General features: G+C 45.4%; 5 protein-coding genes, 4 long non-coding RNA genes and 1 other non-coding gene across 27 annotated transcripts; 4 read left to right on the top strand and 6 right to left on the bottom strand.

Annotated features, from left to right (window-relative positions):
• Positions 1 to 13,104: 13,104 nt before the first annotated feature.
• LIG4 (DNA ligase 4) lies at positions 13,105 to 22,071 on the bottom strand. Of its 5 annotated transcripts, none has more exons than XM_020911367.2 (2): positions 21,981 to 22,071; positions 13,105 to 17,232 (listed from the first exon to the last, which is right to left on the bottom strand). In XM_020911367.2, exon 2 carries the CDS (start codon positions 17,202 to 17,204, stop codon positions 14,469 to 14,471), a length of 2,736 nt encoding a protein of 911 aa, XP_020767026.1. In that variant the 5' UTR covers positions 17,205 to 17,232; positions 21,981 to 22,071; the 3' UTR covers positions 13,105 to 14,468. The 5 variants fall into 5 exon arrangements, with proteins under 5 accessions (XP_020767026.1, XP_020767028.1, XP_020767027.1 ...); XM_020911369.2 differs by lacking the exon at positions 21,981 to 22,071 and adding an exon at positions 21,910 to 21,974; XM_020911368.2 differs by lacking the exon at positions 21,981 to 22,071 and adding an exon at positions 21,915 to 21,962.
• A 64-nt stretch (positions 22,072 to 22,135) lies between these two features.
• Positions 22,136 to 40,646, top strand: ABHD13 (abhydrolase domain containing 13). 2 transcript variants are annotated; one of them, XM_020911371.2, is made up of 2 exons: positions 22,136 to 22,251; positions 36,827 to 40,646. In XM_020911371.2, exon 2 carries the CDS (start codon positions 36,847 to 36,849, stop codon positions 37,858 to 37,860), a length of 1,014 nt encoding a protein of 337 aa, XP_020767030.1. In that variant the 5' UTR covers positions 22,136 to 22,251; positions 36,827 to 36,846; the 3' UTR covers positions 37,861 to 40,646. The 2 variants fall into 2 exon arrangements, with proteins under 2 accessions (XP_020767030.1, XP_020767029.1); XM_020911370.2 differs by lacking the exon at positions 22,136 to 22,251 and adding an exon at positions 24,405 to 24,586.
• Positions 40,647 to 56,132: 15,486 nt separating this feature from the next.
• TNFSF13B (TNF superfamily member 13b) lies at positions 56,133 to 86,279 on the top strand. Of its 4 annotated transcripts, none has more exons than XM_070471426.1 (6): positions 56,133 to 56,655; positions 56,753 to 56,840; positions 73,293 to 73,349; positions 81,119 to 81,231; positions 81,318 to 81,468; positions 84,618 to 86,279. In XM_070471426.1, the coding sequence occupies exons 1-6, from the start codon at positions 56,338 to 56,340 to the stop codon at positions 84,752 to 84,754; spliced, it is 864 nt and encodes a 287-aa protein (XP_070327527.1). In that variant the 5' UTR covers positions 56,133 to 56,337; the 3' UTR covers positions 84,755 to 86,279. The 4 variants fall into 4 exon arrangements, with proteins under 4 accessions (XP_070327527.1, XP_070327526.1, XP_020767032.1 ...); XM_070471425.1 differs by having other exon boundaries at positions 56,750 to 56,840; XM_020911373.2 differs by having other exon boundaries at positions 56,137 to 56,655; positions 84,642 to 86,279.
• A 97,010-nt stretch (positions 86,280 to 183,289) lies between these two features.
• On the top strand, positions 183,290 to 682,972 carry MYO16 (myosin XVI). 7 transcript variants are annotated; one of them, XM_070471417.1, is made up of 36 exons: positions 278,578 to 279,240; positions 284,018 to 284,168; positions 308,100 to 308,363; positions 339,697 to 339,767; positions 346,520 to 346,663; positions 373,008 to 373,116; positions 381,360 to 381,484; positions 392,542 to 392,667; positions 405,357 to 405,432; positions 408,100 to 408,253; positions 420,607 to 420,754; positions 427,355 to 427,465; positions 431,460 to 431,525; positions 433,250 to 433,377; positions 435,418 to 435,523; positions 439,671 to 439,788; positions 449,120 to 449,267; positions 484,491 to 484,602; positions 487,292 to 487,409; positions 488,188 to 488,259; positions 489,437 to 489,578; positions 508,613 to 508,685; positions 524,321 to 524,473; positions 526,572 to 526,772; positions 540,719 to 540,794; positions 545,789 to 545,964; positions 548,292 to 548,372; positions 548,632 to 548,837; positions 585,746 to 585,848; positions 608,268 to 608,364; positions 613,067 to 613,313; positions 615,965 to 616,236; positions 626,472 to 627,509; positions 654,281 to 654,439; positions 664,358 to 664,443; positions 682,252 to 682,972. In XM_070471417.1, the coding sequence occupies exons 2-36, from the start codon at positions 284,132 to 284,134 to the stop codon at positions 682,459 to 682,461; spliced, it is 5,553 nt and encodes a 1,850-aa protein (XP_070327518.1). In that variant the 5' UTR covers positions 278,578 to 279,240; positions 284,018 to 284,131; the 3' UTR covers positions 682,462 to 682,972. The 7 variants fall into 7 exon arrangements, with proteins under 7 accessions (XP_070327520.1, XP_070327521.1, XP_070327518.1 ...); XM_070471416.1 differs by having other exon boundaries at positions 420,604 to 420,754; XM_070471419.1 differs by lacking the exons at positions 278,578 to 279,240; positions 284,018 to 284,168 and adding an exon at positions 183,290 to 183,844 and having other exon boundaries at positions 420,604 to 420,754.
• On the bottom strand, positions 373,169 to 381,454 carry LOC139036313 (uncharacterized). Its single transcript, XR_011489042.1, has 2 exons — positions 381,373 to 381,454; positions 373,169 to 373,591 (listed from the first exon to the last, which is right to left on the bottom strand). It is a non-coding gene; the product is annotated as an uncharacterized lncRNA (long non-coding RNA).
• LOC139036312 (uncharacterized) lies at positions 458,985 to 487,298 on the bottom strand. Of its 2 annotated transcripts, XR_011489040.1 has the most exons (4): positions 487,209 to 487,298; positions 486,510 to 486,622; positions 461,864 to 461,956; positions 458,985 to 460,465 (listed from the first exon to the last, which is right to left on the bottom strand). It is a non-coding gene; the product is annotated as an uncharacterized lncRNA (long non-coding RNA). The 2 variants fall into 2 exon arrangements; XR_011489041.1 differs by lacking the exons at positions 458,985 to 460,465; positions 461,864 to 461,956 and adding an exon at positions 481,125 to 481,696.
• Positions 625,410 to 625,481, top strand: TRNAY-GUA (transfer RNA tyrosine (anticodon GUA)). Its single transcript has one exon. It is a non-coding gene; the product is annotated as a tRNA-Tyr (tRNA).
• A 215,498-nt stretch (positions 682,973 to 898,470) lies between the features above and the next one.
• On the bottom strand, positions 898,471 to 902,053 carry LOC139036229 (uncharacterized). 3 transcript variants are annotated; one of them, XR_011488933.1, is made up of 3 exons: positions 901,867 to 902,053; positions 901,296 to 901,357; positions 898,471 to 900,648 (listed from the first exon to the last, which is right to left on the bottom strand). It is a non-coding gene; the product is annotated as an uncharacterized lncRNA (long non-coding RNA). The 3 variants fall into 3 exon arrangements; XR_011488935.1 differs by having other exon boundaries at positions 898,471 to 899,698; XR_011488934.1 differs by lacking the exon at positions 901,867 to 902,053 and having other exon boundaries at positions 898,471 to 899,698; positions 901,296 to 901,832.
• A 30,486-nt stretch (positions 902,054 to 932,539) lies between these two features.
• On the bottom strand, positions 932,540 to 937,331 carry LOC139036311 (uncharacterized). Its single transcript, XR_011489039.1, has 2 exons — positions 936,375 to 937,331; positions 932,540 to 932,792 (listed from the first exon to the last, which is right to left on the bottom strand). It is a non-coding gene; the product is annotated as an uncharacterized lncRNA (long non-coding RNA).
• A 64,804-nt stretch (positions 937,332 to 1,002,135) lies between these two features.
• IRS2 (insulin receptor substrate 2) lies at positions 1,002,136 to 1,033,135 on the bottom strand. Its single transcript, XM_020898317.2, has 2 exons — positions 1,028,534 to 1,033,135; positions 1,002,136 to 1,004,579 (listed from the first exon to the last, which is right to left on the bottom strand). Exons 1-2 carry the CDS (start codon positions 1,032,519 to 1,032,521, stop codon positions 1,004,575 to 1,004,577), a joined length of 3,993 nt encoding a protein of 1,330 aa, XP_020753976.2. The 5' UTR covers positions 1,032,522 to 1,033,135; the 3' UTR covers positions 1,002,136 to 1,004,574.
• Between the last annotated feature and the right edge of the window lie 120,298 nt (positions 1,033,136 to 1,153,433).

Raw genomic sequence — 1,153,433 nt, 5'->3', positions numbered from 1 at the left:
CTTCCTCCTCCAGGGGACCTTCCCAGACCGGGGCTCAAACCTGCATCTCCTGCAGTGCAGGCAGACTCTTTACCACTGGGCCACCTGGGAAGCCCGGTTCTTAAAGATGCGTGGTTTTATCCCCACATTTGAAAAGTAAGCTATCATAGCTGAGTTGTGGCCCTGCCACCCCCATTCATGCGTGGAAGCTACTTGAGAAGGGCATTTAGCGGGGTGATTATTCAAAACGAGGTCCTGGGGTGGGTTCTAATCCCATCACACTGGTGTTCTCATCAGAAGGGGACGCACAGAGACAGGGAGGACACAGCCGCCGAGGAAAGACCAGCCGAGGCCCTCGAGCACCCGGCGGAGGCGGAGCCGCCCTGTGTCTCCACCACAACACGACGCTTCTCCTTCCGTCTACACCGTATGGCAAGGTTGCAACATCCGCGAACCTCAGTTTCTTCCTGTTGCAAATACGGGCAAAACTACCTCACAGTGCTCTGGAAGCAGTTCTGGGAAATGATGTTTTCAGTCTGCTGATGGACGCGGGCAGCATCTATTCTATGTGAACCTTGAGCAGAACAGCGAAGGTGCAGGCGTACACGGTTTTCAGTCCCAGTTCCAAAGCCAAGGAGGGTCTTACAAAACACTCCTCCAACCCATTCTCCATGAGCCTGGAGCCCCCTGTGTCAGAGTCCATCCTTTCAATCTCTCTCCCCATTTTCTCAGTCAGAGAAATGCTCGGTCAGAACACTGCTGACTTTTAAAAATGCACAAGGTAAAGGTTGTAAGTCGAGTTTTATATGGGGCAAAATGAGCACTGTAGCCCGAGAGATGGCACCCCAGGTAGCTCTGAGAGACTGCTCTGAAGCGGTAGGGGGAAGGTCAGTATGTGTGTGGTTTTGGTGACCAGGAAATGCACGCAATAAAGCACATATTTTTGCAGAATGTTGCTGCTGGTCACCAGCAGAAGACATCACCAGGAAGGAATTTAGTGCTTTTCTAGACATGAAGAGATGCAAGAATTGCACTCATAAAATCAGCCCCTGAGAATATTTAAAACTGTCTGAAGACCTGTTCTGCCAGTTTCTTGAGAGCACAGAGTGCCTCATTTCTGCTCTCCACCCTGAACGTTTCAGGGGCAGTTGAAGGTCAGCAGCTGCAGCGGCACATGATTTCATCCTTGCGGAGGTAGATGGCGGGCACCCACGGCGAGTGCTCATTTGTAGCTGACAACACCCAGCACTTAATACCATCTTCAAGGCTACAAAAGTCTACCACACACTCCGCCAGCAAGGCCTATGGCCACTTCTATTCAAAGGTCTGAAAAATAATAAGTAGCATAGAATTTTTTTTTACCATCTCTTGTTTTCCTCTTACACTGCTATCTGTTTCATCAATTGCTCATGAGCAACCTTATGGAATAATATTTAGCTAGCCCCTTCTGGACACTATTCCAGTTTTCCAGTCTAACACTACTAAGATAAAAATACAAATTTAAGAGTGCAATAGTACATAATATTTAATCAATTAATGATAGGAGTTCGCTATATAAAGTATAAGTGGAGTGGGAAAAATCCCCCCAAAATAGAGGTAAAAGATTAAATTTCCCTCAAAGACCCATAAAGATTACTATGACTCTAGATAAAGTAGAGTGCCTAAGTACCAATTCTTTTGTGTTTTTTTTTCAGGCTAGAAACACAGTCGGAGTTCAGAGAAAAGCAAAGTTAGAGAAGGCCGTTGTGAATGAAAAATGTTGCCTGCCATTGGTTGTACTGTTGATTAGTCGCTAAGTCGTGTCCTACGCTTTGCCACCCTGTGGACCGTAGCCCACCAGGCTCCTCTGTCCATGGGATTCTCCAGGCAAGAGTACTGGGGTGGGTCGCCATGCCCTCCTCCAGGGGACTTTTCTGACTCAGGGACTGAACCCTCGTCTCCTGTATTGGCAGGCTGGTTTTTTACCACTGAGCCACCAGGGAGAAACTTATTCTGATACACTGTACTACAAAATCAGGTCTTTGTTTAAAGGACTTAAAAAACGTGTATGCAGGGCTCATTCTCATAATATTCTACACTTTGTATTCTATTTCATAGTCTGGGCCCAGTCACCCTCTCCCATCAGCAGAAGGGCTGGAGGGCAGGTCTACAGGCCCTATTTGCTCTCAGCAAGACCACCAATGAATTAGAATCAGATTGTACCCAACAATTTACAATTAGAATAAAACATATCTCCTTTTTTCCATTAGCAAAAACTTGTGAAATAATGAAGGAATCATTAAAATGGAATCTGAAGAACTAAATCAGCCAAAAGAAAAAAAAAAAAGGGCATATGTTATGAATTTTACCAGGAGAGAAAAATAAGACTTCAGATTTTAGTGTTCAATTTCATTTTTCACCATCTCATTTTTTTTTTTCAAGTTCATATGAATTTAATTTTCCTGGAACTTTTCCCTTGGTGCGAAAGTACTAAAAAATCCAGAAAAACACAAAGACAAGAAAACACTCATAATTCTCTCATTTACACTGAATTCATATTCAAATTTTGTTATATGATCCACAGGTTATATTTTTCCATGCAAGGTTTTTTTTTTTTAATTGCATACTGTTTATATCCTTTTCCAGGCTTCCCCTGTGGCTCAGCTGGTAAAGAATCCACCTGCAATGTGGGAGACCTGGGTTCAATCCCTGGGTTGGGAAGATCCCCTGGAGAAGGGAAAGGCTACCCACTCCAGTATTCTGGCCTGGAGAATTCCATGGACTGTATACTCCATGGGGTCACAAAGAGTCGGACACAAATGAGCGACTTTCACTTCACTATATCCTTTTGCACACATTGCATGCTATGAAATCTTCTTCCTCAATAATTTAATAGCTGTATTATGTCATTATATGAAGTTCTTTATTTGATGTAACCATTTAGGTTATTTCCCAATATTTTCTATTGCAAACAGTATTGTGATAAGCATCCCTGCATATATGTCACTCCATACTAAGAATTTCATTGTAAAGAGTGACACTAACCATGAGGGTTTCATTGTAAAGAGTGATGCTAACCATGGCTCAAACAGTAAAGAATCTGTCTGTGAGGCAGGATACCTGGGTTTGATCCCTGGGTCAGGAAGATGCCCTGGAGAAGGGAATGGCTACCTACTCTAGTATTCTTGCCTGGAGAATTCACGAAAAATGTAACCCCCACATTCTTACTATGTTCAAATAAATGAATATGATTAAAATTATGCGTATCATCTCCACCTCGCCCATCAGGTATCTGATGGCAACGGGTGATTAGCAGCTGCTCCTACAGTGATCTCATTTACACTAATTAACAAAATCAGATCAGGCTGAAATTTATTGCCCCGCTCCGTGAATCCTGAGTCTGGCAGCTGCTCCTACCAAGGCTGGCCTTGGAGCCTGGTTGTTAACAGATTGTCTGAAAAAGTATTTTGCTGATTATCTTCTAATGAATTTATTCTTAGGAGACAATAGTATGAGAAATACATCACAAGATTTCTCTACTGAAAAAATTTTAAGCTAATTTTACACGAGGATTTCCTATACAAAAGAGGAAGCTCCTTCAATTAATAAGCTTACACTGATGGAAACCAGGAAGCTCTGGTTTTATGTTATCATGGGCTGATGTACCATCATCTATTTAATCAAATTTCTGTCATATTTAATTCATTCTCTCTTCTTCATCATAGTATAATTTTACAGTAACTATGCTATGCTTATAAATATATATTTTTGTATATGTGTAACAACTTCTGAAAGATAAATCTCTGAAAATTCATTCACTTGGCCAGAGTATAAGTACATTTTAAATTTTTAAATTTTAGCTATTTTCACTCAGAATACCAATATACACATGATATAAATATTTGCATCAAAAAAAGCATGAGAATATCTATTTTCCTCACATTTTTAACAACAAAATACTTTAAAATTTTGGTTTGCAAATCAAATGGCAAGAAGAAAAATACAACTTTAGTTTGTCATTGTTATGGAAGTTTAAAAACCCTGTGTTTTGTGGAAGTATATTTTTATGTTTTTGAACAGTTTTGCATACACTTCTATTTGTTATTGTTTATCTAGTTGATAGCCTTTCTTATCGGAGCTCTTTATATAATAAAACAAAGTCATTTTCCTGCTATTTTGTTACAAATACTTTTCCTGTGTCACCTCCTTTGACTTATGGCATTTACCACAGAGTATTTTTACAAATTATATTAATTAAATTTAGCAATCTTTTCTTCGCTGGCTTCTATTTTTGTTTTTGTTTTCAGTACTTAAAACACCCTTCTCCTAAATTTGTATTATTTGCATGGCTTCCTTTTCTTACTTTCATCTGTCTGTTTATTTGAGATGTATTTAAGCAATGAGAGAGGCTTTGTTTCCTAGATGATTACACCGTTGTCTCCAAGCTACTTATTAACTCATTCATGTTTTCCCCCATTGACAGGAAGTATCACCTTTGTAAGACTGAAGTTCTCATATGCATCCAGCGGAATTTGGCAAAACCAAACAGCTCAGAATTCTTTACCCCAGTATGTAGCCAACAAAGACTTCATCCAAGCTGAGGCTGAGTTAAAGATAGCACTGTTATTTAAATCTGGAGGTTAGATTCTATCTCCTAACAATAAAATGGTCATATTAGGTAAAATTGAGAGCTATACTGAAATTTAAAGGCATTCATCCCACCAAAGGATAAAATTATATTTATGGGACATGATTCACACTTCATACCTAGAGAAAAAACACACTGCATTATACTCTTTCTTGGTTTCTCTTAGGTTTTTGCAAATCATTTTATTGTGTTCATTTTATCAGACCCAATCCAAATTACACAGTGACTCATGGGCCAGAGAAAATCAGTTCATAAACACAGACAGTAGAATTTTTCTATAAATTCATTTTGTTTCTTTATAATTATTAAAGTTGTACTGTGGATTCTTGCTAATCCCCTGCCCCCCACACATAGTGTTGTAAAACTGGGAGAAATGTACTCTGATTTAGCAAACATACGCCAGAGAAAACCCTATAGTTTTCTTGATCTTAATGAGCCAATTTATATACACTCATATCCCAGCCATCGAAAATTGGCTCAGGTCCTGATTCCTATCTTTTTCATTATAAACAACTTATCAAAAAGCACGCAGTGTGTCTCGGGCCTCTGAGGCTTGGCTGGGGTCCTGAGCACAGAGGGTCATGGGACGGTCTTCCAGACTGGTAATTAATAATAAATAGCATTTGCAGAGTACTTCACATCTTCAAAGGACTTTGCAAACAGTAATTAACCCACATTCTAACACTTCTAAAGGAAGAAGCAGGAATTAGCTTTCGGTTTATAAATGAGAAACTGGCTTCCAATGAAGCTGTGGTTATGCACGGTCTTTTGGAGTTACAAGGAATATCAGGTCTTCTTTCCGTACATTTCTGGTGGATCATTCTCAGCCTCACCATTATCGACATTCTGGTCTGGATCATTACCTCGGGAGGGGAGCTTTTCTGCTCCTCGTAGGATATTTAACAGCATCCTTGACCTCTGACCCCTGAGGCAGTCATACCACCCAAGTCCTGACAATCAAAAGCTCTCCAAGGGTTGACAAACCCTGGTGGGCAAAAGTCACACCCAGCTTCTATGATTAGCAACTGCCCTTTTGTAGGAGAAAGGGCCAAAAAAAGACTGGTATTGCCCATTACAGGGTTTCTGGTACAAATGAAGATTTTTTTCTCCAATTCACATTCTGTTGTTATGTGTACCACAGAACCTCTGCACCTATTGTTTTTCCTCCTCATTTATATACAAAAATAATAACTGACGAGTTAGAGTCTTCTAAATATAGTTCTAATATGAACTCACACTTGTGTGCACATTCACACACGTGTGCGTTCATACACACACACACACACACACACACACACACACACTTAGTTCTCAGGACAACTGGATAAACCAGGTATCACCACTGCCCTATTTTACACAAGAGTAATCTTGGACACAGAAAGGCTGCAGAACTTGTCTAAGTAGGTAAAAAGAGTGTTAGTCGCTCAGTCACGTCTGACTCTTTGTGGCCCCATGGACTGTAGCCTGCCAGGTTCCTCTGTCCATGGAGTTGTCCAGGCAAGATTACTGAGTGAATAGCCATTCCCTTCTCCAGGCGATCTTCCTGACCCAGGGATCAAACTAGGGTGGCCTCCTTCATTGCAGACTGATTCTTTACCATCTGAGCTACCAGGGAAGCCCCTAAGTAGGTAAGCATAGTTTCAACTCAGGCACTTTTCTTCCAGGGTCTGTTGCTCTCAATGACTGAGCTATACCTGGATGTATGTTGTGTGTGTGTGTGTGTGTATGTTCCAGCAATGAGTTTTGCAGCAGTGGAAACTTTTTGGTAAGTGTCAGCATAAAGTCTCTAAAAAACAACAGTGATGATATGAACAAGGAAAACAGAAAGCGTCAAGAAAAGCAGCCGGGCAGCTGGGCTGATGTCTATTTGTGAATCACTCGATAAACACACGACACTTTGAACATAAAAGACTCACAAAGCCTGATTCATATCCTCAAGGAGCCAACCCAGAATATAAGATCAGATAAAAAGATTACAAGGCAGAAAATTATAAGGAATACCTCCAATTCTAAATTCCTGGGTGGTAGGAAGAAGGAGATTTATTATGACGAAGGCACCAGGGTAGATCGTCTGGTAAAAATGTCACATGAGGAGTGACTTTACAGATAAGTAGGATTTGAAATTTGAGGAATGTCATAGCAGAGGCCCTCAGAGGACATCTCAGATAGAAGAGATGAGATATTCATAAAGTTGAAAGAATGAAGTGCAACAAGTCAGTTTGGTTGAAATTGGTTAAGCAGAGAGAAAGAAGATTGAAAAATTATCAGTTTAGTAATAGGTAATCACTATGTGGTAATTTGGTAATAGATAATTAGGCAGGTAATAAATGGGCTTCCCAGGTGGTCCAGTGGTAAAGAATCCACCCGCCAATACATGAGATGCAGGTTCAATCCCTGGTCTGGGAAGATTCCCTGGAGAAGGGAATGGCTATCCACGGCAGTATTCTTGCTTGGGAAATCCTGTGGACAGAGGAGCCTGGCAGTCAGCCGTCCGTGGGGTTGCAAGAGTCAGACATGCCTGCACATCTAAGCGCGTCCACACAATAAATGCACTACAGTCTGTCTGAATTCTTCCTATCACCGAGCAAAGGAATGCGAACGAGGAAGAATCCCCTCAGTGCTTCACGTGAACTAAGCACTGGTGAGCACTTTGACACACATTACCGTCCTTGATCAGTGAAGGGTCTCAGAGAGAGGAGAACAGAATGAGAAGTGCTATTAGTTGTCAACTGCTGAGTTTTCAACTGGAGACTCAATTGGGAAAGCATCTGGTTTCCTGCGCTCATGGTTCGGTTTTTACAGCTCTAGGATCCATCACAGCTTTTGTCTATGAAAGTCGGAAAGGAGAGAAAGAAGAAGAGAGACGAAGAGGCTGGGGTGAGCCTGCTACTAAGACGGAGACTTATACAACGCGGGGTAATTGTGGAATACCACCCATCACCTCGTATTATTCTCCTGCTGAAGAAGCAAATCACGGGTCCTGCCTTCCATCAAGTGGAAGGGATTCTGTTGTGGTGGTTGTCGAGTTTCTAAATCCTATCCGACTCCTTTGTGACCCCATGGACTGTTGCCTGTGAGGCTCCTCTGTCTATGGGATTTCGAGGACGGAAACCCCAGGAGACAGAGATCGATCACGGGGACCACCTTAAAGTCTGCCCACCATAGTTCATCCTCTGATGCTCAAAGATTTACTTCCCTCCTGCATGCAAAATAATTTGCACCCTCCCAAGTTGTTCAGGAGTCTCATCCCATTCTAATATCAGCAAAGTACAAAACTCCTTGTCTAATAAATCAGGATCAGGTGTGAACGAGGTTTCTGGTATAAAGCTCTCCATCTATGGACGGGCAAAACAGAAGACAAATTATCTGCCCCCAGTACACCCAGCACACAGTGGTGGGAGTGACCAGGCACGGGAGCTGGACACATTGCCCTTCTGCAGGGAGGAGAAATGCAAGACAGAAAGGAGTTTGTCCATAGTAGTTGTGAACTGCAGCCAGGCTTGGAGTTCCTGGATTTGTTTCCAAAGCTTGGGAATGATTGTGGCTCTTGGCTCCACTCTCTGGGCTCATGGTCCTGCCCTCTGACTCATCCTTTTTTCATGAAAGAAGGCATATGTTTGCAGTTGAGGAGTCTTCTGAGGCCGTGTCCTGCCAGCAGAACTTGGGTGTTTTTCCTCAGTCTCTTTCCATTTTGCACTCTCTCTGTCCCTTCCAGGCTAAGCTGGCAGTGTGTCTGCTGAGATAATTTTTTCAGGAACCCTGTGGATCTCCCGAGTGGGGTTCACTCCTCTGGACAAAAGTCACACAACAGGGCAAGATGAGACCTTCTGTCCTCTGGCCTTCTTCTGAGATGGCTCAGAGACAAACACGACATCAAACCTACTCTCGGTCTTGAGTGTATCAAGTATGGTTGAGAGGATCTGAGAGAAGGTCTTTTAAGAACCACTTGGGAGGGTGCACATCTGATCTTTACATACTTCTGAGGTCCGAGCAAAGTTTCTGCAGTCAGACCTTTAGTTTTTACTGTGTGTGATACTTTTGAAGTTCTGTCTTCATTTCAATAGCTTTGCTACCTAGAGGCTGAGAATTTTCAAAATCATCAAACTACATTTTCTTTAACAGGTGGAAACAGGTTTTTGTGTGAATCCTTTTGCATTTTCCTACAAGCAGCAAGAAAGCAGGGGGCACCTTGGGCACTTTGCTTGTGAATCTCCTTTACTATGTAACCAAGGCTGTCACCTACACACTTCACATAATGTCAGGAGTGAACGTGAAAGTGTTAGTCACTCAGTTCAGTAGGTCAGCAGTGTCTCATTGTTTGTGACCCTGTGGACTGCAGCACGCAAGACCTCCCTGTTCATCACCAACTCCCAGAGTTTACTCAAACTCATGTCCATTGAGTCAGTGATGCCATCCAGCCATATCATCCTCTGTCATCCCCTTCTCCTCCCGCCTTCGATCTTTCCCAGCATCATGGTCTTTTCCAATAAGGTAGTTCTTTGCATCAGGTGGCCAAAGTGTTGGAGTTTCAGCTTCAGCATCAGTCCTTCCAATGAATATTCAGGACTGATTTCCTTTAGGATGAACTGGTTGGATCTCCTTGCAGTCCAAGTGACTCTCAAGAGTCTTCTCCAACACCACAGTTCAAAAGCATCAGTTCTTCGGCACTCAGCTTTCTTTATAGTCCAAGTCTCACATCCATACATGACTACTGGGAAAACCATAGCTTTGACTGGATGGACATTTGTTGGCAAAGTAATGTCTCTGCTTTTTAAAATGCTGTCTAGGTTGGTCATAACTTTTCTTCCAAGGAGCAAGCGTCTTTTAATCTCAAGGCTGCAGTCAACATCTGAAGCGATTTTGGAGCCCTGAAAAATAAAGTATTTCCACCATTTCCCCATCTATTTGCCATGAAGTAATGGGACCGGATGCCAAGATCTTAGTTTTCTGAATGTTGAGTTTTAAGCCAACTTTTTCACTCTCCTCTTTCACTTTCATCAAGAGGCTCTTTAGTTCTTCGCTTTCTGCCATAAGAGTGGTGTCATCTGCATATCTGAGGTGATTGATGTTTCTCCCGGCAATCTTGGTTCCAGCTTGTGCTTCTTCCAGCCTGGCATTTCTCATGATGAACTCTGCATATAAGTTAAATAAGCAGGGTGACAATAGACAGCCTTGACGTACTCCTTGTCCTATTTGGAACCAGTATGTTGTTCCATGTCTAGTTCTAGCTGTTGCTTTCTGACCTGCATACAGATTTCTCAGGAGGCAGGTAAGGTGGTCTGGTATTCCCATCTCTTAAGTCCAGTAGGTCAAACAGGGTAGACTACGGTAATTGTTAAGGGGTGAGGGGTGTAGACTATGGTTACTGTAAGTAGTTAAGTGGTGAGGTGTAGACTATGGTTACCTGCCGGGAGCCATTACGGGAGATCCCACCCATGAGGAGGTCATGAAGAAATTACCTGACAGGCAAGGCCGTCCAGGACCCCATCCATGACGAGGTCATGAGGAGAAAACCTGACACGCAAGGCCATTCAGGATAGAAGGGACCCTCCAGGTGGCCTCAGCCTCTACCCCACCCTGTATCCTCGCCTCTTTTCTGCTGTTGTTCTTGTTCGCCCTGCTGCAGATTCTTGTGTTGCCTGCTGAGAGCTCTCCCGCTCCTCTTTCACTGAATGAGGATCAACTTAAAACCCTAATTAATAAATCTCCTGGACGCTGGTACCCTATGAAGGGGCCAGGGATGAAAGAAATGCTTCCATTCAAAGCCTTTTGCTGGCATTCCGGCTTGTTCGATAAACGTGTGCTCTCATTGCAAAAAAATGCTCATGATTATTCTAAACATCCTAAGCACAGTACGCTAACGAAAGAAACTATTAAGCATAGGCCCCTCTCGGGGTGAGAAAAGCTCCACAAATAATAGTCACAAATGTGCCTCATAGAAAATACTTTAGAGATTAGCTGGTGACTTCTTGCAGGTAGTTAACTTTTAGACTAAGAGCCTGTTTTGTGCTTTATCTGCTGTTTTTGCAGTCCTTCGCATTTCTGTTCTGTTGTAAAAATGTAATCCTATCTAGTTCCCATAGAGATGACGCCTATTAGAAAGAAAATAGATTAATCACAAGAAAAACAGGGTCTGCTACCAAAGTTGCTTAAGTCACACCAAGTGCAAGCCATAAAATGTTAGCAGGCCTGAAGGCCAAATGATAAGAAAGACTCTTGTGAATGAAAAGTATGTGGGTGACATCCTGTTTCTGTTGAAAGTCAAGTTGCTGTAATGTTTTGAGATGCCCTGTGTGTAAGCAATATGCACTTCCCCCTCCCCCCAAAAAAGATGTTGTTAAGGGTATAAAGGGTCCGTGTGAAAATAAACTCCAGACTCAGCCCCGAGCTTTGTCTCACTCTCTCTCTCTCATTCACCGCCGCCATTCATCCTGAGGGTTCCCCTGGATCCTGCTGGGGCTGGACCCCAACAGTTACCCTAAGTGGTGAATGTGTTTGGAGGCTGGATCTAACAAGATATGCTATGCACTGAAGCTATGAGAGCAGAGAGAGTCAGGGATGAAGCTACTCGAGCAGCCTGGTGAGTAGATGTACAATTTAGTGAAGTGGGGAACTGTGTGTATGAGGTCTAGTTTGCTTATTTTATAAAACAGAATCAGACCCACAGACTTGGAGAATGAATTTCAGATTGCCACAGGGAAGAGTTAAGGCGAGGGAAAGACTGGGAGTTTGGGATGTACACACTGCTTTACTTGAAATAGATAACCAACAAAGATCTGCCGTATAGCATAGGAAACTCTGCCCAATACTTTATAATAACCTAAATGGGAAAAGAATCTGAAAAAGAATGGATAAGTATATATGTACTGTCGGTCCTTTAATGGACCAGAACCTGGTGGTCTGGAGCCGATGATGAGAAAGTGAAAGGAAAGAGGCTAATATTCCCTGGGTTATGCAGCTGGCCTTCGCGCTCCAGAGAATCAGCCAGAAAGAGAGAGAGAAAGAAGAGAGAGAGAGAAAGACATAGGGACCCCAGCTCTGATGGAGCAAAGGTGTTTTAATCAACATGGTGTGGGCATATATACCATCTTACAAAGGTAAAGATTAAAATTCCAGACTTACGAAACATAAGCCGATCCTTATCAAAGAGAGAGTTGTAAAGAATCACTTTTACCATATGGTTCATAAAAAGGAAGAAGATCGTAAAGTTACTTATCACTGTATGGAGAAACTAACATATGATGAAACTAACAAAGGAAATGCATGCATTCCTCAGTCCCAGGAAAGTCTTGCCTCTCCTCTTAGTTCCTGAATATTCAGGAATTAATAATGGACAGAGGGTTCATGACAGATCCAAAACAGCACACAGGAAGCCCCCGTTAAATGCTTCCTGACAATGTACAACTGAGTCACTTTGCTATACACCTGAAACTGACAAACATTGTTAATCAGCTACGCTTCAACATAAATTTTTTTTAAAAGGTGTTTGAGAAATCAAGAAGTCTACTACAAAATATCAATGAAATTATGTGATCTAAGGCTGCTTCAAAATAATTCAGAGGTCTATACATATGAAAAAGACTGCTAATTGTTGATAATGGGTGATATGCACATACAGGTTCATTGTCAGCCTCCTTGTTGTATTTACCATTTTCTTCTATGATAAAAAAAAATAATAGTTATGGTTGGACAGGTTGAGAGGGCCACGTGATTTCATGTGATGCTATGTAAATGGTCAGATATGTGAACTCAAGGTAAGCAAAGAAACTGGAACTAAAGAAATGTGGGAGTCATTAGCTCATTTAAAGCCACTGGGCAGGATTCGAACACTTGTGGACTGAAAAGAGGGAGAACAGGTCTAGACACTGAACTCTCCAGCATTTAAAGACGAGGAGACTCTAAAAAGGCATTCTTGCCAGAATTTCACAATGTGTTTCAGATCACTGAAAAATACGTAACTTGGAATCAGCAATCCCATTTCTAATAACGTAAACAATTTACTGCAATGCCCGCTAGGAAAGAAGTACAGGTGACAAGGTGAAGTGGCCTGGAACCCAGTGAGGGCCAGCTGCGGCACATCACAGGCCAGTCAACGGAATAAGGTGCAGCAACCGGGACTGCTCAGGGACCGTAAATGTTCTCACCACTCACTGAGAAGAGCTAATCATACGAAGCATGAGAGCTTCTTTTATACTTGTTGAGACTGAAAACACGTATTCTGTACTTGCCTTATCATCAATAACCTAAAATAGTAGATGTTACTATCTTTGGTGGTAAAACTGTGTACTTTTCTCTTCACTACACATATTTTGCAATTTTTCTCAACAGACATTGTATAAAACTGTACAAATTTAAAATTTTTAATAAAGCTCATTTAGTAATATGAAACACAAAGGACGTTCAACATGAACTGACTTAAATCATTCAAAATGACATTGCTGCCTTAACATCTACTTGACTAAAATAACAATTATGAATTTTTGAAAATAAACATGAAATTATTTTAATAGCAAATTAAATATTTTATTTAAATTAAGAAATACAACAAAATAACATACATTTGTTCCTCTGTTTGGATAAAATAACTACTTACAAACAATCTACACACAGTTTCTCAAGTACTAAATTCCAAGTATTTAACTGATGTCATGAAACATATTTTTCAAAATGTATAGGCTGCATTCCAAAATTTGGTATATTTTGGTTTTACATATTTGGTACATAAATCCAGACATAATATATTTATATTTGCACATACTACATACTTTAAATAATCTAAGAAAAAATAAGTTATTTAAAAAAATCAAAGCAATTTACTTCTCTGTAGAGAAAGCTACAACACACATACCATTCCAATACCTTTCCAATGGGCCATATGTGGGAAAACCACTCTTTGTGAATACTATTTATACTGAAGTACAAATTCATATAAAAATATTTTCTTTAAAATATGCTCTATTTTAGAAAAAAAAATTAAGTGGAGGCCAAGTACATTTAAAATTGCAAGAGAATTAAAAAATCAAACTGATCTAACTTTTAAGTTTTTAGACCATGACTCAGTCTCCCCTGATTCAGCTAATAACATAATTAACAAGGTGCTCTTAAGGTGGTGCAATGGTAAAGAATCCGCCTGCCAATGCAGGGGATGTGGAAGACATGGGTTCAATTCCTGGGTTGGGAAGATTCCTTGGAGGAAATGGCAACCCACTCCCATATTCTTGCCTGGAAAATCCCATGGACAGATGAGCCTGGCAGGCTACAGTCCATGGGGTTGTTAAGACTCGAACATGATTATGCATACCCATCCTGATGATTAACAAGGTATTTTATTCGTGAGCCTGACTTAACCTTAAATAATAAACTTGTTCACCTTTCACATTTAAAAGAGGAATTTTAGCCTTCAACTTAAAAAGATGTATTCACAAATCCAAATATGCCAACTAATATTTTTCTTGCAATGCTTTTATTAGACAAAAACCATTATTAAAAATTTTATTTGACTTCAGAAAATCCTGTTTAGGTCACTAAAAGGACTAAAAGCTTCTAAATCTATTTTGTTAAAATCTATTTTGTTAATATGAGTCAAAATTTTATATTTGTATAACGATACTATAATGTTAAACTTTTTATTTCATCTTGGTCATAAAAATAATGAAATACTACACTGCTAAAAAATTTTCTTTCTTGACATTGGGCTACTGGGTGTCTTTTCTATATCTAAAGTTATGATGACTGTATCTAGTAATACTTTTTATGCAGATTTTTAAAAGATGAAAATAAAACATAGTTTAACATTTTATCATGATAATCTGTTGTAATGAGTTGGTCAGATCTGAGGCTTGCCTCACTAGGAAAGCCAGCTTCAGACCAAATATCGATTTTCCTCCTGTAATTCACACTTGTCTATTGACAGAGTGACCCAACGTTCTTGTAAGATTTTAAACTTCCTCTTAAGAGTCCTTCGGATAGCTTTCAAGTCTGCAACCCGACTCTGGTCCTCCCCAACAATCACGTGAGACACCTCCTCAGCCAAACAAGAAACTACCTGCGCTCCATGAAATCGAAGTTCCAAGGCTGTGATGGCTAACCTAGCTCCCTTGATTCTGGTACTTAAGTCATTGATGACAGCATACAAGTCCAAATAAACGGTGTGGTGTCTAAACAAGCTAAGAGGTGCACTGGCCCAGGAATACCTGTGTTCCAAATCAGCAATCACAGGACTCATCTCCCCAGGAGTCTGCTCACCAGCATTTTTAATTCCTGAAAAGACTTCCTTCAGTTGGTGCAAATCTGTGTCGACAAAGTAACTATCCCCATATTGGTCGTATTCCTGGGCAAAGTGGTGCTTTGTTGACGGGCACATGTGGATCATGAAGTGGGGTTGCCAGGGCACACAGCTTCTGGTCCTAAAACACTCTAGCAGCCACTCTGGCTTGACGACATCGTGTTTATCTGAAGAGATGATATTCTTCACTCGAATGTTCTCAGACCCTGCGATCACACAGTACGTGTCTGGGCCTGGATTCTGTACTATGTAACCACCCAGTTCGGCGATTCTGTTCTCCAGGTCAGGCTTGGGATGACTGCTGGTTCCACTCATGACACAAAACTCCACGTCTTCAAACACAGTAGAAACCCTGTTTACGTTAGAAAGGTTGGGAGCTTTTAGGTGCTCGATAATTCCAATGACTTTCTTCATCTTTGGGGCAGCTTTCCGCTTTTTCTCTTGTGGTTCGTCATCGCCACCCATGTAAAGGTGTTTGGATGCGAGCTTTCCACAGGCTTTCCCTCGAAGTTGCTCTAAGTCCTCCAGGGATGTACATTCATACCATTCTTTGTCTTCTCTTATCTTCTCAATCCGTGGAAAACGCAACGTGCAGCCGGTTTTATACATGTCACTGGGGACGATCTCTGTGGCCTTAACCTGAACAATGACTGAATTGCAAGGCTCGATGTACACCTCTGGCTTCTCTGTTCCACACAGAATGTTGCTTGGTGGGGCTTTCCTATGAAAAGGCTTCCAGTGTTTGGCCAACTTCAAACCCAGGTCATACAGTTCTTTCATGGTGTAACCCGAGCCAACGCGACACAGAGTATGAAACACTGAGGGTTTTTCACCAGAAGGGGGCTTCTCCGCCACAGCACACAAAAAATGAGACATCATCCCACCCCGGGCACCCTTCCCCCAGTAGCCCCCAATGATTAAGATGTCCAGCTCATCCATCAGTCCATTGACATACTCTGGTTTAATTTTTAACCATCCTTCACCTCTTTTATCCGGCTTGTAAATGGACAGCGGGTGTTTTACCATGATCCCCTCTTCTCTTTTATCTATCGCTTCATTCAAAGCATCAATTACTTCTTTCTTGGTATGAGCTTGTGTTTTCTGCACTATTTCTATCCTACCTGGTATGGGTGTGAAAACACTATTAAGAATTTCATACCTCTTTCTCAGGGTCTCATGTCCTAGCTTTTTATCATTAACCATCAACACATCAAAAACACAATAACAAGTCTGCAGCTCAGAATCTTCCACCATTCTTTTGATATCAAACTTATTCCCCTTTTGCATAAAAGTCTGTGTGTTAGGGTTGTAGGCCATCATCTCACCATCGAGGATACAGTTCAGCACATCTATTTTGAATGCATTATGAATGAATGGTGTGAGGGACCCTTCCTGTGGGGAAGCACCAAACTGGTCCTCATAGTTATACCCATTGCGAGAGAAGTACCGGTACACATCCCCATCCTTGTGCATCTGCATCCGCTCGCCGTCCAGCTTGGTTTCGATGTAGAAACTCTGGTGTTTCATGTCCTTCTCAATTCGCTCGATATCTGCTATAGCGGCCAGCATGGGTTTAAAGGCAGAGAATAGGGTGATCGAAATGTCACTGAGTCCCACTGAAGGATCGTGCAGCTGCCTACAGACCTTCTCCAGATCTGTGGTGACATTATGCAACTCAGCAGCATCACTGTGAAAAACAGAAAATATAGTTTGCTGACTACAGCCAAGCTTTAGGTCCTTGACAATCATCCGTATCAGCCACTTTTGTTCAAGTGCTGAACTCTGAGTTATAAGCTGAAGAACACTCTTCTTCATTAAGTCTTTCCTTTTGGCAGAATTATTGCTGGCGATGGAGTCTAAAATGTCATTTACTTGCTGAATGCTTAGGCTTCCTTTCTGTAGACATCTGGGTTTCAATACAAAGTATGCAATCATCGCAAAGTCTCCAGCGTCTCCACGGGTTCCAGTCGGTGTTCTATAGTTCAAAAGTTTAAGGGCATCTTTTCCATCTCGAGGCAAGTTAAGCAATTCAATATAAAGCTTAGCCAGCATAGTTTCTTTGATTCCATAGGCCATTCTCTCTCTTTCCAGCTGAGGAAGAATAAGTCTCATGGCTGGATAAAAAGAATCTGTGACATCTTTTTGGTTCTTATGAAGGGCATCGTGAAATTTTCTCCAAGAATCTAAAAATTCTTTGAAGTGTCTGACTTTTTCTGCACGCCCTTTACTTTTCTGTATTCGTTCTAAAGTTGAACATAAATCTGCAAAAGGAACATGAGATGCAACAGTCTGTGAGGTTTGTGAGGCAGCCATAGAAGCGATGGTGAATCTTCTGATTTATCTGGTAAAGCAAAAAGAGAGTAACTTTAAAAGATAAAACTCGACTAAATATTTAATGTAAAGACCTTATAGAGAGTGTGTGGTTTATAATAAATGTTCAGTAACATTTATTAAATGAAAACAGATCAATGCTATAAATGACATCTCTTTGCAACCTCTACAGTGAATGATAATCAACTATTTTGCTTCAATCCCAGTTCATTTCTGGGCTCCTGAGGTCTTTTCTTGTATTTCTCTTCTTTTTCTTTCAGACCACCATCATACAGCATCAGAAACAATCTTTTTTTTTTTTTTTTACAATTTTTCACATTTTAGCTCATTTTTTATTATGGCTGATTTACAATGCTGTGTATATTTCTGCTGCAAAGTGATTCAATTATATATGTGTGTATGTAATTTTTTCCTTTTTTTTATTATGGTTTATCACAGGATATTGAATATAGTTCCCTGTGCTATACAGGAGGACCTTGTTGTTTATCCATTATATGTAGGAAAAAAACTTCTTAAAATCATGTTTTTACCAAATCACTGGTTTGAATTGAAATTTGGCTGAACTGACCTTGTGCATAGATAATCCAGACCCCTTCCCCTCCAAATAAGCACCCTCTCCTTCCTGACAAAGTCTATGATTGTTCACTATCACTTCACTGCTCTGACAAGTCACTCTGGCAGCCAGAGCCCAAATCAAAATACCCTCCCCATAAAATTCTAACTTTACCTATCTCTCAACTCTAGCATCACAGTTCATACAGTTTCACAAATTTAGATTCATTAGCACAGCTTTTTGGCTCATATTCTCATGTCAGTAATCCTCAAACCACCTGCTGACTACATATGGGCTAGATACTGTGCTACGGGTAAATACAGTATGCTTCTGCTTTAGGTACACATTCTGTAATGAAAAGAGGATGCTATGGGAATGATTATAAAGTGCTAATTGCTTTAATAAAAACATAACAAAAGTAAAATGCCATGAGACAGAGCTTCTCACTGCAGAATCTTCTAAAGTCACTGAGGTGGAGAAGTAAATGGCAACCCACTCCAGTATTCCTGCCTGGGAAATCCCATGGACAGAGGAGCCCGTGGGCTACCGTCCATGAGGTTGCAAGAGCCAGATACCACCACCACCACCTAAGTACAAATAAACATAAAGCAGTTTTCAGTGTATCTTTAAAGCAAAATTCATTTTTAAAAAATAATAAATATCACCGGCCAAAGGCTTCACATTAATCAACTCTAAGAGCAAAGACCTGAGAGCCTAAGTAACCAATGTGACTTTAGGCAAACTGCTTGATCTCTGGCTCAGCTTCTTCATCTGTAAATGGAGTAACTACTCTTGTACTTTCCTCATAGGTTTGTGATGAGTTATCATATATTTGTAAAGTACTTAAAATAGTAGTTGGCACACAGTATGGGCTGTGTAAATGCTAGCTTTTTTTGCACTTTGGGGATATCAAAAATTACTACAGAAGTTCCACATGGGTTATGCTACACCACTGTACAGTTCTTTGAGGTTCTTTATAGAGGATGCAGTTTCAGGTTGTCATGTCTGTCTATATGCCAGAAGTATTTTAATGAAATGCCTGTACCAGCAAGAAGTTCTCTAAAAAATTAATAAAAAAAAAATAAAGTCACAGGAAAAAATGGCCACCTTGCTGGACTAGGGTCTAGAATATTTGCTAAAGTGTTTGCCACAAGCATAAAATTACTTTGAAGCTTTAAATATTCGTTCATGTTCTATTAAAATCTATAACAGAACTATTTTAATATGGTTTAAAGTATGTAACACTAAAATATACTCAGTTCAGTTCAGTTGTTCAGTCGTGTCTGACTCTGTGACCCCATGAACCACAGCACGCCAGGCCTCCCCGTCCATCACCAGCTCCAGGAGTCTACCCAAACCCATGTCCATTGAGTCGGTGATGCTATCCAACCATCTCATCCTCTGTCATCCCCTTCTCCTCCTGCCCTCAATCTTTCCCAGCATCAGGGTCTTTTCCAATGAGTCAGCTCTTCCCATCAGGTGGCCAAAGTACTGGAGTTTCAGTTTCAACATCAGTCCTTCCAATGAACACCCAGGACTGATCTCCTTCAGGATGGATTGGTTGGATCTCCTTACAGTCAAAGGGACTCTCAAGAGTCTTCTCTAACACCACAGTTCAAAAGCAGCAATTCTTTGGTGCTCAGCTTTCATAGTCCAACTCTCATATCCATCCATACATGACTACTGAAAAACCATAGCCTTGACTAGACAGACCTTTGTTGACAAAATAATGTCTCTGCTTTTTAATATGCTGTCTAGGTTGGTCATAACTTTCCCTCCAAGGAGTAAGCGTCTTTTAATTTCATGACTGCAATCACCATCTGCAGTGATTTTGGAGCCCCCAAAAATAAAGTCAGCCACTGTTTCCCCATCTACTTGCCATGAAGTGATGGGACCGGAAGCCATGATCTTAGTTTTCTGAATGTTGAGCTTTAAGCCAACTTTTTCACTCTCCTCTTTCACTTTCCCAAAAAAGATTTAAGTAAAATGTGTACTCTAAGAATCTGAAGAATGCCTTATCTTATAGTTTCAGACACTTCTTGGCAAGTTTTCAAGTAGCTCAGAGGGCAGGGAGCCAGAGCTGCTTCCAGGAGTGGGGAGATCCCTTGTGGTACAGAGTCCAGGAGATTCCCTACCCCAGGAAACGAAAGGGAATCTTACAATGTTAGCACAAGGCCATGTAACCTAGCAGTTGGCACAAGGAATCAATCACCATACCACATTTACTAAACTGTCAGTCTCTGGAGGTTAGAATTTGGTGTAATTTGTACCACATAATTGGCACATAGGAGTTCATCGGTTTGTTGAATGAATTACTGAAACGTGGAGCTGAGTTCCTGGAAAAGCACACCAGGGCAAGCCAGGAGCTGATCACACACCCACACAAACACACAAGTGGTGGGGTGTTTGGTTAAAACATTCAGCAGTCATAACCACTTTGGGGAAGGTGAACAACATCCACTTGGGGGCCAACAGGCAAAAACAGCCTCCCTTCTCAGTCAAATTCCTGGCAAAGGAAACCCAATTTCTACCCAGCCAATGAGGCCAGAAGACCACAATGCTGAGTCTTTTATCTTGGAATACCAGAGTTGGCTTCCCCTTGCTGTCTCATTTGCATAACTGACTGCACCACCTGGTTAGACCTGCTCCCTCAACCCAGCACATTATGACACACAACACCCTGTTCACAATTCATACACAATATGTATAAAATGAAGTATGTTGAGAAGCACTTCTCTGAATGCTCGTCTGGTGTACGGGTTCTGGTCTGTCTGTAGATTCTACCACGAACTGAAAGTCAGTTTCCCTGAGAAAGTCCCAGGCAAGGACTCAAATTACAGGAGCGGTGAGAACCACATAATGACGCAGATCTATACATGGTCCTGAGGCTGTCACATAGATAACCAAGATTCCAAAATTAATATAAAAAGAACACACTTTGAAAATTTTTACTTATGAAAACTGTACAAAAAGTCAAATATTAGTATTTCCACTACTTTTTGACACACTCTTATTTTTTGGAATCTGAGCATCTTAGCTGATGGTTTTGATTTGTGAAAAAACAAAACAAACAAGTTTGTGCTTAGGGCTCAGAAGTCCAATAAATCCGAGTTTAAGTGTGAGGTCTAACACTTATTAGCTGTGTGATATGACGCACTATTTAATTTCTCTACTATTTAACTTCTCTAAGTTTCCTTAAGTGTGAAGTGAGGTTGATAACTACATGTAAATTAGATGACATCTGACAATTTACATAAGATGCTTAACGTAGTATATGACATTTAATAAGCCCCTGACTGATTTCAGTACTATAGTGTTTGTTGGTTCAAAAAAAAACCAAAACTGAAAACATAAATATTACAAAGTACCAAGCAAAGCTCTTAAGAGAATGAATACAAGAATTAATATTAATAATGACTCATCATCCATTCAACTGCTGCCTAGATCGTCCTGAAGTGAAAACAAAACAAACTAGCGAGGTTTTATTCTGTGAATATGGGAGAGGAGTCAACGCTATTTTATTGGAGAGAAAGTGACTGTACAACCCTCGACAAGACAAAAGGGATTACAATAGCCACCTTTCACGGCACTTTGTGATATTCTGGAAGAACCTCAGGAGAAAGAAATTAGTCGTGAGAAAAAAACCAGTGTAAGAAGAGAAACAAGCATTCCCTCCAAGCCCACATTCGCTCATATCCCTCAGGCCAGACTCCCGTGCAAAATCACTGAAGGGCCCACACTACTCCCATCAACTGCGTACGAGGGTCCCCAGTTGGCAGGGTGGGCGCCAGAATCTTGGTAATTCAAGCAGCCAACACGATTCTTGAGAGTCAAAAGCACTACACTCCCTCGCCCCACGTCCCAAGGGTGGGGCCCCGAGCAAGCACCCTGAAGCCGAGACGGGGCTTCTAACTCAGCGCGTCGCCAGGGCATCGACGCCCCCTCACCTGGGGACGCCGGCGGGTGAACCGAAGGACCAAGGAGAAACCTGAACTCTCAAGACCACAGCGTTTGCGGACTGAGAAGACGAGACACGGCCCCTGCCTCCTCGGCAACACTTGTCCTGCCTTCGCCTCACCTCTAGGCCCTCCCCGGAATCCGAGGTCCCTCCCCCCCAACGCAAGAGCCTCCTACCTGACCTGAAATCGCAGGCGCCGCCACCCCCGCTTCCGGCAGCTGCTCCCCGCGCAGGCGCAGTCGCTTACCTGTGGACGGGGCGGTCCCGACTTAATGGGGATGGTGTGCGCAAGCGCCATCTGCACCTTGCGGGGTCCAGAGGTTGTGATGTCAGGGAGACGATGTGCGCAGGCGCGGTAAACCTTCCGGCGGGCTCTGGGAAGACCGCCCGCCTGGCTCCGCTGCGGAGGACCGGAGGCAGCGGGGGTTACAGTGTGGTTACAAACACAAATCCGGTTGGCCTCAGCGGCAGATCCTATTTGCAAACGGTTGACCTGCGAGAGTGGATTTCGTCGCGAAGTAAGACCGCAAAACACTTTGTCCACTGGCTCGTTATTGGCACTTTGAGCCAGTGCCTCTCTTTAGGCTGCTCTTGGCAAGTGACAACCTCTCGAGTTTTGCTCCCTATGTGTAAAGAATGGTACCAACTCTCATTTCTGTGGTTGTGAAACCTCCCAGGGGGGAAGAGGGCGTCTTCTTTCCCCAAACGTCTGCTGTTTCATTTAAGTGGAAAAATATGCTTTTGCAAAATTGTCTAAGCCTGTGCTTTCCTATGTGTTTTTCATGATAGTGCAACTGTGATGAGTTCTCATCTAATTCATAAGAATAAAAAATGTATAATTCATAATATAAACAGTTGCATATTCGAAAATCAACTGTGGACTTCTAGTTTATATTCAAGGATTCAAAATAAAACCATGCCACAAATCTTTATTGAGCAGCTACTATGATATTGTAATTGTACTACATATGCAAAATTGAGAAATGAAAACAAACCGAATCCTTATGTTCTAGAAGCTGTAGATTTCTACCAGTATCTTCTTACGGTTTGTCCTCTTCCACCATGGAGAACTGAGAATTTATTCATAAAGTGTAGGAGGAAACAACTTTTAGAATTAGACACTTCATTTTAGCATAAAATACTATTGCTTTAAAATGAAATTTTGCTGCAACAGGCTTGAAGAATACATCTTGAAGCCGTTAAGTGCCCTTAGGAGTTGTCTAATATACAAAAGCCTCTTTTTACAAACTAACACACATTTAATTCACAGTACTAATATGTAGTAAAGCTAGACTGAGGTCTAGCTCCTTCTAGCCCAACAGTTAATTTCTTTATATGTTTAATTCACCTATATTGACTGAATATTTCTCTGAAATCACTGACTTGTAAAGTCACATGGTATTGTTTTGTGGGTAATTCTCCCACCTACTAGTCAACTTATCCATGTACTTCGGAGGAATATCCAACTGTGTTAAGTTAAAGGATCCCCTACATGCCCATCTTCTGCAAAAGCATTCGTGTACATTTTTGTACCTTGTTCAGCATCTATTGAGCTTCTATAATGTTGGGGACTGTGCTCTGTACTAGTGATGTAACAGGGGACCCATGAATCACGAAACCAAACTCTCAAGTTGATTCAAATCCCACTCTCCAATTTACCATGTTATTGTAGCCTTTCTAATGCCTGGTTCAAAGAGAATCAACAGTTTTTCATTAAGTATCTGTTAGAGTTGCTTTGATTATTAGTTTATTTTCGTAAGTGGTCGTCTGTCTTGGTGGGTGGTGCTTATCAGGTAATAACAGGAATTATTATCAAGAGCCTCTGTGAGCTGGAGCTCTCAATCTGGTAGCGATTTCACATTTTAAGAAAACATTATGACATATCCTCTGTAGATACAAAACAGTTCGGAGAATAGGGACTGACAGGAGACAGACACCTATAAACAAACAATTCGGTACAACTTGGTGCGCAGGGGGTTGACCGTGACAGTCACGACGTTCCAGCTTCAGGCTCCCATTTGTGTGATCACTTCCCGGGCCTTGTTAGGGGGCCCTAGAGATGTTGCCACGGGCTTGGGTTTTTGTAAAAAGTTGCAAAAGGTAGTTTTGAATTTCTTTCTTTCTTTCTTTCTTAAAATAAAAGGGCCGTCTAAGTGGTACAGGTCTCGGGGCCTGATAAAACATGCATCCGCTCGTGACGGTGCACCCTGACGAAGGTAGGAGCGGGCTGGGCTGAAAGAAGACAAGAAGTTAAGTGCCCTTATGGAAGCCCTTATGGAAGTGCCGGAACTCACTGCCATACCTCTAACAACCTTCTGGGGCAGACACTATTTCTTCGGGAAGAAAAGCGTCCGGCAGCAGATCCTGAGGCCTCAGAGGCAGGGCGGGAGGCCTATCGGTGCTCGGAGGATGCCTGACACCCACGGCGGGGGTACCCAGCCCACCGCGATCTCACGCGGTACCCGGCCTCGCGCTATCTTGTCCCTCCCGGGCCTCCGTCGCCGGGCACTCTTCCTCCCCACCCCCATTCCCCCCGCCCCTACCGGGCAGCCGTCTCTGCGCATGCCCAGGAGGGCGGGGGCCCGCCTTCCCCACTCCCGGGAGGAAGGGCTAGAGCAGGTGATGTGGGACCCGACGGGGGCATTTGCCGGCGACACTGAGCGTGGGCCGGAAGTGGGGGAGCCGAGCGCGGCGCCGCGGGAGCTCGGGGCCGGACCGTGGCGACGGCGGCGGCAGAAGCGGCCCCGCGGCGGGAGGCAGAGGAGGAGGACGATGAGGAGCGACGGAAGCGGCGCCGGGGGACGCTGCTGCGCGGCGCCGGCTCCCGAGTGCGCGGCCTGCCCGCGGGTCTGAGTGAGTGCGGGGCGGCTGGTGGGGGGCCTCCGAGGAGCTGTTCGCCGCGGGGCCGTGCGGGGGCGCCTCCGCCGACTGAGGGGCCCGGAGAAGCCCTGACAGACGCCGCTGTGGGCACCTGGGACGCGCCTGTGTTCCGCGGGCCTGGAGGGGGCCCGGGGCGCGTCCGAGAGCCGCTGTCCGCGGCGTCTGCCGGGACGCGCGCGAACCCCAGCACCCCCCGCCCCGACCCGCCCACCCTCGGGACGGGTGCGGCCGGAGCTCCGCTCCCAGGGCTCAGGGGGCTGGGGGCGGCCTGGGCCGCTCACGTCGGGGACAGGCCGAAAGAGCCGCGGCTGTCGGGGCAGGGACTTCGGGGTGCTGACGGAGCCGCCTAGGAGCACCCCCGCGAAGTTGAAAGTCTGTCTGGCTGCAGACGCCCATGTCAGCAACGTGTATGGATATTTTTCTGCAAAATGCATCAGGAGAGTTTACTGCCCAAGGCGTCACAACCGCCCCCCCGCCAACATGTCTTATTATTCAACGGCCCTTTGAATTACCTTAGTTACCTTCACCCTGTAGTAGGGACTCAATGGAAAGACAGAAGGAAATGTGGTCTCTTAAGTGTCAGGCTCGCTTTTCGTGACATCATTGCTGGTGTCACTCTGCATGGGTTAGTTAATTCTTCTTCGTGGGCAGGCTTAGATTGCTCGCATGTCTTTTTTGCTAAAAGGTTAAGTTTTGTTCCAAATAAGAAGTCACTGTTGACCGTCTAGTGTTCTTGTCCTAATAATTGTCCTGCTGAAGACCTAGACCGCTCAACCCAGTCGTTGTTAATAGAGGCTTACTGGGTGCCCAGCTTTGCTCAATCTCCTGAAAATCTTCAGGCGGATTTCCGTAAGGTGATGTCACTGTCGTCAAGGAATCCGCAGCCCGTGTAAAGCAGGTGAGTTAGGCTCACTAGGGAGTGCCACCGCGTGAGTTTGTGCAAACTGCAGGACGTGGCGTGGTTGGCAGTAGGGAGCAGAGGTCCAGGAAAGGCTTTCTGAAGGAACTGCCACTCGCGCTGGGTTTTGACAGAAAAAAAGGCGGCGTCGCCCTCTTTACTCCCTGTGTGCAAGGACTCAGGTATTCTCCAGCGAGTCCTGCCGTTATTTAAAATCCAAGTCGAGCAGACCTGCTAGTTGTACTTTCTGCTGGTCTGCTCTCGTAAGTAAGTAGAATGCTTTAAATTCTGTCTCCTACAAGGAGCTGCGTTTATCAACGCACTGTATTACATTTGATCTCAGCCGAGTTTTAATTAGGTGTTTGATCCCCTTTTTACCTACTAGGAGACATATATTTAGAGAGGGTAAATGGGTTGGCAAAAGCCACCTAGCTATTAACATACCGAACTTGGAAACCGGCTCCTTCCCATCACACAGACACTGCCTGCCATTGATAGTTTCCTTTGGAATGAGGAAAGGAAGCCAGATTGTGAATATCTGAACATACGCATCTGGGCCTGCCTCCCGTCTTCTCAGACACACCTCAGGCCTGGATGAGAGCATTGACTGGCCACGCTGTCCTGGGTTAACGGTTTGACTTAAGTAGGGTAGGGAAGCCCTCCACCCTCATGGTTTGCCATGATCTTTCCTCTCCTCACTTACCTCAGGGGAATCTATTTCTGTTTCTCTGTTTTTTCTTTAATTGAGAACTCAGTTGTTACAGATTCTAAAATCTTTCTAATTCCCGTTTAGTCACCTCTAGAACATTTGAGGTCTTTGTATACTCTTTTCAGAACAGACCTTTAAAAAAGGATTCTAGTTTTTTCTAATTAAGATTTTTCTTTCCCTCAAGTGATAGGCTGCATAATAAATCACTACATTTTATGTTCCTGTTTCTTATAAGCCTTAACTCCCACAGCAGTACATGGTACTGGAATTGCGAAGCTGTAGCATTTTCAGGGCATGAGCTGTGTGTATTTATGAGTTAGCCTGGGAATCTTGTTTCTCCTGTAACATTGATTTTATAAGAAAATGAATTCTAAGTTTCATCCATTTGGTCAACTGTATTTAGAACAGTATCTCTTCACAAGTTGGAAACTTCCTGAATTCCATTATCATTTTTTATTCTAACATCACTGTTTGCATTTTTAGCCTTGTGGATCTTTTTTCTTTTTTTTAATTTTCTTTCTTTGATATTTATACCCTTAAGAACAAATTGTGATTGACTTCCATAGTGACAAGAATCTGTTTTTTTTGTTCTCTTAGAGTTGACTCTTATGTGCCAAGTCTTCTGTGTTTCAAGTGAAAGGGAAACCCAAAAATGCTACTGAGCTGCGGTCTGGTATAGTGTTCCAGATGTCTGCTCAAGCTGATTGAAATCCCAGTTTAAAATGCTCTCTGAACTCTTCAGTTGCTATCCAGCATATCCATAGGCAGTTATTGTTCATCTGTCCCATAGGACTATTAATACTCACTCTTTCATTATTGATGACATGTGGGTAACCATTAGGGAAATAGATAATTCATTCTGCGGTGTCTCCAGCACACTGATGGCGGCTGTTTGTGTTTCCATCTCAGCTGTGCGGCTGGCATGGTTTCTTAACTCCCCAGTGCTTAGCAGAAAAGCAGATACACTAAGGCGGGAAGGCTGAATCTGCTGCTCTGTTACTTGAAACGTGACTGGAAGCTGTGAATTCCCCCCAGAGGATACCATTCTCCCCTTGTGATGGAGGGGTCAGGAGTGACACGTGAATTTGCTTCCCACTTTTTAAGTGTTCCCTTGAACCTGCGCATGGTTTTGTCACTTGTTGGTATGGGTTTTTTTTAATGTATGAGCAGTTTTGTTGTTTTTTTAAACAAGATGTTCCTAAAATCATCAGTTGAGATGGACATAAAAGCCTTTAAAATAATAGTACACTTATGACTTTTTTTAAATGGTGCTTTTTTAAAAATTGTATTTATTATTGGTTACTCTTCAGTCTGTTTTTGAGGAATTCCTATTTAATTCATGTATAGGGAAAACATTTTTCATACTTTTCATAAACCTTTTACTGTTGATAGAATCAGTAAATGAACATACACCATGCAATTCGATGTAAACTTTTGCAGTTTAAAAATAATGAGGATAATTAGCATTTACTTTTTTTTATGAGACAGTTCCAACCTTCATTAAACTAAAATTTTATCTATGATTGAAAGAATAACATACTTGTCCAGTTTACTCTGCTGGGAAAGATTGAAGGCAAAAGGAGGAGAGGTCGGCCGAGGATGAGATGGTTGGATAGCATCACCAGCTGAGTGGACATTAATTTGAACAAACTTCAGGAAATAGTGAAGGAGAGGGAAGCCTGGCATGCAGCAGTCCGTGGGGTTGCAGAGTGGGACACAACTGAGCGACCGAACAACAAGATTATTGGGACAATCATAATTAAATGTATTCATTCCCATAGTTTGAGTTTTAGTTCTTAATGTAAGTTGTTAATCTTTAAGTTTTTAGATAAAATATTGCAGCATAAAGGACTGATAGAAGAGACTGCCAGCTTCACAGGGAAAGCAGTAGTAATCTTTGGTGAGGAGGGGGAGGTTGAGGGTCGTTGTTACTGTAGACTTGGAATTAATCTGGAAGGTGCTGTTTGCATCACTGACATTGCTTCTTATTGGAGAGAATAACCTGAGTTCCCTGCGCAAAACAAAGAAAAAACCCCGCAGAGTTCATGGAAACTCATGATGGTCTTTGTATACCAGCTTTTCTTCCCCTCCCATCAATTACAAACTCCTAAAACATAACGATGTCGATTATTCTATGAAGATTGTTTAGCCAAAGTTGTTTTCTACAGCTTTGACTGTGCATTGTTTAGAAATATTACTTTGATAGTGGTGGTCTGGGAAAGAGACTGAAAATGTTTGATGAGTAAAATATTTTACAAACGTCAGTTGAAATATAAAATCACAATGTCTCCACACATCTGTGGTTTCTGGAGTCCTGTATCTCTCAGTAACTTTTCAGGTACTCTTAAAAAGTCACATAACCAGGGCCTCCAAATTTCCACTGTACCAGTTAGTGAAAACAGTATTATTTATAATCCAATGCCTACTTTCCAATTCCAGCCTTTTTGTCAATCTCCTATACAGTAAAATTTGTGAGACCTTAGGTATTATTCAGGTAACTGCTTCCTTTTACAAATGTAGAAACTCAGAAAGTGATGTACAGGGATGCTCATTCAGAGTGGTTCCCCACGTTTAAATGTGGACGTGACTCGTCACCTGAGGTGTGCACAGCAGCAGTGAGGGTCAAAGCCTCACTCAGGGCGATAGATGACCCAGGCTGAAAGGTCATCTCCCCATGTCTGTCATCTGTCTTATGGTCGTAATCCTTGGGAACCCAAAGGAATTATGTGTCTTTACTGAAGATATTTCTCTACCAGCACCTAAAAAGGTTTAGAAACCGGTATGTATTATAATGCACAAAAGGTTTAATTAATGTAGTACCTCATTCTTAATTTAAAGGTGTTAAGTCTCTGCAGAAAAAAGGCAATAAAATTAGGTAGCTAGGCAGTGTAGAACAGTGGTGCTCAACTCTTTTTTTGTTTCAGAGCACCTTCACATTTTAAAAAATTATTGAGACTCCAAAGTTTTCATATATGTAGATTATGTAGAAAGGTATTAATTGTGTTAGAAATTAAAAGTGGGAACTTATAAAATACATAATTTTACCACTTAAAAATAACAGTAAAAAAATCCATCAGTATTTTAACATAATATTTTTATGCAAACAGCCATCTTTGCCAAAAAATTAGCAAGGAATATAGAGCTGTTTTACATTTTTGTAAGTATCTTTAATGTCTGCTTCATAGAAGACAGGCATACTATCGTGTTTCTGCACTCGTTGTTGTGTGGCACGTTGTTTGAGGGGAAGTTCATGGAGAAAGTCAGGCTCCCACAGGTTCGTAGTTGTGAAGGGGTCATTCTAATGTCTTCCCAGACAATTGTGGGCATTCTCAGCAGATGGCAGTTTCTTAAGATCAGCTACATTGTGGAATCTGAAATCCATATCAAAGAGCTTTTTGTCTCCGTTATGGTAAAATCCATTGGTTTATCTTTCAATGATTTTTTTTACCCATGCTTGATTTTTGTGACACCAGTCATTGGTCATTGAAAATATTAGTTTACTGTGCTGGGCAGATTCTTCCAAATATTCACACATTTAATATGTTGTCAAAAATCACATTTGTTAGTGTCATTACCATCACAGTGCCGTCAGAAAAGTCTCAAGTCAAGGAAGCTATTGGCACCTTCACTCATTTTCCAGAAAAAATGTCAGCCAAACACACAAGTCTGAATAACCACAGTTTGTCAGTTGTCTTTCTAGGTAAACATGGTGTCACTTAAATAAAGCAGCTAGTTCATCCCACACCTCAGATGTATTCAGTACAGTCCGAGGGTCCTAAAGATTCAGATGGAACTGCGCACACAGGCACACTCGGCGTTAGTGCTTCACGTGCCGCCCTTGCTTGGTCACTCGTCACAAAATGTTGAAACGTGGACTCACTGATGGAGATGTGATAAAGAGTACAATGGCGCCTGCATTTTGCTGCCCCTGTCTTGAATCTTGCTAAGGCACCAGCAGTTTCACCCATCTTTGGTTTGGTACCACTAGTGCAAATGTCAAACAGTGAAACGGCGAATAGTGTTTTAGTCTACTTACATTGATCCTGTTGACATGAAACACCCTTTGAATGGGCCTTGGGGACCCCAGGAGTCTGCAGCCACACTTTGAGAACTACGGGCATAGAAAGGTCTCAGGTTTCATCGGGACCTTATAGTTCACCCAGTTCAACTGCTCTACTTCACACTGCTCTTGCCAAGTATTTATTTCGATTTTGTTTAGATGCTTCCAGTTCCTGTGAATAACTGTGCTGAATGAATAAAAATAAGAGACATACACAGCTGATTGATGAAAAGTAAGAGAAGTTCTTAACCCTGGAGTTGTGCTTTGTCCTGTTATTTTAAAAAATTGCATATTTATAAATTTTGAATCGTCTGTAGGGTCTGTGATTGAAATAGCAGATGGGTGCAGGTATTGGTGGCATTGCCTTTCATCTTTAAATCGGATAATAGCTTGCATTGGAATCTGACAAGGCTGGGAAAGCAACGGCGGGGCTATTCTGTGGTCTAGGCTGGGCTTGAGAACACCCTTGAGAACTCATATAATATCATTGAGGGTGGACACACACTTGTATTAATCTCTCTTTTTTAAGCCTCAGCTTATAGAACAGTTATTTAAATATTTCCCCTTAGGAATGGAACCGTTTGCCATCTTCCGAGTCCATGTGTGAGCATGTGACGGAGGTCAGGTGAGCGTGTCCATCATCGCTTCTTCAGTTGACTGGACCCTCAGCTAACCCTGTAACCAGCGTGGTGGTTCTGACAGCTCCAGGCTATCCATTCTTTATATCTTTAGCTTTAAATTGCTTATTGTACTGATATTTAAAGATAGGAAGCATACGGAGCGGTCACAGTGAACCAAACTAGTTAATGTTGACCATAAAATTCTCACAGTGATCATCAGCAGATCCATATGTTTCATTCCTATGATCCAAGTATTAATAGAGTATAAAAAGATACTACTAACTGTTTCAAAACTGTTCTTTTTAAAAAGAAAACAATCATGATTAGATTTACTTTGACTATGCATAATAAAAAATCATGTTTTTAATAGGTTATTTTTTGAGAAGTGTTCACTAATATCAATTGACATTTCTAACCACTTTAAACAGAAAGCACAAAAATTACTTTTCTAAGATTGACATTTTTTATTTAGCTGTAAAACATTCTATAATAATGTGCTAATTTTTGATACTGTAGCACAGATTTAGCCTGCATGTTATTTTATATTAAGCCCTAGAATCAGCTGTTTTTCAAAAAAACAACATTTGTTCATATATCATGCTTTTTTGCTCATAATTTACAGAAACCATGGAAAACATTAGCTAAGGAAGATTTGTTTAGTTTGGGATAAGTTTGCATTGCTTATGAAGCATCAGGTACTCGACAGACAGATAAATTGAGATTATGGATAAAGTAGACATGAAGAATTCATAATTCATAAACAGGTATGATGGAGGCATGAGAAAGAATGAAATCCCTGAAATTCCCAAGGGAAAGAAGGGTCAGTATACAGGTCCTTGGAAAACACCTGTGTTCAGGGGTGTGTCAGAGGGAGACAAACGAGAATTTGATTCTATTGGAAGCCGAGGAAGATTCAGGATTTAGTGCCACTTAGCAGTGCACTGTTGCAGTGTGGATTGAGAAAAATCCATTGGATTCATTAGCAAGCAGGGTTTGCTTTTTATGAGAGATCCTCTGATAGCTCACGCTTTTTAATGAATTCTCTTAGTGGTTAAGCAGGTACTGGAATGGTTAAAGACAGATGGACTTGAGAGTCATTTAATGTGTGATAACTTGGCAAAGGCGTAATTGAGAAATGGGAATAAGTTAGATATTTACTTAAAATGTAGGACTTTCCTTGTAGCTCACTCGATAAAGAATCTGCCTGCCATGCAGGAGACCCGGGTTTGATCCCTGGGTTGGGAAGATCCCCTGGAGAAGGAAATGGCAACCCTTTCCAGTATTCTTGCCTGGAAAATCCCATGGACAGGGAGCCTGGCCGGCTACAGTCCACAGGGTCTCAAGAATTGAACACGACTTAGTGACTCCTCCGCCACCAGCAGGCATAAGGTTAAAGCCACTGTGATAATGTAAAAGGAGCGTGGAAGGTGAGGGATGCTGGGGACCAAACGTCTGTGCTCAGCAGGCCTGATGCCCTTTCCCTCTACGCAGCTTTTCTCATTAGTGTAAACTTTGGTTTCACTTCAGCTATGTTAAACTCGCCATTTCTCTTGATTGCTTATGGTTCTGAGATGTTATCAGCAAATGCGTTGCAGCGTGCAAAAGAGCCTGGCAAAACAATCCATCTCTTCTGGAAACACCTTTCATAAAGTTTGCCTCCTAAGGTGTACTTTTTAAGGGCTAACTAATTGCCTTATTCTGCATGACCAGCAGCAGTGGTCTTGGGTTCAGCTGGACATTCTCAAAAGACCCAGTAGGCCATACCTGACATCAGCCTCCCACTGCCTTGTTGAAAGATGCAGATAGAAAACTCGGCCTGGCAACATCAGGTGTATCATTCCAGGTGACAGCTCAGGCCGGTGGAAAGAGGATGCAGGGCTGGGAGCAGGCGGTGCTGTGAGCGAACTGCTTCGTGCTCCACAGGAAACGGGATCTTTTGTTGTGGGACACGGGCATAGTGCCCAGGACTCAGCAGAGAATGTGCCAGGCACACACCTTACCCCACTCAGCCCAGACTTGCCTCTGCAGTGGCGTCAGGTCCACCACAGAGTGTTCCTCGAAAATATTTCTGATCGCCTACCTGTAGGAGGTTCCCAGGGAAACAGTGCTTGAGGCTTAACCAGAGGTCATTATTTTTTCACGGAGAAGAGGTTTTGTTACCCCTTTATTCACACTAATTTTTTTGGCAAAACAAATGGGAAACATTGCTAGCTCTAGGATATGTGGACTGTTTTCAAGGGAAGTGTCCATTTTTTACTGACCGTCCTAGCATCTGGGTTTATGCGAAGTTATTTTTACATCCCACCAGATGGCTCAGGTTACGGCTTGAGTAATTGTACTTCATTGATAGTTTCTCAGATTTGTTAAAGAAGAAGTCCTTCCTGGATTGTTTGCTAGATCCAGTTCCTCTAAGAGCATGGAGGTGTGGTACAGAATGGGGAGCAGAAGTCATTGGCGGAAAATAAAGCAGTCCGTGAGCAGAGATCTCTTTAAACCACCTGTATGCCGCAGTGTGTTAAAGAGGAGACACACACAGTCTCTAGAACATTTTTTAGTAACCAGTCCTTAAAATTGACTTCCATTTGCTATTCCTCAAAGTGAAGACTTTTATTGACTTGCACAGTGTAACAATCCATTACAAGATTGCATTTGTGTATCACAAAGTCATTTAATGTAGGTGACTTTTCAGGAAAGCTTTGTGGAAAACTGCAAGGTTAATCCTATTATTCCTAAGCAGTAATGGACTGAAATATGCCACTTTTCTGATGTCCACTCTTAAATATACATGTCCAGTGTCCAGAATGCAGTTACATGGACATTTAAAAAAATTTCATTCTACCGAAAAGAAAATTCAAACTGAAAATAAGTGATACATCCAAGATTACTTAACAAATACATGGTAGAGCAGACTTTAAGGGGGATGGAATTTTACTGTGTTTTTTTCCTAATATGTCACAAAACAAATGATATTTGAGTTACGCATCTCTCTGATACTTCTGTCATAAATGATTGGCTTGACTGTGAAAAATAAAAAAGTACCTTTTCACTAAAGAAATATCTTAAATGATATACTTTTCCCAAATGGTACAGTGCTCTAGTATATTTGTATGTTATATGCCAAATCTTATTAATCCTAGCCATTATACAAACATTCTTTTGTTTTGAAGTATAAAATAAATGCCAGTCTATTTCCAGATTTTCCTAATACAAATCCTAGGTACAAAGGAAAGTCATTCTCTTACACTTACATAAATAAAGATTACATTAAGTAAGTGTCAGCATTAGGTGCAGAGGGGAAGTGGGCAGATGTGTCTCTGAGGCCCGCCCCTACAGTGAAGGCTGCAGAGTAGCCCTGCCCCGTGTACTGGGGATGGGCAGCGGTCCTGGACCGCTAACCGCGTCTCTGGGCAGCCTGGACGGTGAGTGCAGACCCGGCGCCCTCGGCTTGTTGAGCGCAGCGTGGCCCCTTGCAGCCTGCTTCTCGCCCAGGCCTGGCCGCTGACGCTCAGGTGCTGCTGCTGTGTCTTTTAGGCTTGGATTTTTGTCTTCACCTCCCACACCTGCTTCTCTCTGGCCTAGCATCGAGCTTACTGTAATAAAACGTGCCACAGCTGGGTGGCAGTGTTGATTTCAGAGAAACTTCAGAAAAATGCTAAGCTGTTGGTTTGTATTCAGAGTCTTTTGAACAAAAAACTCAAATTTGAAGATCCATGTTTAGTGAAATAGTTAACTGTTTTTGGTGAGATAATGATAAAAATTAAATCTATTAGATCATCAAACTCATCTTTATAGCCAGCATAATTTAACTTGATCTTCAGTATTTGATGAACTAAAATGCTACATTTAAAAATTTATGGCATACAGTAAAGTTTTAAAAATAAGTCATTAACAATTATTTATTAAGTTTAAGACTAACTTATTTATTGATAGTTTTGTTAGTAAAAGAGAATTTTTTTTAATGGTAAATACTTAAGTAGATGACAACGAAAAATTATAGCATCTCACCTCTTTTGCCTTTTTAAGACAGTATGCCTAAACTTTATTTGATTATAAAAGCATTGACTTCTGAAAGCTTTTCTTTTGTATTTTCTTTACATCAGTTATATTTTTCAGCAAAGTTTTAAAAGATTTTTCCTCCAGTGAGTAATTTTCTTCACTTACCTCTGGTTCTCAGATAGAATTTCTGTATCTTTTTTTCACACCTATCCCCCAAGTGTTTATAGCCTTATCATTATACCGTAGCAGTCTTTGTTGACTCGTTGGTATGAAATTGCAGTAAGGGCTGTGTAGCATGTTGCACAATGCTAGCAGTCTAAAGTTTCTTTTAAATCAGTTGTGAAACACAGATTATTAGACTCTTTCTTAAAAATAATACAGTATTAGAAGAGGCTTCCCAGGTAGTGCTAGTGGTAAAGAATCTGCCTGCCAGTGCAGGAGATGCAAGGGACAAGGGTTCTATCCTTGGGTTGAGAAGATCCCCTGGAGAAGGAAATGGCAACCCACTCCAGGATTCCTGCCTGGAAGATTTCATAGACAGAAGAGCCTGGTGGGCTACGGTCCATGGGGCCTGAAAGAGTCGGACACGAGTGAGCGACTGAGCCAAATTTTAAATTATTTTTTAAATTTACCTATGCGAACCTCCAAATGGGGGGGAGGGGAATACTTTTTTTTTATCCTAGTTTAATTATAATTTTTTACTATAATGTGGAAAATTGACAATAAAATGTATTGATCTTGACAGATTAGACTCTGTTAACTCCCTCTTTAATAAAACTTGCCTTCAACCTACTTAGCTCAATAAAGATGTAGGATACAAAATCAATGTACAAAAATATGTTGTGTTTCTATATGCTAATAATGACCTATCAGAGAAATTAAGACAATCTCATGTACAGTTTCATCGAGAAGAATAAAGTAGGTAGGCAGAACACTCCTTGACATAAATTGCGACCATGTGTTTTGGATCATGGAAACAAAAGCAAAAAATAAGTAAATGGGGCCTAATTAAAAGATATTGCATAGCAAAGGAAACCATAAACAAAATGAAAAGACAACTTATGGACTGGGAAGCAATATTTGCAAACCATGAGGCCAAGGGCTTATTTTCCAAAATAGACAAATAGCTTATACAGCTCAATATCAAAGACACAGCAAAACACCACAACCCAATCAAAAAATGGGCAGAAGACCTAAATAGACATTTCTTCAAGGAAGACATGCACATGGCCAGCGGCACGTGAAAAGATGCTCAGCTGTCTGCTAATTAGAGAAATAGACATCAGAGCTGCAGTGAGGTACCACCTCAGACGTTCTCATTGGAAGGAGAGGATGTTGGCCTGCCTGTGTTGATGGCTGTTAACTAGACTTCCAGTGGTGGTCATCATACAGCATGTACAGTAGACCTGAACCCAATGTCATGTGTCAGCTTCACTGCAGTTAAAAACCTGCCCTCACCCTCCTCAGCTGACCAGTGGGTGCCAGGGGCCTTGGCGGCGTGCTGCCTGGCCTGCGGGCTCTCCTGCGTGCAGAGCGGGGACGTGGTCAATCCAGCTAGGCTCCTGAGCCTCTGTTCCCTTCTGGAAAACACTGGGAACGTGGCATCAGCTTGTTTTCCTGTTAAATCAAGGAAAATACATGGATGAAAGTATTTCTTAATGCATGTTTTTAAAAAGACCTGCATTTTTTTTTCTTTTTAGAAAATGGAATATAATTTGATGCATATTTGTCTTTCGTCAACACAGCAGTGGAGGGTGAAGGCAGAGCTTGAGGACCGAGGGGACCAAGAGAGAGCAGTCGGTTTTGTGGGTGGACTGACGTAGGTTTCCAGGGATTCTCCTAGTGATGGAATTTGTTATATCATGGATCTGACTTTTAAGCTAATAGATACACGTCGCCTCACTAACTCTCTCTCTCCCTTTCTCTCTAGGACACTTGCAGAGAGCCACAATGGAAAAGTCCTGGATGCTGTGGAACTTTGTTGAAAGATGGCTGGTAGCTTTGGCTTCCTGGTCTTGGGCTCTCTGCCGCATTTCGCTTTTATCTTTAATAGTGACCTTTCATCTGTATGGAGGCATTGTCTTACTTCTGTTAATATTCATATCAATAGCAGGTATTCTGTATAAATTCCAGGATGTATTGCTTTACTTCCCAGAACAGCCATCTTCTTCACGCCTTTATGTTCCCATGCCCACTGGTATTCCACATGAAAACATTTTCATCAGAACCAAAGATGGAGTGCGTCTGAATCTTATTTTGATAAGATACACTGGAGACAGCTCACCCTATTCCCCGACTATAATTTATTTTCATGGGAATGCAGGCAACATAGGCCACAGGTTGCCGAATGCCTTGCTTATGTTGGTGAACCTCAAGGTTAATCTTCTACTGGTTGACTATCGAGGCTATGGAAAGAGTGAAGGAGAAGCAAGTGAAGAAGGACTCTACCTTGATTCTGAGGCTGTGCTGGACTATGTGATGACCAGACCCGACCTTGACAAAACAAAAATTTTCCTTTTTGGCCGTTCCTTGGGAGGAGCAGTAGCTATTCATTTAGCTTCAGAGAATTCACATAGGATTTCAGCCATTATGGTTGAGAACACATTTTTAAGCATACCGCATATGGCCAGCACTTTATTTTCATTCTTTCCAATGCGTTACCTTCCTTTATGGTGCTACAAAAATAAGTTCTTGTCCTACAGAAAAATCTCTCAGTGCAGAATGCCTTCTCTCTTCATCTCCGGACTCTCCGACCAGTTAATCCCACCAGTAATGATGAAGCAGCTCTATGAGCTGTCCCCGTCTCGGACTAAGAGATTAGCCATTTTTCCCGACGGGACGCATAATGATACATGGCAGTGTCAGGGGTACTTCACGGCCCTCGAACAGTTCATCAGAGATGTGATGAAGAGTCCTTCTCCTGAAGAGATGGCCAAAGCGTCATCCAACGTGACAATTATATGATGCTTTTCCTTTTCATTAATGCACTGTATTTTAATTTGTGCAGAATGATAAAAAAAATACTCCTTTCTAGAAGTGTGTTATGTCTGTACTTGTCTGAAGAGTGACATTAAACTTTGAAAGGACTTCAGTGCTCCTTTAAAATGATCCAAATAGTTTTTTACATTTGAAAAACTATAATTATTGGGATTATTTCATACATTTTCATCAACCTTTTCAGTGTGATCGCGTATCCATATCTTTAGTTTAATATGCTATTATAGCATATTCAAAAGTTTCTTGTTGCTCAAGATGTACGTGTAATCCGTGTGACACTTAGATTAATGACTAAGTGTGGAAGGAGGCATGTAAACGAGAAACCTTTGGGTATTATTCCTTTAGTAAATATTGGGACAATCATGGTGAGCAAACTTCATTCTGTAATTGCATTTTTCACCTTAAAAATTAAAATGAAATGCATGGTGGTATTTTATTCTTTGACTTATGCAATGCACTGTTTTTAATGTAAATAGTACTGATCATATACCAGTGTATATGGTAACCTGGGTTATATCTATTTTTATGTAAACTCTATTTTGTTTTTAGCCAGAAATGAAATTGAGGCCTGTGTGCCAGGTTGCCGTTGACTTCTGCTCTGCTGAATCCTGAGATCCAGCCTTTTCTTCAAAATAAATGGGACCCCCTTTTCCAGTGTAAATGTACCATGTTTTGTTAGGTACAGTCTGGATCATGGCATGTAAAAACAGAAATTGAGACTTTTACTGCAGCTTTGATGTGCATATTTGAACTTTTTAACATTTGTATCAATAATTTTGGTGGCAAAAAGAATTTTAGCTTCTGTCAGTTTTGTAAGTCTACAGCTGAACCACTAATAGCAGTCATAATGAAGATCAGAACGTGTTTAAGAGTCAATTAGGAAGTCTTATTACATTATTGTATATACTGTTTTACAAAAATTCCTACATTTGCTTTTTTACATCCAAATATCTAGGTGGATCTATCCCACTGAAGCCAAGGTAACATTTATTGGACTTTCTGAAAATAGAAGTCACAAAAACAAAATTAAATGAAAATTATATTCTTCAGCTTAATGTTTCAATTATAAAATAGAGGAGCTGCATCAAAAGACAGCTTTAGGAAGTCTTATTTATTCATTTTCTACATGTGAGAATGTGTGAGTGAAAGAACTTTAGAGCTTTTTATCACAGAACCTATTACTACATTTATAAATGGCCGTAAGTGAGAAGTAGTATTTAGACATATAGAAGAGTAAGAAAAATCTTACTTTAAAAAAGAGCCCCTTAAACTTAAAAAAGATTTACCTGAAAAAACATAAGCAGTCCTCAAGAATTAGAGGTAATTGAGATGTGTACGTTATTACGTCAGCTCTAACGTATGCTGTTTTGATTATTTTAGCTGTATTTATTGGCTTTGTGCAAGCAGTTCAGGTAGTGAAAGAATGGGTCAGTAATCTTGACCTCAGTTAAAAACTCTTTCCGTGAAGACAGGGCTAGAGACACTTGCCAAATCACATTCTTGTCTCTCACTTTCTGTCAGTGTTTAGGAAAAAATAAAATCCAGCAAGTGTGATTTCTCAAGGATAATGTTTTCTATAAATTGTAAAAACGTCATGCTTTTAAAAAAAATTTGGAAATGCATATCATAGAAGGTGTATTTTGTATGTATAAATTCACGACAATTAAAGGCTGCTTTCATCCTGTCAATCATTGCTGTGTAGAATGACTATCCCAGATAGTAATACATTAAAAAGAATGAAGACACGAAAATGTAGTGTATCTGGACATGAGCTTACCCAGACTTGTGTCATTTTTTAGCGTGTACAATGTACATTTTGTTTTCTTGTGATCATTTAGTACACTGTCTAGCAGTTTATCAACTTTAGTTATAAATACTATACTGATGAAGCATACAAAGCTTTTTCTTCATCAGTGTTTAATGCTGCTGTTTTTCTTAGTACTTCAGGTTTTTTTTTTTTTTTTTTAGCAACCTCCCCACCCCCTGTTTTCGCACCAAGACTTCGGAAGCTGCATGTGTCCCATCCTATCTTTGTTTTTCTCTTTGGGTTGAGGAGCAAAGGGGAGAGGTTGTGTCTAGGGCTGTAGTATTTAAATCTTTCTTTCCTAGCTGCTTCCTGCATTTGAGACTATTTCCTTAGATGGGAAACAGGTGGAAGACAAAACTGTTATCAGGGGTTCATGAAGCCCATGGCATCATTTTTTTTTTTAACGTCTAATTTTGTGGCTAAAGCAACTGGTCAATAAAACATGAATTCATGAGTCACACCTTCGTTTTGGACTCATCTCTTAGCGGGTATAGGCTTGTGTCCATCCTGTTTTTAATTTCTGTCTCATTTATGCAAGAGCAGCTGGAGGAGTTTTTAACTGTAATTTGGAAATCCTAGAGTGATTTTTAAAATGGAAGAATAAAATTCATTGAGATCAAAATCCATTATTTTAAAAGGGGTTATTGGAAGTAAAATGGTGAAGAGTATCCTAAAGAAAGAAACTGCAAAATATAGGAGGAAATCATTCCTAATAGATAAAAGAATACTGACAAGGTAGAAACAACTAGAAAGTAAATGTGACATATTGTCCCTAAGGTTAGATCTAGGATGTCATTAGCTGCTGAGGTTGGTGAAAAGGAAGCAGAACATGTGACGGCAAGGCGTTTCTAACAGAAGGCAGCTGGAGCACCTGTTAACTGTATCTACCCTATGTTTTTGCAAATACTTTGTAAAGCTGGTATTTTCATTAAAATGGTATTCTGAATTTTGTTATGGGGCAGCTTAAATTTATTTTTTTCGTGACTGTAGACAGTTGATAATAACCTGTGTTCCACCTTTGTATCACCAGATTAATGATACTGTAATACTTACTGAGGATTCATGCCACCTGATGCTTTCATACTCATTTCTTACGAGTAGTTTATAACGTTTGACTTAAGATGGGTCTGGGCTTGTTTGGTGGACTTAATGAAGGCCATATTCAATTTTATATAAACCTATCATGCAAGCCCGGCCAAAGTAGTTTTTGATTGAGTCCCTTCCTTGAGGTTAGGAGTAAATATGGTAAGTCTTAAAAAGGGATGTCACGGACATCCCTTTTTAAATTAGGTCGTGATTGAGAGAGACCCCAAACCTCCACTGACCTTCCCCCTCTCTGTTTTTCTTAATATGTTTGACTGCAGTTACAGAGAAAGAAACGTGAAAAGAGTACTTTGGGATTATCCGCTTAAATTTATGTATTTTCATATCACTCAGGTAAAGTTGTGAATGACAGAGCACAGACATCTATTTTTTAAATCAGAGTAGAAAATAAAAAGTACTTCTGTTAACTTATATTGCCATATATGCACATCATCTTAGCTAATCAGAAATAGTGTATTCATTTCTGTGGCGAAATAAATGCATTCATTCTAATAGTAGTCAACACATTTTTGCCAGATGGCGCAAATATACCTCCATTTATATTTTGTTTTTCAAAAATGTAGTTTAACAATAGGACTGTGTATAAGAGACACTTTTATGAAAAGTGTCATATATACATATGTAACAGGGGTGAGTGTATGTTGAACAATTTCTGTCAGTACACCATATGCTGAAAATTCAAGTTGTTTTCAACCTATTCAAATACATTCAGGATAAAATAAGTTAATCCAGTTTCAGAATGTAAATCATATTTTGTTATTTGCCATATTTTATTTGAAGCCGTAATAAAATTTTATAACTCAGATTTGAATGTTTTAGTGCATTATGTGGTAATCATGGCAAGCAAACATTTACATTTGTTTTTTTACAATAAATTTCTTTTAAAATATACTTTCTATTTTTCTGTACTGACATATGCAATAAATTGATACATTAAAAGTTTGATTAATGTCTTAAGATAGTTTGTTTTTGGTCTTTTCTATTAAATTATATGAAAGGACATTAACGCTTCCTCAGTGGTCAAATAAACTACTGAATTTGTACTGAAATTAATGAATTTTTATTGGTAGAAAGTAGAAGTTAGATCTACTTTCTGTTCCCTCATATTATTCTCCCACATGCATTTCATTTAGGCTAATATTAAATATTTCCTATGTGTGAACTGCCAGTGAATGAGACCCAAAGCATTTGATTAGTTAACGTTAATCTAGGAATGAATGGATTTTAAGTGTTCTTAGTTAATGTTGCCTTGAGAGTTCATAAAGTGCCTTTTCGTGAAATTCTGCTTTTCTTCTCATTAGTATTGAGTTAATGATTTGGGACTGATTATAAAGATGCCCCAACAGTCACTCTACTTTCAGGGGTCTGTATCTTGCTTTGCCTAACCAGAGATCTGTTTGCTTAGATCATGTCAGAACCAGCGAGATGACAGGAAAGTGGCCCCCTGCAAGCAGAGATGAAGATGTCACCTGGAAGATACCATTGTTGCCCGGGTCGATCTGGGGCAAAGTAGGATCCCTGGCGTGCCTCCTTGTGGGATCACCAACCTGGATTCCCGGTGGAGCAGTTTTCAGATCTCTAGTTCTTAACTTTCAAAGTATAATTTTTTCTACATTCCTGTATCACTCTCCAACTCTTTACACCCTAAAGATGGTGAGTAGTTGGGTCTGGTTAGAGAATGTAACTCCTGCCTTATCAAGGGGAGTGAGTGATAGTTGCTCAGTCATGCCTGACTCTGCAACCCCATGGTCTGCAATACGCCAGGCTCCTCTGTCCATGGGGTTCTCCAGGCAAGAACACGAGTGGGTTGCCATGCCCTCCTCCAGGGGATCTCCCTGACCCAGGGATCAAACCCACCTCTCTTATTGTCTCTTTGGCAGTCAGGTTCTTTACCACTAGCACCACCTGGGAAGTCCATATATATGTGTGTCTGTGTGTATATATACATACCCATGCTCCAAACATCATGAAGTATGATTCTCTTAATTCTTTCCAAAGATGCTTGAAGTTCCCCTGCATCCCTTCATTAGAATCATTTTCTACCTGATTAGCTGGAGATGGTTTATGTTGTTTGCATCTAAGAGACACCTGGGGGGGTAGAACATCCAAAAGAAGATGCTGAAAAGGCCTCTTGGTTTGGGGAAGGAGCTCTGGGCTAAAGATGGGGTCTGAGTCACCATCAGAGACACTGCAAGAACAGGTGGTGGACAGCGGTGCAACTGTACTTCATGCACCGAACTGCTCATCCAAAAATGGAGAAAATGGTCAGTTTTGGGTTACGTGTGTTTGTCCACAGTTTTAAAAACAGGAAAGAGTGGATGAGAATGTTTAGGGCAAGAGTAAAAGGAAAGGAGAATGTAGGACCTCGCCTGAGCAGCAGGAGACGGAGAGAAGTCAGAGGAGACAGAGAATGAGATGTTTTATTCAGCTCTGGGCAGGCGATGGCCCTGTGTGCGTGCTAAGTCACTTCAGTTGTGTCTGACTCTTTGCAACCCTGTGGACTGTGTCTCACCCATGTTTCACTCCATGAAATTCTCCAGGCAAGAACACTGGAGTGGGTTGCCATTTCCCCCTCCAGGGGATCGTCCCGACTCAGGGATCAGACCCAAGTCTCCTGCATTGGCAGGTGGGTTCCTCACCTCCAGTGCCACTGGGAATAGCTGGCACTTGGTTATTTGGAACAAGGTTTGTAGCCTTGTTCACGGTCTGAATGAATGAGTTTACTCCTCAACTGGGGCGCTCCTGAGCTTGCTAAGTGTTAGTCGCAGATGTAATTACACATGGGTAATAAAATTTGGCATAAAGTATCTGGTGAACAAGATTAGCAAACTGAAGTCATAGCTAAGGCTGGCTCCTTTTATCAAAGAGCAGAGTCCACAGGAATCGGACGGGGAAGGTGGGACACAAGCCAGTACCACTGACTGCACGTCATCAGAAGCAAGGTGCTGGCAGGATGGTGAACTGTTACATTTCAGAGACCAGACTGTACATAACTGTTAAACAACAAGCTTTTTTTTTTTTTTAATTTTTATTTTATTATTTTTTTTTGCCTCATTCATATTTTTTTTCCATTTATTTTTATTAGTTGGAGGCTAATTACTTTACATCATTACAGTGGTTTTTGTCATACATTGAAATGAATTAGCCATGGATTTACATGTATTCCCCCTCCCGATCCCCCCTCCCACCTCCCTCTCCACCCGATCCCTCTGGGTCTTCCCAGTGCACTAGGTCCGAGCACTTGTCTCATGCACCCTACCTGGGCTGGTGATCTGTTTCACCCTAGATAATATACATGTTTCAATGCTGTTCTCTTGAAACATCCCACCCTCACATTCTCCCAGAGTCCACAAGTCTGTTCTATACATCTGAGTCTCTTTTTCTGTTTTGCATATAGGGTTATCGTTACCATCTTTCTAAATTCCATATATATGTGTTAGTATACTGTAATGGTCTTTATCTTTCTGGCTTACTTCGCTCTGTATAATGGGCTCCAGTTTCATCCATCTCATTAGAACTGATTAAAATGAATTCTTTTTAATGGCTGAGTAATATGTTTTATCACTTTTTAACCCAGTTTTCACATTGAGAAGTCTGTCCTAAAAATACAATTAGATGAGAGCCTGTGTAGAATTATACTGTAATGTGACTTTTTTTCTTTGGTAGTAGCCAAAACAACGAAACAACAAAAGAGCTTGACACTCCATCAGTGGGAAATATAAATTATCAAAGGAATTAAAATCTGTAAGTTTGATCTGGAAAAATGCCCATGATATATTTTACTGAAGAAAAGCTATTGCAGCGCAATGTGAGCAGTATTAGTCCATTAGAAATCATATACATAAATAGAATAATATGTAGGTGTGTATATATATATATATATATATATGAGTAAAGAGGTGTTGGTATAAAATCTGTTTATGCCATCTGACTATATAATATACACAGTATATACATTAACCTGTTGATATTGATTACAGATCAGGGAATGACTACTGTCAGGGAAGAAGGAAGGAAGAGATCATTAGTAGGTACAGAACTCAACATTGTTTGACTTTTAATTAACATGAAGTATGTTCACGAAGTATCAGCAAAATAATTCTTAATAAAAAGAAAACTTGGACAAAAATGTGGGTTTTCTTGTACTTAATATTGAAAAGATAATGGAGAATTTTTTGGTGTGTGATTGTTTTAATAATTTTCCCCTCCCCTAGTTCACAGAAGTAGTCTTTTTTTAGTGATACGTCTGGTATTACAAGTCAGAGCATTGCGAGAATTCTCTGGCGGTCCAGTGATTAGGACACTGCAGTTTCACTGTTGAAGGTGGGGGGTCAATCCCTGGTCTGGGAACTGTTAATAAGATCCCACAAGCCCCAGGGCACTGCCAATAATAATTTTAAAAATAAAATGGCTAGTTTTAAAAGGGTGTTGTGGATCATCTTGTAAATTACCTCAAAGAAATGTTATTTGAAACATTTTGGTTGTAAATTGACAAACAACAATCATTATATACACTGGAGTGGGTTACCATTTCCTTCTTCAGGAGATCTTCCCGACCCGGGGATTGAACCTGGGTCTCCCGCATTGTAGGCAGACGCTTTACCGTCTGAGCCACCATTTAAGTCCTATTACATATGCACATATATATTTATGTATAAAATAGTCCATATATCCACCATCCATCTGTAGCTATCAATCTATCGATCAATCATCTCAATCTATCCATTTCTGTCAACTACTACTTCCTAGGGATACAGTAGCATTAGATACACAATGTTCTCCATCATACATTTTCAACCTAATATGTTTACGGGTATTTTAAAAATAGAAGAGAAGTATTTTCATAATGTTGAAATTTGAAGGGTCTAAACTTAATTGGAAAACTCAAGAGCGTATAGTGAACTTCAGATTTCAGTTCCCTTTAACAGATCAAGTTTATTTGTTAGATCATCAGCTGTAGCAAATATGCTTAGACCTGTGAATATCTGGATTCTCTACATGTTAGAGGCAGAGGTCTGTGAACCCCGCCTCCTCCACCTGGCACCCGGACATGTCACATGAGAAGGAGGAGGGGAGGAGGAACACAGAGACAGCCTGGACCCGCAATCAGCATTGGAAGTGGGTGGGGGGGGGGGTGCGTCTTGTGGGGCTGAGCCCTCAACCTGCGGAATCCGAGATAACCCCAGACAGACGTATTAGAATTGAGATATACAGCTGATAGCCATTTCAGTATCCAATTCTGATACCCATTTCAATATCAGAATTGAAATGGACAGCCAGCTGGTTTCGCAGAGAATTACTGATGGGGGAAGATTTCTGCACATCTCTTGTCAGAAGAGTTGACAGTATAAGCGTGGTGTGAGACTAAAAAGATACACAGAAAGATTTTCTGAGTGCCGCCCGGGGCTTTGTCCCCTCACACTGCCGCCTGCTGGAGCCTGAGAGGTTGTGTACAATGCCCCCAAGTATTCCTCTCCTTGTTGCAAATCCATGGCACACATCCCAAAATGGAATACCTGTGCTTATCTGGGATGGGATGAGAACTGTAAGTTCAAAAGCCAACCATATTAAAGAGAAACTGAAAAGTGACTTCAAAAGGGTAAGGTCAATACCAACTGCTATATATAAAATTGATAAACAATAAGGACCCACTGTATGGCATGGGGAACTACATTCAATATCCTGTAATAAAGACCGTAGCATAGTCTAGTGAAAAAGAATATGTTTACATGTATACCTGAATCACTTTGCTGTACATAAGAAACTAATACAACATTGTAAATTGACTATAGTTCAATTTTTTTTAAAAGGTAAGGTGGTAACTTTTATGTTACATGTATTTCAATGTAACTTTTAAGTAAAAAATGTAGTATATATACACATGTAGTGGAATAATACTTGCCCATGAAAAAGGAGGGGTCTTACCATTTGTGAGAACATGGATGGACCATGACAGTTTTATGCCAAGTGAAATAAATCATACTGAGAAAGACGAATGCTGTATGATTTCATTTGCATGTGGTGGCAGATATAAAACAGACAAAATAATACTCACAGATACAGAGAACAGACTGGTGGTTATCAGAGGGGAAGGAAAGGGTTTGTAGGGGTGAATGAAATGGGGGAAGGATCCCTCGTAAAGGATAAATGGTAACTGTGGTGATCACTTTGTAGTGTTCACAAAGATGGAATTATGTTGTATACCTGAAACTAATGTAATGTCATATGCCAGTTATTTTATACCTCAATTTTAAAAAGTCTCAAAAAATGTCTACAGTTAATGGTTTAAGATTGGTGTTCTAAAATGCTGAGGGATTTTAATAGTCACCAGCAGAGTATGGTTTATTTTATCTGACTTATTGTCCTTGGTTGATTGGGCTTCCCTGGTAGCTCATATGGTAAAGAATCCGCCTGCGGTGCTGGAGACCTGGGTTCGATCCTGGGTTGGGAAGACCCCCTGGAGGAGGGCATGACAACTCACTCCAGTATTCTTGCCTGGAGAACCACATGGACAGAGGAGCCTGGTGGGCTACAGTCCATGGGGTCACACAGAGTCAGACACAACGCAACAGCTAAGCAGAGCAGAGCCTTGGTTAATTATTACTAGTACTGCTGGCTGATAAGTGATCAGGATCACTTCTCTTGAGTGTGGAAATAACTGACATGGTCTGGATTGTGTTTCATTTTTGGAACTATTAGAAAATTATTATTGTTTAAAGTATGTAAACAGCTGTAGCTGTGAGATAATTGATTATGCTTTTGGTTAAAATTCTGGAAATCACCTTCTTTTTTTTTATACTAGTGGTAGAACAAAGAAGCTTACATTTAAAAGGAATAGACAAAAAATCAGCAAATTCATTTCAAGTGTAGTACATTCAGATATAATTAACAATAAATGCAGTTTATGAATTCTGACATACTAAACACATTTTATGACTCTCCACGGTTATTTAATACAGCTTTTTAAAATTTTCCTATAAAATTGTATTTCTGTTGAGCAATCAGACTTGGTAATAAAACAGTTTGAGATTCAGAGAGTGTTTATATTTTGAGTAGCAGGAAAGCACAAGAAGAGAAGTTGCAGATTTCCAATAGAGGACTAAACATAATGGAATTTAATTTTTCTTGAGGCTTTATATATATGCAATTTTCTAATGCTTTCCCCTCTTATGAATAGATTCTCAGCAGTAAAATTGTTGAGTTTAAGTGTCTGTGTTTTCACTGTTACTAGATATTGCCAGATCAGTTTCCAAAAAAATTTTATTAATTTACATTTTTGAAAGAGTACCCTTTACTCACATTCTAACTAGCAATACATGTGTTGATGTTCAGTCGCTAAGTTGTGTCTGACTCTTTGTGGCCCCATGGACTGCAACACCTCAGGCTTCCCTGTCCTTCACTATCTCCTGGAGTTTTGCTCATAATTAACAATTAATCATCAATGTTTATTATCCTTTCTAGTTTTCATTTCCTGGGTTATTTTGCCTGACTTTATTCCTTCTCCAGTTTCTTTAGATGAGCATTTGATTCCTTTGAATATCGTATGTTTTGGCCATAGCTTAGTTTTCAGTGCTATAGTTTTACTAATGAATGTTGCCTTTACTGTTTTAGTATTTAAGTAGTTTTCCTTCCACCTTCTGGGTGGTTTCTAAATTCAGTTTTGCATACCTCTTTGAGTCAGAGTTTATCTGTGAATGTGTCTTTACATTTTCGAGGAAACGACACATTGATTGGCTGTTTGTAATGCTTTCTGTTTATATTAACTACAAGCAATGAGTGTGATGTTTCAGTTTTCTGTTGCTAAGCAATGTCCCATGCTAACTTAGTGGCTTACAGAAGTGACAATGTGTCACTTTTGTGATTCTGTGGGCTTCCCATGGGGATCTTCTGCCGGCCACATCCTAGTTCTCTCTTGTGGACCCAGGTCCCTGCAGCCAGGCTGGCCTCACTCACACATTTGGCAGCAGGTGCTGGCTCTTGGCTGTGACGCTCCACGTGTCATCCTGTCCCCCAGTAAGGTCAGATTGACATTCTTACAGGCGGTCTCGGGAACGTAGTCCAAGAGAGTGGAAACTGGAACTCGGTCATGTCTGCCATATCCTACTGGTCAAAGCAGCTCACAGAGTCAGCTCAGATTCAGGAGCAAGAAAACAGAGAACCTTTTCATAGGACACAGAGTCTTGTTGCAAATGGGCTTCCTCTAGAGGGTCTGATCTCGCAACCTTGCAAACTCTCATAGCAGCCTGTAAACCACTCCTTTTTTGAGTTGTTCATGTTGATTAAACTTTGTGTCCCTTGTACATCTGGGGGAAAAGAATCTCTTTTGTTAGACATGAGTAACTATCTTCCTCTTTTTTGAATATCCTTGTACTAAATCATATAATAAATAACATAACTTCAGTAATTGTAAAACTGAAACCAAAGGAGAAACAAAGGGAAATACACAGAAAAAAGGATTAGTTGTCAGAGTTGATCTCCATTAGTCTGTGACAGACCATTTTAAAAATAAGGATACTGAAGACTTAAATAATAGAATGAACAAGGTTGTGCCTTATTTTCAAGTGCCTGTGACTGCATGGAGATCCAACCAGTCCATCCTAAAGGAGATCAGTCCTGGGTGTTCATTGGAAGGACTGATGTCGAAGCTGAAACTCCAGTTCTTTGGCCACCTGATGCGAAGAGCTGACTCATTTGAAAAGACCCTGAAGCTGGGAAAGATTGAGGGCAGGAGGAGAAAGGGATGATGGAGGATGAGATGGTTGGATGGCATCACTGACTCGATGGACATGAGTTTCAGTAAACTCCAGGAGTTGGTGATGGACAGGGAAGCCTGGCATGCTGTGGTTCATGGGGTCGCAAAGAGTCGGATAAGACTGAGCGACTGAACTGAACTTTGTTATATTCAGACAAATGACAGTATTATTAATCCACAAAGAAACTAACTAAATTTTATAAATGAAAATAGTAAAAGAAAATTATAATGCTTTGAGTAGAAATTAGTAATACAATGGAAAAAAATGCTTGAAAACTTAAAAAGAATATGTCATAAAATGACTTTTGAGTCCAAGTAGAAGTTCAAATCAAATTGTAGGATTTTCCTTAAAATATTTATGATAAAGCATTGCTTATCAAATAGGATTGAATTCACTAAGCAATACTTAGAAGAAATTTAATAGCCTGTATATTGAGATCAAGTAAGAAAGGAAATGAATGCTTCAGTGTTCAACTGAAGTCAGAGCAAAGAACAGCAAAATAAACTTAAGCAGAATGAGGCAACTCATAAAGATAATAAGTAAAACCATCTGCTGATTACTTCGACAACAGTAACAAAACAAGTAAGTTTTGGTGATCCTCCCAAAGTAAACAATTTTTTTGGACAGCTAGAAAAGAGGGGAGAGAGACCGCCATATACTAAAACTGAAATTGAGAACCAGGTAAGAAACTATTTTGCATAAACCTATCCAATCAAATTGGAAATTGTTCAAAATGGATGATCTTATACAGTAGAATATAAGCTCTGTGAAGCCGGTGTTTTCAATTTTTCTTTCCTTCCAGCACCTAGAACATGAATGAAGAACTAAATGGGGACTGCCCCTCATTTGGCAACCTCATTCCCTTCTTTCTTAATTCGTTTTCCTTGCACACAATATAAATGTATGTCAACTCCTATTTCCCCTTATTATTACTGCAGAATTTGTTCATTTGTTATCTTTTTAGCATCTGTAATAGCTCCAGAAACATTCCCTTTTTCATTTGTTAATGCAGCTTTCTACTTTCTCTCTTCAATTTGTCTCCCCTCAAATTATTAGTTCTATTTGGTCTTTCAAATAACCACTTTTCTTTATCCTCTCTATTGTATGGTTGCTTGCTATCTATTTTATCAATTTCTTTTCTTCTTTTTTGCATTTCTTTATCTTTAAGCTTATTTGCTTTTACTTCTTTAATTTTTTCAGACTGTGTGAACGGCTTACCATTCTTCTTTCCTAAAATATGCAATTGAAGCTGTCATTTTCCTCATAAAAATAGATTTAGAAGCATCTCACAAATTTTCATAGCCTACACATTTTGCTACATTCAAGAATTTCATCAGGTCTTGCCTGGGTCTATTTTTCTGAGTTTCTACTTGGCGAGAACTTTCAAAATGAGTTTTGAGGTCCTTCATAAGTTAAGAAAGGTGTTTTCTTTCTACAAGCTTTTAAATCATTGTCTTTTAATCTATCCCCCACCCCATCCCAACCTGTACCACCTGTGTTGTAGTGTTAACATGAAGTCTCTGTGTGTTTTGAGGTTTTACTTCCACTTAAGCCAGCTGGCCAGTAATTCAGAGCTCATAAGTGACCATCCTTTCCTCTGTAATTCATCTATCCAACTGTTTCACTGGGAAATTATGGGAATCTTTTATAGTTGATAAGATAATCGCCTACAGTTGAATTTTCCACTAATTTTAAAAATTCCGGGTGTCCCCGCCGCCTCTGTTTTCTGTGTGTGCAGGAGGATCGCTGTGTTCTTTCTTTCTGTGCCTGCTCACCTCTCCTAAGCATCTCGTCCCTTTCCTCTGCTGGTTCAGCTGGTGGGAAACCAAGTCCTCCCCATCCGGATAAGCCGGGCCGGTGCTCACAGGGAAGCCTGCAGTCTACCCGTGAGGGACTGGCATTCGGAGAGACACTCGCGTCCCCTGCCTCATTACCTCCTCCCAGCCCCAGGGACAGGAGGACCAGCTCCGCTCTACCTGGTCCTTCTGGGCCCTCCCCAGGTTGAAGACGCCTAGCATACTTATGGGGGGTTGACCCCCCCAATGCCTGGGCCCACAGATTTCTGCTCTGCTGTTTATTCCAAGACCCACTGAGCCTCGGTCCCAGGTTCAGTACTGCCAACGCTGGCTTTGGGAGAAGAAGGTCACATCTTTTTTCTCTATCTAAGACCTGGTAGAGCCCAGGGTCTCACTAACATCTCTTTAAAGATGACAAACTCTTTCTCATGAGCCTCCCCCGCCCGCATCTGATTGTTAGACCTTCTCCTATCAGTACAGTCTCAGCAATCAACGCTGGTGTGGATGGGATCACCAGGATTGCGTTGCGATGATGAGGGTTAAAGCGTGCAGTTATCATCCTACCAAGATGGCTGTCTGAACACGATGGGTTTCTAGATTCGGGTCAGGAAAGAGTTTGTTAAGATGGTGAAACAAAATCCGGCATCCAGATGTGTCTGACTTCTGAAGCTGTACACCTGAGACCTATCTTTCTACTTCTCACATTTAATAACAAAATTTCAAGTAAATCTCTAAAAACGTTTGCAAACTCTGCTTTATTCATCTGTAAAGACAGACAGAATTTCATAAGTAATGTTTCCTACATGGGTATAATTCTCTATTTCTCCCAACATTTTTGAGGTGATCGGATCTGGCCAGGTACTATTTGAGGTGCTGTGTGTCAGCGTGGGGCTTCCCGGTGTGAGGATGAGCAGCGGTAAAGAACCTGCCTGCCGATGCAGAAGACCTAGGAGGCACGGCTTCGATCCTGGGTCGGGAAGATCCCCTGGAGGGGGACATGGCAACCCACTCCAGTATTCTTGCCTGGAGAACCCCACGGACAGAGGAGGCTGGGAGACACAGTCCATGGGGTCAAAAAGAGTCGGACACGACTGAGCGACTTAGCACACATGCATGTCAATATGTATTCTCCGTGTCATGTGTGTGAAACAGAAAAATTAGTCGATATATATGAAATAGATGATCACATGGATTGATACATATTCATTGTAATACAAATGAAAATATTATCCTTGGATGTATTAAAAAAGTAAAGGATAGCAAACTAAATTGTATACTAACTGAAAATAGTATTAAACAGAAATTTCTTAAAAATACACACTTAAATAAACGCGTACCCAACAGAATTAAATCTGAAAGCAGTCACACTGCAAATTGAGGACAATTCACAAATGAAACTGAAGTCTTACAAAAAAAGATTTTTTTCCCAAAAGTAACAAAACTCATTTTTGGTGCTAGAGGTTAAGAACCCACCTGCCAATGTAGGAGATGTTAAGAGACGTTAAGGTTCGATCCCTGGGTTGGATGATCCCCTAGAGGAGGGCATGGCAGGCCACTCCAGTATTCTTGCCTGGAGAATCCCATGGACGGAGGAGCCTGGCGGGCTACAGTCCACGGGGTCGCACAAAGTTGAACACGACTGAAGCAACTTAGCACTACAAAAATTAAGCTCCAGTAAATACACACACTCTCTTCTTTCGAATATAGCCATTAAGAAATAGAAATCAACGTTGCCAGTCACCGGCATCAGGTTTTGTAGAAGAAGTAACCAGATCTGTCTATGTTTAAAAACATACCATTACTTTCCGGTTCAGTTAGACGATTAGCACTTGGCCTTCCAAATCAACTTTCACTGTAATGGCAGCATTGATTGAATGTATATATTTCCATCAGAAAACAGAATCCTTTTTTTTCTGAAATGTAGTAGTTATTTGTATGCAACCATTTGCCATATTCTAAGTACTTGAGGGAGCCAGTTTTACCTGGATCTATTTTTAGGTACCTCTGCATTTCTGGAAGGAATCCATTCTTGGATCCATTCTTGGATCATCCAAATCTTTATGAAAGATACTTTTTTTCCCTCAAAGAAATGGGTATAGGAGGGAGTTCCCAAACCAGCTAATTCCTCATAGGATTGTTAAGCCAGAAGTTAGTTAAGCTTTCCGAATATCTTTGAGGTTGTCAATATAAGAAGCAAGCGGTCACAGAGCAGATGTCTGTTTTACGCTGTGATTCATCAGTCAGATAAACTCCTGACTTTAGTTCTATTCAAATATCCTCTCTCCTGTTCCTGTCTGCCCTCTGCTGAGTGGTTGGGTCAGGGGACAGAGGACTCATTTTGTTTATTCAGTGCGTCTTGGCTCTGTTTATTCAGTGCTCTGAGAATGCTGGGCACTCCAGGTGAGAAAAAGAAGTGGGTGAAAAGGAATTGAATCATGGCAGAGAAGTCTTGGCTCAGCTCCAGCCCTGAATAAACATGAATGTGACCAATGAGTCAATGACTAAGGACTGTGTCAGATTTGTTGAACAGATTTTCGGTTAAATTACTGTCACACCCTTTCCTCTGCAGGAAACAGATCCTAGATTGATGGAGTAATAACTTCCTTTTATTCCTCTAGTAAGAAATTTGAGAGCACAGGAATGCCACTTCATTTTCTACCTGTTTTCTGAGAAACTGAATCACATCATGGGCATGGGGGACCTCACCTGCCCATGTCCTGGGCAGGGCCTCCCCCTTCTGCCTTTGGAGGAGGGAGCTCTAGCTGGGGGCACCCACTGGTGGTCCAGGACCACGCGGGATGCAGGCAGACTGCTCCTGGTTCTCTCCGAAGAGCTGCTGAAGGCACAGCTAACTTCTTATAGGAAAGTATTTCCTTTCTTTTCTGAACTTTTACTGCAGAACATGGACAGAAGTGGCCTATCCGAAAGGGAAGGATGTCCACCCACAGAAAGACACTGCAGGTGTCCAGGATGAAAAAGAGAGGAATCGGTTTCCAGCACTGCCTTGAATTCTTTTGTTTTTCTATGTGCTTCGGTGCTATGAATGTGTGATAAGTCGCTCAGTTGTGTCCGACTCTGCCAACCGTGTGGACTGTATCCTGCCAGGCTCCTCTGTCCATGGGGTTCTCCAGGCAAGAACCCCGGAATGGGTTGCCATGTCCTTCTCCAGGGGATCTTCCCAACCCAGGCGAGTTCTTTACCACTAGTACCACCTGGGAATACATCCCCATATAATCTGGGAGAGTTCCAATTACTTTCAGTCAGAAAGCAATCCCCAAACTAATCCTCTTTTGAAAAACTGAACTGTTATCTGGTGTGTTTTATCCTGATTGACTGGAAACAAGAAATGTCAGGAAGCTTGTGTTCCATAAAAGATTCTACATGCCCACTGACAGATGACGACTCCCACCAGCGAGATGGGACCAAGGGAATCACTGAAACACTTTTTCATTTTTTTAAATAGAAAAATATTTTTAAAAGTCATTTTAAAAGGTCTTGGAGCTTGCAGGTGCAAAGGAAAAAATAAAGTCCCAATAGATAAAAATGACTAAGGCTGATGACATGACACTTAGTGAGACATGGAGGAAGCAGGCAGTCCTGGCAGGTAACTCGGAGACACCTGGTCAAGGTGAGAACGGGTCTTATCTCCAGCAGGTGGGTGCCCGCGAAGCCCTTGCAGCTATGCCCAGGGAAAGGCACAAAGACGTCCGTTGCAGCAATAATGAACATATTACAACTGAATAAATGAAACATTCCGTTCATAAAATGGATGAATAGATTCCACATAATGAATGGATGGAATGAATGGAAATGGAAGCATCTTAAAGGTAGCTTGTTCCACGTTCCTGGGAGTCTTGTTAGGATTCTCAGGGACAGTTATCACCCACCCAAACAGGATACTGACTCACAGGCCACACACCACGTCCCACGATAGACTTGAAGTCCAAGCCCCTCTGGGTGGAGTCGCATGCACCCAGGTTGGGTCATATGTTTGAGTGGCTCGAGTGGGCTAATGGGGAAGAGCAGATAAGCTCTTCTAGGAAGAGAGGAGTTAATGAGGGTTCCCGGGAACCCAGAGCCGGAGAAGGTCGCTTCTCCCCCATCCAGTGTGCTGGGGGCTTGCAGCTCCAGAAATATGGACCACAGAGGTGGGAGGGCTCCTGCAGCCTGGCCCGCCCATGAACGGCTGACTCCCAGCCCTGAGTCCCTGGAGGAAGACCTCAGATTTCTCCTGGAAACGGCACCCACCCACGTAGAAAGACTCCCCCCGCGTAGCTGATCTAAACAGTTCTCCAGAATGTAGGCACATTCCGTTTATCACATCGCCAAGATAGTAACGGTGCAGAGTACCTCTCAGTGGACCTCTGTGCCTCCTTTGAGGACACTTCATTTTATTTCCTACTTAAAGACTTAGTAAATCACTCTCCAGTGGAGCCCGCTTCACCGCTAAAGCACTTAGCTTATTTGACCTTCACATGAATTATCTTTATCACACTTAGCAGGAACTTATTCCTGTTCTTTCCCCCTTCCCTACAAAGCCACGTGGCCCCAAGTGGACCCAGGCCTCTCCTAATGCCTGAGGGGCCGCTCCTTAAACACCTTCCTATCTTAAAATTTCCCGGAGTGTGCTGGTCCGAACTGCCAGTTCCCTCCCCATCAGATCTTCGGGGGGCCCCCCGGCTCTGTGCCTGAGTGTTCTGAGATGCCATTAAAATTCTTACAAAAACTGAAAGTGAAATGAGGAAGGCCGATTGAGCAATCGGATAGAAGGGTGAATGCCAGGAAGACCTAGCCTACAGTTAGGGCAAGAGATGCAGCCGCGGCAGAGAGAAGAAAATTCAGGAGAACGCGCCCCAGGGCGAGCGCGGCCGGGGTGGGCCGTGCAGTCAATGTGGGACATCAACAAACCCAGATAACAGGAAATGATCCATTCTCTGCGATCACTCAGGCTAGGGGCCCCAACCTGCAAAGTTCAAGGAGGGAAATGGATGACTCCACCGGGTTGCAGTCCCGCCTTTCTTACCCTCAGACCAGAGAAGAAATGAAACTGAAGGAGGGAGGCTCCGTCCTGCCCCAGGAGGAAAGCCCCTCCGGCCGGTGCTCCAAAGATGGAAAGCTGCTGGCCGTGACCCTGCTGCTCGCCGCCTCGTCCAGCTGCCTCACGGTGCTGGCTTTCTGCTGGGTGGCGTCCCTGCAAGCGGAGCTGGGCAGCCTCCGGGCGGAGCTGCGGGGGCGGCCGGGCGCCCCCCAGGCCGGGGCCGCGGCCGCGCGGGAGGCTCCCGGCGTCACCCCGGCCCTGAAAGTGAGTGTGCCGCTGTAGCCGCAGCCCCCCACCGCCGCCCCCCGCCCCCAGACCCCGACGCCCCGGCAGTAACGTGGTGGGGCTTTTCTCTTAGCAGCGGATCTTTGCACCCCCAGCTCCGGGAGAAAGCAATTCCAGCCAGAGCGGCAGGAGTAAGCGTGGCCTGCCGGAGGCAGAAGAAACAGGTACGTTTGCGGGGGAACAGAAGCGCCCAGGCGTCCGGGGTCCAGGTCCCAGCATCCCGCCTGGGAGAGGGGCGCCGAACAGAAGCCGGAGGCTGGAAACGGCATCCCAAGCCCGTGCGCCCCCCAGGGCGGAGTCAAGCCCTGGCCAGTGTCCTGGGCTGACCGCGTGTTCCGTCCGCCTGTGAGCAAGTTTCGGGGGCATCCGTCTGTGCGGCGGCGCTTGGAGCACGCAGGAGGGGAGAGGGGCGCACCTGTCCCCTCAAAGGGAGAGCTCGCGCCCACGTCAGGAGCACCGTCTGGCATTCCCCGGGCGGGGGAAAAGCGCCAGGAGCTAGTCTGGAATGAGGTTTGGTCCAGACGAGGGGCAGACAGCATCTCCGAGGGGCGTAGCTGCGGCGAAACCACGTGGAGACCGGGCAGGTGCATGTCGGTGCTCTATCTGATTTCTTCCCTGTTTAATAAGAACCCTATTTTACACACTGGGGCACAGAGATTTTAAAGCTTTTCCTTATTGTAATGCTCTTGCAGGAGCTACACAGGTTTATAATCCACTGTAATAGTTCTTCAGTGATTTCTACCTGCTCCCCAGACATCTCAGATTTGGGGGGAGGGGCACCCCAAACCTTCAGCTCCAGTTCCGTCACGTCAAGGATGGAAAAGGGAATTTGCATTGCTTTACTAATATTGCCATTTAACAGTCCCTTCCTGCTGTCTCCCTTGTATATTGCAGGAGCATTTTTTAGCCCCGAGAATGTGCCAGGCTTGTATCGGGAGAGGTGTCCTCCAGTTTCCTTTAACCTTAGGGTGACTGTGAGCAAACCGAGCAGATGTAATTATTCACCTGTATTTGCACTTTGAAGGAGAGTGCTCGAGAGACAGATTAGGTGTTCTGCCTCTCTCTCTCACACACACACGATGCTCCTTCTGTAAATTTATTTTTCACTAAATGCCTTATTCATGGAAAAAATTCTTCCTTAGTTTTATACAGGAATACATTTTGTATCCGGTCGTCATATCTCCGTGCCAGTTGTCAGAAGCAATTGGGTTTACACATTTTAAAACTGGAAAACCCTCATATGTTTACTATACTCTAAAATCCTTATCTTCATATTTTGCATTTTGTCATTCATATTTTCTGCATAATTGAAAAAATATGGCATATATACCATGGTATATTTTTGTGTTCACTTATTACACAATAAGCCTTTTCCTTATTTCTAAGTAATTCTCACATACCTATATTAATTTATTTGTTATCTTATAATTATCATGATCATTTCCAGTTTTTTTGGTAGAATGGAATATGTCAAAATTTTTGTGCAAATCTCTTTGTTTCTGAGGAATTTGATGCATATACTCAATATAAATTCCGTAGATAGAATGTCTGAGCCAAAGAGTATGAACATCTTTATCAGCCTTGCTACCTGTTGCAATATTGTTTTCCGGATGAATTAAAAATGAATGCAACCAGAAACGCAGTGTACAAGTTTTTCACATCCTTTCACATTTTATCTTTAAAGATGTATTTTGGCTAGCTCAGTAGTTGAAAAACAGTGCCTCGAATTAAATTTGTGGCTTGCTTACAAATAAGAATTATCTTCTTTTCGCATATTTTGATAGCTTCTAATTTTATCCTCTACTAATTTTTATTTATAACTTCCCTCATTCATCTGTCCTATTTTTAAAATGATTTTGAATAAACTCTGTATTAGGCATCTTGTTTATCAAAATTTTGATGTAAATGTTTTCATAATATTTTGCTGCTTTTTAGAACCTGTGCAGAGATCTTGCATCTGTATATTTTAATGTGATACCCTTTTTAAAATTTTTCTCTAAGACATCAAAGTTAAAATACATATTTATCCATAATCTCTTAAAGTAGTTTGCTATTTTTTCTGCCATTTTGACTTTTTTCTAATAATTTACTGTTGTAGTTTGGTATTAAATCCATTAGTCCTAGAGTTTATTTTGGTGGATCATGTTATACTAGCCTTAACTTCTCCTTTCTTCTTTTACTTTTTCCTTCCCAAGTGTTGCTAAATATCTAAAGCAAATTAATTAGATGATTCTTTTTTAACTCATTTGCATTGAAACACTTACTATATTATATTGAGTTCCTCATATATAGTTGAATCTATTTTGAGACTGCTTTTTGTCATTGATTTACCATCCTATTTATCTGCATTAAATATTTTAAGGAATTTTGTAATATAATGAGCTTCAATATCTAGTAGGGTGAGAATGCCTCACTCTCCTTCTACCTTGTCTGCTAGTACTCCTGCCTGTGAATTTATTATTAAAAATAAACCCTAGCTCTCCCATTCCAAGAGGACTTAGACTCATTACAGGAGATTTAAGAAGGAAAAAACTGAGTAAGAAATCAATAACTCCCTAAGTCCCACTTCCCCAAAGTATGTTCTATTAATATTTTAAAATATCCTCTCATGTGAATGTTTTTTCATATTTGTGTTTCTAAGGCATCCAAAAATGGCATACTCACAAAAAATTTTCCCCAAATAACTTTCAATTTTTAGAAAATTTGAATAATAGCAGAAAATAATAACCAATGATAAGAATCCACCCAGTTTCCATGGCACAGTTATAATCACTATTATCAGTATCATGATTTTGCTCAGATTTTTATAAAACTTTAATGTAGCATATATATGGCATACATATATATATGTATTATATTTATGTACATAAATTATGTATATATATATATAGTACATACTGCATATATATGTATATATATACAGCATATATACTGTATACTTAGTTACATGTGCAGTACTTACATATATATCTCTATGTCTCTCTCTACATATACTTACAGCATTCATAGATCCCAGAGGAAAGATTTAAAGATGAGAAAATGCAATGATAGTTATTATCAGCAATTCTTGTCAATAAAATTGACTTGAATGTTATTTCATTCTTTCATGCAGGGAAAATGTCATTTTGTTTAGCACTACTTTAAAATTTTTATATGTATATACCAAGAAGTTTGTATGAAGCTCCATGATTTTTCTTTGTTTTCTGTTTGGTAAGGTCCTTCTTTTGGAATTGAGAAAATTCTATGCAGTTTGAATCTATGCAACTTTCTTTGGTTTTCATTTCCATTCTAGTTGTGACTTATTTTAAGTAAAACTCAAAAGCCTTAGGTTATCCCTTTTAGTTTTAAAATGTTAGTTTTCATTTCACTTATTAGCTATCTATATATGTTTAGATGCATTTTAATGGAATTTTATAAAGCCTGTAACTGAAGAAAAATGAATTTTCACATTTTGAATTTATCTATTCAAGAATTTTTAATATCTATATTAAATATAAAATTTAAAATTCCACAATAAGGCAGTTTTCCTTATATAGGTTTCACTATTCTTTCATGATTAATTTAAAAATGTTACTGCTACTTTGGAGCCTTGGCATTTTCAAATTGCTTGTTAAACTGTTTAAAAAAATACAGAGTTTTCAAGTAAATGATATATAGTATTTGATCTCACACTTATTTTTAAGCCACACCAGTACATTTAGTGGATTTATAACTAACAGAATTATAGTATTCTTCTAGATTTTCTCTAGAATATTCGGCTTTCTCAACATCAGTTTTGTCATCATTTTATAACCATGCCCAAAAGTTTAACAGCTAAATGTTGCTAAGTAGTATATCAGAATGTTACCCATTCTTATTTTCCTATAAATCCAACCCAGATTTCAGCAGAAATCTAAATTTTATTGGGTGTATATTCAATTTGTAAGTCAATTCCAGTATGTTGTGGGCTAGAAAGTCTGACCTCTCCAGAACACAGCAAGCCTAGTTCTTGCATCAGTAGCTGATACTCATCACATTATCCCTAGGAAGGTTCTTTTCATTTGTGTGTAGGCTGTCTGTGCAACTAAAGAGCAGAGCCTTCTGTGGTCTGGTTCCTTCTCTCCTCTTGTATATTCATCATGACACCTGCACCCTGTAGGGATTCCATGAACATGCGTGAATCGATTTGGGGCTCAATGTCAAATAAGACAGAATGACTTTGTGGGATCATTTTGCTTCCCCTGTGGCTCAGCCATGAAGAATCTACCTGCAATGTAGGGGGCCAGGAGACGCAGGTTCAATCCCTGGGCTGGGACGATCCCCTGGAAGGGGAGATGGCAACCCGCTCCAATATTCTTGCCTGAGAAATTCCATGGACAGAAGAACCTGGCGGGCTGTCGTCCAAAGGGTCACAAAAGAGTCGGACAAAACTGAGCGACTGAGCACCGAGTGCCAAGTGATGTCATTTTGGGGGAAGGGATTTTCCCATATTTCTTCATTTGTCAAGTTTTGATCAAAGGCTGTCTTATGAAATTTTTTTTAACTTGACCTTTTAAAGAACTGCTTAACCAAAGAATGAGCATGATCAGAAGACTCAAGTCCCAGGGGTGTGGTCCAGAAACCCTTTGCCTCAAACTTGCTCGCTACCCCAGGCAGAGGCAGTACTTGGGAAAGTCAGAGAAGTTCCCCTATTCAGCGACTTCTTTAACTACAATTTCATGGATTGTTTAATTTTTTTTAATTTTAATTGACGTATTCTTTACATGCTCAGAAAAGGGCACGTATCTGCAAGTCAGTGAAATTCACAGACTGCACGTCAGTACATGAGGGGCAGTGCCCCCATCAGCCTGCACACCCAGCGGGCGCTCCTTGCAGACACCCCCACCCCACCCGGGAGTAAAACCACTGCCTTCACTTAATTCTAGAATCTAGTGCTAGGGCTCCAGTTTTGCTTTTCTTAACTACGTCGTGTTTCAAATGAAAGTCTTAGCAAGTTTCCTATGTTTCATAAGAATTTCTGATTGTAGTCTAACAAACAGAAATGTGGGGAAATCCAAGATTAAAATTGCCAAATGGCTTACAATAGCCAAAAATTCACTTTTCAGCCCCTAAGTGTATTTGGAGACAGTCCCAATTTAAAAAAAAAAAAACACTGAAGTGATACAGCTTTGAAAATATTATGCATGAATATTTCTTCACTGATGGAGTCACAGTGATCCATGTGTTGAACCTGAACTTAACTGTAATTCTCTTCATAAGAACCTAAAGATAATCAGCTTGAGAGTCCATCAAGAAAGTGAATTCTTCCAAATGGGTTTCTACTCAACTCTTAACAGTTCACTAATAAGGGTGACCTTTTGCTTTCTCCCTTGTTCAGTAGGGAATTTAAAAGTTATTGGAAACCCATGTGTTTCAGATTATGGAAAGAAAAAAATTATTTTTTATTAATATGTATTATACTTGTCTCAATTTTCTTAACAAAAATAGTGGTGAAAGCATGAGCATTTTAAAGAAAGTAAAAACAAGAGCAGAAAAAAATTGCTCATATTTTATCTTGCAAATATTTCCTGTAAGATTCAGACCATTCTACTTTATATTTCTCCATTTTTAAAATAAACTTTTTGAAATTATTTTAGAATTGCAGAAAAGTTACAATAACAGTGCAGTGAGTTCCCTTATGACCCCCATCCAATTTCCTCCGAAGTTAGCATCTTATATTACCTTCGTACCTTTGTCACAACATAGAGACCAACACTGGGATTTAACTAAACTCCTGAAAGCATTAGTTGCTCAGTCATGGCTGATTCTTTTGCAACCCCATGAACTGTAGCTCGCCAGGCTCCTCTGTCCATGGGGTTCTCCAGGCAAGAAAACTGGAGTGGTTTGCCATGCCCTCCTCCAGGGGATCTTCCCAATTCAGGGATTGCACCTGGGTCTCCTGCACTGTAAGCAGATTCTTTACTGTCTGAGGCACCAGAGAAGCCCTGACTTTATTTGGATGTCACCAGCTTTTCCCCTAATGTCTGTTTATGTTCCAGGAGCCATCCAGGACACCACAGTGCATTTGATATTTTTTAAAAATCAGAGTTTTGAATATAATAAATATGAGTGCGTGCGTGCCCAGTCATGTCTGACTCTTTGCAACCCTATGAAATGTAGCCCGCCAGGCTCCTCTGTCCATAGGGTTTTCCAGGCAAGAACACTGGAGTGGGTTGCCATTTCCTCCTCTGGGGGATCTTCTGACCCAGGAATCAAGTCTGCATCTCCTCCACTGGCACCTGAATTCTTTACCACTGAGCCACCTCTATCTCCTTAATACACATAAATTAATGCCTAATATGGTAACTTAAATGTTTCCCTGGGGTAAACATTTCTATTGTTAAACATAAGTATGCATGCTAAGTCACTCAGTCATGTCTGACTCTTTGTGACCCCCCTGGACTGTAGCCCACCAGGCTCCTCTGTCCATGGGATTCTCCAGGCAAGAATCACTGGAGTGGGTGGCCATTTCCTCCTCCAGGGGGTCCTCCCGACCAAACCCACGTCTCTTGGCCTCCTGCACTGACAGGTGGTTTCTTTACCATTAGTGCCACCTGGAGAAACAGAAATATATCAGTACTGTTTTTCTGAGTCTTGAAATCCATAGTCCATTTCCTTTGCAAGAAAAGACGGGATGTCTGAGGGGTCTGTAGCATCCAGTCTTTGCTTTATCGACATTTCGGTCTCAGCTGTACCTTCCAAGGCTGTAAAATGCATGTTGCAAGTATGCAGTGTATAACTCAACCATCCATTCTGTCCCCAAATGGGGCTGCAGCCTCTTACCCAGCAAGGGCGTGTTCTTTCCTAGAACAGAAACAGATGGTTGCTGTCATGGTGATCTTTGACCAGAGCCTTCCCTGAGTGTTATTTTTCTTGTCCCCTGCTTCAATAAGGAGAGACTTCTTTTTAGTGTTGCAAGAGCTGGCTTCCATTCAATTTCCACAAAAGTATTTAAAAGGCAAATAGTGACCTGATAACCACATCTCTGAACCCTGTTCTTATCAAGTTTAAAGTTTTGGGAAACTGGAGAGCCAGGAAGCAAATCAACCAGGGCAGCCAGAAGTGATATTGTGTCTCTTCCAACCTTCCCTAACCTTGGAGGTTCCTAACGCTGTGCTGGTTGTTGGGTATTGATCAATCAGACAACAAACAGATGAAAGTTTCCTGCCCATGGGGTATCACATTGCAGTGAGGTGGGAAGCCACAGAAAATAGTCAATAAACATAATTGAGGAGTAAATTATAATACTTGAAAAGAGCAAATACATTACTAAAGTGAACATTTTAGGGCAGGGTTAAGAGAACCAGCAGAGTTAAGGGTGAGGAAGGGCAAGGGGATGTGTCTTTATTTCAAATAAGAGAGGCCAGGGTAAATCTTTCTACCTAATTCCTGAAAGCTCAATTATTCTTTATACTTTCAGCATTAAAAAAAAAAAAATTCAGACATGCATAGACTTCTCATGTGGCACAGTGGTAAAGAATCCAGTGCAGGGGACGCAGGAGACTCAGGTTTGATTCCTGGGTTGGGAAGATTCACTGGAGGAGGAAATAGCAACCCACTGCAGTATTCTTGCCTGGGAAATCCCATGGACGGAGGAGCCTGGTGGGCCCCAGTCCATGGCGGCACTCAGCACACATGCACGCGTTGGTATTTTAGAAATAAAGTCATGATGTTGAGGGATGCATTCTCATTAACAGTTCTGTAAAAATGGATGATATTAGATTTAACAGTCAACTGTGCTTTTTATGGGTCAAGTCCTACTTACACGATCTGTGTTGGTCAGCTGCTCTTTTGTCGTGGTGGGATTTCCTTTTTAAAAAGTATCCCCATTTCTGAGGCGTTAGAGAAGAAACAGACTTTTCTCAAAATAGAGGAAATGCTTACAGTGCAAAGCTCTAAGGTAGGTGTTCCGGAACATACTGAAAAGGGGAGAGATGAGTTCCATGTGAAAGCTCTGGGTTTGGCCCTGTGGACGCATGATTATCACTTACCCTCTTAATAATTCCACGAGGCTGGCATTGCAGTCTGCACATTAGATGAGCGAATTGAAGCGCAGACATAGTCAGTCCCTCCTACCAGCAACCCGCTATTGAGCTGGAGACGTTAAGCTAGTGTTGCTTGAGCAACTCAGGATTTACTAAGCGGACCACCGAGCAGTGGGAGGTGAGTGTGTGTGTCGAGGCTAAAGAAACAGGTTCGGGGCGTGTGAAACTTGGGGACCAGTGAGGCGTCCAGGCAGAAATGTCCCCCGGAGACTGGAAAATGCAACAGCCAGCTATGCGATTATTGCTACCTTTCTCCAGACAGTCAGCTGTTTCTACTTTCGGTTTTACCGTCTCTGACTTCAGACCCGTTGGCACATCGTGTCATGAGGCTAACGTTCTTCACTCTTAAGTTAGGCTGTCTGTGCCTCCTGAGTTATTTCTCTTTATTAAAGAGAAATATCCTAAAATAATACAAAGAAGTCATGACGAAAGAAAAAAACATATCCTGGGGAGATGATGACTCAATTATAGAACTGGTAACTTTAAGTTAAAATACTTGATCATTTGCAAAATTAAACATGAAGGCAGCATTATTTGCTTTTGCTATTTTATTCTTGGGGCTCCGCCGGTGGCTCCGTGGTGAAGAATCCAGCTGTCAGTGCAGGCGATGCGATTTCCATCCCTGGGTGGGGAAGATCCCCTGGAGAAGGCAATGGCAGCTCACTCCAGTGTTCTTGCCTGGGAAATCCCACGGACAGTCGAGTCTGGAGGGCTACAGACTGTGGGGTCACAAAAGAGTCAGGCACGACTTAGCGACTGAACAACAGCAGTTTTATTCTTAGTGTTTACGAAGCTGTGCAGAGGCGACCGTCTGACACGCCCTGTGCTGCCTTAGGCAGAGACTAAGAGTGGTGCATGTAATCCAAGCGGTACAGGTCACCCAAGGCTCTTTTTCTGCACACATACATGTAGACCACGTTCAGATATATTTCTTTACTTCTATCAGTTATATTTATTTCTACTGTATTTTGTCAGCTTCATCCCAAGCCCTCCAAAAAATCAGCACCACTTTCTTCCCTCCCCAGGCCCACTACTGTGCTGCCATCGTTCTGAATTCACCAGAATTGAGAGGCTGCTTCTATTAGTATTTTTAAATTCTTCAAACACATATACCCATTAGTCAGAAGCTTTTAAATTTTCCTTGGGTTTGTTTTGGTTTCTCCACTGACATAAATGCTTTTCAGACCAAATCGCCCACGTTATTATGTTTACTACCAGTCAACAGCTGAACCTTGACTTTCAGCCTGCACAGAGACACATGGATGAGCTTTCTCAAGCACAAAATAGTGTTAGGCAGGCCCCTCTCAAGATTAAGAATTCCTAATATTTATTTTTTCTGTTTTATACGAGGTCAAATATAAACTTTTCAATTTAGCTCTCCAGAAATTCTTTTAAAACTCTTTCAACTCTTATTGTTTCCTAAGCTACAAACAAGTAACTTAACAAAATTTGCTGGTAAGGCAAACTGCTTATCTCTGATAATAAAACTTTATAACTGTTCCCACCCTTCAAATTTGGTACTCCCACTCTGATAGAAATGTTTACCCCAAAACCATGACTTCTTGGATTTCTTCATAAATCTGTGTCCAGCGTTAGGTCAGCGTGTGCATCTTTAAGGGGTTTCTCCTAATTAAATTTTCACAGCCACTGATTATTTATCCAAAACTAACTCAAGCAAGGGATTTCCTAGGGGGTGCTAGTGTTTAAGAGCCCCCCATCAATGCAGGAGACTAAGAGACGTGGGTTGGAGAGATCCCCTGGAGAAGGAAATGGCAACCCGCTCCAGTGCTCTTGTCTGGACAATCCCATGCACAGGGGGGCCTGGTGGACTCCTGGCGGGCTACAGTCCATAGGGCCACAGAGAGTAGGACACGACTGAAGTGACTTAGAATGCAAGCAACTAGTAAAATATATATCAAATTCCTATATTTGTCCTGACTTCCGTATACTGAATGTTAGGCATCACTTTCAGAGTCCTCATTTTTAAAACATGTACAGTGTAATGTGTAAGAAGACAGAGGACAGAAGAAAGATAGAAGAAAATGAAGGATGGACATCTCATTCAGACTGAAGAGCTTGGAAGAAGTTTCTTGAATGAGATGAGTGAGGAGAACGATGGGAGTAGGACATATGGACAGAACATGTGCAATGGGAAAAGTTCAGTGTGGGATGCTTGTCATGGGAACCATACACAATGTGCAATAATTGCATTATTTACAGTAGTTTCTATTAGATTTAGGTTTGTTGAAATAATGTATAAGAAGCTGGATTCCGGTTTGAAAGGGTTTTATTCCAGCACAGAATGCAGTACAACAGCTATTTGTTTTTAATTGTTAAGTCATATCTGATTCTTTGCGACCTCATGGACTGTAACCCACCACGCTCCTCCGTCCACGGGATTTCCCGGTATTCCCAAGAAGGCTGCAGTGGATTGCCATCTCCTGTTGCAGGGGATCTTCCTGAGTCAGGGACTGAACCTGCATCTCCTGCATTGACAAGTGGATTCTTCACCACTGAGTCATCAGATGTTAGCAATTCCATGAACTGCCAAGGCTCTTTGGCTGATTAACGGAAATTTGAATGTCACACTTTAAAAGGTGGCTTTCAACCTCAATCAGTCCAACCACTATTCCAATTATAAAGTTGGTTGGATTTTATTATATCAAATATTGAGCGATACTAAATGATTTCTGCCCTGAAAGTTCTTATTTTAGGAATTCTCTCTTGTAAACTAGTTTTGTCATCAATATAATGTATTGTTTCAGAAATATTTTTCACATGGTTTAATAGTATGAGTGAATTTTCTTATGCTGTAAAACTATACTTAAGATTAATCATTTGTGTTTCTCAGATTATGATATGTAATATATATATACATAGATATACATGGACATATATATATTTAGAAATATGTGTCTCCCCATTGACAGAAAAAGGTTTTAAAGTATGCTGCTAAAAAAATAATAATAAAGTATGCTGCTGCCTTGCTTAATTAAAAAGAAGTTAAAAAGATAAACTATCCTCAAACTCACATAATTCCCCTTGATTATAGCAGAGGAAAGATGTATAAAAGGCATTTGAAAACCAAACACCATCAATTAATACTACAATTGTTATTAATATTATGTTTCTTATTTTAGACTATGCATCCTCAAAACTCTTGTGGTTGGATATCTATGCTATTGGGAGATCTAAAAAAACAATGCTGCCCTTTTTTGACCCACTTTTTGTGAGCAATAATCTATAGATCAGTCTAAGATCAGCTCTATGTCAAATTGGAAAGAAAGTCCTAGAAGACTTAACTGGAGATAAGTTGTTAATAGATACCATATGTCCTAAAAAGAAATTTCCCTGGTGGCTCAGACAGTAATGAATCTGCCTAAAAAGAAGACAACCCAGGTTTGATCCTTGGATGGGGACGATCCCCAGGAGAAGGGGATGGGAAGAGTTAAAAGATGAAGAGGTTAAGGGCGCTGATGGGGTTGATGAAACCTGAGTGGCATCTAACAAGGACAGGATGGAAGGTTCTGTTCTTATTTCCAAGAATGTGTGTCCTTGAAAAGCCCTGTGACTTTCTCCAGAATAAGGAAAATTAATGAAGAGCACTAACTTCAGTGAGTATAATTCAAACCCTGCTATTAAACTGTCATTTTAATGTCCCATTTTCTTTTCTGAAAGTTTTTTGAAATAAAAATTTCTCTTCATTGTATATTTTCTTCTAAAAGTTATATTTCTGCTACCGTGCAATAAAATAGGCCATTGGGTTTTTAAACAAAGATTTTTTAAATATATGGACCATTTTTTAAGTCTTTACTGAATTTGCTACAATACTGCTTCTGTTCTATGTTTTGGTTTTTTTGGTCACAAGGCATATAGGATCTTAGTTCCCCGACCAGAGATTGAACCTGCGCCCTCTGCACTGGAAGGCAGAGTCTTAACTACTGGACAACCAGGGAAGTCCCCTAGACCTTTGTTTTTCAATGTGTAGGCTGTAGCCAAGTGTTAGTTGGGCTCTGGAGATTAAAGTTCAGGTATTTCATATCCGTTTGGTAGTTTCCAGACATCACTCACTAGGTAAACCCCTTTCGGTCTAAACAGAGGTAAATCTCCTACAGGCGTTTAATGGAAAAGGTCAAGGAGAGGGCTCATCGAAATAGTGTTTCTTTTTTGTTAAGGAATTTATTTATTTGTGGCCATGCTGGGTCTTCGTTGCTGAATGGGCTTTTCCCTAGTTGCGGCGAGTGGGGGCCACTCTCCATTGCGCTGCGTGGGCGTCTCGTTGCAGCGGCATCTCTTGTTACGGAGCGTGTGCTCTCGGGTGCTTGGGATTCAGTAGTTGCGGCGTGTGGGCCCGGTCGTCGTAATTGCCAGGCTCTGGACCACAGGTCCAGTAGCGTGGTGCATGGGCGTAATTGCTCCGGGGCACGTAGGATCTTCCCAGATCAGGGATCAAACCCATGACTCCTGTTTCAGCAGGTGGATTCTTTACCACCAAGCCACCAGTGAAGCCCTGAAATAGTATTTCTAGTGTTTCCTAGGTCTCTTTATCTGTTCCCTTGGCCTTCTTTCTCTCATAGCATCCTCCCATTGTGCTCCTAGTTTATTTGGTTCAATACCATTAAGAGCAATAATGCTCGTGCTAGTCCTACTAATAGCCAGGACTGACTTCGAAATTATTTTGTCCCAGGTATGCTACAAAGTGTTTCAGGTGCGTCATCTCACGAAATCTTTAGAGTATGCATGTCCATGGCAAAGGAAAGATGGGGATTTTGGAAATTTGACTTTGACTTGTGTCAACGTCCTCTTCTTTTTCTGTCTGGAGGGAACATTAGAGTTTCGCATGCTCCAGTTGGTGCCTGCATCCCTCACAGAACTTGTGTGTCCTCATTCCTCAAGAGGTGTTTGCTAGAAAAGTAGGTGTAACACGGCAACCGCAGACACTGTGCTTTTCAGTCTTGAGAGGCTTCGGGTGTTCCGAGGGTCCCTTCTTCCGCGCTGTCCGTGTTCACAGCTGTTCGGCCTGTTCTGATCGTGTCCACGTGTGCTGTTGCCGAGGGTCTGCTGTACCAACTGCAGCAATGAGTCCCATGTCCCTGCTGCGCAGACACTCCTGCTATTGTTTTCCAGCTTTAAAAAAAAAAAAAGGCACCAATGATCCTATTTACAAAACAGAAATTGAGTCTCAGACGTAGCAAGCAAACTTATGGTTTTCAAGGGGGGGGTGTGGTGGGGTAAACTGGGGGTTTGGGGTTGACATACACACACTGTTGTGTATAAATAAGGGGCTTCCTGGTGGCTCGGGAAGACCCCCTGGAGAAGGCAATGGCACCCACTCCAGTACTCTTGCCTGGAAAATTCCTTGGATGGAGGAGCCCGGTGGGTTACAGTCCATGGGGTCGCAGAGTTGGACACGACTGAGCGACTTCACTTTCACTTTTCTCTTTCTGGTGGCTCAGAGGGTAAACAATCTCCTGCACTGCAGGAGATCTGGGTTCAATCTCTGGGTCAGAAAAATCCCCTGGGAGAAGGGAACGGCCACCACTCTCGTATTCTTGCCTGGAGAATTTCAGGGACAGAGGAGCTTTGAGAGCTACAGTCCATGGGGTCGCAAGAGTCGGACACAACTGAGTGCTGATACCTCCACATGTAAACGGATAATGAATAAGGACACTGTGTAGCACGGGGAACTCTGTTCATCAGTCTGCAATGGCCTGTGTGGGAAAAGCACCTAAAAAAGAGCGAAACGTGAATGTATTAGTTGCTTAGTCGTGTCTGTGCGACCCCATGGACTGCAGCCCGCCAGGCTCCTCTGTCCATGGGGTTCTCCAGGCAAGAATCCTGGAGTGGGTTGCTATGTCCTCCTCCAGGGGATCTTCCCCACCCAGGGACTGAACCCAGGTCTCCAGCATTGCAGGCAGATTTGATAGTTTACAGTGAACAATGTTGGATTCGTAATCTCCGAAGAAGAAGATTTAGCTTTGGGCCCAAGGACCAGGCTTGATCACTCAAGAGCTTTTGTGTAGCAGACTTTTATTAAAGTATAAAAAGGGAGAGAGAAAGCTTCTGATGTAGACATCAGAAGGGGGATGGAGTGTCAGCAAGGGAGCTGTACACTTTTTGAATTAGTTATTACAATGAATCAAAAGAATGTCTCAAGGTTGTAAAAATTTTACCAGACCCACTCCCACAATTTTCATTTTAGGATAACAGGATTAGAACTTAACAATAGATGGATCCTACCAGACCCTCTCCCGTAATATACATGCTAAAACATCAGGATTAGTCAGAAGGTTTTCAGGAAGGAGAAACTGTCTTCAACCAGGATACACTGTTGTTATATAATCCCTAGTACAGAGTTTAAACTGAGTTGTGTAATCATCAGTTCCGGGCTTAAATTAAAAAAAAAAAAAATGTTTTATGTGACTAAGACTAGGAAATGTAGAGGGGGAAAAAAAATGTCTGTCATTTCCTCCTCCTTGAGAATTCCAGACCCCTATCTCCTCCGTGGGGACCCCCGACTTCTTATCAACCTGCCTAGGAATTGACTCTCTCAGATTCTTTACCATCTGAGTTACCAGGGAAGCATATGTATAACTGACTCACTTTGCTATACACCTGAAACCAACAGAACACTGTAAATCAACTATACTCCAATAAAAAGAAATTAAAAAAAAGAGCCACAAGATAGCCAAAATGTTCTGCTCCTATCCAAACCATCAGATTAATATAAAAATGTATTAGAAACATCTTATGGTTAAAAAGGATTGCAGTTTTTAACATTACAGTTCTGCTTTAAACACCAAAGAAAATTTCCTAGCAGATTTTCTTATGTGATCACTGTCTTTAACAGCATTCTATTTAGGCCTGTGCATTTGTATAGCTTGAGTATCGTAATTATTACATCTGTTATTCCATGGTTTCTGCTGATGATCTGCAATGGGAACTCTCCACTGTGTTAATGAGCTCTTAAAATGTATATATTGTGAAGCATGTTTTTAAAGCATTACTTTGAGTAAGAGGCATGGTATAAAATAATCTAAACTAATATTTTCTTAATTTAAAATAGGCACACTTAGCTCCATATTCCATGTTTTTCATAGATACTGCTGTGCTTTCTTTTCCTACAGACAGAGTACCTATTTTGCTTTTAACCTGAAGGCACTGTCTTCATTTAATAGAATAGCTATATATTCTTTTGGACTTCCCTGATAGCTCAGTTGGTAAAGCATCGCCTGCAATGCAGGAGACCCCGGTTTGATTCCTGCCTCAGGAAGATCCGCTGGAGAAGGGATAGGCTCCCCACTCCAGTATTCTTGAGCTTTCCTGGTGGCTCAGCTGGTAAAGAATCCGCCTGAAATGTGGGAGACCTGGGTTTGATCCCTGGGTTGGGAAGATCCCCTGGAGAAGGGAAAGGCCACCTTCTCCAGTGTTCTGGCCTGGAGAATTCCATGGACTGCATAGTCCATGGGGTCTCAAAGAGCTGACTATGAGTGACTTCATACTGCATATTCTTTGGTGCACTCCGTGGAATATTCTGTATGCAATGTGCAATGTGAATAGATGTGAGTGGATGTGTCCCAGATGCTTTACTGGTAATGCAGCTGCCTAGGGAAATCTTCCATTTTCTCTTAAAAAGATGTCATAGCTGTCCTTCTCTTTCTAGTCCCAAACATTTTACCAAAAGCCTTACTTTGGCTCCAGAGTGAAACAGGCATGATTAAATTCAGGCCCTGTCACTTTCTATCCCTGAGGACTGGACAAGTTGTTTACACTTTCCAACATGTCATTTCCAGTATGTAATTCTTAGGATTTTTGTGAAGTTTGGATTTGTACTAGCTCAATAAATGTTAGCAATTATTTTTATTTTCAGTAATGTTAATAGTGGTATTTTCAGTACTAGTGAGTTATGATTTAATGCTAGATTTTTTTTTTAAACAAAAAATCATTTTAGAGTAATCTGATTATTTGGCTCATATATTTGAGGGAATTGGAGAAGAAATGACAGTAGCTAAACTTTCTTTCTCTACAGGCATATGTTTTAGAATAAGTTCAGCTAAATTGTTTAGATGGGATTCCCTGGTGGCTCAGAGGGTAAACCATCTGCCTGCAATGGGGGAGGCCCAGGTTCGATCCCTGGGTCGGGAAGATCCCCTGGAGAAGGAAATGGCAACCCACTCCAGTACTCTTGCCTAGAAAATTCCATAGATGGAGGAGCCTGGTGGGCTACAGTCCATGGGGTCACAAAGAGTCGGACACGACTTCACTTGTTGGCAAAATAATTTTTTAAGGTACTATATTTTAATAGCATAGAGTTTTTCTAAAACTTGAACTTCAATTATATACATATTGCATTTCAAGTACAAGTTATATTGAAATCTGTGGGCATATTTCGTAAAGTAATTTTAAGGACAGCATGTAGGCAGGGCAGAAAGTGTTGATATAATTGATTAGGGGCCATTGGAAGAGTGGGTTTGTAGCTTTGTATTCTTGGCTGTCTTTGTTTCCTTACTATTTCTATTCATGTAACTAAGATGATGTATTTTTGCTTTTCAGTCACTCAAGACTGCTTGCAGTTGATTGCAGACAGTGACACGCCTACTATACGAAAAGGTAATCAAGTATTCACAGGAACTTTTCCACTTAAGAATTCAGTTCAGTCCAATTACCTGTACATTTCATGCCCCAAAATTGTATTTGAACTCCCTCTCAGATCAATGATCTGCCTCAAGACTTCTTATAATCAGATTTAAGATAATAAATTCATTTAAAATGATTGGGGAATAAATATTCAGGCCCCTATAATAACCTAACAAAGAGAATTACCTTTAGGACACTAATACTAAGAAATTTTAAATAATTAGCATGTGATAAAGCAAAATTAATGCTAAATCAAAGTCAGCTTTTTATTTAGAAATGATTTTGGCTTCTATAATGCCTCAAGATCATCTTCAGAAGTATTCATTCCCCTGTTAGATTAGGTCATTGAATATTTTGATAGGATGAAGGTAAAACTGAACATATAGACATTTATATTAATTATCAAGAAGTATATAACATGTACAAATAAATGTAACATTTTTGTGATAAATCTTCAGTGTGAAATGATTACTTTATAGATTACATGTACTGGTTAAAAACATACAATTTCCAGTTACAGTGTGGGCACTGGGGCTTATCAGTGAATAATGCATATGTGAGTCCCCATTTTCACAGAATTTACCTTCTATGAGGGGAAAACAGAAAACAAACAAATGAACAAGTAAAATCTATCTTGCATCTGTATTTTTCACTGTGACTTTATCGTAAATGTAACCCGAATACTAAAATACTTGAAATTCGATTATTACTTGTTTGACATTTTCCAAAGTCCAATGTTTGCAACTTTTATTAGGTAGCAAATTGTCTCCTAAGAATTAAAATAGAGCCTGAAGAAGATTCGAAGGACCAATGAAAAATTATAACTTGGAAAAGTGTTGTTTTACACATTTGGCCAAAACCAGAAGTGCTGTTCGTCACACACTCAAGGAGGCGGCTGCCCCTCCCCTGCCAGCTTGCGCTGCACAGATCCGAGGTCTCCCCGGCGTGGGGGCCGCTCCACGCTGACCCTCCCTGGGGGGTCCCGGGGCTTATCTGGACCCTTTTCCATGTGATGAGTTGTGACTCCAGTAAATCTCGACCGTGTAAATAAATGTTAGTGTGTGCGGACGTTTCTGCAGTACTGCTTGACTGCATCCTTGAAACCTGGCATGTTGTGTTTTTTCTGCCATTTGTCTCAAGATATGGCTTCGTTGGGGCTTCCCGGGTGGCGCTAGTAGTAAAGAACCTGCCCGCCAATGCAGGAGATACAAGAAACGCGGGTTGGATCCCTGGGTGGGGAAGATCCCCTGGAGGAGGGCATGGCAACCCACTCCAGTATTCTAACATGGAGAATCCCATGGACAGAGGAGTCTGGTGGGTTATAATCCATAGGATCGCAAAGAGTTGGACACGACTGAAGCAGAGCCACTTAGCACACACATTGCCTGGTTACACAAAGAATTCTTTACCTTAAAAATGCAATACTTATTTTGTTTTATATTGAATGTCAACTATTATGGTAGGTAGAAAAATATTTCCTCAAATGTGTCCACACCATAATCCCTGAAATCTGTAAGTTTATTGCTTTATCTGGCGAAAGGGACTTTGAAAATATGATTAAAATAAGGAATTGGGGCGTATTATCCTGGATGACGTGGGTGTTTCCAGGTGGCACTAGTGGTAAAGACTCTGCCTGCCAATACAGGAGACCCAGGTTCAATCCCTGGGTCAGGAAGACGCCCTGGAGAAAGGAATGGCTACCCACTCCAATATTCTTGCCTGGGAAATCTCACCGACAGAGAAGCTTGGCGGGCTCCAGTCCCTGGGGTCGCAAAGAATCAGTCACGACTGAGTGCGGCAGGCAGAGATCCCCATCTAATCTCCCAGACCTCCACCAACCCCCTGCTCTGGACTTGGGTGGCCCCAGTATAACCACGGAGGCCCTTCTCCAGGGGCTTAGGGGGTCAGAGGCAGAGGAGGGGAGAATTCAGAGTGATGAGACGGCTGCCTGTGGGGCCGGGGGGCCGCAAGCCCAGGAAAGCAGGCCAAGTATAGAAGCTGGGGGAGCCAAGGGCTGGACATCCCAGCGTTCAGAAGGAGCACGGACCTGCCAGCAGCTTGACTTTTGCCCAGTGAGACTTCTGATGTTTGAAATGAGAGATGATGAATGTGTGTTGTTTTAAGCCACTGTGTGTGGTAATTTGTTACAGCTGTAATAAGAAATTAATGACGCTCCTCTGAATCAACTTTCCCTGACACATAATGGGCCTTTTAAGACTGCAATAGTGCCAAGTGGTTGTTCTGCTTGAATTTTTCTTGCTTTAGTTATGTCTCTCTGGGTTCTAATTATGTATATGCTGGTGATTTTTTTTTTGGCTGTGCCGGATCTTAATTGCGGAATGTAGGGTCCCCTGTCTTCGTTGCAGCAGGCGGGATCTTCAGTTGCAGCCTGCGGGCTCTAAGCTGTGGCATGCGGGATCCAGTTCCCTGTCCGGGGATTGAACCTGGGCCCCCTGCATTGGGAGCACGGTCTTAGCCACTGGACCCCCAGAGGAGTTCTTGCACTGTTACTTCTTTACCTGTTTTTTTATTTCCTATACTGCTAGAACTTTTCTCAAAGTCTTAATGCTTTCTTTATTTCCCTCTCATTTTGTTTTGTGCAGAGCCTATTTTTCCCTTCTGAAACTTTTATGTTCTTCTAAGTGAGCTTTTTTCCCTCCTAATTTCCCGAATCCTCTTAGCTGGCAGCTGACACGGCATTGTCTGTAGATTCTTGCACGTATACGAGAGACTCATCACCTTCCGTGATTGATTTTTTGCTTTCTCCTTGTGAACTTTGCTGCCTTCCAGGCCTTGACCATTTCCTCGGCTTCTCCTCCTGACTTTCACGCCCAGCTTCGGCGTGACCTCTGTGGCTTCCGGCCTCCCTTGGAGTTGTTTTGGAGGATGTGGACATCAGTCTGCATCAGATCACAGACATCAATCTGTTTCTTGCAAGGCCTTACGGGAGGTGGAAAAGGAGAGAGGCGATTCCCACGGTCAGGTTGACAGCGGAAGTCTCTTTCGGTTTTTCAACATAATGACTTCATAGAGGCAGTGATGAGATTTAATCCCACAGTAGAATTTGACATTTGATAAGTCCCTCCTTTTATTAAAGAGATTTGACTGCTGACTTTTATTTCGGGCTGCCCTGGGTCTCCATTGCTGCGTGTGGGCTTTCTCCAGCTGCGGCGAGAGGGGTCTGCTCCCCCGTTGCGGTGTGCAGCCTTTTCACGGAGGTGACTTCTGCGTTCAGAGCACAGGGTCCAGGGTGCGGGCTCGGTGGTCGTGGCGCACGGGCCCCATTGCCCCTCAGCGTGTGGGATCTTCCTGGGCCCGGGGTCGAATCCGTGTCCCCTGCGCTGACAGGCGGATTCTTAACCACTGGACCATCAGGGAAATCCTCCCTTCTTTTCAAAACACGTGCTCTTCTTGGTTTGTTTCTCCAGCCATGTTCCTTGCTCTTTTACCCACTGCTTTTTTTAAACTTTTAAAAAGGTTCCTTCACTGTGGGTGTTTTTCAGACCTCTGACACAGCCCCCTTATCTTCATTCTGGTTTCTTCCCAGCCTTAAATCCTCTATGTCGTCACGTAACAGCCATGTGTGATGGCCGCAATGAAGATCTTTAGTCCAGCAGACTTTCCTGAGATCCAAGCCTATTTATACCTCTGTCCATTGAACACCTCTTCCCGAGGATCTTGGTGACATCTCAGCATGAATTCTAGACTTTTCCCCTACATCTGGTCCTCTTCCTGTATCCCCTGTTCCAGTAAGTATGCTGACTGTGCCTTTAGTTGTTCAGTCTAGAATTCTGAGTGTCATTCCTGACTGCTTCCTTGAAGCCAGTGCATTAAGCTCAAAACTTTATTGGTGATTCCTCATATACGTCATTTGAGCTGATCTGTTTCTCTTCATTTCCCCTTCACCCTCCTGGTACAAACCCCCATCATCTCTCACCTCGGCTGGTTTCCTTGCCTCCAGTTTTGCACTTTTCTCAACTGGGAGTGACAGGGCGGTGTTTCTAAAACGCAGACGTAATCATTTTTCTCGACTGCACGCAGCCCTGCGGGGCCTCCCGTCTCCTTTCTGGTGGCCCAGGCTGCGTGGCTCTGCCTGTCTGATCTCTTTTTCTGTGGGTTTTCCTAGTCCTGCCTCAGCTCCAAAGTCCTATGCCTACTGTGGATCTCACTGCCAGACGTATGTGTCCAAGTAAAAAGTAAATCCCTGTTTCTTGACTTGGCTCACTTAATCTGTCTTCAAAAATATTATCAGTATCTTCCCCTTTAAAACTATTTCCAGGAATTTTAAGATAATAAAATAGAAAATCAAGAGAAGTAGCCAAGTGTAATAGCTGTGATTGACAGCTGCTGTCTGAAGCCTTTATGGTTAATTATTTAAGGAAGTAACACTGGAAGTATAAATAATTGGGAGGATGTTTCCTTTTCATAAAATAGAATAAAAAACAAACATTAGCAAAGTAGATCTGATTTTCCTATAAAAATGTGTTGTCCTAAAATTTATCTACAAGTCTTTCACATATATCAGAATAGGAAAGATCTACTCTCTTAAAAGCAGGCATTTTCAGAAATACATGTGAATTATTTTTATATTTGAATACTGTCATTTTAATTTAATTTTGCATATTAAGGTACACAGTAACTTGTTAAGTTTTCAAAGACATTTAAATACATCAAGTATTTAAAGCTGAGTGGAGCTGGGAAGTTCACACTTTATATACCAAAATATATTCATATTTTAGCTGTTGAAAACAAAATTAAGCATTAATGCTCCTAGTATTTACCTTCATTGACTGAAATGAAACCCCACAATATAAGAACTGTGAGTTGAGTTTATTCAGTGTCTTACTGAGGACTATAGCCCAGAAAACAGCCTCTCAGACAGCTCTGAGAAACTATTTCAAAGGAAGGGAGAAGCCTGGATTTATGTAATTTTTTTTAATAACAAAAGATTACTGCTAATCACAAAGAAACAAAGAAAAGACATCTAAATTCAACGATTTTAGTGCTTTTCTATGTACGAGGAGGAGGTGCAAGAATATGGGGTCATTGAAATCTTTCCTTTCCACATTCTTAAATATCTACTGTAAGGAGTGATTCATATTAGCTTAGAGAAGCTTTCTATAGAATAGGCATTTAGTGCATGTTTTCTTGTTAGCATGTATCTATCCGTGGTCTAACTAGCATGCAAAAAAAACCTAAGTAAGGTTTAATGTGTAGAAACATATTATGTATGCTTAAGTTTATAATTACTTTACATTTTAATTGATTTTTTAGTGTATTTTCTTAAATTTAAAATTCACTTAGCAGCACAAATTGATGGAGTGCACACTGTGTGCTCGGCTCCATTCTTGGCCTCTGGGTTTCCAGCTGTCCCTGTGGGAGAGTCGTTGGCTTGGCCTCAATGTCAGCAACATGGATCTATGCGTGCTCAGCTGTGTCTGACTTTACAGCCCCATGGACTGTAGCCTACCAGGCTCCTCTGTCCATGGAATTCTACGAGCAAGAATACTGGAGTGGGTTGCCATCCCCTACACCAAGGCATCTTCCCAACTCAGGGATCAAACCCACACCTCTTGCATCTCCTGCACTAGCAGGTGGATTCTTTACCACTTACACCGGATGGAGTGTAATCCGTGTGTGTGTGTGTGTGTGCATGCTCTCTTGTATGTGGGCAGGGTTGGGGGAGAAATGTACACAGTACACAAAAACAAGTAAGTGATTTTTTCTCATTAACAAGAATATTTCCAGCAAGATAAGATGAAATGCCAAAAATAAAAGAGAAAATAAGAATATAAACCTAATAAGGACTTGCTTTTCTTTCTCTTCTGACAATATAGCAGTGAGATTTGGTAAGAACTGGATAACTTTATAGGTATAAGTATGGTATAGAGAAATGGGGGATCAATGTAAAGTAAACAAATTTATAGTCGATAAATATGTCTAGTCAGAATATAAACATGCAGACATAAAAATACGTGTTTCACTTCAAGATTTCATATTACCTCTCTGATGGAGAGTGTTTCATTTCCCAGAGATTCAGCAACCAGGTAGTAAGATGCTTTTAAAGCATGGACTGCTAATGACTAATTGCATAGTAACATGATTAGGATTTCTTTAAATACATATTTGCTGCATTTGGTTTGGGTCAGGCATCATTTAAGGCCCTGAGGAAACAGCAGGGAACTAAACATGAACAGTCCCCAAGCTCAGAGAAGTTGGAATCTAAGATATGTGTGGCTCTGAAGGGGGAAAGGAAGCCCTCTGTGGTCAGAGTGTCAAATAAAACGTGAAAATAATTGCCTTCAGTTATCAGCTTGTATTTATAATTTTTAATAATAACAACCCTGATATTAATTCTTCCTCATGTTTTCAGAACCCTTCGTTAAAGAATGCTGTGGGCACATGATCTCTAAACAGAATTTAAAGCTACATCATTATAATCTTTTCCCCAGAATAATGTAGTATGAAAACAGGCGATGATGAGGTTACCTCTGTTCTGTGTAACTGGGGGGGTCTTTATTGGCGGATTGTCGTTACCCAGGGTGGCACCAGATGGTTTTCACAAGAGGAAGTGGCTTCTCAGAGACCATCTTTGGGAACAGAAAGTTGGGGGGATCGAACTGCTCCCTGTATGGGAACTTAGGAGAGGAGGGGTGAGCTGTAGGGGGCCCCCCCTCCTTGCTGCCTCATCTCTCCTTTCTACCACCCCCGCCCCCTGCCAAAGAAGGGTAGAGGAAAATTTTCTTCCCCCCCAACAGAATCAAAGAGAAACTGCAAATCTCTATCGGTGTGTTATTCAGAGACCTTTCTTTGGCCTCAAACTCTCCCATCCAGACTAGACATTATTATGAAAGTTGCTAAAATACAGAAGGAATCAAAACCCCAGACATTACATATGAAGTGCTTGCTTTCAAGTTCCTGTATCTGATAGCTGGCCTGGGTGAGTATGTAAATGATGCTGCGAAACCGCCGGAGGATAGTCATTTTTTTAAAAGATGAATGTCTCCTCTAAGTTTCAGACTTAGGTTAGTAACTAAGCATGTTATCAAAAGGTATATGTGTCAGGTCCAGCTGCTCACCACTCAAAAGCCAAAAACCAAGCCAGTTGGTGGAAAGGAAAGTTTGCCTTATTTCAGATGCTGGCAACTTGTGGGGAAGAGAGGTGGACATCTGTCCACTCCCCCCTCCCTGACAAACGGGGGTGAGAGCATTTATTGACAGAGTAGGTGGGGAGGGCTACATGCAGAAACAGCGCAGCCGTCTCTGACAGGCATCTGCAGAGTGGTCCTCAGCGGTCTGACCAGCGTCTTCCTGGTCGTTTCAGGCACAGTCTTCAGTCCCCGGCGCACCTGTCCCATTTCTCTGCGGTCAGTTCTCAGAACTGGGGCAGCTCGTGTCCTGCTTCAGCCTGGTCATCCTCCACCCGGGGTTTCAGTGTCTATAAGACAGCTCACAGTGTGTGGCTCAGAATATTGTCTATAGCCCTTGAGAAAGAGCTACATGTCCTTGACGGTCTTAATGACCATTATTATTTAGTCTCCTTAGACTGTTCTCCTGTGTTGCAGCATTTCTCACTGCTCTGATTAAACTTATTCTTTGATGAAAGTCTTCCGCAGAAAAAAGGCAGGCAGAGGACAAGGTCGGGGGGCAAGGATCATAGAGTCCTGCTCTGTTTCAAGTGGAGGCGAAGAACTGCGTTTCTCAGTGGTTTTCTTCCTTAAAAACCGTTCTCTTCATTGCAGGAGCATACACCTTTGTTCCTTGGCTTCTCAGCTTTAAAAGAGGAAGAGCCCTAGAAGAAAAAGAGAATAAGATTTTGGTCAAAGAGACAGGCTACTTCTTTATCTACGGTCAGGTAGGTTCGACCCTGCGCCCACTGCCCCCGTCCGATGCCCCCATTTCGTGCTGACTTCTGACAGAGTTCTTTGGTTTGTTCCCCAGGTTTTATACACCGATAACACGTTTGCCATGGGACACCTAATACAGAGGAAAAAAGTCCATGTCTTTGGGGACGAACTGAGTCTGGTGACTTTGTTTCGATGTATTCAAAACATGCCTGAAACACTACCCAATAATTCCTGTTACTCAGCTGGTAAATAATAGTTCTATATACATAGACAGAAAGACATTCCTCAGTATACTGCGCAATTTTTGTGATCTCGAATGATAAGTTAGTCTGTTTTGGTAGAGACAGATGCAATCATTACTTTAGATTTTAATTTAATTATTAGCTAACTAATTCATAATAAGTCTATCATTTTTATATACATTTAGAAAGGGCAGTAGCTTCACAGTGATCCACTCTAGAACGAGCTGTGTTCTCTTGGAGCTGTGATAAGAGTGCTTGCGTCGTAAGAGAATGATGACCTATGCCAGGCACATCCAACCGTGCTCCCTGCTCTAATGCTCCTTGAGGAAAGGGGGTGGGGCCTGAGACACAGAGAGGTAGGCACCTTGTCCGGGGCTGCCCAGCTGGTCAACCCCAGACTCGGTTTCAATCAGCCAGTCTGCCCCGAGCGGGAGTCAGGGAATCTCGCCTCTTCTTTACCTCTCTCCTGTGGAAGAAGTGCCCTTTGGCCAGTTTTGAATGTCAGGTCCAAAGGCACTGTTCTCTTCTGGGGTCACTGGCCACCAGATGGATACGGCTGGGATGCGAAAGGGTAGGAGTGAGCCTGCTTTTCAGCTCAGGGCCAGAGGACTGGAGAGAAAAGGGAACGTGCGAGCTGTCTTCATTTCAGATCTGTTGGGGCTGTAATTGCCATCCGTTATTGTTGTTGTTCAGCCGCTAAGCCATGTCTAACTCTTTGGAACCCATGGACTGCAGCACGCCAGGCTCCCCTGTCCTTCACTAATATCCTGGCGTTTCCTCAAATTCATGTCCACTGAGTCAGTGATGTCATCCAACCGTCTCAGCCAAATGAATTGCCGTCAAAGCCTTCATTTCATTTGGGGGTAATTTCAAACTAACCAAGGCCAGTACTTGAAAAAACAGTTGCCTTAAACACATTTATTTATCTCTGGTGGCTGTGACAACTCCACTCCTGACCCCAAGGAAGGTCCCCCCTTCCAGACAGCATGAATGACAGTGTGGAACATGCGGTGGGGGTTGGCTGTGTGATCTGAACCTGTGTATTCCAAAGGCACTTACTGACAAATGCACAAGGAATCAAGACAGGAAGGATAGCAGAGACGCTGGTCATCCTGGACCTGCAGCCATAATAGCTTTGACGGGGTGTTGAGGAAGTTTGCTTAGATTTGAATTCCCTAATTTTCATAGAGAACTGTTACCCTGCAGCCTGTGGTAACCAGTATTTCTTGTTGCAAAATATCTATAAATGAGGTGAGGTCACTTCAGCCTGTTGTCTATTTACATTAATTAGCACTTAGAGCTTTACAACACACTCCTTTATAAATTTTTCTGATCATCAGCTCCTCCATGTTACTTTCTAGCCTTATTTTTTAAGAATAAATAACTTGACCTTAAAGATATTTCTCAGTGCTAATAGCTTAGCATCACTTACAAAAAGGGTTCTCTAGGAAATTTCAGGTTTTCAGTTTCTATCTGTTCTAGAGCAAATTTGTTTTAAAATCATTAAAAGCTACACATTGGTGTATAAAGTGTTTCCACAATAATCTGAAAAAAATTAAAATGGTCCATTTGAAGAGCCCAGTATCACACCAAGGAACCTTTCTTGTACATGAAACTGAATCTTAATTCATTATGTCATTAACAAATTAGCGATTGCTACCATCTGGAAGAACTGAAATAGCCAGTAACTCAGTGTTGAAATTTTAAGTAGGACCTACTTTGAAAAGTAGCTAATTCACACCGACTTTGAGAGTTACTGTTACCAAATAATCTGTGATCTATAGCCTTTGTCAAATTATTAGATTATCTTGAATATCTGTGACTATGACTAATCCATTCAACAAATCACTTCAATCTTTTTTTTTTAACAACTTAATGTAATCATCAAATGCCATGCGAATCCTGAAAGAGTGCACTTCACCCTTAATAATATCTAAGTTCTGTTACTATCTGTCTTGGTCTGTTATCAAAAAACAAGATCCTGGAAGACAGACTCTTTGATCATTCTGATCACTGCCCCATACATGTCTGCGAAGGTGTCTGGAATATCTGAAATGTTCAGTGAATAAACACTCACTGGCTGTAGTTGGAGGAAACCCAGGTGTCTGGGGCTTGACAGTGGAATTGAGGTTAAGGTAGATGTGTTTCTGTAAATTCATTTTCATAGCTTGCTCATGAAACAGGGCAACTGCTTTTAAAATTATTAGTTGAACGTTTGACAATTTAGTTGTGTCAATATGTTGTTTGTTTGTTCCTTGGTTTTCTTCTCTGCCTCTCCTCCTCTTAATTTTTTTATTCATATTTTTCTTTTAAAATGGGGTCAGGAATGACTTGATATACTGAGTGTAGTTCCTGAGTTGCATTTTGTATTCCTGAATCACAGGCTACCTTATTGTAAATTAGGCACATGCAGATTAATTGATCAGTTCTGAGAAGCTAATTATCTTGTTACTTTTGATTATAAAGACAGGTCATGGTCATTTAAGGAAACACAAAATATAAAGGACTATAAAAAGCAATCTGAGTGACTACTAATTCCATAGTCTTGACTCTACAGAAAGACTCTGTTAGCAGATGTGTTTTGTTAATAAGTAGTGTTTTGTTTTTTACTTTCTAATAATTCACACATTATATGCACATTTGAAAGCATATTTAGGGCTATGCAGTGTGTGTGTACGCATATTTTTGTATTTTTATTTAACATTATTTTTTAAAGTTTCCCTTGTCAGTAAAGTGAAGCAAAGCCACTTTTAACTTTATAATAATTCCATCTTGGTATGTGCTATGATTTACTAAACTTTTATTCTTATAGTTAGACTTTTGGTTCATATTTGGATGCTCCGTTTTATCAACAGTAGGTGATATTGGGTTGACATAAAGTTCCCTCAAGTTTCTCCATAACATCTTGCAGAAAAAACCATGCAAACATGTTGGCCGACCCCACACATTCGTGTGTCTGTTATAACTCCTTCTGCTCATTTCTTTTACTATTTTTTAAAAAAAATTTTAGGCAAGTAGAATAATAACTGGTCTAGAAACCCACTGCTGTAATGTGAAAAGTGAATGCCTGTGTGAAATGTTTTTCCCAAAACCAAGTCGTTGTCTTTAACGTTCTGCCCTCCCCTCTTCTTTACCTGCACAACGGCTTCAAGTTGTTGCCCATCATCCCTCTGCAGGCATCGCGAAGCTGGAGGAAGGAGATGAACTCCAACTGGCAATACCCCGGGAAGATGCTAAGATATCCCGAGATGGAGACGGCACGTTTTTTGGAGCCCTGAAGCTTCTGTGACCTGCTCACACCTTGCGTGTGGCTGTTTTCTTCCCTTCTCTGTGCCTCTAGAGAGAAAGCACTTAACTGGAAATACCAGAAGGAAAACAAAGTAGTTACCATAGCCTCTTCTGGGAGCTGTTTGTTTGGTTTGCTGCAACTGGACCAAAACAGGAAATTTAACAGACAACCACAGCCAAAGGGTGTCATGTGAATTACGAGAACTAGAGCCCATTTACGGAAAAATAGAATTAGTAAGACTTACACTATAATGCCACGTTGAACAACTTAGTGCTTCTTGCCTTGGAAGAAGCACAAGATTCAAAGGGGCGGTAATCGTTTCTTCCAAAATGATATTCCACTGTTTGCTGGGCAACAGAGCCTGTGACTGTAGGACATGAAGACATCTGGGGGGAAATCTCAGGATTTATCCTCTATTTTTATGTTAAATACCCTCTTCTATTAATACTGAGGAAATGGAAAAAAATGTAGAGAAATCTTGCATTCTGTACATGAAAAAGTAACTAAAAGTTTAAATTTAAATATCGTATTAGATAATCGGACTCAAAATAGGATACTGGTACTATTTAAGTCTTTTAGGTTTATTTCAAGTTTGCAGTTCTAGCTCTAATATTATACGTTACCTGCTGGAACACTCTGTGACATGTTTCACAGAAGGGAAATCATTCTTTCATGTGCCTACACTTCAGAGTATTTTTTACAGCTAATTTCAGTTACTTCAGAAACTTTTAATATAATTTCAACTCATGCATGTAAACGTTCATTGAAAAAAGTAACCCTCGTGGTTTTTCATAAAAATAAAATCTGCCATAGAACTTAATACAGTCGTAATAATGTAATATCATCTCCCTATACTTCCTTTCTTCTGTTTTAAACTGCTGCTATTGTAGTTCACATATCCCAGCCTTTAAAAAATACTCATGTTAATAGCTTTACAGAAGTTGAGGGTTAATTAAAGCTCTTGGCATCCTGAGTAGGGCATGTACCATGTGTTATTCTAAAGACTGTTGTTGTTGGTATTGTTCAGTCACTGAGTTGTGTCTGACTCTTTGTGACCCCATTATCACATGCCAAAAGACATTGTCCTGATTTTCGGTTTATAAAGAACCATTTTTGAGAATATCATAATACTTATCTTTTATAACATCATTTGTTTCACTTATCTTTTTAAAATGTCATCAGTTTACACAGTTAACTTCATTGTTTAAACCGATGGAAAAACAGACCCTCGTCTACACTAGCTTTCCCCAGATTACATTAAAGTATTTTTAAAGGTATTTTTTTCAAAACAAACTTGTTGGTATTTCGTGTCTAAAATTAAACTTTGTTCAGCATTCTGATTCCTATAGTTTCAGCTTTGGGGTTAAAATAAAATATGTTCTGCAATTTATTTGTTTTACAATATTATAATGAAAAAAGAAGTGATAGGTGGGGTAGAAGTTTCGATACTAGAAGGAAGTTAGAGCGATTCTTAGTGCTGCTGCTAGTTGGATTGCCAAATAAAAAACGTCAGTGCTTTGCCTCATTTTTGAATTGTTTGTTTTATACCATTCATCTTTTGGTTTCTCTCGGTAACACTGAATGTTGTCATAAAAATTAGGTGCACAAAGCGAATGATATTCAATATCCTGTGATAAACCATAATGGAAAAGAGTATGAAAAAAAATGTATATATGTTTACAATTGAGTCACTCTGCTGTATAGAAATTAACACAATATTGTAAATCAATCATACTTCGATTAAAAAAGACTAAAATGATTTAAAAAATTAGGTGCATAAATGATAAAACATTATAAAGTAGTGTGTGTATGTGTGTTAGTTTGTGATGTAAAGTATCTGAAATCATAAATATGTTTTTTTATTTCAAAAAGAATTTGTTTACTTCAATACTATATATATATATATATGAAGTTATACATTAAATATTTCTTAGGACCTGGGTTAAATAAGGGCTTCCCAAGTGGAGCTAATGGTAAAGGACCCTCTTGCTGATGCAAGAAATGTAAGAAATGCAGGTTTGATCCCTGGTGGGGAAGATCCCCTGGAGGAGGGCATGGCAACCCACTCCAGGATTCTTGCCTGGAGAATCCCACGGACAGAGGAGCCTGGTGGACTATAATTCATAGGGTTGCAGAGTCGGACACAACTGAAGCGTCTTAACTGAAACATGCAGAGGTTAAATAAAGATAATACTATAATGATAGGCTTAGGCCATAAACTCTTGTAATCTACAGCTTGAAGCATTTTGCTTTTTAAATGACTTAGCATATTTTGTCAGCAGATGTGGAATTCAGCCACATAAAATACTTTTAAATTTTTTTACTTTCCGCTCAACCCAGCATTAAAATGTGACTCTTCTCTTCCTTGTAAGTGAAATTGTGAGGAAAATCAGACATTGGTTGAACTAAAGCTTATGTAGCCATCAGGAAGTAGAATTAAATCGGAAAGAGAAAGACAAATACCATGTGACATTACCTCTATGTGGAATCTAAAATATGACACAAATGAGCCGATCTATGGAACAGAAACAGAATCAGGGACACAGAATAGACTTATGGTTGCCAAGGGGAAGGGCGATGGGAGAGCGGTGGGGTGGAATCTGGGATTAGCAGATGCAAACTAGGATATAGACGGATGTAGGTGGACAAACCACAGGGTCCTACCGTACAGCACAGGGAACTGTATTCAGTATCCTGTGATAAACCATCATGGAAAAGAATCTGAAGAAGAATGTATAGATGCATAACTGAGTCACTGCTGAGTACAGTGGAAATTAACGCAACATATGTCAATCAACCATACGTCAACAAAAAATAAATTCACAAAAAGGTCAGGTAGATACAGAGATCTGCATGGGAAATTCACTGCAACAGTCAGTGCTCCTGCCCAGGTTCACCCTTCTCTCTTTTTCCTGCAATTAATTTTAGCAGAAAAAGATGCTATCTTGGGATTTCCTACGAAAGAAAATTTCTAAGGCTTAAGTATATGGGCCCAGGCCAGATATTCTTCTGTCTTGAATCCAAATTCAAGACTCGTGATGCTGAATAACCACCCAGCTGTTGTTCAGTCGCTCAGTCGTGTCCGACTCTTTGCAACCCTGTGGACGGCAGCACGCCAGGCTCCCCTGTCCTTCCCTATCTCCCAGAGTTTGCTCAAACTCATGTCCATCGAGTCAGTGATGCCACCCAGCCCTCTCATCCTCTGTCATCCCCTTCTCCTCCTGCCCTCAGTCTTTCCCAGCATCAGGGAAAGATCTTTTCCAGTGAGTTCGCTCTTTGCATCAGGTGGCCAAAGTAGAGGCGTTTCAGCATCAGTCCTTCCAATGAATATTCAGGACTGATCTCCTGTAGGATGGACTGGTTGGATCTCCTTGCAGTCCAAGGGACTCTGAAGAGTCTTCTCCAGCACCACAGTTCAAAAGCACCAATTCTTCAGCACTCAGCCTTCTTTATGGTCCAGCTCTCACCTCCATACATGACTACTGGAAAAACCATAGCCTTGACTAGACAGACCTTTGTGGGCAAAGTGATGTCTCTGCTTTTAAACACACTGTCTAGGCTTGTCATAGCTTTTCTTCCAAGGAGCAAGCATCTTTTAATGTTTGCACGCATGAATGCAGCACTCATGCATCCACTGCAGTCACCATCCACAATGATCCTGGAGCCAAGGAAAGCGTGGGTCCCGAATGACTGAGCCGAGCATCCCAGGGAAGTCATGGCGCACTCCTCACTGACACCTGGAGGGATCCCTCCATCCTCCAGCTTCTGCAGAGAGGATCCTCCCAGGGTGCTTTGTTAGAGGCACGGCAACCTGTCAAGAGAAGAACTTAAGAATCCTTTTGCCCTTTGAATCCCGAACCAGGAGATATTGCTCTGAAGACGCTCCTGCTCTAGGAGACCACCAGAGAGCCTGGACGTGTTTGGTTTGGCTGCCATATTGCTTCGTCATTTTTGAGTTGTTTTCTAACATAAACATCTAGATTTAAGACATGAAACAGGACATTTACACTTCCTTCAGAAATACAGCTATTTTCTTTTGCAGCCTTGGAGAAGGATTATGATATATGTGCAATAATACTAAGAATCATAAGGGCACAGCCTGGTGATATGTTTTCACAAAGTGGACCTCCTCCTGAAATCACCTCCCCAATCTCAGCACCCCAATCTCACCAACACCCCAAAGTCTGTCACCTCCTCTCCGACCTTCAGAGATCACCATTCCGACTTCTGTCCTTGAGGTAGTTTTGCCATTTGGATTTTATAGAGACGGCAGCTTACAGCATGTCAGCTTTTGAACATCTGCCCACCACTTTGTGAAACCCTTCCATGCTGTTTCCTATAGAGACAGATCATTCTCCTTCTTGGCTGAGTAGAATTTCATTTTGCGATTATATTACAACATAAATGTCCGTTTTACTATTGGAAGACCTTTGGGCTATTTCCCGTTTGGGGCTATTATGAGTTATGTTTCTGTGAATATTCTCTGAAAATATTTTGAGGACCCCTTGGTACCTATTGCTGCAGGATCTGTAGGTAGGAGTGCACTCGTATTTTTTTGTTGTTTTTATTTTTTAAGCTGGAGTATAATTGCTTTACGATGCTAGTTTCTGCTGCACAAAAAACATGCGTCAGCTACATATATGCATGTCTCACCTCCCTCTGCAGGCTTCTTTCCACGTGTCTAGGTCATCAGCAAGCTGAGCTCCCCGTGCTCTAGAGCAGGTCCCCACAGCTCTCTATTTTACAAGCAGTACCGTCTACACGTCACTGCAGGCAGATTCTTTAGCTCCTGAACCACCAGGGAAGCCCCAGAGTGCAGCCACTCGGTCCTGTTCAACTCTGCGGCCCCAGGGGCTGGAGCCTGCCAGGCTCCTCTGTCCACGGACACCCCAGGTAAGAATACTGGGGTGGGTAACCATTGCTTTTTCCAGGGGATCTGCCTGACCCAGGGATTAAACCAGGGTCTCCTGCATCGCAGGCAGTTTCTTTACCATCTGAGCCACAGGGAAGCCCAGTGTATATATGCCAATGTTACGGGAATGCACTGTTATGATATAGATTGTGTGCCCTGCTTCAGTTAGTACTTCCAAAAAATTTCCTGAATGATAAACAATTTCCAGAAAATCACACAGAATCAGGCTATCTGAGACCACAGTTGCCGGGGCTAGTTTTTTTTTGGCTGACTTCAGCCAGGCAGGTGCCCTCTGCTTTGCTGCAGACCCTGGGGCTCTCTTTGGGCCTGGTGTTATCTCTCTGGCCTGTGCTGGGATTATGAATAGAACTTACTCCGGATTACCCGTGGGCCCATTCACTTTTCTAAATTGACTTGTACATGTGTACGAACCTGATTCACTTTCACAGGTCCGTCAAGGTTAGAGGGGCTCCACGGTCTCCAGGCTTCTATGAGATCACCGTCTCCTCTCCAGGTTCCCTTCTGGGGGGAGTGCAGGGCTCCACGGGCTGGCCTGGGGCCACGGATGACCCCAAGCACAGGACGGCCCGACTCGGCCGCGCCCAGGCCAGCAGGAGGCGGATGTCGCTGTCTCTGAAGCTCTGTCTGAGGCTGTCTCTGGCTTCCTCCTGACCTCCCCATTGCCCCGTTGACTGAGTCCTTTGCACAACAGGTGAAAGAGCTGCTGTGTCTCCCAAGGCACTAGACACTTCTGTACAAGAGGGGAAAACATGGAAAAAAGGACAAAGAGGAAGAGGAAGGAGTGGAGGGAGGCGAGGGGAAGAGAGAAACCTTCTCAATCTGGAAAGAGGTGAGACATACCCCAGAGAGGGCAGTTTGTCTTTCTTAGGGCTTCCTCTGTGGCCCAGACAGTAAGAATCTGCCTATAATACAGGAAAGCCGGTTCAATCCCTGGGTCAAGAAGATCCCCTGGAGAAGGAAACTGCAACCCACTCCTGTATTCTTGCCTGGAGAATCCCATGGACAGAGGAGCCTGGCATGCGGCAGTCCATGGGGTCACAGAGTCGGACATGACTGAGCGACTGAACTGAATTGAACACTTTATTGCAATTTTACTGATTTTCCAGCGCTGCTCTTTCCCCTCCTGGATACCAGCCAGGGCGCCTCACTGCCCACCGTTGCCGTGTCTCTGTCGCCTCCTCTGGTCTGTGCCGGTTTCTCGGGCGGCCCTCGTTTTCCTGGTCCTGCTGTTCTGAGGAGGGCAGGTGTTCTGTAGGATGACCCTGTTTAGATTTGTCTGCTACTTTTCTCATGATTCGGATGGAGTTATGATTTTGGGGGACGAACACCGAAGTGAAGCATCCTATTCATCACATCGGATCAGAGATACATAGTCACCTGGCCAGGAAGTAATTGCCAAACTCTCAAGCGATTACTTTGAAATTCCTGTTTCTCATTCCTTTGGAAACACAGCCTTACCTGTGCTTGGTAGATGTCATGCCCATGTACAACCACCAGAGGGAATGCTAAAACAACTAATTGTTGTTCAGTTGCTCAGTCGTGTCTGGCTCTGTGACCCCATGGACTGCAGCACGCCAGGCTTTCCTGTCCTTCACCATCTCCCGGAGCTTGCTCAAACTCCTGTCCACTGAGTTGGTGACGCCATCCAACCATCTCATCCTCCATCGTCCCCTTCTCTTCCTGCCTTCAATCTTTCCCGGCATCAGGCTCTTTCTAATGAGTCAGCTCTTCCTCTTCGCATCATGTGGCCAAAGTATTGGAGCTTCAGCTCAGCACAACTAAAGTGAATAGTCTATTTGTATTGGGCTTCCCTGGTAGCTCAGATGGTAAAGAATTTGCCTGCAATGCAGGAGACCTGGATTCCATCCCTGGATCTAGAAGATCCCCTGGAAAAAAGAATGGCTACCCACTCCAGTATTCAGCCTTCCTAGGTGGCGCTAGTGGTAAAGAACTTGGCTGCCAATGCTGGAGACGTGGATTCAATCCCTGGGTCGGGAAGACCCCCTTGGAGGAGGAAATGGCAACCCACTCCAGTATTCTTGCCTGGAGAATCCCATGGACAGAGGAGCATGGCAGGCTACACAGTCCATAGGGTTGCAGAGAGTCAGACACGATTGAAACGACTCAGCACAATGCAACTAAATGAACTGTAGTTGTTCAGGTGCTCAGTCGTGTCCACTCTTTGTGGCCCCATGGACTGCAGCACACCTGCTCTCCTGTCCTACACTGTCTTCCAGAGTTTGCTAGAATTCATGTCCGTTGAGTCCAGGATGCCATCTGCCCACCTCACCCTCTGCCATCCCCTTCTTTTACCTTCAACCTTTCCCAGCATTAGGATCTTATCCAATGAGTCAGCTCTTTGCATCAGGTGGCCAAAGTATTAGAGTTTCAGCTTGATTTCCAGGCTGGATTTCCTTTAGGAATAACTGGTTAGATCTCCTTGCAGTCGAAGGGACTTGCAAGAATCTTCTCCAACATCACAGTTTAAAATCAGTTCTTTGGTGCTCAACCTTCTTTACTGTCCAGCTCTCACATCCATACATGACTACTGACTAAACCATAGCTTTGACTATACAGACCTTTTTTTGGCAAAGGGATGTCTCTGCTTTTAATATGCTGTCTAGGTTTGCGATAGGTTTCTTTCCAAGGAGAGAGCATCTTTTAATTTCATGGCTGCAGTCACCATTCACAGGGATTTTGGAGCCCAAGGAAATAAGGTCTATCAAATAGGTCACTGCTTCCACTCTTACGCCTTTTTTTGCCATGAAGTCAAGACATGGATGCCCTGATCTTAGTAGAGAAATACTAAGAAAGATAAAATCAAGAACTGGACAAGCATTAAAAGACCAACCAAACCCTTTTAATGATATCTTCAAGCATGTTCAACTCCTAACTAAAGCTTGCAACATCTTTCTAAAGCTTTTAGTTCTGTTCCCCTGTGATGCAAATTGATTCCTGTGTGGTTGTACTAATTGTAAACCCAGGAAATTTGGCTACTGTATAGTCCACAGAAGTCGGGGGCAGAAAGATGGCACAGAGGGGCTGGAGAAAGAAAGGTTGGAAGACAGTCTCCTCCCTAAACTGGTCCAGGTTTCGTAGAAATCTCTTCCTATCTCTGACTTTTCAACCAGGAAATGGTTCAGTTCAGTTCAGTTCAGTCACTCAGTCGTGTCTGACTCTTTGCGACCCCATGGACTGCAGCACGCCAGGCCTCCCTGTCCATCACCAGCTCCTGGAGTTTACTCAAACTCATGCCCATCGAGTTGGTGATGCCATCCAGCCAGAAATGGTTACATCTGTTTAATTTAAAAAATAATCATAGTAATGTTATATAATGATATATATATGTATATGTAACTGCACAAAGCTGATTCATACACATAATCTTTTTTTTTTTTTTTTTGCCATGGCATGCAGAATCTTGTTTATTGTTTGTTTTGGCCATGCCTCAAGGTATGCGGGATCTTAGTTTCCCGAGCAGTGATGGAGCCCGTGACCCCTGCAGTGGAAGCAGGGAGTTCCAACCACTAGACCACCAGGGAAGCCCTCCCTCCTTGTGGTTTTAACTCATAGCTCCCTCCTGACATGGGGCGGTGAGCATCTTTTCAGGCTTATTTGCCATAGGTAGGTCTTCTTTGCTGAAGTGTCTGTTCAGATCTTTTTTTTCTTTTGCCCACTTTCAACATATTTTCCTTATTGTTGTGTTTTAAGAGTTCTTTGTCTATTTTTTATATAGGTCCTTTATCCGATGTGTGTTTTGTAAAGATTACCTTCTAGTCTGTGATTTTTTGTTTTGTTCTGTTACATTTAATTTTTGCAACCACCCTGTGATTAGAGGTGTTAGTATTAACTCTGTCTTGTAGATGAGGCACTGGGACCACGTCTCACGCAATATCTCAGAAGCCAGAGCGCCCGCGTCTGGACTGGGACCCCTGAAGGCGCTGGTCTGCAGAGCCAACCGTCTTCACTTTCGTGTTCGTGGGCGTTAGCTGTGCTCCGCTGAGAGCCTCCTGTTGGCCCATTTTCCGTTCATGTTACCCTAGATCCCAGCGCCTGCTGGGAAATGCGGTGAGCTAGCCAGAGTCAGCGTTTGAGAACACACTTTTAAATACCGTAAAATCAAACCCCGCTTCCAAAACGTTACATTCAGTGCAACAGCAGGGTTTTTTTTTTTTTTTTTTCATAGCCAGAGAACAATGACATGGTTTCTTGAAAGAGCAGGGAAAACCCACAATAACTTAACCCAGGGGATTTCATTTTGTCCTCAGCAGAAGTGAAAATGAAGTGTCAGGAGTCAGGCCACGGGGTCAGTTCTCCTTACTTTTAATCACTTTGGCCTGGAGATTTCCCAGGCAGAGGGCTAGAATATTCATTTCATCCAAACAGATACCCAGGAGAAAAGGTGGGTGACTAACACTGTGTATGTATGTCACCTCTACCAATTTTTCTTTTCTTTTTTTAAAGTTATGACTTATTTTTAAAATTTCCTAGTTGTAGAACGATCGCTTTACAGTGCCATGCTGGTTTCTGCTCGACTACAGTGGGGATGGGTCATAATTATCTCCCTCCCCTGTGCCCCCTCCCAGCCCCCTTCTACCCCGGGGCCTCACCGGGCGGGGAGCTGACCTCCCTGGCCCCCAGCAGCTGCCCGCTAGCTGTCTGCCGTACATGTGGAGGCGTCCCTGCGTCAGGGCGGCTCTGTCAGTCTGTCCCACCCTCTCCTTCCCGGCTGGGTCACACGCCCATTCTCTGGGTCTGGGTCTGGGTCTCTATCACTGCCCTGAGATAGGGGCACGGGACCAATTTTCTAGATTCCGTATCTGTGCATTAACTTACAATGTTTGTTTTTCTCTTCCTGACTTCACTCTGTATAACAGGCAATTTTTATTAAAGGGGGAGACTTGGGAAATGAGAGGGCAGTAGGGGGTTGCTGAGCGATACTTTCAGCATCTGACACACCTTCTCTAAGGAGCGTCTAGTCTTTCGGTCCTGCGCATCTCCTGAGAGCCGCAGGAGGCTCCAAAGGAGCTTAAGTACTTTTCTCTTTTTCAACACAAGGAAGTGTTTTCTGGGCAGTACGGTCACCCCGATGTGGAATCTGCTGCTTCATTTTAGTCTAAGTGTCCTGTGTCAGAGGCATTACTTTGCCAACAGAGGTCTGTCTAATCAAAACTATGGTTTATCCAGTGGTCATGTGTGGATGTGAGACTTGGACTATAACGAAAGCTGAGCACCGAAGAATTGATGCTTTTGAACTGTGGTGTTGGAGAAGACTCTTGAGAGTCCCTTGGACTGCAAGGAGATCCAACCAGTCCATCCTAAAGGAGATCAGTCCTGGGTGTTCATTGGAAGGACTGATGCTGAAGCTGAAACTCCAATACTTTGGCCACCTGATGCAAAGAACTGAGTCCTTGGAAAAGACCCTGATGCTGGGAAAGATGGAAGGCGGGAGGAGAAGGGGATGACAGAGGATGAGATGGCTGGATGACATCACCGACTCAATGGCCATGAGTTTGAGAAGCTCCGGGAGTTGGTGATGGACAGGAAGGCCTGGCGTGCTGCAGTCCATGGGGTCGCAAAGAGTCGGACTCGACCGAGCAACTGAACTGAACTTGTGTCATCAGCCTTTCCACGCTCACAGGCTGTGGAGCTGGAACCATCCACTTTCTCAGCATCAGCGCCGGCCTGGAGGAGAAGCGGGGAGGGGATGCCGAATCTCCCCAAGGGGCCGGGGGCCTGGAGGAGGCGGGGGAGACCGCGCCTGGAGCAGGGGATGCTCGTCCCGTGGTTAGAAGTCACTTTACGGGGAGCGGAGTCCTGGAAGGGGCTTGGGGAACGCAGTACAAAGCGTTTCAGTTCAAGGCGTCTGATGACAGAGGAGTTTCGCAGCCATTGGATGGTGGGAGGGGAGGGAGCGCACGAACTGGAGGCGGCGCCCCGGCCGCGCGGGCCCCAGGCCCGGGTCCGGAGACGAGCTGGCGGAGGATACAGGACAGGAGGCCGTGGAGCGACCCGGCGGGAAGGCGAGGAGGTCGGTGTAGGTACCAGGCACCGGAGGGCTGATCCAGGCGCGGAGGACGCGCAGGGCCGGTCTAGAAAGGAAAAGGAAAAAGGACATTTCGCCGCAGACACCCTGCTTCCTTTGTGACTCAAGAGCTGAGCTTCCTGACTCCGCGAACGGCGGCGGGCTCCAGGCCGAGGGCGCACACCCTCCGCGGCCGCTCCTCGCAGCCCCTCTGCCCGCACCTCCTGTGGGGAAACGCCCCCCGACCCCCGCGCCGGGGTGGGCCCCCGGTCCCCCGTCTTGTACCCCCTTCCCTCCGCCCATCCCCCTGCAGCCGCACAGGTGGGGAGACCTTTCGGATTCCTTTGCTTTTTTTTATTTTTCACTCATCGTCTCCCATCCAGTCCGTGTGAACATCCAAAGTTCCCGTGACCTTCTTTGTTAGAGGACTTGCTGGTCCTAGTTGCAAGCAGTTTATTGAGGCCGCAGTCAGATCGCTTTTCATAAGTGGTTTAATAAACTTTTTTCCACGCTGCATCATGCGGCGCAGACACGGTGGTATGGCCCACACCGCCCGGCGCCTCGAGCTCCGGAACTCTTCCTTCTATGAGCCACCCACACCAGCTCACAGCCTCCGCGACAAACGTTACCTTTAAACCGAATACCTGCCCGTCCCACTGAAGTCCTGCAGTGTCGCTCCATTCAAGCTAAAGGACCATAACCTTCACGTGGTTTCTGAACCAAACTGCTTTTTGCATTCACGGCCGGGTGTGCAGCTGCTGCCTGCTCTCTCCTCATTTCTAATTAGCTTGTATATTTAATAAAAAATTAGGTTTCGCAGACCCTGAGCCTAGAGGCAGCCTCACTGACGTTCACTTACCTTTGTCTGAACTGGATCAGCCATGCCTCACTAGGAGTAAAGGGGTTTATCTGTATGTGAATCGTATTAATAGCATGCTGTAAAATAAGACAATTTTTGTGATTTTATTATCCGTATCTAGAAATATCATAGTATTAATGGCTGTGCTATCATCTTTATCTTGGAGTTCCAGTCCATCAATTTTCTTTTAAATTAATGCACCAGACCAAAACAGTGTGACAATACAGGGCATATTTGATATTTCAAAGACCGTACATATTTTGCTCTTTAACTAAGAAACGTCTTCTGTAAATCTTCACCCACACACATCTCTCTGAACGTGCAAGCTTTGAATTAATAATTTGGAGCAGTATGCATGTCTCTAAAGTGGCAGTTGGGGTGGAATCACTTCTATTTTGCTTTGATTGATTAAAACTAAATACCAGTGTGTGTTTGTCTAGGAATTTACTTGCTTTATCGTGAAGACTTTGTAACTCTCTCCATTTGGGAGTTGCTTAAGCATTTTGCTGAAATGACACAGAACTTAATTTTTACCTATTTGATGTATCTTACTAAAGCACCTACCTTCACAGGTGGCTCAGTGGTAAAGAATCTACCTGTATTGCAGGAGATTCAGGTTCAGTCCTTGGTTCTGGAAGATCTCCTGGAGAAGGAAGTGGCAACACACTCCAGTATTCTTGCCTGGGAAATGCCATGGGCAGAGGAGCTTGGTGGACTGCAGGCCTCAGCATAGCAAAGAGTTGCATACGTCTTGGTCAATGGACACACTAAATTATCTAAAATTACCTAGAAAAGCAACGTAATGTTGTTACAGGAGCATGGGGTCCCGGGGCCCAATGAACTGGCTTGAATTCCAACTGTGTTCATTTTAGATACACATTCCTAAGTCCTTCATTTTTCTGAGTCTCTGTTTTTTATCTGTAAAACAGGGATAGGAATCTGTAGAGAGTGGATGTGAGAACCAGAGATAAGTTTATAAAACTTACAAACCCGCTTAGCAGCTCAGTCCTGCCTGCGGCAGGTGTGGCCATGAGCGCCAGTCCAAGTGTGCCTTTGGTACCAGGCTGATGCAGATCAGGGCTAAGGCTAGCTCTGTCTTACCCACTTTTTACCCCCATCACTTAGCTCACCGTTTTGTTCACAAAAGGTATCAGGTTGTGTCTCTTCACTGAGGAAATCAGTTATTAGAGGAAGATATTCACAATAGCCAGGGCATAAAAACAACATAAATGCCCATCAACAGATGAGTGGATAAAGACAGTGTGCTGTTTATCTACCATGGAATGTTACTCAGCCAGACAAAAGAATGAAACAATGCCATTTGGAGCTGCATGGTTGGACTTGGAGATTATCAAACTAACTGAAGTAAGTCAGAAAGAGAAAGACAAGCATCATATGATAACCACTTATGTGCAGAATCTAAAATAGGCCACAAATGAACTTATCAATGAAACAGAAACAACTCACAGACATGGAGAACAGAACAGACCTGTGGTTTCCGAGCTGTGGGGGAGGGGGGATGGACTGGGAGTTTGGGGCCACGTGGCCAGCAGGCTCCCAGGGGAAGGTGCTCCTCGGGACCTGCCCAGTTAATACTTAAGGTACAGGATGGCAGAGGCAGCGGTGCTGCTGCAGGAAAAGCAAACATAGAGAAGAAAGTGAACGTGTTAGTCATTCAGCCGGGTCCAACTCTTTGTGACCCCGTGGACCACAGCCTGCCAGGCTTCTCCATCCATGGGATTCTCCAGGCAAGAATTCTGGAGTGGGTTGCCATTTCCTTCTCCGGGGGATCTTCCCCACCCAGGGACTGAACGCTGGTCTCCTGCATCACAAGCAGATTCTTTACTCTCTGAGCCACCAGAGAAGATGGAAGGTGTGGGGCAAATAAAAAAAAAGAAAGAAGAGGCTTCCTGTTGCCTGTTAGGAATCAGGGAAGAGCTGTTTCCCCTACTTTTTCTTAGACCATCTTTTTTAGAAAACTGGCAAGTTTTTCCCCATCTCTTCAAAGTGTATGTAAATCTTTCTGAAAGCGAAACTTAGGTTTCTCAGCTCAGGAAAGTCTTTCTCAAGGACTTAGGAGCCATCTCCTTGAGACGTAACTTCCAGGAAGGTGAGGGTTCACTGGCCCCCTGATGTCAGAGAGATAGGCATTTGTTTTTCCTTTGTATAAAGTCAATTAACAGACATGGATGGTCACCCCAATTACCAGGTAGATGCAGGGTGACAGATGTTGCTGTCAAGTCCTGTTACTTGAGGACTAGTTTACTGCTCATCCTGAGAACGTGTATCTAATGGGTCACATCTGCTTGGTGACAAAGGAGGGTGAGATCTCTTTCTGTTCCCACAATCTTGTAGCAGACCTCCTGCTCCATGCATCACATTCCGGTTTAATGCCTCTTCAACAATAAAACTATTGTCTTTCTCAACTGACTTTATGCAGAGGATTTCCAGGTTGGAAGAAGATTTTGTTTCAAACTATATTTCTGCACTAAATGTTGACACTTGGGGAAAGTCTTCATGGCTTCTTGGCAATTTTTATTCCAGCACGATAACAATGATGAGATGTGGGCCTCAAACATCTTCTCTTTGCTCATGGAAATATGATGCATTTCCTAGCAGGTGAGTGGACTGTCATGTAGGTGCCCCGCCTGTAACTGCTGATGTCTCTGATCAAGCTCATTGTCTCTGCCTGAGCCGTGAGGCCTCTCAGTCCATCCCCCTGTACTCATAGGTCATTTGTCCAGTATTGTTAAGCCAAGTGTAAACTGGGCCCAGGATAATTTAGTCAAATTGCAATGTTAAAGATAATGATTAAAACCCAGTGTTCTTTAAATAGGGCTTCCCAGGTGATGCTAGTAATAAAGAGCCTGCCTGCCAATGCAGGGGATGTGAGAGACCTGGGTTTCATCCCTGGGTGGAGAAGATCCCCTGGAGGAGGGCATGGCAACCCAGTCCAGGATTCTTGCCTGGAGAATCCCATGGACAGAGGAGCCTGGTGGGCTACAGTCCACTGGGTCACAAAGAGTTGGACACGATGAAGTGACTTAGCATGCACGCACTTCTTTGAATAGTGATATTTTTGGTGCCTTGCTGGAGTTTTGCACCCCTTTGAATATTTTCAAACCATTACCAGTCGCTTCGATTTCTATTTTTCTAATTTTTCTAATTGATTTAGTGCTATTTGTAACACTTCAAAGTTGAAAAATAAAAGCATTTCCACTCTAAAGAACACATCACAACCTTGGTGACCCAGAGAAAGTCACTGGAAAGGCTTCACGAGGCTCTGTGGGAGCAGCTGGACCTTTCTGCTATTGCAAACCATGCACTGCAGTGATAAAAGAACATAAACTTTAAAAAAGCATGTTGGGTATATGAACTAAACTTCTGCCTGTCATATCAGTAAACAAAGGATGCCATGGCCATCAAACCATCACATCACAGGGACCGGGTAGTGAGCCCTAAGGAAACTCAGGATGGAGGAAAAAGAGTGTAGTGATCAGCCTCCGCAGTCACCCCAACGGTGATGCCTCAGGGAATTTGGATGGGAAGGAACAGGTGACCGGTCCAAACAGCTAAGGTTCATAGAAAACGAATGACTTCAGTGAGCCCAGACGCTTGCATCTTCCCCTACGTAGCAAGTCCCTAAATTCCTTTTGAAATCTTTTCTTTTTCCTGTAAATATTTAATATTAAGAGTAATCTTTGGATGTTCTAACTTCCTTGTCTTTTGTTGCAAAAAAAAGTCTCCTATATGTCCTGGGTACCCTCCGCCTTGCCTCTTTGGAACAGTTTCTCAGAGTTATCTGAGATGCTGTGTCCTAGGCTTATGTCCTCAGAGTTGTCCAACAAATAAAACATGATTCTCCACTTTTAGGTTGTACTTCTTTTTTCTTTTCAGTTGTCAGGTGGGAATAAAGTAGAAATCTTTCCCTCCAAACTTCTTAGGTATTTTAAGAAATTATGTTCAGAAGCACTGTACTTAAAAGACAAACTCATCATTGGAAGAAAAGTCCCTTTCAATTCAGCTTTTAGGTTGAACATCTTCAGCTCCATCGGTTCTATCACAGTGAGCCAAATTGCTTTCAGTCTAATCACACTCGGTTTCCTAACACAGGGCTTTGTGTCGCTGCTGCCAATTAACTGGAGTGGTCCTAAAGGGTCTTTTCATTAGTGAGATTGTCTTAAGGGACAAATCAATCATTTGCTTGGAGCCTGTAGGAAAAAGATCAGGATTGAGTAACAGTTTCCAAGTTGCAGGACACTCCTAGCATTTTGTTGCTTGTTTGAAAAGTGTAAGTCTTTAGCAGCCGCAAACAAACAATAGAGTGTTTACAGAGACCCTAGTAATAGTAAAAGGTTCCTGACCAGAACTCTCAATTTCTGCATTAGAAAATCGTATTTAAAATACCTTCTTCTGAGAAAAGGGAAGCGGTACAGTGACAGGGAAGTGATGATTTATTCAGGCTAATAGTGAACTATAATGACCTCTCATTTAATGCAAATCTTCAAAGAAATTTCTTCCTGAGGTACCAGTCTTAAGTTTCACAGGTTGATCATCCCACCCTTAAAAAGTTAATATACTTTCCAGGTGGCTTAGGAGAGAGTTGAAGGCAGGAGAAAATTTGGCTTCAATCCCGTCCCATCCTGATCCTTGACTTGGAACACAAAGGGCTTCAGCGTCGTGTCTCTTCAGGGCTGACCGCTAGATGGAGTGCAGTAGCAATGCCTCCTTCTTCACTTCCCCACTGACTAAGGATAGAAAGCTTTGCTTCTGAGCAGCTGCAAAACTGTACACTCATAACTCATGTGCTCACGTAACTGATAGACTGTCTTCTGAACATGAGAGGTGGACCATCTAATGGCCATGCAATCCGGCCAGTTTTACCAGTTCTGTGTTTGGACAGTGCTTTGACTGGTCCCGTTTCGCTCTGGCCACCCCCACCCTCCCCACAGAAGCAGCAGAAAATTGCCACAGTGCCAGGTGACCAGTGATGGCAAGTTTCGGGTGGCATCTGAGTGCTAGCCATTTGGGAAGTTGAGACCAGGAGGGCCTATAATAATGTTATCCGAATATTTTATCTGCAGGCCTAAGAAGGGAGATCTGAGCCTTAAAATCTCTACAGGAAAGGTCCAGATGGACACCTTGTGCTTGTTGCGAAGGACATCAGAGGGAAGATGGAAATGGAGGCAGGCAAGGAGGAACTTATGTTTTTGGTTGATGTTGCAGAATCAGAAGTGAACACTCTGCTGCTACGATGTCTAAGAATGATCTTAAAAGATACTGTCTGCCTTGGGATAAACCGAACTAACAGATCACCCTATGGGTTCTGGTACCCAAAATGATGGGGCTTCCCTGGTGGCTCAGGCAAAGAATTCACCTGCCAATGCAGGAGACTCAGGAGATACAAGTTCGATCCCTGGGTTGGGAAGATCCCCTGGAGAAGGAAATGGCAACCCACTCAGTACTCTTGCCTGGGAAATCCCATGGACAGAGGACCCAGGAAGGCTACAGTCCATGCGGGTCACAAAAGAGTCAGACCTGACTTAGCACCTAAACAGCAACAACTCCAAATGATAAAATCTTGTCTAATTTGTATATATTTGTACTTCACAAAAATTTTGTCCCTGATTTTTTTTCATGTGTTGTTGCTTGAATATAACTTTGTGAATATCAGTGCTTGAGAACTGCTCTTTTTGCACCATGAGCAGACTAATACAAATGTACTAAGCTTGGTCAGTTGCCATTGCTAAAAATATTTGTTGCATTTTATGTTTCTTGAGCCAGTCCTTTTGACACCTGATTTTCTTAGAAGTCTTTGTGAAGAAACACTTTCCTTTCTAAAGTGAGTCTGCCTCTGAGTTTTTCTTTGACAAGATATACACTGTGTCCAAAGATGTTTGATAAAGAAAAAATCCGACTTTTAGAAATAACGCTGGCGTCTTGACATAATCCACACAGTAGACAGAATTTCTGTTGACCTGTGTAAGTCTTTTCACTATTTTTTTCAACCAAATAGTTGAAACCACAGCCTATAATTCTGTATTAGCTTCACTGTGGAGAATGTTGCCAGTTGACCTCTAATATTCATCTTTCCCCTTTTTTTCAGAGCAACAGAATTTTCACCAGGTTAATCGTTTCTCAGAATAAAATGTTAATCAGCATCTCACACAAGAGATGGATGGGGCCATTTGAGTTAATGCTGGGCGAAAAAATGTAAGCAAAATTGTTCTGGGCAGTTTTGGGAAAACTTTCTTAACAGATAGCTTGCGTATGCTATTTGTCACGCTCTCTTGTCTAGTGCTTCCTGCTGGCTGGAATGTAGTCCTTATGGCTGGTGCCACAACAATAGCTTTGGTCCATGAGGTGAATTTAGGGAAAACATCCATACCAAGTTGAGAAACAAGAGCTTGCCAACCTAAAATGTTGTTGGGCAGTAAACCAGTTGTTGACATAATATCCTTAGATTATACAAGAAATAATCAGCTTCTGTCTTCTATGTTAGTCACTCAGTCATGTCTGACTCTTTGCAACCCCATGGACTGTAGCCTGCCAGGCTCCTCTGTCCATGGAATTCTCCAGGCAAGAATCCTGGAGTGGGTTGCCATTTCCTTCTCCATCTGTCTTGTATAAGTCTCTGATATTTTGAATCTTTTGTGGGTTTAATTATGTGTTTCCCTCAAATTTATATGTTGAAGTTCTAATCCCCAAGTACCTCTGAATGTGACCTTGTTGGAGACACAGTCTTTAGTGAGATCATTAAGTCAAAATGGGGTTAGTAGGGTTGGTCCTCATCCAAAGCAGTTGATTTCCTTACCAAAAGGGGAAGTCTGGAAATGGATACACTCACAGGAGAATGGAAAGCAAAGAGACACAGGAAGAAGATGGCCATTTACACACCAAGGAGAGAGGGATGAAAAAGAGCATCCCTCATGGCCCTGGAAGAAACCAAATTTGGACACCTCCATCCCAGACTTTCAGGTTCCAGACTGTGAGACAGTAAAGCTCTGCTCTTCAAACCTACAGTCTGTGGGGCTTTGCGATGCTAGTCCTAGAAAACTAAGACAGGGTCTGAGCTCCACGGGGGCTGTTGTCAGAGAAACAGAAGTCACTCTCAGTGTTTCCACTTGAAAGGCTTTAATCGGGGAGCTGAGAAGGGTCAGACAGGACTGAAGCGACTTCGCGTGCACACAGGCAGTCTCTCACACAACAGTCCATGCTGCGCCAGTTCCTGGGACCGGCTTCCAACGCCCTGACCTCCCAGGCTCCGGGTTCATCTGGATGACAGCTTTCAGGTCCCCAGCGAAGAGCTCATTCGGAGGGAACCCAAGATCTTGTGGTTCCAAGCCCGCCCCGGGGAGGAGTGTTCCCAGGCGGGAGAGGAGGCGCGCGGTGGAAACGCCGCTCCGTGCCAACGCGCAGCGGCCCCGGCTGGCGGGGCTGGGTGCCCGCCTGCCACTTGGAACAGCTGTCGGTCGTCTGCAGGGGCAGGTGGAGCCCAGCTGGGACACAGCGCGCCTGCAGCTGTCCCCCGAGGATGGCTGAGGCGCAAACCCCTTGAAAACAAAGTCTTCGTGAGGTTTGAAGTCCCCGCAAACTGCATAGTGCGGAAAGTCTGTGTAAAGACCCAGGACGTGAACTAAGATGAGAGCCGGAGTGAAAATAAGTATCTTCACGTTACATGACGGTTTCTGGGTTGGTTTGTTTGTTTGTTTTCAGATTTGTCTACTCATCATGGTGGTGCCGGGTCTTCACTGGCGCACACGAGCTTCGTCTGGCTGTGGCGAGCGGGGGCCCTTCACCGCAGCGCGCAGGCTGCTCGCGGCGCTGGCTTCTCTTGCTGCGGGCAGAGCGGGCTGTGACCGGGGCTCAGGAGTGGCAGCTCCCGGGCTGAGTTGCTCCGCATCTTTAGGGTCTTCCCCGACCGCCGATCGAACCCATGTTCCCTGCATTGTCAGGCAGACGCTTAACCAGTGTTTAGCAACGTTAGAAGCTATCCAAATGGTCCATATAATTGTTTACTTTATTTCTTCTCCATTTCCTTTCCAATTCTTAGATATTTTCATTTCTGAAGTGTTAGTCGTAAGCTATGTGGGTGCTCGCCCTATTCCTTCCCTTTCAAACACTTCTCCCCTTCTTTACAATGCTTAACTTTTGTCAGTGGATACTGGCTTATATTTTCACAGCACTGTTTTTTTAAACAAGTTGAATTGCTTGAGAACTTTATTTAAAACTATACTTTAAAAAGAAAGTACAGAGATTTCTGATGCACCCTCTCACCCTGCTCCCTTAGTATGATTCATTTTTTACAGTTGATGAGCCATTTGAACATATTCTTTTTAACTAACGTCCATAGTCCACAGCACTTTTTAAAGAAGCAGACATCAAGTTTGCTGAGATTTGAGAATGTTGCAAGAAGACCTTACAACTTTACCATTCTCCCTTGCTTACTATAATAATAAAATTCCCCTGTTACATATTTTGGTTAAATGCCATCCTTACCACAAGAGCATTATTTACAGTTTAATAATTTAAATTAAAGAATGAACTGTTAGGGGTCTAAGGACACTATAGAGCCACGGGGAGATACACAACGGAGAGGAAGACTGTCACTGATGTAGTGAGTATCCTTCTATTACTGCGAGGGTTTAATATTGTCATTTTAGTCTCTTGAGGTCATAGTGTTAATAGTAATTCTTAAATCCATTTGGTTTGATATGAATCCAATAGGCACCCTGGATTATCTCAGCCGAGAAGCAAAGGCTGGAGTGAGAATAAAGCGTGACCTTCAATATGAAGACAGGGGCGCTGGCCGCCTTCCCTGTTCAGAGGCTGTGGGACGAGAAGAGACCCAGAGGCTGCAGCATTCAGGTTCTATTTTTTCCTGAAAGTGACTCGAGAGCATTGCAATTGTCTGCCGAGGGAAGCTGTGCATTTCTTCCTCTGGAGAGCTTCAGCTTGGCTCTCCCAGGAACTAATGTATAAGTCTGCCATTGCAGTTCCCCCTCTGGCCCTTTGGGAGTGTGATTCTTTATTTAAAGATCCCAAGGTGCATTTATTTGGCTACGTTTCAAAGACTCTGGAATTCTATGACCGCCACAGGAGAAAGAATGTCATTGTGCTTTGGCAATTGGTTGCAAACAGAATTCAAAGTCTTTGTCAAGTTCACCTTTTTCTTAGATAACCCTCTGAGAGCCAGCATATTTAAAGTCAAAGGAGCCACGGATGCATTGAACCTCTCCGTGGTAACTCTAAGAGCTGTCTCCACTGAGCAAGGCACTTACATCATAGGTGATGTACACACTTATTCAAAACTAGCTCATGTCAAAGAAGATGCATTGCTGGAAGGATCTGACATATTTTTAACTTTGCTTGACATTCAAGAAATAAGGGAGTAAAAATGCCCTGTGATTAGGTCTCCATAATTGAAGCGTCACTGAGTCAAGGCCTGAACAGAAAGAAAGACAGCAAGATGAATGCAGCCTTTCTCTTCATCAATATAATATTGACAAGGTAACTAACAGTATAGCTCCTGGATGGAAAATGGTTAAGCAGGGCTGACAGAGACTCTGGTGAGGTCTGCTGATTGCTTGGTTCTAATGGATTTACCTTGGGGGAGCATCGGCTTTACTAAAAACATTCAGTGGGAAGTTGCGAAGCAATAGGTTATTCTAAGAGCTTCACTTGTCTCTTTCCACCCACAATCACTTTTGAGTACACGTGAGATAGATGTCAGATGCGCAGTGTTCATGACATGGACACCCTTTTCAAGGCAGGCTCCGTCACTCTTTGGGAATGCTATTCTCCAATTCTGCAGAATGGAACTTCTGCACTTGTTCAATATTAGTCTGGTGAGTGATCAGCAACTAGGGGGTGATTCCTGCAGTGCTGTTTGACTCCCACATGTTCCTATTAGATTTTTGTTCTGCTACAAATGAAACAGGGATGCAGTCATCAGAAGGGAATCCTCATCGTAGGAGGGTGGGAGGAGCCCCAGAGTGGGCATTCAATGCCCCTTAAGAGTTTTTACTCATCTCCTGAGCAACAGAGCACATTGCTCATAGGAATGTCCCCAAATACTTTCTTCAGCCCTTTGAGGAGCAGTTAGAGTCTAAGTCTCGGGCCATGAGGAACGCCGTCCTCCTCTTTATTTCGGATTTATTTCAGAAATCACAGAGCTGTCTCCATGTGTGTGTCTATGTTCTGTATCCATCTCACAGAAGGTGGTGTTCTGGCTTCTTTGGTGAACAAAGTAATTTTTAAGACACTCTCATTGATGAGAAGGTGATTCTAAAGTTGCAGGAGATGGATCCATGAAATACTCTGCATGGGTGAGCTTTTGTTTTTATTGCGGTAAGAACAGCCTTAACTGATCCTATGAGTAGAATCAAATGAGTCAACCTGTTTCTTTGTTCATTTGTTTAACTGAATGTACTCTCTCAGTGCCCTGGTTGCTCAGACGGTAAAGAATCCCCCTGCAATGCAGGAGACCTGGCTTCAATCCCTGGGTCAGAAAGATCCCCAGGAGAAGGAAATGGTGACCCACTCCAGTATTCTTGCCTGGAGAATGCCATGGACAGAGGAGTCTGGCAGGCTATAGTCTATGGGGTCGCAAAGAGTGGGACACAACTGAGTGACACACTTTCACTCTCTTGATGGATGGTTTTGGTGTTGCATGCATGAAACCATCATCCTCTGCTTGCTATCCAGACCACAGCCCTTGAAGAGTCATCCTTAAAGCCCCGTTGATGATTGTGAAACAGATTTTAGTTGACGGCCGTTTCCGGGTCAGTCTGTGTTTTAGTTTTGGGAGATGTTGCGAGGAACAAGAGAAAAACCTCTGCGCAGGGAGGTGTATTCCGGGGCAGGAGGCAGCCAATATCAGCAAACTCAATACAGGAAACAGACAGTATATGCACCAATAATAAGAACTTAGGAGAAAATCTCACAACTGGCTTGAGGGGGCAGGGCGTGGCTAGGGAGTGTCAGAGCTCAGGGAAGAACAGGAAAAGACAGGGACGCATTGGGGAGTGGAGACACAGAATGCCTCATGGAGAGAGAGACTTCTGAACGAACCCTGAATGAAGGCAGGGGGCTGGTCACGGCTGGCAGGAGAGGAGTGGAAAGGGGCAGCGCGCGGAAGTCCTGGGCGAGGATGCTCGGCGTCTTGGGGAACCGCATGCCTGGGAAGCCGAGAATGGGGCGGGGGGCAGGCTGGCAGGAGACGAGGTCAGGACATCATACAGGACGGTGAGAGTTCTGTGTTTACTCCAAGGTGGGACTGTCTCGTAGCGTCGTGCCGGAGGAGTGACCACGTGTGATCTCTGCTTTCATAGGCTTATACTGACACGCGTGGAGAGTATACGGAAAGGAGCCGTGGCAGAATCAGGCGCGAGTTAGATCCATAATTAAACCCAGAGTTCATGATGCCCTTGACCAGGGGGTCGGTCATGAGGACAGTGAGAAAAGACAACATGATTTGTTCCTGGAGGGAGCAGACTCCAGAGGGAAGGTTCATAGCGCAGATCCCACGTGCCACTGCTAAAGAGCTACATGTCCCAACTAAGACTCAGTGCAGTCAAGTACATAAATATGATTTTTTTGTTATTACATCTGAATTGATGCTTTTGAACTGTGGTGTTGGAGAAGATTCTTGAGAGTCCCTTGGACTGCAAGGGGATCCAACCAGTCCATCCTAAAGGAGATCAGTCCTGGGTGTTCATTGGAAGGACTGATGCTGAAGCTGAAACTCCAATACTTTGGCCACCTGATGTGAAGAGTTGACTCATTGGAAAAGACCCTGATGCTGGGAAAGATTGAGGGCAGGAGGAGAAGGGGACGACAGAGGATGGGATGGTTGGATGGCATCACCGACTCCATGGACATGAGTTTGAGTAAACTCCAGGGAGTTGGTGATGGACAGGGAAGCCTGGAGTGCTGTGATTCATGGGGTCGCAAAGATTCGGACACGACTGAGCGACTGAACTGAAGAGCAGAAACAGACTCACAGAAAAGAGAGAACAAGCTAGTGGTTACCACTGAGGGAACAAGGGGAGGGACAGGATGGGGTGTGCGACTAAGACATTAAAAACTACTAGATATAGAGTAGATAGCCAACAAGGACTGACTGTACAGTAGACAGAGGGAACGTTCATAGCACAGAATTCCCATGGCCTGAGATGCGCAAGTCTTCACACGGGTAGGAATGGAGAAACTTGTTTTTAGATACAGCTATTTTTTTCTTTCTGCCTTATTTATTTATTTATTAACTGAAGCCTGGTTGCTTTATAATTTTATATTAGTTTCAGGCGTACAACATAGTGGTTCAATATTTTTATAGATTATACTCCTCTTAATGTTTTTATAAAACAATGACGAAATTTCCCTGTGCTGTACGATACAGACCTGTGGCTTATCTCTTCTTTCATTTTAATTTTTATTTTATATTGGAGGAGTATGATTGATTAAGTCTTCCCAGGTGGGTAAAGAACCCACCTGCCAATGCAGGAGATGGAAGAGATGCAAGTTTGATCCCTGGGTCAGAAAGATCCCCTGCAGGAGGACATGGCAACCCATTCCAGTGTTCTTGCCTGGAGAATCCCACGGACAGAGGAGCCTGGTGGGCTATGGTCTACAGGCTTGCAGAGTTGAACACGACTGAAGCGACTTAGCACACACACGTAGTTGATGAACAACGTGGTGTTAGATTCAGGTATACAGCAGAGTGATTCAGTTATACAGGTATCCATTCTTTCTCAAATTTTTCCCCATTTAGGTTGTTACAGAATATTGAGCAGAGTGCAGTCAGGCCTTGCTGGTTATCTATTTTATATCTAGTAGTTTTAACGTCTTAGTCCCACACCCCATCCTGTCCCTCCCCTTGTTCCTCAGTGGTAACCACTAGCTTGTTCTCTCTTTTCTGTGTCTGTTTCTGCTCTGTAGATGTAATTTTTTTTTTAATATTTGTATTTTATTTGTTTGGCTGCCCTGGGTCTTAGTTGTGGCATATGGGCTCTTTAGTAGCGGCATGTGGGATTTAGCTCCCTGACCAAGGGTTGAACCTGGGACCCCTGCCTTGGGAGCGTGGAGTCTTAGCCACTGGGCCACCAGGGAAGTCCTTAGATGTAAGTTTTTTTAAAACTAGTAGAATTCTCAGCGGGGGGATCAGTAGATATGGGGACAAATGGTTTCTGGAATTTGGGGAAAATTCTCAACTGTAGATAACTCTTTGGGAGATATCAACAGACAGGTAGTGTTTAAAGCTATGAAACTTGATGATAGCAACTAGAGAATTAGTACGATTGCTTTTAAAGCCTCGGAACAAAGAGGCAGAGATTGGAGTTGAGGGCAGGCCTGGGATGTTCAGGGCAGGCCCCTGCTGGTGGCTGGAATGTCAGAGGAATTCCAGGCCTGCCTTGGGGGCAGCTTCTGCTTGGGCCTCACAGGGGGTCACTGGCTTGGTTGAAGGCTGACCTTGGCTCTGACCATCACTTAACTGTGGATCTGAGGCTTTAGAACTGTTCAATCGTTAGTAATTCTACAGATGCAAATATTATGTCACAAATGCAAATATATGCATGTATTAAAATATTTTCCCCACAATTGAGAATTTTATTTTATTCATTTACAAGGAGTTTGCCAACTAGACAGTATAGTGTCTTGTTTTGTTTTTACAAAGAAAGCATCTTTTTTGCACAATTTCTAGTAACTTTAGACACCTAGTAAGGGTTGGACATGACTTAATGATTAAACAACAAGCATCCAGGGAATCCTGGATGGATCCTGGATTCTTGTTTAGAGACAATAATTTTATTTGTTGTTTTTCGGTTGCTCAGTCTTGTCCAACTCTTTGCAACCCAATGGACTGCAGCACTCTAAGCCTCCCTGTCCCTTACCACCTCCTGGAGTTTGCACAAGTTCCTGTCCACTGAATCAGTGATGCTGTCTAACCATCTCATCCTCTGCCGCCCCCTTCTCCTTTTATAGTTTTATAATCATTTTAAATTTATATAATTTTGTCATCATTTAAAATTTTAGGACCATAGTAATGGCCCTAATTTTAAACTATTGCTATAGGACTCAAGTATAATAAAATGAGAAGACTTATGAGGCATATTCACAATTCCAGTTTTCAAAAGTATATCTCGGTGATTCCGGATTGACCCGCCCGTGAGGACAGACTTGTCTACTGTGGTGAAAGTGAAGTCGCTCAGTCGTGTCCGACTCTTTGCGACCCCATGGACTGTAGCCTACCAGGAACCTCAGTCCATGGGATTTTCCAGGCAAGAGTACTGGAGTGGGTTGCCATTTCCTTCTCCAGGGGATTTTCCCTACCCAGGGATCAAACCCAGATCTCCCGCATTGTAGGCAGACGCTTTACCGTCTGAGCTACCAGGGTTTACTTATTTGCAGAGGACAAACATTTTAGAAAAGGGAACAGAGGAAACCCAATTCCGTTGCGAGAATCTCCATAATAATATTATCCTTTGAATGTATTTTGACACCACCTCCTGTATTTAGAGAGCGTAATGCTAAAAATACCATCTAGGACAGCTGGGTGTCAGATTCCAAAAACTACAGCTGCTCTGGGGTGAACTTGCCATCCGGAGTACCAGTTGTTAATTACTATCATAGCAAAGGTTTTCCTGTTCCTTAAGAAAAATGGAAATGAAAGCCACAGAATCAGACCTTTCAAGCAGCACGGAGTACTTTTAAAAACCCTCACAGTATGACACCATAATGTAATGAAGTGTATGAAGGATGTGTCTGAATAGAGGGCTGCTAGAAGATTTGACAGCGGAAAGCCAAATGCATGCAGCACAGCTGCATGAACTCCTAGCAGTATATACAAACTCTCCAAGACAGGGCAAAAAGCTGAAGTAGACTGATAATTTTTTTTTTTACAAGAAACTGAAATCCACGTGTCAACACATCTTAACTCAGCCTTACTGAATTGATCCAGGTTCTCTTGAGTGCTTTTGTTGTGCATCTATTGTGGTCTAAGAGACATCTGTCATCTCACTTAATCCTTGTGATGATCTTTGCGATGTGTGTTAGTTTTACAGGCTTGGGGATATATCCTCACAGAGCACAAGGTACTTGCCCAAACGACCCATTAGTTGCTATAGATTGACGATATATAACTGAGTTACAATTTAAAAGTTTAATTACAAGAAGTGCAAACTAAGGACAAAAGAAGTGAAGGAAACTTACGTAGAGTAACCCACAAATCTGGGTTTCCCAGGTGACTCGTGGTAAAGAACCTGCCTGCCAATGCAGGAGACATAAGAGACGCGGGTTTGATCCCTGGGTCGGGAAGATCCCCCGGAGGAGGGCGCCACAAACCCACTCCAGTATTCTTGCCTGTGGAATCTCATGGACAGAGGAGCCTGGTGGGCTACAGTCCACAGGGTCACAAAGAGGCAGAAACTGCTGAAGCCACTTAACATGCACACAGCCCACAAATCCACTCACACCTCAAATGGCATATCTTCCCAGTGGTGGGTCAGAAACGTCACCCAAGAGTCTGATTTCAGAATCACAATGGACTGAAACCACTGCTATTTTTGCCTCTAAATGGAGGTGACAATGACACCCCTTGTAGCACATGATTAGGCAACAGTTTTTATAACTGTGAAGTATATACTTAGAGGCCTTTCAACAGCAGCAAAACATTCAGAATAACAGCGCTGTTTGTAGTGTGTTCATATATTTGCTCTGAATTAATTCTTGCTAATGCTATTTTGCTGAAATGTTAATGTATTCAGCCGAGGCAGAGGTGTGATGCAGACTAACATGATGGCAAGGGTTTTCACCGAGTGGTTCTTCCTTTGATTCTTTTGCTGGGCCCTAACTTTGATAGGATTAGTGATAGTGATGACAGAAGTGAAGAAAACTCACACTGGGAATCACAAAGATGAGTGCTACAGTGAAAAATGAAGCTCATCCTCGATCTACAGAACTGCTGCTGCTAAGTCACTTCAGGCGTGTCCGACTCTGCGACCCCATGGACAGCAGCCCACCAGGCTCCTCTGTCCACAGGATTCTCTAGGCAAGAATGCTGGAGTGGGGTGCCGTTTCCTTCTCCGATCTATAGAAGACTAGCCTGTGATTAAGCCTGGGCAGACACCTCCCTCGCTGGCATCCCTCACGTTTGGGAACGAGTGTGACTTGGTGGGACACGGTGACCTTGAGTCCTGAGACTTGACCTCTAGCTTCTGCCTTGTGCCAATCAGCTGCACAGCCCAAAACCTCTACAACTAGGTCTCCCCCTAAAAAGAAGGTGACGTGGTCTGTCTTAGACAGAGCAAGTGTGAGGGGACAGAATTCTGATCTTTGAGTAGTGGGGGGTGGTGGTGAGATAAGCCAGGGTCCCAGTCACCTGGGGGGAGGGGAACCTTAACATCCTGGGAGGGCCAGTCTCTCTGCAGACCAATTCAATCAGAAACTTTGGCAGTAGGAGCCAGGTGTTCACGCAGGGATACTTTCTGAAAGCAGCCCAGGGGAGTCCTGTGCAGTCCTGAGACCCCCCCAGGATTGGGGGGGAACTGAGAGCACCCCTCATGCCCTGGAGCATCTTTCTCCTCCTGCGATGCCCCCACCATCAGGGATGACCAACCACTGAGCCCAGATGACCACAGTCGGGGCTCATCACTACTACCCAAGGCTGTAGCTCTACCTCTGATAGACCGGCACAGATCTAAAGGAAAAATGGACCAACTAGAAACTTGCGACCTAAACAGATGACGTTCAAAGAGCTTGCAGCCTGACATTTTTGCTTTTTCCAGGTAAAATGAAGTTTTTGTCTTCCCTCTGTTTTTTTTTAATTTTTTAAATTGAAGAATCATTGCTTTACAGAATTTTGTTGTTTTCTGTCAAACCTCAACGCGAATCAGACACAGATATACATATACCCCCTCCGTTCTGAACCTCACTCCCATCTCCCACCCCATCCCACCCCTCTGGGTTGACACGGAGCCCCTGTGTGAGTTTCCTGCGCCATACAGCAAATTCCCGTTGGCTGTCTGTCTTACATTTGGTAATGTAAGTTTTCATGTTACTCTTTCCACACATCTCACCCTCCCCTCCCCTCCAGCCTGACATTTTGCAGACAAACACATTGCAGTTTTTTCCCCCAAGAGCCAGTGAAAAATACAAATCATCTGAATAATGAAATGTTTCCAATCCACGATAGAAATAGCTGTTTATTCAATTTGTTTGTGCACCTCAAGTTTTGATTTTTATTTTATTTAAACATTTTTTAATTGAGCTATAATTTTGACATAAAACATTGTATTTGTTTCAGGTGTAGAACATCATGATTCTGTATTTATATGTAGTGAAATGATGATAAAAATAAGTCTAGTTAACATCACCACACACAAAAGATGTTTTTAAAAGATAATCACAAATTTAAAGAATGAAGATAGTTACGACTTAGGTCTAGAATTTAGAATCACGTAAGGATAAACTTATTATCATTGTTCTTTTACTAAGACAAGTAGATTATTCTTGGCTGACTGGCAGGCTGTCTTTATGGCATTAGAAATTTTGAAATTTTCTTTCCTGGGGAAAAATTGTTTATTCATTCAATCCTTGAGAGTCCACACAATTGCACCAGGTTTTAAAAAATGTATTTGAAAGAGACCAATTTATCTTTGTGGGATCAGTCAGCAGCTACCTATTCATCAATAGAACAATTAACGCTTAGCAGCCCCGTTTTACAAGACAGGGGTTTTAACAAGACTATTTCACAGTCAATCTGAACCAAGAGGAAAAGCAATTTCAAAGTGGACTTTGATTTGCCCCCTGTCAGGGTTCATCAATTACAGCAACACCATTCATGAGAAGCATGTATACAGCGTGAATGTGACCACAGACAGTGGTGAGTTTTAGGGCATAGACCTGGCAGGGGAGGGCCTATCAGTAATCTTTGAATATTGTTTTTGGGGAGAGTGACCAACAGGGTATTCACGGTAGAGATGCTGAGTGCCTGAGACGGATGGTTTATGCATGTCCCCCAAGGCAGACAGAGCAGGTTTATGAGCTGTAATGTGCAGATACGTTCAGTCATGTCTGGACTCTCTGCGACCCCATGGACTGTAGCCCGCCAGGCTCCTCTGTCCATGGGATTCTCCAGGCAAGGAGACTGGAGTGGTTTGCCATGCCCTTCTCCAGGGGATCTTCCTGACCCAGGGATCGACCCTGAGTCTCCTGCATTGCAGGCAGATCCTTTACCATCTGAGCCCCCAGGGAAGCCCCAGCTTCTTCTTCGGGGAATTTCATGGACAGAGGAGCTGTCCCTGGTGGGCTACGGTCCATGGGGTCACGAAAAGTGAGACATGACTAACACTTTCGCTTTCACAGCAGAAAATAACACAACATTGTCAAGCAATTATACTCCAGTAAAAATAAAATGGATCACAAATGTTAAAAATAAAGACACAAATAAACAAAAATTGGTTTACCTAAAAAAACAAAACAGAAATTAACTCCTGATCCCATGTTTATCACTCCTGGGCTTACTTCCAAGCAGTAAATTCTTTTACAATGTGAATAATAATGTATGTTCAGGAAAAGACACAAATACTCTAAGTACATGGTGAGTTTTTACGCTGAACGCACGATGTACGCATCACCTAGGTCACCTGTCCAGCTGCCTGGTCCAGTGCAGTAGCCACAGCACTTGTGACGTACGTACATGCTTGCATACGTGAGTCCTCCTCTCTCTGTGGCCCCATGGACTGTAGCCCGCCAGGCCCCTCTGTCCATGGCCATGGAGTTTTCCAGGCAAGAATACTGGAGCAAGTTGCCATTCCCTATTCCATGACGTACTTATGAAAACCGGTTACTGATTCAACAGTTGGACAATATCTACGTATATGTGTGTGCAAATGTACTTTTCTCTCTGTAAAATTTACAGAAGGTAAGTGCAGATCAAGAATTTCTGTTGAAAAATTAGTGTTTGAATTGAGGGCTCCAATTGTAAAAAAGACGGATTGCAAAGGCTTGACGCAAAAATGTAAAATAAACCGGTAATTTTTATACCATTTTCCTTTTGTATAAAATAAAACGCCTTTGTAAAGACATCACAGTCACGTGCTCTAAAGTTGTCCTGGGACCAGTTTGACCTCAATCCTCAGTTAAAGATGTTAGTGCAATGGAGGCTGCTTTCTAGGAGGTCCAGCCCCACAAGACTCTGAGAACCTCCCCCTCCCAGACCACCCCTAGAGATTGTACAGTTTCCCTGCTCTTCAAGTTTGGCTACTCAGCCTGGTTGGTTTGGGAAAAAGAGGTCAGCACAGGAGTCGTTTGTAAAACGCATGATTTCCTTTGAAACCCACTAGGGGTCTGGGGCATGAACCTTCCTGGGTGGTGTTGCTAAGGCTGAAAACAAAAGTGTGTTTTATAGTCCCCAGTGAATTGTTTCCACAGCAATCACTTTAATGGGAGGACAATTTCAGTTCCTGAGAACTACAGTGCCTGGATAATATGAGTCAGAAAATTGGATGGAAAATGCATACAATTTTATTTCCCCGACATCACATCCTCCTTGAAAATTTTCTCCCTTGAAACCTTGACTGGCTAATTTGTGAAGTGTATTTAGACTGGTACCTGAGGTTGGAGCCTATTAAGTGATTAAGTAACTAGCTTATATTTTAAGAAATTGAAAGATTTTACATAATTTCATTTAGATTTGTAATCCAGTTAGATCAGGGTTTCTCAACCATGGCAGTGTTGACATTTCAGGCTGGATAAGTCTTTGGAGGCGGGACAGGCCTGTGCATTATAATACGCTTAACAGCATCACTGGCTTCCACCCAGTGGCACCCCCTTCCTCCCCAACCAGTCCTGATGTTCAGAATGTCCCCCGACATTGCTAACTGTCCTTGATGGGTGGGCAGCAAAACCACCCCCTGTTGAGCCTGAGTTAGATCTTAGTAGCTGAGTCGCAACTTATGTTTGCACGGTTAGTGTCTTCAACTGGAAACAAAGTGTGTAAACTAAAGGTGAAAAATCATGTTTCAGAAAAATCGTGTCAAAATCAGCACAATGAAGGTGAGCCATAAAGTGCACTGACATTTACACTAAATGAGGTACTGAGCTGTCCAACGCCATATAATCTCTTGAATGCTGCCGTCTCTCCTTATAAGCATGGATGACATAACAATCATTCACTGCCCATAAATGTCAGATTTATTTACGTCTGCAATCTATTTTTGCCATAAAATATTTACTTTTCTGCAAAGACAAGTTTATTTTTCTGGTTGTTGTCTATTTATGTTTTATGCTGAACTCAATGAACTTTTATAGAGCAGCTATTTGTGGAACCGTGTCAAAAATATTTGAGTCATATTATTTTAGAATCACACATCATCTTCATATTCAGTGCTGCAATTTTATGCATTTCACTTACAGAATTTATTCTTCCAGTTATTTTAAAGTCATTTCATTCAGAAAACTAAGATTGTCCCGTCTAGTCCCATCACTTCATGGCAAATAGATGGGGAAACAGTGGAAACAGTGAGAGACTTTATTTTCTTGGGCTCCAAAGTCACTGCAGATGGTGACTGCAGTCATGAAATTAAGATACTTGCTACTTGGAAGAAAAGCTATGACCAACCTAGACAGCACATTAAAAAGCAGAGATATTACTTTGCCAACAAAGGTCCATCTAGTCAAAGCTATGATTTTTCCAGGAGTCATGTACGGATGTGAGAGTTGGACTATAAAGAAAGCTGAGGACCGAAGAGCTGATGCTCTTGAACTGTGGTGTTGCAGAAGACTTTTGAGAGTCTCTTGGACTGCAAGGAGATCCAACCAGTCCATCCTAAAGGAAATCAGTCCTGAATATTCATTGGAAGGACTGATGCTGAAGCTGAAACTCCAATACTTTGACCACCTGGTGTCAAGAACTGACTGATTTGAAAAGACCCTGATGCTGGGAAAGATTGGAGGCAGGAGGAGAAGGGGATGACAGAGCAGGAGATGGTTGGATGGCATCATTGACTTGATGGACAAGAGTTTGAGTAAACCCCGGGAGTTGGTGATGGACAGGGAGGCCTGGCGTGCTGCAGCCCATGGGGTCACAAAGAGTCGGACACGACTGAGCAACTGAACTGAGCTGATGGAGTACCACTGGGATGCTGAAAGTCCATGAGCCCCGCTTCTTGTCAAGGGTCAGCAAATCTTTCATCCCTGCTCCACCACCAGCCTCTGAAGACGTTACCAACCAATCACCTGCTTGATGGCTAGGCTCACAGTCTGTCAGCCCCCAGGGCAGTAAACTGATTGCCAATTTGCTAAATTGGTCCTAAAGTCGAAAGCCCTGCATCATTCTTATTATAATTCTCTATCTGCAGTTGACATTTGGTTTGACCTTGAGCCAACCTCACCCCTCGGCCTTGATTTTTTTCATCTATAAACTGCAAGGGAGCTCACTTTCCAATTCTCCCGTCATTAACTTAATGGGAAGAAGGAAGGTGGAAATACATAAAACTGAGGTTTCTTTCGATTCATAATTCTATCGTGAAAAACGTATAAAGTAGATAGTCTGTGAGAATTTGAATATTTCATTGGTCTACTGTGACTTATATGTGAGAAGATGACATTAACCCGGGGCATCATAACTCTTGGGAAACATTTACAACAATTCCATTTGTAAAGTAAAACTAGACTATCACCCAGAAATTATTCTTGGTGTAAATCAGGGATCCGGTAAGTTAAGGCCAACTAACCATAGACCAAGGTCTTTTATTTTTAAAGGACACATTTTCCCCTAGCGTTCTTTTCTGAAAATTTTCAAGTATTAGTAATTAACTCCAGCTTCCAATTACACTGTTGTTAGCACTCCCAGTTCACAGGAGAGCAATCAGACCAAAATTCACTTAGCATATGGAGCCGCAGCTGTTACTGAAGAATGAATCCATGGAGGCTCTGGTGTTTGCCCCCTAAGTCCCAGGGAAAGGGAATAAAATGCTAAGTTCAGGGGTTGCAATCACTTGCCAGTCATGCAGCAGTGTGGAAAGAACTTCCATCACTAGCGATCTGAAGATATAACACGCATTCTCTGTTTAGAGATGGCTAGGCTTCTGCAGGGAGGGGCAGGGCCGTGCTTGTGAGCGTACGGTCACAGTGCTCAGAAGTGCAGCTTCTGGGGACAGCTGTCTTCGTGGAGGCACTTGGATGGCCCTGTGTGACCTTGGCAATCTGTGGATCAGCTGTGTGCCTTGTTTCCACATATGCCAAGAGGAGATGTCACCTACGACTCGGTGTGCAGGTTGTGGCTAATTTCGATAACATACGCTCAATTCTTAGGATACTCTTTGTCAACTAGTCACGGTTTACCAAATGTTCACTATTATTGCTGACAAAAGAAAATTGTTCCAGGTTGTTAGGTGTCCCCCGCTGTGGACTGAGGCCTCCTGGCCCACAGCCACGGCACCTTAGAAATGAATTGCATGATTTTGTGTTTCTCCAAGGCCACCTGTTTCACTTTGGCATCTGCATCAGCGCTGTCAGGGCTGTGCACACGTGTGGACCTAACTTTTTTTCCGACTTATGAAGCAGCTGCAAGGTTGAGGGGCTTCCCAGGTGGCCTAGTGGTAATAAAGAGCCCGTCTGCCAATGCAGGAGACACAAGAGACGAGGGTTCCATCCCTGGGTCAGGAAGATCCCCCGGAGCAGGGAATGGCAACCCACTCCAGCATTCTTGCCTGGAGCATCCCCATGGACAGAGGAGCCTGGTGAGCTACAGTCCATGGGGTCACAAAGAGCCAGATATGACTGAAGCAACTGAGCATGCACGCATGCAAGGTTGAGAGTTTATGTCCCTTGGATCTGATGGTGGCGCTGACCAGTCTCTGGCTCCCTCCAGATCGGTCTGGAAGGCTGTGTCTCGGGCATTCAGAGCCGAGAACCTGTGTGCTCCATTTCCCTGTGGATCCTAAACTCTCGGCCCTGGCAGGTACCACACCACGGTGCTGAGGACCCGGAGCCGAAAGGACACCCCCCCACCTCGCCGAACCCCCGCAAGATGCGCTGCTGTTCTTTACTGGACATGTTCAGCTGAGCCTCGGCCTACTCCCGGGATCAGGAGCTCCGCAAAATAGCCCTACCCCGTTTTTCCACTATACGACCGACACCCTTCTGCAAAAGAACAACTGTGTTCTGATCCACTGCTGCTAAGCACAACTCAGGAAGGTTCCAATAGCGTCTGATCTCTGGGACAAGTCCTTAGCTGCCACACTCGTCTTCAGGCGGCCCGCCCCGGGCTTGCTATAGGTGCTGGGTCACCGTGAGAAGGGCAGGGGTCCTAGTGTTCAAGCAGGAGGCTGAATCACGGCCACCCCGATACCCAGGCTGCACGCCAGACCAGGGCAACGGAAACCAGGCTCGCTGGCAGCGACGCAGTGCGTGGGGACGATTTCAACCTCTCCAGGTACCACGATGAGCAGCCAAGACTTTGGTGTTGATAGCCTTGTTGTCCAGAGTGAGCCTCCAGTGGCCCCAGGCTGACCGAAGCAGAAGCTGCTGGTTAGCACGATCTCTTGGTGACCTGTGTGCACACGAAGGTCCGAGACTCTGGTTCAGAAACTGCACTGCAGTCTGGCAGGCCTGGGGCTGCCTTCATGTTCAATCGCCTGGACAGCGTTAAATATCCATTTTCCTTACATGTGGCTCTTCTGGGAGCCATACAGGAAGAAGAGGTGACACTTAGGCTGGAGATTTGCGTTCCTGCTCCATAAATCTGCTATTATTTAATAGCTTTTAAACCCTGTATTCACCACTTAGTCCCAGGTGGCACTAGTGGTAAGGAACCCGCCTGCCCATGAAGGAGACATAAGAGACCCAGGTTTGATTCCTGGATCGGGAAGGTCCCCTGGAGAAGGAAATGGCAACCCATTCCAGTGTTCTTGCCTGGAGAATCCCATGGACAGAGGAGCCTGGCGGGCTACAGTCCATGGGGTCACAAAGAGTCAGACACGACTGAGTGACTAAACAACAATGTGTGCATATCAATCCCAATCTCCCAGGTCATCCCACCTCAACCCCCCTCCCCCAACCCTGCCATTCCACCTGGGAATCCATCCATTTGTTCTCGGCCTCTATTTCTGCTTTGCAAATCAGATCATCTATATTTCTTAGCATTTCTTGCGAACTTTTGATGATCTGAACGTGAAGTCTAAGTGAACAAAACCACTGCCTCTTTCCTTATAAGATCCTAAAATATTTTCAGGGGTTGGATATCCCTTTCTGAACTGACTGCTCTCCTTGTTCATTTCTACTTCCAGCCCAGTAAGCTACTTTGAGATCCCAGAATCTCCTATATTTGCTCACGTTTTTGTCTTGGTAGACGATGGTCCCTTCGGCTTGGAGGTCCTTGGCAACTTGTCAGTTGCAAGGACTGACATCTCTCTACTGACATCATCTCTACTCAGGTGCTGCTTTCTCTAGGCAGTCTTTCTAGGTAGCCTCAAATGGATCCCAAAGTTTCATATTTACAACTGTGCAGATTTTTGTATTTACCTCTATGTAGGCAAGTGTAGTGCTAAGTTGCTTCAGTCGTGTCCGTCTCTGTGTGACCCCATGGACTGTAACCCACCAGACTCCTCTATCCATGGGGTTCTCCAGGCAAGAATACTAAAGTGGATTGCCATTCCCTTCTCCAACATAGGCAAATGCTTTACTATAGAGTATTTTTTTTTTCATATCTCTCTATCTACTGGTCTGTAGGCCTCCTGTGAACAGGAACCATATCCACTTATCTCTGTATTTCCAGTAGGAGCTAAAACAAAACAGAGCTCAACGAACATGAATTCTTTCTTACTTTGACTGACAGATTCAATTTAAGATATATTGATGTCCCCAAATGTTACTGAAATATTTATTATAATATTTCTGATGCACTCATACACCCTGAAAATTATCTGCAAGTTTATAAAAAATAAACCATCTCTTGTGCTTAAGATTATAAGTGCAGATAAAAACTGAATAAAATATTATAATTCAGAACATAGCTTGTATTTTAAATCCCTAACTTATATAAATCAATACATAGCTGATGAAACTATTTTCTCATGAATTTTTCATGTGAAAAGATGAAAAGTGTACCTTCCTTAGCATTTCCATTTTTCATTTAACTTAAAGATCTTCCAGTACAATCATGAGATAGAAACCAACACATGTGTAAGCTATACAAGAGTTAGTGCTAAAAATATTGAGAATTAAATACAAAAATAAGTAATAGTATAAAGTACGTTGAACAGTATTTAAGGTATTTTAAAAGTATTTAAGCTTTTACTGTGGACGAATATAAATATCTGGTTAGTGGCAACAGTGTGACAGGAGAGGAGGAAATGCATTGTCTCAGCATCCCAACCAGAGCCACTGAGAGCACTGACTGACTTCTGTTGTAATCTGGTTTCCATGACAGCCCACAAAGGGATGGGCAAAACTGATCGCTGGGGAAGACAAGTATCCTGTATACCTGGTTGTTGTTTAGCCGCTAAGCCATGTCAGACCCTTTGCGACCCTATGGACTGTAACTTGTCAGGCTTCTCTGTCCAAGGAAGTCTTTAGGCAAGAATACTAGAGAGGGTTGCATTTCCTTCTCCAGGGGATCTTCCTGACCCAGGGATCAAACCTGAGTCTCCTGCATTAGCAGGTGGATTCTTTACCACTGAGCCACCAGGGAAGCCCAGAAATATGATAAACCCCTCAGAATAGCTACTAAGATAATTAACTGTACAAATACTAATAATAAAACTAGATCTTTATCTTGACCATGTGTACACACACATACATACACATGCTTTCATTTAGATTAAGATTTTTAATACAAAATAAATTTTAAAAATAGAAGAAAATAGAGGATATATGTCATTGTTGTTGCAGCTTTTATTAAGTAAAGCTCATATGCATACAAAACTAAATACCAAAGATTGATAAAGTATGTCAAATTAAAATTAGAAATTCAAACTGCTATCAACACACAAATAGAGTGAAAACAAACTACAAATTGGAAGAGAATATTTATAATCTATGTAACACTTGGACTGCAAGGAGATCAAACCAGTCAATTTTAAAGGAAGTCAACACTGAATATTCATTGGATGGACAGATGTTGAAGCTGAAGCTCCAATACTTTGGCCACCTGATGCGAAGAGCCAACTCATTAGAAAAGACCCTGATGCTGGGAAAGACTGAAGGTAGGAGGAGAAGGGGGTGACAGAGGATGAGATGGTTGGATGGCATCACCGATTCAATGGACATGAGTTTGAGTAAACTCCGGGAGGTGGTGAAGGACAGGGAAGCCTGGCGTGCTGCAGTCCACGGGGTCACAAAGAGGCAGGACACGACAGAGCAACTGAACAGCAGCCTGTAACACAATTCCTGTGTTTGCCTGTGTGCTCAGTTGTGTCCAGCTCTTTGCGACCCCGTGAGCTGTAGCCCGCCATGCTCCTCTGTCCATGGGATTTCCCAGCAAGAATACTGGAGTGGGCTGCCGTTTCTTTCTCCAGGGGATCTTCCCGACCCCGGGATGGAACCTGCACTTCCTGGGTCTCCTGCATTGGCAGGAGGCTTCTTTACCACTGAGCCGGCTGGGCAGCCCCCCTACACCCAATGGATGGAACATAAACTCACCCTTACGTGAGTTTCAGTGACGTCAGCATGCTGGGACATGGTAGCCTTACACGCGCCGGCCATCAGCTCCCCAGACCTGCAGAAAGGAGCACCAGACCCAGACCTGGGTGTTTACACTGTTAGCTTCCCTCTAACGATCCCTCCCTGGTGGGGTGACCAAAAGGTCTGTCACTCGTGAAGCCCAATGTCTCCCACAAAACTTTTGTTTTAAGAGGAAACAACTCTAATGAGCAGATTACTGCAAAGTTTTTATTGAGCAATCAAAATAATGAAAGTAAAATTGAGCAACCAAAATTAAATCAAAATTTCCCCATCATTTTAACTCATTACCATCTTGTCCACATTCCAGAAGATATTAGCTTGCAGTGGTTGTTTTCTTCTTCTTTTAAACTTGGATATTAATAATGAATTATATCATGCATTAAATAGATATTTTACAACTGAATACTTTGGCTTTTAGAAAGGCAATTCAATTCAAATGTGTTTATGTAGAATAATGGCTTTATTTAAATTAATGGGGGGAAATCCTTATATACGTTTTTAAAATATAATTTAAACCCATACATAAAAAAAAAAAACAAACCCATACATCATAAAGCTCATGTGTTGGTTTATTGTAATCATTCAAAATGAATATAACTGTAACATTTACTTAAAAAAACATACTTTCAATGTATAATTCTTTAAGAGTATATCTGAGTGAAAAACAATTTGTTCTGTTTGGTGTTTATGTAGGAGCAGTTTTATATAGACTACTAAAATTACTGTGAGGCTTATTTGAAAAAATTAACTTCTTTTTAAGACACTGGCATACACATTCTTTTGAAAGATGACTGGTTGACAAGATTCCCTGATATTCTGTTTAGCAGAACTTACTTATTAAATGTGCACACTCTATGTAACACACACAAATTCACACCATGTTACATCCAACTCAGTGAAGAGTATTGGATAGATGGTGCAAAGTTTTGGATAATTAGAATAGTCAGTGAGCTGAGAAATTAGAATAGATCACTGTGAGCTGAGTCCCATATTCTCACTTGTATGCCAGTGAAACAAAAAGCTAGTCAGAATGACTCAAAATATCCTGGGAGTGGTTTGGGGAGCTTGGTTTCTGAAATAGATTACAGACATATTAAAATAGTGAAAAGAGTTAAAATTGCTATCTAAAATTGCAAAAGTAAGATGTGACACTCTGCTGAATGTAAAATAGGCCTAAGATCCAGCCTTTCATATCTCTGAATTTTACCTTGCTTCTTACCTCTGAGTCCATTTCTTCTCCTTTAGTCTTTTGATATTTTTATTTTTTAATATACTTATTTGGCTGTGTTGGGTATTAGTTGAGGCACACGGGACCTTCATTGTGGCAAGCCCGAACTTTTTAGTTTCGGCACGCATGCATGTTAAGTCACTTCAGTCATGTCCGACTCTTCGAGACCCCATGGACTGTAGCCCGCCAGGCTCCGTCGTCCCTGGGATTCTCCAGGCAAGAACACTGGAGTGGGTTGCCATGCCCTCCTCCAGGGGTCATTCAGACCCAGGGATTGAACCTGCGTCTCTTACAACTCCTGCTTTGGCAAGCAGGTTCTTTACCACTAGCGCCGCCTGGGAAGCCCTTAGTTGCGGCATGTGGGGTCTAGTTCTCTGACCAGGGATCGAACCTGCGCCCCCTGCATTGGGAGTGCAGCCTCTTAGCCACTGGGGCACCAGGCAAGTCCCGCGCTTCTTCTCCTTTAAAGGGAGATGAACAAGCTCCAACACCTGGGACCAGCGTCGCTCTCAGAGAAGCCCCCTGACTCCGGAGGATGAGGACCATCCCTCCGCCCTGCGGTCTGCGCCTGTCAGAGCTCCATTTCTTGCACTTGAAGTTATGGCAGGAATCTGGCGCCTTTTCAAGCTTCCATTCTACACACACACATGCACAGAGCAAATAATTTCTACAAAGAAGAATTACAAAACATGTAATAGCCGGAAAAGAAAAGAATAAATTTAAAATGAAGATGTAAATGTTCTCATCATCGCTCCAGAGTTTACACTCTCCTGTCTATACAGGAGATAGAAAGACGACCAATGACTAAATCACAGTCAACAGCACAGACGGTAGCCATGCGGAGCCCACAGGCCCCGCCCCAAGGGAACCAGAAACCAGACCCGGATGGCGGATGAGGAAGAATACGGCCTCCGGGAAGCCTAGTCAGAGTTTTTCAATAAAACTGAATCTCTGCATTTTTATATGGGAGTCATTCCAATGATTGCAGAATTGTGTGTGCCAGACAAAACATGTCTGTGGGCCATATGCAGCCCAGGAGAGTCCATATATAACCTTATCCATGTGCCTAGTAATAATGCATTAAATATTTATACCTAGAGTATTAGAAATGCAAAGGCTTAATTACCGTAAACATAATATTTACCCCCAGACTTTGTCAGAAGAGAGAGACAAAACACAAGCAAGTAAGCCAAAAACATACACACACATATAAGTACTTATAAATGTATATACACACACATATACACAAACATAAAATTAGGCATAATCAATTAAGTTCATCTTGGAAGGGAGTTTAAAGAGAAATTCCTAAAATGCCCAGACTAAAAGTTACCCCAAAGGGCCTCCCTGGTAGCTCATTTGGTAAAGAATCCACCTGCAATGCAGGAGACCGCAGTTTGATTTCTGGGTCGGGAAGATCCACAGGAGAAGGAATAGGCTACCCAATCCAGTATTCTGGCCTGGAGAATTCCATGGACTGTTTAGTCCATGGGGCCACAGAGAGTTAGGCACGACAGAGCGACTTTCACTTTCACTTTCCACAAAGGGAAGAGAATCAGAAAAGAATCAGATTTTCACAATTTTAACCACAAAATGTCAAGTTCAAGGACTAACACCTTAAAATTACATATGAGAAAAATTTTTAACTTAGAATGTTGTTGCAGAAAGAATTTCAGTAAAACAAAATTTAAAAGTAAGAGATTTTTTTTTTTTTAAAGGACTCACAAAGTTGATTCCTACTAATCTTTACTTTAGAATGTGTTCTTTGAAAATAAGGGATCAATGCCCAAAGTGGAATCAGTAACTGGATTGAAGAAATAGTAATCCCTTTCAGAGTAATGTTGATGGAACTTAAAACAATAAGAGACAGGTAGTAGACATGGGAAAGAAAAATAGGAGACTCAAGAACTCAAGAGGTCTGCAAGAGTAAGTGATGTTGAAAAAAAGGATGCAGATTTTTGACACCTATTTTAAAATGTATAACATACAGCTAATAAAACCAAAAAAGCAGATAACACAAGAAAGAAAAAATAACCAATCATGGCATATATAGCTTTTGTAGTAATTAGAGACAGTTCTGGAGAAACAAACTAATGAGCTAAAGATGAAAACTACCTCTTTGGATAATAGATAGACAAAAAGATGGATAAATGATAGATTAATGGACGGATGGATGAAAATAGATATAGTGGCATGATTCAAAGTTTGAGGTTTAGAGAAAGAAAATGGGTGAGCATAACAATTATTTAAATATAGGAATAAGATAATACCTCTGAGAACTGTGGTTTTGTATGTAAAAAAAATAGTTAGAAACCTTAATAAAGCAATAAAGTTATACAAGTAAGTATAGCTTCACAGAGTTTTATATAGAAAGAAACATTTTAACTTCTACAAGGAAATCAATCAATAGTGTCTGATGTTAAATCATAGTTTTAAAAAGCCAAGAGGAGAAGGATTCCAAGTTTTTAAATATTTTTGTCATATTGTTTGCTTATCTTTAATAGGATATATTATAAATCCATATCTCTGTGGTAAAGAAATGTTTATCTGCCATTCAAAAGTGTTTTTTAGTTCCCTCTTTTTCTTCTGTTAAATCCAAGTTATATTAAATTGTACAACTTTTATTTAAAAGCAGCAGTTTTATTACTGAATTCATTACCAAAAAAATCCTGGCTAGATACTGCCAGATATGTAGTCCCACTACTGAGGGATTTCTACATGGGAAAGTCATTCCAATGCTGCCATGTCATTTATTTGATTAGTATTGAACCCTTTCATTTCATGGAATTATTTCTGAAGTAAACTCAATTCCAGGCCATGAACCAAGGGGCAGATGATTGAGATCAGTAGAGAAATAACTCTAGAAAGAATGAAGAGATGGAGCCAAAGCATAAACAAGACCCAGTTGTGGATGCGCCTGGTGATGGAAGCAAGGTCTGATGCTGTAAGAGCAATACTGCACAGGAACCTGGAATGTGAGGTCCACGAATCAAGGCAAATTGGAAGTGGTCAAACAGGAGATGGCAAGAGTGAACATTGACATTTTAGGAATCAGTGAACTAAAATGGACTAGAATGGGTGAATTTAATTCAGATGACCATTATAGCTACTACTGTGGGCAAGAATCCCTTAGAAGAAATGGAGTAGCCATCATAGTCAATAAAAGAGTCCGAAATGCAGTCCTTGGGTGCAATCTCAAAAATGACAGAATGATCTCTGTTCATTTCCAAGGCAAACCATTCAATACCATGATAATTCAAGTCTATGCCTCGACCAGTAATGCTGAAGAAGCTGAAGCTGAATGGTTCCAGAAGACCTATAAGACCTCCTAGAACTAATACCCCAAAAGGATGACTTTTTCATTAGACGGGACTGGAATGCAAAAGTAGGAAGTCAAGAAACACCTGGAATAACAGGCAAATTTGGCCTTGGAGTACAGAATGAAGCTGTTCAGTTCAGTTCAATTGCTCAGTTGCATCTGACTCTTTGCAACCCCATGGACTGCAGCACACCAGGCCTCACTATCCATCGCCAACTCCCAGAGTTTACTCAAATTCATGCCCATTGAGTCTGTGATGCTATGCAACCATCTCACTCTCTGTCGTCTCCTTCTCCTCATGCCCTCAATCTTTCCAAGCATGAGGACCTTTGCAAATGAGTCGGCTCTTTGCATCAGGTGGCCAAAGTATTGGAGTTTCAGCTTCAGAATCAGACCTTCCAATGAATATTCAGGACTGATTTCCTTTAGGATGGACTGGTTGGATGTCCTTGCAGTCCAAGGGACTCTCAAGAGTCTTCTCCAACACCACAGTTCAAAAGCATCAATTCTTCAGCACTCAGCTTTCTTTATAGTCCAATTCTCACATCCATCATGACCACTGGAAAAACCATAGCCTTGACTAGAGAGACCTTTGTTGGCAAAGTAATGTCTCTGCTTTTTAATATGCTGTCTAGGTTGGTCATAACTTTTCTTCCAAGGAGCAAGTGTCTTTTACTTCATAGCTGTAGTCACCATCTGCAGTGATTTTGGAGCCCAAGAAAATAAAGTCTGCCATTGTTTCCATTGTTTCCCCATCTATTTGCCATGAAGTGATGGGACCAGATGACATGATCTTAGTTTTCTGAATGTTGAGTTTTAAGCCAACTTTTCCACTCTCCTCTTTCACTTTCATCAAGAGGCGCTTTATCTTTTCTTCACTTTCTGCCATAAGGGTGGTGTCATATGCATATCTGAGGTTATTGATATTTCCCCTGGCAATCTTGATTCCAGCTTGTGCTTCATGCAGCCCAGCGTTTCTCATGATGTTATCTGTATATAAATTAAATAAGCAGGGTAACAATATACAACCTTGAGAGATTCCTTTTCCTATTTGGAACCAGTCTGTTGTTCCATGTCCAGTACTAACTATTGCTTCCTGACCTGCATACAGGTTTCTCAAGAGGCAGGTCAGGTGGTCTGGAGAATGAAGCAGGGCAAAGACTAATAGAGTTTTGCCAAGAGAACACACTGTCACAGCAAACACCCTCTTCCAGCAACACAACGGAAGACTCTGCACATGGACATCACCAGATGGTCAATACTGAAATCAGACTGATTATATTCTTTGCAGTCAAAGATGGAGAAGCTCTATACAGTCAGCAAAAACAGGACTGGGAGGTGACTGTGGCTCAGATCATGAACTCCTTATTGCAAAATTCAGACTTAAATTGAAGAAAGTACAAAAAACCACTAGACCATTCAGGTATGACCTAAATCAAATCCCTTATGATTATACAGTGAAAGTGAGAAATAGTTTCAAGGAATTCGATCTGATAGACAGACTGCCTGATGAACTATGGATGGAGGTTCATGACATTGTACAGGAGACAGGGATCAAGACCATCCCCAAGAAAAAGAAATGCAAAAAAGCAAAATGGATGTCTGAGGAGGCTTTACAAATCGCTGTGAAAAGAAGCAAAAACCAAAGGAGAAAAGGAAAGATACATCTGTTTGAATGCAGGGTTCCAAAGAATAGCAAGGAGAGATAAGAAATCCTTCCTCTGTGATTAATGCAAAGAAACAGAGGAAAATGATAGAATGGGAAAGACTAGATATCTCTTCAAGAAAATCAGAGATTCCAAGGGAAAATTTCATGCAAAGATGGGCACAATAAAGGACAGAAGTGGTATGGACCTAACAGAAGCAGAAGATATTAAGAAGAGGTGGCAAGAATACACAGAAGAACTGTACAAAAAAAGATCTACATGACCCAGATAATCATGATGGTATTATCACTCACCTAGAGCCAGACATGCTGGAATGTGAAGTCAAGTGGACCTTAGGAAGCATCACTATGAACAAAGCTAGTGGAGGTGATGGAATTCCAGTTGAGCTATTTCAAATCCTAAAAGATGATGCTGTGAAAGTGCTGCACTCAATATGCCAGAAAATTTGGGAAACTCAGCAGTGGCCACAGGACTGGAAAAGGTCAGTTTTCATCCCAATCCCAAAGAAAGGCAATCCCAAAGAATGCTCAAACTACCACACAATTGCACTCATCTCACACGCTAGTAAAGTAATGCTCAAAATTCTCCAAGCCAGGCTCTAGCAATACATGAACTGTGAACTTCCAGATGTTCAAGTTGGTTTTAGAAAAGGCAGAGGAACCAGAGATCAAATTGCCAACATCTGTTGGCATCGAAAAAGCAAGAGAGTTCCAGAAAAACATCTATTTCTTCTTTATTGATGATACCGAAGTCTTTGACTGTGTGGATCACCACAAACTGTGGAAAATTCTTCAAGAGATGGAAATACCAGACCACCTGACCTGCCTCTTGAGAAATCTGTAGGTAGGTCAGGAAGTAACAGTTAGAACTGGACATTGAACAACAGTCTGGTTCCAAATAGGGAAAGGAGTACATCAAGGCTGTATATTGTCACCCACTTATTTAACTTATATGCAGAGAACATCATGAGAAACACTGGGCTGGATGATGTACAAGCTGGAATCAAGATTGCCGGGAGAAACATCAATAACCTCAGATATGCAGATGACAGCACTCTATGGAAGACAGTGAAGAAGAAATAAAAAGCCTCTTGATGAAAGTGAAAGAAGAGAGTGAAAAAGTTGGCTTAAAACTCAACATTCAGAAAACAAAGATCATGGCATCTGGTCCCATCACTTTATGGCAAATAGATGGGGAAACAGTGGAAACAGTGACAGACTTTATTTTCTTGGGCTCCAAAATCACTGCAGATGGTGACTGCAGCCATGAAATTAAAAGACGCTTGCTCCTTGGAAGGAAAGTTATGACCAACCTAGACAGCATATTAAAAGGCAGAGACATTACTTTGCCAACAAAGATCCGTCTGGTCAAGGCTATGGTTTTTCCAGTGGTCATGTATGGATGTGAGAGTTGGACTGTGAAGAAAGCGGAGTGCCGAAGAATTGATGCTTTTGAACTGTGGTGTTGGAGAAGACTCTTGAGAGTCCCTTGGACTGTAAGGAGATCTGACCAGTCCATCCTCAAGGAGATCAGTCCTGGGTGTTCATTGGAAGGACTGATGCTGAAGCTGAAACTCCAAAACTTTGGCCACCTGATGCGAAGAGGTGACTCATTTGAAAAGACTCTGATGCTGGAAAGATTGGGGGCAGGAGGAGAAGGGGATGACAGAGGATGAGATGGTTGGACGGCATCACCAACTCGATGGACATGGGTTTGGGTGGACTCCGGGAGTTGATGATGGACAGGGATGCCTGGCATGCTGCGGTTCATGTGGTCGCAAAGAGTCAGACACGACTGAGCGACTGAACTGAACTGAATATATTTTATATATAGTGCACATGGACGGACCTAGAGATTATCATACTAAGTGAAGTCAGACAGAGAAAGACAAAACCATATGATATCACGTTTTTATGTATGTGGAATCTAAAAAAAAAAAGATGCAAAGGAATTTATTTACACAACAGAAATAGACTCTCAGACTAAGGAAACGAAGTCATGGTTACCAAACGGGAAAGTTTGGCAGGGGCAGCGGGGGCACAGTGGGATAAATTAGTGCTTTGGGATTAACATGTACACTCTACTACATCACATTCTCATTTGATTTTTATGACATCACCATATATTTTCCTATGACTCTTCTTCACTCGACCAATTAATTGATTTAGCAATGTGGAAACCTAATTTCCAGTTTTAAGGTGTTCATAAAGCTTCAGTCATGTAATGAAGGGTTCTGATTTAGAATGCTGACTACCACCAATTGGTCAGTTCAACAGATCAATGGCAGATCTGAATTTAAAAATATGATAGAGTTAATTGCTTGGCACTGTGGTAAGCAGTAACCCAATTGCTTTACTGACCTCTGGCTTTTAAATTTGTTATATTAATATCCTGCTTTCTCAGACATTGAAAATTCTAGATCAATTTGGCTTTATTTTTTAGGATGTGTTGATACCACATTTGTGTATGTCGTCTAAAATGAAGGGCAATAATGCTTCGGAGATTCTTTTTAAACAAGTTTAACTAGATAATGAGTTGAGTTTCCAGTAGTCAAAAGTTCGGATGAAATTTGTCTAATTGATGGCCATTTGTTTTAGTTGTGAAAAAAATTCTAGAGACGTAAACTGTTATAAACTGGAGCCAAGAAGAAATGAGAGTCAAACATAAACTGATTCCATTTTAATAAAGTTAACTTTACAGTTTCTATGCTCCCTCTCATCTAGAAAATTACTCATTCACTTGTATAGATGTTTAGGTGTTTTCTGAGGTCAAAAAAAATCACATTTTTCTATAATTTTAGGTAAATACAACAGGGACAAAGAACCTAAAATCACAAAGACAAGGGTTCCCTGCTTCCTGCCTAATTCTCCTTTGTTGTTGTTCAGTGGCTAAGGCACGTCTGACTGTTTGCAGCTTCCATGAACTGCGGCCAGGCTTCCCTGTCCTCAGCTGTCTCCCAGAGTTTTCTCAAACCCATGTCCAGTGAGTTGGAGATGTCATCCAACCATCCTCTGTCACCCGCTTCTCATTCTGCCTTCAATCTTTTCCAGCACTGGGGTCTTCTCCAATGAGCTGGCTCTTTGCAATAGGTGGCCAAAATATTGGCACTTCAGCTTTAGCCTCAGACTTTCCAGTGAATATTCAGAGTTGATTTCCTTTAAGATTGCCTGGATTGATCTCCTTGCAGTCCAAGGGACTACTGGAGTCTTCTCCAGAACCACAATTTCAAAACAATTCTGTTTAATTCTGTTAAAAGTATCACACTGGTCTGTAGAAATGCCACCAATTGTAACCTTTACTATCAAATGAAAGACTGACAAATTTGACTTCATAACAACTTACAACTTGTGTATAGAAAGTAAGATCAGAAACAAAGTTGAGACAAAGCTGCCAGAAATGACAATATGGCCAATCAGGAAAGCCATACAACATTAACTCTGTAAAATGCTGGATACTTTCAGACATTTTTTTAAAAATTCATGGCTAAGCACCAAGTAAGTACCAAAAATTCTCAAGTATTAAAATTGTCAAAACCAAGTATACAGAAATATGAGCCAGCAGCTTGTTTTGGAAAAAAACACACCCCAAATACTTTCCCTCAAATGCATCTGTAACCATAAGATGTCCCTCCTGTGTCTATGGGGACTGAATTCACATCACCTGTGTGCTTTTAATATTTTTTTGTAGGTGGTTTTTATTCCTGGGTGGGGAAGATCCCATGAAGAAGGAAATGGCAGCCCACTCCAGTGTTCTTGCCTGGAGAATCCCATGGACAGAGGAGCCTGGTGGGCTACGGTCCATGGAGTCACAAAGAGTCGGACATGACTAAGTGTTTGAGCACCAAATTGTGCTAACACTGTGGAGGTGAATTTGGCAAAAGCAACCAAAAATTTTTTTAAAAGTATGTGTCTCTTGAGCCAGGAATTCCATCCACTTCCAGATTCAACTATATGCCTATCAATAAAGATGTGGAAATACAAATTAAAGGACAATCATTTACACAATAATAAATATTGTGTAGCTAATCAATTAGAAGGAGTCTGGTGGGTGGTCATGAAATATGGCTGAGGAGCCATATTAACTAAATATAGAGTGAGCTTATTAATAAGTACACATGTATTCCCATGCAAATAAATAAGTTTAGAAGATGAATGCTATTTTAAGAGTGATTACCTCTCAGAAAGATTAGATATCATTTGTTATGTGGTTACAGTTACCATTTTAAGAGTTAAAATGAACTAAAATCATGATCAGTGATGAAATCACCTGTGCTGTGTGTGTGTGTGTGTGTGTGTGTGTGTGTGTGTGTGTGTGTGTGTGGACAGTTGACCCTTGAGCAACACGGGTTTGAACTGCAACAGTCCACGTCTACACACATATGTTTCTCCACTGTCAGTACTTCAGTCCCACTCAGTCTGGGGTTGGTTGAATCCCCGATGCATCAGTGGGCTTGGAGGAGACTTGAATGAGGGGATCTGACCATAAGTTCTAGTTAGATTTTCCTCAATCAGGAGGCTTCGAACCCCTGACCCCCACCTTGTTCAAGGATAAACTGTAGGTGAAAAAATTGCATTCCAAGCAGAAAATAGAAAATCTGAACTTCATTTCTTTTTAGGCTCTGAAGCAGCATCAAGGCCATGGAGAAGACTTTCTGCTCAGCAGCCTCCTGAATCTATCCAACACACACGCTCCTGGTCCCCATGGGCCAGGCGGATAATCCAGGGGCCCTAGGGACCGCCATCCCCACTGCCCTAGGAACACAGACACATTAGTCCTAGTACCTGAAGGGTTCCCGTGTGCCAACCCAGGAGGCACAGAGACAGCAGAGCCCCTCACCAGGAGCCCACCTCTCAGGACCCATGGATCTCACCCCCTTCCAGGTGTTCTGGGACCCCCACACCATCTCCTGTCTCTCAAGGCTCCCTCCTGCCCAGGACTCTCCAGGAAAGTCAGGGTCATCTCCCCAACAGGTTGAGCATTTTACAGTAGATGAGGAAACAGACCACCTTTGCTTCCATCCTGGCCAAAAGCTTGGGAGGAGGAGGAATTCATGAAAGAATCACAGATCCTGGCTCCTTGTCTGCAACAAGAAGAAAAAAAATTACAGGGAATACTGAGACAATGTGCTCTGTCAATAAATTCTCTCGGTCACATAATGAAAACCAATTTAAGCAAGTCAAATTTGAACCGCTATGAAAATGCTAAGGGCAAGAAAGCCTCAGAGAAAACAAAGTCTGGCTGTCTAATTCAGACTCAAATTGCAAATAAAACCATAACATCCAGTTGAAAGACAAAGGCAAACAAGCCTTTTGAAGATGAGGAAACCAACTAACAGATGCTTTCAAACCTGCAGTTGAGCACGGAGGCTTCTCTGCACACACAGCTGCCTGGCATTGAGCCCCGTCCTGAGGGTCTGCAAGCCCACCGGAGCCTCAACACCAAGAAAGGAGCTGGGGGTGGGGAGGATGCCCTCTGCTCAGTCAGCCGGGCGGGAAGTTGTTCTCACACCACTCAAAATGCCCAGCTCCCCACGGGAGCCGCTTGCCCAAACAGATCAAGTTCACCCAACTGCAGGGTAAATCGACAGTTACCCCAGAGTCCTGGATTAAGAGAGAGCACGTGCGCCTCGTGATCGCCTTCTCCATCAAGTTCGTTTTCAAGAAGAGCAATCGTGTTTATTCCTGCGTTTCCTCCACATTGGCAAACATCAGCCAGAATCTGTAAATTGCCTTCCTTTCGCATCTGGGCACCCAGAAGTGGAATTGCTGGATCCCACGGGAGTTTCAGTTTGTGGACGAATCTCCATACTGTTCTCCGTAGTGTGTGTACTAATTTGTACTCCCACCAACAGTGCACAAGGATCTCCTTTTCTCCACATCCCTGCCAAAACAGACTCTCTTGTCCTTTTGATAATAGGCATTTTAACAGGTATGAAGTGACATATCATTGTGGGTTTGATGTGCATTTTCCTGATGAAGAGTGATGTTGAGCATCTGTCTTTTTAGGTCCCTAGTGACTATTTGTATGTCTTCTTTGGAAAAATATCTATTCAGACCTTCTGCCCATTTTTAAATTGGATTGTTCTTTGTTATTAAGTTGCATGAGTTCTTTACAAATGTTGGACATAAACTCCTTACATACGATTCATGATAAATCCTGATGCCTGATGTGCAAATACTTTCACCATCTGTAGGTTACCTTTCCATTTTGTTGTTGGATTTCATTTGCTGTATGCAATTAAGGCTTTAATTCCTAGTTTTCCATTAGGAAATTTGTCCTTGAATGAATTTGCTTGGTTTCTAACCAAGATGGCATGTTGCTCCTGCAGCTGTCCTGCCAGTCCTGGCTGGGTCTAGAGCTGGGGAGCAGGGGTCTGGAGAGACACAGACCCGCAGCCTCTGAAACTCCTGCAAATGCAGCTGATTCACTTTCATGTTTCTCAGGAGAACTGATCTCTGGGTCTTTTTGCCAGCAAGTCACACCTGCTCCTGACTTGCCTAGTGGCTCAGCAGTGAAGAATCCGCCTGCCGATTCAGGAGACACAAGAGACGCGGGTTCGATGGCTGGGTGGGGGAGTTCCCCTGGAGCAGGAAATGGCAACCCACTCCAGTATTGCCTGGAGATTCCCATGGACAGAGGAGCCTGATGGGCTACAGTCCATGGGGTCACAAAAGAGTTGGACATGACTGAGCAACCGAACAACAGCAACGCCCATTTCCCCGTTCCTGGGGACCCACCAGGAAGCACTGCTGTCCGCTTCTCGCTGTGCTTCTGCTGGTTTTCTGAGGATAAATGTGTTTGTCTCATTATGAGAAACTGACTCATGTTTGTAAACACCTAGCAGGAAACGAGCACTGTTTCTCTTCAATATCTTTTCTTGTTTCTTTTTTTTTTCAGATTCTTTTCCATTAGAAGTTATTACAAGATATTGAATATAGGATCCTGAATATATATTTTATATAGAAGGAGTGTGTATCTGCTAACCCCAAGCTTCTCGTTGACTCCTCTCCCCCTAAAAAACCCATATTTGTTTTCTATGTTTTTGAGTCTGTTTCTGTTTTGTAAATACATTCATTTGTATCCTATTTTAGATTCCACATATAAGTGATATCAGGCTTCCCTGGTAGCTGAGCTGGCAAAGAATCTGCCTGCAATGCAGGAGACCCCAGTTTGATTCCTGGGTCAGGAAGATCCACTGGAGAAGGGCTAGGCTGCCCACTCCAGTATTCTGGGGCATCCCTGGTGGCTCAGATGATAAAGAATCTGTCTGCAATGCAGGAGACCTGGGTTCGATCCCTGGGTTGGGAAGATCCCCTGGAGGAGGGCATGGCAACCCACTCCAGCATTCTTGCTTAGAGTATTCCCAAGGACAGAGGAGCCTGGCGGGCTACAGTCCATGGGTTTGCAAAGAGTCAGACACGACTGAATGACTAAGCACATGTGATATCATATGATAATTGTCTTTTTCTGTCTGACTTACTTCACTCACCATGATAATCTCCAGGTCCATTCATGCTGCTGCAAATGGCATTATTTCTTTCTTTTATTATGAGTAATACTCCATTGTGTGTGTGTGTGTGTGTGTGTGTGTGTGTGTGTGTGTCACATCTTCTTTATCCATTCCTCTTTCAGTGGACATTTAGATTGCTTCCATCTCTTGGCCATGGTCAACAGTGCTGCTATGAATGTTTGGGAGTGCATGTACCTGTTCTAATCAGAGTTTTCTCTGGATATATGCCCGGGAATGGGGTTGCTGGATCATATGGTAACTCTATTCTTAGTTTTTTAAGTCACCTCTGTACTGTTTTTCATAGTGGTAAGAATTTACATTCTTACCAACAGTGTAGGAGGATTAGCATTTTTTCTTTTAATTCACAGAAAACTATAAGCAGAACAAAAGAGTAAAATCACATAAAAATGGAAAGAGTATTCAAATACTGACTAAGAATCCATTTGGTATTAACATCCAAATAAGTCTGTCAAGTCTTGATTAAAGAGGTAAGCTGTTATTGTAGGATTTTTACTAATTTAAGGAGTTATGCTTGTGCCTTTTTTTAAAAAAGAATTTAGCTAAAATTAGTTTCCTCCTCATGCAGAATTTGAATGCATTATAAATGTAAAAGAATAATTATCTTTGATACAATAAATCAAATTTACATTTCTTTTCACTTGTTATCATTTCCTTTTTTAAAGATGAGGCAATAGATGCTAAATTCTGAATCCAGGTTTACAAAAAACTAATTGATATAGTCAGTATAGATTATGATAAAATCCCCCTTTTTTTTTTTCCTCTGCCGCTTAAAGAGTGCTGAACTAAAACGTACTTTACATAAGACAGCAAGAACAGACAATCTAGCAACAGCTTTATTATTCTTTGTATAAAAAGGAGCTGATTATATTTCAGTAGCTGGACTTTGATGTGTGAATGTTTTCTATACACTTTAAACTCTTTGTTCCAACTCAAGTGAAACAGGAAATTAGAAATATCTTATCTAGTAATAGAACATGCTAATGTTAAAGTGTTTCATTTTTATCTTTTAAAAAATTATTTTGTAACTAATATTTCAAATACCTGGTTGGTTAAAGGGTTTAAGATAGAAATTTAACCTTTTTTTTTTACAGTGTGTTCTGAAAGATTTGTAATCAAGGTATTTATTAATGACAGGCGTATCGACTCTTTTATCTCGACTTTCTAGTCTCTGTGTAGAGTCAAGGTGAACGAACACACCCCTTTCAGGCCTTGCCCACTTGTTTCTACAAACACAGGTCTCTGGACTTGTGAGGAACCGACCAGCTGTTGCCTTTTATTTACCACACCTTTCAATAAACTGATTCAGTGGTAATCATCAGGGAAATGAATGTCAGCATCACAAACTGTAAGAATGGCTATCATCAAAAAGCTCACAAATAACAAAATACTGATGAGGTTGTCGAGAAAAGGGAACTCCTGAAGATCGTTGTGGGAAGATAAATTGGTACAGCCACTGAGGAAAACAGCATGGAGGTTTCTCAAAAACCTAAAACTGGAACTACCATATGATTCAGCAATGCCACTCCTCAGTATATATCTGACGAAAAAAACACACACACCAAAAACACTAATTATAAAAGATACACTGCACCCCAGTGTTTATAGCAGACGTGTTTACAATTACCAAGACATGGAAACAATCTCATTGTACATCAGCAGATGAATGGATAAAAAATATGTGACACACACATGCAATGGAATACTACTCAGCCACAAAAAGAATGCAATTTTGCCATTTGCAGCAACATGGATTGACTTGGAGGACATTACGCTAAGTGAAATGTCAGAGAAAGAGAAACACTCTATAATATCATTTGTATGTGGAATCTGAAAATTACAGCGAACAAGTGAATATAACATGAAAGAAGCAGACTGAGAGATATAAAGAACAAGCTAGTGGTTACCAGTGGGGCGGGGTTGGAGGGGAGGTGGAGAAGCAAACTGCTGGGTAAAAGGTAGACCAAGTCTGTATCGTACTACACTAGGAGCATAGTCAATATTTTGTAGCATTTGTAAATGGAAAGTAAACTTTAACCTTTAAAAAATGTGTAAAAATAAAAGGGAAGCAAAATAAAGACATTTCAGGCAAAAATTTTGAAAAATAAATAAGCTGATTAGAAAGACAGTTTACAAGTATAGATAATCAGCTACCAAATACTTTAAAGAATGTGTCTAAGTGATCATTCAACAGGAATTAATCGGTTTGAGAAAAGCTTAAAATGAGTCCTGTAATTCATTAGGACTTGAGAGTGTTTTCACAGCATAAAGGGCCTCAGCTTTTCCAGTATACATGTGCTGTAAGAAGGCTTGATTTATACCAGAATCTTCTGCTCTTATGTGGGCAAGTGTAATGTTAGTCACTCAGTCGTGTCTGACTCTTTGTGACCCCATGGACTGTAGCCAGGCTCCTCTGTCCGTGGGATTCTTCAGGCAAGAATACTGGAGTGGGCTGCCATTCCCTTCTCCAAGAGCAAATGCAACAGTCGCATAATAATAATGATTTACCACCAGGGTAAATTATGCAAAAAGAGCGTAATAAAAAGAGGGTCCAGAGGAGATTGGTTGGTTGGTTGGTTTGCACAGTGTTTACTTACTATTGTTAGACTGGGCAAGACGACTCAGGAGCTGAGGTAGAGCCTGAACGATCTGCTTCCGAGGTAGCAATGCGGCAGGAGCCCCACCTGACGCGCGGGGGCGGGACCCCTCACTTCCGGTCAGGCCGAGGTAGCAATGCGGCAGGAGCCCCACGTGACGTGCGGGGGCAGGACCCCCTCACTTCCGGTCAGGGCCCCAGGCTCTGACCACCTTCTGAGGCAGTGGAAGATTTTGAGCAAATACTTTCTTTGTCTTGTTCACCACTCAATTCTCAGTGCCCAGAAAAGTGTCTGGAACATATTAGCAGCTCGGCCTACATTTGTGAATATTTGTGAAATTCATGACATCTATTTTGGACAAGCTAAAATTTTCAATTATTTTTTGGTGTCATTTTCCATTTAAATGCATCCTGAAGTCATCTTGTAAAAAACTGCTGTACACATTCCCTATATTATTTAAAATTGTGGCCCATACTCTACTTTTCTCTGTGAACTCTTTTTTCTTTTTTTTTTTTCCTGATTCATCTAAAAGGCTCTTTGTGTGGTTTAAATATTGTTCAGGCTTGTGAAAAATCAACTGCCTTATGTTTGCCCTATTTTTCTTGAGTTTGAAGCTAGTATTACTGAAAATTGTGTTGTTTTGAGATATTTTCCACCCATTATTTTAAAAAGAACTCTTTTATCCCCAAACACAATAGCATTTAGTTTTATTTGTGTCCATGGAAAATCAATAGGAAATCAACACTCCTATTTTGTCTCTTGTATCTTTTCACTTTTAGAACTATTAAGTAAAATGAATTTCTAGTCATTTAAAAATAAATGGATTAAAAAAATAAAAATAAAAATAAATGGATGGCTAGTGCTTTTAAAAAATAATTCACATTGCAGAAATATATTAAAGCTGTGTATATTTTTAAGATTTAATAATAGTTGCATTCAAATAGCCATTTGGGGATATATATGATTTGTTGGTTCTGATAATACTAACTTTCAATATTTCCTAATTCAGAGTTAGTGTAAGCACTTGAAAACCTCTAGTTGGTGGATGCAAATAGAATATTGGTCATTTCAGTATGTACATGCATGTATGGTCAGTCGTGTTGGACTCTTTGTGACTCACAGACTGGAGCCCGTCAGGCTCCTCTTGAGAGGGTAACAGGCCGGAAGGCCAGGGGTCTCCAAACAGAGGAAAGAGGCTGCAGGTGCCAGACATTTTTATCTCTCTAAATCGGCAGGAGGACAAACCAGGGATATGTCTTTCCTTCTCTATACAAATTTAAAAGGAGGTTTCTCTTAAAATGCTGTGTTGCCGTGACACCTGGTCTCACCTAAAGCTAACTACTCTCAAACCTTGAGTTAACCAATACATTTCTTTTTCTCATGGAAATGTTGTCTTAAGCTATGTTAATGTACCCCAGACTCTATCTTCAAGTTGGTTCTTCAAGTGGCCTAACTTACTTACTCAGGTATTGTTCCCCTGATCTATGTAAACGGTACTATTTGTTGGTATTCTGCCTTTCTACAAGATGCAAGTCAATCGTTTTATGGCCAGGGATGAATTATCTGGTGCCATTCTAAATTTTATGACATTCCTTTCTTTTCATTAACAGACTGTGAGTGACTATATAACATACAGCTAAAGACTAGGAGGGGGGTACTCTTTTGCCCCCTTCTGATGCCTATGTCAGAAGCTTTCTCTGTCTCCTTTGTACTTTGATAAAACTTTATTACACAAAAGCTCTGAGCGATCCAGCCTCGTCTCTGGCCCCAGATTGAATACATCTCCTCTGGAGGCCAAGAATCCTGGCATCTTATCGTTCAGCAACAACCTTTCACTCTGTCCATGGGATTTTCCAGGCAAGAATACTGGAATGGGTTGCCACTTCTTACTCCAGGGGATCTTCCTGACCCAGGGATTGAACCCACATCTTTTGCATCTTCTGTATTGGCAGGAGGGTTCTTTACCACTGTGCCACTCCAGGAAATGGCCTCAGTATGTACATACAGAGCAGGTAGTTTGCATCCCCCTGACATCTCTTGGGCAACACTCTGCTTTTGGAGAGGGGAGGGGTTGGAAATTGAAGGATCTCCTAGTTTCACTGAAGATTGAAGCTGAAGCTGACATTTCTGCTTCGTGTCAACTGAAAGACTGTTAAATGATAAAACAAGAGGACTCAGTGACCAGTTGGGTGTAGAGAGCTGAGGCAAAGAAGTCAAGAATGGTGTGGAAGTCTAGTATGGACTTGGCGATGGATGGGGAAGCCTGGTGTGCTGCAGTCCATGGGGTTGCAAAGAGTCGGACACGACTGAGCGACTGAACTGAACTGAACTGAACTGAACCAGTGCGGACAACCACGTTGATGGCAACTCCACTCAATGAGGAAGAAGTGTGGAAGCTGGCAGTTTGGTGGAGGAAGTGTTGGGCTTTCAGTGGAGCCTGTTTCATGGGGGTGTTTAAGCAGAGATGCTCAGAGGAGCTTTGATCCTGAGGCTCAGGGGAGAGTGCCATCTAACAGACGAGCCCACAAATTTAAGAGCCTACCCATGCTGGACTTTGTCCTGGGAACTGGTGATGGTTAAGAGAGTAAGGAGAGATTTTAGCAGAGTTCAGAAATTTTGATGCCGTCAACACATCAATAATAATTTTTTTAAAATGAAGATGTGTACAATTGCCCAGGTAAAGCATTCAGAAGAAAAACGGAAGGATTTGAGGCAAGTCTCAGGATCACCAACTGCAGAGATGAGGGAGAAGAGAGAAAACAGCAACGGAGGCTGAGAAGTGGCCAGAGATGTAAAAGGAAAGTTTGTTGTTGTTCAGCCGCTTATTTATTCATCCTGTAGCTCCACACAACTAAAGCGCAGTTCCCTGAGAGGAGGAGGACTTTTCTGTTTTGTTCACTGTTTTAACAGCGGCACCTACAGTAGATCCGGCTGCATAGAGATCATCTCAGTACTTTGTTGTCGAATAAGTGAGTCTCTCTTAATCTCTTCCTCCATTCAAATTAATTTGTTTGTCAATATATTAATTTATTAATCCTACAAATCTATTGATTTTCTACAATCTTCCAGGTGCTGGAGAAAGAATAGTAAAGAAGATTCATGATCTCTAGCTTCAGCCTTCATCCATCCCTGAAGTCCGCAGTGACTGCCTTGCTGCTAAATTCAAGGCATTCTTTTCTGTTTTCTGTGTAGCGTCTGGCTCTTTACCATCTCCTTTTTAAAATACAGTTTTCTGTAGACTTTGCTACTCTTTTTCCTTTGAGCACCAAAGAAGTGATGTTTTCGAACTGTGGTGCCGGAGAAGACTCTTGAGAGTCCCTTGGACAGCAAGGAGATCCAACCAGTCAATCCTAAAGGAAATAAGTCCTGAATATTCATTGGAAGGACTGATGCTGAAGCTGAAGCTCCAGTATTTTGCCACTCGGTGGGAACAGCCTACTCACTGAAAAAGACCCTGATGCTGGGGAAGATTAAAAGCAGGAGAAGGGGATGACAGAGGATGACATGGTTGGATGGCATCACTGACTCAGCGGATATGAGTTTGAGCAAGCTTCGGGAGATGGTGATGAACAGGGAAGCCTGGTGTGCTGCAGTCTGCAGGGTTGCAAGGAATCAGACATGACTTAGCGACTGAACAACAACGGTCTGGGAAAGTTCCCCAGTCTTACTGAAATTTCATGATTTACTGGATTTCATGAAATGTATTCCTCTCTCCCATAACATTGAAAATAAGTGGTTTACAAGATAATTTCAGTAAACAGAATTTATATGAAAGAAAAGCTTTCTGTGACGGATGACAGGACATGAAAAGCAACCATATAATCAGGTTTTCTGATGTGGGCACAAAGCCCCTTGAACACAATCCAAGCAAACTCTTCGAACCTTAAAGTCTTTGCCACAGCTAAGGGCTGTGTCCAAAATAATATGTGTTCTATTGAATGTCAATTAATCAGAAAAAATGTAAAAGTTTTCATCTCAGGTGTTATTCTATTTCCCATTGAAATGAAATCTTATTCTTGCAAATTGCCCTGAATAAAAATATGCAGGGTTTTTTTAAAAAGTGATTTCAACTGAGTATATTCAATTGAATATAGCATCCTGCAAATCATTCTTTGATTTTGGTATGAAGATTTTTTTTCCCTACTGAGTTTTTCCCATAACTCGACTGCACTCTTTACTTTTAGTACAAGATTTTCCATTTTAATTTGATTGCCCTTCTAACAGCTACCTGGCATTTCTACACTTGTAGAAGCAGAAGCGCCTACGTTGGTTTAATCTAGTGAAGCATGAAATAGCCAGATGCCTTGATGGGCTTAATGGCTCATTTCAGGAACAACAAAATACTAGTTAGGTTTTTCTTAAAGGGGTGTTCAAATTGAAGACGCTCACTCAAAGCGTTAGTTACTTAAATTATTTTCAATTTTCCTTTGATGAGTCATGCTTCAGCATCTATTCTAGTAAGAAAAATCTGATAATTTCCCTAGGGTAAATCTTAAAATTAAAATAAATTGCTGGTTCAAAGAATGAATATTGTAAATTATCTTTTTTAAAAATAAGAATTTTCTCCTCGAATCATGCTTCCATTTTTGCCTTATTTACCATCCACTTCTTGATCACTGCATTGTGTATCATCTCAAAACAAAGAAATGCCCACATGTGATTTATTAGGAAAGCGTGTTTATTTCTATTTTGTTTTAAGGTAAGACAGAAGCATACAATTTAAGACAATAATAAGAGGAGGAAAATTGGTAAATAATGCCAACAGATACTAGTGAGAATTTACAAAAGCTAAGAATGTAAGCATCCAAGATGAAACTAATAAGCATCTATCTTGACTAGACTGTTTTGTGGTTGGAAATAGGATATTGCCCAAATTGCCCAACTTGAACTTCTGCCATGGGTACGGAAGACCAGAATCTTTTGAGATAGAATTATTTTGGCTCGGATCTAAATTGCCCTTGAATAAACTGTCTGTGAAAGGGCTCAGTTCTCATGCCCATCCTGAAGCTGGGATGAACTCCACTTTTTTGTCGACAGAAGAACCACTGGTTCTATTTGGCTTTCAATTATTAATATATCTCAAGTTTCTCTAGACAGCGTGGAAATGCTAGCTGCTCTATATTTTTGTCAAGTTTCTGCATTATTTTCACTTATGGCATTTTATTTTTTAAGCATAAGTATGTGTTATTATAGATGTACCTGCATGCTAAGTAATTTCAGTCATGTCCAACTCTTGCAGCCCTGTGAACTGTAGCATGCCAGGCTCCTCTGGCCATGGAACTCTCCAGGCAAGAATACTGGAGTTGGTTGTTAATTTCCATTTCTTTGATATCTGAATCATAGATTGGAGTAGAAGTCATAGCCCCAGAGAAAGGCATCTTTCAGAGCAGACCCGCTCCTGGCTGAAATTTCTATTATAAAAGAATGAGATTAAGCCTACATTGAATTTGTGTTTAGATAACCTTGTCACTTTCCATTACCTAATTCTAAACCGCTGTGGATAAGTGAGAGCCACCATCGTCCTTCCTGGATCATGCCAATGTCAGGGAAATAAACAGTGTCTACGCTGAACTGTGCCATTATGAGAGCACCTTCAGCAGACTCGATGAAAACAAGAGTGATGAGCCGTTCTCAGATTTTCTGTGGGATCAAAAGCAATCACAGGCTTCTCTGCTGTCACGTAGGTAAGGCCCACTCCTCCAATTCCGTTGGACTTTGACATTTGAAGCTTCCATTCTCTCAGGTGAAACTATGCTGGCCTTAACTGCATCCCACAGGCGCTTGTGCTCAACCCAGCTGTCTCCAGGAGCCAGAGCAGTTGAGTCTCAGGCAAGTAAGCTGTGAGAGAGATGCTAGAGCTTATATTAGAGTCTGAGGCTTGGCTATTGAACAGCAATGACAACGACCAGTCATGGCACTTTTCTGTAAGCTCTGTGCAGACCCTTTGAAAAATCACCTTTCCAGTGACTTCCCTGGCGTGCAGTGGTTAAAACTTCGCCTTCCATTGCAGGGATGCAGGTTTAGTCCCTAGTCAGGGGGCTGAGACCCACATGCTTCTCGGCCAAAAACCAAAACAGGAAACAGAAGCAGCACTGTAACAGGTTCAATAAAGACTTCAAAAATGGTTCACAGAAAAATCTCTAAAACAAGGGAAAGAAAATCACCTTTCCCCCAGCATACGCAGTAAATAAAGCTCACAATCACTACAATTATCTCTGAATACTCAGAGTGGCCATATATCCCCAAACCGTTTCTAAGTAAGGCAGTAGTTTTTAAAACATCCAAGATCAAACTATAGCCTACAAGCCAAATTCCAATTGTTTTTTTGGATGACCCGTGAGCGATTAGTAGATTTCTACAGTTTTAAATGGTTGGCAAATATTGAAAGAAGGAGAATTGATAATACATGAATTTACATGAAGTTAAAATGTCGATGGCCATAGCTAAAGCTGGATTGGCGCACAGCCACGCTCACTGTGTACTGTCTATGAGTGCTTTCAGGCTACCAACGTGGGGGCAAGGACCAGTAAATAAAGAAATCTAGATTCAGAGCAAGCGCATGGAGATGGTCCCCATCAAGCTTTGCCAGAAGCCCTGCCTGATCACCATTGTTTGTATCTTCACGATGAGTTGAGCTAAAGACGGTGCAGGCTGGGTGGCTAATTAGCTCCCGGGTCTCTGTGTTCCAACAACGCAGAGCTGTCACCAGGTGCGGCCACTCCCACGGCCCAGACACAGAGGCAGTCAGAGCAGAAGGCGATCATGGTGGTCGTTCTCGTTAGAAGCTGTCCGTGAGCTCTTTTTCTTATTAACAGATCCTAACCTTCTGCAGCCTTTGCATGATTTTTCATGACAGAGAAGTATTTCCAAGGTCGTCCGTTCCAGTTTCCCATCTTTAGTTATTAGAAAGCTTCCCCACTATTTTTGGCAGTCCTGCGGTTTCCTCTTCTGTCCCCTGAAATAACATGATTAAGCATCATGCCTTGCATAAAGCATGACACGCTAGCACACACGAGACAATTATGACGCTTCTCTCAGCTGACACTTTCATGCTAACCATTCTCCTTTCCTTCAGCTTTCCAGGAAAAGCCCTCTTTTGCAGTACCCCCGCAGCTGGAGCCGCTCTGTCGGACACACCCCAGCCTGCCAGGTTTAGCATGGAGCAGCTCAGAACAGAACTACTGGAGGGCTCTTTATAGACACCACGGAGGCTTGGCTTAGTCATGCACCTCCTCAGCTCCTGTGTTCTTAGTGAAACATTACAAATGAACACAAAGTCCCGTCAAACTGGTTCCTTTGTGGCAAGAGAATTTTCTCCTAAACTCTTTCTTAATTCACAGGGGAATCTGTGAATCGGCACTTCGTATGAATGTATGCCTGAGTGCTCAGTCGTGTCCGACTCTTTTTGACCCCATGGACGGTAGTCTGCCAGGCTCCTCTGTCCATGGGATTCTCCAGGCAAGCATACTGGAGTGAGTTGCCATGTCCTCCTCCAGGGGATCTTCCTGACCCAGGGATGGAACCCTCATTCAATTACCTGCAACGCACGAGATGCAGATTCTTTACTGCTGAGGCACCAGGCTTCACTATTTCTCAAGAACATGGTGCAAAGTACCTTGTAATTTTTCTTTTCAAAGCTACCTCATTCTCTGTAAGGAGACAAAGAACTGAAATTATTTCACAATTATGTACTATGAAAGAAGCAAACACTGACAAATTCAACTAAATTATAGTGTACTGACTTCAAGACATGTTACTATTGAAGGCCCACGGGGGTTAACACTGCACTGGGTTTATCACGCATCTTTATTTTTGGCTGGGGAAATGAGGACAAACAGCAATTACTTTGTTATTTCTAAACTGATCCCAATTTGGTAGGTGTTGTAAGCATCACCAAGGAGAAGAATCTAATATCTAAAATAGAACAAGGGAAGTTAAACATACATACGGGAAATAACAAGGTAACTTTTAGCCTGAATAATGTGAGTTCACGGATCTAGAGACCAGCAATTTGGATTACCATCAATCAGGAGGGTAAATACTTAAAAGGTCACTGGCTGGAGGGCTGGGAAAGACCTGTTAGACTGCAAAACAGATAGAGATTTGAATCGACGAGCAGGCAAATTCAGGGTGACTTCGGCTGTAACCAAGGAATCATTGTACCCCGAGGTCTTATAATCCTTCCATCTGTCATACCAGTGAAGCTGGAGGATTCTAAGCAGACAGAAGCGAACTCTATGACAGACATTCAGAGGCATAAACCCTCAGAGGCATAAAGATGTGCTAACATTTGAGAGGATCCAGAACTGTGAACATTGGAGACAGAAGAGAATTTACTCAGCAGACATTTTCAAGGAAGGCTGTCTACAAGACTGCTCCAGCCCCATACTTTTTGTGTGGTGAAAGAAATAGTAAAGACATTCTTCAGGGGATGTTTTCCCAAGGGGACAGTATTATGCACGTCCTCTAATTGCAGGCAAATGATAGATCCCAACTCAGAGTATGAGGAATTAGCCTTCCTCTCTCCAGACGTGAAACCTCCACTTAAAAAATATTGGGAAGATGTAAACAGGAAGGAGGAAAACAGGTTGATTCTGTGTATAGGCAGCATCAGTGTTAGAGACTCACAAACGGCATCCTATTGAGAATGTGTGCGTTTTAAGATAAGTGGTTTAAGTATTGTGCCTTATTTCAAATTATAGCAGCTCATTCCTGTTTTCTTTAATATCACCAGGCACATTGCACAAGACAGATGGCCTTAATGGCCTGCAATGCCAATATTCGAAATTCCCTGCACAACTGTAACAATAATGTCCTTTCAGATTTTAATAACACCTGTCACCCGGGGGACCCATGACCCTCCTCCAGCTTCATTACATGCCGCGTTTCCATCAGGCGGGTTGTCTGTTTTGCTATTCTCTGCCAGGGAAGGATGACATTAGGGGTGTGCAAACTGGCTAATGTTATGATTCAAATTAGTTCAAGTTTTAAAAAACCTTGTATCATAGTTAGGCTCACAATCCCCTACATATTGGTTCACAGGGTTTGCAATAACCATATGAGTTTTCCTGAACAGCACCTTGACGATGAGTGCATTTAAAGAAGGTAGACTCTAAATGAGCTTTGCCCTTCAAACATGACCAAAAAGTGGCCTCTTCTGCATTCACCCTGGGTTGGGATTTTTCTCATACATTCCTTATTCATTTGCAGGGGGATGTGGAAGGACTTTGAATTTATGCTTTCACTGTTTCAAAAGCATAGTTATCTCCATGGAACGCTTTCTCTTTGGAACTGATTGCTGAAGGAAATGGGGGCGACCTAGATTACTCCCGTGGGGATGCTTGATGGGGTTATGGGTCCATGGATTCCCTGAGAAAGACTACTGCTGCTGAAGGATATGCAGGGCAGTTTTGTCTCCACACCACTATGTGCCTTTGCTCGTGACGCTTTTCCTGTTCCCCTGTCATTACCCACTGCCCCCTGCTCTTCCTCCAAAAGCCCCAGGCCTGGTCCATTCAGGTTTGCTTATAATGGGATAAAGAATTTATCTTTAATGGTTAGTATTTATTTTGAACATAACAAACCCCTATTTATATTCCAAAGATATAACTAATTTTAAGTCCTTTCACGACCTTAAATAGTAGTGTGTATATGTGTGTGTGTGTGATTTATCTAAAACGTTTATCACCAAGTAGTCACGTTAGTTATTTCACTGAAAGTGTGTGAAGTGACCTAGAGTCTGTGATGGGTTTGCTGTGTGCAGCTGGGCTGGGTTGGGTGCTCCTTGGACCAGGTGGCTGGCAGTCTGGACTGGATTTTTCCCCCCTTACCAGTTATGCAGTAAACCAATAAAACTATGAAACGTAAACAACACAAGAGCTGCTCACATGCACAGGCCCTTACTCATGCCAGGCTGTGATGGGTGCCAGGCGCATCTCAGCTCAGGGGCCTGCTATGACGTGGACCTGTCACCAGCCCTACTTTAGGGGTGAGGAGAGAGACACAGAGAATGGGAGGCTCCCACCCCAGGCACGTCGGCATCAGGTGGGACCAGTGACTCTCGCAAGGCTGTGCTGGGTCAACCGCAGAAAGAACTCTGGGCTCCAGGGGCCCAGAGTAGGTGCATGGGTTGCCGGACTCAGTGCAAAATAGAAATAGGCACCCTTTGTCCCAATCTGATTAAGAATTTCATGACAGTGACATTGGATGAAGGGTATATGAGGTCAAAACCCACATTTGCATTTTGCTTGGAAAAGTAGTTACTTATGACTCAGCAATATTTCCTCAGATGGAGCGTAAGGCTACATCTCTCCATGGTTTACAGTTCTATGCTGTTGTTGTGTAGTCGCTCAGTCGTGTCCGACTCTTTGCGTCCCCATGGACTGTGGCCGCCAGACTCCTCTGTCCATGGAGTTCTCCAGGCAGGAGTCCTGAGTGGGTTGCCATTTCCTTCTATAGGGGATCTTCCCGACCCAGGGATCGAACCTGCATCTCCTGCGTTGGCAGGCAGATTCTTTACCACTGAGCTACCACAGAAGCCCTTACCGTTTTACACGTTGGCATAAAATTCGGCTTCAGGCTTCCGAAGCTGCCTTGGTTGACACTCCCTTGTGCCCTTGTGCCACGCACACAAACACACGCACCCAGAGCACGTTTATCCCACACTGTATTACCCTGTCCACCCAAATTTCTTGGTTCCCGCCCTAAGGCCATAGATTTCTCCTTTCTAAGGTTGATGGGACACGCATGTCACCAATGCTGGGAGCTTACAAGTCATTTGCTTCAGAGTTTCCAACAGTTTATCTTTTTCAGAAACACCAGTGACAGAGAACTGATGGTTTTCTATTCATATGCATATTTCTTAATTTCCACAAATCAAGAAAATTCAGATTTATTCTTTTCTTGTTTATTTCCTTGTATATTTTGAGAGACGCTATTCATAATTTTTTCATAAAAGTGTTTATTTATATCGGATCCTTGTGTTTGTGCCTGATATCCAATTCAGAGTTCACATCCAAGAAGTTAAAAGTGACAATTGCTCCAGATTCTTCGCTTTCCACTTCATTTCACGGAGTCATGAATTCTCCATCTGTCCCCTTGAACTAGCATTTCAGGTCACCTCCTACCAGTATAGTCAAAACACTGCTTACCCAGCTTAATTGCTTCTTTCATGAGTTCTAGAAATAATAAGCATCACTTGTATCACCAGGAGTGTTATTTTGTGCCTAAATTTCCTGCAATTTGTGTGCTAAATAGTCTTTAAATAACACCTTCTATCTTATTCAGTTCAAGCAAAAGATTCTTGAGTATCTCACCAACCTTTTCTTCATCTGCTGCTGGACCGCTACAAGTGACTTCCTTTAACCGCCTAAACCTATGCGAATCCACTCCTCACCTTTACTCTATACCTGAAATTTTACTTACAAAATTGCAAAAGTAGTAAATTTTGATTGATAAATGGCAAGATAATGCAGCCATTCAACTTAGAATTCATTCCACCAAAGAAGGTATTTGATGAGCACGCCAAGCTCCTGGTGGATTTTAACCCCGATTTACTTCTTATAATGAAAAGAAGTAGGTGAGAACTCATTAACCCTTGATAATATGAAGATTAAATTTCAATGTAATGCTGGCAAAAGCTATTACTTTAAAAGCGAGAGCATGTCCTATAACTGGCTCCGGCAAACAGCCTCCAAGCTGGCCCTGCTTTGGTCAGACAGCATGTCTGTCTGTCGTCTGTCTGTCTTTCTCTCTCTCACTGCTTCTCCTCTCTCTTTTCTCTCTGTTACTCTCTCAAACCAGTCCATCTGGTCAAAACCAGCGCCAAGTTGTAAGTAAATGGCAAGAAACGTTAAGTGGTCAAATGGTCAAAGTAAACGGTCAAAGCCAGGGAAGAGGCACGGCCCCCTCACGACCGCAGGAGTGAGCTTAGAGGCAGGTCCTCCAGTCCTGCTGGGCACTGAGAGGACCGCGTCCTCAGCTGACAGCCTGACTCCAACCTCAGGAGAAAGTCTGAGCCAGAGCCAGCAGCTCTGAGCCGAAGCCTTCACTTAAGCAGCTGCCAGGCACTCGACCTTCAGAAACCATGTCGATGACAGTGTTAGTTGCTCAGTCCGACTCTTTGCGACCCTGTGAGCTGTAGCCCGCCAGGCTCCTGTGTCCATGGAGTTCTCCAGGCAAGAATACTGGAGTGGATAGTCATTCCCTTCTCCAGGGGATATTCCCGACCCAGGGATAGAACCCAGATCTCCTGAATTGCAGGCAGATTCTTTCCCACGGAGCCACCAGGGAAGCCTGTGAGATAATAACTTGCTTTAAGTTGCTAAGATTCAGGGGCAAATTTGTTACACAGCAAGAGATAGCTAATACACTGGACCAATATCATTGTGAACAGAAAATAAAGAATAAAATCACAGCAGATGTATCTATCACACTCAGGAGTTTCATTTTGGTTGTTGGTTTTTGTTATTAGGAAATTGTTAAATCAAGAATGAACACATAGATGTAGAAATAATTATACCTATGGCTTAGATCTAATTTTCTTCATCATCCCGAACCTCATCTGCCAGATTTTTCAAGTCTTTTTTAATCTAGCCCTGTTTTGCCCATTTAAATGTGTTTCCCATGACCTCTCAGCAGAGTGTGGGGTCTGGCCAGATTTCATTCTGTATCCAGAAGACACGAAGTCATTTTTGCATCTTCATCCCACCATACACAGTTCTCCTTCAAAACACTGTTCAGGCACCACCCTGCTGGCCTCATGAGAGCCCCTTCTTTGGACTGATTGTACCCTGCTTTTCATTTAATATGTGCTCATTTTGATTTCTCCTTAAGAGGATGGATTCTTAAAATATAAGGACTCTGAAAGCAGCTCCCTCAGCACTGAATGTATTGAGTGGAAGTCACTCAGACGTGCCTGATATTTTGTGATCCCATGGACTACAGAACCCATGGGATTCTCCAGGCCAGAACACTGGAGTGGGTAGCCGTTCCCTTCTCCAGGGGATCTTCCCGACCCAGGGATCGAACCCAGGTCTCCCACACTGCAGGAGGATTCTCTACCAGCTGAGCCGCCAGGGAAGCCCCTTACTGAATATATTGGATGCACATAATTACATTCTGGTGGATTAAAAGATGCATTATGACCAAACCAGGCTTCCCTGGTGGCTCAAATGGTAAAGAATCTGCCTGCAATGCAGGAGATCTGGGTTCTATCCCTGGGTCGGGAATATCCCCTGAAGAGAGCGGCAACCCACTCCAGTATTCTTGCCTGGAGAATTCCATGGACAGAGGAGCCTGGTGGGCTACAGTCCATGGGGTCGCAAAGAGTCAGACGTGACTGAGCTACTAACACTTTCACTTTTAAGATCAAACAGTAAACAGATACTGTGTCATGCTTTGTGATTTGCCAGTAACTTTCACAAACCTTATTTCATTTAATCCTCCTTTTTTTTTTCAGGGTTGCTTTTTTTTTTTTCTTTTCATTTATTTTTATTAGTTGGAGGCTAATTACTTCACAACATTTCAGTGGGTTTTGTCATACATTGACATGAATCAGCCATGGAGTTACATGTATTCCCCATCCCGATTCCCCCTCCCACCTCCCTCTCCCCCCGATTCCTCTGGGTCTTCCCAGTGCACCAGGCCCGAGCAATTGTCTCATGCATCCCACCTGGGCTGGTGATCTGTTTCACTATAGATAATATACATGCTGTTCTTTAATCCTCCTAACACTCACTCAGCTAAGACACTGTTATGTGTCCCCTCCAAATTCACATGTTGAAGCCTCATCCCCAGCATCTCAGAATGTGGCTGCATTTGAAGAGAGGATCTTTAAAGAGGTAATTAGGATAAAATAAGGATATGAATAGATTCTAATACAACACAGGGTGCCTCAGTGGAAAATAATCTGCCTGTAATGCACGAGTTGCAAGAGGTGTGAGTTCGATCCCTGGGTTGGGACAATCTCCTAGAGGAGGGCATGGCAACCCACCCCAGTACTCTTGCCTGGAGAATCCCATGGACAGAGAAGCCTGGCAGGCTACAATCCATGGGGTCCCAAAGAGACAGATATGACTGAAGTGACTTAGCAAGCATGCACAATCCAACATGATCATTATCCTTATAAGAAGAGGAGGTCAGGACACAGACACTCACAGGGAGAAGATGCCCATCCACCAGCCAAGAAGAGAGGTCTCAAAGGGACACTTGATCTTGGACTCCCAGCCTGCAGAATTGTGAGAAAATAAAATTTCTCTTGTGGAAGCCGCCCAGTCTGCAGCCCTTTCTCGTGGCAGCCCTGGCAACCTGAGGCAGGCGTTTCCATAGCGACGCTGTGACAGGATTGGTACCTCCTTACTGGGCGGTCGTCCTGGACCCAGGTCCAGGGTCAGGAAAGCACTTGGAGCTTTAGAAACAGAAGTTGATTGGGTATGTTTTGCCTTTATTTTACAGTTCTGACTTCATGTTAATCTTAAAAATCTTTTGAACTAGAGTTAATCAAGTCAGTTAGGGCCAAGCATAAAACCTTAGCACTTGCTTTGTTCATAATGAAATGAATAAGATTTAAAATGAACAGATTCTGTAGGGCTTCAGTTATCTTTGAAGCCCATAGGGGTGAAAAAATTTAACTGAGTTTAATTTTTATGGGGAAAATTATGTGCAACTTTATTAATCTAATATCTTCCACTCTGCTTCTTAATTCCAGTCATCATTTCAATACAGAGTTATAAAAAGCAATTTATTTGGAACATTAAGAAAATGATCAAGGTTATCAGAGATTAAGGGGCATGATGTCTGCTGTTTGCTTTCAGTGTGAGGGAAGCAGATAAAATGAGACTAGAGAAACACTGAGAACAGTTCCAAATGGATGGTGAATACATGACATTCATTTTACTCTTATTTATTATTTTATATAAGCTTGATATCTTTTTTGAATGGGAAAATAAAGGAAACAGGAGGCAAAAGCTGAAGAGTTGCTGACTTTAATACTGATGAACCCAGAGAAAAATGATACAGGGTCTCCTTTGTTACTGAGGCCAGAAAAGAAACTTGGGGGTGTTATCTATCACCCAGGTAGGATTCAGGACCTAGGGTCCTTCCCAGAAAATTTAACTCTTATTTACTTAGACTATGAAGTGTGATGGGATGACTGGAATTGAGAGAAGGTCAATGAGTAAAAAATAACTTGGCAAAAATGGGTGAGGACCTGGGGTGCCTGAGTTGGCAGAGAATAGGGATGCAGGTGTGTCCAGAGGTAGAACTTTGGGGTTCTTCGGGGAAAGAATGGATTTTGAACAGTCACAAGGGAGAGAGAATTCCAGGGAGAGGAATAATGTGAGCAAATTTAGGGAAGCTGAAAAAAAATCATAGTGCATTTATACCTTAGTAACCTCATTAAAAAGTCAGAAAAATGACTTCTATGACTTTATTATAATTCATGTCATGAGTCACATATAATATGTGAATTCACATATATAATTCACAAATAATTATAATTAAGCAATAACTATGATTATTTACAGAGTCAACATACATTTCTGAGTACTCAATAATGACCATAGTAAATTAATCCAAATATCGTTTTCATTTATGAATTCAGTTAATATCCATGCTGCACTTACTAGGTACCAGTCACTGCGGGTGGGACTTAGAACACAAAGCAGGTAAGATGCACGCTTTATTCTCAAGCAGCAGTGGATGGAGGGAAAGAGTAAGTTAATAGGCCCTCAAGATGCAGCAAAATGGTCCTGTGATGGTAAGATGCCCCACCCTAGGGCTGAGAGAGCTCCCAGGAGAGCAAGGTGGCTCAGACAGTGGAGGAGTAGTGAGAAGAACAGACGTTTTCTGAAAGAGGTGACACATGGTCCCCATTATCCAGCAAAAAACGGAATTAGACAGAAGTAAGTCATGTGCGGACCAGAAAGAAGGCTGAGTGCCGAAGAAGTGAGGCTTTTGAACTCTGGCATTGGAGAAGACTCTTGAGAGTCCCTTGGACTGCAAGGAGATCCAACCAGTCCATCCTGAAGGAGATCAGTCCTGGTGTTGAAGCTGAAACTCCAATACTTTGGCCACCTCATGCGAAGAACTGACTCATTGGAAAAGACCCTGATGCTGGGAAAGATTGAAAGTGGGAGGAGAAGGGGACGACAGAGGATGAGAAGATTGGATGGCATCACCAACTCGAAGGACATGAGTTTGAGCAAGCTCCGGGAGTTGGTGATGGACAGGGAGGTCTGGTATGCTGCAGTCCGAGGAGTCGCAGAGTCAGACACGACTGAGCGACTGAACTGACTGAAGGTATGAGGGGTCGGTCGTGTATAGCTGAGCGTGGATGTGCACAAGTCTGGAGGCACGAAACAGAGAACTGCAGGGATTATCTCTTGTGTACTGTCTACGAGTCAAATGAGAATGGGCGCTGGTAAGATTTAAGGCTGAAAAGATAAGCAGCGAATGGATAATTAAGAGCCTTGTACGTTATGCTAAGGAATTAGGATTTTATCCTGAAGGAAGAGGAAATGAAGTAAGGGTTTCAGATAAGACAGAATGAAATTTGCATTTAGAAAGACACTTGGGCCGCAACATGAGAGCTGATCGGCAGGCTCTACTCCAAAGGTGGAGTTTAATTCATTCTTGTCCAATGACATTAATGTTTAGGTCAGTAAATTTCACGTAAGCACTGCCTAACCCACATCTTAAATTTCCATTACATGTCAAATAGGTATCTTCTTCCTATGAAGACTACATGTCCTCCAGATTTCAGCAAAGTAAAACCAGTCACTGTAAAAAGGGTGAGGGTAAGCATGGTCATCTTGTGCTCAGGAGAATGTGAGTTTGGATACCTTTTAAAATTTGATTGTGCACATAAAATGTGCTATAAATTTTATGTCTTTTAATTCATTAATCACACTTGTCATTTATCCCAAGGAGATGATTAGAGATACACTAAGAGCTTTCTATAGCAAGGATGTCAACCCCAGTTCTGTTTACAGAATTTGGAAGCAGCAAACATGTCAAACAATGGTTTTTGGTGTTAAAAAATTTAAATTTTAAAAGAAGTCAAACAATAGAACAGTACGCTTAAGTTTTAGTACATTCATGCTATGGGGTATTTTGCAGTCTAGTATTTTTATTCTAAAAATGTTCACTAAATCACCAAAAGTTATCTTCTTAGAAGGTATTTAAAATTAAAAATACATCAAAAGAAAAATCTTACATTTTAAAGTGAAACAAGAAATTGTAACTTGCAAGAGCAGTGTGTCTTCAGCTTTGGAAGAGAATCATTTGTAAAGTACATGTGATTATTTATGGGTGATGGAGATACAGGTAAATGATACTTTAATTTTTCCCCCAATTTCCCACATTATTCTTTTGTTGTTATTCTATAAAACAGAATAATAATGAACATTTTTCATAATGTGGGAATACAGAGGCCCAGTTTAGGAAACAACTTGAGCACACAACTCACTGTATAAAATTATCTGGTGCTGGTGCTGAGTTTTTTCAGAGCATAGAATCTTTAACTTTCCCAGGCCTCCAGCAGTGATCAAATATTTAACTATCATAATCATTCCTCAGCATGCACAGTTAATTATTAGTTGAAATGTTAGAGCCAGTCAACAGACTGTAAATGAAAGTAAATCAGGTAAACAGAAGATTTCCGAGCTCATGTTTGATAAAAACGAAAGCAGGTGCATGTTTCAGGCAACAGAGAAGGAAGTACCATTTCTTCTGATGATTAGCTTGTCTCTAAAATATTCATTGATATTCTTCAGGGATCTGAATGATGGATATGTAAGGTCAGAACTACGGACCTATGTTAGAAGGGAGACACTCTTCATCAGATAAAAGCTATGAAACCAATTTCAAGTGAACACACCTGATTTTTCAAAGCTCAGTCTTAACATTTTCTTTAAATTTTTATTGAAATAAAAGAAAATGGAAAAGTACTCAATGTTGAATCAAAGCTGCTCTCATGAGCAAAGAAGAATAATTCAGTGCTTCTTCAGGATCTGAGTGGATGGACAGGGTTTCTCTAAGCTCTCTTGTGAGGAGCCATTCTGAGTAGGGGGGAAAAAAGCAGAGGGAATATTCTAAAGCATGCCTGAAGCTTGTTTTTGGAGACTATCTGGAAATTACTGATGTTTTAAAACTATCTTTTTGTAAATCAGAACTAGACCACATGAATGAAATTTCTCTTTCTCATTGAGAAATATAATTTTTTTCAAAATCTAATTCACAGATAAAGGTGGTCTTCCCTAACCAACTTTTTCCAAGTAGATCTGTGCTGATCGATTCATTATAACTGCCTTCTTTCTCAGTCCTAAAAAATGTTAACGTTGCTTCCTTCCTCCCCACCCCCATCCCCATTTTCTTTCTTACCTTTTTTCTTGCATTTTTCTGCTCCACTAAAATGCTTATTCTATGAAGCCAACTTCTCTACCTCTTACGTCATGTGTGCTCAGTCGTGGCCAGCTCTTTGCAACCCCATGGACTGTAGCCCGCCGGGCTCCTCTCTCCATGGGATTCTCCATCAAGAATACAGTTTTCTTGATTGGAGTGGGTTGCCATTTCCTCCTGCAGGGGATCTTCCTGACCCAGGGATCAAACCCAAGTGTCTCGTGTCTCCCGCATTGGCAGCTGGATTATTTACCACCGGCACCACTCAGGAAGCCGTCTACCTCGTATGCTGCTGCTGCTGCTGAGTCGCTTCAGTCGTGTCCGACTCTGTGTGACCCCATGGACAGCAGCCCACCAGGCTCCTCTGTCCACAGGATTCTTCAGGCAAGGGTACTGGAGTGGGTTGCCATCTACCTCATATAAGTGCTTATAAACCCATTACATAGCAATTTAATGAAAAAAGAAATGATATTTAAAATCTGTCCTAATAATCCCTTGCACTACTGAATTATTTCAATCCTTTCACCAGAAAAGTAATTTCAATAACAAGAAAAAGAAAACTGGCTTTGAGGTATGTGATTTGGACAGCACAAATCTTGTTCTATTTTTTGCCACAACAAAGGCTGTCAATCTGAGATAGAGGTCTTGCATTTCTGTGGAAGCAGAATTATGAGTGAAGTCCTAGGGAAGGATTGTTTATGATTCAGAGACAAAGAGCTTCTTTTAGACACCTGAAAGTAGCAGTCCTTTTTACAATGTATTTTGACAGTGATAATGACAGAAAAAGCAGTAGTGTGCAATTGTATTTATTTGCCTTTGGAACAGAAAGTCTATCCTAAACTTCTCTAATAGTTGTTTTTGTTTCTTTTTATGAACCTAATGCTAAAGCGTGATAGCGAAATCATTTCTTCTAAGTAGGGCTACGTGCACTTTCAAATGGTATCTTGTGTAGAAGGCTAAGCCAGGTCTATAGAAGTGCTACACATGGAGATGTTTTTCATCAACGACTCTAGGATTTCTAATAAAATTCCTGCTGTGCATCTCAGTTTCAAATACGTACTGGGAGTCAGTTTGGGCTGTTATTTTAGAGTGTGGACTCGATGTCTGACCAGCCCTGTCTGAAGCTGTGTGACCTTGGGTGAGTTGCATGGTTCTGGGTCTGATTTCTAGCATAAAATGAAGATTAGTGGTAGCGGCTGCTAATGTGAGGATTAAGCGTGGGTACATTTGTTGGCACCGTTAGAACAGTGTCTGGTGACTGGCTGCTTCTGCGATTGCTCTTAGGATTACTGTCTTTACCACTATTTGATTCTTCGGGAAGCTGCCACTGACCTTGAGGGCTGCCTAGATGGTCGAGGAACTCGTGACCAAGGGCATTCCTCTGCGTCTACATTCAGGATTTCCCATCTCATGTCTGAGTTCCATTCTCTCACCTCCGGAAGTTCCCAGACCTGCACCTGCTCGTTAATTTCACCTCTTCTAACAGCAGAGATGACGGCAGTCAAGACTCGATAGGAAACAAACGGTATTTTTCATCCAAAGCGTATTTCATAAAAGCAGCAGCTAAGAAAAGCAAGACTCTCCCAGTGGAAATGAAAGGTCTTCATTAGTGGATGAATAAACAGCAAAGGAATCCAACCTGAATTTGGAGAGGTTAGAGGTCATTCTGTAGAGTCCAGCGATCCTGCAGGAATCATGAAACCAGTTTAGATACTTAATTTGCACCAGACATGCTGGGAGGGCTGTGCAGGTATTCATTCGTTTGTTCTCTTAACAGACATTCAAGATAATTGCCATTGTCATGCTGATAACACAGATGAGCAAACCAAGGCGGAGTATTGAAGACCCTTGCGCATGGACAGTGGTTTTAAGGAGCAGAACCTTAGAGCCACAGAGCGTGCCCTGACCCTGTCCTGCGGCTCAGGCGTGCATTTGCAAACACTGTCCTTACACAGGTTAACTCAGGGGCGTCATGAAATTTATTGGGCTCTCGAGCTGCTTAGTTTTCTTCTGAAAGTTGGGAATCTCAGCTCTGCTTTTCCTCCGCCCCACAATTTATAGTGTCTGCCCCTTCCCTATAGCCTGACAGCCTCATGACTACCAGTTTAACGTATTTCTCAGTTTTTTAATTAATAGCGGTTGGAAGTATTTCTCGGTGTCACGCATAAGGCAGGCCTTTTTCTCCGACCGGGAGGACAGCCCTGAGCACTCAGTGAAGAACTGAAACACAAAGAAAGCAGGTGCGCGCACACGGCAAGGAAGGCCCGCCAAGTACCGGCGGGCACTCACTCTCTCCCTGTTCCTGCAGCCGCAGCCTTTAAAAGGCAGCGTTGCCCGCGATCCCCAGTCTGGCCTGAGATTCTGGTAACAAAGAGCTGAGGGACCACCGATGCCCTGCGGACTCCAGGTCTCGCATCAGGTAGGAATTTGTCAGGAAGATAGGGGCCACAGGTCGCTCAGGCACAACTCGCATTTTCAGGATCTCTCGGGAGCCTTCGTGCTGTGCATCCACCCGTTTGATCGTAACATTAAGTGAAAGTAACCTTAGCTGCGTCGGAGTTGTTGTGGTGAGCCCTGGAACCGAAACCAGACTTTGTGGTTTGGCCTTTTCTACTTGTCTCTACTCTGAGTTGAATATAGTGATGTGTTCTGAAACCAACACTGTCAGATGGGCCTTTAATAGACATTATTGATGAGCTGTTTAAAATATCACTCAGCTGCATTTGTGTCCTTCTTGGAGAAAAACAAGTTGCAAATCTCCCAAATGAATTATGCATATAAATGTAGAATAATGGGCTCTCTCACTGTGGTATTAAAATTAGAATAATTGGGTCACCAGAGCTGTTTTAAATCGCCCCACATTAAAAACTTAAATGATCAGGAGAAGCAAAGCTGAGTTGCCTTTGGGCGCATCAGTCAGAAAGAAGAAAGAGTCTGGTGACTCCAGCAAGTGCATCACTGCTTTTGAAGAGCTATTCCTTAGATTTTGATTAAAAAAAAAAAAAAATCAGAAGAAGCCAAACGCATAACTGTATGAGTTCTTTCTTGAAGATCACCTTTCTTTTGATGACTCAAGTCTAAAGGTGGTGGCCCTTCATCACTCCTGACAAAAATGCTGGAATTGGTTAATCGCAAAATAAACAAATGTGTAAGGGGAAAAAGTCACTGCTTGATCCCGCTCTAATCCATCTCAAAGGGGGTCCCTCTGAGACTCCTCAGAAACACTCATTTCATTTTCTAGGTCCATCCCCTCACTAAACCATTAGCTACAGCACAGTGGGGAGACAGAAGACTCCGTGTCCCCCCAGGTTTTGGACAATCACCAAGTCCAAAGCAGGGGAGTGGGGTGATCATGGAGTGACATGGGCAGATCAGCTCTGCTCTGCACACTTGCCCATCTGACACCAAGTGTTACTGTCCATATCACCGGGATCACCAACTTTCTGGTCCTCTTACCACAGATCCAGTACATGGCCTGGACCTTGCCAACCTCGGCTTCAGCTTGCTGCAGATATCTCAGCATAGAAATTCCTACTGGAACTAGGATTTGGGAGTTTCATGCAAAATAATCCCATGAGAGACTATTGAGTGCCCTAAAATCATGACATACTATGTGATTTTGATTTTTCCTTTCTGTATAATAATGTTAGTAGGAAAACGAACGGTTAGGTTTTTACACCTTGTGGTCTTCTCTGGTGGCTCAGATGGAAAGAATCTGCCTTCAGTGTGGGAGACCTGGGTTTGATCCCTGGGTCGGGAAGATCCTCTAGAGAGGGGAATGGCTACCCACTCCAGTATTCTTGCCTGGAGAATTCCATGGACAGAGGAGCCTGGCAGCCTGCAGTCCATGGAGTCCCAAAGAGTCAGACACGACTGAGTGACTAACGCTTTCGCTTGCACACCTTGGTTTTAGAGAACTTGCTTTGGTTCTGGGTTTAATGATTACTTTCTTTTTCAAGCAATCTGCTCATGGGGAAGGAAATAGTTCTATCCACATACTGAAATCAGATCTACATCTTAGCCGATGAGGTTAGATTGGTCATTAACTTTTTTATTTTATTTTAAAACATTTTATTGGAGCATTGCTGCTTTGCAGTGTTGCGTTGGTTTCAGTGTCCAGCAGAGTTAATCAGTCACACATGCACATATGCCCACTCTTTTTTAGATTCTTTTCCCATAAAGGCCATCACAGAGTACTGAGTTCCTTGAACTACACAGTAGGTCTTTATTAGTTACCTATTAATATTTTATTTATATAGTGTTGTACTTTTGTCTTTCATTCTTTATAGCCTTTTTTGAAAAGACCAATTAAGAGGAATTTAATAATGATTGATAGAACCAGACTCAGTGTAATAAAACATTGTACTAAAAAACAAGGCCACGTATAATTAATAAAATGAAAGTAATTCCTGAATGACTGGAAGGAAAAGTAGTGCTGATTCTGCTGTGGACAGTGGTGTGAACCCTAGCAGAAAACATTCACTTTGGTGTTTGGATTTGAAACCCTGTGAACCTTTAGAAAATATGGGTTTCAAGAAATAAAGAACGGGGGAAAAAAAAGACAAAACCCAACAAACTAGGCTCAGAAAATGAGTGCTACCACTTTTGTAAATCCGCCAAGATTCTCAATTCAACTGCCAAAGTTTTGATGTTCAGAGAAACACAGCGGAATTGCTGACATGCATGCTGCATAAATGACTATTCATCGAATGAATGCTGGAGCTTATATGTGACTGCTCTCTCTGGCTGACTAATACATCAAGCATGGGCCTTGTTTTGTGCTCTGACAAACTTTCTCCATTGCCATAGTAACCTCTACATGTCTGCGGAAGCTGATGTCATTCAAGGTATTAGTCATTCCTAGTGAATTGATACTCAGAGTGCTAATAAGTCTCAGGGAGATAAAGGGAGCTAAGTATACATCCTGGTTAAACATTACTTAACCCTTTCACCCCACACCTTCTGCCAATGCCCACCGAGGGGATTCCCGAGGAAAGCTGAAAATGCCATCCACCCTCACCATGGTGATACAGCAAGGGTCGCAGTTCAGTCACAGCTTACTTTTCTCAGCAGGTTTATGTCATGATATTAGTCTGCCATCTCGAAATAGCACACATCATGTGGCTGAAAAAATAGAAAGGGATTTTTCTCACAGTCCTAGAGGTTGGAAGTCCAGGATCAAGGTGTTGGAAATTTTGATTTCTGGTGAGAACTCCTTTCTTGTCTTGCAGATATTCACCTTCTGGTTGTGTCCTTATATGACGGAGAGAGAGAGAGAGTCTTGGTGTCTCTTCCTCTGCTTATAAGGACATCAATTCTATCAAATCAGATCCCCGCCCTTATGACTTCATTTAACATTAATTATCCCCAAAGATGTTCACATTCGTGTTTAGGGCTTTAACATATGAATTTGGAGGAGAGAGGCACAATTCAGTCTATAACAATTGTAACTGTCCTGCCTCTTTCACACCCAAGGACAAAACCCAAAACAGCACATTTTTAGTGCGTGTATGGTTTTCACTGTTTTGTTGAAATAGGAAGTTAAAATCAAGTCCATGTATAATGAAGACCAGAATAATCTTGTATCTGAGGCTGAACACCAGGCTAGTATCAGCGTACATACACGTCTGCACCTGAATGTTTTAATTGTGTGTCTACATAAGTTGATATTAGAAATATTAAAAATTCATTGGAATTAAAGAGCAAGAGTAGCTATATTGTGTTTTGTTCAAACAAAATTCAAATATACTCTTGCATTGGTTTCAGCTGAATTTAGTTTTTATACTGGATTTGCTTCCATGTTAAATGTGTTTATCATAATAGTATTCATAGGAACTGAAGAGGGGACAGAAGCTGGAGTAATTTACTGCTAAAAAGTGTGCACAAGTATATTCCAGTTAATGAAGACTAGACCCAAAGTACATCGTGGGCAGGGTATAGAACAATTAGTGATACACAAACCACAGTGCTGGGAAAGATTGAGGGCAGGAGAAGGGGACGACAGAAGATGAGATGGTTAGATAGCATCACAGACTCAATGGACATGAATCTGAGCAAACTCTGGGAGATGGTGATGGACAGGGAAGCCTGGCATGCTGCAGTCCATGGGATCACAAAAGTTGGACATGACTGAGCAAGTAAACAACAACAACGACAACAAACCACAGTGATTCCCAACTTCACTAAGTCATTCAGAAAATGTGTTTACATGTGGTAAGTGGGCAGTGACCTCCTGGGGGGGGAAAGAGAACATGTGAGGGAAAGAGACAATGATTAAAGATGAATTTCAGGAAAGGCAAACAATTGTTTAAGGCTGAAATAAGGAACAAGCATTAGAGATGCTAAGGTCTGAATGTCTGTGTTCTTTGAAGATTAGCCTATGGAGACCTAATGTCTGTTGTGATGGTGTGAGGAGACCACTGAAAATCACTCAGTCGCATCCGACTCTTTGTGACTATATAGATCCCATGGATATACAGTCCATGAAATTCTCCAGGCCAGAATACTGGAGTGGGTAGCCTTTCCCTTCTCCAGGGGATCTTCCCAATCCAGGGATCGAACCGAGGTCTCCCGCGTTGCAGGCAGATTCTTTACCAGCTGAGTCACAAGTGGTGAGGAGAACAGTGTGGAGGTTCATTCAACAGCCCAAGTCACAAACAAGGATGGCTTCAACCAAGCCATGAGACATGAGTAGCTTAGGAGATTGTGTCTGCAATTTGAAGGAAGAGCCAGTAGAACTGGCTCCCAAATTACATGTGCCAAAAAAAGAGGTCAAACCAGTCAATCCTAAAGGAAATCAGCTCTGAATATTCACTGAAAGGACTGATGCTGAAACTGAAACTCCAAAACTTTGGCCACCTGATGCGAAGAACTGACTCATTTGAAAGAGCCCGATGCTGGGAAAGATTGAAGGTGGGAGGAGAAAGGGATGACAGAGGATGGGATGGCTGGATGGACATGGGTTTGACCATTTTTACAGGTTTACTCTCAGGAATTTGGCCCAAGCCAATGGAAAAAAGAGCCACCCTGTGCTTTAATGGCTAAGACTAAAGGACAATATGTTGTGTCTGACTCTTTGTGACCCCATGAACTGCAGCATGCCAGGCTTCCCTGTCCTTTGCTATCTCCCAGAATTTTCTCAAAAAATTTTCTCATCAGGTCGATGATACCATCCAACTATCTCATCCTCTGTCACCAAGCCTAGATAAGTGGGTTACTGAGGAGGTCTGAGACACTTGCTTAGCACCCAAGGTAGATGTGGGTTGTGGCATCTTCATTTTTACAGGAAAATATGTGTACTTCATTAGACCTAATATCTGAATCACTTGGACCCTGCCTTCAGTGTTAGCCAACACACATCACTGAACAAGAGGTCAGTCTTGAATGATTCCTGCTGTCCAAGTTGCTATAGGTCTCTCAATTACCAGCTAGTTCAGTTCAGTCACTCAGTCATGTCTGACTCTTTGTGACCCCATGGACGGCAGCACGCCAGGCTTTTCTGTCTGTCAGCAACTCCCGGAGTTTACTCAAACCCATGTCCATCCAGCCATCCCATCCTCTGTCACCCCTTCTCCTCCTGCCTTCAATCTTTCCCAGCATCAGGCTCTTTCAAATGAGTCAGCTCTTTGCATCAGGTGGCCTAAGTTATGGAGTTTCAGTTTCAGCATCAGTCCTTCCAGTGAATACTCAGGACTGATCTCCTTTAAGATGGACTGGTTGGATCTCCTTGCAGTCCAAGGACTCTCAAGAGTCTTCTCCAACACCACAGTTCAAAAGCATCAATTCTTTGGCACTCAGCTTTCTTTATCATCCAACTCTCACATCCATAATGACTATTGGAAAAACCATAGCCTTGACTAGGTGGACCTCTGTTTGTAAAGTATGTCTCTGCTTTTTAATATGCTGTTGTCTAGGTTGGTCATAGGTTTTCTTTCAAGGACCAAGTGTTTTTTAATGTCATGGCTGCAGTCACCATCTGCAGTGATTTCGGAGCCTAATAAAATGAAGTCTGTCACTGTTTCTATTGTTTCCCCATCTATTTGTCATGAAGTGACAGGACCAGATGCCATGATCTTCATTTTTTGAATGCTGAATTTTAAGCCAGCTTTTTCACTCTTCTCTTTCACTTTCAAGAGGCTCTTTAGTTCCTCTTCTCTTTCAGCCATAAGGGTGGTGTCATCTGCATATCTGAGGTTATTGATATTTCTCCCGGCAATCTTGATTCCAGCCTGTGCTTCAGCCAGTCCGGCATTTCACATGGAGTACTTTGCATATATGTTAAATAAGCAGGGTGACAATATACAGCCTTGATGTACTCCTTTCCCAATTTGGAACCAGTCTGTTGTTTCATGTCCAGTTCTAACTGTTGCTTCTTCACCTGCACGATGATTTCTCAAGAGGTAAGTCAGGTGGTCTGGTATTCCCATCTCTTGAAAAATTCTCCACAGTTTCTTGTGATCCACTCAGTCAAAGTCTTTAGCATAGTCAGTGAAGCAGAAGTAGATGTTTTTCTGGAATTCTCTTGCTTTGTCGATGATCCAGTGGATGTTGGCAATTTGATCTCTGGTTCCTCTGCCTTTTCTAAATCCAGCTTGAACACCTGGAAGTTCATGGTTCACGTACTGTGTTGAAGCATGGCTTGGAGAATTTTGAGCATCAGTTTACTAGCGTGTGAGATGAGTGCAATCGTGCAATAGTTTGAGCATTCTTTGGGATTGCCTTTCTTTGGGATTGGAATGAAAGCTGACCTTTTCCAGTCTTGTTGCCACTGCTGAGTTTTTCAAATTTGCTGGCATATTGAGTGCAGCACTTTTATAACATCATCTTTTAGGGTTTGAAATAGCTCAGCTGGAATTCCATCACCTCCACTAGCTTTGTTCGTAGTGATGCTTCCTAAGGCCCACTTGATTTCACACTCCAGGGTGTCTGGCTCTAGTTAAGTGATCACACTGTACTGATTATCTACCATTATGATTATCTAGGTCATTAAGATCTTTTTTCTACAGTTCTTCTGTGTATTCTTGATGCCTCTTCTTAGTATCTTCTGCTTCTGTCCTTTATTGAGCCCATCTTTGCATGAAACGTTCCCTTGGTATCTCTAATTTTCTTGAAGAGATCTCTAGTCTTTCCCATTCTATTTTTTTCCTCTATTTCTTTGCATTGATCACTGAGGAAGGCTTTCTTTTCTCTCCTTGCTATTCTTTGAAACTCTGCATTCAGATAGATATTTCTTCCCTATCTTTAAGTTACCACTCACAGAAAATTCACAGGAAAAATTCAAGAGTTTGAACTACCCATGAGCATGTATTCATTTTGTAAATTAAAATCCTCTAATGTTGGAGTTTAATACCATGTAAGAATTAGTTTTTAAGGGAAAACAGGAATATTGTGGGATGCCAGAGATGCATAAACCTTCTTGCTTAGTTTTTCCACCCATCCTAGACTGCCTCCTGCTAAAACACTGTAAATTATTTAAACAAGGACTTTTGTTTCAGGCTCTGCATTTTGGGAGCCTGACCTGAGGTATAAACACACAGACAGCCTTTCAAAGGGCTTGGATATCTGATTATCTCAGATAGCAAGCACTGCTTTTTATTGCATAAAATACACCTGAACAGAGATGATAAAATTCACTTTAACCCCAACTGTCCACAGATAGGCACTCTGGGCACAGTTTATATATTCGATGTCTCTCCATATATGCACGATTAAATAACAATACTAGCTATACTATTCTGCACTGGCTTACTCACTAAATAATAAACATTAGACACCCTCTCCACCACTACACATTCCTCTCAAGCTTTGCTTATAAGGACTGGGTAGAATTCTATGATTTGGGCAATTGAAATGGCAATCAGAGTCACCCTGCTTTTTAAGCTTTCTAAGAGATTGGCTCAAAATCCCCATATGATAGATAGGAGGAAGTTCAGTGCCCTCACCAGGATTTCTGTAAATTACTAGAGATGTCATTTTCTCACCATCCATCCTAACTCGATGTTCAGGCTTTTCAATTAAATCAGTTCACCCTGAGAATCTTCTCACCATCTCACATAAGATCTCCTTAGTGCCACATAGACCCAGATATGAATTTCAGGTATTTTCCTTAATAAAAATACCAGGAAGGCATCTGTATGTGTGACTGATGGAGGATTTGGGGAGCTGGAGGGTCCCCCTTGGACAATGCAGACAACCCAAAGGCTGACAACACTACTCATAATAAAGTCCTGGCTGAGGAAGATTTAAAGGTTCCGGTTTCAGACTTCATATTTCAGCATTTATCTCCCTTCCCTTTTCTTGCTTTTCTGCATGTTCACCTGCTCGTCTGTCCCTGCTGCCTGAGGAGCAAGTGGAGTGTGTCCTTTGTACTTTAGGAAACAGTTCATCTTCCGGACGATGCTGTTCCCTGAGTCGAGCTGGGGCAACTTCCTGGAATATTCTCTGACTTAGAAGGGGCTCCCTGCACTTGGACTTCTTACTTCGACCCTTACTTAGAAACGTCTCCGCTGTTTGACTTCCTATTGAGATGAGGGCTACGAGCGCCACTTTTCCATTTGCAGGATCGGTTTCTCTTATGGTGAATGTTTAAACATTTTCACTTTCTTCCCGTAGGAGTCATTCTTTGATAAATATCTTTCTGCTGAATTTGCCTTTACATCTTCTTTCTTCTTCCAAAGACCTGGAATGAGAATTTCTGTATAAAACGTGCAAGCAATTTTTAAAGCTTACCGTGTGCGTGTGCGTGCGTGCGTGTGCGTGTGTGCGTGTACGTGCGCGCGTGTGCGTGTGTGTGCGTGTTTGTGCGTGCGTGCGTGTGCGCGCGCGCGCGTGTGTGCGTGTGCGTGCACGCGTGTGTGCGTGTGTGTGCGTGCACGCGCGTGTGTGCGTGCGTGCCTGACTCTGTGACTGCAGTGGATGGGATTTCCCAGGCCCAGGTTGCCGGAGCAGGTTGCCATTTCCTTCCCCAGAGGGTCAAAACCGCATCTCCTGCATTAGCAGGAGATGCTTTACCACCGCCCCGCCAGGAAGCAAAAGCTGGTCATACTCACAGGTGACGCTTCCTCAAAAAAAACTATACCAGTTATACTGCCATTAGTCATGTATGTTTTCTCTAGATATTACTTTTTTCCTTTTTACCTATCTGATGTTGGAAAGCATAAGTTCATTTTTTAATGACTATCTCCTTTTTCGTTGCTAGTATGGTTGCATGCTTTTTACCCTGTATGTCTGGTGGGAGTAGGAATTCCTTCTTTTCTGAACTGCTTTTTGGTTTCCTGGGAACTCTTAAAAATTAATTATTTTATTATTTATTAATAATTATTTTTAAGATCTCTTTGTATATTTAGACCCTTAATAAGCTCTTTACCAGCTGCTCGCTTTTTGCAGGTTGTTAAGTATCCCACGTTTTCTAAACCCACTCCCTGCCCCTGTGTAAGCTGCTCCCATGAACACAGGCTGAACGTAGGGACTTCTGATGAACAGAATGTGGAGAAAGTGGTGAGAAGTCGTTTCCAAGTTTATAGGACAAAATGGATTGTGGATTTTGTCACGCCCCCCCTATCATTTGAGGAAAACCCAGGAGGAAGCTCTGTGGAGAGGCTGCGAGGTCCATGTGAGCAAATTTGGAACTTTTTCACCCCGAACCGAGCTTTGAGATCACAGCATCCCGGCCAGAACCCTGATTGTAGTGTCCAGTGCAATGTGTCAGGACCTTCAAGCTAAGCCACGCCCGGCTGCTAACCCACAGAAACGGAGATGACACCTGCTTATTGGTGCTGGCTGCTAAGATTTGGAGAAATCTTTGCATGTCAGTAGATAACTCAACAGTGGTTATTTTAAGAAATTCTTAAACTCAACATTGTAAAAATCTCACCTGTAATTTATCCTACTTCTGTTATGATTTCCTGTTAACAGTGAAATGTTTAACCCGTTGGCGATGTAGTTTTGCAACAGAGAGAGTACATTTTAAAGAAGAACAGCTGTATATATATTTTTTTCTGAGGTAGGGTAGCACTTTTCTATTTTCACTGGAGGATTTTTGCATCGATTAAGTGAGGAATGATTTGCAAAAGTGTTTTATAAACATAATTTTTAATCTCTTTTATTGTGCTTCTATGCACTGAAAGATAGAACCTTCTACATAAATGTTTTAATCTACTACGTATTCTACTGGCTGGGTCTTTTTATTTTCTGTATTTTTGATGCCTTGGGATTTGGGAGGACTGAGGACCCTGGAGAGACTTCCCCCCTCAGGGTTGGCCAGTTTCTAGAGATAGTCAGGGTCTCCCCACTGGTCTGCAGGGGTGCCTGTCACATGTACATGGCCAGTCCAGATCCCCACCCTCCTACCCCCTCCTGCCTGACCCCGATCACGCCAGAGCCAGAGAGCAGATGAGGAAGGACGTCCCTGCCCCCCAGAGCAAGCTGAAATTATTCAGACTAGCCAATCCTTAGCCTGCCTACTGGCTGCCTCTATTTCTGCCTTCAGAAACCACAATAAAGGTAATGTTTTTGCCTGTCCCTTCTGCCTTCTGACCCACAGAGGTGCTCGCTGTGTGCCCGCCGGGCATGGTGTGACCCCCGTTCTTGGGATCTGTGATGCAAACAATTCATCTTTTCAATGCGTCATCTTCCGAAATATTGGCCTCATCATACCCGAATAATAATAATAATAGCACCTATATTTTAAAGCATACGTGTGTATAACTACATATGTAAGTATGCACATAACTGCATTTATGTACTCGCTCTATTCCATTTTATGTGTATGTACATATAGCCCTATATACACACATACACATGTAAAACATACACAGTTGCTCTTGCTGAAATTAATTCTGTCCTGATGCTGGGAAAGACTGAAGGCAAAAGGAGAAGAGGGTGACAGAGGATGAGATGGTTAGATAATATCACCAACTCAATGGACACGAGTTTGAGCAAGCTCCGGGAGATAGTGAAGGACAGGGAAGCCTGGCGTGCTGCAGGCCATGGGGTTACAAAGAGTCGGACATGACTTGGTGACTGGACAACAAGAAGTTTATTTGGGGCAGGGAATTGTGCTCTTTTTCAATGGTATCTTTAAAAAACACTTGGCCATGATGTACCCCATGTGGGATCTTCTTCTCTGGCCAGGGATTGGACTCACACCCTCTGCGTGGGAAGCACAAGGTCTTAACCAGTGGACCACCAGGGAAGTCACTGCGGTCTGCTGTTTTGTATCCATGCCTGTTGTGCTAACTGAACTGCGGGGGAAAGACAGTTTTTGCAATATGCATTATTATTGCTTTTTAAATCTTCTTGGGCAAAGGCAGCCCTCATTTATAAGCTGTGTTTCTTTAATGATTTTATTATGGACATCATGAGACCCTCACTGGAGGCCCCTGACTCTTTTGGATTGGAATATCACCTTGCCATCATTGTATGTCATTGTCATCACAGTTTTCTTTTCACGGAAATTTACAGTGTTTCTCTTATGGGTAGTTGCCAGTCACACCTTTTGGGCTTACTGTGAAATGGTTCTGCAAGCATCATTACTATCATTCAACATTTATGAGCCGAGCAGCTTGAGGATGGGACCCTGGGGTGCAGAACTCAGCTGAGAGTCAGTCAGTCAAATATAATGGATTCTTCTGACCGTGATGGAAAGAATCTTCTAGGAAAATCACAAAGGTGGGAAAACTTAGAAGATTAAAGGACACAAGCATTAAAAACCCTGAGCAATTGCATTTTTTCCACAAGAAGAAGTAAGCCCCTAAGAATGTCTTTTTGACCATTTTGCTGAGTCTACAGGTAATTTTCCTCTTAGGTAGCTTTAAAGAGGGAAAGAAGTGAAACAAAAGTTATAGATGAGATAAGTGAGGGTGGCTTAGTGGTAAAGAATCTGCCTGCCAATGCAGGAGACACAGGTTCGATCCCTGGGTCAGGAAGATCCCATGGAGGAGACAATGGCAACCCACTCCAGGATTCTTGCCTGGAGAATTAAGGATGGAGGAACCTGGTGGGCTACAGTCCCTGGGGTCGCAGAGCTGGACACGACTGAGGGACGAAATAGCAGCAACAGCAGCAAGTGCGGGTGGAGACTGTCCTTGGGGGGCAGCGAGGGGAGAGATGGAGATGAATCCAGGCCAGAGGAAGAGGGCTGGATGCGAGAGGGGAGGGGGACAGCTGGGTTAGAGCAGCTCGTGAACTGGGAAGTGGGCTCAGACGGGGGCTGGGGGGGGTGCTCAGCACAATTCCACCCGCCCCGGGGACCCAGGGGGGAGCCCGGTCCAGAAACCGCCCCCGCCAAGCGGTTCTTCACGGGTTTGTCTTGGAAGGAGACGAGCTGGAGACAAGCGCTTCTCAGCCAGGCTGGGTCACGACCCCACCTTGTTCCAGCGTCCCTTGTGCCTGACGAGAGGTCACAGCAGTCTCTTTGGGGGTGGGGGTGACACGCTGCAAAGAGTTTTGGGATCAGGAACCGGCCTCGGTACAGCTTTATCGTTCTCTCCCCAGTCAAGGGAAGGGCTTTGCGCACCCGCTGACTTCCTCAAGAGATTGTTTTACTGGTAAAATAAGATCAATAATAGCAATGCCCAGCAGACACATTAAACAAGGCTGAACTTCTCCAGGGAGACACTTTATAGTGAAATCTGTAAATGGAAAAGAGCTCCAGAAGCTGAGAGTAGGGAAGAGCTGGAGATCCACATGGCGTGATGGAAAAGGTGAGCGAGTCGGGGCAGGCCCTCCCCCACACCCACCGAGTCGGCTTCTGGACTTTTCTAAGATTCCCAAGTGCTTCACGTGCACATTCAGGGCTGAGAAACAGCCTTCTGAACCACCTTGGTAGATAGAAGATGAGGTTTCCCTGGTGGCTCACCTGGGAAAAGAATCTCCCTGCGATGCAAGAGACACAGGAGACATGGGTTCGATCCCTGGGTCCGGAAGATCCCTTGGAGAAGGGAAAGGCAACCCACTCCAGTATTCTTGCCTGGAGAATCCCATGGACAGAGGAGCCTGGCGGGCTACAGTCCATGGGGTCACAGAGTCGGAGACGACTGAGTGACTAAGGAAGAAGAAGACAGCATACACTCAATCAACTGTTCACACTTAAAAAAAGTTTCTTGAATAAACTTTATGTGCTAATTTAAATCCTTCTTAGTACACTAAGATATGCTGACCTCGGATCGAAATTCGGAAGAAAGACTCTTTAAGGTAAATTAAAAACATAAATGATAAGTTTAGAATATAAGTATAACTTTTATGCCTCCACTTCAGGAGAGGTAGGTGAGAAGGTCATATAATTTGGAATCACGGGATCAGAACTCGAGTCTTAAACCTTTCCCCTCACCCAGTTAGATCTGTTGCTCAAAATCTGGAAGCCCAGTGACTTCAGACATAAAATGGGAGTAGTGATACGAATGATTTTACACGAAGGGTAAGATTAAAAGATAGAAGAGGGATTTGAAAGCTTTCTAGTACTAAACACATGTTATTTTTGTTGCTTCTATCTTGAAATACTTGAGATATTCTAAACCTATGTATTGTATTGGTAAAGTTAGCCACAATTATTTTTAAACTTATATAGTATTCTATTCTTCTTGCCTGGAGAATCCCATGGACAGAGGCGCCTGGCGGGCTACAGTCCATGCGGTTGCAAAGAGTCGGACATGACTGAGGAACCGAGCACACACAGCATTTTATTTTATTTTATTAAATTAGTTTTTATTGGGGCACATTTACTGCACAATATTGGGTTAATTTCTACTGTATGGCAAAGTGAATCAGCTTTATACTTACATATATCCCCTCTCTTTTGGATTTCTTTCCCATTTAGGTTCCCACGGGGCACTGAGTTCCCTAAGGTGTGTAGTCAGTTCTCATTTACAATCATTTTTGAAACACTGCCTCTTCGACAACCGGGCGATATGTGTCTCTACATAAAATGCCCCATGGAAGCTATTTTTCTCAGACCAAAATAACAAGAAAAGAAAGTGTGCCTCCTCCAGAGCAAATAGTATACGTGCATTTGGTGAAAAATACAAGTGTTGACACATTTGTAAATATAATGTAGATTATATTTACATTCACCTTACTGCTTAAACAAGGGTGAGGACCACTTTTAGTAGCCATTCATGCTCACTGTATTATCAATTATTTATTCATTAAAATTTCCATTCCAGAAACTGCAGCACACAGAGGTATGTATCAATAACTTCTTTCATTGTATGATTTTGCCTCTGTTTGGCCTTTGCTTTTATTTAAATCTATTCGTCTCTTTCTACTTTATTTCTCCTTGTAAGCTCTCAGTCCTTTTGGAAGGAAAAGAAGAATAAATAAAAATAAATAAATAGATATCTCAGAATACTATTCATAAGTTATATTTGCAATAATTGTCTTTACATATAATCTATAAATTAGATTTATACATTTATAAGTTAAAATATATTTATAAGTATAATTGTAAATATATAAATATGTATATATATGGGTATAAAACATAGATTTTTAAAATGCATAAAACTACACTGAGGATGTTTCCTTAAGTAATTATCAGACATCACAACTATGCTCAATATTGTTAAAAAGGCAAGACATAATTGTCAAACATTCAGGTTTTGAGCATTGTCTTTTTCAGAGTCCAGTGATACTTTGCTTTTATTCTTAGCAATTTTATAATAAAACAGGAATATAGAGGAGCCACATGAAAATCTGATGGCTAAAACAAACCACTTTGGTCTCTAGGGATTTATTTGAAATGATGCCTCATTTTCTCTGACAAAGATCTTCCAGTACAAGAGAAATTTCTAAAATGCCCAGAGGTGATGGTATCCATGCAATTGATTTGAAATATAGTAAAATGACTGATTACAGAGATTTCAGCAGTGAAACAAGTGGGGCCCCAGGTGTTAAGGAGCTTCACATGTAAGACTTTACCACCGTTAAGAGACTCTTGACCTTGGTTAAGCGTCAGACTGGCCTCTGGTGCATCCGCCCACAGGCAGGAGGTGGTTTTGTAAGACTCCTGTAGATGTGAAATATTTCTGGAAGAACTTCTATCTGCCCTCGTCTCTTGACTAAGAAGGTACAGGAAAATGATAGAATCAGAGACACCGGCTTTAGTAGTCTCTAGTCTTCATTCAGCTTGCTTCACTGTTCAGTGGTGTTTTTTTTTGGTTGTTGTTTGTTTTTTCCACCTGCCCTTAAGGGTATCTCCTGACGTGTAAGATGGAAAAGACTTAATCATCACTTGCCCTGATTAGAAAGAAATCTCCTGTCCTAGGTCAGCTCCAACACTCAAACGGTTTTGTTTAAAAATTTTTTCTCTTTTCTTTTCGAAGAAAACAATTTGTTGCTGAACAACTTAAAACAATATGGAAGTAAACTTTTTTTTTAAGCAGGAGGAGAATGCTAGTCTTATGACCGTATCTTACTTCCCGACCCAGGGATCGGACCCGTAGAACCTTGACACCCTGGTGGGCTTATCACATGAGCTCCGCAGTTTGGATATTCCTCATAAATTGAGTCCTTTTCCTCCAGTGATCCTCACTCCATCCTGTAGACTCATCTTCTTGGTCTTACTACCTTAGACTCATTCCATCCAGGCCTTATGAATCTGATCGCAGATTCAGTATTCCCTCAGTTAATACTGTCTTTTCAAACAAATGAACATTTTATCTGCTGACCTGAAATGAAATGACCTAAACCAAGATGCGGAACCCTGATTTACTTCTAGTAAAACTTCCTTCCTAGATCAAAGCCCTCAGGTTGAAACTGAGTTGTCTCCGTCTTATTGAAATCTGCTTAAACTATAACTGTGTGATTCATTTCTGCCCTGACACAGGTATTTTACCTATTATTGTATTTTTAACATACCCTGGACAGCATGGCTCTTGTCCACTTCTAACTAGTGTTAGCTTCATATCTTTAAATTTTTCTTATTGTGGAAAAAGTCAAATAATACGAGAAGTGCTATTTCAACCATATTTAACTGTGCAGTTCAGTGGCACTAACTACATTCACATCGTTGAGCAACTCTCAACAGCATCCGTCTCCTGAATTATAACACTGCTGTGTATAAAATAGTTAATAATGAGAACCTACTGTATAGCACAGGGGAAAAAAACCTTCGAATTTTAAAGATATGATTAAATGACCCGGGTAAGTGAACATGAGTGAGTGAAAGTCGCTCAGTCATGTCCGACTCTTTGGGACCCAATGGAGTACACAGTTGATGGAATTCTCTAGGCCACAATACTGGAGTGGGTAGCCTTTTCCTTCTCCAGGGGATCTTCCCAACGCAGGGATCGAACCCAGGTCTCCCACATTGTGGGTGGATTCTTTATCAGTTGAGCACCAGGGAAGCCCAAGTGAACATATGACCCTATTACAATCCCAGTAATTCCTGTTGACTGGCACATGTATGTTGACTGTATTATTGCAATAAATGCTTTCCACCAGCTAAATCTGACAGATCTAACGATTAATGTAATTATTATTGCGCTACATGCTCATTAGAGAAGAAAAGTAAGACATTCATGGAAATTGTTGTAATTACAGTTATTTTTAACAACACGGCTTTCAGTTTCTCTCCCTCAGTTGTTTTAATCTTACAACATTTATAACTGAATTCAACGGGGTTTATGATTTATGATAGGTACCGTCTTATATTGGGCTTCCTGGGGGCTCAGACGGTAAAGCATCTGCCTGCAATGCAGGAGACCCAGGTTCAGTCCCTGGGTTGGGAAGATCCCCTGGAGAAGGCAATGGCAACGCATTCCAATAATCTGACCTGGGAAATCCCGTGGACAGAGGAGCCTGGTGGGCTACAGCCCTTGGGGTCACAAAGAGTTGGACACGACTTAGCAACTAAACAACGATAGCTAATCTTAGATCCTTTTATATAACCAAGCCAGAATAGCCATCATCAAAAAAACCTACAAACAGTAAATGCTAGCGAGGGTATGGAGAATAGTGAACCTCTTGCACTGTTGGTGGAATGTAGTTTGGTATGGCCACTGTGGAGAAGAGTATGGAGTTTCCTTAAAAAACTAAACCCAGAACTACCGTATGACCCAGCAACCCCACTCTTGGACATACACCCTGAGAAAACCATAATTCAGAAAGACACATGCTCCCCCAAGTTCTTTGCAGCAGTGTTACAACAGCTAGGACGTAGACACAACCTAAGTGTCCAGCAAAAGATGAATAGATAGAAAGATGTAATCCAAATAGTTTTAATAAAAACTCTATAGTATGTAGTGATGCTGTTATTCTGGTCAGAGCATTTAGCAGAAATGAAGGATCTTTTTTACCTCAGGGGTGTTCAGGACCACTTGACCACTGCCTTATTCTGATTCCTGGAAACTGAAAGCAGTGATGGTACAACAATCATGGGTTAGCTATGAATTAAAGATTAAACATATTTAAACCAAAAGAAAAACAATGATATTTTAGAAAGTAAGAACATTTTAAAACTAAAAATGTTTCTAGATTGTTGGTACCATTTATAAAATGGCAAACACTTTCATGAGCAACACATAGATGTATAAATAGATTTCACACCACATATGTGGTCTCAAAAACCACGACACAATGTCTGAAGTTGTCTGAGCCTCATCTTTTTGTCAATAAGCTCTGCATATACAAATGATATCAGTATATGATAACGAAGGTACCCAAATGGTGGTTCTCAGCCTCAGAATTCCGCAGGTGAAATCTGAAACTGGCCCCATCCTGGAGGGCAAGCAGAGACCAAGAAAGAGGCAGCCACTCCAGACTGGTAGTTGGCAGGGGTAATAAGCAAGGAGACTTACTTCCAAGGCTTGTCCTGGACTCTGCAAGAAGAGAATGAACCTCCACACTTGCCCAGTAGAATCTTAAAAGTTTATAGAAAGACCTTAATGGAGTTCAGGCACATGTAGTGTCTGGATGGTCTCACAGAGATCTGAGGACTGCATCCCTGAACTCAGCTCCCCCTGTGGGGACAGTGGGCAGAGTGGATGTCCCAGGCACAGGGGAGGGTGAGGAGCCCCTGCTTGCCCATGCAGAGCTCGGGGGTCAACCGGCAGTCACATCCTCTCTATAACCTCTTCCCACAGAATCACTCTCTAAACATAAAGACACAAATAATTTAAGTTTAAAAGATGGAATGAGACACCATGCAACTACTAACCAAAAAACAAAAAAAAAGCTAGAGCTATCAGATATCATTATCAGAAAAAGTAAATAATATTCCAGAGAATACTAGCAGTTCAGTTCAGTCACTCAGTCGTGTCTGACTCTTTGTGACCCCATGAACCGCAGCACGCCAGGCCTCCCTGTCCATCACCAAATCCCAGAGTTCACTCAAACTCATGTCCGTCGAGTCGGTGATGCCATCCAGCCATGTCATCCTCTGTCGTCCCCTTCTCCTCCCGCCTTCAACCTTTCCCAGCATCAGGGTCTTTTCCAGTGAGTCAGATCTTCACATTAGGTGGTCAAATTATTGGAGTTTCAACTTCAGCATCAGACCTTCTAATGGATATTCACAACTGATTTCCTTTAGGATGGACTGGTTGGACCTCCTTGCTGTCCAAGGGACTCTCAAGCGTCTTCTCCAACACCACAGTTCAAAAGCATCAATTCTTTGGCGCTCAGCTTTCTTTGTAGTCCAACTCTCTTATCCATACATGACTAGTGGAAAAACCATAGTTTTGACCAGACAGACCTTTGTTGGCAAAGTGATGTCTCTGCTTTTTAATATACTGTCTAGGATGGTCATAACTTTTCTTCCAAGGAGCAAGCATCTTTTAAGTTCATAGCTGCAGTCAACATCTGTAGCGATTTTGGAGCCCAAGAAAATACAGTCTGTCACTGTTTCCACTGTTTCCCCATCTATTTGCCATGACATCATGGGATCAGATGCCATGATCTTAGTTTTCTGAATGTTGAGTTTTAAGCCAACTTTTTCAGGCTCCTCTTTCACTTTCATCGAGTCTCTTTAGTTCCTCTTCTCTTTCAGCCATAAGGGTGGTGTCATCTGCATATCTGAGGTTATTGATATTTCTCCCAGCAATTTTGATTCCCACTTGTGCTTCATCCAGCCTGGCATTTCTCATGATGTACTCTGCATATAAGTTAAATAAGCAGGGTGACAACATACAGCCTTGACATTCTCCTTTCCCGATTTGGAACAAGTCTGTTGTTCCACGTCCAGTTCTAACTATTGCTTCTTGACTTGTGTACATGTTTCTCAGGAGGCAGGTCAGGTGGTCAGGTATATCCACGTCTTGAAGAATTTTCCACAGTTTGTTGTGATCCACAGTCAAAGGCTTTGGCATAGTCAATAAAGCAGAAGTAGATGTTTTCCTGGAACTCTCTAGCTTTTTTGATGACCCAGCAAATGTTGGCAATTTGATCACTGGTTCCTCTGTGGACTGTGTCAGTCACTCAGTTGGGTCTGACTCTTTGCGACCCCATGAACTGTAGCCCACCAGGCTCCTCTGTCCATAAACTCTCCAGGCAAGAATGCTGGAGTGGATTGCCATTCTCTTCTCCAGAGGAACTTTCCAACCTAGGGATCGAATCTTGGTCTCCTGCCTTGTAGGCAGATTCACTACCATTTGAGCTACAGGGAAGTCTCTAAAAACTCTCTGAGGAGGAAGTCTCTGGTTCCTGTGCCTTTTCTAAATCCAGCCTGTTCTGTTCAAGTACTGTTGAAACCTGGCTTGGAGAATTTTGAGCATTACTTTACTAGTGTGTGAGATGAGTACAATTGTCCGGTAGTTTGAGCATTCTTTGGCATTGCCTTTCTTTGGGACTAGAATGAAAGACCTTTTTCAGTCCTGTGGCCACTGCTGAGTTTTCCAAATGTGCTGGCATATTGAGTGCAGCACTTTCATAGCATCCTCTTTTAGGATTTGAAATAGCTCAACTGGAATTCCATCACCTCCACTAGCTTTGTTCGTAGTGATGCTTCCTAAGGCCCACTTGACTTCACACTCCAGGATGTCTGGCTCTAGGTGAGTGATCACACCATGGTGATTATCTGGGTCGTGAAGATCTTTTTTGTACAGCTCTTCTGTGTGTTCTTGCCACCTCTTCCTAATATCTTCTGCTTCTGTTAGGTCCCTACCAATTCTATCATTTCAAAATGATGAAGGGATCAACTCACCAGAAGTGCAGGACAAGTTTAAACATTATGCACTGGAAATAGAAGTTCTAAATGCATGAAGTAAAAACTGACAGAACTGTGAGGAAAACTACAAAAATTCAAAATCAAGGCTGGAGATTTGAATACCCCTCCCTCAATAACTGATGGAATAATGTCTTCGTTTGGGTTGCATTAAGTTAGCTGTTGCTGCTGCTCTTTACTCCAACTGTCTGCGACCACATGGACTGCAGCCTGCCAGGCTCCTCTGTCCATGAGATTCTCCAGGCAAGAACACTGCAGTGGGTTGCCGCTTCCTTCTCCAGGGGATCTGCCTGACCCAGGGATTGAACCTTGACTTCTTTACCACTGAGCCACCTGGGAAACCCAAATTAGTGCAGGCTTATTGGCAACACAAATGTATGTCTCACATTTCTGGAGGCCAGAAGTCAGATCAGGGGCCCAGCACGATCTGACTCTGGGGAAGGCCCTCTTGTGGGTTGCAGATGGCTGTCTTTTCATTGCGTTCTCTCAAGGCAGAGAATACAGCGCCCTCGAGCACGCTCTCTGTCATCTCATCACCAACCCCATCGTGGGGGCTCCACCCACATGACCTCATCGCCCCCCAAAGCTCCTCCTCTGAGTACCTTCCCATGAATTTCAGAGCCATCAAGCACTCAGTTCACAGGGAATAAATAGGGAAACTGGACTCTCATATACTTTGGAGATGCAGGAGTTAGAACTGTGTATTGATTTAAACACGATGCTGTTTCCCAGTGATAAGTATGAAATTCTTTTTTTGCCGTCCCATAGCAATACTGAATGTCAATAGTTAAGGACATAATTTTAACCTAGACATGTTATTTTATGGGAAATGAACAGCTCCATTCCCCACAGTGTTAAGAATTAGCAAATTATTACATTTTCATTTTATAATTTCCAGTTCGTTTAAGACAGATCTGTGAGAGGTACACTGGACTATGAGTGTAATAAAATACAAAGCATTTACCTCACACCCTTTCCCATAATAATTTATGTTCTGAAAAGTGACAAGAGCTCAGTCAGGATGCGAAAGTAGCTGTCTTGGAGTTTCTATTCGAGGCAATCCTCTTTTACTACCGCACACCTTCCGCGGTTGCCAAAGCTGGGTAATGCCTGTTTCTGTGCTAGCGAAAGAATTGCTATTTCAGAATTGGATGTCTCCTTGTAAACAGTGCTCACCAACGGCAAACCAGCATTTATATCTCACTTTAAAGAGAAAAATTACCTCTGGGAACTGGACCAATATTGACATTCTTATTAATATATTGCCTATATGCTTGGTTAGCAAAATCATTTTTTAAAACCTTATCAACGTCAGTTGTGTATTTGAAGCCACTGTTATGACTACGGGATGCAGAATGTGATGGGAATAGCTGGAATATAAATGTGATCTTGTTTATGATTTATAGGTTTTTATGAACATATTTTCTTTTAGTTTCTTGTAACTGTAAGCTGCTATTGTAGAAACAGATATATGATAGATATAAACCTATATCAAATATACAACCTATATTTGAGGAATATAAGCATGCTAGTCACACTCATGGTAAACGCTCATGCTGAATTTGCATTAGTATTTTAAAAGGCACTTTATATTTTATGCGTGCAGAGTTTGATAGTCAGTCAGTCATGTCTGACTCTTTGCTACTCCATGGACTGTAGCCTGCCAGGCTCCTCTACCCATGGAATTTTCCAGGCAAGAATACTGGAGTGGGTTGCCATTCCCTTCTCCAGGGGATCTTCCTGATTGAAGGATCAAACTTGGGTCTCCTGCATTGCAGGTGGGTTCTCCACTGTCTGAAGCACCAGGGAGCTTAAAAGCTAGTTACCAGAGCTAACTTTCGGTAGGTTAGGTGTCTTCTACTATGGATAACCAACAAGGATCTACTGTACTGCACAGAGAACTCTGCTCAATGTCATGTGGCAGCCTGAATGGGAGGGGAGTTTGGGGGAGAGTGGATACACGTGTTTGTATGAGTGAGTCCATTTCCTGTATGCCTGAAACTATTATAATATTGTTAACGATCACAATGGTTAACAACACAAAATAAAATGTTAAAAAAAAGAGAGAAATGGTTTCACATATTATACAAACAATAAACACAGAAATGAGTAATAGTCCTCACAGTCCATATCTATGTCTTGGTTTCAATATATAAAAGGACAAGAAAACAATTAGGTGATAAAATATTTATTTTCCTTTGAATTCATACTCATTCTTACTAGTCTACATTATTTTTAAAACTGTTGTTGAATTGCTTTGGTAAATTCTATGATGTTGTAAATTACTTTTATAAGAAATTAAATCTGGCTTGGGATTCGTTCTCCTCACATTATATAGAGAAAGTGTCTCCAGTTCCATGTCATTACAGAATAAATCAGCTCATTTCATTGATCGTATCTTGAAATTAAAAAAAATGTATCTCAAATAACAGAAATACATGAGATATAAATGAAAATCAAGACAGTATCTCAGAGTCATTATTTAATCCTTTCCTGAACGTGCACTGGTATAATGTCATTTAATATGAAACTTATATTCCAAAAAAAAAAACTTATATTCCATGCAGACATCCCTAGATCTTCTATTTTTCATATATACATGTAGCATAGAATTTATGTAAATATATTTGATAATTAATAATTAGTATAATTATAATCTCCCTGGAATAAAGTTACTGAGTGTTATAAACAAGACCTCTACTATTATCCGCCTGCTACTATATACTATTATGTGTCTGTACAGATGTTTACAAGCTCATCTGTACATATATATATATTTGTATATGCAGGTACACACATATATATATGTATATCACATTAACTCTGGAATTAATATCGAACATGGCCCTCATAGCAAAATGTGTACAGTGAAATATGTTTACACAGCCAACCAAAAACAAATTTTGGGGAGTGGTCAGGGCAGCTTTCTATTCTGTCCTGAAAACGCAACAGAGCGCAGTTGCCTGGAGTCGGCTTTTCCTTGCCGGGGGTGGCCGTCCCAGGCTTAAGTTAGCTATTTCGGAGATTTCAGGAGAATCTCAGGGGCTCTCGAATCCCAGAGCCGGAAGGACCGCCAGGGCCTCTGCGTCTTTAAACAGGGTCACTCATCTGCTCGGGTGACAACTGCCACAGTCCTCGCGATGGCCTTTGTTCGGGTCGGCCGGCTCACGGGGAATGCCCGCTCCAGGTCGCAGCCCCGGGCCAGCGCGCGGGAGCCCCGCGACCGGGCCGCCACCCCCGCGTTCCCGTCCCGCTGCCCCGCTTCTGGCCGAGTCCGGACGCAGAAGTTTGAAGAGTGAGCCCGGTTCTTAGATTGGCCCGCGAGGCGGGAGGCGGGAGAAGCCGGAGGGGGGGACCCGAGGCGCAGCGAGAGCAGAGAGGCGCGGTCCCGGCGCGCGAGCGCGTGGGAAGGAGGCGGCGGCCGGCCCGGACGGAGGCGGGCCCCGCAGCGCCCCGGCTGCCTGAGCGGCGCCCGGGAGCCCGAGCGCTACCGCGGAAGCCGGGCCCCGGCCGCCCAGCCCGCACCGCCGGCCGGGACGAGAGCGGCGTTCACCAGCCCCGGGTGCGCCCGGCGCGCCCGCCCCGAGCGCGCCACGGCCCCGGGGAAGCGCAGGGCAGCGGCGTGCCGCGCACCCTCGCGGGACGCACTAGGAGTCGACTCCCGGGGTCCCGGCTGCGGGGCACCCTTCTCCAGCAGGTAGGGGCGGCGGCGGGCGCCGGGCGCCGGGCGCGGTCCCCAGCGCGGGGCGCTTTGGCCGGGCAGCCTCGCCTCCCGGCCCGGAGGTTCGGCGGGGCGACCCCAGGAGGGTGTGGGCTGCTGGCACCTGCCTCGCCGGGTCCCCCCTCCCCAGCTAGAGTCCCAGGGTGGAGACGGGGGCGGGCGTGGAGAGGGGGCTGGCGATCTCTTTTCCGGAAGGGGACGCGGGCTGAGAGCTGAAACCCTCCGAACTCTGGACCAGCCCGGGAGGAGACGACAGGCTGCCGGTTGAGAGGGGCTGGAAGCCTCTGGTTGCCACGGGAGACCGGAGGAGCGGCGCGGGGGGCCCTCCGCGGCCACTCCTAGGGGGCTGGGGGGGAGGGGGTTCGGCCTCTTTTTTTCTTTGGGGATGCAAGAGGGCGACGACTTCAGAGAACAAAGATATAGGGGTGAAGGAAGCCCCCCAGGCCGTCGCGTCTTCCACCCATCTACTGACCCTTGACCGCGACCCCCCGCGGGACAATGTCGCTCCATTGTCTCAGGGGTCCGGCCACTACGGGGTGGGCCACGTCGGCGGGGGGCGCGGTCCCCACCCCGGGCTCTTCATTCTGGCCTCCCGCTCCCCCCCCCACCCACCTCAGCCAGCCCCCGCCCCATCTTTCCTGGCTGGGGGAAACCAAGGAGGTCTGTGAAAGTGTTGGGTTTAATGGTCCCTTGTAGGCCCACCCCCCGAAAGATAATGGAGGTGATTGCCATCAAGTTCTGTTAGCATTTCTGCCGTTTATGGAAAAGCTGTAGTTACTCTCGGGGGGCTCTGACCTCCAGTTTTGGGGGGGGGGGGTAGGAGCCAAAGGCATTTCAAATTGTGTGTTAAGCGTTTACCACTGGGAAGAATTCCTAAGCCATTGGAGGAGGAGGGGTTGTCTTCTGCTCGGCGGGGCCGAGAAAACTTAGCTGCTGTGAATTGGCCGAAGCAGTCCGAGGACGGGAAGGGGGGCGCGCCGGGCGGTCTTTATCCTGCTAAGTGCAAAGCTCCGGAAGCGCTCATCCTCCGAGAGGGGGCTTTCTTGGGGGATCTCGTAAGGGTGGCTGGAATTTCTGCTCAGGTGAAGGTTAAAATGTCTCGAACGTTTGCTTTTTTTTGGGGGGTGGGGAGGCGTTATTTATGAATCCCCTACAGACTCTGCATGGATTTCCTAGTGATTCAGAACAAGAGACTCCAAGGTTGTCCCTGAGATCCTGAAACGAAAACCGTGGGACTGGGAGGAAGAGAGGGGAGCCACACCCCCACCTGGGCCGGCTAGCAGCCTCTTTATGGGGTTACTGCTTAGCTGCCAGGGTGGGTTACATTTTTCTCTGGGTACGTCTAAAGGCTTTGAAGGTGATTTGTCATCCTTGGGTTAAGGGTCCTCCTGAACATATCTATTTGTCTGTGTGACGCTGTTTAGTTTATTAAAATTACACAAGCATGTGTGACACGTGCTTGACTGCCAGGGTGCCTAATCATGTGTGATCAACCTGTGTGTGCTTATGAGGTTATAGCTGATGGGATTTGGGAGACCGGAGTATATGCCATCGCTTTACAGACTGATACGCCCCAGGGATATAGTACTTGCTATAAAGAATCATTCCAAGTGTGATGTTTATTTATTAAAGGAAAAATAAGTTTAATCAGTACAGTGTTATCTAAAGGGCATAAAGGTATGGTTGAGCTTATCTATGTCCTGTCAAGGGAATGAAATGGTTTTAGTACACAGTAAAATAGTTGAAGTGTTTTTTAAACTATAATTTTACAATGTTGTGTTAGTTTCAGGTGTATAGCCACAGTGATGCAGTTTAATATATATATAACTATATGTATGTATACCTATATAACTCTATATATTGTGTGCCATACACTATAGTATGTAGAGTCACAGAATCACTGTGCTATACACCTAAAACTAAGAATATATAACTGAATATATATTGTTATATATATAACTGAATACATATGTATGTGTTGTTTTTCAGAGCCTTTCCCCTCATAGGTTTTACTGCAGAATATTGAGTTGTAGCTCCCTGTGCTGTCCAGTAGGTCCTCGTAGTTTATCTGTTTTGTGTATAGTAGTTAGTATATTTTAATCTGAAATAGCTAGTTTATTTTGCACAAGCAATGAATCCTTTAAAGATTTGTTTCTTCTGACCTGAGGACGCTTGAAGATAACAGCTCCAGTAGCTACTGGGACGGGCCATTAATGTAATCTATGGCTAGATTAGTACTCCTTCAGATAAAGAGAAGGTCCACTGAATATAAACCTGCAGAGCATGAATGCTCCTGAGGGAGACTGAATAAAAATAGAAGCGTTTCCTCCTACTCAAGAAATCAGGAAAGTAAATCTGTTGAGTAAAACCATAACTCGTATAATGCCTATGTGATCCTATATTATATATACGTATGTGTGTACATACCTATCTGTATATATGTGACTTGCAGATCGTTGCATTTGTTACAACATTTGCATGGGTGAGAAAAGACGTTGCCGTGGAACTGGGGTATTTGAATGTGATGTTTCTTTGAATTTGAGCACGTGCTTAGCTGAGGACTGCTAGAGTATATCTGCCTCTTTGAGGTCTTATCATCAGGGCAAATCTTGGCCTGAGAAAAGGCTGGGTGAGAAGGAACTTGTAAGATAAACTACTCAAGCCCCAGTTCTGCAAATGAAGAACAGGAGGCCCAGAGTACTCGGGTCATTTTGGTCAAGATCCCAGAACTCGATCTTGGCAAGGTTATCAGGCTTTGCTCTTCCTGCCTACAGGAGTGTCCGCCAGGTGGGAAGGTGGGGGTCTGTAGGTGGTCAGTTTTTCCATCGGTGCTCTCTCCCCTCCCCTCACTCCTTTCCTGGGTGGTCCTCCTTTCTGCCCACCCTCCTTCTGGCCCACCTCTGCCCACAGGGCACCTTTCCCGGATGTTCCATCCTTCCCTGGACCTTCCACACCATCACGTGTCTGCCCTGGGGTCCCTAATCTTGGTTGGCCTCTGTGATTCCTGGCTTTTCTCTCCCACCCCAGTGAAGTGGGAAGCACCATCCACAGTCTCCTCATTTCTCTGCCCCTCCCTTCCCCTTCCAGTACTTCCCATCAGCCCCCAAGTTTTTACAATTCTACCTTATAAGTACTGCTGAGACTTATCTTCTCTATTCTGACCTTTTATGACTTTTAGCCAGGGCTTCATCACCCCCGGCCCAGGATAAGGGGTCAGTTTCTAATTGATCTTCCAGCTCTAGCCTGTTCCCTCACATCCAGTCTAATAGACGCAAGGGTGATTTATCATAAATGTGGATTTGACCCTGAGGCCTTCTGCTGAAAAGCTCTCAGTGAATCCCTTCGCCCACGGCGTCCAGCACGGGCTGCTTCCCATGACCTGCGTTGTCCTTCCTGACTTCATCCTGCCCACCCTCCAACCTCCTCCCGGCTCTCTTGACTCCCGTCTTCTGCCTGGACCACCCCGAGCTGCGTGTGCCCCTCCACGGGGAACTTAGCATCCCTTAACCCACAGACTTGATTGGTGCTCCTTTGAGCTGGGAAGGTGCTGCTTCTGTCTTTGCTCAGGGCTGGGGTCAAATCCAGAACGTCTTCCCCAAGAAACTCTCCCCAGGCATGTCCAGCTTTCTGACCTCCCCTTACTGCAGGTGCAGGTAATGTTAATATCATTGGAAGAACCTTTGCATTCAAGTTCATCACTAAAGCGATGTTGCTTTTAAGCTTAAATTCTATGCAATGGCCCATCTTTGGGGACCCTACCTCCCAGGTAACATTGTTCAGTTGCTCAGTCGTGTCTGACTCTTGGTGACCCCATGGACTGCAGCATGCCAGACTCCCCTGTCCATCACTATCTCCCAGACTTGGTTCAAACACCCAGGTAATGAGCTTTAAGCAGAAATACCTTTGTTTAGCTCACAGGAGACTTCCTGACCTGGCCCACCTGTGGACGGAGGCAGTAAAGAAGAAATAAACAGGCCCCGCCCCCCTCCTTTTGGAGGCTGGCCAGCACCAGGTGATGTTTGATGCTAAACCTCACCCCTTTTAGTATAAAAGAAACCTGAATTCTAACTCAGGCAAGATGGGTCTTCCAGATAGGGGGTCACCATCTTCATAGGCTGACTTGCTGAATAAAGTCTCTGTTCTTTTCCCAACAACTCCATCTATTGAGCTAATCCTTTGGCCGCTTGATGCAAAGAGCTGATTCATTTGAAAAGACCCTGATGCTGGGAAAGATTGAGGGTAGGAGGGGAAGGGGACGACAGAGGATGAGATGGCTAGATGGCATCACCAACTCGATGGACATGGGTTTGGGTGGACTCCAGGAGTTGGTGATGGACAGGGAGGCCTGGTGTGCTGCGGTTCATGGGGTCGCAAAGAGTCGGACATGACTGAGTGACTGAACTGAATTGAACATGGGGTGAGCAATATGAGGTCAGTTGTGTCCGGATCTTTGCAGCCCCATGGACTATAGTCTGCCAGTCTTCTCTGTCCATGGGATTTTCCAGGCAAGAATACTGGAGTGAGTTGCCATTTCCTCCTCCAGGGGATCTTCCTGACCCAGGGATCGAACCCGTGTTTCCGGTTGAGTATCAGACTTACAACTGTGCTGAGGTGAATACTTTATTCATCTTTGTGTAGGTGTCCAGATTTCATAGATATTACATGGACGGATGCAAGCATTGCAGGTGGCAGAAGGCAAGCTGCCTACAAACGCCGTTTCGAGCTTCTGCCTTCCACAGCTCCCAAGTTCTGACCAAGTGGAATCTCCACTCACTTTTTAATGTAGCTCTTCTCTCTCCTATCACTGCACATCCTACCCAGAGACCCATAGGTCTGTCTGTCTCTTCCCTCCCGTGAAAATCATCTGCTCGTTTATAGATAAATCAGAAAAGAAAACCCAGGGAGACTTGAGTAATTTGTTCAAAGTTGTATCACTAGCTTATGGAAGATAAAGTCTCATAGAAGTTATCATTCAGTGAAAATCCAAGTTCTTTTTTCTTAAGAGAGGAAAAAAAAAAGCCTCTTTAATAGGTGCCTTATAGGAAACCATCACAGCTAGGGGCAGCAAACTATAGTCTGAGGGCCAGATGTAACTTGAGTCCTATTTGTATACAGCCTGCGAACTAGACATGCTGTTTATATTTTAAAGGATAGTACAAACAAATAAGCAAAAAACAATAAACAACAAAAGAGGTGTGACCCACTGAGACCCCGTGGTCCTTGCAGCCTAAAATATTCCATCTTGCCCTTTGCAGAAAAATTTTGCAGTCCTAGAGGAACAATGGGACTGGAGGTGTAACTAGTATAATTTATGTGGAAACTGACTTTGGTAAATAATTTTAATACTGGGAAAAACTAGACACATTAAAATAAGTTGATTAACTGAATTTTAGGAAGAAAAAAAAAATCAAGGCATAACTCATACCTCATTCAAATGGCTGAGGTCCTGTGTTTATTTTTTTTTCAGTTTTTGATGCTTCTCACTTACCTATGAGTAATTACCATGATAGAGATCACTACTATTAAGTAATGTAGGTTAAATCAGCTAAAGTCCTCACAAGAATCACTGTGGGCAGATTTGGTTAAAAAATATGATTGTGGGTACGGATAAGGTGAGTTTGATATTCAAATTCTTATAAGAGGAATTATACATAAAAATAGGCATTTGAATATCCTTTTTTTTCTATAAATAATGTATGGAGTGCATTTTTTTTCATTTTTATTACTATAATTAGGGTTTTAAAAATAAGCTTGGGAAGTTAAAGCCTCTGGCATGTGGCACTGTGTCTTTAATGAACACATTTGAAATATTAACTAATTCCTTTAAGAATGATAAAGTCTTATTCAGACTTTCTCATTTTCTTTCTAATTTAGATTCTTGGTTATAAGCAGCTCGGTAATATGTCGTTGGGAGTCCCCGGGTGGAAGTCATTTCATGAGCTCCCAAATCTTCCTTTAAAAAGTCTATTAATATGCCTTTTATCTTTATAATTTGGAACAGCAAGTCTTTCACTTTACATCTATTTCAGTAATTTAAAGCTAAATGCAAAAGCAAGACAAAAGAACTTTGACATAAAGAAGAAAGAAATTTAGTTGAATGGAATATTGCAGAGTATTTCATATGGTATTAGGTTGCTACTTTCACTTTATACCCTGTAGAAAGAAAGAATAGTGTTTCAGAGTGGGCCTAGATACATTATTTCCAGGGGTTTGCTGGAGCTATAGATACATGATAAAGTTCAAATAAGGCTGGTAAGTAGGGTTTTTCTAATACAGGGAACGACAGGCCTTGAGGCACAAAAACCAAAATGTAGTTTACATAAAGGGTAAATTTGAGGTGAACAGCTTAGGATGGATTTCAAGTTCTGCTTCATATTTCTCTGGGACCATGAATACAAGAGAAACCTTTCTAAGACTCATCTGTGAAATGGGATGAGCAGAGTGCCTGCCTTGTAGGGTTAAATGTGAGATTAAATGAGATAAAATTTCCAGTATATGCTTTAGTTCAGTTCAGTCGCTCAGTCGTGTCCGACTCTGCGACCCCATGGACTGCAGCATGCCACGCCTCCCTGTCCGTCACCCACTCCCGGAGCTTACTCAAACTCATGTCCATTGAGTCGGTGCGGCCATCCAACATCTCACCCCCTCTCTTCCCCTTCTCCTTCCGCCTTCAATCTTTCCCAGCATCAGGGGCTTTTCCAATGAGTCAGTTCTTCACATCAGGTGGCCAAAGTATTGGAGTTTCAGCTTCAGCAACAGTCCTTGCAATGAATGTTCAGGTCTGATTTCCTTTAGGATGGACTGGTTGAGAAACTTTGTAAACTGCAGGTGCTGTTAGCCTGCTATGGACTTTAATATATTAGGCTGCCATAGGTTTTAATATATTAGGGCTTCTGCTGAATGTTTTATTCCGTGACAGTCTGAGTTATTTTTAAAAGTTTGTGTTGCCATCTCACAAGCTATTGTTGCCAGATCTAAATAATGAGAGGAAGTGCCATGATGGACTTGACGCTCCTTAATAAATAAGAACTTGTTGGTGATGGTATAACTTCTTCCCTTTTGGTTTGACTGTTTTGACTTCTTTTTCTTGCCTAATTGCTCTGGCTAGGACCTTCAGAACTATGTTGAAGAGAAGTGATAGGAGTGGACATTCTTGCCTTCTTCCTGATCTTTCTTATTGTGCTCAGTTGCTAAGCCACATCGGTCTCTTTGCGACTTCATGGACTGCAGCACGCCGGGCTCCCCTGTCCTTCACTATCCCCCAGAGATTGCTCAGTTTCATGTCTATTGAGTTGGTGATGCTATCTAACCATCTCATCCACTGCCGCCCTCTTCTCCTTTAGCTTCCAGTCATTCCCAGCCTCAGGGTCTTTTCCAAAGAATCAACTTTTTGCATCAGGTGGCCCAAGTATTGGAGCTTCAGCTTCAGCATCAGTCTTTCCAGTGAATATTCAGGGTTGATTTCCTTTAGGGTTGACTGGTTTGATCTCCTTGTAGTCCAGAGACTCTTTGGAGTTTTCTCCAGCACCACAATTTGAAAGCATCAATTTTTTGGCACTCAACCGTAGTCATCTTAGAGGAATCACTTTCAGTTTTTTTCACCATTGAGTATGATGTTAGCTGTGGGCTTTTCATATATGGCTTTTTATGTTTAGGTACTTTTCTTCTATTCCTAGTTTGTTGAGCGTTTTTACCATAAATGGATGTTGACTTTTGCAACATGCTTTGTCTATGTCATGTGTGATGGTCATGTGAATTTTATCCTTTGTTTTGTTAATGTAGTTCAGTTCAGTCACTGAGTGGTGTCCAACTCTTTGCAGCCCCATGGACTGCAGCACGCCAGGCTTCCCTGTCCATCACCAACTCCTGGAGTCTGCTCAAACTCATGTCCATTGAGTCGATGACACCATCCAACCATCTTATCTTCTGTCACCCCCTTCTCCTCCTGCCTTCAATCTTTCCCAGCATCAGGGATATTAATTCATTTTAATGTACTGCAACATCTTTTATCCCAGGACTAAATCCCACTTTGTCATGATTTATTATACTTTTAATATGCTGTTGTATTCAGTTTGGTGATATTTTGTTGAGGACTTTTGCATCAATACTTGTCATGGATATTGGTCTGTAGTTTTCTTTCTTTGTAGTATTTTTGGTTTGGTATAAGGGTAATGCTGTTCTCATAAAATATTCCTTCGATTTCAACTTTTGGGAAGAATTTGAGAAGGATTGGCATTAATTCATCTTTAAATGTTTGGTAGAATTCTCCAGTGAAGCCATCTGGTCTTGGAATTCTGTTTGTTTGATGTTTTTGATTACTCATTCAATCTCCTTACTAGGTAGAGGTCTGCTCAAAAGTTTTATTTCTTTATGATTCAGTACTGGTATGCTGTATATTTTAGAAATTTATTCATTTCTCTTGAGTTATCCAATATTGACATATGATCGTTCATAACGGTCTCTTATACGCTTCTTTATGTCTGTGGCATTAATTACAATATCTCCTCTTTCATTTCTGATTTATGTATTTGAGTTTTCTCTTTTTCCTTTTATCAATCATTTCAATAGACAACTCTTGACTTCATTGATCCTGCATTTTTCCATTCTCTATTTTATTTATTTCTTCACTAGTCTTTACTATTTCCTTCCCTCTGGTAATGTTGGGCTCAGTTTTGCCTTTTTCCCAGCTCTTTGATGTGTGAAGTTGTGTTTTGTTTTGAGATCTTTTTTCTGTGAATGTGTTTACTGCTGTTAAACTTTCCTCTTGGTCCTGATGTACTGCATCCCGTGCTTTTGGTATGTTGTGCTTTTGCTTTTATTTGACTCAAGATGTTATTTAATTTCCCTTATGATGTTTTCTTTGACTCATTGGTTTTTCAGGCCTGTGTTGCTCAATTTCCACATATTTGTTAATATCTCAGTTATTTCTCTAATATTGATTTTGGTTTCATTCAGTTGCTATGGTTTCCATCCTTTTATGTTTGTAAGACTTGTTTTCTGGTTAAACATGTTATGTGGTCTCTTCTGGAGAATGGTGCATGCTGGAAAAAGATGTGTTTCCTCCTGTTGCTGGGTGGAGTGTCTGTACAGGTCTGTTAGGGCATATTGGTCTGTAATGTTCAAGTCCTCTCTTTCCTTGTTGGTCTTCTGTCTGATTGTTCCAGACATTATTGAAAGTAGGAATATATTAGTCAAGGTTATCCAAAGAACCTGAATCAGTGGGATAAAAAAGGAGATTTTTTAATTAGGAATTGTCTTACGTGATTCTGTATCTCCCATTCAGGAGAGGCAGGAAAAATTCACTCCCATCAGAGAAATCCTAGGCTACCTTAAATATCCTGCTGAAAACAATTCTGTACATCTTGAACAGGGAGATATTTCTTAGTCCTAAATTACAGTTTCCATTTACCATTTGTAATGTGACTCAGACAATTGCACCTGTTTTTCATGTGAATAATTATTACTTGGAAAAAAAGGATAAAGTCAAAACAAAGGAAACGGTAACCCTTAAGACAGACACATTGAAAAAGAAAGTTGTGCAAAATCACATTCCACAGTAAATACCCTTTATGGGGTCTTCTTTAGAGCTCTAGCTTACTTAGTTCAGAATAATCTTAACTGACAGAAATACAGGAATTACAGGGAAAGCGAGTCCTACTGAGAAAGAAGGATGTCAGAGTCCATGTTGTGTTAGAAACCCAATGATTGTTTTACTTTTCTAAGACAATTTAACAGAATCCAATTCTCTATCACGTCAAAGAATGGACATACATTTAATGATGTGACCTGAAACTGATGCACTTAAGAAATACTGTCCCTAAGCGTTTTGGAATAGATGCTGCTTTAAAAGTGTCAAGAAAATAGAAAGAAAGGGAGATCCTATTGCTTAAATCTTTTTATATTCTCAAGATATCAGTAGCATTATAAGTTTCTTTAATCTGCGTCAGGCTTATCTTACCAGAGGCAAGAAGTCGAGGTTTCACACAGGTGAGCACAGAATAGTTTGGTCTTCTTCAGCAGATGGCTCCAGGTCAGTGGCCAACAACAATTTGTAACACACCAGTGATGCTCTGAGGAAGCCAATCCTGTCCCTGCAATGCAACCTACTTTATGAAAAACAAGAGGATGGTGACTTTTTCTGTATGGCAGAAAACTGTCTTCCTTCTTCCCTCTTTCCGTCTCTTCCTTTCCTCCATTCCTTCTTTCCAAGTCGTGGATTCCACGGTGCTTAGTTCTTTTCTTGCTTGGGTAAACACACTGCATATGTAGACAAATTTATACCTAAAGGGATCTCATCTAAAATTTGAACAATGTAAAAAATAGTAAAAATGAAATTTATTTGGCTAAAATAAGCAATTTGTAACTCACTCTCTTTCTCACATACACATATATATCAGGAACAAAAAGTTCCAACATTTACCCCAAATCCAAATCTTTTCTTAATAGTTTATAAAAGCTATATCATAACTGGAAATTATGTAAAATTAAGAAAATAACGATGGGAAGGCTGTTTGTGAGATTCAGAGAAAATGTGCTAGGAAGTGGCTCTCCTGTCTCCTCATTCCTTTAAAAGAAGGACTTGGCATTGTGGGCATTACATAAACAAAAATGCAAGTTGTGAACAATTGAGCACTTGTACATTTTGATACCCATCTGTTTTAATAAAGAATTTGATTTAATGAACCACATCTAAAGGAAGCTTAGCAAGTTACAGGGCAGCAACTTGCTAGAATTTTGAGAATATTGTCATTGGAGAAATAAGAAAAATTAGAATAAAACCTTTAACATATTTATGTTCACTGGCTTTCCTTTTCTCTTTCCTTCACTGTCTTCTTTCTTTCTTCTTTCTCTACTTCTTTGTGACCCATGGCAAGTCACTCACATCATTGTGTTACTGTGTGCTATAATGTTTCATAAAGTGTGCATCATAAATTCTGTCTGGTCTGCTTCAGTTTTATTGAGGGTCAAGTGAAATGATGCTTGTGAAAGTCATTTTCAAGACTTTAATATGCACTCTATGTACACACATATCTATTACTATCACATATCTCTGTAAGTAAAAATATGCAATTATAATCATAGAGAAACCCTAGATCATTTTACTTGAAAAATATAATTTGTGTTTGTGAGTAAAGTGTGTGTGTGTGTGTGCGCATGCGTGCGTGCATGCTCAGTCCTGTCTGACTCTTTGTGACCCCGTGCACTTTAGTCCTTCAGGCTCCTCTGTCCATGGGATTCTCCAGGCAAGAATACTGAGTGTGTTACCATTTCCTTCTCCAGGGGATCTTCCTGACCCAGGGATCCAACCCAGGTCTCCTGCATTGCAGACAGATTCTTTACTGTCTGAGCTTATTTATAAATGTAGTTATAAATAAATATAATTATCAAATTATTTTTATCTACATTGTGCATTTGAGATTTCTTATTTTTTTGTTAATAGAATCTTGCCAGTAAAGGCTCATGTGGGAGAATTAATGATCTTGAAACCTTGAATTAATAAAATATGGTACACTGAACAAAATCGGTATTTGTCAAGGAGAAAACCAGGCTTGTAAAAATCTATTGACAGTCTGGTATATTTTTGTAATTCTACTAAATTATAGATTGAAACTTTCCTCGGTTTCATATGTGTTTACGTCAGTAAACTTTTAACACACTCTGTGGTGTGGGCGCATTGAATTCATAAGCAAAGAAGACCAAGTTTCCAATAGCCGAGACATGGAAGCAACCTGAGTGTCCGCTGACAGATGACTAGATTAAGATGTGGTCCATATATACAGTGGGATGCTACTCAACTATGGACCATGAAGTAATGCCATTCACAGCAGCATGGATGGACCCAGAGATTCCCATACTAAGTGAAATGAGTCAGACAAAGACAAATATCATGTGATATGTGGACTCTGAAAAAATGATACCAATGAATTTATTTGAAAAACAAAAATAGACTCCCAGACCTAGAAAATAAGTTTATGTTTGCCAAAGGGGAAAGTGGGGAGGGGATAAATTAGGAATTTGGAATTGACAGACTCACACTACCATATATTAATATAAAATAGGTAGGCAAAAAGAATTTTCTATACAGCACAGGGAACTGTATTCAATATCTGGTAATAACCTATAGTGGAAAAGAATCTGGGAAAGTTTTGAATATGTGTATATGGAACCGAATCACTTTAGTGTACCCCTGAGTCATTGTAAATCAACTATCAGTTTAGTTCAGTTCAGTCACTCAGTCGTGTCCGACTCTTTACAACCCCATGAATCGCAGCACGCCAGGCCTCCCTGTCCATCACCAACTCCCGGAGTTTATTCAAACTCATGTCCGTCGAGTCGGTGATGCCATCCAGCCATCTCATCCTCTGTCGTCCCCTTCTCCTCCTGCCCCCAGTCCCTCCCAGCATCAGGGTCTTTTCCAATGAGTGAGCTCTTCGCATGAAGTGGCCAAAGTATTGGAGTTTCAGCTTCAGCATCAGTCCTTCCAATGAACACCCAGGACTGATCTCCTTTAGGATGGACTGGTTGGATCTCCTTGCAGTCCAAGGGCGATCAAGAAAAAGGGCAGATCAGTGAGACTGGAGGGGGCTGGTGAGACCTCATGGAAGTGTTGTGTGTCTCCGGAGATGCCTGAAGGTCAGAAACAATTAAGTTATGTGGATAATAAAAGTAAAGCTTACATGATAAGATGTGGTCATTTACTGACTGCTTTGTAATTCAGTGTGAAGTAGCAAGTAATGCAAACAATGAAAATGTTCCCTGTGGATTCCAACTGATTTTAATTGTCTGCAAGGTTTATTTCTAGCACAGAAACCTGTTGCAGCAGGCTTGTTTTCCAGCTCTTCCACCTCACGCATCGTTGGCTGTTGTATATATGTAGCAGGTGTCTGCATGCTGCTTACCTCCACCGCCGCAGTGCAGCAGCCTGGTAAATAGAACTCTGCAAACTGATGACTGTCCTCTTGAGGTCTGATCATCTGCCTCTGATCCTGGTAGTTGGGATCTTAAGTAGTTTTACTGGTGAATATAATTATATTTAATGATCTGTTTTATAAGCACAATGGCTTGATAGTTGACTGAATTTGAATGTGGAAAAAAATAAAGAAAGGTGTGCATCACACATTTTATTTATTTATTTATTTCATTTTTTTCCATTTATCTTTATTAGTTGGAGGCTAATTACTTTACAATATTGTAGTGGTTTTTGTCATACATTGACATGAATCAGCCATGGATTTACATGTATTCCCCATCCTGATCCCCCCTCTGACCTCCCTCTCTACCCAATCCCTCTGGGTCTTTCCCAGTGCACCAGGCCCGAGCACTTGTCTCATGCATCCAACCTGGGCTGGTGATCTGTTTCACCCTTGATAATATACATGTTTTGGTGCTGTTCTCTAGAAACATCCCACCCTCGCCTTCTCTCACAGAGTCCAAAAGTCTGTTCTGTACATCTGTGTCTCTTTTTCTGTTTTGCATATAGGGTTATCGTTACCATCTTTCTAAATTCCATATATATGTGTTAGTATACTGTAATGGTCTTTATCTTTCTGGCTTACTTCACTCTGTATAATGGGCTCCAGTTTCATCCATCTCATTAGAACTGATTCAAATCAATTCTTTTTAATGGTTGAGTAATATTCCATGGTGTATATGTACCACAGCTTCCTTATCCATTTGTCTGCTGATGGGCATCTAGGTTGCTTCCATGTCCTGGCTATTATAAACAGTGCTGCGATGGACATTGGGGTGCACGTGTCTCTTTCAGACCTGGTTTCCTCGGTGTGTATGCCCAGAAGTGGGATTGCTGGGTCATATGGCAGTTCTATTTCCAGTTTTTTAAGAAATCTCCACACTGTTCTCCATAGCGGCTGTACTAGTTTGCATTCCCACCAACAGTGTAAGAGGGTTCCCTTTTCTCCACACCCTCTCCAGCATTTATTGCTTGTAGACTTTTGGATAGCAGCCATCCTGACTGGCGTGTAATGGTACCTCATTGTAGTTTTGATTTGCATTTCTCTGATAATGAGTGATGTTGAGCATCTTTTCATGTATTTGTTAGCCATCTGTATGTCTTCTTTGGAGAAATGTCTGTTTAGTTCTTTGGCTCATTTTTTGATTGGGTCATTTATTTTTCTGGAATTGAGCTGCAGGAGTTGCTTGTGTATTTTTGAGATTAATCCTTTGTCTGTTGCTTCTTTTGCTGTTATTTTCTCCCAATCTGAGGGCTATCTTTTCACCTTGCTTATAGTTTCCTTTGTTGTGCAAAAGCTTTCAAGTTTCATTAGGTCCCATTTGTTTATTTTTGCTTTTATTTCCAATATTCTGGGAAGTGGGTCATAGAGGATCCTGCTGTGGTTTATGTCGGAGAGTTGTTTTGCCTATGTTCTCTTCTAGGAGTTTTATAGTTTCTGGTCTTACATTTAGATCTTTAATCCATTTTGAGTTTATTTTTGTGTATGGTGTTAGAAGGTGTTCTAGTTTCATTCTTTTACAAGTGGTTGACCAGTTTTCCCAGCACCACTTGTTAAAGAGGTTGTCTTTTTTCCATTGTATATCCTTGCCTCCTTTGTCGAAGATAAGGTGTCCATAGGTTCGTGGATTTATCTCTGGGCTTTCTATTCTGTTCCATTGATCTATATTTCTGTCTTTGTGCCAGTACCATACTGTCTTGATGACTGTGGCTTTGTAGTAGAGTCTGAAGTCCGGCAGGTTGATTCCTCCAGTTCTATTCTTCTTTCTCAAGATTACTTTGACTATTTGAGGTTTTTTGTATTTCCATACAAATTGTGAAATTATTTGTTCTAGTTCGGTGAAAAATACCATTGGTAGCTTGATAGGGATTGCATTGAATCTATAGATTGCTTTGGGTAGTATAGCCATTTTGACAATATTGATTCTTCCAATCCATGAACAGGGTATGTTTCTCCATCTGTTTGTGTCCTCTTTGATTTCTTTCATCAGTGTTTTATAGTTTTCTATGTATAGGTCTTTTGTTTCTTTAGGTAGATATACTCCTAAGTATTTTATTCTTTTTGTTGCAATGGTGAATGGTATTGTTTCCTTAATTTCTCTTTCTGTTTTCTCACTGTTAGTGTATAGGAATGCAAGGGATTTCTGTGTGTTAATTTTATATCCTGCCACTTTACTGTATTCGTTGATTAACTCTAGTAATTTCCTGGTAGAGTCTTTAGGGTTTTCTATGTAGAGGATTATGTCATCTGCGAACAGCGAGAGTTTCACTTCTTCTTTTCCTATCTGAATTCCTTTTACTTCTTTTTCTGCTCTGATTGCTGGGCATCACACATTTTAGAAATGTTCCTGTTGTTGTGTATTTTTTCTCCTTTGTTCTAGGTGTACCTTAAACACAACTTCATCTCAAACAGCATAACTGTGATGTGGATTTCTGTGGCTGTTTCTTTGTACTTGTTCCAACCTGTCTTCTCCTCAGTAGGATGCATCCAGCATTGTGTACAAAGGATGCTAAATAGGTTGTTTTTATTTTTTAAGTGTAAAAGCAAAATCAAAGTTACGCAGGGAAGAAGAAAAGAAGCACATACAGAGACTGTGGTGGACAGTTACTGCTAGAAAGGACAGTCTCTGTTAATACGTGTGCTCTGATGGAGCCGGAACTGGACCAGAACTTTGGAGATGACTGAATTCTTTCCTGTTCAGAAAGCAACGACTTCTTTGAATTAGTGTTAGGACAAAGAACTGTGTTGGTGCTGGTCACTCAGTCATGTCCAGCTCTTTGCAACCCCATGGATTATAACCCGCCAGACACCTCTGTCCATGGGATTCTCCAGGCAAGAGTACTAGAGTGGGTTGCCCTTCCCTTCTCCAGGGGCTCTTCCTGACCCAGGGATCGAACCCATGTCTCCTGCACTGCAGGTAGCTTCTTTACCATCTGAGCCACCAGTAAAGTCCTCTTTGAATTATGTGATCCAAATACAGTGCAGGAAAGCAAACCTCTGTTTGTTTACTGAATGAGCAAATGAATAGACAGATAAATTAATTTTAATATCTGTTACATCTTTTTGCCATAGATTTAAAATTGGTATCTCAGGAGTGTTCAGTTCTTGAATTCAGCCCATAACAGTGTGTTAAAAAAAGGCCCCCGTCCTTTCTATGTAGGAATCCCCTAGACAGAGGGTGAGATTAAGTGCAGAACCTGAGACGGAGTAAGATGTAGGATGGTGAGAGTCTCGGTGTAGTGGTGGTGATGATGTCACAGCTGTAATGTCTGGTTGAGGATGCTGAGGAAGCCTTTACAGAGGAGGTAGAACTTGAGAATTGAAGAATATGTTGGAATTCATCTGGTGAACATGAGCCTCACGTGTAACTTGTCTAAAAGGAAACTCAGTTTTCTAACTGAATTTGCAGCTGCTCCTGAATTCTGAATTCCATTCATGGACCAGTGGAATTTGGGTCTTTGTACTCCTCCACTACACTCTTTTAGACCAGGAATCTCATAAATGACTTGTGTCTTTTCCCTTCCTTCCATTTTCTCTGCCTCCGCCCCCACCTCCAACCTTAGTTCCAGAACATCAGTGACGTGGCTGGTGGCCTCCTGTGATGTACTGAATTTGTCATCCACCATCATCATCCTGTGTCTCATTACCTGACTCATCAGCGTGGTACCTCGGGTCATTACTCTACAGGTCCCAAACCTTCTGTATTCTCTCCCTAACTGTCAGTCTTTTTCAAGCTCTCTATCCCAACAAGCAGTCAAATCTTTTCACAGCCTGGCCTTAACCTATATTTCTCATGTAAGTGTTCAGCTTGGGAGTGGACTTTAGAAGTCCTGGGGTTTACCCTCCCCACTTCAAAATGCATGAGTCCTTCAACCACATCCCAGCTAAGTGGTCCTGTCTTATTTCTGTTCCCAGTTCTGGAACCTTTGCCTGTTGCACAGCCGACCCCTGTTCAGGAGCGTTTCAAGCACGCGGCTCTGCTTTTCCTCTTCTGTTTCCTTTTATGCTGATGTTCATTGTCTTCTTTCCAGAAGACCTTCATCCTTGCTCCTGTTAACCCCATCCCTCAGGACCTGCTTCCCATGCTGCCTCCTGATGGAAAATGACTGTGGTTGTCAGATACTCACACCTGAGCTGAGGGTTATGCTGTGATGATGGGACAAGTGACATATATGAGTGGAGTGATGAACTAAAGATGGAGATGGTAGTAGAATCATAGGATGAAGGATAGGAGGAATTTAGATGTAAAGTTTTGTTAAGGGTGGATAGTTTACATATCATTTATTTCTGAAAATGTGAAGGTGATTTTTCAAATCGGCTTGCCTATATTTGATTATTTCTGATTTTAAGGTGAAATGATTGCCATATGGCTTATATTTTTAAAACTTAAAAAAAAAAATCAAACAGCTATAATATGACTAGTCCAAGTGCAGAAGTGAAATCAGAGGAAAAAGAGGTGTATTTGAGGACCACCGGTGCACCCATAGCAGGCACAGATGGTACGCCTGGGTCCCGTCAAGAACTCCAGTGGGAACCACCTTAGGTCACCAGGAGACAGAGAGGGAATGAGTTTGGATGGTGCAAACCAAGCTCCCTTACTTCATTCACTTATCACTACATTTCACAGCAAGTGTTACTGCCTCAAAAATAGCATGACTGAACATATATGTTAGGAAACAGCCTGATCGATAGCTAAATTATTTGGATCTGCCGTCTTTGAAGTAACAAGTGATAGGCATTTTTTTTCATTTATAATGGAAATAATAAAAATAATGAACTAAGACCAGTTACTAAACCACGTGAAGGTTGTGCTCTGTTCGTGATCCTTGGACCGTGTGGGGAAGTTGTCACGTTTTGTGAGTCCGTTTGAGCCTGAGTTTGAATGGTGGTGTGTCCCAGTCTTGCAGTAGCCTTTTGTAGTCTGTACTTTCCATCTCAGGAGATGAGATGGGGTGAGAAGGGGGTTCTCAGAGCCTCCAGTCCTAGCCTTGCCACCAGCTGACCGACTGTGGGACTTGCAGGCACGTGCTGACTGAATGGGATGTTTTCTGATTTCGTGGAAGCATCACTAGAGAGACCTATAAGGTGGGAAATTCATTAGTGTCTGCAGTCTTCATCAGGGTTCCTCAGTCTGGGCAGGAACGACGTTTTGGACCAGGTTATTCTGTCTTGTGGTTCTGTCCTGTGTGTTGTTGGGTGTGTAGCAGCATCCTTGCCTCCACCCGAGATGCTGGAAGCCACTCCCTGCACCAGGTTTTAAAATCTTAGAAAAGGTTCCAGGCAAGGCCAGATGTTTAGGGTTTAGAATCACCCTCCGTTGAAAACCACTTATCCAGATATTAGTGCCCACTCTGTAATTCTAGTTTTCATTCCGTGAGGTGGCCAAATATTCAATACTTTGTGAAGAACACCTATCAGTGCCTCACCTCATGGTTGTTTTCGAATGCCTCCTAGACTTGTCATCTTATTAAAGGAGCTTGATAAGACTCACTTTGCAGTCCGAGCTATGGTTTCTCCAGTAGTCACTTTCAGATGTGAGAGTTGGATCGTAAAGAAGGCTGAGCACTGAAGACTTGATGCTTTCAAACTGTGGTGTTGGAGAAGACTCTTGAGAGTCCCTTGGACTGCAAGGACATCCACCCAGTCCATCCTAAAGGAAGTCAAACCTGAACATTCATCGGAAGAACTGATGCTAAAGCTGAAACTCCAATACTTTGGCCACCTGATGCGAAGAGCCAACTCTTTGGAAAAGACCCTGATGCTGGGAAAGATTGAAGGTGGGAGGAAAAGGGGACGACAGAGGATGAGATGGTTAGATAGCATCACTGACTCAATGGGCCTGAATTTGAGCAAACTCTGGGAGATAGTGGAGGACAGAGGAGCGTGGCAGGCTGCAGTCCACAGGTCACAAGGACTTGGACAACTTAGCGACTAAACAATGACAACCGCACTTGAAGCTAAAATCCATGCATTGCTAATTCCTTCAATGAGCGTATTGCCTGTAACGAATGAAGTAGAATTACTTCTTACTCATCTTACACATTTTCTGAGTGTATTGGGCACATGGCGCCACTTTCTTTTCTTCTTTTTTTTAAGTCTGGCAGCAGACACGATCTTCATCTTCCCACGACTGATTTTTTTAGCGGGGGAGGAGAAGGACGGGAGTGACACCAGCTGGCGAATGCAGAATTAATTACAGATTGTCTCCCTCAAAAAAGACACACATGGATTACCAACCTCTAATGATTTTGGCAGCTGTTCCTGCCCTTTTAAGATTACCAGTAACTGAACAGATACTTTATTCTTTTTCTCAGAAGCGTATGTTGCAATTTGGGGGGATTTGGACACTGGAAGCTTTGTTACAGATGCCACATCTAATGAGAATCTTCGACTCTACGTGTTATTGCCTTGGAAATCCACTTTAAAATATATTAATTCACTAACATTTTGGTAGCGCTTGAATTTCTGCTTAATACAACTGTGTAAATATATGTCGCAAAATGCTGGATTACAGTGAAAGCATCTGTCTTAGAAGCAGGGACCTTTCAGATAGGCGGAGGGTGATCTTGTTAGTATCTGACTGTTAAACTGTGCTCTGCTCGTGGCAGCGTTGTGAAAGTGAAAGTCGCTCAGTCCTGTCCGACTCTGTGTGACCCCATGGACTGTAGCCCACCAGGCTCCTCTGTCCCTGGGATTTCTCAGGCAAGAGTACTGAGTGGGTTGCCGTTTCCTTCTCCAGGGGATCTTCCGGACCCGGGAATTGAACCTGGGACTCCTGCATTGCAGGCACACTCTACCATCTGAGCCACCAATTTTGGGGGGAGACATTTTCCCCTCGAAATGCTGATCGGTTTAATGGTTTAATTGCACTGAAATAGACTGTTTCAAAAATGCAGATGGTTAAAATAAACAGGATTGTTGCTGATCCTGATGTTACTATATTAATAAATCTTATAAATGAAATTATTTTAATTTACATTATATAGTTGAAAGGAAGGATCTTAATAATCCAAAATTATTATCTACCTAGCACTCCCTGTTTTGCCCTTCCCATTTACTCCTCAATCCACTAAATTTGAATTTTGGCCAAAGTGTTTCATTAGTCCATGGGATATTCCTGTGAATATTCTATTTAACTTCTGGTCTTCCTCTGCTAGTCATCATGCTACTAACTCTACTGTTAATATTCCTTCTAATATTTCATTTCTTTCATAAAGAAATAATATAGTGTTAGAGTTAAAAGCAGGCATTTATTGTCAAACTGCCTGGGTTTATATCTTCCTTTTGCAATAGGTTGATTTCAGAGAAAGTCATCACCGAGTGTCATCTCTGCTCTCTCACTGACAATTAGGTCAAGTTATTAAATTTGGATGGAGTTACAAAATACTGTGAAATCACAGATGGTGAGTTAATTATCATCAGATCAGTGGATAAAATCAACCTTCTATGACAAAATGGCTCATATTAAGTGAACAAGTATAGCTTTCAGAGACAAATTTCTAATGAACGTAGCTTCTTCTAACAAGCACTCGAAAATACAGCCCTTGGAACTTTTAAACTATCTGAGCCTATTTTGAAATATCTCTAGGAAAACTGTTCTTCCCGTTATAAACAAACTGAGTTTCTTTAGAAATTCAAGTTTATAATAGCAAGTGACAGATTAAATGTAAGTCACCTTGAATTTGATGGTAATCAGTAACTAAAGTTTGCAACATTTTTTCTCCCGTTTTAATAAGCTGTAATAGATAATGTGTGCTTTATTTCATTAAGTTCCCTGTTAATTCTCCCTGAATTCTTTTCATCAAGCTTGTGCTCAGTCGTGTCAGACTCTCTGTGACCCTCCAGGCTCCTCTGTCCATGAGACTCTCTTGGCAAGAAGAGCGGGTTGCCATTTCTTCCTCCAGGGGATCTTCCTGGTCCAGGGATTGAACCTGCAAACCTGTGTCTCCTGCGTCTCCTGCATTGCGGGCCAATTCTTTACCGATGAGGCACCTGGAAAGCCCTGATTCTTTTCACGATTCCTTCTTAAACTATCAATTAAGGCCTGGAGTTTCTGGCTGTGGTTATAGTCTTGGTAAAGGCTGAATGAAAGAATATGGGACTTGGAGTTTTCCATTTCCATGCTCACTCAGTAAAGAGACCCTTTAGCGCAGATTCTTATAGAGGCTCAGATTTGTTGGGCAGCTTGATTTGCATTGTCCACGAATCATCAGGCTGTGTAGCCAGGTTACTCTACTGTCTACTCGAGGACAGCATGTGTCACTTAAAAGGATGCTTTGAACAGGAGAGGGCAGTTTCACAATGTATTCCTTTCATTTGGGAGGATTATTAACATAGGAATCTTGGTTCACTAATAATCCTGTTTGGTTTGCCTACTTTATGTAAAAAAGCTTTTTTCAGTCTGCTTTTCTGAAATCTCTGTGTTCATAAGTGTACCAGTGAAGAGAGTCTTTCAACCTGAGGCTGTTAGTTTTCTTACTTATTCACGGACTTCCAAGATATGCTCCTTGTTTTATGATTTCCTCATATTCCACGTGCCTCTGAAGTAGACCTCGCTACAACCTCAGACTGCTCGTTAGTAACTTATTCCATTATGTTTTTAAAAATTTATTTTATTGAATTTTGTGAAACTAACAGTATTGTGTTAATTTCTGCTGTGCAGCGAAGTGACTCAGTTACACACACATATACTTTCTTTTTCCTGTTCTTTTCTGCCCTGGTTCATCACAGGATATTAAATGAAGTTCCCTCTGCTATAAGGTAGGATCTGATTGTTTGTTTCTTGTACTTTTTTATTACTCCGGCACCTACCATGATTCTTGAAGAGAATACATTCTTTATTAAATACTTGATTTTCTCATTTGTTGAACTGTCAATCTGGAAATCTTATATACTTTCACATTAAACCTATTTTTATAACTTAATAAAGTGTCCTCTTTGGGAGGCTCACAGATATTCCAGTGGGAAAGAAAAGTAGTCCCTCTATTTATTTTGGAATTGTATCTTGCCATTAAGACCCCTCCCATTAAAATCAGGGACAGTTCCTTGCTCTACTAGAGCTGGAAGTGTTCCCCACACACATGGACTAAAAAAATGCTGTCAAGGCGAATGGACCGGTAGAGGCATCAGACGGTAGGCCCCAGTTTAACCGTCTTCAAGGCTGTTTGTTTTTTTTTTTTCCCCTTGAACCTGAACTTGATTTGTGGAGAGCATCACTGAATTGGCAGAAAAAGTCACAAACGATTCTTTGTCAAAAAGAATTCAAAAAACAAAAAACACAGCCCTATCCGGAATCCTGTTTATGTAATCAATGCTGAATTGATTGCCCCTTAGGCTTCTTCTCATTTCCAGCTCTGTGGGGATGGGTGAAGAGGAAGTGAGAAGGATGGTCAGCGGTCACAGTGAGCAGGACTCTAAGGCCATCCTCGGGACTGGAGCCTTCGTTCCGGGGGAGATGGAGGGTTTTAGACAAGAGCATGGTTTGGTGAGTTTAAAGACCACGCTGGTTGTCGTGTAGAGTGGTGAAGACGGCGTAGACGATGTTAGATGGAGGTGGAGAGCACAGAGGATGTGCAGTCAGGGCGCTCTTAGTGGTCCGTATTGAAACGGGAGCCTGTGGTCCAGGGCAGCCTGTGTGTGGATTCTCCGTGAGAGGCAGGATCCCCAGGACTTGGGGACAGACCTCAAGTGGGGTTTGGAGGAAGCAGAGGATGTGGGGAAGGTGACCAGATTTCTGGTCCGAGCCGCTTGGGGGCAGCCACTGAATCCTGGGGTGGGAGGCACGAAGGAAGCAGCAGGGGCACGTCTGTGCTCCGTGGAGCTCACCGGCGAGGCCTGTCTTGGGAATGAAATATCAGAGTCCAGCGCGGGCAGTGAACGCCTGTGGGCGTGGGTGAGCCGACAGGGTCCGAGGGAGAGGAAAGGCTGACTCCAGACTGGGAGGAATCCTGCTAGAGATCAGACGGATGGGGAGCTTAGGACAGAAAAATGGGGAAGTGTAAGAGGATGGGCAGCTATTAAAGATTTTAAACCTTCATCATATCAAAATAAATTGTATCATATGCCAAAATAAATAAATAAATAAAACCAGGGATGGTGGTGGCTTACTCGCTAAGTCCTGTCTGACTCTTGCGACCCCATGGACCGTTGGACTGTAGCCCGCCAGGCTCCTCTGTCCACGGGATTCTCCAGGCAAGAACACTGGAGTGGTTTGCCAAAGAAGCACTTATTTCAAGAAGAGGGGATAATCAAGTGTGTAAAGTTCTGCTAAGTGGTCAGGTCGAATGAGGACAAGTGTAAGTTGTAATAGAGAATTTATTGGTGATCTTCAGAGAAGCTGTTTGGGCAGAACGGTGGGGTCAGGAGAGAAACTGGAGCGTGTTTAAGAGGGGTGTGGAGTGAGCCAGTCACAGCCTCCTGCTTGTTTATGGGGAGAGTGGGAACTGATCAGATGGAAGGAATTGGTGCTGTAAAATAAATGATCCTGAAGAGTATTTGGATGCAGAAGGACCAGTCCCACTGGAAGAAATAGGTTGAATTTGAAGAGTGTTTGGATATAGAAGGGCCCGCCCAACTGGAAGAAATAGGTTGAAATTGCAAGATAAAGAAGGCCTGATTTGGACAGTGGGGTCCCCGGGAGAATGGAAGACAGTGAGGCTCAGAGGAGCAGAGGCCAGGACGACCTCAGTGATGGTCAGGACGAAGCCTGTCGCTCTGGGCCTGAGACTTGTCTAGGTCCAGTTAGGACTGAGTCCTTTCGGTCTCCTTGCCTCTCTCTCATTCCACCCAGGGTCTTAAAGGACAGGTCTTTATCTCTTTATTCATCTCTTTACCCCTCGAGCTGAGCGCAGTGGGTGCAGCACTCAAAAGTGTATCTGTGGAAGGAATGAAAAAGCCTCTCACGGCACGCCAACATGAGGCTGGTTTTTGTGCCATTCCAGGCGCCAGTCCCGAAGTTGGATGTGGTCCCTGGTGTCTGTAAGAATATTTGATCTAAATTCCAACAAGAGTGGACATTAGTTTTAAATGTTCATTTTTTTTAGTTCTTTCAGCTGGAAAAGACACACCAGCAAGTCCTTTCTCACTGCCTGCACCCCAGGCCCTGTGTCTTCATGCGGGTGTTTTCCCAGATGACACTGCATTCTCGCTATGCCACCAGATTAAGCAAATACACGGTGCTGAGGTGCCGTTTATCACAAAAATGGCTTTTCAGTATTCCACGTTCTGTGCTTCCGTTAAGAGAAATGGACTTCATCAGTGTTTTCCAAAGACTGTCTTCCTAAGAAAATATTCTTGATGTTAATAATTTACATGAGGCAGAGACAAATAATACTAAATATCTGTTTTGCAGAAGAGCAGGCTTTCACTTTCAATGCAAAGGAGACCAGGCTCACATTTCTCTGTTGCTAGTCCAGCAACAATAGACTTGGATCATTCTTTCAGTTTTCAGTTCTTAGAGAGCTGGCATTTTATCCTTTGAGCAAATGAATGATGAATGACCTCAAATGTATATTAAACATCAGGGTTTAGCCAGGAAACTGGGACAAGGAACTGTGAATTGATGATCTTTCTCTGAGAGGGTCAAATAACTTAGGATCAGTCAAACAGTGAATGAAATGCTGTGGTTAAGAAAGAATATTATAGTGGTTACATACCGATGTTTCTTACATTGAAAAATAGGTTCATTAACGGCAGGCTTATAAAGAAAGTTCTAATCTGGTGTTCTGTTACTGTATTTAATTAACTAGTCAGCTGTTGAAGATCCATGAAGCTCAGATATAGAAGTGAGGGATAATCAATTTTGGATTTTGCTCAGTTCACAGCTAAGAAGAAGATGGTTACAGACCTCAGAAAGCTCAATCCAAAGAGTAGATCAATATTTTATTTTGTCTTTTGTCATTGGTCGTCTAGGAAGAGGAAATACACATATATTCTCCTTGCTTTTTTTTGAGGCAGGCTTTAGTTGTTGTTAAGTCGTGACTGCCGATTCTTTGTGACCCGATGGACTGCAGCACACCAGGCTTCCCTGTCCATCACCATCTCCAGGAGCTTGCTCAAACTCATGTCCAATGAGTCGGTGATGCCATCCAACCCTCTCATCCTCTGTCATCCCCTTCTCCTCCTGCCTTCAATCTTTCCCAGCATCAGGGTCTTTTCCAATGAGTCCGTTCTTTGTTTCAGGTGGCCAAAGTATTGGAGCTTCAGCTTCAGCGTCAGTCCTTTCAATAATTCTCAAGGAGGTGTATGGCTGGACAAAGAGTATTATTAGATCATTTGTGTCATTGAAGATTAGTCATATTCTAGGATCATGCAACCAGTGTTTGTCACTAAAACTCAAATTAATAGCACACAGTGACAAGGGCAGTATACATCATCAACAAAACCTTCTTGAGAAAAAGATCAAAAATTTTAGGGACAACGATCAGCTTGTTTTCTGTATGTATAAGACTAGCTCCATCCCTTTTCAGATACAGTTATTGAATTAGATTCTACATAAACCAGACTGTAATAAAGGACACAGCTGAGAAAATATTTGATATTATCTTCATATCTGCTCGGTCATGTAATGGTCAGCATAAATGGCAGAAATGCCAAGGGCTTTGTGATGTTGATTTGGAATGCCTGTTTTTGTGGATTTTGCTCTGTGGCAAAGCCAGTATGTTGAAGAACAGTTAAATCACAGTAACTCTTGTGTAAAATGAGGATCCTGGAAAAAATTTTCTCTTGTCCATTTGGAAGAAGCCTTTATTTTACTCACAATGGGGCTTGGAGATGTCATCCAAAAGAAGTGAGCCTGGTGTGCCCAAGAAACCCCTTGACGGACCCTAGTCTGTATGATAACTGAAAGTTCCTCTTTATGTAGAGCCTATTATACACAGTGGAGTAAATCAGAAAGAGAAAAACAGATACTGTATATTAACGCATATGTATGGAATCTGGAAAGATGGCCCTGATGAACCTATTTGCAGCAATGGAGATTCAGACACAAGAGAACAAACTTAGGGACACAGTGGGGTAAGGGAGTTCAGTTCAGTTCAGTTCAACTGCTCAGTTGTGGCCAACTCTTTGTGACCTCGTGGATTGCAGCACGCCAGGCCTCCCTGTCCATCACCAATTCCCGGAGTTTACTCAAACTCATGTCCATTGAGTCGGTGATGCCAACCAACCATCTGATCCTCTGTCATCCCCTTCTCCTCCTGCCCTCAATCTTTCCCAGCATCAGGGTCTTTTCAAATCGAGTCAACTCTTCACGTCAGGTGGCCAAAGTATTGGAGCTTCAGCTTCAACATCAGTCCTTCCAATGGATATTCAGTCCATCCTTTAGGAGGGACTGGTTGGATCTCCTTGTAGTCCAAGGGACTCTCAAGAGTCTTCTCCAACACCACAGGGTAGGGGAGAGAGTAGGACAAATTCAGAGACTAGCATGGAGACATATTCATCACCATGTGTGAAACAGCCAGCCAGTGGGAATTTGCCGTATGATGCCGGGAGCTCAAATCAGGCGCTCTGTGCCAACCTGGAGGGGTGCGATGGGGTGGGAGATGGAAGAGGGGTTCAGGAGGGAGGGAATACGTGCATGCCCGTGTCTGATTCATGCTGACACATGGCAGAAACCGAGATAATACTGTCAAACAAGTAGCCTCCAATGAAAAATTAACGAACTTAAAAAATGACACAAGAAAGAGATTGTTTATAATTTGTATAGTTCTAAATGGTGATGTTCAAAGCTCAGTTCTACTAAAGGCTAGAAAATTGGAGTTTTCTTTTTTTCCATTCATGTAACAGAGGCATATAATCATTTTGGTGTTGCAGTGTGTCTTCTTTAGTTAGGAATATACCATTCCTGTTTCTTCACCTGTTTCCATTTTTATCTTAAGAGGAAAGTTGTAAAGACTCTGTGGCTGAAGCATCTCTCTTAGGAAGTAATGTGAAATGGCTTCTTTGGATCAGAAGTGTATCCAACTTTGTGTTTTTCCAGACACAGAACTGTTCTAAGAATGAGGGCTCCAAGTCAGTTGGCCAAGAAGGAGAAACTTCTGTCTCACAAAGTGATAACAGAATTTTAATATTCTGCATGTTAAAATTATAAAGCTCAATTCTATTATTCCAAATTCACATGATAAGTAGAAATTTTAAGATCAGGAAAAATTGTAGGTGAGATAAATATGAAAATAGAGGGTATTTTTTTATTTTTTTCATTTGAGGTGAACTGAGACTTTTCCAAGAAGACCACACGATTTCCAAAGGAGAATTGGTATTATTGAATGCTTGTAATTGGAAGTTCCTCAGTACCCTCAGATGACACCCTACCACTGGCTGTTTTCCACAGGATAATTCAAGTCAAAATTGGGAAACTGAAGTAAAAATTCACACATGTCCTTTGTGTGTGTGTGTGTGTGTGTGTGTGTGTGTGTGTGTGTATTAGTCGCCCAGGCGTGTCCGACTCTTTGGGACCCCATGGGCTACAGCCTGCCAGGCTCCTCTGTCCATGGAGTTCTCCAGGCAAGAATACTGGAATGGGTTGCCATGACCACCTTCAGGGATCTTCCTGACCCAGGGATTGAACACAGGTCTCCTGCATTAGAAGGCAGATGTTTTACCATTTCAGCCACCAGGGAAGCCCCAAAAGTGAAAGTGTTAGTTTTCATTTATGTCCAGCTCTTTGTGATCTGTGCTATGTATATTTATCTATTATATATATTTCCATATACATTTGTGTAAACATTAAAATGAATATAGGCATATACACAATATTCTAGAAAGGATGCATTTTTTACACACTGTAATATTCAATGAATAATCAATTTAGCTACTAGGTGATTTTGTTCCATACTTTTTATTTTATGCTTTAAAGTCATGGGCTCAGCGTTTTCTTTCATCTTCCTTTTCAACATTTTAGCACGAAGAAGTTTCCAACAAACATGGAAATAGAATAGTATAGGGAATATTCTGGTACTCTAAATTAAGCTATTAATATTTATTTCTTAACAAGAAAGTTACTGGAGCTTCTTGTTCTGTGACTTTCTTCAGTGGTTGAAATTCTGTAATACTTCTTGATATGGGGTAATAAATTTATCCTTCAGATAAGCATTTTAAAATTTTATCTACAAATTCCCAGAAAGTAGTAAACACAGAGAAATTTACATAAATGTTGCCATTGATATTTTGACAAGGTATTGGAATTTATCCCATAATGGTATGAAAGAGAAAATTGATTATGTCTATAATTTTTAGTAATACATTGAGAAAGAGTTTTCTCTGACTGGAGTTAATGTGTGAATTGGGGAGAATGATGATGAAGCTCATCTGGATTTTATGCTTTTATTAATTTTTAAGTAAGCCGTTAATTGTTAAATTAAGGTTTTATTGTTATGTAACAGATGTGGTGATTTCTTTATGATACATTAACATCAACCTGGAGATGGTTGTGAGCAGATACAATATTGTCTTGTCTTTTACCCCAGAAGTCAGATGTTTGCTTTCATCCTAAAATAGCATACTTACTTGTTTTAATAAAAAGCATTTTTCAGTATCAAATTCATAAGCTTCTCTTTATAGAAAACATCAAATGAATATTTGGTAAATATAAGGAAATTCATTACTAAATGAATAAAATAAAGAATGATTCCTCAGACTTATTTATTTGAAAAAAGAGAAATTTTCAAGTATTTAAAGTTTAATTACCATCAGCCAACATCAGTGATTATTGTGACTGTAAAATGCATAATACCCAGTGAGTAATTTTGGCATATTTTAAAGCCAATATACCTTTATAAAATAAGATTTTATTTGAGCCAACTAGAATCCTAGATTCTCTTTTTTAATCAAAGTAAATGTCTAGGTTTGTCATAGCTTTTCTTCCAAGGAGCAAGGGTCTTTTAATTTCATGGCTGCAGTCACCATCTCTGTGCTCAGATTGTTTTAGCTTTTGTGAATTGGAGGTGTCTGCCTCATATTTTCTATGAGGACCCAATGTGAGGTTGTGTAGATAATGATTTCTCAATGTGCTCTAGTTACTGAAGGTCAAGGTTGCCATGAAGTTGAGATTGGGACCCTGGTCATGGTGGCATGACTCCCTTTCAGCTAGGCTGGGCCCCACTGCTCTGCATGAGCCAGAACCTCATGATTATGAGACGCGCAGGCCGGAGTGTGTTCCGCTCGTGAAAACGGGGTACAGACGACAGTGAGATCTGGCTCACCTAGACGTGCCTGGAGTAGTGGCATATGCATGACAGTAGGGTCCTAGGGCAGAGGTCACTGCTGGCTTGACGCCCTTTGGGCTGTGTCTTAAGTGCACGGCTCCCGGCGGTTCGCTGTCCGTTAGTCTTGCCGTAGGAAAACGGAACCTGCCGTCTTGAGGGGCTCGTGTGCTTACTCCCTCAGCCATGTTTGCGGCCCCAAGGACTGCAGCCCGCCAGGCTCCTCTGTCCATGGAATTTGCCAGGCAAGAACACTGGAGCAGGTTGCCATTTCCTCTTCCAGGGCATCTTCCCAAGCCGGGGACTGAACCCATATTTCCTGCATTGCAGGTGAATTCTTGACTGCCGAGACACCGGGGAAGCCCGCCTTCACTGGGGGCTCTTCTCAAAGTCGGCTTTTCTAGGGCATTTAGTTGAAGTGCATTAGAACATCAGGAGGACCTTGTAAAGTGTATAACTTGGTGATGTAATATCTCTGGAGAATAGATTTATCTCAGACCACACCCCCCCATACACACACACACACACACACACACACCCACACACAGAGTTCCAAATGTAGGTTATTATAAAGCTGCTGGCTCTTACCAGTGCTAAATGTTTACTTCCCTCATTTGCTCTCGGAATGTTCAGCAGAGATAATCCTCACAGCCAGAGCATTTGACTGATAACTGAGATCCTCAGAGCTTAATGTACATGATGTCAGAGTCTTTATTTCTCTCACCTCAATGTCAGTACAACACAGACCCATTGATAGAGGCGAGAACTTGTGTTTCTACTTCTTACCTCATTTTTATGTTTCGGTGTAATCAAAATAATAGAATTTTGTGTTTGCAGTCCCCATGTCAAAACTGGTTTTCAAGTAACTCAAGAGAGAATTCACATGAGGTTGGCAGCTGGTAACCGTTATTCTCCAGAATAAAGACCGATAGCAGAAATCGGAGCTGGCTCAGCGTCCCTTAGTAAACACATATCCGGGCTCAGAGCAAAATCCAGGGCCATTGAATAGAGGCTGTTGCCATCTCACCCGTGCCTGCAGGCAGCAACGTCCATAGTGGTTAGCAGCTGGCTCTTCCCAGGGCTGGAGGGGACCCTGACGGTAGCACTTCCTCGTGTCTGAGTATGGATAGTCTTACTGTGGCTGGTTTCAAGGTATTGACATGACGTCACTAACGCAGAGCTGGGAAGAGGGGCACACCCTTTGGGATATTCAGGGGGTCGCTTACTGGATCTTTATTCTGTTATTCCCAGGAGCAGCACAATGCACTGTGGCAGCTATAAAGGTATAGAGCACAGAACACCCTATCTGTCTCCAGGAGCTTTACAGTAAGACTGGTAAATGAATGAATAAAGGGTGTGCCATGACGACATCAGGCATCGGTGGTCTCGCGGTCAGCCGTACAAGTGCCGAGGTGGTCAGGTTTCCCAAGCCTGCACGGGCAGCTTTGGCTAACAGAATTGAAACGAGCGGGACTCCTCAGTGTCCAGACTGAGTCATGAGGGCATGTCCCATCCTCTACTTCTGGTTCAAATCATTCTTTGTATCATCCCTTCTAGTTCAAACACCACTTTGGTTTTGCTTTCTGAGAGACGGCATGGTTTTGAGGAATAAGTCCTGAGTCATCAGAAAGTTTAGGTTGAAAACAGACTCGTTTCTTTCACACAGAAGGTGTTGGCAGGTCCCTTAGCATCCTCACTGATCTGAGTCCAGGTTGTCTTCCTCTCTGAAATACATGAAGTAATCTTTTTTTAAAAAACTGGGTTTTTTTTGCAAGCTTGTTTTGATGGAAAAGGATGTATTCAGATGGCAAAAATCAGCTTTTAAGTGTTCATTGCCTTAACACTGCTGTGATGTAGGAAGATGGTGATGATGAAGGTGGTTATTATGATGTTGGTGATGGCATGGTGGAGTTGATAATGAAGGCAGTGATGTGATGCTGGGGACAATGATGATATTAGGGATGATGATGTTGGGGATAATGGGGATAATAGTGGGGATTTTCATTAATAGCCCTCCTTTGGCTGTCCTCCTGAGCCTTTCAAATTCAAGTGAGCAAGTAAAGTTTCTTGGGAGCTCATTAATTGTAACTAGTTACATTAGGGTGGGTTAGTAAAGAGTCAGGCAAGGAATTCCAATGCTTACATTCCTTCCAGTTCTCAGTTACCCAAGGTCCTGTTCGCCATTATTTGGGGGGAAGCTCTGGTGACCTTAGGCCAACAACCAGTTTAATTTCGTATGGACCTTGAAGGCTCCCCATCCGGCTTAACTTCTGTCTCCTTTGCCCTGGCCATCCTTGTGTGTTAAAATACTTTTGTAAGATGAGAAAGAAAGAAAAGAGGTTCTATACAAAGAGTATGTTTTGCAGGAAAGAAAAGTTATCTAGTATTTACATAAATCCTCCCACCATTCCTAACATGATTCATGCCTGGCATAAGAAATCAAACAAACAGAATGTGGGTGAGAGACTTAAGGTGCAGAAGGATGCAGATGGACGGTGTTTAGTGTCTGTAGTAAGTTTATGTCTTTAAAGAGCTATCCATGCCTTTCTTATCAGTTAAGAACTTTGTTTATACTTTCTATGTAATAATTGTGCTTTATTTACATTCCAATTAGCACAATCTCGCTTAAAATGTAGGCAACTACAATTTTGAAACTGCCTATTTCCACTAGAAACTTTTAAAAGACTAACCGTATCCTTGTTATCTTCATGACTGAGGCCAGGTTCTGTCGGAAATGTGTGCACGTGGTGTTGCTGTGTGTGTGTGTGTGTGTGTGTGTGTGTGTGTGTGTGTATGTGTGTGTGCGTGTGCACACATGCATGTAGTTACATACATGTGCTGTATCTACAATGATGCATTTCATTTGGAAGAAAATGGTAAAGAGGTAATCAATCAGAATGCCGGCTACATCATGACACTGCCTCCAATGCCAAGTACACCCTATAATGGAAATCAGGATTTTAAATGGTTGTTTTTGTTGGCTGGGAATGGCCCAGAATATCTGTCTTGTTTCTTGCAGAGATTAAATGATAAGGTATGATGATTACTTATTGGTTCCAATTTATTTGCTGTCAGCTGGTTTTTGTTTGGTCAGATTTTATATTCTCCTCACGCAGATTTCCAGCCTTCCTGGGAAAGTCAGAGATCTTTTGAGAAACTAATATTGCCTTTTAGTAAATTCTGATATGTGTTTCAGGATTATATCAACCAACAGGCCTATAGTTATTAGCAAGAAATTAAATATTACATATTTGAATTATGATTTTAGCTCATCTGTTTACCTTGAAAGCATTTAGCATACTAAAAAAAAAAATTCTTTTGGTCTAGAAGACCTCAGCATGAAAGGTGTCTTTGTTTATATTTTGAGATAACTCATGGTGAATTATCTTTTACATAATATAATCTTTAGCCTAGTAGTGTTTTATCTTATGTTATCTAATGTATGTATGTAAGTAAGCTAATAATTTTATGCTTTTGTAAAATGCTGTTTCAATTATACAGACACACACATAACCTTAAAAGCATGTTACTAAGTGAAAGAAGCCAGTTTTGGAAGGCCACATACTGTATGCTTTTATTAATAACACTATGACCTTCTGGAAGAGTCAAAACTATCGAGACAGTAAAAAGATCAGTGATTGCTAAGAGTTGGGGGTGGGTATGAATAGACAGAACAAAGAGGATTTTTAGGGCAGTGAAAATACTCTGCATGATTCTATTATGGTGGATAAACATGGATAAGCTTCTTTATACATTTGTCTAGACCCACAGAAGGTAGACACCAAGAGCAGACTGTAATGTAAACTATAACTTTGGGTGACTGTGATGGGTCAGTGCAGGTTCATCATTTATAACAAGTGTCCCGTCTGGGGGATCCTGATAGTGGGGTTGCCGTGCACTATGGGAGCAGGGGGTACCCGGGGGGCCTCTGTGTCTTCCCCTCAAATTTACCGTGAATCTAAAGCTGCTCTGAGGGGGTTCCCTTACGGTCCAGTGGTTAGGACTCCACACCTACACTGCTGAGGGCCTGGGCTCCATTGCTAGTCGGGGAACTAGGATCCCACAAGGCTCAAGGCTCAGCCAAAAATCAATAAATGAATGTTGTCGCTGTTAAGTCACTAACTCGTGTCTGACTCTTTGTGACCCCATAGCCTCCAACACACCAGGCTCCTCTGTCCTCCACTATCTCCTGGTGTTTGCTCAGACTCGTGTCCATCGAGTCGGTGATGCCATCCAACCATCTCATCCTCTGTCGTCCCCTTCTCCTCCTGCCTTCAATCTTTCCCAGCACCAGGGTCTTTTCTAAGGAGTCAGCTCTTCACATCAGGTGGGCACAGTATTGGAGCTTCAGCTTCAGCATCAGTCCTTCCAGTGAATATTCTGGCTTGATTTCCTCTAGGATGGACTGGTTGGATCTCCTTGCAGTCCAGGGGACTCTCAATAGTCTTCTCTAAAAAATATAAAATCTTAGTTTAAAAACTCTGGACAAATCTGACCTGAAAGGAAAGCTAGTGTTGGTAATAAAGTGGAGCAGAAGAAACAGGCGTGAGCTCCCATTTCTTGCTGGGACTGTGGCCCCGGCCTGGGCAAGATGCTTGGACTTTCTGCCTCTGATGGTCCCCCGCGCTGTTGGGAAGGAACCCAGCTCTGTTTCAGGACCGGGATGCTGACCCGGCCAGCTGGCTGGCGCACCGTCTTGCTGTCTTTGCTCGGCCCCAGCCTCAATTGCCGATGGGCCGGCCGGAGAACACGTGAGCTGTGAGGCGAGACAGCCGTCCTCAGGGGTGGACCAGTCACTGGCGACACCAGGGCCCCCATCTGCTGCTTGACAGGGGTCTAGGGGTGCCGCTGCCGGTGGCGTCAGCCTGTTGGCAACTGTCCTCAGAGTCTTGGAGGGAACAAAAGTCTTTGCAGTTGCTTGGTTGTCCAGCCCTGCTGTGCCCTTGAGCGTTTAACTCCCAACACGTAACTTGTGGGCAAAGACGCGGAGCACGCACGCTCGAGTGACGTCAGAAAATTATCCTCCAAGTGATGTCGACGCTTGCCTTCAACTTAACACCTTGGACCCGAATAAGGAGTTTTGGGGTTCTTTAAAGAAAGTATAAAAATAGTTTTTCTCTCACCTGCTAGAGTTACAAACCCAACTTTAAATAGAAAAGCCAAGCTGGTGATGTTAGATTTGCTGTGTGTACCCTGTCGTGACTTTTAACTAAAGCAAATAATACTGAATCATTTATAGCACTTAGAGATTTATTTAAATTATAATGTCTGTGGATCTGTAATAGTAATAAACTAAATTGAAAGAGGAAAGTAATGATCACCATTTGTCTTTATTTTATTATGCTTACCAGAGCTATCTCTCTCTTCTAAATTTGCTTTTTCAATTAAAAAACATTTATTGAATCCCTGCTAATGCTTTGCAAATGAATTATTGCATTTGGGGGAAGAACATCCCATTATTTTTCTCTTTTCTTCTTTTTCCATCTATGTTGACGTGCTCTCTGAGAGTGTGTCTCAAAGAGAAATATGGTATCCACGGTCACCCTGCTGCTGCTAAGTCGCTTCAGTTGTGTCTGACTCTGTGCGACCCCATAGACGGCAGCCCACCAGGCTCCTCTGTCCCTGGGATTCTCCAGGCAAGAACACTGGAGTGGGTTGCCATTTCCTTCTCCAGTGCATGCATGCATGCTAAGTTGCTTCAGTCATGCAACACTATGGACAGCAGCCCACCAGGCTCCTCTGTCCACAGGGTTCTGTAGGCAAGAATACTGGAGTGGGTTGCCATTTCCTTCTCCAGTGCATGCATGCATGCTAAGTTGCTTCAGTCATGCAACACTATGGACAGCAGCCCACCAGGCTCCCCCGTCCCTGGGATTCTCCAGGCAAGAACACTGGAGTGGGTTGCCATTTCCTTCTCCAGTGCATGCATGCATGCTAAGTCGCTTCAGTCATGCAACACTATGGACAGCAGCCCACCAGGCTCCTCTGTCCCTGGGATTCTCCAGGCAAGAACACTGGAGTGGGTTGCCATTTCCTTCTCCCATCCACAGCCACACTGCATGATTAAAGAGGACTCTAACATTTATGCGTTTGATAACTACAGTATCAGGAAGTCCACACTTTGTAGCGCTTGGCACTGTGCTTGTGCCTTCTTCCTGAAACTTCTTCTTTGCCTTTTGTATAAATGCCAAAATCACACTGTCACCTGTGATGGAGCAGCTCCTGCTTGCTTTTCTTCTCTTCACGTGGTTATTTTTATCTGTACTTTTCTTAAATATTGGGGTACTGAAAAAGCCATCTGTTCTGTCTTGTTTTCACACTGCACAGTCCCCTCGGATGATTGCAGCTATTTCCTTGGGTTCATCTTGCCATTCTTGCAGGTAACTTCCTTATCTACTCTTCGGTCCAAGGCTCTCTCCTAAGTTTCACATTCATCTGCACCACGACCTAGCGGACCCTGTGGCTAGCTCCCTGGGTCAGAGACCGAACTCATCACCTATCCCCTGCCCTCCAAATCGACTGCTGTTTCTTTATTCCACAAGAAGCAGTTAGTCCTGTCTGGCTGTAACTTCAGCCTTCTCGGTTCTCTCATCGCCTGGACTTGCTTGCCATCTCTTGAGTCTGTTTTCTTGTCATCACTCAAGACTGCACGGGTAAGCCTGCACCGAGACTTCTTTATTTCCTATTGCAATTGTGTGTGACCATCTTGACTGTCCCCTTCTTCCTCTAGTTTGGTTCCCTTGCTTTTCGTTCTCAATAGTTCTTCGGGAAGCATGTCACACATCATCCCATTTTTCCTCCTGTGAAATCTTTCCAGGTTTTGGCATTGCCGAAGGGATAAATTCTTCACCCTTGCTCAGCCTGAAGCTTTGTAGATAAGCCTTATGATTTGATGCCTGTCTTGTTTTTCTCAGCTTGTCTCTGGTCACTTCACAGCTAACATCTAATATTCCAGGCACGCTGAGTTCGCAGTGGTTTCCTTAGGGATTTTGTTGTTGGGGGAATGGTCCTGATGTAAGGGTAGCTTCCGGATACACTACCAGCCAGTCTGTCCCAGAGGTCACAGGAACAGCAAAGCTCACCAAATTAAAACACCGCTAACTTAATTTGAAACACACAGCAGAGCTGGGGGAAGAGATGGGTGCGGGAATGTGTATACGACAGGCTGCGGGCAGCTGAAGGCCCATATGTAACCCGTGAGTCCCGGGACACAGCTGATGCTGGTGATGGTGTGGTTATGTACCCAGATTGAGGGCCACGCCAGGGGCCTCTGGATACAAGGCTTCCTGGGCTGATGTCACATGCTTCCCATTTTGGAGAACAGGTGCACCCGGCCACAGCTAGGGCTCACTCATCAACCTGCTGTTGGATGTGGGCTTTCTCTGCTTTTCTAGGGCCTAGACCACACGTGGGGTTGAAAAAAGAGCACGCTTGGTGTCACAGGTGGGTGGCCCACTCGGGGAACAGAGCTCTCAGCTTAGAAGTGACAAGATCACGGTGTGGTCCTGCCGTCGTGCTATCTTCAGACAATACGCCTATTTGTTGGCACTTGTTTTTATTTATCCTGTGTGTCCTGGCGTGTCTCACGGCTCCCCGACACTGCACTGGGTTCTGCCTGTTTACACATTATGTGTAATTAACACATCCCTTGCCAGTTGCCTTTATCTCACGAAATAGCAACTTGCCTGCAGTTTGCACTGAACACTTTTTATGAGTTTGTGCAGCCTGTTCATATGTCTTGTCCTTCAATCTGAATTCAGTGTTTTCAAAAAAAAGTCAAAAGTGAAGTCGCTCAGTCGTGTCCAACTCTTTGCCACTCCGTGGACTGCAGCCCACCAGGCTCCTCTGTCCATGGAATTCTCCAGGCCAGAGTACTGGAGTGGGTTGCCACTTCCTTCTCCAGGGGATCTTCCCAGCTCAGGGATGGAACCCAGGCCCCTCACATTGCTGGCAGATTCGTTACTGTCTCAGCCACACCACACTTTCTCCAATACATCACCTCCCATGCTGCCTGGCTGCAGCCTCACATGATGGTGTGTCTCCAGGACCTAGCACCCTTCTCCATCTATGTACCTTCCATTTTCAAGGCTAATTTTCATTCACCCTTCAAGGTCTGATGCTTCTCTTCCCTTCGGAAGCTTCCCGGGACCTCCAGTGTGGACCAGAAGTCCAGGAGATAATACTTCTTTTGTCTCTGTCTGCGGTAGTCTTTAATTATTGTAATTTCATACTCACTGCTTTGTTCTCTCACGTTGTACTGGAGAGACTCTGGGCAGCAACTTTGTCTCGTGTCTGCTGGTGTTCTGAGTTATCCCAGGGTGGGAGTATGAGGTGGTGGGTTTGATAGTGAAGTTTTTCTGTATTTGGCTCCCACTCCCAGTTGCAAATATGCTGGTTCCAGTTCAAGACTGTGCCCTCTGCCAACAGGTCGAGAAATCCCAAGGGACACCTTGTGCATCTTCCTGGCACAGTCCTCTCAGCTGCCCCGTGGACAAGGTCGTCGCACCGCTGTCCTGCCCTCCCTGCTCCCCTTGTCGGCTTTAGTGCCCGAGAAAGAGGATGAACCAGTCCTTCAATGCCCCAGAGCAACCGCGCTCTCTCACGCGGGCCTTGGCTCCCTTCACGTGCCTGTGAAGCTTCTTAGCGGGGGGATCGCTACATCTGGGGGCAAGTATTCTCTTTTTGGTTTTCCCTGATAGCTCAGTTGGTGAAGAATCCACCTGCAATGCAGGAGACCCGGGTTTGATTCCTGGGTCGGGAAGATCCCCTGGAGAAGGGACAGGCTACCCACCCCAGTATTCTTGGGCTTCCCTCCTGGCTCAGCTGGTAAAGAATCTGCCTGCGATGCGAGAGACTTGGGTTTGATCCCTGGGTTGGGAAGATCCCCTGGAGAAGGGAAGGGCTCCCCACTCCAGTGTTCTGGCCTGGAGAATTCCATGGACTGTATAATAGTCAGTGGGGTTGCAAAGAGTCGGCCACAACTGAAAGACTTTCACCTTCTTTTCACTTTCATTCTCTCTTTATTTTATACTCTGTTCATGGATCAAGATCCATGCTCTCCTGACTTGCCGACAATTGCAGAAATTGTACACTATGGCAATACTTTTCCTTCCTGAAATATTTCTTCTGTGATACTGCCCTGTCATGCTGCCCTAATCTTTTTTATTATTATTATTTGACTTCTTTCCTTGGGTCTTCTGCTTGTCTTTAACCGAAGGCAGACATTTGAGGATTGTGCTATCTTCCAATCTTTTTTCATGAACACCTGTCACAGAGTGTTGATCCCTTCCTTCAGTGGCCACCTTTATGATCTTGGCTCCCTGTTCTATGTTATTAATTTTGCCATCTTCTCTGAGTATTAGTTGTGATCTTACTATTGTCTGCTTCAGGGAGATTTTAATATTTCGCAGATTCTACTCGCTTCTCCAGTCTACCTTTATCATCTTGAGTCTGGAAATGAGGTGGCTCAGTTCATCTTCTGGTGATGGTCTTTTATAAGAGAAGAGATCTGGATACTATCTAATAAAAGCCACCTTCTCAGATTGTGTTAGTGTTAGTCCCTCAGTCATGTCTGATTCTTTTGTGGCCCCATTGACTGTAGTCCTCCATGCCCTCCTGTCCGTGGGATTTCCCAGGCAAGAATACTGGAGTGGCTTGCCATTTCCTTCTCCAGGGGATCTCTCTGACCCAGGGATCAAACCCGGGTCTCCTGCACTGCAAGCAGATTCTTTACCATCTGACCCACCAGGGTAGCTCTTCTCAGACTGTGAAGCTGTCTAATTTATATAATCTATTTTATTTGCTATCATTGGACATCTAGCAAGTATTTAAGGCGTTATTAACCAATTGGTTATTCTTAAAAAAGGGTCTTTAAATATTAAACCATTTCTTCAGCACTCAACACACTTTCATCAAGTGCTCATTGTCAATTAAAGCTCAAAGTTGAATGAAGTCACAGGGACACAGGTTAGCTGACCTCAGGTCATATCTGCCAGGTACAAGCACAATGGGTTAGGGTTACCCAGAGAGGTAGTGACTTTCAGACCTTTTTTTTTAAACCATGATACCCATTAAGTAATGTATTTAATGCTGCACCAAACTGCCCCCCAAACATGTATATAGACACTTATAACTGTAGCTTACAACTGGAAAAAAAATAGTTACACAAAGCAATACTTGTCTCACTCCATAGACAGGCTCTGATATTTTCAAGTCTACTAATGATGCTGGTTGCTACCCTTAAACTGGTTTCACAGTTTGAACAAGTCCATTGTAGTTTACTTGGATTTGGGCACAATTGCTATCAATTTCTGTCCTCAAAGTGAAAAAAGTTATGTTTATTCTAAAACTTTATGGAAGTTTTCAATTATTTAAATAGACTGGGTTAATAAATTCTTCAAAAGAAAGAGCTGCAATGCTTATTCATTCAGCAATCTCTTTTAAAGGCCAAAGGGATTATGCCAGTAAAAACTTGAGTACTACACATGCATTTTCTCTCATTTAACTTTATTGCGAGGCAGTGATTAAGAGCAGGTCTAAAATTGAATATCTGTATATAAATATACAGATAGGTAAGTAGATAGATACATGAAAAGATACACACACATACACACATATCACGTAGTAGGGCTACATGATATTAGACGAAATCTAGCAGCCAACCACCAGCATTCCCTGAGAATAATTAAGCCAATCTTTATTTGAAGTCTTATTATTGTCATTTTTTCTTAAAGAAGGATTCCAAATATTAGGAGCTTTGCTGCAGTGAAACTAAAAAAAAAAAAAAAAAAAAATACTGTGATTTCAGTTTTCCACAAAGAGGGCTCGAGTTATTCTCCTAGCAAAGATAACGATGCTGGGAGTCATAAACCAGCGGGTTCCCTTCTCTTCCATTCAGGGTGTTCATCGTGCCAAGTGGGCCAGTTTTATGTTGAGGTCCAAGTGACTTGGGGATAGCTGGTGAGCTGCGGTCTCCCGCCGGATTTTTCTTTAGGGCAAGTCCCTGGTCTCCTGCCCGCTCGCCTTTCGGAGAAGACTTCCGGTGCACGTGAGTATCCTTGGTCCCGTTCCCTGAGCTCCCCTGCGAATCAGGGCGAAGCTGCTGCCGCGGGCCTGATGTCCTGAGCGAGGGCCCAGCGATGGGAGGTCTTCTCGAAGGAAATTAGCAGCTGTGGGGAGAAAGGCAGAGGGAAGGCTCTGCTTCATGGGGTGTCTGTGGAAGAAATGTGTGTGAGGGACGTGCGCGTTCGTCGTTGTCCTAAACCACCTACCGCCCGGCTTCGCGAATGGATTATGAATGCTGTGCCCTCGGGGTGGGCGGGAGGTTCCCAGCACCAGCTGGCAAGGCCGGCTCCTCCCCCGGGCTCCTCTGCCCCCTGAGTGCCCAGGTGGGTGGGAACCTGCTCCGGAGACCCCAGCGATGCCCTGGAGCGCAGCGAGGTGCCAGGCGAGAGCGCAGCGTCCAAGGCAGGCGTCGCCTTGGGTCCCTTGGCGCGTGCTGAAGCGCCCCGCACTGTTCCCTGCTGGCTAGCGCCGCTTAGCGCTGCCGGTCCGCACGGATGGATGGAGCAGGGCCTGACGAGGCCTTCGGGCCTTCTGCACGTTGGGAAACGTGCCTTCAGCAGCACCGGGGCGGGCTGAATTGTTCCCCCGCGCCACAAAGCTGTTGGAATCCAATGCCCGTCCCTCTCTGCATGAGTTTGTTTGGAAGTGGAGTGTTTGAAGATGCGTGCATGCCCGGGGGCTTCCGTCCTGTCCGACTCTTTTGTGACCCCGTGGACCGTAGCCCGCCAGGCTCCTCCGTCCATGGGATTCTCCAGGCAAGAACACTGGAGTGGGTTGCCATTTCCTACTCGAGGGGATCTTCCTGAACTGTCATCTCTGAAGCCTCCTGCATTGGCAGACGGGTTCTTGACCACCTGGAAGCCCCAAGGTGAGGCCCTAGAGCCGCCCTCACGTGACCCGTGTCTTTGTGAGAGACACAGACACAGGACGGCAGAGAGCAGGGGCGGGCAGACAGGGACGAGCCTGGGGCCGCGGAGCCTGGGGCCACGCGGCAGCGACCTCAGGGTGAACAGGGCTGGGGGCAGCCACCGGGAGGCTTGGGAGAGCCTCCCCTGGAGTACCGCCCTGCCCACGCCTCCATTCTGGACTTCTGGCCTCCAGGACTGCCAGAGAATCCTGTTGTGTTTTTCAACCCGCCCAGTTTGCGGCGCCTTGCTCCAACAGTCCTAGTAAACCAATACAAACAGACATTCCAGGAAGATTCTGTAAGAAAACAAGAGGCAGTCCCACCATCACTTCAGAGAACTGCCTTTTATTTGAAAGTATAATATAGTGACCTGTGACTCACCCTGAACACTACTGACTTAAACATTGTTCTGGTAAACGACAGGTCCTCTCACACCTGTCACAGTGATAACACAAGTGAGCTCAGCTTCTTTTCATGAGGGCTTTTAGAAAATTTTAGATATGCCCCCCCCCAACACATACTCTCTAACAAAAAGAAAGTAACCTTACATTTGCTTTCCTAGTGCTGAATTATCTTTAGTAGGCGTTAAAATATCAATTTTAAAATGACAGGCTAAGAGTGGAAAAGACCCGCCTATAAAGGCGCAGTGATGCTATTTGCATGAGGCAGTTCACTATATACTGGGGCTGGAAGAGCAGAGCTTGGCTGGCATGTTACCATGTCGCAGAGTTGCCATGGCAATATCAAGCCAATGAATGGACCACCTCCCAGAGACAGGGAGGTGAGTAAGTGTGAAATTGATTCAGTTGTACACGGGAATACGCTCAAGCCAAATTTGTCAGGATAACATCTCTGGTAGGAAACTGCATTTTAAATTATATAGGCATGATGAATATGATGTTAAATATTTACTTTGGATATTCTAGTAAAACGTTTGAAAATTAAGTGTATTATGGAAATTTTATGCTCTTTATAAATGCTCTGCAGTTATTTCAGGTAACACTGAATTTGTTTTCACTCATCTAAATTTGGATATCTAAAGCAGAATTTTATATTTGAGATTAATCTTGTAAGTTATGTATCCTTGATGTCAAACTGCATTTATTTGCTCAGTTTAGATGAACATGTTTAGAGAAATGACTTTTTAGAAAATGTAAATGAAAGTCATTATTGTATGTTTTTATTTTTAGATAACATTTGTAAAATGTAAATTCCATTTTACATTGAATAGTTTAACGTGTAAGTAGTCTAAATCAGGGAAAAAATAAAAGGTTTGCTATTTTAGTATTTAAGGAGCCCATGGTAAGGCTTTATAAAAATATATATTCACATGACATATTACTGAATTGTGCTTAGCACTCATTTTTAGCATGCAGTTATTACATATTGTTATACTAGGTATGAAATAGGTCTTGAACTTGGTCAATGTAATCTTTATGATAAATGGCTTATTTCGGGTAATCTGATAAAATGGATGTGCTTTGCTTTCTTTCATTTCTTACTTATAATACATACTCGGCTTTGTCTCCTCATAAGGTTGCAGAAGCAGAAAGGAACAGAGAAAGATCTGTTATGTGGTAATTACTGAAATGCCTCTATTAAGTGTGGTTCACATTAACAAAATATATTTATCAGGCATGATCAGTTTGCAGTGAGAATATGGCTAGCCCCAGGAGCCCAGTCCATGCTAAGAGCTGTCTACTTTCCCGTTAGTTCAACTTGGAGGACAGAGGAGCATGGCTTGTTTACATAACAGAAGCCAATATTTGCCCTCTTCCTTTCTCTTGGCATAGTCTTCCAAGGGCAGTGTTTGCCAGATCCTGGCAAAACCCTTGCTGACGATGCATTTCTTCTTGGGCGATAAAATGGAACTCTCTAAACTAAAACGATGCTTCCAGCATATTATGACTTTCTAACAGTTCCAGGTGGATCCATCGATTTTTCTTATGAAAAGACATGAGTGTTTTTTAATTCAGATTGAGGTGAGGTATTATAAAATGTGTTCCCCTTTGCTTCATGATCAACACTGATTTGAAACGCTGGCCCATGAATGTGATACTCTAAATCAAATTTTACTTTGTACTCTCATAGTTATGTTTCTATATAAATGCTATTACCTCTTTCTTATGTGTAAACCCATTTAGAGCTCTGAGCACCCAGACTTAGGCAAAATGCATATTCAAAATACTAAATAAGCCATTTAAGCAAGTAAATGAAAAAAAAAACACAAAAAACAAAAAAACAGTCTCTGGCACCAAGTTACTTTTAGAATAATGGTATATTTTCTGGTACTAAGGTACCACGTCAGCAGTGTTCAAAATGGAATCTCCTGAGACAAGAAAACTGTTTCCAAACACAACCTCACTCCGTCAATGTCTTGAGAGCATTTTTGAATCTGGCCTCTGTAATAAACCTTCCAGTTTTATTTGCCCAAGTAAACTTTTTCACAGAAAGTACTTTGAGTGTCAGAGGACATAAGAGTAGATTGGAAGTGTAGAAAAAGGGACTATGTATTTTGAAATCACTGCCATAGTACCCACTGGCATGTCGTTTGCTGTGGATTTTAAGGGTGTGACAGTTTGTTAGTGATGAGCTCCATTTCTAGGAAGATTACTGTGTATACTGCTTGGGGTACTTGCATTTAAAAATGACGTTTTAGACGATCGTGATGGTAATTTGGCACACACTTAGATGGACCAGTGCTGGTTCGTGGAGTTTTTCGGTTGTTGTTATTGGTCTTTAATTGACAGATGTTGACAGAATGTGCTTAGGAATATTTAGACAGTGAGGTGTTGCTGTGACATCCAGGGAACTGGTCAGGGGACTCATCTCTGACCAGCAGGGACCACATAAGGTACTGCTGAGCCTGAGTGATGTGTTGCAAATGGTGTCAGCTGCATGTTAGTAGAACCACACTGTTTTTTAGGTCTCTGAGTCTATGACCCATTTTGAGATAATTTTCCTCTATAGTGTTAAGTCAGGGGTCCAACATTATTCCTCTGTATGGCGATACTGGGCTTCCCTTGTCACTTGGCTGGTAAAGAATCTTCCTGCAATGCAGGAGACCTGGGTTCGATCCCTGGGTTGGGAAGATCCCCTGGAGGAGGGAAAGGCTACCCACACCAGGATTCTGGCCTGGAGAATTCCACAGACTGTGTAGTCCATGGGGTCACAAAGAGTCGGACAGGACTGAGTGACTTTCACAATGTGGGGATGCTAAGCTTTTCAGCATCATGTGTTAAAAATATTATTCTTTCCTATTTGCACCTTTGTCAAAATTAAATTGACCCTAGATGTAAGGGTTTATTTATGGACTCTCAATTATATTCATTCTGTCGATCTGTGGTCCTTATCCCATTACCACAGCATCTTGATTGTTGTCACTGTTGAATCAGTTTGAAATTGTCAGTGTGAGCTCTCTGTTCTTATTGTCTAGCTGCTAAGTCTTTCCTTGTAGCTCAGTTGGTAAAGAGTCTGCCTGCAATGCAGGAGACCCAGATTTGATTCTTGGGTCCGGAGGATCCCCTGAAGAAGGAAATGGCAACCCACTCTAGTATTCTTACCTGGAGAATCCCATGGACAGAGGAGCCTGGAATCGCAAGAGTTGGACACGACATAGCGACTCAACCACTACCACCGGTCACTAAGTCATGTCCGACACTTTGTGACCCCGTGGACTGTAGCATGCTAGACTTCTCTGTCCTTCACAATCTTCCAGAGGTTGGTCAAACTCATGTTCATTGAATTGGCGATGCCATCCAACCATCTCATCCTCTGCAAGCCCCTTCTCCTCTGCCCTCAATCTTTCCCACCATCAGGGTCTTTTCCAATGAGTCAGCTCTTCCCATCAGGTGGCCAAAGTATTGGAGCTTCAGCATCAGTCCTTCCAATGAATGTTCAGGGTTGATTTCCTTTGGGGTAGACTGGTTTGATCTCCTTGCAGTCCAAGGGACTCTCAAGAGTCTTCTCCAACATCACAACGTAAAAGCATCAGATCTTTGGTGCTCAGCCTTCTTTGTGATCCAGCTCTCACATCCGTACATGACTCCTGGAAAAACCATAACTTTGTGAGCTCTCTAATGTTCTATTTTTCAAGATTCTTTTGGCTACTCTGGGTGTTTTGCCTTTTCATATAATTTTTATGACCAGCTTACCAATTTTTTCACAAAAGTCTGCTAAAATTTGATAGGATTTGTGTTGAATCATTGCAGATCATTCTAGGGAATATTGCCATCTTAATAATACTTTGACTTTCTATTGATGAATTTGGATTATCCATTTATACAGTCTCTAGGTTCTTTCAGCAATGTTTTGCAACTTTGACTGTACAAATCTTGAACTTCTGTTATATTTATTTCTAAGCATTTTCATTATTTTTGTTGCTATTTTAAAGAAGTTTTTTCCTAATTTTATTTTGACTTGTTTGTTATTAGTGCATAGAAATATAATCAATTTTTGTATGTTGATTTTATATCCTGAAAACTTGCTAAGTTCAGTTTTTAGTTCTAATAGATTTTTTTTTTTGGTATGGATTCCTTAGGATTTTCTTTATACAAGAGGATGCATTTTGTTGATAGAAATAGTTTTACTTCTTCCTTTCCAGTCTGGAAGCCTGTTTTTCTTTTTTTTTTTTTTAAGTTGTCTAATTATCCTGGCTGGAACCTGCATTTTAGTGTTGAATAGAAGTGGTAAGAGCAGACATCCTTGTCTTGTTTTGATCTTCAAGGGAAACCTTTCAGGTTTCTACCATTAAATATGATGCTAGCCCTAAGTTTTTTGTGAATGCCTTTATTATGTTGAAGAAGTTTCCTTCTCTTCTTAGTTTGTTAAGTGTTTTTAACAATATTAAATGCTTCTCTGTATTTATTGCAATGATCATATGGCTTTTGTCTTTTATATTATTAACATGGTGTGTTGCACTGACTTCTTCTCACATGTTAAACCAACTTTGCATTCCTGGGATAAATCCTACTTGATCATGGTGTCTAGTTGTTTTCATATGTTCCTAAAGTTCAAATGTTTTTATTTTGATGAGGATTCTTTGCAGCTATATTCTTAAAACACTTGTCTTTAGTTTTCTTGTGATATCTACTTGGTTTTGGTAATACTGGCCTCATAGAATGAGTTGGCAACGTTTTCTCATCTTTCATTTTTTGAAAGTTTTTGTGAAGAATTGGTATTACTTCTTCCTTAAAAGTGTGCTCTGCTTCCCAAACAAAGCCAGATGGGTCTGGGAAGCTAACAATTAAAGCTAGATTTTTGTACTTGGTTGCCTGTTTTGGGTACTAGAGTCTGAAATACTTTGTAGATTCCCCCAAGTCAATGTATATGTCTGAGATAATAATACATGGAAGACTTCTTTAATTCAGGACTTGAGGGAAATTAAAAAAATTGAGAATGGTCAAATCTGTTTATGATTATAAATGGCATTGTTATGGTGAGGAGCCTTGCCTCTTTTCTGGTCTTGTGTCTATTATTCTACCTTGCAGCTAAGCTGTTCAGTGATTTTGTGCTGAGATTAGGGCTTTCCTTTGAGAGGGCCCATTATTTTGAATTAAAACATCTCTTGGGTCTATTAGACACTTGCTTCAAGTGGACAATGCATTTATCATTGCATTTATCAATGCATTTAGCTTTGTGGACAATGCATTTATCAAAGACGTTCTTAGGAGGCCTAAGGTGACACTGACAGGTTGTTGTAATTTTGGTTTTCGGTAGAAGTACGCATGAAGCAAGTCCAGATCTGATTATTTCAGATTTCAGTATTGGTAAAAGGCGAAAAAAAGAGAGCTAGTGAGGCAAGTAGTTTTGCTGTATTTCCCTTTTTTTTTCTTCAGGCTCTAAGAAAATGTTTCTTTGATGACTGAATCTCTGTGCACTGTGGAAGTCCAGGAATTGGCTCACCGGTTAAGGATAAGAGGATCTAGTGGAGATGAAAGCAGGAGCATCAGAGGATGGCTCAGAACTGAGGATTAGCCCCGGGAGGAGATCAAGACAGAATTGTCAAGGTTGGTGAGCCGTGGAGAGCAGGAAATGTAAAGCCTGTGCCAGGGCGGGGAAACCTGCGAATGCTTAAGTTTGTGAGACTGAAGCTGGTTTGAGAAATTTCCCAAGTAAGAGACTCATCAGGAGTGTGGTAGTGGATTGTAATTTAAGGTTTTTGTTAGTGGTATGCTGAGAGTGAAACATATATTAAAAGACTTCAGACCTGCAGGCCATGGAGGAATAGAGGAGAAGCAGCGATGTAGGTTTTACACCTCACACCAGCATGGGCGTGCGAAGAACACCGAGTGATTGATCTAGTGCGTTTTTGTCTTTGAAGACAAAATTGGCTACTGGTAAATTCCTGTGTAATTATTCCTGGGTGTTTTCATGATTTCTGTTGCTACTGTAAATAAATGTTTCCCAATTTCATTTTGATGTGTTCATTATTAGTGCACAGAAACGTAATTGATTTTTGAAGGTTGATCTTGTGCTCAGCAAACTTGCTCATTTCAGTTATTCGTTCGTAACGATTTTTCTGGTGCAGGTTTCTTGGAGTTTTCTATATGCAAGAGGATGTCTTTGTTGATCGAGGTAGTTTTACTTTTCATTTCCAGCCTGGGTGCCTGTTACTTCCTTTTATTGCCTGACTGTCCTGGCTGGAAAGCCCATTACCATGAATACAAGCTGTAAGAGCAGACGTCCTTGTCTTGCTTTGATCTTCAAGGGAAAACTGTCAGGATTTCACCATTACGTCTGATGCCAGCTCTGGGCTTTCTGTAGGTACTCTTTATCAGATTAGGGTAGTTCCCTTCTCTTCCTAGGTTTGTTGAATGTTTTTGAGTAAGGAATGTTGTTGGACTTTATCAGATGCTTCTCCCTCTGTGTTGCAAGGATCGAGTGTTTTTTTGGTCCTCTATACTGTGAATGTGGTGTGTTGCATGGCTTTCTTTTCATGTGTTAAACCTACTTTGCATTGCTGGGATAAATTCTACTTTATCAGGTATATAATCCATTTTATATGTTTATGATTTCCCTTGCTTGTAACTGTTGAGAATTTTTTTTTTGTATTGATATTTGTAAAACATCTATCTTAGCAGCACTGTTTACAATAGCTAAGACATAGAAGCAATCTAAATGTCCATCTAAAGATGAATGGATAAGGAAGATGTGTACATATATACAGTCAATACCACTCAGTCATGAAAGAACAAAATAATGTCATTTGCTGTTACAAGGATGGACCTAGAGATTATCACATTAAATGAAGCAAGTCAGACAGAGAAAGACAAATATCATGTGATATCACTTATACGTAGAATTTAAAATATGATACAAATGTGCTTATTTATAAAACAGAAACAGACAGATATAGAAAACAAACGTATGGCTACTAAGGGGGGAAGAAGGTAGGGAAGGGATAAATTTGGAGTTTGGGATTAGCAGATACAAATTGAACTTCCTTGGTGGCTCAGATGGTAAAGAATCTGCCTGCGATGCGGGAGACACGGGTTTGATCCCAGTGTCAGGAAGATCGACTGGAGAAGGGAATGGGTACCCACTCTAGTATTCTTGCCTGGAGAATCCTGTGGACAGAGGAGCCTGGCAGGCTACAGTCCATGGGACTGCAAAGAGTCGGAAACAACTGAGTGACTGACACTTTCACTTTTTTCATATGCAAACTACTATACTTAAGATAAATAAACAACATCCTATGACAATAGCACAGGGAAATGTATTCAATATCTTGTAATAAACCATAGTGGAAAAGAATATGAGATAGAATATTCCCTTCTCCAGGGGATCTTCCCCATCCAGGGATCAAACCCAGGTCTCCTGCATTGCAGGCAGATTCTTTACTGTCTGAGCACCAAGGGAGCCCATACATATATGAACGTACATGTATAGGTGTAACTGAGTCACTTTGCTGAGCACCGGAAGCTAAGACAACATTGTAAATCAACTACCCTTCAATCTAAAAAAGAGACAGAGATCTGTAGTTTGGGTTGGCAGTTGGCAGAGTCTGAGAGTAGGATGCATGGGGACCCTGGCAGATGTAAGTAAGCCAGAGCTTGACCCTGAAGACCTATGTACTGAGCAGTGGGATTTGGACTTTCTTTTCTAGAGCAGCTGCCAGCAAGCTTTTTTTTTTTTTTTTTGGTGAAATACCAGAATGCAAATGGTTTCCAGTTTGTTAAGCATATGGGTGTCTCAACTAGCTACTCAACTCTGCCCATGTGGTGGGAAAGCAACCTCAGGCTGTGTGGACAGTGCCTGGGTGACACATTACAAGTGTGTAGACAGGCCTGAGGCAGGCTGGGTTTGGCTCATGGGCCCAGCTTGCACCCACCCATTGAGAATCTCACCCTTTGTCTTTGCTAAATAAACATACCTGCAAGCAGATGCTCTCCTTAAAAGTATTGTCTAGGGCTGCTTCTGTGATTTTGTTACAGAAACTGGGGCTTCCCTGCTAGCTCCATTGGTAAAGAATCCACCTACAGTGCAGGAGACCCCAGTTCAATTCCTGGGTTGGGAAGACCCCCTGGAGAAGGGATCGGCTCCCCACTCCAGGATTCCTAGGCTTCCCTGGTGGCTCAGCTGGTAAAGAATCTGCCTGCAATGCGGGAGACCTGGGTTTGGTCCTTGGGTTGAGATGATCCCCTGGAGAAGGGAATGGTTATCCACTCCAGTATTCTGGCTTAGAGAATTCCATGGACTGTGTAATCCCTGTGGTAGCAAAGAGTTGGACATGACTGAGCGACTTCCACTTACTGAAACTGGGTAGATCACAAAATCCAAAAACTTACTATCTGCATTTTGAGAGAACTTTTCTGGCCCTTGGTAAACAGTTTGGTCACTTGAAGCTGTGGCATGAGCAATTTGAATTTCAAGAAATTATTTTGGAACTATTATGGAGAATATATTAATATTAAAGCATAGAAATTGTTAGAAAGTTTTGCATATAGATAATAGAGATTGAAGACATTAAGTTCACTTCAGTTCAGTCACTCAGTCGTGTCTGACTCTTTGTGAGCCCATGGACTGCAGCACACCAGGCCTCCCTGTCCATCACCAACTAACAGAGTTTACTCAAACTCATGTCGATTGAGTCATGATGCTTCCAACCATCTCATCCTCTGTTGTCCCCTTCTCCTCCTATCCTCAATCTTTCCCAGCATCAGGGTCTTTTCCAATGAGTCAGCTCTTTGCATCAGGTGGCCAAAGTATTGGAGCCTCAGCTTCAGCATCAGTCCTTCCAATGAATATTCAGGACTGGTTTCTTTTAGGATGGACTGGTTGGATCTCCTTGCAGTGCAAGGGACTCTCAAGAGTCTTCTCCAACAACACAGTTCAAAAGCATCAATTCTTCAGTGCTCAGCTTTCTTTATAGTCCAACTCTCACATCCATACATGACTACTGGAAAAACCATAGCCTTGACTAGACGGACCTTTGTTGACAAAGTAATGTCTCTGCTTTTTAATATGCTGTCTAGGTTGGTCATAACTTTCCTTCCAAGGAGTAAATGTCTTTTTATTTCATGGCTGCAGTCACCATCTGCAGTGATTTTGGAGCCCTCAGAAATAAAATCTGCCACTGTTTTCACTGTTTCCCCATCTATTTGCCATGAAGTGATGGGACCAGATGCCATGATCTTAGTTTTCTGAATGTTGAGCTTTAAGCCAACTTTTTCATTCTCCTCTTTCAGTTTCATCAAAAGGCTCTTTAGTTCTTCCTCACTTTCTTCCTTAAAGGTGGTGTCATCTGCATATCTGAGGTTATTGATATTTCTCCTGGCAATCTTGATTCCAGCTTGTACTTCATCCAGCCCAGCGTTTCTCATGATGTACTCTGCATATAAGTTAAATAAGCAGGGTGACAATATACAGCCTTGACATACTCCTTTTCCTATTTGGAATCAGTCTGTTGTTCCATGTCCAGTTCTAACTGTTGCTTCCTGACCTGCATACAGGTTTCTCAAGAGGCAGGTCAGGTGGTCTGGTATTCCCATCTCTTTCAGAATTTTCCACAGTGTCTTGAAGACATTGACTATGTGTAACTTCGATTGGAGATGTAAGAAAGAACCAAAATTTTGTTTTTAGGGGATGAGACCAAAATTGATTTTTTTTTTTTTTTTAGAAAATAGAAGGTGTGCATGTTTTCTTCCATATCAATGTGGAGAATTTTGCATGTATAGAAATCATATACTTAATGTGGCTAGAAAAAACACTATAAAAATGATAACATCATCTATTTATTGATTAAGATCCAGTTTAAATCACTTTCCAAATGCTCTTCATTTAATGTATGAAGAAAGTGAAGAGAAACTAAAGAGCCTCTTGATGAAAATGAAAGAGGAGAGTAAAAAAGCTGGCTTAAAACTCAACACTCAAAAAACAAAGATCAAGGCATCTGGTCCCATCACTTCATGGAAAATAGATGGGGAAACAATGGACAGACTTCATTTTCTTGAGCTCTAAAATCACTGCAGATGGTGACTGCAGCCTTGAAATTAAAAGACGCTTGCACCTTCAAAGAAAAGCTATGACAAACCTAGACACCATATTAAAAAAACAGAGATGTTACTTTGCCAACAATGGTCTGTCTAGTCAAAGCTGTGGTTTTTCCAGTAGTCATGTATGGATGTGAGAGTTGAACCATAAAGAAAGCTGAGCGCTGAGGAATTGATGCTTTTGAACTGTGGTGTTGGAGAAGACTCTTGAGAGTTGCTTGGACTGCAAGGAAATCCAACCAGTCCATCCTAAAGGAAATCAGTCCTGAATATTCACTGGAAGGGCTGATGCTGAAGCTGAAACTCCAATACTTTTGCCACCTGATTCGAAGAGCTGACTCATTGGAAAAGACCCTGATGCTGGGAAAGATTGAAGGCGGGAGGAGAAGGGGACAACAGAGGATGAGATGGTTGGATGGCATCACTGACTCAGTGGACATGAGTTTTGGACATGAGTTTGAGCAAGCTCTAGGAGTTGGTGATGGACAGGGAAGCCTGGTGTGCTGCAGTCCGTGGGATCACAGAGTCGGATATGACTGAGCAACTGAACTGAGCTAATATTTAAGCTACAAAGAAACTACGTATCTCCTTTGATATAGATATTTCAATTTAGAGGCTAAATAACATTACAGAGACTTACTTAAAATCAAGGTACAAACACTTGAGTTTTCCACAGGCATTGGCTACAGAATTGTATGTAGGTGGATGCCCTAGGATGCAAATATTCCTTTAAAAATCACATAGCTGACTTTAACATAGATATATTAGCCTTGGCAGTTCTTTCCTGGAGCATAATCTAGTATTGCAGTTTTTCACACGCCTTTCAACATGCTAGTGCCTGCAGGCAGTATTTTTTCTCTAGGGACCGTGTTTCAGCACCAACGCCCGCTCTCAAGCTTCTCCCCAGCTGCTAGGGGTCGTGGCTGCATCTTGCTGTTGCTCCGTCTCTTTATACCTCAGTCTTCCTTTTTCTCTCTCTTGTCCTTGAATGTGTCACGACTGGCTCTTTGTGCCTAAGTCCCTGGAGACACGAGCTGGTGTGGTTCTGTCTCCCAGCGGCTCCCGGCTGACACACCCACCCTCTCTCATCCCCTCCCCTCTAAGTCATGGTGCTCAGAGGTGCTCGACAGAAGATTCTCTTACCCTGTTTCGCTCTGTGGAGCCGGGGCAGAGGCGAGAGGTTAGGATCTTTCGCTGGGGCTGGAGGTCAATCCCTGGATCCTTTTTGAGGAGATGGACTCAGGAGGAAAGAGGGTCATGTCCTAGAAAGTCATCCAAGCCAAAGGCTTAGTCGCGTGTTGCCGAGGGGCCGCTGGCTGGGTCTCGGGAGCTCATGCTGCCTGTGTGAAGAGCTGCAGTGCCGAGGAGACGGAGGGTTGGTTTCCTGGGCTCTTAGGAAACGTGAGGGATGCCCCGGTGACTCACATGATACACTCTCTGCCCACAGTGCAGGAGGCCCGGGCTCCATCCCTGGGTCAGGTAGATCTCCTGGAGGAGGACATGGCAACGCACTCCAGCATGCATGCCTGGGAAATCCCATGGGATAGGGAGCCTGGTGGGCTGCAGTCCACGAGGTCGCAAAGAGTCAGGCACGACTGAGCGACTTCACTTTCTTCACTTTAGGGAGCATTCAGGAAAGTGCTGTTTTCCCCCAGGGACTTGTTTTTGGGAAGCAGCGAGTACAGAGTCATGCAGCCCGGAATAGTTACTAGTGGGGCTGGGGGGCCAGGGAAGTGACCACGTGCGTCCCCCATAGCCCACTAGAGACACAGAGGGGAGGCGGCCCGTGGGGACCTGCAGGCTTCTCGGGCCCTGGAACACAGCGAAGGCCCGTGCTCCATGCAGTTCCTTATTTGCCGTTAAGCTGTATGTCCACACCGATGTGGATGTTGCTGGTATCTTTTGCCTGGGTCGTATCGAGTCATTTCATCAATCACCATTGCCTTTGGGACAGACCCAAGAACTCAAATTAGAAGCCATTTAGACATTTAGTCTCGAGTAGCTCAGTGGTAAAGAATCTGGGTTGGGAAGATCTCCTGGAGAAAGGAAATGGCAACCTACTCCAGTATTCTTGCCTGGGGAATCCCATGGACAGAGGTGCCTGGCAGGCTATGCTCCATAGGATTACAAAAGAGTCAGGCACGACTTAGCCACTAAACAACAACAGCAAATTTACAGGGATAATCCCAAGTGGCAGCCAGTTGGAACCTGGAAGAGAGGCCAGTCTTTATGCACTTTGGACTTAGGAGGATTCATACTGCTAACTGAATAAATGCTGAGGCCAGTTTTGCGGGTATCTCCCCAAGAAGAGAAGTCTATCTAGTTGACCATCTGCATTCATGGGAGATTAGTTCTTTCTCTCTAGTTGGAACAATTTACTCATATCAGGGCATTTTAAAATAAAATTAATAAAGTGTTCTAATTAATGCTATGGGCTTCCACATTCAGCTGGTGGTAAAGAATCTGCCTGCAGTGCAGGAGACGCAAGAGACGTGGGTTCCATCCCTGGGTGGGGAAGATGCCCTGGAGTAGGAAATGGCAACCCCCTCCAGGATTCTTGCCTGGGAAATTCAGTGCTCAGAGGAACTTGTTCGGGCTACAGTCCATGTCTGCAAAGAGCTGGACAAGACTGAGTGACTAAGCACAGTTAATGCTGTGGTTTGCATATCCTGCAATACTTAATCCTAAATGTATACATGAACATTTTGATGGAGGGCTTTCCTAAGTAAAGGTTCACAGGTTGGTGGCTTGTCCAAGAGCCTGTCTTCTCTTAATCACACTGATATTACATGCCCTCTGATTTCTAGGTTTAAAATTCTTAGGGTCGAACTAGAAAAGAAGACACACACCTGACAATTTGAATGCAGAGGTTTTTCTAGGTTTTATGAATTTCCCTTCAAGCATTAAAGTTGCTTGTCCCTCAGTTAACTGTACAGTGTTCATTTGGGTAGCTTTTTGTTTGCAAAATATTAAGCTTAGTTTTCATTGTGATAACTCTATTTGTACTGCTTATCTGCTTATTTAGTTCAGTTATGTGACCATAGCGAGTACAAGAGGCACATCCATCTTTGGGACTAGGTCATGCACTCTTGGCGAACTCCCATCTCTACAGGTGGGAATAGAATTCTCCAGGCTGACTGTGGTCACAGTGCCACCAACATGGATGAAGGTACTTCACAGAGGGAAGAGGGGCATTCTGTAGGCTGTCTGTTACCTAATACACAAGTTTAAAAGTAGAATCACATTCTAGGAATGTGAATGTCATTAGAGATGTTGGTTGAGGTTTTTGGGGACTGTCAGAACCCTAAGTCATATACAGATGGCATACACAATGTAGCTAGCATATAATATGCAAGTTGAATCTGAAATGGTCACATGCCTTCAGCGGAAAGTCCTGAAAACCAAAACATCAGGCTTGAAAGTACTGGGGGATCTGAACTAACTTATAGTAAAAAATTTAGGAAAAATTGTAGGTATTCATCTTATCTTGGAATGTCCTTAGTGGCACGCAAAAAAAAACATACTGAAACTATTCAATATAAGCTACATTGAACAAAATCTTCAAACTCTATTACCATCTGATTCTTGTTCAAAGCTGTTTTCAGTAATTGAGGTGTCTTTTTTCTGTCCGTGAATGTCCACCTTTCTTCTTGCTTATTTTTGGGTATAATATCTGTATTTCTTATTTTCCTGCTCTCCCTAGAGTTTAATCTTCTGTTGCTCCGTCTCAAGGGGTAGCCCCGGGCAGCATACGACGCCGGCTCAGCATGTCAGCACGGTTAAAGTCAAGTGGAGCTGTTTAGATGCTTCCAGCGTTCCCAATGTGTTTATTGAACTAATGCATATTCATTGTTTCCTTTTGAGAGACTGTAAATCATTTAGATAGATTCAGTAGTTATAGTTTCAATATGTTTTCTGTGTACTATTAAGGCATTCCAGGATAAGATGAAGACCTAAATTTTTTTCCTAATTTTTAATGTGATTTAATTCAGATCCCCCAGTGCTTTTCAGAATGATGCTTTGGTTTTCAGAACTTTCTCTCGAAGTGTGTGTGTGTGTGTGTGTGTGTGTGTGTGTGTGTGTGTGTGTGTGAGTTAGTTATCTGACTCTCTGTGACCCCAGGGACTGTAGCCCACCAGGCTCCTCTGTCCATGGGATTCTCCAGGCAAGAATACTGGGGTGGGTTGCCGTTTCCTTCTCCAGGGCATCTTCCTGAAGCAGGGATTGAACGCACATCTCCTGAGTCTCCTGTATTGACAGGCAGATTCATTACCAGTAGCGCCGCCTGGGAGGCCCTTACATGGTAAAGGTCCTGCTGGGTATGGAATTTGCTCTCTGCTTCTCGGAGGATTAAATGCAATCTACTCAAAATCCCGTGTCTTAAAGGAACACCACCTGTGTGTTACAATCAGTTGCTTGTTTGGGAAAGGGACGTTTTCCTCATTTGTACTTTGACAAATGTGGCTATTTTCCAGGCTGTGCTGATCACAGACATGCCTCATTGCTTGCTGACTGTTAAACAGAGGAGTTTGCGGAGAAAAGTGGCATACAGAAAATATGGCTTGGTCTGCAGCATTCTTGTAGCGGAGCCCCCTTATCTACATTCATTAGAAAGTTATGCATACTGTACAAAGGGAGACAGAAGTCAGAGACTGCCTCCCTTCCAGAACAACAGCCCACACACCAAACTAGAAAGTTTATAGCAAGGGCAAGGTTCGGGAGGATCCTTAGTAAGGAAGGTATTTTGATGGTAGTCATGAGTGATTTTTGCAAAGAGTTCCATTTTACCTTTTCCAGATGCAAAACAGGTCTGCCCTTTCTAGGCCTTTTGTGGTTGGGTGTGTGACTCACAATATTACCCATTTAAGCTTTTCCAAAATATTTTCTAGAGCTCCTGGCTGACTGTATGTATATTGAATACCTCATTCTTCCGTTTCTCTTATTTTTTTAACCCGGAAATTGCATCTATCTACTTAAACAATTTAGAAGCCATTTCAAGTATTTTCTGAAATCATAACTCCGGAAAATTGGGATCAACTTGGAGGGAATAGCCCTAATACAGTCTTTTAATATAGTCCCTGTGGAGCAAAATTAGAGAACACCATGGGCAAGGCTTGAAAACAGTGTTAAGATATCCAGAACGTAGGCAGAGTAACTCCCCAAGTTCACATGTCTTCAGTTTTATTCTCTCATATGCATTTTTCTTCTTTAATCCTGTACTTGTATGTCTAAATGTCTATGAGTAATTATTTCATAATCTGTATTATGCCCATTTTAAAGAAATTACCAAATATCTACTGGGCCTCCCTGGTGGCTTAGATGGTTAAGAATCTGCCTGTAATGCAGGAGACCCAGGTTCAACCCCTGGGTTGGGAAGATCCCCTGGAGAAGGGAATGGCTACCCACTCCAGTATTCTTGCCTGGAGAATTCCATGGACAGAGGAGCCTGGAGGGCCACAGTCCATGGGATTGCAAAGAGTCTGACACGATTGAGCGGATAATGCTTTCACGAAATATCTATAATTATGTGGATGAGAAACTTCGGGTTCTGGAAGAGTATTATCAAAATGTCCCTGTTTTTTTGAACAGCATATTTTTAGCATAGACTAAATTACCAGTAGATTTTTCTCTAATTCATGCTAAAAATTTTTTAAAAGTATTTCACATTTTCACAAAGAGCTATATAACCTGACTTTATGCAGTGGGTCTCAGCCCTGCAGTGCACCAGAAATGCTGCATGTTTAAATACAGGAATACCGGGTTTTACCTCGAGGGTCAGGGGTCAGGTTTAATTAGTGTAATTGTGAACACTCCCCAGGTGATTCTAATGAGTCATCAGTGTGGAGAAACACAGTTTTATTGGGGCCCAGACTCTGCTGTGCACACATTTTGAGTGGAATCGTGTCCCTAGAGTGTGCTGAAGTTATAACCCCTGGACATGTGGATGTGAGCTTATTTGGAAATAGGGCGTTTGCAGGGGTAATTGGTTAAGGTGAGGTTGGGTGGGCTCTAATCCAACGATTGGCGTCTTCGAAAGAAGAGGGAGGGACTTCCTGGTGGTTCAGTTGAGAGCTGAGAGCTGAGGTTTAGAGTGCAGACTCCTGTGCAGAGAGGAGGGCTCCTGACTGGTTAGGGAAGATCCCGCATGCCGCCTGGTGCCACCAGAAAAACAGGCAAATAAATCGTAAGTTAGAAGAGGGGAATTCGGGAGCCGAGTTGCACAGAGAGGAAAATGCCATGTGAGGTCACAGAGGCAGAGGAGATGAAGAGCGAGAAGGCCGTGGGGAGATGGCCGTGGAGGTTGGCGCGATGCGTAGACCTCCCGGGGAGCATGGGGACCACCAGCCACCGGAAACCGGAGGGACCGGGCCGTTCTCCCCCGCAGGCGTTGGGGGCAACGTGGCCCAGCCCGTGCCTCGAAGTTGGATCCCGCGCCTCCAGTCACGGTGAGGAGGAGTCTCTGGTGCTGTAAGCCAGACAGCTTACTTAGCGACCGCGGCCCCAGGACGCCCGTCCAGCACGTTGCGGCCTTTGGTTGGATTTATTGAAGGTCAAGAGGTTCAGTTCGTACCACCCAAGGACTTACACCGAGTCCTGGGCGTGGATCACAGGTTCCTGGGTTTTTCCTGACTTCTGCGGGCCCTGCCGCGGGTGGCCACAGCGTTGACATCGCCTGGGGCTGGGTGGAGAAGCCGGCGCAGGTCCTGAGCTCGGGGCCTGAGCCCCACCAGCTTCTGAACAAGACCCCTCGCGGTTCCTGTGCCGCCCTGCGCTTTGAGAGTCCTGGCCGGGAGGGGGCAAGGAGGTGCCCCGAAGAAGGAACTTGGTGGCTGAAGCCGTGGACATAACTTTTGAAATGTCTCCCAGGGAATGCACTTAGTACCGAATAAGCACAGTATGTTTTCCTGCACAGAAAGGAAAACATAGTTAAAAACCGAGTTCGACAGAAAATCTGGATCCGCTTGGGTTTTGAAAGACAAGTCTGGCTTTTGGTTAATTTTGGTTAATAAATGGTTAATGTTCCACCCTTGGGTTTTGAGCGCCAGGCTATTTTATTTCTCCTCTTCAGCTTCCAGTCAATGGCCTTTCACCAGGATTGGAAGGAGACATAACAAGCAAACTGATTGTGGGACTTATTTTTCCTGACGATGCTGGACAGTGTGGTGTCGGGAAAAAGGAGGGCTTGGATGTGGGTTTCACTGCCGTGGAGCCTTCGTTTGTATGTTAACGGCTTTCTCTTTCTTCTCCCCTGTCCTTCTCACTGCGCAAATGACCTACTTTGAAGTTTCAAATAAAAAGAAGTTAAATAGGCTTTTATTTGGCTCTTGATTCTGTCTTTTTCTAGCAAATTTGGAAGAGGTCCTGACGTTGAGTGTAACATGGCTGAGTGTGGAGAAGAAAAAGAACATTTCCTGTGTTCTTTTATTTTTTATTTTAGTTTTTTACTGGTCCACTCACGAGAACTTTTTTCGCTGGAGAGGAAAGCCACCAGCCTGCCAATGTTTGCACTCTATGAATAGAAGCATTTGCATTAAATGTAAAAAATAAGAAATAAAAAGATGGTTACCCACTTTTGGGACATAGGATGACTAATCTTTAAGGGAGCAAATCCTATGTGTGAGTGTGTGTGTGCTGTGTGTGTGCTTAGCTGCTGTAGGAAGGAAGAAGAATTTTCCCTCCACCCTCCTGAGCTGTTTGCTGAGACCATCTGTAACAAAAGATTAACAGGAGAAAAACAAACAGAAGTTTACTAACTGTAGGTCACTTATACACCCGGAGGAAATGAGCAACCCTGGGGCGGGGAGGCTTAGAATTCAGGATTCAGTACCTTCTTACTGGGGAAGGGGAGGAGGGTGGCGGCCTCAGGGGGACTCAGTGATTGTTAGGAAGGAGGAATGGGCTTTAGGACTGGTGGGAAGTGGGGAAGCTTGAGGCAGAGCTTGCCTGGGTGTGGGGTCCACCTTCCAGTGGGTGAGACTCCGGGGACTGCAGGTGGGGGATTTATGACAAGTGAGTTTCCTTTGGAGGATCTTCCTTTGGAGGATCGGTCTTGAGGCAGATCAGGGCTTCAGAGGGAGCTCCAGCTGCATCTGCTGTTCTGTAAAATGATCAACAGATTGCAGTGGAACATTTTGGGGTGCCATGTCCTGAACTCCTGTGGTCATGGTCTGGGGTGGCATACCCTTCACTACATAGGATTCTTTCTATCTTAGGTGCTTTGTGAGAAGCATGTGGTCATTTCCAATAGGGCTTCATGGCAAATGGTTTTTGTTTTTGTTTTTTTTAAATAAAGGAACAAAGTATGCTGTTGTTGAAATAGAAGTTGTTCAGTTGCTCAGTCATGTCTGACTCTTTGCGACCCCATGGACTGCAGGACTCCAGGCTTCCCTGTCCTTCACTATCTCCTGAAGTTTGCTCAGACTCATGATATCCATTGAGTCAGTAATGCCATCCAACCATCTCCTCTGGGGGCCCCTTCTCCTCCTGCCTTCAATCTTTCCCAGTATCAGGGTCTTTTCCAATGAGTCAGCTCTTCCCATCAGGTGGCCAAAGTACTGGGGCTTCAGCTTCAGCATCAGTCCTTCCAATGAATATTCAGGGTTGATTTCCTTTAGGATTGACTGATTTGTTCTCCTGAAATGGAAAACTTTTATGTAATTATTCGTTTAAATTGTAAGCCATTTTCCTCTGGAAACAATAAGTATAGTGCCTTTAAAATAATACACCCTCCCTCACAGAGTTATGCTTAACCTGAACTAGTTGGGTGGTAACCTCTTTTGGTAGTTCTGTGAACATGGATGGAATAAAACATCTTGCACTCTGTATCATGTGAAAGCTAATACTTATACTGACATTTTAATGTTATCTAATAGGGTAATATTTTCTCTCTTGAGACCTGCAGGTAAATAAAGAGTCGTTGAGTAGGGGTGACTATTATGCTTAGATGAGTGACAACTCATGGTGGGGGATTTATTAGCAGTTATTTAGTATAAACATAACAGAATAAAATAAACTATTCAAGCCTCAAATTAAAGAAACTGTTCTAGAGGAGTATTTAAGATCAAAACATACAACACTGGATGATGTAAGCTTTGTGGAAGGTACAGAAGGGATGCTGGAGTTGGGTTAATCCAATAGGACAGAGAACTGGTAGTGGATTCTGGGAAATTCCTTACCTGAAGGCAGAACTCTAGGGATGGATGTGAGTACTACTGAGAATCTTTGATCTGGAACCCGTCCAAGACGCCACAAAGGACAGGAGAGTACAATGTGTTCTTTACAATTTGAAGCCTGACAGGTAAATAGTTTTCCTGTGTGTTTAACAATGAGGAGTCAGACTGGTTTACATAGTGGCAAATTTTGACCCATAACACTGGGAAGTATTTGCCTAGAACTCTGGACAGGCATGGGTGGGACCAGCTAGTGAGTGATTTGTTACCTCCAGCCCAGTCCCTGCCTTCCCCTGACCCTGCCTATGATTCCATTAAACCCACTCTCGCCCAAGGTCAGGGGGGCATCACTTCCTCTCAAACCTGAGCTGGAGTCACACTTAGAATATTACTGCCCGGGGGTGTCTGCAGCTCCCAAGCATCGGACAGCAAGCCAGCGCCCTGCTCAGCAGAAGTACCTCACACCACACCCCCTCCCAGCCTCTGAGAGAGTAAAGGAGCCCCTGCAATCCAGAAGCTTCGCGGCACCCACTGCTGGCCCAGCGTCATCTTCTGATGAACATAAACTCTTACTAAAAATGAACATCAGACCCTGCGTCTGTGGTGGATTGAGACAAAAACAAGGCCCTTCCATTGTCCTGTGTGAATACAGACAAAAACATGAACATCCTTCAAGCCACAGAAATGAAAGGACATCTCTCACGCTGGTCAGTATCAGTGATGCTGCTTTTGGACCAACTGCATCTTTTTCTTGCCCAGTCCTCCCTCTTAAGGGATACGATTTATTGAGATCAATCACAGAATGGACCAAATGTCTTGACATCATATGATTGAGAAAAAAAGCTCAGATCCTGGAACCCACTCCAAAGTTCCCCAGCCCCTTTGGGGTCCCCCAAAGGACCCCAGCTGGTTCTTTAGTGAGTCCCTCTTGCTGAGATGCTCTGCAGTCCCATGATGCGTTTGTTGTCCCTCAATGCGGTGCATGCCACTCAAACCTGCTTCACTTCAGGAGTGTTCCTGGGGGTCTGGGCTGGAGGCATTGTCTTTTTCTTCCCACCTTCCCCTACACTTGCTTCTCTCACCCTCTGGCTAATGCAGCTGCTTCTGAATCCCCGCTGGTTTATTCTACTCTTCCCTCACCGCGTGGGCATCCCTCCGTCCTGGGTGATGAGCTCTGATTTACCCATCCTGGAATGCCCCATTACTTGTCTCTCGGTGGGACAATGGGGTACCGATCACTTTCAGACAGCTCTGGGGTGCAGGGCTTGACCATCTCACTGCTTGCAGCTCGGATAGTTCCCTTAGGCTCCACCAGCGCTGTGTTGGCGGAGCACGTGACCGGTCGTGGACCATCACCATCTAACATATGACAGTCGTGGGCTCCTAGGAACATTCAGTCCTGGGCTGGATGGGATCTTTGTGCTGGGAAGGAGTTGGGACCAGTCCTTAGTGAGTCCCCTTCTAAACTAAAATTCTGTGATGTTATGGTTCCTTTTCCTTGAAGAAAAGGAATTTTTCTTGCTTCTTTGTGATCAGTTATGGATTGCTTTTGTTGAAAGGTAAGTCAGGGTAACTTCTAGATTATATATATATATATATAATATACATAGTAATTTATTCCTTTCCAGACTTTGAACTCTAAAATATATTTAATCTGTATATTTTATAGGTATTTTGACTGTGTGGGTAATTCTGAGATAAAAACGTCAAGTCTTGACTTCCCTTGAGAATTTGTTCTTCATGTACATTTCATCTCTCCTTTTTAATCAGCGCGTTGTTTTACACAGAATTTACTTCTTTAGAGACCAGAAGCTTGTACAGTCAGATTGGAAAACTGTAGTTCATATTTTATTATTAGTTTTGCTTCAGTTTTTCATAGGAGTTTCATAGGCTTGTTTAATTCCTTCTACAGAATGGAATGGATTCATGGAATCAGGTCAAATCTCCCCAGCCTGACATGACTAGAAAAAAGTCTGGTCCTGACTCAGTGTTGGCTCTTTGTTTTTTCATAAAAATTTCCTCAAAAACAGTTTTGAATGTTATGCAAGGTTATGCTCCCGAGCGATTAAAACAACCGTTGCGGTTAAGGTGGTGACATTCTTTTAGTGGAAGGAAGCTTATCTGGCCTCTGAAAAGTGAAGGTGAAGTCGCTCAGTCCGACTCTTTGCGACCCGGTGGACTGCAGCCGGCCAGGCTCCTCTGTCCGTGGGATTCTCCAGGCAAGAACCCTAGAGTCGGTTGCCATGCCCTCCTCCAGGGGGTCTTCCCGACCCTGGGATCGAACCTGGGCCTCCCTGACTGCAGGACTCTTTACCGCCTGAGCTCCCAGGGAAGCCCACCGGCTCTCTAAGAAGCCTGGTCTTAGATCTGGCCTCTAAGAAGCCCTCCTCCCGCCTCCGGACATTGGGCTGTCCAATCATGGTGCCGTCACAGCTGCTGTCCACCTCCTGGGGAGTGTTGTGACACGGAATCCACCTTTGATCTCTTCAGTAAGCAAAGCTGTGATTGCCACTCTCCTCCTCCTCCCCCAACTGCCCTTGGGTTCACTCTTGGCTTACTGGTAAACCTTTAACTTTATCATTGTATTGATTTTGATGTTCATCACACTGGCTCCTGTGGGTGTGTCTGAAGATGAAAAGTAGTGCTCAGGCCAGAGTTCCTTACCAAATTTAAGACTTCAGTGTTTTTTTTCTTACCCTGAGCAGACTTAATTCTTCTCTTCTTATGAGTTAAAGATCTGTGCTATAGTCACAGAAGAACAGTGGCTGATGGCTGTGGGGCTGACTCTGGGGCTGCCTTAGGTCATCCTGAGCTGCTTTGTTTTCTAGAATGACTTAAGAAAAAAAAGTCATGGTTTGACTTACAAGAATGGCCCCATCAACTCCCTGGGGTGGGCAGGGGAGAGGCGGGGGCGGGGCGTGGAGGGCGCAAATAAGTGACAAAGTGTAATTAACTGTAAGTGACAAAGTGAAAGTCGCTTTGCGACCCCATGGAATACAGCCCATGAAATTCTCCAGACCGTAATACTGGAGTGGGTAGCCTCTCCTTCTCCAGGGGACCTCCGCAACCCAGGAATTGAACCCACGGCTTCCGCACTGCAAGTGGGTTCTTTACCAGCTGAGCCGCCACGGAAGCCGGAGACTAAGTAAGGCAGAGAGGTATGCAAAGGTTGTCTTTCCGTTCTGGGCGGAGCCTCTGGTCCACACCGTGGTAAGTGGGTCAACTCTAGTTCACGCTTCCTATTAGGAGAGGAGGGAAAACTCCTGCAGAATTAACCCTGCATTGTCCACAAGCTGATTTTAAGTCCCTTATTGGAACTTCAGAATGTGTGTATTTTGCTATCAAAGCTTTTTTGTTTGTTTTGGTTTCTGTTTTTGCTCTTTGATAGGTTAGACTCAATATAGTTTAATGCAGTTCCTTTCTTGAAAATCTTACCTCTACTTAAACCTGGAAATAACAACTGAATTCTGAAAGTCTTCCTTAGGGAATCATACCTTCAAAAAGGAAAGATAGGCAATGTTCTGAAACACAAAGGAAGAAAGAAGGTGATTTTCTCAGTTAAAAATGTTTTGGCAAATTCTTATGCTTGACTGATGTAAGATTGAAGCTTGTAGTAGAAAATGGTAACTTTTCTTCGTCTTGAGGAACAAGTAAACATACATTTTAAATGTTGCTGTAAGGGATATTGGGTGACTTAAAATTGCACACATTTTTTGTTTTCACAAAACTTGGCCTATTTTTTGTAGGATTCTAGCATCTAGATGGTCTAAATTTTTCAACCTTGACAATAACTTAAAAGGTAATAGTCACCATTTATTAATGCTTCCTGTATTTCAGACTCTGCTAGGCCTTTATGTGTGATATTATTACATACTTACAACAAACTCATGAGCTCAGTTCAGTCACTCAGTGGTGTCTGACTCTTTGCGATCCCATGGACTGCATCACGCCAGCCCTCCCTATCCATCACCAACTCCTGGAGCTTGCTCTAACTAATGTCCATTGAGTCAGTGATGCCATCTAAGCATCTCATCCTCTGAGTTAGGCATTTTTATTACTCTCTTACAATATATTTATATCAAAATGGTACATACCATTGTTAAAATAACCAAATGGAAGTGAAAGTGTTAATCCCTAAATCGTGTCCGACTTGTGCAATGTAGCCTGCCAGGCTCCTCTGTCCATGGAATTCTCCAAGCAATAATACTGGAGTGGGTTGTCATGCCCTCCTCCAGAGGATCGTCCTGACCCAGGGATCAAACCTGGGTCTCCCATCTGAGCCTCCACGGGAGCCTGTTATGGAAATGAAAGGCTCATAGTAAAAACTCATCATCTCTGGCCCCATCATGTATTCACCTAGTTTTGCACTCCAGAGACAACCATATCTTATTCTGTTTTCAGTTTTTTAGGGAGTTACCTCCAGATTCTAACACTGTTACAGTATGGTAGTGGATTTATATAGTCATTGTCTATTTTTTAAAAATTTATTTTGTTGAAGCATGGTTGATTTATAATGTGTTAATTTCCATAGCACAGCAAAGTGGCTCAGTTATATAGACATCCTTTTTGTGTTCTTTCCAATTACATTTTATCACAGGATATTGAATATAGTTCCCTCTGCTATACCGGAGGACTTTGTTGTTTGTCCATCCTGTATATAATAGTTTGCATCTGCTAATCCCAAGCTCCCAATCCTTCTTTCCCCCACCCTGCCTTGGCCACCACACGTCTCATCTGTATGTCTGTGAGTCTGTTTCTGGTTTGTAGATAAGTTAATTTGTGTTGTATTTTAGATTCCACATATGGGTGATATGATATTTGTCTTTCTCTTTCTGATTTACTTCACTTAGTATGATAATCTCTGGGTCTATCCATGTTGCTTCATATAACATTATTTCATTCTTTCTCACGGCTGAGTAATATACCATTGTAATATACCATTGTATATATGTACCACGGGGCTTCCCTGGTGGTGCTAGTGGTAAAGAACTAGCCTGCCAATGATGGAGATATAAGAGATGTGGTTTCTATCCCTTGGTCAGGAAGATCTTCTGGAGAAGGACAAGTCAATCCACTTCAGTATTCATGCCTGGAGAATCCCTTGGATAGAGGAGCCTGGTGGGCTATGGTCCATAGGGTCACAAAGAATCAAACACGAACTGAAACAACTTAGCATTCACATATATGTGCCTGAAGAACTGTGGATGGAGATTCGTGGCTGGATAACATCACCGACTCAATGGACATGAGCTTGAGTAAGCTCTGGGAGTTGGTGATGGATAGGGAAGCCTGGCGTGCTGCAGTCCATGGGGTCACAAAGAGTCGGACACGACTGAGCGACTGAACGGAACTGAACTGAAGTGTATGTGCCACATCTTTATCCATTCATCGAGACTTTCATTGTCTCCTGATGTCCAACCGATGGTTAATGATTTAGCTCATCATGTACCTCATTTATGCCTTCCTCCGGCTCTCTTTCACCCACTCAGTTGAACATGAGTATAAAATAATAAATATAAATAAATAAATACAGTGTTATTTTTAGTTTCTTTCCTGGTCATTTACCATTGTAACCTCAAAAAAACATACTTAAACCTGTTCTGCCTCTGTGGTTCTGTTGGCTACAGAGAGTATTTTTGAATTCTCCATTTTATAAAATACAGTTGCTATTTCTCCCACCCTTTCCTGAGCTGCCATCCCCTCCCTGCTTTTCAGTTTCTATCAGCCACACTTTAATTTTGATCGGTTTGGATCTGCTATAAGTATGAAATTGCTGACATGCCCTGGCCTTTGACCTATAAAATTGGCAGTTTCATGTGTTCAAGGTGTATAGAAATTATGTGGCGTTTCATAAGCATTATTAAGGCTCCTGTGCCTAAGTGAAAGGTTTTGAAATGGAAGACCAATTAATGTTATGCATATTCCATGATGATCTAAATGTGTTTAGAAATATGGCTGCACCATGTAAAAGATGAATTCTTCATTCTTTACTATTCCCTTTGTTCTTTACTTTAGAATGGATTCCTGTTTGAGGGGTCTATTGTTTCCTTACCCAAAGACTGACATGCTTCCCAAATTCACTGAGATTTTAGGGCATGTTCAGATTGTCCTGTGAGTTGACTTGTTTTTTACTGAACGAATGCTGGTAGAATACAAATGTCTTTGTTTTCTGTAATGCCAGATTTGTTATCTCTAACATAGGATTAGTAAAATTCTCATTTGTATCACTGCATTGGTTCAGAAAGATTTTGTATTTCCATATGTGTGTGTGTGTGTTCAGTCATTCAGTCGTGTCCGACTCTTTGCAACCCCATGGACTGTAGCCCGCCAGGCTCCTCTGTTGATGGGATTTCCCAGTAAGAATACTGGAGTGGGTTGCCATTTCCTCCTCCAGGGGATCTTCCTGACTCAGGGATCGAACCCATGTCTCCTGCATCTCCTGCATTGGAAGGTAGATTTTTTTTTACTGCTTGAGCCACTGATTTTTTTTTTTAATGAAATACTAAATTTATAAAATAAACCAAAAGTGAATTATCTTTCTATAATTGAAAAAACATTTTAGAGGCTGCTCTTAAAGTGATTACTTAAATTTTTATTTTTATTTTTCATTTTGTTTGTTTGTTTAACTGGTCCTATTGTATATGAATAAATGTTAAGTATCCCTTTTTGTTGCTTGACCTGTTATTTCTTAAAAAATGGTTTTCATGGCAAAATAGGCAGGGATGGACAAGTGTCTGTTGATTCCTTCTGTGATTTGAAGAGACACTTGTGATCTCCACTTAACTATTTTTATTCATCGGAATCTAAAACAGCCTCCCTGGCCCGACTTAGGCTCTGCCTTGAGAACGGGAGCAGGAAATATCGTGTATGTGACCAAGGGGATTGTTGAACCAAGTTCCCCGTGGGTGAGTTGCTCCTCCTGTGGCTGCTTCCTTCTTTCGGGGACCTTGGGGGCAGCCAGGGCTGTGTTCCCCTGAGTTATTGTTCTCCTGGCCTCCGTACAGGCCGCGGTCCACTTACACTTGAGATGGAGTGGTACCCGGGGAGGAGCATCACAGACATCATGAGTGCTCAGTGAATATACTTGGCATCAGCGCATGGATAGAATTAACTAAAATCCCCCTCTTCAGTGATGTAGGAAAATCAGATACCTTTCTAGAGTTTTCTGTGAATTCCTGGGAGAGGAGGGCTAGAATATTTATGGTTTTATCCTTTTCATTCAAGACTGCTTCTTACACCAATTACTAACATTTTCTGAAAAATGAAGGTGTTTGTCGCTCAGTCCTGTCCGATTCTTGCGACCCCAAGGGCTAGAGCCTGCCAGGCTCCTCTGTCCATGGGATTTCCCAGGCAGGCATACAGGAGTGGGTTGCCATTTCCTGCTCCAGGGGATCTCCTGATCCAGGAATCAAACCCAGATCTCCTGCATTCCACACGGTCTCCTGCATTGCAGGCGGATTCTGTACCAGCTGAGCCACCTGGAAAGCCCCAAATTTTCTGATTGTCTCACAAAACTATCCATATTTTCTTGCTGTTGTGTGAGGAGAATTCAGAAATGGCATGAGACTCCTTTGATTTTTTTTTTTTTCTACCGTAATATATCATGGATAGGAAAATCAACAAAAGAAAATATGTTTGTGATTGAAGCAGACTTTATTCCAACTTTCAGAACATTTTCGTGGTGTTTCTGTGCAGCTATGAGGCCATCTATTTGCATTTTCCTCTGTCCAGACATCCTACCCACCACAGAACCTGTTTTTACAAACAAAGTTATTCAAGTGAACAAAGTAAGCCTTTCTCTAATTACTCCTGTTTGCCCTAATTCTTGACTTTTTCAGACTACATTTTCTAGTACTCTGATTCCAGTGCAGAAATTCTGGCAACGTTGCCCTGGGAGTGTGGAGTGAGGAACAAAAGTTGCCTAAGAGTTTGCAGTGATGTCAGACAGAACTGGGTTCACTTCTGGCTCTAGTTTGCAGTGATGTCAGACAGAACTGGGTTCACTTCTGGCTCTAGTTTGCAGTGATGTCAGACAGAACTGGGTTCACTTCTGGCTCTAGTTTGCAGTGATGTCAGACAGAACTGGGTTCACTTCTGGCTCTAGTTTGCAGTGATGTCAGACAGAACTGGGTTCACTTCTGGCTCTAGTTTGCAGTGATGTCAGACAGAACTGGGTTCACTTCTGGCTCTAGTTTGCAGTGATGTCAGACAGAACTGGGTTCACTTCTGGCTCTAGTTTGCAGTGATGTCAGACAGAACTGGGTTCACTTCTGGCTCTAGTTTGCAGTGATGTCAGACAGAACTGGGTTCACTTCTGGCTCTAGTTTGCAGTGATGTCAGACAGAACTGGGTTCACTTCTGGCTCTAGTTTGCAGTGATGTCAGACAGAACTGGGTTCACTTCTGGCTCTGTGTTTGTTGATCTTTGACATCGGTTAATTTGCTCATCTTCTCTAAGCTCTATCCGCCTATGAAATGCAGATAATTATAACATTTTACCTGCTTCATAGAGCTGTGAACATATAGTGCATGGAAGGGGCATAAAACGCTGTTTAGCTTTTCAAAAGGAGCCAATGATTTTCTTTTGTTGAATCGTACTATTCATACCACGATTGTGAGCCCTGTTTCACTCAGAGACTTTGCAATTGTTGAAGTTCTATGTCATCTTTAGAAACGTTCTCTACTATATTTACTACATTTAAAAAGAGGTCCCTAGGAGGGAATCAAGTAGTGGAACTAGAAAAACACATGTGCATAGTGGAGGAAAAAATGGCCCATTCCACCTCTATCATGACTGGACCACTTGACTTTCTGATAGAAATTTTACTACTTTTAACTAGAAATGCTTGAAACTTAGCTGTCAGTGGCAGCCCTGTTTTTGTTTTTTTCCTTTTATTTCACGTCTGCTGCTTTGAGCATTTAGTACATGGAGCCCATGACAGATCTCTGATGGTGAAATTGGTCTTGCCTTAAAATGCTGGCCGTTTACTCATTTCACTATCATTTTTTAAGTAAATCAGCTTTCTCAATTTTATATTTTCCAGCAGATCTTATTTAAAAAGCCTTTTTTTTCTTTTTTGGCTACTGGGGAGCTGTGGTACATTTTTCGCCAGAAGATTTTTTTAATGGAAAGAAATATGGAGAGAAAAAAATGTAATAAGAGGTCCCTTTTTACTTGAGTGGTTCTTAGATGACTTTGAACTCAGCGTGTAGGTGTTGTGACCCATATAAAAATCTACCAAAAAAGGACCACTTTTTGAGAGGCAGCTCAGAGATAATTGTGAACGTGTGCTTTCTTTCAACACACGTTCCTTAGGAGAATGTAGCCCATGGGGGCACTGAGACTGAATTATAAGCTTTTGAAATGAGTATTTGAGGGAATTTAGACTGTGTTGTAAAAAGCAGAAAATGAGAAAGCTTCATAAAAGCAGTCTGAGAGAATTTTTTCCTATTTATTGTAATAGTTGCACTCCATTGTCAGAGAAAATTATTTAATCTTTCAGTGGGTTCTATACCAATAGTCTTTTTTTTTTTTTAACTAATAGGGACATAATTTTGGGTCATGAATATAGAAAACAAAGGGGAAAATGATTCTTTCACATTTAGAGACTTGTAAATCGTACGGTCACTCAAACTCAGTTTGGGGACAGGGCTTATTTGTTAATGATAGTGTAGTAATTTTCATGTTCGAGGTGATGCTCAGCTCTTGGGTACCGTGTGTGTTTAGAGATTGTGTACCAGGGAAATTGTGGAACCGATCCCCAGGACCCACAGGCCGGGAGCCTGTTCTCCTGCACCCCAGATCAGGACCCCCTCCCTGGCCCTAGGCTGACTCTGTGTTTGGTATTTTCCTATTTCCCACGTGGCTTAGAATTTAGCTGCGCGCTGAGCTGACTCTGCTGAGTGGTTGCTTGGCCTTTAGGTCATTTTGAGAAAGTGTGACCTTTTCATTTGTGTTCTGAGCTCTCCTTCCCCACACAGGCACGCAGCATCTTACCAGTGGCTTTCTACTTCTCTGCACCTGTGGATCTTCTTAGCTGGTTTATATTTTCCTGAACTCTCAACTCTCTGGTGTACCTTCTGGTATTCATTTTATATATAATTCCAATCTCGAAACACTATGTTTAGATTTTAAGGTGTCAGTAGGAGTTTTGATGTATTTTGGCGGGACTAAATCTCCCCCCATTGAGTATTTTTCAAAACCAAAGCAGTCTTAGAATATGTCACTAATAAGCTGAAACGTTAAAATGTCACCAAATACAGGGGGAAAAAGTGCTATATATTATAACTTGGGCGGGGAGTCTTGCTTTTGAGAAAATATTTTCTGTCTTGGCTTTGAAATGTGAAGCAAAGCCCACATTATAAATGGATGGTTTGGTCTGGCAATATTCTGGAGAATACTAAAGAATGATCTTCCAGAAAATAATTCAATATTTTTAGAAGAACTTTCATTTTGTACCACTCATTTTCCACCTCAGCTTTTATAACCTTCTCTTGTTAACTGAATTTGTAGGTGAACCTAAAGATAATGTAACACAGGTGTGTAACTGGAAATAGAACTGCCATACGACCCAGCAATCCCACTGCTGGGCATACACACCAAGGAAAGTAGAATTGAAAGAGGCACGTGTACCCCAATGTTCATCGCAGCACTGTTTACTATAGCCAGGACATGGAAGCAACCTGGATGTCCATTGACAGACAAATGGATAAGAAAGTTGTGGTATATATACACAGTTAGATATCATTCAGCTATTAAGAAGAATGCATTTGAGTCAGTTCTAATAAGGTGGATGAAACTGGAGCCTATTATACAGAGTGAAGTAAGTCAGAAAGAAAAACACCAATACAGCATATTAACACATATATATGGAATTTAGAAAGATGGTAACGACGACCCTATATAGGAGACAGCAAAAGAAGCACAGAGATAAAGAACAGACTTTTGGACTTTGTGGGAGAAGGCGAGGGTGGGATGATTTGAGAGAATAGCATTGAAACATGTATATTACCATATGTGAAATAGGTGACCAGTCCAAGTCCCATGCATGAAACAGGGCGCTTAAAGCCGGTACACTGGGACAACCCAGAAGGAAGGGATGGGGAGGGAGGTGGGAGGGGGTTCAGGATGGGGACACATGTGCACTCGGGCTGATTCATGTCAATGTATGGCAAAAACACCATGATATTGTAAAGTAATTTAGCCTCCAATTAAAATAAATTAATTAAAAACAAACAAACCTTACCTTAAATTGAGAGAACAGAATGCTGTGAGAGAAAGACCCCGGAAAGGCCTCAGTGCTCACACTGTATTTCCCTGCGTGTTTCAAACAGCAAGGAAAGCCCTGCTTCACTAACATGCGGTTTGAAAGTGATAGAAAGGATCTACAAAAACCGTTGGTACCAAACTCGGATTTGGCTGCTGGTCACTCAAGAAAGCAACCTGTATGTTCACTGACAGATGAATGAGTGAAAAAGATGTGGTGTATATATACAATGGAATATTGCTCATGAAATAGTGCTTTTAGATTGTCATGCTGAGTGAAGTAAACCAGACAGACACAAATATCTAATGATACTACCTATGTGTGGAATCTTAAATGATACAAGTGAACTTATGCACCAAAGAGACTCACAGACATAGAGAACAAACTTATTGCCGAAGAGGACGCAGGGCGGCAGAGAGATAAACCAGGAGCTTGGCATTAGCACAGGCACACTGCTGTGTCTAAAGTGCATAACCAACAAGGCGGCGTCCCCGGCGGCGCTAGCAGTAAAGAATCCACCTGCCGGCGGAGGAGATGCAGGAGACTCGGGCTCGATCTCTAGGTCAGGAACGTCTCCTAGAGAAGGAAGTGACAATGCATTTTGGTAATCTTGCCTGGAAATCCCACAGACAGAGGAACCTGATGGGCTTCAGTTCATGAAGTCACCAAGAGTCAAAACTGAACAGATCAGCAACCAGCAAGGACTTAGTGCATAGCGCAGGGAGCTATACTCAATGTTTTATAATAACCTACAAAGGAAAAGAACTGAAAAAACAGGTATGTATGTATGTATAGCTGAGTAACTTTGCTGCATACCTGAAACTAACACAACATTGTAAATCAGCTACACTTCAATAAAAATGAACTAATTAAAAAAGAATCCAATACTGAGAGACAAGTGATGGGTAGAAGGAATGACAACTTTATTGAGGAAGCTAGCAATCCTGGGGAGACTCATGTCCAAAGAACCAACTCCCAACTCCCCAGGTTTTGCTTAGAGATTATACAGAGAAAAGAACAGATGGCTGCCTATATGCTGGGGAGGGTTAGACACAATTGTCTTGATCATTAGATTCTAGGTAGCCACCAAGTCTGGCTTGCTGTTGGAATATAACTAAGTCGTGAATCTCTGGTTCACTTGAGATTAGTCCTGAAGAGTAAGGAACAAGGGTAAAGACAATAGAGCAGCTCATCTTCAGTCTTGATTTGCATCAGCAGTGTTGTCCATCAGCCGCAAGCTAAGCTCAGTTTATGGTGAACTGTGATAGAGGTCAGGATAGTCAGCATAAGATCACGGCCATATGCTAATGAAGAAAAATAGTTGGACAATGCTGAGGATCCGAGAGTCCCTAGTTACAGTCTTACCACCTCAGTTACAGTCCCCGCCGTCAGATTCCCCTTCCATTTCTACGAAAAAGGAACAAAGGTCCCTCTTCTGTAACGCCTTCAAGCCGAGCATGAGTGTTGAAAGATTCTTAGCGTGGATGAATCTGACAAGGTGCTTTGTTGGTTCTCTTAAGTGCCAGCTGAGATTCTAAAGCTGCATCTCATTACTCACTTTTTACAAAGTAATTCTTTGCAGAGAGTCATTGTGCCGATTATAATCCCCTGGACTAGAAGATAAAACCCCACAACAACTAGTGAAGGAGTTGATCTCCACTCCAGGGTCAGTTTGTTCCTATCCGCCTGAGGCCAGCTGTGAAGCCACAGGCTCGGTGCTGCTCAAGAAGAAGCGACTTGTGTCATGACCGCAGTCTGGTCGTCCTGCAGCTAGCTTTGTCCCTTTGGTGGCAGTTACGGTGTCTGTAACACAACTCAGGAATGTGCATCAGACACTGTCATCCAAGGCCTTCACGGGGGAACTGAAGATTCTGTGACCCCACTGTCCCGTTGTCCTAATCATCAGCTGCTTGAGCTTGCTCTTTCGTGCCTCAAGGAGGCCTGGGAGACTTCAGTTTCTCTAAAAATAAGAGGCTAGGGACATGGAGGGGCCTTTGTACCTGGGAGGAACCCACAGGCTCTTGCTGAGTTTAACGTCTGTAAATGAGAATTTAGACTCAACATCTAAAACAACTTGCAAAAGATTTATCTCTATTCCAGAGGATATATTCTAAGAGGGTATGGTGAAATATCCTGAAACATCTTGCCAAGACTAGCTCAGACAGCTTTGCTGTGTGTTGTGAGTGTGTTAGGGAATGAAGGTAGGGGAAAGGGCTAATTCTCCTAATTACAGAAAGTCCTGTAAATACTTATATCATCCTAAAATGTTGTGATCAGTCCGTGAAGCCCTAAATGGACTGCTCTTCCTAATAGGGATATTGCTTATTGGCTCTGAGATTATTTGTATTTTATTTCTAAAATATGCCAAAGGAGGCAAAAATTATGATCTTAATCTATAATATTATTCCTTTATTTAATGTATAACTGTTATTTTTTCTTTTTTGTCATGTTAGGTGTTGAATCTTTTACTTACATTACTTGAATTATTGACCATCACTTCTGTTGATGTTTGGATTGATTGATGCCTTTAAATTTATTTGAAACTACTTATCATTCTTTTAAAACATGCTATTAACTTCTTTGGATTAATGTGTTAATTTTCTCTCAACATAAGTTCATTTGAATGGCTTATTTTTCACAGCACTGGCTATAATTAGCTATATTTAGCAGGTCAGTGGCTATGATGGAACAGGATTAAAGGGACAAAAGCAGTTATTCAACCCTCCAACTAAACCTGACATCCATTTTTATGCTATTTTCTTGTTTTTAAGCCAAGCCTGATCCTTCTTTTTCCAAATCTTTTTTTTCGCCTTAATCACTAGTGACCCTTGATTGATACAACAAACACTTTCAGTGAATGTATTGAAGACCTACATGTACCACATGTAGTTTTTTAGGGGATGCTAAAAATATTTTGGTGGAAAAGATTTGCTGTACCAAAACTCTTAAGACTTTTTCTGGGAGACTAGGGATGGATTAAAATACTAACAACTGCAATAACCAACAGCAGTAAGGCTGAGGAAATGATGTGTGCATTTAGAGGTGGATTGGTTGACATCTAGATGGATGGGTGGATTTGGGAGACCTCAGCAAGACAACGCACTTTTGAAACTTGCAATCCCCATAAAAACATTTCCACTTCCCCAGCAGTTATCAATGGACTATTCTACAAAAGAAATCATGTCTGGTATTAGTACTTGGGTTCCGGTTATAAGCAAATTCCTTGTATCCTTCACTGTGGTCCTGTATCGTAATTACATATTAACCTCATTTGTCAAAGGACCTATTCATGGGTACAGTATAGACTCCTGTGAAAGAATTATACTTCACGGCTAAATGCAGGTATTGGTGGGCTTCCTCTGTGGCTCAGCTGGTAAAGAGTCTGCCTGCAATGCTGGAGACCTGGGTTTGATCCCTGAGTCGGGAAGATCCCCTGGAGGAGGACATGGTGACCACTCCAGTATTCTTGCCTGGAGCATTACATGGACAGAGGAGCCTGGTGGGCTAGAGTCTATGAGGTCGCAGAGAGTCGGACACGACTGAGCACACTCGCACACAGCCTCAGCGCCAAGAACACGGTTGCCTGTGTTTCTCAGGAGGCTTAGTCATATGTCTAAGAGTGTATCTTTTTGTTTATGTAGTAGGAATACTTCTCATCTCATTTACTCCATGTGAAGAAAAGAAACCCCTTTAAATGTTCTGACACCCCACAGTCACCCTGCACTTTAATGTCTCTCTGATGGTGAATTGGTCCCCAGACCCCTAGATGTGTGGTTCTAACCTGAAAAGGCATCCCCACCCCTTCTCTGTACCCCCTGGAACTTTCTGGAACTGAACTCAGCATGCTGGCGTGTCCTTCAGCTGTGGTCCACAGGGTGATGGTGTCGGACCCCAGGACCCCTCCTCTGTCTTCCGCGGCCTCCTGCGCGGCCAGGCTTTACCTGCTGGCTGTTCTGCTGTGAGAACCCTTTCCTTCCCGCCCCCACCCCGCGCCGCTGCCTTGCCCACAGTTTCCTGATACAAGAGCTCCATCTCCGAATGTCTAAAAACGGCCCATTTTTAAAATAAACACTGTAAACAGCATTAAGCTCCCCTTGATTTTCTCAGCTAGTCGGGATCTCTTTCCCATGGCACTTCGTGAGTCTAACAGTCGATAATTATCCCTTTCCGTTTTGCACATTTCTGGAAACTCCGATGTTAGTTTCCATCGCGGGTTTGGAGCCTCCCTTCCACATTGTGAGTCCTGGGAGGCAGCCTAAGGCAGTGTTTAAACGTGACCTTGTATTTACTGAAATCCATTAGAGGCCTGTTAGCAGGCATTTGCAGTTCCTGCGCCACCGGCCCGTAACCTTCAGGGACCTTCTGTCCTCTCCGGTGGAAGCCGCCTGGGTATTTTTTCGGCTCACCTATCAATAACCTGCCGTAATGCTCCCTGCCTCCTGGGCCCCAGCGGACGGGAATCCCCGCCCCGCTGACACCTGCTCATCAAGCCCATCTCATCCCAAAGCCACCCCTCAGCCGGACCTGGCCAGGACCCCCTCCTCTCACAGTCCAATCCAATTACTCTTCTGTTATTTTCTTTCCTGTTGTCCTATTCCCAACCTTGACAGTATTTTTCACAAATTTTATCTAAATGCTTATGTGCTTACCCGTGTGTAAACTGAATAAATCATTGCACCTATCTGCCCATTCTATGCAGGGCATGGCATTTAAAAAGTGGCACCTCCCCTACCCAAAATTAGCGTGAAAAATGGAGCCTGTGTGCGGCCTCTGCGGAGCCTCTCCCTTCTTCCCGGGTGTCCACTCCGGGGGCTGCGTCCCCACCTGGCCTGGCCAGTCTCCTGCTGCTGCGACGCAAACAGCTGAGCTGTGAGTCTCTCCACCCGGCAGAGGTGCCCCACGTGGGCACACGGACAGGGAGTCCCAAGCAAGAAAAGGTGCCCGGGGACACCCTCAGGCAGGTGGGTACCGGGTCCTTGATGCCCAGCCTGTGAGAGACTGCCGGCCCCGCAGAACCGGGGCCTAGTGGATGCGGGGCCCCCAGACGGAGCCCAGGGGTGCTGGTTGGTGAATAAAGGAAGGAACAGTTTGGAGTCAGGCAGTTGTGGAGCTGAGAAACTGCAGTACTGCGTTGAGCCGCTAGAGGGAGATCAGAGAAGGGCTTGAACAGGACCGATCCCGCAGAAGTCAAGTTTCAGCTGTGCTTGCTCAGATGGAAATGTCACTTCTCCTTCCTTGTCTCACATTCAAATATCTATATGTATATGGTGTGAAATCTGAACTAAATCTGATGCAAATGCTTTTTGTGTTTTTAATACAGGCCGTGATGACCCCTACCATCTGTAGGAAAAATGTAGCAATGCTGATGGACATCCTAAGATAAATAGTCATTTGAGAAGAAGTCTTATGAAATTATACCATATCATTAAACAGATGGGCTAGAATTAACACCACTAATAGTAATTGGAAATGACAGATGATGGATGCGTGCAGGGATGCTGGGGAGAGAAACATTGGACTTGAAATCATGTGGCATGCTGGAAAGTCATGTATATTGAATGCAAGGACTCACATTCTCACAAACAAAGTCATGAATGTAATTCATAAAATAGATGGGAGCAATAGGGAGATGGGAATGGCTACCCATTCCAATATTCTGGCCTGGAGAGTTCCATGGACTGTGTAGTGTATAGTCCATGGGGTCACAGAGTCAGACACGACTAAACGACTTTCACTTCACTAGGATAAGCAGAATCAAATTCCCGTGAAGCTTTGGACAGACTGCTTTGCCCAGAACAGATATCCAGGCCTTATTCTCTTTTGACCTTGAACAGTCACTGTTTCCTCATCTGTGAAAAGGGCGTGATGAGTATGTGTTAAACAAGAACTTAAAATACGTGAAGATAAAATGACTTCCCTGCTGGCTCAGACAGTAAAGAATCTATGTGCAATGCAGGAGACCCAGGTTTGATCCCTGGGTTGGGAAGACCCCCTGGAGAAGGGAATAGCTACCCACTCTTGCCTGGAGAATCTCATGGACAGAGGAGCGTGGCGGGCTGCTGTCCATGGGATCTCGAAGAGTCAGACATGACTGGGTGACTCATAGTGAAGATAAAAGGAGAGAAAGCAGCTTAAGGCCTTAACCCAGAGACTGGCCCACGTGTCACAGCATATCAAGTGCATGATCACTCCTGGGTGGTCCTAGATACAGGCCTTTCTGTTCACGTACCACGTTTATTGCCATTTGTCTGATCGGACCATTTCCTCTCTCCGGGTTCTCCTTTAATGACTGTGCCGTGCTGGGATTTGTTTCTTGGACTGCTCTTCAGAAAGGTGCTTTCTGGGACGTGTGGGTGTTTTGTGGGGTAGAGGGCTTGTCTGCTGCTTCTGCAGTCCTCCCGCGTGTCGGTTCACCTTGTGGGAGAGACAGATGAGGCCTCAGCAGTGGTTTATGGAGGGTCGTGCAGAGCAGTGGTGCCGCAGGGAAGATGTTGAATGTGTGTGGAGAGATGCTGGTGCAGGAGTTCTGGGCTGAAGCTGTGGGCATTCGGTCTCAGCCGCACTCACATCGCAGTTCGTAGCAAATCATCCTTTTTTGTGTTTGCTCCACTCTTGGCTTCTGTTTTGTGAGAGCTGGCAGAGGCTCTGATAAGTGAAGGCTGTGCTCTCCGCACAGGGCACTGGTGACCTTGAGAAAAAGCAAAGAGAAAAGCTGAGAGAGCTGAGCAGATAGAATTGGTGGAAGGTTAAAAAGCAAGCATCTACTCTTCTTTAACTTTGAATCTGTTAGAGTATTTTTTCCTCCAGATAAATAAAGATCTGCTGGACGTTCATTTCCAGATGCTTCATTTAAAAAATTGACTAATTTTAGTTAAAAAACTGTGATAGGAAAACCAGCAGGGTGCAAATGCCATGATGTTTTGAGTGATGAATTCTTATATGAACTTTAAAAATTAAAGATATTCCATTAGGTATCACATATGTCATTTTGAAAAAAAATGTCATATCTTCCATCTAAATTTGAAAGATGTATCATTTTAGAGATCTAAAAATCCATATAGCTTAGCTAAGTAAGTAAGTCAATATAAAATATAAAGAGAGATGAACAGAGTAACACTTTAGCTTTCTAATTTCAAAAACTTGGGTGGTGGACCTCCTCTGTTGTTTTCACCTGCATTCAATCACAGAAAACACACACACACACACACAGACAAAACTTTAAAAAGCACCAATTCAATGATCAAATTAATCATTTAAAAACTCCAAGTTGGAAGTCACACTGAAACAAACGAGAAAGGAACTAATTTGGAACAACTAGAAAAATGACATGCAGCCAGTGTTGGACTCAGTTCAATTTAAAATCAGAACAACTTTTATGTTTTACCATCTGCCTCACCAAGAGCCTTGTAAAATCTGAATACTACAATCTTTAGAGATCCCCATATGAGGACCGCTTTTTAAAAAGGCCATTTGAAGAACAAAAACCAGAATAAATAATGTTGGTGCCTGTCCAGAAATTCAGTAATTAGTGATCAGTGAAAAGATAAATCACGTTTATGATTTAGGGACTCAAAAATTCCACTTGAACTTGTGCCCTCTCTCTGCAGAACCTCAGAGGAGTCTATCAGAAGTCTCTATCCCATGTGTCAGTTGAGCACACGGAGTCTGGGAGAAGACAAACGCTAGGCGATACCCATCTCACCTGCATATCTCGGAGCTGGAGTCAAAACCCGCAATTCTAAACTGCTGTTTTCTGGCATCAGTTCACTTCAGTTTAGTCGCTCAGTCGTGTCCGACTCTTTGCGACCCCATGGACCGCAGCACACCAGGCCTCCCTGTCCATCCCAACTCCCAGAGTTTACTCAAACTCATGTCCATTGAGTCGGTGATGCCATCCAGCCACCTCATCCTCTGTCATTTCAGGCATACTACTTATTAAACAGAAGAGGCAAGAGCATGGAACAGAAATTAATCTGTGTCTGATTAATCAGTTTTAGTTCTATATTCTGCTGAGCTAGATAGAAAGCAGATATACGCTGCTAAAGTATATGCTTTACTTTTTTACACTTACGCATGCATGTGCATGGACATTGCAGAGATTTTAATCGACTGCAAGGTTTAGTTTATGGATACAATTGAACATTATAATGTTTTAATTGCCTGTTTAGTTGATTCTTCTGAAGCTCCCTCTGGACATAGAATAAAACTGTAGTTCCATATCTTGTACACTGCTTGTTCAATGAGTGAATGAGTGCCTCAGGAAAGAAGGAATCTTAAGGAGGAAAAAGGGAACACACATAAGCTGCTGATGCCAATAAAGAGGTTTTTAATATACTTGAATTATGGTTTTACTCTGGCTGATCATTATATTAAAATATATGATTCTATGTGAAATGGTATGTTTGGGCCTTAGATATGAGATAGCTCTAGTTACCATCTGTGCAGTTTTGACAGAGGAATACCTTAATTTTTAATAATTGTAATGCACTGTTTAAAAAGCAGAGACATTACTTTGCCAACAAAGGTCCATCTAGTCAAAGCTGTGGTTTTTCCAGTAGTCATGTATGGATGTGAGAGTTGGACTATAAAGAAAGCTGAGTGCCAAAGAACTGATGCTTTTGAACTGTGGTGTTGTAGAAGACTCTTGAGAGTTCCTTGGACTGCAAGGAGATCCAACCAGTTCATCCTAAAGGAAATCAGTCCTGAATATTCATTGGAAGGACTGATGCTGAAGCTGAAACTCCAATACTTTGTCCACCTGATGATAAGAACTGACTCATTGGAAAGGATCCTGATGCTGGGAAAGATTGAAAGCAGGAGGAGAAGGGGACGACAGAGGATGAGATGGTTGGATGGCATCTCTGACTAAATGGACATGAGTTTGAGTAAACTCTGAAGTTGGTGATGGACAAGAAGGCCTGGCGTGCTGCAGTCTGTGGGGTCACAAAGAGTGGGATACAACTGAGCGACTGAATTGAACTGAATGCACTGTTTACTAATTTACCACTTAACATGCCCCAAGTACAGTAGTTAGGTTAAAATGTCAAATAAGACATGGACCTTGCATATGTGGATTTCACAGAAGGCTCCCAAGCAAGTGAATAAATGGCATATAAAGTGATGGATGCCAAGATTATCCTTACCTCACACACAGGGGAGCTCAAGAAAGCAGGTATGAGGCAGTGAGAATTGGTTAGGTGAGGCGAACTGGGGTAGGGACTGGTGTCCATGACAACTGATCCTCCAATTACATTCTCCCCTCCACCCTTAGACTGCAGGGCATGTACGGTAGGTAATCAGAAGCGATGTTTCATGTTCTTCTCCTCTGTTCATAGACCCTGTCTCTCCTGCTGAATGAGAAAAGAAGCCAAGAAAGGGTAGTTCTTATTTTAACTGGGTCCCGAAATTAAACTAGGATACAGTTTATGGAGAAGTAGCCAGGATGAGGAGAGGGGATGATTCCGAGACAGACTCTGAAGCAAGAAATAGCACTGCACATTTGAAGGTGATGTACTATTTAGGGAGTGGAGCTGAAAGGGACCACAAGTAAACTTGACTAAAGTTGTTAAACAATGTTTATAGTTTGGAAAGGTGGGATTGATTATGGACATGTCTAAAGGTCAAGAAAGTAGTTTGGACACATTGAGAATGGCTCAAGTACGAATAAATTTGAAGAAAATGTGAAACTACTTGTTTTCTGCTTTTTCTAAATATAGTAGGACACATTTGAATGTCTGGGAAAATCTACATAATTCTGGATTTGACATTCTGCCTGTAAAAACATTGGAAATATGTAAATGAGTGATGGCATCGAAATATGCCCTCATTTCTGGATACGCCTGAGACTTTCTAAAATGCGTCTTTACTCCTTCCGTCTCTGTAATTCTTGACATCCAGTGAAGTTATTATGCCAGAATATTATCTTTGTGTGAGTTAGCTTTAATGTGTAACAAAGCACTCTCAAAGCTTAGTGTCATGCTAGAAGAGAAAGACCCTTCCCTAATCATTCTATGAAAACAGTATTTTCCCAATACTAAAACCATGCAAAGACATCCCCAAAACAAAAAACAAAACTACACAAATGCTCCTTATGAATATAAAAAGAAAAGGATTCAGTAAAATACTAGCAAATCAAATCCATAAATATATAAAAAGGATTATATGCCATGACCAAGTAGGATTTATCCCAGGAATGCAAGGTTGGCTTAATGCATGAAAATCAATGTGCCATTAATAGAACAGAGGACAAAGACCACATGATAATCTCAGTAGACTCAGAAAGGACATTTGACAAAATCAGACAACACTTTCATGATAAAAACACTCAGTAGAAGGAAATTTCCTCAATCTGATAAAGAACATTTATGAAAAACCCACAACTAAAATTATATAATGGTAAAAGACAGAAAGCTTCATCCTTAAGATCAGGAAGATGTTTGCTCTCGTCACTTTAACTCAGTAACTGGCAAGAATGCTGGAGTGGGTTGCCATTTCCTCCTCCAGGGCATCTTCTCCACCCAGGGATCAAACCAGTGTCTCTGGCATCTCCTGCATTGACAGATGGATTCTTCTACCATTAAGCCGCCTGGGAAGCCCTGAGACTGCAAAGGAGGAAGTAGAATGATCTATTCTTAGAAAACCTGATCATGCATATAGAAAATCTAAGGAATCTCTCCCCTCCCAACACACATATTATTAATAAATGAGTTTTGCAAATTTACAGGATAAACAATTAGTGAACAGAAATCAGTTGTATTTCTATAAGGCAACAATGAACAATCCAAAAATGAATTTAAGAAAACAATTTCACTTAGAAATAGCATCAAAAAGAATGAAATAATTAGGAATAAATTTAACAAAAAATGCAATATTTGTGTATTTAAAAATATAAGTCATTGTTGAGAGAAATTAAAGAAGTCCTAAAATAAACAGAAATGCATTTTGTGTTTATGGTTCAAAAGACTTAATGTTGAAAAGATGACAGTGCTCCACAAACTGGTCTACAGATTAAATGCAACTCCTATTAAAATTACCTCTTTTCATAAATTGACAATTCGAGCTTAAAATTAATATTTAAATGCAAGGAGCCCAGACTAGCCAAAACAATCTTGAAGAAGAACAATACCGATGCTTTCCATTTCAAAATTACTACAAAGCTGTGGTATTCAAGACAGCATGGTATTAGCAAAAAGCTAGATACATAGATCAGTGGGATGGAATCAAGAGTCCAAAGAAAATCCCTTACCTCTGTGGTCAGTGTTTGACAAAGTTGTCAAGACCATCCAATGGGGCATCAGTAGGCTTTTCATCAAATAGTGTAGAGACAACTGAATATCCACATTCAGAAGAAAGAAGTTGGATTTATACTTTACACCATAGATGATAATTAACTTAAAATAGATCATAGACCTAAAGAGAAAAATGGAAGAGTTAGTTGTTCAGTTGTGTCTGACTCTGCAACCCCGTGGAATATAGCCTCCCAGACTCCTCTTTCCACGGAATTCTCCAGGCAAGAATACTGGTGTGGGGAGCCTTTGCATTCTCCAGGGGAATCTTCCTGACCCAGGGATCAAAGCTGATCTCCTGTATTTCGGGCAGTTTCTTTACTCTCTGAGTCACTAAGGACGCCCACAGACCTGTATGTAAGAGCTAAAACGATAAACATTTTAGGACAAAACATTGAAGTAACGTGACCTTGTCATCCTTGTAACCTTGGATTAGGCAATGGTTGTTTTTAGATATGAAACTGAACTCATTAGTCAAAAAATATAAACTTCATAGATCAAAATGAATAACTATGTGGTAGAAAGAGAACTGTCAAGACAATGAAAATACAACTCACATAATGGGAGGAAATATTTGAAAATTGTATATCTAATGAGGAGCTTTGCTCTAGAATATATAAAGTACTTTTATAATTCAACAATAGAAAGACAAACAACCCCGTCCATGGGGTTGCAAAAAGTTGGACACAATGGAATGACTTTCACTTTTACTTTCAGCATATTACCCAAGATAATTTAAAAAAAAAAGTCCAAACAAAAACCTATACATTTAAGATTCATAGAAATATTATTTATAGTAGTAAAAAGTGGAAGCAACCTAAATATCCATCTATTGAAACAGCTAAGCAAAATGTCTGTCCATACAATGGATTTGGCTTCCAATCCACTGTTTGGTGGCTCAGTGGTAAAGAATCTGCCTGCAATGCAGGAGACTCAGGAAACATGGGTTTGATCCCTGGGTTGGGAAGATCCCCTGGAGGAGGAAATGGCAACCCACTCCAGTATTCTTCTCTGGGAAATTCCATGGACAGAACAGCCAGGTGGGCTACAGTCCATGGGGTTGCAAAGAGTTGGACACAATTGAGTACATACACACACATGGAGTATTATTCCACCATATAAAGGAATAAGCATTGTTCCATGCTGCAAAAACATCATGCCAAGTCTAGAAGCAGACACAAAAAGCCACATATAGTATTATTCCATTTATGAAATGTCCATAATTGGCAAATCCAAAGAGCTGGAAAGTGCCTGAGTGGTTGCCAGAGGCATTCAGATTGTTCTGGGTTTAGTTTCAAGACAGCACAGTCTACAGCTGTCTACCTCCATACTGGGGCAATCTATTATAAAATTAAAACATGCATTTCCTCTTTCTGCCCGGTTTATGCTATTCTGAAATCTGGACTTCCTTATCTTTCTTCCTTCCTAGGTAGATTGAAATGACTCATTCCCTATTTCATGCTTCCGTGAAAGATCAGGAAGCCACCCCATCCTAAAATGGACTGTCTCTGAGCTCATCCTGATGTCTGCAGCCCTCACCGTGGTCCTCAAAATACCTAGGCAGGCACAGTGATCTCAACTTCTGCAGTCTTTCAACCCACCGTCAAGGAACCCATCAGATTCTATGAAATCTTCCTCCTGAATAGATTTGAGGCTGCCTAATTTCCTCCCTTTGATTTTACTTACTGAATGTGAATTTAAATTAAAAAAACCAGAAAATTTCATGGCTTAGTTTTCCCTGAAAGTTATATTGATTTATATCATTGCATTACTCAATGTACTCGTTTGTGGATCAAATCTTCATTTATTTATCACTTCTTTGATTAAACTTATCCTTTAGAATAAAAGCCTAGGGGTCTGAAGTTTTTCTGCAGACATGGGGTAGGCGGAGGACGTTGGAGGGGCTGTTTTCAGGGGGTCTCTTTAGGGTCCTGCTTGGTTACATGTTTGTCTCCGGATAACAGCTTATTGACCTTCCCCCAGACCTCTCCTCCCCCCTCTCCTCTGCGTCTTCCTCCGCTGCTGTCTGTCCAGGGCCTCACTGAACAGCCAAGCATCCAGACAGTGGTGGCCAGTTTGGTGTCCCTTCTCCGCTGCTGCCTCTCACCTCCCAGCCTGGCAATCTCAGCATCACTGCTTCCTGAAAACCTTCTCTGCCCACTCTGTGTTCCGTTGCTCAGTCGTGTCCGACTCTTTGTGGCCTCATGGACGGTAGCCCACCCGGCTCCTCTGTCCCCATGGGCCTCCCAGGCCAGGACCCTGGAGGGGGTTGCCACTTCCTTCTCCAGGAGATCTTCCCCACCCAGGGATTGAAACCCCATCTCCTGCATTGTAGGCAGATTTTACAGTGGAACCACTGGGGAAGACCCTGGGCTATTATAAGAGCTTTTAATTTACTTCCCTGTTAACTCATCTTATTTCCCTCAAGTTTGCCCTCAGAAATTTCAACATTTAACTCATCTGTTTAAAATCTGCTAGCTGCTCTCCGTCAGTCTCAAGAGTGGTCTTTATTTGGGGAGGTCAGGGACCCCTTTGAAAAGCTGTGCACGCTCTCCAGAGATTCTGGGGGAGTTCATGAGGCTCCAGATTAAATAAGCCTGGCCCCGAGGACAAAGCATGATGTATGTAGCCTGTCAGTCAGGGGTTGTTAAATGAATAAATGTCGGGTAAATCGCCTTAGCTTTATACACCTTGGAAATCTTTCTTTTGCTATTACCTCTTGCTGCTGTATTAGGAACTATGTCACTTTGACACTTAAAAAAATGTTAGATATAATTAGGGAAACACTTGGATATAGCTTGGATATGATAAAAGGCACAAATCTTACAGTTCAGTAAGTCTTTATATACCCTTATATCTATATATTTGTACTTATATAATCCTGATCAAATTGGAAACATTTTCATCATTCTAGAAAGTTCCCTTGTGCTCCTTATCCATCAATACTTCACTTTTAAAGACCTCTGTCCTCATAAATTAGTTTTACCTGCTGTTGAACTTCTTGTAAACTAAGAGATGTAATTTGACACCCTCAAAATATCCCCTCATTAGCTTCATGTGAGACTTTTATTTTGGTGATGTTTCTTCACACTGTTATCTACCTTAAACCACTTAATTAGCACCTCCATATTGGGGTCTAGAGATGTGTATCAACATCTTTGGTGCTCTGGAAATTATTCTATAGTATTAACAGCTTACATATGATTGCCAGCATATATCCATTAAATTGAAAAACAAATCTTTTAAAGGTGCTCCAGCTTAGATGCTTTATAAGAATCTAAAAAGTCCATTCCTCTCTACCCACTTAATTCCCACATACAAAAATATAGCCCCTCTCTCCCCTCTATTAAGTCCTAATCTATCTGTAAATCTTTTCTAAACCCTTTTGTATGTTTATGGATGACTGACCCCACATTGCAATGTCTGCCATGATGGATACTCTAGGTGTAAGAGTAAACATCATTTGATTAGCATCATATTAGCATTTTGAGAGAAAGCCCACATTGGATATAAATAAACCTGAATGGGATACAGAGGCAGGGGGCATTGCGGTGATAAAACAGCCAGGCACACCTAAGCTAAGCACAAAGGCGTGGGACACAGGGAAGGGGCCGTGGATCACCCACCGGTGATTCTTGTTCTCCTGTGTCCCCACCGCAGTTTACCCACCTTCTCCTCTTCTCCATCTTCGCCACTCTAGGTCACTCACTGCAGGACCTTGGTGCTGAAAAGGATGCACCATCCTCCTAGCAATTCATTAGCTTCACCCAAGGTTGGCAGAATGGACATACCTTTATTGCTTAACTCTGAGAAGGTTCTCTGATCATCCACAGATGTGAAAAGGAGGGAGAGGGAGAAAGGGGATGAGAGGGAGGATGGGGAAGAGGAGAGAAAGAAGAGAGAAAAGAAGGCAGAGCAGAGAGAGATTCTGACGGGAAATGCGAGGTCATGGATTACGGATCAGAGGCAGACTGTTCTCACGGAGCATCCCAGGGCTGGTTTCCTGAGCCCCAGTCCCCACAGGAGAATGCAGTGGAAGCCTCTTATTACAGTGGGTGTGGGAGAGAATTAGAAAACAAAGCTTATATAGACTTTGGGCACATCTCCCCATCTACCACACACACACACACACACACACACACACACACACAGAATGCAGACCTCTAGAGAGGGGAGGAGGACGTCTCCAGCTCCATCACCTTGAAATATAACCAGATGTGTATGGAGAGATGATTCTCCAAATCTCCCCAGAGCTACCCCATCCCTAGCCTCCCAGGAGTGTTTTTAAGCAATTATCCTTAAACCAAAGTTGGTGATGCCCTTTGCCCTGCAGAGCAGACTGTGTAGACATGCAAATAGTTATGGAGATCTGTTCCCTAACAATGAGTTCTATTGCAATTTCTCCAAAAGAAATTAAGGTTTTAAATGTGGGAAATATTATTATTTATGGATTTGGGTATTTCTCCATACAGTTCTCTTTCCAAATCACTTTAAAATACTGTTAACATTTTGTCCTCACCCCCCCCCCCACCCCCCTGCCCAGTTTAGAGACCATACATTATCCTTTGAAATCTAAAGTGAAATCTGTATAACAGGCTCTGGCCTCATCCACCTCACTACAACTGACTCAAATTTGTTTCCTTTCTATGGCTGAGTAATATTCCATCGTATATAGGTACCACATCTTCTTTGTCTAGAAAAAGTGTTCTGATGAACCTATTTACTGGGAGGAAGAAGCGGACTTAGAAAACGGACTTGTGGACACGGCAGGGGAAGGAGAGTCTGGGACACATTGGGAGAGCAGCGCTGACATACATGCACGATCACGTGTTAAGCATGACCGGTGGGCAGCTGCTGGGTAACACAGGGAGCCCGGCCGGTGCCCCGTGATGACCTAGAGGGGCGAGTATGTGATTACGGCTGATTCTCCGTGTACGGCAGGAACCAGCACAGCATTGGAAAGCAATTATCCTCCAATTAAAACAAGCAAAAAGGTAAGATCTGAAGCCAGGGAATTTATTTGGAAGCAGGAAGTCATCAGTGTTTAAACTGGCCCTCAAATCATCCTATAAGGCCTTTTAAAGGCGCCTTCATGGGGAACTGAAAAGGCAAATGAGTAAGTTTATTGTATCTTTGCACTCACGTGAAAAAGGCTTATCTTCTACTCCAGCTCTCACTTCTTCTCCTTTCTCAAGTATAGTAAGTAATGTTTTCCCAGTTTGTTAATCCTGCATTTAATAAAATATTCCTCTGAGATTACGTGTAGTGCCCCCAGAAGATGCTTTAGAGTATTTCTAATTCTCTGTTTCTTCATTTGATGACCCTTGAGTGTTCATTGATGTTTTAGCCTTCATAGGGAATAAGAAAATTAGAAAGTCTATACCTCAAATAAGTAATTATCTACTAAAAGAGGCTTTTTCTGTTATACAAGTGAAGAATATTTTAAAGCATTGTATTACCAGATGCTAGATGGACTGTCCCATGGAAAAGGGACCAGAGGGTTCAGTTAAGGCCAGGACTTACTTAGCCAACATCAGCCAAGAAGAGTTTTTAGGTTAAATGGGTTTGAGGTAAACATCAAAGGATGCATACAAAGTGAATAAGTAATTTGTTATGTATGTAAATAAGTGCATGGGTGGTTAAATTGTAGACAAGGAGATGTTTTCTATGAGACCTTTTTTTTAAAAAAAGGAATGTATATCAACTGGAAAAGTGTAAAGTACAGCCTCCAGATTTAATTGTCTCAAAATTCCTTTCATCCTTTTCAGGAAAATTGACTTACGTGAGGTCATCAAAATATTGGGTTGGCCCAAAATTTGTTTGGGTGTTTCTGTAAGATGTGATGAAAAACCTGAATGAACTTTTTGGCCAACCCGATACTTTAGATGATTGTCTTCTAGTTGACAGTTGTGTACAGATCTGCCCCATTAGTTGACCCTCGTGTCCCAGATCTAGCTCTCTGAGTTGACCCATCGCTGATCTCCATGGTTACTCGTCATCAGTGGAATGTCACTCCTGTGCGTGTTCCCCCAGTTACAGAGCGGCTCACCGCTCCAGGGGACTGAAGAACAAGGTGGAGAATACGTCGTCATCTCTATACACGCACCTGTATGAACATGTGCGCCCACACTTAGGGGCAGTCATGCAGACAGAAGCGAACACTGTCCGCTGCGTCCTTACAGTTAAGATGTGCAGACTCTTGTTTGCAAGGTCAGACTTGGGGAGGTGAAACAATGTCTGAAAACGGGCAAGTCAGCCTAGATAGTTGTAACATATGCTGGAGAGATTTGAAAGTGGTTGTCAACATCCAAATGAATGAATTTGCGAAGGTTTTACAAATTTCCTTTGCTAGGTACTTGATGGCTTAGACAGTAAAGAATCTGACTTCAGTGTGGGAGGTCTGGGTTCAATCCCTGGGTTGGAAAGTTCCTCTGGAGGAGGGCATGGCAACCCACTCCTGTATTCCCTGTCTGGAGAATCCCATGGACAGAGGAGCCTGATGGGCTACAGTCCATGGGGTCGCAAAGAGTCAGACACAACTGAGTGACTAAGCACACAGCACATTAGAATCCAAAGCATTTCATTGTGATTAGTGAGAAAAAAAATTGCAAAAGGTATGTGGTAACCAGATGCCCTTATGAATCAATTTGAGCATCCATATAGCCTGTGTGTATGGAGGCATCCTTCTCTGTCTCTCTCTGTATGTATCTGTTTTTCTGGTTCAGTATATATGTGGGGTTTCCCAGTGGCTCGGTGAAGAATGCCTGCAGTGCAGGAGACTGAGGTTCAATCCCTGGGTCAAGAAGATGCCCTGGAGGAGGGCATGGCAACCCACTCCAGTGTTCTTGCCTGGAGAATCCCATGGACAGAAGAGGCTGGCGGGCTACAGTCCATGGGGTCACAAAGAGTTGGACACGACTGAAGCACCTGAGCACAGTACATATATGTGCATATATTTGGAGAAGGGAATGGCTACCCACTCCAGTATTCTTGCCTAGAGAATTCTGTGGACCAAGGACCATGGTGGGCTGTATAGTCCATGGAGTCCCAAAGAGTCAGACGCAATTGAGCAACTAATACTTTCATTTTCATTTCCAGATTGATCCACATATATGCATATATTATATACTCTGTTGCATTGCATAAAAGATAATTTTTAATCTTTTGTGAAGCAATTTAAAAATTGCATTTTTTTTTAACTTTACATTGCTCCTCTGTGAAAATATTGGTATAAATGCTGATGAGCATTTTCTGGCCCTTATAGTACATATTTAGACTCTTAAGTAGTGCTCAGCTGGGTTAGCGTCCTCACTGTTATGCTGACACAGAAAGGGTGGTCTACGTTACTCTATACTCTCTTCTAGCCATTCAGATCCATATTGTAAATTTTTTCCTCTCTTAGCCCTAGCATTGTCCGCATTTAAGTTAAATGTCCACTTGTTCTGGAAGGAGACTTTTGAGGCTGTTTGAAGGTGAGGAGACCTGCAATCTGATTGCCAATGGTTGAATGGTCTGACTGGAAACCACACTGGCCCCAACGGTCGGACGATTGTGGAAGGGGGCGTGAATGGGGAGGCCGGGGTCTGATCAGTCAGGCAAGGCAGGCTTGATCCTGGTCCTGAGGGACTGGGGGGATGACTAGTGAGGCGAAGGTCTAACAAGAACCAAGTGTATTTACAGCTTTTCTTCTTGAAAACTTGGGTCTTTCCTTCTTTGCAGCCTTTGGGAAAGGACCATTTAACCTTATAGGGTCCTAAATGATTAGCCCAGATTATTGTTCTCAGAAGAGAAGACCTCGACTCCATCATTCAAAAGTATTCATTATTTGTGATGGGAGATGCTATAAATTTAGTTTCCAGCCATTTTGGGAGATGACTACCTGTGAGTTAACGTTCCTAAACCTGTATGTGATTTTCTTCATCAAAGTCTAATATTTTTAAGCCCCCAATCAATTCCAAGAGCAGAAACAAAGATTACTTTGTCCCAGGACTTGAAGTTGCTTTACTGACAATTTATGCATGTGATTTATAGCCTCATTTGAAATTTTTATAGTACACTACCTAAATGGGTGGTTTTTATAAAATTGAGTTTTAATTCTACCATTTACTAAATTCTGAAAAAAATGCAGAAGTGTTGGATTTGGGAATTATCTGCACAAAGTCCAGCATGACAGATCCCTCCAAATAGGGTTTGAAATGGGTATTTCACCTGTGAGTTTTCATGAGAAAACCTACTTTGAAGCTTGGTGTCACATATATCCCATTTTTAAAGATATTTAATAGTAAGCAAGTGCTTGTCTGTCACTAGAATCATTCCAGTTTCATATTTCTTTTTTGTTGTTGTTCTGGAAATAGTTCAGACTTATTTGAAAAAAATCTGGTGTAATGATGCTAACCTTTAAAAGAAAAAAAAAAGTCTTTTTTTAAAATCAGAATTAGTATGAACAGTGAACAGATGTTTGGTGTATAAAAAAGAAACATGAATTTCTTTGTTATTCCAAATTGCTTTTGAAATATTGTTCATGACATTCAGTGAGAACAATTGTTCACCATAAATTCTGAAAGATAATCAAATCCTCATGCTTTATTAGCCTTTAAGTTTTGTAGCAATGAAAAAAAACTTTCAAATGTGGAATTTCCTTTTGTACCTAATGACATATTCTTGTGAAATAAATTGTTAACATTATATCTAATCTAATCTAGGTCTTTCTTGCCTCCATCATCACCAATTCTTCTGTTATATTTCTTATATTAGATTCAGAGGACCCCAAAGTGGTCCATGTGATGTTCTAACACTGAATTAAGTTTTGTAGAGTTGGGTAGAGATCAAGGAATTTAAACAGCTGTAAATTACCACTATTTTTCATTATTTTTTATAAAGGAAGTGAAGTGAATAGAGCCAAATTTATTTTTCCTCAGTCATCATGCCTGTAATAGAAGCTATGTTTTGTTTGATAATGATGGAAAATATAAAGATATATTTCTGTGTGGTTAAATGTAGCTCTACTAGTATTTTGAGCATGAGTGTTGTGTTTTGAGAGATGAAAAGATGAGATAAACTCCTAATCAGGGAGAATTAGATGTATCTATCATTCATAATACATAATATTATGTATTACATAGTACATACTCGACAAACATCTTAAGACAAGTGAGTTCTATGACACAATTTACTCATCAAAAGGAAAAAAATATAATGTATGAGAGTCAGAAATCCATATGGACCAGATTCTAAGTATTTTGATGAAGTTAAGAATAACTCTGGTGATAGTCTCATTTAACCCGAAAGTAGGTTGGATGTTGCTCATACACACAGTTCTTGTCCTATAGTTTTCAGTATACTACACTGTACTAACTATGCTTCACCAGATTATAAACTCTTTGAGGGCAAGGATGAAGTCATTTTTCCCAATGTACTTTAAGTAGCAAGAGTCAATGACTGGTCAAATGTTTATGTAATGAATCCATAATAAACACATTTGGTAATGAGCCCCTGATCTATTGGGGACAGATGTTAATTCTTACAAAAAACTTTGGTAAGAGCTTTTATAGGGCTTCCCATGTGATGCTAGTGGTAAAGAATCTGCCTGCTAATGGAGGAGACACAAGAGACGCAGGTTTGATCCCTGGGTTTGGATGATCCCGTGGAGGTGAAAATAGCAACCCACTTCAGTATTCTTGTCTGGAGAATCCCATGGACAGAGGAGCCTGGTGGGCTACAGCCCATGGGGTTGCAAAGAGTCGGACACAACTGAGGCAAGGAGTTGAATGCTACTGAGCATGTATGCATGCACGCACATACACACACACACACACACACACAGCTCTTGTAGGAGGCATGGTTTAGGTTACTTTATAATAGATTTTTCAACCTCAATTCAATCATATTTTCAATCATTTTTTCATATTTTCTTTGCCAGGCACACACCATACTTCTCTGACTCTCATACTTTTTTTTTCTTTTCCTTTCGATGAGTAAATGGTGTCATAGAACCCACTTAAGATGTTGAGTATGTATTATGTAGAGATGTGCAATTTGCAGAAAACAAAGAAATGCATGTATTTAAGGAGGTTATATAGATAACACACCACATTTTGTTAAGAGGAGGGGACAGCTGTATCAAGGTGAGCAGTACCTTCCCCAAAGAGACACTGAATGATATTCACATAAAGTCGTATTACTATGTTTGTATGTGAAGACTCGTGTTGAAGTAGGAGGAAAGCCTCTTGTTCTTTGCTGGAAGCTGATATATGTAGTTGTGTCTTATAGTTTTATAAGAAATCATTTCAAAACACATAAAGGAAATTTTAGACAATAGACTCTATAATCCGTGTTTGTAAAAGGGTTTGTTTTAGACATGTTTTTAATTCCTGAATAGCACTTAAAATGGCAACTTGATCACAATGATTTTCAATGAGTAATGTGGAATGAACAAATAAATGAGGACTATGCATTGATGATAATGACTGAAAGCCTCATTTTAATTCTTGGGGAAACCAGTTCAAGTGTCCATAGTAGTCGTTTGATATATAGCTAAATATCCATCACTTCCTTGTTACCGCTGATGGTCCCATTTTGTTGAAAATCAATGGTCTCAACTAGCATTTGTATATACATCTTTCTGACCTTCACAGCAAAGGTTAAGACTTGCAGTTGCCATCTGTAGGCGAGGAAGCTAGGACTCTCAGAAGCCAAATCACTTGTTCAGTTTGACACCATGGTGAGGGATAGAATCTAAATATGAACTCAGGGCATTCTGGTCCAAATCTTGAACTTGTTCTTCTGCGTCCTAGTACAGAAATAGAATGATTCCTTGATTGTAATCTAAGTTATGGTCTTTGTTGCATAGACTTGAATTTTATAATCTTTGGGTTTAATAAAGGCATTAGTCTTTGAGTTTAGCTTAATAAGGGAACCTAAGACCTAGGCTTCTATTTAAAATGATGTACACTGTTCATATATATCTTTTCCATGCCCTCAAAATTTGAAACACAGCTTCTTGACTATGTCAACTTCTTTTTGAGATCATCATTAAAACAATTAATTTTAAAAAACAATTATGTTGCTTTCATAAGCGACTTATAAATGATCTTTTCTTTGGTTAACGTGGCTATTGCATTATGAATATGATATTTTTATACTTTTTTTTTTGTATTGCAATAACCCTTGAAGATCATACATGTCCTTCTTCCTGAATCCAATTCAGTGAGAATTACTTTGCCGGCTGGTACAGTGGCATTCACTGCAGTCTGCAGAGGTAGCAGAAACCTAAATTTGTAAAGCGTTGCAAACCGAAAGCTTTTTGTGGATCCTTTAAGTTTCACATTCTGCATAGAAAACCAGCAAGATGGATTGAGAAACAATGCAATTTCCTCATTACGAGAGGCAGCTCCTAAGACCTGTGATTCTAAGAGGCGGTTATTCTGAGATGCTGCTATCAATTTTCTGTTCACACACAGCAACTGGTGGCAACTAAAAATAATCAGCTTGGGACCAGCTAAGAATCTGGTCACATTTGGCTCATGGACAGCGTGCAGAAATGAGATTCAGGGTCCCTCCTGCAGTCGCTTCTCTCCAGCCCCCTCATCTGAAAGCTATTGAAAAGCCATTAACAGGCAGGACCCGGAGAGAGAGCCGCAGTGCAGCACACCTCGACCAGGCGGAAGGTGGGGTGCCTGTGAGGACCAATTAGCGGCGGCTGTTCCCGGGCTCCTGGCACCAGGAGCCCTGTCAATCAAGGGGCTACAAGAGCACGTGCGCAGCGGTGGCTCCAGAGCCACGGGGGACCCCGATCTAAACTCCAGCTGCTGAATTAGAATGAGTTGGGAGCTTGCTGCCCGACCGTGGAGCTGAGCCTCGCTTCAGTAATGCGCCCCGAGGTACAGTGCCACCTGAGTAGAAGCTCTCTATAATGCATCTCCCGGGGACGGCAGTTGTAGCCGAAGAGAATGCTGGAACCCGTAGCGAGATTTCTGTCTGAGATGGAAAGATGTTTCACTCTCATTTTATCAAGTGCTGTAAGTAACCTTGCTCTTTGGTTCATCTGATTATTCGTGGTCTTGCAATACTATTTTATGCAGATGCCAGCCGGTCTGCTGGCATGCCACATGTGCCTGACAGAGAACAGAAAGCTGTTTCACATGCTAAATGAATGTCCTCTTCCAACCGGATTCTGAAATAATTCCAGTGTGATCCAACAGCTGATAGTATCGAAATCTTTAGAACTCTAGCTTTTGAAGGAAAAGATATAGCAATTTTTCTAAAAAGCAATTATTGAAAAAGAATTTCATAAGGTTTATTTCTAGGTATCCGCCTATATGAATACAATGTTGGCATAGAAACTTAGTTCATTAATATATGGCTGACTCCATTTACTTATTTTATTCTCAGGTTTTGCCGCTTGTGTCTACATTTCATGCTTCACTTGTAAGCTTCACCTTTGGGTTTATCCTTGACTGCAAACTTTTGTCCTTGTATCATTCACCTTGCCGTACTCAGGGACTCAGGTAACATCTGTGACCAGACGCTCCACACTGATGCTGGTTTGGTGAAAAATAGTTTGGCACTGGCTTTTCTCATGGGTTCATCAAAGGTTTCTTCAGTTTCTGAATTTTTAACAGGATTTTCTGAGCTAGATAAACGCTGCATCTAAGCCTTTTCTCTGGTTTATAATGAAGAGGGAGACATTTTTGGTAAAAATAGCTTGCTAGACATGCATTTTTTTTTTCTCCTGTAGCACTTCTGTAAAGTTCTGTTACATATATGTCATTATCTGAAAGTGATGGGTGACATTTGTAGAAAATGGTTCCTTCCTAAGATGAAGGTTGACAGAAGACATAGCAATGTAACATTTAAGTAACATCATTCAGAGAACACATCTTTGGAATGGATCTTGAAAGGGGACCTAAAACAATCATGATAATGTGGAAGGGACAATAGTCACCCTTGTGGGGAATGCATGTAGGCATGAAAACTCTATGATTCATGAAAAAAAGAATTCCGTGCTATTCAGCACACCAATAGAGGCATGGTTTTGGCTTGCAGGACAGTTTTTAACTCCAGAAAGAATTCATTTGTAAAATCACTTGTTTGCAAGTTTAAAAATTAGCTCTTTAATGAATTGAAAGTGATTTATTAAGGATGGGCATCATCTTTAGGAATCAGGAGGAGTCTTTAAATCCCGGAAATCTTGGGGTTCCCATCCTGGTGAAATGTACAGGGGACCCCACTCTTGGCTGGCTTTTGTGTTGCCCCTCATGTTTCACTGCACCAGCAGAATGTCATTCTCTTCCCTCCCAGTGCTTCTGCAGAGGAAATTCCCGGAACCCTCTGTGCCATTTCTATAAGGAGCCCGGGTGCTCCCAGGGAGGGAGCACTCACCTGGTGGGAGGCACCCCTGGGCATGAACAGAAGCTCAGAGGGACAGAGTGGCAAGAACTTGGAGGTTCAGGGGGCAGTCGGTCATCAAATGTAACTTGAGGCTGCCCCTTCCTGCCCTACATTCCTTCTGTTGTAGCTGAATTATCTGAATTTAGAATTTCAGAAAATTAGAAGGAGGGGTGATGTCTGACCCAGGGATGTGTTTGAGGTCATTCTTGCAGTCCAGGTGAAATCTAAAATGAATGAACAGGGAAATGTTCCAAATACCTGGGAAAAAAAGTGTTCTCAGAGTAGTTGCCAACCTCTTACTAAAGATTGGACTGTGTCCGTAGCTCTGTGTTTGGCAGTAGCTGTAAAACGTGAAAGCAGCATGGATATTGTCAAATGCTAACTTCTCCTCGGATGGGATGGTACAGCAGGCGAAAGGAGTTCAGACATTATATTTCATCATGAGCCATGACTCAAGGGACATTTTATAGTCTTGACTTTGATCTTGAAGGACAGTTAGAATATAGTTGGGGAAATAAGGGCATTTACAGAATCAGAAAGTGCTATTGATAAGGATCATAATCCACAGTTTAATCATGATTCCTGATGCAAAATATATCATCATACTGTGTTCCCTTGACCTTGACCCTGGGGTGATCGACTGGCAAGGTTCACCGGTTGCTCCTTTCTTCACGCTCCATTCCTTCTGTGATGAGCCCTGTTTCTTCCACACGCCTGCCTTTTTATTCCAGCCCGTGTTTATCACCATGCCATGTGTCCACTTCCATGATGGACCGATTCCTTCCAATACAGGAAGTGGAGCAATTCCAGGGAAGGAAGCAGAGCTGAAAATATTCAGCAACAGAACCTCATGTGATCCTAGGAGCGAACCTTTTGGCAGGATGTTGGGAGACCACGAAGAGTCCATAGAAGGAACTTTGAGTAATCTGTGGAAATAGTCATTATTTAATGTTAAAGCATGTATATGCTGAAAGGTCTGAACACAGATTGCAACAGTAGCTAACTCTGACTTATGGAATTATTAGTTTTATAATTTAGTTAACTTTGATTAAAATGAATTATAATTGGTGTTATAATTATAATCAGCCATTAGCATCATAATCATTATAAAAAACATTTATATATAAATATTTATTTATTAATTATGACTAATTAAATGCATAGTTATAGGATAATAATATCAGTTACTTTGGTAAACTATTCTGTATTTTAAAAATTGTCTACAGTGTGCATGTTTTACAGTCAGAAAAACAGAACTTTAAGGCATTGTAGGAGACTATTCAGAGAAAGATATGGCTTAGACCCACACCAACACCCATATTCCTTTCTGACTCCATGGGGCCTGACCTAATTCCACATGCACCATACATCTTACTCAGAAATGTTATAAGTGAAAGTTAAAGTGAAGGTCGCTCAGTCCTGTCTGACTCTTTGTGACCCCATGGACTGTACAGTCCATGGGATCCTTAAGGCCGGAATACTGGAGTGGGTAGCCTTTCCCTTCTCCAGGGGATCTTCCCAACCCAGGGATTGAACCCAGGTCTCCCTCATTGCAGGTGGATTCTTTACCAGTGGAGCCACACCATACATCTTACTCAGAAATGTTACAAAGTCGAGTGTAAAAGTGTCTTTTGGAAGCGAGGTGTAGCAGGAAGGTTTAGGAACACCACTGCAAACGTGCTGATGTTTCCTGCATCTCTGTGGCTCAGAAGGATCTTCCGATGAGTCTGCAGTGAGACTCTGAGCTGCACCTGGTGAGATGATGTGTGAACTTGGCCGGACACCCCTGTTGGCTCAGATGGTGATGAATCCACCTACGATGCAGGATACCTGGGTTTGATCCCTGGGTCGGGACGATCCCATGGAGAAGGGAATGGCAACCCACTCAGTATTCTTGCCTGGAGAATCCTATGGACAGAGGAGCCTGGTGGGCTACAGTCCATGGGGGTTGAAAAGAGTCTGAGTGACAGGACTGAGCGACTAGCAAAGCACTTTCACTTCTGTTCACTGTCACCTTATGAGATGACGCATCAACTTGGCCAGAAGCCTTAGCTGAGGTCCAAGGAGAAATGAGAAATGGACCTCGAGTGAGTTGTGGGCCTTAGAGTTCTAGTGCTTCGTGAAACCTTGTGACCACACTCCTGGTTTCCTCTTAACAAACTGGAGCAAAAGCTTCATGTCTGCCCCGTGAAATTCCCTTCTGTGTGTTGGGAAGCAAAGTGTTGGAACGACTCCGCCAGGCTTCAATCTCACCTAGTTCGGTTCTTCTCTAAGCACATGGGGTTGGGCAGCACCCTTTGTGGTTGGAGGAAGGTTACAGTTATTTACAATGAAGAGACTCCAGAACTGCTAATTCAGCCATGACAACCAAGGGGGAATTGTACCAGAAAGGATGATATCTTGCACATTAAGTACATTTTACAATGTATGCATCCTAAGTTGATTCAGTCGTGTTTAACACTTTGTGACCCTATGGACCATAGCCCTCCAGGCTCCTCTGTCCATGGGATTCTCCAGGCAAGAGTCCTGGAGTGGGTTGCCATTCTCTTCTCCAGGGGATCTTCCCGACCCAAGGATTGAGGCCGGGTTTCTTCTGTCTCCTGTATTGACAGGTTCTTTACCACTAGTGCCGCCTGGGAAGCTCTTCACAGTGTACAAAGTCAGCTTGCTTGTTTCTTGTCACTCATTCTCGTAAATGCTCCTTCCGCTAAGATGCCTTCCCAGATCTCACACTGACTGTGCATGCTCTTCGCTTGTTTGAAAACCTCCACCACATGGTCCCACCTGCTCATGCTGCTGCCTTGCCTGCCCCTCTCCCCTAGCTCACCCTCTGCCCACCCCAGACCCATGGTCCATCCCAAGCCCCTCCACTCCCTCGTTTTCACCACCCTCTGTTGCACTCGAGGGACAAAGGTTTGACACTGGTCGAATCCAGCGTTCCAACTCACCTGTCCTTCTGGTAATGGATGGTCATTGAAGGGGGCTGTCCGAGGAAAAGCAGACCAACCTCATTTCCTTCCAGACAGAGAACACTCTTCCACACTCTGGCTGTATTCCCCCAGTGGTCATGATGGCTCAGACCTAGAGACCCCTCCAGATCTCCCTGCTTGAGAAAGTGGAAACGGTCAATGTAACTGCCGCGTCCTCCCCCCGTGGCATCTGCAGAGGGCCAGCGTGTGAGTTCCTCTGTGCTCACTTCTGTCGTGTGAGCCTGAGTAGTTCCTCCTTGTATCCAAAGGATACAAGGTGCTCTGGGCTCTATGTGTCGCCTCCCTCGTTCACTTACTCTCTCCTTCACCACCCAGCGCTCTCCTCAGCATCATTTCCATCACTTTAAATGCAATCCAACAGTCCCCTTCGACCTCCTGTTCCTTTTTGGCCAACACCTTATTTCTTTGTTTTCAGGGTCACGCGTTGGGAAAATGGAAACACGTGATCTGTGAACCTTGTCAACTTCTTTTGCCCCCCAAGTTGGTCCATTCACTGCTCCGCTGAGTGCACTTTGGCTAAACCATCTTGATGTGTCTAAACCGAGCAGACTTTAGTCCTTCCTCATGTGAGTTAATTTCTCATGGGATCTCGCTTCCTCTTTTACACTTCTTAGGCTATTTCTCCTAATTCCCTGGCAGCGTGTCCTCTACCTCAGTGTCAGCCTTTGCTCTTTAGAACTTGGCCCTGACACTTGGTGCCAAGTCCCTGGGGACCTTACCCATTCCTGTGGTTTAAACACCATCTGTGTTTTCTCAGACGCGTCCCTTTAACCCAGGTGTCCCCTGCTTCTCCCTTAACAACATGGACATCTTTTCCAGCTAATGAAGGTCTATCTAAACACTCTTCTTTTGATAATAAAGTGACATTCTTCAGCATTTGTTAAGCCATTTATTTTTGCCTTTTCATACTGACTGATGCTTTCAAACTGTGGTGCAGAAGAAGACTCCTAAGAGTCCCTTGGACAGCAAGGACATCAAACCAGTCAATCCTAAAGGAAAGGAACCCTGAATAGTCATTGGAAGGACTGATGCTGAAGCTGAAGCTCTAATACTTTGGCTACTTGATGCCAAGAGCTGACTCATTGGAAAAGACCCTGAAGCTTGGAAAGATTGTGGGCAAAAGGAGAAGGGGCTGACGGAGGATGAGATGGTTGGATGTCATCACTGACTCAGTGGACATGAGTTTGAGCAAACTCCGGGAGATAGTGGAGGACAGGGAAGCCTGGCGTGCTGCAGTTCATGGGGTTGCAAAGAGTTGGACGGGACTGAGCGACTGAACAACAAAACCATTTATTTATAAACTCTTTCCATTTTGATAAGCATGAAAAACATTATATTTTAGTATTTTTGGCTTATAGAATATTGATTCACAAAAGCAGTATTGCTGAATCAAATAACATGTGCATCTTTAAGTATTGAGGAAACTGCCAGATTTCTTTCCAAGGAGCTGTAGCACGTGAGAGTCCCACCAGCAGGGAGTGTGCGTCTTCGCATCTCTGCCAACTCGAGATGAGTGTCGTCAATGCCACGGTGGGAATATAGTTTCTCATAAGGTTCTATTTTTATTTTACTAATAATAAAGATATTTTCTCCATTTCTTTGTTAGTCTTATTTCTTCACAGCTCTTTTCATTTTGAGTTATTTATCTTTTTCTTATCAACTTTATGTAATTTTTCTGTCAAGAAATATCCATGTTTCCTGGATATGTGCTGAAGAGAGATTTCCTATTTTTTTGTCTGTCTTGGCACTGGTTGCCTCTAGTTTTTCAATAATTGTATAGAAACGATGGCTGTCTTGTCTCTTACAGGTTTTGGTTTCATTCACTCCTTTGGGTCGTCCTTTTTTTCCTGAAGCTAAATGATTGAACTTTTACATCTTATTCTAAACTTTGATCTTTATATTTTAAATTCTAATCCTTGTAAAATTAATATGTGTGCGTGAAGTAAGATGAGGATCATTATTTTCTTCTCATCATGCTGATCTGTTTGTCTGGTTCTTGGCCATATGCTTTTATTTACTGTGTCTTTATAGTAACTTCAATATATAATAAAGCACATCCCTTCTTATTTTTCATACCTTTCTTAGATATTGTCAAGTATTTTGCATTCAATATTAAAATTATTCAACTAATCTTAACTTTTTGAAAATTCCCCCATCAGGTTAAAAATGTTGCTCAGACATTTAGATTTAATAGTATATTAGAATAAGATCTGTAGATCAATAGTATCTATAGTTCTGCTAAATCAATTAGTTTCAATATGTAACACCACTCCCCCAAAGTGATACCTTTATAGCAGTACATTGATAAATATATGAATATTTCTTATATGTATGAAATATTTTGTTATCAGCATTACATTAGTGAACATCTTTTAAAATAAAATGCTTAAAGTTCTCATCTAGTGATGAATCTAGGGCTCATAAACCTAATACAGTTCAGAGCAAGATAGAAACCATTAAATATGTTGCTAAAGATAAATCTTCAATGTAAGATATCTCTTTCTATATCCAAATCTAATATCTATCTATCTATCTATCCCATAAGGCTTCCCTGATGGTTCAGCAGGTAGAGAATCTGCCTGCAATGCAGGAGGTGTAGGAGATGTGGGTTTGATCCCTGGGTCAGGAAGATCCCCTGGAGGAAGGCATGGCAACCCACTCCAGTATTCTTTCCTGGAGAATCCCACGGACAGAGGAGCCTGGCGAGCTACAGCCCGCAGGGTCGCAAAGGGTCAGATATGTTTGAAGCAACTGAGCACACACACACATCTATCTATCCGCTGTCTGTCTGTACTTTTTATCTGCATCTATTCCTCCTGTGTCCTCAGTTGTGAGGTGAAGAAACAGCTGAAGACTGGGTAAAGTGAACAGTTACTAGAGTCTATGTCTGTTGCTCCACTTTTGATTGCACTGCTCACGTATTTCACTGTTATAAAGACTCTTAGGAGCATCAAGGCTCCTTGTGTCCCCATGGCCCATCCGTGATATATCTGTGTATTGCTGCAGTGTTGACATTGTATAATTAAAGGCTTGTCATTGTATCTGAGGGTTCCACACCGATGTCCTTGCCTGGCATCTGTATGCTAACGTGATGCCCTCCCTTCTGTAGGTTCTTTGGTGAATGAAAGGGGCTCTTCATACTTTAAGTGGCTGATTCATACTCGTGTCTCTCGAGGGGCACGGCTGTGCCCTGGCAACTAAACTAAGCTGGGTCGGTTTAGTCGGCTTCACTTTCCTTCTGTCTCATTCATTCCTTAACTCATACATTCATTCATTCAAGAAACATCACTGAACTACTGTGGTCTTCCAAGCCCTGGTCTGAGCTCTAAGCATACGCGAAGAAGAGAGCTAGCTGGCATTCCTTACAGTTTGAAATTCTTATACCAGTGGTGAGACAGAGTGAATAAGGAAACAGATGTAAAATATTTGGTATCGGCCAATGCCGTGAAGAAAATTAAAAAGTTTAAAGGTCTAGTGGGTGGTCTGGGAACAGAACAATTTTAAGGGACTATTTTAAACAGGTGTCTAAGGGACAGCTACTCTTGAGAAGTGACCTGTGAGTGTTTGAATAAAGTGAGCAGGCGGGGTGTGAAGACGTGTGGGCAGAGTGTGTCCAGCAGAAGGAACAGTGGGCGCAAACCCTCTTGACAAGAATGGGTGTGGTTCGCATGGTTGGTTCTGAGAATCTATGCTCTCAGAAGTCAACTTTTTTGTTTAAACTTTTACTAATACTTCCCAAACTTATACATAAATATTAGTTTTTTATTTTGATGTGCTTATCTATTCAAGTTAACATCCCAAGTTAATGCCTTACTTCCATACTTCTTTAAAAAGTTCTTTGTAGATGTCCCTCCAATGTCTTGCTACCCAATTTCTGCATCTTCGCTCCGATACCATTATTGTACTGAAATGTCAGACTCTTTTGTTCCCATTTATCTCAAAATGTTGGTCTAGTTCGGCTCAGTCAGAGTTACAAGAACATTTTTTTCAAGGAAGCCAAATGAAAGGAGACTTAGGGGGTTGGGGAGCATCTCTTCTAAACGGAAAAGAAGAGAAAGGGCAGTTGGTGGACAGAGACGTGGAGCTCAGAAAAGTTCGCTTTTACGATAGGAAATGTTTGAGTAGTTTTCAGTTCAGTGTATCTACTAACACTTCCTCATCTTGGTAAGCTCACACCCATCTATGACTCCATACTTATTAAAGGCTGTGTGTTGGGGCTGGTGTTGTTTTTGTGTTTTTATATCTTTGATCATAGTTTAACAGCTTGAGAAATTAATGATAGCAACAGCAACAATAATGTTGAGGGCAATGCAGGTTTAGGAGAGCTTTGACAGAAAGGAAACCTGGGCTTTCATCAGCTGTCATAAATAAGTTTATGCTAGAATAGCACCTATACCATTGTTATAGAAGATGTTCTAGGAGAATAACCTTGTTTGTGCCTTGCTTTGAAAACTTCTGTTCCAAATCACAGTGGAATTCTGATTTCCAGAGAAGCCTTCTACAACTGCACAGTTCATTGAAATGGTTCTTAAACTGTTGGGTTTTAAGTCGACTTCTCTCTTCAGAACACTATGCACATGTCACTATAGACAGTTCAATAAATTTGTTATCTCTTCAGATAGTTGTGTTTGAAAAAGGTCATAGGGAGCATCCACACACCTTAAAGCACAATGATAAAATGCAGAAGGGAAATTATGGCATTGCATGAATCACTGGTGCATTCTAAAACTGCCTCCAGTTTTGCTTAGTTCAGCTCAGAAGGGTCTTTTGCTCGTAGGATGTGGTCGAGGAAAGGACAAATAGAAGGCAAAAGCTTCAGGGTCTTTTGAATAAGGAAAGATGAAGGAAACTTGAATTACTTATATACTAGGAATGAGGAGTGACAGGAGAGACAGATACAAATTAATGACTGATTTTATGGATATCAGTTGGCCTTTCTTCATTCAGGTGGAAAAAGAGGAAACACTCAGGCTGAGAAAAAATATGAGATTGATGAAGGTATGACTCTTGGTGCCTCATATTGTCAGCTTGTAAAAGTCAATCTTGTGGGGCATCACTGAAGGGAGAAAGCCATTTGGAGATTGAATTGTCTCCTAAATTTCTAGTTCATTATTCTTTATCGGAAGAACTTTACTCATTAGGTTAGCTTTGCTGGGCTGAGTTTACACCATGAGGACTCACTCATTTATCCATCATGCATTCATCCATCTCTGCACTCAGCACTGGTCTCAGGGATCAAACCCACGTCTCTTAGATCTCCGTATTGGCCGGCGGGTTCTTTACCACTAGCACACCCTGAGAAGCTTCATACTTCCCTTACTCAGGTCAGGGCTTACCTGCATCAGATCTAAGCTAGATCTGAAGTCCCTCAGGCAACAGAAGGCTGATCCTACAACAATCCTGAGTCCGCGGTAAAGCCAAACTTACATTAATAATATTGGACACATATTAATGATGCTAAAATGTTTGATAAATGAAAATGCGTCATCAGTGGTTATCACTTCACCTAATGACTGTCATTAACATTCTGTGACAAAGCTGTGTTTTCACACATTTTCTGTTTATTTTCCCAGTATCCACAACAGTTTCCTTTGTTGCAGTGGCCTCTAAACCTTGTAAGCTTTGGTATGGATGCACTTTCTTAACGCTTTCTTAACATTCAGTGATTTTGGTCTTGCCCACCTCTGGTTAGATCTCCTGACGCCACGTTCTCCTTCAAACCTCCCCCAGAAAATGGAGCAGTTTCATTTACCCACAATAATTCTGGGGAAAAGACCTCCAGCTTTTCTGCAAAACAGGCACACCAAGTAATGAAGGACAAGATAGACCTCTGAACAGGACATCTGAAACACACATCATGTACTCAGTTGCTTCAGTCATATCCAACTCTTTTGAGATCCCATGGACTGTAGCCCGCCAGGCTCCTCTGTCCCTGAGATTCTCCGCAAAAATCTTGGAGTGGGTTGCCATGCCATCCCTAGATCAGGATTGAACCCACATCTCCTGTGTCTCTTGCATTGCAGGCGGATTCTTTACCAGTGCGCCCTGGGGGAAATAGTCCAAATACCTGGAAATTCTAACTTCAACTGGCTTCAGGCACTGCTGGATCTGGCATCTGGAGGTGTAACTGATACTATGCACTCTGTCTCTGTCTCTTTTTCTTCTCTGCTTCTTTCTCTGTCTCAGAAAATATGAGACACATACCTGTTTCCTAGTGAACTGATATTATAACAACAAGACTGGGTCTTTTTTTTAATCTCCCAGTGTCCATCTAGCAAATCTCACGGAAGCATCCTGAATTGTCCCTCAAGGCCCACATCACCACACCAGAACCAGTCACTAGTCCTCAGTGTACTGGCCATGGTGATGGACTCAACCTAGGTATGTTTCCAGTTCTGTGGGCAGTTGGATTGGACAACGTTTTTAATTCCCCACTCGGACCACAAGCAGTGAGTTAGGAGAGGTGATGGCCAGAAGGAGAGTGCTCTGGAAGATATGATGGGCAACCCTAGGTTGTTAATGACAGTTTCAGGTTCCATATAATGAAGTAGCAGGAACACAGGAGTAAAGTTGGAAGATATGTAGAAGGTTGGTTTGTTCGTATGAGGCACAAATTAGTGGTAATCTTCCTTGAGCAGGGTGGAGTCCTTTGATGCTGGGCATATAGATTTTGACTAGTTTTAATAATTATATCCCTATTTGTGTTAGTTTTGAGATGACTACTTTTGAAAAGTCTGACCAACAGGATGGAGTGGCGAGTGAGCAAAGCCAAGGTTGTTTAATTTGGTAACTAAGACTTGGGACAAGGGCAGTTCTTAATTTGGACACTGGGAGATTTCCCTGTAAATTGTCTTATTTGTTCTGACATTGGGTTTGAAATTGACCTTGAGAATTTCTTTCCTCTGAACGTGTCTTACAAATTAATGTTAACAGCACTGGTAGCTGGGATGATGCCTGGGAAAAGGAAGTGGTAACTCACTCCGGGATTCTTGCCTGGAGAATCCCAGGGACAGAGGAGCCTGGCGGGCCACAGTCCATGTGGTTGCAAAGAGTCAGACACGACTTAGCGACTAAACAAACAACAAAATCACAAAAGACACAAACTGTAACCTAGAAAATTTATTATCCTGGAAAGGATAATAGAAATTTTGGCACCTGAATTTTCCCTAAAGTTTTCCCTTTACAAAGAATGGGGTGGGGGCAGGAACCAGACTCCATTAAAGCCAAAATTAAACATTAAATGTGAAATTCACATTTCAGGACTGAAAGTACTTATACCAAAATTATGTCAAATATAAAATATTATGCATTAAAGTAACATTTTAAATAGAAAATTTTGTAAGACTCAGGGAAATGGTAACACTAAAAAATTACATGCAGCCATGAAATTATGTTGTATGGATGCATACACAAACATTTGAAATAAAAAAGAAAATTAAAAAGGAGCTGTTAACATTAATAAAGCACACACGACGTTTGCTCATTGACCTTGAACTTGAAATGCACAATGTTCATTTTACCCTGTTGTTTCAGAACCCAGACTCAAGGCATCCAGGAAGCTTCATGACTCACTGGTGAGGTCCCTGAGCCAGTCACAGGTTCTGTTGCCTTAAGAGGGAACTAATGTGTTGAAATTGGCAGGAATCCCATTCTGAGACAATCTGAATGCCTGGGAATTTGTCTAATAAATACATTGTCTGGCAGGAATAGAGCTAGGTGAGTTCCAACTAGCAGTGAAGATATTGACTAAGGATGAAATGTGTAGATATGGATTCAGAGAAGAAAACTGTTTAAAGTTTGAGGGTACAAAAACATATATTTGGGGGGAGAGGATCTAAATCTATTGTGTTGCTTGTGAGTCCAAAGAGAACGCCTCTCTTTGAGCTACCCAGCAATTCAACCCTGTTTGAGACTGTTTTAATGTCATGGCATTGCCTGCTCTTGAAAGGACAGGGTAGCAATTTCAGTTCCAAGTCCTAGAGACACCCAGTGGTGGAATCATGGTGTTTAGAAAGGCAGGGACGTTCAAGAAAAGAGGGCATCATTTCAGCAATATGGCAGACCATTCCAGGCATCTGAGAACAGTCATCAGCAAGAAATTCTGATGTTAAAGAAGCTAGACTGCCTCAGAGAAGTTCTCACTGAATGTGTATATGACAAGATACAGTATTCTGGCCTGGAGAATTCCATGGACTGTATAGTCCATGGGGTCGCAAAGAGTCAGACATGACTGAGCGACTTTCACTTTCCTAGTTGACATCTAGGTGGGAGTCAGCAGGCTCTGAGGATGCTGAATGTAGCCAGCTTCTCTTTGAGATGGAGCCTGGTCATTCAGCACTCTGTGTATCAAGGGAAGTCAGTGTGCAGGGTGTCAACACATGGGTGTGGCCGTGGCACCCTTGATGACACGGGACAGAGCATTCATGACATGGTACCCTCGGGTAATCACAGATTTGGTAAAATGTGGATCCACTTCGATACTAAACCAGGAACATCATCACCTCAGGGTGACAATCTTCAGTTTTATTGTCACCCTGAAACAAATCCTGGAAAGAATTATCACTGTGGATCTATTTCCACTGAAAAGTTGTTTATCATAATCAAATCACTCATTACTAGAGAAATGTGGTAACACAAAGATTATAAGTAAAAAAAAAAGTATAGATTGATGTGTAAAAATTAAATGTGCTTTAGAATGTGCAGTAATTTTTATGTCATATGTATTTGCTTCATCTCCATTTTCATTTAAAGAGAAACATTTTTCTTTTTTTCCATTCTCTCATTAGAAAAGCATGCCCTAATAATGGGATGGAAACCCAAGAAATCAGTTCTTGGTACATAAATTTAAAATTTGAAGAATTTAATACTTCTTCAAATATTCAGAAAATACTGAGACAACAAATATTGTTGATTTTCTTGAGAAGAATTATTTTATTTAAGTTTATTTCTCCATTTTTCAGAGAAGTGTTTCAGTGCAGGGTTATACAAGACAGGCACTGTCGACCTAAATCCTGAGATATTTTTGGGCTTGGCATATCTTCCCCAAATATAATTTCTTTTTACTATTTTTTGCTCTGCAAATAGGGATATGGACCTGCAGGTTGATTACCAGGATGCTAAAATCTAGCACTTTTGAAAGGCTTTAAAGGGGTGTTTTTTAATACTCTGGGGGAGTATGTTGAAATTGATTATACTCTTGTCTTTGAAAATCCTCACTGTTCCTTTGTTTCATTGTCATTGTATATGCAGTAAAAATATCTCTGGAAGCATGTTGTAACAATTGATTCTGAGGATGAAGTTTCTGCTTGGAGAGTTGTTGAGTGCATAGATACAATTGTGTGTGTGTGTGTGTGTGTACATGTAACACCCATGTGTAAGCATGTTAATTTTGTTCCCAGGCAACTACCTTCCTGGAGTCCATAGAAAACATTTGTATAAAGTGGAATAAACAGTAAGCTTGCCATTACATTTTTCAAAAAACACTTAATCTATGTATATGTTTTTAAATCTCCTGTGATGCAGCCCTGTGTCATCTTATTCTCTTTTTTCTGCTTCTTTTATTATGATTAAATATATAAAATAGAATTTCCTACCTTTGTTGTTATTCAGTCACTCAGCTGTGTCTGACTCTTTGCAACCTCATGGACTGCAGCACTCCAGGCTTCCCTGTCGTTCTCCGTCTCCCGGAGTTTGCTCAGACTCATGTCCACTGAGCTGATGATTTACTCCCTTAACCAGTTTAAAATGTCCCGTTCAGTAGTGGAAGCATGTTCACATTCCTGGGCCACAGATCTGCAAAATGTTTCCATCTTTAAAATCTGATTCTTTGTAAAGTTTTCAGTTAGAATAGAGTTGCTTTGCAATGGTAGTTTCTACTGTAGAGCAGAGTGAGTCAGCTGTGTGTTTACACATACCCCTCCTTCTGGATTTCCTTCGTGTGTCGGTCACCGCACAGCATTGACCAGAGTTCCCTGTGCTGTACAGTAAGTTCTCATTAGTTATCTGTTTCGTACACAGTGTCGGTAGTGTATGGGCTTCCCAGGTGGCTCAGTGGTAAAGAATGCGACTGCCAGTGCAGGAGACGTATGTTTGATCCCTGGGTTGGCAAGACCCCCTGGAGGAGGAAATGGCAATCCACTCCTGGGAAATTCTTGCCTGGGAAATCCCGTGCTCAGAGGAGCCTGGAGGGCTACAGTCACGGGGCTGCCAAGAGCCCTACAACACCGAGTGACTGAGTGTGCACACACATGCACATCAATAGTGTATATATGTCCAAAGATTAACATGAAAATGGATTCTCTACACTGGTTAAACAACTCCGTTTCCCTCTTCCCCTAAGCCCTGGTAACCATCATTCTACTGTTCCTGAACCTGACCTGGGTCCCCCACCCAGTGTACTGTAAGGTGTCCCTCCTGTCACCAGACTATGGAGACAGAAAAGGAAAGGGAAAGTCGCTCAGTCGTGCCCGACTCTTTACAACCCCATGAACTTTAGCCCTCCAGGCTCCTCTGTCCATGGGATTTTCCAGGCAAGTATACTGGAGTGGGTTGCCATAACTCCAGGGGGTCTTCCTGACCCAGGGATCAAACCCAGATCTCTTGCATTGCAGGCAGATTCTTCACCATCTGAGCCAGTGAAGGAACTGGTACTCAAACCTAGAACTGATTCTAAAGCCCTTGCAGGTGCCAAGCAAGCAGAAGGGGCAGCTCATCCTCTAAAGACCCAAACTCCCCAGTTGCTTTCAGGGAAGAAATTTTTAAAGGAAGAAGAGGCAGAGGGTTGCAGGGTGTGTGATCAGCTCATGGATAGTGAGATAATCGGGTGGCATTTCAGGAGTTAACATCATTAACCTTCTCCATCCAGCTGGTCTGAGGTCTACGTGCTGTTGGTCAGCATGCAATTAACTTAACTGGTAGGGGGTTTTATGTCTGCAAAACAGCTCACAGGATGTGGCTCAGGAGGAACTAAAGGTCTTCTTGTTATTTTGTCTTGCTTGACTGTTTGCCTTTGTTTTTACATTTCCTCACTTCACTGATTAAACTTATTCTCTGGACCTAAGAGAAAGCATAGGACACAACAGCCTCTCTCTAAACAAGAGGTGAGTGACACCTCTTGGGGAGGGCTCTGTTCAGTGGAAGACCCTGCAAGGTTCCACTTTCTGTTTCTATGAATTTGACCATTTTAGACACCTCATATACATGAAACCACATAGTATTTATCTTTTTGTGACTGGCTTATTGCATTTAACATAGTGTTCTCAAAGTCGATCCGTTTTACAGCTTATGATAATATTTCTATTTTAAAAAAGGCTAAAAAATATTCCATTATGTAGAATTTACTTACATATACTCCATATATATACATTTGGTTTATCTGTTCATTTGTCAGTGGACATTTTGATTGTTTCCACCTCTTGGTGGTGTTGGCAACTTAGCAAGGTTTTGAATATACTGGGAGGTTTGGCTTCATTTCTGTAGTTGAAATCTAATTCTCAACTGGGTTAAGAAAATGTCTAATGTCACTTCTTCCATATTTGTTGAAATTTGTTTTGCTTTGTGGCCTAAGACATAGTCAGTGGGTACATGTTTCTATTGATGTTCCTTAGATCAAATTATCTATGTCCTTACTAATTTTTTTTGTTTTTGCCTATTTAATCTGGCAGTCATGGAGAAAGAAAGTAAAAGTGTTAGTTGCTCAGTTGTGTCTGACTGGTTTTTTTAATTGATTTATTTATTTTAATTGGAGGCTAATTACTTTACAATATTGTAGTGGTTTTTGCCATACATTGACATGAAGAAGCCATGGGTGTACACGTATCCCCCATCCTGAACCCCCTCCCACCTCCCTCCCCACCCCATCCCTCAGGGTTGTCCCAGAGCACCAGCCCTGAGTGCCCTGTCTCATGCATCAAACCTGGACTGGTGATCTCACTAATGGTAATATACATGTTTCAATGCTATTCTCTCAGATCATCCCTCCCTTGCCTTCTCCCACGGAGTCCAAAAGTTTGTTCTTTATGTCTGTGTCTGTTTTGCTGTCTCGCATATAGGATCATCATTACCATCTTTCTAAATTCCATATATATGTGTTAATATACTGTATTGGTGTTTTTCTTTTTGGCTTACTTCACTCTGTATAATAGGCTACAGTTTCACCCACCTCATTAGAACTGATTCAAATGCATTCTTTTTTAATAGCTGATTAATATTTCATTGTGTATGTGTACCACAACTTCCTTATTCATTCATCTGCTGATGAACATCTACATTGCTTCCATGTCCTAGCTATTTTAAACAGTGCTGCAATGAACATTGGGATACATGTGTCTGTTTCAATTCTGGTTTCACTGGTGTGTATGCCCAGCAGTGGGATTGCTGGGTCATATGGCAGTTCTATTTCAAGTTTTTTAAGGAATCTCCACACTGTTCTCCATAGTGGCTGTACTAGTTTGCATTCCCACCAACAGTGTAAGAGAGTTCCCTTTTCTCCGTACCAGCATTTACTGTTTATAGACTTTTGGATAACAGCCATTCTGACCAGCGTGAAATGGTACCTCATTGTGGTACCATATCTCTGATAATGAGTGATGTTGAGCATCTTTTTATGTGTTTTTTAGTCATCTGTATGTCTTCTTTGGAGAAATATCTCTTTAGTTCTTTGGCCTATTTTTTGATTGGGTCATTTATTTTTTGATATTGAGCTACATGAGCTGCTTGTGTATTTTTGAGATTAACTCTTTGTCAGTTGCTTCATTTGCTATTATTTTCTCCCATTCTGAAGGCTGTCTTTACACCTTGCTTATAGTTTCCTTCATTGTGCAAAAGCTCTTAAGTTTAATTAGGTCCCATTTGTTCATTTTTGCTTTTATTTCCATTACTCTGGGAGGTGGATCATAGAGGATCTTACTGTGATTTATATCAGTGTTTTGCCTATCTTTTCCTCTAGGAGTTTTATAGTTTCTGGACTAACATTTAGATCTTTAATCCATTTTTATTTTATTTTTGTGCATGGTGTTAGAAAGGGTTCTAGTTTCATTCTTTTACAGGTGGTTGACCAGTTTTCCCAGCACCATTTGTTAAAGACATTGTCTTTTCTCCATTGTATATTCTTGCCTCCTTTGCCAAGGATAAGGTGTCCATAGGTGTGTGCATTTATCTCTGGGCTTTCTATTTTGTTCCATTGATCTATATTTCTGTCTTTGTGAGAGTACCATACTGTCGTGATGACTGTAGCTTTGTAGTAGAGACTGAAGTCAGGCAGATTGATTCCTCCAGTTACATTCTTTCTAAAGATTGCTTTGGCTATTTGAGGTTTTTTTTGTATTTCCATATAAATTGTGAAATTATTTGTTCTAGTTCTCTGAAAAGTACCTTTGGTAGCTTGATAGGGATTGCATTGAATCTATAGATTGCTTTGGGTACTATACTCATTTTCACTATATTGATTCTTCTGATCTATGAACATGGTATATTTTTCCATCTATTTGTGTAATCTTTCATTTCTTTCATCAGTGTTTTATAGTTTTCTATATATAGGTCTTTTGTTTCTTTAGGTAGATTTATTCCTAAGTATTTTATTCTTTTCGTTGCAATGGTGAATGGAATTCTTTCCTTAATTTCTCTTTCTGTTTTCTCATTGTTAGTGTATAGGAATGCAAGGGATTTCTGTGTGTTAATTTTATATCCTGCAACTTTACTATATTCGCTGATTAGCTCTAGTAATTTTCTGGTGGTGTCTTTAGGGTTTTCTATGAGGAGGATCATGTCATCTGCAAACAGTGAGAGTTTCACTTCTTCTTTTCCTATCTGAATTCATTTTGTTTCATTTTTTTCTCTGATTGCTGTGGCTAAAACTCCCAAAACTATGTTGAATAGTAGTGGTGAGAGTGGGCACCCTTGTCTTGTTCCTGACTTTAGGGGAAATGCTTTCAATTTTTCACTATTGAGGGTAATGTTTCCTGTGGGTTTATCATATATGGCTTTTATTATGTTGAAGTATGTTCCTTCCCTGCTTTCTGGAGGATTTTTTTTTTTTAATCATAAATGGATGTTGAATTTTGTCAAAGGCTTTCTCTGCATCTGTGGAGATAGTCATATGGTTTCTATCTTTCAGTTTGTTAATGTGGTGTATCACATTGATTTGTGAATATTGAAGAATCCTTGCATCCCTGGGACAAAGCCCACTTGGCCATGATGTTTGATCTTTTCAATATGTTGTTGGATTCTGTTTGCTAGAATTTTGTTGAGGATTTTTGCATCTATGTTCATCAGTGATATTGGCCTATATTTTTTTCTGGCATCTTGTCTGGTTTTAGTATTAGAGTGATGGTGGCCTCATAGAATGAGTTTGGCAGTTTACCTTCCTCTGCAATTTTCTGGAAGAGTTTGAGTAGGATAGGTGTTAGCTCTTCTCTAAATTTTTGGTAGAATTCACCTGTGAAGCCATCTGGTCCTGGGCTTTTGTTTGTTGGAAGAATTTTGATTACATTTTTTATTTCTGTGCTTGTGATGCATCTGTTAAGAATTTCTATTTCTTCCTGGTTCATTTTTGAAAGGTTATACTTTTCTAAGAATTCATCCATTTCTTCCAACTTGTCCATTTTATTGTCCTATAGTTGCCGATAGTAGTCTCTTATGACCCTTTGTATTTCTGTGTTGTCTGTTATGATTTCTCCATTTTCATTTTAAAATTTGTTTATTTGATTCTTCTCCCTTTTATTCTTGATGAGTCTGCCTAATGTTTTGTCTGTTTTATTTATCTTCTCAAAGAACCAGCCTTTAGTTTTGTTGATTTTTGCTCTAGTCTCCTTTGTTTCTTTTTCATTTATTTCTGCCCTCATTTTTATGATTTATTTCCTTCTACTCTCCCTGGGGTTCTTCATTTCTTCTTTTTCTAGTTGCTTTAAGTGTGAAGTTAGGTTATTTAATTGGTTTTTTCTCTTGTTTCTTGAGGTAAGCTTGTATTGCTATGAACCTCCCCCTTAGCACAGCTTTTACTGAATCCCATAGGTATTGGGTTGTTGTGTTTTCACTTTCATTTGTTTCTATGCATATTTTGATTTCTTCTGTGATTTGTTGGTTATTCAGAAGTGTGTTGTGTAGCCTCCGTGTTTTTTTCTTTTTAATAGTTTTTTTTTTCCTGTAGTTGACCTCTAATCTTTTGCATTGTTATCAGAAAAGATTCTTGAAATGATTTCAATTTTTTTGAATTTACCAAGGCTAGATTTATGGCCCAGGATGTGATCTATCCTGGAGAATGTTCTGTGTGCACTTGAGAAAAAGGTGAAATCAATTATTTTGGGGTGAAATATCCTATAGATATCAATTAGGTCTAACTGGTCCATTGTATCATTTAAAGTTTGTGTTTCCTTGCTAATTTTCTGTTTGGTTGATCTATCCATAGGTGTGAGTGGGGTATTAAAGTCTCCCACTATTATTGTGTTACTGTTAATTTCCCCTTTCATACTTGTTAGCATTTGCCTTGCATATTGCGGTGCTCCTATGTTTGGTATATATATATTTATAATTGTTATGTCTTCTTCTTGGATTGATTCTTTGATCATTATGTCATGTCCTTCTTTGTCTCTTTTCAAGGCCTTTATTTCAAAGTCTGTTTTATCTGATATGAGTATTGCTATTCCTGCTTTCTTTTATTTTCCATTTGCATGAAATATCTTTTTCCATCCCTTCACTTTCAGTCTGTATGTGTCCCTTGTTTTGAGGTGGGTCTCTTGTAGACAGCATATACAGGGGTCATGTTTTTGTACCCATTCAGCCAGTCTTTGTCTTTTGGTTGAATTTTGTAAATTCAACCCATTTACATTTAAGGTAATTATTGATAAGTATGATCCCATTGCCATTTACTTTGTTGTTTTGGGTTCGAGTTTATAAACCTTTTCTGTGTTTCCTGTCTAGAGAAGATCCTTTAGCATTTGTTGAAGAGCTGGGTTGGTGGTGCTGAATTCTCTCAGCTTTTGCTTGTTTGTAAAGCTTTTGATTTCTCCTTCATATTTGAAGAGATCCTTGCTGGGTACTGTGATCTGTGTTGTAGGTTTTTCTCTTTCATCACATTAAGTATGTCCTACCATTCCCTTCTGACCTGAAGAGTTTCTATTGAAAGATCAGCTGTCATACTTATGGGAATCCCCTTGTATGCTATTTGTTGCTTTTGCCTTGCTGCTTTTAATATTTGCTCTTTGTTTCTGATCTTCATTGATTTGATTAATATGTGTCTTGGGGTGTTTTGCCTTGGGTTTATCCTGTTTGGGACTCTCTGGGTTTCTTGTACTTGGGTGGCTATTTGAAAAATAGGGTCTTTTTTTTTTGCAAGGTAATAGTAGGATATAAAAATGAAAATTAAAGGAGTAATAAAGAACTTAAAAATTTAGAAAGTAAAATATTTTAAAAAATAATAAAAGTAAAAATATATCTAGGAATTTCTCTGGAGCTGTTGAGGGCAGTGTGGGCTCAGTTCAGTTTCAGATAGTTCCTTGTTCCCACTTATACTTCTTCTCAAGGTCTATAGGCCCCTTCCAATGCTTAGTCAGTGCTAACTACAGGGTTTTAACCTGCTGCACCTGTCACTTCCAGAGTGGTTCCCTCTTCTTTGTCTATTTTGGCTTCCTCTGTTTGCAAGCCCCTCACTGTCTAATTTCCACCCTGACATGGGGGGGCGAAGGTGGTCACTTACTTAGGCTCACTTGTTAGGTTGTGCTGTGGGGAGGGAGGGACACTGCAAGCAAATATCACTCATGTGTGGGGAGTGCGCTCAGTGTCTGGGCCACACTGGGTTTACTCCAGCTCATGGCAGCGTGTGCTTTCCAGGTCTACACTGCTCGGGCTCCAGGTTGCTCTGAAGGGGAACTGTCCAAAGCACACCCTGCGTTGCATGCATTTCACAGGTCTAAGCCGCTCAGGTTCAGGCTCTCGAGTACTCCACAAAGGCACAGACTCAGCTGGGCGTGTGTTCTGTGCCCTTCCCAGGTCTGAGCAGCTCAGGCGACCAGGTGCGTGGTGAGTGCACTGTCCCAGGTGGGGCTGTGCGTCTTATCACTTCACCGGTCCTGGCTGCTCCCGGGTGTACCACAAGAGTACCATCTCAGATGTGCTGCGTGTCTCCTCTGGGGAGCTGATCTCAGGCTGCGACGCTTCTGGCAGATGTCAACTATCCAGGATCCCAGGAAGACGTGGTTAGCAACTGGGAGCCTGCTCACAGTTTGGTGGAGGATGCCGTCTCTGGGGCCCAGATAGCCCCTTGCCTTCCAACTCTGGCTGTCGCCCGCCTGCCTCTCTGCCTCCAGCGGGGGGAGGGCAAGTCCACAGCTGGCTAGCTCTCCTTTGGTGTTCGCTCAATCCTTTGTTCTGTGAGTGGGCCAGACTGTGCTTTAAGTTAGAGCTTTTCGTAGGAAAGCTCTCTCTCTCTCTTTTTTTTTTCCCTCTCTCTCCCTGACTATCCTACAGTTTGAGTTGCTATCTCACGTTAACTGCCTCAGATTGTCCTCAGGGCATTCAGGCCTGGTCCTTACCCTGAGCATGCAACCCACGCCTCCCTGTCCAGCCCTTGCTCGCTTGTGGCGGACGCGAGGGTCTGGGTTACTTCTCTGCTGGCAGTTGCAGTTAGGCATGTTTTCTGTGGGTTTTTTTTTTCCTCCCAACTATGTTGCCCTCTGAGATTCCAAAACTCACCACAAACCCGCTGGAGAGAGGGTTTCCTGCTGTTTGGAAACTTCTCCTCCTTCACGACTCCCTCCCCAGGACGGGTCTCCATCCTTAACTCTTTTGTCTCTCTCTTTGTCTTTTATATTTTGTCCTACATCCTTTTGAAGAGAATGGGGTGCCTTTCTGGGTGCCTGGTGTCCTCCTCCAGAGTTCAGAAGCTGTTCTCTGAAAGTTGCTCAGCATTCAAATGTCTTTTGATGAATTTGTCGGGGAGAAAGTGGTCTCCCCATCCTATTCCTCTGCCATCTTGGGACCACCCTCCCCCCCATATCTGACTCTTGATAACCCGATGGACTATAGCCTGCCAGGTTCCTCTGTCCATGGGATTCTCCAGGCAAGAATAATGCAGTGGGTTGCCATTTCCTCCTCCAGGGGATCTTCCCAACCCAGGGGTTGAACCTGGGTCTCCTGCACTGCAGGTGGATTCTTTACCATCTGAGCCACCAGGGGAGCCCAGCAGTCATGGAGAGATAAGCATAAAGTCTCCCACATTGACTGTGCCATCGCCACATGAAGACTTTGATTCTAACTGAGATGAAAGCATTTCTGGTAGTTGTACAGTAGAATAACTTTAGGAATTCAGTTTCCTAGTTCCTTTAACTTACTATTTGTATTTTTGGTGACTCTACACATGGACATCACCAGATGGTCAACACAGAAATCAGATTGATTATATTCTTTGCAGCCAAAGATGGAGAAGCTCTATACAGTCAGCAAAAACAAGACCAGGAGCTGACTGTGGCTCAGATTATGAACTCCTTATTGCCAAATTCAGACTGAAATTGAAGCAAGTAGGGAAAACCACTAGACCATTCAGGTATGACCTAAATCAAATCCCTTATGATAAAGTGGAAGTGAGAAATAGATTTAAGGGACAAGATCTGATAGACAGAGTGCCTGATGAACTATGGTTGGAGGTTCATGACATTGTACAGGAGACAAGGGATTAAGACCATCCCCATGGAAAAGAAATGCAAAAAAGCAAAATGGTTTTCTGAGGAGGCCTTACAAATAGCTGTGAAAAGAAGAGAAGTGAAAAGCAAAGGACAAAAGGAAAGATATTCCCATCTGAATGCAGAGTTCAAAAGAATAGAAAGGAGAGATAAAAAAGCCTTCCTCAGTGATCAATGCAAAGAAATAGAGGAAAACAACAGAATGGGAAAGACTGGAGATTTCTTCAAGAAAATGAGAGATACCAAGGGAACATTTCATGCAAAGATGGACTCGATAAAGGACAGATATGGTATGGACCTAACAGAAGCAGAAGATATTAAGAAGAGGTGGCAAGAATACACAGAAGAACTGTACAAAAAATGATCTGTGTGACCCAGATAATCACGATGGTGTGATCACTCACCTAGAGCCAACATCCTGGAATGTGAAGTCAGGTGGGCCTTAGAAAACATCACTACGAATAAAGCTAGTGGCGGTGATGGAATTCCGGTCGAACTATTTCAAATCCTGAAAGATGATGCTGTGATGCAAGAGAGTTCCCGAAAAACATCAATTTCTGCTTTATTGACTATGCCAAAGCCTTTGACTGTATGGATCACAATAAACTGTGGAAAATTCTGAAAGTGATGGGCATACCAGACCACCTGACCCACCTCTTGAGAAACCTATATGCAGGTCAGGAAGCAACAGTTAGAACTGGACATGAACCAACAGACTGGTTCCAAATAGGAAAAGGTGTATAGTGTCAAGGCTGTATAGTGTCACCCTGCTTATTTAACTTATATGCAGAGTACATCATGAGAAATACTGGGCTGGAAGAAGCACAAGCTGGAATCAAGATTGCTGGGAGAAATATCAGTAACCTCAGATATGCAGACGACACCACCCTTATGGCAGAAAGTGAAGAGGAACTAAAAATCCTCTTGATGAAAGTGAAGGAGGAGAGTGAAAAAGTTGGATTAAAGCTCAACATTCAGAAAATTAAGATCATGGCATCTGGTCCCATCACTTCATGGGAAATAGTTGGGGAAACAGTGGAAACAGTGTCAGACTTTATTTTTTTCGGCTCCAAAATCACTGCATATGGTGATTGCAGCCATGAAATTAAAAGATGCTTACTCCTTGGAAGGAATGTTATGACCAACTAGACAGCATATTAAAAAGCAGAGACATTACTTTGCCAACAAAGGTCCATCTGGTCAAGGCTATGGTTTTTCCAGTAGTCATGTATGGATGTGATTAAAGCTGAGCGCTGAAAAATTGATGCTTTTGAACTGTGGTGTTGGAGAAGACTCTTGAGAGTCCCTTGGCCTGCAAGGAGATCCACCCAGTCCATCCTAAAGGAGATCAGTCCTGAGTGTTCACTGGAAGGACTGATGGTGAAGCTGAAACTCCAATACTGTGGCCACCTCATGCAAAAAGTTGACTCATTGGAAAAGACCCTAATGCTGGCAAGGATTGTGGGCAGGAGGAGAAGGGGACGACAGAGGGTGAGATGGCTGGATGGCATCACCGACTCGATGGACATGGGTTTGGGTAAGCTCCGGTAGTTGGTGATGGACAGGGAGGCCTGACGTGGTGCGGTTCATGGGGTTGCGAAGAGTCGGACGTGACTGAGTGACTGAACTGAACAGTATAAAGTCCTGAAATCAGCACATTATATGGTGCCCGCCAAAACCGAAGCATGGGGCTACTAATTTTTTAATAGGTGTTACATGTTTATTTTTGAATGTAGATCTTGGCTTTTTTCCTTTACGTATTTTGTCTGCTGGCTCTGAGTTTTTGTCATATGCAGATGCACATTTGCTGAGCAGGACTTCTGGCTGTGGCTCTCTGTACACTTTTATCTAGAATTACTGGGTCACCATATATACATATACATATATGTGTATATATGAATCTCCTCCCCAACCCTCCCTACTTCCCCACCCCTTGGCACATGAAGTCCACTCACGTGTCTTAAGGAAGACAAATCTGGTTTCAGGTAGTCAGTCTGCATGAGAATGAAAATGTGCCCTGTTATAATACAGTGTGTGTCTTTGTCATACCAATGAACTCCTGTATTATTGGGAGAAAGAGGTCTGCAGAACGTTGAAGTTGTGGTGGTTCACATGTGTTTTTTTCTAGGCAAAGAGAGTCAAAATAGTGGGGAAAGAATTGGGATATTTATCAGGCAAGAGCCCCTGATTCAGTAGGTGGGCAGACTACCCTGTCAACCCCATCACACAACTGGAAACCAGTGCCTGCTCAGGACTCCCATCCCAGGAGAAAACCAGCCTGGCCCAGTTTAGACTCCTGTCCTCTGCCTGAGCACTTCAGATTATCACGTGAAGAATTAGGTATTGTTATTCTGAATGCCCTGGTGATGAAGTTGCATAGATTTTCAGTAGACTGCCTCACCGCTGTGCTTCCCATAACTGTATTTTTAGTGTCTATTTTACAGATTCATGTAGCGTATACACACAACAAAACGGATCCACCCATAATTAGCTAAAAAGAAAGTTGCGGTGCCCAGTATATTTTCAGCAATATAAAATAAGTCAAACTTTAGACCCTTTAAAATCAAAGCACGGAGAATTATTTAACAACAAAGTGTTAAAAAAGCAATATTTTGTACATGTATGGGTTTGAAATTTGACAGCCCCGGCTTGTGCTTTTCCAAATCATATGGGAATAATTCATTTAGGAACAACCCTCTGTGCTCCTTTTTTTTTTGACAGTGGGGAGTGTTCAATGAATCACCTGCTGTATCCACAGATTCCTCAAAAGTTAATTGAAAATTTCACCATGAGACCCTTCTTTAAGAGTGAAAAACCAGAGGACTGTGCGCTTATTAGATTATCCTCCCCCTTGGACTGCGTGCTGATAAGCGCAGGGCGCTCTGCCCTCTCATTTGTTTTACTTCTTTAGGTTTTTCCGTGGCTCCCATGATTCCCTGGGCCCCCACTGACAAACTGGCGGAGTCACAGGAAGTCAGAGTGTCCTGAGCATCTAAGTTAATAAATCAAACCTGGTGATGTCCTCTAAACAGGTTTGAAGGCAGAGGATAGCTCCTGTCCATTATTCATGAGCCCTCACAGGCAATCTGTCTGTGGCCGTGATCATGGCTTTTATCAAACAGACATCCTGGAGAGCCATTTGTCATAATTTCAGAACCCCTGGTGTCCCTTTGTGTTTGGGTCATTGGAAAGGGAATGTTTTGTGTGTAGCTATTTGATGCTTCTAACACCACTCTTGCAAAGACTTATGAAGCATTTTATTAAAACAGACGGTTCTTTTGTCATTGCTAACAGACAACAAAAACACACCTCCCCATCTCTGCTTCTTTCCCTTGTGCATATGTGGACATGTATAATAATATACATAAAACCTGGCTTTCAGGAATCACTTGTCGTTTATTTTGTTTCTGTCTTCAGCCTCTATGGAACATTTCTGACTCTGTCGTAATATCATCTCTTTGGTCTTGGACAAGTCACAGCCTCTTTCAACTTGGCTTTCTTTTCCTGCACAGCAGGGATGGTTATGCCTGGAGTGTAAGAGAATAAAGTTTTGCAGAGTGTCACGTGAAATAAAAATGAAAATAGCTTTGTCACAGTTTTCCATACTGTCAGAGGAATACCGTATTTTTTCAAAGATGAAGTAAACTTTTATGGTATGATCTTCCCAGATGTGACTTATGATCAGCCACATATTTGTGTATGCAGTTACTTTGACTTTCCTGAGACTTACATCATAAATATCTTAAGAGAAAAACCTGTAAACAATTACCTGAACCTGTATTTGCAAGCCACATTTGAGAATTTTCAGCAGTCTAACATTTACTTTCTGCCAATAGTAAAATTTTAATGTCGTGGTAGATATGCTAGTGTCAAATCCAAGTTTGTGTGCCTGATGAACAGTAAGCCCAAACAAGCTCCCAGTTGCAGGGCCAAGCAAGGGGAATGGGTGGCTTGTGCTCACAAGACCTGAACTCACTGATGGGTTTCAGGGCATAGTTTTTATAGACAAAATTGGCAGGGAGGTCTGCAGGGTATGTGACCTTCCTCTGATCAGTTGGTGGGGAGGTAACAGGATAGTGTTTGGCAGTCTCAATCACCAGCCTTCTGGTTCCAGCCAGTCTGGGGTCCGCTTGCCTGAGCTCAGCCTGAAGTTACCATCGTCCCTCTTGAAGAGGGCCTTAGTTCCTATAGAAGAACTCAGAGATCTGTGCCAGAGTGTTCTCTGCACCCCTTCAGGAGATACATACCTTGCCAGGTCCCTGCCCCATCCTTGCACTGCTGTTTCTGACTGCCTTTCCTCTGTTTCTGCATTTCCTTCACTCCTCTAATTTGTGGCTGTTTGAATCTGCCCTTTTGAACTCACGGCAGGTCTAGGAGGCTGAAATCTTTTTCCTACAAACAAGAAACCGGGGATCAATGAAGGTTTTTTTTTTTTTTACCTAGAAGAACCCCACAAGGTTTTGTCTGGTTTCAATACAAATTTGTACAATCCATTACAGGTGTTTTGGGTGGTGTTTATAGGAAATAGAAAGGGATGATGTTCAGGTCCTGGACAGAGAACTCACTTTTGCTAATCATTATATTAATAAGATAAAGATGTGACAGCAACAGTTCCATCTATAATTTTGAGTTGCCAAGAGAAAAATCTGTCTTCCATTGCACAGTCTTTATACTTAGGTCTTTTAGAAATGAATGTCACTAATGATAAGGAAAAGGGGTCAGTAATAAATTGGTGGAAAATGGTCACTGTGTCATACAGAGAATTGATAGCATGCATATGTTCTATTCGGCTCTCATAAAGAGTCAGACACGACTAAGTAACTGAACTGACTGAACTGATTGATATGTTCTATTTGGAGAAGGAAATGGCAACCCACTCCAGTATTCTTGCCTGGAGAATCCCATGAACAGAGGAGCCTGGTGGGCTACAGTCCATGGGGTCGCAAGGGTTGTGTATGACTTAGCAAATAAACCACCACCACCATATGTTCTATTACATTAGATCAGCAGAGTCATTAGTACAGTTTTATAAGGATGTTTGCAAAGACCTGGAATGGCTTTCTGTCAAAATTTAACATGTAAGGTTTAGTTGGCATTATTCAATGACAAAGGAGCTTAATGCTGAGATAAAATATTTAAGCCTTTGGTAGGGATTTAAAGAAACAGAAAAGGATGGATTGTTAGTGATTATGTTGAGCAAAACTACATATCTATATCTCATTTGAAAAGACCCTGATTCTGGGAAAGACTGAGGGAAGGATGAGAAGGGGACAATAGAGGATGAGATGGTTGGATGGCATCACCGACTCAATGGACATAAGTTTGGGTAAACTCCAGGAGTTTGTGATGGACAGGGAGGCCTGTTGTGCCGCATTCCACGGGGTCACAAAGAGTCAGACGTGACTGAGCGACTGAACTGAATTGAACTGATATCTCATTATGTCATCTGTTTTACTGCTATGCAGTCTTTTTTTTTTAGCTTTGATTTTTTGTTCATCATGAATTTTTTGCATCAGTTTTCATTTTTGTTTATTTTTGGCCATGCCCCACAGCATGTGGAATCTTAGTTCCCGGGATCAACCCGTGCCGCATGCAGTGGAAGCACAGAGTCCTAATCACTGGACCACCAGGGAAGTCCCTCATGCAGTCTTGAGTAATACATGCACTTGCCTTGCTTTTCCAGGAATCTCTAAAAGGGTTTGTATTAGTTGTTGAAGACAAAGAGGACCGAATGGGTTTCCAACTTGAATGATGGGTGATGCTTGCAGTGCTGTTGTCTTGGCTGTGGCGATAGGTCTACTGACTTTTGCGCTGTGTTTATTTCAGGTTGCTTTCAGCTATGTAACGTTTTCCGATCCCATGAAATGGAAATTGACCAGTGCTTGCTGGAGTCCCTCCCCCTGGGCCAACGGCAGCGGCTGGTGAAACGCATGCGCTGTGAGCAAGTCAAAGCGTACTATGAGCGAGAGAAAGCTTTTCAGAAGCAGGAGGGGCTCCTGAAGAAGCTGAAGCATGGGAAAAACCAGAAGGTTCACTTTAATCTTGCTGACATGATACAGGATGCCATTATCCACCATGATGACAAAGAAGGTATCGACAAGACAGTCGTTTTCTGATGTCGTGTTTCGTATTTGTTGCTTGTTGTTTTTGGTGGAGAAGTGCAAGATAGAATTGCTTTTAAATATGAGAGGTTTTCTTTTAACTATATGAAATATTCAAGGAAAAAAATAGCTTTCTTCAGTGAACATAGGTAAAGGTCCCAAGTCTCTTGGTAAAGATGAAAAAAGGCAAAATTTTAGTAAAATTGTTATGTATTAAAAAAAAAAAATTACCTACCTAGAAATCAAGTGATTTCCTTGCAAATTGTTCAAATTATTAATGAAAATTTCTCCCAATGAAATTGTTTCTGTTGCTAATGAGATCGTGTTACAAAATTTATTATTATCTTATAGCGGGATAGATACAGTAGTGAAGTCACTTACCTCCAAAACTCACAGGATAGAATCAATTGTCTTATCCTTTAAAGCTGGTTGACTTTTAGTATCACATTTTATTAAGAATATACACTTAAAATTTTGGTTGCCCTTACAATACTATAAAGTTTCTCAATTTTTGTGTATTCTTTTATATGATGTTTTTGTTTGATTTACAGTCTACTTTCCAAAGTTTCAATGTGAGAGAAACTCTCCAACTTTAGGTTTAAATGTAGAAGGCTTCAAAGAATCAAATATAAATTAATTTATCTTGATTGGCTCTAAAATTACTGGTTGAATTAATCTAAAGCAGACATACAAAGAGTACAGACCCATGACCCATTAATTACATTTCAATATAAAAATCTCTGGAAAACAAGTTTTTTTTTCCTTTTTGTGGGTGGAAGGCGGTAGGGGGCAGGGAGAGTGTAACTCGTTTAGTGGGAGAACTGTCCCTTGAATTACTTACAATTTTAACCTGTCCAGTCTGGAGAAATTAGTAACATTCGTGGCTCCAAAGCTTTCAAAGAGGAATTGTGGATCTTAGAAGACTGACGGTTCATCCTATACAATAATAGCAGTAATAAGAAGACTAAAGCAGTTCTTTTTATGGTTTTGTGTGGGCTTGATAGTCAAACTAGAAGACTCAGAGAAGTTATGAGATTTTTTTTTTTTGGTGAGTGACAAAGAATCTCCTAGCTGGGAAGGACCTAAGAAATTGTCTAGTTGAATCTCTTATTTTACACATGAAGGAACTGAGAGTCAGTCAAGGTATCAAATCTTATGGAAGGCTGTCCCAGACCACTTTCACCTCCCATTTTATTATTCTCTTCTCATGTAAAGCTCTTCTTTGAATGGCCATCTCCTCTGTGAAGCTATATGTACATCGAGGAACAAGGGACTGTCTGTCAGTTTCAGCATACCCACCTGCCCCTCCCAGTACCCTCCATGGGTGTGAAGGGAAAGAGTGAGTGATTTTTCCAAGTTTACCCAGCAGGTGTTGGCAGAGAATTCCTAAATTGGAATGCCGGTGGATTTAAGCCCTATGTTGATTTAAGGCTAATTCATTTCAGTGTATGACAAAAACTACTGTAATGATGTAAAGTAATTAGCCTCCAACTAATAAAAATAAATGGAAGAAAAAAAAATTAAAAAAAATAAAAGTAAAGAAACAGCAAGGAAGTATTTGCAAAGTTGTAAAGCCTTCTGTGTAAAATTATTTAATTGCTAAGGCATATCTCTTGTGACCCCATGGACTGTAGACTTCCAGGCTCCTCTGTCCATGGGACTTTGTCAGCAAGAATACTGGAGTGGGTTGCCATTTTCTTTTCCAGGATATCTTCCTGATCCAGGGATCAAACTTGCATCTCTTCCTTGGTAGTTGAATTCTATACTACTGAGCTATCAGGGAAGCCCTCTGTGTAAAATAGCTACAGGAAAAAAATAATACCTAAGTTACTGTTAACAAGAGATTAAGCAGAGTAAAATAATAAACCCAGAGAACAAGAGGAAATGCTAATATATATGTCAGGTACTATAATTTGTGAAAACATTGGAACCATAAACTCTGACTTAATATTTTTAAAGAGTTGCTATAAACGTGAAACTATGCTGTCACTTGGGTAGTCAAAAAGCAGTGAGAAAGATGAATCCTATCTTCAGAAAAACTCCAATCTAAGTAGAAAAAGAGGAAAAAAAATCAGTAAAATAGAAAGCAGTGACTGAAAATGAAGTCTGATGGAGGTGGCGGAGTGGGCAAAGTTTTTTGGTGGCTGTGATTTTTTGAGTGACTCTGAATTTGAAGTGAAGTTGCTCAGTCGTGTCCAACTCTTTGCGACCCCATGGACTGCAGCCTACCAGGCTCCTCTGTCCATGGGATCTTCCAGGCGAGAGTACTGGAGTGGGTTGCCATTTGCTTCTCCGGGAGATCCTCCTGACCCAGGGACTGAACCTGGGTCTCCCGCATTGTAGGCAGATGCTTTACCGTCTGAGCCACCAGTTAAGCTCTTAGATACTTGCAGGAAGGAAAAGAATAAATCACTCCCCTTGAGCAGCAGTGCCAGTGAGCAGCTGCCGAGAACCGAGAGTCCCACGCACGCAGGTCTGTCTGAAAGGAGCTGTCAGTCAAGTCCGACTGTGCGACCCCATGGCCTGTAGCCCACCAGGCTCCTCTGTCCACGGGGATTCTCCAGGCAAGAATACTGGAGTGGGTGGCCACGCCCTCCTCCAGGAGATCCTCCAGGAGATCCTCCCGACCCAGGGATTGAACCTGAGTTTTCTGCGGCTCCTGCATTGGCAGGCAGGTTCTTTACCACTAGCACCACCTGGGAAGCCCTGTGTAGTATGCAGATAGTGATAAATGCTGAGGAGTCCACAGTTGCCTTCTGAAGGTATATGAGGGAAGGGGCATGTCAGGTGAGTACAGAGATGGGGAGCATCCCAGCTTGATAAAGCAGCCAGTGGTGGGAGCAGATGAATAAGTGGGGAGACAGAAGGAGAGGAGCCAGACCCCTTGGGGACTCGGAGAGTTGGGGGGTGGCCTCTGGCTGTCGTGTCCCGCACCTGCTGAAGCCGTTGGAGAATCTGAGCAGAAGAGAGACCTGCTCTCCCTTGTGAGTTACCAGAACTGGCTTGGCTGCTGCATTCTGAACTCATGGAAGGATTTCCAGGGCAAAAGCGGGGAAATTGGTTGGGAGGTTCTATTGATAAACCCAGTGAGAGATGATGGGGGCTTGGACCAAAATGGAACAAGGATGTGGTGAGAAATAGTCAATTTGGGGATACATTTTTAGAATAGAGCTGACAGGAAATGCTGATGAACTGGTGACAGGGAATATAATAATTTTCCATTGCTGCCATAACAAGTTGCTGCAAATTTAGCAGCTGAAAATAATCTCAGCAATTATCATATGGTTCCATAGGACAGATGTCTGGTGTGGGTCCCAGTGGGCTGACATCAAGGTTATCATCAGGGCTGTTCCCTTCTTGGAGTTTCTGTCGGGTAGTCTGTTTGCAGAACTTTTTCAGTTTCTGGAAGCCATCTGCATCCCTGAAACCTTAGCCTCCTCTTCCATTGTCAGAATCAGCAGTGGCAGGTTGAGCCTTGCCTCTCAAGCTTAGAATTCCTCTTGTTTCTTTTCTGTCCTTGCTCACATCTCTCTGACCAGATGTTTTGCCCTTCTCTTCTTCATTTAGGGGCCCTGTGATTGCATTGGGCTCGTCTGTATAATAGAATTCAGGGAAATGGCCCTATTTTAAGGTCAGCTCATTAGCACTCTTAATTCCCTGTCCTCAGATCATGTAACATATTCATATGCATAACATCAGAGGGTGCAATTCATGGAAGCAAAATCCTACCTGCCATGGGGACTGAGAAGCTCAAGGATAACCTCAACATCCTTTGTTCTGCCCTGAACAATCAGAAAAATGAAATGCTATTAAGTGAGTTAGGGGTGCCTCTAGGAAGTCAGAATAAGAGGGGGTGTTGCGCTGGCTGGAGATGTAAACTTGATACAGATGAACGTATAGGTGGTATTGAAAGCCCACTGATATTACAACATCACTTAGGGAATGAGTGTAGATAAAATTATAGGGATATGAGGCGTACCCCTTGGGACTGGGTCCCAAGGAATTCCAGTATTAAGAGTTGAGTGAAATGAGGAAAAGCCCCCAGAAGAAGGGAGAAAAATGAGGTAAGGGTGCTTTTCTTGGAGTTAAATAATGAGAAATTTTCAAGGAGCATGGGTAATCAACTATTCCAAATTCTTCTGCTCAGTCCAGTGGGATAAAGGCTGGGTCTTGACCATCAAGCTTAGAAATATGGAGATGATTGGTTTGGTGAATTGTAAGAAGCAGAAATCTTAAAGGTATGAGTTCTAACAGAGTGGGAAAACAGAAATGGGCCCAGCGAGTATAGAGAGCTCTCTAGAGGAGATTTTTTTTTTTTGATCAATTGAAGTATAGTTGATTTATAATGTTGTGTTAGTTTCAGGTATACTTCAAAGGGTACATATATGAGTTATATAAGTACATAATTATATATATATATATATATATGTATAACATATAATATATTCTTTTACGTTCTGGTTTATTACAAGATATTGAATACAGTTCCCTATGCTATAAGTTCAGTTCAGTCACTCAGTCGTGTCCGACTCTTTGTGACCCCATGGACTGCAGCACACCAGGCCTCCATGTCCATCACCAACTCCTGGAGTTTACTCAAACTCACGTCTATTGAATCGGTGATGCCATCCAACCATCTCACCCTCTGTCGTCCCCTTCTCCTCCTGCCTTCAGTCTTTCCCAGCATCAGGGTCTTTTCCAATGAATCAACTCTTCACATGAAGTGGCCAAAGGATTGGAGTTTCAGCTTCAGCGTCAGTCCTTCCAATGAACATCCAGGACTGATCTCCTTTAGGATGGACTGGTTGGATCTCCTTGCAGTCGAAGGGACTCTCAAGAGTCTTCTCCAACACCACAGTTCAAAAGCATCAATTCTCCAGTGCTCAGCTTTCTTTATAGTCCAACTCTCACATCCATATATGACCACTGGAAAAAACTATAGCTTTGACTAGAGAGACCTTTATTTATTTATTATAAAAATTATTTGTTTATTTTTGACAGTGCTGAGTCTTCATTGCTGCTTGGGCTTTTCTCTAGTCGTGGCAAGCTGGAGCTGCCGTCTAGTTTTGGTCTGTGGGCTCCTCACTGCCGTGGCTTCTCTTGTTGCAGGGTGGGACCCTAGAGCACAGGCTCAGTAGTTGTGGCAGGATGGGCTTTTTGCACCATGGCATGTGGGAGACCCTGGTTCAATTCCTGGGTCGGGAAGATCCGCTGGAGAAGGGAAAGGCTACCCACTCCAGTATTCTGGTCTGGAGAATTGCATGGGCTGTGTAATCCATGGGGTCGCAGAGTTAGGCATGACTGAACGACTTTCACTTCACTATGTGGGATCTTCCCAGACCTGGGATCTAACTCACATCTCTTACATTGGCAGGTGGATTCCCTACCTCTGAGCCACCAGGGAAGCCCCTACCGTGTTTATTCTTTAGGGGTGAAACAACACAATCAGTTTCTGAGGATTCTTGGAGACAAATGTCCTCAAATACAACTTATATAAATTTCCTTGTCCCAGGAAAGAGTTTCTGTTACTAATGCAAACAGAGATAATGTTCATTAACTAAGGTCATTATTGCCATCAAATGATGAAGAAATAGTTGAATGGCTTCAAATTCAGCCAGAGTTTTAATTTGTAGTCAATGATAAACATTTTAGGTATATTACTGCAATGTAAATAAAAATTTCTGTGCACACAAAAATTTCTGTGTCTTAGCACTGATTGCTGTAACAAAATACTCTAGACTTGATGGCTTCAACAATAGACATTACTTTTTCATAGTTCTGAAGTCTGGAACGTATAAGATGATAGCTTCAACAATAGACATTACTTTTTCATAGTTCTGAAGTCTGGAACGTATAAGATGATAGCTTCAACAATAGACATTACTTTTTCATAGTTCTGAAGGCTGGAACATATAAGATTGAGATGCTGGCTGATTCAGTTCTTGTTAAGGGCTCTCTTCTTGGCTGATAGATGGCTGCTTTCTTACTGTGTCCCTCCATGATGGAGAGAGAGAAAGATACTCCTGTCTTTTTTCTTATAATGGTACGAATCCCATCACAAGGGCTCTATCCTCCTGGCCTCATCCAAACCTAATTATGTCCCAAAGGCTCACAAATCCTAATTTCACATTGAGGGTATTCAGTATATGAACTTTTGTTGTCCCGAAGTCATGTTTTACTCTTTGCAACTCCATGGACCACAGCACACCAGGGTCCCCTGTCCTTTACTGTCTTCCAGAGTTTGCTCAAACTCATGTCCATTGAGTTGGTGATGCCATCCAACCATCTCATCTTCTGCTGCCCTCTTCTCCTTTTGCCTTCAGTGTTTTCCAGCATCAGGGTCTTTTCCGGTGAGTTGGCTCTTTGCATCAGGCGGCCAGAGTATTGGAGGTTCACCTTCAGCATCAGTCCTTCCAGTGAATATTCAGGACTGATTTCCTTTAGGATGGACTGGTTGGATCTCCTTGCAGTCCAAGGGACTCTCAAGAGTCTTCTCCAGCACCACAGTCCAGAAGCATCAATTCTTCAGCACTTAACCTTCCTCATGTTCTAACTCTCACATCTGTACATGAGTACTGGAAAAACCATAGGTTTGACTATATGGACCTTCCTTGGCAAAATGATGCCTCTTCCCTTTTAATACACTGTCTAGATTTGTCACAGTTTTCATATAGTCATAGTGGTCATACTTTTATTTATTTTTAAGTTACCCACATACTTTAATGTATACATTTATAGTATTGTGACACCAAAAAATGTTGCCATAAGAAAAAAACTTTCCATTTGAATTATTTGAAAAACTTTGCAGAGTGTGTATTTGCTTAAATTACTTTATCAGTTAGTCTCAAGTTCTTTCATTGGCCTACTGAGTGGGTATGTGCTAAGTTGCTTCAGCTGTGTCCAACTCTTTGCGACCCTATGAACCGTAGCCCACCAGTTTCCTCTATCCATGGGATTCTCCAGGCAAGAATACTGGAGTGAGCTGTCATGCCCTCCTCCAGGGATCTTCCAACCCAGCGATCAAACCCTGCATCTTTTATGTCTCCTGCACTGGGACGCAGGTTCTTTAGCACTAGCACCACCTGGGAAGCGCCGAGGCTTGCTGAGTATAAGGGATCAAATATATTTTGTCAAAGGCCAACACGTTACATGTGCTAAGGTTTATGGCGTCTCATTAACAAGCAATTCACGGGTTTCTGTTTAACGTTCTAAATGTTGCCGTTTTGTAAGTATAAATTTAGTGCCTTCGACACTTTTTTGTTCTCTTCAGGGAGATAGTGATTTTTTAGTGTGTAATCTGTCATTTTAATATATTCCATCAATCTAAAATGTGCTCAATAATTCTTTTCCATCTAGAAAGCAAATTTTTTTCTAAATTTTTTTGGGGGTTTTAATTTAACTCTTTGAATTATACCATGTTAGAGAAAGAGAGAGAGAGAGAGAAATTTTCTCTATATACAGAAAATATTTAAATAGGAATGCAATCCCTCTGTTAGAATTGCTACTCCTAGATACCAGTTTTTACTAATTAGTCCACAATATGTTTTGACTAAAAGTAATGTAAACAGCAGTGGATTGACTTTATTATGCGTTTGCTGTTTGGCATTCTGCAGATGTTTCAACAGTGTTTGTGCTTTATTTGATTTTAGTCACTTAGTCTTTCAACAACCATATTCAGCAGGTACAAGAATGTTCTCCCCTTTGTGTGTGTGAGGATACTGAACCTTAAAAGAATTCATTGTTTTTTGTTCACAACACAACACTGTCTCAAGTTAATTCCTTATTTTAAAAAATCACTTTGTTGAGATAAGAGTGATATACAATTGTCGTACGTATTTAATGTAGCATCTTGATGAGTTTGGAGATACATGGATATCTGAGAAACCATCACCAGAATCTGGGCCATAAACATCTATCACCTCAAAAGTTTCCTCCCCCACTCCCTTAATACTGTTGATTAGATTTTCTTCTTTTGTGATGAGAGCACTACACATATCGCCCCTCAAGCTTATCTCTGATGGTAAAATGAGCTGAACCATCCACTGCATTGATTTCCTCCTGCTGCTATTTGGAATTCTTCTCCTGGGTAGGTGAACTTTCAGTCCACTGTTCAGGAAACGGCCAAAGAAGTGGGCAGATGTGCTCTAGTGTGTTCCCTCTTTTATGCTTCAGTGAGTTCCCTCCTCTTTCCGTGATCAGCTCCCCTCCCTTCTTTTTTCCCTTTTTACAATTTAAAATGGTTTATTCATTAGTTTGAATATAAAATACCCACTGAGAGCCTGCTTTATTCCAGATACCCAGAGTGCTTGAAAGCACAGTATAGACCTGTAATGTCAAGCTTCATTTCTATCTCCATATAACTGAAAGTTCTAAGTTGTCGCTTAGGAAAAAGGAAGCTATCAAATTACAGGAATGCGAGACTCTTGTTTCCTTCTCCTGTCTCTCCAGCCCCTGGTCCTTGGTTTCCTGGAAGGCTGTGGCCTAAAGTCACGAGCCAAAGCTTCGAGCTTAACTCTTCTCATCCCACCCATCTTCCCTGGAAGGTCCCCCTTTCCCCACTGCATCTGTTCTGACAATTCCCAAATCATATTTAGATCTTTCTTCTCAGCTCCAGATGCCCCCATTCTGATGGCCTTACACTTCTAACTTCTTATGTTCAAAATTGAGTACTTGTCCCAGTATTTTTCCCAATCCCAGACTCCTGTTTTCTGTTTCAGTTAATATCAGCCCTCTTCCCCACCTTCTGGTCCAGATATCTGGAGGTCACATGGATTTAGACGCACATTTGTAAAGTGCTAATGGTTTTACCTCCCTTGAATATTTATGGGTAGTGTCAGATGTCTGCATATTATCCAGAGCCTTCTAAGAATATGCCTAGAATGCAGTGAATGCTCACTACCTGTTGGATCATCTCCTAGAAGTTTCCACTTAGAATTTCATAAGTAGATCATTGGCGATCAAGTGTGAAGCCTTGGGTCAAAGAATGCATTTCATGTATTCTTTATGTGTTTTATAGATGAAAAAATAAAATGAGACTGCAGTTAATGTAAAGCTCATGAGTACTTAGCCTAGCTTTTCCCCCTACATTTACTGGATTGGCCCAGAAGTTAAAATTCTGAAGTAGTTGGCTACATCATAAATTTATTTAAATTTTAAAAATTTGTATTTATTTTTTAGTATGTAAAGTATAAATGAAGGGAGGAGCCAATTATGATTTTTCACTGTTACCATCTAACGATACAATCTTTTAAAAAATATTTTTGTTTATTTTTAAACTCTTTACTGGAGTATAACTGCCTTACAGTGTTGCGTTAGCTTCTGCTGTAAAATGGAATGATTCAGCTACATGTTTACATATATCGCCTCCCTCCTGAGCGTCCCTCCCACCCTCACCGTCCCACCCCTCTAGGTCATCGTGATGAACATGACCCTGGTGCTCTGATGGTGTTGCCCAGTGGAGACTGTGGAGTTTTATCAAATGCAGCCTTGCGCTGTCTCTCTCCCGCCTCCCTGTCACCAGCTGCACAAACAGGCAGTTGTAAAATGATGGTCCATTGGCAAATTTAAGCTAATATGTACAGAAATGATACCAAGACTCTACCAACGTGAGAACAGTGATCGCATCTAATAAGCAGGTACTCAGTCCTTGTTCCCTACTTGCATTTGTTCTCAACATAATTGTGATGCGTGTTAAGTACTGCACAAGGAGAAATATGCCCAGAACTTAAAATTAGGAGGATTTAGTTGGCATGGGCTTTCCTGGTGGCTCAGATGGTGAAGAATCTGCCTGGAATGCAGGAGACCCGGGTTTGATCTCTGGGTCATTGAAGATCCCCTGGAGTAGAAAAATGGCAATTCACTCCAGTATTCTTGCCTGAAGAGTTCCATGAACAGAGGAGCCTGGCAGTCTGTTGTCCATGGGGTTGTAAAGAGATGGACATGACCGAGTGACTGAGCATACACACACATTTCAAAACAGGCTATAAAATCATAAATAGCCTCAAGTTAAGTGCATTTAAATTCTGTGGGATTCTGTATGAATTGAATGAGTGGCTTAGTAGTTCACCAGTACCAAATGCATATTTCTGAGAAATATTAATTATTTTAAATGCCTGCCATGTAATCACAGCTTTACTAGGTACGGAGAGTAATTGGAAAAAAAAAAAAAAAAACCTAGAGAAAAAATTGTGCTTCATAAGCAGTTATAATCTAGGTGGAAAGATACATTGTTCTTTAAAAAGAAATTAGAAGTCTATCTACTTAAAAAAAATTTCAGTGGGCATTTGTTGGGCTGAGGTGAGGAATAGATGAATCAGAAACTCTACTCTTTGGGAAATTTTCAGAGTTCAATAGGAAGAGAGAAAGGGACTTTTTGGCTGGGAAAAATAGCTTGAAGGCAGAGAAAAACAGGTTTTTTATAGGAGAGTGTCATGGCATAAGTTAGCACCAAGAGTTTTAACTCCACATTTGTAGTGATGGGTTTGATCCCAACCCCAAAACTTAGGAGCTGTGTGTCCCAGGTCAGGGACAGGCCACCTTCCTATTCTCACCTTCCTCTTCTGCAACTAAGGTTAAGAGGCAGAGATGACCATCTCTCCTAAGTGCTTGTAAGGGTTAGTTAAATAATGCATACAAAGAACTTTTATCTGTCATGTATTACTACAGGCATAATACATATCCGCTGTTATTATGACTTGAAAGGGGATTGAGTGATGCTGTTGAAATAGGTGAAACACTCCAACCTCAGGACCTTTGAGCATCTCAGAATTAAACAGAGAAAGGCATTTCTTTTGTAAGCAGGAGTCCCCGGGGCTAGCAGAACTTTTGAGAGGGTAAAGGCTTTAGGTTATTGTGAACCTTCACATTCCCAGCGTGCATGTTGTCAGCTCTCTCCTCTCCATGGAGAATGACTTGGACCTTTTTCTGGTTATCTGAAGGAATGGCAATAAGGCAGCAAGAGCATCAACACGGCAGCATGAGCATAAAGGTAGAAACGAATCATTTAGGTATGCACGCGTGCATGCTCAATTGCTTCACTCATGTCTGACTCTGGACTGTAGCCCACCAGGCTCTTCTGTTCATGGGATTCTCTAGGCAAGAATACTGGAGTGGGTTGCCATGCCCGCCTCCAGTTAGGGATCATACCTTTCTTTTTTTGAATGCCATTTCTTACATGAATATTAGAGAAAGTGTGAAGGGGAACTATTGGATTAAAAAGCACATTAAAAAATTAACCCAATAGTTTTCATATTTTAGGGGAGAGAAAGATAGGTAGTGAATTCTAGTATGTGCAAGAAAATATTGTCTTATAGTTTTACAGGATCACTCATCTGTGTCAATGTCTTTCTTGTTCCATATGAGGTTACTTCTTAGACTTGATATCTTTTGACTAATGTGAAGAATGTCTCATGAGAATTAGTGGCAGAGTCTAAAATCTGCAATTTCTCAGTCTGCATCTTCTCAAGTTTTAATTAAATTGAGACTGAAAAAGAAAACAGATATTTTAGTTAACTGAATTAATATGGTGGCTGAGGTCTTCAATCCATCACATTTAAATAGCATTGCTGCCACTGGTATAAACCAAGGGTTCTCTGAGTTGTTGTGCTTGGAATAGTCTATGGAAGAAGAAAGATAGAAAAACCTGGTAATTTTCATAGAAAAAAGGCTCAACCTGTCAGAGGCCCAGACTGCTGCCGAGGGTACAAGAACAGCAGCAATAGAGTCTGTAGATCATGTTTGCCTTCAGTGGTATGACTGTTGTACACTCCAAAGTAACATGTTTTACATGGAAAGTGTATATTTGCCATTTATAAGAGCAGAGAAGTCGTTTAGTGCATGTAAGAATGGATAGAATATATTATCAGGGGTTTTATTGAGAATTTTCAATATGCAGACAGTTTCTAAGAAATAGAAACTTAAGATTGCTGATTTATAAAGCAGCACGTTGGCAGACTCACTCGGGAGACCCACTCCCTCTGGCCTTCTCAAGGTCATCATTCTCTCAGGTTCTCCTTCATTATTCACAGCACAAGATTGTTTGCATGGAAAAAAATACACTGTCATATTTTCCAAAGTGATAAGAAAAGTAAACTAAACCACATCCCTGTCGTTTCATTGGTTTCTTTCTCACCAAAATTCCTCAGAATTTGTCCAAGTTTTCCTTCTTTTTCGTTGCACTGATCACTATGTGCAATCATAGTGCCTTGCTTGTTTGCTGTGTCTGTCTTCTCCCAGTGGAATGGAGAATTACACGAGCAAATATTTTATATGGATATTCATGTTTTCTCATAGGAGTTCTAAAACCATGCAGGTGTTTTTGTTTCCCGTTCTGTACGCTTGGAGTGCAGTTGGCATCTCAGAGACTTTCTTCCAATAACTCATTACTCTTCACAGCCCTTCACAGTTTCCTGGTTCTGATAATACTTTTCATTTTTCTATCTTGTGGGCCATCGACAATGCTACCCCCAGAGTGGTCCCGAGAGGGCAGCATCGCCCGTGCCTGGGAGCCTGTTAGCCATGCAGGTCGACTGGCCTTGTCCCAGGCCTGCTGAATCAGAACCTGGAGTGGGGCAGGAAGCTGTGTTCTAAGAGACCCTCTGGGGATTCTGCTGTGCTGAAGTTCTCATTTGATTCTAGAAGTTCCCATCTGGGCATGTTTGTCACACTTACTCTTGGGATTCACTGAAATTCTCTGTCCAGGGGACAAAGAAGGTACACGTTCCACCGTCCGTGGGGCCAAGACAAACAGGTAATAGTCCTGTCTCAGGTCCCAGTCGTCCCTGTGGAGAGTGTGATGAATCTGATCTAACAGAGATGCTGCCAAGCCTTGAGTGTAAGGCTGGCTTCCTGCTTCTCTTAATTTCTTTGTGTCTTACTCTTATTTTCATCTCAAAATGTCTATTCTATTCCTCTTTCAAGACTTGAATTAAATAATCTCTGATTTCTGAAACAGTGATATTTCTCCTTGGCAATCCCAAAAGGCAGTCTCCTTTGCATCTTATGCATGGATCTAGATTCACTTACTTACATCTGCCTTCTAATGTCGTTCTTGATATAAATGCCTATCTTCCCCATTCTGTGCAACTCACAACAAAGCTGTGTCTTCAGTGACTTTCTGTCCCAAGCAGTTGCTGGTTCAGGGTAGGAACCCTTCTCTTTTCCTTCCTCACTGCAGCAGCTCCTGAGCACTAGAATAGAGTGCTACTGACTGACTTAGCAGTGCCTGGAAGTACAAAGAAAAATAAAAATGGAAAAACCCACACGTTACGGTCCATGACCGAACTCTCACGGGAGGCATCTACAAGCAAAAATCTGTGTCTGATAAACGAGCTGCTTCACATGGAATTGGCATATGATATAGGAGGCTGTAGGTCCACCTCATTCCAGCTGTGTAATTCTAGAAGCCATTTCTGAAGACCCTGGGGTGACATAGATTTGAAAATTGCCTCTTATTTCCTTCTCAATTGGAACTGATTCTATAGGAAAACAAGATTACCTTCTGGCTCTAATAAAATGAGGATCACAAACGCAATTTTATGTCCAAGTTGAATTTTAGGAAGATAAAGCTTGATGTTAAGCCTGAGAATTCAGGCCCTTGGCATTCATCCTCTGAATTTCCTTTCCAACTAGGCCAACTGGTAGGAGCAACATGCTTTCTGCTTTTTGAAACTCTTGAGGATTTGAAATGGATTGCCTTCTTCAACATTGCAGAAAGGTGCATGTACTGCATGACAATACGGTGCCACTTGAGGAGGGATTTTACCTTTTTTTTTTTTACCAACTTGTGGGATTGTCTTCATGAGGAAACGTGTTATGTACCTTTCTGTGTGGGCTGCCATAATAAAATGCTGCAGAATGAAAGCTTTAAACGTCAGAAATTAATTTTATTGCAGTTTTGGGCACATTTGCTTTCTGACAAGACCTCTCTTCCTGGCTTACAGATGGGTGACTTCCGTACCCTTACATGACTCTCCCTTGATGCCTGCACAGAAAATGAGCTCTCTTGTGTCTCTTGATATAAGGACATCGATCCTATTAGAGCAGGGCTCCACTCTTGTGGCCTCATTTAACTTACCTCCTCAGAAGCATCTCCCAGGTGGTGCGGTGGTGAAGAACCCGCGTGCCATCAATGCCAGAGACACAAGGAATGCAGCTTCGATCCCCGCGTGAGGAAGATCCCCTGGCGGAAGGCATGGGAACCCGCTCCAGTACTCTTGCCTGGGAAATCCCATGGACAGAGGAGCCTGGCGGACTACAGTCCATGGGGTCAGAGAGTCAGACGACTGAGCATGCGCGCATGTATTCTAAATACAGTTACAGGGAGTATTAGCGCTTCAACACACCGATTTGGGGAGGATGCAGTTCTGTTCACGAAGGTGTATTTTGTTTGAATTCTCATTTCTTTTTAAACAGTAATTCATTCATTTGTCAGTTGGAAGAACTTGCTTTGCAATGCTGTGTGGGTTTCCGCCGCACAATGCGGAACGTCTTCCTGTCCATATGTCTGTATATTTACCACCTTCCTTGGGCCTCTTTTCCCTCTCACTGCAGAGTGCTCGGCTGGCCCCTGCGTTCTGCGGCAGATCCGCTTGTTATCGGCGTTACGCACGGTAGTGTGTGTGTGTCAGTGTTAATTCGTCCCGCCCCCTCCTTCCCTCGAATTCTCGTTTCAAGGACTGTGTTTGTTCTTGGCCCACTGGAAAGTGGACCTCAAGATGAGATTAGATGTGTAAGAGACTTGGTGGGGGGAACACCTGCAGGGAGAAAAGGGGAAGGACCCAGAGGCAAATGGAGGAGCCTTCAGAATGAGATGCCGGAGTGACCCGGCTGTGTCGGTGAGCTGAGGTTGCCGTGGCTTTCGAACACAGGCTGGGCGGCTGAATGACAGGCAGGTGTTTGCTCGTATTTCTGAAGCCTTGAAGTCTAGGATCAAGGTGTCGGCATCATGCAAGTCAACTCAACATCTTTGAGTTTCAAGTTTCTTATCTGTTAGATGGAGTTGATACTAGTTTGCAAGCATGTAAAGATTGGACATTAGGTAGATATTTATTAAACGGTAGTTTTCTTATTGTTCAGAATGGGCATTGTCACTATACTGGTTATAACTCATAATTATTACTAGGAAGATATGATTAGAATAGTGCCCTAAACTACTGTGGCAATTTTAAAACTTTAGGTTACAAGCTTTAAGAATATAGATTGTTGACTTGACATTTGAAGTCTAACTAAATTTTATTTTCATAGTTTAAACGGTTTTCAAAACTGCTAATCATGTCATAATTGGTGATTTGATTTTTAAATTTTATGTGACACCACAATTTTTAAGAACCTTCAAAAATACATTGGAGATAATTGTAAATTTGGCAATTGCAATGTGCATGTGTTTGTTTAAATGTCACAGTCAGACTCTTTTTTTAATCATACTTGCGAATGAAGTTAATTTTAATTGACCCCCAAATTTTATCAAGGGGCTATATTACAGGAATGAAAATGAATCATTTTACTCAAATGCCTCACAAAGACCTTTTAGTGAGTAATAAGACATTTTTGATTATCCTTGCCATGACTATCTTTGGTAAGAATTCAATACACTTTCATTGTCAAAGTGTATCTTTGTTAAACCAGACAAATAGCCTATATCCTTGCCCATTCCCTTTGCACTAACAATCATTTCTTATAAAGTGGATGAACACACAAGTACAAAGACTCTCTGAAATATGAAGGATAAAAGCACAATATAGCTAGAGGGGAAGGCAGGTGGGGTGGTGGTGGGAGGGATAAATTGGGAGGTTGGGATTGGCACATACATACTAGTCTATAAAAAAGAGATAACCTGTAAGGACCTACTCTGTAGCACAGGAAACTCTTTAAACACTCTGTAATGACCTAAATGGGAAAGGAGTATAAAGAAAGAGAGGGTATAGGTGTGTGTTTACCTGATTCACTTTACTGTACAGCAGAAGCAAGCGAAACATTGTAAATCATCTTACTCCAATCATGTTTTTTAATGTTAAAAGAAAAACCACGATAGCGATACAGAAGTGGAAGTGGAAAAGCCCCTGTAATACCAAACCGCGCTTGGAAGCGCCCCACAGCCCACTCAGCGGTGGGTGCTTCATTTCTCACAGAAAAGCACCAATTAACGGAGGAACAGTGAGATTAACATGATACAGAAACTGTCTTCTAAATAGAATTTTGTAACAACTTTCGGTGGGGACTGAGAATGTCACAGAATATAATGAATTATGTATGTGCCTGAGTGATTTTACCATTCTGTCCATCAGCCAGCTCTCAGCTCATTTTCCACTGTTTATCTCCCAATATTGTTTAAAATCTCCATTTTCCAGCTTAGTAAGTCCAGTGCCTTCCATGAGGCATCCTCCAATCCTGTTCATGTAAAGGTCAGGTTTAGTGTCTTAGAACATGGATACCCTACAAAACAGAACAAAAATGCTCTTGTAGGAGTTTCTGTGAGTGCTTCTGACTCAGGCATAGGTTTGCGAGACGGAGCGCACCAACTGTTTCTTAGATTTCTCTCTTTCTTGGCTTTTCCTGCTTTTCTTTCTTTCTGCTCTTTTGCACAACAGTGGTTAAAATGGAAATTCCTGCTGTTTTATTTGACAATTTATTTGCATCTTTCTTCCCCTACTTCCAAATTCACCTCCTACTCAAGAACTGGAAGAAGGGCTGGCTATAGATGTCAGACTCATTGTTTAGCCAAAGCCCATTCATTTTTTTTTTCCATTTATTTTTATAGTTGGAGGCTAATTACTTTACATCGTTACAGTAGTTTTTGTCATACATTGGTTGGGTGCATGAGCCCATTCATTTTTATCAGTCTTTATCTGATGGAGAAACACGCTTGCAGGATATACAACAAACCAGTTGACTCTTCTCATTAATTTCTTTGTATTTACTCATAACTTAATAAACATCAGTGATGGTTGAAATACTCTCAGAACCACCACCATAATTTTTATTTTTGGGTGATACTTATTATGGATTGAGTTGGCCAGGCCAGCATTAATTCTGACCTTGGCCGCAAAACAGGAGACCCAGGTTTGATTCTTGGGTCGGGAAGATCCCCTGGACATGGGACTGGCTACTCACTCCAGTGTTCTTGACTGGAGAATTCCATGGACAGAGGAGCCGTCCATGGGTCATGAAGAGGCGGACTGGACTGAGCGACTAACGCTGTCGCCTTTTACTTTCATTGGTCTTCTATCTGGAGTTTCTACCTTCAGTATTTCATTCTTCTGATATCTCATGCACTCGAATGTATTAGCGTTGTTCCCAAAAGATCCTAGCAATGTCATTCCTATTCTAAAAAGCCTACCGGCTTTTTTCTGGAAGAATGAAGATCCTCTTTCATGTTGTGTAGTTTCAAGATTTTTGTAACCTGATCTCAGCCTGTTTTTCGTTGTCTCTAATTTCACTACAACTTAAGTCCCTGCTCTAAATCTTCTCTCTGGGTTTATTCAAATGCATCTCGCTTTCTTTTCTTTCTTTCTTTCTTTTTTTTCTTTTGCTTCCCAGCTTTCTTCATGGTACTGGTTCCAATGCAAAGACTTTTCCCTGTTCTCTCAACCTCTGCTGTGTTCTCCCACTGAATAGAGTATCTGTAACCAAAAACCTGCTAAAATATTCCACCACTTTCCTCTTTTTTTCCTCTCTTTTCTCTTCCAGAAGTCCCCAGCTACTCAAAAGTCTGAAATTATGTTTTCCTTGATTAATAAGCTTGTTTTCACGAATCACTCTGGGGTGGGCTTTATGAGTTTTCTATTGCTTAGTGGTTGGATGGCATCGTCGACTCCACGGACATGAGTTTGAGCAAGCTCTGGGAGACGGTGAAGGACAGGGAGGCCTGGCGTGCTGCCGCCCGCGGGTCGCGAAGAGTGCAGCTGACTGAGCGGCTAGAGAGCCATGATTATTCCGTAACAAGTTAGTCGCCCACGCGGCCCCCTTAAGGCACGCTGGGCATGCCTCTGCTTCTGTGGCCCGGGATCTGACTGTGACATCACTGAGTCTGTTACTTAGGGTCTCAAGTGGCTGTGGTGAAGCTGAGGGTGGGCTGTGTTGGAGACTTGACTGGAGAAGAACCTTCTTATAAAGCTGACTAGTTCCCTGTGGGTTAGGACTAAAGGCCCTGGCGTCCTGCAGGATGTCTCGGCTCCTAGAACCCATCTCAGCTTCTTGGCAAGTGGCCTCTCGGCTCAGTCTGAGGCTGAATTCAAATAGTCTCTAGAGTGAGTCTGTCAAGACAGGCGCGGAACTGATGTCCCAGGACCTCGGTGACAAGTTGTCACAGTCTCAACCATATTCACAGGGAGAGAGTCATACAGATGTGAGCACCAGAGGGTGGGGTGGGTCACGGGAGGGGCGTCCTCGGGAACGCCTCCCAACCACACTGCTGTGTCGTCTCCACGAGTGGAGCCTGGCAGTGAAGCCTGGTCTGCATTTCTGTCTCTTTTTCTCTCTCTCTCACACACCCAGGCATGCACTGACTCCTTTTGATGATTTGAATTCTGCATCCTTGAAGAGATTCATTCAAAATTCTTTTCATTAATCTTAATCTTTTTCATGTGAAAGTTCCTAAATGTATTTTCTATTAAATCGACTTAACTGCTAAAGGTTCTAAAAGAACCTTTCGGATGTAAGCAAATTAGCTACAATTCAAGTCATTGAAACTCTTCTAAACTGTTCACAGTGTCCACTTTGAAGGAATGATCCGCTGGCGATACATGCCACCCCAACGTGCAAAATCTTATTCTTCACTGCATAAATATTTTTCTTTCTTATTTTAGTAGTGATATGTGGTTTGAAAATTTTAAATTAGACCGTTAACTCAGTCTTGGCAAAGAATTTACAAAGATGCCATGCTAACCTTTACCTATGCTGCTGATTATATTCTTATTTTACAAACGTGTTTTAGCCAAACAGTCCTTTTAATCTTGATTCTAAGTCACCTTTTTACTTTTTTATATACTTATTATAAAACCAAAAAAAAGAAAAGGTCTGTTGAAAAACAGTAACTAGAAGATGCTCTTTGTTAAGACCAAGATTGAAGAGCAAAAACTCCTTTTGAGAGGAAGAAGACAAAACTTAAAACGTTTTTAAGAGTAGACAAGTTAGATGAGACTAGGATGTTAGGCGCGTGCCAAGGAGCTCCGTGACCTGTGAAATACATTGAACCAAAGAGTGTATCTGTGTAACAGAAGACAGTCAGCTTTTGTTCTACATTCATGTTTCCTGCATGTGTTCTGTAAATTTTGTTCTAGATAATTTAGCCAATTTTTAAATTAAGCTACTTTAACTGATTGCTCTGATAATCAGGGTTGATTGTAATCAGTGATATTAAAATAATGGTACTAGCAGAAAATACTGGATCTCTGTCATGCTCTCTATCTCTCTCACAGACACACACACTCACGCTCACATAATCCTGCTGTGAAATACCATGTGTGTCTGGCCTTTTGTGTGTGGGGGAGGCTGTATCTTGGAGTGTTGCTGGCGGACCATGCATCTCTCCATATCTTCCCCATGGTGTTATCTGGGAGCTGCATCACTTGCTCACCAGCTGTACCGTTTTACATTTCCTCTATATCTGCATCTCATTGCTTCCCTGAAGTCACCTCTGCCCCTTAGTTCCTTGCAATGTCATTTGTCTGTTTTCTTTGAACTCATTCTTTAACCCCTTAATCTTCTAGGTAACTGCCTATCTTCACTGTCAACTGTACTGTAGACTAAAGCTGCCAATGTACTAAATGTCTCAATGTTGCTAAGTCTTTTTAATCCAATAAAAACAAAAAGCATATTTTTCTTAGTTTGGAGCTTAAATGTGTTTTATTACACACATAGACATTTTAATATACATTTTTATGGTAAATACGTTTTTCTCCTAACCTCAGTTCTGTGATAATCTAAACATATTTTTTGATGATTTGAATATATGGGTTCTAGTCCCAAATTGACACAACCTTGGGAACTAACACTTAAATCCAGTAGACAAAAACTTGAAGCACTGTAGAGCAATGCATGTGTCAGCCCAAAACTCTGAACATTGCCTAGAGAATTATCAAATAGTGTTTGTTAGAACTGAATGGATTGTTACGGTCTGAGAAAAATGAAGATTATTTAGAACATGGAGGTGGATAATGGGCTAATTTGAAAAAAAAAATAATTTTGTAGCAACAGTGCTGGATGACTTAAGGTGAGAAAGGGGGGCACATTTTATCAGATTTTCTTACAGGTAGTTTTCAAAGCACAACTTTCTCCCACCTTGGGATTTTTGTGGTTCCTCCGCATTGTGTAGTACCCAATGTGCATCTGTGTAGCCAGCAAAGGGATAAGATGCAAAAGAGCAGTGAAAATCACAAGGAGTTTTATTTCCTACCCTGGATTTAACCAAGTGGAGGCTGAATTAATAAGTTAAATGTAAAAAAAAAAAAAAGACACATGTAGTCAGGTTAAACTGATTTCCTTTTGGCAAGGGTAGTCTTCCTAACATACACTAAATACAATATAATATTTTTATTTGAGTTTGTATCTTGAAGTTGGCAGTGCGTCTCAGAGTTACATAGCAGTTTGTGTAGCAATAGTCCATAGCGGGGCTGTTTGTGGGCAACACAGGTCGTCAGTGTGGCCAAATGTCAACTCATCTCACTTTTGTGTTTAATAAATTGATATTCACAATATACTGTGCTTCTTGAAAAGATTGAAAGCTTTTATTGGTGTTCTTTTACTTTAAAAAGGGAAGGCCACGTAACCAGCAAAGTCACAGCCGCAAAATACACATCCCGAATAGGTAGGAAAATGGGTGGCCAGGAGAGTGCCAGTGAAGCTGTATTGGTTCTTCACGTTCACACTTTACACAAGCTCCTGTCACTGCCGCACTTAATGTAACTAAGCATTTTTACATGTTCCGAGCTAACATTCCCTCCTGTTTATAAAACGATGATTCTTACTGTAATTGTAGCTTTTGATTAATTTTAACTTGACAAGATATTAACAAATTATTTATGCAGGTTTTTAATTTACTTTCTCCTATGTCCAAATTAGAGTCAATCTACTTGCCATAAATGGGCATAGTTCTGTTTTCTAGTATTTTCAGGTAAATATTGGCCAGAATAGCTGCTTGTGTAATTGAAGTAAGTGTGAGGCTCGGGGAAGTGTTTGACTCTACTTCATTTACTTCTCACAGAAGAATGTATTTTCTATGGTATGTATTTTATGGTGTGTATTTTGTGGTCTTCCAGTTTTTTGCCTGTTAGATTATTTTTTCTCTTCTTCTTTTTTTTTTAACTTTATCGCCACACCCTGAAGCAGTGAGATCTTAGTTCCCCGACCAGGGATTGAACCTGCACCCCCTGCACTGGAAATGCAGAGCCTTAACCACAGGGCCACCAGGGAAGTCCCTGGATTGTATTTTCAATAGCAGAAAGAAAAGCTGCAAACCATCCTGGTCTGAATAGTGTAAAAAAGCAGTGAGGGGAGAGAAAGAAGCAAGAAGTCCGAACACAAGCCATTTCGTCATTTGCACTTTTGTTCACTGTTTGTGTGATAAGGATTCATTTCATCTTGAGTCCAGAGTGGTGGAGGGTGCCCCTCCCCACTTGTTTAGCCACTCTAATATTTAGCTAAGTCAATGTTATTTCTGGTTTGAAGAGAGGTGACTTTTGCAGTCCACACTCTCGTGAGATACATGCTTAATGAACATAAATAGGCTAGAAAAAGAGCCCCGACTATTACTGCCACCACATTCTTGAACTTTCAGGAAAGCCTGCTCTGCGTAGGTGTTGACCTTGGTTTAGAGGTTGGCTACATGACAACACAGGAAGTGCCCCTTTCAGATTCAGAAGCAGATTTGTCATTAGCATCTCTAAGTTAAAAGGCACTGCTTTCAATGGCATTTTGAAACATCCCTAAAGCCTAACTTGTTGGAAGCTTACCTTTGCCTTTGTTTGTTTTCCCCTCACACCTAATAATGAGCTTCCCTGGCGGCTCAGATGATGAAGAATCTGTCTGCAATGTAGGAGACCCCGGGTTGATTCCTGGGTCAGGAAGATCTGCTGGAGAAGGGATAGGCTACCCACTCCAGTATTCTTGGGCTTCCCTGGTGGCTCAGCTGGTAAAGAATCCGCCTGCAATGCGGGAGACCTGGGTTCAACCCCTGGATTGGGAAGATCCCCCAGAGAAGGGGACAGTTACCCACTCCAGTGTTGGGCTTCCCTGGTGGCTCAGCTGGTAAAGAATCCACCTGCAATGCGGGAGACCTGGGTTTGATCCCTAGGTTGGGAACTTTGCTTGGAGAAGGGAATGGCTACCCACTCCGGTATTCTGGCCTGGAGGATTCCAGGGACTGTATAGTTCATGGGGTCGCAAAGAGTCGGACACGACTGAGCAACTTTCACTTCACTTAATAATGGAATTTTAAACACATAACGTCATGAGTCAAATGTAAATGCTCAGTATAGATTTCAGCTAAATAAAGACCTGGGTACCAGGAACAGATTTCTCTTCAAGACCTACTCTTAAGGAACGATATCCATCATGCATGCCTTATGTTTCCTTGATTTTTCATGAGACGGAAATGTCCTCAGTACTTCTGAGACTAACGGAGGTATTTGGGATTCATTGGCGTAACTTAGCCTGCGCACAGAATGCTGGATTTCAAGAGTGTTTAAGACACAAATTGAAATCGGTTAATTAAAATAAAGTATGCAACATGTAGGGACATGAAAAACTGTTGATTTTGCATTTGTAGGGCAGTTCTTTTCTTTGAAGACCTACCTCTGATAAATAGATTTTTCTGGCAGCTTCTGAGGTCATGAGCACCAAGGAAAGGGCAGGCTCACTCTTTTTTGTTGAGTGTGGAAGCCTCTGGCAAGTATTGAAATTGGAATTGATCATTTCTTAGGGGCAGTGTTTATCTCTTTCCTAAATGTATCACATGGTACGTATTTTTCCACATGAGCATCTCTGGGGACAACAGTTATAAATGCTTAATGGCACACAGGTCAGAGCATAAAAAAGGAAAATGTACTGATGAATGAGACTCAGAAAAAAAAGGTAGACATTGAAATAGTAACCTGGGAAATATCGGAGTCACATAACGACTAACATGTAGTTTATTTGATACTGAGTTGAAAACTGTAAAATCTGGTGTCTAGGGTGCTAGTTAAAGTTGAACACCCCTGCTGAGTCATTCTTAAGTGACCAGAAACTATACTTCTGAATTCAGAACTGCTCTCCATGTACATTCTTTTGGCTAAACATACATATTTCATCATATTGGAGGAAAATTTTCCAAAATGATATTTTACAGATAAGACTTCATTATCACTCAGAATTATTCCCATCCTGCTTCAGAATTATTGAGAAACACAAATAGGATTTATGCAAATAAAGCTATTTCTGTTTTTGATTCTGTATACATTTTTTACATAGTTTCCCTCTTAGCTCAGTTGGTGAAGAATCTGCCTGCAGTGCAGGAGACCCCGGTTCAATTCCTGGGTCAGGAAGATCCCCTGGAGAAGGGATAGGCTACCCACCCCAGTATTCTTGGGCTTCCCTTGTGGCTCAGCTGGTAAAGAATCTGCCCGCAATGCGGGAGAGCTGGGTTCCATCCCTGTGTTGGGAAGATCCCCTGGAGAAGGGAAAGGCTATCCACTCCAGCCTTCTGGTCTGGAGAATTCCATGGACTGTATAGTCCATGGGGTCACAGAGAGTCAGACACAACTGACTTTGACTTTCACTTTCATACATAAGATAAGATATAATAAAGCATATGTGGTTTAAGAAGGTTATAAAGTTTAATAAGAGCATCACAGTAAGAGGGTTATAGCTTCTTATTGTGATAAAATCCATCTAAAATACAACTGCCCATTTTCATTGTTTTAAAATGTACCATTTAGCACATTCACCATGTTCTGCATATATCACCACTGTTTAGTTTTAGGACATGCATGTCATCATCCCAAATGGAAATACTGAATCCCATAGACACTCACTCTCCATTTCCCCCTCGCTTAGCCACTGACAACCACCAATATGCTTTCTATCTTTATGAATTTCCTTCCTCTGGATATTTAATATACGTGAAGTCACACACTATATCGTTTACTGTGTCTGACTTCTCTCACTTAGTCTTTGAATATTCATTTATGTTGTAACAATAACCTCAATACGTATCAATAACCTCAGATATGCAGATGATACCACTCTTATGGCAGAAAGCAAAGAAGAACTAAAGAGCCTCTTGATGAAAGTGAAAGAGGAGAGTGAAAAGTTTGGCTTAAAACTGAAAGGTCATGGCATCCGGTCCCATCACTTCATGGCAAATAGATGCGGACACAATGGAAACCATGACAGACTTAATTTTTTTGGACTCCAAAATCACTGCAGATGGTGACTGCAGCTATGAAATTAAAAGACGCTTGCTTCTTGGAAGAAAAGCTGTGACCAACCTAGACAGCATATTAAAAAGCAGAGACATCACTTTGCCACCAAAGGTCTGTCTAGTCAAGGCTATGGTTTTTCCAGTGGTCATGTATGGATGTGAGAGTTGGACTATAAAGAAAGCTGAGTGCTGAAGAATTGATGCTTTTGAACTGTGTTGTTGGAGAAGACTCTTGAGAGTCCCTTGGACTGCAGGGAGATCCAACCAGTCCCTCCTAAAGGAGATCAGTCCTGGATGTTCATTGGAAGGACTGATGCTGAAGCTGAAACTCCAATACTTTGGCCACCTCCTGTGAAGAGCTGATTCATTTGAAGAGACCCTGATGCTGGGAAATACTGAAGGCAGGAGAAGGGGACGACAGAGGATGAGATGGTTGGATGGCATCATCAACTTGATGGACATGAGTTTGAGTAAACTCCGGGAGTTGGTGATGGACAGGGAGGCCTAGCGTGCTTGAGTCCATGGGGTCGCAAAGAGTCGGACACGACTGAGTGACTGAACTGATCTTTTTTTTTTTAACTGATCTTGTAACATAAATTTATTTCCTGTTTCATAGCTAAATAATTTTCCATTATGTAGCTCTAACTCACTTTCTTTACTCATCAGTCAGTTGATGGCCATTTGGGTTGTTTTCACCTTTTGGCTGTTCTGAATTCTCATTCCCATTTCATTTGTCTATATATCTGTCTTCAACCAGCACCACACTGTTTTGATGACCAAAGCTTTGCAGTAAGTTTTGAAATTGTAAAGTGAGTCATCCCACGTGCTTTATCTTTTTCTTCTTTTCATTTTCTTTCTTTTTCAAGATTATTTTGGCTATTTGAGTCTCCTGTGAACTTTAGGATCTGCTTGTCTTTTTCCTACAAAAACATGCCGTGGGTTTTGATAGGGAGGTATTTTGGGTTTTGGATAAGAAAATGTCCTGAAGAATGAAGGAGCACTTTGCCATTTCATATCTTCTTTTCTCCGTCGTTCTCACTGGTATTAGTTGTAGTACGTAAGTTTACCAAAGAATAGTTACTACTTGGGCTCCTGCCTGCCAATGCAGGAGACGTGAAACACGGGTTCAGTCTCTGGGTTGGGAAGATCCCCTGGAGGAGGGCATGGCAACCCACTCCAGTATTTTTGCCTGGAGAATCCCATGGACAGAGGAGCCTGGTGGGCTATGATCCATAGGGTCACAAAGAGTCGAATAGAACCGAAGCGACTTCATATGCACACAGTTACTTCTTAGTAAGCAACATTTCTGACCTTTAGGACTCCAGAGAATGTTCGTTTGCTGGTCCAGTGTTCCTTGTCCTCATGGGGCTTCCTATGAGGACACAACTTAGCAGCCACGGTAATGTTTCACTCTTCCTTGACTGTTGATTTCAAATGTGAAGTCTTTGTGAATACAAACCCCCTGTTGTCACGAGAACCACGTGACAGCAGAGATTGCTGTGCAATCAGATGTCCACCCCAGCTCCTATGATCAGCAAAGCACTTGCCGTCCTCAAGTTGCTATCAAGTTGCCATCATCGATGTGCTGATTGTCTTCAACACAGGTAAATCAGTCGTATCTAGACACTTACAGTGACGACTGTCAGGTGGACCATTGGTTTTGGTGATGGCTGATGATGGTGGGGATGTGCAGGGGAGACAACTGCAGATCCTATTAACGATGATGTATTTTCATCCATTTTTATCCCAATAGCTGAAGATTTCGAGACTGAATGTTTCTTTTTAAATATCAAATCATGTCCCCCACACAGACACTGCGATGGAACTTCTGTGGCAGCTTGATGATGAAGCCACAAATATACAATAAATGCTGAATCAGTTCCAAGCAGCAACACTCTAAAAGGAGCCTCAGCTTCATTATTCTGTTTGGTCCCCAGATGGCTGTTTTTCCTTGAGCTGTTTCCTTGCAGATTTTATTGTAACAGACTCTGAGTCAAGGTGCCTTTTCACTTGACTGTCAGTTCCAACTATGTTGTTATAAAGTTGTAGGAACTGGAACCTTTTTGAAGGAAGTATTTTAACCTGAATTCGGACAGTTTCCCACAAAATTAGTAACTATGAGGACATTGCCGTAGATCTTGAATCCTGTTGCTGTTCCTGAGTTGAAGGTGACCCTTCCACTCTCTTGTTACATGAGGGGTAAAGTGTCCTGATGTTCTTCATGGTCAAGAACACAATGCTTGGAGCCACAGGTTTTACATCCACCATGCTACCCTCACATAACTTACAAGCCTCAGGTTCCTCATCAATTGTATTGATATGTATACAATTACAGTGTTTGTGTCATGGAGTTGGGAGAGTCAAAGTAATTCTTTTACTGAAGCACTGAGAGCAGTTGTAGATCCCTCCGTATTTTGGGGAGCTCGGCGTGTGCTTACCTTGAATTTATATTTTCTTTATTTTATTTTTATATCTGGGCACCTCATGATGTCATTTTTAACCCATAGCACAGGCTTACAATTTAGCACAGTCTACCCTTTGCATATGTGAGGAATATATGTTTCTTTATTTCATCAGTAGTCGATTTTGTCTTATTCTTGCTCTGGATCCATGGTGTTTAGGGGCAAACCAGCCCATAACCAGTCTGTGGTTCCACTTTAGCTCTGATAGTGTGAACAATGCTTAAGGAAATAGTCTTTCTATCTAGGAAGAGAAAATGCTAGATTGCCCTTCTTTTTCTCCTGAGTCTGATGTCTGCCTGAGTGAGGGAAAGGCTGGAGTTTGTTCACTGGTTTCCCTGTGGCAGGAAGGATGCGCGGCTGTTGCTGGGTGCAGAGTCCGTCTCATTCGTGGATATTCTTGGACAATGTTCCTTATCCACCTCAGGGCTGCTTCCTGTCCCATGCTGGTGGCTCTCCTCACTGCCCCTGAGAGCTGGTTGTTAAAACATCAGGAATTATGAGTTGGTTGTAAAACAGTTTTTTTTAAAACCTGTATTAACAACTAAAGTATATAAACTTACAATTAAGTAGTGAATTGTAATTAACTAATTATTACCAGATTGTAATAAAAACAAAGGTAAAGCTCAAAGCTCATCACTTCCTAATCAGTTCTCTACATTTTCCTCTCCTTTTTTGCTCTCAAAGTTTTGTCTTTTTTGTCTGTGTGATAGAAATGCCACAAAACTGTGAACTGCATCAGATCGCCTCCAAACTCTGGGTTCAGTGACACCACACCCTGGTAGCTTGGGATCAGCCATGGTGGGAGATTTATACCAAAAGAATTGGCCAGTGTTAGAAATCAGAGCTTGATTTTTTATCCTGACTGTGTAGAATTCAAGAAGTGGTGGAGAAAGTGTTGATGATGCAGGTTGTACTTTAAAATGTATTGCGTCAGTGGCCACTATATTGTGAAAAGCACAAAAATGTCATAAAATATGATTACATTGTTCAGGAACTTATCTGATTAGCAAGGATGTCACTCAGGTTTGTTGATAAATTCCTGAAGTTCTGACATCCTTCACTGTTTCACTTCTATCTGACTCAGGAGTCAGCAAACCTTTTCTGCGAAGGTCGGTTAGTAAGTATTTTAAACTCTTAAGAGTCACATACAGTCTGGGTTACACATTCTTTTTGGACATCTTGTCTTGTTTTTTAAATTGCTGTCTTTTGCTCACACACCTTCCACAATTGTAGAAGTCACTCTTAGTTTAAGGGCTGTCTACTGACAGGTTTGGCCAGACAGCCATAGTTTCCTGGTGATCCCTGGTTCATACTCATTGATTTCAGTGAAAATATCAACCAGGATATTAAGGTCCTGGTCACCAATTGGAAACAAAGACTGACTGTGGATACAAAAGCTAAGTAAAAATCAAAATCATTTTGTGAGAATCAGTTGATTATATGGAATTTACAGCAAACTGTGGACTGCACAGCCTTTATAGCAGCAAATTCCTAAATGCATATCCACCTATCAGCCATCCATTCATCCATCCACCCATCCATCCATCCATCATCTAGACATCTCCATCCACCCTTGAGCATTCACCAGCTCAGGCCACCATTGTTGTGACCCACCTGCTCCTGTGGAAAAGCAAACACTTAGTCCATAGCACCTACCTAAGATTTTGGTTTTTTTTTACTTCTTTGCTTAATATGCTATGATCCTCTTCATTGACCACAGAACGATGCCTGCATCTTGTAGTATAATGTAAAATATCCCCTACAACACATTCCTCCAAGTCACATGCAGTCTTCTTGTAACTGTTGTTTGGTTCCCCCTTGCTCACCATTCTCCCATCGTCTCCTCCATTGCCTTCTTCTGCCCCTTTATTCTACCTGATAAATTGTAAACTCATCTTTCAATGAATTTTGGTAAATTTGCATTGGCTTACATCCTATACGTAAATTCAGCATTTAGTAATCAGAAGGTTTGAGAAAAGTTAGAATAAACCTTAAGGTACGTGTTTAATGATACATCATTATTGGTTTCATGACTGACAACAGTAATTTTACTAATAAAAATCATTTAGTGACCCCCTGACCAGTGCCAGGAGGCCTGATCAGTTTGCTCTATGTGTTATTCCATTCAATTCACACTACACTCTCATCTTGTGAGTCCAACAATTGTCCATTATTTTACAAACAGAAAGCTAAGGCATAGAGCGAAGTCCGTTAGCTTTCCCAGTGGGACTTAGTCTCCAGTGGGTCGAACTGCAAGGCCAGTGTATCTCTGGTTTATATTATGTATAGTTCACCACATGTGTGCATGGTGGATTCTTTGTAGAAATATAATAGCATTTTACTAATGTTTTAACTAGTGAAGTATAATCTTCCTCACTATCGGTAGTGTGATCACACCAGTACAAGTTCTTTGTTGTAACGACCATAAAGCACCAAGGAGGTATCAGCCCGTTCAAGATGAATGATTTCATTTGTTAAGCAAATAATTATTGGGGTAAAAGTGCTATTTTCATTCTGAGAAAACTATTGGTAAATATAGTTAAGGAACTTTCTGTTTTCATGGACACTTTAAAATTAGGAGTAGGAAGTATATGAGGGAATAAGACATGCATGCACTTTCTACACATATGTGCAGAAGGAGGCTGAGAAAGGGAGCAAGGAAGCCCGCTGACATACAGCTGGGCAACAGGCTGGCTCATAGCAGCTCAGAGATGGGGAGGAAAGCAAAGTCCTCACCTTCCTGGACTTTCCTGTAAAGGGAGACAAGGGAGGTACCTGTGTCCACAAATGGATGAGCCATAGGATGCCAGGTTACAACTCATCCTGTGAGATCTATACCTTTGCCACCAACTACCCACATGAGGAGAATCTAGGTTACAAAAAGAGTTAAATTATTAAAGAAAGAACATCATCAAGGCAACGCTGTTGGTGAATGAATAGTGCTCCTATGGAGGTACCTCTTTGTGGAAGAGGGCTGGGGGATGAGGTGTAAGATCAAGGAGCCAGGCCAAGTGTACTGTTGGTCTGAGAGCAGGAATGCATCTGACTTCCCCGAGGAGAGGGATTTGGACAGAGATGCTCCTGTTTCAGGATGGGCTGTTTGGAGAGTGCACTGGGCTGGGTGTGCGTTTGTCACGCCCATGGGGCTGGCATGCCACCTCTTCGTCCCTCATGCAAACATCACGGAAGAGATAGTCTTGGAGAGAAAGCTGTGTGAGGGAAACTGTGTCTGTCCTCTGTGATGTGCAGTTAAACTTGGGGAAGATGGTAACAAACTAGAGACTGGAACACAGTCAAGACTTGGGGTGACAAGTATGTCACGTGGGGTGACAAGAACAGTGTTTGTGTTTTGATGACATTGACAAGTTACAGAGAAAGTTAATGGAAACACAGTTTGCTCTGGAAGGTATGAGTTTGCATCTTAGTCTTTTTATACAGTTCTGTGCGATATGAGCTCAAAAAACTGTTGCTTTAGTTATCTATTTGGACAAAGCATGAATGTCTGTCTATGAAAACTACGATACTGCTGTTAACAGTGGGAACTGGAATAGTGTCTTGGGGAATGGATGGGCCTCTTGGAGCCCACAGTATGTCACGGAAGATATATTAACAATACAATCTTTCTCCCAAGGCCTGTTGCATTCCTTGCCCTACCCCATCCACCTCTGCTGTTCAAATGGAAACACGGGTCACTTTCCAGCTGTGCTGTTATCCTGATGAGTGGCATCTATTTTGAGCTGTCTGACATTGCTAATTTAGCTACAAATGGCTTTGGGAGAATGATGAAAGTAGGGCCAAGGGGTAATTGCACGAAGGAAAGTTTAATGTGCAAAGTGTCAGCTTTTATTGTTTTAAGCCAATGAGTCCTAATGAGTTTAAAACAGTAAGAGTGAGCTAAAGCATACATGAGCTGAGTGAAGTGATTCCCTTCTTTTTGCTTATTTCTCCTTGATCTAGGACAGAAGCTTAAGCCAGGCACTTTGCAATAATAAATTGTAAGAGTGTGGTCCCCTTTGGGAATAATTTGTGGGGCTGTAACAGGAGAAGACCCTGATGCTGGGAGGGATTAGGGGCAGGAGGAGAAGGGGACGACAGAGGATGAGATGGCTGGATGGCATCACCGACTCGATGGACATGAGTTTGAGTAAACTCCGGGAGTTGGTGATGGATAGGAAGGCCTGGCGTGCTGTGATTCATGGGGTCGCAAAGAGTCAGACATGACTGTGCGACTGAACTGAACTGAACTGAACTGAATAGGTGATGTTGGCAAACCAAGAAACAGGTTTCAGTGTGAAGAGAAATGCTGCCAAGCTTAAATCCCCCAAATAAGGTTGGATGGCGATCCGTGTGTCTTCTTTGGCTTTCGTGGCTGTTTGGGATTTAGACACTAATGAAACGCTGCACCCTCTGGTTCACGGTGAGGAACAAAGATGAGCTGTAACTCTCCTCTCTCATTCTTCCAGTGCTGCGACTCCTGAAGGAGGGGGCCGACCCCCACATGCCTGTGTCCTCCGGAGGGTGCCTGCTCCATCTGGTAAGGGCTGTGATGGCCGGGTGAGAGTGGGTGACATGCGGTGGAAGGGGAACCAGCTGTGGACACCAGACTCAGTGGCAGAATGCGCTTGTAACAGACGATCACAGCAGTGATGTGCTTCAGATGAGCAGGCTTGAGTAATGACACGTTGATGTTTGTTAATTGCTCACATTATAGTTTGTAAACTGTTGTTGTTTAAGACACACTTAGTCGTGCCTGATTCGTTTGGAGCCCAGGGACCGGTGGGCTGCAGTCCATGCGATTACTCAGGCAAGAAGAGTGGAGTCAGTTGCTGTTTCTTCCTCCAGGGGAAGAAGAGGTTCCTGACCCAGGGGTCAAACCTATGTCTTCTGTTGTCTCCTGCATTGGCAGGCGGGTTCTTCACCACTGAACCACCAAGGAAGCCCATCTCTCTCTCTCTCTCCCCCTGTCTCTCTCAATAGTGAGTTAGTGAAAATTGCTCAGTTGTGTCTGACTCTTTGCGACCCCATGGACTATCAGTCCATGGACTTCTCTGAGCCAGAATACCGGAGTGGGTAGCCTTTCCCTTCTCCAGGATCTTCCCAACCCAAGGTGAAATATATGCATATATATATATAATACAGGTCTAAATTGAACGGTTTTAAATGATAAAATATATGGCCTAGAGAACCGTATTGTTGGTCAGAGATAAGGAGACATGGCTTCTTTACCGTTGAGCCAGCTAATCATTAGTGAATGGAGTTTGCGTATCTACATTGAAGAAGATCCTTTTGAACATGAATCATATTCAACAAGTAAGCAGAATAATATTGTATCAATTATAGAGCATTAGGCAGCCATCCTTTCTTTTATTTACTTTCTTTCTTGTCCCATTGAGCTTTTACAATTCTCTGCTCATGGCCTATGTGAATAAAACTTTACTACATTCTTTTGGAAACAAGCAGGGAATGATTAAGTGAATAAACAATTAAATAACCACATAAACAAATAAATACAGCCATTTTACATGCAAGAGATTTTTGCTGGTTCAGTTAAGGGCAAAACTTAAGTAAAGGGAGATGTCAATAATTATTCAGTTTAGTGATCTTTAGGACTAATTTCAAGCGTAAGACATGATTTTGAAAAAAAAATGGCCTAGATTAATACAAAAATCTAATTTATAATTGTGTACCAATATTTTAAAAATGCTGTATTTCTTCACTTAGCACAAACCATGTTAAGGGAGGTCACGCATGGATCAGACGGACGCTGTCTCACCTGGGGCTAAATCTGAGCCTGGTTGCCTCCGGGAGTCAGCTGCAGCCATAAGATGCCAACATCAACCTTCTGTTGACCACCCAGCCTGGAGATTCTGACTTAACTTTTCTGGGGTGTCGATTGAACTTTGGGGTGGTGCAGAGCCCCCCTCCCCAGGTGATTCTAAATTGTGGGCAAGGTTGAGAACCATTGCCAGCAAGAGAAACGTGTGTCTGCCAGAGCCTGGGGGCCCCTGGGGCAGGCAGTCTACTACACACAGCAGGATAGACGGGTAACTCGGAATCTAGATGGGGAACGCAGCTGAAGAATATCAGCCCTTTCTCTTGAGATGGAAAGAGAGATTTCTAGAGTGTTTTGGCTATGAAGTCTCTGTTTGATCCTCAGAAAGCCGCCTCGCTCCAGCATCGGTGGAGATGGCGAGGTATCCAGGGTGTTTTGGCTGTGAAGCCTCTCTGTTTTAGCCTCAGGTCATTACCTGGCTTACACAACGTTTCTAAGGAGCCATGTGGCCCATTAGCTCTGGATCCCAGGTTTGGTTCTCAGGACATGCTGCGCACCACTTCCTAGAGATAAGATTCTCCTCTTGGTCAGTATCCCTGGCATCCTTACCAAGAGGTCCAGCAGTCTGCGTGTTCTCAAGGAGAACACCCTGGCCCTTCCCTCTTTTCTTGGGGGCACTGACCCCTCCCTCTGTGTCCCCCTTCAGAAGGTGAGCAGGAGGGAAGTAAGTTCAGTCTTTTCTCCCCTCTGTGTGATCACATGGGGTCCATGTACCCTTTCCATTAAGCTTCAGGAGACTTCTAAGCTCACAGAGCCTTGTTTTTCCCATCTGTGAGTTGGGGATGTTATCCAATCTGATGCTCTCGAAGTGTTTACTATGATGAACAGGACTTCAAAGTATGAATTGTGTTGATCAAATGACTTTCAAGCCATAAAGTGACTTTGATATGTTAGATATTAATCAATACATGCCCTGCATTGTATTATTTATGATGTGCTTTCATCTCATTTGACTTTTTTGATATTCATAGTAGCTCTGTGGAGGAGGGCCTAGGCTTATGTACTTCAGTAGGTAAGCAGCTGAGGGACAGAGTTAAACTCACACAGCGGTAGGTAGTATCAGAGCTTACACTCTGACCTTCTATCTATAAAGACTGTAGTCTTTCCACAGTAAGTTCCCTAGTGATACCTGGATTAAGTTTTCAGAGAATACATTATTCCACTTGGCCTAATGGAAGGCAGACCTTTTCTTTGAAAAAAATCATGTCAATTCATTGTTGACAATCTCTAGGCCCATCCATGTCTACAAATGACCCAATTTTTTTCCTTTTCATGGCTCAGTAATATTCCACTGTATTTATGGACCACGTCTTCTTTATCCATTTCTCTGTTATTGGACATTTAGTTTGTTTCCATGTCTTGGCTATTGTGAATAGTGCTGCCATGAACATTGGAATACATATGTCTTTTTGAATTATGGCTTTCTCTGGGTATATATCCAAGAATGAGATTGTTGGACCACATGGTAGTTCTATTTTTAGCTTTTTAAGGGACTTCCATTTCTCCATTGTGACTATATCAATTTGCATTCCTAATAGTAGTGCAAGAGATAAGAATGCAATGTATTTTTACTCTGTGCGTGTGTGTTTGTGTGTGTGTTTGACAGACGGAGAGAAAGAAGCAGAGGGGGATGACCACTTCTCCGTATACATACACTGTATCCAACTTCATTGAGCACATAGAACTCCATCCTATCCATCAGCAAAGCAGCGGTTGCTTTGTTGACCTTTGAAATACAGCCAGAATGCTGCCGTCTCTCTTCACCTGGATAAACCCCCTTCCCCTAAACTGCCCTCTCTTCCCTGGATCTGCAGCTTCCTCACTCACTTCCACGGCCCCCTCTTTGTCCAGCTTGCATTCCGTTCCCCCCACAGCAACCAGGCTGGGTCACTCCTCTGTCAAAGTGTCCCGGTGACTTCCCTTCCCATTCAGGGAAAACCCCGAGTCCTGCCTGCGGCCACGCAGGATGAGTTCACAGTCCATGCCCACACCTCCAGGGGCCTCTCCTGTCCCAGCCGATCCTTTAATGGGCCCACCAACCCCAGGTCCCCGTGCTCTTGCTGCGTTTTCATTGGAAAATGAAATCCACATGGCTCCCTCCTCTGCTTGCTTTGTGTCTCTGCCCAAAAATCACCTACCAAAACCTTCTCCCAGGGCTTGTCCCAAAGGATATAGTAACCCACCCCCACCAGCCCACAATCAGCTCAACTTTTATGTGGTTGTTTGTCTCATTTCTTATCACACAGTTGCCACCAAACAGATTCTAGGCTCAGGGTGATTATGTTCTGTTTACCAGACTGTCGGCTGGCTCGCAGCACTTATGGGAGGCCCGCCACTCAGTAGGTTGTTGGGGAGGCACATTAACCCCTTAATTGCTTAATTAATTAATGTGATGCTGTGATAGATATTACAAGTTAAGATGCAAGCAGTCTTATTTAGAGTGGAATTTTCAGAGATAGAGAAAAATAAACTAATCACAGCAGACCTGCATGAGGGATGAGCGGGTGATAAGAAAGAGGAAAATGATGACATCACTTGGCCACCTTCAGAGGTCAGTTCTGAAGCCTCCTCTGTCCTCCTGGTCAGACTGAGTTACTCTTTTATCCAAGGTCTCATCACACATGGTCCTTGCTTCTGCTCGAAATCTTGTCATAATGGATTGTAATGAGTGGAGAACGTCCTTTTCTCTCTGCCAGAGTGAATTTTCAAAAACGGTGATGTCTTAGATACTTTTGTATCCTTAGCTTGTGATGCATAGTAGGTACTCAGTACATCCTAAAAGGATAAATGGGTGGATGAAGGGATGGATGGATGGATGAACTGTAAGAATATAAGGATCTGTGCCTAATGAGACAGCCCAGAGAACAGAGTAAAAAGATTCAGAAATGGTAGAGTCAGAAGAAAGAAGAAATGAGCAGATAATGGTGATGAGGTGAACAGGAAGCACTCAATTAGCTCTGAATCCAGTGCAAATGCTCTGCATCTTTCTACTGTTAGACTTTGGTTGTCAGGCTAAGATGAAGAGGCTTTGAAGGTGGAATACATGTAAGAAAACCTCCTGACGGCTCCAGGAATGTGAGCTCAGCACTGAACCTCCTTTTCCTGGGGTTACTGAGTAAATAAAAACAAATGCAAAATTGCAGGTTGCCAGAGAGACAAAATTACAGGGTTTCAAAATGCCTTAGGTACTGAAAAAGGCAATTTCGCCCTTGAAAATGTCAAGCGTGAGTAGCTCTGTGTTCGCCCCCCCTCTTGGGTATCCTGCATTATGAGTCCTGATGCTTTATCAGCACCAGAGCTCTCATTATGTATTCTTAGATCAACGTCTTTGAGAAAAAGACATCGCATGCTTGTGCAGGGCATCAGGAAAAAGCTGTGGACGTTGTTAAGCTTTTCCAGCCTCATTTATTTAACGCCACTGATTCATTGAGTAGCTGAGTCTACGTGAGATTTCTGGAAGACCTCTGCTAGAAACGCCAGTGACTTTGAAGCTGGAGAAGAATAATTCCATCCGTGTTAAGGGTGGATAATTGATGCATGTTGAGGGCTGAGTTGCTTTGGTCGTGTCGGACTCTTTGCGACGCTATGGACTGTGGCCCGCCAGGCTCCTGTCCAAGGGATTCTCCAGGCAAAAATACTGGAGTGTGTTGCCATGTCCTCCTCCAGGGTATCTTCCCAGCTCAGGTTTGGACCCACATCTGTCTCCTGGGACTCCTGCATTTCAGGCAGATTCTTTACCGCTGAGCCATGGGGGAAGCCCCAGATAATTGATACACAGGTTTTAATATTTTTCATCATATGCAGTCTTTAGTTTTAACATATTTTAATAAGTTTTCAGTAAGTCTGAATTTACCTATTTATATTCAATAATTCATGAGTCAGATCTATGGTAGGTGTCAACTACTATCAGAAGGAAAATAATGAAAACAAATAACAATCTTCTGCACTCCAGGGATTTAGTCTATTGAGGGCAGTATAGAAAAAATTCAGACTTAACTCTTTGGAAGTTGCTCTGTCTGGAGAAACAAGAGTCACAAAGGGCTTTGCTGAAATGCTGTCTGGAGTTTTATTAATAAGTTAAGACCTTTAATGCATAAACTGTTGAGAAGGAGCTCTTGGTTCTAAGGAAACACTCTTGACTGGAGTATGAAATGAGCATTCTTTTGATTCCGTGCTATGACAACAGAAGACCATAGCAGTGGATTTCGAGGGGCTCAGTGGTAAAGAATTCGCCTGCTGATGCAGGAGACACAAGAAACTTGGGTTCGATCGCTGGGTTGGGAAGCTCCCCTGGAGAAGGACACGGCAACTCACTGCAGTTCCCATGGACAGAGGAGCGTGGTGGGCTACAGTCCATGGAACTGCAAAGAGTCAGACACGAGTGAGCGGCTGAGGGCACACATAAGCATAATGAAGACAAGCTGCAACGGATTCGCAAATATGCTCAGGACATATCGGTAAGTGTCAAACACAGGTTAGAGAATAGTACATTTTCTAGACTCGAGACAGATAGGTGGGGGAGGGGGAGAATCTTTTTCAACAGCAGAGAAAATCTTGAAGCCTAGATAAGGAATTGTTATCAGTGACCCAAATGGGAGAGGAGGCAGAATCTCCTTTTTCTTTTGAACTCTTTCTGTTTACATGTTACTTGAACATTAAAGCATGTATGTTTCATACAGTAAAAGAAATGAACGCAAAAATACCGTGTTTTTATTAGAAGCTTAAATTCCAAGTGTTTTAATCACTTTCCTGCTCTGCTCAGTCGCTCAATCTTGTCCAACTGTTTGTGATCCCAGCGACTGTAGCCCACCAGGCTCCTCTGGTTCATGGGATCTCCCAAGTAAGAATACTGGAGTGGGTTGCCATTTCTTTCTCCAGGGCATCTTCCTAACCCAGGGATCGAACCTGCATCTCCTGCATTGTCAGGTGGATTCTTTACTGCTAAGCCACCAGGGAAGCTTAAAAATTAGGCTGTCTTCTAACTGTTCATTTTAAAGGTAATTAAATAATGACAGAACCAGGAATTTATCCTGTAGTCCCCATTTCCAGTGTTGTCAATCACATGGGTTATCAGTCAATCAGTTTGAAGTTTTCCTACAACTCGCTGATACTCCATTCATTTATTTAGTCATTTTTCTCCCTGTTTTATATCATATAGTTTTTATTGCGCTTAAGTCACTAATTTTGTCTTCTATAATATCTAGAATATTATATCTAATATAATATCCACTGTCCCTGGATTCAGTTTTCTTTTCTTACATAAGCTTCTTTCCTTGAAAGTTAGTACAGAAGAGTAGCAAATTCCTCGCCAATTGAGCTCCACCTCCCACCTTCCATAATTGGCACTAAAGTTTTCTGTATGTAGAAAAGAAATTTGGAATAAGAATAAGACTATCATGGTTTATTGCAATAGTATATTTTCTTTTCTCTCTTTCTTTTATTTATTTTTTTAGTGTGCTCGGTATGATAATGTCTTCATCGCAGAGATCCTGATTGACAGAGGGGCCAATGTCAACCACCAGGATGAAGACTTTTGGACGCCAATGCACGTTGCCTGTGCATGTGACAACCCTGACGTTGTCCTGCTGCTTCTATTAGTAAGTAAAGTGATTCGGTTTATTACCATTTGAAGAGATTTGATGGCATAGAGAAGTCTAGATACTTAACTAAGTAGCCAGACATAGAAAAGTCTACATACTTAACTAATACTCTTTCACAGTATGTGATACTTCAGTTGAGAAAAAATATGTGTGTTTATGTCAGCACTTATTGGCCTGGAATTACAAGATAATTCAGAGACTGAGGTTGTGGATCACTGTATAGTTAGTAAAACAATTTGTGTAGATATCATACCAAACTGAACTCCTTTCACCTTTTTCTTGGAAATTGTATGCCTTGACACCTCACAAGTCAGAGCTAACTAAAATAGTTTGATGATTATTGTCTTCTCTTTCAATTCATTTTCCTAATATTCAGCCAAACTGGGCATATGATAGTAAGGATATATGGCTTATATTGAATCTTCTCCTCTTGTTAAAATCTAGCAGAAAGGTGTCTACAACATTTGTGTTTACAGGAAAGTGAAAACTTTAAGTATAAACATCACTGGAATTATTTAGCTGTCATTGTCTTCAGTTACAGCTCAGACATAGACATGGATCCTTACACATACTGTAATTATTTTAGAATTGGAATCCTTTCTGATTGGTTTATCTCTAACAGAGATTTTAAGAAATTATGCAGGATTGAATATAAGAGTAAGAATGAATGATTTTGCTTTTTCGCTTTATTGATAAAAATCATATAATTCCTTAGTGATTTTCTATTATATACCTGGCTTTTTACAGAAGCCCTCAAGATTTCACATGCAGGCAAATTGGTACTTACTCAACATACTAAGCAAGTTGCCATAGTCCAGAAAACACGGTGTAGATTTGAACCCAAGATCGTTGTCCAAAGTTGATCCTTTTTCCTGTGGGTTTTGGTGCCTGCATTAACCAATTGCCGCACGCCTGATGACTAAATATAAAAGAACCGTATTGTCCTGCATTTTGGAGACCAGAAGTCTAACATCAATGTTGGCAACGCTGTAAGCACTGCCTCTGTGAGCTCTAGGGAAGAATTCTTCCGTGGGTTCCCCTAACTCCTAGAGACCCCTTGCAATCCTTGGTGTTCCTTGTTTATAGATGCCCCCCTCTAAACTCTGGCTCCATTTTCACAGGACCTTCGTTCCTATGGGTCTACATCCAAATACCCCTTTATAAAGACATGAGTCATGATGTTTAGTGTCTACCTTAATGCGATACAGCCTCATCTCACCTTGATCTGCAAAGACCTTATTTCCATATAAGATCTGTCACAGATTTTAGGGTTAGGACTTGAACACATCCTTTTAGAAAACACAATCCTGCCACATATCCTTTTAGAAAACACAATCCTGCCACACTGCTTTCTTCTCCCTTTTTAAGATCAGAAGCAGAAGCATTTTAGGATGAAGACTGTGAATGGAGACGTCCTTAATCTTGTAAGAGGTTTAATTTGGCCTAGTTTTGTCTAATTTGTCCCTCAAGAATTTATATATATATTTTTTTGTTTTTATAGTAGAAGTGTATGTCACTGGAAATGTGTTCCTTTCAAATCCTGGAATGTGGCGGCTATAATAAATGAATAAAAAAAGATAAAGGAAATAAGGACTATTTAGCTTGAAACAATCATTTGGAGGGCTAGGACTCTGCAGGAAAGCACACTTAACTCACTGATAAGAACAAGCCTTCATTTTACAGAAACTGAGTATAAGAGGAACTGCACTGGCAAGTCAGCATGAAGACTGTGGGGTTTGCTTAGTTGCTTATTATTACAGGAAAATTTAAAACTCATCTCCGAAGGGAACTATATAATCTTTCAAGTGACATTATGAAATCATCAACTGTGAACTGTTTAGAATTCTCTGAACTCATAGAAGAGCAGCCTCACTTTTTAGAAATCATTTATTCCCCACTTTCCCATGCTTATTTGTTTGTTTTGGATGCGAGGCATATGGCATCTTGCTTCCCAGATCAAGGATGGAACTCATGCCCTCTGCACTGGGAGCATGGAGTCCCAACCACTAGACTGCCGGGGACCTTCTAATATATATATATATATTTTTTTTTTTTTTTGAAAGTTCAACCACTGGATGACTTGGGTGACGTTGAACTTTAATTTTGTAAGAATAAGATAGAAAGTTAGATTCATAGCATTTGTGGTTTTCCTATGTTTCAATTTATTTTTTTTCTGAACATTAGTGGAGAGATTCAGTCACTTTTTCAAGCCCTGTCTCCATTTATTTTCTCTGATTGTGATTAGTTACGCCAAACCTTTGCCAGAATAGGCTTTCTATTTCTGTTTCATTCATGCAAAATGCCTATGGTTATTCTGAGAAACCAATATTCATGTGACTGCACTTGAATTCTTAAAATCCTTCTCTCATTTCCTCAATGTATACTGCTGGATGAAGACTTTCTTGAGTTCAGAGAGCTTGTCAGCCCTTATTTCACTGCCTGCCAGGATTTCCTTCCTGCCTTCATTCTGGAATATCTATTTCTTACTTCTGATGGAACAGGATAAGAGGATCAAGTTCTTTATATGCACTTAGTTCTGGTCTAGGCATCTCATATGATGCTTACAATTTAAACTTTTAGGGACAGCAGGAGAAGGGCTCAGTAGTCACAGGGTTGTGATTTGAAGGTGCAGCAACTGTAACCACATGCAGAAGACTCACCTTCAGCATATGGAGACTGTGTCTTGAGCAGCATGGCTGTCAGAATTATCACTGATGGACCAGGAGTAGAAAATCACCCCGGCCACCCTGAAGGCAGTGATGAGGCATGATTATAACCAGAGCAAGAGCTGGTACCTTTGGTGTCAATATAGAAGGTACACAAGAGTTATAGAAACAAGTTTGACATGTAGTGGCAAATTAGTTAGGTCTTCCCTGTGACTTTTTGCATATCGGAGGAAATACATGTGAACCTTGTTCCTGTTGAGGCTAAACAGTATCTTCCAAGGAAAATCAAGAAGCTCTGGCACCAGTGCCATTTCTCAAATTCTTGCTCAGAAGAAGAATGACGGTCTGAAGAAGTACTAAACTGTCTTGACTGCGGACACCCCTTCATGTCATTGTCAGACTCAGTGATAGCTTCATTTTGATGAGAAGGATTTCTCGACACTCCTTTTGGGGCACTTTTATTGTATTCCCCTATTCTGTGGCATTTTCTCCCACTTGCTGCTAGAATCATCAGCACATTAAATGCCTTCTTTTAAAATGATTCCACAGTGATTTGCTGTTTCCCAGACTTTAAGAAACTTCTCTGTTAGCCAGGAGTAAATTGTAAAGGCTGAAAAGTGGTTAACTCAAACCATCTCTTGAAAATCTTGACTTCATATTTATTTCAACCTGATCATATATATATGTATATAAAATTATATTTCATACATATCTGATTTATGGCATGTTTTATTAGTGCATCTATGCCTTGAATGTATACTTGTAAACATCAGAATCTGCTCTATCTCTTGCCTGCAGAGAGAGGAATAATAGACTTTTCTATGCTATTTCATAGCGTGGTGTCTTAATAGCATTGCTCAGTGTTCACGTCTTTGCTGATATGACTTTGGATTACAGGGTTGCATTTATCTGAGGCATGCGAGATCTGAATTTTCACGTTTAATTTTTTATTGTGGCCACAGTTGCTAAGCTGCTGTGTCCTATTAGCAATCCTAAAACTGTGACCAGTCTTCACATTTTAGCAGCCCATTACATTTTGAACCGTAAGAAACAAATTATTTTTTATAGCAGAGTTAATCATTTTAAGTGGAAACTAATTTGAGTTAACCACTGTATAAGATGCTTCTATTGGGGGAACATGATTACTATGCTCCTGAATAATCATCTCAGATTTTTCATCTTGGGGAGGAAAAGTTTGATGCCTCACTTGTCTTGGATCTGTTTAATAGTAAACCTTACTCTAAAGGGTGTCTATTATACATAATGTCAAGAAATGACTAATAGATAACTGAAGGATAAAGTGTTATTTAATAGTTTTATTTTTCAAGGGATGACAGGGAATGGTGAATTGCTGAATCCTTACTGTTAAATTTTCCCAGGATATCTTGCAATATATTTTCACTCCCTGAAATCATGAAGTATGGGAGATCCTAGCACATGGATAGTCATTTAGTGAGTGAGACTGGTACTGTACTTGTTTCAGTAATAATGGAACAGTAGTGTTTCAGGATGGGTATACTATCATTGTGTCACTCCAGTAACAGGAATGGTCGCCAGCAATTGCCCTGTATGTTTTCTCCATCTCTGGCCTTTGGTGTTGGAACGTCTCATGTGAGTGATGTCTCTGCCTGTTGGATGTCGTGTGTCACACACTGTGTTCAATGGGCAGAGCAGGACTAGATCATTTTAATGGGTGCTGCAGGCAACTACTGGGACCTAGCAGTTCTGCTATCACTGAAATAGCAAATGATGTTTCAAAAAACATACTGCTTGCTCTCTGTTAGGTGGCCAAAGCCGACGTCCTGCTGCGCTCGGTCGCGACCGGTGGACTGTAGCCCGCCAGGCTCCTCTGCCCATGGAATTTTCTAGGCAAGAATACTAGAGTGGATTGCCCTTTTCTCCTACAGAGATCTTCCTGACTCAGGGATTAAACGTCTGTCTCTTGCGTCTCCTGCGCTGGCAGGAGGATTCTTCACCACGGCACCGCCTGGGGAGCCTGGCCAAGTTGATGGGTCAAAATTAAATCATTCCAAGACTTCACTCATTCATTACCTAGACTATTTCCAGGTTAAATCCTAGTACACAGTTTTCTATATTTAACTATAAATTACCCTTTCCATCACTTTGATCTATTAAATATTAGGAAATAGGGTATCCTGCCATTTCATGACATTTTTTTTCTCCCTAGAAAATGAGCTAAAGCTCAACAGTTCAAGATACGCTGTGGTTTCCAGTAGGAACTGGGCAGAACATAATGGGTATCACTCAACTCTTTATGTAAATAACGACACACACGCCAGAGTTATTTTTTTTCCAGAGGTTGGTCTTGCCTTCAGCTTTTCAGAGAAAATTGAAGTTTTTAGGCTTCAGTACCTTCAACTTCTTACTAAAAACTGTATTGATTTTTTCCTAAATATTCTCTGGCTTCCTTACACCCTTAGAGAGGTGTTTGTTCACTTTTATAAGCTAATTCCTTCCACATCTTCTTCAGAGTCTATGAGTTGCTCCTTCTCCAAAGATTTCTCCATCATCATTTATGGAGCTTTCATTTCCATAGTCATTCTTTTTTTTTTCCATTTATTTTTATTAGTTGAAGGCTAATTACAATATTGTAGTGCTTTTTGCCATACATTGACATGAATCAGCCATGGACCATAGTCATTCTTGTATCCTTTTGCTTTAACTTAATTCATGATTATGTTCCAGTCCATACCATTTCTGTCCTTTATTGTGCCCATCTTTGCATGAAATGTTCCCTTGGTATCTCTAATTTTCTTGAAGAGATCTATAGTCTTTCCCACTCTGTTGTTTTCCTCTATTTTTTTGCATTGATCACTGAGGAAGCCTTTCTTATCTCTCCTTGCTATTCTTTGGAACTCTGCATTCAGATGGGTATGTCTTTCCTTTTCTCCTTTGCTTTTTGCTTCTCTTCTTTTCACAGCTATTTTTAAGGCCTCCTCAGACAACCATGTTGCCTTTTTGCATTTCTTTTTCTTGGGGATCGTCTTGATTACTGCCTCCTGTACAATGTCACAAACCTCCATCCATCGTTCTTCAGGCAATCTGTCAGATCTAGTCCCTTGAAGCTATTTGTCACTTCCACTGTATGATCGTAAGGGATTTGATTTAGGTCATACCTAAATGGTCTGGTGGTTTTCCCCACTTTCTTCAATTTAAGTCTGATTTTGGCAATAAGGAGTTCATGATCTGAGCCACTCAGCTCCCGGTCTTGTTTTTTTGACTGTATAGAGCTTCTTCATCTTTGGCTGCAAAGAATATAATCAATCTGATTTCGATGTCGACCATCTGGTGACGTCCATGTGTAGAGTCTTCTTTTGTGTTGTTGGGAGAGGGTATTTACTATGAGTGCATTCTCTTGGCAAAACTCTATTAGCCTTTGCCCTGCTTCAATCCGTACTCCAAGGCCAAATTTGCCTATTACTCCAGGTGTCTCTTGACTTCCTACATTTGCATTCCAGTCCCCTATAATGAAAAGGACATCTTTTTTGGGTGTTAGTAGTAGAAGGTCTTGTAGGTCTTCACAGAATCATTCAATTTCAGCTTCTTCAGCATTACTGGTTGGGGCATAGACTTGGATTAATGTGATATTGAACAGTTTGCCTTGGAAATGAACAGAGATCATTCTGTCTTTTTTGAGATTGCATCCAAGTGCTGCATTTCAAACTCTTTTGTTGACTATGATGGCTACTCCATTTCTTCTAAGGGATTCTTGCCCACAGTAGTAGACATAATGGTCATCTAAGTTAAATTCACCCATTCCAGTCCATTTTAGTTCACTGATTCCTAGAATGTCAATGTTCACTCTTGCCATCTCCTGTTTTACCACTTCCAATTTACCTTGATTCATGGACCTCACATTTAATTCATGGACCTAACATTTAGGTTCCTATGCAATATTGCTCTTTACAGCATCGGACTTTACTTTCATCACCAGTCACATCCACAGCTGGGTGTTGCTTTTGCTTTGGCTCCATCTCTTCATTTTTTCTGAAGTTGTTTCTCCACTGATCTCCAGTAGAATATTGGGCATCTACCGACCTGGAGAATTCATTTCTCAGTGTCCTATCTTTTTTGCCTTTTCATACTCTTCATGGGGTTCTCAAGGCAAGAATACTGAAGTGGTTTGCCATTCCCTTCTCCAGTGGACCACATTTTGTCAGAACTCTCCACCATGGGAATATTTCATGCAAAGATGGGCACAATAAAGTACAGATATGGTTATGGACCTAACAGAAGCAGAAGGTATTAAGAAGAGGTGGCAAGAATACATAGAACTACTATACAAAAAAGATCTTCATTACCCAGATAACCATGATGGTGTGATCACTCACCTAGAGCCAGACATCCTGGAATGCAAAGTCAAGTGGGCCTTAGGAAGCATCACTACAAACAAAGCTAGTGGAGGTGATGGGATTCCTGTTGAGCTATTTCACATCCTGAAAGATGATGCTGTGAAAGTGCTGCACTCAATATGCCAGCAAATTTGGAAAACTCAGCAGTGGCCACAGGACTGGAAAAGGTCTGTTTTAATTCCAATCCCAAAGAAAAGCAATGCCAAAGAATACTCAAACTACCACACAGTTGCAGTCATCTCACACACTAACAAAGTAATGCTCAAAATTCTCCAAGCCAGGCTTCAACACTATGTGAACCGTGAACTTTCAGATGTCCAAGCTGGTTTTAGAAAAGGGAGAGGAACCAGAGATCAAATTGCCAACATCTGTTCGATCATCGAGAAAGCAAAAGAGTTACAGAAAAACATCTACTCTGCTTTATTGATACACCAAAGCCTTTGACTGTGTGGATCACAACAAACTGTGGAAAATTCTTAAAGTGATGGGAATACCAGACCACCTGACTTGACTCCTGAGAAATCTGTATGCAGGTCAGGAAGCCACAGTTAGAACTGGACACTGAACAACAGACTCGTTCTAAATTGGGAAAGGAGTGCGTCAAGGCTATATATTGTCATCTTGCTTATTTAACATATATGCAGAGTGCATCATTCGAACACTGGGCTGGATGAAGCACAAGCTGGAATCAAGATTTCTGGGAGAAATACCATTAACCTCAGATATGCAGATGACACCACCCTTATGGCAGAAAGCGAAGAACTAAAGAGCTTCTTGATGAAAGTGAAAGAGGAGAGTGAAAAAATTGGTTTAAAACTCAACATTCAGAAAAGTTAAGATCATGGCATCCAGTCCCATCATTTCATGGCAAATAGATTTAGAAACAATGGAAACAGTGGCTGACTTTATTTTTGGGGGCTCCAAAATCACTGCAGTTGGTGACTGAAGCCATGAAATTAAAAGATGCTTGCTCCTTGGTAGGAAAGCTATGACCAACCTAAACAGCATATTAAAAAGCAGAGACATTACTTTGCCAACAAAGGTCCATCTAGTCAAGGCTATGGTTTTTCCAGTGGTCATGTATGGGTGTGAGAGTTGGACTGTGAAGAAAGCGGAGCGCTGAAGAATTGATGCTTTTGAACTGTGGTGTTGGAGAAGACGCTTGAGAGTCCCTTGGACTGCAAGGAGATCCAACCAGTCCATCCTAAAGGAGACCAGTCCTGGGTGTTCATTGGAAGGACTGATGCTGAAGCTGAAACTCCAGTACTTTGGCCACCTGATGTGAAGAATTGACTCATTGGAAAAGACCTTGATGCTGGAAAGATTGAAAGATTGAAGGTGGGAGAAGAAGGGGATGACAGAGGATGAGATGGTTGGATGGCAGCACAGACTCAAGGGACTTGAGTTTGAGTAAGTTCCAGGGGTTGGTGATGGAGAGGGAGGCCTGGCATGCTGTGGTCCATGGGATCCCAAAGTGTCAGATATGACTGAGTGACTGAACTGACTGACTGATGTTCCAGTACTTTCCATTAGTTTAAAAATAAATCAGAAAAACAAAAGCATACAGAATTGATCAAACTTCTTTCCTTGGATAGTCACCCTGTTATCCTTCTCATGTTTATAGTCAAACTTCTCTGAAGGACAGTGTACTTTTGCTGACCCTAATTTATGACCCTCACCACCCCATCTAGGCGACGTGATTTCTCTCCACTCAAGCCCCTCAAATGGCCCTTTGATAAGACTGCTTTGACATCTCTGTGATGGGATCAGTGGACACATTCCATGGTTTATCCAACTTATATTTCACTAGGTTTAAAAGCAAGTTTGTCAAGCAAGGAAATGGGGCAAATATTCAATATTTTTTACTTAAGTTTGTATTCTTTGCGCTGAGTACAAATTCGAATACAGCTACTCTGGGTATAAGCCTTGTTAGTGACTATTGATTAATAATAATTTTTTTCTTTTTTCGGTTTTATGGTGGTGTAATTGACAAATAAGCCTGTTTGTATTTTACAACATGATAACTTAAGTCTGTTTTGTACAATGATTACAAGAATCAAGTAAATGAACACATTCATCATCTCACATGGTTTTCCTGTTAGCTCAGCTGACAAAGAATCTGCCTGCAATGCAGGGGACCCCAGTTCAATTCCTGAGTTGGTAAGATCCCCTGGAGAAGGGATCGGCTACCCACTCCAGTATTCTTGGGCTTCCCTGGTGATTCAGCTGGTAAAGAATCTGCCTGCAATGCGGGAGACCTGGGTTTGATCTCTGGGTTGTGAAGATCCCCTGGAGGAGGGAAAGGCTACCCACTCCAGTATTCTGGCCTGGAGAATTCCATGGAGAATTCCTTGTAGTCCACGGGGTCACAGAGTCAGACACGACTAACCATCTTTCACTTTCATCTCACATAGTTAGCATTAATTTTTTTTTGGAGTGAGAATGTTTAAAATCTCTTCTCTTAGCAAAATTCAAGTGTGCAATATATATTATGAACTGTAGTCGCTATAACATGCACTTACTCCTAGGGCTTATTCATCCGAGAACTAAAGGCTCCTGCCATTTCATTAGCATCTCCCATCCCGTCCACCGTCCAGCCCTTGGGAACCACCATTCTATTTTCTGTTTCTATCAGTCTGAATTTTTTGGTTGTTCTTAAGTTGTGTTTTTCTAAATCTATTGCTACCTCGACTTTCTCAACAGTAGAGTTGATGGTATAAGCATCTTACTTATAGTGAAAATACTTGCTCATTTTAAACAGTGATTAAGACCATAAAAGTAAATTCAGAAAACAAGCAAAGTGTCATTAGTAAAAAAACACATATAGATGATTTCTGTTTTCAACTCAGATATGCTAGGAATTTGTCATTCCTGTGCTTGAGAGAAGAAAAGGGCTGAATGAATTGAAAATCAGTATATTTTCTTTGGACCCATCAGAGAACTGAAGTTGCTTGGAAAATATATCAACCTCGAAATCTGGGCCACAGGTGAATCCAGCCAATTAGAGCTTGATATCAGGTTGAAATTTCCATTTTATTTGAAAAAATACATCAATTTGTAGAGGAAAATAATTTTGTCAAGCAAGTATTAAAATATTTAATGTTTGGTTCTAAAATAAGTACATGGATTATTAAATATGTCAAACATTAAATTGCATCAAATAATTAAGTACATCAAAAAGGTTGATATAAAGGATATAAGCAATGGAACCTTATACCAGTATTGTATAATAAATGCGTAATAAAAGAGGCTTAACAATAATAAAGCATAATCCTGCTGTTTTGGAATGTTATATGTTTTTGCATTAGTTAAATGTAGTTTTTCTCTTTGGAGTTACTTCTTTTCAGGAATGGCTTTTATTGAGTTACCCATTATCCAGAAATGTTACTAGGCTTCTACAAGGAATCTACACTTTGTAATAGCCTTAACTCATTTACAGTTAAGGAAGCAAAATGGATTTTGAAATAGGTGTTAAGTAAAAGCAGGATCCTGCAAATTCATTAGCTTTTTAAAATCTAAGATAATATAGAACCTATTGGAATGCCTAAGTCTGCTACTGTAGCCTGCCTACACCCTTAAGTTACATTTCTAAAAATAAGCCCCCTTTGGGCCATCAGAATGAACCTATAAAATGGTAATTAGGTGGAAGAGAATCAGGGTCTCCATCCACTTGCACTCCTCTTACATTGAATGACCGGAATGGTCACTACAAAATATATTCAGTAAACCGGCACTGTGTTTTGAGAGCTGTCAGATCTTACACAGCTGATTCTACCTGTGTGTTCGTGTTACAGACATCACAGACGTCACGTCAGCTTCTTGGATAGTCGTTGTGTTTATGTTGTAAATTATCAGCAATGGAAGCATCAGCAAGGATTTTTTGTAGAAGTCAGTTTGTCCTGGCAGAATTGTGCTGTCATCCCTTCATGGTGTAGTGTAAAGAAAAAGGTAAAGAGAATATCTTAAGAACTTTCTAAGGAAAGATGGTTATTTCAGTATTTAACTTAGTGCTACTTACTCGTGTACTGAACCCTCAGATCACATCCAGACCTTTAACGGAAGGGAAATGCCACGTCCTGAATCCTGTAATTTGGCGCCTTGACTTTCTTGACCTTGTACTTTTTCTCAGTTCTGTACCCTGGAGGCTGCGGACCAGTGTCCCAGGCACATTTGTCTAACCGTGTGTCCTCTGGATAGAGCTTGTCTGTGTGTGTTTTGGTTCAGTACCAGTGGCTGGTATGTAACACACTTGCGTGTGTTATTCAGGACTGCTCAGTTTTGAGGCTGATTTCCATACCATCCCTTCATCTGAGAAGAGGATCTTGCTCTGTGCCTGAGCAAGAGCAGGAATACTGGCCTCTGGACTTCAGTCACCAGAGCTCGCTGTTTCATACGCCAGCTGCAGGAGGATGGCCCGGCTGCTCCCTCCCTGTCCGCTGTGGGTGACAGTTACCAGTAATTTTTCATTCGGTTCAGAACTCATCCCAGGGAGCCGAGTCTGTAGTGTTTGCTAATAAATTTAAAGAAACACTGAATATTTACACCACATTTGAAAAGTACTTTATTATACCATTGTAGTGTGAACTGCTCACTTATTTTGGGGAAACACATAGATATCAGATCCAGAGCAGTACTCTATCTCCAGTCATTATTCTTGACACCCTTATTTCTTTTTCAATATTTTATCAATTACTGTAGTAAGATTTGGTATTTTAATATTAATAGAAATATGATGTTAGGTCGTTTACACTTTAGGTACTTTATCACGTTCAGTGAAGATATTATGAGATCCATGTTTTTTAAAATAATGTAATTTAGAAATCCCAGCCAGCACTTGTCAAATGAAAATCACTCTTTGACAAATTCTCTCTTAATGATTGTAGTCTATTAAAAAAAAGTAATATTTAAACCCTCCGAAGACTTTTACTTTGAGAACTGTGTAATTTACAAACATGTTAACAGACTTTCAGAATTCTGTGTTAAAACGTTAATGTAGATGCGGTGGGGATGACTGTTTCATAAAGTGCACACTTTATACCCTTGCTTTGTTACTATCCTGTACTCTTGATGCTTGTTTGGTAGGCATGTTACTGCATACTGTTTGTTAAATCATTAATCAGTGACGACGCAGGAAGACTGTAGCAATCTATATGCCCAAGAATGTCCATGAAAGAAATGATGTGGAAAAGTGCAATAAGACTATGAAATATATTTGAATTTAATCCAATTTGACTTCCTAGGCGTTAAAATGCAAAAGAAAATTTAGTTTGGGAGCCATTTTTTAGACACAAGTGGCAGTGCTCCTTTCTGTAATACTTTGAAGAATATTATTTAAAACATTGGGTTAAGACTTTAAAGATTATAAGTGAAGTCAGTCAGTCATGCCTGACTCTTTGTGACCGCACGGACTGTAGCCCACCAGGCTCCTCTGTCCATGGGGATTTTCCAGGCAAGAGTCCTGAGGTGGGTTGTCATTTCCTTATCCAGGGGACCTTCCCGACCCAGGACTAGAACCTGTGTCTCCTGCTTGGCGGGAAGGTTCTTTACCGCTGCATCAGGTGGGAAGTCCTGTTTCTGTAGTGCGTTTTTGTGCACACCATGCATCCAGTCTTAGCTTTCAGTGAGGCCTGTGAGGAGCTAGTGAAGGGTGCTCTGCGAGCTCGAGAGCAGAGAGTCTGACCTGGTCTACGAGGCCTGGGAAACAGTGGAGTAAAATCCCAGGGACATCTCCCTGGAGACCCTGCCTTTGGGAGGACATTTCCTAAAACCCGGTGATTGTGAGTTGAGAGTGGTAACCATGGGAATGAAGGAAATACTGATGATACATTTTGCATTAAAGCCAATAGTAATATTGACCTTTGACGTGTAGGCATTAAAGAAGGGCAGGGGATTTTAGAGTGAACTGAAGCTTTCTGATTCTGGAAATTGGGAGAGAGGTTGCAATGTACAAAGAAAGCAAACAGCAGCGAAGAAATCTTTTTCCATGAGAAGGACTGTGAGCTGTTTTGAATATTTGAAGGTCAGGATCAGTAGAAGACACGAAGACACCCACCTAGGCAAGTCTAGGATGCAGTGAGTTCTGGAACTCGGCAGAGAGAGAGGAGTCTTATTTGCATACACAGGGTACCAGAAGCCCTCGACTAAATGAGATCAACCCGAGAAAATGTGAAGGCTGAGGAAGAACACGGCAAAGGGGGCCAAAGTAAACTAATTAGAAGATTCTGAGAGAAACAGGATGCTACCGAGAAGACTGAGATAGGCGAGCCAGATTTACAGGGAGAATCAGAAGCTTGTATTGTCATGAAAGTCAAGAGGAAAAATGCCTTGAGAGTTTCCTTGTGGTGACGGGAGGACTGTACTAATTGCAACACATCTGCTACATAGGAACCTTCAAGTTGTGAACTTTCAAGGTTGCGAACGTGCATTCCATCAACGTCAGGCCTGAGTGGAACTGCAGCTTGCCCTGCGTCTCCCATCGTTGCAGGTGGTTCAGCTCTACCATCTCCCACCTCCTCTCCCTCCTCCAGCCTGTAACTCTTTTCTCCCGCTCACTCGATGCCAGCCCCTGGATGCCAGCAGTGGTACTGGCTTACTCTGCTGGACTGGAAGACTTAAAATGTTTTCTTTATTCTTGTGTGTTTATTTCTTCTGTATTATTTGTGTGAAAAGAATTACAAACCTATTACCGTATAGTATTCACGCCAATTAACTGTGTTAGTGCCTTGGCTAACTTCACTGGACTCAGGAACAAACTGGACTTAGAAACATGCTCTCAGAATGAAACTCATTCGTACCTGGGGACTTACTGTACACGAAAAGCTAGTCATTGAAACATGGAAAAAGCAAACCTCTACGAAAATTGCAGCCTGAATCCCTACATCAAATGTGAAAACACGTTAAACTTTACGTGGTCTCCCTTGTGTACGTACCTAAATATTACAACATGGAACATGAAAACTGTAATAGAATTTTCCGCACTACCGAAGGAAAAGGAGATAGAGGTACTGACATCATAAGGCACTGGAGATGAACCCACGTGAAGACCAACAACACAGCATGTTAGAGGGACAGAGAATATTCACAGCCTGTATTCTCAGCTTGTTGGTACATAGACCCAGAAAAGCCTGTATTTTCTCAGAACAGAGAAGACATGTTCCGATTAGTCAAATAGGCTTTTTCTTAAAAGCAGAATAAACATCAGACTGGTATTGGAGAATAATTGTGTGAATGAATGATGAATGAACTGGGAAGGTCCTGGCTCTTTCGTGTAAGGTCTAAGTTAACAAACATTTATTGAAATTTGTGTGCTTCCAGAAAAGCAGGCTATGGGAAGAAATAAGTGGCTTCATAGGAAACGTAACATGTACACAATACTTCAAATGATGTTGAACTTGACCGTAACCGTGTGGGGGATCTTTATGAACCCTCGAACCCGTGATTTCCCTTCTTACCTTTTCTTCTCAGAAATTCATATTCAATAGGCTTGCTTACAAAACTGTATCTTTTAACTGGATGGTTGACCTTCAACTATACTCTGGGCATTGACTAATTCAAATGTTACTGGAGCCAGATCACCAGATCACCGCTGACTTGTCTCCAGTTTTACTCCTCACCTTGGAATTCAGTGGATTTAAAACTTTCCAGGGACCCAAGAGAATGGTCGTGTGTTTTCATCTTGTCTTATGGTTTCATTCATTGTTCAGTTTCAAAGATAGTTTTCTCAATATAAAGATCACACGTGTTTATTGTAGAAAATGGAAAGATACCCATAAATGTATAGAAAATTAATATCATTCATAATTCCTTCACATAGTCATTGGATATATATATATATATATATATATATATATATATTTAACTTCTTGCTTTTGTTCTTTTAATTTAATACTAACTTATTTAAATTCCTTTTTCTATTTTTTGGCTGCACTGTGCCACATGCGGGATCTTAGTTCCCCAACCAGGAGTTGAACCCGTGTCCCCTGCAGCAGGAGCAGGGCGTCTTAGCCACTGGACCACCAGGGATGTCCCCACTGAATATATTTTGATGTGTTTTTAAATCAATCTCATTCTCCTCTCTCTCTTCCCCACACATGTAAAATTCACACAGAATTTATCTAGTATTATATATACATCTTGGTGGCTTACTTTTTTATACACTTTTTTCTGTATTTCTCCAGGCCTTAAAAGTTTGTTCTGCATCATGGTTTTCAGTGATATGCAGTGACATCATAAAATGTCCTTAACTAGGTGTTATCCTCTTTTTGATGTTTTTTACCATTTTCTATTTTTACAATACTGTTATTAAATCATTTTATGGTTAGGGCGATATATGTCTCATGCCACATGTTTATACATGCCATTCTTTTCTGTGTGTGCTTCCACCAAGGCTAGGCAGTAAAGAATCCGCCTGCAATGCAGGGGTGTAGAGGACACAGGTTGGATCCCTGCACTGGGACACGGCCTGCAGGTCACGGCAGCTCCCTTCCAGTGTTCTTGCCTGGAGAATCCCGTGGACAGAGGAGCCTGGCGGGCTACAGTCCATAGGGTCACAAAGAGTCGGATATGACTAAAGTGACTTAGCATGCATTCTTTTTTATTTTAGATTTTTAACTGTCATGCATACCCATATTTTCAAAAGCCGGAGAGTTTTCCGAGGCTTATTGGAAGCCCTGCAAGGCTCAGCCCTTCTCCCTCCTCGTTAGCTCTCCCCTTCAGATTTTTCTCCCCAGATATAATCACTTCTAACTCTTAGATGGTTCCTCTGACTTTTATATGTGTTTCGAGTTAAATAGCTGTTTAGATTGCTACACCTTAAGTTTTCATCTTCAGTCTGGAAGACGGGGCTTCAGCTCCTCTAAACCCTGGTTGGAACCCCATTCTGTCCACGAGCTCATCTTCTGCTCGTGGTCACCTTAAACTTCCATCCGATCCCTGTTAGAGATTTCTCTGGTCAGGACTGTAAATGCCATTCACACCCCAGTCCCTTGGAATTCTACAATTACCTTTTCTTTGTTGCAGGGTTTCTTTGCTTGGCTTGGTTTATTGCTTAGCATGGCAGCCACACTACACATAAATATTTACATGCTCCCAAAGTAATAATTGCTGACGTCAGAATGTTTACAGAGGGAGCTGTAAAAATGGGCCCCAGTGTAATTTCAACTGTTATAAAATTTTAAATGCTTTGTCATACAGGTTTTTAATTTTTTATAACCGTCATTAAAATCTCAAAGTACACTTTCACTGTAATGAGTGCTTAATATGTAGTTCCTTGATGAATAAATGGATTCCTCAGCTGTATTGCCTCCTGTGTTATCTGCCCAGAAGTCTAGGATCCAGAGGAAAATTATGTGCTTCTAGTTTTCTCTCTGCTTGGACAATGGGGATCGGTGGAAAAGTCCGCTTGGGATAAGGGATGCATGAATTTTTGGGTTCAGTTCCCTGGGTTCCCTGCCCTCTCAGGCAGGCGGCACCTCTGAGGTCCTCTGGGTGGTCTGACTCAAGTAATAGGAGGGATGGAATGGCACGATGGTGAGTCCTTCCTTCTCAACCCTGTTCATCAGGGCTAAGTGGTCATCAGGGTTAAGACACTCCATTACAGGTGTCTGCTGGTGCACACCCTACCTGAAGCTTCTCTCTGACTTCCTCGAGACTAACAACTCTGACGTGTTGGCTCAGGTTTGGGGAAAGAGGTTGCGATTCAGCCGTTTGAGGAAGCCAGATTAAGGTGTTTCTCCACTAGTTCCTTTCGGTGGCTTGAATGCTGCTCCTGCTGCTAAGTTGCTTCAGTCGTATCCGACTCTGTGTGACCCCATGGACTGCAGCCCACCAGGCTCCGCCATCCCTGGGATTCTCCAGGCAGGAACACTGGAGTGGGTTGCCATTTCCTTCTCCAATGCATGAAAGTGAAAAGTGAAAGTGAAGTCGCTCAGTCGTGTCGGACTCTTCGCGACCCCGTGGACTGCAGTCTGCCAGGCTCCTCCATCCATGGGATTTTCCAGGCAAGAGTACCGGAGTGGGGTGTCATTGCCTTCTCCAGGTGGCTTGAGTAGCGCAGAATAACATAGAATCCTTGCCAGTCATCTGTTTCACCAATAATAACGAGTACGCAATGGTGCCGCGTGAAGAGCGCAGGGACTGCACATAGACATGTGCACCGTCCTTTCCGTCTGCCTCTGATCAAAATGATCTGTGTGCTCAGGTGCTCAGTCGTATTCCACTCTCTGTGACCCTGTGGACTGTTGCCTGCCAGGCTCCTCTGTCCATGGGACTTCCCAGGCATGAATATTGGATTGGGTTGCCATTCCCTTCTCCAGGGTATATTTCTAACCCAGGGATCCAATCCAAGTCTCCTGCATTGCAGGTGGATTCTTTACTGCTGAGCCACCAGGGAAACCTCTGAATTATTACTATAATGAATGTTAGATTCTAACCTTACCGTTCCTGCTGCATGTATTAGTTGGTATTTTACTGTATGGATGAGCTTTCTTCTCCCATGTATCAGGGATTCATTCGGTTATTAATATCAGTATGAAGCTATGGGTTCCTAGCTGCAACTTCACAGCGTAAAAACATTACTCGACCGGGTGATGCAATTGCCTGCATCACCACCGGGACCCAGGTATCATACCTAACGTGATTTCCTGTGTGCTTGGCCTGCCAAAAATTTCATTGGAAGAAGCTAATGAGAGAAAGCCTTAAGGAAAAAATACACATGAACTGTTTCAGATGGAAGGATGCTAAAGAGAAAGGGAGATACAATAAACTGGGTGACTCCATATTCCATTCTGAGTCAGAGGGTGATAGTGCTCAAGGATGTCATCAGAGAAATTAATGAAACTCAGATATGGACTGTGCTGTACAGAATAGAATTTAGTGATGTCAGATGTTCTGATTTTGATAACACGTGCAAAATAATGTCCTTATATTTTGAAGTTTTGTACCAAAATATAAAGCTATGAGAAACATAGCATATTAAAAAGCAGAGATGTCACCTTGCTGACAAAGGTCTGAATAGTCAAAGCTATGGTTTTTTCCAGTAGTCATGTATGAATGTGAGAGTTGGATCATTAAAAAATACTGAGTGCCACAGAACTGATGCTTGCGAACTCTGGTGCTCAAGAAGACTCTTGAGAGTCCCTTGGACAGCAAGGAGATCCAACCAGTCCATCCTAAAGGAAATGAACCCTGAGCATTCATTGGAAGGACTGATGCTAAAGCTGAAACTCCAATACTTTGACCACCTGATGTGAAGAGCCAACTCATTGGAAAAGACCCTGATGCTGGGAAAGATCGAAGGCAGGAGGAGAAGGGAGTGACAGAGGATGAGATGGTTGGATGGCATCACTGACTCAATGGACATGAATTTGAGCAGACTCCCAGAGATAGTGAAGGACTGGGAAGCCTGACATGCTGCAGTCCATGGGGTCACAAAGAGTCAGACACGACTTACAGCTGAACACTCACCACATAAATATCTAGGAGAAAAGCTACATGATGCCAATACTCACTTTGAAGAAATTAAGGAAAAACAAAAGACACAAAGAGAAAGCAAAACTAGGGGAAAGTAAACTTAACTGGTGAATTTGAGTAAAGGGTACAGTATTCCTTTCCTGGGGTTGCCATAATAAAGTTCTGCAAGCAGGGTGACTTGAAGCAACTAGCTTCTCGCAGTTCTGGAGGCTAGAAGTCCAGCCTCAAGGCGCCGGGGGCTGTGCTCCTCCCGAAACCTCCTGCAGGGCGTCCTTCCGTGTCTCTTTCTGCTCCTGGCGGTCCCAGGGGCCTGCTGGCTTGTGGCAGCCATCACCACAGTCTCTGCCTCTTCCTCACGTGGCCGTCTCCCCTCTGGGTCTGTGTCCCCAGCACCGCTCTTCCCGTTAGGACGCCTGCCACTTACTTTACCCAGGAATCTTTATGGCATCTTAGCGATTCTCGTCAGCAGCGGTCCTGTCTCCACATAACGGTGGCATTCACTGGAACCAGAGGTTTGGGCGTCAGCATTTCTTTCAGTTCAGTTCAGTTCAGTCGCTCAGTCGTGTCCGACTCTTTGCGACCCCATGAATCGCAGCACGCCAGGCCTCCCTGTCCATCAGCAACTCCCGGAGTTTACTCAAACTCATGTCCATTGAGTCGGTGATGCCATCCAGCTATCTCATCCTCTGTCGTCCCCTTCTCCTCCTGCTCCCAACCCCTCCCAGCAGCAGGGTCTTTTCCAGTGAGTCAACTCTTTGCATGAGGTGGCCAAAGTATTGGAGTTTCAGCTTCAGCATCAGTCCTTCCAATGAACATCCAGGACGGATCTCCTTTAGGATGGACTGGTTGGATCTCCTTGCAGTCCAAGGGACTCTCAAGAGTCTTCTCCAACACCACAGTTCAAAAGCATCAATTCTTCAGTGCTCAGCTTTCCTCACAGTCCAACTCGCACGTCCATACATGACCAGTGGAAAAACCATAGCCTTGACCAGACAGACCTTTGTTGGCAAAGTAATGTCTCTGCTTTTAAATATGCTATCCAGGTTGGTCATAACTTTCCTTCCAAGGAGTAAGTATCTTTTAATTTCACAGCTGCAGTCACCATCTGCAGTGATTTTGGAGCCCAAAAAATTAAAGTCTGACACTGTTTCCACTGTTTCCCCATCTATTTCCCATGAAGTGATGGGACTGGATGCCATGATCTTAGTTTTCTGAATGTTGAGCTTTAAGCCAACTTTTTCACTCTCTTTCACTTTCATCAAGAGGCTTTTTAGTTCCTCTTCACTTTCTGCCATAGGGTGGTGTCATCTGCATATCTGAGGTTATTGATATTTCTCCTGGCAATCTTGATTCCAGCTTGTGCTTCTTCCAGCCCAACGTTTCTCATGATTTACTCTGCATATAAGTTAAATAAGCAGGGTGACAATATACAGCCTTGATGGACTCCTTTTCCTATTTGGGACCAGTCTGTTGGTCCATGTCCAGTTCTAACTGTTGCTTCCTGACCTGCATACAGGTTTCTCAAGAGGCAGGTCAGGTGGTCTGGTATTCCCATCTCTTTCAGAATTTTCCACAGTTTATTGTGATCCACACAGTCAATGGCTTTGGCATAGTCAGTAAGCAGAAAGAGATGTTTTTCTGGAACTCTCTTGCTTTTTCAGTGATCCAGTGGATGCTGGCAATTATCAAATCTGGTTCCTCTGCCTTTTCTTTAGGGGTATGCAATTCAATCCATAACACATACGCCACGGATCCTGGTACTGTGCTTGTAACTTTGAGCTAACTTGTAGTTATATCAAAACTAAAAGTTACCAAAGTATTGTCGTATAAATTTATAAGTGGTATTTGTTAAGTCCCTCAGGTACCTGTCTTTCAAATTTCAGTATTAATATGCTCGAGAATTATTATTCAATGAAACATGGCCAAGTTTCTATTCACTGACATTAAATTGTTACATAAGCTAATAAAACATTTATTTGCAGAAATGTGCATTTATTCATTCATATGTTACCTGACATGCAGGAAATAAGATTCCTATTTGAGGAGAATGGGAGATCTGGATTCTGTTTCAGTATTCCCAGAGCAGAGTTTAGGAGAAAGTGGGGCTTCCAGTTTGAATTACGAGAGAGGAGATGTATTCAGGACTCCCAGTAGGAACTATCCAGTCCTCAACTGCAAGAGCATTTGAGGAGTTTGCTTTTGCATAATGCAACGTTCATTTCCCTGATGAAACCAATCGCAGTGTGATTGATTTTCTTGAAGCCCGACGGAAGGACTTGACTCAGAGTTCTGCTCTGCAAGTCATCAGCAGCTCCGTTCCAGGGGGACCCATTAGGAGCCGTCTGTGCGCGTGAACTCTGAGTTCGTCAGACTAAAGAATGACAATCAGCCAGGAATCTTGCCAGTGGGGTTTTTATATACATGTGCACAATTTCAGAGTTCTAAGTCGAGAAATACCGCCTTTTCGGGGCATCCCTTGGCTGCATGCTTTATTCTAGGGACCTTGGCTAAGACCAGACCGTCAAGCAGTGGGGACAGAGCCAACGCTGGTGGGATGTCTCACCCATGTCCATGACGAAGGGAAGGAGGGAGGGAGAGGAGGGACAGAGGGACAGAGGAAGGGAGGGAAATAAAGTCGGGGGAGCGATGCGGGGAGGGAGGGGTGAAAGAGTCTCCTGCAATTGTCACCCATCTAGAAACAGTGAAGACAGGAAACAAGTATGCATGGAGTGATTTTATAATTGTGTGTATCAGCTCTTAAAACTGCATGTCAGAAAATTTAGTTAAAAGTAACTATCCCTAAAATCATAATCCTTTGCCTCAATTTGAAGTAATTAAGTTCAGTGTTTGGTTGCTTATTTTTCTTTTTTTTTTTTTAAGTAAATAGGTTTTAGGATCTAATATGTGCCAGGCACTGTTGGGAACATAAAGAGGACTAAGACGTGATCTGTGATTAGGAAAGTTCCCACCCCCTGGGAACTTCTGTCCCCCTGTCTCTACGTGGGACAACACCTGATTTTTCAGCAGTACAGACCAGTGATTAATGGGTTGAAATTTCAGTGAATGAACCCAAATAAAATATTCAGCACCGCCTTTCGATTTCAGACTTTCTTTGAAAAAGCCTCATTAGTCCTTAAAGAAAAGAAACCATTCTCCCCCAGTGTCCTGCCTTCATGGGTACCTCAATGCTGTACTATTTATATTTGCAGTTATTGATAACATGTGACTCTTAATTATATTGGCTGTCATCTGCCACCCAGATGTCTGACATGGATAAGATTCTACCTGAAACATTTATGCATTGGGGAAAAAATAACTTGATTACCTCCTACTTGTTAGAATTGAATTAAGTAAGGGCGCCCTGTAGTTCTGTGTCTTAATTGATTCTTTAACCAGTCAAGCTAGGATAAATATGCAAAACCTTATTTTCCTGGTTGGAGACTAAGAGAAAAAAAAATTATTAGCAAATCTGCTTCAGACTACTGCCTCAAGTAACTTCCTTTCAAACTCTGAATATGAAACAAAATGAGACGCACTAAGAAGATAATTTGAAGTCTTTAGAACCTTAAAATGAAGTTTTCCTTAGGTGAGGGAAAATTGGAAATATCTAATGTGTTCTGTTCAAATAAGGGAGTCTCTTTATATGGTTATAGAAATATAATGTGGTTCACTCTGGATGGTCAGGTGAGCAGTACAGCTTGCATGGAGGGAAAACATGAAGATTTGGAATGTTCTACCACTTTGACCTACTTTTTACTATAATTAGAGCAGTCTTTTCAAAAAGCCGTGCAGACTTGCTAAGGCATAGGAAAGCAGTATATAGCTACACGCACATTCAAACAAGGTAAGATCTCAGAATACTGGAGGGTTGCCATGCCCTCCTCCAGGGGAATCTTCTCGACCCAGGGATCGAACCTGCATCTCTTAGGTCTCCTGCATTGGCAGGCAGGTTCTTTACCACTAGCACCACCTGGGAAACCCATTAATATATAGCTGTTTAATATATAAATGTGTGTGTGTGCTCAGTCACTTAGTCGGGTCTGACTCTTTGCGACCCCATGCACTGGAGCCTGCCAGGCTCCTCTGTCCAGGGGATTCTCCAGGCCAGAATATTGGGGTGGGTTGCCATTTCCTTCTCCAGGGCATCTTCCCAACCCAGGGACTGAACCCACAGCTCCAGGTCTCCTGCATTGGCAGGCAGATTCTTTACCACTGTGCCACCTGGGAAGCACCTTAATATTATAAATATACAAACTATTTAATATAAAAAGCTATTCCTTTTTATGTAAAGCCATGGATTTGGATGTTATGTGAACCATATCAACTGTATTCACATTGCCATACAGACTTGGATTCAGGAAGAAGAAGACGGTGAATCGTTCACTTTTTTGGCCTGAGTTTAGTGACAGGTTTTTGGGAGGAGACGTATGGGAAATCTTGCCTGGTAAATTTTACGGAGCTCATTAAAGAAGGTAGAGACAGGGTAACAATTGCTGTGACTACTTGTTTATTAATAAGGATGAAAGCGCATCCGTCAGTGTGTTTGTGCTGGGGGAGGGACGGAGTTGAGCAGGTGGGCTCAGAGGTGAGTGAGGGAGAGAGCCTGTGAAGCTGAAAGATGTCTGATAGTCGTATCTGATGTACTTCATCCATTAACGTCTCCGGATGATGCTTTTTTTGTCGGAAAGCAGTTTCTGGGAAGAGAAAAACCAGCCAGAAGCCATGAGCTCAGGCTTTATTAAAGGGACTGTTGTGCGACTGTGTTGGACTTCCCTGTGGCTCAGATGGTAAGGAATCTGCCTTCAATGCAGGAGACTCAAGTTCAAACCCTGGATGGGGAAGATCTCCTGGAGAAGGGAAGGGCCACACACTGCAGTACTCTTGCCTGAAGAATTCCACGGACAGAGGAGCCTGGAAGGCTACAGTCCATGGGGTCAGGCTTCATTAAGGCAACGATAGCATGAGGACAGCTCTCCAGTGAGTTTCTGCGGAGAGCAAGGAACATAAGGATTTAGCAGGATGGTTTGGGGAAGCTCAGAGCTCACATGGAGTTCAGACTCTGAAGGCAGGGCCGCTCTGTTGTGTTAGGACAGCCAGGCAGGTCTAGCGCAGCAGGCACGGAGGCGTGCCTGGCTCAGCAGCCAGGGAATGGTCAAAATATCACGCTCGGTTGTTGTTGTTTAGATGAGTGGAGTAGGGGTATGAGAATTAGGATTAGGATAGAAAAAACTAGGGCCAGGACTCCTCCCAGTTTATTGGGAATTGATTGTAGAATTGCATATGCAAATAGGAAATACCATTCGGACTTGATAGGAGGGGGTGTATTAAGTGGGTTTGCTGGGGTGTAGTTACCTGGGTCTCCAAGTAAATCTAGTGCGAATAGTACTAATGATATCAGGGCAAGGACTAGAAGTAGGACAGCTAGAATATCTTTAATAGTATAGTAAGGGTGGAATGGAATTTCTTCCGCATCTGATGTAATTCCTGTTGGATTACTGGATCCTGTTTCATGAAGGAAAAGTAGGTGGACTCTGACAAGTGCTGCAATAATAAATAGGAGAATACAGTGAAAGGCAAAGAATCGGGTTAGGGTTGCTTTGTCTACCGAAAAGCCCCCTCAGATTCATTCGACGAGGTTCGCACCAATGTATGGAATTGCTGAGAGGAGATTGGTGATGACTGTTGCTCCTCAGAATGATATTTGTCCTCATGGTAGGACGTATCCTATGAATGCTATGGCTATTACTATGAATAGGAGAATTACTCCAATGTTTCATGTTTCCAGAAAGGTATATGACCCGTAGTATAGGCCTCGTCCCACATGTAAAAACAGGCAAATGAAAAACATTGATGCTCCGTTTGCGTGTATATATCGGATGATTCAGCCATAATTGACATCTCGGCCAATATGAGTGACGGAGGAGAACACTGTTATTGTATCACATGTGTAGTGTATCACTAGGAATAGGCCTGTTAGAATTTGTAGGATTAGGCAGATTCCTAGCAGGGAGCCAAAGTTTCATCACGATGAGATATTTGATGGGGCTGGGAGGTCAATGAATGCGCTGTTTACAATTTTTATTAATGGGTGAGATTTTCAAATGTTGACGATTAGGGTTCTTGTAGTTGAATGACAATGATGGTTTCTCATGTCATTAGTCGTGGTTAGATTCCATGTGAGAATAATGATAACATACATTTTATTTATTTTAAGCATTATTTTTGTGATTGGTTTTGTAGGATTTTCTTCAAAACCTTCGCCTATTTGTGGGGGATTCGGGTTAATTGTGAGGGGTTGGTTGTGGTATTGTATTAAATTTTGGTGGGTCTTTCTTGGGTCTGATCATATTCTTAATTTATTTAGGGGGGATGATGGTGGTTTTTGGTTATACAATGGCTATGGCATTAGAGCAGTACCCTGAGATTTGGTTTCTAATAAGACTGTCTTAGGGGCATTTATTACTGGCTTATTAATAGAGTTTTCAATACTTTACTATGTGTTGAAAGATGAAGAGGTGGAAATTGTGTTTAAGTGTAATAATGGTTTAGGAGACTGAGTTATTTATGATACGGGGGATTCTGGGTCTTTTAGTGAGGAGGCTATGGGAATTGCGGCTTTGTATAGTTATGGTACTTGATTGGCTATTGTAACCGGTTGATCTTTGTTGATTGCTGTCGTGGTTATTATGGAGATTACTTGTGGAAATTAAATAGGATTATACTAATAAGGATTGTGACTAGGAAAGAGAGGAAATATAGTTTGATCAAGCCTTTTTGGCTTGTAACCATGGTAGATATTTGAATTAGTGAGGTTGTTTTGGTAGAATATTTTCTAGTCAGATTAGGTCTAGGAGGGAGGATGCTGACTTTCGACTTGTTGTTAGGTTTGTGTAGGGGGTCAGGTGACCCCAGGCGGTGTATGATTGTGGGAAAATATCCTAATATGTTAGAGAATTTAAAGGCGTTTGATGGGTAATTAAACTTTAGATTTTGAGTTATATTGCTAACTTCTAGTGCTAGAATGAAGCCTAAAATTGTCACTGCTAAGGCTGTTATTTTTAGGTAATGGGGTATTGTTATTTGGGTGATTGTTGTTGGAGGAATGTTGGGGATTTTTCAGGGGGGTTGGAGGGGGGGCTTCCCAGGTGGTGCTAGTGGTAAAGAACTCACCTGCCAAAGCAGGAGATGTAAGAGAAGTGGGTTTGATCACTGGGTTGGGGAGATCCCCTGGAGGAGGAAATGGCTACCCACTCCAGTATTCTTGCCTGGAAGAATTCCACGGGCTCCAGCCCATGGGGTCGCAAAGAGTCGGACATGACTGAGCGACTTATGGCACAGCGTGGGGGGGTGGGGGTGGGGATGAGTACTTGGGGCTGGGGTCTTGATCCTATCAAGGGTCAGTTGAACCTTTTTGGTCCATCAGAGTTGATCACAAAACATCTAGTATAATTTGTCTTCAAAAACCAACCCCAGTTTCCTGCGTGATCCTGCCAGCTGTATCTAATGTAAACTTTTCTGGGTCAGTTTCCTAAACAGGATAGAAATGCCCCAAGCTTTGATCTGCTTTCTGTGTGAACAGTTGTTGACGTTTATTTGCTCAGTCGTGTCCGACTCTTCTCTGCCCCCTGGACTGTAGCCCGCCGGGCTCCTCTGTCCCTGGGATTCTCTAGCAAGAGCACTAGGGTGTGTTGCCATTTCCTTCTCCAGGGGATCTTCCCAGCTCAGGGATGGAACCCGAGTCTCTGCACTGGCAGGCAGATTCTTTACCGCTGAGCCACCTGGGAAGCCCTTATGCTAACTGTGTACCTGTTCATTTTTCTTTTCTGCTTGTAGGCTGGAGCCAACGTCCTTCTCCAGGACGTCAATGGAAACATCCCACTGGATTATGCCATGGAAGGCACTGAATCGAGCTCCATCCTGCTGACCTACCTGGATGAGAATGGTAGGCTGATGTTGCGAGAAGCCATAGAACAGTAGATGAAGAGACAGAATGGTAGAATTCTTAGTGCATGTATTTTAGGCGCGCTTACATGAGTTCAGACAGATGTCATTCCCCTTGACTGTGAAACGAGGTCTCGTTCTGGGCCATGTTTCATAGTCATTGTCATCAGCACCGTTTGCAAGCTGGCAGAAATCTGGGGACCAACCATAAAGGGACCTTTTAACAGGCCCCCAAAGTCCCTAATTAGCGGGACTGGGTTTGTAATTATAATCTCTTGTCTGCTGGGAGGGGAGGAGAAGTGAACCAGTACAACTGAATTTTGGGCTAATGAGCGCGAGGTCGCGTGCAGTGTCTTCTCTTGGGAGAACACGTCCAGCCTCCTAAGCATCTCATGCAGGTGAGCGAGGGCTCAAGTCAAGGGCAGTCTGCGCAGCATCTCTGCATCCATTCCTGGGGACACTTGGAAGCTCAGCCCCTGTCAGAAGAAAGCCACGGTCAGTCCCGGCGCCATCCTGAAAAGCTGAGGCTGGGCACCCAGATGTATTCCCTGACAGAGAACGTTTAATTGCACAGCCCTGGTGTATAATTTCATGAGTAAGTCCAGCCTCGGCCAAGTGGGAGGCATTCAGAACCCTGAGTTCTATTTGGTCTCAAACTGCAGAAGTATGCCCTGTCTTTAGTTTTTTTTTCTTTCCGCGGTTCGCGTATAAATAACACCAAAGAAACTCCAGTCCCTTCGTGGGTGATCTTTTGTCAGGGAAACGGTGTAGCCGTGTCCAAGGGGCGCACCGTGCTGAGACTGTGCGCGTCTCGCCTCCCAGAAAAGCCGGCACAGCTGCCTCTTTGTTCTCTGGGCCCCGCACCTCCTCCAGATCGCGCCTCTCAAAAGGTTTATTCTGAGGATGGCTTAGAAGAATAATAATTAGTGCTTTGCAGCCATGGGTTCTTAAAAAAAAAAAGGTCTCATTAATTCTGAAAGCAAGGTAAGGAATGTTATCTTCACTGGAGACACTGCGAGCTGAGCTGTGGGTCACAGTGAGCTGAGCTTGGTCTGAAGGTCACGAGTCACATCCCTGGGGTGACAGGCGGTGCGATGGAGTCGCTCCCTGGTACCTGCTCCTTCCTGCAGAAGGGACCTCGGACTTTCTCACGTGTTCAGCTGTGACTTGTCGGAGTCAGAGCCCACATCCTCCAAAGGGAGCAAGCTGAAAGTTATGCACGTTCCACTGTTGGGGGGTTTATTATTCGGATCTTTGCAAAACTTGGGGTGCATCTAAGTGAAGAACAGGGGGCTGCCTGGGGCTGTCTTAATTAGCTGGGCCACGTTTGTAGCATGGGCTTCCCTGATAGCTCAGTTGGTAAAGAGTCCGCCTGCAGTGCAGGAGACCCCAGTTCGATTCCTGGGTCGGGAAGATCCTCTGGAGAGGGGACAGGCTGCCCACTCCAGTGTTCTCGGGCTTCCCTGTGGCTCAGCTGGGAAAGAATCCACCTGCAGTGTGGGAGACCTGGGTTTGATCCCTGGGTTGGGAAGCTCCCCTGGAGAAGGGAAAGGCAACTCACCTTAGCATTCTGGCCTTGAGAATCCCATGGACTGTACAGTCTGTGGGGTCACGATGAGTCAGACACGACTGAACGACTTTCACTTTCACTTTTGTAGTATAGTTTCCTGTTCTCATTGATCCGCTTTCCTAATAGCTACAGTTGTAGCTCTTTCTGTTTGGAAACTAAAATTAAGTATCTTCATTTGTAAAATAATTAGCGTTTCTTGTACACTTTTCCAACCCACGAGAAGATTTTGTTCCACGAGAACACTGAGTATTTGCTGGAGCCGTATCGCTATCCCATATAAAGAAAAATAAGTGCATTCCTGACTTTAAAAACGATTTAGAAAAAAAAAAGAAAGATGAGGGAGATACTGACTGGATGGTTGGGAGAAAAATCCATCACGATGCTGGCTGTCATAATCCGTTTGTGAAATGCATGTTTGCCAGAGCAAATTTGATTTAATATCTCTTACATTTTTAATTCTGTTTTCCATTTGTCACTGCCCCTGCCCCGGCCTCCGCCTTGCAGTCGTCTGCCCCTCCCTCGCCCCGTTCACAGTCTGGTTCCGTTTCTCCCTGTGTCCCTCCTTCTTATCTAGGTCCGCTGCCGTAGTTCCAGTAAATACTGTCTAATTCGATTTATTTCCTGCGCCCTCCCTCTTTGGAGCCCTTTCAGAGTGATCTGTTGTGACAGCGTGGGCTGATACTGTTAGAAATCTCTCACGTTCCACGATGGGCTGGTCCTCATTAGGAGCACTGCAGCCTTCTCACTCGGCGGCGGTGCTCCCGGAGTGTTCCCTCCGCGTCCCCCCGTTTCAGATCGGGGTGCTTATCTCGCTGTTGCATCAGGACACCTGTGGCAGGAGGCAGGCTGGGTCGTGAGCAAGTTGATTACGTGGAAAATCGCTGGTCACAAGTTCTAATTGTGCTGTCACCACCGACATACGCTGTACCCACGGGCACAGCAATTAACCTCGGCTCACTGCCTGAGCTTCCTGGGCTGGAAAACGAGACGGCCGAGGAGTTCTGACCGAGCATCTGATGCCTGTGACATCTCCGGTTTGTGGCAAAGCAGCTGGTGTTCGAGAGAAGCAAATTGATGATAAAATGAGCTGGCAGAGAAAGAAGCACTGCTGGAGGAGCTCGAGGTATCCAGGAAGGATGCTCACTGTGGGCAAAGCGTTGTGGTTCAGTCGCTAAGTTGTGTCTGCCTCTTTGTGACCCCATGGACTGAAGCTCACCGGGCTTCCCTATCCTCCACTATCTCCCAGAGTTTGCTCAAATTCACATCCACTGAGTTGATGATGTCCATCTCATCTTTTCTTGTCCCTTTCTCCTCCTGCCTTGAATCTTTCCCAGCATCAGGGTCTTTTCCAATGAGTCGGCTCTTCCAGAGTATTGGAGTTTCAGCTTCAGCATCAGTCCTTCCAATAGTCAGGACTGATCTCCTTTAGGATGGACTGGTTGGCTCTTCTTGCAGTCCAAGGGACTGTCAAGAGTCTTCTCCAACAGCACAGCTCAAAAGCATCAGTTCTTCCGGGATCAGCCTTCTTTATGGCCCACCCTTCACATCTGTACATGTCTACTGGAAAACATAGAGATGTGTTTTCTCAAGGCCCTGAAAAATAAAGCAAAACTCTTTTGCTTTGACCTACATATATCCTCACCTATAGCTCTTTCTCCTTTCTTTCAAATGCATCCTTTTAGAAGAAGGAGCTCACATATTATCTTCTGAGTTCCTAACCTTCTCCACTGAGCCCACTGACATTCAGCTTCTACCCCTACTGATCTGGAAACACCCTACCGTGACTGCCGCTGCCCTTGGTTCTCTGTCCAGCTGTCGCTTTTCTGTTTGGTATTTCCTCACCTCCCCTCCCGGTGACATTCAGTGACCTTGCTCATACTCTGCTCTGAAGTCTCCCCTCTACGAATGTCACATTGTTTTTCTCCTTTTTCTTACTTTCCTTTGGATGCACTGCTTATGCACCCAGAAGCCAAAATGTTGGTTGTTCCCAAGGCTTTGTCTTTGAGCATCTTCTCTCCATGCTGTCTCAGGCTCATCTCCCCCTTTCCTCAAGTGTTTAGCACCTTCCTGACCCCAGGGACATTCCTGAAGCTTAGAAATCTTTCCAGACCTTGTATGTGTAGTTTTGTTAACAGTTTTGCGTCTTTGACTTGGATGTCAGATAAGTTGAAATAATCTGTCCAACATGGACCTTCTTGTCCTTTCGTACTCCGTCTGGACTGTTTACCTTTGCACCCAGGAATCTGAGTGCTTGAACGTCACTCTTCTTCTCCTACATCCCTCCCATTGAATTGTCACCAAATCTTACAGATCCTTTTTCTCATCTTTCTAATATGTCCGCGTATGTCACCAGCCATGCTATCACTGCCTTGATTAAAACCCTGGTCTTTCTGTATATTTTGGCACAGTCTTAGACGCTAGTCTCCTTGCCTCCAGTCTTAGCCCTCCCTCTGTATTTTTCTCAGGACTTCCAGATTTGTCAGTCCCCAGATGACCTTGTGTATTCCTCCTGCTTAGCAAAGTTCATTCGGAATGCTGTTCCTGCACCAGCCCCTTCAGAATCACGCATTTTGAGGGTGACAGTGATCCAGCTTGCCGAGGACAGTCCTGCAGTATGCTTGTGGTCAGAGTTGGAGGAAAGGATTTGGTAGAGCTTTGTAACACCTGTCCGGCATCCCTGGTTTATTTTCTTTACTTCAACTCCTTTATTTGCCTGCTTAACCCTTTTTCTTTGAAGTCTTGGATCTCTTAGAAAGCTTACCATGAAGACAAAAACTGAAATTAGATGCAGTTCTCGGAGCTTAAGAATTCCCACTCTATGGTCATGGGATGGGTCATATCATAGCCTAATGATAAAATTATCTTTGAAAGCAACAGAGAATATCCCCAGTACAGGATTGATAATGGAGAAAAGGAAAAGCTGAATTGTTGCAAAACAATATTACCTTAATAGGGACAGTTAAGGAAAGTTAAGATAAAGTTCAGATTAACCTGAGATGTTAATGTCTTTTCCATTCCACATAAGCATTTATTGATATAATCAAATGTAATCAGGCAATAATAATTTGTATCACAGGTAATAACTTGTGCATCTCAGGTAAATGACTTGTTTCTTATGTTCTTAATTAAACAAAAAAAATTAGTAAACTCCAATCAAAATAATAAATCTAAGCAGATTGTTAGATTAATACACTTCAGTTGTGTCTAACTATTTCAACCCCATGGACTGTACAGTCCATGGAATTCTCTAGACCAGAATACTGGAGTGGGTAGCCATTCCCTTCTCCAGGGTATCTTCCCAACCCAGGGATCGAACCCAGGTCTCCAACATTGCAGGCAGATTCTTTACCAGCTGAGGCACAAGGAAAGCCCGCCAGAATCTTGTGTCCATGGGATATTCCAGGCAAGAATACTGGAGTGAGTTGCCAGAGGATCTTCTAGACCCATGGACTGAACCTGCATCTCCTGCTTTGGCAGGTGGGTTCTTTACCACTGGTGCCAGCTGGGAAGCCAATCTAAGCAGGCCAGGTATTAATTTTTTCAAAAAATCATATGAAAATAAAAAAGCAAGGATTGGCCAGTTCAGTTCAGTCGCTCAGTCATGTCTGACTGTTTGCGACCCCATGGACTGCAGCACACCAGGCTTCCCTGTCCATCACCAACTCCTGAAGCTTGCTCAGACTCGTGTCCATCAAGTCAGTGATGCCATTCAACCATCTCATCCTCTGTCTTCCCCTTCTCCTCCTGCCTTCAATCTTTCCCAGCATCAGGGTGTTGGGATGAATGTCCAGTGAGTCACTTCTTCACATCAGGGGGCCAGAGTATTGGCGCTTCAGCTTCAGATTGGCCAGTTACCCACCACAAAATAATAGGTTTCTTATGGGCTGTAGTCATCATGGTTGGTTTTTTCCCCCAGGGGCATCTTAAGAAATGAGGGAATTTCCATTCTATTGTTTTACCAAAAATACATCTGTGCTTTTTTCCCTGAACACATTACAAAAATCTAAAAGTTACATCCTACTTGGTATCATATTTGATTCAAAATCAAGTTTTAAAATAAAGGGATACACTGTTACATCCTTCCAGTCATATCTTTACAACCGTGATCAGAAATAGTTTCCCATAACATGTAATGTGAATAAGTCAGAAATGAGTGACAGCTAATTTCTCTTTTAATTTGTGTCTTTCATCTCAGCCCTATTCTTTTTTTATCACTCAACGTTAATTGCATGTTTAAATAATTCTCTAGAAGATGCATACCGTTTCAGTAAGCATGCAACATTTAAAAGTTAGCATAGGCATAGAGTACTGTAACCATCAGGCTTTTCTGCTACTTCAACATCGAAAATTGAACACTGACATCTGAGAGATCCATTCAGTTCAGTTCAGTCGCTCAGTCGTGTCCAACTCTTTGTGATCCCATGAATCGCAGCACGCCAGGCCTCCCTGTCCATCACAAACTCCCGGAGTTTACTCAAACTCAAGTCCATCGAGTCGGTGATGCCATCCAGCCATCTCATCCTCTGTCATCCCCTTCTCCTCCTGCCCCCAATCCCTCCCAGCATCAGGGTCTTTTCCAGCGAGTCAACTCTTTGCATGAGGTGGCCAAAGTATTGGAGATTCAGCTTCAGCATCAGTCCTTCCAATGAAACCCAGGACTGATCTCCTTTAGGATGGACTAGTTGGATCTACTTGCAGTATTTTCCAAATATAGCTCCCATGTCAAATTCCGTAATCCTTGAAGGAAGAGGACAGTGACAGTGTTGGGGGAATCTGTTAGTTCTTCCAAGATGACTTCTGATGACCAGGAAGCTGAGATATGGCTGGTGGCGTTTCTCATTCCTGTTTATGCTAAACCGGGTTTACCTTGAACAGAGTGTTTGACATGAGCTACACTTTTCAAGTGTTGCATTTGGCTTCATTTTGTTTGATTTCTCCCTGCCTCCTCCTTATTTGAAGGAAAACATCCCTGAATTCAGCGTGGCACGTGATCCTTGGACCAGAAGGCTGACTAATACTAAAATAACGGGTCCCTTTCATCAAGTGCTTCCTGCAAGCTGTGTTTTCTATGCTGTGTGTGTTTTGACTCATTCTCATGACAACTAGTGGAATAAACTGTCAGCCCCTTTTGCAGATGAGGAAACTGAGGCAACAGATAAGTTACCCGACCCCATCAGTACAAATAATAAGTGCAAGACACAGCACTGAAGCTCTAGAGCATCTCTGCTCTGCGGTTCGTCCATACTCAAGAGAAGGAGGGCTGCAGTGAGCCTGGCATGGTGTGCTCATGGGGACATGCCCACCAATGGGCACTGTGCCAGTCTCTGCAGGGCAGCCAGGTCTTACAAGTGTTGCCACTAGCTTTGTTCCTCTGAGACGTGTGTTATTATCTGTGATGGAGGATATGGAAGACGAGGCTACTTCACTTTCCCAGAGTCCCACCCTGGAGAAGTCAGCGGTCCCGGGGAGTCAGAGGACCGCACTATTGTTTTTGGTTGAGCCCACTGCTGTCTCTCCATTTTTGCATCAAGCTTTCAGTCAGATGAGAGAGAAAAATTCTCAGCAGTGTAGCTGGTTCACAGCAAACACTTGCTCAGATACAGATGTCATCTCATCTCACTGGCATCATCTTCACCATCATCAACATCACTAATATCACTATTTCTATTATTATTACTTTCATTTGGAATGAGGTGGATTATTTCCCCTTAGGAAACACCAAGTATGTCCAGGAACCAGTGCTAGGAACAGGGGATGCAGAAATGCAGAGATACATGCTACCATGGGGATTACACCACCATGAAAGCACAGGTTGAAATGAATACTGGATACGGGTATGAACAGGCCTCCCTGGTAGCTCAGCTGGTAAAGAATCCATCTGCAGTGCAGGGGACTTCAGTTTGATTCCTGGGTCAGGAAGATCCCCTGGAGAAGGGATAGGCTGCCCACTCCAGTATTCTTGGCCTTCCCTGGTGGCTCAGATGGGAAAGAATCTGTCTGCCCTGCGAGAGACCTGGGTTTGAACCCTGGGCTGGGAAGATCCCCTGGAGGAGGGCATGGCAACCCCCTCCAGTATTCTTGCCTGGAGAATCCCAGGGACAGAGGAGCCTGGCAGGTTATGGTCCATGGAATCGAGAAGAGTCAGACATGACTGAAACGACTTAGCATGTGCAAATGAATGGTGCATTTATCCAAACATTGGTACAATACTATTTTCTATAATACAGCCTTTATCCAAAATTTTCCACTTTTCCCACTAAATCCTTTTTTTATTCCATTCCTTTTAGAAGCAGTTATTTTAAAGAGAAAATCATAAGGAACAGAAAGCATGTCTTTAAACTCATTTCGATTCAGTCCAGGGACTTTACAATACTTTGGGCAGTCTGTGCTGATGATTTATACGAAAACAGAAATCCACAGAGAGATCCCCATGGCTAAGGCATTCTATCATATTTTGGGATATAAAAGGAAAATTATTCAAGACTATCCTCTGACTGGAAGTAAGACTGCATGCCAAGAGAAACAGTTATAGCTACTTTGAATGAGAATTCAAAGCAGAAGAGGGGCTTCAAAGAGGAGCCTTGAAACATACAAGATAAGATGGGATTTTTACCCCCAGCAGCTGAGAAACAGCTCTACATTGTGTCTGAAAGGCTCTTCCCCCCTCCCTCCAGGAGTGGATCTCACCTCACTGCGGCAGATGAAGCTTCGGAGACCGGTGAGCATGTTAACAGACGTCAAACACTTCCTGTCCTGTGGAGGAAACGTTAATGAGAAAAACGATGATGGCGTAACACTGGTGAGTCACAACGCTTCACTAGGAGACATTGCTTACGTTGCAAATGTGCATTGATTTGAAAAACATAGAATTGGTTATCATTAACTCCTAAATATGGTTTTTTATTTTTCTGATTATATCAGTAATACATAGTTATTGCAGAAATTTTGCAAAACAAAATGCTAAAAGGAAAGTGTAAATAACTTATACTGTCACCCAACATTTATCTGTTGATATATTCTCTTTAAGCCTTATGCATGTTTTTCCTACAAATTTAGAATAATTTTTATATTATTTTTGTCAGTGTGATTTTTGAGCTGGAACTTACAGGAGACTGTTTTCGTTTTAAGCAAAAGAACCTATGTTACTCTGATGAATGAATTTCTAAATTCAAACAAACGCATGCCATTGCTTTTTAATGCTTTCAGGCACAGTTGCATTAAATTGAACACAAAACAATTAAATGTGGACTCATTTGGATGTAAGCACAATGTCTTATCATCACAGGAAGAACATTTGGTCCTATTGACCCATAAAAATTACTTGGATCGGGCATGCTGGGGTTAGAATTAATTATTATGGAGATGAATGTGTTTTCTCAAGAAGGTAAGCTATAGAAGCAAAAGGGATTAGAAAGCTTTGAAGCAAGGGGTGCACAGAAGCAGTTGCAACCAATTTTAGAAAATGATTCTGTTTCTACTATGGGAAAATATGGTGTGTGGTTGAACACAGTAGATGAAGAAAGCAGTGTAACTGAATGAATAATAACTGTGTGAGACCTGATACCTTCGTAGATTTATTAAATGCAAATTAAGTGCTTTGAGACTTCTCAATAGAGTTAGCTTCCTGGACATCGATGTCGATCTTTGGAATATAAATTTCAGAAGACTACCGAAAATGGAACTCTAAGCTATAAGAAAATAAAGCAGTTTTAGAGTTTATGGAAAAATAACACATTCAAATGGAAAAAATATTCCAACTAGTTTATCGAGGAAATATTTACTAACTGCATCCTGTGTACAAAATCATAGTGAACAAAACCACAAAAGTCCTTTTGTCTTTGTCGGGGGCTCACATTTCTTTGGGGAAGGCATACACTATGCAGTGTAAGTGGGCTAGGTATATAGTGCATTAATAGTACTAAATGCAAATGAGAAATAAAAACAAGACTGAGACATGGTAGGTATACAGCTAGCATTTCTGGGTAGGTAGACAGATGAGATCTCACTGACATGACGAGCTCTGAGTGATGGGCTGAGGGAAGTCTGCCCACACTGCAGGTGTGAAGGAGGGGTACTGCAGGCTGAGCAGTGGATGTGCAAAGGTCCTGAGGCAGGGCCGGGTGTGCTGTGAGTAAGGGACAGCTAGGAGGCCTGCGTGGCTGGGCAGAGACAGCAAGAGGAGGCGGGCACCGGGACCGGACCACCCCGGGTCTCCTGGGCTCGTGTGAGGGCCGTGGCAGTTACTCTGCGTGAAGCAGGAGCGCGCTGGCGAGTCCTGACCGAGACGTCGTCGCTTCGGATCTTCACTCCCACCGCTGCAGTGAGGATGCACTCAACGGGCAGGAGTGGAGCTGAGAGTTCAGGGAGGACGCTCTCCTCCAGTTGACGATGCGACTCAGACCACAGGCGCTGCGGTGGTGAGAAGTGGTTCATTTCTGAAGTCCACGTTAAAACAAGATCCACCGGGATTTCCTGAGGGAAATTCAGTGAGAGAGGAAGAAAAGACTTTAGCGTGACTCTGAACAGCTGGAATGATGGAGTTGACACCAAATGAGATGAGAATGGGCTGAGGGCAAAGGAAGTGAGGGTGGATTCTGGAAACGTGTAGAAGTGCCTCTTAGCCATCGTGATGAAGATGCTGTTTGTGGCTGGTTGTTGAGTCTGATTCATAAAGGGTTTCCTAAAGGAGATCAACCCGGAATATTCATTGGAAGGACTGATGCTGAAGCTGAAGCCCCAGTACTCTGGCCACCTGATGCGAAGAGCCGACTCATTGGAAAAGACCCTGATGCTGGGAAAGATTGAAGGTAGGAGGAGAAGGGGACGACAGAGAATGAGATGGTTGGGTGGCATCATGGACTCAACGGACATGAGTTTAAGCAAACCCTGGGAGATGGCGAAGGACAGGGGAGCCTGGCGTGCTGCAGTGCATGAGGTCGCAGAGTCGGACACGAGTTAGCAACTAAACAATAACAACTAGTGTCTGGAATTTGGGTGCTGTTTAGACTGGAGAAGCGATGTTGGGATCTTTAGCATGTTTGTGCAATTGAGGCCCTTGACGCTGGGCCGGGAAGATCCCCTGGAGGAGGGCATGGCAACACACTCCCGAATTTTTTCCTGGAGAATCCCCCTGGACAGAGGAGCCTGGTGGGCTACAGCTAATCTGATAGGAAGGAAAGAGGCTTGGGGACGGGACCGTGGCGCATAGAGAGAGGAAGATCCTGGAATGAGGGGGGAGTGGAAACTCCCAAGGTGGGAGGCAAACCAAGAGAGTGAGGTGTCCTGGGAGCCCAGTAAGGAAAGCGGGAGGAGAAGGAATGATTCACTGTCAGATAAATACCGCTGAGAAGTCAAGTGGACAGAGACTCGGCTGCCAGATTTAGTAACTTGGAGTCCTTGGTTTTCTCATCAGGGCAGCTTTGGTGGAGCGATGGGATCAAAATCAGACTGGAGCGGGCTATTTAATGAATCGTCTATTTCTACTGTATGTCTCAGGGGAGAAAAAGAAGGTACAGTCTGTTCGTAGGACATATATGAAATTAACCTTAAAAATGCATTCCAGTATACAGTAGGTTCAGACAGATACTTACATAGAATGCCTACCATAGTCCAACTCATTTTGTCAAAAAGTGCCCTGGTGGATGCCAGTGCCCGAGGTGGGGGTGCAGAGGGGGGAATGGGGAGTTAGTGATTAATGGGGGTGGAGTTTCAATTTAGGAAACAAAAATTCAGGAGACGGATGATGGCGACAGTTGCACAGCAACGCAGTGTACTCAACGCCACTGAACTGCACGGTCAAATATGGTTAAAGTAGCGTGTTTTATGTTACTTTCACCACAGTAAAAACATTAAAAATAAAGATGATTAATAGCTGATTTAACACTTGAGCTACATTAATTAAGACATCCAATTCATAGTAAAAACCCAATGGACTCTCTGTTTCTTTGTTTGGCAGAAGATATTACAACTTCCATGTTTTTTTTTTTTTGAAATCACAGCTAAATAGAAATAGCACACATGTTCAAATTCCTGCTAAATTAAAATGCTTACAAACTTCAGAAGATAAGCTGTGGAGAGAATCAATACACGGCAGTAAATTGCTATCATTTCCAACCGTCTTCAATTTTGACATTCCTTGTGACTTTTCTTTTTTATTGAACAGAGAACACAAACGTGGCATGTAATTATTCTGTAATAACTAAATCTAGTTTTATTATCGATGCTGTGATCATCTTTGAGCTTCTTACAGAGAAGGTAACAATGAGCAGGAGGCAGCCCTTCCCTGAGAATCACAGCATTTAGCAAGCGGCAGCCTCTTTGATTCCTGTGTCTAAGTTGGTTGGTCAATTATGTTAATAGTTCGAGTTGTCTTTCTGTAAAGGGTATGTGTATAGTGTGTGCTTGCCTATTGTTGCTGATAATGATAAAAAGAAAGTCTTATCCACATACGGCTTCTGTGTCCTGAGGTGGAATTTCAGTTGTGATTCAAAATTAGGCATTATACCCCATGCTATTACGCCGCAAAACAGATGAAACTGTCAGCGAAAAACTCAGTGAAGATCTACTCCTAGTAAGATGGTTTTATGCTGCTGCTTTTTCTTCCTTTTTAGAATATGCAGTATAATAACCAAATGTAGGATAAATCTTTTTAACATTTTTTATTTCATTTTATTTTTACTGGAACATAGTTGATTTACAAGGTTGTATTAGTTAAAGATGTAAAGCAAAGTAATTCAGTTGTAGACGTATATATATACACACACACACACACACATATATATTCTTTTCTGGATTTTTTTTCAACTGTATGTTATTTTAAGATACTGACTATAGTTCTCCATGCTATATGGTAGAACTTTGTTGTTTATTTACTTTATATATGTGTATATATATATATATATAGTATATTTATATATATTATATATAAATACATACATAAGAATATATGTATATATATAAAGTATTATATATACTTATTGTACATATAAATATAAATATAAATTATATACAATAATTATATATATAATAGTTTTATAATAATAGGCTTCCCAGGTGGCCCTGGTAGTAAAGAACCCACCTGCCAGTGCAGGAGACCTAAGAGACTCGGCTTCAGTCCCTGCGTGGGGAAGATCCCCTAGAGGAGGAAATGGCAACCCACTCCAGTATTCTTGCCTGGAGAATCCCATGGACGGAGGAGCCTGGTGGGTACAGTCCATGGGGTCACAAAGAGTTTGATCCTGTGAACTTTGCATCATTAGTATCAGGCACTAACCACCTAGTGAACCTATTATTCCTGCAGGCTTATACCGCAAGGGAAAATCTGAAAGCCACTTGCTAGTGCTGAATGCGCAAGAATTTGCCAGTCACTGACTAATGATTCAGATAATATGGAATAAATTTAGAAGCAGGTGAAAAATGAATTCTTTAGGTGAATATGTATGAAAATTCATATTTCTCTAAAATATCTGTGGATGCATCATATTTGATAGAATGTTAATGAGATGAAGTTTGTACGTAACGAAGTGTGTCAAGATTAATGTGAAACTTAACTTCTGAATGTTTATGCCTTAAGTTAGATTAAATATATTTGTTATTCTAATGTAGTTGAAAGTACATACAAAGTATAAACATATAAATGTCACTGTAGATTGAAGAGCATAATTAAGGCCAAAAAGCAAAATTTTTGCTGAATTTTATCAAAATTTATATTTAATAAACCCTTTTGACTTTACTGTAATTTTGTCTTTGTAATAAAAATGGAAAGGAATTGTGCTACAAAATTCTATGCTTCAAAACCTAGAAGACCTTGTTCTTACTACTTTTAGTTTTTCTTTTTCCTTTCCTTATAGATCCTTATAGATCTTACTTATTATTAATTAATTATTATAATTAATTACTATGATCACAAAATCAACCATGTAGTTACTTAATAACCTAGTTTAAGTTGAGTGTGATGATACAGTTAAGTGAAGTGTTAGTCACTCAGTCCTGCAGACTCTTTGCGACCCCCTGGGGGGCAGCCTGCCAGGCCCCTCTGTCTATGGGATTTTCCAGGCAAGGACCCTGGAGTGGGTTGTCATTTCCTTCTCCAGGGGATCTTCCCGACCCAGGGATCGAACCCGGGTCTTCTGGACTGCAGGCAGATTCTTTACCGACTGAGTTATGAGGGATGCCTGAGTGTGATGACAACTTAAATCCGGTTGCCTTAGACGCAGAATTCCCCTGCAAGAAAACTTTGAAAACTTCCTCCATACCACGATCTCATCGTGGTAGTTCAGTTTGCAGTAAGAAACGAAACCAGGAAGACAGGATGGGGGCGGGGTGGGTGGGCTAGAGTGCGGCTCCCCTCACGGATGCGTCAGGAACACACCCTCGGATGCGGAGGATCTCACAGGGCACCAGCTGAAAGCTGGCAGGCGTCCCCCGGCACCGGAGAGGAATGTACAGATCCTCGCAAAACCTGGGAGGGTGAAGGAAGGAGGGAGGAGGAGGAGACTGAGCAGGACCAGACCTGCACCCGTGACAGCTGCGGAACCGAAGCGGGGGTCCGATCCCTCGTCGGGGCGACAGTTCGGGACAGAGGGCAATAGGAGGCTCCTGGAGAGCGCAGCAGCTCATCCGCGACAGTCCTCAGACAATCCTGCCCACAGCACTACATACCTGGACAGGGACGCATGTCCTCTGGAATGCACGGCGGCGGCCGGGAGCTGGGGCTTGGGGATTGGAGAGCAATCCCAGGGCAGGATCTGCTGTTGACTGCAGGGAGGTGGCCCTAGCAGACTTGAGGGAGGAGAGTGCGGTGGGGAATGCCCTCGGAGGAAGGCCGGGCAGCCATGGAGGCCAGGCGATGCTGCTGAGTCACGCCCGGGGCCAAGCCATCACTCCCGTCTTTCTCCACGTGGCTGCTGCCAGCGGCTGGTCAACAGAGGACCACAGAGAGGCTGGCACTCTGTGCTTGATGTGCTGAGCGATGGAGAAGGGCCCGGGCCAGGGGTACCATCTGAGTGCCTGCTGTGCGGAGCGATAGAGAAGGACCGGCCCCGGAGGCCAGGCCTGCTAAGAGACCTCATCCGAGGCCCCTGACGTCCCTGCACGCTTGGCGCTGCAGAGTCCCCACGGTCTAAGCAGCGGGACCACCGCCACGCTCGCTTCTCACTGGGGCAGAGCTGCAGAGGTTAGCGAAAATCTCCGAGAGGGCCGTATCTCCTGTGTCCCTGGCGCTGCCAGAGTCCCCGCGATCCAGGCAGCTTCGCCGCCTCCGCGCTCAGCCCTCACGGGGGCAGACCCAGGTCCTCCAGGCAGTCTCAGGAGCAAAGTCCCGTGCAGACACGCGGGCGGCGGTGGAGGTGAAAGCACAGCTTAACCCCAGGGGCGGTGTGGCTAAGGAAGGGGACGGAAGAGCTTCCCACCATCTGGCCAAGCTGTGGATTAAATCCACACCATCAACTCGGCAGACTCCGTGTCTGTGGAATATATAAAAAGACTGAGAGTTCCTGCTAAAGAAAACATCCTAGCTTTGGCAGCTGTAGACTTTGGAGGCAAGAACATGCAGGAATGGGGCCAGGTTAGAGTCTGGGCTGCCCCCACAGCGGGTCTAGAGACCCGTGCAGAGTTGGAGGGCATCCTGGGGAGCTGAGGTGGGCTGTGATTCCCAGTGAGGGGAAGGATGCTCTGACAGCTGAGATCTAAGAAAAACACTTATTATTATTGTATTTTGAGTCATTCTGTACTTGATTCTGGATTTTTTTTTTTTGTTTTTCTGTGGTTGTTTTATTTTTATGATTAATTCTGTTTAAGCTTTTGAGAATTTTTTTAAATCACACTTTTTATTTTCTTTATGTACTTCATCTACTTTGGCTTTTTGTGGTTCTATGGGTTTTTTTCCTGTAATTTTTGTTGTTGTTGTTTGTTTTTCTTACTGTTCTTTTGCTCTTGTAGTTGTTCTTTAATACATGAAGTATTTCTTATATACTTCTGTTTAACTTTGCTTTCCTGTTTTTTTTTCTTTTCTTCCTATGCTTCATCATGTTTGTTAGATTGTTTTGTTTGCTTTATTCACCGGTTGGCATTCTGATTTGGTCTTGTTTTCTGGTTTATGTTTTAGTTACTTTTGTTTTTAATTGGCCGACATTATTTTTAGTTTTCTTTGCTCACCATGTCACTTTGTTTTCTTTGAACTATTGTGGTTGTCTGTGTGTATGTGTGTGTGTGTGTGTTCCTTTGTTGTTTTTTTTTTTTTGGTCTGATTTTTACATTTACCACTTGTCTGGGGTTCGTCTTTTGTGTCTTGCTTAATTTTTTGTCTTTGTGTGTTTCTTTTAATCCCTTTTAATGCCATAACAAACATCTTGTGGAATCTCAGTTCCCCGGCCAGAGATCGGACCTGAGCCTCTGGAGTGGGACCAGTGAGTCCAGAATTAGCCTGGACTGGTGAGCTCCTGACCCCGGGGAGTACTAATTAGTGAGAACTCCCATGAAGGCCTCCTGCTGGATCCAAGACCCAGTGTTACGCAACTGCTGGCAGCATCTGGACACCTCACCCCAGCACCACGCGAGACAAACACACAGAGTCAGCAGACAGGCTTCCCACAGGCACCCCGCCACACACCACCCCACACGCCCTGCCCATCAGAGGGAAAACTCACCTCCTCCCACCAGAGCGCAGGCACAAGCCCCTCCCAACATGACGCCTACAGAAACCGCTGGGCCACCCTCACCCACCAAGGGCAGAAACCAAAAGGAAAAAGAAATACGGCCCTAAAACCTGGGAAGAGGAGACCTCAAACACAGTAAGTTAGAAAAAAAGCGAGGAGACAGAGACATGTTGCTCAAATGAAGAAACAAGGTTAAAAACTCACAAGACCAAATAAATGCAAACTACCTGAAAAAGAATTCTGTGTAATGGTAGTAAAGATGATACAAAATCTGAAAAATAGGTAGGAAAAAATGCAAGGATTATTTAACACATATAATGATGACCTAGAAGAAATAAAGAATAAAGAGTGACAAACAACACAATTACTGAAATTAAAGAAACTTCAGAAGAAGTCAATAGAGTGAATGAGGCGGAAAACAGATAAATGAGCTGGAAGATAGGACGGTGGAAATAACTGCTAACAAACACAATAAAGAAAAAGAATGAAGATAATTTAGGATACTCTCAGAGACCTCTGGAACAATATTAAACATACCAGCATTCATATTATAGGGGTCCCAGAAGAAGAAGAGAAAGAGAAAGCGTCTGAGGGATTTTTGCAGGGATTATAGTCGACAACGTCCCTAACACGGGAAAGGAGATAGCGAAGTCCAAGAAGCGCAGAGCCCCGTACAGGATAAAGCGGCGGCAAGTGGAGACGCACACCGATCAAACCGACAAAGGCCAGACACAGAGGAGAAGCGGGAAGAGCAGCAGCAGAGAAGCAGCAAGCGCCACACAAGGGATGCCCCGTGTGATTGACAGCTGGTCTTTCAGCAGAAGCTCTGCAGGGCAGAGGGGAGTGGCAGGATGTATTTAAAGTACTGAAAGGGAAGAACCTACAGCCAAGGTTACTCTACTTGGCAAGGGTCGCATTCAGAATTGATTGAGAAATAAAAATTTTACAGACAAGCAAAAGTTAAGAGAATTTAGCACCTCCAAACCAGCTTCACAACAAATGTTAAAGGGACTTCTGTAGGCAGGAAACACAACAGAAGGAAAAGACCTACAAAAACAAACCCAAAGCAATTAAGAAAATCCAACAGGAACATAGATACTAATGATCACTTTAAATGTAAATGGATTAAACACTGCAACCAAAAGACACAGACTGGCTGAATGAATATAAAAACAAAACTCATATATATGCTGTCCACAAGAGACCCACTTCAGACATAGAGACATGTACAGACTGAAAGTGAGAGGATGGAAAAAGATATTCCATGCAAATGGAAATCAAAACTGGAGTAGCAATTCTCATACCAAGCAAAATAAACCTTAAAAAATATTATAGGAGATAAGGAAGGACACTGCATAATGAGTAAGGGATCAATCCAAGGGAAATGCATAACAATTTTAAATATTTATGCAGCCAATGTAAGAGAACCTCAATACATAAGGCAAATGCTAACTAACAGACATAAAAGGGAGAAATTGTTAGTAATGCTGGAGAGGGTGGGAAGAAAGGGAATTCTCTTGCACTGTTGGTTGTAATGTAAACTAATGCAGCCACTGTGGAGAACAGTATGGAGATATCTTTAAAAAAAAAAAAAAACTAGGAATAAAGCTACCATATGACCCAACAATCCCACCACTGGGCATATTCTCTGAGAAAACCATAATTGAAAAAGACAACATGTATCCCAATGTTCATTGCAGCACTGTTTACAATAACTAGGATATGGAAGCAACCTAGATGTCCATCAGTAAATGAATGGATAAAGAAGCTGTGGTACATATGTATAATGGAATATTACTCAGCATTTTTAGGGACACAGTTGAGTCGGTTCTAATGAGGTATCGATGAACCTAGAGCCTATTATACACAGTCAAGTGAGTCAGAAAGAGAAAAATAACATGTTAACTATATATATGTAATCTAGAAAGATGGTACCAATGAACCCATTTACAGGGCAGCAATGGAGATGCTTTTTTCTTTTGGGCTCCAAAATCACTGCAGATGGTGACTGCAGCCATAAAATTAAAAGACACTTGCTCCTTGGTAGAAAAGTTATGACAACCTAGACAGCATATTAAAAAGCAGAGACATTACTTCACCAACAAAGGTCCATCTAGTCAAAGTTATGATTTTTCTAGTAGTCATGTATGGATGTGAAAGTTGGACCATAAAGAAAGCTGAGCACAGAAGAATTGATGCTTTTGAACTGTAGTGTTGGAGAAGACTCTTGAGAGTCCCTTGGACTGCAAGGAGATCCAACCAATCCACCCTAAAGGAAATCAGTCCTGAACATTCATTGGAAGGACTGATGCTGAAGCTCCAATACTTTGGCCACCCGATGCGAAGAATGGACTCATTGGAAAAGACCCTGATGCTGGGAAGGTAGGAGGAGAAGGGGATGACAGAGGATGAGATGGTTGGATGGCATCACCGACTCAGTGGACATGAGTTTGAGGAGGCTCCAGGAGTTGGTGATGGACAAGGGAGCCTGGCGTGCTGCAGTCCATGGGGTCATAAAAAGCTGGACACAACTGAGCGACTGAACTGAACTGAACTGAGTGCAGATGCAGACACAGAGAACAGCTTGTGGACACAGTGTGGGAAGGAGAGGGTGGAAGAAGTGTGAGAGCAGCATGGAGTCACATGCATCACCACGCGTAAAGCAGGTAGCCAGCGGGAATTTGCTGTGTTTCTCAGGGAGCTCATAGCAGTGCCGTGGCATACTAGAGGGGAGATTGGGGTGGGACGTGGGAGGGAGCCTGAAGAAGGAGGGGACATATATATACCCATGGCTGATCCATGCTGATGTGTGGCAGAAACCAACACCACATTGTAAAGTAATTACCCTTCAATTGAAAGTAAATTTAAAAAAAGAAGGGATAATGTACCTAAATATTTTATTTTGTATTTGAAAATATTCAGATTATAGTAGCAGAAAGCAGCACTGGAGAGGGAAACGATTACACGAAAAAACGCATGTTGTCAGAGTCAGAAAATAACATTTAACCATAAGCTTTGTTTTTCCAAAGAATAATGATATCCACTTGTACAAATAAATACAATTATATATAACTTCTTTTTTTAAATGCCTTTGTATTTTAGCTCCAATACTTTATTAAATGCATCTCTTTAAACCACCAATTAAACTACATTGCTGTCACTGCTCTTTCACATCAAATGACAAGGTATATTTCTGTCGCAGTTGCACATGGCATGTGCCAGTGGCTACAAGGAAGTAGTGTCTCTTCTCCTGGAACATGGCGGGGACCTCAACGCTGCAGATGATGAGTACTGGACCCCGCTTCACTTGGCAGCAAAGTATGGCCAGGTAAAGTATGCCCTGAATTCGGTTTTAAAAATTATCTTATGATCACTGCATCATTTCATATTTAACTTTTTTTCAAAATGTGTGCTGGCATGCTGTAACTTGACTTTTAATGGAATTGTTTTACTGAGGAGATATGTTTTTGGTTGAAAGAAAACATTTACTTTCCAAGGGAGCTTTCATAACCTACATTCCTCAGCACTCTGCATAATGTACTCAGACTCATTGGAGAAATAGCCAAAACCAGAAACAGTCTTTATAGAATGGTCTTAATTCTATTTTTTTAACATTATATAGTCCTTTTCAGTGTACAGGTTTCATGAGTCTATAATGATTGTGTTTGTTTTCTGCAGTTAATAGATTTAAAGCAAAATTGCATTTTATATTTAATTTTCCTTAGTAAATTATATTTCATTGTAACAAATGAAGGATGATAGCATAGTTCTTTCTCTGAGTTGACTCTCAGTTGATTGATTCTCAGTTGATTCTCTATAGCTAAAGTATCTTGAGTTACTATTGCGCAAACTAACTTCTCACTAGGTTATGACATACTATGAAGAAGAAATACAATTTTAGTTTATGTGAGTGAATGTGATTAAGGTATTCATAATAATTTATTAATGTTAAAGTTGATTTTTTAAAAATATATATTATGTTGTGTTAGGGAAAGTCTTAGTATTAATAGTATAAAATATAACTTAGGTTACATATATATGAAGATTTGAGCTAAACTTGTTGATGTCCAAGCATTAGTTTGGTGCAAACTATGCCACTCACTGAATTTATAGTAAGTTAAATCCCTTAGATAATAGCCAATGTGTAGAATATGTATCATACAGGTTGAATCATCCAGTTGTTGAAAACACTGAAATCATTCGCATCTCAAGCATCTTAGGAAAAGTATATTACTTGGGGATATGCTTCTTCCAAAGTAGTAGGAACACTGTTTGCTTTGACAACATTTCCTGTAGAAAAGAATTCATTCATTCAACACACTTTTATCATGCTGTTAGTAACACAAGTCTGTGCTTCTCACAAGCATGTGTGTATACGTGAATGGCTGTTTTGAGGAGCAGAGGCTAGAGGTAGCTAAAACCATCGGCCTCAGAGTTCTGGCTTTCCAAGTCTCTCAAGATCACAGGAGTCCTGGGGCATCAAAACAACACCATCAATATACCAGTAATCCACCCGAGCACAGCAGCATCCCCGGATACGCTAGGGGAGAAGGTCTGTAAAAATAGAGACGTGAAAAACATACAAGCAACTCCTGCAGCTCAACTCCAGAAAAATAAATGACCCAATCAAAAAATGAGCCAAAGAACTAAACAGACATTTCTCCAAAGAAGACATACAGATGGCTAAAAAACACATGAAAAGATGCTCAACATCACTCATTATCAGAGAAATGCAAATCAAAACCACAAAGAGGTACCATTACACGCCAGTCAGGATGGCTGCTATCCAAAAGTCTACAAGCAATAAATGCTGGAGAGGGTGTGGAGAAAAGGGAACCCTCTTACACTGTTGGTGGGAATGCAAACTAGTACAGCCACTATGGAGGACAGTGTGGAGATTCCTTAAAAAGCTGGAAATAGAACTGCCATATGACCCAGCAATCCCACTTCTGGGCATACACACCGAGGAAACCAGATCTGAAAGAGACACGTGCACCCCAATGTCCATCGCAGCACTGTTTATAATAGCCAGGACATGGAAGCAACCCAGATGCCCATCAGCAGACAAATGGATAAGGAAGCTGTGGTACATATACACCATGGAATATTACTCAGCCATTAAAAAGAACTCATTTGAATCAGTTCTAATGAGATGGATGAAACTGGAGCCCATTATACAGAGTGAAGTAAGCCAGAAAGAAAAACACCAATACAGTATACTAATGCATATATATGGAATTTAGAAAGATGGTAACGATAACCCTATATGCAAAACAGATAAAGAGACACAGATGTACAGAACAGACTTTTGGACTCTGTGGGAGAAGGCGAGGGTGGGATGTTTCAAGAGAACAGCATCGAAACGTGTATATTATCTAGGGTGAAACAGATCACCAGCCCAGGTGGGATGCATGAGACAAGTGCTCGGGCCTGGTGCACTGGGAAGACCCGGAGGGATCGGGTGGAGAGGGAGGTGAACGGGGGGATCAGGATGGGGAATACATGTAAATCCATGGCTAATTCATGTCAATGTATGACAAAACCCACTACAGTATTGTAAAGTAATTAGCCTCCAACTAATAAAGATAAATGGAAAAAAAGAAATAACTGGATCTAATTTTTCAAAAAAAAAAAAAAATAGAGACGTGAACTTATAAGCTAGTCCTGTTTCCTTGGACACAACTTAATAGCTTGTGCTGAAGAGGTGATGGTGAGTGAATTATCAAAATGTGCCCAAGGTAGTTGGAGATTGCTTCCAGAAGGAACTAAATCTGAAAGTGGTGAAATGTAGCAGAGCGCCATGCAAACTTGAATGCATTGTTCGATCCGGTTTTTCGCTGACAGGACTTTTAGATTTGGGGTCAGGCATCATTTCAGAGTAACTAATTGGTTCCCTTAAGCACTTGCATAAGATTACCAACTCTGAAGGAACAGGACTAGATTTAACAAAAAAAAAAATTTAAAGTCATGTCACTATTGATAGGTCTGTTATTAGACATTTAAATGGTTTTATCAGAACTCACTGCCTTCAGGGTAAATGAAATATTTGGTATGAGTTGATATATTCTGTTTGCTATGATATTTTTCAGTTCTGCGATTTCCATTTGGTTCTTTCTTATAGCTTCTGTGTCTTTGAAGGGGTGTTCTGTTTTATAATTCAAGAGAATCTGTAATTGCTTGTTGAAGCATTCTTATGATGGGTGCTTTAAAATCATCATCGAATAATTTCAGCCTGCTTCATCTTGATTTTGGTGTCAGCCAATTGTCTTTTATCAATCAAGGTGTGCTCTTCTGATTTTATTTGACTAGGATGAGCGGGTTTTAGTTGTTTCTTGGACATTTTGACTGTTTTGTTAGGAGAATCTTGGCCCTATGGAAATCTTCTGTCTTAGCAAATAGTAGCTCTGTTCACAGGGAAGGCAATGGCACCCCACCCCAGTACTCTTGCCTGGAAAACCCCATGGACAGAGGAGCCTGGTAGGCTGAGGTCCATGGGGTCACACAGAGTTAGACACGACTGAGCGACTTCACTTTCACTTTTCAGTTTCATGCATTGGAGAAGGAAATGGCAACCCCCTCCAGTGTTCTTGCCTGGAGAATCCCAGGGACGGGGAGCCTGGTGGGCTGCGGTCCATGGGGTCGCACAGAGTCGGCCACGATTGACGCGACTTAGCAGCAGCAGCAGTGCCCTGTTCAGCTTTAGCATCCGGGTTCTGGTCTACTTGAGTGGGACGTGGGCCCAGTGATGGTTTAGTTTTCAGATCCTTCAAGGCATTATTTTGGTATGCTTGGTTTACCTGGGTCCCTCGGGTTCTTGCCAGTTTCTTTCTGGTGCCCCGGGAGGGATGGCAGGTGTTCCCTTGGGCCAAGCTGCCCACATCTCTGGGTGGGGTAGGAGAATCCCTATGGAGATGGCAGACTTCCAGGGCTGGGGGCTTTTCATTATGAACCCTCTGCTGGAAAGCCCCCTCCCCCAGCCACCCTTGTCTCTCATGGAGGGGCGCGGCGTTATCAGTCTCATTGGATAAGAGTGCCTCCCCTGGCACCTACTGTTTGCAGGGTCGTGGTGCTGGCTCCACCTGACGTTGTCAGGGAGACACGGTTTGAAAGAGGTGGGAAACGTGTCCCTGCCCCCAGCTCCGTTGCTGGGTTGGGCTGGCAGCAGCGGGCCCAGAAGTGCCCTCCTCGGCTGCGTGTGAGGACTCAGACCGCCCTGCCTGTCTGCAGTTCCCCCCTTCCACGGGTGCTGAGACAGTCTCTCTTCCTTCTTCCGCTTGTCAGAGTTCTTCTGGGGCTGCTTGCTTTTTTCCGGGTTTATTGCAGTTAGCAGGGAGGACCAGTAAGAAGTCAATCTGAGCTGGTATGTTTTAAAACAACCACTTCTGTTTTTAAAAAAAATGCTTACTTCTGGAAGACTTGTAGAGCTTGGTGTGAGACCTATAAGCCCAATACGAGTGCCGCTTCGTTCACGAAACTTCCTGTAACTGTTGTCACACAAAAGTCAACAGGTAGAAGAGTCACGGATGAATCAGGCATGGAGCATTGGAGGACATCAGAATTCCACCCCCTTGCGTGTCACATTCCATAACCTTCCCGAAGGTTAGGTTTTCTAGATCTATGTTTTCAGCCTAGAGAAACATAGTCATGAACTTATGTGGGAAATATGACTCCACATTTGCATGTAGTTTACAAAAGGAAGAGTGATTAAGATGAACGTTATTGTTCCTGTATTTCCCTTGTATGTGCTGCATTTCTAACACTCACCATTTATTCATGATTAATGGTGAAAGAATTAAGTTCTTGGCTCACGTGCTGTTGAAGCCTGGCTCGGAGAATTTTGAGCATTACTTAGCTAGCATGTAAAATGAGTGCGATTGCACAATAGTTTGAACATTCTTTGGTACTGCTTTTCTTTGGGATTGGAATGAAAACCGACCTTTGCCAGTCTTGTGGCCACTGCCGAGTTTTCCAAATTTGCTGGCATATTGAGTGCAGCACTTTAACAGCATCATCTTTTAGGATTAGAAATAGCTCAACTGGAATTCCATCACCTCCACTAGCTTTGTTTGTAGTGATGCTTCCTAAGGCCCACTTGACTTTGCACTTAGAGCCAGGACGTCTGGCTCTAACTGAGTGATGACAGCGAGAACTTCCAGGTGTTCAAGCTGGATTTAGAAAAGGCAGAGGAACCAGAGATCAAATTGCCAACATCTGCTGGATCACAGAAAGAGCAAGAGAATTTCAGAAAAACATCTACTTCTGTTTCATTGACTACGCTAAAGCCTTTGACTATGTGGATCACAACAAACTGTGGAAAATTCTTAAAGAGCTGGGAATGTAAGACCACCTTACTTACCTCCTGAGAAACCTGCATGTCAAAAAGCAACAGTTATAACCAGACATGGAACAATGGACTGGTTCCAAATTGGGAAAGGAGTACCTCAAGGCGGTATATCGTTACCCTGCTTATTTAACTTTTATGCCAAGTACATCATGTGAAATGCTGGGCTGGATGTAGCACAAGCTAGAATCAAGTCTGCCGGGAGAAATATCAATAACCAAAGATATGCAGGTGACACTGCCCTTACAGCAGAAATTGAAGCTGAGCTAAAGAGCCTCTTGAAGATGAAAGAGGAAAGTGAAAAGCTGGCTTAAAGCTCAACATTCAAAAACCTAAGATCATGGCATCCGGTCCCATCACTTTATGGCAAATAGATGGGGAAACAATGGAAAAAGTGACAAATTTTACTTTCTTGAGCTCCAAAATCACTGCAGATGGTGACTGCAGCCATGAAAGTAAAAGACGCTTGCTCCTTGGAAGAAAAGCTGACAGACCTAGACAGCATATTATAAAACAGAGACATTACTTTGCCAACAAAGGTCCATATAGTCAAAGTTGTGGTTTTTCCAGTACTCACATATGGATGTGAGAGTTGGACCAGAAGGAAGGCTGAGCGCCAAAGAATTGATGCTTTTGAACTGTGGTGTTGGGGAAGACTCTTGAGAGTCCCTTGGACTGCAAGGAGATCCAACCAGTCCATCCTAAAGGAGATCAGTCCTGGGTGTTCATTGGAAGGACTGATGCTGGAGCTGAAACTCCAATACTTTGGCAACCTGATGTGAAGAGCCAGCTCATTAGAAAAGACCGTGAGGCTGGGGAAAATTGAATGTTGGAGGAGAAGCGAATGACAGAGGATAAGATGGTTGGATGGCATCACCTACTGAGATGGTGAAAGACAGGGAAGCCTGGCGTCCTGCAGTCCATGGGGTTGCAGCGTCAGAAATGACTGTGCGACTGAACAACGACAACAAATGAATTAAGAAATGCTTTACAATTGCTGCATTTTTTTCCCAAACCAGCTGCACAATATCTGACCCCAACTTTTATAAAACATATTTCTCTCTTTGGGGATTCCTATTTTTCCTTCTATTTCTCAGACACTCGTCCACACCCAGGCACACTTGCAGGTCATTCTGCACATCTCAGGGATTAAACCAGCTTCATTCTGAGGATTTCCAGGGCCCCTCACTGGGTCTGAGCACCTTCCACCCCTCGTTGGCCTTGTGAGCCTAACCAGACTCGCTGATTCTCCCTGCCTAGAGCCTGGCCCCAGCCAGGGTCTTCGATCATCCACTTTTGGTCACGTAGCTCAGAAGATTGGGGAGGACTGTGGAGGCAAATGTGGCAGACAGTCAGGGAGCCAGTGTCCAAGTCCACTGACCCAGCTGCTACCTTCACACAGACGTCCAGCCCAACGTTCTCCAAAAGCAGCCGTTCACGGTGTGCGCATGAGGCAGATTTTAAACAAAGTCATCTCACCTTTACCTTCTGCATCTCTGGAAAATGACTCACCTTTGATTCAGAGTTTTCTAACTCCCTAAACATTTTGATACTAAGGATAGGGTCTGCCGATCATCTGTCTTTTCCATTTTATTCCATTAACCTACGCGAATGGAGTCACCCCCAGAAGATAAGACCCAGCACAGTAGAGTTTATCTGAGTTGCCCCGTGTGCTTTCATGGTGTCCAGCGGAGTCACTGAAGCGCTTCAATGGCTGGGTCTGTCAGCCCAGAACCAGAAGCTGAGCGCTGGCCCTGAGTCGTAGAGCAGGGCTTTTCTATTAGAATAGAAAACTCCAAACCCCAAATACTCTTCCTCGATTTAGATCCAAGAAACGACTGAGATTTATGTTAATAGAGGATTCTGAGAAGATTGCATCTTGATTATTTTGTCAAGAAAATAACCATATGATATTTTAAAAACTTGTTCACCCATAAAAATACCATTTAATGTTCATTTTGGGAATGATACTTTCAAAGAGTTATTATCTGGATATCACTTTATATGCACAGGAGATTTATAACTCTCTAAAGAAGTAAATAAATACATCTCAGTTGAGTGGAAAAATGTTTTAAAAAGCCTCATATTTTGGAGAGACTAAAGACATTTTTACAGATGTTCATAGCAACTTCAGTTTCTTATAAATGTCTTACAAATATAAATACCTTTATGGAGAAAGCAGTCCATAATTTATAAAAATATTTATAATTGACGTGTGTACTGGGATTTATAACTGATATGTATACATATTTTAAAACTTGCCTTTATAAATAAGTTAACTTTTCCAGTCAGAAAAATAATAGATGCCTATTCTTGTCTAAACCTAGGAACTGAAAAAGTTATGCTAGCAATAAGTCCTTTGATTTTGCAGTCTTTATGAGTTGTACATAAAATGGAATTTGCTTCTAGCTTTGTACATATTTTTAGTGTTTATAATAGGATTGGCAATCCTGAAATAAAAGATAAAATAATCATACAAATGTTATAACTAAATCTCCTTCCCTTCAAAAGTGTTTGTATCACACATCTGAGTATCTTGATGGTCAAAGGAGTTATTTGTATTCTCAAATACGTTTTACCCGATTACATAAGAATTGAGACATACTCAGAGTTTTTTTTTCTTTTGGTATTTCTTTTTCCATTGGAAAAATCTGAAAACACTCTCTGGTTTTCCTCCTACCACCCTGAGCATCAAATAGCGATCAACTCAGTGCTGCATCCTAGGTTCCCTGTCTCGCAGCGTTTATGCGTCTTCAGAGAGTCTCACACTTGCAGCTCCGTGATCACGGCCCCCAAAGTCTTCTCTTGAGTTTCCCGGCCCATGAGGACCATTACCAGTAGGTTGTCTCTGTCAGCCTGTCCTCAACCTCAGCTTTGGCACAAAGGGAATTTCCCTCTTCTTTTCCCACCCCCGTCTGTCCCTCCCTCTGTGCCTCGTCATTTTCTTACCACAAACCTGGGCGTGGTCATTTTCCTGCCCGTCTTGTAACTGAGAAACCGGTGTGCCCACAGACTCCTCCCTGGTGAATAGCTTCAAGCTGCCTGAGTCACCGCCACGGCCAACCAATCCGTGCATCCTCGGCGGTCTGCCCTCACCCCGTGATCCGCATGGTGGTGTCCGAATTAACCCATCAGCCTCCTAGCAAGTCCCCTGGTTCTCACCCACTCCACTCTCAGCAGTGGGGCTACAGTGAGATTTCTACATATAATCAAAGAATTCAATCCACCATCCTTTCCATGGCTGGTGACATAAAATACCTATTCTGTAACAGTTCATGAGTCCCCATGAGCCAGGAGTTTTGCTTAATTATCCAGCATGATTTTTCCTATTCCCCCACCAGGTTGGAGGATACAGTGATACTGAACATTTAATTTCTGGAATAGGCCACCATGTTTATCCTTTTCATGTTCTTTGCTTTTCTTAGAAGTGTTGACGGGTTCACCCTTGTCTGCCCTGCCGCGGGACTCTGAGCAGTCACTTCACTGTCTTTCCTACCTTCCTGTGTCCCAGTGAGATTCCCCCTCTCACACCCGACCTAGCACCTGTATCCATCCCGTCACATCAGTGACCACGTGTTAGAAAATTCTCCGATGTCTGTCCTTATCGCTGTCCAGCCTGGGAGAACTGAGAGCCATGCTGGTTTCTTGTCTGCGGAGGGCTGGCACAGAGCTCTCAGTTATTAACGAGAGTCAGTGAATGTTCTAGTTGTGCAGACGCTTGTCTTGACTCAGCGCGTCACTGAACACGTGTGTGAAGAAAGGGTGGGTGAGCACACACCATGAGACTCCTGGGCCAATGGGAGACATGTTCAGGTGGAGATCCAGGAGACATCTGGGCTCGTGCAGGTGGGGCTAGACACAGAAATTTTTGATGGACGAGTCAGAGAAACTGCACTCGATGGAGGGGGAGTTCCGTGAAGGGGAACAGTGTTAGCAGTCTAAAGAGGCTGTCGAGGAGTCTGTTCACCTGCTGGTTTTCAGATGGTCCTGAGTTAGATGCATTTACTCATTAAGATGTAGCATGCGAGCCAGTGAGTGGAGGGTATATATAAATTCTGAATTCCCAGAGACCGTTAACATTATAATTTCTCTTTATTAAGTGAAACAATCTCTTTTAGCTTCTGAGCTAGGAATTTGGCTGTCTCTAAACACTCATTTTATTTTTTTACTTTTTAAAGAAGTCACTTGAGATGACCATCAAGGAATTAATTTTGGTGAATTTATCCAAACCAAAATATAATTATCCAAGGAATGAGTAAAGTCCATAGCCAGTGTGAATTTAAATTTCAGCTTAAATACATTTTCTATCAGCCATGTAGAGCCTCCTTACACACACACACACACACACACACACACACACACTCAGGCGCACACACACAGAATGTCGGTTACCCTTTGATACTTTCGGTGATTATAAAGTTCATGTAATAATGAAGGTGCATCCTTGTTTGGTCCCACACTTTACTACTCGCATTGAAGTCATTTACTGCCAAGATCTTTCCTGAGGTTAAGACACATGTTCCAGACTATTCTGAAAGTGAAATCAGCGCTGGCCTTAATTTAGTTCTGGAACATGCCTCGCTGATTTTCAATTGGAAGTGCTTGGGAATTACTGACTTTCAAAAAAAGGAATGGAATTCCCCAAGCGAGAGAAGCTTCTTCATTCCACAGACGAATGTTTGTTTTTACAGGCCTGAAATAAAATGGAAGTGCTTTTTGTTGTTAAAGATTTTCATGTAGGAAGCCATTTGCTTTGACAACTTAAATGCTTTCTGCAGGTACAGGGGAAGCTGTGGAGGGAGGCGGTTTGTTTTCTCTCTGGAGTTCTGTGAAGAGTGAATTGAATTTCGAAAATGCAGATTGTTGACAATCTGACATTTTTGCAGAGATGTAAGAGCCTTTAGGTGCTGCTGTTTTTTCAAAGTTGTGCAAATCAAGAGTGATCTTACTTAATTCTTGGGTTTGCATTTTTGTCTTTCCTTTCTCCTTTTCTTCTCTTCCACTTTCCCTTCCTCCCTCTCTCCACTCGGTTCTCTCCCCGCGCCCCCCCCCCCCCATCCTTTCCTCCTGACCTTCCTTCCTTTCTTGTGGATGAAAAGCAAGCAGATCTCTCACATTTTTTATATAAAACAAAACTCTTTCCTATACCCATTTTAATGTTCTGGGACCCTGCTCTATGTATTATATCTTTTCAGATTTCAAGAGAACATCTGTATCTTTAGTAAACTGTGTATATTTGGAAATAAAAAAAAACCCTAAGTAGAAGCAGTCTGCTGTAACATGATTTAAGTGTTACTGTTATATTTTATGTTCTGTAAAGCCAAACCCTGATTTGGGATGGACCTGTGGGAAAGCTAGCAAGGGGACAGACTATTTAGAATGTAGTTCATTTTCTAATGAGAGCACTAACAAGATCAGTAAGCAGTGGGTGGGGAAATACTTGGGAATGTTTGGACAGAGTTCTTGCATGGGTGGAGAATGACCCGCAAGAGTTGCAGAAACAACAGAGCCACAGACCAGAAAAGCCAGCCCCCTTCTAATCAATATAATAAACCAAGAAATGGAAGGACAAAGTTAGGAAAAGAAAGAATAAAAATTCCAAGGGAATCTCCCAAAATTAAAAAAAAAAAAAAAAACTAGAACCATTAAATGATTTTATCAAGATTGTTCACAGTATTTCATTAAAAGCATGAAATATATAGGAATCTTTTTTCAAAAGATGCATAAGATTTATACATTAGAAACTATTTAACAATATAATATAAATATGAAACAATATAATAAAAGTTAAAGAAGACCTAACTAAATGGGGCAGTAAGCCATATTCATGTATTGAGATGAATATTATTGAGATGTTGTTACTCACCCATCAAATCTGGCCCCAGAAAGGGTCCTCCTGCCTGCTTCACCCACACCAATAGAACAAGGTTGAGCAGCTGGGTTCAGAACCAAAGGGGAGCTTCTTTTTCTTTTTTAATTTATGTAGAGTTGATTTACAATGCTGTTTTAGTTTCTGGTGCAGAGCAGAGTGATTCAGTGTTACATGTTTACTGTTTTTAATATTCTTTTCCATTATGGTCTATTACAGGATATTGAGTATAGTCCCCTGTGTGGAAGCTTTATTCTCTGATCAGAGGACGGAGAGGGGTGGGCAGGGCTGGTTTATGGGGCTCTCTCGGTAGGAGAGGGAGGAGTTTGGGGTGAGCATTGTTGCTTTGCTCACAGCTCCAATGCCAAGTGAAGATTTCTGCACATAGCCTATCATGACCGCCATCTTGAACAAGGCGTACACCAAGAGATATAAACTAGAGTATTTATAACAACATTATTTGTAAGTATAGATGAATGATTGCAGTGGCTTGAATGTCCAGTAAGAGGAAGGTGGCTAAATGGTGATATGTTTGTACAATGCAATTCTGTGCAGCCAAACCAAGGAATGAAGGTTTGTTAATAAACCCATCACCTCCGAGGATGCTCAGAAATGCAGTATTAATTCTTGAAAGTAAAGCACAGAGGAATTCATACATCAGGACTTTCATTTCTATGAATGACAAAAACAGATGAATCCAAGCGACATGTTGATTGGGGTCCTCCCATACCTAAGGGCTAAGCATGCAAAGTAAGCAGGGTGATGGGTAACACCAAATCCATGACAGCGGCCAACTCTGGGAAGTAATTACCAGTAATTACCCAACAGGGGTAATTTGGGAGAAGAACACACAGAAATACCATGAATGACATTTTAAAAACTTCAGTGCATGGGCCTCTGTTTCATTATTTGCTCTCTCAGTGGTACACATCCATTATATATACTCTTTGTATGTATCATGTGCTTTACAATAAACTCTAAAAAATATATTAATCTCTCATCAAGGTGCTTTATTCTGATAACTTGAGATGAAGTGCTTCTAACTGTCCAGTGGGACCTTGGGTTCATATCAGCCCTGGTGCTGTAATGGATGGAGAGAAACGAGAAATGTGACTTTCATGAACTGTTAAATTCAAGCACTTGTTTAGTGGCTAAGTCACGTGTAACTCTTTTTTGTGACCCCCGTAGACTGTAGCCCACTAGACTCCTTTGTCCATGGAGTTCCCAGCTAATGGTAATGAAGTGAGTTGCCACTTCCTTCTCTAAAACAAAGCACCTGTAACGTATAAACCCTCCCATATGTGTGTGTGCTAAGTCCCTTTAGTCAGGTCCAACTCTGCGACCCCATGGGCTGTCTTCTGCCAGGCCACTCTGTCCATGGGATTTTCTAGGTGAGAATACTGGAGTATGTTGCCAGTTCCTCCTCCAGGGCATCTACCCGACCCAGGGTTAGAACTTACATCTCCAGTTTTTTTGTGGTTTCCTTATCGCTGAGCCATCAGGGGGGTCCCATTCCCTCCCAAACGATGCCCTAAAACAAACCTGAGAAATGTTAAGTGAACCTTTTCAAATCCTCAATGATTTAACCCTTATATTTGAATGTGTTAATTGATGAAACAGTTTGAATGTCATTTTAAAAAAAGTAAGAACTGGAAGCAGAGAGTAAGAAGCCTTTGCGGCAGTAGGTTATGCTAATGCATTCTCCTTCCGCCCGTGCCCCTGGGGGATAGTAACTGTGGACAATTTGCTGCTGAATCCTAAGTGTCCAGCATGATCTTGACTATGTCAGTTACCTCTCCCGTTTCAGGCGAACCTGGTGAAGCTTCTTTTGATGCATCAGGCAAATCCACACCTTCTGAACTGCCATGAGGAGAAGGCTTCGGGTAAGCCATGAACATCATACCGGGTCCCTTTCCATCATCCTGGCGTGGCTGACCCATCACTGCCCCAGCTACGGCATGAGTCATGGGAGGTTCTGTGAAACATCCCCCCCCGCCCCCCGCTCCCCACCTCATGCCAGTCAAGCATGTGTCACCAACTCCTGCGCACTGCTCTGTTACAGGAGTCTATTAGAGGACAGTTAGCGTTTACAGGGACTGTTGCATTGTGCTCATTGCAATGTGCTTTTGAGGCCTTACATTTTCTGGGCAGTGATTCTTGCATTGTCGCTTACTTTAAAATATATTTTCTAAAATACATGCTTGTTCCTTAGGGTACTTTAAAGTGGTAATAGTATTTTCTTCTTTCTGTGCAAATATTTATACTTCGGGCAATAGAGACTAGCATTATCAACCTAATTTAAAATTTTGACAATCTTGATGTTGCTTATTTTCTGATAAATACCTTTTTGAAGTTTTCTAGAGTTCTTTTTGCCACTTTTTAAAAAACTGAGTGCTACATTAGTTTTCTAATTTTTAAAACTTGACAACAATGTTACTACCTATAAAGTGTTTTGGTATATTAAAAAATTAAAATTCTAAGTAACAAAGAGAAAAGTCTAGCCAAAGTAAAAATGATATAAAATTTTTGAAGGTAATGATTGACCTGAGTAACATAAATATACTTATTCTTCTCACTTTTATTCTTCTGGTGACCTAAAAGCTTGTCATGCCTGAAGATTCTTATTTCATGTCAGTCACCTTGGGTATCTCAAGGCGAAGTATGATTACCTGATAAACCTCCAATTTAAGACAGAATGCTGTATTTGTTATTTTATTGGAATTAAGTATCATTGTCTAATGTATATTCATCTTATTTGCTAAAAATAGACTGAAGACTTAACTAACAGCTGTAAGATAGCTTAGTAGTTTCAAACTTCAGAATCATGTTAATAATAGGGTAGTAATCTTACCATTATCTTCCAAAAATATGCTTAATGGTAAATATTAGAAGAGTAAATAGAAATTTTTAGCTTTTCCATTCCTTTTCCAAACTTTTTTATTGGAAGTACAAGTCATGTCTTCTGTTAACTCTAGTTCTAATAGAAGGTGATGTTTATTCAGGATCGTAATTCTGGCATTTTTCCTGGAGAATGGTGTATATGATTGACCCCGGACAGCAGGGACCCCTGTCTGTCACACTTTGACCTTTCAGGTCTAGTGTCAACTTGCCAAAAAAGAGACACCCCAAGGTGATGGACAGTGACAGTCCCAGAGCCCGGGAATGACTAACCTGCTGGTCTAGACTCACCCCCGGCTGCCGTGGGCCTCGTGTCTGACGAGTCTCAGACAGTTTTGCCTGCATTGCTCATGCAGCATCTAGCATCCACATAATCCGTTTTCCATGCCGTGTTGATCACAGGAGATGTCATGATGGGAGCATAGTAGATTCTCAGTAAACACTTGCTGATTGAATGAAAATACTTCTCACACACACAAGGGACAGAGGGCTTCAAGGCAGTGAGAAGCTTCAAGCAGTCACAGGACATACGGCATCTCACGCAACTGTAAGAGGGAGGAGTTAGATAATAGTGCAAAGGGCAGTGAGTGAGACACCCATTTTAGCTGAGCACAGAAAAGTCATTTCATCACTGCTAGGTTCTATTCTTGCTATTTTGTGTTCTTTGAATTTGGAATGAACACATGAAAGATTACCTAGGGGATAAAATCAGTTTGACATAGCACTGTTTCTTGCTACAGAAATAATCTCCCAAGATGAGGGCACTGAGCTGTCTCCTACTCATTACACAGGAATGATTTAATCTAAAGCAAATGCTGATCAAATCCTGGCTTAAATATCTTCTTGCAGTAGCTGAGTTACTTCACCCAGCCTATAAAGCCATGTAACTCAAGTTCACAGACACTGGAGGTCACACCATTTAGTCGTGAGGGTCCGAAAGGAGCAGCTGCGGGCCATCCAGTTCCTAATTGTTATGAATGTGACTTTTTCTCAGGATGTACTGATTTCCAGTTTCAGTTGCTAACAAGCATAAATTTGATTAACGCATATCTATAGTGCTGCAGAGAATGTTCGGATGTCATTGTTAATGTGTGATTTGTAGGGAAATATGATTGTTTTTGTTTCTTATTGGAAGTGAAAACTAGGCCATGAAGAGAGGCCAAACTCACTGTTTTTAAAAGGCACAACAGCATATTTATTTGTGCATCTGCCCACTTAGCAGAATGCCTGTAGAATGCCTGCTGCACGTTTTAGAAGCGCCCAGTTGTTGGGAGGGTACAGCTCTTTCCCTCTTTTGACTTCATATTCACCAGGATGAAGGGAGATTCTCATGGAGGAAAACCGACTTTAAGTTGTGTCAAGCCCAGCTTCTCAGTGATTTTGAATTTTACCCGTGACCACTCCGTGAATATTATTTTTATATTTGTTCTTTTCACTTGTAATTAACTATGCCACTCACCGGTGTACCATGGAGTAGTCTTTTAAAATGGTGCTTCTGCCATTGCATTCCCACCGTGCACTTTTCATGTTTTTCGTTTTGCTTCCTGTGTTGGTAAGTCGTAGCACAGTACGCGTAGCAGGGTCACTGAAAGGGAGTGGTTTCCTGTGATGTCAGCACTCACTGGCTCGGATCGCCTCCTGGTTTCTTGTAGACGTCGCCGCGTCGGAGTTGATTGAGGAAATGCTGCTGAAGGCCGAGTCTGCCTGGGAAGGAAGAACGCAGGCGCCTCTCTGTGTGCAGACCTTGGCCCAAGAGGACCCTTACGAAGAGATCATCCCTGACCTTCCGGTCCTTCCCAGCAAGCTGTGAGTGCCTCCTTCCGGATCATAGAGCCGTCGACCTCACTCGCGAGGACTCGGTCTTCCTCCGTGGTCGTCCTCGCGAGTCACCCGTCACTTTTCAGGGCACGTTAAGCCCGTCTCTCAGCCAGAAGTTAGAGCCTGCCTGGCAGTGTTTGCTGAAAGATGCTTGTGGACTGTAAATAAGTTAGGCATGAAAACCCTCTGGTTTTTAAACATGACCATTTCAGCCCTTCATCATGAGACCAACGATGGTATTTTTAAGTACACTCCATGTTTCTAACTAAACCAATAACTATCTAATGAAACCAAGAGATTTCCAGTTAACTATCATCATGGCTAAATTTCCTCAAGTAGGGAATATTAATACAAATGAACTGAAGTGAAAGTTGCTCAGCCGTGTCCAATTCTTTGCAGCCCCAAGGAATTCTCCAGGCCAGAGTCATGGAGTGGGTAGCCTTTCCTTTCTCCAGGGGATCTTCCCAACCCAGGGATGGAACCCAGGTCTCCCCCACTGCAGGCGGATTCTTTAGCAGCTGAGCCACAGGGAAAGCCCAAGAACACTGGGGTGGGTGGCCCAGCCCTTCTCCAGCGGGTCTTCCCGACCCAGGAGTCAAACCAGGGTCTCCTGCATTGCAGGCGGATTCTTTACCAACTGAGCTATGAGGGAATTAATACAAATAGTCACAGTTTTCTGCCTTAAGTATGAAACTAATGATTTCTTACTATCTAAAGTGTGGCCTAAAGGCTGACACATGCCGTACACAAGGTGAAACTTAGGAACATTTTGCTGAGTGAAGAAAGTCAGAGACAGAAGACCACATACTGAATTTATAATGAGATGCCTGGAATTAGCAAATGCATTGAGACAGAGGTACATTATTAGTTGGATGAGCGGGGTGAGGGGAAGATGGGAAGTACCTCTGAATGGATATGGGGTTTCTTTCGGGAGATGATGGAAATTTTCTGGAAGTAGATGAGATGGTTACATGCATTTGTGAATGTGCTAAAAAGCACTGACTTGTACACCATGAAAGTGTGAATTTTGTGCTATGTAGATTATACCTCAATAAGATAAATGCGTGAGGAAAAAGTGTTTCAGGCTGAAAGTGAAATCTGCTGCATACAAGCAGTGGGACCTTAAGGAAGGTGCTTCCCATCTCCGAATCTATATTTTGTCAGACAACGGAGATTAAGTCTAATGTTAAGACTTTCTTCGGGGGTAAAATCGAAAATTATATTGAAGAGCAACTCAAGTGACACGTAGACTTGTTTAGTTTAACAACTAAGTGATTTTGTAAAATTTCTTTTATCATTCATGATTTTATCTTTGTAGTGTTAGAAATAAATATGAACTGGAATAAAAAGACAGGATAAAAATAACTAGGTACAGTTATGTTTTAGGGCAGAAAGTCTTGATTTCTGTAACTGACTTTCAGACCTTGTTTTAGTGTGGGAAGGAAAAATGTGGGCATCTGAAGTTTCCTCTATAAAGAAGCCCCTTGGGCAAACTTTGGGAGATAGTGAGAGACAGGGAAACCTGGCGTGCTGTAGTCCATGGGGTCCCAAAGAGTCAGACGACTGAGTGATGAACAAAATCAACAACCACAGCTATAAAGAAGTCACAGACATTATGAATGAGAACTCTTTCTTTAAAGCTGTTAAATGCTTGTATTTTTCAGAGGGGAAGAAAAAAAGACTGGTTGTTGATTTTTGTCACAGTTTCACAGTGGTGATTGGTTTGGGCAACAATTTACTGAGCTATGTTGGGACATTTTCAAGTAGAGACCATGTATGCAGTGAATCAAACAGTTGACATGATTGACAGGAAATAGAAATGTATTTCTTTAAAAATCTCTTAGGCATCATTCACAAAGCGGCATTTCTTTCCTAACCAGTGGTGTGGGAGTCAGTGGTTACAACACCCAGCGTTTGGGGAGGGTTTGGGTCTCTGTCTCTCCTCTCTCCTCACCATTGCTGAGATCTTCTGCAAGCTCCCCTCCTTTTTTCCCCCTTTCCTTATTTTTCCCAGGACAGATCGGGGCATATTCATTGATAGGAGAAGCATAGAGCTATAAAGAACTTAAAATGTCTTCTCTCCTCCATATAATCTACAGTTTTTCTTCTATATTTTTTTCTTCTCCCACTTTTTATCTCTAGTCCTCATTCTGAAGATTTTACAAGTAAAACCTCATCTGAATTACAGTTGCCCGCCTTTCATCATCATTTAAAACTCCAACTTCCTATTTCCTTTTTTAAAAAAATTAATTTATTTTAATTGGAGGCTAGTTGCTTTACAATATTGTGGTGATTTTTGCCATGCATCGACATGAATCAGCCCAGGAGTACATGTGTCCCCCGCTCCAAAGCCCCCCTCCCACCTCCTTCCCCATCCATCCTTCTGGGTTGTCCCAGTGCACCGCTTTGAGTGCCCTGTTTCATGCATCAAACTTGGACTGGTCACCTATTTCACATATGGTTGTATACATGCTTCAATGCTATTCTCTCGAATCATCCTGCCCTCACCTTCTCCCAGAGTCCAGAAGTCTGTTCCTTATGTTTGTGTTCCTTTTGCTGTCTTGCACATAGGGTTGTCATTACCGTCTTTCTAAATTCCATATAAATGTCTTAATATACTGTATTGATGTTTTTCTTTCTGACTTACTTCACTCTGCATAATAGGCTCCAGTTTCATCCACCTCATTAGAACTGACTCAAATGTGTTCTCTTTAATGGCTGAGCAATATTCCATTGTGTATATGTACCACGGCTTCCTTATCCCTTTGTCTGCCAATGGACATCTAGGTGGCTTCCATGTCCTGGCTATTATAAACAGTGCTGCGATGAACATTGGGGTGCATGTGTCTCTTTCAGATCTGGTTTCCTCAGTGTGTATGCCCAGGATTGGGATTGCTGGGTCATATGGCAGTTCTATTTCCAGTTTTTAAAGGAATCTCCACACTGTTCTCCATAGCGGCTGTACTAGTTTGCATTCCCACCAACAGTGTAAGAGGATTCCCTTTTCTCCACACCCTCTCCAGCATTTATTGCTTGTAGACTTTTTTGATAGCAGCCATTCTGACCAGCATGAAATGGTACCTTATTGTGATTTTGATTTGCATCTCTCTGATAATGAGTGGTGTTGAGCATCTTTTCATGTGTTCTTTAGCCATCTGTATATCTTTTTTGGAGATATATCTGTTTTTCTTTGGCCCATTTTTTGATTGGGTCATTAATTTTTGTGGTATTGAGCTGCATGAGCTGCTTGTATATTTTTGAAATTGTCAGTTGTTTCATTTACTACTATTTTCTCTCATTCTGAAGGTTGTCTTTTCACCTTGCTTATAGTTTCCTTCACTGTGCAAAAGCTTTTAAGTTTAATTAGGTCCCATTTGCTTATTTTTGCTTTTATTTCCCTTACTCTGGGAAATGGATCACAGAGGATCTTTCTGTGATTTCTGAGCAAGCAAGTGCATGTTCTGCCTATGTTTTCCTCAGAATTTTATAGTTTTTGGTCTTACATTTATATCTTTAATCCATTTTGAGTTTATTTTTGTGTATGGTGTTAGAAAGGGTTCTAGTTTCATTCTTCTACAGGTGGTTGGCCAGTTTTCCCAGCATCACTTTTTAAAGAGATTGTCTTGTATATTCTTGTCTCCTTTATCAAAAGTAAGGTGTCCATAGGTGCGTGGATTCATCTCTGTGCTTTCTGTTTTATTCCATTGATCTATATTTCTGTCTTTGTGCCAGTACCAGACTGTCTTGATGGTTGTAGCTTTGCAGTATAGTCTGGAGTCAGGCAGGTTGAGTCCTCCAGTTCCATTCTTCTTTCTCAAGATTGCTTTGGCTATTTGAGGTTTTTTGTGTTTCCATACAAATTGTGAAATTATTTGTTCTAATTCTGTGAAAAATGCCTTTGGTAGCTTGATAGGGATTGCATTGTTTTGGATAGTATACTCATTTTCACAATATTGATGCTTCTGATCCATGAACATGGTATATTTATCGATCTAGTTGTCTCATCTTTGATTTCTTTCATCAGTGTTTTATAGTTTTCTATATATATATAGGTCTTTTGTTTGTTTAGGTAAATTTATTCCTATGTATTTTATTCTTTTTGTTGCAATGGTGAATGGAATTGTTTCCTTAATTTCTCTTTCTGTTTTCTCATTGTTAGTGTACAGGAATGCAAGGGATTTCTATGTATTAATTTTGTATCCTGCAACTTTATTCATTGATTAGCTCTAGTAATTTTCTGGTGGTGTCTGTAGGGTTTTCTATGTAGAGGATCATGTCATGCAAGCAATGAGAGTTTTACTTCTTTTCCAATCTGAACTCCTTTCATTTCTTTTTCTTCTCTGATTGCTGTGGCTAAAATTTCCAAAACTATGTTGAATAGTAGTGGTGAAAGTGGGCACCCTTGTCCTGACTTTAGAGGAAGTGTTTTCAATTTTTCGCCACTGAGGATAATGTTTGCTGTGGGTTTATTGTAGATGGCTTTTTATTATGTTGAGATATGTTCTGTCTATGCCTGCTTTCTGAAGAGTTTTTATCATAAATGGGTGTTTAATTTTGCAAAGGCTTACTCTGCATATATTGAGATAATCATATCTCAAATTGAAATTTATCTTTCAATTTGTTAATGTGGCATATCACATTGATTGATTTGCAAATATTGAAGAATCCTTGCATCCCTGGGATAAAGCCCACTTGGTCATGATGTATGATCTTCTTAGTATGTTGTTGGATTCTGTTTGCTAGAATTTTGTTGAGGCTGCCATCACCCTAATACCAAAACCAGACAAAGATGGCACAAAAAAAGAAAACTACCTTTTGCTTTCAGGGAAAAGGTAAAATGAACAAGTCAACTTTGCAATACAAAAGGAAACAGAATCTTTGCATCTATGTTCATCAGTGATATTGGCCTGTAGTTTTGTTTGTCTGGCTTTGGTGTTAGAGTGATGGCAGCCTCAACAATTCTAGCTCACAGTCCTTGCCATCTTCTGTGGAATCGCTTTCTGAACAGAGATGCCTGTGGGATTAGAACAAGATGGGGCCACTCTTTTCCATCTGTCCACCATCTTATCCACCCAACCCTTTGACTCGGTTCACTCTGAGCATCTAAAATCCAGTGATGCTATTTAAGGATAAGGATGGGGGCTTTGAGCCAGCCCAGCCTCTGTTCCTGGTTGGTATACATACCGATATACTAGGATGATAATGTGCCCTTGCTCCGTGGAAAGAGGGCAGAGGACCTGAGTTCAGGGCCCTCCAAGACCTTACTGTGTGTGTCTGTTTGTCCTGATCTGTATACTTCATGATGAAGGTGTAATATTGAGTTGGCCAAAAAGTTGGTTTGGGATCTTATGGAAAAACCCAAATGAAGTTTGTGGCCATGCAGTACTAAGTATAAGGCTTTCTTGAGTCATTCCAGGGAATTGTCTAACCTGAGAAGGATTGAGAGAACACCTGAATTTGTAGCTAGTTGGTCCAAAGTGCAGGTGGCCTGGGAATGCCCAGACTTGTGGCCGACATCCGAAGTGGGACTGACTTGCTGAGGATGGTGCCTTACCTTGGGGGTTCATGCTGACTCTAGGTGGTCCATCTATGTCAGAAACACACTGCAGTACAGCACAGGGCAATGAGGGTGGCCCCTGTCTTGTGGGCTTGTTCTCGATGACTAAGCAACTGTGTAACTCTTGAGATATTCAGAAACTCCCTTCATAATGCACAGAATTCTGGATTCAACTTACTTTAAGAGACTTTTTAAGTTTCTTTGCAGATAACTGTTGAGAACTCCTCTGAGATGAATGAGACTACTGTCAGATGGATGTCTTAAAAACAGCATTATATCAAATCCAAACACAAGTGACACATTGAAATTTTTATTTTTGTTTTAGAGACAAGTGATATTTTACCAAAGTGGTTTTTTAAGTTGTAGGTTTTACAAAACCTAAAGTCAATTCTTTTTTTGTTTTTTTGGAGGGTGTCAACAATAGCAATTAATTGAAACACTTTCCAAGAAATGTTTCATTCCATGTTAATCTTTGGTTCATTATTTTATTTCATTGATGCAGAAAAACTCCAGTTCCCTATAATAAGTAATTTATGTAGCTATGTTCCTAAGATTAAAATTGGGACCTATCTACTTGGTCCATTACTTTAACCATCAAAATAACTGAATCACATATGCCATTTCTCCACATTTGTTTCTATTAAATTTTCTTCCCTTATGGGCCAAATGTATCTCAATATAGTCCATTTTATTTGTTCTCTTTAGTTTTCCAAAATTGCCTGAGTTATAATGGGCAGTAATTGTTGCCTTCGTTAGTTTAATGATGTTCCTCTTTCAATTTTCAGAAATAGAATCCCAGTTCCTACAGGCACATTTGCTCTGCATGAAATGCTTTTTATGTTTATAGAAATAAGTAACTCTTGAATAAATCCAGTCGAGTTTGGAAATTGGGTGTGTGCTGGTGTAGTACCATCTAATTTCTTCCACAGTCGAGTTAAATTTACCTCTCCTGCATTAATCTAAAGTACCCTTGGATGGTAGCTCTTTCATTTTCTTTATGTTTATGGAGGCTGCCTTACCAAAAGCCTTCTTTTAGAAAGTAAGCTATTTAATCTGATTTTTTCGTTCTCACTGATAAATGTCTAGTCATAATTTTTTTGTAATCAGAATACTTTTTCATTAAAGAGAATATGGAGAGTGTAGAATGATATATAGAAGTATGACAGTAATCTCTTGTTAGCATCAAGGAAAAAAATGCACCAGAAAAGTCAGTAAATATTTAATTCAAGAGGATGGCAGATCCGCTGGGTGAGGAAATGCAAACCCATTCCATTATGCTTTCCTGGGAAATCCCATGGACAGAGGAACCTGGCGAGCTGCAGTCTAGGGGGTCACAAAGAGTGGTACATGCCTGAGTGGCTGAGCACTCGTATGCACTTAGCAGTAGGGAAGAGAGATTGAATGTAAAGGCCTCAAAGCTTGTTAGTGCCGGGCTCAGAGGAAATGTGCTGGAGGAAGTTAACCGGAGCTGGTTGGAGTGATGAGGCATGAGTTTGCTCGCTGGTGTTTATGGAAGTCAGGCTCCTGCCCTCCGGCAGTGACAGGGAGACCGGGTGCCACCTGTCATGATGAGTGCATCTCAGAAGGGTGGCTGTCAGTTCCTGCAGGCAGAACCCCTGAGTTGTAAGCCTGGGCATGCGTCACTAAGTCACTTCAGTCGTGTCTGACTCTATGCGACTCTATGGACCATAGATCGCCAGACTCCTCTGTCCATGGGATGCTCCAGGCAAGAATGCTGGAGTGGGCTGCCATGCCCTCCTCCAGGGGATCTTTACTGGGGAAGCCCATTCTTCCCAGGGACTGAAGCCATGTCTTTTACATCTCCTGCAATGGCAGGCAGGTTCTTTTCTTTTTTCTGAGTGTCTTTATTTTTATTCATTTATTTATTTGTTTATTTATTTTACTTTACAATGTTGTATTGGTTTTGCCATAGATTGACTTGAATCCACTATGGGTGTACATGCATTCCCCATCCTGAAACCCCTCCCACCTGCCTCCCCATCCTATCCCTCTAGGTCTTCCCCAGTGCACCAGCCCCGAGCACCCTGTATCATGCATGGAACCTGGACTGGTGATTCATTCCTCATATAATTTACATGTTTCAAAGAAATAAAAGGAATCCAGGTTGGAAAAGAAGAAGTAAAACTCTCACTGTTTGCAGATGACATGATCCTCTGCATAGAAAACCCTAAAGACTCCACCAGAAAATTACTAGAGCTAATCAATGAATATAGTAAAGTTGCAGGATATAAAATTAACACACTGAAATCCCTTGCATTCCTGTACACTAACAATGAGAAAACAGAAAGAGAAATTAAGGAAACAATTTCATTCACCATTGCAAGGAAAAGAATAAAATAGTTAGGACTATATCTACCTAAAGAAACAAAAAACCTATATATAGAAAACTATAAAACACTGGTGAAAGAAATCAAAGAGGACACAAGTAGATGGAGAAATATACCGTGTTCATGGATCAGAAGAATCAATATAGTGAAAATGAGTATACTACCCAGCACAATCTATAGATCAAGGCAAGCAGGTTCTTTACCACTAGCGCCTCCTGGGAAGCCCTTGTAAGCCTAAGAGGGGTTTACATCTTAAAGGCAGGCAGAGATTAAAAAAATCATAATCTTAAGTAAGTTCTCTAAGAAGGGAAGGGTCAGGGGTCTGGAGCAGGGAGAAGCTCTGTTGGAATGAGAGGAATGTTACTACCTTCTTCAGCATGAGTCCATCTTTTTGATGCAAACTGCTATTCACTCAGCATATTTCTTCATATGCTTTATATGTTTCTTGTTTATGAAGCTGAATTCATCTTTCTCTATAATTGCACTTATCTTTTAAATTAACCTTATGTAAAATATTTTGCCATAATTGATAAAGGTTTAATGAGCATTAAAATACCAATGATTACTTCCAGAGTCTTCCTTTTCCTAAAAGAATAGAATTTTAATATATGTTTATATTCTACAAATGGATAATCAATGAAAAGCTAAATATATAGACATTAACATGGGGATGCTATTGTTAACCACAGTGATTATGGATAAAATGTGTTCTATTTTAAAAATAGAAGTCTGAAGAAAAATTGTTCCATAGATGTCAAAACATTAACACATGCCATGAACCTAAGTGCATGTTTTTCACTTTCTCACAGAAAATATCTGCATGACTAATTAATATGCTGTCTATCAACCCAACCAAATCATTCCAAGGCATTCTTCTTACATGAATGTGGGTGTTTGTAATTATTGTTGTTAGTAAGTCAAGGGTTTACAGCCTGTGATCTTATTGAGTGTATAAATGATATTTTTAAATGCAGGTGAGTGTGTTAGCATCACTGAACATTACAACTTAAAATACATGTAGATATTCTAATTCCTGCATTTGGCAAACGTGGAACTGTGGCCCAGGGATGTTAAAGGTGTTAGAAGGTCAAGTAGAAGCCTAGTTGAGGTCAGGACTGACGTAGAATGAGGTCACTATATTATTCCTGGACCAGTCTTATTTCAAGTGTATCTTTTAAAGAGCCTTCTATCAACACTGCGATTAGATTTGGGATGTGAAAGAAGTATTTCAGCTGTTTAGTAAACTCACCAGTTCTTCGTTTTGCGTGCGTGCTGGGTCAGCAGCTTCAGTCATGCCTAACTCTCTGTGACACTGTGGACTGTAGCCTGGCAGGCTTCCCTGTCCATGAGATTCTCCAGGCAACAGTACTGGAATGGATTGCCATGCCCTCCTCCAGGGGATCTTCCCAACTCAGGGATCGAACCCACATCTTCTCTCCTGAATCTCCTGCATTGGTGGCAGACTCTTTACTACTGAGCCACTGGGGGAGCCTCTTCCTCCTTTTCAGTCAGTTCAGTTCAGTCGCTCAGTCATGTCTGACTCTTTGCGACCCCATGGACTGCAGCACACCAGGCCTCCCTGTCTGTCACCAGCTCCCAGAGTTTATTCAAACTCATGTCCATCGAGTCCGTGATGCCATCTGACTGTCTCATCCTCTGTCGTCCCCTTCTCTTCCCACCTTCAATCTTTCCTAGCATCAGGGTCTTTTCCAATGAATCAGTTCTTCAATTCAGGAGGCCAAAAGACTGTAGTTTCAGTTTCAGCTTCAGCATCAGCCCTTCCAATGAACACCCAGGACTGATCTCCTTTAGGATGAACTGGTTGGATCTCCTTGCAGTCCAAGGGACTCTCAAGAGTCTTCTCCAACACCACAGTTCAAAAGCATCAATTCTTTGGTGCTCAGCTTTCTTTATAGTCCAACTCTCACATCCATATATGGCTACTGGAGAAACCATAGCTTTGAGTACATGGATCTTTGTTGGCAAAGTAATAGCTCTGCTTTTTAATAAGCTGTATAGGTTGGTCAGAACTTTCCTTTCAAGGAGCAAGTGTCTTAATGTCATGGCTGCAGTCACCATCTGCAGTGATTTTGGAGTCCCAAAAAATAAAGTCAGCCACTGTTTCCCCATCTATTTCCCATGAAGTGATGGGACTAGATGCCGTGATCTTAATTTTCTTAATGTTGAGCTTTAAGCCAACTTTTTCACTCTCCTCTTTCACTTTCATCAAGAGGCTCATTAGTTCTTCTTCACTTTCTATCATAAGGGTGGTGTCATCTGCATATCTGAGGTTATTGATATTTCTCCCAGCAATCTTGATTCCAGCTTGTGCTTCCTCCAGCCCAGCATCTCTCATGTTGTACTCTGCATATAAGTTAAATAAGCAGGGTGACAATATACAGCCTTGACATACTCCTTTTCCTATTGGGAACCAGTCTGTTGTTCCATGTCCAGTTCTAACTGTTGCTTCCTTACCTGCATACAGATTTCTCAAGAGGCAGGTCAGGTGGTCTGGTATTCCCATCTCTTTCAGAATTTTCTACAGTTTGTTGTGATCCACACATTCAAAGGCTTTGGCATAGTCAATAAAGCAGAAGTAGATGTTTTTCTGGAACTCTCTTGCTTTTTTGATGATACAAGGGATGTTGGCAATTTGATCTCTGGTTGCTCTGCCTTTTTAAATCCAGCTTGAACATCTGGAAGTTCATGGTTCATGTACTGTTGAGGCCTGGCTTGGAGAATTTTGAGCATTACTTTACTAGCATGTAAGATGAGTGTAAGTGTGTGGTAGTTCGAACATTTTTGGTATTGCCTTTCTTAGGAATTAGAATGAAAGCTGACCTTGTCCTGTCCTATGGCCACTGCTGAGTTTCCCAAATTTGCTGGCATATTGAGTGTAGCACTTTCACAGCATCATCTTTTAGGATTTGAAATAGCTCAACTGGAATTCCATCACCTCCACTAGCTTTGTTTGTAGTGATCTTCCTAAGGCCCACTTGACTTAATTTTTTTAGGCTCCAAAATCACTGTAGGTGGTGACTACAGCCATGAAATTAAAGGATGCTCACTACTTGGAAGAAAAGGTATGACCAACCTAGACAGCATATTAAAAAGTAGAGACATTACTTTGCCAACAAAGGTCCATGTAGTCAAAGCTGAGGTTTTTTCAGTAATCATGTATGAATGTGAGAGTTGGACTATAAAGAAAGCTGAACACTGAAGAATTGATGGTTTTGAACTGTGATGTTGGAAAAGACTCTTGAGAGTTCCTTGGAGTGCAAGGAGATCCAACCAGTCCATCCTAAAGGAGATCAGTCCTGAATATTCATTGGAAGGAGTGATGCTGAAGATGAAACTCCTATTCTCTGGCCACCTGATGGGAAGATCTGACTCTTTGGAAAAGACTCTGATGCTGGGAAAAATTGAAGGCGGGAGGAGATGGGGACAACAGAGGATGAGATGGTTGGATGGCATCAGGGGATCAATGGACATGAGTTTGAGTAAACTCCTGGATTTGCTGATGGACAGGGAGGCCTGGCATGCTGCATTCCATGGGGTCGCAAAGAGGTGGACATGACTGAGCGACTGAACTGAACTGAACCAAACTGAGCTCTCTTTTGGCACAACGTCAATGGGAGAACCTGCAACAACAAAAATGATACAAGTTTCATTTATTTATTCTTTGCCTAAATTGAATGGCAAAGAAGCAATAGAACTTCTAGAATTGTTTGTAACAATGTAGCCCTTTAGTGTGTTGTTCAGTTTTCATCCCCTTGTTATCATTTCATCACAAACTATTTTAACTGTTTCCCATGATTTTTTAGAGCTCTCCTGGTGACTCAGATGGTAAAGAATCCCCCTGCAATGCGAAAAACCTGGGTTCAATCCCTGGGTTTGGAAGATCCCCTGGAGGAGGGAACGGCTACCCACTCCAGTATTCTGGCCTGGAGAATTCCAGGCCAGACTGTGTAGTCCACGGGGTCACAAAGAGTCAAATACAACTGAGCAACTTTCCTATGATTCTATAATATATTTTAAATCCTATATGAATAATAATTTAATTAACTGCAGAATGTTGCTTTTACTTGTTTGTTGTTCATGTTCATATTTAGATGTTTTGCTTAGTTCAATCACAAGTTTCAACCTTAGCTATTAAGTTGCCCATTGGTCATCTGTTAAGTTATATATACTATACATTCATAAACATTTTCTTCTCCAGTTGAAATAAATATATGTTTGTCTTGGAAGTAAAGCTGAATGAAATCTGGAGCTGATAGAAAAGCTTCAGGTTTCTCACTGATTTTCCCTGCAGCATTGAGACTGTTTCTTATGTAAACCAGACAACTTTCCGTTACTGAGCTGTTTGGTCACTGTAGTTTTTTATTGAGGTGGCAACTTTAGGAGACTAATTATAGCATGGATTTTCCCTACAGCAGTCCCCTGGTATTGCCAATCGCCAAGCAGGACAGCTTGTTGGAAAAAGACATTATGTTCAAAGATGCAACAAAAGGTCTGTGCAAGCGGCAGTCTCAGGACAGCACAGTGGAGAACGCCGCCCTGCACGGCCCCACCAAGCCTGAGCAGGTAATCACACGCTCCCTGCACGCCTGCCACGGCTGCAGCCATGACCTCATGCCTTAGAGCCAACTTTTCAGAATAAGCTCCCAGTAATTTCCATTCAAAGAAAAATTAATGAATGCAGGTATTTTGTGAAATGCCCATATGTAAATTGTTACAGTATTACACTGACCATTAACAAATATTGCTGTATTTCACAAGGATTTGAATTTTGTAATCTGGACTTATCAGGAATGGGAGTTCAGCTAACAGGCTAAATTTCTGAATATTTTCAGTTGTGGCATTAGTCATCATTTTGACTATTATGTAGACTGTGTGTTTTTTTCTTACAAATATCAAATATTTTACATAACAAGAAAAGAAAGCAAGTCAGTCACTGAGTGACGTGTTAAATGCAACTGTGCTGGTGTATTGTGTGTGTGTGTGTGTGTTTGTCACAGTGTCCAAAAGATGGGAAATTACTTTGAGGAGCTTGGGGTTATAGAAATTAATGTATTTGGTCATCAGTTCCACAGAAATAAATGACTTTTATACATTTCATGTTTTATAAATGACAGAGTCGTTTTATGAATGTCAGAGTAATCTCTGAAAGTATTTTGTTTGTCTACTGTATCTAATTTTGAATGTTTTAAAGACACTTTGCTGAGATTCTCAAGAACCTCTACTTTTAGTTTCATTCATTTCTGTTATTTTAAAATAACAAACTCAGTTTTGTAATTTTGACATATCTTTACATTTTAGTAGGTGTACTCATCAGCTGAGGCTTCCAGAATGAAAGACAACACACGGAGTGGCTTAAACCCCAGAAAGCTTTTTTCTTGCAGTTCTGGAGACTGGAAGTTCAGTATCAGGGCACGGGCTGACTCGTTTCTGGTGAAGGTCTTCTTTCTGACTTGCAGACCACCGCTTTCTCCCTGTGTCTTCACATGGTACAGAGACAACAAACAGCCTCTTTGGTGTCTCTTTTAAGGACACTAATCCTATAGGTTCGGGTCACCACCCTTTTGACCTCCCTTCACCTTTATAACCTCCTAAAGACCCTATCCGGCTTCCCTGCTGGCTCAGTGGTGAAGAATCTGCCTGCAATGCAGGAGACACAGTTTCGACCCCTCGATTGGGAAGATCCCTTGGAAAAGGAAATGGCAACCCACTGCAATATTCTTGTCTGGGATATTCCGCGGACAGAGGAGTCCCACGGACTGTAGGAGCCCCATGTCCATGGGGTCGCAAAGAACTGGACATGACTTAAGGCCTTTTCTTGTTGTTAATCACTATCTCCAAAAAGTGTTTTATGCTGGTTAGAGCCTCACCATGTGAATTTGGAGGAGGGGAACCATTCAGTCCATAGTGACAGACAAATTGAGTGTTTGGTGAAGTTTAAGCCAAAGCTTTTTCTTAACATTTTTAAAGATCCTTTAAGCATTCTGTAACCTTAAGTACATATTCTTAAGTGACAGAGGCTGGTCTGAAAAGGCTGTATACTGTATGATTATACTATTTGACATTTGAGAGAAAATCAAACTATTGAGACACTGAAATCATTAGAGATTGCCAGGGATTGGGGCGGGGGGAATACATAGGTGGAGAAGGGAGTCTTTAGGGCAGTGGAACTTCTCTGTATGACCCTGTAAGCGTAGATAACTGACGTCACACATATGTCCAAATTCAGAGGACATGTAACACCAGTGTGGCCTTGATGAAAGGATGTAGGAGTGGCCAGGCTGTAAGGATCAGGCCTCCCATCCTGATCCTTGATGTGATCTGTGGGCCTTGGGTGATAATGATGTTTCAGTGTAGGTTTGTGATGGTAACAGAAGTGCCACCCTGGCGAGGGATGTTAATAGGGAAGGCTATGCAGGAGGGGGCCGGCGTATATGGGAAATTTCTGTCCCTCCCTGTCAATTTTGCTGTGAATCTAAAGCAACTCTAAAAAATAAAATCTGAAAGCAATGAAAGGATGTTAGCCGCATAATGTCAAATGTGATCCTTGCAGAATACCTTTTCAGTTTTTCCTGTCAGCTCTTTATAATTGTGTCACAGGCATTGAAAGAAGCTGTCATCATGTTGCATTGATCTGGTATCAAACAAGGAGAAGTTAGTGTTCAGGTTTCATGTACTTATGTACTTATGTTATCTATGGAATCAGTTCAGTCACTCAGTCGTGTCCAGCTCTTTGCAACCCCATGGACTGCAGCATGCCAGGCCTTCCTGTCCATCACCAACTCTTGGGGTTTACTCAAACTCATGTCTATTGAGTTGGTGATGCCATCCAACCACCTCATCCTCTGTCGTCCCCTTCTCCTCCTGCCTTCAATCTTTCCCAGCATCAGGGTCTTTTCCAGTGAGTCAGTTCTTTGCATCAGGTGGCCAAAGTATTGGAGTTTCAGCTTCAGCGTCAGTCCTTCCAATGAACATTCAGGACTGATTTCCTCTAGGACTGGTTGGATATTCATTCACTCGTATCTCCGGCTGCGAGCATCGCGCCATCACTGTCGTCACTCATTCTTGGCCTCGAGCTGCTTGGTTTCTCAGCAGGACTATCCATCAACTGGATTCTTCACCCACACTTCCCAGGAGGACTTTAGAGAAGCCTTCTCAGAGCAATCAAGTTCTGATTCACGGTTTAAAGAGAAACATATCGTGTGTAATTCAAGATGAACAAAATCTACAGCATCTCCCCTTCCAGATTTTTACAAAACGTAGGTCTTATCAAATGATAACTTCATAAGTGGGACTTCCCAGGTGGCTCAGTGATAAAGAACCTGCCTGCCAAGCAGGAGATGTGGGTTCAATCCCCGGTTCAGGAAGATCCCCTGGAGGAGGAAATGGCGATGCACTCCAGTATTCTTGCCTGAGAAATCCCGTGGACAGAGGAGCCTGGCAGGCTGCAGTCTGTGGGATCACAGAGAGCAGGACACAACTTAGTGGCTAAACAACAAGAAACTACATAAATGAATATTCAAGGCTTGATTTGAACGTTTTTTTCTTGATTCTGATAGTGATCAAAATTCACATTAGCTTTATCATATCTCTGAGAATGTAGGCTTTTTAAAAAAATGCTTAAAAATGTATGATATTCTTTTTCTCTTTCACTTTGTACTGTTCTTGCCTTCCATTCCGCCTCTCTCTGCCTGCCCTCTTCCATGCTCTTTTTAGTTTTCCACCTGTTTGACTTCTGTCTCTTCTCCTCTCTCTTCTTTCCTTTCATAGTATATTTATTTAAATTTGGCTCCAGCTTAAAATTCAGGTCATTGTATTCTGTTTCGTAAAGGTGTGTTTTCCTGGGAGTGAAGAGAGAGGAGGACGCAGTCATGCAGACTTGCTCCGGTTCGGGACTGCTTCCGGAGCTCTGTGCCCTGGGAGCCCCTTAAACTCACTAAGCCCTGTCTGTGAAATGGGAACATATTAGTCAGCTTACTTGGTTGTTCTGAAGATGACAAAGACTAAGCTTGCAATATGACAGCACAGTTACCAAGCATGAATAAGCACTCAGTAAGGCACAGTTACTGCTTTTGAGATTGTTACTTGTATGGACGGACTGTAAGGTTTTGCCCATGTAGCTTAGTCTTCTGTGCATTCATTTGTCTGTTCTTACTTCATATAATTCCTCTTTTTGGCAATGTAAGTATAAATTACTTTTTAAAAATAACAATACAAAATCGTACTTTAAGAGCTTACAAAAACACTTTCACATATATTATCTTAATTCTCAAAATTCATTTTCACTTCTTAACTGACACTCAAGTTTCAAATTGAGTGTTTCAGCTGACCAAACAAACTCAAGACGCCTAGAATCACAAGTGTTCCTTTTACACAGTGTCCAGTGCTCTTTGGGGAAAAGACTGCAAGCTCCAGGTTCATTTCTCACAGCCCTACTGACCCAGGACAGTTGTATGCCTGGGAGACAAAGTGTGTGTCCCACGCTGCATGTGCCTAGAGGGATTTTGAAAGTTGGCAGTGGTTCTCTTTCTGTACCAACACCCAGGCACACAAAAGCGTAAATCCTCAGCAAGCGAAGGACCTGATAAACTGCACTCTCTAAGAAATGTCTCAGGCAGTAAAAAGCCAGCGTCAAGGGTAAGTCGCTCAGTCGTGTCCGACTCTTTGTGAACCCACAGACTGCAGCCCTCCAGGCTCCTCTGTCCATGGGGTTCTCCAAGCAAGGATAGTGGAGTGGGTTCCATGCCTTCTCCAGGGGATCTTCCCGACCCAGGGATGGAAACCAGTCCTCCTGCATTGCGGGCAGATTCTTTGCCGTCTGGGCCACCGGGGAAGCTCTGCAAAGCACGAAATGGCAAAAGCAGCTGAAGTTACGGGTCTCTGCCTCTGAGCTCTCAGGGAAGCCCCCCAAGCAGGTAGCCACAGTTAAGTGCTGTGCAGGCAGGATGAGGGCTTCAGCTTTGGGAAGCGCGGTGTTTGGTCAGGTCGCCGCCCCTTTCCCTGGTAGGACCATCCCAGGCAGCTCTATTTTCCTTCTTTTAATTTCCTCTTTCCTCTTCATTCATGCATCCTTGGTTCTTTGCTCCTAAATGTTTCCCCAGGGTCTTCTTGTACTTATTCCATTTGTCAGAACTCCTCTTTGCCCACTGAATTTCTGGTTCCTTGACATACACTACGTATGTCCCATAGAGAGAAAACAGTCAAACAAAAGAGAACAAAGCAGTAAATCTGACAGCACTCACTGCCGTGTTGACAAGTGGGAACACGAAGGGGTGAATTCAGAGTATTTCCAAGACGTAAATTCCTTTCGGATCTTAAAACATTTATTAAGATACTTCTCTAGTTTCTCCCTGACTTTCCACCCTGAATTATGTATGTCTTATGTTTGATATCTCTAGTTTTGGAAGTATATCTGTACATGAAGTGTGCATGCTCAGTCGTGTCTGACTGTTTGTGACCCCCATGGTCTGTAGCCCACCAGGCTCCCCTGTCTGTGGTGCTTCTCGGGCAGAATGACTGGAGTGGGTAGCCATTTCCTTCTCTGGGGATATATAAAGAGGAGAAAGTATATGTGTGTATGCACATATATCCTGGAGGAGGGCATGGCAACTTGCTCCAGTATTATTGCCTGGAGAACCAACGTGGACAGAGGAGCCTGGCGGACTCCAGTCCATGGGGCTCAGGAAAAGTAAGGCACGACTAAGCCAGCAATGCACATGGATATGTGTGTAGCGTCATAAGAACCATGATGATCGATCCTAGTGAAGATGTTAATTTTTTGTTTTTTTTACATATTTATGCTGTCTCTGTTTTGACTCTAGTTGTAATTGTTTGGGAGCCATTGGTAGCGTACACTACTGAGCCTTCAGCTCTGAACATAAAAATATCCGCAGACATACTTCTGTTTTTCTTTCTACTGGTTGTCAGCTGTCATAATGCTTCAGGAATCTTTATAAAGTATGTGTCCCTTGGGGAGCCTTGCTTAAGACTGATTATCAGAGCTTCATTCCTGATCAGTCTGGAATGTGACATGATAAATACAAGGAATTCTTCCCTTGATCTGCCCGAACTCTGTATTTTCATGTTTCATCACGACAAGCCGGCTGGGAAGTCTTCACATGTTTACTGTCAGCCTAGTACTTTCTCTCACCACGGAGCAGCTGTGACTGTAGATGAAAATCCTCAAGAATTCCAAGGAGATGCTGCAATAGTTCTTTCAGGCTCGCTGGGACAAATGTGAAACTTCTGTCAATGCTGTTCATGCTTTTTTTTTTTTTTAACGTTAATGTGCACTCAGAAATTTGCATTCAGCTCCTTAAAGCAGTGACTATAAGAGAATTTTATTATCTTAGCATAAATCATTACTTCTAAAGGAAAAAAAAATCCTGCTCTTGGATTTTCTCTTTTATGGTTGCTTTGGAAGTTCAACATGTATGGTAACTTGGTAGAGATGTTTGTCTATGTCTGTAAAACGAAACATTGTCCATTTCTGACCTGTAAATGATAGATTTTCATCTAATTAAATAGTTCAAATTCATCTCATTTTTTATTTGAAGTATTTTCAGTTTTTCAACTCTGTCAGTCAACATTAAATTGAGTAGGAAAACAGTTTATTCTTTCTTTCTAGCAGAATTACCTTAACCTCACCACTGCCTTAAGAGTAATGTAGGACAGAATAAAAATTACAAGCCAAAATTCTAGAGACTGTTGTGGAATTCCAGCACCTTCTTTCATATGTGCGGAAGCTAACGTCTGTGAACACTGCTTTCTTCCCATTTCAGTTTCCTGAGAAGAGGTTTCCTTTAGTTTTCGAAGCACTGCAAGCATGAGTGCTTTAACAACTGGCCTTGCAGAAGGCTCAGCTCAGTTCAGGGCCGGCAAATTAGACAGACTTCAGGGTGTGATGGATGCTGGGTCACAGGAGGTGTGTGTGTGTTGGTGTGTGTGTGTGCGTCCGTGTGCAGGCTGGTGGGCACAGAAACAGATTCTCATCTGAGTACATTGCTACGGTTGTTGAGGTTTTTTTTGCTCCATTTAAGTGAGCCATATCATCTTTTAATCACGTGGTCTCTAAACTTTTGACATATAATTGAAACTGGAACTTTCAGCTGTGAGGACAGTTGATTGGGAAGCAGTTAGAATTCATCTTACCTGATTTTCCCTCAGGTCAAGCTGATGCCTCCCGCTCCCAATGATGACCTGGCGACGCTCAGCGAGCTCACTGACAGCAGCCTGCTTTATGAAATTCAGAAGCGCTTTGGGAACAATCAGATTTACGTAAGTGCCCTTGAAATTGGCTCTCGCACGGCTTTGTCTTGCTGCATATATTCTCACTTCCGTGCTGCTAATATTACAAGGAGTGGGCTCTTTGTTACTTAGGGTCGTGCCCGTAGCTTAAGGTGGATTTCTCAGAGTTCAGGTCTATTCTTTTCAGTTTCAGCAACGATCCATGCTTCAGAGTTGTTAAAAGTGAAAACCCTGAGGGCATACAACTTTCCTGTTGTCATGTTTGCTGGAGGAGATGATCCTGCTTAGAACCTGCAGAATCTGCAAATCAGTTATAAAAATGCTGTTTGTTTCATCTGGTTTAACTCAGCTGCTTAGATCTGGAAAAGGAAGCCAGAGAGGAAAAGCTAAGTGAGCTTGGAGGGCTTGCCTCTATTTGCATGAAAAAAGATAAGTTTTTCCAAATTATCAAGAAATGCCTTTGTGTGTTGAGTAAGTAATTTATACACACATCTCTGATAATAAGATACAGATATATCACTTAGATGACAAACAGCACGGAGGATTGATTTGCTTGGTTCTACTCTGGTTTATATGTGTTACTTCTTCCAATACGTGGATGGCTTTTGGTAGTATGTATTCTCAGACTCTGTTTCTCTCTCTCTCTCTCTCTCATTGATTTCATTAAATTCAACTCAAAGCAATTCAATCAGAAGGTCTACAGAGAAATCTGATTATGCACATGTCTGCTATCCCGTTTGGATTACACCCCCCTTTTTTTTCCTCCTCCACTGAGCAATTGATTAAGTAATTTTCATGTAAATGTGAAATCTGAGATTTCTTTACAAGTAATAAATTGTCAGGTGCTGATTAACCTATGAAAATTCAGGGCAGCGTCTTAACACTTGGATAAATTGCCTGCCACTGTAAATACACTTAAAATTAAATACTTCTTTCAGAATTAATGGAATTGAGTCATCAGCATGAAGTGGCAGAGCCTGATTACTTTGGTCTCTGCTACTGCCTTGCCCCTTGTGAGTTTTGTACCATTGTCTCTCTTTCCATAGCGTCTTGCTGATTCTTCTTCCTGTTAACTTCTTAGTCACATTATCGGTAGACCACTGCCTGAATAATTTTAAGGTCTGTATTTTATACTGGAGCAGAGCCGATAAGCAAGGTTGTGATGGTTCCAGGTGCACGGTGAAGGGACCCAGCCATCCATATATGTGTAATCCATTCACCTCCAAACCCCGCTCCTATCCAGGCTGCCACATGACACTCAGCAGAGTTCTGTGTGCTATAGGGCAGATCCTTGTTGGTTATCCATTTTAAATCTAGCGTGTGTACAAATCCCTCTTTCCCCTTAGTAACCATAAGTTTGTTCTCTAAATCTGTGTTGAATGGTTTTAATTTCCTTTCTTTTGTTCATACTTTTCAGGTGACTTTCTCTCCCAAATATCATTTAGTCCACAGCTTCCCTGGTTGCTCAGCTGGTAAAAAATCCGCCTGCAATGAGGGAGACCTGGGTTCGATCCTTGGGTGGGAAAGATCCCCTGGAGAAGGGAAAGGCTCCCCACTCCAGTATTCTGGCCTGGAGAATTCCGTGGACTGTATAGTCCATGGGGTCACAAAGATTCAGGCACGACTGAGCAACTTTCACTTAGCCTGCCAGCGGCCACCATCCTCATTGTCCTGTCCCCAGGAGCCTCCTAACTTTCTAGAGGAAACTTCATCACTTTTCAGTCTGACCCCACAAGGAACTAGGGCCATTTTTGTAAAGGAGAAATGTAACCTCAAAACTCCCGGTCTTAGAACTTTTCTGTAGCTTGTCATTCTCCATGGAAGGATGGCTATGCGTCCTTATTCTCTGTCTGGCCCCTGAACACGATCACTGGTGACTCCTAGTCACCGCCCTCCTTCCTGCATCTGGGATCCCCTTGACTTTTTCCCTGGAGTTCTCTTTCTCCCTCCATGAAGTGCAAAGCTCTCCCTCTCGGTACTTCTTCAGTCTCTAAGCAAACCTTCCCAGGGCTTCCAGATTAAGTTACTGTGGACCATCTTTCGTTGGCTTTTCTGCACACACCGCTAAGTAGGAGCCAAATAATGGCTTTCATGTTTCCCTTTTAAACCCTGATAGAGCCTTACTTTTTTGCCTTGCTTGATAATATGCATGTGCGTGCTAAGTCATTTCAGTTGTTTCCAACTCTTTGCATTATGGACCGTGGCCTGCCAGGCTCCTCTGTCTGTGGGATTGTCCAGGCAAGAACACTGGAGCGGGTTGCCGTGCCCTCCTCCGGGGGATCTTCCCGACCCAGGCATTGAACTGGTGTTCTGCATTGGCAGGTGGATTCTTTACCATTAGCACCACCTGAGGAGCCCCATTTGATGATACAGGGGCTGTTAATTTAAAAATTTGGCTGGAAGTCAGCATATTAGACATTTCTGTGCTGTTTCTGATCCTTGCAGAAAGCTATTTTATCATTAAAATCAGTGTTTTATCATTAAGCAAGTTATTACCACGTGTAGTTACTTTTTATAGATTAAGAAAGTTCCATTAGTAGTTTTTAAAGTTATTATTATTTTTAATCAAGGGTGGGAATTGGCTGTTATTAAATGCTTTTTGCATTTATTGAGATAATCATATAAATTTTATTCTTGACTTCTTAGTAATACAAATTACAAGAGTTGATTTTCTGATATGAAGTCAACATTGAATTACTAGAATAAAGCCTCTTTGGTTGAAATTTATTATTTGTTGAATGTATTATTGGATTCAGTTTGTCTGTATTTTTCTCATTATTTTAGCATGTGTTTTAATGAAGGAAAACAGCCTATAATTTTCTTTCAATATATTTGTTTTTAATACTAAGTTTATGCAGACCTCTTGAAATGAAGTGATTCATGTTCCCTCTTCTGCTACTTTCTGGAATAATTTGTATGAAATTTGTTTATTTTTATATCAGTGTTGGCAAGGATTCACTGGTGAATTCTTACTTTTCTTTGCGGGAAGGTTTTAGACGTAGATTCAATTTGTTACCGAAAATAAATCAAGTTAGATTTCTGACATCTTATTGCATTTGTTTTGGTAAGAATGTGGATTATTGTCCACATCATCTAATGATCCAAACTTGGTGACTAAAATGTGATTTCTAAAAGCCTCTTCATCTGTTTCCCTGTCAGTGGGATCTGTAGTGATGTCTTATTTGGGATATTGGTGGTCTGTGCATTTCCTCTTCTTTCCTCAGTCTTGTTAGGACACCAGGTTTTGATTTGATTTTTCCAATGAGTGCCTTTTAGCTTTAGTTTTTCACTCCATGGCTTTTGTTTACTAATTCCGTTCATTTCTGCTCATATGTTGGTTACTTATTTCTGATAATTTCATGTAATTTGATGAGTTCCTAGAAACATTTACTTAGATCATTACCTGCCTGTCTTATTTTTTAACAGGCAATAATTTTCATATCAACTATCTCTCTAGTAGCATCTCACATGTTACAATATATCATAATTAAAATGTTTTCTCATTTGCATTATGATTTCTCTTTTTGACTCATAGGTTATTTGCAAATGTATAATCACCACACATTTGGTGATTTTCTAGCTGTCCATGGTTAATTTGCATCATAATCCATGATCAGAGAATGTACTTTATGTGACTCAAACTCTTTTAAGTGTAATGGAACTGGTCGGTATTCAATTTAAATGAACATACTTTGTGTGCTTCTTGGTGATAGTGTTCTATGTAAGGTAATTATTCCACTTGGTAATTATTTATTTCAAAATTTCATCTGTGTGTTCAATTAATTACTTAAGACCGTCATTTCACTTGTTATGTGTTCAATGAGAAAAGCTTATTGGTTTAATTTTATGTGAATTTGACTTTTCTATTTATTTACAAACTTTTAAAACAATTCACAAGATGTTAAAGTGTGATTTTTATTTATTCTCTATAGTTTGCCCAGTGATTTTAAAATTATATATTATTTAACTTTAAAAGTGCTATTTATATGGTCTGATAGCAATTTCTATTCTTTCCATTTAATAGACTTTTATTGGGGATATCCTCCTCCTGGTTAATCCATTCAAGGAGATTCCAATTTATTCCACCGTGGTGAGTGTAAAATTTAAACTGTCCTTTAACAATGTAGAGTAACCACTTACTAGACATACCTAAGTATCAAGTGACTAAGAAGAAAAAGCAAAATAGGAGCAAAATCAAGCTTCTCGGGAAATCCTACCTTGAGTGGTTACATGATAGTGACTTTATTTTTTTCTGAGAAAATATTGAAAAGGAATGTTATTTTATCAAAAGATTCCCTTGCACTTATAATGTGTGATTCTTATGACTGTAGTCCCTAGACAGACTTCTAAAATCAAATATTACATTAAGTCTGTGTTCCCATCATTTTTGACTAGTTCAAGGTCAGTTGGTTTAGAATTCTTCTTTGAACACTTTCAGAAGAGCCCTATGATGTTTAGGCGATTGGATCAGACAGGATGGTACTGCCTTTACACATTTTCCTAGCCTTTCCAGCTTTAATCATGAGAGTCGAAATTAAAAGGGAAACTGCTTTTGAAAAAGTATTCCGGGCAACTGAAAGCACAGTATGATTTTTGCCAAGTGTTTTGGGATCAAAAATGCCATCATGGGCAGAATCCTTGGTGGGAGCAGGAGGTGAAAGGAGGAAGCGTGTGTTGTTGAAGCAAGGATGCCCTTTAGATGCTGGAGGTGGGGTGGAGGTGGGGAGGGAAAGAGAGAGGGAGAGAGAGACATTCCTCTCTCTAAACTCCCAGTGAATCAACCAAGAATGATTACAGAAAGAGTTCTTTGGTAAAACAGGGTCCCTCACCGCCCGACCCTCCACAGCAAAAGTGAGTTCCACTGCTGCTTTAAAGCTGCCTTGAAACCTGCCCACTCTCCTCATCCCACCCAGTCTGACCCGCCTCATCCCTGGGCTGTCTGAGGATGTATGGAAGTAGGATTGACTAGGGCAAAAGAATTACCCATATCATTTTGGGGGTTATAGGAGTAGATGAAGGAGAAGGAGGGTGAGGAGGAGAAGGGTTGGGAGGAGGACGAGGAGGGCATTGGACACACTACTGTGTATAAAATAGATGACGTAAGTAATAAAGACCTACCATGTGGTAGAGGGGACTCCTCTCAACACTCTGTATTGATCTATATGGGATCAAGTGATCGAGTGAAAGTCGCTCAGTTATGTCCGACTCTTTGTGACCCCATGGACTGCAGCATGCCAGGCCTCCCTGTCCATCGCCAGCTCCCAGAGTCCACCCAAACTCATGTCCATCGAGTCGGTGGTGCCATCCAACCATCTCATCCTCTGTTGTCCCCTTCTCCTCCTGCCTTCAATCCCTCCCAGCATCAGGGTCTTTTCCAATGAGTCAGCTCCTCGCATCAGGTGGCCAAAGTATTGGAGTTTCAGCTTCAGCATCAGTCCTTCCAATGAACACCCAGGACTTATCTCCTTTAGGGTGGACTGGTTGGATCTCCTTGCAGTCCAAGGGACTCTCAAGAGTCTTCTCCAACTCCACAGTTTAAAAGCATCAATTCTTCGGTGCTCAGCTTTCTTTATAGTCCAACTCACACATTCATACATGACCGCTGGAAAAACCATAGCTTTGACTAGACAGAGCCATCATTAGAAATGCTTAAAATGTGCCTGAGAAGGGCATCATTGCACAAATGGTTTGTGTTTACAAGTGAGACTCAAGATTAGAGATTTCTGTGCTTTTGTGTATTGGAAATGTATCCGTGTCTTCGTGGGGGAAAGGATCCTGAATCCTTTTGACAGAGATGCCGGCCCTGTTCTCCAGGTCTCTGAGCTGTACCTGAGCAGTGCAGGGCAGCCCAACCCCTCCCTGCCACCTCACATCTTCTCCTGCGCGGAGAGAGCCTTCCACCAGCTTTTCCAGGAGCGGAGACCCCAGTGTTTCATCCTCAGGTGAGCCCGCCGCCTGCCCCCGCCCCGGGCTCAGTTCTGCCCCGGGAGCTTGGCGGTAAACCTGTCCACATTTCTTCTGCTGTACGTTTATTTACTTCCTCATCGGTTTGTGTCCCGGTCAGTCTTTGCAGTGAGTACACTTGACTTGCTACAGAGGAGAAACATCTTTGTTATTACAAACGGCCCCGGGTGTGGCTGGATCGATTTCAACAATCTTAACCTGAAGCTCAATTCATTTTGAAGATTTACAGCTTAGAACCAGAGCGCCTTGCTTTCAAACCTCAGAAAACACGGGGAAAGAAAGGCGTCTGGGACTAGTATTCCACCTTTCTCCAAAATGTGGTGCTGTAGCAGCTTGCAGAGGTGAAATTTCCCAGTTGCTTCTAGGTATTTACCTTTGCTCGTATGACCAGAATTGCACACCCAAAGTCAGCTTTATTGGAATGCAATGGCACTGTTAGCTCCTAAATGTCAAGATGCTCAGGACAGTCATTTACATTGGAGCAAAAAAAAAAAAAAAAGGTACCACAAGAAGTGAGGGTGAAATGTGAGTGTGATAAAGAATTAAAGAACTATTTAGGTATCAAAAGTACAATCCGCATTGAGAATTACGTTTTATATTAGGCTACACCTCCATGATAAGCGGACATCCATGAATACCCGTCTGTGCATAGTTATCCTCAATAGCATCAGTTGAAGACAGAACATGTAAATAAAGCTTTGCACAGCCTGAGTCAGAGTGAGACCAAAGAGTGAAGAGGGAAGCCTGGAAAGAACCCAAGTAACATCAGATCTTTAAATAAACACTTCTTTATATACTTTTATATTATTAACACCATCAAAATTCCGTGGCTGGTCAGATCGACGTGTTGCAGACTTTAGTGTTGTGGTTTTCAAACTAGCACGCGAGTGGTTGTTTTTCCACTTGGTCTGAAGGGTTCCCCGGGTGGGGGTTAGGGGACCCAGGCATTCTTGAGCCAAGAAATTCTCCTTTTATCTGCTTTATCTGTTGGGTTTCCTGGTCTTGCTTAGACAAAAAAGGGAGACTTTTTCTTTTTTTTTTTAATTGGGAGATGGCAAGGAGTGTGTAGTAGTGTCGACAGTAATAATGACCGATATTTTTGAGAGTTACTAGGTAAGAGTTTAGGCACCCCGTGCTGGGTGCCTTCTTCGTGTTACCTTATTCATTGCTTTAGTGATCTTGTAGGATGCATGTTACTATAATCATTGTTTGCTGTCATTTTATGTGTCAAGGGCTGAGTGTTAGAAGCGTTAGGTACTTAGTCCGGGGTCTCCCTGGGATGTGAGTCCAGCAGTCTGGCTTCTGAGCCCACACTCACAGCTGCACTCATCCACTGCCACTCACTTCAGGAGGCTTTTGGAGGCCCCCCAGCCTCCCCTAAAATGACTGTCACAAATCCATGGCCTTCACTAAATTCTCACTGAATCCACTTCACTCAGGTCAAAGACTTTAGTTCTTAGCGAAGCTCTGAAGAGCCAGTGACATCTTTTGGGAACCTGCCGATTACAGAGCTCCCAATGCCAAGCGTGTTTCATCACTGAAGAAATCTGCTTGTTTCTACATGTTCTTGCTCATGGGATTGTTTTTCTATCAGTATTAAGTTTTGTTAATATTCTGCAGAACTAGTGTTCCTTTGGGACATCTTTAAAGGTTAATAATGCCATGTATCAACCCGTTACTCAGAAAAAATATTTTTTTTCATTCAAGGGTCAAGAAATGAAGAGCAAATCAGTGACCGCAGGGATTTTGTGATGCTTAGTTGAGGCGTTTTCTTTCTTCTTTCAAGACTGGTGTTTGTGTTAATATGTAGCTTCCCTCCATTGTCTTGACTGCCATGCGGCTTTCTGCATTTATACTAACGAGTGAATCAAATGGAAAAGTCAAATGACGTCATGTTCTTGTTGAAAGTTGTCATGTCGTTTGCTTACCTTCTTTGTGTCTGAGAATTACTTTCTGGTTCCTTTTTTACTATATAACAGTAAGCATCTTTTTTTTTTTTTTTTTTGGTCTTATTTTAGTGGAGAAAGAGGATCTGGAAAGTCTGAAGCCAGCAAACAGATAATGAGACACCTCACCTGCAGGTCTGGCTCCAGCAGGCCTATTTTCGATTCCAAATTTAAGCATGTAAGTCACTGGTTTGAGTTGGAGACTATGGTGGGGTCAGAAGAATGTGAGTTGCAAATAAAAGGGGAGGCATCTTAATAGGCTTTAAGTTGAACTGTAGGGCTTCCCTGGTGGTTCAGACAGTAAAGAATTCACCTGCAACGTGGGAGACCTGGGTTTGATCCCCAGGTCGGGAAGACACCCTGGAGAAGGGGACGACTACTCACTCCGATATTCTTGCCTGGAGAATCCCCTCGCACAGAGGAGCCTGGTGGGCTAGAGTGCGTGGGGTTGCAAAGAGTCGGACATGACTGAATGACTTTCACTTCACTTTAACTGCAAGTTGGTCAAAATTTGTGGAAATAAAGGGAAAAAGATTGAGGCCCTATGCAAATGAGTATTGTTTAAGTTAAGATTTATTTTCTTGTGTGTTTTTTAAAATATTGTAGACATGCTCTTTTCTTTTTGTTCAGAACAGTTGAACTGAAAATATGTAATATGATTAGAGTTGATTACTTTTACCGATAAAGAGACAGTTTGGGGTGTAAGTAGGATATATCTGTGGGGATTGACTAGATAAGCATCCTTTGTAGGGAATTACTGAGAGCTAATTGAGAGCCTGTTGGCAGCTCAGAGAGAGCAGTCCAATTTCACTCAGTAAAAGTCAGACAGTTTATTCAAGGAGACACCTGCAATAGTTTGATTCTCTTGTCTTCACGCTGTTCTAGCAAGTTCTGTCAACATGTTTAACAGATCATAAGGAGAAACTCTTCCCAGTTTTTCTCTTTACAAAAAATGTACGATAAATCCCCCTACGATGTATCTGTGGTAGCATATGTGTTCCTTCATGTCTTTAATTCATGACCATTTATTACGCTTAATCTACGCACTCAGCACATGCATAATTCCACGGCACAGCTCAAAGTAATCTAGCCTTTTGGGCCAACCTGAGACAAGCAGTGTGGCTTTAAATCCTGTCACTGTGGGCATGACTGTGTTTCTCTGGGCAACTTCAGAACAGCTGAGGTCAGCTAAGAGACCAGTTGTTTCTAGTCCCTGTATTTGAGCTTCAGGCTGTGGAAACAGGGACTTTCCACGGCAGTAGTTTATTGGAACATGCAATTCATGTTTTGGGAAAAAACACAATTGCCTGGGACTTTTCTTCACTAATTCTGGTCCAAATGAGTTTCAACTTTGAGACATTCAATTCCACTGAAATTCTTAAATCAGCATTTATTGAGCAACTGTTGTACAGAGCTGAGTGATGGGGTCACCCTAATTAAGCCATTATCTTTTAGTGAGGCGGGTACATGTCTTTACTTTTAGAAAGGCCGATTGGTTAACTACTACCATAATAATAGGGCACAGCTTTTAATGGCAGAACTCTGAACATTTTATAGAAAAAAATTCCAATATAAATGGGAACAAATCACGTCAATAAAATGTGACTCAGTGAATACCGAGGAAATACATATTTCCCTTTGCCTATATTTTTCTTTAAAGTTTTATTGTGACACAGTATTCTCATTATTTGTTTTACAGTCGAGTAGCAGAACAGAACCAATTTTGCTTTTTTTTTTTTGCAGTGTTTCTCTTAGCACATTTGTTTGCTGCCACCTACTGGCCAGGAGGATGATTAAAGATTAAAAAATGCCTCTCGTTATTTCAGTTTAATCCTGAATCATGGATCAGGGGTGCACAGTGTGGTGCCAATGTGTATACAGTGGTGCACAATGAAGGCATGCCACGCATTTACATTGCGTTCAGGGGTTTTAGTCACTTATATATCTTTATTGTTATTCTGTTACAGTGACTAAATGCACCAACCCAAGGGATTGCTTAGGTTTTAATCCCAGCTCCACTATTTATAAGTTTTCAATCTTGGGAAATTTTCTAGATTTGTCAATTTCCTTTTCTATAAAATGGAGACTCAAGTTGTGAGGATTAAAAGATGTAATATACCCATACATGCATATACATTCATACATATATATGTATGTACGTATGTGTATACAGTTATATATAATTTTATGTATAATGATATACATGTACAGATATACATATGAATTTACATGCATGTATGCATATATATAATTATATATATATATATATATATATATAGTTCCTGGCACATAGTACAATATAATGTGCAGTATAAATGTTTTCTACTATTATTAACAAAAGCAAAATTAAATTCTGCTGTTTGTTGAATGCTTACCATGTTACAGGCACCAAGCTGAACACTTCATACACTGGACTCTGATAATCGCTGATGGCGTTGTTCTATTTAGAATAAAGGAAATGAGGTTTGGAAATTTACAAACCTCGCTGAAGGTTATAGCATTTGTCATTAGCAGAGTTGGACTGTGGGGGCAGGTGTCTCTTACTCCAAGGCACATACATTGAATTATTTACCCTATCCTTTCTAGGCACATGTCATTAATTACCTTTTATATTCATTTTCTATTATAATAAAAATCAGTGTATTACGAGATACAATGCCAGTGTAAATAGAAGCCAAAAAACATTAAAAAAATTTTATTTGATTCTTTTTTATGAGTTTTAAAACAAGTATTTGAAGGAACTATTATAAAGGTTTAAATGTGATATAATTACAGTATAATCTTGCTATATATTTATTTCATATTAAGTTGTTGGGAAAAAGGCATAATATAGGACCTTCATAAGTACTCTTTCAAATTACTTTTCAGAAATATTTCTGCTATTACTACTAACAATGTGTGATCTTTAAAATTAGGTTATTATAGAAAGACCTAAATCATAGAATTTCTGTAAAGATTCATTGTTTCTCTCCAAAAGTTCAGACTTCAAAAACAGACATTTTCATATTTTTAACTGTTTGCCCAACATTCAGTCAGTACTTGTGATTAGAATTAATGTTGTTTTGTAATCTTTCACAATATAAAATACTTCCAGGTGAATTGAATGCCTTAGTAGAGCTGTACCCAGTTAGTTAAAGAGGAGCTGCAAAATTTTTTAATTTAGAATAAAATTCTTTAAAAAATGCTGTCCTCAGAAACTGTAAACCACCCAGTGTATCAATAAGGTATTATTGGGGCCCTCCAGTGGCTGATGGAGGAACTGCGTGTACCTTGCCAGCATCTTGACGGACGGCTGCCCTGGTAGTGCAGTGGGAACGAATCCCCCTGCCAATGCAGGAGACACGAGAGATGGGGGTTCGACACCTGAGTCGGGAAGATCCCCTGGAGGAGGGCATGGCAGCCCACTCCAGTATCCTTGCCTGGAGAATCCCATGGACAGAGGAGCCTGGAGGGCTGCAGCCCATGGGGTCACAAGGAGTTGGATACAGCTGAGCATGCACGCACATCTTGAAAGATCCAGAAAAATACTTTTGAACCTTCCAGATTTTCATTCTTTGGGGAGAATTGCTTGGTCATTTTCATTATCGCAGGTACAATTAATTGTGAGAAAAGCATAGCATTTTTAAGGAAATACGTCAAGAGAGAATTTCAGAGGCCAGGGTTTTCTGAAGGTCTGTAGTAACACTTTAAAGCTGCAAACAGCCATCTCTGCAGTAGCACCTCATGATAAGACATGCTGGGTCCAAGGCTTCATCTCGAATTCTCATTCCTGCTTCTGTGGGGAGAATGGTTGGCATGGAGTGAAAACAGGGTGTGGGAGGGTGGCCTGGGGGATTGGGATGCAAAAGGGTACCTGGCACAATAAATGTGGGTTAAAAGGAAGGTTATACACATATGTGTAAGTGAATTTGTTATTTTTAAAAGAAATTCTGATCATTGCAAAAATTAACTCTAATTCCTCCTTCCAAAGCTACTGAGGCACTTTTACTCTTAAGTTGAAAAAACCCAACAGTACCTGCTGAGTTGTGTGTGTGTGCGTGTGTGTGTGTAAAGAGAATGCCATCCTCCACTTCCCTGAGAGGATAGTGTGAGGAAGGCAGTCGTGTGCTGTGTGCATCACTCTCTTGTTACTATTAGTTACCAGTAGGGACGAAGGATGTTAACAGTTTGCACTTGAGGAAAGAGTGACCTTAAAAATGCAATATTGTGTTGTGTGGGCAGTGGATGACCCCTTAGCTGATGGACAGTTCCTGTCTGTTTGCTATAATTATCCCATTTTATTTAAGCACATGAATAGTGCAGTAACTGTTTACCTTTTCCTACAGGTCATGAGCATCTTAGAAGCATTTGGACATGCCAGGACCACTCTTAATGACCTATCCAGCTGCTTCATAAAGTATTTTGAACTACAGTTCTGTGAGCGGAAAAAGCACTTAACTGGAGGTAAGTGTAAAATTAACAAGGAGACCTCAGGAGCTACAAGAAGGGGTCAAAGACACACCGAGCATGGCAGCAACAGTGACTGGTGTGTGTGTGCACGTGTGTGCGTGCATGTGTGCGTGCATGCGTGTGTGTGCGCGCACTTGTGTGTGTACAGTGTTTCAGTGTGCACATCCAGGGTGTCAAGTTATGAGTTCTAAAATTATTGCACATTGAAAAATATTCTGAAATGCAAGGGGAACCTTTTACAACGGTGTTTGTACAAACCGTATGATATGAAACCAAACCAAAAATAGCTGAAATGAATCACACTTGCCAAACAGAGAAGCAAACTAAAATACTCAAAATAAAGTATAACTTGAACGTGTAATTCCTTCAGGCAACATACATTGAAATCTATTTTTAATAGCACTGAATCGATATTTTAAAATGATTGAATTAAAACAAGTAAAAAAATGAAAATAATCACTCCATTAAACAAAAACCAAACTGTTTCTAATTTTATTTACATATTTAGTGTATATTTTAAACAAGCAGTTCCTGTTTACAACCCAACTAATTTAAAATAAACTTACGATTTTATATCTTTCAAATCAAAAGAGAGTATACATCCAAATTAATAATGTGAATACAACTGTATATAGAGTGCCTGAATCTACTTGGAAGAATTATTAATTTTTAAAATTTTGTAACAGCTATTAGCATGAAAACAATCGCTAACTGTAATGACCTTTTAAATAGATGAGTTTTATTTTGCATTTTGAATTACCCCATCTTCCCTTCAGGAAACGAAAGTCACTTCTGACCAAAGTTTAGAAACAGATAACCTTTTTTTGTGTGCTTTCCAGCTGTCTCAGTGATAAAGAATCCGCCTGCCAGTAGTGGAGACGTGGGTTTGATCCCTGGGCTGGGAAGATCCCCTGGAGAAGGGAATGGCAACCCACTCCAGTATTCCTGCCTGGGAATCCCACAGACCGAGGAGCCTGGTGGGGTACAGTCCACGGGGTCACACCGAGTTGGACACAACTTATCAACTAAGCAACAACAAACCTGTATTTTGCAGTTGGCTTATGTCTGAATCCCATTATGACTAATGAAATTTGGAAAAAAAAATATGCATGAAAGAAGTAGGGAAGGATAATTTTAGCTGTTAAAGTTAGAGGTTTAAAATCTGCAATAGGAAATTGTTGTTTTGTTTTTGATTTTTTAATCCATGGTTAAGAGATCTACTTGAAGGTCTACCATTTAGGAAAACCTCAGAGGACAAATGTCTCAAGCATCAGACTCTGGTTTTCACAGCTTCGCTTGTGACATCCCAGTGAGGACATCTGTCCAAGTGAAGGGATCACTGCATTTAGGAGCATTAATTCCTCCTGAGCTTTTCAGGCACCAGGGGTTGGAGCCACAGAAGCTGGGAGCGCAGGGGCTTCCAGAAGCCCCATGTTCCAGCCCCTTGTCCCTCCAGGGGACCCAAAGATAAGCACAGGATGTAATCAGGCAGCTTATTGGAACTGCACAGTCATACTCCACCCTGAACCTCAGGAGTGGGAATCTTCAGCAGGCTTCCCTGGCAATTCCCACAGACACTGACATCTGAAAGCGGTGGTTCTAACCCAGCCCGACTACGGCTGGACACTCGGGTTTATGCACGATTCCCTTGGAGGAGATGCGGCATCTTCGTGATTCAGCATTCCCTTTGCAAGACGGAGATACACTGAGTGGCTTCTGACGGTCTTCGTTGTTTAGTCTCTTAGTTGTGTCTTTGCGACCCCATGGGCTGTAGCCCTCCAGGCTCCTCCATCCGTGGGAATTCTCCAGGCAGGAATACTGGAGTGGATGGCCATGCCCTCCTCCAGGGGATCTTCCCGACCTGGGGATCGAACTTGGGTCTGCTGCGTTGCAGGCAGACTCTACCATCTGAGCCACCCCGGGGAGTCCTTCTGACGGTCTTATCCATTCCTCACTTCGTTTACTTTTTTTCTGGATAGAGTTTAACACTCCCTGTTCAGCCACGTCAATTTAGAAGATTAGCGTCTGCCATCCAGACAAGAAGTAGCAGGCTTTCCAGGGCAGCCTTGTGCTAAGAAGCAGGCAGCCCCGCAGAGCCGCCGCACAGTCAGACCGCCTCCTGGGCTGCGGGCTGGGACTCGGGACGATAAATACTCCCGCGGGTGAGCCGGAGGCGCTCCCGGAGGCTGGGATGCGCCCGGCGTCGGTGCAGAGCTGAGGGCGTCAGTGTATTCTCAGCCTGGCCTGCGGCTGAGCGCCTCCTCTTAGCACCGTGCTGGTCCAGGCCCCCACGGGGGAGGGCGCCCCGCAGGCTGCACTCGCCCTGTGGTTCTCCCCCATCCTCTTCTGAGGCTCACCCTTCATTCGGTCCTGTCGCCTGTGTTTGCTGGGCAGCCTCCTGCTGCGTTCTTTTTAAAATGTGGCAAATTGATCTTGAAGTAGTTCTATATATATTATATACATATTTTATATATATTATATGTATATTTTAATTTGAAGAATAAAACAACTGCTAATAAATAAAGAAGCATATAACGTTGGTGCTCGTTGAGGCTACATTAATAGACGCTTAATGCCTAGGACACGAGTGTTCAGGGGAGGCTACAAGGAGCAGTCTGTGGGCTCAGATCTTAGTTTTACTCTGTTTAAGAGGAAGATGAGGAATGTTCAGAGGATGCTTATCAGGAGAGGGAGAGTGCAAGGGCCCTCTGCGTTTGGAGTGAACTGTGAAGAAACTACAGTGTACACTGCAAAGCCGAAGGCTCGAGCGAGTCCTGACGAGTGTCTTCAAATGTTCACCCCCACGGGGAGAGCGTCTTGAATACGAAGACGGATTCTTCGTGCGGCAGAGAGTTGGCTGAGGTTCCAGAGAAGGAGCCTGCTCTGACTGTGGTGCGCTGTCTCCCACCCCCTGCAAACATTCAAGCAGGACGCAGAGCAGGAGCTAGCGTGCTAAAGACCGTCCAACCTGCGATGCGGAGCTTGGACCAGAGGATGCTATGGGCCTCGCCCCTGCTCCATGTTCTCTAGGTCCAAATAACTGGTCTGTGTTAACACTGATGAGATCTTCTGATGCCAAGAAGCGCGGCTCGTTAGCACCGTTGTGCCCCGGTGCTGGCGGCATAGGACACACGGAGTCGACAGGAGACGGAGGGTATTAGTGACCAGGAGCCGCTGTACCAAAGCACCGCGCCCTGGCGGAGAGCTCTCCTCCACAGTTTGGGAGGCTGCGAGCCCAGCATGCAGGTGCATCAGGGCTGAGCCATCTCGGATTCTCGGGGAAGATTCTGTCCTTGATTTTCTGGCTGACCCTTGACTTGTAGAGACAGTGCCCTGCCCTGCTTTCTCGCGGGGGTTCTCCCTGGGTCTCTCTTCTTCTTATAAAGACACCAGTCATGTTGGGTTAGGACCCATTCCGCTCGGTACATTTTATCTTTCTAAACAACAGTTATTCTACGTTTTACTAGATGATTCTGTTTATACCGTTGTGTTGGGTGTTCGCTTTGAAGTCAGTTGGATTGCGTCCTGCTTCTCAAGGCCTGCAGGGTCGTCCAGGGGCTAAGACGTGTCTTTCTGACTGTTTTCCCCAGCAGCATGTGTCACTGTGACCGTCGCTGCATCCGCAGCGTCTAGCACCGCGTCTGGCAGAGTCAGTGGACAGTAGATCCAGAGTGAGCAAATGAATCAAGAGTGGAAGGAGCAGTAACTCTAACAGAGGATAAGGACTAGTAAAGCTCTAAAGGAGCGTCGGGCTTCCCAGGCGGTTCAGTGATGAATAATCCACCTGCCAATGCAGGAGACATGGGTTCGATCCCTGGGTCAGGAAGATCGCCAGGAGGAGGAAATGGCAACCCACTCCAGTATTGCTGCCTGGAGAATCCCACGGACAGAGGAGCCTTGGCGGGCTACAGTCCATGGGGTCGCACAGAGTCAGACATGACTTCACAGCTGAGCACACACAAAGGAGAGTGGTTACAAGTCTCTGTTGGATTCCAAAGAGTGGCTGAAGCCGATGGTCGCACTCAGCTCAGACTCCGAAAGTCCCCGGCTCAGTTCTACCTCTGTCCCTATTTCTGTGACCTGGACCAAACCCCATAGAGGCTCTAAGCTTATTCTTAGGATGGAGAGGTTAGAGCTGAGACCAGGCAGAGCCTGGACGAGAATGGTGAGTGTGAGATGCCAGGCCCGGAGAGGCTGCTCTGATCTGGAAACCCCGTGCCTCGCAGCCTGGCCTTGTCTCAGCCGGATTGCGTCTGCCAGCGCCTGCTTTCAGATGAAACCTCCCGCCCGGGGGTCCCAGGGCCCAGGGCCAGTGCCCAAGTGTTTTCTTTTCTTTTTTTTTCTGAGACACGATTCACCACAGCAGAGAATAAGGGCAGATCTATTGTGTTCATCTGTACTCTTCAAAATTATTTTCAGTCTAAGAAAAAGTATCATCATCACCTCCAAAAACAGGCACTTTCTGAACACTTCAAGAAACTGTAAGATCTGACTTTTGAGTTTTGAATAACTTCATCACCAAGAGCCCTTTTTCTGAATGAAAACTCAAAGGTATTAATTTAATTCGTTTTACATGGTTTTTAAAGGGAGCTGAGTTATTCAAATTAGTCCTGGGTAAAAGCCTTCTGAATTTTAAGCATTCACTAAAATAGTTAATCAAACTGGAGTAAGGTTTTTACACCTCAATTTAGGTTAAATATATGTAGGTTACAGGTTCATGTTATGCTTTATAGATTCAAACACAACTCAGCAACTGAACAGCAATTTCCTTAAATTATGAACACATATAATAGTTGTAATGATTTTATTGTTGTTGTTCTTTAGTTGTTAAGCTGTGTCTGACTCTTTGCGACCCCATGGACTGCAGCACACCAGGCTTCCCTGTCCTTCACTGTCTCCTTGAGTTTGCTCAAACTCACGCCCATTGAGTCGATGATGCCATCCAGCCATCTCATCCTCCGTCGTCCCCTTCTCCTCCTGCCTTCAATCTTCCCCATCATCAGGGTCTTTTCCAGCGTGTCAGCTTGTCACATCAGGTGGCCAAAGTATTGGAGCTTCAGCTTCAGCCTGTCTGATGAATATTCAGGGTTGATTTCCTTTAGGAGTGACTGGTTTGATCTCCTTGCAGTCCAAGGGACTCTCAAGAGTTTCCTCCAGCACATAATTCGAAAGCATCCATTCTTCAGCGCTCAGCCTTCTTTATGGTCCAGCTCTCACAGCCGTATGTGGTTTTATTATACTGGGAATGCTGTCTTACTCATTTAATGGTGACAGATGCTGTCTGTTTCCTTTATTGATACTATTTTGATACCTCTATAACGCCAACTCCTTGATCAGGCATTCAAACACAAATTATAACATAAAAAATACACGTCTCAGTTTCATGAAACATCTGCTACAGCAAAGTAAGGATTGTTTCTTAATTTGAAGAAATTTTAATCAATAAATAACATTGTAGCCTGGCTTTTAGCCCAGGGTTTCCCCCCATCTGGTTACTTATTTGACAGTATAATCTTTCTAGGTTCCCTGAGCCCCTCTTCCGTCAGTGGTTCCCTTAACACCAAGGGCATCTTCCTTCTTGAAGGAGAGGGAGGGTTCTCTCCCCCCATCTCCTTTCATCGTGGTCAAATATGGGTACAGATCTATGAAATGCTTTCACTGCATGTTATATATAATCTGCCAACATACATATTGACGTGTGTGTTTTCGGTTGTGAAACTTTCTGGAAGACGTGCTCACATAGAGTTCTGAAAATGTGGAGGATCACAGGCATATTTCCAGTCAAGACTATTTCTGACATAAAACACTGTTAAAAACATTCAAGTCTTGAAAACTCGAGGAATAAGTAGGAACTTTCTGTCCATGCACACTTCCATGAATGAGTCAGAAACCTTTCTAGCTCCAAAAACCTATCATTTTCCTTTCAGTATTCCAGTGTCATTTCGGGCACAACAAAAAGGCCTGCACTTGCCCAGCTTGGAAGAATATAAGAGTCTCATGAAAATTTGAATTTTTGGTTGTTTTGTGTTTTCTTCCATCTAAAAGCTCCTTCAAGATGGACTTAAAAATATATATATACTGATCAGAATTCTGCTAATCCCCAGCAATTTTATTCACTGTTGGAGATGAGCTAACTAGGATGATTACTAATTATTCCATTTTGGAAAGATGAAGTGTATTGATGTCACTTTATGATGTGGAGTTTGATTAGTTCTGAATGCTGCTTTAAATTAAGCTTGTGTGTTGGCTTGAACAAATGGGCATCAAGTCAGTCTTTTCTCTGAGGATAGAAGCTTGATGATCAGAAGGATGAATGAAGGTCCTCCATTTTCACCTGGCATGTCTTTAGTTAGTGCCCAGAAAACCACAGTAGGGACAGCTCTGACAGTTTGTTTCCTAGGAGTGCAGATTTTAGCCATTAGCTACTTCAGCGTTAATACTATTAATAACCAATGGAACATGTTTTCAGGATTTTGCTTAAGAGAGAAAAGTAAAATTTAATAATTTAGACCTCAACTTGAAATTTACCACCTGATTCAATGCTTATGGAAAGATGGAAAAGAAATTATACCACCTCTTTCTAATTTTATCACTTTGGGGCTTTAATACCACTAATTAAAGGGCTATTTTGAAAGAGTCTTTCTTTATGCACTCATGGCAACCTTTCTAGAAGGTGTCCAGTGAGACAACTTTTCTTAATAAGATTTATGAATTTTGAAACTTTTAAAACACTGAACATCATTCTGAGACTAAATTGACCACTCACAAAATTTACAGGAATAAAGCACTGAAGAAGTCATTCCATTGGTTTACTTGGATTCACTGTATAAAACCAAGGGTTGGACACCTCACATTTTTGCTTTTAGAGACTGGACTCTAGAATAATTAGTTGCAAACTCATTATATGAGTTGTTTATAGTTCAAATGTAGGGGAAATTGAATTTATTTGCCTTCCTAAAACTGCTATTAGGATCCAAAAAAATTATTGATCATAAATTTTTGGTTCAAAGTGGAAAACTATAGTCATTCACAATTGCATCTAAAATTGAAATGTGCAACTATTTGCTGCCATTCACACTGATAAGAATAAACCTAAATTCAAATGAAAAGCATACTCCGTCAAATGTGTCAAAAGTTCTGACCAACACCAGAGTCTGAATTTCCAGGCTCTCTTTGAAGCAGAGCCAAGGTTGTCATTCCCATGTTACATACTTTCATCATTTCCCACCTACTTTAAATGGAATTTCATCATCTACAGTCTGTGACATCTACTCGATATCATTAAAATTAAAATTTTCTGTTCTATGAAAGACACTGTTAAGAGAATGAAATGATGAGCCCCAGGCATGGAGAAAATATTTTCAATATCTGATGAAAGATTGTTGTCTAAAGTCTGTTCTCTAGGTTGGCGTGTCTGTTCCTGCCCTGCATAGGTTCGTCAGAACTATTTTTCTAGATTCTGTATGCATTACTATACAAAATTTGTTTTTCTCTTTCTGACTGACTTCACTCTATATAACAGGCTCTAGATTCATCCACCTCACTAGAATGAACTCAAACATGTTCCTTTTTATGCATAAATAATATTCCATTGTGTGTACGTAACTTCGTGTATATGTACATTGTGTATATGTGTAACCTCTTTATCCACTCATCTGCCGATGGACGTCTAGGTTGCTTCCACGCCCTAGCTCTTGTAAATAACGCAGCCACAGAGAAGGGACTTTGGACCCAGTGGAGGAAGGAGAGGGTGGGGCAATCAGAGAACAGCGCTGACATATATGCACTGTTGCATGTAAAGTAGAGAGCCAGTGGGAAGCCGCTCTGTGGGCACAGGGGTCTGCCTGCTGCTCTGTGATGAGCAGAGGGTGGGATGGGCGGGTGTGGGGAGGAGGTCTAGGAGGGGAGGGACTCGTGTCCGTGTGGCTGATTCACGTTTTATGGCAGAAGCCAGCACAACGTTGTAAAGTAATCATCCAATTAAAAAGAAAAAATTAAGACAAGATTGTTGTCTAAAATAAATGAAAAACTCAATATTTAACAGTGAGAAAACAACCCAGTTTTTAAAATGGACATCTGAACATACATATCACCAAGGAAGACAGACAAATGGAAAATAAGAATTTGAAAGAATGTTCTGCGTTATATGTCACCTAGGAAACGCAGATTAGAACAAGGGTGAAGTACCACTGCTCACCTGTTGGAATCGCTAAAATCCCAAACACCGACAACATGAAATACTGACGAGGAGGTGGGGTGACAGAAACTCTGATCTGTTGTTTGTGGAACACAAAATGGTCCGGCTACTTTGGGAGACAGCGTGGCAGTGCCGTCCAAAGCTGATCATAGTCTTACCACACCATCCGCGAAGCACGTTCCTTGGCATCGACTCAGCTGAGTTGCAAACTACATCTCCACGTAGTGTAGACAGGAATGTTCATCATCGCAAAAACCAGAAGCAACCAAGATGTCTTTTAATAGATGATTAGATAAACAAATTGTAGTACATTCATTCAATGGACTAGTATTCACTGATAAAAAATAAGCTATAAAGCCTTAAGACGACAAAAAAGGACCCTTAAATACGTATTTTTATGTGAAAGAAGACAGTCTGAAAAGGGTACTTACTGTGTGATTCCAACTATATAACATTCACGAAAAGGCAAAATTGTCGTGACACTACAGAGATCATCGGTTGCCAGGAGCTGGGGAGAGGGAGGAGTCAGGAGGTGTATCAGCGACTTTAGGGCAGTGAAACTATTCTGTATGATGCTGTCATGGTGCACACATGACATATTGTTCAGTCACTAAGTCGTGTCCAGCTCTTTGTGACCCCAGGGACTGCAGCACGCCAGGCCTCCCTGTCCTTCGCTGTCTCCCAGAGCTTGCTCAAACTCATGTCCATTGAGTCGGTGACGCCATTCAGTCTATACACATGATGTATATATATATCTCAAAACCTGTGCAACTGTATAACACAAACAGTGAATACCAATATAAATTACAGACTTTATCAATAATAGTGTATCAGTATTGGTTCATTCGTTTTAACCAATGTACCACTCTAATGCAATTTATTAATAATAGGGGAAACAACTTATTAGGGAAGGGAGAAAGGATATATTGGAACTCTCAGTACTTTATGCTTAATTTTCCTGGACCTAAAAAGTTTCTCTGAAAATAAAGTCCATTATTTTGTTTTTTTAAAAAAGTCTGTGTTTGAAAAGAAGCTGCATTCTTTTCTCTTCTGATTAATATGTGTGAATGTATGGAGCTGAAACTAATAATGCCGTTTAACAGAATTCCTCTTCTTTTCTTTAACCAGCCAGAATTTTTACGTATATGCTAGAGAAATCCAGACTTGTTTCACAGCCTCCTGGCCAGAGCAATTTTCTCATCTTCTACTTGCTGATGGACGGATTATCTGCTGAGGAGAAGTATGGACTGCACCTTAATAATTTACATGCCCATCGGTAAGTGATTATGTATCTTCAGTTTGATACTTCTGCCTTCAAACTGTCGTTGCATTTTAGCAGTCTTAGAGTTTCTTCTTATTTTTCAGAGAAGAAATGGTGACTTCTTTTAGGAGAATAATTGGATACACTGTTAGGTTTGAACTATCTGTGTAACAGGGTTATTATCATTTATTGAGTGTTTAGGTGAAGTTTGTTGTATGTGTATTATCTTAATATTTCTATTTTTCTAGCTTTCAGATCAGAATAATAGATTAGCACATGTATGAGCATTAGTGTTCCTTTGGGATATTTTGGATGTAACACGTTAGTTGTGAATTCCTAATTTGGGGTCATCTTTTGAAGATCCCCTGGAGAAGGGAAAGGCTACCCACTCTAGTATTCTGGTCTGGAGAATTCCATGGACTCTATAGTCCATGGAGTTGCAAAGAGTTGGACACGACTGAGTGACTTTCATTCACTTCACTTTGAAATAATGGGACATGATATTTGAGCAATTATGGTGCATTAGGAACAGATCCAGTTAATAATGGCTTCAGATGAACCGTGTACCCGAGCTGGGGGGCACTGATTTTCTGCAGGGGAGGCAGACCGTGTTTGTTAGAATGAGGGGGCCTTGGTCACAGGATGGCCGTGCAGGGGGCGTCTTTGCGATGTATGCGTTTCCACCGATCGCCTGACCCCGTGTGTCTCCCTGCAAGGACGGGTCCACACTTGCAGAGGATGAGAATGAACCAGCAAGGAGAGTGATCCCCACTCAGACGAGGAGTGGGGGAGAGGGGGCAGAGGGTGGTGGGTGGGCGGGTCCAAACCCAGCGGTGAATTCCTGGCTGAGCGGCGAGGAGGAGCCACGCTCTGATAAAGCTGCGCATCAACTTCAGACGTCCTGAGTGTTGGTTCACTGGCTGTTTGTTGCCGGACTCAAGAAGAATGGTGCACTCGTTGTGATTTTATGAGAACTTTTGTGGGAGAAAATAAAGGATGCGTGAGGAGGAGGAGGGCCTCCCAGGTGGCGCTGGTGGTAAAGAACCCATTGCCAACGCAGGAGAGTGGAGACCTGGGTTCGATCCCCAGGTGGGGAAGATCCCCTGGAGGAGGGCATGGCAACCCTCTCCGGTACTCTTGCCTGGAGAATCCCATGGACGGAGGAGCCTGGCAAGGTACAGTCCGTGGGGTCGCAAAGTCGGACACGCCTGAGTGACCGAACACGAATGCACGGCGGGGCGGAGCATGGCCAGAGGACCAGTCACCTCTGGGAGTGGACATGGAGGTGGAGGGGCCCGGTGTCTGAGCTGGCCCGGTGCCAGCTCCATGGAGCTGGACCCCCAGACCTGTCCAGGAAGGGACAGGACCACATCTGCGGAGGGGAAGGAGGTGGGGCCTGCGCCCGGGGGAGGGGAATGAACTGGCCTTATTATTCTAGATTATTATTTAATGACAGCTCTCGTTCGGTTTCTCTGAAACTGTTACATCCAACAGTACAGATCCCGTTTATCACGTTGAACAGAGACATAAAGTGAAGAAGGCCTTATCAAAATTGTTGTTCACAGCGAGAGATTGTTTGGAGATTTACTGTCCCCCAAAACAAGAGAAATTTGGAAGAAAAAGAAACACTGATATTGAAGCATGATAGCCCAGGCAAAGGCAATTTTAAAAATAGAAACTCTTTTGAAGCTCCAATACTTTGGCCACCTGATGCGAAGAGCTGATTCATTGGAAAATACCCTGATGCTGGGAAAGAATGAGGGCAGGAGGAGAAGGGGACGAGGGAGGATGAGATGGTTGGATGGCGTCACCGACTCAATAGACACGGGTTTGAATAAACTCCGGGCGACAGTGAAGGACAGGGAAGTCCGGCGTGTTACAGTCCATGGGGTCACAAATTGTCCAACCCAACTGAGCAACTGAACAATAGCAAACCCACAAGAGCACTGGGAATTTTTCTAATCAAATCGCCTCGTTTCCTAAAGGAAGAAATCAGACCTGGAGGTGTAGGGCGCTCTGTACTGAAGTGCATATACAACAGCAGTCGTGAGATAACCCGTTCTTGAATCACTCTCTGTTTTTCTACATCCTACGTCTCTGACGGGAGGGAATGCATCCGACTGGGGCCTGTTGGGGTGTTCCGGGCCGCCTGTGGGGAAGAAAAGTCTTGGTTGTTTGCATTCCTCATCTTTCCTACCAGCAAAGTCTCAAAGCTGACGGCAGACCATTGCGTTAGATGGTGCGTCTGCACGCGTTTGCGTGCGTGCTTGTACACGCGTGTGCCTGGCGTTGCAGACGCAGAGCCGCTGGGGAACAAAAGGCAGCGTCTAGTCCAGCATTCAGAGATACAATTCAGCCTCTTGGTCTGTGGTTTGGACCCCTCTTTTGAAGTGTGAGAGCGTGTGGGAGAAAACAAGTGTTTCTTTATTGACCTCCGTTCCAACATCCGTTTCTCTTTGCAAAAGAGAGCTTGGAATGGCTGAGGCCATTTAGAAAGTCAAACGTCAGGGCTTGCTTTGTGAGAAGGCCCAACAGGAAAGAACTCAGCAAAATCATGAATAATTCAAGTCTCTTGAACAAAGAAGTTATTTTATTAAAATGAATTATAAATATCTAACGAGTGCAAAACAACATTCCTCAATAAAAATGTACACCGCCACTCCAGATTCATAAAACATATCCATTGGAGCATTTCTACAATGACAGTTCCACAGACAGAGTGTTCTTTAATAATAAGACAAGCAATTTTGCAAGTTATAATGCCTTATGCATCCCGATATTTTTGTGATTTGTGTCATGCGGGTCTTTTCACAGTCACAGCGTTCGTGGGTTTTCTCACTTTTACAGTCCCGGTCAGGCTTGAGGAGCTTATATTTGTACTGGGGTATATCATCTTTGCTTGGTGATTACATATATTAAATAATAGAGTTTTGTAAATTGTTTGGCTTGTTCACAATCAGTAGTATTAATAACTTATTAGCTTTCCAACCTTTCACAATTTGATGATCTTTCTGAGTTTCCTCCTTAAGGAATTCATAGGTAAAGGATATCACTATATAGCTGTATTTATGTAACTACAGATTGTTATATAAACAATATATAAATAAACTGCATATTGTTTATATACAAACAATATTATCATCACACCTACTTATCTGATTTTAAGAGATATTGATATATTGTCAAGTAGAACAAATCAGCACCTACTTTACCATCTAAATGTCCCTTTGCTTATTAAATGCTTATTCCATAATGCAACTTGTCTTGAGATTTTGATGATGTATGTTGAGTCTTTAACACAAACATTACAAACATTTGCAAACCTGCATCCTTAAAATGCATCTTTTCTTTATTACTTCCAACTGATTACCTACATGAAACATATAAATAAACGTGGGACAGGAATTGTAAGCCGAGGACATATCCAGGATTCATCATGTGTCCTTATATGACCAGAACTCCAAAGAGAAAAAAGGATTATTGTAACTGATGCCACTGCAGCTAAAGCTACAGAAGTGTTTTTGTTTTTTTTTCTGGTTCTGGTTTGGAACTAAAAGTTTTCAGAGTCTCACATGAAAATTTATGGAAGTTTATTTTAATGTTAAATGCACCTAAAAATGCTCTCTTGTTTGTAAAATTGGAACAGTATCTAGAACAAGCAGATAGCACTCTTGTTTATAGAATAGAAATGGAGCAGATCTAGACATCAAATCTTATAGCTTAACTGCATGAAAGCAATATTTATAACACTTTGCCTAGAATCTTCCTGGACAGGTGGTTTAAACAAGGACCACTGGAAAAATGTCTCTGGGTCCTGACATTTTGAGCAGCAGCAGTAAGTTGCATTATAGACAACTACCACTAGATGGCACACTCGCCACAAAGTCGGACTGCCAAAAGACATACCTATCTCCATCATCAAAGGTTTCTTTTTTTTTTTTTCGAACTTACTTATTTTTAATTGAAGGAAAGTTGCTTCACAATAAATCTACGGCTTCCACGTGAGTCAGCCAGAGGTATGCGAGTGTGCGCTCCCTCCGGAGCCTCCCTCCCACCTCCCACCCCTTCCCGCCCTTCTGGGTTGTTACAGAGCCTGGGATTGAGTCCCGAGTCTCGCAGCAAATTCCCTGGGGCTGCCTGTGTCACACGTGGTGGTGTAGATGCTTACATGTCACTCTCTCCACTCGTCCCAGCCTCTCCTTCCTCCCCACCCCGTGTTCACAAGTGCCTTCTCTATGTCTGCGTCTCCACTCTTGTCCTGTAAATACGTTCGTCAGTATTTTAGTTTCTAGATTCCATGTATATGCATTAATGTGTGATATTTGTTTCCCTCTTTCTTATTTCACTGTGTGTAATAGAGTCTAGGTTCACCCACCTCATTAGAACGGACTCAAATATGTTCCTTTCTACGGCTGGGTAATATTCTATTGTATAAACGTGCCAGTTTCTTTACCCATTCATCCGCTGATGGGCATCTGGGTTGCCTCCATGTTTGAGCTATTGTCAGTTATGCTGCAGTGAATGTTGGGGTACATGTGTCTTCTTTAATTTTGTTTTCCTCAGGGTATATGCCAAGTAGTGGGATCGCTGGGTCCTATGGTGGTTCTACTCCCAGTTTTTTGAGGAATCTCCATAGTGACTGTATCATTTTCCATTTCCACTGACAGTGCAAGAGTGTTCCCATTTCTCCACACCGTCTGCAGCATTTATTGTTTGTGGAGTTTTTTGATGATGGCCATTCTGACTGGTGTGAGGGGATATTTCATTGTGGTTTTGATGAGCGATGTTGAGCACCTTTTCATGTGTCTGTTAGCCGTCTGTATGTCTTCTTTGGAGAACTGTATGTTCAGGTCTCGCGGCCGCTTTTTGATTGGGCTGATTGTTTTTCTGTCACTGAGTTGCATGAGCTGCTTGTGTGTTTTGGAAGGAACCCTTTGTCAGTCTCTGTCCAGGCTGTGCGGCCGTGTTCCTTCTTCCTTTTGGTTTCTGTCCTTGATGGTACGGTTGAGCCAGTGTTTTGCGTAGGCTTCGTGTTGGGAGTGATCTGTGTTTGCATTCTGGTGGGGGGAGGTGAGTTTGGGGGTTTTCCCTTCTGATGGGTAGGGCTGTGTGAGGCCGTATGTTTTGGGTGTCCCTGGTAATCCTGGCTGCCGCTGGTTGCATTTGTTTTCTTGTCCTGCTTGGTGTTCAGGTGACGTATCTTGCCCTGAGTCCTGCCAGCAGTTGGGTGATGCCAGCTCTTGTAGACAGGCAGAGGCCTTTGCCACAGTTCTCACTAGTTAATGCTCCCCGGGGTTGGGAGTTCTCTGGCAGTCTAGGGTCTGGACGCAGTGCTCCCACTGCAAAGGCTCAGGCCCGATCTCTGGCCAGGGGACAAGCCTCCACAGGCCATTCGTTGTGGCATTAAAGGGATTAAAACAAACATACCGTGCACTGGCGGTAAAGAACCCGCCCACCAGTGCAGGAGATGTAACAGACACGGGTTCCACCCCTGGGTCCAGAAGATGCCCTGGAGAAGGGAATAGCAGCCCTCTCCAGAATTCTTGCCTGGAGAATCCCATGGACACAGGAGCCAGGAAGGCCACAGTCCATAGGGTCGCAAAGAGTCAGACATAGCTGAATTGACCTAACACAGAAACAAGAAACTAAAGACGACCCCCAGACAAATGGTGAGTACAGAATCAAGCAAATATAACAAAAATAATGGAACATGCACACACACATACACACACACAAACAAAACCAAAACAGTCCAAAGGAAAGAAGGTGTGAGGGACTGACCCAGTGAGCAAAGGAAACCAAAAATGATATCAACCAATTAAAAAAAAATCTAAAACACAAACCAGGAAACAAAACCAAGGCAAGGTGCCAACTGGGGAATAAAGCAGAGAAGACAAACCAAACTAACAAACATGGTGGAAAAAAAGAAAGGAAAATAGGAAAAGAAAGGGAGAATAGAAAAGCAAAGTTAAATAGAAGTATATAAGAAAAGGTTTACATGCATTAAAGAATATCTAGAGCAGGAAAAGAGCAATAAGACACACAAAAAATATTTTAAAAGTAAATTTTGAAAAATTAGAAGAAAAAAGAACAGAATTGTAAAAGTCCAACTGAGAGGCAAAAACATATAAAGAAATAAAAAACGGGATTTAAAAAAATTTTCTCATAAGTTTAAATAGAGTTATTACAATTAATAAAATCAACAACCACAGTAACAGAGGAAAAAAAGAAAAGGAAGAATAAAAAAATCCAGAACCAAACAGAACAAGTCAAAATTAAGAAGAAGAATAAGAAACGTTTTCCTGAGATGTCAGCGGTCCGCGTCCTTCCCCTCACTGAGTCAGAGTCCACCATCACCTCCGAGGATGCCCTCCAGCTCCGGGCTGGTCTCTGGAGCTGCTGTGGGGCAGCCCAGAGTCTCATCTAGTCCTGCTCTGGCGTATTCTTGCCTCCGGTGTCCTTGGCTGCCAGGGCTACTGAGTTTTCTTTGGTGGGAACTCTCATTGTCCTTCTAAATATTCGACAGGCACAGAGTCTGCCTCGTTGACCGTGTGGCTTCAATCTGCAGCTGGTACAGCTGCTGGGAAGGTTTTCTGGCCTCTTCCTTAGCTGCTCTGCCCCTGGGTTCAGTTGGTCTTCAGCTGTGGTTTTATCTCCACCGCTGCCTGTGTATCGTCCACTGGGGTTGCTCCTGAGGCTGCCCTGGAGGGCCTGGGTCTGCCCCATGGAGGACCAGCTGTGGAGGGGGCACAGCGGCTCCGATCGTGGGGACCCTGGCATCCCCGGGCACCCAGGGGAGCCGGTGGCTAGGGACGTGGGAGGTACGGGGCTCTAGGGTCCTTCCTAACCTCTGGCAGCTCTGCCCCAGTGGGGGCTGAGCGTGGGGCGGGGGGGCGGGCGCAGCGGCTTGGATCGCGGGGACCCTGCAGCACCGGGCACCCAGGGGAGCCGGTGGCTAGGGACGGGGGAGGTACGGGGCTCTAGGGTCCTTCCTAACCTCTGGCAGTTCTGCCCCAGTGGGGGCTGAGCGTGGCGGGGGGGGGGGCGGTGGCGCAGCGGCTTGGATCCCGGGGACCCTGGCGGCCCCGAGTGTGCAGGGACGCTGTGGCCCAACTGGAGCGTCTTTCCAGCCTCTGGCCCCTGGCGTTCCAGTGATCCTTTCTGGCTGCTTCTCTCTGTGGCTCTGCCTGTTCAAGGCACTTACACGGCCCCCCTGGCTGGAGACCTTCTCTGTCGCTCAATGCGTCAAGCACTTAAAGGCCAGCTTCCTCCCGGGTCCTTCTCGATTCTTCAGTTGCCAGCACCGGAGGGAGAGGCCCAAGGGATGGCTCCACCCGCCGCGTGGGACTCAGCAGTGTCTCTCGTGGCTGCCGGTTCCCCCACAGGCAATCCCACCGCAGTCTCCTCCCTCTCGTCTCCCGGGCCCTCTCCCCGCAGTCAAAGCAGACCTCGCCCTGGGGTTAAGCTCCAATCGGATCCCCACAGCCCAGCACCCAGCCGCTGCGCCTTTTAGGGTTCTCGCGTCCCTGTCCGGGGTACACAGAGCAACAGCAGGGATTGTCTGCCTGGTTCTCAGTCCTTTCAGCCTCAGCCGGTCACGGATGAGCTGCTGCGCTCTCCAGGAGCCTCCGATTGCCCTGTGTCCTGAACAGTCGCCCCGACGGGGGATCCAACCCCTGCTTCAGTCCCCGCAGCCCCAGGGGACCTGCTGTCACGGGTGCAGGTCTGGTCCTGCTCAGTCTCCTCCTCCTCCCTCCTTCCTTCACCCTCCCAGGTTTTGCGAGGATCTGTACATTCCTCTCCGGTGCCGGGGGACGCCTGCCAGCTTTCAGCTGGTGCCCTGTGAGATCCTCCGCATCCACGGGTGTGTTCCTGACGCATCCGTGACGGGAGCCGCACTCTAACCCACCCACCCCGCCCCCATCCTGTCTCCAAAGATCTCTTTTTTATTGACGGTTCTTCCTATGATTCCTTTTTTCTTTTTCTTGGCTGTTTGTTTCCCAAGTTTTATTTCCAAACATTTTAAGTGATACCAACACTGCATCTGGAAAGTAAATACAGTGTCTGTTCCTGGGAATTGAGTTTTAAAGAAAGTTAGAAGTTGGCATCAATTGCTTATCTTCAGCCTGCTTGACACAGCTCTTACGGATTTAGTCCCAGAGCAGCTGGGCTCTGAAATCTAGAGAAGTCATTCCTCACCTCCCTTCATGTTGATTAATGATGGAAATGACTGGGGTGCGGCCTCAGAGCGTTCTCTGCAAAGGTCAGATTTGAATTATAAACCTAGAGCAAGCTATCGTTTGACGGAGCGTGTGTGACCTGCTTCTAACCTTGCATAGTGAACAGAAACTCTGAGTCACCGAGCACTTGAACTTGAGAGGGCTGCCCCCAGTACACCTGTCACAGTAGGTGAGGCGGCTCTGAACTCTCGGTGAACATGCATTCTTTTTCTTGCTAAGGGTTTATTATGCGTGTTGAACTTAACTGGGAAAGGCGCACACAATTTTAAGCAGTTAAGAGTAACTTTAAATTTCTTTGAGGATGATTTTTAATGATGCTGTGATACAATCAACAGTTTACCTGGTACCCATTTTATGCACCCAAAGCTTAAAGATGGTCCTGAGACAAAGGTTGGAGGCAGGAGATATTATATTCTATTTCTGACTGATTCTGTTATTGATTAAATGATGATCACAATTGTAATACATGCAACTTACGGAGCACTTACCTTAGTTGGGTCCGCTCCTGACCCTCCCTTGTCATGGTGGATCCCCACCTGTTACGGGGCAGAGGGTGCAGGACCGCACCCTCACTGGATGGTCCAGGCCGTGAGGATGGAGACGTTGGCCAGGAGCCGAGTCTGCCCCTTGGTCTTAAACCTGTGTTGTCTCTGCAGCAATGCCGGCTGTAAAATATCACCTCCGGCCTTTGCGCCTTTGCATCCAGGAGATTTCAAAGAGGATGAGAGGGCAAGCACAAGGTCAAGTCTGTATGCGCGTTTTTATTAATATTTACAGTCAGTTAAGCAAAACTAACTCAGGGCATTTCTGGAGTCTGTCGCCCTCTAACCACCGGAAAGGGCAATCCTGGGTCATTTCTTTATCCAGGAGCATAAGAAAGTGTTTGAAGCGCATTCATCACCTCAGCTGAAGGTTCTGTTGAAAGTACGAGGAAGGTCGGATCACTTCGGTAAGTGGGCCGGGACGTTTCACTTGTGAAAAGGCCAGTAGGACGAAGTCAGGGTCCGTGGCTCCCTTACTTCCATCTGTGAGCAGCTTCCCCCCGACGGTGGGGAGGAGAGAGGAAGGAGCACCCGGACGCCAGGCGCTCGCTCTGACCCTGGGCCCGTGGGCGCTGCCCACATGCACAGCCCTCCATCGCCCAGATTCCCTCTGCGGCTCACAGGACGGCGGAATTGACAGGGCTTCCCGGAGGAGGAGGACTCCCCTGGTGGCTCAGACGGTAAAGCGTCTGTCTACAATGCGGGAGACCCGGGTTCCATCCCTGGGTCGGGAAGGCCCCCTGAAGAAGGAAATGCCAGTCCACTCCAGTACTATTGCCTGGAAAATCCCATGGACAGAGGAGCCTGGCAGGCTGCAGTCCATGGGGTCGCAAAGAGTCGGACACGACTGAGCGACTTCACGTTTCACTGGTGGATAAGGTTCCTCATCCTATCGAGGCAGTTGATAGCTTACGGTGAACGATGTTGGATTTGTCATCTCCGAAGAAGAAGATTTAGCTTTGGGACCAGGGACCAGGCTTGATCACTCAAGAGCTTTTGTGTAGCAGAGTTTTATTAAAGTGAGAAAAGGGAGAGAGAAAGCTGCTGACAGACATCAGAAGGGGGATGGAGAACGCGCCCCCCCCCCCAGTCTTATCAGGACCTTATATACTTTTTTCAGACCCACTCCCACAACATACAGCTTAAAGGAACAAGATTAGAAGGAACAACAAAGATAGTAACAGACCCACTCCTGTAATATACATTTTAAGATGACAGGATCAGTGAGAAGGCTCTTGTTAAGGAGAAACGTGTCCTCGAGCCAGATACATTGTTATATTGACTAAGACAAAGCAACCTAGAAAAGAATGTTTGTCCTTTTCTCCTTGAGAGCCCCTGACCCCTTTCTCCTCCTCGGGAACCCTGGACTTCTTATCAGCCCACCTAGGAGCTGACTCACACCGTCACTTCAGTGAACCAGTAAAAGGAGCAGCTGTGAGCAGACGCTCCTGGAAGCCGGTGATGTCAAGTCCTGCAGCCTGCTGGCATGTGGAGGGACTCGCCCTCCGTGACAGGCGACTCTCTTGCATGTCACCGATGCTCTTGGCGAACATGCACGGTCTGCTGAGAGCAGTACCCTTAGGTGAAAGGACAGTTTAAAGCCGCCTCTGGAGAGACGGCAACCCAGTTCAGCCTTCTTGCCTGGAGAACCCCAGGTGGAGGAGCCTGGGGCTGCAGTCCATGCGGTCGGTCGCAGGGTCGGGCCCGGCTGAGCGCCTTCTCTCTCTTCCTTTCTGAGGGCCGGGCAGTCGGGGCCACCGGCAGCCTGTGGCGCACGTCGGGGAAGCAGGGCTGACCTGCGCGCCCTGCCGAGTGAGGACAGTGCGGGCTGCCCGGGAGCCCTCCGGGGGAGAAGGTCCCAGGACGCGCTCTCGAGGGACCGGCAGCACTGTCGCCGTGGTTGTGGGGGCGCTCTCCCATCCACGTCCCTGAGACCCCCCGGAAGCGGTAGTTGCTCTGAGGGGTTTGCATCGGAGCCCGGCGCACAGAGGAGCTCTGGGTGTGTGTGGGGCCGCCGCCTCCCTCGAGCTGCGGCTCCGCCTCCACGCGGCTGCTCCCTGGACCTCCCCGCGATGTCGGGCTCTGAGTCCCCTCCGTCCACGCGGTGAATGACTTGTTTCAGAGGTCGACGCATCACTGGATATTTCGATGGAAGTCCGCGCAGCCTTCCTGAAGAAGTGAAGGATGGAAAGGAGGGCCAGGAGCCCCTCGGCGGCAGCGGGGCCTGGAGGTTTGGGAAATCGGGGGTCTTCCATCAGCCCACGGAGACCACCTCCGCGGAGAGCATCACGTTGCTGAGACTGAGACGCGGGGTGGGGGAAACCCCAGCCCTGGGCAGAACCGGCGCACTCCTGGAGACCTTCCTCTTCACGTTTTCCCTGCTCCAGAAAATCCATCCGTGTTCTCCAGATTCTTTGCCTTTCTGCACCAGCTATAGTAGGGGGAAAAAAAACAAAACCAGATTTAAGTCCAAAACCCTGCACTTACTTATCAGAGAGGATGGTGATCTCAATGAGATTTCAGAATGCATGCTTCCTTCCCGATCACCTGTCTCTCCAAGTGGGTTCTGTCAGTTCACACCACACGTCCGTTGTGTCCATCCTGGGTGAATTTGGAGACTGATAACACGATGTGGATATTTGTGTAGAATCCTACAGTGAAACGTGTGTGTGTGCCGCACACGCAGATCTAAAACGACATTCCAGGCGGTGATAAGAAGGACCACTTTTCAGCAAAGGCTGTTTGTTCTTGTGAATCCACAGTGGAGTCTAAAGGCACGTGGGAGGCATAATTAAAATCAGAATCACCAACATTTGCTCGTGCTAAGAACTTGACATGTGCGATCTCACTTTATCCACAGCCCAGCCTGACAGGAGGTTGAGTCAATAACACCTGAAGTCACATCCTAAGAGTGCGGGAGCCTGTCTTAAACACCTCACGTCTTCGCCTCTCAAACCCTAATTTCTAGAAACAGATGAAAGATTCTGTGGAAACACTTGGAAAGGAGCCACAAAAGACCAGGGCATCCAGAGGAAGGCTGTCGAACACCTGAGGCAGGGAAGCTGGGGTCCCTGCAGGCAGGGATCCCAGCTGCTCCTCTGTCCTGGTGCCCGCCAGCCCCTGGGATGGTGCTAGCTGACCAAAGGGTGCAGTGAAGTGTGGTTCAGACTGATGGGGGCTTCCATGGTGGCTCAGCTGGTAAAGAATCCACCTGCGATGCAGGAGACATCGGTTCAATTCCTGAGTCAGGAAGATCCCCGGGAGAAGGGATAGGCTACCCACTCCATTATTCTTGGGTTTCCCTGGTGGCTCAGCTGGTAAAGAATCCGCCTGCAATGCAGGAGACCCCAGTTCGATTCCTGGGTCAGGAAGATCCCCTGGAGAAGGAAAAGGCTACCCACCCCAGTATTCTGGCCTGGAGAATTCCTTGGACTGTATAGTCCATGAGGTCGCAAAGAGTAGGACAGGACCAAGCGTCTTGCACTTCACGTCACTTCAGTTGAGACCGATGTGAATCAGAGCCAGGAAGAGTGAGGAGCTGCAGGAACTGGTGGTCAAGTGCGACTCAGTGAACTTTGCTGAGAGTCTCCAACTCCGGCAGCACCATTGCACCGGATGGGGCTGCTGACTGATGGGAGCGGGTGGGGGTGCTCTGGATTAGGTGACTCAGGGCTGTGGGGTGTCCTTCCCAGCGAGGATGGACAGGAAAAGAGAAACTTGATCTCTGGCCTGCCGGGCCCTGCCTCACTGACCCTTCCCCACCCATCCACCAGCCTACCACACGCCCTTCCCAAACTCCTTTTCCATTGTTCTTTATTCAGTACTTTACCTGTATCATGAGACTTCCCTGGTGGCTCAGATGATAAAGCATCTGCCTGCAATGTGAGAGACCTGGGTTCGATCCCTGGGTCAGGAAGATCCCCTGGAGAAAGAAATGGCAACCCACTTCAGTACTCTTACCTGAAAAATCCCATGGACGGAGGAGCCTGGTAGGCTACAGTCCATGGGGTCGCAAAGAGTCAGACATGACTGAGTGATTTCCTCTCCAAGGCATCCTTTTCTTATATGTGTTGGCCAAAATGTTTGTTATTTCAAAACATCTCATGGAAAAACCTGAATTTCGGCCAACCCAATATGTTAGCATCCAAGAAACATGAATTTCTAGATGAGTGAGTGCCACACTGCAGCTCAAATATAAAGCAGAACAAATTAGCTACATTTGTAATATATATAGTAATATGTGGACTTCCTAGGTGGTAAAGAACTCTCCTGCCAATGCAGGAGACATGGGTTTGACCCCTGGATGGGTAAAAGGGATGTATGTGGACAGACTGCGTAAGTTATGTGAAGGACCACATAAATCAGTTCTGTAAAGTGAAAACTCATAGAAAAGGAATTAGCCTAAAGCTATATTTACTTTTGAACTGAAATAACCTAAAGTAAAGTGACAAGCTGAGATGTATCGGGTAAGCAGATGAAAGCTTATAGCAAAGTCTGCGCTTTTCATGTAAACACTGTATTTCAGACATTGTGGTGTACTTATTAAAAATTTGAGCACATCTTAGGCCACAGAGTAAAGTTTAATAAATTCCCCAATTCAGAAACTGTACAGGGTTTATTCTCTGTCTACAGAGTAAAAAAGTTAGAGGCCAAACGTGGGAGTAAAAGCAAGCAAAGAAGACGTCACTAGAAAACTCAGTACTGATCACGGTGGGAGAAACAAAGGACATATGATCATGGAGGGTGCGACACTGAAGAAACAAGAATCCGTTGACATTGACTCTAAAAAAAAAAGAAAAATCAAATGAGATGAAAACCAGAAGGATCCTAGATAATTTCCATCCCTGAAAGAAGGCATGCCCAGGAAGCTCCAAAGTTTGTTCTCTCAAAGCTTCAAAGAACAGAAGATTGTTTACAGCTTTGCAGAAATCACCGATCGCAGACAATTCTCTGTTCCCTTTTCAGAAGGCAGATTACGCAGAAAGGAAACCCCAGAGTTCCAGTGGTCCCCTGAAAAGATGCATATTCTCACAAGTAATCAAGGGAATGCAAACTGAAAGGATAATTGGGTACCGTTTCACAGTGAAAATATTTGCACCAGTAAAACGGAACGGATAACAGGAAGGGCTCTGCATCGACGCACTCCCGGGGAGTTTAGATCTGGACACCACTCTGGGCAGCGGTGTTTGGCCACGCTGGCCACGGGCGTAACGCACCCAGGCAGGTGGGCGTTACTCCACAGGTGCTCTTGGCAGCATGTGGGCACGTCTTTGGTTCTGGCCCCTTGGGGAGGGGTGCCACTGACAGTGGGACGGCAGGACCCGCAGCCCCCTGCGGGATGGCCCACAGCCCCGAGTCATCGGACCCCAGCGCTCAGGAATCCTGGTGGAGAAGCACTGCTTGGGGAGCCCCACACACGTGCGTGAAAATCATGGACATGGACATAAAACACGCTGTTCAGAGATGCAGATGCATGAGTAGGAAGGAAATGACTTTATTTCAGGAAACAAAATAATCAGGTTGTGATCATGGTGGAGGATTTTTAAAACATATCAATAAATGAACCTAAACTCTATGTAAGAATAGATCTCATAAATCTAAAGTTGAGTTAAAGTAACTAGCTAAATGATGCATATAATGTACATAATATTTATGTAATTTTAAATACAACACCATTACGTATTTTATAGGTACATATGTGTATTGATACAATTTAGTTTTACAAATAGACTGAGAAGATTGATACAGAATTGATCATACTTATTCTGTCTAATAAGGAAATAATGAAATGAATAGATGGAGATGTTAACTTTACCTGTGAGATTTATTTATAAAAAACAAAGATCTGAAGTAAATATGTCACAGTGTTGCCATTTTCAAATTGTTAAAGAATTGGCTCTCTGTATGTTCCACTTTTACAACTATTCTCATTGTCAAACTTTTAAAAAATTATTTAAAATCCAGAATGTTTATACTGCAATATATCAAAAGGTATAGCAACTAAAGAAATGAATATAAATTATCTGACTTTAGATACATAAGCATAAATAAAATATTAACAAGTAGAGTCTAAAATCCATTAAAAGATACTCAATGATCAGGATTAGGAAACTTAATTATTAATACTACACATCACATTAATAAGTAAAAACAGGAAAACAAATTAACCATTTATATAGGTGCCAAAAAGACCCTACATTCAAGTCCGAAATCTTTTTTTTTTTAATTATAAGTAAAAGGAGTCCTTCTTAAGAAAAAAAAATTCTTATCTCAAGGCCTAAGTATGTATCATATTTAGTTGTGAAAATGATTCAGGCTCTTTTTCGCATTGATCCAGAAGTTGTCATCATTGTGATAAGGAAAGAAAATAAAAAGGAATAAACATTATCAAGGATAAGACAAAATTACTATTATTTACAAGTAAAATGAAAGTTTACCTAGAAAATCCAGTTAATTTATGGTACAGTATTTTCACGAATAATGCATTTCAGTAGTGTTTTGAGTTACAAAACAACCATATGCGAAAATGAAGAGATCATATATGTAGCAGCCGTAATCACTTAGGCAGAAGAGACGACCGGACGGAGTTCTTTTAACAGTACTGCTGAAGTATAAAATCTCTGTGATAAGAATAACCTGGTAATAAAATGCAGACCTGAGAAGAGAGACTTGTGACTCACAGGCCTCCAACTGTGAACACAGCCAGAAACACACACTCTTAGAGGCACTCACACTTGTACACAGTCCCTCATCTGAGCAGATCTCTGCTTTACCTGTCTTATGCATTGAAATCCCTGAAGATTCATATTCGGAGTTTTCATGATGGAAAAGAAATTCTGAAATCGTTGCTCTGCAGAGTCCTGGGCTGCCTGAGAGTCATGTGCACACATCTGCACCCAGTCCTGACCACGCTGTTCTCCTCCCGATTCCCACCAATTCCCCGTCTTCCGGTTCAGTGGGTTCAGTGGATGCACATGTGAAGGACTGCATTAACCAGTGTCCGGATGAATGAATGGGGGTGAATGAATGAAGGAGTGAGTGAGCGAGGGAATGCGTGGACGAGTCAAAGCCTTCACACTCTTCCTTCTTCATAGAAAACACCCACATTCTGATAGTTCGTCTCAAGTACCTCCAGCCTTTGCCGCTCTGCCTGCCTCCTTCCAAGGCCCTTCGTGGTACAAGGACCATGTGTAGCCTCTGGTTGCTAAACTCCAGTATATGTTGTGTTCGTGTCTGCCGTGGGGCTCAGCATGGGTTTTATATATTGTGTGACTGCATCGCTGTCTTTGCCGAAGAAGCAAGCATTCTAAGACCTGAGAGCCTGACTTGAGCAGCTTAATGCCTCTGGGTCCTGTCACCATCAGCACAAAATAGGTGTGAGATCGAACAGATGAAAAATTAAACATTGGTAGGTGTGTGCGTGCTGGTGTGTGTACAGAGATTTCTAATTTTATACCAATGATTCTAGATAGAAGTTTCGTTTTACTTATTCTGCTTGAGACTTCGATTTGCAAGTCATCAGAGGCATATATTTTCCCAAGTTTGAAAATTGCTGGCCAGCCTCTCTGTGAATGGTCCCCCTCTCTCTGGAACTCCTGTCAGATCCATGCTGTTCTCTCTCATTTTCTCTCTCTGCCCCGACTTCTTTTATGTTTTCCATCTCTATCTCTCTGTGCTTCACTCTGGTAACTTCTGCAGTGCTTTCTCATGGTCTGCTTGTTCCTTTGCAGCCATTATTAATGTGATGTATTAATTTAATGCATACCGTGCGTTTTAACTTCAATGACTTTTTCCCCATTTCTGAGTTGTACTTTGTTCTCTCAAACCTGCGCTTTCTTGAATACTGCTTCTTGTTCTTCTCTTGTATTTCCAGTTCTTCTATTTGTTTTCGACATGCTTGTTTTACTGTCTGTAACCAGTCTGAAGCTCTGAAGCATCCCGTGTTGCTGTTTATTACATCTGCTAATAGTCGCTCCGGGAAGCTCATGTCTCCTGGTGATCATCCTTCGGGGTGTGACTTGGTGTCCCTTGGTGGCCAGGCTGGGAGAGTCCTGGGTCAGGGGTTAGCCCTCTAGAGCAGCAGATCTAATGCAGGATCTAATGCCAGATGCTCTGGGGTGGATCAGATGTCATAATAACAGAAATAAAGCACAGAGTACATGTGAAGAGTCAGACATAACTGAGCTACTGAACTGAACTGAACTGAATAAATGTAATGAATTTGAGTCATCCCCAGTCTCCACCCCACCCCACCCCCGACCAATCTGTAGGAAAAATAGTCTTCCACGAAAGCTGGTCCTTCCCACATGGCAAAACCTTGAGGACCACTGCAGGCTAGAGAGTGTCTCCTGGCTTTGGTCAATGCTCAGGACCTGTTAAGACCAGGGATGGTTCTAATGCTAGTTCCTTCGTTAAAATGTCCTAAGGGCACCTGTAGCCTGAGTGTCAACCCCTGAAAGCAGGAGGGGTCTGTCTGCGGTTGTGACCTCTGGAGAGTGACCTTTGCCCTCCCAGAATCCGCCCAGATGTGTTTCCCTGTTGTGTCTGTCTGTGGGCGAGTTTTTACGGCGTTTCTTCTACTGAGGTAGCAGCCTTTGGGTCGTCTGGCTTTATGTGACATCTAGGGCCAAAAACACCTTCTCCTTCCCACGTGGACCTCAGCCGCCTGCTTAACAGAAGAAACCCACGTTCCCGTGAACGCTGAGGTTCCGGCCACAGTGGCCTCTGCCCAGTTCATCTGGTCCTCCTAGTCCCTGCCGTACACTTAGAAGGTGCTCCTCACTACTGATACGTTTAGGTTGGTACAAAAGCAACTGTGGTTTTGGACCATGGATTTTAAATCATTATAACTCGGCTTAAACACGTCTTTATGAATCAAAATAGGAACCATTACAATGAACATTTTTTTACCAACGACAAATACGTTTGCTTATTCCTGTAGCGTAAAAATCTGTCCTTCGGGATTTGACAAACTCTTGGAAAGCACTTTCTGCCTCCTGCTGGTTGTGGAGGCATTTTCCCTGCAAAAAATTTGTTGAGATGCTCGAAGAACTGGTAGTCGGTTGGCGAGGGGTCAGGTGAAGATGGCAGATGAGGCAAAACGTTGTAGCCCAGTTCGTTCAACTTTTGAAGCTCTGAGTGTGTGACATGCATCCAGGGGTCATCTCGGAGGGGAACTGGGCCCTTTCTGTTGACCAGTGCCAACGTTGAGGTTTTCCATGCATCTCGTTGATTTGCTGAGCATACTTCTCAGATACAGTGGTTTTGCCAGGATTCAGAAAATTAGTGGATCAGACTGGCAGCAGACCACCAAATAGTGACCATGACCATTTGTTTGGCACAAGTTTGGCTTTGGGGAGTGCTTTGGAGCTTCTCCTCTGTCCAACCACTGAGCTGGTCATCCCAGGTTGTCATACAAACATTAATCCACTTTTCATTGCACATCACAATCAGATCGAGAAATGGTTTACTGTTGTTGCATAGGATAAGAGATGACACTTCAAAACGACAATCTTTTTTATTTTCGGTCAGCTCCTGAGGCACCCACTAATTGAGCTTTTTCACCTTTCCAATTTGCTTCAAATGCCAAAGGACCATAGAATGGTCGATGGTGAGTTCTTGGGCAGTTTCTTGTGTAGTTGTAAGAGGACCAGCTTTGACGATGCTCTCATTTGATTGTTGTCAGCTTCTGACGGCTGGCCATCACGCCCCTCATCTTCAAGGCTCTCATCTTCTTTGCAAAACACCATTGCATTGTATGTTCGTTAGCAGTTCCCAGGCCAAATGCATTCTTGATGTTGTGAGTTGTCTCTGCTGCTTAACAACCCACTTTGAACCCAAATAAAAACTCACTTGAATTTGTCTTTTGTCTAACATCATTTCTATATTCTAAAATAAATATAAAATAAACAAGTAATAAGTCATTACCAGAAAAACATAGAGTGAGAAATGTGCATTAAACTGATGTATAACACAGCCACATTTATTTAAGAATATGTTCTAATATCAAATGGCAAAGTTCAACAGTGCAAAATCGCAATTACTTTTGCACCAACCTAAAATATGGCCTTTTTGGAGAAATGAAGGGAGTCTTCCTTCACTACAAATCTAGAGTGAATAGTGGTTTTAGGTTAAGACATACAAGCAATCTATGTATGTAGAATAGATCGTGCTGACGTGTGTGTGTGTGTGTGTGTGTGTGTGTGTGTGTGTGTGTGTGACTGGAAGCATGTTTATATCCACCCAAGAAATGCATAACAGATTCTAATCACTTCTGTACTTATTTGGGGAATACTGGTAAAGCCAGCGAGTCCAGAGCTTTAGCTTTTAGACAGATGAACCCAACTCTTTCAGAGGAAGACAAGTGCTCCAAGCATCTGTGTCAGTAGAAGGCTCTGGGTCGTGACACAGTGACCCCACGCTGCTGTTGACAGCTGGGCGGGTCACGTATAATATGGCACGTGTGTGTGTGTGTGTGTGTGTGTGTGTGTGTGTGTGTGTGTGTATCCGGGTACAGAAGAGCGTGTCCTTGGAATACTGCTCTCTCCCGCCTGTTTAAATATTTGACGGTAAACAGAACATCCTGCAGTGACGACGGATCTATTTCTCAATCATCCTTTACATCCAGTGCACTGGCTTGGTAAAATCCCCCACATGTCGTACCTGTAAACCCTCACCAGGAAATCATTGCTTGCTGATAACCTTTGCAAAAAGCATTCATAATTAAAAGAGGCCCTGAACACTCAAAACGCACACATTTCCATATGACAGGTATACAAGAGACTGAGGTATATTGGGTATAAATCTGGTATCTTGTCAGGGTGTTCTTCAAAGTGAATCCTTTAAGAATGAAATAAACTCAAGTGTTTTGATCTGTAGGGGCTTCCCAGGTGGCGCTAGTGGTAAAGAACCCACCTGCCAAGGCAGTGGACCTAAGAGATGCCAGTTCGGTCTCTGGGTTGGGAAGATCCCCTGGGGGAGGGCACGGCGACCCACTCCAGTACTCTTGCCTGGAGGATCCCATGGACAGAGGAACCTGGTGGGCTGTGGCCCATGGGATGGCAAAGAGTCGGGCATGACTGAAGCGACTTAGCACGCATGCACTCACATTTTGACCTGCGTTACACAGAAGAGAGTTTTTCCTTACTGTTCCCAGGAAGGATCACTTACTGTGTCTTCTACTAGCCTCGAGCCCCCTCCCAGGAGGCAGGACCGTCCTGGGGCCTCGGTGGGAGCCATGGCGGAGATGCTCAGCACAGACACGGCTTCCCCAGAGGCCGGGCGCTGGGCCGGGCCGGGGTCTGCTGCAGGAGTGGTTCTAGGGGATCTGCAGGAGTGAACCCGGTTCAGGTTCGCGGCGGCCAGAATGGGGAGGTCGCTGGAGGTCAGTGGCGGGAGACAGGACCTCAAGATGGACAGACAGTGGCCCCCTGCCCCTCCCTCTGTGGGAAGCATCTGCAGAGAAGAATTCTATCCCGTGTTCAGAAGACCCCCTTGGAAAGAGTGAGCCACAGATACACATGAAGGAGCCAGGAAATGGACAGCCATATGCAATTGCTCTTTTATTTTTTTAAAAAATGTCTCCCAAACATTGACTGAACTGAAATGCCCCTTCCTGTAGAAACTGATATGAAAAGCTCACTGTGGCCACCAAAGTTCTAACTAATTCAAAATTAGCATACCATGTTTTACTGTTCTGGGTACTACAAACATATTTTCTTCCTTGTCTCAGAGCAAATTAATTTTGTTCAACTAACGTTGAATTTTCCTTCATATCTCGAAGTCAGTTTAATTATGCATAAATGCAGTAATCTGTTTTGTGGACTAACCGGCATAAATAGACTGTGTTTTGAATCTGTAGAATAATCAAGTCCTCACTTTCAAGGAATACCAGCGTGGCTAAGAGGCCTGTATTTCATGAAAAGTGCGTTGTTTTACCTCGTCTTTGATTAGAGGTTTTTTTTTTTAATCCTTCATTTATTGTTTTAAACAGTAACTCTATTATTTGACTTTTTTTTGTCTTGCAGCACAGAATTACTATTACAAGCACATTTCCTCTAAATATCTGCATTACTTCAAAGTTCACTTCCCTTAGACGAGGGTTTTTTTTTTTTTTTTTGAAGAATCCCCAAGATTATAAAGCCTCTTAGACAGTGGGCTGAGAAAGTGTGTTTACAGAATTGTTAACATTTGATCCTGTTGCTAATTGAAGTACACACTGAGAGTTTCTGATCAAACCGATTGATTGAAACATGAAGGCATATTTCAGGATTCAAAACACCAAAACATTCACCTTTTCAAATACTGGCTTGCCTCCCAGACTTAGTAATTAACCACTGGTGGTGGTTTAGTCACTAAGTCCAGTCCAACTCTTGTGAACCCCAGGGACTGTAGCCCGCCAGGCTCCTCTGTCCATGGGATTCTCCAGGCAAGAATCCTGGAGAGGGTTGCATTTCCTTCAGGCCATCTTCCCGACCCAGGGATGGAACCCTTGCTTGCTGTGTCTCCTGCATCGGCAGGGGCATTCTTTACCGCTGTGCCGCCTGGAAAGCCTAAGAAAGCATGACTGGCATTAAATCAAACATCTGAAGATAAGAGAGAATAAACTGATGCATAAACAAAACTCAGCTTATTTGCTGTGATGATAAAAATTTTCATTCAGTGAAAGGAATGAAGTTTTGGCCCCCAAGAGAAAAGTATACGAACATTTTTATGAGTACCCGTTGTCCAAACATAAGCACTGCACTTTTAGCATCAGATGTTTGGCAAATTAAATTATGGTTGATAAAATGTTGCCTTTAAATTTCTGCTTTAGCTACCAGAATATTATTTACTAGGCTCACATCACAGTATATATGGAGGTTGCTGAAATGCAAAGTAACTTAGTAACATATCATTAAACTTCACAGCAATTTCCTGAACTAGGTCATTATAAGGATGCCCTGCAGTTGTTTAAATGTAGCATCATCAACATTGTAAATGTCCTACTTTATCTGACCTTTTCAAATGGATCTTGATTTCTCTTTGGCTGATAGTGTGATTGATTCCATTTAGTGGAAGCTTTTCAATTTCAGCAGGAAGAGGTTTCTTATCTGAAAACGGAGATTAGTGGGAAGTGAGAAGGAAATTTAGAGCTGTGAGCAAATCAGCTGATTAAGGTTAGAAGCCAGAGGAATAAAAACAAAGCTCAGAACAGATGAAACCTAATACTAGGTGTTTTTTTTCTTTGTGCTCCACCCCCTCTGCACTCCTTTCTCCTCCCTTACCGCTGTGCTTGGGACAGGAACATCATTCCTGGAGAGGAGAGGAAAAAGAGAAAGAATAAAGAAAGAAAGAGGCCATGCCACCTGATTTTTAAATAAAAGCTCTCCTAACATCATCACTGCAGGGAAATAGGCCATGATCACTCTCTCTCTCTTTTTTTTTTTAATAATGACATTTGTGGTTTTTAACTTTCATTAGTTAATTTGTGTAAGTTAATTCTGTTGTTGTTTAGTCTCTGAGCTGTGTTGGACTGCAGCCTGCCAGGCTGCTTTATCCATGGACTTTCCCAGGCAAGAAATACTAGAGGGGGTTGCCATTTTCTTCTCCAGGGATCCTCCTGACCCAGGGATCGAACCCGCATCTCCTGCCTTGGCAGGCAGGCTCTTGACCACTGAGCCACCTGGGAAGCAATCATTTAATTCTGCCTTACCCTCCTCCCCACCGCCCCCCCCAATTTTAAGTTGTATGTCTTCTAACAAATCAGAAGGGAATACCTACTGATTTAAATCTTCCTAGTTTTAGAGCCTTTTATTTTCAAAAAACCTTGAGAGTTAGGGTTAACTCTTTGAAGGGTTAACTCTTTGAAGGGTCAACTTTCTTTATATTTCACACCTGAAATATAAAGACTAAAGTTGTTAGAAGCAGCAGATTGGGCAGAAAGAAGATACCAGAGAATGTTTATAATGTTTCTATAGTACCCAAAATCCATTTAAATTTATTTCTAAGGAAATGTGCAGTTTTGTACATATGAAAATTTAAAGTAAATCTGAGAGGGAAGGTGTATCTGAGCTTCATCACATTTCTCTATAAAGTGTTACTTATTAACATATTCAAGAGTAGAATTGGTTTAGAAAACTATCAAATTATCTCTACAAAGAATGATGGTACAGTGATGGTAGCAGTAATAGTGAAAGAGTGACCTGATTTCTGCTAGGTCACAGCATCATTTCATTTCTTCAGCGTTGGAGAGGAAAGCTGAAGCAGAATGTTAACTCCTCCTCTCGATGGATGAACACGTGGAGACCAGAACAGCCATGTCTGCTGGTTTTCAAGGTTCCGCCATCCTTCTTTGGAAAAACTGGTTTTGAACTGTTTTTTACTTATTCTACACTACTCGGCATAACTGGTTGCTTTTTAGTATTCTTGTATAACTTCCTGGATTTCTCGTATTACATATCACAATTAGACTATTGCATCTGGAGATAAAGAGATAAAGCACGCCATTTGCACCTTCAATAATAATGTTTTCAGACCTTTTGACTTTCAGTTAATTTTTAAGTGTCAAGGAATAATGGCAGTTAGGCAACATGCCTGGGCCTTTTCTGCAAATGTTCTTTTCTCACATAGAAGGATTTTGACCTAAAAACACAGTGCAACACTGGGGAGCTCACAGTTATCACTTATCTGGACTTATCCGAGCACTTGGTTGAACGCAGTTGTTTTGGGAATAGTGTTTTGTTGTTACTAATAAGTAGTTCAAGCTTAACATTCAGGTGCAAATATTGGAGTAGTTCAAAGAAGTTTTGAACTGAACTGAGAATATGCTAACATTTCATGTTGAGTGCTAAGGACTTAATTCCAATCATTTTTCCTTTAGGTGATCTTGGCTCTGATTTTTTAAATTCTGTGTTATAATATTACACTGTATTTTTACATAAAATATTCTTTTATTGAAAATATGTAGCACATTTGTAATCACAAGGACAGGTTCAGCAAAAATATTTTGCTAGAAAATATTCAAAACTAAGAGCAAAAAAGTGCAATAGAATAATAGGGTTAGGAGTAGAGATCTCATTTTCAATCCCATTTTTCTAGACATCATTAGGATCAGTTATGAGTATAGGAGTATTTGTGTGTGTGAACAATTTTATTTAGCTTTTCAATGAGAATTGATATTTATCAGAAAGAAAAACTGGGATATTTAGTTTAATGTAATTTATTAATCTCTCCTTGAATAACCAGTTCTAATATTTCATCTCTGAAGTCTTCTGGTTGCACACTTAGCCTTGGGCAAGATTACTTTTTAAAGTATTACCTGCATTTTAGTAAGATATTGTGGTTGAGATTTTCCTGAACTTTATTTTAAAAATCTTCATGAAAGTTACGGAAGTAACATGTTTTTACCTTACTCATTTTAACTTCTTTACAAAAATCCCAGCTTGCTAAAAAGGAGAGCCTGGTGTTTCTTATTCCCATGACAGAGACCATCTAGCAGAGATGTTGTTCTGATGCCAGGGCAGTGAGCTTCCGCGCACGGGATGGGTGTCTTTCCGCCTGCTGTGCACGTGCAGGGTGGGTGCTATTTGTCTACTTAACATTATCCAGGAAGGCCAGCAAACTGATGAAGTGGACTCCTTTTCTGTTTAGAAATGTTCTATTTTCTCACCCTCCCCTCACATCCATTTTCTCATACCTCTCTTCTGCCCTTCCTGAAAGAATTTAAAGCCGACTGATCACCTCTGATCATGTATTTGCATGTTTGTTTCTTATCCTAAGCGCCTCTTCACTAGGACATTTCCCAAAGAAATTCTCCACAGCAGTATTACTGGGGTTTTCTTTGTTTTGGGTTTTCCTGATGAAAGAAGGGTTGGGTTTTATGGCATCAACTTTTCTCTTGCTTTTGCCAACCTTTAATCACAGAAAAAAGTGCAGTTTCTCTTCACTACTTATGTATCCACCAGTTACCTGTGGCCTCGCACAGGGATGTTGGAAACGAACCAGGTATAAACAGAGCCAGGCAGGTGTGTCTGAAAACCCAGAGACCCAAACGGAAACGCTCAGGTGTATGTGAGACAGTCTTACAGTCAGTACTGATTTAGGTTTGATAAGAATCTAGATCAGGAATGTGGTTGTCATGATCTCTACCCAAAAAGAGTCAAATTGATGACCGGTAAGTTGTACATGTTAAATGAAAACTGTTTACTATATAAGTGTGTTTATGTGTGAATAAGTAAAGTGGGGGAGAATAAATTTCTTTATGTATATATGTGTGTGTATATATATGTAATAGACATGCATATACGTGTGTGTGTGTGTGTATATATACACATGCAGACACAGACACAGACACACACACACACACATATATATGTATTTGTTGTTTAGTCACTAAGTTGTGTCTGACTCTTTTGCGACCCCATGGACTGCAGCCCGCCAGGCTCCTCTGTCCATGAGATTCCCCAGGCAGAAATACTGGAATGGGTTGCCACTTCCTTCTCCAGGGGATCTTCCCGACCCAGGGATCAAACCCGCATCTCCTGCATTGGCAGTGGATTCTTTATCACTGAGCCCAGGGAAGCTCGTATATATATACATGATTGATTTCACACATATATGGAGGCTGAGAAGTCCCCAGTGCTGCCGAGGGTCAGCTAAAGCCCCAGGGGAGGCCGTGGTAGGAGCTCCAAGCCAAAAGCATTCAGGCTCAAGACCCAAGGAAAGCTGATGTTTCAGTTCCGGTCTGTAAACAGGAAAAGATAATGTTCTGGTTGAAGACAGGCAGACCAGGAGACCCCTCTTGCTTCTGGAAGGGTCAGCCTTTTCGTTCTGTGAATGTTCCTGGGCACGTGCGTGCGGCTGGAAGAGAATCTGGAGGCTGCTCCTGAGCGCAGAGGGTCGATGTCAAGGTGCCTGGCAGCCAGCTCCGGTGGTGGGGAGGGGGCCGCCCAGAGACAGAACAGAACGAGAGGAGTTTGATGAGCAGAACTGTGTTGTGGGGAGGCTTGGAAAATATGCAGGAGGATTTGTTATTTAGGTGAAATTTTCAGCTAAGTAGAGAGTTGGCATGATGGCAGTAAGATTCAGGACGGTTGATCTGATGAGGGCCTTGCATGTACACTCAGACACTTCAGTCCAGAGGGACAGCTCCTTGGCATGCTTCCCCTGGTGGGATTCAAAGACTCGCCTTTGGTGGTCTCTTTGCTGACAAAGGTCCTTGTAGTCAAAGCTATGGTTTTTCCAGTGGTCATGTATGGATGTGAGAGTTGGACTCTAAAGAAAGCTGAGGGCCGAAGAATTGATGCTTTTGAACTGTGGTGTTGGAGAAAACTCTTGGACTGCAAGGAGATCCACCCAGCCCATCCTAAAGGAGGTCAGTCCTGGGCGTTCACTGGAAGGACTGATGCTGAAGTTGAGGTTCCAATACTTTGGCCACCTGATGCGAAGAGCTGACTCGTTGGAGAAGACCCTGATGCTGGGCAAGATTGAAGGCAGGGAGGAGAAGGGGACGACAGAGGATGAGGTGGCTGGATGGCATCACCGATTCGATGGACATGAGTTTGGGCAAAGTCTGGGAGATGGTGAAGGGCGGGGAGGCCCGGCGAGCTGCGGTCTGTGCGGTCACAAAGAGTCGGACGTGGCTCAGTGACCGTGGCGTGGCTGTCGCATAGGGGGCCCTGTGCAAATGCCGGTGCAAGTCCTCGGGCAGGTCCCAGGAGAACCAGACACCCTGCATCAGCGGGAACTGTCACTGCATGGTCATGAGCGGGACTGTCCCCTTCTGGACCGCTTACAGATGACCGGCGTTGCCATGCAGGTGTCAGCCTCAGTCAGGATCTCAAACCCCGGTTAGGCCTGAGTCATCCTTCACCATGGTGTTGTGGGTGTGACCCTACACAAAGCCTTTCGGTGAGATTTCCCCCGAGGAGGACTTCTGCACCTGCTCATCCTGGACCGAGCCAGGTGAATACAGGCGTACCTGCTGGCCCTCCCCACGTGCAGAGCCCGAGCTCGTCTGCTGTGACCTGGACTCGGGGGAAGTCTGGAACCCCCCTACTCCACCCGGCAGGTGCAACCCCCAGGCCTTGGCAAGTTAAACAGGTTCATGAAGGCCAGGCCCTGACACTGGCTTTCTTCCCTTTCTTCCCATTTCACTGATTCATCCATGTAATCCCTACTGGTCCTCTATGTCTCTGCGAGGAGGAAAGGACGGCCCTTCCGCTGGCAGGAAGGAGTCCCCTCCGGACACAGGGCTGGGGATGCAGTGCAGACTGGGGTTCAACCCCCAGATCCGGGTCCTGGACCCTTTGTGCTGTAGGCAGCTGCTCTGTTCTTGTGTCTCCACCACCGTGTTCAAGAACTAAGCGACTTTATCAGATACACCAGCCCCCGCCCCCCATTGGAAAGATGGTGAGAGTTTAGACTTTGTCCCACCAGATGTTTTGCAGAAATATTCTGACTGATGAGAAAAATATGGACAAACTATTCTGGGAATGTCACAAGACCCAAAGTCATTCTGAATGCGTAATTTATTAAACGGATTCTGTTCTTCTCCGAGGACCACGGGCAGGGTTTCCTCTCTCCAAACAAAACAGTTTGCGGCTAATATATTAACATTTTCATTGGGGGAGATTTATGGATCTGAACCTGTGGTTAATAAAAAAAAAATCTTATTCATATTTCAGGGAGGGGGGATTTAAAATTGGTTAATACTTTCCAGATAGTTTTAAAACAGTCAAGAAAAGAATTTCCTTTGAGGAGCAGGGTGGGGGTGGGGGAGCAGGAAGGAGCCAGTTACCATCTTCCTCCATCAACTGGTAAACAGGGCTGTCTTTGTTGATGCCAACTGTCTGGTTTTTGCCTTATCTGGTTTCTGTTTACATATTAAACTTCCCCAAGTAGAAGGCAGCTTTGCCCACGGTCAGAAGACATTGTTCTTCTGTTGTTTATGCGGCAGATCAAACACCAGCAAGAAATCGCGTCTGTGGTCTGTGAGCCCAGACGTGCTGAAGGGGGCAGGCACGTGGTTTGAAGTGGGGACCCCTGTTAACAGTGTTTCCACTGGAGGCTGTTCTCCCCGTGAGTGCTGGGCACTTGTGCAGGCCTAGGCGAGCCATCCCCTGTCTGCTGAACCAAGAGGCTTGATGAGCACGGCCAGGGCGGCTGTTTCTGTTTGTTCTTGTATTTTTAAATTCAGTTCAGTTCAGTCGCTCAGTCATGTCCGACTCTTTGCGATCCCATGAACCACAGCACGCCAGGCCTCCCTGTCCATCACCAACTCCTGGAGTTTACTGATGAACTAATCAGTGAATTTTTGAGGTGTACTTGACATAGCATTGTGTGGTGAGATTGGGCTTCCTGGTGGCTCAGGCAGTAAAGAATCTGCCTGAAGTGTAGGAGACCCGGGTCCGATCCCTCGGTCAGGAAAGTCCCCTGGAGCAGGAAATGGCAACCCACTCCAGTATTCTTGCCTGGAGAATCCCATGGACAGAGGAGCCTAGCGGGCTACAGTCCATAGGGCTGCAAAGAGCCAGACACGACTGAAGACTAACATCATTGTTAGCTTGAAGGTGTGCAATGTGTTGGTCTGATACATTTATACACTGAAATATGATGTGGCTCTGCTGCTAGCTGACACCTCCATCACCTCCCATAACCATGGTTTCTCTTTTTGTGGGGATATCTGTTAAGGTTTAGTGTCTTAGAACTTTGATGTGTGCAATGTGCCTTGGTTGACTGATTCACAATGCAGTACATCCCCTCTGCGGACTCATTCACCCACCAGTTGCAAGTTTGCAGTTTTACTGTGTCTGGCTGGGCTCCGAGAAAGGAAGTACAGGTGCCCCCAGGGGTACTGCGCCCTTGAAATTCTGCTTCTTTTGCAAAAGGTCATTGTTTGATATTTGGATCAAATCACTGCCACCTTGAATTCCATTCCCGTGTCTCAGTGGTGCCTTAAGCTGGGGGATTAGCGATTTTAATTTGCCCCTCTATCCATAGGAAATTTATTCCAGAATCTGTGTTCCATTATGGCAAAGCATAAGTTATCAATACACACACACAACCCCTTCACTCACACACTCACAGGCATATATACACCACAGACACAAACATGGTTTTTGACCCACCTTAGAAGATGTGTTCCTGGAATACTGTGCGTTGTCACGACAATCAACAGATTGGAACAGTGGAACGGTTAGAAATAGCACCAGTCAACATTTCCTGTTACTGGCTTATCTTAAATTTAACTTGTCATGAACACCTTCAAGAAAAGGTTTTCAAAGCCAAGTGGAATTTTGTACCTTTCAGTTGTAACACATATTCACCTGGTTTGCTATTATTTTTAATGTGAGCGAAAACAGTCATTTGTATCTTTGGTACAGGTGGGCTTTTCTCTTCCTGATCTTTAAAAATGAGATTTATAAACTTAGTTGTTCAGAATAAATCGCCATCATGTTTTATATAAAAAGCAAAAAGGGAGAGGGGAGATATCCAAGGAACCTACCCAAAACAAACAAAACTCTTTTCTGGAACTAATGAATGAGTTCATCCAGTCACAAGAGTGTGACTGAAACAGCCATTGCTATATTCCGTTAGCGTCCAGGCACCTAAAACTCACTAGATCCAAATTCCCCAGTGACTTCCAGGGAATGGCTTTTGAAGACCTGAGCGAACTAGAGGGCTGCAGGGTGTGTGATCAGCTCACAGACAGTCTTCTGATTGGTTGGTGGCGAGGTGAACAGGAGTCAACGTCATCAACCATCTGGTTCCAACCTGTATGGGGTCTGTATATAGACTAGAATATAGTTGTTGAGGGCAGAATGTAGTTAACTTCTCCCAACTGGTGGGGATTTCAGTATCTGCAAAACAGCTCAAGGACATGGCTAAAGAATAGTGTCTATAGCTCTTGAGGAGGAACTAAAGGTCCTTGACTTTGTTTAATCATTAATCACTGTTTAATGATTGTTGTGTTCAGTTGCTAAGTCATGTCCAGCTCTTCTCAACCCCATGGACTGCGGCACGCCAGACTTCCTTGTCCTTCACTGTCTCCTGGAGCTTGCAGAAACTCATGTCCATCGAGTCGGTGATGCCATCCAGCCATCTCATCCTCTGTCACCCCCTTCTCCTCCTGCCCTCAATCTTTCCCAGCATCAGGGTCTTTTCCAAAGAGTCCCCTCTTCACATCAGGTGACCAAACTACTGGAGCTTCATCTCTAGCATCAGTCATCCCAATAATTATTCGGGGTTGATTTCCTTTAAGATTGACTGGTTTGATCTTTGCTGTCCAAGGGACTCTCAAGAGTCTTCTCCAGCATCACAGTTCGAAGGCATCAGTTCTTTGGCACTCTTTGCATAATGGTCAAGCTGTTATAATTTTGTCTTGCTTGACTGTTTTCCTCTGTTTCTGCATTTTCTCATTTCTCTGGTTAAGTTTATTCTTTGGAACTTGGGGAAGACCTAGGGAGCTAAACTTGCCCACAAACAACAGGCAGGTGGAGGACCCGGGGGGATTCAGGGGCGTCTGACCCTGGAAGGGCCCACGGGGTCCTGTTCAGTCACCAGCTACCCCATCTTGTGCCTGTAACACACGTATAGAGCTGAGACAGAACCAAATAATCACAAACTATCCTGGGGAGTCTTAAAACCCCGTGGGACTTTGCATTCTGTTTAAAACACATCCGTGTGTAATAGTAACTCCAGGTCTCATTTTCCTTCCCCCACATTTTTAAGCCAAATCGTAACTGGAGGGAGGTGCCTCGTGGGGCCGTTCAGCCTTTCCTATCCTCCAGCCCCTCGCAGGAGAGCCGAGAGGCACAGAGGGGTCAGCAGAGAGGGTGCTGTCTGTCGGCCAGGTGCTGGCTTGGAAACCTTAAACGCGCTTGCGTTCCCGTGTATCACAGATGGGCACAACGATAGCTCTGCTTTTCAGGATTGATATGAAGATGAATGGACGTGCTTCTGGAACCTCCAGTGAAGTGTTTGACACCTGTTTTCAGTTCTCACCGCCTTTCCTTTAGAGTCCAATTAATCAAACAGTTATCAACCCACCTACTGTTTTTAACATGGTCCAGCCTCCATGTTACCGTCTTCTGCTCTGTGGCGGAACAACCTGGAGCGTCCCCTGATCTGTCGAGCTTTTGAAAACAAAACAGCAGCGATCCCTGCTTCCACAAATGACATGTCACTGATGCTTCTGTCTCTGGCCACATCTCCGTGTTGCCAAATGCTACCGTTCCGTGTTCTGTATGAGTTAAGAGGAGATGATAAAAGCAGACTGTCTGAGCTAAAAGTACATGGTTTTCAAGACATGAAAGATGCCATGAAAGACCCTGAAGATTGATCTTCTAAGATCTGAATACCGGGAGTTGTGTGTCAGCTAAAAACGATGCACAACGTGAAAGCTGAGGGTCATTATTTGGCGCAAAACGAGGACTGCATCCTGGGAGACGGCGCCACAGCTCACTCTGAGGGGCCGCTGCCGAGGGGCGCTGGGGAAGGTCCTCGTGTAAGATTTTGGTGAAGGGGCAGCTTGATGCAATCAAGTCACGAGGAGCTGATGGCACCACAAAGGGATTCAGTGCTCTTCAACATCTGTGGAGGTGCAAGGATTGGGATCACGAAATCGGTTCCTGAACACGTCTGTCCATCTGAGGTCGTGTCCCACCTGTTTCCCTGGAGCACAGATGCCTCGGTCTCCACGCTGAGCTCCCCGCGGCGGCCGCGGCACAGGCCAGGGTCTCCGCAGAGGCAGATGGCGAAGGCCCTTGTGGCTGTTGCCGTTCAGTTGCTGACAAACGCTCTTGGCACGAGCGGGACCGTCAATGAATAGGGGACAGAGTCCGAAGCTGTCGGATGAAACACTTATCATCTGTGACGATAAGCACAGATTCGTCCGGGTGGGTCTCAGCCACGGTGTTGAGATTAGGGGGAAAGCATCAATGGAGCATGGCTAGTCTCCAGGGACCTCAATAAACCCTGGCCCACAGTCATTCTGACCTCTTTTCAAGTGTTAAAACCACATGGAAACACACGTGTGACTGTTAACCTTCAAGTGATTCACACTGGGAGAAAATAATCCAGAAGTGAGAATTATGATCTTTTTAGCTGTTTATTACTTTTATCTATCAGAGAAGAACAGACAAGTATATTTTACAGTTTAAAATATTCTACATGGTTAGTAGCATGTGTTGTAATTTCTGAAAATGTTCCTTATTTTGTTTGACTTAGTTATATATCTGATTAAAGAGATTCATTAATGACCAAGCATGCTGAGTAAAGCTTTCCACATATGCAAGATACATTTCTTCCAGGAAATACTCCTATTCTATGTGTACATTGCAATCTGAGTCTAGAAAGCATATCACACACAGTGTCTTATTTAATTAACATAAAGTCATCATGAAGGAGAAATGAAGAATTTTTTTATTTCACATTTAACCTACTTTTATTCCATTTTATAGATAGTAAAGGTTTAAAATGTCATCAGAAAGGGTCAGACAGAGCTCTGCTGTGCTCTTGGTTGTAGGGTTTTACCAGGCATATTTTTCTAGGATTTTTCTGTCCTGTGTGATATTGTTGTTCACTTGCTCAGTCTTGACGACCCTTTTGTGACCCCATGGACTGTGGCACACCAGGCTTCCCTGTCCTTCACCATCTCCTGGAGCTTGCTCAAAGTCCTGTCCTGTGGTTTCATTAGTAAATGATTTCAAAGGGGAAAAAAGTACTTTTAATGTCTAAAAAGTAGACTTTTAGTTTTTTTCCCCTGATACTAACCTTTCCATTTTCATTAGAGTTTGGCTGTTAAGACCTATATATTTCTAGTGAAATCAACCCAGGCCTTACTGAAAAGTAGGAGGATTGTAAAGTTTGTATAGAAGACATTGAGGTCGAGTTTCTTGTTTTTTTGCATCGTCCTCATACCAACAAGTTTTCTGATTATTGAGGAAAATGCAAACAGTCTTCAAGCGTCACTCCTGCCATCAGGTCAACTGCCCTGGAAAACCCCCAGTTTGGATTGGGTTTCTTGTGAGCCATTACAGACTTAATAGCCCTAAATTGCCCAGATTAACTCCAATGGTTCCTTCTGCCCAGAATATAACTGCTTCACAGAGTAGGTCAGAGCTGCCATAAATTCCCACCATAAAGACACACAGAGTGGGAGATGCTGAGGTCTAAAGAAATGTTTGAATTCTCCACAGGTGGAGTTTATTAACTGATTAACTGGAAAGAATGTGGAAAGGAACAGTGGTGTTTTGCTTATTTGACTCTGTAATGTTAATGAGAGCTAATTGTTCTTTACAAGATGTCAAGTAACCACTCTGAATGGAATTCTATCCTACGTTACCAGCGGAAAAGAAAAGATGACACCAGCAAAGATGAATAGAAAGCTTCCGTAAGAACAGGGAGAATTAAGATGGGTTACAGCTTCTTATCATTAGGACCTTTTAGTCACTAGACTTTTGTGAATTTTAAGCCAGGTGGCTCTGACCATCCTAACCCAACCCCTTGCTGGCATGGTTGCCCGTGACCTCTTCCTTTTGGTCCAAAGCCCCACCCCCCAGCTCGCCTGTCCTCGGGGAAAGAGAGAGCCCGGCTGGAGCTGGCCAGAGCTCCCCGGGGTTCTCAGCCGCTTCACTAAGCCTCCCGTGTCGCCCAGCTTGGCTCCGTGCGTGCTGAGTCTCGGTCATATCTGACTCTTCTGCGACCCCACGGGCTGTAGCCCACCAGGCTCCTCTGTCCCTGGGAGTCTCCAGGCAGGAACACTGGAGTGGGTTGCCATTTCCTCTTCCAGGGGATCTTCCCGACCCAGGGATGGAACCCGCGTCTCCTGTGTCTCCTGCATCAGCAGGTGGGTTCTTTACCACCAACGCCTCCTGGGAAGCCCTCTGCTTGACCACAGTGTCCCTTGTCCGCAGCCGGCGGCCTAGAGTCTCAATCCACTCCCCAAGCCCGCCTCACCTCATCCTCTGAACCTCGACCACGTTCCCTCCTGGGGACACTGAGGCCACGAGCAGGGGTCCCTCCACTCCTTGAGACGTCCGCCCCCCGGACCGTATCCACCGCCCGACCGAACGTGGGAAGGGAGCGTCCTTCCACTGGGCCGAGGGGCCCCGAGGCCAGACCCTCTCCCTCCTCCTCCAACGCCTCCTCCCTGTCTTTCCGTCTTCTCCGGTCTGTGCGTGCTTCCGCCTCACCGTATAAGCCTCCTGAGGTCTCCCCACTTCCTGCCCCATCCTGTGGGCTGTTTCACTTTGACCCCCCATCCCCGCCACGGTCAAGGACACAGGAGTGCTTTCAGACCCCTCGTCCACACCGACAGAGTCTGTACCTGCCTGCTCTCACCCCCGCCCCTTGCCCCTACGGCCCCGTCTCCATCAGCTCTGTCTTCATCTGTAAAGCGTGGGCGCCTTCTTTCCAGGGCACTCATCCACTCCCGTGATTTTAGTCATCTGGGTGTTGATGACTTCCAGGGCTTATTTTCTGGACTTCTCTGAATTTCAGATCCTTATAGCCGATTATTTCTTGGAACACCACATGAGCTTCTAGCAGGTAGTTCAAAGGGAGCAAACACAACTATGATAAACTATGTCTTTCTCTCTCAAGAATACGCTCCTCCTCTTGAGAAGCCCCCCTGATTGAATGAGCCCCCCGCCACCCCGCTTCCCCAGACGGAAACTTACGTTATTGACGCCTCTCTTTTCTCCCTGCCCGCGAACAGCCAGCCCCTCCTCTCGCCCGCCTGCCTTTCTATCTCCTCCACTTCTCCTCACTGCTGGTCTCTCACTAGACCTGCTGGCTCATTTCTTTGCCTCATCTCTTCCCAGGCCTCCCTCGTAACTCAGTCGGTCAAGAATCTGCCTGCAATGCAGGAGATCCAGGTTAGGAAGATCCCCTGGAGAAGGGAATGGCAACCCAGTCCAGAATTCTTGCCTGGAGCATCCCATGGACAGAGGGGCCTGGCAGGCTACAGTCCCTGGGGTCGCAAAGAGTCAGACATGACTGAGCAACTAACACTTTCAACTTCTCTTTTCCTTTTTGCGCTTTTTTAATGAAAGGAATAAATCAATGAATTAATCATCCACCTCGTAATTAAAAGATATTGACGAGAAGAAATCGTAGATTGCTTTCAACTTAAAATCTTGGCTACAAATACGAATTACAAAGCATGCGATAGAATCTGCTAGATTTCTGTATGAAATACACAAAGCACTCTTGACCTTCTCTGAGGAGGGGAGCCACTCAAGTGAGAACCAAGGAAAACAGTGTAAATATGTTCTGGTACAACAAGAACCTTTCTTTCTTCCTTCCGGAAACAGCACGTGCTCTTACGGACCAAAGCCTTATAAATAACACAGGGACACAATGTCCAGGTGATTTCCATTATTCGGGAGACCAGACGTGGCTGAAGCGACTTTTCGCTGCTGGGGTTTGTTGACAAGCCAAGCCATAAACCTGCCTGCTTTTCCTCCTCACAGGTATTTGCACCAGACCCTTAGAGAAGATACATCAACAGCAGAGCGTTCTCTGAACAGGGAGAAATTTGCTGTTTTGAAACAAGCCCTGAGTGTAATTGGCTTCAGTAACTTGGTGAGTCATGCGGTTAAATATTCCACTGAGGAAATCAACCCTCTGCTAGTTTGTAAAAGTTATTCATTCAAAAACATTCCTCTGCCTCCTGGAGCTTGCATGCTGATGGGAGAGAGCTGTGAACAAACATTATGCCCAGGGCCACAGGGTACCATGAAGATGGGCTGCCGTCTTCAAGAAGGCGGTGGAGACCTTTTCCGACAGGGACCACGTGAACAAAACAGATAAGAACTTGGCACTGGCTGACTCAAGAGAAAAATGGCAGATGGAAGGGACTGTCTGCTGCCAAGTACCACTCGGGACAGTAATCTAATCATTCCATTAAACTATCTTCTTGAATGCTATGCTTTTTTTTTTTAATTCCTAAAGAATTATCAAATACCTCCAAAGCTGAAATGTACTATGTAAAGTGCTTAAACCCGCTGCAATGCAATGGAAATTTCCATAATCCCAGAAATGTTCTCGGTTGTAGTGTACAGTAGGGCAGTCACTGGCCACTTGGGGTTGCTGGGTGTGGGAGAGGAAGCTAGTGAGACTGAGGATGTGGATTTTTAACTTTTTTTAAACGTTTCTTAAAAATTCTGATCAGCTTAAACTGAGATTGTCTTGTGAGGTTAGTGTTTACTGAATCGAATAACACAGGTCTAGAGAACAAGAGATGTGAAGTGTACTCAGCCATTTCAGTCGTGTCCAACTCTTTGCGACCCCATGGACCATAGCCCCCCAGGCTCCTGTCCATGGGATTCTCCAGGCAAGAACACTGGAGTGGGCTGCCATTTCCTCCTCCAGGGGACCTTCCCGACCCAGGGATCAAACCCACGTCTCCTGCATTGGCAGGCAGACTCTTTACCACTGAGCCGCCAAGACCTTGGAAATTCCCACAAATCTCCTTTTCTTATGCATCATCTCTGTGTCCCCGACATTCATTATGCGGTCACTTTAAATGACAGCCAGTTTCTCATTAGCAATCAACATAAGATTGCATGGGTAACTGGTATGCCTGTAGTTCATGAGCCAAGATTTAGTCACAGATTGAATTTTTTTAATCTTAAACCCAATATGCGTTGATCGATTTGGGTCCCTGTCTTTCCCCTTGGCTCATGGGGCAGCAAGGGGTGGAAGGGGCTGTAGGGTGACAGCAAAGGAGGACAGAGGAGGTGGGGACTCACCCGCAGTGAATAGCTCTGGGCACCTGGCCCCACGCCAGCCTCACCCATTCAGGGACTGGGATTCTAGGAACGTGAGTCATACGGCATTCCGTTCTTTGTTGCTCGGCTTGTCCAATCTCTGTGTTTCTTCTTTCCCTAACTCCTACCACTCTACTTCTCAGGCTCTGCATTTGCTACTGTTGGTTTTTTTTGGGGGCTGTTGTACTTTTCCCTTCCTCCGTTTATGTCTAAACTCTCTACTCACTTATGGGAAACTGGAATAGAGAGGTGGGTAAGGAATCATGCCACCAAATATCAGCTCCTTGGAAACGGGGCTGTAGAAACCCATGACTGATCCTCAAAGGCAGCGCACACAGGATACATCTTCCACATAAGGGGCCAAACAGGGCATCTAACAAGCGTTGCAGTTAAAGAGATACATGCGATTTAAACCAAGATCGAAAGGTGATCATCTTGATCCTCAGGTGTGACTGAGATGGTGACAGATTTAGTCCACCAGCAGGGAAAGATCAAGTCCCCTTAGACTGGGAGGAAGGTACGTCTGGGCTGGCATGGCCTTTGGGTCAGAGCTCGTGAGTGTGGTTCCGGGAGACCTGACCATGAAGATGACCACCCCCCCCTGCCAGCCCTCCATCACCGGGCAGACGACAGGGTGCTTGCTCACCGCAGGCGGATACAGAGCAGCCGCCGCCCCCTGCTCGCAGGGCAGCTTGTTAGTATCACCACACTGTCACTTACCTTAGGAGGCTTTTCACCGTTCTGTCTCCATCACGGTACGGAACTGCAAGAACCTTGATGATTGGACAGAGTCTTCCTGTCTGTGGCCAGGAGCGTGTCTCTCTCTCGGGGCACTGGGAAATTTAATGAGGAGTTACTGGATTTATTTATAAAGGGGAGAGGGAGCTGTCATCCTGGATTTATTTAAAAAACGGGAGAGGGAGATATCGGGTAGCTCAAGGAGCTTGGAAAATGTTACTCAGACAGGCACAGATCAATAAAATCTGAGGCCCTAATCTGTGATTTGGAGGCTACCAAAAACATGTCTAAGTAATGCTGCAGTCATAGAGGATTATACCTGAAAATGACAGGTTATCCTTTTCAATGCGCTCATTTTACAGCCATTAATAATAAAACTGTGCCTTGTCATGAAAACTGGAAGTTCAGGAGGAAATTCACGGATGGCCCAGGGACCACACTGTGTCAAGTCTATGCCTATAAAGCAAATGAGAATTGTTCTTAGAAAAAACTCTCTCCGGCAGGAGCTTTTCCTGCCCAAAATACCAATTAGGAAACCAGGAATTTATTGGGAATTTTTAAGGTTACCATTGCTTGCTCTGAAGGGGATGTACCCATTTTTACCATTGATCGGTGGTTCCCTTATGGGACATTCTCAGTCTGAAAAAAATCACAGCCGCGCATCGTTTTGTTTTAACCTACTTGGAGGTTTTTCAAAGGACCGGCCTCGGCATCTTTCTTTCCTAAGCAGCACTCTTTTCCTTCTGTGTTGGCCGCCCGCGTAGGAGGTGGAGAACCTGTGCGTGATTCTAGCAGCCCTGTTACACCTCGGCGACGTCGGCTTCACCGCTCTCTCCGACGCCGACTCCGCGCTGGTGTCTGACCTCCAGCTCCTTGAGCAAGGTCAGTGGACTCATGGACCAGCGATGCCTTGGCGTGCAGTTCTGCAGGCTGGCCAGTAGATGGAGACACAGTACAGAAAAGCCAGGGGGAATCGCGCCCACTTTCTGCGGGAGTGGGATTCAGGGCAGGCGGTGGGGAAAACAAACCCAGATCCTCTTTCTTCTTTTGTCTTTCTGGTCATGTGAGTTAATAAGAGGCACGTTGATGTCCCCACGCTGCCCGCCTCAGTAACCGTGTTGATGCTTTGGCACGTGATCGGGCTTATTTACATCGTTCTGCGCATTCTCCGCCCCACCCCTCCACCCTCTATGGAGGGCATATTATTAACTAAACATTTAAACAGAACATAATTGCTTCCCTTTAAAGATCTTGCCAAAAACCTCTCTCCTTTGAAGTGGCCTTGTTAGTCACCCCCAGCTTTTTTTTTTCCTTCTTCAAAATAACCTTAAAACCAGATAATGATGATGGTGGTGACCACCGTTATCTTCACCCCATATCTAAGTGATTTAGCCAGGCATTGGGGGAAAAAAGCATCTTGGGCTGTTAGTAAGGGTGAGGAGGGGAAAATCCTGCAGCAGCTTAATGCTGAGGGCCCGGGAACTCCGCGACGTTTTAATCAAGCTGTTTCTCTAGTTGACTTTGTCAGTTGCAGTGATAGTTCAGTGTCTTTAATAGACAGTACCCTAATGGGTCTGTACACACTTCTCAACTCTAAATGCCACGTTCTCACTGTCAACATGTGTGTAACTTGATGCTTTCATTACCGCTTTAATTTTAGTGGCTGGAATGCTGCAGGTATCTTCGGATGAGCTGGCCTCTGCTTTAACCACTGACATCCAGTATTTTAAGGGTAAGTTTTTCTGTACTTTGCCTTCCACCTTGGTGAACATCTGTATGCTCTTGAGAGACCGTTCTGGTGAGCCGGTCACCTTTTTTTAGGTAATGGGTCATTTTAGACAAAGTCGTCAATCCAAGAGGATTTGTTCAGTTGAACCATCGGCTGTGTCTGTGTATGTGGCAGCAGCCTGCCCTCCTCCTTGGCGAGCACCGTTTCCCCTCCGCTTCATCAGCCGGAATAAGAGCTGCTGCCTCCTGGGCGCTTGTGAACTCAGGGGAGCTGTAGCAGGTGCTGTGAGCACTGGAGTTTTTAGTTGGCACACATTTTGCTAAGGCATGGATTTAACTCTTCCCATTTTCAGTTCCATTGCTCAGTCGTGTCTGACTCTTTGCGACCCATGGACTGCAGCACGCCAGGCCTCCCTGTCAATCACCAGCTCCCAGGGTTTGCTCAAACTCATGTCCATCCAGTCGGTGATGCCATCCAACCATCCCCTCCCCTTTCCACTTGAGTGAATGAGAAAACTAAGATTCAAACAGGCTAGATAAACTTGAGCATCGACTCCCTAATAAATGGCGTGCTTGGAATTAGACTCTGATGCCATCCAAGTTCATGGGCTTCCCGAGCGGCTCCGTGGGGAAGAGCCTGCCTGCCCAGGTGGAAGATACCAGAGATGCAGATTCGATCCCTGGGTCGGGAAGATCCCCTGGAGGAGGAAATGGCAACCCACTCGAGTATCTTTGCCTGGGAAATCCCATGGACAGAGGAGCCTGGCAGGCTGCAGTCCGTGAGGTTGCACGCAGAAAGTCGGACGTGACCTGATGGGTGTACAGGCGCACACACCGTCCGCCCCCCGAGATGGTCTCTGCGGTGTCCGTCTGCACGCAGCGTGCAGAGAGGGGCTTCCCCGGACGTCCCTCTCTCACTCACTGGAGCTCGTTGCCTCACCAGCCTGCCTCTGGACTGTGGTTTTGAGGACTCCTCCTCCGTTGGAATTTTTTTTCTTTTTCTCAAAGTCACCGCTGTGTGTTTTTGTAATAGCTGGCAGAGGCTGCATTTGTCAGAGTCGTGGTGCGTTGGTCGCACCTTCTGCCGCGTGCGGGCGTGGCGGGGTAAACAGCCCAGCGCTGTTGGCTTCTGATCAGGGACGGCCCCGTGCTCACTGACCCTCCCCTCCTCGCCCTCCCAGGAGAGGTGCTCACACGACGGCACACCGTGGCGATGGCCGAGTTTTACCGGGATCTCCTGGCCAAGTCTCTGTACGGTCGTCTGTTCAGCTTTCTGGTGAACGCGGCGAACTGTTGCCTCCACGGTGACGAGGAGCCCGGCAGGTAGGTGTGATGGTCACCTGATCACGTGTCCTTCCCACCGGGGCGACTTGACCAGGTGCACTCTTAAAGATGCTTCCAAGTCCAGAGTCACTAAAACCTTTCATTTTAGTGGGGTGATTCTACTTCCAGGATTTCGCAGACTATTTTTAAGGGTTTTGAGCCCCCCCACACACCCCCCCACCCCCCGGGTGAATTAATCAATCATGTCTTGTGCATAGAGACGCAAATGCCTTCTCTCTGGGCTGAAGGCGTACATGGCCTTTTGAGCACCAAGAAGTATTAAAAAAAAGTGTAAGTCTGGGAAGAAGACAGTTCGAGCATATCTGAAGCCCCGCAGTTCGTTGAGACGCCCATGCCTCTCTAGACCCGATCGGATGCTTTGTTTCAGCTCGGTCACCCCTCCTGTCTCCTTCCTTGCTTTGGGGGTTATTTGATGAAGCATCTCTATGGTAACCCTTTTGACTCCTGGCCTCAGTCATCTTTAAGCAGTAGCTTTTCGGGGCTGTTTGATCATCTAAAAATGATAGATTCCCCTGGCACCTTGTCAATGGAAAGCTTTGTTAGTATTCTCGACACTAATAATGACCTTGGGCAGGTCAGGCCACAGGAAGCGAAATCGCATCCAGGAGGGTTTACACGTCTGCTGGTCTTTGAATGCCTCGTCCTGAGGCTTTCTTTCTTGTCCGTGCAGACTTCACCAAACTCCTGAGAGCCACTCCTACTAGAGGGTCCCCGGAAAACATTAGCATGGCTGTGTATTAATGGGAAAGTTCTTAAACACATGCAGACACCTCAGCAGATTCCAAGGACAAAGGCATACTAAAATTCTCACTAAAACATACACATAAAAAAGAGCCTGAGCATTGATCGGCACGTTCCATATGTGGTCTGTGACTTGAGGGTCAGTGTAGTGTCACCTGCATTTAAGCAGGTAAACTGTAATCTTGGATGTGGTGGGGACTTTGGATTTTGTCATTATTTCTTACTACCAGTTACTTTGTGATTTCTCTTTAAATACGAAGACGATTCACAGAATAGTACTAGTAGGCTAAGACTACCAAATGCGTCTTGTATACAATTATTGGCTGTTCTGCTGAAGCTGACATTGAAAACTTAATGTATTTAAGTCCAGCTGCATGTAAGAACTTTTAGGAAATTTCCATTTGCCATTTAAATCTTATAGAGACTTAGATTATACAATTGGAAAACTGACACAAAGTCTGGATTTTTGACTGCACACGTAGGAAAACATAAACCTCGGAAAACTCTTTATTTCCCTTTCAGTGGGAATACAGCTACTGTGTCAAAGTGCAAATTTATTATGTAAGTCTTACCTTTATGTTTATTTACTAAGTGAATGAATAAAGACAGGGATTATTAGAAAAGTAGAGATAAATTAATGTATCAGAAGTTTGACTTCTAAAAGACAGTATTCTCATTTGATTCATAACTCCCATTTTTTTTCCTCTGTTTCACGCATGACTCACCCAAACCTGAGTTTCAATACAAATATAATGCATAGAGAGGTTGTATTTGCAGTATTTTTAATTCATTGAAATTCATGGAAAGCTTAGCAGATTTACAAACCCATTTCCCAAGCCACAGAGAAGTCTCAAAACTTGGATAAACTCAGGATAGACTTTTATTGTTTATGAGTCCTCAACTTTCTAAAAATGTTGTAATTATGTCAGAAAATCTGTATTATCTGCATATATCTATATCTCCCTGAGGTTGACATGGGCAGGCACCCTTTACAGTATTAAGACATATTTATCACACTATACAATTTTTTTTTTGAAATTTGCATTAGAGAATAAATATAAATAAGATGCACTCTAACAAGTTATGAGGGGAAAATAGGCATTTAAATAGACATTTAGGCAGATGACATGTTTGTTCCTAGAATGCTGAGTTCATTTTCTGGATCATAGTAGAGTAGGTACAATATTAATAAGATTATACATTTTTAAAAAATTCTACATTTTGTACCTCAGTCCCAAATAGGTTTATCATCCTTGTGATTATGAAATGAGATACAGATTCTTCCTGAGGTGTAATGAACAATAATAACTTGGAAATGTTCAAATGATAACTCATTTTTGCATCTCCCATAATTGGACCTGTTTCCCACTGTCTGCATTTCATTTCCAGGGTTGAATTATCAGTGTTAGATTTTAAGTTATTATTTTTTTTCCTGCACCGACATCGTCAGCAGAGTTTTGGTATTAACATGCCTACTGAGAGGCACCTGTAATTTAGTCTTGGGAGGCAGAGAAGTTGTGGAAACTTTGGGAAATTTCTTCAGACATAGAAACCGCTAGTTTATTTTTACTCATTTTCATCGTGAGTTCTGAATACAGTGGTTTATATATATGGGGACACCTGAGAAATATAACCTGTGGAACAGCCCTTTCTTACCAGAGAAGTACCTTAACAGGAAGTATTGATAGATGGAAGGTTATAAGTAGATGAAGTTTAGGAGATAACTTAGTAGAGGAGCAATGAAGACATACTTTATTCATTCATTCATTCATTCATTTATGTCTCCGTGGAATCCACATTTTTGGAGAGCACACTTTGGCCTGCGGATTATAATACAGTAGATAAACTGAGTTTCAGGCATACATATGGAGATTTTTTTGTTTGTCACTGAGCCTTTGAAGTCTTAAAGATGCTTATATTACATTCTTTTGATATTTTAGTTGAGCTAAACATAGACGTGTAAGTATTTATGATTAATTACTTCAGTGAGTGATAGAAAATTTGGAGAGCTCTCCAAATGTCGTCAGACACCAAAGCCTCCGGTTCACTTTGACCCCTTTCCATCCTGAGTTCTCATGTCTCCAGGCCGGTTCGTCTGCTCAGCAACTGGTGGTGAGAACTCTGGTTGGTTTCAGGGGTCAGCACAGTGCTGGACTCAGCGGGCTGGTTCCCCAGGAGCATCTCGGTGGCCGTGGCTGGAAAGAAGCTTTCCTAGTTCTTCCGTGGAGACGCGAAGCTTGGGAAAAACAGGCAGATGGAGGAAACCCTAGGTGTAGTCCAGTCTCCTTATTTTATGTTGATTCTGTAATCCTGCTTGTTTGGAGAGTAGCAAATAAAGGAAATAACTGAAGAATGGGGATGTTGTGACTCAGGAAGATCCCCTGGAGGAGGGCACAGCAAGCCCCTCCCCGTCAGTGTTGCTGCCTGGAGAACCCCATGGACAGAGGCGCCTGGCGGGCTGCAGACCACGGGGTCGCACAGACTCGGGCACGACTGAACTGCAGTAACAACAGTGTCGCTTCTCGAGTGTGCGGCTGGATCTGGGGCCGAGTTTAGAGGAAGCAGAGGCGCTGGTTACCGCTGATCAGCACCCACGCCCCTCCCCTCCTTCCCCTCTCCCTTGACACGTCTGTGACACGTTTGCAGAGTGCTTCCTGGGGTCCAGAGCGCAGTTGGTGGGCTTTGATTGTTGGAAAAATAAAGTCCACGAGGCTTAGTAACCATGGCACTTCCCACTTGGTGGGGGTTCCTTGAGGAAAAAGTCATGTAGTATCCTTGCATGGACAGGTGAGTGAGTAGGCAGAGAAACTGGCCATGTGGTGGAGGAAGCATTGGATGAGGGGGGAATCTTGGGATCTCTGAGATGCCAACCCTGTGAGCACTGGGAGATAGGTGGCTGGTCAAATAGGGATGAAGGCTCTGGGCTTGGAACATCAAAGTGAACCTGCCTCTCATCGGGAGGCAGGGGTCACTCTACCAGACCAGGAACTGTCCAGAGGCCTTGTCCTTTGATCCGTAGATTTAGATTGGTCCTGGAGAGAGAAAAGAAGGCTGTTGGAAAAAATATATCACTTGTGAAATCTGTCAAACTACTAAATCCTCCTTCCTGTACCCAGTCTAACTGTAATGTGATTAAGACACAGGAAGAAGTGTAGAACAGGTATCCCCGTGAGAAAAGCTGGACTATTTTAAACAGAGATTGAAGTTATTTTAAGTATTTTTTGTTTTAAAGTCCACACATCAATGCAATGATTTAATTCTTGAGATTATCAGAAGTGCATTTTTGGTATCTTATCTCATTTCTAAATTCACTGTTGTTGTTCCATCACTAAGTCATGCTCACCTCTGTGACCCCATGGACCACAACGCACCAGGCCTCCCCGTCCTTCACTGTCTCCTGGAGTTTGCTCAAACTCATGTCCATCGAGTCGGTGATGCCATCCGACCATGTCTTTCTCTGTCGTCCCCTTCTCCTCCTGCCCTCATTCTTTCCCAGCAAAGGGGTCTTTACCGGTGTCTCAGCAGGCAAAGAACCCGCCTGCAGCGCAGGAGACTTGGAGATGTGGGTTCGATCCCTGGGTCAGGAAGGTCCCCTGGAGAAGGGAATGGCAACCCACTTCAGTATCCTGGCCTGGAGAAAACCCCATGGACAGAGGAGCCTGGAGGGCTACAGTCCAGGGGGTCGCAGAGAGTTGGATGCGACTGAGCAACTCACACTTTCACTTCTAAATTCATATGTTTTAATTTATAAGAAAGTGATCTTGTAAGTCAGCATGGAATGTCCTGGGTCTCCAGAGAGATTTGCATCAGTGCATCGCCACATGGCACATGTGTTCCCCAGCAGTCTGGGTGAGTCATTGTAAAGGATGGTGGTGTTAACAGTGGGTCCTGGCGTCTCACAGCCAGCACCTCACTCTGGACCGAGACAGAAGAGCAGAGGGATGTGGATTTATGGTCCTGTTGGGGCGTCAGGTGGGCACGCTCCCCTCCAGCGTCTGACAGCATGAGATGCATCGAAATGCATGCAGCGAATCTGCGCTCGTGAGATTGTAGCAAGCAGTGTAAGTTTCATATTCTGAAAAATGGCACTTCTTCATAGGTGAGACTTGTTTATCTTTCCTAGAGGCAGCAGGTGTTTCAAATGGGGAAAGAGTAAGGATAGCCTTGAAGAACTCTAGAGGCTGGTTTACAACCAACCCAGGTCAGGATTTTGGATCCTATGTAGCTGGTCTGAAGATTGCCTCCCTGAATTGGAGTCAAAGCAGAGCTTTACCTTCATGCTCTGAGATGAAGACAAGGCGAATTCACTGGGCTAAGTGGATTTATGGCTGAAGTTTTCACTTGGGAATTCTTCTTAGCTTTGTTCTACTGAGAACTACGTGTATATACTATTAGTTATGAATAGTCAGCAGTATGTATACACATTGGTTGAATTTCCAAGAATTTTTAAACAGAATTGACTGTTTTGTGGTATATTGTATTGAAATGATACAATATACATGATGCGACATAATGAATTTTCTTTATGATTTCCATTTTTTTCTCGTTGATGCAATCAGATAGCACTTAATGTACTTATAATAGACTTTTTTTAAGGTCAAAGTCCAGTTTGAGAATCTGATGAATGGAATAAATACACAATTTTTCATATAATTTTGGGGGACTCTCAAAAAAAAAAAACCCAACAACAAACAATGTATCTGGACTGTATTAACTTCTTAATCTGTTGATTAAATAAATTGATAAATTCTGAGATAATACTGTCAATGTGGTTCATAGTCTCCTGCTAGTTTTTGAGTATTTTTACATCAAATAATTTGTTTGTAATGATTTTGTTGTTGGCTTTTTTTTTTAATTAGAAAATTGACTTTGTAGTTTTAGATATAATCTGTGATTGTTAAAAACATACACTGAGACACCCCCTGATAGATGTGATTTTTACTAAACTAATGTGAGGATAAGAATGTTAATCTTTTTAAGATTATTTTCAGTGAATTAGATTTGCAGCTGTAACTGAGTGTTTGTCAAGGATCTCATCCGTCAGGGACAGGAAGTCAATGTCTTAGTTTATGAAACTCTCGGGGCCTGAAGATGGATCCCTGTCCTCTGCATTACAGACAAACCGTCAGAAACATCTTCTGGATTCTGTTCATGCCCATACTGTTAGCGTACATCACCTGTAAATGTGAATGCTTTACCTAGCGTCTTAGAACAGGTTCCAAATTCTACCTATAGGTTGTTTTAGCTTTTTGTGCAGCTGGATTTGTCTTGCTTTCTGCACCATCTCCTCCTGTTTCCCAGGATGCAAATGTTTAAAAATTCAAATCAGGGGTGTGTGTGTGTGTGTGTGTGTGTGTGTGTGTGTGTGTGTGGTTATTTTTTTCTTAAGTTGTTTAAACAAAAGATTTTTTTTAAATAAATGTCTCTGACTTTTTTAAAGGACTGAATGTAGCCATCAGGAGTTACAGATGGCTCCTACAAAAGTATCATCAGTTTCCTCTTTTGCAAGGAGGTCAGTTTGGTCAGGTTGCTTCTTTGAGTCTGAATTTCGAGGATCAATATCCTCCAGTGGCCACATCACTGGGCACATCCCAGGCGACTGCAGTCGCTCTTTACTGGGACTTGAGACTCTCCAGGGGGCCTCAGCGCATCCCCACGCCTGTCCGCCCTGCCTCCGCAGAGATGGTCACCTTCGTCTTAGCCGAGGGTCTGCCGTCCCTCTCTCCAACCTGACGCGTTAAGGTGGGCAACTTCCTCCTTCCTGAGTCAGAAGCTGCAGAAAAGTTTTTATTGAAAAGAAGCAACCAGGTTTGTCAAGATATCTGCTGGCTCCCTCCCCACCCCCTGCCCGGTGCCTGCCAAATCTGTAATGGAATTCCTGTAACTGTCACCTCCCTCCGGGCTTAAATACCTTTCCTCTTTGGGACCATCCACTAGCTGACCTGTATTAATTCCCAATAGTTCAGGGCAGGGCTTGATGGGGCTGTGTGACCACTAAGAAGCAGAAGAATATCAAAATTAAATACTTTTTAATTTAACCACACACATCTCTCCCATTATACTCAAGGAATCTCGGTGAGGAAGAATTTTTAGTGCTTACTCCAGTATTCTTGCCTGGAGAATTCCATGGACGGAGGAGCCTGGTGGGCTACAGACCATACTGTTGCAAAGAGTCGGACACAAATGAGGCAACTTAGCCTGTGCACACACAGAATTTTTTTAATTAGCTAACTAATTTTAATTGGAGGATAATGTCTTTACAGTATTGTGGTGGTTTTTGCCATACATTGACATGAGTCACCCACAGGTCCACACACACACACACACACACACACACACACACAGGATTTTTGAGACCAAAATAAATTAACTATCTAAATGGTAAACTGGGTGATCAGAAAATGAAGTAAGGAGAATGATGTTTAGAAATTAAATGTTTTTTCACTGTTATTTTGATAACAAAATTGGAAGTTAATTTCCACCAGAAAACATCTGATCACATTGATATATTTAACATCACTTGTGAATCCTAAGTAGCATCTCATTCTGTTTCTCTGTGCTCATTTCAGACACAAAACTACAAAGCAAAACCTGGACCTGAAGCAGAGACTGAATGTGTAAATAAATCTGATTCAGACCCAAGTATCTACTAATTAGTTTTATCTTTCCCTCTTAGAACTTTATTAAAAAGATTATATAGGTTTAAGTTCTCTGATGGATATTGCAAATCCAAAAGAAAGATAATCTGAAAATTTATACCAACACTCATAAGTAATTAAGAGCTGGTAAAATGATGTTTTGTACACTGCCTTATTAATTATGATGTAAAACACTTCTTAATAAATGAATTTATATTGTTAACTCCCAGATGCCTCATAGAAATACTAAAATACATGCTGTGCATTTGTGAGAAAAGGAAAATAGACTTTTTGTTTTTTTTTTTTTCCCATTTAGCACGTGATAGCTTCCTTCATTAAGTGTATTTAGGGGAGGTGAAAGATTTAATAATCAGGAAGAGCCTTACCTATTATCTCATATGATTAACATTTGCCGCTTTTCCTTCAGAATTTTCTAACACAAAAGAAATAGAAAATTGCAGCTAAAAGCTGAAGTTACTTTTGTGTATCCTGCACAAATCCATCCCTCTCCTTCCTGCTCAAAGACAGGAAGTCTCTGTCGTCGATTCTGTGTAAATATCCCACAGTTTTAAAAATCCATCTGGATGTCGGTGTTTCATAACAAGTGTGTGACATCGTGAGTCGTCAAGAAGGCAGGAAGTGCTCTCAGGCCGCACACTTAGTGCCGCGCTCCCCTTTCTAACTCCACACGGCTTTTGAGGTTTGACGGTGTTGACGCCTCGTGAGCTAACTCATTCTTTGCTTCTGCTGCTTGAATTCCCCTGCAGAGAAACCACAGTGCCCGCATCTGCTCGCATTTGCATGGACAGGTGCTTAGGTCTCTTCCTGCTCAATTATGGTGTTGCATCCTCACATACCTGTTTAGAGGTTTCCCTGGGGTATATATTTAGTAGCAGAATTGTGGGGAGAGTATTAACCTGCATTTCTCTGAGTCCAGTGAGGTTTTACACGGCAAAGCAGGTTCTACACTGCCCCAGTGGTGATGTGCTCATGTATGCGTGGTGGTCGTTGTTCAGTTATATGCAGTGACCTGACTCAGGGACTTAGCATAGTCATTCTTTTCCTACTTCAAGGTCATCTTACATTTCCCCCCCAAACTTGAAGATTTTCCATACATCAGGAATTTATTTGTGTTTATATGAGAAACTGATTTAATGTTATATTTTAGATGGATATTCAATTATCCTTATCTCATTTATTAGAAATGCTTTTTTACCCCCTCCTGATTTTTAATCTATTTGACTTAAACTGTATCAGTAATATATTGTTTTAATAAGTAAGTTCTCATAATAGGTTCTTATTTTTCTTATTTGTTTTGGTTATCTCTGGATGTCTATTTTTGCATATGAATTTTATAGTCATTTTGATTCAGTCCATTAAAAAATTCATTTGGGATTTTGTGAAGAAATATATTTATAGATTAATATGGAAAGAAATAGCCTTTTTAGACTGTTGATTCTTTGCTTTCATGAATATGAAATATATATGTTTTCTTCTATAGTTCTTTCTTCATATATTCTTTAATTTCTTCAGTATGTTTGTGTTTTTTTCTATCAATTTCTTGCACATTTTTATTTCGTTCTTTTCTAAGTACTTTGTACTTTCTGTTACTATGATGAATGCTCTTTTTCTATTATATTTTAATTTGTTTATTGGGATACTCAATCTTGAGTTTCATATGTTGATCTTATATCTAGAAACCCTGCTGACTTTATTAGTTCCAATAATTTTCCAGTGGAATATCTTCATGAAAATGATCATAGTTATCTTGTCTTCTTTGTCTTTTTTATCATTCTGTTTATTCTTATTTTATTGCATTGGCCAGCACTCCCAGTGCAGTGTTGAAAATTTGTGGTGATAGTAGACTCTTCTTGTCTTGTTTTCAAACTAATGTGAATACCTCTAAGTATTTGTCAGTGAGTAATCTGTTTAGGTATAGTTCCAGTAGATAATCTTTGCTGAATGTTTTCAACCATAGATGGATGCTGTTTCGTTGAATGTCTTTCTTTTATCTACTAAGATTATTTCTCCTTTTCTTATGTGGCAAATTTTAGTGATGTAGGTATTTTTGATGTCAAGTAATTCTTCATTTTCAGGGTAAGTCCTATGTTGGTCATGATGTACTAAATTTGATTCTCTAGTCCTTATTTTGGACGTTTGCATTTATTTTCATTAATGAAATAAGATTTTTTTTATAGGATCTTTTGATTTTATGTCTGCGTTGCTGTTTTTGCTCAGTGGGGAAGTTGTGTCTGACCCTGAGACCCCATGGATTGCAGCGCACCAGGCTCCTCTGCCCTCTGCTATCTTCCAGAGTTTGCTAAAATTTGTGTCCACTGAGTCAGCGATGCCATCCAGCCATCTTATCCTCTGCATCTGTGTTTAAGGATAAATGGAGAGCATTCTGTTTTTCTTCTCTTCTAAGATGTTTTACATGGAAATTACATATGCCTTGAGTGTCTGGTGAAATTCTCCCAAAAATTTTTTGAGGAGGTGAAGGGAGAATTGACCTATGAATACTATCTTAAAGTTTGTGGTTCTAATCAGATTATTTTCTCTCTTTTTAAAGTCATATATATTTTCTAGAAAGTGGTCCACTTTAAGATTTTTAAGTACATTTACCAACTAAATCACAGTTTTCTTCTGTTTATAATCCTCCAATCAGTATCTCTTATAATTCTAGTTTGACAGCTTACAGTCCTGATATTATTTATTTATGCCTTTGCCCCAGTTTCATTGACACGTCTTGCTTAAATTTGCCTGTGTGAATTACCTTCAAAAATCAATTTATTTGTCTTGTTGTCCTTTCTCATGTTTATGATATTTATCTGACTAATCTTTGCAGTTTTATGATACTCTATTTGACTGTTTGAAATTTTTTCTCTTTTTTTTGATCTGACCTCCTCGCTGGAATGTTCGTTTCATAGTTTCTGGTGATGCTGTTGACCTGAGTGTAAGAAGTATCTTCTGAGTGCTTAGTGCATCCCAGGAGATTGTATGTAGCTCTTCCTTTGTTGTTTAATTCTAAATATTTTGTCTTTATTTTTGTTTCAGAGATTAAATAACAAGCAGTTTGTCAGAAAAATAAATTTGGCATACCGTGTTTTTCCCTCCTTCATCCAAATTGGGAATTTTTTCCCATTAAGTAATGAGATTTCTTTGATTCTTTTGAATATGGTAGGAGTGACTTCTATTTCTGCATAGACATTTAAATCATGGTACTTATTGCCATGACAACCAAAACTACACAATTTAGCAAAATATCTAAGACAAAACCTGCTTTCTAAATAATTCTCCTTCTGCTCCATTTCCTTACCAAAACACCCATATGTATAATGATTTCCTAAAGAGCTATGAACCTTTTCTCTGTAATTGCACATTTTTTTTCATTTTTTTTGTGAGATACATTTTTTTTTTTAAATAAAAGGATCAGAGAAATAAAATCTGTGAGAGGTTTACCAAAGTTTCGTGTATATTGTGTTACTCAAAATTGTTTTAAATACTTCATAATAAATATAAAATGATGGTTAAAAATTACCATCCTTGTTATAAAAATTACCACATACTATGGACACAATAATATTTAAATACAAATATTAATCATGATAATGTGATGAATTATTTCAAGAATAGGTCAGCTTATCCAACCAATAAAGAGCTGTGTACTTTTTCCTAAGTGCATGTGTTAGGAGACATGGGGAAAAAAATGATAATCTTTCAGATCTATGAGACTGTGGCATTTTTAGTATCGAACAGTGGTGCGGTCCTTTTCGATAATGACTATTATGTGATTTGCAAATATTATTTAAGGGCCAAATAGATTTATGTAAGAAATCCAGTGATTTATTAGGCTAATAAAAATCCACGCGCCTTCTCCTGTAGCTCTGTCTTGAGCCCGGAGGGCAGAGGCTAAAGCTTGTCTATTTTATATGAAGGTGAAATCCATCGCTTTGCTAGCAGTGCCTGCGCTCTTGTTTCATTTCTCGCTGGGGAAATGCGTCTGGCCTCTGCTCCCCGCGCTGAGAACCTGTCCTGCTGGGTGGAGGTCACCGAATCGGTACGTGTTCAGCTCCTCCGCGCCTGTCACTGGCGCGCTCGGGCAGTTATGCCAGAGTCAATACCGGCGCAGCGGCCGTTCGGAGACCAGAGCAGGATGCCCAGTCTGGCTCTCGGTGATCCTGCCTCTCCCTAGAGAAAACACCGGGAAGGAAACCTCCCCGCAATTTAAACGGGGTGTGCCTTGTTCTAATACCATTTTCTCATGGAGGAGGATGAGCTTTTCAACGAAAGGACATTTTTAGTTTTTGTCAGCTCCAAGCCTTTAACTTTTCTCTCTTGATACACTGTCCTGTTTAAAATATGCTTTCCAAACCTGGCTTCTTCCTAGGTGCAGAGGTAATAGGTGGTAAGCTGCATTTATTGTGGTTTTTGGAATTTTTTTTCCAATTTTTTGAAAAAATTGGAAAATTACCTATGTTACTTTTATTGGAAATTACCTATAAATGAGCTAGGCTTTGAGCCAGGGATTACTGCAGCTAATGTTGGCATTAGCGTGTGGAGTGAATTATTGTCTCCTCTCTTCAGATAGGAGATTCCAGGTGGCTCAATGATAAAGAATCCGGCTGCAATGCAGGAGACTTGGGTTTGATCCCTGGGTCAGGAAGATCCCCTGGAGTAGGAAATAGCAACCCACTGCAGTATTCTTGCCTGAAGAATCCCATGGACAGATGGGCTTTAGTCCCTGGGGTCACAAAGGGTGGAACTTGAGTGAAGCAACTGAGCATGCTCTTCAGATAATGAAACTGGAGTTCAGAGAGGTTGAGCAAGTGGCCCTTGTCACACAGCCATGAGGAATTAGTGGGCTTGGAGTATGAACCCCACATACCAGACTCGAAACCTGAGTTTTTCCAAAAACGTCTCCCACATTGAAACGGTCAGAAAACTGATTTTTTAAAAAAAGCGTAGTTTTAAATCTACCTTTAAAAAATATAAATGGTTTCTTTATTTCCTCCCAAGATGATAATCTAGAGTTAACATGTCTGTCCGTGCACATGTCCCTGAGGATAAGCCTGCCCTCTGTCCCTGTTCTTTGCATCTGGGTCTCTGTCAGCCAGCAGTGTGCTTTGCAGAATGAGGTGCACCTTTCAAACTCCCCATTTGAAAGGTGAGCGAGCTAATAAATAAAGTGAAGAAGCATGGGCAAAACTGCCCCCAGTTGCTTGCATCTCTGCATCCTTGCCCTGTCCAATTCCGCTCTGACACTCCTCTCATCAAGAGGTCAGGTCTGTTCTCTCTGCCTTTGTGTCTGAGCTGCCCTTGTGTCTTGCTGTAGCCAAGCGAATACAGCCAAAGTGAAGATGCGCCAACTCTAAGGCCTCACACGGGTCCGCCGAGTTCCCTGTCGCTGCCCCTCACACGTGAGCCCAGGCTCTTCTGCGGGTGGGGAGAGATGCTGTGAGCCAGCCAAGAGCTGGCCAACCCCAGGGCCCTTGGGTGGGGGCCTGTCTTAGACCTGCCAACCCCCATCAGGCCACCCACACTGACAAAAGGACCTAGAACCATAATAAGGACTTCTTGTGTTGTTTGGTCAGTGAGTTTTGGGGTGGTTGGTTACCAACAATAGCCACTTGCTACAAGTCACTAGCTAGTTAATTTAATTTTCATAAAGGTTCTTTTAAACCTCAAGTTTCGAGTGCATATAATTGAAGATGATTGTTAGAAAGACAGGTGTCCATTTCCTGGGTGGTCTGAGGGATTCTGAGATGACTGTTGATTCCAGTTCTTCCAAACATTCTTCTCTGTCATCTTCTGGGGGGCAGACTAATCAGAAACCTTAACAATCTCCAAAATCTACTATTAACTGGCAAAGATAATCCAAAGTGCTCTTTAAAATTTAAATAGCAGGAACATCATAAAAAGGAGGGTTTGTACTCAGACAGAACTATTATGAAGGGAGGAAAGGAACCCTGTTAAGAAAAGCATGATAATTTTGCAGTCTGTGTGTGGCAAGTCAACAGGTTGTATACCTTAAACTTATACGATATTGCATGTAATTAAATCTTAGTAAAACGGGTGAAGAAAGAGAAGAGCATAATCAGTGAAAAATGAAGCAGCACTTTTTACTGTACTTTCGGCTAGTGGGTTGAGATGTTATATAGATCTCATTTTTGTGGATGTTCAAGATGGTAGTTAATTTATGAATACAGCAATTTTATCTTTTAACTCAGTTTTAATTTTTTTTAAAGGGAGTTGGAAATCGAGAGATCTGGGTTTCTATTCTAAGCTTGACACTTAGCATTAATGAAATCTTTAGTGAGACATTTATGTCTTGTGAATCTTAATTTGTTCAACCTCTGAAGCTGTGATAATCATATTTCATTTACTTACAAATGAAGGGTGTTGGCTTATCTCTCTGGCTTGGTTTTGCTTTCAGGACCTAGGATTCTATGATTCCTAGTCAGGATATTTTGGAAGATGTTCCCCCAGTGTTCTGTTGCTCCGTCATGTCTGACTTTTTGTGACCCCATGGACTATAGTCCACCAGGCTCCTCTGTCCTCTGGATTCTCCAGGCAAGAATACTGGAGGGGGTTTCCACTTCCAGCTCCAGGGGATCTTCCCGACCCAGGGATCGAACCCACATCTCCTGCGTCTCCATTCTTTACCACTAATGCCACCAAGGAAGCCCTTGGAAGATGTTGGTCACATCCAAATATCTGGTGGCCCCCTGTTTTATGGCAGGGGGTGAACTCTGAACCAGCCCTCTACACTGCAAACAATGCTAGGATGTTCCTATTTCTTACCCCGTCTGGGGTCTGACACGTCAGCCATCAGCCACAGGGTCTGATTCAGCTCTGGCTCCATCTGAGGGTTTTGTGCCAAACAGGATTCATCTCTTTCCTAAACTGACTTTGAATTACTTAGGTAACTGTCAGTTTACCTCCTTGCCTGGAGATGACTGAGGACAAAACCTGATGTGGGTAGATCCCCCAACCTCACTACCCAAATAAAATTAGTACATCCGTGTTCCAAAGAGGACATGCTCTTTAATTCAGGCTTCCCCCTTTCTCATACCCACAGGCCTGGAAGGCAAATCAAAGTCAGACAGATGCCCTGGCATTTAGCGTTTTGTCTGATGTCGAAAGTGGTGCATTTTACTAATGAGTCGATGCGGGGTAGGCATTTTTGTTAACCGTTAAGAAAACCCTCAGGAGATTTCTAGGACAGAATTTGAACTAAAGCAGATCATCTCATTAATATGTTAATTTTGCCTAACGGATTGAATCCCGGTTCATCTGATGACCTCTGTCTGCTCCTCCTTGCTAGAAATTGGATGTTGAGTTAAACGCCTGTGTAATACGAGTCGAGATATCAATAAGTGAAACGACAGCACTGCTGACTGCCGCATGGAACGGGCATTTTGCTGGCTGCAGGCCCTTGGCTCCCTCCTGCCAAGGCAGCTATTGCAATAGCAGTCACATAAAACTATGGTTTTTCCAGTAATCGTGTACAGACGTTAGAGTTGGACCATAAAGAAGTCTGAGCACTGAAGAACTGATGCTTCAAAACTGTGGTGCTGGACAAGACTCTCTAGAGTCCCCTGGACAGCAAGGAGATCAACCCAGTCCATCCTAAAGGAAATCAGTCCTGAATGTTCATTGGAAGGACTGATGCTGAAGCTGAAACTCCAATCCTTTGGCCACCTGATGTGAAGAGCCAACTGATTGGAAAAGACCCTGATGCTGGGAAAGATTGAAGGCGGGAGGAGAAGGGGACGATGATATGATTGGATGGCCTCACCAACTCAATGGGCATGAGTTTGAACAAGCTCCGGGAGAAGCTGAAGGACAGGGAAGCCTGCAGTTCCTGGGGTCCCAAAATGTCAGACATGACTGAGTCACTGAAAAACAAAATTTCACTCAGTCATAAATGCTGAAATAGATTAAAACAAACAAACAAAAAAAAGCAAACACGTTTGTCTGTCAGTAGTTGCAAAAATAATCCTTAAAATGCATTAAACCTGGATTAATTTTTTTTCCTGAAAATAGTTCTTCCTTTCTCTCCATCTTTTTTAAACAGTTTATCTTGTAAACAAATGTAGTTTGGAATTTGGTATGTATGCAATGTGAATAAATGAAAGGAGTGTTCTTTCAACCAAATGCATGCTACGTACACTATGTTACTAATTAATAATTTCCTGTCCCTAATCTGAACCGGGATCAGCACCGTGCTCACCCACATGCAGCTCGCCGCCTTGGCATCCCGTTTGTCCACACAAAGCCCCGTTGTTACAGGCGGGGAAGAGTATGTGCCGAGGTCTGGCCACTCGTGGCTGTCCTCCTCCTCCTGACTTCTGTCTACACTGCAGGCTCTCGCTGCCGGAGCCCCGCTGCCCAGGCAGCCAGGAGCCCTTCTGGGGGGTCGGACCTGAGAGCCTGATGGCGAGGCCCTGGTGCGGGGTGGCAGCGACCAGCCGTGCCCTGGGCCGGCACCTGGCCGTCAGGAAGCACCTCTGCTCTTTCCTGACTCCCAGGGTCCCTGGTGCGCCTCCCGTGCCTGGAAAGCCAGGCCCTTGTCCTCACCGCCTCTGCTGGGCGCCGTTGCCCTGAAGGTTGCAGTTCCCCTTCCTCCACCAGCTCAGAAGGTGACCGCTGTGCATTCAATCACATGTCTTTCCAGCACAGGCTAATGATGGAATTGTAATAGCCCGGTGGCTCAGCAGTAGAGAATCCATCTGCGGTGCAGGAGACGCTGCAGGAGCTGCGGGTCGATCCCTGGGTCGGGAAGATCCCCTGGAGCAGGAGATGGCCACCCACTCCAGTATTCTTGCCTGGAGAGTTCCTTGGACAGAGGAGCCTGGTGGGCAACAGTCCATGGGGTCGCAGAGAGTCAGACACGACTGAGTGACCGGGCACGCTCACACACGTAGAGCGTTGTAAACGTTCAGAGGTCACCTCTGGGTCTACCACCGAAGACATTACCAGGTCTTCTTCTCAGGTGGACTGTACTTCCTTCTGGGTCTTCTAGACATGTAATAGGGCTTATTTATACAGAATTTATGTATTGATTTCTATTAACTTCTCAGTTTCACTAAATCCCTCCTATGATGCGTGTTGTTTAATTAATTGTGTCGTTAGAGTGGGGTATCTGTTACTTCTTTTTGTTGTTTAACTGTAGTTACAATAACAATAGGCATCACTCTGTCTTTAATTGCATTTCTGATCATTGTCTTAGTATTGGTTCCTGCTTATGGAAGTCCTGGTTCAAAGGATATGAATATTTCAAAGCTTTATGCCACGTAAGGAAGTCATATTTTAAGAAGGCCCTGCCAATTTCAGCCGCCAACAAAAGTGTTCGGGAATATCTTTCTTATCATAGTTTTTCAGAATTTTATTTCTTTTGCAATTTTCATGAGATTGACATTTTACTATGCTGAGTTGGCGTTTATATTTCTTCTGTTAGCCACCCTCTTTACTTCTAGAGCACGTTTAAACAACTTTTTCTTAAAGCAACTTTCAGTGAGTGGAAACCCACTGTACCAGCTGTCATCCTAGACCCTTCTTTAGCTCACTTCTTGTCATAGGAAATGTCTAGCTGGATAAATATGACTTGTTATCTTCTTAGTTTTACGGATGATGGAACTGCAGCTCAGAAAATTTAGGTATTAATGACTTTGCCAAAGTTAGCCAACTAAAAAGTGTTTGAATCAGGATCCTTAGGAAGATGGAATAACTCCAAAACTTGACAAGCTTCATCACTAGTCTTCTACAAGAGAAACGATGCAGTTCATTACATGGAAAACACACACGCACAGCAAAGTGACAAGTCAGCCTAAACCTTAGCCCCACGGCTCCCACTGAGTGAGCTTCATCCCCGACGCACCTTTATGCACATTATAAATGGTGGCGTGGAAAGAGGCAGGGTGGGTGAAAGACGATGCAAAAAACTATGAAAGTGAAAATATTATTTTAAAATAATAGTGACCTCTAACAGAATTTAATTGCATTTATACTATTTATCCTCCAAAAGAATTTAGTATTTGCATAATCATACTGTTGAATGTTTTCCTTTGACATTTCGCAGAACCGAAAACAAGGAGAAAAAAATGGTCACTTTTTTTTCTCATATGTGTTTATGGCTTCCTATTCTAGCTTTTGACTCACTAAACCATGTAGAGTTTATTTGGGCACAGGGGGAAAGACTATTTTTTTTCTTCTAAAATACTGAATCAGTTACCTAGAGACGCTCATTCCTTAACTGACTCACACTCTTTGCCACATGATGCTCGTATCAGGGCTTTAAAAATGCTCTCCCGCCTAATTAGGAAGCTCATGTGTGTACTGTCGGCAGTAAATAGAGACAAGGTAGTGCAAAGTCATTCCTCTATCTTGTTTTTAAAGGAGAAAAAATGGCCATGTGAGTGACATGATGGCCCCTCAGTATTATGATAATTTTCGGCTTGTGGAGGCACAGCGCAGGCACATAAAGGGGCACTGGGGGCCCCGGTGGTTCTGCAGTTCAGACAAATCAAGCAGCGTAGAAACAAGAGCAACGCGTCCGCCCCGGGACTCCCCCGACTCTTCCACTGCAGGGGCACAGCTTCAGTCCTTGGTCGGGGAACTAAGATCCCGCAAGCCATGCGGCCTGACCAAGCAAACAGAAGCAAAACCCGCACCCTCTGCGCCGGCACGGAGACTGGCGATGAGACAGGGAGCAGCATCGTGGTGAGGGACCGTCCCTCCCACTGGCGGAAAAGGCGGACCGCGTTCCCCCTGCAGATGTGCTGGACAGAGACATTAACGTGAGGGGTGGGCTGGCCAGTGTTCCAGAAGCATCTCAGGGGTACACCCCACCCCACCCCGTGCTGCCCCCACAGCCCCGCAGAATCCAGGTTGTCAGGGTCGCCGGGTCACGCAAGGCTCCCCTCCTCTCCTCACTCACTACGTGTGTGCCCAGCACAAAGATGATGTCCTGGGAAGAGGCGGGGTGGTCCAAAGAGGATGCAGGACGGGACACAGGGGCTGATAGAGCGAGGTGGCCAGCGTCTGTGCTTTGACCGTCCAGGACGAGCGAGTTCTGAGGATGATCGTTTACACGGGAGAATGAAGTCTTTATCCGGATTCCTTTGCATTTTGCACCCGCGTTTCACCATCTTCACGGTTCTTCTTTATTTATAAGAACACTTTGAGGCACAGCGTGAATTTTGGAGTGGTTCAGTTTAATCTGTGAAAGAACGTGCGTGTGGCTTAATGGGGTTAGCGCGTGTTGTGCTTACGTGTGATGGAGAGATTGCTGGACTTGCTTCTGGGGTAGCCTGGCAAGGCACAAGCTTTAGCTGAGGAGACCCGCAGGAGGAAGCAGGTCTGGTCGAAGGAGACAGAAAGTGTTTCAGAGAAGCAGATGTTATTAAACCATCCGTTTGTTGTTGCAGTTTGTCCTTAGATATCAAACACATTTTTGTTAACGAGTCTGTGTTTGAACTGAAGCATTCAAAGAAAACTTTTCCTCCTGATCTTCAGTTTTTCACCAGGTTAAGATCATTGTTTGCATGTTTTCACTTTGGATTATCAATGACATGCTAAGTGGCCGTGGGCAGGGTTAAGGATGCCCATTCACTGTGTCCTGTTCCATTTCAGCTCACAGACGTGGGGCATTGGGATTCTGGACATCTTCGGATTTGAAGAATTTCAAAAGAATGAGTTTGAACAAGTAAGTGGATTTCTTTTGAAATTTTATTAACTTGAATGGTTTTTCCAACTAATAGTTACCGCTTGTGAATTCATTAGAGACTACCCCCATGATTTCTTGCACACATATAATTAAAAGAAGTACTTTGCTACCCTGTTTTCAATTAATGTCCCTGGTTTGTTGACATAGTCATCATTTTTATATGACCTTGGAAACTGGCCTGATCATTTAGTTTTAAACAGAGGTGCTTGTTTTAAAAGACAGTATTAGATGAAGACCAGAGCTGTGTTTATGGAAATGCTGTTTCAGCTGGGCCAGAGACAGTGTGGGCATCTCTGAAATGAGGGTGAAGGTCTTTAGAAACCCCTGGCCAAAAATCAGAATGGACATATCCTCTTATGCTCAATGCTCTTATTTGTGGATTTAGCTTTACGCAACATGCGTACATATGACTAATGGCCAAGTCATAAAAGGAGGTTAAAGAGGTATTAATTATTTTTAATCCATTTACAATTTAGGGTACTTGAAAGGCTCTCAGTTCTTTAGGCATCCTATTAGTATAGTACAGATAGTTTAATTGAATTAAACATATCTAAAAATTAAATGTTAAGAATAGAAATAAAATTTGCCTCAGCAGAGAAGGAAAAATAAACCTGTGAAATGTACAGGTGGAAAAAGGAAAAGCCATACTGTATTGTATGACATGAAAAATTTCAAGTATGCCATGTTGAGGGTGGTTCGTGACACCAGATGAGGAATTAACTAAAATGAGGTTGAAACCCAATTCTGTGACTTGTACTAGTAGAGCTGTCTTGGCCAGGATGTAGAGTCTATGATGAGCTTTGGTTTCCTTATCTTTAACGTCAAGATGGCAGCAGACCCCCAGAGCTGTGTGAGTAGAAAAGATGCTTATCGCGGAGGTTCTGGCGTCATGTTCCTGCTCTCTGCACATGTGTAAGAGGTGGGGGGTAGCCACGCTCACCTCTGTACGTGGGAACACCCACAACCGTTTTCCAGTTTGGCCTTTATTCCCCTAAAAACGTGGTGCAGAGCCCTGTGAGTAAGCCTTAATCATGCCGACTCACTTAATACAGGGTGAATCATCATGAATCATTTCTCTGCAAAGCTCTACCCGAAGTCTCATCTGAAATAAGACCAAGGAGACCAGAGATTCCTTCTCCCTTTGTGCTCTGTGTCCATGGATTCATGCAAAAGGGAGGACTTCATGGTTCTGTTTATTTACTGCTTATTATTAAAAGAAGCTGTGATGCCCTCAGGAAGAAGGCAGTGAAGAGACAGCAGCAGGCTCTCCCACGCGAGATGCAGGTCTGCAGCCACCTCTACTGATGGGTCGCTCAGCCCCATGTTTGAATGCCAGTCGCATTGATGCCTTACATTTTTGTCTTAGAAAAAGTCAGACTTCTGGTTTCTGATGGGACTCACGATTTCTGCATCTCCTGGTTAATGATACGCAAAGATCACAGGTGGGCAGTGTCCACACAGGCCAGGCTCCCAGGCCCCACTCTGTACCCCACCTGGGCACCCATCAGGCCTGCACTGGCAGCTGAGATGTGCGAAACATTCATATTTTCTTCTTGTGAAAACTCGCTTCTTTACTGCGGTTGCATGCACCCCTTATCATTCTTTCCTTCTGATACATATTTTAATTATATAGTTCACAACATATACATGGTCTGAGATTTTTATATAACAAAGAATGGCTTTTTTTTTTTTAATCTAAAAAAACAAGTCTGTTAAATACCAAAAGCTTTAGATACTTAAGGGTAAAAGCTCAAGACCAATTTTTTTAGACTTAAATTCAGAAAACAGTAAATATTTTGAAAGATGTGCTTTTAGTTTGCTCGGTAGGTTGGCCTTTGCTAGGTAGGTTTTTAGCTGGCTTGCTTAGTTACTGGGGCACAGTAGTACCCAGGAGGCATTTTGGAATCATAACTCGGCTTATGGTGGATTTAGCAAATTCCTGAATTTGCCTGTGAGGAGTTTTAAAGGCCATTGGTTTGAATGATGCATTCTAGATTCTGAAGTTGCTGATAGAATGGTGAACTTCTGCATGTCTCATTCCACTGGAAGCTTGCAGCAGAATGTTGACCAGATCAATATTATATTCAGAACCAAACCCAGAAGGATCTTAATGTCGTTATAAGTATCTGTTCTGTTTTGAACGTACTGACCTTTGGGCTTCTCACTAGAACGTCAGCCCCCGCAGAGCTGCAGTCAGGTGTGGGACCGATAATGCATGTAATACAAGCTTAGCAGATGCGTTTCAGCCAAAATCTAGAGAGTAAACTCATAAAGAAAAATCTTGCTCTCCCGGTGGCTCAGACAGTAAAGAATCCGCCTGCAATACAGGAGACCAAGGTTCCGTCCCTGGGTTGGGAAGATCCCCTGGAGATGAGAATGGCAACCCACTCCAGTATTCTTGCCCAGAGAATTTCATGGACAGAGGAGCCTGGTGGACTGCAGTCCATGGGGTCACCAAGAGTCGGCCACGACTGAATGACCAGTCACTAGCAGATATGTTTCAATTAAAATTGAGTACACGCATAAGAAAAAATCTTCAATAAATTTGCTAGTGGTTCTTCTTGCTCAGGAATAGGAAAATATATATTTATATATTTCTTGACAATTGTTCATCCATAAGAATTATACATAATAAACTTGACATATATTTAGGACAGGGACAGTTTGAGAAGATTCCAAGAAGTGCTCCAAAAATCAGGACTGCCAGCTTCAGTATGCTCAGGAAGCTCCCAAAGACTAGCTGAAAGCTTGTGACACTTTACCTGAGAGTTTGTTTCAGCTAATAGGAAATGCTAGCACCCTTAGCCATCACAGTGCCACTGATGTTAGAAAACCGAAGGCACTTTAAGGCACAATGTGACAGGGAGAGGCGAAAATATTTTTCAGTCCAGAGGTTACTAATATTTAGACAGCTGAGAAGGACGAATGAAAACATGGCCGCAAACAACGAGAGAACCTGATGCAGTAGCAACTTGTAAATCAGTGCGTCGAACAGAGGACTTTTGTATGTTCTTAAGGCAGTTTACCCGGAGAAGGCAACGGCACCCCACTCCGGTACCCTTGCCTGGAGAATCCCATGGACGGAGGAGCCTGGCAGGCTGCAGTCCATGGGGTCGCCAAGAGTCAGACACGACTGGGCGACTTCACTTTCACTTTTCCCTTTCCTGCATTGGAGAAGGAAATGGCAACCCACTCCAGTGTTCTTGCCTGGAGAATCCCAGGGACGGGGTCGTACAGAGTCGGACACGACTGAAGTGACTTAGCAGCAGCAGTGGCAGCAAGGCAGTTCACCAGAAGACAAAGAGGAAAAGAGAAAAACGTTTACATCATCAAAGTTAGTAACTGGCCTAAGTGAGAGCCCCCCTGGAGAAGGGAATGGCAGCCCACTCCAGTAATCTTTCCTGGAGAATTCCATGAACAGAGGAACCTGGCAGGCTACAGTCCATGGGGTTGCAAAGAGTCAGGCATGACTGAGCACCTATCACTCACCAAGTGAGAGCTAAAGTGTTCCTGGAAGGTGCATAATTGCAGATAAAAATGAAAAGACCTCCTGAATTATTAGAAATAATGTTAGAAGTTAGAAATAGAAATTAGAAATAATTAGAAGTGATGTTACAAAGATCCAGATTCTCCCCAAGTTAATTTACAAGTATCACTTGGTGCGATCTCACTACAAATAAATGAAGAATGAATAACAGAATTAGAGCAAGTCAGTGTCACCACTCCTGATAAGTAATGAATCTAGGCATCTCTGCGATGAGGACCAATCACAGCTGACTTACAAGGAAGGGTGACAGTGTACCAGACGCTTCTCAAGTGTCTTGCCAAGGAAGGGAGGCTGGAAGGAAGGAAAGGAAACATCCTGAGTGTAGTGAAACGTATTGATGTAACTACTAATTAGCAGAAACTGGGGACAAAGTTCTGACTTCCCTGGCGGTCCAGTGGTTAAGACTTCACCTTCCAATGCAGGGCTGTGAGTTGGATCCCTGGTCAGAGAGCTGAGATCCCACATACCTCATGGCCAAAAAACTCAAAATATAAGACAGAAGCAATATTTGTAGCAAATTCAATAAAGATTTTAAAAAATGGTCCTCATCAAAAAAAAAAAAATCTTAAAAAAGCAGCTGATGACAGAATGATAAACTAAGCCACAAGAGTTCACCCTGCAAAATCTAAACTGTAAGAAACAGTGCAAGAGAAATGACCTGATTTCTTCAACATATAAAATGCAAGAATAAAAACGTGAAAGAACAAGGTGACTTACAGATTAAAGAAGCTCTAAGAGGCATATAAATCACTTACATATATAGGCACTATGTGGGTCCTGATTTGCTTAAGTATAACAATTATGAGTTAATCAAGGTAATGTGAAATCTGGATATTTGACAAAATTAAAAAATTATCCTTGATAGAAATTATATGTGATATAGATACTGTGAAGGTACTTTTTTAAAGACCTTGTGGCTTAGAGAATTATACTCAAATATTTGCAGTTAAATGACACAATGTCTGAGAATTGCTTCAGTGAATCTGACTTTGAGGGTAATGGACAAGGAAATGGATGAGGCAGAATTGGCCATGAGGTGCTAATTGTTGATAATTGTTGAAGTCGGTTGATTGCAGACAGGGTTTATTGGGTTATTCTTTTCATCACTGAGTATGTTGAGATCGTCCGTAATATACAGGTGCCCCTCTGAGATATTGCTGATTCAGCTCCACAGCAGAAAAGCGAATACGGCCATAAAGCTAGTCACGTGCGTTTCCTTTTGTTTCACAGTGCATATGAAAGTAATGTTTGCACTACACTCTATTAAGTGTGCTATAGCTTAACATCTAAAGAAAAAACGATGTCTGTGCCCTAATAATAAAGACTTCATTGCTGAAAAGCACTGTCACTGAGCCTTCAGCAAGTCTTTGTAGAAACACCAAAAATCAATGAATCCCAAATCACCATAACAAATATAATAATAATAAAACAATTTGAAATATTGCAGGAATTACCAAAGTGTGACACAGAGGCATGAGTTGAGCAACTGCTGTTGAAAAGCTGATGCTGATAGACTTACTTGACCCAAGGTTACTCGAGAGTTTCAATTTGTAAAAAAGGCAGTGGCTGCGAAGCACAATAAAATATGGTATGCCCATACTACCTAAAATAAACGAGAAAACTCTAAGATTATATAAATATTATTTTAATAAGTGCTAGAACGTGTTCTCCCAACTATTGCTATTGCCACACTTTGCAGGCTACAGATCTTCACCAAAGTCATAAAGAACAAAGTAGTGGAAGCTAATGATTTAACATTCAATAATTTCCCTCAATTTCCCACTAGACACATAGCATGCAGCCACATGAAATGAAACTTTTAAAGCCATGGAGTCTGGTAAAACTGCTTATCAGCAATTTGCTATAAGAATGCAGAGAATTTGGAAAGATAACACAGTTGTTCAAAGTAAAAGCTTCTGTTGTAGAAGATAAGATAATGATAGCTGACCAGTCATCAAGGGAGGCTTCATCTAAGCGGATTTCAGAAGCTTCTTCAAGGATTTGAAACATTTCCCTGCTTACAAAATCTTTAAAGAGTGAGATTTCTTGGAAAGTCCTGGTGAACAATAACTCAGGTTTGGGCTGAGTGTTCAAAGGTTTGGAAAAAGCCAAATGCTTGGACTTCTAAAGTTCTGTGAAATAAGATTATATAGTTTGTCAGCCTCAACCTTTAAAAAACCCCATGCAATCCCTAGTTGTGAAATCACTATCGTAGACAGGATACAGAGAGAACTCAGTGGACATATAGAAAGAAAGTGGAAGTGTTAGTTGCTCAGTCATGTCCAACTCTTTGCCAGCTCATGTACCGTAGCCCGCCAGGCTCCGCTGTCCATGGGATTCTCCAGGCAAGAATACTGGAGTGGGTTGCCATGCCCTTCTCCAGGGGATCTTCCAGACCCAGGGATTGAACCTCGGTCTCCGGCTTTGCAGGCAGATCCTTTACTATCTGAGCCACCGGGGAAGCCCAGAGGATATATTAACAACCATCAGTTGAACTCATGCCATGTGCTCTTGATGTAGATAATTCCATTTTACAGATGGGAGAACTGAGAGTGCTTTGGTCTCTGGTCTGTAAGAAAGTGTTTTATGGGAACCTGGAAGGATCCATTTTTTTCTGGCTTATTTGCATCAGAGTACTCTGTGGTTCATTCATTCAACAAATGTTCTTTGTGTGTGTACCAAGTTCCAGACTCTGTATTAGGCACGAGGGAAGGCATGGACATTATGGCGAGGTTGGTGGGGTACAAATGTGAGAAGGACTAACTCTGCGTGGATATCTTGGGAGAAGAATTAGGAAAACCTTAGGGAGAAAAAGGCTTCTATTTTCACCCCTAGTATGGCAAGTCCCATGTATTGTTCCTTTGATTTTTTTGATTGAAGTATAGTTAATTTATGCACAGTTTCGTTGGTTTCAGGTGTATGGCAAAGTGATTCAGTTTTATACATATATATATATTTTTTCTTTCAAATTCTTTTCCATTATAGGCTATTACAAGAAACTGAATATAATTCCCTATGCTATGCAGTGGGTCCTTGTTTCTAACCTATTTTGCAGTCCCTTTTCCTCCACACCCTCTCCAGTATTTATAGATTTTTTAATTATGGCCATTCTGACTGCTGGGGGGTGATACTTCATTGTGGTATTTAACCATAGCACATGTTCTGATAGACTATTAGGTATCAACATGATCTATTTTCAGCTCAATGAATTGATCTATGAATTCAAGAAATATTATTAAGTTGTTTCATATTTAAATTCCCAAATCATGCATTCATTAAATGTCTAACTCAGAGAACATTTTCTTCTAATATTGAATTTTCTGAAATCTTTTCAGGAACTCACCACACTATTGATAACACAATATAAGAAAAAATCAAATGAGGAAATTAAGTTTTTTACATAGCAGAACCCTGCTGCTGCCGCTGCTAAGTCACGTCAGTCGTGTCCGACTCTGTGCGACCCCGTAGACGGCAGCCCACCAGGCTCCCATCCCTGGGATCCTCCAGGCAAGAACACTGGAGTGGGCTGCCATTTCCTTCTCCAATGCATGAAAGTGAAAAGTGAAAGTGAAGTCGCTCAGTCGTGTCCGACTCGTAGCGATCCCGTGGACTGCAGCCTACCAGGCTCCTCCATCCACGGGATTCTCCAGGCGAGAGCACTGGAGTGGGGTGCCATTACCTTCTATTCAGATTCCTATTGAAAAATAAGCAGATTAATTAATGACATGCTATTTTAATGTACTTCTTATAAAAATATTGTAGTCTATGTTTAAAAATAGTGTGGTTAGAGGTCTTCAGGTTAACAGTTTTGAAAACATTTTGGGAGGAACAAAAAAATTGAAGCAGAAGAAAGCAATTTTGAGTATGAAAAGTGCACATTTAATGAATTTTTTCCCCTCAAAACTTTTTAACTTAAACAATATCACCATTTTAGAGCTAAAGAAACTAAGGTTCAGATAATTTAAGTGACTCAAGGAAGAACACACAGAACCAGCATCTGATTCCAGAACGTTTCAAAGGTTGTTTGAGTGTTAAACTTAAAGATTCATTATTATTACATTATACATTTCCTAAGCTTTCATTGCTACCTTCTTATGGGTATATATATATTTTTTATTTCTCTTATGATACAATATTATTTATTAGTTTATATTATTCTATTAAATATAGAAGCAATAAACTTTTAATAAATCTTATATGCCATTGTTTTTTTCAAAGTGAAGTTTTTCAGCAAATCCATTTGTTTCATATAAATAAGTGAGTTGGCGAGTGCAGGCGTATCTTCTTCCTTGTAGAGTGAAGGATAGCCCTTTTATTGCACTTTGTTTTATCCGGCTTCACAGACACTGCTTTTTTCCCAGATTAAAGTTTTGGGACAGCCCTGCGTCAGGCATGGTTTACTGTTGCCATTTTTACTGCAGCATTTGCTCCGTTCATGTCTTTGTGTCACATTTTAGTAATTCTCACACGCCATACTTGTTTGTTATTGTTATATTTGCTATGACGGTCTGTGATTGCTAAGCATTAATATTACTGCTAAGACTTGCTGAAGGCCCAGACGCTGTTCAGCGTATTTAGCAGTGACGTAGCTTTTAATCATGTGTATTTCTTTAGACATAATGCTATTGCACACGTAATAGAGTGCAGTGTAGTGTATGCGTAACATTTCTCGGTGAATCCCCTGCATTCACCAAGAAGTTTGGTTCTGGGGAACCAAAAGATGCATGTGATTAGCCTTATTGCCATATTCCTGTTCCTGCCGTGGTCTGGAACTAAACTCAAAGTATCTCTGGGGTGTGCCTGCCCCAGGGTGTTTAAAAGGAGGTGTTACAAAATGTAATAGGAAGAATTAATGTATTTGAAAATATGTATCAGGTCACTTTAGATAAGAGTCAGCTGAGTTCTTTTGATGACAACTAACCAGGAAGAAACTCAGCTCGGCAATAATGAGTCTGCAGATGCCAAGCCCCAGGAGTGCTGACAGCGAGCACGGCTCCATTTAGCCTTCTGCTAACAATCAATAGTGGCTACAATTTCTCGAGGCTTTCATAACTCAGATGCTCTTCCTCTTGATCACTAGCTCTTGCAGCATCTTCTCAGAAAAGTGAGGGACCTCTAGAAGCCTTTCTGGGGCTACATGGGAATTCACATGCAAATCCATTGGGTCCCCAAGTGGCACTTTTGTGCCGTTTTCTTTCTTTCTCTGGCACCTTAGAACCAGTGCTCCAAAGTCTGTGATGTTTTCAGGATCTCGTTGTTGTTGTCCAGCCAGTAAGTCGTGTCCGACTCTTTGTGATTTCATGGACTGCAGCCGCCAGGCTTCTCTGTCCCCCACTGTCTCCTGGAGTGTGATCAAACTCATGTCCATTGAGTCGGTGATGACATCCAACCATCTCATCCTCTGTCGCCCTCTTCTCCTCCTGCCTTCAATCTTTCCCGGCATCAAGGTCTTTTCCAGTGAGTCAGTTCTTCACCGGAGAAGGCAGTGGCACCCCACTCCAGTCCTCTTGCCTGGAAAATCCCATGGATGGAGGAGCCTGGTGGGCTGCAGTCCATGGGGTCGCTAAGAGTCGGACACGACTGAAGCGACTTAGCAGCAGCAGCAGTTCTTCACATCAGGCGGCCGAAGTATTAGAATTTCAGCTTCAGCGTGAGTCCTTCCAATGAATATTCAGGACTGATTTCCTTTAGGGTGGACTGGTTTGATCTTCTTGCAGTCCAAGGGACTCTCAAGAGTCTTCTCCAATACCGGTGCTCCGCCTCCTTTGTGGCCCGTATCTCTAGGCCTTGTGTTTAATCCTGGAAGGAGAACTCTTTGAAAAAGACCTTTCTTCCTTTAGTGTTTGTGTGTTTCAATCTGACATTAGCAGATTGTTATGCAGAATATGGCAAGAAAATTAACCAATACGTGTATTGCTGACCGACCCCTAAGTATTGGCGATTCATGTTAAAGGAGATTATAGGCATGAATTAAAACTCCTTAAAATATTGAATTTATTTTTCAAACCCCTGTTGCACTGAGTAACAGAATCCCTAAAAGAAATATGATAGAAAGAGAAAGTGTTTTTGTTATCTGTATAAAAATAATGTCTTCATGCCTGTGAAGTAACTGCCAACTATACTAGCTTAAAACCTATTGCACAGAGTTTGATTTGAAATCTCAGTGAGAATCCAGAGAAGGAAAGGGTGTTTGGTTTCTTAAAGAAACAGTAATCCCAGCAGATTGCCCAGGTGGCGCTCGTGGTAAGGAACCCACCTGCTGGTGCAGGAGACAGAGACATGGGTTCTATTCCTGGTTCAGGAAGATAACCTGGAGGAGGAAACGGCAACCCACTCTAAGGATTTTGCCTGGAGAATCCCACGGACAAGAAGAGCCTGGTGGACCACAGTCCATAGTGTCGCCAAGAGTCGGACATGACCAAGCAACTGAGCCCGCACAGAAGTACCAAGGAACTTTTGGCATGGGGGGCGATTACCTGGGGGCTCAGACGGTGAAGCGTCTGCCTGCACTGCGGGAGACCCGGATTCCATCCCTGGGTCGGGAAGATCCCCTGGAGAAGGAAGTGGCAGCCCACTCCAGTGTTCTTGCCTGGAGAATCCCATGGACAGAGGAACCTGGCGGGCTACAGTCCATGGGGTCGCAAAGGGTCGGACACGACTGAGCGACTTCACTTTCACGTTTGGCATGGGATGGATCAAATGTCTCATGAGCCAGATGTCTAAAGGACATTTTGGTATTTTCTCTGTTGTTGTTGCTGTTTTAATTTATTTTTAATGTGGGTATATTTCCTTCGAGCTTTCCTGGGGGCTCAGCAGTAGAGAACCTGCCTGCCAATGAAGGAGACGTGGGTTTGAACCCAGGGTAGGAAGGATCCCCTGGAGAAGGAAGTGGCAGTCCACTCCAGTATTCTTGCCTGGGAAACCCCATGGACAAGGGAGACTGACGGGCTGCAGTCCACGGGTCTCAAAAGCGTTGAATGCTACCGAGCGACTCAAACATCAACAACAAATAGTTTCTTGACAGTTGTGTTGCTTTCTGCTGTATGAGATGAATCAGCTGTGAGCAGACCTGTGTCTGCTGCCTCTTGAGTGTCGCTCCCACTAAAGGACACTGGACAGGAACAAATGTCCTTTAAGGTATAACAGTGTGATATATGTCATGCATGTGTGTGTCTGTAAATTGATGTGGAAATCAGTTAATGGATTGTGTATGCCATCATCTGTCTCCACGTTCGAATCACCCGGAAAACTTCTAAAATCTATCAATGCCAGGCCCCACTCTGATTTAATTGGTATGGGGTCAGACCCAGACATCAGCCTTTTTTTAAAAGCGCCTGGTTAATTCCAATGTTCAGTAGGATTTTGAATCCCCGTCTAACGCCTGGGGCTTTGCCTTCAGCTGGAGTCAGCTTTAATTAATCTCCACTTTAATTCTGTGATGCATATGTCATGCTTTATTATATTTTTGCTTCAGATAAATTTCACTGAGTAATAAAAATAAAGGGAGAACAGTTGGTGAAAATTTACTCAAGAAATTAAGTTTGTCATTAATACAAATGATGGGCCATCTGGATAAGCAATAATGGCCTGTTACTAAAGAGAGTTTTCAAAGGGTGTATGGTTTTTATTATTAAACCGCCCCACAATGGCACCTAATGTACAAAGCATGTATTTTAATCAGAGAAGGTGCATGCTAATTAAACAGTTCTTAATAATTGTTCATTATCATTTATGAAAACCTACCTTTTACCTACATTAATGTCTACTCCAGGGAATACTGGTGGATTTAATGAAACTCAAACATAGTTCCAATGGATAGAGTTGAAAAATAAAAACAGTGACTGTTTTGCATTGAAGTCAGTGATAGTCTCAATTACTGATGGAAATTTATGCTTCGAGATACATAAACTACTTTGCCTTTGCAAATCTTTCTGTCTTTCTCTGACGGTGTTTAGCACACGCACGCATATGCACACACAACACAGACAGCTCAGTGAGGACCAACCGCGAGCGTGCAGGTTCTTGTTCTGATTCTGGCCATCATCGCGTTAGTGGCATGCATTTTTTTTCTTTTCAGTAAGAGGCCTGCCTCAGGGCGATATGTCCTCCGCAGTCCCCCTAGCTGCCTGTGCTGGCGGTTCTGAAGGTCATGCTGTTAGCACTTCTTTTATATTTTAACCTTTGCTGAAACAGTGAGTGCAATGAGCAACTTAGAATAGGGAAAGGAAAACGGTTCTGGTGAAAATGCTTGTATGCATGACTTCAAAATGAGCGTGAAAATTGTCTGCTTCTAACTCCAAGTGCTCGCTGTGATTTCCTTAAATGCATCACTCACCGCTGTTAGAAATCCAGGCCCACACTCGGTTTCAGGAAGCACCCCTGTTAAAAAGGCTGCAAGTCAGAAATCACAGGCTATTCAGCAGTACGTATCTAAATGGAGTTTTCCTTGGGATTTTAATACAATTTTTTTTCTCCCCAGAATACAAAGAACACAATGTACAATTACAAGTTCCGATATATTGTAAGGATCACCCCCTGTCACCGAGTCCCACCCAACACTGCAGCTTCAAAACGGTAACACTCGGGACAGAAGCTCTATGTTTCATGAATCATTTTGACCAGGGGAGCATTCATTTGGCTTCCTCTGTTTAGAAGCGCAGGCCAAATCTTCGTTGCTGTTGTTGTTACCCAAAGTTTGGTAGTTTATTTTAGACTTTCCTTCCCAGGGGAAAAAAGATAGGGGAAAAGGGACTGAAAGCCCTTTTTCCAGCTCTTTCGAATGACTGTGGCTTTCTCCACATTCACATTTGGTATCGTCATTCTAAACAGTGGATCGATTCGCTGAGACCCATATTCGGTTCAGTAAAGTGTTAGGAAGCAAAACCAATTAAAATGTCTAGTTTTTATTATAAAAGCATTTGAGTCAGTTAAAACACTGCAGCCAGGGGTATATATAGAGGTGGTCAGCTATAAACAGTCAGGAGCAAGAGAATCTAGTCAGTTGTCATCAAAAGTAATTTTTGTAACCGAGCTGAAGTCTGTTCTGAATGCAAAATGATAAGAGAGCTATCACATTGTATAATTTATACATATCATATATAATTTATATAAAATTATTATATTAAATGTGTTTGAGATATCTACATCTACCTAAGTATTTTTAGCTAGAGCACCTCAAAATTAGGGGAAGGATAAGTGTCATATAACTTGGATGTTTCTTCTACAGCAGAGAATCAGCCATTGCTGGGCTTATTTCAGAATCCTTTATCAGACTTATTTTTATTTTTTCATGCAGTAACGGACTTCATGTTATTTTTCTTTTTTTTTTAATTTTTTTCCATTTATTTTTATTAGTTGGAGGCTAATTACTTTACATCATTACAGTAGTTTTTGTCATACATTGAGATGAATTAGCCATGGATTTTACATGTATTCCCCATCCCAGTCCCCCCTCCCACCTCCCTCTCCACCCGATCCCTCTGGGTCTTCCCAGTGCACCAGGCCCGAGCACTTGTCTCCTGTACCCAACCTGGGATGGTGATCTGTTTCACCCTAGATAATATACATGTTTCAATGCTGTTCTCTTGAAACATCCCACCCTCGCCTTCATGTTATTTTTCGTGGCTTCTCCATTTAAGTCTTGAGCGATCTATTTCCCCAAATACATAACATTTAAGCGCACCTTCTGTAACTGCTTTTGAATCAAACTGCTGAGCTGTAGGATCTATTTGTGTTGTCTTAGATGATTCAATGCATATTTTAATGTCAAAAAGTTTGAAAAATTTCAACTGTGTATATCATCTAATCAAAGTGAATCTTTTCCAATGGTTTCATTTCATAATGGAGCCATTTATTTTCTGTACATTTACTGTAAATATTTCACTTCAAATTGAAGAAATTTCTTTTAAAGCATTTATTAATCTTTGGTAGAGAAATTATCTCAGGACAAAAAGAGTTTATCACATTATTAGTTTGGAACAACACCTCAAATTATTATTTTTTTTTAAGCAAAGTGAAGTATTTTTTAATTTTCTTGTTTTTTACTCTATCAACAATTTTCAGAAATTTCTGTTTTTCATTTATGATTATAATAACAGTGACAAGAAAATATATTCCTTTCACAGTGAGCTACTGTTGTGGACAGATGCTGCATAGTTTTACAGAGAAAGATTTGTCTTTCCCGAATCATTCCCAGAGATTTATACCTCATGGATAAGATAAACATAGATCTCAATGTATTGATATCACTCAGTTTTGATGGGACAAGTCAGGGGGATGAATGTGCTAGACTGTGTCAGCTACAGTTGGGGCTTCCCTGGTAGCTCAGCTGGTAAAGAATCCGCCTGCAATACAGGAGACCCCGGTTCGATTTCCTGGGTCAGGAAGGTCTGCTGGAGAAGGGCTAGGCTACCCACTCCAGTATTCTTGGGCTTCGCTGGTAACTCAGATGGTAAAGAATTCGCCTGCAATGTGGGAGACCTGGGTTCGATCCCTGGATTGGGAAGACCCGTGGAGAAGGGAACAGCTACCCACTCCAGCATTCTGGTCTGGAGAATTACATGGACTGTATAGTCCATGGGGTTGGAAAGAGTAGGACATGACTGAGCAACTTTCACTTCACAATTGTATCAGGATTGTATCAGGAAAGAAATATGTTTCAGATGATATTTAAATTCTGAATTCTATGCCTTCCTTTCCCGGCTCTCACATGCAGATTTATAGGTCTGTATCTGTATTCAAAATGTTTTTGCCTTAACAACCAAGAGTGGAAACTTAGTTCTACATGGTACGTTCTCAAATAAAGCAACTGTATTTTTAATACTTTTATATTCAGAGAATTGATCTGCAAAGTTGTGAGTTTATTTAGGAAACAGTTTTAAATTTAAAACCCTTCCAGTTTTTGCATATATCTCATGAGATGTAGTCACCAAGAGGAAGAGAGAAAAAGCTCTGGTTATCTGCTGGCCAAATCAGAGAAAGAAGAAAATTCAAGAAATTTCAGAGATCCCAGATGGAGTGGTAGAAGTAAGAGGTGATGCAAAGAGGGATTTCAAGTTTGGACAAATTCTCTCAAGTTATTCCAATTTTAAAATGATTTCCACGGCAGCAGCAGTGTGGCGTCATTCTTATTTTATTTGTAATTCTTTGGGGAGGGGCTTATAAAAAGCCTTGTTTAATTAATTAATACAAGGATGAGGCTGGGCACGCAGTCCGCACGAGCATATGCCATGGGTCCCTCCCTCCGCCCCCTCTTGAGAGGCCACAGCGAAATAGTCAGAACCAGGTCCCAGTGCTCACTGGTCCCTCCAGGCCCCTGGACGCCCAGCTCCCTGGGTTCTCAGGCCGGAGTCCACCTGCTGCCTTCTGTCGTCAGCCAGGGCTGGGACAACCCAGGGGATGTTCAGACAGACACGCTTTTTAAAAATATTTCTTTATTTCAAACTATTTATTTGGGAATTAATATCTCCAGTTTTCCTTCTTGTTATTTTTTTGAAAAGGTCTTATTTTGTACTTGAAGCAATAGGGAAACTTATTCAGTCTACAGACATTCACTATGACCAAATTTACTGAAACCATCTTTTACTGTGAAGCAGAGATGCAAGAAACGCTACTGGAAACAAGGGCCGCCGCCCCAGACCATCATTTTTGACCCTGTGTGGTTTTTTTTGCCACAGAGATGAGGAGGCAAAAGTTGCCCCTCCTTCCTCTGGTTTCTCATTAAAATGGAGCTTTTCTCTTCACTTGTTGGCCAGGCCCCAAATACAATTTCATTTTGGAAATATATTTTTTAAATACTGAAGTATATTTTAGACCCCAAATTTGTAAGTTAATGTTGTAATTATACTTCTTGTTGTTTTTAACATGCTCACTTTCAACTGCATAATCAGACCATGTGAAGTCAACCGCATCCAGTGAAGGTCTCTACTTCGGCTTCTCGGGGCCGACTGGATGCGCTGACGGTGTTGGCCATTCTCGAGGCAGCACTTGGCCCGTCTGCAGCATGTCCTGGAACAACGCATGCGCATGCCGAGTCACCTTGTGAATTGTTTTCTTGTTCCCACCATAGCTCTGTGTCAACATGACCAACGAGAAGATGCACCACTACATCAATGAAGTGCTTTTTCTACAGGAGCAAACAGAATGTGTACAAGAGGGAGTTACCATGGAAACAGCTTATTCGCTTGGTAACCAGACAGGAGTTTTGGATTTTTTTTTCCAGGTATTCATATAATATAATTAGATACTTTACACGATGCATGCATTTCAAAGTACTGGAGACAAAGAATTTTCTTTCAAGAAAGTTTGTAAGAGACTTGATGATTTCTAATTCATTTATAAGCATTCAGGGTCAGTTGAGGCGCACACAGCCTTTCTCTGAAGGCGTGCTTGAAGGATTACCAATTGATTGAAAGAACAAGAAATGATCAGATCATTTTGTTATAAAAATATTCAACAGCGGTTATATGGCTAAAACTTTCCTTTTGGAATAGTTACAATATCCATTGTACAAGTACAATATTTTATCAATAGTACTAAGACTGGCAGGGCTCCCCTGGTGGCTCAGCTGGTGAAGAATCCGCCTGCAATGCAGGAGACCCCAGTTCAATTCCTGAGTTGGGAAGACCCGCTGGAGAAGGGACAGGCTGCCCACCCCAGTATTCTTGGGCTTCCCTTGTGGCTCAGCTGGTAAAGAATCTGCCTGCAATCCGGCAGACCCTGGTTCGATTCCTGGGTCGGGAAGACCCACTGGAGAAGGGATAGGCTTCCCACTCCAGTATTGTGGCCTGGAAAGTTCCATGGACAGAGGAGCCTGGCAGGCTACAGTCCATGGGATTGTAGAGTCAGACACAACTGAGTGGCTTTCACTTCCAGACTAGCAAGATCATAAAATAAATTCTAAAACTCTTGTTTATCTCCAAAGTTCTAAGTCTGAATATGGGAAACTTTGGCAGGAAAAAATGTATATACATACATGCCGTATAATCTTAGTGCCTCTGTGGGTGTTTATGTTTATCTTTATTGTTTCTACCTTATAGAGCAAGAATCTTTGCCTCCATGTCACCATCATAAAAATGAAAATCTATCATATAAACAGCAATCTCTGTCTACTAACATAAGGCATTATATAGATTTGTAAATAATATTTTTAAAACACTTGAATGTTGTTTAAAACGAATGCCATTTCACTATTGGAAAGAGTAATATATGATTTTCTACCCTTTATTCTTTAACTGTGTACATATAAATTATTTTATTTTATTCATTCTCCTATTAATAACATGTAAAAGGGTCTCCTTTCTGTTACTAACTTGTCAGTGTACTGTGTTTTAATTACAGAAGTTCTTCTCTTCCAGAAAGCCCCCTCTCACAATGACACGCATAGTATATAGTTTAACTCTTCATTACAGAATGGGTTGACAATAGCATATACTTTACCATATGTGGAAAGCCTTGAGTACCACTGCCCTCCTCCTCACTTGCTGCTGTGTCCTTGGCTGCAAAACAGTGGTCAGCGGAACGAAATTATTTCTATCTCTTTGGTTATTATCACCCTTGGGGGTCATCTTTGGAATCGTTATCTCAGTGGAACCCTCATCATCACAAAGTGGAAATGACAGTGGATATTCCTGCTTCTACTTCTCTTTGATCCCTCTGCAAAGTGCAATGACAAGACATACCAAGTACAGAGTGAAAGTTGCATTTTTACCCATAAATTTGTAGGTCTGTGGGCTTCCCAGGTGGCACTAGTGGCAAAGAACCCACCTCCTGCCAATGCAGGAGACTTAAGAGACGCAGGTTTGATCCCTGCATCAGGAAGATCCCCTGGAGGAGGGCATGGCAACCCCCTCTAGTATTCTTGCCTGGAAAATTCCATGTTTAGAGGAGCCTGGCAGGCTATAATAGTCCATGGGGTTGAAAAGAGACACTACTGAAGTGACTTAGTACACAGGCACACATATAGGTCTATATACCAGAAAGAAAAAATACAACTTTTCTGTGGTTGGAAATTCTATTTTTCTTAAGATGAGAATATATATTTGAACAACTCCTGTGTTTTCAGTACGTTAAAGCACACTATTTTATATATTTATTAATTTCTGATAAAAAAATACTACTGAGGGTCAACATTACATCAGAGCTTTGCTAGGTGGTGGGGACACAGTGAAAAACAAAAATAGGTGTGTATTGAAAGACAAACTCTTGTTCTGAGCAGTTGTATTGACATGGTGAGGCTGTAAATGGTATTGTGTGAACAAGAACGAAAATAGCCACCTGAGGAATGGAAGAGAAAAAACAACTGTCTTTTTAACTTTCAGAAGCCTTCTGGATTTCTCTCTTTATTGGATGAAGAAAGTCAAATGATTTGGTCAGTGGAACCAAATCTTCCCAAAAAGCTCCACGGTCTTCTAGAATCCTCCAACACAAATGCGGTCTACTCCCCTGTGAAGGATGGAAATGGGAACCTCGCCCTCCGAGAGCAAGGGACAGCTTTCACCGTTATGCACTATGCGGGCCGGGTGAGTTCACAGAACTGAGCACTCATGGACCGAAGGTCTTGAGGGCAGCCCTTCAAGATTCTGATATTTTAGAGTTTTAATCATTGATCCTGGGTGAAAAACCCACAAGCTCTTTCTTCCCTAGGCTGTTTTCCTTTTTGCCTGATAAGGATTAGGCATCTTCAGGATGTGGGTGATGAAGCATGCAGTGTAATTCGTTTCATGATGTTTCCAGATTTGTAACTTGGGACGTCCCAGGGGGCGCAGTGGTAGAGAATCCGCCTGCCAATGCAGGAGACTCAAGTTTGATCCCTGGACTGGGAAGATCCCCTGGAGGAAGAGACAGCAGCCCACTCCACTATTCTTGCCTGGGAAATCCCATTAACACAGGACCGACTATTTAGACTGACTGTCTACAGTCCATGGGGTCACAAAAAGTGGGACATGACTGAGTGACTGAGCTTGCATGCCAGATTGTAACAATATGAGCCAAAGAGAGCTGGATTTAATACAGAAGGTCTGCTGTGAACTTCGGGATATTTTCAAAATCCATTTGGACACCTGAGTTTACTTACCCTCAGAATAGCTGTTGCTATTGTTCAGTCACTAAGTCATGTCTGACTCTTTGTGATCCCATGGGCTGCAGCACGCCAGGCTTCCCTGTCCTTCACTATTTCCTGGAGCTTGTTCAAACTCATGTCCTTTGAGTCGGTGATGCCATCCGACCATGTTATCCCTTCTTTCGTCCCCTTCTCCTCTTTCCCTCAAGCTTGCCCAGCATCAGGGTCTTTTCCAACGGTTGTTAGTATGAAATTACTTTTCCTGAAGCATGTCTGCCTATGGAAGTCACTCTCAGATCCCTGTCCGTTCCCTAACCAGGTTTGTAAAGCATGCTTCATGCTTCAAATCCTTCACGGACCAACTCTGACCTGCATAAACCACGTCACACTCCTGAGGCCAGGCTCACGTCGGGCTTCTCCGAGTGGGTCCATCACTTCCTCCGAGGCTCATGTGCCCCAGCTCTCCTCTACAAAACCTCTAGGCAGGTGCTCTATTCCAGTCCACTCACTGTTTCTCTGCAGCTCTCTATGCACCCCCAGATGAAGCCCCTCACACTCAAGCTAGAAATACCCTCCTGTCTTCTTCTCAAAGGCCAATTGTATCTATCTTTCAATACTTACATGTGCATCCCGCTTAGCCTCCAGTCCAACTCCCACCTGTAGTGAATTCTTCTGCTTCCGAATCTGTAGCCTCCAGACTTGCCCCTTTCTTTGGGCTGTAGTACGAAGAACCGTTTGGGGGTGAGATTCCTAGTTATTTTCTCGCTCTCAGTGTATTTCAGTTCGTTTCAACCAGTGGTTACTGAGGTGCTGCTGTAGGCCACAGCCCAGGCATTAGCGAATCAGAGACCTCAAATATATCACGGTCAAGTAAGGAAAGGAGGAACTGGCAAATGTTTATGCTCTAACTTGCTTACAGTAATATTGGACTGGAAATGACTCTGAGGGTCTCACCCTGTTGACCGATGGAAGGCTGTCACAGGCCAACCAAGAAGGGAAATGCTAGAGAAGACAGATATCTTTCCTTTGGAAGGAAAGATACTCAGTTTAGATATTTTGAATTGGAGATTTTTTAATGGAAACCCTCAGGAGATGTTGAAAATGATGCTGGGAGGTTGGTTGCTTTTAGAAACGGTCATATTTTGGAAAATGTGTATCTGATAATTGAACGTGGAAAAGGAGAAAGATATTAGTAGGAAAGGAAAGTATCATGGAAACCAAGAGGGAAGGAGAGGTTGGGGTCAACAGGAAGTGTGCCTGGACGGGGTGGTTAGGCAGGAACACTTTGGGAGAAGTTCTAAGGTGATGGCTCAGGTGTGGGGAGGAGGTCAATGGATGATCTTGTATAATGAATGGATATGCTCAGAAATTAACTGTCTTTATATTTGAGAGATTTAGCCTTTAAAATTTTTAGAGCAGTGGCAATCTTTTAGTCCTGTATTTAGATTTTTGATCTATATTTTCTTTATATTAAGAATTTATTACAGAACATAGAAACTAAGATACTTGCATAATAAAATACCATTAGAACGTGAGGAAACTTTTCATTTCAAGAAAACTTTCTGCATCAGAAAAAAAGAATTATTGAGGTGTAGTTCATTTACAATGTTGTGTTAGTTACAAGTGTGCAATAAACTGATTCAGTTTCACATAAGTATATTTATGTGTATATATACACACACATATATTCTTTTTCAGACTCTTTTCTATTATAGGTTATCCCAAGGTATATTGAGTATACTTCCCTGGGCTATACAGCAGGACCTTGTTGTTTATCTTTCATGTGTGGTAGCGTGTATCTGCTAATCCCAAACTCCTAATTTAACCCTCCGCCCTTTTCTGCTTTGATGACCATAGTTTGTTTTCTATGTCTGTAAGTCTGTCTTTCTGTTTTGCAAATAAGTTCATCATATGATATTTGTCTTTTTCTGCCTTCCTTCACTCAGGATGCTCATCTCTGGGTCCACCCATGTTACTGCAAGTGGCGTTATTTCATTCTTTTCATAGCTGAGTGACATTCCATTGTGTATATGTACCCCATCTTCTTTATCTGTTATTCTGTTGATGGACATTCTATTAAGCAACTATCTTTGTTTCTATATTCTTTCATATCCCCAGTGCCTGGGAAAGTGTCTGGCAAATAAAATATGTCAATACATATTTGAATAATAAATGAATTATTTGATGATTTTAAAAAAGAGTTTATTGAATTCATAGGATTTAGTTGAAAAATTATTTTTCTGCAAGTTTCATGGAAGGTATCTTCAGTAACTATACACCTTACCCTCCTGACCTGCCTTGTAAGTCTGTTTGTATTGTATCGGGGATATACTAGATGTTCAGTAAATGCTAATTGCATTAAACTGAATGGTACCAAGCTTTGGAATAATATTTTGCTTGCTAATTATTTTATGTTTGCATTCAAAAAGTATTACACAAGCACTTAATAAAATTTCAGTTGTTTTTAGAAAATCTGGGGAAAAGCAATGAAGAGTTTGAATGGACACAGTTATATCACTGAGCTCTGAGAGCCATAAAGCAAAGCAGAGAAAGCCATTGATTAATTGCCACAGAGCTAAGACCCTGTGGAATCACAAAATTTCCTGTAAAAGCACCTTTATACTCTAAAGCAGGGTTTTCCATAATTGGAGTCAGTTTTGTGGTTTTATGAAAGCCTTTCATCTCACTGAGATGCACTGATGAGTCTTAGCCCAAGGACTCCCTGAGGACTATTCACGTGTTGAAGCATAGAGTCTGTGTAATTTGTGGCAGTATGTCAAGCCATATGCCATTCTAATCATCAGATGTAGTAGCTGCCTATACTTCAATTCTGAGGCACTGCATTTTCAAGGAAAGAAGCACATTTCTGCATCTTGTAATTCAGAAGTTGTAACAAAGAGCTAATTGGCTTAAAATCAGCAGGCAGAGTCTATTTTGGACTATAGGATGAGCAATCCTGAGTAGCTCTCTGATGACCGAGTTGATCCCAAAGGTGACCTCAATGGCTTGGGGGGTCACGGGCTTGGTTGTCATCTCTTCTTTGCCCAGACAGATGTGCTAGAGTCCCTCCCATCACCACTTGTTGACTCCGTGACTCGTTTACCTAGTTTTGTTAGTAGAAGCGTACCACATCTCACAGGAAGGGCGATCATCCCTGCTGGTGATGATACTACCTCCAGCTGCCCGCCCCCAGGACCCACACATCCGACTGCAGGCGCCCCAACCAGGCTTCTGAATCTCATTTGGAGCAGAGGCTCAGAGGTCTTTTAGGAATGTTTAAGCAACATTATTTAAATTATAGCCGAAGATCTTTCCTAAACACATTTGAATTTTTCATTACTCATAGGAGCATGATGTATTTTCCAGTCTCCGTTACAGAAATATTTTAAAGTCAATGGGAAGAGACTGTGCATGAAATATTAACAAGGTCTCGTTAGTGAGCATGAATTTGAATTAAACAAGCTGTGAGTTGTGTGGGATTTATTTTTTTAATTGTTGTTATTTGTTCCAGCAAATTTTAAACCATATATCGGGTCACCTGTTTTAGGGATTGCTCTTAAACTTCTGGTGATTTAAATGATGGATAAGCATTAAATCCGGAAGAGCATCTAATTTGGCTTTTAAAATTAAGAATCTTGAAGGAAGGAGGAATTCTGATTTGGCGAAAGACGTTGGCTGTTAGGAAAGCTGAATTTCTTGAAGGTGATTCCTAAGCTCTAAAAGGAAATAGTGTTTCTAAGCCCTTACACTTCGATGTGAGAAAAGAGTATCAATCGAGGCAGTAAAGCAATCTGAAATAATAAAACTTAAATTCTTGAGAACGGAGATCAGGACTAATAGCTGTCAAATGTATGACACGTATTTGATCCTCTTCGGTGTCTACTCAGAAAGTCTTTGTCTGAACACTGTTGTGATCCTTGTTGCTTTTTTGGCATGAAGTGATTCTTTGGGGATCTCGGGTAAGTGTCCCATTGATGGTGATGTTGCTCTTACCTGAGGTGACGTGTCGGTGTTTCAGCCTCCCTCTCTTTCCAAGCACACGGAAGCGCGGTGGGTGGGAGAGTGTCCCCATCCCAGAGGGCGGGCCCTGCTGATCACCCCTGGAGGCTACAGATGGGCTGTGATTCGGAAGAGGGTCTTTGCATGGGTAGTTAAGTCAAGGGTCTTGAGAGGAGAAGATCCTCCTGGATTATCTGTTGAGTTCCAAGCCGGTGACAAGTGTCCGTATCAGCGTGAGGTGAGGGAGAGTTGAGAGAGAAAAGGACTGAAGGGATATGGTCTGGAGCCTCCGGAAGCCGGAAGAAGCCAGGATGGCACGCGGGGACGCCTGACTCCGGAGTGGCTGTTGGTTACAGCAGCGTGTTCCTTGGTTCAGCGTTTACAGATTAGAAAAGTAGTGAGGAGTTGTAATTTGTAACACTGTAGTTTTGTTTTGTTTAAACTACATCTGATTCATTTGAAAATGACGTCTGCGTTTCCCCATGTCTTTCTTTGCTCACGCGGTTTCCTCACCTGGAACACCCCTTTCCGCTTTCTTTCCACATCTTTCCTGTCTTCCCAAGGCCCCAGTTCTTGGCCTCGTCCACGTTTCTCTGCTCTCTCTCCCCTCATCAACACGCATGCCTAATGCTTACATAGCCGTTTTCAAGTTGCAAAGTGCCTCTGAAACATTTCCACCACGACCGTCTGTGTCGATTTTCCAGGGGAGGTGTTCTGTGACTTAGCAAATACTGCACCGCTGTGGGTGAGCCTCCTGGGGGTGCCATGACCAACTCCCCCACACAGCGTGGCTTCAGACCGTAGACACATATCCTCTCACTCTTCTGTCCGCCGGCGTCTGAGATCAAGTGTCTGCAGGTCGGATCCCTCTCCAGGCTCTGAGAAGTATCTGTTCCAGGTCTCTCTCTCTCCCAGCTTCTGGGGTTGCCAGCAACTGGCATTGCTTGGCTTGTGGACACAACACCCAAGTCTCTGCCTCCGTCTTTATGAGGTTTTCTCTGCCTCTGTCTCTGTGTATCCCCTTCTCTTCTTTAAGGACACCAGTCATTGGATACCTCCACCCCCACCCCGCCCCATGCAGTAGGACCTCATCATCTTAACTGATTCCATCCAGAGATCTTATTTCCAAAAAGGCACAGTCTGACATTCTGGTTCTGGGTGGGCATGAATTTTGGAGGGGTTACACCTTTCAACCCACTACAGGCCAGAAGGTCACATCACTGTGTCTCATTTTTCTCATTGCTGCCCGTGCCCACGTCTTTCTCCCCACTGTGGTGTGTGGTGAAGTCTGTATTCTCTCACCTCATGGAATCTGCGTTATGTGATAGATGCTCCAGGGTGCCTGGGGCTCCATTGCTGGGACTTGGCAGAGTACACTGACCCTCAGCTAACACATCCATGGAGTTTGTGATCAAGAGGAACAGAGCTGTGAACCTAAAAAAAACTCGTTTTGAAGTTTAAGTGGTACTGCTTCTTGGCCTTTTGGCTAAGATCAAGTGAAGGTTAAGTGGTAAGCATGCAATCAAGGCAAGGATGACTGTTTTGCAGCGTTGTGTCAAAGACACCAGTCACATTTCCCCAACAAGAGCTGAAGGTCTTTCTATGCAGAATTACCACCATATTTAGCAAACTTTTAAACTCATCAATCACAGATATTGAGATCATGAGCAAATTTCAGGAGCCGTCTAATCAACTGGCTACACTGAGAATGTAAGCGTCCCGATTGACTTTTCTAAATTATTGGTAAATGTCCTTGATTTGTTAGAAAAGATATTTATTATTTCTTGTATGTTATACATATGCTCCTGTTGTATAAATTGATGTTTCTAGGTGTGTTAGAATATTTGTTTTTATTTATCATGGTATTAATGCAGCTTTAGCAGATGATAAGGAATATGTAACCTCCACAGTCATAGTGTCATTTTTTCTTACACTTCCTGTATCATTTGAAAGCCTTCAGTGGAAGGTTCGTGCAGAAAATTGAGATTTTCCTCTGTCTGTGGAAACTATAATATTAAAAGAAAAAGTATTTAGAAATCTGTTTCACCTTATGCTAATGTGACATTCTGTTTTTCACTGACTACCTGGTGATTTTTGTGATGGGTAATGCTAACTTGATTAAAGACAATTTTTGTAAAAAATTACATTCTTTACCATTTAGCCTTGTGACTAATATTTTAATCAAGCACACACCTGTAAGGTCTTTGAAGTTTTAGTGCAGATTTTTAAAGATCCTTTCACTGTTAATTCCCTTAAGAAAATTGAAGCACTCTCTGCAGTTTCCATACATATTCTGAGCTGTCGTTCTACAGCAGGAGGAAAAGGTATAGCACATTATATGATGTGCTTGTAGCTACATCTTTATGTGGGTGGGGCATGACTGCATTCACCGAGGTTCCTTTTCCATCCCCCTAAGTCACATCCCAGCGAGATGGATAAAGTCATAATCCCAGACAGTAGACCCTGATCCTTATCATCATGTCATTCATTTCCACAAGCCTTTCCAGGAACCCAATTACTAAAAGATTGCTGATTGGAGTGATGTGGCGGAGAGACTGATTTGTGGCCAGTCTGTAAAATACGTGATTTTTCCCCCCCCTGCTCCTTGAGAAGAATCTACCCCTATTGTGGAATAAATTAAGTGTGAAACATGTCGGGTAAGATTTATGGTGTTGCCCAGACTTCTGAGAAGCAGAGATCTTTATCTCACGGAGGCTGCCATACATTACATTCTGGGTCACACATGGATGACAGCCAACCTCTTTGCCCTCAGACATATTTACATAACTTTTTTCCGGGGGGGGTGGGGGGAGGATGCCTTGGGCCCTTCAATTTCCCCAGGCCACCTGTGTCAGGAGCATTCTCTAGCTTGTTGGCTAGCCTTCACCCCCAGAGATTTGTGGGAGACCCCATGTGTCCAAGACAGTTCTGAAAGTGAACCTTTAAATCAGCAGAAAAAGGAGATGAACTAATCAATAAGGAAGCTTCCTTTTATTTCTCTCCTTCTTTTCTCCAGGCAGAATCCCCAGACATAACAATGAAATCTGTCTGGTCTAAGCCAAACTGTTACTATTAAAGGTTATTTGACAAGGATATTTTGACCCGTACACAAAGAGCTTAATTTACATCTGTGTTTGTTCACCTCTTGGGCAGACTTTTAGAAAAATAAGAATGAACTCCTCCAGGCTCCTGGTGCTCCATTTCTTATATCAGTTTCACCTTTGGTGTAAATTTTTGTAGATTTGATAAGTATTTCCTTATCCAGGGTTTTATTAGGAAGAAAAAAAAATGCAGGCTCTTATTTAGGGAATCTCACTGTTTTTTTTTTTTTCAAAGGTTTAACTGGTTCTTTCATCTTCATGGGATGACAGACATTTATAAATACGAAACTTTAGAATTTCTTAGAATATTGATATCTTATTGTTAGTTGATTGGTATTTTTCTTCTCAAAAGGAACCAAAGAAGCATGTTCATAAATTTCAGATATGGTCATCTAATTCAATGCCCATATTCAGATTCTAGATGTTTAGATAAAAACACTTACCAGTAATACTATATGCTTCTAGTAACTTATTTTCTTGAGTAGTATATATCCACTTAAAGTGAATCGGAATGAGAGCAAGCAAAACTACTGGATGGAATCAGTTAATGGAGAAATAAAAAAAATAGAAACTTCTGCTTGCAAATATTGATGCTATAAAGAGATCAATTTACCATTACACATGAAATCCAGACTTCTTCAGCAAACCTCCAGTAGAAAGCTGAAACCAGGCATGCAAAATTATCAGACCCATTTAAGACTGCTGCAAACAATCTTATTTCTTTGGCTAAAATCCAACTTTAGACATTCTGCTGTGATCTAGTGAATCCCAGAATGTATGTCAAAAGTTTCCCATTTTTATCAGCTGTTAATCCCATCTCTTTCCCAGGGATTATATTTTGCATCATGTAAATATCATGGTGGAGATGGGGATTACGAGCTTGACTGACGAGTGAACTTACTTCCATTCTGTGAATGTTGGTGATTCCCAAGAGAGTATCCTCTGTCTCCCTCGGGGAGTTTACACGCTCTCGTGACTCGGTTTCTTGTGGGGCTAGTTCCCGTCTCTCCTGCCTGTGTCTCCGAGGGCCTCACTGCTCCGTGTCCGCCTTTAATATTTCTGCTTGCATCACGTCTTCATGTTCACAGATCCAGAAGCTCAACTAAACTAAATTCCCGACACTCCCTCAACTGACTCTAAAAATGTAAATAAATAAATGAAACTGATTTTCCGTGTTAGTCCCACTTGTCAGTTCATGGTAAAACCAGAAACCTAGTTAATGACTGAATACCAGCGCTTCCCTCCCCTGTTGACCCTGGAATCCAAACGCCCGCTTCCCATTCCAGCCCCCGAGGTCACATCCTTCTCCCTCCTGGCTCCCTTCGACAGCCTTCTAATTCTCACTGGTAGAAGAGATGTGACTTCTCAGTAGAGATGGATGCGTCTCTTTACTTAAAGGCACGCGGACTGCCTCTGCTTCATGATTCTTCTTGTTTCTCTGATAACACTGGCCAGATTAAATGTGATGACCCTGATTCCACTTGCTAATCATAGTCCTGAAACAGGGGTGGTGACGCCTGCTTGCTGGCCACGATTTTCACCTCCCAGCTTCCCTCCACGGTGGCTCAAAAGGTGACGAATCTGCCGGCAATGCGGGAGACTCAGGTTCAGTCCCTGGGTCGGGAAGATCCCCTGGAGAAGGAAATGGCAACCCACTCCAGTATTCTTGCCTGGAAAATTCCATGGACAGAGAAGCCTGGTAGGCTACAGCCTATGGGGTCACAGAAAGTTAGACACAGCTGAGCGACCTTCACTTCAGATACTTCATAATTATATCATATTCTTATCTTAAACTTAAACTTAGCAGCAAATATCTGCTCTAGTAGCTGTTCCATGTCTAAAATGCCCAGGAAGCATTGATCCTCTGTGGACCTTGTCCCCAGACGCCCCATCTCCTGCCAGCACCACACCAGAGGCAGAGTTCACAGAGCATCAGGTCAGTAGTCCCTGGAGCTGTGATTCTCAAACTTGACCGTGAACTAGGATCAGCTAGGGGATAAGTTCAAAAATGCAGATTCCTTGGCCCCGCCCCTCTAAACGATGATCAGAAAGGTCTGGGTGATCCAGTGGTTAAGCATCTGCCTTCTAATGCAGGGGACACGGATTCGACCCCTGGTTAGGGAAGACCCCCACCATGCCACAGAATAACTAAGCCTGTGGGCCACAATTACTGAGTCTGAGCTTGAGCCTGCAAGCTGCAACTACTGAGCCCACTGAACTAGTTGAGCCTTCGTGCCTAGAGCCCACGCCCTAGTCGCCGTTCCACACGAGAGGCCACCGCGGCTAGAGGCACCGCAGTGAGGAGTCCTCCCTGCTCCCCGCAACGGGAGAAAGGCCGTGGACAGCAGTGAAGGCCTGGAGCAGCACCAAAAGTAATAACAAATCAGTAAATCTTAGAAAGAAAAAAAAGGTCTGGGTGGGGTCCAAGGCGTGTGCATGTTTATTCGACACCAGAGAGTGTAGTCCGAGTCCCAGACACACCATAGGTGCTCACGCTAGGCGCACACTGTAGGTCCTCGGTGGATCAGCCACCTGGTGGGTGCTCCCACGGCCCGTCTCCTGGGCCGCACACAGCCCTCTGCCTGCGTGCCAGCGCCTGGAGCTGGACTGGGACCACAGACTTGGAAAGTCAGGGCCTCGCTCTGGGAGATGCCAGGCTAACCACATGGCGCTGCTGGTGGAAGAACCTGCTGCCAGGGCAGATTTAGAGACACAGGTTAGATCAGGAAGATCCCCTGGAGGAGGGCACCGCAGCCCACACCAGTACTCTTCCCTGGAGAATCCCCATGGACAGAGGAACCTGGCAGGCTGCAGTCCATGGGTTGCACAACATCGGATACGACTGAAGTGACTTGGTACGCACACTCTGGAAGAGCCCACACCTTCCTCACCACGGCGGGTAAGCCCACCGCTCCAGCTTTAATTCAGGGAATTAAGACCAGAGATGCTGGCTGCAGCTGTCTCCTCGGAGCTCACTCACCTTTGCACTGCAGTTTTCCTTGGTGATTAGCCACGCCTGCGCTTGACAACCTCCAGTTGGGAAAACCATGTGTGTGGTCTGGCCTTTTGTAAACTTCTCTCTGTGGACCCAGGAGCCCAGGATCCTTGATGGATAGTGATTCACACCCAGGGTGAAAGTTGTATACCCCCGTTTTTATACATGGCGAACATAACTCATCTTTCAGGCACATGAACTGCATTTACCTGCTGTGGTGCTTCAGCGAGTACGTCCAAAAAAGGAGCACGCGCGACTGCAGCGCCCGGCTGATGCCGTCCTCCCCGCCTGGAGTCCACAGCAACGCGTTCAGAGGAGTGTGCTAACCCCTGAAACGTGGGGGAAAGACTCCCATTGCCTTTGAGCCATTTTACTGAACAGAATCATTCGAAAGGAAACCTTTGACGGCATGACAATTTCCTTAAAGAGTCGTAGGGGACCCTGTGCATATAATGTTCTCCATTACAGGCGTGAGGGATGCTGTCCCTTACAGCATGAATCCTGAACGGGGGGAAAAGCCAAGTCTGAGTTTCAGTTATGAAAAGACAGAGGGCGGAAAAGAGCATGTAACCTGGCCTCTGTCTTCTGTGACTTTCAGGCTTTCTCTGCTTTCATCCCCTAACTAATAAACCAGCAGGAAGGGGAAGGGTGGGCTGAGAGCAGAGCACCAGGGCTGCGTGACCTGGAAAGGCCCACGCCTGAAGCCTGCTTCCTGCCGTCCAACAGCACCTGCTCTTCCCCTCCCGAGTGGCCCAGCTAAGCTAGAACAGTCTTGTCTGTCCCCCCAAAGAGAAAACACTCAAGAGAGCTAAAGCAGTGTTCCCATTGCTGCAAAATAATGAAGTCCGCCTGCTTCAACATTCATCAATTTTATATGAAGCAAAATCTTTTGCCCAATCCATGCTTCCTGCAGGCATCAAACCACCCTCCTTGAGTGTCTGCACATGTACGGATTTTGTTCAGTATCTTTTCCTTGTTACTTTGCCAGTTGGAGACTCTGACTGGCAAGTTTTGAGCTTTTGTTTTGGTGGGAGACCTCTAGCTTTTTTTCTAACTATCCAAATACAATCAGGATGCCATTCATGAGACGTCCTAGAGCATAGGGTCTTGTGTTAATGACTCACCGACATAATCTCTTAGCTTCCCCTGTAGCTCAGATGGTAAAGAATCTGCCTACAATGCAGGGGACCTGGATTCGACTCCTGGGTCAGGAAAATCCCCAGAAGAAGGAAATGGCAACCCACTCCAATATTCTTGCCTGGGAAATCCCATGTCGAGAGGAGCCTGGTGGGCTACAGTCCACGGGGTCACAAGAGTCGGACGTGACGGAGCGACTAAACCACCAACATAATCTAAAATAAAAACAGGCAGCACGATTTTGTGCTGTATGGTCACTATAACAAAACCTTTTTGTTCATTTCATCGAATATTTAATGAATCTGCCCGGAGGACAGAACACTTGGCTTGCTGCTACAGAGGCAGAGCTGAACAATCTATAGTCACTCTCTCCAGAAACAAGAGAAGGCCCTTCAGAAAACAAGGTGTAACAGGAGCAAAGACAGACAAGGAAAGTTTTTAGACAGTCAGTCATCCACTTGTGCGTGTGTGTGTCTGTGTGTTTAATCCAGAATCGTCAGATTCCCCTGAAAAGCAGAGGCTAGAATTGTAGATTGGGGCCATGAAGAGGAGGACCCTACACTGCAGGGTCAGCTCTGGGATGTTAAATAACCTGCCAAATACCCACAGATATAGACGCCTGAGCTGGGTGTCCAGAGTCTCACGGGGTGCCACTGTCTCTGATACAGGAAGGCGTGCAGGAGCCAAGCTCCAGTTTGAGATTTCTCAACCCCAATCCAGTGTCATTTGGGGCCAGATACTTCTTCACCATGGAACTTCAGGGCACTGTAGGATGTTTGCAGCATTCTAGTCCTTCCAACCCCTCAGTTGTGACAAACACAAATGTCTCCAGAAACTGGTCACCCCTGGCTGGGAACCACCGCTCTAGATGATATAGAAATTTGTTTATATTCAACAACGTTTAATACATAACATAATATATAGCTCACATTCTAATACTGGTAAGCCACGTTCTGGCCTAGGACCAAACTGGGTAGTTGATTGAGAAGTATCTGAAAGTTGTTTATCCGTCTGGCTTTACCTCTTAGCTCAGCTGGTGCTAGTGGTAAAGAATCTGCCTGCAAGTGCAGGAGACACAAGAGATGCAGGTTTGGTCCCTGGGTCGGGAAGATCCCCTGGAGAAGGACATGGCTACGCACTCCAGTTTTCCTGCCTGGAGAATCCCATGGACAGAGGAGCCTGGAAGACTACAGTCCATGGGGTCACAAAGAGTCGAACATGACTGACTGACTGAGCATGACTTATTCTCACTTCAGTTCAGTCGCTCAGTCGTTTCCGACTCTTTGCGACCTATGGACTGCAGCATGCCAGGCCTCCCTGTCCATGACCAACTCCCGGAGCTTGCTCAAACTCATGTCCATCGAGTCGGCGATGCCATCCAACCATCTCATCCTCTGTCGTCCCCTTCTCCTCCTGCCTTGAATCTTTCTCAACATCATAAAGACTTACCTTAGCCTCCAACTAATAAAAATAAATGGGAAAAAAAAAAGACTTACCTTACTCAGTATGATAATTTTTAGATCCGTCCATGTTGCTGTAAACGGTATTATTCCATTCTTTCTGTGACTGGGTAGCATTCCATTGTGCACACATACCAGGCCTCCTTCATCCATTCCTCTATCGATGTGCATTCAGGTTGCTTCCGTGTCCTGGCTATTGTACGGCAAATAGTGTTGTCATGAACACTGGGGTCCATGTCTCTTTCCGAATTAGAGTTTTCTCTGTATATATGCTCAGGAGTGGGATTGTGGGATCACACAGTAGCTCTATTTTTAGTTTTTAATGCAGAAGCCATTCCACTTCTCGTCCTGAGCTGACACTTGCTTCCTTCCCAGGGTGTTGTGAAGCCTTTCTAACTTGGGTTAGAGAGTTTTCTGAGCAGGTGAGAGTTTTTGAGACCAAAGGGGACCAAGTGGGGCGTGAATCAGCAGCATTTTCTCCAACACGAGAAGGACTCCGCCCACCGAATGGGAGAGGTGTCCCTGATTTGGCGCGCAGAGCAGAGCCTGCGAAGGAGAGCTTGGAACTTGCTTGGAGTGAGAACTTTACGACCTGAAGACACTGCTCTTGTGAATAATTTAAAACTGTCACTGAGTCAAGTTGTTCTTAAAAGAAAAAATTACTTTCACGGTCATGTTTAACCATTAGTAATGATGCTACTCTCTTTTCTTACAGGTAATGTATGAAGCTGTTGGAGCAATTGAAAAAAATAAAGACTCCCTTTCCCAGAATCTTCTATTTGTAATGAAAAGTAAGTCTCCCTCGTCTCTGGTTAAAATGCCACCCATTCTTTATGTCCCTGGCTCTGAACATGGTCCTGTGAAGTATGCCACCAGCTAAGGATAACTGAAATATCTTTTGCATTCTGATGCCCAGAATAATAAGGGGTGGGTCTTGCCACGCTACACTTTGGTTACAGTTTAATTCGGAGTCTAGTAGAAACCATAATTTAACTAAGCTTTTAGCAGATAGAAATATAAAACACCTTTACCACTCTGGCAATGTGAATATAAAAAAGCTCTTCTGTGCGGACTGATGAAGATGAATATGGTTTCCAGAGTTATTTAGGCCACAGCAGGGTGAATTCCATTACTTAAGATGACTCAGGAGTACACCTAAGGGTGGTATTTTATTCTTATGCACTTTTAGCTATAAAGAGCTGATGTTTATAAAGTAAAATGAGAGTGCAAATTTATATATACATGCACACATGCATATATGTATATAGCAATATAAATTTATAGGCAACAGCTACTTAGTGAACCTTAGTACTTTATAAATACATATTTATACGTGTAGTACTTTATATACATATAGTTATATATATATCTATAACCCTATAATATATGTAAAATGATGTACTGTATATATATAGAGTGTATTTATATGCATATATGCCCATATACAGATGTATGACATATAAATTCAATCCCCTTTAGTAATTATTTTATTAATAGCACTTCTGCAGTGATTCACATTTTCCTAATAACCTCTTCAACGAATTAAAATGTATCATCTTTTGTGCTTTAAGTTGCTCTAAATGAGATGAAGCCATTTATCATTCCTGGGAAAAGAAGCATATGATAGCCTTTCATGAAATAGTTGGATGCCTTTGAGCTGGAAACAAAACATCCGTTATCACTTCTGGCTTGAGGAACATCTTTACCTTAAATCAAATGGCAGAGTTGCAATCTACTGCTTTTCATGGAGAATGACTCCACTTGCCTCTCAGGATGTATGGTTATTGAGTTCTTTTAAAGGCTGAGGCTAATGATAAAAGCATGGACTTGGAATAATACCTCGTAAAAAAGAAAAGAATGAGATAGTTGATCTTATGATCACTGGAAATACCTTCCTTCTAGTTTTCAAATATTTGGACTTTCATTTATAACATACTTCAGTTTAATCCATGTATTTTATGAAGATCTAATGTACAGCACGTTTTCAAAGTTGGCACAGGAATATATATTTAGAATGGAAACAAGATAGTGTGTGTTATTGCAATTCTGCTTATCTTAATCGAGTCCTTATATTTTAAAGTTACTCTTTTGTGTAGGCTTCCTGACAAGTGCCAAGAGAAAACAGGTGAATCTGATTTTAAATATTTTAGACTATAGATACATCTGAACATGAGCATAACATTTACAATGTGTCCTTATATGTTCATGCAAGAGGTGGCAAGCACTTTCTGCAAAGGGCTAGAGGATAAATATTTTACGCTTTGCGAGCCATAAGTTCACTGTTACAGCGACTCAACTCTGCTATGATAATGAGACTGTGGCTATAGACAATACATACGGATGTGGCTGTGTTCCAATAAAACTTTATTTACAAAAACAGGCAATGGGCTGGATTTGGCGCCCAGGCCACAGTGGCTCACCCATTCTGTCATATAAGCAAAGATGGAGGATTGAGATAGTGTTTTATGAATCTGTGGAATGTCCTGACACTGCAAACAGCTATTAAAAGAAAGTGTAGTTTACAGATAACAGTAATGTTTCCAGACACCTTGCTGAGTACTTTGCTTACAGCATCTGCTTTGCATCCTATTATCCATAAGCTCTGCTTGAGGAAGGAGGTGGGGTCTGTGGCAGGATCCTCGCCGACCTGGCGGGGTCTCTTGAGACCCGCCCAGTGCAGGCGGGAGCCGGGCGACAACAGCTTAAACAGAAAAGCAGCAGGCGTCCCCTGGGCGCCTGAGATGAGAAGCCAGGCCCACCTGACTCCAAAAGACGCAGAGAAGTTAAAATCCAGACTCTGCAGTCTGCTTAGCAGCAGAGGAAAGGGATTCACCGCCGATGATGGTGCTGGGAGTTCTGCATTCCTGCTTCACGACCGCGGGCACCTCGGTCAGCTCATCCCCTTTTCCTGGCAGGAAGGCGCCCAGAGCGCTGTGCGGAGACCCCAGCAAGAGGTGCTTCTCACTGCCGCGTGTGCATATGGGACCTGCAGGAAAATGCCCGCCGCGGGCGACCCCTAGAAATAGAGAGGGGAGGCCAGAGCTGTCGCTCCTGCGGGCCTTCCTCCCCGGGTGCCTGGGCGCGACGCCAAGGCCGGATGGCTCCGCGCACGCGCTCCGCCGGTGGGCGGGGCTTCGCTCCCCCGCGATGACGTGTCTCCATCACCGCGACGCTTCTCCCCTTGACCTTCACGCGGTCCCAGCCTGCGATCCAGAGAGGGGACAGACACCGTCGGTTATGTGTGTCCGTTCGTAGTCACGTCTAGGGTTGAGAGACTTAATAAGACACTTCCCCAATTACGGGGTTGCCTTGTTGCGCTGTATTATCCGTGGTTCCATTCATCCACAGACTAGTTAAAAATATAAATCATATTTTTAATTTAGTTAAACAGGTGGTGGCATTATATGTTTATTGTTTCACTGTTGTTTTGAAACAGTCTCAGACTTAAGGAAAAGTCGCAAAATTAGTGCAAAGAACTCCCATATGCTCTTTTTCCAGGCTGACTTTTTTCGTTTTCTTCCTTTTTCTCTCTTGCTATCTCCTTCCCATCTGTGTATGTGTGTACATTCTCTGAACCACAGGAGAATGGCCAAAGGTTGTTTTTCTGCCCAAATCCTTTGGTCCATATCCTGAGACCAAGGACGTGACCTCCATAACCCCAGGAAACGATCAGACTATTAAATATTGATATGACACGAGTTTCTAATTCAGAGTTCATGTAACACTTTACTGATTATCCCCCAAATCTCTTTCAGAATGATTTCCCCCCCAATCAGGATCATTTGGTGAGTTTAGTTGCCGTTTCTCAGTAGTCTTCTTTAATCTGGGACACTTCCTCAGCTTTTCTTCTTGACATTAATATTTTAAAAAGTGGAAGACCAGTTTTTGAAGAATGTCCCTCAGTGTGGGCTTATTTGCTGTCTCCTCACGTTGGAATCAGTTCCCACCGTCTTGGCAGGAGCCCCACGGAGGTGATGATGTTTCCTTCTGAGCACGTTGTGTTCCAAAACTCACAGTGACCTTCACCTTGGACACTCTGTCCTTCAGAGTTCCCTAGCGTCACTGTTTTCTATTTGTAACTGATAAGTCATTTATAAAGAAGTGTTTAGCACAAACTTTCACCCGTTGGTTTTGACTGAGGCAATGATTCTTGCCTAAATCAGTGATTTCTCTTTTGGTTACAAAAGTGTGATTTTTCTAACCCCATCTTCAGCAATGACATCCTGCTATAAGAACTCTCTGATAATTCACCCATCAATCTATTCATTCATTATCAGTGTGGACTCATGGGTTGTTATTTTATTTAAGGGACACAATTCATCACTGTCATCATTTTGATACTAAAATTGCCCAAGACTTAGCCAGTGAGAACTCCTCCATGCTGGTTCTTGTGTTCTTTTGACAGGTTCTTTCACCTTTTTTTTAGCACTGTTTTACATTCTGGCTTTCCAAAATATTCTGAGATCTTCTACCTTACCTCACATCTTAAACTAGCCACTCACCCAAGAAGCCTTATTTTATAAACGAATAGTATGAAGAAACTAAGAAATGGGGGCAGGGTGAGCTCATTGCAACTGGAGTCTCACTGCTTTTAGACCCATTCAGAACTAGAAAATTTAAGATGTATGTATAAATTTTATACACACACATATATAAAACTGTATATTAAAAATCATGAATTTATTGTGATTCCCAAAACTTAAACCCGTAACCACAAGGTTCCTGTTTGCCTTCCTGCAATCCATAATTGTGTCTTCCCTTCTCTGTCCCTTCTCCTGGCTCGCTGTTTGTTTTTTTTTTAATTCGTGCAGTGACTTTTCACTGAATGCACTGCTAATAAATATATTAGCTGGGCAAGTGAAATAATCTGAGTGTGGAGATGGGAGAAACTAAACCACTTTGCTTCTGGCCATTGCTGACTGTCCAGTGGGCTGAGACTGATCCCAAACAGTTTATGCATGTTACATCATTCTTGTAGAAACCCACAAAGTAGGTCCTCAGTGGTTATTTTATAGAAAAGGAAATTAAGACTTAAACATGGCCTGTGTACAGATATAAATAACACGAGAAACATGCCTTCTAGGTCCTTAACTGACAGACATGGTTCTCACTTTGACTGTTCAGATTTGCCACCAAAAATCCCTTCATTCATGCAACCTTTTCTCCTTGAGGTGTCAGGAAAGACATATAGACCCAGGATTACTAGATTTTTTGTAACCTGACATCTAAAAGTTACCAACTTGCTTTCATGTTTGCAGCATAACTGGATCAGAAAAAGAGGCACCTCTTCCCCCAACAGCAGAGACAGCCAAGTGAATCAGGGGCTCCCCCGATGTCTACAGACGCCCTGAGAGCTTCCTCCTGGGGCTGTGGGCTCCTGGCAGTTATTTTCCTGGAACAGAGAGCTGATAATGGAAACCATAAGTCTTCATGACTTGGTCAAGTGCACTGAGGTCTCTTAGGTCTGAGCAGGTCCGATCCGGTTCTGGATATTAGGAGAGCAGCACGTGCCTCTGAATTTGAGAGCAAAGGTTTCAGGGCGCAGGACGGGGGCAGGAAGAGTTTGGGTTCCAGACTCCAGGCGGAGGGCAAAGAAAGTCAAAATCCATCAAACGGTGTGCTGGGTAGTAGGGAAAATAAAAAGAAAAAGGGCAGAAGGAAATGTAGATTCCCTCCCCACACAGAACATTTTGGTGGTTAGAGTGCTAGGATGAGGAGTAAGCTTAGTGCTTGCGTAAATTGCGATTCTAATGCCACTTACAATATTCATTTATTTATTTCCCAGCTAGTGAAAATGTCGTGATCAATCATTTGTTCCAGTCGAAACTGTCACACACAGGAGCCCTCGTATCTTCCTCTCCTTCTTTTAAATTCAGAGGACGTAAATCTGCCCGGCTCAGTAGGAAAATGACAGCGTCTTCAGTGATGGGAGAAAACAGGAATTATCTAGAACTTAGTAAGGTAGGAGTTCTTTATGATCTGTATCCAGTTGTTTTTAAATTTGCTTGGCACATTTGCTTCTTCTTTTAAAGAACAACAACAAAAAAATGCACAATCCTCTATGCTAATGGAAAGAAATTGATATTTTAATTTAACAAAATTAATGGAAAGATTGCTTACCTAAAGTATAACCCTTGGGGAGAGGATGGTATGAGAGAATGCAGTGGAATGAAAACATGATAACAAATACAGGATTAGGCATTTTATTGGCTGTCTTTGCAGCATCCTTTTTAAGTCTCATCTCTGCGACTGTGTTTTTGATGAATGGGAGGTAACTTCGGGGACAGAAGGTTTAAAGGGAATAAACTTAGCTACCTTATTCCGTTGACATTAATCACTTCAGAGGTTTTAGGTCTCTAAACAATAAATTGTAGTTTCTCATACAGACATAGTCTATTTTTCAGGTCCTGGAGTGTTTTCACTGTGTTTTGTAGATTTTTAACTTATTTTAGCATTACGCTAATTTTTTAATGTGTATTCGTTCCACACCCGCAAGGTTGTACTTACAACCTAAAGATTTTGATGATTTGTAAAAATAGAATAAAAAATTCAGTGAAGAGTTGTTTCAAACTGAAATGCATTGAGTTTATGAATTCAGTGCCAGTTTGTTTTGCTTGCCTTTACAAAAACTTTAAAAGAGGAGAAGGACGGTTGGGAAGGGGTCCAAGATGATGCATTTTAGAAATTCAGTCGTTGTAGCCTGCTGGAATGCATTTTTGCTTTCCAATTAAAATAAAAGCATGATTAAAATCAGCTCTGTTACAGAAGAGTGGCAGAAATGTGTACAGCAGAGATGTGTGTGTGTGTGTGTGTGTGTGTGTGTGTTTAGCCGGTAGACCCTGGAGTTCCGGATCTTTTGATACAGTTGTTGCCTAACCAGAGGATCACAGGAATTCCATCTCACTGCATATTAAAATGGCATCTTTTACTTAAAAAAGACAAAGAGTTCCCCTTTGTAAGGAAGATCTCTATTCCTTGGGGTTTCGCTGAAACTTCTGGCCCCTGCTTTCTCAGTCATCCTGGAAATCATGAGCAAGAAATCACCACACACCTCCAAACTGTAGTTTCTAACCTTAATTATTAAACACGATGAGGCATAGATGCCGTTATTCTTTCACCTAAAGGACTCCAAAAGCGAGAAAATTCTCAGCCTTTCCTCCACCCAGAAAGGGAAATTGAGTGCTCAGTTTCACAGGATGAAGATTTATTTATTATGGTTTTTCCTTAAGTGCTCCATCCTTCACTTCCCTCTGAGGGTCCTCACCCCTGCACACACACCCCTGTGATCAGAGGGTTGCTCTCTACCCACCCTTCAACTGAGCATCACGCCCAGGTTTGTGTTTATAGAAAACAGGCTGATCTTCGACCAGTCACTTCATTTTCCCTTCCCTTGTCAGCTACACTTGATCATTCCAGCTTGACACTTCATCTTAATGGGAGGAAATGAGCTACTGCCTTGATAGCAGCACCATATTGACCAGAATGTTTCATCAAATTTTCCTTCTATCGAGACCTTTTAGTTTAAGATAAATGATTCTCAATCGATAGATCTGTTGGTCGCAGTCTGTATGATGTTGTGAAATGTACCAGTACATTAGTGGCTGAGGCTCCTCTTGACCCCTGGTAGAATTTAATTAATTACCTTCTGTTCTTTCTTTCTTCACCCACTGCCTTCATTTTCACTTATTCTTTTATATCCATAATCATTTCATTTTTATTGCACGTGAATCTTTTTTTTAAGAGCTATATATAATTACTCATCAAAAAAAGTCTACCATCATTTTTCATATCATTTTATTAACCTCTTGTAACATTAAAAAATGAAGAAGAAGAAAAGGAAGGGAGAAAATGAGTAAGACACTGATTATAGTTAACTTAGGGAACAAAGCAATGATTACTAAAACAATGAATTTTTGTAACATAAAATAGTGTCCTTTTACCCCAGAATAAGCTACATTTCATGACAAACAGTTAGTAATATAATAAAGGAGACCAGGGTCAGTTTATTGTACCACCAAGCTAGTCAACATCTGTTTATTCTCAAATTAAAATAGTTGCAGGTTGGTGACAGCCATGGACTTAAAAGGATGCAGTAAAGGTTATTTTACATGTAGTTGCCTATTTTCCTACCATTGCAGAAAATCACTTGGTGCTGATTTTTATAGCCTGTTTTAAATCTCCATCTGCCTGTGAGTGAACTTGCACGAATGGGAGGGTTACTTTTTTTTCTACTACACTGGGACTTAGTAAAATAAATGTGCTCATGCTTCCCTTTTGTTTCATTACAGTTATTAAAAAAGAAAGGAAATTCTACATTTCTTCAAAGACTAGACCGAGGAGGTCCAGCCACCATTGCATCACAACTCAGGGTTAGTGAAGTTTCCCGATTTCAAAATTTTCCATTTTGATTGTATCGACTGTAAAGGTTTTACATGGAATTTTCTTCCATTTTGACCATTTAAGGACTTCAGAAAAGTAAGCATGCACACACGTGCACACACGCGAAGTGCGTGAATGCATAATACATAAGAATCATGGACTGAAGACAGGTTTTTATTTGAACATTGCTCTGCTTCGTCAGTTGGTGTCTTCTTTGGAGAATCAGTTGTGTTTTACTTCTCTTCTTAGAAAACTCTGACGGATATCACCGGGAAACTTCAGAAGTGCACTCCACACTTTATTCACTGCATCAAGCCCAATAACTCAAAGCTGCCAGACACCTTTGATAACTTCTACGTGTCTGCGCAGCTGCAGTACGTTGGGATCCTGGAGATGGTGAAGAGCGTCCGCCATGGGTACGCTGTCCGCCTCTCCTTCTCCGAGTTCCTGTCCAGGTAGGTGTTTCTGTCGCGTCCACCATCCCCAGAACTTGTGACGTTACTGTAAGTGGACCTTCTGATTGCTTTTCTGGCATTTCTTCTATTGTTCATAATCTTTTACCATGAGTAAACAAAGTGCTCTCGGAAACCGTGAAATGCACTGACAAAGCTTATATAAAAAGCTTTTAAATTTACTGAGGACAGCCACTTGGAAACAATTTTCATAGCTCCTTAAATTTAGGTTCCCTTGGATTTAAAGATTTATAAAACTGTTGCTTATAATATTGACTTAAAATTATAATTGAATACAAGAAGCTATGTGTGGGATTATTTTCTCCTTAAATGTATGAACAAAATATTTTTTTAGGTCGAGGGTTGGCACTGATGGGCCAAATTTAGCTGATTATCTATTTTTTGTAAATGAAGTTTTATTGGAACACAATGAGAATATCTTGTTTTTTTAGGCAGTCAAAACAATAAGAGCAGTGTGGGCAAAAAAGAAAGTATTTGGTAATCTTATATAAAAACATTAAATTTAAAATGATATTGATACAAAGTAATATCAATATTATAAGCCCAAAATTTAACATGGATGGATAAAAGCTAGTTGTACAACAGTAGTATGGTGAAATCTACTTGGCAAACCATTTATCGAAAAGAAGAGAGTTTAAGACTTTGGTTGAGCAGCAGAACAGCTGGAGCCACTGGTGTGGAGAAGCTGCCCAACTCAGACAGCCTGTCAACCGAAAGACTTAAATCACCAGGTTGGAAATAGCCATATCAAAGGGTATAACATTTGAACTATGACTAAATTTAATTTTTATAACCTTTGTTTTTTCCAGAGGACAGAAATAGAAGTTGTTTATTGTGTATTTTAAATTTCCCAAAGACACAAATAAGAAACTGAACATCGTATGAGCCATTCATTGCTAGAGAAGTGATAGACTGTTCAAAGGGGAAGATAAGATTCGCCGCATTTAGGGGTAAAGTAGCTGGAGAATGAACATGTTTAACCTGCAGAATATATAGTGCAGATAGACGAGATATTTGGTTTAAATGTAAAAGATGCTTATTCATGAGCGAAGAGACACACTGTCTCCTATTTATAGGGAGGAACTGCAAAGTTGGGCAGTACACAGGGCTACACTGAGAGTGAATATGTGCTGAATGTAAGGATTATTTGTGCTTTTGTTGGATGGGGATGGTGGTGTTACCATCACTGCTTATTCTACACCGAGAGGTGTCTGGTAGCTCTGATCAGCCTCTTTCTGTTCCCTCAATGGACATCTGTTTATAGTCTCCAGAAATGTTTGGTCTGTTCATGAGTACATATTTCTCATGCATAACCATTTAAGTATTAAAAGTCAGCCTTCCCACCCCTTCAATCCAAGTCTTTGGATCAATGAGTTTGAAACCTGCCCACATACAAATTTAAAGCAATAGATTCCCATATTTACCCCAGACCTTCTGGATGACAGTCAACAGAGAGTGGGGTCCAGGGACCCCTGGTTTATCTGATGGAGAAGGGTGTGGTTTTGTTAATCAGCAGGCATCATGTGACCTCAGAGGGTCCCCCAGCCTTGATGAACTGTGCTGTGTTTAGTCGCTCAGTCATGTCTGACTGTTTGCAACCCCATGGACTGTAGCCCACCAGACTCCTTTGCCCATGGGGATTCTCCAGGCAAGAATACTGGACTGGGTTGCCATGCCCTCCTCCAGGGGATCTTACTGACTCAGGGAATCAAACCCAGGTCTCCCACATTGCAGGCGGATTCTTTACCAGGTGAGCTACCCGGAAAGCCCCTGGTCTAGATGAGTTCTGCAAATTACCATTCTAGAGAGTTCCCAGGTGAAGCTGATGTTGCTGGTGTGTGGACAACCTTTAGAGAAACAACACCCTAGAACATCTACTCACTTGGAGATTATGTCTTTATTTTATTTGGTTTGATTTTCTTCAACCAAGGATTGGAAGTATGTGAGTGCCTTGATAATTATCAGAGGGAACTTGCTGAGGATGCAAAGTGGAAGTATTAGTTGCTCAGTCTTGTCTGACTCTTTGCAACCCTATGGACTGTAGCCCACCAGGATCCTCTGTTCAAGGGATTCTCCAGGCAAGAGTATCAGAGTGGGTAGCCATTCCCTTTTCCGGGGATCTTCCCAACCCTGGGATTGAACTGTGGTCTCCTGCACTGCAGGCAGATTCTTTACCATCTGAGCCACCAGGAAGTCTCAGGCATTTACTGATTTACTGGATTAAAACTTGCACATTTGTTGAGATTTCCAAGATCTGTGTACAGTTGAAGTTTCTGGAGCACTGTAAATGGATTCCGTATTGGATATGAAATAGGATTAATCTCACTGTATAAACAAGTTTTTAAAGCTCATTCAATGCATTCTCTGCTCTTTATTTTGTTAGTGTTTTAGACTCATGCAGTCAGAGAAAGTTGGCTTTAAAGTGTCCCTCAGAGTTTCTCTGGAATAATGTTTAATAGCTGCATGGATCTTCCTTATAGCTACTCCAGCAAGTGGTCACTTAAGTTGTCCTATTTTCCCAGAAGAGAGTGGAGAACATGAGTCTGTGTGTATATACAATATTATATGGCATAATATTAGGAAAATTTTTGACCTTTATTTTTGTCTCATTTGATAGATATACATATATACTTACCAAGACTTATCTCTATTAAAATAGTGTTTGTAATGATTATCTGTTAAAATTAAGTACCCTTTTCCACATATTCCACATTTCTTACTTTATTCTGACTTCTAGACAGAGACTTTCTCTTATTCAGTCACAATGCATGTGCATTTATCTGTTTAGTCAGTGTTTTCAGAATGAAGCTGGCATTGGAGGTTAATAGTTGTTCAATTTAAAGTACTGTTTCTGCATAACAAAGAGCATAGCTATACTATATTTGCTTGGAAAATGATACCTTTTGGTAAATCTCTGCATTTCTTAACTGGCGCCTTACATAAAAGGAGATGTGAGTTTCAATTTATCATCCTTATTTATAATTGCATATCAGTATAAATGGAATTGGACTTCCCGGGTAGCTCAGATGGTAAAGAATCCGCCTGCAATGTGGGAGATGTGGGTTTGATCCCTGGGTTGGGAAGATCTCCTGGAGGAGGGCATGGCAACCCACTCCAGTATTCTTGCCTGGAGAATCCCCATGGACAGAGGAGGCAGATAGGCTCTGGTCCATGGTGTCACAAAGAGTCAGACACAACTGAGTGACTAAGCACACACATGAATGGAATTATTATTGTATTTCAGTGGAAATTTGTCACCATATCACTTGAATAAAGGACACCTGTCTGGAATATTATCACAAAAACACGATCCATAGAGAGATTCTCAGTTTCTATACAACTTCAATAAAACACAATTCACATCAACAAGTAACATATTTATTCATAAAGCTCATCAGAACCTTGAAGTTCCCCCAGGCAGTCAAGCATTGTTGTATAAACAAAGCCTCAAGGTGCAAATTAATAGAAGTTTTTGGTTGCCAGAATATCACATAAAAATTCCTATGTAAAACATTTCTGTTCATATCACTTTGTCTTACATGTTAGAGAATCAAAACCCATCAAACCAATTACTTTGTTTAGTTTACAAAGAGGAGTGTGGTTACTGGAAAAATACTGGGCAAAGAAAACCACGTCCAATTTTGAAACAAGCACCTATTCATTGAAACTGCATTTATTGCTTCTGAAACCCAACATGACAGTGGATGTGGATAATGGATATTCTGTGGAATCCAGAGGCGGACGTGATGGTATTTGCAGATTCGCTTCCTGATTTCTTGGCTTTAATAGCTGTCCATCATTCTGAGGCTTCCTAATCAAAAGTGGAGAATTGTGTTTGTGGAGAAATCCTATTTTGATTAAATGAGAAGCATGCTTGTCCAATTTTTCCCCCTAATAGCAGCAGTAGCTTCTGAGTGGGGTAATAAGACAAGATACTGTCTCCATGGCAAAGACCTTACAAGTTTAGGTACGGGAGGAAGAAGGAACAGAGCAATAGAAGTAAATTATTAAGTGCAAATCATGATCCATCATTGGATCACCTACTGTGGACTGAATCCTTTCTTCTTAATAGTCGTGTGTTAAACCCTCACCCCTGAGGTGACTGTATTTGGAGATGGTTCTGTGTGTATGTGTGTGTGTGAGTTGCTTAGTTATGTCCGACTGTCTGCAGCCCCATAGACTGTAGCCCACCAGGCCCCTCCATCCATGGGATTCTCCAGGCAAGAACACTGGAGTGGGTTGCCATTTCCTTCTCCAAAAGGAACTATGGAAAGAAAGAAAGTGAAGGCGCTCTGTCGTGTCAGACTCTTTGCGACTCCATGAACTGTAGCCTACCAGGCTCCTCCATCCATGGGATTTTCCAGGCAAGAGTACTGGAGTGGATTGCCATTTCCTTCTCCAGGGAGGTGGTGCTATGAGGAGGTAATTACGGTTAAATGAGGTCATAAGGGTGGGCTCTGAACCGGTAGTGTTAGTGTCCGTGTGGGAAGAATCCCAGCCTGTTTCTGTGCTGGCCGCACGCGAGCGCACTGGGAAGGCAGCGCAGGGTGCTTTAGTCGCTGAGCTGTGTCCCGCTCTCTGCGAGCCCGTGGACTGTGGCTCTCCAGGCTGCTCTGTCCGTGGGATTTCCCAGCAAGAGCACTGGAGTGGGCTCCCACTTCCTTCTCCAGGGCGTCTCACCCACTCGGGGCTGGACCTGGGTCTCCTGCACCTGCAGGCAGGTTCTCCCCTCCTGTGCCGCCAGGGAGGCCCGGTGGGACGGCCTCTGTCTGCTCACCAGGAGACCTCAGTGGAACCTGGACGAGCCCGCACCTCGGTCCTGTACGTCCCAGCCTCCAGGCCTTTGAGAAGACACGCCTCCGCTGCTATAAGCCTCCAGAGCTGTGGTCTCTTGGGCTGCCTGAGGCACCTGCGTTTGTGGGTATGTGTTTCTGTGGGGTCAGTAGGCAGCAAACCCATCGCACTGAGGTTTGACTGCGAAGTTTCAGATACCTTGTTTGTGTTACCTGCTCCCCTTGTGCTGATGGGAGGAAGTCAAGTTAACAAGTACGTATCATGGGGTTTCAGCAACTTGCGTCTCTGCTCACGTAATCACATTTCCACTGTTTTCTCTATTTACTCAGTGACATTTACTTGATATTTAAGATTCACTCAGGCATCCTCTTATTACAAAATCATTTATAAAATCCCAAAATCGTCTGTGTCTCAGCTTCAAAGAGAACTTATGTATTATACTTATTATACATTCACTGGAAATATTCATTTATTATGAATATTTATGAATAACATTTATGAATAGTATTATACACAAATATTATTTGTTAATATTTACCAACTATTCAGTGGAGCAGGGGTTAGCAGACGATCAGATCGGTTCTGGCCTGCCACCTGCTTGTCTTATGACCTGAGATATAAGCATGTCTCTACATTTTAAAATTGTCAAATGTTAAATGCTTGCCTACATAGTATCCTCATTTTTGCCTCTTGATGTACAAAGATAAAATCTTTACTCTCTGGCCCTTTATAGAAAAAAACCGCTACCCTACCCTAGACCACAGGCTCCATGGGTGAGGGCAGGTTTTTCCTGCATGCATGGACACTGGCATGAATACTGGAGTGGGTTGCCAGTCACCCATAACGCTTCTGGGTCCAAACTCTATGAAACTGAACAGGAAAGATCTGACATCGTCTTCCATTTCAACAGCTTTTTCTAATGTTAGTTGGATCCTCCAGTTTGTGAGAACTTTCTGATGGCTTTGTAAAAGACAGATGCACCAGTACATTCTGTAGAACATAAAAATTCCAAGTCAGTGGCTTGCAACAGCAAAGGTTTCTTTCTCTTTTATGTTATATTTGACCGTATTTAGAAGTCACACACCTTAGCTTGAATCAGCTGTGATCTGGGTCTCTTTTTCATGATGCACCCCAGGGTTAAGGAATAGCCCAGATCTAGGACATGTCTTTCCTGTATCAGGGGAGAAGAGGCTTGGCTGCGTGGCTGTTACAACGTGTGCTGAGATTCAGCATCTGTTGCTCTCTTATATTCCATTGTTAAAGCAGCCACTTGGCCTAGGCCGCCATCCGTGGGCTGGAGAATCACCTTACTTACTGGAGGTAACCCAGGTGATGGTGGTGGTGGTTTAGTTGCTAAGTCATGTCCGACTCTGGCAACCCCATGGAATGTAACCCCGCAGGCTCTTCCATCCATGGGATTCTCCAGGCAAGAATACTGGAGTGAGTTGCCATTTCCTTCTGCATGGGATCTTCCAACCCAGGGAGCAAACCAGAGTCTCCTGTATTGCAGGCAGTCTCCTGCATTGCAAGCAAATTCTTTACTGCCGAGCCTCCAGGGAGCAGGTAGGAAAGAGTGGGGGTGTGTACACTTCTGGCTCAGTTAGCAGTTGCCCCAAAACTTAGTGGCATAAAATAGCAGTTTGTTATTTCTCCCACTTCTGTGGGGTAACTGGGCTTAGTGGGTCAATACTTGCTTGGGGTTTCTCCAGCCACTGTGGCCCTACAGTGGGAGAGGTTGGCCTATGATGGAAGGATAAGACAGCTGCTTCATCCCTGTGCCTGGTGCCTGAATGTTCCTCCATGTGGTCTTTCTCCAGCAGAATAGTCTTGACTTCTTACCTTGGGGCTCAGTGTTCCCAGGGGCAAGAAAGGAAACCTGAACTTGTCTTACAAGCTGGGCTGGGAATTAGCACAGCATCACTTCCTCTCTACTTTACTGGTGAAAGAAGTTACAGAGCAGCCGAGATATTTTTGTTCGGAAGCAGGCGATTGACAGTAGCCAACTTGGGACAAGCTACCACATCCTCTTGGGGGCTTCCCTGCTGGCTCGGTGGTGAAGAATCTGCCTGCAGTGCTGGAGAGGCCAGTTCGATCCCTGGGTCGGGAAGATCCCCTCGAGAAGGAAATGGCAGCCCACTCCAGTAATCTCGCCTTGGGAATCCCATGGACAGAGGAGCCTGGCAAGCTATAGTCGATGGAGTCACAACGGACTCAGACGTGACTTAGTGACTAGACAGCAGTGACCACATCCTCTTACAGGGATAACATGCAAGTAACTGGAAATGATGCTGAGAGCTCTGCCTTTGTGCTCTGGTGCAAAGTTGAATCTCAGAGACAGGATTTTAGGTGAAGGGGGAAAGAGCAGCTTTGTTGCTTTGCAGAGCAAAGAAGGACGCAGTGGGCACGTTGTGCCTCTCAAACACTGTGTATCCCAACCACCCAGGGGGATTAGCTGAGGAGTTTTATCCCGTGGTTCAAGGGGCAAGATGCTAATAAGGATCTGGATGTATGCAGGGCCTGCATTCCTTGAATTTGGCCTCAAGTGGTCTCTGATGCAAAGAAAGAGCTGACTCATTGGCCACTTGATGTGAAGAGCTGACTCATTGGAAAAGACCCTGATGCTGGGAAAGATTGAAGGCAGGAGGAGAAGGGAATGACAGAGGGTGAGATGGTTGGATGGCGTCACGGACTCAATGAACATGAATTTGAGCAAACTCTGGGAGACAGTGAAGGACAGGGAAGCCTAGCGTGCTGCAGCCCATGGGTTTGCAAAGAGTCGGACATGGCTTGGCAACTGAACAACGAACAGCGATGCCTATGACATTATAGGTAACATGGCTTTTTAATGGTCAGCCAGGGGCATACCAGATTTTAGTCCTACATATCTCTACTCTTCTCAGGGTGCTCGGCTTTTGAATGTTAATCTTTTTCCAGTTGTAGACGGGGCATCTTTGGGGATCTCACTGTGGGTCTTGGGTGACAGACTTGAAAGGGTCATGAACGTCATTTGTGTATGGACTTCTCTGTGGCTGGCAGGGGGGAGCAGGACAGCATCCCCCACACAGGGAGAGGTTGACCCTTTAATGAGGTGCCTTATTTGCTGAAGACAGAAGGGCTTGTCCAGTAAAAGCGCTGCAGGGACTGGTATTATGCTTGGCAAGGTGAGGATGCGTGATCTCTGTTTTGAGATTGTTCCTGGATGAGATCCCTCGTAGAAATAGTCTGAGTCATTTAGCTCGTTTAAATGACACAGTTGTTGCTGGAAGGTCAGGCCGTGAAGGCACACAGCCATGATGTTAAATTGGGTGCGTGCAGACGGATGAAAGGAGACGCTCGTCAGCTGATTGGGTTAAATGAATGGGCCAAGGCCGCCCCGCTGCGCAGAACTCACCAGCTACAGGTCCGGGTTGGGATCGTCTGAAAGTCTTCTTTGTTCCTTGGAAGTGATGTCAGTTACTGTTAATACATCTTTAATAGAAATGAGAATTAATATGTTTAGGAGCTGTTAAATATTCTAATTTATCTGGCAAAGGATATCGTTTCTTCAGGGATAATTTTGCCAAGTCTCAGCGTATTCTTTCTGCTAAAACCCTTCTGCAGGGTTGGCTGATTGTCTAAGGTTTAATGAGGTTGGGGAGGAATGAGGACCTGTTATTTTTCAATGAAATATAAAAATAGGAATGAGAAGTATAATAGATTCTCGAGGCCATTTCAGTTTAAATACAATTAGGTTTATCTTTATTGGGAATTTTTTCTACTGCTCAATGGATTATGAATCATAAAATTCCCCTCTAATCTACTGGAGATCTGCAGATTTTTTCTACAAGAGGCCAAGTAATGACTGTTGTAGGTTTACGGGCCACAAGATCACTGATGTAGGTACTCAGCTCTGCCTCGAGGCAGAAAGTAGCCACGAGGGAGCCTCTGACACCTAGACGGTGTGCCAGTGAACAAGCGAGGAGAGCTTATTTATCATGTGCATGACCCTTCCAAGCCTGCCAGCCAAGACCGCAGTGAAACTTTGTCGGCATTGACAGAAGGTAGGTGGTTTTGACCCACAGGCACCTAACCCTTTATCTAGTCTTATCTTCTTTCTGATAGATTTGGGGGACGGTTTTCCATAGAAAAAGGGACAGGCTGTGAAAGGTGACTTTGATGGTTGCTGTTTTATCCCCAGTATCTGGCCTTGATCCTAATTTCCACTCTAATAAGCTAGATGATCTCCCGTGAAAGCATTAATTTACTCATTCCTTCACCACTCACTTCTTTGTCATCCTTCATTCACTCTTCTTTCATTCAGGCGTTTTACTGACGCAGAGCGCCCTTATGCCTTGGGAAGTTCCCATCAGGAGTGCCTGGGGCGTCACCACTGGGTGTGGTTGGATCCCTGCCGTGGGTAAAGCTCCAGACCTGCACGTTATGCATGATTCTGTTCCTCATAATAACCTTTTCTGGGGTGACTGCTCTCACTGCACACCTGTTAGTTATGATATAACAATCGTGAGACTTTTCCCTTTGCCTTGGGTGAGATTGATCAGGACTGACAGCAAGCGTTGTCTCGTCGAATCCTCACAGCGTCCCCACGAGTTGCATTATCAGTCCCTGCTCGCTTCAGAGCTGAGAAAATGAGGTCCCAAGGAGTGTGATAGTGGTCCAGAGCCTCACATATCTCACCCAAGGATTTTTAACTACTCCTCCGTCAGCCTTGGTGCTGATAGTGGCCAATACCTCAAGGAGCTGCTCTTTCTGCCTCTTTCTACTTTTTCCATGGTGGTGTGCAGTCTCTTTAGGCGTGATAGCCTTTAGCAGCCACAGCCAGACCACAGGGACGCTCAAACAGCTCTATGACGTTAGTGGGGGCAAAGAAACCCTGGAGAGTTCTAAAATCCAGGACTAGGCCCTCGACCCTGGATGGCCTTTGCTTGGCTTCCTGATGAACAATCCAGTTACTGTTGTGGAGTTTCCTGGACAGAAGTCACTCCTGTGCTCACTAGGGACCTTGCAGATCTGCGTGGTGGTGACACTGCAGTGGGTGATGACCTCTGAAGAATCAGCTCAGGAAGAGTGAGAAACATGACCCTTGAGAACAGAGAACTGCACGTTTTCCTTAAAAATCGTATGAAAATTGAAATCAAAGAGGTGTCAGTAACTTTCAAACAACATTGGAAACGATACCCAAAACTGACCAGTCTAAATGATTTAAAACCAAGATACAATTCCACTTAGTTAAGGCTTCCTAGGTGTTTCAGTGGTGAAGAATCAGACTACCAATGCAGGAGACAGAAGTTTGATCCCTGGGTTAGGAAGATCCCCTGGAGAAGGAAATGGCAATGCACTTCCGTATTCTTGCCTGGAAAACCCCATTGACAGAGGAGCCTGGTGGGATATAGTACTTGGAGTCTCAAAAGATGCAGACAGGACTTAGCAACTAAACAACAAGAAGAAAGCATTCAGTATGAAACAACCAAAATCAGGAAAATAGAACAGAAGTTATTTTCAAAGGGTGAATTCAGTATATTGACAGTTATATTTTATTTTTAATAAAATTTTGGGAGTACATAAAAAAAATTCCATTCCAGAATTCTGAATCTTATTGATCATTTGATTTAACTGGGCTCCCCCATTTCCAGCCTCCACTGATACAACTTAATATTTTTAATTATAAGTTATGTCAGGTAAAGCATAAATGCAAAATGACCTTGCTTGCAGGGCCAAACCAGTCTTAAATAATTACCTAAGTTGCTTGTTTCACTCCTTATAAATTATATGATTATCTTTATAGGAGAGCTATTAGGAGAGCTTTATAGGAGTACTATTGAATGAGACACAGGTGATAGTTTTCATTCATAGTATCTAAATGATCTTAGTAACTCAGAAATCCACAGAGAAGCTCCAGTTATCAGTAGTTCATTTGAATGGACCTGATTCCTATCATTTTACTTATCCAGTTCTTGACAAAAATCGGAAGACAAAAAGGACCAAAATGTCACATTTCTTGCATAAAGTCTAGATTGAAGGACACTGCTTGGCATGAGAGGCAACAGTGTCTGCTAGTGGAACCCCAGAATTGGGCAAAATTACCCTCCTCCTCCAATTACAGATGATTTGGGCTTAGGTAGACCTTCCAATGACAGATGCTGCTCAGGTAAAACATGGGCCTTGCAGAAAAGAAGGAAAACAACTTTCCTTCTAAGCAGTTCTCAAACAGCTGAGAATCCTGTCTTTCTTCTCATTAAAATCACCAGTTAGATTAGATTCGTTGGTCACTTCACCTCCCTTCATGAATCGTGAAGGATCAGAGAGTGACCCAGAGCATCACCCTGCCTCTGACTCTAAGGAAAGCACAGAGAAGAGGAAGTGTCCTCGGCCAGCCCCATGCCTTGGATTGTGTTCTGACCACAGATCTCATCCAGGAAGCCTACAATAACAGGGGGACTGGCTCTGCTCCTGGGGGAACATCTGAGGCTTTCAGAATATTCTTTCCTTTGTCTTCACCCACTGCTTCCCTGTGTGTCTTTCTGGGACCACTGAGAAGCAATATAGATTTTGTACCCAAAGATTCTGAAGCGGGCCAACAGTGCATTACTTTAACTGATTTCAAGGCCACTCTGTTTTCAAGACTGTAATGCATTTTATCTCCCATTTCAAACCCCATTCTGATTCATTGTGCAACAGAGCCCATCAGAGATTCTGCAATGAGAATAAGTGAAAATATTAAAATGAAAGAGTAACTCCAGTAATAAAATCCCAGTAGCCTAAATATTCCCAAGTGTTAGTTGCTCAGTTGTATCTGACTTTTGGCAATCCCATGCACTGTAGCCCACCAGGCTCCTCTCTCCATGGGATTCTCCAGGCAAGAATACTGGACTGGGTGGCCATTTCCTTCTCCAGGGAATCTTCCCGACCCAGGGATGGAGCCTGGGAAGCCTGCATTGCAGGCTGATTCTTTACCATCTGAGCCACCAGGGAAGCCGTAATGTTCCCAGATTTGACTGTAAATCTTCTTCCATGTTATGTTCCTGGTGAGAAAGTCCAAGGATTTATCCATATTGCAAATGAAAGTCCAGAGATACTCAATCCCAAAGAAATTGAAATCCCAAATGTAATTATCTTGACTTTCTGAATTAAATGTCCAAGATTCCATATGCATAAGTGAACTGACTGTTTCTGAAGCATTCTTTCCGTTTTTCTGACTTGGCTCAGACTTAACTAAAAAGGTTCCAGATGACTTGCTTGGAGCTGAGGGCCCTTCAGTGTAACATTCTGAGCAGTTAGTTGTTGTATTAGTCTGTTTGGCTGCCGTAACAAAATACCGTAGTCTGGGCGGCTTAAACAATCGGCATTTGTTTTCTTACAGTTCTGGAGACTGGAAATCCAAGATCAAGGTGCCAGGGAGACAGAGAGAGACAGAAAAATTCTAATGCCTCTGCCCAAAGGACACTAGTTCTTTTGAATTAGGGCTCCATCCTGATGAATTCATTTAACCTAAATTACCTCCTAAAGGGTCTGTAGGTAAATGCAGTCACATTGAGTATGAGGGATTCAATATATGAAGTTTCTTTGTGGGGACGGGGGCAGAAACATTGAGTGCATGGTAGTCATATTAATGACGTGACTAATTTAGACCTCATCTGTGGTATATATCCCAGTGAGAGTCCAATGAGTAAATACTAAACATAAGGTTATTGGGCATTAACATCATATGCACAAAATTTAGAACTCTTTCCCTAGTCTCTAAGCAGTATATTACAGAAAGAATTCTTCTAGATTCTAATATTTTGTTTTGCCAGTGATAAGAATGGTCATATGCATGTTGACCAAACCAGGGCAAGTTTAAGAGTGAAATAGGGCCACTGTTAATAATCTTGCCAGAAATATAGGTATAAACCAGGACTGTCCCTGGCAAACCAGAAAATAGGTCACTCAAACTCTCTTCCAGTTCGGTTCAGTTCAGTCGCTCAGTCGTGTCTGACTCTGTGACCCCATGAACCGCAGCACGCCAGGCCTCCCTGTCCATCACCAACTCCCGGAGTTCACCCCAACCCATGTCCATCGAATTGGTGATGCCATCCAACCATCTCATCCTCTGTCGTCCCCTTCTCCTCCTGCCCTCAATCTTTCCCGGCATCAGGGTGTTTTCCAATGAGTCAGCTCTTCGCATCAGGTGGCCAAAGGATTGGAGTTTCAGCTTCAGCATCAGCCCTTCCAATGAACGCCCAGGACTGATTTCTTTTTTAGAATGGACTGGTTGGATCTCCTTGCAGTCCAAGGGACTCTCAAGAGTCTTCTCCAACACCACAGTTCAAAAGCATCAATTCTTCAGCGCTCAGCTTTCTTTATAGTCCAACTCTCGCATCCATACATGACCAGTGGAAAAACCATAGCCTTGACTAGACGGACCTTTGTTGGCAAAGTAATGTCTCTGCTTTTTAATACGCTATCTAGGTTGGTCATAACTTTCTTTCCAAGGTGTAAGCATCTTTTAATTTCATGGCTGCAGTCACCATCTGCAGTGATTTTGGAGCCCAGAAAAATAGTCAGCCACTGTTTCCACTGTTTCCCCATCTATTTGCCATGAAGTGATGGGACTGGATGCCATGATCTTAGTTTTTTGAATGCTGAGTTTTAAGCCAACTTTTTCACTCTCCTCTTTCACTTTCATCACGAGGCTCTTTAGTTCTTCTTCACTTTCTTCCATAAGGGTGGTGTCACCTGCATATCTGAGGTTATTGATATTTCTCCCGGCAATCTTGATTCCAGCTTGTGCTTCCTCCAGCCCAGCGTTTCTCATGATGTACTCTCTTATCTGAGTACCCTTGCATTTCATGAGTCTTTAACCTCTGTCATTCCCAGAAGACTATAAGCCCTGTTACAGAAAGCCATCTACTGTATGCACATAATGGAGCTTCTCGGGGGCTCAGCAGTAAAGAAGCCACCTGCTAATGCAGGAGACGTGGGTTCGATCCCTGGGTCAGAAAGATCCCCTGGAGAAGGAAATGGCAACCCACTCCAGTATTCTTGCCTGGGAAACCCCATGGACGGGGAGCCTGGTGGGTCCATGGGGTCACAAAAGAATTGGACACGACTTAAGGACTAAACAGCAACAATATGCATGTAATTGGGGCTGATAAACATTTGTTCAATGAGCTAGGACATGAATGACCTTTTAGTTTCCTGTATCGTTTTATAACTGAGCTCTCAATGCTGTGTCCAAATGCAGTATTCATTAGTATCATTCAACGCATCTATATGAGATGCGTACCTGGGCTAAACCAACTAAAATGTGTGGTGTCATCATGCCTAAACATTGCCTTTCTCCTGGCCATGACACGCAACGTGGGGGATCTTAGCTTCCCAACCAGGGATTGAACCCACACCCCCTGCAGTGGACACATGGAGTCTCAACTGCCGGACCGCCACAGTGTGCGTGTGAGTGTGTGTGTGTGTGTGTCTGTGTGTTAGTTGCTCAGCTGTGTCTGACTCTCTGTGACCCCATGGACTGTAGCCAGCCAGGGTCCTCTGTCCATGGAATTTTCCAGGGAAGAATACTGGGGTGGGAAGTGATTCCCTTCTCCAGGGCATCTTCCCAACCCAGGGATCGAACTGCATTTTAGACAGATTCTTTACCGAGGCACCAGGGAAGCCCCCGGCCTCCCAGGGAGGTCCTTAAACATTCCCATTTTCGGTAGCCATTTAAACTTTAGTATGAGATAAAGATCCCAGGCTTGCCTTTGTCACAGCATAATATTCTCACTCCTCAAAAATCACTGAGTCCTTCTCTGAAATTTCTAGTCATATTATAACTATACAACAGTGCATGGGTTAGCATTCTATATTGATTTTTAAAATGGCTTCATCTGATGGTTCTTTCTTTGTTCTTTGAAATGCTTTGTTAACTGAAAGTACTCAATATAGTACTGTAAAGTGGAGGATCAATTTACGTGGTAAAAATACGTTTAGGAATAAAAACATCACAATAGACACTGGATTCATGATCTATATATGAGGGAGAAGCTATTATTAACTAAGAGTTAATTTATAGGTAGAGCTGACCCACCTACTAATATCTTCTTAGTATACTCACCTGAACCATTTCCTACATCATCGTGAGACTCTATTAGTTACAGCTGAAAATTTAACTTTGTGGCAAGTTAATAAGTGAAATAAAGATTTCTGCATTTAGCCGAAATCAATTTTGGAAGGAGTAAAAGTAATTTGTTTTATTATTAGTAAATTCTTACTATTTTTTAATTCATGGTTTTAAAAGTATGGTGATGACAACTTTTTTAAACTAATATTCTTACAGCTCTCTCTCCACTTATGACCAAAAAAATTCCAAAGTATTTCTGTACATAGTTCTCAGCTATTTTCTTCACAGTTGTCAAAAATGGGATAACTTATATTAGGAAAGAACTTCTAATGTATTCAAAACAATGAAGTTTGCAGGAAAATGAATCATACAGAGTGACCTGAAAATTATCAATGCACATAGTGAGGGACTTAAGAAGAAATACTTTAATAGGAATGAAAAGCGTTTCAACCACTGACAGATGGTTAGAGATGGGGCAACATGACTTTGTTCCAGCTCTGATCATCATGACACTACAAATCAGAGTCCCACTCAGGAACTAGCACACCAAATGTGGCATCCAGCAAAATTACATCCTTTACTGTTTTTTTTAAAGAAATGTCTATTAGAGCTCTACAAAGCCGAGGAATAGAAGCAATCATTTATAGACTAGATTTAATAAAGCAATGGTTATTTACCAAGATAGTAAAACAAGCAGGTTATACCTGTACATTTCCCATTAGAGACTGACATACATACCATTTCTACATTAACGCTTATAGGATTATCAGGAAGAAACTTACTAAAAGGAGTCATTCCTTGGGCTGTTTAAAAACCTACCTGTATTGTCCTAGTGAAAAGTGTATTTGGAACAGATTTAGATGCAAGAAGATTTTATTTTTGAAAGAAATAAAAGATGACAGAAACAGATGGAGGGATATACCATGTTCTTGGATTGGAATAATCGATACTGTGAAAATGACTACACTACGACAGCAATCTACAGATCCAGTGTCATCCCTCCCAAATTATCAATGGTATTTTTAACAGAATTAAAGCAAAAAATGTTACACTTTGTATGGAAACACGAAAGACCCCGAATAGCCAAAGCAGTCTTGAGAGAGAGAAATGGAGCTGGAGGAATTAGGCTCCTGAACTTCAGGCTATGCTACAAAACGACATTAATCAAAGCAACATGGTCCCGGCCCAAAAACAGAAATACAGATCAGTGGAACAGGATAGGACGTCCAGAGGTAAACCCACACACCTGCGGTCCCCTAGTCTCTGACAAAGGAGGCAAGACTATACAGCAGAGAAAAGGCAGTCTCTTCAATAAGTGGTGCTGGGAAAACTGGGCAGCCGACATGCAAGGTAATATATTTTCTATGCCCAGTGCATCCCGTTATCAAGACCAGCATGGACACCATGAACATCTTCCTGCACTTGAACTGAACAGTTCACACAGTTCGTTGTTCTATTTTGATCTTGACTCCAGATAAAGCAAACACACTCTGATAACAGGGCCTGCATTTCCTCCAGGGCCTAGGCCGGCATCTTTTCTTCATGGCAGTTGATCGGCAGTCTCATGCAGCACCAGCTTCTGTGTCCCAGTTGTGTTTCTTGTTCTACAATGCAGGTTGGACCTCTTAGTGAGTACGCTCCCTGGTGCGTGTTCACTGAGGATGGTTCATCTCTTCACACCATGCTATAACATACCTTAGAAATGCAATGTCCAAGGCATCTTTCCCCATCCCAACTCTTTAGTGTTGGAGTAGGAAAGATTTGGAATAAAGCAGTTTGATCTTCCCACTCTACCATACTATCTCCTTACAACATCATCTAGGTGTAACCTTAGTGACATATACCAGTTTCCTATCATAGATTGTGTTCCCAGCACCTCGCCCAGGGAAAGACTAGATGATACAAGACTGATGATACAAGACTGGTGGCTACTACTTATGTTGTTCCTATTGAAGTAATTAATAAAGCATTCAAACCATCACTGGGAATTTTGCACAGAGTGTTCTTCCTCCTTCAGTTCAGTTCAGTTGCTCAGTCATGTCTGACTCTGCGACCCCATGGACTGCAGCATGCCAGGCTTCCCTGTCCGTTATCGACTCCCGGAGCTTGCTCAAACTCATGTCCATCAAGTCAGTGATGCCATCCAGTCATCTCATCCTCTGTCATCCCCTTCTCCTCCCGCTTTCAGTCTTTCCCAGCATCAGGGTCTTTTCCAATGAGTCAGTTCTTCGCATCAGGTGGCCACAGTATTGGAGTTTCAGCTTCAGCATCAGTCCTGCCAATAAATATTCAGGACTGATTTCCTTTAGAGTAGACTGGTTGGATCTCCTTGCAGTCCAAGGGACTCTAGTCTTCTTCAGCCCCACAGTTCAAAAGCATCAATTCTTCCATGGTCAGCTTTCTTCATAGTCGAACTCTCACATTCATACATGACTACTGGCAAAACTATAGCTTTGACTAGATAGACCTTTGTTGGCAAAGTAATGTCTCTGCTTTGCTGGCATATTGAGTGCAGCACTTTCACAGCATCATCTTTCAGAATTTGAAATAGCTCATCTGGAATTCCATCACCTCCACTAGCTTTGTTCATAGTGATGCTTCCTAAGGCCCACTTGATTTCACATTCCAGGATGTCTGGCACTAGGTGAGTGATCACACCATCGTGATTATCTGGGTCGTGAAGATCTTTTTTGTACAGTTCTTCTGTGTATTCTTGCCACCTGTTCTTACTGTCTTCTGCTTCTGTTAGGTCCATACCATTTCTGTCCTTTTTTGAGCCCATCTTTGCATGAAATGTTCCCTTGGTAAGTCTAATTTTCTTGAAGATATCTCTAGTCTTTCCCATTCTATTGTTTTCCTCTATTTCTTTGCATTGATCACTGAGGAAGGCTTTGTTTCTTTGGCTTTAAAAAAAATTATGGATGAGTATCTTGGGGCCCTGGGGAGGAGATGAGATTGCCAGATAAGATACAGGATATCCAGTTAAATTTCAGATAAACAGCAAATGTTGAATCCATTTTCCTTGCTTTTTTTCCATCAAGAGGAGATATTCCTCTGGTGTTTACTTAACATACAAACTAAATATCAGAAGAAGTGAGAATGTTGGTTTCTATTGTAAGCATCCAGAACAGATTTTTTGTTGTTTCTCTAAAGTCTTTTTATGAATGTGAATTTACTTATTTCTCAAAAATTTAACAGCTTTAATAAATGATGATTGGCATGTAATAAACAGCACCTGTTTTTTCAGTTTAAAGAAATGACAAGTTTTGACATAAACCTACATCTCAGAGGGCTTCCCTGATAGCTCAGATGGTAAAGAATCTGCTGACAATGCAGGAAACCTGGGTTTGATTCCTGGGTTGGGAAGCTCCCCTGGAGAAGGGAATGGCTACCCACTCCAGTATTCTTGCCTGGAGAATCCCGTGGACAGAGAATCCTGCTGGGCTAGAGTCCACGGGGTTGCATGGAGCCAGACACAACTGAGTGAGACTCACACTTTCACTTTGATTTCACATCTCAGAAACCTGTTCACAAATCAGCACGGTGAATGTGCCCAGTGGTCCCAAAAGGTTCCTCCTGCCCCTTCTGTAGCCTCACCTCCTTTCCCATCTCTGCTTCTTCAGCCCCAAACAAGCACCGATGCTTCTGTTCATTGTAGTTTCGTTTTTTAAGGTATTTTACAAACGGAATCATCAATCGTGTGCTCTTTTTTTTAACCTGGCTCCTTTCGCTCACCATAATAATGTTGACATTTCACCATGTAGTTGTGTGTTTTGCTGGGTTGTATTCCTTTTGAATGTTCACTCGCCTGTTGGTCGGTATTTAGGTTTTTCCCAGTATTTGCTATTATAAGTAGAGCTGCCATGAACACTTGTGTCCCAATCTTTGCATACATGTTTTCATTTTAGGGATGGACTTAGGGGTAGAAATATAGGAGTAGGATGACTCAGGCATATGGGTAGCATATGTTTAACTTTTTAAAAAATACCAAACTGTTTTCCAAAATGGTCATACCATCTTGTATTGCCACCAGCAAGGTATGAAAGTTCTAGTTACTCACATCCTCCCCAACTCTTGGTGTGATCAGTCACGTCGCTTGTGACATTCTCACGAATATAAGCCAGTATCTCACTGAGTGTACTTCGCACTTCCCTAGTGACTAACGGTGTCAACCGCCTTCCCATGGGCGTGTTTGCTACCCATCCATCTTCTCTGATGAATTTTCTGTTCAGATGTCTTGCCTAATTTTGCTCTGTGCTCATTGATTTTTAGAGTTCTTTATAGATTCTGAAGACATGTATGTATTAAACATTTAATTAGCAAGCATTTCCTCCAAGATTGTATCCTGTCTTCTACGTCATGAAAAAGGTTGCATAGAATGGGTGTTAATTATTCTTTAGATGAAGTGAACTGAAAGCTGCTCCATCATGTCCCACTTTTTGCAGCCCAATGGATTATGTAGTCCATGGAACTCTCCAGGCCACAATACTGGAGTGGGTAGCCTTTCCCTTCTCCAGGGGATCTTCCCAACCTAGGGATCGAACCCAGGTCTCCCTCATTGCAGGTGGATTCTTTATCAGCTGAGACACCAGGGAAGCCCAACAATACTAGATTGAGTAGCCTGTCCCTTCTCCAGGGGATCTTACTGACCTAGGATTTGAACCAGAGTCTCCTGCATTGCAGGCGGATTCTTTACCAACTGAGCTATCAAGGAAGCCCATTCTTTAAATATTTGGTAGAATTTACTAGATATACCATTTAAGTATGGAGATTTCTTATTTGGGAGAATTTTAAGTATGAATTCAATTCATTTAATAGTTCTAGGGACATTCATGTTGCCTAGTTCATCTTGGTTGGATTTCAGTAATTTGTAGTTTTAAGGAGTTGCACTGTTTAAATTGATAATTTCTTCTACTAGTATAAAGAGTTGTGTGTGACATTCCCTCACTACACTTTTAATATCTACAGGATCTGTGACAGTATTCTGATAAATATTTTTCATTAGATATCAAATGTGATGAATTTGACTTTTTCAGGTGGTATTTTTTATTTCAATAAATATTCTTGCATTTTGTCTAAAAAGCAGTTAAGTCACTTGGAAAAGTTTGTTGTTTTGAGTTTTCTCTTACATGCTTTCTTAGTTAGAACCAAATCCGTGTGTAGTCTGGGCCTAATTGTTTTACACTGCTGATGCAAAGCCACTGAGTTCTTTTTCTGGTGCCTGGTAGATTGTGGAATTTTTCACCCTGGCTGATGGGAAGAGCCCTACACCCTTCCTCCCTTTGTTGGGGGGATGGTTTCCTCTCCTCCATTCGGGTGGTTCTTTCTCTGGGCATAGATGGTTTATTCCCTTGCATGTGGTGATTGCGCTTCTGCTCAAGACTTAGGCGGGCGGCTCTGGGGCTCTCTGGCGTCTTCTCTTGGTGTGGTTATGTCTTCTCAGATTGTGAATTCCAGTTGCCTTGGCAGCCCTCGTCTCCCAGCGCCATCGCCTGCCTCAGGGAGAGCCTCCACTGAGCTTGGGATTCCTCTTTTAACCACGGAACCCCTTGCCCATGCCACGGCATAAGCTGGGGGCTCCCAGGCCCTCACCCATCTGTTTCCTGTCTCCCAGGGGTCACTGACCTTCCCTGTCGAGTGCCCGCTGTTTCCCGTATGTTGTCCACTTTTAAATTGTTTGAGGAGGGAGAGTCAAACTGGCCCCTGTTCCTCCATCTCAACTGAAAGCAGACATTTATAAACTTATTTTTTTATATTGGTTTCCTACTAGATGGGAAGTTTCTCTATTAAACTGTCTCTGGGCTAGCTTGTGAGTACCTGTAATCTGTTCTTTCAACAGAAAACTTCCCATAATGAATGCTATTATTTGAAGGCTTGTGTATTTTAAAGGTAGTTCTTGGTAGTCTGGGTAATGGTACGCTTTTCTCTTTTGATCTTCAAATTATGTATACCATTTTTTCCTAAACATACTTGTATCTCTGAATAAAAATTAGCATAGAGCAGCTGGTATTTTATAAAATGATGCTAGACAAGAGTTTGGATAGGAAGTGGAGGCGAATACTATATTTGTTTGAATGTGCATGGGATTTTAATTAAGCTAAAATTAAGCACGTTAGAAATTGTCCAGGAAGCTGATGACTTTTTTCTTAGGCAATTCATGGGTTGGAAGCTTCTATGACCAAAATGGCCAGAAATGCATATTTATGTGTAGGGTCCTAAATAGACTTATGAGCGTTCTGCCCCCCATCCCATACCCCCCCCCCCCAAAAAAAACCTTTGACTCAAGAGAAAAGTTTCACCTGCTTTGCCCACAGTAGAATTTTATGAGTTCACAGGAAATTTCTCATTCTCTAATGGATGATCTACTAGCAATTTAACCCAGGGAAACTCTGAGACATAAAAAGATCCTTAAAGCATTTCAAAAATTAATAAGTAACAAGGATAGGGAGATATGCTTTTTTAAAACTACCTTTCACTTACATTTCTCATATGTTATCTCAGAAATCTTTGCAACCATTGCACACAAATATTGCTATAGCCATTTATCAGCGATTTATCAGGTCAAGAATAAGGCTCAAAAAGTTAAGGTTTAAGCAAATACCTCTGGCCTTTGTTGTGTACTGTTGCCTTCCATTTCAGTGGTCAAGGAATCGCAAAGAAAGGCAATGCCAAAGAATGTTCAAACTACCACACAATTGCACTCATCTCACACACTGGCAAAGTAATGTTCAAAATTCTCCAAGCCAGGCTTCAGCAGTACATGAACCAAGAACTTGGAGATGTTCAAGCTGGATTTAGAAGAGGCAGAGGAACCAGAGATCAAATTGCCAACATCTGTTGGATCATAGAAAAAGCAAGAGAATTCCAGAAAAATGTCTACTTCTGCTTTATTGACTACACCAAAGCGTTTGACTGTGTGGATCACAACAAACTGGAAAATTCTTAAGAGATGGAAATTCCAGACCACCTTACCTGCCTCCTGAGAAATCTGTATGCAGGTCAAGAAGCAACAATTAGAACAAGACATGGAACAATGGACCGGTTCCAAATTGGGAAAGGAGTATGTCAAGGCTGTATATTGTCACCCTGCTTATTTAACTTATATGCAGAGTACATCATGAGAAACGCTAGGCTGGATGAAGCACAAGCTGGAATCAAGATTGCCAGGAGAAATATCAATAACCTCAGATATGCAGACGACACCACCCTTATGGCAGAAAGCGAAGAGGAACTAAAGAGCTTCTTGATGAAAGTGAAACAGAGTGAAAAAACTGGCTTAAAATTCAACATTCAAAAAACTAAGATCATGGCATCCAGTCCCACCACTTCATGGCGAATAGATGAGGAAACAATGGAAACAGTGACAGACTTCATTTTCTTGGGCTCCAAAATCACTGCAGATGGTGACTGCAGTCATGAAATTCAAAGACGCTTGCTCCTTTGAAGAAAAGCATGACCAATGTACACAGCATATTAAAATGCAGAGACATTACTTTGCCAACAAAGGTCCATCTAGTCAAAGCTGTGGTATTTCCAATAGTCATTTATGGATGTGAGAGTCAGACCATAAATCTGAGCACCGAAGAATGGATGCTTTTGAACTGTGGTGTTGGAGAAAACTCTTGAGTCCTTTGGACTTGAAGGAGATCCAACCAGTCCATCCTAAAGGAAATCAGTCCTGAATATTCATTGGAAGGACTGATGCTGAAGCTCCAATACTTTGGCCACTTGATGCGAAGAACTGACTCATTGGCAAAGACCCTGATGCTGGGAAAGATAGAGGGCAGGAGAAGGGACGACAGAGGATGAGATGGCTGGATGGCATCACCGCTCCATGGACATGAGTTTGAGCAAGATCCAGGAGGTGGTGAAGGACAGGGAAGCCTGGTGTGCTGCAGTCCATGTCGCAAAGAGTCAGACATGACTGAGTGACTGAACTAAACTGACTAATATATATAACATACAGTAAAATATACAATATGTATAGAAATTAGAAACAACTGATCTGTTTCTAAGAAACAAAAAGCCTAGTTAACACAGGCTTTGAAATGTGTGTATATATATGTGTGTGTGTGTATAAAAGTACATAAATATATTAATATATTGTGTATATATCATTTATATTTATATTATTTCCTCAGGATTTTCACATCATTCATTGATTTCATTAAAAAAAGTCTTCTTATGAAACCGCAGATGTATCATTCATTGAGGTATTTAATATTAAGTGGCAATCACACATGCAACCTAACAAAGTGCAACATTACATGATGCCTGTCCTTTATCTCCCTCTGAAGGTTATTTTATTTCTTCCCCTAAATCTTACCCAAGAATTCTCTAAAGACCTACAAGCTTGGGTGCTCACAGACATCTCTATAAAAGTTATTCATCAGAGTTAATATTGAGTTCCTTCAAACGACCTGAGGCTGTGCTACATGTTAAGGATACAAAGATGGGTCAGTCTTGCCCACGTCTGACGCGTCTCCCAGGCTGAGATGGTACCGGGGCTGTTGCCAGAGCCTAGACGTGAAGCCCGCGACCCCACTGGACTCAATTCTGAGAGGATTCCTGAGTGATGGTGACGAATGAGCTCCTTGCATGAGGTCATGGAGGAAACCCCAGACTTAGAGCAAGACCTGAGGATCTGATTTGAATAAAGGGAGGTGGTGAAGAGCATCAGAAGGCGTCCCGGGAGGATACTCGCATTGCAGGAGCCCGAGCACATCAGACAGACAAGAGCCCAGAGGAGGGAAGAACTGTGCTTTAGGCACGAAACTCGGCCGCGCTGGACCTTGGCACCCTGAGCTGCCCTGTAGCTAGTAAGCACTAAATGTTTAAAACCGTGTGATGATGCGGTTTTATTCCCCTTCACGCTGTATCAGGAGTTGGCAAACTACAACCCACGGGCCACACCGGTTGGTGGCCACACCGGTCATCAGGGAAAGCGTCATCGGCGCACAGCGCACTGTTTGCTCACGAGCTGCTTGTGGCTCCTCCCACGTCACAAAGGCAGTATGCGTGTGTGCGCATGTGCTCAGTCATGCCCGACTCTTCGAGACGCCAGGGACTATAGCCCGCCAGCCTGCACCGTCCGCGGGGTTTCCTGGGCCAGGATACTGGGGTGGGTTGCCATTTCCTTCTCCAGGGGATCTTCCTGGCCCAGGGATCTAACCCTCATCTCTCGCGTCTCCTGTATTGGCAGGCGGGGTCTTTACCACTAGTGCCACCTACAAAGGGAAGGTTGAGCCTAAAATATTTGCTTTGGGGTGAGATCATTGTTTGTCATGATGAGCTGATCCACACACTGTAGGGTGGTTAGCAGAATCCCTGGAAACCACCATCAGATTCCAGGGGCATCGCCTTTCCCGTCATGACACCAAAACATGTCTTAATTCAAAACATACTTAAATGTTGACGATATCTCAAACAGCATGCATCTTATACCAATTGCATTTATTCAGTCAATGTTTTCAAATAGTAATAATAAGTAATCAAGATTTAATGCGACAATTACATGCACATCTTATTTCCCTCAAGCTATGGGTATGCTGGGTTCTAATTCAAAAGTGCTAGTTACTCTTCACTATCAAAGCATCCCTGTTATAGCCTTCAAGAGTGGCATATCTAAAGTGTCTCATTGAACAGGAGGCTTCCCTCATAGCTCAGCTGGTAAAGAATCTGCCTGCAATGTGGGAGACCCCAGTTCGATTCCTGGGTCAGGAATATCCCCTGGAGAAGGATTAGGCTACCCACTCCAGTATTCTTGGGCTTCCCTCGTAACTCAGCTGGTAAAGAATCCACCTGCAATGCGGGAGACCTGGGCTTAATCCCTGGGTTAGGTAGATGCCCTGGAGAAGGGAACAGCTATCCTCTCCAGTATTCTGGCCTGGAGAATTCAGTCTTTGGGGTCACCAGGAGTCAGACACAACTAAGCGACTTTGACTTCACCATTGAAGAGGAAATAAATTAGATGTTAAATGTAGCACTTTGATCCTATGTTCTTAACAATGTACATTACTTGCATTTCTTGGCTCAAGGTGACAACTCAGTTAACTAACATTAGAATTTACTACTTGCTAATTTTTCATGACTCACCACAATGTAAATGTCAATTTTGTCTTTTTTTTTTTAGTTTCTCTTTTTTCTTTTCATGTAATTTTTGAAGGTACCTTCCATTTACAGTTATTACAAAATACCCGCTATGTTCCCTGTGTCGCACGACGCATCAGTGTCCCCTTGAGCCTGTCTTTCACCCAGAAGTATGTGCCTCCCCTCCCCTCATCCCTTTACTGCCCCTCCCCCCACGGGTTTGTTCCCTGCATCTATGAATTGGCCTCTTTTATGTTACAGTCACTAGTTCGTTGGAAATTTTAGATTCCGTGCATCAGCAGTGTCACACAGCATTTATCTTTCTCCATCTGACGTTTTTTACTCAGCACAGTGCCCTCCAAGTCCATCCATGCTTCTGCAAAGCTTCATTCTTGTTCATGACTAAATAATATTCTGTTGTGTGTATGTACCACATCTTCTTTTTGCATGCATCTGTTCATGGACACTTAGGTTGTTCCCATGCCTTCTGCAATTTTAAATAGTGCTGTATCTTTTCAAATTTTTTGGTTTTGTGGGTTTTTTTTTTAATATATATACCCAAGTGTGGGATTGCTGAGTCATCTGGTAGTTCTATTTTTAGCTTTCTGAGAAAGTCCTGTACTGTTTTCCATACAGGCCACCCCAATCAACACGTCCCACCAACAGTGTATAGGGGTTCCCTCTTCTCCACGTCCTCACCAACATGTGTTATTTGTGAACTTTTTGGTAACAGCCGTTCTGACCACTGTGAGGTGATGTCTCACTGTTGTTTTGGTTTGCTTTTCCCTGATATTTAGTGATGTTGAACATCTTTTTATGTTCTTGTTGTCCATCTCTATTTCCTCTTTGGAAAGGTTAAGAATTTGTTCAGTCACTCAGTCTGATTATATGACTGTTTCAAAATTAATACTTTGGGGATGGTGCTTACATGCAATATGTATATTCCATTGTGTGTAAGCCTTAAAGATAAAGGAAGTTCTGCTTGGTGAACTGCTTTGGTGACGACATAGATGAACCTGGGGGACATGATGCTGAGTGAAATAAACCAGACCCAGAAAGACAGAAGCAGTATGATCTCACTTATATGTGGCTCTGAAATAGTAAAAAATCATAGAAACAGGGAGTGGGATGGTGGTTGCCAAAGTGTGGAGGGAGGAGAAACAGGGAGGTGATGGTCAAGGGGGACAAAGTTTTAGTTCTGCAAGATTTATAAGTCCCGGAGGTCCGTGTGCAGCATTGCACCTGTAGTTATCAGTGCTCTCTTGCTATCCTAAAAATGTGCCAAGACAGTAAATCTTGTGTAAGTGTTCATATCACAAGTAAGTAAATAAATGAAATTTTAGAAGTCAAAAGGAAACTTTTGGAGGTGATAGTTGTGTTTATGGCATTCATAGTGGTGTTGGTTTCACAGTTTTTCAGTCGCTAGGTCATGTCCTACTCTTTGTGACCCCATGGACTGCAGCAGATCAGGCTTCCCTTGTCCTTCATCAGCTCCCAGTGTTTGCTGAAACTCATGTCCGTTGAATCAATGATGCCATCCAGCCATCTCATCCTCTCTCGTCCCCTTCTCCTGACCCCAATCCCTCCCAGCATCAGGGTCTTTTCCAGTGAGTCGGCTCTTCACATCAGGTGGCCAAAGTATTGGAGCTTCAGCTTCAGCGTCAGTCCTTGCAGTGAGTATTCAGAGTTGATCTCCTTTAGGATGGACTGGTTGGATCTCCTTGCAGTCCAAGGGACTCTCAAAAGTCTTCTTCAGCGCCACGATTCGAAAGCCTCAGTCCTTAGACACTCAGCCTTCTTTATGGTGCAAGTCTCACTTCCATGCATGACCACTGGAGAAACCATAGTTTGACTGTATGGATCTTGGTTGGCAAAAAAACAATGTCTTTGCTTTTAAATTCAGTGTCTGGGTTTGCGTGACTTTTCTTCTAAGGAGCAAGCGCCTTTTAATTTCATGGCTGCAGTCATTTCACAGAGGTACAGTAATTTCCAAACTCATCCAGTGAATGCATTAAATGTGCATTTCAATACACACTTCAATAAAGCATTTTTTAGATAATGAATATTTTCCTAACTTAGCAAACATAATTGGGTTCAAATACCAAATGCCAAGGCTTCTTTCAGCTCTAGTCACACACTTTCTACCGTAGACACTCAGAAGAGAGTTTCATCGCTGTGGAAATTGTGAGAGCTTGTTTTGGTGCCAGGCTGTTCCTTCAGACATCAGAATAAGTTCATTCCTCTTCATGATCTGCTAACCAATTGTAATAACAATGATATTCAGAGCAGTAGGTTCCTATGGCTGTAAGTAACTCAGTTCAGTATATGAACTCGACATAAACATATTGAAATCATAAAATAACGCATTCGCCACCAATCTCCATAAGATGCCTTCTCTGTTTAGTAGGGAGAGAAAGAACTCTCTACTGTTCAGAGAAGCAACAACGAAAGCAACAATATCTCCAAGCAGTAACCCTCCCTTGGTTTCCTGTTCCTGCTCAAACATAAGAGGTCAGACTGACCCCAGTGGGTATTTGATTAGGGAGTAAATTGATTTAGGGACGAGGTAATTTTACTTAAGCCACAAAGCTTAGAGAGGACTCTCATTTCGGCTTAAGCAGCAAATGAACAGCTGTTCTTTTCAGTTTAGGGAGACAAGCTGTTCTAGTACCTGATAAATACAGGCTACGGGCTCAGCCAGTACTTTCTGCAGAGCATGGATGAGGGGGCAGGATGGAGCCCGGCAGCCTCCCCATCCACCGACAGTGCTCAGCACCCTCCTGGCCACGTGTGACGAGATCGGAGAACAACAGGGTGGGGGTCCTTGGCGTCAACAGTTATTTCAGCTCCATCACGGATCCAGTCCCCCGAGAGGGCCCAGCTTTGCATGTCCCCACAGTAGATGACCCTGCAGTGCGGTGTGTGCACGGGTGGGTATTCTCTACATAAAGATAAACTCAGGCCGCGTTGGACCCAAATACAAACCTGACCAAGGGAAAGATGCCCCGAGGCACAGGCTGTTCAGGAAAGGGAACCCTGTGTGTATTTCACACCAGGACACTTTCAAGTGTTCCACATCCATCTTACTGAAAAACCAGCATATCGTTCTCTTGTACAGTTCAGAGATGGTGGGGCCGCTTGAAGTCACAGAACTTGAGAGCATTGTCATGTAAATTCTAGGCGGAGGCTCTGAATTCATTTTTTATCTGCAGATTCGTATACTGGGTTAGTCCCAGGAGCCAAGGTAGAATTTCGCATTCCTTTTTTTTATTATTCAGCCCCCATATTGTCCGGGATGAGAACCTCTGGCTTAATTACATGTAGTGCATGAACGGACACCACAGGACTGAGGCAGCATGTCCGGGCAGGCTGCGTGGCCACAGGATGAAGGGGAAGATACTTGCAAAGGAGTGGCCAGGGTGTCAGTGGACTTGCATCTTCCGTCATGGTCCGTGGTACCTGCTGCCTTCGCCCCGCCGGCTGCTCAGAGGCTGCGGCCAGTGGACGCCTTAGTGATCCCAGCCAAGGAACACAGCACACCTTCGGTAGAACTCACACCAAAAGGGGAAGAGGGCTTTGCCCAGGCTCTCAGCTGGCCCAGTGGGTCGGGCCCAGAACCCCCCTCCCTGCTCCATGTGATCTCCTTTCTCGTGCGTCTGGATCTCCGCCAGCTGTGACGCAGAAGCCAGGCCCTGAGTTTGAATTTTTGAATGCTGTGTTTGAGAACTGTAACAGATCAATGCCTAGTAAATATGTCTGTGACGACATTAAAATAATAGCCGAATGATGTTATTAACACAGTAGTCACAAGAGCAGTGCCCCCAGCATAGTGAGAGGGGGAAAGGAGACAGAGGAGAAAGTAGCCCTGATTTGGAAGGTTCGGTGTTGAAGGCAGCAGCATGGAGTCTGGCTCTTACCATTTCCCGTTGCTGATCTTCCTCAGTTATCCATGCATCTGTGCGGTGGTTACCTTTATTCTCTCAAGCTGAGTGGAGGCCGAGGAGGGGAGGGAGGGGAACCCACTGGAAACTTTCAGGCCGAGGCGGTCCAGCCGCCAGGCGCAGCAGAGGCAGAGGAATGAGGGCGGCAGAAATGGTTCAGTCGGCTCAATGCAGAGGGTGGTGGGAGCTGATAGAAGGGGGACCGGTGCCCGTGGCAAAGGCTCCGCGTGACCCGATGAGCGTCTCAGGCCTTGTTCTGCAGGGTGAGCGGGGCCCACGGTGGGCCTGGCGGATGGCAAAAGGCAGAGCCCACCCAATGCACGGGCAGCCCCGCGGGGGGATAGAACTCAGACCGACCTCCAGCCCGGGAAGGGGACTTCTAAACCTTAACTGTCACAGAAGAAGAGAAAGAGGAATGACCACACCGAACATGGAGTTTTGTGTGAACCAGAGGATTTTTTGGACAGCTTTCTCTCTTTGCTTCCGCATCCTTTTCTTTAAAAGGAAGAACAAGTGATCCTCTTCAGCTGGAAAGCACTTGTGCGCGTCCTCTGTGTGTCTCATCTCTCCTTCTCACCCTCCCCGCGGCCGCCACGCTGAGATAGATTTTATTTCTCTCTCAAGCCCACTTGTGCTCCCTCATCTTCATACTTCTCACTATTTTCCTGAGGTATGTCAGCCCCGTTGCTAGGCAGCTGTTATCCTCAACCCACCACTCAGCCTCCTGGATGCTGGAAATTAGCCCCAAATAGCTAGAAAACCCCCCTTCCGCACCTGCGCTGTGTTTACTGTGAGAGCAGGAGTACCAGGAGCAAAATGGCGGTCCAGGCACGTGTGTAGAAGGGGCGAAATGCATCCTGTTTTCCCCCGGCCAGACCGCTACGTTTGTGCTGGACGCTAGGTAGAGAATCCACGCAGGGCCCTGTGTGAAAATTATCAAGGGAATGAATGATTAGAGAAGAAACCGCATCCTCATTGTTCTGAAGCTAAACATTAATGGACGACTCAACCTGGAGAAAAGCAGAAATACCCAAAAATAAGCATGAGAAGGTAGACTTTGTAGATTTCTACCAGCACTGCCTTAAGGTCTGGCCATTCTTCCTTGCCTCTGAAAAGCAAAACACTCACCTTCACCTGATGTCCTCTTCCGTCTTTCCCGTGAGGGAGAGCTCCCTCCAACACCTCCCCCTTCCTGTGGATTATCCAGGCCTTTCTCTAGGAGAATGAGGTGACCAGGAATCCTCAAACATCCTTTCATTGTTCTGAGTGAAGTAAGTAAAATGAGTCCCTAATAAGAGAACTGTCATCACCAGGTCTTGAAATAAGAATATCCCATCTTTCTGGAGATACCATTTTAGCCAGAAGAGAGGCATGTTTTGTCTTTGAGCATACGCAGTAATTAGAACACATCTTGGGCTTCCCTGGTAAAGAATCCACCTGTAATGTGGGAGACCTGAGTTCGATCCCTGGGTTGGGAAGATCCCCTGGAGAAGGAAATGGCAGCCCACTCCAGCATTCTTGCTGGAGAACCCCAGGGACGAGGGAGCCTGGCGGGCTGCAGCCCATGGGGCCGCACAGAGTCAGGCATGACTGAGTGACTTCGCTTGGTGACCAGTGCATTCCTTGGCAGAGTATGCAGCTCGTAACAGGTGCTCAGAGAATATTTGCTGAATAGAATTAAATTTTAAGGGGTTTTGAGATTGAAACGTCCATGAAAGAATTTTCTTTGAGAAAGAAGAGAGGAAATGAACATTCAACAAATGATTTCAGGAGATTGCATCTAAGTTTTGTTTTAAGCATTAGCTCAATATATATCCTTTGTATTTTTCTAAGGCAGTGATTCTACAGTTTCATGAAAGTCAACTAAGAATCATCACAATGTTTAACCAGATGCCTGCGGTTACTGAATGAGCTCTTCTTTTGTTTCTAGGACCATGAGGGATAGAATCTCAAAATTGTCCTTAAAACTTGAAGGAACAACCCATTTTGAAAAGAGGAATATTTATTTCATCACTTTCCTTAGATTCTACTTTGCATTTCTTCATTGTTAGCTTCTTCTCTGTTACTGCCACTTCAACCGACCCCTCTTAGAATATAGAGACCCCAGAAGGAAAGGACCAGTGATGTGGTTCTTTCACGTATACTTTGGTAAGTGGTAGTCACATCTATTACTATTCCGTCATCATCTTCAGGATTCTGTGAGTGCACCGAAGAGAGTTTTCATGAATCCTTGATGTAGAAAGAGCACTTAATGATGAATATGTGCGCCATAAAATCATGCAGTAACTGTGATAGGACATGAGGTTGAGTAAGCTCCGGGAGTTGGTGATGGACAGGGAAGCCTGGCATGCTGCCGTCCAAGGGGTCACAAAGAGTCGGATACGACTGAGCTACTGAACTGACTGACTGAACTGTGCTAGAACTTGCTGGGAATTTAGCTTGTAGACCAGCAGGAAGGGGAAGTTGAAAGTCATTAGAGACACATTTCACAAGAGACATGAGGCAGATGGAGTGTCTAACACAGTTTTAGCTTTCAACCCAAGAGAACCCTGATTATTCTGCATCGTAAAAGAAACAGACCCAGTTTCCCATGTGGTCAGTACTGTCCTGTCCAGCCAGGCAGACGGTCCCGACAGAAAAGAAGCTGACCCCAGCGGAGGAAGGGAGAACCAGGGAGGTGCCAAGTCTGGTTCGGGGGAGTCGGTGACATCTGGTCCACACCTCCTTTGGGAGTTTCGCCTCCACTCCCCTTCTGGGTCTCCTGAGTTTTCTGTTTATGGAGAGTTTCCTTCTGTTTATGGAGAGTTCGTCCAGGAAAATAAGGTATCTTCGAAGACTTCTCCATCTCAGTCAGTGTCAGCTTCATCCTCAGCCTCCTCAGTCAAGATACTTGGGGTCATCCTCTCTTTCCTCCCCATCCACATCAGTGTGTGGCAGAGCCTATTGGATCTGCCTCAAACATAGACCAAGTTTATCAGTTCCGACCATTTGGAAGAGCGACATCCTGGGAGGCTCTCCCCAGCCCTCTGCTCATTCCCTCTGCCTGCTCTCTGCCTTGCAGCTTCGACGATTCTTCAGGTGTCCACTGATGTGGCTTATCCGCCCAAAGCCTTGCTCCCTAGGACTCTCTGAGTTCCAGATGAAGCCCTCCTAGTCACCCGTGGGGGTCCTCGTCCCCCCGTGCGGTTACCTCTGTGGGTCCATCCCCTCCATCGACCCTCCCACCTGCTCCAGCCGCCCCGCCCCCCTCGGTTCTCTGAGCATGCGCCCACGGCCCGCCCCAGGCGGCCGGACCCCACACCCCCAGTGTGGACCCTGTTCCCCAGAGAGGGCCTGCCCCTTCCTGGTGAGCTGGAATCTGCTCACCCTGAAACCCTGCTTCATTTTTCTCCATCTCTCTTGGGTCTGGCCTCCTTCCTCCTTTACATTTCTGTTCTCTGTCTCCATCGTGGAAGAGAAGGGCTTTGGTCCAGTTTGTTTCCAGCTGTGTTCCTGGAATCTGTTGTGTGCTCTCAGATGGCAGAGTCCACCTGCAGTGCAGGAGACCTGGGTTCGATCCCTGGGTCGGGAAGATCCCCTGGAGAAGGCAACCACTCCGCCAGTACTCTTGCCTAGGAAAATCTATGGGCAGAGAGCCTGGCGGGCTACAGTCCATGGGGTGGCAAAGAGTCGCACACGGCTGAGCCACTAACACACTTGCCTGTTTTGTTTCCCGGAGTCTGTTTGGTGCTGAGTCACTTTTGGTTGGTTGACTGAATGAGCCCAAATGAATGAAACAGAGGACGCGATTCTGGACATGGAACCAGATACCAGTCACGTCTCTCATCCCAGATGGGGCTGAGACAGGAGGGGGTCAGCTGGAAGAGTGAACACTGACTTCTTCTGTTGGCTGGTCTCTCTGGGGCCCAAGGCAGGTGTCAGCCTGGGTGGCTGGAGGGGACCACCTCCTGGACCACAGAGGCCAGGGGTGTGTGGGAACAGAGAGGAGAAGCCCCTTCTGCAGACCCCCAGCCCGTGCTCAGGACCACGTGCGGCTCTCCAGTGTCCTTACCAGTCGGTCTGGGGTGGGAGTCTCCGGGAGGCCAAGCTTCAGTGCAGGGGTGGGCCGGTGACTCCATCTAGAGGTGACACTCAGACTCCAGAGACAAGATGTTTTCAGTTACATTAAAATAGACTACCTCACCCTGTCTAAGATGACGCTTTTGTCTTTTCAGTTGAAATGTCAGAATTATACCACTTTAAGTGTCAAAAGAACTATATAAAATGAGAAGAGAAAGGCACCGTGTGTTAAGACTTTTGTTCTGACTTGTTAATACTGTATTCAGATACTTGAATTATGTCAATTCCATTCTCCGTGATAATTAGCAGAGTTCCAGAATGAGACAATTATAAAAGAATAAAGAGATAATGTGAGTGATTTCATTTCATTGTGTAACCAGCTAAGTGGTGGAAATGAGCTGATTTTCCTGAGTGTTTGAATGAGTCTGTATTTCATTATGAGCTTAGTTTAATGTCAGAGGAAGGCTCAGTCACCCAGAGGTCAGAGAACCAAGGAGTCCCGTCTCTGAGAGTCCTGTCTGCTGGTGGCCGCCGTGGGTTTGCCGTTTCAGACGTTTGTAAGCAGCCTTGTCCCTTTTACTCTGGAACCGTCTGGGGCCGGGGAGGCTTCCCCTGCGCCTCCACGGCCGGCACTGGTGGAGACAGCGCCTCCGGAGTCAGGCCGCCCCAGTGCAGTCCCGGCCCAGCCGCTTTCACACTGCGTCAGGTCTCTGGGGGGCCTCTGAACCACAGAAGCGGACTCCCTGCCAGCGATGCCAGCCGGGCCCTGGCCCTCTGAGACCCTTCCTTGCCCCTCTCTAGCTGTGGGGGTGGCCCCCAGTCCTTTCAGCTGCATCACCCCACTCCCGCCTCCCTCGCCAAGTGCTGTCCGCCCTGTGGCTCTGCCTTCACACAGCATTTCTGCCTCTTCCCAGGACACCAGTCCTGTGGGATTCGGGCCCTCCCTGCTGGCGTCATCTTAACTGCATCGCATCCTTCAAGCCCATCTCCAAGTCAGCTCACATCCATGTGCTCAGTCATCTGTGGTCTCTGACTCTTTGTGCCCAGCCCGCCAGGTTCCTCTGTCCATGGGATTTCCCAGGCAAGAATGCTGGAATGGGTTGTCATCAGGGGAATCTTCCGGACCCAGGAACTGAACCCGTGTCTCCTGCATCTCCTGCATTGCAGGTGGACTCTACCCACTGAGCCAGCAGGGAAGCGCATGTATCTATTCCATCCGGGGCAGGAACACAATTCAACATCATCCATGTGAGCTTGGGCAAGGGACTTCATTTCCGTGACCATCAGCTTCTCCCTGTCGAAAGAGGGTAGCCATCCAGACGCACTGCACCTTCAAGGAGCATGGGAAGCAGCAGGTGAAAATTCCTGGCACTTGTTCAGTGCTCGAGAAACATTCGGCCCCGTCCTCCACTCCTCCAACCCAGTTTCTTAGCCTCCCGTCCTTGATCAGGTTGCTCACAAAGTTCCTTTGGGTTTTTCCATATGACCTCATGGGAAGACCTCAAAGAACTTTCTGGCCAACCCACTAGTTACTTTCTCCACACAAAGGCAATTCTGTAGACACCGTGCGATGTGCAGAGATGACCCAGTGCCCTGGGGAAGATCACACACTTCAAGGACAGATAAAAATTAAATTCACCTTTATGGCACAACATAGAATTTGTGTCACATCCTGAGAAGCACGCAGGTACAGTACCGAGAGAGGGGAGAATTCCTGCTCCGTGTCTTGCCAAGGACCTCACAGCAAATTTGCTGCAAAGCTGAAACCTGAGTCTGGGTTTAGGTCCCCAGTCCAGTTTCTTTCCTGTTCAGACACATTATACAATTATGTTAGTCATCACCTTTGAACCCCTCGAACGCGGTAACGCACAATCCCTTTGTGCCCGCTGATGCCCTCAGGTCATGTGCCAGCATCTCTGGGGAATGCCCATCGCCTTCAGGTGGTCCCCTCCACCGCCCCCTGCAGTTTCCTCCTGGCTCCCAAGCCCCCACACACAACCCCGTTATCCCTGTCCCACCCTGGAAAGACCCTCTTCTGTTCTGCAGCAACCATAATAAGACCAGTTTAAGACAAAAAAAAAACCCAGCAGATAACCAACTCCAGTGCCTACTGGGTAGGAAAGCATATTCTTGCCTCTTATCAAAAAAAATAAAGGAAAAATAATCACTGAATATCATCCACAGATCGTCTTAGACCATTTGATGTGATCACAACGATGAGCGAGAGCTTTCAGAGCCTCGCCTCTGGGGCTCCAAATGCATGCTCAGTCTCTGCTGCTATTTTTACTCCTTCTGTACCCGGAGTTAATACATGAGCGAAAAATCTAGGTTTGAGAGGGAAGGGAGGTTGCTGATGCTGCTGTATTTATTTTGCCTGACTCATGGCTAGCAGGACGATGACGATGCTCAATCCAGGGCAGATAAAATGTGAGTTGTGGGGGACAGCGCTAGAAGGATTTTAGAGAGGAAATGAAAGTCTGCTGTTGCAAAGGTCACACAGGTGTATTTTCTCAGGGTTTATGCTGTGCCCCAGATCCATAGTTCCTCTGCACTGCCCCCAACCCCCGACCCCACACGATGGACACCTAGTTTCTCTTCTAGACTTGCAGAAATAAAGATGTGGTGCGGCTGCCAGTGGGGCTTCCCAGGTGGCTCTGGGGGTAAAGAACCCGCCTGCCAATGCAGGAGACATGAGAGACATGGGTTCAACCCCTGGGGCAGGAAGACCCCCTGGAGGAGAGCATACAACCTGCTCCAGTATCCTTGCCTGGAGAATCGCATGGGCAGAGGAGCCTAGCGGGCTGCAGTTCACGGGGTCGTGAAGCATCAGACATGATTGGGTGACCGAACATGCCCACGTGACCGCCGGCGGGACACGTCCACCCTGTCAGTGCTCGGGTGGGGAAGGTGGAGGGGGGTGGCGGGCAGCCAGGAGTGCAGGGGATTCACTGCTTCCCTTGGGAAGCAGAACATCTCTTGTAGAAGATGCCAGATTTGCTGCAACAAACTTTAGATGAAAAGCTAAGATGTTCCACAGAAACAAACAGAGAACTTCGGTGATTTAACGATCGGCAGTAAGTTCCCGGGGTGGCCCAATGTGAGGATTATGAGCACACCAGATACGGCCCCGTCGTTTCTCGCTTTCCTCCGGTTCTCCTCCTCCCCTCATCTTCCTCCCTCCCCTCCCCTCCTCCTTCTCCGGAAGCCGCGTTGCTTCATGTCAGGTTAAATGCTACAAGTGCAAAGGAAAATTTTGCATCCTTTTTTTTTTAAATGGGTCATATAATCTTAAAAGACATTTTTTTTAGAAACCCAGAGGAAAACTTTATATAGTCATGAATTTCAGCCGGAGAGTGAAATTTAATTATTTGGAAGAACTTTCCAAAAATAAAGGGTCCTTCTAGAAGATTTAAAGCACTCAGTCTCTACTCTATGGGGAGAGCACTTCTCTACCTCTCACTTAAATAAGACTTCTGGGCACTTTGGTCTTCCTTTATTATAGATTCTAACTACATCTGGATGCACTCTCAAACACTGATAAAGAATGCTGGAATATCCTAAATGGTGTATTTTAAGAGTATTCGAAAAATCTACATGAGAACTAATAAATTCCATATTCTTTGTCTCCGAATGCCCTTTTGATAAATGGTTTGCATCTCTCCTGGTAATATTAAAGGTACATTAGAGGACTGAGGAGTAGATTTGGTTCCTTTTAAAATCACATCCTTGTAAAGGACAAGGGCTGTTCCAGGTGATCCAGGGTGAAATTCATGACGCACGGAGGGGTCAGGGTACAGAGGACAAAGTAAGAAAGGGGGAAGATTTTAAAAACTGGGTAACAAAGGCAACGCTGCTGAAAAAAATCGTTTGCATGACCAGTTCACTCAGGGCTCTCCTGTCCCCGCTGCTTCTTGCAGGTACAAGCCTTTGGCCGAGACCCTCCCCAGCAACGAGAGGACACTGCCCGCGGAGGAGAGGTGCCGGCTGGCCCTGCAGCACTGCCGGTTCCCCGGGTGGCAGGTGGGTGACCCCCAGGCTCCTACCAGAGCAGGTCAGGGCTGCCAGTAGGTGAGCTGCGTCATCGCGGGAGCCGCCCGTGCGTGCGTGCGTGTGTGTGCGCGCGCGCACTCCGTCGCTTCAGTTGTATCTGACCCCATGGGCTGTAGCCCATCAGGCTCCTCTGTCCATGGGATTCTCCAGGCAGGAATAGTGGAGTGGGTTGCCGCTGCCCGAGACTCACCAGCAAAACCAAAGTGCCGTGATGTGTTTGTCTAAGAGAGATGCCAAGCGTAGTCCCCGAACACACAGCAGCCCTGATTCACCAGTTTCATCAGCAAACACAGGACAAAGGAAGCCCGGAGCCTCTGTTTATGACTCAGGGAGGAGTTCAGGATCGAGTGTTCCTACATCTCAGCCCCCAACGTAGGCAGCAGAGCCTTCTGGAGCGTCTAAAGGGAGAAGTCAGAGGAACCAAGACGGGGTGGTTGACAGAGCCCAGGGTTCCCTGACATGATAGCCGTGCTTCCAGAGGAGGAAGGAGCAGGGACCTGCTCTTCAGAAACCCAAGGGCGCAGTCTGGATTTTGTTTAATCCCTGAAGCAACTCAGAAGGCCGCCATGACTGGTGCTAGGAAGAGGAATGTGAAATGTAAAAGAACTGAGCAACAGAACTGAGCAGTCACGGGAATCAGGGTCCATGACACCAGGAATGCCTGCAAGTTTCTAGCTATAAAACATCTGAACCTGAACAGGAGGCAAAGAGTTTGGTAGCCAGTAGTTTCGGCAAAACATTAACAATTACGGGAAAGCAGAGGTAAGTCTCATCTTTTAAAAACGATGGGGAGATAAAGTGTCTCCAAGGGAAAATGTTTGACAGTTGATGAGGCCATAAAAGGCCTCTGCTTTAGCGCAGAAATGACATGAAGAGAAGGTGCAGACTTGCTGGTATGTCTGAAAGGGGAAGACAGGGTGGGAAGGCAGGTGTTGAGCCCTGGGTTGACACCAGCATCCTCACCCGTCCATGATGAAGAACCAAGAACCTAGCATTTTAGCATGGATGAGTAACGATTTAATTGTCAGTGCCACCCAGGCTCTTTCTTCATTATCCTTTCTCCTGTTCTTTCCCTTTTTTAACTAATAACGGAGTTGAACTTTAAATAGCGGTCTGAAGGAGGACGCGCACACAGCCTGTAGTAGGCACAGATGCACATCCGTGCCAAAAGACAGGATAAAAAAAGGAGGAGGAAGGAGGAATTGCTAACAGAGAGTGAAGTCAGCGAGCCACGCAGGAGTCAGTGGCATCAGACGTGGGGCTCGCGTGCGGAATCATTCCACAAGCTGGAGGTAGTGAAGTCATTTCAGCTGACTCACTCTCAGAACTTCAAGCCAGTGTCTGGGGAAAGGGGGCGACAGAGGACGAGATGGGTGGATGGCATCACCGACTCAAGGGACATGAGTTTGAGTAAACTCCGGGAGTTGGTGATGGACAGGGAGGCCTGGCGTGCTGCAGTCCATGGGGTTGCAAAGAGTCAGACACAACTGAGCAACTGAATAACAACTGAACAGAAGTTAATACAGAACACAGAGATTTCCTGTTGCATTTTGCTCTTTAACAAACACAGATAAGGATGATGTACTTTTATTAATGTTGAGAAAGAACGTTGAGTTGTTGAGTGATCTGGGAAGATTCTTCCACTGAGAGAGGGACTGGCAGGAACCACAACACCTGACCAGCCTTTAGGTCCTCCAAGACACCTGATTGGAGTCTGGGGTCACATAAGGAGGGAGGGGGCCCCGGGGACAAGCCAGGGCAGCCAGGCAGCTGGCCCTCCTCCGTCTGCTAGGACGACTTTGCCGCTGGGTACGGTGTGACACTGAACCTCACGCACACTGGGCCTTTGAAAAAGTACATCAAAATAAAACATGGGGACAAGTTCCCATTTCATTACACTAATTTATTTTCCTTGGCTTTTTTAAATCTCCCTAAAGGAGGCCAAAGAAAAGAAGAAATGTATTCATTTGCAGATCATATTTGTTTATGCGTACCTTCTTGAATAGTTAGGAAAGGTGGCTTTCTTCAGCTTCTCTAAGATGTAACCTTTCATATTCTTTATGCTATAAGACAAATTATTGACTCTAGAGAAATAAAGCTTATTCCTATTTCACTCTTGTACTAGTCAGAAGGCAAACGATTTTTTTTAAAAATCTTACTTCTTACCTAGAAAGCCAGACCCCTCAGTTTCAGAAGTAAAGCACTTGTTTGAAATGTGCTGAAAGTTAGAGGCAGAGTTGTTACGCCTCTCTTGTGAGAGGTTGACAAGGACAAGGATTAAATAGAAAATGTTTGAAGCAGCAGCAGGTCCTAATGGGTGGTTTCCTTCAGGCACCATGGCCCTCAGATTGCTAAGAGGCCAACCTGTGTCCAGGAAGCAGCCCTTATGCATCCTCTGGCTCCGAATGGTTACCGTGAAACTGATGGCTAGTCTCCTCCATGGTGCTTAGAAGCGACACTCAAACAGGAAGAAATTGGAGTCATCCTTGGCTGCGGGAATCTGCACAGAGTGTTAGCTAGAAATTCTATTCTTTGGACTGAAAAGCGGATCCTTTATCATGGCTCTCATGGGTCTTGAGGATCCTATGAGATCACTTCCTGTCTCCCCAGCATCCATCACAGCCCGCGCAGGAAACCTTCACAGCGTCAGCTCAGGGGCTCTAGCTGCAACACTCCTCTTCTTTTGCACGTTAGAGCAGTTCACTGAACACTGGGGTCTTCTGTTGCGTACGAGGAGAGACAGTCGTCTTCCCTTCAGGGTTTGTTTAGAGATCTGCGTGTGCTGTTTACTGTTCATGTAGCCGTGGGTTTGGAGTCAGCACGCGAGGCCTTGGAATTTCTGAAATCTCATCAGTAATGATTCCTCTCATCCTGGAAGTCTGTTACAACAACTCTGAGGGTGTTATTTATTTATTTATTTATTTTGCTTTGTTTTACCTGAGTTAACCCAGAAGAAAGAAAGGAGGCAGTGAACAGGAATAACCTCATTGCAGACATGAGGAAATCGCCTTAGAGATTGGATTCCTGATCAAAATGCAAGGTGGGGGCGAATATTTGGTCTCGGCTGGAAGGCCCTTCACCGGGATCTGTGGCGGGTTCCTTCCGCTGCACTCGCTCTGATCTGTATCTTTCAATGCAGCCACTGAAGGCCCCTTTACTCAGACGACAGAACTTGAAAGGCACAGATTATGCTTCCAGACCGGGGCTTTGATCAGAGGCGCTGGGAGGTTCCTTGATGAGCCTCGCAGATGGCTTCCTGCGGTTAGTGTCTTTTTTTTCCGTTTCTCATGCACCCGGTCGATGGAGATAAAACAAGCTGGCTGCTTGCTGTTGCTGCCAGTTCTGATTGGAATCTTTCTTAAGTGAGCATCAGCCCCCTGACCCTTCCATGGCCATGGCCAGGGAGGCCGGGTCCTGACTTAAGGAAGAGGAGGAGGAGGAGAAAAGGGAGAAGAGGAAGAACTGGGCTCAAGGGAGGCGATGTTTGGTTCTGTCCGATGTGCAATGTCCTCTCTAATCTGAGAGCGGGCACCTGGCTGCTCCAGGCACCCAGGGATGCCGCAGGGCTGGCCAGCATCCACGGTCCAGGTGCCACCCCGGCGTGCTCGCCTCGCCCTGACCCCGTGGGCAGAGGCAGGCGGAGACCCGTTCTGCCGAACCAAGTGGCAGCGCCCCCAGCAGGCGGGTGGCCGGACCTTGTCCCCACCTCCCGTCCTCCGCTCGTGTCCTCGCCCCAAGGTCACCCAGCCCGTCTCCTTCCGAGCCGCTGCCTGTCTATCCCCCGCCAGCGAGTGAGCGCCTTCAGGAGGCCGCGTCCGCCCCCTGGACCGCTGCGTCTCCAGCAAGGCCGTCTCACAGGCAGGTGCTCGGGGCAGACTTGCCTGGCCGGTCAGTGGGTCTTTGTCAATAAGAAACCGGACGACTCTTATCTATGAGGACGTGGGCTTCTCAAATAGCACTGGTGGTAAAGAAACGCCTGTCAGTGCAGGAGACGTGAGAGACTCGGGTTCGATCCCTGGGTTGGGAAGATCCCCTGGAGGAGGGCATGGCAACCCACTCCAGGATTCTAGTCTGGAGAATCCCTGGACAGAGGAGCCTGGCGGGCTGTGGTCCAGAGCCACAAAGAGACAGACACGACTTAGAAACTAAGCACTCACTCACATAGATACACAGACTTGCACGAGTCTGTGAAGTCTGTAAAGTTCACAAAACCCAAGAGCACTAATGTCTGAAGAATGGTTTTAAGATGAGAGTCATATGGAATTTTAGCGTGTCTCTATTTAGAAGGTGAAATGAATTCATGGATTACTTCTGTAATTAGAGATGATTTTTAGAGTTTATAATTACTACCTAAATACAGTTTAAGTGGACTATTGCATGGGGCCAATTTAATTATTTTAAGCATGTATGAAAAAATTGTAAGTCACACGGACAGTGCTTTTCCTAAAGCACTTTTGTTTCCAAAAGAGCAATTAACCTGTTGGATAGTTCACACCTCTGGTCCTTACTTCCCCAAGGAATCATCACAGGATTTGAGCTGGTCACCACAAGTGACCACAAGTCACCAGTTTGGGCAGACTCAGTCCTGGCATTGCTTCCTTTATGTTATCAACATCACTGCTTTAACAGAAGGTGGTTTTAACTCGATGAGAAGTGAAGGAAAACTGTTAGGCTAGAAAGGCATCAGTGCTTGGCGGTTTCTTGTTCATGTGCATGAAATGACAAATTTTAAAAACACGCTGGATGAGCTTTATCCTTATTTCAAAGCAGAATTTAAGTACGTTGCTCAGAAAGCAGTAGCAGTTTCCTGAAATGATTCGAGTAGATGCTACAGGACTGACTTCCAGGACAGTTTTGTGTCTCACCAGAGGTATTTTTCTTTATGAAACAAAAAGTCTACAGATTACTTCTTTTGTGGGGGAAAAAAAATCAAACAGTTTTGAAAATAAGTTAAACAAACCCACTCGTTATTAACTTTCTGCTATTTGGTATTTTTAAAATCACTCAGGTGTTTCATTTATTTAAATATATACATGTTTAATTTGGTCCCACTTTAAAAGGTACCTTTAAAAATAATCCGTCCAGTCGATGTTTATTTATAAAACCCTCTCTGCCTGATTTTCATGCCACACAGCAGCGATGGGCGGGCCTGTATTAGCCATGCTGTTTCACTTCCATAGAGGGGGAAACTTTTGAAACTAATTCTAAGTGGAAAAAGAAATGGTATCATCTGATTTTCACACATTTTATATGAATCAACTGGGTAGGGGATGCTGTCTTCTGTGTAGTTCGTTGAATGCTATATTCATTTTAAAGCCACCTGGAGGGAGATGAAGAGAGAAACAGATCTCTCTGTTCAGGGGCACCAGGGCGCCGGGCAGCCCCTCGCTTAGCAAGGCTTCCACAGGGATGGCTTTTACTGTCGTTCCAGAGAGTTCTAGGACTCTGGGATGAGGGGAGCCTCGTGGACGAGGAAAGGCATTCCATGCGACGCCCGTCACAGGACTTCGTGGAAGGAGAAGCTGAGATGATAGCCTCAGGGAGACTTCCTGCATTCTCTGACGCCGTGAGGATGGGGAGTCAGACACAAGAGGGCTCCCGATGACTTGCTCAAGTAAAGAATCCACCTGCAATGCGGGTGGATCCCAGGGTCGGGAAGACCCCCTGGAGGCGGGCATGGCAACCCACTCCAGTATTCTTGCCCAGAGAATCCCATGGACAGAGGAGCCTGGCGGGCTAGAGTCCATGGGGTCACACAGTCAGACACGACTGAGGGGCTAGAGAACAGCAGTGTATACAACAGATAACTGATGAGAACCTACTGTATACCACAAAAACAGATAACTGATGAGAACCTACTGTATACCGCAGGGAACTCTACGCGGTGCTCCGTGGCGACCTAAATGGGGAGAAAATCCACAAAAAGAGGGGATATACATACATGCACAGTGGAGTCACGCTGCTGTACAGAAGAAGCTGACATGACATTTTAAAGCACCTGAACCCCAATAAAAATTTTTTTAAATGTTGTTTTTTTAACCCACGCCAGTACTCTTGCCTGGAGAATCCCACGGACGGAGGAGCCTGGTAGGCTACAGTCCACGGGGTCGCAAAGAGTCGGACACGACTGAGCGACTTCACTTCACTTCAAGGAAGAGAAAAGGGAGAGATTACAAAAGAACTAACAGAAAGCAAACCCCAGATTCAGTGAAGTCTACTTTCCCTGTCTGTGCTTACTCACTGCCAGCGCCATCACGGTTGTTGTTTTCTTTGTCATCTTCCTCTGAGGCAGGTTTCATCCTCCACATCCTCTCACGTAAGGCATGGCCTAGATTCCACTGCGTGTCTTTCTGAAATATATGGCCTCACAAGGATTCACTCTGACAGTGCTGAGAATTGCAAGATTAACATTTTACCATAACATTAAATAAAATCAGTTGGATGAAGGATTTATTATTTCATTAATCTAAAATAGTCCAGTAGAGAAAAGATAATAAAAGTAAGAGCAAGAAACTGTTCAAGTTTTAAACCTGCTCCACTTTCTTTACATCTTCAAAGATGAGACAATCGTATTAGGGCCCTTGGCTCTTATTAGTACAATAAATTAATGGTTTATAGCCTTTGTTTTATTACTGGAGGAGCACTTTGTAAATCAACCACAAGTATAAGCTAGAAAATAGCCTATAAAACCACGCTTTCTCTCATGTTCCTCCTCTTTCTCTGGCATTATTACTGTTGAGCATAATAAAAACTTGGTATCTAAGAGTATCTCTTAGTAGTGTGCAGTATGACTGGGAATTACTGTATATGTGCACATATATTTATTTCCATTTTTCTCAGGTTCTAAACACATACATACACACACATATGTGATGGTGATTTTGTTACAAAGGGTTCGATCTTTGTAAGAAATTTGAAAAATAGAGAAAATTAAAGAAGAAAACATAGATCACAGCCATCACTAACTGAACTACCTAGAGATAATGACCCCAGATGCTTGGTGTGTATTCGCTCAGTTTTTAAAAATAACATCATAGATGTTTGATTCTTGGACAGTGTGCCTCCCTTTATACTGAGGACAGATATTACGTCTCTTTTTTCTTATATATTTTCACACACACGTGTGGGTCTGTGTGTGTTTCACAATCATACCCCCAGAGATCTGGTCAGAACAGACAGGCTGTGTTTGTTGAATGGCTGAATGAAGGACTCTCCTCACCCCAAGCGCCTTTCGAAGACGGAAGCATGCGCGGTAGAGTCTTGCTGCTCCGGATGCTCGTCTCTTTTAAAGCGATTCTGCGTTTTTCCCTCTCAGCCTCGTTAAGCAGAAAGCTCAGCGTAGCGTCTGGCACTCAGTCAGTGCTAAGCGAGAGAGGGCTATGCCTCCTGCGAACCCGGTTTTTCACGTCTGAGGAATCAGTCCCCTCTCCTCTGTCAGCGGGACCTTGGTGAGCCCCATTTGGCGTGTGTCCTGCGGTCACACAGGCAGGGTGCCGCCATCTTGGGGAGGAACCGCCTGTTCCCCTCACGGGGGAATGGGGAAGTGGACCGCGGGCAGAAAACCCTTCAAGAGCTACAGGAAGTGGACCGCGGGCAGGAAACCCATCAAGAGCTACAGGAAGTGGACCGCGGGCAGAAAACCCATCAAGAGCTACAGGAAGTGGACCGCGGGCAGAAAACCCATAAAGCCTTCGACTGTGTGGATCACAGTAAACTGTGGGGAATTCTGAAAGAGATGGGCATACCAGACCACCTGACCCGCCTCTTGAGAAACCTGTATGCAGGTCAGGAAGCAACAGTTAGAACTGGACATGGAACAACAGACTGGTTCCAAATAGGAAAAGGAGTACATCAAGGCTGTATATTGTCACCCTGCTTGTTTAACTTATTTGCAGAGTACATCATGAGAAACGCTAGGCTAGATGAAGCGCAAGCTGGAATCGAGATTGCCGGAGGAAATATCAATAACCTCAGATATGCAGATAACACCACCCTTAAGGAAGAAAGTGAAGAACTAAAGAGGCTTTTGATGAAAGTGAAAGAGGAGAATGAAAAAGTTGGGTTAAAGCTCAACATTCAGAAAACTAAGATCATGGCATCCAGTCCCGTCACTTCATGGCAAATAGATGGGGAAACAGTGGAAACAGTGGCTGACTTTATTTCTCTGGGCTCCAAAATCACTGCAGATGGTGACTGCAGCCATGAAATTAAAAGACGCTTACTCCTTAGAAGGAAAGTTATGATCAACCTAGACAGCATATTAAAAAGCAGAGCCATTGCTTTGCCAACAAAGGTTCATCTAGTCAAGGCTATGGTTTTTCCAGTGGTCATGTATGGATGTGAGAGTTGGACTGTGAAGAAAGCTGAGTGCTGAAGAATGGATGCTTTTGAACTGTGGTGTTAGAGAAGACTCTTGAGAGTCCCTTGGACTGCAAGGAGATCCAATCAGTCCATCCTGAAGGAGATCTGTCCTGGGTGTTCATTGGAAGGACTGATGTTGAAGCTGAAACTCCAATACTTTGACCACCTAATGTGAAGAGCTGATTGGAAAAGACCCTGATGCTGGGAAAGATTGGAGGCAGGAGAAGGGGACGACAGAGGATGAGATGGCTGGATGGCATCACCGACTAAATGGGCATGAGTTTGAGTAAACTCCAGGAGTTGGTGATGAACAGGGAGGCCTGGCGTGCTGCAATTCATGGGGTCGCAAAGAGTCGGACACAATTGAGTGACTGAACTGAACTGAACTGAAGCCCTCCCTGGGGGAGAACCAAGGTGGACAATGTGCTAGGGGGTCTCGGGGTCCCGGGGTCAGGTGGGCGGGGACCCTGAAGGGCACACCCACAGCCACCGAGTCCAGGCTGAGACCCCGAGGGCTGGAGAGTCACGGGCTGGACCAGAAGTAGTGTGTGGGGGCGGGCGTGCTGCCCCCCCCCCCCGGGGGGGGGGCGCCCCAGAGAAGAGCCCCGAGCCCCGGAGAAGAGCCCTGAGCCCCCACCACGAGGCGGAGAGCGGCCCCTCTGCGAGGCGGTGCTTCTCAGTCTCTGCTCTTCCCTCCCCAGGAAGGAGAATGAATGAGGCGCTAGGGCTGGGGCAGGGGGTACAGAGCCCCTCAGCTGTTATGGGGCGTTTGCGGCCCTTTGAGGGTCACCTTCCCGGATCGGCCGGGCTCCGGGTTACTGCTGGGAGAGTTGGGGCCATGGCTATGCCCACCCGAGGTCCATCTCTTCTCCATCAGAATGCTGTGTGCTGTGTGTGTGCTCAGTCATGTCTGACTCTTTGCGACCCCATGCACTGGAGCCCGCCAGGCTCCTCTTGTCCATGGGATTCTCCAGGCAAGAATACTGGAGTGGGTTGCCATTTCCTCCTCCAGGGCATCTTCCTGACCCAGGAATCAAACTTGGGTCTTTTGCATCTCCTGCATTGGCAGACAGATTCTTTACCATTGCACCACCTGGTATGCCACAACCTTGTCATAGCTGGGGCGGGGGGCGCGGTGCCCATCATGAAGCAGTGTCACCATCTGGGGCAGAATCACCCTTTAGAATGGTTGCTTAGAGGGACATGGGGTCCAGAGCCATGGGGACTTATGTGAGCAAAGCTCAGCATCTTACTTCAAGGTCAATGTGAAGCCGCTGAGCTTTAAGGAGAGTTGTCAACGTGATCCAATTCAGGCTTCAAACAAACAAACAAAAAAACACAACATATCACTGGAAAGCAAATCTAGATCTGGGGAGCAAGGCAACAAGCTTAAGGTAGTAACCCACATGAGACAGAGCAGGGACAGATGGACACAGAGGGCGGCTGAGGCAGAGAAGGGATAGGACCTTACAAGAACCTTCAGTCAACAAGCTCCTTACATTTTATTGACTCAAAGAGGGAACACTTTTAAAACCAGCACATCAGTTTAGGTGAGGAATATGCTCATGCTGTTATGACCAAGTGTGAATTTGCTGCACAAAGTAAGTGTGGAGGTCTGGAAGATGGAAAGGCCCATATGATATTGCTTACATGGGAAACCTAAAAGAAAAAATGGTACAAATGAATTTCTTCACAAAACAGAAATAGAGTCACAGATGTAGAAAGCAAACTTCGAGTGTCCAGGATGGAAGTGGAGGGGAAGGGATAAATTGGGAGACTGGGATTGATAGATACACATTATATGTATAAATAGATGACTAATAAGAGAGAGCGTGGGGGACTCAGTACTCTGGAATGACCTATATGGGAAAAGGATCTAAAAAAGTGGGTATATGTATGTGTATGTGCTTATGCACTAAGTCACTTCAGTCGTGTCCAACTCTTTGCGACCCTATGGACTATAGCCCTCCAGGCTCCTCAGTCCATGGGATTCTCCAGGCAAGAATACTGGACTGGGTTGCCATGCCCTCCTGCAGGCGATCTTCCCAACCCAGGGATCAAACCTGAGTCTCTTATGTCTCCTGCATTGGCAGGCGGGTTCTTTACCACTAGCGCCACCTGGGAAGCCCCCATGTACATGTATAACTGATTCACTTTTTTGTACACCTGAAACTAGCACAACATTCTAAATCAACTATATTACAGTAAAAATTATACTTAAAAAAAAAGGAAAAGACCTGGCCCTGTTGGCATTGAGAGCAGAAGACAGTTCACAAAATGAGCATAGGTAAGTTGCAAAGCAAATATAAATGTACCACAGAAGAAATATTTATAAAATTAGCAAGGCTAGGTGAGCTTTTAAAAAAATATCTTAGAAGGCTTTCCTGGTGGCTCAGACAGTAAAGAGCCTGCCAGCAATGCAGGAGACCCAGGTTCGATCCTTGGGTCGGGAAGATCCCCTGGAGCAGGGAATGGCAACCCACTTTGGCATTCTTGCCTGGAGAATCCCATGGCCAGAGGAGCCAGGTGGGCTACAGTCCATGGAGCTGCAAGAGTTGGACACAGCTGAGTGACTAACACACTAAAATACTCTCAAAGAAGAATGTAAGGCCAGAAGATGAAGACAAAGGGCGATGAAGGTTCGCGTCTTCAGCAGTAAAGCCAGCATCAGGGCACAGTGGTGGTGACGTGGACGGTGCTGGTAGTGGCAGGGCTCTCGAGTTCGTGTCCACACCCCGGTGGGGACGACGGCTGTGATTGTGTTTATGCTGCTGTTAATCATTTATAACCTCACGTTCCACGGGGCGGGGTAACTGTTACTGACATTCTTGAGGCCCTTTTGTTAAAAAGACAGAGTAAAGGTGCTCCCTAAGAGGATCCATTAACTTACCCAGTGCACTTTTTTGGAGCTAATCACCCTTGTTTGGGTTTGGCTTTGGTTTGCTTTTCACGAAGTGTCACTCTGGGAGGAAGAGATATGTTTTAAGCCCTCTTGACCAGATTGGCATGATTTCCATAATGAAATAACACATAGGATCACATGGTACATAAATCACACATAAGCTCAAAATAGTGGTTTTTATTCATCACTGCTTGCTATACAGGTCATAGTATTCTGGGTGAGAGGAATTAATTTTTCTTAATCTATAATTACGTGTAATTCGAGCCAAACCACCATCTTCAAAAACCAGAAGATACAGTACTTATTAGAGTGTGTGGCTGTAATTATCTTTTCTGTCTTAAAGTTGAACTTCAAGAATGGTCTGTTTATAAAAAAGAGAAAAGAACTTGTATTTAGCACAAATGTATCCTTTGGTGATGTTTTAAAGTGCAATCAGAGCCAGACTGAAAATTAGAATATCTATATTAGCCATCATGAAAATGTAAAATATGGAAATACTAATAATAAGTATAAATTCACAAAACAGTGATCTTTTGTAGAAACGTAACAGACCAAAGAAGTGAGCGGGCCTGCACTTGCCCTCTGCAGTGCCCCACACTCTGTGCAGTGTGTGTCTCTCTGAACCTGAATAAGCCCATTTCTTACCCAAAAAGAAAAAAGTTTAAAAAAAAAAGAAGTAAATAGGGGAAATATGTGAATTCAGCCTGGAAGAGATGGCTTTTAGTTAAATGGTTGTTTCACTGAGCTTCCTGAAAGTATAAAACATCTTCTCTTCATCCTTGTGGTCTAGAGCCTGGCACGGGGCCTGGTACTGGGAAAGCCCTTGACGAACGTGTGGTTTCTGAACGCGGTGGTGGACGGGTGGATGGATAGAGGGATAGAGGGCTGGATGTAAAGAGGGAGGGACAGGTGGATAGAAGGATGGAAGGGTTGATGGATGAATGATAAGTGAAGAGACAGATAAGCCAGATAGTAGGATAAGTGGGTGAACAAATGTGAGAGAGGAAAACCAGGAAAGATACAATATACAATGCACCTAAGTAGTATGTGAAAATGATAAATAACCAGGAATGTGTGAAGGTCTGTTCATGAAAGCGTGCAAGTACGAATGTAGGCGTTCTTAGGGGACTGTTTCTGTTTGGAAGAGATTACCTGGTCGGTACAGAAAGTGCTTTGCATGGTGAAAAGGAGAAGGAACTGTGTTTTAAAGGAGCACAGTGACATTCTCAGATCAGCAGGAAGAAAAACAAGTCTGATGGGAGAGAGGCACAGACATCAAAGCACATAAGAGAGTGTGGTGTTCTTATCGTTGTCAATAAAGCTGTTTTGAAAACTGAACAGATTGACATTGGGAGGGCACTTTAAGAGACAGATACACCAGGGCATTTTTTTTTTTAAATTCTAACATTAGAGTGAAATAAGTTGACTACTTTTAATCCAGCTATGATTTTATATATCTTGTCTTTGAATGGGAAGAGTGTATTTGAATAATGCTAGTGTTTTTAGAGCCAAGGAGATTAAAATTTTCAAAGAGTAATTTTTTAATGTATAATAACAAGGGTACAGTATTTTGCAGCAAAAGTATCAGCCGCCACAGTAAACTCTTTCTCAGTCAGATCTAGTCTCTGGTGACTATTAATAAGAAGCTGCTGATAGTGGGAGACGTGGGTGTACAGGGTGGCACAGAACATAGCAGTGTCAGGAGCAGTGACGTCGTTCACTGGGAGCGCTGCTCGGATGCTGCGGGTCCTTGACACACGCTCACGTGGGGTTCTGCCCTCAGAGTGTGCATGGGAAGTTAGAGCTCCAGTCAATAACCTCTCTTTTAGAGGAGTGAGGTCATCAGAGGTTAATAAAGATCATGTTATGGAGGCTCTTGAATGCCAAACCCAGAAGTATGCATTTTAGCTTACAGGCAATACAGAATCATGGAGAGGTTTCTAGAGTGTTCATAGATTGGAGGCAGTGGGCAAGGTGAGCCCAAGGGCAGGTAAAGAACTAGAGGATGGAGTCCTAGATTTTGGATGCAGTTATCTTATACCAGCATGTGATGGTGCCGGAAATATGACACGTAGCATCTCTGTTTCTCCAACTGCATCAGACACATTTTTTTTCTTAAATGAATGCATTCACATAATTTAAATGGATTTAATTTTTTAAAGATTTCATTATTTGAAATAAATAATTTTATAAAAATCTGAGCTCACATTATAGCTACTATCCATAAAAATCATTTTCTTTGAAATTCTGCTTTTTCCATTTTGTCATGCCATCTGCTTTACTTCACGTAATATGTGTAAATTGTGCTCTGTATATTTTTCCAGCAATACCCTCGCCCGCAAATATTTCACAGTCAAGTTGAACACTCCGACAGGTATTCCACTAATGACAAAAATGGGAATTCAGTGGCCTTCCACTGTAGAGACATCTCTACAAGGTACATTAGAAGATAGAGATGTCTACAAGGTACATTAGTGACACAGGTGCATTAATGAATTCATTGTTATAAAGTGCCCACTAGACTGAGAGCTCATGAAGCTATCCGGGTTTTGAAGGGTGAATAGGAGCCATTCTAGCAGATGATTGAGAGAAAGAAGAAAAATAAAGTATGTATGTTAAGCCAGAAGGAGGAAAATGTTCCTATTTAGAAACAGTAAGGAATATGATATAATTTGAGAATAAACTCAACTGCATTGGAAATGGATCTTGTACTATAGAAAGCCTAATAAACATTTCAAGAGAGTTCGAGCATTATCTTGGAAATCATGACCTGCTACTTCTGTACTTTCAGCACAGAAGCAATGGACATGAACTTGGGCAAGCTTCGGGAGGTGGTGAGGGACAGGGAGGCCTGGCGTGCTGCAGCCCATGGGGTCGCAAAGAGTCGGACACGGCTGGGTGACTGAACCACAGCAAAACATAATGAGACTGGGGTTTAGAAAGATACATTCAAAACTGCATCAGTAATTCAAAGGCTTGAAGTCATCAATGACAATTTCGTTTAATCTTTTAAGATCTGTCACTTCAGAAAACAAAAACAAAAACCCTAATGGTTTTCTAATAAAAACAGTGATGACTCTAATTCACAGATGGCTCTTCTGAAGGTAGTTTTGCCCACAGTCTCCCAAACAACAAGGGGTGATCAGATGGGGGAACATCCCTATAAAGGTGAGGCCAGTGATGCAGGAAGGGTGATGAAGTGTTGAAGGATGCCCCTGAAAAGGTGAAGGATGCCCCTGAAAAGGTGATGCTGCAGAAGCAAGAAGTGTGGGTCCCTCTTCCCTTCCCAAGAAGGGCAGCCCTCTGTGTCTGCCTCTCTGGTTGGAAGCGACAGTCAGAGTTGAGGATGAGGACAGGGAGGTGGGGTGGGGACCTCACAGGTGCCCTCAGCATCTCTAGCGCAGCCTCCAGGCCACCCACGCTCCATGGCAACCACCCATCCAGGCTTGTCTCTGCTCCCACAGCCTGCATCTCTGAAAAAAACCCTAAAAGCTGTATCAGTCATTGAAATTCTCAAAGTCATCAATGACAATTTTGTTTCATCTTAAAAAAAAAAAAACCCTAATGGTTTTCTAATAAAAATAGCGATGACTCTAACTCACAGATGGCTTACTTTACAGGAGTCAGGATGACATTAAGGTTTCCGTCTCGGATAGGAACACGCTGCCTCCAGGGTGTACACGGGGAGGGCTTGGTGGGAGAACGCGTCAGACTCTCCTTTTCTCTGGTTGTCAGAGCAGCTGTTTATATGAGAGTGCAACCAAAATCAAGAGTGGAGGTGCTCCGAACATTTGGTCTCATTCAGATGAATCTTGCTGGATTTGATACAGCGTACCAAGGCACTGATTTCAGAGTAACTGTGTATGAATTCAGCATGCAAACGAAATTAAAATGGCCAACACTTTTCTCCTAGTCGGTGTCATTAATAGACAAGGTAAATCCCTGAAAATGCAGAGATCTTGTCTGGGTTTTCCTGATGAAGGTAGATTCCTTGATTTATGTCCCACGAATCCTAAGTATAGATCCTTGGTGACTCAGCCGTCAAGAATCTGCCTGCAATGTAGGAGACACAAGTTGGACCCCTGAGTCAGAAGATCCCCTGGAGAAGGGAACAGCAAGCCCCTCCAGTATTCTTGCCTGGAGAATCCCATGGACAGAGGATCCTGGCGGGCTAGAGTCCATGGGGTCACAAAAGAATTGGACATGACTGAGTGACTAAACAGCAACAGTAATCCTTAGTATCACTGAGAGCAGAGGCCTTAAGGACTGAAATGTGTTATTCAGATTAATTTCTGAAGAAGGAATCTGAGATCCTACTAAACGGCTAATTTCATTTTTAAGGAAAAAGAAACATTTTTTCGGGTGAATCTGTATCATATTTTTGAAGAATAAAATTTTGGATATTTTATTTTATAATCTCTTTGAAATGACTACATGTCTCATATATTCAGTAATGCTTCATTAAGTTCTTATATCTTAGCATAGTGAAAGTGAAAATATTACTCACTCAGTTGTGTCTGACTCTTTGCAACCCCATGGACTGTAGCCCACCAGGCTCCTGTGTCCATGGGATTCTTCAGGCAAGAATACTGGATCTGGTAGCCATTCCCTTCTCCAGGGGATCTTCCCAACCCAGGGATTGAACTCGGGTCTCCTGTTTGCAGGTGGATTCTTTACCATCTAAGCCACATATGTTAGCATGATGTCAACAAATAAGATACTCTTTTTTTCCCCTCAGTTATACTGTGTGGTTCTGTTCATAATGTCCTGCTTATCTCAACGGTGGCCCTATTCTGAATTTTCTCTCTTGAGAAAGCTCCCTCAGCCAGTGTAGCCAAGCAAATGCTAAAAAGTTAAGTTGTTGTTCAGTCACTAAGTGGTGTCCGTTTGGACAGATGTCCCTGTCCCTCACTATCTCCCCGAGTTTCCCCAAGTTCATGTCCATTGAGTTGGTGATGAGCCGGTGATGCTATCCATGTGTCTCACCCTCTACCACCCTCTTCTCCTTTTGCCTTCAGTCTGGAGGCAAGGAATGGCAAGCCACTCGAGTATTCTTGCCGTGAGAACTCCATGAACAGTATAAAAAGGCAAAAATTTCAGGGAGCATCTCCAAACATAAGCAACCCATAGACAAGTCATGTGGTAAACAATAAAAATAAAGAATGACTGAATGAATCTGCCTATTGGATAGTTCAGTTCACTTCAGTTCAGTCGCTCAGTCGTGTCTGACTCTTTGCAACCCCATAGACCGCAGCACGCCAGGCCTCCCTGTCCATCACCAACTCCCGGAGTTTACTCAAAGTCATGTCCATTGAGTCGGTGATGCCATCCAGCCATCTCATCCTCTGTCGTCCCCTTCTCCCCCCACCTTTAATCTTTCCCAGCGTCAGGGTCTTTTCACTGTACAATATGCCCAAATAGCTAAATAATTTAAACAATCACCTGAGTGTGGTGGTAGGAGCGTGCCCAGCCATTGCCGTAGTCTTCAGCTGTGCCTGAGCGGGACACTTGCCGTGTGGATCCTGGCTTCCCTCCTGCCGTCCTCCCGCTGACCCAGAAGCCCAGAAGCCCTCCTCACTCACGAAGCCCTAGTCTTGCCTCTGCAGGGAGATTTCCAGGGTGTAACTCTGCCAGCAGCTGCCTGCTCCCCTCCGGCTCCCACCGCACCTGTGTCCACCTGTCTGCTACCCCACCTTCCCTGGCACCGCCCTGACTCACCTTCCCACTCTCTTCTCATCATTTCATGCTGTGGCTTCCAGCATGATCTCCTTTTTTCTACCTCCAAGTCTGGCCTGAAAGGAAGATCAGTCGTCTGAAACACTCAGACCACTTCTTAACTACCCGCTATCGAGTCCCAGGAAATTGCTAATTATTGTGAGAAAAAACCCATTTCATCCATATCTAGCTTCAGATTTAGCTTCCATATGGAAACTGAAAACTGTTTTTTTCGTGATAATACTTTATTAGGAGGCTTCACATTTTCTCATCTTCCTTGTCTTGGTAAAGAAGTGCTAAGTCACTTCAGCTGTGTCTGACTCTGTGCGACCCCATGGACTGTAGCCCGCCAGGCTCCTGTCCATGGGATTCTCCAGGCAAGGACTCTGGAGTGGGTTGCCATGCCCGCCTCCAGGAGACCTTCCTAACTCAGAGATCGAACCCATGTCTCTTACACCTTCCTGCATTGGCAGGCAGGTTCTTTACCACCTGCGCCACCTGGAAAGCCCTTGTTAGAGGAGGGAAAGTGAAAGTGAAAGTCGCTCAGTCGTGTCTGACTCTGCGACCCATGGACTGTACAGTCCATGGAATTCTCCAGGCCAGAATACTGGAGGGGGCGGCCCTTCCCTTCTCCAGGGGATCTTCCTGACCGAGGAATCGAACTGGGCATTGCAGAGATTCTTTACCAACTGAGCCATCAGGGAAGAGAGGGATCAGCTAAATAGGTAAATCATCATGCCTGACCTTCTGTCTTCTGTGTTTTTCGTTTAGTCCCTCCACCATTTATTCTGTCACCTACAGCTGAGCACAGAAATTGATGCTAAAAGCAACTGTGGTGTTGGAGAAGACTCTTGAGAGTCCGTTGGACTCAAGAAGATCCAACCACTCCATCCTAAAGGAGATCAGGCCTGGTTGTTCACTGGAAGGACTGATGCTGAAGCTGAAACTCCAATACTCTGGCCACCTGATGTGAAGAGTTGACTCACTGGAAAAGACCCTGATGCTGGGAGGGATTGGGGGCAGGAGGAGAAGGGGACGACAGAGGATGAGATGGTTGGATGGCATCACCAACTCGATGGACATGGGTTTGGGTGAACTCCGGGAGTTGGTGATGGACAAGGAAGCCTGGCGCGCTGCGGTTCATGGGGTCACATAGAGTCGGACACGACTGAGCGACTGAACTGAACTGAGTCCAGGTCTTATTTCCAATTTGCTGAATGACTTCTAGTCCTGGCTTATGTGTTCCGTGTCTGTCATACCTTCTTTTCACCCTTGAAGACATTATCGTCTGTTTCTCCGACTCATCTTTTACCGGGACTTCACAATTCCTCATCTTCTGTTTCTCATCGGTCACCTTCCTCAAAACGCTACCACTTGTGAAGTTCAGGAGTATTTCTTCACATTCTCCCAGAGGTGTAAATATCTACGTGCGGCGGTGAACACATACTGCAGCACAGAGAGAAAATCTAAGGATCATTCATCGGCTGCTCTGGGAATGCAGATGAAGGTCACACAGGCCCTGCTGGATGGGAAGAAACAGGCATCAAAAATCCACTCCTGGAGGTGGGGCCCAGGACAAATAGAAATCAGCCAATGGACAAACAACAGTTGTGGAATCTTCCAAACCTGAATCATTGATCCCGTTATAGTGTCCTGCCAAAACCGTGCCCAGCAATCCACTCTCAAGCCAGTTTTCTTCTTTTTTTATTGGGCTATAGTTGCCTTCCAGTGTCATCTTGGTTTCTGCTGTTCGATGAGCTGAATCGGCCTTATGCACACATATTTCCACTCCCTCTTGGGGCTCCCCACCCCAGCGTACCAGCCCTCCAGGCCATCATGCAGCAGCAAGCTGAGTTCTCTGTGCTATCAGCAGCTTCCTGTGAGCGACCTGGTTCACACCTGGAAGTGTATACATGTCCATCCCAGTCTCCCAGTTCACCCCACCCCGCCTTCCCCACCCGGCCTCCACATCTCTCTACATCTGTGTCTCTGTTCTTGCCCTGCAAATAAGCTCAGCTGTCCCATTTTTCTAGGTTCCACATGTATGTGTTCATATACAATATTTGTTTTTCTCTTTCTGATTTTCTGGAACTTCATACATTTCCAGAATAACTGTTGAAAAGTTAGATGGCCTCCTCTTAAACTTCCCAGTGTATACCCAGGGTTCACAAGAAAGCGTCTGTGTGTCCCCTGGAATACGCCTCCCAGTGTGGCCATCAGTGACGGGGTAGCCTCCTCCCTCCTCCCTTTCCACGCTGCACCTCAAACCTGTTTGTCGTTGTCTGCTCCTTGCCTAGTTTTCCTGCCCCACTTTCATCGTTTCCCATCATCCCTGGGAATTTCTTTTGTATCCTCAAATCTAGCAAAGTTCTCAAGACCCAGCTACTTGGAATTTTTGGCGTGGCTGTTAGAAATATCACTGGAAGAGATCTTGGCCATCCCGCCCAGCTGTCTTCCCAAGGTCTCCGCCAAATTAAGGGAGAAGAACTATATTCCAGCCCTTCCATCTCCACTCTGAGGGCTCACCTCGCGGCGAGTGCCCCGCAATGGTCATCACTGAGGCTGCCTGCTATGTAGCGTTGCTACCTATAACGCTTTGGGAGTTTGGTTTCAGAACCCAAGTTTGCATAGATTTTGCTTTGAGGATTTAGTTTCCTATCGTGAGTCACATGGGCTTCCCAGATGGTGCTAGTGGTAAAGAAAGTGAAAGTGTTAGTTGCTCCTGGCCTGGCAGTCGCTCAGTCATGTCCGACTCTTTGCGACCCCATAAACTGTAGCCCACCAGGCTCCTCTGTCCATGGGATTCTCCAGGCAAGAATACTGGAGTGGGTTGCCATTTCCTTCTCCAGGGAAGCTTCCCTACCCAGGTATCAAACCCAGGTCTCCCACATTGCAGGCAGGTGCTTTAACCTCTGGGCCACCAGGGAAGCCCTTTAGTTGCTCAGTCATGTCCAAGTCTTTGCAACTCCACTGACTGTAGCTTGCCTCCCAGGCTCCTCTGTCCATGGAGTTCTCGAGGCAAGAATACTCTAGTGAGTAGCCATTCTCTTCTCCAGGGCATCTTCCTGACCCAGTGATCGAACCCAGGTCTCCTGCATCACAGGCAGATTCTTTACCATTTGAGCCACCAGGGAAGCCCCTGCCAACGCAGGAGAAATAAGAGATGTGGGTTCCATCTCTGCGTCGGGAAGATCCCCTGGAGTAGGGCATGGAAACCCACTCCAATATTTTTGCCAGGAGAATCCCACGGATAGAGGAGCCTAGCAGGTTACAGTCCACGGGGTCAGAAAGAGCCGGACACGACTGAAGCAACTTAGCACACACGCATCCACAGTGAGTTACATTCCACAATCGACAAGGAACAGAAGATGACATGCCCCCCCCCCCCCCCAGTGCCTGTCTCACAGATTTGCTCCGTGGCGCTCACAGACAGTACCAACTGTTCTTCCTGTTGACTGCCAAAATAAGTCAGCAGTTGGGAAGGAAAAAAAAAACACTATGAATTATGGAAAATAACTGGGGAGACAGAATGGCAATACAATGGGAGGAAAAGTACCAATTCTCTGTGGCCACCCACTCAAGTGCCTACCTCGTATTTCAACCAACAGAAAGAAAAGTAAATGAAAGCGGACATCTAGTCAACCAGGAGCCTCGGAAACAGGAGGGTGGAGAGGGCTTTCCCTGCCTGTTCAAATAGCTAGCCTGGCTGCCATAATGCAAGATTCAGGTCTCAATCTCTTGCAAAACTGTGTTTCATGAAGACAGCAAACTGGCTAACAAGAGAGCTAGATGGAAAGATTGTTGTTCAGTTGCCAAGTCATGTCCAACTCTTTGCGACCCCATGGACTGCAGCATGCCAGGCTTCCCTGTCCATCACCAACTCCCGGAGCTTACTCAAACTCATGTCCATGGAGTCAGTGATGCCATCCAACCATCTCATCCTCTGTCGTCCCCTTCTCCTCCCCGCTTCAATCTTTCCCAGCATCAGGGTCTTTTCCAATGAATCAGCTCTTTGCATCAGGTGGCCAAAGTATTGGAGCTTCAGTTTCAGCATCAGTCCTTCCAATGAATATTCCGGGTTGATTTCCTTTGGGATTGACTGGTTTGATCTCTGGAAAGTGACAAAGTATGTCTGGAATCAACTCAGTTTCCATGTGAAAAGCTTCATCGTCACCTCGGGCTCCGCAGTCTGATGGCCAGTCTGACCTGTCAGCCTCTCTGGTACCTAATGGTGTTTAGACCCGTGCTAGGCTCATGTCCCTGTGATGCTGGCCTCAGGCTGCAAGGGTCAGTGTGTCAGTGCCCACAGCTCATGCTTGGGCACACGTGTTCCATGGTGCTTGTCAGCAGTGCTAAGGAGATGGCCGTGAACAATATCACAAGGTCTGTCCAAGCTGTATTTTCTTCTTATCTAACAGGACGTCACCTCTGAGCATCCACAGCCCCTTCATCTTAGTATTTCCCAGGCTTTTCTGCAGTGATTCACTTCTGCTTCCCCGAAGAGACTGTGAGCGTTTCCATTGTGAAGGACAGTCCTCACACCTACCCCAGTCCTGTGAATTCTTAGAAAATAAGCACAACACACCGGATAATTATCGTGAAAATGCAAGGCTGCAGCTTATTGTTGTGTGTTTTTAAGAACTTTCTTTGGCAGCTGTCTTCATCAAGAGCGGAACATTTGGACCGACTTGCATACCACCAGAGCTTTTAATAGGAGCTGATTCATTAACATGCCTAAATTCCCCTTTTAAAACCCTAGATAAGGATGTTCATGGTATAGCTACTGTCCAGGCAGGCCTCGAGAAGGTTATTGCTCAGAGACTGTGTGGAGATGCTTTACTTTTGTGCTGCAGTTCTGTGGTTGCAGTTACGTAAACATTTGGTTTATAATAATATATGGAGTAGTAGGAAAAAATCATTGACATGAAGCAGTTCCATGTGTCAGCTTTAAGTAGGTTTTGTTTCTGGTATTTTGTTTGTTCATTTTTTTCCCTTTCCACAGACTTGTTCTCCTTACTGTGAGAAGAGGAGAGATAAGAGTTTGGCTCTGGGATTTGGGAATTCACTCATGGGAATGGTTATATCTTCCAATAAAGAGTCAAGACCAGTGTTTTTCTTTCGACTGCATGGTACAGCCACCCCAACTTGAGTGGATGGATATTTGCAAACATTATTGACACTGTTTACATACAGTGAACATACTTATTAAGGCAAAAAAAGCTTTGAGATTTTGATTAAATGGAAAAATGTTTTTTTAAAAAATATAAGAGGTACTGGAATTACTTTTGTTAGCCTTGCTCCTGCTAATCCTTCTCTGAAAAAAAAAAAAAAAACCTCTTGCCTGATTATTTTCCCATTGTTATTTTGGCATCTTCCTGCTGCTAAATGTCTCCCTGCTGTTTGCGTTTTAGATTGGAGCTCGCAAAGTGTTCCTGAAATACTGGCACGCCAGCCAACTGAACGATCTGTGCCGCCAGCTGCAGGGAAAAATTATCACCTGCCAAAAAGGTAACAGTCACACACTTGACGGGCACAGTTCAGTCACAGTTCTGAACTTCGCTGAACTGTGCAATACAAGCCATCGAGTGAACCCCCACTTTTAAATCTTCGGGGGACCTACGTTAGAGAGGACCCTGCCACGGCCCTACGTCTACCCATCCCATGGCACCACCTTCGGGCAAATAAATAGGTTCTGGAGTTCAGAAAGCACTGTCAGCTAAAGTTGGCCGTCTACCTGTCTCTAGATCACAGGGTGCAGACGTGGCTTATGCTTTACCTGATGGTCATTCCATCTGCAGTTTGTACCTCATTGTCACCTAAGCCATAATCTGGAAGAGGGGATATACGTATCTTTTAATGGATGCATCCCTCACCTTGAAAATGGGCTTCCCTGGTGGCTCAGTGGGTAAGCCTGTAATGCAGGAGACACAGGAGATGAGGGTTTGATCCCTGGGTTTGGGAGGATCTCCTGGAGGAGGAAATGGCAATATTCTTACCTGGAAAATCCTGTGGACAGAGGAGCCTGGTGGGCTACAGTCCATGGGGTCGGAAAGAGTCAGACACGACTGAAGTGACTGATCACGCACACATGCACAGCTTGAAAATATCCGATTTGTTGATCCTCCAAGAAGCACAGGACAAGAAGAGTGTGCCTCCGAACCTGCCGTGGGGAAAAAACCCCATGCAACACTTGGGTGCAGCTCCGCATTCAGATTCCTGGGCTACTCCTGCAGTCAGCCTCTGGCAGCCAGTCCTCCAAACCCCAGACAACGTGGCAGGCTGTCTGCCTGGTCCCCTGAGGTCACTTGGACCAGCCTGGAGATCGGGGCGGTGGGAGGAGCCTCCGCTGAGGGAGGGGCCAACTCCCAGCTGTGTGCACTCCTTGCTTCTGTCTGGGTCAGGCTGGTCTGGCCTCCTTCGTGGACTTCCCCGGCGGCTAAGACATTGAAGAATCTGCCTGCAGTGCAGGAGTCGTGGATTCGGTTCCCGGGTCAGGAAGATCCCCCGGAGGAGAGAGTGGCAGCCCACTCCAGTGTTCCTGCCTGGAGCATCCCATGGACAGAGGAGCCTGGGGGGCCACCGTTCATGGGGTTGTAAAGAGTCGGTCACGACTGAGTGACTGAGCGCATGGAGAGTTTACATGCACAGTGTAGGGAAGGCTGGGCTCACAGGCCTGCTCTTGACCACCACCTTTGCACTTCCTGTTTGTGTGGTCAGACCTGGCATCCCCCCGGGAGTTGGTGAGAAGTGCAGACTCTCAGGCCCCGCCCACCCCAGGCCCCCTGAATCTGAATGCGACTCTGCAGCCTGCGGTTGAAGGTGGGATTGAGCGCACTCGCCCCTGGGCTGTGGAGTCAGCCCCTGTTACACACATCACTCTCTCGGGGCTTCCCTGGTAGCGCAGATGGCAGAGTCAGCAGGAGACCTGGGTTTGATTGCTGGGTTGGGAAGATCCCCTCGAACAGGAAATGGCAACCCATCCCAGTATTCTTGCCTGGAAAATCCCATGGGCAGAGGATCCTGGCGGGCCACAGTCGCATCTGACTCTCAAAAGGTCAGATACGACTGCACGACTCGCGTGCACTTTCTCCTGGAACTGTGATTAGAGGACTGTGCGCTCTGCCCTCGGCACGGGTGCCGCTGGAAGTGCCTCCTCGGGTTGGTTACCAGTGTGAAGTCGCTGAGCCCTGCAGACCTGAAACAAGAAATGAGCAGAACCGTAGTTCTTTCTTCACGTCTAATGATAAAAGTCGAGAATGGGTTTTTAAAAATGGCATCAAGATAAAAACCATAATTTTCTATTGCATAAATGAAATAATGGCTGTAAAAGCATTTTTTTTTAATTTACAGGCTCTTCAATGCAAAGTATTTAATTATTGATTTTTATTTTTACATCTCTTGGAACTGTAGCTTCAGTCCTTTTTGCACATGTGAAATTCACTCAGAAGTTATAGCATCTGGAGTCATTTCCAGTTTTTCAAGAGTTCTCAGTTTTTCCTTATAAATATTAGGTGGAAGAAAGTTGTAACTTTCAGTCTGAAGTTTAATCATTTCAATTGTAGATGATTGCCAACAGAAGTTTTCCTCTGACTGTATACCTTCATTTTACCCTGCATGGAATTGTCAGAAAGAGGCAGAATCAATTACCTATTTGTGGCAGATTTAGTTCATTAGTTGTCTCGTCATAAAGATGCCACATTTTAGCAACTCCTATAACAATTTTTAAAAATTTTTTCAAAGATCAGTAGTGCGAAATGCAGGAGAACAGTGAACAGTGAACAGTGGATTCCCAGGTGAATATGAGTCCAATGAATTGTCCTTCTGTAGTCAGAGGTCAGAAGTCTGGCTTGTCCACGTTAATAGTCTCTTTATTCTGAGAGATTAAGCATCTTGAATGTACCTTCCCCTTCGGCTTCCGAAAGTCACGGTCTCTCTTTTTCAAACGAGCACGTCAACTGGCCAGTTTGACGCTTTTTGCTTCTCTCTCTTCCTCTGCCTGTCACATGGTTAATATTTCTGCATTTTATTCTGCATTTTGTATTCCCAAAGTCTGACTGTACCTTTCACTGTTTAATCCTTTTCTCTTTTAGATTAGTTCAGCATGACTGTTTCTACAGTTAATACAACCGCATTCCAAAGTAAACTGAACATTTAGTATAGCCGTCTGAAAAAAAAAGGCCTTGAGCATTTTAGACATCTGTGTATTTTTTGCCTCCGAAGCCACAGTCGTAGAAAGTTATGTTCACCTTCCCACCATTTAAAAAACTTTTTTGTTTATTTTTATTAACCAAAAACATTTTGTGTTGTGGTATAGCTGATTAACAATTTGAATAGAGGCAAGGTATTTAAGTAAATATCCTAGACATATGTAGATACCCACACATTTATCCTCCCATAGCCAGGAAATATTTTAAAACACTTAATGTTTTACAGGGTAATCTCCTCCCTACAGAGGAGAATAAAGTGTCTTTATAACCACATTTGGAGAAGGGAATGGCAACCCACTCCAGTGTTCTTGCCTGGAGAACCCCATGGACAGAGGAGCCTGGCGGGCTACAGTCCATGGGGATTGCAAAGAGTCGGACATGACCGAGCGACTGAGCACATACCCACAGTAATTTTCCCTACAATTATAGCTCTTCCTATAATCCAAACAACTCCTTCTAGTTTTAGAAACTCAGACTGGGAAGAGACGCATCTGGGCATCTAATTGGAACCCACCCCCACCCCCAACCTGTCAGAGCCTCCCTGAGCAGGGCCCATCCTGTTTCTTGAACTTGCCCGGGGACGGGGAACTGACCCTCTTTCCCATGACATGCCTGATCCATTTGCCAGCTTTGCTCATTGTTTGAAATTTTTTCCTCGTATTGATCCCAAACACACACTTCCCTACACCTTCCCTGTTGTGATCCGATCTGGAGAACTACAGAGCCTGTCTCCAGGGCTGCATGACGGAGTTTGGCCTTGTAAGAGCAGAGATCCGCACCCTGGCTCTCCTGTTGGTGGGCTGTGTCTACTTGGAGGAGTTTTCTTAACCTCAGTAAGCTTCTGTTTCTCTGGGGACAAAGTGAAGATTTGCTGTTGTTGGTGTTGAGTTGCTAAGTGGTGTCAGATTCTTTGCAACCCCGTGGACTCTAGCCCGCCTGGCTCCTCCACCCAGTGGATTTCCCAGGCAAGACTACTGGAGTGGGTTGCCATTCCCTTCTCCCGGGAAACTTCCCAACCCAGGGATTGAACCCGTGTCTCTTGCATCTCCTGTATTGGGAGGAAGATTCTTTACCTCTAGTGCCACCTGGAACGCCCACAGAATGAAGGGATGGGTACATCAGTGATCATTGAGTTTGGGCCTTGAAAGACGGGATGGGGTGCCTGGCATGTGCCACTGCCTTTAAACAGCGGGCGTGATTTTTCTTTGCAAGTCTTACATTTGTTACTGATGTATCAGTGATTTCAAAGTGTGTTCACCCACCTGTTTTCCCCCGATTCTTGCATGTTTTTCTAGCCCTGCTTCCCCAGAAAGCAGAAGGATGCCCCATATTTCTACACAATCTCTTCGCAGAGCCTTAAATGCAGAGCTGGTTTTTCTAGGAGTTAAATCCCAGTCCTGTGAACAGTATGTGCATGGCATTCTAGGAGACCACTCCCAGGGGCCTCAGATGTTTCTCTTATAATCTGATACAATGCAATTGGTGCATTGGAGACACACCCGGAATTCTCTGGGGTTTGGACTTCCTTCTATCAATGTCCAGACTGTGCTACCACAGAAGGAGGGGGCTTTGTCAGGATATTACCTACTCAGTCAGGGTAAGGGTTTTTACCTCCATTGCTGTCATTCCTGAAAGTGTGGGTATCTTTCTTAAGACAACATTAGAATGTTTTAGTAAAGTCCTAGACTGGGTGAAGAATATTTTGTTTTAGAGCTGTTCAGACATGAAGTCTTCCCTGGAGGCTCAGTCGGTAAAGATTCTGCCTGCAATGTGGGAGACCTGGGTTGCATCCTGGGGTCGGGAAGATCCTCTGGAGGAGGAAATGGCAGCCCCACTCCAGTGTTCCCGCCTGGAGCATCCCCTGGACAGAGGAGCCTGGTGGGTCCAGGGGGTCGCACAGAGTCGGACACTGAGAACTAACACTTAACTCTTTTGACATGATGTGTCTGACTTGGTGGTGGACATCTGGGTTTCTGACCCACGGTTGTGTTCTTTCACTGAAGTGGTCAGAGGCTTTTTAGCCCGCCAGCACGTGCATCAGAAAAGGAGCGTCCGGCAGCAGGAGGTCACGTCCATCAACAGCTTCCTGCAGGTCACGGAGGACCTGGGACTGAAGACCTATGATGCCCTGGTCGTTCAGAATGCCTCGGACATCGCCCGCGAGAATGACCGGCTCCGGAACGAGATGAACACCGCTTTCCACAGAGAGAAGCTGGAGGCCAGGGGCAAGCAGGAGGAAGTCCCCAAAAGGTAACGGCGGGCGGTGGCCCCTTCCGTCACCCACATGGTTCATCGGCTGGGGGTGCGGGGGAGCAAGAAAATGCCCATAGTGCTTTTGTTTTTAAATATTTTTAAATATTGTTTTTAAAATATTTTTTTAAATGGACTGTTTTTGGAGTCTTCATTGAGTTTGTTGCAATATTGCTTCTGTTTCATGTTTTGGTGTTTTGGCCATGAAGCCCGTGGGGTTTTTGCTCCCTCACCAGGGATCAGACCCACACGCCGTGGCTTTGGAAGACAAAGTCTTAACCACCGGACCCCAAAGCAGTCCCAGCGCTGATAGCTGTTAATGTAACATTCAATCACACGTGGCCATAGGGAGAGGAACACTCGTATATGCATGCCCGCTGTGTGAAGTGAGACCTCCTGCCATCCGAAAGGATACACTGCCTGAGCTTCCCTTCTACAAAGTGGATGCTTCGTGTGCTTATTCAGGTCGCGTGAAATAACTGCTGCACTAACGCCCACATCATTTGCCACCTCAAGCACCGAGATTGTTTTTTAATTTTTAATTTCGTTATTTATCAGCCGTGCTGGGTCTTTGTTGCCGCGCTGGCTTGCTCTGGTTTCGGTGAGCGGGTATCGAGGGTTACCCTCGAGGTGCAGTGAGTGGGCTTCTCATCGAGGTGGTTTTCTTGTTAGGAGCCCAGGCCAAGTTGTCCCACGGCACATGGGATAATCTGGGACCAGGGATCGAACCCGTGTCCCCTGCATTGGCAGATGAATTCTTTACTACTGGGCCCCCAGGGAAGTCCCTCACGGACCATGTTTTAAGTCCTCTAATGTTTCCATCTTAGCAAAAAGGTATAGCTGGGATCTCGACATCTTTACGCAAGTGTCATCTATATAAATAAGGCTGACTCACAGAAACGTCTGAAGATTTGGCCCCCAAAATGGAGACACCGCCCTGAAAATACGAGAGCAGAGAACCCGATCAGTGGTGGCCTGTATTATATTTCCCTTAGGAAGCGCTCTCATCTTCATTGCCAGTAAGGAAAGCTTTTAGGGTTCACGGTGGATGCTGATCTTGAAACAGCCAAGTGAAGAAATCCAGGTCCTTCTCCGTTTCACCTCTCTTGTCTCTCTGTCACAAATGAAGACACTCATGACCGATAATCCTCCCTGGTCCTTTCCATCCTAATTTGCTATCAGGAAGATTTCCCACCCCCCCAGACTTTTAACTTTTTATTTTGTATTTGGGGTATAGCCAGTTATCAGTGTATGGTAGTTTCAGGCAAACAGCAGTGAAGGGACTCAGCCACACATATATCCACATGTATCCATTCTCCCCCAAACCCCTCCCATCCAGGCTGCCCCGTGACAATGAGCAAAGTTCCACATGTTCTACATGCTCTCCGCTTTGAGTATAGCGGTGTGTGCATGACCTTCCCAAAGCCTCAGGGAGACACTTTTCCATAGGAACACAGCAATATCTAGTTGCTCCTCACTGCAGATGACCGCCCCCCCCCACCCACCCCCGGCCTTGACTGCAATGTCAAATGATTTTTTATTAAAGTGGAAATGGTGGTGTGTCTCTCACTAATTAGCTTCAAATATCTCAGTGATTAAATGCTGAAAAAAGTCCCTTTGTACGGAAAACTGTAATTAAACATTACAGGGAAAACAAATTATCCTCCGAGAGCCACACTTTCATCCTCAGCGCGTTCATTCCCTACATGGGCGTCCGATCCGCCTGGCAGTGGATCCCAGCCCTGTTGGTTCCCTGCCACACAACGATATAATTATAAAAACAAATGCTCTGAGACTCCTTGTGAAACGAACGCATTGGCATCTCCCTCGCGCACAATTACATTGACATGTGAAGCCAGAAGGAAATTTTTTTTTAACCAGATAACTATTAATTTTATATGACTTCCAGAATAATATTTATTATTTTCTCTGCTGGAGCTAAACAGCCACCCCAATTTCTCAATTTCATCATGTAGTCATTTGCCCGATATAAAATTAAGTGAATAAGTATTCGTCTTATTTATTTATTTATTGAATACCAGCAGTTCACTTGGCATTGGGCAACCAGATGGAGCCACAGAAGAAAAATAACAATTCTGCACATAATTAAATAATTGCTGATGGAATTTAAATGGCAAGGGAAAGAGAGAACGAGAGAGACTGGGAAAATGAAAATCTTTGATCATTTTAAGTATATACCCTTTTGCAAGGATGAACAGTGATGAACTCCCAGCAATTGATGCATCAGTAACTCTCTATTAAGATGGATTTCCCAGAAATTATCATTCAGATTGAAATTCTGGTTTTTTGATTTGCTTAATAATCGGAGTGTGAAAAATTGACTCAGCGAATGCCTGATAGCAAACGTGGCGCTCCTTGAGACGTCTTGGGCTTGGGTGAGATGTTTTTCGTGAAGTAATCATGGTGAGGCTGGTACGTGCTTGTCTGTCAGGAAGCGGGCCTGGAAGGATGGAGTGGCTGACCCTACAGGCCCTGGGTACCGGAGCGCCGCCTGCATCCCCCAGCCTTGTGGGAAGGCTGATTTACCCAGGAGCCGAGATGACGTGTGCTCGAGTGGTTCGCTGCTACCATCTAAGTGATGCCCCTGGGCCCCTCCGCCGGGGCTCTCTGTGTTCATTCTCTCCCCCCAGAGCTGAAGACAAGAGTGGACCCAGGCGCCTCCACTGTAGCTCCATCCCAGTCCCCGCGGCAGTGGACGGCCTGGCCCAGTCCCTGGCTGGTCCGTCCTCCAGGCCTCCTTCTCTGCACTCCGTGTTCAGCCTGGATGACGGCAGCGGCCTCCCGTCACCACGGAAACAGCCTCCGCCCAAGCCAAAGAGGGACCCCGCCACGCGGCTGAGCGCCTCCTACGAGGCTGTGAGCGCCTGCCTGTGGGCTGCAGCCAGGGACTCGGCGAATGAAGGTTAGCCCTGGGGAAGAAGGGGGCTGCCCTGCTGGGTTATGGATGCTGACTGCTGGCCTTTGGGTGCCCCGTACGGCACTGCCGCCCTGGTATATTTTTAATAGAATTAAATCCATCCTTGGCTTGCCAGGGGCCCCTTAATCATTAAAGATAAAGAATATTAATTCAAATCTCTAAGCCTCTTAGGGAAAAGCTACTTATATATCACTTTCCTTCACTCCTATCCCGACTTCCACATCCAATGAGGAGCCTCAAACAGAACAGTTCAGAAAGTCAGTCGCTAGTCCATGTAAACTTTTCTGAATTAGAAAGCTGAAGAGATTCATCCGGCCTTCCCTGTTATCACAACCTAATTAAAAACTAAGCCTGCTTTATCTGCGCACAGTAAGTGAGCCAATTCATGCAGGGGAGAAACGTGACTCAGCAGAACTCCGTGAGTGAAATTTTGGAGACCAGACAAAAGTTTCTGCGTTGGTGGTCTGGACATATTTAGGCAAAACCATAGTTTATTCTCAAGTGAATTTATCGTAGGTTAGTTCATGTGGTATTATTGCTTAATTACTAATTTTTAGAATTATGAAACACAGAGGCACTCCTTTGCAGAATATTTTAACAGCTTAACAAATTTTAGCTATCACCCTTGGAATGAAAGGCCCTCTTCTAGGCCCAGGAGGATGCACAATATATGAAACAAACAAAGATACCTTCCCTCCTGGGGCCTGCACTCTCGTGGGGGAGACAGATAGGAAACACAAGAGACAGATAAATACACAGAGTATTTTAGAAGACCACAGCTGCAGAGGGAAAAAGAGGAAGAGGTGGAGATGCCAGGTGAGGTTCTCGATGAGATGGCTGCATAGGTTTCATTGGAAAATGTTACAAGAACAGAGGAGGGAACACAAATTCTTTGGTAAATAAATGAGCCAAAAATGCAAAAGCTCAGCAAAGCTGTAGGTCCATCTTTGACACCAAGGAGGCGGGCAGACCGTGGACCAGAAATCTGGTCTGTGAGCTCCTTTGCAGCAAGGACTTGACCCTAGTAATCTTCAAAGATGCTCTTCATCTGTTACTTTAGAAAGAATAGATCTTCAGGGGAATTTTTTTAAATGGCTGTTGTCACGTGTGAGTCATGCTACAGTAATGCTTAGATGGAGATGAAGGAGAATTGCATTACTTTGGGGAGAAGAGGACAAATGTGTGTTTTCGGCATCATGATAATAAGGGACATAGCAAAAACACGAGAGGAACCGTCTGGAGGAGAGCCTTCAGGTGGATTTAGATGTGAACATAAATAGAAGAGAAGACCTTCCAAAGAAACAAGCCCTTCTCCTCTTCTTCCCAGCATACAAGACAAACTAGAAGGGTCTTATAGTCTCTGCAAGTCGTAAATATGCCCCCTGAGAAGGTAGATCTATCTGCCCTGGAATTGAGATTTTGGAGAAGTCAGGTGCCAACCTGTCACACAGTTGGGAAAGGAGACAAAATGTTGAGGCTACAGTTGAGAGTCTCTCCTATGTGCAGCAAAAAACAAATGTCAATTTAAAAATGTTAGTCAAGAACCACAGGAGATAAAAATATACATAAAAGCAAATGACGGGACGGGGGGAGATTAATGAAGGGAAAGCAAGAAAGACCCCAGGGGTAAAACTCTGAGATTCCTTCTACATGGAGAATCAGAAAGCTGCTAAATGCTGCCTGTTTAAAAAACATGCTGTGATATCATTAGATTTGTAAGACTTTTATATAAATTATAGGTTCTTGGAACATAATCTCAGCTCACAGGTGGCTCTGAGATGCTTTTGGTGTCTCCCCACTGAGGCCCACCCCAGGGGAACTCACATTTGTAGAGGCGTGTGGCAGGGCTGGTCAATAAATCTGCTGCTTTTTCATGATCCACATAAGTGCTTCTTCCTTAACCCCGAGGGCTTGACAGCCATCACCATGTCTCCTGAGGCTCCAGGTGAACCCCTGCGTTCAGCAGTGTGTTTTAAGCGGGTCTTTAAAGATAGGAAAATTAACCTGACTGATTGGGTAGCGCAGGTGTGCGGGTTGGCATTTGTCACTCTAGGACTCAGGGTCACTTGCCCCTATCCGCAGCATCGAGCACCCCATCCGTCAGCAGTGGCCCTGGTCCTCTTTGCGCCATCATCACAGGAGCCGAAGGTGTCCAGAAAGTGCCACTCACCACTAGTGGTTACTTAACTTTAATTAAAAGTAAGTAAAGTCTAAAAGTCCAGTTTCTCAGTCATCAGTGCCAAGGACTCAAGAGCTGCTGGTGGGAAGTTTCTTATCATCACAAAAAGTTGATCAGACAGCACTGATTTTTTTTTTAACCGGAATATAGTAGATTTACAGTGCTGTGTTAGTTTCAGGGGTACAGCCAAGTGACTCAATTATACATCTCCACATGGCCACTGTGTTTTAGATTCTTCCCCCATGATAGGTCATTGAGGAGTATTGAATAGAGTTCCCTGCACTGTACGGTAGATCTTTATTAGTTACCTCTTTATATACAGTAGTGTGTGTATCAATTCCAGTCTCCCAGTTTATCCCTGCCCCTCCTTACCTCCTCGGTAATCATACATTTGTTGTCTGCTGTAACTCTGTAAATCTATTTCCATGTTATACGTAAGTTCATTTCTACCCCTTTCTTTTCAGATTCCATATATAAGTGTTATCATATGATATTTGTCTTTCTCTGACTTACTTCCTCAGTAGGACAATCTCCAGGATCATCCTTGTCACTATATATGGCTTTATAGACAGCATTGATTTTTTTTTAACTTTTTATTTGTTTAAAGAGAAAAATACTGTTTTTTATTTTTGCACATTCAAACATTTTTCATGGACCTTCTAAACACTTTAGCTCAACTGAACATATACAACTCTTTGAAGAAAAGGCGCTGGGGATTGTAGTGTTGTGACATGCATGGCTGTGTCTCTAGTCGTTCAGTCATATCTGACTTTTTGTGACTATTTGGACTGTATCCCACCAGGCTCCTCTGTCCATGGGATTCTCCAGGCAAGACTACTGGAGTGGGTTGCCATGCCCTCTTCCAGGGGATATTCCCAACCCAGGGATCGAACCTGCAACTCCTGTGTCCCCTGCATTGCGGGCAGAGTCTTTATGTGCTGAGCCATGAGGGGACTTTAACTCAGGGGGAGTGAAACTGTGAGTCACTCAGTCGTGTCCAACTCTTTGCGACCCCATGGGCTGTAGCTCTCCAGGACTGTCCGTGGGATTCTCCAGGCAAGAATACTTGAGTGGGTTGCCATGCCCTCCTCCAGGGGATCTTCCCAACCCAAGGATCGAACCCAGGTCTCCTGCATTGCAGGCAGATTCTTCACCATCTGAGCCACCAGGGAAGCCCTTAACTCAAAGAGTCTGTGCTAATTTACCCAAAGTACCCAAAGGCTTTTAGTGGTGGTGCTAGAGTAAATTAGCACTAATTTCAAATTCATGTTTTTACCACAAGTGGAATACTGAGTTTTCTGCACCTAGTAGTGTATCACACCATTATCTGTCTGCTGCAAAAGATAGGAAGGAAATTTGATCATTGCTTGAAATGTTGTGTGAACACCATTCATTAGAACAAGACCACAAATCAAGTTCAAGATCTTTTCTTTTATGAAAGAAAGCTGCTAAAGAACTCAGAAGGCTGTAGACTGAAAAGAGATGCGATCGGAGAGTGAAGGTCAAAAATCGTAGAGAAGCCAGTAGTTAGGTCACCTTGAAGTGGATTCCTTTATGCCCAGTCCTGTTCTTAACATGGGCCTTTCCTAGAGGTTTTCATCCAGTAAACACGGTCGTCTGGCCAGGGCTTTTTTCTCCCTCTCACTATCTTTGTGCCTGAAAAGCTGGAAACAATTTTATGAGCCAGTAAATTTTAACATGTGTTTGCAAACTATTAACAAGCGAGAGCCAACTATTTGAAAGTACGATTTTTAGAAGCCTAAGATTGTTCTTTGCAAGCAGAGACCAGGAAGGGAAGAACGGGTGGTGACATCACTTTTTCTTTGCTGAGAAGCTCCCAGTCGAGAGCTTTTCCCGAGGAGCTGAGTTTCTAAACCCAGCGAGCTGACATTCTCCCCAACACATCTAGTGATCACCAGATGATGAAGCGGCACAGGACAGGTTTTCTCAGGCAGCTCTCAGCATCGGCATCTGAGCCTGGTCATTTTATTACTGTCTCAGGGCCTGGGCTCATCTCCATGAGTACCTGTCATTCAGAGTCCTCCATGAAGCCACAGGTGGGAACTGCAGTTACCTGAAAGCCGGTCACTTGCACCTCCAGGGCCCCGAATGTCTAAGGACTGGGACTTCTTGGCCGTCTCTGTGTCTAGGGGGTCTCTCCACCTGGTTTGTGCAGTGTGACAGGTGCAGGGTGGCTGGGCTTCTTCCGCGGACAGTCAGCATGTCCACGGCATGTGGTCCAGGAAAGAGAATGCCCAGTGGTCAGCATATTCCCTTTGATGAGCCTGCCTTGGAAGTTACACAGCGTCACTTCCACCCTTCCATCCACCAGGCAGTCCCAAAGGCACATCTGGGTTTAGGAAAGATGAAGTAGATTCTGAGGCTTCCCCAGTGGCTCCGAGGTAAAGAATCCACCTGCAATATAGCAGACTTGCAGGAGACGCGGGTTCAATCCCTAGGCCAGGAAGATCCCCTGGAAGAGGAGATGGCAACCCACTCCAGTATTCTCACCTGGAAAATCCTATGGACAGAGGACCTGGTGGGCTACAGTCCATGGGGTCACAAGAGTTGGACACGACTGAGCACACACACGGGCCAAACAGATTTTACCTCCTGATGGGACTGGGAACTCGACTGTGGCCAAGTTCGGGGAAATGCAGACTGCCTCTGACTGTAGAGGAAACAGTTGACATCGCTCCCACGTGCAAGCTGCACTCATCTCTGGGTGCATGCTCAGTTGTGTCCAACTCTGCAATCCCATGGACAGTAGCCCACCCAGCAACTCTATCCGTGGAATTCTCCAGGCAAGCATCTTGGAGTGGGTTGCTATTTACTCCTCCAAGGAAGATGCACTCAGTTCAGTTCAATTGCTCAGTCTTGTCCAACTCTTTGCAACCCATGAACCACAGCACACCAGGCCTCCCTGTCCATCACCAACTCCCGGAGACTACTTAAAACTCATGTCCATTGAGTCAGTGATGCCATCCAACCATCTCATCCTCTGTCATCCCCTTCTCCTCCTGCCTTCAATCTTTCCCAGCATCAGGGTCTTTTCAAATAAGTCAGTTCTTTGCATCAGGTGGCCAAAGTATTGGAGTTTCAGCTTCAAAGATGCACTCACCTCTCCCCTGAACTCCCCAAAACCTCATCCCACTATCAAGCTCAATTCCAAGTTCCAGATCCCAGAACGTGTATATCTGGTCCAGGTATCCCAGCTGCTCAGATCAGGCTCCTTAGGTGGGCAGCTCCTCTAGGACTGTCCTTAACTACTGAAGACAGGTTACCTGTTCTCCTCACAACTAGCATGCTGCTTGTGCCTTGGTTAGGATTTAGTCCTGGTGCCTAGAAAGTATTTTCCATGGCCATTTGACCCATGCTCTGGAATCTTGGCTTACCTTTGGATATTATTTCCCAGTCTACAGGAGGCTACTCCTGTTTGGGGGTGGTCGTTTTCTCAGCCTGATTCCTGCTCATAGAACTCTGAGGCACCAGAACCTCTTTACCTTGTACTAACTCTCCCTTTTTCATTGCATGCTGATACAATTCCCTTAAAAGCTTTGTGAGTTTCCTGTGAATCAAATTCTACTCCTTTAGTCAAAGCCACATTTACAAATCTTTTTAAGATAACCTCCTCTCTACCTTTTTTTTTCCCCTGAAAGATTTCTGTAGGGCAATACCCTTAATATTCTTAGACTGTGGTTCTTATATTATATGGTTATATATCTTATATATATGGTTCTAATATTCTTAGACTGTCTTGTGGTTTTGTTTCTTTGCAAAGATGCATGAAACACCACCTTGAATTTTTCTTGGGCCTTCATAAAGTGGTTCATAGTTTTGACTTCATCTTCAGATCATATTTTCCTGAAAATGCCCCGGATTTAATCTCTGCTTACAAGGCATTTCTTAACTTCAGAGTTATCTGCTATCTGGATGGCCCAGTGAGAAACCATTTTATTTTCAAACTCAGAAATCCTAGGCTCCTTTAAAGTTAATAGGTGGTTCTTTCTTCAGCTTTCCACTTTATTTTCCTGTTTCCCGCAGGAAAGTAGAAGTAGGCAGGAGTCCACGTCTACACACTGTGCAAAATCTATCAGAGACATGTTGTCTAGTGTCCACGTTTCTGCGGGTGACAGGGTTGCTAAGCTGTCCACAAAGCTATAAAAACGGTTATGTTTCCTCCTGCGTCCAGCATCTTTCTCACTCTCCTTTAAAGCTCACCAGGAGCTTTCTTGAAGGTCACACTTCTGCTAACAGTACCGTCAAGATTTCTCCTGTTTCCCAAGGCTCCTGCCAGGCTTTCAAAGTCTGGGTTTCTTGTGAATAGTAGCACTGGTTCCAGGTTCCAGCATCTCTTTAGCTGTGTGCTGCTATGTCACAAACCTCTGCAAACTTCAGTGCCTTAAAATGACAGAGACTACCATTCTCCTCCCTCCCTCTGTGTGTGTCTCTGTCTGTCTGTCTTTCTCTCTGTCTCCCTCTCTGTGTCTGTCTCTGTCTGTCTGTCTCTCTCTCTGTCTCTCACTCTGTCTCTGTCTGTCTCTCTCTCTGTGTCTCTGTCTCTCTCTGTCTGTCTGTGTCTGTCTGTCTCTCTCTTTCTCTCTGTCTGTCTGTCTCTCTCTCTCTGTCTCTCTCTTTCTGTGTCTGTCTGTCTCTATCTGTCTCTCTCTCTCTGTGTCTCTGTCTCTGTTTCTCTGTCTTTCTGTCTGTCTGTCTCTCTCTGTGTCTGTCTGTCTCTCTCTCTGTCTTTCTGTCTGTCTCTCTCTCTGTCTTTCTCTCTGTCTGTCTGTCTGTCTCTCTCTGTCTTTCTGTCTGTCTGTCTCTCTGTGTCTGTCTGTCTGTCTCTGTCTCTCTCTGTGTCTGTCTGTCTCTGTCTCTCTTCCTGTCTCTCTCTGTGTGTCTCTGTCTCTCTGTCTTTCTGTCTGTCTGTCTCTCTCTCTCTGTGTCTGTCTGTCTCTGTCTCTCTTCCTGTCTCTCTCTGTGTGTCTCTGTCTCTCTGTCTTTCTGTTTGTCTGTCTCTCTCTCTCTCTCTCTCTGTGTCTGTCTGTCTCTGTCTCTCTCTGTCTCTGTCTGTCTCTCTGTCTTTCTCTCTGTCTGTCTGTCTGTCTCTCTCCCCACTCCTGTAGTTGGCTGGCATCACCCAAGCCCTTCTCCTGCCAGCCGTCTCTCAGCTATGCTTAGATAGCAGCAGGGCTGGGACAGTCCACAGGCTGAGTTCCTTGAGTCTCTGGAGTCTGGGCTGGGGAAACGCGGACAGCTGAGGCCTGGGGTGGATGGCGCTCTGTCATCTCCCACCTCTGTCTGGCCTCCCCACGACATGGCTGCTTCAGCATCCGCAGACTTCTCCCGCAGAGATCAGGGCTGCCGAGACTCGTGTCCCGAGAAGGGAGGAGAGGCAGGGCCCCGCCGCCTGGCCAGCCTCAGCGGACGCAGCATTCCTTTCGCCATGTTTTATTCATGGGGCCGGCACAGAGGTCCTTCTAGCTTCCAGGCTCTGGAAGAGCAGCAGGGACTGAGAATATTGTTGAAGGCAATTTTGGAAAATGCAGTCTGCCACACATCCTTTAAATTATTCAGATCTTCAGAACAACTCTATAATACTAATGTTAAAATTTTGTTTGGTTCATTAACTTTCTGGGAGAAGCTTATGAGTTGCTGTGCTTTAGCGCATTGAAAGCCTTCGGGATAATGCGCATTAATTACAGAATTGTGCATTTGGGGGTATTTTCTGCTCTTAAAAGTGGGCTTCTTTGGTGAACCCTGTATAATACTGGCCTCCAAAGATGTCCACTGACTTAGAAAATTAACTTTGTTCTTTTCCATCCTCGTCTGGACGTCTCCCATTTGTTTCACGTTTACAGAGCGCCAGCATCTGAACTAAGCCCTTTGCAAACACCATTTTATTTCCCTGAGATAATTACTGATATCACCATTTTATGCATGACTATACTGACGCTTCCCTGAGAGCTCAGTTGTAAAGAATCCGCCTGCAATGCAGGAGAACCCTGGGTCGGGAAGATCCGCTGGAGAAGGGATAGGCTGCCCACTCCAGTATTCTTGGGCTTCCCTTGTGGCTTAGCTGGTAAAGAATCCACCTGCAATGCAACAGACCTGCGTTTGATCCCTGGGTTGGGAAGATCCCCTGGAGAAGGGAAAGGCTACCCACTCCAGTCTTCTGGCCTGGAGAATTCCATAGACTGTATAGTCCATGGGGTCGCAAAGAGTTAGACACAACTGAGCGACTTTTACTTACTGAAGCTTACAGGGAGGTGACCAAGAGGTATTTTAGAATTATAATTTCCCTGAATGCCACAACCGCAAGCAACACACACACACACAATTCTGTGACCCCTTCTTATGGCCTGTATTGTCCCACCTCATAATAAATATCATGTTCTAATTGCTATAGAATTAACTTTTTTTTAAATTCTCTGACTCAGCTAAGAGGGCAGAGGAAGGCAGGAAACGTTTTCTGTGTATTCACTGATGTGTCTTAATAAACATTGGTTAAACACACAACTAAATGAATGACAGCGTGGAATGCTGGTCCTGCTGCAGTTTGAATGCCATTTTAACCCTAAAAGTGGAGTTGTTGCCCCAAAAGTGAGGTGGAGACTCTCATATGTGCAGTCATAATGACAGAAAAGCCTGGCTGCCTGCCTTTAATAACTCAGGAACTCAGCAAAATTAGATGTGCTTATTTAGATCAAGACTTCCTACAGATTAGCACAATACCAAATTGGTAAAGCAGTTCAAGATTTTTGAGAAGTTTTGATATTTTAGCAAAACTGTATGTAATTTTTGAAAATTAGCATCTCAGTTTCCAGAGAAATTGTATTCAATAAAATCTACTATAATTTATAGTAAAAATATAAGGGAAAGGACTTTTAGAATTTTTAACTTTAATAAATGTTTTGAGTCATATGTAAATGCTCTTCTGCCTCTTTCAAAATTAGTTCTCATAGTATGCTCATGGGCTTCCCTAGTAGCTCAGATGGTAAAGCACCTGCCTGTAATGTAGGAGACCCAGGTTCGATCCCTGGTTCAGGAAGATCCTCTGGAGAAGGAAATGGGAACCCACTCAAGTATTCTTGCCTGGATAATTTCATGGACAGAGGGGCCTGGAGGGCTATAGTCCATGGGGTTGCAAAGAGTCAGACAGGACTGAGTGGCGTACACAGTAGCATGCTCATTTGTTTTTCTAAATACAATCCTTCTTTCCAAGTTCAGTTCCCGCTTAAGTTCTTAGTGAAATATAATGCTCTTGATTTTCCTGTTGTTTGTTAGGATTTAAGTGTGTTGGTTAATTGTAAAACTCAGTCTTGGCATCATTTTCACAAAGTTCTTTATAGAAAGATAATCTCCGTGCATGTAGTTGTTTTCCTTGGTGTGTTGTGTTCACTTTGCCTGGGCGCCTGCTCAGTCGCTTCAGTCATATCCAACTTCTTGCGACCTCATGGGCTGTAGCCCGCCAGGCTCCTCTGTCCATGGAATTTCCCAGGCAAGAATACTGCAGTGGGTTGCCATTTCCTTCTCCAGGGGTTCTCCCCAGCCCAGGGATGGAACCCGGTGTCTCCTGCGTCTCTTGCACTGCACGTGGATTCTTTACCACTGACTCACCAAGGAAGCCCTAGATTATTTAAACAACCCAGCTTCAGGGGACTTCCTATAGGAAACACGCAGGGGGCTCCAAGCCTCTGACTTGCCATTCTCCCCAGCCTCCTAGAAATCCTGAGGATCGCGTGTAAGGCCCTTAGAACCCAGGTGTGGGCAGCTCCAGGGGAGATGCGAGGTGCCCTCCCCCGCCGCATTCCAGGCCCTGCATCCCCGGCATCCTGGGCCTCCTTACAGCCAGTTTACCTCCTCCTTGACGGGTGCTGGTTGTCCTCCAGCTCCAAGACCAAACCTGGTTTTCTCCTGGGGAGTGTGGGGAGACCCGGACCCTGGGGGTGCGGGGACGGGGCCCCTGGAGGGGGCAGGCCGGCGCGGGCGGGGGCCTGGGTCGCGCTGACGCTCCGGTCCCCCTCTGTCCCTGGCTCAGCTCTCGCCCGGCCGCGGCCACATAGCGACGACTACAGCATGAAGAAGGTCCCCCCTCGGAAGCCCAAGCGAAGCCCCCACACGAAGCTCAGCGGCTCCTCGGAGGAGATCTCGGGCGCCCGGCCGGGGGCGGCGGGGCCGGGGGGCGCGCGGCGCAGGGCGGGCGGCCCGCAGCGCCAGCCGGGGGTCCCCGCGCCCCCAGCGCCCCCAGAGCCCGAGCCCGAGCCCGTCTACATCGAGATGCTGGGCCGCGCCGGCAGCCCCGAGCCGGCGGAGGCGGTGTACGAGGAGATGAAGTACTGGGCGCCCCCCGGGGACTCGGGCGGCCTGGGGCCGGGCGCCGGGGCGGCGTCCGCGTCGCCCCCCGCGGCCCCCGAGGACGGCAGCGCCGGCGGGCCCTGCGGGGACGCGAGCGGCATCCCCGCGCCCTTCCCCAATCTGCTGGCGCACCGGCCCCCGCTGCTCGTGTTCCCCCCCACGCCGGCCACCTGCTCCCCCGCGTCCGACGAGTCGCCCTTGACGCCCCTGGAGGTGAAGAAGCTGCCGGTGCTGGAGACCAACCTCAAGTACCCCGTGCAGCCCGAGGGCTCCAGCCCCCTGTCCCCCCAGCACCCCAAAGCCCCCAAGGGGGACGGGGACCGGCCCGCGTCCCCGGGCGCCCCCGCGCTCGCGGGGCCGCTGGGAGCCTCCCCGCCCCCGACGCCCCTGCCCCCGCCCGCGCCCCCCGCCACCCTGCGGCCACCCGCGCACTTTCCCTTCGCGGCCCCCGCGGAGCCCCCCAGGGTCCCCCCGAAGCCCACCTCAGCCCCGGCGGGCGCGCCCTGCAGCCCCCTCACCAAAACCCCGTATTCCCCCGGGAAGACGGCCCGAGGGGAGCCCAGGAAGGCCACCACCACCGGCGCCCCCTCCCCGGCCCCCTACAGCCCCCCGAACTCCAGACCTCTGGGCAGCCCCCTGGACGAGCTGGCCAGCCTGTTCACCTCCGGCAGGAGCGTGCTCCGGAGGTCGGCGGTGGGCAGGAGGATCCGCGAACCCCAGGGTGAGTCTGGCGCCCTGAGCGCGCTGGGACAGGTCCACATGTGGGAGTTGTGCAGAGGGATGCGGTGTTAAGAAACGCGGGGGGTCCCTGCGGGGTCCTTCAGAACAGGTAGCGGGTTTAAAATCATCTTATATGCAACAGGTATGGCCGAGTAGTTAAGAATGCATCTTTCCATTTTGCAGACACAAGTTCATGATATAAAAACACGTTGCACTAAAACCGGACTTCAGACAGCCTAGTGAAGCAATGGGCATTAGATCAAGACAGCTTGAGCCACTGAGTTCTGTTTGCTAAGAGTATCCGGGTGTAACTTGGAAATGGCAGTTGCATACTGTTACATTGAGATGCCCCTTTCGGACATCTTTGTCCTTTGCTCGGGTTACTTGAGCACCCTCATCGCGCTGGCCGTCTCACTTCCATTCCCTGCGTCTGAAGTGACTACTTCTCAGTTACTCCCTGATGCTCAGTACCACTCAGTAGGAGCCCAGCCCAAGAAGGCCACCGCCTGGGCCCCCTCGCCCGCCCCCTACAGCCCCCGGAACTTTAGGCCTCCGGGCAGCTTCCCCCGAGGAGCTGGCCAGCCTCTTCAACTGTTGTTTCCAGTGAATGATTTTCCTTCTGGTCCCAAGGACCCTTTTCACTCAGTTCTGTTCTGTCTGCATCTTCTAGCTGAGCATCTCAACTGCTCAGCTGTTGACAAGCCAGTCCCGGTGAGCTCAGGGCTAGACTGTGACAGCCAGAGGCCTTGCCTGTATCAGAAAGTATTTATTTTGTGTCCCTATAGAAGTAGAATGTAGCTAGCAAAACAAAACAAAACAAAACACTTCATTAAGAATTTTTTAGTTGATCTCTTGTAAGTAGCTGGCCTCATTCAGATGAGGTTGCCTTTGGGCTCAGATTCTCTTAATAATCACAAAGAACATAGTCATCTTCCAAAAAACATCTGAAGGCTTTTAAATAAAACCAAAATATTTTACAGCATTCTGTATTTGGGAGGCGAACTGCAGTAATATAAAGCATCTTCCCTTAAAACTGTAACAGGTCTCTCGGTCATAATGCCATTATGTAGATTACAACTGCTAACATCCTTACTTTACAGAGACTGGAAACTTCGGGGCAAGAAGGTTAAGCACCTTCCTTAAGGTCAGGCTGTAGGACTGAAAGTAGCAGCTTACCTGCTCCTTCTCCTAAAGAAAATACATAGCTGTGTAGGCTTTCATCACCTGATGAGGCACAAAAAATCCCCTAGAAAACCTAAGAAGCATTCTCAATAAGTGAAAGGTATGTCAAGGCAAGGCTAAAAACACTTAGCAAATGGATGAATAACCTACTCTTTGTTTATTCCTCAAACTAATAAGCTAATCGTTTGTTTAGCTAGCCATTTCTTCTTAATTATGTCATTAATAAATGAAATTGTCCTTGTAAGTAGGGGATGGCTTGAATTTCACAAGTCATATGTTTCATTCCAAGGAACAAAACAGACTCTAAGGGAAAAGCATTACACGAACACATTAATATTTGCTTTGCTTTTGGAACTAAAAGTTTATTACAGCCTCATAAGCCTCCTTTTACTATAGATGAGAGTTGGGTGAATTCTTCTCGGGTGTATTCAGAAAAGTGAAGTTAATGATTTTCTAGACGGGCACCAATCCTTTGGATATCCCTAAGTCTAGGACTCGCGGGGAGGACCACAGAGAGGTCTCCAGCCAGGGTGCCCGAATGTGCTAATTATATTTCCCCAGGGTGACATTAACCAGTGCCTGGGAACATGCATCGAAACCTCAAGGACACCATCGTTAGTGCAACTCTAAAATTAGAAAGCATCTATTTTCCTCCTGTGGGCTTTTACAAAACTCTTCACTTGGAAAAGATTGTCTAGAGCCACTTAAGACTTTCTTACAAACACCCGAATTGGCAGCTTCTGCCCCCAGCACAGTGGCTGTGATAATCAGCAGCTGCCGGGGGAGAGGCTTGTCCCCACACCCCAGGTGACCGAGACCTGTGCGGCGGAGAACGCTGGGACTCCTGGTGGTTCGTCACCCGGGAGCCACCTGGACCAGAGCACCGGACGCGTCCTCGTGGCGTCTTCCAGGTTATTCTTTCAGCGTGCAGAAGGGGCCTAAGAGAAGACTGGGGAGGGAAGAAAATAAATAGTCATCACACTGGAGCTAATCACCAGAGCTGCTTATATGATTATTAAGGCTTGCACACTGTGACCCAGGGGCCAGTAATCCATTTTCTTCTGAATGAATCGCATGGCCGTTATTCATGATTTACTGAAGTCCTGGGACTTCTTTTAAGATTACAAATCTTTTTCTTTGCCCTCTTTATATTTAAAAATGCTCTTCTCTTCGCCTGAAAGAGCTTTCTTACCAAAGAATCCAGTGGGCAGCTAATTCTGCCTCAAGGCACCTGAATTAATTGTAGCTCGTTTCTTGGACAGTTGTGACGTGGGGAAATTGTACCGCAAATTTGCGGAAGCATTTCAGAACTTCCCCCTCGATTCTTTGGAGAGCGACCTTGAAGAGATTCTGTGTGTTAGTCGCTCAGTCGTATCCGACTCTTTGCGACCCCGTAGACTGTAGCCGGACAGGCTTCTCTGTCCATGGGATTCTCCAGGCAGGAATGCTGGAGTGGGTTGCCATGCCCTTCTCCAGGGAATCTTCCTGAACCAGGTATCAAACCTGAGCCTCCCACATGTAGGTAGATTCTTTACCATCTGGGCCACCTCACTTCAGTCGCTCAGTCGTGTCCAACTCTTTGCGACCCCATGGACTGCAGCACGCCAGGCCTCCCTGTCCATCACCAACTCCCACAGTTTGCTCAAACTCAGATCCATTGAGTCAGTGATGCCATCCAACCATCTCATCCTCTGTCATCCCCTTCTCCTCCTGCCTTCAATCTTTTCAAGTATCAGGGTCTTTTCAAATGAGTCAGTTCTTCACATCAGGTGGCCAAAGCATTGGAGTTTCAGCTTCAGCATCAGTCCCTCCAAGGAATATTCAGGACTGATATCCTTTAGGATTGACTGACTGGATCTCCTTGCTGTCCAAGGAACTCTCAAGAGTCTTCTCCAACACCACAGTTCAAAAGCATCAGTTCCTCAGCACTCAGCTTTCTTTATAGTCTAACTCTCACATCCATATATGACTACTAGAAAAACCATAGCTTTGACTACAGGGACCTTTGTTGGTAAAATAATGTCTCTCTAGAAATAGTTCAGTGTTGACAGTTCCTTCCTTTGGACTTGAGAAAAGGCATTCGGAGGATTCTCTCCAAAATGATTTTGGCCCTGATGAGCATGTAAGGGCGGAGAAGGCAATGGCACCCCACTCCAGTACTCTTGCCTGGAAAATCCCATGGACAGAGGAGCCTGGTAGGCTGCAGTCCATGGGGTCGTGAAGACTCGGACATGACTGAGCGACTTCACTTTCACTTTTCAGTTTTATGCATTGGAGAAGGAAATGGCAGCCCACTCCAGTGTTCTTGCCTGGAGAATCCCAGGGACGGGGTCGCACAGAGTCGGACACGACTGAAGTGACTTAGCAGCAGCAGCAGCATGTAAGGGATGCTGAGTTGAGGGTAGGAAGCAAGGTCCGCGGTGTTTAACTATACTCCATTGCTACCCTGTAGACCTAAATGTGGGGTTTCATAGCTGTCATGTTCCTATAGACTCCTGGGTAATCACTGGAGGAATACAAAGTCACAGAAGCTCTTAAGAGTCCAGGATGCAGGCATGGAGAAAGCGTGATTGTCTCGGGGACAGCTGTTAGCACAGCTTGAGAAGAGTCTTGGCTGCAGTGGTGGCAGAGGTCACTATGCTCCAGGCCTGGTTTTAAGAACCTGTTTAATTCTCACAAGACTAAACAGTGTCTGCTGCGGTGTCCCCATCCTACAGGTGGGAAGACTAAGGCATAAAGATTAAACTTGCTCCGGGGCTCTCCGCTTTGAGAGACACAGCCCGACTTAAATGCAGTGATTCTGGCTCTAGAGGGGACTGTCTGAGCTACCTACACAGTGAGGCCCGGAACTGCAAGGAAATAAAACAGAACAGAAGATAAGGCTTTAAAAAGTCCTGTCTACTCACCTGAGGTGCAACAAGTAAGAGTCCTACAGTTTGGATAAGAAAACTGCTTCATAAAATTCCAAACATTCACAGCTCAAAACCATATACAATTTCAGAACGTGTTCTGGAGCCGCTGGGCCCTTGGAATGAAGAACAACTGCATGTTCAATTGTCTGTGCCTTTCTGTTTATCCCATTCATTCCCAAGGTGTTTTTCTTCTGATGCCGTATTATGGTTAATATTTTTATGCTAATTATTTATAGTTGCTTAGTTTCAAAAATTATGCGACCGAGTTCAAATGCAGAGGGGATACCATTTGCTTCTTGGGGCCACGAGGGTGCGCCATTGCTCCAAACGGTTCCTTTGGCAGCTGTTGTTTATCTAGAACGTGAAATAAAATGAGCGTGTTTTCTGTGTCCATTGAAAAAGAGCAGGATGATCAGGCATTAACAAAAATGCAGTACGCCTCAGAAACCTGGAGAAGAAAGTGCAGGAGTCTGATTTGCAGAATATGTAAAAAAAATAAAAAAGATTTTGTGACTTTCTGATACTGTGCATCCTTAGTTTATATAATATAAATAGGTAGTTAAAAATTATATTGAGAGCAGAAAATATAGAGACAATATTTCTTTGCATGTATTAGGTGTTTATTAAATACATTTGATGAAAACCTACCTTTAAAAAAGCAGTTTGACATATATTTGATAAATCTGGCCCTGGGGCATTTTTTTTACAAATAAGAACCACTGCAGCCAAATGGAAATTACTCTTAATTTCAAATATTTTGTCTCATTGCATAAATACTCCAAGTAAGGATATTTTGAGTTTTGACTTCCCTGGTGGCTCAGATGGTAAAAAAAACCTCCTGCAATGCAGGAGACCCAAGTTTGATCCCTGGGTTGGGAAGATCCCTTGGAGAAGGAAATGACCACCCACTCCAGTATTCTTGCCTGGAGAATTCCATGGACAGAGGAGCCTGGGGAGCTGCAGTCCATGGGGTCACAAAGAGTTGTATACAACTGAGTAATACTTTCACTTTCATTATATAAATGAAATTTTTACAGTGTAATACTTGATTGCATAGGGCCATTTATTTTAAAAATTATTTTTAAAGTTGGCTTTATGGAAAATTTCAAACACATACAAAAGTACAATGAATTAAGGAACTGTCTCTGTGACCAGTCTTAGCTTCTATCTGCAGCTTCCTCCACCATCACTGAATTATGTGGAAATATGCCCCAACGTCAGAGCAATTTAATGATAAATATTTGTATAAATTTCGTTAGGGAAGTCCTTTAAAAAAAATAGAAGATTTATTCTTAAGTCACTTTAATAAGTACAGACCTGTCTATCCATTTGAGCATCATGGGACTTAAGACTGCTGCTCAAGACAGAAGCTGCCCCTAGATGCGAGAGCATCATTGTTTCATGATGAAGCTGAAATAATTCTCTGGAGTCAGCTTTCCACCAGAGATCACTGGCCTTCGGGGACTTCCACCAGGTCTGTGAGCACAGCCCCCCACATGGACAGCTGTGCAGGTAACTTTTCTACAGCGACAGCATCAAGATGTGAATTTCTAAATGTCACATCCAAACAGAGCTAAGCATGAAAGAAAGATCAATCTCTCAAGTACATATTAGAACTGCATCTTTTCAAAGAAAGTGTTTTTAATTTGCTTTGGGCTGGGCTGGTCTCTGGTTGGGGCCAGCGGGGACCACTCTCTGGTTGTGGTGGTTCCTCTGGTTGTGGAGCATGGGCTTCGGTAGTTGCGGCGTGTGGGTTCCGTCACTGTAGCTTCCGGACTCCGCGGCGCAGGCTGTGTAGTTGTGGCGCATGGACTTGGTTACCCGAGGAGCGTGTGGGGATCTTCCCGGACCAGAGATGGAGCCCCTGTCTCCTCCACTGGCAGGTGGATTCTTGACCACTGAGCCACCTGGGAAGCCCCTGTTGCCTCCTCAGTCCGTACTGCGTGAGGTTCTGAAGCTTCTCTGCCAAATTAAGTGCAGTTACTTACGCACTGTTCAGTAGCAAGAAGATGCTTTAAAATCACTGAAATATCACAGAATTACAGGCGGAAACCTGTGACCTGTGCTCAAGGGCAGCGTTGGTAAACTGCCGCTCCCTGCTCCTGATGTTTGAGGCAGACGTTTCGACGCTTGTCTTCTGTTTCATCTCTGACACCTTCTAACGAGATGGCAGCGTAGGACATCCATCCTCCTGCGCAGGGATCGGCATCCCGGGATGGGATGCAGGGCTCGGCGTCCCTGAGGCGTCTTGCCTACATGCAGGCTCTTCTGGCTGTCTCTCCTGTGCTGAGCTGTTAATCTCGCTCACTCTCCAACAGCTTTGCTTTCTCTGAGTGGTGATTTATTTGTGGGGGGTGGTGGCCTGAGGCTTCATGAATGTTGCAAAGGGTGTGGACGGAGCAAGCACATACTTTACTGATGTGTAGTCTAGGGCACTCTGGCCGCCCTCCTGTGAAAAGAAGGCATCCCTCTGCCTTCTGGAACCATTTTACATCAGCCCCAAGTTTCCCTCGTTTTTCCAAACGAAGAAATCCTCGGGGAAGGCAAGCTTAGCATCCCCAGCGAAGCAAGTCCTTCGCTCGTCGCTGGGTGGATATATGGAGACGGTGAGCTGTAGCATGTGGCTGCCCTGAGCTCTGGCACACGCGTGGGTCCCCGCGTGAGCAAACGGTGTTCTGAGCAGCTCCTGGCCCCGCTGCAGTACGGCATCTCTGTCTTTGGGACTTGAACCGGACGCTGCAGTGCTTCTCATTCCCCGGACGCCCAGTAGAAATAACCCTTAGTCTGTCTCCTCTTGCAAATGAGCTTTCAACGGGAATAAACTGACCCACAGCCAGACATACCTGCGTTAAGAGCACAGAGCTCTTGGTCTTCCGTGTTAACTGGACTTTTTTTTAAGTGCCTAATACTTGCTGCGCACGCTGTGACATTTCTGCCCCTGTTGACGGCACCTCCTCTCTCTCACTGCCGAGAGCTCTCTAACTCAGGGGAATTATGTACCCCGGGCCCTGGACCCAGGACTTGCGTTAACGTGTCGAGCTCACTCCCGTGTAGTCATCCGCCAGGCATTCGCTTGACGCAAGCCCAGGGCTTGCCCCCGGGAATCCAGAGAGGCGAGAGAGCAAGCTCTGGGTGCCCTGCCCTCCCCAGGCAGGGCAGGCGGCAGACGGGTCCACCCCATTTCAAGGGGAGGCCCTACCTTGGGGGGCATAGACCCCCCCGTGGGTCTGTGACTGAGCCCCGCGTGGCCTGTGAACCCCAGCGGTGCGCTCGGACCTTGTTTGGGGAGAGGTTGCCCAGACTTCATCACGGAGCACTGATGAGCAGGGCGCGGGGCGGGGGCACAGCTGGCGGCCCCAGAGCAGGAGCTCGTTGCTGCGGTAGCGTCTAGGAGAGCCTCCCGCCTCGGGGGCTGACCCGCGAGCGGGACGCCTGATGGGCGATGATGGGGGTGAGAGGCAGGGGTCTGGGCGTTCTCCAGGTGGGTGCAGAGGAGGGGAGCAGGCGGGGCAGCGCCAGGAGCCCGTGTGTGGCAGCCCTGTCTCCGAACATGAGCTCAGGGTACCTGGTCCTGTTAGCATCTGGCCACGAGCCTTGAAGTCCTCCCTGGAGGCTCAGTGGGGAAGAATCCGTCTGCCGGTGCAGGAGACCCAGGTTCCATCCCTGGGTCGGGAAGATTCCCCTGGAGAAGGGAATGGCAACCCACTCCAGTGTTCTTGCCTGGAGAATCCCATGGACAGAGGAGCCTGGGGGGCCGCAGTCCATGGGGTCGCAAAGCGTCAGACACGACTGAGCGAGTAAACAATAACAACGTTCTTTCAGTGTAAGCTTCTAGATAGAGACCCTTTCTCCCCTCCCGTCCCGCAAACGGGCCTCCGCAGTATCAGGGACCCGCAGCACGCAGGTGGAGCCAGAATCCCTCCTCTGGTTGGGAAGGATTGTCTCCTGCTTTGCTTTGTCTCTGCCTCTGTAAGGTTCTGCCTGGGAACAGCTCCTCATTACAGGTGAGCAGTCACTCACAGCAGCTGCTTTCACTTGCAAAGCGCTCAGCCAGCATCTTGCCTTGAGGAAGTGCCCCTCTCTGCGGGGCCTGAGTGTCCGTCCTGGGAGTGCGGCGTCTCGGATGCCTGCTCGGGGCTGGCCGCACGGCAGAGCTACAGGGAGCTCCCCCCGTCCCAGGGACCACGCTGAGGGCTGCTCGGCTGGTCAGCGGTGCTTCTCAACAGCCAGCTCGAGCCAGGGCAGGAGAAAGGCGTGCCCGCGTGCTCAGTCACTCAGCTGTGTCCGACTCTTTGCGACCCCGTGGACTGAAGCCCACAGGCTCTTCTGTCCGTGGAATTCTCCGAGCAAGAATACTGGAGTGCATTGCCATGCCCTCCTCCAGGGGATCTTCCCGAATGAGGACTTGAACCCCTGTCTTGTGTTCCCTGCACTGGCAGGATTCCTGGGAAGCCCGGGAGAAAGGCACACAGCCCAAAAAAGCCGACTTCATCTGTCTCTACAGCAACTATTTATTTCCTAGATTATGTGGCTATAGAAACAGATATAGCTACAGATATAGACATTCAAACATATCTATATAGAGATATAGATACTGTAATTGCAAAATTAGAAGCACGGCTGAAAAAACAACAACAACAAAAACTAGTGTCAGCCCCATACTCAGAGCCCTCAATACATATCTGTTGGGAGGATCTTAAACTCAAAGGCCTCCTGAGCTTGCTACTGCCTCTGGACGTGGCTGCGACATTCTCTGAAACCCAGGCGTCAAACCAAGCAGGGAGTTGTGACAATTAAATATTTAGATCAACCTGATCAAAAAGTTACCCTGCGAATGGTGTGAAATTCTCCCGGGAAATTTCCTTCATGGCTTGGCTGTGAATCTGCAGCCGCCAGCATGCCGTCAGACCAGAGATAGGGAGCGTGCATAAAGAGTTCATCATTCCTGAGACGAGCCAGAGGACTCAGAGGGGTCATCCCAGCTGGACCGTTCTCCAGCGCGCCATCCAGGGGGAGGAGATCTTTTGTACCTAGAATTCTGGGGGGGAAAATTCAGTCTTTTCAGAGGTGGATTATCTTTCATAAGCAGTACGTATTTTTCATACCATCAGCCCATTAAAGCAAGCAGCCACTGTGTGTTGGAGGGGGTGGTCTCTAGACTAGATTTCGAATTAAACTCCCACTTGGGGCTCCAAAGAGAGAGCCAGTGCTTTAGCCTCTAAACCAGTCAGTGACTCTCCCATAGCTAGTTAATAAAGACCTTCCTGGCTATCTGCATCTCATTATTGCCACATAATACAATATCCCAGGGTGTTCTTCCTTTTGTGAAGAAATGCTTAGAAGCTACAGGGTGCGTGGATGTTTTCCTGAAGATGACCTGGATCACTGGCGTGTTCTCTCTCCTTAAGAGTATCGGAAGAGAAAGACCCGTTTCTTAACTCCCTAAGTGTTTAGGGCCTTTATGCCGACCTGAATCATTTTTGTGATTAATTCTCAGATTAACCTGGAAAATTCCACACCACCTGAGAGCTCTCTACATTCGGTGTCATTTTTGCCAGCCCTGCATCCTATGAGTCAGCAGTCACCTCACACCCACTGTGTGTGAAGCTTCTCAGGCCTTTTGCTGCCCTGGTTTTCACTTCTCCCTTTTTCCAATTTCTTCTTGACGTCTGTAATGCTCATCCTTAGACATCGTACACTGGCAGTTACTGGGGAGCTGCAGTTTGACATGCAACTGAGACATGTTAGTTGTAATAAACCGATCAGTGACAATCTCACTCACTTTGCTCCCCACGCATGTGACTCAGTCTTAAAATGTGCAGGAACCAAACCACGGCTGTGAGAGTTGGGCCATAAAGAAAGCTGAGCGCTGAAGAACTGCTGCTTTTGAACTGTGAGTTGGAGAAGACTCTTGAGCGTCGCTTGGACTGCAAGGAGATCCAACCAGTCCATCCTAAAGGAAATCAGTCCTGAATATTCATTGGAAGGACTGATGCTGAAGCTAACACTCCAATCCTTTGGCCACTTGATGCGAAGAACTGACTCCTTGGAAAAGACCCTGATGCCAGGAGGGATTGGGGGCAGGAGGAGAAGGGGACGACAGAGGACGAGATGGCTGGATGGCATCACCAACTCAATGGACATGAGTTTGAGTAAACTCCTGGAGTTGGTGATGGGCAGGGAGGCCTGGCGTGCTGCAGTCCATGGGGTCACAAAGAGTCAGACACAACTGAGCGACTGAACTGAACTGAACCACAGCAGACATGAGCTAGATCTGAGATGACACAGGTTTACAGTGGAACACTCAGGGTACCATACCTGCGAATGTGCGCCTCACCCAAAGTCCTACAAAACCTGCAAAAGAGTTTCTTCACACCCCAGACTTTGGCTCAAAATCAAACACACTCTTCCCCAAAAATGTCCACTTTAAAGAATGGAGGAAGTGGCGTGTACACCGTGGGTGCAACAGGGTAATTCCTGAGCAAAGTTGTGTTTCCCATCTTGGTTTTATTCTCCTCCTTTGAAGTGGGAAGATCCAGGAAGGAGTAAGTAGCAGACAGAAGACTTGAGCAGAGCGGTGGGTGGAAACTCTCCCCATGCAGCTGTGCACACGTTACTGAAAAGCAAACCAAAGCTCGCAGCCCTTAAGTTACTTCCTGAAGTCACGTCTCTTTCTGGAGTGAGTTCCAGTTCTCAGGGGCGCTCACCTGGGTGGGGTCGGGCTGGTTTAGGAGCAGAATGGAGGCACACACCTAACACAAGCGACTGCAGTAGGCCAACCTGCCCGGTGGCTCAGCAGGAAAGAGCCCGCCTGCCGCGCGGGAGACCTGAATTCCATCCCTTAGGTCGGGAAGATCCCCTGGAGGAGGAAATGACACGCTCTCCAGTATTCTTACCTGCAGAATTCCCTGGATGGAGGAGCCGGGCAGGCTGCAGTCCATGTGGTCGCTGAGGAGTCAGACACGACTGAGCAACTAAACCACCAGCCCGGCAGCACTCTTCCCAGTTTGCGTACCTTTTTTCAAGTAAATAACCAGTGCCCAGCAATAGATTCTGTAGAGCTAAAGAGATTTTTGTTTTTATTTTCATGAAAATTGTATTGAGTTTATTTTGTCTCTTGGTATCTGTTGTTTACTTGCTAAGTCATGTCCAACTCTTTGCAATCCCATGAACTGCAGCACGCCAGGCTTCCCTGTCCTTCACTGCCTCCCAGAGTTTGCTCAAACTCATGTCCAGTGAGTCAGTGATGCCATCGAATCATTCATTCCCTGTCACCCTTTCTCCTTCTGCCCTCAATCTTTCCCAGCATCAGGGTCTTTTCCAATAGTCAGCTGTTCACAACACGTGGCCAAAGTACTGGAGTTTCAGCTTCAGCATCAGTCCTTCCTGTGAATATTCAGAGTTGATTTCCTTTAGGATTGATTGGTGTGACTTCCTTGTTGTCCTTGGTATTTAACCACCTTTATATATAGCTCGTGATGGAATCTCTCTTGGAGTTTTAATAGAAAACTGTGCTAAAAAGAACTACTTCGGTCCTTAAGAACAATGTAATCCTTTGCTCCATCTCAGACACCAGCTTGTGCTCCTGTCATAACATGCTTTCTAGTACCTTCTGGCCACCCCCTGCCCCATCATGTGAATCTTAGCACAACCAGAGACGTGACTGCATCATTTACGTGTCAAATGAGACCATCAAACTCCAGTTGCTGGCACTCATTTCACTGATGTAGTCACAGCTAAGAGGGGAATCTCCTCTGTTCCCTTACTCCGGCTGGAAATCTCGTCTAATTTCTGCAGCCGTGACAGACATGCGGGGCAGAGGCGCTGGGCTTCTGTGTGGTGATGGGGGATCATACAAATGTCTCTTTAATCTGATGCTCATTAGACAGCCCACTGATGTGGTCCAGCTGCTAACCAGAAAGCGTTTCCATTGCTGCAGGGGTGGAATCCATCATAGGGACCCTTCGTAATGACTTTAGGGAAAAGGTTCCATTTTCCAGATAATACAACCATTCTGTGACATCACCCCCAAGACACGTAGTTCTTTTCAGGATTAAAAACATCAGAGGTTAACGTCAAGCAAAACCATTTCATGAGCAGCCACGTTTTGTGTTGCTGTTTGCTACTTGCCTCAAGTTTTCAAAGATGGTTGGGGAAAAAAAATCATAAATAAAAGGGGCAGACTTCATTCATTCATTCGAAATATACATTGAGGATGTGTTTTGTACAGGGTATTGTCCTAAGCTGTATTGGTTTAAAAGTAAAATATGGAATCGGCTCGCAAGCAGCTCACAAGGTCCCTGGACAGCAAGAAATGCTGTCGGTAAAGATACTGTTTGGGTTTCTCAAACGGCTTACCCCTAATGCTTGAGAAATCTGCATTTTTATTCGATTCATTCTGCTCTCTTTGACTGTTCAATGCTTATCATGACGCACTAAATTGATTCTTTTCAACCCATACATATGTCCTTTGAAACTGATCCCAAATGAAGGTAGGATTCCTTTGGAGTAAAGAGGGGAGAATGAGACCAAAGCAGCTAGAGAAAGAGGGGGTACACTACCTCAGGCTGAGACCGGGGCATCTTACAACCCTGAGGAAGAAGGTTTATCCAAGTGCGTGATGGCATCACCACGTAATGCTTTGGAGGAGCTGCACCAGGGGGTGTGAAAAGGGTTCTTCTGTGTTCTTTTATGTGTAAACAAACAGCTTAAAAATGACAGATGAGAGATGCCGGGTGGTGGGCATATGAGGAGGGGGCCCCCATCTCCTACCCGGCTCTGAGGGGCTTTCTCCCAGTGGTTCCAGGGGGAAATGAGGGCCACTGGCGACCGGCTCAGCCTGCCCTCCCTGCAGAGTCCCAGCGACTCCTCCTTCCTGAGTGACCGACATCGCCACGAAGCGGCAGCTCCGGGGACCTTCAGTCCCAGGCATGGAGGCTTGGGGGGCCACGCAGGGTCGGGGAGGCCAGCCAGCCCCCCTCCATAAAGGACACAGCCACAGGAGCCATCAGAGGGACTGGCCACGTGGCTGGAGAATTGTGACAAGACTTTTAAGTCTGTGTAGATATTTTTAATCTGTTATGTAAGGCCTCGGAGCTGCTGGGCGGCAGCCACTGGTGTGGGCAGTGGGGCTGATCCACACACGTGCACGGCATCTCCAGGCTGTGAAACTGTGGGCAGACGTCTGTAGCGGGGGGACTGCTGCTGTCCTGAGCCCCCCGGGGCTCCCAAGTGCGCTCCCCCTTCCTGGGGCCTGCTACCCCAGGCCTGCCTCCGTGAAATGCAGACTCAGGCAGAGGCTCAGGGTGTGTGGCTTCTGCCTGCTCCCACGGGCCCTGATCTGTGCCCTTGGGGGCCTTAAATACCTTGTGTATGTGTTTGTCACTCCGCCGTGTCTGACTCTCACGAGCCATGACCCCGTGGACTGCAGCCCGCCAAGCTCCTCTGTCCATGGGATTCTCCAGGCAAGAACACTGGAGTGGCTTGCCATTACCTTCTCCAGGTTATCTTCCAAACTCAGGGATGGAACTCAGGTCTCCTGCATTGCAGGCAGCTTCTTTACTGACTGAGCCAGTAGGGAAGGCCCTTTAAATACCATGGGTGGATAAATTTTACAGTTAGTTCTGAACAAGGGTTTTGAAAAGATTCAACATACACCACTGCTGTTTGGGTTTTCGCTTGCATTGATTTCACTGGCTCTCTGACTCAGCTGCAACCATACCAATGAGATGAACGCCAGAAATGAAAGTCTGACTGTCTCGTACGACGTGTGATTCAGCCATACGTCCGGTTATGCCAAGGTTCATTTGCTGGGGCGGGGGCCTGGCCAGAAGACGCTAGAAACCATTTTACAATGGATGCACAACCTAGCGTCCCTGACGTGGAACAAACGTAGATTATATTTTTCTCAAGGACCGAAGTAAAGAATGTAAGCAGTGTTAGTCGATCAGTCATGTCCAATTCTTTCCAACCCCCTGCCAGCCTCCCCTGTTCATGGCATTCTCTAGGCAAGGATACTGGAGTGAGTAGCCATTCCCTTCTCCAGGGGATCTTACCAACCCAAGGATCGAACCTGGGTCTCCTGCCTTGCAGGCAGATTCTTTACCGCCTAAGCCACCGGGGAAGCCTGGTGAAGGACTGAAGTAGTTATTCTTAAAGCAATTTATCTATTAGAAACCCAAGTGAGGCTCTATTAAGAGCTATATATAAAGGTAGTTAAATACCAAGAGACAAAATAGAGTTAATACAGTTCTTGTGCAAATGAAAAGATAAATAAATAAGCAGTTCCTGTTCGGAAGGGGTCTGCTGATTCTGGGCGTCGGCTGTTCTCCTGGGAAAGGATGTGGGAACTGAAGATAGAGCTGTCCTGGGGGCACTCGCCTCTTTTCTTTCCAGATGGTAGTGTTATCAGCCTCCCATCCCTGTGACGCCAGGCACATGTCACAAATACTGAGCGCTCCCAGAAGAATAACAGGAATAAGCCCCCTCTGCCTCTGCGTCTGGAGGGAGGGGGACACACGCTGTCCCCCCAGGGCAGCTGTGCAGGTGTGGTGTTCTTGACCTCGTGGGTTTACATCACCACCTGGCATTGAGGAAATGTAGAAACACCAGGTAAACAAATGCCCGTGCGACCTCGGAGGTTAGACACTGTAGGAATGGGTCTGAGCCAGGCCAGCTCGTTTAGATGTTGCATATTCAGCTACTTATGGGCTTCCCAGGTGGCTCAGTGGTAAAGAACCTGCCTGCCAATGCAGGAGACTCAGGTTCAACCCCTGAATCGGAAAGATTCCCTGGAGAAGAGAATGGCTACCCACTTCAGTATTCTTGCCTGGGAAATCCCATGGACAAGTGAGCCTGGTGGGCTACAGTTCCTGGGGTCGAAAAGTTGGACACGACTGAGCGGCTAAACATCCGCAACGTTCAGCCACTTACAGGGAAGATGAGCTCCAGGGAAGGGAATAGTGGCCAGGCCTCTTCCAGCTATGGCACGGACAGGGGAGATGGACCCAGAAGGGGCCAGCTGGTCAACCTGGAAAGAAAACTGGCACCACATAAATTTCTGTGCCTTTTTGGGTTCTGCAAACCTTATTTATACTGACAGTCATTTTTTAGCTTTACTATGGGTACATTCTTGCCCTGCTCAGCACATATGTTGTTGAAGATATCACTCTGTTTCCTGCTTCGGTTGGTGTTTTTAGCACAAGCCATCTCCCCAAGACTTGGCAGGGGAGTGGGTGGTGGGAGCTGGCAGGGGTGGGCGGGGTGGCCAAGGAAGCCCTTTCTTTCCATCCAGCTTAACCCCAAGCGTCAGTCTTGGTGGCACTTTCTGCTGCAGAAGAATGCTCGCCTCCGAGTTCTAGAGCAGTTTTCATCTACTCAAGGGGGGTGATTTCATAAGGGAGGGCCGGGGCCGGCTCTGGCCTCTCGGGGTAAGAAGCAGGTCTGGTAGTTACGTTTGCTCAAGCCGCCCATCCTCGCCCGTCCCAGTGTTGTGTTTTGCTTCTCCTTGGGTAATCAGTACCTGTAGAGATATGACCGTGTGTGGAATGTGGCTGCCACACGACCTGTTGCATGGACCACCGTGGTCCCCCTTCCCCATCACGGGCAGACACGGATGCTGTCTCTTGACTCATTTCGGTGACTATTAGCAAAGCTGTGATGAAGTCTGATTCCTGGGACTGAGGGTCATTTAGACGCACACCACTGAAAACACACCCCTGCAGTGTGTGTGCTGATGGCATCTCTTTGCTAACGGGCCCTCTGCTCACATGTGACATCTCCTTACGTAGCTCCACGTGGGAAATCTCTCTTCCTGTTTGAGTTTAGGCCCCTCCACTGCGTCTGGGTGAATCCCGACACTTGACGTTTGTCTTTCTCTGAGACAAGATGCCAAATGTCTGGATTATACTATCATGGGCAAGAAAAAAGTCTAATTCATGTTCTAGAAGCCTGTTATGGAACAGGGAAGGGGGGACTGTGGAGTGATTTCTGGGTCCCTATTTGTGCCTTTTACTCATGTGCAATAATGTAAGACTTCAGGCATTGTTCCTTGAAACACAAAGTATTGAATCAAGTTAGTCTGTCAGTTAAACCTGGGTCTTCTGCGTTGCAGGTGGACTCTGCATCTGAGCCACCAGGAAAGCCCCCTAAAGTAGCAAACAGATTTAGTTTAACACAAGCCGGAGGCTGATTTGGGGTCTGAGCGGTCCCGCTTATATGCAGTGACACACCACCTACGTGTGTCCGTCGGCAGAGACTGCGAGCTGCAACTTCTGAATTCTAGAACCAAGAGCCTGAGAAGCAGCGGGTCCATGCCTAGCTCCCTCTCAGCCTGTGTACTTTTCCTTAACGCCAGACAGGGTAAAAACAAATGCGTGCCTGCCTGCAGTGGCCTTTCTGCAGAGGAATTTTCCTATAGAGTTGCAGAACGAACGATAGCCAGCATGAGTAATGAGTCTCAAATGCATCCTCACATTTTTTATGCCTTGCAGAGCACTCTCAGCATTAAATCAAACAGCTACAGTTTGTTTTGCTCCTGCGTTACTGGAACCTGGACTGTAGTCTCACCCATTTCCAACACACAGCCTAGAACCACCTCAAGTTCAGGTACCTAAGAGAGAAGTGATGTGTTGAGCAGGCTTCTTAAAGAAAGCCTCCCTCGCTCAGCCCCTCCTCGTCCCCCTGACCCTTCTTCGGCATTCGGTACCATCAGCCCCCCGGCCCTGCCAGCTGCCCCCGTCCCAGCCCGTCTGCTCCCCCCCACCCCGAGTCTCCAGCCGCCTGTTTGTATCCACTGCCACGTGTGCTCTGCCTTTTGCCTCCTTCCTTGTAGGAATGTCGCTTTTCCTGGGAGAAATTCTCCGTCCCGAGGGATTTTTAAGTCTCCCCTAGACATTCCCTCTTCAGTCCTAGTAAATGCTCTTGTCCAAATCATCGCCACTGGCTTTAATAACCCCCAAGGGCTTCCCAGGTGGCGCAGCGATAAAGAATCTGCCTACCAACACAGGAGACATAAGGGATGATGTTCGATCCCGGGGTCGGGAAGATCCCCGGGAGAAGGAAGTGGCAACCCACTCCAGGATTCTTGCCTGGAGAATCCTATGGACAGAGGAGCCACAGTCCACGGGATCACAAGAGTGGGACACGACTTAGCAACTAAACAACGGTAAGGACTACAGGTGCTGTCACTCCGGAGCCCACGTTCGTGGCCCCAGACGCGTGCTCATCGCTGGTCCTGACTTAGCCCCCGCCCCTGGGCTCGCAGGGATCCGTAACTCAGCTGACCCCCGACTTCTACTCGGCCTGCCGCTGCCCGAGGCTCAGTTCTCCCTGCGTTTCGGTTCCTAAGCCCTCTTTGAAGCGGTGCGCCGTCCACATCTGGTGCCGGACTGCTAGCGCAGCGTCCCTCCCATCTCACCGGCCCGCCCCGGGCGGGCCGAGCCGGGGCCGGGCCCTCGAGGGTCTGGCCCTGCCGCCCCACGTTGGCCTTCCCTGGCCCTCCTCCTCCTCGCCAGCCCCGCCCGTGCTTCCGTACCGCTGGGCCCCGGCCGGTGCGCGCCCTGCGGGGCTCCCCCGGCCGCCGCAGCCCCGGCTCTCCCGCGCAGGCCCGGGCGATTGCCCGACCTCCCTCTCCGCGTGAGCTTCCCCGCTGCTGCATCCCGGCCTTCCCGAGCAGGCCCTTCTGAGCTGTCACCTGCCCAGCGGGCTGAGAAGAGACACCCGTTAGGACGCGCACCGGGTGTGCCTCCCCCTCGTGTTGGCCTTTTAAGTGTCAACGGCTTTAACACACACGCAAAAAAAAAGCCCGGGCAAAACCTTCACTCCGCCCAGGAGAAGGAGAACATTCCAGAATATCCATCCCCATTTCCCCCGGCGTGGTCGGACAGTGCTCTGCGCTTTTCCTTCTTGCAGTCATCCGTGGGTTCCACACATCCCTGTCACTCACTGTCTCACCGCCCTCCTGGGATGGGAACGTTTGAGAAATCACGTCTTTCAGATATATCTTTCTGGAAAACCGTTTGGCTTAACTCAGCATGCAGCCTGAACTGTGTAGAACTTAGTGTCTGGACTCCATCCCTGAAGGAATCTCCCGGTGCGGAGGAGGAACGGGCTTGGCTCAGGCTCTCCACTCGGCAATTCCCAGGAAGCCCCCGAGGCGGCCCCCCGCTCAGGGGCATCTCAGCGTTCCCCCGGCCGAGGGGGAATGAACCGGCCAGCCTGCCTTTAGCCACCAGCTAGTCTTCCAGCTCTTTAGTCTTCCAGCTCTGGACTTGCCCTGTGGCTCAGCTGGTCAAGAATCCGCCTGCAGTGCGGGAGACCTGGGTTCCATCCCTGAGTTGTGAAGATCCCCTGGAGAAGGGACAGGCTACCACTCCAGTGTTCTGGCCTGGAGGATTCCATGCACTGTATAGTCCATGGGGTCGCAAAGAGTCAGAGACGACTGAGCGACTTTCACTTTCACTTTCCAGCTCTGGATTGGGAAGTTCTCTCAGCCACTAGCTGTGCTCACGGGTTTCTCTAGCTCCCCGGACCTCTTCAAGGAGCCGTCTCCCCTCTAGTAAGAAGCTTCTCTCCCCTCTTGAAAATCTTGACCTCCGTTTCCCCAGAGAAGTTCTCCTCCTCAGCTTCTGTCTCCCCTCTGCTTTCTCCCCCCGAGAAATCCCTAGCTCCTCTCCTCCGGCAGACCCGTCCCCTCCCTGAACTCACACTGCCACGTCCAGGTAAACCTGCATTCTAGTCCCATGCCCGGTGAGGAGTGGGCTCTCTCTGCTCGGAGGTTGCCCTGAGGACCCGTGTAAACAGCATCAGGCTTGCACGGAGTGTCAGTGAGGTCCAGCATTTCGCTGCTCTGTCATCCTCCGGGACGTGGCCTCGGGAGCGGCAGGCCCCAAGGGTCAGGATTGGGCCAGCTGAGTTACTGCCAGAGTCCTCTATGCCTGCAGCAGGCTCTTTTTTTTTCTTCCTGTTTTCAACAAATTGAACTTATACAATTGGGGGAAGGAGGAACTTTAAGAAAAAGAGTAAAAATGACCCAAATTTAAGGAGCGACGCGGACATTTATTTAACATGAGAAGATCAGTCAAATCAAAATACTCGTTATTCTATGCTTAGAAAAGTGCCTGCCCACGGTGGACGCTTGATGAAGATCTGTTGAAAGAAGAAGAAAAATAACAAATGTCTTGCTACAACAGTTATAGAAATTCGGTCAAAAAGAGCAGTCAGGTCACAGATGTGAACTGGGTGCTTTGCCTGACTTAGAAATGACCTTTGCAAGTGGGGTGGAGTCTGGAGACTCTTCTTTAGCCTTGGGTTCCACTCACCTCTACTCATCTCCAGCTGCTAAGAAGTCACAGTCAATATTGATGTTTTTTTTTAAAAAAAGGGACTATATATGGACTTTGTGGAACAATAATGAAATAATTATCAGTGGTGATTGTTGGGAAAATAGTGAAAACATGAAACCTCCCTCCATCGGTCAGGGATAGATTTCCAACATCCACACGTCTTTTCTTCTGCGAGTTAACACTCAGTAGAAATCAAACAGCTCTGGCCCTTTGGTTTCGTTTGTTTTTTTAAAATATGGTGTTATTATTGACTGTATTCCCTACACTGTCTGTTTCACTCAGTTATTTTGTAACTGGGCGGTTCCTCCCAGTCTCCCTCGCCTATTTCTCTCATCCCCCTCCACCCTTCCCTCTGGTAACGGCCTGTTAACACCTCTGACTCTATTTTGTCATGTTTGTTCATTTCTCTTGTTTTCAAAATTCCGCATACAAGTGAAGCATGCAGCAATTTGTCTTTCTCTGTCTGACTTATTTCACTTAACACAGTACCTCCACTCGGGTTGTCCGAAATGGCACGATTTCATTGTTCGTGGCTGAGTAGTAGTCCGTGGTGGGTGTGTGCCACACCTTCTCATCCATTCATCCGTCCAGGGGCACTTGGGTTGCTTCCATTTCTTGGCTGTTACGTCTTGTCCAATTTAGCAGTCTTAGGTGGAAAGAAAACAGCTCTGGCCCTTTGAATGAGTAGAACACGTTTACCTCACACAGTGTGAAATTTCCCTCTACCTTATAATTTTATAAGTAGTGGTTAAAACTCATAGGCATATCATTAACAGTGGAAATCCTTTTATGTGTTTCCAATAATCTCATGTGAATGGGGAGAAATAATTGCTGAGATGCATGAGTTTTCTAGAATAATTCACATGAGTTTTTCAGTTAGTAAATTTGTCGACTCTTTTCCACTTACACATAGCATGGTTTCTTTTAGAAAGTGGGTTTTTGTATAACGTTATTGTTATATTCATTCATTCATTCTTCATCCTTTTTTCTGTTCCTTTCAACAAATATTTATGGAGCACCTACTATATGCAGGCACTTTTGACACCAAGACTGCCGTTAAACTCATGGCATCAGTTTTCTGGAGGAAGAGACAGAAAATAAGCCAACAGTTGACATGTAGCATGCCGTATGGCGAGAAGGACCTTCTCCTTTGGTGAGAAGGACAGAAATTGACCCGGGTGAGGAGAAGGGTGCTGTTTTCTCGAAGGTGGTCGGGAAGGTCGTTCTGCTCAGGGTGGTTTGAGCTGAGCCCTGAACACAGCACAGAGCCCCCGCCCCACCCCTCGGGCCGCCCCGGGGAGAGTCGGAGGCTGAGTTGAGGGTTGCAGAGACGCTGGCGAAGCTGGGGAGGTGGGTGACGGGTGGGTAGTTGGAAATGAGGTCAAAACAAGCAGGGAGTGAGATCCCGGGGTTGGGGGGTGTGGGTCTCTCAACCTTAAGAAGCCTTTGGATATTGACCTGAACAAAATTAGAAACCAGCAGAGAGACGCGAGTGGGGAAGATCAGGATCTGCCTTGGCTTTATGTTTTTAATGCCAAGGTTTCATTTCTTTTTCCCCCCAGTGTAGTTGCTTTATGATGCTGTGTTCGTTTCTGCCCTGCAGCAGCGTGAATCAGCCACGCGGGCACATGTATCCCCTCCCTCTGCAGCCTCCGTCCCACCCCCATCCCACCCCCAGGTCATCACGGAGCCCCGAGCCGGGCTCCCTGTCTACACAGCGCTTCCCTCCATCTGTTTTACAGGTGGTCCTGTATACGCGCCGATCCCAGTCTCAGTTCATCCCACCCCCAGGTCTTCACGGAGCCCCGAGCCGGGCTCCCTGTCTACACAGCGCTTCCCTCTGTCTGTTTTATAGGTGCTCATGTATATGCGCCGATCCCAGTCTCAGTTCATCCCACCCCCAGGTCATCACGGAGCCCCGAGCCGGGCTCCCTGTCTATACAGTGCTTCCCACCATCTGTTTTACAGGTGCTCATGTATATGCACCGATCCCAGTCTCAGTTCATCCCACCCCCAGGTCATCACGGAGCCCCGAGCCAGGCTCCCTGTCTACTCAGCGCTTCCCTCCATCTGTTTTACAGGTGCTCATGTATATGCTCTGATCCCAGTCTCAGTTCATCCCACCCCCAGGTCATCACGGAGCCCCGAGCCGAGCTCCCTGTCTATACAGCGCTTCCCACCGTCTGTTTTACAGGTGGTCCTGTATATGCGCCGATCCCAGTCTCAGTTCATCCCACCCCCAGGTCATCACGGAGCCCCGAGCCGGGCTCCCTGTCTACACAGCGCTTCCCACCGTCTGTTTTACAGGTGCTCATGTATATGCTCCGATCCCAGTCCCAGTTCATCCTACCGACTCCTTCCCCTGCTGTGTCCACAGGCCCTTCTCTATGTCTGCGTCTCTCTCCTGCAGTGGTACAAGTGAACCTATCTAAGTTAGCTTTTAAAACAGGGTTTGTCCACCTCGGCCCTCCACGGCCAGGTGAATGGACACTGCGGGCCAGGTGAGTCTTTATCCTGGGGTCTGTCCTGGGTATTGTGAGCAGTTTTGCAACATCCCTGCTAGATGCCAGGGGCACCCACCTCCCTGGTGTGACAACCAACAATGTCTCCAGACAGCGTCACATGTCCCTTGGAGGGTTGGGGGGTGCGGTGTCATCTCTTACTGAGAGTCACAGCTTTCAAAACATCACACCCACCCAGGATAACTAATGGATATACAAAAGCTAGCATTGGACTACGGGATTTTTTTTGTTTGTTTGCATTTAGATTTTGAGGTTTGCTTGAATTCTCCCGTTCAATTAATACTCAACCAGAATGTGCCTTCATGGCCTCCTTGTGCTCAGGATTTTATGTTTGAGGCAGATCCCAGCGTGATTCATCCTCCGCAGACCTGTGAGAGCAGCCCCGGGTGGGGTCACAGAGAGTCCGAGTGCACAGGCTGCAAGGAGATTCCACAGGGATTGGAATTATCGAGTGCCAACGCTCCGTCCATCGGAAGTCTGCCCTGAGCTGCAGGGACCACCGATCTCACCAGGTGCACGGACGCAGACGGGACTCTGACACTCCTCTACAGCTCTGGGTGGGGTTTTCCAGCATTCACGCTCCTGCTTGTTTGCTTTGATTCATTGAGAATCGCAAACGTTTTCTTTTGCTGTGACATTTCTTCACCCTCAAAACCCTGAGGACCACGGCTTGGAGGCATGAACAAACCGTGGCTTTACTGGCTCCATGAGGACCACGGCTTGGAGGCATGAACAAACCGTGACTTTACTGGCTCCATGCTATTTTTTTTCCCCTAGTTTTCCATGAAGTATGCATCCAACCTGCGGTTTTATAGCTAAGCCTCCTCCAGGCTTCCTGACAGAGTCCTCTTGCCGTCCTGCTGTTGTAACATCTTCAGTGCTTAAGCAGGGTCACCGGCGCACCTTTGACAGGGCAGGTTGCAGCCGTCCTGCCACGAGACTGACAGCGGGACAGCAGAACCAAATCGTCCAGATCCTCTGCCCCAGCCCCTCACTGTGGTTGTTGAGAGACGAACAAGCTGGAACGCAGACCCTCAGGCACTTGGGTCCACCATGGAATCGGGGCGCTTACGGGCAGAGGCTGAACAGAAAGTAGAAACGGACACTCCCCTGGTTGATATTCATGCATAAGCGTAACCCCAAAGTGAGGGTGTCAGTGTTGAGGTAGCAGCTCTTGTTCCAGTGGCCAGAGGTCTTCAACCTGGGGATCCCAGTTCATTCCCACCAAGGCTTGAGTGACAAAGACCCAGAAGAGAAACTGCCTTATCTTTACATCAGCAGGTGAAATAAGGAGGAAAGGCTTGGTGTAAGAGGCCAAGTCGAGGAATGAGCGTGGGTGGACGGCAGAGCCCTGCACACCCCGGTCTAAACCCGGCGGCTGCACTGACTCACTGTGAGACGTCTGCAGGTGGGTTCACCTCCCCGGGCCTCGTGACGTCATCTGGAAAACAGGCAAGGGGGTGAGGGCTCCACCTCCCTGTTAGGAAAACGAGAACTAAGTCCTGCCTGCAGCAGGAGATTGGCATGTAATGAACACACGGGGAGATGATGATTACTGTAAGAACAATGTGAAGAATAGTCATCAGGGTGACTATGCATTCTTACGTCTTAAGAAGGGCTCACTTCCTTATTCCAACCCAGAGCCATCCTTGGAATAGACAAATGTTTGCTCTTATGGAGATCAAACCAGTCAATCCTAAAGAAAGTCAACCCTGAATATTCCTTAGAAGGACTGACCCTGAAGCTGACGCTCCGAGACCTTGGCCACCTGATGTGAAGAGCTGACACATTGGAAAAGACCCTGATGCTGGGAAAGATTGGAGGCAGGAGGAGAAAAGGGTGGCAGGGGATGAAGTGGTTAGATGGCATCAGCAAGTCCACGGACAATGAGTTTGAGCAAACTCTGGGAGATAGTGAAAGACAGAGGAGCCTGGCCTGCTGCAGTCCATGGGGTCACAGGGCCGGACACGACTGAGCGGCCAAACAACAGCTACACTCACGATAAAAACATGAAGAACACTTCCGTAGACAACATAAGGATTGCAGCCTAACTTGTATGACACATTTTAAAATATTCCTTGGCTGCAGTTGAACCTGTTCATGGGAATTACGAGTTTTTTTTTTTAACTTTTAATAGCAAAAATGGAGGGTTCGACCAAAATTAAATGTATCAATTGTTTATGAGCTAGCAGCTCATTCTGGGGGATGCTAGCATCACACACTCTTACCAAGAGTCCACACACTGTCTCAGAGGATTGAGTACTGAACCCCCAGACCTAAAAGGAGTCCCTGTTACCTGGGGGCAATGCCCTGTTTCACGCCCTGAGCTCAAACAAGACCCCTGGAGAAGGCTCCCTGCCCCACACAGCCCGAGAGCCCGGGCTGCCAGCCCCACTGCCGCCCCGCTGGGAACCCACCGAGGTCCGTCACCCGCTGGCCTGGTCCTTCGCTTGTTGGTTGTTGACCGCATTCCTGGGAGGGGAGCTCCCAGCTCCCTGCCTGTGCCTCATGGTATCCCAGCTCCCGGGGAGAGTCTGGGCAGAGGAACTCTCAGTAAACGGCTGAATTAAAGAATGGAAATAAATAGTTTCAAGAGAAATAAATGCAGATAAATGTGTGTGTGTTGAGACAGCTTTAAATGTGTTTTACTAATTTTCAGAAGATTTTTTGGAAAAAGGCCAAATAGAGTTGACCAAATTGAATAGATACTCTTTCAGCTCCAGCCTGTTGGATGATCTCTGGTTGTCGTGAGCTAAGAGAGTGACGATTCCAAAACCTGACCTTGGCCAGTGTTCCCACGCTGGCCTGGCCAAAGCCTTCTCACTTGTTTATCTATTGATATACATATATATATATATACATATATAGACTTCCCTGCTGGCTCAGATGGTAAAGCGTCTGCCTGCAGTGCAGACCCATGTTCCGTCCCTGGGTTGGGAAGATCCCCTAGAGAAGGAAATGGCAACCTACTCCAGTACTCTTGCCTGGAAAACGCCATGGAGTCGCAAAGACTCAGACAAGACGGAGCGGCTTCACTTTCACTTTCTGTCTCTATGTATAATTTTATTCATTTATTCATTTTGGGCTGTGCTGGGTCTTCCTGCTGCAAGGACTTTCTCCAGTTGCAGTGAATGGGGCTTCTCGTTATGGGGGCTGCGCTCTAGTTGCCGCTCTGGGCCTGCAGGCTTCAGGAGCTGCGGCTCCCAGGCTCTAGAGCACAGGCTCGTATTTGTGGCCCGCAGGCTGAGCTGCCCCGTGGCCCGTGGGATCTCCCCAGATCAGGGACGGAGCCCGCGTCTCCTGCAGTGGCAGGAGGATTCCTGACCGCTGAGCCGCCAGGGGCGCTCTTTTCATGTGTGTTTTAAATGCAAAGAGTCAGGAGCTACTCCCCGGGTCACGGCAATGTAAACACTCCTGGCTGGTTGTGAAAGCCCTGCTCTTTTTGCCCTCCTTCTGTCTGCCCACCGCCTGCCTCTCTAAGCCTGGCACACCCTCCTGTGTGCCCACAGGCACGTGCTCACTCGTAATGGAGTGGATGCCACACAGCGTGGAGGAGGGGGCTCTGAGCAGGACCCCGGGTGGGGAGGGGGCCGCTGAGCTGGGGAGAGGCCACCCCAGGCCCAGAAGCGTGAGTCGGTGTGGGCCTCTGGGTAAGGGCTCCGGGCCTGGGTGCCATCTGAGTGCACGTCTGAAGGGCCAGGGGAGGCAGTGCCCAGGGGGGAGAGCTAGGGCTCCGCCCCGCCCAGCCTCCGGGGTGAGCTCGGCCTTCCTCCTGTCTCCCTCAGCGTCACAGCAGATGGACTGTTCACCATCTGCAAAATCCAATAAAGTGTACCACGTTTCTTATCCTTATGAACAACGCGTTAGCCTAAAACTTCAGGAGGACCTAAGAGACAGGGTGCCCACGTAGCCTGGGCACCCACGGCTACGGGCCAGAAGCAGCATGCCAAATCCTCCTGTCACACAGGAATCCCCCAGGAGTCCTTTTTTTTTCTTTTTTTCCGGCTCCTCAGCCTAATTTGGACAGCGGCTTCTGTGTTTCTGCATCTCAGAGAGCTCAATATAGGACGTGTGTGTTGACATTTAGGTGATTTTCTAATGTACAGAATGCAGAAGTAGGGTTTTGAAGTCTTAATATGCCTAAGTGGGGACTCCCAGATGTCTCAGAGGTAAAGAATCTGCGTTCAGTGCAGGAGACGTGGGTTTGATCCATAGGTGGGGAAGATCCCCTGGAGGAGGGCATGGCAACCCACACGTGTTCTTGCCTGGAGAATCCCTTGGACAGAGGAACCTGGTGGGCTACAGTCCGTGGGGTCACAAAGAGTTGGACAAGACTTAGTGACTGGGCATGTACACAGTCCTAAGTGGATAATAACATATTTTGTAACCATAAAAGTATAGTTTTGTTTTTTTCTTCAAAACTGTCAGTTTGCCTCAGCTCTACTTAAAAACTCAGAAAACTTCTAAAACGTGAATATATCATCACATTTCTTTCAGGAAATAACCTTCACAAGATATGCAGTTCTATAATTACACATATGAAATAAAAAATGTTACAGAATTTTGGAAATAGCAGATTTATGAAATTCACTATTGTCACTTAACGCAGCCCATTACAGGTAACAGGGGTATAGCAGGCTGATGAATATATTGTAGACCATAAATTTAATTAGGGATGATTATTAACTTACTGTTTCAAATGTAATGAGTGTTTGACTTCCTGAGTTTTATTCTTTCATTCCACTATTTGATTCAACTTATTGGGTACATTTGATCAGGAAAGAATCATTTTCTTCCTACAATTTATTTTAGGTTTTGAAACGAACATGAACCTTACTAGCCGAGATGATTTTGGTACTTCAGAAATTACATCAGAGACCCAGGACAGAAATGCAAATAACCATGGGATTCAATTATCTAATTCACTCTCCAGTGCAATGACTGCTGAAAATGGAAATTCCGTCTCAAATGGTAAGCACTTCTTTAAACTTGGAAGTAAACAGATACAAGTTTTAAGTTGTATCAACTTTATAGGGAGAATGAATTTAAAACAAAAATGAAGTAGGCTTAAAAACTTGGAAAAGGCATATAGGATGAAATATCACTGTAGGGTATATTGTCAACTTATTATTTTCAAGTTAAAGAATTAAAATTGCATTCAATATTAGCTAGCTTTTTTTCCCCCAGAGATTTTTGTGGAGTATTTGGTCTGTGGAAGCCAGTATAAACTGAGACTTATCCTGAGCAGAGGAGATGATGATCTAATAGTATTTTTAAAGAAAAACATAATTATTTAAAAAACAAATTTTGTATGTAAGAAAGCTGTGGTACATATACACAATGGAATATTACTCAGCTACTAAAAATAATGCATTTGATTCAGTTCTAAAGACGTGGATGAAACTGGAGCCTATTACACAGAGTGAAGTAAGTCAGAAAGAAAAACACTAATACAGTATATTAATGCATATATATGGAATTTAGAAAGATGGTAACAATGACCCTATATGCAAGACAGCAAAAGAGACACAGATGTAAAGAACAGACTTTTGGGCTCTGTGGGAGAAGGCGAGGGTGGGATGATCTGAGAGAACAGCATTGAAACATGTATATTATCATATGTGAAATAGACCGCCACTCCAGGTTCGATGCCTGAGAGGGTGCTCAGGGCTGGTGCACTGGGACGACCCAGAGGGACGGGATGGGGAGGGAGGTGGGAGGGGGGTTCAGGATGGGGGACACATGTACACCCGTGGCCGATTCATGTCAATGTATGGCAAAAACCACCACAATATTGTAAAGTAATTAAAATAAATTAATTAATTTAAAAAATTTTGTATGCAATAGTTGATTTACAGTTTGTTTCAGATGTACATCAAAGTGATGCAGATACACACACATACACACACACACATATATATTCTTTTTTATATTCTTTTCCCTAATAGGTTATGATAAGCAGTGAGTATAGTTCCTGTTGATTATTTCCATGCCTCAGAAAAGTGAAGGGAAATTGTATTGAAAGAATGGTAAACTCCACACTGTTTTAGGTATCCGATGTGGGTATGTCAGTGGACGTGTCTTATAGAAACTGACTTGGCTGTGTATCTAATAGTCGCTTACACATAGCTTATTCCTTCCACCCTAGAAGCAGCCCAGGGCTTCTAGGTGATGTCTGAAGAGAAAATTCAGACCAACCTTCTCTTGAAGAGCCTGAGGGCATGGGTGTGGGCTGTAATGACGCAGAGCAGGAAGGCCTGAATTCCCGGCTTTCCTCTGAAGGATGTCAGGGGTGCTCACCGAGTCCCCTGGAGGCAGCTGGGATGCGGGGCTGTGTCTCCTAGGACTGTGGGGACAGGCTGTGTCCAGCACCTCCCATGGCCCCAGGGCGAGGTTGAAGGGTCCACGGTAAGAGTCAAACAAAGAACGTGTTGGCCCCAGCTCGTCTGTGAATCGTTTCAGTTCCTGGGGCCGGGCTGAGGTCCTTCAGGACGACAGAGGCCAGAGGCACCCGGAGGAGAGGAGTGCGCGGATCTATCCCAAAGGACAGTGACAGCATCCTTACCTTCAGGATGTCCTACAAACCACCTTTCAAACACAAAGTCCAACACGTCATCAAAAGGGAACGGACACATGAGGACACAAAATAAGATGAAAAATTGTGAGCAGAAATAGCCGTGTATCCACAGGGCCTCAAAAGACGAGTTCAGAAGCACATGCTTCAAAGTAAGTATGTTTACTTTGCCTAAGGAGATAAAAGAATGAAAATCTCAGCAGAAATCAGAAACCATAAAACATATCAAATGGAAATTCGGAGATTGAAGAAGGCAGTCATAAAATTAAGTACAATAGAGGATGAGTTTAAAGTTAATTAGACACAGCCATTAAAAAAAAAAATCCTAGGGAAGAGGAAGATAAATCAAAAAATATCCAGAATGAAGCACAAAGAAGCAGAGTGGAAATTTCAGAAGTCAATTTAAAGACATAAAGGATACGGCCAGAAGGGTTCATTGGAATCCTAGGGAAAGAAGACGGAGTCCGTGGGGGAGAGAAACGATTTTGTGAGAAACTGGAGAGGATCTTCCAACACTGGTGTAAACACAAAGCAAGTGGCTTAAGTCGGCAGTTTCTCATAAACACGCACCTTCCGTGTGACCCAGCAGCCCCACCCTCAAGAGAAATGCAAACAGCGTCCACAGGAACACCTGTATACAAATGCAAATCCCACTCTCATTCATAGTCACTTAAAACTGGAAATCCTAAAGGAAATCAACCCTGAATATTCATCGGAAGAACTGATGCTGAAGCTCCAGTACTCTGGCCACCTGATGGGAAGAGCTGGAAAAGACCCTGATGCTGGGAGAGATTGAGGGCAGGAGGAGAAGGGGATGACAGAGGATGAGATGGTTGGATGGCATCACCGACTCAATGGACATGCGTCTGAGCAGGCTCTGGGAGACGGTGGAGGACAAAGGAGCCTCCGTTCTGCAGTCCATGGGGTCACAGAGTAGGACACAACAGAGCAACTGAACAACACCAAAACGAAATAAAGCAGGTGCCGTCCAGCTGGCGACTGGACAGTATTCGGTATCTGTTGCCCTGTAACAATTACCCTCCACCCCCAGAACTTAGAGGCTGTTGTTCGTAGTATCTGTGGCTCAGGGACCTGGGTGTGGCTGAGCTGAGTGCCTGGGGTTCAGGGTCCCTCACGGGGAAGTGATCAGCCATCAGCCAGAACTGCAGGCGTCTTGAGGCTAGCTGGAGAGATGGTCCAGTTTCAGTGTCACTCACACGAGCATCTCCACAAGGGAGGCCTCACTACAGGGCAGGGGCTTCCCCCCGGAGCAAGCAGTCCACAGGAGAGCTGGGAGGAGCCCCCGGGGTGGGGTGGAAGCCACGCTCGCCGCTCTGCTGCTCCTGCAGGGGACGGCCAGCGCTACGGCCACATCCAGCTTGGTGGCTTCGGGCCACACGTCCAGTCGACTCACAGGAGTGGGTTCCATGAGGTATGAGTGCCTCCAGGTGGGCCCATCAGGGACCACTTCGCAGGCTGCCCAGCACATGGAGCAACTCTGCGATAAAAAAGGATAAACCGCTACTGCAGTTGAGAAAAATGTATGCATCACAAAGGCATTGCACTGCATTAAAAAAAAAAAATCCAAAGACTCTGAGTCCATTTATTTGACATTTTGGAAAATGCAAGCACAGGGACAGTAAGAGATGGGTGGGCTGCCAGAGACCGGGGCTGGGCTGCCTTAAGGAAATATTCAGGCTGGGTGGTCTGTAAGGAGCAGTGGCTTCATGGCCACAGTTGGGGGGCTGGAGTCCAAGGTTAGGGTGCCAGCTTGGGTAGCAGCCCTCCTGTAGGCTACAGGTGGCCGGCTTCTTGCTTGTCCCCCAGTGGTGGAGGGAAGAAGGTAGCCAGCTCTCTGGGGCCACTTTTATAAGGGCACTAACCCCATTTGTGGAGCTTCCACCTTCAGGACCTAATCATCCCAAAGGTTCCACCTCCTAACACCACCACTTTGGGGTTAGGGTTTCAACATGTGAGTTTTAGGGGGACACAGACTTTCAGAGACCTGGTTACCCCCCAAAGGTTCTACCTCCCAATGCCACCACATTGGGGGCTAGAATCCCAACGTATGGATTTTAGGGGGACAGAGACATTAAGACCTCAGCAGACTGCAGACAGGCATGGGATGTTGACAAACAGGAGTGAGTGTGTTCCTACAAATTTGGGCTTCCCTGGTGGCTCAGCTGGTAAAGAATCTACCTGCAATGCAGGAGACCTGGGTCCAGTCCCTGGGTCGGGAAGATCCTCTGGAGGAGGGCGTGGCAACCCACTCCAGTGTTCTAACCTGGAGAATCCCGTGGACAGAGGAGCCTGGCGGGCTACAGTCCACGGGGTCGCAAAGAGTCAGATGTGACTGAGTAACTAAGCACAGCATGTACGATAAAGGTGAGTCTTTCTGTCTATAGTGTGGCTTTTAAAAAATAAATAAAACCCTGAGTAGAATAAATACAAAGAAAGCCACACCTAGGCATAACTTAGTAAACCAAGCCTGAATCTGAAAAGCAGCCAGTGAAAGTGAAAGTCACTCAGTTGTGTCCAACTCTTTGTGACCCCATGGACTATACAGTCCATGGAATTCTCCAGGCCATAATACTGGAGTGATTAGCCTTTCCCTTCTCCAGGGGATCTTCCCAACCCAGGGATTGAACCCGGGTCTCCCGCATTGCAGGCAGATTCTTTAAAGCAGCCAGAGATTAAAATAAAAAGACAAAATACCTTCAAAGAATCAGTGGACATCCAAAGACAATGAAATAACATATTTTTTAAAATGAGGGAGCAGGAAGGTGGGAAGGTAGCCAGGATGGTAGTGCCCTGGCCTCACACTCCTTTCTCTGACTTCCCTCTGGGTCCACTTAAGGTCAAAGCGTGTGTGTAGTTTTTTATCTGAGAATGTTGCTCACCCAAGGATGCTCATTGCTGACCTGCCCAGCAGGAGAAGGTAAATGGATCCTGGATAAAATCTAACAGGCGATTCTCATTGCAAGTCTCACTTTGCTTAGGAGGAGTCACGGGGTGGGGAATTGATTAGAGCAGGGTTTGTTCCAGCTTGGCATGAAGGATCCCAGGGTAATGTGGGAAGGTCCTGTTGGCACCCAGCAAGAAGATTGGTTCAATGGCACACACACATAGAAAAAGCCCCAAAATGTTTCTGAATGCTAGCCACCCCCAGCCCCAACGTTAAGCAGGGATTACATATAAGGGTTGGAAATGTTGGCTCTGAGATGACAGCTTTTTGGTGCCTTGCGAGGAATTGACACAGGGAAGACAGAGAAGGATTTTTATACCGGCCGTAAAGATTTCTAGGGAAAGGACCTGCAGTTACCCAAAAATGTGCTACCACCAAGAACAGGCAGAGACTGCACCAGCTCCTGGGGGCCCGCAGCATGGGTCTTCCCTAAGTTTTCTCTCTGACTTGAGCAGCCTAATGTTTAAGTAATCTGTTACTGCTCACATGGTGTTTTCATTTATGCAGGTTATAGAAACTACATGTTTATGTGACAATTTGAAAAATATAGGAGAGAATAAACAATAAGTAAACACTACTATTCCTTATATTACCTGAAAATCCCCAAAACATGTCTCATATTCCACTTTGTAGAATTCTGTGTTTTTTTTCATACAGATACATCTGTGTGCTTATATAAGATGTTTGTATTTTTTTGTTTTTTAATAAAGCTTGAGCTACACTCTACACGTTGCTTAAACCACCTGCTTTTTTTTCCTGAGGGATCTCATGTAGTATATCTCTAGGTGAGCAAATGCAGGTCCGTGTTGCTGACAGCTGGTCATTAGTTGTGTGAGATGCATAGCTTCTCATCAGATAGGACTACCGTGACTTAAAATAAGCAAGTCCTACCTGTTGGATATTAGAATTATCTCCTGATTTTCCACCTTTGAAATAACACCAGGTGTTTATATTGGATTACTCCAACCTAATTGAAATAGGCATTTTGTAAAAGTTTTCATATTAGTGTGTAATGTTTGAAATTATGTGTGTGTGTGTGTTTAGATGGAAATATAGAGATATAATCTTTCTTATACATGAATTATATATGGCTGAGTCCCTTTGCTATTCACCTGAAACTATCACAGCATTGTTAATCGGCTATACTCCAACATAAAAAGTTAAAGAGCAAAAACATTCCTTTCTGAAATCTCTGATGATAACCCTTTATAAAAACATAAGGATAACAAAAACATTGTATACCCTTATATTGAAATTAAATATTCCTAAAATGTAAAAACAGAATTTGAATGATGGCATTAGTCAACAAGTACCTGATAAGAGACTCTTTCTCAAAGGTTGTATGTATCTAGTATGAAGGTAATCATTTGCTTTTTATTTTCAATTTTGGGGTATTTAAGGATAGCTGCTAAACAACAAAAAAAAAATTTAATATATTGTATAATCAAAACTAAATACATGAATATTTAAAAAGGTAACCATATATCTTTTCATTTTTATTAAAATTTCACTCCCTGCCATTCTCCCTAGCTGACCTGGGGTCATGCTGTTCTTTCCTGAAGAAAGAGAAAATAGGCATACCCCTTTGACAAAATATTTAATTTGTCTGTGTTTTGAGTCAAAAGCCAAAAACTATGGCTTTGGGAAATACCAAAAACTCTGAGTCTTATTCTAAAAATCAGCTAAATCCCAAAACCGGTGGAACAAACAAACAAAACTCCTGTAGACCAAATGGAAATTTTTGTGGGATATAGAGCCTGAAATTAATCATATAAAATTAAATATTTAGGAATATTGGGCTTCTAAACTTCAGAATGTAACTGACAGTGTATGTTCAAGCCCTGGAACCCAGATTTACATGTTAAGCCTTAAATGCTGACAGAGAACAGATTTTAAAATAACGTCAGGTCTGTATTGCAATTCATAGATGATCACTTGAAAATCTCAAGAGTTATGTGCACAAAAGGAAAATTATTTCAGCTAGGCTTTCAGCCTTTCAAAGCAACTTGACGTGTTTATGTTGACCTACTTGTGTTGATACCATGAAACCTTCCCATGACTATAAAAATATCTGGCACAAGACTCTGGCAATGCAGTACCGGCCTTCACTGATTGGAACAGCGTTGCATATTTCATAGGAACCCGTGAGTCCTGTGCCAAGGCCAGAGTCAGAAAATCCCTCCTAGTCAGTATGATAAAAACTGGCTGAACATTATACATGCACAGCACGTGATACGCTGTTGCTCAGTTGCTCAGTCGTGTCCGACTCTTTGCAGCCCCATGGACTGCAGCACGCCAGGCTTCCCTGTCCATCACCATCTCCCAGAGCTTGCTCAGACCCATGTCCACTGAGTCGGTGATGCCATCCAACCGTCTCATCCTCTGTCACCCCCTTCTCCTCCTGCCCTCAGCCTTTCCCAGCATCAGGGTCTTTTCCAATGAGTCGACTCTTTGCATCAGGTGGCCTAAGTATGTTACATACATACAACGTATGATACGTATGTGATCATTATAACCCAGATCGGTTAGTGGCACTGATTCACAGTCAACAGCGTATAGTCAATATGCTTCCTGAATAAAGTCACGAGATGGGAATAAATGCTTAAAATAACTTGAAGTTTTAATTGAGTCGGAAATCGTGTTATTTTCGAGGAAACAGTTCCTCTTGAACACCAGTATCTGCTGTCTACCTCTGCTACCCAGCAATAACGATCTGTTTGTTCATTTGCTGAAATATAGTTATGTGTGGGTAATTATAGCTATCACTTACTTTAATTGCCATCTTTTACTGATGTGAACACAGGCTTAGATCTTTTCTCGTATACTTAATTATTCCCTGGACTTGTGGTTATTTATCATTAGATTAGAGAGCAGTTTTTAGTGCTAGAACGTTGTCATTATATCAAACAAAATATTGTGAATCTGAAGATGTTTATTTTGTGGGCACAGACCTAACAAATTCTATCTGGGCCATTTTCTTCTGCTTGAATGACTACGTATTTTATCATTGGACATTGGGGGCGGGGGGGAATGGCAATTAAAAGAATAGAGTCCTTACATTTGGTTTTACATTTACCACTCTCAGAAGATTTGGCTTTTTAAATCTGTGCCGTGTTTATCCTCAGCATATTGTAAGGATAATCTGTGAGGATACAGTACTGGGTGAGACCACTTCCAAGACCGGTAGCCCTGCATTCTTTGCATAGACTCTAAGGCCACAGTGAACCTAGGCCCCAGTAGGACCGAACCTCACTGCTCTGGGAACCTCGGAGAATGGCTTTTTCTCTTATACTCAACAACAGATCCAGGCCACTGGGGATGGAGCCTTTGCTTGGAATCCATGGAATACTCTCGACTATAGGCTTTACAATATCACCTTGTTCGTAAGAATTGTAGAAGATTCTTTGGAACTCATACTGCTTTCTGATTTAGAGCCTACCTGCCCGGAGAAGCAAGCCTTCACTTGACAATCTGGAATATTGTGCAATTATCTATTCTGAGCAGCAGAAGGTAGTTTTGTAAGGGAAGCAGGCTCCTCAGGCATTCAGAGAGCCCTGCCCCATGCCTCCTTTCCATTTGAAGATATTTTGAAGTCATAATAAGTAATTTCTAGTTGGGACTTAATTTCATTCCGTTTCCCCCACTGGCATTAGGAAGTTGGGTTGAAAATGACCGATGGGAGGGCCTTAAACTCCCGGGCCACCCCCTCCCACATCCCCACCCCCACCCCACCCCACCCCTCCCCGGCCGAATTGCAGGCCACCCCCAGGATGTGGAACCCTCTAGTGTTCTGTTGCCTTAGCGCGTCCACCCCTTCCAGGCTGGCCCTCCCGCCTCTTCCTCACCTTTCAAAATCCCCCTCCTCCTGGAAGGTTTGCAGCCTTTGGCCTCTCCACCATCCCTCTTCCTTTAATTCCTCCAACCAGAGTGAATCCTTGCTTTCTCCAGATCCAGTTCAACACCACTCATGGTCCACAAAGCCTGTAAGCCGTCCTGTTGTGTCCTTTTTAAAAATTTATTAATTGACTTTAATTGGAGGACAGTTACTTTGCAGCATTGTGGTGGTTTTTGCCATACGCCAGCATGAATCAGCCGTGGGTATATGTGTCCCCCCCATCCTGAACCCCCTCCTCCTCCCTCCCCACCCCACCCCACCCCACTCCTCCAGCTTGTCACGGAGCAGCGGCTTTGGGCGCCCTGCTTCCTGCATCAGACTCACGCTGGTCATCTGTTTTACAAATGGTGATATACATGCTTCAGTGCTGGTCTCAAGTCGTCCCACCCTCCGCTTCTCCCGCTTAGTCCAAAAGTCTCTTCATAAAATCTGTGTCTCCTTTGCTGCCCCGCAAGAAGGATTGTCAGTGCCTTCCTTCTAGATTCCATTTCTTAAGAATCATTCCCATTAAGACTTGAGCTCCTCAGATGCAGGACTTCTCTTGGCTTTTGATCGCGTCTCCCAGCGCTGTGACCCAGAGGATACCCTGATGCTCCCTGACTGTCTTCGGCTGGCCCCGGGTGAAGCGGGTCTTGCTGTTGACTTCGTTCTGAGTTTGGATCCTTGCTGAGTTTCTATCCGGATTCTGCAAGCCATCTTCCAGTTGATAACTCAGTTTTAAAAAGTGGGTCACGGCCCTCTTCTCCTTGCCCAGGTCTCCAGCCTCTGTAAGAAGTCCAGTGGACGGAATGCTCTAGAAGCAGACGCTCATCTCGCTCTTCGTGGGCTGCGTGTCCCCGTCACAGTTTTGCTACCCCTCCTTCACACGCAGCCCAAGCTTTTAGCTTTGCCCCACTCACCTGGCCATACAGTTCATTCCTGACCGTCTGCTCGTCTGGCTGCCTGGAAACGCCAGCCTGCGTCCGATCTTAGATTTCCGCTCACCCTTCCCCGGTTTTTCTGTGGTTGTTTTCAGTTTTGTTTTGTTTTTTTCCCGTTTCAACTGCCCTGACCCCACAAATGGGAAAGAGACTGCAACCCCAGGAACCCATTTACCCTCATTGTCCACAAGCTTCTCTCTTCCCCCATCAGCCTTTCATCAGACTTATTTTCAGCCTCTAGAAAAGTTTCCCTTCTCCCCTTCAGTACTTCTTTGCTCACCTCTGTGCTATTATGACATTTTTTTCCTTATCGTTCTATCTTTTTTTTTGCCAGTACACTTCCTCTTTGCTTAGCTAAACCTCCAGCAATGCCTGTATTCCCAAGCTGCTTTGAGAACCTTGTTATTCAAAGAGTGTTTACTGACCTTCATTTCAGTCTGCGAAATGCCACTCTAGTTTGTTCAGTAAGTTCCTGACTTACTTTGTTCGAGGAAAGGACACGCAACCTAATGGTACGCTGTGTTGCCCTCTGTAGGTTTACCTGAAGAAGATGGATTCTCCGGGCTGTCTCGGGGTGGAGCCTCCTCCTTTCAGAGACACAGAGAGAGCCACAGCACTCAGGTAAGAACCGCTCGGTGTGCTGATGCCCACCTTCGCTGTGATAACTGGAGCTAAAAGACAAGAAGAGTTTCGTGAAGGTGTGACCAAGAGCGTTTGTTCCCGTTGGACTAGGGGACACAGTTTTTTCCAATTCTGCCTTAAGTTTCTTCTCCTCAGCATTCTTTCTCCTTTTCTGTTGGCTGACTCCCACTTATTTTCTGCTCCTTTCCTGGTTGTTCAGGCAGTAAAGAATCCGCGGGTGGCGTGGGAGACCCAGGTTCGATCCCTGGGTCGGGAAGATCCAGTAGTCATGTCTGGAAAATCCCATGGACAGAGGGGCCTGGGGGGGTTGCAGTCCGTGGTGTCGCAAAGAGTCGGACATGGCTGAGCCAATAACATTTAAAAGAAGAATGTGCAGACACATGAAACTTAATAAACGGGCTTAAACGAAGCACCATAGACGCACTTTATCCGTGGGCATAATAGTCACTGCCCGGTGAGGAGGACGTCGCCGTCGCTGAAGGGTCTTCATGTTTCCTGCCTTTGCCCTCGGCTGAGTGAGAAGGCTTTAATGCACATAAAACGCTCGAAGCCCGTGTGGTTTTATGGCCATTATCTCTCAGTTAGCACCTCAAATCCCACATAATCCAAACGCTCTACAAACTATCATATCATCAGAACACTGCAAAATCAAAATGAGTTTACAGCTCACAAAACTGTTTTGATATGCTTCAGTGATTTCACATGTATGCATAATGTGTTTGGCCTCAAAAAAGTTCACCAAAATAAAGAGGATTATCACTTAAAAATAAACTCTAGCGTTTGTAGAAAGAAAAAGGATTTATATCAATAGTTTAGTGTTCCTTTTATGTTCAATTTAAAAATAAAGTCTTTAAAAAATATGACTTTGCTTTGAAGGTGGTACACGACCAAAAATGTATTAAAGATTTTACTGTTGATATATTAAAGATTATTGCTTTAGCAACAAGATTATCTTGTATGAAGTTGCAGTACAACTTCTGCCATGTCAGATATCTACAGTAAAATTATCTAAAGTCAAGTATCTAGATGTGTCCATGAAACCAGCTATCTATCCAGTTTCCATCAGAATATTTGACATTATATAGGGACAGTTATATTATCAGCTGAGATTTTTGTAAATAACACTGATGAGGTAGTGAGAAAAATCAATAATTTTAATCTTAAAAATAAATCTTACAGTAGGCAATATGCTGAAATCACTTACACTGATATATAGGCATTGAAATAGGAAAAAAAATGCTGATTGCTTGCAATAATAGATTGTCCTAATCTCCCCTCTGTTCCTCAGAGATGCACTTATTTCACCTTGTAAACATTGCAGATGCTTTATCTACGATAAGTCACGGGGGACCTGCTTGTAAAGAACAGAACGTCGGCTTGACTTCTGTCAAAGGGTTGACCCCTACACGCTGGGGCACGGCAATAGAGACACCCTTCCCAGGGCTTCCGCTGTGCTGTGCGTCATAGAGAAAGAAGGTGCCTTAACAGAGGCATCTTGGCAACTTCCCTGTGGTCTTCCATTGATTCGGTTAAGATGTCAAGAGAGATGGGAGAGGTCGCCAGGACTAATTTTCTGTTTTGTCTTTTTTTTTTAAGAGTTTTTTTTTTTTTTTTGACATGGGCCATTTTTAAAATCTTTATTAAATTTGTTACAATATGGCTTCTGTTTTATGTTGGTTTTTTTTTTTTGGCCACAAAGCATGTAGGATCTTAGCTCCCCAACCAAAGATCGAACCTGCACCCTGCATTGGAAGGCAATGTCTTAACCACTGGGCCCTGAAGGAAATCCTAGGAATAATTTTCCACTCCCAGTTTTTACTGAGAGCTTATTTCCAAAGGCAGACAACCCCCAGTTATCTCATAGTGCATTTTTTTCAAGGAAATGGAAAACCAGGCTCATTTTCTTGCATGCCTGGTGCAGGCTCTCTCTTGGCAGGACACGTGAGTCAGTGTTGGGTACCCATCACGGTTAGGTGGAGCTCTGCCTTGAATGACCACACATCTCTCAGCATAAATGCCTCTTGGGTGACGTTTATAGAGGAAATATAAACACATCAGGCATCTTGCACTCTAGATTTTCTAGTAAAGCAATTAAGTAAGAATTCTATAAAATCTGCCTTGAACTGATTGGGCATGCAGCAATAAAATTAAATGCTGACTAAAAATTGAATTCCTCTTTGAGGATGTCTGTATGTTAATTAACATCATCAGTGATTTTAATGAAATCCCTTTAAGGAAGATGAAATGTCTGGGCATTATTGCAGATGAAGAAATCAAGAAATAGATTTAGTAATTTGCCAGAGATCATAGGGAAAATGCAGAGTCCAGGGTTTGAACGGGTGTCAAGATCCTCTGTCTCGTTTCTGAGAAGAAACTTGCCATAACTCACTAAAAGTGATGGAGACGTCATCTAGCTTTTACATAAAATTTGGAAGGCAAAGTCTTCCAAAAGACTTGGGTTGAGATCAAACCAAAAGAAGTTTGGGTCAAGGTAAAAGTCTTAAATAGCTGTAGTGGACATCTGTGGTTGTGTTTTTAGCTGCTGGCCACATATTTAAATTTCTCACCGACCACAATGAAAATTTAAGGGAAGAGACTTCACCTTCCTCCCCTCCTTGACGAACTGGACAGATGCTTGTGACATGCGCTCAGTCTGTCCAGCGTGGATTGTGAGTTAACAGACATACAGCGGAAGGGATGAGGATAGATGTCACCCCCGGGGGCCACCTGGGGGTGGTGGCTCCCTCCAGGGGCCACAGATGTTAGCCCGTGTCTGTGACCACAAGCCACTGCACTCACCTTGGGTCCAGCCCACGTGCCAAACCTGCCCTTCTGAAATTCACACCCAGTTATTTTGCTTTCCAGTAATGCTTCTGCCTGTGAGTTAGTTTCTGTTGCTTACAAAGGAGAATTTTGACTGGCACACAAATTTGATTTTATTCTCATTATCTATGAAATTTACTTTAGAGCCATAAGTTTTTTTTTTAATTTTATTTTTCTATTCTCTATTTTGTTTAAATTGAAGTACAGTTGATTTCCAACACTGTGCTAATTTCTGCTGTACGGAAAAGTGATTCACATACAAACATTCTTTTTGACATTTTCTTTTCCATTATGGTTTATCCCAGGAGATGGGATAGGGTTCCCTGTACTAGCCAGTAGGACTTTGCTTTTTATCCATTCTTTATATGATGGTTTTCATCTACTAACCCCAAACTCCTAGTCCATCTCTTTCCTTCCCTCACAGTGATATGGTGTGGTTTACAATCTTTCATTTTCATTCATCGCATTTCTTGCCAAGCCTACTGTTGTATCCTTTAGCTTTCATAAAGAGCACTAAAAGTTATTCTTACTCTCTAATGTATTCAGATATTCACTGCAAGAAATCGTAGATGGTTTCTGATAAAATAATGGCCATCCTGTGCCTGAAAGCTTAATAAATATCTACTGCCTCTGGACACAGCCTCCAATGAAAGCCCGAACAGAATCAATATGCAATTGATCCACATCAAGAAACAAATTGTTATGTGGTTTGTTTTACTGAACCATCAAAGGAGTCTTTTTGTAATGTCACATATCAAAGAAATGAAGAGTTGCAGACCACTCAATAAACCCAATGTCTTTCTTTATCCATTTTATTTGTCACACGGACTGCTTGAAATGTATTGTGACAGAGAAAGAAACAGTGTGTTAGATAAAACAGCGAAATGTAGACACCTATCGTTTAATTGTTAAGGTGTGATTCTAAAACACATGCTGGGAATTAGAAATTAGACAACCATTTCAAACGGAATCATATGTATCTCACTGATAAGCAACTAACCAAGGGACATCTAACAGAGAGAGTGCTTCCACACAGCTGAGGTTTCAGGAAATCTGTATGCAGACCTCATGACTTCCATATTATGTGCGAGAAATGAAGGCAGTAAATTAATTGGGTGGTAGAAGTTAAACGGCAGCGTTTTCAACAGAAGGGACATGTCCTGTATAGATATCTAGAAACTTGGAAAATAACAAAAATAAATCCCATATTTTATATGTCTCCTTCATAAAATTGCACCATATGTATATCCTAGATGTTTCAAATGCATGATGTTTTTTTTCCGGTGAAGACATTGACTGTCATCAAAGAGGAAAATTCAGTTTTAAGAAGTATGAAAGGGATGAGAGAGCAGAATTGTGACTGTGCTTTTGTATGTTTTGCTGCTCCGGCGGGAGTTGGTGATGGACAGGGAGGCCTGGCGTGCTGTAGCCCATGGGGTCGCAAAGAGTAGGACACGCCTGAGCGACTGAAACTGAACTACTGAAGTATACTTGGTGACTGTGTTTTTAAAAGGAAAAAGATCTCATGATATCTCTGCAGGTCACCTTTTTCCTTTTTAAAAACTTGGTCATGGGACTTCCCTGGTGGTTGAGGGGTCGAGACTGCTTCCACTGCAGGGGGTATGGGTTCCATCCCTGGCCAGGGAACTAAGATCCCATGTGTGGCATGGCCAAAAAATAAAAATATAGTCACGATTCTGATTTCTCATTCCTTCAATATTAAAAAGAAAGAAAGAAAGAAAGAAGCCAGGATGAGCAGGGCTGGGAGTGACTAGACTGGTGTGGAGGAAGGCTGGGTTGGGTTGCAACTTTAAATCAGATGACAAACAGAAACCTTTCTGAGCAAAGATAAGGTAAGAAAGTCAGAGTGTCAGCCAGGCTGCGGTCCGGGGAGCCCCTCAGGTGGGAAGGAGCAGAGACCCTGTGTACAGCCAGCCTGGACCCTGAGATGGTCAGCAAGGCTGGAAGGGAGTAAATCTACATATTACTGGACATTTTCACAAAGAGCAATAATTACCATGAGTTATGTGTTAGTGCTAGAAAGGGGAGCTTTTAAGTGTACATACTCTAGCAAGAGGCTAAATGTAAAATATCAGTTAGGATTGTACTGCGTTGTCTTTCTTTAAGACAATGAACCAGCTTTGGAAACCTTGGTCTGCTCAGAAAATAAGTAAAGGGCAAGTATTTGCGTTTTCTGTAAGTGGAAACAGTAAGAGAAATAGCTCTGCTCCTCCCAAGATAACAGAGAATTGGAATATTGACACCTGGGAACCCGGGCCCCAGGCATTCTGACTTGTTAATTGTTCAGTCAGCGTAGTTCAGTCACTCAGTCCTGTTCAACTTTTGCAACCCCATGGACTGCAGCACACTAGGCTTCCCTGTCCATCACCAACTCCCGGAGCTTGCTCAGACTCATGTCCATTGAGTCGGTGATGCCATCCAACCATCTCATCCTCTGTCGTCCCCTTCTCCTCCTGCCTTCAGTCTTTCCCAGCATCAGGGTCTTTTCTAAGGAGTCAGTTCTTCACATCAGGTGGCAGAAATACTGGAAATATTGAAACTCCAAAATGTTGGAGTTTCAGCATCGGTCCTTCCAATGAATATTCAGGGTTGATTTCCTTTAGGATTGATTGGTTCTACCTCCTGGCTACCCAAGGGACTGTCAAGAGTCTTCTCCAACACCACAGTTCAAAAGCATCACTTCTTCAACGCTCAGCTTTCTTTATAGTCCAACTCCCACATCCATACATGACTATTGGAAAAACCATAGCTTTGACTAGATGGACCTTTGTTGGCAAAGTAATGTCTCTGCTTTTTAATATGCTGTCTACGTTGGTCATAGCTTGTCTTCCAAGGAGCACGCGTCTTTTAATTTCATGGCCGCAATCACCACATGCAATGATTTTGGAGCCCCCCAAAATAAAGTCTCTCACTATTTCCATTGTTTCCCTATCTATTTGCCATGAAGTGGTGGGACTGGATGCCATGATCTTAGTTTTCTGAATGTTGAGTTTTAAGCCAACTTTTTCACTCTCCTCTTTCACTTTCATCAAGAGGCTCTTTAGTTCTTCTTCACTTCCTGCCATAAGGGTGGTGTCTTCTGTGTATCTGAGGTTATTGATGCTCTGTGTATTAATGGGATCTGACAACTTTGAAAGAAAAATTTAGGCTAAAGGAAGAGAAAATTTTCTGTGGTGCTAAAACATAATCAGCCGACATCAGTGAAGGAATTTATTTTATGACCTTAGAAGACCTCCAGGGCCTGATTCTTTGCTGATCTCTTTGATTACACTATTATTTGAAACTGTCATTTCATATTTCTGACTCTGCCAGAAATAGGTTCTAAAACAGATGAACTATGATATTGGGAAGAAGTGTCATGAAGGCAATGACATAAAAAGCCTAAATTTTGAAGCCCGAGTGGATTTAAATTAATTTTGTACACTTGCAGGTGATTTTTATTATCTATTTTGGGAAAGAAGTCTCAATTAAAGAGATTTGCTCTCTTATGTTGCCAACTTTGGCAAAAATCTTGTCTCTTTTTCTTCCTAATGCTTCCTGACATCTGTTTTCCTTTCCCTATTTTCTCTAGCATCTGTACCCAATGGTTTGCCATGATTATATCTTAAAGACACTGTCACTCACCCCCAGACATCGCACCCTGGCAGAGGTAGTGCCCACCTAATCCATTTCTTTTGAGGCACCTGGCTAGACTACATTTCCCAGCATCCTTGTGGTTGGGAGCTGTCATGTGACTGACTTCTGGCCAATGGAAAGGGGGCCACAGTGGTGTGTGCTCTGCCCAGGCATGACCTCTGCAAACCTCCCTTCAGCTATCAGTGTTCTATTTTCTTTCCCATCCAAAAGCTAGCTACACAAACTCCAAGACCCTGGAAGATGCAAAGTACAGTCACAACAATGTAGATGGTCACCTACTGAGCAGAAATACCCATTTTAGCCTTAACATGAGCAATATACTTCTTTGGGGTCAGTCCATTGGTATTTGTGGTTTGCCTGTTATAGATAGCAACTTGAGTAAAATAGACACTGATACCTTTTAAAAAAGTTATTTATTTTTTAATGGAAGGATAATTGCTTTACAGAATTTTGTTGTTTTCTGTCAAACATCAGATGCATAACTTTTATCATTTATTTGGCCTAATGTTTTACATGTTGCTGCTGAGAATTATTTATAGTGCTTAATTAAGTTTAACCTAATTAAGCACTATAAATAATTAGCTTAACCTAATCTTTGTAAGGGTAAATATTATAAAGTTAAATAATAAGTTTAACCTCCATTATTTAGCAATTTTTATTCTTTAAGATAGTAAAAACCATGCCTGTTGATATCTTCTGATAATAGAACTGCTGGGATGTTACTTATCAGACATTTTAATAAGAAATAATGATCATTAGTGCCCCCACCAAGTCATACATAGGTAAAACAGAAGCTAGCATTTCTTAACAACTGGTCACTTAGAAAGTCCTCAAAATCAATAGACTTGGTTTTAATCAGGGACAAAATCAGCCCCCTGTAATACCCTGGGCACCCTGGAGAAATGGTCCAGCGCTTTCAGGACCTACTTGTGCATTTCATGATTAGAAAGATTTGCCTGTGTTATCCCTCAGTCCCAAGCGGGTGGCCCCGGTGGGTAGCTAGACTCGGGAGGGAGACTCGAGGTGGAGGACAGAGATTATTCTGCCATGCAGTAAGTTCATGGTCCAGGGGGGTGCTAAACTATGCCCTTTAGCTAATTATAGTTGATTTAAAAAATCTATTTGAATTGGGCTAAAGGTTTTATTAGCATTCAGTTTCACGAAGTGGTTTTTCTCTTATTTAATTATATTTAATATCATAACACAGATTGTAATTGTTTCCAGAAAAAAAATATTTTGAGAGATGAGTAACATAACAGGTAAGCGGTGCCCTACAAACTAACACAGGCGAAGATGCTGGCTGTTTGGACAAGTCGGGGGGAGTGTCCTTGGACCTGAACCCTCATCCTCTGGAGCTGAGGAGTACTTGGCTGCCACGGTTGAGACCTCTGCGTTGCTTACTTCCACACCTGCATCTTAGCTCCCTTCTGACTTCCATCTCCACTGCTGGCGTGGAGCTAAGTCTCAGAGTGCACGCCACATGGCAGACTGCTTCGCTGTCCCCCGTGTTTTTTGGTCATTGTCAGTGTAGATGTGAACAAAAGGATGGACAGGGTTCCTGATCCACTTGACTCAAGTAGCCTTTCTTCTCTTAGTGCCTGACTCATCCTTTCATTCCAGAACAAATCCCGCAGCCCAGTAGGAATCTCTTGGCCATCCTGCCTTGACATGAGTCACGTCTCTGCTGTATTCCAACCATAGTCATTGTATCGGCAGCTTATTGGCCAGTTAATGCTGTGCTTCCTTGTGATGTTTTTGCGTTGATGTCCTGTTTAGGCATGTTTGTTCATCTCACTCTCTGAGTTTTCCATCTTGTCACTCACTTTGCATGAAAGCCTCTTGAGGGAGCTGGTCATATTGTGTGCTTCCAAGTCCTGTAAGCCCATCACAGCACTTTCTGTCTCGTAACTGTTGAAAGCATGTGCATTCGTTGACTAGCAGACGAGAAAAACTGGGAAGTCAGCATGATTAAAAAGGTTGACTAAACTCAATGTACTTGAATCTGAATCCAGATTCTGCCACTGACTGGTGAAGTGAGTTTGGGCTTTAAAGATGAATTTCAACATCTATGAAAAGAGAGCTAACAATCCTCACCCTGCTTATTTCACAACATTGTAAATGTTCCAATTTGATTTTTTTTTTTAATTTTTAAAAGTTAAAAAAAGAATATAAAACAAGATCACAAAGTTGATGTTTGAAATGGGCTTTTGAGGACTGCAGAGCTTCATATATCTGGGTGCACAAAACCTGGGGCTGTCACAGAGAAGATTCATCAAGTTACAGAGCATGTTCTGTAATCGGACGGGTACATCTGATTAGATTGGCACTAAGTCTATGTGAAGAGGAGTGAAGATAAAGCTGGAGTGATCAGTGTGGTCAGGAAATACAGGGCTTTCTGTAACATGCTAAGGTAGGTGGACTTGGCTGTTTAGGCCAGGGAAAGGCAGTGGCATTGAAGATTTTTGAACAAGCAAAGTATATAAACAGACGTCCTTTGGAGAGAGAAAATCCAGTAGATTGTCTGTCCTTCATAATACCTCCTGGTCCTTGCGTGAGCCTCCCATATAATCCCAAGAAAAAATATTTTTAAAGAAATTGTAGCACTCTTACTTTCTATGCTTCCAATAACATGGATTTATGGTTTTCCATATATTCTCAGTACTTGAACCCATTACTATGTGTCATTACTGTAAATGTGCACTAAATATATGTGATTAATTTTTGCTACAATCTTCTCGTCAGTTATATTGGTGCTGCCATGTTTTTTAAATGAATTGAGGTAAGAGACCGAGCTCACACAAAATCCGTATTCTGAAATGTCACAAATTAATTATATCATGAGATGTATAATCATAAATTTCTATTTTATAACTTTCCATCAGTAGGAACAAACATGCATCTGCTTATCAGAGTCCATTTTTATTCTTAGCTGTGAACTTAAAATCAGCTGCAAAGTGCAAATAAATGTCTGTTTAAATTATATTAAGTGTGCTCCAATATAATATTACTTATTATAAAAGTAAAGGAGAGTGGTTAAATTTTTTAAGAAGTCGACATGCACAACTAATGTAAAAAGTAAAAATCCTCTGTTCCCTCACTGCCTGTTGTCCAGACACACTCTTATTTCCAATAGAATTTTTTCCTTTGAAGAGTTGTTTTCCCTTTTTTAACCCTTAGGCAAAAAAAGGAAACAAAATAGCAAGAATGAACTTAATTGGATTGCTGTATAAATGACTATTTCTGAATTAAGAAGGATCAACTCTTTTTCTGCCTAAAGGAGAAATGCTGTTCCGATTTCAGATTTTTTTTTTTAATTTTTAAAAAAATGTATGGAGATATATACCCCTTTAATCAAAGACTTTTTAGAGGGCATTTCATTTTAAGTCATATCATTGGGGTCTATTTAGGTAAACTTTGGTTTTACAAACTGATTTTCGAATTTCATTCTGTATTGTTTTTTTTCCTCCAACATCTTGTTAGCATGAGTGGAAATGGGATTTGCATTTGAAACGCTAATATTCCCTATTCAGTCAGCCAAGCCGTTTCCTTCTCTTAATTTCCATAAATGTCAGTAAATGCCTCTTTTCACCTTTGGGTGAACAGTCAATAGAAAAATCAATTCTGTGACAAATGAACAGCAACATGATTTTACATATGAATTATTTAACAAAGGTTATTTTTATCCTAGAAGGGGAAGACTTAAGGTAAAAATCAGCCACAAATTATTAATTTACATTTATTAATATAGTCATAAAAATGCATAGCCACAGGAAGTGAAGAAAATTTGAATCTCATTTTGCAATTAGTTCATGTCACAGGACTCTGTTAATGACACAATAGAAAACCATTAAAAATTAGTAAGTAGATATATATGTAATAAACCTCATTAAGTCTTTACATCATGTTGTGTTTCCCTCTGGGTTGTGAGAGATTTTGTGAGTTTTTTTAACCCCTGACAGTAACTGAACAAATTATAAATCTCCTACTTAGGGATGCAGAAACTTGCAAGAAGTCAGTCTTTATATCACTTACATTCCATCTTCATATCTAATTGGTATCTCCTATACAAAGATGGGCACAATAAAGGACAGAAGTGGTATGGACCTAACAGAAGCAGAAGATATTAAGAAGAGGTGGCAAGAATACACAGAACAACTGTGCAAAAAAGATCTTCACGAGCCAGATAATCACATGGTGTGATCACTCACCTAGAGCCAGACATCCTGGAATGTGAAATCAAGTGGGCCTTAGGAAGCATCACTACGAACAAAACTAGTGGAGGTGATGGAATTCCAATTGCTATATTTCAAATCCTAAAAGATAATGCTGTGAAAGTGCTGCACTCAATATGCCAGCAAATTTGGAAAACTCAGCAGTGGCCACAGGACTGGAAAAGGTCAGTTTTCATTCCAATCACAAAGAAAGGCAATGCCAAAGAATGCTCAAACTACTGCACGATTGCACTCATCTCACACACTAGTAAAGTAATGCTCAAAATTCTCCAAGCCAGACTTCAACAATACATGAACCATGAACTTCCAAATGTTCAAGCTGGTTTTAGAAAAGGCAGAGGAACCAGAGATCAAATTGCCAACATTTGTTGAATCATCAAAAAAGCAAAAGAGTTCCAGAAAAACATCTATTTCTGCTTTATTGACTACGCCAAATTGACCTGCCTCTTGAGAAACCTGTATGCAGGTCAGAAAGCAACAGTTCAAGCTGGACATGGAGCAACAGACTGGTTCCAAATAGCAAAAGGAATACATCAAGGCTGTATATTGTCACCCTGCTTATTTAACTTATATGCAGAGTAAATCATGAGAAACGCTGGACTGGATGAAGTACAAGCTGGAATCAAGATTGCCAGGAGAAATGTCAGTAACCTCAGATATGCAGATGACACCACTCTTATGATAGAAAGGGAAGAAGAATTAAAGAGCCTCTTGATGAAAGTGAAAGAGCAGAATGAAAAAGTTGACTTAAAGTTCAACATTCAGAAAACTAAGATCATAGCATCTGGTCCCATCACTTCATGGGAAATAGATGGGGAAACATTGGAAACAGTTGCAGACTTTATTTTGGGGGGCTCCAAAATCACTGTGGATGGTGACTGCAGCCATGAAATTAAAAGACGCTTACTCCTTGGAAGGAAAGTTATGACCAACCTAGACAGCATATTAAAAAGCAGAGCCATTACTTTGCCAACAAAGGTCTGTCTTGTCTAGGCTATGGTTTTTCCAGTAGTCATGTATGGATGTGAGAGTTGGACTGTGAAGAAAGCTGAGTGCCAAAGAATTGATGCTTTTGAACTGTGGTGTTGGAGAAGACTCTTGAGAGTCCCTTGGACTGCAAGGAGATCCAACCAGTCCATCCTAAAGGAGGTCAGTCCTGGGTGTTCATTGGAAGGACTGATGTTGAAGTTGAAACTCCAGTACTTTGGCCAACTGATGCAAAGAACTGACTCATTTGAAAAGCCCGTGATGCTAGGAAAGATTGAAGGCAGGAGGAGAAGGGGACGACAGAGGATGAGATGGTTGGATGGCATCACTGACTTGGTGGACATGAGTTTGGGTAAACTCCGGGAGTTGGTGATAGGCAGGGAGGCCTGCCGTGCTGTAGTCCATGGGGTCGCAAAGAGTCAGACAGGACTGAGTGACTGAACTAACTGAACTGATATACATTGTCATTTCCCTGATGGCTCAAGCTGGTAATGAACCTGCTTGACAATGCAGGAGACCCAAGAGACATGGGTTCCATTCCTGGGTGGGGAAGATCCACTGGAGGAGGAAATGGCAACCCACTGCAGTATTCTTGCTTAGAAAACTTCATGGATAGAACAGCCTGGTGGGCTACAGTCCATGGGGTCGCAGAGAGTCAGACAGCACTGCGTGCACACCAGTGCACAAACACAGACCTTGTTCCTGTTGTTTGTTTGAGTTGCTCGGTCGTGTCCAACTCTCTTGTGACCCCATGGACTGTAGCCTGCCAGGCTCCTTTGTCCACGGGATTTCCCAAGCAAGAACACTGAAGAGGGCTGCCATTTCCTTCTCCAGGGGATCTTCCTGACCCAGGAATCGAACCCATGTCTCCTGCACTGGCAGATTCTTTACCACTGAGCCACCGGGAAGACATCAGAAGACGCAGAACAGTTTATAATTCTGGAGTTGGCGGGGGGCGGGGGGCGGATTGAGTCTAGATTCACATCTTAAACTTTTAAATACCAAATCAGCAAGATTTTTCTCAAAAATGGAAAGAAAACATTATTTTTAACCCCAATACCAAATTGTCCAGATCATGTTCACCAGTGTCTTAGTTAGCACTATTTGCTTTTTTTTTTTTTTTCCTGTTGAAATTTTATTTGGGAATTTTAGATTCACATGCAGTTGTCAGAAAGACTAAAGAGGGCCCAGTTTCTCCCAGCAGTATGTTTTTTTTTGGCTTTTACTGAAATGCAGTTGACTTACTATACTATGTAAGGTGTAATGATTTGCTATTTGCACATATTATGAAAGGATCACCTTGTTAAGTCTAGCAACCATCTGTTCCCCATATAAAGTTATTAGTTTCACTATTTTCTAAGGATTTGTTTCAGTGAAGGAATCTTCTAGTTAAAAACCTGCTGAAACGAAGAGATTTTGTCCAAGGATGAGGATCCCAGCCCACAGGGAAATGACTTCAGAATGTGATCATTCGTGTGTCAGTTTAGAGTTCTGTATAAGTCACAGCTATGTTATAAATCCAGTATGTCACTCTTATTTTGAGATCTTATGAATAAGGAAGGGAAAGACTATTTTATATTGTTTTCCTTGTTAGTCATGCAGTTATGTCCAACTCTCTGTATCCCCACAGACTGTAGCCCGCCAACCTCCTCTGTCCGCAGGATTCTCCAGGCAAGAACAGTGGAATGGGTTGCCATTCTCTCCTCCAGGGGATCCCCCTGACCCAGGAATCGTACCTGGGTCCCCTGCATTACAGGCAGATTCTTTACCGTTTGAGCTGAGCCACAAATTATTTTCATGTAACATTATCTGATTGAGTCATGAGGATAACCATAAACCAGAAGGTTTTGGGATTTTGTCAAGTCAAGCAGTTATTAGTAGCAATGACACAGTCATAACGGCCCACATTCACAGAACAGTCACTACACTTTTAGGGCACTCGAGTAGCCCGCACCTGTCCTTTGGAGGTGTGATTACTGGGAACCCACTTACAGGTGAGGAAGCCGATGCTCAAGGTTACGTAGCCATCAGGCGGCAGATTCAGGATTCTAGTCCAGACGCCCTGGCTACAGAGTCCTGGTTTGTCAACCATCCCATCCCTGCTGATACCAGAGCCCAGATCCCCGTGGGTTTGTGACTCCCTGTTAGAGAATGAAGTTCAGTGTCATGACTGGCGCTGGTCTACATCGTCCCCGTGAAAATGCCTCCCCCAGTCTTTTCTTTCCTCCTCTCCTACTGATGCCCCTTTCATTCTTCAAAATTCAGACTGAAAGTTCCCACCTCTGTGAGGTCTTTCCAGACCTTCCTTCATAGAGCCCCTTTTCCCAGGGAAATGGTAAAAACAAAGAAAAGAAAACTTAATTAAACCTCCCCCTGTTGACTCCTCCATGTCCACGCCACATGCAGCGTGTTGAGACGCTTACGTGACTGACGTGTCTAGAAGTGCCCGTAAAGACAGGGCGTTCGTCATTTTCATGGAGCCCAGAGGTGAGGCCACGCAGAACCCAGGGTCCCTGGGTGTGGGACAGTTCTTCCAGAGCTGCAACTCTTGCCGTCTGGTTCTGGGAAAGAGAATGATTTTCTGTGCAAACACTATTCTATAAAGCATGCCAGATAAGAAAATAAGTAAGGAAGTAGCTGTCTGAAGTGGTGGCCTGGATTGGAGATATGTCTTTTACAGCAATGAGAAACAAGATTTAATTTAAAGGACACCAGTACGCCATCCTTTATCCTCCAAACCCGTCAGGATGAGTGAGACCTGGGGTGATGCCAGCTGACTCCAGGTTCCCAGAAGCATCAACATCCTTAACCCCCAGGGTCACTTCTCCTCCTGGAAAGAAATGGTTTCCTTTCAACACTGAAGCTAAAATTCTACAAAACCATTATTGGCTTTTTAATGATAATATGTGTATTATTCTGTATCATTAATGATATTACTTGTGAAATATCAAATAATGATAAGAGAAGTTATAAGAGTTTTTGTTACTACCAATAGGGCATGAAATTTAAAGAATGATAAAGCAGTGATTTAGATGTTTTTACTGTGCTGGATAACATTGCAGATACTTTGTATTCCTCATGTGTTGCTTGGCCACCATTTAAATAACATTCATAGTTGCATTTGTTCACTATTCTAAAATATTAAAGCTCCTTCACTGTGACAAATACAATCTTTGTGCCTCATAGCCTGATACATTTAATAAATCTAAGTAAGTCAGTTTAAGGATCATTAGACAGGGCATCCTGTCCTCATCTTCTGATCTTCTGTTTACTGTCTCATGGGTCATCATTTTCAAATGCCCTCTGAACTTTACTGTGTTGAAAGTAGTGACCTGTCACTTGTCCTTACACAGAATTTTAACCGTCATGTAAGATATAACCTGTGAAGATTTGTTGTGTGTGTTTTTTTTAAATGATCAATAATGTTAATATTTTAGCATCCCATTTATGCCATTCTGGCAACTATCTCTCTATACCTGTTAGATTTTACTCAATACCTATTAATCTCTGTGATACAGAATTAAGTTTCATGGGATCTCTCAATAAGAGGGTTTATTCTGAGCATTAGTTGATTATTGCAAGCATCAGTCAGATTTTTTGCTTATCAAGGAAGCATAGAAAGCTCTTGGTGGTTGATTCAAAGATGGTGTTCTTCTGTTCCCACTACATTATTCAAGACATCAATACACTCGTTAAGAAAGTGCTTTCTAAAGCTTTGTGTGTGTAGGTTTCACCTTTTATAACGTGCTTGGGAATTCAGATATTTTTAGTAAACGTTGAGAAGCTGTGAAAGGATAGAAAGCTTTTTTTTTTCCAGTGAAGCAATGACTCAGGGGATTTAGGACATTTTATGTCAAAATCCCACCCCCAAGCCTCCTTCCCGTCAGCAGCCCCTACACCTCCCTCTCCGCAGGCCAGGGTGTGTCTGGAGTGACTCAGGTTCCCGGGCTTCCCTGCTAGGAAGGTCTCGGCCGAGAGCCGCGCCTCGCCCGGCTCCTCCGTGTTTGTGGTCGTGGTGGAAAGCTGCTGAAAAGAGTTTCGCGTGGAGATGAGCTGTAGAATGGAGGTATTTTGTGCTCGGTAGGAGGAGGGGTGTGCGGTCACACCGGCATGAAAGCAGACACAGCTCACGCCAGCCGGGCGCAGAGGAGGAGCAGTGCCGACTGCTGGGTGGAGATCTGGGTCCTCTTCTGCTCTCCTCTGTTTCCTGAGCACTTGGCCTTCATTTATGTATACGTTCAGCTAGGTGTGTATTCACCTATATATCCATGTATATGCTCACCTAGACGTATATGTTCACCTAGGTGTATATACACCTATATGTCCATGTATATGCTCACCTAGACGTATATGTTCACCTAGGTGTATATTCACCTATATATCCACGTATATGTTCGCCTAGACGTATATGTTCACCTAGGTGTATATTCACCTATATATCCATGTATATGCTCACCTAGACGTATATGTTCACCTAGGTGTATATACACCTATATGTCCACGTATATGCTCACCTAGACGTATATGTTCACCTAGGTGTATATTCACCTATATATCCATGTATATGCTCACCTAGACGTATATGTTCACCTAGGTGTATATTCACCTATATATCCACGTATATGTTCGCCTAGACGTATATGTTCACCTAGGTGTATATTCACCTATATGTCCATGTATATGCTCACCTAGACGTATATGTTCACCTAGGTGTATATATACCTATATGTCCACGTATATGCTCACCTAGACGTATATGTTCACCTAGGTGTATATTCACCTATATATCCACGTATATGTTCGCCTAGACGTATATGTTCACCTAGGTGTATATTCACCTATATATCCACGTATATGCTCACCTAGACGTATATGTTCACCTAGGTGTGTATTCACCTATATGTCCATGTATATGCTCACCTAGACGTATATGTTCACCTAGGTGTATATACACCTATATGTCCATGTATATGCTCACCTAGACGTATATGTTCACCTAGGTGTATATTCACCTATATATCCACGTATATGTTCACCTAGACATATATGTTCACCTAGGTGTATATACACCTATATATCCACGTATATGCTCACCTATATATGTATATTTGTTCACCTAGACATATATATAGCTTCTCCTGTATATATGTATTCACCTATACATATATATATACATATAGCACCTTTCTTTTAGGTAACTGAAATTTATCATTTCATATTAATTTGTTAATTACACATTCTATCATTATTCTTTTTGTGCATTCACTAGGAAATAAAGCGTGAATCTTGATTTACTTCATCATCGTTGTTGTTGTTGCAACTCTTTTGCGCCCCCAGGGGCTGCAGCCCGCCAGGCTCCTCTGTCCATGGGACTCTCCAGGCAAGACTGGACTGGGTGGCCATGCCCTTCTCCAGGGCGTCTTCCCGACCGACCCGAGGATCAAACCTGCGTCTCCTGCATACAGGTGGACTCTTTACCACTGAGCCACCAGGGAAACCCTACTTTCATCTTAAATTGTTTTAGTTTTGTCTTTTTCCTAGAACTTCTAGAACCTCAGAACCTCTGAGCTCCACGCGACCCCTCCTGACTTTTGCAGCTATTGTTGGCGTGTTGTTCTACATACAACTTCACGTCTGTAACATTCCAAACACGTAACTTACGCTTACCCATGGGTTTAATTCCAGGGTCCTGACTTCCTTCTTAAATTTCCATTTTTTTCATCTTGCTTTGTTAAGGTTCACAAAATAGGCAAGACTTGTGATAGCGAAACTTCCTAGTTCCTGTTTGTCCAAAAACATTTTTTATTTCACCTTCAGTTTTGAGGGACATTTGTATTGAGTCTAGAATCCGAGGTTGAATTTCTTTCTGCACTTTAACCTGTGATGCATTGTTTTTGGCTTCCGGGGTTGCTGTTTAGAAGTCAGTTTCTCCGTAGGATGCCATTTCCCAGGATAACGGAACTGGGAAAGTCTCCTGGGGATGCTCAAAATCCCTCCCCAGCCAGCAGAGCGCTGGCGTCTGACGTTGGCCCTGCCCATTCACTCTGGCGCAGTGTCCGATGCCCCTCTTTCTGCGTTCCTCCCCCAGGTTATCCACCAGCTGAGGCTGTCGGAGAACGAGAGCGTGGCCCTGCGGGAGCTCCTGGACTGGAGACGGAGACTCAGCGAGGAGCGGGGGGACTGGCCCCAGATCCTGCCCCCCGGGGAGCCCCGGGCGCCTCCCCTGCCTCCGTGCAGGAAGCCCGAGGGGGCCCCCTGCCGCAGGCTGCCCCCCGAGTTCTGGGACTCCACCCTGTGATGGGCCCGCCTGCAGACTCGCGGGGTGAGACCGCCCGAGGGTGCCAAGCTCGCGGACAGAGGCTGCCCGCATACACGCCGGGGCGCTCTGCACAGACGCACAAAAGCACAGACAGCCCGGCCGAACACTTGCGGTTCCCTGGGTGTGTGTGTGTGTGCGCGCGCGCTCACCCGTTCTGCGGGACACACCCTGATCTCCAGGCTCCGTGGTCCCTGGGCGTGCTGCCCCAGGTGGTGCGGGAAAGGCCAGGCCTGGCGTGGACCGCAGGGGAGGCCGGTGGCGAGGGCGGCCCGCACCGCACACCTGTTCACACGTCCCACCGAGGGTTTCCTGCCCTCCAGTCGTTCGCCTCTCACGCACTCCCCAGGACATAGGGTTTATTTCTGTGTAGGTGTTTGTGTTGTATGGGAATTACAGTCCTGACAATGATTTACATGTTTGTTACTGTATTTTATAATTTTATGCCATGGGTGGTGCTCCCTTTCTTCAAAATACAGATTTAAAAAAATCACTTCTAGAAATTTTTTTTTCCTACATACCTTTTTTTTTTTTTTAATTTTTTAATGTAAAGTACTTGAAATTCCCGAGACCCTGACCCTGTCCTTGTTTGAGCTTCGCCGTGGCAAGCTCTGCCGACTTACAGCTCGAGTCCGATGTCTTCTGTTTCGTTCACTGATCGGGAGACGGTTCCTTCCCGTGTCCTGTGTGCCGGGCACATGGATGGTGAGCTCTTCATTAAAATTTCACCCTCTGACTTCAGCAGGGATTACAGGAAATGATGCGCACCCCTCCCCCCACCTTTAATGAGTGCAGCTTCAGAATCGTGGCTGGGGGGTATGCAGGGGACTCACAGCCATTCAAAGGTCTCCACGGTACCGGCAAGTGGGCTGAGATTTGCTGGTCTGAGCAGTGACGCGGCACAAGACTGGTGGTCTCCGAGCTCGGCGGCCGCTCACCGGCGCTAAATCCCGCCCCTCCGGTGATGCGCCCGCCTCGCTCCCGCGTGCGCTTCTGCCGGCCTGGGACCGGCGTGTCCTGCACCCTGGAACTTTTCAATCATACCACCTTTGCCAAGTTACTCTGCCAATAAAAGGGTGCAACTCTTTCTCCCGCGGCGGTGTACATGCTGTTGTCGTTTTCCACGGCTGCTTCTGCGTCCTGATCAGCGGGGGCAAGGAGACCCCCCTTCCTGCATTCTCACAGCACCTTGCAAACTTCAGAATCAATGGAGGTTTTGTTTGTTTGTTTGTGTTACAGCTTTTTTGATGTGGACCGTTTTAAAAGTCTTCATTGACTTTCTTGCAATATTGCCTCTGTTTTATGTTTTTGTATTTTTTTGGATGGGGGGTGGTGTTGGCCCCAGGGCATGAGAATGTTAGCTCCCCGACCCAGGATCAAACCAGCACCCCCTGTGTGGGAAGGTGAAGTCTTAACCACTGGAGTACCAGGGAAGTGCCCTGGTTTGTTTTAAGAGATTTTTGTGGTTATTCATATACAACTACTAGATAGGCATACTTCAGTTACAGGCATAGTATGTTGATTATATGGGAATAATGATAGGCAAGTAAATCAGGAGAGGCCTTCCCTTGAGAGAGAGCATGTGTACTCACAGACTGCATACAGGGTGGAGACCACGCGGAGAAGCTCCTGGGTGGGGCAGGAGATGGAGGACGGGAGCTGGGGGGCTGAGCGTTTCCTGGGTTTCCTGGGAAGGAACGCCGAGGGGAGGCGCGCATGTCTAGAAGTGATGGGTTCGGAGGATTTCGAGGCCCTTAGGTGCTGAGGCTGCCAGTGGTTGTCGCCTGCTGGCCCCAAGCAGGGGCACAGAGGTCTGGAGTCGGGGATGGGAAAGGGGATGGAGAAGGGGTGGGGTCTGGGATGGTCATGGGTGTTTTCTGTCCCTGGGACTTGGGCAGCCCGGGGATGCGCCCTTTCTCCAGCCTCCGCCAGGCGCAGATGCGGAAGCATCCGGACGCAGAAAACTAAAGGCGCAGTCGAGACGTGGGCAAGAGGCACCAGGGCGGATGACATCAAACAACCTCAGCAGGTGTCACCCAGCCTCACTCCCCTCTCTGGCCTCACGCTCTTCCTGACAGCCGCCTTCCGAACCTCGGCCCCTGACAACAGAGACCGCACTCTCCTTGATACACAGGCTTCCTCGGCCGCACCTTCACACCAAAGGTACTCCGTGCCCCTGGTCGGATTAAAGGGGTGAACTGGATCTCTGCCCCTAACACATGGTGTTTTTATTTAGAGCAGAGCGAAGAGTGAACGGTTCGGGCATTCGACCTGTGAGAACTTGTTTCAAATGTGCGTAGAGCCCTGGCTGTGACTGTTTCAGCTGCTTTGCACGTGGCATTCCCATCCTGACACTGACCTATGCCTTCCTGATAATTCTCATCATCTGAGTATTGACCCTGAATTGAAGCTCGGAGCTTTAAGGGCGCTGTCAGAATATAAACCCTCTTCACGGTTCCAAATCCTGGGCCATTCGAACCTGATAGACTGAAACTCTATACTTATTGTATGGAAGTCTATCTCAAGAAACTTCATTAAATGGTCTTTTGGAGGATGCGCTGTTGCTAGAGCTCTGGTGGAGACCTGTGACAGGGGAGCTGTCCTTGAAGCTAGCCTCCCAGGAGCGTGTGGATCCAAATGATACACTGTCTGTTCTATTAACCTGGTCACAGTTTAGGACTCGTGTGATTACAATCTGATCCTGACCATCACCTGCTCAGGGCACCTGGAGTGATGCAGTAATAAATATTTAATATCTAGTGATCCTTTTGCACTGAAGAATTGATGCTTTTGAACTGTGGTGTTGGAGAAGACTCTTGAGAGTCCATTGGACTTCAAGGAGATCCAACCAGTCCATCCTAAAGGAGGTCAGGGTTTTCATTGGAACGACTGATGTTGAAGCTGAAACTCCAATACTTTGGCTACCTGATGCGAAGAACTGACTCATTGGAAATGACCCTGATGATGAGAAAGGTTGAGGATAGGAGAAGGGGATGACAGAGAATGAAAGGTTGGGTGGCATCACTGACTCAATGTACATGAGTTTGGGTGGACTCCGGGAGTTGGTGATGGACAGGGAGGCCTGGCGTGCTGCAGTCCATGGGGTCGCAAAGAGTCGGACACAACTGAGTGACTGAAGTGAACTGAATCCTCTTGTCTCATCTAAGGTCATTCATCTTCTACAGCTAAAGGCCAAACCCCTGGACAACTTTCTGAAACAGTCTCCTGACTCAGTCAGCACAAGTCTTCTCCACATGGTGAAGAGATTTCAGTGTTCTTCACCACACTACACCCAGCAGGTCATACCTGCTCCACTTATGTGATAGAAAAATCAGCCAAGATGCAAAACGTTCATAGCCATGATAGTATTATTAATAACAAAATTAATAGTTGTAATAATATGAGATAAAGTCCGAGTCTGAGGGGGTATTAAAGGTACTCTCAAAGTGGTTCTCTAGCAATTGCAGCGTTGTCAGGATAATAAACAGGGGTGCTATTCTGGGTAATAAAGCACAGAATGTTATTCCACATAAGCAAGATTTCAACAAATATGTATGTTTGCAGTATATTTAATGATGGTATTTTAATTGCTATCAGACCATAAGGTATGAATTATGATATATGATCAGGCCTGAGACCTTATGTTTAGCAATATAATTGGTATGAATTATTACCCTGTGTTCAAACACTGCCCAGCCTTATTGCTTTATAGAAATGCTTTATGAGGGGCCTCTAAAAGCTACTATCAAAATGTTCATAGTGGGTTAAAATGATTTAAAATGTATTTTCTACAGTGGAAAAATATATCTTTAGTATTCTTAAATAGTGGTATGTAATTTAGTAGAATTATGCTACCCAATAAAAGCAACAGCCAATTAAAATCTTAGATTTGTAAATGAACTTCACATAAGAACATTACAGAACTTAGACAAAACATATATTATGAATTCCACAGTCCAGCAGGTTGGATACATTTCTGGGAAAATTCTATTCCTGCCCATTTTTAGCCAGACATCAAACATAACTCCAATCATGAAAAAGAGCACTAGGTTATTGCATAATAACATTGGGACTTCCCTGGCAGTCCAGTGGTTAAAACTCTGGGCTTGCAGTGCATGAGCCACAAGTTCAATTCCTGGTTGGGGAAACTAAGGTCCCACAAGTCGTATGGCAAGCCCCACATTCCACAGTGGGACACATTTCACCGCTAAAGTGAAAGCCCCTCAGTCGTGTCTGAGTCTGCAAACCCATGGACTGTAGCCCGCCAGGCTCCTCCGTCCATGGCAGTTCTCCAGGCAAGAATACTGGAGTGAGTTGCCATTTCCTCCTCCAGGGGATCTTCCCAACCCAGGGACTGAACCTAGGTCTCCCGCATTGCAGGCAGATTTTTAACCATCTGAGCCACCCTGGAAGCCCTAATTTTGTTTCAATTTTTACATGCATGCCTTTAGTTAGAAGTTTAAAAGTTTGATTTTTATTTTGATTCTCATTGGGAAATTTTCAACAAAAGTCATTCAAAGGTTGAAGAAAAGGTGTTCCAAGTAAAAGTTTGATGTAATTTTACCACATTTTTCAAAGCTGTACATAAAAATCCAGGTAATAGGGACGAAAGCCATTATATTTCCATTTATTGTGAAATGGTAGGTACTCCACAATGCTCATGGTTTCCCAAAACATTAGCACTGCTTCCAAAAAACTGAAAAATACATTCTTCATCCCTATTGTACTTCCTTTACATCTTATTCATAAGCAGTGATTTTATCAAACAAATCCTCCAGTGTTCTAAGAACCCTGTGAGTTACAAAGTCACCCACCTAGCAAGAGGTCATAGCATGCTGAGTTACAGCCTGGAAGAATTACCTCTGTGGTCTTTCTCTCTACCTAAGTACCACAGACCCCTGGGATGTCCCATTATTGTGGTTTCAGTAAGTTTCGCAGAAACCCAGAGGGTGCTTTGTAAAACTGTAAAGATGACACTTTCAAAGGATAAGTCTTAATAGATTGCCTATAATACATTTCTATCACCTGTTCTAATTTCTCAGATGACTTTTCAGTTTTTTTTTAATCTATTTATACCTAAAATAGCAATTTTGTATGATCTGACAAGCACAATAGCATCTGAATTTTATGTTGTTTACTGGATCGTTACAATGGTGGAAGAAAATCTTGATGTCTTCTCATAAGAAAATATCAAAGGTGGATAAACCTATGCATTTATTTCAATTGTTGTTTTATAATAGGAATGCATCAGATGTGTCTTCTCTCTCCTTTAATTAATCATCGACAGACATCCGGGCCTGTCTGCTTGCTCGCATTTTCCTATAGCCCTGGGGAGCGGATTTGCTTCAAAAGAAGGCTCCAGAGCTGGCCCAGATGACATTCTCCTGATATCACCACTTAGTCTCTAAAGAAAATGAAAAAGAATGAAACTATTGATAAATTCCAAGGGGAGAGATCAAAGCTCTAAAGAAAAATGGAATAATACCAAATTCAACTGGAGGTTTTGATCTTTGAAGATGTCTGCAAACAAAGAGAAAGGGGTCCCTGATCTAAAACAATGAGTGGAAAAGTGTAAACTCTGTCACATCACGTGAGGTTTTCCTCATTGAACCTGTCTTGGGGGCTCTATTAAGCTGAATTCCATCCATCAAGGTCTTACATGATTATCAGGAGAGCTGGTCCACCCAGCAGAGTCCGTATTGGGGTTCACCCACATCACTGTTGAATAACATAAGCAACCTTAATAAGAACATATGGAGGATTTTTTGAATACTTTTGTGTATAAACAGACTGACTGTACATTTCTGTTGTAGGGGAAGGAATTCTTCAGAAAATTCTGCATTTGGAGAACTGTTGTGATTCCCTTGGGCCTCGGAGCTGTTATAAGAAGATAACGTTCCATATTTTCATAAGCAAGATAACTTCCCAAGGAGAAGAGAAGCGGTGGGAAATCCACCTGGCCGTGATCTCAGCTCCCGAAGGTTGTCGAGGGCGGGTATGGAGGGCATTTGAGGTGCCGCTGCCTCGTTGCTGGGCACAAGAAATGCCTACCTTCCAGCCCCAGGTGAAGGGCACACCCTCCAGAGCCAGAATGCTTAATGCCCAGAGGCCCAAACGCCGAAAGTGTGCTCACAATGACTCGTCTTTGTCTTGAGTCTCCAGCCCTACATGTTTTTGGCTCCAGTTGGCCATCTCAGGGGTCCCCAACCTCCAGGATCTGAAGCCTGATGAGCTGCGGTGGAGCTGATGTAATAAGGACAGAAATAAAGTGCACATGAAATGTAATGTGCTTGAGTCATCCTGAAAACAGCCCTTCGCCACCCCTGGTCCATGGAAAGCTGGTGTCCGTGAAGCCAGCCCCTGGTGGTACCAGAAAGGGTCGAGACCCCTGGAACAGATGAAAAACAACCGACTGGCTTCACAGGCTTAGGCTGTATTTCTTAGAAAGAAATGGCAACCCACTACATACTCCTGCCTGGAGAATCCCGTGGACAGAGGAGCCTGGCAGGCTGCAGTCCACAGGGTCAGACACGACTGAGCGACTCAGCAGCACCCTCCCTGTGGCATCTCAGTGACCGGCACCCTAGTGTTTAGTGGACGCTGAGGAAGAAGAGAATTCAATCCCCTCTAACAAACACATCCTTAGAGCATGTAAAGTACACAGTGAGCGCGAATGCTCCCAAAGCTGTCCCTGTTCAGAAGGGCCTCACCCCCATGGCCCAGCTTTAAGGCTTTGCTATTAATTGCAGTGTGCCTGCCCCACTTAAGGATGTCTCCTTTTTTTTTTCATTCTGAAGCTTAAGAACTCATGACTCACACATTTCAAAATCATCCTCTACCCCCACTTGGCAGAATGATGTCACCCAAAATTTTCCTCCGGGTAAAACAGGGGGCTGAGAGTTATCATCTGCATTAGACACAGAAACCCATAAGTCTCTCTACCTGAGCTCTCATAGGAAGCACCTCGTTCCTCATTCCAAACACCTCCCTAGGCAAAAGTGTCCGCTAAAACTCTTAATTTCTATGCATGGACTTTTCAGTCTGGCTTCAGAGAGGGTCACTAATGAAAAAAAGTCAAAAAAATATTTTTGCATATTTCTAATAATCACTGTTTCCTTTCACTCTGATTTTGGGGACCGTAATACTTCTACTGGGGGCTTCCCAGATGTCTCAGTGGTAAAGAATCTGCCTGACAATGCAAGACAATGCAAGAGACACAGGAGATCAGGTTCAGTCTCTGGGTCGGGAAGATCCCCTAGAGGAGGAAATGGCAACCCACTTCAGGATTCTTGCCTGGAGAATCCCATGGACGGAGGAGGCTGGTGGGCTCACAGAGGAGTCCATGGGGTCACAAACAGTCGGACATGACTGAATCAGCTTAGCACACACACATACACGTAATAAATCTGAGTATCTTTTCTGTATAATTTTGATACATTTAAGTGTTTTACATATTAAAACATAAAATTTAATCAAAATAGTAAAAAATAAATATTGAAATTAAATATAGCTGCAAATTAACCAAGATGCATATCAAAATAATGTGTCTACTAGGTCTGTCAGTCGTGCCTGACTCCATGGGACCCCGTGGACCCACAGAGTCCTCTGTCCGTGGAATTTTCCAGGCAAGAGTACTGGAGTGGGTTCACTTTCTCCTCCAATCAAAATAACAGCGTAATCATATATTAACTAGAAATTAATTCAGGTAAGTTTTGAGTGAGTACTAGATGTACTTTACTAGAAAAGAGCCCTTTAAAGCCAAATGAGTTAACCTGTTAATGGGAGTCATAGAGAAACATGCGGAAGAATTCTGTGGTTTAAGATTTGGTTTCGTTTTCAGAATAAAACAACAACAAAAAAAACCCCAGCTGTATCCACTGCAAGTACCTTAACAAACCCTATTAGCAGTGGGTGCAGGGAGCACACAGACCTAGGTTTCTGACTGGTAAATGTCAGCGCTGGGACAGAGAGACTAAGTGAGCCTGGGTGGTCTGAGGTGATAGGAACGCAAGGAAGCACTCAGATCAGCACAGAACGGGAGCTGGCTTTAAAGGGAATCCCATGGACCAAATGCGAGGCTCTTCTGTCGCAGTTGTAAGAGGAACACTGCAAGGAATGATACAGACCGTTTATGTTTTAAACAAGCAGAAGAAAACTTAACTCGCTTAATCACAAGAGGCAGGACCTGAAGCATCAATAAACAAACCCAAGGCGTTGTGCATTAAAAGCCTAAATTAAAAATATCAGAAGTCATAGCAAATATAGACAGATTATATTCCCTTACGGACAGATGGTGAAATTCAAAATGTATTTTTTTTAAAAATCAAAGTATATTTTTAAAAAGGGGAGAGAGAACAAAATTAAAGGAGGAAAGGAAGACAAGGAACCCAGTAGCTGAAACCGAATTCACTCTCAGATACATCACCTTCCCGTGCATAGGTGTCTGACTGTGAAAAATTCCTTCAGGTCTCCTGACCCCAGATCTGCTCAACGAGAAAAGCAGGGGTAACGTGGAAAGCCACCATGTGCGGTTGGCGTGAGTATGAAATGGAAAGACACGTGTGACAGCAGTTTGTCAACTGTGCAAACATCAGCCGCCGTGATTTTATCTGGAATTATTGCTTTGGACTTAAACTGCTCTATTTCTTCACTCTCTGTAGCTCTTGGAATAGCGGAAAAATACTTAACGTTAGCTTTTCCTAAGTGATCTCAGACAGCCCTGGGGCAAAGAAAGAAAAAGTATAAATATGGGTCCTACTTGTTATTCTATTTTACCCTGGGAAGGATAAAAATTAATAGGCCAGTCCCTGCTGTGTGTCAAGCGAAGGAGTCTGATATTGTTCATTCATAAAGAGCACTGGGCTGGAACTATAGGACCCAGGTTCTAAGTCCTAGCTAGTAGGTCGCCTGCCTTTTGGGGGGTGTGTGTGTGTGTGTGTGTGTGTGTGTGCGTGTGTTGCAGGGCAAAAGGATGTATTCGTTGTTTAGTCCCTCAGTCATATCTGACTCTTTTGTAACCCCAAGGACTGTAGTCCTCCTCTGTCCAGGGGATTTTCCAGGCAAGAATACTGGGGCAGGCTGCCATTTCCTTCTCCAGGGGATCTTCCCAACCCGGGGATCAAACCGACGTCTCCTGCATTAGCAGGCAGATTCTTTTCCACTGAGCAACCACGGAAGCCCCACCTGAGAGGATTTGTAGTAAATCACTGCATGATATTTCTAAAATGTTACGATTCTCATCATAATAAGATAATCAACATTTTGGCAGAAAAATAACCACAAAGGATTTTTTTTTGTTGCAACCAAAAAATATCAAAGCCACAGTCAGCCCCAAAGGAGGAGGTGGCCTGTCTCCAGTCAAAGAATAAAACCCATCAGAGGTACACAGTCGGTTTTAAGAATATACACATGTTAAAAAATAAAATAAAGCAGAAAAGTGACTTCACTGTGCTGGGAACATGAGCCCATTGTCTTCAAAGAAGGCTGTGACATTTATTCCCAAGATGTGGTGTTTCTTCCTGGATAATGAAAATAGAGATGACTTGGAGCTGGAAATAAAGCCCCCTCCGTAATGATTTGACAGTGTTAGTCCTTGCCTCCGGCAAGCCCAAGGAAGAAGACGAGAAACACAAGGAATGCAGAGTGCCAGGGTTTATCAAAGTCAAACAGGATCTTTTTCAAAACTGCAAGGAAGGTTTAAAAGATGATTTCTTAGAAAAGAACATCCAACCCGACCAAGTGGGGGTGCTACTAAGAGGCGGTCCCGAAATGCACATGTCTTCTGGGTACAGCCACACTGGTAGATCCTTTGAAATCTAAAGCTGTGGCAAGAACTGTGAAATGGGAATTTAAAGAGTTCCTGTGTGAGTCTCCATAAAATCTAGAAGGATTCTGAGTCAAAGCAATGGGAAAGACCGCTAAGCTGCTGTCTCGTTGCACATTTTAAGCACACGTGTGTGCTCAATCACTCAGTCGTGTCCGACCCTCTGCGACCCCGTGGGCTGCAGCCCGCCAGGCTCCTCTGTCCGTGGGATTCTCCAGGCAAGAACACTGGCGTGGGTTGCCACGTCCTTCTCCAGCGGATCTTCCTGATGCAGGGATCAAACCTGAGTCGCCCGTGTCTCCTGTAGTGGCAGGCGGATTCCTTAACACTGAGCCTCTTGGGAAGCCCTTTAACTACTTAGATGGCTATTGAAGCTGCATTTGAACTAGGCAGACAGCACAGCTTTTTTTTTTTTTCCAAGTAAAACAATTATGTGTTTGCTCAGTCTGTAGTCCTCTTTCCCTCGAGTATCCTGGGGGTGGGGAGAAGAGACAATACAATGAATGGCTCCCTAAATCGTCACTCCAAAGAGAGCATCTTAGGTCCTTGAAACAATCAAACAACCCATATTCTTGAGAATTTACTATGTGGTGAGTCTACAGTGGTCCCCAGGGTTTACAAAAACTGAAAATTCCAAAGCTCCAGGTGCTGAGTATATAACAATCTCTACCCTTGAGTAATAGTAGCAGCCATAAGACTTAAAGCAAGCAAATCTAGCCACTGTGAGGAGAACTGGCTTGCGGACAATAATAAATTAATTCTAAGACGTGGAGTTATATGCCACCCCCAAACCCCATCTAGCCACATGCCACCCCCAAACCCAGATTGTTTTACACCTGGAAAAATTCTTCAATGTTGCAAGTCAGATACCAAAGGTGATATCCCTTTGAATAGACAAATGCATTAAAATTAATGTTGTAGGGGCTTCCCAGGTGGCGCGGCGGTAAAGAATCTGCCTGCCAACGCAGGAGACGCAGGAGACCAGAGTTCCATCCCTGGGTCAGGGAGACCCCCTGGAGAAGGAAATGACAAACCACTCTAATATTCTTGCTGGGAAATCCCAGGGACAGAGGAGGCTGGCAGGTTACAACCCAGGGGGCCACAGAGAATTGGACATGACTGAGCAAGCACATGACCCAAATGTTGTGTAACAGGAACTAACACAGTGTTGGAGGCCAGTTATGCTCCAAAAACAAAAAAGCAACATAGAAAAAGAGACCAGACTTGTGTTTACAGAAGTAGGGAGGGGGAGGAAGAACTGGAAGAAGGTGGTCAAAAGGCACGAATGTCCACTTAAAAGAAACAAACACTAGGAATGGAATGTACAACAGGATACATATAATGAGCATTGCTCTGTGTTATCCATGAAGATTATTAAGGGAGTAAAACCTAAGAGTTCTTCTCATAAGCAAAAAGTTCTGTCTCTTTTTTTTTATTTTGGATCAACATGAGGATGGTGGGTGTTCACTAAACTTACCATGAATGTACCTTTCATCATGTCCCTAAGGTGATTCATCATGTTCACACCTTCAGCAGTGTGGGGGAGTTCCCTGGTGGCCTGGAAGTTAGGATTCTGAGCTCTCAGCACTTGGTCCTGGGCTCAATCCCTGGTCAGAGAACTGAGATCCCGCAAGAAGCATTGCCCAAAAGAAAAAGAAAAACATTGAACAGTGCTGGAGGCTTGGGTTCGATCTCTCTATGAGGAACATCCCCTGCAGAAGGAAATGGCAACCCACCCCAGTATCCTTGCCTGAGAAACCCCACGGACAGAGGAGCCTGATGGGGTCCCAGAGAGCTGGACGCAACTGAGTGACTGAGTACACACGTATGTCAATTATATCTCAATGGAGATTCTTTTTCCCATATTGGCTATTACAGAATACTGAGTAGAGTTCCTTGAGCTGTAGGGTCCTTGTTGATTGTCTGTTCCATACACGGTACTGTGTAAACATCAATCCCAGTCTCCTGGTTTAGTCCCAGAGAGTCTGAAACAATGGATATACGTACATGCATAGCTGAACCCCTTTGCCGTGTTCCTGAAACCAGCACAATATTGTAAATCAACTAAATGCCAATATAAATTAAAATTAAGTTAAAAGAAGCTACGGCCCTATTTTAGAAACAACTGGAATAAAAAAAAACAATGAAAGGATGAATTATTTTATGTCATCCCAGGTTATTTTCTTGTAGAGGTTGTCTTCTGTGGTTTCATTCATTCCTTCATTTTGGCTGGAGCTGGCTTTGGTACGAGGGGCCGAGTGGGGAGTGGGAGACCCCACTGCCCTTTCTGAGCTGATCCCAATCTCAGCAGCAACACAAAGCCTCTCTTTCTCACCAGAGGGACATCTGAGTCCGGGATTTCCCGGACAGGCATTTCAACTCAAGGCTTCGGGGTAGAGAGGTCCAGATTCATTCTCTTCAGTGGATCAGCAAGACAGCCCCGGGGAAAACAGACGGCCCCCTCCCCCAATTTGGGTGGGTTATTTTGGAACAGTCACGGGTCGCCCCCAAACTGTTTCCATGAGGTCACTTCTTCTTCGTCATCCACAGAGAGGTTGGCCCACAAGTGGTGGTAAAAAGCACACAGGACAGAAAGGCCTCAAAAGGAGAAAATGAAGCCCAAGAGAGCCAGCCCGCAGAGTTCCCATGTCACAATCCCACAGCTCACATTCTGTCCTCGCTGCTGAGGAAACAGTCTAATGTACAGTCCTGTCACCATAGCTATTAATAACCTGGATGGCGTCCAGACCCACACGGGTGCAGGGGAATAGTCTGTCCTCAGCAATCGCACCAGCCTCTAGATGTTTTCTTTCTGAGCCCAGGCCTCTGTGTCTCCTGCCTGCCTGCCACGTGTGAACCGTCTAATTTTCCAGTGACACATAAGCCCTGATTAGTGGCGATAAGGACCGAATTTTTTTTTTAAACAAGGCTTAAAAAACCACAAAGAACTCGGAGTTCCAAAACACGCCATTAGCACTTTCCAGGCCTATTTTAGAAAACCAAGGGGAAAAATGTAAAATGGAGTGGGTTGGGAAGGTTTTTCATCAAAGTAGAGTTGTAATTTTAAGTGGGAGTTTTGTACTGAAACCCCCTGATGGCGAGCGTGATTAAGAGAAGCTTGGCTTCACTGTTTACAGCAAACCTTGATTAAATACAAACAAGCAAATGAAACAAAAAATTAAAAAAAAAAAAGCCCCTTCCAAAATGTTCTGTGGTCCTTATTACCCAGAAGAATTATCGCGGAGGAAAAAAAAGGAAGGATCCGTGGACCTGACCATCTGTCTCGGGTCCCCTTCCTCCGTATTTGTTTCCAGCCTTGGTCCATCTGTATAGTTTGGCTTCTCTGGTTTGTCTTTTGAGGTTCAGTTTTTCAAAAAGCAGATACCACGCCAGCTTATTTCATGTTCAGCATCTCTCACTGGGGGCTTTATTAAATGCTAAGGAATAATAAGACTTATAATTACATTTTGACTCCCTGGTATTTTTTTTTTCCTGAAGAAAGGCTGAACATCGGGCGTCTTTATTTTCCTCTGAGCCTTAGGTACTAGGAGCCACTTGGAAGAGGCCACTTGGAAGAGGTCGGGGTGACTATGCACCTAGTATCTCCTGACCTCCACACTCCATTCCCCCTGTTTCCTCCTGTTCCTCCTGTTTCTGATTCTATAAAAGTAGTAGGCACAGGGCAAGTATCACGTAACCACCATCAGAAAGGCAGGAAGAATTCGTCTGAAAAGAGAAAATCTGTCGTGACTGCAGAATGGCTACAGCAGAGCGACTCGGAGAAGAGTCAGCGGGAAAGCTGGCCGAGGAAACAGTCCCGTGGAGGCGACCTCAGGCTGCGGCTCCTCTCCTCCTTCCCCATCCTTGCCCCCCTTCCGCCTCCTTTTCTCTTCTTGTTCTGAATGAAATTGGAATGGTCCGGCAAGGGGGAGCGGGAGGGTCAGAGGATGTTTTGGCGTGGCCTTCTGCTACGTGGCAGCCCACTCCAGTACTCTTGCCTGGAAAATCCCATGGACGGAGTCGTCTGGTGGGCTACAGTCCATGGGGTCACAAAGAGTCGGACACGACTGAGCGACTCCACATCCTCCTCCTCTGCTATAAAACATTTATTCAAAACGGCCTTTCTGAGCCTTCCCTGGTGGTCCAGGGGTTACGAGTCTGCTGGCCGATGCAGGGTGCACGGGTTTCCTCCCCGGTCTGGGAAGATTCCCCAGGCCGGCCACAGAGCAGCGGAGCCCAAGCTGCCACAGCCACCCAGCCTGTGCTCTGGATCCCGGCTCGGAAACAAGAGACGGCCCCGCAGCGAAAAGGCCGCCAACCACAGTGAACCGGGAAACAGGAGACGGCCCCGCGGCGAAAAGGCCGCCAACCGCGGTGAACCGGGAAACAGGAGAAGGCCCCGCGGCGAAAAGGCCGCCAACCACGGTGAACCGGGAAACAGGAGACGGCCCCGCAGGGAAAAGGCCGCCAACCACGGTGAACCGGGAAACAGGAGACGGCCCCGCAGTGAAAAGGCCGCCAACCACGGTGAACCGGGAAACAGGAGACGGCCCCGCAGGGAAAAGGCCGCCAACCACGGTGAACCGGGAAACAGGAGACGGCCCCGCAGGGAAAAGGCCGCCAACCACGGTGAACCGGGAAACAGGAGACGGCCCCGCAGGGAAAAGGCCGCCAACCACGGTGAACCGGGAAACAGGAGACGGCCCCGCAGTGAAAAGGCCGCCAACCACGGTGAACCGGGAAACAGGAGACGGCCCCGCAGGGAAAAGGCCGCCAACCACAGTGAACCGGGAAACAGGAGACGGCCCCGCAGGGAAAAGGCCGCCAACCACGGTGAACCGGGAAACAGGAGACGGCCCCGCAGTGAAAAGGCCGCCAACCACGGTGAACCGGGAAACAGGAGACGGCCCCGCAGGGAAAAGGCCGCCAACCACAGTGAACCGGGAAACAGGAGACGGCCCCGCAGGGAAAAGGCCGCCAACCACGGTGAACCGGGAAACAGGAGACGGCCCCGCAGTGAAAAGGCCGCCAACCACGGTGAACCGGGAAACAGGAGACGGCCCCGCAGGGAAAAGGCCGCCAACCACGGTGAACCGGGAAACAGGAGACGGCCCCGCAGGGAAAAGGCCGCCAACCACGGTGAACCGGGAAACAGGAGACGGCCCCGCAGTGAAAAGGCCGCCAACCACGGTGAACCGGGAAACAGGAGACGGCCCCGCAGGGAAAAGGCCGCCAACCACGGTGAACCGGGAAACAGGAGACGGCCCCGCAGGGAAAAGGCCGCCAACCACGGTGAACCGGGAAACAGGAGACGGCCCCGCAGTGAAAAGGCCGCCAACCACGGTGAACCGGGAAACAGGAGACGGCCCCGCAGGGAAAAGGCCGCCAACCACGGTGAACCGGGAAACAGGAGACGGCCCCGCAGGGAAAAGGCCGCCAACCACGGTGAACCGGGAAACAGGAGACGGCCCCGCAGTGAAAAGGCCGCCAACCGCGGTGAACCGGGAAACAGGAGACGGCCCCGCAGTGAAAAGGCCGCCAACCGCGGTGAACCGGGAAACAGGAGACGGCCCCGCAGTGAAAAGGCCGCCAACCGCGGTGAACCGGGAAACAGGAGACGGCCCCGCAGGGAAAAGGCCGCCAACCGCGGTGAACCGGGAAACAGGAGACGGCCCCGCAGGGAAAAGGCCGCCAACCACAGTGAACCAGGAAACAAGAGACGGCCCCGCAGCGAAAAGGCCGCAAACCACAGGTGAACAGCCGCCCCTGCTCGCCGCAACCAGAGAAAAGCTTGCAAGCAGCAGTGAAGACCCAGTGCAGCCAAAAATGAGCAAATGGATAATGACCTTTCCGATTTCAAGGACTGGAAATGTGGCTTTGAGTTAAAGTGAATGAGTCTCCCGCACTCTTTTCACTTCTCACCTGGTAGAGACACCCAGTCATACGTGACTCTGCCGGTAATCGTGGTTTTTGTTGTTTGTTTTTTACAATGAGTTCTGGGAACTTGCTGAGTTCAGGTCAGCAGAGGAGACCGTTGGGAGAGGGACACAGAATGGGGCGGAGGAGATGGGATGTCCTGGAACAGCCAGGGCCTGTGGACCCCCAGGGTAGACAGGAACCTTCAGTTCCTCGCTGCCTGGGACCCTCCCCCGTTACTGACAGGCGCGGCCTCAGGAGAAGCTGACCCGCTTGTCATGTAAAGAAAAGAAAGCTGATGACCCCGGCCTTAATCCCACACCCACCCTGCTTTCGCTTGCAAAGGATTTTTTTTTTAATGCTCCCGTCTATCGGAATTTGTCTCACTTCTGCCCAACGCTGGCCTTCTACCCCACTATTTTCTTCATCACTCCTTATTCTCAGCTCTTCAAAGTGTAACTCTGACACTCTTTGAGCATGTAAGGATCCAGGCACAGTATAACATGCTTTTGCAACTTTTTAATATTCTCTATGTTAGTGCCTATAGGCTGGTGGGGCCAAAATGGTGTCTCTTTGTTTCACGTCTTTTATTTAGGAAGTGAGAACTCAGTAGACACTTTCAGTCTGACTGGTTGCCTAAAGGCACGGAAAAGTCCGGCAAATGCCTAGCCTGGTGCTGTTTGAGCAGGTGCCAGATTTAGTCTGATTTCCTTATCTATGGAGCCAGTGGGATTTGTTCAAAGTAATATTGGAGCGTTTTCTAGATCAATATGGCCAAGTGTTCATTATTAAAATTCCCCTGAACACCACCTGCAAATCTGAATTGTTGATTCAAGGAAGGTAATTGGTTTCTTTCAAGTTCTTTGAATTAATACTGGCATTATTTTCCAAGTAAAACTCTGTCAATAGTTCACAAGGGCATTTTATGTGCTCATTACAAGACAGCGAAAAAATGTAACATGTTAGAGGTCACTTAGATGAGGGAAAGACTGTAACAAGAAAATCCAGGCAATCAGAATGACCAGACCATAGAGGGTTTTCTTCTCTGACAACAGGATTTAAAATATCGTATTGAAGATACAACAGAGACGCAGTTGGAAAGGATCAGAGGCTATTGAAAGATACATTCTCTACTGAAATGTCAACAAAATTGTTTCCTCCCTCACATTAAAAGTACAATGTGTGGTTCAGTTAAAGGGCCTGAAATGTGATACAGTGATTAAGAGGTACCTGTTAGGAACCTAGTCAGATTTAAGGGAGATACAAATAATTTTAACTCGGAAAGGAAAACAGGTAGCATTTGTCTGATTTAAACTATGAACTGTAGCTTTATATATCTTCTTCCTCCTTCACCCAAAGTGCCAAAAATAAAACATTATTTTGAGCAAGAGTTTTGAAGAATGAAAGAAAAACAATGTCGCATCTGTAGAAAGTCAGGAGTTGCTCCTAAATGAGACTTCCAGCTTACTCTCAAGGCAGTGGCTGGAGTCTGTCCTGAGGATGCTCTGGGTCACCTTCAGTGGTTACATCTTGCCAGTTTCAAGGCTGGAAGCAAGACCCAAATACCTTGAGAATATTTCTCACTGCAGATGGATTGACACAGTTTGCTAAGTCAGGAACAAAAGGGTTTTTTGTTTGCTTGTTTTTTGTATGGAGGTTCTCTCAAATGTGCTAAGTTAAATAGTTCAGTAGTCTTTCCAGAAAGTAACCCTCTGTTTCTCGGAAACTTACTCTCTCCCCTGGTGGCTCAGAAGGTAAAGAATCCGCCTGCAGTGCAGGAGACCTGGGTTCAATCCCAGGGTCAGGAAGGTCCCCTGGAGGAGGGAAAGGCTACCCACTCCAGTACTCTTGCCTGGAGAATCCCTTGGACAGAGGAGCCTGGAAGGCTACAGTCCATGGGGTCGCAAAGAGCTGGACATGACTGAGCAACTCAACAATAACAACAGCAACATTATTTATAACAGTAAAACATAAAATTCTGATCCCATTTACTTTAAAGTCTACATATTCAGGTCAGCAGAGAAGAAAACATTTTAGCTAAATGTTTGATTTGAATAAAATTAATTTTCAGCATGGAGGGGAGTTTTCAGCCAGGTAATCTATTACTTTAAAATAGACAGCTAAAGCAACTTTTCATTATGTAAGTTCTTCCAAAAATCAGGAAAAAAGAACACATATAGCCTACTTTGATGAGGTTTTAGAGGCAGCCAGACCACAGCCATGGGACCCAGGTGCTCTGTCATGCCTGAAAAGGGTCCTCCGGGCCACGCGAGGTTCTCCCCAGAGCCCCCCTTTAAAAGTCAATTCTGCCCACCAGGGTTCAATCCCCATAGAGCAGCTAGGCTATCTAACCAAAACCTATTTCTAGTCTATCTCGTGGATTGTGTAGTAGGCAAAAAGATGGAAAGAGAATATGCGTTGTAACCAAATGATACAACACAGACGTGCAGACATTTAGCAATGGAAGGACTTAGGAGCTATGTCACCTAATACCTTTATGACGCAGACAAGGAAACTATGTCGGAAGAACTTGAGGCTTCTACAAGGACAGAACCCAGCCAGGCAGCTGCAGGCACTGACCTCTGTGCTCAGTTCTCTGACTCTTGGTTCTGAGCCTAGTTTCTCTCCCTTTAGATGGAACATTGTTATAACACAGTTTGCAGAGGCGAAATAAACTGATTCTTTACAAATCTGATTTAAATATGCATTAAATGCTTTAAATAAGCATTCTTGTCACTGATGGACACGGGAAGTCAACTTTTTGAAAGAATAGGCTAACAAGAGACAGATTACTAAAATAGTAAGAGAAGGAGTTACTTAGATTATGTGAACCTCAGTTTCCTCATTAATTAAATGAAGATGATAATAGACCCATGCAAGATTACTGTGAGCCCGATCAAGCCTGTAGCTCTAAGGAGGTCCCACCCCCCACTACAGTCCTTACTGTGTGGCGGAATAAAAGCCTTCCGCGCGTGCTGGTGCAGCCAGAGGCCTTGCGCATTCCCATGTAAGATGTGGGGACTCACGTAGTTTTATTTTATCACACTTTCAACTTTAAATTTTGGCAAACATCCTGGCAAACAAACTCAAGTGATCTACTCGCTAAACCACCGACATAAACACATTTTCTAGCGAAATCAGCATCATGCATTTTCTAGAAACGTAAGTCAACCAAACCCTATCTTGCTTTCATGCCAACTGAACTGCCACAGCAAGCCTCCATATTAAACCTAATTGTTTCAAGGTGGCAAGAAACATATAGAGCATTATTAGTTCAGGCTCTTACCAAAGGAAATACAGACTTCACCATGGGGACTCCGTCGTGGAGCACTGAGTGAATCCCTGGTGTGAAAAAGTGTAAGACAAACTTAACACAAAACTCAAAAAACAGCAGAAAGCAACACCCCCACTGTTGTGAGCTGTCTGTGAGCTGCAGGCACATGCGAAAGGAATCCAGAAACGACCCCAAAACTTACCCTTTCTCTGCCCCTCACTCCCTTCGCTTTTGTTTTGCTTTCTAGTGACAAGCATGTGTTCTTTTACGTAGAAATAAATAGCAAAGCTACAAAATACTATTTTGTGTGTTAGTTGCTCAGTCACATCTGACTCTTTTCAACCCCATGGACTGTAGCCCACCAGGCCCCTCTGTCCATGGAATTCTCCAGGCAAGAATCTTCCCGACCCAGGGATCAAACCCAGGTCTCCTGCATTGCAGGCAGATTCTTTACCTTCTGAGTCACAGGGAAACCCCTATTTTTTTTTATACCCACTAAAATAAATGCTATATGCACAGGACACTAATACATTTTTTTAGCATATTATATGCTCATACCTATAAATATGAAATTTGTTCCTCCTTTGAAAACAACACGTTTAATTTTGTGGTTATATAGGGCTTTCCAAGTGGTGCTAGTGGTAAAGAATTCACCTGCCATTGCAGGAGACCAAAGAGATACGCTTTCAATCCTGGATCAGGAAGATCCCCTGGAGGAGGAAATGGCAGCCCACTCAGGAGCCTGGCGGGTTACAGTCCATGGGGTCACAGAGAGTCAGACACAACTGAAGTGGCTTAGCACACAGGCAGGATTTAGGTAAGCAATCTGAAAAATAGAAAAGATGTTTGCTAGATTCGCAAGTATAACAGAGGCTGTGATTTAACATTTTTTATTAGATTGCTTTAAGTTATGCTTTGCATTAACACTTTAAAATTGTGAGTGATAAGCCAGATCTGGACAGAAAAGAACTGCGACAGAACTTGTTTTCTCAGGGTGGTTTTTGTTTGTGTATGTGAGTTTGTGTGTGTGTGTGTGTGTGTGTGTGTGTGGAGGTGAGACAGACAGACTTCTTTCCTGAGGCACTGAGTCTGACCCATATTTGACTGTGCTAAGGCAACCTGCAGAGAGTTAAAACGTGTCCAACCCTTTGACTTTCCAAGTCAGACAGCAAACAAAAACGATGGGGTTACATCAGCGAGAGCGTTAGGGATTCCTGGGTGAAGGGACATTCCTAACTACTCAGATGCGGCGTGAACTCCAGAAAGAAGCTGTCATCGCCAGTGACAAATGTTTGTTAGGTAAGCCGCTGGGTTCCCGATGAGGACAGTGAACGCCAGTGCATTCCAGGGTAAGCAACCCGAGGCCCGAGACTGGGCTTACCCTGGACCTTGCTGACTCTTCCCACCGGGGTGAGAATCCACGTCCATGATGAAACGGAACATCCCCGCTGGCGCAGCACTCTGCGAGAGGACATGTGAGCTCACGCAGTTCACATGCTCAGGGGAGACAGCCAGAGGCTCGCCAAGCCCTCTGACTCTTTGGAATGTCGACGTGGCCTATGAATCACCTGACGGGCTCTGCCTAGGTCCATTTAAAGACATTGTGCAAAGAAACTCCGTCTGCACATCACTGCCCAAAAAGGAGACTTTCCTCTTCCGAAACTAAGTGAACGTCCCAACCAATTTCTAAGCAGCAAGTGTCCCGACTACCGAATGTGAGATGACCCACCGCGTGTTCGGTCCTCGTGGGGAAGCTAGAGGTTTGCAAAGCGCACGTTTCTGAGAGACAGAAACCCTACCTGCTACTCTGTGCCAGGCAGGTGACCTAGAGAAATGGCCTTCTTAATCTCTCTGAGCTCTCCTTTCCTCCTTTGTGAAGGAGTCTCTGAATTCTCCTTCCCACAGGACTGCCATGAAAAGCAAAGGAGATCATTTATATAATATTGCTTGATGAAGTCTAATGCATATGTGTTTCAGTTGGGTCCGACTCTTTGCGAGCCATAGACTGTAGCCCACCAGGCTCCTCTGTTCATGGGATTTTCCAGGAAAGAATACTGGAGCAGTCTGCAATTTCCTCCTCTGGGGGATCTTCCCAACTCAGGGATTGAACTCGTGTCTCTTATGTCTCCTGCACTGGCAAGCCAGTTCTTTACCAGTAGCGTCACCTGGGAAGCTCCCCTAATACATATAGGCATAACAATTAGAAAAATTACTGTAATATTTTTATTACTATAAAAGCAGGATTTTCTGCAGAACCAAATATGTAGTTGAAGACAAGGGATTGGTGAGACTGTCCAAGAGAACGTCTAGTGTCAGCCAGAAAGAAATACAAGCCACGAGGCAGACTAATGCTTAGGAGCAGGACCTAACCAAGAGCCAGCAAGGGCTTCCCTGACGGCTCAGCAGTGGAGAGTCTGCCTGCCAATGTAAGAGGTGCGGGTTCAACCCCTGGGTTGGGAAGATCCCCTGGAGAAAGAAATGGCAACCCACTCCAGTATTCTGGCCTGGGAAATCCCATGGACAGGGGCGCCTGGCTGGGTCCCAAAAAGGTTGGACACGACGACTTAGCAACTAAACAATAAAGGGGAGTGGGCGTGATGGGTGGCTAGGCGGCCTGGTGTCATGGAATCCAGTGGTGGAGGGGAGTGGCTGTGGGCATCGTGCAACGCAACGGCAGGTAGGAAGATCATGACTGACTCGAATGCTTCAGGTTTGGTCGTTAGGAATCACAGCTCTGTTTCTAGTAACTAATTTTTCTCCTGGTCTTGAGCCACATGTCCAACTTCTCCACATGCCCAGTAATTTTAACTGGGTGCTTGACGTGTCTGTATTGTCCAGTGGATGGATTCTCGCTGTCCTTTCCAAAGCACTGGGCTTTGTTCTGGAAGGCAGTTAATTTGAACATGAGTTTAACCCTTCTAATTCTTTGTCTTTAATGTTTTGTTAAGGTTTAGATCAGCTTTTTTCAGGGCTGGTTGGTCCTACTCCTGATGCATGGCCCTTCTGGAGCCACTACTGAATGCCCTGTGGGTTCAGCAAGGTCTTTCCACTCTTGGTGGAACTCAGATATCCCCCAGCTCTCTGTGAGCCTCAGTAGGTTTTCTGTTTGTAGTTTCCTGATAGTGGTTGGTGGTTTAGTCGCTCAGTCGTGTCCGACTCTTGCAGCTTCAGGGACTGTAGCCTGCCAGGCTCCTCTGTCCGTGGGATTCTCTAGGCAAGAATATCGGAGTGGGTTGCCATTTGATAGTGATCTTTCTTTAGTAGTTGTCCAGACTAGCATTCAGACTCAAGGGAAGATCTTTCTCTGCATAGCTCCTTGTCCCCACTCTTATGTCCCACAAATCCCAAGTGTGAGTCACTTGTGAAATGACTTGGGAACTAACAACTTCAGGTTTCCAAACTCTGCTCTCCATCACTGTAGATCAGTGGGCCCCCCACTCTGTTTGGGTTCCCCTTCCTGGGCCATGACCCAGAAGAATCTTCCAGGCAGGAAGCCAAGACATCAGGCAATCACCTCGTAAGTGTCTTTCCTACCATGGATTATGTTCCTGTGCTATTGTTTGTCAGACATCTGAAAGCCATGCATTTTGTACAGGTTGTGTATCTGTTTATGGCTACAGGGCTAGTCTAGGACCAGAAATCAGGAAACCAGCAAGGACCTCTGGACTCATGGACAAAAAATTCACCAGTCACCTTGAAGAGGCTTGTACTACCCTGGTGACCCACTGGTGAAGAATTTGCCTGCCGATGCAGGAGATGCAGGAGATGTGGGTTCAATACCTGGGTCATTGAAAAGATCCCTGTTAGAGGAAATGGCACGCCCACTCCAGTATTTTTGCCTGGAAAATTCCATGGGCAGAGGAGCCTGGTGGGCCACAATCCTTGGGGTTACAAAGAATCAGACATGACTGAGTGAGCACAATGGGTAAATATGAACAAAAATGTAAGATTAACAGGTGCACTAAATTGAAGTACATCAAAAGTATTAATTCATGTATTTATAATAATAAATCTCATTGGCCATATTTAGAGGATGCTAGGAAAACAATTCCTTATTTTGAAGAATAGTAAGATGATATAATCAAGCACTTTTATATTCTGAAAGAATTCTACCTGAGGGTAATTGAATAATATATGAGGGAAAGACACATTATAGACAATAAATTAAAAAGGAATGCTGAAATTAAGATATCACCATATTGCAACCTCTAAATTACTTTTAACCTATTCTAGATAGGTTATTAATGGTAGCTCTCTTTACAAAAAGAAATATAGCTGGACTCCATGTGCCTCCTGACAGACTTATATAATACTGCCTACGAGATGTTTCTGCATAAAAAGTGGGATAAAATAAAACTATCATCCAAACCTCATCAAAACTCTAGGCCTAACAACCAATTTACAGAAAATACGGGATTCAAGGGAATTATACAGCTGGTATACGGCAAAACGTAGACTTAAAACATCTTTTCAGGACAAACAACCCAGATTCTTCAGCAAAGAAAATGCAAGGAAAGAAGGTGGGGCTATATTTTTACTTAGAAAGACTTAAAGGTCAAGCAGTTGCAATGACTGTAACTTGATGGAAATCCTGACTCAAACAAACTGTAAGAGAATAAAACGGGAGAATAGGGAGCTTGAACACCAACAGGACACTTAATAATAGTAAGGAATTATTCTTCATTTCTGTAGGCAATAATGGTATTGAGGTTACATTTGTAGGATCTTTCAGAGATGCTTATTGAAATATTTACGGAAGAATTGGTATGATGTATGGGATAACCAGGGAGGGAGTACACGCTAGAATTGGAGATGAAGTGAGAGACTATCCTCAAGTCAAGTTTTGAAGCTGAATTGTTAGTTTGTGGAGTTATTATAACACCTTCTCTCTTTGCTTCTTAGCGCTTTGCAATTTCCATAATAATTCTTTAAGGAGTGCCTTTAAAAGTGCTTTACCATTGATATTAGTTTAAATAAAGGAAGTTTTGAGATTGGTGGCAATTTATAGATTTCTTGGTGGTAAAAAGATAGCTGAGAGCGAACAGTCCCTAAATTTTAGAAGGAAAGAAAGAAGGAAGGGGCAAGGGGAGGAGGAAGAGAAGGGAGGCAGGCGGAGAAGGAAGGACACCGGGAAGGGAAGCCATGCTCAAAGCAGAAACCTCTTCAGTTTGTGCAGTTTTAAAAACTCATGAAAAATAGCAAGTTTAAGTCACCCCAAATTACTGCAAATTAGAATCAATTTTAAAACATTTTTACTCATACTTGTGATGAGCCCAAGAGGAATAGCAAGCAATCCTACGTAGAAGGGAGAATAAGCACGTGCTTGCTCAGTCGCTCAGTTGTGTCCAACTCTTGGAGACTCCGTGGACTGCAGCCCCAGGCTCCTCTGTCCGTGGGATTTCCCAGGCAAGAATACCAGAGTGAGTTGCCATTTCCTCCTCCGGGGGATCTTCCCCACCCAGGGATCGAATCCAGGTCTCCTGCCTTGCAGGTAGATTCTTTCTTGCTGATCCATCTGGGACATTCAGAGGAGGGATAGCCCCTGAATTACTTTTGATAAGCTGTTTCATCATCCCCTAGACCCAGCCAGAACGGGCCTGTTTTTCATGGGATTGTGGTCTCCTGGGGGGGACAGCCCCCCCGACCCCCTGCCCCACGGTGGGTCCTGCCTGGACAGCTTTGCCACAGCAAAGGGCCCCGGCTGCTTATCTACCGGGGCGTGCTGGGTGGGGTCCCACTAGTCACATTCCGCGGGACCAAGTTCTCATCTGAAACAGATGGGCTGGCATCCCCACACTGCCCAGATCAGAGAGCACTGTCATCTTCTAGCAAGATCACAAACGGAGAAGCTACACACTCTAATTTGTATAAAGACCCCTAAAGATGTTCTGCTTTCTCTTCTGGCCAAGTCGCTAAACCTTTACCAGTCTTACCATGATCCCTTGATTTTTCAGACAAGAGGGTTTTCTAATCTTGCAGACCTGGGTCTGTACATCAACATCTTGTGGTCAGCCTTGAATTTTTTCACCCTATTTTGCTGTACTTTCTAAAGTTCTACGGATTAGATATTCAATTAACAATCTGCTGTTTTCAAAATATAATTGGGAAAATATCGCTTGGCTCAATTATAGAAGACCAGACCATATATGCATTGGCAAATCACTTAACCCTCTTGACCATCAACTGGGTTTATTGTTTAAAGAGGGTCAGGATCCCTTGCTTATCTCTTAAGACTTTTATCATGAGGGTGTGACCACGTGAATTTGTAATTACCGTTGATGTGCATGACATTGTGGACAGTTGCAGGCAGACGACAAATATCCAGTTGGCATTTAATGAGCACATTTGATAACTGGCATGATTGAGCAATTCTTATGTGGCAGGAGTTATCAGCAGGGCTTTATGTGTATTGTCATTTAATCCCCAAAGAATCCCATGAGAGAGTGTTAACATCTCTTTTTTTTTACAGATGAGAAAACCGAGGCCATGAAAGGTTAATTAAATTGCCCTGCATCATGTTGTTGGTATCACTAGCAAGTGATGGGGTCAGAAATCTTAGCCAGGCAACATGTGTTAAAGCTACATGCTCCTGAGTATTTGTTTGATTATTGATCATTATTAGCAATCATTATTGATGACTGATATTTATGTGAAAGACCTAGTAGGACAGAGAAAGGGAAAGGCAAGCCCAGATGGAAACAGCTGAGTACCCAGTTCGGTGAGAAACTTGGTCCGTGTGTGTATATTAGTCACCCAGTCGTGTCCGACTCTTTGCAACCCCATGAACTATAGCCCTCCAGGCTCCTCATCCATGGGATTCTCCAGGCAAGAATATTTGAGTGGATTGCCATTCCCTTCTCCAGGAGATCTTCCCGACCCAGGCATTGAACCTGGGTCTTCTGCACTGCAGGTAGATTCCTTACCATCTGAGCCACCTGTCTATTGGGCAGTAAAGACTAGTGAAACATGCATTAAGAGAAGCTGAGTACAGAACAGAGAAAAACAGAAAAGAAAAAGGGCCACTTTTACTGTCCCAAATACTTGACATCCTCATAACTATCAAGTCACCTTAACAGAAGAAAAGCCCTGAAGTTACAAGAGAGAATTCAACTTGTTATTATTCAGGAATCCTCCTTGAAGGAGTCACTTTCGCAACCAACCCAAGTTTTGTCTGGATACTTTTTCTAATCATGTACAGGGACCTTTCAAGTAGCCATGGTGAAGAATAAAATGTTCCCATCGCACTGTCTCCCAGGGGTGTTCTGACATTCCCTATAAAGTCCTCGTAGGCAGCTTCCCGCCAGACCCTTTGTGGGCCCTGAAAGACAGGTCCCCTGCTCACTGAGAAACAGCATCTCACTCAGGAAAGAGCGATAAGCCGCTGACGACCGGCCATGTCTGGAGCTTGCTTTAACCACTGAGCCTTTCCCTCGGCCCTTGTTTCCAGGATCTGTGGCATCATCTTCTCCCTCGCCCTCAGCTCCTCTGTCCAGTGGGGCCTTTGGAATTGCACTCAACGCCGACTGTCACTCTGTCTTCCTCTGCTTTCCCAGGACCACTCGGTTCATCTGGGACCCCAAGCCCCACCCTGGGGCAGCAGTGGCCAGATGCTCTTCAATCCCCACCCCTGAGGAATTGACCCAAGGCAGCCTGCTAAGAAAAACTAACCGGAAGCAGATGTGATGAGTTCGATTTGCTGTATCTGATAACTGACCGAGCAATGGGCTGCAAACGAGGGGCTGAGATGTTTAACACTTGCCTGTGGGATTCTGAGGACTGATTATATTTCTGATGACCAATTATGTCTTTAGAGAGCAAGACATTCTGAGTCCAAATAAAAATACAAGCGTGTTTTTGTCTGGCAACTTTGTGGGGAAGCAAAGAAAGCATCCTTAGCCAAGAAGAGTGCAAAGGTGGAGAGCACCTTGCCTTCCAGGGAGAAAGAGAGAAAGGTGCATGGGTTACCTGCAGCGCTGAGTCCTGGTGAGTCCCCTCTCATGGAGACAGAAGGGCCACACTCCTCTCATCTCCTCCCAGGAGGTACGACAGCGCAGCGTCTCCTCGGGAGGGCCTAACACCTCAGGGTTTTGAGGAACGTGAGCCTTCATACCCTCTTCTCTGAGAAATGGCCCAGTAAGCGGGAAAGACACTGTCCCGTCAGAACCCCTGCCCAGGCTAACCCCCGAAGCTTCCCTGGTGGTCTGGGGTAAAGAATCCGCCCGCCACTACAGGGGACAGGATCTGATCCTGGTTCAGGAAGATCCCACGTGCTGCTGAGCAACTAAGCCCGAGAGCCTCAACTGCGGAGCCCGTGCGTTGCAACGGCTGAAGCCCGCGCACCTGGAGCTCACGGTCCGTGGCGAGAAGAGCTGGTGGAACGAGAGGCCTCCGGAGCACAGTCCAGGGCGCCCTCACTCACCGCAGCTAGAGGAAAGCCCAGCAGCAGCGGAGACCCAGCTCAGCCAAAGACAGATGAGCAAGTTTATTTAAAAAGAAAAGGAAAACAGACTATCCCCAGAGCTCCAACCAAGGTGCCTGGTTCAAGGCGGGAAATTAAAATGTGAATCAGCTCCAGTCAAGTGAGACCATATCCGTGTTACTTAACTTTATCTGGAAACTAAGTAGGCAAACCCAACCTGGGTTATTGAGGAAGGAAGTCCAGAAAACCAGCGTTTTGCCATGATTATTCAGAGAAAAGAGACAGGGATGGTGATTAGTCTTCAGCTCCTTAATAAAGCAGTGAGCTCGGTGGTCAAATCAAGGTGACCAGATGTCAGGCCTGGACCCCATTCTCTTCCCTGGCCCTTTCTACTTTCACCTGACAACTTGGAGATTCACTTCATTGTTGTGGTCAGTGTCAGGATGCCTTCTGTCCTAGAGGGGGTATGAGGAGGGAGGACATATTTCCCTTGATGCACTCACATCTCCCTCTGCGCATTAATGTTCTGACATTTACATCAGTTCCCCTGAATCCAGACCATCATGGGATGACTGACAGATCTGCTTTCCCGGGAGTTGAAAGCCGAGGGTGAGCCCCTGACCATGGTGACTTTATCTGGGGAATGCCACCCTCCGAGGCCAGCTGGGGTCCGTGGGTGACAGCCTTTTCCAGCACCAACAGGGAGCATCAGGGTCTGTCAGATGTCATTTTTGCTCCATAAATTTGCCAACTAGCATCACCTCTAGGCATCTCTTTCCTTACATGTACAACAGTGGACTGGCTTTGATGTTCTCAGAACTTCCAATCCCCACAAGGCTCTTCTTCGAAAATACCATTGACTTTCTTGTCTCTGTCTCTCTCTTCTTTTCTTGTTTTTCTTTCACATGTCAAAAAAGCACAGTCTCTTGCAAAACTTAGACCTTGGGGCTTGTGCTTGGGTTTGACATACAAAACAAATGAACTCTTTTCAGCTAATTGATCATGTCCTCAGCTCCCAGTGGAGTGCGGGGTCGTTTACACATGAGAAAGTCTGCCAGTCTTGACAGGAGGCTGTCTCTCAGGTAGGTAAGACACCTGTGATGAAGTGATCCATTGAGAAAGCCTATTTTCCTGCTGCATAAAAACAGGCCTGAAGACAAGACTATGTGAGCTGTCAGAGGCGGGCCTTCCAAATGCAATTCCAGGGAAGTGACATGCCGCCATCATTCAAGTTAATGTCTATTTGTGCAACGATATTGTTTGAAATAATCGACCAATTCGTCAAAAGAGAACATCAGACTGTGGAGGAGGGGAAGGAGTGGGCTTTTTCAGTACTAATGAAAGAAACGACATTTCTGTTTACCATGTGTCAGCTTTAACTAGTCAACAAATGCTCATAATGATTACCAAATTTTGAGACATGCTCCAGTTATAAGGATAAGCAATTTTTTAGATTTATGGACAGGGTGTTTCTCCCATAAACATTCAGCTTTGATAATTATCAGGAGGATTATTTGTTACATCTCAGAAGTTAAGTGCACGATAAATGGAATGCCTCTTATTGGCTGCAATTTTCCAAGTGGAAAGAAGGCCTGTTTCCTTGAAAAGCAACTCAAATGCATTAATAACAAGTGTAGAGCTTTTCAGGGCTGCATGTTGACAGTAAGGCTAAAAGTGGAGACTGTACGATCTATGTATGAAGATCGCGTTCATTCTCAAAGCACGCACAGCAAATATCAGAATGGTCTCAGTGTTCCCCGTGATCCTGCCCAGGTTGACCTGACGGGTAACAGCTCATAGGTTCAAATACGCCCTCCCGGGAGTCTGGTCAGCATCTTAGCTCAGCAAGCTCCATGGCCACTTAGAATCCCAGCAGAAACCTGGAATCCCAAGAATGTGTTTGCATTATCCACGACTCTCCCCTCATCTGGGGGTCCACCCTGGGATTCCATTCTAGTGACTTTAGGGAATGCCACTAGTCACTCATTACTTAGTTCCCAGGATCCACTTAAGAACTTGTTTACTTGTGAACAGAGCGTGTGGACATCTAGCCTTTGGAGTCAACTGAATATCAAAACAAAGATAAACTTCTCTGAAGTGCTCAGAGTGTTCTCGGACAGTTGAGCTGGAGGAAATCAGGAGATCAGGGTTGCCCTTCTGAATCTCCAAATAAGTGCATGGGGAAGGTCATTGGACAGTCTGCCTGGAAACCCTGCCCGCTTGTGAGTCCGTTCATAGTCCCCAGATGGTCCTGAGATGGTGTCTCCAATTGTGTTTGCTGAATTGAGTAAGTACTGCTTGGGTTTATACCCTTTCCTGCCAGACATCTAGTTCAGAAAGAAACAGAGGCCTGTGCTTCAGCCATTCAAAACTAGTGAGACGTTTCCTGCTGTGTTGGGAGAAGATGTCTCTCACCATAACATCACCATTAACCACTCTCAGCGGTCAAGCATAACTGCAGAAGAATATACACACACACAGACACACACGCGCGCGCAGACACACACACAGGTAATCTTTTGCAGTCATCGCAGGTCACACAGAGTTCATAACATTTCACCCACATTTTATTTGCAAAGGGGCTTCCCTGCTGGCTCAGACAGTAAAGAATCTGCCTGCAATGCAGACTACCCGGGTTTGATCCCTGGGTTGGGAAGATCCCCTGGACAAGGGAATGCCAATACACTCTAGTATTCTTGCCTGGCGAATCCCATGGGCAAAGGAGCCTGACAGGCTACAGTCCATGGAGTCGCAGACACGACTGAGCGATTAATAAACTTTCGACTTTCTTTTTTTCTTTAATTGTGAGAAAATGCCTGAGGGACCACACAGCCCCATGGACCTGGAACCCATGAGCCCAGATGTTGGGTGGCTCGAGTGTGTGACTGTTTTTGTGGGTCCAGCTTCCAGGATGAGGTCTAAGAACCATCCTCTACGATAGATTCTCCAAATAAACACGATCACTGCCTGGTCTGTGCATCTTCAAAGCCCTGCAGCCACTGGGTCACGTGCATCAAACCAACAGTAGTTCATCCCCAGGCAGTGAGGGCCCAGCGCTGCATTTACTAATTTTATACCAAGAGCACCACACGCTGTTGTCTAGAGAACAGGATAAGAGGACCGGGGCTTAGGAACCGGGAATTTTATTCTGTCTCTCCTGCTAATTCTCCTGTGACCTCCGCCCAGTCCTCTAAATTGTTACTTTCTGCAGAGTGAAGATAATGGACAGAGACCCCCCTCCCCATCCCAAAGGAGCGCTGCAGATTAATTAGGTGGCTCATTTGAGATTCAGAGTGATGTGAACCCACAGGAAGATCAGTGTGAGAACAAAGGCCGGCTGCAGACCTGGGACCACACCAGAGCCGGCCCAGGAATCCATTTGGTGACACGCCGGAACTGGTTAATTAACGGGCATTAGGAAGGGGTTATGTTTCCCAGGAGGTAATGGAAAGATGGAACTTGCTGAAATGGGCCTGAAGACGTGTGGCTCCAGGGCTGCTTTGTTCTGAAAGAGGACTGGGCCCTCAGCATCACACCCAACCTGGATCTACCACTGGTCCTTTCTGAAACCTTCTAGAAACCCTAAGCAGGTCATCTGCAGCTGGCACAGTTTTTTTTTTTTTTTTTTTTCAGTAAAAAATGAAATCTTCTAATCCTCTGTGTGTGTGTGTGTGTGTGTGTGTGTGTGCTCGTGAAGTCCCTTCAGTTGTGTCCAACCTAGTGACCCTGCGGACTATGCCTGCCAGGCTCCTCTGCCCATGGGATTCTCCAGGCAAAAATACTGGAGTGGGTGGCCATTTCCTCCTCCATGGGATCCTCCCAACCCAGGGATCAAACCCAGGTCTGCCGCATTGCAGCAGATTCCTGCTGTCTGAGCCACAAGGTAATCCCAAAGAGCTGGGTATCTCAGTGAAGAGGACATGACTGAGCGACTCAGCAGCAAAAGCAGCAGATCTCTGAAAAAAGAAGTGTCGGGACTCAAGTGTGAACGTGGGGGTCATCCACACTTTGGGAAGCACCGAACCTCCCAGTGGCTCTGGAGCAGAGTCCCTGCTCTCCTCCTGCCCCCCAACCTCCCCCACAAAGCCCCCCCACCTTCTTTCTACCCTCCCTTCTCTGCTCTGCTCACTGTCTATTGAAAAATTATGTGCAACCTTAAAGTTGAGAGTTCTGTTTTATTTGGCAGGAATTTTTAGGACTCCAAGCTTCAGAGGCAGCATCTCAAGTGACCCTGAAAGAACGGCTCCAGTGAGGTGGAGGTAGGCAGGGGGGATCCAGGTTATACAGGTTTTCAACAAAGGGCAGGTAGTCTGAGAATCAAAAGAGAAAGCCATGTATCTCAAGGATTTTTAGCACTTTTCTATGTATGGAAAGATGCAAGAGTCTGTTGTTCAGTCGCTCAGCCGTATCCAACTCTTAACAACCCCATGGACTGCAGCATGCCAGGCTTCCCTGTCCATCACCAACTCCTGGAGCTTGCTCAAACTCATGTCCATTGAGTCAGTGATGTCATCCAAGCATCTCATCCCCTGTCACACCCTTCTCTTCCTGCCTGCAATCTTTCCCAGCATCAGGGTCTTTTTCAATGGGTCTGGGCTCACACTGAAATCATTCCTTTGATATGCATCTCAGCATCTGTGGCCAGAATCTTGTGTTTTCACATCCTGAGTCTCCTCAGGGCTCACCGTAGGGAGTGGCTGCAGTCTGATGACTGCTAGACGGCAGGTATTCTTTCCTTCCTGACCTCCCTCAAGGCTCGCCAGCTCACCATTCACAGGTGGCTGAAACTGCTGATGAATGACTACAACATCCTTTTTTTTTTTTTTTAACAGATATGGCAGCAAATATTCCATTTCTCATCACCTACCACCCACTTCTCTGCTTTGTGATCAACAAGGATGGATAAAGGAAAACCAGGTCTCCTGCACCGCGGGCAGATTCTTTACAACACACGTGTGTGCTTTTCTCTGGGGCTTCCCAGTGGCACTAGTAGTAAAGAACCCACTGGCCAATGCAGGAGACATGAGACGTGGGTTCGATCCCTGGGTTGAGAAGATCCCCTGGAGGAAGGCTTGGCAACCCACTCCCGTATTCTTGCCTGGAGAATCCCATGGACAGAGGAGCCTGGCTACAGTCCATGGGGTCACAGAGTCGGACTTGACTGAAGCAACTAAGCAAGCATGCTTTTCTCCTGTGGATCTGTCGTTTCAGTTTCATGTTCAGTCAGCCAGGGGCCTGAAGAAGACTGTCGCCCCCGCACCCCGTACCCTTCATGTGAAATGTGACTTGCTGGGTCCTCTGACCCTACAGGAACGTGGGTGTTGGACGTCCAGCTGTTCCCACCACCTGTCCTCTCCTTATAGACACTATTAACATCATGTAGAGTCCTTGACAGGCTAACTGGGTCCCCCAGAGCCCGTCTGCACTGTGCACTTGGCTTTGAAGGTTGTTCATGACCCAGCTCTGCCCTGGTTACTTGCAAGTGGTTTCCATCATTTTCCAAAGGCTCCTGGGCCTGGGGCCGGGCACCCTGCTGGTTTTCCGTGAGGGTCCCCTGATGGCACCCTGACCCATGGCCCTCAGCTCAGTGATTGGCCTCTCCCGAGTAGGTCAGACCCACTAAATCCTTCCAGGAGGCCTTTGCAGACCTCCCCAAGACTTCTGAAAGTTCTGTAGCTGGGATTTCTGGGCCTTTTATACGTCCCAGTCAGTGTCTTTCCTGATCTATTTCTAAAGAAGATACTTCTTGTCACGCTCTTTGATGTCACCTTGCTCTATTTGTTGTTGCGACCTCTCTCATGGCCTGAATTAATTGCAAGACCATTTGTTAGACAGTTTACCCATCTTCCCAGCAATAGATGTAACCCATGAGGGCCTGGGCATTGTCTGTCTTCTAAAAACATGTGTCCCCATCATAGAGAACTGGATGTGAAACCCAGTCACACAACCACAGCCACAGGTAACCCCAGGCGCTCACCATGGACCCCACGGGTCCAGAGCTTTACCTACACTGGTGAATCCAATCCTTGCAGCAGTCTGAATAGGTCCGTGAAGCTATCACCCCTTGACAGGTGCGCACATTGAGCATCAACAGGTAGAAACACCTGCCTGGACACACTGCTCACCTGTGGCCCAGCCAAGATTCAAACATGGAGGTTGGGCTCCAGGGTCCATGCTTTGGCCGACAAATGCTGTATTATAAGGACTTAATGATCACTTGTGAGTAGATAATTCAGTGAATGAAAATTGTTTATGTCCCCTGCAGGCTCGTGGTGGAGTGGAAGCTCACACCTCAGACCTGGGAAGGTAAGGGGACCCTTCAGTAAATGCCATGTCCTTGGCTGACTGATCCCATGGAGCCTGGCCTGCAAGGATGAGCTGACCTGTCTGTATGCACACCTAAGGAAACTCTTCTCTATTCTAATAAAGTCAAGGAAAATTTGAGAACCACTTTTCAGGAAGAGCTTGAAAAACAAAAATGTCCCCTATTAATGAGGATTTCTAGTCTTATGAAGTGCTGGGGCACATGACTTGGGGAGACATGATGGCAACTGAGGTCTCAGAGGCACATGGCCTCGATCCAGGAGCCCAGGACATGCTAAGTGGCCCTGAAAGGGCTTGGAGTGATGTGCACACCAGGTCTTTCATCTGTGAACTTCCTACAACATTAGGTACCTCCTTCTGATTCGCTTTGAACATGGTACGTGCTAATAGACACTAACAATCAAAATTTTTAATTATCGCAAATGGCTCAGCGCTGCTCAGAGGAGACAATGTCAGACAAGTAATTATAATCAGTAATGTCTCAGGACTCTTTAACCCTAAACCTTTATGATTATTTTTACCCACGTTATTAAATAATGCAATTCATTTATTCATTCCACATACGTTTACCCAGTGCCCGGAATGAGAATGGATGACCTGTAAGGGTAGGTCTTAGTCATAATTCCTCCTTTATTGTTATTTGGATGTCAGGGAAACACCATGGACATCCCTAGGAGGGAAAAGGAGCTGTCAATCATAGGGGGGCAGAGTGAGGCAGACGGGCATCTAGAAACAAAAGGCATGATGATAAAGCAAAGAGTTACACAAATTAGGAAAAGGTTCTCCAAATTTGTGACATAGTGACAGCTTATCCGGGCTTCCCAGGTTGCACTAGTGGTAAAGAACCCATCTGCCAATGCAGGAGTCATAAGAGACTCGAGTTCCATCCCTGGACAGGGAAGCTACCCTAGAGGAGGAAATGGTAACCGATTTCAGTATTCTTGCCTGGAGAAGCCAATTGGCAGAGGAGCCTAGCGGGTCCCAAAGAATCCATGGGGTTGCAAAGAGTCAGACATGACTGAAGTGACTTAGCACAGACGCACACACAATCTCACCTTAAAAATACCTTCTTGGAAACCTCTGGAATAATATTTAGACAAAGATCTGGGCACTCTGGCCCAGCTAACTAGACACCTAAAATTAATTGCCACATCAGGAAAGGCTTCTGGCTGGGGCATTGTATTTGAAAGCCTGGTGATCTGGGAGCAATTCACCCAGTGTTCATAAGAATCTCATCCCAGAAGAATGTGTTGAGTCATAAAGCAGAGAAGCAAACCTGTGCTCTGCACAGCCCACAGAGTTCAGACGTAGGCCTCTCCGACAGGGAGACCGTCTTCTAAGAAGGGGTTGCCTAGAGATGTTTTGTTTTTTCTTTCTTTTAAAACAACACCGACCCTCTGATGAAGAAAGGAAGGCTTCCTCTTTGTTTTCTCCCCTGCTCCCAACAGAACAGCTGCGAGAGGAGCCGTGGACTTGAGGGGCAGGGCTTCCTGGAGCCCCTGGATCTGAACTCTCTTTAGATCACTGCAGACAAAACAGGCTTTCACAGCCAACTCTTACTGGGCCACAGGGGACCTGGCTCAGCCTCCCGTTCAAAGGCTAAATTTAGGGGAATGACTCTGGCCAAGACTGAAGTGGAGGTCACAAGAGCGGCCTGACTCCAAGCTGATCTCCCTCCACTGTTTCGTGGTGAGAGGCTTCATGCAGAAAGCATCTAAGTTATCATGGGTGGAAAGATCCAAAAGCCACGGAGACTGTCGTGAAGAAGTAAGAAGACCTTCCTGCAGATCCTGTGTCCCTTTGAGGCGGAGGCTCTGGCCGTGGATTCCTGGCACCCCGTCCCGGCGGCCTCCCCCACCTTCTCCACCTTCACCCACTTGGCTCACAGCCCCGGCCAGGCTTCCTAGGAATCCACCCATCATCAAAACAGCGATTCTGGAGAACAGGCTCATCAACTGGAATGGAGGCTGCTCTCCTGAATCGTCTCTTCCTTGGGGACCCAGGGACGCAAGCGGTTGGCACCGAGATCTTCCGCCCCAGCCCAGGCCTGCCCTCACTTGCCTTCTGTGGAGGCTGAGAAAGACATTTTCCCTTAGACCCCAGAGGCAGAGGCTGGGGCCGTGTTTCCCCGAGTCACACAAGGGAACTGGGGGACTTTGAACTCTGATGAAACCTAGTTGAGGTCTGCTCCTTTCCAAATCACCCACTGGAGGACTCCCCCCCCAGTCAGATCTCCCTTCTTGTCTTATTGAATCAGAGACAATCTGATGATGCTTTGCACTCTGTTCTCCCTGCTGTGTAAGAATAACAGAGAGAGGACCTATTTGCCCAGCAGGAACGGAGACGCAGATGTAGAGAACAGGCGTGTGGACACTGCAGGAGGAACTGGGAGCCTGGGGTTGATACACACACTGGTGTGTTAGTTGCTCGGCGTCTCCAACTCTTTGAGAACCCACAGACTGTGGCCCGCCAGGCTCCTCTGTCCACGGAATTCTCCAGGCAGGAATTCTGGAGTGGGTAGCCATTCCCTTCTCCAGGGGACCTTCCTGATCCAGGGATCGAACCAGGGCCTCCCGCATTGCAGGCAGGTTCTGTAGCTTCTGAGCCACCAGGGAAACCTGGTGTGTGTATACACTGTTGTGTGTAAAGCAGACAGCTAGCGGGAACCTGCTATAGAGCCCAGGGAGCTCACTCGGTGCTCCGTGATGACCCGGAGGGGGGATGCGGGGATGGGAGGGAGGTCCAAGAGGCAGGGGGTATATGCATATACACACACATAAGGCTGAATCACATCCTTTTACAGAAACTAACACCACACTGTAAACAGTTCTACTCCAATTAAAAAAAATAATAATAAAGAGCTTCACAGGAGAAGGAATTTTTTTCTCACTTACTGAGCATCCGTCATGTGTCAAGTCCTGTTTTAAGGAATTTGCACGTATTCACTTATTTAATCCCAATAACACCCCATATGAAGTAGACACTAAAGGTGGCATCTGGCTTTAGAGCTCACTCTGTGTCTCAGGGGAGATCCACTTTTGGTTGTTTCGTAATAATAACAATAGTAACAGCAGCAATAATACAAAAATCTCTATAAAACTTTAAAAAGTTTAAAAAGTATTTTAAGTACTTTATAAAACTTTAAAAAGTATTTTCAGAGAATTCACCCTATTTCCCCTTCATTACTGCTCGTGAGGTCCAGCATTCCTTTTCTTACCATCCGAACCACCCCCATTGGAAGAGTGAGGAATTCCAGACTGGGAGAGATTGAGGGATTAGCCTGGTCTCACCTGGACTTCCCAGATGGCGCTAGTGGTCAAGAACCTGCCTGCCAACCCAGGAGATGTAAGAGACGTGGGTTCAATCCCTGGGTCGGGAAGATCCCCTGGAGGAGGGCATGGCAACCCACTCTGGTATTCTTGGCTGGAGAATCCCACGGACAGAGGAGTCTGGTGGGCTGCAGCCCATGGGGTCCCTCAGAGTCAGACACGACTGCAGTGACTTAGCACGCAGGCATGTCAGCTCCAGGTAACAGTGTTTTCTGGAACGTGAAGATTTGTGCCTTGAACCACCACGCTGCTCCTCTTCCATGGGCTTCCCTCTGGCTCCCTCGGTAAAGAATCCGGCTACAATGCAGGAGACTGGGGTTCAGACCCTGGGTCAGGAAGATCCCCTGGAGAAGGGAATGGCTATCCAGTCCAGCATTCCTGCCTGGAGAATTCTAGGGACAGAGGAGCCTGGTGGGTGACTGTCTATAAATTTGCAGAGTCCAGCAAAACCAAGCAACCAACACTTTCACTTCTCACTAGGATTTCCAGGCAGGCCGTCTGGCTGGGTAGCAGGCACTCTGTCCACACAGGCATAGGTCTGCTTGCAGGCAACCAGTGCTCTATCAGAGATCCAGTCCATGGCCGAGCCTCAGAGTCGACCAGGTCAACCGAGCCAAAAAGAAATCTAGGGTCTTCCCTTCCTGAGCCGACTTTCTCAGTTCTCCTCGGCTTGTCGTGATGTGATGAGTCTTTGGTCTTCCTGCTTTAAAACCTAAGAATCATTTTTCATAATCTCTCTCCTTCCCCACTCACATCCAAACCAAGCCCTCAATGTGCCTTTTTTTTTTAACTGCTCAAGCAGACAGAACTTTTATTAAACAAATAAATGGTGGTTCAGATGATAAAGAATCTGCCTGTGATGTGGGAGACCAGTGTTTGATCCCTGGGTCGGGAAGATCCCCTGGAGGAGGAAATGGCAACCCCCTCCAGTATTCTTGCCTGGAAAATCCCATGGACAGAGGAGCCTGGCGGGCTACAGTCCATGGGGTCGCAGAGAGTCAGACACGACTGAGCGGCTAACACACAGACACACACACACACTCCCGAGATGTGGGAGCAGGCCAGCCCCAAAGGAGTGGCCTCAGTGTGTCTTCGGAAGACACACGTCCGATTGGTGAGCCAGGGGCTGGTCCTGGAGCGTCACGTTGTGCCCTGGTCAAGAGACACAGTGATGGGGGCGGGGGGTGGGGGGGAGGGCGTAGAATGGTGATATTTTTATAATCTTATGGAAGACATGAAACTGGAATGTGGCTCATTATCCTTCAAGATAAGAAATGACAAGGACTCAAAAGAGGGAGGCGAAATGGATGCTCACCCATCATGCTAGGGGCTTCAGAAGACCACTTGCTTGCCTCCATTTGGCCAAGACAGAGCAAAGGCAGCCTGGACGTCCATGACTCAGAAGCTGAAACACAGGGCGGGGCTGGTGCTCAGACATCAAAGGCAAGAGGAAGGAAGATCATCTTTGGGTTGATTTTTAGGGGGGAATGAAAGAGCTCTAAGAAACTAGTTCATGAAATTAAAGCCTCTCTGAGATTCCATGCTTCTCCCTCTGGTTGCGCCGTGAGCCCCTTGGTTCAGGCTTTTCTCAGGAGATGCTGGTGGTGATTCCATGGCCCCCTGCCAGCCAGTGGCAGCCCCCAGCTCCCCTCCTTACAAGGCCACGTGGGGGCAGCTCCTCCATCAAGGTCATCTGTGATCTATTATTTGCTAAGAAAGATGGCCGTGAGCTAGCGCTCACTCGCCTCCTCCCTTGTTATGCAGAAGACCTGTCCCACAGAAGGAAAAGCCTCCTCTTCCCCTCCCCTGCCCTGCCTTGCTTGGGATCCCATTTTGTCTCATCTGCTTAGTAATCAAAGGGCGTGATGACTGATAAACAATTCCCTCCTGTGTATTCAGATCTCCCTCGTTGCTCCTGGGCCCTTCCCATCATCATATAAATATTCCCAATTAAAGAAAAATCCTCCCCAGAGGTGATACGGTCCAGTAACTAAGCCCCATTCCCGCAGCACCCGAGGACCTCCATCCTGGCATCCTGTTCAACCCCATCAATGCCGCCAGCCTTCCCCTGCTCACACCCACTGCACTTCCCATGTTCTCTTTACTTCTCTGGAGTCTTTTCTCAATAATTATGAAACCTGTGGAAACTTGGGAGGAGCAGGGTGACTCCTGGTGATGACGAGTCTGGGAGAAGCTGGCTGTGAAGGCAGACTCGGTTTAGATGTGTGCGAACGTGCGGAAGAAGGGCCATGAGTCAGAAGAGCCGGCCTCGGTCCTGTTGTCTTTTGACTTAAATCCCCTCTCCTCCTGCTATGCTGGTAGAGACCAGCATACCGTGCCCTTCTTATGGGGCTGTCGGGTTGTAAACCTCTGGTCGTAGGAATCAGAGTTCAAATGTCAGCTAACTTTTAGCTCAGCAACTCCACTGGCAGAAACGGATCCAAATAAAGAAGACAAATTACCGAATATATACATGAGAATGTTCACAGCTTGCTTTTACGTAAGAGATATCAGAAAATGAGGTGACCATTAATAGAGGCATTATTAAATTATTAAACACATATTGTAGACATGCACAATATGTATGTGCTAAGAATGTTAAAACAGATTGAAATGTATTGGCATGGCAAATTTATAAGGCATATTTAAAAAAAAATTATAATATCACCCTTTAAAAATTATACACACAAACATGCAAACCTGGAGAAAGTTCTGGAAACAAATATTAATATGAAGCAGTGATATTAGCTGGAGATTACTGGTGTTTTGTTTTCCTTTTTCATAACTTATAGTATAATGGCTTTTTTTTTTTTTTTTTTTTTGCAATGGTCACATTATAACTTGCACAGTAAAATAAGTTCTTTTAATTTTGGAAATTTTACAGTCCAGCCTCACCATGCCTTCCACATTTTTAAGTTATCAGTCTAGCTTTGTGTGGTCTAGAGAGAGCATAGTAACCCCAGGTTCCAAAGCAGCGGTTCCCTGGGCCCAGCTCCACCAGCCTGGTCCTCCTGCCCTTGTGCTGACTTGTCCTGGAGGGAGGAAGAAGAGAGGGAGATGAAGACAAGCAGAGGGAGGAAGGGGAGAGAAAGTCGACAAGCGAGGACCCTGTCTGCTGGTGAGATTCAGCCCAGTCTGTAATTTTCAGTCATTTGAACTGTTGATCTGTGTCTGCAACAATTCAGTTCAGTTCAGTCGCTCAGTCGTGTCCGACTCTTTGCGACCCCATGGACGGCAGCACGCCAGGCCTCTCTGTCCGTCACCAACTCCTGGAGTTTACTCAAACTCGTGTCCATGGAGTCAGTGATGCCATCCAACCATCTCATCCTCTGTCGTCCCCTTCTCCTTCCACCTTCAATCTTTCCCAGCATCAGGGTCTTTTCCAATGAGTCGGTTCTTCACATCAGGTAACCAAAGGACTGGAGTTTCAGCTTCAGCATCAGTCCTTCCAATGAATATTCAGGACTGAGTTCCACAATGCATGTGTAAACTCCCATCGAAGTATATTATGAAACAGTCTACGTGAACACACTCAAGAACAACAGTTAACATGCATTCATGTGCCCCATGCACCATGAGGGCAAGCAAGGAGACTCGGTGACTCAGGCCCTGAAAAGCTTTGCGCTCCCAATGGGTTTCTACAAAGCCAGGCGAGGGAGTGGGGTCTCAGGGTGTGCGATCAGCTCTCGGACAGTTCTCTGATTGGCGGGTGGTGTGGTAACAGGGCTGGGTCACAGGGTTTACCATTCTAAGTCCTGAGGCTCCAGGAGGCCCAGGGCTAGGCATTCACGACCATCAGGCAGTCAACTTTTTCCATTTGGTGGGGTAGGGGGTGTCACATCTACAAAACAACTCAGGAAATGTGCACCAAATTCTGTTCTCTATTCAGCAGGTACTTCAGAGAGGAGCTAAAGCAGAGGATATGGGGAAGCCCTACCCCTGTCCTGAGAAGGTCCCATAGGGTCCTGCTCGGTTACACAGTCTCTGGAGGACCAATGGCAGTGCTGCTCTTGTTTTCCCATAATTAGAGGTGATAGACAGGCAGTTCCTTCAATCTAACTTGTTAATCTAAGACCTTGTTGTTCACTAAATCGTGTCTGACTCTTTGTGACCCCATGGACTGTAGCACGCCAGGCTTCCCTGCCCATCGCCAACTCCCGGAGCTTGTTCAAACTCATCTCCATTGAGTTGGTGATGCCATCCAACCATCTCATCCTCTGGGATCCCCTTCTCCTCCCTCCTTCAATCTTTCCCAGCATCAGGGTCTTTTCAAATGAGTCAGTTCTTCACATCAGGTGGCCAAAGTACTGGAACTTCAGCTTCAGCATCAGTCCTTCCAATGAATATTCAGGACTGATTTCCTTTAGGATGGACTGGTTGGATCTCCTTGCAGTCCAAGGGACTCTCAAGAGTCTTCAACACTACAGTTTGAAAGCGTCAATTCTTCAGTGCCCAGCCTTCTTTATGGTTCAACTCTCACATCCGTACAGGACTACTAGTAAAACCATAGCTTGGACTATAGTCTTGGGTCACTCTAAACATGACAGGTCAAGGCCAGTTCAACAAGACACAGCTCTATGTGGGGCTCTTCCCCATTCAAGTGGAAGCTAGTGATGGCTTTCTAGTAGACTTTTCGTACATCTTGCAAAATCTCCTCTGGATGGGTTTCTGCATTTGCGTGGTTTCTGCTGTCATCACTCAGAGGAAAATAATCCAAATAAAAAAGGCTGCTAGGGTCCAATATATAGGATTTTTCTGCAGTTCCGCCTGTTTCTGCCTCACACTGCCAACCAGCCACCGAGTGCCCCTGAGGAAGACAGCCATCTGTTCCCAAAGCTCTGACAGTTGAAAGAGAAGAACCCACCTTCTAGCTAAATTCCAACACGTAATAATGATGACGTCCGCCCTGAGACGAAGGCCAGGTCTCTAATACGAGTGAGCTGGCCTCTATCTCGAGCTATTTTCGCCCCTGCGTCTCCTGCGCATTTGGCTGCTTGCTTATTTTTGTTAGAAAGACAGACTTGTTCGTTTGCCAGGAAAGCCTCTAACATCCTGCCACCAACATCTGCACAGAATAGAATGCTCTGGAGGATCAGATGGGGAAAAAAAACAACTTCCCTCTGAAGGGGGTGAGGAAGATAGTGGCGTTTCTGTTTGAAGCAACAGAACGCGTAAGAGCGCGCGCCAGCCCGGCCACACCAAGGAGCCGTTGTGAGCAGCCGTGTGCTGCGCCCCGGCCGGGAGGCCGCCCACCGGGATGAAGGACCTGGGACGCCTGTCAGCGCCCGCGGCATCTGCCGGCAGAACACAGCGCCTTTCTGCTGCCGCTCAATATGTTCCTTGTGCACAAGGGCCTCAAAGGGCACTTTACAGTGTGGCTGACACGTATCGCTTCTCTCTTCCATCCGATTGTGGAGTCAGCGCAACAGAGTAGGTCCAATAGACGCACCCATAGAGCCGCAGTGTTTGCCGCGCTGCGGACGCGGAGCAAACTGCAGACAGGACGAGGGAGGGGTGGAGGGCGGGAGGAAGGAGGGAAGCGGGGCACCTGCGCCTTCGATCAGCTGGCATCCGCTCTTCCCACACATCCTGCTGTTCCAGGCAGCGCCCAGCAGCCCGCCTGGCAGGGAACGCAGTGACCAGTGAGCGTCTACTGGGTGGAGAACGTTCTTGACTGCTCACGGATTTACAGTGGAGTGAAATGAACACTTAACAGTGGGGGCTTCCCAGGTGGCGCTAGTGGTTAAAAAAAAAACCCGCCTGCCAATGCAGGAGCCGTGAGACACGGGTTTGATCCCTAGGTTGGGAAGATCCCCTGGAGAAGGGCGTGGCCACCCGTGCCAGTATTCTTTCCTGGAGGAGCCCATGGACAGAGGAGCCTGGCGGGCTACAGTCCATGGAGGTGGTGGGGGGTGGAGAGGTCACAAAGTTCAGACACGGTTGAAACGACTTAGCACAGCACAAAGTGAAGTCGCTCAGCCGTGTCCGACTCTTTGCGACCCCATGGACTGTAGCCTACCCGGCTTCTCCGCCCACGGGATTTTTCAGGCAGGAATGCTGGAGTGGGTTGCCATTTCCTTCTCCAGGGGATCTTCCCGACCCAGGGATCGAACCCAGGTCTCCCGCACTGTGGGCAGACGCTTTACCCTCTGAGCCTCCAGGAAAGCACAGCACAGGTTATAGTAAAAAACAAAAGAATGCTAGTGTTGACAGCATGTAAATAAGTACCTGAAATGAACTGGTTTTATAAAAAAGGGGGTTTCAAATCCCTTCTGAGAGCTAATTGTTTTTTGTCACCATATCTTCTAAGCTCCAGGCACACTTCTAATGTGGAAGCAAGAGGCTGCCCTCAGGCTGGAATGAGTGCGTGTCGGCAAGCGGCCGGCGGCCTCCCTGCTCCCAACAGGGCCCTCTGCAGACTGAGATCCTTTGGCCGAAGAGACGGCGTCCCTCACTGCTCCGTTGTATCGCAACATGAAGAACAGGGCACGGTCAGAGGTGGACTGATGGCTCAGTTGGTAAAGAATCCGCCTGCAATACAGGAGACCCCGCTTCAACTCCCAGGTCAGGAAGATCCGCTGGAGAAGGGGGAGGCTGCCCACCTCAGTATTCTTGGGCTTCCCCTGTGGCTCAGCTGGTAAAGAATCCACCGAGACCTGGGTTGGGAAGATCCCCTGGAGAAGGGAAAGGCCACCCACTCCAGTATTCTGGCCTGGAGAATTCCATGGGTGTCTAGTCCGTGGGGTCGCAAAGAGTCGGACATGACTGAGAGACTTTCACTTTCAGAGGTAGAGGGGCCCGCTTGCATGACACGTCCCTGGGCTGACAGACGTGCTAAAATGCCTTAGAAGAGAGAAGAAGGGGAGCCAGCCTGAGGGTCTGCCTTCTCCTCAAAGGCAGCTTCGACTCCTCAAAGCTCTACCTCTCACCTATAGGAGGGTTGAAAATCTTACAGATCAAATGCCGGTTTTCAGAGAAATCTCATTTCCTAACTCACCCAAGTTAGTGGGAGCAATGGCTTTGAACCTGGGCTCCAAAGCTTCAACCACCACCATACATAAAGATTTCAGCATGAAAGGTCTCTGGAGCATGAGACATCCTATTCTGAGGACGACCCTAAGACCAATTTTTGCTGCTGTAGTTCTCTTTCTCATCTTCCTTGTTCTCTTTTCAACTAAATACAGGTGTCATCTGCGCTTTTACAACCACCTCACCTACACTTATTGGGAAAAAGTCTAAAATACAGTCTTGCTTGTATCAAAGTCTTCCAAATAATTTAACTTTGCTTTCCATAGCAACACCTGTTTGCCCTCCAATTTTGCTGCATTTTATCTCACAGTATTTAATTACATGAAAGTGAAAGTGAAGTCGCTCGGTCGTGTCTGACTCTTTGCGACCCCGCGGACTGTAGCCTACCAGGCTCCTCCGTCCATGGGATTCTCCAGGCAAGAATACTGGACTGGGTTGCCATTTCCGTCTCCAGGGGATCTTCCCAACCCAGGGATTGAACCCAGGTCTCGCGCACTCAGGGCAGATGCTTTAACCTCTGAGCCACCAGGGAAGACCATTTAATTACACACATATTAGTAATCAGACTTCCCAGGTAGCACTAGTAGTAAAGAGCCGTCCTGCCAGCGCAGGAGACATGAGGGATGGGGGTTTGATCCCTGGGTCGGGAGGATCCCCTGGAGAATGGAATGGCAACCCACTCCAGTCTTCTTGCCTGGAGAATCCCTCGGATGGAGGAGACTCTGGGGGGGCTACAGTCCATGGGGTCACAAAGGGTCAGACAGGACTGAAGCAACTTAGCACAGCACAGCACATATGAGTAATTACAGTGCCATAGAGAGGTGTGGGCAGAGACGCGTGGTCAAGATGCCACGAAGGGAGGAAGCAGAAGAACATGGTACCCACACCAGCGAGGAGACACTGCACAGAATTCATCATCTTGGCCTTGGGTAGGATATTCAGCAAAGCCACGGGATCTATTCCCGGAAGTTGCTGAGAGAACTTCTCCTGCTTCACCTGGTTTTCCTTTAGGGACCGTCCGAAGGAGGCCTGCAGGGCGGGGGTGACAGCCTGTGCGGCTCCTCACATCTCCCATCTTTCTTCAGCCAAGACGTTACATTGGCTTCTTGCCGCGGTGCAGTCTCTGTGCTGGGCCTGGGTTTATTCACTCACTCATGGACTCATTGCATGACTGAGCTGCAAAACAGGTCATGAACTCACAGGTGCCAAAATCCCAAAAGAGAAAACACTTTTATTTCTCCCTTGTGTCCCAGCTAACTAGTCCTCACGCCCACGAAAACACTCATCATCAGCTTCTTACCTCTTCTGGCACTACCAAACTTGCTTTTCCGGGCCCCTGGGAAACTGACAGGCAATGTCCGGATGGTCACAAGCCCATGAGGTGGATACCTCCTTGAGAGGACACGCCGACCCTCGCAGTGTTAGTCACTCAGTCGTGTCTGACTCTTTTCAACCCCATTACTGTCTCCCTCCAGGCTCCTCTTCCATGGGATTCTCCAGGCAAGAATACCGGAGTGGGTAGCCATTCCCTTCTCCAGGGGATCTTCCCAGACCAGGGATTGAACCCAAGTCTCCAGCACTGCAGACAGATTCCTGCCCCCCACTAAGTGCACCCGAAAATTATGCCACACTTTCCTTAGCTCCAACTCGTAGTTTTTAATCCTTGAAAGTCGCTCAGTCGTGTCCGACTCTTTGCAACCACATGGCTTATACAGTCCATGGGATTCTCCAGGCCAGAATTCTGGAGTGGGTAGCCTTTCCCTTCTCCAGGGGATCTTCCCAACTCAGGGTACAAACCCAGGTCTCCCACATTGCAAGCGGATTCTTTACCACTTGAGCCACCAGGGAAGCCCAAGAGCATTGGAGTGGGCAGTCTATCCCTTCTCCAGGGGATTTTCCCAACCCAGGAATCGAACTGCGGTCTCCTGCATTGCAGGCAGACTCTTTACCACTGAAGCATTGGCAAAGCCCCATCCTAGGTGGGTATGATAAGCAGAAAGCAGCACACTAAAGATGAAGCTCTGTTGTGTGAGCCTAAAACTTCTATAGTTAGAATTCTGTTATAAAATCATCTTAAAGTAGTCAGTTCTTGTGACTCGAAGGTGCTTGTTAAGATGACAACATTTACCCCCGAAACAAGTCCCAGTTTGGCACTGGTCACTGGAGAAGGGAATGGCTACCCGCACCAGTATTCTCGCCTGGAGAATCCCCTGGACAGAGGAGACTGGTGGGCTACAATCCACGGGGTCTTGAGTCAGACATGACTGGGCCGCTAACACACATGGAGTTCACTAGGAAGAGCCACCCAAAATACGCCTCTTTGGCTCAAGGGTTAGCTGAACTAAAGGCAACTGAGTCCCAGCAGACACAGGAAAAGCTCTTTATCTCCCACCAGCTGCCCAAAAATAGGGAATAAAATTCTCCTTTTATAAGGAAATCCCCACTGCTAATGGTGTTCTCCTACCAGGAAGAGAGAGACTGCAGGCGTGAATCTCATCACCCGAGAGACTCTCCTAGGTAACAAGACGATCTTCATTCACATAGGTTTTCTCCCCTCATCTTCCCATAACTTGCCCTTTCCTCTTGGAAGCTCAAAACCCCTTTTCCTTCACTGGTCTAAGGTGTGTATACACCTCCATCACCTGGCTGCCTCCTTGAGGCTCATTTCTTTGTGAAGTTTCCTTGCCTATGTCCTTACTTGAATTGTTTTTTTTTTTCCCCCTCCAGTTAGTCTTTTTATCCATCATCAAATCAAGGAAAAAGAGGTAATGGTCCATCCTTAGTATCAGAGATTTGCGTAGGTTGTTCAGTTCATTGTTATGTAGTGTGTTTGTGAGGGAATCGTGGATAGAGGATTTTTAACTCAGGGTAATTTGGGGCCATAACTTAACAATATTGAGACATACGGGACAGGTGTTCCCCACTAATAGTTTTGCCTTGGACCCATCAAAGCAGTGTATGAGGCATGTGATGTTCATAGCAGAGGCTTTCCCATCCCTCTGCCTACAGTTTTTGCCACTAGAATCTCTTAATTTGCTCTTACCATTAAGATACTACTTCCTTGGTGGCTCAGATAGTAAAGAACTGCCTGCCAATGAAGGACAGCCAGGTTCAATTGCTGGGTCAGGAAGATCCCCTGGAGAAGGGAATGGCAACCCACTTCAATATTCTTGTCTGGAGAATCCCATGGACAAAGGAGCCTGGTGGGCTACCATCCATGGGGTCTCCAAGAGTTGGACATGACTGAGCGACTAGCACACCAAGAGAGTTGTTGGTAATGATTTCATTGCCCTCCCCCCAAATCATTTTCTCTGTAATTAAGGGAGATTCCCAAAATGTAAATACTCTTCCAAGAGCTAAAGCAGGGGCCCTAAGCAGAGGACCACCCCACCGGCTGCCTCTGGCATGCACAAAGAGGTTGGCCCTTTCCCTGAAATAAGAAGCACCGATATTGACAAGTTGGGAATTTTCACACCAATCCTCAGAAATTAGATGTGAAACCCCAGAGGCTGCGTTTCTCCAAGGCAGGGATTGGCAGGAGCTGGGCCATTGGCATCTGTTGGACAACAGGTCGCTGGTCAAGCACTCCACGCTCTTCACCCAGAGACAGAAGCGACCTCCTTCATCCCTCTTCCTTTGCTGTCCAGCCTCAGCTATATCACCTGCCTGGCCAGGGGCCCTGGGGTGTGCCATCCCAAAGGAGGGCTTTCTTAGATGAAGAGCAAGCTGGCGGGAGAGTGGCCATGGAACACGCTGGTCTCCATGCTCCTCCGGTCGGAATTCTGTGATTCCTGGGAATTTACGATTCGTGGTCCTAGACAATGTCTGTCCTCTTTCTGAGGTGCGGACAGGTCCCCATAGGGTTCATCAAGCTGAAATGAAAGCAGGTTAACAGTCAAACTGGTTCTCTGAAATCTGAATTTACTTTCCACTAGTCCAGTGTTTACTCCAGCAACAAAAATAAAATCACAGAGGCAAAAACTGAAAAGAAATGAAATGCCTGCTTGAAAGTATTGTAACAAGACCAAGCTGACACAATCTCAATGCCAAACCACACTTAGAAACAAGCTCCTTGGTTTCCCCCTGTAACCTATGTGGACTTTTGGGTTTTATTCATTTCCAATTAACCTCCAAGTCATCCCTGGATCTGTATTTCTAAAGCCTGATGAACTTTATTCCTCTCACTGGCAAAATCCATCCCAGCTATTGAATGCAGGCTTCTGAGGTCGGAGGAAGCAGACATTCTGTTTGTTTGCTTGCATCTTGCAAAGGAAGAGTTTTTTACTAGATGTTGCTCTTATTAGTGGACGTGACTCTCAGCCCAGTCTCTGTGTTTTTTGTTTTTTTAAACCACTAAGGGCATTGTGAGGGAATTGTGCAGGGGAATCAGAGATTCTTTTTTTTTTCTTTAATCAAAGAAGTGGAAACTTTTATTTCAGCCAATTTTGAGGATTATACCCCAGAAAGAGCATCTCAGACACCTCTGAGAACTGTTTCTTACTTCTTCCTTTCAAAGATTCGCATCTATAATAGCAATGGAAATGAAGCGAAAACAATACAACATACTTCGCTGCAGTTCCGTGACAGCGAGGAACTTGGGGCTGACGCTCCCACATGAGACGATTCGATGTTCTCTGCAGAGCCTGTCGTCAAACTGGTGTTAAGTTAGTGATGCAACGTCAGTGCTCGCTAGGAGTTAGCGGGGGACCGCAAACTGCCATCTGTGGGTCCAACCATGCCTGTTTTTCCAAACAGTAGTGCTAGTCACTCAGTTGTGTCCAACTCTTGGCAATCCCATGGACTGTAGCCTGCCAGGCTCCTCTGTCCATAGGGTTTTCCAGGCAAGAATACTGGAATGGGTTGCCATTTCCTCCTCCAAGGGATCTTCCCAACCTGGGGATCGAACCCACAACTCTTGTATCTCCTACATTGGCAGGCAGGTTCTTTACCACTAGCGCCACCTGGGAAGCCCCAAATGGAGTTTCCAAATAGATTTCGTTGGAAAGCCGCTGTGCTCACCCGTTCACCCGCTGCCTATACCTGCTTTTGCTAATGACGCAGCTGAGTAGTTGAGATAGAAACCTTATAAACCATCAAGACTGAAATATGTTGAAATTCATAATCCATGGGTTTCTTTTTTTCTAGAATAAAACAAAGTTGTTTAATTGGAGTGGATGACTCTTTGCAGAGACGACTGAACGACACACTAGTCATGAGTGTCTTTCTCTCTCTCTTTCTTCTCTTTTTGTTCTATTTAAAAACATCTTGAATCAGCAGAAGTCTGGTTATTCTGCCCAGTTCTTCTGCATCATTTCTCTGATAGACAATCACAGGATTTTTTTTTAAAGCTGTATTTATTTAGTGGGATTGTTTTAGTGGGAATAAATCATAGGGTTTAATGTTAGACAGGAGGAAAGCCACCCTCTCCTTAGTAGGTATGTGAGAATATGCATGGTCCTGGCTCCAGGTGGCCTCTAAAAGATCCCAGATGATTATAACATTCGTCCAGCCTTGAGAATTGCCTGGAAGCAGGACAAAAGTCAGATGAAGCACCGTGAGCAGGATTCTGTCTCACCGTAAGATGGAGAAAAGAACAACTGCAGATAGATAATTTGTCTATAGTCACTGGCCTGAACTCTTAGGAACTTGAAAATAAATCTTTGGGCAAAGAAAGCTACAAAGAGGAAGAAAAGTGAGCTCCAACTTACCCCAGGCACTGGCCCTTGAGAGTCTCAGCTCAGGAAAGCAAGAGGAGGCTCTTGGTGGATGCTGCATCCCTTCTCCTAGGGGTTGGGTGAGTGCGGGACGGTCACTAGCTCGAAGAACCTGCTGGTGAATTGGTGGCAAGTGGCCACACACTGGGGATAGGCCCCTATGGTCACACAGCCCTGAGCTCTCGCAGTTTTGAGAGTAACACATGGCTTTGCTTCTAAGCAGGAAGTAATGCGTCTTCCAGAGAACACATGCTTTTGGAGCCTGGCACGCCTTAGGAGAGTAGGGTGCTGGTGTGTCCACTGGAGAGAGAAAAGCTTTACAGAATCCACACTAGGTCACCGCTGTGCCCCAGGAATCGGGCTTTGCATCACCACACAGCCTGGTCCTGGGACTTGAACCCAGCTTTCAGCAGCCCCCTGGCCCCCGTGGCTGGGATGGACAGCGTGGGCACCCCAGGGAGAACCCTCAGCATCTCTTCAGGACCTGCCTGGGGAGCCCTGAAAGGTCTGAGCATCCTATCAGGAGGTGACCGTGCTGATGGCCCTAGAGTCAGAAACAACCATATGCGCCACCATCTTGCAACCATCTGCAGCCGAAAGCAGTGATTCTGACCGGAGATGAGAGCCAAACTTCCAGCCAGCTCTTCAGTTTGACCAAACAGATCTTCCAACCACCTCCAGAAAGTCGGCTGACCATCTGTGTTTCGCACACAAGGCTGCTTTTCCCCTCAAAAGCAGGGGTCTGCTCTGACGCTCAGTCCTTAAATCTTCAGGGCCACACCTGCTGTGAGCCAGCTCTCCTGGGAAATCCTGATCCTCTCAAGAGCTGGAGGCACTCACCCCGGGACCGGCTTATTTTCTGCCCACATTTGGTTTTGTTTAAACCTGGACAAACCTTGTGCTGGGCTTAATTACAGGAAACGCAAGGTGGGTCTCAGAGTTTTGCAGGAAGGCGGTGGTGGTGCAGAAACCCCCCTAAAGGAAACCATCCCTCCATATTACCAGTCTTGTATTTACAAAAGTGGTGTGGAGTCGTATGTAACATTTACGAATAGCCGTATTGGTCTAACAAAAACCCTCAGAAATCTAAGTATCTTCGGAAACATCAGTCATCACTGGTACTTTCTTTTCTTCTCATCACCACAGTTTCCAAAGCTATACACACATCCATAATAGATACTTTATTATTTATTACAGGCCATTAGAGTTTTATGATATACTGAACTGTCACTGAGTTACAAGATTTTTTTTAAATGCATTTTTTTCCATCTAAGATAAAAGCAAGGATAGATGTAACAATGTGATTCATATTTATGAAATTTAAATTTTTTATAATCAAGTTTTAAAAATATCCTGAATATCTCTTTTCTTTTTGGTCTAATTAGGTGGGAAAAATTACTGTCCTTAGCCTCTTAATTAAAATAACATTATAATGTTAGCAAAACAAAACAAAAAATCATTTGACATAGTCATGTGGTAATTACATTAAAAAAAGATTACCCTCCATCGGTCTTCCTGATTGTACCAAGCCATCTGTGCTTGTAAAAATAATAATAAACAATGAATTTTATATGCCATATGTACTTTGCTGTTTAATAGTAATTAAGCAATAATCCCGAAGCAATTGCTTGTTAACTATGATAATTGCTTAAAGGTAATTATTTTGTAATAAATGATAATCAATTATTTATAATATTAACAATAGCTTTCTTAATTTTTTTGTAATCTTTAGGAATTGCTGTTGGCCATAACCTATCTTACGGCTGTGCTGGAAAATCAGTAATTCGGTTGTGTTAATGACAGATTTTCCACGTATCAACATTCTAGCTATGGTCTATTCGGTTTGTAATGTGTGTTTACAGTATTTTAAAAAATGAGACTGCTATAAATATCTTGCTCACCTTATTATTACAAATAAATGGCTTTAATAAAACTTCCAGGAAATGTAAAATGTGGAGTAATAGATATTACAAAATACAGCACGAACATGAAAATAGCAGAGCATTAGGGCCTGAATAAGAAGAGGCTGACCGAAAACAAGGTTTTATTTGGGGGAAAAACATTAAATACGTCTGCCTATCCACAATTATATACTTTCCCAAATACATCATTACTGATTTTAACTTTAGACAGCCAAGTCATTTCAAGAAATGCTATATGATATAAAAGTGTGGCATTTCTAATAATAGAGAAGTGACTGATTCATAGATATTTTAGCAATAAGATAATATAGAGCATTTATGATTCAAAGCAACTGTTGGGTTTTATTTTTCATACAGCAATAAGGAATGCATTGGACGAAATCCACTCTTTCTGAATTTCACATCCAACGAACACACATCTAGTCATCTCCGCCACCCTTGGTTTTACTTTCAGCAGTTTCAGTTACTTGCAGCCAACACACAGCTCAAAAACACTAAAATGGGAGGTTTCAGAAATAAACAATTCATAAGTTGTAAGCTGCCCACGGTTCTGAGTCACGTGATGAAACCTCTCACTGACCTGCCCCATCCTGCCCGGGACGGTCATCTTCCCGTTTACCCTGGCGTCCCTTCCCTCTGTCACTTACCAGCCCTTCAGTTATCCCATCTACTGTCACGGATCACAGCCCTGGTGTTCACGGGACTCTCATTTTATTTAATAATGGCCCCAGAGCCCCAGAGGAGTCATGCTGGCAACTCTAATGTGCCAAAGCTCACTTTCCTTTAAGTGAAAAGTCCAAGTTCTCAATGTCACAAGGATAGGGGAAAAAATCAGTGTGCTTAGAAAGCTAGGATCTGCAGTAAGAATGAATCTTTTCTCCACGAGATTGGGAAGAAGAAAGTCATGCTAGTTTTGCTGTCGCACCTTAAATGCAGATGTTCCAAGCCTGGAGTGTGATAAGGGCTTAGCTAAGATGGAAAATTTGTGCAATCAGTTATTTTGGGAAAAAGAGAGATCACATTCATGTAACTTTTATCACAGTATCTTGTTATAATTGCTCTATTTTATTATTTGTTATTGTTAATCTCTTACTGTGTCTCATTTATAAATTACGCTTTATCAGAGGTATGCATGCATAGGGCAGGACACAGCACACATAGGGTTCGGTACCATGCATGGTTTCTGGACTCAACCAGGGGGCCTGAAAGCATCACCCTTGGATACCGGGGAGGCACTGCGTGTGGCCCTGCCCCCACTCCGTGGCTCCCGCACACGACAGGGAGACTCACGGAACACAGGTGCAGCTGTCTCCGGATTAGAGGTGCCGACGCCGGGGTGACTGTGCCCTGGGGAACACTGGATGGGTGTCTGGGGACCTTTTTGGTTCTCATGGGCAGGGGAGGATGCTCCCGGCCACCCGTGGATAGAAACTAGGGAGGCTGGGAGACATCCTCCAGTAAACAAGACCCCCTACAACAGAGAATGATCTACCCCAAGATATCAATAGTCCTGAGCCTCAGGAATCCTGGCCTGGATGGACAGTTTTTCGGTTAAATAACTCATAAAAAGGGGCTTCCCAAGTGTCTCAGTGATAAAGAATCCACCTGCCAATACAGGAGATTGATCTAGATCAGGAAGATCCCCTGGAGGAGGAAGTGGCAACCCACCCCAGTATTCTTGCCTGGAGAATCCCATGGACAGAGGAGCCTGGTGGGCTATAATCCATGGGATTGCAAAGTGTCAGACATGACTTAGTGACTAAACAACAATAGCAATTTGTAAAAGATTTTAAGCATTTCAGCTGTGAAAGTTTCAAAGTGCAGTTAAAAAACCAAGCTACCATTCATTGGTTGATGTACATCGAGATTGCTTCCATCTTCTAACTACTGCAAACAGTGCCACAATGAACACTGGGGCACATGCGTCTTTTCCAATTATGATTTCCTCAACGGTTATACCCAACAGTGGGATTGTTGGCTCACACAGTAGTTTTATTCCTAGTTTTTGTTTTTCTAAAAGCATCTCCACACTGCTGTACGAGGCAGGGAGCTCAGACCCAGTGCTCTGTGAAAACCTAGAGGGGTGCGGTGGGGTGGGAGCGGGGAGGCAGGTTGAAGAGGGAGACATATGTATACTTGTGGCTGATTCTTGTTGATGTTATGGCAGAGACCAACACAACACTGTAAAGCAATTATGCTTCAATTAAAAAGAAATAAATTATTTTTTTTTAAAAAGGGGGGAGAAAGATAAGCACAAATGGGAAAAAAAGAAAGCCTGACCTACCAGGAACTTTGCTTCCCATCCTTTCCTCCCAGAGGAAGCAGGAAGTGTCCTAGTAACCAGAACTTTTCCTTTTAAGACCCGGTACCAAGCTGCAAAAGTCAAAACCTCACCTCTGTCTATTTTAAGCCAAAAAGAAATAAGTTTATCAAGGAAAATTAAACTGCTCAGAAAGTCCTCATGAAGGCTGCTTTAAGAGGGTGATCCTGAGCTCCCGTAAGGGCTGCGGCCACAAGGCAGAGCGGGCCCGACACAGACACTCATTTCTGCTGCTGCCACCAGGAGCTGGTCCAGAGATTCAGCCTCTGTGAGCTTCTCTGCAGACAGAGGGCCCTGCGGGGGCCTTTTGCTCTCTCTGCAAGCTTCATCAGTGCCTGGGACAGGTACGTCTTACAGAGGACCCGTGGGGTACATGGGCTCTCGGCTTCAAGGGTGGTTGGGGAAGATAGATACCTACTTTCAGAAGCTGGGGCTCAGGACCTGGAACCCTCCAAAGTGAGTGGAGTTACACAGAAATGACTTGAGACCTCAAACAGCAATGATGCTTGACCCCTGATCTTGGGACTGAGTTGCTGTTTGCTTTGGAATTAATAGGGTCAGCATTGTTGAATGCCAATATTTTAGGGTTGGAGGAGATGTAAGGTATTAAATATCCAGACCTCCACGTCCATCTGTGTTTAATTGATGCCTCTCGTTTTTTCTCTTTCCTCCTTTACCTCACTTGGCCAACATTTATCGGTGAATGCCTGCGCTGTGCTCGGTGCTGTTCTAGAAGATTGCTGTGAGCTAAACAGGCAAAATCCACACATTTATGTTCTCACTTGTAGAGTGCTGTAAGCAAAATAAATATGCAAATTTAGTAAGGATTCCTGGCTTTCCAAAGATGGGAACTGCACATCTACAGGTAAATATTTTGGTAAATCTCTTGTTACCCAAATTCTTATTACTTGCTATCTGAAATTCAGGCACCAAATAAATTCTGATAATGTCTTATCTCATGCTGTTCAAACTTAGTACCCAACTCAAGAATCAAATAGCACTAAAGTGATGTGACTGTTTATGCAATTTGTCAGATGGTGATAAAGCCAATGGAAAAGTGAAATAGGGAGCTTGCTAATAACAGTCCCAAGGGGGAGAAGAATGGCAACTTTAAACAGCTGCCTGAATGAAAATGTGATACTTGGGAGAATTTCCAAGCAGAGAGAAGCAAGTACCAAAGTGTCCAGGAAGGGGAGCCTAGTGCTCGGTTTGGGGGTCTGCAAGGAAGCTCATGAGGTTTGAAGGACTTGAGGAGGGGAGAAATACGGGACCTGATCATGAAGGGCTTTATCCATGAGACCAGAGTCCCCAGATTTCTGGTACCAGGGATGAGTTTTGTGGAAGACAACTTTCCCACAGACTTGGACGGGGGGAAGGGGATGGTTTGGGGAAGATTCCAGCACATTATATTTATTGCGCACTTTATTTCTCTTATTGTTACACCAGCTCCACCTGAAATCATCAGGCTTTAGATCCCGGAGGTTGGAGACCCCTGCACCAGACCGCGTAGAGACTCTAGTTCCAGAGGGAAGTGGAGACCCCGTGGAGGGTTTTGAGCAGAGGAGCGACCCTGCGCTGACACATTTCAGAGGAAAGGCTGTGTTGAGCGCGTTCTGCAGGAGGGCCGCAATGCACTCTGGGAGCCTAGCTGGGAGGCTAAGGCCTGATCTCGGGATGGGATGGAGACCTAGACCAGGGAGGTCACTGATGAGGTCAGATCCTGGATACAGATAATTTCTTTTTTTTTTTCCTTTTTTTAAAATTTTTTATTAGTTGGAGGCTAATTACTTCACAATATTGCAGTGGTTCTTGTCATACATTGACATGAATCAGCCATGGATTTACATGTGTTCCCCATCCCGATTCCCCCTCCCACCTCCCTCTCCACCCGATCCCTCTGGGTCTTCCCAGTGCACCAGGTCCCGAGCACTTGTCTCATGCATCCAACCTGGGCTGGTGATCTGTTTCACCCTAGATAATATACATGTTTCGATGCTGTTCTCTTGAAACATCCCACCCTCGCCTTCTCCCAGAGTCCACAAGTCTGTTCTATACATCTGGGTCTCTTTTTCTGTTTTGCATATAGGGTTACCGTTACCATCTTTCTAAATTCCATATATATGTGTTAGTATGCTATAATGGTCTTTATCTTTCTGGCTTACTTCACTCTGTATAATGGGCTCCAGTTTCATCCATCTCATTAGAACTGATTCAAATGAATTCTTTTTAATGGCTGAACAGATTAATTTCTGATGGACTGGATGTGGAGTGTGGAAAAAAGGAGAGGTCAAAGGTGAGAAAGTAGAATGATGGTGTTCTGAGACGGGAGGTAAGAAAGGGAGGGAAGGACATGAATACGTGTGTGTTTTGGGGGAAGCAGTAGTTCCGTCTTAGACCTGTTACATTCAAGATGCTTCTTAGGCACCCAAGGGGACATACTGAGTGGAATATGAATCTAGGAGTTAAGAGAGGGGTCTTGACCTAATAGGAACTTGGAAGTTCTAAAGGGTGTGGTTGGCACTGAAAGATGTACACTTGGTTGAATTCATGGAGTTAATTCATGTAAAGGAGGTGGAAAGACCAGGAACAGAGTCCAGGAGCCCGCCCATGTGAGAGAGCTGGAGAGATGGGGAAATCCCCCAACAAAAGAGACTCGGAAGGAGTGACCTGGCACGTGAGAGCAAAACCAGCACGTCTTCCTTGGTGGATGGAGTAATCAAGCGTGTCACACCGTCACTGGGAACGGAGAGGTGGAGACTGCAAACTGTTCACTGGAAGCAGCAGCAAAGAAGCCGTCAGCAAACCCTCAGGGCTTGGGGGAAGAACCCCAGGGAAGGGAGTCCTAGCGGGAACAGAAGGAAATGGGAGACAGCAGCACAGAACCCACAGGAGAGGCGGGGCGACCAGGGCGCTACCCGGAGGAGGTGACTGCACGTCTGGGCGGCAAGGAGAACCGTCCAGGGGAGGGGGGAAACAGTGGCCTAGGAAAGAGTTTCTAGTTAGGCAGAAGGAGACTCCAGGGAACAGGCTTATTTTCTGCTCTTGCCAGGTCACTTCCTACCTGTAACCAAGGTCTCATGTACCTTGTTCCAAAGTCCCTTCCCCATGCTACAACCATCTTTTCGGTTCTGGTTTGACCTGCTGTGATGAGCCTGTGACCTCTGAAGGTGGGCGGTCTGGTTCATTTCCTGGATTCTCAAACTGCACATCTACTCTGCACCTAAGAACAAACGCACGATGGAATCACCTTTCCCTGAGTCAGAATTGTCTTAAAATGATCTGTAACACTCCTTTATCCAACAACTGCTCTCACGGCTTCTACTCATATGATTTCTCTAGATCCTCAGGCTCTCTGTCACATCCCACCGTGGATGGTTTCAAGCTATCAATATGACTTCCCTCGGTACAGATCTGAGACAAGATGTTCACAAATAGCTTTTGTAAGCTGGTAGAAGCTTCCCAGGTGGTGGAAAGGCAAGTTCACCTGCCAAAGCAGGAGACACAAGAGACTCAGGTTCGATCCCTGGGTCAGGAAGGTGCCCTGGAGGAGGGCATGGCAACCCACTCCAGTATTCTTGCCAGAATAATCCCATGGACAGAGGAGACTGGTGGGCTACACTCCACTGAGTTGCAGAGTCAGATAAGACAGAGTGACTGAGCAACTGAGCGTGGGCACGCACACACACACACACACACACACACACACACACAAGCCAGCTCCAGTCCACCCCTGGAATAAATAATACTTACAGTGAATGCCTTAGGTCTTATGTCTAAGTCTCTTGCAGAATCAGCCAAGAATAGGATGTGCTTCCATGGCACCCTGGGCAGGGAGTGAGCCCAGAGCAGGGATGGTTAAGAAGGCCAGTGGGTGTGACTGCAGAAGGCTTGTTGCTTCAGCCTGGCCCCTTGAGGGACTGTGGAGTCTGAAATATACCTCCAGTGTGTCCCAGTTTTCACGCCATGAAACCAATGGTCCATGGGTGTCACCTAATTTGGTTTGGTGGTGGCAGAATGTGAACTATCCTTCAGTTCAAAATACAAAGGAAAGAGTGACTCCTTACACTGGCATTGGAAAGATGGGGGGAGCAGGATTTTATCACAAAGTTTAACTCAGTGATGGTTTTGACAGGTCCAAAGAGGCTCACCTGGAAGACAGAACCTTGAGAGATGGAATTTGAGAGAAAACAAAGCTGACGCTTGCCTGGAGGAGTGTCGCTCCAGCCCTGGCTGCACACTGGAATTACCCAAAGCCCTAAAATGCAGGTCCTGCCTGGATGCTATCACCCAAACAAGAGATTTTATTATTTCAGACAGTGATGTCTGTGGCTATACCATCCTGAACGCACCCAGTTGCGTCTGATTCTTTCAGACACTAGTAATCTTTAAAGCTCCCCTGTGATTTATCTGTGTGGTCAAGGTTGAGAACTAGTACAATAACATTTTGAAGCCACACACCATTTTTTTCTGAGTCCTCAAATTATTCAGTGATGCTGGAGCATAAAGTGGTGTGTGTGTGTGTGCATGTGCAATAAAGTACCTTAAGTAGCAGTGTTGTATGTGTTATATTCTGTTGCTTTCTGTGCATAAATAATTTTTGGCAAAGCTGTACACACACAACAGAGGAGCCTGGAGGGTTATAGTCCATAAGGCCGCAAACAGTCCGACACAACTGAAGTGACTTAGCACGCTCACATGCATAGACTTTCATATTTTGAACAAATAATTTTGGCAATGCAGACATACATATTATAATGTGTACATGCCTATTTGCTCAGTTATGTCCAACTCTTTGCCACCCCATGGGCTGCAGCCCTCCAGGCTCCTCTGTCCGTGGGATTCTCCAGGCAAGAACACTGGAGTGGGTAGCCTTTCCCTTCTCCAGGGGATCTTCCCGACCCAGGGACCGAACCCAGGTCTCCCACACCACAGGCAGATTCTTTAGTGTCTGCGCCACTAGGGAGGCCCTATATATTAAAATACTGGATATTGAATCATATCAGCATCAAAATTAATGTATATCAATAAGGATTATTTGCCAAAAGTGTATATATAGGGAGCAAAGTTACCTCAAATCCAACCCCATTTTTGCCTTCTTTCAAAAAGGCTCTTCTCTTATCCAGTGCTCATTAAACACCTCTCCTCATTAATCTGGTCATATTTATAGTCAGTTAAGTGCTTGACTATCTACTTAATTGTATTATTCTCTAATTACTTCTTGCTCATAAATCTCATCCAGGTCCGAAGTTCCTCCAGAGAGGTGTGATGTGGCACACTTTCTTGTATCCTCCACAGCTGGCTTCCCCACAGAGAGGCTCTCTCTCCTGGGGGTTGATGACAGGGCTGGTAAATTAACCCTGAGTTACATATAAGCTTCCGTGGTCACCATTCACCATTCATTGGCGCATCATCATCATATAAGATAATTCAGTGTTATAGAAAAACAGGACTGTGATGTGATGGCTGGACCCCTCCGTCTCAAAGTAATTCAGAAATTAGGTGGAAGTTAGAGGCCTGAATCACTTGTATGTAACAGGTATAAAGTCTTGCCTGTACATCTGGCCATTATTAAAGGCTGGGCTGTGGCTCTGGGCTTACCAGTCTCGCGCTCTGCTCACTTCATGCTGACCTTGATAATGATCCACTGGTGGAGGGGGCCCACATCCCAGCACTGGGTTTACGCCACACTCAGTTCAGTGGTGGATAGGCATATGGTTGGATAAGATAAAATGATCAACTACGAAAATAATAAAAAAGAGTCAATACACTTATTTCTTGGTAAGGTTTTCAGAAAGTTTCACTTGTTCTTAGCAGAAGAAAATGATCAGGGCCTTATCCATTATGCCACACACTGACATAATTTGGAAGAAAAACATGTAGGTGCAGAGGCCACCTGCTGAAAGCCATTAATCGGACATGCAAGGTGAGACAATGTTACTGTGAAGACAGAGAGTCTTAAAGGAGACCCCGTGACCCGCACCCCAACTCCCAGCACGATGCTCTGAATAGCTAACACTTGCCTTGACCGGTCTGAGCTTTGTTCAGCAGGAGAGCTCCCTGAAAGAACAGGAAAAGACAGCAGCTACCCCAATAAGGTAAATATCGGTGGCGGTGATTTAGTTGCTAAGTCGTGTCTGACTCTTGTGACCCCATGGACAGATGAGCCTCGCAGGCTACAGTCCATGGGATTCTCCAGACAAGAATACTGGAGTGGGTTGCCATTTCCTTCTCCAAGGGATCTTCCCAACCTAGGGATTGAACTCAGGTCTCCTGTATTGTAGGCAGATTCTTTACTAACTGAGCTACAAGGGAAGCCCCAAGCTTGAGATAATTGTTAACTTTGGAATGAGCCCTACTGCAGGGCATGTTTAACCACTGGCCAAAATCGCACATCTCTCTAATTAAACAAATCTCCCCATCTCTGCAACATGGCCCATGGTGAACAAAGCAAGTAGGAATGAGACCAGATTCCACGTCAGAGAAAAGTTCTGGATGATCTTCAGGATAAAGCGTGGGAAATGCTCCCACTTTAGGACCACATGCAGGCTTCCCTGGTGGGTCAGGGGTAAAGAGTCCGCCTGCCAAGCAGAGACTCGGATTCTAGCTCTGGGTCAGGAAGACCCTCTGGAGGAGGAAATGCAACCCATTCTAGTATTCATGCCTGGAGAATCCCATGGACAGAGGAGCCTGGCATGCCGCAGTTCATGGGGTTGCAAAGAGTCAGGCACGACTGAGCAACTAAACAAAAAACAACAGAAGGGCCACATACATTACTGGAGTGTCATAGAATATTTAATAAACAACCGCAACCACTGTTTGAGGACTTAGGATATGGCAGGACAGTGCTTTACAAATGTCTTATGTTTTAACTGCATCTCACAGCCACCCAAAATTAGGAAACCCAGAGGGGCCAAGTGCTCCCTCCTCCAGGAAGCCTCCTTTGAGCGCAGGACTGGAGGAAGTCATCCTTCATGGCAGCTTCTATGGCCTTTCTCAACCTTCCAACGCTCTGGGTTTTTTCAAGTTCTCTTTATACTTTCCTTTTTTTTTTCTCTCTCTTTTTTGGCTATATAACACGGCATTCAGGATCTTAGCTCCCTGACCAGGGATCGGACTCATGGCCAACACTGCTTCTGTATTATGTTTTATTGGCCACAAGGCATGGGGGATCATAGCTCCCTGACCAGGGATTGAACCCACACCACTTGCATTGGAAGACAACGTCTTAACCACTAGACCATCAGGGATGTCTCCCCAGCCTTTATCTTCATAGACATTATCGTGGGGTTATAGGATGGGAAGATCCTCATACTCAAAGGTAAACCAAGACTGATAATATTCATTTACCAAGTGATCCGAGTACACATTTTAAATCAAAGGAAAAAACTGAAAGCAAAATAGAATATGTATTTGAAAAGAGATTCCCTTCTCCAAAGCATTCTGTAAAACTCAAGTTTTCAGAGATGAAAATTCAAAACAATTCTTAGTTTCCACTTTGGTTCAGGACAAAGAAATTGATTTCTTTTCCTTACTCCTAACACTTACCCCAATCGTTTTCTTTTTAAGATCTTCAGTAAATCTGTATTTATTCCCACTTTGTAGAAATTAAATTTTAATGAGCAGGTCCTCAGACTGTGATAAATCTGCCTCCCAAATTTCACAAGCATTAATTTTGTTTCTCTAATGAATCACCCCTCTGGAAGCTGAAAATCAGCCAGCTGTCTTCTACTTTGCTGGGAGCCAGGTAAAGAGCATTAGGGCTTTCTCTTCTCCTTTGTGTGTGCGGCGGGGGCTTAGGGAACGGGGCCCTGACATGGGGTCTCCCGGCCCAGAAGCGAATCCTCAGAGCAGAGCTGGGCCCCTCATCCCCCACCGTGGAATTTTCTCCCTGTGGAGAAGCTTTGTATTATGGGATTATCTCCAGAGAAAATGAAAATAGACATATACCCCTGCAAATGAGCCTTGGATCCGGAGTGTGTGAAGATCGTTGTCACACTTGATCCAGGCTGCTCCCTCCTGCTCCCGCCCTGCGTGGCTGAGGGGATCACCTTTTCCATCTGGACGACTGTCTGGAAGAGCCCATTTACTGATACGTAACGGGAATTAGACAGGATGACTCCAGAGAAAACACTATGCCACTGATGGTCGCTAACAAGAATAGTCATAAGGGCTATTATTTTGAGCACTGCTTGGGGTGAGGTTCAGTCATTCCAGTTTTTGAAAGAACTTTGAGTGCCCAAGCCCAGGACTGTCTTCTGCACTTTTAAAAGCTCTTGTGGAAAAAAAAAAATGGTATGGACTATCTCATTTACAAACCAGAAATAGAGACACAGACACAGAGGTAAAAAGGCATGGATACCAAGGAGGGAAAGAGGGTCGGAGGAGTTGGGAGTCTGGGGCTGACACAGGTACACTGCTGGTAGACAGTGCGTGTAAAATAGGTGGCGAATGAGAACCTACTGTACACACAGGAACTGTGCTCAGCGCTCTGTGTGACCTGGGTGGGAAGGGAGTCCCCCAAAGAGTGGATATATGTACACATACAGGCTTCCCCAGTGGCTCAGAGGGGGAAGAATCCACCTGCAGTGCGGGACACCTGGGTTCAATCCCCAGGTTGGGAAGATCCCCTGGAGGAGGGCTTGGCAACCCACTCCGGTAGTCTTGCCTGGAGAATACCCATGGTCAAAGGAAACTAGCGGGCTATGGTCCACGGGGTTGCAAAGAGTCAGGCATAACTGAGCTACTGAGCAGTGAAGACTGAATCGTGGGCCACAAGCCTGCCTTTTCTGAGGCTCAGTTTCCTAACCTGTGAAATGGGTTCAATACTTACTCCCAGTTTGTTGTGAAGGTCCAATGACTCATGTCAAGTTCAGAGTTCTGTGCTTGTATCTACCTAGAAGACACTCAGAAAATGATGACATCAGACATTCGGATGGACCTCGTATAAATCATACAGGTTTTATCCAAGAGGCATTGAAAGAAAAACATGCAACACTTCCTCCAAACCAGTTCTTCAGAGAGCCAGCTGCGGTAAGTGAAGCGGCTGTGGAGAAGGCCGTGCACGGGGAGGCCAGCGGGGGAAAGCCACCACCACGAGAGGGAACGTCCAGCACACGCCGGAAGGCGGTGGGGGCCCCAGTCGGGGGCTCTGGGCCCCCGGGAATCTCAACATCCACTGAAACTCAGGTAGACCTTTGACACCGAGGTCACCAGCCTCCCGAAGGCGACTTCTGCGTCTGTTATCACATTAACCGGGAAAACTAAGAAACCAGAACTGACTATTCTCTTGTCAACATTAAACAGTTTTAAAATGAAGGAGCCACAATTTGTATTCAGATTTTTAGAGTAGCAAGCATGCAAGTCCTTGTCCAAAAGGCAGAAGTTCAGATCCACAGAAGAGTTGGGGGCAGAAGCAGTGACGGTGCTCTGGGCAGTCATCCCAAGGACTGGAAGCGTTCTTGGTTGGTGTGAATACAGGCAGAGGCCGGGCCTCCCGGCGTCTGCGTCGGGGTATGCTCGGTTCTGCCGCAGTCACAAACAGCCCGGGGGTCTCAGAGGTTTGGCAGCAGTTGGTTTATTTCTCAATCAGCGTGCCCACGCCCATCACTTGGATGTGTCCTCATTCTGAGGCTGAGAGAGCGGAGACACTGCTTGGGAAGGTGGCAGATGCAAGGTGTGCTTTTCTGGGTGACAGACGCTCAGCCTGATCAGGACTCACTGGCTGCCCCTGTCACACAGCCCTCTCTCCACAACGGGAACCCAGGAGGAGGAAGCTTCCAGGTACCAGAAGCGGGGGCGCCAAGGAGGTTTGGGAAACAGCACAGGTGAGGCTGCCCGTTGGCTTTATCATGTGTGTGCTGGTCCCAAAGCCAGCGACACAGACGAAGGCCAGGGGGTGGGGTGGGGGGTGGGGAGAAAGGTGGAAAGTGTGTCGGGAGAACGAAATGTCTCTGCCAGTTTGGGGTGAAGACTTGGGCAATCATAAGTCAGTGAAGGCTGAGCAGTGATGCTTAGGGCCCATCTGCAGACACCACCAGGGAGTGAACCCTCTGGACGCCTCCCAGGGTCTTCCTTCCCTGGGCTGTGTCACCAAGAACCAACCACAGAAATGCAATCAATCATTTGATTGGAGGATTCTCTTATGGGAAGTCGTTAGACTGTGAAATTATAACATCAAACTATCACATATATATTATTAAATTGCAAGCTTGTTGTGTGTAATTTGGGGGTGTAAATATACCATAGTACAGAGACTCTCAGAGGCTGGTACCCAGAGAGAAGCATTAGGACTGATTAGGAACTTGTTAGAAACCTGAGTTTCCAAGACCCAGACTCAGGCAAGTGAGTCAGGAGCTCAGAAGATGTTCAGAACATCTCGTGAGACGTTCTCAGCGGTGGGAGCCGCTGCCTTTGTTGTTGTAGTTTAGTCTTTTGCAGCCCCCATGGACCGTAGCCCACCAGGCTCCTCTGCTCATGGGATTTCCCAGGCAAGATTACTGGAGAGGATTGCCATTTCCTTCTCCAGGGGATCTTCCTGACCCAGGGATTGAACCTGTGTCTCCCGGGTCTCTGGCATTGGCAGGTGGATTCTTTACCACTGAGCTGCCTGGGAAGCCCAGCCCCTGCCGTAGGACACGATATTCTAGAATGAATGGAAATTTGATGAGTCGAGCTAGTTGTATAGCAGTTCTGAAGCTTGAATGCTCTTAGAAATATTTAGAGAGCAAATACAAAGGACATCTGCCAGAAGATTTTAATTCTTTGTGTCTGGGATGGGACGTCCACCTCACGGTTGTAAGCATGCTTCCCAGGTGACTGTGATGTGCAGCGGAGGTTGAAAATCACCTGTATGCACTGCCTCGTCTTCCTGACACTAGGAGGAGGCCCCGGAGGCTGAGCACCCAGCGCCCACAGCCTTCAGTTCCTACACAGGCACTTAGCAAACGCTGCCTGCTGCGTTATCATGTGATATCAAATAATCAAGGCAGGGTTTCGAGACTCACAATCTGCTTTTGACCTGGATGAGTCATAACCGTGCATCACTGTTACGGTTCCAGTTCTTAATTAACAACCGCTTTGCTTTCACCAAGATCCCGGATTTTTTTAATATACAAATTTGTTCATCTAGCAAGAAGACAAACGGGTTGATGTCATAATGATGTCAACGAAGGGTACACAGGTCATCGTTTTCCCATTACCTTTAATCAGAATTACTTCCTGGGTGTGCCCTGTGCACGTCAATACTCACAGCATCAATATTACGGTTCAAGTACAGAGAAATTCGTGGTCCTTTAAAATCAGAGAGTGGATTTGTTTCTGAACTGGATGGCTTGACCCTAAATGTTGCGTTCTTATGTTTTCTGAGACAAATGGATTTTACAAGAAGGACCGGACAGCTTTTTATTTGCTCCAAGTATCGGCGGTGCCAATGGACGTGGTACTTGGAGACCACTGCGTCACTGGGCATCTCTCAGTGTGGACTCTTCCTGCCTCTCCCCCGGGGAGTCCCCAGCATCTCCTGGCAGCCCCACCCACTGGGGCCCCATCAGCTCTCGGCCTGGATGCTGAAGCCCAGTCGGCAGGAGGCGGGTGGGAAGGGAAGTCGATGTTTCTCAGCCACCGCGTCTGTTTTTCCATCTAAACACAAAAGGAGGATTTCACAGACTGGCTATCTTCGCACCGACATTTACAGCGTAAGGATAATGACCGCAGGGTAGGAAGACCAAAACACAATTGGCGTGCGCCAGCTGGAGGACGCCTGCGATCAGTGTCTGCAAACCTGTGCTGTGTCCCCGCTCCTAGCCGCAGAATCCTCCATGCTGGGAAACAGCGCTTTCCTCATTCTTCAGCCTTCACACGGGGCCTTGCCTGGAAAGCTGATCTTTCCTCCTTTGTCCTGCACTGGGTAACCATCAGCTATCTGAAACTGGCTGCAGGTTACCATGGCAACGCTCCCCAAACTGCCCCTAGGTAGGAGGCTCTTGGGCTGGGAAACGTTGACATTTCAACCCCTGACTTTCAGGCTTGGAATCTGACTCTAAATCCACGTATCAGAATACAGGGCATTTCAGAAAGACCTGGAGCTCCAGGTGTTAAGTTTCCTGACTGGACTGAGAGGCCACCTAATGCAGAAATGAGCTCATTATAGAGGCCATAAAACCACTTTCTGCAGCAGCTATGAGGTGCACACCAGCTGTGTGACTCCGCTCGAGGAGGGCTCGAGGAGTTTGGGAGCAGAAAACAGAGGACAGGTCGGGCCCACCAGGACTGCAGCGGCCGGGGCTTCAAGAGGACAGCTCGGGGGAAGCAGGCTGGGGAGTCCTTCACGCCTGCCCGCTGGCTTCACTGTCCTGAGAGACGCTGGCAGATCAACTCTGACTCTTCTGTGTCATTTATAACCCCTCCCCGTCTTATTGGAGATGCTGTTGCCGTTCACTCACTAAGTCGGGTCCAACTCTCTGTGACCCCATGGACTGCAGCACGCCAGGACTCCCTGTCCTTCACCAAATCCCAGCGCTTGCTCAAACTCATGTCCATTGAGTCGGTGATGCCATCCAACCATCTCATCCTCTGTCATCCCCTTCTCCTCCTACCTTCAATCTTGCCCAGTGTCAGGGTCTTTTCTAAGGAGTTGGCTCTTTGCCTCAGGTGGCCAAAGTATTAGAGCTTCAGTTTCAGCGTCAGTTCTTCCAATGAATAGTTGGGTTGATTTCCTTCAGGATGGACTGGTTGGATATTCTTGCAGTCTGAGTGACTCTCAAGAGTCTTCTCTAGCACCACAGTTTTTGATCTCCTATTGGAGAGTCCCCGACATTCCAATATCCTGTCTTCCTTCCTAGGCTGGTAGAAGAATGTTCTTCCATGAGAGCTTTGGGCTCTCTTTGCTCCTCTTCCGTCCTTACGTGATGCTCACTCAGTGCCCCAAATCCTGGGTGTGGTGGAGAGAAGCGGGACATGTGGCCCCTCCCAGGGTCATCCCTGCTGTCCACTTACCCATATGTTAGCTAATTCCCCCAGGATGCCTTCCCTTGCTTGGAGTGACACCCACCCTGCAGGAGCTGCAAGGATTAAATGAGATAATGAACTTGATGTGTGATCAGAGTGCAGACTCCTGGCTAGAATCAAGCTTACAAGGTCCCAACAGGTCACTGTTTGGCCCAAGCTAAGGAGGTCCTCCTCTGGGCTTCCTCTGGCCTCGTCCTTCCAAAGGGCAAGATGCTTTCTTTTCTAGTCCATACTCTGCATCCTCCAGACCCAGGAATCCTGAGGAAACACTCTTGAGTTCACATTCAAAACCTGTAACAGGTTCCCATTCATCATCCTGAGGGGTCTGCAACCCCAGGGAGCCAGCAGTGTTTGTGGGGAGTGGACGGAACCTGGACTTGCAGGCTGGAAAGACCAAGCTAAGAAGCCAGATGAGGTGCTGGGCCATGAAGTCCACTCCTGATTCTAGTTTGGAAGCCGGAAGCTTATTTTTGCTCTTTTTCAAAGGGATTTTTAAAAACGTGTAGTGACCAGTTTTCCCTGTGTCTCAGCCGGTAAAGAAGCCGCCTGCAATGTGGGAGATGTAGGCTCGATCCCCGGGTTGGGGAGATCCCCTGGAGAAGGGAAAGGTTATTCCCTTCTGGCCTGGAGAATTCCGTGGACGTCCATGGGGTTGCTGAGAGTCGGACATGACTGAGGGACTTTCACTTTCACTTTCAGTGACCAGCCAGGTAACACTGGAAGGGACATGTGAGACACACAATAATATGAAAATTGGAAAAGTGATCAAAAAGGAAGGAAACAGAGATAAAATTTGTTTCTGGTAAAACAAACAACAAAAACCCCCCACTTTATTCCTCTTTGCTTCTTCCTAAGGAATCTAGAATTTCTAATCCCAAAGGAAATATGACAGCAATGCTGTTGCTGTTGTTCAGCCAGAAGTAGTGTCTGCCTCTTTGTTCCCTGGACTGCAGCATGCTGGGCTCCCCTGTCCTTCACCAACTCACACAGTTTGCTCAGATTCATGTCCATTGAGTGAGTGATGCCATCCAACCATCTCATCCTCTGCCACCCCCTTCTCGTTTTGCCTTCAGTCTTTTCCTGACAGCAAAGAACTAAAGATCCATGGTTTAACAAGAAGAGCTTGAAAGCCGTCTAGTTTGGAGGGGTGACTGTTCTGTTTTACTGATTCATTAGAATGCACTTGAATTGTTTTTCGCCCTGACCGAGGTTGTCTTCCTGTGATCTGAATCCACCCGGCTGAGTTGGATTCAGGCCTAGGATAGGTTTTACAGGAAGAGCAGGTGGTTGCCTAGGGCAGCAAAATGTTTTAGTGACTCTATTATGGGAGGGTCTGTAAGCTGTGAGGGGGTAGGTGGGTTTGTGGCTCTTTTTTCCCCCCATCTTGCCTACGGCAGCAAATTTCCAGCACCACCCTAGGGTGTCTCAAGCAGAACATTTGAATATATTTACATCTCTAATTGAAATCAGGGGCAGGGAGGGGGGAGAGGAGAGCAATTGTTTACTATTTCCTGTGCTTCTGGTGAGAATTTAATTCTCTCTCCATCCCCATGCAGCGACTGTGGCGTCTGCAGGGTAGAGAGAGAGACAGGATTTTGTACAGGTGACATAAAGGTCACATTTCCGACATGGGTGGAGGGGTAGGTACCAGTCTAGGCAGACCAGAGGGACAGCTGGCACCCCTGTCCACTCCCCTTCCCTCCCCACCCCTCTCTAGAGAGCGTCTACTTCGTCCTAACAACACGATAGACCTCCTGAAGTCGGTCCAGGTCTGCACCTGCTTCCCACAGCTGCCGACACCATCTGCGCAGGTTGCCACCGCAGCTCAGGTTGTCAGGCCCCAAGGAAGCCCCGGTGGGGGCGGGGGGCAGCGCCCGTTCTCAGAGCAGCCCTGACTCTTTTGTGCGGCTCCTTCCCTTTGTGCTGGCGATTATCACACGTCTGGTGGAACTGGAGCCCAGGGCAGCGCCCGGCGCCGCACGAGGAACGGGAAGACCCAGTGTGGGCTCTGAGTCACGTGCCCCGTGCTATGCAAAATGATCACTCAAGAAGTTCAAGTTCATTGCCATCACCACGAGGCCGCACAGGGCAAGCAAACAAGGTATCTAGAGGAAATTATGAGACCTGGCCATTTGCCGAAAAGGGACGCTATCAGGAACTGCCAGGGAAGACCAGCTTCAGTTAGCCAAGCTCCTTGCCAGACAGGCGCGCAACTGAGAGACGTTTCCGTTTCCGCTTTAGCCCAGCCTCTGCGTCCCTTCTGGAGCGGTTTCTCTGCTCTCCCCCGGAAGTACATTGGACACCGCCTGACCTGGGGACTCATCTTCCGGTGTCGTGTCTTTCCCCCTTTTCGTTGTGTTCACCGGCTCATAAGGCACGAACACTGAAGTGGTTTGCATTCTCTTCCCCGGGGGATCACGTTTTACCAGGTTCTGACTGGCAGGGACGCGCCCTTCGTCCGCTTCCCGTAGCGGGACGACATGCTGGGCGCCCCGGTTGTCCCATGACTGGTCCTGTAAACCTTCACCCGCTGCCAGGTGTCAGTCTAGGTGCTGACCTGGCCTGGGACAAAGCCCTGCTGGCGTCGCCGGGAGGGGGGTACCGGCAACACTGGAGCTGGGGTCGGAGGACGCCCCGGCGTGGAGCGCTCCCAGGCCTCGCTGCGGCCACTGGCCGCCCTGGGGCCGTTCTGCACCGGCAAGGCCTGCCGCTGGCCGAGCTCCACCCCCTCCTTTCCTCTCCTCCGGCTCCTAGAAGGTTTGGTCCAGGCCCACCGTCCCAGACACCCCAGGAGTCAGTTAAAGGCCAGAAGGAAAGTATTCTGACTGGAGACTTCAGTGAGGACGTACACAGACAGCATATGCTTGGGTCCAGAAATGGGCCCATGTGGCCAGTGAAGTGGACCCCCCCACCCCGCCCTTTATCCATCACAGGCAGGGGGGCCACAGGCAGAATGGTTTTACCCCAGGAGACTATGGCCAGGAGGAACTGGGAGGGAAAGGAGTAGGCTGGAACAAAGGCGCATTTCCTTCTGGATGCCTCCTACTGGGAAACATAGTCCTTGATATTATACTTGGGAACTACAGCTTGGCATTCTTTCAAACCCCATGCTTCCCAAGTCAGCAAAAGATTTTTCCTCTTTCTTTCCAAAGTAATTTTTTTCTGATTTGTGACTTTTTTTTTTTAATAAACTACCTCTTATTAACAAATGTTCTCTGCACAGTCCAGTCTTAACATCAATGTGTTATGTTAGTCAGTCAGTCATGTCTGACTCTTTGCGACCCCATGGACTGTAACCCACCAGACTCCTCTGTCTGTGGGATTCTCCAGGCAAGAATACTGGAGAGGGTAGCCATTTCTCCTCCAGGGGATCTTCCCGACCCTGAGTGGAACTTGAATTTCCTGCATTGGCAGGCAGATTCTTTACCATCTGAGGAACCAGGGAAGCCCTCTTGCATCAATATGTCCATGTAATTCACCGTGAATGGGAATTAAATATTCACATTGATGGAAGAAAAGAATCCTACATAACCTGATGAATAAGCTTCATTAATGCAACATTATGGCTGGCTTTTTCTGAGAAAGCATGTTTAAGTCTAAAAGATTCAGGATATATCTGTCAGCAAAGGATGGACACAAACTTAGCCCAAAGGCATTTGAAAGGTAATCAGGGCAGGACCACAGAATCACAAGACGGACTGCTGCCTTGAATCCCAAGGTCCAAAACTTGGAACCTTGAAAGGGAAAGGGAGGGAGTGTCCGACTCTGTGACCCCGTGGACTGCAGTCCGTGGGATTCTCCGGGTCAGAATACTGGAGTGGGTAGCCTTTCCCTTCACCAGGAGATCTTCCCAACCCAGGGACTGAACCCAGGTCTCCTGCATTGGAGGCGGATTCTTTACCAGCTGAGCTGCCAGGGAAGCCCTGGTCAATAGCAAATAGTTCTGCAGGCAAGTCTCCATTCAGAGAAGAGTGATGAGGACCTTGAAGACCAGGGGAGGACACTTAACAACATGCAGAGCATTGCCGCAATAAAAAGATAACAAAGCCTGCACTACGGGGCAGTTTCCACACCATGACATGGCAAAGACCCTTGGAAAAGAGGAACCTTGTGCCTCCTGTTTTAGGGTCATCGTTGAAATCCTGGGGAGCTCCTGCAAAAAGAAGAGGAACACATCTGGACTTTATTTCTATGCACATGAAAATGCAAGGTCAACAACATGACAAAGACCAAAAATGGCGCATTTGGGGAGGTTTTGCCATCTCTTGAGGTTTCTCGTCTGCCACTCTTACTGGCATTTCCTAAGACAACTGTTAAAAGCCAGGGGATGTTACCAGATGATGAGGAAAATTAGGTTTTTAGCTTTGATGGTATAAACGCGTATGCCTTTTTGGAGAGAGGAAGACTATGTAACAGCAAATCGTGGTGCTCATAGCTTTAACACACCTGTTGAATTTAGGGTCATGCAAAGTTGGCCTTGACGATGAGCCAGCTCATGGGCCGAAAGCCCAGACACGGATATTGATGTGAGTGACTAGCTTAATTGCAGTCTTTGTCTTTTTTTTTTTTTTCCAGTTCCAGCTGTAGTGATCCTATTATTGGAATTCAATTCATAAAAAGTCACATTCTGGTCCATGGAATTTTTATCCTCTATAGGCTTGTGTTGCCCCTGGGAAGAAGAAAAATAAACAAGAAACAAACCATACAATTCTTTCTCTCTTGTGTTTTAACTTGTACAAATAAAATACATGCAAAATAATTTCTCAAGATGTCTGTGTCAGTGGTTCTATTGTCAATGTGTGAGGCTATACTCATGTTCTGGGTCTCCATAAAAACACACCACCTTCTTCAAATAGTTTGATTTTGCAGACAGTCATACCAATTAGCCAATGGGCTTCCCTGGCTAATTGGCTCAACAGTGAAGAATCTGCCTGCCAATGCAGGAGACACAGGTTTGATCCCTGGGTCGGGAAGATCCCCTAGAGGAGGGCATGGCAACCCACTCCAGTGTTCTTGCCTGGGAAACCCCATGGACAGAGGAGCCTGGTGAGCTTCAATCCATGGGATTGCAAAGGAGTTGTACACAACTTAGCAACTGAACAATAACGTACAAATTGGCTAAGCTTGTTATATGGGAGATGCTTGAAAAGATATCTAATGAAATTTCTGAGAACGGCCTTGGGAGGAAGGCCCCCATGCAAGACACAGTCCTGAGCTGCAGCCTTCCATTCTGACTCCAATATTAAATATGTTTTTGTTAACTTTTGCAGAATTATTTTTATCCACACTACAGTGAAGGATTATTCAATCATTTTTTATATCAGCATGGACTAATTGGTATTTATTCTATATCTTATAGGCTTATAATAATACTACTTTATATATTATATTTTTTCATATTGCCAACATGTAAATATATCAGTAGATTTTTTTCCAGAAGTGGAATTATTGAATCAAAGATTATGTACACTTCAAATCTTGATAAAGGATCAAGCTGCCCTCTTTAAATGTGATTCACAGGCATGTTCTCTGCAGTAAAGTAGAAAAGCAAATGGTTCATGACACCTTTGAGAACACTGTGTATTACAGCGTGCAGTGAATTTTACCAAAAAGAATCTCAGTGTGATTGCATCATGTTTGCTGTTTTACAATGAACTCTAACTCACCAATGTGCGTTTGTGCGCTCAGCCGCTTCTGCTCAGAGCCAGACTCACTCTGGGATTAAGACAGGTGGGGAAAGTCTCCTTCAACTGGTGTAGAGACTCGCTTGCAGATCTCGTGGGTGTGCGGTTGGGTCTGCTCCTCAGGGTTACTGTTTGCTGCAAAACTGTAGACTTTGTTGGACTTTTCTGGGACCTGAGACCACGGCGGTCACCTTCCATGACTTCTAAGTTGGACGTCTGTTGCTTTTAACAGACTGTTCTCCTATTTTTCCCCTCCCTTCCTTTTCGTCAATAGTGAAATTTACTTATTTCTCTTTTGCCCCTTGTTGTGGAATTATTTCTAACAAGAGAAGTGCCAGCTTCCCTTCACCATGATAAAAGCAGAGATCCTCACCGACCTCGAGTTGATGGGCGTATGCCTCGCTCAGAAGGATTTGTATGGGAGAAGGGTCTGACACTTTGCTTCAGCTTCATGCTGGTGCGTCTGTGTTATTTGAATCTGACACACTCATCTTCTGTAGTAGATTCTTCCTCCCGATCATTAGATCACTCTCTCATTTGAGGAGCATGTTTTCTATGCCTTCAAGTAAGTGAATGATAAAAGCGTTTGACTGAACTTAATCACATCAGGGCCCTTCGCCTTGCTGCTAATAACTTCCTCTCAGGTGGATATCAGTACATTAATCACCTTTTTTTTTTTTAAACGGCTATCCACTCCTTTACATTTCATCCAATTTTACTATCAGTCAGATCATGACATCCTGCTGTTCCATGAGCCTTAAAAAGGCTCTGTCGCTTGCTTTGATGAGAGCCAGATACACCGTGTCCCTGTCATCCCAGGAGCTGCCAGACTAGTGAGAGCTTCAGAAAGAAAACGAGGCGTGACTTGCCGGAAGCGAGCCCACGCTGACTCCTCAAAAATCATTCCTCTTTATCCAAAGGGCCTATAAATCTATGGTCTAATAATTCACTCTACAGTTTTACCAGGAAGTGTCATCAATTCTGTCTATTGGAAGCTTCTAGTACCCATGACTTTGACCTTTCACCTTCAATGGGATTCTTCTAATGTAGCTGAAATGGGCCTTGTAATCACACATGTGGGCTTCCCTGGTGGCCCAGCAGTAAAGAATACGCCTGTAATACAGGAGACTTGGGTTCAATCCTTGGGTCAGGAAGATGTCCTGAACAAGGAAATAGGAACCCACTCCAGTACTCTTGCCTGGGAAATCCCAAGGAGAGAGGAGACTGATGGGCTACAGTCCATGGGGTCACAAAAGAGTCGGACATGACTGAAAAACTAAACAAAAACAGCAGCAGCAAAATCACACATTTACGTTCTGCACACTTTGGGGTAAAAGTCCCCTGGACTGGAGACTCCATCCTTCGCGTGGGACCAGCACTCTGCTAACCCTCCCCTTGGCTGTCTGGGTTGCAACTCCTGTTCCTTCCCCAGCTTCGCTGGAAAGATTGATCCCGCTAACAGAGAAGGTTGGAAAAAAAACATAGGATAGGAGGGGCTTTGCCTTCTATCATCTATCTGTTAACTCTGAACCAGAGCCGAAGGCTCCCACTGGTCTTGATAACACTTCCTGTGACCGTTCCTACCAGGATCCTGTGGCTGTTGGTCCTTCGGCAAGTCCTTTCTCCTCTGGTGATTCAATTCCAACCTTGAAAATGACGATGCTGTTGCTGTTCAGTCGCTAAGTCATGTCCAACTCTTTGTGACCCCATAGACTGTAGCCAGGCTCCCCTGTCCTTCACCATCCCCCAAAGCTTGCTCAGAATCATGTCCATCGAGCTGGTGATGCCATCCAACCATCTCATCTTCCTTTGTCCCCTTCTCCTCCTGCCTTCAGTCTTTCCCAGCATCAGTCTTTTCCAGTGAGTCAGTTCTTCGCATTAGGTGGCCAAAGTATTGAAGCTTTGGCTTCAGCATCAGTCCTTCCAATGAGTATTCAGAATATGAGGATAACCAAAGCGTTAGTAAATACATATTAATATTTACAAATACACCTGAAGCCCTGAGTGGGTATGGAAATCATCCAGAGCAGGAACAGCTTTCTCGTGGGCTATGGTCTGAATTCTGCCCCAATCCTGCCACTGGTACCTGAACACAACCAAAGTTATTATTTTACCTGCTCTGTAGCTCACAGGGCTCTCAGCAGACACAAATAATAATGATGGTAAACTTGTCAACATTGTTTAAATGCTAAGCACGTGATTCTTGGTTTTCTACAGACATTTACCAGCAAGAGTTCCCATACACATACTGCCAAATCTGGATAGTGAAGCCATTTCTAATGGTGAAGTATGTTTAACATCATACTCAGAGGATGTTTAAAGGCCCACAAAGGAGCATTTATGACAAAATTTTAAAATATACTTCACATAGCTAAAAATCAATATAGGTTTCTTCGCAGTTACTACTGGGTCATGATCAGAGAATCTAGTGGAGCAGAAAGTGGTCTTGATAAGAGTTGGGGTTGTTGTTACTGTTTGGTTGCTAAGTTCTGTCCACCTCTGTGTGACCCCGTGGACTGCAGCCCGCCAGGCTCTTCTGTCCATGGGATTCTCCAGGCCAGAACACTGGAGTGGGTTGCCATTTCCTCCTCCAGGGGATCTTTCCGACCCAGAGATCAAAGCCGCGTCTCCTGCATTTCCTGCACTGTGGGCAGATTCTTTAATGCCAAGCCACCAGGGAAGCCCAAATATCGCATAGCATCACATATATTCAGAATCTTAACAAAGAAACAAGTGAACTTATTTACAAAACAGATACAGACTCACAGACTTAGAGAATGAATTTACAGTTACCGGGGAAAGGGTGGTGGGAAGGGATAGACTGGGAGTTTGGGATTGACGTGTACACACTATTATACATAAAGCAGGTAACCAGTAAGGACCTCCTGGATAGCGCTGGCGACTCTGCTCCCTGCTCCGTGATGACCTAAGTGGGAAAAGAGTTTGAAAAAGAATAGACACATGTATATGCATAACTGAATCACTTTCCTGCGTACCTGGAGCGAGCACAGTATTGCTAACTACACTCCAATATAAAGCGAAAATTAAAAAACAGAAAAACAACCCCCCACCCTACCTTGTCTTCCAGAAATGCCTCCTTTGGACCATATGCGGTTGGCTGTCACCAGTTAGAACTAGATGTAGTGAAACTGTCAGGAAGATTGGAGCAGGCAATGTGTCTGGGTCGTCTTCTCAAATAATACTAAAAAATTAAGAGGATTTAGATGGAGGATGAAATTAACAAATTTAAAAATTATTTTTATGAACACATTTTCAGATATATTTGACTAATTAAAAGTACTATAAATAGCTATGTTACTGTGTTAAGTTGCTTAATTTCCATATGCAATATACATAGGGAGAAGTTATTTGTCTCTGCACGTGGAAATTTTAAATTGTTTTACATCTACTGAAGCTTGGCTAGATATTCTGAAGATCTGAAGCCATTTTGGCTAGTGAAATTCATCCTGAATATATTTAATTAAGTCTTAACCTTTAAAAGAAAAGGTTTGCATGTTAGCAATGACACATCATTCAGATGTTAGAAGGTGAGGCTTAACAGCTGTAAGATGCTTCACTTGTATAATCACAAAGATTGTATCTAAAAAATGTTTCATTGAAGATGATGTTGTTTCTCTCTCTTTTTTTTAAAGCATTGCCTTCCGGTTTCTCAAATAAGAATCAAAGGAAGAATTTCCTCAGGACCAGGGTTGTACAAGGTGATGTCACTAACACGTCAGTCTGTGGAGACCTTGAAAGGAGGGTGAAATTCTGTAAGTGCAAAATACGAGAAGAGAAAGCAGAATAGTCATTCACAATGTTTATGTTGATTACATGTTGACAAAGCTCTTTTAGATCTATTGACTTAAATAAAACATCATTGTAGCCAATTTCACATGTTTCTTCTTATTTTTGAATAGGTGGCTGCTGAGAATTTAAAATTACTTAGATGGGTCACATTTCATTTTTAGTGGGCATCACTTTTCAAATATTCACCCCCCAATAAAGAGTTAGAATTGTATCTTTCACAAAAATACTTGATTTTTCTGAAATAGGGTTTCCCTCCCTCTGATAACTAGAAGCAACGAGAGTCATTTGTCCAAACAGTAAAAAAATATTAAAGAACAGAAGAAAAAAGCCATTAGAGTTTAATTCCTTTCAATTATTTTTAGTATATGATTTTAAAAACATGCCACACAAACACCCCAGCTTTCAGCTTTATGTGGGAAAATTGATTTGAGGGAGGGATTGATCCCTTGTCTACCAACATGACAAGTCCCCAAATAAATAGATTAACCATATCGGCTAATAAGCATGCAATTCCATGGGCACTCCGGAGCAGATGCTTTCTGCTGTGCCATGTTGATAGAAAAACTGACAAGGGACGTTTAAAATTCGCTGCTGGGAGACTCCATATTATAATGAATCTCATTAATAGTAATTAGGATTTGTCTCTCCAGCTACCGAGCCCGACATGCTTTCCCTTTTATTGGTCAGAAGAGCTTCAATATCGGACAGCACCCTAGCAACTTCCAATATCATTTTGCTTCTTAAGAACATGCTGTAAACTTGAAACCACCTGTGAGCAGAAAACGTTTATCTTCTTCTTGTCCGAGCATCCACATTGGTCTGATGGCAGCCACATCACAGAGTTTTTTTTTTTTTTAAAGCATGACATAGACACAATGTTTTTGTTACAGAATCACAGTGACTTTTAATCACAATTACAGACAGACCAGAGGTCAAAGCACGTGCTTTTCCTTCCTTGTCTGATGAGTCCTCTTGGAATTCGTTCCCGAAAAGCCTGACCCTTGTCCCGTGAGCAGCCCCCGGGAAAAAGACTGTGATGCTTATTCATGTAAATGGGCAAGATGGCCTGTTTTCCTGTGCCAGTCATCTTGGAATCCAGTGATCTGATTAGCCTTTCCTCTCATTTACTCGGGCAGGCGTTTGCTCCAAAGATGGGCAAGGCTGCTTCTCTTGGCTGAGCCTGCCAAGTGGAATCCTACTGTATTGGCAGGCTGGTGGTAGGACGGCCGTGCTGGCGTGGAGATGGGGGCGGAGAGGGCACGTTCTCTCTCAGATAAAGCTTTCTGCTCCATCACCCAGGCAGCCTGCCCTTCACACGGGCCCCAGCCCCAGTGCCCCTCCCAGACACACAGCTAGCGAATGCTGATGCCAACCTAATTATATATTTTGGCTTCCGTTTTCAAAATAGGCTGTACTTAAGGAAAACTTAGTACTGTCTTATGTGTTCTTACAGCTGGGTAATTACAAGGCATTTCAGTTTTTGGAGCAGAAAATTCATGACACGAAGATCAGCCACTATTTAAAGACAGTTATTCCTCGCTCTTGCAGGAACCCACAACGTGAAAGTGTGCCGGACGCTCTGAAGATGGTCCTGAGCTGGGAGGGAGGGACGCATGCTTTTGATTTAAAGTTATTGAAGTTTTTTTTTTTTAATGCTTTGGGTCAGTGTGTTGTGAAATACACTTGCTACAAAAGCATGTCTTTCTGATAATACTTCCACATAAATCTCCCTCAGTGAGTGATTTGTAGATAGGGGTTGTCTGGGGAAGTGACAGGCAAAGCCAAAAGTTGGGAACAGAGAACATGGGGTTCTTTAAAAGCATTTGATGAAGGGAGCAGAATTATAAAGCAAAACAGACTGGAAGAAACCTTAGAAATCATCCATGTAAGGAGTGTTGATGTGCTTCTTTTTTTAAAGTTGAAGCTTAGTTGTTGCTTGCTGTATAGTCTGAGGCACAACAGAGTGATTCAGTTTTATACGTTTGTGCGTGTGTATCAGTCGCTCAGTCCTGCCTGACTCTCTGCGACTCCATGGACGGAAGCCCACGAGGGTCCTCCATCTATGGGATTTTCCAGGCTCGGACACTGGGGCACGTTGCCATTTCCTTCTGCAGGGGATCTTCCCGACCCAGGGAAGAAAGCGGGTCTCCAACACTGCAGGCAGATTCTTTACCGACTGAGCTATGAGGGAAGCCCCTATATATATATATATCTCCAGACTTTTTCATACTGTTTCCCGTTCCGGTTTATCACAGGGTGTTGAATATAGCTCCCTGCGCTAGGCAGTAGGACCCTGTTGCTTAGCCAACCTGGATAGAATATTGGCATCTGTAGCCCCAAACTCCCAACCCACCCCTCTCCCACCCACTCCCCCCACCTTGGCAACCACAAGCCTGTTCTCTGTGTCTATGAGAATGTTTCTGCTTTATAAATAAGTTTATTTGTATCATACTTTAGATTACACATTTAAATGATATCATATTTGTCTTTCTTTTTCTGACTTACTTCCCTTACTATGATAATCTGCAGTTCCATCCATGCGGCAGCAAATGGCATTATTTCATTTTTTAATGGCTGTGTAATATTCCACTGTGTATCTATACCGCACTGTCTTTATCCATTTTTTGGTCCATGGACATTTAGGCTGCTTCTGTGTCTTGGCTATTGTAAACTGCATTGCTGTGAATGTTAGAGTGGATGTATCTTTTCGATTTATGGTTTTCTCTTTACTATGGGAATTATCTGTTGCTAACTTGCAAATAACTCTAGTGACTTTCTGGAAGGTCTTTACAAATCCTCCCTCATAAAGATGAGGCCTCTAAGCCCTCAAGTGGAAGCTCCGGTGCCGGAGGAACAGGACACCGGGTGTTGGCAATGGCATCCTGCGTCGGCATGTTACACTTAGTCTAGCATCACTCCATGGTATTCTGTCTTTAAAAACAATTCATAAAAATTACATTAAGGCAATAATTTTTTGTCTAGAAAAGTTTGACGGGCTTATTTATAATTGTTATAAAATTGAACTGCTGATATTTGTTCCCTGAAACATTTAAGGCAATAATTATAATAGAGATATTTCTCTCTTTTCTGACCGAGTACAATACCTTGGCCACCCTCCAGTCATCTTCTACTTGAGGAAGCAGAGAAAATAAAAACAACTGACAACTTTGCTCTTCATCTCTTCCTTGGAAAATGTTTTCAGATTTCAGATTAAGATTTCCAATCATCAGAGCTCAGTGTTACATGGTTCATCCAAGTTCTTTTGAATATTTCAATAGTACTGGTTCAAAATCCAATGTAAGTACTGGTCTTTTCTTGGTGCTTAAAAAAACAACAACAGTATTTCAAAGTAATGGCCTCACAAGCATGAAATATTGTAGACCTTGATTAAATTTTGTAGCTTCTGATTACACTAGAGCTGTGAAATATGGCCCCCTCACTAGCTGGCTGTGGATCGGTGGTTAATATATCTGTATCGTACTGTATTTAGGTATATCCAGAGCCTCTGTCTGTTCAGAGGTAGATAAATGGGGAGTGGTGTCACAACTTGTAACACCGAGGTGTCCAGAGAACTAAAAAGAGAAATTCAATTACTCGCCTAACCCTTCTTACATTTCTACTTTACGTAACGCTTCATCATTAGAAAAGGCCACTAGTTCTTTCTTCACTTTTCATTATAGACTGTCTCATCAAGGACTTCAGCGCAAACTACCCATCCGGCCACCAGATTCCAACGTACGTTCAGAAAGAGCTCCAGCTCTTGCTTTCTGCGTAATGAACATGACCCAGATCTGTCAGAATTTCTCCCTTTATTTGTAGATCTAACCTGAGCTATTCCAAGACATAACTGTAGCCAGACCCATGGGCAAAATATGACTTAATATACAGAGAGCATGGTATTTATTTATGTCTTCATATCCCAGACACCTGGTGCTTATCCAACTGAAATGATCTAGATAGCTGTACATCTGAAAAGTAAGTGTGAGAACTGACATTCGACTTCCACAATTCTTCAGGACATAGAAACATGTTCACAGAAGAAGAAATAGTTTTGAAGTCCTGTCATGACATGTGGGCTTGATGTTTCTCAGTGATCCTAAGATCTCCCTTAAACTGAAGTCTCATTCTCTTTCGGCCTTGTCCCTGATTCTTGTTCAGTTTTTAGCTTACCTGGCCCCTGCCTCCTATTTCTGCTTGTGTGAATCAATATTTCACACAAGGTGGTAATGTTGGGTGGATGTTACAAGGTCAGGCTGGCACCCATGTTTACCCCATACATGCTGGACACAAGGCCCAGATTAATCAAGGGCAGGACTAATCAATCCCATTCGTGACATAAGATGTCTGATGCTTTCATTTGGAGACAAAAGAAAGATCTACTTGATACCCACCAATGTTAACACTAGGAGGGAAAGTGGACTGTAGCCCCCCAGGCTCCTCTGTCCATGGGATTCTCCAGGCAAGAACACTGGAGTGGATTGCCATGCCTTCCTCCAGGGCATCTTCCTGACCCAAGGATTGAACCCTCATCTCTGACTTCTCCTGCACGGGCAGGCTGGTTCTTTGCCACTCGAGCCCCTTGGGGAGCCCCCTTTTTGTGTACGAGAGACACAGTTCAACCCAGAATATCTGTCTAGAATAATCAAGCAAATTAATGGCGTCATGGTGACCAGGATTTGGATCTCTCACCCTGGTATCCTTACAGACTTTCCCCAGGCAGAGCAGGAAAGAGATGTGGGGATAGCAGGGAGGGAGCAGACGGGGAGAGGGGGCCACAACCACACATTTGACAACTCTGAGAGGCCACAGACCATCAGTCCAGACTGCCCCGGGAGAGGAGAGATGGCAGCGAATGCCGGGGACAGAGGCCCCAGCATCACTCAGACGACACTTTCTTGGGGACACAGCCGGCCCACCAGACAACACCCAGGAATGAGAGAGAACAGAGAAGGGTGGGTTCACAATACGCACGATGCAGGGAAACGATGGCGAGAGTGACAGGGCAGGACCAGACTCGCCTTTGGCCCGGGCAGCCTGGGCGAGGCTAACTGGGTCACGGCAGGTCCGTCCATCAGGAGACACACGCGGTCTTTTTCACCTCCAGGGCGCTTTGCCAGCCGACATGGTCACAACTTACAAAGATATCAGAGCCTGTGACTGTTCTGAGAGTGGTGGAACTCCCACTGCTCACTGCCTGGGCATCACACGCTGCTGCCCGCAACCCAGGGCCCCTCCACAGCCACTGCGGCCCCCACCCCGGGCTGTGCCGTCAAGGCTGCGGTCCAGTCTCGCCACGCTGCGTTCCAAGGTAGACTGAGAAGTGAACAGCTGAACTCTTGGAGGCTTACAAAGACCAAAACCTCAAGCAACTCTGAGCTCCGTCTTTTCCAATCCAAACTTTCTTCGGCACAAGAATCCCGCTGCCCCGCACTCAGGGACTTGGGGCGGTGGAGTGGCTGGAGGACCTGGCTGGGGGCGCTCGGGCTCAGAGACACCGTCTCTCTGCGTAAACACACGAGTCTGCTCTCCTGTGGCCCTGTGTGGACCTCAGCACTCTCCCCCCATGTTCTGCCAGTCAGTCGGCATCTGACAGCGTGCTCCACAGTGATGCTCTAGATCAAGGAAAAAGGAAGAAAACTTTCAAGGAGAGCGGCATGTGGACATCCAAACCCCACTGAACTAAGACATTTCCAGCATCAGATCAGGAAGGAATCCTGTGCGGAAGGGTCCGCACACCAGAATTCAGCACCAGGTGATCAGGCCACGTATCGCCCTATTTCCCTTTCACTTTACAATCAAGTTGCTCACCCATCACTCAGTGAACAGGGGTCTTGCTTCTGTTCTTAAACCTCTGAAACGTGTCACTGTGGATTTCCCCAAAGCCCAGAACTTACCCAATGTCTCTACTGTGTTTGGCATCGAACGCTATTCCAACCTAGAGAAGCCCTGGGAGAATACTGAGTTTTTCTCTTCTCACACACACAACCCCTTCTCAATGGCTCTCTTCAGTTTGTTTCTTTGTCTGACTTGTTAGAAACTGGATCTTCCAGGATCTCTTCTCACCCTGCAGACTTGAGTGTGAGTCTTGGCAACTCCTTGATGAGCCTTGCGACCTTACAGCTTCAACATGTAGATTTTGCAGGGACACAATCCAGTCCCTGCCCTGATGGATGGAAACTATTTTTATGACTCACAATTCCCATGGAGCAGGAGCCTGGACACCGCTCAGGCTGCAGTCATGATGTCACCCAGGTGGATTCGTGCATGCTCAGTCACTTAGCCGTGTCCGACTCTCTGAAACCGTTTGGACTGTAACCTGCCAGGCTCCTCTGTCCTTGGGATTTCCCAGGCAAGAATACTGGTGTGGGTTGCCATTTCCTTCTCCAGGGCATCTTCCCAACCCAGGGATCGAACCCATATCTTCTATGAATCCTGCATTGCAGGAGGGTTCTTTACCACTGAGCCACCCAGGAAACACACCCAAGTCTCTGGTCATTGTAAACCCTATTAAGAGGGTCTCCTATAAAGAAAGTTGGGCACCGAAGAATTGATACTTTTAAACTGTGGTGCTGGAGAAGACTCTTGAGAGTCCCTTGGACTGCAAGGAGATCCAACCAGTCCATCCTAAAGGAGACCAGTCCTGAATATTCACTTGAAGGACTGATGCTGAAGCTGAAGCTCCAATACTTTGGCCACCTGATGCAAAGAACTGACTCATTGGAAAAGACCCTGACGCCGGGAAAGATTGAAGGCAGGAGACGAAGGGGGTGACAGAGGATGAGATGGTTGGATGGCATCACCGACTCAGTGGCAGGACTTTGAGGAAACTCCGGGAGTTGGTGATGGACGGGGAGGCCTGGCGTGCTGCAGTCCATGAGGTCACAAAGAGTCGGACACGACTGAGCGTCTGAACGGAACTGAACTTCCTGCTCAGTCAGGGGTGAACTCATGCCTGAGGCTCCCTCTCTGGCTCTGGGCCTGAGACTGCCCTCAGCCCCTTGGCCCATGGGCCTTGCCAGCTTCATCAGAGTCAGCGAATGAGGAGGGCCAGAGGAAAGGAAGACAGGGAAGTCACCTCCTTTACCGGCCGACCTCGCTAAGCGCTTCTGCTGGGCGTCTTCCTCAGTGAAGGTGGGAGTCTGGCCATGCCCGGGGAGGGGACACGGAGGCCAACAGTTCCAGGAGCAGGGGACATGCGGGGTAACGCCACCTGCCCCGTGGTCTGCCTGTACATGTCCAGGGAACGGGAACCCGAGACGGTCACTCTCGCAGTGTTGAAAGAGGCCACGGAAACCATGAGGACAGTAATAATGGCATAATGGTCCTGTTTGTGTCTCAGTTTAAGCCCAGCCAGTGCTTTCGGAAAGATTGTTTCTAAGAAATGGAGCTTCTGGCAGAACACGCGGCCTTAATCTCAAGAGCCCCCGGGTGAAACTGTAGGTCATGATAAGGCTTGTCCACACGGCGCTCACACCTGCCATCCGGCTGAAGTGGCGCATGTATCGTTCTTCATTCCATTCTGCCTGTGGATGGACTGGGAGCGTGGGGCTGGAAGTGGAGCTGCCGGAAAGAGGGGGTCGCCTGCAGGCTGCGCTGCTTCCAGGTAAGATCTAAAAGGATGCTCACATGCTTGCTTCATGAACCCTTTAAACCATCAGCACACTCTGGAGCCCGGACCGTCCAGCCTACGGTCAAGTACGACATGTAGTTATTTTGGGTTATTAAATATTTAATATTTGCCAGGGTTGTTTTTTCTTGCAAACTAATTAGGCACCAAGGCCTTATATTGCCAAGAACTATATGCCGGTAAAACTAATTAGCATCACAGTAATTGCCCCTTGTCTAAGTAGGGTTATAAAAGATCAAGATAAATATTTAATTTTAAAGCTGCTTTGAAGCTCTCCTCGATTGAACAGCCAGCTCTCTCCGGGTCCACGGCAGGTATGTCAGAATAAATGAGGGACAGGGAACATGTCCCTGGGGCAGGTTGTGGGCTGGCCAAGCGAAGTTTTCCCTGGGGGCTGTCATGGGTTGAGCAGGCTCACCCCTGGCCCAGCTCCCTAGCTCCCTCAAAAGCAGGTTGAAACCTTAACCTCTAAAACCTCTGAAGATGATAATATTTGGACATCATCTTTACAGAGGTAGTCAAGGTGAGATAAGGTCATCAGGGTGGAGTCTGATCCAGTAAGGCTGGTGGTCTTTTGAAGATGGGAAGTCTGGCCACAGAGAAGTCACGTGGACGGAGGCGTTGCTGGGGCGGATGCGTGTCCAGGAAGATCAAGAATGACCAGCAAACCGTCACAAGCTGGGAGAGAGGAGCCGGGGGATCCGAGCCTTCCCTAGCAGCCTCAGGAGGGCCAGCCCTGCCCAGAACACCGCGCTCAGTATTCTGGCCTCCGGGACTCTGAGAGAAAAAATGTCTATTGTTTTAAGCCGCCCAGTTTGTGACACTTGTTCACGGCAGCCCCAGAAGACTAACACGGCCCCTCTATTTACTAGTCAGTGGCCAAGGCTCTGGAGCTGAGGGCCAGGCTCACTTCAGAACAATCTCTTCAAGCCTGTGATGCCTTGTTACCCTGCTGAAAACCCCAGGGGCCCCCACACTGTGGGAACCGCCAGCTCATCTAGCCCTTCCCTTCTCAGAATCTGGAGAGTAAATCTCCCAGGATCTGTCCCCAGGGGGCCCTTTCCATCACCTGCCCCCGCGTTGCTTCCCCCTCAGCTTCTCACCGAGACTCCGGACATGTTCAGGAGCAAGCACACGTAGTGTCAGGAGACGCCCAGAGGAGGTTTACAACCACGGCAGGTCTCTCTGTCCAGGCCCCAAGGGACAAGGCGGTCCAGGGAGAAGAGGGCACCATGCAGGGGTCTGCGCCCGTGCAGTCCTAACAGACAAACGATCTGAGAGAACAGCATTGAAGCACGTGTATTATCAAGTGTGAAGCAGATCACCCGCCCAGGTTGGATGCATGAGACAAGTGCTGGGGCTGGTGCACCGGGAAGACCCAGAGGGATGGGATGGGGAGGGAGGCGGGAGGGGGGATCGGGATGGGGAACACATGTAAATCCATGGCTGATTCATGCCAATGTATGGCAAAGACCACTACAATAATGTAAAGTAATTAGCCTCCAACTAATAAAAATAAATGAAAAAAAATTAAAAAATTAAAGATATATGTGATTACTATGTGTAAAATATATAGTCAACAAGGACCTACTGTGTAGCACAGGGAAGCAAACTCTGTTTTGTAATAGCCTATACCAAAAAGAATCTGAAAATAAAAAAAGATCTATATATACATATATATATTTCTCTCACTGAATCACTTTGCTAGGAAAAAAAACAACAACAGACAAATGAGGCTTCCCAGGGGGCTCAATGGGTAAAGAATCTCCCTGCAATGCAGGAGATGTAGGAGACTTGGGTTTGATCCCTGGGTCGGAAAGATTCCCTGGAGGAGGAAATGGCAACCCACTCCAGTATTCTTGCCTGAGAAATTCCACGGACAGAGGGGCCTGGAAGGCTGCAGTCCACAGGGTCTCAGAGTCAGACACGACTGAGCACAGAACATAACAGACAAACAGGACTGAGAAAAAAGAAAAAGACAAGAGAACGCAGAGAAATGTCCTCACTTTTGCATCCACTCACTGGAGAAGCATATTTCCAGCAGGAATTTGAAGTCAGATATAACGCTAGCTATTGAGGGTGGGAAATGACAGATGAATGCTACATCGGGTACTTCCGATCTAGTTTTGTCTCCTCTGTCATTTAATTTCTAGATGGCTTCTGACCCCAGCAGGTCCCTGGGAGGCGGAGGGGATGCAGCATTCCCTCTGGTCCTGGATGCTCTGATCGGGGCGCTGATCTCCATCTGCTGAAAGAAAAGGAGCTGTGATGGCATGCTTTGGGCAATTCCCATCCATCCGTCCATCCGACTGAAAAATTATCTCAACTCATTCTCCATTCTGGCTAAATCCATCAGATAGTATGTCAGTGTCCCATCCCCTCGGTCTATTCTAAAGTTTACTAAAAAGTCTTCAGAATACTCTTTAAATCAACTTTAGTGCATATTCAAAGTTGCTGTCATGAAAGAAAATCTTCTGTGTGTGTGTGTGCGTCCCCTGTGTACAAAACCTCTACAGCTGACATCTCAGCTCAAGAAGTGGGTTAATTTCCAAAGATGGCTGAAATAAGGACGCCACCATGATGCCGACTTGTAGTAAACAAGCCCACATGCCCACCTCGGTGACATCAGGTGTCGTTGGCTGGCAGAGGAAAGACAGCACACCTGAGAAAGATGTTGATCCTTTCCCTTTCTGATTTCCCCAGTGCCCTGATTTTGAACAGCCTGTGTCAGTGTGTAACATTTGCATTGCCATCTAGGTAGCAAGAACTGTAAAAAGAGTGGAAAATGCTAGAATCTGTCTTTAGCAGCAGGTTCAGTTCCGTTCAGTCGCTCAGTCATGTCTGATTCTTTGCATGGATTGCAGCACTCCCTGTCCTTCACCAACTCCTGGAGTTTACTCAAACTCATGTCTATTGAGTCGGTGATGCCATCCAACCATCTCATCCTCTGTCGTCCCCTTCTCCTCCCACCTTCAATCTTTCCCAGCATCAGGGTCTTTTCAAATGAGTCAGTTCAGAGGGCAGACAGAATGAAAGCCACAATCACAGAAAACTAAGCAATCTGATCACACGGACCACAGCCTTGTCTATCTCAATGAAGCTATAAGCCACGCCACATAGGGCCACCTAGGACAGACGGGTCATGGTGGAGAGATCTGACAAAACGTGGTCCACTGGAGAAGGGAATAGCAAACCACTTCGGTATTCTTGCCTTGAGAACCCCATGAACAGTATGAAAAGGCAAAAATACAGGGCACTGAAAGATGAACTCCCCAGCCCAATATACTGCTGGAGATGAGCCGAAGAGGCAGTGGCAAAAACAGAACAATCCACTGAAAGCAACTGGAAAGTTGCTGGACTGTGGCTTCTCCCCGCCTTCAGCCCACGGGACTCTGCTGGGCTCCAAGGGGGTCCTGGCTGAGCCCCTTCCCATCCCTTCTGGGATAGGAGCCTCTGAAACACCACCAGCCTGGAGAAGGGCTTTGGGGGCCTCCTGTTCCTCTCCAAGCCCTAGGGGATCCCTCCCTGTTCCGAGATCCCCCTGCTTAATTCAGGGGCTCAGCACCCCCAGGTCGCCTCCTTGAGGTGAAACCACCTGACGTAATGGAGAAGCAACCGGAAGGTGCAGACTGGAACCACGGGGCCCGTGGTGATACCCGTGGGCCCTCAGGACCGGAGGGGAGCCCCGAGGCTGGCAGGGAAAGGATGCGCCTCACGCCATGCGCAGCGCCCGGCTCTCAGCCAGCCCAGCTGCCACCCTGCCCTCCCCCCCGGGCAGCGGCTTTTCCCCACTCCCGGGGGTGAGAGCAAAACCTCCCCCCCACTGCATACTCACCCCATCTCCCCCCAGATCACCTCCCAGGGCCACGAGCGGCCCCTGCATCCGTCCACACCCACCCTCACTAGCTCAGCTATGTTTCTTAGGAAAGCCTATGGGGAACAAGCTCACCTGTAGGCTGCACCTGTCGGGGGCCACGGGCGCTACCTCTCTGCCCTCAGCACATCCTCCGGGCCCTGCTCCCGGGCCATCTGGCCGTGTCTCCAAGGGCGACCAGAGCATGGCCAGGGTCCCGGCGTGTCACTCTGCTCCGTGGTGACCTCATCTCTCCAGGCAGCGGACGGATGCAGAGTCTGAACCCCAGGGCACCTGGGCTTTCTCACTTCATCGCCCCTGCCCTGTTCGCGTGGGTCATGGCACCTGGGAGGATCGTTCCAGTGGCTTCCCAGCACCTGCCTTCCACGTTTCACCCTGGCACTCATTCACAGATGTCTGAGAGGCAGGGCAGGAGAACAGGATCTTTGCTAGAAAGCCAGGCTAGGAGGAGAGGGGGAGCGCTCGCCGTCTGCTGATTCGGGAATGCATCCCGGTTCACAGAAGGGAAGACAGTGACTCAAGCCCGATCGGTCAAGTCCTCTCTGGGCAGGGGTCTAATCACGAGTCTGTGGGACCCCTTCACAAAGTGAGTAAGCCTACAGCTGTCCTCTTGGTGGGCACATCCTGCAACCTCCTAGAGGGTCTTTCCCAGCACAGCTGAGCCTGTCTGCCAGCTAGAAAACCCATCCTGATGCAGAGGAAAGCGAATTGGAGACCCTCTCTGGGCTGGCTGTCAGCCCCCAAAGCCAGGAAGCTTTGTGCAGGGCATGTGACTACAGAAATTATCTTTATGGCAAAGGGGCAGTGTGTGTGCATGCTACGTCGCTTCAGTTGTGTCCAGCTCTGTGGAGTGTGGAGTCTGACTCTGTGTCCGCTCCTATGGAGCGTAACTCTCCAGACTCTTCTGTCCATGGGATTCTCCAGGCAAGAATACTGGAGTGGGCTGCCATGATCTCCTCCAGGGGATCTTCCCGACCCAGGGATTGAACTTGAGTCTCTTGCGTCTCTTACGTCTCCTGCATTGCAAGTAGATTCTTTACCCACTAAGCCACCCAGGAGGCCCCAGGGGGTAGTACTGTAACTAATTTACACTCATTAAGAAAAATATTTCAGAAATGGTGTTTTATTGGGTCACAAGGCACAGTTCCAACGTTCTAACAACATTGATATGTTTTTCCATTTCGTAAGAAAACATCTTACATACTTTAAATCATTTTCTCTACATTGTATAACTTTTTACATTTGATACAGCATTTAAAGTATTTACCATATTATTTCAATACTATTCTACCTGTTTCCATATTTTGGGAACGTTTCCACAGTCATTAAAGGGACAAAGTGGTATTCTGCCGAAAGGATAAATGAATAAGATTTTCATGGCTCCTTCATTGTTTTCCCTGTTCACCTTATAAACAGCTCCACTAACCTCCACTAACCAGATTTCTTCACCAAGAACTATATTTCAGGGCCTGGCTGCTTTGAAATCAGGACTGGGTACAGTTCAGCAGGTTTTCTGGAGGTGGAATCCCGTCTCCTCTGGGGCTGCTGTCCTAACCCACGAGTGCTAATCTCCATTCTCAGCTTCTTCTGCCCTCCAGCTAGAGAAGACTGTCATCTCTTTGTGTTTGGCCAAAGACGCCTTCTCGTTCTGCTCTAAAACCGTCGACTGGACTGACTTCTCATAGTTCTGCAGGCTGGACGACCAAGATCTAGCTGTGGCAGATTCAGTTCCAGGGGGGACCCTCATCCTGGGCAGATCCAGTTCCGGGGGGACCCTCGTCCTGGCTTGCAGATCCAGTTCCGGGGGGACCCTCGTCCTGGCTTGCAGATCCAGTTCCGGGGGGACCCTCGTCCTGGCTTGCAGATCCAGTTCCGGGGGGACCCTCGTCCTGGCTTGCAGATCCAGTTCCGGGGGGACCCTCGTCCTGGCTTGCAGATCCAGTTCCGGGGGGACCCTCGTCCTGGCTTGCAGATGACTACCGTCTCCGTGTCCGCACATTGCAGCAGGAGCGCTGGTGCCTCTTCCTCTTGCTACGAGGGCACTAATTCCACGGTGGGGGCCCACCCTCACGACCTCCCCTACTCAGCTCTCAAAGCCCCCGCCTCCTAATAACAGCTCACTGGGGGTTAGGGCTTCAACGCAGGAATCTGGGGACAGAAACTTTCAGTAAAGAACACGTTGTTGCTGTTTAGTTGCTCAGTCATGTCAGACTCTTTGCGACCCCATGGACTGCAGCACGCCAGGCTTCCCCTTCCTTCACCATCTCCCAGAGCTTGCTGAAACTCACGTCCATTGATTCAATGATGCCATCCAACCATCTCATCCTCTCCCCTTCTCCTCTAGGCCTCAGTCTTTCCCAGCATCAGGGTCTTTTCTAATGAGTCAGCTCTCCAAACTATTGGAGTTTCAGCTTCAGTAACATAGGCTTCTGACTTTCACACTTGCCTTAAGCATTCTTAGCTTTTCACTCTCTTTTAAATTTATTTATTTATTTTAAAAAAATTTAGTTGCACTGTGGGACACGTAAGATCGTAGCTCCCGGACTGATCCATTGGCCCCTGCATTGGAAGCTCAGAGTCTTAACCACTGGTCCTCCAGGGAAGGTCCCTGCCTCTCACTGTCCTTAATGCAGGGTTTCTCAGCCTTGGCACTGTTGACCTTTGGCCTGGTGGTTCTTTGTTTGGGGGCTGTCCTATGTACTGCAGGGTGTTCAGCAACATTCCTGGCCTTTGCCCCTCAGTGTCAGTCAGTAACAACTGTCCCCTCTCGCCGGGGGCAAGTCTGGCATCACCAGATACCCCAGGGAGCCAAAATCACTCTCGCTAAGAACCTCTGCTCTAACGCATCGGTTCCCTCCAGCACGGACACTGATTCTCCTGTGATCACTGCTCCTGGAGCCTGGAAAGCCGCTACGGCTGTGAATCGGTCCCCCACCCTCCCGCCCTCCAGCCCAGATGTGCCCAGGAAGTCACAACAACAGCAGCAGCCCTGCTGATGCCGGACGCTGGCCGTGGCCCAGAGGCCCTGAGTCTCAGCCCTCACAGCGAGCTGACCCGCCGCTTTCTCAGGCCGCCCTTGACCAGAACACTTACAGGTCAGGTTCCCCAGGAGCAGATTCGACACACATATTTGTACCAGGAAGTCCTCTGGGAACAGCGGAGGGAACAGCACCCGTGGGGGAGCAGGAAGCAGGACGCTGTCCAGGGAGGCGGAGCTGGGCGGCAGAGGCGCTGAGCTCACCAGGGCCTTGGAGCTGGGACGGAGCTGGGTGATGGTCGGGGGGGCTCGGTGATGGTCGGGGGGCTCGGTGATGGTCAGGAGGGGGCTGGGTGATGGTCAGGAGGGGCCTGGGTGATGGTCAGGAGGGGCTGGGTGATGGTCAGGAGGGGGCTGAGTGATGGTCAGGAGGAGCTCGGTGATGGTCGGGGGGGCTCGGTGATGGTCCGGGGGGCTCGGTGATGGTCAGGGGGGCTCGGTGATGGTCAGGGGGGGGCTGAGTGATGGTCAGGGGGGCTCGGTGATGGTCAGGGGGGCTCGGTGATGGTCAGGGGGGCTCGGTGATGGTCGGGGGGGCTCGGTGATGGTCAGGGGGGCTCGGTGATGGTCAGGGGGGCTCGGTGATGGTCGGGGGGGCTCGGTGATGGTCAGGGGGGCTCGGTGATGGTCGGGGGGGCTCGGTGATGGTCAGGGGGCCTGGGTGATGGTCAGGAGGGGGCTGAGTGATGGTCGGGGGGGCTCGGTGATGGTCAGGGGGGCTCGGTGATGGTCAGGGGGGCTCGGTGATGGTCGGGGGGGCTCGGTGATGGTCAGGGGGGCTCGGTGATGGTCAGGGGGGCTCGGTGATGGTCAGGGGGGCTCGGTGATGGTCAGGAGGGGGCTGGTGATGGTCAGGAGGGGCCTGGGTGATGGTCAGGAGGGGGCTGGGTGATGGTCAGGAGGGGCCTGGGTGATGGTCAGGAGGGGGCTGGGTGATGGTCAGGAGGGGGCTGGGTGATGGTCAGGAGGGGCCTGGGTGATGGTCAGGGGGAGCTTGGTGATGGTCAGGAGGGGGCTGAGTGATGGTCAGGTCGGGGCTGGGTGACGGTCTGGAGGGGACTCGGTGATGAATAGGGCAGGGTTGGGTGACGGTCAGGACAGCGCTGGGTGGTGGTCAGGGCAAAGTGTCCATGCCTGCCGTTAACAGCCGTTGGACAGTGGTGAGTGGACTGAAGGCTTTCGTCTCAGTTCACTGGTGGAGATCCTGACCTCCAGGTGGTGGAATTTCAGAGTCGCTCCTTGCAGAGACGAGTAGGTCGGGAGGGTGGAGACCCAGGCCCTGAGATAGGGCCCTTGTAAAGAGTCCCTGCTGTCTCTCTGGGATGTGCGGACACAGTGGGAAGTCGGCAGTGTGGCACCCGGGGAGGGGCTCGCAGCAGAAACCCACCGCACGGTCCCTCTGACGTCCGAGCTCAGGAGCCTGCCACGCTGTCAGCCCTAGTCAGACTTCCAGCCTCTGGAGGTGTGAGAATTTAAACTCTGGTGGTGCCCGCTCCGGGCTGAGACCTTGCAGTCAGAGCCGCAGCAGTGGACTAAGACGGGAGGCTGCCAGCAGGAAAGGCTGAACCTGGCCGAGGCCGCTCCTTCCAGCAGAAGCAGTTCCCAAAGGGGGACCCGCAGCGATGGGGCCGAGCACCCCGCCCCGCAGGGCCCTGGGCAGCTCTCAGCGGCCCCCACACCTGGGCCTCTGACTGCACCAGCCCCCCTCAAATAAAGTCACACTCGATCCTGTGTCTCCTGGGCCCCTGACTGAGCCAGCCCCCCTCAAATAAAGCCCCACCCAATCCCCTGTCTCCTGGGCCTCTGACTGAGCCAGCCCCCCTCAAATAAAGCCTGACCCGCTCCCGGGTCTCCCTGGCCTGGGTCCTCTCCACCTGCCCCTGCAGCCGGCAGGATGCGACCTCCTCACCTCCGGCTTCAGTGGCCAGCAGGACCCCCAGGCTGACTCCAACCCAGCTGGTGCCTGCCTCACAAATAAATGAACCGTCCCATGAACAGCATAGTTTTTGTTTTACTTCCCCTGCAAAATAAAGCCACTCCTCACGTGTTCACAGAGGCTAATCAGGAAAGAGGGGAAGCATGCTGTCTGTCTGCAGACTCTCTCCTGAGCTCCGCAGCCGCGTGCGGCTCTTCCCCTCTCTGCACGGGGCTCCCCGTGTGTGCTCCCGTGAAGTCTCCGCGGGGACCGGGGCCACGTAGAGACGCCTCTCTCCGCTCTGTCTGTGTCATGAGCATCCCGGGACGCCTTCCTTCGGCGCCATATGCCTGATGCAGGTGTGAACGGAATTTGAGAGTAGACACGAACACGTTGTCTGAGTAATTAACATTCAAAGGCTCTTTGAAGAAATGCTCACGACATGATACAAGATCCTGTGAATGATGTACCGCCAGATTTGGGGGATTCAAACTAGCATACTGAGCACTGCATTTAAGTCCTGGGCGTATCCGTTCAATTCAGCTTTGGGCTCTGGGACATTTAAGAGCAGGTGCTGGAGGTCAGCCCATTTTCCAGTCCCGGCTGGAAGGCTTGCAGGACCCAAAGGTGGACCTGAAGAATGTATTTTTATTTCTTATTAAATCAGGCCATCAGCTGCTTTCTCTTACCGAAAACCCTCCTTGCAAGAACAATGGAAACGTGTTGCAAGGAGCCTTCTGTGGTGGGTGGTGAGACCTGGAGAACGGGGCTGAGAGCCGGGGTCCCAGCACACCGTGGTCCTGAATGTTTCTCACCCAGACAAGTCCCCAGCGCAGCTGAGTGATGAAAATATGCATGTTAAGGAACGTGATGTGAGAGGTTGAAAAGTTTCCAGTTGTCCGGGAAAGGCGTGTCTCTGACTTTGGGGACCAGCCACTGGGGAGCCAGACACCCTCTGTCTGAATCTAGTTGAGTTAAAACCAGGGCTTTTGGGGTTCACCGCGTGGGCAGTCGAGTGAGCAGTGTGTCTGGAGACTAAGCAAACATTCTCCACTGTTCTTGCCCTGGGGTGACCTCAGGGATATCACTGAATCTCCAGCTCTTAAAATGTATAGTGTACAAAGCGTTGCCACTTTCTCACTTTCTGGGCGTGTGGCAGTAAGACCATACTCTGCCACCTGTGGGAATACCTGGAGAAAATGACATTGGAGGGACCGGAGAAGGCTCTTCCAACGTTCCAGTCATCTTGCGTGTGCCCACGAAACACTAACACAGTCTGATGGTGGAGGCACATGGGAAAAATACAAATGAAAGCCCGGAAGGCTTCCCACTGGCAGTGTGTACCTTCCTGTGTGCCCACAGAGTGAAGCGAAAAATTAAGCCAATTATGGTGTTTATGCAGAAAGAAAAGTGAAGTCCATTTCCCCTTTCTCTTTCAGAGCAGATCACCTCAATTCTCTACCTGACTTTGGGTAACTTCTGAAGGCGAGAGTTGCATTCATCACGCATCGAGACTCCTCGTATGTAACTGTTGATCTTGAGAAGACAGCTTATGAGCACCGTTAAATGGCAGGATGCTGACAGCTTCTTCATCAGCACATGGACACACATCAACCGCTTGACCTTCCATTCAAGTCAGAAGAAGCCAGAAGGATTACCGCTGCTGTCTGCTCATTCTCCACGTGACCCCAACAAACAGCATAATCAGAGCAAAGTGATCGTCCTGGCTTTCAGCTGAAGGAGGTTTCCAAATATCTAAGGACCCCAGGGGCTTCGCTGGTGGCTCAGTGGTAAAGAATCCACCTGCCAATGCAGGAGACGGAGGTTTGATCCCTGACCCAGGAAGATCCCTCGTGCCATGGGAGCTAAGACCGTGGACCACAGCTATTGAGCCCGTGATCCAGGGCCTGGGAGCCACACCAAGAGAAGGCGTCACGATGAGGAGCCCACGCTCCGCAGCAGAGAGGCGACCTCGCTCCCGGCAACTAAAGAATAGCCCACGCAGCAGCGAAGATCCAGTGCAGCCAAAATAAATGGAATGAATAAATAACACTATTAAAAAAAAAAAAAAAGGAATCCGATCACCTGCTGAGCCTAGATTCACCCCTTTGACTGACAAAAGGGAAAAGACCTTGGAGGCTCCTGCCAGGTCCCATGGAATAGAAGTTTTGCTCTTCTCTTCGGTTACAGATGCCTGGAAAGACCACAGACCTCTTTGACACTGGACCGCAATATCAATCTGGGTACATGCCTCCCTTCACAGCTGAAGATGACACCACACATGACTTCCCGTCCCCAGACCCGGGAGACATCACTGGGGTGAGGCTGGGTGGCCACGTGGCTTCTATCAGCCCCTCGGGCCAGGCATCATCTCTCCTCGCAGCAGACATACCCGGGGCCCCAGTGCACAGCGTCATGAACACTTCCTACCTCCTTCCGAGGATAATTTGCTTTTATTTCCATTGGCGACTGTAGCGTAAACAGAACATCTTTTTAAAAAGTAAGAATCACAAAATAAACAATCAGACCAAAAAAAAAAAAAAAAGAAAAACCAGCCTTCCAGGAGAGCAGACTCACTCAAACTTTGCTCCCTGGGGTTAATGATATGATTCATACCTGTTGTTCTCATTTCTGGTCCCCGGTCATGCAGAAAACACACTACAGCTTAGAGAAAAATAAAATACCATCAGCTCTATTCATCCCTTCCCTGGCAGGAGCAGTTAAACTGTGGAGAAGGCACCCTGAACCTTGCAAACCCATGTGGAGTCCTGGGCAGATAACATTCTGACATTAATTTTGTAACACGTTGTACCTGAGCGAGGGATCTGAAGTAACATAATGGTCTTTCAGGAAATCTGTGTCATGACTAATTGTTACCTTCACCCAGTGCTTTCAAAATATTTTATAAATGTTCAGTGAGTATCTGAGGTTGAATTAGAAAGTTAAATGCTTAGAGTTGAGAATGTAATTATTGGAAGAGACGTCAATTTGATGTATGCTTTATTTTTTCTATATTTTAATGTGAGGTGATATGTGTACTTCTTTTTAGAGGAACTGCAATGTGATATCTGGGCTTCCCTGATGGCTCAGAGGTAAAGAATGTGCCTGCCAATGCGGGGCACGCTGGTTTGAGCCCTGGGTTGGGAAGGTCCCCTGGAGAAGGGAGTGGCTACCCACTCCAGTGTTCTCCCCTGGAAAATTCCGTGGACAGAGGAGCCTGGCGGGCTACATACAGTCCATGGGGTCACAGGAGTCAGACACGACTTAGTGCCTAAACAACAGCAGTCTGATTTCTACTGTGGTTATAACGGGCAAGTGAGAAAGTGAAGAGAAAAAGAACAACAGCAATCGAAGTGTTAATAACACTTATGTTGACGCCTCAATCGCGCAACGTCGCGATTTAGAGTGAAACTCAGAGATCGTCTCATCCACCCAACGCCTGCATCTCATAGACAGGGAGTCAGGCTCTGTTCTGAGGTGAAGGGTGTCCTCAGAAGGTGTGTTCACGCCCCAACTCTCTACGCATGTGACCTGGTTGGGACATAGAGACTTTGCAGATGGAATGCAGGTAAGATGAGGTCCTAGGATGGGCCCGAATCCAACAGCTGGTGTCTTTATAGGAAGAAGTGCAAAGACACGGACACTGACATGTAATGACACAGGCCCTGGAGTGATGTGTCCACGGCTCAGGGGACACCGAAGACTGCTGGCCACCCCGGGGCCCAGGAGACTGGCCTCCAGAGCCTTCACGGCCCTGCCAGCACCTCTACTCCAGGCTCCTGGCCACCCACGTGGCGAAAGGAAACGTTCCCGCTGCCTTACCTGCACCAGTTCGCAGGGGTCTGTGAGAGCAGGCCAGGAAATTTACGAGGGCACCAGGGGGAACTCGGCAGTGGGAACTGAGGCCAGGGTCTCTTGGGAGCTGAGGCCAGGTCCAGAGCGCAGCCTCTCCTCCGGGCCCTCTGGTGTCTCTCAGCTCAAACAACTGTACAGAAATGCAAACCTTTCCTTGGGATTCCCACCCCACCCCAAAAGTGTTTCCACCTTAGTATGAGTTACCTTAAGGGCAGAACCTGCATTAAGGATTTGAAGAAAGGTTGTTAATGAGAGAGCTTCCCTGGGGGATCTGAAAATCTGCCTGCAATGTGGGAGCTCTGGCATTTCAAAGCCTGAAATGGGTTCAGTCCCTGGGTCGAGTTAATGAGAGAGGCAATCCACGGAGTGTCCATGGAGACGGGAGGGTGCAGGTGAGTCCTGGGGCCAGGGGGGCGGAATCCTGCTGGAGAGATGCCCCAGAATCCTCCCACCGAGGGGTGAGGAGCTGGGCATCTGATCGCTTCGCAGGTGCCTTGTCTGCCCCTTCCCTGCTCTGCCCTCTGCGGGTCTAGCATATTCCTCTGGACAGAGAACGTCCTCAGGCAAAAAAACTCAGCCAGCCTCCAGCATGTCCTCACCTGTATTTGGGGTGAGCTGGGGGATGTTGGGGTGGGGGGATGCAAGTTGGGGGGGTACACCCACAGCAACCTCTGAGAGTCCTTTCCCATCACTGTGTATACAACCCAAAATGCAATCATTCTGAATCGGAGACTGAGGATGGAGAATAAAGAGCCAGAAAAAAAAAATTTTTTAGCTCCATAAAATTTTTTAAGAAGAGAAAGTTAAGTCAGGAAGGCTGGAATAGTCAGAAGTGAGATAATCAGCATTGGCAAAAAATATATTAGTACAGGAAGAATCTAGATGCCTTCAGTGATTCTTCCAGAAGTACAGCTGGTCCTCATTAGTCATGGATTCTGTATTTGCAAATATATCAGCTCGTAACATTCCTCTGCAACCCCCGATCAATACTGTCCTCCTTACTTGCTCATGGACATGAACATAGTGGGAAGCAATCTGAAGTGGGCCCGGTGGGTGTGTTCCCAGGTGAAAACGAAGAAGGGACGCCCTGCCTTTTCTGAACTGTGGAGTTGGAGGAGACTCTTGAGAGGCCCTTGGACTGCAAGGAGGTCCAACCAGTCCATCCTAACGGAACTCAGTTCTGAATGTTCATTGGAAGGACTGATGCTGAAGCTGAAACGCCAATACTTTGGCCACCTGATGCAAAGAACTGACTCATTGGAAAAGACCCTGATGCTTGGAAAGATTGAAGGCAGGAGGAGAAGGGGAAGACAGAGGATGAGATGGTTGGATGGCATCACCAACTTGATGGACATGAGTTTGAGTAAGCTCTGGGAGTTGGTGATGGACAGGGAGGCCTGGCGTGCTGCAGTCCATGGGGTCGCCAAGAGTAGGACATGACTGAGCTACTGAACTGAACTGAGCTGCCTTCCCGCCCTAGCCCTCAGACTGGAGACAGGGGTCCTTTTATGGCATTTAGTGCCACATTTTCCACGTCATGTGCTTTTTTGGGTGATTTTGCTGCTTACAATGGCTCTCAAGTGTGGCACTGAAGTGCGGTCCACTCTTCTTAAGTGTGAGAAGCCTGAGACAAGCCTTGCGGAGACAACCTTTGGTAGTTCAGCTTTGTTTGAGGCTGAGTTACAGGGCAGTTGACCACGAGTTCAACCTTATCATGACTGAACCATCGGTATCTGTTAAATAAGGTGCCTTTAAACAGAAACGTATATAAGACAAAGGTATGAATTGGTTGGCTGGTGAAAATGTCGTACGCAGAAGCTTGCAGGAACTATGTTCTACAGGAATGATGGTTCCTAAATTTTCCTGAAATTCACTAATTTTGTATTCATGTTGACTACAGAGCTTAACCACCATGAATCACATAACCATTATCCACTGTACTACACAAAGTTTTCAGCAAAAGATAGTAAACTCTCTTTGTCCAACATATGACTCACTGCAAGCAGTCTTTCAATAAAGATAATACTGTCTGGCATATCAGATTCCATTTTATGCTTGTTGTACCATTGATTTTAGGTACGGCAAAGGGTGAGAGCAATTTTTCCCATTTTGTAGAATCTCCCAGGTCATACTGGTAAGGTCCTTGGAACTGATAATAAACCAATGCACAGAGCATACACAAATAATGGTACACTCTTTTGGTTTAAGCACAAGGAAAATTAGGTTAAAAGTCAAGCCGTATGTTCACTTATCCCAATTAAGAGAGCTGGAAAAACAACACAGGAATGAAAAACAGTTGATCAATTGGTTGCTTACAGAGGTTATTCCCTAAGAAAACGAACTGTTACACAGAGGCAGAGAAATTCAGAAAGAAGTCGTTGCCAAAAGTCAAGGGCAAGAAGAGGGTTGTGGACATTTAAGACCAAGGCTGTTTAATGATAGATTCCGCATCTCTCAGATATTTTGCCTTGAAGTACCCAGTCCCCTCAAGGCAAAGTACCAGTGCTTACTGTTTCTAATTGCTGTTTTCAGCAATTCTTCAGGGGATAAAGAGGATTCTGTGAGCACCCAGCCAGGTGGAGGTTAACATCTGTCCGGTAATCCTGGGTGTTCACCCAGCATCGACCCCAGCCACGTGCTTGCTAGGTTTCACCTGGCTGGAGATATTCAGATCACGGGCTTTCTGCACCATGCCAGCCCCTCAAGCTGAGAAAGACAGGACGTCACTGCATCCAAGAGTGAGCATCCTTCCCGATGCACTAAGGAGAATGTTCGTGCTGTTGAAGGTCTCAAAACGCAGAAGAACCTTGAGATTTTTGAGCTTCGGGCTCTGCCAGCTGGAGGTGCTTCTGTTCTTGATGTTGTTGTTTCTTAAATACGCACCAACAGCTCCTCTCCAGAGTCCACTGCACGTCTGTGTGGGGTCCCAGAGTGCCTGGGTGGCTGTGACGAGGAATACACGTGGGCTTTAAAGGACGTGGCCTTTGTTCACAGTTTCCCTCTGTAAACTGAAAGCTAGCCCTTGTGCGTGGAAACGGAGCGGCACCAGCGACGGAAAATCCTTTCTTCCGCCCCAGATGCTCACAGCACCTGACTCCTCTCCTCCGTCCCGCAGGCTCCCCTCCCCATGACCAGCTGAGCCAGAGTAACCCCAACGCAAACTGCTATTTTTTCAGGGAAAGTTAAGACGGAGACAAAGGGCCTGGGCATGAGCTGAATGAGGCTGGAAGGCTGCTGAAAGTTCTAGGTCACCACCATGGACTGAGGGGTAGAGTTGTGAAGAGTGGAGACCTTTTACTGAGGAATAGTTCCGTGGAGAGCTGCTGAGAATGCAGAGCTGATTAAGGGGCCCATTAAAAGAGGAGAAAATGCAGGAAAGGGATAACACGACCGAGAAGGGCTGGAAGAGATTTAAAGGGTGTGTTTGAAAGTCTGGGAAGCCAGGCCCAGACTCTCACCTCGGTGGCCCTTGGCCAATGAGAGATGAGGACATGCCAATGAGGCGATGCGGTCAAGTATTCAGCACGGCATCTCTCCCTCCCTCCCTCCCTCCCTCCCTTCCTTCCTTCCCTCTCGCTTCTTCCTTCGCTCCTCTCTTTCTTTCTCTCTCTTCCTCTGTCTTGAGGATAGTCTTGGAAATAATGGCGTGCTAAGACAAAATGACATCTAGTCCCATCACTTCATGGCAAATAGATGGGGAAACAGTGGAAACAGTGGCTGACTTTATTTATTTAGGCCCCAAAATCACTGCAGATGGTGATTGCAGCCATGAAATTAAAAGACGCTCACTCCTTGGAAGGAAAGTTATGATCAACCTAGACAGCATATTAAAAAGCAGAGACATTACTTTGCCAACAAAGGTCCATCTAGTCTAGGCTATGGTTTTTCCAATAGTCATGTATGGATGTGAGAGTTGGACTATAAAGAAAGCTGAGCACCAAAAAATTGGTGCTTTTGAACTGTGGTGTTGGAGAAAACTCTTGAGAATCCCTTGGACTGCAAGGAGATCCACCCAGTCCATCCTAAAGGAGATGAGTCTTGGGTATTCATTGGAAGGACTGATGCTGAAGCTGAAACTCCAATACTTCGGCCACCTCATGAGAAGAACTGACTCTTTGGAAAAAACCCTGATGCTGGGAGGGATTGGGGGCAGGAGGAGAAGGGGATGACAGAGGATGAGATGGTTGGATGGCATCACCGACTCAATGGACATGAGTTTGGGTAAACTCCGGGAGTTGGTGATGGACAGGGAGGCCTGGTGTGCTGCGGTTCATGGGGTCGCAAAGAGTCAGACACGACTGAGCGACTGAACTGAACTGAACTGAGACCAACAGGAGGCTAGTGGCTCAGAGCCGCATCAGAAGACTAGAGACCCAATGTGGGAGAAGCAGGGAGTCAACCTGTGAGCGCCCTCAATGAAGTCTCAGAGGCCAGAGAACTTCTGTAAGTGTGATCGCTGAGGCTTCTTCGTGATCTTGGAAAAACAGAGAGCAGAAGGAAAGATGATAGAAAACAAAAGCGAACAAACGGCATCTCAAAACCCGTATGGAAACACAGATTCCCTTAAGGCAAAGGACAGGTTGGTTAATTTAAAGTACATCCCTAGAAAGAATCTAGGTTATTATAACAGTGGTTTGAGAATATCTAAACACAATGGTCACTAAGTTCCAGTAAGAGTCAAGAGAAGTCCCGACAGGGTTATGAAACAGATTCGTGAGCCTCATAAACACTGAGATGTTTCATGGAGCAATCAAGTGGACTTCGGCTTCTCCGGCGCCTGAGATGATTGATGGGTTTTCTATAGCATCATTGGTCCTTATTGTTTAAACACGTGTTGTTTAGGGTATTATTTACTCTTCAAGCCGCGGACAAATGGGTACTTTTGGTCCTTTCTATAACATGGAAGCAATTTAATCAAAAGGGATGGAACGCTGAACAGTACTTGCTGGGGCAGGAGGCTGGGGGGTCGGGTAGGAAGGAAACACAAGTGACCATGAGGAAGCTTTGGAGATGATGATGCATCACCTTCACTGTGGCGGCGGCGACCGGTGTGCACACAGGCCAGATCTTAGCAAGCTGCACACTTTAGACATGTGCATTTTATGATTGCTAATCACGTGCCAATAAATCTATTAAAATCACATCTGCGTTTTTTCTTCTCATAGAATGGGTTGAGTTTTGATATTCACTGTTTGGATCAATCACCAAATATGCAAAATAGTTTACCACATCCACATTCTTGCCAGCATTTCTCCTATCACTTAATGATCAGCTCAGAGTAAAGTGTCCAGAGCTTATCTCGGATCCCGTCGTGCTCTACCAGTCACAGAGCCCCTTTCTCCTTCACTGCCGTTATAGGTGCCTGATTCATGTTCCAGCGATGTACTCTCAGTTTTACTCCACTATCTCGGGAGACTTTCGTCAGCGTGACGTGGGATAAAGTGAACAAACTGGTTTCTCCATATGAACATCCACCTCATTTCCCCTATTTTGGTTCCCACATGAAGTTTCAGTTGGTTAGGCTGCATCTATATTAAGTTTACTCATTTCTATTTTAAGCACGGTCCTGACTTTCAAGGAAGAGCGGCAGAAAAGGAAGATGACGTCAGCCATGCAGGAAACCAGAGCCTTTCCACCTGGACCCCGAATCTGATCTCTCTCCATGGAAGGCACTGATGAGGTCTCAAAGGGACCGGTGACTCAGAGATGCTCTCCGGGTCCGGACCAAAGCTTCTGGCATCAGTGCGCTCTGAGGGGAGGACCGACCTGGAAACCGCGTCCTCTTGAACAGAGGGTGAGGCAGGCACCAGACACCCAGGCCCTGCTCCCAGACCTCCCGTCCAGGGTCCCACGAGGCCCAGCCCCAGCACGGATGCCTTTCTGACAAGCCGGCCAGCAGGGCAGCACCTGGGGGCTCACAAAGGGAGCCTGGCTCCCCTCCCCCCGTCATCAGGAATAACTGGGACATTGAGCACTGTGTGTGCTCTTTCTGAGTTTCCTTATGGAATTTGAATAAAACCAGAACAGGATTAGAAGCAAATATCCAGCTGACTAGGGGTTCCAAATCACCCACTTCCCCTGTTCAGGGAGAAACTCAGTAATTAACTGATATTCAGGCCTTGCACTTTAGCCAATCTGGTCAAACTGAAATACCTTCTGCTGTGAAAATTCCCTTTTAAAATGACTATATATAGAAAATATTCCAAGCCTTTGAGCCAGCATTTTGCTTCTGGGAATCTATTTTAATTCCACAATCAGAAACACATTTTGAGGATTTATATAAAAAATAACTTGTGATTTTTCATCAGAATAATATTTGTAATACAGTTATAGTAAATGACAATGTTTACATTATTCACATTAATGGAAAATTGGAAACATTACTTGTTTGCATGACATAAACCTGCCCTGATATATCTACCCCATAAAAGGTACAAGCGTTAAAAATTATGTTTACTAAGAATTTTTAAAGATATAGAAAAGAATATATAGAAGAGTGTTTGAAAGTCATAATAAAAAAATTCAAAGTCACACAGAATTGGATAAATAGCTGAGTTGATGCCAGTACAATATCACAATAATGCCTGACATGTGTGCAATCAAAGTTCACTGTTATCTCAACCAATCCCCAGGTGCACATTTCAGAAAACCCAGAATGTGAAACAAAGTCTTCAAAACAGTAGCTCAAGTAATCTTATTCTTATGTGTTGTTTACATTTTCTGCAATGAGTTTATAGGCAATTTGTAATTAAAATAAAATTTGTGACAAAAAAAAAGGGGGAACTACATCTGCTTAGTCACACATTCTTTTTTAAGTGACAAAGGACGAATTCTGACATTCACAAGATGGGAGTTAGAACAAAAGCAAGCATGCAGTGAAAAAAAACGTAATAATACAGCCTCCAAATGGAGCGATTGTCTTTCAGAGGTTATTCATTTCATTGGATGACAATTATTCTGATGTTTTATTTAAACTTGCTAATAAATAATAGCTGGACGCTGAACGATCCTGACAGCTATGCCTTTCCAACATTTATGGGTCGGGAATAAATTGTGTACTTGTGCTCACGTGTGTGAAAGGGAGAGAGAGCATATACATTCATGCACTTTCTTCCTAACCGTGTGCTTTACCTGGTTCCAGGAAGTGTTGAGGTCAGAGGGATTCCTGAGGAGCTCTCACCAGTCATGTATAAGCAGAAAACAAAGTGGCCCTGGGAGAGGACACCGCCCTCGGGGTTGCTCCCAGGCCTCCAGGTGGGGTGGGCGTCTTTGACCCTTGGCCTGATCTTTAACCCTTGGAGCTCTGAAACGTCTGCCTCTCTCGGGGTCACTGTGAGCGTTTAGCGGGGTCACTGACTTTTCTCTTTCATGGACCTGCTGATGGGAACACCACTATTCACAGTGCTGGAGCCCCTAAAAGTGGGCGCTGATTACGGATCCTGAGGACACAGTCTGCAGCACCCCCGGGAGGCGGTCTGCGCGTCCTTCTGTACCTCTGTCGGGCTGGTCACGCCGAGGTCACACGGGTGCCTTTCTGAACGTGGCCCTGTCTCGTCCTGAGCCTGTCGTTGGAATGTCCGACCCTGAAGGGGCGTGCTGCCCAGCAGTGACATTGTTACAGACGGAACATTTGATCCACCCAGCTCCTAGCAATTCTCGGAATACAGGATGGAGTTTTCTGTTCCCAGTTCCATTTCCTGATACTTGCAAAGAGCATTCAATCCAGGGATAAACCACCCATAATAATTAACCAGACAAAGCAAAATCACTTGTTACTCAAACCTTGTTACTTCAACCTACATTATTACCAAGGGGGAAAAGCCACTGGCCTCCTACAGATATTGCTGCACAGTTGCAAAAGAGCCAGTGGGTTAAAGTTGTGCTTTTCTTTCCTTCAGAAACTCCGTTTGCCAGAGCGCCAGGATTGCACCATCCTTACTGCTCATGCGGATAGCTCTGCGACACGCAGTGTCTCCATAGGCAAATGGGTTTGCAACATCAGACCCACTCTTCCAGATGCTACTGCCATACCAACATCGACAGAGTCAGCAAAGAAAAATGTCTCTGAGGAGCTTTGCAGCATGATTTGTGAGCATCTTTGGGTTTCTTTGGGAAGAATTATACAACCGTGCTTTCTTCACCTACCCTTTAACTAAATCAGTAAATAAGTATTGAGAACCTACTGTGAGCAAGGCACTCTGACGGGAGGGAGAGAAAATGCAAAGATGGAAAGAAGACATTAGGTACGTTACACACGGAGATGTGCAGGGAACAGAGAAGGTCATTCCCATCCAAGGGAAGTCCAGATGAAGCCAGAAGCCCCGCCCTCTTGCTGACCCCCCCACACCACCTCCTGGACTGTCCCCCCATCCATGGACCAAACGTGACCCAACTAACTTCCCAGGTGGTCTTCCTCTACCCATCCTTGTTCAAGTCCAATAAGCTCTCTACAGCAATAAGTGTGATATTTTAAATGCCCCAATCTGATCATCAAAATACCTGCATGCAACTCTGAAATAGCTTCCCATTTTATTTTAGAATAGACCAACATTTCCTCCACGGCCTGCAAGGTCACAGATAATCCGGCCCTGCCGGCTTCTCCAGGCTCCTGCTAACCACGGGTTTCCTCTGCTCAAGCCGCAGTTTTGGGCTCTTTGATGGTGTGCGTTCTCTCCTGTCTTAGAGGGTTCAAAATACTGTTGCCCCCAGCCCACCCCTCCTGAGCTCAACTCCAAGTCTCTGACCCCAGACGCTCTCCTCTGAGTTACTGGCCTGCGTGACATGATGCATTCCGAGAGCATTCTGCATTTCGGGCTGTTAGCGCTTATTTTAATAAGACACAACTGAGTGTGGTAGAAAAGGTGACATGCCAGCAGCTTAATACCATCAATTTCTTATTTAAAGCATCAGGAGCCGAACAGGGGGCTTCCCGGGTGGCTCAGCTGGTAAAGAACCCGCCTGCAATGCAGGAGAGCCCGGTTCGCTTCCTGGGTCAGGAAGATCCTCTGGAGAAGGGATAGGCTACCCACTCCAGTATTCTTCTTTGGAGAATTCCACAGACAGAGGAGCCTGGCGGGCTACAGTCCACGGGGCTGCGCAGAGCCGGACACGGCTGAATGGCTAAGCACAGCGCAGAGCTGAAGAGAGCCAGAGAGATGTCAGGATGCACCAGGGAGCCAGGGTCCTTCCAGCACCTTCCTCTGAGCAGACTCAGCTATTGGGCTCTACCGTGCTGTGCGTGACAGCGCTCGAACTCCGGGAGCCCAGCCTCCATTCTAAGCAGCAGAACAAGGAAACAGAGAGGATGAACAGTGAAGCTCATGCCTCACGTTACGGCTGCATGCCATAAGCGGTACACGATGCTTCATCTCATAAACTATGGGCTAGAACTTACTCACACACCACAGCTAGCCCAAGGGAAGTCTGAAAAATGTAGCGGACGATGGGTGAGCCCTGTCCAGCTGAAAACAAGGGGATGGACCATTTGGTTCTCTTCTTAAATGCCGCCTCCGTCTGGGAGGACTTTCCTGGGCCTCTCTTCCTTAGCTGTGCTCCCTGGCAGCTTTCAGCTTCTATCATATCACTTGTTTTTGTTTTTTTCCCCCCAAGCCTTAATAGTATCTGATTTTTTGTTTGTTTCAAGATTTAATTATTGAACCTGTCATGTTGTGACTCTACTTCCACCCCTCAGAACGAACAGCAGGGGATTTACCTCATGGATACAGCTTTATGCTAAGAGCAGTGTTCGGTGCACTATCTGTGTAAATATAGTAAGTGTGTTGGGGAAAGAGGAAAATAAAGACTACTGGTGATCATGCTGCCAAGCCCAGAACCATTGGCAGCTTCTGAGTCAACAGCAACGACTAGAAAAGTTTAGCAGACTCGAAAATGTTTCTACCACTCTGTCTGTCATTTAGAATCACCTGTTAGGACTTACTTAGTCTTAGGTTCAGAGCTTGGCCCCATTTTATGATTTCATAGATGACAGGGGATGGTGGATCCAAATTAACTACCTATCAAACCAATCTTTACCTGGAATAAAGATCCTCAGAAGATGGTTATAAAATCTGAGAGAAGTCATGATCTGGGGGGTAGAGAAACCCCCACTATAATTTTCATGTCAATACCTTCTCTTTTTGGTGTGAAAGGGGAGGTCATTGGTATTGACAGTGAGGCAACAGGTAGGAAGCCAGGACTATTGTAGGCACCATGGAAGGTTCCAGTAGGGAAATTAGAAACACCATTCCCAGGTGGTGTCGTAAAGAACCTGCCTGCCACGGCAGGAGACATAAGAGTTCTGGGTTCGATCCCTGGGTTGGGAAGATCCCCTGGAGGAGGGCATGGCAACCCACTCCAGTATTCTTGCCTGGAGACTCCCATGGACAGAGGAGCCAGGTGGGCTACAGTCCATGGGGCTGCGAAGAGTCAGACACAACTGAAGTGACTTGGCACGCACGCACGAGCAAAGAAAAGAAAGACAAGGGTATGGCGAAACATCTTGAAATACTATTACCATGAAATAGCTAGTGGAAAAACAAATTCGTATGGAGCACACAGGTTGAACCGCATTGTAAAAAGATGGAGCAAGGGCAGAAAGGAAACCAAGGCGCTGGCCAGCACTGGGAGAGGAAACACCTCTGGAAATGGGCCATCGCTGCAACCACAGGGCAGAAAAACAAGCAACAAGTGCATGCGTCCTCTCGGCAGAAAGGATAACAGGTTCAGAGTAATTTATTCCCACTGCCTAGAGCATCATCTTGGCGTGAAGGGCGCATACATTTCTACAAACAACAGGGTGGATGACATCTCTGACGCCGCGCAGAGAAGCGTCTTTCCAGACATTAATCCTCGGTTCATCTTAAAACAATATTAGGCGACAATTTGTTTTCTGATTATTTACCTAAGTCAACTCAGATAGAAAGCCACAGACAGATTCCAAAGGTATGGATCATTGTCCGATGAGAGGCGAAGTCACATAAACAAGGAACTGATGATGAATGATAGGAAATTGCAAAACAAATAGGTCAGATGACAACCTGCACACAGCCGCGGCGGAGCGTGGGGGGAACGGGGCGGGCAGGGAGTGACCATCCTATCCTGAGGCCTTGGCCGAGGCAGAGCGTGGGGGGAGCGGGGCGGGCAGGGAGTGAGCATCCTATCCTGAGGCCTGGGCCGCGGTGGAGCGTGGGGGGAGCGGGGCGGGCAGGGAGTGAGCATCCTGTCCTGAGCCCTTGGCCGAGGCGGAGCGTGGGGGGAGCGGGGCGGGCAGGGAGTGAGCATCCTATCCTGAGCCCTTGGCCCTATTCACTTTTTCCGCTCCTGACACAGGAAAACTGAAGGAAGGCAAAGGCAAGGACTCCAACAGATTTATTTTTGTTTGTGTGTTTTCAAATTTGATTTGAGTTAAATCCATCAGGGCCATTCCACTGAGTGTACAGGTCATCAGGTAGCCCTTTCATTCAATCACAACATTATTCCTGCATCGCCTCCTTTATGCCGTGGGAATAGTGGTCACGAGAATCCCTCAAGGGCTTCCCTGGGGGTTCAGCAGCAGAGAACCCGCCTGCAATGCCGGAGACATGGGATCTACCCCTCGGTTGGGAAGGTTCCCCTGGAGAAGGGAATGGCACCCCACTCCAGTACTCTTGCCTGGAGAATCCCGTGGACAGAGGAGCCTGGTGGGCTACAGTCCATGGGGTCGCAAGAGTTGGACGCGACTGAGAGAGTAAAGAGCAAGAGCAATGCGACATTTAATGCAATGCAGGGAGAGCTTCCTGAGAAGAGTCGTCTCAACAATCATGATGCCCTGGTCCACCACAAATGCTTAAGACACTATTTTTATTCCCCACGTTTAATTCTGGACTGAATTTCTTGGATATGCTCCTCTGAAATGACTAAACCCTGATGATACTGGGTCACTTTAAGTTTCTAAATATATTCTTATTATTTCCATCCTTATTTTATTATCTCCTAAAGGCTTTGGAAAGAATAAACATCATTCTGAGAAAGTAAAAAGAAGTCATCAAAGCGGGCAGCAAAGAGCTAAAGCGGACGCCTTGAGGTTAGCATGCGCGTCCCACGATGTTTTCTCTCTTTTTTTCCGAATCTCTGCACAGAATCGTGTGGCTCGGCCTCCCGGCGTTACTCAGCACAGAGGCAGAGGACTGCAGACTGACTCCAGACTGCCCTGAGGAGCTGTAAGCCCCATGGAAGGGCCAACACTTGACGACCCCGAAGGGAAATCGTTCTGCCATCAGGTACCAAGCAGGCCTCCGAGATGCTCTGTACCTCAGTTTCCCCTTCTGCAGGGGTTGACCTAGATCTTCAAGGAGCTCGGCAACACTAAAATCCATTATTAGTGCCTCCGGAACTCATGGGAAAGTGCATTTTCTTAGACAAGATTCACAAACAAACCATGCATGAGCCTGGAGCCATCATATATTGAGATAAGACCAATCCTAAGACAGGACACAGCGAAACGGAATATATAGTCACCTGTCTAATACCGCTGGGCTCCTCAGGTGGCATTAGTGGTGAAGAATCTGCCTGTGCACTATTTATAATAGCCAGGACATGGAAGCAACCCAGATGCCCATCAGCAGACGAATGGATAAGGAAGCTGCGGTACATATACACTATGGAATATTACTAAACCATTAAAAAGAATTCAATGGAATCAGTTCTAATGAGATGGATGAAACTGGAGCCCATTATACAGAGTGAAGTAAGCCAGAAAGATAAAGACCAATACAGTATACTAATGCACGTATATAGAATTTAAAAAGATGGTAACAATAACCCTATATGCAAAACAGAAAAAGAGACACAGATGTACAGAACAGACTTTCAGACTCTGGGAGAAGGCGAGGGTGGGATGTTCTGAGAGAACAGCATTGAAACAAGTATACTATCAAGGGTGAAACAGATCGCCAGCCCAGGTTGGATGCATGAGACAAGTGCTCGGGCCTGGTGCACTGGGAAGACCCAGAGGGATGGGATGGAGAGGGAGGCGGGAGGGGGGATCGGGATGGGGAACACATGTAAATCCTCGGCTAATTCATGTCAAGGTATGGCAAAAACCACTACAATAGTGTAAAGTAATTAGCCTCCAACTAATAAAAATAAATGAAAAAAAAAAGAAAGATTTATCATCTTACAAATTAAAAAAAAAAAAAGAATCTGCCTGCAAGGCAGGAGATGCAGATCCGATCCTGGGGGCGGGAAGATCCCCTGGAGGAGGGCATGGCAACGCGCTCCAGTATTCTTGCCTGGAGAACCCCATGGACAGAGGAGCCTGGTGGGCTACAGTCCGTGGGGTCACAAAGAGTCGGACACGACTTTGCGACTGAGCAACAATAAAAGGCCTGAACAATTCAGCCCAAACTGTCTCTCTGATAAATGTTTTAACACCGCACTTCTCGCCGGCCCCATTTCCCTCTGAATGAACTTTTCAGATGTCTCTGGGGAAGAAAAGAAGATGTGGACCAGAACTCGGCCCTTGGGATCGCTTTGGCACCTTACTTTGGCGATCTGTTTCTCTGACAGTGATTCTGATGAGACAGCCTCCCTGGCCGCGTTGTTGTGAGGATCAGAGCTTTTTCTTGTGCTTTCCTGAGCTCTCGTCCCACAAACGCGTTAAGAGGGAATGGCAGCTTCCTGGCCTCAGTCATTTAAGGGGAGGATGCTGAGGGTACCCAGCGTTTGTACGAGGCCCTCTGGCTGCACAGAAGCAGGGCGCTGTGGGCGTGATGAGTGGGCCTTTGAAACACACAGTCGATCAGGCTGACGCCTGGCATCAGATCCCAAACACCCCCGCCCCGTCCTCATCCTCCGCTCCCACTTATCTTCCTCCTCCTCCGGAGCGGAGCGTGGCATCTATCTGCCGAAACATGCTTTCTCTTCTCCTGACGTGAATATTCTAAACAAACCAATGTATTACATCAATCCAATCAATATACTCTGAGTCTCCTGACCATAAAAGTTATGGAAATTATTTCATACCTCTTCCGTGTTCAGCTAAAAATCAATAAAAATCCATTATCTAATATTTCAATGCTACACACCAGAGAAACGGTGAGAAATAAATCTCTCCAAAGGAAAAAATTAAACTGTCTTACACGATTACTAATTATTGACATTTACTTCTTATAATCTCATACCTGGTGGGCAATTATTGGTAATTAAGTGCATAGGAGATCAGTCTCAAAGGAAAAGAAATGTTAAATAGCGAGACTGAGACGTTCTGTCTGTGTTGCTGGCTTTTTCAGTGAATCTTCAAATTTTAAGAGATACACACCGGTTCAGGATTGTTGGTGACTGTTTCTAAACATTGATTTCATTTCAAAAGGTGTAACTAGGCATCGCAGATAGCTAACATTAAGTTAAGGAAAATAAAATACTGATGACAGCAACCTGGAACTACACAAAGGTGCTGAGCTATTTGAGGAAAAACACCGAACAAAACATACCCAATGGAACTGAGAATCCAAAGGAAATTGTTGAGATCAGATGACCTGTTTACTGGGAAGAAGAAATTCTTAAGCCGAGAGTGGTTACAAACAGATGTTGGTTTCTTTGAGGCTCCCACCCGACCCAAAGAGATGGCTGCATGGTGTAGACGTTTTATATATAAACCTTTCAGACATGTTTCAAAATGAAGACGCGGAGGCGCAAAGACAGGACGGCTTGACTAAAGTCAAGCAGACAGTCAGGGCCACCATTTGAGAGCCCTGTGTGACCCTCAAGACTTAGGCTTTTCAGTCTCTTTGGGGGTGGCCTTCCTGTCCATCAATTCTGTCTGAAATTTATTTGCATTTCCGTATCATTTATTATTACCTTAGGCCTGAGATGCTGTAAATATGGAGCAGCTGCTCAAGAAACACGTGTCCTGAAATTCACAATGAGGGGTCATATTAGGCCTCTTAATGGTTTCCAAACCTAGTTACTTGTAGCCTTAAACATGTATTGAGAATCCCCGAGATGGCTGGATGGTGTCACTACTCACTGTACGTGATTCTGAGCAAACTCTGGGACATAGTGAAGAACAGGGAAGCCTGGCATGCTGCAGTCGATGGGGTTGCAGGAGTTGGACATGACTTAATGACTGAACAGCAACAGCCTCCATTCATTCACTCAGTAAGTATCTGCTGAGTATCGACTCTGTGCCAGGCGCTACAAAGAAGGCTGGAAAGAGCACAACGAATTATAAAAAAAAAAATCTGCCTTTAAAGAGCTCTAGACGAGGAGCAGAAAACAACGGCTGCAGGGAATTACTTGGGTGTGATAAACCCTGGAGAGGGTCCCAACTCGGCTCAGACAAGTCTTTCTGGAGGAGGGGACAACAGGTCTGAGTTTTGAAATGAGAAGTGGGAGTTTTGTCAAGTGGATGATGGGAGCAGGGCGTTCTGGGGAAAGGGCTGCATTCCCTGCAAATGTGGGTTTGAAAACATGAGGCTCATTATAGAAACAGCAAGTAATTCAGTACCCTGACAGCTCAGGAAGTCCAGCGTGAGGAGGTGAGTGTGCGGAGGATGAAATTTGCTGGCTGGACCAGGATGTCTGAACTCATCTCAGGCAATCTGGGGGCCAGCGAAGGACCTGACAGAGAGGGATGGCATGATCAGAGCCAGTTTTTCAAAGGAGTGACCCTGGCAGCCTTGGGAGGAAATAAGTTGGTAGCAGATGAAGATGAGCCCGAAGTCTAGGAAACCAATCTAGAGGCCCCTGGCAATGACGAAGGGAGAAGGCCCTGCAATCGGTGGACAGGCAGGAACTGATGGCATTGCTGAGGGTGGGTTTAGAGGGATGTTCAGGTTTCCTGTCAAAGTTCCCCCACCGGACCGCCGCTTTGGCAAGTGGAGAACACCGCATAGAAAGGGGTTGGTTGGAGTTTCGGGGGTCCTTGTGACGTGCCTAAGGGACTCCACGAGGGGCTGGACAGTGCAGGAGGCTGGCTGACCACTCGGGTGTCACTGAGGCGGTCCGGGTACAGAGAGTCAGTTGAATGTGCTGGGATCGGGGGCAAAAGGTGAGGAGCCCCGGAGACGGACCCCAGGAGCAGTGCGCCCAGGACTGACCGACAGCGTCGGGTGAGGAGGAGAATGGAAAGAAGCAGCCTGAAACCAGGGGAGGGGGCAGGGGGAGGAAGGATGCTTTCTCTCCAGCCCAGCAACACACAGTCTCTGTTTAAACTAAGTACTCCTATGGTTTCTCAATTAACACAGTCCACTGTCTAAAACGTAGACAATATCAAACCTCATACAGAAGAAAGTACAGTTTCCTTAGAGCCCCAGCCTTCTGGGATAACCCCTTTGCACACTTTTCCCTGTGTCTCTTAATTAGATGCCTCCCTTAAACCAGTACAGGCTTCCCCGGTGGCTCAGTGGTAAAGAATCCACCTGCCAATGCAGGAGATGCAGATTTGATCCCCGGGGTCGGGAAGATCCCCTGGAGGGGGAAATGACAGCACACTCCAGTATTCTTGCTTGGACAATTCCATGGACAGAGGAGCCGGGTGGGCTACAGTCTGGGGGTCACAAAAAAGTTAGACACGACTTAGCAACTAAACAACAAAACAGAAACTCAAACTAGTACGGACCTTGAAAAAAACCTGAAATATCCAAGTTGGGAAGGATTTGCTTTTTGGTTTTTTGTGCTTGACGACTGTACTTTGACATATAGGCTGAACACTTATAGTTTTTGAGAAAATGCATTTATTATTTCAGTGCTCAATATAGAGAATTGAAAAATCTTTCCATGGAGAAAACTACATGGTAGATAAATTGTTTCTTATCTGTAGAAAATGATTTTAACAGTGGATATTTTTCTACTCAAATACACTAAAATATCCTTCTTAAGGATATAAACATCAAAAATATAGCTTAAAGTTTGTAGATTGACATTTAAAGAAACCAATTTTTCAGCTTTTTCTGAGTTAGATATAACCTTTCTGTACTTTTCAAACCGGTATTTGAGGTTCAATTTCAGTCCAATAGCTTTTTCTTGTGATTTGTGGAATACAGCTGTTATTGGGGATCGTCCATTGTTTTCACCATTCTGTTTGTTTTTATATCTTTCCCCATTCTAATAGCCTACATCCAGGCAACCTTTCTTTTGCAAGGACAATTTTAGATTACACATCAGGCATAAAATTAAGTGCTGGTCCACACGTCCAGAGTGTACAGAATAGACTAAAATAGACTCTGGGCTGCTGGTAGCCATCTGCAGCTTGGGGAGTTGCTGGTGTGTTTGCGCAAATCCTTAGCTTGTCCTTGGCCGGACTCTGGAGGGAGAGGTGACCAAGGACAAACACAGACCCAGCAGGCAGGCCACCAGCCTCGAGGCCAGGGAACTGTGCGGCCACGTGGGAGGCGGAGCCTCTTCCTGGGGACCGAGTCGAGGCCGGTTCCCGGGCACGTGGGGAGCACCCTCCGCCCCCCTTCCCCCAGGTCACCTCCTCCAGGACCTGGCGAGGCTGCCCTCCTGTGGGCTCAAGTCTGCACGCCCACCGCGTCTCAAAGCCGGGGGCCAGCTCCTCTGTGCTCTGCGTCACAGAACCTGTGCCTGCCTGGCGATGAACTTGTTCACTGACCCCAGCACTGCTGGGGGGAGAAGGCCACCTCCCACCAAAAGCCGTCGCTGGGCTCCCTCCTGTCCCTGGACACAGAGCCACAAGATGGCATGATGCCAGCTCCGTTCCTGATCACAGCTTCTTTGACCAAGTGCATCCACTGGGATACATCAGGAAAGATTTCCTGCAGGAAGCTTTCAGCAGAAACACCTGCCCGTGAAGACTCAAAAATGCACCTGGAAATCACAGTTCTTATCTTCTGAAATCTGAAGATATTTCAAGTGAGCATCTTCGGGACTCTGGCTGAGCCCCACGGCCTTATTTCCGGCAGTGTTTCTCAAATCTTGTCATCTCTGGACAAAGGAGATGAACTGCACTGGTCTGTAAGCAGAGGAAGCCATTTCCATCATTTAAAGGGACCAATCAGAATAAACTCTTGAAATTCACTGTGACTTTTTTCTCCCTGTACAAAGCAGCACACTTAAGTTATTTAAAGCCAAGTACATTTTACTGTGCTCTTAAAGCAGAAAAATATGCGAAAAGGGACTAAATTGCCATTCTCTCTGATCTTCGGTAAGGGATCTGTTTAAGACAAAGTAAGACCTTCAGGATTAATGTACCCCAAATTCACACAAACTTTCTTTTGGGTCTCCTAACATCCAATAGTGATTCAGAATGACAAAAGGGTGCCTGTGGCCCAGGAAACCCAGGGGACCCCCACAGGAAAGCTAAGTCATCATTGTCTTTTATGGCTGTGAACCAGGTGAAAAATGAGGAGAAAAGTTTTTTTTTTTTTTTGAAGTGTGCAATTTACCACATTAAGATTTAAAAAACATGCACACTCCAAATGATATGGATTTTGAACCATTGTTTTTCCTTCTGAACACAAAATCTAAGTAAATGTTAGATGTTGACGAAACCATGGCTGAAATTCTGAGTTTGAAGACTGATTTTTAAAATAAAATAGTGAGACCGAATTGTGTTTTTCCATTAGCACCAATCTGGGGCTCAAAATAATTTTCTGTGTGCACTCACAGCATTTACAGATCCAGGTGGATCGCGAGCGCCCTGGGCTCGTGTCTGAATGTGTGTCCAAGAACGTGAGCCTCGTGCCGAGAACCACACACACGCTCACACACACGGCTGTCTCCCTGGCAGCCCTGTTAATGATCCCGAGGACACAGCCTCACACCAGGGCATCACAGTGCTCTGGGCACTGTGCCGCTACTTGGACTGTCTGGCCTGCGGAGACCTTTCTGTCTGGGACAGTACCATTCTGTCTAGACAGGGAGAGAACACATGTTTTGGTCGTTTTTCTCAACACCAGAAGAGGCCTCCTATAACCCTCCATGGAGACGTCCTTTTAAAAAAAAAACAAAAACGTTTAAATTCCAAAAGCGCTTGTGGCTGCAATGATGACGCGAGGGTCGCCATGGGATTCCGGGGTGGTGTGCATCCCTTTCTTTCGCAGAGCACTTGGCCTTGCCCGCCAGGGAGCGGCGGGCTGCCTGCAAAGCCTCCAGCGGCACCGCTGTTATCTGTGAAAGAGCCGTTTGCTTGCAAGCGATGAGCACAGTTTTCCTTGTTGGGTGGGAGAGTGAGCCTGATTATCCAAAAAAGGCAGGGGCAGGGGTAAAACACGGTGGCTCTAACACAGTTCGAGGTGCCCAGTTCCCAATTAAGCCGGGCTGTAAATACACCAGCTTTAACCTTAAAAGTCAAAACCTTAGATGTGCCCCGTGATTCCAAAAACCATGAAACATCAAATAGAAATATTATAATCCACACGAAGCTTATGACTCTGCAGGTGTTAGCCCAGCCGTTCAAAGCGCCTTCTCCTGTTTAATGAAGGGAATTAGCTCCATGAAAGTTTATATGCTGCGTGCTCCCCATATTGTGTGTGCATTCTTTCTGTCATGTGTTATTCTACTTGCTATAATGAAATCTTCAAAGAACGAAAATGCCCCGTGGCTAACAGACTTTCCAGATCAGACACCATGGGACGAATAACTTGCCTTTTTTTTTTCTGACTGTTCAGAGTGAAAGAGTTTTTATTTTAGTTTTCATGGTACTTAGACAAAAATTCAGAACTCAGACTTTTTAAAGGATCTCTCAGGAAAAAGAAACTATGGCCTGTTCCCTTTGAACTCATCATAAATTCCTATTTCAAAGAACTAACTAATATTCCCCAAAAGGTACATTTTGAAGAGATATTTGGCATAAGACATCTTGCTATGGCTCCTAGTGAGCTAAAAATAAAACCTACTCCACAGAACTCATTTATTTTTCTTAGAGATAAATTTTAAAGAGAGGTCTTTTCTTTTTCACTTAGAAAAAAGAGCCAACTAGCTCTCTTTATGTCAGGAAAGGATAAGAACGTGTAGCCCAGTAGGATCCAGGGTATCTAATTCCTTCTCTACATTTGCAAAATTAATTTTAAAAAATCACCATGTGGGTGCATTTTAAGACCCTGACCTGCTCCCCAGTTGTAAGGAGGGTATCTGCTGCTGCCCTCTCCATTACCTATCTTCTTAGCTAGTCTTTCTCACATATATATGTGAATCACTACAGGTTTGACCAACTTATTAAGTATTTGATACTTGCAGATGCCAAAGTGAAGTCATTTGGGTTTTTTTTACTCCCATCAGACTGATAATAATGCAGAGAGATATATGGTTAGGACTCAGGATTATGCAACCTGTGTGAAAGAACAGGAAAGATTGTAACTTTTTTGTTCCCATGCTGAACTTGTACATCCTTGTTTCTGTCAAATCTGGATAATAAGCGTGTTAAAAAGTGTTCTTGTCCTGACTGTTCTTTGCACCCTGCTGGCGTTTAATTGCTTGTGTGTGTGTATGTGTGTGTGTGTGTGTGTGTGTGTGTGTGTGTGTGAAAGGAGTGGACATGGGGTAAGAAGGAAGGAAAGGAGGAAGGGAGGCAAGTAAAGATGGAGACTATATAACAGCACTTGCTGGCCAGTTTTTCCAAGGAGCAAATTCTTGGCTAGTCACTGTCATTTGGTCTAACAAAATGACATCTCAGGGACACAAAACAGCTTCTTGCAGAAACTGCCTTTTAGTTTGGCACCTGTTACATTGTCTTGAAGAAAATATCAATTTAGCTGACAGTTTGGGGAAGAAAGTGGATGATATCGTCATATTTTAAAATTCCCAAATATTCGCATGTACTCAAGCTTGGCTGTCTTAGAACATGCTCAAACTGACCCCATCCTGAGAAACTTAGTCAAAAACGGAGCTCAAATTATTTGCATAAAATCGAGAAAACATTGGGAAAGGAAAGGCCTTTCCAGAATTTTCATTTCAGGGCACCTGATCTTTTAAGCATGCCATACCCAACATAATTTTCATAGTTTATCCTGAGACTTCTTTTCCTTCTTCTGTTTTAACAATAAATTTCCCAGGAAATTGCCCTATAACTGCCACATAAGGGAGACAGATGTTCCAAAGAAAAGAGCAATTTTATTTTATAAGATATCTTTTAACATATGCATGTGACGTCTCATAAATCGTCAAAGAGTAGCAACATTGAGTAAAAGGTAAGGCTGTCACAGAATTCAGAAAATGTGACTCTGCAAAAAGTAATACAATGTAATTATGTGTGCCTCTAAAGATCGACATTTATCAGAGTTTTGAGTTTCCCTGGTAGCTCAGACAGTAAAGAATTTGCCTCTAATGCAGGAGACACGGGTTTGATCCCAGGGGTGGGAAGATCCCCTGGAGAAGGGAACGGCGATCCACTCCAGTGTTCTTGCCTGGAGAATCCCATGGACAGAGGAGCCTGGTGGGCTACAGTCCATGGGGTTGCAAAGACTCAGACACGACTGGGTGACTAACACTCACCTTTTGAGTACCCATGGCAATGATGGGCCACGTGCCTCATTTCTCAAAAATATAACCTCTCAAACTCGGTTTTCTATCATCAAGTATGATTCTGGTCACTGAAAAAAAAAAAAAAAGAAAAGGTTTCTTTCCTTGATCATAAAAGTAAAAACATTTTGGAAAAAAAATAACGGTGTAAAAGAAGCAAGAATTTCTCACAATACCATCCCTTGACTAAAGCCCAGGATTAATGTGTTGTATTATTTCCAGTTCTATTTGTTCCTAGAGAAATAGGAATAGTCTGAGAAACATAAACACAAACATGTTGGGTATCTCTCATTTTCCCCAGTGAGACAGTCACTGGAGTCTCCCCCAAGACACAGTTGCCTTGAGGAATCGAAGATTTTATATCAGAGATGCCCAGGAAAAGATGTAGCCTCTCACATTCAGAGTGGAGCCCCACCCCCAGGAGACACCGCAGAGAAAGACTCGGATTTTGTTTGTTTTCATCTCAGGCTCAGAGGGATGGGCGGGTCCCTCTTCGCAAGTTCACGGGGAGCGTCCATCGCTGTCCCGCCCTGAGACAGGGTTTGCTAACTCCCCCGCGCCCTCCCCTGACAGTCAAGCGCCCGCCTTGCTGGAGGGGGTTCAGGTTTGCCGGGGAGCCCCTGAGAGCCAGATAAACAGGAGTTGCCTGTGAGGTCCGCGGGGAGAGAAGTAGAAGATCAAAAGATCCAAGAGCTGAGAGCGCCGGGTCGGGAGGTGAGGACTGGAGCCCGGGTTTAGCAGATGCGAACCGTGACACGCGAGACGGATAAACGAGGGCCTACGGCCGGGCCCAGGGAGCTGCATTCGGTGTCCTGTGATTAAACCGAAAGGGAAAGGAAGGCGGAAAAGGGCGTGTGTGTGTGTAACTGACTCACTTCATTGCACAGCAGAAACGAACACATTGTAAATCTACTGGGCTTCAATAAAACTTACAAAGTGGAGCCAATCAAACGCTGAGAAGGAGGGACACCCGTTTTCCGCCTCTCTGCGTCCCACTCTCTGCCCGGAGGCTCATCAAGGGTGACCCGGGGGGACCACGTCAGAGCGCATCCTCGCCCCCGAGTCAGCGATGAGAGAGTGGGGAGGGCGAGGCGGCTCTCTGCTCCCGGAGTCCCGCCCGCCCACCTCCGAGGGCTGAGGACCGTCCGCCGTGACCGCGGCCGCTCCTGGCGCCACGGCGCTGGTGTTCGCCGAGCACAGCAACTCAGCAGAAGCCCTATTTACTAACGAAACAGACCTGAACATTTTCAACTTATTTTTTATCTTTGGATGAGTGTTCTTTTGAGGCTCTCAGACTGGTTTAGGATTTCTCTGTGTATAAAACCTCCTCCACCCAGCTCCCAAATATCATGCCATCAAATAATATTTAGACACAATTTTTGTTGTTTCTATGGCAGTCTGGATGTAAATTTACTGCATTTATATGAAAATAAAAATACTGTTATGAAAACGTTTGTAATATGTTTTTTGCCTGCAACTCTGATTATTTCTTTAAGAAAATTATACAAAAGAATGAAGTAGAGAAATGCTGAAACAGTGTTAAGTGTCTTAAAGGAGATCAATAAACTATTTTTTAAAAGGTATTTTGTTTTCATTTCTTTTTAATTTTTTTAAAATTTGTTGAATTTTTAAAGTTGGAAAAATACTACAAAGAATTCCTGTACATCCTTCAACCAATTCTTCTTATGATAATAGCTTAAAGAAATTAGGAAAAAAGAGCACTGCTACAATACTGTTATCTAACATACATATTTCATTCAAATTTCACCAATTGTTACACTGATGTCCAGTTTCTGGTCCAGGATAAAATTTAAGATAGCAAGTCGGTTGCATTTAAGTTGCCATGTTTTGTTAATTTCCTTTAACCTGGATCTTTCCTGGGTCTGTCGTCCTCAGAGATCTTGACACTTGGGAGGAATAGTGGTCAGATATTTTATCTAGTATTCCTGTTTTGGTGTGCCTGGCCTTTCCCCATGATGGCATGTCGGTTTTGAATTCTTGACAGGGGAGATGCTATGTGTTCGGTGCACCACACCTAGAAATATGTCTCTTTGCTCTGTTGCTGATGGTAACTTTGATCATTTGGTTAACGTGGCTTCTGCCTGGCTTATCCACTGTTGGAAAAAATCTGTCTTCGCAGTAAAACCCCAATCATTACAAGTAGAAGGGAAGTTAGAAATAGAAAATCACCATTTGGTAGACCCCATTGGGACCTCCCCGGTGGTTCAGATGGTGAAGTGTGCCTGCAATGCAGGAGACCTGAGTTTAATTCCTGGGTCGGGAGGATCCCCTGGAGATGGGAATGGCAACCCACTCCAGTATTCGCGCCTGGAGAATCCCATGGGCAGGATCCTGGCCGGTTACAGTCCATGGGGTCACAAAGAGTGGGACATGACTGAGTCATTAATGCAGCAGGATGCTACTGTACAGGTGGTGATGTCTGGGAGGTTTCTCCACCAATGGAGATGTCTGACCTTTCAGTAAAATCCCAGTTAATAAATATAGGGGGAAAAATGATGAATGAAGAAAATCTCCGTTTGATAAGCACCACGGCAGATACTGTTTCAAGCAAAAATCATGGCTGGATCCTAAAAGTAGCTCCCAAAATGCGATGAGAATCGAGTTATTTCCATAATCTCAAATTATCTCTCTATGTGATACTTACTGATCACAAAGGGGGATAATAGTAACTGTATAGTGGAAAGCATAGCAAATCACAGCATATTTTTGTAAACGTCCTCAGGGGAAAACAATCTTATTAACATGATAGAAAAGTTGCTCATTTGAAAGCAAAGGCAAGATGACTTCACACATATTGGTTCAAAGCTTTTCCTTTAATACACTGCTGGTTCACATTCTTTGCCAACTTCCCTTCTAGGTGCATTACTGTCTCATCTATTGATTTATACCCTGTTTTTCTGCATAACAGACATTAATCTAATGTTTGCCATGTTTGCTGCAGTTCTTCCTAGGTTGTTGCTGCCTTTTAATATTATTTATGCTGATTTGTGAAACAGAGGAGCTTTTTATGTAGCTGACGGTATTGATTAACCATCACACTCTCTTCCGTTGCTTTGACTGTAAAATTCTTGACCGTCTTGAGAACAGAGAAATATTCCCCCTGCATTTTGCACCATATGTAAGGATAAACTCTGATCTGGTTTTGTTTTTGTTTTCTCAACAGATAATACATTGTTTCAGAAAATTGTAGTCCTGTGTTTCCTAACTTCATGATGCTATTATTATTATTTATTGCTTTTGCAATATTTCCCTGTGTTTCTTTCATTTTTTTGGCCACACTGCACGGCTTGCATGATCTTAGCTGCCCCCCACATCCCACTCCCACCGCCAGGGATCTAGTTCTCTCTTCCTGTGGTGGAAGTGTGGAATTTTAACTCTTCGACCGCCAGGAAAGTCACTATGCCAGGGTGTTTCTTATTTGTCTGTTTCATCCTCTGATCCCTTCTCCACGACCAAAGTGACTTGTCTATCAGAGCATTATGTCTAGGCAAAAATGCTTCTCGGGTCTTTATTTCAAAATTTTACTATTCAATTTCATGTGGCTGATCTTCTTGATCATTTTCAGACTCACTTTGCCTATAACCCCAGCCCAAGTTTTCCATGGGGAATTTTGTTGGCGATTGCACTAAACCAACAATTTTTGATATATGTATTCAGCTTTCTGAACTTTCAGCTCTTATTAATTTAAGTTGTTTTATGTCTCTTTCTGGGGAAATGGCATTTTATTGATTGACTTTTAATTGAAGGATTATTGCTCTACAGTGTTGTGCTGATTTCTGCCCTACATGAATCAGCCTCAGGTATACATACGTCCCCTCCCTCTAGACCCTGCCCCCCGCCTCCCACCCCATCCCACCCCTCTGGGTCCCCTGAGTCATACAGTGAATGACATTACACATTTTAACTGTTACGATCATATGAATTACACACATATTAATCCATATGCAAATCAAAGAGTGAAAAATACATCTTTATTCATTAACTACTTGAATTAAACTACGCGTAGTTTTAAAGTGTTTATCATGTGATATTTTAGCATAACTTTCTCCCAAATGATCACACTAATTTCCAAATTATTTGTTGATAGGTGAGGAATTGTTTCTATGATCTTTTGACACTGCAGTCATCAGATCGGGGGTGACCCAGTCCATCATGATATGACAGAACTGACCACATCAAAACCTTCCACGGGCACCTCTGATTACTGGACAGTCATTAGCTTACTTGGAGCCTCAGCAAGCAGAGAATTTATACTATCATCCACGTTATTCATCTCACTGATCAATCCTTACTCTCTCAGATATTTTTTTTTCACAAACAGTGATTGTACTCAAACTATTTTCCAGCCTCAGTTGTATAGTCTGAGGTTTACATAGAATATTCAGTAGCTCAGTTATCAAAGTCACCGACACTGTTTATCGGGATTCCCCATCCATTCATTGACTTAATTTTATTAATAGATCACTCTCAATCCAAAGAGATTTGCAGAAATAGATTGGCCTTGATGACTGAAAACACTTTATTGTTAAGTCAAAGAGAGTGACTTTAATGCTTTTGGATAGCTATTAACAGAAAGAAGTGGCTTTACTGCGTTAAAGAAAAAATAGAGTAACATCTCTTTCATAAGGAGTTTTAACAAAGTCAAATATAAAAAAGAATTATTAATATTTTCTGATGTTTAACTGTTTCCACATTCAATTACTATTAAAGTGAGTATAAAAATTGTGATGCAATTTTCAAATTAGTTTTGCAACTTGAAACCAAATATACTATCAACATTGAATTGTCTTCCAGTTTTCCTTGTTTAAATCCCACTTCTCTCAGATGTATTATTGAATTTTCTCTAGAGCTTATTTGGCACATCATACAAATATGAGATTTATCTGGAGTAGCAAACAGAAGACTGACAATCTGCACCTTTTATAACGCATTCAGAATAGTGAGCTTATCATGGCTTTGATGTCACCAAATTTAAAAGTGTATGTTTCTAAATTTTAGCTGAAACTTCAGATTTTCTTCATTACTTGGATAACATCTATACAAAAGCCAATAAGTTTTTATTGTAAGCCTCTTTATTTTTTCCATGTACGAGGAACAAGGTTTGATTCTTTTTTTTCCGATAACATCCCTTACAGTTCCCAAGATCACTAGAAAACATCACTAAGTTAAAAAATATTGAATCTCACTTGAAATTATTAAAAGAGCTTTAGGTGAAACCTCGCCATCAATAATGATTGAAATTTTACTGCCTTGACTTTTATGATTTTCAAAAAACTTACTGTGTTATTTGGAAAGATCAAAGTCTTGTGATAACAGGGCCCATCGCTCTAATTTTCAATGAAACACTCTTATTGATACTAATCTTTTTTAAAGTTCTATTTAATATTTAGTGTCTAAGACACACAATCATTTCTAACTATTAAATAGTGCAAAAATTCTGGTGGTTCACTCTATTTTTGTTTGCTTCATCAACTTTTGTTGTAAAAGCTTTCAGGAGTTTTGATTCTTCAAATACTTTATAGTATCGAAATGAGTCATGGTGTTACGTTAGTTAATCCTTGTTTAGGTGTCTTGCTTTACTGGGAGATTTTTGCCAGCAGATAAGAATGAAGGAAAACATTGCCCCTCACATCTCGTGTGCGTTTGTATGTGGGTTCATAAGGTGGGTGCTATTTGGATTTATTTCTAGTGAATAAACTCCAGAAAGAAAAACCATTACACAATTCATTAGTTATCAAACCGTGGAAAGATCCCTACTTAGATTCCCAGGTGGCGCTAGAGGTAAGAATCCGCCTGCCAATGCAGGAGACAGAAGAGACACAGGTTTGATCCCTGGGCTGGGAAGATGCCCTGGAGTAGGGCATAGCAACCCACTCCAGTTTTCTTGCCTGGAAAATTCCATGGACTGAGGAGCCTGGCGGGCTCCAGTCCATGGGGTTGCAAAGAGTTGGACACGACTTAGATCCAACTCTTCGATCCTGTAAGATCCACGCTTTCCAAGTGTAGCTCGCGTGGTTCCTAGGACTGTCGCAGAGCTGGGTAAGCATCACAGCTCCCTACCCAAAGAAACCGAATGCGTGAGGTCTGACTCCTCAACAGCCCCTTCAGCTCCTGGCAACCACAAATCTGTGTGTGAGACTCTTTGAGGCCCCATGGACTAGAGCCCACCAGGCTCCTATTCCCTTGGAATTTTCCAGGCAAGACTACTGGAGTGGGTTACCATGCCCTCCTCCAGGGGATCTTCCCGACCCAGGGATGGAAGCCCCGTCTCCTGCATTGGCAGGTGGATTCTTTACCACTGAGTCACCTGGGAAGCCACTACTTTCTGATTCTGTGTTCACCAGCTCTGGACATCTCACGTACATGGAATCATGCAACAGAGGGTCTTTCGTGACCGGCGAGTGTTGTCAAGGATCATCAATGTTGCTGCCTTCCGCCTTTTGTGACCTAATACTCTCCTGCCTTTTCATGAATGCTTCCACGGGGAGATGGTTGTACCGGAATCAGGGGGGTCAGTTAATGCTGACTCATCTCCGACTCGGTCTCCCATTTGTTTCTGATCACTGTTGAGACAATGACTCAGACAAGAAGCACCCTTCACACATACAGGTTAGGGCCTTGCTGACCACCAAACACAAGGGTCAAGTGGACGCTCTTGTTTGTCTCATTAAAATGGATGTAAGCTGAATGACCATCCTCAACAAAGTAAGTCAGACAGAGAAAGACAAATACCGTGTGACACCGCTTATAGGCGGAATCTAAACCAGGACACAAATGAACTTCTCCATGACGCAGAAGTAGATTCACAGACATAGAGAACAGAACTGCGTTTGCCAAAGGGGGTGGTGGAGGAGAGGGACGGACTGGGAGGATGGGGTGAGAAGATGCCAACTTGTGAATGGGATGGATAAACAAGGTCCTGCTGCACGTCACAAGGAACTATACCCAGTCTCCTGTGATAAACTGCAATGGAAAAGAATGTGAAAAAGAATACACACACACACACACACACATAAAATGGAATCACTGTACAGCAGAAATCAGCACGGCATTGTAAATCCACCATACTTCCATCAAACAGGTTCTTTAAAAATGGGGATAAGCTGGAAAGCAAAGCCAACATGTACAAGCAGTTCTTAGGCACCCAGCGCCATGATTTCCAGGCACATCTCACGTGAGTGCAATTTCACCCACATGCGTGGGGTGGAGGGACTGCTATTCTCTTTATTCCTCAGCTGAGGAAAACGAGGCTTAGTGGGTGTTAAGGACCCAACCCGCAGCCAGCCAGGAGATGATGGGGCTGGAATCCAAACCTAGGAATGGGCCTCTGCCAAGGACGGAGGAGGAGAAGGTGGCACTGAAGGACGAGGAGGGCGGAGACGGGACAGGCGGGGAAGGCCAGCTCGCCGCTGACTGCGTTCACCCTCAGCTGTTCAGGCCCTTTAAGCGCTCCCGAGCCACACACACAGGTAGCCCCTCCGTCTCCCTAAGCACTCAAATAGCACCACGCTCAGAGCAGAGGTTAAATTTCTATCTCTTCCCTCTCTCCCCGCTGGTCCCAACATGACTTTCTTCTCTGTGCGGATAAATAAATGATGTTGACAAACAGCCCAGGTAGGCAGGAGACACGTGTTGGCTCCAGGGTGTTGTATTAGAAACGAGAGCCGCACCGTGCCGAAACGCTCGGGCCTTTAAAACCGTATTCTGCAATTTATGAGTTGGTGCTTAAAAATAACAGCCCCAAAATGCCTTCTAATATGCGTGCACCAAACAGGTTCTCCCCCTCTGAATTTATTGTAGGGTAATAAAAATGTACAGAAAAAGGGTTAGACGGCAAATAGTCTTATTAAACCTCGAAGCCACACAAACAGCCGGGACATAGCAGTGGGCCACGTAATGCACCCCCAGTTATAATTCTGTCAAAGAAGCCACATAAACACTCTTGATGGAATTAGAGGCTTACCCGGGATGGTAAATGGACCTTATTGTTTATAAATTTGATGCCAGATTCAACTGCGAGATGGCCATCGTGTCTGACTTATCAGAGGCAGAAAGATATATGGAATTCTTTCATTTTTCTGAGGCCATGTGAGAGTAAGATGCTAAATGTCATTAAGGTGACAGGCATACACACAGCTGACTGCAATGATCGTGATGGGGAAATTTTCTTTGAGGGAAATGTACAAGTAATACAAAATTGCGAGCATTAAAAAAGATTAGCTCTGACATGGGTAGGGGGATTTTTTTTTCTTTGTCATTATTCAAAGCTGAATAGCAATAAGATTGTAAACTACAGTGCTTCATAATAGAATGAGGCCCCCTTGTATAATGAGGTTCATTATAAATGACATGCATAATTCCACTCCTGTTCTGTGTTGATTCCATCTTTTGTTGCTGAGACAGACGGCTTTAATGGGTCCAAGGAACCATGGTGCACTTTAAACACACTTAAAACTATTTTGCAGAGTATTTTGTTTTCTTTCCTTTTTTCCAATAGGTCAAAATTTAGACAAAAACACGCATCTGAAGAGAGGGTCTTTGTGTAAAAGAAAAAAGCATATCATTCAGGATATTATTCTAAAATTCTCCAGTGATGAAAGTGTGCATGTGTGTGTGTGTGTAAGATTGCCTGGTGAGTTAATTTCATCTGCTAGTCACCAAAATATGCAAACGACATAGGGAAATTGTTTGATTAGTGTGGATTTTCAAAGCTGAATATTTATATCTGCCGGTCCGCCGCCACTGGCAGGGCTTAAATCTTTTGAGAAAATCAAACGCAGTGAAACATGGTGCTGCCTCTGCAGAGAGATTAAAGGAAACACCACAACTGCAGAGGTAAATAAAAACAAAGACGATGCAAGTGAGATGCACACGTGGAGGCCTTAGCAGTGGATTTCAAAGAGAAGCCCACTGCAGACCACCCCCGCCTGGCTCTGCCTGTCCCCTCACACACACAGCTCAACCACCAGCCCCGAGGGACACCGGGAAGCCCATCTCAGCCATCTGGCGTCTGGGAAAAGGTCCGCCACCTGCTCTGGGCACCTTTCTACACTCATTTTTATGTATTTGTTATGGAAGTATAGTTGATTTAAAATGTAGGCTTAGTTTTTGGTGTACAGAGCCATGATTTGGTTTCATCTATTACTGAAGGCAGGAGGAGAAGGGGCCGACAGAGGGCGAGATGGTTGGACGGCATCACCGACTCAATGGACATGAGCTTGAGCAAACTCCAGGAGATGGTGAAGGACAGGGAAGCATGGCGTGCTGCAGTCCATGGGGTCGCAAAGAGTCGGACATGACTGAGCGAATAAACAGCAACAACAAATATGAATATAACATGTGCCTTTTCAGGTTCTTGTCCCGTCGTGTATTGTAAGGTACTCCTTAGAGCACCCGTGCTGCCCAGCAGGTCCTTGTTCTTCTTGGCTTGCTCACAGCAGTGTGTATCTGCCAACGCCCAACTCCTGACTCACCCGCTCACGTTTCCCCTCTGGGAGCCAGAGCTCTGTTTTCTATGTCTATGGGCCTATTTCTGTTTTGTAAATAAGTTTACTTGAATTTTTTCTTTTGGATTCCACATATAGACAATATATTTGTTTTCGTGTGGCTTACCTCACTTTGTATGATAATCTTTATGTCCATCCATGATGCTGCAAATGGCATTATTTTATTCTTTTTAAGGCTGAGTAGTATTTCATTGCATATGTGTATCCATCTGTCACTGCACATTCAGGTTGCTTGCATGTTCTGGCTGTTCTGAATAGTGCTATTATGAACCCTGGGTTGTGTGTGTCTCTTCAGATCACTCTCTAACCCTGCAATCCCACTCTTGGGCATATATCTGGAGAATACCGTTCCATCTCTTCCCTGGGTTGTCTCCTCTGCCGTTTGATTGGACAGAAACAAAGGGTAAATTGCCCAGGCTTCAGAAACTGAGTGTTCCTGTCCTAAGAATGCCCACAATCAGCTCTGTTTCCCCCCAAGCCTGCCCAGCCTCAGCGCAAGCCAGGGATCACATGCTCTTTCTGGACCATTCTGATGTCTTCTGAATTTCAGTGCAGATGAAAAGCTACCAGAGGTCTGGGATTTGGAACGTACTCCATCCTCTCTGCAATAGCATGAGGTGTTTGCTGAAACACTGAACACTAATGTGTTACGTGAGATCCAGTCCTGACCACTGAACAGAATCGCAGGCTCCATTGTTGTTGTTCAGTCCCTTCGTTGTGTCTGACTCTTTGCGACCCCATGGACTGCAGCACGCCAAGCTTCACTGCCCACCACCTCCCAGAGTTTGCTCAAATTCACGTCCGTTGAGTCAGTGATGCCATCCAACCATCTCATCCTCTGTCACCCCCTTCTCCTCCTGCCCCCAATCCCTCCCATCATCAGGGTCTTTTCAAATGAGTCAGCTCTTTGCATCAGGTGGCCAAAGTATTGGAGTTTCAGCTTCAGCATCAGTCCTTCCAATGAACACACAGGACTGATTTCCTTTAGGCTGGACTGGTTGGATCTTCTTGCAGTCCAAGGGACTCTGAAGACTTTTCTCCAACACCACAGTTCAAAAGCATCAATTCTTCAGTGCTCAGGTTTCTTTATGGCCCAACTCTCCCATTGGTACGTGGCTTACATCACCATATTCCTCTGACTTGTTCTCTACCATTGCCCTCTCTTCACCCACAATGAACTTATTTCACACTGATCTCAGAGAAAGCCTTCTCTCTAGGGTTTCTTCCTTCTCTATTAAACGTACAGTGTTGCTGGGGAGAAGCCTGCAATTTGCAAAATGTCTCCTAAAAGGAGTGACATCAAAGTTTGAGAGAAGACCCAAGAGAGAGTTGCAGAGTGGCGAAAGCGACGGCTGGGTCGCAAGTGTAGCACATTTATGTTGGCAGAGGAGAGTAACCACAGGAATGAAAATGACTCTATAATTAGAATCATATAAATTAGACATGAAAGAGACCTATTAGTTCATCTCAACCATCCCCAGAGGGACCAGCATCAGACTGTTCCCCACAGAGCACTTTCTACACTTCGTCTATACCACTTTTAACAGGCGTATAGGATGACGTGCTTTCATTAACAGCATGGACAGGCTCTTTACTGTGATTAAATAACAGGGAATCTTTGATCTGAGCAGCATGAACACTGCAATTTTAAGACGAAGTTCATGCTTGCGAGGCTTATGTGAAAACCAGAATGATGTGAGTGCTCGCAGCTTCAAGTACACTTGAAACATCCCTGCACACGCACGGCCGGGCCCCAAGCCCCAGTCCCTCTGCCCTCCACACACATGGGAGCTCTCATTATCTTCTCGAGAACCCTGAAATTGATAGTCCCAGGAAGTCATCACTTATCTGTGAGGAAGTAAAAATCGGTAATGGATTGGAGATGACTTCCTTGAATTACTGGTCCCGGGATTCTTGGGAAGGAACAGAAGAAGGAGCTCCGGGAAGGGGAGGGTATAGTTTCTCTCCCAAAGATGACAGTATAGGACTCACCAGGCTGAAAAGAACCCTTCAGCTCTGGATCAGTTGTTATAATGCACTCGGGTGGTGCTAGACGTAAAGAACCCACCTGCCAATGCAGGAGATGTAAGACACGCAGGTTTGATCCCTGGGTTGGGAAGACCCCCTGAAGAAGGAAATGGCAACCCACTCCAGTCCTCTTGCCTGGGAAATTCCACGGACAGAGGAACCTGGTGGGCTACAGTCCATGGGGTCGCAAAGAGTCAGACACGACTGAAGCAGCTTGGCATGCACACACCTACATAGAGGGCAGGGACCTTCTTTAGTAAGTGGAGCTGCAGGGTGGGGAGGAGACTGAGGCTGAAACCCAACACGCATTATGAAAGGGGTGGGGAGTGGGTCCTTCCACCAGACCCTGGAGAATGCTCGGGTCAGACCGCCAGCAGGGCGTCGGGAAATCGGCCATCCTCCTGGCGGGTTTGGAGTCAGTAGGGAGATGCTCGCTTTGTTACTCCCTGACTGTGGGGCTGCTGGCAAGATGCTTCCTGTCTCTCAAGCCAGTTTCTCCATTTGTAAAAGAGGTTCATTTTTTCTTTCAGCAAACACTTATGAAGCCTGTACCAGGAGCCTGGTCCCCCACCAGTTGCCCAGAACACCACGGCACTCAAGTCCAGCAGCATCTCCTCTGTAAACAGGCGGAGGTGCCGCAGTGCGTTGACCGGGATTAAATTAAGTCATGTTACAGAGCTGACTGCCTGACACGTGGAAAGTGCTTGGCAGACATCCTCTAATTGTTGCTCTTATAATATTATCCAAGGCTGATAAGGCTTCTTCACAGAATCTCTTAGTACTTCTCTCTGAGGACAGGGTGAAGGAATGTGGGCTGTAGGCTGGCATGTTTGGGGGTGTTCATATCTTCACACTTCTATTTCCTTAAATAATCACACTGCATAAAGAGTGGATTACTTTTGCTTTCTCTAATCCCTTCCCTTATCTGAGTCTACGCATCACTGAATGCTTAAGTTGGACTGTGAAGAAAGCTGAACGCCGAAGAATTGATGCTTTTGAACTGTGGTGCTGGAGAAGACTCTCGAGAGTCCCTTGGACTGCAAAGAGATCCAACCAGTCCATCCTAAAGGATATCAGTCCTGAATATTCATTGGAAGGACTGAAGCTGAAGGTGAAGCTCCAATACTTTGGCTACCTGATGTGAAGAACTGACTCATTGGAAAAGACCCTGTTGCTGGGAAAGATTGAGGGCAGGAGGAGAAGGGGACGACAGAGGATGAGATGGTTGGGTGGCATCACTGACTCGATGGACATGAGTTTGAGCAAACTCTGGGAGTTGGTGATGGACAGGGAGGCCTGGCGAACTGCAGTTCATGGGGTCGCAAAGAGTTGGACATGGCTGAGCAACTGAACTGAACTGTATACGAGGCACTGTGGGGATATGAGAGGCTGCAAAATGGGATCAAGACCCTCCACAAGGGGGTCCTGAGTGGCCAGCAGGAATCCGCCAGAAAGGGCAGTGCCCCAGATAGAACAAGGAACATGCACAAATTGGGGGAGGACAGGCTGGTTGGGGGGTGAGGTGTGTGTGCGAAAGAGATCCAGACTCAGCAAGGAGAGGAGGAGGGTATTTCATGGCCGAGTCAGGCAGGGCCTTGTAAGGTCGGGTTCCGGTCAGGGTGATGCTCATGACTGAGGAGCTGCATATCCACGGGGGCCTCAGGCTTTGAATAAACCTCTCACGGGGACCCACGCTCTCCTTTGGGCGGGTTAAACCAGGCCTGCCGTTCCTTGTTGTCCATGCTGTTCACAGCATCCTTCCCGTTCGTTCACTCTCCTTCCCAGGGTACCTTGCTCACTCTCCCATAGTTGTTCCGTGGGCACCTCTCTGCTCCTTCTTTGATAAGTTCCCAGACTTTGCCTTCTCCTGACTTCACATGTTTCTCGGGTGTTTCCCAAGTTTGGTCTGGTTCCCATGCCTTGTTCTCTTTCTCCAGGATAAGTCTGGCCACACTCAGAACAGGAACAACACTTGCTTCATCATTTCTAGTCATATTTCCATCCCAGGGCTTCCTGGGGGCTCAGTGGTAAAAAATCCACCTGCCAATGCAGGAGGCGGGTTTGATCCCTGATCCAGGAAAATCCCACGTGAGTGGAGCAGCTAAGCCTGCACCCTAGAGCCCCGGACCACAGCTCCTGAGTAATCTATGCTCTAGAGCCTGGGACCACAGCTCCTGAATAATCTATGCTCTAAAGCCCCGGACCACAACCCCTGAATAATCTGTGCTCTAAAGCCTGGGACATACAATTCCTGAGCCCACGTGTCACAACTACTGAAGCCTGAGCAACCCAGAGCTCTTGCTCCACAACAAGCGAAGCCCCATCAATGAGTAGCTTACACACCACAAGGACGAGGAGCTCCTCACCTCAACTAGAGAAGAGCCCAAGCATCAATGAAGGACCCAGCAGAGCAACAAGTAAATAAATTCATAAAACCATATTTCCATCCTCGAGCTTTGCTGAGGTCTATACACACGTTCTTTTATGTGGCATGTGTGTGGTCATGCATCCATGTATTCATTCTTCGATCATGTGAACCAGCAGTGACTTGGTGACAAGCATGGTTCTAGGCTTTGGAAGCCTGGCAGCCAGGCATGTGGACCAGACTCCTGCACCCACGGAGCGCCATTCAAGAGAGAAGCCCCAGACGGTACCAGGCAAACAAACGTATACAAAGAAGATCTCCACCAACCATTGCTACGAGGGAGACAAAAAGCTGTGACAGGATGCATTCCTGGAGAGCACAGCTCCATCCCTCCGCCTAGGGCTTTCAAACACCTTCAAAATCAATTTTCAGTCATTCAACACATAGCGATGTCCGACCAGGGTCAGACTCATCACTGTCCCTCCTGGGTGTGGCCCCTGCTGTGACGGGGAGGCAGGGGACTCTTCTCAGAAATCCACGCGTTGCTCTGAACCCAGCCTTCTCCTGGGAGCTCAGGGCTAGTTAGTTCCTAGTTCTGTGGGTTCTACCCTGAAACATTTTCCAATTACATCCACTGCTTTCATCTGGGCTGCCAGAGTTCCATTTCAGACCCCCCTGTCCCCCTGCACTGACCCAGGACTGGAGGGTCACTCGGCCCTCCGTCTAGGGCGTCTCGACCGCAACACTGGTGAATCCAGGCTCCACAGCTCTTTGTTGTGGGCGGTGTCCTGCACACTGTGGGGTGCTTCTCGGGACCCCTAGGTCTCCCCGCTCGTCAGCAGCAGCCACCCCCCTCCCAGCTGTGTGCCCTTAGTCACTCAGTTGCATACGACTCTTCCCGACACCATGGACTTTAGCCTGCCGGGCTCCTCGGTCCATGGGGATCCTCCAGGCAAGAATATTGGGGTGAGTTGCCATGCCCTCCTCTAGGAGATGGCCCCAACCCAGGGATGGAACCCAGGTCTTCTGCACTGTAGGCAGATTCTTTACGGTCTGAGGCACCAGGAAAGCCCCCCTCCCAGTGGTGACAAGCCCAGATGTCTATAGACATGGCCAAAAGTCTCCTTGGGGGTAAACGTAACCCCAGTCCCACATCACTGAAAAACCTTCTAATATTTTCATCCTTTTTTCTTCCTGTTTTATTGAGATATGATTGCCATACAGTACCATACAGTTTAAGGTATGCAGCATGATGATTTGATTCATATACATCATTAAGTGACTATCACAATAAATTAGTAAAAATCCATCATCTCATATAGATACTCCAGAATGTGTAGGAAAGAACAGTACAACATCTACCTTTGTTTCTCACATAAGTGTCCCTGTTATAAATTAAATTTGTGTATTTAATTAGAAATTAAAAGATGCTTACTGCTTGGAAGGAAAGCTATGACATAGACAGCATATTGAAAAGCAGAGACATTACTTTGCTGACAAAGGTCCATCTAGTCAAAGCTATCGTTTTTCCAGTAATCATGTATGGATATGAGAGTTGGACTGTAAAAAAGCTGAGAGCCGAAGAATTGATGCTTTTGAACTGTGGAGTTGGAGAAGACTTTTGAGGGTTCCTTGGAGTGCAAGGAGGTCCAACCAGTCCATCCTAAAGGAAATCAGTCCCAAATATTCATTGGAAGGACTGAAGCTGAAGCTGAAGCTCCAATACTTTAGCCACCTGATGCGAAGAAGTGACTTATTAGAAAAGACCCTGATGCTGGGAAAGATTGAAGGCAGGAGGAGAAGGGGACGACAGAGGATGAGATGGTTGGATGGCATCACTGGACTCTATGGACATGAGTTTGAGCAAGCTCTGGGAGTTGGTGATGGACAGGGAGGCCTGGTGTGCTGCAGTCCATGGGGTCACAAAGGGTCAGACACGACTGAGCAACTGAACTGAACTGATTTAATTAGAGATTGGGATTAATCTGTGAGATGTACACTAAATGAGCGTTTCTGACTTTTTTTGTGGGGGAAGGGTCACCAGTATCTTGTCTGTTTGGCTACTTTAATTTTTTGTTGTTTGGAATTTGGTGTTCAGATGTTTTGGGGAAGATGCATCTCTTTAGAGAGGAGTGATTTTTAAATGAACATCCCTCAAAGCCCTAAAAATATAGAAAGCAAAGTTACAGTTACCAAATGGGAAAGGTGGGAGAGGGGTAGATTAAGAGTTTGGGATTAACAGATACACACTATTATGTAGAAAATAGATAAATAACCGGGATCTACTGGATAGCACAGGGTACTTTATTTACTATGCTGTGTTCTTATAGTTACTGTTGTTTAGTTGCTAAGTCACTTCCAATTCTTTGTGACCCTATGGACTGTAGCCCGCCAGGCTCCTCTGTCCATGAAATTTCCCAGGCAAAAATACTGGAGCGGGTTGCCATTTTCTTCTTCAGGTGATCTTCCTGACCCAGGGATCGAACCCATGGCTCCTTCACTGACAGATGGATTCTTTACCACTGAACCGCCGGGAAAGTCCTTACAATGTTGTAAAAACCTATAATGGAAAAGACCCTAAAAAAGGATATATATACAACTGAGTCACTGTGCTATATACCTGAAACCTTGTAAATACACTATACTTCTATAAAAATAAAAAATAAGAATAAAATAAAATACAAAAGTCCTGTGATGAACAAGAGAAGTGGTCTCTGGGGCTGGGGTTCCTGCCCTGCCAGATATGAGAGCCCCCTGAGCTCAGAGAGAAATATGGAGACCACTATCGAGAGTTAAAACCCATGAAATAACCAGCATCTCTCATGAAGAAGTGATGCTCAAGACTGGCGGAAGTTGGGGAGAACAGTGTGTCCACAGTGGATGAAACCTGTGGAGCAGTGTCTCCATCCAAAATGCCAGCCTCTGGCTCCATCTGAGCTGCAGAGAGCCACGAAGGGCCAGAGGTGTTTCCCTTTTCACAAGTCATTGGGTTAGACAGGCAGAGTTTCGTAGATGTTGGCAAAAGACGCAAGACTCCCGGGTTGGTGGCAAAGACTTCACGATTCACGCAGGGCAAGCAGTGTGAGCATTTGCTGTCAACACCGACCTCCTTTGCTCCCACGCCCTGAAGGGCAATGCAGGTGGACACACACAGCTTTCCGGGAAGAGCGCTAAGGCAGAGAAGACAGGCCTTTGGGGAAACTGGGACATGTTCTTAAAGAAGATAAAGAGACATCCGTTATTAGCATTTCAGAATATGGCCTTTCAGATCTCACACAAGGGTGCGCATCTTTTGTGTAATAGTGTATGTTGTTTGTGGCATTGAATATTCTTCTTCAATGCTATTGACAAAACTTGTATAGATGCACTGTAATTATTACAACCCAACCTCTATTTTGGGATATTTAAATTGCCTCTAATTTTCTGCTGTTATAAATAGCCCTCTAAAGGACATTCTTGTTATCTTCAGATCCATTTCTAGACATGAATTTGCTGATTCAAAGAGAATCCAAAATTGGCTTCAAAGCATAGTGTAAAACTGTAAAAATTCTTATGTGAACCCTGGCAGGCTCCATTGCACTGTGGGCAATATATACATTTAGTGGGATCTTTTAAAACTCAGTAAATGCACGTGGTAAACCATCTTAATTCAAAAAGTCAGATGGCAGCAAGTCCGACTCTCACAGCCACCGCCCCCAGCCCTCTCAAGTCTCCGAGTGTCCCTCTGTAGATGTCAGTGTGTTACGGATTAAATGTGTTATGGATAAATCATCTACAAGCACTCTTGTATAAATTTTCTGGTGCTGTTGTTTCCTTTCTTTGGGGAGAGAAGTTCTTGGGTTATAGAGTAGGTGCGTGCTCAGTTTTTTCAGGGACCAACAAGTCATTTATTGTATCATAGTAGTTCTGCCATCTGCTTTCTCACCAGCCACAAATGAGCATGTCATTGACTCAGAAGCATCGCGAGCATTGGTTGACTGAGTTTTGAATTAGCTGCTCTAATGGCTGTGTTTTGCTTGCATGCTCAGTTGCTCAGCTGTGTCCGAATCTCTGTGACCCCATGGACTGGGTTGACCAGGTTCCTCTGTCCCTGGAATTTTCCAGGCGACAACACTGGAGCTGGAGTGGGTTGCCATTTCCTATTCCGGGGGATCGTCCTGACCCAGAGGTTGAACCACATCTCCTGCATTGTAGACAGTCTCCTGCATTGCAAGCCGTCTTTATCACTGAGCCCCAGGGAGGCACCACCGCTGGTACATCCACCTCTTAACACTTCCTGATGTCGTGATCCTTTCAAAGTTTGTTGTAATGCATGTCAGGACAGGACTAGAGTAACCCTCTCCTATGATGCCGTTGTCCTCAGGTGTGATGAAATGCCCTGGATACTCTTCCATCTTCCAAGAAGAAGTGAGGCATCTTCCCTCTGGCTGGACTTTCTGTCTCCACCTGCTGTCCTGCCAGCGTCTCCTGAAGCTAGAGATCCCATGGACTGCAGCCCGCCAGGCTCCTCTGTCCATGGGATTATCCAGGGAGTGGGTTGCCATTCCCTCCTCCAGGGGATCTTCCTGACCCGGGGATTGAAGCTGCATCTCTCATGTCTGCTGCATTGCAAGTGGATTCTTTACACACTGAGCCTTCAAATGGGGCTTAAGTCCTCAACTAATCTGGTTGCTAGAAAACAAAGCCCTTGGTTTATTTTTGGCCACCTGGATCTTGTTGGCTGCTGTCTGTCATCACTGCCCATCCTAATTCAGTGTCTTTTCCACTTCAAGCGGGGTTAGGGCAGATGTTGGCATGGTAAAGACTGTCAGCATAAGGACAAGAAGTTGCATTTCATATTAGCATGAATGAACTGTGACATCATCTCAGAGTAAGTGCTCTTTGTGTGGCTTTTGAGCCAATTTCCACCTCTTGTGGGATCAGAGAACAAGCTGATGGCTGGGACCTGTCCTCTGGGGCTTGTTCCCCGGGGCCCCTCAGGGCTGCCCAGCATGGTTCTGGGATGTGAGGAAGTTCAGCCACAAGACCTTGCCTCCTACTTCTCCCCTACGTCTTGGACTTTGGCAAGCCCTGTGATATGCCAATGTGATTAACCTGCTCATGGTGTCACAAGAGGGGGAACATGCTATAAATGGCACTCTGAGTCTCCAAGGGCTCTGAAATCAAAGGGCTGGTGCTGATGGCAACACTTCTTGGCCCAAAGAAGGTCCATGCAAGAAAGAGATGAGCTGTAGGTGGGGCCACTCCCTGAAATCAGTAAGCCTCGCCTCATTAATCTGGGTGACGGAGGCTTCAGACATTACCACCTCCTGGGAAAGACTTTTCTGGTTGATTCTTAAATAGCCTCCATTGCAACTCCACAGTTATGACCTTATAACAGTTACCATGGAAAGAATTCCTAGATTATAAATAATGGCAATGTGAGTTTCCTAGTTACCAAGTGTATTTATAAAATGAATTCCAAAGGTACATGACATTTAATTCCACCCTATTTTTAGAAACTAAATGATAATAAAGGAAAATACTTTTTTTTCAGAAAGAATTATATTATTTTCCAAATGTAGTTCTAAAGCAGTAGATATGTATGGTTATTGGGAAAAATTAAGGGTTTTTAGTAATATACTATTCTTAGGGGATTAAGAAAAGCATTGGCAATGACAGATTGGTGTTAAATCAGCTGACTGTGACCATGGATCAGAATTAGATTTACAAAAATTACCTCGGGAAAAAGCCATCATGTCCCTTGATTATCTCATCAGATATCTCAATATTTTGCAAAATATTTTTATTAAAGATAACCGTTATTTCTCACACATATCTCTTGAAAGCAAAGGCTTGCCTGTTTGAGGAGTCATGACCCAGAAAAGGGGAGAAGGGCTCCCTAAGGCATTGATTACACAAGAAAATCCGTGAAATGGGCCTTCCACCACTTCTTAACGTGCTTCAGAAATGCAAGTTCAAAAAATATTACAGCAATAGAAATGTAGTAATTTCTATGTCCCTTCAAATATTTTGTCTTTTCTGAGCACTTTCCTATTCCAAGAGATGCTTCATAGAAGTTGATGCATAATGTCTCTTCAACGTGGTTTCAACAATCTCATTTAATTGGGGAATTTTCGTCTCTCTGAATCTTGAATTGAGCCACATCTTTTTCTCTCATGCTCTGAAACATGACATTCAGAAGCTTAATAGCCGGAACCTCTCACATTTAAATTCTTCTCTTTCCATGTATGATTAATGCATCATATATTATACATTTGTAAGTTCTTTTGGTTCGATTTCAATAAATATTTACTGAACATTGTATTAGCTTTCTGTGGCTACTGTAGCAAATTACTACCAACTCAGTGGCTTAAAAGAATGCAGATTTATTATCTAACAGTTGTGTAAGGCAGACATCCGACAGGCGTCACTGGGCAGGGATGCGTTCCTTCGAGATGTTCTAGGGGAGAATCCATCTCCTCATCTTGGGGTTCTTTGGCCGATGTTCCGCTTTCTCCATCTTCAAAGCCAGCGATGATGGGTCGGCTTCTCACGTGACACCTCTTCCATCCTCACATCTCTCACTGTCTCTGCTTTCATTCTCTGTTACCAGAATTCTTGTGGAGGCAGTGGACCCAGCTAGATAGCCAAGGATAATCTGCCCATCTCAAAGTTCTTAACTCAACCATCCCTGCAAAGCCTCTTTTGCCGTTGAGGTAGCAGAGCCAGAGGTTCTGGAGACAGGGACCAGGACATCTTCGGAGAAGCAGCGATTACTGCGCCCACCCATGACACCGCTTTTTTCTTTCTAAAACCATGTGGGTTTTGATATTCTGTCGGACTTATTTCATTTCTCATAATACGCTCTGAGCTCCAGCCTTGTCACAGATGATAAGATTTCATTTGTTTAATGTTGAGTCATATTCCATTGTATATGTACCATATTTTTTTTAAGTTTTTTTTTTTTTTTTTTTGCTGTGGGCCATTGTAGACTCTTTCACAATTTTTATTTGCCCATGTATTTACTTATTTTTTGGCTGTGCTGGGACTTCACTGCTGCTCAGGCGACTCTAGCTGTCATGCACGGGCCTCTTGCACCGCATTGCCTTCTCCTGTGGCAGAGTGCCAGGTGCAGGGCCCAGGCTTCTTACGTGTGGCCCACGGGCTTAGCTTCTCTGTGGCATGTGGGGTCCTCCCGGACCAGGGTTGTAACCATGCCTCCTGCATTGGCAGGAAGCGTCTTTCCCACGGAGCTCCCAGGAGAGCCCCAGGACGCCTTCGCTACGCACTCACCTGCTGACGGGTATCTAGGTGGCCTCCGAGTCTTGGCTGTTGTTAGCAGCGCTGCAGTGAATGTGCGGTGCATGTATTCTTTTGAACTCGCATTTCGTTTTCTTTAGGAACAGGGGTATCTGTTCCCTTAGGGCAACTGTAAGAACTGTGACGCTCATAAACACGGAATTCCCAGCATATCAGTCATAGGCTCATCATCGGTGCTCAGTAAATGTTTCTTGAATGAATGAGAGGTTGGCTGGAACATTGTGGGCATTGAAATATTATTCAATTGCTTGTATAGCCAATATACAATTCACCAAGGAAGAACTGTATCAGATTGTATTACTGCTTATTATTTATGAAAATATTCCAACAGGCCTAGCAGAATAGAATGCTATTCTCTCAAAAAACATTCACCTGGATAAAATGGTTGCAAGTCTTGCTTTAATTTTCATTTCCTGGATAACTAAGAGCATAGACATTTTCTTTTTACTGTTTATATTTCATTGTGAATTTTTTATTCCCATCCTAGGCTCTTTAATTTACTATAGTCTTTGTAATTTTATTATTTCTGTGAAGAACTCTATTTCAGGTGTTAACCTCTCCATAGTTTACTTGATGCAAATATCTTCCCTATTATTATTTCCTTATTTTTTTCATTTCTGTTGCTTTCATCTTTGATGATAAGAGTTTTATAGTAAAAAAAAAGTCTATCAATCTGTTCTTTCATAGCTTCATTTGTTATCTGATATGCTTTTTCCAAAATTGTGGAAAAAATTTTAAATTTCTCCTGTTTTTCTGAAATAAATTCTTGGTTGATTTTTAGCTCTTAACCTACATTTCTTTTGACATATAATACACAAAGTAGATATAAATAATTTTCTCTCCATTCTTTTGGCTACACAGTAACTTTAAAAAATAGCTAGTTAAGGATACACTTTAGTCCAGCTCCTCCTAACTCCTAACTGTTATCACACATGCAAAGTTCTGAGATGCTGCTATGCATGCAAACAATGTCATGAGGAGGAGGGGAAAATAAGGAGCATGAGGAGTCCCTGGAAGGGATGGCTGGGAACCTAGAAGCCAAGCACACCCCGTCTCATGGGTCACAGTGTGAGCATGACCACAACGCTCCCTGTTTGTGTAAGGCTGCCTGCAGCTCTTTAAGCCGACAGCACCCTGTATACGACAGTGTGAGAGTGCAGTCGGGGCCTTCTGTGAATCGTGCGGGGCTAAGCCAGTGTTTCCTTGTGCACGAGACAGTCACCCTATGACATGGTGCATAACAGGGAACCTGATCATTAACAACATGACCTGCCCAGTTCAGGTCAGTCGCTCAGTTGTGTCCGACTCTCTGTGACCGCATGGACTGCAGCACGCCAGGCCTCCCTGTCCATCACCAACTCCCAGGGCTTGCTCAAACTCATGTCCATCGAGTCAGTGATGCCATCCAACCATCTCATCCTCTGTCGTCCCCTTCTCCTCCTTCAATCTTTCCCAGCATCAGGGTCTTTCCCAATGACTTGGTTCTTCGCATCAGGCCCACTGGTACAGATTTGCCCACTGGTGCAGAAAGTCTGGATCTGGTGGAGGCAGAGTGGAGGCAATCGGGAAAAGACGTTGTAAACTCTGGAGCAGGTGCTTCCTGCCCATAGGACTGCGGAGGGGAGTCAACAATGGCCATGGGAGTCTGACATCATCTTAAGTCGTGTCTTTTCATTGGTCATTTTCTTTATCTTCACTGATACCTTCCTAGACCTGCACACACACCCACACCTCTGTGAGGATGAGCCTGCGTTGAGAAGAAGGTGGATGGTGCGTGCTTACAGCCCAAAGACTATCAATCCTTGCTCACAGCCAGCCAATCCAAGTGAGCTAATATGGTGGCTCCATGACATTCCCAGTAACAGATGTCAATGAGCTAGGAAAAGCCACGCAGAGCAGTCACTCCGCACACTCCCAGCTGATGTGCAGTATGTTCAGCACGCAGCACATGCACACTTTTTAGACCAAGTTGAGCTTTAACCCAAGGCTGAGTTTTCTGCTCACAGCACTGATGAACCACATCCAGACTGAGAGCATCTTCCTACAGCAGACCCTCGATCATTAGTTTCCAAAAGCCTCATAGCAAACCTCATTTATATTCTTCCTTTTCCTCAAAGAACTAAGTGGATTTCAGCCCATTTCTTTTCACTTATTTGGAACATGGATTAGGCCTCTCCTTTGTTTTACCTCTTCCATTTCTGAGAGAAAAATTGATGAATGCACCTATGCACTTTTTTCAGCAAAGTGTGAAGATGAGACTCCTCCATTAGCTACCCGATTACCATTCCATATCCAGCTCCACTTTCAGTTACTGGAATAAAATCTGCTCTTAAGGGTACGAATGCTGCGCTTCCTCTTGTGATGGGCGTTGTACTACTTTCTCTGTTCAGCTGACCTTATCTTTTAAATGTGATGGTGACTTCTTTCAGATGGTATGACAGAATGCCAGACTTGAACATGAAAATAAAAACTATACAAAGAAAAAAAAAGCAGTTTTGTCTGCTTTTTAAATTTAAGGCTTAAGTAGCTGAGTTTTAAGTAATTAACGCATTGTACCTGGGAGGACAGACCTGTGCGATATTGAATCGTGCTTTTAGACAATGTCCCCCAAGGTTTGCTTGCCTCCTTGTAAAGTGCATATCACTCATTCAGCACATCTTTATTGATTGTAATAGGTTTTGACACGACAGCCTTCAACAACAAAGGGGGAAATCCCTGACCCTTTGTCTGGGTTTTGGATACTCAGCAGACGGGATTAGCCTCATGCGCCCATCTGATGTTCTGTTTCTGTAGCCCAGAGTATGCTGGTATCTCTCTTATTTTCTTTCCTCCTAGCCCTTTTTGGGAGGATTTTAATAGTGAATAAAATTGAAACAGGTGAAAAGACATCTTGAAACCAAGGCCATTCCCAGGAGATATTACAGTGTTTAAATCTGGTGTCACTGAAGCCGATGCTCAAGTCAGCAAGGCATCTCTCTGCATTTTCATAAAAGGGAGAAAATGCATGTTGTTTTTGGGCCTCCAAGTCACTGTTTACGTCAGACACCCCCTTTAAAAAAAAAAAAATCATCTTTGGTAATCCAGGATCCACAATGAGTCTAATGCTGCCATGTCCAGCATTTACGTGTTTTAGAGATTAACCAATCTGTAATCAGAAAAAAAACAAAAAAATTTTAAAAGAATCGTGAAGAATTTACCAGGCCATATAGACATGTCACCAGATTTAACTATTACAACCACCACTGCAAACAGACTTTCTTACACTTGAGGAGACTTTGCCCCAAACCCACAGAGTGAGGGCTCTTGTAGATCTTGCAGGGGCAAGTCCAGGGAACAGTAGGGCTGGCCTTTCAGGGAGTCACCGGTGAGAGTGGGAGCCTCTTTCTCCCCAGAACTAAGGGTGGGCTGCACATGCTAGACACACATGCTCAAGGGCAGGGTCAAACTCAAGCCCAAGTTCAGGCTCCGGTTATGGGAAGGAGAGAGAACAGCAGAAGGGGGCGGGGGGTGCCGGGCCGCTCAGATCCGTCGCCTGTGGCCACAGCTAACACAAGGGGCGCGAGCAGAAATGGGGCTCTACTCTCGGCAACAGATCTGACAAGAATGGGGCGAGGGTGGGCAGCAAGCCTTGCTGGGGGGCAAGGACAGTCCGGCCATGCTCCAGAGACCGAGAAAGACAGACTCTCAGACACCCTGTACCTGGGCGAGTGAAGGTCTTGCTGGGCATCTCTGCAGCCCCCAGTCATCAGGAGCAAAAGACATTTCCAAACCCCGTTTTTCGTAAGGGAGAACAAATATCCAGTCATTCGTTTTGGACCACAAGAGGGAAGCCTTAAGTGTGGTCAGTGATTGCTGGTGATGGCCTCCTGATGTGAAGAGCTGACTCACTGGAAAAGACCCTGATGCTGGGAAAGATCAAAGGCGGGAGGAGAAGGGGACGACAGAGAATGAGATGTTGGATGGCATCACGGACTCAATGGACATGGGTTTGGGTGGACTTTGGGAGTTGGTGATGGACAGGGAGGCCTGGCGTGCTGCAGTCCACGGGGTCACAAAGAGTCGGACACGACTGAGTGACTGAACTGAACTGAACTGATGGAGGTTGAGAGAGACCAGGAAAGAACAGTCAAGATTCAAACTCAGATCTGGTGAACTGTGATTCCTGACATGAACCCTGGGCTAAAACCCTCAACTTCCCTCCAACCAAGCGAGTGAGACGGGACTCTGCCAGGCCTTGAGGGTGAACCGGGGCTGAGCTGGTCCAGTTCCCCAGGGGGGCTCCAGGGCTCGGGGCACGCTGTCCTCAGTGGAGACACAGGGAGAAAGTCTGAAATGGTTGGGAGAGTTGTTGGAAGTTTGGACAGGTTTTGTTAAGCTATTCTTGTCACGGATGCTGGTGTATTTCTGAGGTCAGGGCCGATGGATAAAGGGAAAGGGTGATAAGAAATTCCAGAAATATCCAGCTCCACAGTTCTCAGGCTTCAGGATCAGCCCACCCTCTCATTGTCTGACTTTTCAACAACCACCACCCCCCGCCTTCTGCATAAATCTCTTTCTCCATGCTTGAGTGGATTTTTTTTTAAATTAAAGTGCATTAAAATACATTTTAGTGATAATAGATTGAGATGTTTACAATAAATATAATTAAAAATGTACTGTGCAAAGCAAGATGGAAATCACTAATGTACCAATTTAATGCTGCTATAAATAAACAGAACAATTTAAGAGGATAGGCTGAAAATTTCCTACCCAGGTTTGAAAAAAATAATAAATAAAATGGAACACGCTTCAGTAATGTTGTGTACTCTCAGCCCAAAAAAGCATTATCTTGATTGAAGTCTTTTTCTCTTTGTCCATCTTTCCTGAAGATAAACCAATCTGAAGCTGAAGATCCTCTTCCTGATTTTAATAACCAAAGAAGCTCTCAGACTCAATAAAGGAAGTAACGATGTTATGAGAAGAATTTCCTTTGGGGAAGGTTTTATGATGTTGTTTCATGATGCCACAGGCCCCTACTGGCTTTTCTGTTGACTCCCAAATGTACCTCCTAACTTGCAACCATCCAGGAGGGTCTTCTTACTCAAGTGTTTCACCCAGAGATGTTGAGAAAGGATGCTCTTCAAATCCATCCTTTGTGTCTCCACTCTGGAGCTTCAGCATCCTGTCAGACTGGCACTTGGCCCACACCATGGGCCCATGTCGTCTGACTGCAGTCAGCTCTGCCCCAGTGCTCACAGCAGCCAAGATAAAGAAGCAACATAAATGCCCATCGACAGGTGAGTGGACGAAGAAGAGGTGGGACATGCACACAGTGGGACGCTGCTCAGCCACGAAGAAGAAAGAAATAGCGCCATTTGCAGCGACGTGGATGGACCTAGAAATCGTCACACTGAGTGAAGTGAATCAGAGAAAGACAAATACCGTATGCTATCACTTACATGTGAAATCTGAGAAAACAGGTACTAGTGAATCCACAGACATGGCAAACAAAAGTATGGTTGTCAAAGGGGGAAGGGAAAGGAAGGGATGAATTAGGAGGTTGGGATTAACATAAACACCCCACTATGGATAAAACATAAAGTGAGTAAGAAACAAGGCCATATCGTATGGCAGCAGGAGCTGCTTTGTATGAATCTGGAAAAGAATATATATGCGTGTGTGTGTGTGTGTGTGTGTGTGTAAATATATATATTTTTATATATATATATGGGGTTCCCTGGGGGCTCAGACAGTGAAGAATCTGCTTGCAATGCAGTAGACCCAAGTTCAATCCCCGAGCCAGGAAGATCCCCTGGAGAAGGAAATGGCAACCCGCTGCAATATTCTTGCCTGGAGAATCCCGTGGACAGAGGAGCCCAGTGGGCTACAGTCCACAGGATTGCAGGGTTTACATGTTTAACTGAACCATTCTGCTGTAGACCTAACACAATACTGTTAATCAACTCTACTTCAGCGAAACAAACAACAAACAAACCTCGGTCTGAGGATGGGAACACAGCAAGACAGAAGGGACTTGAGCAGCTCAGCGTGGAGAGACAGGTTTGTGGAGGCGGTGAGCCCTCCTGCAGATTCACCTCTAGGCCGACAGCACAGGCCGCGGAGGTCACCACGCAGTGCCCGCGGCCCTGCTTCCCAGCAGAGGAAGGTTGGGCAGCGGCAGCAGGGAGCCACTGCTCAACAATTAAACCTCTGCTGTTTACACACATTTTTGCATCACAACTTCAGCCACAAACCCCATAGACCCAAGTGAAGAAGAGCAATGAAACTACTGTCATGTTGAGAAGTTGAAGAGAGGAAGTGAATGAGGCATGGTTGTTCTGAAAGAGAGTTATGGCTTCGTCCCTAAACTCAGAGAAAAATATGGTTTTTCCTAAGTAGCGATTGAGGACTGTGTGTTTCTGTCTTCCTCACGTCATCACCGGCGGGTCCTGGCTCAGTATTAGAAGGGAACGTTTGAATGGGCCTCAGGGCTAATCCGCCAAGGCCCTCACTTCCTGGTTTTGCCCATTTGCCGACGTGATCAGGTTCTCTTTGGGAACACTGTGGTCTGATGTTTGGTAACAGGGCGTTTACATAACACACGCGCCCGTCCTCTCTGAAGCCTGCTTGTTTATCTGTTTGTTCTCCGCATTCATCCCTTCCACAAACGTTTATTGTGGAGCACTGGGCCTTGTGGGGAGGAGGGGCGGGGGGCAAAGACAGATTCTGTCTGTTGCGATACATATGTCAGCTGAGCCGGTCACTTGGAACAGCAGCGGAATTGTTTCATTTTGCTCTCTGTAAACTGGAAGCTCTGTCTCTCTGCGGTCTGGGCGCAGAGCTGTTGATTATGAGTTTCACCCCTTTCTTTGCTCATTTCATGGCCTTAAGCCAGAGACTGTCCCAACGCCCTCATCTATAAACTCTCAAGGATTAGCCTGTTAGGGATTTCAAAGGGTTTGAAATGGTTTTGTGGGTTTTCTGCAGTACTTTGCTAGATTTATTAATATGCTTTGTCTGTTATAGTTTTGTAAATTATAAGCAATAAGTGATCTGCCCTTTGTTACATTCACCCCTATTGGTCTTTATTCTTGATTAAATTCACTGTTAAAGGACCCCATTTTCCCTTGTAGGATGTTCCTTTCTGTTCCAAAGAATTCCTTAGCATCAGGAAGACTGTGCCTTCACATACTGCTTCCAAAATACATTATTTTCCCATTTTTGAAGTTGTCTAAGTGTTTTACCTTATTTCATTACAGGGGAGGGCAAATTTGTGAGAGAGAAGAAAGGAAAGAAGAGAGGGGGGAGGGCAGGATGGAAGGAAGGAAAGATGAGGAATTTAAATGCTCCTTGCAGAAGACAGGGCTTTCCTGGTGGCCTGCAATGCAGGAGACCTGGGTTTGATCCCTGGGTTGGGAAGATCCCCTGGAGAAGGGAATGGCTACCCACTCCAGTATTCTGGCCTGGAGAATCCCATGGACTGTATAGTCCATGGGGTTGCAAAGAGTCAGACACGACTGAGTGACTTTCTCTTATAGAAGATGAGACTTCTAATAGACTGCTTGAATATATGAAGACTATTCAATGTATTTGTACATGTTGAAAATATCCCCCCCAAAATTGATGAACCAAATAGTCTAATAAAATTTATTAACTCAAAAACGTATCTACTACTGTGTCCAGGAGCACATAAGTACAAAGAAAACAGTTCATAAACTGTAGTTAAGTAATGAATTATATGACTGACATTTTTAGAATGTAATATAGCTTATTTAAAATAATGGTTTTTTTATAATCCCTAATTAATGCAAACTAAGTCACCCAACTAGCACATTATATCATTACCAAATTACCAGTGCTCATAACCAAGGCATCCTTTAGTGCATTTTAAACCCAGAAACATATGAAAATGTCTTTCACTGACAGCGTTTTTCTAAGTTTACTAATAGTGCCTATTTTTCCGTATGTTCTGTAAGACTATGCAATTTATTTTCATTAGTTATGCCAAAGCTCCATCCCTTTATGGCATCGTGGAAAGGGTATTTTCCCTTTTCTTAGACCAAAACACAACATGCTCCATTTTTATCCAAGAATTTCATGGCTCTTTCATTTAACTCACAAACACATTCGTTCTGTTATATATCGTGTCCTGGGAATAATTCCAGGAAGAGCCAGTCCTATCACAGCCTTTTTATTCTTAAAGCAATTTTGTTTACTTATAAAGCTCCCAAAAGGGCACGAGTGGCCCCACAGCCTTCCCATTACCTCTGCAGACCGAGCACCTCGCGTGATATTAACTGCGTTTGTTCCCAGGGTGAATTATGGTCCTGGGGTGACAGTGTTCTGTGAGATCAGTGAGGGGTTTCCATTTTATGCTTGAAGATAGAAAAAAGGGCTTTTCTCTGGACCTTCCTCCTGAGGGCTAACAGGCCAGAGAGTTGAGTGGCATGAATCTCACACACCCACGGGTAGCATCCTCAGGTCATGCCTGAAATTTCGCCTGCCTAATTTTCTGGTCCTCCCACACCTTTGCCCACATCAGAGAGAAGCAAAGAGCCCATTCCACCAGAACCAGCCTTACCGCAAGAGATGATGCAGTTTTCGAAGGAAAGAAACAGTGCTGTGATGGAAGGTAACAGTGGAAGACACCTCACATGAGGAGGCCTTGAAGCTGAGATGGGAAGGATGAAGAAGCCACGGTCCCGTGAAATGCAGAGTGACCGTTTCCAGGTGAGGGGAAGCAAGCGAAGGCCTCCTTGTGGAATAAAACCTCTGTGCCCAAGGAGGAAAGAGGACCATCCCTTCAGGACTGAGGTACTCATCACTGAGTACTGTATGCCCTGATGTCGCTTTCTTTATGCTTTTTTTTTTTTAGATGGGTTGGTTAAGCTGTTTACATTCATGATTTTATAGCCTTCATTCAATTGGGAACATTTTTGCCTGTTTTTTTTTTTTTCAAATACTTTTTCTGTTTTTCCTCTCTTCTTCTTTGGGGCCTCTAACTATATGAAAACGAGGTTGCTTGAAACCGCCCCACAGACCACTGATGGGGCTGTTTGATCTGTGTGTGTCTCCATCTTTTTTCCTCTCTGTTTCGTTTTGGATAGTTTCTTTTGCAGTGTTTTCAAGCTCATTTGAAATGTTTTTTCCCAAGTATCATTTCCTCTGCCATGTCTTGTCCACTACTAATCTCAATGAATGTATTTTTCTCCTCAGCCGCCAGAGTTTTCATCGTTAGGAGTTTGGGGAGGGGTTGGGTTTTTTGTTTGTTTATCTGCTTTTCATTTGCAGTGACATGCATGGACCTAGACATCGTCATGGTAAGTGAGGCAAGCCAGACGGAGAAAGACAAATACCGTATGATATCACTTCTACGTGGAATCTAAAAACAGGGCACGCATGAACTTATTTACAAAACAGAAATAGAGTCACAGGTGTAGAAAACAAATTTACAGTTACCAGAGGGGAGGCAGGAGCAGGGGGAGAAACTGGGAGACGCATTGACAGAAACACTGGAAGCTTGATCTGAGTCGTTTTGTCTCTTCCGAGTCTGTCACTGGCATGCTTGATCTTCCCTAGACTTTCTTGAACATAAAGAACACAGTTTCAGCAACTGTTTCAAATGCTTGTCTACTAATTCCACCTCTGTGTGGTTTTCAGATCTGCTTAGGGCCTGTTCCTGTTTGTCTAGTTCTTTACGTAAAGACAATTTTTTACAACATGAGAGACATCACGGACCTAGTCTGTGATGGATGTTTCTAGATTCCTACAAATATCCTCAGGCTTTATTCTCAAGCACAGCTGCATTTCTGAGAGCAGTCTAGTCATTTCAGGTCTTCTTTCAGTGGGAACGAAACAGCCATGAGTCCAGGGCTAAGGACACCCACTCCTCCGGCAAGACGCCTCTCTGTGAGCCTCACCCCATGAATCAAAAGTGTTTTTACTCTCTCTATCCTAAGTGACAACAACAAAGCTTCCTCTTTTCCAAGCATTTTATGAGCCGTTCATGCTCAATGCCCCTGTCAAAATCAATACATTACACCATATAAATGCGTGCGCAGAGAAGCACTCTGTCCACAAAGTTTATGCAGGAACTCAGTTAGGAATCTGACTTTAGAAATAATCAAGGTCCGCCTACTCAGTCCTTCCCTGGTGCTTCTGAAGTTGTCCGATGTCTATGCAACGTGTGGGTGGATTTCATTTATGAGTCCCTCTGTCACATGTTGCTGTAAAGTTGCACCGGCCGCTGTTGTAGGTGGAATGTAAACTTGTGGTGGGATGGAGAAAGGCATGTGGTGCATGAGTTTTGAGTTGAGAGACCCACACCGCCTTCCATGGAGCTCTGAGCTTCCCGGCGCCACCCAAGGTAGTCCCTTCTGAGCCCCACGTCTTCTGCACTGTGTGTACAGACCCAGCGCGAGTCACCCCAGCCCCGGGCCCAGTGACTCTCCATCCATCGCCAGGGCTGACATCCCTTCAACCTCTCAGTAAAAGTCACCATGCAACTTTGTAGTCCAAGAACCTATATGGGAATATTTACTGAGGAAAGGGAACAGAACTAGGATCTTCTCATTTGAGGGGCCAAAGAGAACGATTCACAGTGGCCCCAGGTTCAGAGGTGTGGCAGCTCCCTAGGAAACAGTTGCAGATGAGAAAGTGTATTGGTGAGGGTAGTCTGGGGTATGCTGCTTAGTAACAAATACCACCCCCCACCCCCCCACCCACCGTGGTCACATCCATCGAGGTCGACCTCAGCTGCACTCGGGGTACTTTCAGTCTGGGACCTAACCCCAGGGAACCACGATCTGGGCCTTAGTCCATCTTGCACAGAGGAATGGAGGGAACAGGAGCGCTGTGGACTGGCTTTGGAGGCTTCAGTCACACCCTCTCTCACTATCCCATCCACACAAGAGGCAAGCTTCCCAGCCAGGTGGGGGCTGGGCTGACTTGATCTTCCCAAGACCTCTCTCAGGAGGAACACTTACAATGCCATGGCCAAAGCTGGTGTCCACCAGTGAAGAAGTGTCTTCCATCAGAAAAGGAAACAACAATAAAATCTCCCCCTGAGAGTCAGGGCTGCCCCCACAGAGACAGGCTTCACAGGCAACCAAGTTCTCAGGCTTGCGGTCCCCCCAGCAAAGCCAGAGCCACGAGGCCCTGGGCACAGAAGGAAAATGCTGTTGCCTGCATGGAATTTCAGGAATTGACCCTGGAGGGGCTCAGCTGTCACCCCCACCAGGATGTGGGCCTCTGGGAAGGAGAACAGGACCTCGAACCCGGGTCTCCAGTTATCACGTGGGTTTAAACTATTCAGATGGACACCTGAAAGGCACCACTCAGCCCCACCCCATCCGGTCCACGTGGTGCAGACAAGAAGCATTCAGAGCACAGACATCAGTCAATAAAGAGAACAAAAGCCGAGCTCACACAAAGATGTTCCCTCCGTTTAAGACCTCACCGCCATGGGGAAACAAGGTAAAATGGAGTTTAATTGTCTCATTTAAGAAACTGAGATTATTTTATTCACATAAAAATGTGTTAGATTAAAAAAATTACAATCGCCAATACCAGAGACAACACCCAAGGGAGGCACTCTCTGGATCCACAGAGAGGTTTTTTTTTTTTTCAGTAGCTAGTTTTAAAAGCTTCATTTCCCTCTGCCGGATGTGGGGCTGGAGATCAATTGAGATACAGAATTAGGAACAAGTAGCCTCAGAGAAGACTGGACCGTGGAGCCCGCAGGGAAAGCAAGCCTGGCTCGGAGGAGAGACCCGGGAGGTGGGGAACAAACGTGAAAGCAGAACACATGGTGTGGAAATGTTTTAATTGTCTTCACAGCCGTTATAGACAGCCCTGCTGATGCATTCAAAACTCCCCAGCAAAGAGCGCCAGGTTCTCGGGGCAGAGCCTCTGGCTGGCTGACCGTTAATTCCAGAAACCGCCACTTCCTGCAGAGCTTTCTCTGACTGGAGTTGGGGCAGCATGCAAGACAGCCTGCCCGGATGCTCTTGTAGCTGCTTCCTTGTTCACATCATCACAAATGGCTTACTGGTGCCATGTGCAGTGGGCTTCCCAAGTGGCGCTGGTGGTACAGAACCCACTTCCAATGCAGGAGACGTAAGAGATGTGGGTTTGATCCCTGAATCAGGAAGATGCCCTGGAGGAGGGCATGCCAACCCACCCCAGTATTCTTGCCTGAAGAATCCCATGGACAGGGGAGCCTGCCGGCTACAGTCCATGGGGTCACAAAGAGTCAGACAAGACTGAAGTGACTTAGCACGCACACAGCACACGTAGGCTGTGCAAAACATGTTTATGATATTTTTGTATATTACACAGACAAAAGAATATCAGGAAGCCTTCTCTTTCTAATTTTTTAAAGATCTTTATTGAACTGTAGTTGAGTTATAATGTTTCAGGTACACAGAAAAGTAATTTGGTTATATACATACATTCTTTTGTACATTCTTTTCCATCATACATTATTGTGTGTCTGTTAATGACTTAGTCATGTCCGACTCTTTTCAACCCCTTGAACTGTAGCCCTCCAGATTCCTCTGTCCATGGAATTCTCTAGACAAGAATACTGGAGTGGGTAGCCATTCCTTTATAAAGAGGATCTTCCTGACCCAGGGATTGAACCTACCAGGCCTCCTGCATTGCAGGTGGATTCTTTATCATCTGAGCCACCAGGGAAGCCCCTTTCCCCAGTTTTCAGATACTATGAAAGTTCAGTTGTTCTGGGGGAGGAAACTGAGACAACTGATTCCCCCCACCCCAGGCTTCTATTTGCCAGTTCTAGCTCTAGGCTATACCCTTCTGCTCTCTACCCACAGCAAAATGAGCTGCATGCAGGCAACCTTTTGCCTGGGGGAAGGTAATACATTATTACAAGATACTGAAAGATATCAAATATAGTTCAAACACAGTACTACAGAGTATATCCTGTTGTTTATCTATTTTATGCATAGGTGCATGTATCTGCTAATCCAAATCCCCTAATTTATCCCTCCCTCTTTGGTAACAACTAGTTTATTTTCTTTGTGAATCTATTTCTGTTTTGTAAATAAGCTCATATGTATCACATTTTAGATTCCACATATAAGTGATATCATATGATACTGGTCTTCGTCTGACTCACTTCTCTTAGTATGATAATCTCTAGGTCCATCTATGTTGTTGCAAATGGCATTGTTTCATTATTTTTTATGTCTAAGTAATATTCCATTGCATATGCATACCACATCTTTTTTATCCATTCTTCTGTTGACTGGCACTTAGGTTGCTTCCACGTCTTTGCTATTGTAAACAATGCTACTGTGAACATAGGGGTGTATGTATTCTTCCAATTTCGAGTTTCTGTCTTTTCTGGGTGTATGCCTAAGAGTAGGATTGCTGGGTGGTATGGTAGGCCTACTTCTAGTTTTTCATCAGGGACTATCTGAAGAGTGATGGGAAGAGAGTTGTGGTCCAATTCAACTACCAAGACTGGAGAGCCCCCACACTCCACGTGTTCACATCAGTTGTGGGCCATGCCTGGCACGGTGGGACATCCTCAGAGCAGGCACGGTGGGACATCCTCACGGCAGGAATGGTGGGACGTCCTCACAGCAGCCCTGGCCTTGTGGAGCCTCTGCTCTAACTCTGTGCTGTCGTAGACTGTGACTGGTGAGAAGAAATGCATTTCATACTGCAGAACTCTATGCCCATACATCTACCATTACACACACACACAGAGCACTGGAACAAAAATTAAGTGATGCCTGTCTTTACTGAAATGTGATAAATTCTGACTTTGTTTCCATTCTTTTCAATTTGATCAAAAACAATTGCACAGCCACCCACTGGGCTTCAGCCTGTGTTGAGAAGAAGCCTGGGCACCAGACCTTATCCAGGACTTAGTTACGTGAGGATGGTGTGGCTGGAGCAGAGGCTGAAGGGCTGATGGACAGATGAACAGGGCTGGGAAGTGTGGACATGGAGGAGAGGAAAGCATAAGCTTTCTCTCCCCTCCCCTCCTAGAGGTGGGAGCACCTCCACTCTGCACTTACAAACATGTCGCTGGTTTGTTACTGTGCATGCTTCCTCAGGGCCACAGGCAAATTGGAAAAGTCCACAGTTCTCCCAGGACCTGACCCTGAGGCAAAGGAAGCAGGGGCCCCATGTTGACATCCATCTGCTTCCTGAGTGGGGAGGATGTCTGCTGGATGTCTGCCCAAGTCCTGCTGCATTGGAGAAGGTGTTCAGTATACACACTGCATTCAGCAGGTCCACCCCTCTTGCTCCATCAAGTTCAAAATGCTGCTGAACACAGATAAAGCACAGCATCCCTGGAAATCCTCCCGGCCTGGGTGCTCTGCAGGGGACCCTGCATAACATTGAGGTCTCTGCCTCCTTCCCTCCTGGGGGCACCCACATGCACAGTGCACACTCAGAACCTGCTGGCGCACGTCCACTCAGGGCTGCCCACGTGCCAAGGTCCACGCTGTCCAGAGTTGCCTTTCTCCCGGCCTCTCGTTTCCTCGCCCTGCTTCCAGCTGACCTGGCAGTGAACCCAGGCCCAAATCCTCTGGCTGTTGTCTATTTAGTATTCTGTCCTGGTGGAGAAGTTTCCACTGAGACAAAAGTGCAGTGAAATGGGGGCAGCTGCAAAAGGATGTAGACAAACAGGCCAGGACATATCCCTCACAAGCAAACCGATCTCCCTCTGACATGTGCAAATGCAAAGAGAGATATTTTGGCTTCAGACCAAATGCAAAATGATTCTGCAGGGCACAGAGTCATCATCGAGTTGGCCACATCCTCTGCTCTCTAAGTCAAAAAGGGGCCCAAGATCTTTCACTTGCTAATTTTTTTTTTCTCAAAATATGTGGCCCAAGGACCTCCCTGGTCCAATGACTAAACCCCCTAAACTTCTACTGCGGGTGGGGACTGGGCTCAACCCCTGGTTGGGAGAATTAAGATCCCACATGCGTACTGCATTGACAAAAGAAAGGTAGTCCAAAGAATACTTTAATCAGATTAAAGACTGATTCCCAAGTTGTGGTCAGACCTGCTTGAATAACATAAATGTATGCGACATACATTTATTCCTGACATAAATGTATGTGAAGGGATTCTAGGAAAAAGTCCCCAACACACTATTCAGTTGATACAAATAATTATTTTGTGGAGAAATTGTGATAATAAACCTTGAATCTCCCATAACAGATACCATTTAATGAGTAATTACATCACAATTTGAGCGAGATGTTATTGGCTCCGTTTCATAAAGAAAGGGAGAGACACAGAGTTGAACTAACTTGTCCAGAAACACACTCAGTGAGCGGTGGATCCAAGGTATGAACCCAATTCATCTTGCCAGTCTGCACATTTAACTACAAAACACATCCTCTCAATCAATATTTTGGCCATCTGGTGCGAAGAACTGAGCCATTGGAAAAGACCCTGATGCTGGGAAAGATGGAGAAGGGGAAGACAGAGGATGAGATGGTTGGATGGCATCACTGACTCAACAGACAGGAGTTTGAGGAAACTCTGGGAGATGGTGAAGGACAGGGAAGCCTGGCGTGCTGCAGTCCATGGGGCGGCAAAGAGTCAGACACGACTGAGCGCCTGGACAACAGCGGCAGCCTTGTACCCAACTCTAAGGGACTAAGAAAGAGTCATTGTTTGCTACTGGCTCATCATTGTGGTCCTGCGATATTGCCCTGTAAACATAATGTGATGAACTGAACAACCAGATGCTGTCTGTCAGGGAAAGACCATATGATCATGACACAGAGGGCATCATCTAAATTAACTCCCCAGGCCAAGGGATCAAACTAGTGTCCCTGGAAAACTAGGATCAATGGCTTTGTTCATTAACAAGCCTAGGGGCAATGATTTTAAAGACTGGCCAGACTGCCGTGTTTTGAGGCATCATCTCTCCTGGTGGCACATGGTCACTCAAGGCGAAACAGGTACTCCCACTGGATGGCATCTGATTCTTCAGTTTATCATCAGACCCATCAGTGTGTTTGTTGGGTGGAAAAGAAAACTCATCTGACTTTTCTATTTGTTGGCAAGGATAAGGGATGACATGAGAATAAGCTGTAGGTATTTTATTTGCAAGCAGGGGAAAAACAATCCACTTTCTGTCTATCTCTGGCTTTATCTTTTCTCTCACCTGGAAACTTCGATGTCAAAAATTTATCAATTTTCAAACAATTCTGATAACCAAGCAGCACACATCTGAAGGATTCACTATATAAAAAAATAGATAAGTAGTCTTTTTCTAGAAAAAAATAAGGAAGAAAAGCACTTTGATTTTACTGGGATTAGAGAGTCAGTGTAAAATACGGTTGCTTAGAAACTTTCCCTTCTCACACACAAATGCAACATAAAATAGCTTCAAACAAAGGGCTCGAGTGTTTCTAAATAAAAGATGTCTTCCCAATGACCACATCCTTTGCCAAAGGTGACAGATTCGTTAATATTTCTGTTCTCAAAGACACTCCTTTGTCTTATATCCTGGATACAAGCTGGAACCACTCAGAGATTTTACCTTTATTGTTTATCATAAAAGCACACGCAGTCACTTTGCTTTTTAATTTGTAAGGCAAGCTTAAGGTGTCTAGCTCTGACTCAAGATTCATCTGCAAAGTCGTCGTTTTGGTCAATGCTGTTAGGAAACATCCTGGCTGAACTTTTGGCCATTTTTTATCTTAGGCTGCATTTTAATTGGAGATTCGACCGTTCGGAAACCCATGGGACACAAGAATATAACAGTGCATCTCCCCTGTTCCCAGACCCACAGGTGGGTGTGTGCAGAATGGGTTTCTTTAATATTAGGCCTGCAAATGGCAATGCTTGTTCTCAGGTCTTTGCTTCAGGAATACGCATCTTTGAGTGTTTTACTTCTATTTTCAAATTGGTCTGAATCCTGAGCAAGATTCAGAAAATCATTTAACTGGCCGGGATTTCAGATTTCTGAAATTTCCCAGACTTGAATCTCATGCCGCACGTCGGCTCCCCTTGGCTTTCTCTCAGGGACAATATTCAGTGCCGAGCCAGTGCCTGGCACGTTTGAAAGGCTCTTTATATATTTGCTAAATGAATATAGGGATCAATATAAATTATATTTCATGGTAACTTTTAATTTTTGCTGTATAGAGCATTCAGAAAATCAACACTGAATATTCATTGGAATGACTGATGCTGAAGCTGAAGCTTCAATACTCTGACCACCTGATGCAAAGAGCTGACTCATTGGAAAAGACCCCGATGCCAGAAAAGATTGAAGACAGGAGGAGAAGGGGGTGACAGAGGGTGAGATGGTTGGATGGCATCACCAACTCAATGGGCATGAATTCATGAATTCGAGCAAACTCCGGGAGATAGTGGAGGACAGAGGAGCCTGGCGTGCTGCAGTCCATGGGGTCACAAGGAGTCGGACAGGACTTAGCAACTGAAAAGCAGCAGCAACAAATAAATGCTGTTGCCTGATTTTTTTTATCATCTATTTGCTGTTTCATATAGACGTTCGGAAAGGTCCAGAGCTAACCTGGCATCAGCAACACCATCTTCCCAGATTTCCTGGTATTCGTTCTTTCCAAGTCTTCTAAGTAGCTCATGTACTTGCTACCTCAACCACATTCTAGGTTTTTCTAGGGGTTAGGATCTCAACCCGAATGTTTTGCTTTATGTACAGAGCAAGCCTAGTGTGTACAGCTCAATAAATGTGAATTCTATTAAATTAAGTTAATGGAAATTTAGAGCTGGAAGGAATTTTAGAAATTAACTAGTCTGATGTTTTCAATTTATAGCACTGGAATTTGTGTTATAAATTTTTTTTCTGAATATGTCGTGACTCTATGTCTTGTATTTTTATTAATGAAATCTCCTAAAAAGTACATTGTAATAAATTGATCAACATTTTCTTTGAATTACCTGAGTTTTTGGCACCCTTAGCAAAGCTTTCTCTTTCCTAAATCATTGTGAGAGCAGCCTTCATGTGAACTTGTTTTACTTTCATGTTTGTTGTTGTTTTTAACAAATGTCTAATCCAGCTGAAAGTTATTTTATTGTTGGCAATGAGGAAGGGAATCTCACTTCATTATTTTTTCCTGCAGATGGCGATTCAATTGTTCCAACATCATTTATTAAATAACCAAAACGTTTTGTCCCAATGATTATAAATACTGCCTTTATCACTTATTAAATGCTGTGTGTATTGAATCTGTTCACGAATGTACTTGCTTTTACCATCTCTTTGCTACATTTACCTCTCCTCTTTTTTCCTCTTAACCAACAATGCCTTGGATTTTCCAAAACAAAGTGACAAGTGCTGACAACAGTAAACATCTTTGATGGTGGCTGATGTTAATAGGAGCGTGCCTCACATTTGCCTTCCAAGCATGGTACTATATTGGATTTGGGCTGACATGTAGAACTATTTATATATAACTATTATCTAGTTACTGCTATCTTACATTTTGTTAAATTACAAATAGATGTTAACTTTTTTCTTTTTGCCTATACCACACGGTGTGTAAGATGTTAGGTCCTCAACCAGGGATCAAACCTGTGCCCCCTGCAATGGAAGCACAGAGTCTTACCCACTGCACCTCCAGGGAATTTCCAGATGTTAAATTTTAACACTTGCCTTTTCAGCTTCAATGAATTTAAGTTTGTGATTTGTTTCCTTTACAACATTCATATAAAAATCATATGGATAGGTTGGCTAACATGGAGTTGTTTTAAAAGCAGATCCACCTACTTCTTCATATGGTGCTTTTTAACATTTTTGTAAGCTAATATTTAATCTAGTATCTTTGTATCATCATTTGTGAGATGTACCTATAGTCTCTCTTTTTTTTTCTTGTTTACTATTAATGGTAACATTGCAAAAAGGATCCAGAATTCTTTTCCCATGCTCTGAAGAAGTGTAAGTAGTATTGAGGTAATCAGGATATTAAAAAGTCGCTGGAATTCGTCTGCGAACCTGGGTCCTTTGTCAACTGTGCTCGTTTTTCCCTTTGATAATTTGTCTGCTTTGTTTTTTCCTGTCATTTGGGGTCAGCTTGGGTTTCCCTGGTGGCTCAGTTGGTAAAGAATCCACCTGCGATGAAGGAGACCCCAGTCTGACTCCTGGGTCGGGAAGATCCCCTGGGGAAGGGACAGGCTACCAAATCCAGTATTTTGGGGCTTCCCTTGTGCCTCAGCTGGTAAAGAATCCTCCTGCAATGTGGGAAACCTGGGTTCGATCCCCGGGTTGGGAAGCTCCCCTGGAGAAGGGAAAGGCTGCCCACTCCAGTGTTCTGGCCTGGAGAGATCCGTGGACTGTCCATGGGGTCGCAGAGAGTCAGACAGGACTGAGCGACTTTCACTGCTAGTGCTCTCAGGTCGTCTATTTATTCTCAAATGTTCGAACACACATTTGTTACTGATCATTTTTTCTAGGCACTTTCCTATAAATAGCATTTAACTTTTATAGTAACCCTACAGGTAGGTATTATATTTTTATTATCCTAATTTTACAGATGAAGAAATGGTAACATATTTATTGTGCTAAGCAATTCACACTTATTAACTAATACACGTCTTCTACCAACCCTGAGAAGTAGTAATTTTATTTTCCATGTATTATAGGTAAAGAAACTGAAACCTGAAGAGATGGCCACTTACCCCGTTTCACAGCTGGTGGTTAGCAGCCAGGTTTCCAGTCCCATTAGGGCTAAATATCTGCAGACAGCGAGCCCCTAACTCAAGGCCCCTGAGTTAAACAGATTCGGGCTTCAAAATCCTCACACAGGGGGCTTTCTTACGTGTTAGCAGTACAATTTTCAGAGCATTGACTGTGGAGGATTAAGAAATGGAGGAGGCTTTCAATGACGCAGTTTCTTTACAGCTGATAAAGGAGTCCCCACTGAAATGAAATGCCTGTTGAACATCCAAGCTGGGCAATTTTCAACTGCCAGACTAATGTTGTTTGCTAGAAAAACGTCTCAATTTCGGAACAGCACCCTGTTCTGAAAGGCTTTCTCCTCTCAGCGTGGCAGAGTTCTGATTGCTTTTGTCAGGTTTCCTCTTGGCTGACCGCTCTGGTCGGCATCTTCCAGGCGTATGCAACAGTCCTGTGTCAGTGGTGGACGTAACTGAGGCCATCAGGTCATCCCCAAGTCCAGAAAGAATAGACTGTTATCATGGGCACAGCTGTGAGCTTGAAGCGCTGGGAAGACCTGGGTGAAGGTGTCAATTCTAATTGAGAGCAACTGGCCCAGGAAACTCGGAGAAGGCAATGGCACCCCACTCCAGTGTTCTTGCCTGGAAAATCCCATGGACAGAGGAGCCTGGTGGGTTGCAGTCCACGGGGTCGCTAAGAGTTGGACATGACCGAGCGACTTCACTTTCACTTTTCACTTTCATGCATTGGAGAAGGAAATGGCAACCCACTCCAGTGTTCCTGCCTGGAGAATCCCAGGGACGGGGGAGCCTGGTGGGCTGCCGTCTATGGGGTCGCACAGAGTCGGACACGACTGAAGCGACAGCAGCAGCAGTAGCAGCAGCAGGCCCAGGAAATCCAGTGGATTCAGTTAAAATCAGGAGAAAATACCCACAACCAAGCCAACTCAGAGGAGAGTGACAGCGGAAGTCCCGCCCAGTGCGCCGGCGATCCTGCGATGAAATCTCTCATCCGCGTTCGTCTTCATTAGGAAGGGGTCTTTGCTGGGTCATTATGGGTAACTCTCGCTGAAGTTAAAGAGCTCGTAAACTAAGGGTCTACAGTTCTCAAAGATCAGGGCCTGTGTCTTATCATTTGGTGTATTCGCAGAGATATGGCCAAATACTGAGGGAAGCCCCGCAGAGGTTCAAAGGTTGGACTCAAGGTCGTCACTCTCGGGACCTGGGGCGGTTCGTCCCATGCCTCTGGACCTCACGTGGGAAGCAGGAGACTCCACCAGACTAACTGAATGGAACTTGGTACTAAAAACCACCCCACCCGACCCCCCAGCAATTTCTCAGACGCTCTCCCCCTCCAGTGCATGCAGTGGTATTCAATAAATGCTTTTCCTTTTCTTTTGCTCACCTGGGCACGCAGCTGTCACTGAGTTTGCCTTCTGACCGAGCGATAAAGGAAACATCAGTCATCGCTCTGTCCCTTTCAAAGGTCAGGCGAGAGCAAACACGGGCAGAACGAGCTGAGACCCCAACTTTGAACAGGACTTGATTTCATTTCCCAGCTGAGACTGAGGCGACCTCAGGCTTGGGGTCCTCGGCCGGGCAGGACAGACCCCCCACCCTCTCCCATCTCTCGGAAACTGTGTGTTTCCCATCAGGCTGGAATCTCTGCTCTCCTGAAGGTGTCATCAAATGCCATAATGTACACGTATCTTATTTGCCGAGGATCACTTAGCAACAGAACCCTGTGTTCTGCCAACTTTCTTTGCAGGCTGACAACCTAGATTTCACAGAAACGGCATTTTCTAGAAGTCTGTACAGCCCGGGAAGGGTGACGAAGGGATGTCTCATCACAGACGCAGGCAGACACGGGCACGGCTGCTTCTCTTTCTGGTTTCTGGGGATATTTTCGATGTTATGATCATGGTCTGCCATTCAAAAACAATTTATTTTTAATCACGGGCTATTAATCAGCTGTGGACTGACGTCAGTTACCTCATAAAGCCGATGACACAAAGTGCTGGGTTTGGGAGGAAATATCAACTGGATTTTGGCCACAAACATTAAAACCCAGCATAACACAAACGTGTTGCCAAAGGTGTGCTAGTGTTAAGGATGTTTACTCATCCTGTAAAAAGGGAAGCAGGAGAAATGCTCACTGCGAAAACTCTGATGTGCCTTTTGTGATGAGGGATGAAGTATGGTATCTGATACGTTATTTTATCTTAGTTCTCCCGTTTATCTTTGCTTGAGCTGCAATAGGAAGCAAATACTGTGAGACGGTTGACAAAGCAGAAGAGAATTACCTATATTTGAAGGTAATAAATGCTGCTCTTTTTAATGACAGGCCTTCAAGAAATGACTGAATACATATGATTTATTTTCAAAGGGTATCTCATCATGGCAATAACAATGAACAGAACGGACACAAAACTTGTTCCTTCTGTGAAAACCCCTGCTTTGCATTCAGGTTTCTATCACCTCACCTTACAGACGCAATATATAGATCATTGATTTTTCTTTGTGTTTCTTCATGTGATTATTACGTGATGATAAAAAACAAGATGGGACACCCCAGGTGGCGCTAGTGGTAAAGAACCCACCTGCCAATGCAGGAGACGCAATAGACACAGGTTCGATCCCTGAGTCAGGAAGATCCCCTGGAGGAGGGCATGGCAACCCCCTGCAGTATCCTTGCCTGCAGAATCCCATGGACAGAGGCGCCTGGCAGGCTACGATGCATTGGGTTGCAAAGAGTCAGACACAACTGAAGCGGCTTAGCATGCATGCACGCAAGAAAGAAAACGAAGTTGTTTCCAAACCAACCAAACCCAATTGTGGGTCCCAGTTAATTGTCAGAGAAGTGGTATAAAATTATCCACCAATTTTCCAGAATTCCTCCCATCAGTCATTACAACATATGAACAGAGGTTGCTTCAGGTAAGTTTCCAGACCAGTGTAAACATTTCCACCCTTCTCTTTAGAGGTCTGCGAGACTACGTGATTAAACGGCTTGCTTTACACCCGGACCATCTGGGCCTGAAAGTTGTTCACTGATGGCGGCTCAGCGGAGAGTGGACAGCGAAGCTGGCCTCCATTTCTCTCCCAGTCTGTGCGCTAAGACACAGTCCTCTGGCGTTTTCTTCCCCACATGTGTTTCTTTCTGATGATCAGTCACTCTTGCCTGCTGTGTGCCAGTCTCGGCACAGACGGGCAAGCAGCGACGAGCTTCTGCTCCACTCAGCACGTGGGGGACAGTGTCTCCCTCCGACCCGAAAGTGCAGAGACATGGGGTGAGGTCAGCGTGGCCTGCGCTCCAAGGAGATAGCGGCTTCGTGTCAGCATCGCAAGCCCCCCGATGCAAAGGGAGCCACAGCTTGTGACTGTTTATGAGACCTGAGATGGCGCATCACCTGGGTGTTGCCAGGGTGGACCTGCTGGAGGCCTGTGTCTGCATGGGCGGGCCTCCCCTGGTGCCATCTGAGCTCTGAGCGGTGGCATCAGACCTAACACAGGAACACCGGGACAGGTTGTGTGAGCACAGAAACCCCCACCCTCCTCTCGAAGAGACAAAAGAGCAGGCGTCTCCTCCCTAAAGTGACACGAGGTGCGTGGCCAAAATCGGCTCCAACGACGTCCACAGGGCTGCACAGGAAAGCCTTGGTCTTCCTGTTCCTCCTCTAATACTGAAGTCTCTCTGTGTCTTTATTTCCTGCGATAGTACTGATGGCACGAGCTTAACGGGAAGCAGGAGGATGCTGGAAACAAGAAGGACCCAAGGATCATCCACCCAAACGTGTTTTTCAAAGAGTACGTGGGTCGTACGTTCCATGAGCAGATGAGTCTGCAAGGGAGCCAGGGCCTCTGGCCGAGGGTCACCTGCTGCTTCATAAACGGAAATCCCTCATCCACTCTCTGATGACACTGTGTTTATTCAGGAAAGGTAGGACAAAGGCTTGGGTCTTTCCCTTTATCTACTGGTTTTCGAAATGGTTTGTTGTTTCTCCAGCATCTTTTAAACAAGTGAGGAAGGCCAATGAGTTCTGTGTAGAAGTGTTTTCATCGTTATGAACCAGCGGATTTAAACCTACGTGATGTTTCTTCCATGCAGTTGTTATTATTCATGTTTATGCCATTATTATTAACGCTCATGTTGTTCAAGCGGGCTTCGGTGTCTTGTCTGTCATCTCTGCCAGCTGCCATGCTCAAGGAAGCCTAACCTGGCCCATTAAGTGCCTCTGCACGGAGCAGCCCTGAGATTTACATGGAAAGAGTCCCAGCTGCTCCCAGAGACACCATTTCCTGCTCCAGCTCCAGGCGGCATCTGAGGGGAACCCCAGGAGAGACTCCGAACCCAGATTATCCAGCTGCGCCCTTCAGCTGGTCCACGGACTTTCTGCACAGAAACAGAGAAAGAGAGAAAATGAGTGTGGTTATGTTTATGCCATTCAGTTTTCTGGCAATTTGTTGCACGTTGATAAATAACCAAGACAAAATACGTTAAGTATATGCGTATTTATGTGTGTCTGTATATGTGCGCAAACATGCATAAATGGACAGATAAGCCACTATTTTTTTAAAAGGCTATCTATAAATGGAGAGGGAAAGTGTAATAAAGTTGGGAGGATTGGAGCTAAACTTTGTCTATAATATATTTTGTAGACTTGATTTAGGAACTATGTAAATGTTGTATGAAATAGTACATAATTTTCAAAGCAATACCTAAAAGTGAAAATGAAATGCAGCTATATGAACCTGTGTATTGAGACGGAGGACCAATCACACAGAGACGTGTTACTTCAAGTGATGTTTTCATTTCACTGCACCTTCTCAGTGGCCCATAAGGTGAGGACGAAGGGAACTAAAAACAAACACAAAATGAAACAGAAAGCCTTAGCTGTCTTCAGAATGATATTATTGGTGACCATACTGCTATTATCTTGCTAAAAGAATTATTATACAATGGAGAAGGATGAACAGTTATGTTATTCTCCTTTGAAATGAAAAATTGGTAACATAAAAGAGGAACAAATATAAAAGTCAAAGAAGTCCGCCTTCTGGCCTCACATGCTAGAAACTCACCCTCCTGGTGAAATCAAGAAATTCTGCCCCCCGAGGCACCCTCTTGGGGATGATGTCCGCTGTGCCTGCCTCCCCAAGGATGGGAGACAGGACCGAGGCATCCAGAACTCACTTTGACCCTGGCTGGGTTCACGTAAATTGACAACAGTTCCGATCTCTTTCTTCTCCTCCAGTATATGATGCTGACAGTGGCTGGAATGAATGGAGACTGTGTGTGGGGGGTGGGGGATGTGGGGGCCACAGGAACACAGAGAGGGAGAAGCCAAGAGGAGGAGGAAAGGAAGGGAAGGAGAAGAAGAGAGAAGGAAGGAGGGAGAGAAAGGAAGGGAAAGCCCTGCGTAAGAAGGAAGTACAATAAATACACTGGCTACGTTTTAGTCCAGTGTCAATGGCAGCCACCAGTGTCAGCGACACCGAGGGCAGCACCCCCAATTCACTCCACGGTGTGTCCGGATCTCAGAGTTTCAAACAACTGGAGAAGCTAGGAGAGCTTGAACTACATTTATCCTCATTACCCCCAGTAAAGTAAACCTCTGAGGTTGTGAAGGCGTCTCAGAAGCTGCCCACGGGGGTAAAGGACACTTCTGGCTGCGCCCTCCATGGGAGCCCTTCAGCTTGGCTGTGGCGACTGGATTATGTACCTAGATAATCTCTTCTAATTTCAGTCCCCACCTGTAAGAAAGCCCAGCTAGTCTACTGCCTTTAAGGGAGAACAGCACTTGTAAGACTGGCATAATGATTTGTCTGTGCTTCTGATGCCTTGCTGCATGGAGTCAGACTTTGCAAGCTTCAGGCAGCGGGTTCGCTGGACCCCACTGCTCGGTTCCGAGCTGTGACTGATTCTGTGTGGGTTCTCACAGCACGCCCAGAGGCGGCAGAGGGATGACCTCACTCACATTCCTGAACTCCTGCCTGACCTCTGCATTCCGCGAAACCAATCTGAGGTGGGTCTGTGCCAGGGGAATACTCGAGAACGTTATCAGTCTGTTAGTGCAAATACTTCGGGGGTCACGAGTATGCCTGCCCTCCTATTACAACACCCTCTTCCTTAATGAGACAGTCACTGGAGCAACCTTGGTCAGAACCAAGCCTCTCCATATTCTATTTTTGAAATGATGCGTGGATTTTTTCCAACCCATTTCCTGGACCGGGGCTATGACGGTCTTTGTTACCTTTGAATGAGCATGTTTTCATTCCATCACTACACAAACACCCATTGATTTTTGCAATATTCTGAAACACCCATTTCTGAACCAGGAACTGTGGCTTTCTTTACCCTTCCAGTCTTCTCATGAAATGTTATAGATTATTTCTCTTCCAAATGAATACCTGTAACGTATCTCCTGGCATCTGGTAAGATTTGGAAAGAGAAACTAGTATCATAATTAGCATTGCAAAAAATTCCCATTCTCTTCCTGTTTATTAAGCCAATGTTCTTGGAAAGGCCCTTAAATTATAATTTATATGTGTATTTTACATGCACATTCTTGGAACTTTACTCACATTTCTCTGCGTAATTTTAATGCATTAAAATGCTTCAATCTGCATGCGGCTACTCTTCCGAAGATTAATAGAGCTGGCAAGGGTAAACAAATGATGAGCAATTTAGCTATAAAATTTTGAACATACATGGCCATCTTTTTTCCTTTTCCTTTTTCCCTGCTATTGTTTGGCCTGGAGCCTCAAAGGTTTGAGGAAAGGAAAAAAAAAATCTAAATTAGAAAATAGTTGGTACCTTAGTTTTTCTCTCTTCCTTCTTTGTCCCTTTAGAGGACAGACGCGGTTCCGGCCCCACTTCATTTATAAAGTGCTCATGATCCCGCCCAAAAGGCAGTCCTCGTAGAGGTACCTGAGAGGCAGGATGACAGGCTCAGGGTGGAACCACTGCTGAAAAAAAGGACAAGGACACCTTCCTTTCCAAAGGATGTCACTGACCACGGTGTGAGTAACCTCCGAGAGGCAAGGGCTCTCCAGTTCCAAGAAATAAGGACACCCTAGTTAACTAGTCAGCTGAACCTCAGCAGAAAGCTCTCCCTGATGGCTTGGTGGGCAAAGAACCCGCCTGCCGAAGCAGGAGACCCAGATTTAATCCCTGGGTCAGGAAGATCCCCTGGAGAAACAAATGGCCACCCACTCCAGTATCCTTGCCTGGAGCATCTCACGGACAGGGGAGTCTGGTGGGCTGCAGTCTGTGGGGTCACGAGGAGTCGGACACCACGTAGTGACTAAACAGCAACAACGAACCCTCGCAAGATCGATCTTGTTTTTCCAATTCTTGGTAAAATCTAAAATGGACTGTACTTTAAGAAGCAAAAATTCTCCTCTCAAAAGAAAAAAAGCTATTTGTGACCGAAGTAGAAAAATGAATGGCTCCCTTCTTTGTCCAGGGAAATAATTTCCTTCCCTGGAAAGATGCTGGTCCAGCACAGGAAGCAAAAGCATCATGTTTCAACAGCGCTAACTGGGCTTCAGAAAGCAGGACTGACCACAGACACTCAGCCCGCTCTAGACTCCGGCTCCACAGGACGCCGCGGCCCCTCCCAAGTGGGAGCAAGTGGGCATCCCCTTCTCCCTGCCTGGTCCGCCGTCTCTTCCTTCCCTCAACTGGCTAACTCTTCATCCATCTTTACATCTCAGGCTAAACTTCATTCCTTCCCCAGGGGCTTCACTAACCCACAGCAAAGCCAGGTCCCCTTACGTGCTTCCCTAGAACCACGAGGACCCGCAAGATCTTCCTTCTTGCCACGGTTTGCGCCTGTATTTCTATATGTGGCGGTTGGCTTGATATCTGTCTTTCGAAGGAGGCTGGACGCTCTAAGAGGACAAGGAACCAGGCTGTTTTGCTCCTGATTAGGACCAAGGCAAACCAACCCCAAGGGCTTCACAGGTGGTGCAGTGGTAAAGAATCCGCCGGCCAATGCAGGAGACACAAGATGGATTTAATCCCTGGGTCAGAAAGATTCCCTGGAGGAGGGCATGGCAGCCCACTGCAGTGTTCCTGTCTGGAAAATTCCATGGACAGAGGAGACTGGGGGGCCACGGACCATGGGGTCTCCAAGAGTCAGACACGACTGGGCTTGCATACGGAAGCACAACTCACAAGCCAACACCCTGCCAACTGGTTCTCAGCAAAGATGCAGAAACCGCGGACAGAGTCAGGTGCCCACGGCAGGGAGGAGATCTCATCACCCCCAGGGTCACTGCTGACCCGTCCCCGCCTGCCTGCCCTCTTCACTTCCCCCCACGCTCTCTGGTAGGGAAGCTCCAGGGTGGTTAGAAAGGTCACCTCTAGGCCGCTTAACGTGGAGCTGGGAAAGCCGACTCCTCCCAGAATGATGCAGGATTCAGACTGGAATCACCAATACCATTCCTGTAAGGTCTAGGAATTTCACCTCTGTTCCTGAATGAGATTTATCTTTCATTTTTATTTTGCATCTTTCCTTCTTTCATTTCGATATCAAGAATGCTTGGGGAGGGTCTTCATTTCTTACTTTCAAGAAGAGTTTGTAAAGATTCAAAACAAAGTTTTCCTTGAAAACTTGGAAGAATTCGCTTGTAAAATTGAAGAAGACGGGTATTCTATTTGCAGGGAAGATTTTAAAATATTCGTTCAATTTGTTTAACGCTTGTAAGACTGTTCAGGCTTTCTAATTCAAATACAGATCATCTCCAGTTTTTAAAAGCCAACTGTGGTAGATTTCTAGGAATCTGTCCATTTTGTTTAAATTTTTAAAAGCATTTTAAATCTGCCCTGTGGTGCACTTTGCAGCCCTATTTTTGAGTATTTGTGACCCCCATCCCATCTATTCGATCAATGTCACCAGATTACTTTGATGTCTTTTCTAAGAACTGGTTGTTGACTTGACTGACCATCCCAATATTATCTTTCCTATTTTATTTCTCTCTGTTCTTACCTTTATCATTATTGCTTCTTTATACATTCCAGTCTTTTGTTGCTTAGTTTTTTTCTAGCATCTTCAATAAAAAGCTTAACAGTAATATCTGGTTAACTTCTCCCCTGGTGTATTTCTCTCGGTTTCCTTGTAAGCCTCACCTGAATGTCCCCCCATAGTTTGATGGGTGGTATTTTCATTACTGCTTAGTTCTGTTCTTTTTATCTGTGCTGATTTTTTAAAAAATAGATATTTGACATATAAATCAGAAGTTTTTAAATGTCTCGATATTGGCAGTTTTTAAAATTATTGTCCTCTCTTTGATGTACAACTTGACTCCATTATAATCAGAAAATATGGCCTGGTTTTTATTTTAATTCTTTGAGACTCATTTAGACTCATTTTCTGGCCCAAGGCATGATATTTATGTAAATGTTCCTTGCAGCAATGAAAATAATGGTATTCTCACACAATTGAGTGGAGTTTTTATTATATGCCCATTAAATCCAGCTTGTTAATTGTGTTGTTTAAATCTTTCTATCTGTACTAAATATTAGCTGCCTGACCTGTCAATCTCTAACCAAGTTATGTGGCTAATATCCAAGCCTCTTAATGAATTTGCCTGCATCACCGTATAATTCTATTTTTGTTTTTATATTTTGTGGCTATTTTATTACACCCATAAATATTTAGAATTTTTATGCCCTTGTAGGCAATTTAAACTTAAATCAAGATATAATGACCTCCTTCATCTGCAATGTTTTTCCCTTTTAGCCTTTTTCTTATATTAATATTACTAGGTCAGATTTCTTTTGGTCGTTATTTGCCCTGCTTACATTTTTCAATTAATTAACTGAAGGTTTCTATGTTCTTATGCTCTAGGCATATCTCTTGCGAAGAGCACATAATCTGATTTCTAAATTTCCATCTGGAAATCTCTTTACCTAGCAAATGTATTCCTTGTGATTACTAACATATTCAGATTTATTTCCACCATCTCATTTTGTACTTTCTCTTTGTCACTCTGTTTTCTGTATTATTTCATTTTTCTCTTCTCATTTATTTTATAGATATATATACATATGTATATATGTATGCATATTGCATATATATGTATACATGCATATATATGTATGCATATTGAATTAAAATAAAAGTCTAAAGTTAATTCAGTATATCAATTCTTCTCATGAACAAGACAGAAAACATAGCAAACTCTCATCCCACCCCCATCTGGCTTCCCTGCTATTGCTGGCCATGTGATCACATAGCATTAATTTCATCACAATAAACTAGATGTTTCAGACCAAGGATGGCTGGACTTTCATGGGCCCCAAGGTTACCTGCTCTTCAGTTCTCCTCTGAGATGCTTAATCTCTCTGAAATCGACCCCACCATAGTTCCTTTAGGAAGGATCAGGGGTTGTAAGTTCTTCAGTCTAAAAAGTCTTACTATTTCATTCTAGATCTCTCAACCTCATCTCCTCACATGCAGAAATCCAGGCTGATGTTCGTGTTTCTCATTCCTTTAAAGATGTCATCCAAATTTGGTTTCATCTCTTCTCATCAGTTCTGACAAATTCTCTGTGATCAATTCTTCTTTCTTAACCTCCCTGGTCTCTATTTTCTTGTGTCTATGTTCTTATATGTGTCTCCGATCCTTATGGTGAATTGAGACAAGTCGCTCCTGGCTCCTGTTCATTTTCCCTCATACAGACTTGTGTCTGTAAGGTGTGGTGATTTATTTTTTGTTGTGAGCTACCATCTGTCCAATATCTGGCTTCCCGGGGGCTCAGCAGCAAAGCATTTGCCTATCAATGCAGGAGCCGGAAGGATCCCTGGGTCGGGAAGACCCCTTGGAGAAGGGAATGGCCACCCACCCCAGTATTCTTGCCCAGGCAATCCTACGGACAGAGGAGCCTGGTGGGCTGCAGTCCCTGCGGCTGCGGAGTCGGACGCGACCGAGTGACCGAGCACACAGTATGTGTCCAACGGGAACTGTGGATGCTCCTAGGGTCCAGACTTAGGGATGACTTTCCCCTGAGAGGATCTGCCTTAAATCTATTGGACTTCACTGGAGATGCTCATGCAGTGCCCGGGTCTGGAGTTCCTCGAGCACGAGGTGGTGAGCAGCACGGTGGAGCTCCGGGTCCACGAGAGGCCATGCTCAGGACCCCGCGTCCTCAGAGGAGATGATTCTTTCCTTCGGAAATGGACAGAGAGCTTCTCGGTTTCCTTGCAGGCAGGCAGTCTCTTTTCAGTCATCGTTTCTCTGAAGCTATACATAGTTCTTTCAATTGTCCTAGTTTCATGCAGAAGGCTTGACTTCAATGACAGGATTTTGCGAGCATACCCAAGGCCCCCCAAAGGCCACATCTATCCCCCAAACAATGCTGCCAAAGTTCTCATTTGTGCCCAAACTTTGACACATCGGCTTTTATGCTAGCCTTCACCTGGCTCTGGTTTCATTTTGCTCATATTTTTTCTAGCCCTTAGACGGGCTTCCATGGTCGCTAAGTTGTTAAAGAATCTGCTTGTAATGCAGGATACCTGGGTTTGATCCCTGGGTCAGGAAGATCCCCTGGAGAAGGGAATGGCAACCCACTCCAATATTCTTGCCTCGAGAGTCCCATGGACAGAGGAACCTGGTGGGCTATAATCCATGGAGTTGCAAAGAGTCAGACAGGACTGAGTGACCAACACTTTCACTTTCAGAGAGTTCTGAGGTGGTGTGTGCATGTGTGTGCATTTTACTCACTTTGAGGACACTTTGGAAAACCTGATCCATCCCATCCCATCAGCAGATCTCCCTGCAATCATCTGCTCTTCCAGAAAAGAGGGGTTTTGATGGTCAGATTCCCTTCAGCTCCTCTTTCGTCATTCTATAGAATGAAACCCAGGTGGTTCTGAACATAACAGGATGTGTGTGCTTGAAGCAGAGACTGGGTTAAGAGAACTGGGAAAAATTCTCTTCACTGTAGTTCTCTCTCTCCTTTTCCCTATACTGAGGGTCAAGGGCATCAAGGTACATCGCCATTACTGGCCTATCCAAGGACCCTCCTGTTTTATTCCATTTCATCATTTTCCTCTTCATCTGGGCCACCAACCTTTCCATACCAGGCACCCACTCAGATGTGTTTCTTCAAAGTCCTTGGATACAAATGTATCCTTGAAAGAGGCACAGTGTAAATGTGATCTTCAGCCACCTGAACAATCTTGTGCTATAAACGCTATTGTGTTTTTCCACTTGGTGCTGTGTTTTCAAGATCCCTCCATGTTGCTAAATGTTGCTTCATGAGCCTTTTCCTCTAAGAGGTCTACTGATGCTTTATTTCATATTCAGATGATTGCTGAGAATAACAACAGGAAAGATGGCACGTGGAATTCTACAATGAAGGCGCTGGACGATGCTGAGGGATGAAACACACAGAACTGAGACCTTGGGCGTGCATCTCCTCCTTCAGTGTTGGAATTTCCTCCCCTAGCGAACTGCAGCTGCATCCTTCCCGCCTCTCTACCAAGTACATGTCTTCCTGACACTGAGCAAATCTCGCCCTCGTAAAGGCTGGAAATCCAGTGTCTCGCAGCCTGCAGGGCTGGCCCCCTCTGAGGGCTCCAGGGAAGAGGTAGTTTCCAGGTCTTTTCTAACTTCCAGAGACTGCCGTGTTCCTGGGCTCCTGGCGTTTTCCTCCTTCTTCAAGGACCCTGACGATCAGTTGCTCACGCGGTATCTTTGCGATGCTGAGTCTTCCGTCTCCCTCTTTCTTCATAAGGACCCTTGTGGTCACCTTGAGCCCAAGCAGATAACCCAGTTGTTGTTAAGTCATTCGGTCAAGTCTAACTCTTGGCGACCCCATAGACTGCAGCCCGCCAGGCTCCTCTGTCCATGGGGTTCTCCAGGCAAGAATACTGGACTGGGTTGCCATTTCCTTTTCCAGGGGGTCTTCCCAACCCAGAGGTCAAACCTGGGTCTCCTGCATGGCAGGCAGATTCTTTGCCATCTGAGCCACCGGGGAAGCCCCTGAGTTTACTCATAATGTTGTGCCAGCTTCAGGAGCAGAGCAAAGCGATCCTGTTACACACGTACATATATCCATTCTCTGCCACTGCGCCACCTGGGAAAGCCAGATAACCCAGTCCCACCTCCCCATCCTGAACTACACACAGCAGCAGGGCCCTCTGGCCATGGAGGTGACCTCGTCACAGGGTCTGGGGACCTGGGGCTGGGACCACGGTGGGGGCGGGGAGGGCACAACCCTGCTGGCCCCTGGAGGCAGGACGCCGAAGCAACTGGGTCCCCTGGGAAACGCAGGGACTTCCCCTGCCTGGTCAAGGACTGCAGGCTCCACATGCTGGTCTGGCGGGCCGGTGGAGCGGAGAGCATTTCAGGGTCCGTGAGAAACCACGCGGCAACAACAACAAGGAGCAGAGCCTGGGTGGACGGTGATTGGAGGCGGGACTTCGGGGAAGAGCACTGACCGTGAGTCACCGGCATCTACTCCAGAGCAAGAAGCAGCGCCCAGCGCCGCGCGGGAAAAGGTTACCTATGAATATTCAGGGCTTATTCTTCCCCAGAAGACACTGAATAAGCCGTGCTGAAAAAAAAAAATCATTGTATCCTACTGCTGAGCGCTTCACGCCCCACTGGAGCTCAAAAGTCCTTGGCTCTCTCCTCTTTTGTTGGATTGCAGCCCGACTCTCCACTTACAGGAAACTTGTCTAGCAGATGGGGACACCCAGGCCTAGTCCCCCCAGAGGCCCGGGACCCGGCGGCCAGACGTGCCACTCAGAGAGCCCTGGGCCTGGCTGGGCTGGTGAGAGCTGGAACCCAAGGGGACATGGGGGTGGTCGTGCTGGGCCGGGAGCGCCTTCAGGGTGGAGTCAGCCCAGCCTTCCGAGGCCTGCATGTCATCCTGGAGCCACAGCCCCGCGGCAGGATGTGTCGGCAGGATGCTCGCCGGCCGGCCGGGTGCTGGGACCCTTCAGGCTCCTTTCCAGGATGTCTTCCGAGTCTCGACTTCTTGTCAAAACCCTCTCAAGTCCTCTCTCACAGGTGCTGCCTTACCACTGCTGTCTGTTCTCCTTCCTCCTGGCTTTCTGTCTGCAAGGAGCCAGGAAAACAACTTTTGTCAATGTAAGTTGCCTTTCTTTGGAGGAAGCAGAGTGATCGATTAAACAGAATGCAGAAAGGGTACCCTAAGGATAACAAACTCTGATCATGGCACCTGGCACCATCACTTCATGGCAAATGGAAGGGGAAAAGTGGAATCATTTTTCCACAAGTGTCAGATTTCATTTTCTTAGGCTCCAAAACCACCACAGATGGTGACTGTAGCCATGAAATTAAAAGACATTTGCTCCTTGGAAGGGAAGCTATGACCAACCTAGACAGCATATTTAAAAGCAGAGACATCACTTTGTCAACAAAAGTCCATCTAGTCAAGGCTATGGGTTTTCGTAGTCATGTATGGATGTGAGAGTTGGACTATAAAGAAAGTTGAGTGCTAAAGAATTGATGCTTTTGAACTGTGGTGTTGGAGAAGACTCTTGAGAGTACCTTGGACTGCAAGGAGATGCAACCAGTTCATCCAAAAGGAGAGTCAGTCCCGGGTGTTCATTGGAAGGACTGATGTTGAAGCCGAAACTCCAATACTTTGGCCACCTGATGTGAAAAACTGATTCAATGGAAAACACTCTGATGTTGTGAAAGATTGAAGGCAGGAGGAGAAGGGAATGACAGAGGATGAGATGGTTGGATGACATCACCGACTCAGTGGGCATGAATCTGAGTAAACTCTGGGCAATCGTGGAGGACAGAGAAGCTTGGAGCACTACAGTCCAAGGGATCACAAAGAGTCGGACACAACTTGGCAACTGAACAACAATACTCGGAGGTGGACCAGTATTCTGGGCTGTCACAACAGAGTGCCACCAAGTGAATGGCTGAAAGCAACTGAAACATATCTTCTCACAGATCCAAGTGCCCACAGAGCCGCCCTCACAGAAGACCCTGGGTCGACTCCTGCCTCATCTCTTGCAGCTGCTGGTGGTGGCCTCTGAGACTCAGGGCCCCTCGGCTCATGGCTGCCGCACTCCAGTCTGCCTCCATCACATGACCTTCTCCCAGTGGGTCTGTCTCCACGTGGCTTTTCTCCCCCCAGAAGGGCACAGCCATGCTGGATTAGGGCCTCTCCTGCTGACTCCCTCTTAACCTGATTATATCTGCAAAGAGCCTAAGTCCACATAAGTTCACATTCATAGCTCCTGGGGGTTGGGATTTCAACACACCTTTTCGGTAACATTAACTCAATCATGTGTGTGCTCATCATGTCCGACTCTTTGTGACCCCGTGGACTGTAGCCCGCCAGGCTCCTCTGTCCACAGGATTCTCTAGGCAGGAATACTGGAGTGAGTTGCCATGCCCTCCTCCGGGGGATCTTCCCAGCCCCAGGACCCAAAAATAGAAGGCTACAAAGCCTTCCAAGTACGGCGATGCATGAATAGTATCGATTCATTGATCTTGCACACGTGCGCATGCCTATGGCATACAGGATTGGGCTTTACTGGGAACTCAACTGTGAGCAATGTCAGCATCTCCCTTGCGGGGATTCTGGCCTCGCAAGACAGGCACACACATAAGCACACGGGTTTGTGTGTAACTTTGTTAATACAACCAGTTGAGTCCTTATTACCATTCAATCCAGGGAGACACAAGTTGAGCAAAGCCTCCCAAGTTGGAGTCAGTTCAGTCTTCTTGAAAGGAGACTAGATTTCACAGCCTTTGGGGCTGTAAGAGATGGTAAATCATCCCAGTGGGAGGGACTGGAGTTTACCGGGTCCCTGAGGCAGGAAGGACCGTGGACAGCCAGTGAGTGGACTGCACGGCCAGGAGAGGAGCTGAGAGGACCCTGGGGCCAGAGGAGGCCTGGAGGCTGAGCTGTGCCCACCGTGGGTTTTGTGTGGCTCCTGTTGAGCCGTGCCAGGGTCCCCTGAGCCCTCAGCGGAGCACACAGGCCCAAGGTCCCCTGAGTTTCAAGTTGGTCCTCGAGTCGGTGCTGTGAGACCTTGCTTGTTCACCTCACTGATTCTGAAATCACTGGGAGGCTACATAAAGCCAGGGCGTGAAAAGAGACACATTTCTGGGCACCTTCGGAGCCACCTGTCTTGGGTAGCAGTATCAATACGCATCTCTGCTCTTGGCTCGGGGAGCTTTATCTGCCTCCTTCCTGAGCCCCCCAGAGATGCCCACCCACCAGGCATTTTCTTTCTTCTATATCTATCCCAGAAACCCTTCAGTGATACGAAGCTTAAACTTGATAGTACCACAGTCTTCTCTGCTTTGCTTCTGGGAAGGCCAGCATGGATACCTCATCCTACACCTGTAACCACAGGACAGCAGATGGTGGAAGCCGGACCATCCACGTGGTGCTGGATTCTGGATGTAAAGCCACGTGTTGGGGTCTCCTGGCTAGTTTCTCTTTCCACACCAGAGTAGGCCCCAGGGGTATATCCCAACAGAGTAAAGCTGATCTGCCTCTGAAATCGATCAACTGCCCAGCCTGGTTACTTACTATCTGTCCCACAAGACAACCTCTTCACTAGGGAAATCCAGCGCAAAGCCTTGACCATGCTGAGCCCTGCTCCCCCTCAACAAGCCAGGAGTCATGCTCTAGGTGTCGAGTGTGCTGGACGAGAGGACCATGAGCTGGGAAGTGGGTGACAAACCGATCCCACCCACGTCTCGCCTACAGCTCCACCTTTTCCCTCTGAGTCACCGCCATGTTCCGCTTCCCACAGCGTCACCTCTGCCCTGCCAGCGTGAATCATCGCAGCTTGACTCAAGCACTGCCTTGCACACAAACACCATCCTCCATCCGCGTGGCTGCAAAGCTGCCAGTGAGTTGCATACACCTCCCGTGATCAAAGGACCCCCTCAGGAAAAGGCACGGGGCCCCACAAAACTAGCCGGCCTGGCTCCCCACTTGAGTCTCCCAAACATTTCTAAATCCTGTGGCTACAGTGAGCATCAAAGACGCCTTTCGACTCCTTTGTCCTCTTGAAAAGCATCTTCACCCATCTCTGCCTTCAATTATCCTCTCTGTGTGCAGATCGGTAGGCATTGGACAGAAATGTCCCAAACTGTCGACCCCAGTTACAGCCCAACAGAGCAGCGACACCTTCAAAATCCAAAGCATCGCATCTGATCTTCAAGCAGCCTTGAAGCTGGTTGCTACCAACTGTGTGTTACTTCACCTGGCAGGACGCGAGGGAAGAAGCCCGCACTCCTGATATTTGGAAAGTCGATGACATTTGAGTTTATGTTGCATTTGCATTTTTCAAACCTATGCTTTTTTCTTTCCACGTGTGCCTTGAAATACCTTAACCAAATCATGTTTATGTCGCTCCTTATCTATCTTCCTCCCTTCCTGCCGTCCTGCCCTCCGCTTTGCATTTTCCCGGGTATGTACTTTGCATTCACCTGTTTTTAGACTTCCTGGGCCATGATTGGAGTTTAGCTATTTGTTTATATCATCTGAGAGTGTTTCTCTTTCAATAAGGTATTTCAGATCCACTTTTATTACTTTTTATCAAAGGGGTGATACTAGCGTATCAGTTGTCTGTCTCCCTGCTTCCTTCCTTACACTCATCTTCCTTTGCTCTCCGTCATTCTCCCCATCTCTGCGTTTTTCAGGTCAGGGAGAATCCTTGCACCTCCTCAAACACATCACCTTCTGCACAGCCTTCTGCCTTCCACGTTCCCCTCCACATTGTCCATCACTGTCTTCTCTGGGTGAACACCTGCTCATCGAGTCTCATCTTCAGTGATTTCGCCCCGCTAGAGTGTTCAGAGCCGTCTGCTCCTGGCAGGCTACCTTTCCTGGTCTCCTATAATGACACACTCGATCCAACTTCTTTTCAAGAGGAACTCCATGAAGTTAGGGGTTGCCCACAGCAAGCACTCTGTATGGTTCCCGGGACAAAGTGGACCCAGCAAGTATTGGTAGAAGCATTGGGCGATCAGTTAATTAGCCAGGAAGCCAAACTAGACCAAAGATTGCAGAAGATTCTCGAGAACAGTGGCAGCCTCAGTTGCGAGAGCCTCATCTGTGTTTATCCTCGGCCTCCTTTGGTGCCTGAAATCAGCTGGTGTCACTGAGCTCAAGCCGCCCCCAGGGAATGCAGTCCTGCTGTTTCAGCAGATCATCTTTGCAGCTGTGGGCCAGGCAGGAACTCTGTCCACGTCTCTAAACCCTTTGTGTTCTGGCTCTGGGTTCAGCAGTCAGGGTTCACCTCTGCCCCCAAGTTCTCATCCACCAGGTGAAGAGGAACAGCAAGGAGCCCCCTGACCCACTCCCCTGAGATGCCAGAAAGTCTACACCTTGAGATCCCCTCACAAATCAAGTCACACCATCAGAGGGCTCTCTACATGGACCACAGTGCTTTGGCTTTTCACAGAACTGCACTGATGGGCATTTTAAGAACCACCTTCCTAAAGTTCGTCATGAAAGCTCGTTAATAGGTAAGTCCCCGTCATGCACGCACAGCATTTTTGAGGACCCACAGGAGAAATCGCACTTGTGAATAAAAACCAGGAGAGGTGCTCCCCCAGCCCCGATGCTGGTCCTGCTCACTATGGCAGCCCAGTCCGGCACTCCTGCCCGCAGGATCCCATGGACAGAGGAGCCCAGCAGGCCACAGTCTGTGGGGTGGCCAAGAGTCAGACACGACTGAGCGACCTTCACTCGCTCACTCATTCTTATGCACCGAGCGTGACGTATTTGTGACTGACTTGCTGCTGGGATCCTGGCGTGAAATGGGCAGCCTTCCTCCAGCCTCAGCGGCTTCCTCATCTCCCACCAGATCCCCGCTCCTGAACTGAGCTCTCCTTCCTCTGATAGAAACAGCAGATGACCTTCTCATAGGCCAAGGATGCTCCCAAAGAAATTTCACCCCTCTTTGGACAAACACAACAACACCCTGAAGTTGTCATTCTCACACTCACTTTTTCACACGAGAACTCTGAAACTCAGATGGGAAGATCAGGGGTCAGAGAAGTTGCTTAATTTGTCCAAAGTCACACAGCCAGCAAGGGGGCAATCCAGTATCTTGACTGAGAGTGTTGTCTCCAGACTTGGGTAGAAAGAGGCTCACATCACAGCTGCTGTATTTCCTCCATATGACATTCTACTTAGACTCTTTCTATTGTAATAAATATGGATAGCTTGTGGAGATCCAACCAGTCCATCCTAAAGGAGATCAGCCCTGGGTGTTCACAGGAAGGACTGATGCTGAAGCTGAAGCTCCAATACTTTGGCCACCTGATGCAAAGAGCTGACTCACTGGAAAAGACCCTGATGCTGGGAAAGATTGAAGGCAGGAGGAGAAGGGGACGACAGAGGATGAGATGGTTGGATGGCATCACCTACTCGATGGACATGGGTTTGAGCAAACTCCGGAGTTGATGATGGATGGGGGGGCCTGGCGTGCTGCGGTTCATGGGGTCGCAAAGAGTCAGACACGACTGAGTGACTGAACTGAACTGTGAATCTGCTTTAGGACTGTTGTGAAGTTAAGCGAGATAATAAATGTGAAAGGCTGAAGTTCAGTGTCTGAAACAGTGTAAGCTCTCAATAGACATTTATTGTTTATAATTTATATTGGGCTACAGTTGATTTGTGCTGTGTTCCTTTCACAAGTGCAGCAAAATAATTCAGTTATATCTGTACATGTATCTGTTCTTTTTCAAATTCTTTGCCTATTTAGGTTAATTCCCTGTGCTATACAGGAGGTCCTTGCTGGTTAACTATTTTAAATACAACAGTGTATGCATGTCAACCCCAAACTATAGACATGTGTTTGAAAGACAAACACTGGATTTGAATCTAGGGCTTTGGACTCTGAATTCAGTACTTGTTCCTTAAAACTGGTTTCCTGATGACTCAGGTGGTAAAGAGTCTGCCTGCAGTGCAGGAGACCTGGGTTCGATCCCTGGGTTGGGAAGATCCCCTGTAGAAGGAAATGGCAACCACTCCAGTACTCTTGCCTGGAAAATTCCACGGATAGAAGAGCCTGGTAGACTACAGTCCATGGGGTCGCAAAGAGTCGGACACAGCTGAGCGATTTCACTTTTCATTAAACCACGTTCCCATTCTAGAGACGATCAAGAGAGATTTGTGAGCCAGATGGAGAAGACCCGAAGAGGGTGACAAGGTGTGAAACCAAGAGTCACGTCCGCTGAACCAACCTGTATCCACAGACAGAGCGTCTGACCTTGTGGCTTGTCATGTGAACCGTGGCTGAAAAACAGAAAAAATGCCTCCCTTCCCACCAGGCACCACCTTCAGTCTGATATGACAGAAGCACACTGGACAATTAGCCCATAGACAAAGGACACTTGGTTGTAGAGAAATATAGACCTGAGTCTCACTGATTACACACCACAGGCCAGTCCAGCAAGAGAAGGTCTTTAAAAAAGCCTTCAAAATAATTTGAATCTACAAGAGGGAATAGAATAGACCAGGCTGGACGAACTCAGTCAAATCCATGGTTACCCAGAAGAAAGACTTCTTGACTTTGATAAGCTACAACCGAGATGCAAATCAGTCTCTTCCACCAGTGGCTTGTGGCTAACTGGAGTTCTATGTTCTAACAAGTTCTTTTTTGTCTGTTTGTGTTTCAGCATAGTCACTATAACTATGACAAACCCTAGCATCAGCACTAGCAAATTCTTAAGTTATGTTCGAGCTGAATGGAGAAGTTTTGTGAAACTTCACTCATCAGTGGGGATTGCTGCAGGCCCAGATTACAGGAAAATGTCAGAATGTGAGCAGTCTTTGGCCTGGGGCTGACATTTTCCCACCATCACTCTTCATCTTGCCTGTCAAGTCATCTTCAGTAACTTCGAGTCCTTCCCCTGCCCCCTCCCATAAATAACAGCCCAGTAAAAGCCAGGTGTCAACAAGCCACCATTATATTTTTGGATGGCCTCCCAGCACTGCAGTTTTTCTAATAATTCCAAGACCTGAGCTCTGCAAAGTGGTTCTCACTGGGAATAAAACATTTGCTTCAGGAGCTTCTAAAGGTGAGGGCAAAACAGTTTGTATTTGTTTAAACCCTAATGTCATCCATAATTAATGGGATGGCCCTGGTTCAGTAGAGCTTGAAACCACTGTGTATATTTGAAGCCAGATTTCTAGCTCCTGAGATTAGAAATACGCTTACCCTTAAGCTTCTGTTTTATTTTTTCATGGAAACGATGATTTTCAGTCACTGAACATTCAGTGTCTTTTCACTATGTTTTTGATGAGCGCTTTTTGCTCTCAAGTGGTAAGAACAAGGCCAGTCTACTTTTATCAGTGGCCCTGAAACTTCAGGTGTCCACACGGGTCACCAGAGGTCCTTCTGATGTCTTTCCTCCAGCCCATCATTTGAACTCTTGACACAGTTTTTAAAAAGATTAAAAAAAATAATAGTAAAAAAAACTTTTTTTTTCTAATTTGATATACATTCAAAAAACAAAAGCTTCCATTTTGTAAGTCGGTATTCAGAAAAGAAACTATGGCTCATTGCTTATTGCTGAGAGTCACTCTTCAATAAAGTGAAAGTGAAGTTGCTCCCTGGTGTCTGACTCTTTGCAACCCCACGGGCTGTAGCCTCCTAGGTGCCTCTGTCCATGGGATTTTCCAGGCAAGAGAACTGGAGTGGGTTGCCATTTCCTTCTCCAGGGGATCTTCCCAACCCAGGGATCGAACCCGGGTCTCCCGCATTGCAGGCAGATGCTTTACCATCTGAGCCACCAGGGCAGCCATATACTCTTCAGTAAACGTGCATCTAAATGCATGATGCTACATCCACAAAGAAGGATGCCTGCGTTTCCCTTAGGTGATCAGGTCCCTGTGTACCCTGAGATCCTGTGCATGACGCTACATCCACACAGAAGGACGCCTGCGTTTCCCTTAGGGGATCAGGTCCCTGCGTACACAGAGATCCTGTGCATGATGCTACATCCACACAGAAGGACGCCTGCGTTTCCCTTAGGGGATCAGGTCCCTGCGTACCCAGAGATCCTGTGCATGATGCTACATCCACACAGAAGGATGCCTGCGTTTCCCTTAGGGGATCAGGTCCCTGCGTACCCAGAGATCCTGTGCATGATGCTACATCCACACAGAAGGACGCCTGCGTTTCCCTTAGGGGATCAGGTCCCTGCATACCCAGAGATCCTGTGCATGATGCTACATCCACACAGAAGGACGACTGCGTTTCCCTTAGGGGATCAGGTCCCTGCATACCCAAAGATCCTGTGTATGGAGACCTGTCCCAGGGAACTCGGGAGTGGCAACTTTCTCCTTCATTTGATCACTGAGCTCTTCAAACACTAGCTCTTATCTACAGCAGAGCCATCACGGCCAGCAGTCTGCGTGTTCTGGGGTGTGTGAGATTTCTAGGTAGGAGGTAAGGAGGAATAATTATCATGGAATCATTTTTTGGATCCTTACTTTGCACAATCTTTCCTTTAGCTTGAAACGGCGTCACCACCCCGCCTTGGGAATTTACCTCTTCACATTTGTCATCTCCCAGTTTATCACAGAGAGTCGGACACACCCATTCCGACTGGACTGGGGTCAGGGCGGGACCAAAAATCCTCTGAGCACTGAACAAAGGGACATGAAGAACAACCACAGTGCTTTGACAACAAGCCCAGAAAGCTTGGAAAAGACTCACGTAGAACCCTGTGCTCACAGCACGCAGGCAACAACCTCAGGGCAGTTCCACGGCTCTGTGTCTACCTCCCAGCCTCCCAAGGATGGCGCTCAGAATGGACACGGTTGCCATGGGGACACGCTCAGCTAAAGGAAAAAACCAAGTCAGCCTTTTTCTAGGAAAAATTAAGTCTACTTTAGCAAATCAGGTTGACCTTGAGAGCTGGCTCTTTCAATTGGATCATGTGATAATCATTTTACATAAATGCCATGAGATAAACCTTCCACTCCAAGGTGTGAACAAAACTGCATTTAGAACAAGTAGACCTCCGCGCATGTTGTAAGGGAAAGCTCTTCCTGACAACAGCATGTGGGAAAGTTCTCCTTTTCTTCTTAGATGTGTGAGGAGGTACATCCATAGTTTTTCCAAATTATTTTAGAGGCCGTGGGAGAAGCATCTGAAGATCATAGGCAGGCTGATTCCCCCGCCCAAATGCTGTCTCATTCTTCCTTCCACACAAAATGCTCAAGGCTATGGTTTTTCCAGTAGTTATGTACTGATATGAGCGTTGGACTGTAAAGAAAGCTGAGTGCTGAAGAACTAATGCTTTTGAATTGTGGTGTTGGAGACGACTCTTGAGAGTCCCTTGGACTGCAAGGATATCCAACCAGTCCATCCTAAAGGAGATCAGTTCTGGGTGTTCATTGGAAGGACTGACGCTGAAGCTAAAACTCTAATACTTTGGCCACCTGATGCCAAGAGTTGACTCATTGGAAAAGACCCTGATGCTGGGAGGGATTTGGGGCAGGAAGAGAAGGGGTCGACAGAGGATGAGATGGCTGGATGGCATCGCTGACTCAATGGACATGAGTTTGAGCAAACTCTGAGAGATAGTGAAGGACAGGGAAGCCTGGCGTGCTCCAGTCCATGGGATCGCAGAGTCGGACACAATTGAGCGACTGAATAAGGGTCAAAGAAGACCGAGTGGGGCCTCCCCGAAGGCATGCAAAAGGTGTGTCGCGGCCTCTGTGGCTACTTGATGGTGATGATCTGAAATGTGCGATGTGGCCTCTGAGCCGCTCTGGAGCCTCGTCACTGCTTGTAATGTCCTGGGGAGGAGCCCCTGGTCCTTCCTGCTTCTGGTCCGCTTCCTGATCCGGGTTGGAGCAGCCGGGGGCTGCTCACACGCATTCCCATCGTCTGGCGTCCACAGCCAGGGGCAGGTGTGACTCCATCAGGAGGGACACTACTGTGTCCACACTGCCTTTCGAGTCATGTTTTTAAACTTTATTTTACTGAAGTTTAGTTACGTTCGTTTCTGCTGTACCGCGAAGTGATTTTGTTACACACAGATTCGTTCTTTTTCATATTCTTTTCCATGATGGTTTATCACAGGATATTGAATACAGTTCCCTGTGCTCTACATAGGGACCTGTGGTTCATCTGTCCTGTATATACTAGTTTGCATCTGCTCAGCCCCAAAGATTCGCCTATCAGATGAACACGTCCCACGGTGCTCCACCAACTCAAGGCTCCACGTGCCCACGGCGCTGCTCGTGCCGCAGCGATCTCACCGTGCCCTCACCACTCTGCCGTCTGCTGTCGCTGTTCAGTCCCCAAGGGTCTGACTCTGTGACCCCAAGGGCCACAGCACGCCAGGCTTCCCTGTCCCTCACCATCTCCCGGAGCTTGATCAAACCCACGTCCATCTCATCCGCTGTTGTCCCCTTCTCCTCTTCAACTCTCCTAGACAAGACAGCCCACCAAAAGGTCCCCTGCCCCCAAAGATAACTCTAAAGACAATTCTTAGAATAAGGCATTGATCCCTGTGGGTGAGGACCTCGTGAAAGTAAAACAAAAACCCTTATCCTTTTTTATTCGGGGGGAGGCGGAGAAGTTCGGGATTAGCAAATGCAGACTAGTATATATAGGATGGATAAACAAGGTCCTACTGTATAGCACATGAAACTGTGTTCAGTACCCTGAGATAAAGCGTAACGAGAAAGAATATGAAAAGAACGTGTTCGCATAGCTGAGTCACTTCGCTATTCCGCAGTGGAAGTGAAGACAACATTGCAAATCAGCTGTACCTCAACAGGAAAAACAGACTCAATTAAAGGCATGGAGAAAGGACCTCAAGAGAATTCTTTATCAAATCCACTTATATGCCTAATTGTTAAGAAAATGAATTTATAAAAGGAGATATTCATCAAGAAATCCTTTGAGAAACCATATATGTAACATGAGGAGAATGTGAGCATTCCTGCTTTTAAGGTACATTTCCTGGAAGGAGAATATGGCTAATGATTGTCTGGTATGCGGTGCTTGCTCAGTCGCTCAGTTGTGTCCGACTCTTTGTGGCCCCGTGGGCTGCAGCCAGCCAGGCTCCTGGGTCCACGGGATTCTCCAGACAAGAATACTGGAATAGGTTGCCATTTCTTCCTCCAGGGGATCTTCCCCACCCAGGGATCGAACCCAGGTCTCCAGCAGGGCAGGCGGATTCTTTACCAGCTGAGCTACCGGGAAAGCCCGATTGTCTGGTATAAAAAGACATAAATAAAGGGAGCCAAGGCGAGGATAAGCAAGGAGGACAGAAGGAGAGGTCTGTCTGGTTCACATCATGAGCCACGAGACGAGATGAAACACTCCCGGCAGGGTCTGGTGTCTGCAGGACCAGGAGGGCAAGCTTCCAGAACGATCACTTCCCTGTCCAGGACACAGAGACGGTCACCCTGAGGTCTCTCCATTTGTTTTTCCTTCTGTGAAATGACAGCCAAGAGCTCCAGGAAACATTTGCCAGCATCACTGTAATATCCGGAAAAGCCCGAAGGGAACAAGAGAAAACACCCCGAAACACTTCAAAAGGGAGGAAGTGTGCTCTGCGGAGTCATTCCCCTTCCACAAACATACACGCGACGACACCGGGTGAGGGGTTTGCCTCTGACTGTAAGACATACCCAGAGTGAAGGCGCAAAGGTCAGTCTCTTCTTCCTGCAGCTCCAGGCCTTTCAAGGTGGGGGCAAAGCTTGAGAGAAACACCTCAGGAGGCTCTTTTGCGTCTCTGTAACGTGGGACACTCCCGTTAGCACGTGTGCGCTGACAGATCACAGCATCTGCCGCTGTCAGGAAGGCAAAGGCACGTTCGCCCAGGTTTCTAGCATCGCGCAGTGACAATCGAGCAGGAAAGACTAGTCGACGCCCCAAAGGGATCACGGCTTCCCTTTGCTTTCCCACGAAACGCCACTGACCGGAACCTGAGAAGAGGATGCACCGGAGCTTATTTACAAACCAGAAACAGGCGCGCAGACTGAAGACGAGCTCATGGCGACTAAGGGGGAAAGAGCGGGGAGGGACGGGTTAGAGACCCAATGTACCCCTCTCTCCTCATCTGTGTGTGCGATGAAAAAGGGGAGAAAAACGTCTCTTTGTGATGAGGACTCTTCGGACTTTCAATCTCCTAACAACATTCCGCCTGAGGAATTTTTATCTTCATATGTCTAATTCTAGCTTTACCTTCAGGAACAACAGGGGCCAAAGATGAGAAAACGATTTATTGTTTGTGCATCAGCCAACAGCATCGATCGCAACAGGTTCTAAACTTCAGGACCCTGAATGGAGGAGGACCAGCATTTGGTGCCGTTTTTGTCTCTAAAATAGGAGCATGTGTTTTATGTGAAATTAGCAGGCCGTTGTCACAACCTGAACCCCCAAATCAAAGACTCTGTTGAGGGAGCAGGTAAGAGATCAGATATTTAATACTGCTTTAGGCGTTGCCGTCCAAAATGCCATCTTCTCTGTTTATTGAGCTGGAATCATCTCTCATATTTTAATTAACATCTTGCCTCCAGGACAAGAATCTGCTCCAAACACCAACTCAGTGTTCCCCTTCCATCTGACTCATGTCTAAAGCAACTCTGTGTTAGTATTATGAATGATCGGGTTTGTGGGACGAATGCTACTCCTGTCTCGATTCCAAGCTCCCCGAGGGCAGGATGAGGTGTTAGGGACCATCCAGCCCGTGTGTTTACCTTCATAGCCCCGCATCCTGACCGCGGTGTGAGCTGAGGCGGGGGCTCCTCCTCTGGGTCTGCCTGAAGGGGAGAAACTTGGCTCCAACTTCTCTCTCCTTCCCTGTCTCTCTCTCTCTCTCTCTCTCTCTCTCTCTCTCTCTCTCTCTCTCACACACACACACACACACGTTGTGAGCCACCCAACCACACGCCACACTTGGATGAAGCTGTATCTGATGGGTGAGACCCGTGGTCTGGTTCTCCTTCTGGGCAGGGTCGCGGGACCCTAAGGGCAGCACCCTGTGTCCACCGGCCACTCCTCCACCTCTTCTTTTCCCCGAAGTCACCTGGAGGGGGGCCCAGTCCCTCGGCCTTTCCCACTGATGAGAGCTACCATAACCCGATGGAGGCGGCTCTCCCAGCACCAGCTCCCCTGGCACCCCATGGGGCCAGGCGGCTTCCTGGGGTCTGTTTCAAAGAAGAAGGAGGAAAAACCAAAAACTGCTCAGTTCCCCCAAGTCTGCTTAATCATTAACCCCAACTGTGGAACTTGGCGTTCAGCAGACGCCAGGGAGACTCTCGGGCTTGCCCGGTTCTTGGGAAACTAGAGCTTTGTTTCACTTTGAGGTGCAGATGTTTGCAGGGGTGGCAACCTCAGCAGAGACCCCCAAGTGAAAAGGAGCAAGAAACTGTCCCCAGAACCCACCCCAAATTCCTGGAATCTTCAACTTTATAAATATGGCTGAAACGAAGCTGTCTTAAAATTACAAACACTAGAAAATAGCACGCTCTCGCATATCCTGTTTGGAGGCAGGGGGTTCTGAAGACTTCCCACCCACTGAGCCGCCCTGAAAGGGGGGTTCTGGTGTCTTCTGGTCTTGGGTCAGCATTCCACGTGCTCCTAGCAGGGAGCTGGATAAGCACTCACTTATTCCTACTTCTGGAGGTCGATGTCTCTGAAGGAGGTTCCTCATGGGTGTGAGGAGGGCAGATGCCCTTCTCCTCACTGACCAGACATTCATACAGTTGTCACTGGTCAGGCTGGACCATGGCTTCTGTACTAAGTCACACTGGGGTTTAAGGGGGACATGCTCTCCTTCTCTCTCTCTCTCTGTCTCTCTCTAAGCTGTGAACTCTCTGATGGGAGGAAGCCATCCCATCGGTGACGATGATCGCAGAGACAGCTGGGGGTCAAGGCTCATGGGGCCTTGAGGCAGACCAAGGGGGTGGCCCAGCCTCAGAGGGAAAGGTTCCCCCAGGACAGAAGGGTCCCTTGGATCCAGTCCGAGAGAAGTCTCAGAGCAGTGATGGGGCAGCTGTTGACCTCAAGGTTGGATGCAAGGTCAAGGCCGAGGGAAGGAGGAGACTGAGAAGGGAGGAGGAGAGGACGCGGGAGGCTTGGGAGTGTCACAGCTCACAGTCGGGCCCAGGGGTGGGAGTCAGGCTCAAGTTCAGCACCGAGAAGCAGCCACGGGGTGGGGGCCGTCTTTGCACACAGCAGGCTTGGAGGGAAGGCTAGGACGGGGCCGGTGTGGACGGGAGGACCGAGTTGGCCACGCTGGACAGGGCTGTGTCCCCAGCCTGGCGGAGCGGGTGCAAGTGAGAAAGACCGAAGTCGCCAGAGGAGAAGGGAAAGGCCAGACCACGTGGTGAGCGTATCTCAGTGAATTCTGGGTGGAGGTCCTCTGCTGAGAGTTACCGAGGTTCAGGTGGAGAACCCGAGAAGTGGGAGACATTTGGGGTGACCTCCGCATCACCGACGCCGCAGCTGCGTCTGGTGAGAATGGTTCCTGTTCTCAGTTCCATAGGAAGGAATTCGTGTGAAGCATGTTCACAGCGGGCACCTCTGGATAAGACAAACCCTGAAGCAAGGACCTGCTCTAGAGCCCAGGGAGATACACCCATTGTCTCGTAACAACCTCTAATGGAGAAGGGTCTGAAAAAGAATAGATATATACACATATATATGGACTGTAACTGAATCACTTTGCTGTGTACTTGAAACTAACCCAATATTGTAAATTAACTGTGAAAGGGAAGTGAAAACGCTAGTCGCTCAGTCGTGCCTGACTCTTTGTGAACCTACGGACAGTAGCCCGCCACGCTTCTCTGTCCACGGGATTTCCCATGCAGAGTGGGTTGCATTTCCTTCTCCAGTGGATCTTCCCAACCCAGGGACTGAAGCCGGGTCTCCTGCATTTCAGACAGATTCGCTACTGTCTGAGCCTCCAGGAAAGCATTTATGCAAACATGAACCAGTCACAAACATTCACAATGAATGATTGCTCATAACTGTAGTCCCTGCATGGAGATATTTTTCATTCTCTGAAATACATGAGTTATACTGAACTTCAGGAAAAATAAAATATCTAACTTACCAGTAGAAATCATCAGACAAAACTCTAGAAATCTATCTTAACCAAACAGTGCAGGCTCAATTGGATCAGACTGTAAAAGTTGTCACGAAAGCTACATTTTGTGGTCATTTTGCATAGTTTCCTTCAAGCGTGAGACAAACTGGAGATGACAGACTCACGTGTAGGTTCCTGAACCTTTGACCTCATGTTTTTAAAGATCTTTGTAAGTTGATTTTTCATGTGCAGAGTTTTAAAGCCTTGGCTATGACTGCTTTTGACTTCAAACCAATTTTCCAAGCCCTATAAATAGCAGGTATTGATGTCTTTAAAAAGGGGTTTTCACAGTCTAGGATTTTCCTCTGGTGAAACGCTGAGTTCAAGAGCCTGTGTTTCTGTCTGCAACCACCGCTGCCCTTCACCTTGGCTGCTAATTTCCACTCCTTCAAGAGAATGAACACAAAAGGAACACATGTCCAGCTTGGTGAAATGGCATCTCTTAAAAATGGGTTTCCATTTCCTCATATACAGTCTTTGGAACAACACACACGGTGGCTCTGAGAGCTTCTAAGAGATGCTAAGCACAGTGCGGCCTTGGTCTTCCTCAGGAAAACAGAGGGTCTCATGTCTGTGATCGTCAGGGCCCCTCCCCACCCAGGGGTGCAGGAGTCAATCTCTTTCTGAGCAGGATCCCGCTCATGTCACACGGCTCTGCTTCCAGCTTCTTTGGGAGGCCTTATAAATATGCATTTACAAATACATCCCTGCAGCCCAGCAGGCATAAATCCCCATAAACTGTCGCTATGCAGAGTGTCAGTGCTGCAGTGCTTGCCGGGGGACAGACTCGTCTCCTTCTCCAGTTAAAACAATTTTGCCTTTTCTCTGAATCCAGGGTTCCCCCTATTTTCCAATTGGATGTTCTAACCTTGCAAATTTCTCCCAGTGGCAAGGTTTTCCAGTCTAAATCTTGTCAATAGTCTCCAGATCAAAGCTTGTCCACCGTTCTTTCCTCACCTGCCTCCATCTACAGTGTTTGTTTTGAAATTGCATGCGAGGGAGGGTCTCTACCACTGTCACTTCCACGTACTACTGAAAACACCCCTCCCTGGGAAACATGCCTGAGGAATGTTTGTGCGTTGCAATAATAGATGTGAGGCTCCCATCTCTTCTCAACTGCGGAGAGAAAAGAGAAATACAAGATGATATTGCAAATCACATGCATGGCAAAAAAGAAAAAAAAAATGGTGGGCGAAGAAATTAGCCACAGCCCTTCCTCTGCCCCCCCACCCCTCCCCCGCCCCACCATCTGCGCTGGCTCCAGACTGGATCTCTCCATTAACAAAGCCCCACCTATTGACTCTGCTTGAATATTCACCACCCCGGCTCCCCTCCTTCTGCTTCTGCCCCCAGAAAACACGGCTCCTGAGGATGCTCTCTTTGTCTGCTGAGTTACCGTCTGAAAAGCCACGGCCTCCCCTTCCTGGGGAGGTAGGTTTCCAGTGTTATCCAGGTTTCAAATGATCACTCGGATTACAAATTAGGAGAAAAATTAAGGGTCTACTCCCCCCCTTTTTTTCCCCAACAGTTTCTGGATCCCACAGTAGAAAGGACTCCATTCGGATTGTACTTAGCCCAAGAAAACAAGAACGCCCTTCCCATGGACTGTTGGAGCTTATTAGAAGCACTTCTTCATCACACAATCAGTATTTTATTAAAAAATTAATGCCTGTGAAATGAGTTTTTGATACAAAGCTGCCTGGCTGTGACTTTGAGGGGGGGGGGGGGTTAAAAACATTAATCTCTTCAATAATTCATCTTTTATTCCTTTAGCCTTACTAAATATTAAACAGGTTAAAGTTAAATATTTGAAAACGAAATGCAGCTGGGGTGCCCCAGGGAGGGCAGACGGGTGAGCCGCTGCAGGGTCGCTGCATGCTGTCGGCATTCTGCAAGATGTGGGGGCCGGGCCCTGCGGGCTGTTGTGGGTCAGGATCTGACCAGGCGGGCAATGCAGGTTTACATCCTTTATCCTCACCTAGGAGCTCCTGACCACGTCCCTGACGGTTTCTGTGATTGACAAGAAGAATGGGAACTTCAACACATGAAAGGAGACATGCATTTAACGACAGCTCGGCCTGCCAAGGTCGGAGAGAAAGGGAGAGTTGACCATCCCTGCCTGTGGCCAACCTGGCAGGCTGGCCGGGTTATCGGACCCCCTGACTTTTGTTCAACCACCCCCAGCCCCTCAGCCATCACACATTCCCCCCTCCACTCCCCAATCTAGTTAATGGAAGCAGCAGCAGGGGCCCTGCCTTGCTAAATCATCCACATAATGCCATCCGAGTTGATCCGACCAAACAGATATAAATTCCTCTCTCATCCGGCCCCCTGATAGCACCCACCTTTTAATTATTAGCATGATTGTTTCCATTAGGCTGGGAAATTAATTTTAGAATGCACACTCCGGACAGCCCTGCCCAAGTAATTTTTCTCCAAAGCTTTCTGTCCAGTTTATTGGCATCATCTCATCTCTGGGATGCCGTGCGAAGACTGATGACAATTACTACACAGTCCCTGTTGGGGGAAAAAAAAAGAACCCTCTTTTCCTTTGAAATGGTACATTATGTTAATGTGGAATGTTTATAAAACCAAAGATGCTTCAAAGTAAGAAGCTTCTTTGGTTTTAAAAGTCCACAATAGCAGAAGCTAACGGTCGTTCTGTGACGGCTGCCCCGAAGCCCACCCTGAAACAGGAATCTTACATCTCCTGCTCACAACCACCACCCCCAGAACAAATCCCTGAAGATCAGACTTCACTGTGGGGATGATTCTGAATCCAGCCACCGAACAGTATCTCAGCCTATTAGAAGAGGGTAAAGCCTACCATACCTAAATGTGGCCTTCTACTTAGCCAGCTTCCATAAACAAGCCCAGAATGTCATCACCCAGGAAACAGGTGGGATGGACTTGAGGCTTTTCCTGGCGTGTAGGCACCAAGATGGCCGGGGCCGGGGGGAAGCGGAGCCCACCTGGACCCTCCTTCCTCTGTCCCCTCCCTCCTCTCCCATCAGAAAGACCCCCGCCCCACCCCACCGGCCCTTCAGTGCACACTCTCCTCAGGCTGAAACTACATAGAGAAGGTTTCTGATGATGGCAACACGTTTTTTTTCACAAACTAGAGAAGCTCTAAGCTGAGAGTGGACTGGAAATACAATGAAAATGCTAATTGGTGACACAGATCCACTTTCATGTTTTATTAATGACATCTGCACCATATTTGTCAAATAATTTACATAATATGTTAATTCTCCTAAAGAGGGGAGAAGCTGGTAATTGCATAAGAAAGCAGCTCTTCTCTGCCTGTGCCAAAGCTACATAATGATTCAGATGTGTACATATATGTGTATATTATGTACGTACCTAAACTGTGTATATTATGTACGTACCTAAACTATATATATTTAAAGAGAGACCTTACTGGGCTTAAGTCACATTTAAAAGTCAGTTAAGATTAAAATGTTCAATCTACTTTTGGGGATGCAGACTCAGGAAATGCTCATCTTGGCTTTCAAGCTGGTGGAGTAGTTTTGTTTTAAGGAACTAGGAAAGACTTCAAAAGCAAGAGAGGCACCCATGGAATGAGATGCAAGACTACTCTGGGCTCAGAGTCTGGTGGCCAGTACTTCCATGGGATTTCTGGGATCTCCAACCATTTCAGGGTTATTTTTCCACTCTGGCCCTTTTCTTTTCCTGTAATATAGAAATGCCACACTCTGACTCCCTTTCTTAAGAAGAGGGACTTAAAATTTCCTAGAACTTTCTTAGGAGGCAATGAAAACACTAGACAGAGGAACTAGTTTAAGGAAAATAGACTCGGGGCCTTGAAGTGCCCGTGTGCATGTGATAAAGTCAGGGGAGATGCTGGTTCAGGGAACTGTAAGTAACACACAAGCATTGCTTTTTATTTTAAAGATGCTAGATTGCAATGATGTCTTGCGATGCTCCCTTGAGCTTCACCTTTTTAAAGTTTAACAAGTTACACTTCACCAAACAGTAACGAGTGCTGGTCACCTAGGGGAGCCCGATTCTATGTTTTTAAAAAGAGAAAATTGGATTTCTCTTCCTTACAAGTCCACTGCTGATTCGAAAGTTAGCAAAGTTCATTTGCAAATTACTACTGCACTTCCAAGCGATTGTGCTGAAGTCGAATCCTATGTTTTAAAACCTATGACAGGAGGCTTTATAGAGTGCATTTCCCAGGACTGGATACGCTGGAGTCACTTGAAAATCTGAGTGAATTTTTCTCTGCATTCACTGCTTTGAACATATGAGGATCAAACAGGAAACTGAGGATCCCCCTGTTTTGGGCCTCTGAATTCTGGAAGGTGCTACTTACAGAATGGAGGCAGTGTTTAAATGTGACCACAAATGTAGTGATGATGACTAAATGCTCTAAGAAGATGCAGAAAAAAATGAAAAAAAAAAAGTTTTTTTGATGAGTCGCCTACTCCTTCCTCTATTTGGGGAACTTAGCAGCTTCCCAGTAGCATAACCATTGGAAGGAAAATGCTGGACTCTTCAATATCAGTCCAAATAAAACACTTCTTACATAGTTACTTGGAGAGAAGCCAGGTTGACCTAGGTACGTGGTTTCTCACTTCAGCCTTTACATTCAAGCTGGTTCAAGCTCTTTTCAGAATTTAGTTAGTTCTATTTATTCTATTAGGTGATGCTTACATACAAGTACCTTTTACCTGTTCCCTTGTGATGACTCAGACATAAAGAATCTGTCTGCCATGCAGGAGACCTGTGTTTGATCTCTGGGTCGGGAAGATCCCCTGGAGAAGGGAATGGCAACCTACCTCAGTATCCTCGCCTGGAGAATCCCATGGACAGAGGAGCCTGGAAGGCTGCAGTCCATGGGGTCGCAAGGAGCCAGGCATGACTGAGCAAGGACATTGTCCCGTTCACTTTTGCTTGCTCGCCAAGCACCTACTATGTGCTGGGTTCTGTGTGCTGAGCACACTGGTGTCTTGAGAAAGTGCCTCCCTGAAGACTGGGGGCAGCGGGCTTCCTGGTGGCTCAGAGAGTGAAAGAATCCGCCTGCAATGCAGGAGGCCTGGGTTTGATCCCTGGGTGGGGAAGATCCCCTGGAGGAGGGGAGGGCAACCCGCTCCGGTATTCCTGCCTGGAGAATCCCCATGGACAGAGGAGCCTGGCCGGCTACAGTCTACGGGTCGCAAAGAGTCGGACATGACTAAGCACAGAACAATGAGTCTACATTTTCCAGTGACAAATTTCTGAGGTTAATTCCTGTGTCTGCCTTGTCTGTGGCGACCTGGCTTCTCACTGTGAATGTGGGGAGATGAAATGACACGCTCAGGGTTTGGGCGCCATCTCTATGTGGATTATAACTGTCTGTGTGTGTGTGTGATTCACTCAGTAGTGTCTGATTCTTCGAGACCCCCAGGGACTGTAACACACCAGGCTCCTCTGTCCATGGAAGTCTCCCTGCAAGAATACTGGAGTGGGTAGCCATTCCCTTCTCTAGTACAACTGTCTAGGTGAATGCTTTCCTGGATAATCTGGGTACTCAAATGCCTGCAAACTTCCCTGACCTCAGAATCCAGAAGCTACAGTGAACATGCTGGGAAGCCCAGTGTTCTTTCCACAGCAGAATTCAATCCTTCATTGAAAAGGTCAACAGACAATGGACTCGTCAACATCCCCATCCCCCATTGTTGCTGTTTGGTCGCTAAGCTGCGTCCAGCTCCTCGAGACCCGTGGACTGCAGCCTGCCATGCTCCTCTGTCCTCCACTATCTCTCAGAGTTTGCTCAAATCACGGCCGTTGAGTCAGTGATGCTCTCTAACCATCTCACTCTCTGTTGCCCCCTTTTCCTTTTGCCTGCAGTCTTTCCTGACATCAGGGTCTTTTCCAATGAGTTGGCTCTTCACATCAAATGTTTTGGTACACCAACACAAATGGACTAAGACACCAACAAACAGCTAAATAAAATGCATTCTCTCCTCATCTTGACAACTGTGTCTTTATAATTACAAAATAAATTCCACATGCTTAGTTCTAGACATTCTGCTGATGGCCTGGAGATGTTTACATGAGTGATGAAGTAGTTACATACACAATTATTAAATTATGACATATTCTTTTCATAACAATTTTCCTTGCCTTTATTTTTAAAAAATTAGCTTTGATGCTATCATGAAGAATTTTCTTACATAATTTGTGTTCTATTGACAGTAATAACACCCTAAGCAATCTTTCTTGGATCTTTGTAGTTTTTAAACTTTTATTAGGCAATTTTTGTTATTTCAATTTGGAAAAATATCAAACTGTTGAACCAACAGAAATTTTATATAAAATTTAAATAAATTTTAATTTTATTTTATAAATAAAATTACAAATAAAATTCTTAAAGTAATTCATAGATTTGAAAATAAACTATGAGTTCTATATACCATGATCAAAAAGTATAATGTGGTTGAATGGGATGAGTCATTATTATTGCAGCAAATATAAAAATAATTTTATTTAATTATACAGATAACTTATTTATATAGCAGTTTTTCCTTAAATTGGTAGCTAGATTCACAAAATATTTCTGTAGTCCTTTGAAGTGTTTCATGGAAGAGAAATTTTAAATTAAATCAAAACTTGAAATAAAGTTGTTCATGGTCAAAACAGTTCCCTTAAAAATTCATTTGAGGATTATTTGTACTGCATGAATTTTTGAGGATTTTTTCATCTTCTTTCTAACAGTCCTGCAAAGTACAAGCCATAAATTAGTGAATAACAGCATTCTACATCAAAATATTCAAACAGGCTGAAATGTGCTTTTAAAAATTTAATAAAGTCTTTTTAAGTACTTTTACTAAAAATAGTTCACAGTTTTGTGTTTAATATCCACTGAGCGCCCAGGTGAAAAACTGGTATCACACCTCAGCTATGTAACAACACACCTTCCCGGGCACACGTAAGAGTGAAAAGCGAGGTGAAGCCACTCAGGCGTGTCCAACTCTCCGTGGCCCCGTGGACTGCAGCCCGCCAGGCTCCAGTACTGGAGTGGGTTGCCATTTCCTTCTCCAGGCGATCTTCCCCACCCAGGGGCTGAACCCGGGGCTCCCGCGTTGCAGGCAGACTCTTTACCATCTGAGCTCCCAGGGAAGCACGCGTAAGAGGAGTTTGATGCGTTTAAAAATGTCCCGTTAAAATGTCCCTTGATCTGTCTTTCACAACTTTTGTGAAATCGGTGCTAATTCACAAATACCTCTGGAGCAAAAATCAGTACACAAAATAGGTCAAAGTAATAGAAGCAAAGCCCTGCGTTAGCAAGAAACCATCCGTCCTTATGCAAAAACCTATTATGCATCCGTGCTGTCTGAGAAGAATTTGACAAGCTAATTAGTTTGTCTTTTCTTTTATGTCATACTATCTAACTCCAGTCTCCTCTACTTTGAAGAGCAGGGCTATTTGAGAGTGGGGCGACCACAGACCTTCATGCACCTGGTCGTCTTTTATGTCAAGGATGTAGTGGCTGATGCTGAGAAAGGGTTTCCGAGGGATGGACCGTGGTCCAGGATGAGATACTGAGGGGCCTGGGTCTCCCTGGGACCAAGCCAACCTCCAGGAGTTGGGCCCCCAGCAAACAAAGGACGGAGCTGCGGCACCACCGTACGTCCGGACTTTATTTGGCAGCTGAGCTTGACATCAGCTGGGTACCTGCAAGGTCCTCCCATGGTGCACTAAACAGATCAATGAAAAAGCAGAAGGCAGATTAAAGGAAGAGGAAAGAGGGCCCCTCATGTGTCACAAAGGCAGAGAGTGTATCAACAATTACGTGCTCATTTAGGGAAGTTTCTTGGAATCAGGTGTAAATGGTGAGGAAGTGATCCAACCCGCCAAAGCAGCAGCTCTCTCCTCCCTGGACCTTTGTGGACTGAGCTGTAACAGGTGATGCCCTCTGGGTCATGACACTGTCAGCTTTCCAAAGTTCCCTTAACACTTTGAGGCTTTACTTCTGAAATGCCAAATGGCCTGTGTGTGCCAAGTCTCTTCAGGCGTGTCCAGCTCTTTGGGATCCCATGGACTGTAGCCCACCAGGCTCCACTGTCTGTGGGATTCCGCAGATAAGGATACTGGGGTGGGTTACCATGCCCTCCTCCAGGGGATCTTCCTTACTCAGAGATTGAACCCCTCATTCTTACATCTCCTGCACTGGCAGGCAGGTTCTTTACCACTAACTCCACCTGGGAAGCCCTGAAATGTCAGTACTCCCCTCGCAACCCCAAAGATGACATTGCGATACAGTCAGAAAGAGGGCTGTGCTCTGGGTGTCCCCACACTACCCTGGAGACAGGGAGCCAGCACAAGCCAGTGCCTCCGGCCTGGAGCTGCCCAGCCAAGGCCTCCGGACCTCCCCCGGCTTCTGGAGGGCGAGAGGTGGGGCAGAGAACAGAGGAAAGAGAAGCTGAAGAAACCAGAAGTGAAAGCGTCAGACGCTCTGTCGTGTCCGACTCTGCAACGCTATAGACTGTAGCCCACCAGGCTTCTCTGTCCATGGGATTCTCCAGACAAGAATATTGCAGTGGGTAGCCATTCCTTCTCCTGTTCCTGACCCAGGGAGCAGATCCAGGTTTCCTGCATTGCAGGCAGATTCCTTACCATCTGAGCCACCAGGGAAGAAACTAGAATGGATCCATAAACAGAAAATGAACCCGTGTGGAGTCACGGGGTCTCCCTGGTAGCTCAGCTGGTAAAGAATACGCCTGCAATGCGGGAGACCTGGGTTCCATCCCTGGGTTGAGATCCCCTGGGGAAGGGAACGGCTACCCACTCCAGTATTCTGGCCTGGAGAATCCCACGGACTGTACAAGCAGAGATTTCAGAGGAGGCATGTGTGCACCTGTTTTTCAGGTGCTTACCTGCCTCCATTGGAGTCCTCAGCTCCGGAAGGAAATGGACTAAGTGTTTCTCATCTCTGGATCCCCAGAGGTTCATATGGTCCCTGGAAGGTAACAGTTTGCACAGTGTCTGCAGAAACGTCAGCTGCTGCCTGAATCTCTACAGCCTTCAAACTGCACTTTTTGAGAATTCCATGTTCAATGCTCCTGCAACATCCTGGGGCTAAGTTATATAACCATCCCTCCACTTTCTGTACCAAAAGGGCAGAGTTCATGAGGTTCATGTTTCCCAAATGCTGGTTCTAGAACATAGCTTGGGCGGGGCATCTAGATTGTGAACTGTTTGATACAACCTGTATCTCATGAGGGTTTTCAAACCAGAACTTGATACAGAAACATCTCAAGAGTTTTATTATCACAGGCCAGGAATAGTTACAAGAGATAAATGGTTCTAGTTTCTTTGCGTTTTCAAAAAAGACAGTTTGAACAGTCAACACATCAAAGTAAAGATACGTCCAATGTTCAAGTGATCAGCCTGGACAGCCCTGGGGTTATTTCAGCTCCTCTCCCAGAACTCCTTGGCTTCGAATTCTTCCCAACAGTCGAATGGGATCCACGTGCTGGGGGAGCTGAGATGATATTTCATGCCTCTCTGTAGCCAAAGTACCTCAAGCAGGTCTTGAATATAGTAGTTGCTCAATAAATGCACAGAGAAGGAACAGAGACAGAAACGATGCATCCCGTCTCATCTCACCCCATCCCCTGCCCTTCCCAACGTTAACAGCTTTGCCCCAGTCACCCTGAGGCTCTCTTTACCCTTCAGGTGCGTTCTCCTTTCATGGATCTATGCCAAGAATTTACTTAATTTGAAGCTTACATGTAGGAGATCACTTTTCACGCTCCACCACTGGACCCCCGCCGCTCTTCGCGACAGAGGTCTCCTGCAGCCCCAGACAGAGCGGGGCGTCCTCACACCTGCCTCCGGGGGCAGGCCCCTGCCTCCTCCGCTGTCTGTGGACCTGGCCCCCGCCCCGGGCTGGGTTCTAAGGAAACCGGCCAGATGTGATTAACCATTCCTTCTCCGGCCTGTCATCCATCTCAGCTGGCGGCCGTGGGAGTGAGGGCTTCCTCAGCCCCTGCCCCCCTCGCAGACCCCGGCTGGGTTCTCTCTTCTCTGACACTCTCCCGGGTGGAGCTCAGGAACCCGGCGGCCTCCGTCTCCCGCTCCTCCTGCGCCTGCGCCACAGACCCTCCCGGCGGGCGCCCAGGGCGGCGCGCTGCCCTACGCAGCCGCCTGTCGGTGTCCCGGGAGCCCGCAGCGTCGCTCACGGTGCGTGCGTGCCCCGGGCGTGCACACCCAGCCCCGGGTGTGTACCTGCCGTTCTCGGGTTATCTCCCTGACTCTCCATATAGTGGGAGGGAATATTGATCTACCCAGTGAAAAACATCCTTTCTGGGAAAGCAGCCTGGATTCCTGGCAGAGTGTCAGCGGGAGGACCTTTGCCCTGTAAACAAGATCGCATCCGTGCCACACCCTGGCGGGCTGTGCAGAGGGCCATGTGCCGAAGGCCAGCCCCGTGCAGGGCGGGCTGGGGAGGCGGCCAGCGGTCTGGGGCCCCGGCCACGCCCACCTACTGTCCAGAATCTCACGGGCGCTCTGGAGGGTGAAGCAGAAGTCATCATCTGGCTGTGTTCACACGCGTCTATGATGACAAAATGAGACACGAGGAAAATAAGTGTGAAAAGTCAGCGTGCTCGGGACTAAGATTCCGTTTTCCTGTTCTTGACCTTTATTTATGGCCTCTTAATCAAGTCTTTTGTAATTACTTTTTAAAACATGTCCCAATGCTTAAAGAAGAGAATTCATTCTTCTGTATATTTCTATTCATTCCATCAGAGGTCAGTTTTGACCTCTGAGGCAAATGGAAGTGAACAGAGTTTAATTCAGGGATTTCCAGAACAATTTAAGTTACGGTGATTTTTATGTGTTATCCAAAAGTGGGGAACTTTTATGATAAATCTACTTATCTTAAAACTCAGGAAAATCTTAGTTTTGTTTTTGAAGGAAATTGCCCGAAGCTTAATATTTTTGCTCTTTTATTTTTTTGTTTGGATGAGTACTCTTGGATATTTTCAGTCTGTCATGTTTCACAAATGGACAAGCGTCTCCCAAGTGTCCTGTGTGTATATACATGGAAAACTGAACTTGTTAAGTGTAATCCCCACATCATCGTTATTATTAAAGATAAATCTTAAGTAATTTTCAAGTATCCCAAACAAGTATTTCTACCATCTAAGTAGCCTTATGCTCTTCACTCAAACGTCCAAAGCTTTCATGTTCTAAAAAGAAAATATTTAATGTAATGCCTCAAAGTAAAGTACGTGGATTTTTCCATTTACTAGAGTTTGCTTTCCTATTAGAAAGAGCAATACCAACCTCCAGTAGAGAAATAATACAATTCAGAGGATTTCTGTCAGCTGTGTAACTTTCAGAAATTCATAATGTTTTAGGATTTTTTTTTTTAAGTAAGTCTTTACCAGATTGCTTACATTAATTCTTTGAAGCCAGATTCAAAATTCATCTGGGCTTCTGACAAAGCTTTAATATTAAGGATGCTGTTTCTACCTACTACATTCATTTATGTGAGAGTTAACAAAACTTATTTATTTGAAGCTTACCCAGTGTACAATGTTCTCAATGTGTTGGAAAATTTGTGTTATCTTTGCCTTTGAATTAAAAAAGAAAGAAAGAAAAAGAGCAAAACAGACTTGTCAGCTGGTCTGTGTCCTTCCTGGAAGTTTATAGTTAATTTCTGGTCTTCCATTGCCCATATGTGACCCCCAATCCAACAGGGATGTTTTCAAAAACAGCTTCGGCTCCAACAAAACAGGAGTTTATGATTCACTTTCAGACTTTGTTCTTTCAACGGACTTGTTTGTTCAGGAAAACAGATTTCTAAGACTTGCATACACAGCAGGACTTTCTGTGCCGCTGTTTCTGCTCCTGTGTTCCTCAGACGACACGACTTGAGGCTCATAAAACATGCATCAGAGATAAGTGGAGAAAAACACCGTCTCCTTGGGATGTTTATTTTGTTCTGATGGAGCACCATCCTTCGCGGGGGAAACGTGAGGGCTGCTGAGCCGCACCCCCTGCTCCGTGCTGGCCTCCCACGGGGATCTCTGGCTCCTCTGAACGTCTAGTTCCCATACCTCCTGGTGCAGCGGTGAAGAATCCACCTGCCTATGCAGGAGATGCAGGAGACGCAGGTTCATCCCTGGGCGGGGAAGGTCCCTGGAGAAGGAAACGGCAGCCCACTCCAATGTTCTCGCCTGGAGAATCCCACGGGCAGAGGAGCCTGGCGGACGACAGTCCCTGGGGTCACAGAAGAGGCAGACGTGACTTAGCGCAACACACACACATCCCCATTTTATCTCCAAGACCTCTGCCCACCCTGCACCCTGGACTCGGTGCTCGTGTCTTCAGGTTCATTTACAGAGGAGCTACTTCCTACACTTCCAAGTGTTCGGAACAAAACACCCACAGTGGGCGTACCCTGGGAACCAGCCAGAGGTAGAAGGCTCCTGTGTATTTCCAAGTAGTAGAGGAGATAGGAGACAGAGACACGTCTTCCTTCAAGCGTGAATGAGAAAACGCAGACACTGCTGGTGAGTCAGAGAGGAGCCATGCCAGAGTCTCTCTCTGCCATCCGGCCCCGGCGTGGGCACTCTTGATGGCGAGCAGTGGCCTCGGCCAGCATCTGAGCAGCTCGAGCCGCTGCCGTGGCCAGCGGGCCCTCACGGGCCTCCTGGGATCAGCTCACCACCCAGCAAGGAAATTCCAGTCGTCCTGAAACTAAGCCTTCACATCTGATTAGAACTGGCGCCTTGGCATGAGTTAGCGGAGAGAAGGACACTGGAAAACTCAGACCAGGTTCACTTTGGGCTTGAAGGCAGGGCCCCCCGGAGTGACTACTGAGGGGCAGCTGGCCAAGCGAGCCCCGAGCAGGGCCCTCTGCCTCGCTCTCCTCCACCAGCCAGCTCTCCATCCGTCCATCACCCAGCTCTCTGTCCGTCCATCACCCGGCTCTCTGTCCGTCCATCACCCGGCTCTCCGTCCGTCCATCACCTGGCTCTCTGTCCGTCCATCACCCAGCTCTCTAGCTCTCCATCACCCGGCTGTCCGTCCGTCCATCCTCCAGCTCTCCGTCCATCCATCACCCAGCTCTCTGTCCGTCCATCACCCGGCTCTCTAGCTCTCCATCACCCGGCTCTCCGTCCATCCATCACCCGGCTCTCTGTCTGTCCATCACCTGGCTCTCTAGCCCTCCATCCTCCGGCTCTTCGTCCGTCCATCACCCGGCTCTCTGTCCATCCATCACCCGGCTCTCTAGCTCTCCATCACCCGGCTCTCCATCCGTCCATCCTCCAGCTCTCCGTCTGTCCATCCCCCGGCTCTCTGTCCTTCCATCACCCGGCTCTCTAGCCCTCCATCACCCGGCTCTCCGTCCGTCCATCACCCGGCTCTCTGTCCGTCCATCCTCCGGCTCTCCGTCTGTCCATCACCCGGCTCTCTAGCTCTCCATCACCCGGCTCTCCGTCCGTCCATCACCCGGCTCTCTGTCCGTCCATCCTCCAGCTCTCCGTCCGTCCATCCCCTGGCTCTCCGTCCGTCCATCCTCCGGCTTTCCGTCAGTCCATCTCCTTGGACCCCCGCCCTGAGGAAGGCAGAGCAGTGCCCCTATAGTCCTTTTGGCGGGACCGGTGGACCAGAAAGTAAAACTGAAAGTGTCGTCAGGAAACCAGGTTGCTGGGCTCTGGCCGCAGCTCTGACCCCAGAGTTAGGGGGCAAGTCCTGACCCCCTGGACGCCAGGGTTCTCGCCTGCTCGCATTCGCTGCCCCCTTGGGACTGTTTTCGGATCAAATAGGAAGGAACGTGTTCAACCTTTGACCCGACGCCAAGTGGTCCTTCTTCTGCCTTTACCCCTCAGCGTCTTCTCTTTCTCCTCCGTCCGCCCCCGCCCCCCCGCCCCCCTCACCCACCCCCCTGCCCCCCTCACCCACCCCTCCCTTCCCCCCGCCCCGCCCCCTCCATCGCCCTTCTTTCCTGACCTCCCCCACTTTGCCCGCTCTGGTTACTGCTTTATCATCTTCAGTCTGACTGTATCTTCCTCTTTTCTCTCTTCTGTCCCTATCCTCTGTTCTTTCTTTTCCCCATTCTCTATTCTAGCAAATCCAGGCTATGTGAATAAACGAACATCATTCTATGTTACCCTAACTGGCAAAAAAAAAAAAAAAGGAAGGGTAAAACCCGATTAATCTAAATTAAAAATGATATGAACGTCAACCATATACATAGCTCTGCCTGCTAGAGAAAGGCCAAGACAGCCCTTCTGTAACTATGCTGGTTAATCAGAATCAATATAATTTTCTGCTGAAAGTCTTCAGTCTTAAAAGAAGTTTATGCTAAGAAGCTGGATTCATTTTGTTTTAATGCACAGACTGTCAGACCAACTACAAAAGAGGTGTGTGTGTATGTGAGAAAAAGAAACTTTTTTTCTCTACACAGCTATTGACTGAAAAAAATAAATACTTGCATGCCACAGTGAAAAAAAAACAAAACACATAGTTTAAAAATTGTTGTTAGTATTACTACAAGGAGAACCAAAAGAGGTAGGAGGAGGGAAGAGAAAAGTGAGAGAAACAGAGAAATCTCCCTAAATGGAAACAGCTGGAGGCATAAGGTGGACACCGGTTCTCAAATTTCCGCGTGTGTGTAAGGAAATTGCCAGAGAAGCTCTCCCTGGATGCCAATCCAGATCCTTGGCTTCTACTCATCTGTTCTGATCTGCGGGATTCGGGGTGGAATCTGGAATCTGTATTGTTAATATATTCCCCAGGAAATTTTGAAGCAGGTAGTCCATTTTCAGGTCAGAGAAGTTGTCTTCAAATCCAGTTTTCACATTAGATTCTTCTGGGAACTTTGAAAATAAGGTTGCTTGACGTCAAATGAGCTCCTGGCTTCAGTCCTTAGAGCCTCTTCCTGGGTGATCCCAATACTCAGCCAAGGTGCTGCTTTCCGGCTCAGAAAACCTAAGCTTGTAGTCATAGCTCCGACACTCAGCTGTGCAACTTCGGGCAAATGACTCAACCTCTCTGGGCCCCTGTGTTCACCATGAATTAGGGGACAGCCAGTTCCACTGCAGGGCCCAAAGTGGTGGGCTCTCAAGCTGGGCTGCGTGTCATAGTCACCTGGAAGGTTTTAAACCAGGTCAAGTTCCTCCTACTGATCAGAAATTGTAGCCACAAATGCAGGCTCAGTGTTCAAGGCGCTGTGGGTTGGGAGATTCAGGGGTATAAAGGTATTGGTGTCCCTACTCCACTAAGAGCGGAAGTTGTAGCTGGCATAGACTGTGTCCTCTCCAGGCGGGTGGGGCTGCCCCAGCATTTTGCAGGAATGCCTTTTTCCATCCCCAGCTCCCCAGGAGGTAGACCCCTGCTTTTGTGACGCATCTCCCACAGTTGGGCGGTCGGGTAAGTGCCGCTTTCCCAGTGGAGACAGAAGAAGGAACAATGTATGTGAAGGCAGTGTGCCCTGGGTCCCCCAGTGGCAGCACCCGCGGGTGTTAGCTGCCTGGACCGTCCAGCTTTGGCTGGTAGACGCCTGACAGGCTGCTGCAGGTGACAGCAGGTATACATCCAAGTGGAACAGAACATCCAGGAGAGACAAACAGAGGTTTTTCTTGGCCCTCTGATAAGAGAGGAGAAATTGAAAAGATTATTTGGTATGAATCAGCAAAAACTTTGGTTGCACCCCACTGCCGTTTCTTAAAAGTCTTGGGTGGAGGGGCTGATGGGAATTTCAGAACATCTCAAGTTCTCTCCACTTCACAACTTGCACATTTTCTCTTTCCAGGGGAGTTAACCGACACTGCCCTTCTCAGCCTCTCCATCTGTGGAATGGGTATTTCCTTGGTACTCATCTGACTTGAGAGCAGCATACACAGCTGTGAACCATCCCAGCCTAGGACCCGTGGACGACCTCTTGCTGAGCAGCTGAGCTGAAATAGTTTCCCCCACTTGGTCTCCATGTGTGCTCAGTCGTGTCCAACTCTTTGCCAACCCATGGACTGGAGCCCGCCAGGCTCTGGTTCATGGAATTCCCCAGGCAAGAATACTAGAATGGGTTGCCATGTCCTCCTCCAGGGGATCTTCCCAACCCAGGGATTGAACCAGTGTCTCCTGCATTGCAGGCAGATTCTTCACCACCAAGCCACCTGGGAAGCCCTTTCTCCCACTAAGGTGATGCAATCTAACAAAGGAAAGAAAAAGACGACCTTTTGCTTTCTCCACAACTGGGACGTGAAGACCATGTGTGCATTTCTACCAGAGGTCCATGTGAATTTTATGATCGCCACACTCTGGAATCATTAAGTAACAAAAAGCTTTGTGAAGATTGCTTTTCCCTAAGAATCAGAACGCTGATAATGAAGCAGGGCCAGTAATCTTGCTTTAATGAAATGAGGAGTCTAATCCGCTCCTTTCAGGAAAGATGCTAAATCAGAGAGAGCAATAAAAATGCGTTCCCATATCAATAAAAAGCGATTCTTTATGTTCTTATTATGGAAAACGGGAAGCCTGGTTCCCTAAGGAAGACTCTGCTGGGCCCCGCTGTGCTTCCTCACGAGCACCTCGAAGCATGCTTCCTAGGCAGTGAACACACGGGTCTATTTATGAAAAATCTGTTCATTACGCCATTAGCCCCGTGCACGGCGTTTTCGGTGGTAAAACAATTTTCAGCACAGACAGAGGTTTATGGGAAACTCGAGGAGGATGGTGAAGCGAGTGCATGGAGGCAAGAATGAATGAGAAGGAGTGTGAGGTTGAAGCCACCCTTTCAAACCTGTATTTCGTCCAGAAAGCTTTTCTTTTAAAACCAGTTTAAAAAGTCAATAATCATGGAATATGCAGAGACTCTCGTGTGCTTCCTGATTCGAGTTTTAGTCCGAAGCAAACAGTCAGTGCTTCGTGTGTCCACTGCACGTGCAGGGAACAAGGGCGGGTCGGCGCCCACGACCCTGATTTCCGAACACCGATGGTTCCTGTCGTTCCTGTAGACCCTGCAGGACATCAAAAGCGGGAGCTGCTTTTGCCTCTTTGAGTCCTTGAAGAGCTAAATGAGAAGCAAGCTCTGAGCTGCCAGTGCTTGCCAAGCCCAGAGGCTTCCTGGACCTCTGCCAGTGCCCACTGGCTCTAGAAGGATCTGGAAGGATCTGGAAGGCCTCCCTTCTCCTCTTCCATCCCCCAGGTTTATTTTTTTATTCTTTATTTTTTTCATTTATTTTTATTAGTTGGAGGCTAATTACTTTGCAATTTTGTAGTGGTCTTTGCCATACATTGACATGCATCAGCCATGGATTTACATGTGTTCCCCATCCCAGTCCCCCCTCCCGCCCGCCCCCCAGGTTTAGTTTGCCTGCTTCTGACCTAGATCTCCTAGCAAACTGACTGCACCCTGGGGCATTTTCCTAAGCTCCTCCCTTGCGTTTCTGCCTGCTCCCGCGGGTTTGGAGCTTGGCAAGGTGACCGTTTTAAGGGCGTGTCCTGAGTGGGCCCTGAGCGGCCTGTGCCCGGCCAGGACACCCTGGGTACAGAGTATGACTTCTTGGTATTTGGCCTCTGGAGTCACTCACTCATTACACAAAGTCTTTATCTGTGTGCACATCCTGGAATAATACTCTTAAATAAATACTCTCTGAGGCATGTTACTCTGTGGATATTTGCTTTGCATTTCCATGATCTCAATGGGACACAGAGTGGGAGGAGAGAGAGCTTGGCAAACAATTACTTGCCACCATGTGCGCACGAGGGAGGAACCCGGAGGGATGTTGTTTTGTTTTAAGAGAGAGAACGTCACTGACTTGACACAGTACATCTGTGTGCCAGCCAGTCACCTCGAAAACTCCGCCTGGCAGAGCGCGCCAGGTAGCATCTATCTCGAGAGAAGAGAGAGAGCGTGGCACTCGAGTTCCATCTCTAGGATGACCCTCTCGGCCTTGGGATCGAGAGGAGAGACTGTGTGAGTCTGGATTGCACCCTACAGTCCGGAGATCTGACTGGCTTTTAAAATGGGGTCCTGTCCGCTGACTCTGCTAAAGTCTGAGATGCCAAGGATAGAAAAACAAAGGCACAAGTGGGCAGCCTGCTGGTAGAGCGATCACCCTAACACCATGAGCCGGGATTTCCAGAAGCGCCATCACTGTATCATCATTGCACGATTTTTAAAAATCTCACGAGAGTTCAGGTGCTTTGAAAGGTCAACACGTCCACGGAAAAAGATTGTTTTAGGCGCACCCTCTTTTGTCAATGAAACCTTTCCTGCTCAGTTTGGCTGCTCCTTCCTCCTGCTTCTCCTTTTCAATTCACTCTGAACACAAGGCTCTGTCCTCAACCAGTAAACCCAGGTTCCCGTGAAGAGCTGCCAAAAGGAAAAACAGAAGAGGAAGACGAGCGATGCTCTCTCAAGGTTCACTGCGTTTGTTCCTACTGAAGCCAAACTGACTTCATCCAGATCCGAAGAGAGCGCTGTGGGTCTGCATGACCACAGCCAGCGGCAGGCTTAGGCTACCCAGGAAGGCGCTGGACATGTTCCCGGCGGCCCGCAGCCCGAGGGGACAGGGGAGGGAAACGACGGTTTATTTTATTTGTGGGCAGTGGGGAGAATCCACAGTTCAGTTCCCGAATCATCCCAAGAAGGTCCAGGAGCAGGGCAGACTGGAAAAAGTCAGGTGTCAAGTTGCAACTGGGCTCTTCACGACCCAAAGGAGAATGAGGCTCACATGGCCCCATGGGGCTCCTCCCCCGCGCTGGCTGCGGCCCACGGCTCCACAGACACCTCGGGCCGCCACGGTACAAAAGAACATGTCCTTCTGAGTACAAACAGAGGAAGCTCTCAGCCTAGTCCCTCAGCGGCCTTGTGATCCCGAGAGGCCATGATTTAATTCAGTTGTCCTTCTTTGCTTCAGAACATTCTTGGAGCTCATCTTTTGAGAAGTCTCTTCAGAGGGTGCAGTGTATAGAGCATGGGGAACTGTAGTCAATGCCTTATAACAACTTATGATGAAAATGAACAAGAATATGACAATAGATGTCCATGTATGTAAATAAACCACTCTGCTGTACGCCAGAAACAAACACAGCAGCATTGTAAGTCAACTACAACTTTGAAAAAAGGAGTGGAGCCCAGGAGTTCCTTTCCGTAGAGCACCCCACTTCCAAATACTTGGACCCCCAGGGGGCCAGCCTACGCCCTGCAGAACGGTTAGCAGGATGTAAGTTGCACTGTTGTTGAACTCCTGTCTGATACCAAGGGAATCACGGCAATAAATCGAGCAACAATTAACTCTAGTAATAAATGGTTTTACAGTTCAGTACAATATTAAAATATTTGTTTTGAAGTCTGGCTGGTGTCTGAGGCTTTCTTTCAGAACTCTGTTTTATTACAGTCCGCAGTATTTATTTGAAATATTGGAGGGGACCCCGATAGTCATTATTCAAAGTAAATTGCCGAAGTCTACCCTGGACCTTTCATTGAGGACAGACCCCTCGGGAACAAGTAACAAAGGTACATGAAGAGACAGACACCCGTAAAAGCACTGTGCTAATCCCAGATCATAAAACAAAAAGCAAACTTCCGTTTCATGAAAGCAATTTGATGGGGACATCTCAAGATGCAAAGGGCGGAGTGCGGTGGGGGGGTTGGTGGGCGAGGTTGCTGTTTACGCCAAAGGGAAGCGGGGGAGAGTTGTGGCCCCAAATCTGGCTGGTGGCCCGGAGAAGCTTAGGGAGAAGTAAAATTTAGAAACTACTGAAAAGATGGCGAGGGAGAACACAGCCAGTATCATCTTGGTACAAAAGAATTAATTTAAATTAGTACAATCCTGCGGGATCCTTCTTACCAGCTACAGTGATGAGAGGCGAAATTGTCAAAATGGTACCAAGGGGCCACTTTATCTAAAGAGCAAGATTTGAGCTCTGGGTACCAGTTCCGACTTGAAAAGAGTGAGGCTACAGACGTTGGTAACACTCAAGCTGCGTGGGGAGAAGCATAGTTTCTATTATGTATGTGACAGTGAGCGATCCAGCCCCCACTCGGGAAAGGGGAGCCTGGAACCTTGCGCTAAAAGCCGAAATTGACAGCTCTCACAGAATGCACTGGAACTGGGGGTAAAGATAGAATCTTCCCTCAGGTTCAAGAGAAAAAAAAGCTCTTATTCACATTTTCGATTTACCCATTGACATGAAAATTGCCTGCGAAAAGTAGAAGTCCCGGGGGTACGTGGCTTTTCGACTCAAATCTTCCCCTTCCTGGCTCCTTTCTCAGCCGCCCCGTGTGCACACACGTGGGCATGCCTGTGTGCGCAGGTGGCTGTGTTTCTCCAGGGACGATCTTTCTCGACTGCAGGCGGATGACCCCCACCAGCAGGAGGGCTGAAGCCCGTTTCCATCTGCCTTGGACACATCCTCCTCTCGGAACCTGTGGTTTATCCTGTGCAACTGCGCAGTCTTTCAAGCATCGTGTCAATTGCCTTTCCCTCTGATCCTAGCTCCCAGGAAAGAGAAAGGAAGGGTATGAAGAGTCGTTTCAACAGGGCCCGAGGCTGTTTTCAGAGAGAAGTCTCCGCATGCAGGGCACGGGAAGACCTGTGTGTCAGTTTATTTGGAAAGGCAAATTGTATCCGATGTACTTGCAGTTACTTGGTGTGCAAAACACTGTAAAAGCCTATTGTAAACTTGCTTGTTTAGATCACATATTTCTTTAATCTCACACATGATTACCCACAGTTTACTCTGTTGACGGGCTTCATCCATTTCCTTAGATACCTCACTGATTCCAAGAGAGGCCTGAGAAGGAGCTGGAACCTTGCTTTCCACTTGCTAAAATATCACGAATGGAGCCAAGGATTCGGGTCAGAAGGCGCGATGCTGGATTTTATGTGTTGGCTTGATGGAACCACAGGACACCCGGACATTTGGTCAAATGTGATGCTGGGTATGCCCGCAAGGATGTTTCTAGATGAGATGAGCAAATATCTGAACCGGAGGCTGAGAGAAGCAGGTGGACCTCCCTCAGTTCTGACCTGACTCCTTCGAGGAATGGCACTGTTAGGAGATTGGGTCACCCTGATCAGAAGTGAGGGGTGCCAGAGATGCCAGAGAAAGGACATTTTCCTCTGACTCCTTTTTTGTCCCATTCTCAGTGATGATGTTTTGAGACTGCAAGGAGGAGATCAGACCCATCCTAAAGGAAGTCAACTCTGAATGTTCATCAGAAGGACTGATGCTGAAGCTGAAGCTCCAACACTTTGGCCACCTGATGTGAAGAGCCGAAGCATTAGAAAAGACCCAGATGTTAGGAAAGACTGAAGGCAGAAGAAGGGGGCGACAGAGGATGAGATGGTCAGATGGCATCACTGACTCAATAGACATGAGTCTGAGCAAATTCCAGGAAACAGTGGACAGAGAAGCTTGGCGTGCTGCAGGCCACGGGGTCACAAAGAGTCTGACACGACTGAGTGGCTGAACAACAATGAATGAGTTGTTGATATACTACAGGCTCTGATACACAGAGCCACAGGGAAGCCCACATATGCGGTGCACCTGTCTAATATATCATCATTTTCTTCAGCCATCCCAGGGCGCCTTCGAGATGGGCTTTTCCCAGCTCACGGTTCCTGTGTAGGGGAGACGGCCGGCATCCCTGAGGTTTGGAGTGTGCTCATTGCGCAGATTCTCCCTTCTTTGTCTGAATATCCTTCTTGTTGACCTTATCTGGACACCCTGATGAGGATACTGATGACATTCCAAGGAACCCCAACATCTTCTGAGCTCCTCTCCAACGCGAACTTGCTCTCATTTATAGAAGCATGATCTCATTTAAGGATAGAGTAAGGCTACAAGGAAAGTATATAGAAAAAAATTTTTTTTAAGATGAAAACAGAAGAAATTAGCAGACAGTGGTGGGGACTATGCTTGCGGTGGAGTGGGAGCATCGTTAATCAAACACCCTGTTACCGTAGGAGGCAGCACGCTGGCTGCGATGAGCCGTCAGGGTTAGCAGTCTGTGGCCTCTCTCTCTCTCTCTTTTTAATGTTCCTGTGTCTACATCTTAATAGCCAATTCGGATTTCAGTGCATTCAATTTAATCTTCTGACGTGAGTATCGGTCATTAATATGCTACACCTCACTTTATAACACAGCCAACGGGGAGAGGAAGAGTTAATTTGCTGCCAGAAATGTGAGCGTCAGCATCACCATGACAACCTGATGCAAATAGCGGCTGTGACCGCTGCCCAGAGGACATTCAGGCTGCACCTGGAGCACACGGGGCTGCCCGGGGCCTCACCCGACAGGTACGGCCACACCTGGCCCCGTGAGCTAACCAGCGCCCGCGGGATCATCTTTCAGAGCAGGAGCATGTTGGTGTGTGAGCTCCAGTGAGCAATGCCCACAGTCCCTCTCACCAGGTTGGCACTTTTATTACTGATATGTGAAAGGCAGGTAAAAATGGGTGGCATTTCTGGCTTGGACTTACCACTTTGGGAGGGTTCTCCCTCATTTCAGAGGTCCTTTCCTGGCTCATCACATCTGGAAATGGTCATTTGCCATTTACTGGTCACCACAGTTCCCTTGTGGCTCAGCTGGTAAAGAATTTGCCTAAAATGCAGGAGACCCCAGTTCGATTCCTGGGCCGGGAAGATCCCCTGGAGAAGGGACAGGCTGCCCACTCCAGTATTCTTGGGCTTCCTGGTGGCTCAGCTGGTAAAGAACCCGCCTGCAATGTGGGAGACCTGGGTTTGATCCCTGGGCCGGGAAGATCCCCTGGAGAAGGGAACAGTAGGCTACCCACGCCAGTATTCTGGCCTGGAGAATTCCATGGACTGCATAGTCCATGGGGTCACAAAGAGTCGGAAACGATTGAGTGACTTTCACTTGCAGTCTGGATGGCTGTAATGACCCACTCGAGAAAAGGTCTTCCCATGTAGAGTCAACAGTGGACTGTCTTCAACAATCATAGGTCCACACCTGACGCGCCCTTCCCGTGGCCGGCTTCAGAGAGGCAGGCGTCTAGACGGTCAGCCAGGCAAACACAGCCTGGCCTCCAGCATTGGATCCACCCGGGAAGCCCACAGCTGCGCCTCGTCCGGCTCTTCAGAGCTGACAGGGACCGCATCCTTCTCTGAATACATGGCTGTGGACCTTTTCCCAGAGGACAGAAAGAAGACGCTGGTTTTGTGTTCTCCCTCACAGGGGAGCATGATGGTGAGTTGTGGGCTGGTACCCGGTGAGACAGGTTGAGTCAGGGGCCTTCTCCTTCCACATGATGGGGAGAGAAGGAAGAATAGCAAAGGTATCACAGTTGCCCTCAGACTGGCGTGTGTTTGTCAATCATGAGAAGGGAAGAAGATTAGAACTGAGATTAACTCAAGGGACACTGCTGAGTCTCAACAAGTGATCACAGGCACCACATGCTGCTCAGAGAGGGAAGAGAAGAGAGAGGAGGAGAGGGCCAGGTTTTGGAAAAGTAACTGACTTTTGTGGGTTTCTTCCTTTGTCTTTTAGTAAGCCAAGGAATTTGAAGACCAACGTCTGAGGGGGTCTCCGCTGGGCTGGGAACTGGCTGGCACCCATGCCCAGCTTCCGCAGAGAGAATGTTGCATAACTTATGGACAAGTCTGAAGGCTCAAACACGTCTGTCACGGCACGGTCCTTCTGAGCTGACTTTCTTAGTGGACAGAGTCCCATCCGGGACTTTTAGCAAACGTGACCCCAACCCCACAAAGAAACAGACCACACACATGTAAGGAACAAGAAGTAAACACAAGTCCTATCCACTTCAGACTCACGCACAAACTGAGGTCATGTATTCTGGTGTTCATTTGCTTGTTTTGTTTTTATTATACTGAATTTAATTCAACCACTTGCTTTTTCCCACAGGCTAGTCAGAATCAGCGTTTATTTCCTTTGGGCCCACGCAGGCGTGATCTGAAAGGGGCATCTTGGAAACCGTATCCCATTTCAAGAGAGGACAAAGTCTCCTTGCTTTCTCTTTAGCGTCAAGAGTAATTTTAAAATGTTTCTGAGCCACTGAGTTTTGGCAGTATATTTTATTTTCTTAAAAACCGATCTTCAAAGTATGGTGGTGGTTTAGCAGCTAAGTCGTGTCCAACTCTTTGCCACCCCATGACTGTAGCCCACCAGGTTCCTCTGTCCGGAGGATTTTCCAGGCAAGAATACTGGAGTGGGTAGCCATTCTCTTCTCCAGGGGATCAAAGTACAGGCCACTAAAATGATTCTATGGTTTACATATGACAGTACATAGAGGTAAAGAACTCACATTGTGCATGGAAAAAGATCTGCAAAGAAGGTGGAAGCAATGAAAAACTAACTGTGCAGGTCAAGACCCCCAGTGATGACACAGGCACTCAGATGGATGACACTTGCCACAGAACAGAAAGTCGAATGATAGTCGCCAGGGATCATGGGGAGGAGAAAGTAGAGAGATGAAGGTTGAGGGGCATGAAGTTCTGGGTATGCAGGATGAATAACACCTGTTTACTGCTCAGTACATGCCTACAGCTAGCAGTATTGTGTTGTGTATTTGGAAATCGCTGAGACCATAGGTCTTATGTTCCATGTTCTTAACACACAGACATACATACTAGTAATAATAATGATGATAATAATACCAATAAAGGGGGCAAGAAGAAACTTTAGGGGCAATGGAGATGTCCGTGGCCTTGATGGTGGTAATGGTTTCACTAGTGTATATTTATCCCCAAACTCATTAAGTTGTATAAGTTAAATATCTACAGTTGTATATATTAAATCACTTCCACAGAGTGATTTGAAAAAAAGAAAACCACATTAGTAGGATTACATAGAGGATGAGACAGGAGAAAGGCAGACTGTGATTTGGTAGGTTCTGGAGGCTGGAGACGAACATGGCCTTGCAGGTGGTGGGTGCTCAGTGTCACGTAGAAACCTGTAGATGATGAAATGCTGATATCCTGAGATATGAAGGTAGGAGAAGAGAACAAAACAAACAAGATGTGTGTACCCATTTGTCTGCTGGCCAGTACCCAAGGCAATAAATAATGTGAGTTTGAGGTCATCATTTAAGATGATAATTGTAATCTTACAAAATGACATGGAGCTTTGGACCGGTGGGATTTATTACTGGAACTTGGTGACAAAGAGTACACAGTCTTAAACAGAAGCAGGGCTCCATACCAGTATGGTTGAATAGTGTCCTCAGAAAGGATATATTGAAATCTTCAAACCCCAGCACCTGTAAATGTAACTTTATTAAGAAATAAGATTTTTGCAGACGTGATCTTCACCCCAGTGAGGTGAGATCACTGGGGTGTCTCCGAATCCAATAGGATGATGTCCTCATGATAGAAGAGATGGAGACACACCTGGGGGTCCTGTGAAGACAGAGATGAATGCAGCTGTGAGCCAAGGGAGACTGAGGAGCAGCCCCCACCAGAAGACAGAAGGGGCAAGGAAGCCTGTTTGCTTAGTTTCAGAGGGAGCGTGGCCCTGCCAACATCCTGATTCGGGCCTTCTGGCCTCCAGAACTATGGTGCAATACATTTCCATGATTTTAAGCCTCTCAGTTTGTGGTCCTTGGTGACAAGAGCCGTAACAGACTAATGTGCCCATAAGGAAGATGGAGCTGTGCCTGGAGAAATACTGCCAACTCAAGGGTTGGGCGTGTAGGGCAGGATCTTGGTGAAGATCAAAGGCCATATTAATATGTCAGAGAGCACACACAGATCACTCACTGGATGAAAGAGAAGAGAAAACTCGAGGCTGTAATTGCAGTTTAGCTTTTAAGTTTCACACAGAGGCAAAATAGAGAGACGGTCGGACAGTTCAACTCCCCAGAGCTGCTGGGCTGAACACAGAGGATGTGACCAGACAGCCATCTTTCATCATACTGATGAGTCGTCACCCTGATTTTAGAAAAGACATTGGCAGTGACCTCTGTTTGATAAAGGGGAAGAACTGGGTGCTCTGGGTGGTGGTGGTTTGGTGGTTTAGTCGCTAAGTCATGTCCAACTCTTGCGACCCCATGGACTGTAGCCCACCAGGCTCCTCTGCCCATGGGAATCTCCAGGCAAGAATACTGGAGTGGGTTGCCATTTCCTTCTCCAGGGGATCTTCCCCACCCAGGAATTGAAGCTGGCTCTCCTGCATTGCAGACAGACTCTTTACCACGTGCCCTATGAGGAAAGCCCAGTGCCCTGGGAGCAGAGACCAAAAAAACGGTTCTTCAAAGTCACACATGTGTCAGTGTGTGTGTGCGTGTGCTCGGCTGTGTCTGACTCTTGGCAACCCCGTGGACTGTAACCTGCCAGGCTCCTCTGTCCGTGGGATTTCCCAGCAAGAATGCTGGGTGGGTTGTCATGCCCTCCTCCAGGGGATCTTCCCAACCCAGGGATCAAACCCGTGTCTCCTGCATTGGCAGGTGGATTCTTTGCCATTAGCACAACCTAGGAAGCCAGATGTATCAATAAGGCAGTTTGAAAGTTTCTGATGTTAAGTAGATCTAAAGAAATGAGACTTAAAAGACAAGCCTGATTCAAACAAAGAAACATGGAATGTGTCTGAAACATGAAATTGGCAGACAGCTGTCAGTCAGACAGATGATCTACAGGCTCAGATTCCTTGCAGTTTGTGGATGTGAGTTTGCAAAATGGAATGTAACCAGAGATAAGTGTGGGAGAGAAAGGGGTACCTCTGGAACATGGCCACCAGGCTTATGTGCCAAAGAGCTGGAGCTACAAAATGTTACCAGGCAACAGAGTACCCTTTTAGCCTTAACCCGAATAAAACACAGAAGCAGGAAGGCAGACCGGATTGCAGACAAGAACCCAGGCTCTGGAAGTGGTCAGATCTGGGTGTGACTCCTGACTTTTTCCATCTCATCTGTGATGGACTTGGGTAGGTGTGGAGCCCACGTGTATTGTGGCTTGATCGTGGTTTTCACTTATAAGATGCTGATGATAAGCACAGGATGCATGTGAATGAAGCAGGTTTGGTGCAGCACGTGGTCTATGCAAGAGTTCATGCCTATCACCGTTATTTTATTTATGTATTATTGAAGCATAGTTGATTCACAACTGCTCAGGTGTACAGCAAGTGATTCAGTTACACCTACATGGGTACCCCTTTTCAGGTTCTTTTCCATCATCGGTTGTTACAAGATATTGAGCACGGCTCCCTGGGCTCCACGGTAGGACCTTGCTGCTTATCAGTTTTGTATATACTGGTGTGCGTCTATTAATCCCAAACTCCCAATTCATATAGCGGTGTGCGTCTGTTAATCCCAAACTCCCGATTCACCCCTCTCCGCTTCCCTTCTAGTAACCGTGAGTTTGATTTCTATGTCTGTGAGGCTATTTGTTCTGTAAATAAGCTCATTTGTATCATTTCTTTCAGATTCCACATATCAATGATATATAGGATACATGGCCTCTCTGATTTACTTTACTTAGTATGAGAATCTTTACATCCAGCAATCCATGTTGTTACAGATGACACGGTTTCATTCTTTTTTATGACCGAGTAGAATTCCATTGTAGAATTCCATCCACATTTTCTTTATCATTCGTCTGTTGTTGGACACTTAGTTGCTTCCATGTCTTGGCCATTATAAACAGTGCAGATATGGACACTGGGGTGCACATATCTTTTCAAATTAGAATCTTCACCTTTCCTGAGTATATGTCCAGAATAAGATTGATAGATTATATCAGAACCTTATTTTTAGTTTTTTAAGAAATCTTCATACTGTTTTCCATTATGACTGCACCAATTTACATTTCCACCAACAGTTGTAGAAAGGTTTCCTTCTCTAGAACCATCATTAATTAGAATCATTTAAAGTATGTCTTAAGAGCATTTAAAAAAGGGAAGCATAGTTGTTTTTTTAAAAAGTAAGCTACAGAATAGAAAGTTATTACATATAAACATATAAAATGTTATATATATATGTATGTTTTTATATATATATAATTTTTCCTGGATTTTGAAGTATCATTGATGATTAAAAGTTGTATGTGTTTAAAGTGTACAGATTAACAATTGACATACATGAACTTTAACAGATCCATCAAAATGGTAGTTTTAAAATATTTGCTTTGTTGGTAAAAATAGACTAGAACCTACTTGGAGAGAAGAATCATATCCTAGGAAGAACAGCTGAGAACGAGGATGTTTGAAAAGGCAAAAAGGAGATGAGAAGGATCTCCAAGGGGGTCACCCCGGTTTTGTGGGCTGCAGTGAAGTTACAGGGGTCAGCTTTCAGGTCAGGAAGGGTCAGGAGCTCGTGACACTCGTCCGAGTTTCCTGAAGGAGGAGGGATCCTTCAAAGGAGCTGCTGCGACGCCCAGCCCCGCACTGCACAAGCTCTGGGCACTGTCTCCTCTGATGCGTCCATCCCTTTGTGGGGTTGAGATTTCTCTCCAAAGAGAAGAATGCTGCAGGACTGGAGAATCTCGCCAAAGCTCCTTGTATAGAAAATCCCAGCATAAAATGGTAACAAAATCAGAGAATCTGTACTATCCGTTTAACCCCCCTGGGCTTTGACCTCTGTAATCGGTCCAGGAGGGCAGAAGGGAGCCAAGAGCAGTGAAGAGTAGGGAGCCCAGAGCCTGGGGAGGGTGGGGGTCAGTGCGGGAGTGGGGGCCTCAGGAGACCACGCTGGGGCACACACCCGTCCCAGGGGCCGCAATACAGCGTGGAGGGAAAGCGCTTCCCGTGGGCTGCTCCACGCATGGGTCCTTCAGATTCTGTGCTCTTGGGAGGAGGAGAAGGAAGAAAACACAGATTCTAGAGTTGTTGCTGATGTTCAGTCGCCAAGTTGGGTCCTCCTCTTCACGACCCCATGGGCAGCAGCATGCCAGGCTTCCCTGTTCCTGACCGTCTCCCGAAGTTTGCCCAAGTTCGTGTCAACCTAGTAAGTGATGTCATCCAACCATCTCATTCTCTAGAATTTTAAAAACATAATTATTTACATAAAAGAGATAACATCTTTCAGGAAACACATGGATCTGTACTTTCCACCTTCCCATTTCTTTATTCCCTCTTTATTTTTATCTCATGCTTCAACCAGATATCCGACCCTTCATAAACAAAATCTCCTGAAACACATGTGGGGCTTTGTTCTCCTTGGGGTTTGCTTTCATTGTCCACAGAAACAAGACTCGGGGACTGAGGCTGGGAAGGCGGGGGCTGCGCTAGCAAGGGGAGAAGGGCCTCTTCTGTCTTGGCCCCAAGGATGAGGCTAAGTGACCATTTCTCAAGTGTTGCCATCGACCTATGACCCTAAAGCGCTCTCATTACCAGGCCCACCCCCTTTGCTCTTCCAGGCTGTGATTCTATTCCCTAAGTCACAGAGGCCTGCCGGGATCGGCCCACAGATTTCTTCCTTCTTTTTTTTTTTCCTTAAGAATTTCATTCTTTGCTTCTTTTTTTTTTTTTTTTTTAATATTTATTTATTTGACTGCCCCAGGTCTTCATTTTGACGCATGGAATCTTTCATTGTGGCATGCAGGATGTAGTTCCCTGAGCTGGGATCAAACCCAGGCCCACTGTATCGGGAGCTGGCGATCTTGACCGCTGGATCGCCAGGGAAGTCCCACACAGCTGTCCTTATTGCCATCCTTTACGTCCACGGTGGGCTTCCTGCTTTCAGTACCGAGAAGTTTGGCTGTACCTATACTTCAGGGGACTCTTACCCAGAGGAAAGAAATGGTTTTCTTATGTGACTTATTAATATAAAGTGGCCCTCAATTATAATTCCTTAAGTTAAGCTTGAGAAGTGTTCTGAAGCAAACAGATTCTGCTGTCCAATACAGAAAAAATATTGGAAAATTGGAAAATGTTTGTGTAATCTTCCAAGTAGAAGAATGCACTTGGCCTTGTCACTCAGCATATCTGTGGATGAAAACAGAAGCTCATCTCTCTTGTTATAGTCTCCCTTGTATTCCTGGGCCTCTCTGACAGCTCAGCTGGTGAAGGGTCCGCCTACAAGGCGGAAGCTCCCAATTCACTTCCTGGGTCGGGAAGATCCCCTGGAGAAGGGACAGGCTGCCCACCCCAGGATTCTTGGGCTTCCCTTGTGGGTCAGCTGGTAAGGAATCCACCTGCAGTGCAGGAGACCTGGGTTCGGTCCCTGGGTTGGGAAGGTCCCCTGGAGAAGGGAAAGGCTCCCCACCCCAGTATTCTGGCCTGCTATTTTTAGGCTACTCAGAATATGTGACAGTGTTTTGTTTTTATTTTTGCAAATGGGGTGTAGCAGCCTTTCCATCTGTGGTTGCCATGGTTAATTCTTATTTCCACAAGGAGGAAATGCAGGGAAAGAAAACGGACGTCCCCTTAGAGCAGTCTGGGAGTAGACGTGCATGAAATAATCTAATGACTGGAGAACAGAAGAGAATGAAAGAAATACTCAGGTTTCAATTACAGATGCATATATTGTTACTAACTTGTGGGTATAGACCTAGCCACCCGGGTCTGACTCCAAGTATTAAACAAAACCCCTCAAAATTATAAAAGCCCCCAGTATCACGCAGCTCTCTTACCACTGGCCTTTCATTTTGAAAGATGTGACTATCTTCTGCGTTTCCGATGCTCCTTTACAAACCTGTTTATCAAACGTATGGAACATTTTTGTTTATGATGGCTTATGATTAATCATTCACCAAGGACGTGGGCCCTTTGTACCTGTTACTGGTGTGCATTTGTTTGGACTGCGCTTGACCCTTTGTACCCAAGTGGCCTGTGTAGGAACCTTTGAAAACAATCTACCTGGTTAAATGTGTTTATGGTACTTGCGGAAATCCTGTGGCTTTGTAGCTATCACATTCTGCTACGTAAGAGAAACCAAAATGACAATTTCACTCTCAAAATCAAGTTGATTTTTATATCAAGATAAATACATCCATCCTGGGTTCCTTGGAAGCATTCTGGGGGGAAATTTTAAACACTATTCTGAGCAATAGGTGGCCACTCTGTGACCAAGGGGTGTTATATAAAGTACGCCTCTTTGCAAAAAACAAGAGGAGGCTAGTCTCAGATCTGTCCTCACCTCTTCTCTGCACGTGATGATCAAAGTTCTCTGCAGGTTCATCTCAGGGGAGTTCGTCTACCCACCTGATGCCCTAGAGATGGGAGGGTCTCAACTTCCAAAGCCAGGTCAAATGGAAGAACGGAATGTGTCCTGCGCCCGTTTCATCATTCGCCCTTCAGACACCCCTTACAGGAGTCCCTGCCTCAGGGTTCCTCTCCTGTCCTCCACTCGGGCAGTCCGCAAACAGTCATCGCAAGGCTGCCCTGTGGGGAGGGAGTCACGTGCAGAAATCAACCAGGATGGTCTGTGAATTCCAGGAATGCATCGTCTCACACAGGGCATGGACGTGCCTCGGGGAACTTCAAAACAAAGTCGTTAATGTGTGCCGTGTGTCTGAGACAGAGAAGAATGGCCAAGAGCCCACAGAAGGGTGATGTGCTTGTACAATAAGGCCCCTACAGACAAACCTTCAGGCTGCAGACTTTCAATGATGCAAACCTGCAGTCGTCAGCGTCAGGAGTGAGTGAAATTGCAGCTTTCCCCTACCCCGTCTCCAGCTTCTGACGCTGTTTCAGCTCAACCCTCTCCCTCCTCTGCCTAGGAACCCTTCTCACCTCCTCACCCAGTGCCAGCCCCCGAATGCCAGCCCCCGAATGCCAGCTGTTGTGCAGGACGACTTACTTGTCAAGATCTTGTACTCCAAGATGAAAAATGCTTTCTTAATTTTTGTGCATTTGTTTTTTATGTATTATTTGTGTGAAACATACTAGAAACCTATTACAGTACTATATGGGCTTCCCTGGTAGCTCAGTTGGTGAAGAATCTGCCTGCAATGCAGGAGATCTCAGTTTGATTCCTGGATCAGGAAGATCCGCTGGAGAAGGGAAAGGCTACCCTCTCCAGTAGTCTTGGGCTTCTCTTGTGGCTCAGACAGTAAAGAATCTGCCCGCAATGCGAGAGACCTGGGTTCGATCCCTGGGTTGGGAAGCTCCCCTGGAGAAGGGAAAGGCTCCCCACTCCAGTGTTCCGGCCTGGAGAATTCCATGGACTCTATAGTCCATCAGGTCGTGCAGAGTTGAACACGACTGACAGACTGTCTCACACACACACACTACTGTATAGTCAATTGTGTTACCTGGATATCTAGGCTAGCTTTGTTGGACTCACGAAGGCATGCTGGGAATCAAACTCCTTCACATGTTGGAGACTGTGATCTGTTACCCAGAGGCCATTTTACAGAATAAATAGATCTGGAGTGGAAGAATGACTTGTGCATCTTGATGGGAAGAAAATGCCAGGATTAGGAAGTGGAGGCTGTGAAATCAGAGGGTCTAGAATTTAATTAGAGAGTTTGGCTAGATGGGAGGTCATGAACTGAATCAGTTGGAGGTGAGAATGGAGGTGATGGGGGTCTCATTATTTATTATGAGTTAAGATGAGCTGTCTGACAACCCACTCCAGCATTCTTGCCTGGAGAACTCCACGGACAGAGGGGCCTGGGGGGCTGCAGCCCATGGTGTTGCAAAAAGTCGGACTGACGACTAAGCACACTCAAGATGAGCTGTCACAGGACGAGAAAGAAGACCGATCAAGCAAAAGTGCAACAACCATTTAAACTCTAGAAGTAAGAGAACTATCACAGTGCATAGCTTTCTATCTATAGAATGCTCTGTGATATGGACTAATAACACAATATGATTATATCTAAGTTTAACACAAGAATTTCGCCATGAGTCTGACATACTCACTTATTACTTCATCTCAGAAGGTGCTGGCCCATGTCGATAAGCCCATAAGAAATTCTAAAAATGTTTAAACATCGGCTGATTTGACCATCCTTTCTGCCCTCCTGGGCTATGAATCTTGGTCTCATAAATAGACGCTGATGAAGCCGGCGGCTGGTGTGAACTGATTCATTATGTGTCAGTTATTTTAGAGAAAGTTCAATGATGACCTTCCTGTTCTTTAAATCAATACATGAACAGATTCTAAGAACAATAAACTTCCCCAGTTCAATAACATGAGGGAAGCATGCTGATTTTTAATGCTTAAAAATATTTTCAAAAAGGCAAGTGACCTGAAAAATCACGGGAAACTCAAATAATGAAGAGTGTGGTAAGAGTCAGAAGCCACACTCCCCTTGGTTTCCTCCCCCCTGAAACAACAAGTATTTCCCTACTGGGGAAAGTTTAAAATCCACGTACTGCTGAGAGACATTGGTTTTCCTTGGTGTGAGGGAAAATCAATAGCTAAAGTTTGGTGAAGAGTCCCACGTTGATGCAATGTAACTTTAATTCCTATAAAAGCATTTTCTAATCACATGATATAACTGAGAGATAGGTTTCACTCCAGAATAATGAGTCTTCAGTATATCACCAGGAAACATTGTTCTTGCTTTTGGTTTTGGGGGTGGCAGTCTGTCCACTGTGCCATCAAGTCTGAAATTCTTAGCATAACTGATGACGGAATTAGGAAACAGAACACTTTGCTGGGTGTGTATGTGTGTGTGTATTCAGTCACTCAGTCATGGCCAACTTTTCTGCGTCCCCATGGACTCCTCTATCCATGGAATTTTCCAGGCAATAACACTGGAGCGGGTAGCCATTCCCTTCTCCAGGGGATCTTCCTGATCTAGGGATCAGACCCAGGGATTAAACCCATGTCCCCTGCGTCTCCTGACTTGGAAGGTAGATTCTTTACCACTGAGCCGCCTGGGAAGCCTATCTTGGTACAAACTCTGCACATAAACCAGACCACAGATATCTGTGGATCATTTCATTTCTTAAAAATGTTTCAGAATTACAGCTCCATTACACTGAAGGCAAGCCAAGGAGAAAGCGTCAGTCACCCAGTCGTGTCCGACTCTCTGCGACCCCTCGGACTGCAGCCTGCCAGGCTCCTCTGTTCATGGGATTCCCCAGGCAAGAGTACTGGAGTGGGTTGCCTTTTCCGTCTCCAGGGGATCTTCCCCACCCAGGGGTGGAACACAGGTCTCCCACATTGCGGTGGACTCTACCGTCTGAGCCTCCACCGAAGCCCACACTGAAGGCGAAGGAGAAGCTAATTTTAGAAGCCCATCGGGGATCTGCTCAGAAAACCACTTTCACAGACTCTACACTTATCCTTTCACATGTTTACTGCCTCCTGCATGCTTTCATGAAACATTTACCAGGCATCTACTACATTCTGAAATAGGTGATTCTTTAAGATTGTATTATCTCAGAGATAAAGGGATATTTATTTTATTGCCGGTTGAAGGTGCTCCATCAGAGAGTGATAACCCATTTAATCTCTCCTTCAGCTAACATGTCATCCATGCCCCGGAAAATACAAAGACAAATAAGAGATGCTCCCTCAGAGAACTGGCTCTCTGGTCTCATCTCCAACCCAAAGTCTCACAAGCGCAGTCTGAGTCTATAAGCTTCTGTATTTATCATCACTCAGAATGTGTTTGAATAAGACCATCTGTGAAAGCATTGCAAAAACATATCTATTATCATTCTGATTCATTTTATGGATGATTCCCTTCGGATGTTTGAAAACATGAAACTCCAACACATGTGACAAAAATCACTTCTTATTGCTTTGTTGTCTTTGTTTATTTTTTAAAAGGTTTTATTTTATCTTCAGGCTATAGTACATCTCAAAACAACTAGTTAAATCTTGATCATTTACAGGAATTCACAGGCACGCAGGTCTGGACTCTAGAAAGCCACTCAAAAAGATTTTTAATAACTGCTTTACTGAAATATAATTCACAGACTCTAAGTTCACTCTTTTAAAGTATGTAATTCGGTGGGTTTTATTATAGTCACAGAGTTGTGAAATCGTCACCGTGTAATTGTCATCACCCCCAAATAAAACACATCACAGTCACAATCCATTTCCCTCCAAAGTCCTCCCAAGCTCTTGGCAACCACTAACCTACTTCCTGTGTCCACGGAGTTGTCTGCTCTGAACGTATCATGTAAATGGGTTCACACAATATCCAGCCTGCTGTTACTGCTTCTTTCACTGAGCATAATGCCTTCAAGGTTCATCTATGTTGTATCATGTATCCGAACTTCTTTCTTTTTATAAAATATCGAGCATTCCATTGTGCAAATACACCACATTCTGTTTATCCATCCATCTGTTGAGGAACATTGGGGTTGTCTCCAATTTGACTATTATGAATAATGCAGATAGGAACTTTTGTGTACAGTTTTTGCCCGGATGGAAGTTTCCAGTTCTCATGGGTTTTCATCTAGGGGTAGGATTGCTGGGCCAAAAGGTATGTTTAACGTTTTGAGGAATTGCCAAACTGTTTCCCAAAGTGACCGCATCATTTGACCTTCCTGCCCACAGTGGGCGAGAGTTCCAGTTTCTCCACACCCTCACCAATGCTCGTTTCAGGAAGATCTTTGTCCTGGCATATGAAGAATGTGTCTCTATTTTCTCAGAATTTATTTCAAAGAATAGGGTGAGGGGACATGATAACAATCTTCTCCAGGGGAGGTAAGAAATGGTCTCCTTTTCCCAGTGCTGACAGCTTCTCAAAACCCTGGCCACCCTGCAGGGTAGGATTCTAGGAACGGGATTCCTTGTAGCATGTGTCTAATCTGTGGGGCAGAGTCATTCCCTCTCAAACTTTCCCTGACCCAGTATGGATAATCAGAGCAGCAGACAGTGGCTCTGCAACAAAGAAAATACTGTGCAGGCAGGTAGCAATCAAGAGATTCGTATTCTTCAGGGCTCAGAGGCTGAAGAATTCGTGATTTGTCTCCATTTCGTAAAGATGACTTACATAGATCTTAATTGGAAATTTTGACTTTTCTCATTATTCCCATTTTTCTTTTATGAAGCAAGTGCCCAGATATCTGATAGTGGTTTTATGTGGTTAGTGGCCAAATATTTCCATTAGATACACTGCCCAGGCAAACTAAAGATGTCCAGCACGATTCAAGATGACGGAATTCGAGTTGGCCAGGAAGGACTTCAGCCATTTGTAATAAGGTGTTCAGTCTATTCCCCTTCTTAAAGTTAGCAAAGACTGCAAGTGACCTGCAAAAGCTTGAAATGCTATTAAAATGCTATCGTTACACTTTATAATGTGCTTTAGGGAAAGGGTACTACCCACTCCAGTATTCTTGGGCTTCCCTTGTGGCTCAGCTGGTAAAGAATCTGCCTGCAATGTGGGAGACCTGGGTTCGATCCCTGGGTTGAGAAGAGCCCCTGGCGAAGGGAATGGCTCCTCACTCCAGTGTTCTGGCCTGGAGAATCCCATGGGCTGTATGGTCCATGGGGTCGCAAAGAGTCGGCCACGACTGAGTGACTTTCAGTTTCTTTAGGGAAAGAGTTACCTGTAGCGGTGCTAATATAAATAAACAACCACAGGAAGTGAGTGGTTATAGATCCCAGCGCGCATGCGACAGTCAGCCTGATCTTACTAGATTAGGTGAGGGGTTTAGGTAAACTCTTTGGGGAGGGAGACATCACATGTTGCTACTGGAGACTGTTCAATCATACACATGCACACGCATGCACACGCATGCACACACACACGTGTGCACACGTGTCTGTACACGTGGTGGACAACACCATGTGCAGGATCTAATTCCCAAACCGCTCGTGTCGTGAAGTGCTTCATAGGCCCCGGCATGTTTTGGCACCTCAAAAATGTTTACTAAGTGATTTAAGATAGCTGCTAAAACCACTGGATTATACAGTTCTTGGGAGTATTCCTTTCCCCTGCGTTAGCTTTTGCACTCTCATTACCCTAGATATTGAGTCAATGTCAGGGTCTGCTGCTGATGGCTTTTTTTGTGTGTGAATGGAACAGGGGGCAAGAGAAAGACGGTTTCAGTCTATCTCCAGAGACCCTGGTTCTTCTACTTTTACTTGAAGGACTTTGTCTCCATCCTCTGTCTCCTGGAGTTGACCTAGATCTTTCCATTAGAAGGAACAAGCCTTACAAGGCACTGTCTTACTTGCTCATAGTCTTGACCATGGCTCTGCTTGGCACAAGATCACAGCTAGAACCACCAAACGGCCTCAAGTCCAGGCTCAGAATTGGGGGAATTTTGGACATGACTTCACCTTACCCAGACCACCTTCTAGAAGAAGACAGCCCAAGCATCTTGAGTGTCCAGTCCTCTGTGAGGCCTTTACCCAGAACTGCATGTCCACTCCCTTCTCAGGGGTCTCCTCTGCTTTCAGCTGCTTTCCAGCCCCCCTACCCCTCTCCAGAAGGAAAGCTTCAGGCCAAGGGTTAGGTCCTGACTGTCTTTGCGTCTCCACCATCTGCCATAAATTGGTGTCTGATGGGTGTGCAACTGTTGGTCACCCCCATCCCCTATGTCCCCTGCAAGATAAAGAGCTCTGTGAACACTTGGTGGGCGGCCCCACCAAGTGCGTCAGGGGAGAGGAGGGCATGGGAATCAAACTGACAGAAGACAGACTAGCAGGAGAAAAGCACAAGAACTTTTCCACGGCCGTGAGATCCCCACAGAAAAAATGAAGACCCAAAGAAGGGGCAGAGCCTCGTTGCCCACACAGCAGGCTGAACAAAGATAGACCCTTGAGGAAAAGGGACTGAGACACACGGGGACCAAAGGGAAGATCAGAGTCAGTCTGGCAGGATCTGCTTGTGCAGGTTTCTTGGCGTCCATTCCCAACTCTGGTCAGAAGAGTACGTCTCCCCGGCTGGGGTAAGGAGGGCAGCTCCCACGTGGCATTTTTCTCTCCTGGCTTCAGGAAGACAGCGGGGAATGGAGCTCCCTTGTTGCACCTGCTGGTTTTCAAATTCTTTCAGCTCAAAGAAGCATATTTTCAGGTGACACATTCTGTTACCCTTCATTTATTTATTTACACAGATGAAGTCCATGCCCTTCATAAGGTTGGGTCAGAGAAATAAATGAGTTGCATGTGCGTATCTTAGAACAATCCTTTGCATTTAGTAAACGCTACATAAGTATTCAATAAACTTAATAAATGCTTCCCAGCTGGCTCAGACGGTAAAGAATCTGCCTGCCACGTGAGATACCCAGGTTCCATCCCTGGTCGGGAAGACCCCCTGTAGAAGGGAATGGCCACCTACTCCAGTATTCTTGCCTGGAGAATTCCATGGACAGAGGAGCCTGGCCGGCTACAGTCCATGGGGTAACAAAGAGTCGGACATGACTGAGCAACTAACACTTCCCCAGGTGGTGCTAGAGGTAAAGAATCTGCCTGCCCTTGCAGGAGACGCAGGAGACACAGGTTCGATCCCTGGGTCTGGAAGATCCCCCCTGGAGAAGGAAATGGCAACCCACTCCTGTATTCTTGCCTGGGAAATCCCATGGAGAGAGGAGGCTGGCGGGTCACAGTCAGTGGGGTCACAGAGAGTCAGACACGACTGGGGACAGCACAGCATGGAAGTGTTAATTACTACCTTTAGTTTAAGGAAATGGTTTGTGTGGGTTAGTGATGTTTCTACCAAACTTTAGTCCAATCTGGCTCCCTGATATTATTCCCCCCTCAAGTATTTACATTTCAAAAGCACTTCCCTTGCATATATAAACTCATGTGTGACTTTAAGCTGAACATGTAGCCTATAAAAATAAATTATTAATTTTAGTTAGTAATCAAAGTCCAAACAAGTCTGTAACCATGAAATCTCTAATTATTCTTTTGTTCTTCCCAGCAACAGACATGGGTATGAGAGGCAAGAGTGCTAGGCCCGGGGAAATTCTGCGTCTGACCCGTTTAATGTGACCACGCTAACTGTCATCCAAGTATTTGTCTTAGGCTGTCAGCATTATAAGCTTCATGACTGCTTGCTGAATACTGAGATAGGCACCCCAGAAGCTCTCCATAAACATTAATTGAAAGAATAATTGAAAATAAACCTACATGCCTTTTCACTTAAATCCAAGCCTTTGCTAAGGTTTAACTTTCTCGGTCATGTAATCACCTTCTATATACAAAGGAAAAAATATAATCAGTGGGAGCCGCTTTTCATTCTAAATTCTGCTTTAATTTTTGCTTCAAGCACAAATATTACAGGTTTGATGTGACTTATGTGTTTAAGTTTCCACTGAGCTCTGAGAACGGCCTGAGCATATCCCTTCATTTCCCTTTTTGAGAGTCTCTACTTGGGTCTGTCCACTGGACTCGCCGCATTTGAATCATGTCCTGGTCGCTCTGCCTCTATCAGGGGGCCGGGCCGTGCTCGGTCACTCCGTCGTGGCTGACGCTTCGCAGCCCCACGGACCGTAGCCCACCCGGCTCCTCTGTTCACGGGAGTCTCCCGGCCGGAACACTGGAGCGGGTGGCCACACTCTCCTCCAGGGGACCTTCCCAACCCAGGGATCGAACCCAGATCTCCCACATTGCAGGCGGATTCTTCACCATCTGAGCCCCCAGGGAAGCCCCGTCAGGTGGCTGGGGGACGACGGGTTAGTGTGCTGGGGATGTAGTTCAGGGTAGACTCCCCAGGGATAGCAGTTTCAAAGTAGTCGGTGAAACCCAATCGTTCTCAAACTACCAGCCTTTAACATGAAATTCTGTGGCAAATGACTGAGATCACAGTTTGCAGCGGAAAGAGGAGGCCAGGTCAGGGTCTCAAAGACTGCGGTCTCCCAGGGCTGCCTCTGGGGTAAAATCCAGCCCTACTGGATTCACCCGAGGGCTATGCTTTCCTCCCTGGAAACGGGCTCCATTTTTCCATCCAGCTCATCCTCATTGTTCTGTGAGCACAAACCAAGAGCTCTATTTACATAAGAACAAATTCATGTGTGGAAGAGTCTGATCAGGAGCAGGAGGTTCAGAACTTACAAAGTGAATCCATCAGTAGAGCCCTCTAGCCAACTTCGCGAGACCAGTCCAAGCTGACATCATAAGGACATTGACGATGTAAACGTGCGGGAACACTGTCTAGGAAAATCTCTAAATGGATGGCCTGTGCTTAGCTTCTTTTCACAAAGAGCAAAATCTAGGTAAAGGCACCTGATCGCTGAATTCCACAAAGAGAAACAGAGATTTTCTTTTAAAGATCAAGCCAGAAACTTTATTTTTATTTGCATAATTTGAAAGCAGCTTGCAAATGGAGACGTGGTCTGCGCTCTTACCAGGCCCCTGCCCGGAAGAAGCAATTTTAACTCCTGAGCACCGGCTGACGGATAACTGACACGTTCCACAGATGAAGCAGTCTGCAGAAAAGCTTCATGTATCATCTTGCTACAGATTCTCCGGCAGCCAGACAGCCTTGCCCCTTCTCCATCCCGCACGCTATTTATGTGTTTCCATTTACATGAATCTAGTCTATGCTTGTGCCAGGTTGATTTTTCAAGTTAATCATAGGGCACTTGGGGAAAGATTAATGTCAGGAATGCAGAGGTTCAGCAAATTGTGGAAGAGCTTCACCATACAATTAATCTCTCTCTTCCCACGTTACAGAAGTGCAAGGGACAAAGGCAGAGAGCTGTCATAATGCAGACATCACAGTCTGTCTGGAAGAGCCGGGGGAGCCAGCTATGAAGCACATAGGAAGATGGCTCTCTGCGCTAAGAAGGACTTATAAATCATCCCCTTCTCCCTGCATCATTCCTTCTTGCCAGGCTGTTGTTTAGTCGCTCAGTCGTGTCCGACTCTGTGACCCCCTGGACTGTAGCCCACCAGGCTCCTCTGTCCATGGGGTTCCCCAGGCAAGAACACTGGAGTGGGCTGCCACTTCCTCCTCCGGGAGGTCTTCTGGACCGAGGGATCGAACCCGAGTCTCCTGTGGCTCCTGCACTGCCAGTGGATTCTCTCCCACCGAGTCACCGGGAAAGCCCCTCTTGCCTGATGCCTGTACCTCAATTCCGTTTCCTTCTCAGCTGTCATTGCCCTGATGACAGCTCCATAAACTAGGTCGTGGGAGCAAGTGGAGACGGCATCTCAGTTAAAGCAACGCCACGCTCTTGATGCTGAGTCTGATCTCTGTACCCAGGACAGAATTATTTCTCCGAGGCTGAACTCTGGGTGAAGTAGCAAAGAATAGCTTTATTGCTTTGCCAGGCAAAGGGGTTTGCCCCAGCAGGCTAATGCCTTCAAAACTCTGACCCCGTCTGGAGCGGGTAGTGAAGAATTGTATGGTAATGGTTCAAAGAGGACGTGATCAGCTTGTGGACACTTCCAATGGCTTGGCGGTGAGGGAAGTGGAGTCAGCGTCATCCGCTTTCTGGTGCCGAGCCGTCCGGGGCCTCCGAGTTTGTGGGCAGAGAGCAGCTGACTTCTCCTATGTGGTGGGGGTTTCAGTGTCTGCAGAAAGCTCAGAGACAGTGTCACGTGTACCCCCTGAAGGGGAACTGGGGCCGGCTCCAAGGCTGCCCTCCTGTTTCTTGACCGCTCCTTCCTTGTTTCTGCACCCCTCCCTCCCCTGGCTGGCAGCAGTTTGAACCTGCCTGTTGGAACTCAGGGAAGGTCGTGGAGGCTGAATGAAGCCTAGTTCTTGTAATGAAGAAACGGGGGACAGAGAAGTCTTTTGTGCCCAGGAGCCCCACAGGGTCCTGCTCCGTCTCATGCTCATCTCCTCAGATGCCCGTCATGTCCTTTATGTCCAGCTTTACCCGTATTCCTCTGCGGTCAAAACCCTTGGTATGACACGTGAAACAAACTCCCTTCCAAGGCAGGGCTCGCTGTCGTCAGCTGGTGAAAAATGTGGCAGCCAGTGGCTCACGGGCCCTTCCTAGTGCTGTGCTTCCCCAGAAGCGAAGGTTCAGGCTTCCCTAGGTCAGTGTTCTGGAGAAGGAAATGGCACCCCACTCTGGTACTCTTGCCTGGAGAACCCTGTGGACAGAGGAGCCTGGTGGGCTGCTGTCCATGAGGTCACACAGAGTCGGACACGACTCAAGCGACTTAGCATGCATGCACTGGAGAAGGAAACGGCAACCCACTCCAGTGTTCTTGCCTGGAGAATCCCAGGGACGACGGAGCCTGGTGCGACTTAGCAGCAGTTTAGTGCTAGTGGCAACTTCATAGAGAGAACCACTGAGGGGACTCACCAGGCATCAGGGTCCTGTTTGCGGCCAGACCAGAAGGAATAAGAATGTGGCCAGAGGGGCGCTGGGCGCTGGCTGTGGGGGGGACCCTGTGAGGGGCAGGGAGGGGCAGGCACAGAGATCTCCCTTTCTGGGTCCCTGGACTCCAGCCGTGCTGGTTTCGGGGAGATCCCCCTGAATCAGCTGGAAACCCACCGCAAACCAAGGCAGCCAAGTTCTGCTTTCCATTCCTCACAGGCACATTTCTGTGGACTGAAACTACCCCAAAGTCAGGAGTGAACAGCTCACAATAAGATTTTCAAGTCGAACCTGCTATGCAATAGTAAACATCCATCAGATAATAACAATCATTCTCTTCCTTGCAAACGAAATGGAAGAAAAATTTAGCAGATAAGATTTCAGATCCTGATCCATGACCTCATAACATAGATGTACTCATGTAAAATGTTCCCCTTTGCCTTCCACTGAGGAAGCATCTTCTCCCTTTCATTCTTGACTTTGGTCAAAGAAGTGAAATGGTGAGGAAATAAAAATGATGCAAATCCTGTTTCTTTAGGACTCAGGGTCCTGTGTTATCAGAGCCGATTAGATAGTTTTACAAGAAACGCAAGCTTAGCCCTACAGAACTCTCTTCATTCAGGAAGACTGGCCCTTGCTCAGCGCTGCGGTCCCGACTCGCACCCCGCTCCCCTCCGCCGCGTCCACACCTCCGCTCTGGGTCTGTGTCTCCATTCCTGCTCCGTGTGTAGCTTCATCTTTACCACTTTCCTAGATTCCAAATATATGGGCTAATGTACAATATTTGTTCTTCTCTTTCTGGCCTACTTCATTCTGCACTTAGTATTACAGATGGACGCAAAGCAGAGAAGACCCAGAGAACTTCACATGCTTCTTCATGTGCGCACTGCTGTGATGAAGGACGCAGCAGCGACTCCCGTCTCTAGCATGGCCGCTCCGCCGGCCGCCCTGTGTGCACAGCGGGCAGTGCGCTTGCGACCCGGCAAGGTCACCACGGCCAGCTGCCCCGCAGAGGGAGACCAGGGACCCCCGCACCGCCCCGCACCCGCATGGAGGAGCAGAGCCCTCAACCAACACAGAGGCAAACCCGGAGTTACATTCTCATCTGTGCAACCTCAGAGTCTCACTGTCTGCCCTTCGCCGTGCTGACTCGTGAAGGTGGATCGGAGACAACCTCAGCTTCCCACCCTGCACAAAGACGTCACCTCCGCTACAGTCCACGATGCCCAGAGGACAGGCACAGGGCAGACTGACCACTGCCCGTCCCCAGAGACACAGTCCCATTTCCAGAGACACGTTCTGCTTCACCCTAAGAGCAGGAGACCCCGTTTGCAAGCCCTGGAGGGTCCCCTTGCACAGGTCTACACTCAGCCCTCTCCGGAGCATGACCTTCATCTGCACAAGGTCACTGCTCTCATGGGCGGGAAAGTGTAAGTCGGGAGCATTACGCTTCATAATCTTGCGCTAGTAGTGGCTGAACTGTAGTAAACTGGAGTAAGTCTGCCTTGTTTTTGAGAATAAATATGTTGCACTTTCTCTACAACAAGAAGCACTCTGCTTGGATCGCGGGCACAGAATAGGCAGCAGAGTGCAAGCGGCTGAAAGGTGTGACCCCACAGTAGCGTGTTTGGCCCAGAGCCTCAGTGTAAATATATGAAGTGCTCATGTAACCCGTCGGTGGCAGCAGGGCACCAATGAAACCTCACAAACGGCGGAGCTGGGGATACAGCCACACCGGTGTCTGTGCACAAGATATTTCTTCATGGTCTCTCCAGTCTGGTGCTTTCGGAACCTCTCTCAGTCTGCCATTCATGAAGTGAACCTGTGTTTGATGGCTAATACGTAGAGATCAGTTGAATGATATCATTCTACAAGAAAACAAAGCACATGAGATCCAATGCAAACATGTCAATTCTAGTTATAAAGCTACTCTGTGATTCCCACAATTGCTTGTCCCCAAATGTAAAAACGAACACGATTAAACATCCCTTTAACTTCTGTTTGCCGGCAAACACCAGGTCCTGAGTGTGCTCCACACACTCGCTCTTTGCAGACAAGACCTGGTCTCTTTGTAGGAGTGGAGCCCAGTAAGCAGGTTTGCGCTTCCTTCTGTCTGATCCCATTGACCAAAGAGCTGCCCTTGCCAGCAGGGTGAGGTAACGTCCCCCAGGCCCCCAGCCTCTAAGAATCTCTGCAGAGTCTCCAAATAGCCACCCTGTTCTCTCCATCTTTCAACAAAATGCAATGTCATAAAGCAATCGTGTCCTTAGTTTTCTAGAATTTCTCTGACTGCAATTTGATCTTTAGCCTCTAAACTTGCCGACAAAGGTCCATCTAGTCAAAGCAGTGGTTTTTCCAGTAGTCATGTGTGGATATGAGAGCTGGACCATAAAGAAGGCTAAACGCTGAAGAACTGATGCATTCAAATTGTGGTGCTGGTAAGGATGTGAGAGCTGGACCCTAAAGAAGGCTGAGCATCAAAGAACTGATGCTTTTGAGCTGTGGTGCTGGAGAAGACTCTTGAGAGTCCCTTGGACTGCAAGGAGAAACAACCAGTCCATCCTAAAGGAGATCAGTCCTGAATATTCATTGGAAGGACTCGATGTTGAAGCTGAAGCTCCAAAACTGGCCACCTGATGCGAAGAGCTGACTCATTGGAAAAAACCCTGATGCTTGGAAAGATTGAAGGTGGGAGGAGAAGGGGACGCCAAAGGATGAGATGGTTGGATGGCATCACCGACTCAATGGACATGAGTTTGAGCAAAATCCAGGAGATAGTGAAGGACAAGGAAGCCTGGCGTGGTGCAGTCTGTGGGGTCACAAAGAGTCAGACATAACTTAGCAACTAAACTACAAAATTTGACATTTCAAAACCTTGCTTATCAGACAGCTCAACCCTCTGTTCCTAACGTCCACACCAATTTCTACTGCCCTCAGCAGGAAAGAGCTCATTTACACGAAACGTACTCCAGGATCTTAACATGAAGACAGCAGCTGCCACACACACGTCCTGCTCCGCACTCCCCATCAAGCCAAACAACACTTTGGGTGCTTCCACCCCGGTTTCCCTCCTCTTATTCTCCTTTCTTACCCCAAGAACAACTGTCTCGTCGTCTGTCAGAGGAAGAGAGGGCGCACGTGCCTGGAGCACCCTCGCCCCAGGGCCCTTCCTCTCTGTCCGGTGACTGTCTCCGCTACAGCTTGACTGAGGGCCGCCTGTGTTCCACGGGGCCGCAAAGAGTCGGACATGACTGATAGACTGAAGAGCGACCCGTATTCCATGCCCAGTGATACATTCTGGCTCAGTGGTCATGTAAATTACAGTATTTGGACGTGTTCCCACGTCCAAAAGAGAAAAATTGTGGCTGCGAATTTAGTAGGTGCACTAAGAAAAGCTACAATGATAAACCTTGGTTTTCTGTAGGCAGATAAAACGTGGTAGTCATTTGCAACCCCACTAAATCAGAAAGGCTTGAGAGATCCTGAAGAAAATGAAGGGCAAGGTGAACTCTTATCAAAATGAAATTTTCAATTCCAGCAAACTTGAGGACTTTTAAGATAAAAATTACAGTTGGAACATCGCACTTCAATTCACACATTTCTTTGTTTTAACTTTTTCATCTGTGAAATACAGTACCATCTTCCTACTTAATGACGTTATAAAATAATCAGTGAGACATGATAAATTTGAATTATTTGTGCACACCCTGAATCTCCAGTAAATAATGGAGGAAGGAGAGGGGGAAATCAGAAAGCATCCATGGATAATAGAAGCAGGAGCCATAATCACCAGGTGTTTGTAGGGAACTTATCATTCCATAGACAACTTGATTGCTTTTGTGATGGAATTACAAGATTTACAGATGAAAGCAATGCAGTTGATGTATGTCTAGAATGACGTCTGCAATATAATACATTTGATACAGTGTTGCAAAAAGTCCCACTTGCAAAATACATCTGTGTAGGTTGGGACTGTCACTATAACAGAAAGCCAAGGAGAGGCCGCCAAGAAATGAGTAAGAACAGAACTGTTTCTTTGGTGCCTACTGTAACCCTGACTTACAACAAAGATGACCTTGGATTTGATGCTGAAAAATCTGTTTAAAAACCAGCAGTCAAAGGATAGTCATACACATCACCCTTGCTGAATATTTGGAACTACAGAAATGGTACCAAAAAAATGATAGAACCATGGATCACAGACTACAGATTCTTGAGCAAAAACTAAAAGTTTTATCAACTCTGGCAAAACACATATTTTTTCTTTTCCAGAAATAATATCTCTCACGCGTGTGTGCATGCTCAGTCACTAAATCGTGTCTGACTCTTTGTGACCCCATGGACTGTAGCCCGCCAGGCTTCTCTGTCCATGGGATTTCCCAGGCAAGAGTACTGGAGTGGGTTGCATTTCCTCCTCCAGGGGATCTTCCCAACTCAGAGATCCAACCCACGTCTCCCATGTCTCCTGCATTCGCAGCGGATTCTTTGCCACTTGAGCCACAGGGGAAGCCCAATATCTCTCATGAGCTACTAGTAAAACTGGAAAAGTAGCTCTAATCATAATGTAGTATTTATGCAGTGCCTACTGTATGCCAGATCATGACTTAAGCATCTCTCATGGGGCTTCCCCTGACACTCACCAGTGAAGAATCTGCCTGCAATGCAGGAGCCGTAGGAGACCTCTGGTTCGAAAACTGGGTCAGGAAGGTCCCCTTCAGGAGGGCATAGCAGCCCACTCCAGTATTCTTGCCTGGAGAATCCCGTGGACAGAGGAGCCTGGCGGACCCCACAGTCCATGGGGTCACACAGAGTCAGACACGAGTGGAGCGACTTAGCAGGCACACAGGCACGCACCTCTCAGGACTGAGGCCCACGAGGCGGGTCCTGCTTCCACGTGCAGTGTGAACGCTGTTGGCGTCCTGCCCTGGCCTCCTTCACTGCTGAGCGTCAGGGCTTCCAGTGGCCAGGATACACCTTCCCACTCCCCTGGCCTTGACCCTAAGGGAGCTCTGTTCCCGGGAGGTTATTCCTCCCCAGCTCTGTCTCCCCACAAAGACAACCTGCCCCCAGCTAACAGAGGGACGCCCAGGCTGATTCTGGGACCCTTGTCTCAAACCGGGCCCAGCTTTGTACCACTCCTCCCTCTGCAGAGCTCCCCGTGGGATCAGCGGGAACGCAGACTCTAGCTGAGACCACATCCTTGCCCCGGCCTATCTGGCTTCTTCCCTGCCTCCTTTCCTCCCGAGAATATCCCCTGCAGCAACCAAATGCATCCAAATTTCTCTGCTTCCGGAGAACCGAGTTCAGAATGGAGCTGGCAGAGGAGGAAAGGCAGCCTCAGGAAGGGTCGGTGACTAGGTGCTGGTCGTACTGTGAACTGGCAGAGCTGGAGTCTAGCCCGGGCTGCCCTCTAGGACCTGCATGCCCAGAGGGAGCAAGGCTGTCTGACAGGGCGAGCAGGGGCAAGAAGGGTGCCAACCGTGCCCACGCCCTGCTCCATGCGCCCTGGGCCCTACCGCCTTCGCCCTTCAAGCGAAGCCATGAACTGCCATTTGGCTACACTTGGTCCCACTGAGTTTCTGTCACTTGCAACCAAGAATTGGGGGGCAGCATCCCTGACGTGAGCAGGGAGGCCGGGGGTGAAGCATTAGCTTGTTTCCGAGACAAGGTAATGAGCTTGTTCTTGGACACATTTAGGTGGAGGTGCCCAAGGAGAGACGAGACAATGGCAATAACCCTTTCCTAAGAGAAGAGTCAATGACGTGGAAATGAGACAGAGCAGGACCCCATGGTCCTGGCCCTTTCCCATGTCCTCCGCCTGTATTTTGTCTATGAAACCTTAGTCAAAGAGAAAGTTTAATCAGAAACTTGAGAACATGCGAAAACAAAGGAAAACAGTCAAAGGAGACCAAATAATAGTAAGACACTCATTAAGCATAGCCGAGGACCTTTAGTTGTTTCTCAAGGGCTATAGATGGTATTCTGAGCCACATCCTGTGAGCTGTCTTATAGATCCTGAAACCCCAGGTGGAGGAGTTAACTAATGATGACCAGACTGAACCGGACACAAGCTGCCCCAGTTCTGAGAACTGGCCACAGAGAAATGGGAAGAAATGGACCCTGAAACTGAAGATTAACTGTACCTAAAACAGCCAACACGATGCTAACCAGACCATCGATGACCGACTGAAGATGATGACTGTGCTGTTTCTGGGTGTAGCTCCCCCCTCTCGCGCACTCTGTCTGTAAAAGCTCCTGCCCCACTAGTTGGGGGCTGGGTGGGGGGAGTCAGCCTTCGGACAGATGTCTGCCCCCCTCCCTCCCTAGTTGCTGGCGTCTGACATAGACCAAACTTTTCTTTCCACCATCCTGGCCTGTCTATTGGCTTTTGGGCAGCAAGAAGCCAGACCCTACCATACCTCTTTCGCTAACAGAAAAAGGAAATAAATCTTGAACTGGGTACTGATGATTTGCACCAAAATAAAAATACGGAAGGGGATGCACGTGTGTGCTCAGACATGCCTGACTCCGTGTGACCCCATGGACTGCAGCCCACCAGCCTCCTCTGTCCGTGGGATTCTCCAGGCAAGAATACTGGAGTGGGTTGCCATTCCCTCCTCCAGGGGAATCTTCCCGACCCAGGGATCAAACCCAAGTCTCCTGAATCTCCTGCATTGGCAGGCAGAGTCTTCACCACTGCACCACCCGAGAAGCCCACAGAAGGGAATGTTCTTAGACAATTTTTCAGGTGCTGATATTAGGTAGGCTGTCAGACTCTATAAATAAAAACATAGAGGGCACCTAGTTTCATGTGTTTTTCTTATTCTAAGTCTTTGTGTTTCAACACACACTGTGTACGGAATCTGTGGAACCGCTAAAGGAGAAAGAAAAAGAGTGATGGGATTTAGATTGTGACTTTACTAAATATGTTGATCAATTATTAGAGAATTAACTCAATACCTTTAGACCATGAAACTTCTGCACCTGGTGTTATGTCTCTGGATTTAGTGTTCCAGTGTCTCCTAGTTTATAGTTGATGGGAGCTTGAATAGAATTTGTTTCCTACTGTTGTGTGAAAATTGTGCAAATATTAATTATGTTGAATTGGTTCATAATGTCTTTCAGGTCTACTGTATTCTACGTCTCTCTACATTCATTCTATTAATTTTGGAGAATTTGATATTGAAATTCCAACTAAATATCTCAGTTTATCTACTTAACAAACGACTGTAGTATATAGTGGAACTATATGTAATTTTGTTCTGTATTTTCTATGTCTCCTATAAATATGTTATCATAACTTAAACAATAAAAAGAGAAAAATAAAGAAAGAGAAAAGAAAAAACAAAATATTTTAACAATTCCTCTGATAAGATAAATATTCAGATCCTTCCATTTATATAGGTTTCCATTGATGTTTCTTGGTAAAAAATGTTTTATCATTTTCTACATTGTTGGTACTTGCACAGATTTTGTATGAAAGTGCCTTACATTTCATGCTCTTCTAAACAAGCATAAGAGACCTTCCTCCTCTTTTCTAAGCAATGACCCCCTCATCTGGAATCTTCTCAGTCTCTGCTTCACCCACACCGAGCAGAAGCCCTCATTCTTGGCTCTGCCGAATTTCTCAATGATTGCTTGCTCACTCATACCCAGATCTGCTGTAAACTTCTCTAACCATATATAATTATCGATGCCCTGGCTGGCGGCATCTGGCTCCATCTCCACCACGAGGCGTGCTTTGCACCAGGGAACATGCATGAATTCCTCTCTCCCAGTCATGGGCTTATTCCCCATTCATCATGCCTTCTCGAGAGTATGTGATATGACTGGGGTACCTCTTCTGAAATCTGGGGCTGCCTGACTTCTGTGACCCCGAGTTACCCCGGCCCAACCGCGGCCCCCTTGGCTTTCACTTCTCTATCTCTTTATTGACTTTTCTTCCTCTTCCTCCCTCAAACTTCTTCTTAAACATGAACATTTCCCTGAGCTAATTCCTTCATCTCTTACCAGTTTGTTCCTTTTTTTTTCCCCCTTCACTAGCAAGTTCACCCAGTAGCACCATTTCCCCCTCTAAGACACTGAGGAAGAGTTCCATTTTCACTTGAGCATTTAAATTCAACCCACCCACCACGGGGTGGGGATGGTAAATGTCCCTCCTGTTTCCTTATTTCTGTTAACGGCACCTGCCTCCTCTCCATCGTCCACACCGGAAGCTCTTAGGTCCCCTTGGACTCCATGCTGCTCGTTCCTTCAGACTGAGGAGTCACGTGCCTGGTCCATCTCTGTCCCCACCCATCTCAGTGGTGGACCGGGGAGCCTGGCACGCGGCGGTGCAAAGGGTCCCTGAGTCGGACATGACTGAGCACCTGAACACCAACGACAGATCTCGTATCTATCCCCTCCTTTCCCATCTAGTACCGCTTGAAAATGGCAACCCACTCCCGTGTGCTTGCCTGCAGAATCCCACAGAGGAGCCTGGCAGCTGCAGTCCTTGGGGTCTCAAAGAGTCAGACCCGACTGAGCGACTAAGAACACATATCACTTCCAGGACCCAGATCATCTCATGCCATGGGACATGGAAACACTTTCAACTAGCTTTCTTCCTAACACTTTTTGTTCTTTTAATGCATTTTACACAATAGCAGGTTTAATACCCTTAGTGCATTGCTTTCTAGATCATGTTCCTGGCACATGCCTGGTTAGCGAGGAGGTAGACTGGGTGGGGAAAAGCTGAGCTGAGATTCCTGGTGAAGACAGAGTATCCACTAGGTCTGAGCATCCAGCCCGCCAGTTCGGGAAGGGTGATGGAGACTGGACTTTTCTGGCCCTTGGAAATGTGAGTCTGCAATTCAGAAGCAACCAGAAGGCCATCTGAAGGCAGGCCAAGGTTATGTGGAGGGTGCAAGCCATTCCCTCCGACACCCAGCCCTGCCCATGATGGGGAGAGGGACAGACGCAGTCAGCACACCCTAAAAAACATTGGGTTCCCGCAGTGGGGCGGAGAGCTGCTCGGAGATATGGCTGCAGACACACAATGTTGATTCAGGGACAGATTGGGGCTGGTTGGCAGAGAGCCGACGCTCTGGAGAGGCTGTGCTACGTGAGGGGTAGCCTGGAAACACAGTACAATACACTTCAGGGGAGTGTTTGCCAAGCTCAGAACAGGAAAGAGAACAAAGCTAGATGGTGAGCAGGCGAACTGCTGAATGAGGACTTCGTCCGCGCCTCCAGCCCGACCCCAGCTGGGGAAGGTGGATCCGGGAACCTGTCATTCAACACCTGTCCCTATTTAGAAAGAAGCGGGACACCACGACCCATCAGAAACCTACAGCCTCTAATCCGAATTCCTTAGCCTTTCAAAAGCAATCCTCCCAGGACCGAGACGCATTTATCTTTTTCATCTGGATTCCAGCTTTTCCCTTTACGTCATCCCTATTTTAGTCAACCCCCTAAACCTTTGAATATATATTTGAACTTTGCCAGAATCCTTAACTGTCTCTGATCCATCCCGACATCATCGCCCTTTAAAAAGAAGGACTACACACCCCTTCCCCGAAGAGATCTTTCTTGATCAAACTTTGCCCATTGTATCTCCCTTACCTGGACTCCCAAGGCACCTGTTTTCTAACTTATTTCTCAGTTCACCGTGTATGTGTTACATGGAGGGGATCATCCATCTGTGGCGATTAAGGCAGGACTCCCCAACCAGAATGCAAGGTCCTTGAGATGAGGAAACCTCCTGTGTCTGCCTTGGTGCCTCCGACAGTTCTCACAATAGGCTTGCTTACCTAAATAGATCATTGTTAAATATTTCATGGTCACCATCTCCTTTAAAATGCTCAGGCCCAAGAAGGAAGAATTTTTTTTTTCTCTGCCTTCCTGTTTTCGCCTTATATTTTGTGAATTCCTCTCATTTACATTCCTCTTCCAACAAAAGCGCTTGCCATAGTAACAGCCTTGCCTGGTGATGCTCAATCTCTGGTAACAAGCAGGATGGATGCAGATGTCTTGGCGGAAGTGAAAATACAGATACCGACAATGAAAAAGCCAATATGTTGGGGAGATACACCAAATGATTATTTTCTTTTGTTTTTTTATCCCTCTAAGTCTTTATTTAAAGGTCTTTTCCAAAAGATAAATATTGTCACTCACTGACTGTGTATTTCCAATTTTTTGGAAGCTTTAGGGTTTTGCTTTCTGAGTTTGTGTGCTTTTTCACACAAACCCAAGAGCTTTGAACAAGGGAAGCTACCAGGTCTGCAAGAATCCCTTACAGCTGAATACAACTTGTTGTTTTTCCTTCCTTCAAGATGAGAAGCCCAGGGTGAAATGGGGCTCATCTGGAGAGAGAACTGTAGTCACTAGACAGACGAAGGCTCTTTTCCCCCTCAGTAAAACACTGCATGGGAGTTAGCACACCCTGTCCTGCTTCTGGGCTTCCCTAGTGGTCAAGTGGTAGACGCGAGTTCAGTCCCTGGGTGGGGAAGGTCCCCTGGAGGAGGAAATGGCAGCCCACTCCAGCACTCTTGCCCAGGAAATCCCGTGGACGGAGGAGCCTGGTGGGCTACAGTCCATGGACAGGCCTGCTCACTCACGCCTACGCCTGCAGCCACTCCCCCTGTAAATATGCCTTGTTTCTACTCCCCAAACGCTCCAGGGGTATGGAAATTGTCCGGTCGTCTGTCTGGGTGAGCCTGGTGTCGGTCGCAGAGCTCCTTGCCTGAGATGCTCTGATCTCCACGGGCTTGAAGCCCCAAGGGCTCCCTTCTTGGGCAGAGCTGTGTCCTCTCCTCCTCAGGGGCTTCCCTGCTGGCTCAGAAGGTGAAGAACCTGCCTGCACTCTGGGAAGCCCTGGTTCAATCCCCAGGTCGGGAAGGTCCCTGGAGAAGGGCATGGCAGCCCACTCCAGTCTTCTTGCCTGGAGAACCCCCTGGACAGAGGAGCCTGGCGGGCTGCAGTCCACAGGGTCGCAGAGATTCAGACAGGACTGAGCGACCAACACTTCCACTTTCACCCCCGTGGGGCCCCGTGGATTCCTCTGCCCGACAAGCCCCCCACAGCGAGCAGAGCAACCTCATCGCATCACTGCAGGCTTGCTTTCTCCACCTCCCCACAGCCAGGCAAACTGAGGCGCTCTCCTGGTCTCCTAAGAACACGTGACCTCCAAACACGGAGCTTCCCTGGGGGCATTCATTCTAAGAGGCAGCCTGTGTTCCTTTTGGCTTTTCAAAATAAGCTGAGTTCCTTGCTGGTGGAGAAAAACAGGAGCATATTGACAGATTGACTTCTTTTCATAGATGGATTCCCGTTCTAACAGAAAGTCTGTGCTGTTTGGAAGAAGCACCGGGTACCTACTTGCTGAAGTTGACGTCCGTGTTCCCAGGGCTCTTCTCACTTTCAAGAGGGACGTGCAGTCTGACGGAGGTGTGGGAAAGAGGGCTGAGTCCCACAGTTTTCTCCCCGTTCGTTGCTTTTCACACTGACGGCCCCTGCTTCTTCTCACCTCTTCAAATTGTGAAATTGATTTGGACTCTCTTTCTCCATCGATTGCTGTGTTTTTGTTAGTTTCACTGCATGCGCCAGTTCAGAATCTGCCCATGGCGAACATCATTTGTCCAAACGAGCCCCTCTTTGGGAGAAAGGGAGGCCACGTCAGGTCATGCAAAAATGAGAATGTTTTTGTTGGTGTAACCATGTCTCCCCCGCCCCCACGCAGGTACATCCACGTCAGGAGCCATCATGACTAATTACAGGGTCAGTGCAAGGCGTTCGGATTGCACAATCGGGTCCCACACATGCCAAAGCAATGCTTTTATTTGCTTGTTTTGATTCGGTGATTTTGCTTATGTAATTGCTACCAGGCTAAACCTTTCTGAACGTTGTTTACTCCACACCTCAACTCCATAAAGGAGTCTGGATCAATCCTTCTAGGTCAAAAAACGAGAAAGATCCCTAATATCCAGCATTTCCAGACTGTCTGTTCTCCATGGAAAATGATTGCCTCAGAAGACAATTGCTCTGTCACAACCTCTGTTGTGACACGCCAGAATACAAACCAGTGCCTGGCAACTTGCAAAATTCTTTAGCACTAAAACGTCCCCATTTTGTTTTTAAAGGAAGACTGCACAAAGACATTAAAACAATTGTCTAACGTAGCATGTTTTGCTCAACTTCATTTGACACGATCAATAAATCTGTGGAGAAAACCAATGTATTAAGAACTATAAAGTTTCCTTATTTCCTCTACATAGAAGAATATTGACTGTGACAAGAGAGTGGATACGTACTTGTAGGCACCAGGAAGGTTCAGGAAGGGTCCTCCTGGTGATAGGGTCCTCCACGAAAGCCCGGCTTGACCAGGGGCGGGGCCAAGTGTCCGCTGCTCCAGAACACAGCGGTGAAAAGTGAAAGTTCTACCAGCTCGGTCGTGTCCGACTCTGTGACCCCATGGGCTGCAGCCGCCAGGCTCCTCTGTCCGTGGGATTCTCCAGGCAAGAGCACTGGAGTGGGCTGCCCTGCCCTCCTCCAGGGGATCTTCCCGACCCGGGGTCAACTCAGCTCTCCCACATTGCAGGCAGATTTTTGATCATCTGAACCACCAGGGAAGCTCTACAAAGCATGAAATGGCAAACGGCTGAAGCTAGAATTTTTGCAAAAGAAAGCAGTGCAGCTTATTTGCACCTTCTAAAGGCCCAGCAAATGGGAGGTTTCCCAGGGCAGGCTTGTCCTGACACCTCAGGAGAGCAGGAGTCCAGCAGGTGAGGCTCTTCAAATATCCCCCCAAACAAGACTCGGGTACATTTTCCCAAAGTTCCTAGAGACAGAGAACTATAGGAAGCTAAGAAATTAGATCGATTACACGTTGCATGTAAAAGGCACGGTGAGGAAAAGGAGGAGTTGCTTCCATACCCGGCTTCGAAAGTGAGCCCTGAATTTGGAAGCTGCTGGGACACAGCCTGACCATCCGGGACAGGCCAGCAGCAGGCAGGCTGGGGGCCTCAGAAGTGGCTGTCACCAGGAGGAGGCGGACGGGGCCCGGAGGAGGGGCCGCCCCGGGGATGGGGGGCACCGCTGTCCCACGGCATCAGCAGGGCCTGGAGGAGGGGCCGCCCCGGGGATGGGGGGCACCGCTGTCCCACGGCATCAGCGGGGCCCAGACAGCCTGGACTCGGGGCCCTGGCGAGCACCGTCCTCCTCAGCGGGGCCATCTCACTGAGCGACTTGCTGACCTACCTTAGGGGGGGCCTTCTCAGGGGAAGGTCCTTCCTTGCCCAGAGCTACCGGCTCTGCACCAAACACTGTGTCTCCAGGAATATCATCCCGTGTTTGTCCTCTCCAGGGTTGAGTCTGAGAAAACGGTGTTCCGCAGCCTTGCAAACCAACTGCAGGCACACCTTCAGATATATAAGGGTGTTCAGTTCCAGACCACTACAATAAAGCCAACTTCACAATAAAATAAATACCGCAATAAAGTGAATCACACAAATGTTTTGCTTTCCTGTTGCATACAAAAGCTTCATTTACAAGGGACAGCCACCTAGTAGGTGTATAATAGCATCGTATCTAAAAAACACGTACGTACTTATTAAAAAATACTTTATTGCTTGAAAATGCTAACCACCATCTGAACCTTCAGCAGAGTATAGTGCATGTGCATGCTCACTTGCTTCATGTCCAATTCTTTGCAACCCACGGACTGTAGCCCACCAGGTTCCTCTGTCCATGGGATTCTCCGGCAAGAACACTGGAGTGGGTTGGCATGCCCTCCTCCAGGGGATCGTCCCGACTGAGGGATCAAACCTGAGTCTCCTATGCCTTCTGCATTGCAGGTGAATCCTTTACCACTGAGCCACAGGGGAAGCCTGCAAGTTGTAGTTGTAACACCAGAGATCATAGATCATAGATCGCCATAACAAATACAATAATAATAATGAAAAAGTTTGAAATATTGCACGAATTACTAAAAGATGATGCAGAGACACCAAGTGAGCAAATACTGTTGGAAAAACAGCACTGAGAGACTTGATAGAGGCAGGGTTGGCCCAAATCCTCAATTTGAAGAAAACAGGCAGCATCTTTTTTCTTTTTTTTTTTGCCTCATGACACAGCACGCAGGATCTTAGTTCCCCGCCAGGAATCAAACCTGGTCACAGGAACAGGTCTCCCAGGAGTGTTATGTAAGCCATTAAGTGTCTTAGTCCCTGGTTAGCCTGTTTCTGGAATAAAAGAGGGAACCCTGTGACTTTGCCTGCAGACTTCATTCTTGCTGCAATATTTCCTCTCTGCGTGGGTGTCCCTCAAACATTTTCTTGTCCACCCCTGAAGGAGTTTTTAGACATGTCCTTCCTAACCCCTTCCCGTGACCTGTTCTTGTCACAGATACACCACATGTGCTGTGTACTGTGGTCATTTGAAGGCCCACAGACGGTGGTCATATCTCAGGGGATTTCTGTCCATCCAAGATCAGTTTTCACCTCCTGGGAACCACATTGCCTTGTTGGAGATGCATATTCTACTAAATACATGACTTCCTCATCCCGTTTTTAAGATGAGGTGCGTGGAGAGCGTTTGAAATTCTCGTTCCAGTTTCCAATGAGCAATTCTTAATACACGATCTTCCTGCTCTTAAAACTGAGACGATCCCACGTTTCCCTGTGAAAGGAAAGGTCAGCCTCTTCCCATGGAGACCTGAAGGGTGTGAAATTCAATGCTGGCGGCCACACCTGCCCTTGGACGTGGGTTGGGGGGGGGGGGAGGGGGGAAGGACACGTGACGTGATGTGGGTGCCAGGTGACAAGCACTGTCAGGCATGTTCCATCACAAGCAGGAAGGAAACGTCCTGTTGATGGGTAGATAAAGGGATATCTACCTATCTTAGGGGCTCTGAGTGCAGTGTTGTTAATAAATGACATACCACTTTTTCAAAAGATCTATTGAAGTGTAGTTGATTTACGATGTTGTATTAATTCCTGCCGCATAGTGAAGTCATTCAGTCATACATACAGACAACCCTTTCTGAAATATTTTTTCCATGTGGTTTATATAGAATGGCTTCCCCGGTGGCTCAGACGGTAAAGCATCTGCCTGTAATGCAGGAGACCTGGGATCGATCCGATCCCTGGGTTGGGAAGATCCCTAGAGAAGGAAATGGCAACGCACTCCAGTACTGTTGCCTGGAAAATTCCATGGACGGAGTTGACTGGTAGGCTACAGTCCTCAGGGTCGCAGAGTTGTACATGATTGAGCACCTTCACTTATACAGGGTCCTGAGTATAGCTCCCTGTGCTCCACAGTCGGACCTTGTTGCTTATCCATTCTACAGGCAAAAGCTTGCATCCGCTGACCCCACCCTCCCCCAAACCCCCCCATCTCCCCCGGTAACCATCAGTCTGTTCTCTATGTCTGTAATTCCGTTTACAGATTTTAACACAAAAACAGACCCATAGCATCTCAGCACCGCTCACTGTGGGAACTCTCCCGCCTTCTGCAGGGGAAACGGCCCCACGTAGCTATTTCCGTGGAGAAGTCAGCCCCGCCGGGCACAGAGCGTTTTCCCAGGGACCCACGGTCTACCTTAGGTGGATGCTCCTGAAGGCTATTTGGCACCTGTGTTTGAGAGTCAGCCAGATGTCTGTCCAGCAGAATGGCTGGAGCCATCAGCAGGTATCTGGGAGCCAGTGTGTGCACTACCTCGGAGCATTAAGCCAAACCGTCTGCCTCTTGCAGGTTGCAGATGAGGCTCTGACAGCTCCTCCTCCTCCCGAGAGGGGTGAGAGACTGTGCCATCCTGCCCAGCGCCCCCCCAGTGCTTCCTGAGCTACGAAAAGGGTCGGAGCGAGGGGCTCTGGGGCTCTCACAAAGTGCTGGAAAGAGTCTGGGGAGGGCACGTCTTTGGAGCACTCCTCCCAGCAGATGTGCGCCCTCTGATGCTCCAGGGAGGGATCCCCAGCCCCGCTCCCCTCGGGTCAGACTCAGGGCTCCACAGGGTGGACCCTCCCGCAGACACGTTGCAATGGGGAAAGAAAGGGTGGGGAATGGCTTTCTGCATTCCCCATCCTCTCCCACCATAAAGATGCAAACTGACCAAGAAGGTGGAGTCACTTCTCACTTGGCCTTGTTCACTCAGATGCCGTTACACCCTGGTGAACTGATTCTGAAAAAGATGAGTGAATCCCGAAGCACAGAACTTTTAAGTTTGGACTTTCCTTCCTCAGTTGACTGGAGCAACTCCAGCCTGCAGGGCCGCCCCCATCTGGATGCTTGGTCAGAAGAAAGGATGGTGCCCAGGGAGGCCGGCTCACAGGCAGGACCTGAGGTCCAGCCTTGGCCACCAGCTGCAAGACCATCACGCGGTCTGATTTGTCTTTTGACTTCTGTGCTGCGTTCAGAGCAGTGCGTGGGAAAGCCGCCCCACAGGGGTGCTGGCTGCAGAAATGAGTGAATGCAACTCTCAAAACCACCTTCCATTTCCCCTGAGTTCCTACTTTTTATATAAGAAGTAGAGGCAGCAGCAATGGCTAAGAGTGAGAGCTGGGTGCTATGAGACAGACCCTTACTGGATTCTCTTGGCAGGCCAGTGAAGAAGGTAAACACACATGATACTCCATTAGCATGGAGTAATGGCAACCTTTAGTACTGACTCATTTGTTTTTTCAACAGTGTGTTCGAGGGCAGGGAGTGCAGAGATGAACCCGATGGGCAAGGTTGAGTGGAACCACGGCAGGTCTCTGGTGGGGCAGGGGTGAGGGGGGGTGTTTTTCTCAGCCTGGGAGGTGAGCGATCATTGTCTCAGCTTGCAGGCTTGGCCCAGATTCTGAGATAACAGGGCAAGTCTCGTTAAGCATCCTGCTACATGAATATCAAGCTCGTGTGATCTGGAGAATACTTCAAATACAGTTTATTATTGACATGAATCAAATAAAAAGCCACACATTCCATCGTCCCAAATTTCACTCTTGATAGCACGAGTCAGCCAGTTTTCTCCAAAAAGGCCCAAATAGTAAATATTTCCGTTTTTCAGGCCGTGTGACCTCATTCTCAACTATTCACTTTGCTTTTGTAGCATGAAAGCAGTAGTAGGCAATGCATACACAAACGGTCAGGCCCTGTCCCAATAAAATTTTATTTACAAGCACAGGTGGGTGCCCATATCAGAGCCAGGGGCCACAGTTGGCTCACTCCTGGTTTATAGCACTGAAACAAAATTGTTATAGGAAAGGGAGTATCCATGCAGGAAACATGAGTTAGAAGAAATGATACGGCGCATGTGGTACGCGCTCTGCCACTCAGCCTCGTCTGACTTTTCTGCGACCCCACGGACTGTAGCCCGCCAGGCTCCTCTGTCCACGGGATTTCCAGGCAGGAACACTGCAGTGGGCTGCCATTTCCTTCTCCAACACATGGTATACACCTTTCAAAAAGTAAGTTCAAGAATGAGATTTTAAAAGATAAGTTCTCATCCTGAGATGCAGAACATCTTTGAATCTCTTAAAAATTAAAAGCAAAGTTTTGTATAACAGTATTTTTCCAAGGACTCTATCTATAACTGCCAGGAGAGTCCCAAAATGTTTTTTTAAAAAAAGATAAAGATCACTGATTCTAAATAAAACACAAATTTCAAAGTGGCCAATCTCCAATTTCCTAATAATGACGGCACCAGTCACTCTATCGAGTTCCGCCCCAGAGAAGGTTGTGCTGAACCTCTAGCACTGTCCTTGTCCGGTCCGCTGGACTCCCCCAGCCACACTCGTGGGCCCAGAAAACTCCCGACAAGACGGCAGAAGGGGAGCGCGAGCCGGCTGCAGCCAGGAAGCGGAGCCGTCCACTGCTGCTTCTGCGGCCACGCTCGCCAAGGCTTCTCTGCGCTGTCGTAAATCACAATTTCTGCAGGGTCTCCTGAAACCTCGGGGTGTTCCCGGGAGGATGAATTCCTTTTAGGCAGGTCAAGCAGGAAATAAAACAAGATTACTCACAGGTAAAGGAATGTTCTTAGAAATTCCTTTTTACTATTGTTTTTTTTTTTTTTACTGAACATGCCAAAACCACACCTTGTAACTCTGGGAAATTCATTTTCCACAGCTATGTGAAGGACTCTCTACACCTCAAACTGTGGCTTCTACGGATGTAGCTGAAGCATTAAAAGCTTTCAGAAACTTTTTAAAAAAACAACCAAAAACAGCACTGTGCACTCGCGTCCCTGACAGAATAAGTGAGATAAAATCAAGCCCTAGGTGTACTCCCAGGAAGCTCAGAATAGCTGGAGGGCTCAGGGCCTAGAAAATAAGTAATGATTTCCAAGGAATTTATATGTATTAATTAAAAACCATGTGCATTTTTATCTACATACACAAAAAGAGAGAGAGTTGTGAAGAATCCACACCTGAAAATCTTTCAAAAATTTAAAAGGTTAATAGACCCAGAATAGCGTCCCAATATTTAAGAAGAAAAAAGTCAGAGTACAAATGTACTCAACTTCAGGATTTACTGTAGAACTAGAATGATTATGACAGCACGGGGTTGGCAAAAGAACAGACAAAAGAGATCAATGAAATAGAATAGATAACCTAGAAATAGACCCATACAAATAAAGACAAGTGATTTTTGAAAAAAAGAACCAAGGGAAATCAATGGAGAAAAGACAGTCTCTTCAACAAATGAACATCCTGAAGCAACTGGCCATCCATATGCAAAAAAATAAAGCTAGACATAGGCCCTACAAACTTCACAAAAATTAACTCAAAACAGATGATAGAAGTAAGCGCAAAATGCAAAGCCATGCATGCCCAGAAGACGACCCAGGAGCAAATCTCGATGAGTCTGGATTTGGTGATGACATCGCTAAAAACAGAATCCAAGAAAGAAACAGGGCATCCGGTGGACTCCATTAAAATTAAAAAGCTACTGCTTGAGCCCAGGGAAAGCCAATGTCCCAGAGAACAACCAGTTAGGTTGGGGGGGATTCTCTCTTACTTGGGAAGGGTCAGCTTTTTTTTCTCTTCAGGTCTGCAACTGACTGGGTGAGGCCCACACCTACCCTGGGGAGAGCAATCTGCCTTACTTAGTTAGCAATTCAGATGCTAATCCCACTCAAAGCATCCTCACAGACACACCCAGGATACTGTTTGACCAGTATCTGGGCCCCATGGACCAGTCAGGATGACCCAGTGAGGGAAGCTGGGCAGTTGTGGGAGCAAGGGACTCACGGGGACACCATACCGCTCACTCAGTTCCTGCCTGAGCCTAAAAACGCCCCCCAAAAAGGTGAACAACTCAGAATGAACAGCTCACTTTTCAAAGAAGTAATCTCCAAACATAACTACACGAAAGGTGAATGAATCTTACAAAAATAAATTTCAGTTAAATGGAATTGATTGACAGGATTCACCAGTTTTCAAAAGCCTCTCCCCTCCAGCCAAGCGGATATTAACACAACCCTTATTGTAAGATAATGATCATTAACTGGCAATTTAAATTTGTATAGTGGTTGTTCTCTTAGCATTCCAGTAGAGGATTTCTGAGTGTAGGTTAAAGTAGACAGAGGCATCTTTAGCCAAGAGAATTCTGCCACCTTCAGTCTAGAAGACAGGAGAGGGGGCTGTATGTAGCTCACTCCAGGGCACAGGAGAACTCCACGTGCTTTGGTAACAGTGACAGAAGGGAGGTTTTAGTGTTAAATCATGGCTTAATAAAATCAGAGGCTGGAAAACTCTTGCCTAAGAAATACGAGCACCTCATGTTTTGCAAATAAAGTTTTATTGGAATACAGCTGTGCTCACTTGTTTCACTGTTGTCTGTCGCTACTTTTGCAAATATCCGTGGTTACAAAGCCTAAACTGTACTATCTGGCCCTTCGTAGAATAATCCTTCCAACTCCCAATAAATTTGATCAGTTGTTATTTTCTTAGTAGAAGTTTGGCTTGTTTGATTTTATGAGGGAGAAAAAAACCTCCAACCGCTTCTAAATATGATACAGTATCCTGAATTAAATCCTGGAAGAGAAAAACAACATTGGTTTGAAAAATGGTGAAATCTGAATAAAGTCTATAGTTAAAAGTATTACAGCAATGTTAATTTCAGGGTATTACAAAATGCATCATGGTTACATAAAACATTAACACTAGGAAAGTTCTCTGGGACATGCGTGCAACTTTTCTGAAAATCTAAAATTATTCCAAGATATAAATCTTATTTAAAGAAAAGTTCTCAGCAGATAGATATTTGAAATAAACATTCAGAATGTGGATGGAGTCTGCCTCCAGTCATAGCGGTGGTGTGGCTATGGGGGTGTATCATTCATTTATCCAATAACATTTAAGAACTTGTGACAGCAGCCAAAAAATCTCTTTTACACGAGTATGGATGAACACAGGCTTGCTTCCCTGATTTTGACAATTTTATCCAAGCTGAATGTTGGAACCTATAAAAATCTTCCTGACAAAGGTGACAAGTGCCTTGTGAACAGGTAAACTGAGGTCTGGATATGCAGGTAACAACAAATTCACAAGCCAAGCTCCAATAGAGTCTTCCATTTTTAACCTTCCCAGAGGAAATTTAAAAAAGAGGAAATGAATACTTCCTTAAAGTATTGATGAGAGGAGGAGGTGAAACATCTGAGCGCCCGCTCTTCGCCCGGGTTGCACATTTCCTCTCCTGGCCGCCTGCCAGGTCTGAGCATCATGGAAACATTAACCCAGACTAAATGCAAAGGGCTGAACCTGGGGGCCCAGGCTGGGTCCCCAAGGCTCTGGGACGGCCGATCTTGGGGAACTTGTTCACACTCCTGGAAGAAAGTTCATGCAGATGGGGCTCTGGACGACTGGAAGCCAGACGCTTCAAAAGGCAGGAGTGGATATGAACTCATGTCCAGGGAACTTACAGAGCAGCGACGCGCCATCCGAGCCCCGCGGGGGTCGGACAAACTGCGGAGATGCGCAAGATGCCAGCAGGGCCTGCGCGAGGAGACCCTGCTGCCCGCGCGGTTTTACTTGTTACGGGACCCGTGGCCCGGGGGGGACGGCGCCCCCAGCCCTTCCCGCTCAGCGGCTGTCCACGCTCACGACCAGCGCACGTCTAACAGATGCGATGACCGGCTCTGTGGGGAACCGGTTCGTCCATCCTGCTCGGCTGAAGTTCGGAGCCTAGTAGCTAAGCCCGGCCAGGCTGCAAGGAAAGAAGCCCTACACATCCGCCTCTGCTGGCTGTCTTCGTGTCACGGCCTGCACGCCCACTGAAGGGGTTAGGAGAAGAATCTGGAACGCGCCCTGCAGCGCGGAGACGTGGGACACCGCGGTGAGCGGTGAGCTCTGACGTCCGCACGCTCCCTCTGACCTGATTAGGGACGCGTCCCCTGGAGAGGAAGTGACGCAGTTGCAGTCTGGGGACCCCACTTGGGTCACTCGGGTGAGAGGATTCTGACATCCAGAAAACACCCATCACCGGAACCGCAGGGCACTGTCACGGCCCGGCCTTTGGGAATCCGTGTTAAGTGCCCGCCGGGACTCGGCAAAGGCCACTCGGTGATCTCAAGGAGGAAACTTGAGCCTGGGGAAAAAAATCATACTGTTTGGATTGTATTTCCTGTCATAAAGTTGGAGTCCTGGTTTTCGCTCCCAAGCCGGAAACGAAGTGTTTCCTTATTGCCAGAGGCCTGAGATACGGGGTTAAAGGTCCCAGCACAGAAAGCAATTCAGTGGCAGCTGTGTCCCCAGAAAACGCTGACTGACGAGTCCACAGGTGACGGGCTGGCTGCTGAGAGCTTTGCAAGAATTGGCTGATTTAACTCCCACTTCTGCCTGCAAGGCAGGAGACCCCGGTTCGATCCCTGGGTAGGGAAGACCCCCTGGAGAAGGGATGGCAACCCGCTCCAGTATTCTTGCCTGGAGAATCCCAGGGACAGAGGAGCCTGGTGGGCTACAGTCCATGGAGTTGCAAAGAGTTGGACACGACTGAGCAACTTTCACTTTCACCTTCGTCCGCTCTACGGAGGAGAGGTTGTCATGATTCCAACAGGAGGAAAACAGTTCTCAGGCTTACTAGCTCAGCCCCAGTCATAAGAAGAACTCTGAATGCCAGGAGTCAGAACCCAAGGTCCACAAATGTCAACACCCCACCTGGAGCCCCATGACGTGGGAATGTGACTGTGCAGTTAGTGTCAGAAAGAGGCCTGCTCAGCTAAGTGACAACTTGACTTCCCCTCTCAGAAAAGCAATGATGGAGATGCAGCTAAGGTCTCCTCCCCGCAGCCTAGAAGCTGAGGCTCTGTGTCCCTCTGTCCTGGAGGAGCCCTGAAGTGTGTCCTGTAACCACTGACCCATCTCAACGACCAACTCTGAGCTCTGGCGCTTCCTCAGATAACTTGACCTTGTGAGCAACCATGTACCTGAAGAGTAGGGGCTGAAAAGGCTACACACTTCCCCAGTTATAAGAAAAGCTCACACGTGATCTGGGGATGGAGCAACATTTAGAATCAAAATGGTTCATGTTCATCCAAGAAAGACAAAACTACCATTTTCTCCATTAAATTATAGTTCTATGCATCTGCTCTCTCTGTGGTTCCTATTTAATTTCTCTTTCTGTGTCTCTGATGATAACACTACTTATAACTTACAAAAGTGCTTTTCCTGTTCAGAAATGTATTTTACCTTGTATGACCACATTGTCATATTTTATTAACATCTCAAGAACCTGATACAATTAAACATACTGTTCTCTCGCTAGAAGAATCTCTGCTCAAAATACATACTATACTTTTGTATATTCTACTGAAGCACATGCTTGGGACTCCCCTGGCCATCCAGTGGTTAAGATTCCATGCTTCTCCTGCAGGTGGCAAGGGTTCAATGCTTGGTCAAGGAACTAAGATCCCACATGCCACACGGTACAGGCAAATAAATAAAAAATAAAGTACATTTGTGTTGTCGTTTAAGTGCCCTTGCATAGAAAGTTGGCGTATTGAAAATGACCAGAGTTTTTAACTCACTAAAAACATTTTAAAGTTGTATGCTTTCTGTTAAACTCATCGGCTTCCCTAGTGGCTTGGTGGTTGGAGAAGCCCCCCCTCCAGTACTCTTGCCTGGAAAAGCCCAGGGACGGAGGAGCCTGGTGGGTTGCTGTCTATGGGGTCACACAGAGTCGGACACGACTGAAGCGACTCAGCAGCAGCAGCAGCAGTGGCTTGGTGGTAAAGAATCTGCCTGCAACGTAGGAGCTGCGGGAGACACAAGTTCGATCCTTGGGTCAGGAAGATGCCCTGGAGGAGGGCATGGCAACCCACTCCAGTGTTCTTGCCTGGAGAATCCCATGGACAGAAGAGCCTGGTGGGCTGCAGTCCATGGGGTCAGACATAATTGAAAAGACTTAGCACGAAACTTGCATGCTTAAGCTGACTGTCTTACAATAAAGTCAAAAGTCATATTCTCCTTCTGACATTTCCAACCGTAGAATCTTATCTTTAGTGATAAGACATAAATTGATGATCTTCAGTGACTGTCACCTACAAAAAATGATTCTTTTATGCAGTTTTACCAAACATAGCCAGTTGAACAAAAAGCAGAAAACTTTGCCAACATTACCTTGAAACTAATGAATGAGAATATCAGCATGACATTGCATCTGTTTCTGCAAAGGTGGTCTCTACCTGCGCTGCATAAAGAGAACTCGAGGGTCACTCTGTCTGACTCCCCGTGGTGTTCTCAGCAGGAGGAGTTAAACCACAACTCAGTGGCGTATCAGAACTGGCAGGAATTCTTTCAGTCTGAGGAAGCGATCTGATGATAGCGGTGTTGTAATACGTCTGTGGTGAGCTCATTGAAGACACGGTGTTCTGTTCTTGTCAGACCCTGCTCATCGAAACAGGACTTTTGCAACGAGGGAGAGAATGAAGGCAGCAATCTACGAAAACAGCTTGGGAGAAAGGCCAGAGGTCAACAATATGGCCTGCAAATGATGAGGAAGTGCAGGAGCCCACCTTCCTGAAAATGTGCCACCAGATGTCAGAGGGGAGCAGGGCTTCTGTGTACGTGCGTGTGCGTGAGTGTGGGTGGGTGTGCGCGTGTGTGCCATGGGGGAACACAGAAGCACATGTGTGAGTGTGTGGTGTGTGTGAATGTGTGTGTGTGTCTTTACACCACAGAAGATGAGCCAGAAAACGCCCATTGATTCCCACCGAACTGGCCTGAAGTTGGACGCCCTGGAATTGTATCAAACGCATCCCCAGAGAGGTTGGAGAGGAAATGAACCAAAAGCTCTGTTTCCAGTTAGGGTGGAATTAACTCCATAATTGAGTCTGGCAGGATGACTCTGCAAGCTAGGAATTTTGATAGATGGTGTCGTGTGAGCTAAGCCAGGCTGAAGTTTCAACATAAACAACACACTCATTCCCAGTTTCAGGGGAAGAGTTAAGTTTTAAACCACGGATGTCTTCATTTCCCCTTTTTCCTTCTCTTCCTCTTGAATTTAGCAATAAGATACCTTCACAAGACAAGTGAGGGCTTCTCTGTGGATCCTCCCACAGAGGCCAACAGTGGATGCAGGAGGATGTTGCAGACAAGTGGGTGTGGTTCATTTGTTCAGTCATGTCTGACCCTTTGTGACCAGGTGGGCTATTGCATGACAGGCCTCCCTGTACTCCACCATCTCCCAGAGCTCGTTCAAACTCATGTCCATTGAGTCGGTGAGGCCATCCAACCATCTCATCCTCTGTTGTCCCCTTCTCCTGCCTTCAATCCTTCCCAGCATTAATGTCTTTTCCACTGAGTCGGCTCTTAGCATCAGGTGGCCAAAGTATTGGACCTTCAGCATCAGTCCTTCCAATGACTGTTCAGGATTGATTTCCTTTAAGATCGATTCGTTTGATCTACTTACTGTCTGAGGCACTCTCAAGACTCTTCTCCAGCATCACGATCGGAAAGCATCAGTTCTTTGGCGCTCAGCCTTCTTTATGCTCCAGCTCTCACACCGTGCATGACCGCTGGAGAGACCGTAGCCTTGACCAGAGTGAGTGGACGAGGGAAGCCAGCCCTGGAGCCAGTGCGGGGAGTCACGGCAGGGCTATCTGAGCATCACCAGTCCCCGCCCTCACCAGCCTTCCAGGCAGCTCTCTCTAAGATCCATGTGCAAATTCCCTGCCTGCCTGCAGCCTGAGTGCCCTTGACTCCCAGGTTGGTTCTCAAGAGGATGCCTGGGCCATCAAGCTTATTTCTGGGAACTAACTTCTCACAGCTCATGGAAGGCCTGCTCACTCATGGGAAATGTTCAGGTTAAGACAGAAGTTACCCACCTAGGTTGGAATCTTGGCTGCCACCATGTAAAAATCAGTAGGGTAAATTTTGAACTCTCCAGGCCTTTCCTCTTTATAATGGGAGGGTGGGGTCAAACATAGCAGTTTTGTGGGGAAAAAAAAAAAAAAAGATGAGAAATTAAATGCAAAGCTCAGAGCAGAGCCTAGGCGTTATGAATAACCAGTGCCTTTATGTGGAACTTGCCGTCCATCTGAACTTTCCAGAAGGAATCAGTGGCCTGGAAGTTGCTAGAAACCTTGCAAGCTCCTTGTAGGGGGAGCAGAGAGCCACTGGGCACCAGACAGAGAAGTCCTCCGTGGGAGGGGGCTGTGGGAGAGACGCGAAATGGAAAGAAGGAAGCGGAGGTGGCCACGGAGGCCCTCACGTTCACACGGGGTGCGGGACTTCTCCATGTCCCAAAGGGGAGAGAGGAGACAGCAGCAGCTTCCCACGTGCTCAAGATCTCCCTTCTGCATTTTCTTTTAAACCATGTGGGTTGGAGGCCCTCTGGAGAGGCTTTCACTAAACCTCGTGACCGAACAAGAAGCCAGGGGGTGCGCTGCTGATGCTGAAAGTGTAACCGCCCTTGACCGTGGGGTCCTGTCTGTGCTGCTTTTGACCTGAAGAACCTGTCCCTGGTATAAAGCACGGTGAAGAGGAACGCACGCCTGGCGCGTGTCTCTGAGATCAGCGGCCCCCTACCTTACGAGGCTTTCCTGTCGCTGGTCCATGGACCGCTCAGGGTCCTTTCCTCTTGGACGTCTTCCTTCTGTCTCTGCCCCTTCTCTGGCTGTCCCGTCTCTTGTAAGAAATGCACACAAGAGGAGACAGCCGTCCGTTTTTCCTGTGGCAAGCAGAATGAGTGAGCAAGCTCAGCTTTTGTCACTGAAGGTGTCCTCAGACAGCCCCGGAGTCCGCCACCCAAAGGTTTGACGAGTCTGAGGACCACAGCCTGTGTAGGAGGCCATCCTGCTGTCAACATGCAGATGCTGCCTTTCTGCGTGATGCTGAGTCTCAGGTTTGCCATGCCAAGGCGTGGTGTGTGTTGTTAGAAGAATCAAGCTCCATGAAAGCCTTTATGGTCATGATGAAATTATCTAATTGGACAGAGGAAAGAGTCTCCGGAGTTTTCAAGGGGGGAGGGTGGGGAGAGTCTGGCACGCTTTCCTTGCTCCCTCTCATCTTAAACCCTGTGCTAAGGAGCGTAAACAGAGGCTTTTTGCTGTTGACGTGCATCTAAGCTGGCAAAACCCAGCCGCTCCACGTGTAAGGGTACATATCTGCCTCCGGCATGTTCATCTTTCCGGATGGGCTCTTGCAAGCTACAGATTCGGAAATTCTCGAAGCAAATCTTAGCACAGCAAACACATTCTCTCTCGAGAAGCCCTGTCACGGAAGGAAACGCGGTGCTCTGGGATAAGTGCCCATCCGCTTCAGCTGCGATTTTAGAACTTCATTTTTAAATAAATATATACATATAATCTCCAAACCCACTCTCAGCAGCTCAATGTTGATTTTGGTAATGCCTTGCCAGCAGTAGGAGAAAATCACAAGTGGATCTGGTATTTGTCCCCAGTGAATGCAGGTGCAGATAAACACATCCGATTTCAATGATGGACTGGTCATTTCTCGCCTCTGCTTTGAACCAGTGAGGGCCGAGGCTCAGGAGCCTCCTTACCTGTCTCAGGTGATGAGACTCTGGAACATCTTTAGCATTTAGCCTGTTCAGCCGGGGCATACTCAGAGGAGTCAAATTCCAGAGAGGATGGCGGGAAACCCCACAGATAGATTTCTTTTTCAAGAGATCCGTCCACTTTAGATATCAGATAACAACCTTATTTGTTCCCAAGTGGGCACCATAGCTTTGAGCTTTCCTGCTGGCGGCTGTGGTCTGCGTCGTACTGATGGTTCTGCAAGAGCAGGTGCCCCAGAGTTTGTTCAGTTTTCACACATCACCGACTTATTTGGTACAAACATAGGAAGTGTGTGCAATGTCATGTGCTTTCTATGGCTTCCACAAATCCATAACCTGCAGTGTTTAAGTGCTGGACCTTTGGGTAGGTCTAAACTATCCATTTTAAAAATGATATGTATATATATTTATACGGTTAGGGCTTCCCTAGTAGCTCAGCTGGTAAAGAATCCGAATGCAAGGCAGGAGACCTCAGTTCAATTCCTGTGTCGGGACGATCCCCTGGAGATGGGATAGGCCATTCACTCCAGTATCCTTGCCTGGAGTATCCCCATGGACAGAGGAGCCTGGCAGGCTACAGTCCACGGAGTCTCAAAGAGGACTCAACCATGGGGACATGACTGAGTGACTAAGCACACACATATATATTTATATTTATACATTATGTATGATGTACACATATATCATCCCTGAATTTATACACACACACACACACACACATATATATATAATACCATAGTAAGGAGATATGCCCTCACTTGGCATAGAGGGTGGGAAACCACAAAAAGAGTTTGTAGAGAGGGAATATTTGATATGCACTTAGAGGGAAAACCTTGGAGAAGGGAATGGCAAACCACTCCAGTATTCTTGCCTGGAGAATTCCATGGAGAGAGGAGCCTGGCAGACTGCAGTCCATGGGGTCAAAAAGGGTCACACATGACTGAGCAATTAACACTTACTGACTTAGTTACTTTGAAGGAAAAATATCTTTCAACAGCCAAAGTGGCAAAAGGGGGAGTGTCAAAGATCAGGGGTGGGAGACCCCTTTGGGGTCACAGGACCAGTATGAACTGGGTCCAGAATTGTGGTGATGATGGTGAAGGTGATGGCGGTGGTGATGGTGGTGAAGATGATGGTGACAGTGATAAAGAAGTTGGTGGTGGTGGTGATGATAATGATGGTGGTGATGATGGTGGAGGTGATGATGGTGATGGTGGTGATGATGGTGATGGTGGTGAAGATGATGATGGTGGTTGTGGTGACAGTGATAAAGAAGCTGGTGGTGGGGGTGATGATAATGATGATGGTGATGATGGTGAAGGTGGTAATGATGGCGGAGGTGATGATGGTGATGGTGGTGATGACAAAGGTGATGGTGGTAAAGGTGGTGATGATGGTGATAGTGATGGTGGTGACAATGGTGATGGTGGTGATGACAGTGATGGTGGTGAAGATGGTGGTTGTGGTGACAGTGATAAAGAAGCTGGTGGTGGTGGTGATGATAATGATGATGGTGATGATGGTGAAGGTGGTAATGATGGCGGAGGTGATGATGGTGATGGTGGTGATGACAAAGGTGATGATGGTAAAGGTGGTGATGATGGTGATGGTGATGGTGGTGATGATGGTGATGGTGGTGAAGATGGTGATGGTGGTTGTGGTGACAGTGATAAAGAAGCTGGTGGTGGGGGTGATGATAATGATGATGGTGATGACGGTGAAGGTGGTAATGATGGTGGAGGTGATGGTGATGGTGGTGACAGTGAAAGTGATAACGATGGTGGTGATGACGGTGATGGTGGTGAAGATGGTGATGGTGGTTGTGGTGACAGTGATAAAGAAGCCGGTGGTGGGGGTGATGACTAACATTAAGGGGGCACTTGGAACTTAGATTTTTGTCTTTGGCATTAACTGATACATGAAATCTGAGACACAAAACCTTCATTTATAAACCAGGGACAATAATAATAAAACCTAAGGCTCAGGCTTATTGTGATGACTGAATAAAATTCTGTGTATGTAATACTGCACCTAGAATATACTCAGTAAATGTTAGGTACTGTCATTTTTATTCTTTTTTTTTTAATTAAATGGAAAATTTGATAGGGAGTGAACACTTACCATAGCAAACTAGTTGGGAAAATCTATGATGCATTTTACCCAGAATAACTCGTATGTGGTCATGAAACAAAATATAATTCCGATTTGTTGGTTGGGTCCTCATGTCACCACTCCCTGCCTGCCAGGGGGCTGGCAGAACTCCTGACTCGGATCTGAAAATTTTCCTTTCATGTTGTTTTTTGCACGTTTTCTCTGTTGCCTTTGTAAGGAACTCCAGAATGTGTCATAGCGATCTATGTCGAATGGAGGCTCTCCTCACACCAGGACTGACACAGCAGTTCGGAGCATCCTCTCTCCTTCTACACTTGCTCGAAGTTCATTTAGGCCGCTTGCAATTGCATTTTTGTTTTTCTTCTCTTTGGAAATTTTCTCTTTGGGAACAATCATCTCTTTTTTTCCTCCTGATTGGCAAAAGAGCTGCCTCAACGAAGGCCATGAACCGTTTGTCCAGAATATTTACCCAGTCTGTGTTTGTCTTTTCATTTCATTCCTGCTCTTGAGTTTCGTTCATTTAAACTTTTGTTTTTAATTTTTACAAAGTCAGATTTATGACTCTTCCCTCTTGTAGTTTCTTCCATTGATTCATGCTTAGAGAACATGCTTCTGAGGTTGGTTACATTTCTACCTGTATTTCAGCTTAGATCTTTATATATTTCTTCTTTTTTATACTTGACCCTTTGGTCCATCTCCATTTTTTAAAATTTCCTTTGAGGTAAGAATCTAAGTTTTGTCAGTTTGCTGCATTGCTAGATGTTTACAAATATTAGCTGATATCCTAGCGTTATGTATAAATGGAAATGTCACCTTCCACTTGATTTGAACGTGCTTACTTTATCACATAACAAACGTTTTATCTAAGGGCAATCGTCCCTGAAAACGCCCGCTTAAAGTGACCCTCAGCATCCATAGATGAGGTGGGAACACCGAGAATGTATGTGACTCTGGGAGGGAAAGAGGCAACCACATCTCAGCAGGTCTCTGGTGAGCAAGCCCTTCTTTTTCCCACAGTCTCCCCTCCCCAGCTTCATGAGGCCCTGTTGCTAATAGGGTCTGAGCTTGTGAACCTTTTTGTTGGTGTTTCCTGCGTAAACATTGTACTCACTAAACAAGTCACTGCATATTGAAGTGTTTAGCAGATGCAGAGTCTGAGCCAGACGGAGCACATCCAGCACAGAAGGTCCGGGCTCTAGACGCGCTGTTTCTCAAGGCCACACGAAGGAGCTTGGGAGCATCACCCTGGGCCTGGACCGCACTGGGGTAAGAGCCGGCACACTGCCTCCACCTCCCCGACGGACGTCCAGAATCACCTAGGAGGCTGACAGAAAGGACAGAGGAAGCCAGGGGACTTCCGCCAATAGCTTGTTGCGCAGAGTACGTCCAGCTGCAGATACGGACGTGGAGGCTCCTGGGAGGTCAGTGCCACTGCGCTTCTATAAGATACGCGTGGTGTTCTCCACCCACCCCAGTTACCCCCCCAGAGGCTTTGCTGACCGAAGGCAGGTCTGGGTGACCAGATGTCTCATCCTCACCAAGCTTCACACCTGTTAAGTCATAGGGCATGGCAAGGTACATTTTTTAGAGTGAGTTTTTATTAGCACTGTTCTAGAAAGTAGCTGAAACCATTAAAGCATTTTAGGGGGTCTCCTTCTTTTCTGCAAAACCCTTCTCTTCCCCATCAATTCAGGTCTAAAGCCTCTCGGTTGGCTGGAGCCAGGTAAATGTCCACATTGGATGGAAGGGGCCACGGAGGATTGGGGGGCAGGGTGGCATTGTGAGCCTTGCCAGAGGCTGATCTGGGCACGAGGGTGTCCCTGGGGCTGTAGGATGGAGGCTGGGATGGGAAGGGAGGGCGTGGGACCAGGGCAGCCTTTGTGACCGCTGCAGCCTGAGCATCAGATCCCAGTGTGGTGGGATCAGGGACACATTTGAGGACTGGGATCCCGAGCAGAATGGAGAGTGTATCCAAGTGGGGGTCGGAGTTGGAGGGGGGTGCAGCTCCCAGTAGGACGAGGAGGACAGCTGGAGGTGCCAGGCCCCAGAGCAAAATGCCAGAGCCTTGGTGGGGAGGAGACAGTTCTGTGGGGGGGACGGCAACAGGAGAGGTTGCGTGGTGGGGGCGGCCCTGTGGGGAGAAAGCCCAGGCGGGGCGCAGCCTGGCAGGAGGCCGGACGGAACCTGGAAGGGTGGCAGCAGCGGTGGACAGCGGCTGGGGAGGCTGAGCGCCGGGGCGGGAGTTACCAACACAGGAGGAGAGGCAGGACCCGTCCTGGGCGGCTGAATGGGGGGTTCTGGAGCGAACCTGGGGCTCTCGGTGTGAGTAGATGTGTCTGGAACTGCTTGTGCATGTGCGTGCCGGCCAGCGCTGTCCACGGACACCAGCACCTGCTCCAGACCTCCCTGCCGAGCTCCGTTCTCCCCTTAGGGGAACCAGCACTCCTTGGCGTCCAGGGCAGGGAGGGGCCGTGGTCCGTCTGCAGCTCGTCTTCAAGCTGATGGGGAGGACATGTTTAGAGAGTGATGAGGCGTGGGTTCCACACTCAGCTCCCCCCACATCCAGGCACCTCGGAGCATCATGGTGAGTGATAATGATGACAAGTTATAATCCATCGAGTGAAGTGGAAACTGCGAGTTCACACCAGTAGGGGCAAATGCAGAAATGAATAAACCGACTGCTGGAGGAGGAGCAGGCTACACATGTGGTTTTAAGGTGGTTCCCACCCGACTGGTGTCGTCACCAAAGGGAGGAGGCATGAGGACACCAACAGAGGCCGTCTCGGTGCCTGGGGACGGACACTGTCCCTGCAGGGCCCTTCCTGCCTGACGCCTGGCCGCCTCTGCTCAGGAGGGGGCCTCGGACAGACTCGAGTCTCCACGGAGCCTGGGATCATCATGGTCAAGGTCGCAAGAGTCAAAGAAGATCCAGGAGCTTCTGCAGAGCAGGGAGGAGCAAAGCAACGTGGTGACCAATGCACACGAGGTTCTGAAGAGGGGCCTTTCATTTTCAACCGCTTTTCAGGGCAAGCGTGCGTGCCATCTGGGGACATGTTCTGTTAAGTCTGTTTTTTCTGGCTCCGTTGAGGTCATGGGAAGACCATTCGTGTGTTCAGAAGATACAGGCTAAAGTGCTCAGGGTCCGTAGGATGTAACGGAGGCAAATCGTTCTCAAAAGGCTCAGGCAATAAATTATTTGGGTGGTAGTTTCAGCTTTTCTGTGAGTACTTTATGATTGCTTAAACTCAGACTTTCTATAGGGGATTCCTTTATGCATAAAGGCATGCGTAAAGGGATACTTACTTGGATGAAAGTAAGTCTCTGGACCCCTGGGAGCCTGTGGACCCACGTGGGTTCATCCTGTCCCCACTCAGCTGGGTGTTCCCAGGTCGCTCGAGTGTGACCTGTGATGGCACAAATGTGCCCCAGGCTGCCAGTGCAGCGGACGGTGGCCAACCCCCCTGCAGAGTGCCAGCGTCCTAAATGAAGGACAGTGAGGCCACAAATGACACCCCTGGGCTGCCAACCCAGGAGGAATGGAGAGGGTGACGGCCAGAGTGGGTCAGGAAAGGACTGCTCGGGGAGGCCAGGCAGGTGAGCGTCCAATGAGAGGCGCCCGGGCAATCTCAGGACGGGGTAATGGCAGCGCTAAAAATAACCAGAGCGGCTGTTTATGCTCAGCGCTAAGTCCTCGGCTCCAGCATCTCATGTGACCAGGGCCGCCGTCCTGCAAAGGGAGTATAATTAGTGCCCCTGCGGGAGGAGGAAACCTGAGGCCCCGGAGGCCCAAGGACGAGGCGCCTGGGACCTGCCAGGCGGATGGACCATGTCCAGCATCTCCCCATGCGCAGAGGCGGCACCTTCTGCAGCACCCCTGGAACTGACCGAGGGGCTGTGCTGATTGCGTCTCAGAGGAAAATTGAAATACAAGCAAGCAGCGAAGCTAGGGTCACTCTGGTTCCCTCTGCTATTCAGTTCATCCCAGCAATCCCAGGAAGGGAACACGTATTCTCCGGCTCTCACAGATAAGGGCCCAGAGGCAGGAATCCTGGGAACTGGCCCAGGGTCACCGTCTGTGATTGAAGGGCTGGACACCCCTCTTTCTCATCCCCAGGCTGCTCTCTGGGCCCGCCCTCCTGGACTCCTGCACCCTCTGTTAGGGGCTCCGTTCATGGACACAGGCTTCATCGTGGCTGAGCTCTGTGTGATGTCCCGTGAGCACGTTTCAGCACGAGCAGTCCCCGGGGCGATCAGCGTTCCTGGGCTGACCCGCCGTGGCCACGGCCTCTGCATCGTGCTCCCCGCTCCTCCCCCACGTCCCTACTGGGCTCTGAGCAACTGGGAATCATCACCTCCCCACCTGCAAACTCATGTCTCATCCTGAGACGGGGACAGCAACAGGAGGGAAGGGGGCAGGGCACAACTTCTGAAAGAATGACGCGGCCTGAGGACAAAACATAAACCGACTACAATCAAGAGAGTCCAGGATTCAAGGCAACTTCAACTAGACTTCGACCCTCAAAGTGAGTGAAAGCTGTTCAGTAGTGCCTGACTCTTTCTGACCCCATGGACTATACAGTCCATGGGATTCTCCAGGCAAGAACACTGGAGTGGGTAGCCATTCCTTTCTCCAGGGGATCTTCCCAACCCAGGGATGGAACCCAGGTCTCCTGCATTGCAGGCAGATTCTTTACCAGCTGAGCCACAAGGAAGACCAAGAATACTGGCATGGGCAGCCTATCTCTTCTCAGCAGGTCTTTCCAACCCAGGAATTGAATCAGGGTCTCCTGCATTGCAGGCAGATTCTTTACCAGCTGAGCCACAAGGAAGACCAAGAATACTGGCATGGGCAGCCTATCTCTTCTCAGCAGGTCTTTCCAACCCAGGAATTGAATCAGGGTCTCCTGCATTGCAGGCAGATTCTTAACCAACTGATCTCTCAGAGAATCCTCAATCAGCAAGCTAAATGACACACCCAGAAGGCCATGACGGTTCCAAGGCCCCTCAAGAGACCAAAAAGGGGGCGGTGGCCCAGTTCCTGGAAATCTCCATTCCTTCCCCAAAATAGTTGGAATAATCCTCCCCCTCATTGGCCTATGTAATTACCCAGCCCGTAAAAGCCATCTGCGCCAAGTTTGGAGGCCACCCGCCTGCCCTCTGCAATGGACCACGTTCTGCCTGCGAGGTATTTCTCTCCAAATAAATCCACTTCTTACCTATCACTGTGTCTCTCACTGCATTCTTTCTGCGATGAGACATCAAGAACCTGAGCTTCATTAGGTCTTGAAACCAGGCCTGTGATCTCAGTTGGAAGATCGGGTTTGGGCTGGGTTCCTGGCACTTGGGTTCAAGGCCCAGTCGGAGGTGACCGGTTTGTGAACCTGGTGCAAGGCACACCCAGGAGGAGGGGCCCGGGGTGGGGGCTCCACGTGGGACGCCCATGCTCTGGTTCCCCGGTGACAATGCTCAGGCTGAGCACAGAGCCCTGGGACCCCCCACGGCCATCACAAGCCCTGGGGCTCACTGGTCAGTCCCCTGGGAGGCTTTGGGGACAGAGGGGCCCCAGGGCCTCCCACCTGTGTGCTTCCATGGGGCCCCTCCGCCCTGGATTTAAAGTGTTGACCCAGCGGTGATTTGCGGTGTTTTCCAGCCCTGATAGAAGGTTCCATTTCCCTCTAAGCTAGCAGCTTCCCTGCAACTTATAACAAGACTCTAAGTTAACAGGAAATGGACTCTGTCTGTTCCTTCCCTGGTGGCTCAGATGGTAAAGAATCTGCTTGCAGTGCAGGAGACCCGGGTTTGATCCCTGGGTTGGACTCTGTCTACACAGCCCTGAGCCCCTGAGCAAAGTGGACATAAAGTCATCAGATTCATGAGATAGAAGAGGGGAAGCAGAAACCCCAAGGACCAGGGCCCAGTGGAGGGTCAAGAGCTCGAGAGTTTTCCCAGCTCAGCCATCTGAGGCTCTGAGAAAGATCCCTACACGCTCTCCAACTTGGGGTCACGTAGCCTCGGGTCTGCCCCTGTCGTCTCAACCTGGCCGTGAACGGCTCTGCAGTAAATGTCACCAGGTCTCAAGTCAGCCTCTGTCTCTTCCTCCCTTCCTCTTGTAACGCAAGACCTTGACTTTCCGAGGAGAACGCAGCCCTGTCACCAGCGCAGCACCAGGCTCTCTCCCTGGCGATTCTTTTCTCACACCAGAGCATCTGCGGTCTTTGGCGCCAGGTTGCCTCACTCCCTAAATTCACGCGACCGTGTCTCCCAAGGCTCATCCCTCCCTCCGCTGGAAGCTGAGACCCTCACGGGAGGCCTGGCACGGAGCATGGCTTTCAGTTTTCCACTCACAGGGGTGCACAGCAGGCAGGAAACGAGGGTGTCCGGACGCGGTGGGGGCCCAGCGCCAGCCTCAGCCTCCTAGCTCCTGCGGCCTCGGCCTGGCTTCCCGGGGGCCGCGGACGAGCGTTTCCGCCACCAGATCCATTTGGCTCTACTTAGGAACGAAGTACAGGAAGGTAGTTATTGTACAAGATTAGTTTCCTGTAGGCCATAAATTGGCAGTAGCAGAAAAATACAGGATGAATCTATTAGCCTGCAAGGTCAGCTCAAAGGAAGGCCGGGCCGGCAAGGGTGCTGTTTTCTTTCTTTGAACCCACCTCCCAAATTCAGCCAGGCTGAAAAAGACCCTTTAACTACTTAATTACTTCTTAATAGTTTTAAGCAAATTCAAAAGCCTGTGCCCGTGGTTGCTAAGTGCCCGGAGGTCAGAGCTGCCTGGAATATGTCAGGAATTCCTATTTGGACTGGAGTTTCTGAAACCTGATTAAAAGCTCCTACAATCCGGGGCCCTGCGAGAGGGGGGGAGTTGCTTCCGTTTTTTTGTTTTGTTTTGTTTTCTGGTGGGGTGGTGGGGGCGGAGTGGGGGCAGAGAAGGAAGGCTTAGTTGGTGTTGACTGGAGAGGTATTTATTTTGAATCTAGAATTTTGTATTTGGAGATCAAAAAGCAGCTTCTAACAGTTAAAAATAAAATCAGGTCAAAAATATAACTGTTTCCAACCAGAGATGTGATCTTGTGATAAATGTCCCTGAAGATGTTCCCTGGAGACAGTCACTTGTTTTTTAAGTGAAAGCTTCCTTGAAGACACAGGGCCACAGGTTGTCACCAAGGTGCGCTTCACTCCTGGAGGGTGTGCTACGTTCCATAGAGATCGTTGGCCACCGGGGCCTTCCTCAAGTTGGAAACGTAATCTTCCCCTTTCCCTTTTGATATTTTCCCCAACGGCTTAGAGCTGTCAGGTGAAGTTAGGCCCCACTGGTGTGAGAGGGAGTGTGTGAGCCGGTTTGCTAGAGCTTTTGTATGAAAGGTTGTAATTCAAATTTTAATTATCCCGGAAATCTGCCTTGAGTTGTGGGCGAGCGCTCCTCCTCCTCCGCCACGCTGAGGCTCTGCCCGCCCCCGCCTCCGCTGAGCTGGAAGCCCCCTTCCCACCCCCAGCTCTCTGCTTTGCTAGGGGTGGGCACAGGGGGGTGACGGAGAAGGAAGAAGGGGGCGGTCCTCTCCACCCCTTCCTGGCAGAAAACAGCCCTGCAGACTTCCTGATTGCTTAGTGAGCCGCAGCACTTTGGGCTTCCCTGGTGGCGCAGATGGTAAAGAATCGGCCCGCAGTGCAGGAGACCCGAGTTCCATCCCTGGGTCGGGAAGATCCCCTGGAGGAGGGAATGGCAACCCACTCCAGTGTTCCTGCCTGGAGAATTCCATGGACAGCGGAGCCTGGCGGGCTACAGTCCGCGGGGTCGCAGAGAGTCAGACACGACTGAGTGCACACACAAGCACAAACACACAGCACTTTATGCAGCAAAAAGTCCCCGTGACCAACCTGTCTTCATGCACAACGTGCCCGGTTCGCGTTGATGGAAGGCACCTTCTCTGTTCCCCGTGGCTTGCTGCCTGCTGTGCTCCCGGGGTGGCCCCTGCTTGTGTCCCGGGCCTAGGGGGCTGTCACAGTCCTCCCTGGCCCTTGATGGCCTGCAGGTAGACACAGGGGTCTCACGGTGCGTGCAGTTCAGAGGTTCAGACCGGGCCCTGGGTCACTCTTACAGGCTCCAGGAGCACCAGGGCTCAGATGAATTGTGTCCACTTCTCCAAGCCTGCTGCTTTTATGAAAACACTTGAGGAAATGTCTCCTATGATGGAGTCTTCCGCAGATGTTCTAAACCTGCTCCGTGGTGTCCACAGCCCCGGTGAAGGGCCACAGAGCAGCTGCGCCAAGCCCGGCTCCACGGCCACCGGCTCGGCCCTTCTGGGGGGCGGGCTGGCCTGCTCCCCCATCCCATGGCGTGTCAGAGGTTTGGGCGACAGCAGCTTGGCTGGACGCCTGACCCTCCATCCCTCCCCCGAGGAGACAAGGGTCTGGGGTGAGTGCAAGCTCCACTGTATGTCTGACGTCGGCTAGGGTCAAGCCAGACCCAACCTCTTGTGACCTTTCCTGAGCCAATGTCACAAAAGAAATCCAGAAATGGAGGGGGACGTTCACATCCTAAACTCTGCCAGTGAGAGGCTTCCCGAAGCCACCCAGGGCCAGACCCTGGAAGGCAGGGCCCTCAGTGACTCAGCAGGCTGAGTCCCCCAAAGCGCACACCCCCTCCCACGTTGCTCTGAGGTAGGTTTTAGAGAATCTTGTAAACCTCGAGCCAATAAATATTTAGACCTCATGATAAATGTTAGTTGCTCAGTCGTGTCTAACTCTTTGCAACCCCAGGGACTGTAGCCCGCCAGGCTCCTCTGTCCATGGGACTCTCCAGGCAGGAACACTGGAGAGGGTTGCCATGCCCTCCTCATGATAGCCACGGGCCCAAGTCTGCTCTCTGCTCAGTCCAGACAATTGCGGAAAGACCGTCCCGCCCTGGAGCTCCTGGATCTCTTTGTTCAGCCATCTTCAGAGACAAGTTCAGTTACTAATTTTATTCTTATAGAACACAAAACCAAAGCAGCAGACTTCTGAGACGGGGATATTCCTCTCAAAGCCAGAGAAATCTTTGTGGCAAGCTTCACGAATGCTTCAGCAAACGCTCTCGGAACGTGTGCTTCAGGGTGGGCTGCGCTAGGTGAAGAGTGGAGAGCAGAGGCCACAGAAAGCTGGGGAGGACCCCCGGCCCCCTCGACAGCTCCCGGGGGCACCCCTGAGAACAGCGTAGCATTGCTGGGGCGCAGGGTTGAGGAGGGGGGCGTTTGCTCCTCTGTAAATCCATGGAGGGTCCTTCCTCCAACAGGTGGGGACCCTGCAGGCCCAGCTGAGCAGACACGGGGGCTTTGGCTGGACTCTCACCCCTCTCCCAGCCCCACTGGGCCCTCCACCGTCTCTGCCCGACTGAGAGGCCGGTCGTGTCACAGGGAGAGCCTGCAACCCTACAAGGGTGATTCAGGGTGTGACACCACCAGCTGCTGAGCCTCAGATCATCACTTGACTCTGAACCGGTGAAGCCAGGGCTGGAGGGGAGGAAACAGTCTTCAGGACCACCGTGTACTTTCACAGACTCTGCTCTGGGACTTGAAAGGTGATCAGGAACTAAAGACTGATTCTTTCTACCTAGTCACCCCACCCTACCCTGCCCCACCCCGACCACACACACGTGCACACCCACACACATACACGCCCATACACACATGCATACCCGCACACACCCATACACACATGCATACCCACCCCCACACACACACACCCACACACACATGCATACCCACCCCCCCACACATACACACCCAGACACACATGCATACCCACCCCCCACACACATACACACCCATACACACATGCATACCCACCCCCCACACACATACACGCCCAGACACACATGCATACCCGCACACACCCACACACACATGCATACCCACCACACACACACATACACGCCCATACACACATGCATACCCACCCCCCCACATACACACCCATACACACATGCATACCCACCGCCCACACACATACATGCCCATACACACATGCATACCCACCCCCCCCACATACACACCCACACACACATGCATACCCACCGCCCACACACATACATGCCCATACACACATGCATACCCACCCCCCCCACATACACACCCACACACACATGCATACCCACCCCCCCACACATACACACCCATACACACATGCAAACCCACACACACCCATACACACATGCATACCCACCCCCCCACATACACACCCATACACACATGCAAACCCGCACACACCCATACACACATGCATACCCACCCCCACACACATACACGCCCATACACACATGCATACCCGCACACAGCCATACACACATGCATACCCCCCCACACACACCCACACACACATGCATACCCACCCCACACACACATACACACCCATACACACATGCATACCCGCACACAGCCATACACACATGCATACCCACCCCCACACACACACACACCCACACACATGCATACCCACCCTCACACACACATGCACATCCGCACACAGCCACACACACATGCATACCCACCCCCACACACACATGCGCACCCACACACACCCATACACACATGCATACCCACCCCCCACACACATACACGCCCAGACACACATGCATACCCGCACACACCCATACACACATGCATACCCACCCCCCCACATACACACCCACACACACATGCATACCCACCCCCCACACATACACGCCCACACACACATACACACCCGCACACAGCCACACACACACAGCCCGGCTGGCTCCCCTTTCAGTGCAGAAAACGTGCCGCCCGTGTCCTGGAGCTGGAACCTGATCTCCTCACTGGTGAGTTCAGAAGACCCCCATTCCCCACTGCAGAAAGCCCATCTCAGGGAAAACCTGAAGACATCAACGGTAGACCAGCAGCCGCCTGTGACAAGGGTGTGGCCAAAGCCACTTCTGAGCCTACAGAACAGACAGGACCCAGGCAGGACAAGAACTCAGCAAAGGAACACCACTCAAGAGATCACCGAATAAGCAACAGGGGCATTGTAGGAGGGGTGAGGGGACAATCCAGGCGTGACTGTGTCAGGATGAACACTCTTGAAAACACTGCATTATCATTTAAAGAATAATCTTCTTATGATAAAACCAGAGAAACAACATGTGGTTGATTGTACAATGGAATGTTACCCTACCATCAAAAGAGTGAAGTAGTGATACACACGGATAAACCTTGAAACATTATCTAAATGAAACAAGCCAGATGCCAAAGGCCACACGGCGTGTGATTCCATTTATTTGAAATATCCAGAAGGCCCAAGTTAACAGAGACAGAAAGCAGATGGGTGTTTGCCAGGAGCTGGGGGTGGTGAGGAATGGGAAGTGACCGCAGATGGATACGGGGCTTCCTTTAGGGCTGATGTAAATGTTCTCGAACGAGGCCGTGGTGACGGTTGCACAAGTCTGTGAATCTACCAAATGCTTTGTACGCTTTGAAAGGGTGGCTATTATGATACCTGAATCATATCTCAAGAGAAATAAAATAAAATAAAGGAGGGGCAATGGCCGACGGAAGCAGAAAAGATGGCTCTCATCCATCGTCACGCCTTCCAGCAAGGCCTTGGCGCTGCCTCTCATCCATCGTCACGCCTTCCAGCAAGGCCTTGGCGCTGCCCCACTTCCCTGCAATCAGCTCGGGAGGCAAAGGTCGCTGGGGTTCGGACAAGGACCTAACATTACAATCAAACTTTCTAGGGGACCTGGTCTTATGCAGTTTCCTGGCTAAGGCCTATGTCCCTTTGAGTTTCAGTGTGAATGAACCTGCAAAATGAAGAAGCATCGAGAAAGATCCTCCAACTTGGCCAAGACCTTCATTGTTTGAGTAACTTTGCCCTGGAAACCACGCGTGTTGATCTATTTCATAACAAATCCAACTCAGTGAACTGTGCTTGCAGTTGACTCGCGTCAGGGGATCTGCACTCTGTTGTCTACAGGAGTGCGTGGCCTGCCCACTGGGGCTGCATTTGCAGGCAGGCTGATTTCTCAACCTAGGTATGCTGCCGGACTCCTTGTTGCATTGTGCACACGCTCACGGCCTGGTGGCGACAGGGCCCCCAGCTCAGATCCACAGTTTCCACATCAGTAAGTGTTGAGTAAGAAACTCTTATTTCTTAATTGCTTAGACACCAAGGACAGACGTGGAGGGGAAATGGCAGGGTCCCTTGAGGACACATTAGGAATGGCGTGCTGCCGTCCAAGGGACAGCACCAGAGATCAGGCATCACTTGCCTAGAAACGAGGACTGAAGCCTTAGCAATGGGGGCGACGGCGCTGGGAAAGAGTGACTCGCGAGGTGAGGAGCACGTGAGGGCAACCACCCCTCGGGGGCCACAGAGGAGAAGAGAGAGGAAGTAAGGGGCCACAGGGGTCTGGGGTTGAGCGGCTTTCCGGGACAGGAGAGCCTGAGTGGGGGGTGCAAGGACAGCGGGGCTGAGGGAAGTCTGAGACTGGCCGAGCTGGGGCCCCCCAACCCTCACGAGAGCAAGTCAGTCACTCAAGGCTTCGGGGGGCAGAGCTGGGCAATTGCGCCACGTCCCTGGTTCCCACACTCCGGTGCTTACCGGGGGCGGGCCCCAGGCTAGCGGGGTTGCCTGGGAGAAAAGCTGTTACTCCTAGAAACGCTGGTGATGAGGCCCCCCCAGATCCACAGGTGATGTGTGTGGTGTGTAGTGTGTGTCTGTGCATATGAGCGTGTGAGTGTATCTGAGCAAGTGTATGACGAACATGGAATGTGTGGTGCATGAGTGTGTGTGTGCATCTGAGTGGGTATATAAAGCGTATGGCATGGGTGTGGGAGGGTGTGTGTGTGTGTGTGTCTATGAGTGTGTATGAGTGCATATGAGCAGGTGTATGACGCATATGGTACAAGTGGTGTATGAGTGTGAGGATGTGTGAGTGTGTGTGAGTGCATCTGAGTGGGTGTATGATGTATGTGGTGTGTGAATTGCATGTGTGTGTGTGTGTGTGTGTGTGTAAATGTGAGCATGTGTGAGATCTGGGTGAAGCAGGGGGAATCTTTTCATTTGACAAAAAAACAATCTTTGAGAAAATATACAACAGAAAGCTACCATAATTCAGTAACGTTTGAATAAGGTGTATGGTCTATTGGTTGTGAATATACACCAATACTTACAGTACTTTTGGATCCTATACAGACAATACAAGTAAAATTACAGAAATCTGAATACGGTTGGGGGATTGTGTGGATGCCAACCTCAGCTGTGATAATTTACTATAGATTTGCAAAATGCCACCATTAAAGGAATTTTTGCAAAGGACATGTGGGTCTCTCTATATTATTACAATTGTACATGAATCTACAATATCTGAATTAAAAACTTCTATGAAAAACAGTGATCTTGGATCATGGTTTTACATATTTTTTAATTTAATTGTTTCGAGGATCAACTTTTTATACTTTTAACCACAGAGCTGCCACGGGATGCAATACACTACATACAAATGCTGCTTGCTAGCTCATCAGTTAGCCACCACGAAGACAAACAGCAGTTAGAAGGGCAAGTCAGAGAGAAAAATCAGTGAAATGAGAATAGCAAAGCAACATCCAGACGGATGAGACAGCAGATGAGGAAGATGACAGCAAATGAGACTCCATCCAGACACATATGTTAGATAAATAGGAGATTCTCAAATCCTTGCTTGAAAATTAAGATGGATTCAAAGCCCTTTATTATAGGATTTATAAATCTTCCATTTGTAATAAAAACTCCACTACACTATTCAATTAATTTCTTTGTTATCTCTTGAAGAGTTATAAAGCAGAGCTAAAGAAAAAAACATAGCTAAATTATGCCCAAAACCCACACAAGCCATATTTATCAATTATGTTCCAGATAGAATTCTTTCCTGTTATCCCTGAAGGCTGTTAAGTTAGATGCCTCCTGGGCTAAGCGCTCTCATTCCCTCTCTCTGAACTGTCAGAGTGCCTCAGTAAGGCTCGCCTGGTCTTCCTGTCTAGAATTATAGCCCTCCACCCTTCACCTGGCTCCACTTTTGCCTTCTTCCTACAGCATTTATCCCTCCCTAACATTTGTTGCGTCTACAGTGATCATCTTCCGTCTGTCTAGAAGAGCAGCTTTATGAAGGCAGGGATTTTCTGGGGGAGAGTTGGGATGGGCAGGAGAGACATCCATTGATATTCCTGCAACGCAGTCTGTACACAGGAAATATTTGCTTACTGAATGAATGAATTTTAAGCATTCAGTGGTCTCACTTTTATTTCAAAGGTTTTGGGTAGAGACTGAAAAGGAAAATAAAAGAAGCTTTGTGCGTGGCTTGTCCTTGCTGCGGGCACCGCTACGAAGGGCGTGACGTGAGCCTTTGAGCCAAGAGAAGAGCAGCGGGTCAGCCTTCCGTCCCCGCGGGGGCAGCACTGCGCCCCCGCCGTGGGCAGGATTTAGTGATGAACACGGAAGGACCTTGAATTAGGACCAAAACGTGGCCACATCCTTGGGAGTTCACAGTCCAGGAGGGGCGCAACACACAACCATGAATGATGGCTAAGAAACCTACAGAGACAGAGGCACAAGCTACGTGAGTCCGCATCAGAGAGCTCTGACATCTGGGGGTTTCCCGTGGCATGGCCTTGATGCTGGGATGGGACCTGGGTGCACGGAGACGGGACATTCTCCAGGAGGACACCTGAACAGAGGCATGAAGCTGCCCCTGGGGGAGGGGCTTCCCTGGGAGGAGCTCTGTTTGAATCAGAGGAGGCGCAAAGAGAAGGTGGAAACGTCATCAGGGACATGGGTAAGAGAGCGTCCAGGGGCCAAGACTTACAGCAGTGAGGGGCTGGGATGTCACACAGGAAACTGGGAAACACGGATTGGCCATGAAAGAGCCTACACGGTGGGGACGTGTGCCCCCGGGTCTGGAGCCAGGATGGGGAGAGAGGGACCCAGGGCCGCTGTCTCCAAGGAGAACGGTCATCAAGTGCGTCTCCAGCTCTCCTTGTCTGGTACCCACTGACCCCCCGGGGCCTCTGCCAGGGTCTGCGTCCTGGAGACCCTGAGTGCTCCTCAGAGTCCCACCGGAGGACGGGCCCGGGGAATGGGCCCTGGGGTGCGGGACCACGCCTTCTCCTCGTGTCTTCACCCCCGCCCTCTCCTCTGCTTGCCTGACCCCCACACGTTGTGCCTGGGAAGCTCGGAAAACCAACCAGTACCAAGGTGCTCTTTTTTCCTTCCAAAAATGTTAACTTCTTTTCCCCAGGGGAACTTTAGGACTGAAACAGTGTCTTTCAGACAGCGCCTGACTCAGCCACTTCCTGGTTCCTACTAGAATACCTACGGAAACACAGACGAGGAGAGAACCACAGCACGCAGGGAGAAGCAGGACGGTGTGTCCCCCCACCGCCGGCATGCGGGAGCCGCACCAGCCGAGCAGCAGGATGATGGAAGCGGGATGAGACCCAGTCTGCGGCTCAGCCAGCCCAGAATCGGGGATCCAGAACCCAGCAGGCCCGACGGGGGAGGGAGTCCTCCTACCTCTGCCCCCTCCCCCTTCTCTGTCCTCCCTGAGCTCCTCATCACCTAGGAAAACCGGTCGTCTGTCCTTCTCCAGCTCAGCCCCCCGCCGGGAAGAGCCGACCCACTGGAAAAGAGCGTGATGCTGGGAAAGACTGAAGGCCAAGGAAGAGGGCGGCAGAGGATGAGATGGTTGGATGGCATCACTGATTTGATGGAGATCAACTTAGGCAAACTCCAGGAGATAGTGAGGAACAGGAAGTCCATGGCGTCACAAAGAGTCGGACACGACTTAGCGACTGAACGACAACCACAGATTGATAACTGATACAGAATCAAATTGTCGGCAAAGTCAACCAGTTCTGAAACCCAGGGGAACACAGCTGATATCTCTCCTCCCCCATGCCAACCTCCAGGCCAGGAGAACTGTGGTCTTCTCACCAATTCCACCATCGCTTAGCACCCCCTGGTCCTCACCTGGTTGCTAAAAGAGGTTTGCCTCCTCTGATCTGGTCCCGTTCCAATCAACGCTGCACTGTGACCAATAGGGTCCCTTTATAGGCCAGTCAGAACACCCCTCTGGAAATCTCCCCACAGTCCCAGGTTAAAGTTGGGGCTCACCTTGGTCACCTCCCCTCCCCCCGGCAGTACCTGGACCACTTATCCTCTGAAATCCTGTCTGGCTAGAACCTCCCTGCACACGCTGAGCTTGTCCCCAGCCCCCCATCCCGGAGCCTTCTTGTCTCTCTGCCTGGGATGTCCCCCTCCTCTCCCCGCCCCCTGCCCGCTTCCGTCTTGTGCTTGAAGACTCGGCTCAAGGAACTGCTTCCCCAGCAGGCGAAGGCAGGAGAACCCTCCGGCACAGCACACTCGGAAGCCCTCCCTCAGTCCACCGTCTACACGCAGCTGTGCCATGACGCACCTCTGTCATTCTCTCCCGAAGCTGGTCTTTCAGCCCCGGGACAGACCCAGCTCTCACCGGGCACACTCCCTGGGTGCACAGCGCTGAAGGCCCCCGTCCTGCACTGTCGGGGCTAATCAACGGACATCAGCAGCGTGACCCCCGACAGTGATGGCCACGGCGCGGCTGTCACTTCCTTCTCTACCTTCCAAGAGCACAAGCAACAGGGCCGGTAAGTGTGCTGAGTGAGTGTGAAATGGTAAGCTTCAGGGTGATGATGGCAACGCAGTGCTGAGCATGGAGACATATATGTAGAGAGTGTGGGGACATACATGTAGAGAGTGTGGGGACATACATGTAGAGAGTGTGGGGACATACATGTAGAGAGTGTGGAGACATGCATGTAGAGAGTGTGGGGACATACATGTAGAGAGTGTGGGGACATACATGTAGAGAGTGTGGGGACATACATGTAGAGAGTGCAGTGACATACACATAGAGAGTGTGGAGACATGCATGTAGAGAGTGTGGGGACATACATGTAGAGAGTGTGGGGACATACATGTAGAGAGTGTGGGGACATACATGTAGAGAGTGTGGGGACATACATGTAGAGAGTGTGGGGACATACATGTAGAGAGTGTGGGGACATACATGTAGAGACTGGTAGGGGGAAGAGCAGGAAAAGGGAAAAGGAGTGTCCCCGGGGTTCAGACAGTAAAGACTCTGCCTGCAGATCAGGAGCCCCCGGGTTGATCCCTGGGTCGGGAAGATCCCCTGGAGAAGGAAACGGCAGCCCACTCCAGTGTTCTTGCCTGGAGAATTCCATGGACAGAGGAGCCTGGCAGGCTACAGTCCACGGGGTCACAAAGAGTTGGACACGACTGAGCGACTTCGCTTTCACTTTCATTTTCCACTGCAAGGGGCACAGGTTCACTCTCTGGTCTTTGAGCTGCGATCCCACCTGCTGCACAGTTTGGCCAAAAAAAATAGAGGAAAAAAGAAAGAAAAGGGGAAGAGCACAACTTCACCAAATGATGGGTTGATGCAGAAAAAGGCAGTGGTGCACGTTGCTCTGAAGAGTTACAGGATGTCTCGGTCAGCTCGGCGGCTGTCACAGAATCGCATAGCCTGGGTGGCTCCCACGCCAGGAATTTGAACCTCACGGTCCTGTTGGCTGGAGGCACAGCAGCATGGTGCGCGTATAGCCCACCTCCTCCCGGTGTCCTCCTGCAGAGGAGACAGAGCTCTGGGGTCTCCTCCCCTCCTTACAAAGACTCCAGTCCCAGCATGGGGACTCCATCCTTGACCTAATCTAACTCTGATCACCCCACAAAGGCCCAGCTCCTAACACCAGCACCCTGCAGGGGTAGGGTTTCAACATTAGAATTTGGAGAGCTGGAAACACCCAGTCCATAACAACCTTCCCTGAGTTTCAAAGAGAGAGCTAGTGCGGTTGGTGGGAAGGGGTCTGCAACACACGGGTGTGCCCTGCTGGTCTCTGTTTTCGTTGCAAGTCTGAGTCAAGGGTACCCGCTCAGTTGCTGGGGGTAGGGGTTGGGGAGCTGCAGGGAAAACCACTCACATTTAAAATGATTCTTGAAGAGCATGGGAAAGGCAGCTGTCCAGAGGCGGGAAGAGGACCCCTCCCCAGCCCAGCAGCATGGATGCCCAGCTGTCTAGACATCACATAGGTGTGGGCTTTTCCTGGGAAGAGTCCTGCATGGCCAGGGAGGGGCAGGTGGGGGGGGGGCAGGTACACAGAGAAGTGGACACAGGAACCTGCAGCAGAGAAGGTGCCAGTCTCCTGGGCAGGTGAGTCCTGGATGCAGTCTAAGCATCTCAGGGCTGGCGGCTCCAGAAGGTGGTCCGGGACTGGGGCATGGGGGTGGACACGGGGTGATCAGCAGAGAGAATGACGCTGCCTGAAAGTTCTGCTTCATAAACTAAAGAAGAGTCGTTACGCTATTTAAAGCCCAGTGAAAGTGTGGCATAAATTGACCCTGTTCCCAGAACACTGGAGCCCAACCAACCTGCCAGTCTTCAGTTCCGATCTGCGTCTATTGCACATCAGAAATCTTCCCTACTGTGTTTCAGGGCCTAAGGAACCTGCCAGCTCTGGTCTTTACTTCCGGCACCAAGAGCAGGATGGCCATGAGAGAGTCTGACCGGGACATGCCTGTAACCACCCCCAGTGCAGAGCCTTCGGGGGGCACGGGTCCCCTGCCGTGGGCGCAGGCCTGGGCAAATCTCAGTCAGCAGCGTGCCGGGGAGGGACCACGCGTGGTCGGATGGAGAACCAGCAAAAGCTTGAAAACGGGGCATGTGAGAAACGACCTTTTCTCACATTAACCTTCACTTAATGGAAATAAATGTGCACTTGCCCGTGACCCTGAGGATAAAAAGCCTCTGCTATCACCTCCTGCAGCCTGGGTCCCCACCCTGCCTTGGAAAGCAGAGTGCGAGGCACACAGTTGGCTCCCGGGTGAAAGCAGCTTGGCTCCCAGTCAAGTCCGAGTGAGTAACATGAGCAGGAAGGGGAGGGTGTGCTCTCCGCGCACCCGCAGGTCGACTGGGGAAAAGGTGGTGTTTACTGCAGCTGGGGAGCTGAGCCCACAGCGGCCGGGGGGGACTTCAGCGGGCGGCCCCTCCGGCCGGGTCTGCGTGGACGGGCCAAAGGGGAAACGTTAGGCAATGGTCTGAAAACAGAGAAGATTAAGATCTGGACCCGGAGCTGTGTCAACAGGCGAAAACGAAGGGAAGGGTCAAGAAACTGGGCTGAGCGGGGACATCAGTGCCTCCGGATGGCCCGGTGCTGGCGAAACAGGGCAGGACCCGCTCAGGACGGAGGCCAGAAGGGCAGAAGGGGTGGATGGGGGTGGACACGGGTGGACGCAGGCCCGGCCCCTGCGGGACAGGGCCCCAGTGCTCCTCTCTGCACACATCTGTCTCTGCCCCCGAAAGCTGCCCTTCGCTGATTGACGGCAACCGGCTCATGACAGACCTTTTGGATCAAATGGAGCCCTTTGAGGCCAAATAGAAAAGACATTGGCCCAAAGGCTCTGGGGCAAGTCTGGACTTTTGCAGTGAAAGGTTAATGCGGTGGTTGACATTCTAAACTGTAACAGAATGGCCGACATCAACTGAAGCATTGAACGGTTATGTGGAACAATTTGGGGAAAGAACTCCTCTTTATCACCCAGAAAAACAAAGAAAGATTAGCAATATCAAGTCAAAGGAACCCCTCCTTACTTTCAATAACACATTTCCAGGCATAAATTGTCCTGGCAAAATGCCTTCACTGGTGTTGTTGACAAGCCAGTAGGGTGGTTGGGTTTAAACAGGGGTCCTTAAACTTACTGAGGGAGTTAAACACTGGAAAGTTGCGAAGCCTAAGAAAATATTGATATTCAACTCTTGTTTTCCAAACTAGGATTTTTCGTTCTTAGTGCTTAAAAAAATGTCAACATGGGAAGCATGCAGCACAAATTCACAACTACGGAGACAGCTCTCTATGAAAACCCAGCTGTCAAGCGGCATTCGTTAGTTGTTTCCAAGGGATCCTGCTCAGGGTTTCTACTTGTTCACTCTTTTCTTCATCAGTTTAAGTGCTTTCTGGCAGATAGGCCATAGAATGTGCCAACGATTTAAGTAACTGGGGAAACTTTTTAAAAGGAGAAAATTCTATCCATTTTCTCAACCAGGTACGTGCAGAGTCTGTGTACGCTCAGTCGTTTCTGACTCTTCGCCGCCCCATGGACTGTAGCCCGCTGGGCTCCTCTGTCCGAGGGATCTCCCAGGCAAGCATGCTGGAGTGGGTGGCCACTTCCTTGTCCAGGGGATCTTCCTGACCCAGGGACTGAACCCACGTCTCCCGCTTCTCCAGCATCTCCTGCATTAGTAGGCCGATTCTTTACCGCGAAGCCCTAATGTGAGAGATGTAAGAGTTGGTCCATAAAGAAGGCCAAGTGCTAAAAAATGGATGCTTTTGAATTGTGGTGCTGCAGAAGACTTTTGAGAGTCCCTGGACTGACAAGAGATCAAACCAGGCAGTGCTAAAGGAAATCAACTCTGAATTTCCACTGGAAGGATTGATGTTGCCAAAGCTCCAATACTTCAGCCATTTGATGTGAAGAGCTGACTCACTGGAAAAGAGAAGGTAGAAAAGATTGAAGGCAAAAGGAGAAGAGGGTGGCAGAGGATAAGATGGTTATACAGGATCACTGACTCAGTGGGGAGTGGATCTGAGCAAATTCCAGGAGACGGTGAAGGACACAGGAGCCTGGGGTGCTGCAGTCCATGGGGTCACAAAGAGTCGGACATGACTTAGCAACTGAACAATGACAAATAGCAAATAACAAATAACAGATCAGTGGTTGCCAGGATTGAGGATGGGGAGTGTGTGAGCGATCGCCTGAGGGAGGTTTAGGGAGACGACCAGACCATGTTGTGTCCCGACCATGGTGGTGGTCATGGAAATCCACGCGTGTCAAAACCGATAGAACTGCAAACCCCAAGAAAAATATCATCATCGCTGTGAGCTTGAAAGAGCTACCTGGTAGAGAACAAGAGCTTGAGATGCACCATGGTGGTGGTCATGGAAATCCACATGTGTCAAAACCGATAGAACTGCAAACCCCAAGAAAAATATCATCATCGCTGTGAGCTTGAAAGATCTACCTGGTAGAGAACAAAAGCTTGAGATGCAGGTGAGCACAGAATTGTGGAGAGCTGCAAAGAGATTTTAAATGAACTTTGAATGCAATGGGGAAATGAAAGATTTTTAATCATGAGAGAAGTGTGATTAGATTTGGGTTTTATTAGGGTCATTCTGTTGACAGGATGGAAGACGGATTGGAGAGGGTTACATTGAAAGGAAAAAATCAATTAGTATTCTATTGTGAGAGATCAATTAAGGGCAGGAGATAATGAATTCAGCTCTGGACGTTCTGAGTTAGAGACATTTATGGACATTGAAGCAAGATGTCTATAGGGGATTGAATAATACGTGTCTGACACTCTGGAAAGAGGGCTGGCCTAAGAGTATTAATTTGATAGGTGAATTCGTACATCTGGGTGAAGTTGCTTTTAATGAATTGTGTGCAGGTTCGGGAGGAAACAATCAGTTGGGGAATACAACGAAAGGGATCACAGGGTCTAAAAAGGACAGAGAGAGGAAGAAAGCGGAGATGATATGACCAATGAGGGCAGGAAAAGAACCCGGGGGAAATGGCATCACAGGAGGAAAGAAGAGAGGATCCAAGAGGGCTGACCCTCATGCTGAGAGCCTCAATTATTATCACATGATGGATGGTGAGCAGCCCATCCACTCACAGAGCCGGGCAGTCATCTGCGTGTCCCATCCACAGCCTCATTTCACAGGGAAAGCATCCAAGTCCTAGGAATGCTAGTCAGCTTGTTTGAGGTACCATGGCTAATTCATGGGAATTCCGTCACTGGCAACCAAAATTCATAGAGGTTGGAATGAAATGATTGGATTTTTCAACAAGTCTTCCATTAAAAATGTATATGTGTGTGTGTGTGTGTGTGTGTGTGTGTGTGTGTGTATATATTTTAGTCAACACATCTCATCATCAATTTTCCTTATGTCCACTTACAAGAGAAAAACTACATTCTATTCCAAGCCAGCTAAGTCAGAACCAGAATGACTGGCTCAGTTCCATTTTTAGGTCTCTTTTTGAATGAATAATCACCAACCTACCTGGACGCTTCATTTGCCTTTCTCTCCCCAATCTGTAGACCTTAAACATCACTTTTGAACTTGCCATAAACACCCCAAATTTGGCTCCGATAGGTTCCTCAGGTAACTATGACAGAAGCTGTATTTTGCCCCAGCCTTGACTTTTCCATTTTCTTTCCCCAAATACATGCCACTTGCTATTCCCCCGGAGTATGGAGACACTCTCAAACATATGGAATTTCCTACAAACTGGGATAACTTATCCAGGCCTTCCAATTGCTTCGAAAATACCACATGGCTTAAAAAAAAAAATCTCGTGTGTGTTTCAAACCTTACAACTAATCTATTATACAACTGAAATTATTCTTTGCAGAAATGTTAAATGTCAACCATAGAGCCTCAGATTTTCAACTCACTCCATTATTCCCAGATATATCTCAGTAAATGAATATATATATACACACACACTCCCTGATGCTGGGAAACATTGAGGGCAAGAGGAAAAGAGAGTGGCAAAGGATGAGATGGTTAGATAGCATCACCGACTCAAGGGACACTAACTTGAGCAAACTCCAGGAGATAGTGGAGAACAGGGAAGCCTGGCGCGCTGTAGTCCATGGAGTCACAAATAGTGGGACATGATTTAGCAACTGGACAACAATATAATATATATATATATATGTACACACACATATATATACACACACACAAATATTACCAACACGTCAAATTTCCTCCCCGTTATACAAATTTCTGAAAAATCAGATTTTGCTTAGAAAGTTTGGAAGAAAGGAGAACACCACCTTCAAACACGTGACAACAGAATAACTAGTCTAGAACTGAAGGTGGAGACACTCCAATGAGTATGAAGCCGCCCAAGCTTTTCTTGGAAAAATCAGTAATGAGCATTCCTTCCCGCAATGTCACATCTTTGAGCAGCGACACTGATATAACCAAAAGCCAGTGAACGACAAAACCAAGTGGGCAGGAAAATGTGGGGTGGGGTACTCGATCTGACCCCAGCGTTTGACACGCATCTCCATTCCAATGGGTACATCCAGCCCCCACTAAGCGTGGGGCTCTCTTGGTATGGCAGAGAGATGCTGTTTTCTCTTTTCAGTCTACGTGTGTTTGGGAGGTTTTGTTTTTAATCAGAGCATAGCTGACTGATAGTGTCTTGGGGGAACAGCAAAGTGATTCAGCTATACGTACACATACACGACCTTTTCTGTTAGAGAGCACAGTGCCTCGTGCGATACAGGAGGTCGCTGTTGCTCATCTATTTCATAGCACAGTAGTGTGTGTCTGGTTTCATTTGTTAAACCGCTGCTAAGTTGTTAGCATAAATAGCTAACACGTTGTGTGGACCTAACTCCTCACATAGCGAGTGGGAAGGACACGCCTCTGACGTAGGGGGTGCTGTGAAAAGCCGCCGAGACTCGAGGCCAAGGACAGAGGAGGCACGGAAGTCTCCAAGCTCCGTTATCAACGCCCTGGTTTGGCACTTGGCCCGGGCGGGGGCGGAGAGGGCCCCCAGGATGCCTTCTTGTTTTTTCTACTGTTGGCGCCTCACCTCCTTCTCCGGGGCCTGGACTTATCCATTCACGGAAGAGGCCTGCTCAGGAAACAGATGTGCAGGCTGCAGGGAAACCCACAATCACCGCCCACGGGAAACAGCCCAGGCCTCCATTCATAAAAACGCAGCAACTCCAGGGCCCCGAGACAGGAGGGGAAAGACCAGGGTGGAAGATAAGGATAATGATGAACAAATAAAGCAGCTCACCAGAGAGGAAACAGAAATAACAATAATAATAATGATAAACCCAATTTGATCATGAAAGATTAGAGAGGAAATTGCACCCATAAAATTAGAATTGGCCACGATTAGAAGAAGGAGGGGGAAGGGGAAAGAGAAGAAGGAAACAACGTCCACAGAAAAGAAAGAGATGCTTGGAAATAAAAGCAGGGTCACAGGATCGACAAAATAAAAACTGATGGAAACACGGAGCTGGTTATCTGGACCACAATCCTCCTCCACTGTGTTGGCCAGACAGTCCACGGACGGAGTCAAAGCAATTCCTCAGATCCAGGAGCAAAACTAAACAGACAGATGAACAACTGAAAATGTTACAGTCCTGCAAGATATGTCCAGAAGGGTCAGACTGTCTAGCAGAGCTTCAGAGACAGAGACGTTAGAAAGAAAGAAAGAATAAGAGAAACAATTGAAGCATCGTTTCCAGGGCTGAAGTTGCTTAGATCATGGTCCACCAAGGACCGAACAGGAAGAAGAAATATATCCACATCCTGATGACATGAAAGAACACCAAACATGAAAGGAAAATTCTGAAAGTTCCCAGGACAGAAAATAGAAGAGGGGACCATGTTGGGTATGAACGATTTGGCAGCTGCAGGAAGCTGAGAACACTCACAAAATGTTTAAAGGAACGCAGAAGGCTCTGGCCTAGGCTGACGCTTCTTTGAGTGGTCCGTGTGAGTGACGTGGATTATGTTGCTGTTGGGACAAGTCCAATCACATACCTGGTTTTGGAGAGGATAGAAGCCACATAATTATAATATTATGTGCTGCCTGGGAGGGGCAACTACCACAGGAAAGGAACAAGCTGCAGAAGAAGTGGGCACTCTCACCCTATTGAAGTTAAATACACACACGAGTGTATGAACTGGACAGACAGAGATGATGGTTATGAGAAGGAGGAGGAGGGTGGATGGATGGATAGACAAACAGATATAAACATTCTAAACGACCTACCAAGTGAAATAAATCAGAGAAAGACAAATATCACATGATATCGCTTATGTGTGGAATTTTTAAAAAATTATAAAAATGAACTTATTTAAAAAACAGACTCCCAAACTTAGAAAACAAATGTATGTTTGCCAAAACAGACAAATGAGGGGAGGGATAAATAGACTGTTTGGGACTGACATATACACATGACAACAAAGGTCTGTCTAGTCAAGGCTATGGTTTTTCCCGTGGTCATGTATGGGTGTGAGAGTTGGACTGTGAAGAAAGCTGAGAGCCAAAGAATTGATGCTTTTGAACTGTGGTGTTGGAGAAGACCCTTGAGAGTCCCTTGGACTGCAAAGAGATCCAACTTGTCCATCTTAAAGGAGTTCAGTCCTGGGTGTTCATTGGAAGGACTGATGTTGAAGCTGAAACTCCAATACTTTGGCCACCTCATGCGAAGAGCTGACTCATAGGAAAAGACCCTGATGCTGGGAGGGATTGGGGGCAGGAGGAGAAGGGGACGACAGAGGATGAGATGGCTGGATGGCATCACTGACTCTATGGGCATAGGTTTAGGTAGACTCCGGGAGTTGGTGATGGACAAGGGGGCCTAGCGTGCTGCAGTTCATGGGGTCACAAAGAGTCAGACATGCCTGAGCGCCTGAACTGAACTGAACTGAACATATGTGAAATCGGGAACCCATAAAGACCTACCATGTAGCACAGGGAACTCTAGTCACTATTCTGTAGTAACCTAAACGGGAAACGATCTGAAAGAGATTAGATATATATGTGTTTGTATAGCTGAATCACTTTGCTGTACCCCTGAAACTAGAACAACAGTGTAAATCAACTCTGCTCCAATATAAAATGAAAAATGAGTAAATAAAAATTAAAAAATCAATGAATAAAAGGATACAGAGCAGACAGGTGGGATGAGGAGGAATGTTAATCACTCATTTGTGTTCTACTCTTTGCGACCCCATGGACTGTAGCCTGCCAGGCTCCTCTGTCCGTGGATTCTCCAGACAAGAGTACTGGAGTGGGTTGCCATGCCCCCCTCCAGGGGACCTTCCCATCCCAGGGATAGAACCCACGTCTCTTATGTCTCCTGCACTGACAGGTGAGTTCTTTACCACTAGTGCCACCTGGGAAGTCCAGCGTTCACTATCTACACAGTTATTCTCCTTGCCCTCCAGAACTTTCCCATCAGCGATGGGGCCAGCTGTCCTTGGATGTGAGAAGCAGTTGAAAAAAAAGTCTCCAAACATGGTGGAAAATTCTAGATCATCTTGGGAGAAGAGAGCATGAGGGAGAATCCCCCAGTCACCTTTCCTGGCCTTCTGTCTCAGGGATGCCCTTCAATAGGTGGGCCTGCAGCGTGGACAGATGTCACGCAGGGCCCGCAGCCCGCAGCCCAGGATGGCCTGGTTTTGCATCCATGGAGAAACCACGGGCAGGGGCGGAAACTGGACTGACTCTCACCTGCCCTGGGCTAGAGGCACGGGTCAAGGCATGATTTCCCATACTTGCGCAGGTGCCTTTCTGAGGCTCACATGAATTTATCACACAAAAGCCTCTCGCAGACACAACCTCACACCTGCAGTGGGAAGGGCCCCGGGTGCCCCAAGGGCCACAGCTGACCCTCAGGTTCTGAGCGAAGACCCGAGTCAGTTCTCTGGTGGCCGGCCGCCTCCAAAACCTTCCCTTGGCTAGTCACCAGGATCTCACTATAGAAAATGTATCAGTTCAGTTCAGTCACTCAGTCGTGTCCAACTCGGCAACCCCATGGACCGCAGCAGGCCAGGCCTCCCTGTCCATCATCAATTCCCAGAATCCACCCAAATTCATCCCAATGTGAGTCAAAGATTCTTTTCTGAAAAGTAATCAACAAGCATCTGCAGAAGAAACCAGGATAAAAAGTACAATTCAAGTCTTATTGTTGCCTCTGTTTCTCAAAAGGAAAAAAAAAAAAGCAGACATTTTTGGCATATAAATTTTATTTCAAAACATTTGATCCCAAGACTGTCTTTGACAATAAGTGTTTTTTTTGTTGTTGTTTTTTTTTAATGCATCAGGACAGCCATTAACAGGGTATTCATCCTGGGGTGAAGCTTTCCACAAGATGCACCCCCTACCGTGGATGACACTTTAATCATCTGTCCTTGGAAAAGGATGAACACAAAATCAAGTCGTGAATATTGAATATTATTGAATTGAATATAACCTTGAATATTATTATATAAACAAAATGAGTCTCCAGCGTCAGAAAACACTTAAGAATTAAGAATGTGTTTTTAATGCCCGTGAAAAAAAATGTGGTGAAGCAAGCGGGTGTAAGGGGACTGTTTAAAGCCGAGATAGATGCTCTTCCCTCCAAGTCTCCCCTGAGCCCGCTGTTGTGAGTCTTTGGGTCCCTGGGGAGGACACTTTGTTTTCTTCCACGTTCTGACATCACCTGATGCAACCTGATGCAAAACGACCTGCTTCTTGTCACAGGAGAAACTGAAAGAGAGGCGGGGATAACTCTGTCCCAGGAGAGTCTCTGGGAGTGGATGGGGTGCAGCCAGAGGGCGAGGGTGGGGCCGACCTCATATGAGCTTCCCATAGTTCAGGGAAGCGGTGGTTCCTTGGAAAAGCAGGATCCATCTTTAAAAAGTGGGAATCCTTGCAGGTGGGGGCCATAATGCAAACTTTTGGATAAAAAGCCAAGGCTTATTTTAGAATGTCTGAGTAACTGCTCCACAGGTCATGGGAAGAGGGTTTGGAGCAGAGCATCGGTAGAAGTCAGATCCCGAAGAAGGGAGGGACGGCTTCCCTGGTGGGCTCAGACCATAAAGAATCTGCCTACAGTGCCGGAGGCAGAAGTTCAGTCCCTGGGTCAGGAAGATCCTCCGGAGAAAGGAATGGCAGCCCACTCCAGTATTCTTGTCTGGAGAATCTCATGGACAGAGAAGCCTGGCAGGCTACAGTCCATGGGATCATAGACGGTCACAACTGAGAGACTAACACACACACACAAGGAAGGAAGAGAACAGGAGTGATGCTAGTGGTCCTCAGTAGTGGTCCTGCGGGCCACAGGGGCCGGACGGGGAGCTGCTTCTCGGGCCCCTGCTTCCCGAAGAGGAGGCCAGCCTGGGGACTGTCACAGCAGGTGAGCTCGGGCCAGGCCAGCAGGGCAAACGTGCCATGAACAAAAGCTCCCTGAAAGGTGTCATTCGGGGCCAGAGCCCTCGGGATGACTCCGTGAGAACAGCACGTGAGCCACCTGTGGCCCACGGGACCCCAGAGGCCTGCTCCCCAGGCCTTACATAGACATGTAGCATCTAGCACACTGCTTCTCACAGAACACCGGCAAGTAGCATGTGTAAGCACAGAAATGAGAAGTCCTTGTTAAAATGGTTTATTTCACCTACAGATAAATGAATGAACTGAATAAAGAACAAAATACAGACCGATAAGATATTGCATGAAGTTACCATCTTGTTATCAGATTCACTTGTATAATAACAAAAGCAAGCACATGCCAGGACTGATAGAAGAACTTCAAGGGTTTTGAAGCACGCCATTATCCACTCTGTCGCCCACGCAGAGGCGGGAGGCTGAGGCCCCAGAGGTCAGGAAACACACCGAGGCCAGAGGGATGAAGGGCGAGGGACTCAACCCCAAGGGGTCGGGGGCCAGTCACAGCCCTCCACCAGTTTGTGAGCACCACGCTGCTAAGTCACAATTTTAAGAACCCCTGTCTTTCCCTGTTGTCAGATTTGCTTCATCTTGTTCAGATTATGTATATTCCAGACATCTTTCAAGCTTTCAGGTTACGTGGTTAACACATTGGCCAACAAGAACCAGACTGTGGCTTGTTTAGTTCTCTCTACACAGCTCCTCAAAGATGGGTGTTAACCTAATTTCCTCATCGCTGACTGTGAGAGAATACTTAAGCTTGGAAGCCTTCTAAGTCACCGTTTATTTTAAGGCTCAAATAAAACAGGATCCATGAAATGGCTTCAAATGCCTTTCAGGGGATCTGAACTCACAGAATACCATCACTGGAGGTTTTTAAGATTTTATTTTAGTTGAAGCATAATTAGAGAAGAAAATAGTTTTTAAAAAATTATTGAGAAATTTTTCCACAGTGAGATTGTAAAAACATTAAATAAATTGCATAGACCTACCAAAGACACCCAGGTATTTCCAAATAGTGAGGTCATTTGGAATTGTATGTAATTAAGAATTGTCATAGAGTAACTTTGTTATGATTCATAAAATCTTTAGCAATTGATTAATTTTCAAAATTATTAGCTCTTGTGAAAGATCTGAAAATACAACTACTTCGTAAGTTGAGAATGGAATACTGCTAACTGAAGGTCTCTTGTGCAAATCCTACCTGGGGAGCCATGGAAGATTTAAAGCTTTTCCACACTCTTCCCCACAAATACGCTCAGGTAAAATAATATTACAACACAGGAAAAGAGATGAACTTTTATCCACCATCAACTGTTTACTGAAAGTACACCCTGGGCCAAGCATTGTGTTGGTTAGGCCTTTGGGATCCAGATGAGTGGGGCCAATTCCCTGCCCACAAACTTCCTGTCCACAAACTCACTTCCTGTCCACAAACCTACTTCCTGTCCACAAACTTACTTCCTGTCCACAAACCTACTTCCTGTCCACAAACTTACTTCCTGTTCACAAACTTACTTTCTGTCCACCAGCGCCCTGGCTAGAAAGGGAGGTGAGAAGGATGAAGGCCGAAGTTGCAATGGGAACCCACGGTGGGTACCAGATCAAGGGGTCTCTCTGGCAGAGGGGACACACGAAGACGGGCGTCTGCACAGAATGAGCAGTGGGGGGTGGGGGGTGCCTACAAAGGAGGGGAGGAGCGGGCTGGCCCCTGGAGAATATGTGGGAATCAGATGCTCACGGGAAGCAGCGAGGGCCCCCGAAGCAGAGGAGACTCTTTGGTGAGCCAGTGTCCAATGACAATAATAGGAGAAGACATTGTAACTGGGAGAATGATTTTAGCAAGGGAGAAGGAGAAATGTAAGTTAGAAAGGCAGACGTGGGTCAGAGTGAGGTCATTCTCCAATGTTAGCCTGAAGGCTTTATCCCATAGGTAACAGGGAACAGTGGATGCTTTGGGAACAAATATCAACATAAAATAAATCACCAAAAATGCACTATCAGAGTTGCAATGTCTTTAGAGAATTTTCAGCCACCACTCCCAGCTCCTCTAGATTGAAGCCCTTTGTGTCTAGAAGGGAGATTTATTTTCCCTGTTCCCCACAGTGCCTGGCAGAAAGTAATCATTCAATACAAACTTAATTTAAAAATGAAAGGGTAGAGAAGGAAATGGTAACCCACTCCAGTATTCTTGCCTGGAAAATCCCATGGACAGAGGAGCCTGGTGGGCTACAAACCATAGGGTTGCAAAAGACTCAACACGACTGGGTGACCAAAGAAGACCACGGCAAAAATATTTTTAAGAGTAAAGGGTATTTTCTTACCTCTGTTGTTGTTTTAAAATAGCATTTAAAAAGGTAAAATTAATATGCATGCATACTAGGTCACTTCAGTCATGTCTGATTCTTTGCAACACTATGGACCATAGCCAGAACGGCTCCCCTATCCATGGGATTCTCCAGGCAAGAATACTGGAGTGGGTTGCCATCTCTTCCTTCAGGGGATCCTGCTGACCCAGGGACTGAACCTGTCTCCTGCATTAGCAGGTGAATTCTTCACCACGGAGCCACCAGGGAAGCGTGGTGTTACATGAGAATGAATTCAAAGTATAGACACATCCTATACACATGTTAACACATACAGTTATATATAGGATATAGATTGTTCATGCAGATTTGGGCAGCAAAAATTCTAAGTGAGTAAACTTTGCCACACTGGGAGCTCCATGTTTCAGTGTATTCAAATGTCTGGGGAAGTAGGGAATCAAATTGGTAATTGCATTTTACACTCAAAGCCTAAACTACATCACTGTGTTTATAAAGCGTGACTAGTTATAGTAGGTACAGGGCCCTGGAAATACCAATTCTTTCTTCACAGGCTGTTGAGGCATCCTTTAAGAACTGAGTATTTTTCATGTTTCTATTCGGGATGAAATCAACCACACTCAGCTATAGTCTGTAGCTAAGACGCAGGTGAGTAAACCAGATTTTAGGGTGAGATTATTGTGACGTGATGCCTGAAAGGTAGGAAGTGCCTCTTGGAGTCCTGGGCTCTCAGAACTGGAAGGAATAATGCACATGAAGGTGCTCTGAGGAGGCTCCAGCTAAAGACTGAGTTAAATGTCCTGGAAATCAACTTACAAGTAAGTTAAAAAATAACAAGTGTCTCCACATTTCCCAGCTCCTTTAATTGAAGTATTTTCTACCTTGGAGGCCCCGTTTGAAATGCAACACTCCTGGGAGCGGTCACACCTTAAATTATCAGCTGACACTTTTGGAGAGATTGGCCAACAGCCCACGGAGAGAAAGAAAGAACGGGGTGTAGGCATAGTGCCTGGGGGTGAGGGGAAAGCAGGAGGGAAAGGCGGGGAGAGCGTACTTGATAACCAGACTCCAACTCAAGAGTACAGTCCAGGCTCCTCACCGTGTGGTGCTGGGCTTCGACTGAAAAGACAAACGGCTGCTCCTCTGTCGCTATGCAAGACATTTCAGCACACCTGGATGGTCTCAGAAGCAATTTGAATCTGCTTAAGGGGGTCAGGCTGGAAGGCGAACATCATCAACCCTAAAAACAACGGGTAAGAATTGACTTTTGACTTCAAGTACATTTAAATAATCCCTGAGGGGTGTTTGTACACTGGAGATCAGACTTTGAAGTAATATAAACACATGTTAAGTAAAGACATTTGTTTGTTGTCATTCAGTTGCTGAGTCGTGTCCGACTCTTTGAGACCCCATGGACAGCAGCACACCAGGCTTCCCTATCCTTCACTATCTCCCGGAGTTTACTCAAGTTTACTCAAGCTCATGTCCACTGAGCTGGTGATGCCATCCAACCGTCTCATCCTCTGTTGTCCCCTTCTCCTCCTGCCCTCAATCTTTCCCAGCATCGGGGTCTTCTCCAATGAGTTAGCTCTTAGCATCAGGGGGCCAAAGTATTGGAGCTTCAGCTTCAGCATTAGTTCTTCCAATGAACATTCAGGGTTGATTCCCTTTAGGATTGACTAGTTTGATCTCCTTGCTGTCCAAGGTACTCTCAAGAGTCTTCTCCAGCACCACAATTCAAAAAAATCAATTTTTTGGCACTCAGTCTTCTTTATGGTCTAACTCTCACATTCATACATAACTACTGAAAAAAATACAGCTTTGACCAGACGGACTTTTGTCAGCAAAAGTCTTTGCTTGTCTTTGCTTTCTAATGGCAAACCACTCCAGTATTCTTGCTGTCAGAACTCCATGAGCTTCATGAAAAAGTAAAGATGTAGTCAACAGAATAGCCAGTACAGATAAACCTACATCCTGAACACTCATCAGAGTCTTCTAGTGCTGCAACTAGGATGCTCTACCAAAAACCGTTGCTGAAGAATTTGAAAAATAGATTTCTCTTCTGCTTCAAGAATCTATTTCTTAAATTTTTACATAGTAACCAAAAAATTGTTTTTCTTGTGATGAAGACTTTTAAGATCTACTGTTTTAGCAGAATGAAATAATGCCATTTGCAGCAAGATGGATGTAACTAGAGATTAATAATACTAAGTGAAGTCAGAAAGAGAAAGGCAAATATCTCATGATACCACTTGTATGTGGAATCTAAAGTATGACACAAATGAACTTGTCTATGAAGCAGAAACAAACTCATAGGCATAGAGAGCAGATTTGTGTTTGTCACGGAGAGGGGCAGAAGGATGTGGAGTTTGGGATTAGCAGATGCAGACTACTATATATAGAATGGATAAACAATAAGGTCCTACTATATAGCACAGGAAACCATATTCAATAACCTATGAAAATCATAATGAAAGGAATGTGAAAAATAATATATAAATACACACACATATATATTTACAACTGAATCACTTTGTTATACAGCAGGAATTAATATAACACTGTAAATTGACTATACTTCAATAAATTTTTAAAAATACTCTTCAGCAACTTTCAAATATGTGATACAGAAACTTCAATTACAGTTATAACCCAGATAATCACGATGGTGTGATCACTCACCTAGAGCCAGACATCCTGGAATTCGAAGTCAGGTGGGTCTTAGAAAGCATCACTATGAACAAAGCTAGTGGAGGTGATGGAATTCTAGTTGAGCTATTTCAAGTCCTGAAAGATGATGCAGTGAAAGTGCTGCACTCAATATGCCAGCAAATAGGCCACAGGACTGGAAAAGGTCAGTTTTCATTCCAATCCCTAAGAAAGGCAAGCCTAAAGAATGCTCAAACTACTGCACAGTTGCACTCATCTCACACGCTAGTAAAGTAATGCTCAAAATTCTCTAAGCCAGGCTTCAGCAATATGGGAACCGTGAACTTCCAGATATTCAAGCTAGTTTTAGAAAAGGCAGAGGAACCAGAGATCAAAGTGCCATCATCTCCCTGTCCATCACCAACTCCCAGAGTTTACTCAAACTCATGCCCATCGAGTCAGCGATGCCATCCAGTCATCTCATCCTCTGTCATCCTCTTCTCCTATTGCCCCCAATCCCTCCCAGCATCAGGGTATTTTCAAATGAGTCAACTCGTCACATGAGATGGCCAAAGCATTGGAGTTTCAGCTTCAGCATCAGTCCTTCCAATGAACACCCAGGACTGATCTCCTTCAAGATGGACTGGTTGGATCTCCTTGCAGTCCAAGGGACTCTCAAGAGTCTTCTCCAACATCCCAGTTCAAAAGCATCACTTTTTTGGCACTCAGCTTTCTTCACAGTCCAACTCTCACATCCATACATGACTACTGGAAAAACCATAGCCTTGACCAGATGGACCTTTGTTGGCAAAGTAATGTCTCTGCTTTTAAATATGCTGTCTAGGTTGGTCATAACTTTCCCTCCAAGGAGTGAGCATCTTTTAATTTCATGGCTGCAATCACCATCTGCAGTGATTTTGGAGCCCAGAAAAATAAAGTCAGCCACTGTTTCCCCATCTATTTGCCATGACGTGATGGGACCAGATACCATGATCTTAGTTTTCTGAATGCTGAGCTTTAAGCCAACTTTTTCACTCTCCTTTTTCACTTTCATCAAGAAGCTCTCTAGTTCCTCTTCACTTTCTGCCATAAGGGTGGTGTCATCTGCATATCTGAGGTTATTGATACTTCTCCTGGCAATCTGGATTCCAGCTTGCGCTTCTTCCAGCCCAGTGTTTCTCATGATGTACTCTGCATATAAGTTAAATAAGCAGGGTGACAATATACAGCCTTGATGTACTCCTTTTCCTATTCGGAACCAGTCTGTTGGTCCATGTCCAGTTCTAACTGTTGCTTCCTGACCTGCATACAGGTTTCTCAAGAGGCAGGTCAGGTGGTCTGGTATTCCCATCTCTTTCAGAATTTTCCAGTTTATTGTGATCCACACAGTCAAAGGCTTTGGCATAGTCAATAAAGCAGAAATAGATGTTTTTCTGGAACTCTCTTGCTTTTTCGATGATCCAGAGGATGTTGGCAATTTGATCTCTGGTTCCTCTGCCTTTTCTAAAACCAGCTTGAATATCTGGAAGTTCACGGTTCCCATATTGCTGAAGCCTGGCTTGAAGAATTTTGAGCATTACTTTACTAGCGTGTGAGATGAGTGCAACTGTGCAGTAGTTTGAGCATTCTTTAGGCTTGCCTTTCTTAGGGATTGGAATGAAAACTGACCTTTTCCAGTCCTGTGGCCACTGCTGAGTTTTACAAATTTGCTGGCATATTGAGTGCAGCACTTTCACAGCATCATCTTTCAGAATTGAAATAGCTCAACTGGAATTCCATCACCTCCACTAGCTTTGTTCATAGTGATGCTTCCTAAGGCCCACTTGACTTCGAATTCCAGGATGTCTGGCTCTAGGTGATTATCACCATCGTGATTATCTGGGTTGTGAAGATCTTTTTTGTACAGTTCTCTGTGTATTCTTGCCACCTCTTCTTAATATACTCTACTTCTGTTAGGTCCATACCATTTCTGTCCTTTATTGAGCCCATCTTTGCATGAAATGTTCCCTTGGTATCTCTAATTTTCTTGAAGAGATCTCTGGTTTTCCCATTCTATTGTTTCCCTCTTTTTCTTTGCATTGATCGCTGAGGAAGGCTTTCTTATCTCTCCTTGCTATTCTTTGGAACTCTGCATTCAAATGGAATATCTTTCCTTTTCTCCTTTGCTTTTTGCTTCCCTTGTTTTCACAGCTATTTGTAAGGCCTCCTCAGACAGCCATTTTGCTTTTTTGCATTTCTTTTTCTTGGGAATGGTCTTGATTCCTGTCTCCTGTACAGTGTCACGAACCTCCATCCATAGTTCATCAGGCACTCTGTCTATCAGATCTAGTCCCTTAAATCTATTTCTCACTTCCACTGTATAGTCATAATGGATTTGATTTAGGTCATACCTGAATGGTCTAGTGATTTTCTACACTTTCTTCAATTTTAGTCTGAATTTACCAATAAGGAGTTCATGATCTGAGCCACAGTCAGTTCCCTGTTTTTGCTGACTGTATAGAGCTTCTCCATCTTTGGCTGCAAAGAATATAATCAATCTGATTTTGGTGTTGACTGTCAGGTGATGTCCATGTGTAGAGTCTTCTCTTGTGTTGTTGGAAGAGGGTGTTTGCTATGACCAGTGTGTTTTCTTGGCAGAAGTCTATTAGCCTTTGCCCTGCTTCATTATGTACTCCAAGGCCAAATTTGTCTGTTACTCCAGGTGTTTCCTGAGTTCCTACTTTTGTTTTCCAGTTCCCTATAATGAAAAGGACATCTTTTTTGGGTGTTAGTTCTAGAAGCTCTTGTAAGTCTTCATAGAACTGTTTAGCTTCTTTGGCGTTACTGGTCGGGGCATAGACTTGAATTACATGATATCCCATGTCTGAATATGAAATCTACTCTTAACTTTTCTTAGTACCCTGGCTATAGCTTTTATGCATTACCTTCAAACATCTGCTTGTATTGATCAATTAACGGCAGAAGCTCGTCACAGTGCTTTCTTGGAATCATACCACCCAGAGAAAATAATTTGTTGAGATTATTTTTCATACTTTTTCCTATAGACTTCCTGGAAGCCATAGTGCTTAGTAAGCTTTTCAAAGTTTAATTGGGTCTGTAACTGCATTGGTCGACCCTAATGGCCTTAAGTATTACCAAAAGTTGCTGAGCATGGGCTTTGTAAATATGTATTTTGTGAATATTAGCTCCATGCACAATCATGGCAGCATACATAGCAAAGATAGAAGATGCCAGAAGTAGCAGCCACCCAACTGTGTTTCCCCATCCATTTGTGTCTCTGTCACCAAGAACCTTCTCAGTTTTGCTAACAAGTACCAAAGAAGACCTGCCAGAATTTTAATTATTTTTCCATATTTTCAACTTCAGGTGACAAGATGCATGAGCAACAGAAGGATCAAAAGTGTTAGTATCCTTAGACAAGCTTTGTTGTTGTTGTTCAATCACTAAATCATGTCCGACTCTCTGTGACCCCATGGACTGCAGCACACCAGCCTTTCCTGCCCTTCACTATTTCCCAGAGTTTGCTCAAATTCGTGTCCATTGAGTCAGTGATGCCATCTAAGCATCTCATCCTCTGTCGTCCCCTTCTTCTCCTGCCCTCAATCTTTCCCAGCATCAGGGTCTTTTCCAACGAGCCAGCTCTTCGCATCAGGTGGCCAAAGTATTGGAGGTTCAGCTTCAGCATCAGTCCTTCCAGTGAATGCTCAGGACTAAACATTTGATCCAGGCAGCCAAGAATGAGAGGTAGGCTCTTGCTATTAGATTTTGGACTTTAACAATTTTAGGGGAAAACTCTATTAGTTGGTTAGTCATATAAATACTATACATCTACTCCTATTTCCCTGAATCTTTGTATGAAAGCCTTTGTCTGTAAGATCACTAAATCTTAGAGAAAAACGTAAATGTTGAACAATCTGAAAAGGCAAGTCAGAGAAACCCACTTACAAAGGCTTCCATTCGGCCCACATTTGTAAGTAATACAGCTGACGTGACCTTCTGAAAGTGCATGACACCCAAGCTACAGGGTCTGCTCTTCAAAGCTTCCTTCCGGCCCCACAGCCATTTCTAGGTCTGCCAAGAGGAAAAGATGTTCTTCAGCTGTCTGGATAAGGGGTCTCAGAAGGGAACCTGAGACCCTATCCTTCCCGGAAGCCTGGAGACTGCCCAGCCGCCACCCCTGGCCCACGTGACGAAGGAGAGCCAGACTGCTTCCCAGGCAACATCACTTGTGTGTTGTAAACAGTGTTCTGCCCCTTAAGAGGGTATCCTACCTGGCAGCTCGCTCGCTTCCTTCGGGACCCAAACCGTCTGTCGTCAGAAACACCAACAACCCCATTTGCCCATCAGTTCCGAGGTGATGACTTACAGATGAGAAGACCCTTCTCATTCTAACAGATTCCCCTGCTGTTTGGAGACCAGGAAGGAAGATTGCTACTTAATTTAACACCCACTCCCCCCGAACATTGGACTGATTTGGAAAGATCGCTGTTTTGACGACCACGTTGACCTTTCTTTCAAACAGAGGAGCAGCCCATGGTGGGGATGCCTTGGGCTCCGACCCAGCAAATTGGAAGGATTTCACGCAGCCAGGCTGAGTGCAGGGGCTCTGGAGCCCAGCATGGGATGCAGCTTCCTCCCTCATCTCTGCCTCCAGGCTGGGTGGGCTTGGGTGAGTTTCACCATCTCTCAATCTCATCAGCTTCCGAAGCATAAAGATCATCGGGAGGTGATCTTTTATATGCTACGGTGCATTGAAGCGTTTTGCTCTATGCCTTAGAGGCATACAGTGCATGGCATACCTACATAGTTATAATTGTTATTAATACTAAGAAGTCCCAAAAGGGGGCATTATCAGTTTCCTATTGATTTGGCAAAACAGCCTCAGTAGTTTCTGGAATTTGATTCATGGTTGACCATGAATTACAGAAAGGGCAAAAAGATGAAATTCCTTAAAATATAAATCTGAAGGGTATGGAATAGAATCAAAGAACCCTGTGAAACTGAACACAAATCATGCTTTGTTTTCAAGGAAAATTGTGCTTGAATTACCAACCTAAATATTTCAATACACTTTTGTGAGACACATGTTTTCTTGGGATGATAAAATGTGTATTTTGCAAAAAAAAAAAATAGAAAGCATTTCCAAAAGGACTGAAATACATATTTCAGTGGGGTCTTCGATCTTGGTTGCGGCATGCAGGATGCTCACCCGCAGCATGTGGGATCTAGCTTCCAGCCCAGGGACTGAACCTGGGCCTCCTGCATTAGGAGTGCAGAGTCTCGGCCACAAGCCTCCCGGCTAAGTCCCTCAGATCTATTTCTCAATGCTGTTCTTCAACTACACAGCCCCCACTTAATGGAGATACACCACCAGGGTGCTGGTCACCAGGGCAAAACCCTGTCTATACTTAAGGTTTAGTTTTGCACTTGGAATTCACAGTCGGTCTCACACACCACCTGTGTACTTACTGAGTATGAACCAGTTCTCAGAACTTTGTGAAAACTAGTAGAAGGGAGAGCCTACTGCCTTTGGAGGAGGAAATAGCGCTGTGTGTGATACTTGTCATAAATGTTGACAGAATCCAGAGCAAGGGTTTGCCTTTGGGGTGAACAGGCGAATCGGCAGCACCTGTGGTAACGAAGGTCATGAACTCCTGGGCAGGGTCTGGTCAGGGCCGTGATAAAGGGCCGGCCATGGGACTTGGAAGGTCCATGACCTCTCCAGGAAACCTCAGCTTCCCATTGCAGCACTGCTCACCGTGGACAACGGGTCCGCTTTGGAAGAGCTGGACCCCATTGTCTGCAGCAAGGTCAGGCCTGAGAAGCCGAAGACCAGAGGCACCAGACCTGGCGTCCGGCCACACACAGCCCAGAGCAGTGGTCAGCATCTCTGCCAGCCACGCTTCTGCAGACAGCCTGGTCACTCCCAGCCGGTGGCCGAAGGATCAGATCTCACCACCTGTTGGCCAGAGTGTCTGATTTTGCTCCAAATATCTGAATATACGCTTGAAGCCAGAGTGCCCAAGTCACCTGGCCACATCTCCACATCCACGCACTGGCTGCTCACGGTCAACCCGGCAGGCACCAGGGCCTGGGGGGACAGAGAGGGGCATCCACAGTCTCCCTTCTGTCTGCAGTGCAGACCGTGTGACGGGGACGATACACAAAACAGTCAAATTCCACTGCTAAACATGAAGCCTGAACGGAGGCCCCCTTGTCCCCCAGGTTTTCAGCTAAAGAGAAAGGGCTCAACCACGGGACGAGGTGGAAGCTCTGACAGCTGACCTTGTGGATCTCGGAGGCTGGAAAAGACCAGGGGCTGGGAGGGGTGGGGGAGGGCTCCCCGAAGAGGAGGGGTCCCAGCAGGGCTTTGAAGGAGAAGGGCCCGTGTAGGCAAAGTGTGTCCTTCAGAACCACCGCCACCCCCAAACCTAAAACCAGCCTTTCCCATTTTTCGTCAGCCTCTGTCAGCATCATTTACCCCTAAGACTCTGCGCAAAGGAAAAACATTAAAAGCGATCAGTAATTAAAGATAATTACTTCAGTGGAAGAGATTTTTGTTTTCCTAACCTCCTCTCTCTGGCTGCAGAAAGGCAGCTCTCGGTTACATCTGCTGTGGGAAGACGTTGCTCTGCTTACTTTAAAGAAGAAGTCACTGCTTGATTTGGTTTCTCGTCCTCAATGTGTCAGCCCTGGTCTCTTGCCTCTCCATTCCAGGAAGGAAAAATAAAAGAACAAGGCTCTTTAAATATCAGAGTGATGGTTGCTTACATATACAGCCTCAATATTTTATACAACAGCCACTTAGGAAATGCGTAAGAATCTCCCAGCTGGCAGCTTTGATTTGGCAGGTGCACCTCCACTGAACCAATCACTTCTGATTGGGCTGCAACTCGTTTGGTTAATCTGGCTGCATTGCACCAGTGTGTTTTTATTTCAAAAGGTCATTCACCTCTTCCACAGTTCAAAGGGACCATTTTGTTCATTTAAAGGGTGACTGTAATGATATAGGAAGACAGAGCCAAGGACGTGAGCTAGAATTGTGAGTAAAGCCAGTAGGAAAACCTAGGAATACAAACCACAAGACACACACAAAAAATAAACACATAAAAATATCGTTCCTTCATTTTTAAAAAGTGAAAAAAAAAACATTTCTAAACCACACTGTAAGAGTTTTATTCTGTAATAAAATTATAATCACACCTGCTGTAAATACTTCATTTATCTATTTAATCCATATTCTGCATTGGCCACATATTCCAGTCGCCTGCTTGATTTAACTAACCCATGGCAAATAAAAACAAGAGACTTATATAAATTGGGTTTGTACCTAGATTGTGATGGAGTCCACAACTAAACTTAGGTCTTACTTGATTAACTGAATAGTGATGCATCTTTCCCACCTCCGTGGGCAGGAGATGAAGGGGGCCTAATGAAATTGTCATAAGTGACTGTTAACAGAGGTCAAGTTGTACTGCTCTCCGCACGACAGGCCAGTGGATCAAAAGACCAGTTGCTGGTACAAGGAATAGCAATTTTATTTAGAAAGCCAGTCAACTGAGACGATGGGGGACTAGCACTCCAAAGACCCATTTTCCCTAAGTCAGAATTCAGGCTTCTTTTATACTAGAAGGGGAAGGGGTCCCGTCCTGGCTCTGGTCAGCCTGCAGAGGGGACGTGTTACTTTCTTCCTGCCTGCATCCGTTCACAGGTGGGCCAGGTCAGGGTGTCTCCTGTGAGCAGAGCAAAGGTATTTTAGCTTAGCCCTCACGACCTGGGAGGCAGGGTTCCCAGAGGTGGGCTAGTATGTAGAATTTAAACTTACAGGCCACACCCCTTTAGTGATGAACTTGGAATAGGGTACCAAGGTTCTTCCCTAGGGAATTCCCTGGTGGTGCAGTGGGTAAGAATTTGCCTGCCAGGGTGGGGGACACGGGTTCGATCCCTGGTCTGGGAAGATTACACGTGCTTCGGAGCAACTAAGCTCATAAGCACTGAGTCAGTGCATTGTAGGGCCCACAAGCCACAGTTATCGCGCCCCTGCGCCTAGAGCCCGCGCTCCCAAACAAGAGAAGCCAGACCAAAGTAAATCAACACGTCAAACCCCTCCATTCTTAAAAAGAAAACAGTGAAAAGCGTCTTCCCTGTTATGTGAACAGCTTCCCCCTCTCCCGGGGTCGGCCCACTTCCAGGGAACCAGAAACTCAGCTGTGGCGGCATTGCCTTTCTCGCGACCCAGAATAGGCCCCTCTCGCAGCAGGCATGAGGGCATGTGCTTCTCAAATGTAACAGGCTCACTGGCCACACTCGTGCTTGACGGAAGCGTGGCTTGGCCAACCACAGGCTCTGTTCAGGTAACACGGGTAGCCGTCACTTGGTTGCACCATATTACGATATTTGATTTACATGAGATTCTTTATCATCAGAATACTGTGGCTTTCACAGATGTTTGGCCTGTGAAAATGCTGCAGTTAGCGATTTATTTGTGCTACCATCCACCTGTATTTACGGAGACCACGAGGCAGAAAGCAGAACCCCTTGGAAGCCGAAAAGAACGTGCATGAGCTCCGCCACTGACTGTCATGGCGCTTTCCAATCTGGTCCTTCCTGAGCCTGACCTTCTCGGGTGTGAAAACACAGGCGCTATGACCTAGGGCAGAGTTGGTGCGACTGCCAGGCTCACGTGGATGGAAGAAGGCCTGAGCGCGCTGCCTGGCAGGAGAGACACGCCGACCCATCGGTGGGGCTCATCAGCGCCCTCCCCCTAAGAACCCCCCACCCCACATGGTCCCAGCGGCAAACGCCAGCACTGGCAGGCATGTGTCTGACCCTCGGGCAGGTGTGCTGGGCTGGGAGCAGAAGTCGGGCATCTCAACATCTGTGTTTATCCGCCGACTGACATCCTTGCTGTCTCTCCCCAAGGTGGGCCTGAATACGGTGGGGGGGGGAAGCCCACGCTCCCATCCGGGAGTGCAGAGGCCCCATGGACATGCATGCAAATGCACCAGGGTAATTTCCGCCAGTCAAGCCTTTCCTCTTACCTACGTGCTCAGCTGAAGCAGGCCCTGTTCACAAACACAGCATCCACGCCAGGACTTGGACCAAATAGCACCTCAAGCACAAACCAGAACAAACGGCACTAATTTGCTTGAACCCCAAATGGAGCCAAATTCGAAGCTTTTATTTTTGAAACTGCTAGTAGCAGAGAACCACAGCTTCAAAAACACCAGGAAAAGAGCCTCAACCAGACATTACGACAGGAAAGATGCCTGAAATCTATTTCAGTGTGAAAATGCCATGGCGTTCTTACTCTCCTTTCTAAAACTGCTGAATCTGTTATTAACATGATAACCTACATCATCTGATGGCCCCTACATGGAGCCACACTTTATTTACCCTAAGATCTCTTAATCAAGTGGAGACATAATCAGTGTGATCAATTTAGGGATTTCTACAGTATCTATTCCTGTGACACGTTAAATCTATGTCTCTATAAGAGAAGTAATTGATTTTTTTTCCCATAGCAGGATTTTTTTTTTTTTTTTCAGTTCCAAGAACAGCTGAGGGCTGCAGAACTGAGCAGATGGCCCCACGGAAGAATCTGCTCGGTAGATAAGATAGTTTATAAGAAATATTGTACATCCTGAATAACTGTCAGACTAGGTCGCTTTCACTATTGGATTGGACTATACCAAAATATTAGGTCTCAATTTTTCCAGAGCTCACAGTAACTTTCCTGCCTAGACCTGGACTTAAGCTTGGATTTTCCCTCATTCACAGAACCTGGCCTGTGACCACGTCTGGGGATCCAGTCTTAACTCTGCTGACCGCACTGGGGTCTTAATAATTATACCACGTCTGACCTGAGTAAAAGGTTGTGGCTGCTGTTGTTCGGTCACTAAGTTGTGTCCGACTCTTTGTGACCCCATGGACCACAGCATGCCAGGCTTCCCCATCCTTCACTATCTCCCAGAATTGGCTCAAATTTATATCCATTGAGTCAGTGATATTATCTAAACATCTCATCCTCTGTCATCCCCTTCTCCTCTTGCCCTTAATCTTTCCCAGCATCAGGGTCTTTTTCAATGACTTAGCTCTTTGCATCAGGTGACCAAAGTATTGGAGCTTCCGCTTCAACATCAGTCCTTCCAATGAAAATTCAGGATTGATTTCCATTAGGATTGACTGGTTTGATCTCCTTGCAGTCCAAGGGACTCTCAAGAGTCTTCTCCAGCACAATTCAAAAGCATCAATTCTTTGGTGCTCAGCTTTCTTTATGGTCCAACTCTCACAACCGTACATGACTATTGGAAAAACCATAGCTTTGACTATATGGACCTTAGTCAGAAAAGCGGTGTCTAGCAGATGCTGTCTAGGTTCTGGGTAGTAGATGCCTAAAGATAGGGTTCAAGGACTTAGCTAAATCCTGAAGCAGAATATGACTAAGCAACTTTGTAAATCCTCAGAAAAGTACAGCGAGGTGTTTATCAGAGAAAAGAGATGCTCCTTACCAAAGAAAGAACATTATCTTGATCCAAGAAAACGGCAGCCTCTACCTTGAACGGCAAATTTGCAGATTAATGAAGACAGTAAAATATGGTGCATCCTGCTGCCTCCAGCTGCAATATTTTATTCATGTCAGAGCTGTGGGAGCCTTGATTTATACGGACTTTCATTAATAGGCAAAATTCAATGTGAAGGATTCACCTCCGGGCTCCCTTAAATTCAACACTCGGTCAAACGTGATGGGTGCGCCCTTTCCTAAGGTGATCCTTCCCAAGAAGACAAAGAAAAAACAGGGGGAAAGGAATGACAAGCAGGTTAGAAAGGTGGTCAGATGAAACCATTTAAGCAGCTGGAATAAATTGTGTGGGTCCCAGTATGGCCCTGACTGTCCCAGTCATAGATCAGCATTGGTCTACAGTGGAGTCATTCTACTTTATTTCTAAAACTTTGTACTCTCAAGTTGTTTTTTTTTTTTTAAGAAGTATACTTGATTTACAATGCTGAGGTAATTTCTGGTGTATAGCACAGTGATTCAATTATATGTGTATATATATATACTCTTTTCCATTATGATTTATTGTGTGTTAAGTTGCTTAGTCATGTCCAACTTTTTTGCGACCCCATGGACTGAAGCATGCCAGGCTTTCCTGTCCTTCACTGTCTCCTGGAGTTTGCTCAAACTCATGTCCATTGAGTTGGTGATGCCATCCAACCGTCTCATCCTCTGTTGCCCCCTTCTCCTGTTGCCCTCAGCCTGTATTAATGTAATGTATAATGTAATAAAGGTTGATTACAAGATATTGAATACAGTTCCCTGGATATACACTTCCTTGCTGTTTATCTTTTCTATGTAGCCCTGTATCTGCTAATCCCAAGCTCCACATTTATCCCTGCCCGCACTTTCCCCTTTGGTAACCTGAAGCTTGTTTTCTATGTCTGCGCGTCTGTTTCTGTTCTGTAAGTTCCCTTTTGTATCATTTTATAGATCCCACACATGTGATGCCATATATTCACACTTCTCTCAGTGTGATCAGCTCTGATCCATCCCTGTCGCTGCAAATGGCATTATTTCACTCTTTTTATGACTCAGCAATATTCTGCTGTGTATATGGATATGTACGTACCACATCTTCTTCATCCACTCCTCTGTCAATGGACCTCTAGGTTGCATTGAGGTTTTGGCTGTTGTAAACAGTGCTGATGTGAACACTGGGGGGTGTGTATCTTCAGATCGGAGCTTTCTCAGGATATGTGCCCAAGAGTGGACTTGCTGGACTCTAGAATAATACTATTTTTGGTTTTTTAAGGACTCTGCATACTGTTTTCCATGATGGCTTCGCCAATGGACATTACAATCCTACCAACAGTGCAGGGAGGCGGGGGCTTCTCTTTTCAGTAGAGACATTTAAAATCTCAGATAGCTAATGTATGGTGTCAGATGTTTGAAAATGTGTGATTTATTTTCTCCATAAATTGTGAATGCTCTCCAATTTGCCCCAAACTTTTAAGAAGCTCTAATTGACCCAATGCAGGAATTCAATTACATATTTTATCATCATTTCTATACTCAAGTGCTTGATTTCTTTAGCTTCGGAACTTTCATTCGCTCATTCACTTGCTTCCGAGCCTGACAGCAGAATTGCAGGGAGGTATAAAACCACGTGCGTGCGTGCTAAGTCACTTTAGTCAAGCCCAGCTCTTTGCAACACTATGGACCGCAGCCCACCACGTTCTTCTGTCCATGGGCTTCTCTAGGCAAGAATATTGGAGTACTTTGCCACTTCCTCCTCCAGGAATCTTCCCGAAACCGGGGATTGAACCCATGGCTCCTGCATTGGCAGGAGGGTTCTCTACCATGAGGGAACCCACCATAAAACCATATAGGGCCCTCCAAATTGATTATTTTTTACTTTTCTAACCATTAAAATGTAACTCAAACTCAGACTTAGAAAGTGAACTCATGGTTGCCAAGGGGAGGGAATAGTTAAAGACTTTGGGAAGGTCACGTACACATTGCTATACTTAAAATGGATAACCAACAAAGACCTATTGTATAGCACATGGAACTCTGCTCGATGTTATGTGCCAGCCTAGATGGGAAGGGAGTTTGGGGGGAGAATGGATACACATATATGTATATGTCTGTGTTCCTTCACCGTTCACCTGAAACTATCACGTTGCTCATCAGCTATACCGCAGTACAAAATGCTTTTGGCGTTTAAAAAAAAAAAGTAACTCAAGTACATAAATCTATCTGCCAAGAAAGGAAGCGGGTGCTAAGTGTTCTGATAGAGTAGGACAGGGCAGTGGGACCCCTTGGGATCAGAAGTCCAGCATTTTAACCTTCAGGCTATTCTAAGTCCTTGGTAATCACCCATGATACTGGCGCAGAACCCGCGGCCGGCCCCCAGATGGCTCCAGTCCGGGGCGAAGCAGGACAAACAGAGCCACCCACCCCGGGAGCTCACGCCGACTGCCACTCCCGGAGGGACGAGAAGGGTCCACCTTGCCTTACGCAACTCCTAAGTTTAATCTGGGGCTCAGAGCAGGAGGTGGATCAAAGGGTGGATGACCTGAGGTCACCTGTGCTCTGGCAAGGCATCTCTTAAGCGTGGTGAATCGGCGTGGTGGCCCTGTGCCCAGGGCAGAGATTTGAGAAAATCACCCGTGGCAACAATGAGGCCAGGAGTCCTCAGTGACTGCCAGGAAGCTTGCTGAATGTTGGAGGGAGAGAGATTTTATGTGTAATCCAATTTGGAACAACAACAACATCAACTGAACGCTCCCAGTTCTGCAAGGGAGAAAGCCAGCCCGGGTCTGAAGGGACCCTGATCGTGCCACTGGCCGGAGGTGGGGGCTGGCTTCCTGGTGAGACATTCATCTCATCAAGCTGCGGTCTCCACGACTGCAAATCGGGACCCCCTACCTCAAAGGTTTTGTGAGGCTTCAAGGCCAGCACCTAAGTACTCCGCAAACCACAGTTATTAGTACTATAAGCTTCCGGGTTACTGTGACGGGTAGAGGCCATGCCAAGCGGCAAAGGCCCCCTAAACAAGGGGGGACCCTAATTACCCTAATATAAGCTCCACAGAGACGCTCTCCAGGTTGGCCCTGAGTGGGGACCTGTGAGAAAGAGGTACAAAGTTGGCATCATCAGTGACAAGAGGGAAAATTCAGCCTCATATCCTTCTTGCAGACCTTCTCCAAGTCTTGGAGAAAACTTCAACAAGGAAGAAACAGCAGAAGCACACAAAAATGAACCTTAGCAGCAGGAAGGAGCCTCTCTGAGCCCCAGAGGGGCTAAGTCACTTCAGTCGTGTCCGACTCTGTGCGACCCCAGAGACGGCAGCCCGCCGGGCTCCCCTGTCCCTGCGATTCTCCAGGCAAGAACACAGGAGTGGGTTGTTATTTCCTTCTTCAATGCATGAAAGTGAAGAGTGAAAGTGAAGTCGCTCAGTCATGTCTGACTCCTAGCGACCCCATGGACTGCAGCCCACCAGCCTCCTCCGTTCATGGGATTTTCCAGCCAAGAGTACCAGAGTGGGGCGCCATTGCCTTCTGAGCCCCAGCATCTCTGACCAGAGGGATGCAGATCCTGCTGGGTGCTAATCAGGTGAATGAACCTTAAACATAAGCCTCATTTCCCCATGGAGACCCTCTGCCTTCACGCGAATGGACAGGCTGTGGCCACTGGCCAAGGAGCAAGATATGGGTGAGGACCAGTGATGACGGGGGCAGGCTAGTCCCCAACAGGGTTCCACTCTACCTGCCCCCCCCAGACATCTAAGAAGCCACCTTTCCCAGGTGAGGTATGATCCCAGAATGAAGCCATCTTCCCTCAACATCCCACTTTTATTCCACATATTTTATGCAGCAGGCAATGTGCTGACTGTTTTAAGCAGGTGATAATTTCTAACCCCCAAAATGACCCTGAGATGTAGTATTATTGAACCAACTGTGGTGATATTTCTAATCCCCACACTGACCCTGAGATGTAGTATTGTTGAACTAACTGGGGTGATATTTCTAATCCCCACACTGACCCTGAGATGTAGTATTATTGAACCAACAAGCTGGATAAGTGAGGCTCCCAGAGACTGAATACCTGGCCCAGCCGAAGACACATGGATACGTGTAGCACTTTGCTCACCCCACGTTCCTTCCTCTCCCCAGGATTCTGAATGCAGGTGGACAGAGAGCTATCCTGTGGGGTGGACTCTGAGCCAGGCTGCAGAACCAGGCCCAGGTGTGGGTCTGGTTGACCAGCTGGGTAACAGTTCCAGGGTCGGGCTTGGGGCCTTCATTCCTGCCCTGTGTAATCGCCAACCCTCAAGCCACGCCGAATATATATTGGATATAAGCTAGAACATAGTCCTTGCCGGGCTTCCCAGGTGGCGCTAGTGGTAAAGAACCTGCCTGCCAATGCAGGAGACGTTGAGAGGTGTGAGTTCGATTCCTGGGTTGGGAAGATCCCCGGAAGGAGGGCACAGCAACCCACTGTAATATTCCTGCCTGGAGAATCCCATGGACAGAGGAGCCAGGCAGGCTCAGTCCATGGGGTCCGAAGCTGGACACGACTGAAGGGACTTCACATGGCGAGGCACGAAGTCCTTGCCAAGAAATTCAGCTTCAGAATAAGCGTCCTCCCCAGCTCACCGCCCCCGCCCCCAACAGCCCTTCCCGTGGAGACCTGAGGCTGTGCCTGCCCTGGCCGGCTCAGAGGGGAGGACCCAGACGACAGAGACGGGGCCTGCGGAGCCCGAGGTCGAGGGCAGAAGGCGCTCAGCCACCAGCGACAACGCTGAGCGGCATGGGAGGCTGGCCGCGTGGTGCTCCGGGGAGCACGTGAGTCCGTCGGAGCCAGGAATTCCTGGAGGGAGTGGGAGAGGCCCGCGTGTTAGACAAACCGAGGACTCACACGGGGCCGACGGGACGTGTGCGGGGATCAGGAGGGCCGGGCGGCCGCGTTGGGGAAAACCGGAGGCGCCTGGCACGCCCAGAGGAGGGGAGGGGCTCGAGGGGCTGTGCCGCCAAGCTGGCGCTGGGGCTTCCTGGTAAAGGCCATCGGGGGGCCCTGGGGCCCAAGGCAAGACAGCTGCCAGCATCTCGGACGGGAAGCTAACCAGTGCCAGGGCTGGGGTGGGGGTGGGGGATGTTGAGAGCAACCATCCAGGCAAGAGCCAGTGGCGAGTGGAACTGCCAAAGGCAGCCGTGACCGACGAGACCGGACAGAAGCGTGGTGGAGACACCTTCACTGCGCTGGAACCGGGCTGTGTGAAAAACTACGAAGACGTGGGCAACTTTCACATACAGGCGAAAATATGGTTTTCTTCCGGGGTGGGTTGGGGGGGGGAGCTTCAACTATTAAAAGATGTCCATGACCCAAGCAAACGTCCCTATCTGATTTTGGAGACGCACGGCGTCCAGGGGCAGGACGGGGTACTTGACCGGATGACGAGAGGCAAGCAGAGGGCATCACTTGCGCACAGGCTTCTTCCGGGGGTGCCTCAGAGGAGGGCGGCCTACAGACGCGCCAGAGAGCCGGCCGAGCCAGGAGGACACACGCGCCCACAGGCCCCGCGCGGCTCAGCTGCGCCTGCTCTTTAATTGGGTTAAGCGGTCCAGCGCCAGGGGAAGTGGGCCCGTCCAAGCCAGGGAAGGCTCCAGCTCCTTCACACACCTCTCCCTGGAGGGACCACGTGATGCTCGGCACGCGGAGGACGTGACTCACTCCGCCCAGGGTTGGAGACCTCAGCCCGGGAAAGGAGCTCCCGTCTCAGCCCAGACAGGGAGGGCCCCCTCCGCACATTCCGCAGGTAGACGCAGCAGCAGCAGAGAAAAGCAAGCAGCAGGACAGAGAAAGAAAGGCCGCCACTCTCCCCTATCTACGCGCTTTCAGGCTGGTCCCGGACAACTGCCAGCAGCCGGGGGAGAAGGCGGCGGGCGCGCTGCAGACGAAAAACAACAGCCCGCAGGCGCCCGGCGCAGGCAACGCTGCTGCGCACAAGAGGACTGCCACAGTGGGGGCAGATCAAAGGGCCCCGGGCACCTCGGGGGCGGCTCCCACACTTACAAAAGCACCTCTGTGCCTTTAACTGCAACCCTGGGAAGGGTCCCCGGGTTTCACAACCGGAATGCAGCCCGCAGTGATGTGGTTTGGAAATTAACCTGGCTGCTCTTCCCACTGCTGTTTTACATATTAATTAAAGTGTTTTCCCCGATCAGGAATGCCTGCAGGCTGGCAGGGTTCAGCAAAGGCCCTTCATGCCTGCCACCCCGCAGGGCCCCTGGCTCCCTTGTGCAGGGTTCAAGGATTAAACCTCTCCCGAGTCTGCCCGGGCACCCTGGCCGCCCTCACTGGTATCATGCTGGAGGAGACACACCTCAACACAGCTTTTCAGAATTCATCACTTCCTTCCCCGCCCCAAAGAGGACCGTGCAGTGAAATTTAAGGGAGTTGAGTTGTAGAAGAAACAGCTGGAAGGGTGTCCATCTCTTCCTGAATCTGTAGGCATCTCATCCGCTAGCCTGTTCCTTTCCTCTTGTTTCCTGTCCCAGCAGTGTCTGGAAAATTCACAAACAACTCACATTTCAAGAATAAAGGGACTACATACAGCTGATTCACTTCGATGTACAGCAGAAAGGAACACAACACTATAAAGCAACTATACCCTATCTTTAAAAAAAAAAGTGAAAAAAAAATACGTTGACTTGTCTAGATGATATATTTTTAGGGCATCATAGTGGCTCAAAGTTTGAAAACCACAGAAACCTGAACCCTCAACTTGAAAAACTGTACGACAGACTCAGCTTCCAGCAGCCTGCTCCAATCTCTGACTCTGCATCCTCAATTTGCAACTTCTAATATTATAATATCACGTTTTTAAACTGAAGGTTTATAGTGGTGCTAAAGATATACAATAATGCCAGGACTTCCTCATTACATACATGTGGTTCATATATCTGCCACCAGGATAACAAAGTTAAGTCATAGTTACTGCTGTAGGTTTTAGATAAGTTTAGCCTAATACATCCTTTTCAGTTCTGAATTACAATTTGGACTGTATCCATAAACTTCTTGGATGATGTTAAGGATACATCTTTCTTTGTGATTTCAGAGAACTTTGTTCCCTGTAAAATCAAGGGTCAGGCGATTTAAATTCAACAATGCAAAATGTAAGGCTAATTGGTCATCTGTAACAAAGGCAATTCAGTTTCTAAGCCAAAGAGCAGATTACTCCAAAATTTATGTAACGTGTGGAAGTAGATAGCAATATAAATAAGGAAATCCAGTTGATTTACTGAAAATAGAGCTACTCTATTTCCCTACTTGGGATTCCCAGGTGGTTCAAGTGGTAAAGAATCTGCTTGACAATCCTTAGGTCAGGAAGATCAGCATCTATTTATAAAATTCAAAAGAGATGAATGAAGGTCAGGATTCATTGTAATGAGCATTTAGGGGTGCTCATTCACCCCTAAACACAGAGTGCCAGCAGAAACGCCATCACTGTGGACTTAGGCTTTGAGTGTATCTCTGCAGTATATACATACCGCACCCCCAAGCTGCAAACTTAGCGTGAACCAGTTAGGGTGTCGGAAACCCTGTACCAAACTAGTTTATTTAACAAGGAAATGTAGTCAGTCCAGAGGCAGGGCCCGCTACAGCCTGGAGGACCCATCAGTCTCCAGTCTCAACCCTCAGGCTCATCCATCCGGCATTAGCTCCGCCCCTTGGCTGGCACCTCTTGGAGTGCTGGGCTGACAGCCTGAGAACGTACCCACATCCACTAAGGCCTGCACGGGCATCGGCAACCTCTTAGAAATGTCTGTGGACTGGAGCTGGGGAATCTCCAGCAGAGGAACAGGCTATGTGCAGTTTCAAGTCCCTAACCCCAAAATAACGCAAGGGGATGGAGTTCATTGATCCCCCAGGATTTCTGCACCGGGAAATAGGACTCAAGCACTCTGAGGCTCCTTCCAAATCCAAGAGCCTGTGACAGTACACCTGTTTGAGACAGCCCCACTTTGCCAGGATGGAAGATTCACACAGCATTTATTGAATGCCTACTGTATGCAGGGCACCCTTCTTCTAGGGTCTGGAGAGCAGGCGTGAGCAAGGCAGACCTCACCGCCGAGGGTCACTTACGTTCTTGTAGGGAAGATGGACAGCACACAGGATCAGTTGGAAACACACGGTCTTGGGAAGAGGGACAAGCAAGACAGAAGAGTGCATGTGAAGTACTGAGGCACTGCTCAAGTTTTCATTTTAAGTAGTAGCCAGGGAAGCACGGACCGAGAAAATAATTATCCCAGCCTCCCGCCTCCAACCTTTGTCCCCGAGGCAAAGATCTGGGCTCAAGTCTTTTATCCGAGAGCCAACTCCAGGAAGCCCAGCAGGGAAGTCGGGGTGGGCGGGAAGCAGGGTGCGTGGAGACGTAAGAGTGAGCCCCTCTGGGGCAGTGGGGACTCAGGGTGGCTGAGGACTGGTAGGGGCACAGCTCGGATGTCCCTCCAATAGAGGACCAGGTGGAGCCGAGATCCTGGGGCCCAGGGAGCCGCCCTCCGCAGTGGGCACAGGGAGGTGTCCACGGGCAGCAGCCCCTGCAGGGAGACTTCAGGAGACGCAGGGCTGGAGTCCGGGGTGGGGAGGCAGAGCCAGCGATGGAGACGGAAAGGTTTCCAGGACACAGACTTTGCCTCCAAGTGACGCGGGGACACATCTGACCTGTTTTCTTAACAGGGTCAGATGCTTCCGAATGAAGACTGAACTGAAGGGCAGTGGGAATGGTGAGCGGGGGCAGTCTGGGAGCAAGCCAGGGGCTGGGTGGGGGCCTCGGCGGTTCTGGGGACCACACAGGTGCTGCCAGGGGAAGGGGGGTCAGGGGGTCGGAGGCAGTGTTAGGTCAAATCTGCATGATTGAAAGTTCCATTGAAAGGTCACGCAGGAAAACCAAGAGCTGGCTGCAGAAGCGGGGGCGAGAGAGACACAGGGAGGTGGGGAGCATGAGGAAGCTAGAGGGACAGCAAAGGGTGGACGGAAACCAACCTCTTCCTGCTGCTGTGTGTTTGTGTGTCCGCCCCTCTGACACCAATCCAGGATGGAACACCTGAAGTGCAGCATAAGAATATGAAGAGTCCAACTTACTAGAGTGAGGAGATCCTTGCATTTGCTGCTGATGGGGTAGGAAGTAGGTTTGGGGAGTGATGTCCTTTCTTTTCCATTAAGATGGATCGGCTTCAGGGAGGGAACACCAGACCTGCTGCCCCCTCAACCCCAACGCAAACTGACTTTATTCCCCTTCAAGTCTCCATAGCTTAAAAAAATGAATGTGCATGTTATGAGGTTTAACATAATTTTCATTGAGCGAAAGAATTCAGGGAGAGAGCTTCTCAAACAGCCAATATCAACTGGTTAGATCGTCTAAAGAAACATCTGTGTGGCTGCAGATTTGTCATTCTGATGCTCAGCTCAGATCATGTCAATGCTCGATGCACAGACACTCAGGAGATCCCTCTTGGTACCCAACAGATTCCAAGCTCTTCTCCTTAGGGTTCTAGGCCCTTAAGATTCATCTCCAGCTTCTCATCTGAGGATCCCCAGGGCCGCGTGGTCCAGGAACAAGAAGAAATCAGGGGCCCTCCCTACACATTTACGTGTAGGGAGAGGCCTGCTCCCCACACAGAGGTGGGGACCAGAGACAGGCTGGAGCAGAGAGTCCAGCAGAGCAGGTGGAATTAGCGACGTGTTAGGGAAGGAAGGGATGGAGCCGGGTGAGACCCCAAAGACAGAAATGGATGGGACATGGGGAGGGCCACGGGGGCTATCAGAAGGAAGTGCCAGCCTCATTTACTCAGAGGGAACAGTCAGGAGGTGGAACTGGTTTTCAGGGAAAACAGGGACAAACTTGTAGGTAACTTAGATTTAGGATGCCATTCAGAAAACCAGGAGAAGGGGGTGACAGGACGAGATGGTTGGATGGCATCATCGACTCGATGGACATGAGTCTGAGCAAGCTCTGGGAGTTGGTGATGGACAGGGAAGCCCGGCGTGCTTCTGTCCATGGGGTTTTGCAGACTTGGAGGATATGACTGAGCGACTGAACAAGAAAATCAGACAGAGGCGGCCTGCAGGTCCCTGTCAGTGTGCGATCCTGGCTTGTGGGCCGGGGAGCAGCTGCAGACAGGCGGGAGCAGAGGCCAAGGAGGAGGTCGCAGAGGAGGGAAACGCACACCCAGGAGGTCACAGAAGGCACGCCGGGGTCCACGAGGGTCAGAGGGCAGAGGACGCAGGGAGGGCTGGAGGAGGAGGCCAGCTGCACGGCCAGAGCCGGGGGGAGGCAGCGCCGCGCGTGCGAAGGTGTGGAGCCTGCGTGCCGTGCGTGCGGAGGTGTGGAGCGTGACGCTCCGTGCGTGCGGAGGTGTGGAGCCTGACGCTCCGCGCGTGCGAAGGTGTGGAGCCTGCGTGCCGTGCGTGCGGAGGTGTGGAGCCTGACGCTCCGTGCGTGAGGAGGTGTGGAGCGTGACGCTCCGTGCGTGAGGAGGTGTGGAGCGTGACGCTCCGTGCGTGCGGAGGTGTGGAGCGTGACGCTCCGTGCGTGCGGAGGTGTGGAGCCTGACGCTCCGTGCGTGAGGAGGTGTGGAGCGTGACGCTCCGTGCGTGAGGAGGTGTGGAGCCTGACGCTCCGTGCGTGCGGAGGTGTGGAGCGTGACGCTCCGTGCGTGCGGAGGTGTGGAGCGTGACGCTCCGCGCGTGCGGAGGTGTGGAGCCTGCGGGCCGTGCGTGCGGAGGTGTGGAGCCTGACGCTCCGCGCGTGCGGAGGTGTGGAGCCTGACGCTCCGCGCGTGCGGAGGTGTGGAGCGTGACGCTCCGTGCGTGCGGAGGTGTGGAGCGTGACGCTCCGCGCGTGCGGAGGTGTGGAGCCTGCGGGCCGTGCGTGCGGAGGTGTGGAGCCTGACGCTCCGCGCGTGCGGAGGTGTGGAGCCTGACGCTCCGCGCGTGCGGAGGTGTGGAGCCTGACGCTCCGCGCGTGCGGAGGTGTGGAGCCTGACGCTCCGCGCGTGCGGAGGTGTGGAGCGTGACGCTCCGTGCGTGCGGAGGTGTGGAGCCTGACGTTCCGTGCGTGCGGAGGTGTGGAGCGTGACGCTCCGTGCGTGCGGAGGTGTGGAGCGTGACGCTCCGTGCGTGCGGAGGTGTGGAGCGTGACATTCCGTGCGTGCGGGGGTGTGGAGCCTGACGCTCCGTGCGTGCGGAGGTGTGGAGCCTGACGCTCCGTGCGTGAGGAGGTGTGGAGCCTGACGCTCCGTGCGTGAGGAGGTGTGGAGCCTGCGCGCCGTGCGTGAGGAGGTGTGGAGCGTGATGCTCTGTACCGGTCCGAGCGCACTCTTCCAAACTCACGCACCTGGGGAAACGGGAGCAGCTCTCCACCCAGCTCCCCCATCGTGTCCTCAGGAGAGCCGCGTGAGGTTGGATGCAGAGCAGAGGGTCTCGTCGTGAGCGGCCCGCAGAGAAGGCGCTGAGGATCCATCGCTGGTGGGCAGGACCTGCGGTCACCGCGGGTCTGCCCTGCTCCACCCGGAAGAGGGGGAGTCCATCCTCCTTCCAAGATGGAGCTGACGGGTTCTCTCTCAGAAGCTCTCCGTGACTCGGCAGAACAGCCCCGGGGAGCTCCAGTGTCCCGCCTCCGCTAGTCTTTGCTCTCTACATGAGGCCCGAGGGGGGCTCGCTGACTTTCTCACCCCAGCCCCCCACCCCAGGTAGCCTGCTTCTGCTGCTGCTGCTAAGTCGCTTCAGTCATGTCCGACTCTGTGCAACCCCATAGACGGCAGCCCACCAGGCTCCCCCATCCCTGGGATTCTCCAGGCAAGAACACTGGAGTGGGTTGCCATTTCCTTCTCCAATGCATGAAAGTGAAAAGTGAAAGTGAAGTCGCTCAGTCGTGTCCGACTCTTCGCGACCCCATGGACTGCAGCCTACCAGGCTTCTCCACCCATGGGATTCTCCAGGCAAGAGTACTGGAGTGGGGTGCCATTGCCTTCTCCATCAGGTAGCCTGAGAGTGACTCAAACAAACAGGCACGACGTCGCAGAGGCAGGAGGGAGGGAGGGTGTTCTGCATGGGGGACAGGACCTTATGGAAACAGAGACCCCCCTTCCTGTGGAAAGACAGGGTGCTGGGAGATAGCCAAACTGGGGGAGCATGAGAAAACCCAGGTGGGCATCCTGGGGGGGGCAGGAAGGGGAGAATGGGTGTCCCCTGTAGGAGGCTTTGATAGCAGGATCCCCTGGTCAGGAGGTAAGGTCTGTCTCGACTTTCCAGGCTGACCGCTGGACTCTGTAATGTGGATGGAGAGGCAGGTGGGACCACCGGGGGAGGACGGGCTGGGGGCCAGAGGAAGGGGAAGCGCAGTGGTCACCAAGGGTCGGGGGCAGGGTTGGGGGGCGGGGATTAGGGGTAGGAAGTTCAGGAGGAGACCCTCCTGCCCCGCGACGCCACCCATGGAGCCAGCAGGGACACCCAGGGCTGCACACACCTCTCCCTCTGTTCCGAAGGGCAGGCCCCGAGCCTGTGAGTCAGCGGGCTGACTCCTCGTCTAGCCTGGGCTCTCGTCCGGGGTGGGGACAACCGGCCTGACTGGTGTCTGCTCCGCGGGCTCCCCCGTCAGCCAGGAGACCAGCCCAGGCCTGCTCCGCCGCCAGGGCCAGGCCCCCGGGAGAGCGGGCAGGAGCCACTGGGCTCATGGAGGACCAGGCCTGCTGCCTGCCACTGGCTCCACGTCCTCCCGGACACGGCAGGTCACAGCCAGGCCCGGGTCAAGGTCACAGCCAGGCCCGGGTCAGGAGAGGAGACACACACCCTGGCTCCTGATGAGCCGGGCCCCCCATCACTTCTTGGGGGCGGACACGGGGCCTATGAGACCTTGGCCATGGGTCATGTTTAGCTCCTGAAACCAAACGAGTTGCTGGTTGATACGATCGTGTGTCCCTCAGAATGTTGTTTAGGGAATTGGGGGGAGAAGGATCTCTAGTGCTCCCTATCTGACTTATCTCCTTGCTTGTCATTCATTACAAAATTAGTAACCTTTATGAAAGACCTATGCCTGCTGCAGTCCATGGGGTCACAGAGTCAGACACGACAGAGCAATGGAACTGCACTGAACTGTACCTGCTACCGGTGGGTGTTGAGGGGAGGCATCCGCTGTGCTGTGCTTATCGCTCAGTCATGTCCCACCAGGCCCCGCTGTCCACGGGATGCTCCAGGCAAGAACACTGCCATGTTCTATACCAGGGTATCTTCTGGACTTAGGGATCGGACTTGCATCTCCTGTGTCTCCTGCATGGGCAGGCGGGTTCTTTACCACCTGGGAAGGCCCCACAGAAAGAATGCAGAGGGTAAAACCGCCTTCCCAGAAGAATCGAACCAACCAGTGCCCTGCAGCCTCTGCCCGGAGCCACCGCCTGGCCCTGCCTCCCGCCTGAGTCACCCAGTGAGCCTCGCTGGGTGCAGAGGGAGGCCTGCCTAGCCGTCCTGCCCAGCTGTGCACGGCCCTCGGGGGGCAGATATTTACTCACGGGCTGGAGCAGATTTTCAGCCACACCTGGGTGCCTCCCGGTGATCAGGAGAAAATGTGGAGCGGAAGGCAAGCATCCCTTTGACTGAGGGGAGTCTGCTTGCAGGAAGGTTGAGTGGTGGGAGGGGTCAGGGAGCAGCTTTGCTTGCTAACTGGAAACATTTGTGGTGGAAAGCTTTCTCCAGGATCCAAGGACCCTTTGGAGGAGGCCAGACAGGGGCCGTCTCCAGGGCGACTCCAGAGTTCCTGCAAACGCTGGAGGGCCCCCCGGAGCCGCCAGCCTGCACGCCCCGGTGGGTGAGGGCGGGCGTGAGCTGCAGGCGGATGCACTATTTTGCCACTACGACCCCGTGGCCCCAGCGGGACTCACCGTCCTTCAGGCAAGTCCACAAAAGTCACCGAACTCAGCAAGCAGCCCAGAGGAGAGGGAGGGGACCAGGTCACCGGACCTCTGCGCGGCTCTAGGTGCTGCCCCGGGAAGGGCCGCCCTGGCCACTGGCCGGACGTCCTCGGTCCAGGCCGAGCAGATGAAAGCAGGAAGCAAGGTCCACTGGCCTGGAGCTGAGTGTTTTCAAAAAAACAGACTGGACGGGAGGAAGGACTCGGGTCTGCTGTGAGAGCAGGGAGCAAAACCTCAGCTGCCGGGGAGGAGCTGCCATCTCCTGCAGATCCTGCCAAGCTGGAGGCTGCTGGGCCTCTTCGGGGGATGCTCAGAGGGTGATGGGAAGGCCGTGGGCCTGCGGTGGGGGTCCCTGCTCCCCCCTCCCTCGGAAGGGGAGACAGAGGAGCCCAGGCTGGCCGTGGGGCTCGGGGTAAACCCCACCAGGGCTCAGCTCCCCGATGGAAGGGGACGCGAGGAACGGCCAGGCGGCGTCTCCTGGCCTCTGCCAGGACAGGACTCCTGCACGGGAAGGGAGCACGTGGTCCCTGAGGCAGCGCCAGGCTGGGTCCCAGCCCAGGGCTCCTCCCTTCCTTGCAAGGAGTCTGAGAGGACTGCGACCACATCCATAAAAGAACTTTGTAAAGATAGGGCTTTTCCTGGGATTTTGCCGTGTGATGCCCTCGTAAATTACTAACAACCTGGCCTCTCTAGATTTTTAAGGGGGAAAAACGGTTTCCGCACACCCAACACGACACTTAGCAAGCAAATCTCTACTCTCGTAAAGTCGCCGCGGGCGTGGTTTCAGGGTGTCCTCTGGCTTCACCCGACAGTAGAGGGAGGCGGCAGGTGGGAGGCATGGTCACCGGCAACTTGATTACAAGTTTATCCTCAGTTATTTTAATGGAGGTGCCAACCTCCACTCCTCAGCATGCCCAGAAGTGCTCATACCCTGAGAGGATGAGGGTCATGAGTCTTGTGTTTGGCTTTGTTTGGACAGCATGGGCCTTACTACGCTGAAGGTCACCGTAACAAGATCACAGCGATGTGATGACAACAATTATACCCACAGACGAGGAAAGTACACCGAGCCACTGATGCCATCCAGCCACGGACAAGACACACAACCTGGCAATCTGGGATCGCGCTGACTGATCACATGCACTGCTGAAACGAGGGGTGATGGACCCAGCGCCGTCGAGGTCTAAACAGGCTGTGACCCCCTTTGTCTTTCAACTGGTGGCCCTGAAGGGTGGAATGGATGAGGAAGTCAGACACTGGCATAGCTCAGGGTTAGACATACACAGCAGTGACGGGCCTGCCCGAGCAGCCTGAAAACTTGCCAAGTGACCTTTAACATGGGACTCGGGGCTTTGAGACGGACCAGCTATGATCCTGCCGGTGAGCTCACAGGTGCTGTCATCCTTGAGGGTGCCCATCCGCATCATCCACGCTGCCCACGAATGGCTCAGAATCAAGCTCTCTCCAGTCAACGTGGGGGGTCTTTAGCCTACATCTGGGGATGCCCTGTTCATCTAGCCTTCTCCTCCAAGTTCAGAAATTGGTTTCTGGTGATTACTTCCAGCTTCCACGGGACTTTGATAAAAGCCCCTCACTCCTTTACTTACAGTCGACATTTCCGGGTAAAGACACTGATTCTTGCCTTATATGTCTCCCCTCCCCTAGAATGACAGCCCTCCCATCACTAACCTAACAGATTTCAGGGGCATCAAAACCTGTAGATCATGCCTCCTCCTAGGTGTCTAACGGGAACCCCAAGAACAACCAGTCTGGGCACCAACAGGCCGCAGGTCATCACCAAGCTCCCAGATGCCACACAGGGCTTACCAGGCTTGAGATTTAAAAGCCAGCATTCAAAAATCACCTTCCACACTGCTCTGATTTTATTCGTTCAAAAGAGAAGGCACTGATGTTACTGCATTTCAATTGATACAATGCCAGTAAAGTGGATGTATAAAAAAGTGGTTTCTAACAAGGAGGTCAAGTTGTCCTTGATAAAAATCACTAGAGGTCGATTTCCTATTTTCTGTACCTCCTGGCTCTGGTGCTGTGACCACCCCACGCCCTGGATGCTGTCTGTCTGGCACCTGCATCTCAGGAGTCAGGCCGCAGCAGGCACTCGGGCATGGACTCAGGGGGTATGCTTCCGCACTCGAGTCCTGGTTCCACCCCTCCTGAGCTCTGCCACCACCCCAGGAAGTCCTTTATCCGTTTTGTGCCTCAGTCTGCTCATCTGTAAAACGGGACAGTGATTCCCACCATCGAAGTTTATTAGGAACCATGAGGGAATTAATATTTGCACAGCATTTAAAACAGCATCCGGGATTCCCCTGGTGGTCCAGGGGTTGGGACTCTGAGCTTCCACTGCAGGAAGCCGGGGTTCGATCCCTGATGGGGAAACTAAGATTCCTTATGCTGCAAGGCCAAGAAAATAAATAAAATAACAAAAAAAATCAAGGCAATAAATAAACAAAATGACAAAACAGCATCCAGTATGCCTGCAATGATTCTACGCTTGGTAAAGTGAGTGTTTTTTTTTTTGTTTTCTTAGTACCTCGCCTTTTCATACACCTTGTCGCGTGGGCGGGGCGGGGGGTTGTTTTCTGGTTTCCAGAATACAACTATTAAATGAAGATGTAACAAAACATTTTTAAAGAGCCAAATATTTACTTAATGACTAGGAACACCAGAAGAATGGCTTGATGTCAAATTCATTATCCACACAGGAAAAAGCATCGTGCAGGCGGTCTTCATTTCATAAATAATGTATTTTATTGTATTGCATATGGCTATTAAGGAGAGCATCCATGATCAATACAGACTAAATACAATGCACTAGTCTAGTTCCGTGGAGTCTGGTTCCCAGCAGTGCCATGTCGGTCCTTCTGTACAGCGGAGACAGTGGAAGACAGCAGGAGAAGTCAGTCTTTCGTCATATCACGACAGCAAGAGATATATTTAACATCTTGATCTCCAGAAACAATACGTATCCCCCCAAAAGAAAACACTGTTTAATAACTGTTAAAGTTTATATAGCAAAAAATATTTTAACTTTAAGGTAAGTCAGGCAAAATGTACAAAGACCCAATATACATTGTGAAGTTTTAACAAACATAACATTTATACATTTTGGTTCCATTCTGTAAACTAAATTAAAAATGTAAATATTGCATATGCCTTTTTTTTTTGAAATGTACAAGATAGAAGAAAATTTAGTATACTGTCAACTTTTTTATGTCGTCGTTTGAAGCGGCAGGAGGAACATGACCACGGGAAGGGTGGCAGGCCCACGTGAGGGAAGGGGAGTCTAACGCTGCATCCAGCAGGGTCCATGTCCAGTCCTGCGGGAGGGGCGGTTTCCATGGCAACTCCATCCATCCTGCGCCCCAGAGCTAGACCAAACCTTTAGGACACTTCATACATCTTTTTCATAAAGTCTCTCTACACTACACGCTGAACATGACCTTCAAACCAACCTCAGGTGGTCTGTGCACGGCTGTGCTGCGTGATTCCAGAAGCGAAACCTGAGAAGCTCTCAGGGAGGTCACTTTACATTCAACTTTGTCTTGCGATACAATCCTCTGTTCTGAAAGGTCAGCGTGGAAGGAGAAAGACGCTTGCATTGCGATTAAATATAGGTTTAAGACATCGAATCTTTTTGGTCTTCCTCTAGAAAAGCCTCATTTTATGAATGCATTATTCTATACTGATATATATCTATATATTTATATATATTTTTTTCTCCCCCTACCACCCCACCCCCCCCCAAAAAAAAAACCCAACTCGTATCTCCAAGGAATTTGCGTAACGTCTATAGGACTCTCAAGAGAGGCACTGAGGATGGGCCCGTGGGAATGGGGGCGCCTACAGCCCCCCTCGCCCGCGTGTCAAGGGAGCGCAGAGTTGAGCTGACACTCTGCAGGTCAAGGGCGGCGGCTTCTAGGGACACCCTCGGTGATCGCCACAACACTGATATTTCCAGAACACTGAGAACATACGAAGAGGGGTCCGCTCGTCGGGAGTTTCTCTGACAAGTGACATGCACTGTGAGATTGGTTTGCTTCCCCTGTGTCCCAGGATGCCTTCTTTATCAGGTCCTTTTCCTTTGTTTTCCTGTCTCTCTGTGTCTTTGTTGTCGCTGTTTGGGGCAGCCTCGTGGCCCGACACGAGCGCGTCGTCGTCAAGATAATACATTTTAGAAGAGACCTGCCCAACCCTTGACCCCTGTCTTGGAACAGCTCGCATGCCTACGTGAATTTTTGGTTAGAGAACTGCAAGCTCAAGGTTAAGGACAGCAGAGACATTTGAGCTTGTCAACAGGATCAGAGGCGTCTGCGATCCGAAGTGCCCACATAAACATCTACAGAGAGAAGCCTGAACAAGTCTCTTAAAGGTAAAGAGATACTCAGCCCACCCCCAACCCGGGCCTTCCGAGACCCCGCCCCCCCCCCTCCCCCACCCCGTACAGTTGATGATTTGCAAAAGTAGCTTGCTTTCGTTACATATAATAATTATTATTTATCCATCCATCTTCAGAGTCCAATCTCAAGTTGCATCTCCGTGGAGAGATGTCAGTCCCACACGGGGGCTCTGTGCGGGAGTAAACACATAGGTCCCTGGGCTGGACTTGGATGAGCAGCTGTGTCCGGGGCTGGGGGATAAGGCAGATGACCGCGCTGGAGACTCAGCCAGCAGAGGGGGACCCCCCCCCCACCACGCCGACCCGGCTTCACCTGGAACTGAGGTAGGACGGTGGTAGTTTTGAGCGGATGTCCGTAAACACCAGATTTTACCACTTGAACGCGAGCTGGGAGAATCTCCTAGCATGCTGCGGGATACATCTGCTGCGTCAAAACGAGGGCGGGGAGAAAGACACTGGCCACGACCAAGACTGTCCGACCTTCTCGTGAGTCACTCCTTCCGCTCATGTTGTCGAAAACCAACACACAAACCGCGCGAGGAAGAGGACTGCACCGCCCCCCGCCCCCTGGCCCAGAGGCTGGGGGAGACGGGCGCATCTGCGTCTGACTATGTGGTCACAGGTGCGTCCACACGCGGCAGTCACTCAGATCCAAAAGGAAGTGGCAAGCAGCTTCTTCCGGTGTGTTTTAAAAAAAAAATGCTGAGCATCTTCTTCCCATGGTTTTCTGTGATGCATGTCGTCACGGGGGTGAAGCCGGACAGGTCTTCACTCTGCAAGAGGAAGCAGACGCATCAGTGGGCTTACTGTGCGCACCGTCACCCTGGGTGGGGAGGCGAGGTCCCCTCTTCCCCGTCTTTGGTCACTTTTCGGGAAGCAATCCACTTTGGGAAGCAAACTTTTACTCACTCTGTTTTCCTAGAGACAAGCTTGATGGGTAAAACTCCCACTCAGTCTCCCTGGAAGCTGGGCTGATGGATTCACAGTGTGCTGGTGAGATCCATCAAGTGAGGGTCCTATTTTCAATGCAAGAAAACCAGCCAGGATTCTCCCCATGGCGGGGAGAGAGGCCGTGTGACCTGGCCAGGGCCCCCTCACTGCTGGGGCCCAGACCTTCCCGGCGACAGAGGGGGCCAGACCCACTGCCTTCCTCACGGGGCTGTGGAGACAATGAAAACCTCGCCACGTGGCACAGCGTACTGTCAACCACACACATGGCACGAATGTGTCACAGTAAGACCAGGGGAGAACTAACAAGTCCACACGTCTGCCCCCAAGGAAGCCCTGCTCATGGATCCTCTGCCTCTTCCTCGTCCAGTTCAGTCGCTCAGTCGTGTCCGACCCTTTGTGACCCCATGGACCGCAGCACACCAGGCCTCCCTCTCCATCACCAACTCCCGGAGCTTACTCAAACTCATGTCCACTGAGTCGGTGATGCCATCCAGCCATCTCATCCTCTGTCGTCCCCTTCTCCTCCTGCCCTCAATCCCTCCCAGCATCAGGGTATTTTCCAGTGAGTCAGCTCTTCGCATCATGTGGCCAAACGATTGGAGTTTCAGCTTCAGCATCAGTCCTTCCAATGAATATTCCCTGTTCCCAAAATGACCCTAGATTTCAAACTCTCCCGTTACACACTCCCTCCCTCTGCCGATGACCCCCTGACGGAGACCTGGCAGGATGCCCACCAGCTCCGCTGACTGCGTCCGCCCTTCTGGGCTGAGAGACTAAACTTCCTCAACTTTTTCCAAATTCCCTCGGCTCACTTCTGCTGGCTCCTTCTCCAGGGCACACAGCAACCCGGAAGACTGACATGTCGCAGCACACCGCCTCTTTCCGGCTCTTAAACAAAAACACCAGGCTGAGTACCCCTCCCCGGGTCACAGGAGCACCCGGCGGGTCACGCACCATCATAAACAGAACAGTGTCGTCCCGCGAGGCTGTAAGTTACTTAACCAGAATCTCTGCATATTACTCTAAAATCACTTAGAATTCTAATGATGGGTTCTCACCACACTCCCGGATTTACTTCTTCGTACATCTACTGTTTTTTGTTCATCTTGAGCTCTGAGGGCTAATCCCAGCGAGACGGAAATGTCCAGGGTGTCCCACGGCCGAGAGTGGGCACCTGCTCCGTAGCCAGGCGATGCCCAAACCAGAGCCAGCATAGACGCTGCTGTCTACCCACAATGTAAACACTGTGACTTTTCATACTTAAAGTTCCCAACAATGTGGTATTTTGAGACAATGCCACTTTATCTTATTATATTAAAAAAGGCTTATGTCTTTTAAGAAACCTAATAGGTAAACTACTCGGAACATGAAATGTAATGGAGAACAGGGCCCCAGAGTTCCTCCAAAGGAAAGGCGTGGCTCCATCTATTTCAAGTTCTCAACTGAGAACTTGAAGGTTTGCATCCCTTAATTACACAGGCAATTGTCAAAATCTACCTGAACTACTGAAGAATTGATGCTTACGAACTGTGGTGCTGGAGAAGACTCTCGAGAGTCCTTTGGACTGCAGGGAGATCAAACCAGTCCATCCTAATGGAAATCAACCCTGAATATTCATTGGACGGACTGATGCTGAAGCTCCAGTCTTTGGCCACCTGATGTGAAGAGCTGACACGCCAGAAAAGGCCCTGGTGCTGGGAAATACTGAGGGCAAGAGAAGGGGGCAGCAGAGAATGAGACGGCTGGATGGCATCACCAACTCAATGAACATGAACCTGGGCAAACTCCAGAAGATGGTGAGGGACAGGGGAGCGTGGCGTGCTGCAGCCCAGGACTCGCGAAGAATAGAACACGACTGAGTAACGAGCAGAACCACCACCTGAGCCGAGTCTCCCCATAAATGAGCCTGCATTTCTCCACTCTGGCCCCGACCATGGGAAGAGTCCTGTGGCCACGGCAGAGGCAGTCGTGACCCCGCGCGTCACACTTCCAGAAAGAGTTCCGTTCAGTTTATTTTTATACCAATGATTAGCTAAATGTGGCTAAATCGTCTCGTGTTAACACTCAACCCCATTACCTTGAAAACAGCTAAGCAAGTAAGTTCTCTAACCCCTCAAACTCTAAAACACACATTCACTGAGGGCTAACACTTGCTGAAAAACTTACTCTCCTTTACCATCTGCAGATTCACAGGGCCATGGACACTTCTGCTGTTTTTAAGGGTGTTTTACGGCTATGAACCAACTCCTGCCATTAGAGCGCCATCAGCCCTAATCAAGCTGAACGGGTCACTTCCTTGAAGCACAAACCAGAGAACTGTCAGAACTTCAGTTTCTAAGCGTCAGCCTTCTGAGAGCAGAGCGCTCGGGGGCCAGAGTGAACTGTGTATTTATTCCCGGTGACCTTTCAGCCTTCTTCCCAATTCTGCTCTTGAGCGGCGCCTCCGGGAGGCCCGCGGGCGGATGAGGAAGGCGGTCCCCGCCGGAATGGGAGTCACAGGACAGCTCTTTTCCTGGCAGGGAAGCGAGTACCTCTTTCACAGCTGCACTGCCCTCTCCAGACACCTGCATTCCGAAGGGTGCTCAGCTGTGGCCCCCAGCGAAGGGAGAAGGCGCTCTTCGAAGGGCACAAGCGCGGGCCGTCAGCAACCCAGGGACATGGCCCCAGGTAGGGAGAGCGAGGAACAAGGCTCCCCAAGACGCTGAGCCGACGACTGGGCAGCCCCAGGCTTCCAAGGAAAGGCAGGGGCACGGGCGTGGTCCTGCACGCGGCCAGGGGAGCCACGAGGATGCGCGCACACACCACACACGTGCCATCACAGCGAGCGGGGTGAGCTCACAGCGCGTGGGGAGGATGTGGGCAGGCTGAGGCCAGAGAGAGGGCAGGCATCAGCTCAGAGATGGGCTTCAAACGCAGATGCATCCAAGCGTGTGGATGTGTCCTGGACCGACACAGCGGCACCACGTGGGCGCTAGCTGTCTCCCGCTGGGCCAGACAACAGCAGCCCCCGGAACACCTCCGGTCAGGGCAGGGAGCCTCTGCATGGCCCCCCGGAACGTCAGTCCAGGCCGCCCATGTCACCTGCTGCTGAAACCCCCGAGGTTCACCCCTGACTCAGGGCGATCCTCCTGCATGTGCTCTGGCAGGAATCCTGACCCAGGATCCTCAGGAGGGGACCGGCAGGAGGAAGGTGCGGGGACCGCTCAGGGGATGTGCCTGGGATACAGGGTTCAGGTGCGCTGGGCAAGCAGCCTCTCTGCAGTCGGGTGAGCATCCAGAACCACTCTTGGTCCTGTCGCTCCTTCCTGCAACCCGCATCCCGTGTCCCACATCCCGCATCCCGCAACCTGCATCCCAGGGAGAAGGGGCCAGAAGCAGGACCTGAGTCCACGGCTGCCATGTATTTATTTACTTCTGAAAGTGAAAGCGTTAGTCGCTCAGTCATGTTTGACTCTGTGTGATCCCATGGACTGCAGCCCGCCAGGCTTCTCTGTTCGTGGGGACTTTCCCAGCAAGAATACTGGAGTGGGAAGCCTTTCCCTTCTCCAGGGGATCTTCCTGACCCAGGGATCGAACCCAGGTCTCCCGCATTGCAGGCGGATTCTTTACCATCTGAGCCACAGGGAAGCTTAAAATCACTCCTCCCCGTGAAAACCAGCCTTGTTCAGCCAACTAGAGAGAAAAAAAAAAACTTCTGGATCATCACCCCTCAACTTCATTAACTACGGATTCCAGCAAAACTGTATTTATTATCTATGTTAATCCTACTAGAGGCAAAGAACAAACAATTAATTTTCTGATCTCTCCACACTGCCAATCACTATGATATGAGACACCCTCTGGACAGAGGGGGTGCAGGGGTAACATGAGGAACAAATGTGGCCAGAACCACGTGCTACCCAGGAATACAATCACAGAGCAACAAACGCTAATTCTGACTCTGCTCCTGGAGGTAATGCGTCTAGAACAGTGGAAACTCACTGACACACGCTGAACTGGTTGTATAATTATGCGCTGTACTGTTCTGAGCTTAGACACTCCTGTGTAAAGAGACCCGTGCACAGAAGCATCGATCGAGAGCTACCTGATTAAAAGAAAAAGCTTCAGCAGAAAGACTGAAGCTGCTCCACAAGGCACATCACACAGCCCAGCCACGCCCACCTTCTTCTTTTCACTCTGTCACTGGTGACAAATGACATCCGCGTCGCGGACACAGTCCTTTCAGTTACTGTAAATCCCTGGGCACCAGGGCTGCTTCCGCCCTTTCTCTTCCATTTAAAAGAACAACCAGAATGCAGATGAGCACAGGTGTGGTCAGCTAAGGCCCACCTCCAATTTGCTCTGTATTTTAGAGAAAGAAAGAAAAACGAAACCTATCACTGGAAGCTCTGTCCTTGAGTCAAGCGGGGGAGCCGCCAAGCCCTGGACTAGGACGCACGCCACACCACCACCAAGCTGGCCTCCAAGGTTCCACACACCGTGGTGGAAAATGGGGTGAGCGGTGGGCAAGAGGTTTTCAGAAATAAATCGGGGAAATGCGCTCTGGCAAAAAAAGAAAAACACCTCAAACAGCATTCTGGAGCATGTTCTGACTCACGGCTTTTAAAAGTGATTTCTTGTGATTATTTGAGTTTGGATGTAGGCAAGAGTCCCGTGTGGGGCTTGTGTAGGCCTCCCTCCCGGGGAGGGACCGGGGCCTCCCAGGACTTTGGTGAAGAGCAGTGCAGCAGAGAGAAAGCAAACCCGCGCAGCAGGTACGCACGGTTAGTATTTTCAGGCAGGTCTGAGTGAGGGGCAGTACGGACACTTGTTTGCATGACAAAAAGGAAACATTATACTTCTTAAAACAAACATTTATATTTCCAGCAGCAAACACGATTAAAAAAGAGCTAAGCCCTCTGGTGAGCCCAAACACGTCCTAGAAGTTCATTGAGACTTCTTATGACAAACACAGAATGATGGGAGAAAACAAACTTTTCAGTTACACGAGAAATTCCTAGAAAAGGCAACCTGATAATTCAGTATCTACCCACTTTACTAAAAGCAAAAACACTCTTAGGATATATAAAAAAAAAAAAGTAAGGTTGGGTGTGATAACAAGCAAGCCAAGGATTCTAAGAAAAACGGTTACTTAAACTTTGCAAGTGGGGGGAAAAAAAACTCACAAGGAAAATACGGAAGCATGAAGTCTTCCAGGACAAACGGGTGCGGTCAGTGACTTGATCAACCCAACTTGTGAAAGACCTAGAACCTTCTGGAGGTGAGCTCATCATCTCCATGGACAATTAAAATCATTTCATCCCAAATGCTTGTGATTAAAGGCATTTCCTGGCATCAAGTTGCAACTTGATGTTAATGACACAACAGGAAACAGGATGAGACAACCCAGTGTTCACATGAGGCTGGGGTTAATAAAAGGCGTCTCTCCTCTACCTCGTGTTTAATCCTGCACACGAGACCTTAATCACCGAGGACGACAGCAAGCAGGTGTCCGAGACTCTTTTTGTGTGTGCATGTGTGTCTGTGTTAGTCACTTCAGCCGTGCCCGACTCCTTGCGAGCCCAAGGACTGAAGCCCATCAGGCTCCTCTGTCCATGGGATTCTCCAGGCAAGAACACTGGAGTAGGTTGCCATTCCCTTCGCCAGGGGACCTTCCTGACCCTGGGCTCAAACCCGGGTCTCCTGCATTGCAGGTGGATTCTTTACCAGCTGAGCCACCAGGGAAGCCCAGACTGTTTGTTAACACACTTCAAATCCCAACCCCCCTTCTCAATTATCCACAGCAATTCGGGTGAACTTCACAGTGAGTAGCCTGCACTGGCTTTATGTCCTAATGCTTAAGTGTTCATTCCTTTCCTGTTTGTTATTTGAAAGCCTGATGTGTGGATCCTATAAGCTACTTTTCCAAGGCAAGACTTTTCCAGCATGACAGGATAAATATTACTGATTCTGCTCCAACTCGCTGGTGGCTCAGATAGTAAAGAATCCGCCTGCAGTGCGGGAGACCTGGGTTTGATCCCTGGGTTGGGATGATCCCCTGGAGGAGGGCAAGGCAACCCACTCCAGTATTCTGGCCTAGAGAATCCCCACGAACCGAGGAGCCTGGTGGGCTACAGTCCATGGGGTAACAAAGAATAGGACATAGCTGAGCGACTAAGCACTTGCTTCAACTCAAAAGACCCAAAAGGCAAAAATGCCCCTGAATTGTCAGCGGACCCTTCTCCTGCGTGCGTGCTTAGTCGCTCAGTCGTGTCCCACTCTTTGTGACCCCGTGGACTGCAGTCCACCAGGCTCCCCTGTCCGTGGATTTCTCCGGGCAAGAGTACTGGAGCGGGTTGCCATTTGCTCCTCCAGGAGACCTTCCCACCTCAGAGACCGAACCCATGTCTCCTGCACTGGGAGGTGGATTCTCTATTGCTGCGCCGCCTGGGAAACCCAGACCCTTCTCTTATAAATTATGAAATGTGAGGTCTTTTCTAGGTAAAACCAGATGAGGGAGCCTCCGTGACTTGCCACCACCTCGGAGCTAATCGGCAAGAAAGGATAATCCTCACCTTCTCCCAGAAGTCTCGTCACTGCAGCACCGGGGACCGGCTGCCGCTTTCTGCCGTGTCGGGGCACGGCAGACGGGAGGGACTCAGGAAGGAGTGAGGAGGACTCCTTTCGGGCCCTGGAGTCTAAACCTTTACATGCGACCATCAGCTGTTTGTAAACTCCCCCAGGAGACGGAACCCTGCAGATGGTGGATCTCCGCTTGGCGTGCCGGGACCACCTCATACCCGGTACTCAGCGCGAGCCTGTTAAAAGTCCTTGACGAAGCGCTGATGAGTTCAACAGAAACCAAAACCCACTTGGTTGGTGTCAGTTCTACAGGCAGAAAAGCGGGATAAGAATCTTCTCAAGGAGCACAAAAGGGACTCAGGACTGTCTGAAGCCCAGGAGAAAGGAGTGGCCTTCTGAGAGAGAGGACAGCAACGCACGACCAAACCCGGCCCTTGCCCGCTTCTGGAAATGCAGTTTTATCAGAACGTGGCCCTGGTCACCTGCTCAGACGCCGCCGTTTCTCATCCTCAACGGTGGGGCTGAGCGAGGGAGACAGAGACGTCACGGCCCCGGAACACGAGGACGACGAGGAGGGGAGGAAGGGCAAATTTGTGAGAGTTACAATGCATCTCCCTCCGTGTGTTACACCTCGCGGGCAGCCCCTTGAAAAATTACCTGCAAGCTTATGTGCTTTCGAGATCTGATCCCTCCACGTACAGCCTGCTATCCTGTTACAGACCCTCCTGAGAAGGAGGGAGCAAGTCACAGTCATTTATGAAGCCACCACGCTCTTTTGGAAGTGGTTTTCCTTACGTGTCTATTTGATGTTTCATGAATAACAGCAGAATCAAATAAATTGGATTATAACTAAATATATACTACAGTACTGCTCTTTCAACTCGAAAAGAAGTTACATACATTAGACCTGCAACTCAAAAAGGGTCCAAATCTCTTCTCTTTCTTGGGTCATTTGAAAATGCAACTCTAAGTATTATGTGTCTGCCCTCGAAAACAATAAATGTTAGTTTGGGCCAAATGATAGAACTTGCATTAAAATTCCAACTATGCAACGAATGGTACAATTCTTTCCTTAGCTGTATTATTAGGGTACACTGTAAAAATGTTAATACCATGTCTAGGTGAAGTTCTCAAGCCTAAATACTATACTTTTTTCATAAAGTGGAAACTATATATATATCAAACCTAAATACTATAGTTTTCCTATAAAGGACTTTCCTGGTTGCTTATCAATAAAGAGTCTGCTTGCAATGCAGGAGACCCGGGTTCAATCCCTGACTGAGGAAAATCCCCTGGAGAAGGACATGTCCACTCACTCCAGTGTTCTTGCCTGGAGAATCCCATGGACAGAGGAGCATGGCAGGCTACAGTCAGTGGGGTCCCAAGAGTTGGACACGACTTAGTGACTAAACCTACCTACCTGTAAAGTGAAAGGAATGTAGAACAACAATTTATTCAAAATATAACCATCCCCAAATATCCTGTTGTTACATAACATTTCAAATGAACCGTTCTTTCCTTCGGATATTTAAATATTTAAGAGTTTCTATTAGGTATTTTATGTTTTATAGTTTGATTCATTTTTATTATTGAAGCTGAAATAAGCATCTTCCGGAAATCTGAAATTATGCCAAACACAACTCAAACCCCCTCTAAAATATCACTGAATAGGAAACATAGGTATGAGTATAGTTAAAAAGATACATCTTCAGGAATCTGAAACTGTTTTTTATACTTAAGGATGGTGCAAGAACTTGGGAATGTATCAAAAATAGGAGCCGTGAAAGACTTACCATATGGGAAAAAAAAAGAAAGGATTTAAAGTAAAAAGGGGGAACATATCCTGACCCACCACCACCCCCCAGCCAGTGACCTCAGCCGTCTTCCAGCACTGGACACAGATTGCAGGAGCCTCAACAGCCTCTGTGTCCAGACTGTGGGTCAGCCTCCCACTGACTACACACCCCTGACCGGGCGGCCGGCTCCCTTCCCTGGGGGAAGGAGCCACCCGGCCTTCAGGCTGAGATCTAGGCTCTGCCTGCAGAGGGGAGGCCACGGGCCCCCAGCCAGGCAGCCCCACGCTCCGGAGTCTCGGGGCACATCTGCCATCGTGGCCTTTGGTTCATTCAAACCTACACCCGTGAGTGACGTCACCAGCAACTGCAGCTTCGGGCAGCAAGTAAACAGGCCATGAATGCACAAACACGCGGGCAAACAGCTCCCGGAAAAAAATGAATAAACTTGTTTTCACTGGAAAGGAGCAGAACAGAAGCAGGATTGTTTTTTGATGGGGGGCGGGGCGGGCGGTAAGTCCAGGCTGTTTGAAGCGAACGTTCTCGGACGCGGCACAGAGCGCCTTGCTCGGGCGCCTTCTGCACGCCCCGGGCACGGCCCGCGCGTCTGGGTGGAGGCCCCCGCCAGGTGGACCACAGGGCCCAAGACCTCAGTTCCCTTGGGGTCACACACAGCCACGCCCCCCAATGCAGACAAACATCTCCGTTCCTCTGTGGCCAATGAGAGCCACTTACAGCCTGATGAAAGTACCCGATTGAAATTTCAGTAACAAAAAGTGGGAGGTGCGGAGTTTCAGACCACCTTTATCAGGTTCATTTACCCGAAACAAACAAACAAAAAAGGGTGGGGGAGACAGCTGCTGATGGCCACGCCTTCCCAGGGAGGAGGGGCCGGGGGAACCCAGACTCCGGTACCCCCCTGGTCTATAGATGACCGCCTGCCCCCCGCCCGGCTTCACCTGCAGACATCAGCTGCCTGGCCGGCCAGGTGAAGCTGCCGGGTACCCTCGTCAGCCCACGGGCCACAGCGTCTTTATGTCTTCAGAACCGGAGCCTCGGCTGGCAAACCTGCTGGGAGACCTGTGGAGCCCCGGCACAGCCTGACTACACAGCTCTTCCTCAACCGGCTTGCTGGGAGGGACCCCACTCACCCGGGCCCCTCGGGAGAGCCGTGGGAGCCATGGAACCCTTGGCCCCCGGCCCCTCCTGGAGGGCCCAGGGCCGCCAGCTCTCAGACACGGAGCAGAGAGGTGCCTCCAGGGGGGAGGACCGCAAGCGCGAGACGGAGGACACCCAGTCCTGTCCAGATGGCACACGGGACCAGCTGGGACAGCCGTGATCACAAACCCGCTCCCCTTCCCCTCTCCCCTAGAGAGAAGGCAGAGGGCAGGCACTCAACACCCAGCCACGCCAAGACAGCGTCCCAAGCCGCTGAAGAGTCACAGAGAAAACGCGGGGAAGACGATCAACTCAGTGTAAAGACATTTCTTATAGTAAAAGGAAGTGCTGATTGATGTGAACACATCCCTGGGCTCCAAAAGCTGGGCAGGAGTTCTCTACGACTCCCGAGAATGGAGGTGGCTCCCACCCACCTCTTCAGGAATCAGGAGGACGCACTCGACTACAATGATGCCCCAAGATTACACACACAGGACCTTCCCCCCAGCAGAGCATCGCGCAGACAAGGATGCCCCATCCAGGCAGATCCCTTCCGCCTCGTCACACTTCACAGCTTTGCGATTTTGTGACACTCGCTCTACGTGAATTAAGATAAAATAACTTATTTTCTCCATCATCCGTAGAGGGCAGCTGGCCATTTTACAATTTCTACTTGTTGTATCGAACTGAACGTGAACTGAACAGGAGGCTTCACGGTGTCCTGACCCATAACTGAGAGGAACAAGAGTAAACCTGCCCACGCGTCAGACGTGTCCAACGGATCTGACGAGATGACGCATGCATCCAGTTGTTTCCCAGTCTACGCGTGCCGTCTGCCTGCAGGGCTGGGGAGGCAGACGCCGAGAAAGAAACACAGCCCCTGGCCGCGTGTCCCCCGCTAAGACCCCGGGCGCTGGTCACAAAACCCCCAACACACGAACACGCAGCCTCCTGCTGGGATCCCTTACCCATCAAATTCTCTGAAGCAACTTTACAAACCAGAGACATCAAGAGACCCATGCGCGTAAGCGTGTTTCCTAAGATATACACTTGACAGAGGAAACGGAATTTCATCCTTCCAGTCTAGGATGATGTCATGGCAGCCCCTAAGGGAAGAAATAACAACTAATACAGATGAAATAAATAATCAGGACAACATCGTCGCTTTTCTCTTGTTCAAATGGACGAGGTTCATTAAGACACTTCACTCAGACCATTGCTTTCTTACACATTTAAGAAAAATTAAGTAAAACTCAGCCTACATTCTAAAGATAGACTTGAATCCATGTTAAGTCCTTAAAAGTCAAGTAAGTTACAAAGAACCACACATGAGACTATGCATCAAGCATGCGGTTTCCTCGAAGACAGGCTGAAAGGAGGGGAGGGTCTTTCCCATGTGACTCACTAGCTTCTCTTGGGCTCTGACACCCTCAGCTCCAAAAATCACCCCACCAGCGCTTTCCTCTTCGGGTCCCATCTCCAAGAAATACAGGGAATACTGGCTCATCTATCTCTTTAGTCTCCCAGTCAGCTGAGGAAGGAAATCCATTTGCTGCAGCACCTGAACCTGGGCTCCTTACAGGACAGCACACCTGGCGGATGGATGCCCTGGGGAGGAGGGAGCGACCGACCCAGGTTTGCAAAGGAGGGTCCCGGGGACCTGGGGTCAAGGGGACACGGAACCCCAGGCAGCCTGAGCTGCCCGGAGCATCGCTCCCCACCGCCCGGCAGAGGCTCCCCCGGGCCCACTGACCGCTGGACCCCTTCCCCCTCGGGTGGTCCCTTTAAAAAACAAAAACAGGGGCTTCTCCTCCTTGGGGGGCCTACTAAACACGTTACAAATCCTAAGGCACTTCCAGACGCGTCTGTGCAGCGGAGTACGCGGTTCTGCGGCTGCACGCGGGGGCCCTGGCGCCGCTGCTCACCCTGCGACAATGTTCCCCTCGGCCCTCCCCGGCCCCCTCGGCCCTTCCCCGGCCCCCTCGGCCCCCTCGGCTCTCCCCCGGCCCCCTCGGCCCTCCCCGGCCCCCTCGGCCCTCCCCCGGCCCCCTCGGCCCTCCAGCAGCCCCCCCGCTCAGCCCTCCCCCGGCCCCCTCGGCCATCCCCACCCCAGGGACCCCGCAGCAGCTTCCCCCCCGCCAGAGAACTCTGGGGTCTCTCCACCTGTGATGCACGATCTTTGAGAAAGAAAGTCAAGAGGTGACATAGACCATGCTAAGTGGGAGAAAAAAAGATGCTCTGGGGACATGAAAGGAAAAGCTTTTAAACCGCTTCACACGTGGGTCCAAAGCAACGGGTCTGCCTGTGCTGCTGGGCAGAAACACAGTCTTCACGGCAGGCGCCACACGTCACGGGCGGCTGTCCGTGGGTCCCCAGCGCCCTCTGCTCGCTCCCAGCCGGCTGCACGGGTCTCCTCCGGGCCCTGGGACGCACCGGCGCCTTTCTGACCCGGGGCCTTTGCCCCTCTAGTCACTCCCTCTAGTCACAGCCCACACGGACTCTCCCCGCAAACACCCCAGACCTCGCCTCCTCTTCACCGTCTGCCCCCCTCTCCCCTGTTTAGTTTCGGGAACACTTGTCATCACCTATATTACTTCATGCTCTGAACATACGTCAATATTAGATTTATGTCCTCAGTTTCAAAGGTAGGCTTGAAGATTCGGTACCTTTGTTGTTTCTTTTTGGGGGGGTGGTTGTTTCTTTTTTGTTTGCTTGTTTTTCCACTTGGAAGCCAAACCTCTTTCATCCCAGCCTGCACTTTGGTATTTTTCAAATGCGTGACAGAGTTTTAAAGTACACAGCATGTCACTCTGCATCTCTGTTCCCAGGTGGCACCAGTGATAAAGCAACCGGCTGCCAAGGCAGGAGACATTAGCGACGTGGATTCAAGGTCTGGGTCGGGAAGACCTCCTGGAGGAGGAAATGGCAACCCACTCAGTATTCCTGCCTGGAGAATCCCACGGACAGAGGAGCCTGACGGGCTACCGTCCATGGGGTCACAAAGAGTCGGGGACACGACTGAATCAACTTAGCACGCACACAGCAAGCTAGCTGAATCTGAAATCTGAAGGCAGAAGGACCCTCCCCAGCCTCCGTCTCTCCTGCTCCCAAGCCCACCTTCCCCTCTTCCCAGGAGCCCCTGAAAGGAAGTTCCTGTCATTTGTTTGCTTGCTTTTTTGAGGGGAAAAAAAAAAACAGATAAAACACACACTTTCTAAAAGAGGCTCAAGTCAGGGTGTGCCAAGCAGTTTCAGGCATGCCTAAAGAAAACCGAACTCGCCTTAGAAAGCATCCAGACATCTAAAAACTGAGCAAGGTTGAAGCCTGACCTATAGATAGAATTGTGATTATGTAAAATGTCTACAGATTGTTTATGAGAAAAATAATAACTGAAGTCGACTCCTCACGGCCAGTCACAGCCCTGAACACACCGCACACTCACGACCACAGCTCCGAGCGGCAGGGCCAGGGGACCGGGATATGCCCGGGTCCAGCCGCCCCTTGCACGGACTGCAGGGGAGCATCTCTCTCCAGCAGGAGTCGTGGGCGAGCGGAGACTCAGAAGGCAGGGGAAGGGATCCAGGGACCTAGCGAAGTTTCTGGGGCTGGACGGCAGAGACAGGACGCATGGAGTGATGCTGGGAATCGTGAGGTGAGACGGCCCAGAGTTCAGAGGGGCTGGCAGCAGAATCAAACCTGGAGGTTCTCAGAGAAGAAAACTGATGTGGAAATTCCACTTCCCTGGATGGACCCCAAGTGAGTGTGTTGGGGGGGCAGAGGGGGCGGGCAGGGGGGAGGCACTCTAAGTTGTGATCGCACCAGAATTTTCCAGCAGCAACGGTCCATCCTGTGTCTCTGGCCAAGAACGGCTCAAGCAGGAACGCAAAGATGAACTCTGAGCATCTCAGCTGAATGGCCGCAGACTCGAGTGGCAAAGATGCACACTCAATCACCCAGAATTATTCTAGGGGCTGAATGAAATGGCTCGCTCCACGCCGGGGAAACGTGGGCATTTTGCTAGGGTGCAATATTTCATCTGGAACCAAGTCTGCTCATAAACCAGCACGACCCACAGGCTAAACCGCTTGTGGTAAGAAGCAAGAAGTAAACCGGCATGAAGTTCTGTCCCTGATTCTGCGTCTTCACAGCTCTGATTCGATCCTCAACACCACGTCTATTGACTTAGAAGCTACGTGAACTTTCACCTTGGAAAGAAAATGCTCAAACAGCTGTCAAAATAAATGAAATTGAAAGAATGTTTCAAAATCCATGAATGCTATTTATAGGAGTGTGGCGATATTTCATATTGAATATATTCACATCATTCACTATTAAAGTTTACTTTTTTTTTTGTTTACTCGACCAGTTAAGGTGGGTTTTCTGAAACAGACTGAGCTAAATGTCCACTCCTGTTTTATAATATTCGAAAGAAAAGAAGATACTGAAGTTTTGCTACTAAGATATTTGGTGAAAATCCATCTAAATATTTTCAACTGAACTGTACGTTTATTAAAAGTTTAACTGGTGAAGTAAGAAGAGTTCTTTGTAGCAGTTTTGCCAAGCCTATTTGATAGAAATATTTGATTAGATATTTGCTTAAAAATTTGGTATAAATATAGCTGAGCTTATGAGTTAAGAGCTTATGAGTAGTCTATGGCTTTGTTTTCCGTTTCATTTGCATTATATAGAAAAGTGTTATTTTAGGTCTCTTTCATGCTGGAAAACAATTTTTAAAAGTACCTACATCATATAAGAATAAAACAGAAGCATGGCACCACCACAAATCACATTAACAATTTATCTTTGAAAAAATGCATGCAGGCTGTGGTGTAAGAAACAGACCCCTTTCCAAGATTCCCATTGTCTTAGCAGTTCCGGGGTTCTGGGCTGTAGCCCCCCATCCCTCATCTTCAAACAAAGTCAACCTGTACCACAGCCTCTAATCCACTCCCTGCTCAATCCTGCTTATTGCCTGGAGTTTCTAAAACACTACCTGCACAGTCTTTCAATTTAGGGAGAGCATCCTGGCCTAATTTCAAAACTTCTCCCCCACCTCTCAGTTCCCCCATCCATCCATCCATCCATCCACCCACCATGGTCTCCGGAAGCCGTATGAGGGGGAAGCAGCAGGGACCGTGTGGAGCCTCCGCTGGGCCTGGCAGGCCAGGGAACGGGTGTGTCCCTCCCAGAATATGTCAGGGGCTTCTCCACGGTGTGACGCGGTCACTGACCTCAGCCTCCACGTTCCGTGGCTTTCCAGCACCAGCACCCGGCCGGGCAGCCAGCGCTTCGTCCCAGGTCCTTGCAGGAGGGCTGGTTTTCAGGGGAGGCGCCAGACCTCCTCCAGGGAGACGCTGCGGCTTTGATTTACAAACACGCGCATCTCCATTGCCATCCGCTTCCCACCTAACTGGGGAAGTGCTCCCCAGAGCCAGCGCCCTAAGACAGGGCCCCTGATCTCAGCTTCCGTCTGATCCCAAGGGGCAGTTTCATCACTCCATTCACTCCCGGCCTGTTTACCCCGCGCCGGGTGACAGCGATGCTGCGGGAATCGCTGGTGCACACGCTCCTGATGGCAGGCGCCTGACCCAGGCTGCGTCTGCCATGAAGGAAGTGGTCTCTGCTAGGATGCTGGCGAGACTGACAGCTCGTGTAAACACCGCTCTGGACCACTCCCCAGGGCACGAGGCCGTAGAGCCCCGACTAGCCTTTCTTCCGAGCGCGGAGAGCGGGTGTGTGAACTGTTACATATGTTCACATCTTCCCGTCTGCCTTTTGAAGGGGCTCAGAGTCAACCCTTAGGAAGACAGCGCCTTCTGAAAAATCATTTCTCACTCTATAACAATGAAGGTAAGTAAATACATTTGTTTCCTCAAAAAAAAAAAAAAAAAAAAATCTCAAAAACAAGAAAAGCACTGGTGAAATGATCCCTTATGGACAAGATCACCTCTCAGCACCACTGATGAGTTACTGAAGGGTCCTCAGGCAAATTCTAAAACTGTTCGTTTTCGGACAGACTCATCATCCAATAGAGTGATGACTCGTTTCTTAGGAAACTGTTAATGGACTTATCCATATTGAGGAGTATGGTATTTCACTTAGAAAAGGAATGCATCTTAAGGACCCCTCACAGAATGATGGAGACCACAGACCCACTAGATGCTGGCTCAGTGGACCAAGGTGATCCACCCACAAAGAAAAAGGACCTATGTTTTCTCAGATTATAGAGGTCTTCTGATCTGAATTACCCCAAGAACATTCTTTCTTCCTTCTCTCTCTCTTTCTTCTTACAAGGAAGCACATGACTTTGACTGACCGCTGAGCCCTTGCCCTCTGCACCCCCAGGAGACGCTGCCCACGTGGGCATTGGGCCATCACCCTGATTCCAAGCTGCCTCCTCATCTAAGTGTCTGCTTTCTCTGCTTCTGTCCCCCATCACACCTCGTAGCGCATGCACGAAGCAATTTCCTGAGAGGCTCCAAAATAAATAAAGACTAGTAAATAGCACTTCTACAGACAATGCCTCATCCCAGAGGGGGCAGGCCCTGTCGGAAGAGCAAGGTCTTCACAACCAGACAAAGACCCGCCGAGACACAGAACATCCCATTCCTTCCTGAGAATGTTTACAAACACTGCTACCAACTAATTAAACCAGTGACCTTGCAGAAGATGCCCACCTCCCCCGGCCTCTGTTTTCACAACCTTCAAATGCGTTTCATCAGACCTGAGGGTTCTCCACCCCTTTTCCTCAAAGCGACCTTGGACTTCTTTTTTTTCTTCTGACTGTTACCACACTGTGTGGAGAGACTTCTCATCTCAAGCATTTGGTGTTGCAAGGGGGAGGTATCTTATCAGACATGATATACAGTTTGTTTCATGAAAACAAAGACAGCTGAGGAATATAAGTGTCCACTCTGCAGGTCACTGGAAGTCCAGGAAGACACCCTGGGATCCCCAGAACAGATGATCAACCAACAATCCAATTCAACTCTGAAACCCACCACCACCACCAGAGCCTTGAAAATATTGAATCCTGAGCTCTTCAACCTGGCAGGTTGTAGAAACCATTTTAAAAACTAAGGGAGCTTTCTGACACTAACACAACATTATCAGTCAGTTACAGACCAACAAAAATGGAAAAAAAAAATTTTTTTTTAATATATTAAAAAAAAATGAGGGTGCTTTCCTTTATCATCCAGTCTTCCTGCTTAGCTGACCCATCTTACTCTGAATGAATAATGTATGGAAGAAAACACAGGGAAATTCAGTATCACCAAGTGAAATAACAACCCAGCTGTTAACTTGAAAGCTGCCTGAGGCGAGTCTACAGAAAATCCCAAGATCACTACAGCAAATGAACTTTCCAAGCAGACAGCATGTAGGGCCTGCAGAAGACGGGATATACTGGCCGGCAGTCAGGTGGTTAAGACAGCATCTTTGCGAGGTTCAACCCACCACCGCCCATCCTGGCTCAGGGATTCCGAGACAGGTCGCTGGGACTCTTTGAGCTGCAGGCTCCTTATTCCAAAAACAGGGACCCGGGCAGCTCCGCTCTGAGGTAGGGCTTCTGGAGTATCACGTGAGACTCTAGGTATTAAAACCTCTGAACGCTATAACGTGACAAAAAGCCTACTCTTTGAATTTTTAACACTTCTTTTGACTGAAAGGTGAGAGAGAGGGACATGCAATTATCTTTCAACACTGACCAGAATAACGGTTGCATTTTCATCATCTCAGCTTTAGTAGCATTCTTTCAGCCTCATTCACTGCTCTTCAAGTTTTGGGCATTACTAGTTACACTTATAATTTGGAGGCAAAAAAAGTGGGCAGATGTAAGCAAGGACTTCTGAATCTGCACCAAGCACTAGGTCACGTTTATAAATATTGAAGACTATGCCTTGGTTCTGTGTGAAAATATAAGTCATCACTAAGACACGCATATGGATTTTAAGATAATTATTAAAATCACTAATATGATGAACTCTATATAGAACCTATTTTTTTTCACACTGAAAGAATTGGAATTTAACGTTGTACTATAGTAACTCACTCAAGTTATCTGTACCAATACCTAATGGACAGACTAAAGTCACAGTTAACACTACAGATATACTTAAGATCACACAGTTTTAACATGATTAGAGAACATTATTATTCCGTATTGGAGCTTGAATTATGAAAAAAATATCCACATTAAGCCTCTTGGAGCACAACTGGATGAGACATTATGAAACTAAACACATATACGCACACACACATCACCCCCAAATAATAATTTTTATGGAAAGCTGGGTGCTCTTTAATTAAAACTGATACTAAAAAGCCCAGTGTTTACAAAATGCTATGCATGTAATCATTCGTTAATGTACGTTATAGACCACCATATTTGACCAAATATTCCAAATTAAGCACCATAAGCAAAGAGTATTTTCTAAATCCTTTCTATGGGCATAAATATCACCCCTGGAATGAGAATGCAGGGCCACGTGTGAAGACACCTTTGCCTGATCAACTCTGGACAGGTAAAAGCAACTTGATACAAACTTATCATTTCCTAATCCAACAGAAAAGAAATCAGAACCTCTAACTTGACTGTTACAACACTTGTAAACATGTAGCCTTCAAGTTTTAACCCAATTGTATTTCAGCAGAATTCAATGAATTCCATTCTGATGCAATGGATTTAATTAAATGAGACCCCCCCACCCCGCAAGCACAGACATATCTTGTATACTTTGCGCCCACAGAGCAAACGCTAGTTTCCAACACAGACTCCAGCTCTCTGTCCACACTTCCTTCTGTGCTCTTTAATTCCACACACAGTTAATGCAAGTCTGTGCCAGCCAGCCAGAAAGACATGGAAGAGTCAGGAGCAATTACCAGACTCAGCATTTCCTCGATCTTGACTGATGACTTCACCAGTTCTCTCCAGAAACAAATCTACAAATCTATTGTAGACGAGCTCTGTCTACAATATTCAGCCTTGAGTGATTCAGAATAATCACTGCCATCTTGAAGAACGCATCCAAATCGATGAACTTAACACAGAAAGAATCTTCGCACTGAAATGTGGAGAGCGCTGTTCTCAGGAAACCTACAACCTGATCAGTAACGGGTTTATAACCACTGATTTTGCAGGTTCAGAAAATTGTTCGGCGGATAAAAAATGCCAGCATTAAAAGCCTTCCCCAACTTGTATGGAAAAACATTCGACTCATGTCTGCAGCAGATAAAGTCTACAGAAACTCACCTACTACAGGGCCCTGGTGAAGACCCCGTCTGAAGGCGCAGGACTCTCTCCCGCTGTTTTCCCTGCTCCGTGTACTTGGCAAAGCAGATAAAAAGAGTCCAGGTACATTTTCCCTTAAGTTTCTAAGGTGAAATGGGAACACTCGATTCTACCCCAAAAAAACAAAACAAAAAACCCTTTCCACCTGCCAAATCTGATACCAAAAGTTAACCGGCTCTCGGAACTCCACTTCTACAGAAAATGCATTAGTGGGAATTTTAACAGAAAAGCCATTATCCCCGTGCTGGTCCTGAAACTTCTGCAAGTTCTTTGCAGAAAGAGACGCGTTTTAATACTAAGGTCTAAAGAAAATAAAGCATTAATTATCCATTAAAATTCCTCTTCAGGAGGGTGGTGGGCCCACGGAAGAATGAAAGAATTGGACACGGGAGGTGATCCTGACCAGCTGGGACAACCAGACAAACCAAGAACAGTGCAGGAGTGGCCACTCTCACTGAGCCAGCCCCGAGGAGTGGAGTCCCAGTCGGACAGTGATGACTCAGCAGCTCAAAGCTTCAGGGTTCTCTTCTTCTCTTGATTCTCCCCAGATGAAGGGCCAACACTGTCAATCTGAGAAATCTACATTCCAGTTACACATTTTCATCTTGACAATTTCTCTTAATACATGACCACATCATAAAAGGTCATCAGAAAGTGCGGTCCTGATGTAGTTTCAGGATTAGAATGCTATTTTCCTTCGCTGTTACTCTACTATGTAATTTAAAACACTACTACATGACAATTGATAATTATCTATGAAAAAAAAAAAAACCTCAAGTGAAATAGAGATGGGAGAAAACAATGGCTCTTAGAGACTGGAGTGAAACCAAATAGAAGAGGCCTGCATTTCTCAGGAAGGTACTGATTCCACGTTGAGACAACTATGAGGGTTTTGGGGTTTGTTTTTAATTTAAGAACATGCATCAACAGAAGTGCCTTTCCTGCACACACTCTGGGTTTCAAGGTAGTAAGTATCAACATCATCTCGGGATTTACTGGCATACTTCTTTAGAGGAGCTGAAGCTCTCTGGACCTCCCCATGGAGCACAAGAGGAGAGGGTAATAAGGACCTTGCTTTGCAGACGGAGAAAGTGAGACAGAGGGACTCCTCTCGTACATGACTCACCAAGATCAGCAACTAGAAACCTGGCTTCCTGATTCCTGGGTTAGTGTTCCACACACCCTGCCTCCTTCTCTGAAGTACTATTTTGGTAAAGGTTTCTCTTTCAATAAAGGAACTAGAACAAGTCACATGACTTTCATTCAGGAAAGCCTGTGTGTGTTTTCATTAGCACCTTAGTTGTCTGCTCCTGGGAACAGGGTGGGAGCCGGGCACATGATTGGCTTATTATGATAAGAGCCGGCCAAGCAAAGCGGAAAAGCAAGCATGAGAGAGAAAATAAAGTGTGTGTGGTTTGTCAAGCCATCTCCTTGGAGTTCCAAAAATATTCAGGTGCCCTGCTTGAAGACTTCAACAGACAACACTTTTAAACATAAATTGTGATGGTGTTGCTCTCTTATCCCACGATTCTTTCTGTGGAATATGAATAAATAGTCCTTTTATCAAACAAATTTAAATACAGATGCTTTCAGGGTAATTCTTATCTAATCCGCCTTGTACATACACACACACCAATTTTAGAACAAAAACCTCACTAAAGAGGAATACTAAAATAGCACAGTTTATACAGTATAGGACAATCTATAATCCTAACAACCAAACATACAAAGTTAATTTTAAAAAGCGGTTTTAATGCTCAGTAAATTCAGCAGCAGCACGTCTGTCCCCAAACAACAACACCATAAAGATGGCTTAGACTTTTCCACAACACAGCCACAAAACACAGGATAAGTGCCTTCTCCCTGCTCCCAAGTGAGATGCATACTTTAGAGTTAAAATTTCATCTTCTCTGGACGACCTACAAAGACATAAACACATGTCTGGGTGTCAATCTAAGGGGTACTAACTTTTTAATTGGCTCCAGCAGGGAAACTCCACCCCCAGCCCCAATTCTACTGGAAACATCCAAGCAGGAAACGTTGCTGGAACCTTAACTCTTTGTCACCGCTTATCCAAACGCCAAACACTGCCCACGCGACCCCGAATGATTCCAACTCCATGCAGCTCACGAAGCGTTTCCACGCAGAACCCGAGGAGCCGAGTGTGGAAACACAGCCACTTCTGAGGGTCAGGGAAGTGCACCCCATGACTCAGGAAGCTCACTTTCCGTTTTATCTTCAAAGAAATGCTTTGCAAGTCTTCCCTCCATAAATCATGCTCTCAAAGAACACTTATCTCCTGTGAACTTTTTATTTATGGGCATCACAAACCAATGTCTATGCACAAACAGGAGTTAAATAAAAGTGGATGCTCCTTTCTGGCTCCACAGAACACAAGTAAGCTTCGCCCCCCACCCCCTGCCCCGTTAATTAAAACGAGATCCTCCTCTTCCCTAGTCCACTGTTCTCTGTGCTCAAATTAGTCTACCAGAAATCCATTTAGGTGTAGGCCTTTTTGAAAGAAAGGAAAAAAAAAAATGGTTTGGACACAATGGATCAATTGTAGTTATCTATTTTGTTTAAAAATAGTCTTTCCCGTTCTTAAGAGGGTGTTTACCATAACACTCACAGAGACTTTGGGCAAATGGCAATCCAAAGTGATTTCAGTGACCACGGAATTTACAAACTGTTTTGATTTCAGAGCTCTGAATCCTATAGGTTGAGAAGAATGTTATACTGGTGAGAAATACGGGACAAAACAAGCCAGACCAGGCCTCTCGCTAAACTTATCTCTTGCAGTTTAAAATTTTCTCTCATCTGAAAAGGGCATTATAGCAGCCGTGAATCATGTTTCTGAATGTATCTACTTTATCCGAAAGGCCTTGGATTCCTTCAGGCCTGGAGGCACACACCCCAGCTCGCTCTTCCGCTAACTGCGAGAACCGCCTCCCGGGGCCCTCCTCAATCCACTCCGGGTTTTTCCTGCCTGCTCTACCAGAGGCTGTAAAAGGTGTTGTGTTCTCAGGCTGTTTTTTTCTGATGAGAATCAGATTTCAGCAAGATGTACTCCGGTGTTCACTATGGTCTATACCCCTTCCTGTGCGTGCAGAGCTTTCCCCCAGTCAAGTCTAGTTACACTGCTGTGTTTATCTAGCCTGTGTCTTAGATGGCACCTACTAATCCTTCAACTCCCAGACACACCAGCAATTTTTCAGATGCACCTGTAGGGCTTAAGTGCCTCCAAGAAAAGCGACCTTCAGCTGAGCATCACCATTTACGAGGCACATCCTGACGGCTTCCAACTTGCGCCATTAGATGCCACAGGGCCGCGTCCCTGAGAATTCTCTTGTGCCTCTTTTCATCTTGTAGTCCATGATTTTAGAAAAAGAGCAAATCACTTTTCCTCTATTGTATAAGAATAACAAGGTATCCACCCTACAGCTGTAACTTTAGTTTTTTCTTCTTTAAATTTATTTTTATTTGGAGGATAACGGCTTCACAGTAGTGTGTTGCTATCTGCCACACGTCAACAAGAATCGGCCACAGGGGTGCGTACGTCCCCGCCCTCTTGAACCCAGCTGTAACTTTAAATCCCATGGATGTAAGAAAACACATGCTGGATTTACCCCGCATCAGACGCGTCTGTTTGCTTTCAGAACACAGGGTGTACAGATCCCCACACTGCGTCCATCATCACCCTGTAACCCCGGCAGACTGCTGACCTCAGGCCAGCATCTGAGCACTGTTCACTACTCTGTCCTCCGCGGTTCCCACAGCGCTTCTATCTTTCTGCAAGGAAGCAGCTATAAAATTAAGGAACTCTTTGAGCCCACCCTCCCACCTCTCCTCCCCCTCGTCATTCGGGGTCTGAGACAACCAGGTCAAGGCAAGCACACCTCCGTCCCTGGGGATCTGCGAGGAGCCGGGGTGTAACCACACTGGGCGCCACCCCCTGGGGCTGACCGCTCCTGAAACCACCCATGTGGCATCTTTCACTGTCTTCTCTCAAGTCCAGATTCTCATCGCCTGGGCAACAGGGAAAATGCTGGTGGCTGGGCTCCGCCCACTGGCCGCTTTCCCTGACTGCGCCTACCTAGGCTGACCCCCCAGGTCATTTCTCAGACCTGCTCCAGCGGTCTAACTGGGGCAAGTGCCCCCAACTCCACCCCCAGCCAGGGCTCCCCCCCCCCCCCCCTTGGCCTGCAGCACAGCACAAGAGGGGAGCTTCTTAGGGAGGCACGGGGAGCCACAGCCCAGACCCACTGCGTGGGAATCTCGGGGGTTCACCCAGCCCCACCCCCTGGCCTCAGACTCTCCAGGTGATGCCCAGGTGGGCTCAAGCTCCAGAGCTGGGTTTCAGGAGCGTCACCCTTTCAGCCCCCTAGAGAACAGGCACGTCTCTGGTGGAAATGCTCCCACGGTCCCCACGTAAACTTGAAAGGGCTCAGGGCTCCCTGCAACGGCCAGCCAAAATGGATGCTCTTTTCCTAAACAACTTTTGGGCCTGTTTTTCTAAACTTTGAGGCTCAGCAAGAATTAGCCCGGCCAGGCTCCAGGAAAACAAAGAGAAAGGTGACGTCTGCGGGCCTGGGAGCCGCCAGCGGGCGGGCGGGCCCCGGGCGGGCCCCTCCCAGCGGATGTTTCCCACTTCACAGATGGAAGGACCCCCTGGGCCACCTCCTGGGGGAGTGGCTGACACCCCCCTCCCCCAGGTGTTCACAGACGGGAAGAGGAGGGGGGGCTCTGGGGCCAAAGAAAACAGATCTGTCTCCCAGGTCGGAAGACTCACTGTTGAACTCAAAGGCGACCTGAGCGCTCTGATGAGGTCTTTGGGAAAAGACCGACACTGGGCCAAATGCAAAACAAAGCGAGAACCCTGCGCCAGAACTTGGGCACTGAGGTCAAGGTACCCCCGGAAGGGAAGCGGTTTCTAGACGACCCGCCTGCCCGCCCTCCTCCCGCCCCCGGCCCTCACCTTTCACCACTGTGGCCTCTTTCAGGTGATGCGTCAAGAAGTCGATGCTGGCGTAGGCGTTGGCCCCGGGCAGGGCACCGGGGCCTGGCCCCCCGCACACCCCGGCGGGGCTGGCAGCGCCCACGGCGCTGATGAGACCCCCGAGGCTCCGGGTGCGGCCCCAGGCGCTCCTGTCGCCCGTCTGCCCGTGTGGGTGCTGCTGCAGGGGCGGTGACAGCCCCGGCTCGTCCCTCACGTCGATGGCGATGTAGTTGAGGCCATTCTGAAAGCCGGCGGACGTCTCCCGGCGCATCGGCGAGCTGTTGCCCCCGGGACAACCAACCAGGCTGCCGCCGGGCTGAGCCGACGTCCAGGCCCGCGCCTGCTGCGGCGTCGGCGGGGGCAACTGGCGCGGTGACGAGGGGGGCTCGTCACCCCCACCCAGGCCGCCGCCGCAGCCCCCTTCGCTGCCTTTCCTGAGAGAAACGTTCTCCACCGAGGCCGAGTTGTGACGCTTGGGGGTGTGAGCGAAGGACGGGGACACGGGGGTCACAGTGGTGGTCGAAGAGAAGGTCTCGGAGCTGTGGCGGCGGCGGCCCCCCTGCGGGTCCGCGCGGATGACCTTGGCCCCCCGGTGCGGGTCTGGGGGCTGGCCGGCCTGCAGGAAGGCCTCGACCCCTGACACCTGATCCATGAGACTCAGCCTCTTGAGGCCAGACACGGGGCTGCTCACGCGGGCACCGTCGGGCTTCGGGGGCGCCGCGATTGGTTGCGGCGGGGTGGCGGCCACGCCGAAGGCCATCTCGGTGTAGTCACCGTTGTCCCCCGTGTCCGAGGCCGCGCCTGGGCCCTGGGAGGTGGTTGCCACAGGCAGGCGGTACAGCTCACCCGGCGGGGGCGGCAGGGGCGGCGGCTGCAGGGCCGAGGAGGAGGCGGCCGGGCGAGGGGGCAGCGGCGGGTACACAGAGGCCTCGGGGGACAGCAGAGCGTCCAAGGAGCCCACGGGGTCCCGGCCCTGGGCGCCCGGCTGCGGCGACTTGGGCGAGCTGAAGTCGAGGTTCATGTAGTCGGAGAGCGGGGAGCGCTGCCGGCTGTCCCCGCTCGTGCCCGGGGTGCCGGAGCCCAGGGACGAGGCCGGGCTGCTGGCGGACAGCAGCGACGACGAGGAGGCGGCCGAGGCCAGGAGCGGGGGCGCGGGCGGCGACAGGCGCGCGCCGGCCTCCCCGAAGTCGATGTTGATATACTCGCCCGGACTCCTGGGCTCGGGGGGCAGCGGGTACTCGTGCATGCGGGGCAGAGCCGGCAGCCCCTCCAGGGACAGGCGCGTGGGCCGCACTGCCCGGCAGCGCTGAGCCAGGAAGCCGTCGGGGCGGCTACCTCCGCCACCGCCTGGCCTCCCAGGCGAAGGCACGGCAGGGTGGGGTGGCTGGGGGTGGCCGCTGCCAGCCGCCGCGGCCGGGAAGGCACTGGCCGCCTGCGCGGGGCCGGGGGCCGGCTCCAGCTGCTCCTCCTCCAGGACGCGGCCCACGGGCGAGCTCATGAGCACGTACTGGTCGCTGTCGCCGTGGCAGGCATGGGGGGCCTTGTAGGAGCGGGGCAGGGAGCTATAGCAGTAGCCGGGCACGCCCCGCAGCGTCTCCCCCGCAGCAGAGAAGAAGTCGGGCGGGGTGCCCGCGGTGCCCGCGTCGCTGGGGGACATGTTGAGGTAGTCCCCGTTGGGCAGCAGCTTGCTGTCGGCGCTCTCCATGGACAGCTTGGAACCGCACCACATGCGCATGTACCCGCTGTCCTCGGGGGAACTCTCGGCCGGGGAGCCGGTCTTGTAGCCGCCCGCGGTGCCCGGGAAGGCCCTGCTGGCCGCCGACACGGGCGTGGGTACCGCTGGCCCCGCAGGGGGCAAGGCGGCGGGCCCGGGGCGTGGCTGCAGGATCTGCTTCGGGGCCGACACGCTGGTGGGGCTCATGGGCATGTAATCGTCGCTCTTGCAGCTCCCGCTGCCCGGCCCCAGGAGGGCCACGCCGGGGGTCATGGGCACGTAGCCGTCGTCCGCGCCCAGGTTACTGCTAGAGCTGCGGTGTGAGCCAATCTCGATGTCGCCGTAGTCCTCGGGGTACGGGTGGTAGGCCACTTTGGGAGAGGACGCGCTGCAGGACGGGCACAGGCGGCCGGAGCTGCCCGAGAAGGTGGCCCGCATCAGCGTGTACTCGTCCAGGGACGCGGAGGACGGCTGGGGCGCCGGCCGCTGCCGGGCAGGCGTGGTCAGCGAGTAAGTCCGCTTCCTCAGCCCTCGGTCCAAGTCCGGGGCGCCGTCCCCGGAGACCCTGCGGTAGGCGCGGCCGCCGCAGTGGCTCAGCGGCCGCTCCATGGCCATGTAGCCGCACAGCTCGCCCGCGCTGCCGTCCCGCGCCGGGGGCGTCTCGGCGACGGACTCGGGCGTGTTGCTCCGGCGGCCGCAGTAGACCCGCAGGTCCCCGGGGCTGGAGCCGTACTCGTCCAAGGACATGAAGCCGGGGTCGCTGGGGGAGCCCGAGGCCGAGGCGCTGCCGCTGGAGGGGCGCTGGGGGTGCAGGGGGTGCTGCAGGTGCGGGTGCGGGCCGGGGGGCGGCGGGTAGGAGCCCGAGCCGTGCCCGCTGCTGGACGACAGGCTGCCGGGGCTGGTGGCCGCCGGGGGCGAGTGCGCCACGGGCATGGACATGGAGCGGCTGTGCTGCAGGCCGCCCCCTGCCGGCGCCAGCGCCGCCTTGCCCGCGCGGCCGCCGCTCAGCGTGTGCGAGCGGCTCAGTGGCGCGCGCACCGGGCCCGGGCTCAGGGGGCTGCCCGCCACCGACACCGGCCTGCCGCCCGCCGCCGCCGCCCCGGCCCCCGCCCCGGCCCCCATCGCCGCCGCCGCCGCGCCGCCGTCGCCCTCGCTGGCCGTGCGCACCCGGCACGCGCTGCACTTGGCGGCGGGCGGGGTGGCGGCCAGGCTATCGGTGCGCGAACGGCGCACCAGCCCCGTCTGGCTCGGGGGCAGGTTGACCAAGTGGTGATGGCGGCGCGCGCCGGGCACGCTGATGGGGTGCGTGGCCGACGAGCCGGACGACTGGCTCTTGCTGCGCGGCCGAAACTCGAAGAGCTCCTTGAGCGCCTTCATGGCCTCCAGGATGGTCTCGTGGATGTTCTGCGCCACCACCGAGTCGTCCGCCTGCATCCACAGCTCGCCGGGGCCCGTGACGGCCGAGCGGCCCACCTCGATGAAGAAGAAGCTGTCCGAGTGGCCGCAGCGGCGGATGCTCATGAGCTGCAGCGTCACCGACGGCTGCTCGCAGTTGAGCTTCACGAAGCCGATGGTGCGCGCCGACAGGCACAGGCGGTACACGCCCGTCAGGTTCTTGCTCTGGCCCAGGCCCTTGGGCTTCAGGTTCACCTGCCACACCTCGCGGTAGGCGGCCGTGGCGGGCGCCACCAGCCCGTAGCTGTCATCGGCCGCGGCGGCGCCCGCAGAGCCGCCCAGGGCGCCGGGCAGGGAGGCGCTGCAGGACCCGGAGGTGGCGGCGGCGGCGGCGGGGGGCGCGTCGCCGGAGCCCGCGCGGCCCTCGCTGACCAGGTCGGTGAGCGCGCGGTACCAGCCCTCCTGCTCCTGCTCGTTCTCAGCCGCCACGGCGAAGTACTCGTCCTTGGTGTAGAGGGCGATCAGGTACTTGTGCTTGGCGTCGGCGCGCTTGTTGATGTTCAGGCAGCAGTCGAGCGCGATGACCCGCTTCGGGGCGCCCGCCTTGCTCCGCCACTTCTTCTCGCTCTCGTAGTACTCGAGACGCGGCGGCTGCGGCGCCGGGCCCCCGCCCGCCCCCGCCTCGTCGCCGCCCGCGCCGGGCCCGCGCAGCACGAAGAAGCGCTTGTGGCCGTGCTTCTGCTTGCGCAGGTAGCCGCACTTGCGCACGCTGTGGTTGTTGTTGTTGTTGTTGTTGTTGAGGTTGGGGCCGTCCCCGCCCGCCGGCCCGGGGGGCCCGTGCTCCGGCGGGCTCGCCATCGCGGGCGCTTCAGGCCGCGCCGCCCGGCCCGGCTTGGAGGGGCCGGGAGGGGGGGCGCGGAGCGCAGGGGGGCGCGGGCGGCTCCCCACCACCTCCTGCTCGCCCGCCGGAGCCCGCGTCCCTCGGGCCCAGGAGGTGGGGAAGGTTCGGGGAGGCCCCGCGGGGGCCGGCACCCGCGCGATGGCGCAGCGCCCTCCGCGATCCGGGGCCCCAGAAGGTGCCCGGTGCGGGCGGTGGCCGCCGCCCCCCCTTCCCCGCGGCCCGGCTTGCCCGCGGCCGCTGCCTCCCGGGCTCTCGGGCGGCGCCTGGGGGACTCGCTGGCTGGGCCGAGAGTCGGGGTCCCCGAGCCGCGGGGCCGAGCCTAAGGCGCGCGCGGCCGCACGGGTCCCGCCGCCGCGCTGCGCTCCGGGGCGCCGAGGTGCGCCCGGGGACTCGGGGTCCGCGCCGCCGCCACCGGGGCTGCCGCTGCCGCTGCTGCCGCTGCTGCTGCCGCTGCCAACGGCGACCCGGGCTCGTCGCGGTCCCCGCCGCACAGTGAGTAACACATCGCGCACCGAGTGACTGAACTAAGAAGAGCAAAACAACATGTGACTCGGCGTTACGCAGGCACACACGGCGCGGCCGCCCCGCCCCGCCGCCCGCATTGGCGCCGCGCCCCCCGACGGACGGCGCGCACGGCCAATGGGCGCGGGCCGCGGGGAGGGCGGGCCGCGCGCCCCCGCCCCGCCCCCCTTTCTCCCGGGGCCGCGTTTCCCGCCGTCCCCTCCCCCGCCCCCTCCCGCGGGGGGCCCGGGCCGGGGCGGGGCGCGGCGGGGCGGGGGCGGCCGGGCCTCATTAATCAGCGGCTCGTTGCGGAGGCCGGCGGAGCAGATGCCACCCAGGGCGGGAAAAGGGGCGCGCGGGAGGGGCGGGGGCCGGCCGCCGCGCGCAGGGCCCGGCCCTCCCGCCTTTGACTCAATTAATTGGGCTCCGAGCTTCCGCCGGGGAGGGGACGCTGCAGGGGACGGGGGCCGACCGAGATCAAGGGGCGAGACCGCCAGCCCGGGCTCGGGGCTTGGGAGGGGGCGGTGGCACCACCCCCACACCCCCACCGGGCCCCGCACCGCCTTGCCGCCGCCCCACTGGCTGGGGCCTGGAGGAGGCAGTGAACTTGGCTGCTCCCTCGAAATTCCCTACCCCCAGCACACACTTCGGCGCGCGGATCCGGTGCCCGGGCTGGGGGTGGGCGCGCGCCCCCTCGCCCCACCACCCCCGCCTCGGCGTGTTCGCGCCTGGGTGGTTCCCTTGGTGCCCGGCCGCGGCTTGTTTACGAGCATCCCATTAGTCACCGGTGAGCTCCGGATCGATAGCAGCTTCGAGCCCCTTCCTGGAAAGGGAGCCGGGGTCGGCAAGGGGCGCGGATGGGGCGCCCCCAACCCCGGGCCGCGCGGGCCCCAGGCGCTCCCGGGGTCCCACCCGCTCAGGGCTGCCCTTCCCCCGCACCCGATCGTGGGCCCTTTCCGGGGCGTCATCAGCGCCATTCACTTGTCAGGTTCTCGGGAAGTTGAAATCGTCTGTTTGGATGTAACAGGAGAAAGGGGAGGACGAGCGGGCGGAGAAGACTGCAGTTTTCATCGTGCCGGGAAGAGGGCGGGCTCCGGCGAGCCGAGCCGGGTCCCTGCGGCCGCGGCCCGCCCCCCGCCGGCCCCCGGCCCCGCGCGCAGAGGCGCGGGAGTGGGCGTCTCCGGACCTGCGCGCCCGCAGCGGGTGCCGCGTGAAAGATGCCCTTGGATGCTTTAGATATTTCCATCTACGTGGCTTCTGTGACTTTCAAAGTCGATTACAAATAAGGACCCACCGTATAACGCATCTCCTAAATGACTATGAGGGCTGCTGCTGAGAGTGGGAGTCCCCGAGTTCAGATCTCAGCAGGCTACTAATCCTGCGGAAACTAAAAAGGCTATAGACGCAAGCCTTGGTCGGGTTTTTTGGTTTGTTTTTAATTGTGTCTTCATGAAATAATTTTGAAACAAAAAAAATTTTTTTTTAACTGCTGGAAGTTTGCCTTTGAATGCCGTCTATACCTTACGAAAGTCTTCGTTTTCAGTGTCATGGAGTCTTACATTTAAGAAGAATAATTTAAGATTGTCATTTTTGAAAGAGTGATAAATGTTTTAACATGTTTGTAAAAATGTGACCTGAAAATTCTGCTAGTTAATATTATGGGCCAAGAGATCCCTATTCACCGAAAGATAGATCGTAGTAGTTTTGTTAGTTGCTATATAAATGATGGTTACTGCTGAGTAACTTAAACAGAAGAAGGATCAATGACACAAAAGTCATCATAGAATTTGCCTCAAAGAGGTGTGTTCAAAGTCGATCCTTCATTTTAAACAAACCATGCTTTACAAAATAATACTTCTAGGAGTGGCGGAGCTCTGTGTGTGTGTGTGTGTGTGTGTGTGTGTGTGGGCATGCGGGTGTGTGCACATTTGTGGGCGTGGGTGTGTACGGACGTTTGTGTGTGTGTGATTGTGTGTGTGTGGGCGTGCGGGTGCGTGCCCGTTTCTGTGTGGGCATGGGTGTGTACGGACGTTTGTGTGTGTGTGATTGTGTGTGTGTGGGTGTGCGGGTGCGTGCACGTTTCTGTGTGGGCGTAGGTGTGTACGGACGTTTGTGTGTGTGTGATTGTGTGTGTGTGGGCGTGCGGGTTCGTGCACGTTTCTGTGTGGGCGTGGGTGTGTACGGACATCTGTGTGTGTGTGTGATTGTGTGTGTGTTCTGTTCATTTTAGATCTTCCTGTCCCTTTTATGGTAGCAGATGTTGCCTAGCAAGTGTCCACCCAGCAAGGAGAGTTGATGGGGCTTCTCATCTGGGAGCTTCAAGACCATGCGACCCAATTCTGTTGGCCCTGTGATCATTTCCAGTAAAGGGGCCTGCCTAAATGTTCAGTGACCCTAACAAGCAGAGGGTGATTGTGGGGTAACCTCTTTCCGGCATCATGCCATAATAATTTCTTCAAAGAAATGATTTTTCTGCTTGATTTTGGCTTTTCAAACAAAATTAAGCTTTCAAATACTCATTGATTATTTAGTTGCTGTGCCCTTCGGATGTCAACAAGTCCATCTTGGGTTGTTCCCGCCCCGCCAAGCTGTTCCAATGGGTGTTCAATACCAGCGTCCCAGTAATGGTGTCAGAAGCTCTCTGCTGGTAGCTGACACGCCCGTATACTAGTTAGTCGGTCCCTGGTTGGGGACAGACAAGCCAGGGTGAAGAATTTGTCTTCTGTATCAGTGGCGTTCTCATACTCTAGGATCACAGAGCTGCAGCAAAACTGCAAACTAATTGTCATTCTGAAGTCCTAGAACCTCTAGCTGCAAGTGTGGGAGTACAATTTCCATTCTCATTAAGAAGTCAGCCCGTGAAACCAGCAGAAAGGAGCTCTGTAATTAGAAACATCCCAGTCTTCCTCAACGAAGGAACTGGTTGTCTTTCTCCCTTTCCATTGCCAAATAAGCTATTTATTTATTTAAAGCTTGTTTGACACCTTGTGATTTTTCCAACTGTTCTCCAGCAAAAGTCAGCAATAACATCTGCCAACCTGTTCCCTGTGCAGGGCTGGGTGCTGCTTGCGTGGCCTGTTGCCAGCTAGAGCCTGGATGAAATTTTTTCCCATGGCCCAAAATGGATAACAAAATGGCCATATCTTCAAACAAATATTGCTTTTTGTTTGGTTGGTTTTATTGTTGTTTTAATATAAAATCTTACACAGTGATTTTTTTTTTTTTTAACCAAACCAAAAAGTCCTTTCTGGAATAATTTAATTACCTTTCATAGAGTAGTCAATTTCATAAAAGTGTGGTATTAAAAATATATAATAATTCATAATACAAATAATAGTAATAATAATGTGTGCTAGTCGCTCAGTTGTGTCTGACTCTGACCCCGTGGACTGTAGCCCACCAGGCTCCGCTGTCCATGGAATTCTCCAGGCGAGAATACTGGAGTGGGTTGCCATTCCCTTCTTCAGGGAGTAATAATAATAATGAACATTAATTTTCTTCTCTGTTTCATATAAGGAAGCATATATAGCAGGAGAAAAGTTAACGTGGGAGCTTTTTGTTTTTAATTCTTAACCCTGTAGCTGTTTCACAGTAGTTTTTGTCTTGATGGATTCTTTATGAACTGACTAAGCTGATCAGTCAGTGAAATATTATATAAGCAGTTAGAGTAGCTTTAACTGAAAATGTGTTTTAGGAGTAGAGATTTTAACATCAGAGGTCTATGTCCTAGTCTTTAGAAAGGGCGGCAGCATTCCATCAAGTTTGCTGTATTAAATACTGTATTTCAGTTGCTCATGTAATACATTACCCTTCCTGTGATGAATGAACTCCAAGGACAGTCTTTGCCTCATCCTGGATCCATATGGGGGCTTCCTGCACTTTAGCTGCTGGTTCTTCCTCACAAACATATTTGCTAATATGTTTCAACTGAAATTTCACAAGGGTTTTGTAATATGCCAGTGCTGTGCAGCAGAATGTTTTACATGAAAGAATCTAGCTGCTGTTCGGATCATTTACTGTCAAGGGGTGGCTTTGCAAATGTTTGAAAAAGCAGGATTTGTTCATAGGCTGTATCGTTTTCTTGGAAGTGGTAAAGCTTTCCACTTCAGTATTTGCTCTTTAAAAATCCGGATGCATTTTTAATAATTTTTTATTTTTATTTTTTAATATTTTTATATTTTATGTTTATATTTATTTTTTATTTTTTAATAATCCTTTTTAAAAAATATTCTTTGGGGGAAGAAGAGTTTTCTAAAGTAAATGATTTCTTATGTGCCTATAGTCTTGACCAAACTACTCTGACGCTCAAGAATTATTCTGAAAAGTGTATAAATTGAATTAATACTGCTCAGAATAATGCTCAGTTATGTGGTAAGCACCAGGACAGCTAATCCAATATTTAGAACATTTTCAGTTTTAAAAGAAAATTATATTGAAAAAATATTAACATATAAACAAGCAATCACATAGTGACTGCAGTCAGTGACTCAGATTTCTTATTCATTCATCCCTGAATTTTGTTGTGTTTGAATTTTGAAAATATGTTTCTAGGTTAAAACACGCACACACATTTTTCCCCTAAAGACTTTCCATGACTGAAATTAAAAGTTTACATTAATGGCTATATAACATTACTGAATCATGAAGACAAGCAAAAACTATTCCTTCGCAGAAAATCCCTCTTCCTTGGAATTCTTGGACCTGAAATATAATATACTTACGTTTTGCATGACTAACTTGATGTCCTGCTATGTAGCTGCTGAGTTAAAGTGTTATGTTCTATTTGTTTGTTTTGTTTTTTCCTATCAGATCAGAATTAAAGTGTCTACTTCTCAGTATATACTTCCTGAGCAGATGACATTAAAAAAGGGGGGGGGGGTCTAAAATGACCCAGCTCTATTTTCTGGGAGGGGAGGAGGGTGAGCAGTGAGGTCAGCTGGGAGTGCCCTTGAACACAGCCCAGACGTCAAGGAAGGAGAAAGATCAGCGGAGTTCATTGACCCCTCTGTGGCAGTTTGCTCTGGGAGCCAGCTTTCGCCCTGTTTTTGCAAACTGCTCAGGAGGTAAATAGGACACCGGCTGCCCGCTTGTCGCCAGATGCTCTGGGGTTTGGGGCTGTAGTCAGGAACCTTCCACTTTTCTACCGTCGTTCACGTGCTGCTTCCAGCTCGCCTTTCAGTCTGTTTTCTAGAGTTGTTTTGAAACCCAACCTACAGATAAGAGAGGAAACATGACCCGCTCTTGTGAATGCTGCCACCAGCTGGCAAGGCTCCCCTCTGAGCTCACGCAGCCAGAGAGGTGCCTGCTTTTGGGCAAAGCTGCTTGCAAGCTCACCGACCCTGGCTGGGCATAAGTCTTTACATTTAGAGTCGATAGAAACTGCTTGACATAAAAGAGAAATAGCATCACGGAGTGACTAAAGACAATGTCAGATAACAAATGAGGAATGACTGTGTTAGGAAGCTTGATAATTCTTTCTTTTCTTTTTGGATTGAGTATCAAGCTAATATGGTCACATTTTCTAATATACTTTATATCTCAATTTGCACCTTTAGTTACCGAGAACAGCTATTATATAAAAAATGTATGTCATTGTCCTTTAAGATTTTAGAAAACTACCTAACCAAGAAATTAAAAATAAGAATCTAAACAAGATTATTTTCAAATATTTCCTGGAGCAAACCTCAAGGTTACAATCAGGATACAAACTTTTGGTTGTATTTCTTACCTATCAATGTCTTTTTTTTTTTTTAAGAATAAGCCAAAATCATCTCGAGAGATTTTGAAAAGTAACATTTGAAAAAGTATGGAGGAAAGAAAATACATTTTCAGAACTCTCAATAACATTTTAAAAGCTACAAAAGACAAATGGCAGTGAAATGTCAAATGTGCCTACCTTTTTGATTAATTTCGTTCGTTGATTAATACGAACTCATAGCTTATTTATCAAAGTTAAAAGTATAAATTATACCTTCTTTCATAATTGCTCTAGTCTCAGTTTTTAGGCAGTGCCAATGACAGAGATATTCAAGTTAGTGATGGTGTTTGAGCTAAGTTATCCAAATAGTGTGAAGGGATCAGAAGACATAATTTATTTGCTACCAAGTTTGTTCTTCAAGTACCTTTAACCTGGATGAAAGAGAAAAACAAAACCACAACTTAATCCATAAAATAGCAATGATAATAATAATAGCAACTAATGGGCATGGTTTATCAGTGTGTTTACATGTTATGGCATTTGATTTTCACCAGTCTGTGAGAATCAAATCAAATAATATAATTTATATTATTGATATTAATATAATTAGTATAATTATGTCTGTGCTCAGTCGCTAGTCGTGTCTGACCCTTTGCAGCCCCATAGACTGTAGCCCGCCAGGCTCCTCTGTCCATGGGATTCTCCAGGCAAGAACACTGCAGTGGGATGCCATTTGCTTCTCCAGGGGATCTTCCCGACCCAGGGATCAAACCCAAGTCTCTTTTATCTCCTTCATTGGCAAACAGGTTCTTTACCACTAGCAATATCATTATAACTATATTATAATAACAGCATATCAATATATTATTATAATATAATAAACATGTATCATTTCCCCATAATGCCAATATTATAAATAGATGATTCTGACACAAGCGAGCGTCCAGGTAGATCTTTAATTCCCCTTCTGGGTCCTATGAGCCCGTATACAGTGTTTAAGAATGACTAGCTATTTTTATGGGTGGAATATTTTTTGCCTTGTTTAAATCACTTAGAACACAAATGATATTAACTGAAGTAATTTGAGAAAAGAGGGATTCGTGAGGTTCATGAGAAAATAATTAGAGCAACAACTTGTGAAGTTAAAGCAGATGTCACTTATCACCATTTCCCGCTGGCTGTTCCATGTTAAATGGAGATTTCAGTTCAGATAAACACATTCTAAGAATCACTACTGGGTGTGCTTACATCAGCTTGCATCTTCATGTCTACTAGTTCTTCACTGAAATGTTAGCCTATCACCTTGCTCGAAGAGTGAGAAAAATAAGAATTACATACTGAAAATTTCTTGAAATTACATTTGATACTACAAGAATATCTTTTTAGATAGCAGTAAGGATTAAAAAGCCATTTTTTTCACTGCTGTTGAGCAGCACACAGGAAATGAAATATATAGGTATTTTGCTTTATTATTCTGTTTTTATTTTGGCAAGTGTGTCCCTGTTTTGGAAACTTCTACAGGCTCAAAGTGGATTCCAATTCCAATGGTAGCTGTATCCCTCATGGTGTAAATTTTAAAGGAAAGGAATATGCAGATTGTTAATGGATGTCATTGTTAAAAGTTACATTACTCTTTACTTATAGAATAATAGAAAAGTAAGATTATTCTTTATTATGCAGTTGAATTTATATCTTTCTCAATTCAAGAGATAAAAATCAGCAAGCATCGAATTACTAAATGTATGCTATCTGTTTAAGCATCAAATGTGTTAGGAATTATCTGGAACATAGGTTTTTGCCCCTTTGGTTTACTATCTAAATAATAAAATACTATTTTCCTTCAATGATTTACATTGGAGGAGTTTCTCTTTTTTTTGTATCTTTTGTGACAATATTGTCACATGTAATTTGGAAATAAAAATTGTCTGTTATTACACTGATCGTATGACATTTTTTTAAATTTTCTTAATGCTATATTTTAGTTTGTAATGTTGCTATTTTAGCTTCTTCTAATTAATAAGATATGGTATATAAAGTGATTTTCATATTTAAGCCCAGGAAGCTTCATAAAGTTCCTCATATCATATCTTATAACGTTCAGGAAAATTGCAGGAAAAGGAGGTAGGAAGCTGTATTAAGAAAAAGAAAAGCAGAAATGAACTTCATCTTGGTTACTTGGAACGATCTTCTGATTAGAATCCCGTTTTCAGTTAGAACAAAGGGGATACATGGGAAGAAATAAAAGGTAAACCGAGGCAACACTAGCATTAATCTTGTTCGAAATGGATGTGTATTTCCTTGAAGTTAGGCGCCGAGCACTTCACACTCAGTTGACTTGCAGGGGACCCTGAGCCCTGAGAGCCTTCCACCTGGTCACACGAGCACCGCTGCTCCCCAGCCATGCGTAGGTACAGCAACAACCCCGGTTTTCATGGCATTGAAAGTCCTGTCCTTCATGTCAAAACGCTTCCTAACTGTAGTTAAACTGTTTGCTGTGTCTCACTGCTCTTTTCCACTGGTTCTTTTTCTCCCCCCTTCTTTTAAATTCTTAAGCAGGCTCACTTTTCTAAGTGCTATTTGCAATCTCCAACTACTTTCAGAAGAGGGGGAAACATGTTTTTGTCTACGCAAGCTGACTTTTTGTATACTGTTCTCAACCCTGACTGGACTACAGCTTCACACGTAACAAGGCATCATTACATTTTAGTGATAGTAACAAGGAAATGGCAACCCACTCCAGTATCTTGCCTGGAAAATCCCATGGATGGAGGAACCATGGGGTCGCAAAGAGTCAGACACGACTGAGCGACTTCACTTCACTTCAACAAAATGCCTGTTTTATAAACAAGGCACATCTGTTTAAGAGAGATTTAGAGTGCTTAAATCCACTCCACTAGGAATGAAAATAGGGGGAAAAAAGAAAGAAAAGTCTCTTTCAATTAGTAGAAATTCGTTTCAACTAGTCAAATGTTAGTAATTCTATTAACCATATTTTAAGTTAATTTTTTAAGCTAACATTTTGGACAATGATCCTGAAGTCCTATAATATGAGGACCTACCTGCTTTGTAGGAAATGCTATTAATAAGAAATGGTTCCCAGTTACATTATCTGGTGATAAATTCATATTAACCCAATAAAGTAGTTGATTGCATCAGATTTATCAATGTCTTAAACATCTATTTTGTGCTAAAGTGTGTGTGATCCTGTCGACTCCAAAATGCAAATCTGCATCAGCCACCCAGCTGTGCCTCTTGGGAGGGGCTGCCTTCCAGGGGTGTCTCCCGTCCCCACACCTCTTGCTGGGTGAGTTGGATGTGCAGGTCCCTGGGTCCCTTGACACTGGCCCTTCTGGGCACTGAGCTGGTAGCAGTTGCCCTAAGAAATGAGGGCTTCCCTGGTAGCTCAGTGGTAAAGAATCCACCTGCCAATGCAGGAGATGCAAGCGACGCAGATTCCATCCCTGGGTTGGGAAGATCCCCTGGAGGAGGAGATGGCATCCCACTCCAGTATTCTTGCCTGGGAAATCCCAGGGACAGAGGAGCCTGGCGGGCTACAGCCCATGGGGTCTCAGAAAAGTCAGACACAACTGAGCGACTCAACAACAGCAGTAGAAGGAACAAGGAGATGGATGGCTCCCTCCAGGACAGACAGCAGGCTTGCTTACTTCCTGCTTCAAAGAGGTGGATCCCCACGCCCAGTGAACCAGCCAGGGCACCGCAGCCCCCGCTGCAGGGACAGCCACTGGGACACCCCGTGTCACCCTCGTGATGCGCAGGGAGGGGGCGAGAGGGGCGGAAGCAGTCTTGCTGTTTTCTGCGGCAGAAGTCACGGACCCCCAAAGTCACCTCCTCTTCCAGCAAGCATGTCTCTGAGTGATCGGCTCGTAAGGAAATTGCAGTGAAATCTCAGCCCCCCCGGGGAAGCTCAGAGAGGAGGGGAGAGAGAGCCTGTGTGTACACAGGCAAAGCCAAGGGCCAGTGGCCGTTCAGAAATAGATCCAGCTTCACAGGCGAGGTTGGTGTACGCTAAAGCTGGCATTTTATTTCATGTCTCAGGAAGATAGACTATTTGACAAATGATGTTGGCGTAACCGGAAAATATATCTGAAGACACACGAAAATTGCATCCCTGTCTCCTTCCACGAAAATGTCAGGTGAATCAAAGATGTACATGTTAAAACATGAAACCACAAAATGCAGGAGAAAGGGAAAAATGATAAATTTAACTTTCTGAAATAGAATTCTGTGCAGAAAAATGCAGTAAAAGGCAAAAATCAAAGGACAGACAGCAAACTGAAAAGAAATCACAGACATTATCACAGAGGAAGTGCTAATTGTGTGTTTATTTCATACGTTCAAGGATCCTGTAAAGGCAGCAACAAAGAGACCACAAACACGATATAAAAAAGGGTAAAAGATCTGGACACAAAGGTCACAGTGATGAAGAGAAATGCAAGAAAGTCTTAAACCAGTAACAGCCTGCTTCACCTTTCTCAAAATAAGATAAATGCAGATTAAAACCACAGGGTGGTACAGTCATTTATCCATCAGATTGGCACCGATCAAGAAGTTGGATTACACGTGAGTCTGTCAGGATGTCAGGAAAGGTTCCCATACAAGGTTGCTTGATGGTCAGACCCAAACAGCATCCACGCAGGACAATCCAACTGTGTCTATCAAAGTGACAGATGTCCGAGCTCCTTGACTGAGTTTCATGTCTAAGAATCATTGGTACGTATGGGGAATGATTGCCTTACAAGAGTATTTATTGTAGAGGACAGAACCTGATGTGCACATGAGAAGTAGTATGTACTGGAGGACCTTCATTCCAGTCTCGTCTGGAACAGCAGAAATTTGGAAGCAAGTCGAAGGTGAGCAATTTGGAACTGGTCAAACCATATATGAATGCAATACTATACAACTGTGACATGTCGAAGCTTTATTCATAGCATAACATCTCAAGGTGTGGGTTAAGGAGGGAAAATATAGCACAAGGATCTGTTAAATATTCAGAGGTGTAAAAGTAATGTATTTTAATGTAAGGACTCTGTAGACCTTAGTGAGGTCATGGCTGTGATCTGAAATGCTGAAAGGTTTGCTGGGTAGGCTGTCACAGAGGTTTGGACTGGAGGTATCGGTTTGGGAGTGCAGGCATATAGCAGTATTTATCTGTGGGATGCACTAAAACCTAGGCATCATATTAAAAAGCAGAGACATCACTTTGCTGACAAAGCTCTGTCTAGTCAAAGCTATGGTTTTTCCAGTACATGTATGGATGTGAAAGCTGGACCATAAAGAAAACTGAGCGCCAAAGAATTGATGCTTTTGAACTGTGGTGTTGGAGAAGAATTTTGAGAGTTTCTAGGACAGCAAGGAGCTCAAATCAGTCAGTCCTAAAGGAAATCAGTCCTGAATATTCATTGGAAGGACTGATACTGAAGCTGAAGCTCCAATACTCTGGCCACCTGATGTGAAGAGTCGACTCACTAGAAAAGACCCTGATGTTGAGAAAGATTGAGGGCGGGAGGAGAAGGGGACGACAGAGGATGAGATGGTTGGATGGCATCACCGACTCGATGGACATGAGTCTGAGCAAGCTTAGGGAGGTGGTGAAGGACAGGGAAGCCTGGCGTGCTGCAGTATTTGGGGTTGCAGAGAGCTGGACATGAGTTAGCGGCTGAACGTCAACAATGCACTAAACTCGCAGTGAGAGGTGAGATCGGCAGGAGCGCCCTGACCACACTCAGGTTTCCAAGTCAGGGTCAGGAAGGGGAGCCGGCGGAGGACACTGGGGAGAGGCAGCCTTTGGAGCAGGGAAAGCAGCAGGGTTTGGGATCAGGAGAAGGCGTGGAGGAGAGCCTCGGGGATCGCGATGCTGAGCGACCCAGGGAGGCGGATCTGGCTCCTCGGGTGAGATGTCTGTGGAGAGGAGGTCGGAAGGCAGCCCAGAGAAGACGGGACAGGTGAGCCTCGGCCCTGAGGATGAACTTGAACGACGGAAGCCCTTCTGTGATGGGTTGCAAGTGCGGTCCTGGCAGGAGCGGCGGGGACGAGGGAGGACACAGAACTCAGGGAAGCCGCGGTGGACGGCCAGCGGCATCCTCGGGAGGGAAGAGAGGTTCAGGTGACACAGACTCGGGCGGACGGTGACTGGGCGCTCGAGAGAACCACGGAAGAGCTCAGGAGATGCCGGAGGAGGCAGGGCTCGTAGGAAGACAGCTTGGCAATTTCTTACAAAGCCATGCCTAATCATAGCGTACCATCTAGGAGTCAGGCTCCTTGGGATTTTCTCAAAGGAGTCGAAAACTTAAGTCTGTGTAAAATGCGAACACAGATGTTTATAGCGGCTCTCCTCATAATTGCTCAAAACAGAAGCAATCAAGACTACCGTTCACAGGTCAATGGATAAATAAACTATGGTACATTCACAGAATGGAATATTATTCACTGATTTCTTTAAAATGAACTCTCAAACCATGAAAGGTGTAAAAGAACATGAGATGCATGTTAATAAGTGAAAGAAGTCTATCTGAAAAAGCCACTTACTGTATAATTCCTACTACATGACATCCTGGCAAAGGCAAAACTAAGGAGTCAGTAATAATAAACAAACCAGCGGTTGCTGGGGGTGGAGGGGCGGTGGGCAGGCAGAGCAGAGAGGATTTTTAGGTCAGTGAAAATGAAACTGCGCTTGATGTGAGGATGGTTCTGTGTCATTACACATGTATCCAAGCCCATAGACTATTGACCACCCAGAGTTAACCTCAGGTGATCTATGGACTTCGGGTGATTATAATGTGTCAATATGCATTCACTAGTGGTAAACTTGTATCAGTCTGTTGAGTGAGGTGATAACAGGAGAGACTCTACCTGGGGAGTGGGGTGGGGGAAACCTCTAAACCCTCCTCTCAATTTCGTGGTAAACCTCAAATTGCTCTAAAAAAATAAAGTCTTAAATTCTGTCTCAAAACTATGTCCCTGGAGAATGGTACTACGTGTCACAGAACCATGTATTTTAACATAGCTCTTTTATGTTATATGAATTCTACCTACAAGAATGCACCTTGACAAAAGCTCTTCACCTCTACCGAGAAGGATCAAGTAACTCTGTGGTTACCCTATAGCACCAAAGAGACAAACTAAAGCATGATCTTGCTTCAAAAGATGTTCTTATTTCAAAAAGAGACCAGAAATGGATGGAGAAAATTAAGAAAGGGAAAGTGAGGCTGAAATGCACAATGCTGACCTTCCCACATTAAGGAGAAAAGAACCAGGTAGTACCCTAATCCCGTGAGATCCAAAAAAAAGTTTAACCAGCCAGCCTCTCCTGGGTGGGGGGAGGTTCTGGGAGGTGCCAGGCCCTGACTTTGAATCACCCGGGATGCCCTTGAACAGAAGGCATCAGGACCCACACTCCTGCATTAACAGTGTCTGGGGGAACACCCTAATTTGGTTGCCCAAAGAGGCTTTTAACCCCCAACCACATAATTATTTCATAACAAACACACGTTCATCTTCCCCGTTGACCTCCTGCAGCACACGCTCCCTTTCACCTGAGGCTTTGCAGCCACTGAACCTCCGTGTGTAAACACGTTTGCTGAGACTGTGGATGATTTCTATTGCCACGTAAAATGCTACCTCTGCATTCTGATTAGATTATTGAAGGAGTAATTGCTTAGGGAAGAAAATCTTTAGACTACAGAGAAGTGAATGGAGGAAAATTGAAAGGCAACAAGAGTGTCCCACCCAGAGGCAGTCACTGTCAATGCTTTCAGGACATTCTGGCTGTCTTTTTGTATGCGTGTGTGCTGCTGTGCAAAATGGAGACCATACTGCTTCAAGCTGTTCCCAGTGTCATCAATGTCTTACGGCTACACACCCTTCCGTTTTTTTCACTGCAATCACCTGGTCCTTTCACCGGCCTGCACTTGCTGCCCACGGGCCACCAAGCTCGGCATGTTTGGGAGAACCAGATCAGCCCGTGAGCATCGTCACCGCTGTCTGAGGGTCCATGTCCCCGAGACTCTGTGGCCTCAGCAGATGCTGTCGTGGATGTGGACAGTGGTCCACACATTCTGCTGCACATCTGTGAGCCTGCTGCACACGGGAGCCCTGGCTAATGAGGACCCAAAGAGGAAGGACACAAAACCGAGCCAAGGAAATAGAAGATACAGCGGGGATGATCCCAAACACTTCACCATTCCCATTTTATAGGCGGTGAAACCGAGGCATAGACAGTGCTTAATCTGCAATTCCACAGCTGGTGAGGAACACAGGGAGATTCAGGGCCATCCCACCCCCAAAGCTGTGTGGCCACAGGCGGGCTCAGGATGCACGCAGCCACTGTAACTTTTTCACATTCCCACCGTTAGCTGAGCAAAAGGCCGGCTGGGTCCTCCTGAACGCAACGTGACGAGCTGTGTGCTGGAAGAGACATCACAGTAATGGTGCAGTGATGAAGCCATGCTTACACACCAGGAGGGGCTTCCCTGGTCACTCAGATGGTAAAGAATCTGCCTGCAATGCAGGTTCGATCCCTGGCTTGGGAAGATCCCCCGGAGAAGAGAATGGCAACCCACTCCAATATTCTTGCCTGGAAAATCCCATGGACAGAGGAGCCTGGTGGGTTACTGTTCATGGGGTTACAAAGAGTCGGTCACAACTGAATGACTAACACACACACCAGGAACCCAGATTAGGGTCCTGGCTTCCCCCTCCCTTCCTTCCTGGGGAGAAGCTCTGTGCTAGGGAGATGGGGGGAAAGGACACGTAGGAACAGAGACCTGACATCACTTGTAGTCCTCAAATTCTTTAAGGAGCTGAGTTTGATTTGTGGAGTGCTCTGAGTTTCAGAGAATGACCTGTAGACCCTTCAGCCACCAGAGCGACACACAGAATCCCCAGGGGACCCCAGAACTCAGCCCGCCTCTCAGAACCTCGATCCACTGGCTGTTCGCTGTTCAGATGCTTCCAGTCAGCCCCTGACAAGAGCCACTCTGGGGAAAAGCCGGTCTGGTACCTTGAGCCGTGCTGGAGAAGCCCATCTAGCATCGTGCTCACGGTACCATGACTGAACATGAACTTGAAGGATCCTGCCGTATGCAAGAATCCCTGACTGTTCCCTGAGCCTGAGCCCTGGGCTCAGCATGGTGACTGGAAGCACCAGTGGAAGCTTCCAGTGTGATGCTAAGAGCGTTCCTGGAAGTACCTGGCTGCAGATTTATGAAAACCTGGCCCAGGCATAAAGGTCTGTAAGCTATTGTTCTTTGTCTGTAAATCTTTGGAACCGTTGTTGTGTGTTCTGCCTCCGACCACTTGGCAACGATGGGAAGACATCACCATGAGGTACGGGTAGAGCCGCAGAGGGGCTCTGGCTGAGACGGGAGGAGGGGAATCAACCAGGCAGGAAGCTGGACCCCTTTGAGGAGCAAAGACACCGACTCCTTTGCAGGGAAAGCACATCAACTAAAGGAAAAGAAAGGGGGACTTCCCTGGTGATCCAGTGGCTAAGACTCCGTGCTCCCAATCCAGGGGTCCAGGGTTCGATCCCTGGTCTGGGAACTCTAATAGATCCTGCACGCTGCGATAAACTAAAAGAGCCCAAGTGCTGCAACCAGGAGCCGGCGCACCCAAATAAACACATAAATAAACAGATATTAAAAAAAAGAAAAGAAAGGGATCCCAGGAGCACTGACACGCGACACTCCCCGGGGGCTCCGGGTCTGGGCGTGGCTCTGCCGTCCGCCCTTCCCCGGCCCTCCATGGAATCCTCTGCCAGCTGCAGGGATGCTCCTGTTTGCCGCCACCCCTCCTCCCCAGCTTCCTTCCAGCGCAGCTCCTACCATCCGAGTCAGAGCGTGCCTCCTCCCTCCCTTCCGTGGGGTCGCGGTGGGCTCGCAACCTCCCTCTCTCCTCGGGGGCCCGAGGCCCGAGAGTCACGGGGTCCCAGCCAACGGGACGTGGGTGATACGTTCCAGATGGGCCCCCCCGGCGAGCAGGACACGTGTTCCCGAGCTTCTGCACCTTCTGGAACCACCGAGGACCCGGAGGCGGTAGGCGAGTGCTGGGATGGCAGAGCCGCCTTGTCAGTTCCGTCTCACCTGCTTCTGGAGCGAAGCCGAGCCCAGGCCAGCCCCCCGCCCCAGAGGAGTGTGTGCCAAGCCCCTCAGCCTCCCCGCCTCGTCTCTGTTACCGGCCACGGCGATGGCTGTGAACTCAGGGAGGCCGCGGCTTGCCTCGTGCTGACCGCGCCCAACTTGAATGCCCGTCTCTCCTCGCTTGCTCTTGCCCTGGGCTTCTCTGATACTGAGGACCCAAGAAAACGTCTCAGCGTTCAGCCTTATGCTACACGAAATCCTGGGAAACTAGCATGCCATGCAGCAACCCTCAAACAAAGGGGGGTTGCCCTTCGGCACGCGGAATCTTCCCGGGCCAGGGCTGGAACCTGTGTCCCCGGCGCTGGCAGCTGGAGTCTTTACCACTGGGCCACCAGGGAAGTCACGAACAGCTACTGAGCCCGCACGCCTAGAACCTGTGCTCCACGCGGAAGAAGCTGCCGGAGCAAGGAGCCCTCGCAGGGTGATGGAGGGTAGCCCCTGCATGCCGCAACTGGAGAAAGCCTGTCTGCAGCATGGAGACCCAAAAACAAAATAACCCCCCAAAAAAGCTACTAAAAAAAAGGAGGGTGAGAGCAGATAGTCGTGTGTGTCTCCCTTTTACACACGCCCCAGGTGGTGGTGTACACACGTCCCTACAGAAGAGACGCCGAGACGCGCAGAGGGAGCGCCGATGGCGTGACGACCCCCAGGGAGGAGCCGCCTGGGGATGGAGGCAGAGACCGGGGCCGCAGGTCTGTTAGAGTCGGGCAAGGACCGCGGGCAGCAGAAACCCCGAGGAGGTGTGGAGCGGCTTCCCCGGTGCTTTCCTGCGCAGCTCGGCTCTGCCAGCAGTACTTTGCTGCGAAGCACTAGGGAACCGCCACAATTAGCCTGAAACACGTTGTAATTCCCGATAATTACAAAGCAATAAAAGATGACCGGGTTTATTTCAAAAGAACTAATGAGCCAGCTTGACAAATACCCCCTTGGCCAAAAGGGTGCAATTTGAGTTTGAATAAGGGTAGAAATGGCAAAGACTGACGTATGTCACATTGGCTTCAATCCTTGTGATCATAATGATATTTTGAAAAACCAAATTGGTCACTTCTTGAGAGGCGTGAATAACGAGTCTATTATTTTGAAACCTCAGTAAATAAAAGGATAGAATCAAGCAGTTTTAATGCTTATCCGCCATCAACTGTAGACATTTAACAAAAGATTAGATGAGGATTGAAAGCTCTTATAAACTTATTCTAGCTAAGAAATGGAAACAAAATGATAAATTTTGACTCCAATTATTTACCAATCCCCAGTGAATCTACTGGATCGAGGCATCAAAAAGGACAAATAAACAGACTTAACATACCTTCTGAGGGTATGGTTCAATGTGGCCTCACTGAAGGAACTGATCCCAAGTCTGAATGAACCTCTGAATCCAGCCACACTCAGAAGGCACACGATAACTTCTGGACTCAATCAGTAAGATCTAGTCTTTAGAAACACATCTGAACAAATGGCCCACATTCTTCAACAGATGAACAGTAAGCCAATGAATTAGATGGTGGGGAGTGATGTGTGAATTCAAAACTCAATCAAGTTTAACTATTGGATTGACCAAAACATTCTTCTGATTTTTCCATAGCATCTTTGAACTTTTTGACCAACCCAACACAGCACCAACCCAATATAACAATTCAAACTGTGGTGTTGGAGAAGACTCTTGAGTGTTCCTTGCACAGCAAGTAAGTCAAACCAGTCAATCCTAAAGGAAATCAACCCTGAATATTCATTGGAAGGACTGATGCTGAAACTGAAGCTCCAATACTTTGGCCATCTGATGCAAAGGGCCACTCATTGAAAAAGACCCTGATGCTGGGAAAGATTGAAGGCAGGAGGAGAAGGGGGACACAGAGGATGAGATGGTTGGGTGGTACCATCGACTCAATGGGCATGTGTTTAAGCAAACTCCAGAAGATGGTGAAGGACAAGGAAGCCTGGTGTGCTGCAGTTCATGGGGTCGCGAAGAGTCAGGCGCAACTCATCGACAGAATGACAGCAATACAACAATAAAGAACTGTAAGGAAGCAACCGGTGTCAAAGCCAGGATAGTGGTGGCTTTGGGGGAGGGGCACGAGCCGGTGATATGGATAAGGACACAGCCAGGGCTTCTGGGGAGGCTGGCATCGTTGAACGTGTTGACCTGGTTGCCGTCACAAACACACTGGCTTCACTGCCACTGACAAAGGCCCGCCTTCCGTGGTGCGTCGTCAGACCCGTGTCTTCCGGGCTTGGCCAGAGGGCGCGCCTCTCCCCTTTCCATTGTTTTCACGCTGATGTCAACTCCTTGCCCTTTCTCTGCGAGTCCTCACTGTCTCTGAGATCATTTAATAAGGTTTACTTCTCTAGGTTGGACAAGTCTCTACGAGACAGAGGCGCACTTCTCCGTGGGAAGGGAAAGCAGTCTGACGTTTTTGGCTGGAGCGAACCCTGGTCCTGAACTGTCACATGGAGCGTTACTGGTCCGACACACCCGGGCGATGGCAGCGGGTCCATCTGTTTGTACATGCATCCAGCGCTTGCTGCCAAAGAGTGAGAAAGAGTATTCGGGACCTCTGTGTAAGCAGAGGGGAATTCCCAGGGGATGCCAAGTGGATGGGAGGGAACTGAGACAGCAGTAATCAGCCTGACATTTATAGGAACCTTCCAGGGGAGAAGTTAGTTTCTATAGACAGGGGACCCCAAGGCTTCAGGAATGGATGAGATTCAGGAGGTGTACCTGTCAGGACTCCTTGGCTTGCCATGAACTCAATCTAAGCTGAAATCACTGTCTTGGGACATTATTAATACGTTATACTTTACTCATGCCTCAGAGGTTCAAGACCATGGGGCGGGACTGTCCCTCATCGGTGATGAGAAAACCACAGTCCCTGCAGAAGGTCCTCTGAGATCTGTCACCATCACGTACCACCAGCCAGAATGAAAGGAGATGAGAAAGTCAAGGGGACTGGTGGCCCAGCTTGCTGGCCCTGAAGGCACTTGCTGGTCTTCTTTGGATTTTGTGCTCTCAAGTCACCTGACGGACATCTAGGGGAATCTTTGGCCACCAAGGATGCATTTTCATGAAGAGGAGGTAACCTCGAGACCCTCACAAGACCTGCACTGCACCAAGAAGTCCACCTCCAGGAGCCCCAGGGGGCCGACCGGCTCTCCTGGAGTGGGTGGGCGTGTTTGGAGGAAGAGACTCTTGACTGGCTCTTCCTTGGAGAAGCAGGAAGGCTGAAGTAGCCCGCAGTGGCAGAACCAAAGATGGGCGGCGGGGGAGAAACACGCTCTTCCAGAATCGGAGGTGGGGAGGCCAGGGAGCCAGGTTTCCCCAGGGACCAGCTGGGGACCAGGAAAGGTCGCTGAGTGGGATGGAGCCCCAGGGCTTCTCCCAGGAAAGTGGAGGGGGAAGACAGCATCAGGGGGGGTCTCCTGACTCCGCAGTATGGAAACGCCCCATGTCTAGACATTGGCAAACAAGGAACAAACAGTCAGACCACGACACTGTTCAGGCAGGACCGTCTCCCGTCCCTTCTGTGGAAGCCAGTGTATCCAGGGAAAGCCACAGCATGGAGAACTGGAGGACAAATGCCAGCCTTCTTCTCTCCTCACTCATCCCCACATTTCAGGGAACCCCTGAGCTGAACCGAAGAGCTGTTTAGCCAGGAAGAAAGGGGAAGTCTTCGACCAGGATGGGAGCGGGATTTTTAGTGTCTGAGAAAGTGAGTGTGCCCGTGACCAAGGAGGACAGAAGGGTCACGGGACCTGCTCGAGTGTCTTGAGGAGGCAAAAAGGGCAAAAGATGTGGAAGGCGTTTGAAGCCCGTGGTACCCACGGGTTGTCCTGACTTCATTAGAAAAAACTTACTGACCTGGAGCAGGAAATCTAGATGGAATGCACTTGGGACCTGGAGTTTAAAGCTTAAATGGTAGAATATAACCTAGCCTCTCCACCCCCCCCCCCCCCCCCCGCCCTCTCAACTTCTTTGTATTGCATTTTCCCTGTGGGCTGTGTTGTCAACAGCTGCAAGCTGACTCTCTCCACGTGGTCAGAAAGATGACCGGGTCTTTGGACTTTACATCGAGTGACCCAGAGGCAGAAAGAGCCTCTCTGCCAGCATCTCCATGTTCGTTTTTCACAGAAGGACTCCAGCTGGTCCTGCCTGGACTCTATGCCTTGAATCCACCACTGAGATGGGCAAATGGGACACCAGGATTGCCAGGCTCAGCCAGAGGCCCGTTTAGTGTCTGAGGACGGGGGTCCCAGAGGTAACCAGCCAGCCAGAGTCGTGTGGGATGGAGGGGAATGTTCTTAGTGGAAAGAGAAGTGTCAGGACCCATAGAATAAGGAACTGGAGAGTTAAGGGTCAGCAGAGGTACCGCAGGAGCAATCGTGAGAGAACAGCCACAGAGGCGCCTTGACTCTCCCCCAGAAATGATGAAAGGGCTCAGTGTTTCAGCGTCCGCTCCGCTGACATCTTCAGTGGAGCAGAAATGAGGTCCTATCTCCTTACTCACCTTTGTTGCTTGGTGTCTGCAGCTTTGAGATGCTGAGTGGAAGGAAAAGAAAGTACTGAGCTTGCATGAACATATTCAAAGTAGGCAAACCTCAGAGAGGGCTTCCCTGGTGGCTCAGTGGTAAAGAATCTGCCTGCCAGTGCAGGAGATGCAAGAGACACAGGTTCGGTCCCTGGGTGGGGAAGATTCCCTGGAGGAGGAAATGGCACCGAGCTCCAGTCCTCTTGCCTGGAGAATCCCATGGACACAGGAGCCTGGCGGGCTACAGTCTATGCGGCTGCAAAGGGTCGGACACAACTGAGCGACTGAAAAACGACAAAACTGAGGAGGCGGACAGTGAACTGAAGCCGGGACCGACACAGGCAGCCCTGCTGGAAACTCCACCCCACTCCATCCGAGGCAGCGAGCAACACACAAAGGCACGCGTTCAAGCGGCCGGTAGTGCAGAGTCTCCCACCTGTGGCTGACATTTCCTTTCAACATACGACAACCAGAGGAATACAAAGGGATGCATCATCTGTAAATTATCACCAGCGTCTAGCATGCATTTCCGTGCACGTTGCTACACAGGCTACCCATCTCCCTCCAAGTAATCTCAAAGTGACTGCGTTTGCTAAATGACACAATAACTGAAGGTGTTTTTTTGTTTTTTTTTTTAATGGTGCAATTTAGTGGGAAAAGCAAATGAGTGAAAACAGAACATAGATATAATAATACAGTTACTTTTTTCTAATATTGTTTGATTCTTAAAAAGTGTTTAAGTAAGTTGTTCTAAATAAGCATTAACAGACACATCAAAAGAAGTGCACTTCAAAGTCATTCCCAGCATGCCAGAGCTGATGGGCATTTAAGTCAAGTGAGTTGCAGTGTGGCAGCAACGCTGGACTAACCAACCATCTGAATTCTGCTTCTGTTCCTGCGATTTATAACTACACAATTACAGGTAACACACTCACCCTGCGTAGTAATACTTCCCGTCTAAACACATGCAGGTGCCTGGGTTGGGTGTTTGCTAAGGCACCTTCCTGTTCTAAATAATTACAGTCTTCTACCACATTTAAGGGCTTCCCAGGTGGCATTAGTGGTAAAGAACCCACCTGCCAATGCAGGAGACGCCAGAGATGCGGATTCGATCCCTGGGTCGGGAAGATCCCATGGAGGCGGGCATGGCAACCTACTCCAGTGTTCTTGCCTGGAGAATCCCATGGACAGAGGAGCCTGGTGGGCTGCAGACCATAGGGTCGCAAACAGTAGGGCCCGACTGTAGTGACTCAGCAAGTAAGCATGCGTGCACCATGCTTAAAGGGCTTCTCTGGTGCCTCAAAGGTAAAGAATCCACCTGCCAATATAACAGACTCGGGTTCAATCCCTGAGTCAGGAAGATCCCCTGGCAAAGGAAGTGGCAACCCACCCCAGTATTCTTGCCTGGGAAGTCCTATGGAGCCTGGTGGGCTGCAGTCCGTGGAGTAGCAAAGAGTGGATATGACTTAGGGACCAACAACAATAACAACCATTTTAAACCCTCAGCCCTGATTTTGTGAGCACTACAGCTTATGGCTGTATCATTGCGGTCTGTCAGTTTATAGGGGGTTAGGGCTTTGGTGTCTCTTTTTGGGATTTGATTTAACCCAGAAAGGACAGCTGTGTCTCTCCATTCCTTCTGCACAGCGGGCTTTCTCTCTTGGCTCCCTGTTTCATTCCGGGTGGAAAATGTGAAGCTCTTCCCAATGTTGGGCGAGGAACTCTAGCACATGGCACCTGGACGTCCTCCCATCCGCATCAACACTTTACCCACATGACACCTAATTCTCTCTCCTCTCTTCTGCTGTGTTTTTCATAACAAAGTTTTCTACGTAACTTGCAAAGAATATGTTTATTTATAATTTCCACTGTTTGTACAGTGTTTCCTGCCTTTAGAGTCTAAAGTCCACACCTGGCCTGGTCACTGATGTGCTAATTGTCCGGAACCTGGTGGATCTTCATTATGGGGACGCCTCCTTCCAAACATTCTTTTTCTTGAGTCTGTCAAATATTTTGGAGGATATGCCCCCTTGGGGGGAAAAAAAAAAAATGACTGGTTTTGGTTTTTGTTCAAAATGATGTGATGAGCCCCAGATTAGATACAGCAACTAATCATGCTAGTAAAATATTAATATAAAACAAATGTTGAGAGGCCAAGCTGGACTATATTATTTTGGCCAAAAGTAAAAGAACTGATAGATTTTTGTTCAGAGAATCTGTAGGAAATGTCGGGCTACTGAAACGTTTCAAAAGTACTCTTTATGTTCAGAAAGGAGATGAGCAATGCAGGAGTAGGTGAACTTTCAGGGATAAAATAAGCTACCAAGATAGACTGTACAACCCAGGGAGTGTAAGTCAGTATTTTCTAACAACTATAAATGGTGTGTAACATTTGAAACTTGTGAATCACCACACTGTTACTCCCATGACATACACTATTGTGTAGCAACCATGAGTCAATACAATTTTTTTGAGCTGTTCTTTCATGTGACTGAAAACAACATCTAAGGTGGAGGGGTTTGTATTGTTGTTTTTACTTCAATTAGTGAAGTCGACATAGCGTGTCCTGTCGTTCGCACTTACTGAGAATGCATCACATATTTCTGCATCTTGGGACACTTTTTAGAAACCTTTATTTATTTTTCAATCTAAGTATCATTGAGACAATATTCCTGTTTATTCAAAACATTGTTAAAAAAATTTCTGCTACTCTTTTAAAAATACGAATTGCTGGTAAATACTTGCTAGTCAAACTTCAAATAGCAAATAGAATTTGGAAAAAGGAGAACAGTTGGCATCTGCAAAGTGGTATCACATGAAGATCGCTCCAGCATCAGTGGATTCCTGTAGGGAAATGTGTTTTCTTGCTGACTATTTGAAGTAAAGATTCAAGTTAATACATAGAGGATGTGGTTAAAAAATAATTAGGAATGAAGATTTCTTTTAAACCACATTCAAATAACTTTCATGATGGGATTTATATAAATACATGGAGATATTGTAATTTGTGGGGGCTTCCCTGGTAAATGGTAAAGAATCCACCTGCCAATACAGGAGATGTGGATTTGATCCCTGAGTTGGGAAGATCCCCTGGAGAAGTAGATGGCAACCTGCTGCAATATTCCTGCCTGGGAAATCCCATGGACAGAGGAGCCTGGCGGGCTACAGTCCGTGGGGTTGCTAAACAGTTGGATTCAACTTGGTAACTAAACAGTAACAGTGGTGTTCCAATTAGGAACAATTTAACATTAGTTCCTGAGATGATAACACGTGTGAATGTACATTTCAGCTAGGACACCCTATGAATACACCTGTATGGAATGCGTCATTAGAAAGATGCTGCTCAATTAGGTTGAAAAAATGCCAACCCCATGTAACAGTGAGATAAAATACGTGTGCTTGATTCCCTCGTGTGTGTAACTGTTGGGACCCCACCCTGCACCCCAGCAAATGAGCCCTATAGTTAAAAGAGTCTTACTGGATCCCAGCTGAGGTTAATCCAGCACAAAGCTGCCTGAGGATTCCGGTCTGGATGGAGCGATGGAGTCGCGTTCATGACATAAACACTATCAGAGGTCAGTTGGTGTCCACTGGATGTAAGTTCAGAATCAGTGTCTTACACCTGCCCAGTGTTTGCAGTGGGAAGTAAGGTTCTTCTAGCAGAGACAATCAAAAGTATTTCAGAGGTGCTAAACTCTAACAGTGAGTATACTCACAGACAGTAGAGCCGCACCTGAAAATCTGGGCAGGGGATGTTGCTTCCCTGCTGTTTACCCTGGAAACCTCCCGAAATGTAGGCATTTATACCATCTGATAAATAATACAGCAGTGTCCATGAAGAAGTTTCGAGTTATCTTTTTGTTTATTTATCTGAAGTCAGCTTCTCCAAAAGCGTACATGCCTCCCACATTTCTAATCTGAGGCATCCCACAGTCATGGGGAATCAAAATAAGCCCATTATTAGCCAGTGATGGGATTGCCAACACAACTGATTATTTATCTGTTACCCTCTGCATCCATCCAAAGCCCATCACTGCTTCTGAGTAAGCCAGTGTGCTCAGTTGCTTTAGTCATGTTCGAGTCTTTCAATCCCATGGACTGGGGTCTGCCAGATTCCTCTGTCCATGGGATTTTCCAGGCGAGAATGCTGGAGTGGGTTGCCATGCCCTCCTCCAGGGGCTCTTCCTGACCCAGAGATCAAACCCACATCACTTAAGTCTCTTGAATTGGCAGGAAGGCTCTTTATCGCTAGCACCACCTAGGAAGCCCGTGTCAATGCTTATGGATGAATAAACAGGTGTAGTCATCTCATCTGATGTTCCAGTGACTGGCGAGGAAGAATTTCCTTAGATTCACGTGTCACTGAAGCCTACGATAGTCATTTCTGGCTGTGCCCCTATACGAGGTCTGGAACATGGCGTTTAGGGTCTGGGGTAAATTTTGGAGGTTCGATAATCCACATCTTTCCAGCTCTGTGATCCCAAACAAGTTAATTAATCTCTCAAGGTCTCAGTGTCTGCAGCTGTAAAATCAGTACACTAATAAGGTGCACTTATAATGTCAAATATGTAATTAGCACAGCGCTTACTAGCTAAGAGTCATAGCTCTAATGATTTTATAGACTGGGGTTAAATAAATGCATGTATTTTGTTTTTTTTCATCGGTGGAGAAGGAAGGAAAGCCTGCCCTTTGTATGGTGGCTGCTGGAGATTTTAATGTTACGTGAATGATCCTCATGTGCACGAAGCTTGGTAGTCACAATGCCCCTGACCTTCTAGAATCATGGGCAGGGACCTGCAGTCCAGAGAGGCAGAATGCCGTTTTCAGGGCAGCAGCAGAGCTCATGCAAAGGGAAGGCAGACTCCTTCCTTTGAGGTCTCTGGTTTCCTCCTCTCAAGACAGAGAAGCTGGTGAGGATCTCTATCCAGTGTCCTAAACATGGAGAGCCCAGTGGTGGAACCAAGGTTATGTCCATTTACAGATCAAAATTTCCAAAAGTGGTGTTGGCCATATTTCTTGGTGTTATATATGTGTGTTAGTTGCTCAGTCGTGTCCGACTCTTAGCGACCCCGAGTCGCAGGCTCCTCTGTCCGTGGGGATTCTCCAGGCAAGCATACAGGAGTGGGTGGCCATTTCCTTCTCCAGGTTATATGTGTATCACAGCACTAATGTGAGTGTAATACTTGTTCAAGCCTGATAATTAATTGTTAAGTTGATGGCTTGATAAAAGGGTCCATTTGGGTTGGATGAAATTTGTCAGAATAGCAATACAATTTTCCAACTTGATTTTGTTTGGATATAAGGTGGTATTCCTGGGCTTCCCTTGTGGCTCAACTGGTAAAGAATCTGCCTGCAATGTGGGAGACCTGGGTTCAATCCATGGGTTGGGAAGATCCCCTGGAGAAGGGAAAAGCTACCCACTCCAGTGTTCTGGCCTGGAGAATTCCATGGACTGTATGTATAGTCCACGGGGTCACAAAGAGTTGGACACAACTGAGCGACTTTCACTCACTCACTCAAAAGGCGGTATTATTGTTTCATCCTGGTTGAAACACTGGAGATGCTTTTGTTTATCAGCATTACTAAGGTTTTTCAAAAAGTACCGCCCCCATGTCCTCATTTACTTCAGCCTGAGCTTCTAAGGCAGGAGACTAGGAGCAATCACAGCCCAAGTCAAACGAAACTTGTCAACAAACAGTGTCATTCCTGCCAGAACTCAACGGCTATAACTCTACGAAAAAGCTCATAAATCACTCAAAGCTCTGTGTTCTGCACTTTTCCCCTGAAATCTCCACCGAAAGCAATGCAAATGGTGTGTGGCTTTTGATGAATTACGCTACTCTCATTCCTAATGTAAGGTTGAGTTTCTCATTATTAAATGGTCATGTGCCAAGATAGTTGGTGGCCTAACGGTCAATTAAATTCCAAATGGACTTCAAAGACCAGGATTAGTTATTTCCTTTTACTTTCAATTCTTTAATAATAATTTACTTAAACCCCTGAGAAAATTTTTCACATGCTTCATTTGCAGTCAGTGTTTGAGAATTATTAAATACTGTTTTCCAAAAATTTTTAAACAACTGAACCTTTTTTAATAGCAGATCTGACAGTCATTAAAGTAATGACACAATTAGAAATTAATAGTGGCAAAATATGACACAGATGAACCTGTCTACAAAACAGAAACAGACTCACAGACATAAAGCAAAGACTTCTGGTTGCCAAGGTGGGGGTGTGGGGGGTGGCTGGATGGGAAGCTTGGGATTAGTCAGCGCAATGTTCCAATCCATCCCTCCCCCCACAGCCCCCACCTTGGCTATGCCAACGCCTTTGACTGTGTGGACCACAGAAAACTAGGAAAATTCTCAAAGAGACGGGAATACCAGACCACCTGACCTGCCTCTTGAGAAATCTGTATGCAGGTCAGGAAGCAACAGTTAGAACTGGACATGGAACAACAGACTGGTTCCAAATAGGAAAAGGAGTACATCAAGGCTGTATATTGTCACCCTGCTTATTTAACTTACATGCAGAGTACATCATGAGAAACGCTGGGCTGGAGGAAGCACAAGCTGGAATCAAGATTGCCGGGAGAAATGTCAATAACCTCAGATATGCAGATGACACCATCCTTATGGCAGAAAGTGAAGAGGAACTAAAGAACCCCTTGATGAAAGTGAAAGAGGAGAGTGAAAAAGTTGACTTAAAACTCAACATTCAGAAAACTAAGATCATGGCATCTGGTCCCATCACTTCATGGCAAATAGATGGGGAAACAGTGGAACCAGTGAGAGACTTTATTTTGGGGGGGCTCCAAAATCACTGCAGATGGTGACTGCAGCCATGAAATTAAAAGACACTTCCTCCTTGGAAGAAAAGTTATGACCAACCTAGACAGCATATTAAAAAGTAGAGACATTACTTTGCCAACAAAGGTCTGTCTAGTCAAAGCTATGGTTTTTCCAGTAGTCATGTATGGATGTGAGAGTTGGGACTGTGAAGAAAGCTGAGCGCCAAAGAATTGATGCTTTTGAACTGTGGTGTTGGAGAAGACTCTTGAGAGTCCCTTGGACTGCAAGGAGATCCAACCAGTCCATCCTAAAGGAAATCAGTCCTGAATATTCATTGGAAGGATTGATGCTGAAGCTGAAACTCTAATACTTTGGCCACTTGATGTGAAGAAGTGACTCATTTGAAAAAACAATGTCAGACCCTGATGCTGAGAAAGATTGAGGGCAGGAGGAGAAGGGGGCAAAAGAGGATGAGATGGTTGGATAACACCACCAACTCAATGGACATGAGTTTGAGTAAACTCTGGGAGTTGGTGATGGACAGGGAGGCCTGGTGTGCTGCAGTCCATGGGGTCGCAAAGAGTCGGACACGACTGAGTGACTGAACTAACTAACTGATGTCAGCTATGAAGGATGGATAAACAGCAAGATCTTACCTATAACACAGGGGACTATGCTCAACATCCTGTGATAAACCTTAATGGAAAAGCGTAGGAAGAAGTATGTAGGTATATATGTAACTGAGTCACTTCACTGTACAGCAGAAATTAATGCAACATTGTAAATAAACTACAGCTCAATAAAGTAATTTTTAATTTTTTTTATTTGGACTTCTCTGGGTCTTCCTCGCTGCCCGGGGCTTTCTCTAGTTGCAGCGAGCGGGCCTGCTCTCTGGTTGTGATGCCGGACTTCTCACTGCACGGCTCCTCTTGTTGCAGACCTCGGGCGTCAGTAGTTGAGCTGCGCGGACTTACTCGCCCGGTGGCTGCGGGATCTTCCCAGAGCCGGGATCAAACCCGTGTCTCCTGCTTTGACGGGTGGATTCTTAACTTCTGGACCACTAGAGAAGTCCTAAAATAAATTTTTTTTTTTAAAGATATTAACAGTGGCTATGCCAACACGTCAAAAATGCAGTATCTTCATTCCACTACTGAGGATGCTTTAATTCTTCCCCACTGTTTCAGATTTACAGTTTGCATATCTCAGAGGGGAAAAGTCCTTATTTACACTTTATGCCACAGGCGTACATCTTATAATAAATGTGGTGATGGGACATAAATGCTTTTCAGAGGAGTAATGCTTGGGAAAACATTTGAAAATTTCTTGTTGGGTTTTCCCGGTGTCCTGTGATATTACTCGTTTTACCCAGGACTTCAGTGCTGGTGGGGGAAAGTACCTAGATTTCCTCACCTCAGATGGAAGAGGAGGACTGTCCTGGACTCCCGCCCACAGTCCCCGGGAACCCAGAGGACATCCTCTGATCAGCTCTGTTATCACCACAGGCCTTTGCGTGAGATGCAGAAAAGTACCTAAAAAGCCATGTGCTTGAAAAGCTGTGAGTTTGTCCTCTAATGTAATAAAAACATCCATCTCCAGAGGTCTGTCATACGGGAACGTGGACACCGATACTGAATGCAAAACAGCAAGATGCCTTAAAACTGTGGACACCCTGGTCCTCGGGCTGGAGTGGGGGACAACCTGGATCTGAACCCGGGGGAGGCGGAGAACAGGCTGGGCCTCTTGGCTTCTCCAGGTTCCACCCTTTTCCCCGTCTAGATCCCCCAGAGCCTTGGTGACCATGGCCAGCCAGCCTGGGCTGTGGAAGAGGGGTACCCAGAAAGATGGGGGGAAGGGGCATGTCCCCATTAGGAAAGGAGTCCCGGCCTCTCTTTTTGACTTTAAATAACAGGTGGTTGCAAGCATGATGCAGAGGGGCCTCTGAGCCCCACAGGCCAGTCTCCTCCTGGGAGAGACATCACATAGCCACGCTGCAGTACCAGAAGCAGGAGGCGGGCGTTGCTACAGCAGGCCGGTTCTCCATCCCTGCAGATTCCCGTGCAGGACTGTTCTTTCTAGGGAGAGCTCCATGGATGCTCCATCCGGCCACATGGAGGGCGGTGGCAGGAACAGAGATGAGGGGCAGAGGCGCAGGGAGCACCCAGAGACTGCTCATCTTCACGGACACGATGGTTTTCATATGGCTGTGACACCTGCTTCTAATGAGCCAGGGCCCCGTGATTTAATGCATCCTTGGTACTCACCCGCAGGAACAAGGGAAGAGCCTAGAACAGGCTCTTTAGAATTGACAGGCCGTGTCACCTTGAGAGAGAGAGTGGGGAGACTGCGGACGTGGGTGACAGCACCTGGATTCGGAGAAGGTTCCAGGTGATGGGCAGGAGAGAGCAGACTGGTTAGTGATGCCTGTTTGGGGTGTCCATGCCCCAAAAGATGACTGCGCTAACGTGAAAGACGCCTGCGTTAATGTGAAAGACAAGGGCAACGTGTGTGGACGGTTGTCTACATGTTAACAAACCAACCCTCTGTCCACTGACACCAAATGAACTTTCCCCTTGTGAGAATAACTGTCTAGACAAGAGAAGACAAGGTGACCCCTTTAACACCTGGTGTATTCACTCCACCATTCAATGGAAAGTCTTCTACACTGAAATGTAGATCCCGCTGCTTCTTAATGGAGAAGGGAATGGCGACCCACTCTTGCCTGGAAAATCCCATGGACAGAGGAGCCTGGTAGGCTACGGTCCATGGGGTTGCAAAGAGTCGGACGGGACTGAGCGGCTTTACTTACTTACTGCTTCTTAAACAGTGTACCTCCTGCTGAAATATACTTCCTATGGACATAGTGTGCTGGACTGAACATCGTCTCACTGTGTTTGAAAGGAACTGGGTTCTGGCAGCATTTCTGCTTCCGCTGAGCTGAGTTGCTGAACAGCCCGAGTCAGCAATTCCCTTGCTTTTGAGGTTCGCTGTTTTGATCTAGAACCACCGACAACCATCTAGAAAGCACCTCTCTGGGCATCCCCCCACACCTCCCTGCTTTCTCTAGAGCAGATCCTCCTATATTTTTTACAATTTATTTTGCAGCCCTGTTCCTAATGTTATTTTATGGGCTTCCCAGGTGGTGCGGTGGGAAAGAACCCATCTGCCAAGGCAGGAGATGCAAGAGTCATAGGTTCACCCCCGAGTTGAGAAGATCCCCGGAAGTGGAACACGGCAGCCGACTGCAGCACTCCTGCCTGGAGACTCCCATGGACAGAGGAGCCTGGAGAAGCCCATGGACGGAGGAGCCTGGAGAAGCCCATGGACGGAGGAGCCTGGAGAAGCCCATGGACGGAGGAGCCTGGAGAAGCCCGTGGACGGAGGAGCCTGGAGAAGCCCGTGGACGGAGGAGCCTGGAGAAGCCCGTGGACGGAGGAGCCTGGAGAAGCCCGTGGACGGAGGAGCCTGGAGAAGCCCGTGGACGGAGGAGCCTGGAGAAGCCCGTGGACGGAGGAGCCTGGAGAAGCCCGTGGACGGAGGAGCCTGGAGAATCCCGTGGACGGAGGAGCCTGGAGAAGCCCGTGGACGGAGGAGCCTGGAGACGCCCGTGGACGGAGGAGCCTGGAGAAGCCCAGAGACGGAGGAGCCTGGAGAAGCCCGTGGACGGAGGAGCCTGGAGAAGCCCGTGGACGGAGGAGCCTGGAGAAGCCCGTGGACGGAGGAGCCTGGAGAAGCCCGTGGACGGAGGAGCCTGGAGAAGCCCGTGGACGGAGGAGCCTGGAGAATCCCGTGGACGGAGGAGCCTGGAGAAGCCCGTGGACGGAGGAGCCTGGAGAAGCCCGTGGACGGAGGAGCCTGGAGAAGCCCAGAGACGGAGGAGCCTGGAGAAGCCCGTGGACGGAGGAGCCTGGAGAAGCCCAGAGACGGAGGAGCCTGGAGAACCCCATGGACGGAGGAGCCTGGAGAAGCCCATGGACGGAGGAGCCTGGAGAAGCCCATGGACGGAGGAGCCTGGAGAAGCCCATGGACGGAGGAGCCTGGCGGGTACAGTCCACGGGGTCGCAGAGAGCCGGACACGACTGAGCAAATGGGCCGCACTGCAGTCTTAGAGATGTGACTAAGGAGATGTTTGAGAATAGGACCTGTCGATAAGAAACACTTTGCAAGTCAGCCCATCAGCCGGGCTCTTTGTGATCCCATGAATCTGCTTCGCCCCAAGGCAGGGCCCAGGCCTGGAATACTGAGAGGCCCTAGGATTTTAGACATTCTCCCAGGAGGTCCTGCCGCTGCTCCCCTCTCTGTGTCTCACGTGCTGGCCCTGATTTCTGGAGGGATTTCTGCTGAGATGGGGGTCCAGTCCTGCCCCGCCCCTCAGACCTCAGACCTGCCAGGCAGGGTTCCAGTCCCTTCTCAAGGGGCAGGGGGCTGGACATCAGTCCATAAACGATGAGGCGCAGACTATTGGAAACACGAGATGAATTGCTTGGATCAACAGACAAGAAGTATCCAAGACTAGCTTTTTTTGGAAAATTCCCCCATCGACCCCCGGTGGAATGCAGAAACAGCATGGGTAAGGAAACATCGCTGCTTCCTGTAAAAGTAACAAACAGCTTCGCGGTGATAGGACTACTCTCCACGACTCCTCTCCCCCACGACAGGGCTCACGCTCGGTTCTGTCTCTGCCCTTCCACCCCACCCAGCAACGCTGTGCACCCCACTGTCTCTATCTTTCAAAAAATGATCTCAGATGAAAAACTTGCAGCTCCCCTTAAAGCTTTATGCTCATCTCTTGGTTCAATAGGCACCAACCCTCTACCTCACCACTGAAAGAGAATTTTTTAACTACGTATTGTGGGGAATTTATTTCAAAACCCACACTTTTTTCTTTCCCATTAGCATTAGAAGCACAACGGTCTCCTGAGGACAACGCAGTAAAGGGCAGTTTAATCCAAGCTGCTCTGAATGTTATAGTTTAATAGAACTTCGGGCATTCGTCAGGTTAAAATTTTATCTTTGCTATTATAAGATGAAAACCCTGGCACACTCCCTAAATAAGGATCATAGAATTATTCTTACTTTGAAAACTCTTATAATACATCAGCTTCTAAATAACATGCTCACCCTTGGCTGAAACCAATGGGGAAATATTAAGAGCCAGGACAATCAGTAATGGCATCATCCTAAAGAGTACCCATAGGAAAGCTTTATTTTGCCCAGTAAGCCTTTGATTCAGACTTGATCTTTCATTGAAAGTAAAATGATGGTATAACTGGTCAGGAAAAAAACCCTTTCCATCTGTGCTTTTGCTGGTCCGCAGAAAGGAATAGGTTAATGGGCGACAGCTTTGGATGCTATAAAACAATTAACTTTTAAAACTCATAACTTCGTATTTTATGGCTGCCTACAGATTAATCAGCATCTGTTAAAAGTGAATTTTGTGGACCTGCCTTACTCGCATTGTAAGATTGTATATCTTTACCAAAATTCTTTCCGTCCACTTTCTAAGCCAATGACAAAACCATTCGGTGGATGGTGGGTCTTGTATGCTGTTCCACTCTGAAGCTATGAAAGATGGAAATTATCTTTTTTCCTCCCTCAAATTAAAGTGAGTGTCTTTGGTATTACATGGTGCGATTTCACATTTCTAAATGACACAATTATTCAGTTGCACGCTGTCCAGCCAAGATAAGCCATCGAGTCAGGGCAGAGCACGACCAAATCTGGGAGAAAAGCAAGGACGCTGTAAGCGGTGAGGGCGGGGCTCCCCGGGCCCCTACCTTGTCACCGGAGCAGCCGTCCCCGACATCTGCGCCCTGCCCCGTTCTGCTCCGTGCTTTCCGGTCGGCCAGCCCCTTGGCTTCTGCAGGTCACCGGTCTGCCCCGGTCACAGCACCAGGCCTTTCTGGCTGATGGCGCCGGCTCAGCTGTCGAGCTTCTCCAGTCTGCAGGGGCCGCTGGTGCAGACCAGTGCAGAGATGGCACCCAGGACCAGTGGCAGGTGGAGATACATGTCTATGAACTCACCTTTCCTGCAAACACAAGAGCCAAGAACAGCCCCCATGAGAAAATGCAAGTGAGAGTTACTTTCGAGGTGACAGTGAGTGGTTGGCAGAGTCGTCCAATGACTGATGATTAAAAAGAAGAAAGCAAACACCTTGTTACCCGCCAGTCTCAGGAGGGAAGGAGAACCTGGTGACTGACACCCACCCCGGAGCTTCCTCCGAGCAGCGTGGCCTTCCCTGGTCAGGGCCCCCCTCACCCCTCCCTGGCCCCTCCGGCATTCCCTGGAGAGGGCACTCCACCCCACGCCCCCTTCCTCCCCACTGATGCCAGCCTTCAGTGGACTCTTGGCCCGTGCCTGGCCCTCAGCTGGGCTGTCTGCTGCCAGCCTCTCCGTCATCTCACGAAGAAGCAGGGTTACTCGACCGCCTTCCCAGACTAGGAGACTCAGATGGTAAGCAACGCCTCTGTGGTCACATGACTTCAAACATGTGGCAGAACCAGCCAAAACCCGACTGCTGCCTGACATCAAAACCGGATCCCAGACTACCTCCCCCCTGCCCCGAGCTCAGACACTGAGGCGTCCTTGTCCCAGGCCGAGTCTGCTGCGCAGCAGCTGGCACCAGCGGCTGCAGCCTCCAGGTGTAGCCTTCGTGCCCTTGAACACAGAGGAGGTCTGGACACCTGTCTACATGCGCGTGTGCTCAGCCGTGTCCGACTCTGTGACCCCGTGGCCTGCAGCCTGCCAGGCTCCTCTGTCCATGGGATTCTCCAGGCAAGAACACTGGAGTGGGTCGCCATGCCCTCCTCCAGGGGATCTCCCCACCCAGGCATCTAACCCACATCTCTTACGTCTCCTGCATTGGCAGACAGATTCCTTTACCCAAAAAACCCAAATAACCTCGATGTCCCAATAGTTCTCAGTCATTAGTTAAGACTTCTGGACTCTGTGGGAGAAGGCAAGGGTGGGACGATTTGAGAGAATAGCATTGAAACATTTATTACCATATGTGAAATAGATGACCAGGGCAAGTTCGAGGCATGACGCAAGGCACTCCAAGCCGGTGCTCTGGGACGACCCAGAGGGGTGGGGTGGGGAGGGAGGTGGGAGGGGTTTCAGGATGAGGGGACATGTTTCAGGATGAGGGGACATGTGTACACCCGTGGCTGATTCATGTCAATGTATGGAAAACTCACCACAGTATTGTAAAGTAATTATCCTCCAATTTAAAAAGATTAATTAATTTAAAAAGAGAAAATAAAAAAGAAATGTAAGTGTAATATATGTCAATCATACCTCAATTAATACACATACAACTCTTAAAATTCAGAAAACAATAAGGACTGCATGCTTTTACAAACACATTCATAAAAATTACGAACTTAATTTCCCATTTTGAGCGCTGGATAAAAAACACAGAGAATTCTAACGTTTTTTGCAGTCAAACATACTCTTCCTTCCAGACTCGATAAAGATCAGTTCAGTTCAGTTCAGTCGCTCAGTCGTGTCCGACTCTTTGCAACCCCATGAATCGCAGCACGCCAGGCCTCCCTGTCCATCACCAACTCCCGGAGTTTACTCAGACTCACGTCCATCGAGTCGGTGATGCCATCCAGTCATCTCATCCTCTGTCGTCCCCTTCTCCTCCTGCCCCCGACCCCTCCCAGCATCAGGGTCTTTTCCAACGAGTCAGCTCTCCGCGTGAGGTGGCCAAAGATCGCCCGCAGACAAACCTTAGTCCAAGTGCTACCTGAGCCACAGAAGATCCCCTCCAGCTCCACTGGCTCATTGTCTGAAGCGCTGCTTTGTTAATCCTGTGGGTTTCCAGCTGCCTCACAAGCCCAGACCCTTACAGGCACGGAAAATGTTTGTTTCCATGCTCTTGTGTGATGGGCATGTTCATTTCAATCCCAGTTCAGTCTCCGAGTGAAGGTGGGAGGCGTTCTGTTTGCCATTTTGGAGTCTTGTTTTAAAGACTTTGAGGAAATTAGAATTCCAACATGACGGAAAGTTAACTTGTGTATCCTCAACAGTACATATCATGTGAATCTTGGAAAGAGAGCGATCACGCTGTAAATGCTTAATTAAGTGCAGCACTCAGAAACTCAGGTTCCCACTGGTGGCAATGTTCTGGTCTCACCGGCATCCTCCTCCTGCTCAGTGAAGGGAGCCGGGGCCTCCTGAAATGCAGTTCTGGTGGCGGCCTTTCTGGAATCCTCTGTCATCTGAACCTGTGACCTGACTTGACTTTGCTGTGCTTTGCTCGTTAGACTGTGTGCAGTTAATGTGGAAAGGAGTGCAGCATTTCATTAAAACCTGTATTAAGCCGTCATCGATCATATGAGTGAAATCAGTCAAGAACCATAAAATGCAAGGGCTGAAGAGAAATCAAAAGACACTTAACTCAGTCACTTCCTTTTACAGGCAGAAGCTGAAGCTAGGAGACAAGGGCTTGTTCAAGGTGGAGCAGCTGGGACTTCACCGGTGATCCGGTGGTTAAGATTCCCCGTGTTCAGTGCAGGGGCTGCAGGTTCGATCTCTGGTCAGCGAACAGAGATCCCACATGCCATGCTATGTGGCCAAAAAGTAAACATTTTCTGAAAAGGGGGTGTAGGCACCACATTTTGTTGCTGATGGGATGCAAGGTGGTGAGGAGGTGTAGGGTTGGACGGACCTGGGGGCAGCTGTGGGTGATAATTCTGCCTCTTCCTCCCTCTGGGGGTATTACTCCCCAGGTCTCACTGTTGCCCTCTGTATAATGGGGATGCTATTTATTTTCAAGACATTAAACTGAAAGTCATATGTAAAATGCCTGGTTTATGGAGCAGACACTTGGAAATGTTCTCCTCCGCGTGGAAATTGTTATTTCTGAAAGGAGCATCTCGAGCTGGCGGATGTGATGGGAGAGCCTGTCTCACTTCAGTCGTGTGTCGTCGGGAGCTACAAGTCAGCCGTATCATCGTCTGGTGCTGGGCCTCCTCGGGCAATGCTGGGCGCTGGTAGAGTCCCCGCGGAAGGCATGGCCTTCCATGACACACCCACTGAGTGTTCCTGGGAGGCTGTTCTCTTAGAGCCCCTGAAGATGTGAGTCCCCGAAGGGACACCCCTTCTGGGCCCACGGCTTCTCCTGCTCACTGGTGACTTATGAGTTCAGAGCACCCCGGACTTTCCCAAATTCAGCTTCCGAACCTTGGACCTCAGTGGCCTCCCTCCTGCTGTGAGCCCAGGGCAGCAGGAGGACTTGCACACCTCTGATCAGCAGTGAGGCTCTCCTGGTCTTCCTGGGAATTAAGGGCTCCTCACTCTCCAGATGGCCGAGGAAATGCACAGCTTAAGGTTCCAAAATGCCAAACATTTTTAAAACATTTCCCCCCTTGATACAAGGAAATTTCTGTTCATCTCAGAAAACACCAATCCAAAGAAACATACAAAAGGAAATGAAAATCATTCACAAGTCAACCAACCAGAGCAGATTACCAGCTGTTCTCACATTGGGGATCATAATGTAACAGAAATTCTAACACACTTTCCTATTGAATATACAATGTAAGGCCTGTTTTCTCTATTGTCATTAGATATTTTTCTACAATGTCTTTCCTTAGTGGCTGAAGCTTCAGCATATCCGTGTTTGACAGAAAAAAGACATTTTCACGAAATCAAGAGTGATCAACGGATAAGTTAGGGCACTTCTCTTGAATGAGTTAACTATACTGTGGATCAGTTAACCCAAGCAAACCAGTTTTTGCTACGTCATAAAATTTTGGAAGGGGATGACAATGCAAAATTTCTATTCAGTGTCAAATGATACCTGTTACATAACTTAGTGCAATAGGCTAATTCACAGCTCAGTCTAAAAAAAGGCAGCCTCTTTTTTATAACCAAGCAAACAATAGAACAGAGGCACAGGAAGTACCCCAAAATATACATAATTATGGAAGACAAGAGACAATTCAGAGAAAACAGGAAGACTGTGTAGGAACGATTAGCTTCAGCGCAGAGACAGTGAAGCCCCCGTGGTGTGTGGGGTCTACTTCCTGTGGTCCAGGAACCGGGTGCTTAGCTTGGGGTGGGGGATGTGGCCAGTGAGAGCAAAGCTGGGGCCAGGAGCTGGCGCTCAGCACCCCCATCCTGCTGGATGAGTCTCGACCTCTTGTCCATCTCAAGTATTTCTTTCTATTTTTTTAAAGAATCTGCCTGCAGTGCACGAGACCCGGGTTCAATCCCTGGTTGGGAAGATCCCCTGGAGAAGGAAATGGCCACCCACTCCAGTGTCCTTGCCTGAAAACGCTCATGGACAGAGGAGCCTGGTGGGCTACAGTCCATGGGGTTGCAAAGAGTCGGGCACGACTGAGCGACTCACACTTACTTACTTAGTTATAGTTGATTTACAGAAAAGGGCACAGCAACCCACTCCAGTATTCTTGCCTGTTGAATGTCATGGACAGAGGAGCCTGGTGGGCTACAGTCCATGGGGTCGCAGAGAGTTGGACATAACTGACTGAGCAGACTGCGTATAGTTGGTTTACAACATTGTGTTAATTTCCTTTTTTTTTTTTTTTGAGTGAGCATTTTATTTTTTAAATTGCTTTTTATTGGAGACAAGGCTGTGTGAATTTCTACTGTACAATAGTGACTCAGTTATACATATATATATGCATTCTTTTTAAATGTTCTTTTCCATCCTGCTTTATCCCAGGATACCGAGGATGTGCTGCGCGGCAGGGCCTCGTCTCTCCACGTTGATGAGCAGCTGGACTGTGCCAGGCTTGGGGGCGCAGAGCCGCAGGCTGGCCTCTGCTCTGCGGGACTCAGCAGTGATGGGACAGGCAGGGGACAGACCCCTGGTGATATCGCATTCGGGATGAAGCGTCTTGGGCTTGCAGAGGGTCTCAGGGGTGGGGAAGGTCTCCCAGACGGGTTATCTGAACCAACACCCAGAAGCAGCTATACAGCTGGGCAAGCGGAAGGACGGCCGGCACCCATGTGAGTTCCAGAGGAGCCCCACCCCGAGCGGCATCATCAAGACCACCCTCCATGCTCTCAACCCTCCCGTCTGCCTGCACCCTCCCCCAGGGTGCCCACAGTCGCCCCTGGGGACGGGACAGGCTTGCAGAGGTGGAGACTGGGTGTCCCTGACGCCCGAGGCCCGTCTGGGCTGCACACACACCTGTGTGCAAACCTGGTCTCAGCTCCTCTCATTTGCAACAACTGCATGTTCCCTTGGCTTCACTCCTTCCTCTGAGAAAGGCCCCCTGGTCTGGGTGGTGGCGAGTGTGCCCCGGCCACCCTGCAGCCGGAACCTGAGCGGCGCGGCCAGCGGGGACCCCGCCACCCAGACCAGGGGCGCGTGAGACGCGGCCCGCTCTCCCCATGCAGCTGGCCTGCTTCCTGAACATCAGAGGACCAGCGCAGACAGAGCGCCTTCAACACCAACAGCCCGCGGGGTTTGCAGACGAAACAGGACACCAGAGAGATCGAGACAGGCAGACACAGCAAAACAGAGCTTCTGCTTTTCACAGTGATGAGACTAACTGAAAGGTCTGAGATTGGAAAGCTTGTATCTTCATACGACAGGGATTTTTCATTGTTGGTGGTGGTGGTAGTGGTCTTCTGTCTTGGAGCCACTGTTCCCACCTGCCCTCTGAAGGCACTCTGCTTGAGGATGCTGCCAGCCAGCCAGCCACCCCAGGGCCTTTCTCAGCCCTGTTTTCCCTTCAGCCATGGAGAGAGCCACCAAATGCATATTCAGGGCTGCACGGCACTGTCCTCTTTAAAGAAAACCAGAAACTAATACAGCAAACAGAAAGCAACAGACAATGCCTAGGAGGTGAATTAAGACGAAACCAAGGTGCTTGGTTCAGGGGCTGACTCTCGGGCCTTGCTAGCGGCCTGGGACCTGCTCTAGGGACCCCAGCCAGCACCCCTGCGTCTTACTTCTGGCGGAGGCTGGAGACCATTGATCCAGAGGCTCGCTTCTAGGAAACAGGGGGATGTGACATGCCCCCAGAAGTCTCCACACCTGGGCAGGAGTCTGGGGTGATGGTGTATCCTGAGAACGGCTTGGATTGTGTATGTACATGGCAATCCACGGGCTGATCTCAAAACCAAGGATTCGTGCCCTTGATGTGATAAACACACTATCGCTGAGGTCGAAGGTGCCCAAAAGAAGCTTTCGCTCCCCAGGTTTCCTCTGTCCTTCTCACCTTGCTTCTGAGTAATAGCCTTGCTGTGAAGGGACAGCGCTAACCAGACTGGACTTCAGGCCTTCAGTCCTCAGCGTTAGAAGGGATGGAGGCTTCCCGAGACGCCTCGCGGCTGTGATGCCATGTGACCAGGTGAGTTAGAAGTGTTAGATGTTATGGTTCGCATGGCCCACAGGCTTACCCTGCAACTGTCCCAAAGGACTTTGGAGATAGTCTCTTAAAGGATAATCCACGAAGTGATGGATGATCCCTGGAGGGAGGGTGGTACCGCTGGAGGGTGAGGAAGGGTCTCTGTGCCCCTGGCTGCCGCGGGGACGTCCAGCCAAGCTGGGGATGGGGGAGCCACCTGGCACCTGGAGGGCTGCCGGAGAGGGTCTGAGGGGCCAGCTGGGGAGCCTTCCTGCCCTCCTCCTCCTCTGGGTCTGGCTGGTTCCTGCTGATCCTGCAGGTCTGCCCTGGACAGCCCCCTTGAAGATCCTCTTTTCTGCACAGCACTCACCACTTACGGGACCCATCCTTTCTGCCCAGTCTCTTGGGAGTAGGGCTGTCTCTCACTGTCTCTGAATCTCTACGCCGAACACCTGAAACGTACAGGATGCTGCAAATCGACTCTATACTTCAGTACACATTTTTTATTTTTATTTTTTAAAAAAGAAGAAGTAAAAGTGAAAGCTCTGGGAGAGTTTTTTTAAAAAGATTCCTCCATGCCAGTTTGTGGGTTGATAGTTCATTTCTCTTAATCACCAAATAATATCCCATGGACTGAATAGACCAAGTCTGTTGATCTTTTTAAATAAAGAAAATGACATTTGGGAGGGAGGTGAAAAGAAAATGCTTTCTTCATCCATGAAGTTTTTTCTTTTGTTTCCCTTCCCTATTGCCTTACCAAAGTAATAAAAGGCTTAAATGTAATGAAACTGGAAGTTGGCGAGCCACAGGGTCACTAAAGTGTACGTTTTTACGTTCCTGTTTCGTGCTGGGGCCGCCCCAAGGGTACATATAAATACTCCGTGACCTCACTTATTAAAAATAGAGGAGGTCTCCACTGCCCTCTCACAGGGCAGCCTGGAACACGGCCTCCAACTGCTGCATTGCCTTCTATAAACACGCTCCAGGGCATGAGTCATCAGAGGTGTTTAATTCACCATGAATCTTCCCAACTCTACTAGAGCTCGGGTCAGGCAGACTCACTGCGTGCTCGGTGGAATCTCCAGCACCGACGTGTCCGGACTGAGCCTGGAAGGAGCCACACCGGGCAGATGTCAGCTGGGTGACCCCAAGCTTCCACGCCTGACCCACCAACCCTGAGCCACTGGCCGTCTCCCGTTGGGTTTTCGTTTTAAAATACGCAACACTTTGTTGTGTAAAAGCTGTTCGAACGAAATGCTTTCAAGGAGCCTTTCACCCAGCTGCTGCTGCTAAGTCGCTTCAGTCGAGTCCGACTCTGTGCGACCCAGCCAGCTCGCAGCAAAATTAAACAGACCTCAAAACATGTGCAAATTCTAGCCTGAGTGTCCACCCCCTGCCCCCTTGCTTCGGAAGGAGTCCAGTCTCTCCCATGTTGGGGAAGGATGTGAACCACATGCGGTGCCTGAGAGAAAGCTCTGGGTGGCTGAGTGCCAGCCCCAGGTGACCAGTGGCCTTGAAACCCTTGAAACCCTTGAGACAGGACAAGGGATGCCCAGGATGGAGGCCAGGCTGGCAGGTGGGGCTCAGGACCCTCCCGTGGGGACCGCAGGAGAAGGGCGGCTCTCTGCTCCATCTGCTCCACTGGGCCGGCTTGCCTGCCCCGCCCTGCCCTCCTGCCCACCGTCCAGCCAGCCATCGGCACATTCCTGAGCAGGAAGATCCCGGGTGAGTTGATTCTTGACCCAAGACCTACGCAGGACCCCTGAAACTTTACAATAGCAGCAGCCTCCTTTCAATTGTCTGCAGTCATGAGGTCACAAGGCTGAGCGAAGGACAAAGGAGATAAGACAAGAACCTCCTGAACCCCTCCTGGGGGCTCTGATCTCTTGATTCTTCTACAGCAGGACGTGTAGCCACTCATATTTGGGCAAAGAATGAGTCTGCAGCTCAGAGAAGTCAATTAAGCCACTTAAAGTTGCACAGCAGATAATTAAAAAGAGTAGTAATCTACACCCACACTTGTCAACCTGACATCTTTTCTCTTGGCAAAGTGCCACACTGTCTGGAGACAAAGCCTGTTACTACCGCTGATTTAACTTATCACAAACCTCTTAAAAATTAATAGGCCAAAATGCCAAGTTTTCTTTTTTTTGTTTGGAATGCTTACTGAAAGAGTACAACAATGTACCTCATGGCACAGTTGGGCAGCAGAAGAAAACCAAGGCAAGTTTCAACACAGCACAAGTGTTTCCTAAACACGAAGAATCCTCTAGGGTCAAATTGCGTCTCCAAGGTGCCAGCCAAGAACGATCCTCAGCATCTGTTCTTCTCTCATGGGACCTTGACTTTCAGGGGGTGTGAGGTGGTCCAAGACGCTCCCCAGCTCAAGTCATGGGTTTGCTTTGTTATCGAAACAAAAGTCTCCCAGCAGATCAGCACTGATACTTACTGGTGTTAAGCAGGATTTACCTGGGGGCTCGAAGAGTCAGTTAGAATCAAAAAGGTCACAGTCACTCAATCTCCTGCTCTAACAGGCACAGATGGGCCTTACCAGGCAGATCCTCACTTCTACGCACTCCCAGATGCAAAGCCACGGCTTCTCATTCTGTAGTCAAAAAGTGGCACTTTTCACTACAAGGGCATCTTTTCTCTTGAGAGGTGATAGATGTCAGGACCTGGATGTCACTTCCAGGACAAAAGTCTTTTTTTTTTTTTTTAATTGAGATATAATCGACATAAAACCTGTGTGAGTTTAAGGGGTATTGACTTCTTGGTTTCATACGTGTATTTATTGCAACGTGAGTCCCCCTCAGGGTTAGCTAACACCTCCATCCTGTCACATGCTGTCATTTCCTTTTTCGTGGTATGAACAATTAAGACCTTAGTCTCAGCAATTTTGAAGTTTATGGTACAGCATTGGAGACTGTGATCATTAAATCCCCAGGTCTTATTTAGGGACTATTCCCAACTGTGCCTTAAGCAGCAGCTCCCCCCCACCGGTCCTGCACAGCACGGGGAACTCTATTCAACAGCCTGTAATAACCTATACAGGAAAGACTCTGAAAAGGACTGTGTATACGTGTGTATATGCACATGTGCGTGCGTAACTGAACCGCTTTGCTGTACATCTGAAACTAACAGAGCATTGCAAATTAGCTATACTTCAATAAAATATATATGTATTTAAATTCTACAAAGAAAAATAATTTCTTACTCTTCCTCTGTTTCCATACAAGCAAAGTGAATCCTAAGATACTGTGTATTTTGGCATCTACCAACAATGGTCAAAAGTTAAATTTTAATATTTAAAAGTCAAAATTTGCCTCTGGCTTTAGTGTAGTGCCCTTTATTATTTCTGAAGAAACCACTATGTTCTGTGGAATTCCAGGGAGGGGGAATGCTTTGCACACAGTCTGTCCCAAATATTTGCTCATTCGGTTTAGCTGTAACGCCCTCTCTGGAAATTCTCTTACTTATAATACCCTTTCTGGAAAATCACCTATAGGACTTTACACTTGACTTACTTATTAGGTAAGAAAGTAAATAACTCTTGTTTGTTTCTTTCCAGTTTTATTTCCAGGATAAGAAAATACCTATTTCCTTTGTCAGCTCCCTTTCTTGAGAAATCCCATACTGAAAATGTTCATAACATATTTCAAACTTGCCTACTTTCTGATCTAAAAGATGGAGGACTAATTTTTCTCTGGACTTTTATTGCCTTTAGGAGACTCTATCGCGCTATCTGTAGCAGTATCCACTGCCGAGCCGTATGCAGAAAGAACTTGCTAAGTGGCCAACTTTGGTGCCAGAGCATTTAGCTGTGTTCAGAGAGCCTAGAATGAACTTTTCAGACATCTTCTTTCTCTTTCACAGCTGAAAAAAAAATCTGCAGTTCTTCATCTTGCTGGGTCCCGTGGTCCTACCAGCCTCTTTGAAAAGCATAAGGGAGCATCACAAGTGCCAGAGTGACTGTGACACGAGATGATAGCATTCACTGTGAGACGATGAAAATAGCTATCACAGAAAAGGCAGGTGTGAACATTAGTGACCCCCGAATGCAGTGACGGTTCCAAACAAGAAATACGTGTCAATAGCATAAGTAAACACGCCAGCCCACACACTTTGTTTTCTTTTAATTAAGGGAGCGGAGGATGACCTTACTCCTCCTCCGGGTTGCCCTCGGAGCTTCTTAACTTACTGCCGTGGGAGCGGAGCTGACGTTACCACGCTGGTCCAGCTCCTCCCTGAAGGGTCTCTGGATAACGCTTTCGGAAAGACAACGTGCTCAGTGGACAAGCTCCACCATCGCAGAGATTCTTTGTCTGGATGGAGCATCTGGATAAATTCATCACAAACAGAAAGTGAGTTTTCCTAAGTATAGAACCCACAGCAATGCTATGGCTCCGCATTTCAAAACTAGGTAAAGGGCTTTGAAACGTTCGTCCTCTTCACGGGCTGCTTCTTCGCGTTGATGTCCTGGAATCCTCTTGCCGTTCTCAGGAACAGAAGCCAAACACGTGGAGTCAGTCTCGCTTTGTCATCACCCACCGGCTGTCCTGCGGGCTCACCCCCGCAGGAAAGCTGGGTCTTGTTTCAGTCTGTAGCATAAGCTTTCCTTTCTAGTTCAGGGAAGACGGACTGACGTTTCGTTCCTAACCCTTTGTCTCACTGCTTTCCTCTTCAGAAAATTCTGCGGTTTCTTTTGAAACTTCTTTGCCTATTGTCTCAACCTTTCCACTTTGTCTTGACTCTCTCCTTTGGGATCTTAAAACATTCCCTTCTTCTTGCCTGTTTCTTCTGCTTTAGACCTCACTTCCCGCATGATTTTCTGTCTTCCTTCCTGACTACGGTCCCCGCCTCCCTGAGCTGCGCTCACCCTGAGTTACGCCATTCTTTAACATCTTCTGTCATGTCCTGCATCCCTTCTGGTCGACGCCAAAGCATCATGAGTGCTGTTTCTTGTCGGTGTCCTGAATGGGTGTGCCTGTCAGGGGCTCTCTGTAGGAACATCACTCCCCTTCCTTACGCTACTGTATCTGAGAATAAGATGGTGTAAGACTATCCTGCCGTCCGTTTCTGTTGCCCATCTCCTCCAGAGGCGAGTTTTTCTGTTCTCAGGAGGGAAGGAGTGATAGAGTTAGTTGCTCAGTTGTGTCCGACTCTGCAACTCGGTGGACTAGAGCCCGCCAGGCTCCTCTGTCCACGGGATTCCCCAGGCAAGGATGCTGGAGCGGATTGCCATTTCCTTCTCCAGGGGATCTTCCTGACCCAGGGATCCAACTGAGGTCTCCTGCATTGCAGGCAGATTCTTTACTGTCTGAGGCACCGTTCTAGAGTACCCCCTTCTCTGGTTTTGGCGAATGATCAGGGTGTGGCTGGTCCCCGCTCAGACTTCCTGGCTGTGCTCACCAGGCTTCAGAGACAAAGAAGTATGAAAAAGGGCGTTCAAGATCCTGCAGCCACACAACTGCACCCATACACTCTCTCACACACACACACACACACACACACGGGTAGTTCATCCTTGGATGCACGCACATATGCACAAATCACTATGATTTTCTCTTAAGTCTACACAACAAATATCCTTTCATGATACATGTGAAGACCACGCTTACTTGCTTGATTCTATTAATACAGACCAATTAAGTTAATGCATCCTCTGGCAAGTCTTAATTCCTGGAAGATCATATTTTACTGAACTTCTTAGATTCACTTTCATTTTACCAAGTTGGAATGAAAGTGAAATCCATTATGGTTATTACAAGAAGGGCTGTCTTTGCAGAGGAAAGAATGTTCTTTCATTTCCCTCACAGAGATGATTCTTTGCTAGGGTAGGGACTTAAGATGCCACCTGCTAGAGACCAGGGCAAGTGGTACGGCCTTGAATTTCAAGAAGTCTTGTCTAGTCCTATTATAATGTCTACACCACCCCACACCCAGAGTCTCTGATGTACAGCAGGTCTCAGGCACTGATTGTCTTAAAGTATCAATTTTGAAACTCAACCCATTCTTCTAGAATAACCGTTGTTATTTAGTCACGAAATCGTGTCCAACTCTTTTGAGACCCCATGGACTCTAGTCCACCAGGTTCCTCTGTCCGTGGGATTTTTCCAGGCAAGAATACTGGAGTGGGTTGCCATTTCCTTGTCCAGGGTATCTTCCTGACCCGGGGATTGAACCTGCGCCTCCTGCATTGTAGGCGAATTCTTTACCACTGAGCCACCAGCCAGCCATCCTTAAATCACCAAAGATGATTCTAATTGCAGGTAGAGTTGAGAGCCACTGATATAAAACATAGACCAGGAAGAGGAGACTAAAAGAAATGAGAGGCAAACGTGACTGTCTTAACGGAGATTTGGACCTTGGCCGATAGGTAACAGGGAGACACTGCATGTTCTTAATTAAGGGACTTACAGAACTACGTATTTTTTTTAAAGACAACAGGTCACCATGGACTGAGACCAGGGACAAGAATCCAGTTAAGGCCACCGTGGAGGTGACGGCGGAACTGCAGTGCGTTTGTGCCCCAGAGGGCAGGAGGAGGGTCACAGGAGAGTCCCCTGAGATGAGCAGATCTGGGGGCGCCCCGGTTGAGTTCACCCCTCAGTCGGGTCCAGCTCTCTGTGACCCCATGGACTGCAGCACACCAGGCTTCCCCGTTAAACAGGATTGCCAGGCTTTGGTTAATACGTAGAATAAGGAAAAGAGGAATCAGAGCTGACTTGAGGGTGACTGTCGAGATGACGCTGTCTCCTTCAGAAACAGAGCGGGGCCTGGGACTGCGCTGGATCCTGTGGGCCGGGGGCCGTGTGCCCGGCGGGGCTGGGAGGCTGGAGAGCCTGGAGTTAGAGAGAGAGAGCTCTCAGCTGGACACAGTGTCTGGGCTCAGGGATGTGTAAGTGACCCCAGGAGCCACGTGGATGCATGAGAAGATGCTGGGAGAACAGGTTGAGCTTCAGAAGAAGGGTCTGGCGAGAGAGCCCAGGGCATCCGGCATGCAGGTGCGGGGGCGAGGAAGCGAGCCCACAGAGGCGTGAGGACCACGGGGCAGGGAGGCGGGAGGGGTGTTGAGGGCCAGCGTGGGCACACCGGGGCAGGGTGGGGATGGCGGGCCGCGCCGCTCAGACGCCGATGGGCACAGAAGGGGACCCGGGGCTGCACGGAGGCGGGCCTCGTCCCGCATGTCCGGGCACAGAGCCTGCGCTTCTCGCTGGCTCCCCGGGATACCTCTGTTACCAGACGCTGAGCGGCTCGGACCCAGGGATTTGCGCTGGCTGGGAGGAGAGAAAAGGGAGGCTCAGAGGAATGGACCGAGCCATAGAAGAGGTTCACAACCGGAGAAGTGAACTTTCACCGCGGTGCGTTCGCCTGTGTGCGCAGAGGGAGCTCGGAGACAGCTGGGGAGGGGCTTCTGAGCGGAGGCAGGAGCCGGGGGGCTTCGGGGCTTCGGGGACCACCCGGGTCTCCTCTTGCCCCAGGCTGGAACCAGGGCCAAAGCCCGTGGGGAGGGATCCCAGGCCCCATGGGAGAGGTGGGGAGGGGTCTGCCGGGCTAACGACTAGGTCAGGCCCTGTGACTACCCCATGGACCCTGGTAGCTTTTTTCTGCCTCTAGTGCTGAAGAGCCCGCCTGCCAATGCAGGAGACATAAGAGATGCCAGTTCAACCCCTGGGTCGGGAAGATCCCCTGGAGGAGGGCATGGCCACCCACTCCAGGATCCGTGCCTGGAGAATCCCATGGACAGAGGGCCTGGTGGACTACAGTCCACGGGGTCGCAAAGAGACACGACTGTCTCAGACACGACTGACACGACTGAGCACACACTGGATAAGCAAAAATCTCTAATAGCCTGAAAAGTGAAAGCGGCTCAGCCGTGTCCGACTCTTTGCGACTCCATGGACTGTGCAGTCCATGGAGTTCTCCAGGCCAGAATACTGGAGTGGGGAGCTTTTCCCTTCTCCTGGGGATCTTCCCAACCCACGGATGGAACCCAGGTCTCCCACATTGCAGGTGGATTCTTTACCAGCTGAGCCACAAGGGAAGCCCAGCCAGCACTGAGTTTCAGGAGAACCACTTCCTTCCTTTCCCACGTCACTTGGGGAGGGGGCATGTTACTTGCCACCTTCTGCCGGAACAAGTGACCACACACCTGGTGGTAAATTTGCACTTTTTATCCTGGTGTCTTGCAGGTGAGAAGCCCATGATGGGTCTCACGGGGCTGAAGTCAGGATGTTTGCAGGGCTGTGCTCCGCGGCTCGTGCCCCCATCCACCCCCAGGCCAGCAGCAGCTAGCGGAGCCTGGCTCACAGGGCGTCTCTAGGACTCTGAACCCCTCGCGACCACACAGGCCCACCAGGGTCGTCTGGCACTCTCCCGTCTCAGGGTCAGCTGGTCAGCAACTTTATCCTGTCTGCATGTTCTGGAGACCGGAGGAGACACCGGTGGGGCCCCTTACTCTGTCTACTCCAAAAGGATACACTGTCAATATTTCCTAAGAAAAAAAATGAGTCTTTCCTAATGTCCACACATCTGAAAGGCCAGGTTAGGGTACAAATTTATGTTAAAAGCCTATGCATTCTTTCAACTGGCTAAAAACCAAGTAATAGACACTTCACTCACAGTAAGAATTCCAAGTGAAATGAAACTAGAACTGAAATAGGGAAATGATGGACAATGTGGGGTAGGGTTATTAAGTATTCAAGTTCACTTACAGCCAAATCAGATAGGCTCCTAACATTTTCAGGAAAAGACAGGTAATAAAAAAGATACACTTGAAGATTACAGGAATGCCATTATGGTTTTTAACTTCTACCAGCTAGGGAATGAATAAAGAGAATTTTAGGAATTTAGTTAATAAGCTTAATCAATAATTAACTTTTATATATACGGGTGTGTGTGTCTGTGTGTGCGCTGAGCAGTTTCAGTCATGTCCGACTCTTTGCAACCCCAGGGACTGTGGCCCACCAGGCCCCTCCGTCCATGGGATTTCCCAGGCAGGAATGCTGGAGCGGGCTGCCATGCCTTTCTTCAGGGGGTCTTCACACCCCAGGGACTGAACCCGTGTCTCCTGAGTCTCCTGCATTGCAGGCAGATTCTTTACTGGCCCAGACATAGACCGCTGGGGAAGTCCACATCCAGGCGTATGTTTACACAAATAGTCAAACTGCCATGGAAACGTAGCGATTTATTTAATATTTGACCTTTCAGATCTGTTGTGGGTCCATTCAGTTCCACAACACATAGTGATTGCTTACTAGGGATAGAGTTTTAGTCATAAGAACTCCTAGCACTCCGTTTCTTAGGAAAAAATGTGCAGGGTCATGTAAGTGTGAAAAATCCTGAATTAAACAAAGTTAGTCGTTCTCTTGACGGAAGGCTTGCTTAGAGACTTGATGTGCCCATTTTCACGGTGACTCTCACAGAGGGGCTTCTGGGCTACCTCATTCCAGAGCTTCTGTGAAGACCAACCACTTGTTGCACAAAGAAAACTCTAAGGCATTAACCAACGAATGTTTTTCACAGGTAAGAATATGCGGAGTGAAAGTGTTAGCCGCTCAGTCGTGTCCAACTCTTTGTGACCCCAGGGACTGTAGCCCACCAGGCCCCTCTGTCCATGGGATTCTCCAGGCAAGAATACTGGAGTGCGTAGCCATTTCCTCCTCCAGGGGAACTTCCAGACCCAGAGATCAAACCCGGGTCTCTTGCATTGCAGGCAAATTCTTTACTGTCTGAGCCACCAGACAGCATAGGTGTATATGTATACAGAGGTCAAACTCGCATATATGGAATTCATATATGAATAGAATTTACATATGAATGGAATTTTTATATCTTATACGAAAAGTATTAGGGGCTTCCCTGGTTGCTCAGACAGTAAAGAATCCACCTGCAAAGCAGGAGACCCAGGTTTGATCCCTGGGTTAGTAAGAACTCCTAGAGAAGGGAACGGCTATCCACTTCAGTATTCTCCCCTGGAGAATTCCATGGACAGAGAAGCCTGGCAGACTACAGTCCACGGGGTCGAAAAAAGTCAGACACGACTAAGCAACTAACATTTTTCACTTTCACTTTTTTCATGAAATGTATATATACATATACACATATTTATTTTATAGATATCTAAAGAAATATCTACAGGAAAGTTTACTGAAAGTGAAAAAATGCAAATGCAGACGCTTCCAGGATGTAAGTAACATAAGCACTAATGATCTAATACTGAAAGGTTAAGTCTGCTCTAGACTGTGAGCTTATTATCATAAGCTTGTAACAGGTCACAAGGTAGACCAAGGATGTGTTCCCTGAGCAGAAGATGGCATAGCCAGGAACACTGTGTCAATAAATACTCACTGAGAAAATGCATGCATAAATAATAAATTAAGATTAAAATTTAGCTAGGGGAGATCAACATAAACTACTTGCAAGCCAGATTAGTCAGGGTTTTCAGAGGAACCAGCAAGATGATAGATAGATGATAGATAATTATTGTGAGGAACTGGCCAAGTAGTTATGGAGGTCAAGGAGGCCCACCATCTGCTATCTGGAAGCTGCAGACCCCCGGAAGAGCTGGTGGTGTGATTCAGTCCGAGTCCAAAGGCTTGAGCACCAGGGAGCAGGAATCCCAGTCTGAGGGTGGAGGCCAGCACCCCCCAGCACCGCCTGAAGGGCGGGCAGCACCCGGAGCAGACTCCTCCGCCCTCCGCCTTTTGTTCTCTTGTGGCCTCGGGGGAAGGCTGGGTGGCCCCCTCCCCCGCCCCCACCTGGGGGAGGGCGAGCCGCTTTCCCGCGCCGCCGATTCAAATGCTAATCTCATCTAGAAATGCATTCCGCCGATGCACCCAAAAAGAATTCATAATCCAGGCACCCCACGTCCCCGTCAAGTTGACACACAGAAATGAACCGTCACAAAAGAACCTGCTAGGCTGTCAGTCTGCGGAGAGTCGTCTAAGAAGGTGGGGGCGCGGAGTGCGGAGGAGAGCTTAATCTTTGTGAGCAACCTGGGATGTGGTCACAGTCTTGAAAGGCTCCAGAGTTCAGATGACTCTGTAGAATTCGAGAGGAAAGTGCAAACACCAGCTGGTAGGAGTAAGCGGATCCCACTTCCTTGCAGTATTATCTTCGTATTTACAGCTTAGTCCAGGTATGGTACCATCATATATAGAATCACTCAATTTTCACCATCGGTTTGTAAGGGGATATTATTACACCTGCTTTATCTGTGAGGATACGCAGGCACATAGACGTCACTGGTGTCAGAGCCTACAAACAGTGGAGCCGAATGCATCCTCTTAACCACCAAGTCATGCAAAGTCTGCACTAGATTTTGGCAAAAAGAAGCACACAGGATTGGATAAGGAGGTGACTTGACAGTTAGGCAGAGGAAATGTGACACGGTTGGCCAAAGAATATGGACCTATTCTGTGTTCTCCAGAACAGACTGCCGTGATCACACCTTGATTAAGGAAGACCACTCTGCAGACGCACGCGAAGTGGCTGCAGGAGGGGAGACACTGGTGGCCCGAGAACCGGCAGGAAACAGCGGAGGCAAGGGCTGGTTAGAGGGGCAGGCGGGACACGAAACGTCTCAGCTGTGGTCAGTTTCGGGGAAAGAAATAGCCGCTGTTGTTGGCAGTAAAAGAAGGGAATGAAAGACACACAGACGTGACCCCTGCATCAAGGTTTCCAGGCTGGGCGCTGTGCTAAAGAGAAGCCCGCTGCATCATGGTGTGTGATAGAATAGTTCACTCCCCTTCTTTACAGAAATGGAAAAGGACATGAAACACAGTCGGGAGAGCCGTCTCAGCTCTTTCTTGGTTACTTTTCTCTGCCAACTCAATCCCTCCCATCTCAAGCATCCCAAGCTGCAGCTGATACATCTGAGCTCAGGATTATAGAGGCAGACTCTGAAACGCTGGCCGTCCAGAGGCCAAGCCCTCCAAGGGGCTGTGGGGGAGGGAACACGCTAACCACATCCTTGGATTTCAGATAGTAGATCTATTTTTAATACACAGAAAGTGAAAATTTTAATCTTCTGAGTTGGAAGGCGACCCACACTCCCCTTTCTCCTTAATCTTGTTTATCCCCAGCTCTGGGCTACTGCCTGCTGAAAGCTTCCTGCTTCATACTTACTGACAAAATATCACATTGATACAGCCTGACCTTCAGATGACTCATTTCACTTGAAAAACTGGTTCTAAGAAGTGTGCATACTTTACAAGTTACTATGGGCAGTAGCAGACTCTAGTGTATTCCATTCCACATTCATTTATCAAGTGACTCTGAAGGAGTCACATGGAAGGAGGGGACCAAAACATGCTTTCAACAAGGGTTGTGCATTTCAGGAGCCAGCAGTGTGGTGTGACAGAGAAGGACGCAGGACACCACGCGCGGACAGAGTCGGAGCAGTGGAGCAAAACAGGACAGGATCTCAGGAAAAGGACAAGCTGCGGGGCCAGGGAGGGGCTGGGAGAGTTAGCCGAGAGGGTGCTCAGAGGGGCTGGAACAAAAGACCAAATAGGCCCTGGTGAGGATGGGGCGAGTGTCCCACACCGATAGCACAGCCTAAAATCTGAGAGTGAGGGGCTGTGCTAAACATGGCCACACACGCGGTGCATGGGGTGATGAGACAGGATGCAGGGAAGGGCTTGGTGGGGGGCCTCAGATGTCATGGAGACACGATTGACTTTATTTGCAGGTCCTAGGAAGCCACTGGAAGGAGTGACCTGGGTGGTGTGGATTTTACAACCAATCCGACTTGCAGAGGTGAGATGAGGGGCAACAGGACCAGTTAAGAGGCTGTTGGCGTGAAGCTTGGCAGTCATTTCTGAGAAGGACCCATGAGAGCCTGGCCAAAGAGAGAGAGGGGGGACTGGAAAAGACAGTGAAGGATGAACAGGAGGACCTAGAACCACAGGAAGAAGAGCACGCCGGAAAATACCCTGGAACACTGCTGCACGCCTCTGCAGAGAAGGGCAAGTCTACCTCCAAGTCCAGGTCCCCCACCCAGGGATGTGAGCTGCCTCGGATGAAGGGCGAATCTGTCCCCAGACTGGCTGCCACTTGGCTTGACTGATAGCACGTCCCACGAACAGAGCTTGTCTTTCTTGCTGAGGGCTACGTAAGCGTTCAGAAATTTAAAGTTCTCTTCTTCTCCAGGAAGCCAATGGAATGAATCAAGGAACACAAGTGTTCTTTAATTGTGCCCAAAATTAAATTAGCACTCACCAACCAACAAAAGAAGAATATGATTATTTTGGTAAGAGCCCATAAACACTTAATGAAACTGAAAATAGGCTGGCCATAAAACACATCTCAAAAAAAAAAGTCTCAAAGCATTAAAACTAAAAACTGTGTTTTGCAGCCATACTGGAAACAAGCTAGAAATTAATTAAAAAATACAGCCAGGAACTGCCAAATATTGGGAATTAAGTAACACACTTAAAGAAAACTATGAGTTTAAGAAGCTGTCTCAAAGGGAGTTAGAAAATATTTTTCGCTAAATCATAATGAAAATGCAGCGCAATAAAACTTGTGAGGCGAGGTGAAAACCAGACTCAGAAGGAAATTCATAGCCTTAAAGTTATATATTACGAACGAAGAAAGGCTGACTATTAAGTAATCCCAGTAAGTGATCAAGGAGTTAGAAAACCCAAACGTATTAAACACAAAGGGAATAAAAAGAATAAGAAGTAAGAGTAAAACCTAAATATACAACTAAGATCATAGATATGTTAAAAAGTTGGTTTTCTTGTAGGAGTAGCAAAATTCTTAAGTTCCTGACAAGATTGAGAGAATGAGAGAGAGAGAGGAGAAGACAAATATTATCCAGATTAAGAATATCACTAAAGGAAAATCACTACAGACATTATAGACCTTGAAAAGATTGTAAGGAATATTATATATAACCTTTATACTGTGAAAATTTATATAAAAAGGTTAAATTCCTGAAAGAACACAATTTAACAAAATGAAGGCAGAAATAATAGAAAATTTGAGGAGCTTTATATCTTACAAATAAATTTATTAATTAAAAACCTCTATTCCCCATCCCCATACAAACATCCAGGCCACATGGCTTCACTGGTAAAAATTTCCAAACTTCTAAGGAAGAAAAAGACATTGACCTTATACAGACTATTTCAGGTCAGAGAGACGCAGGGAGTATTTCTCAACTTTTTATGAAAACAGCATAGTCATAATAGCAAACTTGATGAGGATGTTACCAGAGAGGAAGAGTATAAGCCGCCACTTTCATATAGATGCAAAAACCCTGAACGAAATATTGTATAGAATACTGAGTCAGTCCATATATGAGATGTGTAATCCATCAAAGCAAGCCAAGACTTGTTCTTGGAATACAAAGTTGATTTAAGATTCAAGAGTTGATCATTGTAATTCACTATATTGTGAAAAGTCAGATGATTCTAACAGATACAAATAAATTGTTTGATAAAATTCAGCATACATGTGTGATTTAAAACTACTAGGAACAAAAAGAGCTTTTTTTAGCTTGATAAAGGTGCACCACAACCAAGGTCCGTCTGGTCAAGGCTACGGTTTTTCCAGTGGTCATGTATGGATGTGAGAGCTGGACTGTGAAGAAAGCTGAGCGCCGAAAAAGTGATGCTTTTGAACTGTGGTGTTGGAGAAGACTCTTGAGAGCCCCTTGGACTGCAAGGAGATCCAGCCAGTCCATCCTAAAGGAAATCAGTCCTGAATATTCATTGGAAGGACTGATGCTGAAGCTGAAACTCTAATACTTTGGCCACCTCATGCGAAGAGTTGACTCATTGGAAAAGACCCTGATGCTGGGAGGGACTGGGGGCAGGAGGAGAAGGGGACGACAGAGGATGAGATGGCTGGATGGCATCACCAGCTCAATGGGCATGAGTTTGAGTAAACTCCGGGAGTTTGTGATGGACAGGGAGGCCTGGCATGCTGCGATTCATGGGGTCGCAAAAAGTCGGACACGACTGAGCAACTGAACTGAACTGAACTGAGAGCTATGCAAAACACCTTTTTTCATTGTAAACTGTTTAAATGTTTCTCCCCAAGACCAGGGCTTCCCTGGTGGTTCAGCAGTAAAGAATCCGCCATGCAGGAGATACAGGAGACACAGGTTCCATTCCTGGGTTGAAATAATCTCCTGGAAGAGGAAATGGCAATCCGCTCCAGTACTCTTGCCTGGAAAATGCCACGGGCAGAGGAGATTGGGCTCTCCTCAGGCTATGCAGTCCACGGGGTCCCAAAAGAATCGGACACGACTTAGAGATCAAGCAACAGCAACGCCCGCTGCCACCACTTCTACTGAATAGGTCTTCTTGAGTTTCTAGCCAATATCTTAAGGAAAGAAAATGTATGACAATTTGAAAAGAAGAAACAGAAGTGTATTTATTCACAGACAAGATGATAATACCTATGGAAATCCCAAATGTGTCCACAGACAGCTACTAAAATCAATTTACCAAGTTAGCAATTTCACTGGTGAGTTCACAAGCAAAAACCAATTTTATATCTATATATGAGCAATAACCAAATAAGATATAATACAAAATATAGTAACATCAAAAAGACAGAAACTAGGAATTAATCTAATGATAGTAATTAAGTTGAAAATGTTATAGAAATAAATCAAAGAATATCTAACTAAGGAAAAGGACGTACTATGTTCATGGAGTGAGAGGCTGGAAGAGTCTGTAATTTGCTCTATAGACTCAACACAACCTCAGTCAAAACACTATCAGCTGTTTCAAAACTGTGAATGGCCAAGATAATATTGAAAAAGTATAACAAAATTGGAAAACTTGCCCTAGAAGATATCAAGGCTTTTATTACAGTTTTTAAAATAGTGTGTTACTGTCACAAGGATAAAAAACTAAAGGAAAACCTGGGAAAAGACCTATTCATATGAACTTATTTAATATAAATTTAAGATGACATGGTAATATAGTGGGAAAAGGATAACGTTTTCAATAAATGCTGCAGAATTAATGGAGTGTCCATGTTTTACAAATATATTGTGACTTCCACCTCATAATATACATAAAATAAATTCCAGGTGGGTTGTAGTTAAACATGAAATATAAAGTATCTTTATGTTCTTGGAGTAGGCAAAATTGTAGAAAAATAGAATGCAAAATGTGCTATCCAGAAAAGGGGGGAGATATAAATTTTCTTTAAAATGAAGAACTTCTGTATCACTGATACTATTACAAACTTGGAGGGACTTCCCTGGAAGTACAGTGGGTAAGAATCCTCATGCCAAAGCAGGAGACACAGGTTTGATCCTTGGTCTAGAAAGATCCCACACGCTGCGGAGATCCCAAGCCCGTGCGCCACAACTAACGGAGCGCGTGCGCCCCAGAGCTTGCTCCACGAGGGAGGCCAGCACAGCGAGAAACCCGCACACCCCACGAAGAGCTGTCCCCGCGCACCGCAACGAGGAAAGCCCTCACGAGACACAGCAATGCCAAAAAAAAACCTTGGAAACGCAAACTCCAAAGCTGCCAAAGATGTTGCAGTACATATAGCTAATGAGAGACTTGTCAGAATAAATGAAGACTCTCTGCTCATCTATAAGGGAAAACAAGAAAACAACTTTTTTTTTTTTAAAGTCTGGACTTGAAATGTTACTTCACAGAAGGATCTATCCAACTAGCCAATAAGCATATGAGATCACGCGAAGAGACTCAAACTCAGCAGGGAAATGAAAACGAAATTAAGCAAGAGTACATGTTCATCAAAATAGCTACAGTTATAAGAAATAGAAAAGAAGATATAAATAGCTACAGTTATAAGAAATAGAAAAGAAGAAAGAAAAGGAAAGAGAGAAAGAGACAGAGAGAGCAAAAGAAAGGAAGCCAGAAGGAGAAAAAGAAAGAAAAGATTTGGAATGAGTGGTGGTGAGCCCATGGAGCTGAAACGATGGTAGAAAGTGGTAGTATTTTCTACAACTCGACATATGCATGCTCTACAATTCAGCAATTCTCCTCCTAAGCATATGTTCACACAAAATGCATACAAATGTGCACCAAAGACTTAAACGAAAATATTTCCAGCAGTATTATTCGTGGGAGTCCCAAGTTGCCAACATTATGACCTTCAGCAGTAAAATGACAGATAAAGTGTGATATGTTCATACCATGGAATATTGTCTAGCAGTGAAAACAAATGAAATGCCACTACACCCAACACCATGGACAGAGTGCATAACATAATAGGAAAAAGTGTCAGGTACACAATAGGACGTACTATACGCTTCTATGTTTATAAATTTCAAGATCAGCAAACTAACCTGTGTTAATAGAAATAAGGATAGCCATACCTTTGGGAAGGTGGTGGATTGTGATGTGAGGGCGGCCTCTTGGGGGACTGGTCATATTCCCTTTCTTTTTCCGGATGGTGGTTAACAGGTGTGTCCACTTTGAGAAAGTTGCCAGCATGTCCGCTTACAGCACGTGCACCCGTCTGAATGCACATTTCACTTCAATAAAAATTTATATAGATATACACAGATATACAGAGAAAGAAATGACAACCCACTCCAGTATTCTTGCCTGCAGAATTCCAAGGACAGAGGAGCCTGCCAGGATGCAGCCCATGGGGTTGCAAAGAATTGGACATGACTGAAGTGACTGAGTAGGCAGACAGGCATACAGACAGATAGTCACACATACACACACACACACACACACACACACACACACACACACATATATATTTAAGTGTATATATACATATGTGTAAACAAACTATATATATACATATATGTGTTGGTCGCTCAGTCGTGTCGACTCTCTATGTATAAAGAAAATGACTGTGGATACAAAGCAGGTTGCTAAATCTAATCATCTAATTATCATCTCTCTGCCAATCATCTACCTCTCCATTCATCCATCATCTATAAATTTATGTGGGTTTGCTGGAGCTGCCATAACAAACCACACAGACGAGTGGCTCAAACAATAGAAACGCATTGTCCCGCAGCTCTGGAGGCCAGAATTCTGAGATTAAGGGGTGGGCTGGTCTGGTTCCCTCTGAGGCCGGGAAGGAAAACCTGTTTCTCGCCCCCAGCCTCTCGTGGCTGACTGGCGGTCTTTGGTGGTCCTTGGCCTGTAGACACATCACCTCGGTCCCTGCCTTCATCGCCACATGACATTATCAGTGTATGTGCTTCTGTGTCCCAGTTTCCCCATCTTATAAGGACACAGTCCAATTGAACTAAAGTCCACCCTGACGACTTCATCGTCATTGAAATACCTCTGCAAAGACCCTATTTCCAAGTGACGCCACTTTCTGAGGTACTGGGGGTTAGGATTTCAAAATATGAATTTGGGGGAACATAATTCAACTGATAACACTATTTGTGTCTACACACACACACACACACACACTCAGGCAAACATATAAGAAGGGCTATGAAATATTTGCAGTCCTTTAATAAAATCCTGCCTTTTTATCAAAGCCTGTTCTTGGAAAATGCGATTTTAGTCCAATACCTAGTGGCAAATTTTTATAGTTCAGATCAAAGTATATATATAGTTTGTATTTAACACATAGCATGGGACAATAAAAAAAATGCAGCTGCAATAATTGAGTTCCAGATGTAGGACTAAAACTTGGAAAGCGATCCAGTATCCTTTTTATGTAGAATTGTTGGTCCTTAACCAAAAATTACGCAGTGGAGAAAACGGTGTCATTACAACTAGATTCAACTGCTGTTTCAGACTTACTTATACACAGACATATCAGTTTTTTATTAAAAATTAAGCAAGCACTGTTAGAACCTAGGTGCCACAGTGGGAAAGAATCTGCCTGCCAACGCAGGAGACGCAAGAGACTCTGGTTCGATCCCTGGGTCAAGAAGATCCCCTGGAGGAGGAAATGGTGACCCACTCCAGTGTTCTTGCCTGGGAAATACTTTGGACAGAGGGGCCTGGAGGGTTACAGTCCATGGGGTCCCAAAGGGTCAGACACGACAGAGTGTGCACGCACGTTAGAACAAACGCTACGAGAGTCGTGGGCAAAGGAATCTCTGATTCGGGTTTGCTGGTCATCGACGCAGGGTCTCGGGTGACATAATCTAAGCTCCTGCCTGTTGCTGGCCGTCCTGCTCGTGGTCACGGCGTGGCTGGTACCCTCTGCTAGGGAGCTGAGCTGAGCTGAGCTGAGCAAGAACGACTTTACCCTGCTCTAAGCAAAGCGTCCCTGCGTGCCTGCACTAGGAACCGTGTGTTCAGACAGGGGCTGGCGCAGCATCACGGCATGTCTGTACCCCGCTTTGCGGGAAGCAGGGTCCTCCCAGGGAGGCCACTGGCTTTGATGCCCAGGGCTGTCTCTGGGTTCAGGAAGGCAACTTAGTCATCCTCCACTGAGCCACAGTGGGTAAATAAGGTGAGTGACTCACCTGCCCAGGACGCCCGTGTGATGAGGATAGGACAGTCATGCTGGAACTCAGCACAAGACTTGGCAGGGAGGATGAGCTCAACCCACGTGGCTGACTTACTAGAATTTTGTTACTTCCTCCCCAAGATCACTGGACTCATAAAACTCGAGGGAACTTGGCCTTTGGTCACCCGGCTTCAGAGCACCTTGATTGTCTCGAAACATCGAAAACAGAAAGGTGGGAGCAACAACCAGGTAAGGACTTTACGCTGATCTGTGTCAGATGGCCAGATTGGCTGTTACGTGACTGTCTTATCTAAGATGGATGAGAAGCAACCCTAGTCGTCCTCATCATTTCTCAGAAAACCCCAGCCTGGAGCGGCCAGCCGCACAGGAAACGCAGAGAGGGGCCAGGCTCCCGGTGCTCCCGTCTGCCTGACAGGTTCACGGCAGGACGCGGGGCAGACACCTGGCCTGGCTGCCTGGCTGCCCAGAGGCCGGAGGAAAACAGCGCTCCTTCCAAAGCGCTCCCTCCTCCTTCCCCGAGGTAGACAAGGCCGCCGCCTTCCAGACAGAACGAGAAAGGGAACGTTTCTGGGAACGTCACAGAGCAGTCCCTTGAAACATCATCAGGCATCAGTTGCGAGGAGGCCATCTGCGGTACCCGGCCCAGGAGGCGAGGGCCAGGCGGGAGAGGGGACGCGGACTCCCCCGTCGCTCTGCCGTCTTTCTGGCCGAGCGCACGCATGACGGGAAGAGAAAGTGGTTTCTCAAGTTGGAGGCGCCCGCTCGTTGCCAGGCAACAGAGCAGCCCGCCGCCCAGACAAAAGGCAGCCGGCATCCTCGGGCGCGGCTGGCATACAAAGAAGGAACGTGCTCACAAAGGGGTCGCCGTCTCCCGGCCCCAGAAGGCCCTTCCTGTGCCCCTGGAGAATAGGCGGGGAGAGCTGAGAAACTGCAGAAACAGGCCCGGAATCTGACAGGGATCAGCGGAGTGTCAAAGAAAGGGAGGAGGCCGAGGAGGCAGGCTAGAACCCCGTTTACCGAGGAAGCCTCCGCGCAAGGGACGGAGCATTAACCATCAGCCACGTCGCCACAATTATGAATGAAAACGGTGCCACGGCAGCCTCCGTGGAAACAGCGGAAACAGCATCCGTGGAAACAGCGATGCGCCTCCCGGGGACGTGCTGAACTTCTCATCCACGTCCCTCCCCCTAGGGTTTGGCCACCCTGGAGATGCTAGCGTGCTGGAGGAGGGGACAGGGTTCCCGTTCTCCCCAAACCTGGCTGCCGGTCAGCCTGACCTCACGATACCTGAGGGTGGATGCCGGACCATCCGCTCACCTCCAGGCCGCATCCGGTCAGTCCTGCACCAGCCCACACAGGACCCTACATGGGGGTGCTAGGATGGCTACACAGGTTAGCATCAGCACAATTCGTTTTAAATGTGTTTAGTTGGAGTATAGTGGATCTACCGTGCTGTGTTAACTTCTGCTGTGAGTGCAAAAAGTAACAAAATGATTAATTTTTCAAAGTGATTCAGTTATTCTTATATATATATGAAAGTGAAGTCGCTCAGTCACGTCCAACTCTTTGCGACCCCATGGACTGTAGCCTGCCAGGCTCCTCTGTCCATGGGATTCTGCAGGCAAGAATACTGGAGTGGGTTGCCATTTCCTTCTCCAGGGGATCTTCCCAATCCAGGAATCGAATTCAGGTCTCCTGCATTGCAGGCAGACTCTTTACTCTCTGAGCCACAAGAATATATATATATTCTTTCTCATGGTTTCCAAGATGGCTCAGTGGTAAAGAATCCGCCTGCCAATGCAGGAGACACAGGTTCGATCCCTGGGTCAGGACATTCCTCTGGAGGAGGAAGTAGCAACCGACTCCAGTGTTCGTGCCTGGGAAATCCCCTGGACAGAGGAGCCTGGGGGGCTACAGTCCACGGGGTCACAAAGAGACAACCACCGGGCGATCAAGCACATCCTTTTTCATATTCTCTTCCTCGATGGTTTATCACAGAATGTTGAATACAGCGCCCTGCACCATCCCGCAGGAGCTTGTTTTTCTCACCGTGTCTGTGAGAGCTTTGCATCCGCTAACCCCAAACTCCCGGCCGCTCCCTCCCTCACAACAGCAACGCTGGCCTTTGTGGAAGACCTGGGGCGCCCACCCAACCCTCCACGGCAGACTTTGCAGGCCCGGCCCTAGGAGTCCCTCTGGAGAGTTTCTGCGGGGGTTTGGGTGGGGCTGCCTGGGGACGCTGGTGTCAGAACCGCCAGGCTACGTCGTTCGTCTGTCCACCCGTCGGCGACGGCCACCTCCCGCCGTCCCCCCCCCCCCCCCCGTGCCCTCTGCAGTGGCCTGGCCGCTCTCCGGCCGCCCTCTGGGCTGCCCTTCCCCTCCTCCCAGCGGCCTTCCTGCACATCGTGGGACGTGCTCTCTGCCTCTGCCTGCGCTGAGTCTCCGCCCGTGAGGCTCTTCTCCGCTCTTGGTTGGACCAGCTCTCTCTCACCCTCCAGACTCTCCAGGACGCTCTGCCCCCGGAAGCCTCTGGCGTCCCCCACGCCATCACAGCTGGTCCCCGGGGACCATGTGCTCCGATTCCGCCCGTTCTGTCGTGGAACACATCTGGGATTTCTGCTCTGGGGCCAGGCCTGGGCCAGGACAGCTCCCACTTGAGGAGACCATAGTGGGGAGTGGATTCGATGGACATGATCGTGGGCAAACTCCCAGAGTTGGAGAGGGATGGGGAGGCCTGGCGGGCTGCAGGCCACGGGGCTGCAGAGAGCCAAACACGACTGAGCGACCGAACAGCACCAGCAAAGGCGAGGATTCAGGCCCGTCCAGGGCAAGCTCGGGGGCACAGCGTGAGGGGTGTGTGTCCTCGGGACCGTGAGAAGACGGGCACACCCCGACTCCGCCGGGCCAGGAGGCAACGGCTTCCGAGGAGAATCCAGCTGCTACAAGCTGAGCAGGGCCCAGCCAGTCCCTGGTGGCTTAGCTGGTAAAGAATCTGCCTGCAATGCAGGAGACCCCGGTTCCATTCCAGGGTCGGGAAGCTCCCCTGGGGAAGGGATAGGCTCCCCACTCTAGTATTCTGGCCTGGAGAATCCCATGGACTGTGTAGTCCATGGAATCGGCCAGAGTCGGACACGACTGAGCAACTTTCACTTCACTTCACAGCCAGCCGAGGGTGGAGAAGGAGTTCCTGGGGATGCGGCCTGTCTCCTCCGGGGGACCCCAGGCTTCTGGAGAGAGCCTGTGTTCACCTGGCCTGTCTTGTCGGCACCTGTGAGTGCTGGATAGATGATAGAATGAAGCCGGGCATGGCTTAGGGCGGCAGGAGGCGGTGCTTTTTTCAGATTTTTAGCTCAAGTTCAAAGGTTCTTCATGCACAAAGCAGAGACTGTCCTGTCCCGGCGCCATGATGACACCAGCGCCCTTGGCCTCGGGCCTTGGGAAGGAGAGGTGGATCCACACTCTTGTTGTTTCCAGGCCTGCCATGGAAGCAGGGAGAAGTGAGAACAACCTTCCAGGTGCTTTTGCTGGTTAGCACTGGAAAACATGAAGGTAGCGATCCTATATGTGATGGGCATTTTTATTTATTGAAGTCTAGTTGACTTACACTATCACATTAGCTTCAGATGTAGGAAAAAAAGTGAAAGTCTTAGTCACTCAGTCGTGTCTGACTCTGCGACCCATCGACAGGAGCCAGGCTCCTCTGCCCACGGGATTCTCCAGGCAAGTGTACTGGAGTGGGGTGCCATTTCCTTCTCCAGGGGACCTTCCAGACCCAAGGATCAAATCGGGAAGGTTTTTCCAAGGAAAGCCTTCTCTGGCTCGGGCAGCTCACGTGACCTCGGCAGGGCCTAGGGGACATCAGGTGACTCGATTTCCTAGTGGCCAGCTGACTTCTTCTCCAGCCGTGCCGCGCCCCACTCAGCACGTCTGTGAGCCCGAGGAGGAGGGGCTTCAAAGTGAGGAAGGGGTCCTAATGAAGCGGGGAGGTCGATGCTGGGAGGGAGGTTCTTTTTTAAAGGTTCGTGGAGAAAACTGGTCAGCCCTGCTCCCTCAGATCTTGGGGAGACCCTGGTTTCTGGTGCAGCGGCCCCGGGGAGGTTTCTGTCTAGATAGTGCCAGGTAAGGCGGCTGAACAGTGCAGGATGCCTGACCCCACGTGCCTGGGGTTCTTGGTCAGGCTTAACTGAATCCACTAATCGGACCCCCAGCATCCCTCTCAAGGGATGCAGGAGTGGGGCAGGGGGTCTCTGCTCAGGCTCACTCCCCATTGCTCGTGTTCGTCAACATCCATCCTTGAACATTGCCAGAAACCGCTGAGCTTCTTCCCAGGGGAGAGAGCAGGCAGAGGTCAAAGGGAATCTTCCTTGGAAATGACAAGTTGTTATGCTTCCAAAAAAAAATAGTATTCAAAGACTCAATTTTCCAATTAATGCCTCCAAATCCCTAATATCCTCCTCCTTTTGTCTTTCCATACTAGTCTGCTCTTAGTGTCTTTTCGGGAAGCGTTGAAAAGTCCTAACAGGCACCCCTGCACCTGCCTCCTGCACGACGCCCCCAGGTGGAGGGGTGTTGGCATCTGGGGGGGGCCGCCCCCAACCCCTGACTATGGGCTCGGACAATCCCTGATGCCCAAAGGTGGCCTGAGATGAGGGACCCCGGTCACGGTCGCTGAAACAAGTTCCTGAAGAAGCCCTGTGGAAACAGAGACTTGACTTCGCTGTTTCCACCGGGGAAGTGCCGCTGGCATCTTACTCGGCCACCTCACCCAGACGTCCAGCAGGGCTCCGCGGCTGCTGTGAAGGGGGGCCGAGCCCTGCCTGCTCCCACGGGCCCAGCTGCCCGCCTGCCGGCTGAGCCTCTGCTCCCCACGACCGCCTCCAGGGGCGTTCAGGAGAGCCTGACCGCAGAGGGCCAGGACGCGGGGAGGGTCTGTGATCACACCGCCCGGCTGCGAGGGGCCCCCGTCCCTCCGATGGGGCCTCGCGGCAGCCACTGCGGCAGGGCCTCCGAGTCCCTGAACGGTCCCTCCTTTGTTGGCTGACTGCCCCCTGCTGTCGTGTTGGCACGTGACCCGCTCGCACAAGAGTCCCTGGTCCCTGGTCTGCTGGGGGCGGGGGGCAGACCCGGGGCAGACGTGCCCCACAGGCCTCTGTGGGGCACAGCGGGAACAGGAGCGGCCCCGGCTCCAGCCCCAGCGAGCTGGTACGCGAGGCCTGGCAGGCGTCCTGCGGGGCTCTCGGGACCCCACCAGTGGCCCAGACCCCACGGCGGGGCCCTGCTGGCTCCAGACCCAGCCTAGCCTGACGCTGCTTCCTCTGCCTGCCGACTCCGCCGGCACCCTCTGCCACCTTCACGGATCTGTCCTTCCTCCTCTTTGTTCGTCTGGGGCTCCCCTCCCTCCCCTGGTGGTTCAGCAGGTAAAGAATCCGCCTGCCACGCGGGAGACCCAGGTTTGACCCCTGGGTCGGGAAGATCCCCCTGGAGGAGGGCATGGCAATCCACTCCAGTATTCTGGCCTGGAGAATCCCGTGGACAGAGGAGTCTGGTGGGCTACAGTCCAGGGGGATCACAGAGAGTCAGAGGCACAACTTAGCGACTAACACTTTCACCTTCCCCTCCTTTCAGAGCCGTTTTCACCCCCGCCGACCCATTTCTGAGTCCTGGGCACAGCGGGAACCTGACCTTTCCCATCAGCCCATCACTCTGGTCCTTGGAGGGGCCCACGTGATACGTTGCCATCTTCATCTGCACGTCGCCTTGCCCCCAAATGAATGTGTGGGCTTTGCACAGGCCGGGACCTACATTGTATTTTCTTGTAGCTCCTAACGGACCCTGAAACAGACCTCTGATTTATTTTGCTTTCATTCAGGAAGAAAGTTCTTCTGACAGTAGTTTTGCATGTATTCATTCATCAGACAGTCACTCGATTTCTCAGTAAATGATGACCAGATTACCAGGTCTTTTTCATAACGTCTTATTTCACACCTACCATGTAAATACACTCTAAATAAAGACAGGCTTATAAGCACGCCATTTTGTGTACGGGCAGGAGGAAAGCACTTGAAGATGGGTTTTGTGTGTAAATAACGGCGTGATCAAGGATGCGTATCTGTTGGTCCTCCCTCTCAAGTCTCCCAGCTTCGTAGCTAAAGCCCCACAGCCTACCTTCCACAGTTACACGTTCTCCTGGCCTGTAAAACCCTTGACTCTTCACCTATTAGCTTTTCCAGGCAGCTCAGAGACTGAAGAAATATGATGGATGAGCCCGTTGCTGACATTATACCCCGTTACTAAATCAGAAGAAAGGGTAGACACAGCTGGCTATGAACAAATGCTTCTGTGTCCTGGGACCAAAGGGTGGAGAAGCAAAAGTGCAGAGCAGACAGACAGACAGACTGCAGCAGGAAGGCCCGGATGTCCCCGTGGCAGACGAGCCTGCAGCTTACTCGCTTTCCATTTCTAAGAATCTGCTCCATCCACTGCCCTCCTCACACTGTCTAGACAATCTCAGAGTATTACATAAGTCATAGTGGCTGGATATTTTCCTGTTTACTGCAGAGTTAGTCTACAAAGGTCACTGATAAAATAATCTTTGGAACTGGTATGAAAAACATCTCAAAAATCCAAGAAACTTAAGAGCCAGCCATACCAGTACTTTCTGATACTGATTCATGGAGAAAAGAAAACCACAACACGCCTGGCTGTCCCTGGCTTCTGGCAAGGCTTTGACAGGTGTCCTGACATGAGAGACGAGTTTGTGTCCACACGCACGGCGGACACAGGACTGTCTGCCCCAGTTAGAGCCCAGAGCCCAATTAACACACAGGGCCCTTCAAATGACACGTTTGGAATGGGTTTGATGGAGACACTGAGTACTTTGTCTAAAAAGAGAAGGAAAAAAAGAGAAAAAAAAAGGAGAAAGAAACTGGGAGAGAGCGGATGAAGGGGAGGAGGGGGAGGGCGGGGAGGAGAGGGAGGAGAGGGAGGAGAGGGAGGATGGGGGGGGAGGACGGGGAGGACGGGGGAGGATGGAGGGAAGGATGGAGGGGAGGATGAATGGGAGGATGGGGGAGGATGGGGGAAGGATGGGAGGAGGACGGGGAGGATGCGGGAGGATGGGGGGACAATGTGGGGAGGATTGGGGAGAACGGGGGGGAACAAATAAATGAAGGTGACACCTTTGTTCGGTGCGGTTTCCACTTTGGAACTCAACGCCAGGATTTGCTCTCAGAAAATGAACAGTTGGGTTTCCAGTCACAGCGTCACTATTTAAGAGATGTTGCGCCATTTTTGAGCTCACAGACCCTCACCGCTCAAGCCACTGTGCCCACCCCACCATTCCTGGGGGCAGGGGGCTCTCTTGCCCTGTGAGATGGGGGTGCAGAGCGGGCCTCCCACATGGGCGCCGGGACTGGGGCAGGGGGCCTCTCTGTAGGTTTCTGGTCCCCTCTCCACCCTGAGCGTTTAAGGACTGGTGGAGCGTGAACAGATCTTTTACTCGTTAGTAAAGCATCTTCTCTTTAATGCATCTCTTTTCACTGTCCACGTGTAAAAGGAATGTCTGTGAGATTCAGGGGCCCAGACAGAGGTCGGCCAGCTAACTGATGGCCTAGAAATAGCCTCTTCTGGGCGCTGGGAGCCCTGTCGCCTGACCTCAGGGACGCGCATCTCTGCTTCCGTGAGTGGGGCCGGTCAGCCTGGGACAGCGAGAGCCACGCTCACCCTCTGCCTCTGACTCTGCTCAAAACAGAAGCCATGGCTACTGCGCTGGTTTCTTTCCAGGATAAACACGGATGTACTGAAATAGGTCAAGGCAGAATCTTAACAGCCACAAGGGCATGCATTCTAGCGTTTTAAACTCTAAGTGTGGGGTAGCGGTGGTTATCCACGTGGTGGCTGAACAAGCCGCGTGTCACACGGGCGAAGTCTGCGTGGTGGGAGGTTTTGATGGGAGAAGCCAGTAGCACAGTCACAAACAGTTAGACATAGCAAGGGCGCAGAGCATTCCAGACCAGGAGGCCAGGAAGACCTGCCCGGTCCCGGGATGGGAGTCCCTCCAGGGGAAACAGGTCACAGACACACAGCTCAGGTCCCTGGGGGGTCGGCTTTAAACCCAGTAACGACACAGACGCAGCAGAGTTCTGGAATAATCCAAGTGATGCCGCATGGAGGGAGACGGCCCCCGATCAAGCTTGACTCACAGCAGGTCCGTGTCCTCAGTCTTTATTTTAGTGTGTGTGTGAGAGAGAGAAAGGAGAGGCTGTGCGTCTGTTGTTCTCAGTCGCCCAGTCGTGTCTGACTCTCTGGGACCCCATGGACTGTAGCCCACCAGGCTCCTCTGTCCATGGGATTCTCCAGGCAAGACTACTGGAAAGGGTGGCCATGCCCTCCTCCAGGGGATCTTTCCAACCCAGGGATCAAACTCGCATCTCTCATGGCTCCTGTATTGGCAGGCAGGTTCTTTACCACTAGCGCCACCTGGGAAGCCCAAGTGTATTTGTGACACCCCAGCTCCAGTGTGGGATGGTGCAGGATACACGCAAACAACTCAGCTTATTTCAGGTAAAATTCATTTAGAAGTTGATGTAGAATGTTGTTTTTTTTTCCCTCCATCTCTAGAGGAAGAAATAAGCTGTATTTCATGACAGTCGGTTTTCGTCTTTCATTCTTGGACTGCAATGTTCAGTTGAAAATGGGACAAACATGCTAGTGGTATCCAGACCATAGAGTTCTTCTTTTTATTTTTTCGTGGAAAAATTCAGCGATGCTCCAGAAATAGTCACCTGAACATCAGGAAACCTGATGTCTGGGTTCACGGTTGGGCGGCCTCAGATCTAGGGATGAGAGAGACATGAGTGTTTCTGTGTCTCTCCAGCCATCCCATGATCCAAAATTTGTTTAGGAAGCGAACACCGTCCTGAACAGAGGCAGTTGGCTGCGCAGGGCTTTAGGAGCACGCATCCCTCCCCTGGGCCCGGACCTGCGTCCCCGGGCCTCTGACTGCGTGAAGGCTGAGGCAGCAGGTCCGGGGCTGGAGGTCCTGCCTCGGCCTTTCCCAGCGATGCTGGTGCCTCGGGGGCCACACGCTGAGAAGCCAGGCATGAGAAGAGGCACAGACACTCCTTGTGTCCTGGCTACCAGGGTCAGATCCAGCAGCCCACAAAGGGTGCAGATAGAGCGGCAGTTCTAGTCCTGGGAGTCCTGTGATATAGGCCCCCAGAGGCCACCGGGGGAGCCCGGGGGGAGACTGGGCTGAGCTTTCTGTTTGCGCAGCGAAAGGAGTCCCTGGGGAGCCGCCGTGGAAAGGGAAGGGCAGCCTCACTCCACGAAGCTTGAATCGGTGGGGATACCGCTGGGCTGCCCCAGATGCTCCCTTCAGAAGCTTGTGCATGAGAACTGGTCCAGGGTGGCCAAGGCAGCGCCCTGACCCTCAGAGGCTCTCGAATGTCACAGGTGGGTGCAGTGGCAGCCGGAAGGGAGGGCTGTTTATAGGGGTGCTCACCCATCAGGATTTCTAGTTCATGTTGTTCCAAAGAGACATTCAATTTTTTTTAAAAGAAGGATCCCAGCCTATACACCCTGCTATTTTTCAGGGTTTGGGAAGTGGGAGGTGGGGACCTCTCCACACGCCCAGGAGGACTCATGGTCCTCCCTTGGGCTGCCACGTTTGGACCCACCCTCCCCCAGGCCTGCATCTCATCAGAACAGGTGACCTGTGACTTTTCCTTCCCGTACTCTCAGAGGTTTAGTTGTGGATGTAAGGGTGCCCCTCCTCCTTCTTACAAATATAGGCTTCCCTGGTGGCTCAGGTGGTAAAGAATCTGCCTGCCATGCGGGAGACCCAGGTTCGATGCCTGGGTCATGAAGACCCCCCCGGAAAAGGGAATGGCTACGCGTTCTTGCCTGGAGAATCCCAGGGACAGAGGAGTCTGGCACGTTACAATCCATGGGGTCATGAAGAGTCAGACACGACTGAGCAGCTAACATCTCTCTTTCTTACAAATCTGTTTTTCATCATCAATGTTCTATCAACTGGTTGTTGCATGTTCATCAGTTCCTCTGTAATTTTAAAATTATTATGATTAGAATTTCAAAGTAACAGCTTCCTTGCCTACTTGCAGGATGTTGGTTGACAAACGTGTAACACATTGCATATAGACAAAGGGAAACTGTAGCTAAGTAATTCAGTGATTCTGTATATGACAATGTTTCCTGTCTGGAAAATACATCGTGTATGCAAAACAAGTCTCCCTTCTTACAAGCATGATATTCATATTCTACTTTTGTAAAGAAAAAGAAATACTTAGTATGAGCTCTATTCTAGTGAAGGTGACTCAACTCAAAAACCTAGCTTGATTACCAAAAAAGTGTGGGAAAGTTTTTGCTTATAATCAGACACACGATTCATACTATGGGGTGTTAGGAAAGAGAGGGAAGTCCTGGCAATCCAGGGTGGGAAGCCGAGCCTGGGCTCCACTCGGCTGGGATGGGCTGCTTCCTACCTTGCTAGCTGCTGGGTACCAACTGCACATTCTAGCCACTTGAGCAGACAGTTTCCGCTGCCGCGTGATGGAGATTTGACATCAACTGGTACCGTCTCCTTTTGCAGGACTGAAGGGTGAGCAGGGTTGAAGTGACCTCCTGGGGACAATCCAGGCTGTCTCCCTCCTCCCAGACCCCAAAGCCCCCAGAGTCCTGTGAGGGGAGCCCGGAGCCACCCTCTGGAGCCCCAGACCCCAAAGCCCCCAGAGTCCTGTGAGGGGAGCCCGGAGCCACCCTCTGGAGCCCCAGACCCCAAAGCCCCCAGAGTCCTGTGAGGGGAGCCCGGAACCACCCTCTGGAGCCCCAGACCCCAAAGCCCCCAGAGTCCTGTGAGGGGAGCCCGGAGCCACCCTCTGGAGCCCCAGACCCCAAAGCCCCCAGAGTCCTGTGAGGGGAGCCCGGAGCCACCCTCTGGAGCCCCAGACCCCAAAGCCCCCAGAGTCCTGTGAGGGGAGCCCGGAGCCACCCTCTGGAGCCTCCCTGGGCTCTCGGCTCTCTGCACCTTCAGCTCCCGCGGTGTGGTTTACTCAGTCCGGATCCTCCTTCTGGGAGAGTGGAAATAATCTGATAATTAATCCAGACTCTTAAAAATAACATAATTGCCTTAATAAATGTATCTCTTCAAGAAAAATCTGCATTAAACTCTTCCTTGCTCTCTGGACGCAATTATTGCATGCATATAGAATGCATTTGATGATACATTCAAATATATATTGGGGCTTCCCTGGTAGCTCAGCTGGCAAAAAATCCGCCTGCAATGCAGGAGACCCCAGTTCGATTCTTGTGTACATATTAAAACATATATTATAATGAAGGTCATCGAGATGATGACATTCCATCAACAATCGCTAGCTATTAATCCAGCACCTCCTAAACACGTGCACTGAAGTTTGATCATTCTGGTGGCTCAGATGGTAAAGCATAGGCCTGCAGTGCTGGAGACCCAGGTTTGATCCCTGAGTCAGGAAGATCCCCTGGAGAAGGGAAGGGCTACCAACCCTAGTATTCTTGTCTGGGGAATTTCATGAACAAGAATGGAGCCTAGCAGCTACAGTCTATGATGTGGCAAAGAGTCAGACATGACTGAAGTGACTAACACTTTCACTTTCAGGCCTGGGATGACCCCCATGACCTCTGTAACTAGTTAATAGTAGTCAGGTAATTGTGTGCACTGTATTCAAACCTGACATCCCTCCAAGGAACGGTGGCTGTGGGTACGCGGCAGTGTTTATTGGGTGGATGGTCCTTCTGTTCCATCAGAGACCACAGATATGACAGCAATGTCACTGCTGGTGGCATCTGGACAGGAGGGATAAGTTAGAAATTTGGGATGAACAGATACACACCACTATATTAAAATAAATAAACAGCAAGAACCTACTGTATTCCCAGATAACTACATTCAATTTCTTGTAATGACCTATAATGGAAAAGAGTTTGAAAAAGAATAGATGTCTTTATAGGTACATAACCCAAATACTTTGGCCACCTGATGCAAAGAACTGACTCATTGGAAAAGACCCTGATGTTGGGAAAGATTGAAGGCAGGAGGAGAAGGGGATGACAGAGGATGAGATGGTTGGATGGCATCACCGAGTCGATGGACATGAGTTTGAGCAAACTCTGGGAGATGGTGATGGACAGGGAGGCCTGACATGCTGCAGTCCATGGGGTCGCAAAGAGTCGGACATGACTGAGCGACTGAACTGAACTGAACTGACTCATGTTGCTATGCCTATGAAACATTGTAAATCAGCTATATTTCAATAAAATATACATATATTTTAAAAAGAGGTGACTAACGCAGATCTACACACAGCAGGTCACATTAACGGATGCTTCTGTAGCACTTCATCCAACCTCCCAACAATCTTACAAGGCAGGTGCTGTCGGGCTTAGCATCCCTAGTTTACAGGACAGACGCGCCGGGCCAGCGTCTCACGGCCGGCAAGAGGCAGCGGGGCTGGCGGGCACGGTCTGGTTCCAGAGTTCGTGCCCTTAACCTCTGCACCCCGTGGCCTTGGCCAGAATGTGTTGCTTGAGCAGATAGCACCATCAAAATGTTATTGGTCCTTGGGGGGAAAAAAAACTTCACCTCTCCTTTTTCAGTTCTTTTTCTTCAATTGTTCCAAAATATATAAGCTGCATGATTTCTGCTCAGGAAGATCCAGCAAGAATTTAATTACCCTGCAGAGTAAAACTGACACCAATTCTCAGGGTCTGACATCTATAAACTGCACACAATTGCTGCAGAAAGTTTAATTTACATCTCTCTGAGTCCCTCTCAGTGGGGAAGGGTCTCTGTGTTGTTTCCAAGAAATGCAGGATGAAATTTCACGGAAACCTCAAGGGCTTGCTTTGCCGGTGCTTTGTAAGTCCTGATTCAACTCCAATGGAAATTAAGTGATATGTACTTTCTGAGGAGAAGATAGTGTGTTCCTACTGACAACTTTGAGTTAAGATGGATTAAAATTTTTTTTCTTTTGTATTGGTGTAGAGTTGAACAATGCTGTGTTACTTCCAACTGTAAAGTGACTCAGTTGCATGTATACCTGAATCTATTATATTCTGTTTCAAATTCTTTCCCCATTTAGGCTCTTCCACAGCACTGAGCAGAGAGCCCTGGGACATGCAGTAGGTCCTTGTTCTTATCTATCCTAAATATAGCAGTGGGTACTGACAGTCCCAAACCCCCAATCTGTCCCTCCTCCCACCCGTCCCCCGTAACCTTAAATTTGATTTCTAAGACTGTGAGTCTGTTTCTATTTTGTAAATAAGCTTGTTTGAATCATTTTTTTCTTTTGGACTCACATATAAGTAGTATCATCTGACATTTGCTTTTCTCTGTCTGGCCTACTTCACTTGGTATGGTAAACTCCAGGTCCACGCATGTGACTGTGAATGGCCTGATTTCATTCCTTTGAATGGCTGAGTACTATTCCACTGTCTGTGTGCCCCACGTCTTCTCTACCCATGCATCTGCTGCTGGGGTGTTCGGCAGCTCCCCTCTCGGCTGCTGTAAACAGCGCTGCAGTGGACGATGGATGCAAGTGTCCTTTTGGACCTTGTTTTGATTATTTCAGTCTTTTATTTTATTTCTTTATTTTCACTGTGGTGGGTCTTCCCTGCTGAGAGTGGGCTTCCTGGTGCTGTGAGGGGGCTGCTCTCTGCTGCAGTGACGGGCTTCTCCTCGTGGTGGCTTCTCTTGCTGCGGGGCCCAGGCCGTGGGCACGCAGGCTTTGGTAGTCGCCGCACACGGGCTCAGGGGCGGTGCACACGGGCTCAGGAGACGTGCACACGGGCTCAGGGGCGGCGCACACGGGCTCAGGAGACGTGCACTCGGGCTCAGAGGCGGCGCATACGGGCTCAGGGGCGGAGCACACAGGCTCAGGAGATGTGCACTCGGGCTCAGGGATTGTGCACATGGGCTCGGGGCAGCGCACACGGGCTCGGGGATTGCGCACACGGGCTCGGGGGTTGTGCACACGGGCTCAGGGGCGGAGCACACAGGCTCAGGAGATGTGCACACGGGCTCAGGGATTGTGCACATGGGCTCGGGGCAGCGCACACGGGCTCGGGGATTGTGCACACGGGCTCAGGGGCGGAGCACACGGGCTTGGGGCAGCGCACACGGGCTCGGGGCAGTGCACACAGGCTCAGGGATTGTGCACACGGGCTCAGGGCGGTGCACATGGGCTCGGGGCAGCGCACACGGGCTCGGGGCAGCGCACACGGGCTCAGGGATTGTGCACACGGGCTCAGGGGTGACGCACACGGGCTCGGGGCGGTGCACACGGGCTCAGGGATTGCGCACACGGGCTCAGGGGCAGTGCACACGGGCTCGGAAGATGTGCACACGGGCTCAGGACGGCGCACATGGGCTCGGGAGATGTGCACACAGGCTCAGGGCAGTGCACATGGGCTCGGAAGATGTGCACACGGGCTCAGGGCAGCGCACATGGGCTCAGGAGATGTGCACACAGGCTCAGGGCAGTGCACATGGGCTCGGAAGATGTGCACACGGGCTCAGGACGGCGCACATGGGCTCGGGAGATGTGCACACAGGCTCAGGGCAGTGCACATGGGCTCGGAAGATGCGCACATGGGCTCAGGGCGGCGCACACAGGCTCAGGGATTGTGCACACGGGCTCAGGGGCGGTGCACACGGGCTCGGAAGATGTGCACACGGGCTCAGGGCAGTGCACATGGGCTAGGGAGATGCGCACACGGGCTCAGGGATTGTGCACATGGGCTCAGGGCAGTGCACACAGGCTCGGGGCAGCGCACACGGGCTCAGGGATTGCACACATGGGCTCAGGGGCAGCGCACACGGGCTCGGAAGATGTGCACACGGGCTCAGGGCGGCGCACACAGGCTCAGGGATTGTGCACATGGGCTCGGGGCAGTGAACACAGGCTCGGGGCAGCGCACACGGGCTCAGGGATTGTGCACACGGGCTCAGGGGCGGCGCACACAGGCTCGGAAGATGTGCACACGGGCTCAGGGCAGTGCACATGGGCTAGGGAGATGCACACACGGGCTCAGGGATTGTGCACATGGGCTCAGGGCAGTGCACACAGGCTCGGGGCAGCGCACACGGGCTCAGGGATTGCACACACGGGCTCAGGGGCAGCGCACACGGGCTCGGAAGATGTGCACACGGGCTCAGGGCGGTGCACATGGGCTCGGGAGATGTGCACACGGGCTCAGGGCAGTGCACATGGGCTAGGGAGATGCGCACACGGGCTCAGGGGCGGCGCACACGGGCTTGGAAGATGCGCACACGGGCTCAGGGCGGCGCACACGGGCTCAGGGATTGTGCACATGGGCTCGGGGCAGCGCACACGGGCTCGGGGCAGCGCACACAGGCTCAGGGATTGTGCACACGGGCTCAGCGGCAGCGCACACGGGCTCAGGGCAGCACACACGGGCTCAGGGATTGCGCACACGGGCTCAGGGGCAGTGCACACGGGCTCGGAAGATGTGCACACGGGCTCAGGGGCGGCGCACACGGGCTCGGGGATTGTGCACACGGGCTCAGGGTGGTGCACATGGGCTTGGGGCAGCGCACACGGGCTCAGGGCAGCGCACACAGGCTCAGGGATTGTGCACACGGGCTCAGGGATTGTGCACATGGGCTCGGGGCAGCGTACACGGGCTCGGGGCAGCGCACACGGGCTCAGGGCGGCGCACATGGGCTCGGGAGATGCGCACACGGGCTCAGGGGCGGCGCACACGGGCTCAGGGCGGTGTACACGGGCTCGGGAGATGCACACATGGGCTCAGGGGTGGCGCACACGGGTTCAGGAGATGTGCACACGGGCTTAGTTGCTCCGTGGCATGTGGGATCTTCCTGGACCACAGACTGAACCCATGTCCCCTCCATTGGCAGGTAGACTCTTATCCACTGAACCAACAGGGAAGCCTTATTTAAGAACCAGCTACTTACTAAAAATAAGATTACCTGTTTCTTTCTTAAACAGTTTGGCTCCTGGCTAGACGTGGGGACTTCAGGTTCTCATGCCTAAGCCTCCCCTAGACAGTGGTGTAAACAGGGGACTCCTTCAACCTCCCAGGCTTCTGCTTTGCGCCTCTGTAAGTCAGAGTGCGAGATTCCTCAGGCCTCCAACACGCTGAGTACATCATTCTATGCACAGACAGGACCTTGGTACAAACAAAAATGAAGGAACACTCAAAGACAGGCTTGCTTTTTTCCTAAGTTCGGTCCATCTTTCTGGGCACAGGATAAATTGCTCACCTGGTGATGAAAACTAACGAAATAGAGAGCATCAGAGAAAATGACCCTTTAAGAAGTAGGTGGTCACTCCCGCCTTCTAGTTGCAAAGCACCAGAAAGATAACCTTCAAAAAAAAAGATAACCTTCAAGAAAAATATCCTTCCCAGACCGGAACAACCATGTGTAATATCCATACTTCATGACAGGCAGATATTGTCAATTATTTCTCACTACTGTGTTAATGCTAGGGCTCCCCAGGTGGCTCCGTGGTAGAGAATCTGCCTGTTAAGGCAGGAAATGTGGGTTTGATCCTCGGGTTGGGAATATTCCCCTGGAAGAGGGCATGGCAACCCACTCCAGTATTCTTGCCTGGATAACCCCATGGAGGGAGGAGGCTGGCAGGCCACAGTCCGTGGGGTCACAGAGTCAGACGTGGCTGAAGGGCACGCACACGCACACCGCGTTAGTGCGTAACTGAGCACATCATCTCCAGAGGGAGAGAACATGAAGTACAGGAGAATGCTGTCCAAGGAAACGTGCTGGAAGGAGGGAGGTAGGACCCATGGCACTGTATTCCTCGGGATTTTCTTACCATCTTGCTCCCGGGCAAGAAGAACTGAGATCTGAACATGGTTAGTCTTACTGAATAAGCATCTGCTGCGAATCAAGGGTAAGGCACACCCTGGTGACTAAGTTCTAGACGCTCTGGGTCCAGTTAATAGAAAAGCACATCAGTGACCCCTGCAATCAGTCCTCCTCTGTCCCAGCCTCACGTGCCCTCAGAGTGGGCAGGGGCCATGCCTCATGTCCTGTAAGTGAAGTATGAACAGAGGGCCGTGTCCACTCTGGGAAGGATTTGAGGTCCCGTGTGTCATCCTGCACTCCATCTCCTGCGCTGAGTTGCCTGTGTGCTCCGGGGGGGCATACCAGAAGTCAGTAGGGCTCCTCCCAGCCTGAGCACGACCTCCAAGCCCACGGCCTGGGGCTCTGAAATCACCCAGGTTTACTGTGAACTCCCCATGAGCCCCAAACAGAGGACTGCGGCATCCAGCATGGATTCTCTGGGGATTTGAAGAGGGAGCGACACCTGGACCATCTGACAGAGGATGTCCCTGGCCCTGCAGGTGTATGCCCTAGTGAGAGACGAACCGGTCAGCTACATGTGGGTCCTTTTCACATGGCCAGAGTGCCTTGAAGGACAGAGAAGGGAGGGGAGGCTGAGTGAGACTGGGTCGTCATGGAGATGAGACATTTAGGGAAGTTTCTGTTGAAGAGATCAGATAGCAGAGAGAACAAAGAAGTTGCTTCATGAGATGCTTGAATAAAGAGTGTTCCGGGAAAGGAGAGGACCAGGGACAAATTCCCAGAAGCCAGACAAGCTTGGCTTATTCCAGGAGCTAGGCTTATTCTCACGGGCTAGGCTTACTCAGCTAGGGATGAGATTCTGTGTGGTTCCACCTTCATCCAGCCACCGCAGGTGGCTAAGAAGGGAAGTGACGTGACCTGATTGATACTGAAAAGGCCACCATCCGTGACCTGATTGATACTGAAAAGGCCACCATCCGACTGCAAGAGGTTGCAAACAAGGTGCTGGGCTTAAAAATCATATTGAGTGAGTTCAAGAGAAGTGGAGTGTTGTTCTGCAGAAAGCATTTCAGTTGACTTCAACCCAACAATTCGTGAAACTCTTTAATAGTTTCTAAAGAAAAATATGGTATCTATCATATAACCCAGCTATTCCATTCCTAGATGTTTACTCAACAGAAATAAAAACATATACCCCACAAATACTCGTACACAGGTGTTCACAGAAATTTTATTTATTAGACCAGAACAGGAAACATCCCAAATGCCAGTCAGCAAAATGAATAGTCTCTGATGTATCCATACAGTGAGATAGCACTCACCAATACAAAGGATTAAACTCGATGCACACAGCAGTGCAGATGAACCTCAAAATCATTTTGCTGAGTCAAAGAAAACAGACGCAAAAGATTAAATCGTGCACACGTGTTTAAAACTCTGTTAAAAGTGAGCTAATCTCTAGAAGCAGAAACAAGGCTGCTGGTTATCTGGGAAACAGGGGGAATGGATTTATAGAGAGGTGAGGAAACTAGGATCTCAGACATTCTACTGAGTGTGTGCGTTTGTGTGCTGGCATCTCACGGGGGCTTTAATTTGCATTTCCCTGGTGACTAACAGGGTTGAGCATCTTATGTGTCTGTTTATCTATACATCTTCTTTTGTAAGATGTCTCTGCAATCTCCTGCCATTTTTAATTGGATTTCTCATCTTCTTAATATTGAGATACATACAAAATGAATGGATACAAACTATTTTCTTGTGAGTGGCTTTTTTATTTAGCATACAAAAATACACTGAAAAGAAAGATTTCAAGAGCTAAACTTGTAACATTACTTCAATCTTCAAGGTCTTTGCCAAATAATTAAATACTAAAATGTTGGCGAGCTTCCCCTATTAATAAACTCTTCTTCCCCTCCGCACGTACATATTATATATATTTTCATTGGAAACTTTCTTTGTGTCCCTGGCTTATCATACTTGTTCATGGAGAATCAGATTCTTGGTGCTCCTTAATTCTGTTTGCTATTGTTTTAAGTAGAGTTTTTATGTATCCACATAAATGTGCTTTCTTAGGTTAGTCTGAGTTTGGGCAGTGTTTCTGTGTGTGTGTGTGTGTGTGTGTGTGTGTGTGTGTGTGTATGTATGTACCAGGCAGTGTTTTCATCACATTTTGATACTCTAGTTTAGTTGACTTATGAAAAGAAGTCTTTTTAAATCTCTGCAATGTTTTAAACAGCACTGACACTGTCCTTGGAGTCTGGAAGGGACTCTCCAGTGAAACTGGACCAGGTGCTTTTTTTGAGGGGTAGCACTTTTCACAGGAAAAATAATGGGATTTGTCTGTTGCTAGAAGGTTTAAGCAGTGAAACAATGCCAGTAAAGCTTACGGGACTTCAGGACATGACGTTGATGTTCAAGGTGGACCTCAGTTTCAAGGCGGCCGCAATTTCAAGAGGTTTCCCCATCTGAGGAACTATAGTTTGCCTTACAAATACTTTGGAAGGAAGAGAGGTACAAGAAAGTCACATCACCAGCCATTACACCATCCTCAACATTTCATGTTCCTGAGTAACTCATAAGAATGGGAGAGGTTTAATCGGGGAATCCCAGCATTGACAATTCTCCTTTGTCACATCTTTCTGACTCCAAGCAGAGGGACTATCCATTGTTGGGCTCAAACAGAATATAAAATTAAATTAAATTAGCTGACTTATGTTTTGTGACCTTTAAACCTTAAAAGAAGATGCTGTGAAAGTGCCGCACTCAATATACCAGCAAACTTGGAAAACTCAGCAGTGGCCACAGGACTGGAAAAGGTCAGTTTTCATTCCAACCCCACAGAAAGGCAATGCCAAAGAATGTTCAAACCACTGCACAATTGCACTCATCTCACACGCTAGCAAAGTAATGCTCAAAATTCTCCAAGCCAGGTTTCAACAGTACATGAACCATGAACTTCCAGATGATCAAGCTGGATTTAGAAAAGGCAGAGGAACCAGAGATCAAATTGCCAACATCCATTGGATCATCGAAAAGCAAGAGAGTTCTGGAAAAATATATATTTCTGCTTTATTGACTACACCAAAGCCTTTGACTGTGTGGATCACAACAAACTGTGGAAAATTCTCAAAGAGATGGGAGTACCAGACCACCTTACCTACCTCCTGAGAAATCTGTATGCAGGTCAAAAATCAACAGTTAGAACTGTGCATGGAACAACAGACTGATTCCAAATAGGAAAAGGAGTACGTCAAGGCTGTATATTGTCACCTTGCTTCTTTAACTTATATGCAGAGTACATCATGAGAAACACTGGGCTGGATGGAGCACAAGCTGGAATCAAGATTGCTGGGAGAAATATCAATAACCTCAGAGATGCAGATGACACCACCCTTATGGCAGAAAGTGAAGAAGAACTAAAGAGCCTTGTGATGAAAGTGAAAGAGGAGAGTTAAAAAGTTGGCCTAAAACTCAGCATTCAGAAAACTAAGATCATGACATCTTGTCCCATCACTTCATAGCAAATAGATGGGAAAACAATGAAAACAGAGAGAGACTTTATCTTTTGGGGCTCCAAAATCACTGCTGATAGTGATTGCAGCCATGAAATTAAAAGATGCTTGCTCCTTGGAAGAAAAGCTATTACCAACCTAGACAGCATATTAAAAAGCAGAGACATTACTTTGTCAACAAAGGTCCATCCAGTCAAAGCTATGGTTTTTCCAGTAGTCATGTATGGGTGTGAGAGTTGTATTATAAAGAAAGCTGAGCACTGAAGAATTGATGCTTCTTGCTTTTAAACTGTGGTGTTGGAGACGACTCTTGAGAGTCCCTTGGACTGCAAGGAGATCAACTGGTCAATCCTAAAGGAAATCAATCCTGAATATTTATTAGAAGGGCTGATGCTGATGCTTCAATACTTTGGCCACCTGATGGAAAAAATGGACTCATTGGAAAAGACCCTGATGCTGGGGAAGATTGAGGGCAGGAGGAGAAGGGGACGACAGAGGGTGAGATGGTTGGATGGCATCACCGATTCGACGGACATGAGTTGGAGCAAGCTCTGGGAGTTGGTGATGGACAGGGAGGCCTGGCATGCTGCAGTCCATGGGGTTGCAAAGAGTCGGACATGACTGAGCGACTGAACAGAACTTACATTTTGTGACCTTCCATGATATCACCTTATTTTTCTGTATTTAGACTCCTCTATGTCTTTTCTCTCAGCACCCTTCCTGCTGAAGCTCCAATACATTGGCCACCTGATGGGAAGAGGCTCGTTGGAAAAGACCCTGATGCTTGGAAAGATTGAGGGAAGGAGAAGAAGGGGGCGACAGAGGACAAAGATGGTTGGATAGTGTCATCACCTCAATGGACATGAGTTTGAGCAAATTCTGGGATAGTGAATAACAGGGAAGCCTGGCATGCTGCAGTCTACGGGGTCACAAAGAGTCGGACACAACTTAGTAGCTGAACAAAACAACCCTTCCTTTGCCTCTTTCTAGGTTATCAGTGCCTAGTATTTAGGTTTCTTCTCTTGCCTTTTGTCTTTATGCATCGCTCATTACCAAAGCCGAAATCTTTGCTTGGTATAGAAAACCCCAAGTGGCCACTCACGTACAGGCATCATGGGTGATGATGCCATGTGCCCCTTCTATCAACTGTATTGATATCATTTGCTCAAAATAGACCCGGACCTAGTGAACAGAGGAACTGAATTAGCTGCTGACATAGTTAACACATACACTCACCCACGGCTCATTCCTTCTAGAAAAAAAAAGTTGGGTCATTAACCTGTGATCCAGAATAAGCTTTAGTGACCTCAGATGGTAAACAATTCCAGCCTGCAGCAATGTGAGTGGCTGTCCCCGACTTTCTTATTTATAGTACAAGGGACAAGAGTGTGTCATGCAGAATCGAAAATGCTTTCCGATTGGCCTTATTCATCAACCTGGTATTAGCTTCTCTTGGGTGAAGTATTATTAGCTTGTTTAAGCTTCATCAGGTTTTATAAACTCCAGAATTAACATTTCGCCTACATGGTGTAGTGGAATGTATTTTTCTTTTGCTTCATAATGAGCAATCATGTTTCAGGTGCCCTGTGAATCCACAGCAAACGAATTAATCTTTGTCTAACAATGTTAATTAGGGTGGCATTTAGACCTGAGTCTCCCGAACCCTCCTGGGGCCATGACTCACTCAGAGATCCTCAGGTTGACATAAAAAGCTATCAGCTCACATTCCTTTGTGAGTAGAATTTTTGACAAAAATTTATACATTTTAAGTTTAAATGTATTATTGTTTTTTAGGCAGGCAGAAGATACTGTGATTTTCCATGAGTTCCTGGTGAAAAGTCACAGGATTTCCTACCAAGACATCATCTCTGGCAATTCTCCATGCTGATGGCAATCTGAGGGCATGGCAGGCATGTGACAAAATTAAGCCACTTTCATAAAAATCAGATGTAACTGAGTCACACGAACGGATGATCCAGACTGGTTGATTCATTGGTACAAAGGCACGATTCACCCCGGGGAACAATCTTCCAGAAGTGAAAATGACAAATAAATTTCAATGTCAGGAAGACTTCTCAGTGACCTATTGGAGGAAAATTCTGCATGGTCAGGACATCTCCCTAAAGAGACACTATTCAGGGAACATCTATTAACAGTAAGTAGGTGAAGGTTCCAATACATCCTGATTTGTGCCAGTTAATGTCTGGAATCAAAGGCTATGGAAACCAGGAGATAAACTATAAGTAAAGCAGAAACATGCAGAAATACTTGGCAGGGCTAACTGCATTCCTTTAAGGCTATGGATGAAGTAACTCGGAGCACGACTGAAGTTAATGTGAAATAAATTAATTGTTTGGTGGAGGCACTTGGCAGGCGAAGGGAATACACAGAAGAACAGCCTGGGAATTATTACTGAAATACGGAAAAGCTGTGGATTTTTGCCAGCTTTCCAGTGACTTAATAAGCTGTGACGTTTATAAAAAGCCTAGTATGTTCTATGCTTCTAAATTTATAACAAAAATATCAACAAAACTGTCCAGATAGAATTTGTATTCTGGCTATGGCTCTTAACCATGAAATATTAGCATATATGCACATGAAACAAAATGTACTTGACTTATTTGAATGCTGCATTTTCTCTTTTAATTAGGGCTTTTACTTCCTGATCTATAGGTAGTCAGTAAATGAAACATTCATTTCACGCATGTTTCTAATTACCTGGCAGATTTTGGATTTAGGAGCCCAGACCTTCCTCTCTGGCTCCCTCCTCAGCTCCCTCTCCACCCTGCCAACCCCCTATTCCTTCCTCTCTTCTTTTCTTCCTTAACTTGAGCCTGTCTGCCCACATAATTGAGAACCAACCACAAGTTACTGATTCCCTGATGAGCCCACTGTTCAATGGAATTAAAGCTGGTTGGTAACTATTTGACACCCAATAATGTTTACATGTATAGCTACTGAAAATCGTTAATGACAGAGAAATAAGACTTCCAGAAAGCCTACTAGGATGCTATTATCAAGCATGAATTTCAGCCAATAGCCTCTGAAGCAGCCCTCCAAGACAAAGCAAAGCATGAGCCCACTTAATGATACATATGTTAGAAAGGAAATTCATCCACAGGCGCTGCTCTGAGACACACCAGTGAGCATCTTATACACGTTCTCTCTCCTGCCCCAAACAGCAGACTGCCGGACAGACAGCCACAGGAGATGCTTCTCCCCCTCCCCTCCCGACTCCCCCCTCAGGGACCAGAAAACTTGGCAGCCAAGCTTGTGCGATAAATGGGGGTTGTTTTGCAGTTGGCTGTCCAGGATAGCTCCCTTGATACCAAAAGAACACCCACCAGCATCATCATTTTTCATATGCCTAGCATGTCCACATAAAAATAAGAACAATGACGGAACATCGAGGTCAGGAGCATGGGGGAGTCTGGACTGCACAGTTCCGATGAGACGGTATTCCTGAAGGACAGAGAGAGGCGTGGTGGCCAAGCCTGGGGAGACTTGAGTGCACCCGGCCGGCTCGGGGTGTCCAAGGACCCCCTGCAGGGCTGAGTAGATGCTCCCTGCAGACCACCCCACATGGAAGCTCGGCCGGCCTCGACAGAGAGCTCCAGGCTGCCCCCACCAACTCCTATCGTTTGAGTAAAAGGGCATCTCTCAGCCCACGGGTCACAGGGGTGCTGGATGCTGGCCCTTGGTCCACCAGCTGTTTGGCCAGTGTTAGGTCTGACTGAACACTCTTCAGGCTGAGTACACGCACACACGGAGAAAGCGTGGGAATGACCCAACAGGTGAGGGACGTGAGGTCACCCCCTGACCTGTCAGGGTCAGGGAAGGCCTCTGAAAATGAACTGAACACCCAGAACAATGCTTTCTATATTGTTTAATGACCTTATTGGGATGCAACAAAGGTCTCCAAGAAGCCAAAGGAAAAGTCCATTAGACTTGCAACAGAGGGGATGTGGATGAGAAAGTTAAAAAATTAAAATAATTCAAGAAGTGCAATAAAGCAAGTGATTAGGCGTGGGGGAGAGTAAACAGTGGTATTGCTGGAAGGGGACCCCCTCCAGGGCTGGAAACTGGACTCTTGTCTAACACTGGGAAATGAATAGTCCGAGGAGATGCATGTGGTGAGAAAACAAGAGATTTTATTGGGAAAGGGCGCCCGGGCGGAGAGCAGGAGGGCAAGGGAACCCAGAACTGCTCTGCCACATGGCTTGCAGGCTTGGGGTTTTATGGTGATGGGACTAGTTTCCGGGTTGTCTTCAGCCAATCATTCTGACTCAGAGTCCTTCCTGGTTGGGCACGCCTTGTCCAGACAAGATGGACGCCAGAGAGGAGGATTCTGGGAGGTGGTCGGACATGTGGTGTCTCCTTCTGACCTTTCCTGAACTCTTCCGGTTGGTGGAGGCTCATTAGTTCCGTGTTCCTTACCAGGACCTCCTGTCGTAAAACAACTCATGCAGATGGTTACTACGGTGCCTGGCCAGGGTGGGCAGTTTCTGTCAGTGTGCTTCCCCTAACGGTGGGAACTGATACTGTGAGAAAGAAATCAGAACTGTGGAGCAGGCTTGAAGATCCCTCCCAGAACCCAGAAGAAAACCGTTCTGCACTGCACTCCTACTGTTGGCCCACTTGGCGTCCTGCATGTGGGATGCGGGTGTTCCCAAGTGACCAGCAGGCTCGTGATCCTGGAAGCCAGCTTCTGGCCACCTCCGCGGACAATCAGCAGAGAATGTGAACCGTAGTCCTTACCCTGTGTGAGCTGAGAGCAGGAATCAGAGGATGCAAGTCTGCTGTAGGCAACTGGGGAAACCCGTAGCCCAGCTTCACTGAGGGTGACCGCAGTACCTGGAAACCCCTGTGGTGTCAGGATGCTGCAGGTGAGACACGGCTTTTTGCGGTCTGGAGAAATTTGAATTATTGTTGGTAAACAGTAGCCCCCATCTCAAGACAGAGAAGGCCTACCTGCAGTTTCTCTCCTGACAGGTAGTATGCCCTGCATCTTCTCTCCCTGAGATGGAAACACTCCATGCTGATTTTTCCATGAGGATTTGTGCAATCTTCTTTGAAACAGAAAGCTACCTGCAGCATTCCGTGGTTTGTTTAGAGCACAAACACTGCATTGTTATGTGTTGGCCAGGACTTTCCCTTTTGCTTTGGCTCTCTCTTACTATTTTATAAGTCTCACCAGGGTCCGATATGATTTACCCTGGGTCCTCTAGGACAGAAACTGTGAATTAGTATTGCTGTATGTCGTAGAGGAATTCTCAAATAGATTTTCCCCCCTATGGAAAAATTGAATCAAGAAAGAAGAGAGACTACACAAAAGGAGTTACTTAACAAAAATAAAAATGAAGAAAAGAAGGGAAGGAAAAAGGAAAGACAGATGGCAGATAGAAAGAAATCCCAAAAGGCAGGCCACGTAAGACGTCACGACCCACCAGCCCCAACTCTTCAGAGGGGGATTCTCGGGGCTGGTTGTGCTTTTCCCAAACGTCCCCCCCAACATCTCCTGTTCTGTGTGTGTTTCTACAATGTGATGCTGCAGCTCTCCCATCACCACCTTTAATGGAGTTCCTCTTCCCCTGAACCTGGGAGTTTCCATCAGCTTTGGCCCGAGGAGTGTGGAGGAGGGGAAATGCCCTGCGACTTCGGTGTGGACCACGAAAGGCGGCACGCCGTCTGCCTCACCCACTGGAGCCCTCACCTGGGGAGCCTGGAGCCGGCAGGTGAAGTCTGACGACCCAGAGGCGGCCACGTGGACAGGAAGCCCCACCACCCGGGAGACCTCGGGGTGCACTCAGCTCAGTAGTCCTCATCTAGGAGGCATCGCAGCCCAGGCACCAGATGCATGAGCCATCAAGCCTCTAAGTGATTTCCAACCAGGGTTCGCCATGAGGCTTCCCACGTGAAACCCCAGATGTCAGGGAGCAGGGACAAGCCATTCCCACTGGGCTCTGTGTGACCTCCAGACCTACACAACACGTGAGCGCAGTCAAATCTCAGGCCACTAAGTTTCACTATGGGTTGAATTCTGTGCCCTTGTAATTCACCTATTGACATCCTAAGCCCCAGGACCTCAGAATGTGGCCTTATTTGGTGATGACCAATGTAGTTAGTTGCTCCCCTGGTGGCTCAGATGGTAAAGAGTCTGCCTGCAATGCAGGAGACCCAGGTCCGATCCCTGGGTTGGGAAGATCCCCTGGAGAACGGTATGGCAACCCACTCCAGTATTCTTGCCTGGAGAATCCCATGGACAGAGGAGCCTGGTGGGGCTACAGTCCATGGGGCTGCAGAGACTCAGACACGACTGAGTGAATAACACTTACTTAAGAGAAGAAAGAGGAAGGCAGGCTGGAGAAGGTGCTGAATGACAAATCAGAGCTTCCAACCTTCCCTCTGAGTTGGATAGAGCCCCATCCCCCCACCTGCCCCCCTGGGGTCCTGCCACTAACCAAGGTGAACTAGACAAGAAGGGTTTTCGTGAACGCCCCAAACGCTCTTCTCCAAGGAGGAACACGTACCTGCTTTGAAAACTTAGCCATGGACCCGCCCGCTGAAAACTGTCTCATTCCCCTTCTGGATCCCGTGCTTTCTGCAGCATCACAGACTACAGGCTGCCCCGTGGGAGGCAGCCATAGGTCTTTTTGATTTTTGTCTGGCTGCCTTCCACCTTATCTTCTTCGCTGGCTACAGTTTTCAAAACCTGAGGCATTTTCTGTTCCGGTTTCAGCCGAAGTCTTCAGTCTGATCCCTGGGAATAATTGGCCTGCCCTTCATCTGCAATGCAGACTCATATCTCGGGCAGCACAGAGCCCGGCCGCCCCCTGGAGCCCAGATGATAACCAGATTGGACCATCACTTCCTGCACCGAGATTATAAGCAAAAATGCCCTTCTGTTTCTTGATGTACTTCTGGGTGTATGTTTTCTGCCCAATTCAGAAGGTAACTAATTTGCCTTGGACCACCTCCAGTACCTAATCCTTGGACTCACTCTCACATTTGACTAACACAATGCAGAAGTTTTTAGGGGGTCTTGTGAAGCCACTGACGAACAAGGCAGCCTAACCCAGTGATCACAAGTGCAGACTCTGAAGCTAAACTGTCTTGGGTTTGAATCTGCATTGTATGAACCTAAGCAAGATACATCACTTCAGGGCTTTTTGTTTGTCTATGCCTGATCAGCTCTGCCTGCTATGGATCAGAGCCGTGCCTGGGCTGGCAGCTCCTCTTTGAAAAGGCACAACTGTTTTATTTTTCCAGACTTATTTATTTTTAACGGAAGGAAATTTTCTTCACAATATTGTGTTGGCCCATGCCACACATCCACAGATCAGCCATAGGTATACATGTGTCCCCTCCCTCTTTAGCTTCCCTCCCACCTCCCACCCCATCCCACCCCTCTAGGCTGTTACAGAGCCTGAGTTCCCCGAGTCACACTGCAAATGCCCATTGATTATCTGTGTTACACACACACACACACGGCAGTGTATATGTTTCCATGCTACTCCCTCCGTTTGTCCCACCCTGTGCTTCCTCCTCCCACGCTCCCGTGTCCATATGCTTGCTCTCCATGTCTGTGTCTGCACTGTTGTCCCGGAAATAGGTTCATCGGTACCATCTTTCTAGATTCCATAAATATACATTAATATATGATGTTTGTTTTTCTCTTTCTGACTTACTTCACTCTGTACAACAGGCCCTAGGCTCACCCACCTCATTAGCAGTGACTCAGATATGTTGCTTTTTATGGCTGGGTAATATTCCACTGTATATATGTACCATGGTTTCTTTATCCATTCATCTGATGACAAACATCTAGGTTATTTCCATGTCCTAGCTATTGTAAATAATGTTGTAAGGAACACTGAGGCACATATGACCTTTTTCAATTTTGGTTCATATGGTAGTTCTACTCCCAGTTTTTTGAGGAATCTCCATTCTGTCTTCCATGCTGCTAAGTCACTTCATTCGTGTCTGACTCTGTGCAACCCCATAGATGGCAGCCCACCAGGCTCCTCCGTCCCTGGGATTCTCCAGGCAAGAACGCTGGAGTGGGCTGCCATTTCCTTCTCCAATGCATGAAAGTGAAAAGTGAAAGTGAAGTCGCTCAGTCGTGTCCGACTCTTAGCGACCCCATGGACTGCAGCCTACCAGGCTTCTCCATCCATGGGATTCTCCAGGCAAGAGTACTGGAGCGGGGTGCCATTGCCTTCTATAGTGAGTGGCTATATCACTTTACATTCCCACCAACAGGGGCATGACAGTTTTGAGGCTTTTCTCTTATATTTTCATGAGATAAGATGTTGAGTTCTTAGGTAAATCTGGGAGTGAGAAAATACGTTAATAAATAATGTGCAGAGGAAAGGACAATATTTGCAGATATGCAAACAAATGTGAGTGTCATTTCCTTGTAAAGCTTCCCCTTCATCTCCTTTAAATGCAATTCAATGTTAGCAAGACCCCTGAGGGCAACACGTTTCTAAAGAAAGTTCACTGCTCTCCTTTCCTTTCCCACCACGGTGGGGGGCGGGGAGCAGGTCAAGGCCGAGGAACAAAGTCTGTCATTGAGTACTTTTCCATATTTTCATATTCTTGCTCTTTGCCACTATCGAGAAAGAGAGATACTTAAGGGAAACTTATGAACAACTTGCCTGACATCCAACAGCTCGCATAAGAGAGTTAGTATGATCAAGTTGGTCCATCCTAAAGGAAATCAGCTTTCAATATTCATTGGAAGGACTGATGCTGACGTTCCAATGCTTTGGCCACCTGATGCGAAGAACTGACTCATTGGAAAAGACCCTGATGCTGGGAAAGATTGAGGGCAGGAGGAGAAGGGGACGACAGAGGATGAGATGGTTGAATGGCATCACCAACTCCACGGACATGAGTTTGAGCAAGCTCCTGGAAACAGTGAAAGACAGCGAAGACTGGCGTGCTGCAGTCCATGGGGTCCCAGAGAAATCAGATGGGACAGTGACTGAACAACAACAATAAATTTCAAAGGACACCTGTTAAGAAATTGCATAAAGCTGGCATTTCTATCCACGTACTTAATTTGAAAGTGGTAACTGTCATGAATACATCTTCTATTTGCATTCTAATTTCTGTAACATCTTTCCAGACAGAGCTTCTGAGTGTGCATACATATATATGAGTACTCACCAAATAAAAATCCCTCTGTGGAAATTATGGGCTCTTATTTGTGAAATTCTAGGATGTGTTTATGCATTATCCAAGCTAATGAAGGCAATTAGATAACAAAAGGTTAAAGAATGGGAAAGCTGTTAGATCAACTCTTTGGATTAATGATCTCCAGGAGAATGCTTCCCATGGGCCACATCAAAGCAGAGGAGGGCTGGGGAGATGAGAGGTAGATTTGCATATGATTTGTATGTCATTTGTATGTCATTAGCATATGTGCGCTTGCTCTGAAGTCTCTAACTTTCATGTAAAAAAAGTCTCCCTTAAGAAGCCCTCATTTTTTCTATGTAACCTCATCCATTCACAGATGTAACAGACCTGTATGACTATGATATAGCAGAAAAAGATGAAATTATGATAGCCAGCTGAAAAAAGTCTTAGGGACAGTGGGTATGGCTCAAAAATTTTGTCGGGCCATTAATAGCTTAGAGTTTTAGAGAATATGAATGAATAAATCAGGTGGAAGGAAGTGGTTCTTCTAATCTTGCCTTGACCAAGAATGTCTAACTGGTTAGCAAATCATTTTCTACCCACAATACAAGGTTAGATTTTATTTTATTTATTTTTTGTAATAAGATATTAAATTTTTGAAAGTATGCAGGGCTGACCCTGGGAAAAAAATCGAAAATCAGTTATTTCTTGTCTGGGGTCCCCTTTCTATCCCAGTCTTTGTTGCTATCCATTGCTTCCCTTCCCAATTTGTCAAAATCCCACAGGCCTTGCTCTCTCCTGAACACCAGCTCTTCACCCAAACAAAAATCTGCTTTCAGAAAGGGTGTCAGTCATATCAGTCATTTGCACTTTAGTATAAACTTACTAACAGCTCATTCATTAGACAATAGCTGCCATCAAGCACCTACTTTTTATTGATTCTTTCATTTAAACAGGTTTTCTGAGGGCTTCAGAGATTCCAGCTGCCATGCCAAAGACGCAGAGATCAGAGCCCAGCCTTTGCCCTTTGCTCGCAGTTTACACCAAGAAACGGGACCAGACAAACCCTTCGGCATTCATCATGCTTCTCTTGAGTGCCAGGAAGAACTCAGAGTAAGTTCTGGGGAATCTCAGAGGGAGTAGGTCACAGCAACCACCCTTAAAGCATTCACACCCTGTGAGAAGTCTACGAGGACTTTCCTTCTGTGAAACTTGAGGTCATTCTAAAACATTCTGTGGACCGTGGAAGTAGAGGAACTCGGTGATCCAACAAACATGGGTACTATTAAGATATTTTATTTCTCCATGCTTTTGTCAACTTGCGGTTTTTGGTTCCTTGTTCAGAGGGGATAAACACACACAGAACCCAGCTTGCGTTCAAGTGGATTTTCGTTGCTTGGCATGTGGGGGGTAGCGAGAAATTCTTAAGAATTCAGGAGTCACACACAAAGGTTGGTTTCCTTGAGAGGATGGGGCCATTGGATGCAGTCCATTTTGTTTACGGAGCTGTGGGCAGCTAGGAGACCCCCCACTCCGGGTCCAGAGCCCTGGGGCCCCGCCCCTAGGCCTGGCAGCCTGGTTCAGACACAGCCCACAAGCTGGGCCTGGGTGTGTCCTGTTTGAAATGGAGCTCCAGCAGTGAAACCTTGGGCTTGACCAGGGGAGGCAGGCTTTCCAAAGGCCCGTGTCTTCTGGTCAGACTGATCTCAAACTGCTTTCACGTCAGCCGCCCCTTCTCATTGGACTTAGGAATGCTGTCTGTGAACTCTTGATCTTTCTGTTGTTACGTTTTGTTTTCTCATCTACTTGGGGCTTTTTTTTTTTTTTGCTTGTTTTTTTTAGTAATTACCGTGTGCCAGGAAGAACTTACAATAAGTTCTGGGGATCGCGGAGGAAGCCAGACAGAGCAACCACCCTTAAAGCATTCATACCCTTGTGAGAAGTCCAAACGGGCCTTCCTTCTGTGAAACTTGAGGTCATTCTAAAACATTCTGTAAACTGTGGAAGCGGAGGAGCTCAATATTTCAACAAACATGGGCACTGTTAAAATATCTGGTTGGTTGGTATAGGTTGGTACAGTTGGTACAGATTCTTGATCTCACCCGTCTTCAAAGCTCGCCTCCTCGGGGCAGCCTTCAGTAGACACCACAGCCTTCCCCCGTCCCCTCCGCTCACAGAACCCTCACTGCGGCCCTGTCATGCTGGACCCGCCGGCCAGCATGCCTGCCGTCTGCACGGACATCGCTGTGGCCATCACCCTGCAGAACCAAGGGAAGAGGCCGTGGCTGCCCATGGTTGGTCAGCCACCATGAAGGTGACTGGCCTGAAAAGACGGGCTGGACCCGTCACAATCCCTGTCTTGAGAGTTTGGACATGAAAATAGCAAGAGAATAAAGTCGCCAGGGGCAGGATCTGAAACCCCAGCAGGTCACAGCGGGTTAGGAGTGGGACCGAAGAGCGAGATGGAGAGGCAACCATGGGCGGCAGGCGGAGGTGGCAGCTGAGAAAGTTTCCACGGAGGGACTGGAGGGAGGAGAAGACATGGCAGACTCAGAAAGGCTAAGAAACAAGGCAGGAGCCCGGGAAACAGGTGGTGTCTGGGGGGGGAGGGGGCGGGGGCACCCTGCTGGCAATGCAGCATTCCTGATGGCCTTGAGGCCCGCATTCTGCCAGGGCCAGTGCAATAACCTGACCTGGAGAGCAGTGTCTCCAGCCAGCTCCGTGAGCATCCTACATCCCGCAGGCGGCTCAGAGATGCTCCTCCCTGTGTCTGACACATGACCATCCTGCTGCTGGCAATGGGGGCCTTGTGAACGTAGCTGGGGGGTCCCTGGCTACGCGGGGGCCTTGTGAATGCAGCCAGAGGGTCCCCGGCCACACTGGGGCCTTGTGAATGCAGCCGGAGGGTCCCCGGCTATGCGGGGGCCTTGTGAATGCAGCCGGAGGGTCCCCGGCTATGTGGGGGCCTTGTGAATGCAGCCGAGGGTCCCCAGCCACACTGGGGCCTTGTGAATGCAGCCGGAGGGTCCCCGGCCACACTGGGGCCTTGTGAATGTAGCCGGGCCGGTTTTCACGACACTCGACTTCCTCTTAAGGGCTTTTGATCTCTGGGGATTAGGTTCTCTGGTTTCTATTTCCTAGACCAACTCTCAGGGAAGTCATTCTACGTAAAAACAACGCACGAATAAATGACTGTCACCATATATAGCTATTTCCTGAGCCTTGTTTTGTCTGCTGATAATAATTAGATTTACAGTTTTTGGCTTCCCAGGTGGCACTAGCAGTAAAGAGCCTGCCTGCCGATGCTGGAGATATTAGAGACACAGGTTCGATCCCTGGGCCGGAAAGATCCCCTGGAGGAGGGCATGGCAACCCACTCCAGTATTCTTGCCTGGAGAATCCCATGGGCAAAGGAGCCTGGCGGGCTATATGTCCACAGGGTCGTAAAGAGTCACACATGACTGAAGTGACTTGGCACGCAGGCACACAGTTTTTGGCATCTCTGTTCAGTGGGAATTCCTCTGTTTGGAGGCCCTTCTTTAAAGGATATTTTATTTTGTAATGGAAGATGAGGATATAATAAAAAAAAAAACCACAGGGAAGAAGCATCTCCACTCCAAAAAGCGCTGCGTGCAGAGCAGAAATCGAACGTAGCTGACAGCCTGGCACTGCTTCCTCCGAGGGCTGGGCCTTCAGGGCCAGCTGTGCCCGCTGGGACGCCCACGGCCCAGCCTCGGCTCTGCCTGCCAAGAAGGCACCCTCGGCCTGGGCCCTAAGGAGCCAAGTTAACCTCCTCTCCCCCAGGAGTTACCCCACACAGCGTCCCCAGACCCGCGCTTTCACCACCCGGCAGCTGACCTGGCACCACAACTGGCAGGGACCCCTCCCAAGACTGCCAACGTCTGAGTCTGCCCTTCCCCAGAGCGCACCCTCGCCCTCGGGCTCAGAACCACGAGTCGGTCCCTTCTGAGTCCCTGTCTCCTCTGCCGCCTCGGACACCGAGTGCTAACCTCAATTTTAACACGTCCTGCTGGTGTAGACGGTGCCATCCATTTTATTTTTATATGCCCATAAATCTCTTTTAGATCCGTGTTCTGTGGTCACTTGATGTTCATGATTAGCATATTTATGAGCTGAAGCAATCAGAAGCCCACATCTCCACGGATCTTAGAGCCGGTGATGCCCGGGAAGCTGGGCTGAGTCCCAGCCAAGGGATGACTCTCCGTGAATATCATATCATAACATTGGCCATGATGGCCGCGTCGTGGCCTCAGCCGCTCGTAAATGGATTCTAAACCAGCCCAATTATTCCACAGGCACTGGGGCAGATGGCTCTATGATTTAGAAGTGTGATCTTTAAACACCCCAGAAGGAATAGGATTTGCATCCTGGATACGGCTTGGGAATATCAATGCGGTCACAGCCGCCTTCCCAGGACCAGTCCACCAGCGCCTCCATCACAGAGCAGACGCGCCCCACCCGCTCCACCGCCCACGTGTGCAGGTCGCGCCAAGGAAGTTAATCATGAGCTTCTCCACCCCTCGAGATGCCCCTGGACTTGCTCATCATCTAAGTCATGAAAAAACTGGACCTCACTCGGGCAATATTTATACCTCTGTGTTAGGGAACTTGGGAATCACCAAGCTCGGGTGCTGGTCTTGTTCCTGGCCAGGCTCCAGGGGCAAATTTGGTAGTGCTGTTAATTCCTTCCCTGTCTTGTTCTCGCAAACAGCCCAAGGTTGGTCTTGTCATTAATAGTATGTTTGAATAATATGTAAGAGGAAAGAGCAATGTGTTTACCCCAAAGTCACTGAGTTAAATACGTGTGTGTGCTCAGGTGCTCAGTTGTGTCTGACTCTTTGTGACGGCATGGACCACACCCCCCCCAGGCTCCTCTGTCCCTGGGATTCTCCAGACAAGAATACTGGAGTGGGTTGCCACGCCCTCCTCCAGGGGATCTTCCTGACCCAGGGATCGAACCTGCGTCTGCTGTGTCTTCTGCATTGGCAGGCGGGTTCCTTAACACTGCGCCACCTGAGAAGCCCCAAATTAAATACGTTGCTGTTATTCAGTCACTACGTGGTGTCCGACTCTTTGTGACCTCATGGACTGCAGCACACCAGGCCTCCCTATTCTTCATGTCTCCCAGAGTTTGCTCAAATTTATGTCCGAGTCGGTGATGCCATCCAAACATCTCATCCTCTGTTGCCCTCATCTTCTCCTGACTTCAGTCTTTCCCAGCATCAGGGTCTTTTCTAATGAGTTGGCTCCTCACATCAGGTGTCCAAAATTGGAGCTTCAGCTTCAGCATCAGTCCTTCCAATGAATATTCAGAGTTGATGTCCTTTAGGATTGACTAGGTGTATTTCCTTGTATTTTTGAGAGTCCAAGGGACTCTCAAGAGTTTTCTCCAACACCACAGTTCAAAAGCATCAATTCTCCAGCTCTCAGCTTTCTTTATGGTCCAACTCTCACATCCGTACATGAATGCGGAGGCAAAAAAGAAAAAAGAAACAAACTAAACATATTAAATTTATTACCGCAAACCACATAAAACCAGAGAAAAGCAAATATGGATTCTAAGGGCTCCCCCACGGTTTTCCTTTAAAACGTGAGTTCTTCACCTGTGCTAAGAATATAAGTCAACTGTGTAAGAAGTTGTTTGTCAGCACGTTCAGTGTCTTGTCTCCCACGTAAGGACCGTGGCACGAGGCGGACACAGTTGTGCGTGGCCTGGCTCTGTGGTTGCCTCAGCCATCAGTGCCAAGGAGAGAAAGGTCCTCTGCATGAGCCCTGGGCTGAGATGCTTGGAGACTGTGCTAAGTGCTCCAAGATGCCTAGTTTACAGAGACGGTGACCGGCGGGCTGAGAAGGATGCTCCCAGCAGACGTCACCTAGGCTAAACTCTTGAACCAACCCCCTCTCTCCACGAACCTTCTCAAGAGACCTGCCACACTCCCTCTGGGACATAAGCTTTGCCTGGGAGGGGCCCCGGCCCGGTCCCCAGGCGATGGGATGAGAGGCAGCTGCTGCCCCATCTGTGTGGACTGATCAGACCCCCACCTCCTCAGAATCGGATCAAAGGAGCCCACACTTTCTGAGGTTACTGTCTTGACCTCCTTTCCAAAACCAGCCCTGAGTCAGCAGGAACAGCACGATCTCTGACTTACTTTCTTTCAAGGGCAATCATCCATGCTTCACGTGTTATCAAAGGAAGGAACGTGCATTTAATGGGCAGACACACCGCCCTGTTTTTAAAGCATAAGTTACTCTGAGCTACTTTATCCAAGCCCATCACATGTAGAACAACCAAGATGGCAAACTCATTTTTCGTACATTTTTTATTGGAGTGCAGTTGATTTGCAATGTTGCGTTAGTTTCTTCTGTATGGCAAAGTGAATCAGCTATACGTAGACATATATACATGTGCTCTTTTCTAGACTCTTTTCCCAGGGAGGGCATCATGCTGTGTTTTAAAAACTATTTATTTTTGGCTGCCCCGGGTCTTCATTGCTTGGCGCGGGCTCCTCTCTAGTCGCAGAGGCTTCTCTTGGTGTGGAGCTCGGGCACTAGGGTGCCTGGGCTTCAGCAGTTGTGGCTCTTGGGCTCCAGAGAGTAGGCTGTTTGGTTGTGGGGCACAGGGTCAGCTGCCCTGCGGCCTGTGGGACCTTCCCAGATCAGGGATCGAACCAGTGTCCCTTGCATTGCAAGGCGGATTCTGTACCACTGGACCACCAGGGAAGCCCCGTTATAGAGTATTGAGTAGGGCTTCCTGGGCTATACAGTGGGTTCTTAGTAATCTATTTTATTTATAGTAGCATATGTGGAGAAGGAAATGGCAACCCAGTCCAGCACTCTTGCCCGGAAAACTCCATGGACAGAGGAGCCTAGTAGGCTATACAGTCCATAGGGTGGCACAGAGTCGGACACGACTGAACCGACTTAGCATGCATGCATGCATTGGAGAAGGAAATGGCAACACACTCCAGTGTTCTTGCCTGGAGAATCGCAGGGACGGGGGAGCCTGGTGGGCTGCCATCTATGGGGTCACACAGAGTCGGACACGACTGAAGCGACTTAGCAGCAGCAGTGTACCCCTTCCCCTCTTATCCCCTGCTAACCTAAGTTTGTTTTCTACATCTGCGACTCTTATTTCTGTTTTGTAATAGCTTCATTTGCACCATTTTTAGCTCCACATATAAACAATATCATATGATATTTGCCTTTTTCTGAGAGACTCATTATTTTCACGTTTTGTCAGAATTTTCCTGTGATGTAATGTGATAAACCTGAGTGAAATGAACTGATTGACATTTGTCTCTTGTAGTCAGGTGATTTAAAGAAGGAGAAGACAGAGACTCTTCCCCTTGGATCAGACGTAGGGGCCGGTGCACGGCGTGTTTAATGAGGGTGGCCAGCTGGTCAGCATGACATTCGGCGTGGGGAATGATGAGGATGCTGAAGGCAGCCGCTCTCCGCTCTCCTCGAGGGCTGGGCTCATCACAGGGGTGCTGTGATGAAGGGAACTTGGAGAGATGACTCTGAGATGCTTCCAGATGCTTCTTGCCCGTGTTTGTCCTACAAGGCAGCTTGCTAAAAGCTTCGGTAAGGACAAACCTGCCTTTCCAAAGAGCTTCAGGTACTGGGTTGGTGCACCTGTAGGATGTGACGTTTCAGGTGACAGACCCTTGATGCCACTTGTTGTTCAGTCACTAAGTCATGTCCAACTGTTTGAAACTCCATGGACTACAGCACACCAGGCTCCCTGTCCATCACCATCTTCTGGAGTTTGTTTAAACTCATGTCCATTGAGTCAGTGATGCCATCCAACCATCTGATCCTCTGTCGACCTCTTCTCCTGCCTTCGATCTTCCCCAGCCAATGTCAAACCCCTCTTCCTCCTGGCATCCATCCAGGCATGTCTGCCTGACCTGGCAGTGGCTCTCCCACCCACAGGTCACCCCCAGCATGGCGATCTCACTTCTAGAGGACTTTCAACTGACCCCTGAGAGCTGTCATCCACTACAGGTGAAGGAGCTAGGCTTCTTATTAAATGTGCATTAAAAATCAAAGTACAGTTGTTTTACAGTGTTTCAGGTATACGGCAACATGATTCAGTTACACACATTCTTTTTCAGATTCTCTTCTTAGGTTACTACAAGATAGAGAATAAAATCCTCTGTAAGAGAAAGAAATGCATCCCTGGGGAAAAATCCTAGGTGAACCAAGGAGATTGATATTTCTTGACACAGGAACAGTCTTAACTCGAATAACACTCCACAGTCAGGTGCCCACTGTTCCAAATTAGAAACTAGACCAGTCCCATTCGTGGAGAAAGCTTGGGGCGTCACTGGACCAAGATACCAGTGGACAATGCTCTCATTTTCATTCCAGATTGTTCAGTAGCTGGGAAAGCATCTGGAAGGACTAGAAAAGGGCATAAGGTGACACACTTCAGGTACCAATCATGGGCTAACCGAGGGCACTGAGTGGCTCTCTGGTGCCTCGAGGGGAACCTGAAAAGTGACGGTCACCGTGTGGTCGGAGGCGAAGGTCGGTGCAAACCCAGACTCCGGCGTCCTCTCCGCGGCGTGTTTGTACCCGGGCAACAGGCTCCCTGACTCTGCACTCAGTCCACTCGCACTAGAGGTCAGTTTCTCCCGACTCTTTAACACCCCAAACAGCACTCTCAGAGCTAGGTGTTGAAGCCTCTCAAAAGGACAACAGGAAAGTGGATGACATGTGGCCCGTGATATTTCTATTTTTAAAGGAAACCAAAGGGAAATCCCGGGAATTAAAAGCTGATCCGGCTTACTCAGGTAGCAGGAAAATGGACGGAGGGACGCGTTACAGGCCCTGAAGCCTGACGTTTGCAGCAGTGTAACTTGAGAGCATCAGGACGCCCAGCTTCTTGGGAGAGAAAGATGGACCGTGGTGAGGTCGACGTGAATTCTCTCCAGGAAATGTCAGAAGAATGTGCCTTTTCACTGTGCCCGGATCAGACACACCCTGTGAGTTTCCCTCACTTTTCAGCTTTCTGGGTCCCCCAAGATGGACTTCTGATCAGCTTTCTGGTGCCGCCGGGGACAGGACAACCTGGAGCAACGTCCCGTGACTCTGCCACCCCGAGCGCCTCTCCGAGCAGGGTGCTCAGTCCTTGGGCTCCGCTCTGGAATCCTTCCTCATGGATTAGGCCTTTTTCACGTCGCCCAGTTCCTTGTTAAAGTGTTCGCAGTGCACATCTATTCCTTGCCCTAATTCACTTAACATTTTTACTGCCACTGCCTCGAATTCTTTATCGAATAATCATCTATTTCTGCTCCATCAGTTGCTTTATAAGGGTTTTTCTCTTGCTCTTTTCATGGAGAGCAGTTCCTCTGCCTTTCGATTTGCTTAAACTCCTCTGTCTCTATGACTGGAGGTCAAAGTTACCCGTTGCCGTCTTGAAGGGGTGCCCTTAGGTGGGGGTGTGCCTACACAGAGCCACGTGCCTCTGATGGGGGCGTGGAAGTGAGGTGAGCACAGTGGTGTCCTGCCTCTGGGCGGGCGGCGAGGCTGGGGGCGGAGGGCCCAGGGCCAGAACCAGGTGTGGCTGGGCTTCTCCTCTGCTCAGACGCCACCTGCGCCCCACTGGGGAGCGGATTCTGGTCCCCGCAGAATTCCCCTCTGCTCAGACACCACCCGCACCCCATTGGGGAGGGGGTTCTGGTCCCAGCTTCCCCTCTGCTAAGATGCCGCCTGCGCCCCATTGGGGAGCGGGTTCTGGTCCCCACTTCCCCTCTGCTCAGACGCCACCTGCGCCCCACTGTGGAGGGGGTTCTAGTTCCGAGGGTCAGGTCTGAGTGGATTCTGTTCCCCTTAATTGGGTGTTTTCCCTCGCCCCACCCCCAGGACCCCTGCCCCGGAGCTGGAGCCGTCGAGGCCCATGTGGGGTCTTCGGTCCTGTCTGCCACAGGGGCGGGTCCGAGCTGCCTCCACGCTCTGGCTGTGGGTCTGCTCGGATGCCGTCCTGGGGGCAAGCTCCATGTCCCCTCCCAGCCACTCCCGGCCCCCAGCCTCCACAAGCTTGGCTCTGCTGTGGAGCCGTGACAGAGATGGTGCAGCCCTCTCAGTCTTGAGGGGCAGGGCAGGGAGGGTGAGCTGCAGTGAAGCGGCAGCCGTCAGAGATCTGGGCGCCTACTGGGGTGCTTCCTGAATAATACCAACGAGGGCCGTCGCCCACCCGGGTCCACCTGGGTCCACCCGAGTCCACCCCGGGCCCACCCCGGGCCTACCCCAGGTCCACCCCAGCTTCACTCTATCTACACCGAGGCCCACCCAGGTCACCTCTGTCGCCCACCGTGGAGTCCTCTCTCTAGTTGTGGCCGCCCCAGGTCCAGGGCCATGGAGGTGACACGGGATGAGCAGAGCTGGGAGGTTCACGTGGCTCAGGTTGGAAGCTGAAGGCAAATATGATTCAAGGGATATTGACCTCAAGTTTACGTGAAAGCCAAGCATCTTTCAATATGGAGTCTGACTCCAAGTTAAAGATTCCTTTAAAATATGCTAATGAACAGATGTGAGACTAGCTATGGCAAAATGTCAGTGGTTGCACCTAGGTATTGGGTATACAGGTATTCACTGGGAAAGCCTTTCAAATTCTCTGATGTTTGAAAACATGCATAACCAAATGTTCTGAGGACATGTTAAAATAACACATTGGAAAAAAGTACTTTTCTCAAGTTGAGAAAAAAATTTCAGGTTAGAACAAGTCATAAATAAAAGTCATTAAAAATGATTACTGAAGTTTATCAAATTTGCATTGATGTTTATTTAAATCCTACTCTGTATAGTCACCATCTCTTAAACAAACTTAATAACATCATTTGCATGCAGTTGTTTTTGTTTTTAGAGAGAAGGTTAAATTGAAAGGCAGGCTAATGTCTCTTAAACACATCTCTGGATAACATGGGAACGTTGAGGTTGAGAAACTCTCCCTTACTGCATGCTGCAAAGAAGTATATTGTAATTTCATGGAATGTACCCATAAAACAAATAACACAGAGTTTTCAGCATTAAAAACTTGCAGGAGTATTAAAAGCCTCATCCTTGGACGTTCAATTAGTTACTTAAATTTAACAAGACCAGTAATAACTGGTAACAACTTCAGTAACACAGGCCAGCCCCCACTTTCAAGTTAAATGATCTAACCCTAAAAGTCCTTAAAATACAGGAGCAAAACAGCCTTCCTCCTCCAGAAAGAGATTGGCACTGTTAGGTTGGGTATATTCTAGACTATTCAGAAGATGGCAAATTAGAAAACAAACAGCAGCTTTCTAGCATCAGAGTAAGATGGTGGCTCTTAAGTAAAATGACTCAGTGAACATTAAGACCAAAGTTAGTTTTGGAGAGAAACGTTACTCAAATGTCTTCAAACTTTCTTACACACAAAGAAACAGACAAAAGACTTCAAAAGAAATGGGACAGAGAAACATCAAGTTCTGCCAGACGAGAGGTGTCATTTTTAAGAATCTAAAGTTAAATGAGGACAGACTTACAATGACTTGATCATGCACAAGGAAATGAGGCAATTCCCACTCCACCCCTCCCTCCCTGCATCTCCAGGAGGAAAGAGCTTTCCCCATCACAAAGAGCTCCTTTCTGAGGCTTGGAGGACCATTCTAATCCCTCCCCTCCCACTACATCTATATTTATTCAATTGCTTCCAGTTAGGCAGGATGGTCTTTGGATAGCACTCTCCATGTTGAATGTGATGCTGGCAGGGAAACGTGCTGAGTTTGGAAGGGCCACTGGAGCAACGCCTTCTGGAACTTGAACCATGTTAGTTCATTATTTCTAGCAAAGGCCTATTTCATATTATCCAAAAATAAGTCCTCCTCCCAATTATTATATTTAATAAGAAGACGGGGGTGCAGTAATAGGATAGCATACCTCAGTGGGGTAGATCCGTGGTAGACAGATGACTGATAAACACCAGAGAACTGGCTGCAATCAGTGCTAACATATTAATATATAATTAATTAAATACATCAATTAAATTAATTATATAGAAAAATAATTAAAATGTGAGGGACTTTGAGGCAAACAGAAGAGTATAAAAACATTGTACTCTAGTTGGCAAATTTGTTTCCATAAGAGTGTTGGATAGAAATTCTGAAATTAGTTTTTGTGTGTTCCAAGACTGAAAAAGTTAAGTAAATATATTCAGATAGTGGCTTCCTAGGTGGCGCTAGTGATAAAAAAAAAAAAAACCCACCTGCCAATGCAGGAGATGTGAGAAACACGGGTTTGATCCCTGGGTTGGGAAGATCCCCTGGAGGAGGAAATGGCACCTCACTCCATTACACTTGCTGAGATATTCTCATGGACAGAGGAGCCTGGCAGGCTACAGCCCACAGCGTCACAAAGGGTCATAACTGAGCATCTGAGTAGTGACAGCCAGGACTCACTGTCAGAATAATAAGTTTCAAATGAAGAAACGGGGATGCTAAAATGAACTTCAGCAAGCTGAACTGGAATCGAAGGCCTGAACTAGAGAATAAAATCCACAGAGACACAGACAGATAGATATTGAAAGCATGTATAGATGTATATATGCACATTTATATACATGGAAATATTTGAGCTATCCAAGAGGAAAGCTTAAAAACAATGAATGAACTAAAGTAGCAATGCACACAGTCAGCACTTGTGTCTTGGTTCCTAAATATCATTTCCTGGTGATAATTAGAGCTCTTGAGATAAATAGCTACTCCAAGGCTAGGCAAGGACAGTTGCCTGGATCATCTTGTGGTTGTGGCAGAAACTAAGGAAGTGTCCCCTAAATGATGTGTCAGGAACACAGGAGCCTATTTGAAAATTCCCAAATGTCAAATCTACAACATTTTGGGCAACAGAATTGGAGGCCCAAATCTAGTCATCTTTAGCAATTACATTAAATATAAATGGCCTACAATAGCACCAATGAAAAGAAATTGACAGACTGATTAAAAAAAAAAAACTCTAACAATATGTTATTTACAAGTTCTTGTTCCTGTTTCGTCACTGAATCAAATCTGAATCTTTTATAACCCCATGGATTGTAGTCCACCAAGCCTTCACTGTTCACTGTATTTCCCTTCTCAGATATAATGATATAGATAAATTAGAAGTGACAATATACCAAGTAAACACTAATCAGCAAGTCTAGAGTGACAACAGTAATATTAGAAAATGTTAGATATTAGAAAAGCTAAATGTTACTTTGCCAACAAAGGTCTGTCTAGTCAAAGCTATGGTTTTTCCAGTGGTCATGTATGAATGTGAGAGTTGGACTATTAAAGAAAGCTGAGCACCAAAGAATTGATGCTCTTGAACTGTGGTGTTGGGGAAAACTCTTGAAGAGTCCCTTGGACTGCAAGGAGATCCAACCAGTCCATCGAAATCAGTTCTGGGTGTTCATTGGAAGGACTGATGCTGAAGCTGAAACTCCAATACTTTGGCCACCTGATGTGAAGAAGTGACTCATTTGAAAAGACCCCGATGCTGGGAAAGATTGAGGGCAGGAGGAGAAGGGGACGACAGAGGATGAGACAGTTGGATGGCATCAGAAACTCAATGGACATGAGTTTGGGTGGACTCCGGGAGTTGGTGATGGACATGGAGGCCCAGCGCGTTGCGGTTCATGGGGTCACAAAGAGCTAGGACACAACTGAGCGACTGAACTGAATTGAACTGAAAATATTAGAAAAAGGACTTCAAAACAAGGAAAATTGCTGAGAATAAAGATAGACATTTCAAATTTTTAAAAGGTCGATTAATCAAAAAGAAATAATAATCCTAAAAGGTTGCGCATCTAACAACAAAACTCTGGATAATGTGACCCAAAACCTGGAGAAAAGTGGATGAATCCACCCATCCTGTGAAATGTCAGTTCTCCTCTTGCAGTGATTGATCAAAAAATAATAGAAAATTAACAAAAAATTAAAACCCCTAACAGTACCATTGGACAACCTCACCTCACTGACATCATAGATTCTCCACTTCAGAAGCAAAATGCAAATTCTCTCCAAGTTCACAGAAGACATTCCTCAAAATAAGTCTTATCCGGGCCATAAAACAAATCTTCACACACACAAAAAAAAAAAATTGAAAGAATTTAGATTGGTACAAAGTAATTTCTTTGGCAGTATGTAACTATAAATTAGTAAGAGAAACATACTTTGAAAACATCCAAACATTAGGAAATTTAGCATTGCACTTTAAGACCTTTGGAGGAAGTCTCAAGGAAATTAGAAAACATTCTGGAAAAAAATACAAAGGAAAACGCAATATATGAAAATTTGGGGATTCAGCTAAACTATAACTCAGAAAAAAATGCATAGCGTGAAATATTTATATCAGAAAAGATTCCGAGACAACTACCTTTGCTTCTACCTTAAGAAACAAGAAAAAAAAAAGAGAAAATTAAACTCAAAATGATCAGAAGGAAAAAATAATAGACCAAGGATCAGAAATCATTGAAATAAAAACTATAAAAATAGAGAAAAATCATTGAAACAAGGTTTTTTTTAAAAAAGTGAGTAAAGTCGCTCAGTCGTGTCTGACTCTTTGCGACCCCATGGACTGTAGCCCACCAGGCTCCTCTGTCCACGGGATTTTCCAGGCAAGAGGACTGGAGTGGGTTGCCATTTCTCTCTCCAGGGGATCTTCCCGACCCAGGGATCAAACCCAGGTCCAGCATTGCAGACAGACACTTTACCGTCTGAGCCACCAAAAGATCAATTAAATTGATAAACCTCCAGACAAACTGGTCACAGTAAAAGAGAGAAGACACATTAGCAATACCGGAAAGAAGAGACGCTATATTCCTACAGACCCCACAGACTTTAGGTCGAGAGCAAGGGAACACCATGAACAGCTCTGTCACAAATGTGGCAAGGTACCCGACACAGACCAACTCCTGTAAGGATCACAGAAATCACTCAAGAAGCAGGAGGTGACGTGGGAGGAACCGGGAGAGCACCGAGGCACACAGGTCACCGAGTGCGACACAGACAGCGAGCGGGAGGCCGCTCTAGGCAGAGGGGCTCACCCCGCGCTCCGAGACAACCTCGTCCGTGGGACGGGGGAGGGCGGGAGCGCGGTTCAGCACGGCGGGGACACACGCGCACTTATTTTCCTGATTCACGATGATGTCTGCCAGAAACCAACACGGCACTGCAAAGCAACTATCCTCCGATTAAGAAAAATCATACCAACAGAAATAAAACAGTAAGATAAATTCAGCAACCAAGTCAAGGAGTTAACACAATATTAAAATATACTGAAAGAGCCCAGATAAAAAAGTGTACACGAGAATAAGAACAGGACCAGTGGGTAAAAGCAAAAGCAAAAACAATTCCCTGTAATTTTAGTGACGTTGTTGAACCTGTGGCTAGCCCAGTCCCAGGAGGAAAAGAAAGGAAAGGTGATGAGAGCATAAATACAAAGTTAAAAATTACTGAGAAGAAAATCCTTCAAGAGAGGACTTTTTTTTCATCAAAAGAAACTGTTTGTCACTGTATGCAAAAATATTTTTAAAATTTTTTTTAAGTTGAATAATTTGCTGAGACATCCAAACAGAGCAAGTGTCATAGAAGAAAGAAAGACAAATTCTGTCCTTAAAAAGTCAGGTCTGAATAGTTGGCAGGGGGATACCAACTAAACTTCCAATGCAAGCCATTCCAATACCTTGTAAACTGTTCTCAGAGAGACCTTAGAAGCATTGGCTTCTACAGACAGTGAACAGCTGGGCCCACAGACCCTGGTTTCTAAGACAAATTCTAAAAACTCGAAGGGCCGCTCCCAGGACCGGGGTGCACACACAACCATCATCTGACCTGGTCTCACCAGAGATCAAGAAAGTGCTCCAGGATTAAGGAAGGGGTGCTGAAGATACAGGAGCCGGGTGGAAGGTGATGGCTGGCTAAACCTGAATCAATGAGAGCAGCCGCAATTGTGGGGCTGAAATTGCTTGGAAACCCCTGATTTAATGAATATCAGTGAAGTCGTTGTGGAGAGCGGGAGAGAGGCTACACTGGGCATGATTGGATTTAGTTATGCAAACATGTCCCCATTTGCCTGGCCATCCTGGTTTGTGTCTGCAGTAACTGATAGTGTATCTTTTCACTTTTCTGAACACTTGAAAACATACTAGAAAAGGTTGGAGGAACAAAAGACTTACAAGATGAAATAACTCAAAGTAAAGCAAACATGCCGATGTGAACAGAACAGAGTATGAACATTTGCTATGTGCTCAGTACTAGAAGATATTATCAACTGCTGATAATTTTTAGTTGGGGTAATGCTATGTTGATTATACAGAAAGGTTTCCTAATTTTTGAGATGGGTTTTAAAGTATTTTACAGTGCTATGCCATGACGTCAATGGTTAACATGAAACGATTTCAGCGTAAATGTGAAACAATAAAGGAGTGAAAATGAGAATATGTATTTGCATTTTCTTGATTTTCATAAATAAATTCTGAAAGGATATAAGAAAGTAATAATGGTGCCTGCCTATGGTAGTTATTTTATTTTTGGTGAAGGGATGGAAGGAATGGAGAGAGAAAAGATGAAAGGATGTTTTCAAAGGTTTGCCCACATACACATTTTTAAAAATGTATTTTTACTCAATAAAGTATTGTGACTATTAGAAAATTTCCTCAGTCTTGGATGGATGAAGAATGAGAAAGTAAAATAAATCTTTAGAGGACCTGAATGAAGACATTATAAAGGTAAGTGACATAAAACATTTCTAATTTTGTTCCCTATAGAAAAACATACGTTCTTTTTAGGGATTGTATAGAAAATTTACAAAAATTGAGTACGCATGAGACCACATATAAAACCTTGCTGAATTTCAAAAGGCAGAAATTGTGCTGCCAAATACTCAGACCACAGGGAAATAAAATTAAGCTGTGTTCAAAGACAGATTTATATCCATAAAAGCTTTTATTATTAAACAAGGAGAAATGAAAATAAAAGAAAGCATTCAGTCCAGGAAGTTAATATAAGAAAAACAAAGCAGGAGGAAGGAAGTAATTTTTAAAATAGAAAATTGTGGCAAAAAAGAGAATAAAACCAGATACACGTACAAAGAGCTTATACTTTGAGGAAAAAAAGCTAATTAAAACACCAAACATCTGGCAACCTCTTCTAGAAAAATGAGAAAACACACAAACAGAGTAAAGAATGAAGAACTAGCTAGATAGAAAATTAGATTAATAGTATGGTAAACCCTGCTATAATTAAGATGATTAATTCCATGATAACATATTTGGAAATCTTTCAGAAATAGATTTTTTTTTTTAGGGAATGGTAATTTTCCAAAACCTTCTGAAGATGAAATATATCATCTAAATATATAATGATCACAGAAAAAAACTGAAGGATTATCAAAGCATTACTCCCAAAAAGGATGCCAAGCCCAGACTTTTTGGGCCAAGCCCTTCCCAACTTTTAAGGAACTGATAATTACCTTGCTATGTCAACTGCTCCAAAGCAGAGGAAATTACAGGAAGCTTCCAGTTCAATTCACAAAGCCTGCACAACTCTGGTCCCAAAAGCTGACAAAAATGGCACAAAAAAGAAGATGACAGGCTATGAATAGGCTTATTAAATTCTAAAGAAAATACTAGCAATTTCAGACCAAGTGTATATTAAAATGATAATAGTTCATGATCAAGTAAAATTATTCAAGAAGCACAAGGATATTTTAATATAACTCAGAAACAGATTAAAAAAAAAAAAAACCCATGTGATCATCTAAAAAGATGCCCCCAAAGGCATCTGAAAAAAAATTACAGTATCCATTCTTGGTTTAAAGGAAAAGGAAAAAGGAAAAAATCTTTTGGAATGTGGGATCCCACGGCTCCAATCCTTACAATGTACCATCGCTTAGACTTAACCAGTTTTTAGCCAGCAAGCCACTTACTCCAGGATCGTCTGGGCGCTCCCTTGAAGTGCGGATGTGTAGCCTCATCGGTTGAACCGGTCACCTAGCGCCGCAATAATGCTGTGTAACAAGTCTCCCCAGAACGCGGTGGTCTACTGCTAAGCCTCCGTTTAGATGCCGTCCGCCCCGTCGCGCTGCGGGGAACATTGCCCCGGACCTCGGCCGGGCTGCCGGGGTCTGGGGCGCCGCGGCTCTGAGGTCCCGGGCCGCGTGGCCCCCGGAGCTCCGCGCACGTCCTCCGCCTGCTCCTCCTCTGGCTCCCCCGCCCGCGGCCGGCCTGGGTCGCTCCTCGCCGGGTCAGCAGAGAGGAGGGCCCGGGCACCGGCCCGAAGGCCCCCTCAGGCTCTGCCGGCGTCGCTGCTTCGCACATCCCAGGCCGGAGGCGCGTCACAGGCTTAAACCCAGCGCGGAGGCCCGGCCTGAGCTCCCCGCCCAGAGAAGCACGCTTCCAATCCCAGCAGCAGGGCTGGGTAAACGGGCAAGAATTAGGGCCAGATCTGCGTTGTTTTCAGATTATCTACAGTACGTTTCTTCTGAGATCTTCTTTATTAAGAAAAGAAGAAAGACTCTGAATTTAGGTTCCTTGGGTTATGGGCCACTTCCGGGGGGACCCCAGCACAATCCAGTCTTGGGCTGGGAGGTCTCATGTGTGGGAGGCTGGAGCGGGGCAGGGGAAGGTGGGTATCTCTTCCTCAGAAGGGAGAGCACAGAAGAGGCGGCCAGTTTAGGGTCAGAGAGGCAGGGACCACGTGGGGCAGGGAGCTCGGGGCTTGGGGTGAGTCTTACCCTGGACCAAGATTCTGAGACTGCTGTCTGCAGGGGTCACCGGATCAGGACAATTCAATGCTCCAGGAAGGCTCTTCTTGGTGGGCTGGGGTGGGCTGGGGTGGGCTGGGGAGTATCAGTGCTCCTGGTGGGGCGGATGGGAGTGCTTGGGCAGGGTTTACAGGCTGCAGCTAAAATGTCTTCAGAGCTTGAGTGTGTTCAGGAAAAAGAGTTCCCAGGGGCTCACGTGGGTTGTGCTGAGAAAGACGTGGAGGCGGGACCACGCGCCCTTCATTTGTCCTGGTGGAACTGTCCATAGCATCATTCGAATACTCAAGAACAGCCCACCTTGGGCAGTAAGTTACACGGCCCCCTAGAGACAGTCGGCCGGATCCCGGCCACGTAGTACGCGCCTGAGGGCCCCTGCGGAGGGGCAGGCTCCTCAGCGTTTTCCCCAGAAAGGAAGCCCAAGGCCGCAGGGTGGCCGGGATCCCAAGGCGCTGCTGTGATGTCGGTCACCTGGGTCACCTGGGCCGGGCTCTGATTCGCAGTTACCTCATCACCCAACCAGGTGTTGCTGCAGAGACTCTGTGTAAATGTGGCCAACAATCAGCCGACGTTGTTCGCATATATGTTACCAGCACACAGTGCCAGTGGGCCTCACCCAATCAGGGGAAGGTCCTGAGACCAAACAGGTTGCCCGAGAAAAAGGAAGATGCAGCTGCTGCTTCAAGATACAGCATCACTTCCTGCCCAAGTGTGCAGCCTGTTGTCTGTCCCATGGACTTCAGACTCACCAGCCCTCACAGTCAAGCAAGCCGATTCCTTAAAATAAGTCTGTATCCATAGCTGTGTGCATGAGTGCTCCGTCGCTTCAGTCGTGTCTGACTCTTTGCGACCCCGTGGACTGTAGCCCGCCAGGCTCCTCTGTCCATGGGATTCTCCAGGCAGGAGTACTAGAGTGGGTTGTCATGCCCTCCCCAAGGGGACCTTCCTGACCCAGGGCTCAAACCCAAGTCTCCTGTGTCTCCTGCATTGGCAGGTGGGTTCTTGACTGCTGAGACACCAGGGAAACCGATCTATAGCTGTGTCTGTATGGATCTTTGTCTGTGTGTCTGCATCTGTCCGCATGTCTGTATCGATGTAGCTCTCTCTACATCTGTACATCATCTCTCCTTCTGTGGATAGCTGCATCTGTGTCTATATCTCTCCTGTTCATTCAGTTTCTCTGGAGAATCTGGTTGACACAATGTCTGAGAGAGCATCACCCAACAGAATGTCCAGCCACGCAGGGGTCCAGGTGGAGAGGCTCGGCCCAGGTCCAGCTGTGTTAAGAGGCTGTTTAATTAGATTGATAACAGTCGTGGAGCATCAAGGTGAGTGAAGGGCCTTGCACGGGAGAGACAAGCTGGTGACCAAGCCTGGAGTTACTGTTTAACTCTTACGGCGTTAAGGGGACTCACGAGATACGGTGCTAAGTCACGAACCACAGCTTACTTGTGGTTTCGTATAGTTTGTACTCAGCCACTTTCTTACATTATAGTCACAGTGCAGAAAAGCCTAGGGACAGGACATGAGATGTAGGAGGGATGGACATCTGTATGAGGGTCTCCAAAGAGACAGGACTAATCTATGCAGTCTATACACACACATGCAAATATCTGTATCTGTCTATGCCAAGAGCTGTGTTATCTAGCAGCTCCTTCTTCTTCGGGAAACTTCAGTGTCTGCTCTTATGTCCTTCAGCTGATTAGATGTGGCCCACCCACAGAGTGGCGCGTGACCTGTTTTACTCTGATGAGCTTCATCAGAGGGGTCAACATCCACAAAGCATCCCCAGGGTGGCATCTAGATGAGTACTTGGCCAGACAGCTGGGCACCATGGCAAAGCCAAGCTGAAGCTGACAATTACCCCTCTGGACATCCCATAAATTCAGACCCAAGACGGCCATGAAGGTGGTCAACTTCACTGTGTAACCCAGGCAAGAGGCTGCCTCCAGAAGCCTCAATTACCCTATCCATCAAATGGGAATGAAAGAACTTCCTTAGAAAAGTGTTGAGAGAAGTAAGGAGGTGCCCTGAGGGTGGTGGATTCTGTTATTGCCTCAGCTCGTCCACTGCTCTGGGGGATGCTGAGGTCTTGGTGGAAGAAAATAAATTAGGCGGCCGCTGTCTGAGGACCCTGGAGGTAAACGATTTATGTTGGAACCCCAGGTGGCGGCCACTCCAACCTCCGCCTGGAAGGTGGCCTGCTGCTGAGATGTGCCCCCAGGGCCTGGCCCGTGCTCAGTTGTGTCCGACTCTGTGTGACCCCATGGACTGCAGCCTGCCAGGCTCCTCTGTCCTCAGGATGCTCCAGGCAAGAATACTAGAGTGGGTTGCCACGCCCTCCTCCAGGGAATCTTCCCCACCCAGGGATCGAACCCTCGTCTCCTGCGTCTCCAGCCTGTCCCACTTTGTCATAACTCCACAGCCTACGGAGCAAGCTCCCGATTGCCACATGAGGCAGTCAGCCTCTGCCCGTGGAGGAAGGCCTCTCTCCACGGAGTCAGTTAGAGCCGAGGAGGTCCTCCAGTCCCCGGACTCACACACAGCCTCCTTGTTAGTCCCACACTCGCCTGGCAGGAGACAGTGCTGTTTAAACCCGAATTCCTTTCGAGGGACCCCCAGTTGACTGATGCTCAGTGTCCTCCTAGGAGAGCAGGCCTATAGACTAGATCCTGTCACAGCCCATCCAGGTGAGCCAGAAGGGGAACCAAGAGAATCCAGAAAGCAAGCAAGAAAACAGAACTCCGCTGCTTCAGCCCCCTTGACTAGCATCAAAATAACAGGTACAGGCGAGTTCCTGGGCTGACGCACGGCCCACGACGCCCAGAGCCTCACGATGTGTGGCTGAGGTCACGGCTGACCGCCCGCTAGGGCCTGGTCCCGCGGAGCGTGCAGGTCAGCGTCACATTTCTCTGCTGTTATGTAACTGCTCTCCCTTAAAGGATCACTTGTCCTCCTCCGGGAACCAGCCACCCCCCTTCTCCTCATGGAACCAGAGCTTTTTCTCCAGCTCCACAACGTGCACATATAGATTTCACGTGCACACTTTCGCTACTTTAATTGATGACAGAAATGGAAAACTGACTTCCCTTTGTGACCGCATTCAAAGGCTTCCCTTTGCTTTCAGCTTTCTGGATATTTCGTCTGATTATAGAGTAATTCCGAGCCCGAATAATATCATCCATCAGGGAGATGAAAGGCATAGCTCTGAAATTCTACAGAGGGCCCATTTCAGGGCCCTGACACTGATCTTTCCTCTTCGGGTTAGTTGAAAACAATTCTTGGAAAAACATTTCAAAAAGAAACTTCTTTTCTTCCCAGGGATTTCAAACAGGATGTTATTACTGCTTGCTCTATTACATTAGAAAACCTTTATTAAAACCACCTTTCTCTGGCCTTTTCAAACAGAGAGGCATGTAGTGAATTTGGCAAACACAAAAATATTTCTGCAGTGCTGAACAGAAATACATGTGCGCTTGTAACATGAAGCATGTGTATTGTGTTTTGAAATTTCTGTCCTCTTTCTATACCTTATTCTCTTGGTTTCATGGAAAAATAAGCCTTTAATCAAATTGAGATTTATCTTCAAACCCTTGGAATTCCTGTAACAAAAGGGGGCATTGACTCACCATTAGCCAGATAATTTCCACCTTCAATTCCAGGCAATTCGGCATCCAGAGTTGCCTTATTAAATTCTACTTTTACTACTCTGGTGGTCAACGAGGACTAACTTCATTAACTAATTTATAAATCAAGATTTCAGACTCTGTGACATGGCTCTGATTAGGCTAAATCGAGCTACAGAGCAGGCGTGGTTCCCTGTGATCCGAGACGTTACCTGAATGTATTCATCTATTTTTCAACATTTGTTCCATGTGTTGGGTACACAGCTGTGTCCTTAAAGAGTCCCTGCCATATCGAGGGAATTACCCCTTTATCAGTCATCAGTTATCGGCCCAACAGTGTCCAATAACAACCAACCACAAAACAGTGAATTATAAAAATAGATGTTTATTTTGGGCATGATTCCATGATTCCATACTTTTGTTGGAAGCTAGTAGTTGTTATCTGACAGCTCAGTTGTGTCCAACTCTTTGTGACCCCATGGACTGCAGCACGCCAGGCTTCCCTGTCCTTCACCATCTCCCAGAGCTTGCTCAAACTCATGCCCATTGAGTCGGTGATGCCATCCAACCATCTCATCCTCTGTCGTCCCCTTCTCCTGCCTTCAATCTTTCCCAGAATCATGGTCTTTTCAATGAGTCAGCTCTTCACATCAGGTGGCCAAAGTATTGGCACTTCAGCTTCAGCATCAGTCCTTCCAGTGAGTATTCAGGGTTGATTTCCTTTAGGATTGACTGGTGTGATCTCCTTGCAGTCCAAGAGATGCTCAAGAGTCTTCTCCAGCACCACAGTTCAGAAGCCTCAGTTCTTCGGCACTCAGCCTTCTTTCTGTGCGGGTGGACCTGACGACTGGAAAACCATCTCTCAGGGAAACTTGTCACTTGTAGAGCAGCGTGTGTTGGTAAAAATATTTGTTTTTATTCTGAGCTGAAACTCCATGAACCACATTTAACCTTCTTGAATATAATAGAATTCTGCATCCATGAGCATAAAACTCCCAACCTTGGAAGTCAGCCCCGAGAAAATTCTTCATGAAACAAAAATGTCCTTGGTCTCCTTTATTTCAATTATCTACTTTGATACCTGGATCATTGAAAAAGCAAGAGAGTTCCAGAAAAACATCTATTTCTGCTTTACTGACTATGCCAAAATCTTTGACTGTGTGGATCACAACCAACTATGGAAAATTCTCAAAGAGATGGGAATACCAGACCACCTGACCTGCCTCTTGAGAAACCTGTATGCAGGTCAGGAAGCAACAGTTAGAACTGGACATGGAACAACAGACTGGTTCCAAATAGGAAAAGGAGTATGTCAAGGCTGTATATTGTCACCCTGCTTATTTAACTTATATGCAGAGTACATCATGAGAAATGCTGGGCTGGAAGAAGCACAAACTGGAATCAAGATTGCCAGGAGAAATATCAATAACCTCAGATATGCAGATGACACCACCCTTATGGCAGAAAGCAAAGAACTAAAGAGCCTCTTAATAAAAGTGAAAGAGGAGAGTGAAAAAGTTGACTTAAAACTCAACATTCAGAAAACTAAGATCATGGCATCTGGTCCCATCACTTCATGGCAAATGGATGGGGAAACAGTGGAAACAGTGGCAGACTTTATTTTTTGGGCTCCAAAATCACTACAGATGATGACTGCAGCCATAAAATTAAAATACACATACTCCTTGGAAAGAAAGTTATGACCAGCCTAGACAGCATATTAAAAAGCAGAGACATTACTTTGCCAACAAAGGTCTGCCTGGTCAAGGCTATGATTTTTCCAGTAGTCACGTATGGATCTGAGAGTTGGACTGTAAAGAAAGCTGAGCACTGAAGAATTGATGCTTTTGAACTGTGGTGTTGGAGAAGACTCTTGAGAGTCCGTTGGACTGAAAGGAGATCCAACCAGTCCATCCTCAAGGAAATCAGTCCTGAATACTCACTGGAAGGACTAATGCTGAAGCTGAAACTCCAATACTTTGGCCACCTGATGTGAAGAAATGACTCATTGGAAAAGACCCTGATGCTGGGAAAGATTGAAGGCGGGAGGAGAAGACGATGAGATGGTTGGATGGTATCACTGACTCAATGGGCAGGAGTTTGAGTAAACTCCAGGAGTTGGTGATGGACAGGGAGGCCTGGCGTGCTGCAGTCCATGGGGTCGCAAAGAGTCGGACACGGCTGAGAGACTGAACTGAACTGAACTTTGATACCTTGGTTTTCATTTCAATACAAGCTTTGTAGTTCACTAGACTCCAAAGTGGCAATAGATAAATTTCTAGACAAGAACAGCAAATATTGGTATTTCCATTTCCAGTAGATGTAGCAATATGAAAGAATGAAAGCCCAGTTTCATTGAATGGCTAAAAAAAAAAAAAAAAAGTTGGCATCTATTTAACAACATAGAAAGGAAATATGGTAACTTTATTTTCAGCTTACTACAATAGAACTTGGGAAAATATATACATTTCTTTCTTTTTTAAGTTCATTTGGCTGTGCTGGGTCTTTTTAGTTGTAGCATGTGTGATCTAGTTCTCCTATAAAGGCATCGAAGCTGGGCCGCCTGCATTGAGAGCGTGGAGTCTTAGCCACTGGACCACCAGGAAAATCCCTTGGGTCTTCCTTTCTTTTTTTCTTTAACATCAGCATTTCTTACATCCAAGCCCAAGTAATAAAGTTATTTTTAAAAATATGTAAGATGGAAAGTAAAGAATGTCTGTGATTGTGACCACTAGTGGGTTCAGTGATACTGCAAGAAATCTGGGTGCCTCGGGAGACAATAAAATACTTTCAAAGGTGAAAAATGACCTTGGAGGATACTACCATCACCCGTAGTTCAAGCAGCCCCCACCCCCTCACCTCCAGAGCAGAGATAGTTAGACGGCATTTCCCCGATGGCCTGTCACTTGCCTTTGCTCTCTCCACACTGGCTTTAAGAGAAGCTAGTGTCTTAAATCCTTTAAACTCAATCTCTCCTCAAAAATGGCCAAGAGGCACATGAAAAGGTGCTCAACATATCTAATTATCCATGAAATGCAAATCAAAACTACAATGAGGTATCACCTCACACCAACCAGAATGACCATCATCAAAAAAATCTGCGAACAATAACTACTGGAGAGGTATGGAGAAAAGGGAGCCCTCCTGCTCGCTTCGTGGGACCCTTGGTGGGAAGGCAAACTGGTGCGGCCACCGTGGAAACAGTGTGAAGGCTCCCTAGAAAACTAAAGGTAGGAAGATCATATGATCCAGCAGTGCCACTCCTGGGCATACACCCCAAGAACACCATGGCTCGAAAGGGTGCGTGGAGCCCAGTGATCACTGCCGCACTGCTTGAGACAGTCACGGCACGGAAGCCGCCTCGGTGTCCGCCGAGGAATGCACAGAGAAGAGGTGGGGTGTGAAGAGTGGAAAGTCATTCAGACGTTAAAAAGAATGAAATGCTTCCCTGGGGGCTCAGGCAGTAAAGAATCCGCCTGCAATGCGGGAGACCTGGGTTCCATCCCTGGGCTGGAAGATCCCCTGGAGGAGGGAAAGGAAACTCACTCCAGTATTCTGTCCTGGAGACTTCCATGGACTGCACAGTCCACGGGGTTGCAAAGAGTCAGACACGACTGAGCGACGTTCACTTCACTTTCACTGATGCTTTCTGAGCAACGTGAATGAACCTGGAGGTTAACTTACTAAGTGCAGCAAGGCAGACAGAGAAAGATAAATACCATGTGATCGCTTATATTGGGAATCTAAAGGAAAATGATACAAATGAGCTCATTTACAAAACAGAAACAGACTCGCAAACATAGAGAGCAAACTTAGGGTTCCCGGGTTGGTAGGGAGGGAGTGGGGTAGGTTGGGAGTAAAAAAAAAAATAGACAAGAGGATAATATGAAGGAAAAATGGAACGCTCCACACCTCCCAGCCACTGGATGAAGGCTTGTGTGTTCAGATCTGGGGGTGCTGCAAACCCAGCACCCGCCAGTCCCACAGGGTGACCCTCACTACAGGACTAGAGAGAGGAGGGACAAGAGCTACAGAGACCAGACCTTAAATACGGACAGGAATGATATTGGCTTCCTCCTCTAGGCTTGAAAGAAATATCCGCTTTCCCGCCTCTGGTGTGAGCTTTTCGACGATCCAGTGGTTCTTTGCAGTCAGCCGTGCTATGGATCACCTATTGGAAGGCCAGGCCCCCGTGGCCAGGAAGGCAGAGAGCTGGGGCCCTGATCTGGAAAATTCAGGAGAGAAAATAAAAACCTTCTCTGCTGCAAACTGCCCACATCATTTAGGAGCAAGAGAAAGGTGTTGTCTGAAATAGCCAGGAAATAGACACAATTTCCTTCTCCCCTTTGCCAGTAAAGATCTGGCGAGACTGGGCTCCAACAGTCCGTTTTTCATCCCAGATTAAAATAGAACAAATTGACACAAACAGACGACTGTCTGGGAATGAAGGAAGACGTTGTCTCCTTCGAAGCTGATGGGAAGGAGAGTTTGATGATTGAAACAGCGGAGCTTCAGCTGTACCATCTCTGCTGTCTCCTCCATAAGCACAGAGATGCGTGGGCACCTGCCGCCCCCTAAGTCTGATTCTGAAGTGACCATCACCAGACCTCATCAGCGTGTAGATTTCTAGCTCCGTCTTTTCCAGTGTGGTCCTTGCAGAAAGTCACGCCAGTGGGTTAGTAGTAAACTTTTCTCTGCCATCAGGTTTTCTTCCCTGATCAGCTCGTCCGGATCCTAGAGGTGCCTCCTCCACGTGAGACGGGGAAGCACCTTCCAGGGAATGTATATTTGTTTTTCATCGGCTCATCAGCGATGTTTCCCTCTTAACACCTAACAACTCCCAATATAATTAATGTCTCCCAAGAAAGGACACTGCAAATGCTATCACCTACTGCAGCTTACACTACTCGGAGACATGGTATACAGATTCAGAGAAAAATATGAAGCGATGTCTGGCTGCAGATGGATTTTATAATGCAGCCTCCGGGCCTCTTCAGTCAGAAGGAAGCCGAGACCCGGAGCTATCACAGCCAGCTGATTTCTCATGTGGATTCAGTTAGCCTGCTGTGCCCTTGGTCCACGCTGAGTTCTAAGGATACAGGATGCACCTTGGGGGCCACTGTGTTGGTGGCGTGGAGGCTCGGGGATCCCCACCTCCCCGGGCAGAAGTTCTCCTCCATCCTGAAACCAAGGCGGTGCAGGGGTGAGGACCACAAAGGCTGCACCGTAGAGGTGGGTGATGGGGAAGGTACTGGGCGGGGGTGGGGAAGGTGGAAAGCAGGGACCGCCCCCTTCTATGGGAACACAGCACAGTTCTCCTGCACAGAATGTCATAGTGAGCAGAGGGAAGTGACAAGAAGTTGAACATGAAGTGAGTTTGGTATGACTTTCAAATGAGGACACTCAGGCTACTCTTCTTAAAGGAAACAAGGCCGGGCTAGGACGATCAGGGCACCTAGGCACTCAGTCGTGCTCAGCTCTTTTGCCACCCCGTGGACTGTAGCCCACCAGGCCCCCCTGTCCATGGGATTCTCCAGGCAAGAACACTGGAGTGGGTTGCCATTTCCTCCTCCAGGGGACCTTCCAAACCAGGTCTCCTGCATCTCCGGCATGACAGGCAGATTCTTTATCACTGAGCCACCTGGGAAACCCCTAGCTAAAATGACTAGTTATTCTAAACATGCGAATGAGATGTATGAAAGCCCAAACCATGATCCCGAACCAAGAGACCCACTGCGCTGGTGGTTTCGTGTCAGTCCCACGGGGTTTAAGGACCACATCCCAGCACCGAGTCGGGAAGCAGCGGGAAGCGCTGGGCAGCAGCCGAGCCTTGGGGGCCTTGTGCTGCTCAAGAAAATCTCCGACAGGGGCGTGCCTTTTATAGTTTAGATGGGCTTTCCAGGTGGTTCAGTGGTAAAGAATCTGCCTGGCGGTGCAGGAGATGCAGGAGATGCGGGTTCGATCACTGGGTCGGGAGATCCCCTGGAGAAGGGAATGGCACCCCACTCCAGTGTTCTTTCCTGGAGAATCCCACAGACAGAGGAGCCCTCTAGGGAGTCCCCAGTTTCGAGAGCTCGTGCAGCCCCCAACAAAGAGCTAAGGTGCCTCTTCTGCCCCCGGAGCCCAGGCCCCTGCTCCTCCAGGAGCCGTCAGCAGCTCCCCGAGCACCGAGGCGCCATCAGAACACCAGTCCAGGGCTCCCAGCGGCCCCGCTGACACATCTGACATCTTACATCACAGGGCTGTAAAACCCTAAAAGTCACTCCGCAGCAGTGCCAACCAGCTGAGAGAGGCACGTGCCTCATCCTTGTCATCCTGTATTTGATCAGAGATGAAAGCAGCCCATTTTGAAAGGAAAGTGCATTAAAACCTCTGATTCCTGGGACGTATTATAGACAGCAGAGTCTAACGGAGATCAAGGAGAAAGACATAACCAGTCAAGAGGGGAAAGCACTTTGTTTTAGGGGTAAAATCAAGAATAAAGTGAGACTGGTGATGCCTGTACAAACGTGTGCCATTCCAGGGCGGTGAAATGTTATGTAATCCCAAGATTTCAGTGCTGAAGCGATCTCAGAGTCGTCTGGGTCAAGACCTGTATTTACACGTTGGGAGTATAAATCTCCAAAAAGCTAAGGAAAAAGCTGAAGATCTTTACATATATTTGCAGGGGGGGCAGGACCAGAAAATGACAGTTTTTACTTTCCTGGCTCTAAAATACATGTATTTCCTTATTGTTTCTTCATTGCATTCCACTCCCACTTATTTAGAACCCGTTGATTAGAAACTATTTTGGATACTCAGAAAATGAATCGCTGGTGATCTGAAGGAACTGTATCTATTACTACACCACTAATTTACACACTGTTCTGGGCTTATAGTTCTTGTTTGTGTTTGTCAATAAGTAATTAAAACGAATGGTTTTCCCTGGTGCATAAATTTAACATCAATATATTTTTAAAGTCCTAAATGAAGAGTTTGAAAGATCAAATCTGTTTGTGTGATTTAGATATTCAACATGCAATTTTGTTTTCAGATTGCAAAATGACCAGTTTGCAAAATAATCCGTGTGTGCTTTTAGTTGTGTTAAGGGGGAAAGAATGAAGAAGCGGGTCATTGGATGCACAATGCCCCACAAAGAACTTTCTCAACCTGGAACTGCTGATGCGCTGGGTCAGACGATGGTCATCAGGGCGGCCCTGTGTGCTGTGGGGTGTTTAGCGGCCTCCCTGGACGCCCCTACAAGGTGCTGGGGCTCCCCTCACCTCCAACGTGAAGCCAGAACATCTCCAGGTATTGCCAGGTGTTCCTGGGGAAGGAGGGGTGCAGTCACCCCCAGTTGAGAACCATGGACCTGGAGATAGGGACATCTAGAAATTGGTGTAGGTAAAGCAAGAATTCCTAAGTAAACAGCTTTAGTATACAGATCTTACTTCAGCAGAAGCTTCGGCATGCAAGGGTAGGCATGACCAGTCTAAGAGAGAGTCGTGTTATGTGACTGAGTCTTGGGAGAATTTGCACTCATACTAATACCAATAATAACTGAGTTTTAACGCCTTATCTGAACAGGGTCCTTTACTCCTACCAGTGGCCCTTTGTGGGGAGGGCAGTATTTTTTGTCCCCACTCACAGCAGCCTTAAAGGAGGAGGCAGGGGCGCCAGATCCGGGAGATGGAGGACCCAGCCTGGAGCCAAGGGCCACTCAGTTCTCGGTTCTCTCCACCCCCAGGTCTTACCGAGGCCATTCCTCCCCTAGGAGGTCATCTCCGCAGAATGTCCTGACGTGACAGCTCCAGATGATGCTGTTCTGCTGGTCTGTTTTGCTGTTTTGACCAGCAGTGGTGATCTAGGCCACCTCTTTGCTCTGTATTCACCTCGGACTCCAGAGAGCTTGAACATGTTAGTAAACACGCTGTAGATAAAAGCAGGATGGATGAAGAGAGCTGAATCTCATCTCCCCAGCTTCAAATCTCATCTCCCCAGAGCTCCCCCGAACCATGCGTTCCCACAACTTCAGCCAGGGAGCGCTGTGATTGTCAAAGACCAGTTAGAAATAGTCTGCCTCTTTTATTTTTATTCTAAGTGAAAAAGAAATCAGTCTCTGAAAAGACTCAGACCCTTGAAGGCCCAAGACATCTACAGCTCCCACTCTCTAAAATCTCAACACCCAGGCAGCATCCAGCCCCAGAAGGAGCGGCCACGAGGCAGCCAGAGCAGCTGGCGGCTCTGACCCATCACCAGCTTTCAGAGGACCTCATGATGAATAAGCATTAACACTGTAAACGAATATCAATAAACATTGCATGTGTGCGATTAGTCTCATGGCAGCAAAAACAGCTATAGGAGCTCGTTTCTGGATCAGACAGTTGTTTGAGGCTGAAAATAATAAGCGCTGCCCATGAGGAAGTATAAAGCCAGCGTGTACATAGAATCTTTCTCTTCCGTCCTGGTTCATTAATACTCTAGAAATGATGGGAAGTGAGGGATGAAGAAATAAAATTACAAAATGTTGACCCCATGGTAGAAATTAACCAGTGAATGTGACTTAAAGTACACACAATGACTAGGTCCCGACTTGGCTCATGATGCTTACAATTCCAAGGGTATGTTTTCTGCGCCACAGACTGCCTGACTCTTGGGACAGGCAGGGACAGGTCAGGTAGGGGCCGTGTCCTTGTAAAACCTATAGTTCAGCGAGCAAGATGGTCAGTAAACAGGTGAGTGAGTTTCTGAAAAATGAAACTCTAGTAAGTACTATGGGGGAGCAAAAGATGACCATAATAGAGGATGGGATGGGGGTACTTTTTATGATACAGGAATGGGTTGTATGATCCATTGATCCGTATTATATGATGCATATGATACAGGAGCGGTGCTTCCAGAAGTGAGAGTTAGGATGAGAACTGAGGGTATTAAGATCCCGCAGGGGAGGTGGGCAAGGGGAGAAGACCTCGTACAAAACTCTGAGCAGGAGGCATGCGGTGCAGCTGGGAGAAGGTGGGCTTCGTGAAGGAAGGCATGAGACGGGGGTGAGTGATAGAGGTGGCAAGGGGCCTAGTCTGGTCAGCCAAGGAAAGAGCTTGGGTTTTTTTGCGAACGTGCTGGGCAGCCGTTGGGATCAGCTGGAAAAGTGGACCAAGGAAGGCAGAGGGACAGAAAGCCGTGAGGAGCAGCTGGACTCTCTGGGACCTTGGTCAGATCCCAGAGCCGGGAGCCCTGCCCGCCTCGGAAGGGCGTGCAGCTTTCAGACACGTGACTCCCGGGAGGACGGGCGTCCTGTGGCTGGTGGGGACTCCCGGTGTGTGCACTGGGGCACCAGGTGTGTGCCAGCTGCTGTCTGCGGGATGCTCCCTCTCAGTTTTCATTACCTTGGAGCGAGTCTACCTTTGACTGGTGGGCAGGGCTAATGGTTTCCCACCGAGCATGATGGAGACTGTCTGCAAATGACCTCCTGACAAGCCCCCTGCCCAAGCGATCCAGCGTCAGCAACCTGCTACGTACGATCTAGCAAAGTGAACAAGTTAGCTATG

Source organism: Odocoileus virginianus, chromosome 8 (genome assembly GCF_023699985.2).
Source record: "Odocoileus virginianus isolate 20LAN1187 ecotype Illinois chromosome 8, Ovbor_1.2, whole genome shotgun sequence".
In the NCBI taxonomy this organism is placed as follows: Eukaryota; Metazoa; Chordata; class Mammalia; order Artiodactyla; family Cervidae; genus Odocoileus; species Odocoileus virginianus.
This window is presented reverse-complemented; position numbering and strand designations above follow the sequence as displayed.

Excerpts from the sequence above, each read along its gene's own strand:
- LIG4 (XM_020911367.2), bottom strand. The coding sequence starts at position 17,204 with ATGGCTGCCTCACAAACCTCACAGACTGTTGCATCTCATGTTCCTTTT.
- ABHD13 (XM_020911371.2), top strand. The coding sequence starts at position 36,847 with ATGGAAAAGTCCTGGATGCTGTGGAACTTTGTTGAAAGATGGCTGGTA.
- TNFSF13B (XM_070471425.1), top strand. The coding sequence starts at position 56,338 with ATGGATGACTCCACCGGGTTGCAGTCCCGCCTTTCTTACCCTCAGACC. Across the intron at positions 56,841-73,292 it reads GCCGGAGGCAGAAGAAACAG|TCACTCAAGACTGCTTGCAG; the intron begins GTACGTTTGCGG and ends TTTGCTTTTCAG. Across the intron at positions 73,350-81,118 it reads CACGCCTACTATACGAAAAG|GAGCATACACCTTTGTTCCT; the intron begins GTAATCAAGTAT and ends TCTTCATTGCAG.
- MYO16 (XM_070471416.1), top strand. The coding sequence starts at position 284,132 with ATGTGTCTAAACCGAGCAGACTTTAGTCCTTCCTCAT. Across the intron at positions 488,260-489,436 it reads TGACATCCAGTATTTTAAGG|GAGAGGTGCTCACACGACGG; the intron begins GTAAGTTTTTCT and ends TCGCCCTCCCAG. Across the intron at positions 548,373-548,631 it reads CCATTGCATCACAACTCAGG|AAAACTCTGACGGATATCAC; the intron begins GTTAGTGAAGTT and ends TTCTCTTCTTAG.
- IRS2 (XM_020898317.2), bottom strand. The coding sequence starts at position 1,032,521 with ATGGCGAGCCCGCCGGAGCACGGGCCCCCCGGGCCGGCGGGCGGGGAC.